General features: G+C 41.8%; 6 protein-coding genes and 1 long non-coding RNA gene across 12 annotated transcripts; 5 read left to right on the forward strand and 2 right to left on the reverse strand.

Annotated features, from left to right (window-relative positions):
• The first annotated feature begins 10,207 nt into the window (after window positions 1-10,207).
• LTV1 (LTV1 ribosome biogenesis factor) lies at window positions 10,208-27,212 on the forward strand. The gene is made up of 11 exons (XM_084623934.1): window positions 10,208-10,296; window positions 12,496-12,627; window positions 13,465-13,656; window positions 14,944-15,031; window positions 17,206-17,350; window positions 18,044-18,290; window positions 19,921-20,048; window positions 23,233-23,369; window positions 23,675-23,727; window positions 24,613-24,813; window positions 26,428-27,212. Exons 1-11 carry the CDS (start codon window positions 10,294-10,296, stop codon window positions 26,539-26,541), a joined length of 1,440 nt encoding a protein of 479 aa, XP_084480060.1. The 5' UTR covers window positions 10,208-10,293; the 3' UTR covers window positions 26,542-27,212.
• Window positions 27,213-37,117: 9,905 nt separating this feature from the next.
• On the forward strand, window positions 37,118-59,247 carry ZC2HC1B (zinc finger C2HC-type containing 1B; the record flags this gene model as incomplete). The annotated part of the gene is made up of 8 exons (XM_084624381.1): window positions 37,118-37,201; window positions 37,541-37,660; window positions 38,662-38,800; window positions 42,746-42,876; window positions 43,909-44,002; window positions 47,147-47,237; window positions 53,190-53,710; window positions 59,153-59,247. Coding segments are annotated over 7 exons (717 nt in total), but the record flags the coding sequence as incomplete, so codon positions are not given.
• A 1,232-nt stretch (window positions 59,248-60,479) lies between these two features.
• PLAGL1 (PLAG1 like zinc finger 1) lies at window positions 60,480-142,066 on the reverse strand (the record flags this gene model as incomplete). 2 transcript variants are annotated; one of them, XM_084624379.1, is made up of 9 exons in its annotated part: window positions 141,756-142,066; window positions 122,483-122,525; window positions 75,152-75,307; window positions 73,714-73,826; window positions 71,173-71,322; window positions 67,806-67,847; window positions 65,793-65,918; window positions 64,358-64,854; window positions 60,480-63,692 (listed from the first exon to the last, which is right to left on the reverse strand). In XM_084624379.1, exons 2-9 carry the CDS (start codon window positions 122,499-122,501, stop codon window positions 62,447-62,449), a joined length of 2,349 nt encoding a protein of 782 aa, XP_084480505.1. In that variant the 5' UTR covers window positions 122,502-122,525; window positions 141,756-142,066. The 2 variants fall into 2 exon arrangements, with proteins under 2 accessions (XP_084480505.1, XP_084480506.1); XM_084624380.1 differs by lacking the exon at window positions 67,806-67,847 and having other exon boundaries at window positions 62,447-63,692.
• Window positions 142,067-158,149: 16,083 nt separating this feature from the next.
• On the reverse strand, window positions 158,150-159,191 carry SF3B5 (splicing factor 3b subunit 5). The gene has a single exon (XM_084625142.1). It carries the CDS (start codon window positions 158,964-158,966, stop codon window positions 158,706-158,708), a length of 261 nt encoding a protein of 86 aa, XP_084481268.1. The 5' UTR covers window positions 158,967-159,191; the 3' UTR covers window positions 158,150-158,705.
• Window positions 159,192-208,428: 49,237 nt separating this feature from the next.
• STX11 (syntaxin 11) lies at window positions 208,429-236,035 on the forward strand (the record flags this gene model as incomplete). The annotated part of the gene is given in 3 exon segments (XM_084623935.1): window positions 208,429-208,914; window positions 208,918-208,948; window positions 232,715-236,035. Coding segments are annotated over 3 exon segments (1,389 nt in total). The 3' UTR covers window positions 233,587-236,035.
• Window positions 236,036-300,138: 64,103 nt separating this feature from the next.
• UTRN (utrophin) lies at window positions 300,139-883,865 on the forward strand. 4 transcript variants are annotated; one of them, XM_084623224.1, is made up of 77 exons: window positions 300,139-300,636; window positions 302,180-302,346; window positions 399,400-399,461; window positions 423,123-423,215; window positions 424,045-424,122; window positions 428,491-428,583; window positions 429,498-429,670; window positions 433,107-433,222; window positions 434,518-434,681; window positions 435,352-435,552; window positions 436,594-436,775; window positions 437,517-437,667; window positions 439,537-439,656; window positions 441,786-441,887; window positions 446,709-446,816; window positions 447,398-447,577; window positions 448,931-449,100; window positions 453,148-453,271; window positions 456,349-456,436; window positions 467,259-467,497; window positions 467,748-467,928; window positions 478,745-478,911; window positions 481,182-481,394; window positions 491,252-491,365; window positions 492,252-492,407; window positions 494,918-495,088; window positions 497,215-497,394; window positions 498,153-498,287; window positions 498,785-498,934; window positions 500,988-501,149; window positions 501,446-501,574; window positions 504,323-504,496; window positions 505,153-505,308; window positions 509,134-509,304; window positions 512,818-512,997; window positions 515,913-516,041; window positions 516,174-516,344; window positions 517,375-517,536; window positions 518,178-518,315; window positions 518,709-518,861; window positions 530,395-530,568; window positions 535,839-536,027; window positions 538,072-538,244; window positions 545,636-545,786; window positions 547,212-547,387; window positions 548,716-548,851; window positions 551,168-551,317; window positions 552,466-552,550; window positions 558,502-558,716; window positions 559,951-560,068; window positions 563,407-563,612; window positions 566,048-566,202; window positions 574,560-574,749; window positions 677,141-677,313; window positions 685,631-685,787; window positions 724,824-724,953; window positions 740,914-741,182; window positions 743,404-743,550; window positions 744,991-745,069; window positions 748,761-748,821; window positions 765,776-765,837; window positions 767,211-767,285; window positions 775,976-776,177; window positions 786,762-786,847; window positions 795,631-795,788; window positions 799,318-799,484; window positions 804,838-804,949; window positions 825,992-826,128; window positions 828,328-828,366; window positions 828,598-828,663; window positions 837,407-837,472; window positions 851,266-851,424; window positions 851,854-852,097; window positions 867,047-867,155; window positions 868,939-869,025; window positions 879,292-879,314; window positions 881,630-883,865. In XM_084623224.1, exons 2-77 carry the CDS (start codon window positions 302,268-302,270, stop codon window positions 881,636-881,638), a joined length of 10,650 nt encoding a protein of 3,549 aa, XP_084479350.1. In that variant the 5' UTR covers window positions 300,139-300,636; window positions 302,180-302,267; the 3' UTR covers window positions 881,639-883,865. The 4 variants fall into 4 exon arrangements, with proteins under 4 accessions (XP_084479350.1, XP_084479351.1, XP_084479352.1 ...); XM_084623225.1 differs by having other exon boundaries at window positions 478,766-478,911; XM_084623226.1 differs by lacking the exons at window positions 300,139-300,636; window positions 302,180-302,346; window positions 399,400-399,461; ... (48 more) ...; window positions 566,048-566,202; window positions 574,560-574,749 and adding an exon at window positions 584,255-584,552 and having other exon boundaries at window positions 881,630-883,861.
• Window positions 883,866-927,809: 43,944 nt separating this feature from the next.
• On the forward strand, window positions 927,810-930,491 carry LOC311518718. 2 transcript variants are annotated; one of them, XR_014711094.1, is made up of 3 exons: window positions 927,810-927,843; window positions 928,494-928,637; window positions 930,078-930,491. It is a non-coding gene; the product is annotated as an uncharacterized lncRNA (long non-coding RNA). The 2 variants fall into 2 exon arrangements; XR_014711095.1 differs by having other exon boundaries at window positions 928,494-928,632.
• The last annotated feature ends 183,643 nt before the right edge of the window (window positions 930,492-1,114,134 follow it).

Consider the following 1,114,134-nt stretch of genomic DNA (forward strand, 5'->3'; position numbering starts at 1 on the left):
AGGTTGTCATTATATGTATTGTATTATATATACAATCAAGGTTGTTATCTATATCAACAGGCACTAGGACAGTGCTGACACTTCACTTTATTATTATTATTATTAGTTGGATTAAAAACACAAACAAAACATGCTCAGTTGCGCTCAAAGTATCCTGCCTGAATTTCACCAAAGTTCAATACTTAAAACTCTAAAGAAAGAAGCAAGCAACATTCCAGGGTTGATTTTCCCCTTCCTTGCGAGTTGTGTAGTCATTGGTATCTATGCCAAGTAGGTGTAAAATGTCACCAGTTCAGAACTGTGGCATTTTACACTCATTTTGCACAGCTATAAGAGACCATACAAAGTGCAAAGCAATGGAGAATCAAACAATCAAGTCTTAAACTTATACAGAGTACTTTATATCATTGTGATTGTAAAGTAAAGACATGTATGCCTCCCTTTGTATCGTAACAGCTTTGGTTAGTGACTAACTATGGCAACTTTGATGAAAATCTCAGACCAAATGAATGACTTTATCATTTCCAGTGACTAATCCAATACTCCATATTACACAGGTGTATTGATATCTGCAAATGTAAATAACTGGAACTACACATTAATTAATAGCACAGTTTCTTCTTGGTTCTTGATCTGTTCTGCAGTATATATTTTCCACTACTGTCATCAGAAAAAAGTATGTATTACCTTTTTTTATACAGTACCCATCTTTCCTTTGTGTTTATGCTGTTATTTAACAGTGTTCTGCCTAGTTGTACAATATTGTAGGATACTTTGCTGTGCACAGTTTCAAGTGCCTTAGAAAACTGTTTAGCTCTTATATATATAAATATATATAAAATGAAAAAATTACCTCAATAAAACTGTTAGGAAACACAAACATTTTCTTCTTGAATTTGTAGTAACTACATATGCAAATGTAATGGATCTGGTTTCTGATAGGCCTTACTTTGTAGGAAGTTTACCTCTGATGGTTGTCTTAAAAGTGACTTTACTGCAGATGAGGGGGTTCATTTTCCCACACATACTAAGTGAAATTATCTTTCTGGTCTCCATTTTAATTTTTGGAAGCTCCTCACACATCTTTGATTTGACAGCTCTTCTGTAGATAGTTCTGCCCATTAAAAGCTGTGCTCAGTCACTCTGATGAGTTAATATTTAGATAGTATGATTATATTCAACTGAATTGAGGGGCAATAGTCTACTCTCAGTTTTACTAGTTTTATATCCGTTTGACTCCCTCTGCTGACTTTAGTCAAGTAACTCTTGATTTACATCAATGTCAGAGCAGAATTAAGCCCCAGGTATTTAACTTGGCAATGTTTATCTGAACTGCATAAGAGCTCATGGAAGACCACTGCATGCCTGCCACTCTTTTGACATTTCACAAGCAGCAGCATTCATTAGGTGACTGCAAGAGAAAGAACAACTCTATGCTTATGAGCATGGCATTAGTATTATTGCAAGAGTTAGCAAAACAATTACTTAGCAAAACAATTTCCTTAAATGGATTTGTCTCAGAACAGGCTGTTTCTTGATGATGTATATGAGAAATGTATACTTAGCAACCTTATTCTCATCTTTTTTGCACTGAAGTAAACTATAATAAAGTTAAGAGTTTCTCTAATTTAACTGAAATCAGAAAATGGGCCAGTATACTTGAGGTTTTATTATACTAATAGTACATATTTTTTTTACCCATAAGGAGTAATACATACAATGGAGGAAATGTCTACTTCCCCCTCCAATTAATTATGTATGTATTTGAAGTTTAGGTTTTTAAAGTAATCTATCTAGTTAAAAAATAGAAAATTATGCATATGAACTACCCCAAAATGTTATTTTACGAGCCACTGCTACAGTCAGGAAACCCTCCGGAGCTAGACTGCTTTTAATATTGAACCTTCTGCACTGTTAAGCAGAAGGGAACTTGCACCCACAAATGGTGTTTGGAAGAAGGCCAGGAAGAGCGTAATGCCATGCTCCTTCTTTCTTGAAACCTCTGTGCTGCATTCAGACTACAACTGGTGAAGGAAAAAGGATGGGGGGGACAGGGGGCACAGTGATCCTGGCAAGTCTAGATATTCATCAGTGAGGCCAAATGTAACAACTGTAGTAACTTGCAGTACACTGCTTCCTCTTCTACTTTGTGAAACACCCCTCCGCACACACACCCTAATGCCCATCATGAAGGGAGGCTCCAAAGAGAGCCAGCAGTAGCAATAGCACGCTGGTAGCATGCTCCAAAAGGAGTAGCACTTCTACGGTATGCAGAGAGAATACAGGCAGCAAGGCCATATTTGCTAACACTTGTAATATTTTCTTGGGACAATTCTGAAGAGCCCCAGCTCTAGGAGCAACAAAGGAAATGAAGGGGGTTGTGTGCAAATCCTGGGGAAACTTAAGGTGATTTGAATATAAGTATCAATGCTCAAGCTTCAAAAGGTTGTGGCTGGGTAGGGTTATTGTACATACAGTAGAAAGACACTATTCGGAGGGATGGTCCTGACTGGCTAGCTAGAGATTGAGTTGCAGGGCAGTTATGAATGGTAGGGTTTATTAAGGGAAGACAGTTAATCTGGGTGCAGAAGAAACACAGCGGGAAGACAGTGAATGTGGGGAGAGTTGATTTAATGGGGATGGGGAACACTCGGAGACAGTGGAATATGGGCAGGGATCACACAAAGGTGGCAGTGGGGTATCCTAAACCTCCCCAATTTGCAAGAGAGAAACAGAAGAGGCCCAGCTGCTACAGAGCATGCAGGATATGCTATCCGGCGACACCTTGTGAGAGATGGGCCTACTGTTCCACCCTGAAAATGTTGGGGCTAGGGAGAGGGCACATCACTAGCCACCCCTTCCCCCCTCTTCCTCCCCAAAAGACAACTACTGGTAAGGAGGAGAAGGAGCCTGTTAGGGAAGGACAAGGTCTCCATGAGTTCAGGCTGCTTTGCTGAAGCCCAACTCTTTGGGACATTGAGAATTGAAAGGTTCATATGGAAGTTGCAAAAAACTCCCCAGGTGTGAACAGCACACTCCATTCCAGCAACTCCAGCTCTAGGTTCCTTTCTGTTTGTTATACCAGGAAATTTGCTTTAGATGTTGGCACCTAAATCAGAGTTGCCAACTCTGACAACATTATTGGGAGTCTTGTGATTGAACAGACTTTGGCAGGGAGGAGGGGTTTGGGTTTTTTAAAGCCTTTTACCCTTTCAAAAACTGTGAGGCTTCTCTTGCAAGGTTTTACCCTTATTCACCATGGCCACCATGCTGAATAAGGCCAGCATGCCATCTGGGTCACAGATTGGACAGGGGCCTGAGGGGACAGGGGAATGTGTGATGTGGGAGAGTGACCGATGGGCAGGCTTGGGATGGAGAGGCAGAGATGTCGAATGTGAGCATTAGGAAACTGAAAAGAAGGGAAAGGAAAATATAAAGGGGTGGATATAGCGAGCAGATGAGGGAAGGGTGACTGCTGGGACTGGGAGAAGGGACTGGAGAAGAAAAGAATGATGCCTTCCTCATCCCAGGGATTAAGTGAGTGTAAGTAGAGCCCGTGGCCTAGCAGGCAGGAGGGTGGCCTGCATTTTTGTATGTGCATTTTGTGTACATGTAAAATTGAATTTTGAATCTCATATGACCACACACTGGTGGAGGCAGCTGAATTCCCCCTAAAGTTTAACAATTAAAAGGCAGTCCAAACACCAGTGTAATTTAAGTATTATTTCTATTTCATTATTTCAAAACAAATCTCCTAATTTATTATTTGGATTACAGTTTCACCCAGCGGCTCCATCCAAGATTTGGCTCCCATTGTGCTAGGCGCTACACAAACACATAGTAAGAGATAGTTCCTGCCCCAAAGATTTTACACTATAAGACCAAACAAAGCGTGGAAGAGGAAATGGAGGCAACACAGAGATATGAAGTGCCCAAGATGCAAATATGACTGAAAGTTACAAGCTAAACAGGGATTAGAACCCAGTTCTCCTAACTTCCAAGGCAAAACCCTACCCCCTAAACCGTGATTTTGGGGGTTAAATCATTATTTTGAACATTTAGGGTTGGCCATATTGCAGTAATAAGGCTGAGAAGCAGAAACAGTGAGGTGGGTTGTGCTTGCTCCTGTAGTGTGTGAGCCTGAAAATCCTTATTTTAGCAATAGTCATTATTCACACAAGTAGTCCTATTGAATTCTTGCCAAAGGACTTGCAAAATCAGGTCCCTAGTTTGTGAGCTCCTTCAGAGCAGGTCCTGTGGCTCCTCTGTGATCTGTATAGCATCAACTATAGTCACCTCCCAATAAATAACAGTAATACAGGAGCTATTTTAAAATCATTACCAGACAAAACACAGTATCAAATCAAATTAGTTAATCCATTTCCATAAAGCTGAATATCTCCCAGTGAAGAGAGCACATAGCATACTAAATCATGGTAATGCTTCCAGACTTCAGAAAGTATCAACAGAGTAAAAAGAGAGAATATGTGTAAGCTTATGAAGTTCTGGTGACACCTACTGAAAAATACTGAAATACACCCGAAAGATAATTCAACCGGTATTAATAATTCCCAGGTGCATATATAAAGTAGCAGATATATAAACATTTATTCAAAATTAAGAATGGTCATCTCTTTGTTTGCAACAACTAACATTCTTTTATTCTCTCTAGACACATGAAAGGTAAAAAATTCTTCCACTTTCCTTAGGGGCATGCTGTGTGTGCACACATATAAATCATATATAGAGACATTATTATCAGTAGGGCAGGAGATAACTCATTATCCAAAATGGGTCAGGAATACCAGTAATAAAGGTAACATAGTTAGGAGTTGGATTGAGCCTTTAAACTCAGTCCTGAACATGGGATGGTATGGTAACTATGCTGGGAAAGAACTGTGCTTAGGGTGATTGCAGCAAAGGGGGTGTGGGCCTCCCTCAGAGACTGACAGCAAGGGAGAGCCAGATGCTCCCTGATGGGCGGAACCCGGAAGGCCTAGGCTGCCACGCTAGAAGCAGAAGGGCAGGACTGGAACAGGAAGTATAAGAGGTGGGCCCAGCAGCTCAGTTGAGCAGGAGCTATTGAGGGAGGCAGATGCTTCCAGCTTGCTGCTGGAGCTGGAACCCATGGAAGACTTTGGCTGTCCTGAAGAGACCGCCAAGGTACCAGGACTGCCACTTGCAGTGTACCCAGGGGAGATGGAGGACAATCCTTGGGCACAGGTACACCTGAGGGGGAGAATAGGAAGCAGCCCAGGGGAACCAGACTACCGTCGGCTGGGGGAGGCAGTACTCCACTTTCTTAGGTCAGGAGGCCTGCGCTCCATGGGTGCTCAACCCTCTGCCAGCGCCCTAGACTATTTGCTGGGTGTTCAACCCCCTGCTGCAGCTGGAAGGACCACCTGAACCAGGTGGCAGCTATCCTGAGGCCCCCAAAGGGATCAGGTCTCACCGCAACCCCCAAGATGTGCTGGATCAAGTGGAAAGAGACAACCTACCTCGGTTGCACCTTGGGGGGAGGTATGTTATCCCCCCTACTTGGGAAGGTGCAGGCTCTCCAAGACCACCTAACCCCAACCACTAAAAACAGTTCCTGGTGTTGGTGGGATATTACTGGCGCTTTGTACCTGACTTTGCCACAATTGCTGCCCCCTTAAATAATCTGCTTGCCAAAGACCAACTGCAGCCATCCAGGTGGTCCTGACTGTGAGAAAGCATTCCGGGCATTGAAGGACCACCTGTGCCAAGAACCATGTTATATACCCAAACTTTAGATGCAGTTTCATTGTCCAAACCGATGCCTTGGCAGTAGGACTGGGAGCTATCCTCTCCCAGGACATAGTTGGGGAGGAACACTCAGCCCTCTTTATTAGCCGGAAGCTATACCCATGAGAACGAAACTATTCGGTGATCAAAAAGATGCCCTAGCGGTCAAATGGGCAGCAGGGGCCCTCTGATATTACCTCCTTGGGACCCCCTTTGTAGTGGTAACTGACCATGCCCTCCCCACTGTCCCGAGATGGCTCCAACAAATGAAGGACACCAATGCCCAATTACAGCGATGGTATCTGGCCTTGCAGCCATTCACCTTTACTGTATAACGTCGAGCCAGTAAGAAGCATGCCAACACTGATGCCTTGTTGCGGCTGGGGGAAGGGAACCTACCAGCCCTGGAGACGTGTTAAAGGTGTCAAAGGGGAGTGGTGTCCTTCAGAGACTGACTGCGAGGGAGAGCCAGATGCCCCCTGGTGGGCGGAACCAAGAAGGCCTAGGCCGCCACGCTGGAAGCACGGGACAGGAATGGGAAGTACAAGAGGCAGGCCCTGCAGCTCAGTTGAACAAAAGCCGCCGAGAGAGGCAGACGCTTCTAGCTGCTGCTGGAGCTGGAACCCACGGAAGACATCAGCTGTCCTGATGAGACCGCCCAGGACTACCTGACACTGAGGAGTTACTAGGACTGCTGCTCGCAGTGCACCCAGGAGACTTGGAGGACGACCCTTGGACACAGGTATACCTAAGGGGGAGTATAGGAAGCAGCCTAGGGGAACCACACTACCATCTGGCTGTGGTGCTGCCAGAGATTCCCCACTGACCCAGTGGCAGATCACTCTGCTGCTGTTTGGGCTCTGGGCCAGGACACAGTGGACTTGGGCAGGCCCATGTTCCCCCTGCCATCCCACCCCTGGGGTGGCAGTAGTCCCCGTCCTTAGGTCAGGAGGCCTGCGCTCCATGGGTGCTCAACCCCCTGCTAGCGCCCTAGACTGCTTGCTGGGGTCCCTGCCTTGGCTAAGGGCCTGGGCCCCCTGAACCACTCGCAGCTACCCGGCCTAAGGGTTAAAGCCTTTGACTGTGGGGTGCCCTACCCTGGCTGAGGTCCTTGGCCCCTGAACTATTTGCATGCCTACCCTATCAATGGGTTGGGGCCGGAGACTGCTAACTTCCCCATTTACTTAAGCTGTTTCAGGACCGTCTGTAGCAACCAGTGTAGCAATGGGGGTAGTGTGCAGGCAACCAGGGGGCAGGGCCAAGCGGGAGGGGATATCATAAGAACAGCCATAATGGGTCAGACCAAAGGTCCATCCAACCCAGTATCCTGTCTACCGACAGTGGCCAATGCCAGGTGCCCCAGAGGGAGTGAACCTAACAGGTCATGATCAAGTGATTTCTCTCCTGCCATCCATCTCCATCTTCTGACAAACAGAGGCTAGGGACACCATTCCTTACCCATCCTTGCTAATAGCCATTAATGGACTTAACCTTCATGAATTTATCCAGTTCTCTCTTAAACCCTGTTATAGTCCTAGCCTTCACAACCTTCTCAGGCAAGGAGTTCCACAGGTTGACTGTGAGCTGAGTAAAGAATTTCCTTTTATTTGTTTTAAACCTGCTGCCCATTAATTTCATCTGGTGGCCCATAGTTCTTATATCATGGGAACAAGTAAATAACATTTCCTTATTCACTTTCTCCACACCACTCATGATTTTATATACCTCTATCATATCCCCGCTTAGTCTCCTCTTTTCCAAGCTGAAAAGTTCTAGCCTCTTTAATCTCTCCTCATATGAGACCTGTTCCAAACCCCTAATCATTTTATTTGTCCTTTTCTGAATCTTTTCTAATGCCAATATATCCTTTTTGAGATGAGGGTGTACACAGTATTCAAGATGTGGGTGTATCATGGATTTATATAAGGGCAATGAGATATTCTCCGTCTTATTCTCTTTCCCTTTTTTAATGATTCTTAACATCCCGTTTGCTTTTTTTACTGCCGCTGCACACTGGATGTCTTCAGAGAACTATCCACAATGATTCCAAGATCTTTCTCCTGATTAGTTGTAGCTAAATTAACCCCCATCATATTGTATGTACAGTTGGGGTTATTTTTTCCAATGTGCGTTACTTTACATTTATCCCCATTAAATTTCATTTGCCATTTTGTTGCCCAATCACTTAGTTTTGTGAGATCTTTTTGAAGTTCTTCACAGTTTGTTTTGGTCTTAACTATCTTGAGCAGTTTAGTATCATCGGCAAACTTTGCCACCTCACTGTTTACCCCTTTCTCCAGATCATTTATGAATAAGTTGAATAGGATTGGTCCTAGGACTGACCCTTGGGGAACACCACTAGTTAGCCCTCTCCATTCTGAAAATTTACCATTTATTCCTATCCTTCGTTCCCTATCTTTGAACCAGTTCTCAATCCATGAAAGGATCTTCCCTCTTATCCCATGACAACTTAACTTACGTTAGAGCCTTTGGTGAGGGACCCTGTCAAAGGCTTTTTGGAAATCTAAGTACACTATGTCCACTGGATCCCCCTTGTCCACGTTTGTTGACCCCCTCAAAGAACTCTAATAGATTAATAAGACATGATCTCCCTTTACAGAAACCATGTTGACTTTTGCCCAATAATTTGTTCTTCCATGTGTCTGACAATTTTATTCTTTACTATTGTTTCAACTAATTTGCCCCTATTGATGATAGACTTACCGGTCTGTAATTGCCAGGATCACCTCTAGAGCCCACGTTAAATATTGGTGTTACATTAGCTATCTTCCAGTCATTGAGTACAATAGCTGATTTAAAGGACAGGTTACAAACCATAGTTAATAGTTCTGCAATTTCACATTTGAGTTCTTTCAGAACTCTTGGGTGAATGTCATCTTGTCCCGGTTACTTGTTACTGTTAAATTTTTCAATTAACTCCAAAAACCTCCTGGAGTGACACTTCAATCTGTAAAAAGAAAAGGAGTACTTGTGGCACCTTAGAGACTAACCAATTTATTTGAGCATGAGCTGTAGCTCACGAGGTGCCACAAGTACTCCTTTTCTTTTTGCGAATACAGACTAACACGGCTGTTACTCTGAAACTTCAATCTGTGACAATTCCTCAGATTTGTCACCTACAAACGATGGATCAAGTTTGGGAATCTCCCTAACATCCTCAGCCGTCAAGACTGAAGCAAAGAATTTATTTAGTTTCTCTGTGATGACTTTATCGTCTTTAAGTGCTCCTCTTGTACCTCGATCGTTCAGGCTAGCCCTGCAAAGGCAGAAAGCAGGTTGGGCTTGGGTCCGTCCCATGTCAAGGGGCTCGAGCTGGCCTGGGGGTATCCCATTTTCCCTTTGGGAAAACATGGTCACCCTACTGACTGTGCTTCAGAGGCACGACTTTTTTGGAGCTCCCGCTTAAGCTGGGGAGCAGCCTGCGTCAGCGCTACCCGAGCCTGCTCCCGCCTGCTGCTGGTGGCGGTGAGTATTGGCCCCACTCCCCCCACCCCGAGAGCCAAACTCTGGCCAGCTCCTATTCCCCCCCCCACGCCCTTTGCCCACGTCGTGGCTGGAGGCGCCCCACGAGCCAGCGAGTCAGGGCGGGGGCGGCCCCCTGCGAGGCACCGTCCCTGAGAGCGGGAGGAAAACAAGATCGGCACGTGAGGGGGCTGCCCGTGTTGTGTGGTGACGTAGTCGGCGGGGCGGGGTTACACACACTGATCCCCCCCTCCCCCCAGCGTGCGTTGCTGGGGGAGGTGAGAAAACGGGACGCGTCACGCCGACTCCCAACATCACAGCTTCAGCCCACCCCGGCCGGCGCTGCGCGCGGGGCCTGGCCCCGCCGGGTCGGGGCAGCCGGAGGGGGCGCGCTGGGCTGGCTGGTACGTCGCACCGCTGGGGCGCCCACTCTGCACATGCGCTGCAGGGGGGAAAGCCGCGCTCAGAACCGTTCCGCGGCGTCTGCATGGCTCTGAGAAACGCCGGCGGGTGGGGCGGGGGCAGGTGATCGCGCCTCCCTGAGGAATCTGCCCCGCCCCCCAGTCCCACGTACATCTCCCTCCCTCGGTACGCATGCCCGCTGTGGGCTCCTCCAATCCTTCCACCTCCAGTGGCGGCCGTGAATGGTTTTGCCCGCTACTGCGACAGCCCGGCGGGCAAAACCATTCATGCAACGTTGGTGGCTGTGTTAGCGCCTGCGGCTCTATAACCCTGCCTTCCGTCGCCCCTGAGAGTTTTTGACTCTGCGGCAGAAGGCTCATTTACTGCCACTACGTTGGTTTGGAGTCGTCTGTCCGCCTCCCCCACCCCATCCCATCCCTCGCCAATGGACAGTAACTGGTTTATCCCAAGATGGCGGCGGTTCCGGAGCTGCCGTAAAGCGCGGTTCCGGAGCTGCCGTAAAGCGCGGTTCCGGGCTAGGCCGGCCCACGTGGGAGTGAGCCGAACGCGGGGTCTCCTGTAGCGTGGCGCCCCAGCACTGTGCAGAGCAGGCGCGCGCGCCGCTGCACCCGCTTCCGAGCCATGGTGAGTAACGGCCGCGGAGGGGGGAGGGGAAAGAGTATGAAACCTGCCTCGCGGGGAAGGGGCGCGCGCTGTGTCACTCGCTCCCCTCCCCTGTCCGCACTTTGCCCCAGGGCGCTGTGAGGAAAAAACCTTCCCCAGGGAACTACGTGTCATGGGCGCCGAGTCCGCAGGGAGGGCGGAGCACCCTGCACCTGGTGTCAGCGGGCGTTAACTCTGGAGCCTAATGGTGGCTGTGGCCACTTAACGGCCTAATGCTGGGGTGGGGGTTGGTCTCTGCTGGGAATTAGAAGGAACTGCTGAGGAAGACCAGTGTCTTTGATTAGTTGTTGTTTGTCAGGTCATACCTAAGACCCATCACCACCGGGCCTGCATTGTGCTAGATGCTGTACAAACACAGAGTAGCAGCCACGCCTTGTCCCGAAGTGCTCACTGTCCAAGTAGCCAAGACAGACGCAAGGTGGAGGAAGGGGTATATGTACAATCAAGTATAGCTATCCCCAAGTATTCAAAAATCATCAAGCAGGCCTAAAAATCATCAGACTTATTTTTTTAAAAATCGTTTGGGAATCTTTTAATTACATTCTTGTTTCTGAGCACTTGGTTTATATTTTCTTCAGAAGTTCAGTTGTTTTTCTACATCCACGAGGACTAGACATTCAGAGGATTTTCTAATGACCGCTGAGATTCTCCGATAATCCTTTGGCTGCTGGAGAGTGCCTGTCTTTAAGAAAAACACCAATATCTCATGCTCAAATAAATTGGTTAGTCTCTAAGGTGCCACAAGTACTCCTTTACCAATATCTCAAGCCTTGTGCTAAAGTCAGGAGAGTTGGCAACAGTGATGAGTCACAGGGAGAAGGGAGGTGGAGAGACCCAAAGAAGAGGAAAGATTGGTAATGAAGAGAAACCAAGGGTAGAAGTAGTGGTAGCCCTAAAAGGAAGCATAACTTTCCAGTGTGATAAAATACTGAATAGATATTAACTAAAAGGTATGTTTATTACATACACACAATACTCTATCCTCTATCTCTGTGGAAACCTACCACTGACATTAGAAGAATGCATATAAGGATGACATATAGGTCTGAATCTATTTCCTGGTCCTATACAGACCATAATTATAAGTGGAATTCTGCCTTTTCCACAGAATGGGCTTTAGAGGCACACTTAATAGTTTAACTCACAATCTACTGGGCTGCAGAAATGGGGACCTGGATTTTAAACGTTGCATTTGTACCAGCATTCTCCTGGAAATTCACAATTAGCAGTAGTGACATATATGTCTGCATACTCAGTCTTGCATCTCATTTTCTGATCATTCCAGACCTAAGATGCCAAAATGCAAACAATATTAAAAGCATATCCTGGCAGCTGATACCTTCTTACACCAATGTATCCCAAATGCTGCATAACACGTTACATTATTTGATTTACATTTTAAAATTAAAAAGCAAGGAGGGGAAGGTTAAGCTTATACTGTAACTTACACAATGAAAATGTTCTTATTTTTTTTTAACATCTGAGCTCTCAATAGTAGAGTTGATTGGAAAATGTTATATATATATATTTTTTCACACAGTTGTATAGAGAGCTGTAGAATATATTTCCAACAAGATAGTGCTTCAGATTGCTGAGGAATTCAGGATGCTGAGAGGCTGGGATGGTTTATTGTATGTGGTAGTGATTCAGTTGACAATTTCATTATGAATAACTGGGCTAGAAATAAATATATATATATTTTTTTTAATGGACTGTTGTCTAACGATATATGGGAAGCTACATTTGCCTGTCCTGAGGAATTTCCAGCTGTCCATTTCCCTGTTTCCCAGCTTGAACTTTCTGTCAGGCATGCCTGGATGTTCAGAGTGCCGTTACTTAAGAACACCTATGAGAGCAAAGCTGAAAAGCATATGCTGTAATCAGTCTGTAATTCATGTTTAATGTATAATTCTACAGTACACAAATACCTATCTGCAGTTGACACGTAGAACCTGTGAAGTGTGCTTCTTTTTGATGATGCAGTGGCAAGAACACATTTAATTTTGGTTTGCTTTTTAAGCCCAGCTGTTCAAGAGTATGTAACATTTTCTGAAATTTTATAGCAAAGAATGTGTGTGTATGTTCTGGGGAGGAAAGGGGTTCCTTAGAAAAGTTTTTAATATATTTTTTTATAACCAGAACATAACTTTCATTTTGCAGCCTCACAGAAGGAAGAAACCCTTTATAGAGAAAAAGAAAGCTGTAACATTTCACCTGGTACACAGAAGTCAGAGGGACCCTTTAGCAGCTGATGATACTGCACCTCAGAGAGTTCTGTTGCCTTCGCAGAAGGTAAATGCTCACTTCTGTCACGGAAGCTTGGATTAGAAATTAATATTGCAGGAGAGTAAAATGATAAGAAGATTTTACTATTCAGAGTCATAACTTGAGAAAAAGGGGATATTTTGGAAATAGGTTTTAGTTAGAAGATTGGGCTGAAATTTACCACAATGTAAGAGGCTGGATGTTTGTGTTGTTGAGAACACACTCAAATCTTTATAATTTTTTACACTCCTATACAGGCAAGTCCTCAGCATTTTACTAAACACTTCCTAGTGAGAGAATTTTACCTAGCCAGAGGTAGTTATGGTGGACGCAAGGGAAGGGGGTGTGCAGAACCCACCAGGGAGGTCCAGGGACAATGTACCGTTGATAAATCCTGGAATTTAAATAAATAAATCCTCAAGGCTCCCAGCCTCAAAATTAATCCATGCTGCCTGTGTGTAGTGAACAGTCATAACAAATCTGTATGCACTGAATGTGTGTTTGTATAGCTTCTGTACACACAGAGATTTGCAAAAGTTTTGTAAGTAAATATTTTGCTTATGGGCACTCATGGGCTGAACACCTTGTTAAGTGTGTGTTGGATTGTTTTTAAAACAAAAGTTTAGTTATACTACAAAACTGATCTTCTCTTATGTGTTTTTATAAAAAGGTTTCCTCCTCAACTCTTTAGACTAAGGTTGTTTCATTTCTGTTTTTGATCTGTTTGGGTGGTTTTTTTTTCTGTAAGATATCCTTGTTTTTCAAGGTGAGGATTCCCAGGTTATGTATTTGAGATCCATATTATTGCTAATGAATTTGAATCTGACCTAATTTATTAATCCTAATCTTGTTTACAATCTCAAGGGAGATGAGGAACAGAAGAGAGAAGAGCAGAGGAAATATGGGGTGTTTTTTGATGATGACTATGACTACTTGCAGCATCTAAAAGAAGCCTCTGGTCCCTCAGAGCTAGTCCTGTCTGATGTGTCTGGTCAACAGAACAGGATTATAGTGAGAGGGGAAGGAGAGAGAGAGGAAGAAAATCAACAAATTCCAGTAAGTATGATATTTGGTGCACTGTTGACCATTCTTGTGTTGTATCTTGCTGAGTTTAACATCCTGTAAATCCAGCTACATGTTTAAATTTAATAACCTTGTTCCACAAGTGTTCATGTGGTTATAAGTTACTTATGAAGGATTCTGTTTTTCCCAGGCACTTTTGCCTATGATCAAATAGGAAATTTGGTATGCCAAAGTATTATAATTGCAATTAATGATCCATTCGTTATTTAGAAGCTGCAAAGCACTTATATGATTTTCATCATGACAGTGAGGGTTCTTGTGTGACCCAAAAGGGATGGGATCCCATAATAGTTGTATTGAAGAAGAAAAAAAAGTGTGAGTTGCTCACACTACTTTTGCATTTGTTTACAATTATTATAAAACACTCAGATGCTGTAGTAATGGATTGTGAAGAAATCTTAAATAAGTAGTAATAAACTAGAAACTATGTCAAATATTGGTAAAAAAGTAATGAAACAGAATCTGGGGAGAATACAGGTGAATACTTCCAATGTTGAGTACAGTGAAGTCTTGACATTCAGTAGTGTGCCAGAACACTGTATGTTACTGGTTTGGAAAGCTATTAGGTAACCGCTGACACATAGTGGAGTATGCAAGAACAGTGTACAAACTGAATCAACAATATCTTATTTTAAGGGCCTGGGGAAGTGTGGCTCTACAGAGTTTTTCAGTATTGATGAAAACTGGCATGTATGCCAGTTTTCAAAACTAAGTATATTTTGACCACATTATAAAAAGTTCCATAAAATGAATTACTTTGGAAGCACTGTTTTTAAGTTTAAAGTCTTCCAAATAGAAAGCGCTTTAGAAGAGAAATCTTAAAGATGGTCTTTAGTAATGCTCATGCTATTAAGGAAGTAGAAAGTTGCTTCTAGTTATTTCCTGCACAACCATTTCCTCAGTCACATCCTGAAAGCTTTCAAACAATCTTTGTACTCAGGGAATATACATACTAAGGGCAAAAATTCTTCGTTGGCTAACTTCCATTACTTAGTTCAGTAAAGAAATAAGGTGAATGAGGTAATATATTTTATAGGACCCACTTCTGTGGTGAAAAAGACAAGCTTTTGAGCTATACAGAGTTCTTCTCAAGTCCACTAAGAAACTTCAGACATAGTTAAAATCCTGTTTTCTCCAGGTAAGTAAGCAGTAATTTTCAAAGGTTTGTCTCTTTGTCAGAGTACTCAAAACATATGATCACTCTCTTGCATCTTTAAGACTATTTTAAATAACTCTTTTTTGTTTCCTTTTTGTTTAAAGGCTCCCGCTATTAAGTTGCCTTCCTCAGTGTTTGCTTCAGAGTTTGAAGAGGATGTGGGACTGTTAAATAAAGCTGCTCCTGTTTCAGGTACCATACAACTCTTTACCTGTTCTTCTTTTGTGAAGCTAATGGTCCTCTTGGCGAAATTATTTTTGTTAAACATTAAGGTTGTTCATCTGTTGATTAATATGAACCTTGCATATTTGATATTCTTGTTTTGCTTCAGGTACTGCTCAATAGCAGAGAGAAGAATGTCTCCAAATTGAGGAGAACTAAAAAGTGAATCGAGATTTATTTTCCTCAGTAATTGAGTTGGTGCCTTTCTTTGGCATTATATAATAACTGGTTCTAATCCTTGGCCTTGTTATACTGTGCAGGAAACCCTAGTTGGGAAAGGAAGAAGAGAGGGAAAATCCTTCTGAGGGTGCTGTTGCTTTTTTTTTAGGGATTTTCAGTTTTTTAATGCCCCATTCCTTTATTGGGATATGTGCAAGTATATCTTTGTGCACCTGTAGAGTCCCACTGATGCAGAAGTTCATCTACATGCATCCCAGTATAGAACTGTGGCTTCACTCTCCAAGTTAGTGATCAATGGCTCCATATCTAGTTGGCAGCCGGTATCAAGTGGAGTGCCCCAAGGGTCGATCCTGGGGCCGGTTTTGTTCAATATCTTCATAAATGATCTGGAGGATGGTGTGGATTGCACTCTCAGCAAATTTGCGGATGATACTAAACTGGGAGGAGTGGTAGATACGCTGGAGGGGAGGGATAGGATACAGAAGGACCTAGACAAATTGGAGGATTGGGCCAAAAGAAATCTGATGAGGTTCAATAAGGATAAGTGCAGGGTCCTGCACTTAGGACGGAAGAACCCAATGCACAGCTACAGACTAGGGACCGAATGGCTAGGCAGCAGTTCTGTGGAAAAGGACCTAGGGGTGACAGTGGACGAGAAGCTGGATATGAGTCAGCAGTGTGCCCTTGTTGCCAAGAAGGCCAATGGCATTTTGGGATGTATAAGTAGGGGCATAGCGAGCAGATCGAGGGACGTGATCGTTCCCCTCTATTCGACATTGGTGAGGCCTCATCTGGAGTACTGTGTCCAGTTTTGGGCCCCACACTTCAAGAAGGATGTGGATAAATTGGAGAGAGTCCAGCGAAGGGCAACAAAAATGATTAGGGGACTGGAACACATGAGTTATGAGGAGAGGCTGAGGGAGCTGGGATTGTTTAGCCTGCAGAAGAGAAGAATGAGGGGGGATTTGATAGCTGCTTTCAACTACCTGAAAGGGGGTTCCAAAGAGGATGGCTCTAGACTGTTCTCAATGGTAGCAGACGACAGAACGAGGAGTAATGGTCTCAAGTTGCAGTGGGGGAGGTTTAGATTGGATATTAGGAAAAACTTTTTCACTAAGAGGGTGGTGAAACACTGGAATGCGTTACCTAGGGAGGTGGTAGAATCTCCTTCCTTAGAGGTTTTTAAGGTCAGGCTTGACAAAGCCCTGGCTGGGATGATTTAACTGGGAATTGGTCCTGCTTCGAGCAGGGGGTTGGACTAGATGACCTTCTGGGGTCCCTTCCAACCCTGATATTCTATGATTCTAAGTTTGTCTTCCTTTAAAGGAAAGTAAATTCCATTCAGCATCCCAGTGTTTAAACTGTAGCATGATTTAAGTCTTCAGGGTTACAAAGATGCACAGTGTGCTTGTGCTTGCATAATATGCCTGTGTGTGCCATTCTGCTATAGCATCTATCACATGTTCTCTGCTTGGGGTTTAAGAATGGGAGTTTTAATGACAACTGTGCCACAAAGTGAAGTAGAGGATTAGTTTTGTGTCGTGTGTGTGTGTGTAATTTAGAAAGTTAGTTGTTTTTTTATATTGTCTGCAATGGAGGATGTATGTACTCCAAACATAAGAGAAGCAGTCATCCAAATTAGAATAAATCATGTATAATTGGTAAGAAAAGTCACATGTTATCATGTGTTCAGACTATTGGACCACACATTTGTCTGACTTCTAATGAGCAGAGTTGTTTTTAATTGAAACATTGTACGCCGTCAGATTCAACTCAGCAACTTTGCGCTGTGCTTCTAATGAATTCTTAAAAATTCTTCCCCTCCTCCCCAAAAAGGGATTATTATCTGAGCTCAGCAAATAGCTCCACTTAGTACAAATTAGCATTTATAGTTGGGAACCCTTGTTTCAGGGTAGTGGCTTGTGGATGTGATGCCTATTTTAAAGCATTCTTTTCCATTGTAGGACCCCGTTTGGATTTTGACCCTGATATTGTCGCAGCTCTTGATGACGACTTTGACTTCAATAATCCAGATAATCTTCTCGAAGATGACTTTGTCCTAAAGGCCAATGAGCCAGGGAAAGAGGACTGGAAAGGAGAGGATAGTCGGTATATGGAGCTTTGCAGAACTCTTTAATGTCATAACAAATAATGCAGTGTTGTCCCTAGTTTGTTTTTAGGTTTTTTTAATCTGTTTGAAACAACAGCACTAAACTTACTAAGTAAATTCCATATATTTGTGAACAGGATTATGAGATCTAAACTGTTTTCAAACCTAACGCAATCTCAAAACACTTCCAGTATTATAGGCAGTAATATTACAGGTGGTCATTGCAGTGTGTTTATAAGACCTTGGAAAACATCTTGCTACCCATGATGCTAGAAATAATATGAAGTGAGGTATTAGCTACTGGTACCACTTGTTTCATAAGGACATGCATAGTTTTACTTGTATTAATATTCCATATTCCAGTATTCCTTTGCTTTCTCTCTCTTTTCTGGTCCCGTTTCCTAATGTATAACTAACCAGAAATGCTGCATTTGGAACACCAAGGGAACGACCAAGTGTGAAAGCATTTTTTTCTGTCCACCCTAATCAAATATTTATTGGTACACAGATTTTAACTTCGGGAGCACTTTTACTACTAAACATTTAGAATTCTTGTATCTACATGAGAAGAATCTTTTTTTTTTTTTTTAACTTAATTGGCATAAGTTTATGAAGTGATAAAATAACACTGGGTAGACTGAGAGGCTATGCCCATTTCCTAAGTGGCTGATCTACATATATATTATACTCAGGGGCTCTGATACTGAGGATGAAGATGAGTGGGAGGATATGGATGATGATGGAAAGGACAACAATGGTAGTGATGAAGATTATGATTCAGAGGGTCCTTTGTCAGATGATGAGGGAATTAGTGGAGAGATGAAAGAGTTTCTTTTCATGCAAGAGGAGACCAAGAGCCGTTTCACAGAATACTCCATGACTTCATCCGTAATGAGAAGGAATGAGCAGTTGACCCTGCTAGATGAGAGATTTGAGAAGGTAAGGCAACTCACTGATAAAAATGCTAAGAAGCCCTAAACATGAGAGACAGGACATTTTTAAAGCTATTTCTATGTGCTTTTTGCCCCATCCTGCTCTCCCTCACCCCAAATCCTGTAAGCCAGTGGTTTTCAAACCTTTTAGGCTGCATATCCCTTTCTAAGTAAGGTAGTCTACTGTACATCCCCATCTGAGATAGAGGTGATGTTGGGGGGGTGGGGGGAGCCATGCAGGGTCACATGGACCCCCCCCCAAAATTCTGTCTGCCACTTTGAAAACCTCTAGAAGCTGTTGCTAACTATGGGGGACACGGAGGAATGTTCGGGGGGGGGGCGGCGGCGGCGGCAAGTGGCTACATCAGGTGTCTTGGTCCAGCCCTGCATGGCAGGGCTCCCAACCACCTCTGCTCCCTTACTCCCCTCAGTGGGACACCCAGCCTGTCGGTTACAACCAAAAATTGGAACTCAAGACAGGGGTTACAAAAAGTTTGAAAACAGCCCCCTAATCCAGCATTCCTCTGCCCCCACCATCACCCCCCGCCCCCTCCAGGGAACACCCACTACAGTTTGAAAATGTCTGATTCTCTGTCATGTATAGAAAGGACATGTACACCAATGCAGCTGCGGTTTTAATTTAAAGGAGATTAAACGCTGATTAGATGTGTTATCTGCCATTACAGGATTTTTCTCGCATACCCCAGTTTGAAAACCACTGCTAAGCTGATCATGTGCATAGACCATTATGCCTGTGCAACCTCTTGCTCCTTTAATTTCATAGTGGTGGCAGATGTCTGTTCTTCTCTGAAGATGTTTTGCATTACAAGAAATGAGTTTGAGTCTGAGTTTTAAATGGTTCTCATCCAATGCGTGGTTGTATTGTCTCATTCACATTAAAAGGCTGCAGGGATGTAATCCTAACTATGGATTTCCTCTTTTCCTGCCTCCAACAATTATAATTTCTGTTGCTATGGGGAGATGTGGAATCTCAAGCAGTAAAGGGTATATCATTTGTCAAATCACATACTTCCATCTGTGAAGTGGGGGTGGTATTTTAGTCCTATGAGATGGATTTGTAAGATATGTTTTTTAAAGTGCTTTGATCTAATTGTATGAAAGGTGTGGTGGATGCATGAATTCTAACTTTTTCTACTAGGCAGTGGCAGTCTATTAATTTACTTAATTATCCCAAACCATGTCCCAAAAGAGAGATGATGAATAATTTGACTATATAACATTACAAGATGATTAGTTTACTGTTGGTAGTCTCATGTCAATCGGAGGTAAAGGCGAAAATCTGCTGCAGGTCTACCCTTAGCTGCTGCTGCTACTACTACTACTGTATTTGTTTTGTAGACTTGTTTCAAAGAATTCTATGAGGGGAGAAGGAAATTACCATTATTGTTATCGTTATGCTGAGGAGACCTGTTCCTGGAGCAGGACCTCATTGTGCTAGGCACTGTAACAACACAGAACAGACAGTCTCTGCCCTGCAGAACTTTTTGTTACATATAGTGTGAAAATGAATTTTTAATGTCAAGAGAAGCTTTTGAACAACATTGCATTTGTCTCACAAATGCAATCTAGACACACACATTCATCGTTCGTTTAGCTTTGTGTTTTTTCCTTTTTAGTTCTTTGAACAGTTTGATGACGATGAGATCGGAGCATTGGATAATGTGGAATTAGAAGGCTTTATTCACACCGACAGCACTCGGCTGCAAGAAGTCCTGAATGACTACTACAAAGAGAAAGCTAAGGAGTGTGTAGGATCACTTTTAGAGCTACTTATGTGAATCAGAACTAACTATAATTACATGTTACTAACTCTAGTTACATGTTTCAGAGTAGCAGCCGTGTTAGTCTGTATTCGCAAAAAGAAAAGGAGGACTTGTGGCACCTTAGAGACTAACCAATTTATTTGAGCTTAAGCTTTCGTGAGCTACAGCTCACTTCATCGGATGCATTCAGTGGAAAATACAGTGAGGAGATTTATATACACACAGAACATGAAAAAATGGGTGTTATCATACACACTGTAAGGAGAGTGATCACTTAAGATGAGCTGTTACCAGCAGGAGAGCGGGGGGGAAGGGGAGGAAGAAGAAAACTTTTTGTAGTGATAATCAAGGTGGGCCATTTCCAGCAGTTAACAAGAAGGTCTGAGGAACAGTGGGTGGGGGGGGGAAATAAACATGGGGAAATAGCTTTACTTTGTGTAATGACTCATCCACTCCCAGTCTCTATTCAAGCCTGAGTTAATTGTATCCAGTTTGCAAATTAATTCCAATTCAGCAGTCTCTCGTTGGAGTCTGTTTTTGAAGTCTTTTTGTTGTAACATTACGACTTTTAGGTCAGAGATCGAGTGACCAGAGAGATTGAGATTGAATTGAATTGAATTGAGACCAGAGAGATTGAATTTTCCGACTGATTTATGAATGTTATAATTCTTGACATCTGATTTGTGTCCATTTATTCTTTTACGTAGAGACTATCCAGTTTGACCAATGTACATGGCAGAGGGGCATTGCTGGCACATGATGGCGTATATCACATTGGTAGATGAGCAGGTGAACAAGCCTCTGATAGTGTGGCTGATGTGATTAGGCCCTATGATGGTGTCCCCTGAATAGATATGTGGACACAGTTGGCAACGGGCTTTGTTGCAAGGATAGGTTCCTGGGTTAATGGTCCTGTGGTGTGGTGTGTGTGGTTGCTGGTGAGTATTTGCTTCAGGTTGGGGGGGCTGTCTGTAGGCAAGGACTGGCCTGTCTCCCAAGATTTGTGAGAGTGATGAGTCGTCCTTCAGGATACATTGTAGATCCTTGATGATGCGCTGGAGAGGTTTTAATTGGGGGCTGAAAGTGATGGCTAGTGGCATTCTGTTGTTTTCTTTGTTGGGCCTGTCCTGTAGTAGGTGACTTCTGGGTACTCTTCTGGCTCTGTCAATCTGTTTCTTCACTTCAGCAGGTGAGTATTGTAGTTGTAAGAATGTTTGATAGATATCTTGTAGGTGTTTGTCTCTGTCTGAGGGGTTGGAGCAAATGCAGTTGTATCGTAGAGCTTGGCTGTAGACAATGGATCGTGTGGTGTGGTCTAGGTGAAAGCTGGAGGCATGTAGGTAGGAATAGCGGTCAGTAGATTTCCGGTATAGGATGGTGTTTATGTGACCATCGCTTATTAGCACTGTAGTGTCCAGTAAGTGGATCTCTTGTGTGGACTGGTCCATGCTGAGGTTGATGGTGGGATGGAAATTGTTGAAATCATGGTGGAATTCCTCAAGGGCTTCTTTTCCATGGGTCCAGATGATGAAGATGTCATCAATGTAGCGCAAGTAGAGTAGGGGCATTAGGGGATGAGAGCTGAGGAAGCGTTGTTCTAAGTCAGCCATAAAAATGTTGGCATACTGTGGGGCCATGCCGGTATCCATAGCAGTGCCGCTGATTTGAAGGTATATATTGTCCCCAAATGTGAAATTGTGACTCTGTCCTCACCCACCTGGTGTTCAGCCACCAGGTTTGCCGTGACGTTATCGGGGATACTGTTCCTGACAGCTTGTAGTCCATCTTTGTGTGGAATGTTGGTGTAGAGGGCTTCTACATCCATAGTGGCCAGGATGGTGTTTTCAGGAAGATCACCGATGGATTGTAGTTTCCTTAGGAAGTCAGTGGTGTCTCGAAGATAGCTGGGAATGCTGGTAGTGTAGGGCCTGAGGAGGGAGTCAGACAATCCTGTTGTTAGGGTGCCAATGCCTGAGATGATGGGGAGTCCAGGATTTCCAAGTTTATGGATCTTGGGTAGCAGATAGAATACCCGTGGTCGGGGTTCCAGGGGTGTGTCTGTACAGATTTGTTCTTGTGCTTTTTTCAGGGAGTTTCTTGAGCAAATGCTGCAGTTTCTTTTGGTAACCCTCAGTGGGATCAGAGGATAATGGCTTGTAGAAAGTGGTGTTGGAGAGCTGCCGAGCAGCTTCTTGTTCATGATGACGACAGCACCTCCTTTATCAGCCTTTTTGATTATGAATGCATCTGATGAAGTGAGCTGTAGCTCACGAAAGCTTAAGCTCAGATAAATTGGTTAGTCCCTAAGGTGCCACAAGTAACATGTAATTGGAAAAGGAGTATCTCACTTATTAAGATAAAATCTATCTAAGTTTTAATTTACTTTGGAGACAATATTTTTGTTTGTAGAATGTAATTAGTTTAGTGTTTGTAAAGTATTCATATTTTTATTTAGCAGTGGATTTCAATTGAATTGCGTGGTGATGCGGAGTGGGTTTTTTGGTGCTTGAAGTCTTGTTGAAAAGGGGACATAATTGTATCCCACTTAACTACAGCTAGTGTTCAGAGGCCGCCTTAGCCCTTCTGATTTGCAAGGAAGTTACTGATTTGGACTGAGGTTTTCCCCTACCATGTGTCTTTCTGTTGTTGCTGTTGTAATTGACACTGCAGCAGAGTATCTTCATCTGATACAACAGCAGAACCTGTTAGGTACATAGTGGAATGATTTGTGTATCATACCTAGTTGAACACTTATGACCCAATCCTTTGCATTCAGATTTGGGGGGGATGACCGCCAGCCAGCCAGTTGGTTCACTGATGTTTCCTCTTCCTGCATTAAGGTGCGCCAAATATTCTTAGCAATCTACCTCTGACAGTGCATATATTTAAATAGTCTGGTTATTTTGGAGATTTGTGGGATAGGGGAAAGGAAAAGGAAATTCCCATGTCATATTACTGAGTGGTTTGTTTTTTTGTTTTGTTTAACACATGTAGGAATGTTTTTCCAGTCTTTTGGTTTTTTTTAATATAGTCACAGATGTAAATAAACGGGGTGGAGGGAAAGGGTCAGCCCTTCATTCTTTTTTTCAGTGTTAAGAAGTTATAGTGAAATTCTTATTTTTCTTTTCCCTGACTCCCACCCTCTCTTCTTACCTTCTTTAAAAGCTGTGTGAAACCCGATGCTCTTGAACCAAGAAAGGATTTAGATTCTCCCCTTAATGAGAAGGGTGAGGAAGAAGAAGAAATCATAACTTTAGTTATTGAGGAACCCAAAGAGAAGTGGGATTGTGAATCCATTTTGAGTAAGTATGTGAGGCTCTTACTATCCCTGGAAAAAGTAAAGCAGATGGTATATTGTCTTGTTACTTATAGCAAGGTTTCTAGTTAAATAGCTTCTGCATTTCTCTGTGCTTTTGAGAGTGCATAACAGCATACATTCTCATTAAAGAAATTTGGCCAAGGGTGTATTAAGTGCACTAAAAGATAACTACTTGCCACGAGTCTTTCAAATTTAATGTATAACTTTTTAAAAAATTGCTATGTAAAATGGAGGTGGTATTTTTCAGTGTACAACTCTCCCTTATCTTTGTTTTCTTTCTTGCCTTAGGTACATACTCAAACTTGTATAATCATCCAAAACTTATTGAGGAGCCAGCAAAGGTAAAATCATTAGGTTTATTTTCTATATTATATGAAGCTTACAGAAGTCTAAGCAGCAGCATGGCTTGTAGAGTCAAGACAAAGACAGTTAGTTTTCTGTTGGCTGTATTTGTCTTTGAGTTGACCTGCAAATGGGGTGTGGAGATAGGAATGTTGTGTTCCGTTTTGCTGCTTCATGATTTATAAAACATTTAGCAGGTGGCTTTTTTTTTTCTTTTAGATGGGGAAGGGGTAAGAGAGGAAGAATAATTTTTACATTGAAAATTCAAAATTTGCATAACCTGTTTTTCCTGGAGAATTAGTAAGATTATATCACAAATATCAAGAGTATGACCTGCGCACACTTGCAAGACATCAGTTCTTTTGGAGGTGGATCTCTACTGTCCCTTTGAGGACTGAGAACACCCATCACAGTTCTTTTGTCCTCCAAGGAGTTCCCCAGCAAAATTTAAAATACATCTTGATATTTCTAAAGATTTAAAAAAAAAAAAAAAAAGCAAACCTTGTTCTTTTTTGAGACCTCCTCATAAAGAAGCAAAGAGGATACAACCCTAATTTTTTCCTTACTCTAGTTACCTTTAAGTAAAACTTAAATAAAAGAAGGGATGGAAAGTAATGTTAAAAATAACTTTTTACCTTTAAGGCCAACTTCTGCCACAGATAGGTACTTGTAGTTCTTGCTGAGTTTGATGGGAAATCATGTACATCTGTCTGAGGGCAGAATTTGGCTTGTGTGTTCACTATTGGAAAATTTGCAGCATTATTGGTGGTTCTATGTTATTGCTGATAAGCAAGGGTGATCCATACACCTTATAAGAAAAGCAGAGGGAAGGTGGAGGGTTAAAGACAACTAATTCATTGGCACATTGTCTGTCTGTATTTTAGTCCAAACCAATCAAAATTTCTCAGAAGAGTGGAATCCCACTGGATATCTTGCCTCAGAGAGGTCTTACGGCTAAGCAGACTGAACGCATGCAAATGATTGATCAAAGTGATCTGCCAAGAGTATCCACACAACCACGTTCCAAAAATGAGAGCAGAGAGGATCGAAAAGCTAGAAAACAAGCTATAAAGGAAGAACGAAAGGTAAAATCTAGTCTTGAATATTTTAAGACAACCCCTCAGGAAAATGTGTTCTGTTCCTCATTACTCTGTTTTTTAAAAAACATTTTTTCTTAAACCAATTTATTTTGTTTCTGGGAATTACTGGGAAACATCCACTGGTCTTCAAGGGTTGATTTCTGTATCTTTCTGGAAAATACCATCCACTGGAAAGTTTGATTATTTTTTTTTCCCCCAAAAGTAGGAAAATGTTTTCTTGTCAATCATTCCGCAAAGATTCTCCATTTTTCAATATCCTTTTTTCTCTACTTAGTTTTCGCTCTTCTATCTGCTCTTAGTTTCTCCCTCTCTGTCTTTAGTCTATTTTTTTTTTTCTTTTTTCCCTCCCTCTCTTGGGGCTGTTACTACAGAAAGTAAATTCACTTCCCACTTTTAATCTTTTCTGGTACTGCCACTACCACCACCCCTGTTTCATTTATTCTGACCTTTTAAAAGTTGGATCATGCCAGCTACTGGCAAAGGAAAAACAGAAGAGAGATCTGAAACTGGACTCTTGTTATATAAAAGTCTAATTTGCTTCAACCTAGGAAAAGAGGATGTGAAGCAGCGTGTCTTCTAAAACTTAGATATTATTCCTGGGGGAATTCTGCGTCACTGCGCAATGCAGAATTTTGCAGAAATTAATGTGCGCACAGAATTTTTTTCCCCACAGAAATGGGCTGCAGTGCTGATAGCTGCCACCAGGGGCCACTGGACTCAGCAGAGCACAGCTCGCACACACAAGACACTGCTGGGGGGAGGGAGAGGGAGCTAAAGGGTTCCTGGCAGCTACAGTTCCCAGCATGCCCTGTGGGAAGGGGAGGGCAGCATGCAGGAAACTCTGCAAGCCTGGGACCAGGCTGTTTCTCCCTGTGGATCCCTGCAGGGTGGGAAAAGAGTGTCTGGAGAAGGGGGGGCCCCCGCAGCTGGGCTGTAGTGGGGAAGGGAGTGTGGGTATCTAGGCCAGGGACGGGGTGTGAGTGTCTGGGCTGGGGGGCCCTGCGACTGGACTCGGGAGGATGGGGCTTGGGTGAATGCAGGGGGGAGGGGGGCGGGCAGAGAAACAGGAACTGGGTTGTCATAGGGGTTTCTTTAACTCTACTCCTGGGGGAAATTTTGTGTGTCTGAATTGTTACAAACATACTTGCTGACAGATATTTTGAAATAAATTACCAAAATAATTGAAACCTGGCGTGATTATATAGTGTTCTTTTGACAAATAAAATTTGGAGAATTGTTAAGTTTTTGGTGCAGAGTGCCACCAGAAGTAAGATGTGTGTGGCACCCCACACTACAGGAGCTACAACAGTACTGTTGCAGCACTGCAACTATTCTGCTGTAGTGTAGACCCTTACTTCCCTCAACACAGTGGTGACTGCACTGGGGCGTAGGTTGTCTGAACTATTGATTTTTTTCATACCTGTGAGCGATGTTGCTAAGTTGACCTAAGTTTTGTGTGTAGAGCAGGCCTTATTTAGCATGTTTCTGTAAGTTATTCAGATCTCTCTTTTGGATTGTAAAGGTGTTGGGAGTGAATTATATACTTCTCTGCAAATCTCGAAAATAGGTTTTTAATGTGGAAGTCATTCATGTTTGCAGGAACGCAGAATGGAGAAGAAAGCCAACAACTTAGCCTTCAAGTTGGAAAAAACAAGGCAAGAAAAAGAACTGCTCAATCTGAGACAGAATGTTCAAGGGCTCAAGCTGTCATAGTGGAACTGATGACTTTCATATTGTGGAAAGTTCTTTGCGTTGTTCTTTGTGCTAGGATCTTGAGAAGATGCTGACTCTTTTAACCTTGTCCCGTCATGGATAGAAGTTCATAACATGGTATTTGAATTTTTCTATAACCAGATCAAGTAGTTTACCATCTCTTTTTAAATGTAAACAGCTGAAACAATTTTTGGTTACAAATTAAAATGTACAGTAGTATTACTGTATTTTTCTGTCATGGACATAACATGGCAGCTATTTATAAACAAGAGTTGCACTGGGAGTGTTTTATGGTACTTAAGTTACAGAAATACATATTTTCTATGCAGCCAGTTTTGTACATATTGAGAATTTTGCTCTTGTGATTCAAGAGATCTCGGTGCTGTTTCTGAATTAGATTTTCCTATCTGAATGTGCATAAAATAATTCTTTCCCTCCCTTTACTATGGTATTTACATGCAGGCTCGGTTGGAAACCACGCTTTGGCATTAGTACAGTTCTGTATATCAAGAATATGCAGTATTTTCTCCCAAGCCCTGTCTGAAGTATCTGTTGCTGTTTGAATACTATTGTGAAGCGTATTGGAAAATCGTATTTTAAGAGAGATGTTTAGAAAACAGTTGTGAATTTAGACAACGCTTAAATTTAAATAAATTTCCATTTCATTTGGCTGGTGAAATAATTAAGCTATTTAATGGAAGATTTAGGTTGTGCATTTAAAATCAAAGTTAGCAACATTAACATCATAATTTCCTCATGAAATTAACTTGGCTGTATTGAACAGTCTCGCATACAGTGTTTGAATATTTTATAGCAAACAGTAATAAGTCAAAACTATACACAACCAGAAAAAAAGGAGTAGAGTATGCTACATGTATGTGATGCAACAATAATTCTGTTGCATTTCCTGACTTTCTGGGACCTTAACTCTGAAGCCTTAGAAGTGCACTGTGAGGGAGCTAAACTACAAATACAACCTTTGGTGCTGTATGGGGTCTAAATCATCCATGTCCTAGGCAGGAACTTCTTGGAGATGGGCGGTGGCTCATCCTAATCAGACACCGTAAACACCTTTGTTCTGACTCTCTCTAGCATTGAATCTGCATTGGCTTTGATGTCTGTCATTCTGTTGATGGCAATGGACCTATACACCTCAGAAAGGTGAACAAGCGTTGCCCCTTTATGAGCAGAAAAGTACCTCATCTTTGTAGTTCCATAGGACCACAACATGAACATCCATTTATGCCGTCTTGCCATGGCAAGCTCAATGTAAAAGTCTGTGTATGCTGCTTATGGGTGGGAGATTCTGGTAGAATCATAACCTATTGCTAGGATTTCGGGTGCTATTTTTGGAAGAGTTCTGGACTGGTGCCCAGGATATAAGAGGAGAGAATTTAAATTACGGTTAATTTAATCTCATCCCAGTTAGCTGCTAAATCCTGAGCACTTTAGGACTGGTGCCTGTGAGGCTTAAAAAAAAAAAGTAAGGTTTTTTCCCATAGTTTTTAAGTTTTTGTCAGATTGTTTTATTGCTTTTGGAAGTTTCTTTAAGTTCTTCAACACAAGCTTTCTCTCCTTGATGGGTCTGATGCAATTGTTTTAATTTCTATCTATCCCTAGTATAAACTGACACAGCGGTACGTGTATTTCCCTTGTCCTTACAAACACTAAATGAGGGTGAGCAAATAGCAGAAAGCAGTGTGAATCCTCTGTGTATAGAAACTATTAGAAGTGCTTTGGTTATAACATCTGAAGTGCTTTTGAGATTGAACTATTGAAATTCAAACCTAAAACAGGTTTCCTTTTCTCTCAAATCTCTTCCCATGGTCTATATTAACCAAATCTGTAGAAATTAGCCCACCGAAGTATGGTATCTGGGGGAAAAAAATGTGTAGAAGTCCTGTATGACAAAAACACCTTTGTTCATGCTTTCATTTTACTTTTAGCTATACTAGTTTTCATGTATCTCATAGGATAGGGCAGGGATGTATGTGTCATAATTGTTAATTATTTGGTTGCTAATAACTGGCAACTTGGATTATTGCAAACACTTGAACTGCCTAAGTAAAAGTTGACCACCTAGCACCCATGTTTCCTGAAAGTGTTTAAAGAGGGAATTTGAGAAATTTGCATATAGAGATGAATCAGATGCATGGAACAGGTGAGTAACGTGCAAAGCTTAATATTTTGAGTTAAGTATAATTTTGTGAGTTAGTGAACATGAGTTTATTAGAAATATTTCCACATGTTTTAAAAGAGTACTAAGATCTGTCTGCTGTTGTGTACAGTTCTGAAGTAGACAAACCATAATCCTCTGCAGTTGGATATTCTGTTCAGTTGCTGAAGCAGAGATGGGAAGCAATGAAAAAGGGTATATGTGCTTGTAGCTAGGCTTTGCTGCCAAAACTCTGAACCAGATCAAGCAAGAAAATCTTAATTGATTTTGTCCTACATACCTAAAGAATAATCACAATTTCTTTGGCTATTCGATTTGCCACAGTCAGTGTCATGATATGCCTTGCATTATGCCATGAGAATGTTGGTAATACCCTATAAGCCAGTCTGGGAATTTTTCTATGCTCTAGTTGCCTACAGGAGGGTGAAACAGGCCTGTTCTTCCCATTGCTGCTTCATTACTGCATTATTTCCTTTCTCTCTTGATTTACCACCTCTATAGAGCAAAAATGAATGAAAGGTAAGGATAACAAGAGCAGGCCAGAGCAGGAACAAAGACACAATGGGGAAGTCAAGAGTGTTTCTAAAAGAGAGAGAACAGTGGGTAGAATAGAGGGTAAAAAGATGTTGGTTGGAAACAATGAAATTGAGGAGAGCTAATGGTATAGAGCAAAAGGTTATAGAATTACTTTGGTCCTCCATTGTTAACAATGTCCCTGCTAATTGTTGTAATCAAGTTACTATATATACCTTGGTATTCTTTTCCTAATGTCTGCTACAATAAAAAAAACTTGCCAAGAGTCTCATACTGCTGAGTGGCAAACCTTGCCTTCACTTCTGTGAGCTCACATGCAGTCCCTTAGACCTGCAAGTCTGTGTGTTTTGTTTTTCTCCCCCCATAAATAAGGGGGGAGGGGTTGGACCTCTTTACAGGTAAACTTCAGCAATCTACTTTTTTTGCCTAATCCTGTGTTCGGTGCAGAGAGATTGATATGAAATCAGAATTGTGTTGTGTTAAGACATGGTACTATTGTTGGTTTGAAAGAGAACTTTGAGAGAACCATTTTCCCCTTGAAAAATGCCATTCAGTCAAAACTGAGATGCTTAGCAAACTCATGTCAATTTCACTGAAATTTTACTTTGAAGGAAAACAGTGACATTCTGACAGTTTCAAAATGAAACCTTTTGATACTTCACTTTGATACTACAGTACTTTGTTTTGAAAATTGTGTTTTGTATGGTATATTATAAAATTGAAGTGTTTTGATTATCCAGGTTTTTTTCTCAATCTTCTGTAGAGAATTTTGAACTTGAAGGCTTTTCAAAATTACAATGAAAAACAAAATGGAATTTCCATCCTCTACAGCTCTACTTTCCACTGTCATATTTTAGTTTGAACATATCTTAACTAATTCCCAAGTTTAGATTCATTAGATTCTGACATTGTACATGAATAGTTTTTTGGGGGTTTTAGGCCATATTTTTCATCTTATAGAATCAAGTTTGCAATTTGCTCTAAGAACATGTTTAGGCTACCTAGGATTTTTTCAGGTATTCCCTGAAGTCATAGGAGAAATATTTCATGTCCGTCTCCCTACCACCCCACCCCCACCCCTTTGCTCTGTTGTTCTTTGGATCTCTGACTTTCCGGTATACAGCTTTAAGCTGGCACTGACCAGCTCTTCTAAGCACCTATTCAAGAGCACTTGAAAATGGTTTTGCTTCCCTCAGAAATTTGAGAAATTAGGGGTAAGTACTAATACACACTGCTCTCTTCTTTCCTTGTACCTCCAGATCTTCTTATGACACGAAAGATCATAAGGACACTATTAGGAATATGGCATGTGAGGTTTTATGTTTAGTTTATACTTGTATACATGGAACTGATCAAACATTTATGGCTTCCCAAAATGCCTGCAGTTATCTTCCATATTGGGTTTGGTACAGCATAACTTTAAAATAGAGGTGGCTTGTGTCTAAATATATGCAAACTTGTAACTTATTGGGGTTGTGATACAGGCTGTTAGCTGATATGCATTTTTATATATGCTTATTTATTAATGCACCTACTACTTGGCTTAGTCTGGATCACTCCCAGCTATTTGAACAAATACTAAACTTCTGCTAGCCCCTTAATACAGAATTAACTTGCAAATGAACATTACTTATCTGCTACAAAATATAATCTATCTTGAACATTATTTAATTCATCTGTTAAATATTGTCTGCTAAAGAAAAAAGGCTGTCACGTTTGTAATAACCACAAAATGTGTCTTCCTGCTTTCAAAAATACAGGCAATCATCTTCAAGTTGACTCAGTCAGTGCATCATTAAGGTTCCTAATTTTTTTTTTGTGGCTTATAAATTAAAAGGATTGGAACAAAGCAAAACCTCAGTGTGGGCATCCAGCTTCTCCTTTCTCTGTTGAGCTGTAATCTCTGTAGTGACATACTATCTGGAGATGTGATACAATACACTCTCCCATTATGATGTCATAGAATGACCTGGTCCTTTGCTATGCTGCAAGCAGCATGAGGAAGATCAGGTCGACTTTAATCTCGGTATATGGTTTTGCAGTACTCATTTCCTTTGTAGTCTGAATCAAAGGTACCCCTAAATTTGTTTCATGGTGTATATGGCAATTTCAGCTTTTGTTTGTAAAAGTTACTGTTCCAGTCTCATACACTACATTCCAGATATTAAAATACTACGGAAATCAAAAATTAACACCTTTACAAATGTAAGTTACACCACTCCTTGTTCCAGGTTTATCTAAAGCCTCAATAGCACTTGTTAAAGATGGTTCCTGGGTGACTAGATAATTGCCTAGAGAGCCTTTCAACTCTGTGTAGAAGACTTGATTCCTTCATGGTCACTGGAGGTGATTGTTTTTGAGTTAATCATTTGATTTTTGTTTTTTACACATTTGTTTTATGAGAACTCAAAATGGAATTTCTCAATGAAAAGTTTTTCTTAAAAAAATTTGTGTTTCAGAAAACAGTTTAGGTTTTACAGGGTTTTCCCCCTTTTTCTCTCACCGGTGAACTCATTTACCCACTAGAAAAGTCAGGGGGAGGGAAGTAAAACGGTACTTTCTCAATTTAAAAAAAAATGTCACTGCTTTCTGATGTGGGAAGGAAGTGAGTGGGAATTTTCTTGCTGTTTTGAAAAAGAAAGCTGGAAATGTTAAACTTCTTGAAATTTGTTTTGAAAACTAAGAGCATATTCCAATGCCCTTTTTCCCCTTAAAAATTTAATTTTCAATGGAAAATGCTCAGCAAAAATTTGTTGACCAGTTCTAATGGGTAATAATAACTAAAATGTGCTACTTACCTCATGGCTGTTCTGGCCTATGGAAAATAAACTGTTGTAGTCAGTTCTTGAGGGGAAACTATCTGTGTCACCACGAGCGAAATTGGCATGCTTGTGTGCAAAGTCAGTAGAGAGACTAAGGATGCAAATTGCCATGGAAGATTAACTGCCTCAAGGTGGCCACTCCACATCAAGGTACTTTGCTGTATTTGCCCCTACATTTCAGTCTCTAGGGTTGCCAATCAGCTACCTTTCACAATGGGTAATTTTTTTTTAAAGCTAAAGTTAAAATAATTATGTAAGACATAGGTTGAGAAAAGAGTGTACATCTGGGTACAGTGCTTAGATTATCCACAGATACAAAGTTTGTTTTTAAAAGTCACATGCTACATAGAGTACATAATCAGCAATAACCCAAATTTAGCTGGATAAATTTAAGAATACAGTTTAGATATTAGCATCCAAGTATCCAGGTACATAACTCATAAGAAGTTGTACAGAGATTTGGTAATAATGCACAAAGCAAACTATAGAGGAGGTGTATCCACATGTCTGCATTATGCTAGGAAAGCTGTCAGGGGAGTACAAAATAAAATTGACTGTCATCAACCACTCCCTTTGCTTCACAGCCCCATGCTGCATTTCTATAGCTGTGGTAGGGAAAGTCAAAGAAGAATGGCAAGATCCCCCCCCTCCCCTGTGACTGGTGTGGGGGGTGGCTGTATACCAAAGCCCACTGGCAAAATCTCAATTCGTGTGGATCTTAGACAACTTAATAAAAGCATGGGTAGAGAAAGACATGTGCTTCCTGCACTTAACCAAACACAAAAGTCTTAAAAGTTAGATGCTATCCCAACCTTGAGCAAATCCCCCTTGCTAAAGAATCTATATGTTAACTATTCTCATCACTCCCTTTAGAAAGTACTGTTTGAATCATTGTCCATTTGGCATATCTTCAGCACCAAAACATTTCCAAAAAAGACTGTCTCAGGTTGCATCAGGTTTGTCTGGTGTCCTTTGCGATGCAGATGATGTGTTGGTATATGGTAGAGATAAAAATGAACACTTTGAGTGACTACATGCAGTTTTGAGATGTTTTCAACAAGCTCACTCTGAATGAGAAATGTGAATTTGGAAAGAAGAAGATAAAATTTATAGGACTCATACTTAGCAAATGGAATTCAGCTAGATTCCAACAAACTAAAGGCATTACTCACCTTACCTGACCCCAAAGCTGTTTCTACTGTAAGAAGATTCCTGGTCACAACAGATCATTTTGGAAAATTCTTACCAATTTTAGCTCCTCTAACAAAATCCTTAAGAGATTTTCTTAATGATCAGAATATGTGATCTGGTGGACTGCACCACAGAATGCATTTAATTGTATAAAAGAACTACTGACATCTCTGCCTGTTCTGACACACTATTCAGTAAACTATCCATCAACAGTAGCAGCAGATGCCTCTTCATATGGGTTGGGGTAGTGCTCACAAAAAAGCAGGCAGGAGACCTGTTGCATTCATATCAAGAAGCTTTAGAGAAACTGATCAGTGGCATACTCAGGTGGAAAAGGAAGCTCTAGCAATCCCTTGGTCCTGCATATCTGGCTTGAATTTTAACTCAGAAACCAATCACAAGCCCTAAGAGGATTATTGGGTTCAAAACCAATGGATGACCTGTAAGTGAGGGAGCCCCTCAATGCCAAGTGGCAGAGGGCACACCAAACCATAATTCTCATCAGCCCTGATACACTCCATCCCCTAATTTGCCAGTGTCATAATCTGTATCTTTAAAGTGTCATATGCAAACTGGTAACCTGCTGGTCATTAATAGTATTGTGTGATGTAGGTGCAGTGTAAAAATATTTCTAGCACACAGCTATAATTCTGTTCTTAATGTGTTTGGCAAACAGTGCCTAAGTCCAGGCTTTGTCCTAGACAAAGGAATGTTGTTTTCTTGGCTTGAGTGAGTCTCCAATATAAACTAAGCAAGGTGAGACTGAAAATGACATTTACATGTAAGTCAAATAAACCCATCAGGCAGCAAGTAAGGAAAGCTGACCATTTAACAATTGCAAGGGGTGGATGGAGGCTGCACCCCAGGAAGCCTTCCTGCCTTTTGAAACAGGTTCAATGATATTTAGGAAGGTACAAGCAGAAGCAAAATATATATATTGGTTATCCATTGCTGTGGTGGATACAAGGGGCCAGAGCTCTTGTAATCTGAGAGAGCTGGATCTTTGAACCAAGGGGATTAATATCTCCAGGGTTTGAAACCTTGCTTAGACCAAGATTACAACTTGCTGAAGTTACAGTTTAGTTAGAAAGCATGTTTTTGTTTTGTTTTTTTTTACTTGCAACTATAACTGTTTCCTAGTCTTTCTTACTTATCACGTAAATATCTGTTCTTTGTTAATAAACATACTCTTGTTTTGTTACAAAAACATCTCAGTGCTGCGTATTAAACTGAAGAATAAAATCCTCAGCCAAAGGCTACAGGCTGGCGTTGCAGTGAACTTCTGTGAGGGTCCAGTGAAAAGATGACTCTGGGGAACTTGGCAATTAGGATTGACTGTGTGTTACTTGCAAGGAAAGGTTTGGGCTGGCAGAGTCCTGAGCAGTTTTCTGGCAAGGTGGCCAAGCTGGTGTATCAGTGGGCTGACTCGTAGTTTAGCTGCAGCAAGGCTCGCTGAGTCAGGGCGGTAACAGTTCTGGGTGACATGAGCAGGGTGTCATATCTTCCACCTACGATTCAGAGATTTTGACTGTGGGTGATGTAAATTTTTTTTTCCCCCCCAACATTGAACACATACCAGGGAAAACACCCAGAAACAAACACTCTGTCTGGAGCCCAAATTGAGCAGCCAGTACCAGAAGATGAAGGGGCTTTAGAGAAACATGTCAAAGGCTTTAATGACCTTGTTCTGGCAGCAATTCTAGCATCTGCCAGCTAACGTTAGAAAATTAGAGATGAACAATTAAAGGATGAGACTTGCCAGAAACTGACTCAACTCTGCCAAAGAAGGTGAGGTCAAAGGAGTCACCTTTCAGCAGACCCATATTGAGGGGACCAAAATAACCTTCACACAGTGGAAGGACAGTGCATTCTTATCCCTGTGGTACTTCAGAAAGAGATGCTCGCCAAAATTCATGAAGGACTTCAAAGTATAAACAAGCACAGAGCACAAGCACAACAATCCATATGGTGGCCTGGTCTGAGTAGGCCAATTCAGACTTTAGTAGAGGGCTGCAAGATATGTAAAAGGAAAAAAAATCACCAGAACCATTACTCTCTGCAGAGCTACCTGACAGACTTTGGCAGTGGTTAGCCACAGATTTGTTTTTTCTGGAAAGGGCACGCATATATGTATTGTAGTTGATTACTTTTCCAGATATATTGGCAGACTTCATCAGCACAGGTCATCCAGAAACCAAAGTTGAAAGATATGGAGCTCCAGAAGTCCTCATATCTCATAATGAGCCTTGGTTTACCTCTGAAACCTTCCTAGCATTTTCACAAAACCTTGATTTTGAAGATTGTACTCGTAGTCCACATTACTGCAGAGTAATGGGGAAGTGTAGAGAACAGTGTGGACTCCAAAAAAGACTTCTGCAAAAATCACTGGACCCATAAAAAGCATTCGTTGGCATATCAGTCAACACTGTTTGTGTCTGAACTATCTCCAGCAGAACTTCTGATGGGAAGATGATTCAGGATGCCTTTATCTGATTCAACTTAAACCTAAGTGCTGCAACCTGAAGGAATTTAAAAAACAGTATGCCAAAATAAAAATTCAGCAACAACAAAACTTGAATATTCAGCACAGAACAAAAGCACTACCTGAACTGAGACCAGGGAACAAAGTTTGGCTTAAAAGCTCTGAGATGTTTGGAATTTGGCAGAAATTCCCACATTCTTCCTAGTGAGAACTCTGCAAGTACTTCTCTGGAGGGATCAGGTACATCTGTAGTGTTTCCTGACAATACAGAGAGGATCTGGAACCTGCAAGTACTTTGTCGGGAGGTGATCCTCCTCCACAGGGAACTCCCTGCACAAACTCAATATGGAAATGAGAACATGGCCTGGAAGACTGATCCAGACTTCAAAGACTTGAACTTTAGAATACTGCTCAGGACTATTTAAATGCAATTGATAAAGGGTCATAGTCGTGCAAATAGTTTTAAGGAATTAGAAATTCATTTTGAATTGTGGGGGGTGTGTGTGTGTGTGTGTGTGTACATTCTTAGTCTTAATCTTTCTTTATAAAGAAAGGAAGATGTGGAGGGTTTATAGCATACCTGGTTCTCCAGAGAGCACCAGGATATGTTGCAGCTGGGAGTTTAATAGAGGTAGGAATTTTCTGGTTGAGGAGTTCTCCCGTTGGTGCTTAAACATGGCTCTTGTGATCGTCCTCACACTACACCATCTCCCAAGAATCACAACATGACCTGTCCATCACTCCTTTCTCAGGCAGGGAACAGTGGAGAGTTAAAACAGAGCTGACAAGTGGGCAGCGGAGAGAGGGGCTTATGAGATTCTCCTTCCATTGGGCAGTGGGGAAGGAGCAGGACTGGGAAGGAAGTCAACAGCTCGGAGGGTGAGATGTCAGACCTGCCAAAAATACTGGTCTTCAATAGCAGAGAGTAGGAAGTTAGAACAAGTATATAGTAGAAGATCAGTTGGCTTAAAGTTACAATTTTATCCATCTAGGCATTTATCATCCTAGGATCTAAATGTGCCACTTGGTAAGTCTTCAGTTGAATGGTAACCCCTAATATTTCTTATATTAAAGTTTCTGAAAGTAACTGTCATATGGAAATGAGGAGCCAGCTTCACCCAGTTAGTAAGACAAACAGAGGCAAGGGAGACCTGTGGGGTATGAAATTTACCCCACCACTGAGGTGAAGAGATCACAAAGGGGGAAGAAAAATAAAACCCATGGGTGACTGTATAAAGGGTGCTTTCTCACAACAAAACAATCAGTTCCAGAAATCATAGGGCCTGCTCTTACCATTGTTTTGTGTTGTTTTGTTTTTTGGGGGTGTGGGGGGGGGGACCTTTAAGAAATCCTGTGTAACTAATAGTTTGATACGTTGAATTTTATACAGCTGCTGGAAGTCAAGAATTGCTAGCTTGTGAAACCTGTGGAAGACATTTTGCACAAGATGTTCTGGTAAAACAAAGGCTTCCCCCCCACCACCACCCCCCGGGTGCATAAAACTGAAAGTAGAGGAATTGTGAGGGTTTGGGTGGGGGGAGAAGGGGCAGTAAATGCCAGTAGGGTTAAACACAGATGTTGAAAGAAACTTTCACTCTGTGAAAAAGGAGACAAACTGATCTGATCAGTGTTCAGAGTACTGACCTGTCCTGTGGTGTAAATAAGTTATTTGTGCGCTCTCATCTAGCAATATTCCAGAGTGTGGCAGAAATAATTATAATGCCTTAGACGGAAGCAGCATTAGCAGAACACAAGGGTTTTGCCGTAAGATTTTGTTTTTTCTTTGCATCCCAGTTAAGGCACCAGCCAATATGCAAGAAAGTCTTCACCAAAAAGCGGAAGCCTTTCAATTCTTTGAAACAGAGACTGCAGGGAACTGAAATTCCCTCAGTGAAGAAACAGCCACCACCAAAGGTATTGTTTAAATTGTAGCAGGCATGTTGACTTCATGCTAATATTGTTGGTCAACGAATGTTGTCATTCACTCCAGCGATGAGTGGGTGTCCTGAATGAGCCTACGGTTCTTCGCTGTGCGTGGCATTCTCTCTTGGGAAATGATGTCTCCTCAACTGTGGGTCTGGCTCTGTTCATGCCTTCCCTGTCCCCAGCCCTAGCCTTTGTGCTTTATCAAGTGCTGATAAGTGGCTTGTTGCCTCCAGTAACTTAAGGCGTCTTCTCAGTGCAAGAGCCATGCTGGTGCACAGTGAAACCGGTAGGAACACATGGAGGCCTCAGTTCTTATAGGAGTTTTCCTTAAAAATGAAACATGAATAACATACAAGCTTCTTACAGCTTCCTCTCTAGTTAGGTCAGTGAGAGGAAGTGATGGCAGGACACTGATCTGGTGCAGGAATGCTCAAGGTTCAGCTTGAGCCTTCTGTGGCCTGTAAAGTCCCAAGGACAAAGCTGCAGAGTTTCATTGCTATTAAATTCAAACAGTAAGCAATTTTTATTCCTTTATTCAAGGAAGACCATTATCTGTATTGCTGTGGTAGCTGTATTGTGTGTTGTTTGCTGCTGCTGATCTAGGAACAGCAGCAGGCTATGGAGAAATCAATTTCACACTTTGATTGGGGGAAAGAGGCAAAAAATATAAGAGGAGATCAAAAGGGGGGGGGGAGAGAAGGGATTGTCATGCTAACTTTCATATTTCATCCAGTATAAACTATAGTCGTCTGTGACCTAAATGTCTTGATATGAGAGGCTATTCTTTATTGGTCCCTTGGAGCACTGGTTAATTTGTGAGGGTTGGGTGGGGAAATAGTAAGACTCAGGAAAGTGGATTTGACCTAAGATTTGTTTTTAATATTTCTTTTTCCTTTTGAAATCTATTTAGAAAAGAACCCTCAGTCAAAGTCTTTATATAGCCTCATAGATGGGTATATAGAGTTTGTTGCCATACGTTTCCTTTACAGAAACAACCAGAAAAGAAATCTAACTGGAGACAGCTGCATGAGGACTTTATTAATGCTATTCAATCAGCCAAGCAAGTCACGAAAGCCATGAAAGAAGGCCGACCCCTTCCTCCTCCTCCACCTCCAAGCATCAATCCAGGTTTGTGATTTAGTTTCACTTACTGCTGCTCTTGTGTTTGCTTCTCCTTCATAAAACAATAAGTTCCTATTATTCACAGATGGGCTTCAGCTTTACTCCATTCTCTGCAATCCAAGGTGAACATTAACTCCCTCATTCCTGATTGTTTTTAAAATGTAGTGGTGGAGTAGAGCATGAATTAGGGGCAACCCTGGGAGCAGCTAAAGAGGGTTTCTGCATTCAGTGAGTAGTAGCATCAGGGAAAAGTGGAGCAACATAGATGAATTGCAGAGGAAGCAAAATAATTGGACCTTTCAACCTTAATGGTAGCAACTTATCAGTCTAGTATAGGGTGACCAGATGTCACAATTTTATAGGGACAATCCTGATTTTTGGGTCTTTTTCTTATATAGGCTCCTATTACCCCCCCCCCCACCCCATCCTGATTTTTCACATTTGCTGTCTGGTCACCCTAGTCTAGTAGCAGAGCTCTGGGGTGGGAGTTGGGATGCTTGGGTTCTAGTCCTGACTCTGCCATTGACTAATAAAGGGTGAATTTCAGCGCTTACTACTTGGAATAAACTGTAAGTCAGGCATAGGCCCCATGCTGGCCCTCTGCATTGGGATGAATTTCACCTTTTGGATTTTCAGAGGTCAGTGAGGGAGGTGTGGGTGCTCAGCACCTTTTGAAAATTGAGCCTCTTGCTTCTCATAGACTTTAAAGCCAGAAGGGACCATCATGATCATCTAGTTTGACCTCCTGCACATCACAGGCCACAGAATTTCACCCACTCCTGCAACAGTCCCATAACCCCTGGCTGAGTCATCGAAGTCCTCAAATCATTAAAGACTTCAAGTTACAGAGAATCTACCATTTACTCTAGTTCAAACCAGTAAGTGATCCGTGACACATGCTGCAGAGGAAGGCAAAAACCCACCATGGTCTTTTACAATCTGTCCTGGGGTGGGGGAGATTCCTTCCTGACCCCAAATGTGGTGATCAGTTAGACCCTGAGCATGTGGGTGAGACCCACCAGCCAGACCAGTAAAAGAATTATTTTAGTAGCTTTGAGACCTCCCCATCTATTGTCCTATATCTGGTTGTTGGAGATATCTGCTAATACCAGGTGCAGATGGGCCATATGTCATTTTAGGCAATCTCATCATGCCATCCCCTCCATAAACGTATCAGCTCAATCATGAAACAAGTTAGGTAATTTTCCCCTACTATTCCCCTTGGAAGGCTGTTCCAGAACTTCACTCCTCTGATTGTTAGAAACTTTCATCTAATTTAAAGCCTAAACTTGTTGATGGCCAGTTTATATCCATTTGTTCTTGTGCCAACATTGGGCCTTAACTTAAATAACTCCTCTCCCTCCCTGGTGTTTACCCCTCTGATGTACTTATAGAGAGCAATCATATCTCCCCTAAACCTTCATTTTGTTAGCTAAATAAGTCAACTCCTTTAGTCTCCTCTCGTAAAGTAGGTTCTCCTTTCCTCTGATCATCCTAATAGCCTTTCTCTACACCTGTTCCAGTTTGAATTCATCTTTTGTAAACATGAGAGACCAGAATTGCACACACTATTCCACATGAGGTCTTACCAGTGCCTTGTACAATAGTAACACTTCCCTGTCTCTACTGGAAATACCTCGCCTAATGCATCCTAGGATTGCATTAGTTTTTTTTCATGGCCACATGACATTGGCAGCTCTTAGTGATCTGTGATGGACCAAAACACTCAGGTCTTTCTCTTCCTATGTCACTTCCAACTGGTAAATCCCCAGCTTGTAGCAAAAACTCTTGTTGTTAGTCCCTAACTACATGACTTTACACTTTGCACTATTAAATTTCATCCCATTTTTATTACTCCAGCTTTCAAGATCATCCAGATCTTCTTGTGTGACATTCCAGTCCTCCTCTGTATTGGCAATATCTCCCAACGTGTGTCATCCATAAATTTAATTAGCACATTCCCACATTTTGTATCAAGGTCATTAATGGTCGAAAGACTGGTCCTTGAGGAACTCCATTAGTAACTTCCCTCCATCCTGATAGTTCACCTTTCAGTATGACTTACTGTCGTCTCCCCTTTAACCAGTTCCTTACCCACCTTTCTGTTCTTATGTTAATTCCCATCTTCTCCAACTGAATAATTTCCCATGTGGAACTATATAAAATGCTTTACTGAAATCCAGATAGATTAAATCTACTGCATTTCCTTTGTCTAGAAAATTGAAGATATTTTCAAAGAAAGAGATCTGGTTGGTCTACATTTTGTAAAGCCATGTCTTTTATTACACTGTCTTTCAAAATTTGTTCTAAGACCTGGCATACAACTGAGAACAAACTAATAGTCCTCTTAACTTCCCAAATCATTTTTTCCCATTTCTTAAATATAAGTTCTATATTTGCAGTTCTCCAGTCTTAGGTTATGACCCCTGAGTTTATGGATTCATTAAAAATCCTTTCTATTGGGCTTTCAATTTCATGTGCCTGTTCATTTAATGTTCTTGTATGGAGATTATCTGGGCCCCCAATTTGGTCTCATTAAGCTGTTTCAGTTTTGCTTTCACCTTGGATGTGATTTCTACTTCTGTATCCTTGTTCCCATTAGTCACCTCGTCATTGTCCCCAAGCTCCTCATTACTGTTGTTTAATACTGAGGTAAAGTATTTGTTTAGGTGTTGGGCCCTACCTAGAATTATCTTTAATCTCCACCCCATCCTCGGTGCTTAGCAGTCCGACTTCTTCTTTCCTTGTTTTCTTTAGCCATATAACTAAAAAGAAGCTTTTACTATTGGTTTTAATTTCCTTTGTAAGGTTTTTCATATTTCTCACTTTATCCTCACATTTTCTGACCTCCAAGAGAGAGCTTTCCTTGCTGTTTCCCTCCCTTTTTCCATTCCTTGTAGGCTTTCTGCTTTCTTTTAATAGCCAGTTTGAGATGCTTGTTGAGCCAGTTTGGTCTTGTAACCCTTCTGTATGAGATTTCCCCCTTGCCCTGCCCCCCCGCTTGGAATGCAGGCTTCAGATTATTTCTGCAACTTTGACTTAAAATGATTCCAAGGCTCGTCTACATTCAGATCCCAGAGTTCTTCAGTCCAGGCAACTTCCCTAACTAATTCCCTTCATTTTGTAAAGTTTTCCTTTTTGAAATCAGTGACCCTAGTTGCAGACCTACTTCTGTTTAGCCTTCCATTTAGTTTAAACTCATGTACCTCTGTACCAGATGACTGGAGGATAGCAAATGTAATGCTGATTTTTACAAAAGGCTCCAGAGGCAATCCTGGCACTTACAGGCTGGCAAACCTAACTTCAGTACCAAGCAAATTGGTTGAAACTATAGTGTATATAGTACAGTAATCCTTTTGGTTAATCACATTGCCATTTTTTTGTTAAATGTCTGTTTTTTCTAGAGTTTTATTCCATTTTATTTTTTTAAAAGCCAAGCATAATATAGTCCTCCACATTTATACGAAGTAATGCTACTCTCTGATCCTTGCTACATATCGTCAATGTGGCACTCTTGCCCACTCTGCATTCATTCCACATGTGGAACTCCAGTTGTGCTCAGTGAATGCAAAATAGAGATTTGTAGTGCAATATCAGAGGGGAGAGAAACTCCCATCAGTGGGCTTTGGACCAAGCCCTGTATGTCAACAACAAGAATCTCAACACTTTGCAATTGATCATGGCACCCAGCCTTCATCTCTACAACAAACAGATCAAATTAACATAGTTGCCACGGTGTGCGGAATTTTGCCAAGGGCAGTTCTTAGCATCGATGGGGAAATTGAGTTACAGTGAGGGGAAGTGACTTGACCAAGGTCACCCAACAGGACAGGCAAAGCTGGGAATTGAACCCAGGTCTCCCGAGTCCTAGTCTCCCAGAGAGGAGTCAATTCTCTCTCAATATCTTATGAGCTGTTGATTCAATCATACCCATTCCTTTGTTGTAATCAGACTATATTCAGTGTCCTTACTGCTTGAGAAGGTTTAACGAAGCCGCAGCAGAGCGGCACATCAGTTTTTGCAAAGAACAAGCTACACGACGCGTCTTTGCACCAGGCCAGAAAGCAGGCAAACAGGCCCCGGTAAGTAACACACTCGCCTTGTGTTTTCTTGCAGACAGGCTCACCAGATAGAATGGGTTGTGATGTAGGGAGGGAAGCTCCACATTCATATGTAGCTTTAAACCACAGAGAAGCTAATGATATTTTTGGTTTTTTAATTAAATGCAATGTGAGTTGCTTCAAAAAAGAGCTCCTTTCTCTGCAGGAAGTTATAGAAAAGTATGGTAGCAAACGCTGAGGAGAAAATAGCTTCTTCAGACTCTTTTCTAATCCGATTCCAGGAAAGCAACTGTAGAGTAATGAAAACGAATACAGCTTCCATGCTGGATACAGAGTACTACTGTACTATGCTAAGGGATATATCAAAGGCCGAATTCCTTTGGTAGCCTCCGAAGTGGGGTTAATCCTCTGTGTCTTGAGCTGTGCTGCTGTGTTTATTAAATGTTTATACAACTTCTACTGAAAGATTTTGTTAAAAGATTTTATTAAAACATAAATTGTTCATTAATTAAAAAAAGAGTAAATAAGTGACAGACGGAGTTAGTAACTAGTAATCAGCAAAGTAAAAATCTTGTTATGCCCACCAGTTCGTTTTCTTTTAAGTATTTCAATTTTGGAGGAGGGTCAGCTTTCTGATGGAAGGAAAGGTAAATCCTACAATGGAGGGGGAAAACTCAAGGATAAAATTCTTTATCTACCACCAAAAGGCTTAAAAAACTCCATAGTTAAGATGGTGGGTGTCTAATAAAGGGAGTTCCTGGAGAACCGGGTGTCTCAAAGGGATGGTGCTGTTGAGGGGGAGATGCCTATGTGTGTCACTGAAGGGCTGCTTCTCTGAGTGTCTTGGCTGTTTTAGACTAGATGGGAGAATAATGCTTTGGGGAAGGAGCAAGCTACTGGTGGCCTTTCACTCTGGTCTGGCCTGCTGCTGCTGTCACTGAGGGGATTAAGAAAATGGACTCCTCTCAATACCTCCATGAAATCTCTGCTTGAGTTGAGTCCTGGTCAGTTCTGTCATGAAACTATGCTGACTGCTTGTGTTATCCTCACCAGGGCAAGCAACAAATGACTCAAAGGAGAGAACCAACCTTAACAAGTGCTGTGGAATCACTGCTTCAGAACAGAGTCCAAGAAGCTGCCATTGCAGGTAAGGAGTTGCAGTCGGTTGGGCGAGTGAACATTCAGAAATACTTGCACAAGGTCATTACTACTCTGCAACTGGGCGCCAGTTACTGCTACCGCTCAAATGTGGCGGAGTAGCATCACCCTGTCCGCACTACCACTTTTAGCCAGTTTTGTACCCAGTTAGTGAGCTGGTTGGCTCTAACAGCGGTTTGTGTCGTCCAGCAACATGGGTAACATTATTTTAGTAACCCTGGCAGCTAACGGTGTTACCTCCTGCCAGCAGCATAGACTAGTTACAGTAGATGGCTGTCTTCCTATAACCAGTCATCACTCACTGTCTGTGCAGTCTGGGCCCAATCCTGCGAGGTGCTGAGCAGCTCATGGGGCGTCAAGCGCTTTCAGCTCTCATTGAATTCAATGGGCCTTGAGGGTGTTCAGCAACTTGTAGGATCAGACCCTCTCTATGAAAACACACGCCAGAACGCATTGGCCCCTGTGCTGTTTGGTGCCATTCTGTGTCGAAATCATTCAGGCCCTGTAACGCCTGCTGAGGCACTATGGAGTAGCTGCTGAGACTTTTCCTAGAATGCACTACAACAGCCAAATGTAGTTTTCGTGGCTGCTTTTTAAAGCAACACTTCTGCTGTGTGGACAGAATGTAACCATGTTTGTAATGGGATCACGTGAGTGTGTCACAGACTGGCAAAGAAAATATGGCTGTGTTTGTCGACTAGGATGGGGTGGTGTTATACGTGTAGAACTTGGTAAATGAACAATAAATTTAGATCTTAGCTTAATTCTGTCATGAGCGGGAGGAGCTATTTCCCTCCTCTTCTCCCCCACCCCCCCGCATTGAAAAGGACAAACACACAGAACTAATGATACTTAGCACTTCACATCTTCAGAGTGCTGCACAAAAACTAATGGAACCCTTACAATAATCCTGGGAGGCGCAGGGTGAGAAAACAGAGGCAGAGCAGTTAAGTGCCTTGATCCAAGGCCAGTGACTGAATCAGTGGCAGAAGCAGAATTAGAACTCAGGAGGTCCTGACTAGAGCTGATCACAAAAGGGGATTTCCATGCTGTTGGAAACTAGTCTTTCTACATTCATTTTCATCCCAAATCAGGACAAAGTTAAAATGTCAAAATATTTCACAGAATGAAAAACTTCAACTTGGAAATGTTCAAATGCTTTGTTTTGAGTTGTCATTAATCTCTGCATTTGGCTGAGCCACTGCAGTGTCTCATGGTGGTAGTTGTTCTGGGTCGCCTCTGCATCCTGGGCAGATTACATCTTCCTTGATGTATCACAGTGTTTCCTTATGGTTGAGATGCTGCAGTGCTTCATGGGACTTCTGTGGCTGAACCAGTGTGGTTCTTTATGGGACCCAGAAGTACAACTTTCATAAGGCACTGCAGTAGTTAAGGCAGATGCAGAGATTAATGTCAACCCAAAGTAAAAACATTTCATTTTTTTCAGTGGAAAATTCTGACAAAATCTTTTCCCAAAGAAAATCTTCAATTTTGACAAAACCCCATTTTCCAGTTGCAAAATTTCCATTGAAAATCTTCAACCAGCCCTAGTTCTCAACTCACTTCTCTAGAACACTTTTTAGAAAAGAAATGGGGGAAGGAGGGAGAGGTTTTAAAGCTTCCGTGTAGGAAGCATTGGGGCGTTTTTAAAAATTACTTGTCTGTATCCTTTTGTGCTTTAGGTTTTTTCTAAGTCTTTGGGTTTTCAAAAATTACTAGAAATGCATTAAAAGTTAGCTAGGCATATTTTAAATGTAAACATTCCCCTGCATGCCTTGAAACCCCAGTACTTGCAGCTTGATACAAATAAATGCATGACCACCAGAAAGTGAAACTGAGGAGAGTTTTTCAGTAGTAGTCCCTGAGGAAGAGAATTAGTTTTTAGCATTTGAACTCTACTATTGAGAAGTAAGGTTAATGGCAGTGAAGGATTTTGCTGAATGAAGAATTCAGTAATGCTGCAACATCTTCTTTATGCGCTCAAAGAACCAGGTTGTGACTAGAAGCAATAGAAGGAGAAGAGTAATGAGAAGGGTAATGCACCATTATTATTCCTCTGTATGCTATAATAGTTACTTTGTAGATGGCAGCAATTTGAAATCTGTTGGATCAAGCTTGATGTAGGTTTAATATTAATGTGAAATAAAAATACAGCTTAGTAAACTGAATCTTTCTATCCATTATAGTGGACCTTGTGGAAGGAATGGGGCAGAAATGAGATTAATTTCCCTTGCCACTTGGTGTCACTATAATTCCAATATATCTGCTGTCCTTATTTTCATTTCTTACATATATTGCGATTGCACAGTATTGGGCTGGAAACGCTGGAATCTTTTCCTTGTAATTCTGTCTGAGATCTTTATAATGAGTGTTTAAAGATGAGTATTTACTCAAATTATAAGAGGGGGGCCCATTATCCTTGTGCCTTTTGAGATCCTTGAATGAAAGGTGCTATGAATGCTACATATTATTGATATGACACTGCTGTCAGCTGGCATGTAATTTGTGTGACAAGGTTTCTTTTGACCCACAAGGGAAACCCCAATTTTTAGTCTTACTGCAGTCAGTAGACCTTATGACTTGTTCATTCTTCTCTTACTCTGATTTATTTTTATTTTATTTTTGACATCCCTTTATCTAAAGCATATAGGTGCATGAGACAACAAATTAGTAATGATAACATGGAGGCTATGGCAGTCTTCCCATGCAAAACAAGAAAACCCTTAAACACACCAAACATGCTGAATTTGGCATTCAGTATTTTTTGGAGCAGGGTGGGAAGTTAGAAACCAGGTGCTATTTGTTATCTATCCCATTGTTGGGCTTGGTAAGTTTCTTTCAGGGTTTCACCCACCCGCCCCCATCAGACTCTGTTAGCAACCTACACCACATTCCTAAAGCTGTTCATTCTCTTTAAATACCATTCCACTTAGCATGTCTGTCAACATCCATTGGGTAATCAGTTGCTCAGTTATCTGGAGTAATACTTGTTTTTAAAAAGTCCCTTTAAAAAAAAAAGTTACATTAATGATTATTGGAGGTATAACCCAGGCAGTTATATGTATGTGTGTATTTTGCAATAAGTAATTTAATGTAAAAAATTATTGAGATATATAGTACTGTGCTTTTAAAGGACCTGCTGTGCAGTCCTCTGCTGGAATGCCAGAGAGAACCAAAAAAACATCCAGTGTACCCTCTGGAAAAAATACTTCAGGAGATTCTCGGTAAGAAATACTTTATATTGAGGCTCGGAAGGATTAGATTTTTATGAGTAAATGTTGTTAAACGTCAGTTTCACTGTACACATGTACAAAGTGACATATGATCAAATTATAAAATTTACAGATAGACAAAAACAATGCTTGAGAAGTTATTAGAGTTTGCTTCAAGGATATTTACTTGGTATGTTTTGACATGTGATCTTGACAATTTGTTTTAACAGTTATAAAGATTTAACTTCTTAATCTTAACATCTATTGTCATTAAATAATTCTGAGCCTAGATTCTCACAATCGTGAAAATTTCAATTGATTAAAAATTGAAAAAAGTTGATATTATCCATAAAAATTATTTTTTAAAAACTCATTTTGCCAAGCCAATGTACATTTTACAGTAAGGTTAATCAAATTATCAGATTTGCTAGGCTTGTTAAATGTAAACAACATATACAGTATGTAGGAAATATGTCGCAACTAGTGCCACTGGAAGTTGATGTAGCAGAATTTCCACCCATTCTGTGAAGGGAGGGTCTCCTTGTGGGCTTTTCTGGTATTCTTTTCTACAGAACTTGAGTTTTCTCAAGTGTTAGGTGGAACTCTTGGCTGGTAAGGGAACAGTTTCAATGTAAACTGATAGTGCTTTCTGCCTGAGACTGCAGACACAGTGGGTATGTCTACATAGCACCTAGACATCGAGTCAGCTGGCATGGGCCAGCTGCGGGATTTGGACTTGGGCTGCATCGCTGTTTCATTGCTGTGTAGACTTTCAGGCACCAGCTGGAGCCTGGCCTCTAGGACTCTCCCACCTGGCAGAGTCCCAGAGCCCAGGCTCCAGCTTGTGCTTGGAAGTCTACACTGCAAAGAAGCCCGAGCCCCATGAGCCTAAGTTGGCTGGCACGGGCCAGCCATAGGTTTTTCTTTGCTGTGTAGACATACACCAAGAAACATTAGCTTTAAGAACTATGAACTTCCCTGTTGCTCTCAGTGGAATAATCACTCTGAAGTATACTAATAGAAACATCCAGCTACAATACTTATCTGTATGGAATGTACTTTCATATAGCCTTCCCAGACTTGCTAAGATTTCAAGTTTTATGTTTTACCAAATTTTACCAAAAATTGAATATTATGTCTATAACATAATTTTTGTCCTTAGCATGGGACCTGCGGGGTCGAGGGCAGGAAAATGTCTGATGGGAGAGTGGAAGGTCTCTAAGGCAGGGGAGGGTTCATGTGAAAATCTCAAGTAGGCACTGAAAGCTCTGAACTTGGGGGGCAAGAAATTTAAAACAAGACTGAGTGACCGTTTTACTTCAAATTATTCAATACAAACAAACATAATTTGGTATAAATTTTCTTTTAAAAATCTAGTGGATTTTTCCAAAAATATCTGCAAAATCCAGGGCAAAAATTCCAGTAAATAGGGAAAATTTGCTGCCAATTTCCACTGGCCCTAGGCTTGACAGGATTTAATACCAGGGAAAATACCACTCCGAGAAGTATTCCATAATCCATAAGCAACAACAGAATCAGTTAGAAAGTAGAAAAATTCTGAAAAATCAAATTTTTTCACAGAAATTTAAATTTTTGAAAAATTTTAACCACTTGATAAACTGGTAACAGAGCAAGCAGTTTCTGTGAGAACTTCCAAAAAATGTATGCAAAGAATTTGTCAAGTTTGAAAGCGTCCAGTCATCTCCAGCATAAGTAAAGGGTGGAGCAGTCTAATAAGAAGTGCCCGAGCTTTCACGCACCTGGCCACGGCCCATTCGGTTTATTCTTGTATTACATATAAAGGAATGGCAGGTTCACGGGCAGCATGTTTAATATTTTTTTAATTTAAAAGCAGAATAAGGTGTCTGATTATGGGTTAAGCACCTTTTATTGTTCCTTTTCTCTACTCCGCGTCAGCTCATGAATTTATAGAGCCTTTCATGAATGCCTAAATAGTTGTTGTTCCATGGTTGGCTGAATTCATCTAACTGGCTGTGATAATTTTGTTGTTTCTGTTGCTTTGGTTTAACCTTATTTTGTGAGGAAAAAATATAAGTAACACGGTATGAAGGGTTTGTCCCAGTACTAATAGTAAGTAAATGTCACTTCACTGATTTCAGACTCCCAGCACAAAGCGGAAGATAAGGTGGCAGATCACCCATGACTTGAAATGACTGCCTTTACTTGTACGGCATTGCTACTGAAGGTCCTAGGAAAACAGTTCCATAAAACCATCTGCATTCCAACTTGTCTCAGTTTTATATGGAAGACAACTGTGTGTTACTGATTACAATACAATGTGCAAGCAGAAGTTTACAAACGTTTACAAAAGTTTACTTAGTTTCTTTTGTGGGATACAAATTATTTTCTAGTGCCCTTTTTAAAGCATAATTGATTTTTTTAAAATTTTTTTTGTAAATTGTTTTTCCCCATTTATGACTGGTTATAAGAGGATACCATCAAGACATTTAAAATTATTTTTAAACGTCATGGTGAATGTAGTAGGGTGCCCGGAGGACCAGGTTGGCATGCCTGACTTCTGGCCCCTTGCTTCCCTGGCAGAGGTACCTCAGTCATTAAGAAGGTATGAGAGGGGGACTTGGGCCCTCCCTCTCCACCAGGTTCCAGCCCAGGGCCCTGTGTGAAGCAATGCTAGCAGGATCCTCCCATCAGAGAGTCCAAAATCTGTCCTACCCTAGAAAATTAGCTTAACTACGATGCTCAGTGGTGGAAAATCCACACCCTGGAGCAATGTCGTTAAGATGACCTAACCCCTGGTGTAGACAGCGCTAGATTGACAGAACAATTCCTCTGCCAGCCTAGTTACTGTTTCTCGGGGCAGTGGATTCCCTACACTAAAGGGAGAACCCCTCCCATCACCATAGGGAGTATCTACACTGACGTACAACAGTGGCTTAGCTGTGCCACTGTAGTATTTTAAGTGTAGATATACCCTAATTCCACTGCCCCGGGCTACTTCCTGTCTATGTCTCTTCAGTTTGGGGAATGGCCACTATAGTCTGTAGTGGTTCAACTCAAATAGCATCCCCTTGTGGACCTTTTGTAGCATCCTGCTACAGTCCCAGGTTCCTCTGAGCAGGGCGGATGTAAGATTGGAGGGGTCTAACCTGACAATGTCAATCACACAGCTCATTCACTGCTGAGAGCTCCTCGGTCTCTTCAGCAATCTCCCTCAGTCAGGGACACAATGTTTCTTCCCTTGAGGCTGTCCTAACTGTCAGGCTCCTAGTGATGCTCCCCTCATGTAAGGAGGCAGCTGGCTCCTGCCTCTTCACCAGTCAGCTCTGAACTGTGCCAGGTTCTCTCTCTCCTTTTCTTCTTCCTCCAGGCCTAGCATTGGCTGCAGGAATAGGGAGGGCCATAGGCTCTCTTTAACCCTTTTTGTACTGGTGTGAGGTTTCTCAGCTTCACCACAGTTAATAAGCCCAAGATGCAAATACCATCTTGCATGTCTTTATGTATACCATAAAAACATTTATGCCACTCCAATACACCTATTTGGAAATCTTGGGTGGGGTGAATTGTTCTCATCGGGTGATAACCAGAGCACCAATCATACTGCATTAAAATTTTGGCACCAAGAATTCTTGCCATGGGCCCTTCTTTCTGACCCCTCCAAAAATTCCCTAATATTTACTATACACATGCCTCTAGAGCACAGGGATGTCCTTGGAATATTACCGGAAATTACGAATCTCCAAAAAAGTAGAGTGTCCTGAAGTAATCATTATGTGCTTTACACTAAGCCCAGTGGCATGCTTAGGAGTGATCTACAAAGCTTAGTCTGGGCCAGGTGTGTAGCTATGCCATGAAAACATTAATAAGTCTTATAGTTATGTACCCTACTATGCAGACTCACCTGGGACATAAGAATGTGTTCCTGCTCCTTCTTCGTAGAAAGAGGTATACTGCAGGAGAAGAGGAACTCCTTGTGAGTCAAAAGGCAGATAAACTGAGAAAGTGGCAGAAAATGTTTGATAGGCTGAGAGCTATGTCTGCTGGCCCTGTTCACCTCCACTGCCATCAGGATTCCAAACTGCTGCTGTGGGAGTGTTTCAGAATTGTGTGTTCTAGGACACTCAACTTCCAGTAGTTATGGTGAACCTTTCTTGGCCATGCTGAAGTCCGCCAAAAATATAAGCAACTCAGCTCAGTCTGTTTAATTTTGGTACATCTAATGCTGATTTCAATTTTTTCCTGCCTAACTTAGCTTCCCTCATAGTTAAATCTTTTGTAGACGTTAGAGTACAAGATGAATTCTTTATTCAGCCTAGCCCTACTCTGCCACCTAAGTTCAGGCCTACTTCCTCAACCAGAGGGATAATGACCAGTCTTTGGAGAAAAGTGGAGAACTGTGGACAATCAAGATATAAATATTAGCTTAGAGCCTCTTTCTTCTCAACCACTGAAGTAGTAAAAAGAAAAGGAGTACTTGTGGCACCTTAGAGACTAACCAATTTATTTGAGCATAAGCTTTCGTGAGCTACAGCTCACTTCATTGGATGCATACTGTGGAAACTGCAGAAGACGTTATATACACAGAGACCATGAAACAATACCTCCTCCCACCCCACTCTCCTGCTGGTAACAGCTTATCTAAAGTGATCACTCTCCTTACAATGTGTATGATAATCAAATTGGGCCATTTACAGCACAAATCCAGGTTTTCTCACCCTCGCCCCCCCCCCCTACAAACTCACTCTCCTGCTGGTAATAGCCCATCCAAAGTGACCACTCTCTTTACAATGTGTATGATATTCAAGGTGGGTCATTTCCAGCACAAATCCAGGTTTTCTCACCCCCCCCCCTTTTTTAGCCTTTGGATGGGCTATTACCAGCAGGAGAGTGAGTTGGGGGCGGGAGGGTGAGAGAACCTGGATGTGTGCTGGAAATGGCCCAACTTGATTATCATACACATTGTAAGGAGAGTGATCACTTTAGATAAGCAGGAGAGTGGGGTGGGAGGAGGTATTGTTTCATGGTCTCTGTGTATATAATGGCTTCTGCAGTTTCCACAGTACGCATCCGATGAAGTGAGCTGTAGCTCACGAAAGCTTATGCTCAAATCAATTGGTTAGTCTCTAAGGTGCCACAAGCACTCCTTTTCTTTTTGCCAATACAGACTTACACGGCTGTTACTCTGAAAACTGAAGTAGTAGTAATAGTCTCTTCCAGTCGGGTAGTTGTGAGGGATATGGTATTCTGAGCAGGAAAAGTGCTGCAAGAAAGACCAGTTCCTGCTGATGAGTTCTGCTAGAAGAGTTGCTTACATGTCCGAATGTTACCAAAGAATATTATTAGAATTCAGTCTGCAATTTCTCGTAGAACTCTCCCTTTATTGAAGGAGAAAAGTCTGGGGAGGGATAGCTCAGTGATTTGAGCATTGGCCTGCTAAACCCAGGGTTGTGAGTTCAATCCTTGAGGGGGCCATTTAGAGATCTAGGGCCAAAATTAGGGATTGGCCCTGCTTTGAGCAGGGGGTTGGACTAGATGACCTCCTGAGGTCCCTTCCAACCCTGATATTCTATGATCAGTAAATTCCCTTATTGATAAAACACCTAGGGAATTCATACAAATTCTACCTTTTCTGCTCACTCAGTTAAGCTTTAAATTCCAAGTTGCTAAGGTAAAATTAAGGTCCTCAGTCCCTGAAGTAGACACTGCAGTGTCCTCTTCTTTAAGCAACCCTTCCTGTTGAAAGGAATGTCAGTCCCCAGGATCTACTTGAAATGCCCTCAGTGAAATAAAATGGTAGGAGGTTGCATTGGCTCGCTTAGACTTGCTGGGGCTCAGGGCCAAAGCCTGAGCCCCACCGCCTGAAGCTGAAGCCCGAGCGCTTTAGCCCTGGGTATCAGGGCTCAGGTTACAGAGCCACTGGGCTTTAACTTTGCCCCTTGTCCCCACTTCTGTAATCCAGTTTATCCATTGCTGGCATATTTTCAGGGGACACCATCCTGTGAACTTGTTGCCAGCTGATGTGAGAGCAATATGCAATCTCTAGTATCCCTCTGGGGAGAGGAGGAGACCAAGTCCATCTGAAATTGATCATATGTAACATCCTGGCATGTGACAAGGCAGCCAAGCATGGCCAGCATGGGCACCACTGAGACCGGCAAACAGGCCATGAGAAGATAAAGGATCCAGAAACACAAGACCCAGGATGACTCCAACTGCTTTTGCTCAGAGCAGAAAACTTGCCTGTTTTTTACAATGAGCTGGACTGAATCCTCAGAACGGAGACCAATCTGCTGGTAGATACTGCGCAGAAGCATCTTGAGGCTTAATTGTGAGGGACACAGAGGAGGAAAAATAGTTGTTCCATGGACCAGGAGATGCCTGATGCATTGCTGGGATCTCAGAATCAATTTAGTGGATCTGGGATCCCAACCCAGAAGCACAGATGAATGATACCTGAGCCAGCTTGGGAGGAGGAGGAATCTGGAACCGGGGGCCCGCTACTGCAGGTATGTTGCTTTTCTCTGTAAGTTGTATTTGTGAGAGCTGATTTTGCAGGGTCGATAGGAAGAGTTTTCCAAGTTCTTAAGAGTACTGCTTTTAGTATCTGCAAAGGTGCAGATAGAGCCTTATGTAGGTGCAAGTGTCCATTTGTCCCACTGCTCTGCCATACCCTGCTCTCCAATGCCTCCCCCTTTCCACATGCTTCTGTAGCAAGAGGGGCAGCTTTTAAGCCTGACTCCCAGATCTCTGTATATCTTCACCCATTCGGGATCCATGAGCCTGCTCCTGGTCAGGGCAAAAGTTGCAGTTTGGCAGATACAGCAGCTAGCTGAGCCATGCCATGTGGCTGGACTCAAGCAGGGGGAGAAATTTCAAAAGTAACACAGAAACCACAATGTAAAAGTCTAAAAATAGAATTTTACTGTGAGAATTACATATTAGGCATGATGGCCAAAGCATTTAGATTACATTATATTGGCCCATAGGCTGGACTACAGCATCTGAAAGTGCTGCTCTCAGCAATTTCAGGTGCATAATAATAGTTCAGTCCCTCCAAACTGTGGCCTTGATTCAAAAGCAGCGTTCAACCCACTAAAGACCATTCCCAAGAATGTACTTGGGCACACAGCCATTGCATCGTGAACTCCGTGTACTGCTGGTCTCCCTGTTTCTCTGAAGGTAGAGCTAGGACATACGTAGTCACTTCTTGACTGTTTTAAAAACTCCAGCAGAAACCTTTTTTAACTGAGCAAGAACTGAGGTTGAGAGCTGAATGTTCACCCTTCAAAATCTAGGAAATGGTGGTACCAGGACTTCTGGGATTTTCACTGGGGTATTATGGGAGTTTGCTATATTCTCAGAACCTTTCTGTAGTTTCCCAGGTCTTTGAAATCTCCCAAAATCCACTGTTTTAGGGAGCTGGGCCAGGAAATGACACTGCAACTGCACAGACATGGGACAAAAACTGAAACTGAAAAAACAGCCTGGCTGGTGTGAGCATACTGCCCTGTTGATAACTTACATCGGTGGTGTCCCACCAGTTCAGTTACTAGTGGTGTTATACCAATAAAATAAAAACCAGCAGGATCTTATTAAAGGGAAAAAGGCAAAATACCACATTTATTGTGAATACAGAAAGAATCATAGTAAGCAGTTAGTTATAGCTATAACATTCCATTCAATCTCATATTTATTCACACATTCATTCATACAAACACACACACACAGGTTCTGCAAGGTTATCATAGTTACCAGCCTTAGAGTTGCTCATGCCAAGCCACTGGCCAGGTGGCCTGGACATGAGGAGGGAGCAGGGCCTTGTCAGATGCTCATCTGATGCTCCTGGAAGTTGGTTTGCAGAATCAGACCCCCCAAAGTTGTCACTTTTTAGAGTCTATTTTTATAGGAATTTCTTCCTATGCCAGTCTATGGGAATTGCTTCATCATGCTGTTGCTGAATCAATCAGCAGATAGAACATTCCTGACGGCTCCGTGCTGCTAGATGTTATCTTGTTCTTTGGCTCTCCCATTCTTGAGGCTGTTGGGTGGATTCCAGTCTGCCCTCCGGGGGACCTCTGGTTATTTCCACTTGACGCCTTTTTCAGCCGATGGACACTGGATTCTTAGGCTGGCACCTCCCTGATCATTCAGTTATTATCCACACCAAGCATCCATCCACATACATCCTCTAGCTCTATTTTAATCACAATTGTTCATACAACAAAAGGGTGGGGAGTCTCTGGGTGCTGTTTCTGTTGTTACAGAGTATTGCTTTGAGTCTCTCTCTGTGTGAATTGTTTTGAGAACAGACTCTGTCTTAGAATGTACTAATGCAATTAGCAGCTTGCAAGTTTCACCCATAGAGGGAGAGAAACAGTACCAAAAACCAAGAGATCTCTTAATTAGTAATACCCTGGAATTTAAACTATGGGGAATCAAACTCATTTGTGATTTTAATACAGAACTTCTTTAATATGATCCAGCAGTGGTTCACTTTGTTTAGACAGGATAGGAGAGGTTCATTAGTTTAATGACTTGGGTATGAACTGTGAATCCAATTCATATTCTTAATAGTCTCATATCCTCCTTCCAATAAAAAGAGAGAGAGGTGTAAACTCAATCTTGTCTCTCAGCTTCAATGCTCTTCATGTTCCCTGATTAATTCTCAAGTTGATTTCTTTTTCTGGATACACAAACATAACTCCTTCATAAAAAAAAAAAAAAGAAAAAAAAAGTGTAATCATTATTACAAGTTGTTTGATAGGAAAAGGAGGGTACCTTCCATCATTCTGTTTGTAATACACTAATTTCAGCATAGTGATTCCCAATAGTTGTCCTTAATTTAAAAAAAAAAAAAAATCCTGAAGGTGCTGCTGCTTCCATATAAAATGCTTATACAGTAAATGAAAGACCAGAAATAATTCTCAAATAATGCATAGTAGGATACAACAATGATTATAGTCTGTATTACTCTTTACAGTTTAAGTAAACTAATCAGAGTTGTTTGCAGTTATGACAGGTTAAAATAAGAGACACATGGCCAAATTCAAACTAGCATAATTCCATTGACTTTCAGGGGTAAACAGCTAGGATAAATTTAGCTCAGTTACATTAGAAAACCTACATTTAAAATAAAATTCCATGTTAACAAAAAATGAATAAAGCAGTAACATGAAACTTGTCAAAATATTTCAGACTGACTTCAAAAAACTCTCTCGAAAATTAGCAGCAGTAAGTCGGTTAAGAAGAGAGAGAATCTAAACAAGAACAGTCCATGAAATGAAACCAGACAAAATGATAGAGAAACAAAACCCTTGGAGTGCTAAGGTTCTTCTGAATTTTAGCTTTCTATCTATGGGATGGATGGTGCATTCTAGTTACATGTTTAAATGTAGGTGTAACCTTTGCTTCCTATAGCAAATCTCTTGCTGTGAGTGATGTAATATGAGCCTCTTAGTGTTTTACTGGGGTTGCATGGTTTCCATCATACCTTTCCAAGAGTACACCTTTAATATATGGCAATTAATTCACCCATTTTTTTCTGTTATATTTTATAATCTCTGCCTGTTGATGGTCATTCTATTCATTAGCTGTTATATAGCAAGTTTTATCTGTATTGTGCATAGGAGGGAAGTATTGTCATTCCTGTATTCTAGATAGTGAAGTGCTGAAAGGTAAAATAACTCGTTCAAGATCACATAGTAGGTCAATGGCAGAGCTGAGCCTAGAACTCAAGTCCTTCTGTTGTCTAGGCCAAGGCACTATCAGTGGGCCACGCTGCCTCTGAAAATGTTCCCCCACTCAATGAGTGAATAGAATAGTGTTTTGCCAATTTAATATAAATATAAGATAACATACGGTATTTCATCCTGTCTGACTTGAGCACATTGATTTCAAATGCAAAACTCTCACTGACTTCCAGGGAGCAGGCTCCAAGAGACCCACTTTCCATGCCTGATAGCTATATTCCTGATTTGCACTCAAATCTTTGTTAGAGTCAAAGCCATCACGTCCTGTAAGATCTGAGGTTCTAACACTTGCCTGATCTCTCTCATGCTGTCACCACAGGCTTTCAGTTAGCATCCCCTGATTAACATAGTAAGCATTACACATTAAAATAATTCTACTCTACATAGCTTATTTTATTACAATATAAAAGTTGTTTATAAACTACATGTAAATGTTACACAGAAAATATTTTAGACTTTAGGTCTCAAATGGGATTGTGAGAATTGACAGATGTTATGAGGTATTTTGCCCTGTTGTACTGTATTGCTTCAAAGTGGCATGTAGGTTCGTATTAGAGATAGAAAAGAGTGATTAGATCATTGTCTACTCCGAGCACAAAAACTAGTCTTGCAGTAGAGGACATATTAGGTATTAAAGTGATATGATGGTGTAACCCACTGATCACTGTGTGGTGTCTCTCCCTCAATGCCCATTCCACAGAGGACAAGGGTTTGCTATAGAGTCTGCCTCTTTAACTCTAGTTGTAGGGATGAATGTAATCGGCACTTGAGATCACTAGTTCAGTCCCAAGTGTTAGCCATGGTAGAGGTTATCTACAGAAAACAAGAGGGAATCACCAAAACCAGCAAGAAAATGTCCAGGCTTAATTCAACCTGAGCATTGTGTAGCTCAAAAACTTGTCTCATTCACCACCAGAAGTTCGTCCAATGAAAGGTATTACCTCACCCACCTTGTTTCTCAGGCCTAATTAGGTAACTTATCCTGCCTGTTCCTGAAAAAAAGTGCAGGATATGTAAAAATCACATGAGGTGTGACTGCAGCTTGAGTAGACATATCTGAGCTAACTTTAATCTAGCTAGCTTGGGTCCACAAGCAGTGAAGCTGCAGCAGTGCGTGCCAGCTCCATGAGCAATTAGGGTTTTGGGCGAGCTCATACAGCCCACACTAAAGCACACCCTGCCACAGCTTCACTGCTCTGTTACCCAAACTAACTAGAGTTAAGATAGCTCAGGTGTGTCTATTTGAGCTGTAACCACACCCCATGATTGCAGTACTGATGTACCCTTTGTGGTTTTGGTTTACACGAAGGATAAACAGCAGCAGCGCTGCCATGTTGGGAAGCTGACAATACAAGAGTGATACACATAAATACTGCAAAAATAGAGCAGATACAAGAAAAATCAGCAGCTTCATTACTCAAGTTGGGGCAAAGAACAGTTACATGATGCTGAGCTCTGATTTTAAGATCATCCTTGTTCTAATGTGTGTCATCCCCATCTGTCCCCCTCTCTTTCCTTCCCACCCACCCCTGCCATTGGAAGCACGGTTTATGGCATGCTTACAGTGGCTATGTATTAACCAGAATAGTGACAATGTGTAACTCATGCTCAGTTATTGAACCAGAGGAGTTCTGTGAGATGCATTACTGTAGTGATAAGTGTAACTTCCCTTTTCTGTTCTAATTTTGTTTGAGACTTTATTACAGATTATGCTAGTAGGCTAGTGAGATGAGACTCCCCCACGATAAAGGATATAAGGAGTGGTGGTGTGAAGTGAAATGACAAAATTGTGTTGGGAAACTCTTGTAGAGGTAGCTTGATTTGTATGCTGAGGTAGCTTAATGTGATTAAGTCAAACCCCTTCGTTAGGAGGCTAACTTGGGAAGAGTAGCTTTTCAAAAGTGCATTGGTGATTTAGGAGCTCATGTTCTCTTGATTTTCTCATCAATCATTTAGGCACTTTTGAAAATTTTGCCCAGGATGCTATTAGAACTTGATTATCTTGTTGAGTTTACAAAGTGTCCCTGACTTGAAGTGAAATAGTATTAATACCCACAATAGGCCCCCAAATTTACAACTGTGCATAACCAAACCCATAAATGTATACATGACTTCTGCAACTTTGTGTTAGGGTAAGCAATTTTGCTGTGCTGATATTGGATAATCTAGACTAATCCATACTTTTTGTTTTGCATTCAGGCATAAATGAAACCCTCACAATGGAGTTGTCAGGTAATCTAGAAAAAGAATAATCCTGTTTACAGAAAAAATACATGGGTATGGGGCTATATACGGTACAGAATACTGCTTCACACTTATATAGTACTTTACATATTCAAAACTATGTAGAGATTAATGTTCACACAAACCTGTGAAGTAGGTAAGTATCACTATCCTCATTTTATGGATTGGGAAATGGAGCCAGACAGGTGAGGTGACGCAGCTGGGATGAGAATTTGGGAGTTCTTGGTTCCCAGACTGGTCTCCCAAGCTCAGACGTTCCAAACACCCTCCTCAACATAATGTCACTTTACATCTTTTAACGTTTTCCTTCCACTGACATGATGTCTCGATCCTAAAGCAGCTCAGTCGTTAAAGTCTTTGCATAAAGAGAGAGTCTGTTGAGGCAAATGGGCAGTGTGGGGGAAGCTATTGTGTGAGTTGTTCTTGTCCTACGGGTGAACACATGTCAATCTCCAAGGCTTTCAGTGGAGGCCTTCTTAAGAACACTAAATTTAAAGAAAAGAAAATCTCCCCCTGATCCTGCCCCAAACTCCTACTTTAGAATATGACACACCTCTTTAGTATTTGTAGTGTTCTGAGATTCTAAAGATAAAAATTCTTACTGGATACATGACCTGTGGTGCCCTTAAGTGATTCAATACAAAACAGGGCCTGTGTTTAGGCTACCCCTACATTTAAGCTTTCGGGAATGTTAGAAGCTATTTTGAATTGAATTAAAATAACTGATTACCTTTTTCATTAGAATGTTTTAATCACCATTACCTCCTGCTATCTAGGAGCTCTACTAACACAGGTGATTCATGTTACTTTTTATTTGAACTTGAAGCACTCTTCATTAACTACAGAAGACTAGCACCCCTCTAGAAGGCACAGTGCTGTATTTCAGAATAGCTTGTAAGCAGGTATGGGCACAGGTTCTCTTGATGGATCATAAATGTGGAATCCTGCTAAAGATGAACATTTCCATACAGAACATGGTCATGATTCTAGCTCAGTATCTGTGTTGCATTTCTTTTAACCGTGACCCTTAAGTGAAGGAAAATGATTTAAATATTTAGTTACAACTCTTTGCAGAAGTTCAAACCAAACTGATAAAATGCTCATTAATATTATATGTTTAGACAATGCCTATAAAAATCCATATTGTTAAAGATATACAATAGTGGATGAAGCAAAGTGAATACAATGTGCAATCAGAAAGGACAACACAGTAAATTAATTCATCTAAATCTACACCCACAAAACAAATTTTTAAAGCTTTTATCCATAAAGTCCTAGAATAATTTAAAAATGCACAACAGGCATACACTAGCATTCCTGAAGTTTTCGGAGAAGGGCTTTTTTAGTAGTTCATTAATACATCAGTCTATTTTTAAACAACTTAATGGGACTTGAGGGCAGAGAGCACCTTGCAGGATTTGGACTTTACATTTCTGTGTTTTCTTTTGATGCAGAAGAACCTAATCAGCAACAGCAGCAAACTAAAAACCACAGGATCTTTGTGAAGTGGTTTACGGGAGATGAATGAACCCTGAAGGTTTTCTTTTGAAAAAAATAGAGTTTGTAGTGTGTTATCTTTTCCAATTTGCATGAGTTCACCAGGTCTTGTCAGTTGATGGCACTTTGACACCTGAAGACTTTTAGAAAGGAACTATGTACAGACAATTTACAAAAACAAAACACAAACAAAAAAGAGCATATTTCTGTTTTGGTTTATACAAACAAATGTAACTTAATGGCTAGATATAACTTGTTAATTACTACTGTGCTGAAACCATGAATATAAAATTACTTAACATTTTCATACCTGCCATATATTTATCCAACTTTAGTGGGGGTTTGACACTATTTGTAGCTGTGGAAGAGTCACGGTGGGACCTTCTCTGATCTTGCATCCAGAAGGACTTTAGACCAGTCATTGACTGCAACAAGAGCTGCCATGCATATGTGGAGGACTGTAACATCAAGCTCATGTTGCTAGAGTAATTTAGCTGCCAAGGAACATTTATGCTACAGATTGTTACAATGAATAAGTATCAGAGGGGTAGCCGTATTAGTCTGTATGCTACCAGACTCCTCATTGTTTTCACGATGAATTACCACTTGTCTGGACTAAACAAAGGCCATCATTATCAACCAAAAGTGAACAGAGCTTGCTTGGATGAGGAACATAATCTTTCCTGAGGCTGTGTCTACACTACAGACTGTACAGCAGCGCAGCTGTAAGGTCTCCTGTGTAGTTGCTCTATGCCAGCAGGAGAGAGCTCTCCCGCCGGCATAATTAAAACACCTCCAATGAGCAATGGCAGATATGTCGGCGGGACATATCTCCTGCTGACATAGTGCTGTCTACACTGGTGCTTTTGGTGGTTGGGGTGTAGTTTTGCTGACAAAAAAGAGCTAGTGTAGACATAGCCTGAGAGTTACATTGTGCAAGGGGCTGAGTGCTGGCGTCAGTGGGACCACTCGTGCTTAAAGCTAAATTTAGGCTTAAGTGCTTTCTTGGATTAGGCCCAGAATGCCTAGCATCTTGCAGGATCAAGGTCTAAATGAAAATTAATGTGTTGTCTTAACCATATACTTCCTCTTCAGAAAAAGCCATTTATACAAGACATTTATTCTTAGGCTACAACAGTGGTAGTTATTTCCAACCCTGGAGAAAACACCATATCTCCACACACAGCGGAAGTGCACTTCAAAAAAAACAAATTTGAGTTTAACCTAATCACCAGAGCAAATATTTTGTTTTTAAAAAAGTGAGAGGAGATAAAATAATTGAAGGAAGTCACAACTTAAATTAAAAATTCTTAAAGCTCAGTGATTAAGTGCTTGCCATTAAAACCTACTGGACCCTCCTAGATTCTACATATGAACAATGTTCAAGTCATTTGTATAAACTAACTGCGAGTCATGGCTCATTTAAAAAGTTATGTTTCCCACCCTCACCCCCATAGCAGCCATCATGTTTTGTGCATGTTCTAGATACATTTGTATTTCCACTGAAGAACACTAGTTCAGCTATTTAGTTTGTGTGAAAACATGGAGGGTATTGAGCAGAAAAGATGGCATTGTTGCAAGTGTCATATGCTATGAAACTAGTAAGTATTAGATAAAATACATCTATTCACTCTGTTACTTCCTGGAACATTCTACAATGTTTATAATGTCCTTTTTAAAAGTTCTTAAATGGTTTGGGGCTTTTCTCCTTCAGAAATCTGGGTATAAAAGGAGCCCTAAAAAAGATGATAGTTATCTGAATGCATGGTGAAAATGAGGCAATGTTACAGAATTTGTACTGGATGAAAAAGAATGGGGATGAAGCTGGTTTAGGGCCACTCCACCCAGAGCTAGCTGTGCACCTTGCTGTTGGCTGAGGCAGCTCAGCCTGTGTGGTGCTTCCTCATGACCAAATGCCATTGTGATGTCCCCACTGTTGTTCTGGTTATCACTCTGAGGGAACTGCCAGAAACCCAGTATATGAGTAAGATCCATGGAGGGCATGTTAATAGATTCAACTGTTGTCACAGTCTCCTTGTGCAATATGTACTTGCCAGCATCGCCTGTACCCCCCGAAGAAGCTTCTTCCAGATTGACTTTGTGAGGTTCTGGTAAAGGCAGGTCCTCGAGCAAGTTCACATTATGAGCTTTAACATCCACTTCGATGGGTAGGTTTTTGAGGGATGCTGGTGCAAATGAGGTAGTACTCAGTTCATATTTGTTGTGCTGATGAAGATTCTGGTTGGTAGGAGATGGTTTAGAATGAGTGGCTGAGAGACTATCTACACAGCTCATCCTTAGCAAGTGAGGAGGTTCCAGAGGATGAGTAGACTGTAGGCTTTGTTGACAGTGAATATGTGGGCTGCTATACTCTTCTGCATCCAATGTGTTCAGAATCCCATGCTGCATAGAAGCCCTCTCAGGAAAAGAGGACAGGATACTGGCATCTTCCTTCAGTCTGAATGGAGAGAGAGGGTCAAAGAGACCCTGAAAGTCACCATTCTGCAACCTGCCCTTCAGCAGCTCTTGTGCATGTGTTTTCTTCATGTGACGAGTCAAGTGGTCCTTGCGCCCAAATCTCTGGGCACAAAACTGGCAGAAGAAGTCCTTGCAGCCTGTGTGAACCACCATGTGACGCCGCACATCTTTGCGGGTGTAGAAATAGCGTTCACAATGGTCACACTTATGTTTCTTTTCCTTGGTGCCACTGCCTGGCTTCCCTGCATGAGTTTTGAGGTGTTCTAACAACACTTCTGTGCCTCCGAACTCTTGGGAACACATCCTGCAGGTAAGGTCCCCACTGGTGGCTGCATGAAGAGCCAGGTGGCGTTTGTAACCCAGCTTGGTGTTGTACTTCTTCCCACAGTCTTCACACTTGAAGGCCATTTTGTTGGGATCGTGAGTCTGAAGGTGATTTTTCAGATGGTCCTTTCTGTGGAAGGTCTTTTCACAGTAACCACATTGGTGAGATTTCTGTGGAGAGTGGGTGGCCGAGTGCCTAAAACAGAAGAACAACAACATGTTTACGGAACTCATGCACACAAGTGGAATACAGCTTCAGAATGTGAAGGCACTTGCGCTCTCTAGGATAACAGTTTTGAAAAAGACAGACTCTATTAAATAGCAAACCAGTGGGTTTTTTATAGTCTGTAGAGTTAGATTAACATTACTGCAAAAAACACCTTTTTGAATAGCAATTATAAATTGTACTTGAGAGGCAGAGAATAGCTAGTGGCTACAACAAAGGACTGGGAGTTGGCATACCTATTGTCCTGCCACTGACTCGTTGGAATACAATGGGAAAACTCATTCATCCTCCCTGTGCCTGTTCTCTCATCTGTAAAAGGGGTATAACACTTACTCTCAAAAGTGAGGTGAGACGTAATCAATTTAATGTTTGTGAAGTGCTCAAGTTCCTTAAAAGAAAGGAGTCACATATAAGCCCACCTACTTGGGGCTCAGAATGGATAGTTGTAAGCAACACATGGCAGTGAATCTGTGTTTTTTCATGCACCTTGAACAGCATTTATTTAAATCTTAACATCCTGTATAGAAATGTGACCAATGGAGTTTGGCGAGTAGATGTCACTAGTGCCAAGAAAAGACCTCTTTTCCTCCCCACACTCCCACTGGGAAGGGCTGCTATCCCTTCAGGAGCTGTACCTTATCAGTTTATATTTGGAAATGAAAGCTTTCATGCATCCTGGCTGGGAACACCTGTAGGGACGCTCTCCTGTGTGAGCGTAAGTGTGGGCTGTGAGCTTTTCAACAGAAACAAATATCTTCCCGCAGAGTCGGCAGTGATAACTGTCTGGCTGCTTCACTTCTCTTTCCTTTGGTAGTGAAGACTGATCATTTCTCCATGTAGGCACAAACCTCACAATGGAATCGCAAACACTTCCTGAGCTGGCACAGGTAGACTTTGCACTAGGGGAACAGGAAATGGCCCCATAGCACTGGACAATGCTTGTGCCCAAGCCAGTTTCACTCAGTTTGCCTTTGGTTTTGCCCTTGGCTTTTAGAGGTTCTAATTTATTTGCTGCTCTGAAGCTGGTGAGAAGTGCTTTGTCTTTACTGGTGCATTGGTGAGATTCCAGCAGAGCTAAAGTCCCAAAAACGTTACTACAATTGGAGCATATCCAGGCGTCGGCACGCTCTCTCTGCAATGAGAACAGAAACAGTTCCCTCAGATTAACCATTACAAAGAGAGAGAGGTCACATTCTTCTCACCAGCCCTATGTCGTCTTTAGTCTTCCCAAGGCCTCTCGCTTCCCTTGGTGACAGGCACAGCTCGTAACTGTGCCACCCAAACTGGTGTTCAGTTGGAGACGTAGTAATCTTAGCTGTGTACAAGCATGAAAACAAATGATTGGGTAAATGATTATTTCCATGTTGTTGTCTGGTTTTTATTGCTATTCTAGTTCTCATTGAGCCTTGGGTGATTTTTTTTTCTCTGCGTAGTAAATTTCAGTGTCTCTTGCGCTTCCATAATAAGAACAAGCACAGTCACAGTTCCATAGTTAAGACTGAGTCAAGTTTTTCACTTAATTTTACACTGAGAGCATTCTGCAGTACTGCAGCTATACAGAAACCATGGGCCTGTGGGATTATTTTGCCAACAATGCAGAGTATGTATCTCTCTCTCTCTCTCTCTCCATAGAGACATGGAGAACAAAGAAAATAATGAGATGTAAAAGCTTTTGTGCTTTAACACTGGGTGGTGGGAGACAGGCTGTAACATGCAGCACATGTCTGACAAAGAGTTAGGACATAAGCTAGAGCAGTGAATGGGTGAGAGGACAACCTTAAGGATTGGTGTACTCAGTTTCCCAAGAATACGTGCCAGCATGTTAGCCTTTCCAAAGTTTACCTTTACATGCCAACACTGTATCGTGCTCTGTGTAGAGTACAAGTACCGTACAGAAAGTAATAGAGCTCCAGGTAATACTTTTTTCTTTTGCTATTTGATTGAAACTGTTAATTCAACGTTAGACTAGTTGACTATCATTTTCAGTCATGTGAACTGAGGCAAGGTGAGCAGGTAAGTTTTCTGAGATAAGGCCAGGTGTTGGCTTGGATGCAATCCTTGGACACTTACTGTTGTTAAAACTGGTGATAAAGCACAGCTATCAGACTCTTCTTTGATGACAACTGCAGAAGCTTCCATAAACTTGGCGTAATCTGCAGCATACCACACTTTTAATTCTGTGTGGGGTTCAATTGGCTGTGAATGGAAAAAAATCCCCAGTGTTTACTTGTATTGTCTGTTTCTATAGGAAACTTTTACATCTTATTTAAAACAGGTGATAGTCTAGTTGTTACCTTTACAGCAACTGTTTTCTTCATATCTGCTTAAACCATTGATAGCTTATGTGATGCTGTATGGAATATGGGTGACCATTTATAATATTATTGATACCAATATTATAAAATTGCAATGAATCTTACAAGATGCACCATGTAAGGTATCAGTGGAAAAGTTCTGATTTGCTAAGTATGATGACCTTGTTTTTTTAATTTGTAAGTTACAAATATGTATGATATATCTGCATCTCCAACCCGTGCTGTGTTTCTGGATGACATTGCTGAGGCTGATCTGTCTGGGACCATCTAACCTATTGGATGGCCAATCAAGGGCAATCAACTCTACAAAGAACCCATTTAGAGAAGCCAGGAGCTATGCCTATGAGTCAGCAAGACATGAGGGACATGTTGTGGACAGGGGATTACAAGAGCTCTTCCACGCCCATGAGCTTGGGTTTGGGACAGAAGATGTACAGGCCACATGGCAAAGGATATTGAAAGGCAGCTGCATCTTCTCCATTTTGTCTTCAATCCTGCTTCTCACCTCTGGAGTAATTTCTCTGCAAACTGAAGCTTTGAACAAAGGACTGATAGACCCATCCAAGCTTTGGATGTGTTCCAGAGGGACTCTACAAGCCGGCAAAGTCACCAGTTCTGCTAAGAACCTGATATATGATGTATGTATATAATTGCTTTCACCATTTAACGTGAAATCTCATCCTTTTCTAATAAACCTTTGGTTTTAGATACTAAAGGATTGGCTGGCAGTGTTGTATAAGTTCCAACCTAATATTATGTTATATTGGTGGCCCTTTGCGGGATCAGAAGAACATTTTGCTTAGTGACTAGAGTTTTAAATAACTTTTCACTTTACTGGACCTATTTGCTGTTTGGGAGCCAGAGACTAGAATTCAATAAAAGGAGCTGGGTGACGTTTTTTATTTTTTTTTTTAGCTTCTTGATAACCAGTGTGGGGGGCAGAAGCACAGTTTAGGGATAATCTGCTCTCCTTTTAGCAGCCTGCCCTGACCTTGGCATTTTCAAGGTGGGCTACCCTAAGCACCTTGGTTTACAGCCTAGTTTCAAAATTCAACTTTTTTTTTTTTAAACTACTATTCAGTGTGAGTTGAAAAATCAGTTATTTATTTGTACAATTCTTAAAGACCGGGAGGAGGAAATTTAACAAGTTATTGAGGTTAAGACCAAGGTAAATACTATGCATTATTATTGGCTAAAGATATGATAAATTACAGAAAAATACAGAGTGAGCAGCAGTAAATACATTAGCATTTCACTCTTTTATATAATTTCCATGCTCTGTGGAGGAAACAGCAAAGAAGATTGATGGCTGGGTCTTGTGCTACGTGTGACTTCTTTACATCAATATTTTTGTTCTTTCCTAGCATCAGTGTTAGACATGGGAATGATGTGGTAATACACACAAATTCTTAAGTGGTCAGATGGACTTTGATCATGGATGATGCTTATTTGCTTGTATGCTGTAGGATTTTTGTTTTAAAAATGTGTTGTAGCGATTTGTCATTCGTGGTGGTATTTCACCAAATTCTCTGTGTTCTCTAGTCACTCAATAGGCAAATGAGAGCTAAATAAGTCACTTAAACAAAAATTACATACATACATGTACATATACACATTTCGTAGCAGCAGATTTGTCTCATTGCAGTTTCCTTTCTTTGTTCCAAACTGAATCTTAAGGATCTTCATCTCTGTATTATAAAGGGGAGGGGAGGTGTCACCACTTTTTACCACTCTTAACAGACGTTATTTATGGTGTTCTTTCTCCTACCTGTAGGAAATAGCTTTCTCTGTGACCAACTCCATGGCTACTCTGTGAAGTAAACAGCAGGATGTGCTTTAGTGTAGCAAGTGGCCCTTTCTCTCCTCCAGGACAGTTCATCACACTCCCACAATACAGTGAGCAATGCTTTTCCTCAGAAGTGAGAGGAGCAAGGTCACTATTGAACCAGCCTCTCGTATGATGCAGAGTAGAGCTAGGCTGGTAAGACTCAATCCACCATACCACATTCTTCAAATTAGATGTGTGTGGCCAAATTTTCTGCTGGAGTAAATGAGTGCTGCTCCATTGAAGTCCATAGAGCAGCACTCGTTGACACCTGCAAAGAGTTTGGCCTGTAACATATAAATTATGCAAGAAAATATAGATAGGGTGACCAGATATCCCGATTTTATAGGGACAGTCCTGATTTTTGGGTCTTTTTCTTATATAGGCTCTCATCCCGATTTTTCACATTTGCTGTCTGGTCACCCTAAATATAGATTGACTAATTCATTATCACAGCCCTAATGCTTTTCCTTCAAGGTTGTCGATTAATCATAGTTAACTGATGCAATTAACTAAAAAAAAATCACGAAGAATTGCACTGTTAAATAATAGAATACCAGTTGAAATTTATTTAAGATTTTTGGGTGTTTTTCTACATTTTCAAATATATTGATTTCTATTACAACACAGAATACAAAGTGTACAGTGCTCACTTTATATTATTTTATTACAAATATTTGCACTGTAAAAATAAGATAGTATTTCTCATTCACCTCATAAAGTACTTCAGTGCAATCTCTTTATCATAGTGTGACTTACAAATGTAGATTTACTTTGTTATATAACTGCACTCCAAATCAATGTAAAACTTTAGAGCCCACAAGTCCACTCAGTCCTCCTCCTTGTTAAGACAAACAAGTTTGTTTACATTTACAGGAGATATTACTGACTGCTTCTTATTTACAATGTCACCTGAAAGTGAGACCAGGCATTCGCATGGCACTTTTGTAGCCAATGTTGCAAGGTATCTACGTGCCAGATGTGCTAAACATTCATATTCCCCTTCGTGCTTCAACCACCATTTTAGAGGACATGCTGATGATGCTTGTTAAAAAAATAATGCATCAATTAAATTTGTGACTGAACTCCTTGGGGGACAATTGTATGTCTCCTATTTTGTTTTACCTGCATTCTGCCATATATTTCATTTTATAGCAGCCTTGGATGATGACCCAACATGTTTGTTTTAAGAACACTTTCACTGCAGATTTGACAAAACGCAAAGAAGGTACCAATGTGAGATTTCTACGGCAAGATACAGCACTCGACGCAAGGTTTAAGAATCTGAAGTGCCTTCCAAAATCTGAGAGGGATGAGGTGTGGAGGATGTATTAAAAGAGCAACGCTCTGATGCGGAAACTACAGAATCCGAACCACCAAAAAAGAAAATCAACCTTCTGGTGGTGGCATCTGACTAAGATGATGAAAATGAACATGCAGCGGTCTGCTTTGCTTTGATGGTTATTGAGCAGAACCTGTCATCAGCATGAATGCATGTCTTCTGGTATGGAGGTTAAAGCATGAAGGGACATATGAATCTTTAGCGCATCTGGCACATAAATATATCTTGCTATGCCGGCTACAACAGTGTCACATGAATGCCTGTTCTCACTTTCAGGTGACGTTATAAACAAGACCTGGGCAGCATTATCTCCTGCAAATTGTAACCAAACTTCTTTGTCTGAGCGATTGGGTGAAGTAGGACTGAGTAGACTTGTAGGCTCTAAAGTTTTACATTTTATTTTTGAATTCAGATATTTTTTGTACATAATTCTACATTTGTAAGTTCAACTTGCATGATAAAGAGATTGCACTACAGTACTTGTATTAGGTGAATTGATATATACTATTCCTTTGGTTTTTTACAGTGCAAATATTTGTGATCAAATAAATATAAAGTGAGCACTGTATACTTTGTATTCTGTGTTGTAACTGAAATCAATATTTTTGAACATGTAGAAAACATCCAAAAATGTTTAAATAAGTGCTATTCTATTATTGTTTAACAGTGCGATTAATTTTTTTAATCGCTTGACAGCCCTAAAAAGCATTTGTTTGTGCTTTCCAAATCATGATAATACTCCTGGTTTTTACTTGTATGGCATAGATGTAATCTTATTTTGTATAAAATCACAAAAGTACTGTGGATTGCTCCAGAATTCTGAACACAGAACTATTATTCACCTCTACAAGACAATGTGACAATCTGTTACATGTTATCACCTGTCCCTTTTTACACTAACGTTCTTACGTAGCCAAATACCAGTAATACTTCCATAGCACTGTATATCTTGCAAGAATTAGTTAATGCTTGTAAAGTGCTTTTAACACTCTTGTGAAGTAGGTAAGTATTAATCCCATTTTACAGATAGAGAAACCGAGATAAATTAGTTAAATAACTTGCCTAAAGTCACACAGAAAATTCGGGGCAGAGTTGGTATTAGATATTGTGAGTTCCTGACTCTTAGGCCTCTAAAGTATGCCATCTTTAGACATGATATACAGTAGCTCAAGTAAAATATAGTTAATAAAAAATGTGAAACAAGAAAAATGTCACATTTACTCCATTACTAGAAAATCTTATTTGTGAGATGGCAAGAGAATAAAATTGCAGTCTTATAATAAACTAAGATGTACAGCTGCTGTAGTCTTAGGATCCATTTTATAGTGGTCAAAACAAGAAACAAAGCCAAGAAGCAAGGTGCTATATTTCATTTTCAGAGTTTCTCTCAGAAACTGGTCACCTTGCAACAGGATCACAGTGCTAGAAATTCTGAAAAGTAAGTCTCCAACTAAATCACTGTTCTTGAGTATAGTATTCAGTATTGTAGAGCTTTCAAAGTTTTCTGTTTAGTATCCAGTTTCTGAGCAACTGGTCTCCCACAAGTTGTTTCATTATATAACTAAGAAAAGAAAGGTAGTGTTTGTCCTTTCCCGAACAAAGCTGTGCTGGATGTAATACTGCTAGAGCAAGCTCATCACAAACCAATTCAGATTTGAAAAATATTTTTATAACATCCATGCTTAAACTACAATTATCAACCATGCTATTTGAGTTGTTTTTACCACCACTATCTATCATTTTCTTTCCTATCCTTTGCAGCAGATTCCATAACACATTAAGTCTAGTCAGAAAGCGGCCTGTTCGATTGTACATTAATGTTATGAAGAGGGGTGTGTAATGGAGAGGAGGTTACTTAAGTATAATCAGCCTCTCATCTATAATGAGGTGAGCTAGTCTCCTGAGTTTTTGGTTACAGTAAACTATCATTTGAATGGTAGTAATGTGAGGTGGTGCAGCCTTAACTACCTTAACAGTTGTGAAGTAGACTTCTCCAGCGTACTGATAGGCTACAAGGGTCTGTTCTTCCTGGTTCCGGGCGAGTCGGACAAACATCATCCAGTTACCAGTGTCTTCATTGGGAGCATCCAGAAAGTACTTTCCATCATCTTTCAATACCTGAAGAAAAAGGAGTGAGGGTATGGGAGAAGGCACGAGTTATAACAGAGCTGTGGAAAGGAACACACTAACCTGTTTTTTGTTGAATCTGAGTCAGGGACAATGCTTTTTATATATTTTTTTCATACAAAGATGTTTTTAAAAACAAAATAAGTGATTTTTAAATGAGCCAACTGGGGGGGGGGGGAAAAGGTTAAGACTGTACAATTTCTGAGGGGCCCAGGCATAGAAGTAACCAGGTATTTGTTTGAAATCTGTAATTACAGGTTCTATTACTTGACAAATAATTTTAGAAAGATAATATTTTAAGGTTTAAGCACAAGCAGACAGGGAGAAAGATAAGCTTTGAACTGTAATGCATTTCCAAAGTGCTTGATATCTCAATCTTAAATGCTGTACTGAAGTTTTGTTTTGCATGGAAAAATAATATAATTCACATAAGTCTAATGGGATAACATCCAGTATATTGCTATTTATTTCAACATTCATCCCTCTTGACTGACCACATGCTGTATTCCCATAACAATAAGGAAGTCATACTAATGAATGACAATGCCTGGAAAGTCTCTCATTCTCTCAGCTTCACTTTATTCCTTTTAGTTGGAAAAAGAAAGGAATGTGTTGGGCAAGAGGCTTCAGACCTGCTGCCAGGATGTCACCCTTCAGTGACATACACTGAAAGATGGATTGTCTTGCTGTAGTGGTATGTCCACAGCCAGTATGTTGATACTACATACACAAATATGCCATTTATCGGCTCCACTGGTCATTTGAAAGCTCTTGAGAGTTAAGAAGCAATTATGTGGAACACCCTGCCTTTCCATCGCCTTTGGGAGCTTTCCATCTAACACTGCGGTTGCTGATGAAAATACATTTCTGCTGCATAAATGCTGGTCTCAGTCACACTCAGGATTCTGGCAGACAGAAGACAAAACTCCTGCTGTTGTGCTAGAAGAAATTCAGGGTAAAGTCTTATGCTCTCTATCTCATGAGGTAACTCATCAGCCATTTAGAATATAAATCTTAAGATAATTAAGGGGATAGAGGGATTGACAGAGGAAGGGGCAGGGGGAATTGTGTAAAGCTTGGTTAAAAGACAGCTAAGAGGAGGAAACTAGCAAGTGTTTGATTCACTCATACTGGCATAGTTGTTATAAATTATACTCTCGGCCCCAGTACAGGTTGCTGTATCTGGAGCGGGGGCAGAGGTGGGCAGATGTTTGCACTGTCAACCTCCCAAAGGGATTCCATCGGAGGACAGCTTTAACTTGCTGGCAGAGGTCTATAGGCAGCCTTTGCTAGTGGGGTTCCTACCGGGTGCATTGTATCAGCTATTGTTGGTCACTTTCAGGGCTGCACTGGTTGTCTATGGGCCTGTGGGGGTAGCAAATGTCCTATGCCAATGCAACCCTTCCCTAGGCAGATGGCTAGGCTAGCAGGGGATAGTGTAATCCAGAAGGGAATCAAGGCGAATAACTGTAACAAGTATTGTTAAAATTTAAATAAAGGTGTGCGTAATTAGGATGGTACATGAGGTATACCTAGATACAACTTTAAGATGCATATTATTTATTTGCATTGTGGAAGTGCCCAAAAGCTCTCATCATTGTGCTGGGCACTCTACAAACTCATAGGAAGACATGGCTAAATAGCGTACAACCAAAATAGACAAGACAACAACAAATGATATAAGCAATGTGGCAAAGGTTGTGTGTCTTGTGGTTTACGTTCAAAAATATTTGCCCCCTTTTATCCTGTTTTCCTCACTGAACAGGTGCTTTAACCAGTTGCTGCCACTATTGCTGACTCACCCACAGAAAAAGATTAATCTTTGGTGAGAGTGGGTTGTTTTTTTTATATAAAGTCAAATGGTGCCTGGATTACCAGTTAGTGAAAATATAAAAGGAGAGATTTTGCCAAAGCTCTACCTGTTCTCTCCTACCTTCTGGAAAAATTTCCTAACAGCAATGACTGAGGAATAACACTCCCAAGGAACTAGTAGAAAACCCTGGCTATAGCCATTTTAAAAATAGATTGGACAAATTCTAGATGGGGCAAATACAAGCCAGCACCTCAGCATTACACTAGAGGATCAAATTGGTCTGCATCATATATTATGTTTGTATCAGATTATGCATCATTAGATCAGAATTGGAAAACCAGTTGTCCAATTAAAGTTACACTTACCTGAAAACCATGAAACTTTGGACATGACTGCATGTGCAGTATGAATACTCTTGCCTATGAAACTTGAATAGGAAAAAGAGAGATGCTTATGCCACTTAAAAAAGAAATAAATAAAAAATTGAAATATTACAAGCCCTCCTGCAATAGCTTGAAACCCAGCAAAGAAAATCCTCCAAAGCCCAGCTGAACCTCTGAGTTCATTACCTGTAGAACTAGCCTGTTGTCATCATAGTGGGTAAGTTTTGTAGATAGTTTCCCAACATAAGGACCAAACTGTGTTCTCTTCTGTATAACTTTCTTAGCAAATACTCCAAGGACTGTGAATAAAAATAAGACCAGTTTAAGAAGAATATGCACATCATGATCTAAATCCCAAATAGCTTCAACTGAGGGAAATGAACAAGTGTAAAATAGGATGCTCACATAGAATTCTTCTCCTAGACTCAGGCTGAGCAATAAATCAGGCAAGTACCTCTAATGCGGGGGTTCTCAAACGGGGGGTTGTGACCCCTCAGGGGATCACAAGGTTATTACAGGGGGGCCCTCGAGCTGTCAGCCTCCACCCCAAAACATCACTACCTCCAGCATTTTTAATATTTTTAATAAAGTTTTGAATTTATAAAGGGGGTCACACTCAGAGGCTTTCTGTGAGAAAGGGGTCAGCAATACAAAAGTTTGAGAACCACAGCTCTAATGGGTAAAATTTTCAAAGTCACTTTTTAAAATGGGACTTGGGTGGTTTTGGAAAGTTTACCCAATGAGTCTAATTCATGATAAATTGCCAATTTTCCATATTAAACCGTGGGGCTAGAAGTATGGAACAGTCAGAATGACGTGAGTGTCAGCAGGGCTATTGTAAGCTGCTAAATATTCCTTCCCCACGGTTCTGCACCTTGGCATGTTTGCTGGAGAGGACAGCTTTGTCAATCAGTGTGTATAGCTAAGGAAGTACAAAGTAAGCTATCTTACATGTTCCATTATTCCCGCATATTAAGATTGATAGTACTGCACAGAAGACCTTCATATTCTGCAGTACTAGCGAGGCAGAATTAGAGTTATATAACAATCATTGGGGAATAGCTGTAAATTAGCAAGGAATTTCTAATTCCCCCTCTCTCTCCAAACTCCAACAAACTACCTTGTTGCCTGAAAGAAACAATACAATCTTTCTACAATGCTGACTTCAGATTCTGAAAAGGTGAATTGTACTGAACCTTCATATGCCCTCTGAATTTTGTTTCTTTCATCTCTTTCCCCCTTTGCACGCCTATGTCACAATTAACTGAGGTACCTATAGAAAGGGCTACAATTTTGTCATGGAGGTCATAAATCATGAATTTGAATAAAATCCATGAAAACTTGGAAATGGTTGTAGAAATACATTTGATGAGGCCCCCAAACCAAGAGACATTCTCACCAGGTGCACAGGATCACAGCACTGCTCAGGTTTGGCCTGTCTGCCCCTCCGTCTCCATCAGTGGCAGGTTCTGGGACTTAATTTTCTGTTGAGCCCAGCTAAGATAGGCTGTTTAGAACTATTTGAACAAAATGCCACCTCTAAGTTACTTATGAAAACAAGCCGTGTTGGTACCTTTTCGTCGCTTCTTTCCCAAGCCATAGCTGAAAGAGCTCCGATACTTACTCTGTTGGTTCCCAGCTCGCAGCTCCAGCACTCGCAAAGTGAGGTAGTGAGGTAGGGTAAGGCGGGCTCGACTGGGAATAACCCTGTCTTTAACCCTGATGAGTGGTCCATGGAGTTTACATTCTCCTATAAGGCTTTTGCTGCAGTCCTCACACCCTATAAGCCAAGAAGAAAGTTCCCAATTACAAAAGTAATGTACTATCCCACTATTCCCAAGAAGTTGGGAATGAAAAGGAGACTGCAAAATAACACCTTATAGCACTGTTCATACTGGAGGATCCCAAAGCCCTTTGCAAACTTAAACTGATACACTAGCTAAATACAGGGCCCACTTCACCCTCAAATGCAATGCAGCCACCTCAGGAGAGACGTACCACAAAACAATTTCTACATTTCCATGGACATAGAATTTGCCCAACAATTTTCTGCTACCATGAAACTTGTCACATCTAACCCCTCCTTTAACTCTCAGCGTATGTCTACACTACAATAAAACACCCGTGGCTGGCCATGCCAGCTGACTCAGGTTCGGGCTTTGAGGTTATAAAATTGCAGTGTCAATGTTCAGGCTCAGGCTGGAGCCCAGGTTCTGGGACCACAAGCTGAAATCAGATGACAAGGTTGTTTTTTATTGCTGTGTAGACACACCTTCATATGCCAAAGCAGGGAAGGGAAAGCTTGCGAATCCGTGCAACACTTCCTCTACCTGATCTCATGCAAAAGGAGCACAGGCCAGCACTGCTCCTAACCCAGTGGTCCCCAAACTTTTGAGGTCCATGCCCCCCACCGCCCCTGAGCCTGGGCCAGGAGTGGGGCCATGGCTTTGGGGGCAGAATGCGGACAGGGTTAAGGGGGCCCTGGCTGGGGCTGCAGCTGGAGGTGGATCTGGGGCCAGAGCCGCAGCCAGGGTTGTGGCTGGAGCCACAACTGGGCTGTGGTGGGGGCCAGCAATCCGGCCCTGTGGCCAGGTGCGACTCCACTCCTGACCTTGCCCCCAGCCTCACCCCCGGGTTGGGAATGGAGCCGCGGCTGACGCTGGGGACGGGGAGAGGCGCACATGAGGCCAGGAGCCCGGGATGCGGCTGGGGGCTGGAACGGATCAGAGCAGGGGGCAGGGTGGGGCTGTGTGGAGCTCCTTCCCCAACCCCATGGGGGCTTGCCCGGGCCCTACGGTGCCTCCCTGATGGTCCTTCGTGCCACACTTTGGGGATCTCTGTCCCAAGCTCTAAAGACTAATGCTGCAGGGTCCTATCTCATCACAAATACATTTTCTCTGCATTAGCAGCTGCATCGAAAAACTGGGAAAGAATTTCATCCATCCACTTACGTGCCCAACCTATGTGTGCATGTAAGGATTCTTCACCCTGCTGGCTCTTTCGATCAAGACTAAGAAGAAAATGTGCTGCCTGCTGCATCACCAACAAATTGCCCTGAAGCACTTGGCTTCAGGACCCAGCCTGATCACTTGCTTGGCTTGATCGATCTTAGCACAAAATAGTTATACTGCATACTAACATAATACAGCTGCACGTGTCCCCCTGACCTCTCACAAAAAACATACATAAAATGAGAACTAATTAAATCAAACTACTTTGGAAAATGTTGTGCTATTTTTGGATTTTTTATGTCTGTACCTTTATGGATATGATTGTTTCCCCTGTTTAGGGTGGCTTACTGCATAGTGTTGCTAGAATATTTTGGCATGTAATTCAAGAAAACATCCTTTTTTTTGGACTATAAAATTACAGTTAGACTAAAGTGGTTTAGAAAAGATTCTGGGGGTACTTTGGAACATATGTCCCTCAAAAGATTGGGTATTTTGAGTACTGAACCGCATTAGAAACAGGCAACTGCCATCAAAAAATCAAAGCAGATTAATCAAGACATTTATTTAGATCAGTTTAGCACTTGTCTGCCTTTGTTTATGGTTTCAGAGTAACAGCCGTGTTAGTCTGTATTCGCAAAAAGAAAAGGAGGACTTGTGGCACCTTAGAGACTAACCAATTTATTTGAGCATGAGCTTTCGTGAGCTACAGCTCACTTCATCAGAGAGACATAATGAAAAAGATAAATCTGTTATTCTGGAACATAAATACAGTTTGATGTGAAAAACAATTAGTTTCTCCAAGTGCTGAGATTTGTAAGTGAGGTCCATGTTTAATATTTTATACTAATGAGTGTAAATCAAATTTTCAGTGCAGCGTGTAGCTGTTAAGCTCTAACTCATGTCAAGATCAGCAAGAAATGTGTGGCTGAAAGCCTGTGAACCACTTTAGAAATGGGCACTTAGTTAATACCATAGAAACAAGCTTACTGCCACGGTCTCTAGAATTCAGGTGAGAACTATTCTTACAATGAATAAAACTGTCCTTTTTTAAGGAGCTACAAGAGGCACACGGATGAATGATCAAATCTGTATAAGGCCTGTGTTCTTATGCACCACAAGAGACTATTTTCACTCTCTTTTTTTCCCAGACAGCATTATCTTTAAAACAAATCCTGCTACATGAACCTTTCATTTCAGTCCATTTTAAAAGACCGATCAACAGTATTTAGGCAGGTTTCAGAGTAACAGCCGTGTTAGTCTGTATTCGCAAAAAGAAAAGGAGTACTTGTGGCACCTTAGAGACTAACCAGTTTATTTGAGCATGAGCTCTCGTGAGCTACAGCTCACTTCAGGCAGTTATACTCAAACCTTAAACTTTTCAATTTTAAAATCACTTTGTTTACCAATATTTAATATAGTCCCTTTAAAGGGTATAGTTAACATTAAAGTGCTATAATATGTTGTTCAAGAAGATCAGGAAAACAAGCTATGACCTTTTGTTCAAATTTTCCAGATACTCACTTTCTATATGCATTACAAATCACCTATCAGTGTTATAAACAAACCAGTTCCAAGAGATTAGTTAAACTCTAAACAAGTTTTTCTGATTTGGTTAACTTCCAACTTAACTATGCTGGTGGACTATGCAGCTGTGCTCAGTAGAGAATTCTGCATACCAACGGTGAAAGTACATTCCGAGATGGTGGGAAGGAATCAGAATATTTTAAGATGCTGAATTGTACAATAAAAATGAGCACTTGCATAGTTAAAAATTCCAGTGCATCTTGGCTATGTGTCAAAAGAGATTTTTAGATCCTATGCAGGTTCTGCCCAAATCTGAACTTCATTAATATTTGAGATTTTAGCTTTTTAAATTACAGCCTATTTCATTTCTTTAACACTTAGAATACTAGCTTTATCAGACTTCTGAGGAGGATGTGTCTATAATACATGCAGTATTAAATAAAAACTCCAAAGTAATTACATAATTTTGAAATCAATCAAATTCTGCCCTCTGCTAATTCCTACATAGTTCCTTTTCAAATCAAATGGAACCACACATGCCTTCAAAAGCAGAATCAGGCCCAATAACTAACTAAAATGGAAAGCTTAGGCCAAAATTCATATTTAAGCACCTAAATAAAAATGTCCTGACTTCTTTGAGGTTCTAAGTCCCCAAAACTCCAATTTATTTCAGTGGCAATTGTGGGAGTTCAATATCTCTGAAATTTACAGTATTGCCAATCCCAAGCATTCAAAAACTCATAAACCATGACTGGCTAAAAAAAATCATTAGACTTTAATAAATAACAGATTAGGATCTTTTTTAATTTCCATCATGATGTTTAAACTTTCAAGGTTCATGTTTTCCAGTTAGTTTTGGCATTATTGAGGGCTAGAAACCTACTTTTGTTTTGTATTTTAAATGAAAGCTGAAATTCTCACATATTCAATTATTCCAAAAGCTGGAGCTACAGAAAAATTACCAAAAATCATGAGACTCATGATTAAAAATCACAAGTGTTATCAACAGTGAAATTAGGCCATTTTTATTCAGGTGCCCAAGTATGGACTTTGAGGCCTATCCTTGGACACTAGACTTGAAAATGATGGCCTAAAAAAAAAAAAAAAAAAGATTTAAGTGACCTAACAATGAATTAGGAAGCCACTATTTGGACAACCAAATAACTGTAGTTGGGAGGGGGTGGGGGTAAGAAGTGGTAACTCAGCATGAGACAGGTTAAAAACTTTGAATGGATATTAAAGCACTGGGAAGGGGGAAAAAAAACCATAAACAAAACCAGATAAATAACTTAGTTTTACAACATCACTGAAAGCCTCTTCTTGCCTCTCTCACTTTCCTATGACAGGTTTCAGAGTAGCAGCCGTGTTAGTCTGTATCTGCAAAAAGAAAAGGAATACTTGTGGCACCTTAGAGACTAACAAATTTATTTGAGCATAAGTGTTTGTGAGCTACAGCTCACTTCATCGGATGTATGCAGTGGAAAATACAGTGGGGAGATTTATATACACAGAGAACATGAAACAATGGATGTTACCATACACACTGGGCCATTTCCAGCAGCTGACAAGAACGTGTGAGGAACAGTAGTGGGGGGCGGGGGGGAAAATAAACATGGGGAAATAGTTTTACTTTGTGTAATGACACATCCACTCCCAGTCTTTATTCAAGCCTAAGTTAATTGTATCCAGTTTGCAAACTAATTCCAATTCAGCAGTCTCTCGTTGGAGTCTGTTTTTGAAATTTTTTTTTGTTGAAGATTTGCCACTTTTAGGTCTGTAATCGAGTGACCAAAGAGATTGAAGTGTTCTCCGACTGGTTTTTGAATGTTATAATTCTTGACGTCTGATTTGTGTCCATTTATTCTTTTACGTAGAGACTGTCTAGTTTGACCAATGTACATGGCAGAGGGGTATTGCTGGCACATGGTGGCAGATATCACATTGGTAGATGTGCAGGTGAACGAGCCTCTGATAGTGTGGCTGATGTGATTAGGCCCTACGATGGTGTCCCCTGAATAGATATGTGGACATAGTTGGCAACGGGCTTTGTTGCAAGGATAGGTTCCTGAGTTAGTGGTTTTGTTGTGTGGTGTGTGGTTGCTGGTGAGTATTTGCTTCAGGTTGGGGGGCTGTCTGTAAGCAAGGACTAGCCTGTCTCCCAAGATCTGTGAGAGTGATCTACAACCTATCGTCCTTCAGGATAGGTTGTAGATCCTTGATGGTGCGCTGGAGAGGTTTTAATTGGGGGCTGAAGGTGATGGCTAGTGGTGTTCTGTTATTTTCTTTGTTGAGCCTGTCCTGTAATAGGTAACTTCTGGGTACTCTTCTGGCTCTGTCAATCTGTTTCCGATGAAGTGAGCTCATGAAAGCTTATGCTCAAATAAATTTGTTAATCTCTAAGGTGCCACAAGTACTCCTGTTCTTTTCACTTTCCTATGCTGCCCTTCCTGCATCTAAGAATGAGTCATCAGAGCAGTATTAAATAAAAACCGTGGCAAGTGTCTGTAAGTCTGTTTAAAACTCATCTTATTTAATAATTTACCTATGATAAGTAGTCACTGCCATTTTCCATTAAAGGATCTGTCTCTTTACATAAGGTGTTGATAATATATTGTCTGTTTTAATCTGAAGATTAAGGCTCTGGAAACAGAACCACTGAATTTTGCACCCATGCTTGTGTGAATACAGCTAAATAGGCCCATATCCTCCAAAGATTTATATGTGTGCTTAATTGTAAGCACTCTGAGTAGTGCTGCTGGGAACTAAGATTAGTGCAAGATGAGGTTAAGTATATACTCTTGTGTACCATGTCCCAGATGTATACACAACTGCGCAGTGAGGTCCTGATCCTACAAGGAAACCTGTGCAGAGTTCCAGGGAGGGTAGTAAGGCTCTGTGTGGATTCAGAGATCTGCCCATGCAGTTCTCAATGCAGGATTGGAGGCTCACAGTTGTACTTCATATAAAAAAATAGTTGCAATGGGTTCTTCTAGTTCCAACCATCCAGACGATCATGTATGGCCAATGCAACTGACAATGTTTGACAATGTCAGAAGTACTCTACAGAGTATACTCAGAGCCTCCCTGCCATTATTCCATAGGAATGGCATCTGGAAGGCTATATAACTGACCCAGTCAGAGAGGGCATTGATGGGAAAACTAATGTCTGCAAATTCCAGCATTACTACACTTTTTAGAGCTATACTTTTTGATACGGTATCTCTCAGATTTCAGAGTAGCAGCTGTGTTAGTCTGTATCCGCAAAAAGAACAGGAGTACTTGTGGCACCTTAGAGACTAACAAATTTATTAGAGCATAAGCTTTCGTTGGCTACAGCCCACTTCACTGGGTGCATAGAATGGAACATATAGTAAGAAGATATATATACACATACCGAGAAGGTGGAAGTTGCCATACAAACTGTAAGAGGCTAATTAATTAAGATGAGCTATTATCAGCAGGAGAAAAAAGCTTTTGTAGTGAAAATCAAGATGGCCCATTTAGACAGTTGACAAGAAGGTGTGAGGATACTTAACATGGGGAAATAGATTCAGTACGTGTAATGCCCCAGCCACTCCCAGTCTCTATTCAAACCCAAGTTAATGGTATCTAGTTTGCATATTAATTCAATCTCAGCAGTTTCTCCTGGGAGTCTGTTTTTGAAGCTTTTCTGTTGCAGAATTGCCACTGTCAATGCAGTGGTGGCTCAGTGACAGGAGCTGCCTGGACTTAGAGAAGGGCCAGGGGAGTTGAGGTTGGGAGTGTGGAAAGAGTTCACAGCAGCTCTAACACACACTGGCTATCCATCTGGACAAAAAAATCACCACCACCATCCTTTCATAACCACCACCATCTGAACCAAAGGAAACACAGCTCTTCATGGCTGACTTCAAATGTGAAGATGATGTTGGTCATCCATGTTTTATTTCCATAAAGTTTATAGGAAAACCTTTCATCAAGTAAATTGCAGTAATCCAATGACAGAGTGAGCAGGAAAGATGGATGAGGAGAGAGGATGGGAAAGATGCCATATGAGGTCAAAAAGGCTGTGTGAGATTGGAGAGAAGGCTGGAAGGAAGGACCTCCAGTGGCTCTGTGGGTCACAACTGTCATGGGCCAACAGCTAAGCTCAGGTCAGGGAAAGCCTTGGGGTGCTGGAGAGACATTGAGGGCAACTGCAACAGAGAGCAAGTTTTCTGAGGAAAGGGACTGGTAGCATATATGCAGGTATTCACTGTTAGTTCCAACAACAGGTAGCCCCTCATTTGTCAAAGCACTTTACATACGTTTAAATGTTCTGCTGAATCTGGGTTCTATGTGCCTGATCCAAAACCCACTAACGTCCATAGGAAGATTCCTGTTGACTTCATTGGGCTCTGGATCAGACTAAATGAGGAAGTAGATTTATAGGCAGTTCAGCACATTGGCAACTGTATCTGGTAATTGAAAAGGGGGAGACATCAGCAAAAGGCTATCACCTAACAATATTCTTTAAAAGGTAACATTGCCCAGATTCATCAATCTTGATTGATAGATAAATGTAAAATATTTTTAGCAAAGTTAGGAAACCAGCTAGGGTTTGAAGCACTGCAGTGGTTCAGGGTCTACAACAAATTTGGGAACTATTTCCTTAGGGCAAAAAGTTACTTTTTTTTGTTATTAGCCCTTGGCTGTGCAGTCACACTGCCAATAGTTGAAACTGATTTTTTCTTTTTTGGTCGATTCTGATCGAGTACATTTCATTCCAAAGGCATACAAATTAACCTCACTTAAAAAGCCCACAAAATTTATCTGCAAAACAGATTTTTTTTTTCTTGCTATACATTGTTTTATGTATTTGAAATTTCTATATAGCTGGGCTTCAAGAAAGCATCCATCTATTTGTGATTTAACTTTAGAGCCATTAAAATAAATCACCAACAATCTGTATGTCTTCTGAGGCCAGGAAAAGTGTTTGGGGTCCTAGTTTGGCTTCCTGAGCTAAAGTGGAATAATGGTGGCTTTTGTTTCAGATTGTAAGGCCACTGCTAGAAAAAAGAAAAGGAGTACTTGAAAAGAGACTGTGGGCTTTGTTTTGTGCAAACCACTGAAAAACACTGCCAAAAGCAGAAAAGAGACAAAGAACTGCTGTTATACGGAGGATGTATCTAATCACAAAGTCAGTGACCTTATCAATCCATGCCATTCCTCTGTGATTCATCAAAACTGTGAACTCTTGAACAACCCTTTTAACAGTCCCCAGGTATTTGCCCTTTAAAGAGTTAGCTGCTATGTAAATGACCTTGCTGACTCCTCCCCTGGTAGGACTGTAGGTGTCAGGAAGATTCTGGAAGAATCACAGCAGACTGCAACTTTTAATAGTGTTAGGGGTACAGCACCCAGATCAGGAAGCTGACCCCTCTGACTAACTAGCAACATATTACATCATAATCTCCACTCAGGCACCCCCAGTGCCAATCAACTGCCTGACTTTATTTTAATCAACAAGTTAATGTAGCGTAACTAAAATGCTTGCAGCTTAAAATTTCCACACTTACACACACATACATATCATCAACAGTAACATTATAAAGGGCTTTCCTGAGCACTTCTTTCTCTCTTCTCCTGTTTGGTCACCCCACTAATATTAACCCAATGTGGTGATCATTACTCACGTTTCTATATAAATTAGATTGTACGATCCAAGGGGGGGTTGTTTGTCTGTCCTGCCATGGTATCTGAGCACGTTACTAAAATCTGTTGGCCTGAATTTCAAAATTGAGTTGCCAGAACTCTAGCTGAAGTCAGTAGGAGCTGCTGATACTCAGCACTTCTGAAAAATCAGCCCCTGTAAATTCGATAAGAAATCTAAACAAAGTTCTGTCTTTGGTTCTCTTTCCCAACCACCATTCCAACATAGGTAGAGGTTGATCAGTACGTGTGTGTTGCTGTTTATACTTCCATAAATATCTTTGACAGGATGCAAATAATACAAATAAAGCGCCTTCCCTCCAGGCAGACTCGAAGTGCCTACAAGTTTATATGGAAGTAGAAACTTCACTTCACAAGCAATTTATTTGTGTGTGTAATCGCAGTAAGCAAATTTTTATCACTTTTAACTTCACTATTTCTCAATAATTTAGTATCTTATTAAAGATTATGTTTCTCCTTGAAGACGTATGAACATGCCAAATTTGAACGTTTAAGACACCAAAAAAAAAACATCTTAGGCAAAAGATTCAAACTTGTAAAGCATTTTTCTTGCTCCTACATAGTATCCTAAAAAAATATTCACCTGGCTTCACACAAAATTCTCAACAACGATGACAAAAATCACCTTTAGGCTATCTGAAAACAACCATGAGTAATTTCAGACCAAACTTTGGAAAGTTAGAAGAACTTAAAATAGGGAAGAAAATTGCATCTCTTAGGCCTAGTCTACACTACAAAGTTAGGTTGACATAAGCTGCCTTGTGTCAACCTGTTTGTGCATGTCTACACGTCTAAATTTATCTCCCACCAATGTAAGCTCTCCATTATGCCAACATAGTGACATCATCTCCTTGATCAGTGTTGAGCCATGGTCGATGTACTGAGGTCAATGCAGTGTGAATGTAGACACTGTGTTACCTATATCAAGCCTAAAGCCATGTCTACGCTACACAGTTTTGTCGAGCAAACGCAGCTTACATTGACCTAACTGTGAAGGTGTACACACTGCAATGCTCCTCTCGCCACTTTAACTCACCTGCTATGCCAACATAAAACCACCTCGGTGAAAGGCGTAAAGCTTAGGGCAACAAGTTAGAGCAACCCAGTGTCAGTGTAAACACTGTATTGCTTACATCACCCTAAGTGGCCTCCAGGAGGTATCCTACAATGCCCACCGTGACTGCTTTGGTCATAGTTTTGAACTCCACTGCCCTGTAGCCAGATACACAGCTGAACGCCCCTCCCCTGTTAAAGCCCCAGGAAGTTTTGAACTTGCTCTTCCTGTTTGCTTGGTGCAGAGAGCTCACATAGCAACTGCCCCGCTGAGCAGGCCAGTTCCATGAAGCAAACGTGCTCCTGCCTGGAGTGCACCAGAGGTGATGGATCTCCTGGGTCTGCTGGGAAAGGAGGCTGTGCAGGCACAGCTCCAATTCAGGTGCAGGAACTTGCTCAGGGCATGGAGGGGAAGGGCTATGATAGACACACGCAGCGGTGCTGGGTAAAACGCAGAGTTGTGGCAGGCATAGCAGAAGGCAAGGGAGGCAAATACTCAGCTCTGGTGTGCAGCCACAGATATGCCACTTGTAACAAGGAGTGGTCTGGGGTCAGGGTGGGGGTGAATACACCCCCCTCATCTCCGCTCCCCATTGAGCTCCTCTTACAGCCTTGTTTTCATAACGCACAGCATGACACTGAACAGCAGTGCAGGACCTATGCTTTCTGACACAGATGGCTGGCTCGCTGGTTACCAGGGCAGTTGAAAACCTAGTAGGATGCCCACGGAACCTGCATCAAGTGACGCTGAACCTACCCCCATGAGGCATTGCAAACCCTTCCCAAAGCACTCTGCAGCCAGTTGCACAGTGGGATAGCTACCCACAGTGCACTGCTCTGTGTTGATGCAAGAGTTGCTAGTGTGGATGCACTCTGCTGACATAAGGAGCATAGCATGGACATGCAACAGCACTTTAATTACAGCGGTCGCTGTACGTCAATGTAACTTAAGTCACCTTAACTTTGTAGTGTAGACCTAGCATAACAGTGCTCCAGCCGCTGTCCCACAATGCCTGACACTGACTGCTCTAGTCACAATTGTGAACTCCACTGCCCAAGGGACACAAACACCTGACGCACCCCCTTTGAAGCCCTGCAAATTTTTGAAATGGCTTTTCCTGATTGCCCAGCTTGGCAAGCACACCTAGCAGCTTTCCATTGTTCTGTGCAACTGCCCAGCTGACCATGCTGGCTACATGCGCCAGATGCACTCCTGCCTGGCGTAGACAGGAGATTTTGGAGCTCCTGGGCCTGTGGGAAGAAGAGGCTGTGCAAGCACCACTACGAACCAGCCACAGAAACATGGACATCTATAAGCAGATTGCACAGGGGATGCAGGAGGTGGTATACGACAAGGATCAGCAGCACTGCCCCGTAAAAACAAAGAGACTACAGCAGGCATATTAGAAGGCCAGGGAGGCCAACAATTGATCCAGTGGTGAGCCTCAGACCTGCTGCTTTTACAAAGAGCTGCATGCCCTACTTGGCAGAGACCCCAGCACCACCCTGTGCACCACTGTGGATACTCTAAGGAGCCCAAGTCACAGGACCATGGTGTGTGAAACAGTGAGGAAGAGGAGGAGGATGGGGGACATGCGACTGAGGGGAAGTGTGTCCGGTTATGCTGCAGGACCTGTTTGAGACTCCACTGCAGTCCTGTCAGTCCTAACAGTTGACAACGTGAGCCTAATGCAGGGGAAGGAACCTCAGGTAAAGTGTGCACATTTATGTTCCATTACAGTGATGGTGCCTCCAACTTAGCAGGACACAACTATCAACTTTTTATTAATTTACTCCTACTGGAAAATGTAGCAGTACAACAAAGAGCGGTAGAGTTTACCTGCTTTTCATTCCTCGGTACAGTTAGACAGGGGATGAGGGGGAGGCAGGGAAAACAATTTGTTTGTGTACACAGGGATGTCCCTAGAATCTTCCTGAGAGACCTTGATGAAACTTTCATGGAGGTACTCTGCAATCCACTCCTGAATATTCGTAGGGATAGCAGCCTTATTTCTTCCTCCATGATTTGGTTACAGAATAAAATTCTATTATTCGGTACATAATTCACTAATATTAGTTCATAACATATGTTGCAAGTGCTCAGCAGTTCTGAAAGCAACTCATTACCTGCACAATGTTACACAACTAACAGGGTAATTCACAAACAAAATTAATTGGTGAATTGACAATGCTGTATTCCTACATGTACATCAATCACCACACGATTCCTACCAGGTCAAAAAGAGCAGGACCAGGTAGAGCACACCACCACCACATACGCACTACTCTGGTTCACTGTTTAAATTATCTTTCAAAGGCTCCCTGAGCTGTATAGTTCTGTGTTGAGCTCTTCTGACAGGCTTCGTATCTGGATACCCAAATTCAGCATACTACCTCCGCTCTCCACCCTAGTGGAAATTTTTGCATCACATATATTATGCAGGACACATCAGGCAGCTATAGCCATTGGGATATTTTTCTCACTAAAGGTCCAGTCTTGTGAGTAAACAGTACAAGCGACCCTTCAAACAACCAAAAGCACATTCAACTGGCATTCTGCATCTGCTGAGCTGGTAGTGCAGTCGTTCCTGGGTGCTCTTGAGGTGGCTTGTGTATGACTTAATAAGCCAGGGGAGCAATGGGTAGGCTGGGTCCTGCAGGATCACTATTGGCACTTCAACTTCTCAGTGGTAATCTGCCATTTGGAAATTAAAGTCCCTGCTTGTAGCTTTCTGAACAGTCCTGTGCTCTTAAAAATGTGAGCGTCATGTACCCTCCCTGACAAGTTCACACTGATGTCATTGAAGTATCCTAATGATCCACCAACGATTGCATAACCGTAGAAAAGTAGCCCTTTCTATTGATGTACTCTGTAGCAAGGTGGGCTGGTGCCAAAATAAGGATATGCATGCTGTCTGTTGCTCCTCCGCAGTTCAGAAACCCTGGTGTTGCAAATTCATCCACTATGTCCTGAACCCTGCCAACAGTCACAGTCGTAAGAGATGATTAATGGCCCTGCACATTTGCAACACGACAGTCTTTGCGGTGGATGTCCCAACTCCAAATTGATTTCTGACTGACGGGTAGCAAACTGGCTTGCAAGTTTCCACAGGGTGATTGCCACTCCCTTCTCTGCTGTCAGTGCAGCTCTCATTTTGGTGTCCCTGCACTGGAGGGCTTGGGTGAGCTCAGTGCAGAGATCCAGGAACATGGCCTTGTGTGTCCAAAAGTTCTGCAGCCACTGCTCGTCATCCCAATTCCACCAATCAGTGCTTGTTCCAGAAGCGGCACTCCACCATCTGCAGCTGCTCCGTGAATGCCACTAACAACCTAGAATTGGTTCTCACTATATCCCACAGCAATCTTTCCTCCAAGGAATCATCATGTTCCCCACTTATTCGGTTCTGGGGTTCTGCAAATACTCCACGATCATGTGCCCTGTGTTTGCAACACTCATGACGATAGGGCAGAGCTGGGCAGGCTCTGATTGTCTGTCAGAGATGGTGCACAGTGACAAGTCCTGCGTGGGTTTGTGGGATTTTGAAGAAAAAAAAAAAAAGGCAGAAAAATTATGGGATACATTTAACATTATGGGATGGAGACAGATACAAACTGGGAAGTTGACCCCATGCTCCCAGTCACCCCTGCACGACTCATTTCAGCCCCATCATGCATTGCCAAAATTTCCCAAAAGACTGTGCATTGGACAGTGGTAAGTTGTACAGTGGGATCCCTACCCACAGTGCACTGGACTCTGCATTAATACAAGCACTCCTGCCTACTACACACACTGCCGACACAGAGCCAAGTATGCATGCACACAAGCAATATACTAACTGTGGCGGCTGTATGTTGACTCAAGTTATGTCAGCATAAGTTTGTAGTCTAGACATGGCCGAAGAAGACTGGCCACAGAAAGAGGCCTAGATGAGACATGGCACTCTAGTTGTGGGGAAGACGTCTGAGCAAACTGCCAGCCATGGAAGGACTTGATACACTGGAAGATTGTTCATCATATTTAACTCATATTTTGATATTTTAAATGAAGATTAAATTAATACCTATGATTATCATAGTGCTAGCCCAGCCATGATTTTACTTACTTATTATTTATTGTGATTTTTTTCTCTTTTATTTTTAATCCTGTGCATAATACCGTGTTAGATATCTGGAATTCATGGCAGAGACTTTGGTTAGGGATAGGCACAGTACACATTCCCAAGGGAAGGAATCTGATCTCCAGGCTCTATGATGCCGAGTCAGGCATGCAATATGAGCCTAGGCCGGGGTAGGCAAACTATGGCCCGCGGGCTGCTTCCAGCACATCAGTCATTTTTATCTGGCCCTCGAGCTCCCACTGGGGGGCCGGGGTTGGGGGCTTGTCCCGCTCCACCCAGTGCTTCCCAACCCCCGATTCACAATTCTACCATCTTCCAACACACGCTGAGTCACACTGTGCAGGCATAACCGCACCGCACTATTTCCAGGATCGGAACCCTGCCCCTACTCGGCAGTGCGCCCAATCCCGTCCCAGTCTCCTACGGCCCCACCCTCGAGAGCCTCGAAACCAGCCAAGGGCCACACTTGTTCCAGCTAGGGTGCCTCCACCCATGGTGATGCCTAGTACGGCCACCTGGGAGCCCCTAGGAGTCCCCGGTACTGCCCCTGTGGAGCCCCCCCCGCCACACCCCATGAGTCCCCCACCTCGGTAACATCCCTTATAGAGCCCCCACATGCTACACCCCATAGAGTCCCCCTCTCCCACCAGGCATTCATGGCCTGCCATACAATTTCCATACTCAGATGTGGCCCTCAGGCCAAAAAGTTTGCCCACCCCTGGCCTAGGCAGTTGTTCAGAAGAGTAAGTGAACTCTAGAGGCACACTCACGAAAATCTAGGAGGACAATTGCAGTAGGTAACATTGGGCATTAGGTGAGCCATAAAGCTTAAGGAATGCTAGGGTTGGTTTCACGAAGTTAGCTAATGTTTATTTTCCCCAGTATTTTCTGCACTCTGTTATCTGGAATTAACGTGTGAGGGTGCCCTCCACCATTTCCTTCCAAAAATTCTGAAATATGTCAATCTTAAATTTATTCTCTGAAGAAAATTACATGAGAACTCATAACTTACTGCAAGTAGGTGTGCACTGAATTAAAAACATTGCCAGAAAAGAAACATGTAAGTTACACAGTCCCAGTATGGCACCAACTTCCTGGTGACAATTTACACCAGTTCTATAGATCCTTTTAACTGTGCTGTTCAAGTAAAAAAATGGATAATGAAGTTGTTTCTGCAATACAGAACATTTTGTTATAGAAAACAGACATGGACGTGCTATGTACTTTACAGAGTGTTAGTTGTTGGGAGTGAGAAGGAAATGTGTTTTGACAGAAAAAATATTCTGCCAAAAAATTATTTCCCAATTTTAATAGTAACTTTAACATATTGCTCCATGCTTCCTCCACACCATTATCCCCTTAAATCATTAAGTGTATCTAAACAAGATTAATGGATTCCATTTCAAGTTTACGGGACTATTTGACAATGTATAAGCATGTAAGAAAAAGCACAGAAACTGCAGAGACTTGCCATGTCACTTAGTATATCCCTGCACTGGTTAGTACAAGATTGTCCCACTGTATTTTTGTTAGTGCTTTGTCTACTCTATTTTTAAATGTCCCAGATGATGTGGCTTCGATGTGTTCCCTTAGAAGCTAATAAATAGTTCAACAGATCTTGCCCCGGAGAAGAATTTTCTGATATTTTGCTAAATTCAGCATTGGCCAGGAGGAGGGATATAAGTGAAGCCAAACATATCAGTTGATACTTTTGACATCCAAACAGAAAAACTGTTTCTGGCCATTGTTGTTATCTTTTGGCTAGCAAGAAAATGGGGTTTTTTCCTATCAAAGGACTTAGCCATGGTAGAACACTCTAGGCTGGACTCCTACAATCCACTACTTAGGGCTGACCACAAAAGCATGTACAACTTTTAGCTGATCCAAAATACAACAGCTAAGTTCCCAAATGGGACAGATCATTGAGAATACAGCTCACCTGTACTATTTTCACTACAGTGGCTCCCCCATCCAGTTCTGGATCTGGGTTAAGGTCCCAAAGCTCTCCTTTTGTAAACACTCAATGGACTTAAGCCGATTTCTCTCGTTAGACTGACCGCCCACTTGGTAAGGCAACTCCCATCCTTTCATGTGCTGTGTATTTATACCTGCTACCAGGGCCGTCCCTAGCCATTTGGGTGTCCTACGCAGCCCCCCTCAGGTGGGGCTGTGTGGGACCCCAGGCCTCCCCCCTCCAGGGTCTGGGAGGCAGGACCTGTGGGGGGCCACTTTTGGGGGCCCCGCAGGCCCAGAGCGGCCCAGGAGATTAGTGGGGGGCCAGGAGCAGCCTGCTCCACTTCCCTCATTCCAGCCCCAGCCGTGTCGCTTGGGGAAGGGATCCCTCCCCCGCACTCACCGACAGTGGTGGGAAGCGAAGCAGCCCGGCCCCGGCCCCAGCCCGCTCTACTCCATCAGCTCCCAGCTGCAGCGCTTGGCTTCCCGCCGCCAGTGAGAGCGGGGACGGTCCTTTTCCCAACCCGAGCGACATGGCTGGGGCCGGGGCAAGAGAAGCGGAGCGGGCTGGGGCTGTGTTGCTCCGGTTCCCGCCGCTGGTAGGTGACCTTTCCCCAACCTCCCCGTACTCACCGGCGGCGGGAAGCAGAGCATCACAGCTGGGAGCTGGTGGAGCAGAGAGGGCTGGGGCGAGGTTGCTCCGCTTCCCGCCGCTGCCAGTGAGCGCAGGGTTGCTGGGGGAAGAGGTGGAATGCGGGCAGGCTGGGGGCAGAGCACGGGGGAAGGGTAAGAGGCAGGGCGGAGGGAGTTGTCCGGGGCCCCACACCTCCCTAGGGATGGCCCTGCCTCTTGTAGTGGGCGCAGCCTGTCGAGGGGCCGGCCAAGGGATAGGGCTGGTTCTGCCACATATGCAGCACGCAGCTACCCCAAATTTCATGTTGCCCTATGCAGCTGCGTATGCCTAAGGACAGCCCTGCCTGCTACTGTATTTTCCAGTCCATGCATCTGATGAAGTGGGTTCTAGCCCACAAAAGCTTATGCCCAAATACATTTGTTAGTCTCTAAGGTGCCACAAGGACTCCTTGTTGTTTTTGCTGATACAGACTAACACGGGCACCACCCTGAAACCTCAAGGACTGTCTCTCTCCTTCTGCACTCCACTGTGAATACTATAATTACTTTCACTTTTTCAGCTGACTGAGTCCTGGGTAAAACTGTCAGGCATCAAATACCTAGCATTTTCAGCAACAGGCCTACAGCTGTAGAATTCCCTAACACAAGAGATCAGGATGAGTTTGTGACTTGTCTCTTTGCAAGCACAACACAATATACACCTATTTGTGGAGGCCTTCCCGCAATAAAAGAGTCTACAAATGGCCAGTGAATCTTTTCTTCCCTTTAGGGATCTTTGTCTTAGAATGACCCAAAGGTTTACCACCTAACAGGAATAGAAAAGAAGGTCCATAATTGGATACGGTTAGGAGAGAATGTGAACCATAGCCAAAAGCATAAAAACAAAAGCAATTAAGTATAGCAGAAGCAGAAAGCCTACATGAGAATCAATGAATTTACCCAATCACCAGGCAACCCAAGGCGCAATTGAGGAAGGGCAGAACATTGCAGAGAAGGTAAATCATTTCTCAGCATCACTCATAATCGGACACGATGTTAGGGAGGTCTGACTTAACCATGAGAGGCTGACCTATTCCAGTGCCTAATTTCCTGCTGAAAGGAGAGTCTGGAGCCCAGTTTAGTGAAATAGCAAAAATTCACCCCTTCTCACCAAATAAATGACTGGAGGGAGGTTGCATAGGCAGATGACTCCATGAGGTCCAATCAGGTTTCTTAGCTTTGTTCTCTGTCTTATCCATTTTGAGAACCTGGCTGTCTGCTTTTGTAGTACAGTATAAGCCAAACTAAATCCAAGTGTTGCCTAGAAATATCATACAATACAACTGACAGCAAAAATCCTTTGAACAAATTCATTTCAACTAGGGTGACCAGATGTCCCAATTTTATAGGGACAGTCCCAATTTGTGGGTCTTTTTCTTATATAGGCTCCTATTACCCTCTACCCCATCCTGATTTTTCACACTTGTTGTCTGGTCATCCTCATTTCAACTACCATAAGACAGGAAATTCTACAATAGCCATGTCTTTTTACATTTTCTGTGTCCTTCACCTTCAAGTGACCAGTGCAATTCTTTGAAAGGCCAACACCAATCGCTCACACAATTATTACAAAATAATTTATGAGCACATTGAATGTCGAGAAAAAGCACTCCTTTTACAATGTCTAACTGCAATAATCTAACCTCTAAATAGGTTTCTATGGCAAAATGTTGTCCAGATGAGGTGTATTTAAACTTTTACTTCGTTCTGCAGGTGAAAAGGCTAGAAGGAGATGTTAAATTTAACCAATGAACAAAGATCAAGATATACAGTACTACCAATCTTGGTCTAATTGCAATTGTAAGATTTGCATAACAAACATAAGTAATTTATCCCAGAGTAAACTGTTCTGTCCTATTATCATTTAGTTCTTATGTAGTGGAAGGCTTTTTGTTGGCTGAAGAAATAAACATCCTGGGAGAATGTATTTGTCTAACATACTACATAATTGCAGTACATATTACATCGGGGTAGGCAACCTATGGCGCGCATGCCAAAGGCGGCACACGAGCTGATTTTCAGTGGCACTCACACTGCCCGGGTCCTAGCCACCGGTCAGGGGGGCTCCGCATTTTAATTTAATTTTAAATGAAGCTTCTTAAACATTTTTAAAACCTTATTTACTTTTCATACAACAATAGTTTAGTTCTATATTATAGACTTATAGAAAGAGACCCTCTAAAAACATTAAAATGTATTACTGGCACGCGAAACCTTAAATTAGAGTGAATAAATGAAGACTCCGCACACCACTTCTGAAAGGTTGCCGACCTTTATATTACGTCATATTTGTTTTCTATTATACTGTGACACACAATATTTCATCTGATGGAACGTAATAGTATGAACAAATCCTATTCTAAAATTACCAGATACTTAAGAAGAATATAGCAGCAACACTAATGGATGCAAGTCTTGGCTCTCCTTACTTAAGAGTACACAAGGTTTTCTTGCTTTGTGTTTGTTCTGAAGAGTTCACTGTTGGAGAGCCTGAAAAGCTTGTTTCAGAATGTAATTTCCTTGGCAGAAATTCAAAGTACTCAATTAGTGAACAGTTAATCCCAAGTAGTTTTCCCTTTATCTTGGCCCACAGCCACACATTTCCACCACAGAAAATATGTTTGTGAAAGAAACATTCCATATTCTAAGCTTTGTGTGCACAGTGTATTTGTATGTAAAGTATCTGAAGCTCTGAACTGATTAATAACTAATTCAATTTATGCTGTGGTAGAATAGCACAACAACTACAATTATACAATTATGAGGTCAAGAATTTTATTTGAAGTCTTTTAATTAGTCTGTAATTTTTTAGTCTCACTAAAATTTCTTCTAATTATTGAATTTCAATGTTTAGCTATAGTAACTGATTCCTTGTCTAACAAGACTGCAGAATATTTTTTCAAATTCTCCATGACTTCATGCCTTATTTTAGTCTTATGTAGCCTTAATTTTTCTATGCCATACAAATAGTTTTATATTGAAAGAGCATTATGGCTGGACTAATGAAAATTGCTACATAAGAGCTAAGTACTGTTATTATTATTGTACAGTTAAGCACTTAAAGTCAGGAAATGACAAAATGAAGATTGTGAATGCATAACCTTAACTCTGCCCATTTGTGTGAATGCACTAAGCTACAATCTTCAATATACATCACACATTGTATTATTAGATGAATGGTATGGCACACTATTTTCCATAACTGTAGATCCAGAAAAACATATAGAAAGAAAGAGGTTTAGTCTTCAGCACTTTAAAACTCAGATGCCTTTCAATAAATTTCAAATAGTGAGTGCAAACTGCATAATTTGGAACTATTTAACTAGACATCTCACATCCATGTAGTCCTCACGTCTGCCACATCCTGCTGGGGAAAGCACAAAGACTTTCCTCCCCTGTTGTGAAACCCTTATGGCAGTGGTTCTCAACCAGAGGTATGCGAACCCCGGGAGGTATGCAGAGGTCTTCTGGGGGTACGTCACCTCATCTAGATATTTGCCTAGTTTTACAACAGGCTACATAAAAAGCACTAGCAAAATCCATACAAACTAAAATTGCATACAGACAGTGACATTTTATATTGCTCTCTCTCTATTGTATGGTAATGTAAAGTGCATATACGTGCAGTATTACGCATGTGTTTTATGTCATTTACTGATGCATGCAAGCACGTAAGTGATGGTGCAATTATCATGATGTGCATGCAGTTGCAACATAAAAATGGATAGATGTTTAAAACGAGGAAGTGGTAGTGGCAACAGTGAAAAATTTAAGAAATTGAAAATGACTGGAAAAAAACAAACCCAGTTCTGCAAGGAATATATTGCTTTTGGATTCACATCTACAATAGTGATCTACCTCAAGCTTTGTGTTTCTTTTGTGGAGAAACTAACAAATAATAGTATAAAGCCGGCGCATTTGCAACAAGATTTGAAGATAAAATACCCTGTGCATAAGGGTAAGCCAGTAGAATTTTTTCAAAGAAAGTTTTATGAGTTCCAGACTTCCCAGCTTAAAATGAAAAAAGCTTCAACTATTTCTATGAAACCACTTGAAGCTTCAGATAAAGATCATTTGGCCCATTTGACATCTGAGTTCAAGTCATGTTTCCCCAACATTCAACACTGCTCAGCTCAGCTCGACTGGGTAAGAAACCCATTCATTTTGTTAGATGTTAGCAGCATTCTGCCAATCAGCAAGAAAATCTTTTTAAGCTGTCCTCAGACCATAGTTTGCAAATGAAGTTTAATGACTCCACACTCACCCAATTCTGGTGTTCAGTACAAAAAGAGTACACTGACATTGGGAACCCTGTTTTGGATGTTACGTTACCTTTTGGGTCAACATATCTTTGTGAAGTCTCATTTTCTGCTATGACTGCCATCAAAAACAGAGTAGAAATATGACAGGTTTCAGAGTAACAGCCGTGTTAGTCTGTATTCGCAAAAAGAAAAGGAGTCCTTGTGGCACCTTAGAGACTAACCAATTTATTTGAGCATAAGCTTTCGTGAGCTACAGCTCACTTCATCGGATGCATCCACAGTATGCATCCACAGTATGCATCCAATGAAGTGAGCTGTAGCTCACGAAAGCTTATGCTCAAATAAATTGGTTAGTCTCAAAGGTGCCACAAGTACTCCTTTTCTTTTTGTGAATACAGACTAACATGGCTGCTACTCTGAAACCAATCTGTAGGAAGGAGCTCTACTCTAGCACATTGTAGGAGATTCACAGCTGAGGAAAAGCCATGAAACCTACCTTCAGTTTTGCAGCTCCTAAGGTGCACTGGAGTGCAGTTCACTTCTGCACATTTTAAGAGGTGTTCAGGATGGAACCACTCACTTATATACAACAGTTTAAATTCTGTTTCAAAATGTAATTGAATTTAGGTGGAGGGGAGGGTGTGTGTGTACATGTAATTGACCTGCACACACATCCCACCAGCCAATCTGCCACATCATTCCTAAAAAAGATAGATTGTGCTTGTATTTTACACTTAGGAGTTTGGCAGCTTGGAGGTCACCAAGACTTCAGCAGGATACGGACCCTGGACTTCAGGAAAGCAGACTTCGACTCCCTCAGGGAACGGATGGCCAGGATCCCCTGGGGGACTAACTTGAAGGGGAAAGGAGTCCAGGAGAGCTGGCTGTATTTCAAGGAATCCCTGTTGAGGTTACAGGGACAAACCATCCCGATGAGTCGAAAGAATAGTAAATATGGCAGGCGACCAGCTTGGCTTAATGGTGAAATCCTAGTGGATCTTAAACATAAAAAAGAAGCTTACAAGAAGTGGAAGGTTGGACTTATGACCAGGGAAGAGTATAAAAATATTGCTCGGGCATGTAGGAATGATATCAGGAGGGCCAAATCGCACCTGGAGCTGCAGCTAGCCAGAGATGTTAAGAGTAACAAGAAGGGTTTCTTCAGGTATGTTGGCAACAAGAAGAAAGCCAAGGAATGTGTGGGCCCCTTACTGAATGAGGGAGGCAACCTAGTGACAGAGGATGTGGAAAAAGCTAATGTACTCAATGCTTTTTTTGCCTCTGTTTTCACTAACAAGGTCAGCTCCCAGACTGCTGCGCTGGGCATCACAAAATGGGGAAGAGATGGCCAGCCCTCTGTGGAGATAGAGGTGGTTAGGGACTATTTAGAAAAGCTGGACGTGCACAAGTCCATGGGGCCGGACGAGTTGCATCCGAGAGTGCTGAAGGAATTGGCGGCTGTGATTGCAGAGCCATTGGCCATTATCTTTGAAAACTCGTGGCGAACCGGGGAAGTCCCGGATGACTGGAAAAAGGCTAATGTAGTGCCAATCTTTAAAAAAGGGAAGAAGGAGGATCCTGGGAACTACAGGCCAGTCAGCCTCACCTCAGTCCCTGGAAAAATCATGGACCAGGTCCTCAAAGAATCAATCCTGAAGCATTTGTATGAGAGGAAAGTGAACAGGAACAGCCAGCATGGATTCACCAAGGGAAGGTCATGCCTGACTAATCTAATCGCCTTTTATGATGAGATTACTGGTTCTGTGGATGAAGGGAAAGCAGTGGATGTATTGTTTCTTGACTTTAGCAAAGCTTTAGACACGGTCTCCCACAGTATTCTTGTCAGCAAGATAAGGAAGTATGGGCTGGATGAATGCACTATAAGGTGGGTAGAAAGCTGGCTAGATTGTCGGGCTCAATGGGTAGTGATCAATGGCTCCATGTCTAGTTGGCAGCCGGTATCAAGTGGAGTGCCCCAAGGGTCGGTCCTGGGGCCGGTTTTGTTCAATATCTTCATAAATGATCTGGAGGATGGTGTGGATTGCACTCTCAGCAAATTTGCGGATGATACTAAACTGGGAGGAGTGGTAGATACGCTGGAGGGGAGGGATAGGATACAGAAGGACCTAGACAAATTGGAGGATTGGGCCAAAAGAAATCTGATGAGGTTCAATAAGGATAAGTGCAGGGTCCTGCACTTAGGACGGAAGAACCCAATGCACAGCTACAGACTAGGGACCGAATGGCTAGGCAGCAGTTCTGCGAAAAAGGACCTAGGGATGACAGTGGACGAGAAGCTGGATATGAGTCAGCAGTGTGCCCTTGTTGCCAAGAAGGCCAATGGCATTTTGGGATGTATAAGTAGGGGCATAGCGAGCAGATTGAGGGACGTGATCGTTCCCCTCTATTCGACATTGGTGAGGCCTCATCTGGAGTACTGTGTCCAGTTTTGGGCCCCACACTTCAAGAAGGATGTGGATAAATTGGAGAGAGTCCAGCGAAGGGCAACAAAAATGATTAGGGGACTGGAACACATGAGTTATGAGGAGAGGCTGAGGGAGCTGGGATTGTTTAGCCTGCAGAAGAGAAGAATGAGGGGGGATTTGATAGCTGCTTTCAACTACCTGAAAGGGGGTTCCAAAGAGGATGGCTCTAGACTGTTCTCAATGGTAGCAGATGACAGAATGAGGAGTAATGGTCTCAAGTTGCAGTGGGGGAGGTTTAGATTGGATATTAGGAAAAACTTTTTCACTAAGAGGGTGGTGAAACACTGGAATGCGTTACCTAGGGAGGTGGTAGAATCTCCTTCCTTAGAGGTTTTTAAGGTCAGGCTTGACAAAGCCCTGGCTGGGATGATTTAACTGGGAATTGGTCCTGCTTCGAGCAGGGGGTTGGACTAGATGACCTTCTGGGGTCCCTTCCAACCCTGATATTCTATGATTCTATGATTTCCAGCCATGACACTTTCCCCCAGCTATGCCCTCTACATTGGGGGCTGGCATAGGAACTGCTATGGCAACCCTGCATTAACAGAGGATTTAGGGAGCTGGTTCTGTTGCCTTCCTAGCTGCTTTTCAGCAGCCAGAGTGAGGGCTGGGACCGGACCCAGTGTGAGTGTCTGATTTAGGAGAGCCATCAGAAATAACCTATGATTTTTAAGTTTTGTCTCTTTAATTGCATAAGTTAACATATTTATATTACTAATAATGCTTTACTTTATTAAAAGTCAGTGATCTTAAAATTCCAATTTGCTATTTATGCACTACATCTAAGCTCAGAAACACAAAAAGTAATCAATGGAAATAAATGAAATCACTTTCGTTGTTTTTAATGGACACTCATTTTCAGGTCATCCTTGCCTCTGTGTTTAGATTTCAAACACTGCAAGAGAATGTTTATCTTAAAACAACTGTTTTCATTTTTTTTAAATACAGTAATATTTCTATTAGTTTTTATTTTTTAATAAAATATTGATTTTTTTAATATTTAAATCTGGGGACAGCTTACCTTACAATTGTAATAAAAAACATGAAGCGTTCACTTTATGGAAAAAGTTATCAAATCGAACTCTATGAAGCTGTTCTTTCAGATTGCTTTGGATATCTATTAGACATAGGCTTGGCAGAATTTGGTTGCTTTTTTTTTAAATATAATTTCAACAAATAATATGGACATTAAAGTGTTTTTCATCTATTTAAATTTTCATTAGTGTGTAAAATTATGGGTTTTAAGCATATTTTTGATTTTATCTTTCAATTTTCACCATTATAATGGGGGAGGAGTCAGACAATTATTTAATGACAGTAGACAATGACATTCAAAAAGTTAATGCTTTTTAAAACAAATATTTCCTTTGATATATCTTGTAAGTACCTTTTTCAATTCAACAAGTATAATTCTGCGGTTTCTCTTTTCATATATATGCACACAATGTAGGAATAAAAACAAAAACGCATCAAAAATAATAATTAAAAAATTTAAATATTCCCTCTCTCCACTCATTCACCCACCCACCAACTTTACAATGGTGAAATCAACCTAGATAGTGAATTCAACAAATTTTCCATATTTATGAAAAATACAGAAATAGCATATTGTGGTGACATTTATAAAAAGAAAGGTGATTCCAAATACTGGAAGGCATATCAAGTTTAATTTCTCTCTGCTTTTTTCAAACCAAGTAGTTTATCCAAATTTTCAGCATTTTTCTCCTGTTGAAAATGAATTGAAATCTAACTTTCGGTTGTTGGAAGGGTAAGTCAAAAATTATCCTTTTTAAAATTATTCTTAAGGCTAAAATATGTGTCACGCTTATGATGGGTCACAATGTTTTTTGGTTACTATCAGAATTCATATGCATAATAAGTACAGTTCAAATGAACTCAATTCCTGTAGTTTACATGTAATAGTTTCTAATAAGCATGAACAAAGATACTTCCCTCATTGCTGAAAGTTGAACCCATTTCAAAAAAATCAAATTGAAAAATAGTTTGACTTGTTTTCAGCTTTTCTCCTTTCTTCCCACAATGGTTTGGCATGAAGTCACATAAAATTACTTCCAGAAATAGTGGTGGAAGTTAGCAGCAGAGTCAGAAAAATGATTGCCAATTTTGTTGAAAAACAGTTTATTGCCTTATTGCAAAAGTAATCTTCTGCTGGTCTCAGCCACTATGCAATTCCCTTTAGGGAGACTTTTTGCAGGTTGATTTTTCGTGCCAAATCTCCTAGTGAATGATACTTACATGAAACAACCCCTACAGAACACTGGCATTTTCCAGCTTTGACTCAGCCAAATGTGCACTTAGGAGGACACAGGCATATGTGCACAGCATCCAGAGTTTTAACAAAGCTGGCCATTTTACTTTTGGATGGTCCATGATTTTGGTGTCAACACTCTGAGTTCAAGCCTGCAGGCTGAAAAGTGAGGTGCAGAGACAAAAAACACCAGTGTTAGCCACCCAGGATTTGCTTAGCACCTAACTTTTTAGGGGGCTGGTGGAGGGTTGTTGAGGTATATGTTGTCTTCCCCTCCAAAAATATTCTGAACTGGAACCACTTGGTGGAGGGGGTCTGGGGCAAGGAGAGGTGGGGAGAAGGGAGTGCAGGGCGGGGGATCCTCTGGAGTAGGGGGAGACAGCAGGACTGGGGTGGGAAGGGCTGTTGAAGTGGGGGGGAAGGTCTGGAGCAGCAGCAGGACAGGGGGTGAGAGTGAGGACAACCCTGCCTAGTTTTGGGCAGAGAAGTGGGGGACTCAGAGAAGTGTTGCTTCTTGCAAAAGGCTAACCCAATCCCATATTGTTTTTTACAGTGTGATTTTATCACATATATGAATAATCTGTATAGGTTATTTAATATGTATATCTGTAACTCCTCTACCCTAAAAAGTAATACAAGTTCTATGTGTGGGTATGAATCGTACATTAATTAGGTCAGTGGTTCTCAAACTATTCACCAACACACCCCTCTTTTATGTAAGAAAATAAACCAGGAGGGGGTAGAGTCAAAGCAATAAAGGAAATGATGACAGTTTCCCTATCTTCAGGGTGAGATGAGGGTAAGCGGAGTCTCCATCTGAGCAGCCAGGGAGAAGCATGCATTTTTATGTAGATTAGAAGTTGATTTTTTAACCTGAAATTCTCTTGCGCACACACACTGGCAGAGATGAAGTGGGGAGTTTAAAAGTCAAGAAGAGACATACTAAAAAGCATTCAATGTTTTTTTAAAAACTCATGGTTTTGGGGGGTCTGACGCATGACTTTTGATTTCTTTAAGGTTGGCAAGACTGGAAATGGGGCCAGATCCTCTACTTCAGCGCTAAGATGCATGGGAGTCAGAGTCCAGGGGTAGCCAGAACTCTATGCTTCAGTGATCCTGAGATCATGGAATGGCCCTTCAGAATAGCTAGAATAGCCTGTTGTAACATATTGGGGCTGAATTAGCTCCTGGCCACCCCTGGGACTGGGGGAGTTTGATTAGGACTCTCCACCTCCCCTCAGATCCCACTGAGCAAGGACCTGGCCCAGGGTTCTTTTGGGGGTACAGCGATTCAAGTACACTCTTGAACGTGCTGAACGTACCTGTAATTGTTGTTTTCCATTTCTCTCTCAGCATAAGGCACAGATATACAGGTTTAAAAGTTTTGGCAAAGATTTGCAAAAATAACAAGTGCTTCAGTGAGTGCTTTAATTTTTGGGTGCTTAATTCCCTATGTCCAAACATTTCAAGTGGCTAAAGTGGGGCACAGCACCACTCAAATATGGACCAGCTACCCCCTCCTTCTACAGAGGGGCAGCCAGGCCAAACATGCGTGGCGCTGCGACCCCATGTGCCAGGTTGCAATACTACTGGGTTTGGGAGCCTTCTCAAATGAGGCCCCTGGAGCAAACCTGTCCCTCTTTCTCCCCCCTTTCCCCCCAGCCCTGAATGTGGGAAATGTTCTGCTTTAACTGGCACAGGGGAGTCAAAGTGGGCCATTTTCTGCAAATCCCAAGACTGCTGGGAGGTCTGCAATTTTATTAGGTCCTGTGGAAGTATAACATTGTATAAGTATAACGTTGTATAAGGGGACATGCTGGATACATTGTATATGAGAGGGCATGCCAAAACATGTTACAAAATATCTGAGGGAGCACACGTAGGGACAGTTAGCTTTTGAATGGAGAAGCAATTAAGATAGAGCCAGCACGTCTAAGAAGCAGGCATCAGAATGGAAGGTGTGAAGGGCAATTAGTTAAGTTAACTGGAAGCTGTTAAAGGCGATTGTTAAGGGTGGCAGGTAATTGAAGATACGTGACTGGTCTCAGGGATCTCGAAGGGTGGTGACCAAAATCTTTTTCTTCTTTTGTCTGTAACTTCTCTGTAACTTGTTCTCCAAAAAACTATATAAATTAAAAGACACAAGCCCCACTCGGGGGGGGGGGGGGGCTCACTTCTAAATGTATTAGCAGAGCAGCTTTGCTAATAAAACAGAGTGGTCTGATAAATTGTGAGTCTGAGTCAAACTTTGACAATTTGGAGGTTCTACCGAGATGGCAAGCGGCTTCACTGAGGCTGTGTGATCCCTGACTGCCTTGCAGGACAATCATGGCAGCCGGTGCCTGGACGCTTAGTCCAAGCGATCCTCCACAACACAGAAAGGTACACAGCAGCAGCGCAGTCTACGCCATTGAACTTGTTGGTTCCCACTCTGTTCCCACAAGAAGAAAGCCAAGGAAAGTGTGGGCCCCTTAATGAATGAGGGAGGCAACCTAGTGACGGAGGATGTGGAAAAAGCTAATGTACTCAATGCCTTTTTTGCCTCTGTCTTCACGAACAAGGTCAGCTCCCAGACTGCTGTGCTGGGCATCACAACACGGGGAATAGATGGCCAGCCCTCTGTGGAGAAAGAGGTGGTTAGGGACTATTTAGAAAAACTGGACGTGCACAAGTCCATGGGGCCGGACGAGTTGCATCCGAGAGTGCTAAAGGAACTGGCAGCTGTGATTGCAGAGCCATTGGCCATTATCTTCGAAAACTCGTGGCGAACAGGGGAAGTCCCGGATGACTGGAAAAAGGCTAATGTAGTGCCAATCTTTAAAAAAGGGAAGGAGGAGGATCCTGGGAACTACAGGCCAGTAAGCCTCACATCAGTCCCCGGAAAAATCATGGAGCAGGTCCTCAAAGAATCAATCCTGAAGCACTTACATGAGAGGAAAGTGATCAGGAACAGTCAGCATGGATTCATCAAGGGAAGGTCATGCCTGACTAATCTAATCGCCTTCTATGATGAGATTACTAGTTCTGTGGATGAAGGGAAAGCAGTGGATGTATTGTATCTTGACTTTAGCAAAGCTTTTGACACGGTCTCCCACAGTATTCTTGTCAGCAAGTTAAAGAAGTATGGGCTAGATGAATGCACTATAAGGTGGGTAGAAAGTTGGCTAGATTGTCGGGCTCAACGGGTAGTGATCAATGGCTCCATGTCTAGTTGGCAGCTGGTGTCAAGTGGAGTGCCCAGGGGTCGATCCTGGGGCCGGTTTTGTTCAATATCTTCATAAATGATCTGGAGGATGGTGTGGATTGCACTCTCAGCAAATTTGCGGATGATACTAAACTGGGAGGAGTGGTAGATACGCTGGAGGGCAGGGATAGGATACAGAGGGACCTAGACAAATTGGAGGATTGGGCCAAAAGAAATCTGATGAGGTTCAATAAGGATAAGTGCAGGGTCCTGCACTTAGGACGGAAGAACCCAATGCACAGCTACAGACTAGAGACCGAATGGCTAGGCAGCAGTTCTGCGGAAAAGGACCTAGGGGTGACAGTGGACGAGAAGCTGGATATGAGCCAGCAGTGTGCCCTTGTTGCCAAGAAGGCCAATGGCATTTTGGGATGTATAAGTAGGGGCATAGCGAGCAGATCGAGGGACGTGATCGTCCCCCTCTATTCGACATTGGTGAGGCCTCATCTGGAGTACTGTGTCCAGTTTTGGGCCCCACACTACAAGAAGGATGTGGATAAATTGGAGAGAGTCCAGCGAAGGGCAACAAAAATTATTAGGGGTCTGGAACACATGACTTATGAGGAGAGGCTGAGGGAACTGGGATTGTTTAGTCTGCAGAAGAGAAGAATGAGGGGGGATTTGATAGCTTCTTTCAACTACCTGAGAGGTAGTTCCAGAGAGGATGGTTCTAGACTATTCTCAGTGGTGGAAGAGGACAGGACAAGGAGTAATGGTCTCAAGTTGCAGTGGGGGAGGTTTAGGTTGGATATTAGGAAAAACTTTTTCACTAAGAGGGTGGTGAAACACTGGAATGCGTTGCCTAGGGAGGTGGTGGAATCTCCTTCCTTAGAAGTTTTTAAGGTCAGGCTTGACAAAGCCCTGGCTGGGATGATTTAATTGGGTATGGGTCCTGCTTTTGAGCAGGGGGTTGGACTAGATGACCTCCTGAGGTCCCTTCCAACCCTGATATTCTATGATTCTATGTTCGGGTAGGGGTCTTTGGATCCAGCTTCTGGAATCAGACATCTCAGGTAATTATTATTTTTGTGCTTTAACCGGTTTGAGGACTGTCTTGTCTTTGTGTCTATCCATCTTCCCCGTGGCGTGTGTGTGAATCTGGGAGCCATCTCTGTCCGGAGACTGGCTGACCAAGGGGTCCCCGTCCCCACAGTCTGAATAAGTGGAATCTGCACAGCTGCAGCCGCACCACATCTTGGGTATAACCCCTGGTGTGAAAGCAAGGGGCAGTTGAGGCAGTAGCCTGTGGGCTCCTTTCTGTGTGTTGCACCGGGTACCGCTCTGCTGAGCCTGAATTTCCTTCTTGTGTGAGTGCTGTGTGAAGTCCTCCTGGATGGGTAATCAGAAGTCTAAGGTAGAACAGTTCCCTAAGGGAACTCCAGCTTATTTTATGTATTTTAGGAGGGGTCCGGACTCTTGTAGGTTTCTTGAAAAATGGTCCAAATTAGCTCTAGAGAACCCCAAATTACAGTGGCCACTGTTAGGTTCTTGGGACAAGGATCGAGTGGACGCTTTAAAAAGCAAACTCGTCCTCTCAAAAACCAAATTGGAGAGAGGAGAAGTAGACTGCTTCATGCAGTGGTGGGAAGAGGCAAATCGTAGATGGACTGAGTCAAAACTCACCTCTCTTAAAAATTCTATCAAAAAACTAACAGTTCAATTGGATGCAGTCTCTCCCACCACTAGTCCGAGCGCTCCCCTTTGCCCAGTCCTGTGCAATGATCCGGATCAAACCCGACCCCCACCATACTCCTGCGCAAATAAGAAATCAGAAAAGGAAAAATCTTCAGTGACTACAGATAATGAAAGTGAAGAAGATACCCTCATTGGCCTCACAGCTCTGCAAAATATTATGAAGAAGAAATCCAAAGCAGACTGCAAAGATTCTCTTGACATCTCTTCTTGGAAAAGAGAACCTGATGGGAGGTTAATGAGAGACTCTGATCAAACTGTTGTGGCACCCTTACGAGTCCTTAAGATGGGAGAAAGCGAGTCCGTATGGGATTATAAACCCTGGACTCGTACGGAACTTTAATCTATAGTTAGAAGTTTTCCCAAACCACAGGAAAACTCTGTCAAATTTGCTGAGGAGTTTCTGTTAATCTGTGAAACCTATGAACCCTCTGAGACAGATCTCCTCCAACTGTGTAAATTGTTAGCTCCTGCCAGTTATTATGAAAAATGGTTGGCTGCCGCAGACTGGCCAGCTGAGGCACGCCACTCAACCATAAAAAGTACTGGCCCAGATTCGGCATACAGAGACCGGTGTATGGCTCTTTGGAAGCGCCTGCATCAAGCCATTCCCAAAGTGTGGTCTCCTGAAACAAACTGGACAGCAATACGTTGCTGTAAGCAAGGGCAAGGAGAAAGCCCAGGTGACTATAGGTCCCTGGCTAACTGATATTTTCCTACAACATTCAGGAATACAAGAGCCCGATGTAAATGGGTAGGGGGGGCCTTGGCACATGCATTTGTTGATGGTCTTCTCCCTGCCACAGGCAGCATGTTAAAACGAATAAGTGTGGGATGGGAGACTGAAACCACGGACAAATTGCTGGCAGTAGCAGAGCATTGCCACCGCACTTTAAAAGGAAAGGAGGAACAGTCCTCCCAAAAGTTAATGGCTCTGCAGATACAGCATTATTCAGGACTAAGCAGACCACACCGGGGACAGGGACGGGGTTGCGGAAGGGGGCGGGGGGCTGGATTAACTGGGGTTTGTAACTACTGTAAACAGCCTGGACGCTGGAAAAAAGAGTGTCCAAGACGACCTAATAATTGTATGGGAAATCAAGTGAACCCCCCGCTGGTTCCTCCAGCTGATCCCCAACCCTATTTTTCACCCCAACAATGACGGGATGCTGGGGAACCTCACAAAGTTTTAGCTCCCTTATTACCTCTGTCCCCTACTGGAGAATGTGTCCTGACTGTAAATGATCTCTCTCTCCCTTTCCTTGTTGATACTGGAGCTTCTCTTTCTACAATCCGCACCACTGACTTGCCTGAGGTACCCCGATCTGGAAAATCTGTGTCTGCTGTTGGCATTACAGGGATCCCTACCTCTTTTCCCCTCTCAGAACCTTTGTCTGTTCAGGTCGGTCCCCTCTCTGAGGAGCATGCATTCCTCCTCTCTGATTCCACTCCTGCAAACCTTCTGGGACGGGACTTGCTATGCAAACTTGGCTGTTCTATTTACTGCTCCCCAGATGGTGTCTATCTGCAAATCCCTCAGTCTTCCTTATGTGATTCTGTAGCCTCCCTGCTGTCTGAAACTTCCCTCTCCACTCCGGTCCCTTGCTGTCCCTTAACTCCATCCCTAGAGCACCTAATCTCTCAGGTTCCTTCCTCCCTATGGCCATCTCACCCATCTGAAGTGGGCCGATTAAATACTGACCCAGTTCAGATTACTGTAGACAATTCCAAACCTCTGCCTCGCCTGTCTCAGTATCCTTTGAATCCTGAGGCAGAGGCTGGGATTGTTCCAGTTATATCTGCATTAAAAGAACAAGGAATTATTGTCCCTTGTTCCAGCCCCTGTAACACCCCTATCCTCCCAGTTCAAAAGGCTGAGGGCAAATCGTGGCGATTTGTTCAAGACCTTCGAGCTATTAACCGTATTGTCATACCTTCTTTTCCAGTGGTTCCTAACCCTGCTACAATACTAGTGTCTATTCCTCCAAATGCAACCCACTTTACTGTTGTAGATTTGTGCTCCGCTTTCTTCTCTGTCCCAGTTCACTCTGAATCCCAGTATCTCTTTGCCTTCTCCTACAAGGGTCAGCAATATACATGGACTACCCTTCCCCAGGGGTATACAGAGAGTCCATCCTATTTTTCTCAAGCCCTAGCCAGGGATCTCGCTGATCTGGTTTTCCCATCAGGATCCACACTGATCCAATATGTGGACGACTCACTCCTGTGATCCCCCTCTCTGTCTGCCTCAGAAACTGATTCACTAACACTTCTCACAGCTTTAGCAAACAAGGGTCATAAGGCTTCTCGCACAAAATTGCAGCTCTGCCAAACCTCTGTCACATACCTAGGCTTCCTTCTCTCCCAGGGCTCCCGCACACTCTATCCAGCCCGGGTACAAGCCATCCTTAGCTTTCCCCAGCCTTGCTCTCCATGCCAGGTCAGAAAATTCTTAGGCATGACAGGGTTCTGTAGGCAATGGATTCCCCAATATGCTTCTCTGACTAAACCACTCCAAGAACTCACTCGATCCTCTGTACCTAACCCCATGCCATGGCCACTTGAAGCAAATGCTGCTTTCATCTCCCTTAAGCAGAATTTAGCCTCTGCCCCTGCCTTAGGGTTACCTAACTATGACAAGCCTTTTACCCTTTTCTGTCACGAACAATCTGCTTGTGCCCTCGGGGTTCTTACTCAGGAGCACGGTGACAGAAATCATGCGGTGACTTATTTTTCTGCAACCTTGGACCCTGTAGCCCAGGGTTTACCCCCTTGCCTACGCGCTGTAGCTGCTGCAGCGCGCCTGGTTGAGATGTCTGAGTCCCTTGTCCTCCGCTCTCCTCTCACTCTCATGGTTCCCCATTCTGTGGAAACTCTCCTTCTGCAACGCAACACTGCTCACTTCTCCTCTGCTCGCCTCACTAGGTATGAACTTTTGCCACTTTCAGCCTCACATATCACTATTAAGCGCTGCTCCCGGTTAAACCCTGCTACCCTCCTTCCTTTATCTAGTGATGGTGAACCCCATGACTGCCTTGCAACTATCTCCGCTATCACTGTCCCATGCCCCGACCTTTCAGATGTACCTCTCCCTAAATCTGACCTGGTATTATTCACTGATGGGTCCTGTTATAGAAATGACCAAGGCCACCTTCTTGCAGGGTACGCTGTGGTCTCTCTCTCTGAGACCATAGAAGCTGTGCCCTGACCCTCTGTGACCTCTGCCCAGGTGGCTGAACTGATTGCTCTAACCCGTGCCTGCTTTCTAGCCGAGGGGCTCTCTGCCACTATTTTTACTGATTCTCGGTATGCCTTTGGGGTTGTGCATGACTTTGGCACCCTACCCTCTGGCAGGCTCGAGGTTTTCTTACCTCTACTGGTACCCCTATCAAGAATGGCCCCTACTTTGCCGCCCTCCTGTATGCAGTTTTATTACCGTCTGCCTTGGCAATTGTTAAGTGTACTGGCCACTCAGCGGCAGACACCGAGGTGGCAAAAGGTAATGCACTTGCTGATGCTGCTGCAAAACATGCCGCCACTATAAAACCTTCACCAGAAGAGTTTCTTGGTCCCCTCTCTGTCTCTGTAACGCCACCATCCCTGTCTCATCTCGCTCAGCTCCAGGATTCTGCCCCAGAAACAGAGAAAGACTTCTGGAGTGCTTTGGGTTGCTCTTTGCATTCTGATTCCCTTTGGCGATCACCCACTGGTACCTTTATAGCCCCCCTCTCACTCTACCCGTCTCTAGCCGCCCTGCTACATGGTGTTTCGCATGTCGGCAAGGAGGGGATGGTCTCTGCTATGAGTAAGGCGGGGTGGTGGGCTCCCCATTTCAGCTCCTTTGCAACCCGCCACTGTGCCGCTTGTGTTACTTGTCAAAGCCACAATGTAGGCAAATCTGTAAAAGTAACACAAGGGTTCCGGGGTTTGCCTCAAGCACCTTTCCTACACTGGCAACTTGATTTTGTACAAATGCCAGAGTGTCAGAAATATGAATTCATTTTAGTTATGTCTGTTTTCGGGTTGGATTGAAGCCTTTCCCTGTCGCAAAGCTGATTCATTGTCTGTTGCAAAATGTCTGTTAAACCGCATTATCCCTACCAAGGGAATTCCTGCCACTTTGTCTAGTGACCGGGGAACACATTTTACTGGAAAAATTGTTCAACATCTAAACCAGGTATTACATGTCACCCACCTGTTGCACTGCCCTTACCATCCAAAGAGTGCAAGGGCAGTTGAAAGGCGAAATGGTGTGCTTAAAAATAAGCTGGCAAAAATCTGTAGTTCCACAGGGTTAAACTGGCCAGCTGCTTTACCACTGGCCGTTATGGAAATTCGGTCATCCCCATCCCAGAGACACAAATTGAGTCCATTTGAAATCATCATGGGACGCCCTATGCGAACAATGGCTGCTATTACCCCAGCCCCAGACTTAAACCTAACTCACAGCACGCTCCTCCAGTACTGCAAAGGGTTAATGCAAGCTGTGAGCTCCTTTCATTCACAGGTGTGAGCAGCTTGGCCAACGGAACCCACCTCTGCTGCCTGTCACACTCTTGAGCCTGGTGATTGGGCCTACCTGCGGCACCACCTTCGGAAGCACGCCTTGGAACCCCGGTGGAAGGGTCCATACCAGGTACTGCTCACCACCCAGACAGCAGTGAAATTATCCGGCATCGCTGCATGGATCCACGCCTCACAGTGTAAGCCAGCGCCACCTCAAGGGGACCAAGCACCTCTGCAAGACCACGCAGAACCAGCTTCAACCCCAGAAGACAAAGAGGAACAGCCTGCAATACCTTACAGTCTGCGCTCTCGTAAGGGTTGCCAGAAGCAGAAGGTAAGCAGACAGCAGGACCCAACAAACAAGAAGCAGTAGTGAGCCTAGCGCCTGCTGCCTGGTGGACGTAAACCCGTGACTGCGGTTCCCTCGAAAGGGGTTGTCGGAACCAGAAAGGGTCCTGCTTCCAACATGTGTCCTTTGAGAAGCTTAATCCTCAGCTACTGTGTCCTGAGGGTCTGGGGAATCCAGAGTGACAGTGACAATTCTTTCATCCAACAACAGGTGCAGATAGCCCAGATCCTGAATATTTCTAATTGCTGGGTCTGCAGCCACATCCCAGCTCACTCACAAGCTAGTATCCCCACCATGGCAATCCCTTTGAATTCCTCAGAGCTTGCTGGAGAACCCTATCCACTTAAAAGGACATGGAAGGAAAATGACACTTGGGGGCTGGGAAAAACATATGTTCCTAAACTTATAAGTGTGGTGAAAGGAAAGGGCCACTGGTGCTGGGTGTGTAATGGGACAGGGCTGAATCTAGGGAGGAGCAGCTGTCTCCAATACATCGTGTCCCATGGTGTATGGGACTATTCAAACAATGCTGGAGAATGGCGAACCGGGTATGGAAAGATAAACTTCCTCTCAACCTGGGATAAACCAAAGATTCAATCTCTTGCTCCCCTTACAGCCTTCCTGAGAAAAACAGCACCATCTACAAAGGTCATGTGAATGCTACCTCTTCTCCCAGTGAAAATCATCCTGTGCCCTTTGGAGGATACTATTCCTCCTTTGTAAATTCTTACATGTCAAAAGGTTGCAGTCAACCCTTCCCAGCTTTAATGGGACATCATTGGGTTTGTGGGGAAAATGCTTACACTGTGTTACCAGCAAATTGGTCAGGTATCTGTTATCCTGCTCAGCTTTTCCCACAATTCCGGGTGCTTCAATCCCTCCCACGAAATCGCCTCCGTAATTTCAGGCGAAAAAGGAGGGACTTGCCAGATGCTAAATGGTATGTGGATAACATAAGCCCCCTAACTTGGGAAGAAGCTGTTGGCATTTCTTTAGTCCCAGTAGGGGGGGTAATCCACCATGCAAAAAGGCTGTTAAGGTTACAAATGGTGGTTGAGATCATGGCCAATGAAACAGGAGAGAGCTTAAAAGCTCTAGCCAAAGAAGCAGGAGCGGTCCGACAAGTGGCCCTCCAAAACCATCGGGCATCAGATATAATACTGGCAGCCAAAGGAGGGACCTGTGTTCTAATTGGAACAGAATGCTGTGTATACATACCTGATAATACTAATGAGGTAATAAATCGTGCTAGCCATCTGGAGCAAATTGCATACCTTCCCCACGAAGAACCAAGTTCCTTGTGGAAATGGATAAGTAACTTATTCAATTTCTCTAGTCTGGGAAACTGGTTGTTTCAAGGAATCCTGACTATCCTATTTGGAATTCTAATAATCTTTGTGTGTTTTCAATTGATTTCTTGTTGTATCCAAAACTGCACAAGACACACCATCCATCAGGTTACTCCTAACCAGAGTGCTAATCTAATGTTGTTAAATGTCACCAGTGAAAGTAATGAAAAAGAACGATTGATGTATGGAATCCAGTAAGTCATTGGTCATGGGCGTAGCCTTGACCAAAAGGGGGGATTGTGGAAGTATAACATTGTATAAGTATAACGTTGTATAAGGGGACATGCTGGATACATTGTATATGAGAGGGCATGCCAAAACATGTTACAAAGTATCTGAGGGAGCACATGTAGGGACAGTTAGCTTTTGAATGGAGAAGCAATTAAGATAGAGCCAGCACGTCTAAGAAGCAGGCATCAGAATGGAAGGTGTGAAGGGCAATTAGTTAAGTTAACTGGAAGCTGTTAAAGGCGATTGTTAAGGGTGGCAGGTAATTGAAGATACGTGACTGGTCTCAGGGATCTCGAAGGGTGGTGACTAAAATCTTTTTCTTCTTTTGTCTGTAACTTCTCTGTACCTTGTTCTCCAAAAAACTGTATAAATTAAAAGACACAAGCCCCACTCGGGGGGGCTCACTTCTAAATGTATTAGCAGAGCAGCTTTGCTAATAAAACAGAGTGGTCTGATAAATTGTGAGTCTGAGTCAAACTTTGACAGTCCACTCTGTAAATGCTGGGCATATGCCTTCTTAAGATGCCTCAGAATTACACCAATAAATTTCCTAGACACAGAACAAATAAATATGAATATGAGCATTTAATGATGACACTGGGAAGAAGTTGGCACAATAACAGTGAGAAGCAGGGACTTAGGTATTCTACATCTCTAAAGTGTGCTATGGAATCCTCCCCTTGCCACAAAATTATGTTGTAGAATCAAAACTTCCATGATGACGTGAGGAGAAGACTGTATTTATTTTCTGATCAGAAAACTTCAGCCTTCAGAGTAAAAAGTCTGACACCTGTTACCAGCTCTAAATTCACTCAAAAGAAAAAAAAAAAAAAGATGTTTTAAATGAGCTAATGAGTTCCAAAGTGTATGTTTGGATAGGATACTCAAACATGGACTATCTTGATCAGACAGAGCATCTTTTCATGAAGTTCTTCTTATAAGTGAAGGTCATTACTTGGCCCAACGGTTTAGCTTTGGCCTTTATTACATCTTGAGTGATGTCAAAGAGGCCATAACTAATGGATAAAACAATAAACATTCCCTCCCAAAAGATATTTTCAGTTAGACTAAGAAATGTCTAATTTATATTTCAACAAGGAGGCTCTTTTTACTATGTGTTTTAGTTTTAACTCAGACTTGGCATCTGTCAGCTCTATCCTGGATAAGTCTCTGTTTATTCCTATTGCGTGCCCGGTTTCACGGATCAGCTCCCTAAGATACCAATCCTGCGAACATTAACATGTGTATTTAACTTTCTTCACATGAACTTTGAACATTTGCTGTACATCCAAACGGACGCAAAGGCAGAGTTTTTTATTTTAGCTTTGGAGTGGAGAGGTGGTGTTACACATTAAATAAAATTGAGAAATCCAGTTCATAAATAGATAAAACAGCCATCCTATCTTTCCAGCCAAAGTGCTGTGTTTCCATTTACTGGTCTTATTGTACTTCTAGACCAGTGGTTCTTAACCTTTACTGCAGCCTGCATCCCTTTGGTTCTCAAAATATGTTCTCACACCCCTTATCAAAAATCATTGAAGTAGGTCAGTTCTTTAAACCTAGATATATTTTTTGTTTGTATATTACAGTAATCGTTAAAAAATGTATAGTGTTAATAAATACATAGGTTTGATGAACCAAAGTAGTTGTACTTACGTGCCTGTGCTTAATTGGTGTTTTCGATTATTTACCTTCTAAAAAAATCTGGCGTGTCTCGGACCTCCAGAATGGGCATCTTGCACCCCCAGGGGATGCGTGCACGCCAAGTTAAGAACCACTGTTCTAGACAATCATCATTACAGGTCCAGAATAAACTTCTAAGGAATTACATTTCTGACAGCTTCCCAGATCTTAGCAGGTTCATAAGACAATACTCTAATCTAATGCCTTGCCAGCTAGGTTGCTAAAAAACTGGCAACCAGTTTTTCTAATAAATAGCATGATTGGTAGGGAGACCAAAACAAAATTAGCAGTGACTGAATTCCTCAGGGCTTGGATTTGGTCATCATGTGCGATGACTCCATATAAGAATTATCTTTTTTGGGTAGAAGGGGATTTTTGAGTAGATGTTTGTGAGTTTGAGAGTCACATACACATACACCTTTGGTTTTAACAAAGACTTTGTTTTCTCCTTCCCGTAGTTATACTGTAATCTGAGTTTAGAGTGCCATTTCACTATAAAGCCCTGTTAATTCTCTCTTTAGGAAACATCTGCAAATGAAATAAAACTAAAAGTGAAGAATACAGTATCTGGTTAGTGAAAAGATATAGCTTTCTAGTCACTTTGGCCCAGATCCTCAAAGGTGTTTGGGCACCTAAATTCCAGTGGGAAGTAGAGACTTAAATACCTTTGAGGATGTATGCCTTTGTTCCCAGGGTCCCATTCCTGCCTAACTGATTGCTATACTTGCTTCCACTGTCTGAGAAGTACAAATAGAGCTAGAGCAAGTGGTGATCTGGGTGCATTTTTTTTTAATAAATGTTGGGTCAACAAACATAGCAACCACTCTGCTTGAGGTGCAGATTTTTACTTCTCTGCCTAAATCATGTACAGAGTTTTTTGGTTTGTTTTTTGTGGTTTTTTTGTGGGTTTTTTTTTTGGGGGGGGGTGTCCTGAAAATGTTGCGGATATAAAAGCAAAACCTGCAAACTTACATACATATACTCTCCACTTAAATACCACCATTTCATTCACAAGATCTCAAAGCATTTTACAAGCATTAGTAAATTAAATCTCAACACCTCTGAGAGATAAGTAGGTAAGAGTTATCTGTTCTACAGAAGAAGATACTAAGGCAAAAAACAATAAAGTTACTTGCTCAAGGTCCTACAGCAAACCAGTGTCAGAGATGGGAATATAGGCCCAGATTGAACAAGTTCCTTAAGCATATGCATAAATTTAAATATGTGAGCAGTCTATAGACCATCGAAGTCTACAGGATTATTCATGTGCACTCAAGTTACACACCTATTTAAGTATAGTGCTGAATCAGGGCCATAATGCAAGAATTCTGACTTCCACTTCCTGCTGTAACTAGTAGGCATCATGACAACTATCATTTCATCTCAAGTTTGCACTTGGATTTAAGTTGGTATATAAGGAAACTAGGTTGCATAGCTTTTCGCCTTCAGTCAGTCTGTTTGCCATATCTGAAAGGTGTAGTTTCATGAGCCAAAGCCTTTTACTTTGGTCACCAATGAAACTAATACAAATACTGTCAGGTTTTGCTTTTTCTGTTTTTATTAGTAAATTTACATTTCAATTACTTGAGGGATTCCTTTCCTCTGACAACAACTCTGAACATGTAAACAGAAAAACATTGTTCCTTGGTTATCTTCTTCCCTATATTTTTACAGAAAACAACTGGTACCCTAAAATCATCAAAAATTATCAGTGATGGCAAACCCTCCTCCTGCCTTTGGTGTGTATAAATGGAAAAGCAAAGGTAGAGAGGTGTCTTTACAAACAATACTTGGGTTCTGAGGATTCTAGATTTCCTGCTAAATAGGCCTATTAATCAGCTGTCCTCTCTGTGAGTATTAAGATTGTGATATACACTGGTCACTGAAAGATCCTATGCAGTTCAATTAATTCTCATATATGTAAAGAGCTGCATATAAATACTACAGCCTACAGAAGTGAATGAAGGGTAGGGACTTAATTTAGAGAGAGCCTTAAATGTCAGTCAAAGGAAAATCTTTCATTCTACTTCTAGTTATTACCTTTTTTACTTTCATTAAAAGTCCTAATTAATTCTGGTTTTGTTTTTTTTTTAAAAAGCTAAGAAACAAGCTAGTGTCACGTATATGTTTCATGGGAAAGAATACAGTGAGATCCAACTTTTTGCATTTAAGAACACAGTATAAATACTTCACAAGCCTATTACGTGTAGTAAAACTGAAACAACTCTTACCAGACTGCAAATTCTATTTTGAGTCAGAATTAGTCTAGGGCAAGATAGCAGGAAACATCTCCTCCTCCTTCAGCACTGTTTTTCCAATACCCCCATGTTAAACTAAAGTCTAACTTTGCTCTGCTTTGTTTTCACAAGAGGACCCATTCAGTACCATGTGCCCTTTTCAGCGGTCAATAAAAAGAAGCAGTGAATTCCCCAGGGCTTCACGAAGCTAGTTAGGCATAGCCATTCAGTTTTTTACGAAAACAGGGCATTCATTTCAGAGAGTTCCCCAGGAGCAAATACAACAAAGAGATCAAAGACCCACCTCCTCTCCTTCATTGTTTTCACTAGGCCTGGCTGAGATGAACAGTGACAGGTTTCCTCAAGACAAGGAAAGGGCCCTGCAGACCACCTCAGGGTTCATTCAAATTCATCTGCTTCCTACATTCCAGTGACAGTGCAGAATGCTAATCGTGACAAACACACATTCAGACAGCATAATATACTGCCCACTAGTTAATCTAAGGTAAGAAAGAAAAACAAGCTCCAAGGGAAGTTACTTACTTCCCTGGTCAGTCAACCTTCAATAACTGTCTGACATTTCATAAATAAACTGTTTCAGAGTAACAGCCGTGTTAGTCTGTATTCGCAAAAAGAAAAGGAGTACTTGTGGCACCTTAGAGACTAACCAATTTATTTGAGCATGAGCTTTCGTGAGCTACAGCTCACTTCATCGGATGCATACCGTGGAAACTGCAGCAGACATTATATACACACAGAGATCATGAAACAATACCTCCTCCCACCCCACTGTCCTGCTGGTAATAGCTTATCTAAAGTGATCATCAAGTTGGGCCATTTCCAGCACAAATCCAGGTTTTCTCACCCTCCACCCCCCCACACACACAAACTCACTCTCCTGCTGGTAATAGCCCATCCAAAGTGACAACTCTCTTCACTTCATAAACCAGTCAGAGAACACTTCAATCTCTCTGGTCACGCAATCACAGACATGAAGGTCGCTATCTTAAAACAAAAAAACTTCAAATCCAGACTCCAGCGAGAAACTGCTGAATTGGAATTCATTTGCAAATTGGATACTATTAATTTAGGCTTAAATAGAGACTGGGAGTGGCTAAGTCATTATGCAAGGTAGCCTGTTTCCTCTTGTTTTTTCCTACCCCCCCCCCCCAGATGTTCTGGTTTAACTTGGATTTAAACTTGGAGAGTGGTCAGTTTGGATGAGCTATTACCAGCAGGAGAGTGAGTTTGTGTGTGTATGGGCGGGGGGGGGGGGATGTGAGAAAACCTGGATTTGTGCAGGAAATAGCCCAACTTGATTATCATGCACATTGTGTAAAGAGTTGTCACTTTGGATGGGCTATCACCAGCAGGAGAGTGAATTTGTGTGGGGGGGTGGAGGGTGAGAAAACCTGGATTTGTGCTGGAAATGGCCCACCTGATGATCACTTTAGATAAGCTATTACCAGCAGGACAGTGGGGTGGGAGGAGGTATTGTTTCATATTCTCTGTGTATATATAAAGTCTGCTGCAGTTTCCACGGTATGCATCCGATGAAGTGAGCTGTAGCTCACGAAAGCTCATGCTCAAATAAATTGGTTAGTCTCTAAGGTGCCACAAGTACTCCTTTTCTTTTTGCGAATACAGACTAACACGGCTGTTACTCTGAAACATCTCTTCACAATGTGCATGATAATCAAGGTGGGCCATTTCCTGCACAAATCCAGGTTCTTTCACCCCCTTACCCCCCTCCAAAAACCACACACACAAACTCACTATCCTGCTGGTAGGATAGTGAGTTTGTGTGTGTGGTTTTTGGAGGGAGGTAAGGGGGTGAGAGAACCTGGATTTGTGCAGGAAATGGCCCACCTTGATTATCATGCACACTGTGATGAGAGTGGTCACTTTGGATGGGATATTACCAGCAGGAGAGTGAGTTGGGGGGGGGCGTGGAGGGGATGTGAGAAAACCTGGATTTGTGCAGGAAATAGCCCAACTTGATTATCATGCACATTGTGTAAAGAGTTGTCACTTTGGATGGGCTATCACCAGCAAGAGAGTGAATTTGTGTGGGGGGGTGGAGGGTGAGAAAACCTGGATTTGTGCTGGAAATGGCCCACCTGATGATCACTTTAGATAAGCTATTACCAGCAGGACAGTGGGGTGGGAGGAGGTATTGTTTCATGATCTCTGTGTGTATATAATGTCTGCTGCAGTTTCCACGGTATGCATCCGATGAAGTGAGCTGTAGCTCATGAAAGCTCATGCTCAAATAAATTGGTTAGTCTCTAAGGTGCCACAAGTACTCCTTTTCTTTTTTCATAAATAAACTTTAACTCTTTTCTTAATTTTCCAGGTTAAGGCTACTAGTTAGAGTTGTTTGCGATCTCATTAATTTATCAAGTTAAAATTTCATTATGACCTTGGTTTTCAGTTTACTTCCCAAAGTTTGTTGACACTGCTACTGATGTTCCAGCTGTTGGCAAGTTCCCCTCTGTTATGTGTCTGTGAAATTTTCTGTAGAATCCATCCATTGCAGCAGAATTGTGTTCTAAGATTTCTAAGAACTTAAGCTTTCTTCTTTATTAGTATGTTTCTAGTCCTCATGTTTAGGAAGATAACCTTGAAAATGCGACTGGACTCTGCACACAACATGAAACAGCTCTGAGAGATGTGAATTGTGTCATTCATGCCAATGTGGTGTTAACTCTGGAACCTAAAGGAAACATCTTAATACGTCAACTCAACTATTTTTACTGCTAATCATTTTAGCAGAATCATCCAGCTAATTCACTTAACCCAAAATGCCTCCATTGAAGCCTCAAACCCCAAATTGTCCCCGACCAGCGGCCAAAACCTCCTGTCTTCCCAATGATAAGTACCAGTGCTGCCAATGTTAGGATGTCAATACAAACATCAGTATCGTATCTACATCTGAAAATGCAGAAAATGTAAAATACATATAATTTAATATCAAAATACATGAGGCTACTGCACTGTTTGTCTTATTCATTTTCATATTTAATATTTCAAGAAATCTCTGGTTTTTATTTAAGCTACTGCAGAACTTTCAGTTCACTGCACAAGAGTGTTGCAGAACTCGGGGGACAGTTCAGCAGAATTTGGATCCAACTTGATGCACCATATACACATTGGTGTAATGAATGAAGTTACCCATACCTATTAGCATCACCTTCTGTTTTGTATACCTTTTATTTAGAAAGATGATATCAATGCACTGTCACTGGGTCCTTCAACTACTCTCTTTCTTATAACATTCTCTATATGTGGCAAGACCTGGACTCATCCCGATCTTTGTTTGCTGCCAGAGAGCTGCAGAGACAAGCATCCTACCCTGAAAATGCAGCGTTCCCAGGGGAAATTGCCCTGGTTCTTGATAGTCTCCCTGCAGCCCCTAGGGTGTCAAATAACAGCAATGAAATTGACCCGTCTTGTTAATTTCATTGTGCTGCAGTATGTGAAAGACAGGAGCACAAGAAGAGCACTGTCAGTCTGCAGGCTTAGGAAGACAGCATTGCATTGTTTTATATTCAGTTCTCTCTAAGACAGTTATCTTCGCAACCATTTGAATTAAAACTTAGATTCTGTGAACGCTGATGGCTCTCACTCAGGGAAGCTTTCTACTCATCATAGGAGAGGGGATTTTTTCAAGTTCTGCATATATCTGTCTAGATTCTTATGCCATGCCCATCACTGTGTCATCTGAGTGTCTCACAAACTTATTAAAGTGAATACAAGAAGAATGTGTCTTTCTCTTTGCACCCCATTGTTTTAGGGGATGTGCGTATGTGCGCATGCACATGTATTTGTTGAGTTACATAAGAGAGGCTTGGTGTGAGGCTCATGGTCTCCCTGATCTCTTTTGGAGATAACTCCATAGAGGTGAACCAGCGCCAGAGAAAGCTGTCTCCTACACATGCAAGTTTCAGTGCTGAAGTTGACAGTTCCATTGCCCCAATGGACTGGAGCTCTATGATCATGTACAGTAGCCACACCCTCAGACAATTGGGGCCAGCCCTATAATGGACTTAGAAAAAGAGGAAAGGAAGCTTGTATTTGACCTGATGCTCACTAAGGGCTTGTCTACATTGGCACTTTACAGCGCTGCAACTTTCTCGCTCAGGGGTGTGAAAAAACACCCACCAACTCCCAGCGCTGGTGCCGGGACTACACAGCCACATTAAAGCACTGCCGACATGGCTCGTGAAGACGTGTCCTAAGAAGCTAGGCAAGGATGGCCTTGGGGGGTGGGGGCTAGAACACCAAAGACCCAGGGTCTAGTCCCTGCTCTGTCACAAAAGTCCTGTAGGATCTTGGGCAAGCCACTTAGTGTCTGTGTTCCTCAATTCCCCATCTACAAACTGGGGATAATAGTACTTCCCTACCTCACAGAGCTGTTGGGAGGACAACTACCTTAATGACAGAGAGGCGTTTAGATATTACAATGATGAGGGTCATTTCAATGCACAGAAAAGAGTAGAGAACTGAAGTCGTGCTGCTGAGAAAGAATCTGTTGTGTTCTGAACCAACTGAAACTTTCTAAGTTAGCAGTTTAAGTCCTAGGTACAGTATATTACAGGAATGAGGCCTGAAGATCATGAATGTATGGATCACCAGGGTCAACTCCAATCCAGGAGGTTTCTTGTATAAACCTTCCAATTTTATTCATTAGAAGACTAGGGTTCCTAGGTGCTATGGCGATACAAATAATAATAATGTAATAATAATACATATGATAAGGTTTAGCACAGTTGAATTGGGGGTAAACAGATTAGTCATGCTTTTATTACTCATTACACTTAGATGCGACTGGAAACTGTGTGTCAAGAATTGAGCAATACATGCTGGCAAGCTTCCTGCTACATGGCAGATCTGGTTTAGAACTAATTCTCCAAGCATGGACCACTATTTGTGCCAGTCTATCATGACACACAAAAAGTCTCTGCTTCCAGGAAAACAATCTCTGGAGCAGAAGCAAAAGCAGCAGCATTATGATGTCAATTACAAATCAGCAAAATAAGATGCTAGGAGTCCAAAACTGGGAGTTTTCCTTGTTACGTATGAGATCACCAAGTATATACATACATTATAAATCTTTATGTCTGAAGTTTTCCTATATATGCTAAAGAGCACTAAATTATCCACCAATGGCACCAATTAGTTGCTGCGTGCATAAAATGTACTTTCTCAAATAACTGTGTTAAAGCAGGTATATCACCTCCAAGATGAGCTGCTATCTGCCAACTGTTAGCCTATATAAGTTTATTATCTGGTTTCAATTATCAAGAAAAATCTAAATTTTCCTTTATTCTTTTTATGAAAAATCACTCACATCTGATACAATACATTTCTAATGTTTCCCTCCCCAGAAGTCACATTCCCTCTTTTCCACAGTTCACTTCTCTAGTGACCATGTTTCACCTAAATATGGAAAGGCAGATAACTAAGCACACATAGACAGACAGACAGACACACAGTATTTTATTGTTTGCGTGAGATTAATGGAGAGAATATAAAAAATAAGCAGAAATTAATTGGCAAGAGTTTATCATAGGCGTCACAGATGAAGTGGGTTTGCAGGAGAAGGTAAAGGAAAGAAGAGTGATTTTGCATACTACCTCAGAAAGGGCTTTGTGGAAGAAAAAGCAGCTGTTTACTGGAGATGTAGCCAGCCCACCACTGGAAGAGTGAGACAGCAGGGTGCAGTACAATAAAAGTAGCCTAATACTTGGACAAGTCAAAAAAGTCAGGCTGGAATGGAATTGTGTAGGGACTTGAAGGCGATGCCAAGAAGCTTGAACTTGATGCAGTGGATGGATTCAAAGAGAAGGTAGTTTTTAAGTGAGGGAAATCTTGGGGTACAAAAGACAAATCAACCTCCTGAAAGGGGTACAGTAGTCTGGAAAGATTGAGCGCTACTGCTGTATGTAGCACAAAATAGAACAGTTTTGCTTCAACCATGATAGCAGACAACTGTAATGTAATCACATTCTCCAACACAGCCCCACTCGTGCAGCTCAGTCCTCAGCAGACAATTTTGTGGTCTTCAGGAATAAGTAAGTATTAGCTTGTTTGCCACCAGGCAATATCCTTCCTTTGAATCAAGTAAAGGGACACCATCAACTTGAAATCTAGTCAGTCTAAAAAAATGTGCCTAAAAAAATAGTCTCAGCTGCCACATCTTCCTTGAGCCTCTCTGACAATTATTGTGGTTTTACGATTCTGTTTTTCTTCTGGGTCTCCCCTCTGCCACTGTGTGAAAGGCAGGTATGCAACAGCGGAAACTGACAATAGTGAAACAATTAATACAGAACATGCTGTCAAATGAAGAAAAGAAAGAAAGAAACTTATTGTCATCTTAGGTTCACTTGCAACCAAAGCAGGTAAAATACTTTTAGACAGAAGGGTGATTTTTAAGTTGATGGTGTCTCAACGAATTTGGGTCTGTTCTTCAACTGATTTTCACTACTTTAATCATGGTGAGTAGTACCTTATTCCAAGAGTAGTCTCACTCACTAACAATAGTGTTCTGCAGATGTCTGACAAAATACACCAACATAAAAATAGTTCTTCAATTTAAAATGAAACATCAGTCCTGAGCACACCTGACCATTCTAATAAAGCCATGTGGTACTAACATTTATTAGGAGGGAAGTTTACTTACATAGCAGATCAGTGGACATGTTTACAGATCAGGCAAAGGAAACCTAAATAAAGGAAATGGAAAAATTTAGTTTTCTATAGTGGAAGTGTTCATGTTTAACCCTGAAAAAGACAATCATATGTAGAGCTGACTATAGAATCATAATATTATAAGCTACAGACACACGGATACATCCTCATGTGTTAATTTTGTTGCAGTTGAAAGAGTCTGACAATGCAAGGATCAGCATGGGCAATTTGAAGTGACCCTTAAATAGTTGTTCAGTTCCTTTATAAGTCAGAGGGATCTTATCTGAAGAGGTTTAATAAGGAAAGAATATCATAGCTTGGAGAGCAAAAAAAAAAAAAAAAGAGTAAAAATCTTTATTCAGTAGAACTGATTCCCTCTTTAATTCACAAACACTCCCAAATGGTCAAAATGTTTATTTTTAATGAACCCAATGCTACTCAAAATAAGCCATCCTTTATTAATTTTTAGCATTAAAAGAGCACATCCTTATGCCTCAACTTTTATGTCCTTAACTGCCATTTTTGCCTCTGAATCTGTTATTTCTGGGCCTGATCTTGGAGTCCTTACACTGGCTAAGCCAAAAGGAGTTTTGACTGAGTCAAGGACAGCAGAATCAGATTCTGTGTTAGCAATTTTGTAAGTCTTCTGGGGACTTCTGTTTTTCTGCTAAACTCTTGTCATGTTATTTCATACTCCCACCCACCCTAATTATCTGATTCATCCACCTATCGTACCCTAACACCTAGATTGCAAGCACTCTGGGGCACGTTTCCTTTGTTACTTGTCTGTATAGTGCCTAGCACAATAGGTCCCTGATGCTTGGATGGGATGCCTAGAGCTATGTAATACAAATAATAATAAGACAACATTACACAGCAATGAAACAGCCCCACAGCCAGAGCCCCGCGAGCCCGAGTAGACTGGTATGGGCCAGCCACAGGTGTCTAGTTGCTGTGTAGACCTACCCTTAAAGGTTTCAGGCGGTGGATGAGGGTACAGAGACACAACTGTAAAAAAATCGAGGGTAAAATCCTGCCCCCACTGAAATCAGTAGGATTATGCCATTGAATTAAATTGATCCAGGATTTCATCCTCACTTTTAAAAATAAATGAGCTGTTAATAAGATGCTTCTAACTGAGACATTTTGAGGTTGGGCGTGGGGACTGATGACATTGGTTTGAGACAGAGGAAGTGACAGAGGAAGAAGATGTTTGGAAGGCTGGATGGAAAAAGAGCATGAGCAGGGGGGCAGGAAATAGGCCCAAGGGGAGAGAAAGAAGTTCAAGAGAATGCAGCTGCAAGGCATGGTGAGGCAGGAAAAACAGTATCATGTCAGTGGTATTAAAATTAGCACAGAAAGGTTGTAGTTGGCAGTCATTACGCTGTTGCTGGAAGCCAATGGCTCTGCCTCTTACTCCTGGCTTCCAGGGAACTGAGGGTGATGCCAGACAAGGCAGTGTCCTCCTGACATCTTGGGAAAGAGCATTTCTCCCAGGTTGGCTGACAACAGTAGAGATTTCTGGCTGAAGCAAGCATCCCCTGCTGACAGCCCTGAAATTTTGTGAGGACATGTCATTGTCTGGGTATAGAACCCCTCCACATGGCGATTGGAGGTGGTGAGTAAGAAAAGAGGAAATGTGTCTCCTTTCCCCCATACACACACATCTTCTCTGCCAAAAGGTAGCATTTAGTAATTCTACTCACCCTATCATTTCCCATGTAGGGCAACTACATGAGGGATAACTGCACACTTAGGGTAGGCAGCAAAGGAAGAGAAGAGGAACAGGATCCACTGGCGGGTGCTCAACTCGGCACAAGAACTTCATTTACAAGAGGTCTCCACCCCACCAAGCAAGACTGCATCCCCCACAGAATAGGTTACCTCTGCATCCCCTTCTGCCTACAAAACCTGCTGAACAGCCAGTGGGAGCTTACACACTTCTAACAGACTGTGTAAGCAGGCCCTAGACTAGTTTGTATTGCTTCATATAATGGTCAGAATAATCAAAAGTGTATACTAATACACATGCTGTGTAGGTAGACCCCCAACTCTCTCCTCAGCAACAAAACATATTTGGTTTTGTTCTCGTAAGGATTATGATGTCCCAACTTCCCTTATCTTCCTTCCGTATTGCAGGTATTTGTTGATTGTACTAAGCCATACGATTCTCCATGCTGTTTTTTTCCTATTTTAAAAATCACTGACACTTTTGTGTTTGCTTGTCTGAATTTCTTCTTATACAGTTCCTGCTCTCTTTAATTCATAAAAGGGGAGGAATATCATAGTAAAGTAGAAATGGTTTAAGTATTAACAGAGTTCTAATGGGAAGAGACTAATACAGAAGACCAAATTTTAACTTTGGAGACACATGCACAGCTCCACTGAAGTTAATGGAAGCTTCACATGTGTATCCAAGGTTAGGATTTGGCCCATGTTAAGAATAACACATCAGCATTTTCTATGAGTGAATCTTGCTGAATATTTATGTGTATTTGGGGTCTATCGTATATAGCATAGAACAGCAAACATTAAACATGGAATCTTAAGTTACTGGAAGAGTCAATTATATTTGCTACAGGATTTTTCTTCAGTATATGGGACTACAAAATATTTTAAAAAACAGATTGCAATTTCCTTTGGTTATGCAAATAACTTGATACTTAGCAGACAGAAAACCTTGTATTCCAATTTTAGAAGTTGGGCTTGTTGACATAGCCGAAGTTGCCTCATGTGGAAATCTTATTTATAAGCGACAAAGCTAAAAAATTTCAAATGTCATGGGAGGAATGTATCTCTTCCATACAGGATCACGCAGATATACAACAAAGGAAAACATGAAATCACTAGGTAGATGATGTGGGTGGAAAGTAGTGAAGCAGTTCAGGATTCAGCTTCTCTAATGTGTTGTGCATAGTTTTTTTATAGTTTTGTGGTATTGTTTTAAAACAAATAACATGGCTGTTGTGGAATACTTTTCTTTATAACTAGAAGTCAGGATATCTGGGTCCAATTCCCACTTTTGCCACAGACCTTCGGCAAGCGACTTAACCTCTCTGTGTCTCAGTTCCCCATTTGTAAACTGGTAATGACAACACTTCATTTCTCCCCCGCTTTGTCTGTCTTGTTTATTTAATCTGTAAATTCATTGGGGGCAGCGGCTGTGTCTATTTATGTATGTGTGTACAGCACCTGCCACAGTGGGGCCCTGATCTTGGATGAAGCCTCTAGCTGCTACTGTAATATGTAATAGTAATAATAATTTTTTAAAGCTGATAATATACTGGGTAACGAATAATAGGATTCAGCAGGAGGAGAGTCTCTGCAATAATCATAAGACCATTTTAAATTTTGTATTTGGAGAGTAAAAACATAACTTAATGAAATTGCTGTTAAGTATAGCATACAAAGGCACTTAGGGTGTGGTTATATGCAGCTGGGAGCATGCCTCCCAGGCCAGGTAGACAGACACATTACTCAGGCAAAACTGCAGGAACAGTCCCAGGGTTTGATCCTGCAAGGTACTGAGCCCTCTGATCCTGATCCAGCAAAGCATTTATGCACATTATTATTTTAACCAGTATCCTGTGACCATTTACTTCAGTGGGACTAGTTTGTGTTTAAAATTAAGCATGTGCTGGATCAGGGTCAGGATGCTCATCACCTTGCAGGATAAAGTTCCACAGAGGAGGTATTATATGCAGATAATTGTTATAGGAATCAATTAAACTAAAACTAAAAACAGTACCTAAAAGTGTGAGTTTTTAAATGACAAGTGACCTAGAACACCTGAAGAAGAGGTCTGTGTAGCTCAAAAGCTCGTCTCTCTCACCAACAGAAGTTGGTCCAATAAAAGACATCCCCTCTCCCCTTGTCTCTCTAAAAGACCCAGACACATTCCTAAAATAATATGTTCTAAAGCAGAGGGTAAGGAAATCTCCATTTCAGTATGCCTGCATAAATAATATTGGATCACCAGTTCAAATTCTGGATTTACCTAAAACAAAGCAAATGAGAAACCCATTCATATGAAATCATGTGAAAAAGGATTTTCTCAGGTTATGTCCTTCCTCAGCACATCAACTAAACTATTTTCAATGTTTTGAATTTGAAGCTGAATATGCACTTTAGGATAGCAGAAGGGACACTCATCACAACTTTACTCAACCTATTTGACAACATAGGGGAAAAGGGGGCTGGGGAGGAGAGTTTTTTTGTTTTGTCTCTCTGAAGCATTGTGCTCCCTTCCAACAAACCATCAGGAAAGGCCAATAAGCCTTCTGGAGCTAAACAGTGGTTTTACAAAAGACTTGGCTCTAACATCATCTTCTTTCATCTTCCTATACAGTTCACTATGAAGAAGTCAAACACTACAAGTTGCCAAGTTTCCAAACATGAGGATTCAAGCTATCATAAAGGAGAGAGAGATATGCCTGCATCCTACCAGAAAGGCCAATCATGCCTCGAACCTCCCACGGCTCCAAAAAAAAAAAAGGGGGGGGTGGGGTGGGGTGGGGATCTGGTCATATGTAACAACCATTTCTGTAGCAGAAATAAATCATAAAAATAGATTTGCCTTACGTAAACCAACATGTTAATTTAACATCTTGCTTACATTATTTTAGAATCCCTCAGTTTCATATACTCACTACTGATATTGCAAATACCTAGCAGAGTGAACATAAATGCATTTCCTGCCCTGTTTCATGTACGTGTTTTGTCATTAAGTATGAAAAAGAGGAGTCTAAACTTAGTGACCTATGACATAAGATTTTGTTAAAATTACAATAGTTTGTCATTTTTAAAACCTACACACATCTTTTTTTTTTTTTTTTTTACTGATTTAGCTTCCAGTTCTGAAAAGGGACTATTCACTTTCTATGGAAGTTTTGCCCAAGTAAGGACTTCAGGATCAGAGACTTGGTATCTTCGCAGGTTATCTGCATATATATTTTTAAGATGTGTCATACACTCTTAAAGGTGACCTGCAGGGGTTATATGGAGAAGGCTTTGTCTCTTTGGCCTGTTACATAAAAGAGAGATCTGTATATAGAAGGGGTGGGCAAACTTTTTGGCCCGAGGGCCACATCTGGGTATGGAAATTGTATGTTGGGCCATAAACACTCACAAAATTGGGGTTGGGGTGCGGGATGGGGTAAAGGCTCTGGCTGGGAGTGCAGGCTCTGGGGTGGGGCCAGAAAGGAGTTCAGGGTGTGGGAGGGGGCTCCAGGCTGGGGCAGGGGTGCCAGGGATGAGGGTTCCAGCTGGAGGTGCGGGCTCTGGAGTGGGGCTGGGGATGAGGGGTTTGGGGTGCAGGAGGGTGCTCCAGGCTAGGATCGAGGCGCTTGGGGAGGGGGAGGGGGGGTGGGTCCGGGAGGAGCTCAGGGGTGCAAGCTCAGGGTGGCGCTTACCTCAAGCAGCTCCCAGAAGCAGCGGCATGTCCCCCGTCTGACTGCTACGTGGAGGCGCGACCAGGCGGCCCTGCGCACTGCCCCGTCCACAGGCACCGCCCCTGCAGCTCCCATTGGTCGCAGTTCCTGGCCAATAGGAACTGCGGGGGTGGCACATGGGGTGGGGGCAGCGTGCAGACTTCTCTGGCTGATCCTATGCTTAGGAGCTGGAGGGTGGATATGCCGCTGCTTCCGGAAGCCTTGTGGAGCCGCAGCACACGCGCATGGAGCGGCCCCCGACCCCGCTCCCCAGCTAGAGCGCAGGAGCAGGGCAAGCCTCAGATCCCCCTCCACAGTGGTAGCTTGAGGGCCAGATTAAATCGGCTAGTGGGCCAGATGTGGCCTGCGGGCCATAGTTTGCCCACCCCTGGTATATAGGTATACAGTGATAGACAAAATGCCAGTAAATGGCGCTCAAGGATATGCAGCATTGTTTCCTAAATTTTGTAGGATCAATAAAACTTCTGGTTGTCTGCAGCAACTAACTTCCTTTTTGCAGCTCTTTACAGCAGCTTGTAGCAGGCCCCAGATGTAGACAAGCACCCAAGGGGCATGAAGGAAATGTTACACTCTGCCACAGGAAACATGTAGATAACACCACCTTCTGATGCTTCTTAATCATAGAATCATAGGACTGGAAGAGACCTCGAGAGGTTATCTAGTCCAGTCCCCGGCACTCATGTCAGGACTAAGTATTATCTAGACCATCCCTGACAGGTGTTTGTCTAACCTGCTCTTAAAAATCTCCAATGATGGGGATTCCAAAACCTTCCTAGGCAATTCATTCCAATTCTTAGCCACCCTGACCGTTAGGAAGTTCTTCCTACTGTCCAACCTAAACCTCCCTTGCTGCGATTTAAGCCCATTGCTTCTTGTCCTATCCTCAGAGGTTAAGAAAAACAATTTTTCTCCTTCCTCTTTGTAACAACCTTTTATGTACTTGAAAACTGTTATGTCCCCTCTCAATCTTCTCTTTCCCAGAGTAAAGAAACCCAATTTTTTCAATCTTCCCTCATAGTTCATGTTTTCTAGACCTTTAATCATTTTTGTTGCTCTTCTCTGGACTTTTTCCAATTTGTCCACATCTTTCCTGAAATGTGGTGCCCAGAACTGGGACTAATCCAGGACTATTGCTAAGCAAAGACTTCTAGATAGACATAAAGAATTTAACATCTAGAAATGAGGAGCAACAGGACTGTTGATTTATTATTAAATATTGGGATCCCTAACAGTGGATCCTAATTAGGATAACTGGTTTCCATTATGTCTCTCAGTGCTTTTCTGAGTCTTTCCATTTTCTCACAATTCCCAGAGGTATTAAGGCTTCTGCTTTCAATCATGCCTGTGCTGATACATTGACTATTGAAGAGGATAAGTTTCAGTACATAAATTCTTCAACACTGTGTAGGACTGGCTTTCAGGAGAGGCTTAGTTTCCCAGTTCTATTACTAATTAGGGTGTTATGTGATGGGGTGTGTATCCCACACAGGCTCTGAAAGCATTAGTTGGGCCTGAGAGGCCAATTAACATACTGAGCTGCACCCAGAGGGTAGATCAAGCTTCACTGAGGCAGCTGAGAGCAGAAGCGTGCTGCAGAGAGAGTGTGAAGAACTTTCCAGTCACTCTCTGGGATTAGATTTCAGAGTAACAGCCGTGTTAGTCTGTCTTCGCAAAAAGAAAAGGAGTACTTGTGGCACCTTAGAGACTAACCAATTTATTTGAGCATGAGCTTTCGTAACTAATTGGTTAGTCTCTAAGGTGCCACAAGTACTCCTTTTCTTCTCTGGGATTAGAGTGTGTAGTCACCAGGAGGGTTAAGGAGGAAGCCCCAAGAGCTGCAGGAACTGAAACTGCAGGAAGAGAGCCCTGGGAGGCATTCCATTAGGGAACAGAGCAAGAAAAAGTGGAGAGGGATGTAAGGTTGAGCCCAAGAAGGGATGAGAAGTGGGTTATGTTTATATTTTATGGTTTGGGAGTTTGTTGGGAGCATGAAAGCCCTGGCCCTGAATGAAAGTTTAGCCTAAGAAGGGGAGAGCCTGAAAAATGCTGGATGGGGAGCAGTCTAAAGATGCAACAACAAGGAGTTGTGCAGAGCAGTCCCTGGCTCTTGGTTATTGGGTCCGAGCTAGAACCTGGTGTAGTGGGAGGGCCTGGGTTCCCCTACCAGCTACCAGAGAAGGTGATCTGAAGACTCAGACACAGAGATAAGGATGACTGGGAGCTTTAAGAGAAGGGTGTTAGGACCATGCAGCCCAGAGGTAGGGCTGAAGACCTTTTTGTAGGAACACTGGGACTCTTGTTCTACTGGACTTTCTATTACCTTGAAAGCAGTGAACTTAAACCATGATCTGGTTGGAGAACTAGGTTATGGAAAGAGAGGCCACTGTCAGGTGGGAGAGACTGTCAGCAAGGGGTGTGAGAGAAGAGAAAGTGTGTTGCATCTAGCGACAAGGGGGTTTGTCAGTGATGAGACACTTTTTCACATACAGTACTATCATACACAAATGTTCAGATCCTTCATGTCCTTTCCTCTTAAAGACATTAAGGAATAAGTCAGCAATTTGGTCCCAGATGTTAAAAGACTAATTTAAGATCACAGTAAACACCCATGTGAATGTGCCATGGATCAGGTGTTAACATTTAACTCTCTCAAGCCTTATCTATGCTAGCATTTTTCAGGAAGTCTCCAATCACTGTATTAACACTAAAAAGAAAAGGAGGACTTGTGGCACCTTAGAGACTAACAAATTTATTTGAGCATAAGCTTTCGTGAGCTACAGCTCACTTCATAGCTCACGAAAGCTCATGCTCGAATAAATTGGTTAGTCTCTAAGGTGCCACAAGTCCTCCTTTTCTTTTTGTGGATACAGACTAACACGGCTGCTACTCTGAAACCTGCTGAACAGATAATTATACTGAATCTTCACCCAGTGGCAGTATCTGTTTCACAGATAGAGGAGAGAGAGTTCAAAATGGGAAGTTTGCAAACATCTAGAATTTGGGTTGATGTTCCACCTCCCTGACTTGAAGACTAGTAACAGAGACATAACCAGATCCTTTCTCATCTTGAGTGCTGGTTGGAATTGTTACTTAGAGACTGTTAGTAATGTCCACATTCTGCCTGGCTCTTGAACTGGTAATAAGAGGCTCCTTGCACCTTTGTTCAAACAGGCAGCCAAAATGTAGCACTAAGTCTACAATACTCATCATGCTAGTTTGGTTATATAAAATATTAGCCCTTGCTATTTCATCTTTCATAGTAATATAGCTCTTCTCTTGAATGATGCAAACAATCCTGAAGCTCGATTGGACAAAAGAAGGTTGGTTCTTTTCTGTGCAAGGTTCTCTTAAGTACTGGGGAATACGGAAGGAATGAAATCTGAGTCACCCTGTATTAGAATAACAAGGCCCATAGCTCAAGAGCTCTGTAGGGAGGCAGAAGGGGAAGGAGAGTTCAGCAAATACCTTCATAGAATAAAGGAACTCTGAGAAATAAGAGTACGAGCGCCAGACATTTTCCATGTCTCTTGTTGAGCTAGAATCTTGAAATTCGGTTCACTCATTCATTATTCAAATGTCAAGTACAGCAAAATCTCAACTATGACCATTCCTTCAGAGGTCACTGAAAGATCATAAGTCATTCTTATGGGATTCACCTATTTATATACCTCTTTTCAGGTATAATCTTGAACTTTATTTAATTCACATTCTACTTTTCCAGCATTGGAGAGGGAAAGAACCCAGGATTTATGTAATTCATAATAGAAAAGAGACTCCAGAAGAGGAAAAGCTTGCAAAAAGAATTTTTTTAAAAAATCCTAAATTTGAACTTTGACCTTTCAATAAGAGGTCACCAAAAGATCATCAGTCTTTCTTATTAGATTTCAACCAATCATGTGCCCTTTTTAGCTCCCAGCTTGACATCTGATGCATTCAGTATGGGCGACTGTGTCATGAAAGAAACTAGCATTTGACATTTCTATCCCTAGTCACCATAAGGTCACTCTAATTTACAACATTCCCTCTGTGAAGTGGTCATGTTTGGTTTGAGGTCTCCAATTTGGAGAAATTAAGGTCATTTAAGGGCAACAGCTGTAGAGCATTTCATAGAATCATAGACTATCAGGGTTGGAAGGGACCTCAGGAGGTCACCTAGTCCAACCCCCTGCTCAAAGCAGGACCAATACCCAATTTTTGCCCCAGAGCCCTAAATGGCCCCCTCAAGGATCGAACTCACAACCCAGGGTTTAGCAGGCCAATGCTCAAACAACTGAGCTATCCCGGCCCCATTTAAAAGACTTAAGCCAAGAAAATTGTCAGCAGTGAGCAAGTATGTGATGTTGACTATTAAATCCACTCAAAGGATGGACTTCTATCAACTAGTTAATAACACGCACAGGAAACTATCCATTGTGTAATGTTTTTATATTGGCTTTCTAAAATGTTATGTGGCTACCAAACCTTCAATCTGCTGCAGATGGTTGCTTTGGAAATATGTAACTACACTGTAGAACTTACCAAGAGGAAAGCTGAAGATTGCTCCCTAACCAATTGTTACAACTGGGGATGCTGGCATGCAGTAAGGTGTGGAACCAGCTTTGGATTTTTGGCACCTAGAAGGTAACTAAGGCTTTTAGAACTGAAGAGAGAATGTCATATCCTTCCCTCCCCTTCTTGGGCAAGGACAAAGATCATGTTAAATTTGAAGGTTTTGTGGAGAATTCCTTGTTCTTCACCCTAACAATCTTTGATAGTTACTGACTACTCTACTACACCCTCTGATGGGGTATGTACCTCATATAGTCTGAGGAAGTGTTAATATAGGCCTGAGATGCTAATTAGGGTACAAGGTTGCACCTGGAGAGTGGGACAGGCTTAATTAGAGATTAAGTCCAGCTGGGTTGTGACTATAAATGCAGGAAGTCTAGAACAGAAAGAACTATAGGGAGGAGAAGAAGAAATTCTGCATTCACTCTGTAGGATTAAAGCAGGCTTTATTCTCCTAGTCTCCCCAGGGGAAGAGCAAATGCTGAGATCCTCACCTGAGCAGAGAAGGCTGGTAGGAGGCCAGGAGCAAGACAGGGAGGCTACTAGGTGGCATAGGCTTTGATGGTGTATGCATGCTGAAAGAAGCAGAATTCCAGATGGTGAGCCCTAGGAGGCATTTGTATGGGGAATAAAGCAAGGGAAACAAGACAGGGACAAAGGGTCAAGCCCAAGCAGCATGGAAATGGGTTTAAGTTTATATTTGTTGGTTTGGGATTTTGTTGGGGATTCCAGGGGAGGGCCCTGGGTGTCCTGGCCTTGAAAGTAGAGTGAACCTAGAAAAGCTGTAGGAGAGAAGTCCTGAGGAAGGCTAGGGTAGGAAAGAGTCCAGGAAGGCAGCAGCAAGCAGTTGAATAGAGCAGACCTTGGCTGCTGGTCACAGATTCCCTGGACTAGAGCCCAGTGGAGTGAGAGGGTGTGGGTTCCCTTACCGGCATGAGGCTGAGGAAGGAGATAAGAATGGCTGAGAGGACTGGGTTGAGGACCTTTTGTAATGACATAATCTTTTCTTTTATTGAATTTTGTTCCCCAATAGAAGTGGGTCTAAATTGTGGACTGTCTGGAGGGCTGAGTTATGGGAAGAGAGAACGTCACAGGAAGCTTTGTCAGGGACACTAGAGAGGCGAGAGCCTGCTACACCACATTCAGCTATGAGGCGGCACTCTAGCCGTGAGTTCTCTCTCTCCACCCACTTTCATCTCCAGTATCTGCTACTATAATACAAAGGTTAGCTAGATGTTTCTATTAAAATAGTCAACAGTGAAATACTTAATCATATTTGATATTTATATTATTGCTGTTTCAGAATTCCTTTGAGAGAAACGGGAGACAGTTCAAGCTTAACTCAATGCTATTGTTTCAGGTTCTCTGCAAACTCCAGCACAGATTATTGAATGGGTTCATATTTTGAAGGTTATCTTTGCTAAAAATAAAGGGCTGAAGAATTATTATTTAATAAAAATCTGATTCTGGATCACAATTATGTCAGAGCTTTGTGAGGATCTGCTGGTCTGGAACCTGGAACTGCAAGTTCCTAGGCAGTTGCTGTGTCCACGCTGCCACCTCTGTTGAAATTGAAAACAGCAGCCTATAAGCCCTACAAGTTCAAACAACATGGGATGTCCTGCCCATGGAGGTTCTTACTGGTAAAGCCTACTGTGTTTCCTGATTTCCCGAGGTCTTAAATAGTGTGCCTGGGCCAAACACCTGCAACCTGTCTGTGCAATTATACAGGTACCTGGCTTACTGCTGAAAACAAACCTTGCTCTGCACTCCTGAGGCTTTGCCCTGCTCCTGGTATCTGGCCTACTCCTAGTCCTGGTTCCTGATCCCTGGCTGTGCTCCTGATGTCTTGCCTTCCCCCTCAGTTCCTGGTCCCCAGCTCCACTCCTGACTTCTTGCCGTGCCTCCATTCCTGCTTAAGCTGATTCACTTGACTCTGACCTGGTACAGCTCATCAACCTCGACTATGACTTGATCCTATGGCACAACACTGGGATGGACAGCTACTCTGGCCATCACCCTGTGGAGACTGAACTCAGACCACATTCTCATGTCTGCTCCAACCAGGCCCTGGCCTTGATCTGCTCTGCCTCCCTCCCCACAGTAGCTGCGGTCCTGACAGCTTCCAATTTTTTACTTTTAATCAATAAACATTTGATTAAATACCCCAATACAAAAAAAAAATGCTGTTTATCCAATAAACACCAGAAATGGTTACTTGTACCCAAAGTCTTGTCTACATGGAGCAGTAATGCAGACTATGTTTTTAAGCTAACAAATGTGTGTAAGAGCAGGACCAATTTAACTTAAATTTATTCTATAATGCTTTTTTGTACACACACACATTCAGAACCTGAAAACTACATTGATTTGGGAGTTGCTAGCAGTACCAAAATAGCTCCTAGGAACCAGCAGGGAGTTTTAGGCCAAGGTTTTCAAAACTGTCTAAGGGATTTTTAGAAGCTCAATTCCCATTAAAACAAGAGAGAGATAAGCATCAAACCCCCTATGCACCTTTTGAAAGTGCTGTGTTTAAGGCACAGTAGCTGGTGAAGCAGGACTCAAACTGAAGAACGTGGTGGTATGTTCAAGCTCTGCTCAAATGAGGTACCAGCACTATTGATGATGCAGATGTTCAAAATCTAATATGCAAGCTCGGCTGGTCCTTTCACAGTGGGAGGGAGCAAGCTCAGATATGACTTTGCGCTGTATTAGGATGGAGGCAGCTTAGCCCAGCTACCAGAATCATGTTATGGTGTCAGAATCTAAGCATTTATTAACAAAAAAGTATGCTTCTAGCCCTTGTGGCAGTAAACAAAAGTATGAAAACGTGAAGTAAGTATAACTAATGTCTGCCTGAGTCTGCAGCGTTCTACATGTAGACAAGCCCACAGAGTTTTCTCTCTCTCTCCACTTGAAATTCCTGGATACAACCTGGCAATAAAATAAAATTGAAAACAAAATATTTACCTGAATTTTTTTTTGTTATATATGTAGTTAAATTTAGTAGCTGAACTCCAGGGCTACCTGTACTGATTTCAAAGCAGACTAACCTTCCTCCTATCTTAACAAGCAGCAAGTAAGAAAAGTTATCAGAAAAATAGCAGCATCCCTGAGATAGCTTTCAAGAGGTGTTTCCTGGACTGCTTTTTTTTTTGGTACATTTATCTACCCCTGCGAAGTTGAAAAGCAGTTTGTTTGTTTTTTGCACTAGCAAAAAAGAACCAAAAGAGTCTTTTCTATTTTAGTGACTTGACTAAACTATATTTTGTACTACACTGCCATATGCTGGAGTATGAGTGTAAGACTGCTGTCCATTTACAACTCTTGTGAAAATTAGAGGTGAATGAAATGAGGCTATTCCAAATGAGAACATCTTAATGTAAATAAAACTGATGTGGGACCACTAGGGAACTACCTGATAATGTGTGCTTTAATAAATATGGGTCTGATCCCACAAACACTTCATACACAGGAGTAGCTCTAGTGAAGTCACAGATACTACTTATATCTGTAAAACTAAACATGGGGGACATGGATCAGCATTCACGTCACACTCCCCCTCAGTACCCAGCCCAAGCCGGGGAAGCTAATGATCCAACCAGCGGACCAAATTCGATAATGAATCCTGGTCACATGCCATCTGAGGCATGTTGTGCATACACTAAGAAGAAACCGCTAAGCATGTCCATAAGTGTTTGCAGGATTGGGGGCCGATATCTACCACTGCAAAGAATTTGAGAGTAATTGTCTTTTTTTTTTTTTTTAAATGGAGGGTTGGATGCTGACCCCTATTACTATCTATAACAACTTTGGTGGTGTAAAGATGTCACAAAAGGCTGGGGGTGAATTCTCACTTCCCCTCGAATAGCCCTGGGGTAGAGGGTGGGCTGGAATGCATGTGTTTGTGACACTCAGTGCTTGGAGAATTCAGGACGACAGAGAAAATTATTGAATTCAAAGAGAACTAAAGATTATCTTTAGTTAGGAAGGATGAATCTGTGCCCTATTGGTGGGTTACTGTGTATTTTTGAAAAATAAGGTGCATGTGAAACATCTCCCCAATAAAAATGTTAGTTTATAAATAGGTAATACAGAGAGGACATATTAACCTTCCATCACTGATTTTAAAATACTCAACCTCTGTATTATTTAAAAGTACACAGTTATTATGTGGGCTCTATGGACACTCTATCTGGTCAAACTCTGAAGTTGAATTAGATCGGGGTTCTAAATTATTTTTTGTTAAGGTCCAAATTTCTTGGCCAAGATATAGTCAAGATCCAGACTCCAGAGAAAATAATTTTAAAAAAACAATAATAAGTAAAAAGAAGATTTTGGGGTCCATTCAAGAGCATTTGCCAATCTGGATTAGCCCACAGTCCGCCTGTTGACTACCCCAGGATTAGATGACCTGCTGTACTTAAAAATCTATTTGGAATACCCTTCCCTTCTCATCTTTGCTGTCAGTTGTGGCCCTAAGTTTATTTTATATGTTTCTATATATTTATATATATAGTCTAGAAGAACTAGTTCTGGTTTAAAAGCTAGAGCGAGACCATTCAGAAACTGAAACTACTAATATGGCAACTGACTTATTAAGTGGAGGTTTCAGAGTAACAGCCGTGTTAGTCTGTATTCGCAAAAAGAAAAGGAGTACTTGTGGCACCTTAGAGACTAACCAATTTATTTGAGCACCTTAGAGACTAACCAATTTATTTGATGCATCCGATGAAGTGAGCTGTAGCTCACGAAAGCTCATGCTCAAATAAATTGGTTAGTCTCTAAGGTGCCACAAGTACTCCTTTTCTTTTTATTAAGTGGAGTTTCATGACAGAAGCGTTCTCTGGGATCTACAGTGGCTTCCAATAGGTTTTCAAGTGGAATTCTAGCAGCCTAAATCAAGATGCAAGACAAGTGACTGTAGCCATTTACAACAGTGCAAAGTAGGTGTCAAATGCTGTCATTCTGACTTGATAGCATTGCACACTCACTTTACAAATGGTGCAAGTGACTACACAAGCGCTGGAGTAACTGAAAATCAGGCGCAAAGTGTTATTAACTTTGCAACTAAATGAGTTGGGACTTGGAGTTTGTCTTCACATACGCTGGTGCAGCTTCGCCGCTGCACTTCTTTAGTGAAGACACAACTACGCCCATGGGAGAGCTTCTCCTGTCAGAACAGTTAATCTGCCTCTGCGAGAGGTGGTGGCTATGTCTACACCACAGACATAGCGCTGTCTACACCAGGGGCTAGCTCAGTATAATTATGTCAATCAAGGGTGCGGATTTTTCACACCCCAAGTGACATAGTTATACCGATATAAGTGTGTAGTGTAGATTTGGTTCTTGTGAGAATATCTCTCTCCATGAGCCAAAGTTCCACAGCAGAGACTCTTCAGCTGGGGCTCCCACACTACAAACGTAGAGCAGCTTTCTGAGTGGGTTCTTCAACTGTGGAACTTGCTCCTCCCTCATTTGGTCAGAGCCTGGATGTCAGCTTTTTGGTTATGCTGTGAAACACATTGTTTTCTCTCCGCCCCTCTCCCTCCCAGGTGTTTGACATGAGGTGGGCTGAATGGTTTTGGGTTTACTAATGTGGATGTGCATGTGTGTCAAGGTGAGATGCAGTCTTGTATATTGTGCTATGTATTTTTTAATTTAAGTAATGGGTACCCAAAGCATAGGATGGATATCTATAAAGTCTTTTATAAATCTAAATAAAATATTCATCCTGTGAAACAGCGGTTTATATTAACTCTCCCACACTAAAAATAGTAATAATTTATACTTATAGTGTCTTCCACCAAATGATTTCAAAGCACTCTACAAAAGTTATTTGCATTATTTGCCCCCTTTGCAAATGGAGAAATTGAGATACACAGGTTATATACCCAGGGCATGCAGAAAGGAGCAGTATTTGGACTAGTAATTAGGTCTCCTGACCGCACATTCCCAGAAAAGTTAACTTTTTGTTTACTGTCTTTATAACAGAGCTTAAATTCTAACTGAATAGTTTTTAAAAAACCCAGAATATCATGAGGCAAATTCTCCCCTAATATATGTGCACAGGGCTCCCTTAGAAGTCAATGAGAGCCAAAGACATTCAGGATCAAAACTGACTCCATTATCTGAAGTGAGATGTTTGTCCCAATACAGTATTTGTATAGAAGGATAATTCCACATTCCTTAAATTGTAGTATGGCTGCTTTAGTCAATGCAAATGTTTTGAGTGGTGGTTGCAATAGTTGGCCCCCAGAGGGGTTTTTTTAAGGAAAACATAAAGCTCCCATGTCGAAACATGAAATTTCACTCTGCATAGATGCTACAGAATGTGTCAAAACACAGTTAGCTACTTCACATCCACAGTTATAAGACTCTCTTACAACACATTTACCATGGCAAAATATAAACTGGCAAGAACTAGGTATAGCTGAACATCAAAAAAAATGCTGTAGCCTTTTTGTTCATAAAGTCAGTAGAAGTTGTGTTGGGCCCAAACATATCAGCCCATCCTCGGGCTTTTGTAAAAAGCAAAGAAGAAAGACAAGTGGAAAAACCTGGCTTGAGGCTGGATTTGCATTCCACTGAGGGCAGAGGTTGAGGCTTGTGGATAAAAACATTTGGAGAAGAAAAAAAATCTTTTGGAGGCAGATGCATGTGCAGTAAATTGCTTTCCTGTTACTCAATGCAGTTTTCCGTGCCTCAGAAGGCACTTGTGATTACACAGAAAGTGGTACTGCTTCCTGGAAAAGGAAGGAGGCTGGATATGTCCCTAGCTGCACAACACTTAATGGCGCTCCAGGACCCTGGTAAGGGTATATCACATATAACATGAAGATATCTCACTCTGTGTCCCCCATACCTCTTAACTGCTCCCAAGTTTTGAAGCACATCATTTGTTTTAGCCCTAATGTTACCCATGTTCTCCACCAGTGGTTCTCCACCAGGTACGCAGAGATCTTCCAGGGAGTACATCAACTCATCTAGATATTGCTTAGTTTTACAACAGGCTATACATAAAAAACACCAGCCAAGTCAGTACAAACTAAAATTTCATATGACTTGTTTATACTGCTCTATATACTACACTGAAATGTAAGTACAGTATTTATATTCCAATTGTTTTATTTTATAATTATATGGTAAAATTAGAAAGTAATCCATTTTTCAGTAATAATGTGCTATGACACTTGTAATTTTATGTCTGATTTTGTAAGCAAGTAGCTTTTTAAGTGAGGTGAAACTTGGGGGTACACAAGTCAAATCAGACTCCTGAAAGGGGTACAGTAGTCTGCAAAGATTGAGAACCACTGTTCTACACCAATGTATAGCGTCCCCTACTTTTTAATGTTGAAAAATATTTACATAAGAAATATGAAATCATTAACTGAAGTTACAGAAAGTTATTTACATGGAAGGAAGGAATCACCCAGTATTCTAAATTTCCTGCATGAATAATTCTTGTCTTTGTCATACACTGCATCCCCCATTTGGACCTTTGTAAGTTTCGAGGAATGTCACTTTGTCCAATCCTTTGTATTTCTTTATTCTGATAGTGGGCATATGTTGTTCTTCTCCTCTGCACCCCCTGCCCCTCACTCTGAAACTTGATCTGATTGTGCAGCTCTTTACTCATTTCAAGACTGACAAGAAGGAAATGCCTGTGCATGTAAAAATCAAAATCACCACCCCTTACACACACCTTGCAGTCCCTTCCCACTTCTCACTTCATTCAACAAGGGAGAATCTACTTTCCCAGAATACTTTGCAGAAGAAAAAACATTTTGTACATCATTGTTTTCAGTCCAGTTCAATACACAATACTTTACAAATGGCAGCAGCAGTTTCCTCTTTAGCCAAGAAGGTGGCAATAGAGAAGGGGGTGGAGCAAATAAAGTCTCAGGGAGAGCAATAACAAACAGAATTATCACATGTGTTTCCTTTAAACCGGGGAGGATAATAGGTTGCTGACACTAGAGCATCTTTTCCCTCCTGCACTCAGAGTAAGTTGCTAACTATGTAGCAATAAACATGCTGTCACTCATATGCATCTCACAAGGCCCCAAGGGTACGCCTACAGTGCAATAAAACACTTGCGGCTGGCTGTGTCGACTGATGGACTCAGGCTGCAGGACTATAAAATTGCAGTGTAGTTGCTCAAACTGGAACCCTGATGGGGTTGAGAGCCTGGGCTCCAGCTCAAGTCCAGATGTATACAGTGCAATTTTATAGCCCCGTAGCCCAAGACTCACGAGCCTGAGTCAATCGACAGGGCCATGCCCTGGGTGTTTTATTGCAGTGTAGACAAACCCTAAAGCCTATACGTCTACACTGGAATGTAAGCACCAGGTTTGAACTCAGGCTCAAGCGTAACCCCTCTTTCGTCCACACACAAATAATGCTGACCCAGAGTCTAGGGTTGCCAACCCTCCAGGATTGTCCCAGAGTCTCTAAGAATTAAAGGTAAAGTCATGCGATGAAACCTCCAGGAATTCATCCAACTGAAGTTGACAACCCTACCAGGATCCCAGGAGTTCATGGAGGAATGAGGGGAGGCAAGCCGGGACACTTCAAGCCTTATTACTTTGTACTGTAGATGCAGCCCTATTGGACTCACCAAAAGTATCCCATAGCTCATCATTCTTTGTCCTTGGGACAGTCAAGTGTTCCCACACCACCCCATGAACAAAGGACTAGAGCAGCCCCATTTTGGGAGAGCACTAGGAAGCCTGGGATAGGGATGGGTGAACTCAGGCCCCCATAATGCAGTGCAGATGTTGGCGCTGCGGGTTGGGACCAAGGATTCAACAAGTCCTAACCTGGGGTTACAAATGAGTGTAGACACTCAAGCCCCAGGCTAACAAACCCAGGGTCTGCGAAGTCCAGTTCTACTAACCCTGGCCTGGCACTACAGCTTAGACATAAGACTCCCAAATCCCTATGCGGCTCCCAGTCTTGCCGCCTGACCATTTAGCCTGTAAACTCCTTGGGAAAGGCAGGGAGAGTGTCCTGGATACCCGGTAACAACACATGGGGGAGCGGGGAGCAGGGGCGAGGAAATCTCTTTGCCCCCGCGTGCATGGGGAGCAGGGGCAAGGGCTCCCCAGCTCCAGCAAGGTGGGAGAGTCTCACACTCTGCCCCCAGCCCAGGCAGCCCCTCCAGGGGAGCGGGAGGGCAGCGCCCCCGCTCGGCTGACCTGGCGCTGGCCCGCGAACACCCACCTCACCCAGCCCCCAGGCTCCCCAGCAGCGGCCGCCACTCACCCGCAACTCTCGCTCATCTCCCGGCTCGGCTGGGGCCGCGCCGCCGCCGCCTCCCCTGCCCTGCCCTGCCCTGGGCTAGCGCGCGATGCAAATCCGGGGGAAGGCTGCGGCGGGGAGCTCAGCTGCGGGCGGGCGCCGAGACAGCAGCGGCGGCGGCGGCGGCGGGCGGGGGACTTGCCCAGGCACGGTGGGCGGGCGCCCCTGCGTTGTATGGCCGCTCGGCCGGCCGGCCCTGCCCCCGCCTCCCGCTGTCTGCCCGGGCGGAGCAGCCCGCGCTCTGCGCGCAGGACAAGCCGCGGGGCTGGTTTGGGGGCGAGGTGGGTGGCGAAGCAGCCGGGGGGTGACTCGGTTCTGCCTCCCCGCGGTGTAACTGCGGAGTCACTTCCTGGCGGAGCCGGAGTGAGTGAGTGCGGGCGGACGGACGGACGCTGGCCGGCCCCGGGAGAGGGACGCGCCTGGAGCACAGCGCTACAAAGCCCCATGGTGCTTCTCCAAACCGACACATGCTTAGCTTTGGGCCAGTGAGCAGCCCCGCTGAAGTCCTGGTGCACAGCTGGGTAGGTGTTGGCAGGATCGGGGCCTCAGACTATTGACACAACGGTGGTTACTGGTCTACAGCTCTAGCTGGCCCCAGCCCTAGTTCTTCAGTGCCTCTTGTTTGAACTCCAAAATTACCCATGTGGTTTCACCAACTTCAACATTATGAGATTGGCTTTGATTTTGAAAGAATCATTAGATTTAAGAAATAACTATAGGATTCTTTTCCATTTGACTTTTGATATTGGAGGTTTTTCCACCTTTTCTCTGCAGGCTAGAAACTGACTTTATTTGGAAAGGACATCTGAGAGACCTAGCTCCAGCAAGAACTTTAAGAAAACCTCCAAAATCACTAGACATGATAAAATTGCCGGAATTGGTGATGTAGCCTATATTCACCACAAACACTCTTATTGCAGAAAATGATTTAACAATTCAAAATCATGAAAATGGGATTATAGAAGGGGTTCTTTGCACTGAAGGAAGGAATCACACAACATTTTAAGTTTCCTTAATCATTTTTGTGTCCCTTATTTTGGGTCTTTGTCATACATTATGGCCCAGCTTTGGGCCTTGGCTGGTTAAGAGTTATTATTACAATATTAACCTTGATCTATATAAAATCTTCAAATTCTATATACATAAACGGGGCTTCAGGCAGTTATAGGTATTTTAAGCACTGTATTCATAAAAGAATCATAGAAGATTAGGGTTGGAAGAGACCTCAGGAGGTCATCTAGTCCAACCCCCTGCTCAAAGCAGGACCAACACCACCTAAGGTGTTGTCTACCCCTGCTTGAAACAGATCTACATTATACCATGATTAAAATGGTGGTACCTGGTCTACTAATGCTCCCACACATTTAAACAAGTTCTTTGTGGTTCTCTGTAACCTGTTGCGCTCTGTACCTTTCAAAACTACCATACTAAAATGAAATGTTTAAAATGCAAATAATTTTAATTCCCAATATGGGATCCAATAATGCTTCCCACTGAGCCACATTTTGCCATCAGTTGATTTTTAATGGTAAATTTTGTCTGAGTAGGGATTGCAGGATCAAATTAAGTCCCATTGCAGCAATTTCTTTACACTTCTCTCTCTCTCATACAATTTCAGCCCCATGCTTACATCTACATTTTCTGTCAGTGAGGGTGGGAGAAACCACCATGCCACAATATTGAAAAAACAAATATTTTAACCACTTAAACCTTGAGAGATTTTCATTTATGATTGCCAATTGCATATTATCCTATAGTAGGCAGCTGTAAAAAGCAACATGATTATTTTCAAACCATTTTCCTATCCAAAATATTCTGAATTATTTTCAGCTCAAATGATCAATTTAATCTTTGTCTCAGGAAGATCTTTAGTGGCACAATCCTGCAGTGTTTTGGGTAAGCAAAGCTCCCACTGAGATTTAAGTTATTTACTCTAGTTTCAAAACAAGACTACAAGAAACTCATTGTAGTATTTCTCAAATTCTTATTTCTAAAATCCATCTTTTCATGTGAGACTTAGCTATTTCTATTAATCTTATGCCAGTGTGTCTTTTTATGTGTTCAAGGTGATGGACTGTGAATCTAGGAAAAGTTTAAAACTACTTAAAACTCCATTTTTAATTTCTCATAGTTTGCCTTACCATTTATACAGCTTACCAAGATATTTATATTTTAATGTTTAGTTCCTCAACAGTTGTCACCTGCTGTAATTGAAACTTCTGATAAGAGCATACGAATGGCCATACTGGGTCAGACCAAAGTTCCATCCAGCCTAGTATCCTGTCTACCAATAGTGGTCAATGCCAGGTGCCCCAGAGATAATGATCTAGTGATCTCTCTCCTGCCATCCATCTCCACCCTCTGACAAACAGAGGCTAGGGACACCATTCCTTACCCATCCTTGCTAATAGCCATTAATGGACTTAACCTCCATGAATTTATCCAGTTCTCTCTTAAACCCTGTTATAGTCCTAGCCTTCACAATCACCTCAGGCAAAGATATCCACAGGTTGACTGCGCGCTGAGTGAAGGCTTTTATTTGTTTTATTCTATCTTTTATTTGTTTTAAACCTGCTACCCATTAATTTAATTTGGTGGCCCATAGTTCTTATATTATGGGAACAAGTAAATAACTTTTCCTTATTCACTTTCTCCACACCACTCATGATTTCATATACCTCTATCATATCCCCCCTTAGTCTCCTCTTTTCCAAGCTGAAAAGTCCTAGCCTCTTTAATCTCTCCTCATATGGGACCCATTCCAAACCCCCTAATCATTTTAGTTGCCCTTTTCTGAACCTTTTCTAAAGCCAGTATATCTTTTTTGAGATGAGGGGCCACATCTGTATGCAGTATTCAAGATGTGGGTGTACCATGGATTTATATAAGTGCAATGAGATATTCTCCGTCTTATTCTCTATCCCTTTTTAATGATTCCTAACATCCCGTTTGTTTTTTTGACTGCCACTGCACACTGCTTGGACGTCTTCAGAGAACTATCCACAATCACTCCAAGATCTTTCTCCTGATTAGTTGTAGCTAAATTAGCCCCCATCATATTGTATGTATAGTTGGGGTTATTTTTTCCAATGTGCATGACTTTACATTTATCCCCATTAAATTTCATTTGCCATTTTGTTGCCCAGTCACTTAGTTTTGTGAGATCTTTTTGAAGTTCTTCACAGTCTGCTTTGGTCTTAACTATCTTGAGCAGTTTAGTATCATCTGCAAACTTTGCCACCTCACTGTTTACCCCTTTCTCCAGATCATTTATGAATAAATTGAATAGGATTGGTCCTAGGACTGACCCTTGGGGAACACCACTAGGCACCCCTCTCCATTCTGAAAATTTACTATTTATTCCTACCCTTTGTTCCCTATCTTTTAACCAGTGCTCAATCCATAAAAGGCTCTTCCCTCTTATCCCATGACAACTTAATTTACATAAGAGCCTTTGGTGAGGGACCTTGTCAAAGGCTTTCTGTAAATCTAAGTACACTATGTCCACTGGATCCCCCTTGTCCACATGTTTGTTGACCCCCTCAAAGAACTCTAATAGATTAGTAAGACATGATCTCCCTTTACAGAAACCATGTTGACTTTTGCCCAACAATTTACATTCTTCTATGTGTCTGACAATTTTATTCTTTACTATTGTTTCAACTATTTTGCCCAGTACTGACGTTAGACTTACCGGTCTGTAATTGCCAGGATCACCTCTAGAGCCCTTCTTAAATATTGGCATTACATTAGCTATCTTCCAGTCATTGGATACAGTAGCTGATTTAAAGGACAGATTACAAATCACAGTTAATAGTTCCGCAATTTCACATTTGAGTTCTTTCAGAACTCTTGGGTGAATGTCATCTTGTCCCGGTGACTTGTTACTGTTAAGTTTCTCAATTATTCCAAAACCTCCTCAAGTGACACTTCAAATTGTGACAATTCCTCAGATCTTTCACCTACAAAAGACGGCTCAGGTTTGGGAATCTCCCTAACGTCCTCAGCCGTGAACACTGAAGCAAAGAATTCATTTAGTTTCTCTGCGATTACTTTATTGTCTTTAAGTGCTCCTTTTGTATCTCGATCGTCCAGGGGCCCCACTGGTTGTTTAGCAGGCTTTCTGCTTCTGATGTACTTAAAAAACATTTTATTATTATCTTTTGAATTTTTGGCTAACTGTTCTTCAAACTCCTTTTTGGCTTTTCTTATTACATTTTTACATTTAACTTGGCAGTGTTTATGCTCCTTTCTATTTACCTCACTAGAATTTGACTTCCACTTTTTAAAAGATGCCTTTTTATCTCTCACTGCTTCTTTTCCATGGTTGTTAAGCCACGGTGGCTCTTTTTTAGTTCTTTTACTGTGTTTTTTAATTTGGGGTATACATTTAAGTTGAGCCTCTATTATGGTTTCTTTGAAAAGTGTCCCTGCAGCTTGCAGGGATTTCACTCTAGTCACTGTACCTTTTAATTTCTGTTTAACTAACCTCCTCATTTTTGCATAGTTCCCCTGTCATAAATATAAAGGGAAGGGTAAACCCCTTTGAAATCCCTCCTGGCCAGGGGAAAGCTCCTCTCACCTGTAAAGGGTTAAGAAGCTAAAGGTAACCTCGCTGGCACCTGACCAAAATGACCAATGAGGAGACAAGATACTTTCAAAAGCTGGGAGGAGGGAGAGAAACAAAGGGTCTGTGTCTGTCTGTAGTCGTCTTGGCCAGGGACAGAACAGGAATGGAGTCTTAGAACTTTTAGTAAGTAATCTAGCTAGGTATGTGTTAGATTATGATTTCTTTAAATGGCTGAGAAAAGAATTGTGCTGAATAGAATAACTATTTCTGTCTGTGTATCTTTTTTGTAACTTAAGGTTTTGCCTAGAGGGGTTCTCTATGGTTTTGAATCTAATTACCCTGTAAGATATCTACCATCCTGATTTTACAGGGGGGAATTCTTTATTTCTATTTACTTCTATTTTTTTATTAAAAGTCTTCTTGTAAAACACTGAATGCTTTTTCATTGTTCTCAGATCCAAGGGTTTGGGTCTGTGGTCACCTATGCAAATTGGTGAGGCTTTTTATCCAACATTTCCCAGGAAAGGGGGGGTGCAAGTGTTGGGAGGATTGTTCATTGTTCTTGAGATCCAAGGGTCTGGGTCTGTAGTCACCTAGGCAAATTGGTGAGGCTTTTTACCAAACCTTGTCTAGGAAGTGGGGTGCAAGGTTTTGGGAAGTATTTTGGGGGGAAGGACGCGTCCAAACAGCTCTTCCCCAGTAACCAGTATTAGTTTGGTGGTGGTAGCGGCCAGTCCAAGGATAACGGGTGTAATATTTTGTACCTTGGGGAAGTTTTGACCTAAGCTGGTAAAGATAAGCTTAGGAGGTTTTTCATGCAGGTCCCCACATCTGTACCCTAGAGTTCAGAGTGGGGGAGGAACCGTGACATCCCCTTTCTGAAATTAAATGCCACAGTGTTGGGCTGTTGAGGTGTTCTTCCCACCACAGGAATGTTAAATGTTATTATATTATGGTCACTATTTCCAAGCGGTTCTGTTATAGTTACCTCTTGGACCAGATCCTGCGCTCCATGTGGGTTCCTGTACCAGCTGCTCCAAGAAGCAGTCATTTAAAGTATCAAGAAATTTTGTCTCTGCATTTCGTCCTGAGGTGACATGTACCCAGTCAATATGGGGATAATTGAAATCCCCCACTATTATTGAGTTTTTATTTTGATAGCCTCTCTAATCTCCCTTAGCATTTCATTATCACTATCACTGTCCTGGTCAGGTGGTCGACAATAGATCCCTACTGTTATATTCTTATTAGAGCACGGAATTACTATCCATAGAGATTCTATGGAACATGTGGATTCATTTAAGATTTTTATTTCATTTGATTCTATATTTTCTGTCACCCCCCCCCACACCGCATGACCTGTTCTGTCCTTCTGATATATTTTGTACCCCGGAATGATTGTGTCCCATTGATTGTCCTCACTCCACCAGTTTTCTGTGATGCCTATTATATCAATATCCTCCTTTAACACGAGGCACTCTAGTACACCCATCTTATTATTTAGACCTCTAGCATTTCTGTGCAAGCATTTTAAAAACTTGTCACTGCTTATTTTGTCTGCCCTTTTCTGACGTGTCAGATTCATTATGTGAATGTTTCTTATCTGATCTGGCCCATATTTTATCCTCTTCCATCCCCTCCTCCTGACTAAAATCTAGAGAATCTCTATCAATAGACTCTCCTCTAAGAGAAGTCTCTGTCCGATCCACGTGCGCTTCTGCAGCAATCGGCTTTCCCCCATCTCTTAGTTTAACAGCTGCTCTGCAACCTTTTTAATGTGAAGTGCCAGCAGTCTGGATCCACTTTGCGTTAGGTGGAGCCCATCCTTCCTGTATAGGTTCCCCCATCCGAAAAGTTTCCCCAGTTCCTAATAAATCAAAACCTCTCCTCTACACCATTGTCTCATCCACACATTGAGACTCTGAAGACTCTGCCTGCCTACCTGGCCCTGTGCATGGAACTGGAAGCAGAACATAGAGGTCCTGGATTTCAGTCTCTTTCCTAGCAGCCTAAATTTGGCCTCCAGGACGTCTCTCCTACCCTTCCCTACATGTACCACGACCACTGGCTCCTCCCCAGCACTATACTTAAGTTTATCTAGATGCCTTGAGAGATCCGCAACCTTCGCACCAGGCAGGCAAGTCACCATATGTTTCTAATGATCTAGTCTCCCATTACTAACACCTGCCTTTTCCTAATGACTGGAGTTCCCTCCTCCAGGGAGGTAACCTCGGTGCGAGACGATACCCCAACATCAGCTGGAAGGAGGGTCCCAACTATGGGAAGGTTTCCCTCTGTTCCCATTGACTGCTCTCCTTCTCTGGGCCTTTCATCCTCCTTAACAGCGCAGGGGCTGCCTGACCAGAGGTGGGACAAATCTACAGTGTCCCAGAAAGCCTCATCGACATACCTCTCTGCCTCCCTTAGCTCCTCCAGTTCTGCCACCCTGGCCTCCAAAGCCCGTACACAGTCTCTGAGGGCCAGGAGCTCCTTGCACCAAATGCACACATACGCCACCCACCCACAGGGCAGGTAATCATAGAGGCCACACTGAGTGCAATAAACAGGTTAGCCCCCACTCCGCTGCTGGGCTTCTGCCTGCATTTCTCCTACAACTACCTAGGTTAATGATAGGGTTTTTGTTTAAATCAAGAAGTTTTGATTATAGTTTAGTTTAAAGATTTTAGAGAATCGCAAGTGTACCTCGCCCCCTTTCCAAACTCCCTCTCAAAACTCCCTGTTAGTGGTCCCTGGTCGCTTGCTCACCGCTTTATAAAGCCCTGGCCTTCTTGATTGCCCCACCCCCTGACTAAGGCTCAGCCAATGAACAGAAGCTTCTAGAATTCAAACCTTGTTTAGAAGCTCACAGCTTCCAACTGCCGGCCACAGCACACGGTCCTTCAGACAAACAAACAAACAGACAGACAGACAAACACAAGCTCAGCACACAGCAAGTAACCCCCAAACACAAACACACACTACTTACCTCAAGTCACAATTGTGATGAATTTTCATATCACAGTAATTTTCCTAGCAACAGACTAATCTAAATTCAGGATTTAAGGATCAAACAGAGAAAGAGATGAAGAGAAGTTGGTTGTGAAAAGAAATAATAGCACTGTGAATATCTAAATTACTGTCAATTTCTTCTTGCTTTAAAATTCTTTCATCAAATATGCCATGGAATGAAAGTCTCTTTTTGAAACATTGCCAGGAAAAGTAATTAGTTCCTGTTACTGCTGGTCCATAGGTATTTTGCTGAACTCCTGCTGTGCAGGCTAATCCTAATTTTGCAGAGAAAATGGATTTTCCCCCTGATCTTTGAAAGTCATGCAACTCTGCTTTAACATTGTCCATTACCCAGTACCTAATTCCATTCACCATACAGTATTGCAATCAAGTGCTGGACCATGTGTCAAAGGGAATCCACTGAAAATGCTCACAGTGGCCCCAAACATTTAACTAAAGTGATGAGGTTAAAGTAAGGAGAATTTGGAGAATGTCAGAGGAGTGCAGCTTCCTGTGCTAAAATGAGAGGGGAGGTTCCCCTCCTCAGCCTGGTTTGGGTAAACAGGGCTCCTCCACAGCTCCCCCTCTTCCTTGGATGGGGCAGAAAGAGCTGCCCGTCATTGTTAAATCTACTTTAACAACTGTTAAGATGCATGTTCTTCCCTAACTTCATGGGAAGAGGGTAGTATTGATGAAGTATTGGCAAAATTCTGGCACAGAGAAAATTCTGTCCCTCGCTAATGAATGGCTGGAAGGTCAATCAACCAGGAAATAATTTTAAAGCCAAGGAACCATAATCCAAAATTGCAATGTGTGGTGGTGGCGTTTTGGGGGAATTGTTGGGGTTGGATTCCTTTTTTTCCCTGTGGGTAGGCAGTACCATCAATGAGAGCAATAGATGTAATCATTTGTATGTATATGTTCTATTAACCATTTATAACTCTCTTCTTTTATTAATACATTTTTAGGTAGGTTACTAAGGATTGGCTGACTGTGATATTTGGGTAAGATCTGAGATTCATATTGACCTGGGGGTGTGCGTCTGATCCTTTGGGATTAGAAAGAATCTCACATATGGTGACATAGGTTTTCAATAACCTCTCACTATACTAGATTGGGTTGTCTGGATGAGAGCCAAGGGCTGGAATACCTAAAGAGGACTGTGTTTGGCTTCCAGTTAACCAGTGTGGTGCTGCAGAAGCTCTTTTGTTACTGATTTGGTAAATCTAATTATAGAATAAACCACCAGTTTGGGGGGGATTGTCTGCCCTATTTCTTGCAGTCTGCTCTGAGTGTGGCATTCTCAGTGTTGCCCATCCCAGGCACCTGGTCACAATATTATCTCTGTATTTGGCACTGATGTGACATCTGCAGGAATATTGTATCCAGTTCTGGTGTCCACCATTCAATAAGGATGTTGATAAATTGGAGAGGGTGCTGAGAGGAGCCATGAGAATGATTAAAGGATTGTAAAACATGCCTTATAGTGATAGACTCAAGGAGCTCATTTTATTTATCAAAGAGAAGGTGAAGGGGTGACTTCATGACTACCAGTAAGTACGTACCTGGGGAACTGAAATTTTATAATGAAGGTCTTTTCATTCAAAAAGGCAAAGTCATTACAAGATCCAGTGTCAGGAAGAAGCAACATAGTTGTTACTGGGGTATTTAATGCACTGGATGAGGGACACCACGTGGATCTTAAAAGATGCGTTAGGGAGAGGGAGGTATTGATCACTGTAGTAGTCGATATATGTCTATAGGTTTTGTGTCTGTTGTTCTGGCAGGGTCTGGTGCTGCTCTGAGTTGGTGGGTTCTGATCTGTGAGGCGCTTGTGTCTGATGGTGTTGGGCATTGTTTGAAGGCCAGAAAAGGGGGCTGGGAAGGATTTATTTCAGGATACAGTCCCCATCAAATATGGGTTATAATTATTTATGGATTCTGTATGGATTCCTACTTGGAATGGTAGGTGACAGCTAGAGGTGTGCATTGGAGGATGTGGGGGGGGCTTTTGGTTCATTTGTTCTTTGTTTTGAAGAAGGTTCTCTTAGGGGTATTTAGGTGGCCTGTCCCATAATGCGATCTACTTCTCTGGTGGAGTGTCCTTATTTGGTGAAAGCGGTTTTACATTTGTTAAGGTGTGTATCCTGGACTTTCTTCTCTGAGCACATTCTGTGGTATCTGAGGGCCTGACTATAAATAAAAGATTTTTTTGGTGTGTGTGGGATGGTTACTCGTTCTGTGAGGGTAGGTGTTGTAATCTGTGGGTTTTTTGTATATAGTTGTCTGTAGGGTTCCATGGTTGAAACTGGAAGATTGTGGTGTCCAGGAAGCTGATGCTGGTGCGGGAGTATTCTAGAGAGCGTTTGATGGTTGGGTGGTAGTGGGTGAAGTTGTGGTGGAAATCTATGAGGGAGTTTAGGTCACCCATACAGAACATGAAAATATTGCTGTATCTTGGGCTTATCATTGGTTTTGTGGTGCATTTTTCCAGAAATTCTTCCTCGGGTGGCCCATGAAGAGATTGGCATAGTGGGGAGACATCGTAGTACCTATGGCTGTTCCCATGGTTTGGACAAAGTGCTTGTTATTGAATATAAAATGAAATTGTTATGGATGAGAATGAAATGAATGAGTTTAGCCATGTGTTTGGGGAGTGGGGGGGAATATCTGAGCACTGTCCAGGCTGAATAAAAATCAATGTTGTTGTTTTTTTAAAGAAAAAAAATCAGATTTTTTATTTAAATTGGAATTTTTTTATAAAATGATTTTGAGGAAAAACCCTATCTAAAGATAGTTTTAATTAAGATATCTCATCATGGAATAGGGATTATAAATTCTAATTTTATAGTATGAGACAATATATTCATGTAATGTTTAAGAAAAGTTTTGTAAATGAGTTCCAATAGTTCATGGATTAGGGACTCAATCTTATGAGGTTCCAGGGGCTTCTGTATAGATTCTTTAGGTTAATCTTTCTATCTACCCAGTGGGACTCAGTGCTCAGTCTAGAAGATACCATCAGAAATGCTTAGTTTTTGCAGTTCTCAAACTGTGAATTTGTATCTCCAGAGAGAACATGCTTGTTAACAGCAAAAATGTTCTAAAATAAAATAAAATAAATAAATATAGAGGTGGGAAATAATAGACCTCAACCCTATTGTCCCTCTGCAAATTTGTGTACACAGAGTCAATCCCTTACCTCTCTTTAAAAGTGCAAAGTTTCAAAAAGCTCAATGAATAGAAGATTGTTGGGGGCAAAATAGATAGACAAGGAGAAGAAGTCTGGAGATAAATGTGAGAAGGGAGGGACAGGCCATAGAAACAAAAGTGAAACTGTTTGAGCAGCATATTCTAGAAGTCTTTGAGGTCTTTCTGAGTGTAGCCTTCATTGATTTGAGATCTACCATACCATTCTCTCACTAGAAGGGAAAACCTGTAATGGCAGCAGGCCGTAAAAGAGACCCAGTTTGGGAATATTTTAATGAAGTTCCTCCACCTGTGGGTAAGACAGGCATGCGTTCAAAATGCAAACAGTGCAACAAAGAAATGCAAGACCTGGTTGCCCGACTGAAACATCTTCATGAGAAGTGTTCCTTCTCAGGAGGAAGCCGCATTGAAGATCATGAAAGGAACATATCTGAATAATGCAGAATCTTCAGGTTGGTACACTTTTATTTCATACTTCTTTCTTGAGGACTGCCTGTCTTCCTTCTGCTATTCTTGAATTCTCATGTTTGAGCAAAAAATATAGTTGTTAATCTGTGGTACTATCATTTTAGATGCAGTTGTGATAAATTTCAGAGTAACAGCCGTGTTAGTCTGTATTCGCAAAAAGAAAAGGAGTACTTGTGGCACCTTAGAGACTAACCAATTTATTTGAGCATAAGCTTTCATCAGCTACAGCTCACTTCATCGGATGCACACTGTGGAAAATACAGAAGATGTTTTTATACACAAAAACCATGAAAATATGGGTGTTTATCACTACAAAAGGTTTTCTCTCCCCCCACCCCACTCTCCTGCTGGTAATAGCTTATGTAAGTGATCACTCCCCTTAAAATGTGTATGATAATCAAGGTGAGAGAATTTTCTAGTTCTCCATGTTAATATAGTATCAGGTTCCGTCGTGGAGCAGCCAATTCAGCTTGTTGGGGTATTATTGATAAATTGTGGGGTGTTGTGCAGTGTCCATGTGGTGGGACCTGGTGGCATGGTTTAGCCTGGAGGTGAAGTTCCATGGGTTGTGGAGGAGTTGTAGTTGGTTCTACTTTTTGTATTTGATGGCTGTCATTACTGCAAACAACAACAACGTAATGCAATGTAAAATGGTTGGTTTTGGTTTCAACAGCAAAGTAATTAATATACGAAAGCAGGTATTTTACATTCAGCGTAAACACTACTGCAACCGGACATTATCATCACCAACAAGGACCAGACAATCATCATGGTGGATGTCTCAGTGCCCTTCGAGAACAGGACTCCTGGCCTTCCACGATGCCCGAGCTTGAAAGGTAGAGAAATATGCCCCTCTGAACGAAACCTTGAGAGCTAAGGGTTACCAGGTTCAGACACGCACTGATCATCGGAGCCTTGGGCGCACAGGACACTAGTAATGAGAGAAGGCGGAATTGGTCAACACTGTGCTCTGCTGACATGGCAACTCAGGGTGTTGGACACCATCAAGTGGTCGAGGGACATCTACATAGAACACATCATCGGATGTCGGCAATACCAGGAGGGATGAGCTGGAGTGCCGATGAGAAGCGCAGTCAGGCAAGTAACTGAAATACTTTCCTCGTGGATTGTATTTTCTAAATGGACAACCTACCTAATTCTCAATTATTGAGGGACAATCTCCACTCTGATATATTTTGCTTTCCACAACCAAATCTCTGTATAACTTTTCATGAGTGATGTACCCAAGTATTCGGATTCTAGTATCTAAACTGTATTGTGAAATCTATTCACCTAAATTTGGGTTATTGCTGATTATGTGCTCTATGTATCATATGACTTTAAAAACAAACTTTGTATTTGTGGGTAATCTAAGAACTATACCCAGATGTATGAACACTTTTCTCAACCTATTATATAATTTTTTTAACTTTAGCTTTAATAAAAATTTTAAAACCATCTCACAGAATTGGACCCATTATGGATCTGATTCTGCAAGCAAAATTCCCAGTGAAGTCAATAGGAGTTTTGTGTCCCTAAAGACTACAGAATTAAGTCAGATGTTAGTAAATGTCAATGGCTCCTATTAGGTTATATGTAGTGTACATAATTTATCACCCATTATAAAAGCTCCTTTATAATTTTTAAACATTACATATTTTGACATCAAATGTTTCACAAGTAGAGCAAAAATACCTAAGAAAAACCCTTTGCTTTTGTTTTTTGACATTTGCATCACTTATTCTTTGTTTTGTAATCCTTACCCACATGCGAAGTCCTAACTGTTTCAATGAGAATACTTGAGTAGGAATTCTCATGTGAATAAAGGTTTGTAGGATTGGGCCTTCAATTTATAACAAATTTGAGCTTGTGCAAAATGAGATGTTACTTCTGGAGTATTCATAGCCTTAGCACTCTGGCATAATTGCCTTACAAACCTTTAAACCTTAGCACTCATAATCGCCTTACAAACCTTTAAACAAAAGGGTGGCCTTTGGACAAGAGGCATTTTTACTTAGCCTCTGGCAAACTAGGTGTCATAGCATCACTGTTTGCTAGCTATTCAAACCTTCATATCAAAACATATCCCTTATAACGTGAGACCTGAATACTGAATGGTCAAATAAAAATGAGTTAGGATAACCTGAGCCCTAATTTCTCTGGTGCATATGTTTTATAATAGCTTAAATAGTTTTGAACCCTATGAAAGATTTGAGGGTTGTTTTTCAATTCAAACCTTCAAGTTGTCTAGAGTATATGCATTCAAATTATATTTTTGTCTTTTAAAACAAATCCTTGTAGCATTACACAATAGAATGTTGTATTAAATTTAGGGCTGTCGATTAATCGCAGTTAACTCATGATTAACGCAAAAAAACTAATTGCAGTTTTAATTGCACTGGTAAACAACAGAATACCAGTGACGAACCACAGCCACTGGGAGCTGGAGGGATCCATGCCTGTGGACAGTCAACATCAGCAAAATGTCTCACAGGCCTGGCCCGCAATCAGATTACCCTGATGGAGTGCATGCAGCCTGTAGGTTGCCCACCACTGAGGTAGACCCTGCTGATGCACATTAAGTTCCCTACTGCACTCCCCTAAATTGCATTTTTAATGTAATATGGACAAGAACACGCATTGTTACACTAGATAAGCCAATTGATAAAGCTTCCCCATAAAACATTTCATATGGTTTCTTCAGGAATGGATTTAATAGTGGGCAAGGTGAAGCCTTTGGATTCTTCTTTCACTTTTAAGAGATTCAACAACCTACCTGCCATTTTCAGCCCAAAGGATTGCAGGACTTTCCTGTCTACCCTTGCAGGGGCCTCCTCACCCTCACTCTACCCCATCTACTCCCCACTGAGTCTTGTCACTGAAGGTCCAAGTTACCAACAGTGCTTTTATCCTTCAAGCTGTGGACTTTACATGTTTGTGCATCATCTGGCACAAATAACCACTCTTTGAAGAACACCGTCAATTTAAAAAAAAATGAAACTAAACTTAGTCACTTGTTATACCTTGCACTTTGTCTTCAGACAGGAACTGCAAGCATTATTTGTGTAGAACTTTATCACCCTCAAGCACCATTTTTACCTCTATACATTCAATGTACTACAACAGTCAAATGCTAACAGAGCAAATATTGGCTAATCACTGGTACTTCTAGAACAGGGTCTCTATTTAAGGCCTTATCTACATGGGAAAGGTTCAGTATAACCTAAAGGTGTGAATTTAAAAGTGATGGCGTTCTACAAAAAACACCTCCCCGCTGTGGCCACTTATAGTACTAAAAGCTGAAGGGTGGGTTGTTTTGTTTAGCTTGTTACTGGAGAAAGGATTTATGCTAAACCAATGTCACTCATACGGTATCAACACAGGGGAGTTCAGAGTGATATAACTGGTAACTCATGAAAGCAAGGCCTTAATAAAAGAATAGACAGCACAGAAAGACAATCTGTCTACCCCAAACTTAAAACTGTTGGTTTAAAAAGATAAACTTTATATCCAGAACTGTAATGAAATGCATTTCTGTATCCACCCTGTGCTAGATAAAACAGATGTGCTGAAGCTTTATTTTAGCTTCTGCCTATGTCCAGCCTACATGTGATCATGGTGTATGCTCTACTAAATAGCTGAATTAACAGATTCCCCTTCATCTCATGTGAAAAGGGTTATCATTTTGGAAACACTTGTGCAGGAGAGAGGAGACAATGCAGCTCCTAGCTGCACACAGTACTATACCTCCCCTTCCTGCACTAGAAAGACAAACCAATACTTCAATTTGGAACTAAAAATAAAGGAGCGTGGCCATTACCATCCAGTTCCCAAAATAAGAGCTCCATAAATGTTATCGGGTTCTACCTCCCAAAACTCAAACTATTTGCTTTTTCTGTTGCAAGCAAACAGTATGATATTCTCAAGTTAGAAACAAACCAAGAGCAGCACAATCCACTCTGCCAGTCAAGTTAACAGTAGTTTTAAATTGTTGCCCTAGCATTTCATCACTCTGCCCAAGTCTTCTACACTAGGGTTTTACATACTTTACTCTTCCAGGATAGAAACATAAACATTATTAAAAGGAGATCTGGACAGAAAACAAAATACGTTTTTGCTTGTTGTGGAAATGGGTAAGTTTATGTAAACTACTAATAGGGGAGAAGCATTTCAGCAAAAAGTTATTTCATCTCTCCCAGACTCCCTGCAGTGTTGTATTCTGTTGCTGTATACATTCAAGCATTTAGGAGATGAAGTTTCACTTTGCTGTTAGTACAATGGTCAAAATAGAAGAGGCAACACAACTATATACCTGTAAGGGGGAGAAAAGAGTGAAAGCAACAAAAGGAGGGGAAACCAGAGGAAGAGAAGATATGCAGCACACAAGATGGGGTGAGGTTTAGAGAACCCAACAGTGCCCAGAGGAAACAGAGACAAGAGCAAACAAGCTACTAGAGAAAATAATAAGTGTATCCCACTTAGTAATTCAGGGCCAAGAAGCATCAAATTACTTACTGAAAAAGGTGGCTGTGTTGCACATTTTACTAGCACAATACATTCAAGACTCAAATTAATCCCTTGGAGCACCATCAAATCTACAGGTTTGAAATTTGGTAAGCAAATGCCTGGAACGCAGGATGGGGAAATAGCTGCAGTTATGGAAGCCACGATTCATGCTCTAGAAACAAATGCACCTAAAAACCCTGTGAACACACATTACTATAGTTGTATAGAAACAAGGAGTCCGGTGGCACCTTAAAGACTAACAGATTTATATGGGCATAAGCTTTTGTGGGTAAAAATCCCGCTTCTTCAGATGCATGGAGTGAAAATTACAGATGCAGGCATTATTATACTGATCTAGAATGCCTTCATCTGTAATTTTCACTTCATGCATCTGAAGAAGTGGGTTTCTTACCCACAAAAGCTTATGCCCAAATAAATCTGTTAGTCTTTAAGGTGCCACCAGACTCCTCACAGTTTTTGTGGATACGGACTAACACGGCTACCCCTCTGATACTTGACACCATGTATAGTTATATAGGTGACTAGTCCCTGGTTTGTCTACCGAGCCATTAGAGGCAGATCACCAGGAACAACATTTGAAATCACTCAAAGCATTTTTATTTCACATACAAATAAAAAATCCGTATAGCTAAACAAAGTGTGGCATGAGGTTGCAAACAGTGCTACCCCACAGGAAAGGGCTCGCGGCCGAGTCCCTCGAGTCCCCTCAGGAGCAGCGGGCCCCGCACTGGCTGGTCGCGAAGACATGTGCTTTCCTCGTAGTTAGGCCCCATCTCGGGAAGCGGCGGGTCCAGGTTCCCCCGCCCGGGGTCTGGCACAGTCCCGGCTCCCTTCCGGGCCACGGCCGCTGCTAGAGGCGGGGCGGCGAAGCAATACGTTTGCCTGGCTCACTCGCGGCCGAGAGCGGGAAGAAACAGCAGGGTCCAGCACGGCGAGCCCAGGCTCCCACCCCCGGCGGTGTCGAGACGGCAGCTTCTCGCTCCTCCCGAGAGCCGCCCCCGCCCCGAATCCATCCCGGCTTCGCTCCCCTGCGGGCGGGGCGAGTTCTCGGGAAACCGGGTCGGGTCCAAAAGTTTGGGGGGCGGGACGGAGAGGGGGGCTCCCCTGGAAGGGCAGAGGGAGGGGCGGCGCTAGGACTCCTCCGGCTTGTCGGCGGGCGGGCCGCAGGGCTGCAGCATCTTCTCCATGAGGTTGAAGCGCACGCGCGCCTTGCTCTCGTTCTCGGCGATGGCGAAGTAGTTGAGCAGGTCGAAGTGGCCCATGTAGGAGCAGTACGAGTCGCGGTGCTGGTTCACCAGCCACTCCCACTTGGTGGTGTCCGCGTGGCCCGTGCCGATGTACTTGGACTGCAGGTGCTCCAGCTGGCTGTGGATGGTGTAACGATCCGTCATGGCGGCGCTGGCAGCCGACCGGCCCAACACCACCGAGCCCCAGACGCTTCCAGACTTCACCCGGCTCAGGCACAAAATGGCGACCGGAAGTGACGTTTGGGAGGAAATGGGTAGTTGTACCCCCGCTCCCGACCCTTTCTTCCCTCAAGCGACACTACGTCGATGAGTCACAAAACCTCGCATTCTGAGGAGAAAAACGAAACTGTCGCCCAGGGGCATGATGGGATCGCGCCCGGCTGAGAAATGAGGTAAATTCACCCGTCTCTGGGGGGCGCATGCGCTGATTGCACTTGCACGGCCCCAATTGCATGCTGGGAGCTGTAGTCCCTGGGCTTGCGAAGAGCGCGGGTGGGGGGGTCGATTCTGTTGCCGGGCGGTAGCTGCGTCTTTCTTTTCACAAACAGCCCGCGCGCGCGAGCCGCGCTGACCCCCCGGCTGCGCGCTCTCGGGGAGCCTCGTGCAGCGCTCGCTGGCGCCGGGGTCTGAGCCCAGCTCGGGCACGTCGTGGCTGTTAAACGGGCACGGCGGGAGCGGGGCGCTGCCCGCCCGGGCCAGGACCGGCCACCCGGCCCCTCGCTTCGTTCCTGGGCAGCCCCGAGGCCGGGGCGTGTCTGTAACGGGGGTTTAACTGGGTTCGGCCCAGCCCCCGTTGGCCGGCCCAACGGGCTCCCCGCAGCCAGGTGCGCCCAGTGCTTCGGTGCAGCGGGGACTGGGGCAGGGCGCGCCGGCAGCCCCCGTGCGACATTCCCGCCCCGGCTCTGCTCAAAGCGCCTCCGTCCGGAGCCTGGGCGGCGTGCCTGAGCCCTGCCCCCTGGGCCCGCAGAGCTAAGCAGAGTCCCTGCAGCGGGAGTGCTGCTGCTCGCAGAGTGGCATAGCGGCCGAGGGGGACATGGGGAGTGCTTTCCCGGTTGCTTGTGGCGTGCATCGGTCTGCTGCTGTGCACGTGTCTGTCGCCTTACTCGCCTCTTGGGGTTACGAGCACAGAATGGCGTCGTGCCTCTGAACAGAGGAAATGGTTAGAAAACGGAACACTTTAGAAACGAGGTTTTACTTCCCTCTAGGTGCACCGCAGCCTGGCTATTTGCGGTACAGTTCTGTCTCTTCAATGTGAGGCTTCCTGGGGTGCTTATTTCTAAAGCAGGAATGAGATTCTGTTTATATAAAGGGTTCAGAGTAGCAGCCAGTGTTAGTCTGTATTCGCAAAAAGAAAAGGAGTACTTGTGGCACCTTAGAGACTAACCAGTTTATTTGAGCATAAGTCTCTAAGGTGCCACAAGTACTCCTTTTCTTTTTGTTTATATAAAGATAACCTCAGGAGCTGGAATAGGCTGTGGGAGAAAAACCACACCCATTACACAACTGTGTTTAAATAGTTTGCCTGAGAAAAGTAGACAGATGGGTTTTTTGTTTGAGGGGAGGGGATTTTTTTGGATTTTTTTTTTTTTTGAGGACCCATGATTGTGGAATTATATGCAATTCCCAGATACTCTCTAGCCTGGTTTTATAATATGGTGCTTATCTGGTTCCCAGACAGGTGAATTATGTAATAACTGCATTATCAAATCCACATCTCCACTTCAGAAAACTACTTGATGCTTGAGTTTACACCTATGAAGATCAAGGAGAGCTTTGTTATTGACTTGAAAGAGAATTGAGATGTGGTTTGGGTATATGAGATCCTGAATTACTGACATTAATCTTCATATATTTCACAATAATAATTTATTAAAGGTATTGGCCTATACTTGTAACTGTCAGTTGGCTCACTATTAGAATTTTCAATTAAAGTAATTAACGCTTCAGTAAATGATTTTTATACAAGAATGATTATGAATATTGAATAATTAAGGGCCTACAGTTTCTCCATACTTGGATTCTCTGAAGTAACTGGTGTTTTTATTTGCAAAAATACGTTGATGTAAACAATAAAAACACTTGGAAATAGTGTTTCTTATTTGCTGAAATTCGTAAAGAGTAAAAACTGTATCATTCCAAGTTGTTAGGAGATGCCCAGTAACCAGAAGAAATCTACACTTGCAGTGACTCTAACTGGCCACTGGGTGTCAGAGTTGTCCTGTACTTGAATACAATAATAATCAGTATGAGTGGTTGCTGCTGCAAAAGTCAGTGGGACTGTTCTCATGTGAGACAGCTAGTTCAATGGAGAAAGATAGACACTGTGATTTTCTACCTCGGGGTTTTACCTGATCTTTTAAGCCTCCCATTGGTCCTGCATGTAACAGGAGAGCCCACACATGCTATGTTAATACAATTCAATCATAGGGACAAATCAATCCAGAAAGAAGGGCATTGTTATATGAGCATTGTTATATTTGACATGCATCTGGAAACATTACAAAACGCACTTTGCTAATTTTCTGACACTTACTAGAAATCACGGCATCCCTCACTATTTTGGTTTGTTGTCCTGCTGCTACAGTATCACAGAGATCTCCCTGACAATAAATTGCTTGAGATTTTTCCAGGGACCAGCCTGAACAGAATGGAAATATGTGAGAATAATGTGGGGCTAAGGTAGGAAAGAATTCTCATTCCTGGATGGAAAATACATTGCATGGGAAGAGATTATGCATTTTTCTTATAAGCAGGCCTCTCTGGCTCCTAACAGGATTCTTTGACAATTACTTGCACAGATTCTATCGACTCTGTCATGCTAGGCTAATAAAACCTCTCTCTTGTTAATTCTGTGGGTTTTTTTCCACCAGATGTCCCATGGTGTCATATACATTGTACAAACCTTATTATATGCACATAATTGGACAAGTACTTTGATGACTTACAACTCATGTAACTGTAGAATGTGCATAAATTGGCCCAGTAAGTATCAGCTGGAAGATCTTTTCTTCTTTACTGAACAATCCTATGTAAAGCTTTTTCCACAAACTGGACCTCTCCTTCCCTCTCTCCCCATTTCTCATCCTTGCTATCCAAATTGTGATTCTTTTCCAATAAGTGAATTACTCATAATATATCTTAGCATAAAAACAAGGAAGCCATGGTAAAAAAATTTAAATAATTTCCTAGAAATTTTGCTTTATTTAATGTTTTGAATCTGATTTAATGGTGTAGGAAAAAAAAAACACTTTTCACAGAACAGGATTGTGCCACTGGATCCTAGCCAAAGCTGTACATAGTAAGAAAATGATAAAAACGAGATAAAAGCAACAAAATACCATATCCTACCACTTCAAGGCATATGCTTCAAGTATGTGTCTGGCTTTTTAAATCAACCTGCAACTAAAATGTTTTATCCTTTTTCTAAATCTAGCATCCATTCCCAAAATTACATTTGCCTGAGGCCCAGGGCAAGCACTATCCAGAACTGGGCCAGTGACATGTTTGATATTTAGCAATGCATCCCGACTAGCGACAGAAACTTTGTACAGAGGAATGGAGAGATTCCCAGTTTATAACCTTGGAAGGGCCTGAAATATTAGATTTAAAAATTATGAGCTTTTTAAAGGAAATTTGTAGAGAGGTTTAACACATTATTTCAATTTTTAATTCTCCTCTGCAACGTGTATTGCTAGATGTACACTTCTGCCATTATCAAAACTGAAGCATTTTTAAAGTAGTTTTTCTATAACATATGTGGCATGTATATGATGGCATAGTAGGGGATAAAGGACCTGAGCCTGCAGGCTGCCTTCCACGGGCCCCTACACCAATGCTGAGCCCCATTGACCTCACTATGGCTCTACATAGAAGGATCCGCTCAGATGGAGCAGTTTACAAGGCAGGCTAAAGGTTGTCTGCGATGATCTGGGTAATGAAGTCATAGTTTCACATTGTGACTAATATAGTTAGTAATACACTCTCATAGTGATGACACCTTTATTCCAGTTCCCAGCATTAGGTCATACATATGTAATGGATTATGTAATAATAATAAATACCCTAGATCAATATTTAACACTAGGTTAGTTTAGTTTAATTTAGAAAGTGATTGATAATTTATTCCATAGTATTCAGGAGCATTTAAAGGAAGTTTCACACTAGAGTTTCACTAGCACAGCATCTATGGACAAAAGCTTGAAATAGAGCAATTTAAGAAACATGGGACAAACAGAGAGAGCATCTGTTTAAAGAACACATCAAAAGTCTCAGAAAGAGATAACTATCACTTGATATTTGGAGAGGAGCTCTCTATTCCAAAGCCTTTATTTTGAAAATAAAAGCCTCTCTAATGTGCTGAGTTTCTGCTAAAGCTAAAAATAGAGCAGACAGTCTCAGGTGAATTTAAACTGTTTATAATTACTGCAGGATAATTTTTAAAAATTCACAAAGTTATGTTCTTTTTCATGCATTTTGGTAAATAAAATGGATCTTAAAATCAAGAATCAGTAATCAGCAGTTATGTAGGCAGCTGTGCTCTGATTTCTCCTTTCCCTCATCCTTCTCACCTTTCTTCCAGGACCTTTTTATGTCATTCATCCCAGGTAAAGTATCACAGCTAATACAGAGCTGAGGGAGACAACAGTCTGTCCTGAATAAGTGGGCTTGTATGGTAGCATAAACACATTTGAATCACCCTTAACAGAAAACCCCACTTTAACTTTTTATGGTCAGCCTAAGATAGAAGGAGCTGATCAGAACAATGACCAATATTCTGTATCCACTACAATTTTTCTGTGTAGTAGGGCAAGTTAGGACAGAGAAAAAGACAACTCTCATTCTCCCTTCTTTGTCTGACCCTTCAAAACTGCTTAATATAGCAGTCTTCATTTTCATGTTTTTAAATATGTATTTATGTTTTTAAAGAAACTATTTTAAAATTACTTTCCACAAAGAAGCCTATCTATTTAAAAAACGCTAATATTTATCATTTGAATTAGATACTAGAACAGTGGTGTCATAATCCTTATCTTAACAGAACTCTAACGTTTCTATTACGCACAAGTCTAAAACTCATCTGTAAACACACTGAGTCAATAGATAAATTTGAGAAAGTACAAAAAATACTTTCAGTAGAAGTGCGGAGATGTTGATATCTCTGAATCGCTAACATGACTGACCAAAATGGTTCATTTGATGCTGTCGTAAATGCAGTGTACTAATTTGTTTTATGGAGTTTTGATCTGAGGATTACTGACATGACAGACAATAATGGATACACAGAAATCATTGTGGTTGATCATGGCAATAGATATTTAGGAAAGTTTAAACTAAGGATAAGTTGAACAATACAATAGAGCTGGTTCATCTTTGTGTTACTGGGTTCTGGGGTATCGATAACAGAAGAGACTGTTAACCAGACCAGTGTTTCTCAACCTTCTCAGGTTGGCAATCTCTTATTCAAAAGCAAAAGTGTTCATTACCCCCTTACGTTTTTAGCTTACTTTTATAGTAAATGTATCAATGATAACAATAAGCCTGTATAAGTTAATACATACCTACACACACACACACTAACTACATTGAAAGAACATTTTTAAGGTTGAAACGTCAAGCACTCAAAAGTTAGGATATGCCAAAATTAAAGTTGTTTGTGGAACTTTAGTTTGGCCTCCCCTTTGCTTTATGTATCAGGCAGGTTCCTTGTCTATGCTACATGGGCCCCTCCAGGCAACATTTGAGAGCACAGGAGAGACAGTCTCCCTGCTGTCAGTTGAAGTGCCTGAACCCAGACCTGGCACGGCCAGTAGCGGACCAGAGCTGCAATTGCTGGGAAAATCCTGCTCGGTCCCAGGCTGGATTGAGCAAACAGCATCTTCAGAGATTTCAGTAGCTACAATCTCTGAAGTCTCTACTGAGCATATGTGATCTGCAATTTTTGCAAAGGCTCTTAAATTGGCCAAGTTTGAGTGAATTATTGTAGGGGACAGCACAAGTCACCTGGCTGCCAAATTTCACTCCCTTGCTCCAAAGCTGGGGGCTCTAGAGCTGTTCAAAGAAAAGGTCACCAGATTTTTTTTACCATTAGTAAAGCAAACGTATTTTTTTCCTAATCTCATTCTTGGAAATGGCTATTCTGTTTTGGCTGAAACTTTCCAAAAATTTCAGCCTGAGGAAGACACCCAGCATAGAAAATTTCATGGTTAAACTATGGCAGAGTTATAAGCAATTGAAAACAGGGTTTTATAATGTGAAGTGTCAGGCAACCTTAATAATAGGCAGTGCGAGCAGCCCTGCCTATAGTTTTTGTGTGCACTTTGAGAGCTTGTCAGAGAATACCTGACTTTAAAGGGTAAGGACGGGCAGGGAGTGGGGTAGTGAGGATTTCTATGCTTTAGATCAGCAGTTCTCAAACTGTGGGTTGGAACCACAAAGTGGATTGCGACTCTGTTTTAATGGGGTCACCAGGGCTGGAGTTAGACTTGCTGGGGTGTGGGGCTGAAGCCCGACCCCACCACCTGGGACCAAAGCCCAAGTCCAAAGGCTTCAGCCCTGGGTGGCAGGGCTCAGGTTACAGGCCCTCCTGTCTGGGACTGAAGGACTCCGGCTTTGCACTTCCCTCTCCCCCACCCCTCCCTGGGTGGCGGGACTGGGGCGGGCTCAGGCTTCGATCCCCCCTCCTGGGCTTCTGTAGTAATTTGAGAACCCCTGCTTTAGATTGTAATAATAATTTCAGTCCTGTTAGGGGTCATGACCCATCGGTTGAGAAACACTGCACTAGACTATATGGTACAGACTACTGTACAAAGTATTGCCAACCCCAAACATTCAAAATTCATCATTCAGACCCTAACAATCGTAAATTGGGTTAAAAATAATGAGATTTAAAACAATTGCGATTCTTTTTGTCTTCTGTATTTTAAGCCATTAGATTTCACTGAATCACATTTGTTTTTCTCCTCTACCATGAGGGCTAGAAACTTACATTTTAAAAAAATACATAAGCTGAGAGTCTCATTTATTCAGATGACTCCAAGAGCTCAAGCTTTAAGAAAAACACCAATTATTGTGAGTGTTGGCAACGCTGTCGTAAGACTTATGGGCAGACTGCCTTCTATAGTGCGCATACACTACCAGTAAGGCAGTCAAAAAATCCATGTGAAAAATAGTTTCCTTGCATATTCATGTACAGCAGCTGCTTCATCCACCTTGGTATTTAAGCCATTTTATGGCTTGGGAAAAGCCCCTACAGAACTGATTCATGGTGATTGTAAACTATCATTTTTCTTGTGTGTTCTTTCCCTTTTCCCCAACTTTGTCTGTCTTACTCATTTTGATTGCAATCTCTCAGGGACAAGGACTGGCTCTAATTCTGTTTTGTACAGAGCCTACCACAATGAGGCCCCAACTGCAATAAAAATAATAATGTGGATATTGGTAAAATTTACTTCTGTGCAGAGGGCCAGCACAGGCATCTGTCAACACTACCAAGATACTTTAAATTTTTTAATAGGGAGAAGGAAGTAATGGAAAATTATCACAAGCATCTTCCTAGGTTGTTCTCCAGTGTTCTACTCCAGATAGGGCCTAAACATGTGGTCACTATTCACTAGGGCAGGGATGGGCAAACTATGGCCCGCGGGCTGGATCTGGCCCATCAGAGCTTTGGATCCGGCCTGCAGGATTGCCAGTCCCGTGCCACTCCCGGAAGCGGCCGGCACCGTGGACCCTGGGAGTGGGGAGGGGCAGAGGGCTCCGCGCACTGTCCTCGCTTGCAGGCACTGCCCCCTGCAACTCCCATTGGCCGGGAACAGGGAACCGTGGCCAATGGGAGCTTTGGGGGAGGTACCCTCAGGCGAGGGCAGTGTGCGGAGCCCTCTGCCTGCACCCCAATCTCTTGCCCTGAGCCCCTTCCAGCACACCGCACCCCCTCCCACACTCCGCACTCCCTCCTGCACCCCAACCCCCGCCCCAGCCCTACATTCATGGCCCTGCATGCAATTTCCCCATCCAGATGTGGCCCTTGGCCAAAAAGTTTGCCCACCCCTGCACTAGGGGCTCAGTATCACAAGATGCTGAGCTCACTGGCCCCAATCGACTACACTCAGCACTTTGCAGGATCAGACTCTAATTGTAAAGAAGGTTGAAATGTTATTTCACGATATGCCGGAAGCAAAATCACTATTGCAAGAACAGAATGATTGCTATTCCAATTGACACTCACACATGATATAACATTGACATTTGAATCCATGTGGCACACTAAAAGGTGTGAAATTATTTCCTGCCTTTTGGGGAGAAAACACAAAGACAAAGAACTTACTTTCAGGCTGGTCTTTACAGACATATGCCACTCACTCTATATAACCAAGGGACAAGCGCACATCAGCAGCAGTAGGCAATGGCTGTATAAAAGTAAATTTAATCCATATATGACATACAGCACAAGCATTGATCAGTCCAATCAAATTCTGTTACAGTTCCTTTCTTTCCATACATAACCATTACAATTATTTTTTGGGCAGGGGGCAGGTGAGGAGGTTACCATTCTCTAAAAAAGTATTTGTCCTGTTCTATGCTAGTTAACTTCTCAGTTACATCAGCCACGGTTGTTTCCATACCTTGGCTCCCTTGTACATGCATCACTGTTAAAAGGTTCTCTCTGAATGACTCTTTACTGCAGAATTAATTTATATTGTAAATGGAGAATGGAATCTTGCACAGATTTCTGAGTCATAAACTTACTTACATAATTTAAAATAATAAAACAAGCTAGTCCAGTGACTCAGCTGAATATCACATTCTTTCACACATGCACACACACCTGTAACCTGGAGTGGAGATCAGATTTAATTACAACATGAACCATTGCAGTGACACGTCTACTTCAGATATGCTCTTCTGTCCAAATTTCTGCTAAACAAGGCATGATTTGTGGCTTTAGGTACACAGTATGATCATGCAGTGAGGAAAATAGGACTTGTTATACTGGATCAGACCTGTGGTCCTTCTTGTCTGGTTTCCAACAATGACCAGCACTAGATGTTTCAGAGGAAGGTGCAAGAAGCAACCCCATGTTCCCTGTGTCCCTGAACTTCCAACTGCTAGAAGTTGGGACTGGATGACAGGGAATAAATCACTTGAAATTGCCCTGTCCTGTTCATTCCCTCTGAAGCATCTGGCATTGGCCACTGTTGGAGACAGGATACAGGGCTAGATGGACCATTGGTCTGACCTAGTATGGCCATTCTAATGTTCTAAGCCTTGCAATAGGCAGATATGGGATAATCTGGCCCTCAAATTTATCAAATATAGATTGTGATTACTAAACTACCCTAAGCATTTGCTTTTTCAATAAGATTCTGTTACATATTAGCTGAGAAAAAAAAATGAGGAGTCCTTGTGGCACCTTAGAGACTAACACATTTATTTGGGCATAAGTTTTTGTGGGCTAGAACCCACTTCATCAGATGTAATGTTTCATGGTGACTCTTTGTAGAAAGAAAATGGTAATTGGAAAATGTCTTTAATAAACCCTACCCACCTGTCATTTGCATTTGTTTGCTGCATTTTTGGACTTTCTGAACAGGAGTAGGAATACTACACTTATATTCCATTAGAAAAGAGTAAATGTAAAAGGGCACAAACAGAATCATGATATGTTCACTCATAAGTAAGATCTAGAAAATGGGATGGAATCTCTGAATTGGCATAAAGTTTTTAAATGATAGGATGGAAACCGAGAGCCAAATTCTTCCCTAAGATACATGAGGTCAACTTCCATTGATTTTAGTAGGAGTTGGTATGAATAAATTCTGAAAGCAGAATTTAGCTTTTAATTCAGAAGATCTGGAGGGCAAAGGAAAATTAGGGAGAAACTTCTTTGCACTAAGCAAAATTAGTATGTGGAATGCTTCTCCAAACAAAGAAATAATAGCAACTAAAGTATGATTAAAGAGTCATGGAGCCTTACATCTAGCAAAATACTTATGAAGGGTAACCACCAGCCAGGCAATTACACATCACTTCCTTATAATGCAAATGAATAACTTTAATAGTACTTTTCATCCAATGATCTCAAAATGCTTTACAAACATTAGTTCATTAACACTCCCAACCCCTTTGTGAGGCAGGGAAGTATTATTAGTCCTGTTTTATGGAGTAGGAAACTGAGGTAGAGAGCATTTGAGGTAGAGAGCATGACTTGCCCAAAATGAGTTACTGGCAAGATCAGGCATAGAACCCAGATCGTCTGATTCCCATTCTCCTGCGCTAATCTGACGATCTTCCCCAGTCTAGCCCATCTATTTTCTTGTGAGTTACAAAAGCTAATTACCCAAGCACAGTACATAATGTCCAGATAAGCTTTGCTTATGACTACAAGCAAAAATATGACCACAAAATATAACTGCTTGCTGTTTGTAAATTAGCCCTATGGAAAATTTCATTATCAGTTAAGATTCTGTTTCCTCCTACATTCTCAAGTAGTCATGAAGCTGAACCCACACTGCCACTGATGCATTTCTTATACTTCACACTTTTAAGCATTACAGTGTCTTTGCAACCTAAGCTAGGTCTGCAAAGCCAGTCAAGTGTTTAACCCCAGTAAGTTCTAACACTTCTACAGCAAAATGAGAAACTGTCACTTCCTTGTCAGAACCTCAATTAGTCAGCATCAAGTCCATATGAATACACTTTTAAAGCAGTATCATCAATGTCCCTTGTACACACAACACATATATGTCTTAAAATACCGAAGAGCATGTGTACATTGGTGCTGATGAAGGCTGAAATGCTTTGAGTTGCTTGGGTGAAGATGCTCTTTAAGTGCAAAATATTATTATTATTTATTCTACTAGTACTGTATTTGTTTATCTGGTAGTGGTGGGAGTCACTAAGTTTGGCTCCAGATCTGAACTGAAATTTCTTCAAAAATTGGGTGCATCAGGGCTGGGATTTTGGTTTAACTGGTTATGAAATATGGGCGCTAACCACAAAGTTCAGGTATGGTTGTGAACTTCTAAAATGCTCCGTGGGTGGTTGGATCTAGGGTAAGGGAGGCTACTCAGCTACTTACTCCCTCCCCAGAGCAAGTGGGTGGGAGAGAGCAAAGAATGGGCACAGTCGTGGCTTCACCCCTGTTTCCTCTCCCCAATGTGCATACACACTCTCACTGGCTAGAGTAGCTGAGCCATTATGCACTAGGTGCTGGTATAGCCCAGCAGTAAATTACTTTTCATAAAAACATAAGAATAGCCATTTGGGTCAGATCAAAGGTCCATCCAGCCCAGTATCCTGTCTACCGACAGTGGCCAATGCCAGGTACCCCAGAGAGAGTGAACCTAACAGGTAATGATCAAGTGATTTCTCTCCTGCCATCCATCTCCACCATCTGACAAACAGAGGCTAGGGACACCATTCCTTACCCATCCTGGCTAATTAATGGACTTAACCTCCATGAATTTATCCAGTTCTCTTATTCACTTCTCTTTATAGGACCCTGTTATAGTCCTAGCCTTCACAACCTCCTCAGGCAAGGAGTTCCACAGGTTAACTATGAGCTGAGTGAAGAAGAACTTCCTTTTATTTGTTTTAAACCTGCTGCCCATTAATTTCATTTGGTGCCCCTAATTCTTTTATTATAGAAACAAGTAAATAACTTTTCCTTATTCACTTTCTCCACACCACTCATGATTTTATATACCTCTATCATATCCCCACTTAGTCTCCTCTTTTTCAAGCTGAAAAGTCCTAGCCTCTTTAATCTCTCCTCATATGAGACCCATTCCAACCCCCTAATCATTTTAGTTGCCCTTTTCTGAACCTTTTCTAATGCCAGTATATCTTTTTTGAGATGAGGGGACCACATCTGTACGCAGTATTAAAGATGTGGGTGTACCATGGATTTACATAAGGGCAATAAAATATTCTCCGTCTTATTCTCTATCCCTTTTTTAATGATTCCTAACATCTCGTTTGCTTTTTTAACTGCTGCTGCACACTGCGTGGATGTCTTCAGAGAACTATCCACGATGACTCCAAGATCTTTCTGCTGATTAGTTGTAGCTAAATTAGACCCCATCATATTGAATTAGCCCCCATCATATTGAATTTTCCTCAGGAATAAGGTTGAAGCAGTGGAGCAATTGTGACTCAGAGGTGAACCTACCCCACCATGAAAAATATTGCAAAGCTTGCCTCAAAACCTGGTGAATTCCCAGGAATCCTCTATCTGTCTAGAGCAGCGGTGTCCAATAGAAATTCGATGCTAGCCACACTTGTGGTTTTGAATTTTTCTTATTAGCCACATTAAAAAAAAGTGACATTAAGCCACATTATAAAAAAGCCACATGCATTAGCCACAATTCAATAGGCTATTAGCCAATTGTGGCTAGTGGAAAACATATTGGACACCTCTGGTCTAGAGGCTCCAGCCCCATGGAGGGGCTCTGGAGAAAAGACAATACAGCCTGAGGATAGGCTCCACAGAGCTAGAAGGGAGAAAGTGGGGATTTCCCTTGCGCTGTCCAGTCTCTGTGTCCAGTCTCTGTGTTCCTGATGTCCTCCACAGGGTCTGAATGAGGGGGAAGCCAGTGCTGTCAAGGCAGCTGAACCTCATTCTTTGGTAAAGAAGGAAGATCTGTGTATGAAGGGGTGATCTATGTGTCTGTTGGGTGTCCAAGTATTTTGATGCATTATTTTGAACAGGAGTAAGTATACACTTCGCATCTCTAGCTGAAGATTGAGCATTGTTTACTCATGAAAGTAACATTTAAAGCACTTTTCCATTTACATTTTAGATTAACGCCTGGTCTACACTAGAAAGTTAGGCTGGCATAACTACGTCACTCAGGGGTGTGAAAAATCCACACTCTGAGTGGTGTAGTTAAACTGACCTAAGTCCCCGTGTAGAGAGAACTAGGTCAATGGAAGAATCCTTATGTTGACCTAGCTACCGCCTCTTGGGGAGGTGGATTATCTACACTGACTGGAGAACACCTCCCATCAGTGTAGGTAGTGTCTACACTGAAACACTACAGCAACGCTGCTGCAGCAGTGATGCTGTAGTGTTTTTAAGTGTACACAAACCCTAAGAAATCATGTTTTGGGTTTCTACATCCATGAACTGCATTTATCTGCTCCTGAATGCTGTTATAAAAGTGTTTGGAGGCGGAGGTGATGTTTTATGGTGAAGGATTATACAACTGATGACGTGACAAATAATTAAAAATATATAGCACATCCACTCTGACTCTAGGAATGGTGTTCACATGCTAAATTTGAACATAGTATACTGTATTAAAATATTATTTACATAAACTCATACATCTTCTGGAGAGGAACCTATTTCCATAACTGCAAAGAAATAATTGTTAGTTGTTTGTCAGTCCTTACAAGCATTATTCTATAAGGAGGAAAGTTTATTTCGCAAACTTTGTATAGCTTTTTTCCTACCAATGTGTCACAAAACACTTTTATTGTATTCTCTATTTGTTTTGAATTACTCTCCATGACTCCATACAGTTAGTTTAGACTGGATTGCATTTTGTCTTGTGGTGGTTGTTTCCTGTGCATTATTTACAATATTGCAGTGCTCACAGGCCTCGACCAAGAAGGGAGGCTCAGTGTGCTAGCCACTGACAGTTCCTGCCCCCAAGAGCTTCCTTTGAGTAAAGGAAAAAAGTAAGAGTAAAAAGATTGTACAAAAATGCTCCCCAGAAACAAAAGTTAAGTCATTTGAATTTTCTGTTGTAGCTCTAATATGTAGCTTTATATTAATTATGTGAAATCCATTGTCTCTAAAAATAGCCTTTTTTCATCATACATATATATTAGACACGTTATCCCTTGCAGGTAAAAAAAAAAAAATCTGATCAACTCTGTGTGGGTACTCTTATTCTGGAATAAGTGAGTCCACACATAGAGATAATCAGGAATAACTCCATCTGTAGACAAGCCCATAGACCTTGGCTACACCATGATTTTTTTTTACCTGCAATTCCCAATGGATACAGATCTGTTGGTGGACGGTGTAGTGTAGCCAAGGCTTAGGTCGACTAAGGTATTTTTACCACCCTCCTGGCTAATCGTACTTTGAACCACCACCTGTGGGATTGCACTCACTAGAAATTACTGGTCCTTGTGTTGATACAGTCATACAGTTGTCCTCCCACTTGCCACCCCACTCATTTTCATTTTTAATGGTGAGCCAGTTCCCTAGCTGGTATAAATCACCATAACTCCACTGACTTCAGTGAAACTTTTAAAGGACATTTATAGCTATTCAGTGCCAGTAATTCTTCACTTTCTGTACTCTGAGTGCTTGACTGTGGCTGAAAAACTATTTGCAGTATCTTTTAAATAGCCACAACTGTCTACAGCTAGGTTTCAAAAAATAAAACACGAGCCCCTATTTTCCTCAGCTCAGGTTCATGACTTGTTTGACAAATATCCCTGCACCTCAATATGTACCATTGATTTTTATTTGTTTCCTTGCTAGAACACAACCCTATCAAATACAAACATAAATATAACATGGTTTCATTAAAAGTGATACATGGAAATCTGCCATGCCATTAATGTGCTATCTACAAATTACCTGTCTGGCTTTCTATTCAGTAACAATAATTAGTCATGGATGGTCTGTGAAATTTATTGTTCTCTGCCCATGTATTCCCAAATTAGTCACCAAGAAAGGCTTTTTTCAGCTTCAGACAGCCTTTTGGCTAACTATGCCTTTTCTTCTCAGATGCAGAATTTGCTACATTATTCTAAGTTAGACTACTGTGAAGTGATCTTCTTGGTGCTAACCAAGCCACTTGAAAGCTTCAGCTAGTGACCAATGCCTTCAGAATACAGTGGCTATATGATAAGAGAATATTCTGTGCAGTCTTTGCTGGCTGCCAAGCCCCTTCCGAATGAATTGCAAGGTGCCCTTTATGGAAAAGTCCTATAGAATTGAATAAGGATTATAAATAAATATGGTTCTATAGAAATTAAAAACCCATACAATGGGTTTCTGTCTTGGGGTTTGTGGGTTGTTTTTGTTTGTTTATCTATTCAGTAGAAAGGATGTCATTTTCTAGTTATTTATATAGGATGCTCCAAAAAACTACAGAAGGCTAACATTTTCTATTACATTTGTCAGATCATTTCCATAAGTGAATGATTACCATCTTCAAAGCCCTTAAAAGTCTAGGACCCAGCTATCCCATGGTACCTCTCCCTTGTGATCTGCCAGGCAATCTGCCCAATCACTTTCCTAAGGCTGACAACTGAGGGGGTTGGGGCAGGGCATTCTTGATAACAGGAACTTTCCTCTGGAATTCAGTACTGCCAGAATTACACCTAAACCTGAGCCAGGCTGCATTCAGAAACTTGTTTGAGCTGCACCTCTCTATTCAGGCTTTTTGCTATCTTCTAGCTCTGGTATTTCTAGTATTGAGACCACTGGCAAGGTTTTCCCATCTCTACTCTTTAAAGCTGTAGTGTCACAAAGGGTTGTGCTCCTTATGCTTTGAAAGTTTATTGCTTGTAATGTAAGCCGTATTATGTGCATGCAGATATACTGTGATGCTAGTTATGGTAACTTACTTGTATTGTACTATGGTGATAGGTGGTGGATAAATACCTTTGAATAAAAATAAAATTGTTCACTCAAACAAAAGCTTTTCTTTATCACACATATAAGGATTTTATTCTGCATCCAAAACTAATGGGAACAGTGCAAAAATCCAGTGGTTTATTATTGGCCCACTACGGGAAAATACTTTGAATTTCCATTTACTCAGCTATTAGGTTAGTCAAACATGCTGGCACATGCCATCTCTTCTGTGTCAACACAAGACACAAAATTAATCCAATCTGGCATTTGATACAATCTTAACTGACTCTGCAGCTATTAAGAACCCATGTATGTGCAATGAACCTAAAAAGCCATGCATGGGTGGCAAGTTGTGGTTCACAAGGAATTCAGAAGTTAGTTTCAAATGCTTTTCAGGCATAATTGAAAAAGAATGCTACATCCATTCCTAGATAAACAAGAGAAAAGTCTCTAACATTGGAGCATTATGTCTGTAGATCTTTTAACAGTCCATTCTTTTTCAACAGTTTCACTTAGTACAGTGGTCCTCAAACTTTTCAGGATTGTGCCCCCCACCTCGTTCCGCACCCCCCGTGCCCAGGAGCTGGGCCGCAGCTCCCAGGGGGTGAGGATGCAGCCAGGAGTAAGGGGGCTGCAGCTGGGGGTGGGTCTGGGGCCGGGAATGGAGCTGCGGCCAGAAGCAGAGCCATGGCTGGCAGCTGAGGCCAGGTGTGGAGCCACAGCCTGGCCATGGTTGGGGGCCAAGGTTGGGGGCTGGGCCAGTCACGGAGCTGGGGCTGTGCCTGGGGGAGGGGCTGGAGCAGAGCTGGGGGATGAGTGTGGCTGGGTGGCACTCCTTCTCCGCCCCCGATGGGGGCTGGCCCAGGCCCCACCGCACCTCCCCAACATTTCTCCGTGCCCCCCTGGGGAAGCGTGTCCCACAGTTTGGGGACCACTGGCTTAGTCCTTCCGAATGAAGGACTGCAAAGTACATAGAACACCATTCGCTTGGCCAAATACTGCTCTCATTTATTCCCTTGTAAATCCATGGGTTTCAATTGAATTAATCTGGATTTACACACGTTTAAAAAATTTGGCTCCTGAGTTCTTTTCAGGAGAATTTATTTCACACAGGAAGGTAAGATTTAAAAAACACAGCAGTTTGGTACATTTGGCAGTCTCTGTCAAAGGCAGAAGACTAGTGCTGAAATAGTGGGTGTTGTAGGTTCAGATACAGCTCCGTTGGCAGATCAGTGGGGTGAGGACGTTTCTATAGCATCTACTCCACATCATATTCCACCACTCAACTCAGCAGTTAGTTAATGTTTCAGTTCCATGAACACTTAAATTCACCCAGAAAGCTAAAAATAAAAATGTGGAAACTAATTAATCTAATAATATGTGTCCAGGGGCTTGGAGTGCTAATATCTGTGATTATTAATATTGGCTAGATTACATTGAGTCTGATCCTCACATACACTAAGGTGACTTTACGTTGCTCTGGCAGTATAAATGGGCTTACAAATAAGCATAAATGTAGTTTACACTCACTTTGCACTGCAGTGTACTCTCAGAGTGGTGTAAAGGAGTTTGACGTAACTAAGAATTGGGCCTATTATGTAGTAGTTGATTGCTAGCAACCTATTATGTTTAAAACTAAAATTTAGCTTGACCCAAAATAAACAAAAACAAACAAAAAAAAGTATAGCTCCACAACACAGTAATTCACTATTTGAAATAGTTACAGGTGCGAGGGATGGAGTTTGATTTAGCATCTGATGATCCCTGCAAGCTGATCCATGCAAATGGCTATTTATGCCTGGGCAGAATTCTAGTAAAGTAGGGCTCTACACAGGCATTGGGACCTGCCCACATAGATTAGCTTGCAGAATTGGAGCCAAGCACATAACTACAGATATGAGTTGGAGAAGATGTTCCTGCCTAGTATCTGTCTTGTCCAGTATCCTGTTTCTAACTGCTTCAAAGGTAGGTGCCAGAAAAACCACAATTGAATTATGGAATACTTGCTTGTGAGAGAAGTCTAGAGAAAGAGAAACCTTCATGCTTCTAGGCATAAAGCAACCACGAATATATAGGATTTTGGAAGAAACTTCCCTGTGCATAGGGTATTCTATATTGGGGTTTGTAAACCTTCTGTTGGCCACTGTCAGAAACAAAAAGAAAAGGAGTACTTGTGGCACCTTAGAGACTAACCAATTTATTTGAGCATAAGCTTTCGTGAGCCAGAGCTCACTTCATCGGATGCATACTGTGGAAAATACAGCAAACGTTTTTATACACACAGACCATGAAAAAAATGGGTGTTTATCACTACAAAAGGTTTTCTCTCCCCCCACCCCACTCTCCTGCTGGTAATAGCTTGTCTAAAGTGATCACTCTCCTTACCGATCTGATTTGGCATAGCAATTCTTATGTTCCATCCAGTGAAACATTTGAAGAGTACAGTCTATGTCAAGGAGCTGAGGGTGATATTTTTCAACAGACATGGAACAGCAGTGATTTGGGATGTAACTATGGATGTTTCCATTATCCATATAACAACACTTTATATGTTCAAAGCATTAGTAAAAGAACATTAACTCATTAATCCTAACAACCTCTGTCAGATCTTCAGGTGATCATTATTATTTCCATTTTACCAATGGAAAAACTGAAACAAAAGTATAAATTGCCCAAGGCTACACAGTGAGTCAAGTCGCAGAGCCAAGACTGGAATTAGGGATTTCCTCATTCTTTGAGACCACACTGCTCAACATGTGTAACTTTTTAAAAAAAAATCCTAGTATGATCTTGGTATAAGTGATACTCCTTGAAAATGAGTCACATCATTGAACTATTCATTGTGTAAAAATGTTATCTCAAAGGGGAGCCAAGATAACTCTGAATGTATAAATGGTGTAGGTATCAGAATAGGAACTAGCCCCTTTTTCCCAAAAGAGCAGATTCGCCCTCTGCCATCTCTGTCACCAGTGGATTGGTGCAGATTTCCTCCCCTCTTCCCTTGTGTGGTGTGCAATAAATAAAAGCTGACAAAGAAATAAGGGTTAAATAACAGGTAAGTGTATTAAGGGATAAATTACAGATAAGGGAAGGGATATATGTGAACGAGAAATAACTATATAAAGAACACAAAACCAGTGACACAGCAGCCCTTCCTATGAGCATAAAGCTCAGGCTGAAAATTGAAACCGAACCCACCCTGGCATTCAAGAAAATATAACCCCAATTAAGAAACCCTAATTTGTCTCACTGTATTCCCAGCACTTCAGTGGCGGTGGCGAAGTCCAGGACCTCTACTCCATGGATTAATTGGAACCTGTGGAGGAGGAGCGCTGGAGAGTCCCTCGATGACTGTTGGAACTGAAGAAGCGGACCGAGAACCCTCTGGATGTTGGCGTTCCCAGGAGCAGGACAGGTAAGGTGGAATGTGTCTTCTTCTTTCTTCTCACCCCAGGGACGAATGGTATCTTCGGTGGTGCACTGGTGCCAGGAAGACCTGAACCGCGCACACACAGTCGCTGTGATGGACTGCACCACCAGTCTGTGATTACAGTTCTTTTATAGAGTCTGTGGTGGGAAAACATGGTATGATCCTGGGAAAGGAGGGAAACAGTCTGAGGAGGTGTGGCCATGGGATCGCCCAGTGGCAGGAAAAAACAGTTCAATCCAGTTACATCCAGGCCAGGCTGACAGGGGGTCACAAGATGGAGTCACAAGATGACAGTTCAGACCCCATCTTGGATTGCTGCAATATCCTTAAAACTGATTATTGGGTCTGATACACACATGTAACTCAATAAACTATAACAGTTTATACCCAACATATCCCCTCCTTGGGGCCTTTTTACTTAACTAAGTACAAAGGTCCCAAACAACCTTGGTACAATGTAGAATTATAACAAAGGTAAGTATCAACATAACAATGCACATATAAAGATTCACAGATAATACAACAGGCAAGTATCTAACTAAATAACTATACCTAGGTATTAAGAATAGAGATGTCAAAGGGAACTTGCTTAGACCTTTTCTTAACCTTTCTGAGCTTGCACAGATAATCATTTATGTGGTCGTACTAAATGTTTAAAAGAAATTGTGGGATTAAGAGTACCATAATTGGATGGAGCATGATGATCCAAGCAGCATGAGCTTCACTCACATTGGTGGTAAAAATACCTTCCCACCAATGTAGTGGTGTGGTTTCATCCTTTACTTTCTTAAGGATTCATTTGATTTTATCCACCGAATGGTGGACCGTGAGAAGAGTCTTAAGACCTTCTGTTTTTAAGTTGTTGATATAATAGGTGAGCTGTTTATGGTGTAGTAATTTCTTGATAGCCTCTAAGTCAGCTCCAATATGTATAGGCTCTATGTAGTCGTATAGTCGATATTTAGACTGAATGACTTCTGACTCTAGGTCATGCAACGTCACATTTATATCACATCCCCTTAGACTAGATACTTGACACAAACAAATATGTGCAATAAAATTGTTGATTATATGGTAAAACCTATTTACAGTAAACATTGGACACAGACTTCTTACACAGACACAGTGTCTATCTACCTGCACTATGGCTGACTGGTTACCAAGGGAATGGTGGTGCAGCTCGTAATTACATGTTCCTGACAAAGAGTTTAGACACACATGGGGCTCCTCCCATATTCCTACAGTGCAAGTATATCCCAACCCTTTCTGCTCAGTACAGGCTTGTACATTAAATGGGTTTATACTCTTTCCCCTTAAGATGCACCCATTTATTTTCTTCCACAAAGGCACCATTAGGGATTGGTTGGCAAAAATTTCTAGTGGAACGAGAGGATATTTTCCTCAACAGCTGACCTTAAGGTGAGTACAAGGGCTATAGTAGTCTCATTATGGGAATAGTATGTAAAACTAATGAGTCTCCACCATTCATGATGCCTTTTCTCAAATTCATTGGAGTTATTTACAATTATTCTTTTTAACTCCAAAGGCATCCTTACAATTGATTTTGCCACACTTAATAATCATTGCTGAGCTTCCATACAGGTAAGTGCCTCAGATAAATTTGGTTGCAGGATGCCAAAAGCTCCCAATACCTGTAGGTGATCTTGTTCCTGAATATCCAACCAATAAGGGAGGATATTTACAATATTGAATTTGGTGGTTCCTAATCCCATCAACTCCAATGATAGTGGCTCCAATAATGTTGACACGTCATGACTCAGATCACCTATTCTTTTGGCAAGGAAGTTTTCATCGATGGTATTAGTTACCCCAAGTCCAGCTCCTACTCCTCTGAGCACCTTTGCTATCACATCCCTTTTCTTTCTTTGTTGTAAGGAGGATAGCAAGATTCCTTGTAGCCATGCTCTCCATCCCATTAATAAGGGCGTCAGAAAGGGTGCACGCGGAAGATGTAGTGGAATGATAGAGATCTGAATAGGTATTATGATCTTCTTTAGGCCGAACTGAGGTTCAATCATCATAATTCTTGATACATCCTTTTTGAAAACAAAAGGTCCCACTAATTGGTGGTGGTGGAGCAATGGTCAATTTGAACAAATGTTTTCAGTTAAAACGGGCAAAATACTAGTATTAACCATGAGAATTCCTGTGCAAATGAGGTTGTCGTTTTACTGAGTCATCCAATTTGCAAAACTTAGATGAAACATAATTAGTCAAAGAGAGAGAACACTGATTTCTGCATACTTGACAGGATAGATTCATGATTAAATGTTTGTTGGTATAAGGAGGATACGCATATAATTTAATTGAGGTGGATTGAAGATTATGGTGATGTAAACTAGAAGTAATATTTATAAAGCCTGGTGTTGTGATAGAAGGTGCGCTGATTTTAAAGTTGATACACTTGGATATGTCCCAGTGAACGTCCCTATATGTCCTGTGAACAACCTATGAAAGGGAAAGCGTCCAACATCCACGCACATCCATTAGATAACTTTTTAATATATTTTAGCTGTCCAGTTGGATTTAGCATTGGGTCGTGTGTTCGATTGTCGTGTAGGGTGAATGACACCAGTGAGTTGTTGCCTTTATTCTCCTTTATAACTAAATAACAATACCCTTCCATTATGTAGGAGTAAATGCTGGATAATCCAGTCATTACATCCTCAGGGATGACCCAATATGCAGGAGTGAGAGGGATTCGAGTTGCTGGCAGATCTCGTTTTCCCCGTTTAAATCCCAAAGTGCGTATTTTAAATAGTGCCTTAGGCGATGCTTCTGTCCTAATTTCCTCTGGAAAGGGTTTTGTTGGGGCTTTAGGTGGTGCCCTTGGCAACATTTGGATTCTAGCTCCTTTGTTTTCCTTCTCGTAATTTTCATCATACTCCTCATCATGTTCCTCGTTTTCAAAGTCCTCTTGTGTATATACCTCCTTTTCTGAATCCTCATCCTGGTCATACTCAGAAACAGGGATCTTCCACTTGTAGAGTAGACTCTCATTCACTTAACCAAACCAGTGCTTGTTTTCTTGAATTATTAGACCTTGACAAATCCTTAGGCATAACCATGCCATAACTATAGACATCAGATATTTTTCAGGAGCGTTCATGCTTTCTTCAGTACCCTATAAAAGAAAACATGAAAATATTAACAAAAAGAAAAGGAGTACTTGTGGCACCTTAGAGACTAACCAATTTATTTGAGCATGAGCTTTCGTGAGCTACGAGCTGTAGCTCACGAAAGCTCATGCTCAAATAAATTGGTTAATCGCTAAGGTGCCACAAGTACTCCTTTTCTTTTTGCGAATACAGACTAACATGGCTGTTACTCTGAAACATGAAACTATTAATTTTACCTAAGGTGGTTTATGATTACTTCTCCTCTCTTTCCTTTACAGTGTTGTCTAGGCAGATGTTTCCCTTCCACGCTTTGAGTTGTGTGCTGTGAAATCATTTGGTGACTCGTTTCTTCCCAGATTTTAATTCCAGCTAGTAAGTAGTAGGACTTGCTTTGTTTATAATGGTAACAGGACCAACCCATCTAGGACTGAGTGGATGTTTTTTTTTTCTGAATAGTACTTGAATAGAACTTGATTACCCACATTCCATTCAATGAACTTAAGGTTATTATTGAGCCTTTGGTCCATCTTCCTACAATTGGCTTTTAGGGTCACAGCTACTGCCCTTTGCACACCAGTGATGATCATTAGCATGGATTTTATATATTGGTCTGTTATTGCTCTTGGTCGATATTCATCGTGGGGTACCCCTTCTGGCACCCACCTTTGTTCTGGCCTTGCCATAGGTCGTCCGAATAACACCTCATGAGGAGTGAAACCGTGGGATCCAATGGTGGATCTCATTGCCATGAGAATTAATGGGAGGTATTGATCCCAGTTTTTGCCTGAGGAATCAGTGACTTTCCGGAGTGCAGTCTTCAGAGATCTATCTGATCTTTCTAGAAGGCCAGATGCTTGAGGGTGGCCTTCTACATGGTATCTTTCACGCACCCCCAGGGCTATACAGAGTTGTTTGGTTATTTCCCCAGTGAAATGAGGACCCTGATCGGAATCGATGACTCTTGGTAGACCAAACTGACTGAATGCATTTTCCAGCAATAACTTGACAGTAGTTTGAACTGTACAATTACATGCTGGATAAGCCTCGATCCACTTTGAGAAGAGGTCAATGCATACTAAACAATATTGGTTTCCCCTATTTGTTTGAGGTAGGAGTCCAATATAATCAATTTGTACCCTTACCCATGGACCATCCACTGGTTTATGGAGAAGAGGTGCTTTGATGATTTTGGTGTCTGGGTTATTCTGAGCACATCTCAGGCAGTTGTTGATATAATGCTCCGTATCTCTTGCAATCTCTGGCCACCAGGCCACAATAGCCAATTTACATAGCGTTTTCTGGACTCCAAAATAACCCTGTCTATGTGCCAGTTGTATCCATTCTTGTCGAAGCACAGTTGGGATTACAAGCAATGGAATACCATCCTCTGTAGATTCCTGGTCTCCACCCTTGTTTTTAGTTACCGTAATTAAACCAGATGAATGCTGTTTAATGGTATAGGATTTGCATTTGCCATCCTTTACTAGCTCCTAATTTCTGGGTCTTGTGATTGTAACCTTATGATGTCCTGGTGATCAGTGGGGGTCTGTTGATGTTAAGGCAGAGGTGGACAAACTACGGCCTGCGGTCCACGTCTGGCCTGCGGGACCGTCCTGTCCGGCCTCTGAGCTCCCGGAGGGGAGGCTAGCCCCTGGCCTCTCCCCTGCTGTTCTCCCTCCCCCACAGCCATGCCACCGTGAGGGCAGTGTTCTTGGCGGTGGGGCTGCACGCTCATGCAGGGCAGCGCGGCAGCGTGTCTGGCTCCAGCCAGGTGGCGCTGCTCCAGACATGCTGCTCTGAGCAGCATGGTAAGGGGGCCGGGGCTGGGGGGCAGGGGACAGGGAGTAGGGGGGCAGTCAGGGGACGGGGAACAGGGGGCGGTTGGATAGGGCAGAGGTTCGTGGGAGGGTGCAGAGGACGGAGAACGGGGGGCTTGGATAGGGGGTGGTGTCCCGGCAGGCGATTAGGGGCAGGGTCCCGAGAGGGGGCGGTCAGGGGACAAGGAGTGGGGGGGGTTGGATGGGAGGGGATTCTGAGGGGGGCAGTCAGGGGACGGGAAGTGGGAGGGGTCGGATAGGGGGCGGGGGCCAGGCTGTTTGGGGAGGCATAGCCTTCCCTACCCAGCCCTCCATATAGTTTTGCACCCGAATGTGGCCCTCAGGCCAAAAAGTTTGCCCACCCCTGTGTTAAGGCATCAATGGTTGCTTTTACCTTGTTCCATCTAAACTCTGGTCCCAAGCTTGCAGCTTGTTTTGCCAGTCGATCCACCTTGCTATTCAGGAGAGTGATTTCTGATTGATTCTTTCAGTGAGCCTTAACCTTAAACAAAAAAGTGTCACGCCTCCTGGACTCAGCTAACTGCCATGCATATTGCTGATATCCGGCATAAGCAACTGGCTGGTTGTCTGCTGTCCTCATTTCTTTGTTTTCCAAATAACCATCCAGTCCAGCAATGCCCTCATTGCCCAGTCAGAATCTGTGCAGATGGTAATATCTGTGGAAGATTCAGCATTTTCCAAGGCTACGATTGCCACTATTTCTGCAGCCTGGGCTGAGTTGTGTGCGATGGTTCCTTGGAATGCTTTGTCAGATGCAACATGTAAAACCGCAAACCCTGTGGCTGCCTTTCCATTGATGTACATGCTGCTTCCATCCACAACCCAGAGGTCTAGGTTACAAGTTTTAGCTTTTTCAAACACTGATTCTAACTTGAAAGGTGATATGATCTCAGGATTCATATTCTCAGGAAGAGGACACCAATGATTTATCAGGGGCTCTTTTGGTGCAGGAACTCAAAGTGCGAATGGTGCCAGGCTAAGATGTGCAAACTTTTCTACCTGTATTTCTTTGTTGATCAAAGCTAAGGTCCAGTTAGCTAGACAAGGGTGGCTTACTCTTCCAGTCAGCACATACTTCACAGGAGTCTGCGGGGACTTTAACACTGCAGGAGCCATGCCCACTATATATTCCCAATGAACCAGAACCCATACCTCTCACTCACATTCAGTGAATTGCTGTTCCACTCCTGATAACACTCTGGAACCATCTGCTATGGGCTTCAAGGAAGTTCCATGTTGTTGCAGTAGGATAGAGCTGATTGCTGTGTTAGTGGTTGCTAATTGGATGTGGAAGGGTTTGTTCATCTGAGGCAATGCCAGTGCAGGTGCCTCCATTAAGGCTTGCTTCAGCTGTTGTACAATTCCCTCACCCCACTTCCATAGTTGGCCTTTCTTAAGTAGCTGGTAAAGTGGCCTTGCCTTCTCACTATAACCTTCAATGAAGTCCCTGGAAAAACCAACAAGGCCTAGGAAGGACCTGAGTGTGCTAACTGATCTGTTGGAGCAGGCAGTTTAGATATTAGCTCTATTCAACTAGTATCAGGTTTCCTCCTGGCAGGTCCCAGTTGCATCCCTAAGTAGACTACCTGTTGAACTAGCTGAGCTTTGGTTGGGTTTACTAGGAACCCTGCTGTTTTCAGAATTCCTAGTACTTCATCTAGAGCTTTGATGTTGTCTTGCTTGGTTTTGGTAGCTATCAGTATATCGTCTACATAACTGACAATGTTGTCATAGTAAGAGGTGGTTTTTCATAATGCTGCTACGATACGATGACATAAACTCAGAGTATTGTGATACCCTTAAGGAACTCTAGTAAAGGTGACTTGCTGTTCTTCATAAGTGAAAACAAATTTATAGTAGCAGGAGGGATGGAGTGGTATGGAGAAGAAGGCGTTAGAGATGTCTAGGATGCTGTTCCAGCATGCACCTTCAGTGATTAAATTCATCACCTCTGGAAATTTAGCAGCAACGGGGGCCAACCTGGGTGTCACCTTGTTTAATCCCCTATAGTCCACGGTTAACCTCCAGGAGCGTCCATCGGCCTTTCTAACCAGCCAGATAGGAGAGTTGCAGACACTTTGACAAGGTATCAGCACTTCTTGATTCAATAATGCCTTTACTGTGGGTCGAATCCCCTCCTTCACCTCTGCAGAATACCGGTATTGATGTATAGGCTTTGCATCAGGACTTTCTAACTTTATTGAGGCTTGAACCTTTCCACAACTTAGTTTGTTAGGAGCAAACACCTCCTTGTATTTGTTGATAACTTGTTGGATTTCTTTCAGAGTAACAGCCGTGTTAGTCTGTGTTCGCAAAAAGAAAAGGAGTACTTGTGGCACCTTAGAGACTAACCAATTTATTTGAGCATAAGCTTTCGTGAGCTACAGCTCACTTCATCGGATGCATACTGTGGAAAGTGTAGAAGATCTTTTTATATACACACAAAGCATGAAAAAATACCTCCTCCCACCCCACTCTCCTGCTGCTAATAGCTTATCTAAAGTGACTACTCTCCTTATAATGTGTATGATAAGCAAGGTGGGCCATTTCCAGCACAAATCCAGGGTTTAACAAGAACGTCTGAGGAAGGGGGGTGGGGTAGGAAAAAACAAGGGGAAATAGGTTACCTTGCATAATGACTTAGCCACTCCCAGTCTCTATTCAAGCCTAAGTTAATTGTATCAAATTTGCAAATGAATTCCAATTCAACAGTTTCTCGCTGGAGTCTGGATTTGAAGTTTTTTTGTTGTAATATCACAACTTTCATGTCTGTAATCGCGTGACCAAAGAGATTGAAGTGTTCTCTGACTGGTTGATGAATGTTATAATTCTTGACATCTGATTTTGTGTGTGTGTGGGGGGGGGTGTGAGAAAACCTGGATTTGTGCTGGAAATGGCCCAACTTGATTATCATACACATTGTAAGGAGAGTGATCACTTTAGATAAGCTATTAGCAGCAGGAGAGTGGGGTGGGAGGAGGTATTTTTTCATGCTTTGTGTGTATATAAAAAGATCTTCTACACTTTCCACAGTATGCATCCGATGAAATGAGCTGTAGCTCACGAAAGCTTATGCTCAAATAAATTGGTTAGTCTCTAAGGTGCCACAAGTACTCCTTTTCTTGTTGGATTTCTGTCTCCCATACAGGAAACTGCAGTTCTTCTGGAGCCTTGGCAGCACAGATAGGGTGTGTTGCAGGGATTAGAATACCTGCTTCTCCGTGTTCGGCTTGAATCAACATCTTATTAGGTAATTCAATACTTATATCCAGTCGTTGCAACAGATTTATTCCTATTATGCCTGTACCATCCAATTTTTGCAGTCCAAATGAGGCCTGTGTAGATAGAGACCTGATATGGCATGTAACATCATAAGTAAAAGGAATGACATTTTCTTTACCATTATATGAGACCAAAGATTTCAGTTCTCTTACTGGCAAGTTCTTAGCTGTAGTATTTCCCTTGAGACATAACAAACTAGTGGAGGTCCCTGTATCCACCAGCATCGATTGTTCTATTTTTCCAAAGCTTCCCATGATTTTAATTTTTACTGTAGGCCTGCCCCACTCATCATTAACTACAGAGGCTACCATACCAGGGGCTTGGGAAGCTCGGCCTCCTCAGTAAGTACTGCTAGTTGAGACAGACTCTACAGGAGCATCGGAACTTGGCCCGCCAGCCTTTTGCCCAGATTCATATTTAGCCAATTTTAGAAACATGTCCTCTCCTGACAGTCTCTGCTTATTTAGTTTGTCCCATGGCTCGTACTGAGATAATCTTTTTAGCATACGCTTTTTAAAAATCCTTATCTCATCTCCAGTTCCTCTGAACATAAAGTTTCTGTTGTCCAGGGGTTTAGTAGTGGAGGAACTTTGTCCTGTGTTGCTGCTTTTACCATTCGTTGTCTCCTTACTGTTATAGCTACCTTCCTTTTTGCTGATGTTCCTTGATGGGCTAGTTTCTGGAGTTCAAAAATCTCCCAAGCTCTTGCTTCTAGTAAAGGCAGCTGAGTGTTACATATATCTACTGGACCCATAGCTAGTCATATGCTAGGAGCTAAACTCTGTACATAAAGTTCTCTTAACTCTGGTGTATCTTAAATGATTACCCCATTTCAGTTCACCCCTAGTCTAGCCAACCAGAATAACAATTTTCTCCTCAGAAAATATTTTTCTGGCCTTTCCTCTACACTCTGCTTTTCTGAATATGCCTTGCCCATTACATTATCATGTGGATAAAACAGTCAAAATACACATGAATAGATAGTAGATGGTTCATTATTTGCATCAATTAATACATTATAAGGAAGAGCTGCAAAATCATCATTAGACATACATTCCCTTAGTATACATATCACATCATCTTGAGTCAAACGTGGTGTAACAGATAATCTGGCTAACCCGTTAAGCACTGTATCTTGGTTAGAAGGGCGCATGTGCTTTCCCATGGCTCTAGCCTGCTCTGGTGTTTTACCAAGGGGGGTTGCCCAGTGTTTTCAAATTGTGTAACTGTGATCACCACAGGTTTCAGAGTAACAGCCGTGTTAGTCTGTATTCGCAAAAAGAAAAGGAGTACTTGTGGCACCTTAGAGACTAACCAATTTATTTGAGCATGAGCTTTCGTGAGCTACAGCTCACTTCATCGGATGCATGCCGTGGAAACTGCAGCAGACTTTATTTATGCACAGAGAATATGAAAAAATACCTCCTCCCACCCCACTGTCCTGCTGGTAATAGCTTATCTAAAGTGATCATCAGGTGGGCCATTTCCAGCACAAATCCAGGTTTTCTCACCCTCCACCCCCCCACACAAATTCACTCTCCTGCTGGTGATAGCCCATCCAAAGTGACAACTCTTTACACAATGTGCATGATAATAAAGTTGGGCCATTTCCTGCACAAATCCAGGTTCTCTCACCCCCTCACCCCCCTCCCAAAAACTACACACACAAACTCACTATCCTGCTGGTAATAGCTCATCCAAAGTGACCATTCTCCCTACAATGTGCATAATTAAGGTGGGCCATTTCCAGCACAAATCCAGGTTTTCTCACATCCCCCCCACCCCCATACACACACAGACTCACTCTCCTGCTGGTAATAGCTCATCCAAACTGACCACTCTCCAAGTTTAAATCCAAGTTAAACCAGAACATCTGGGGGGGGGGGGGGAACAAGAGGAAATAGGCTACCTTGCATAATGACTTAGCCACTCCCAGTCTCTATTTAAGCCTAAATTAATAGTATCCAATTTGCAAATGAATTCCAATTCAGCAGTTTCTCGCTGGAGTCTGGATTTGAAGTTTTTTTGTTTTAAGATAGCGACCTTCATGTCTGTGATTGCGTGACCAGAGAGATTGAAGTGTTCTCCGACTGGGCATCCTTTCTGTGCAGCTTCCACCTCCTCCCAGCTTTGAGGTGCAGAGGGTAGCTGCTCTTTCCCATACCAATTTTCTGGTGGATGTTCCTCACACCAATCCATAGTTAAGGCAGCCAAGGGGTTAGTGTCAACTGCCTTTATTAACGCCTATGTTAAGTACAGCTGGTCTTACAGTTGTTTGGATGTGGCATTGACACCCAGCATGGGAGACAGACCTTTGATTGTCAGCAGGCTCTTTAATTAACTAACTGCTGCCTGAGATTCCAGCAGTTCTTGTGTTTTAATGTCTGCTTTTCTTTCAGCCGCTGTAGTTTTAGCGCTAAGGTCTCTCAGGTGCTGTTCAATCTGAGCCACCTGTAATATTAGAGTGGATACAGTGGCCTTAGCTGCTTGCAGCTCAGCGGCTTGCTGTTCAGCCTGCTGGTTTGCTGCTTGCACTTCTCAAGTCCCTGGTCTGCATGCTCTTTCAGCAGCATCACTTGAGAATTGAGCTCCCGGCCGGCCATGGTCAGGCTGTAAATTAGAGCTCATTTTTGTTCCTTTTTACTGGGCTTAGGCTTGCTAGTGGTAGGGAGCCCACAAGATGGAAAATTTACCCATGGAATCCCTTCCTGATAGTGATTCCTGCTGCTAAGGATTTTCTCCCTTCCCGAAAGAATCGATAGCATGATCCAAAGAATTTTTATTAGACTGGGGAGTCCATCCTTGCAGACTGAAAATTCGGTCCATCGTGCTGTAGGGAGTTGCTTGCCCAACTACAGAATTTAAAGGGTAACTTAAGTGAAGATAGGAGGGCTCCGGTAAGAATCCGTGCCTTTATACGTGGCACCTCGGCTCGGGCTAGGCTAGTCTAATACACTGCCTTCTGCCAAAGAAAAGTGGCCACGCTTTTGGGGCCCAGACCACTCCGTACCTACCCTGCACAGAGAAAAGTACTAACTTCACTGGACAGGGCAACCAGTAACCGCTATCTGTTACCAAAGGGGCGGGGTGGGCGGGCGTCCCGCGACCCCTGATCCACAATAACAGGATTTCAATGGAGCTAGGATAAAATCCCACCCTTTGTCAAAAGAGGTGGGAAAGGAGCCAACTGGTTCACTTGCCCTTCGGCTAACACAATAATATCCCAGTAAGAACTCCCTCCCCGAGTCTCAAGGACCGAAACTGCTGCTGTTCACATAATAAAAATAAAATAGCCTAACAGGACCCTAAGGAGATAGCTAATCCAGTCCCCAGAGAGTCCTGCTGCGGTCACCAGAAATGTTATCTCAAAGGGGAGCCAAGATAACTCTGAATGTATAAATGGTGTAGGTATCAGAATAGGAACTAGCCCCTTTTTCCCAAAAGAGCAGATTCGCCCTCTGCCATCTCTGTCACCAGTGGATTGGTGCAGATTTCCTCCCCTCTTCCCTTGTGTGGTGTGCAATAAATAAAAGCTGACAAAGAAATAAGGGTTAAATAACAGGTAAGTGTATTAAGGAATAAATTAAAGATAAGGGAAGGGATATATGTGAATGAGCAATAACTATACAAAGAACACAAAACCAGTGACACAGCAGCCCTTCCTATGAGCATAAAGCTCAGGCTGAAAATTGAAACCGAACCCACCCTGGCATTCAAGAAAATATAACCCCAATTAAGAAACCCTAATTTGTCTCACTGTATTCCTAGCACTTCAGTGGCGGCGGCGAAGTCCAGGACCTCTACTCCATGGATTAATTGGAACCTGTGGAGGAGGAGCGCTGGAGAGTCCCTCGATGACTGTTGGAACTGAAGAAGCGGACCGAGAACCCGCTGGATGTTGGCGTTCCCAGGAGCAGGACAGGTAAGGTGGAATGCGTCTTCTTCTTTCTTCTCACTCCGGGGATGAATGGTATTCTTCGGTGGTGCACTGCTGCCAGGAAGACCTGAATCGCACACACAGTCACTGTGATGGACTGTGCCACCAGTCTGTGATTACAGTTCTTTTATAGAGTCTGTGGTGGGAAAACATGGTATGATCCTGGGAAAGGAGGGAAACAGTCTGAGGTGGTGTGGCCAGGGGATCGCCCAGTGGCAAGAAAAAACAGTTCAATCCAGTTTCATCTAGGCCAGGCTGACAGGGGGTCACAAGATGGAGTCACAAGATGACAGTTCAGACCCCATCTTGGATTGCTGCAATATCCTTAAAACTGATTATTGGGTCTGATACACATATGTAACTCAATAAACCATAACAGTTTATACCCAACAAAAAGAGTACACAATCAGGAAATAATCAGGATATTTTCTCTTGTTCTTGTATTATGAGAGAGGGTAAATAGGAGTACAAGATTTACTTTCTCTGTAGCATTCATTATATTGTGTACTTTTATCATGTCCCCCCTCTAAACTAAAAAGTTTCATACTTTTCAATCTCTTTTCATAAATAAATCATTCCATCACCCACCTCAGCTATATATAGAGATTCATAGATTCCAAGGCCAGAAGGGTCCATTGTGCTCATCTCGTCTGACCTCCCGTAAAACACAGGCCACAGAACATCCCCCAAATGATAATGTTACCAGAATTGAACAAAATAGTCCAGGCATGGGCATATCATTGATCTATAATGGCATAACAATACTTTCAGTATTATTTCTCCTATTTTTAAATTTATCCTTGCATCTTGATTGTTTTTTAGTGCTGCTGCACATTGAGCAGATATTTTCGCTGAGCTGTTCACAGTGATACCCTGGTCTTTTGCCTGAATGGCTATACCTAATATAGAGGAAGCAGTTCAGATTATTCTTATACAGTATATGGCCTTGCATTTGTCAGTGATGAAGTGTTTCTGCCATCAAGCTGACCATTCAGATTGATTGTTTAGTTCCCTCTGAAATTCCACACAGTCTCGTTTAGTCTTAACTAATTTAAATTATTTTATTTTCTGCAAATTATACCATCTCACTGTTCATTCCCTTTTCCATAACATTAATTAGTAACAGTAATACAGCATTGCAGCACATATATTGAGGAGATAATAAAAATTGCATAGATCATGAGAGAGGCAAGAGCCCAGGAGGAGCCTCAGTCCTGACCCATCTGATCTTCCATACCGTCTCTGTAAGGAGAAGGTCTTTGTCTGCAGCCATATTGTAAGGCCTAAAGCCTAAGGCCTTTGTCTGCAGCCAGATTAAAAGAGCAGCCAAGAAGCAGCCATTAGCTGAGAAGCAGGAAGTCACATCCTCACATTCCATCTAAATTACATTAAAACAATGAAAAAATCAGGCTGTTAAGAAGGAGACCCTGTCCTAATAGCACCCACTATCACCAGATAAAGAAACGGATCTTAAGATGGCTAAAGAAAACTTAGTTTGATAGCATTCTGTCTGGCAAGAAATCACTTATCAATAGTTGTGGTTGTGAAATCCTAATTTATTGTTTTATCATTATGGTCCCCACTCCCCTATTGTTTATCTGTATGGTCTCTGTCTGGTTCTTTAATTGTTTCTGTCTGTTACATAATTAATTTTGCTCGGTGTAAATTAATTAACGTGGTGGAGTAGAATTGGTTAGAGAATTTTGTTACACTATGTTAGGATTGGTTAGTAAAATTTTAGTATAATGATTGGTTAAGGTACAGCTAAACAGGACTCAAATTTCACTATATAAATTGAGGTCCAAAAGGAAGTTCTTTGGGAACCAACTCCAGGACACAGCCCCAAAGATCAGAGCTGCCAGACCTCAACATTCTGCCAATAACACTGTGCAGAAACTGGAGTCCCGCAGGTGGACCTGATCCTGACTGGCCATCAAAAAAAGTTCATCTGTCTTACTGGGAGTGGTGAGCACTGTATGTGTAGCGTGGGCAGTCTGGTTTTGGTGATTGTTAATAAATAGAGGTTATGTAGTATATTACTGTGTAAGATTCTTTCACTGGTAAAAGGTCCTGCAAACCTGCTGAAGTAGTATACACCCAGAGCCCTATGTATTGGAAAAGGGTGTGCGTACTTAAATTGACCAGGTTAGTTACACCCTGAGCCCTATGAATTGTTTACATATGGCCCTGAGCCCTATGGTTTGGGTAAGGATAAGTGGTTTTTGCCTGGAGCCCTACGGACTGGGAAAAGGTGGGGTGCCCTAATCTGTGCAGGTAACAGTCTCCACCAATGATGTTGCAGGCAGCAAATGTTTCTGGATAAGCATTTAATTCCTCTCTTGGTCAACTAGCCTGTCACACAGTGCATTCTTAACTGCAGTTTTTCTGGAACAGCCTACGGGTTTACTTAATTCTCAATCAATGTTTTATGTTATACCAGCCAGAATATATCCTTGATGACCCATGCAGTTATATTAACAAGCAATTTTATTTCTAGATGTTTGCTATAATGGTTTTTATTTTCTAAATTGTTTCATTTATTTTCTTCAGTCCAGTGTAAAGGAGAAAGCTGTGTCCCTGAAATCTTGTGATGTAGTCAGCCTTATGAAGGAACATTATGTTTGAAGAGGGAAAGCAAGAAAGTATCCAATCCTCTGATCCTGCAGATAGCTTTAAATGGATGCTGGGATCCAGGCCTAACTGATCAATACTACCAAGGAGATGGATCCAGATGGATGTGAAAAAGAGAGGGAAGAGGAGGAACAAATCTTGTACTCAGAAATGTAGGGTTTTCTTTTATGGCTGCTTATTATTATTATTATTTATAGAATGCTTTTAAAGTGTACACTTTGCTTTGTAATAGACCTATGGTCCTTCCCACTCTGATTCAGAAAAATATAATGGGTGAAATCCTGGCCTCTTTGAAGTCTTTGGAAGTTTTCTCATTGACCTCACTTAGCTCAGGATTTCACCCAATAAAAGGGATACTCTACCAGGGGTTCAATGCACTGTGATCCCTTCTGAAAACAAAAATTACCACAGGACCCCAGGAGCAGAGGCCAACCCTGAGCCCACCTAAGCTCTGCCACCCCAGGCAGGGGGACGGAACCCCTGGGGCTTCAGCCCTGGGCCCCAGCAAGTCTAATGCCAGCCCTGGCAACCTATTAAAACAGGGTTGCGACCCACTGTGGAGTTCCAACCCATAGCTGAGAACCGCCACAGAAATATTTCATGAATAGGGAGGGAGATTATACAAAAGCGGTAATTTTGGAGAGATTTAGAGGATAAGAGAAGAGGTCATGCAATGTATGAAATTACTTCTTTAATATAAACTTTTAAAGAAATTTTAGTTAAAATTATTTGTTTGAGAAATCAGAACAAAGCCCCAACTACATCACGTCAAATGGAAAGTAATTCTCTCCGAGAGAGAGAGAGAGAGAGTGTGTGTGTGTGTGTGAGAGAGAAGGAGAGCACTTTAAGTAGGCCTTTGAACATCTCTGGAAAAATCTTCCTCAATAAAACGCTGTTTGTTTCTTTCACAGCTTGATTCTGGCTTTGTCTTCAAGTTGTTCTTATTGCACTTCATTCTTTCATCAGTTCCTTATCTGAAAATGTCACATGGTGTAAAAAGGGTTTTGAGAACTAGATATTGAGTAAATGTACCAATTTAAATAGGCTCAGCATTGGAACATATTACACAAGATTACTGATGCAACATATACACATTGTGCTGTCAGTTATGTGACTAAGAGGGCCAAAGATCCAATTCTATAGCTTGTACTCATATTGAATGTGAGTAAAGGCTGCAGGATCTGGCCCCAAATCTTTAAGTCTTTATTCAGTCAAAACTCCTGTTAACAATTTTTGTGTCTGTGAACTGACTTGGCTTTCAGTTCTCTTGGTAGGCATGTGTGTCAAGGAATGAACAGCCAAGGGAAGGTATTTAAATATTCAAATTCAGTCATCGTTTATATCTTCAAATTCTATTACATACATCAAAAATGACCCCCTTATTTACTATAAAAGTAAACATGCAAATATCAATTATAAGCCTATATCAGTTATGGCTCACACAAAGCTACATTAAAAGAATATTAATGTTGCAAAGTGAAGCACTCAAAAGGTAGAAAATGTGAGAACTAAGGTTGCTTGTTCAATCTTAATTTGGCCCCCGGTGGATAGTATAACAATTGTCTTTAATTACATGATCATATACTATTTCCTAGGGTTTTTTAAAAAGCTAACTGAAAGACAGAAATTCCATCCTTTGGCATCATGTGGACACCCACCTATTGCATCTATGTGTCTGGAACCTTTAGATCCACTGCACATACCTCAGTCACGTGAGCTAAGGTAGTAACTGATAGCAGTAGTAAATTGTCATCATCCATGTGGACCAGCACTTAAGGGAGAGGAGACACACACTTTGGCAGTGGGTTTTCTGACAGCAGAGGAAAGGTGAGTCTTGGGTTCCATTCCAGGCTCTGCAAAGGAGTGTGCTGTAGTGGCCACAGGCTCTTCTACTTGTTTCCTCCAAAGCCTGACCCCATCTGCCCATCCCCTCCAATCTATTCCTCCCCCAGTCCAGTCTGTTCCCTATCCCAGCCCTTGTCGCAGAACCATTCTTATTGCCTACGATGATGGGGTGTGTCATAAATATAAAGGGAAGGGTAAACCCCTTTGAAATCCCTCCTGGCCTGGGGAAAGCTCCTCTCACCTGTAAAGGGTTAAGAAGCTAAAGGTAACCTCGCTGGCACCTGACCAAAATGACCAATGAGGAGACAAGATACTTTCAAAAGCTGGGAGGAGGGAGAGAAACAAAGGGTCTGTGTCTGTCTGTAGTCGTCTTGGCCAGGGACAGAACAGGAATGGAGTCTTAGAACTTTTAGTAAGTAATCTAGCTAGGTATGTGTTAGATTATGATTTCTTTAAATGGCTGAGAAAAGAATTGTGCTGAATAGAATAACTATTTCTGTCTGTGTATCTTTTTTGTAACTTAAGGTTTTGCCTAGAGGGGTTCTCTATGTTTTTGAATCTAATTACCCTGTAAGATATCTACCATCCTGATTTTACAGGGGGGATTTCTTTATTTCTATTTACTTCTATTTTTTATTAAAAGTCTTCTTGTAAAACACTGAATGCTTTTTCATTGTTCTCAGATCCAAGGGTTTGGGTCTGTGGTCACCTATGCAAATTGGTGAGGCTTTTTATCCAACATTTCCCAGGAAAGGGGGGGTGCAAGTGTTGGGAGGATTGTTCAGTGTTCTTAAGATCCAAGGGTCTGGGTCTGTAGTCACCTAGGCAAATTGGTGAGGCTTTTTACCAAACCTTGTCCAGGAAGTGGGGTGCAAGGTTTTGGGAAGTATTTTGGGGGGAAGGACGCGTCCAAACAGCTCTTCCCCAGTAACCAGTATTAGTTTGGTGGTGGTAGCGGCCAGTCCAAGGTGTAATATTTTGTACCTTGGGGAAGTTTTGACCTAAGCTGGTAAAGATAAGCTTAGGAGTTTTTTCATGCAGGTCCCCACATCTGTACCCTAGAGTTCAGAGTGGGGGAGGAACCGTGACATGGTGGCACAGTGGTGGGATTAACCTGAAATCATTTTGAGATCCAGTTGAGATTTTTTGAACTAGAAATACAGATTTTAAAAAAGAATTTTTTTTTCCTTTGGAAAGGAAGCAGTTGAAACTGAAGGCAGATTGTTTTTTCTCTGCTTTGTGGCCAAGCAGAGACAAAAGGGGATTATCTTGTGAATTGCAGGTTTTCTTTGCCTGGAGGCAGGGTACTTAACTCCTGCAGGGAAATTCACAGTCTTCCAACCCAGAGGTTTTTTTTTTTCTTTTCTTCCTAAAAGTAAATAGGGGGTGTGTGCTCTACCCATTTGCCTGGAGACAAAAGTGGCAGGGTTTTTTTTAGGATTTTGATTTTTTTTTGTTTTACAAGGAGCACAGGTTTGAAAAGAAATTTTTTTTTTCTTTGGGCTGGGTAAGCAGGTTTCCAAGTAGTTGGAGGTTTTTTACTTTAATTTGGGCCCAGAGCAGAGACAAGGGAATTGTCTTTTTCTGTAGGCTGACAATCACTATCAGAGAATAGGTATTCTATTCCAGCACAGCAAAATTTTACAGCCAAGTTTTGTTTGTTTATTTCTAAACCTCGGGTGTAAAGTTAGTTAAAAACAGAGAGGTTAGAATGGCCAAATCCTCGGCTCGACTACAGCTGGAATTAGCCAAATTTCAGGCTGAGGAAAAACAAAGGGAACATGAAAGACAGATAGAACTCATGCGGCTGGAGAAGGAGGTACAGGAGACTGCCCACAAGAGGGAAATGGAGGCAAGGAAGCATGTGGAGGAGATGGAGAGGATAAAGGCCCAGCAGAATATACCAACAAACCCTAGCAATCCTTCTCCAGGTACCACTTCCCATCCCAGAAAGTTCCCCACCTATAAGGCAGGTGATGATACTGAGGCCTTCTTAGAAAACTTCGAAAGGGCCTGCCTTGGGTACAACATCTCTACTGACCAATACATGGTAGAGCTGAGGCCGCAGCTCAGTGGACCCTTAGCTGAGGTGGCAGCTGAAATGCCTAAAGAACATATGAACAAGTATGAACTGTTTAAATCCAAGGCGAGAGTCAGAATGGGGATAACACCCGAGCAGTCTCGTCGGAGGTTCCGAGCCCTAAGGTGGAAACCAGACATGTCATTTACCCGACATGCCTACCACATTGTGAAACATTGGGATGCCTGGATATCAGGAGCAAGTGTTGAATCTCCAGTAAATTTGCCCTTCCTAATGCAAATGGAACAATTCTTAGAGGGTGTTCCTGAGGAAATAGAAAGATACATCCTAGATGGGAAACCCAAAACTGTAATCGAGGCAGGAGAGATTGGAGCCAGATGGGTGGAGGTGGCAGAGAAGAAGAAAACTGGTCGCAGTTGGAGCGGAGACCAGAAGGGACCACCCCAGACCACACCCTATTACCGGGGGCCGCCCAAAGCCCCACCTACCTCCCAAAGAACCCTCCAGACCCCTTATCATCCCACCACCCCGTTCTCCAGCAACCCACCTCACCCCGGTGACCCGTCAGCTGGACGATGTTTTAAATGTAACGAGCTGGGGCATGTAAAGGCCAACTGCCCCAAGAACCCCAACAGATTACAGTTCATTGCACCGGAATCACACCAGAGGTCCACAGGCCCAGATACCTCCCAGATACCCTTGGAGCGGAGGGAAACTGTGAGTGTGGGCGGGAAGAAGGTCACCGCGTGGAGGGACACCGGAGCACAAGTGTCAGCTATCCATGCTTCCTTAGTGGACCCCAATTTAATCAACCCAGAGATCCAAGTGACGATTCAACCCTTCAAGTCCAACTCTTTCAATTTGCCTACAGCCAAGTTGCCTGTCCAGTACAAGGGCTGGTCAGGAATGTGGACTTTTGCAGTCTATGATGATTATCCCATCTCTATGCTGTTGGGGGAAGACTTGGCCAATCACGTGAAGCAGGCCAAGAGGGTGGGAACGGTCACCCGCAGCCAGGCTAAACAAGCCGTGAGGCCTAGCTCTGTTCCGGAAACTTCTATCAGGGCCCGGTCAGAGGTGATGGACCCGGACCCCAGGCCAATGTCTGCAACAGCAGTAGTGGATCCAGTCCCAGAGACCCAGACGGAACCAGTCCCAGAACCGGAACCAGCCAAACAACCAACACCAGACCCCGTGCCAGCACTGAATCCAGTACTTGCAACCTCAACACCAGAGGGCCCCACCGAACCTGAACTGGCAGCAGCCGATAACCCTACACAAGAGGCTCAGCCGGAGCCTGAATCCCAACATAGTGCACCAGCGGAGAGCGGTTCACAGTCAACAGAAACAGCTCCATCCCCTATATCGCTTCCAGAGGGACCAAGCCTATGTCCCCAATCCAATGAGGAACTGATGTCTCCAGCATCAAGGGAACAGTTCCAGACCGAACAGGAAGCAGATGAAAGCCTCCAGAGAGCGTGGACGGCGGCACGGAGCAACCCACCGCCTCTCAGCTCTTCTAATCGATCCAGGTTTGTTGTAGAAAGAGGACTTTTATACAAGGAAACTCTTTCTGGGGGACACCAGGAAGACTGGCATCCTCAGAGACAGTTGGTAGTTCCAACTAAATACCGGGCCAAGCTCTTGAGCTTAGCCCATGATCACCCTAGTGGCCATGCTGGGGTGAACAGGACCAAAGACCGTTTGGGGGGGTCATTCCACTGGGAGGGAATGGGCAAGGATGTTTCTACCTATGTCCAGTCTTGTGAGGTGTGCCAAAGAGTGGGAAAACCCCAAGACCAGGTCAAAGCTCCTCTCCAGCCACTCCCCATCATTGAAGTTCCATTTCAGCGAGTAGCTGTGGATATTCTGGGTCCTTTTCCGAAAAAGACACCCAGAGGAAAGCAGTACATACTGACTTTCATGGATTTTGCCACCCGATGGCCGGAAGCAGTAGCTCTAAGCAACACCAGGGCTAAAAGTGTGTGCCAGGCACTAGCAGACATTTTTGCCAGGGTAGGTTGGCCCTCCGACATCCTCACAGATGCAGGGACTAATTTCCTGGCAGGAACTATGAAAAACCTTTGGGAAGCTCATGGGGTAAATCACTTGGTTGCCACTCCTTACCATCATCAAACAAATGGCATGGTGGAGAAGTTTAATGGAACTTTGGGGGCCATGATACGTAAATTCGTAAATGAGCACTCCAATGATTGGGACCTAGTATTGCAGCAGTTGCTCTTTGCCTACAGAGCTGTACCACATCCCAGTTTAGGGTTTTCCCCATTTGAACTTGTATATGGCCGTGAGGTTAAGGGGCCATTGCAGTTGGTGAAGCAGCAATGGGAGGGATTTACACCTTCTCCAGGAACTAACATTCTGGACTTTGTAACCAACCTACAAAACACCCTCCGAACCTCTTTAGCCCTTGCTAGAGAAAACTTACAGGATGCTCAAAAAGAGCAAAAAGCCTGGTATGATAAACATGCCAGAGAGCGTTCCTTCAAAGTAGGAGACCAGGTCATGGTCTTAAAGGCGCTCCAGGCCCATAAAATGGAAGCATCGTGGGAAGGGCCATTCGTGGTCCAGGAGCACCTGGGAGCTGTTAATTATCTCATAGCATTCCCCACCTCCAACCGAAAGCCTAAGGTGTATCATATTAATTCTCTAAAGCCCTTTTATTCCAGAGAATTAAAGGTTTGTCAGTTTACAGCCCAGGGAGGAGACGACCCTGAGTGGCCTGAAGGTGTCTATTACGAAGGGAAATGTGCTGGTGGTGTGGAAGAGGTGAACCTCTCCATGACCCTTGGGCGTATGCAGCGACAGCAGATCCAGGAGCTGTGCACTAGCTACGCGCCAACGTTCTCAGCCACCCCAGGACTGACTGAACGGGCATACCACTCCATTGACACAGGTAATGCTCACCCAATTAGGGTCCACCCTTACTGGGTGTCTCCTCAAGCTAAAACTGCTATAGAACGGGAGATCCAGGATATGTTACAGATGGGTGTAATCCGCCCCTCTGAAAGTGCATGGGCATCTCCAGTGGTTCTAGTTCCCAAACCAGATGGGGAAATACGTTTTTGCGTGGACTACCGTAAGCTAAATGCTGTAACTCGCCCAGACAACTATCCAATGCCACGCACTGATGAACTATTAGAGAAACTGGGACGGGCCCAGTTCATCTCTACCTTGGACTTAACCAAGGGGTACTGGCAGGTACCGCTAGATGAATCTGCCAAGGAAAGGTCAGCCTTCACCACACATCTCGGGCTGTATGAATTTAATGTACTCCCTTTCGGGCTGCGAAATGCACCCGCCACTTTCCAAAGACTTGTAGATGGTCTCCTAGCGGGATTAGGAGAATATGCAGTCGCCTACCTTGACGATGTGGCCATATTTTCGGATTCCTGGGCAGACCACCTGGAACATCTACAAAAAGTCCTTGAGCGCATAAGGGAGGCAGGACTAACTGTTAAGGCTAAGAAGTGTCAAATAGGCCTAAACAGAGTGACTTACCTTGGACACCAGGTGGGTCAAGGAACTATCAGCCCCCTACAGGCCAAAGTGGATGCTATCCAAAAGTGGCCTATCCCAAAGTCAAAGAAACAGGTTCAATCCTTCTTAGGCTTGGCCGGTTATTACAGACGATTTGTACCGCACTACAGCCAAATCGCTGCCCCACTGACAGACCTAACCAAAAAGAAACAGCCAAATGCTGTTCAGTGGACCGGAAAGTGTCAGAAGGCCTTTAACAAGCTTAAAGCGACACTCATGTCTGACCCTGTACTAAGGGCCCCAGACTTTGACAAACCGTTCCTAGTAACCACAGATGCATCCGAGCGTGGTGTGGGAGCAGTTTTAATGCAGAAAGGACCTGATCAAGAATTCCACCCTGTAGTGTTTCTCAGCAAAAAACTGTCTGAGAGGGAAAGCAACTGGTCAGTCACTGAAAAAGAATGTTATGCCATTGTCTACGCTCTGGAAAAGCTACGCCCATATGTTTGGAGACGGCGTTTCCACCTGCAAACCGACCATGCTGCACTAAAGTGGCTTCACACCGTCAAAGAAACTAACAAAAAACTTCTTCGGTGGAGTTTAGCTCTCCAAGATTTTGATTTCGACATCCAACACATCTCAGGAGCTTCTAACAAAGTGGCTGATGCACTCTCCCGTGAAAGTTTCCCAGAATCAACTGGTTAAAATCGTCCTTGAGATGTGGAAAATATTGTTAGTCTTTATGTACTTGGTAGTATATTTAGAGATGCATGTGTCTTATTAACTCTGTTTTCCTAGAGCTCCAGGAAGAAATCCCAGCCAGTGTTTCACCCTAGCTGAGATTTGGGGGGCGTGTCATAAATATAAAGGGAAGGGTAAACCCCTTTGAAATCCCTCCTGGCCAGGGGAAAGCTCCTCTCACCTGTAAAGGGTTAAGAAGCTAAAGGTAACCTCGCTGGCACCTGACCAAAATGACCAATGAGGAGACAAGATACTTTCAAAAGCTGGGAGGAGGGAGAGAAACAAAGGGTCTGTGTCTGTCTGTAGTCGTCTTGGCCAGGGACAGAACAGGAATGGAGTCTTAGAACTTTTAGTAAGTAATCTAGCTAGGTATGTGTTAGATTATGATTTCTTTAAATGGCTGAGAAAAGAATTGTGCTGAATAGAATAACTATTTCTGTCTGTGTATCTTTTTTGTAACTTAAGGTTTTGCCTAGAGGGGTTCTCTATGTTTTTGAATCTAATTACCCTGTAAGATATCTACCATCCTGATTTTACAGGGGGGATTTCTTTATTTCTATTTACTTCTATTTTTTATTAAAAGTCTTCTTGTAAAACACTGAATGCTTTTTCATTGTTCTCAGATCCAAGGGTTTGGGTCTGTGGTCACCTATGCAAATTGGTGAGGCTTTTTATCCAACATTTCCCAGGAAAGGGGGGGTGCAAGTGTTGGGAGGATTGTTCAGTGTTCTTAAGATCCAAGGGTCTGGGTCTGTAGTCACCTAGGCAAATTGGTGAGGCTTTTTACCAAACCTTGTCCAGGAAGTGGGGTGCAAGGTTTTGGGAAGTATTTTGCGGGAAGGACGCGTCCAAACAGCTCTTCCCCAGTAACCAGTATTAGTTTGGTGGTGGTAGCGGCCAGTCCAAGGTGTAATATTTTGTACCTTGGGGAAGTTTTGACCTAAGCTGGTAAAGATAAGCTTAGGAGGTTTTTCATGCAGGTCCCCACATCTGTACCCTAGAGTTCAGAGTGGGGGAGGAACCGTGACAGGGTGTCTACCCACGCAGGACTGGAAAGGATTCAGATGACCAGGCAGGCTAATTAACTCCACTGGCTGCACCTGGAGGAGGAGCTGCCAGAGAGCAGGGGGTTGATTGGGAGCAGGCTCAGCAGGGCAGGAAAAAGCAGGAGTTCCATAAAGCCAGGGAGCAGACAACAGAAGGGGGCTGCAGGAAAGCAGGCTGAAGTCACTCTAAGGGAGGTATGTTAAGACTATAGAGGGTGATCCACGGTTTCTCCCTGGGTGAAGGGAGTTGGGATGCTGGCAAGCCCAGAGAGTGGGGAGACAAGAAGGTAGGAGAAGGCTCAGGGAATAGCAGAAAAGAATAGCAGTGCAGGCCTTGGCTGCTAATTGGAGGGCCCCTGAGCTGGAACCCAGAGTAGAAGATGGGCCCAGGTTCTCCTACCAGTCACTGAAGATGTGGCAAATACCAAGCAAAGGACTGTGAACTGCCTGGGACAACTCAGTCTGGGAAAGACTTTGTTACTTACCAGAACCACATAGTGACGTGGCTGGAGGGCTGAGTCATGAAGAGGAGGCTGCAGTCCCTGGAATGAGAGGGGTCCGTAGGATGAGCGGAGGACAGGAGAGACCCCACCAGAGGAGGGTGCAATGCCTGGCCAGAACTAATCCCCAGGATGGCCAGCAGGAGGCACCACCAGCAGTGAGTGGACCCTGTGACACTATGCAGTCCTAGTCTCTACTCCTCAGTCTTCTCATTCCAGTCCCAGTTTTCTTGCCCAGTCAGTCCTAGTCTAACAGTCTGAGTCCCAAAACCCACCACTGTCACCCCTCCACGTACTCATTCCTAGTTTCCTCACCCAGCGAGGAGTCCTGTCCCAACTCTTTGTTCACGCTTTCTCCCTCCCTGTCTCTCCTCATCCAATTTGCCTCTTACCTCCCCGCCACTGGCTCCCAGTGCTAGTCTCCCTCCCCAGGCTCCACATCCAATCTCAGTCTCCCCCTTCCTGGCCTTTGTCATACTCTCTTGCCCAACTAGTCCTAGTTCTCCCCCTGTACCCCAGTTCCCTGTCAGATCTGTCTCCCCTCCCCCTCACTCCTATTTCCTCACACACACTCGTTCTTAGTCCCAGTCTTTCCCCCTACCTCCTTGCCAGATCTCTGTCCTCCCCTGCCAACTGTCTCCCAGGTCCCCACCCTAGCTCACAGTTCCAGGCTTCTCCCCAACTCCAGGCCCAGTTTCACCCATGGGCAGTGAATATCAAAGGTCAGGGGAGGCTAAGCCTCCCTTAACCCAGGCTGTGGCCCCACCCACGCTCCCCTGAAGCTGGCAGAGGCTCAACTCAGACTGGCAGCCAGGAGCTGAGGCGCCCATGCAGCTAGGGCACTCAGGGCTCTGGCTGCATGGGGGGGGGGGGCTCGGGCAGGGGGATAGGGCCGGGGGGCTGACCTCCCAGAAGTGTGGGTTCACCTGTCGCCCTTGGTCTCACTGGACTCCTTCTCTCAATCTACTCTTTTCCCTCTCCCCAGTCTAGCTTTTGTCCCTTCTGCATTCAAATCAGACGGGTCACAATGCCTGGGTGCAAGCAGGGGGGTTACTAAGCACACAGGAGAGACAGTGCCTGGACCCACCCCATCTGGAGCAATCATTAAAGGGAAAATCCAATTTTGCCCCTGAAGCCCTGGCCTGGAGCACACAATGTGGGGATGGCACATGTGCAGTCCAGTTCCATGTAGGAATTGTGAGGAGATGGCACATGTGCATTATGGTCTGCATTAGGAGCATTGAGAGGCTTGAGCAAGCTCAGTGACGATGGGCTCTTTAGAAATTTTAGCTGTTATGCTCAGTAGAGTCTTCTTAAGAGTTTGTGTGCACTGAAGAGTTGGGTCTTTTTTTTTTTTTTTTTTTTAAGGTTTATAACTTGGCTAAATTCAGGGGGATTTTTACAGGGCTGGCAAAAGGCACGTGGCCTGATACTAAGGCCAGTCCCCTCACAAATTGTAAGTCCCTCTTCCAAAACATGGAGATCTTCAATAGAAGTATTCAAAAAAAGTCAATGGATTTTTTTTTTTTTTTTTAAGCGTGGGCAAAACAATGCATTTCCCCCTAGCCTTATTTTTGGAAATGGCTGAAGAGTTTTGCCTAGAATTTTCCCAAAAAACTAAACCTGAGGCAAAAACCCAGCATGGAGAACTTCAGTCCAGGCAGATAAAATCCAGCAACATTATAAGCAACTGAAAACAGGATTTTATAATGGGAATTGTGTCAGGTAACATTAATAATAGACAGCTCTACCAGTCCCACCTATAAACCTAGGCCAAATGGGGTTTGCACAGCAATTCTGTGTGGGTGGATGGATGGGAGAGAATTCTTCCTTCTCCCCCACCATGTCCCTGGAAGTGAGTAGAGTTGCTCTGCTTCTAGCTGAAGTAGCAACCCTGGCACTTGCTTCTCCCTTCTGAGGGGTTTTAAGTTAATCATTAGGTTTATGTAGTTGTGGAACAATTGGCCATACCACCACTCCTCCTCCTTAAGCCTGCCTGCAAGCCTCTTTGCTTTTTGTTGGCCAGAGAGCTCTCCTCTGAAACATGCAGAGCCTCTGCAGGTTTCTCCCTTGCTGTGTTCTGCTGCCTTTAGGTGCCCTCTACGTCTGTGGAGAGCAGGATTCTGTCACCAATGGAAGATCTATGATCTAAATCAGGGGTGGTCAAACTTTTTGGCCTGAGGGCCACATCTGGGAATAGAAATTGTATGGAGTGCTCACAAGATTGGGGTTGGGGTGCAGGAAGGTAAGGGCTCTGGTAGGGGGTGCGGGCTTGGGGATGGGGCCAGAAATGAGGAGTTGAGGGGGCTCTGGGCTGGGGAGGGGGAGTGAGATGCGGGGCGGGGGGGAATGAGGGCTCCAGCTGGGGGTGCGGGCTCTGGGGTGGTGCTGGGGCTGAGGAATTTCGAGTGTAGGAGGGTGCTCTGGGCTGGGACTGGGGGTTCAGACAGCAGGAGGAGGATCAGGGCTGGGGCAATGGGTTGGGGTGTGGGAAGGGGTGCAGGCTCCGGCTGGGGGTATGGGCTCTGGGTAGGGCTCGGGATGAGGGGTTTGGGGTACAGGAGGGTGCTCTGGGCTGGGATCGAGGGGTTCAGAGGGAAGGAGGGGGATCAGGGCTGGGGCATGGAGAGAGACTCAGGTGTGCAGACTCCAGGTGGCGCTTACCTCAAATGGCTCCCAGAAGCAGCAGCATGTCCCTTCTCCTAGGTGGAGGCGCAACCAGGCAGCTCTGCATGCTACTCTGTCTGCAGGCACCGCCCCTGCAGCTCCCACTGGAACGCCAGAAGGGGCTATTGGAGCATGTAGGAGCCGGAGCAGGGCATGCTGCTGCTTCTGGGAGGCACATGAAGCGGCCCTTGACCCCGCTCTCCAGCTGGAGCGGGGCCATGTCGTAGCTTCCTGGAGCAGCCCCCAACTCTGCTCCCCGGCTTGAGTGCCGGAGTGGGGCCATGTGGCTGCTTCCAAGAGCCGTATGGCACAGCCCCAACCCTGCTCCCCAGCCGCAGCGCCGGAGCAGGCAAGCCCCAGAATCCGCTCCCCAGCAGGAGTTTGAGGGCCGGTTTAAAACTGTCTGCGGGCCGTAGTTTGCCCACCCCAATCTAAATTAATCTCCAGTTCTGGATTTATGTTTCACAAAACATAAGCACATGTATTACATACAAAAACTGAGTGAGTTCATTCACTGAAGGGAAATGGGTGTTTTTTTTTTTTTAATTGTGGCCTTTTGTTCCCTTAGGGGGTAAAAGATATAATGCTCAATATCTTTTTATCACCTTTTATCATCACTTGATGATTACCTGTTCTGTTCATTCCCTCTGAGGCACGTGGCATTGGCCACTGTCAAAAGACTGGACACTGGGCTCGATGGACTTTTAGTCTGACCCAGCATGGCCATTCTTATGTTCTTTAACTGACCACTAACTGTAAAACACTTAAATCCTCTCGTGCCGCTGAAGAGAGTGCTGTTTTTGTGACAGGAAAAGCAACAGCAAATAAGGAAAAAGCAAGTTTGCATCAAAGACTATCTAAGGGCAACAATCTCCAATGTGAATGAATTTTCACATAACATTCAAGAGTGTATTGCTGAAATAATACAGGTGGCTTAAAACTTTCCTATAATGCACAACAGCCATGAAGAAAGTACAGATGCTATTTCATTTACAGCGTGGGACCGACAAAGACTAAACCTAAGTTCTGTATTTTGAAACTTCCAGATTTAGATGATAAGATCCAAAAGTCAGATATAATGGCGTGAAAGATGCACATCAGTGAGTGTAGCTCAGCAAGTTTGAAGTAACTTAGATGCTTCATCTTCACTAGAGAAATGTTACAGTCCATCTAGTTTTAACAGTTTCTAGCTGAACGAGTTTTTAAAAGTGGTTAGAATTTGGAGGAAGTTTTCTTCAGTACAGACCCAATTTAAGGCAGAGTATGTTAGTACAACTCCTGGGTAAATTACACTAATAGACTCACAACTGAATTTGACATGGGCTTTGTACTTCACACAGAGCAGTGAAGAAGGACTCGTCAAACTGGTTATACAAATTTATTTAGGGTGTCTGGTCCACACCGCAAAAAAGCTGTACTTGTTACAGCATGATGCTTTGTCTACCCCTAGGCCTCTGTCACAGCAAAATACGGTTAATGCAACACAGTTACTATACTTACCACACTCACAAATAAAGTTTTAACCTCTTGTATTCAAACGCAAGCCATGTGTACAGCCAACCATGCCAGCAACTGATTACAACTTATAACATGAACAGGGCCCAAAAAACTGTAGTCTGACTTTCTGCCACTTTTGTTGCTACTGGCGATTGTTGACATTCACTGGGGCTGCGTCTGTTCCATCCACAATTCTCAGTCTATCACTTACCTCCCTTCTCCTGTATCATTCTGTGCAGTGCCTCCTACTCCCAATCAGGAGTATAGCCATGGGTGGGCGTCCATGGGCCGCAGCCCACCCACTTAGCATCCAGACCCAGCTCTGCTTCGGCTCCAGCTTGCTCCACTCTGCCCATCTGGCACTGCAGCCATGGAGCAGGGTTGGGGTGCGGGGGCTTGTTCCATTCCTTCCGCCCAGCGCTCCAGCCGGGGAGCGGGGTCAGGGACTTGCCCAGCTCCATCCACACAGTGCTCCAGCCAAAAAGAGGGCAGGGCGTGGAGCATTGCCCCCTTCTGTCCACCCAGCGCTCCTGCAGGCAGTGGGGGGCTTGCCCCGCTCTGCCCGCCCAGCACTCCAGCTGGGGAGTGCGCTCAGGGTTTGCCCCACTCTGCCTGCCTGGTGCTCCAGCCAGGGAGCGGGGTCGGGACGTGGGGGTTTGCTCTGCCTGCCCGGCACTCCAGCTAGGGAGCGTGGTCGGGGTGCGGGGGCTTGCCCTGCTCCACCCACTCAGTGCTCTAGCTGGAGAGCAGGCAGAGTGGGGCAAGCGCCCGCACCCTGACCATGCTCCCTGGCTGGAGGGCCGGGCAGGGAGGCAGAGCGGACAGGGTGCCCATTTTTCCAGGGGCCCACAATTGGCTGGAGGCCCTGGGCACACCACTTTGGCCCAGTGGCTAATGTGCCACTGGGAGGAGCAAGCTTCAGGCGACCCAGTGGCAGCAGAGCAATCCTCAAAAAAGGTAGGCCTGCCGCTTGGGGAGCCAGGCCCGGTGTGGGACTGGGAGGGGAGCCATTGCTGCTGGAGAGCAGCTTCTCCTCATGGAGCTGGGTCTGCTCCTGGTCCTGTCCATCACCCCCCATAAGGCTGGTTGGAGGGAGTAGGCAGGCCTGATCCCTCCTCCCCCCATCATTGCCCACCCACCCAAATGTCCTATCCTAGCTACGCAACTGCTCCCGATATCTCATGCTCTGATCCATTGCACCCCCTCCATCACACCCCCACCCCCTCACTCAGGTCCCCAGGAACTCCTATTCCTCTACCCTGCCCTTAACTTTACTCTTCACCCTGTCACTCCTACATCCCTCCCCCCACTCACCCTGCTGTTTCTCTGTTCTGATGCTCCATTCTCAATCATCTCCTCCCCTTTCATTCCCCTACTCTGCACTCTCTGCTCCACACCCCTTTATTTAGCTCCCCAACCTGCTCTAACTGCACTCACAATGAGGAGTCCTTGTGGCACCGTAGAGACTAACACATTTATTTGGGCATAAGCATTCGTGGGCTAAAACCCACTTCGTCAGATGTATGGAGTGGATAATACAGTAGGCAGGTATAAATACACAGCACATGAAAAGATGGGAGTTGCCTTACCAAGTGGGGGGGGGGGCTGTCAGTGCTAAGGAGCCAATTCAATTAAGGTGGAAGTGGCCTATTCTCAACAGCTGACAAGAAAGGGTGAATACTACCCGAAAATCACGTTTGCAGTGCTAATGGGGCCAATGCAATGAAGGTGGCCCATTTCGAACAGCTGACAAGAAGGTGAGAGTATCAGCAGCACAGAGCAGGGTTAAAAGAGCCACTTAAGCGAGGCTGTGCTGGTCCCCTGCACGTGTTCACCAGGCGCTCATCTGGGCACAGCTGGCAAAAGGCCCCTTCTAAACCAGAGCACCGGGAAGGGGGTAGCAAGGAGCATGGCGGACCCAGCTGCTGGCTACAACCAGAGCCACCCACGCTTCCTAGCAGCTGGGGAAACCCCTCAGCCAATTCTCGGAAGTGACCCACCGCCAGCCTCTCCCCTGAAGCAGGCCTGGTGGGGGAGTAGGAGGGGATTGTACCAGGCGCTCCCCAAATCCTCCACGGCTCCCGCAGCAGACCCTGGGGGAGCCCCGCGCACCCCCCATTTCCACCTCCGGACCCCGGGCTTCCCCCTCGCCCCATGCCGAGGCAGCCACTTGGAGCCCCCTTCCCCCGCTCGCTCCCAGGCTCTGGAAACCTCCTTCGCCGCCCGCTCCCCGGCTCTCCACGGCCTGGACCTGCGGCCAATGGGCCCGGGCGGGGGAGGAGCCTGGGCGGGGCCCGTGAGGGGCCGGGGAAACTCCCTGCGCCCAGCCCGGCTTGACAGGCTCCCTCGAGGAAGCGGCACGTTTCTGCGCGAGGACGCGGCTGGAGCAAGCAGCTAGGGCGCCGCCTCGCGCCCATCTTCCTGGAGCGGTGAGTTCCGCCGGGGGCCCTGTTGCCTTGCGGCTTGGGCAGAGCGAGCCGAGGGCTGCCGGGGCCCGCCTGGGGTTGGCGGCGAGCGCCCCTCTCTCGTTCGGCTGCTCGTGGGAGCCCCGAGTCCGCCTGACGCCTCTCCGCCGCCTGGGGAGGGGCGCGCCCCGCTCTCGGCTGGGTGGGGTGGGCGTGAGCTGAGCCGCTCGCTTCGGGGGACGTTGTAGCATCTGAACTTCGCCGAACAGGCCGATGCGGTACCCGCCGGAGACGGGCGGAGGGGTGGCCGTGGACTAAGGGAACAATCCGAGTTAGGACGGGAACTTGGGGCGCCGGTGTCCTAGTATTTCCCTTTCCTAACAAGGAACGGGTGGTTGCTTTAATTGGAAGACCATCAGCCAGTAAGAAACTAGCACAGTTCAGGTGCCCTTCCAATTGTGCCACATTTGGAAACCTCCAGGGGAACGTAGGAACTGACTACCTGGGGCTCAAGTACTTCTCCAGAGAGATGGAAAGGAAAGTATCACGGCCCTTTCAAACAGAAGCAAAAGAGAGAACAATATTATGGTGTCCGACCGAGCTAGTGTTCTGAACCTGGGTGTGCTTTGAAATAGTTTCTTTCTTATCTCAGGGAAAAGAGATGCAGTGTGTCTGTTTTTCAAGAAAGTAACAGGTTTAGAAGGTGAATTTATAATATCTGGCTGAAAACTATTTTAAATCCTTTTTTTTTAAATGTATTTAGCTGTAATTTCTTCTTCCTGTCACTAAGAAGAACAAAATCAGGATCTCCCTACTTCTCCAGTCTGTGTACCCTAACAAATGCTAACTTCATTAACAGTTCTGGTAGTGTATTACAGTCCAAACCCAGCTAATATGTGTATTTGCTTTTAGATCCAGAATATAAAAGTCATTTGCTCTTTCCTTAGCCACCCCAGAATGACCCATGATTAACTGACTGAACAAGTTAGTTTTCTCTGGCTCTTCCTACTAACTGATTGGAATTGACATTCCTGCTAAAATGAATGAGTACCTGCATATACCTGAGATGGCCTTTTGTAATACAAACTGTATGTTAGTGGGACAGGAAGTGACCAGAGGACTGGCATTGGCCTGAAAATGGTAATTTAAACATCCTGTTCCTACCCTTGAATTGTGAGGCTTTCTTTTTTTTAAGTGTTCAGACATCGAAGAAGGAAAATCAGTGGCTTTTATGCAAGGCCTCACAGTTTGAGGAAAACTTAAACCATGGCATGATTTTCTGATAATGCTGTTACTTAGCACTTCAAATTTTCAAAGGGCTGTGTAATTGTGATGCTCCTTTTTGATAGGTAAGACAGTATTCTTATTTTTCAGATTGAGAAGCTGAGGCTGAGCCTTTATTCTTTCTTATGGTGCCCTTCCCCCATGAATAATTTTTTTTTCTGCTTAAGGCTTTAGAGGACAGACAATATATTGAGTGACCAGTTAAATATGGCAGGTGAATTTATGAACTAAACAATGTATTTAGCCAGCTAGTCTCCATGTTTTGGTTTTTCCCTTTAGTGTAAAACGGTAAGATAACAGGTGTTGTTAGGGTTAGGTTTCTATTAAGAATAGAAGGGTGAGACACAACATCTTCTCGTGGATAATGTGCCTAATGTTTCAGATTATCATTTTCTGTGGTAATAGTAGCTTCTGATCACTGCAAATAAGTGCAACACAACAGCATACAAAATCACATGTCATGCCATACTGTCGTGAAGGTTAACCATGTGATTTGGTTGGGTTTACTGCTATAGTTTTAATGGTACTAATAAACTGTTAAGTTATTATTTTTATAGTGCTGGGAAGTCTAGATGTATACTTATGTGTCTGGGGGGCAGAATGTGAGAAGGAGAGGACCTCTATTTGACAGCAAGGTAACACTAATTTAACATTAAAGTCACAAATTGCTTTATTGTAGTAGTTTTCAGAGTAGCAGCCGTGTTAGTCTGTATCCGCAAAAAGAAAAGGAGGACTTGTGGCACCGTAGAGACTAACAAATTTATTTGAGCATAAGCTTTCGTGAGCTACATAAAGTGAGCTGTAGCTCACGAAAGCTTATGCTCAAATAAATTTGTTAATCTCTACGGTGCAATTTGCAATTTCTGATTTTAACTAATGTTAAATTAGTGTTACCTTGCTGTCAAATAGAGGTCCTCTCCTTCTCACATTCTGCCCCCCAGACAAAGTGAGCTGTAGCTCACGAAAGCTTATGCTCAAATAAATTTTAGTCTCTACGGTGCCAGAAGTACTCCTTTTCTTTTTATTGTAGTAGTTTCTTTGCATGCTTATGGAGCAAAAATAGTGTGTGAGGAGTGGTGGAGGGACAGTACTATAGTACATTACAACTATAGACGGGCACATGTGTTGTACCTGACTCAGAATGAAGGGGAGGCAGGGTGGAGAGAGCAAGAGGAATTTCCTGTGGGTTTGTGCTGTTGGAGTAGCACAAATAGGGTTCCACACTGCAGGCAGGATCTAGTAAGAGATTAAAGCCATGTTCTGTACCAGGGTATACAGTAATAGAGTGGCAGCCTGGTAACTTACATGCTCAAGTTCACTACTTCTTTCCATAAGAAACATTTTCAACTATTAAAAAAATGCAGTGTCTGCTTTCCTCAGTTTGTTTTTAAATTGAAAATGGTTGCCCAAAAAATGAAAATGTTTTCATTTGCAATTGCCAAACTTTTTCTTTTAAAATGAAAAGTCAAAATGTTTTCAGGATGATTCCAGCCATCTCTACCACTGAGTATTGGATTGTTTCACTGAATATATGTATTTGAGAGAAAAGTTTGCAAACTGAGACGACTACACAAATGGGGGGGAAAGTAGCCCTGGTCGCTGATATTTGATTGTCTGAAATCATCTGGAAATCTGACCAGCTCTTCAATTTGTGAACTTCTCGTAACAAACGACACGTGGCCTCCCTGAATGAAAGCAGACCTAATAGTTACTTCCCCCATCCACCATAAACGTCTCAGTTTTATTTGGCTCAAGTCTGAACCAGCTCACTGTTATCCATTCCTCAATTTCACCTGAACCACAAGAGACACTCAGCTACACTCTCCAGGCCGGAGATAAAGCTGATGAATGTAAAGCTGATGAATGTTGCCGTCATTCTGAAAACACTTCAGCCCATGCCTCCTTGCTAAATCTTTCATGCATCTAGAACAGGAAAGTACCCAAACTACCCTCAAGAATCTATTAGAAAGAAAAGAAAAAAAGAAACAAAAATTACCAAAGGCAGTCCCATATACTTCTACAGATCAGCACCTCATTATCCATAAAATAGATCTAGCACTGCAGAGCCTTTTATGATACTGACTTGTGTGGCTGCAGTTGTGTATTAGAAGTCAATTTGTAAACACAAACAAGAAAAACACCTTGTGAGGTTCTATATACTTGATCAGGAAAGGATACTCTAAGTGCCATATGCCATAATATTTCTAGGTATGCTTTTGCACCATTGTCAACATTGCTGGTGTCCCAGGAGTATAACAAAGAATACATTGCTCTCTCTGTTTAGGGAAATCTTTCTTGTGCAGGATGATCTCATTAATCAGTGCTGCTGATTTTAATCTTTGACTTGCCTTTACAGACACAACTCTGTATATGACAAGTGGCCAAGGCAGATTACAAGCTACTGCTTTAAATGTACAAGAAGATATAGAGGTTAACTTCCTCATGGCGGTGGCTTTCCGTTTTAACTTAAATTGCAAGCTGGGTGGGGGACGACTATGGGTCTTGCACATGGCTGGACTGAAATGAACTAGAGTGCAAGATCGACCCTCTGCTTCAAACTAGTTTCAGTTTACATCTCAAAAAATATCTACTCTAAAAGAATATATATGCATTGTAGACACAAATGAGATAGGGACAACATGATCCTGCCACAGAAAAAGAACAATTTAATATGGACCGACTCCTGGACTCTCAGGCATGATTCCCATTCACTTTCATCAGGGGCTTGCCTTGGGAAGAAGTGCTTTGTGCCACTGGGTCCAGTTCTGCAAGAGTGGTTACATTTTTTGTATTTGGAGTGGAATGCTTGTCAGTATTTTGCAGCTATAGACTAAAGGTCACGATCTGTGCTCTCTCTCCAAGTGTAATAGGGTGTGTGGAAAGGGATGGGGTGGGAAGGGAAGGCTAGCATTGCAAAAGTGGATTTTCACTTCCAGGGTTCTCTCGTTACATGTGCTGATCCAGTCCCTGACATGGATTGGTATGCACTACAGAATAATCAGTACAAAGCATTCCAACTATTGGCATGTCCCTGTGCTGAGTTTGCAGGATGTGGGTGTAACTGCCGGGGGTATTTCCTAGGGCCAGTTAAGCTGGCTTTTTGGACCCTTTATAGCTTTTGAGCTGCTGTAGTGGTTGCAGTAACCCTCAAAATTAGGGCCCTAACTGTATCAAGGCACTAATTTAGATTAATAATAATATTGAACAATAATCTGTTGCAACACAATGTTGGTTGGAGATAGTTTTTAAAAATGCTGTCTGATCAGCAGCATAACTATATGAGAATGCAAACCTCCCCATTTGCCCCCCCATGATATTTCAAGATATGTATTCTAAATTCTGAGTTGATTTTATTTGAAACTTAAAAATTTCCTCCACTCTTATCTTCATAAACTTACTCATTACACCAGGATGTATGGTCTATCACCTTGGACTGTTCAGAATTGTCTATCTTTAGAATTATCCGTATAAATTGATTTATCTGACTGATAACCACTGACAACCTGATGTTACTGCTCAGATGTATGTTTAATGTCCTCTTGCTTGCTTTTTATTTATAAATTCTATTTCATAATAGAAATAGTATTTCCATGATCATATTGTACTTCTGTGGTGTGACATTTGGGGGCATCACCCAGACCAATAAAGGGTTCTGTCACATCTGCCTTGTACGTTTGGGTATCTTAATACTGTGTTGCTATGGTTTGCTCTGACACAAGTAGCCAGCTTACAAGCATGAGGTCCCACTTTGGCTTCCACCAGCCTCGTTACTACTTGCATGGTGACCTCAACAATCACTTTTGGTCCAAGTTCTCCTCCCCCACCCCCCAATCCATCTCCCCAAGTTGTTGACCGTCAGCCACTTGGAATTTTCCCCTCTGGTTCATCACCTTCAAAGATGTGAAACCTGCCCCCAATTATTAGTTCACTTTGGCACACACGCTCCACACAGTTTGCACAATAAAGATCTGCTTGGGGTAAAAATAAACAAAGTTTATTTAATAGAAAAATCCATGGATTCAAAGATGAAATAGTAAGGGAAAGCAAATGCATCCGAGTTACACAGAAAATAAAGATGTAATCTCAGGCTTTACATTTTGGTAGTCCCTTTTCTAATACAAGTTACCTATTGCATCAGAACAGTTTCCCGGTATGCCCTTGGTCCTAGAGGGGATCCAGTGCTTCCCAGACAGGATCCCACTTTCTTGCTGGCCCTCAGTTTCTGGATAGTCTTCACTTCAGATCCCTTCCCTTTTAGCAGGGTTTGCAGTTCTTTATTTTTTTTCCCCCCTTCCCTTTTTCTCAGAGTGTGGTAATTCATGGTGACACAGAGCAGGGGGGTTTCCCAGACTGGGATTTTCTTTTCAGGTTTCAAATTTTGTTTTCCCATAACGTCTCTTACTGGCTGGACAATGTAGGTGCTTGAAGCTGGTTTTTTTATAAACACCTGGCCTGGGAGATTCCTCCCTGCTTGATTGCCTCACCACACTGCTGTGAGATGATGTTCTAGAGGTACTGTAGTTAAAATTACAATTTTCTACACATTTATAACAAAAACCTGTGTGTGTGTGTCCGTCCCCTAATGACCATTGAGTTCAGAACATTACAAGCTTTAATAAAAGATCTTACTTGACATTTTTTATACATAGTAACACTATATACGAACAGCTGGTTCAATTGCTTATTCTTTGGGGTTCAGACCCCCATTTTCTCCTTGGTGTATCAGGACCCTGATTGTTACATATGGGTACAGTCACTTGATCCTGTCTTCCATACAGGAATATCGTGGTGATTATATGTTCAAACATTACATTACGTGCATTACAGTATGAGTAAGTGCTTAGTATTATTAATACTGCCTACTGACTCATAATGATGCCCAAGAAGTATAGTAATTGCCCAGAAATGCATGGATGCTGTGTCTTACTGCTTGCATTAGTGATATGTATGTGTTACTGTATAACTTGCTTCAGAGTAACAGCGGTGTTAGTCTGTATTCGCAAAAAGAAAAGGAGTACTTGTGGCACCTTAGAGACTAACCAATTTATTTGAGCAAGAGCTTTCGTGTAGCTCACGAAAGCTCATGCTCAAATAAATTGGTTAGTCTCTAAGGTGCCACAAGTACTCCTTTTCTTTTTGTATAACTTGCATAACGTATGATTTCTGTGACTGTATTCAAGTCACTAACTCCTCTACCCTATTTTACCTAATTACCAAAATGTGTATATAAAGATATATTTGTTTTATCTTGTGTTTTTTGTTTTTAATGTGTAGGGTAAGAGCCCAGAACACTGGATGTGTAGCTATAGTTGTATTTTTTTAAAATTGAAGAAATAAATATTTTCTCAGGAGTCTTGTGATGAATAGATGTTGTTTATAAAGTGCCGTACAAATGCTAAAATTCACCAAAATGGGCCCACTAGCCCCAAGCCTTCAGTGTTTGATGATTGCCTCTTGCAAAACCATTTTAAAAAGTTGGTAGACATGCACAGTTTCCAGTACAATCCTGTAGAATTACTTTCCTGTACACTCAAGGACACCCAACTAATTTATCCTCTCCCCAACCCTCACCCAAATCCTTAGAATGCTTTTGGCATACATGTATGATCCTCAGTCAAAAGGAATCGGCAATATTGGGGGGAGGGACCAAAAATGCTAAGGTTAACTCTGTTTCATGGGCCTTACAGTGAGGGTGAATGAAACTTTTAATCTAGTCTTCACCGCCCTGGTATAAGACACTCAGAAACCAAACTTACTTAGCTGTAATCAATCAAATTCAAAGAGTGACTTCCAGCATTCTAGACTTCCACTATTCATAGCTTCTTTCCCATGAAGGGGAGAAAGGATAGCTCAGTGGTGGGGGGAGGGATAGCTCAGTGGTTTGAGCATTGGCCTGCTAAATCTAGGGTTGTGAGTTCAATCCTTTGAGGGGGCCATTTGGGGCAAAAATTGGGGATTGGTCCTGCTTCAAGCAGGGGGTTGGACTAGATGACCTCCTGAGGTCCCTTCTAATCCTGATATTCTATGATATACCAAGATGACCAAGGGACTCTGATTATGAATCCAGGTCAGAAGACTGTCTTAGGATGCTGGAAACTGGTCAGTAGTGATACACAAGCTGTACAGAATTTTCCCACAGAGAACTTTGAAAGCTAATTTATGGTCTCATTAACTCTTGAAGAGATTTGAATCCTAGCTGGGTACAATAAAACAGGCTTTCTACTCTGACTATCCGGGAACTATGTTTACTTACATGTTGTGGTGCTGCTAGAATGCAAACAATAAAAAAATAGTCTAAGTTAAAATTCTTGCCCACTGCTGGCGCATAAATACATCAAGGAAGGAAACAAAGCAATTACACATCTATCTCTATCCTCACCTGCTCCCAACCCTCATTTAGCCCAAGCCTTCTGGATAAAAGGTCCAATAAAACTTTTTCCTTGCAAAAGATGGCTGGTACCAGTAAGGGACTCATTAATATTAGCATCCAGATAACATGATAAATGGTATGTTGGAAATATCAAGGTAGACAGGGTCATGAAATAAGCCTGGGAAATATGAGATATAAATAGACGTGGGAAGTGTTACTCAGGAGATGCAATACAGTCTTGCTCTGTGAACACTATTACAGAAATGTGGATTAGTCAAACAGGACACTCAAAGGCAATTAACATTCAAGTGGTTAATGCCTCATTTCATAGTGCTAGAGGCACCAAGCATTTGAATGTTAATTGTTTTTGATTCCTAGTTCTTCTTAAAAAGAAAAGGAGTACTTGTGGCACCTTAGAGACTAACCAATTTATTAGAGCATAAGCTTTCGTGAGCTACAGCTCACTTCCTCAGATGCATATCGTGGAAACTGCAGCAGGCTTTATATATACACAGAGAATATGAAACAATACCTCCTCCCACCCCACTGTCCTGCTGGTAATAGCTTATCTAAAGTGATCATCAGGTGGGCCATTTCCAGCACAAATCCAGGTTTTGGAGGTATTGTTTCATATTCTCTGTGTATATATAAAGCCTGCTGCAGTTTCCACGATATGCATCTGAGGAAGTGAGCTGTAGCTCACGAAAGCTTATGCTCTAATAAATTGGTTAGTCTCTAAGGTGCCACAAGTACTCCTTTTCTTTTTGCGAATACAGACTAACACGGCTGTTACTCTGAAACTAGTTCTTCTTATCAGCTGGGGAAGATAATAGACATCCTGAAGATTGAGTCTACTGGATAAACAAAGCCATCAAAGGCTGGAAGCATCATTAAAAGCTAACATGTCCAGGGAATTAGATATGGCATTAGACATATGTAATTAACGTGTTCTGGGATGACATCGTGCTCTGAGATGGGACTTAGTATTCAAGAATTTTGCTATTTAGCTATTCAAATAAATGATGGGGTGGGGGATGCAAGCTTATCCTGAAAAGCTTAATTAAATCTTAATAAGAAAGGGAAAAGAGAAGTAGACCCTTGTGTGTGAGCAAGTCTTTAAAAGAGAACTGGCCTATGACCTTGGCAATTGGACACACTCCTACGTAGAGTACTTAAAACACAGGGGTGGATAAGCAGAGAGAGAGCTCGTCCTACCAGAGAGGAAAGGAAGCAGGTCTTAGCTGTAACCTGCAATGGGTAACCTGCAATATTCTGTTGGTGAAGTTTTGATAGTTTTATGAGATTTCTGTAGGTCTTTAAATGTTACAGTTGGTGTTAAAGGATGACTTTTCTCACCCCAGGGTACACTTACATCTCTAAACTTGGAGAGAATGAGATGATTGTATATATCACATTAGTAGATGTGCAGGTGAACAAGCCTCTGATAGTGTGGCTGATGTGATTAGGCCCTATGATGATGTCCCCGATTAGATATGTGGATGCAGTTGGCAACAGGCTTTGTTGCACGGATAGGTTCCTGGGTTAGTGGTTCTGTTGTGTGGTGTGTGTGGTTGCTGGTGAGTATTTGCTTCACAGAACGCCACTAGCTATCACCTTCAGCCCCCACCTAAAACCTCTCCAACGCATCATCAAGGATCTACAACCTATCTTGAAGGACGACTCATCACTCTCACAGATCTTGGGAGACAGGCCACTCCTTGCTTACAGACAGCCCCCGAACCTGAGCAAATACTCACCAGCAGCCACACACCACACAACAGAACCACTAACCCAGGAACTTATCCTTGCAACAAAGCCTGTTGCCAACTGTGTCCACATATCTATTCAGGGGACACCATCGTAGGGCCTAATCACATCAGCCACACTATCAGAGGCTTGTTCACCTACACATCTACTAATGTGATATATGCCACCATGTGCCAGCAATGCCCCTCTGCCATGTACATTGGTCAAACTGGACAGTCTCTACGTAAAAGAATAAATGGACACAAATCAGACGTCAAGAATTATAACATTCAAAAACCTGTTGGAGAACACTTCAATCTCTTTGGTCACTCGATTACAGACCTAAAAGTGGCAATTTTTCAACAAAAAAAACTTCAAAAACAGACTCCAACGAGGGACTGCTGAATTGGAATTAATTTGCAAACTGAATACAATTAATTTAGGCTTGAATAGAGACTGGGAGTGGATGGGTCATTACACAAAGTAAAACTATTTTCCCATGTTTATTCCCCCCCCACACACACACACTGTTCCTCAGACATTCTTGTCAGTTGCTGGAAGTGGCCCACCTTGATTATCACTACAAAAGGTTTTTTTTCCCCCTGCTCTCCTGCTGGTAATAGCTCACCTTACCTGATCACTCTGGTTACAGTGTGTATGGTAACACCCATTGTTTCATGTTCTCTGTGTATATAAATCTCCCCACTGTATTTTCTACTGAATGCATCCGATGAAGTGAGCTGTAGCTCACGAAAGCTTATGCTCAAATAAATTTGTTGGTCTCTAAGGTGCCACAAGTCCTCTTGTGTGTCTATACTGTATGTAGCCTTGTGCAGAGCTAGTTTGTGAGAGAGAGGAAAAACAGATACATGGCTTGAGGGATCGCAGTCTATAGTTCTACAAGCTGCTGGCTATAGTGGAGAGAATTGCTTCTCTAGACTGTCGGGGAGTGATGTTTTGGGAGCTGACAGGCTTGTGATAACTTCAGAAGTACAGGATGCTTTCCCAAAGCAGCCCTTTCTTCCCTGCTTACATCCCCTTCCTTTCCCTGTTCGTGTTAAGTTCTAAAAATGCTAAAGAAATAGTTCAGTAGCTACTGATCTTCTTGTATTTCTATAATTCAAAGGCCATAATTTCAAAAATCTTGATTTAGTGTGTACTGTGATCTCAAGAACTAACTTCAATATCAGCTATTACTTAATGTGCACAGTGACTTTTTAAAATACACAATACACACCCTACTCAAAATTGTGTTACCTTTGGAGAGATGACGGATCATCATTCTCCTATGAAAGCCATCTTGTTAACAAATCCATGTTGTAAAAGACATCTGTTCTCCAAGTTAATGTTGTATCACACAACTGCACTTTTGCACAACTGCATCCACCGGACAAAATTATTAAATCTACTGTACAATAAGTACTACTTTCATAACTGAAATAAGTCATTAGAAAACTGTCATGAGATCAATGTCAACCTCTTTTAAAATGAACATTTCAGCTGTACTTCAATGTTTCTTAAATAAAATCAGAATAATTTAAGGAAGAGCATGAGACTGTTGTCTTGTGACTGCATTCTAATCTACTGCAGACAAAGGAAAGTTTTCAGAGTAACAGCCGTGTTAGTCTGTATTCGCAAAAAGAAAAGGAGTACTTGTGGCACCTTAGAGACTAACCAATTTATTTGAGCATGAGCTTTCGTGAGCTACAGCTCACTTCATCGGATGCATGCCGTGGAAACTGCAGCAGACATTATATACACACAGAGATCATGAAACAATACCTCCTCCCACCCCACTGTCCTGCTGGTAATAGCTTATCTAAAGTGATCATCACGTGGGCCATTTCCAGCACAAATCCAGGTTTTCTCACCCTCCATCCCCCCACACAAATTCACTCTCCTGCTGGTGATAGCCCATCCAAAGTGACAACTCTTTACACAATGTGCATGATAATCAAGTTGGGCCATTTCCTGCACAAATCCAGGTTCTCTCACCCCCCTCCCAAAAACCACACACACAAACTCACTATCCTGCTGGTAATAGCTCATCCAAAGTGACCATTCTCCCTACAATGTGCATAATTAAGGTGGGCCATTTCCTGCACAAATCCAGGTTCTCTCACCCCCCCTCCCAAAAACCACACACACAAACTCACTATCCTGCTGGTAATAGCTCATCCAAAGTGACCATTCTCCCTACAATGTGCATAATTAAGGTGGGCCATTTCCTGCACAAATCCAGGTTCTCTCACCCCCCCTCCCAAAAACCACACACACAAACTCACTATCCTGCTGGTAATAGCTCATCCAAAGTGACCATTCTCCCTACAATGTGCATAATTAAGGTGGGCCATTTCCAGCACAAATCCAGGTTTTCTCACATCCCCCCCCCACCCCCATACACATACATACATACAAAGGAAAGTTTGTCTCTCTCATCAACAGAAGTTGGTCCATTCAAACATACTACTTCACCCACCTTGTCTCTGTAATATTCTGGGACCAACACAGCTGCAACATTGCATAAATACATAAAGGAATGCTTGGACAGTCAAATGATCTAATTGGGTGAAAGTCCATCAGCACTAAATTGTCCACAGTGTGGGAAAACTGCAGGAATGTACTGAGATGGGATTATAAAGAAACTTCTCCTATAGCCAGGTTATTTCATAATTGTCCACTGCAGGATTTCTTGTATCTTACTCTGACACATTGAGTACTGGTTATTGCCAAAGACAGGATCCTAGAGTAAACAGACCACTGGTCTGATCTAATATGGCAATTCTTATGTTTTTTATATTACAATATGTATTAGCTCTTAGCTTCTTGGAAGAAGTTGCAGATGAAAGAAGAATGTGTATTGTGGCTCAAAATGCATTTTAGAAATGTTTGTATTTTATCTTCTTAGGTGGCAACTGACCCTTTATTGTTTCCATATATCCTGTTGCTATATCCACATCCACATTAGTATTAAGATTTTCGCCAGTATTTGGGGAAGTAAATGCTATTAACCAATTCTCATTAACTGTTATTACTTAGTGGATTAATTTATTTATGCTACAAAAAAGAAACAAAAGCACACTGGATTTCCCCAGTTCTGTTTGTGATATACGGAGCATTGAAGCCTTTGGAAATTTCACTAGTTTTTCTTCTCAAAAGTCAAGGGCACTGGACATGTACATCCTAAAACTTAAACAAAGGTGTTTTTTTTTTTTTTTGTTATAAGTTCCGGTTATCAATTAACAGGTTTCAGAGTAACAGCCGTGTTAGTCTGTATTTGCAAAAAGAAAAGGAGTACTAGTGGCACTTTAGAGACTAACCAATTTATTTGAGCATAAGCTTTCGTGAGCTACAGCTCATTTAATCAATTAGCCTTCTGGTGCTATCTGCTATCAAAGATCTGGCCTGCTATGATACATATCAGGGTTTAGTTGACTGTCTGAATCAAGCAGTAACAGCTCTGCCTAAACTGAAACTAGTCCTTTGCAGTTAGAGACAATTGTTTGGTTTTTGCCTTTTTAAATTTGGAGAGTGAACGCTGCGTGGCAGTGGGATAATTAGTGAAGCAGCATGATGCATAACACTGGAGCAATAGTAGAAATGAACACTTGCAGCACTGTGAAATAATAGGTCACCTGTGCCACTGAATTCCGTTACTGCAAATATCTTGTTTTGACAGATATTTTAAATTGCATCAATTCAGAGCCCTCATTAGCTGACACAGCTTTTGCTTGTACTTAAAGTTTGCTCTGCCCAGGCCACTCAGTAACCAGGTATTTCAGAGAGCTAAACGTACAGTAGTTGCAATCTTATTGCAACACATACCACATCAAGAATTTGTAACTCTCCTATGCATCATGGGAAAACTGTTTGGGTTGTGACTAATAGACAGAAGTTTCATTTTGTCATGGGAAAATAACTATGGGACAGATACTTAGCTGGCTAAATTTAAAATTTACACCAGGAGAGGATCTAGCTTCAAGCACCTAACCCGACTGTTGCAGACATTAGGTAGTAGTCTACATTCCGTGTGTGTCTGAGAACAGTTGAATTGCAAAAGGAAAATACTCTTTAGAGGGACAGACTTGCTGAAAGTATACATTTCAAAATGAATATTAAAAATTACATATGAAAAAAATGAGGGCTAAACCAGGACATTTTCAGTCAGGTTTTTATAGAATCCTAGAACTGGAAGGGACCTTGAGAGGTCATCTAGTCCAGTCCCCTGCACTCATGGCAGGACTAAGTATTATCTAGACCATCCCTGACAGGTGTTTATCCAACCTGCTCTTAAAAATCTCCATTGATGGAGTTTCCACCACCTCTCTAGGCATTTTATTCCAGTACTTAACCACCATGACAGTTAGGAAGCTTTTCCTAATGTCCAACCTAAACCTCCTTTGCTACAATTTAAGCCCATTGCTGCTTGTCCTATCCTCAGAAGTTAAGAGAGAATTTTTCTTCCTCCTCCTTGTAACAATCTTTTACGTACTTGAAAACTGTTATCATGTCCCCTCTCAGTCTTCTCTGTTCCAGACAAAACAAACCCAATTTTTTCAATCTTCCTTCATAGGTCATGTTTTCTAGACCTTCAATCATTTTTGTCGCTCTTCTCTGGACTCTATTCAGTTTGTCCACATCCTTCCTGAAATGTGGTGCCCAGAACTAGACACAATACTCCAGTTGAGGCCTAAACAGCACGGAGTAGAGCTGAAGAATTACTTCTTGTGTCTTGCTTACAACACTCGTGTTAATACATCCAGGAAGATGTTTGCTTTTTTTGCAACAGCGTTACACTGTTGACTCATATTTAGCTTGTGGTCCACTATGACCCCCAGATCCCTTTCCACGGTACTCCTTCCTAGGCAGTCCTTTCCCATTTTGTATGTGTGCAACTGGTTGTTCCTTCCTAAATGGAGAACTTTGCATTTGCACCGAACCCAGAACTGATCCCTGCAGGACCCCACTTGTTATGCCCTTCCAGCATGACTGTGAACCACTGATCACTACTCTCTGGGAACATTTTCCAGCCAGTTTTGCACTGCCCTTATAGTAGCTCCATCTAGGTTGTATTTTCCTAGTTTGTTTATGAGAAGGTCATGCGAGACAGCATCAAAAGCTTGACTAAAGTCAAGATATACCACATCTTCTCCCCCCCCCCCACCCCGCCTCCCAATCTGCAAGGCTTGTTGCCTTGTCAAAGAAAGTTATTGGGTTGGTTTGACATGATTTGTTTTTGACAAATCCATGCTGACTGTTTCTTATCACCTTATTATCTTCTAGATGTTTGCAAATTGATTGCTTAATTATTTGCTCCATTATCTTTCCAGGTACAGAAGTTAACCTGACTGGTCTGTAATTTCCTGGGTTGTCCTATTTCCCTTTTTATAGATTGGCATTATATTTGCCCTTTTCCAGTCTTCTGGAATCTCTTCCCCTGTTGTGCTTGGTCCTCACAATATCACAGCATTGGACAATACTGCATATTCCTAAGTGAGTCTTTATGATAGCGTGCAAAATACTCTCACCTGTTCACGTAGAGCTTAATGAAATCAATGGGACTGTTACCACTAATTTCAAAGGGTGAATGTTTAGGCCTATACTTATGTATGTAGTGTGACTGTAGCTTTGTTGGTCCCAGGATACTAGAGAGACCAGTTGGATGAGGTAATATCTGGACCAACTTCGACTGCCTGTATTTGTCAAAGAATAATATTTTATACCCTAGTGCTATTTAATTATAATTACGCCACCCATAGTTAAGGTTGCCCGATACTGTCCATTTTAAGACCCTGCTTTCAGTTGCTTATAATTAGCTAAACAGCCATTCAGGCTGAAATTTCATGCCGAATGCCTGCCTCATGTTGAATTTTTTGAAATGTTTTCGCTAAAATGGTTTGGCTATGTCTGAGAGTGAAGTTAATGTGGAACACACAGTTAGTGGCTACACACGCAAAGTTTAGTTTAAGAGATTTGCCCAGCACCTCAGAGCAACTCTATGGCAGAGGCAGGATCAGAATCCAGGCAACGTCAATCCTAGCATTTCCTAACTTTTGAATGCTTGACTTTGCAACCGTAATGTTCTTTGAATATGTTTTTTTTTTTTTTTTTTTGCAATTTCGAGGATCAGCAGTAGATCCACAGAACAGACCTCTTCCACTTGAGTTAATGGGTCAACTGGTAGCATTAAGAGGCTGTTATGCTCTGTTTGGGCAAGCCACTAGAGGAGGAGTACACACTCTTTGCCACTTTACTGCTATTGATTGACAACAAAGAACTGTTGGGACTAGGAATTCTGGGTTCTATTCCAGATTCTGAAAGAGTATGTTCTATTGGTTGCAGACAGTTGCCCCATATCACCCAGTCTGATCCTGCCACTCCTTCCCCATGTGAGTCCTCCTGTCTACCTTCCTCTGCTCCCATCCTCCCAGAGCTTGCCCCTTTCTCCCTCTGTTCCCAGAACACATCCTCCATCCTGCCTGTCTGCCTCCCATACCTCACCCCCTATATGTTCAGGCAAGTCAGGGTGTTCCCCTTTCACCACACTACCTGGACACCTCACTGCTGCATCTGAAGTCAGTGGGAACTGTGCTTCAAATATGTGAAGTACTACAAAAGCAATTCTCCGAAAAATTAGGCCCTAGGCATCTCAAATTGGGCACCCAAAACTAGTGGACTAATGACAGTTTTGCCCTTAATCTCTCTGTGCCTTAAAGCCCCATCTATAAAAGGGCAATAACACCCTTCCCCACAGATGTAATTTATCCAAAGATAAATTATTAATGTTTTTGAACACTCAAATATTACAGTGAGTACCATGGCAAAGCCCATGCGGAAATTAATACTATACTCAGTGCATGGCTCGAATGGTTTGCAATAAATAAAACCTGAGGTCATACATTGAATATAAAATATTGAATAGCTGCTCATTTGGTGAGCACTGTCCATCCTGTTCAGTGAATGTGGCAGGGGCACGGGGTGTGTGGGGGCGGAGGAAATATGTGATCATATAATTTAAAGACTGAATCACACAAGAGAGGCGCAAACAAAGGTTGCACAGACAACCATCATCTTGGCATTTCCCAGTTTTTTTAATGCTTGGTTTTACAACTTTAACATACAAAAAAAAACTATATTCACAGAATGTTAACATGACAATGGCGCTTTAACCCGGATTCTACAGGCTTGCCAGGAAGGCGTTTTAGTACAATAGTTTCATGTTACATGTTGTCGCCACAGGTGTGAATTGACATCAACCACTTTGATGTGATATTCCAAGTCGTCTTCAGTCGATTGTGGCGTTACAATAAGTGTAGAATTATGAACTATATCTCTTGCCTGCTCAGCTGCTTTTCACACTTAACTTTTTGTAAAATATTTTTCTTAAATTGATAACACTAGTTACTGGGCTGTAACAGGAGGCTTTGACCACCACCGGGTAGGGTTTTGTTTTGTTGTTGGTGTTTTAATCAGCATGTGAACATCAGATTTAGGGAAGTTAGGTGCCTAGTGAGATTTTTCAGAAGTACCTATCTGCATCTTTAAAAAAGGAAAAGGAGGACTTGTGGCACCTTAGAGACTAACCAATTTATTTGAGCATAAGCTTTTGTGAGCTACAGCTCACTTCATCGGATGCATACTGTGGAAAATACAGAAGATGTTTTTATACGCACAGACCATGAAAAAATGGGTGTTTATCACTACAAAAGGTTTTCTCTCCCCTCCACCCCACTCTCCTGCTGGTGATAGCTTATCTAAAGTGATCACTCTCCTTACAATGTGTATGATAATCAAGGTGGGCCATTTCCAGCACAAATCCTAGTCTGTGTGGATAAAAACATCTTCTGTATTTTCCACAGTATGCATCCGATGAAGTGAGCTGTAGCTCACGAAAGCTTATGCTCAAATAAATTGGTTAGTCTCTAAGGTGCCACAAGTACTCCTTTTCTTTTTGCAAATACAGACTAACACGGCTGCTACTCTGAAACCTATCTGCATCTTTAGGCACCTAAATAAGCACTGAAAATCTTGCCCTAGACTAATTGTTGAGCTGTACAATTCTGATAATCAGCCTGTGCATATAGACACATATCCAGTTCTCTTCGCTTCTGTTGTGTCTAGAATTTGGGTTTGATTAGCTTTCCTCTTATTTACCTAATTTGGGGAGCACTCACTATATGGACCAGAACTGCAACCTTTATTAAACGCTCTCTGGGTGTGACAGAAAGAGAGAGACAGAAAAGAGTTGGCTAGTCACATAGTGCAGGCTTTTCTAACGTCCAACTGCTAAATCGTATGAAAAGACTACTAAAAATACACTCCTTGCTTGACTTCTTTTTTTAAATGTAAGTACAGTAACTTCTCTAGTTACTACAGGGATGTGTCATGATGACTGTGAATGGGAGGGAGGTGATCCACAAGGCAGGCTTTCTAAAATTGTGGTCCACGCTATAAACAAATGTGAGAATCTCAATGTAAATAAGTCTAGCTACATAATCCTCTTTGCTCTTGTTAAAGGAATTAATTCTTGGAGCATTTCTTGAAGGTACTCTGATAGCAATGCTGGAGCCATATTTGATGGTTGTGAAGTGAATAACTTTCAAAAACAGTGTTCTTGTAGAGAGAGTGCACGTATTAGCTTTCTGATATATAAAATGGTTATGACCCTTCCTTTGTCTCAAAAGGGCGTTGTGAAGCTAGTTCATTGAAGTTGGAGCAGTGCTCTGTGCTTGTGCTTCAAATTGCCTCTTATTTACTGCTAAGGGATTTTAAATGGGGAAATTTTTTCAACTGACACCGTTTTAGTACTTTTGCACCTCACCCAGAGAATTAGCTTACCATTAATAGTGCTTTGATTTTAGATCTAGTGAAAGCGAACTAGCATCACTATATATTTATGACATTTGAAACTGAGTATCGGCTAGATGACCTGCAGTAAAATGTTTTTTGCATCACTGGACTCCTCAGTATAAAACCATACTGGAAATGTTTCTGCTAAAATGACAGCATAGTTAATTAGGTTACAGTGACGACACTTGATTCAGATGAATGTGATTCATTTTCACCTCTTTCAGGCTGTCTGCACTCTCAGACAGCTTAGCTTTGGGTTTTGTCGGGTTATCTTTGCACCCCTAAGAAGTACCAACTAACTCTTTTTTTTTTTTTTTTTTTTTTTTAAATCCAGCGGAGCTGTCATTTTGACCGACTACAGCTCCCCTACAGTCTTCACCACTAGTTTCACACCTTAGGATGTAGAATGGACTTAAAGGAACATTGTCAATTTATAACCACACTTCTTTACCTATGTACTAATATTTAAAATCACTAGAAGTGTGTGTTTGTCACTTGTTGTTGGAGGGTTGTGTATGTATTTCTTGAAGTTCTCTCAGTTTCGACAATGAAAATCAATGAGATCAATTTAATGTTTGTTTCAACACTTTCATTTTTGGGTCCTCCATGCTGCAATAGATGCATTTTCAATATTGCTGGAGGATGCTTATTTTAATTTAATTGTAATTGGATTTGTTTGTTTTTTGAGGTGGAAATGCTTCCCTCGATCCTAGGTTTTATATAAGCTGTTCTTGCTAAATTTAAATCTTGAACCAAACTTAAGCAGGTTTCAGAGTCGTAGCCGTCTTAATCTGTATCCGCAAAAAGAAAAGGAGTACTTGTGGCACCTTAGAGACTAACAAATTTATTTGAGCATAGTCTCTAAGGTGCCACAAGTACTCCTTTTGTTTCTGCAAACTTAAGCAGTTTCTCTTTCATGGGCTGCCTATTGAAGAGGACGAGTTTAAACTTTAAAGAGAGACACATTGTTAAGGTTCCTCCCCCACTCTGAACTTTAGGGTACAGATGTGGGGACCTGCATGAAAACCTCCTAAGCTTACTTTTACCAGCTTAGGTTAAAACTTCCCCAAGGTACAGATTAATTTTATCCTTTGTCCTTGGAATATCCACTGCCACCACCAAACTCTAACTGGGTTTACTGGGAAACCTAGTTTGGACACGTCTTTCCCCCCAAAATGCTCCCAACCCTTGCACCCCACTTCCTGGGAAAGGTTTGGTAAAAATCCTCACCAAGTTGCATAGGTGACCACAGACCCAAACCCTTGGATCTGAGAACAATGAAAAAGCATTCAGTTTTCTTACAAGAAGACTTTAATAGAAATGGAAGTAAATAGAAGTAAAGGAATCACCCCTGTAAAATCAGGATGGTAGATACCTTACAGGGTAATTAGATTCAAACATAGAGAATCCCTCTAGGCAAAACCTTAAGTTACAAAAAAGACACACAGACAGAAATAGTCATTCTATTCAGCATAGTTCTTTTCTCAGCCATTTAAAGAAATCATAATCTAACACATACCTAGCTAGATTACTTACTAAGAGTTCTAAGACTCCATTCCTGATCTATCCCCGGCAAAAGCAGCATATAGACAGACACAGACCCTTTGTTTCTCTCCCTCCTCCCAGCTTTTGAAAGTGTCTTGTCTCCTTATTGGTCATTTTGGTCAGGTGCCAGCAAGGTTACCTTTAGCTTCTTAACCCTTTACAGGTGAGAGGATTTTTCCTCTGGCCAGGAGGGATTTTAAAGGAGTTTACCCTTCCCTTTATATTTATGACACACACATTTAGGGGTTAGCTCTCATGAAAGAGAGAAGTGGGTATAGCTATTTATATTTCTCTAACACAATTGTTTTTGTTTTACTTTTTATGTATTTATTTTTAACTTCAGTGGCTATCTGTAGGGTTTTTGTTGTTGTTTTTGAATAGTCTCCTGTGGTGGCTATCCCCAAACACTTTAGCATTGTACTAGAGCATGAGAATTGAAAAAGGAAACTAATTTATAAGCAAAACTATCTAAGCTATCCTGTTTGTTTGTGTGTTTCATCTAAACTGAATGAAATACAGAAAACAAAGAGTGCACATGGTGAAGCGTAATTTACATTCTCTAAAAGTATTCTTGCAATTTAAAAAATTTCAGATACTGTTAAGAGTAAGGAATTAATTTTCAATTATTTTTATCTTGGATTTAGACTACTGTAGTACTTCATGGGCAGTTTGATCCTTTTTAGAGTGGCTGAATCCATAGTCTGTCTCTCCAGTGCTTCACAACAGTGCCCAAATAATTTCATATTATTTCACATCTTCCATTTTATTGACGGTGGCATGTAAAACTTGGTTATAAAACCTACTATGAGAACAGGAAGACAAATATCTTCTTTGAAATTGTTAGGAGTAAATCATTCTGTTTCATGAGAAGGTGCTCAGGGCCTGCTTTTAGAGCAGAAAATGGCAAGAAATATTCCAGCACCAAAACCTCATGCTAGGTCCCCGTTCTTAATTTGTCACAAGCTTTTTGTGGAAGACTGAATTCTCTGTCTTAACAGGACCCAAACCATCTTTTTCTTTTCTCGGTGGTGGTGGTGGTGAGATGTCTCATGCAACACTGCATTTAAGTTAACAAATTTAAAAACCTTTTTGGCCTCAAAAAATGACAGAGATTTATGTGCCTTAGCTCATTTCTGCTACTGTAGTATGTATTTTTAAATCACCACAAACAGCTTGATGCTATTAGCTATCTGTAGTATAGAAAAGTCGCGCTGTTTGTCAGTTCTCCTGCTGACAAAAAACTTCCTCCGACAATGAGTGGCGTTTGCATTGTTGACAGGAGAGCGCTCCTGCCAACAACACGCTGTTCGCACTGGTGCTTGTCACGGCAAAGCTTTTGCTCTTTCTTTTGTGTTGTTTTTGGTTTTGGTGGGGGCGGGGGACTTTGAGGCTGGTTAAACACCTCCGAAAGACAAAAGTTTTGTCGTTCAATTGCCAGTGTAGACATAGCCTTATACTGGTGTAAAGAATGTGGTTTGGTTTGGTTTTTGTTTGGGTGGTTTTGTTTTGTTTTAGCTTTATTGCCTGGAAAGGAATAAAGCTAAACCAAAAAAGCCACTATTATGCCAAGGTAAGTGTGTCTACTCTGGGGCTATACTACTATAATTTTATTGGTACCACTGGTAAATTTTGCCTTGAGGACAAGCCCTAAGGCCTCAATCCTGCAAACACTTGCATGTGTCCAGTGTCTTTAAGTGGGATTATTCATGTTCATAAAAATAAGCGTATGCATGAGCATTTGCAGAATTGTGGCTTAAAAGCTCTTTAAAATCCCTAGCAAGATTCCTGCTAAGCCTGTTCTACAAAACTTTAAGGTATGTGCGTCAAAGAGGGTAGTTACTGTGTGAGGGGGCTGCAATTAGGATTTTGTTTTTGTTCTTTAACTTTTAAAAACTATGCAACAGATCATAAATCTGCATTTTTGACTGCCATTGTCTTCACTGGGTCCACACCTATACCCTTTGGCCATGTCTACACTAAGCTTTTTTTTTTTTTTTTACCCTTGAAATAATTTAGTGTCAATTAATTCATGGTAGTTAACATCTTTGTAAAGGCTAGCGTGGACATGCACTTGAAAAATGAAAACGTAAGGCAGAGTAAAATTCAGTTTAGTGTCAAAACATAGAACACTAGGGGCAGCATGCTTATTGCATTATTCATGTTCTTATTTAATTCAGTAATCACTCTCTCTAATTTAAATGGCCCTGTCATAGAATTCCAGGTTCTAAATTGCAGTGCCACAGAATCCTTGCTTTAGTAAATTTGATCTCTTATATTTGCTGTCGATAGTTTAGTTTTATGTCTCAAGTACCAAGATTTTGAAAATAAACATACAGTGCTCCAATAATGGAAGAGGCGTGCCACTAGGATAATCTGATGTTTAGTTTTAGTTTTTATTTAGCTCTATAAAGAGTTGGTTCTGCGTCTGCTCCTGTCATAAATATAAAGGGAAGGGTAACCACCTTTCTATATACTATATGCTATAGTGCTGTAAAATCCCTTCAGGCCAGAGGCAAAACCCTTTCATCTGAGGGTTTTTCTTAAAGGGTTAAGAAGCTAAGGTAACCTTGCTGGCATCTGACCAAAATGACTAATGAGGGGACAAGATACTTGCAAATCTGGAGGGGGCAGGAACAAATGGTTCTGTCTGTCTGGGTGATGCTTTTGCTGGGACAGATCAGAAATGCAAAGCTTCCAACTCCTGTTAAGTTAGTAAGTAATCTAACTAGAAACTACATTAGATTTTCTTTTGTTTAATGGCTGGTAAAATAAGCTGTGCTGGAGGGAATGTATATTCCTGTTTTTGTGTCCTTTTGTAACTTAAGGTTTTGCCTAGAGGAATTCTCTATGTTTTGAATCTGATTACCCTGTAAGGTATTTACCGATCCCGATTTTACAGAGGTGATTCTTTTACCTTTTCTTTAACTAAAATTCTTCTTTTAAGAACCTGATTGATTTTCATTGTTCTTAAGATCCAAGGGTTTGGGTCTGTGTTCACCTGTACCAATTGGTGAGGATTATTATCAAGCCTTCCCCAGGAAAGGGGGTGTAGGTCTTGGGGGGATATTTTGTAGGAAGACTTCTCGAAGTGGTCTCTTTCCCTGTTCTTTGTTTAAAACGCTTGGTGGTGGCAGCATACTGTTCAAGGACAAGGCAAAGTTTGTACCTTGGGGAAGTTTTTAACCTAAACTGGTAAGAATAAGCTTAGGGGGGTTTTCATAAAGGTCCCCACATCTGTACCCTAGAGTTCAGAGTGGGGAAGGAACCTTGACAGCTCCACATTTAGCGCTCACTGAACGACACCAAAATTGGGCTTTAACAGACATGGATCCCCTTAGGTGCCCCCCTCCTCTCCTAAAATCCCAGCCTGAACCTTTCCCTATCAATCCTTGTAACCAGTTCTTTCCCTGCTACATTTTTTGTGCATGTGTTTGTACTCTGCAAACATGTTGACAGGTTTCACTGAGGCAGGAACTGCAAAGGCAGAATTTCTGATCATTGGGGTCAGTGATTCAGTAAAGGGTTAGGGTCTAGAAGGCATCGAGGTGCAGAGGAATCTTGATTTTTTTTTTTCAATTAGATCTATGCTGTTCTACACACAGCAGTAATGACTGCAAGCTTCTTATTAAACCTTAATTATTTGTTTACAAGAATCATGGCAATGTTTTTTTTATTTTAACTATTGACAGGTTTTTGGATGCACAGCTTTCAATAATGCATGAGTAAAAAAGTGGGAGGGGCGGGGGGAATTTACTGAGCCCTGTTGCTACCACAAGGGGACTCAAGTGCCAGTGTCTTAGCACCTCTAATCCAATGACCTGTGTCAAGCGATGCAGGGAAGTTTAAGAGAAACTGGTATTCTGTGGTGTGTTTTATGCAAAGATACTTTAAATGTGAAACTTTAAAAAAAATTTTTTTTTTCATTTTAATACATTCTTTAATTTTTCTGTTTTGTTTTTGTTTTTTCCCTTCTCCCCAACTCTCTTTGCCTACAGGCAGGATGAAAGACCGGTTATATGAACTGTATGAGTTAGCTAGGCTTTATAACCAACAGTTTCCTAACAATGAGGATGATGAGATTTTACCTCATGAAATCCTCCTGTTCGAGACTGATGATGCCCTCGCAGCTCTTTACAAAGATGTCCAGAGTATCAGAACAGACAACCTCCACCTGAAAGAGGACGTCAGACGGCTAGGTAAACAAAATAACCGCTTTCTTACCTCCATGCGCCGTCTTAGTAGTATCAAACGAGATACTAACAGCATCGCCAAAGACATCAAGGCCCGTGGAGAAGGCATCCACAGGAAACTCCAGACAATGAGAGACTTCAGTGAAGATGCTGAAACAAAACATGGCACGATGTCTGTCATAACCCGTGTATCGAAGAATCACTATGTTGACCTCATGCATGCCTTTCAGGAAGCCATGTTTGAGTACAATGAGGCAGAGATGAACCAGCGGGAGAACTGCAAGATTCGGATCCAGAGACAGCTGGAGATCATGGGCAAGGATGTTTCCGGAAACCAGATTGAGGACATGATTGAGCAAGGCAAGTGGGACGTTTTCTCCGAGAATCTCCTGTCTGATGTCAGAGGGGCTCGTGCAGCATTGAATGAGATAGAGACGCGACACAAAGAGTTGATGAAGTTGGAGACTCGCATCAGGGAAGTTCATGAGCTCTTTCTGCAGGTGGCACTACTGGTGGAGCAACAGGCTGACACCTTCGACATCATTCAACTGAACGTGGAAAAAGTTGAGGACTATGTAGGAGAGGCTAAATGTCAGGTGAGGAAAGCTTTGGAATACAGGCGGAAACACCCTTGTCGAACACTCCTCTGCTGTTGCTTTTCGTGCTGCAAAAGCTGATTCTCCTACTCAAGCCTTACAGACCAACTTGAATGTGCCCTAAGAATGTACAATTGAAATAGTACTTTTAAAATGGGTTACTCTTTGGAACAGGATTGCTTTTGGTTTTGGGGGGGGGTGGTTACCCCTTGTCTTAGATTTTGTGCTAATAAAAGCCAAATGTTGCTGGCAAATTTTATTATCTTTAAAAAAAAATTTCAAACCTAACCTATTTGGTTGTAATCTAGGCTAGAGTGCTTAAGAGAGCCTCATAAAATGATACATGCTCCAACCTGACACCACCTAATTTAAAAGAATGAATGAAAGGCTAATCGGTTAATCGATGAAGGATGAGTGTTGGTGTACCACGAGATGGCTATTTTCTATCTTCCACAGTGAGACTGCATAGGGTACAGCTCTATTGCTGTAGTGATGTAATTCTGTGGTGCTTTGTAAGTTTGCCTGCCTTTAGGAAACTTGGAGCCCATGTGATGCAATCCTTAAGCAATTCATTGCCACATTCATTTGAAGAAACAGTAAGTCTGTTAAACTATTTACAGAAAATATAGAATTATTTTCTTAAACCTTTTTACACAAGGAGCCTGATTCTGATCTTACACTAGTTTTACACCAGTGGAACTCCATTGAAATGAACGAAGTGAATTTTGATCTATTCCAGTGTAGATAAGATCAAACTCGGTCCCAAGAAGTATTCATTCCTCTCCCCCCATCCCTTTCATCATTGTGAACACACCAGAATTTTGACCAGGTCACAGGAAACACTGAAAAATTAAGACCTCTCTTCAATTGACTCTTTACTTTAGTCATTTAAATACTCTGTTTTAATGTTGTTCTTTAAGGTTGTAATGTCATCTGCTGGAGGACTGAAAATGGTCATGGCAAACTTTTCAAAGATTTTTAGCCCTATAAATAAAATTAATGCAGCCATCTCTTCTCAAATGTGACTTAACACCCATAAATGGACATTTGTCTGGAAGGCAAATGCAACATTTTAGTGATTCACATACACACACAAATTTGAAGTTATAGTGACAGATTTACCTTGTAAATAGATGCTTATTTTTGTAAGACAATGTATTGATATATTGTGTTTTGTATTTAACATGAAGGTATTAATAACAATGTTTACTCTGGTTTGTATATGAAGACAGATAGGACTGTCTTCTGCCTCTGGAACAACTGCATATTGAAGAGAGAATAGATGCCTTTATTCAATACTCCTGTATGAGCCAACATTTTGGAGTCAAAATGACACTTCCTTTTATTGGGTTCGAAAAGTTTTCCCTCCTCCCTGTAAAACCGTTTCTGATTGACCATATTAGGTTTGGACAAAAAGGGAGGAAGAGAGAAATTTAAGGCCAAATTTTGCAGTCCTTAATTGATTACATTGGTTTCACTTGATTGAAAGCTGAAGAATTTGGCCCTTACTTTTGAAGTCCTTTGTGCTCCGTGTTAGTCCTAATGAGAACAGAGGGCAATGCCAAAAGTATGCACAATATTCCAACTACAGTATGTGTTTCTAAGCAGCTTTCTGCTACATTGTGATTTATTGGTACTTTGAACTCATACAAGACTTTTTATTTTTTTTCCCCTCCCCTTTCCAGAAGTTAGTGACTTCAGAGATCTTCTGTTTGGTTAACTTTTTCCCCTTTTTTATGTCCTTTTAATAATATTATATTTTAACATTTCACATTTGTATTTTGGTGATTTCCTGCCCAGATGCTCCCAGCTATCCTTCTGCACCCTTCACAATGAAAGGTTTCTCTTTCTGTCTTTTGCACACTAAATGTATATTGTAACAAATTATTTTAAATTACTTATAAAACAATAAGGCCTTGCAAAAACAAATTGATACACACTTCTAAGCTTTCTTTGCCTAGCAAGAAAATGTTGCTTGCTGGACAGGTTTGCCACATGGAGGATGAGGGAGTTAGATGAAGGACTGTGGACAAGAACTTTTTTTTTTCTCAAGCTGAAAGTCACTGCTTTGAACTAAATATTACATGAAGCACCTGTGCCTGTATTTGCATGTGTTCATTAGCTAGAATTTATGTAGGGGACAAATGAGCCTCAAACAAGAGAATGTTTGTGGTATACAGTGAAGTCTTGAAGCCATCAGTGTTACATTTGCTTGGGAAAATTCAAACAATTCAAATCTGAACTGTAAGGGGGAAGAGACTGGGGCGTCAAATGGACTGGCTGGCACCCATTACTAATATTTAAGAGCCGTTGTCATGTTGAGTAGCACCTTACTCCATAAGTAGTCCCAATCAAGTGAGTGAGACTGTTTCTGAAGAAAGGTACAAAGCGAGGATATCATAATCTGGATTTAAATCGGGCCCCAGAAAAACGTGAATCTGTTTGCTCTGTGTATTGTAGCTTTTTCCTCCCCCTTTATGATAAAGTTATGTAAATGTTCTAATTGTATTTCTTTTTTGTACGTGTATATATCTAGAAATGCAATAAAAGTGTTTCAGCATAATGGTAAAGATGCAGAGAGTCACACCTTGAATCGGCAGATCTAAATGGTTCCATGCACATTGATATTCTGTGGAACTTGGAAAAAGTCACATTACCAAACATTACCCTCTTTCATCAACTCACACGTGTGCCTGAAACATTAATGTGAAAAAATGTCCTGCTATTGTTCCCTGCCAATGTAACTCACACTTCAGGTTTTTTCAGAAAATCTTAAACATTCCTCCATTGTAAAAAGGGGTACACATTAAATCCAGCAGCTCGGAGAGATCCTTAAGATCATATTTAAAACATCACATTGCTAGTATCCATTCTAATGCTGCATCCTCACTGTCACACAGGAAAGGAACTGAGATAAGCAAGAAGAAGAAACCTATTTTGAAACAAGAAAAATACAGTTATGTTGTGAAAGTAGTTAAGGCTTGCATGCATCCAAACAGGTTGTGATTGGCAATCCCCAATTAATAGTTTAGTCCAAGATGGAAAAACTATATCTAGTATATAATATATCTTGTAAAATATATTCTTAAGAAATCTAAAGCTTGTGAAGTTAAATAGTGAACTACTTTCAAGAATTAAGAGTTCTGTTTCTTGTAAATGTGTATTGCTTAATGCTCTGCTTTTTGACTTTACCAGTCTGTGAACTTGCCTTGTCACCATTACATAGTGTTTTGGAAAGGATGGGTTTCACTGTAGTTACAAAGAATGAAACACAATGTCAGGTCCCCATAGGATGGCTGGGGGAAGAAGATAAAAGGGGCTTGATAGCGTGTCAGTGCATTTATAAAACAAGCTGGGGAATGGAAGGAATCATGGGGAAAATGAGCTGGAGTAAATCTAGAGCCATGCTTAGGGAGATGCAAACAGTTGGATTGCATGTACCCTCCTTTTGCCAATGACACGGCACTACCTTCCAAGCCACAGGATTTGAGCCAGGAGCAACGGCCTTAAAGAAAGAAGGTGTTTTGGTTTGTTTTGGCTTTGAGGAGTAGGGAGGAGGCAGTTAATGTGAAAGAGGAAGTGAGGGGAATGGCAGGAGCTTCATGAGGAAATTGGTGACAGTGGCAGGATCCTCCTGGTACTGGCAGAGGGGAACTGAAAACCAAGTGAGCCCTAACACAGTGCTGCACTTCCTCTAAAATTATGCGCTTAGCATTGAAGGAAAAATTGTATTACTCATACCATGCACTCACTAATGGATGAGGAATATTCAATGCTATATGTTAGTGGTTACTCTATTGCACCTTTGAGGGTTCAATGTTTCTGCTACACTTTATAAAATTTGCTTTGAGTTATTGGGGTAGAACGCTCTTAAATTGTAACTTCAATGTGAAGGGTTCAGGCCACCCCAAGAACTGCAGCAGTCTAGGGGGCATCTCTTTGGCACTTGTTTTGAGAGAATCATCTAGGAAAAAAGGTTGTACAGCGTCTAGTCTTCCCCCCCGTCTCCCTCCATCAAAGCAATAAAAATAGAGTAATTGGCCCAAACTTTTTTCCTCTTTTCTGTAAAGCGACTGAGGAGGGGTTGGGCTGAATGGAATATATCTATTGGCAGCCCTCTATTTACTTTGTGATATTTATGGGATTTTTGGCCAGCACACTAGACTGTTACATTAATTTTACATATAGTTACATTTTAGAAATTTGAATAAACTTTCCAGCCTTGTCAGAAAGCCAGGAACAACTGGAAGATAAAGGAGATGGGCACAGTTGCAAGACTTGATGCTTCAGAGCTCTCTAAAAATGAAAAGGATATGACTATGACAGGAAATGAAATATCATTTTATAGACCGTTTACATGACTGCCTCTACAGCAGATAAAACACAATGTGATTTTCATGTGAACCTAATACTTTTTTCTTCAGAAATGTAATAAACAACCAGCCACTGTGCCCTAGTCTCAATTACAACCCTGTTTTTGAAATGTGCTGACAAAATGCAGATGTTTAACTTTAGCGCTCTAGGTGCACACTGTGCACAAATAGGATGGTTTTGCAAACACCCTGGGAAATATACAATAATGAGAGAGTACGGAAGAGACAGTTTTACACATTCCATTTACCAGTTTCATTGTAGGGCCTATGTATATTGGACCTATGCTGTGGAAGAGCAGGGCTATTTCAGTGGTCGATGGAGCATTCAGTGCCACCTCTTTACAAAGTTGGGGGACCTCTGCAAAGACATTCAGATGGGTTCCCCAGTTATAAGCCCCAAATCTCACCATTGTGCTACTGTTTTACCACCAGCAGCAATGGAGACGTCTAGTAAAGATGCCAGAGAGTTGCAACAGTATCAAGAAAACTGAGCAACGCACATTTGGGTCAAGCAGAAAGCACAACATGAAGAACACTCGAACATTGTGTGTTTTAACTGTGGGAAACAGCCTCACCATGCAAATAATTATTGGTTCAAGGAGAGAACCTGCAAGAAATTGGAGCTCACACACAAAAGATGCAGGTCAACACAGAACACTCAATCTTAAAAGGGCCATGCCAGCAAATTTCAGATTCACTAGTTTGTAGGTGCCAACATGGAATCCCCAGAGAATACTGAAGCATCTCTACAATTCTGTAATTTAGAGGACAACAAATGTAGTAGTATTTGGGTTCATTTACAAATAGAAGGAACTTAAAATGGAGCTTGCTGTCTGCTGTTTCTGTAATTTCACAACAGGGTTAGCAGAGGCTACTTAAAAGTGTGAAGTTCCAGAAAACTTCAGTGCTTCTAAAATTATACATAGGCGAAATCCTCACTCCTCTGGATGTTACTGCAGAGAAGGTGATAGGTAATTGTAAACAGCTGTGAAGTGCAGTGCTTGTGTACACATCTGTAGGGAAGCTTTTCAGCATTCAGGTTCTTGTAGATGCTGCTGATCTGAAATGCTTAAAAGATTTTGTCAGGAAATTGCAGAAGAGTGAAAACGTTCTTAAAAATATTTATCTTGTAGCCTCTCAACTTTTATGATCATCAGTCCTTTTCTGTTAGCTAAAGAGGTTACTTTTAAGCATTGGCATTTATACAAACAATATGTGGTGGTGTGGCACAAACTGTAAAATATGCAGTTTCCCTTCAATAATAGACAATAGACAATTCCCTTCAATAATAAACATTCACTATAATTCAGTGCTTGAGAACAGAGAGGAAATTTTAGTCATAAAATAATTAAAATAGTAATTAAGGGGAGAGGTGGAAAATAATTAATTGGATATTTTAGACTAAGAATTACAATAATTTAAATACTATTGAATTGGGGTGGGCTAATGACTGAAATATGTATTTTTATCAATTAACAAATTAAAATATTAATACCCCATTGTTCAAATAGTGACTGAATGTTACTTAATGAGACGTTGCATTCAGTGCATACATATTGACATGTGCACACACCCAGCTGTTTCAATTCTAGTTTTGCATAGGCCTGTGATTTGTTCACCTAGGAGCCAAATGTCTCTGAAAGGTGTCAGCATTTCATTGTACTACAAGGAAGAACTGCTCCCTCTTAGGAAACTGTTGTATGTCACTTTTAACCTGGCCACATATCCATAATGCTAAGGAAATCTTAATTATATTACTTATCCAGCTCCTTCTCACTTCTCTCAGAACCATTATCTTAATGATTTTGCAATTTGTGAAAGAAAGACAATTATCAAGATTACTTTTGCCTAGCAACCAAGAACACTTATTTTTAACCAAAAAAGAAGATGGACAGTGATGATTGGATCTAGTCATATTAACACTTTTTTGTTGTAAAGTCCTATAAATTCCTATTGAAGTCAGGGACAGTTCCTGATATATTTATGGGGAAAGGCCCAAATTTGGGTGACAAACTAAGGCTATGGCTATACTACAAAGTTGTGCTGATGCAAGTTACAGCAGCATATAGCTACCACATTTAGCATATCACTTGTGCACTTGCATACTTGATTCCTTGCATCAGTGCTGCATGTACTTGTTAAGAGGGCTTGTGTTGTTGCACAGTGTGGTGCACCATAGGTAGGAATTTCAATTTGCAACCTGCCACCAATAAGGACGCTGACTTTTGGAAAGTTGTGGCAATGAGTGGTGAGGCAGAAACGAGACCCCCCGGAGGTAACTGGGAAAAAGGGGTCAACTTCCCATAATGCAATGCTCTTCATCTCATTATATCATCTCTACCCCATAATTTTTGTGCCTATTTTCAATTTCCCATGAGCCCACATGGGACCTGTAGCTGGCCACCATACAGTCTGCATGTCTCTGCGCTATTGTCATAAGCATTGCAAGCACAGGATGCATGATCCTCTGGTATCTGCACAGCCACAAGAAGAACTGTGGGGAACATGATGATTTCCTGGTGGTCAGTTTGCTGTGGGTCATTGCGAGAACCAATTCAAGGTTATTGGTGGCATTCATTGAGGAGCTGCTTCTGGGCTCAAGAAACGAGAATTGACTGGTGGGTCCGCAATGTAATGCAGGCTTGGGATGATGAGCAACAGCTTCAGAACTTTCGGACGCACAAGGGCGCATTCCTGGATCAGTGTGCCGAGCTTCCCCTAGCCTTCCAACACAGGGACACCAAACTGAGAGCTCCACTGACAGTGGAGAAGCAAGTGGCTCTCATGCTTTGGAAACTTACACACCATGTTGCTACCAGTTAGTGAGACATCATTTTGGAGTGGGAAGATCCACGGTGGAGGCCATTTTCATGCAAGTGCCTGGGCCCATTAACTATCTCCAACCACACAGGACTGCAGCTCTCGGCAACATGCAGGACACAGTGGATAGCTTTGCAGCTATGGGGTTCCCAAACTGTGGTGGAGCAATAGAGGCACGCATATCCCTATTTTGGCCCCAGAGTACATCAGCAGAATGGGCTACGTGGTCGTGCCCGCACTTCACCAACATCAGTGTGCACTGCTCATGGAAGGTATATGACATGTGCATCTTTAAGAACACAGGACTGTTCAGAAAGCTACAAGGAGGGACATTCTTCCCTGAGCAGTGGATTACCGTTGGCAATGCTGAAATGCCAATAGTGATCCTGGGGAACCCAGCCTACCCCTTAGTCCCTGTCTCATGAAGCCATATAGTGGCCACTTTGACAGCATGAATAAGAGATTCAACTACAGGCTCAGCAGGTGCAGAATGACAGTTGAATGTGCTTTTGGTAGATTGAAGGGACAGTGGTGGTGTTTCCTCACCAGACCGGATGTCAGTGCAAAAGAATATTGCAGTGGGTATAGCTTCCCATTGTGTCCTGTATAATATTTGTTAAGCAAGGGGAGAAAACTTGTTGCAGGGTTGGAGGGTGAGCGGTTGTCTGCTGAGTTTGAACAGCCAGACACAAGGGCTATCTGATTAACTCAGTGAGGAGCTATACAGCTCAGGGAGGCTTTGAAAGAGCACTTTATTGTGGCTCATTGTTAATGTGCTGTAGTGTACTAGACTCAACGTGGTACTGCAGTTTGTGGGCCTGTTAGGAATTGTGTGGTGCTTCCTGACAGTGCACTTATTAATGGTGGGGGCTTGCTATACATTTATGACTACACTGTTTGGCATTGATCCTATGGGTTGTGAGTATGCAAGACTATTACTTTTACTGCCAGCAGGCATTATACACCATGTGTTGTAAACTAATGAAGATGACTCACTTTCAAAACAAAAGAGTTTTATTCACTTATGAAAATAGCTCAAAAATTTCCTGAAGAACTTAAAAGTATATACATTTTAACTTAAAAATATTTAGGAACCTTAATAAATAAAGCAGACACTGATGTCCATTGTAGCTACACAAATATCAACCGTGGCTCTCACACGTCAGTGTAGATGAAGCTGGGGTTGTCCACGCTTTCTCCCAGCGTGAAGTGGAAGCAGATGTGAAGGCCCTGAGGCCATGTAGAATACTAGGTAGGGGCGGGGGAGTGCTTAGGGAACAGCTATGCTGCAGTTCTCCACAGACTGCAATGGGAGTCGAGCCTGGGATTGTTGAACCTGGAGCTCCATAGGAGTCTACACTGCAGCATCTGAGTTTGCTGATGGAGAAGACCCATTAGGTATGTCCTGGTGTATCCCTCTCTCCTTTTCCTGTGTCTTTCTCCTGTCTGCTCTTTCCATCTCCATACAGTCGGCAATATTCACCCTCCATGCCCTCTGTTCAAGGTCTGATGCTGCACTGACATCCAGAATCTCAGAGACCATGTCCTACCAGTTGTTCCACTAGTGTGGAAGGGGACCCTCTCAAGGCCACAGCTACAGATAAAACTCACAGAAGTACTATTCTTAAGAACATAAAAATATTAGAGGATAAGTACAGCCATCACTGGGTCAGACTAAAGACCCATCTAGTCCAGTATCCTGTCTTCCGACAGTGGCCAATGCTAGGTGCCCCAGTGTTAGTATAACATGGAAAGCAAAACTTAACATTCAGAACTCCCCCCTTCCCTTGCTCCCCTAAAGTGTGAAACACAACATGCTCATTGACACTTCTAGTTTTGAGTGTTTGTGTTGGTACCACTCTCAGCTCAAGCCGTGGTGAGTATGACCCACCAGGGATAAGGGAAATGAGGAGGCAATTGCTTAGTTCCATGAAACTATTAGCATAGGACACTGGTCATGAATACTGGCACCATTTTCCACAGGCAGTGGTTCTAGAAAATGTCTAACTCCTGAGGTTAACAATGGCAGAGAGAGCACAGCTGCTGCTGGCATCCTAAAATCAACGAGGCCCATATGCCGTTAGCTTGTTTACTGCGATGGTGCCTGCTGGAGTTATCACTGACTGGCATGGGAAAGTGTCCTACTGTGGAGGAAGAAATAAGGCTGCCATGCCCAGAAACCTTCAGGAGAGGATTACAGAGTGTACTTCCATGGAAATTTCATTGAGATCTCTCAGGAGGATTCAAGTGACATCCCTATTTACAGAAACAAACTGCTATGCATGCCCCTCCCACCTAACTCTGGAGGAGAACGAAAAGCAGATAATAACGAAGTTGCGGGGGAGGGGGACATCACCATAATGAGAAATGTATTTACACATTTACCCAAAGTTCCTTCCCCTCTATTAGGATCGTCCATACTCAGCTTCAGGGACTGGCTGAATCTGGTGCAGTCAAAAACAGGTCCTGGCTCACAGCTGGACTCTCTGGTCGCCTGGCCACTATACCACTCCTCCTCCTCATGGTTCATGGCAGGGGCCTGTGACTCAAGCTCCTTTGAGGTATTCACGGTGGCATGCAGGGTGGTGGAAGGGTCTTCTCCAAGTATGGCATACAGCTCTTTGTAAAAGTGGCAGGTCTGTGGCTTGGAACTGGATCAATAGTTAACCTCCTTGGCCTTCTACTGTGCCTGCTGCAGTTCCTAGGCTTTCATGTGACACTGCTGCTGGTCCCTGTCATACCCACCTGCTGCACTTCCCAAGCAATCTACTCATAGATGTCAAAATTTCTACAGCTGGCTTGGAACTGTGCTTGCACAGCATCTTCTCCCCACAGGCCCAGGAAATCTAAAATCTCCTGTCTACTCCATGTAGAGCATGTCTGGAGTGTGTAGCTCGTATGGTCAGCTGGGCATTTGCTCAGAACAACGGAGAGCAGATAGAGGTGTGCTCACCAGGCTCGACAACCAGAAAAAGACATTTCAAGCATTTGTGGGGGTTTTAAGGATTTAGGGGGAGGGGGTACTCCAAGTATGTGTGACACCTGGGCAGTGGAATTCACAATTGTGACCAGAGTGCTCAGTGCTGGGCATTGTGGAACAGCAACTGGAAGACTGTTAGGGTTGACGTCGGTAACATAGGGTCTACAGTCGTGTTGTGTCAGTCTCCGTATATTGACCATGGCTTAGTGCTGCTCAGGGAGCTGATGTTACTACGACAGCATAATGGGGCACATACACTGGTGGGAGAAAAATTTAAGTATAGACATATGCACAACTAAGTTAACGCAAGGTGTTACGTCAACCTAACTTCGTAGAGTAGACTAGACCTGAGTGAGTCTCTCTCTCTCTTATGTATAATATAAACAGTGGGTTTTGGGGTTTTTTTGTTTGTTTGTTTCTAATAACAAGAGTTGATCAACCTTTCCATTCAAAGGCATGTTTGGTTTGATCTGGGGTTCTGGCTACTAATATATTACATGACATTTAATGTCCTGTGTGTATATCATCATATGTGTGGTTGTATGTGTATTACATTGGTCATATGTTATAATAATATGGCTTAATAAATCATTAATGTCATGAGCATGTTATAGATACGTACAGGGTGTTTTGCTAAAAGATATGTTCTAATTCACACATGCATTAATGCAGGAAAATCCCATAACCTGTGTTTTACAGGTCAGTGTAGATGATTACAATGGTCTCTTCTGGCCTGCAGGGCCGGATTAATCTTTTGTGGGCCCAGAGCCAAACACATTTGTGGGCCGCAATGGAGCATGGCACGGGGAGGTCAGTCCCCAGAGTGTGGGGCCAGCCAAAGGCAATGGGGCATGGTATGGCAGGGGCGGCCCCACTCTGCCCAGCCCAGTGCGAGGACACTATTTACAAACCAGCAGTTGTCAGATGCACACTGGCCCGCCCGGCCTTGTGATGCCAGCATGCCCCTTGCCCTCAGGGGTGGGCCCATACCGATCCACATAGCCCTCCTCCCCCAACACCCCATAGGTGCCAACTCCATGGGTGCTTTGGGGCTGGAGCACCCACAGAAAAAAAATAGCGTGTGCTGAGCACCCACTGGCGGCCCCACTGATCAGCTCCTCCCCCTCCCCCCAGCACCTCCTGCCCGTTGCTGATCAGCTGTTCAGTGGCGGGCAGGAGGCGCCGGGGAGGAGGGAGAGGGAGAGGGGCAGGAAGAGATGAAGTGAGTGTGATGGGTTGGATTACAGAAACCCCCTTTGGGACTTCCACCTGGTGTGCTGATGGTGGTGTTCCACCCTGAGCCCGCTTTCCCTGCCAGCTGGGAAAGTTGCCAGTTGGTTTGAGCCAGGCACACTAGCCTGCTGCAAACACAGCCGCAGGTCTGAACCACATCCCCCAGCAACTGCAGGCTTGACTGAAAATAGCTTAAGAAGTGTTCCTGTCTCTAACACTTATATGCCTAGCTTCCAATGGATCCAAACCCCAAATAAATCCGTTTTACCTGGTATAAAGCTTATACAGGATAAACTCATAAATTGTTCTCCCTCTATAACACTGATAAAGAGATATGCACAGCTGTGTGCCCCCCTCCTCCCCAGTATTAATACATACTCTGGGTTAATTAATAAGTAAAAAGTGATTTTATTAAATACCAAAAAGTAGGATTTAAGTGGTTCCAAGTAATAACAGACAGAACAAAGTAAATTACCAAACCAAAAAAAAAAAAAAAAAAATCACGCATGTCTAAACCTAATGATTACAGATGAACTCTCACCCTCAGATGTTTCAATAAGCTTCTATCACAGACTGGATGCCTTCTTGGTCTGGGCACAATCCATTCCCCTGGTACAGCCCTTGTTCCAGCTCAAGGTGGTAGCTCGGAGATTTCTCATGATTGCTTCCCTTTGTTCTATTCCACCCACTTATATATCTTTTGCACAAGGCAGGAATCCTTTGTCTCTCTCTGGGTTTTCATCCCTCCTTCTAAATGGAAAAGCACCAGGTTTAAGATGGATTCCAGTACCAGGTGACATGATCATATGTCCTGTGAGACCCCCAAGCCTTCATTCCTCCCAGCCTGACTCACAGGAAGGCCTGCCTGCAAACAGAGCCATCCACAGTCAGTTGTCCTGGTTGATGGGAGACATCAAGGTTCCAAACCACCATTAATGGCCCACACTTTGCATAACTACAGTAGGCCCTCAGAGTTATATTTCATATTTCTAGTTTCAGATACAAGAGTGATACATTTATACAAATAGGATGACCACACTCAGTAGATTATAAACGTTGTAATGATACCTTACAAGAGACCTTTTGCATGAAGCATATTTCAGTTACATTATATTCACACTCATTAGCATATTTTCATAAAAATCATATAGAGTGCAATGTCACAGCGAGGATGGGGGGCACTCGGGGGAGGGTGCAGAATGGGGCAGGAAGAGGCGGGGCAGGGGTGGGGCCTTGGGGGAAATGGTAGAGTGGGGGCAGGGCCAGGGGGAGAGCGGGGGGGTCAAGCACCCCCAGGGAAATCAGAAAGTCGGCAGCTCTGCAACACCCTCCTGACTCCCTATGGCCAGAGTCCCCTGGAACCACTATGCCCAGCACCCACCCCCCCACACACAAATGCACAGCTCCCTGCACACCACCCCTGCCCAGGGGCCCACAGCCCCACCACAACTGCCCAGCACCCCACACAGAACCCCCACTCCCTAGTGCCCCAACACACAGAGATCTTCCCTCCCCCCTCACAGCCCAGAACACCTCCCCAGAGTCCAACCCCACTCTCTGCCTCCTGGCCACATTCACCAGCCCTGCTGGGAGGTGGCTGTCTGCTGGGCTGAGGAACCAGTGCAACCAGGGCTGGTCCCAGGGCGGTGAATCGCTCCGGCCCCTTGGGAGTGGCGCAATCAGCCAGGCCAGGGCCTGCCCCGGCTGGGCTCCCTCAGGGTCCACTTGCCTGGAGGGATCCAGCCAAGCCCCCCTCACTGTCTCCCGCCCCCCGCCCCAATTGGCCGAGACTGGCCAGGCTTCTGCACCAGTCCCAGGCAGCTCAGTTCCGGGGAGACAGGTGGGGCCCCATAGGTGGTGGGAAGCAGAGAGTTCCTGGAGCCAGAGGTGCACTGGGTCCACTGACCTATCTGGCAGGTGGGGCCAGAGGGTGGAGAGGAGCAAGTGGTGGGCGTGGGGCAGGGGAGCGGGCTGGAGGAGTCTCGGGGTGCAGTGCAAGCGGAGCAGGCCAGGGCCCCTTCTGAGCATGGGTCCGGCTCCATGGTGCCACTGGCGCCATTGTAAATCCAGCACTGCTAACCTTAGGACCCATTAATATAGATAGCATATGTTATAGAATTCCAAGAACATCAGCTAAAGGAGTTATAAATTATTAGAAGCAATGTAGTGACCTGTGCGACACTAGCAACTGATTTATGATTTGTTAAAGTGTTAATATATGCTATTTATAAATGGAACCTCAATATAAAATGATCTATATATTTATAGAAAAAGAAGAACTGAAAGACATGAAACATTTTTCATTGTCAAATCCTGCTTTTGCCTTTAGTTATTACATACAGAAAATATGTAACTATTTGCCTGATTTCATGTGTCATACATAGTGCTCAGATTTCTGTGGGACCGAACATGCCTTTGAAGGGAAAGGTGCGGCGACACCATACAATTCCAGGAGTAACATTTTCCCCCCTAAAGAAACCTGTTTAACTAGAGAAGCCTGTTTCTATCAGCCAGGGCACGTATGTTCCAGTATACAATTAAATGGGAATAAGTAAAATGTCAGTAAATAATAAAGTTAGTGTCTGTTTTCTTCTCTTTCTTTCCTTTTTGGTAGACTGATGGTCTCTTCATTATCACAATTGATTGGGACTTTTTCTGAACAGTTCTTCATTTCCTTAAGGAAACCACAGTTTTGCCAGGAAATACTTTGCACCATAGGGTTTCACTGCCTTAGAATGTGACTGTTTTGCCAACTTAATCTCATTTTCAGAGCATTAATTAAATGGCCAAAGAACAAACAAAATGTCATTTGTTCCATAAGTGTGAAATAGAGCAAGGAAGGATTTTTTTTCAGTTTCATGTAGGCCCAAGGGTGTGTACCACATGCAGGACTGAGGGGAAAGGGAAGACCTCTAAAGGGAAAGACTGAGGGGAAAGGGAAGACTGCTTTTATTACATAAATTAAACAGAAAGTGAGGGGCAGCATTTCAGCCATGATACCTGCTTCTTGCTGGCTTTGCGCAAAATGGAGCAAAGTCAGTAGGCTGTTATGGTTATTAAGAGTGGCACTTTCATGACACAGCACTACAAGAACATAAGAACGGCCCTACTGAGTCACACCAAAGGTCCATTTAGCCCAGTATCCTGTCTTCTGACAGTGGCCAGTGCCAGGTGCCCCAGAGGGAATGAACAGAACAGGTCATCATCAAGTGATCCATCCCCTCTCGCTCATTCCCAGCCTCTGGCAAACAGAGAATAGGGACACCATCCCTGCCCATCCTGGCTAATAGCCATTGATGGACCTATCCTCCATGAATTTATCTAGTTCTTTTTTGAACCCGGTTATGGCCTTGGCCTTCACAACATCCTGGCAAGGAGTTCCACAGGTTGACTGCGCGCTGTGTGAAGAAATACTTCCTTTTGTTTGTTTTAAACCTGCTGCCTATTAATTTCATTTGGTGACCCAACAAGGGCACTGGAACCCTGGGGGTGGAAGTACTTTTATTCTAAACTCCAGAAATTACAACTTTTCCGAAAAATTTACCCTTTTGTCAGGCAGAAGTTTCCATGCTCTCTGTCTGGCTGTTTGTGAGGGAGGGGAGTGTGTTAGTGATTTTTTTTTTAGGGGGGGATACAGTAGTGCAAGTGTCTGTGTATGGAGAATGTACTGGTGCGTATGGGGTGCAGGTGTATGGGCAGTGAAGGGTGTCGTGGGTGGGGGAGGGTGCACTGAGGCATGTGGGAGGTGATGTGGGGTGCAGTGGGGTGTGGCGTATAAGCAGGGCTGCATATAGGGGTGCAATGGGTGCGGGTTTATTTAGTGAAGGAGTGCAGGAAGTAGGTTGCCGTGTGGGGTGTGCAGCATGGCGGGAAGGAGTGTGGAGTGCGCAGCGGGGGTGCCACGTGGGGTGTCCAGGGGAGGGGTGAAACAGGGGGTAGAGTGTGGGGGGTGCAGCTGGAGGGTGCAGCGTGTGGGGGAAACAGTGTGGAGTGGGGCCACAGTGTGGGGTGCCATGTGGGGTGTGGATTGGGGATGCAGTCTGGGGGCACAGTGTGGGTGTGGATGGGGGACGCAGTGGGGGGGTGCAGTATGTGGGGGGAGTGGCATGTGGATTGGGGGGCTGCAGTGAGGGGTGTGGAGTAGGGGGGCGCTCCGGGGGCACCGTGCCTCGGCCTGGCTGCGGGGCGGCCGGTCCAGGCGCTCCCGTCGTGGGGCGGCGGGGGGGTGAGGTGAGGCCGTGCCCTGGCGCTGCCGGGCGGAGCGCGCGACTCCCGCCCTTCTCACACTAAATCCCCCGCCCGCTTCTCCCCGCGCGGGCGCGGCCCGCCTTTCTCCCGGCGCGTCCCGCTCGCTGCTTTGGGTTCTGCGCCCTCCCGCGCTGACGATGACAAGCTGCGGGGGGCCCCGCTGGGGGCTAATGGCCCCGTTCTCCTCCCGTAGATGGGGCAAGTCAGGCTTGGCGGCGGCAGCTATGTAGCAGTGTCCTCGTGCAAGTCTTGCACCTGCACCAGGATGGCCGAGTGGTTAAGGCGTTGGACTTAAGATCCAATGGACGCATGTCCGCGTGGGTTCGAACCCCACTCCTGGTAGCTGATGTTTTTTTCCCCTGGGCTCGTTAAATTCACAAGGAGGCAATGTAACCAATGCCGAAACCCCAGTCATGCCCCAGGGAGACTCCCAGCCTCTGCCTGCCACCCAACTTAACACCAGGAAGAGTGGCATGTAACCGAGCTGTGGCTGCTGCTTGCACATTGGGACAGGGGCTGTGCAGAACTGTGTAAAGAAACATCTTCCGGGATCACAGCACCCCTAGTGTAGGAAAATCCTCCCGCCACAGAGTAAACATGGCTTCCTTCAGGCATGGTCTCTGCACACAAACAGGGGCAAATATGCCAGATGCGGACATACAGGAACTGATACAGGGGGAGAGGTACAGAGACGCTGAGACTGAAACACGCACATACATGCAGAGACTGACAGAGATGCACACACAAAGACACATGCAAAGACTGACACACAGACACATGGACAGGCAGAGAGACGTGCAGAGGTCGACGCCCAGACTTCCAGAGACACAGGCATGCAGGGACAAGCATGCAAACACACAGGGAGAGATGCATGGAGATGCACAGACATGCAGAAACAGATACACATAGATACACTGGCATGCCACGACAGAAGTAAAGACCTGCAGACACACACAGGCAGCCACAAACACACAGCAAGAGAGCGAGAGACATACATACACAGTCTGAATGCAGGGAAACATACAGGGACAGATGCACAAGCAGGAAAAGTCAGACAAGCAGACACTGACACAGCTATACATTTGTTAGTCTCTAAGGTGCCACAAGTACTCCTTTTCTTTTTGCGAATACAGACTAACACGGCTGTTACTCTGAAACCTGTCAAGAAATATGTTCCCCCTTATACAAGTCAATGGGAGTTTTGCCATTGACTTCAACAGGAGCAGGAACTGACCTTTTATTTTCATTTTTCCTCCTATTTTCATTTTTCTGCTGCTGCACAAAGGGATGATGTCTTCAATAAGCTACCAATATTGATGCCTAATTCTTGCCCTTGCAGGATACCCATGCAGGAGCCACTGGTACTTGAGTTTAGACTATTTTTTGTCAGTGTATATAATCTTGCATTTATCCAAGTTCCAATTCAACATCTGTAGTGTTATTCAATCCCTCCAGTGTGTCTGATTCTATCTGGAGTTTCCCCAATCATCTATGAGATTTAATAGCTGCAACAATTGAGTGTTGTCAACCAGACTTCATTAATTCTTTGTCTATTTCCTTGTCCAAATCCATACATAATACTAGTTCTAAACAGACCTTTTAAGAATTTTACTTCTTAATCCCATTACTCTTCGGCATTACTCTTGAGAGGCAAAAAAGGATGTTTTTTTTTTTCAATCACATTGGGTCAATGTCTTTAGCTTAACAGGGTTGAAAAACTTCTGTAAGAAGCAGGCTAACAAATGTGAAAACATAGCGAGCTGTATTATTGCCTAGACTCCAACAGGATCAGACAACATGGCTTCAAACAGGTTAGCCTGCATCTTACAGGGCCTTTTCAGTTGTATTAAAGAAACCTGACTGAGCTAAAAGGATTGAAAAACACATGCTTTTTGCCTCTCAAGACAGGCTTTTGACTGGAGGCAGCAGACAAATGTAATATCTGCTGCAGTTTGTTTTCTTCAATATGAATTTGTTAATCTGTCTTCCTTTCTCTTAAATGGGGTGTAATTATCACAGCATTTTTAGGAGTAGAGTACATCCTACAGGATTCCTTTGTTTTCCTGGATTACTCCTTTGCCACCCTCAAGAATTCTGTGTTATGATGACCCTCTCTCTGGCTGTGGAGGACTATGTGCTATTCCCTTCAGAATTTATCAACCCCACGCCTAGGTGTTGGCCAAAGTGGATCACCAGATTATAGGCAAGAGGTTCTCCCTCATTCTAGGTACTGACTCAGCTGGTATCTCTGGACATTAGGCCACTTTTGGGTTTGATTTCTATTTAAACCTTATCCACCATCTTAGGCCTGGTCTACATACACTGTTTATATGGATATAACTGTGACTACGTGGGCTATATTTTTGTCAAAGTATGAACTCCGTGTTATACTCTGAGTGAAATCAACCAAAGACAACCTACTGTAGTGCATTCAGACAACTGCCCTGGCCAGTTAAGGTGTTTGACCCCTCACTGAAGGACTAGCATTGCAGAGCCATTATTATTATTATTGTTTATTAATTAATTATTCTACAGTGTCTAGAAGCCCTAGTCAAGGACGAGAGCCCCACTTGCCTCTCCAACTATTGTGCCATCTCCCTTTAATCTTCTAATCTCATTGTGTGCTGTTTACAATCACTCTCTGAAATTCCTCTCCTCAAATTCCATCCTAGACTCTCTCCAATCTAGCTTCTGACCCTTGCACTCAGTTGAAACTGCTCTCGCCAAAGTCTCTAGTGACCTCTTGTCATAAATATAAAGGGAAGGGTAAACACCTTTAAAATCCCTCCTGGCCAGAGGAAAGACCCTTTTACCTGTAAAGGGTTAAGAAGCTAGGATAACCTTGCTGGCACCTGACCAAAATGACCAATGAGGAGACAAGATACTTTCAAAAGCCGGAGGGAAGGAGAAATAAAGTCTCTCTCTGTCTGTGTGTGTGATGCATTTGCCAGGAACAGAAAGAAATGGAGTCTTAGAACTTAGTAAGTAATCTAGCTAGATATGCGTTAGATTCTGTTTTCTTTAAATGGCTCAGAAAATAAGCTGTGCTGAATGGAATGTAGATTCCTGTTTTTGTGTCTTTTTGAAACTTAAGGTTTTGCCTAGAGGGATTCTCTATGTTTTGAATCTAATTACCCTGTAAGGTATTTACCATCCTGATTTTACAGAGGTGATTCTTTTACTTTTTCTTCTATTAAAATTCTTCTTTTAAGAACCTGATTGATTTTTTTATTGTTCTTAAGATCCAAGAGTTTAGACTATGTCTGTGTTCACCTATGCAAATTGGTGAGGATTTTTATCAAGCCTTCCCCAGGAAAGGGGGTGTAGGGTTTGGGGAGGATTTTGGGGGGAAAGACATTTCCAAGTGGGCTCTTTCCTGGTTATCTATCTGTTAGACGCTTGGCGGTGGCACCAATAAAGTCCAAAGGTAAAAGGAAAATAGGTTGTACCTTGGGGAAGTTTTAACCTAAGCTGGTAAAAATAAGCTTAGGAGGTTTTCATACAGGTCCCCACATCTGTACCTAGAGTTCAGAGTGGGGGAGGAACCTTGACACCTCTTCTTTGGCAAATGTCAGAACAAGTACTCCATATTCATCCTCCTTATTCTGTCAGCCAGCTTTGACACAATTGACCATGCTCTTCTTCTTGAAGTCATGTCTTCACTTGATAACTGTTTCTGTATATCACTAAAAATGGAAGTGTCTCAAGTTACTGCTTTTGCTGTGTGTAATCCCTTTTCTGTATGTAGAGCACACATTTTAAAAAAGTTTCAGGGATTAAAACTTTTCGGCATTGAGGCAAATGTATTTAATTCTGCTCCGAAGAATATTTTATTTATTTCCCAGACAAATCTCATTTAAATATATTTGAAACAGTGATACCCCAGGGCTGGCTTTGGCAATAACTGTCAGAGCATTTTTAGAAATATTTCCTAACATGCTGCAGAGGTAACTAACAAAGCTATTTAAAAGGGAGTGTCTGAGCTTGTGTCTAATAGTAGCAGAAACCTGTAATCCTAAATTACTTGCATGAAATGGAGATTTAAGTGAGTTATTCACTACAGAGTCTATCAGGTATGCCATGATATTTTCCTGTTGCTTTTATTCCCAATAGTTTGTCCTGGGGAAGTATTTATTTTGTTGTTTGTGTTCCTATAGTGAACACAAAAGATCTTGGGTCAGCTTATGGCCCCTTCTCCAGGCCCTGTACACTGCTCTGCTCATAAAGAAGAGGCAATGGTCTGAGAATCGCATAGGGTTCATGTGAACAGCCTTATGCTGTACTCCTTTGCTGTCCCTGGTGTAGGGGCATGTATAGAGGGGCAAGGGAAGGAGTGGGAAAGGGTGAACCTGTAATACTTAATGCTATGGAAGTTCTGGATTGCAGAGCCACCTATAGGCAATAAGGCTGCTGCTCAAATTTATACTCATCTGGGTCATTTTGATTCCTGCAGCATCCCAGAATCCAGGCAATGCAGGATGGTGTAAAACCTGCAGGAAGTTGTAAAACCTGCTTTGCCTCTCATGCTTCTGGGCCTCACCTTCTGTATTGTGTCTCCCAGGAGATGCAGCACAGACTTTATCAACCTGATCCCTATCAAGGAAAGAAATAAACTGGAAAAAAACAGGTGGGCCATACTGTAGCAAGACAGCTGCATCCTACCCTGACAGCTGAAATCCAAAAATAGTGACTACTATTTAAAAGTTCTTCTTAAGAAACCTCCAGTCAAGAAAAGCACAGGAAGTGAGCCAGTAGGTGGTGCTCTTCCCTCTAAATTAACTCCAGAATCCATGCAGTTTGATGCATGTGTACAGAGACAAATATTAGTAATTAGAGGACTGACTAAAATCCGTAAGAACAAGTTCAGAGCATAACGTAAAATGAAGATGCACACAGTATGTAGCATTTTCATAGCGTCTAACATTTTGAAATAAATGCACTTCACCTTTGATCCCAGATTTCTGCTTTCAATCTGTCCAGTGATAGATCTATCCTTCCTGATATCCTGGGCTAAGACTAAAATTGATGCTCCCTAACCCCATTCACCTGATGAAAGGAACTAATCAACTTGCTACCAACTATTTTTCTTGCTTCTCAGATCTAGCCAACTCCTGTCCTTGGGACAACACCACAATGCACAAGGTCAGTCTGAGGATCCTGGCGTGGGCTAAGGGAGGTGATTGATTGTATGTTTGCTTGTTCTGCCCATCTGACATCACCAACTCCTCCTCCCCCAAATCTGAGTTATTTTATATAAAAAGGAAGCAGGTAATCTTCAGGTTATCACCAGCCCTCCAGCTGTATGAGAAGTGGAACCCAGCTGCTTGTGCCAGGGTCAATGCATAGTTCTCAACACCTAAACTGGAGATCTGGGAGCCTCTAGTAGATACAGGAGGGGTTATGTGTATTTGGTGAATTTTAGCAGTTACATAGTGCTTTACAACCATTAACTAATTCATTATCACAACACCCCACCAGGTAGAGCTGGTTGGGAATCTGACTGAATGGTTTTCTGTCAGCACATACTGATTTGTCTAACCAAACTTTTTTCAGGAAAGGGTTGTGTGGTTAGTGGACTGACATGGGAGACTTGGGTTCAAGTGAGTGCTCTGACTACAAGCCTGTTGTGTGCACGCGTGCATGTGATGCATGTGTATGTGAAAAAAATTAAAAGATCTGTTTTGTCCCATAGTGGAATGGGAAATGTTTTGAAATCTGAAAAATTTTCACAGAATGGGACAAATGTTTCCTGTCCACCTCTAATTCTTAAGGGAGTGCAGGATCAAGACTTTGATAATTATTTACTAGTTATTTTCTGAACACCCAAAATATGCTAGGCACCTCACATAAACAAACAAAAACAGCCCCTGGCCAGAAGTTTGTACAGTACTTGTCAAGAGACAAATTTGTCAAGAGACAACAAAATGAAGGTCATAAGCAGACAAAAAAGGGGGAAAGGACAGACAGGCCTCATGATATTAAGATCCCATGGTTACGTATCTCAGTAAGCTATGTACACATCTGGAGGGTTATGGTACCTCTTTTGGTTTTGATGCACATTTCCACCATCTCACTTCTTCTGGGTTAAATGGCAGAAGCAAGTTTTTAGGAGGATGTGAGTCTTCTTCTTAGCATATGTGCAACATGCCTCAGGTGGCACATGACTAGGATTCATCCGAATTTGGTCTCCTGGTTGGCTTATTAGCTTCCCCGGCTTGGGCCAAGTACTGACGGGGAGTGCGACGTGAATGCTGATCCATGTCCCCCAGGATATTAGTGAGAGCTTGGCCAGCAGGTGTGGGAAGAGCTTTCCAGTAGGGCTGTTGATTAATTGCAGTTATTCACACGATTAAGTAAAAAAATTAATCACAGTTTTAAAAAGTAATTGCGATTAGTCACTGTTTTAATCGCACTGTTAAACAATAGAATACCAAATTAAATTTATGAAATATTTTGGATGTTTTTCTACATTTTCATATATATTGTATTTTGTGTACAAATATTTGCACTGTAAAATGATAAAAGAAATAGTATTTTTCAATTAATCTCATACAAGTACTGTAGTGCAAGCTCTTTGTCATGAAACTGCAACTTACAAATGTAGATTTTTTTTGTTACATAACTGCACTCAAAAATAAAAGAATGTAAAAGTTCAGAGCCTACAAGTCCACTCAGTCCTACTTCTTATTCAGCCAATTGCTCAAACAAGTTTGTTTACATTTACAGGAGATAATGTTGCCCTCTTCTTATTTATAATGTCACCAGAAAGTGAGAACAGGCATTTGCATAGCACTTTTATAGCTGGCATTGCAAGGTATTTACATGCCAGATATGCTAAAGATTCATATGCCCTTTCATGCTTCAGCCGTCGTTCCAGAGGATATACTTCCATGCTGATGACGCTTGTTAAAGAAATAATGTGTTAATTAAATTTGTGACTGAACTCCTTGGGGGAGAATTGTATGTCTCCTGTTCTGTTTTACCTGCATTCTGCATATATTTCATGTTATAGCAGTCTCGGATGATGACCCAACACATGTTCTTCATTTTAAGAACACTTTCACTGCAGATTTGACAAAATGCAAAGAAGGTACCAATGTGAGATTTCTAAAGATAGCTGGTTTCAGAGTAACAGCCATGTTAGTCTGTATTCGCAAAAAGAAAAGGAGTACTTGTGGCACCTTAGAGACTAACCAATTTATTTGAGCATGAGCTTTCGTGAGCTACAGCTCACTTTATCGGGTGCATCGGATAAATTAGTTAGTCTCTAAGGTGCCACAAGTACTCCTTTTCTTTTTGCTAAAGATAGCTACAGCACTTAACCCAAAGTTTAAGAATCTGAAGTGCCTTCCAAAATCTGAGAGGGATGAGGTTTGTAGCATGCTTTCAGAAGTCTTAAAAGAGCAACACTCCGATGTGGAAACTACAGAACCTGAACCATCAAAAAAGAAAATCAACCTTCTGCTGGTGGCATCTGACTCAGATAATGAAAATGAACATGCATCAGCCTGCACTGCTTTGGATTGTTATTGAGCAGAACCCATCATCAGCATGGATGCATGTCCCCTGGAATGGTGGCTGAAGCATGAAGGGACATATGAATTTTTACTGCATCTGGTATGTAAATATCTTGTAACACCAGCTACCACAGTGCCATGTGAATGCCTGTTTCCACTTTCAGGTGACATTGTAAACAAGAAGTGGGCAGCATTATCTGCTGCAAATAAGCTTGTTTGTCTGAGCAACTGGCTGAACAAGACGTAGGACTGAGTGGACTTTCAGGCTCTAAAATTTTACATTGTTTTCTTTTTGAATGCAGGGTTGTTTTTTTTAACATAATGCTACATTTGTAAGTTCAACTTTCATGATAAAGAGATTGCACTACAATACTTGTATTAGGTGAATTGAAAAATTCTATTTCTTTTGGTTATTTTACAGTGCAAATACTTTTAATAAAAATAAATATAAAGTGAGCACTGTGCACTTTGCAGTCTGTTGTAATTGAAATCAATATATTTGAAAATGTAGAAAACATCAAAAATATTTAAATAAATGGTATTCTATTAACAGTGTGATTAATTGCACGATTAATCATGATTAATTTTTTTAATCATGCGATTTATTGTGATTCATTTTTTTTTAATCGCTTGACAGCCCTACTTTCCAGATAAGGCAGCATCATCAGAGCTGGGGTTAGAACACAGATGTTGTTGGATCATACTAAAGAAGTTCTGTATTAAAATCACAAATGAGTTTGATTCCCCATAGTTTAAATTCCAGGGTATTACTAATTAAGAGGTCTCTTGGTTTTTGGTACTGTTTCTCTCCCTCTATGTGTGAAACTTGCAAGCTGCTAATTGCATTAGTACATTCTAAGACAGAGTCTGTTCTCAAAGCAATTCACAGAGAGAGACTCAAAGCAATACTCTGTAACAACAGAAACAGCACCCAGAGACTCCCCACCCTTTTGTTGTATTCTCAATTGTGATTAAAATAGAGCTAGAGGATGTATGTGGATGGATGCTTGGTGTGGATAATAACTGAATGATCAGGGAGGTGCCAGCCTAAGAATCCAATGTCCATCTGCTGAAGAAGGCGTCAAGTGGAAATAACCAGAGGAGCCCCCTGGAGGGCAGACTGGAATCCACCCAACAGCCTCAAGAATGGGAGAACCAAAGAACAGGATAACATCTAGCAGCACGGAGCCGTCAGGAATGTGCTATCTGCTGATGAAGCAATTCCCATAGACTGGCATAGGAAGAAATTCCTATACAAATGGACTCTAGAAAGTGAGAACTTTGGGGTCTGATTCTGCAAACCAACTTCCAGGAGCATCAGATGAGCATCTGACAAGGCCCTGCTCCCTCCTCATGTCCAGGCCACCTGGCCAGTGGCTTGGCATGAGCAACTCTAAGGCTGGTAACTATGATGCCAACCTTGCAGAACCTGTGTGTGTGGTGTGTGTGTGTGTGTGGAATGAATGTGTGAATAAATATGAAATTGAATGGAATATTATAGCTATAACTGCTTACTGTGATTCTTCCTGTATTCACACAAAATGTGGTATTTTGCCTTTTTCCCTTTAATAAGATCCTGTTGGTTTTTATTTTATTGGTATAACAATGTCCCTTGCTACCAGTTCTACATATAGAGGCTGATCCTGCTCTTATTGAAGTAAAAAGCAGAGTCTCTTTGATTTCAGTGGTGCAGGATCAGGACTTTGTTTACTGGACCATGTTGCTTCTCGTGCTGTTGAGCTGCTCCTTCTTGTGGTCAGAAGCTACGCTGGCTAATCAGTAGAGGAGGCAGTTGACTGAGAGGGAGCTTGATTTGGTCCTTCTGCACACAGCCACAAAGTTAGTCTGAGATGCTCTCAAAAACTGAGGGAACTAAGAGCATGGTTTTCACAGAACCGTTCATGGCTGTAAGAGGGACTCCAAATAAGCACACATTAGGAGAAATCAATGACAGCCTTTCAGTCCTAGTGATCAATTTACATTTTCAAGACACTTCACAAGGAGAAGGGCTTGATTTTTTTTTTTAAATTGAGATTAGTCCTGACATTTCCCATTCCCCAAGATTAAGCGTAGGTAGGGGGTATGGGCATGCTTCACAGGCTCCAAAGGCTCTGCATTGGCTCTGTATTGAGATTACTGATGCTGCATTCAGTGAACATTCCAAGCTTCAGGCATGCATAAGAATGCATGAGACAGCATCCACAAGACCAGAGAGTTATCCCGTGGGCTGGAATGAACCATGAGACCCAATCCAAACAAAAATGGAAACATTTGTGGAAAATTTTCTGTTTTCATCTTTGATTAGTGGATGTTGTGTCTTGTTCACTGCAGCCTCAGGCCTCGCTCCATTGGACCACAATTCAACACTGCTCTCTCAGTCCCATTGTTTTCCCTCAGGGGATTCTCTGTATCTTTCTGGAGCTCTGCCCTCCTTCTCTCCCAACCCAGTATAGGGCTCTGTGCTGCTCTGGAAGTTGAGTCCACTCAGGAGCAAGCTGCAGGAGGGTAAACCACAGCTTAAAGAGCTGCCTGCTGTATCCCTTGCTTTCTGGTATGAGCAGGAAGTGGAAGCAGACCCAGGGCATGACAGCGCCATTGTTCTCACGTCCTTCAGTGCTCTCTGCCCCTTGTTTTTTGTTTCTTGGCTCCTGCCACTCTCCTGAGGCATCTGGTCAATCAGAGAAAGTGGGAGGATAGGGAACAGAGCTGCCCTTTCCTTTACATTCTGAAATTAATGGCACTGCAGGCCAGGTACTACCAGTGGCCAAAGAAGCCAGGGCTTGTTTATTTGTCTATTTATATTTTAGATTTATAAAATATGATCTCTTTTATCCCAGTGTGCAGCACCCATAGCAGTCTACCTAGAATGTGCATACCTAATGCACCCAGCATGTTAAAAACGGTTGCTGTATTGTATTTACTCATCAAACGATTTTTAGTACTGCACTCCCACTAAATTGTACCTTAAACAGCACCTTAAATATACATATATAACACTGTATTATTTCATAAAAATTACTGTTTAAGGGCAGATCATGTGAAAAACAAAAGGCTTTCTTGGAGTGCATATGCAAAAAGAGCCAAAGTTAAATTTGCTGTGGGAACCACCACCGAATATCCTGACTGCTGTGCAGTTAAAATCTCAAACCTAAACTTGTACTTGCCTAGCTTTTTGCATAGCTTGTAATATCTCAAGTGTTCTGTTGCTAGAGTCTTTTTACTGTTGCCTCTTGAGGTCAGAATAAGGTCAAAGGCCTGGTGTTTTAGGGTATTTGGCATTCTTAGATAAAGCCTTTTGTATTCCATTCATATGCACACACTACAGATGGGGATGGGGTATAGGGAAAGACCCTGCTGTCTGTGTTAAAGGGACAGACTTTCATTTGCATTTTAGCACATTGCATGGTTCTACTTTGCATTCTTCAACTTATTGCCTCCTCCCACTTTATAACACTTTTGTGCCTTTTTTTTGTACTTCTACCGTTGGCATTTGGTGCCTGTTGCTGTGAAGAATCTGTCAACAAAACATTAGCTTCTTGAGCCAAAATGCATTTCAGTTTTTCCAGCACATTCATATCAATATGATTACAGCTTTCAGGGTTTTAAAGTGAAGTTATTTTAACATATGGTAACAGTATTTACTGGTTTCCTTTGGGAATTCCACCCACTGTGTTAGTTGCACACAGCTATATTAAGAATACTGTTCTCATGGTTTAAACACTTGTAACACTGTTCCACCCAGTTCAACCTCAGTTTCAGAATGACTTCTAATATGTAAACTAAATGAGCTGTGGCACTATCAGCAACTCTGCCTTGGATTTTTGAATTATTTCCCCCACCCAAAATACTAACAATCTCTATTTTATTATGACAAAAACAAATGTAAGCAGTGTCAGGATGAGCTCCACCCTGACATCTGGTGGTGAGGTGTGGCAAGTTGTGGAAAAGAACTTCAGGGGCCGATCTCATTTGCATAGGCACACCCACCACGCCTAGAATGAGACCATAGCTGCCCAAATGGTCACTTTGGCTGCTGTGGGATCCCCAGTGTCTCTGTTATTGGGGCAGGAAGAATAAATTGTTATTACCCTGATTATGGGAACTGTGCTTGGAACTGTACGTGGCCTTTTGTTATGATGGAGGGATTCACCATCAACTAAGTAGCACTCGCTAGGCAAGGGTCATGGGTTCCAAAACTGTGTGAATGGAGAGAGGCTGGGGACAAGTAGTAGTACTTGGTGGCATGGGCCCCTTGGTGAGGGCCTTACATGCTGATTGCACTTCCTCCTCTCTCCACTGTGGAATATCAGAGCTAATTTTGATTTCATTAGAAGTCTAGTTATAGGCTGCTGAGCTCACTTTGGGCTGACAGTGCACCAGCACTGGGGCTCCCCTACTATAAGCTGAATTCACCTAAGAGCTGAAATCACTGAGTGTTGTGTTAAGTAGTGGGGGAGCCTGAAGATATATTGTGGAGCAGTTTGCGGGACGGCTGGTGAAGCAGTTCGACGCGGAGCAGTGTGTGGATGGCAGGAGCTGCTTGTGGGCCGTGGAGCTGAGTTCGTGGGGCAGCTGAGCGAAGGAGTTCGTGGGGCGGCTGGCGGAGCGGAGCGCAGCTGAGCGAAGGAGTTTGTGGGGCGGCTGGTGGAGCGGAGCGCAGCTGAGCGAAGGAGTTCGTGGGGCGGCTGGCGGAGCGGAGCGCAGCTGAGCGAAGGAGTTTGTGGGGCGGCTGGCGGAGCGCCGCTATGGAGCTATGGGGCGGTCAGCTTCAGATCACGTAAGGTGCCTCTTACCCCCGTCCCATTTCCACCCAGGTTGGGAGGTAAAGCTCCGCCGATAAACTTTTGAACTCTGGGGCTGCCCTGACCAGGGACAGAGACTTTTGGGGCATTGGACTTTTGGGACTTTGGGTGATTTGGGGTTGCTGGACTCAAGAACCAAAGGGAAAAGGGCATGCCCCAATTTGCCTGGGGTGGGGTTGTTTTTTGCTCATGGGTTGTGTTATGAATCCTGTTGGTGGTGTTTCCCCAACATAATGCCACATTGTTTCTCTCTGTTATTAAAAGACTTTTGCTACACTCAGACTATGTGCTTGCGAGAGGGGAAGTATTGCCTCTTGGAGGCGCCCAGCGGGGGTGGTATATATTTTCCCAGGTCACTGGGTGGGGGCTCGAGCCGGTTTGCATTGTGTTATTGGAATGGAACCCCTAGATATTGAACCCGGCCCTTGTTGCTGCCAACTCTGACGGGCAGAAGGGTTACATTTTTGGGGGCTCGTCCGGGATCGCCTGGGTCAGTACCCCTCGCAAGCACCTGTTGAGTGATCCACTACATTGGGAAACAATTTATATTTTTTTTTGTTTGTGCTTATATTTTGAGGAAATTACTGTTTGTATAATGGCTAATATGTCAGGTTTGTTGGGCCCTGGCTCAGCAGCTTCTAGCTCGGAGGCTGCAGCCTCGGCTGATGATTGGACAAAAGCTCTGGGGCAAATATTGGAAAAGGTTGTGCTGCCCCATGCTGAGTCAGACTCTTGTCGTAAGTTAAGATTATTTGCTGGGGAGGAGGAGTTTGAACCCTGGTTAGAGCATACCACTGAAATGCTGCAAGAGTGGGCCGTACCAGATGCAGAAAAGCGAAGATGCCTTATAGAGAGCCTTGGCGGCCCAGCATTAGATGTGATTCGCACCCTGAAGCTCATTGACCCTGGGGTCAGTGTGAAGGACTGCCTAGAGGCCCTTGAACACAACTTTGGGAGCGTAGAGGGCCCTGAAGACAGCTACTGTAAGTTCCTTAATTCCCGACAACAAAAGGGCGAGAAGGCTTCAGCCTACATACAGAGACTGGAGAGACTGCTTCAGAGAGCTGTCATGAGGGGAGCAGTGACTGCTGAGCAGATGGATCAGACCAGACTGGCTCAAATTGTAAGAGGAACTCAGTATCAGAACCCGATTCTACTTCATCTCCGGCTAAGAGAACGACGGGAACATCCCCCAAGTTACTCCCAGCTGATAAAAGAGGTCAGAGAGGAGGAAGAAAGGCAGGCTGCCAGTGAGTTTTGGGAAGCCCAAACATCGGAGCCAGCCAGCACAACACCACTGCAAATGGCCAGTGTACTGATGGTGAGCACCAGAGAGGAACTTGCCCAACAAATGCAGGTCCTGACGGAACGGATAGCTGAGCTGCAAAGTACCGTTGACCGAGTTAAGACTTCTAGGAATAAGAAGCCTCAAACTGTGGCGATTGAGAAGCCCGCACTTAGAGCCACCATCCCCCCCAGGCGAAGGGGGAAAGGTCAATTCTTCTGCTACCGATGTGGTCAGGATGGACACAGTGCTGCCAAGTGCCGTAATGAAGAAAACCCCTCCTTAGTGTATGGAAAGCTGAGGATCAGTTGGGAGAGATCTGGTAGCTGCCAGAGGGTCTGGGGACGGGGACCCCCCAGGTCTGCAGGATTTGAAGATTCCCCCAGAAAAGACTGTCCAGCTGGGATCCCTGCAGGACTGATAGGGCCTCGAGCAGAGGTCATGGTGAGGATCGAAGGGGTGGAGTGTAAAGCAGTGCTTGACACTGGATCTCAAGTGACTATTATATTTCAGTCATTCTACCAACAGATGCTTAGGCACCTGCCTATACAGCCACTGACTGGCCTTGGCCTATGTGGCCTCAGCATGGATGAATACCCCTATCAAGGGTATGTCATAGTGCACCTGGAATTCCCAGAGGAGGTTGCTGGGGTAAGAGAAGAGGTAGACACAGCTGCCTTAATATGCCCTGACCCTAAAGGGACTTCCGATGTGTCTGTGCTGATAGGGACCAACTCCAGTCTCTTCAAGGTACTCGCGGATTACTGCAGAAGGCGGGCTGGGGACCAGTACCTGAATACCCTGATGATCCATACGCTTTGTGCTGAAGCCTATAGGAAAATTGAGAGCGCTAAAAGGGACACATCTGAGCTACCGCTTGGGGCACTGAAGTACGCGGGCACAACCCCCTTAGTAGTGCCTGCAAGGACGGAGCAAGAAGTGCTTGTCATGAGTACCTGTCTGAAAGGCAGTAAAGGGACGTTAGCAATGATAGAGCAGCCGATGGGAGGAGAGCTCCCTGAAGGAGTGCTGGTCCCCAGTGGAGTCATAACCCTACCTGCTGAAGCCCAGGAAAGGGTGACTATACTGATTGCTAATGAAACGAGTCGTGATATTTTTGTGAAGCAAGGACAAAAGATAGCAGACCTCTTTGAGCCTGAGTCGATTGTAAAACCCCAGTATGAAACTCCAGTTTCGGCAATAGACCCAGCAAAGTTTGACTTTGGAGATTCACCAGTGTCCGAGGACTGGAAAGATCGCCTGAGGAAGAAACTTTGTGAAAGATCCAAGGTGTTCTCACTGCATGAGTGGGATGTGGGATGTGCAAAAGGAGTAGAGCACAATATCAGACTACATGACTCTCGACCTTTCAGGGAGAGATCTAGGAAGATTGCTCTCTCTGAGATGGAAGATGTGCGACATCATCTTCAGGAGCTGGCTGCGAATGGCATCATTACAGAGTCCCGCAGCCCATACGCCTCACCCATTGTGGTAGTCCGCAAAAAGAATGGGAAAATCCGGATGTGTATTGACTACCGCACCCTAAACAGCCGTACTGTGGTCGACCAGTACACTATGCCTCGAGTGCAAGACGCCTTAGACTGTTTGCTGGGAAGCCAGTGGTTCTCTGTGTTGGATCTTCGAAGTGGATACTACCAGATCCCTCTGGGAGAAGAAGATAAGGAGAAGACAGCCTTCATCTGCCCATTAGGGTTTTATCAGTTCGAACGCATGCCCCAAGGGATTTCTGGAGCACCTGCCACCTTTCAACGTCTCATGGAGAAAGTTGTGGGAGACATGAATTTACTGCAAGTGTTAGTTTATTTGGATGACCTGATTGTGTTTGGAAGAACCTTAGAGGAGCATGAAGAAAGACTTCTTAAAGTGCTTGATAGGTTGGAGGATTATGGTCTGAAGCTTTCAATTGACAAATGCCAGTTCTGCAGAACCTCAGTGAAGTATGTGGGTCACATTGTGTCCCAAGAAGGTGTGAGTACCGATCCTGATAAAATAGAAGCACTCACTACATGGCCACGTCCAAGTAACTACAGAGAACTCAAGACCTTCCTTGGATTTAGTGGCTACTACCGCAGATTTGTGAAAAACTATGCTACGATTGTAAAGCCTCTGAATGATCTTACCAGGGGACATCAGTCCAGCAAGAACAAATCTAAGTCCAAGAATAAGGGGAGGTCCCCAAAGCCTCCTGTGCAGAGACACAATGGCCCCTTTGCACCATTTGGGCCACGGTGGGATGAGAGATGTGAAAGGGCTTTTCGAGAAATCATTACTTGCCTAACTCATGCTCCAGTCCTAGTTTTTGCTGACCCAAGCAAACCATTTATCCTGCATACTGATGCCAGTTTGGAGGGTCTGGGAGCAGTCCTGTACCAGGAAGTGGAAGGCAAATGTAAACCGGTAGCCTTTGCCAGCCGAGGATTGTCTGATAGTGAAACTCGCTATCCCACCCACAAGCTGGAGTTTTTGGCCTTGAAATGGGCCATCACTGAGAAATTTCGAGACTACTTGTATGGTGCTCAGTTCCAGGTGTGGACAGACAACAATCCACTGACTTATGTGTTAACAAGTGCTAAGCTGGATGCTACAGGGCAGAGATGGGTGGCTGCCTTGGCTAGCTATGAGTTCAGCATTCAGTACCGATCAGGGAGAAGCAATGTAGATGCAGATGCATTGTCCAGGCGTCCGCAGGCTCCAGAAGTTGCTGTGATACCTACAGATGGAGTGAGAGCTATTTGCAGTGTGAGTCGCCGAGAGCCAGAGGCCCGTGAAGACTTTCAGGGATGTGTTGCAGAAGCTTTGGGCCTGCCCCCTGAATGCATGCCTTCTGCTTCGGTGAACTATATTGCATTAGACCAATCTCCTTTGCCCATGCTCAATGCGGCTGACTGGCAAGAAGCCCAGCGGCAAGATATTGACATTCGTGATACACTACTTGCCAAAAGGGAGGGGCGAAGCCCAGCTGCGGTTGTCCCACCTAACCCGGAGGGTAAACTACTATTGAGAGAATGGACCAAACTAAAACTGATTCAGGGAGTGCTACACCGAATGACCACTGACCCTTTACAAAAACAACGAGCACAACTAGTACTGCCAAAAAAGTACAGAGCCCTGGCCATGAGGGCCCTGCATGATGACTTTGGGCATTTAGGGATGGAGAGGACCCTGGAACTTATTCGTAGTAGGTTCTATTGGCCCCGAATGGCTGAAGATGTTCGCAGGAAATGTGAGACTTGCGCTCGATGTGTTCAAAGGAAAACTCTGCCCACGAGGGCTGCATATCTCAAGAACATCACCAGCAACAAACCTTTGGAGTTGGTATGCATTGATTTCTTGTCTGTGGAGGTAGACAAGAGGAATGTTGGAAACATTCTAGTAGTGACTGACCATTTTACACGGTATGCACAAGCATATCCCACACGTGATCAGAGGGCCACCACCGTTGCTCGAGTATTGTGGGACAAATATTTCTCAGTCTATGGATTCCCGGCTCGGATACACTCTGATCAGGGGCGGGATTTTGAGAGTCACCTTCTGAAGGAGGTGCTGAAGATAGCAGGAATTAAAAAGTCTAGGACAACGCCTTATCACCCCCAAGGTGATCCTCAGCCCGAGAGGTTCAATCGAACCCTATTAGATATGTTGGGAACTTTGCGACCAGAGCAGAAGGCAACCTGGAGCCAGCATGTCGCATTTCTGGTGCATGCCTACAATGCCACAAAGAACGATGCTACGGGAGTCACCCCATATCTCTTGATGTTTGGGCGAGAACCAAGATTACCCATAGACTTGTGCTTTGGTGTATCAGAGGATGGAGATAGCTATGAAACTCATCAGCAGTATGTATCCCGACTAAGAGAAAAGCTGCGGGATGCTTATCGCTTAGCTACCGCTGCGGCTCGGAAGAACGCAGACCGCAACAAACATCGATATGATGCTAGAGTGCGTTCGCAGGAGCTCCAGCCGGGGGACAGAGTCCTGCTGCGAAATTTGGGTATTGCTGGCAAACACAAGATAGCTGACAGATGGAAGGCAATACCTTACCTGGTGATGGAAAAGCTGGGAGATCTGCCAGTCTACAAGATCAAACCTGAAGACGGTCCAGGGCAAATAAAGACGGTGCATAGAAACCTTTTGCTCCCTGTGGGGGAATTGGTAAGCACCCCTTGTGAGATGGGCCACGGCAGGGCCGCCGGGCAGAACAGAGGTGCTAGACCAAAGCCGCCATCCAACACAGACAGTGGGCCCCCTGCAGCTAACTTACCCCTATTCTGCACATCTGAGAGTGAGTCTGAGGAGGAAGACACAACCCTGGTGTATCCTGGGATGGAGACAAGATTTCAGTCTCGATCAGCTGAACCAAACGAGAGTTTTCCCTCTTCCGCCCTAAACCCAATGGCGGAACTATTTAGGCCCATTTCTGATACCCCGGTGCTGCTGATGAGACCCCCCTGTGATGACACACACAGGTTATTGGACAATGGGGACAGACAGGTAGAGGATGTCCTGGGCACCTTGGACCCTCCAGCGTTAGAACTAGGAGTGCAGGGGCCTACGTCAGTAGCCGAGGGACCCTCCAGGGAAGCCTCTCCATCCGTCACTCAAGAGGATGTTCCCCTTACTTCGGCAACAGAGATTCTCAATAGACGAGACAGGGTGATAAGACCAGTGAAACGGTTAACTTATGATGCACCTGGGGTGACTAGTGAGGAGCCAATACATTTAGCACACAGGCTTGTGGAAGCTAAAGTGGGCTTCCTGAGGCCCTTTGGAGGAAACCAATGAGTTGGTATAAAGGGAGTGTGATTTGTCGGGACGACAAAGTCTCGGCTGGGGGGAGGATGTAAGCAGTGTCAGGATGAGCTCCACCCTGACATCTGGTGGTGAGGTGTGGCAAGTTGTGGAAAAGAACTTCAGGGGCCGATCTCATTTGCATAGGCACACCCACCACGCCTAGAATGAGACCATAGCTGCCCAAATGGTCACTTTGGCTGCTGTGGGATCCCCAGTGTCTCTGTTATTGGGGCAGGAAGAATAAATTGTTATTACCCTGATTATGGGAACTGTGCTTGGAACTGTACGTGGCCTTTTGTTATGATGGAGGGATTCACCATCAACTAAGTAGCACTCGCTAGGCAAGGGTCATGGGTTCCAAAACTGTGTGAATGGAGAGAGGCTGGGGACAAGTAGTAGTACTTGGTGGCATGGGCCCCTTGGTGAGGGCCTTACATGCTGATTGCACTTCCTCCTCTCTCCACTGTGGAATATCAGAGCTAATTTTGATTTCATTAGAAGTCTAGTTATAGGCTGCTGAGCTCACTTTGGGCTGACAGTGCACCAGCACTGGGGCTCCCCTACTATAAGCTGAATTCACCTAAGAGCTGAAATCACTGAGTGTTGTGTTAAGTAGTGGGGGAGCCTGAAGATATATTGTGGAGCAGTTTGCGGGACGGCTGGTGAAGCAGTTCGACGCGGAGCAGTGTGTGGATGGCAGGAGCTGCTTGTGGGCCGTGGAGCTGAGTTCGTGGGGCAGCTGAGCGAAGGAGTTCGTGGGGCGGCTGGCGGAGCGGAGCGCAGCTGAGCGAAGGAGTTTGTGGGGCGGCTGGTGGAGCGGAGCGCAGCTGAGCGAAGGAGTTCGTGGGGCGGCTGGCGGAGCGGAGCGCAGCTGAGCGAAGGAGTTTGTGGGGCGGCTGGCGGAGCGCCGCTATGGAGCTATGGGGCGGTCAGCTTCAGATCACGTAAGGTGCCTCTTACCCCCGTCCCATTTCCACCCAGGTTGGGAGGTAAAGCTCCGCCGATAAACTTTTGAACTCTGGGGCTGCCCTGACCAGGGACAGAGACTTTTGGGGCATTGGACTTTTGGGACTTTGGGTGATTTGGGGTTGCTGGACTCAAGAACCAAAGGGAAAAGGGCATGCCCCAATTTGCCTGGGGTGGGGTTGTTTTTGCTCATGGGTTGTGTTATGAATCCTGTTGGTGGTGTTTCCCCAACATAATGCCACATTGTTTCTCTCTGTTATTAAAAGACTTTTGCTACACTCAGACTATGTGCTTGCGAGAGGGGAAGTATTGCCTCTTGGAGGCGCCCAGCGGGGGTGGTATATATTTTCCCAGGTCACTGGGTGGGGGCTCGAGCCGGTTTGCATTGTGTTATTGGAATGGAACCCCTAGATATTGAACCCGGCCCTTGTTGCTGCCAACTCTGACGGGCAGAAGGGTTACACAAAGTTTGCGTAATTATAAGGAAAGCCAGGTGTTCAGCCCTTCATTAAGCATAGGAGATATGTTGTTATGATTTGCTGTGAAAATGTAATACATAATTCCGTCACTACAATAAAATCAAATCTAGCATATAAAGGTATACGTTATCTTAAGTAAAATAGAAATTTGACTTGCATTAGGCAAAATGGTTCCTTAATGACAATTTAAGTCAAATGAAGAATAAATTTCTTTAGTGCAATTTTTAATTTTTTTTATATGTAAATTTTAATTTAAGGCTTACAGCCACAACTACAAATAATCCTGGCATGAGAACAGGACTGCTTTAAAATAGTATCAATATGATAATAAATTTGACTGTATTATATTCCATAAAAGCACTGGACTATCCAATAAGGATAATGTGGGACATTTTTGTTTGATCATAATCTTCAGATAGCTTTTCTCACCCTAAAACTAATGGATGCTATTATTTTTTGCTTTAATGGGATCCTATTCTTTTGCCTCCCTAATGTGGTAGAATAATTGGGGTAGGTGACATGGAATCAGTGTTGTTCTATTAATCTGGTATCTTTATCTCCTGCAGAGTTTAGTTGTTTTGGTAATAATGTCTCAAAAATCAGTGTAAGTCGATAAAGTTGTATGATGGAGTGGATAGACCCAGTTCTGAGTCTAGTGGAGAGACCTGCTCAAGATCAAGGAAATGACCGGTATATGCCTTCTCTGCAGCAAATGGAGAGAACCCTTTCTGTGATGTGGAGCGACAAAACGAGGCTGGTCTTAGCTAATCAGCATTCTCCTCCATCAGGCAGGGGCAGGGGGAAACTGAATAGGAAGGGAAAGACTTGGCTTATGAGTTGAAGTGGAAAATGAGCAGAATGTATTTGAGACAATGGAGCCTGAGAGATTCTGGTGACAGAAGCTTTTCTTAACTTGGTAAGATTCTGTCTGCACAGAGCTTTATAACCTTTTGATTGCTCAGTGTGAATGCCAGTTGCGAGAAGCAGTTGATTTTGCGTTGGACTTGGACTACTGGAGGACTGAGATGGTTTTGTGGTAGCTGAGTCAGCCAAGTCCCATTGAGCAGCTGAACAGTAGGCTGGTTCTGCTATAACAGGAGCTAGAGTGATGGCGTAGACTAAACATATTGTATATGGTCACATGCACAAGCTTGTGGGCCAGAAAGGCCACATGATACAACCTTATGTTTAACCAACAGCTCTTTCGTGCCCTCTCTTTGTAAACATCTGCTTTAAAAAACAATGCAAGTTCAAACAAAATCCATGTTATGCATCTGCAGTAGGGGACTCTCAGTGTGACACAACAAACTAGTCAAAGACTTTTTTCCTTGACAGTCTTTTACTTTCTTTCCCCCTGAATCCACACGTCCATACTCATGACAATTGAGGTTCCTTGGTTATTGTTCCTTGACAAGTAAAGATTCCTTCCCCCACCCAGCATCAGCCATGCTGGCACTGAGTCTAGGATGATCAGGTAGTGTCAGAAAGTACCTTAATCCATCTCTTGCTTACTAGGAAGCTTTGCTTACTTTGGACCTTGTAATCCATATATAAGGATCCATGGGATTGGAAGCTGGATCTACAGAGCCTGGGCCAGCTGACATTCCCACATCTCAACTAGGAGCCCATGCAGACCTACATCCAAGGAGCACCATGGAGATTACATGCCACGGGAAGTATCACCCAAAGAGTCCAGCGCGATAGCACTCTGTGGCCCTCTGATTGGTCTGTGCTCACAATTTAACCCTGGAGGGTGGCCCAGGAAGTTGTCTGGGAAAGCACACAGACTCCTGGCCTGCTGTGAGTCCAGACCTCATATCATTTTCTGAAACTGCATGTGAAAACAATGCAAAGGCATGAGCAGAATGCAGCCTCCTCCATTGGGTTACCTGTTCTGAGCACATTACCCCTCTGCTCTGGACAGTCCTCTAGCTCCCACTCCACATCTAAATTGACCTTCAAAGCCATTAAGTAACAAGGTCCCAGCTACATTAGAGACTGAATCTTCATCTGTGAAATGCCCAAACAATTGTATCTTTCTTAGGCAATGCAGATCACAAAGCCCAGGTCAAAGCAAATAAGATAGGAGACAAAGCATTCTCAGTCAAGTGGATGCACTGCAGAATAAATTCCCAGAGGAGATTAGACTAATCAAAAAGTATACCACTTTTAGGCTGTGCTGCAAGACCTTCCTCTTTGATAGAAAAGTTTTATCATTATCCTCTCACCACTAGGAAACTCCCTAAACCAAACCAAAACCACATCTCAAACAGAGCTTCCAAATACCAAAAGGGAGAAGAGCTGAAGATCACATGAACCCTACAGAGGACTTCTCTGTGCCAATCCAAGTAACCCAGAGAGTGCTCAGATAGCAGAATTATCGGTGCTATTACAAATAAACCTCTCAGCTGGTTAGAAATAGTGTGTGTAGAAGCCTTTGCCACTTTCCTGTTAAGGGATTGCCTGCTTCACTGGTAATTCTGAGACCTCATCATACTCCAAAGCTTAGAGGTGTTGGGAAGTTTGCAAAGCTATATGGACAGCACTTTGAAAAATAATGTACTACATAAATGTTTGGGACTCCAATCTGCTCTACCACTTTGTGCCACTCAGGTGACACAAAGAGCATGGATTCCAGCTGGAAAAGGTTAGTGGAAAATTCTTCTTGCAGAGTGGAACTCCCTGCTGTCAAAAAGCCAGCAGAGCCTGTGGAGCAGGCCCTCACTCCACTTTGGTGGACAAGATGTTGGGTGAGAGAGCCTGATACAGGCATGGTGCGCTGGGGATGTGGCAGAATTGGGCTCCATTATGCCAATTCCTCACTACTGTGAGTTAAAGTAACCCCTCAGTTGCTCTAAGTAATGCCAGGGCCAGGCCAGAACTGAATCAGGGTTCTTAATTGGCTTCCCGATGGTCCCTTTCTCCTCTGTGCTAAGTGGAGCTCAGATACACAAGACTGAATCCTTGGTAATTCAGTGCTTCCGCTAGGGTTGCCAACCCTCCCTATTTGGCTGGAAGTTTCCCAGAATCAGGCTTGATCTCCTGGAGGCTACTGAAGTCAATCTGGGAGATTTTAGGCCGCTAAAAGTCTGGCAGTGCAGCAGGGCTAAGGCAGGCTCCCTACCTGCCCTGGCTCCACGCTGCTCCTGGAAGTGGCCGCCATGTCAGAGTCAGAGGGTCTTTGTGCGCTGCCCCTGCCCGAGTACTAACTCCACAGGTCCCATTGGCTGGGAACAGGAAATCTCGACCAATGGGAGCTGCGGGGGCAGTGACTGTGGGTGGGGGCAGCGTGCAGAGCTGTCTAGCTGCCCCTGAGCCTAGGAGCCGCTGCTGGACATGCCACCACTTCCGGGAGCTGCCTGAGGTAAGCACCTCCTGGTTGGAGCCTGCACCCCTAACACCTTCCACATCCCAACCCCCTGACCCAATCTCCTCCCGCACCCAAGCTCCCTCCTGGAGCCCGCACTCCAAACGCCCTCCTGCACCCCAACACCCTGCCGCAGTCTCTCCACATCCAAACTCCCTCCTGGAGCCCGAACCCCTCACCCCCTCCCATAGCCCAACCTCCTGCCCCAGCCCAGTGAAAGTGAGTGAGGGTGGGGGGGAGTGAACAACCGAGGGAGGGAGGGAGGCTGGAATGAGTGGGGGGTGGGGCCTGAGAGAAGGAGCAGGGCAGGGGCGTGGCCTTGGGGCAGGGGCAGGGCGGGCCAGAGGTATTTGGGTTTGTGCGATTAGACATTTGCCTACTTGCCATCTCATATGGTCTTGTCAGAGCTCATAACTGAAGCAGTTAATATTTGGATGGGAGGCTGCTTAAGGAAAACATAGGTGCAGAAAGGGGTTGGTGCTTCAGTAGGTGGCACTTTTTTCTCTTGGGTCATAGCCAGACTGCAATAACTGGGTGTGACTGCAGCTAGAGCCAATGAAAATACCAAAGCTAGCTTTAAAAGTCTAGATCCTGGACCAGGGAAGCTGTTGCAGCCATAGGCGCCAACTTCTTCTGGCGCCGGTGGGTGCTCGAGCCGCATCTGCCCCCAGCCCCGCCTCTCCTCCACCCCTTCCCTGCTCTCTCCCGCCCTCATTCCAACCCCTTCCCCAAAATCCCCACCCCAACTTCACCCCCATTCCAACCCCTTTCCCCAAATCCCTGCCCCGGCCCTGCCTCTTCCCCGCCTCCTCTCCTGAGCGTGCCACATTCCCGCTCCTTCCCACTCCCTCCCAGAGCTTGCTACAGCTGTTTGGTGGTGGCAAGCGCTGGGAGGTAGGCACAGGAGCGGGGACGCGGCGCGCTCAGGGGAGGAGGCAGAGGAGAAGGAGGAGATGAGGCGGAGCGGGGAGCTTGGCTGCCGGTGGGTGCAGAGTGCCCACTGATTTTTTCCCTGTGGGTGCGCCAACCTTGGAACACCCATGGAGTCGGCACTATGGTTGCAGCACAGGCTGTACAGACCTTCCAGGAACCGTGGGTAATTACGTGTGGGGCTAGCTCATGGTGCTGAAGCTTTACTGTTCTGCTACCCAAGCAAACTAGATTAAAGCTAGCATGGTGATGTTGGCTCAAGCGGCAGTCATATTCCATGAGTTCAGTCTACACATACCCTTAGTCATTACTTAGCCAATGGCCCTACAGTGGTATTAGAAAATTGCTTTGCTCTTAGAGGTCCCATTTTTTTGGCTGGGAATTAAAATGGAGGTGGCAGCATCCTACATCTCTTCTGAGAAGAGTACAGGTGTTAACCCTGATTTCCTGGCTAAATGCTCACAGGTGTAATTACATTTTATTTACCTATATTCTAGTTTATTTCAGTTTGACAGAGTAGCCTTTGCCTTCTGTGTTGAAATGTGTAGTTTTCTTGTGTAGTCTCAGGCCCTAGTCCTGCAAACACTTACACATGCAAGTAACTTTACCCTCATTAGTCACTGGCATGACTATTGCAGGCTCAGGGCCTCAAACAGTTGTTACTCATCAGAGAGGTAGCTGTGTTCCAGTGGTGGGTAAAATTATACTTACATATCATTATACTATCACACTATCTACAGTAGGTGCTGTGGCCTAGTGGCTAACATACTGGCCTAGCTCTGAGGTAACCTGGTTCTATTCCTGGCTCATCTACTAACCTGTTGAGTGATCTTGGGTAACTCTTTGTTTTCCCCATTGTAAAATGGGGATAATGATACTGACCTCCTTGGTAAAGCATTTTGACATCTACAGGTAAAAGGTGCTGTATAAAAGCTAGATATTATTAGAGTCTGTGTGTCAAATCAAAATGATTGATTGTATAGGATCATTTTGCCCACCAATGAAATGATGATTTAAATAAAGTGGAGGAATTTAATTATTAAATAAATGCAAAATCATTATTATTCTTATTTTAAATAGGTGAGGCTGCCAAAAAGCCATTATTACATTACAGAAATGTTCAGTCTGTGACAACTTTGGCTGGATTTGAATTTGTGTCTTGGAGGTGTAAGGCTTTGGATTAGCAAAATGCTTGAGCCAACTATAGGGATTTGTAGGCTTACTCAAAAGCACTGAAAGGATTTTTTTTTTAATTTTCATATTCTAACTTGTTAACATTTCTTTCCTGTTGCTGCTGTTACTCTGCTTCTGTCTATTTGTTGCTATCCTGCCAGAAAAATCCAGGTTTAAATAAACATTCATGGGAAGAGATATTCAGTGGGAAAAAGGAGAAAGTCCTTTGGAAGATTTGTAGCATTTGATAATGTAATGAATGGGACCAACAGCTATTTTTAAAATACTTATTCTGTGATTTATTTGTAATAGGAATGGAGGAAGCCAAAGTAAATCCTCTATATTATCTGTTCTGAAACTCAAAATATTCAGCCAGTTTTATTTATCCTTCTGCTGCATTCTGTATCTTCTGTATCTTTTGGTGGTGGTAGGGGGTTGCATGATCATTTGCACAATACATTATTTATTTCAGTCTACTGCTCTGAAAACTTTGAGTGGCTTTGGCACACTAGGAATGTAATAAATAAATAATTTCTTTTCCCAAATAAATAATCTATTATTTGAGTTGGGCAGAAAATTAAAAAAAAACCTAAACAGCCATTTAAAAAATGTTTTTGTATGTTTCTTTCATCAGCTATACCAACTAGATATGTCCAAGGAGGTATAAACAAGAAGCACAACTAACCAGTAATCTGAACTTCTATATTTGCTTCTTCTGACCATCCTACCTTATATTTTAGAAACCTGTTACTGTGTGCCCATAACACCTCTTCTGCAGATTATTGTACATTGTTTTACTAACAGATAATTAAGGCTTCAGTGATTATTTTTGCAAATCTATTTGGACCCTATTCTCCAAAAAGAAGCATATGAGCAGACTCAGGCATCCACTGAAGACATTACTGTGGTTCCCTGTAGGCAGAGGGAGATGTCTGCATGATTCTCTTGGCAGCATTGGGGCCTAGAGGAGGAGAGATGCTCATAACCCAACCATCTAAATCTTCCTCTCTGTTCAAAAGAAAAATCCCCTCTTTACTTTAGGTATGCTGCAAACAGAATGGGTAAATCACCCTTGACCTTGAATAGAAAGATTCCTGTTGTAAAATCATGTTCTAAATTAACCAATCGACAACGCCTGCAACAAAACGACCATCTAATTGCTAACCTACATTTCCCAAAAGGCCATGGTCCCAAGGTCTATGTTCACTGCATCCTCTCAGGCCTAAGAAGCTCTGTTTCTAGCCACATCTGCAATGTTTATTCTCTGAAATTATCTTCACTATCAGAAAGTTGAATTCCTCCAGTGAGGCCTCTTGGCACCAACAAAACTAAGAAGAAACAGCAGAGGGCAATTGGAGGGGGCACACATGAACGAGTGAAACTCTAATCCCCTGGTTGTGGTGGCATAGTTGGGAAACCCCATGAATGGTGCTGAATATTTTTTTCTGCCTGTAAAGACTTATGTCCTTCAAATACTAGGAATCGATTTTTTTTTTTAAATTCAGCGGCAAAACAATAAACACACTGGGCTTTATTCTCCACTCCCTCTGAGTGGAGCTTGGATGGAACAAAGAGGGTCTGCAAGGAGACATTTGCAGCACTCTGAGTCAGGGCTGCCTGCCCCGAGTGCAAGTTAGGGCTTCAGATGGGCAGCTCCAACTAAAGCCAGTGGAGGACTAGGTAGAGTAGAGCTGAGCTCTGCCCCGCTCCCTCCTATATTCTTCCTGCCCACTCTCTGACCCTGGCACAGTCCTTACATGCTCCCCCTGTCTCATTATACTGAAGTAAAGGTGGTGGCTGCTGAGGTATCAGGATGGTTGGCATAGGAAATGGTTGAGCCATCTCTGCCAGCTGAGCGTTCCCCTGTGGAGGAAGAGATTCTTCATGAGCCTGCTGTTGCTTGAAAGCTGTAAGTGGTGGTGCAAAGTAGCCTTACCTACCTGGAAAAACTCCAGCCCATTGCTGATCTCAAATATGGTTTTACATTAGCTTTTATTTATTTAACAGTAACGACAACAAATGGTAATAGAGCCTTGAAAAGAATAGTTCATGTTCTACTTTGTAGATATTTCATACAACGACACGCTTAAACAGCAAGGATCTATACCACCGAATGTTTGTGGCCTCATTATACAGCTTTATTCCAGGCATCCAAAAACTCCACAGGATTATTACTGAATCTGGTGCTGTCAGGTTAATCATGGATGACAGCATTCATGACCGTTCCCAGTCCATGGCCAGGCAATGTCCCCTGCTGACCCCAAGTCTGATCTTCAGGTCTAGACATGCAGGGACTTTATCTCTGAGGCAAGCTATGTAGCCAAAAAGTACCAGCCAGCGGTGACCAATGATTACTTTAATCCTATTGAGGCCAGTTTTCAATAATACATTCCTATTACGGATAAAATCAAACCATCTTTTGTTCAGTAGTTGTCTCTGGAAAGGCAACATACATGAAGCGCCTTCAGCCTCCTGCTCTCTTGTTTAAGCAACATCCATTCTGCAGGTCTGCATAAGAGGATCAGAAGTACACAGATTTGATAAATCCATACTTTTGTATATAATTTCATCTTTTTTTGGCTCTAGACTCTATACAGATCCTTCATGGCTGAGGCTACTAAACTGATACTTCTTAGGATGTCTTGCTGGCTGCTCCCATTTGATGACAATTTACTGCCAATTTATTTATTGTCTTAAACCACACGTAAAGTCCAGTTTTGGATAAAAGTGACAGAATAGCTATGAATGCAGGCCGTGATTTATTAGATCTGATTCCCTCTTCTGCCTCTTTTGCCAAGTTCCCAAAATAAGCTTCATCATCCACTTTTGCTCTTGCCCAAAAAATAGCTTGTAAATGTTTACATTCAGTGTCGTCATGGTGCTGTCTCACCTCAGATTTCTTTTGCAGAATTTGAAATGTCTCATCAGATAACCAAGGACGTCTCTTGTAGCATTTCAGTTTGGGAATGGCATCTGCATCTTAGATGACTGTGCTTGTGGCTGTCCAAAGTGATTCTACATCATCCGGGACAGTGCCATGTGTGTCACATTTGTTATGCGCTGTGACAGAGTACTTGTTAGCAAGTGCTGAATTTTCACAGATGCATTGTGCCTAATGTGTCATAACAGATGCACTTGTGCAGAAATTGGGGGTTAATTGCCATTTTAGCAACAAGGAGACAATGGTCAGTATTTTCCAGGGCTTCTGCACCTCTGTAGACCCAATATGACCTTGCTATACTATGATTCCAGTATATGAACCAGCTCTTTCCTCTAAGTGCCTGAACCAACTGCCAGTGATGATAATATTATTAGAACTGCAAAAGGAGAGAAATCTCACAGAGTTGTCATTTATGGTTCTAGAGTAGAAGGGCCCGAGAATAGTAGTCTCAAAGCCATTTCTGGGACAACTTGGTGCAGCATTCATATCTCCAAGTATAATAAGTTTGTCTTGCTGTGGAACAAAGTACGTCACTGCTGTAAGCTGCTGACAGAATTAATCTTTATTAGTGTCTGTAGCTTCCTTGGTGGGCACGTAGGCTATCATGATGGACAGCTGCCCATGGCGATGTATCAACCTGGCCTATAGCAGTCAATCAGAAATAGGGTGCCACATTGTAAGTGATTTAGTAAAGGGTGGACAGAAGACAAGTGCTACCCCATTTGTATGGCTGGTTCCTCCAGAGTACAGTACACTTGCATCCTCCACAGAATGTTAACCCCATTTTTCATGAGTCTCAACTTGGTTATCCCAGCGACTGCAACATTGTATCTTTTCAACACTTGGACTAACGAAACCTGGTTCCCAACCTTATTTAGGGTTTGTACATTCCAAGTGGCAAACCTGGTGTATTTTCTCAAATCAGTTAGGGACGCCATACACATTATGGAGTTCGGTCTAAAGTGTGGAGCATGTTTTATCAGATGCCTCTTGATTCACTCTATCTCCTGGGATAGGGGAGATATAGAGTGGTGATTTTGTTTGGGAACACCAGGAAGCAGATGGTTCTTAGGTCATAGCTCATCTGCCTTCCCCATCATTTGGGAAGTATTTTGCCTTCTCTGCTGGGTCTATCCTTGGCCTTTGCTCATAACCCTGAACAGGGGCCCTTATCAGATGCTACTGGCTGGAGCCTGCTGGAACTGAGGTTTGTGTTGGCAGGGGCAACCGCACTCTGAAGTAGCGCAGCAAATACTGCTGCCCTACCCTCTACCCAGTGGGTACTTCATAGGCATCTTATGAATATTTATTGGCTGTTGGGTGGGATTTGCTGCTGTTCTGCTGATGTTGTTGGGTTTTTTTTTTTGCTTTGCTTTGTTTGTTTCTTGTTAAGGATTGTGGTTTTAATTATTTGTCAAGGCACCTGGAGTCTGGAGAAGATGCTTTTTGTGTCTTAAGTGAATTAAATCAATACAATTAAGAAACAAGTATCATGGTGAAGATGAGGGTTTGATCCCACTTACTACTGAGCAATGTGCTTATTACCTTGAGTGGCCCCAGGGACTTCAGCGAAGCTGCTCCCACAAATCTCTACCTGCTTTGCTTATCAATGGAACACCCTCCCTGAGCCCTGTGATGCCACTACCTTTTCCTCATTCAAATCTCTCCTTCAAATCTCCTTTCTGCTGATACCGACAAAAAACTGTTGATTGCTCGATTGTGTAAGCATTGCTGATTTTATTTATTTTTTTAAAAAATTTCAAATGATTTAAAAACCTCAAACTCTACCCAAAGCTAAACTTTATAAGCCTGTGATTTATTATTGTTATCCTCTTCTTCTCGTTCTCCTTTTCAGCCAGGGCCGGCTCTAGGATTTTTGCCACCCCAAGCAAAAAATTTGTCGCCCCAAGTTCAGAGAGCGCAACTGCCCAAGCAAAAAAAAAAAGGGGGTGGCCGGAATGCCGCCCCTGGAATTGTGCCGCCCCAAGCACGTGCTTGCTTTGCTGGTGCCTAGAGCCGCTCCTGTTTACAGCTATTGTTTATTACACTTATTGCATCACGTTTCTGATTAGATTATAAACTCTTTGGGTTTGTCTTGACTAGGATTAAAAAGTGGTTTTTTTTAAAAACACGTTAGCTAAAATGTTTTAACTTGCCCTCGTTACACTTCAGTTTTAAAATAGAGCTTTTTTCCTAGGCTCAACAAGCTCTTTGGGGCAGGGACTGTCTTCCTACGTGTCTGTATATGGTCTAGCATGATGGCACGCACGTCTCAGTTGGAGCTTTCAGCACTACTGTACCGTAGTAAGCACTACTCTTGGTAGCTAATGTTCGCAGGATCGGTCCCTAAGATTGTACAGTGCTTGAATATTATATTACAAGTGAATAATGTGCTAGCATACTAGTTCCTTTGGAAAGAATCTGATCCCTGTACGCTCAGCAAAATCCTCTCTCTGTTCAATGGCAAACTTATTTTCTGAAATGAGGAATGTTGCTGTGACTTCTTTGCTAGCAAGAACTAATTATAACATTTCATTTTCACTTGCTCATCAGCATCCAACTCCAGTTTACAGACTTCACTGATTTTCTAAGTGTGTCTTTTCCATTTCCCCCTCCTCTTCTCAGTCTGTCCAATAATGCCTTCAAAAAAGGCTTAACTGTTTTTTCCCCCTGAACATCAAAATGGCTTCAATTATCTTTTCAGATGGTTCTGTGGTCTCTGTCTCTTTGCATTACAATGATAAAGTACTTGGCAGGGCTGGACTTATTTAAGTTCCTGTCTGGATTGGAAGATCATTTTTGGCTTTGGTTTAGAATGTCCCAAAGTAAATGATGTTCAAAAGTTCCCTCTCTGTCTGCTGTGATTTCAAGGCAGTTTGCCTGGCAGGGGTTCAGGTCTGCTTCATGGAAGAAAATGGAGTAGGAATGATTACATGCAGAAATTCTAGCACAGCAGTTAAATAACTGGCTTCAAAATAATATAAATAGCCAGCAAAAAATGTTTTATTGGAAACTGTCTAATTTCCTAAGGAATTGCATACATTGGGCAAAGTTCTTCTCTTACTTGCATGCATGCAATTCCCATTGGAGTCTGAATGCAGAATTTTTCCCATTATGCCAAGTATATAAAGACCAAAAATACAATGCATAAGCCTGATTTGCAGAGATACTAAACTCACACAGGTTCCACTGATTTTGTCTGGAATTGTGGGTGCTCATCACTACTGAAAATCCAGCCCTGCATGCACATTGAAAATAGTCCCAAGAATATAAATTAGACTTATACATTGTTCAAAACCGCAACATCTGTTGGGCTCAGTTCTTGCTCTTGGTTCCAGCAACACAAAAGCAGCTGGAAAGCTGCCTTAAAGGGGCAGCCAAGATTTTCCTCTGACACAGAGGAATCCTCAGAAGCCGCAAAACTGGCATGGCCAGATCTATACCACCCACCTCGGCATAGGGGGGAGGAAGGGAGAGCAAAGCATGTGGCATTCCACCAGATCTTGCTGTAGGCAAGGGCTAGCCTAAAGGCTGCTGAAAGGGAATGTCTGCACTGCAACTGGGAGGTGTGGCTGCAGCATGTGTAACAGTGGTGAGCAACCTGCAGCCTATCAGAATAATCTGCTGGTGGGCCGTGAGACAGTTTGTTTACATTGATCATCCACAGGCACAGCCACTCACAGCTCCCAGTCGCTGCGGTTCACCGTTCCTGGCCAATGGAAGCTGCGGGAAGCGGCATGGGCTGTATGGATGGTCAATGTAAACAAACTGTCTCACGGCCCACCAGCGGATTATCCTGACAAGCTGCGTGTGGCCCACAGACCGCAGGTCACCCACCACTGATGTGTAGGCATCTCTCAGCTAGCTTTGCTGGAGTTAGCGCTCAATAAAGATAGTAGTTTAGCTGTGGTGTCAGAGGCTAGCCACCAGAGTACATACCCATTGTCTCAGTCCCATGCTGCCATGACTACACTGCTATTTTTAGCAAGCTAGTTCAGTCAAAGCTAGCTCCGGTAGGTCTACACAAGCTCCAGTCACACCTTCCAGTTACAGTGTAGACGAGTTTAGGGATGGTGGAGTGATTTTAATCAAGGTAATTGAAATCACTGATTTAAATTAAGATTGAAATCACTTCATTTTTAAAAAAAGACAATTGATTTAAATCAGGTTGAGGCTTTGTAAAACTAATTTTAAAATTTGTCCTTTTGCAAATGGAGATAAAAATATATAGTGAACTAAATTTATAAATGCTCTTTTAAAAAAGCAACTACTTGTGGGATGGTTATCTTATTTCATTTTACAAAACTGCTGTCAGCAAAATAAATAAAATAAAGGCCCTTATCCTAACAAATATTTAAGCAGGTACATAACTTTATTCATGTGAATAGACCCATTGACTTCAAGGGACTACTCATGTGCTTAAAGTTGAGCATGTGCATAAGTGTTTGCAACATTAGGGACTAAAATTATATTTTTATGACAAGCTTTTCACTTAGAACATCAAATCTTTGTCACTTTAAAACACAATTGATTCAGTGTTGACAATGAAAAGTGATTTAGACTTTCAGTGTATTAATAATGTTATTGAATGTTTTAATACATACAGGCTAAATTCTTCAAAGCTCGGAGCCTAAAGTTAGGCACCTATGGATGGGGCTTCAAAAACATCTCAGAGTATGTCTGTCTTGCAATCAAAGGTGTGATCACAGAGAGCTAGTGTGGCGAAAAGGAGCAGCAAAGACATGGTGGCATGAGCTTCAGTGTGGCCTAGCAACACAAGTACAAACTCAGGGACCTGGGCAGCCTCATATGGCCACCGCTGAAGCCTGTGCTGCTGTGTCTTCATTGATATTTTTAGCTGCGCTAGCTAGATTAAAGCCAGCACAGGTACACAACATCCACTTGAGCCATTGAAGACTCTATAGTGGGAAGAAAATAAAGAACTAGCGAATTTACACAAAAATCTGATTTAAATTTTCCAACATTGATCTAAATTAAACAAATCACAGTTTAATTTAAATGGGTTTTGTTTGGTCATTTTTTAAAATCATGCTTATAATTCATCCTGTGCTGGGGGCCATTTCAGCGTTTGGTTGACTCGGGATCAGGGGAATAAAAAGGTGGGTTTGGGAACTAAGCCCACTAAGTGTTATACCCTCCCCCCAAAACAAAACAGACCCCCAAAAATCCACCCTATCTTTCAGATCCTCCAGATGATAAATATTTTCAGCAATGTGGGACCATTAATTTGTAAAATACATTTCTGTATCATCTTTCAGTCAGTGCGCTTTATTTTACAAACATGAGTTATTGAAGGGTCTGTGAAGGAATTCTTACCCCTGTTTTACAGATGAGTAAACTGAGCCACAGAGAGGTTAAGGGAATTGTTGAAATTTATATAATAAGCCAGTGGAAGAACCTAGTTCCCTGTTCTAACCACTAAATGACACTCCCTTTAAAAAGAAAGAAATTACAATTTGTCTACCCAACCATTGTGTGTTATATGTCTGGCCACCAATCAAGCCGAAACCAATTCTATAACTCAGACTGATAAAATCAGAACAACTTGGAAACAAATGGAATAAAAATAAATAAAATGGAAAACAATCTGTATCAAACATGACTTTGAGTAACAATTTACATCTGCCCATAATATGAACACACCTTTTTATTAACCTAAAGCTTCCTGACTTACAAAGATACCTTGTTGTTGCTGTTTTTAATTGTCTAGTTCAGTTAAGAAAATCATACCAGGAAGGTAAATTGATGGCTATAATTGTTCATTAATGTAGCATTTATGTAATGTTCTTAAGGTGGTTATCGTCTAAATGATGATAAATTATACACACAAATATATATATATATATATATATATATATATATATATATATATATATATATATATATATATATAAATTTTTATATAAATATATATAATAGAGATTTTATATATATATATTTGTGTGTTTGCGTCTGTTTTGGAACCTTGTGTGTGTGTGTGTATATATATATTCCATTGAATCTAATGAGATAAAAGTTTCTGAGTGGAGATAACCATGTTGACTGAGATCAAAGAAGCAACCAAATCTAATAAAGCCGTAATAGGTGGTGAGCATGTTGTTTTTGCTGCTCACTGTACTCAATATAATTGTTTCACCATTCACTTGTCCTCCCACTCCCTCCGTCTCTCTGTTTTTCTCCACCTGTTGACTCTTATCATATGTTTAGAGTGTAAACTCTGTGGGGGCAAGGACAGCCTTGTGTATTATGTTTTACAGTGCCTAGCCCAGTGTTTTTCACTTCTAGACCCGTGAGCCAGTGGTGGCTCCTATAGACCCTAAATGCGGCTCCCTGTCGATCGTGATCTCTGGTGATCTCTGGTGGCACAGCAGGGCTACCGCTAATGCAGGCTCCCTGCCTGCCCCGACCCCATGCTGCTCCCAGAAGTGGCCAGCACGCTCCCGTGGCCCCGCGGGGCGGGGAGCAGAGATCTCCGCATGCTGCCTGCAAGCACTACCCCTTCAGCTCCCATTGGCTGGAATCGGGGAACCATGGCCAATGGAAGTTGTGGGGACAGTGCCTGCAGAGAGGGCAGCGCACAGAGCCACCTGCCCCCCGAGGGGCCATAGGGGTGCGTTGGCCCCTTCCAGAAGCTGCCTGGGGCCGGGGCCGCCTGAAGTAAGTGCCGCCCCCTTCAATGGGCAGGTTCTGAATAGCTCTGCAGCATTAAGGCCAGGAGTAGCATGAGTACAGCAGTGCCAGCTATGCTGGACCAGCATGTCTCTTCCACCGCCCAACCTGCAGCCTCCTGGGGCCAGCCCCCCAGCCCCTCTTGCACCCCATGCCCCAGCCCTGAGCCCCCTCACAGAGTGAGCCAAAAAAAGAGAGAAAGGTACGTGCTTTGGAAGATGAAAACCAAAAGTTTCAAGAAAAGTGGACTGAGTTTTTCTTTGTGCTTTAATGAAAAATGTATGAAACCTATTTGTTTAATTTGTCAGCAGATGTGTTCTGGTTTTAAGTGCAGCAGTTTAGAATGCCATTACACAACAGTGCCCACCTGGAAGGAACCTAAGAAAAAGTAAAATTGAACAACTTGCTGCTTCACTAAAAGGCCAGCAAACAATAATACAGAGATCGAGGTCCATTGCAGAATGTTTGACAGAGGCATCTTTCAAAATCGCATGGATTTTAGCAAGACATAACAAGGCATTTACTGAGGCAGAGACTGCTAAAGAGTGTTTTTTGCCTCTGCGGAAATCCTGTATGCTGATTTCAATAACAAAAATGCAATCCTCAAGCAAATAAAAGGGCTGCAACTGTCTGACACAACCATAATGAGAAGGGTGGAGGAAATTGGAAAAGAAATCTGACAACAGTTAACTGCAGATATTTTAGTAGCACCGTGTTTTAGCATAGCGGTGGATGAAAGTACAGATATGTGTGATGTCTCACAATTGTGTGTCTGGGTTCGTTTCCCCAAAGAAGAATTATTCCGGGAAGAAGTGCTGTGTTTAATACCTTTGAAAGGTCAAACAAAAGGGGAAAATATTTTAACTGCCCTGCTTGATTTTTTTTGCTGAGAATAACTTGGACTGGACAAAGCTAACTTTCATGTGTACAGACGGTGCACCAAATATCTGAGGGAAGGAGAATGGATTGATTGGCCTGAGGAGGAAATGAAAAGAAATACCCAAATTTGACGTGTTTCATTGCATTATACACCAAGAAGCAATTGTGGGTAAACTAAAAATAGTGAAATGCAAAGTGTCATACAGTTGGTTGTAAAGGTGGTCAATTTTATTGTTTCAAGAGCGCTGAATCACCGACAGTTTTGAGCATTACTGGAAGAATATGAGACAGAGTATGATGACCTGAAAAGAAAAGGAGTACTTGTGGCACCTTAGAGACTAACCAATTTATTTGAGCATAAGCTTTTGTGAGCTTTTTGCAAATACAAACTAACACGGCTGCTACTCTGAAAGCTACGGTGACCTAGTGATGCACAATCAAGTGAGATGGTTCTCTCGTGGCAGAGTCCTTGAAAGATTTTTGGGTCTCCTTCCTCAGATTCATGATTTCCTTGAAAGCAAGGGAAGAAGGAGAAAGACTTAGAAAATCCAGAGTGGATAATTAAGCTGGCATTTTTGACTGACTTCACTTGCCATTTGAATGCACTAAATCTCCAGTTGCAAGGGAAACAGAAACTTCCTAGTAACATGTTGCATGTCATAACTGCTTTTCAAAACAAGATTATGACATTATTCATTCCCAACATGCAGTTTGTTCACCTTCCAAAACTCAGAGCAGTCACCTTAGAAAATCCTGAGCTTTTGAAACATTTTCAATTACAATTCATTTGTACAAGTATTGGGAGAATTAAGGGTGGAATTCGAGTCTCGATTCAAAGACATAATGGAGTACAAGGAGTTTTTAAATTTAATTGAGAACCCCTTCCACATACCAGTGACATCTCTGTCACCAATTATCACAGACATTTGTAATAACTGTGCTAAACTGGAGAGTGAAATTTTGTAACTTCAGACAAATGACAAGAAGTCTGAACTTTATACAGGTGTTTATCTTTTCTGGAACATGGTCCCTGATACACAATACCCATCTCTGAAACATTGTGTGCAAAAAATGCTGTCATTATTTTTCAGTACGTATACCTAGTATGCCAACATTTTTATGGCTGATTTAGAACAACGCTTCCTCAGCTCTCGTCCCCTAAAGCCCCTACTCTACTTGCGCTATATTGATGACATCTTCATCATCTGGACCCATGGAAAAGAAGCCCTTGAGGAATTCCACCATGATTTCAACAATTTCCATCCCACCACCAACCTCAGCCTGGTCCAGTCCACACAAGAGATCCACTTCCTGGACACTACAGTGCTAATAAACAATGGTCACATAAACACCACCCTATACCGGAAACCTACTGACCGCTATTCCTACCTGCATGCCTCCAGCTTTCACCCTGACCACACCACACGATCCATCGTCTACAGCCAAGCTCTGCGATACAACCGCATTTGCTCCAACCCCTCAGACAGAGACAAACACCTACAAGATCTCTGTCAAGCTTTCTTACAACTACAATACCCACCTGCAGAAGTAAAGAAACAGATAGATTGATAGAGCCAGAAGAGTTCCCAGAAGTTACCTACTACAGGACAGGCCTAACAAAGAAAATAACAGAACGCCACTAGCCGTCACCTTCAGCCCCCAACTAAAACCCCTCCAACGCATTATTAAGGATCTACAACCTATCCTAAAGGATGACCCAACACTCTCACAAATCTTGGGAGACAGGCCAGTCCTTGCCTACAGACAGCCCCGCAACCTGAAGCAAATACTCACCAACAACCACATACCACACAACAGAACCACTAACCCAGGAACTTATCCTTGCAACAAAGCCCGTTGCCAACTGTGCCCACATATCTATTCAGGGGACACCATCACAGGGCCTAATAACATCAGCCACACTATCAGAGGCTCGTTCACCTGCACATCCACCAATGTGATATATGCCATCATGTGCCAGCAATGCCCCTCTGCCATGTACATTGGTCAAACTGGACAGTCTCTACGTAAAAGAATAAATGGACACAAATCAGATGTCAAGAATTATAACATTCATAAACCAGTCGGAGAACACTTCAATCTCTCTGGTCACGCGATCACAGACATGAAGGTCGCTATCTTAAAACAAAAAAACTTCAAATCCAGACTCCAGCGAGAAACTGCTGAATTGGAATTCATTTGCAAATTGGATACTATTAATTTAGGCTTAAATAGAGACTTGGAGTGGCTAAGTCATTATGCAAGGTAGCCTGTTTCCTCTTGTTTTTTCCTACCCCCCCCCCCCAGATGTTCTGGTTTAACTTGGATTTTAACTTGAAGAGTGGTCAGTTTGGATGAGCTATTACCAGCAGGAGAGTGAGTTTGTGTGTGTATGGGGGTGGGGGGGATGTGAGAACCTGGATTTATGCAGGAAATAGCCCAGCTTGATTGTCATGCACATTGTGTAAAGAGTTGTCACTTTGGATGGGCTATCACCAGCAGGAGAGTGAATTTGTGTGGGGGGGTGGAGGGTGAGAAAACCTGGATTTGTGCTGGAAATCACTTTAGATAAGCTATTACCAGCAGGACAGTGGGGTGGGAATAGGTATTGTTTCATATTCTCTGTGTATATATAAAGCCTGCTGCAGTTTCCACGATATGCATCTGAGGAAGTGAGCTGTAGCTCACGAAAGCTTATGCTCTAATAAATTGGTTAGTCTCTAAGGTGCCACAAGTCCTCCTTTTCTATTTTCAACAATGAATATTGTGAAAAGAAAACAGAGGAACAAATAACATTTGGACTGCCTTACTAGTATTGGGATGACAGATTACAAATACTGCATGAACAAAGTCAAGGAGGAACAGGTACACTTTTGCTCATCCAGTTTTTAAAGTAAGTTTTCAATGATTCTGCTCTTAAAAAGTTTATTTGCATAGGTGCCTTTTTAATTCCATATATTTTCCTGGTTATTATTTTATAAAAGGAGTATCATTTTATTGTACAAATAGACTTTGTTCTAGTTACACGAGTGGCTCTGTAACATTACATCATTAAGGAGTAGTAATCAATGTTTTAATTTAGTAGTTGATGGGGCTCTCACATTGAAGGTTTTTTGCCAAAGTGGCCCCCACTTCAAAAATAGTGAAGACCACTGGCCTAGCCTACTGGGACCCTGATCCCTGATTGGGGCCTGTAGGCACTACAGCAATGCAGATAATAAATAATCATAATTAAATAATGTGTAACTTCAGCTACAGAGGTGGTCGGTCATACATTATGTTGGAACAAGATTCTTCTATACATACCTTTGTTGATCCATGGAAGAAGGCCAAGGTCATCTATGCAGAAGCCTTGAACCCTTGTAGCAGTTCTGGTCTCTGGTGCTTCTTCTACTTTCAGCTCTCCGGAACTTCCAGTGGAGACAGGCTACCAGGGACCCCCTCTTGCTGTACTGCCTCCAGGTTCCTTGGAGGAGGAGGGACCTGTGGAAAAATCAGAATCTGTATTAGTTTTTGGAGGCAACTTTTGTCAGACAAGAGAGGACAAAGTGCAACTCCCCAACCCTACCCTGACTCCACCCTATCTACAGGACCTGGGGATGGTGATAGATGGTACTGCAGACACACCTTGAATCTCTACTTCCATGCAAGAGGCAAGATCTGTGTGTGACAGTGGTAGGGTGACCAGATGTCCTGATTTTATAGGGACAGTCCTGATATTTGAAGCTTTTTCTTTTATAGGTGATATTTGAAGCTTTTTCTTTTATATCTATTACCCCCTACCCCCTGTCCCGATTTTTCACACTTTCTATCTGGTCACCCTAGAGAGTGGTTCTAAAGGTGGCCCGATCTTGGTCATTACAGTTTGTAAGTACATCAGAAGCAGAAAGCCTGTGAGAGAGTCTGCTGTGCTAATGACATGTGAAGGGAACAATGAAGGAGAATAAGGACATTGCAGAGAAGCTAGTTAATTTCTTTGCATCAGTCTCTACTGCAGAAGATGTTGCTGAGGTTCCTACCCCGGACCTCCTCTTTTCTGGTAATAAGAGTGAGGCACTGTCAGGAACTGAGGAAGAGGTGCTGGAACAAAATATAAATTAAATAGCAACAAGTCATCAGGATTGGATGATATACATGTCAGAGTTCTGAAGGAATTTAATCACAGAAATAGCTGAACTATTAACAAAACTATGCTGTCTCTCATTAAATTCAGCTACTCTACCGGTGGGCTGGAGGGTAGCAAATGTTTTACCTATTTTTAAAACTGGTGCTAGAGCTTCTCCGAGTTATTGCAAACCAGTGAGCTGTGTTTTGGTACCGAGTAACTGGTTGAAAAATAATTCAAGGGAAAAAAAGCTACAAAACACATAGATGAAATAATGTGAGAGGGTAAGTGCCTTTGCAAACTACTAGAATTCCTTCAGCATGTCCCAAAAGGAGAAAATAAAGATGAACTAGTAGATATCATTGTCCTGGACTTTTCAACAACCTTTGATCAAGTCCCTCACAAGAGGTTATTATGGAAAAGTTAGTTAGGTAAAGTTTTGTCATAGATCAGAAACTGGCTAAGAGAGACAAAAACAAACAGTAAAAATAAATGGTGAATTTTCAAAATGGCAAACAGTTAACAGGAGGTATCCCAATGCTCACACAAGAACCAGGATTATTTAATGTATTTCTGAAGTCATGAAAATGGATGGCCAATGAGGAGCAAAATGTACAGATAAACCAAAATAATCTGGCTAGTCAAGATTAGAAACAACTGTAAGTACCTTCTGAGGGACTTGACAAGAGTTTGTGAATGGACAGCATGATCGCACATGATATAGATACTCCTGTGTTCATATATATACAATGGAGTATATTTCTAAGTTTACAGATAATGTTTGTTGTTTATGTATTGTTTTGTCTTCTGAGAAAATGAAGTACCAAAATAGTAAGAGGCTTGTACTAACATATTTTTATAATATATCAACATGGAAGCACTGTATAACTGTTATCGGAGCTAAAGATACGAGTGCTGAAGAAAAAATTCCTGCCAAGTTACAATCTACCTGCTACATTAACTGAGAATGACAACATGATGTGATCTGCAGATAAGGACAACGAAGCTGTTCTACTTACACAGCAATCCATATGGTATCTTATGTCTTTCTTAATATAGAATGGTTTTCTGAAATCATGACAAAGCATTGATGAATGGGTACATGTATTATTATAGCAGTCTATCACCAGGTACTGACCTCGAAGTTCTTAGTTATATTGTAAACCTATCAATCATGAGTGCATCCTAAAAATAGCGGTAAGGAGAGCAAAGGAAACAAAAGTATTTACTGATGTGGGCCAAAATTGGAGGGATACATTTCATTTCAGCCAATTTCTTCATGCTTTCTGTTGCTATCCCCCTTGCTTTTCCTTCCTTTCCTTTCCCTGGAGGGTTTCTCAGCTCTTCATGTATTTTTCTTCATTTCTTTTACATTGTACATAAATTTAGACCATGTCACATGATTTAATCTTAAAGTCCCACAGCAATCAAGGGGTCTTGTTGAAGTATTTTAGACAAATGTTCTTGTGGAGCCCTTTTTATGCCTGAATGAATACACTGTTGTGCTATTCATTGCTTTCGCAGTTGTGCAGACCATTACAATCCAAAGCCCTAAAATATACATAGGTGTAGCATATACATTATTATAACTTTTATTTACATTACAGAAGTACCTAAAAACCACAATAAGATTGGCACCCCATTGTGCAAGGCACTGTATAAACGCATTACAAAAAGAATTTCTGTGCTTTTTGCCTTATTTACAATCTAAAGGACGAATGCACAGAGTTTGATCACTTGTCTGAATGGAGGCATGTTTCAAACCTTAGGGCAATATTCTCTTCCCACGTCCATATGGCAATACTTGTCTTAGATATTATACTCACCTTCCATTGGCACAGTGCAGTTCAGAGAAGAAAATGTTACTGTGTTTATTACAGTGCGGCACAAGGAGCAACCAAGAATCAGAGACCTCCTTGTGCTAGTCACTGTACAAACACAGAGTAGTAGACAGTTCTGACCCAGAATGATGCCCCTTCTGTGTAAAACATTAAAAATAACTATTAAAATGTAAAGAGGAAAAAGATCCCACCTGATTAAAACAAAATTAATGTATTTACAGGAAAGGTTTAATGCTTTAACCTCTTTTTAAGTAACTGTCAGAATCAGTTTATTAGAGAGAGAAGGTGGGTGAGGTAATATCTTTTATTGGACCAACTTCTATTGGTGAGAAAGAAAAGCTTTTGAGCTTACACAGGGCTCGTCTCTGGGTCTGGGAGATATACTTAGGCCGGGTCTACACTAGGAATTTACTTTGGTATAGCTACGTCTCTCAAGGGTGTGAAAAATCCACACCTCCTGAGAGACATAGTTATACCAACCTAACCCCTGGTGTAGATCAGAGCTAGGTCAATGGAAGAATTTTTTGCGTCTATTGTTCTGGCAGGATCTGGTGTCACTTTGAGTTGGTGTGTCCTGTCTGTGGGGAACTTGCGTCTGATGATTAGGTTGGCAAAGTTGGGGGTGTTGTTTGAAGGCCAGAAGGGGAGGTTCAGGACGGATATCTTTCAGAATGGGGTCCCCATCGAGTATGGGTTATAAGTGTTTAATGATACCAGTGTGGAATGACAACTAGGGGTGTGTGGTCAGAGGGGGTTTAAGTGTATACAAACCCTCTGAGTATCATAGCTAACTACAAGGTGGAACAGATGGTTTAGCATAAGGAGTTAACACATATTTCAAGGGATCATTCAAGGTGAAGTTGCCCATAAACACCCCTCAAGTCAAGGTGGCAGTGAGGGAGGGAAGGGTTAGAGATTGATGTAATAAGCTATAAATCCAGTGTCTCTGTTCAGTCCATGATTTTTAACGTCCAGTAAAGTTATGAATTTAAGCTCCAGGCTCATCTTTTGAGGGTGTTGTTCAGATTGCCTTTGAGGATGAGGACTGAGAGCTCAGATATAGAATGATCACTTTGGGAAATGTGTTCACCTATCGGTGATCGGGTGTTTTTGTCTTTTATAATTTTCCTGTTGAGTTCATTCAAAAGAGTAGTGATTGTCTGGTTTCATCCACATAGTTGTAATTGGGACATTTTGTGTACTGGATGAGATACATCACATGTTCTAATAATAAGCATATGTAGGACACATGGGTCTTGAAAGGTGTGTTGTGGGCAGATGTGGATTAAGGTTTCCTGGGATCCTGGCCAGACCAAGTAGGTGGCTCTTCTCTGAACCCTTCTGCCTTCAGCCCCAGCCACAGCCCCATCCCTTTCTGCCCCTTCCCTGGAGGCGGGACCTGTCCCTGTTCCACCCAGACCCCCCCATTCTGCCCCCTACTGCAGCCCTGCAAACCCTTTTGCTCCCTTCTGCCACCCCCCACTGTGGCCCCAAGGCTGGAGAAGCCCTGTCCTCATGCAACGGCCCCAGTGCACAGTGGGGAGTGACAGTTCCTCCAGTCCCAGGACTGCAACGGGGGTTTGGCTTCCCCCTGCACCTTCCGTGCTTCTGTGGTGGACCAAGGTTGGGGCACTGCAGATTCTCCCACCCCACCCACCCAGCACTTCTGTTAGAGAGTGGGGTTGGGCACCGGGGCTTCCCCTGCCATCCTGTGGGGGGCACTGGGGCTTCCCCTGTCTGGGGGGGTTCTGCTGCAGAAGGAGGCTGTTGGGGGGGGGGTTCCCAATCCCGTGGCTTTTGCGGGGGACAAGGGCTGCTGGTTGGGGGGGGACACACATGACTTCCCCCATCCCACTGCTGAGTGCTGCTGCTGGGGAGCCGGGTCAGGGCTCGGGGGTTCCCCCACCCCATCCACCTGGCAGACAGGGCTCCAGGCTTTTGCTGCGCAGCAGTGGATTTTTTCCGGGGGCCCTTCAGTTGGGCCCAGTCAGCCCAGTGGCTAATCGGCCACTCGTTGTGGGGGGTGTTGATCATTTTAGCAGTGGAGATATGTCTGCAGGTTTTGTATCTATTGTTCTGGCAGGCTCTGGTGCTGCTTTGAGTTTGTGTGTCCTGGTCTGTGGGGAGCTTGCTTCTGATGATGAGCTTGGAGAGGGTGGGTGGTTGGTTGAAGGCTAGAAGAGGATGTTCAGTAAATTTCTTTCAGGATGTGGCCCCCTTTGAGTATGGGTTGTAAGTATTTAATGATACCCTATATGGGTGTGCAGTTGGAGGGGAGTTTATTTCCACACTGAAGCAGATTCTCTTGGGATATTTGGTTGACCCATTCAGTGATGCAATCTACTTCTCTGGTGGAGTATTCTTGTTTGGTGATGGTGATTTTAAGTGTGTTAAAGTGTATATCCCAGACTTTCTACTTGGAGCATATTCTGTGGTATCTGAGTGCCTGGCTATAGATTTCTTGGTGTGTTTGTGGTGGTTACTGGATCTGTGAAGATAGGTGTGGTGATGTGTGGGTGTCAGTTTATGAAAGTCAGGATATTGTAACTGGATGCTGAGAGAATTTGTAATGGGATATAGAGCCTTTGAATCCAGCCCCAGAGTGTAAGGACTGAAAATATTACCATCCCATGGCTCTTTGGTAACCTCTCTGAAGCGACTTTGATCATGTCACTCCAGTTTCCAAAAGACAGACCTCTTTCTCCATCCTTTCAGTGAAGATTTCCCTACATACATTAGGGCAGACTCAAACGTTGCTAGACTCATTGCTAATCCTAGACCTCTAGGTAGCAACAGAAGTGAAAAATTACTTCTTTTTCTTCCCCAGCTTGCTAGGATACTCCTTGCTCTTGGATAAGTATCGAATCATAGAGATCTATGTGTTTGTCATCTTTAGCTATTATATTCATGGAAGCTGTGTTCTGGAATTTTACTGAACAGGCACTGAAGGATAGATATTCAGTATACACTGGGAATTACTGGGATAATAGTGGAATTACAATACAGTATGTATGCAAACATTTGTTCATTTAGTAAAGCAGAATGCAAGCAGCAAAATGTGTTTCTGTATACGTGCAAGTTATTTTTTATTACTGATCTATCGGGGTCACATATAATAGACAACAAACAAACAAAAAACTCTAACAAGTTATCAAACTATACATATAGAGGTGTATATGTATATATTATGTACTATATAACACACCTATAGAGGTGTGTTATATAGTACATAATTATATTTTAATATAAATAATACATTGCATTTCTATAATGTCTGTAATTTGAGATCTGAGGATATCCAAGTGCTTCAAAATATGAATAATCATAAAACTGTAGGGATGTAGTTTAGTATTATTATCTCTGTTTTAGCGGTAGGGATACTGGGGCACAGAGAGATTAAGTAACTTGCCCAAGGTCACATAAGAAATCTATGGCAGACTCAGGAATAAAAGTCAGTTCTTCTGTTATGATTGTTATTATTTATATTGCAGTCGTGTGTAGGGGCCCAATCATAGATCAGGGTGCTAGGCCTTACACCATTAACAAAACTCTGTACCATACAAACTCAGAACAAAAAGACTGACTCCCTGTTCTGAGAGATTATTTTTCCTAAATTACCTTCTGCCTCTGAGTCTTGTGCGTTAACTGTAAGACTAGTACAGTATTTCTTTGACATGCAAGTTCTGAGCCTTCACTGTCTGAGATTTTATTAACATCACTGATAAAGGTGATAAAATCAGTGCTCTCAATTTCTGCACTATTCCCTGCTGTGTCCAGTGATCTTCCAGTATTGTGGACAGACTGGTTTTAATAATTTAAGGGGTGTGTGTGTGTGTGTGTGTGTGTGTACGTGCATGCGTGTGTCTTGTTGTTTGATCTACCTAACAAATGTTTCACATGAAAGAAAACATTGTGTCTCACTTCATTGTCTAGGGATGGAGGTGTCTAAGAGACTTTGCTACATTGGGGCCAATAGACACATTCACTGTGGTGACAAAGTACCTAACTTGTCTTTCTGGCCTGAAATCTACCACTGTTATTCAGTGTTTTTGCTGTTGGCAATGAATACCAAGTCTCTACCAGGGTAAGTATGAATATATCCCGCTTCTCAGTGTCGACTGGCATTTATATCATAATAATTTTAAAATTATTTTTATTACATTAATATCTAAAGGCCCCAAATCAGGACTCCCTTGTACTAGATGCTCCACAAACATAGTAAGACACAGTCCTTGTCTTATACATTTTAAACAGGCAAGATAGTCAAGGGAGATGCTATATAAATACTTTGATTAATAATGTCACAACCGGTGTGCCTTCATGTTCTGTCAATACCCCATGAGTTGAGGTTCTCAATTTATGGTATAATGTCATTATATATGGAAGTAATGTTATAATGGTGTGAGACACAAAACAATCTGAGACTTTAACTGTTCTGCAAATATGTGAGACATGCCCAGGAGAATTAGCCCCCGTCTGGAAATTTTCAGGACAGCAAGCTCCTGCTCTTGATACACAAATCTGCATGAGTTTAATTGTTCTGTCATTTTTTAAAATCACTCAACATACAACTTTAAAATTAACTGTAAATGTGATTGTGCTCACAATAGCAAATCATATTAAAGTGAACTCAGGGCATTGTTTTTGTTGCAGTTGTTAACATCCCTTCACATTATTTACAAACTCATTCCACTTGAAGCTAGGACGCAGTAAATTATATATTTATAGCATCTCCCTTGCGTTTTATTTTGCCCCTCAGTAGTGTTATTCCACAGAACAAATGTCCAATGCAAACTCCTCCAGTCTCCTCTCCTGCTATTCCTCGCAGAGAGTTATTTGTTAAATTTCAAGAGAAAAGGAATCTACAGGAAGATCTTGAGGTGGAAGAATGAGGTAAATAGAGAATTGATAAATATTTAGAAAAGGATAATGAAAAGTGTCAGAAAATATATAGCGGAGGAGAAAACCCCTAGGCTGGAAAATTGTTGAACAGGTAGACTACAGATAGGGCCACCTTTTTAAAGCTAGACACATCTGGTGTGTCCACAAAGTCTAGCATTTCTACACTACCTGTCAGTTGCATGTACAAACTGGCAAAATTGTGTGCACCATTATCTCATTTGTGGCACCTTAGAGACTAACCAATTTATTTGAGCATAAGCTTTCGTGAGCTACAGCTCACTTCATCGGATGCATACTGTGGAAAGTGTAGAAGATCTTTTTATACACACAAAGCATGAAAAAATACCTCCCCCCACCCCACTCTCCTGCTGGTAATAGCTTATCTAAAGTGATCACTCTCCTTACAATGTGTATGATAATCAAGTTGGGCCATTTCCAGCACAAATCCAGGTATGTAGATTGTAATGGATATTTACCTTCAGTCCTTTTGGTACTTTGCTGCAAACTGAAGTTCTAAACAAAGGACTGAATGACCCATCCAAGCTGTGGATGTACTCCAGAGACTTGATTTGAACCTGCAGTTTATTCTATCGCTGCTACAAGCCTGAACCAAGAACTTTGTCATTACTACTAACATGGCTGTTACTCTGAAACCTGTCATTATGCAAGGCACTGCATTTAGCCGTATGGAGTGGGAATCTATCAACTGCATGAAAAAACTTGTACAGATACAGACAGACATCTTCTTCCTTTCCAAATGCAAACAGATGGACATGGTACCAAAAGGACTGAAAGTAAAAAATCCATTACCATCTACATACCACACAGACTATGCTGACAGCTTGTGCCACACGCTCTCAAAGAAACTGCGGAACCACCTGATCGACATCCTCTACAGCAAACAGGGAAAGATAAAGAATGAGCTCTCAAAAATGGATACTCTCATAAAAAACCAACCTTCCACACAAACTTCCTCATGGCTGGACTTTACTAAAACTAGACAAGCCATTTACAACACACACTCTGCTTCTCTACAAAAGAAAAAGGACACTAAACTTTCTAAACTACTACATGCCACAAGGGACCACAGCAATGGTTCCCTCAACCCACCCAGCAATATTGTTAACCTATCCAACTATACTCTCAGCCCAGCAGAAGCAGCTGTCCTATCTCGGGGCCTCTCCTTCTGCCCCTCCACCCCCACGAACATGATACAGTTCTGTGGTGACCTAGAGTCCTATTTTCGACATCTCCGACTTAAGGAATATTTCCAACATACCTTTGAACAACATACTAATCCACAGAGACCTCCCTACCAACACTACAAAAAGAAGGATTCTAGGTGGACTCCTCCTGAAGGTCGAGACAGCAGATTGGACTTCTACATAGAGTGCTTCCGCCGACGTGCACTGGCTGAAATTGTGGAAAAGCAGCATCACTTGCCCCATAATTTCAGCCATGCAGAACGCAATGCCATCCACAGCCTCAGAAACAATTCTGACATCATAATCAAAAAGGCTGACAAAGGAGGTGCTGTCGTCATCATGAATAGGTCGGAACATGAACAAGAGGCTGCTCAGCAGCTCTCCAACACCACTTTCTACAAGCCATTACCCTCTGATCCCACTGAGAGTTACCGAAAGAAACTACAGCATTTGCTCAAGAAACTCCCTGAAAAAGCACAAGATCAAATCCGCACAGACACACCCCTGGAACCCCGACCTGGGGTATTCTATCTACTACCCAAGATCCATAAACCTGGAAATCCTGGGTGCCCTATCATCTCAGGCATTGGCACCCTGACAGCAGGATTGTCTGGCTATGTAGACTCCCTCCTCAGGCCCTACGTTACCAGCACTCCCAGCTACCTTCGAGACACCACTGACTTCCTGAGGAAACTACAATCCATCAGTGATCTTCCTGATAACACCATCCTGGCCACTATGGATGCAGAAGCCCTGTACACCAACATTCCACACAAAGATGGACTACAAGCCGTCAAGAACACTATCCCTGATAATGTCACGGCTAACCTGGTGGCTGAACTTTGTGACTTTGTCCTTACCCATAACTATTTTACATTTGGGGACAATGTATACCTTCAAATCAGCAGCACTGCTATGGGTACCCGCATGGCCCCACAGTATGCCAACATTTTTATGGCTGGCTTAGAACAACACTTCCTCAGCTCTCGTCCCCTAACGCCCCTACTCTACTTGTGCTATATTGATGACATCGTCATCATCTGGACCCATGGAAAAGAAGCCCTTGAGGAATTCCACCATGATTTCAACAATTTCCATCCCATCATCAACCTCAGCCTGGTCCAGTCCACACAAGAGATCCACTTCCTGGACACTACAGTGCTAATAAACGATGGTCACATAAACACTACCCTATATCGGAAACCTACTGACCACTATTGCTACCTACATGCCTCCAGCTTTCACCCTGACCACACCACACGATCCATTGTCTACAGCCAAGCTCTGCGATACAACCGCATTTGCTCCAACCCCTCAGACAGAGACAAACACCTACAAGATCTCTATCAAGCATTCTTACAACTACAATACCCACCTGTGGAAGTGAAGAAACAGATTGATAGAGCCAGAAGAGTTCCCAGAAGTCACCTACTACAGGACAGGCCTAGCAAAGAAAATAACAGAACACCACTAGCTGTTACCTTCAGCCCCCAACTAAAACCCCTCCAACGCATTATTAAGGATCTATCCTAAGGACCTATCCTGAAGGATGACCTAACATTCTCACAAATCTTGGGAGACAGGCCAGTCCTTGCCTACAGACAGTCCCCCAACCTGAAGCAAATACTCACCTGCAACCACATACCACACAACAGAACCACTAACCCAGGGAACCTATCCTTGCAACAAAGCCAGTTGCAAACTGTGTCCACATATCTATTCAGGGGACACCATCACAGGGCCTAATAACATCAGCCACACTATCAGAGGCTCATTCACCTGCACATCCACCAATGTGATATATGCCATCACGTGCCAGCAATGCCCCTCTGCCATGTACATTGGTCAAACTGGACAGTCTCTACGTAAAAGAATAAATGGACACAAATCAGATGTCAAGAATTATAACATTCATAAACCAGTCGGAGAACACTTCAATCTCTCTGGTCACGCGATTACAGACATGAAAATTGCGATATTACAACAAAAAACTTCAAATCCAGACTCCAGCGACAGACTGCTGAATTGGAATTCATCTGCAAATTGGATACAATTAATTTAGGCTTGAATAGAGACTGGGAGTGGCTAAGTCATTATGCAAGGTAACCTATTTCCCCTTGTTTTTTCCTATCCTCCCCAGACGTTCTTGTTAAACCCTGGATTTATGCTAGAAATGGCCCACCTTGATTATCATACACATTGTAAGGAGAGGTTTCAGAGTAACAGCCGTGTTAGTCTGTATTCGCAAAAAGAAAAGGAGTACTTGTGGCACCTTAGAGACTAACCAATTTATTTGAGCATGAGCTTTCGTGAGCTACAGCTCACTTCCTGTAGCTCACGAAAGCTCATGCTCAAATAAATTGGTTAGTCTCTAAGGTGCCATAAGTACTCCTTTTCTTATTGTAAGGAGAGTGATCACTTTAGATAAGCTATTACCAGCAGGAGAGTGGGGTGAGGAGAGATTTTTTTCATGCTTTGTGTGTATAAAAAGATGTTCTACACTTTCCACAGTATGCATCCAATGAAGTGAGCTGTAGCTCAGGAAAGCTTATGCTCAAATAAATTGGTTAGTCTCTAAGGTGCCACAAGTACTCCTTTTCTTTTTGAGAATACAGACTAACACAGCTGTTACTCTGAAACCTGTCATTATCTCATTTGTACATGCAAATGTGTGGTTTGGATGGGCGTCTCTGAATATGCAGGTTTCAGAGTAACAGCCGTGTTAGTCTGTATCCGCAAAAAGAAAAGGAGTACTTGTGGCACCTTAGAGACTAACCAATTTATTTGAGCATAAGCTTTCGAGAGCTACAGCTCACTTCATTGGAGTCAGTTGCAAACACGGCCTCTAACCTTCACCCACTCCGCAGGGGGAGAGCGACCGCCCCAAAAAGGAGGGCAAGCAGAGGCTGGGCTGGGGAGCTGGGTCTGGCGCCCCGTGCCGAGGATCTCCGAGGGCTGATTGCCAGGGCAGGCGGTCACATGACGCTGCCACGCCACTTTCCCATCGCCAGCTTGCAGCAGCCGCCGCCGCCACTGCTCTAGCCGGAGGGCGGGGAGAGGGGAGCTGGGAACAAACAAAGTTCCAGGCGCAGCAGCAGCTGGGAGCACTCGCAGCCCGGGCGCTGCCTGTCCCGCCACCTCTTGCTCGCTTGCTCGGAGGGAAGCAGGCGCGCGCGGTGAGCGCCAGCCCTGCCCGGAGCCTCAGCGCCGTCGTGTCTCACCTACAAACAAAGGGGAAACCCCGGGGGCCACAGCAGCAGCTTGTACAAAAAGTTGCTGAGAGCCCGTCTGCAAAGGGGGCAGCTGGAGCCGCTTCCTACTGCCGAGGGACGCGGCGAGAGGGCGGAGGAGGCGGTTCGGGGGTGGGAAGGCGAAGCAGGAATTCTTCAGCTGGAACAGCTTTTTTTAAAAATTTTTTTGGTTGTTTTGTTTTGCACCCGCTGCCGCTTGTCCCGGCCCCGGCGGTGGGAAGCCCGGCCGGGCGAAGGGGAGAGGAGCTGCAGCCCGGGGTGCTTCACGCCGAGCCCGAGCTCCCTGGCCCCGGGCGTGGGGTGCAGCGGGGGCTGGGCGCGGCGTGCAGGAGGTGAGTGAGAGAGCGCTAGCCCGGGGGCGGGACGCCGGCGCCTCCGCGAGGAAGGGGATGGGGGTGTTGTGCCCAGCTCCGGAGGGGTCCTGGCCGAGCACTCCCCCTGCGGGACTTGATTCCTCTCTCCCGGCGTGGGGAGCCGACAGCCGCCCAGCCCCGGGTGCGCGGGTGGAGAGAGCCCCCGGCACGAATGGGGGGTGGGGGTGGGGTAACGACAGCCAGACCCTTGGAGGGGAGCCAGGGCTCACACCCTGCGTGTGGGGCCGCGGGCGGCTCGCTCGGAGCTGCAGGTGCCGTTCCCACCCCTCGCAGCGGGGCTGGGGCGCGCGTGGGAAGAGCAATGCCCATAGCATGGTGCCCGCTGCTGGTAACGGCCTGTGGGGTTGGCAGCAGGTCCCGAGGCAGGGCCAGGGCGACGCCTGGACCCAAGGGGGTTTGGCCCCTCGCGGCTCAGGGGCCCTGCGGGCTGTGGCCGCTCTAGCGCCGACCGTGGGGGAAGATACAGCTTGGGACCGTAGGTGTAAAGGTTGCTCCGGGTCACTCGGGGGCGGGGAGGGGGCAGGTGGTCGTGTGCCAGCCGAATCCCACTTGCAGCCCGCATTGTTGTTGCTCCAGTGATCTGATCTCTTGTTTGGTCACTTTCCTCTCCTCCCACCCAATGTGTTAAAATTGTTTCTCAGCACATAGCATCTTGAGGCTACTTCTTTCTCTCTTCTCCTCTCGCTCTCTGCAGGTGTCATTTAGATGAAAACACGTTTGTGTGTGTGTGTGTCGGGGGTGGGGAAAGAGATGTGATTTAAGAAGAAAAAATCACGTTCTTCTTTTATGTTATGTGTCTAAACTCCGTAGGAGACAAGTAACTGAACCCCCTATATAACTTGGTGAGGAATATTTATATAAAGTTTGGGAACCTATCCAGGCTCTGGGGTAGAGGGCAAACTGCTTCCTTTATAATTTGCACACCAGTAAGGGTTAATCCAGCTCGTCTGAGTTTTTCTGTTTTGTGGAGCGGGACTAGCAAGTGGTGAGGGTAATGTTCTTAATAGTGGTTTGATTAGTGTTGCATTGGAAGAAATGTGGAACTGATTTCCAAATACCTAAGATTTTAAAAGTTAGGTATACAATGTTGATAGTCCAATTATGACAAGCTTCATAATTCTTGATCTTTGCCCCAAAGTCTGTCTTTGATGTCCCAAGTAAATTTAAAGTGTAATGACTTCACTTTCATTTCACTTGTATGTTTTGCACTTCCCAGTAGACTAACATTAAGCAGTTTCCTTGGCTGTGTTTTTTCTTTCTGACTTGTACTCGGAGTAGAAAATAAATTTGAATCTTTGTTTGTTATGTTAAAATGTTCTTTAATTGGAAGAGGAACAGAACTTTTTAATGACCGTGATATTTATAACATTTGATATACACTGAAAACATGTATGAATGTCAAGCATATACCATTGTTCACCTGTATAGAGTTTAATAATAATTTCTGGTTTAATATATGGAATGATCAATTTTTAACTACTTTTTTCCTTCTATATTTTAGGTATTAATGGTAAACCAGTCCTGTACATAGGAACTGTTTTTGGAAGGGTTTAGAGTATACCAGCGAAGAACTTCAAGGCTGTACAAGAATGGCCACGGTTTCAGATCAAGAGGAAGGACCTGGTGGAGGACACAATGAATTCAGTGATATCATTAAGTCCAGATCTGGTAGGTTGCAGAAAAGCAAAATTGTATATCTCTTTCTTTATAGACCATTGATTATGAAAATGCATCACATAATGTGAGACAAACTGTTTAATTGACAAGTTCCTAGTCTCTGTTTGCCAGAAGCTGGGAACTGGCCACTGGGGATGGATCACTTGGTGATTACCTGTTCTGTTCATTCTCTGTGGGGCACCAGGCATTAGCCACTGTCGGAAGATAGAATACTGGGCTAGATGGAGCTTTGGTCTGACCCAGTAGGGCCTGTTCTTAAGTTCCTGCGACTTTTTTTGTCTTTCTGTATGTTTGTGTAGCGTCTAGCACACGGAGGCACTGATTCTAACTGGAGTTTATTGATACAACTGAAATGTGTGTGTGTGTGTATGTATAAAAATAATTGGATATCTCTACATTGGTAACCAAATCTTTTTATTTAAGCTCCACCTCCTGCATTATAATTACCTCTGCTTTTGTAAATAAGCATGTGTTTAAATAAGTGCGCTTATGCAACCAAGTTTTGGCGGCTGCTTCTGTGTTTATTTCAAGCTGGGGAGAATGGCTATTACAGGGTTGCAACACTGTAAGGTGCTTTACATGTTTAATAGTACTCTGTAAAAATTAATCTACTTTTTTTGATCTGCTGCTGTTGTCTCACTTTAGCACCACAGGTGTGTCTTGCACCAAAACCATTTGTGTCAAAGAAACCAGTTTCTGGCTAATGTTCTTTTCAGAACTATTTTTAAATGTTCTGCTTATGGGTCCTTTTGTAGTTCCTATCACTTTTGTATGTGAGTGCTTCACAGACATTAATGAAGTTATTCTTAAAATATGTTTATGAAGTAGGGAACTATTATTACCCTGTTCTACAGATTGGTGGCACAGAAAGGTGAAATGACTTGTTTAAGGGCACCCAGGAAATCTTTTTGCAGAACCAAAAACTGAATACGCTCCAATCCCTAATTCAGTGTTTTATCCTAAAGGCTATCTTTTTCTCTCCTAAAGGCAGACGATTTGATATCCACAATGTAACAAACTGGAACTTTTCCAATTATTTATGAATAGTAACAAAATGGCTTCGTAATTACAAAATATATTTGTGTCCTAGTGCAAATGCAGATAGATCAGACTCAAAATTATGTATATGCAATTAGTATAATCAGGTTATTTATCTCCATCTATCTATCAAATTAAGTAGGATATAAATTTGGGACCAGATCCAAAGGCCATTGAAATCAATGGCAATCTTTTAATTGATTTCAGATGTCTTTGCATCAGGCCTTTGGTGAAAACAGCTTAGTTTTAGGAATCTCCACTTTTTTTTTCTTCGTAGTGCACAAGTTCAGAGTGTAGAAAATTTTTCTTAACTTCTGGAAGTGCAGTTTGTGAAACAATATTTGTGGTTTCATTCAGATATTTTCCAAATTCTGGACTATATTTGACCTGGTTGGAAATGTCTACTATAAGCCAAGGAGTCTGGGTTGGTGAGCACCTGTTTTTTTGTGTGTGTTTTGTGTAGCTCACGAAAGCTTATGCTCAAATAAATTTTTTAGTCTCTACGGTGCCCCAAGTCCTCCTTTTCTTTTAACAAATACTGTAATTTTTGCAGGCATTTTGCGGAATCATTGCTGTATTTCATGAGTCCTCTGTATAAATAGAATGTGCTGTAATTTCCGTTCTGATATGGACCTACACCTATCTACAGTAGGCCTTTTTACTTCTCTCATCTCATAAATTAATTATATATTTAAGATCTGTTTATACTAAAATCAGAAGTGACTTAATTCAACTTTAGCCTAAATGAAAAATGGGATTTTTTTTTTTTAAATCCTGTTTTCAAAACCCCTAAGGACTAAATTTGGCTCTCAGATATGCAGCATGCATCGCTACACATTTTAAAGTTAATTATTACACTACATAGCTGAGATCTGAACCAGCCCCTCTAACTAAGCCTGTAGGAGTGATTTTTTTTTTTTTAATGAGAGGGACATAATCTATCCAAGTATAGACAGCAACAAAGTAAAGGCTAATTGCCAGGTTTAAAATATATATTTTGCATACTTTTCCCCTCCTCTTACCCACTGAAAAAAGAAAAATGCTAAGTTAAAGCGATATTCATGTTGGCACTTTAATGGGAAAGAACCCAGTGTTCCATTTATCATTTGTATTTTCAGTTTGGGTTGCTGTTCATGATAGAGATACAAATGGTCAAAGTTCAACAAAAATATTACTGTAAAATAATTCACTTCTCATAAAATGCTCCCTAATTATTTGTAACAGCTGACTTCACAAATATATTTTTGGGAGGATATGGGATGGGACAAGATAGAGATTAGAGATGTAAGTATGCATGCACAACTTTTCATTAATAGTGGAAGCAAGAAAACAGCTGCTTGTCAGAATTTTCTTTATAAGTCAATTTAAATTTTCAGAATATTTGTTTAAAATGTCTCATTACTGTAGTGCAGGTTTTTTTTTAATAGGCATTTTAAAAAAGCAGCTACTTTGAGTCCTCTGTGGGAGGGTAATATATAGTGCCACTTATAAGTAGGATTGGCAGAATTCAATCTTTCTATTTTTTATAATTTTGACAAATATCAGTGTGTACTTTAAAGCATTTTTATCAATTTACATTTTCACTGTTGTGGAAAAGCGTTGGGGGAATCACACAATGGGTAAGGGCCAGACAATAATAAATGACCATAGACCCTGAGGTTCAAAAAGTTAAACTTTTTTCCAACTTTTCTCCCATTCATTGTTTTTGTTCTTTTTCTAACTAAACAAAGCTGCCAGACAAGATGTTTAAGATGCCTGGATTATTTTAATAATTTAGGGAGCAAAATTTAGCCGTGAAATAGTAACTTGTGTTCAGTGGAATGTCCAGTATTTCAAAAAGGGGGCAGCAAGGAAAGAATGCAGACCAGCAAAAAGTTTTCGCTGCCTGTGAGTGGATAATATAATCCTCAGAAAACAATCAAACTGAGTACATGACCAATCTTTGTAAGATTTGCTGCTTTAATTAGCTGGCTTTGGAAAATTCCGAAGCAGATCGTATGAATGCATAGAAAATTATAGAAATAGCTATTTGAGCTAAAATGGTGTTTACTCATGATAATTTATTAAAATATGTCAGGCCTTACAGATCTGCTAGGATATGTCGCATGCGTAGCAGTGCATTTGTCTTCTGTTATTTCTCAATATTACGGAATTAAAAATGAACTAGAACTTACTTTAAATATACAATTTTAAAGAAAAACTTAGAAAAATAAGTGCACTATACAGTTGGAGGATGGGAAGAATGAATAATCTGTAGAAATACCATATGATATGTATTTGCCATAAAAGTACAAAAAACTAAGTACTAAAAAATAAGATGGAACAATTTAAAAACGTTGTTTACACAAAGAAAAAGAATCCTGGGTTACACAGTTTCATAACCAATTTGCAGGGGGATGGATCTTTTTATATGCCTACCTTTTAAAAATAAAACCTTAGTGTCTGCGAAACTGTATCATAAGAATATTTGGAAAAATATTAACGTTTATAGAAAAGTTTTAGTTCAAGATCTAGTTCTGTCATTCAAAGATTAAATTCACTGTGCATGGGAATTCTTGTACGTTCAGATTGTGAGGGTGGTACATCATATTTTTGGATTAGTAAGACCTACCCAGTACATAAATGGCTTTAAACACATTATTGAATGCATTACCAATACTGTCTTGTTCAGTAAGAAAGCATATTCTAAGACAGTGATACAAAGGCCACAGAAGTGCAAGTCATAAATGCTTGAGAATACCCTAGTTTGTTTGACTAATCATAAACACATTTGGTTTCATTCAGTAACCTTTCTTGTAAAGCATAATACTAAAGAGGAATCTTTTGAGGGTGTGAGGTGTTGTGGTTTTTTTTTTAAAGTATGTCTGATTAGGATTTATTAGTTATAATCAAATTTTGGGAGAGAGTCTACATAGACTAGACAAATATAGGCACATACTCTGATTAGATAGTGTATTAAAGCTGTTTTGCATAATGGATTTTATTTTTTTTAAATCTATTGTATGTTTAGAATAACATATGATTGTGACCAAAACTATATTGAGAAATAACTATTTTAACGCTGGCAACTACATGGAAGCCAACCCAAGGTTTGCAGAAGAACTGTATTTACTGTTAACCTCTCTTCTTAGGGTACATCTACAGTATGAAATTATTTTGAAATTATTCTATTGGAATTTTTGGAAGCAATTTTTATACATTTGGTCTTTGTGTCCCCACTAAGCGCATGAATTGGGCGGCGTGCATCCACAGTACTGAGGCTAGCATCGAATGTCAGAGCGGTGCACTATGGGTAGCTAATCTGCAGTCCCTGCCACCCATTGGAATTCTGGGATAAGCTCCCAGTGCATGATTGGGCAAAAACAGTCTCGTGGGTGTTTCTGGGTGTGTCTCAGTCGCTCCTCCCTCCGTGAAAGCTATGGCAGACCATCATTTCGTGCCTTTTTGGCGTGCAGATGCCATACTGCTTTCAGCAGACGGTGCAGTATGGTGCACCACTGCTCTCCTGCTACTATGAATCCACCTCACATTTCCTCTCGTCTTCCTATGTAATCTCTATAATATCTACTTTCTTTTCCTCGTCAACTGCTTCTGCTGCCAACTCTGCTCAGCCATCGTGAACCGAGCAGCACAGCTTCTGCTGCCAACTCTGCTCTCCCACTCTTGCTGCGCTACTGAGCCTCTCCATGTTGTCTGCCCTGGGCTCCTGCCTCCTTGAAAGCTACCGAAGACAACCATTTCCCACCTCTGTTTGACACTTGTGAACTTGAACAGCACCTCTTCCGCTGCCACTCTGCTCTCATACGTTTCACACCCTTTTTCTAAGATTACCCTGCAGGCACCATAGCGCGGCAAGCATGGAGCCCATTCAGGTCTCCACTGCAGTTTTCACCATTGTAAATACCTCGTGCATTAACCAGCAGTACGTGCAATACTTGCAAAACCAGGTGAGGAAGCGATGACCGTGCGATTACGATACTGATGAGGACAAGGACACAGATGTTCCTAGAAGCACGGCATGTGGTGATTGAGAGATCATGGTGGCGTTGAGCCAGGTTCATGCTGTGGAACGCTGATTCTGGGCCTGGGAAACCAGCACAGACTGGTGGGACCACATAGCGTTGCAGATATGGGATGATTCCCAGTGGCTGCGAAACTTTCATATGCGTAGGGCCACTTTCGTGGAACTTCATGACTTGCTGTCCCCTGCCCTGAAGCACAAAGACACCAAAATGAGAGCAGCCCTCACGGTTGAGAAGCGAGTGGCCATAGCCCTGTGGAAGTGTGCAATGCCCAACAGCTACCGGTCAGTCGCGAATCGGTTTGGAGTGGGCAAATCTACTGTGGGGGCTGCTGTGCTGCAAGTAGCCCATGCAATCATTGACCAGCTGCTATAAAGGTTAGTGACTATGGAAAATGTGCAGACCACTGTGGATGGCGCTAATGTACTGGGGTTCCCTAACTGTGGTGGGGCGATAGGGATATGTGTTCCGTCTATCTTGGCCCTGGCACACTGCTGCGGCCAGTACGTAAACTGCAAGGGGTACTCTTCCATGGTGCTGCAAGCACTGGTGGATCACAAGGGACCTTTCATCGACATCAACGTGGGATGGCTGGGAAAGGTGCATGACACTCGCATCTTCAGGAACTCTGGTCTGTTTGAACAGCTGCAGGAAGGGACTTATTTTCCAGACCATAAAATTACTGTTGGGGATGTTGAAATGCCTATAGTTATCCTCGGGGACCCAGCCTACCCCTTAATGCCATGGCTCATGAAGCTGTACACAGGCACCGTGGACAGTAGTAAGGAGGAACTACAGGTTGAGCAAGTGCAGAATGGTGGTAGAATGTGTGTTTAGATGTTTGAAAGCGCGCTGGCGCAGTTTACTGACTCGGTTAGATCTCAGCACAACCAATATTCCAATTGTAATTGCTGCTTGTTGTATGCTCCACAATATCTGTGAGAGTAAAGGGGAGACATTTATGGTGGGGTGAGAGGTTGAGGCAACTTGCCTGGCGGCCAGTTTTGCACAGCCAGACAACAGAGCCATTAGAAGAGCGTAGCAGGGTGCACTGTGCATCAGAGAAGCTTTGAAAGCCAGTTTCATGACTGGCAGGGTATGGTGTGACAGTTGTTTGTTTCTCTTGAAATTATCCGCTCCGTGTGTGGTTAAAAAAAAAAAAAAAAGTCACAATGGTTTAAAAACAGTTCTTTATTATTTCTTGCACAACACATTGAGAGAAATGAGAAATAGACCGGGGAAGCGGGGGGAGATTCGGTTAGGGGGGTTGAGGGGAAGGGAAGGACAAGTCCGGAAACCAAATCAAAATGTAGGATATGTCAGCCTTCTGGTGCTTGTGTAATCCTCTGGGATTGAGTGTGTGGGTCCCCATAGCCTTCTTTCCCACCCCTGTGTTCTTGAACGTCTGGGTGAGGACGCTGTGGAAGTTGGGGAGGAGGGAGGGCAGTTACACAGGGGTTGCAGTGGCAGTCCGTGGTCTTGCTGCCTTTCCTTCATTGGATCCACCATACAGCAGAGCATGTCAGTTTGCTCCCCCATGAGCTTGAGCATAGCATCTTGCCTGCTCTCATCGTGCGCGTCCCTCCTCTCTTTGCGTTCATTGAACGCTTTATGGGACTCCGCAGTTGTTTGCCTCCACACATTCAGCTGGACCCTATCATTGCTGGAGGACTGCATGAGCTCAGCAAACATGTCGTCCTCAGTTCGTTTTTTTCCGCCTTCTAATCTGGACCAGCCTCTGGGACGGAGTAGATAGGGGCGTTGAAACATTTGCACCTGTGGGAGGAGGAAAAGGGAGGGTAGTATTTTAAAAGATACATTTTAGAGAACGAAGAGGACACTTTCTCAGTGCAACAGGCAATTTATAGAATGTGTGCTGGGTACTTTCTGTACAAGGTCCCATTTTGCTTCATACTGAAGTGCCTGCCCCTTTGGTGTGAGTAAGCCATCACGGGCGGCAGGGCAACGGAATTCAGCTTGCAGGCAACCATGGTAAGCCCTAGGGGCATGCGGGGTTCTGCTGCTTCCGCATTCATTTCAATGCTTTCAAACTGCCGCGCCCCCTTTCCCACAGCAAGCAATGCCTGGTGGGCTTGCCATATAAAGAGGGCCTGCGGGCTCTCTGGGATGATTGCTTCACACAACCCCCGCACCCACCGTGTGGCTCTGAGGCTCTGAGCAGGGATGAGCCCTTTAAACTAAACGTGAACAGCCCAGCACAGCTGGGTTTCCCCACACTGCATGGCTCCTATCAGGCTCTCTCTCACCAGAAGTGCCTTCTCCAGGGTCATGGTCCGGGAGCCCGCCTTGTGAGTCGGGGGAGGCTATTGGCTCCAGCGTTAAGAATAGTTCCTGGTTGGGGGGGAAAACACATTCCCCACTTGCCACCTGTGCACTGTCGTCCTCTTCGTCCTCCAATAACTCATCCTCCTCGCTCCGTGCAACTCCCCCGTTGCAGGTGTCTGCAGACAGTGGTGGGGTAGTGGTGTCGTCACCCACTATTATTGCACGCAGCTCACGGTAGAAGCTGTATGTATGGGGCTGTGACCCAGAGCGCCCGTTCGCCTCCTTGGCTTTTTGGTACACTTGCCTGAGCTCCTTGACTTTTGTACGACACTGCTCTGTGCCCCTGGAGTAGCCTCTTTCCGTCATGGCCCTGGAGACTTTAGTGTACGTATTTGCGTGTGTGGGTGGTTTTTTGGAATGTAGTTCTGCTATAACCGATTCATCTCCCCAACATGCAATGACATCCAGTACCTCCTGTTTGGACCATGCTGGCGCTTGTCTGCGAATCCGGGACTGTGTGGTCTCTTGTGATGGTGGACTCTGCATGGTCGCCTGTGCTGATGAGCTCGCCACGGTGACCAAACAGGAAATTAAATTCAAAAGTTCCCGGGGCTTTTACTGCCTACCTGGCTAGTGCATTGGAGTTGACAGTGTTGTCCAGAGCAGTCACAAATGAGCATTCTGGGATAGCTCCCGGAGGCCAGTAACGTCAAATTGCATCCACAGTACCTGTAATCCGGAACTGCAATCTTGATTTTTACCGCTACTCCACTTGCTGAGGTGGAGTACAGAAACTGGATTAAAGAGCCCTGTAAATCGAAAAACTGTTTGGTCGTGTGGACGGAATCAGTTTTATTTTGAATTAACTTGGCTAATTCAAAGAAATAACCATGTACTGTAGAACAGTCCTTAGTGTGCAAATATTAGTTGTGTGGGGTGTGTGTGTTTGTTTTTTTTCTTGAAAAATGATAGCATATCTGTCAATTGAATGGTTATATTGTGTTTTTAAGTAAAATATTTACCATTTTATAAAGGGTATTCCAGGCATCTGGAGACATTAAATGGGCATAGCTCAAACTTTACATATGTCTGTATTATTCCTTAAAACAAAAATCATTTTAATGGATGTTTTCCATAACACAAACAATTTTTATATGTAATCTAGAATGTAGCTTTTTTTTTTTTTTTTAAAAAGAAGATCCTTTTGGAGAAATCTGTGCATTTGTGTTTGGTTTTCAAACAGAAGCTTTCAAGAAGGAAAGCAGGGGATGCTTGCTTTATTGTGTGTGGTGGGTCGGGAACAGTGCTGTAATCAGTGTGGTTTTTTTTTTTTTTTAAAGAACAGATTTTTTCTGTGATTAATTATGTAACACTGAGGAAAAACCCGCACTTGAAATCTGTCATGATAGTTTGAACAGTAATGTGTATATAATTAAACAGTAAGACAGACAGGCAAAACATTTCTGGAATATTACTGAGTGCCTCAGGTGCATTTTAAGGTACAAGAGTAGATTGGTAGGAGCTTAATTCTCCTGATCTAGCTTTCATTTTTAATTGTGGTTGACAGGGTCTTGGAAGAACTGATCTAAAAATTGTACTTTTATTTTGAGAGCTCTTTGGTGAGGATCACTTTTGGGAGTTGACGCTGTTGTTTGAAGAGAAGTATGACTGCTTCGTGAGGATATTTAGATGGTCAACGGCTGTTTTGCTAAGAGATCTCCCTGCCCTGGGACATGCTTTGAGAAGGAGACATGTTCATTCCATAGTTCTTGGATGTTGGCCCATAAAACAGTGACTGTTGAATATACTGTGTGCAACACATGTCCTAATTCTGTATCTAGATATCTATCTTTTTTTAAAGTGCAAAAATTGCCAGGTGAAGCAGCTATTGACTGACTGACTGATGTAGAGGAAACCAGCTGGTTATGGTATCACTTTGAGCATTTGCACATATGTACCACTGTAGCAATCAGAAACTTGTTAAACATTAATAAAAGAATTTGAACTAGAAGGGATTGGCCTGAATCCGAAGGTGACTGAAGTCAACAGACTCCCATTGATTTCAAATGGGCTTTGGATGAGGCCTTTTCTCACTGGGGCTTCTGATTGCTTAAATTTTTTTTGGTGGTTTAAATTCAAACTGTGGGTCTATAGCAAATTAATGGGGCCTTGTGAATTTGAAAATCACATCAGAAAATTTTACAGGCATTACTATTTCAGTAACCCCTGAGATTGCTAAAACTTAAGTTAGCAGATGCTTCTCTTTTTTTGTGTACGTATTCACTTTGTGTATAGTTATTTAGCTAGGGAGAAAATGGCTAACTGAAACAGACCTTATAAACATAAACAGGGGAGCAGCAATAGTTTTGTTATTTTAAAGGAATTTTCAAATAGTGCTTGATCAGAAACCTGGAACTTTTTAAAAATTGGTCCGTTAGAGTTGATCAATGTCCCTTAAATGCTGCTGCTACCTTATCTCTACCCCCAAGGACTCCACAAGGCTATTTCTCCCCTTTCAGTACAATATCCGATTGTTGCACAACAAAATTTTTACTGTCGTTCCTCATTTTTAAAAATAGACATTTGAGTCTTGTTATAGGATTGGGTTCTATCAGTGTGTTTTCGGCCAAAATCTCCTTACCCCTTGTCCTTATGCAGAATACTGGATGATTTCCACACTCTACTGTAGACAGGGTGTATTTCAGTTGTTTAGTATATGTATATGAATCTTTCAGGTTGAAAGATACTATATAAATGGTAAAATATTGCATTTAGCCTTTGTTGTATGGAACAACCTGTTTTGGTAGCTGTCATGACCTGTCACTAATATCTCATTATTTTGTTACTCCCCTGTATCAGTCTGTTGTGATTTGCCTTATATTTAGACTGTCCCTTCCCAAAGGAGCTTACAATCTTTTTGTTCTGTGTGTTGTACAGAAATCTGGTTTGATTTCACCTCTCTGAGCAGAATTTCCTACTTCCAAACCTGACTTGATTGCCTGGCTGAAATGAGTGGAAGGGTCGTGGGTACTGGATATCCTGGTCTATGACTGGCATTATGGTAATACAAATAAATAGCGGTCAGTGCATTAACAAATTGCACTCCCATGCAGGAGTGCTGTGATGGAGAGACAAAAACCAAACAAGCTTCACTGTATATTGCACTAGAATTGCAACCACTGAGAAGTTTGAGGTGGGGACAGGGAGGGTCCCTCTTCCTCAAATTCTTAACCTATTTTTGGTTCCCATCAATATAATTGCAGGTCTCATGTATTTTCACATCTCCTTCTGCTTTTAATGGCTACAGTGTCTTTACCACTGTTTTTGCGAGCCGTGAATCTTCATATCTAGCTTCTTTATTTCCTGGAATCGTATAAGTAATAGATTTTAAGCAAACATATTTCCCATATTTATGACAGACCGATTCAAAGGAAAGTGAAAACACAAGTATAGGTAACATGCCTGGACAGACCACTGACATTCTTTGTCAACCCTACCCCCCTAACTAACACACTCTCTTTTGGGGAAGATTTTAGCATTCACAAGTTTGAGAGCAGGGCGGGGATGAGTCTAATCAAATGTGGAAACATATTAATTCTCTCTATCCTACATATAATGTTCTTAAAGATTGTCGTACTGTACTAGTATATACTAAAGCCATTTAGCAAGGCTTAGCTATGTCACTACTGGCATCTTTCATAAAATTACTTACCTTTCCTCTCACTGAAAACTCCTCCTAGTAGAGTAAACACTCTTGATTATACCAGGCACAATGTGTCACACCTCTATGAAAAGGGAAGAGCAAGGCAATGTTTTAACTAACACTTTTGGTTTTGGAGGACTGGCAAAGAGCCTGGGAAAATTATAATTCAGTGTGTTTGGGGGGTGGGGAACAGAGGGAGAACAAATTGACTGTGACCATCTTTCTATCCTCCAGCTGATACAGATGCTCTGCTGTGAAATATTTGTAGATGTATATATTATGCATGTTCTGAATACGTTATTCTGCCTTCATTGTGATGGAGAGTAACCCTCCCTTGATGGAAATTCAAAAGTCCGAAGAGAGCAGCTGTTCCTCCTCCTGCGTACTGAAATGCTCCCAGCTTGGTGTAGGGGAGAGTTGCACTTACTGCAGCTGGCATAAAACAACAATCTAAACTATGACTAAGGTGTGTTGTGTGTAGTGGTTTTTTTTTTTTTTTTGGCAGCCAGGGGCTGTGGTTTCCTTTGGTGGACTTACGTTGATGAAAGGATAACTTCATGGTCAGCGCATATCAGGAGTCTGGTTTTCTCTATTAAATTTCTGGAATTAAGAATGGATACACAATGAACTAGCATTTCAGAAAGTGATTATTTTATTCCAAGTGAAGGGAGGGAATTTTAAAAGTAACTGCAAAAGTTACTGGGCAGATAGATAAATAAACCTCTGGGGACTAGAGAGAAAATTGTGTGGAATCATTTCCATTAGCCAAGACCATGGGATTAGTCAAGAAACTGCAGTTTTATAAATTCCAGCAGCTGCCAAATGCAGTGTAGTTGTAGCTGTGTTGGTCCCAGGATATTAAAGAGACGGGTGGGTGAGGTAATATCTTTTACTGGACTAACTTCTGTTGGGGATAGAGAGACGAGCTTTCAGACTTACGCAGAGCTCTTCTTCGGCCCGGGAAACGTACTGTCACAGCTCAATACAAGGCGGAACAGCTGTAGAGGCAGTGGAAACTCTGAATGGAGACAGAATAAAGGAACACTTAAAAAACACTTTGCATACTGTTTTTTAAGGGGAAGGTATAACATGATCTGATGGCTGAAAGTTGAACCTAGACACATTCAGACTCAAAATAAGAGGTCAATTTTTGACAGTGCGAATAATGAACCATTGGAACAATTTATGAAGGGTCAAGGCGGATTCTTCATTACTAACAATTTTTAAATAGAGATTGGCAGTTTTTTGAAAAGATCTGCTCTAGGAATTATTTTGGGGAAGACTAGATCATGATGGTCCCTTCTGGCCTTGGAATCTGTGAATGTGAAAACTGCGATTTGTTTAGGACATGTCTGAGTTATTTTTAAGGGACGGTCAAGAAATCTGATACAGTGATTGGATAAAGTAATGAGAAAATTGACCTGAGGAAGTCATGCATAACTGACTTGGACTTGAGGAAGGCTTATACAGAAGCGTAGCTAATGTTTGGGGGGTGGGGAAGGAAACAAACCAAGCCAAAATGAGGAAATGCCAAACAGATTACGCAAAGCAATAAAGTATGGGGCAGAGGAGAGGGTCAGTTACCTTGTGCATCTGCTGGGCTTGGCAAAATGAGGGGGCTCCTGGGGAGCTGATTACTGTCCCCAGGGGTGCCCCCTCCCCTCCCAGGTTAGAGAAGCTAAGGGGCTCCAGTTGAACTCTGGTCCCTCCTGCAGCACATCTCTCCCCACTCCTGAGATAGAGGCTGCAAAGTAGAAGGTGTCAGAGCCAGTTCTGTGCTTGTGGGGCCTCCCACACGCTGGAGAAGAAGTGTGGATATCCTCAGCTGGCTACGGGCAATTTCTGCTCCCTTTTCCTTGCCTGTGCAATACAGAGGGAACAGAGCAGGTTTGAGAATCTAACTCACTGTACCTAGAAAAGGATATTCCAAAACTGGAAATCATGACAGAAGACTATCTACAGAAAGTGTACTGTAGCTGCAGTTTCCTCTAGTGTCCAGAAATCCTATTAGTGTGAGGTTCAGAGTACTCCTGCACAATATACTCCTCCTTTCTGATTTGGCTGAACAATTTTGAATGTGGGCCTCAGTAGCATAAGAGGAGCTGTTAAGTGAAAGGGCATCGCATAGTCTAGAGTAGTGATGGCATTAAAAAGTATTCACTGTACAGTCTAGAAAAAGCTTTACACCTCTACCCCCTTATTATTTATTATTATTTATTTATTAGGATTTTAAAATATAAATCCTTCCTTAAAAATCCCTTTGTTATGCGTACAAAAAAACTTGATAACGTCAAGGCTGCTGATTTGCTGAGATCACTGTTTGTTATGCTGACCAGTATTGTCTCATTGTTTCCTTGTACTCCCCTATCTGTCTGTCCATCTCTTGTCTTATGCTCAGTCTCTGCTCCCAAAACCGTATAGTCTGTCTTTTTTGTTCTGTGTTGTACAGCGCTTGGTACAATGAGGTCCTGGTTCATAACTCTGCTCCAAACCACTACAGTAATATTCTTGCTGACTAACACCTTCATCCCATTTAGCACATTTGCCTGATTTCAGAGGTTCTGCCAACTCCTGTATCTATGACTTCATAGATTGGAGCAGGTGCCGAGCACCTCTGAAAATTAAGCAATATACCTATTGTGCTTTAGGTTTTCTTTCACGTTGGAGAGGGTTGAAATTTGTCTTGTTACCTGAGGAAGAGCTGTGGGAAAACTGCTGATTGGCATGCATATTGTGTTGATAGAATGTGGCATATTTATGCGGACAAAGTAGTGCCTTGTATATTTAAAATTTTTTGGGTACTTGTGAGGGAAAGAAATTGTGACTGAGTAACACATGTGGATTGGTATTTAGGATGTATATAGTTGAAGAAAATATTTTTTCCATGGGCTATTGAGAAGGAACATGTGACAATTTGGTCTAATCACTCAGAAGTTATGGCCTGTGTTGTGCAGGAAGTTAGACTAGGTAGTCTAAGTGGTTCCTTGTGGCCTTAAAAATTTGCTAGTGATACAAAACCTGGTGGAGGTGGAACAAAGTAATTCAGTTAAGAAGGATGTGGAATTGGACAGGCATACATACAGTTAAGGGCAGATGCTGGCTTATGCAGTTAGCTTGGGAGAAATGTGAGGTTTTGAGTCTTGGAACAAAATACTTTGAAAAATTTTCACAATCCATTTAACAAATAGTTTTTGTTAATTTCTCTGTACTGGCTTGTTTTGTTTTAAATCAAATGTATGTGTGGTTCCCTCCTCCTCCTCCACTCCATTTGAAGTGTCAAGGGAGGGAATTAGAAGGAATATGCCCCTCAAATATTATGTCACAAATTACTGAGAAGGAAAAAGTGTTGTCCTGGATAACATTCTAAATATTTTGGATGGTATTTAATAGGAAGAAAATGAAAAGCAAACAGTTTTGGATGCACAAAGGAAAGTACTGCTTAGATGAATTTATTTGAGCAGTTAGAGAAGTGCATATTGGGAGTAGCATGCGCATCTCTGGTCTCTAACAGCTTTTACATAGCTATGTTTTTGTTTAATGTAAAATGAGTCTGGGTGAAATGGTATTTAAATGCCACAACAGGTCCACCCTTTTTCTTAATTTCTTCTGAGACATCTATCTGATATAACCTGGCATTGAGCAACAACTAGGGTTAGCATAAATCACTCACAAAGGGAGCCCCAACTCTGTCTTGACTTTTCAGAAATATGTGCTGTTGCTCTTTTCCTCTCAGGACTCCATGGAAACAGATTTCAGTAGTGGGGGAAGGCCCTTTGCTGGGAAAAAGCTGTCCTGAAGAGATGGAACTTGCAGTTAACTCTGAAAACTGTCTGGGTTTGTCTGGTGGCTTCTGGGACGGCATTACATGTTCAGATTTCTCCTGCTTTGACTGTTGCACCTGTGCTCAGGAATTTTTATATGGGGCTTAGCTATAGTGTCCTTTTAGAGTGTCCCCAACTTGTTTGATTGGGGATTGATAAGTGGTCTCTTCAGGGTTGTATACGTGAACATTTAGGGTACGTCTACAATACATCTTATATTGGCATTATTTGTGTTGCTCAGGGGTGTGAATAAATCACCCCCTCCACCTCCCCTGGCATAAGTTATACTCACATAGCACTGTCCACACTGGCATTTATGCTGTTGGGGGAATAGTTAAATAAACACTCTAGTGTAGCCATGCCTTTAATCCATGGCAAACTGCGGTGTGTCTGCTGAGGACTGTCTGTGTGAACCCTGTGAATACAGTTTGTTAATGTGCTTTGCTCTAGTTTTTATTTCAAGGAGGACTAGATCAAAGCACATTAACAAACTGTTAATGCACGTTAGCAGGGTCAACTTGGACGGTCGGTCCCCGGCAAGCTAGTGTGGGGTAAATTTTCACCCCAACTTTCCAGGAACTAAATACTCATATAGCCTGGTTGTAGCCCATTCAAAGCATTGTAGATTAGTAGCAAAACTTTAAATTTAATCGGTGAATGAATCAGGAGTCACAGAGCACAGGAGTGATGGTATTCTCTCTGGCCTTTGATGCTCAATAAATCAGCTACTGAGTGATGTGAGAGTCTGTCTTCAGCCCTGGATAGAAGGAACTGCAGCTGTCTAGCCTGGTCAGTAATGAAGGCTAGACTATCACAGTGCCAAGGACCTGGTTGGAGAAGAAGGGATGTGCTCTCTGGGCTCATGAAGATAGTAGGAAAATGTTCCATTCTGCTACTGTTTTTGTGTCCAGGAGCAGTGAGGAATCCAGCAGGATGCCAAGACTGCTTAAGTTTCTTCCTCCTGATCAGTGGTTGGGTATCTCATTTGAGGTTAGTGTTCCAGTAAATGCTTCAAAGTTTTTTTTTTTTTTTTCTCCTTCCTTTTCTCAAGTTTGCATTATTTTATTAAGATCATTTTGGACGAAAGAATGGCCTGATGCAAGGTAATAAATTTCTTAGAGGCGCCATTTCTAATTCATTCTAACTCCTAAACTAACTAATGGATTCACTTATAAATTCTTAGAAAATTGATTCTGTCCTAAAAAAGAGAGTACTGTAATTTTGAGGAGGATGCACTGTAATCTTGAAAAATAACAGTGGTTGAATCCCTGTTTGAAATGCAAAAGTCAGCTCCACCTTAATTCTAGAATCACAACCAGGGTTTCCATAATTGAGCAGAGGGAAGGGGGAATAAGAGTGCATAATGGCAATTTTTATGATGAACTAGTGTGACAGCAGCTACTAGTGAATTTCTCCCCCCCCCCCACCTGCTCTTCTTTGAAGTCAGTGCATCTTATACAAGTTCAAATGCTTCATTAACTTTCAGCAAGAAAACAGTTGTTTCCTAATTAGCCAGGTACAAATGATTGGGCTATGGGAAAAGAAATTTAGTTTTAAAGAAAACTGTGACCAGCGGCTGCTGTAGATCATTGTGGGTGCCTCCAGCCCTTCTTTGCTACACTTGCATCTACCTTTTCAGAGTTTCTGACTTCCACTGTAGCTGCTAGGCTTGTCTTCTGCTGCTTGGGGTGCCTGGAGTAGGTTCCCTTTCCTCCCATGAAGATGAGCTGTGCTGGTAACAATTGTGAAAGCTGAACAGAATTGGGATCATGGAACATATAGTCTGTCTTGGTCTACGCTTAAAAGTTAGAGCAGTTTTTAAACTAAGGGCTGGGGGAAAGCTGACAGGTGCGGAGGAGCACATGGTTCAGACATCCCGTAGGGGAGGATCTATAAAAAGAGATTCCCTCTGTCCTAATGAGGAGGAGAGGATGAAAGATGATAAAATACAGGTAGGATCTGATGAGAAACAGTAATTGAATGGGGAATGTTTTTTTCATTTGAGATCATGTAATGGCAGGTAGCTAAAAAGTGGCAAGGTTCTCTTGCACACAATACACAGTCAACCTGTGGAACTCCTTGCCAAAGGATGTTGTGAAGGCTAGGACTATAACAGGGTTCAAAAAAGAACTAGATCCTAAATTCATGGAGGATAGGTCCATCAATAGCTATTAGCCAGGATGGGCAGGGATGGTGTCCCTAGCCTCTGTTTGCCATAAGCTGGGAATGGGTGACAGGGAATGGATCACTTGATGCTTACCTGTTCTGTTCATTCCCTCTCGGGCACCCGGCACTGGCCACTGTTGGAAGACTGGATACGGGACTAGATGGACCTTTGGTCTGACTTGGTCTGACCGTTCTTAAGTTAGATCAACATAATTACGGTGCTCAGTAGTGTAAAAATTTGACGCCCCTGAGAACCAAAGTTATGCAGACCTAACGCCTGGACCTACCAACTGCCATTTGGGATGGGGGATTAACTACAGCAATGAAAAATCCTCCTGTTGCCGTAGGAAACATCGATGTTACGGATGCGACAGCAGCACAGATGTGGTGTCGTAGCTGTGCTGCTGTAGTGCCCATAGTATAAACACAGCCTCTTTTAGTTCCCCGCCCGCCCCCGCTTCCCTCTCCAGCTGCTCAAGTGTCATAACTGCTGCTGAGATTTACTCTTGTTCACATAGAGTAAAGGTTGGAAAACTAGTTACATTTATAGTCTGTTTCTTATTACATGTGATTTTTCTTTTCTATCCTCCTTGCTCCTAATAAGAAGGTTGGGATCCCTCAAGATCCTATCCAGTATTCTTTTTATTCCCCTCTATCCTCTCCAAAGTCTCATACTCTGTGTGTGTGTGTTTATATATATAAAAAAAGAAGTGGTGGTTTTTCCTTGGAGCTGAGGTGGGCTAGACATGTCTCCCTTTGGAGACCAGTCATTAGTTAGCTAGAGGAGGCCACTTCATAGTTGAGTGAAATCTCTTTTATTCCCCTAGGTTCAATACAGTGCCTGCCATGTCTACTTTCTTATGACCTGAGGAGGAGAACTGAACTCTGATGTCCCTCCCAACTTCCGTTGCACATGGCAGTGCCTTCCCCTTCACAAGAATGCTGGACAGGCCTCTCACACATCTTTATACCGTCTTTTTTTCTTTTCTTTTCTTTTCTTTTTCTTTCAGAGGGAGGATGAGGGTGTGGACACAATTAAAGCTAAGAACAGCTAAGCTTCAGACTTTGTTTGCCTGGATCAACAGTTGAGAAATGTGCTTATTTAGTCATGAAATATTAAAGGAAATGGGTTTAGAAGTTTGGAAGCATAATGTTAATGAATTCCATGTGAACTGTAGGTTTCTTTTTTCTTTTTTTAAACTGCCCCATGACCTATCTTTCTAGATCTTTTGTGAGCAAAGATTTCTCAGTAGTTCTTTGACCTCTTTTCTCCCAATAATTTGAGAGAAAGGGTTTTATGTTAATATATTCTTATCACTGCTTTTATCAGTAGGCAGAGTTATATAGTTACCACTTTATATAGGGCAATAATACGAAACAAGGATACTAATGTGGATTTTCATCCCCATAAAGAAGACACAAGGATGAGATCTGTTCTTTGCTTTCTTTGACTTGAAAAATTTGCAGCTAATGAAATATCCCAAATGGCTTCCACTTCAACCATCCAGTCAAAACCAGTCAGTTCTTGAATAAATGTATGACACGGTTGTGCATGACTGGACCCTGTAGCAGCTCCATGCCAATGAGTTCCAGAATCGTAAAGAATGAATATGTTGATTAAAACAAATACTGGTGTTTTTATCAAAGGAGATAATGTAAAGAGTAGGGGAAGTGTCACTTGCTATGGGACTTGTTTGGATTATCCCCACCAATAGCTTCGCTGTAGCTACAAATCTGAATTAGCACTTTATTCCCTCTAAAACAAGTTATAGGGAGGAGCAACAAATTTAGTGCCAGAGGCAAACTGAGGGAAAATAAAGAGACTTAGGCTACATCTACACTTGCAGTTGAGTGACACAACTTTTTGTTGTTCAAAGGTGCTAACCCACCTGTCCCCTCCCCCCGAAAGTCAAAAGTTTTGCTGGGGCAAGTGTCAGTGTGAACAGTGCATTGTCTGCAGGAGCGCTCTCCTGTCAACAATGCGAATACCTCTTGTTGGGGGTGGAAGTATTTTGTCCGCAAAAGTGCCGACAAACAGTGGCTACATTGCCTGACTTCTAGCGACATAGCTGTGTGGCCGGGGGGGGGAGGGAGGAGGAGAAGGGGATGGGGTACTTATCTTACAGGGTGGGCTGAGACTGGCCCTGGCCCCCCCATTCCAGGGGCCAGAGCTTGGCCCCAGTGTACTGGTAAGTTACTTTCACCCCTGGACTCAGCCCATTTTCCAAGTCAAAGTTAGATGATCAAAATAGGCTTTTATAATGGAAGCTTGTGTTGTGTAAGAAGCTACTGTGTCTTGAGGTTAGGCCAGGAGATAATGATCGACTGAATGGATTGAAAACAACTTTATTTTACTTTTGTAACAAAACTTTTATCTTTTAACCTGAAGAATTCCAAAGTGGCTTATTGTATAGGTGCAGGAATCACTTAACCATTGAAGTGCAGGCACCTGTTGGGTAGATGGGACAGGCAAAGGTTGGAAGGAAAATTCTGCTCCTGCCTTTGTACGGTTGACAGGACCTTGTCATTAAGGTCTAGTCCGGAAAGGTTGTAGCAGTGAAGAGATTTTGCCAGCCCAGATTGATTATTATGGTCTCTTAATCAGGTCATCAGATAAGGTAAATTTTCCCCAAAGCTTCCCCCCCGTCCCCCACGCTTCTGGTAGAATTCCCTACATAGTGTCCATGAGAAGAGGCAGAAAGACTTTATTTGGCTATCACAGTAAATTCACTTAGACAGATGAGGGTAAAATGTCATCTTGAAGTACAGATTGCTTTAGCAGTCATAAAACACTTTAGACATCAGAGAAGAGGGGACTGTAATCCAGGCTCTGAATATAATGGGATTATGTGACTGTGTAGATGATTTACCTTTTTTTGTCAAGAAGCTGTATAAATTGGAGGGGGGGAAAAGCCGTTTTACAGCCAACTTCGGACTTCTGAGCTTGCCTGCCTGCCATTTTGAGTTCTTAAGGTGTATGCGCCTGTCTTGGTGCATGAAGTGAATGCAGTGTCATATTGGGCAGGAGGGGCTGAGTGGTCAAGCTGTGAGTCTTGGAGGGAAAATGACCAGGCTTGTTGGAGAAAACTGCTGTCATCTGGGGTGCCATAAGAGTGGAACTCCACTTCTGTGTAACTGCAGCTAGGGAAAGTGCTTTCCATGCTGTGCTTTATATGACTGGAGCTCTGCTCTGGTGGGGTTCTGGAGCCCTGAAAAACAGCTGCTTCCTCCTGCAACTACCCTGACATTCCCTCATGAGGTAGCTGTTCAGTGGTTCAGCTGACACTACCCAGTCCCTCCTCTTCTTTTCTCAAGAGCTGCACATGTTACTGAATTATTCAGTAATCAATGATCACGGTAGCAAAATTCCCAGTTTTGAGGCAGAATTCATTGCCTCTCGGCAATGTGAATCGTGAAAGAGAAGGTGAGGGGCTTGTTGTCTATGCATTGCATACTATGTGGGGTTCTTTAAGAGACTGAAGTTTTGTGAATTCTGTTGTGTGAGCCAACTCCAATTGATCTCCTTCATTCTGCAAATACTGTACGGGTGTAGTACTCTGTCACTGCTTGACTGGACTGCAGCAAAATACTTGGGCCTGAAGCTTTCAGTGCTTTGCAAACTCCCAAGTAGTACAGAGTGCTACAACATATTTCCTCAGCAATGCCGGCTACTACAAACACATTAGACCTGTCCTCTGCTTCCTACACAGGGCTCTCATATAATTTTGAGTCAGGTTCAAGATTTTGGTCCTTACTTTCTGGGTGCTCTGTGGCCTGGGCCCAAGGAATCTACAAGGTCTCCACCCCAGAGCTTTGGGTGATCATGGTAAACAACTCCACTCCTTAGGCACAGTGGAACTTTGTCATAAAGGTAAAGATCCTCTGTATCGGAAACAGCTTTCTTGGAGGCCAGTCCGGAGACTGTAGCATGAACTTGAACTAAGGACAATCACAAACCTCACCACTAGAGCTGGGCAGAGAAAGGTAATTCAATTTTGGGAGGGTTTTGATATTCAGAACTTGGTTTTGTTTCAGTTTGGAATGAAAATAAATATATATTTTTTGACATCCTCTGTGAAAGGGAATGGAGCTGTGGCTCTGGCGTGCCCTGGCGTGTTGACCCAGAGCCATGGACTATGGGAGTCGTGGGTCCCCTGTGCCAGGCCGTCTGCATGGTGGGCTGCCCCAGAGTTGTGGACTGCTCTAGGACATCCTGCCTGGCAAAGTCCTGAGGAGTTGGGTGGGTGACCATGTAGATGTAGAAATACTGCCTCTGAGTTCTGTTGAAACTTCATTGGAAGTGAACAGTCTCTGCAAAATGTTTTGATTTTGATGAATCTGTAAACTGTGACAAATATGCTTCCCTGGAATTTGTCCAGTTAACTCTATTCACCGCCTTATGCTGCAAGTGTGTGGTGAATATAGCTGAACTTGAATAATTTTTTTACTAAAACCTTGTGTAACTTTTTTTTTCTTGTGGAACACTTAGAAAAATATTCATTCTGTGTCATTTCTTTTATTTGTGAATGAAGAAATTGCATACATCAAACTGGGGTTGAGCCACCTGGGTGTCCAGTCAGCGTACTTCACTATAGAAGGACTCCAAGTCTTGTCAGACAATGAAACTACAATGTTAGGACAAGGATGTGGATGTAATAGACACAGAAATGTATGGGGATCTTAAGTTGTCTCTACAATGGCTTGAGTTTTCTTAAACACTATATTGTTGTGGGGCCCCTTATCTGTCAGAGGAATTATACAGAGTATTCAGATTTAAAAAAAAAATGCAATTGTTCGTATAAATTTCAAAAGGCTGCCAAATCAAAATAGTTTAACCAGAGAGAATTATGTACCTTTATTAAAAGGAACTGCCTCTAACTTACTATACAAATGCTGTATTTTCTAATAGTCTTTGATTCTTCTCTTTCCCCACCCCCTTTTTTTTTCCTTTCAGGTGTGGGTGTATTGAATCTCAAATTTTCCAAGTCTGTCTCCTCGTTTTACGAATAATTAGCTCTTGTTTGTCCAAATGTCAGTATTGCATTATCTTAACCTACTGCTCTACAATTGCAAAGCTTTTTGTATTACAATCTTATTACAAAATAATTATACTTCATAATGGAGAGTGTGGTGGAAAAAGATGAATGGGTTTTTCTTTTCTAATAGTTTAATGAGAACTGATCCTGTAATTACAATTTACCTTTTTCCATAATAACATATAACTAGTTTGACAAGTCTGCTCAGGGTTAACTAATTTCTAATTCCATTTCAGGGTTCCCCTTACGTGTGGTATAAATAACTAAGTGTAATTTGTATAACCATACATTTAATTTTGAAAAAGATCAGTACTTTCAATATGTCTTCAAATAAGAATACAGATGAAGCAGAGATTTTATTCAAGGTTTTAAAATGGCATTCTTGAAGGGAATAAATAAATTGAACGTAGAGCAAGATGAAATAATGGTGGAAAGAAATGGGACAGGCTAAGAACTTTGCCCCAGTTTCTCCATCTGTAAAATGGAAATAATACCAGCCTCTCAAGGGTGTTGAGAGGCATAACTAATCTTTGAAATCTTCGGATGAAAGATGCTGCTGACCACAAGAGAGTTCTTGTCTGATTGTTCCATTTTCCTGTGCCCTCCCCCAACCACAATGATTGTACAGAATGCCCCCTCCAAATGGAAATGCTCCTTAGTACCCAAACTTTTTAGCTTAATGCGGGGACATCTAGTATTTGCAATCTGGCCATCAGCAATGGAGCCTGGAGACGACTCTTTCAACCTCACGTAGCTTTCCTTGTTTAGCCGAGAGACTTGATGGACACCAGCTGTGTGGAGGTAATATTCTATGCTTTGTGGTCAATTTATTGGAAAAATCCAGTAAAGAGGGTTCTAGCCGCAATACAAAGTTTGTGTAACATCTAAAGCCTTCCAAAGAATAGTGCCAGGACTCCCATGTACTCCATCACAGTTATTTTTATAGACTCTAATTCTGTCTTGCGGTTCTTTTTAGGCTTGTTTTTAGCTAAAAAGCATGGCAGACTTGCCTGCCCCCTTGCTTATGCATCTCTGTTGTGTCTAGCCTGAGAATTTTGGGGGAATTCTCTGATCGTGCTAGTTACTTAGTTAACATTGGTAAAAATGCTATGGGCTGGCCTTCGGTAGTGTTCCTATTGCTGCTCATACTTACAGAGCTGCACCACTGGTGGGAGAATTTCCTAAAATTCTTAGGGCCTAGTCTCCTCAAGTGGATCAGTATGATTACATGTGTGTGAAGCCCCAGTGAAATCAATGGGATTTGATATGGCCCTGGGGTCTGCACTATGTTGATCCAATTGCAGAATCAGGGCCTGAGTCAAACCGGATACGTGTTATAAAAATGGCAGAAAATCTTTCAGGGTCTTTTAGGCTGCTCCAGGTGAAGTCAACAGTTTATTTGCAGAGAGCATTTTGTGTTTAAAAAAATCTTTTGAAAATAGATTATTAGTAAAGAAAAATTGGAATCAAATCTGCCAGTTTGCTACTCCAGAAAAAAAATACATTAACTTTCTGATGGATGGTAATTTTTGTTCGTTCAGATTTGTTTTTTTAAACTTTGAGTGTATGTGTGGGGGAAATGTCCTGTAGCCTCCCCCCCCCAACAGTTGTCCCAACTTAATTTCAGGTTTTAATGATATTTTGTTTGATTTTCTTTTTGAGTGAGTTTTAACTTTTAACAGAAAATGTCAAATTGGCCTGGGGATTGACTCATCTCCATTGTGCTTTATTCTGGGCTGTTGTACAGTTCATTCTTTGAATAGGGCGGAATTCTTTTTTCCAATAAAATGAGGAATTTTACTTTAGTGGAAAGATTTGAAGAATATTCACTTTCTTTCCTTTAATCTTTTCAAGCTGACTTTCTTTTCAGAATGGTCCTTGTTCTTCTGTGGCAGCCTGCCCAGACTGAAGGGAGCCAGTGTTAGGAATGAAAAATATATTCACTTTGAAGAAGAAAGTTTAACAAATCTGGAAGGATAGAGACCATACAAATCAGAAGAATAGAGCTGGTTGTTAAAATAGTTTGATTTCTGGTGACTGAAATAGTGGTAGACATGGTTCTTGAGTAGCTTAGGCCTGGTCTACACTAGCGGGGGGATCAATCTAAGTTACGCAACTTCAGCTACGTGAATAACGTAGCTGAAGTCGACATACTTAGACTTCTTCACTGTGGTGTCTTCACTACAATGAGTTGACTGCTGCTGCTCCCCCGTTGACTCTGCCTGCCCCTCTCGTGGTGCTGGAGTACAGAAGTCGACAGAGTGCTCTGGGGTTGATTTACCGCGTCTAAACTGGACGTGATAAATCGACCCCTGCTGGATTGATTGCTGCCCGCCAATCCGGCAGGTAGTATAGATATACCCTTAGTATCTACAAGACAATTCCCTCGTAACATGCACACTCAGTTACATTATGCCTGTGTCACACTTGACCCACCTGCTCTACTTAAACTGGATACAGGATGTGTGGCAGGTAAACAATGGGCAAAACAATAGACTGAATGAAATAGGAGTCCCTCTTAACCTGCTTTGTGTAGTGTGGAGAGAGATAAATTATGCAGCTTTGTACAGGTGGAAAGCTCAGTAAATTTTACTGTCTGTTATAGGTAATGAAAAGTCAAGATGTAAAGATCAGGACACTCTACCCTCTGTCAGTAGTTTCTTCATTAACCAGATCTAGCCAAAATTTAATGTGATCTGTTAAATTTTTACTTCAAGTAATGACTTGTTACAGACAAGCCTTTCACCACGTATCAGTCTGGGTCTATGAAAGTGGGAAGTACCTTAAAATACATTAGAAACCTTTTCCAGTTTAATATAGCGAAGGAGACTCAATATAGCTGAAAGAAAAGGAGTACTTGTGGCACTTTAGAGACTAACCAATTTATTTGAGCATAAGCTTTCGTGAGCTACAGCTCACTTCATCGGATGTATGGGGGGAGGTATTTTTTCATGCTTTGTGTGTATAAAAAGATCATCTCCACTTTCCACAGTATGCATCCGATGAAGTGAGCTGTAGCTCATGAAAGCTTATGCTCAAATAAATTGGTTAGTCTCTAAGGTGCCACAAGTACTCCTTTTCTTATTATAGCTCATATCCCTTTTGGAATTGCCTTTAAGACGTCTTGGAAGATATAAAGTGATAAATTAAGCATCAGAATATTTAAAAATATTCCCTTGTTGTAATTTGTGCCTTGGATTGTAATTATCCCGCCCCTTGGATTCTGATCTCTTTTTCTCCTATGTGTGGGTTTCTGTTTTTTGGCCACTCACCCTATCTTCTCTTTCGTCTCTCTTTTCAGACTTCTGTAGTTGTTTCTGCTGATAGTGGGATGATGCTTTTGTGGTTTTCCTGTAGCTGGAGATTTTTCCTGGCATATCAAAGGTTTTGTAATTCTTGTCACTTAATGTCTATTGATTGCTTGAAACTGGAATCTTTTTTTAAAGCAGTTCAGCAGTCCAAGAAATTTAGGTGTAATCTTTCGATAGGGCTGATTAACTGCAGTAGTTCACTCTCAAGCATGGGTATATGTTTTTTCAGTGGGAGACACCAATATGTTTACGGCTACTAAAAATTTACTTGACTCACTTATCTTTAACTTTGTTTGTTCTTCTTGCTGTCTGTTTCATTATGCAGTCTCTAAATGAGCTGTGAAGTGGGAGAGTGATTTTATTCTGGTGCATGAAGGGTATCATTTGTGGTATTAATCCCACTTAAATTTGAATCACCAAAGACCTGTTTCTGTTAAGACAGTATCTCTGGGACACACAATTATTCTTTACTAACAGTCATTGATTTATTTTTAAAGAATTGTTTTCAGGTTTCCTGTTCAATTGAGATTTTCTTTGTGTTTATATTGTAGAAAAGCTTTCTTCTCTTAATCGAGAGGTAAAACTGTGAAATGAGTTTCCTTCTCATACTTCATCTGCTTACAGATAATCACTGGCATTAGTATGACTAATGTGTAGTAGGCAGGCTCTCTAACTCAGGCTTTGTCTACACTAGCATTTTTGTCAGTTAAAACTTTTGCAAGCTGGTATTAGGCCGGCGTATTTTGGTGATGACAGCTCTACTATTGTGAATGGTAGCATTCACGTTTGGCACCATTTCTTGTCCACAACTGTGAATTGATTCAGAGATTTCTCCTTAGACTTTGTGGATCACTGTGACAAACTCCAAATCGCATCAACTAGTTTAAATTTTCAGTACCATCTCCACAATCGAAAACAAGTCTTTAATAGTCATTTTTTATGTCAATTAAATTTGAGTTAAAAGGGATTTCACAGCTGGGTGACAAAAAGGCAGATGAAATTCAGTGTTGACAAGTGCAAAGTAATGCACACCGAAAAACATAATCCCAACTATACATTCAAAATGATGGGGTCTAAATTAGCTGTTACCACTCAAGAAAGACCTTGGAGACATCATCGACCATTCTCTGAAAACATCTGCTCATTGTGCAGCAGCAGTCAAAAGAGCTAACAGAATATTAGGAACCATTAGGAAAGGGCTAGAAAATGAGACAGAAAATATCATAATACGGCTATATAAATCCATGGTATGCTCACATCTTGAATAATGTGTGCAGTTCTGGTGGTCTCATCTCAATGTAGATATTTAGAATTGGAAAAAGTACAGAAAAGGGCAAGAAAAATGATTGAGATATGGAACAGCTTCTTTATGAGGAGAGAGTAAAAAGACTGGGACTCTTCATTTTAGAAGAGAAACAATGGGAGGAGGGGGAATATGATAGTGGTCCATAAAATCATGAATGGTGTGGAGGGAGTGTTTACTCTTCCAGAAAGTACAAGAACCAGGGCTCACCCAATGAAATTAATAGGCAGCACGTTTAAAACAAACGTAAGGAAGTACTACTTCACACAATGCACAGTCAACCTGTGGAATTCATTGCCATGGGATATTGTGAACTTCAAAAATATAAGTGGGTTCAGAAAAGAACTAGATAAATTCATGGAGGACATGTCCATCAATGGCTATTAGCCAAGATGGTCAGGGATGCAATCCCATGCTCTGAGTATCCCTAACTCTCTAAATGCCAGCAGCTGGGACTGGAAGACAGCATGGATCACTCAATAATTGCCCTGTTCTTTTCATTGCCTCTGAAGCATCTGGCAGTGTTAACTGTTGGAAGACTGGATAGTGGGCTAGAAGGACAATTGGTCTGACCCAATAAGGCCATTCTTATATTCTTTAGTATTTAATATCTGAAAAGTCAGGGGACCTGTGATTTTTGCAGGACCTCTCCTTGCCCAAATAAATTGCATGGCTTACAATCTATGGCCTTGAATAGCAGCTGTCTTGATTGTAAACAGAATTCATTCTCAAGAATGAATGAAATACCAGGCAGGGAAAATGCATACACTTTTTTTTTGTCATTCAGTATTTGTTTAAAAAGTCAAAATATAGCTAGACTAAATCTATGTGCATTAGGTAAATGGGGACGAGAGAGAGAGAGTGCATCTTGGACAAATGACTTAGGGTCATCAGCCTACTGCCTCTTGCTCTCCTTTATGGTATGACACATTTAATACACACACCTCTTCTTGGGCTCTGGATCTGACTCTGAATTTGAAAATCCCTGCTTGGGATTGCTAGCTGTTCTTTCTATAGTCTCTGTACATTTCTCTTTCCTAACTCCTCCCTACCCTCTTCAAGGTTTGTTTTTAGATGGGGTGTGTGTGTGTGTGTGAAATTGAAAACTGTGGTTGAGCTGCTAAAATGAGCAAGCAGGGGGAGGTTTGCAATTTCATGAATATGCTGGAAAATCTTACAATTGTGCATCAACGTGAAAAGGTCCCCACCCAGTTGGGCAGCCACAAATAAGCACGCAGAGTTCTGTGGGGGTAGCAGCATTTGGCTAGCTTTCTTGAGCTTGACTTATTTAAAATGAAAATCTAATTTCACTTCCAAATGTACTGTATATGGCTTTCTTTTGGTTCTTTGACTTTATTTGCTGTCTGAACCTTATGTGCTCCTTCTCAGCCAAGGGAGGAATTACTTTGTGTTTTTATTTTAGGATGCTGTACACTGGGAACTCTACATTACTCATGTGGATTTTTCATCCCAAGTGATGTAGGGTGACCAGACATCCCATTTTTAAAGGGACAGTCCCATATTTAAGTTCTCCTGCAGGTGTTCCGACTTTTTCTTGAAAATGGGCAAATTGTCCAGTATTTTCTGTCTCTTCTCCCCCTGCCCATCAGTACTTGTGGGTCCTGCTACTGGCCGGATCCCTGCTCGCCAGCTGCCTTCCCACCATCAGTGAGTGGGGGGGTCAAGTGGCAAAGAATGGGGGGTGGGTGTGCAAGGTTGGTGGCGGGGTGAAGATGAAGCGCACGGAATGGCCGTTCTCTCCCCTGCTGGTCCATCGGTGAGCCCACACTGCCATGCTCTCAGCCAGAAGGTGTTCTCTCTCCTTCCTTCCTCCCTCCCCCCCCCCCCCCCCGCCCGGTCCCGTTTTCTGGTGGGCACTGGCTGCAAGCTGCGGTGATTGGTGGGTTGGTGAGTGCAGGCAGGCGCCACAGTTACGTGTGACCTCTGCTGCCCACCCATTGGTCCTTTACATGCTTCCCCTCTTGCTGTCCTGTCCCTGTTTTGCCCATTTGCTCCTCCACTCATGCCCCACTGCTCTCTATATTCCCCACTCTGCCCCAGCAGGGCACGTCCTGCTCCCAGTGCTGTGTGGAGAACCAGCCCTGGGTTGGAGCGCTCAGCTCATTAACAGCCTGGCCGGCAGGCTCCTTCATTCCTTCCTCCTGCTGCCTCTGGCTGGGCTGCCACCCTAGGAAAGCCCAAGACCCTCTGGCCCGGGCCTCTGGCCAGGAAGAGCCAAGCCCTGCACAGCGCTGGCTTGGGGAAGCCTCTCTTCCCCTCAGCTAAGCTCTGGAGGGAGGGGGGTGGTGGTGGTGGTAGGGAGTGATACCCAGCCTATTCATACCCCAAACCAGCAGGCACCACAGCAGCCCCCAGGGCAGGGGCTTAGCACCCTCTTTACCCTCCCTTCTCTGTCCTGGGTCCTGCCCCCAGGGAGCACGGGCTGCTCTGTCCCCTAGGCACCCTCCTCTGCTGAGCCACCTCTCTGGCCCAGTTTGCTGAAGTCCCTGCAGTCAGGTTCCCTGGGTCCAAGTGCACAATGCATCCTTAAGGCTTAACCCCTTCCTGCCCACGCTATAGCTGGGGGACAGGAGGCGGCTGGGTTATGTGAGTGGCCAGCAGTAGCCTGGAGGCGTTAGCTGCCTTTTGACACGGTGCGGGCAGGAAAGGACAAGCTGCTTCTAGCGACACAGGAGTGGTGGTGGGGGCCCCACTGCGTGCTCCCCCATGTTTTCCTCGAGAAGACATGGTACTAGGAGAGGTGGGTCTGTCCTGGGGGCGTGTGTGTGTGATCCCTCCCTGTGTGAACTCTAAAATCTTAAAGATAAGAAGGTAAATAAAAAAAGAATCCAACTACGTAGTATTTCTTTTTAACGGGCTCAGTCAACTTGATGTTAATTTGAATGTCAGCATGATTGATTGCTGTTAAACTTGCTTGAATGTGAGTCACTTTACCAAGTGTCCCGTATTCAGCATAGGGAAATATGGTCACCCTAGAGAGATGTAACTATTACGACTCTATCCCCAGTGTAGACCGTGCTAGGTGAATGGAAGAATTAGTCTTTCGACCTAGCTACTGCCTCTTGGGGAGGTGGATTATCTATGCTGATGGGAGAACCCCTCCAATCAGCATAGGTAGTGTCTACACTGAAGTGCTACGGCTTGCGTGTTCTGCATTTGTTGTTCATAAGACCTATTCAGGGGTTGGGGAATCACTTTTTAGTACAGTAACTCACTTAATGTTGCAGTTATGTTCCTGAAAAATGCGACTTTAAGTGAAAGGATGTTAATCAAATCCAATTTCCCCATAAGAATGAATGTAAATATGGGGGTTAGGTTCCAGGGAAATTTTTTTTGCTGTACAGTATTATAGTTGGGAGGTTCCCCCACCTTACCCCACACAGGCACAGCCCACTGGCACTGGAGACAATGAGGCAGGCAAGGAGGCTGAAGGTGCTGTAGGCTAGGAGAAGCACGCTGTGCAGCAGCAGCTTCTACTCTGCAAGCACCAGGGGCAGGGGGGCTCAACCCTCGGCCTGCCCACTCCACCCCTTCCCTCAAGTCCCCACCCTTAACTTGCCTCTTCTTTTCCCCCTTTACTCCTCATGCACGTTGTGTCCTCGCTCCTCCCCCCTCCCTCCTGAACGCTGCAAAACAGCTGATTGCCCTGGGCAGGAGGCGGGGGGGAGGAGCGGGAGGGTGCTGATCTGCCGGGTCTACTGGCAGGCAGGAGGCAGGGGTGGGGGGGACAGGACGTAGGGGAGCTGATAGAGGGGCTACAAGCTGTGGACAAAGCAGGCAGCCAAACGATGTTCTAGCAAAGCATTGCACAACTTTAAATGGAGCATGTTCTGTTATTGAGCAGGGACGTAAGATCAAAACAGTGTTAAGCAAGAGGACGTTAAGTGGGGAGTTACTGTATAGAAATTTCAGAGTAACAGCCGTGTTAGTCTGTATTCGCAAAAAGAAAAGGAGTACTTGTGGCACCTTAGAGACTAACCAATTTATTTGAGCATGAGCTTTCGTGAGCTACAGCTCACTTCATCGGCAGTGAGCTGTAGCTCACGAAAGCTTATGCTCAAATAAATTGGTTAGTCTCTAAGGTGCCACAAGTACTCCTTTTTCTTTTTGTATAGAAATTAGGTTTGTTCTAATTTACATATCTATCTAGCCTAGGAGGACCAGATATCCCAATAATAGGGGGCTTTGTCTTATATACGTAACTATATCCCCTCACCTCCTGAAAGTGTCCTGTTTTTTTCACACTTGCTATCAGGCTAGGTAAGGATGACCAGTCTCTCAATAAGTGCATGTATGTTTAGACACATGCATGTGTACACGGAGTGGTTTCTCCTCTTTTGTTGCATGTCCTGCTGCTTGTAGCAAGGAAGGGAGAACAGAAGACTTTATGAAGTCCACTAGGGTCCTTGCTTACTTGGGAAGTGTTTAGATACTACAGTGTTGTGCATTATAGATTTGCAAGTAAAGTAAGTTGGTGTGTGTGTGCACGCATGTTTTATGTATAATATATATACTAAAACTAAACTGGATACTCAGGCTGTTACAGAACCATTCTGGGGACTCTTTTAAACTGACAATGCTGCCAGACTTAGTATGGTTTAATTACATCTTATGTGGAATATTGTAACTAATTTGTTTATAAGAACAATATTTTGCACTCTAACATATTTTGTTTGATGGACAAGTTATAAACACTAAGGCTATGGCTACACTACGAGGCTTTTAGTGACACCGCTGTGCCGCTACAGCCGTGTTGCTAAAAGGCACGCAGCATAGCTGCTGTTTGTTGGCAGGACAGGTCTCTCCTGCCGACAAAAAAACTTCCACCTCCATGAGCGGCAGCGGCTTTGTTGGCAGGAGAGTGCTCCTGCCGCCAAAGTGCTGTTCACACCGGCACTTTTTGTCTGTAAAACTTCTGTCGTTTGGGGTGTGTGGTGTGTTTTTTTTTTCTTTAAATACCTTTGTTTAACAAAAGTTGTGTTTTTTTTTTTTTTTGCTGACGAAGTGCCAGTGTAGACAAAGTCTAATTCCGTCTAATGCTCCTTTGACGGAAATCCAGCCCCCTCTGGGGTGGATTGTCTTATCCATTTTTTCAGTGTAGGGCAGGAAACCAAGAATACATTGTCCAGCTAAAATTGCATGAGGCTTTTAAGTGGCAGAAAAAAAATAACCTGTTTACAGAATGCTGCCCGGACACCAGAGTGAGAATACTTTTCTTTTCTTACGGTGTTTCGACAGCTTGACAGGCTGAAGCAACAGAACTATGTAAGAGATGTGGGAACTTTCCTCACTCTTGTCATTGGTGTTTTAATTGTCCTTGGCTGTGACCCTCAGCACTTGGAGAAACATTAATGCAATTTTGGAATTTTAAATTCTTGCAGGATTCCTGTTTAATATCTGGAAGTGCAGATCAGAAGCTCTGACCTGCTACCTCACTCCTGAGATGGGAGACTGTATCTCATTTTGGAGTTAGTGCTTCTGTGGTTGTATTCTTGTAACCGTGAGCCATCCCTTTGCACGCCCTGCAGTCAAAGAACTGATCTGAGTCTGCCAATGTTCGCTGCTATTACCCTCCACAGATTCTTATTTTCTTTTGTGTTAGTCCCCAGTTCATTTATGGTGGTATACCTTGTCAGCTTTTTGCTACATACAGCCTGGCCTTTCTCTGCCCAGATTCTCTACATGTTACATGGAGTAGACATGATGGCAGATACCTGTGCAATCCTGGAATTTTAATCTGTAATTAAAGGAATTTGGCAACTTCATTTACTATACTAAATAACCTGTGTGAGTTGATTGGTGGGAGTCCTCTTTTAGCCATTCTGTTCAATCTGGTATTCCTCTTTTTAGGCCTCAACTATCTGATGGAGCAATTTTCGCACTCTGGGATGCGTTTGGAAAGTAGAACTTGGTACACTCAGGTTTTGGAGTATGTGCTTCAAAATTGAAAATTAGTCACTATTCTGCTTTGAAATATGTTGCTTTGTTGTTCAGACTCTTGACTGTTAATATGAAGCAGGAGCCAAAATTCAGAGTGGGTGAAAGTGTGTTTGAATATTTTCAGAGTAGTTACATGTTCTTTTAAGTGTCCATACTTGTATTTCCAAAGAAAAGCACACCAACGATCCTGGCATGACTTCTAACAATCTGTGCAATTGTAGTAGAGGTTTTAATTTGCTCAGTCTTTGTGGGACTAGCCTGTCATTGAAACTCTTGACCTGGAGCACTAGGACAAACGTCAAATATGTTATGCCATAAAGTTTCTCTTCTCTTGGTATTTTTGAGCAAAGATTATCTGGTGAGAGAGTGGGAGTTGGTCAAACAGTCATTACAGTAACTGGGCAGTATCAGTGCTGTTGATCTTTCTTGTGCCTGTAATTGTGGTAGTATCTAGAGGTAGCAAAATAGCCATATTAGGGGACTAGCTTTCCAGCTCAACTTCTGTCATCAGGAGAAGTTTGCAGAGTTTTAAAAAAAACAAAACAAAACCAGAATAGCTTTGTGTAGATTCATAAGTATGCTCAGGTAGTTCTGTTCCAGTCAGTTCTTGTTGAAATCAATGACAGTTGGATCATGCCCTGGGTGTTTTATCTAGGTCTGGCTGACCGGTGCTTGGGTCAGGGATTACTGGCGAAAGTGGCTCTCAGCCTGCTCCCTGGATCTTTGGCCCAACTGGCTGCCAAAATGGCTCCTGAAGGCTGCTTCAGAGTACTCTGATCATTGTCAGAATGGTAGACCTCCACTGTGCCTCCTGTTGACCCCTTACTAACCACTTCCATCAGGTGTGAAAATCCTGCTATTCTAGCTTCATGCCCTCCAAGGAGGCCACTATCCTCTCTTACGCTCTTAGGGTATCTCTATGCTCCCTTTACACAAAGGGACCAAAACCAAGGCGCACGGTCTGGTGCAATATTTATTTTGAATAGCCATGCAGATTTCAACCCCATTGAATTCATTGGGGCTGGGGCATGAGGTCCACCTGCCTTTATCACTGTAAGATGAGGGCTTTAGCATGGTATCTGTCATGCTGCCTGGAATGGGACACATCTAAAAGCGCCAGTCTCCTCAGGTCAGATTGTCAGAAAACAGGGCATGTTTTATTGTAAGATTTCACCAAGCCAGTAACAGATGTCTGTTTCCAAAATTCTATACTAGTTTATTATGAAGCCACAGACAGTCCCCTTCAGGCTCTCTAGCCCCTCATGCACCACCCAGACAAACGAGACTTCTGTGATAAATGATTATTAAAACCAGAAATCACATATATTAGGTTCTTCCAGTCCCAAAGAACCAGACACACCCCAGGTCAATATGTATGTCTGGATCTTACCCAAACACCACGCTGGTAGCCAGTCTTTAGTAAACTAACTTGTCCTTTTTTTTAAATAAATAAATAAATATTTAAGAAGAGAATTATTAAATCGTTAAAGTGAATCACATACTTTGCAGTTGATTTCAGATCCTATAGATCAGGATAATAGTAGTGCTGTTAAATCTGCTAGCTTGCAGCAAGTCTCTCTGGATCACCCAAAAGGTTGGGGGTCCTCAGTCCATTGTTCAAAGCTTCCCTGTTAGAAATCATAGTCCAGAGATGTGGAACAGGAAAGAGGCAAGAAGGCGATATTACAGTCTCCAGTTTATACCTCCCAGTCCATTTGCATGGAAAGTTACTGTCTCAAACATGGAGTCAGGGATCACATATTCTATGTGCCCTGCTGAGTCATTGGACCTCCATTGTCTATATGTGTCTGAGGCATCCGGAGGCGGGTCCCACTGGAAGCTGACTCTCTTTAATGGCCCATTGACCTTGGTTGGTCTTGACGTAAACCTGTCTTGTGGGTAGAACACAACATGTTTGGGATACAAACACATAGCAAAGATCCATAACTTCATATACAATGATAAAACACACATAAACAGGATATTGTTCAACAGATGACAACTTTTCCAATGATACCTTACAAAACATACTTTGTACAAGATTTATCACAGTTGTGCACCAGTGGTGCACAAAAGCATGGTCATCTTTTTTTCTACACAGTACTGACTATATATTTAAATTACAGAATGAAATAAGGGAGGCAAAGTTAATTACAGTGGCGTGACAGTGACTGATGAAGGGTTATGGGGTGAGATATTGGCTGGATTCCTTAACTGTTCACTTCCAGATCTTTTGGCATTTTAAAAAATGTAGAATTTATGTAAACAAAGAGCGATCATGTGTATGTATGTGGGGGGGATGGGGATAGACAGGAAGGAGCTGTTAGCTGAACTTCATTGAAACACCTTTTGAACCTGAATTCTTTTTTTGCATGGGAATCTCTTGTCATATTCCTTTTGTGCTCTTTTGGCTGTGTGCTCTAGAACTCTGCCGCCACTGCCTATGGTCTTGTCTACATAAAATTGTACCGTTTACCTCCAAGTGTGGTTTTTAAAAGAAAAGAAATACCCCCTCCCCCTCTAATTTTAACTAATATCCTATTTCAGTTTTAGATTAAGTCATTAGGAATCAGTTTATGCTAAACTGAAATATGCTACTTTTAAACTGAAATAAGAGTGTCAAAAAAGAGGTTTTCACTGGTTTAATTAAACTGCTTTAAAAATAACACCTTTTTAGTTAAGCTGGTGTAACTTTCTTTCTTAGGCAAGGCCTAAGCCTCACTCAGGCGATAAAAGTTTGCTCTGCAGCTTGAACCTGGGTTTCAGCTACCATCCCAGACTATAACCCACCATAAATTGGGCATTGGAGAGCCAGTGTTTCCAATGGACAATGAGCACTGGATTGCTCCCAGAGTTGCCACAGATTAGGTTTGTCCTTGAGAAAGTCATTTCACCTCTTCATGCCTCTATTTCCTCTTCCACCCCATGGTTGTCCTATCTGTTTAGACGAGCGGTTCTCAATCCACAGCTCAATCAACATACAGGTGCGGCCCATGTGACCTCCTCAGGGCCATACAGGTAGTGTGTATGTATATTGTGTGGATGCAGCCCACATAACACACACACAGAGCTGCATATGCAGCTCACAATGGTAAACAGGTTGAGAATCACTGGTTTAGACAGTAAGCTCTTTGTGGCAGGGACTCTAGAATCTCTCACTATGTTTTGTTCAGTGCTTAGCACAATGGGGCTTTGATCTTGGTTGGGGCCTTTAGGCATTCCTGTAATACAAATAATAGTTATTTTAAACAGTAACATCCCTTTAGTGGGATGTTAATGTGCTGAAAGGTCAAAAGCGCTGTGATGACAAAGAAACAAACAAATTTAAAAAACAACTTCAGAGTAATGCTGTGGTTATGCCAGAAGCTGAAAAAAGCAAAGCGGTACAGTGCAATACAATTTTGTAACTTATCATTCATACAACTCTTACAGTGTACTTCAGTTAGAATATATGGAACTGTATATGAATGAGATAAGTTATATGAAAAAGTCATGGTCCCACAGGATAATCCCTGGCCCTCCATTTTTCTCAAGAGGGAGCCCCATGACTCCCTTACTCCAAGGCTGGTCCCTGGCTTCAGCACCTCTGTTTCTCAGTGTGGCTCTTCAGCAGGTCCAAAGGAGCTTGGACCCCCATTGGACGCATTCTCCGCTTCATAAGCTAGGCAACCAGAAAATGTTGGCAGTGACAAAGGGACAGCCTTTTCAAAAGGGGGCACCGTTATGAGACAACAGGGATACCGTATAATGGGTTAAAAAGGTAAAGCAAAGCATAATACCATGGACTCTAGGCTTGCAGGAAACCTCCTTCTGACTTTGTCTCTTTGTCAGTCCCAGTCTTTCAGCTTTTGACTGACATCCGTTAGGCAGCTGCTCCCAAATTGGTCAACCCCCCATCCCCTTTTCTTTTCTGAGCCCGGGTCTATAATGATTTTGTTTGCTTTGTCCTCTATCTTCCTGTCATGGCTAGAAACCTTGCTATTGTGTTTGAATGTTTTGCAGGGATACTTCATATCTGGGCCGTTGTTTTGCCTTTTGTGATAAATGAGGTGTGTGTGTGTGTGTGTGTATAAACTCCCTTTTATGGACATCCAGTTATTTATAAAATCCCTGTTAGTGGCTGTTCTCTACTTGCTTTACCTGTAAAGGGTTAAAAAGTTCATAGGTCAAAGGAGGGGAGTGGGCACCTGACCAAAGAGCTAATGGAAGTCTAGAACTTTTTAAAATTGGGAAAAAACTTCCCCTTTGTTTGTCTGTTCTCCCAGAGAGAAGGGGCTGCAGCTATGCTGTAAGAGTTTGGGAGCTACTCATTTAAAACCCCAGATATGTAAGTAGATCAGGAAATGTCTAGGAAGATACTATTAGGTTTATCTTTTTTATTTCTTTATGGCTTGTGGACTCCTCTGTGCTAACCTGGGTGCTTTTGTTTTGCTTGTAACCTTTAAGCTGGACCTCAAGAAAGCTATCTTGATGCTTAATCCGTGTAATTTGTTTTTTTTTTAAAATCTAGCAAAAAGCCTACATTCCAGATTTATTTTCTATCTTTTTTTTGTTTTTAATAAAATTTCTCTCTTTTAAGAACAGGATTGGATTTTTGTGTCCCTAAGAGGTTTGTCCATGTTCTTTAATTAGCTGGTGGCAACAGCTGATTTACTTTTTCTTTCTCAGCTCTTCCCTGGAGGGGGCGTAAAAGGGCTTGAGGGTACCCCACAGGAAGGAAGGAATTCCCAAGAGTGCCTTCCTGGGTTCTCAAAGGGGTTTTTGCACTTTGGTGGCAGCATCTACCCATCCAAAGTTTAAAAAAAAAAAAAAGCTGTAACCTTGGAAGTTTAATACAAGCCTGGAGTTGCCAGTATTATTTTTTAGAATCCTTGTGGGCCCCCATCTTCTGCACTCAGTACCAGAGTGGGGGGTCAGCCTTGACACCTTTCTTGATTTGGTTTCTTTAACAATCCTCTTTGATCTAGCTCCCTAGCAAGTAACTCCCCATAAACACAGGCATGTACTATATTCATAAATAAGAATACACATTTCCCAGTTCGTTAGAGTGTAAAGGGGGCTAGGAACCACAGACGAAGAGATGAGTAGGGCATACGCAGTAATAGGCAGTGCTGGTGCGAGACGCTGGTTGACATTTTACTGAATTAAGTAGTATACAAAAAAATTCAGAGTTAGAGCTATGTCATTCATTTGCTCTATGTGCCTTGGTAATGAAGAACCTGGATATATTTGCATTTATATGCAAGGTGTTAAGGACCGCGAGAGATCCTTTGGCTCCAATTTTGCCCTCTGGTTTTGTAACAAAACAGCTAATCCTGAAAACTACACTAGAATTTTTTGCCAGTAGAGCAATGTTGATGATGTATTTTTTTTTAAACATTTCTATGCTTTTAATAGCCCTAGTGTATGTGCAGTTATATTGGCAAGAGTGTTTTTGCCATTATAACTTACTTTGTTGGAGAACCAGTATAAGCTATGCTGACAAGGCATACTCTTGTTGGTATCAGTGGCATCTACCCTAGGAGAATTTGCTGGGATAGTTGTACTGGAACCTTTTCTAGTATAGACAAGACTGTACACTCTTCTTTCTTTTCTGGTTTACTGGCCAAGTGAATTTGCCTGGTCTTGAACGCAAGGTAGCTTGTAGGCATTTGCAGTAATTGGAGGATTAAACATTATTCTGCATATATGCAATGCATATAATGTAAAGAATTATTGAAATGTTCCTTTTAAGTTTAGATATAACTTACTACTTAGCTGTCAGACACCTCTGTTTTCACTCATGTTGGAGTGTCTCAAAATGTGGCTGTGTTGCCACTTCCTTGAGTCAGTATAGGTTGAAAGAAACACATGACAGCATGAATAAGAATAGTGGCTCAGTAGATAACTCCAAGATATTAGCTGTATCTATCTATGTTATGTCAGCCAATATTGTGGAGACATTAGTAAAGCAGGTCTTTTGATTTGATTGTACTGTATTAATATGTATTTAGGTCCTGTTAATACTAGTATGGAAATGTGTATTTGAAAAATATTATGAATAAATTTACTGGGCATGGAAATAAGGAGTGTTAAATGTACTTTAGTATAGAAGGAATTTTGACAGAGTAGTTCTAAAGCACTAGGTTCTTAATGCAAATACTTAAGCAATTGCAGCCAAGCTATTGGATTCAACTACATACGGACACCTTCAATTTTATTTCAGATTTAGGTATTGTTTTGAGACCCCAAGACCTATACAACCTTACATCTAGAGGATGCTGTTTACAAGCAGACGTTGCTTTAATAGTTCGATTTTTTTCACAAAAATCCGTATCTTTTTGATGACCTATAATTCTACTAGATGAAGAAGGCTCATTTTTTTATGCATCAGTCAATTAAAGCACGTTACCATGCGTACTACAGAGATGATGTGCTGTTGAAAACCCATTAACCAAACTGAATGAGTCCTGAAATATCAGGTAGATATTTAGAATCTGAAATGAATTCATGTATGAGCGTGCACTCTTGCTCTCTCATATTTAAAATTAATATTTAAAAATACATTATGGACCGCATATTCCCGTCACATGGTGGATGGATGAACTATTTGGCTTCAGCACCTGCAGTTGGGTGGGAAGTGCTTCACCTCTTCTACAAAACTTGATTTCATATTTTCCTTAGCCTGTTTTAAGGATATTACACGCAGGCCTCATACTCGCTTCAGCGGGTGTCGGATTGGACCCATAGATATCTTAGTAAATACAGGCAGAGAGAATGTTTGTGTGGAGGAGAAAAGGGTGTTGCCTAGAATACTGTAATGAGAAACTATGGGGGGGGGGTGTGGTGGGTGGGCTGGTGCTTAGATACCTGGTAGCCTACTAACATCTCAGTGTGGAGTCTGATCCTCCAACAGGCCAATGGGTAGCGGTGCCAGAAGAGAATGTCTTTTAGTACCATTGGGATTAAAATAGCCTATATAAAATCTATAAATAACTGCTTAAGGATTTTATATTGCACTTATCACAGTGGTATCTAATCCATAAAACAGAAGATGTTTAGGGGTTCTATTCCTCCAGGGTGAAATAGCTAGACTATATATGTATGACTTTATAACAGCCCCTTGCAAAGATTTTAGAGCTCCGTATCCCTACTGTGATGAAACCACATCAGTGATAGCTACGTTAAAACACATTTGCTGTAAGCACAGCTGTAACGTGGTCTCTGACCTGTGTGGATAGCGATTTCTCCCTCCCTCATCCCTCGATAACAGTGTTAACTAGAAATAGGTTTGGCAGAGTTAGATTTTTATTCTTTTATAATTTTGACAGATAATATCAATGTTTAAGCATTTTTAGACTTTTATTGATTTTAAACTCTCACAATTGCATGAAACGTGGGGTCTTACGCATTTTTTTTTCAAATTTTATCCTTTTTAAAATTTCACAGTTGGGTGAAATTATGGGGAAGGAATGTCAGACTAATTATTTAATGATGAGATGTTGAGATTCAAAAGGTTAAAGCTTTTATAACCATTAAAATACAAATTGTGAGCATCATGTCAAAATATACACAGTAAATATTCTTAAATCAAACTCTAATATGTTCTCAAACTCTAATATGTTCTCAGGTTTCTTTTGTCTTTCTGTAAATTTTATCATTGGTGGTAGTATTTTTTGGTCACTTTGTCTGCATACAGTGAAGCGTATCTCAGTACCACATGTGGATCAGGGTTCTTGGGCTCAGTGAAGCAGTGACACATAGATATTTTGGAATGAAGGGCAAGGAGTATTCTTGTTTGTGTGCTTGGTCTTTTAAAAATAAATTTTAACACCTACATAAAGTACAATTAGAGAGGATACATAAAACTATTAATATAAAATTTAAGGTGCCTATGTATACAAATCCAGCAAAAACACATGTCTATGGCCATAACTTTAACTTTAGAAAGCTGTTTACTGGACTTTAGTTATATGGGAAGGAGTTAATTTCTATTATTTTTGGAGGTGGAGACTCAGACTCCTGTGTCACTTAAACATTTTTGAAAGTTTTACCCAATATGACTGACCTGTAGGAACTGTCTGTGATATAAGTGATACTTTCTGTCCTTAGATTTGTACATAGATTAGTGTATAGTCTCAGGTCTCTTTTTTTTTTTCTTTCTGAAACTGATTATCTTAGATTTTTATATATAATATGTCATGATGTACGTGTGTTTGGCTAGAGATTCAATTAGCTCATGCCTCTGGAGATTTAACAAATATAAGTTTGACAGAATAGCTCTGTGACCAAGTCCAAATCAGGTTTTGTCACATCACTCTTGCGCATCTGAGTCAGGCGAGTAGAAACACAAGGAATTTCATATTTTGTTTTCCTCAGGGTGGGTCTGCCTTGGCAGAGTGCTCTCATCACCAGAGATATGTATCTAGGTAGTAATGGAATGGTTTTCCTATTACTCATTTAATAGCTATATAACAGTGACCGTGTTACATGTTCCTTAATAGTGACACTGCTGCAAGTTTTAGCTAGCAGCCACTGTTGGGAAAACCCACCATTTCTGACACAGTTAGTCTTTCGACGGATCAGTCTCAGACTCTTGAATCTGTCCTCCATCATCAGCATGGTACACACTACTGAGACAGCTTAGATTTTTAAACTCATAAACAGCTCAGCAAGAGCAGCTGCTCTTCAGATCAGTTACAAACCCAACCCACTATCCCCCAAGGATATGGACTTGGAGAGGAAATAGGAAGTGTATAGTAGCTGCTCCTATCTTGTAGAACAGGTTTCAGAGTAACAGCCGTGTTAGTCTGTATTCACAAAAAGAAAAGGAGTACTTGTGGCACCTTAGAGACTAACCAATTTGAGCATAAGCTTTCGTGAGCTGTAGCTCACAAAAGCTTATGCTCAAATAAATTGGTTAGTCTCTAAGGTGCCACAAGTACTCCTTTTCTATCTTGTAGAAGTCACGTATACAGTACAGTGAGAAGCCAACAGCAGGTGCAGGGCTCCAGTGGAAATAAAACTGGAACAACATCATATCCCAGTTTCCTTTACCCTACATTTGTGTTTAGGCAATGTTGGCGCGGGGGGAGACACGTGGGGTCACCTCTCCCTGAGATTTCTGCCAGGGTTTGTTTATATTTGTGGGGAGTGGTTTCATAATATGTTCCCCCTCTACTAGCAACAGTTGCAAGTCGCCTGTGGGGTAAAGTAATGCAATGCCACTCTCCCGCCCCCCCCCCCCATCTATAGCAGCTTCATTAATATTTTATAGACTCACTCTAACCCATTTATGGGGTTGGGAATACCATTTTTTGATAACACACTTTATCTTTCTTGATTCAGGTAAAGAGTCTGTACCTATTCTGTATTGAAAAAAGTTTCTTCTTTGTTCAAGTTTATTTTTAAGCTTTGTCTTAGTGTGATTCTGTTCTGAGAAGGGACTTTGTGAAGATGGTATTGTTGTATTCCATGTTTATAGTGTCTCACCATTTACAAAATGGTTTTTCTCTCCCCATAAAATTGTATGTGTGTTCTCCCCTTGGTAAATATTTCCTTCTAAGCATCATCCAACTCCAGCCAGCTGCCCACCCACAATAACTGGCTACCTCCTGCACCACCTAAAAATCAGTCTCTATCCCTGCCAGAGCGCTTGTTGAAAAGAGTTGTCTCCAATCCTAGGTCCATGTTCCAGTTGGGAGACGGTGTTGAGGTGGCCTAAAGTATAATGGAATGGCAGATCTGGATAAGAATGTGTTTGAGAAAAATCTTCATAGAAAAGAAGACCTGGACAAACTTCTGCTGGTTGTGTGGTCTTCTTTCCATTTAAACTTAATTTAGCAGTTACTTCAACAATAAGCAAACATGCTTAAATCCTACACTTAAACCTGTAGTGATTTAAAAAATAATTGACATAAAACTTCCTTTATCAGTGTTATTGATAAACTCTTGTTCTAAATGAAAGCACTGACTCATAACCATAAGGATAAGTATTAGGTAAATGTGTCTGCTAGTGTCTGAACGAACCTGTGAGCATCCTTGTGTGGACTATAGCAGTGGTTCTCAAACTGGAGGTCGGGACCCTGTTTTAATGGGGTCACTGGGGCTGGCATTAGACTTGTTGGGCTTGAGGCCAAAGCCCGAGCCCCACCATCTGGTGCAGAAGCCAAAGGGCTTCACCCCTGGGAGGCAGGGCTCAGGCTTTGGTGTCAGCCCTAGGCAGCGGGCCTTAGGTTACAGGCCTCCCACCTGGGCCTGAAGTCCTTGGGCTTTGGCTTTAGCCCCCCTGCCTGTGGTGGCAGGGCACAGGCTTCAGTCCCCCTTCCTGGGGTCATGTAGTAACTTTTTTGGTCAGAAGGAGGTTGCAGTACAATGAACTTTGAAAACCCCTGAACTAGAGGCTTCCAGAAGCTCGAAGTCTCTGATAGAGCTGGCTGTTCATGCTGTTAATGTGGGTGTTGTGGATGCTCTCCTGATGAACTTGACTGAGGGCTTACTAAGATACTCCCAGGAAGCTATTGAGATGTCAGCTCCTGTCTCCAGTCTGCATATGATGCCAGTCTTCGTCACCCATTTGGTAAAATTTCAAACATGCTCTTTGTGCTTTCTCCCATGCTGCCACTCACACGTGAGGCTCCTCATAAACATCTGCAAAGCGAACTTATTGGCCTTCCTCAAATCCCTCTTAAAATTCTGTTCTGTCGTGATGCCTAGAAAAAACTTAACCGGGGTTGGGCAGTTGGTGTGCTGAAACAACTGTCATGGTAACTACGATTGTCGTCTTATCTTGTGTTCCTCCTATATGTTGTCCCTTGTCTTGTACTTAAGCAGTAACCTCTTAGGGATAGAGATTGTCCTTTTTGTACAGTGGGGACCTTGACCAATGACTGGGTCCTATAAATGCTACTACAATATAAATAATAACTTATTCCTAAATATTTATGGTTTTCCAGATGTTCTGTGATACTGTCTCTGAAATATCTTTCTCTGTGAAATTTGAAAAGGACCACAATATGGCTTCTCTTAATGTCACCAGTCAGGAACACTTTTCAGGAAAAAGTGAATGAAACTGTGGATTCTTGAAAGATTTAAGATTTTTGTAATCTATAATTACCTCTTTTGCAAAATGAGTCAGTTGATTAGCTATTATTGCACAGCCACATCGGTGCTGTTATTAATGAAACTGAATCAGTTGGCGGAAGAATACTTTTTTTTTTTTTTTTTTTTAAAAGAGCTCTATGGGTTCTAAAAATGATTGATACCATCTCCTCTTCTCTTTGCATAATAGAAGCTGTTTGTCCTTTTAGTGCCCATGTAGATGATACATTTCTTCCAGGTTGACTACCCAGTGACGCACCATACCTCAAAGTAGAGCCCTGTAACCCCCATATTCATCATTCATAAATGATTGTGGTATTTCATACAAAGCATTCCATGTAAGATATCATGTGAAAGGTCATAATCTGCTCAAATCTATTGTTCTAGGTTCTGTCAAAATACGTATATCATTAGTGTGTATGAATTTATGAGACTTTGTTGTATGGTGGTTGAAATATGGTGTGAGTTTGGGAGTTGTCCACTGCTAGTTCTCCAGTGACAACAAAGGTGATCCACAGCCAGGCGGGCGTTAAATGACCATTAATCAGTAGGAAAGTTTTATAAACAAGGGTTTTACAATTCTGTAAGAGTTGTGCAACCATCACGCAATGGGGATTGCTCAACTCCAGGACTCAGCAAAGCACACCAGGACATGTCTGGACTAGTGTTTTCCAGGCACATGGACTAAGGATACTAAATAGATAATAGTATGATGCCACTGTCCCCTTTCCCCTCCCCCAACTACGCTGGAGGCAACAAGAGCTCTGGGAAGACAAAGACTTGAACTGAGGAGACTGGTTCCAGGCTTAAAGGGGAAACCTGTATATTAAGGACTGTAACCTACCCACAACAACCAGTAGGGTGAGAAACTGCTTGATCCACATATTAGACTGTACAGTAAGGTTTAGGACTCAGACTGTGTGCTTACCTTTTATTTTCTTTGGTAACTGTATCTGACCTTTTGTGCCTACCTCTTGTAATAACTTATTAACTGCAGAAAGGTAGATTTTCTGTTCTATATTTTATTTAAAACCATGTGTATTGGTTGAAGTGCTTGGGAAATCTCTGCTTGGGTTACAAAGGCTAGTGTGTGTCCTCTCCACGTCGTGGGAGGGGTGGACTGGGTAATGAACTTACACACTAGTCAGGTTCCTGACCAGGGCAAGTTGGTACAGTTCTGGGATGCAAGGCTGGGGGCTTGAGGGGATTTGGCTGTAGCCTCTCAATTGCTGATTCATGAGTGTCTGGGAGAAGCATTCATGTCACTCAGTTGAGTGTGTCCCAGCCTGTGGATGGCTGTGTAAGTGAAGTACCTGCCAGAGGTTTGTAGCTTGCCAACAGCATCACAGCGTGAGAGGCAGCCCAGGTTGGTGGACAGAGGGCTCAGTGTTTCCACAGTCCAGGTTGCACCCTGGGAATCCCATCAAATACCCTCTCTGCAATGCTGTTCTGAGCAAAAAAATCAAAGTTGTTCCTTTTACCTGTGCACCTGAACATCGTACTGCCTAATTTAATTTTATTTTTGTGTTGAGCAGGGTATTTTAAATCGGCCCAAAATTCTGGTGTTTGAATAAAAGTTTCAAAAGAGATGAGAAATCCTCTTACTTTACTATGCAATGGAATTAACAGTTCTATAATTCAAAGGTGAGCTTGCTTCCCACTTTAAACCTTATAATCAATTCTCAACGTCCCCCAAAATGAAACCAGTTCCCCTGAAACATCATGTGTCGCATTTCAAACCAGGGTAGAATTTTTTTGTACGTTATTTTGTTTTTTGGGGGGTGGGCAGGAGACTTAGTTAAGGTGTTTAAAATAATACGTTTTTTCCTCTCCTTCCTTTTTCAGCATTTCCCCTAACTTTTTTTTTTCTGGCTCATCATCACTTCAAAATTGCGTAGCCTAGTTATTAAATGTCGTCTTTGATTGGCTTTGCTGACCAAGGGTGATCTTAGTATTGTGAATTAAAATGGTATAATAAAAAGAGCTTATGATGGGTGGCATGTTAATACCACACAGTAAAACAGGATAGGGAAGGAAGGGGTTAGCTAAGAGTTCATTAGAGCAGGGACATAAAGTGGAGGCAAAGGAAGGCTGGGACAGTAGCCCTGGGAACAAGTAAAATGCTTATATTACTCCTACCGGAGCAAGAAATTTCTAGCCCCACATCTCCAAAAAAAGGAAGAATTCGCTAACTAGCCATCTAGCTGTATTGCTTATAAGAAAGTCAAGTTGTCTCTCCCCCCTCCCCCCCCCCGATTAAAGCAAGCCATCCTTTGCTGACTTGCTTTTTGATGTGCAAGAGAAGGCAGTGTTAATGTGGGCAACTGCAATGATAAATGTAAAGTGCTTGTGATCAGGTGTACATACCCCACAATAAGATAGACAGGAAATGGTAGAAAAGGGCTAAAAAGAAGTGCCAGGAGAGAGAATAGAACTCCTTCCTCCTAGTCCAGGCAGCAGACAGACTCCGGAACCTCCCAGAGCCAGAAGGCCAGGAACTATAATATGGTCTTAAAGAAGATTGTGATGCTTTGAAGAGACTGTGTAAGTTAGGGACTCTGTTCCCTTGCACACCGATCCTCTTAGTCTATAGTTTTTCACTTTTAATTTTATTTTTGGACCAGGCAGAAGAAGCCCCTGTCCTGATTCAATAGATATTGGGGCCAGGATGGAGAGTGGTGATGGTGTTTCTGTGCCTTCGAACAGTGCTGCCCATCCTTATTACCCAGGAGGGCCACATTGGCCCACGCAAGGTTGTGCTTAGGTTTAACAGATTCTACATATTCCAATAAGATTTAAAGTCACCTGTATTGATTTATATTTGTTAGGTTAGAATCATAGAATATCAGGGTTGGAGGGGACCCCTGAAGGTCATCTAGTCCAACCCCCTGCTCGAAGCAGGACCAATTCCCAGTTAAATCATCCCAGCCAGGGCTTTGTCAAGCCTGACCTTAAAAACCTCCAAGGAAGGAGATTCTACCACCTCCCTAGGTAACACATTCCAGTGTTTCACCACCCTCTTAGTGAAAAAGTTTTTCCTAATATCCAATCTAAACCTCCCCCACTGCAACTTGAGACCATTACTCCTCGTTCTGTCGTCTGCTACCATTGAGAACAGTCTAGAGCCATCCTCTTTGGAACCCCCTTTCAGGTAGTTGAAAGCAGCTATCAACTCCCCCCCTCATTCTTCTCTTCTGCAGGCTAAACAATCCCAGCTCCCTCAGCCTCTCCTCATAACTCATGTGTTCCAGACCCCTAATCATTTTTGTTGCCCTTCGCTGGACTCTCTCCAATTTATCCACATCCTTCTTGTAGTGTGGGGCCCAAAACTGGACACAGTACTCCAGATGAGGCCTCACCAATGTCGAATAGAGGGGAACGATCACGTCCCTCGATCTGCTCGCTATGCCCCTACTTATACATCCCAAAATGCCATTGGCCTTCTTGGCAACAAGGGCACACTGCTGACTCATATCCAGCTTCTCGTCCACTGTCACCCCTAGGTCCTTTTCCGCAGAACTGCTGCCTAGCCATTCGGTCCCTAGTCTGTAGCGGTGCATTGGATTCTTCCATCCTAAGTGCAGGACCCTGCACTTATCCTTATTGAACCTCATCAGATTTCTTTTGGCCCAATCCTCCAATTTGTCTAGGTCCTTCTGTATCCTATCCCTCCCCTCCAGCGTATCTACCACTCCTCCCAGTTTAGTATCATCCGCAAATTTGCTGAGAGTGCAATCCACACCATCCTCCAGATCATTTATGAAGATATTGAACAAAACCAGCCCCAGGACCGACCCTTGGGGCACTCCACTCGATACCGGCTACCAACTAGACATGGAGCCATTGATCACTACCCGTTGAGCCCGACAATCTAGCCAGCTTTCTACCCACCTTATAGTGCATTCATCCAGCCCATACTTCCTTAACTTGCTGACAAGAATACTGTGGGAGACCGTGTCAAAAGCTTTGCTAAAGTCAAGAAACAATACATCCACTGCTTTCCCTTCATCCACAGAACCAGTAATCTCATCATAAAAGGCAATTAGATTAGTCAGGCATAACCTTCCCTTGGTGAATCCATGCTGGCTGTTCCTGATCACTTTCCTCTCATGCAAGTGCTTCAGGATTGATTCTTTGAGGACCTGCTCCATGATTTTTCCAGGGACTGAGGTGAGGCTGACTGGCCTGTAGTTCCCTGGATCCTCCTCCTTCCCTTTTTTAAAGATTGGCATTACATTAGCCTTTTTCCAGTCATCCGGGACTTCCCCCGTTCGCCACGAGTTTTCAAAGATGATGGCTAATGGCTCTGCAATGACAGCCGCCAATTCCTTCAGCACTCTTGGATGCAACTCGTCTGGCCCCATGGACTTGTGCACGTCCAGCTTTTCTAAATAGTCCCTAACCACCGCTATCTCCACAGGGGACTGGCCATCTCTTCCCCATTTTGTGATGCCCAGCGCAGCAGTCTGGGAGCTGACCTTGTTAGTGAAAACAGAGGCAAAAAAAGCATTGAGTACATTAGCTTTTTCCACATCCTCTGTCACTAGGTTGCCTCCCTCATTCAGTAAGGGGCCCACACTTTCCTTGGCTTTCTTCTTGTTGCCAACATACCTGAAGAAACCCTTCTTGTTACTCTTGACATCTCTTGCTAGCTGCAGCTCCAGGTGCGATTTGGCCCTCCTGATATCATTCCTACATGCCTGAGCAATATTTTTATACTCTTCCCTGGTCATATGTCCAACCTTCCACTTCTTGTAAGCTTCTTTTTTATGTTTAAGATCCGCTAGGATTTCACCATTAAGCCAAGGTTGTTTCTATATACAGCATTATCTAAGTACACATTTGTGTAAACTAAAATAATGTAAACATGACACAATGCTAATGAATCGGCTGTTAGCATACAGCGTTGAGGCAGGCTGCGGGCCTTATGAAATGCTCTGGCGGACCAAGTATGGACCGTGGGGCTGTAGTTTGGGCACCCCTGCCTTAGAATAACAGGATGCAGTATGTTTTCCCCCCCGCCCCCCGTCTTCTCCTTCTCCTTTTTTTTTTTTTTAAACAACCCTTTTTCCTTCTCCGCCCCCCCCCCCCGCCCTCTGTTTCCTGGGGGTGTGATCTGAGCTGGTGGATGTAGACTCCATTTTTTAAGTGTGGAGTTGAGGTTTCCTAAAGGAAAATGATCCCTATTCAAACGTGCCTCAAGACTATATTCCTGAAAAAACTATTTATTAAAGACTGTTTGCTTTGTGCTGGTGTCGATCTGTCCTTGTTTGAATATTCTTCTTACCTGGTAATAGGTAGCTATATGTCAAAGACTCTTAGTTTCTGCTTGTGGGAGAACCAAATGCCTTTGCTCCACTTCTTACACTCTCATTCCTCTGTAGTTTCAGCTGGTCTCTTTGGCCTTTTTTTTGTTTTTTTTTTTAAATCTTGTGGGATGATAAGAAAACTAGGCAACCAGCCAGTGACTGTTGGGCTATAATAGAGCCAGTGGTATGTACAAAATTTGATTACTGTTGTCAACACCCGAATGAATAAAAGAGACTGCATACCCTAGACAGATAGCTGTTAAATAAATGGTCTATTGAATTCTGTAGTAGTAGGAATGAGACCATCTTATTAGAATGAATGAAGTAGTTTGTAGCTAGAATGCATGTGTTGAACACTTAGGATTTTGTTTTTAAACAATCCCCTAGCTCTAGTATTAAGGCTACTTCCTAAAACTCAGCATGTTCCTGTCTTGGTTACCAGCTCTTGCAGTTGATATGTGTTTCGCATCCAGTGTGATGTTTTGGCAGAGGCCCTAGTTTCATTTTGACTTTAGATTATTTTAATGTCTTCTTGTTCCTGCAACCTGCTAATTCTATAAGTGACTCCTTTGCAAATCACATCTAACACAATTTAGTTTTACATCAGTGAGTGTTGTTACATAGATTCAAATTTAGGGCCTGACTTTGAAAACATTTAACTATGTCAATATCTTGATGAATGGGAGCTGATTGGGCCTACACCTGTGTGTAATCGTTAGCAGTAATGAACCTTGAATTTTAACCAGGGCTGTCAAGTGATTAAAAAAAATTAATTGTGATAAATCACACGATTAATCTTGCTGTTAAACAATAATAGAATACCATTTATTTAAATTTTCAAATATATTTAAATTGTAGCACAGAATACAAAGTGTACAGTGCTCACTTCATATTTATTTTTGATTACAAATATTTGCATTGTAAAAAAACAAGAGAAATAGTATTTTTCAGTTCACCTAATACAAGTACTGTAGTTTAATCTCTTTATCATGAAGTTAAACTTACAATTGTAGCATTATGTACAAAAAATAACTGCGTTGTTCTATTTTTGAATGTAAAACTTTAGCGCCTACCTGGCCATTCAGTCCTACTTCAGCCAATCACTCAAACCAGTTTGGTTACAATTTGCAGGAGACAATGCTGCCCGCTTCTTGTTTACAATGTCACCTGAAAGTGAGAAAAGATGTTTGCACAGCACTGTTGTGGCTGGCATCGCAAGATATTTACGGGCCAGATGCGCTAAAGATCCATATGTCCCTTCAGGCTTCAACCACCATTCCAGAGGACATGCAGCCATGCTGATGACAAGCAGAGTGGACCGTCAACACCTGTTCATTTTCATTATGAGTGAGATGCCACCAGCAGAAGGTTGATTTTTCTTTTTTGGTTGTTTGGGTTTTGTAATTTCTTCATTGGAGTGTTGCTCTTTTAAGATGTCTGAAAGCATGCTCCGCACCTCGTCCCCCTCGGATTTTGGACAACACTTCAGATTCTTAAACCTTGGGTCGAGTGCTGTAGCTATTCTTAAAAATCTCACATTGGTACCATCTTTGCATTTTGTCAAATCTGCAGTGAAAGTGTTCTTAAAATGAACATGTGCTGGGTCATCATCCGACACCGCTATAACATAAAATATATGGCAGAATGCGGGTAAAACAAAGCAGGAGACATACAATTCTACCCCAAGAAGTTCAGTCACAAATTTAATTAACGTGCTTTTTTTTTTTTTTTTTTTAAAACGAGCATCATCAGCATGGAAGCATGTACTCTGGAACGGTGGCTGAAGCATGAAGCTGCATATGAATGTTTAGCATATATGGCACGTGAATACCTTGTAACACCGGCTGTAAAAGTGCCATGCGAATGCCTGTTCTCACTTTCAAGTGATGTAAATAAGAATCAGGCAGCATTATCTCCCATAACTGTAAGCAAACTTGTTTGTCTTAGCAATTGGCTGAACAAGAAGTAGGACTGAGTGGACTTGTAGGCTCTAAGTTTCACATTGTTTTGTTTGAATGAAGGTATGTAACCAAAAAAACCCTACATTTTTAAGTTACACTTTCACAATAAAAAGATTGCACTACAGTACTTATATGAGGTGAACTGAAAAATATTATTTCTTTTATCATTTTTACAGTGCAAATATTTGTAATAAAATAGGGCGAACAGATCACAAGAGTGAAATATCAGGATACATTGGGTGAGCGGGGGGGAAGACAGCCACAGGTGCACAGCCCCGACTGGAGCCATGAGAGGGGGCGCACAACCCTAGGAATCTGCAAGAGGGGTGTATGGCCCCTGCTGCCACGGGGCAAGGACTCATCGTCCCAGCCCCCAGCAGAAACCACGGGGCTCCAGCTCCAGCCCCGGCTGAAGCCGCAGGACAGGGACGCTGGATCCTGGTTGCAAAGTCAGACCCAGTTGCAGGGCAGGGGAGCAAAGGGTCCCAGTTCTAGCCCTGGCTCCGGCAGCAGTCAGAGAGGAGGCCCACAGTCCTGCCTTCAGCCCCAGCTTCAGCCACTGACAGCTGAAGCAAATGAAGTCACAGAGGTCTGGAGTGTCATGGGCCCCCTGACTAAATTATAAACTTGGTTGTAATCCGTATTTAAACATACAGATGTAAAGGGCAGGGTTTTTTATTCAGTCAATAAATCAACTTCACAATCTGCATACCTCTCAGACATGCCAGAAGTCTAGTACTTCTTGGATGACTTTGCCATCGTCATGACTTGCTTCTGGGCAATTACAAAGCTGTAGAGGTCCTTGCAACTCATCTGGAAATTCATTTTGACAAGCGTTTCACTCCGTACCAAGTCTATGCTGCGTCGATTCCGGACATTAGTACGTGCATCTTTCATGATTGAAAATACACGCTCTGCGTATGCATTGCTTACTGGTATACTGAGCATGTATGACACCAGCTTTGTCAGGTTCAGGAATTCAGTGCTACCGTCCTTGTTTCTTAGCACTTGAGACCAGAATTCCCCAGCTGAGTATTTTCCAAGCTCCAACTTGGAGCTGATGTCTTTGATGATACAGTACTCCTCATAGATCTGCTCAAGATCCACTGTTTTCTGGAGATTTACAGCTGTCATGGTCGCAGACAGATCCTTGTATTCGAATGCCCTATTAACTTTGATGTTCAAGCACTGGGTATTGAACAAGTAGCCAGCTGTTGAAAAATCAAACCATTTCTCCAAATATAGGATTGACACATTGTAAAATTTCATGAAGTCTTTCTGGAGACATGCAGCAGTGACAGGCAGCATCTCAGTTAAAGCATTTTCAACTTTGAAGCCAAAGAATTTGTTGTTCTTCCGTTGCTGAAGTTTAATTCTTAGAGTATTCATTAGGGCATACACTTCGCATGCTGTCATACTCTCAAACAGAGCACGGTATCACTGAAGATTTATGGGACATTTTGGAGAAAAAACAGGTGAACCTCAAATTTGCTAGGCCCCTCCCCTGGTTCAGTTTTCCATGTCTGAGAACAGCATCCATCGAGATTATTGGGCACGTCTCACTGCCCATAAGGACTATTTTGTTTCTAACAACCTGCCTCGTATTTACAAGCCTGTTTACACCTGGGAAAAGACTCAACCAGAGTGTCGGAATGTGGCGTAGTAAAGTGGCATACTCCATATCCACAAAATGAAACATATCCTTCAATGCTGCTATTCTCTTAGCAGAACTGCTGAAATGATTGAATGTCTTAATCACCAGAGTCTCAATGTCAACTTGTAGGGTATTGCTAGCATGTTTCACGGCGTTGTGCATAACATGGGCAGGGCAGTTTGCAGGCAAGATATTTTAGTTTGTTTTTTTTAAATTCTGGTACACTGATTGTCGCTTTCCATAATTTATGTTTGCGTTATCAGCACAGTAGGAAGACACTTTGTTTAGGTCTAGTTTGTGTCGCAAGTTTTTCAAGTAATGTGTTGCTTATTGCCTTTGCAGTCTTTGCTTTGCTCATAGAAGTCTAACAGTTTATCTTGGACCCCATGTTCGGGTGTCCAGTATCTCCATGATAAGGGGAAAGTTTACACGTTGCCCTTGCTAGATGCATCTGTGGCAACTGAGAAATAGGGACCATTTGGCTTGCTGAGGTCTCTTAAAAATTCTGTCGAGAGCAGTGACAGCACATTTTTGATCAATGACTCTACTTTAGTCCGGCCACAGCTGACGTGCTTCACAATGGTTGAATCTGGAAACTGGGTAGGCGTCCGTTTAAGTTTACAGTCACTTGAGCGATAGGAGTACTGATGGACTACTGTGTGGTAAACTTGAGTTAGCTCAGCAGCGCTAACCTTGTTGAAGGATTCATTTGACCTGCTGAAAAAATGAGACCCCGAGGTATTGCTCTTGTGAGTCTTGGTGGTTTTGTTCATGATTTTTTGAATCAGCATGATGTTTAACATCAGACTCACTGCCATGGCAAATGCTAAATTTCCTTCCTGCATGCTTTACAAAAAGCTTTCGAATCACACTCGTAGGATTTCTGAATCCAGGAGTAAGTGGTTTCCCATTCTGTCCTGTATCTGCACTGTCTTTTTTTGTTTTTGTTTTGTTTTGTTTTTGGTAGTTGGCTCCTCCCTTGCCGTTGCCATTTCGGGTGGGGATTTTGGCTGAAGACCGTTAGCTAGATAGCTATCCGCTGAAAAAAACCGTGCAGTCTCTGTGCTGCTTACATGTTATTACGTGCCCACTGTAGTCTGTCCTAGGGTATGCACTGTGGTTCAGAACTGTAAACTACATATCCCTACTGTAAACTGCATTACACTTGAAAACCTGAAAAATCAAAATTGCCAGTAGAGAACAGATTACAGTCTGGTTTAATGGGACATTCTCAATAGAGTGATTTTCTATTTCACTAGCAAATGTTAAATTTTACCCGAATATCGGGACAGATGGCGTCCCAATTGTACATCAAGCAGATGTACGCTGCCAGGTGCAATCTCTGCTTGCCAATGTGGGTAAGTGAACTGGGCAGCAACTTAGCAGTGCTCAGCCCCGGCTTGCCTTGGGGGGAATCAGCACGTGCAGAGGCAGGTGCCTCCTTTCCTTGGCTCTGCCATGAGCTAGGTGGACTGGTCTGCACACCCTCTGCTGGGGGAAGGATGCAGCTATTACCTCTGTGGGGCACCTGACCCTACCCCCCATAGAAAAACAGGAGGTGAAAGAAAAGCTTGGAAATGGCAACTCTTAGATTCTAGTAGCCTCCCCCATCGAGCACAGAGCCGCATCTCATTTCAGAGCTGGCAGTTCTAGCCCCCCTGCTGCATCCACGGAGCCGGCTTCAGGGGACTCTCTGCCTGGCTCTGGAAGTCAGGGCTCCCTGCAAGCTGGCCTGCCCAGTCCTCCTTAAGGACACCCCGAGTGCAGAGTGGTTCTGCTCCAGGGCTGTCACTCAGCCCTGGGTGCTGAGAGCCATTGGAACACTTCAGTCCTGTGGGTGGGCCAGAGAGGAGGTCAGCAACCACCCAGGCTCAATTGGTTGGGGTGGGTTTTCCTCTGTTGTTGCAGAGTGAGTTACCCAGATGGCATACCTTTCTGGGGGAGCTGACCTCGCCCCTTAAAATAAATGGGCAACTTCAGTTCACTTTGGATCGGCTGGATCCCACAGCTCGTTCGTCAAGAGCAGGTTTGGATCTGGTGCAGTGCGAAGCCTGGTCATAAACAACTGAACTTAAGTGTGACTTTTTTGTTCCCAGCCTCAAGAAAAGGGCAGTCTTCTCAGTACCGGGTTTACAATGGTGATTCAGTGGCGCCAGGCCTCAGAAGGGGCCCTGGCATAACCCGCTCAGTTTGTGCTGCGCCCCCAGATCCCACCAAGCCCTCTGGCTCCTCTCCGCCCCCTGCTCTGGCTGGACCCCAGTGCAGCTCCAGTTCTGGACAGTCACTCGTGTCTGCCACCTCTTGGGCCCTGCCTGTCTCCGCAGAGCCGAGCCGCCTGGAACCGGTGCAGCAGAGGGGCCAGAGTCAGCCAGTGGGGGCGGGTGAGAGAGTGTGTGTGTGTGTGTGGCGGGGGGGGGGGGGGTTGGCTGGGCCCCTCCAGGCAAGTGGGTCCTGAAGAAACGTGGTGGGGCAGGCCCTGTCCTGGCTGATCACACTGCTCACAAGAGTGATTCCCTGCCCTGGGACTGGCCCGGGCCACACTGCTGGTTCAGCCCAGCTGATGCTTACCTCGGGGACCTGCCAGCCGCTTCCTGGGAGCCGCCCCAGATAAGTAATGCCGGGACCCACCCCATCACTCCCTACCCCACCTTCAGATGAGGAGGTGAGCAGCGGGGAAGGGGTGGGTTGGTCAGGGGCAATGGGGCATGCATGGCATGGCCAGAGGCACACTGGTCCACCTCGCCCTGTGCTACCAGCATGCCCCTTCCTGTTAGGGGTGGGCCCATGCTGCGCCACACAGCTCCCCTGCCCAGCGCCCCCCTGGATCCACTGTGCCCCGCACCCCTTGAATCTACTATGCCCAGAGCCCCTCCAAGCCCTTCCACCACAAATGCACATTGCTGTGCTCACTGCCACCCCTACCCAGCACCCCCGTGCCCACAGCCCCACCACAGCTGCACAGCATCCCACACAGAACCCCCCCACTTGCTAGTTTCCCAATAGACACAGATTTTCCCCTTCCTCTTTCCCTCCCAGTGCCCTTCCCCACAGCCCCACTACAACTGAACGATGCCCCACACAGACCCCTACTGCCCAGTGCCCTGACGCACACAGATTTCCCCCACTGCCCAGCACACCCCAACAGGCCCTCACTGCCTAGCAACACAGAAACCTCCCCCACTGCTCAGTGCCCTCCACACCCTCACAGCCCAGCACCCCCCACAGACCTCCCAGACACTCACTCCATGACACCCTACCCCCTTCCTTGGCCGCACTCACCTGCCCTGCTGGGAGGTCTCTGGCTCCTAGGGTCAGAGTGGCGAGGGGGGACTCCAGATTCTCCATGTGCTGCGCCCGCCACAAGTGCGAGCTCCGTGGCTCCCATTGGCCGGGAAAAGCACCAATAGGAGCTGCTGGAGCCGCAGAGCAGGGCTTTTAGGCAGGAGCAGCCTGCAGAGCCCCCGACCCTAAGAGCCAGAGGGACTTGCTGGGGGTGGGGGGTCCTGGCGGTGCCTACCTGGGATGGCTCCCGGGAAGCATCCGGCAGGTCCCTCTGGCTCCTAGGGTAGGGTCTGGTCAGGGCAGGGGGCTCTCTGCGTGCTGCTGGCGACTGCAAGCCCTGCCCCCGCAGCTTTGATTGGGCAGGACAGAACCAGTGCAGCGTGCAGAGACGGAGACCCTCTCGCTGTCTCTCTGCCTAGCTAAAGGCTGCACCGTGGGCACCTGCCGGTGGCCACTTCCCTGTTTGGAGGCGGGAGCTGCCCCACATAAGTGCCGCCAGCCCGGGACCCCAGGTATGTGTGGTCCCAAACTGCAAACCAAAATATCGGGACAGTCCTGATATTATCCGGTCATCCTAAATAAAAATAATATAAAGTGGTCACTGGTCACTTTGTATTCTGTGTTTGTAATAGAAATCAATATATTCAAAAATGTAGAAAAAATCCAAAGAAATTTATTAAATATTAATTGGTATTCTATGTTTAACGGTGTGATTAATTGCGATTAATTTTTTTGAGTTAATAGCGTGAGTTAACTGCGATTAATTGACAGCCCTAGTTTTAAGTAATTTTTCTTTTATTAAAAATTGACCTGGATGGGATATGTCTTGGTAAAATTTGTTTGGGAGAAGTTCATCAGTCTGATATATTAAAGAAATCCACTACATTGCTGTGTGGGCACTATTCTTAAAATATACTTTAATACAAAAGTACCTAGGGTAAGTTTCATGGCATCCTTTTTTGCACTATTTTATCTTTTCTGTACAGAGCTCTCCCTCTGTCTGTAATATATTCTTCATCATACATCACTTACCTGTTGTTACCTTCCCTGTGAATACATAAACACAGATTAAGATCCTAAAATATGTAGCCTTGAATTACAAATATATTTTATAATTAAACTGAAAGACATTTAACTAGCTAATTCCAGAGTTTAGAGCTCTCGTGCTTGTTGATTTCAGAACACCAAAGGGAGAACAGGGAGTTGTGTGTCCTGTGCTTCTTGAAGGGACACCCTGGGGTATTTGTGTATACAAATATGATTTTTAACTTCTTATTAACTGTGGTGCTAATATTACTTCATATTATTAAAACTGAACATTACTATTCTTGCCTCCGTCTTACTTGACATTTCTACACATTGAGGATTTCAACCTTTGTTTATGCCTACATTACAGAGCTTATTTTCAGATCAGTTCAGCTGTACGTCTTCTATTTATTTTAATGGAAGATTTATGCCTAAATCTCCTGCACTGCTTTGAAATACTTGATGAAAGTACTTTCTGGTAGTTGCCTTACAGGAGTGTTGCTATAATGAATTAAGAAGAAAAGTGCTATATCCGTGATAAATATTATTTTATTATCATTACAGCATTTTGTAAATTAAATGCTAAAAAGTATTTTCATAGCCTTTAAAGGATGTTCCATGTCATTTCAATAGTCTAGAACAGCCACAGATTCTTTTCTACTTTCGGTATGTAGAACTACTGCTTTGGAAGCAGAAAGACAAAGTTTATTTTTGTCAAGAACACAAACACTGTATTGGTAAATTGTTACGTGGGGGCACCTTTAATTAGTTCAAGTCTGTTATATGCATACATTCTTCAACTGTAAAAGGTTTACGTGTTTCCTGAGTCGGCTCACATTGTGGTTAAGTCCAGTTCTTTCATAGAAAAACCAATTCTCTCCTCTACTCCCCCTCCAAAAATCCCAGCATGCAGTTCTCATGCTGTTATTGGTGTGCACTTCCTCTGCATCTTCACTTTTCCTGTTTTTAAACATTAAGCTTGATCATGAGCATTCAGACAATCAAAAAAGTTCAGTGGAAAAAGTATATGTTTGCTTTTCTTGGGCATACAGCTATCCAGGCTTCTTCTCGTCCCCCAGGTAAGTGCATATTTAAGTCTCATATATATTTCCAAGAGTGGAGATACAGGGAAGTAAATTTTACCTTTTGCTAGCCATTTTTTTGTTAATACAGTTTGTTTGTTTAGTCTAATAGCGCTGTGACATTAAAGGCGTGGCAGGAAACAGTCCATGGGAAGGATAGTTTACAGTGTGCTGTTTGGGGCACAACTCTGCTGCAAGCACTATGTGAATTGTGGCTGGTTAGCATTTGCTGCTAGACAATTGTCACATAACACCTTTTGGAATTGATATATATTTTAAAATCTGAAGTGTTAACTTGGTGAAGTTAGTTATTAAAATTATGTCTACTCTGTCACTGACTGGCTTACTTGAGAATGCACTTTGGAGTATGAAAAGTGAGTATAGACAAGATCGGAAAGTCTTGCTGACATTTCCTGTTAGCTGAGAGAAACACTGGATCTTTTGGATTTAATTGTCCAATTAAGCATATATAATAAAGTTCTGCTTATTGTGATTTGAGTATATTGGATTGTACATACTTCCTTTTAACAACTTTATCTCCCTTCACATTTCAGCACAGTTGCTGAAATGATTTTTTTTTTAATCCAAGTTTGAAAAAAGGCATCTTTAATGTTTTTTGTGACAGATGAATGAGATTTGCTGCAACTGAAAATAACCCAGATGGGGTTTGTGGGGAGACAAACCTGGATGCATGTTCTTTTCCTGTTTGAAACTTCTTTAGGAATTGAAAATTGTAGTGCTCTGAAGTATGGAACCAGGACTAAAAAAAAACTAGACCAGGAGAGCAGGAACAGATTCAAGATTCCAATATCTCTGAATTCCATTTTTTTGGATGGTACTCTAGCTATGGCAAGGCGTCAGATCTGAGATAATAATTGCCTCATGCTGACTGCTGATGTAAATTGGCACAGGTCCATCAGCTGGTTTTGCTGGTTTAAAGTCAAACAGCAGAGAGTTTGACCCATTGCTTTTATTTAATTTCAGTTTTGACCCAATTTTTTGCTGCGGGACTGTGAACTGCTAAAGCAAGAAACCTATGCTGTTTTAGAAGAGGAATTCCCCATTTCCAGTAGAATAAAGTTGTGGGATCAGATTCTTGATTTTGCTTGCTTCTGCATAAATTTGGAGCAGTGGAGTTGGTCTGCATTTATACTAGTTAAATAAGGTCTGCACCTGGTCCTTAAGCTTTAAAGGCCCAATTCACTCCCATTTAAGTCAATAGAAATTTCTGGGCATACTCGTTGATTTCAGTAGGAGTTGGATCCAAGGGTTTGGCTAACAATGCTCCACAGACTTTGGAGAGCTGGGATGCTCTTGAATCCTACTAAAGCTGAAGTGAAATAAAAACAAAATGTTAATCAGAAGCAGGTCATTTCTAAGGTCAGATCTCTTGATCTGCCAGGGCTAGAAAAAAGTTGGGAGGCTTGTCTTGAGCCTGAACTGTTGATCAGAAGGAACATTTTGAGCTTCGCCTTTCTCCATCTTGAATGAAAAGCTGTTTTGGAGGACTCTTTTGTATCTTTTGTACCTGTTTTTCCTAGAGTACAGGCTTGGGGGAAGAAGACAGTATTGTAAGTAGTGTGTTTTGTTAACTGATGAACGCTGCTTTTGTGAAAGCTCTCAAGAGTTTAGTTCATCCACAGATTAGCTGTGAGTTGCATTCCTTTGGATCTTCTCCAGGGAAACACTGAAGATCGAGAAAAGAAGCTAAATTGAAAAAGGAAACATTTCTTTAAACAAAGAATGAGGGAGTTTTAGAGAAACAGTAAACGGAAACATTGAAAGGGTGAAAAAGAGAGAGAGAGGTTAGAGTGGAAAAGACCTTTCAGGATATAGATGGATAATCAAAGGACCATAAGTGAAACAGGAAAGTAGATGGTGAAAAACGAAGGAGAGAGCTTTTTAGCAGAAATTCATAGATTCCAAGGCCAGTAAGGACCATTGTGATCAACTAGTCTGACTTCCTGTATTACACAGGCCAAAGAACTCTCCCCGCCGCCCTCCCCCACATGCTAGACTATATCTTTTAGAAAAATATCCAATCTTCATTTTAATCATTCTTGTGGCTCTCCTCTGAGCCATTCCCAATTTCTCAACATCCTTGTTGAATTGTGGGCACCAGAGCTGGACACATTATTCCAGCAGCAGTGCCAAATACAGAGGTAAAATAACCTCTCTACCCCTGTTCATGATTCTTCTGTTTATACATTCAAGGATTGCATTAGTCCTTTTGGTCACAGTGTTGCATTGGAAGTTCATGTTCAGATTATCCACCACAACCCCCAAATCTTTTTCAGTCATGTATAAAAAGCTGCAGTTTGCAGTGCTTTGACTATGTGGTTTAATGGTGGTTTGACTGTTTGTAGCAAATGTACAGGTCTGTAAATTTTCCAGGCTTTGACCCCTTTTGGGTGCTATAGATCAGTGTCACTCAACCCCTCCCAACTACTACACTCATTTCAGGAGTCTGATTTGTCTTGCATACCCCAGATTACACCTCATTTAGGAACTACTTGTTTACAAAATCAGACATAAAAATACAAAAGTGTCACAGCACACTGTTACTAAAAAATTGCTACTTTCTCATTTTTACCATACAATTATAAAATCAATTTGAATATAAATATTGTACGTACATTTCAGTGTATAGAGTAAGGGTTCTGAAACTTCATTGCACCATGACCCACTTCTGACAACAAAAATTACTGCATGACCCCGGGAGGGGGACCTGAAGCCTGAGCTTCGGAGTCAGGATTTCCGTGATCCCCACTGCCCCGGTTGAGGGCCTGTAACCTGATCCCCAGTGCTGAATCCCTCAGGCTTTGGCCCCAGGCAGTGGGGCTTGGGCTTCAACCCTGAGCCCCAGCAAGTTTAAAATGGGGTCATGACCCACTTTGGGGTCCTGACTCAGTTTGAGAACCACTGCTATAGAGCAATATAAACAAGTCCATTGTCTGTATTAAATTTTAGTTTGTATTGCGTTTGCTAGTGCTTTTTATGTAGCCTGTTGTAAAAGTAGGCAAATATCTAGATGAGTTGATGTACACCCTGGAAGACCTTGATGTACCCCCCCCCCCAGGGGTATGTGTGCCCCTGATTGAGAACCACTGCTAGAAATCACCATAATTTTTTTCTGAAAAAATCTGATATTTGACCGTATGAGCTAGGGCTGGATTAAACTGTTTTAGGACAAAAAAAGAACTAGACTAAACCCTTTGCCAATTCCTTGTGTTAAACCCAAATATTAAAAAAAACCCAAACTATTAGGAAGACTCTTCTTTCTCTAAGGACATGTCTACAACTGCACCTGGGAGTGTGCTTCTCAGTGTGGCTACACAGACACGTGCTACTTGTGCTCAAGCTAGCATGCTAAAAATAGCAATGTGGTCACAGTGAAATGGGTGGCTGCTTGGGTTGGCCTGAAAGTGTATTTGTGCATTTGTTGCAAGGCCCAGCTGAATCTGATCTATGCCCTAGGGTGCTGATGTTGCATATTTTTGTGATCTGCTACATACAACAGTCTGTAAAAATTCAAACCAGACGCGTGGCTAGTCCAGTGCCCCATGTCTGACAAGAGCCAGTACTAGATGTTTCAAAAAAGCATAAGAAACCCTGTAGTGGGCAATTATGGACTAACTTCTCTATAGTGGATGTTTCTAATTAGAGGCTGTTTTACACCCTGAAACCTGGGGGGTTTATTACCATACTAATTTTTTTCTCTGATTGAATGGGATAGTCTCATTACATTTATGAAGATTGAATCTTCTTTTGAATTCTTCTAAGCTCTTGGATTCTGTGATACCTACTGGTATGGTGGTACACGGCTAAGTTGGGTTGTGTAAAATATTTCATTTTTATGTAGTTCCTTTTGCATTCTACTCATCCCAAACCTTTTTAGGAGTGATGAGTTATGTACTGGCTGTTCAGGCAAATGCACAAATTGTTCCTCTGCGTAAGGAGTTTTCAGTTGAGTGCATAAATAGAATCTATTGGGTATGAGATGATCTTGCATCAGGGAAGTCTGAAATAAACATTCTTCCCTGAGTGGGTTTAATCTTGCAGTGCCTTTCTCTTGTCTTTTTCTTAGTCTTGATGCTAAAGGGATCATGGAGTACAAGCTCGATATAGTTAGGAATAGGTTTGTTGCCTCATTCAAAGCTCTGGATGTGGTGCTCAATGATACAATCTGACGACCTTCAGTTCAGCTGGTTTGATTCCAGTGACTTGGTCCAGCTAGAGAGGCCTTGGATTTTCTAAGTTTGGACCTTAACTGGGAGAAAGAATGAGGGTCCTGCCTCCTTCAGCTGTTCAAACACAGTTTCCTGCTCTGTGCCATCCCATACGCTGGTAGCCTTTTGTAAGTGTGTGACGTTATTGTTTCAATCATTTTAATTTTTTGCGTTTTGCTTTTTAGAAACATTTAAAAATTGTATACATGCAGTTATTTCCTTTTGGCAACACTCTGCTGTTTAACTTTTTTATCTTGAAATATATTAAAGGGATACAGTCAACTTGATATCTAATCGATTTGTAAGGATAAGTTGTAAGTAGTTTCAGGTTGAATACCTCCCCTTGAGCCATTCTGTCAATTTTCATGGCTTTTCAAGGAATTTTTTCTAACCCTTTTCTCTCTACCATTGCTGTGTAAAGGGACCCACATGAGCAACATGGGAAACTGACTAATAATGATGGCAACTATTGATGCTGACTATCCCTTAAGTGTTATTAAACTCAGAGTAAACAACTGAAAAATAGAGAGATATTTTTCTCTATACTCAGAGTAATTTTTGTAACCATGAGAGGTAAAAAGATAAACAGTTTCCCTCTTTCTCTCCCCCCAAAACCCAACCCTCTGCAAAAAAAATAAAGAACAATCCTTGTGTACTTGCAGCATTGTGGGAAACAGGGATCCTCCCTAGACTGACCATGAATTTGATGTTGTCACTTTCATGAATTTCCACTGAAATGCTCTGACCCTTAATTGAACGGCACCATATGCTTCCTGTTCTAGTCAGCTATGAGTACAAGAATGGCTGAAATACAGTCTGTTATGTGACCTGGTTTGTGAATTTTATTTCTGGATGGAGTGTATTGTAAATCTTACTAAGCAAGTAATTCAAAAAATGAGTTGGTCTGACTCCTGGACTATCCTTTCATTGAATTAAATGTGTAATTGTTTTGGAGGGGAAGTAAGATGAGTCATGGTGAAATGGATTTCTGTAATAAATTTTTATATATTAATCTTAAAGGAGCGATGGAGAAAGTGATTGATTGAAGTTTCTGCTTAAAAAAGTAGGTTGTAACAGATGAGTTGGTTTGATGTCCAGATGGATTAGATTATGGAAACACCTCCACAAAATTAAATAGTGTATAACAAAATGTTAGGTATAAATCTCTGTATAGTTTTGGAAACTTTGAATTTTCTTGGAAGTTTATTCAAATGTTAGAATTTAAAAAATATTTTTGTCAAAGATGAGATTTAACTAAGTGTGGGGGGGAATACCTTTTTAGTAAAGTAACTTTCATATGATAACACATAAATGCAGTGAGGATGTGTACGTGTGTGTGTGTGTGTTTGAATGCTGAGAGGAAGGGAGATAGTTTCTCAAGCTGGTTCCTTTACAGAATGGATTCTGTGGGGTGGTGGTGGTGTTCAAGTAGACATCTATCCACTCTTCTGTCCTGTTTGCACTAGTAAAAGCTATGATGTAAGGCAAGACCAGTGATAACTTGGTAATGCTCGAGAGTTAAAACATTGTGTAGGATTGCCTGTGCAGATCGGACCAGATTATGTTTTAACCATCTTACTGAACCACACAAGTGTTGGAGTGCAAGGCTGTAGAATCCTTGAGTAAGATGCAGTTCAGTTACTCTAGACAAGTGAGAGTAAACTGCTTTTTAACCATTTTGAGCACTACCAGTTTGTAATCCGGTACTGGAACACGCTAGGTTTTAATAGTGTAGATAGAATGTTAGGCTGTGTTCTGTGTACAAAATGGCATAGGTTAGAGCAGACGTGCAAACTGAACATACTGCTAAAGACGGCTTCAAATAACTGCAATTTCTAGAGTAGATTTCAAGCATTTATACATGCCCTAGTAAACTCTGTGAAAGAGAGTTCATCAGTCCTCAACCATGACACTACTTCTTTGAGAAGAAATAGTTAATGTGACTTAACTGCATGCATCGTATATAATGGGATAGTTAACTAATATGGCTTCATCATCCTTGCTTGATTTGTAGATCAGTGCATTTCACACAAGAGAATCAGTCTGGATTTACGCTTGGGATTAAAAAATGAGTTATTAACCTCTCAGCCAGTGACTGGTGGCATGCACAACACTGCTGTGAGAGAGCTTGCAGCTGAGGGTAACTGTGGGAAGATACTGAAAACTAGCCAGTGTGTAAAGTTCATTTTCAGCATGTGTGGGGAGACCGATAGTAATCAGGTAAAACAAGCAAAAGTAAATTACATTTGCCCCCCAAAAAAGGGTAGATTTTCTTTTCTTCTCCAGGAAAAATGTCATATTATACCTTGTATTTCCTTATGTGATGTGATGCTTCTTAAAAATGTCACACAGAAATATTTGGATTCTGCAGAAAATGCATGTGCGTGAGAAAGAATGGTAGATTCCAAACAGAAAGTGGCTGGCAACCTGTCTCACAGACCAGACTTCAGAAATGCTCCTGAGGGTCTGTCCTACAGGAGTAACGGAAGATATCTAGAGATATCTAGAGAAAAGGATAGAGAACTGTAGCATCCTGATCTAATCCTGGAATGTGATTCCAATGCATCCGATGAAGTGAGCTGTAGCTCACGAAAGCTTATGCTCAAATAAATTGGTTAGTCTCTAAGGTGCCACTAGTACTCCTTTCCTTTTTGTGAATACAGACTAACACGGCTGCTACTCTGAATATTCTTACACCTAAGTGAATAAAAACAAAGGTCCTTTTCCTATTCTAGGTTTGTGCTTGAGCCTAAATTCTAAATAGAAATAAATCTGTGTTGCTGGTGTTGCAGACTTCTAGTGGTGTGATTGTTTTTTGTTTTACTTTTTGGTGACTTTTGATATGTAAAAGAAGCTAATCCTAAGTAGCAATGTGAGCTTCTAAGTGGGCTTTGCTAATTTGGTTTATTCTGCCACAGAAATAATTTGAGAGAAGAAGAATATGTGTTACAAGGTCTTCTTATAATCTGCTTTGGAATGTTTTAAATCAGCTGGAGGGAAAAGATTCTGATAATTTGAATTCTTCTTTAAAAAGATCCTTCTTATTATTTAGACATTTAAAAAGTGATTTTTAATTGTTATGGTAATTCCTTTAAGAAAATCAACAAAAAGGCTTTGGTTGATTCTTGAAGTTTTGCATTGTTGCCTTGTACATTTAGAAAAAGCACCAGCTAGCTAACAAACCTCAATCCCAGAAACTGCCAGATGCAATTATACTGATACATGGATCATTCCTTTACTGCGAACATAAACAATAGAGTCAAAAATAATGCAGATAAAATCCAGGGTTGCTAAATAATATAGGACAAAACTAGTAGGGAAAATGTTTTGTAGCTTCTCAGAGGATATAAGCAAAAAGTGTTTTAAAAAAAAAAAAAAAAAGTATACAAAAGTTGAATATATTTTGTTCTGGGACATAATTTTTAAATGCATGTAGTGGGTTTTTTAAAAATTAAAACAGCAGCTACTGATATAAAAATTTCCACATCTTTCTGTTTATTTTATCCACAAGAATGGAACCAAACGAGTTCTTTGAGAAGTCAATTAGATTATATATAATTTGCATCTTATGAGATATCACAAATGGAAGGGGGGAAAATTTAAATGCAGTTTGTAAAAGTAGGTTGTCATGAGACTGTTAATCATATGAGATAAGATTCTAGAATCCATGACTATACTAATTGGTGGACTGAGTCCTTAAAGGTATTCATGTGGGCGAATCCTAACACCCACATGCGGTTGCATAAAGTTGAACGGGGCTCTGTTGCAGGATTGGGGTGCAAAATACTAAAAGAAAATCATGGAATCCATAATGATAAAGGATCTTCTCTGCAATTCATAAGATGAGGATTTTCAGCCTAGTGCTGAGAAAAATCTTTAAAAAGTAAAATCCACCTTACAAAATCAATGTTCTGAAGGAATCCATAGAGTTGCTTATGTATTGAAGACTTGGGCCCTGACCTTGTAATCTGTTCAGTGTGGGGAGACTCTGCTCAGTGGAGCCTTGCTGAAATTGCCAAGAACACTCTACTCTGAGTAAAATTCAGCAAGTTTGACTTTGCAGAATTGGGGCCTATCCTACTAAATGACGGTGAAATTTCGGACAACTTTTTTCAGATCTTGACTTGCAAGGAAATCTGTACAAAACTTCTGTGCTCTAGCTAAGACAAGGAATGTCATTAAGAATTGCAGAGCTCTTCTACTATTGATATTACAGAAATGCTATTATGAATTATTAGTTCATTTCTGCTAGTGACCACAATGCACTAGGAACTGCACAAACACAAAAGAGGGCTATGTCCCAGCCCCTAAAGTGCTTACTGATAAGAGTGGTAAGCTTAATCTTAAAAACTGGTATTTGTGTTTGAACAATTATAAGAATGTTCTAAATTGAGCTGATTAAGTTTCATTCATTGAATTGTATGCTTACCTTAAGGAACTGTACTGCCATTCCCATCCCCCTGAATGAGGGTCTCCTATCCAGGTGAAGGTAGGGCCTTGAAAGGGAGGTTCTGTTCTTGACTCTGGGATTCAGGGGCTGGTTAGGTCTCTGGGAGTCCCCCGGGATGATTAGAAGATGTAATTCTTCATATAGATTCTGTGTCACGTTTGCTGGACATAAGTGGAGAGAGAGTGAGAAGAAAGGGTGAGGGAACAGCTGACTGAGACTGTGATGCAAGAGTTTTGAGGGGATCGACAAAATTACCTGAAATGAGGAGGAAAATGAGGGCCCTGGTTGAACTGTCTCATAGACTTTAAGAGCAAAAGGGACCTTCATGATCATCTAGTCTGACCTTCTGCACATTACAGTTCACAGAACCTCACCCACTCACTCCTGTAGTAGTCCCACGTTCTCTGGCTGAAGTCCTCAAATCTTGAGTTAAAGACTTAAAGTTACAGAGAATCCACCATTTACACTAGTTCAAACCTGATCAGTTCCCCACGCTGCAGAGGAAGATGACCCCTGCCCTCCCCAGGGTCTCTGTCAATCTGACCTGTGGGAAAATTCCTTCTCAGCCCCAAATATGGCGATCAGTTAGACCCTGAGCATGTGGGCATGACCCACCAGCCAGATACCTGAGAGAGAAGTCTCAGTTACTCAGAGCTCTCCCCATCTAGAGTCCAATCTCTGGCTGTTGGAGATATTTGCTAATAGCAGTTGCAGATGGGCCACATACTTTTGTAGGCAATATCATAGTATCCCTTTCCTAAACATATCAAGGTCATTCTTGAAACAAGTTACTTTTTTGCCCCCTCTACTCTCCGTGGAAGGTTGTTCCAGAACTTCACTCCTCTGATGGCTAGAAACCTTCATCTAATTTCAAACCTAAACTTATGGATGATGAGTTTATATCCATTTTTTTTCTTGTGCCCACATTGGCCCTTAACTTAAATAACTCGTCTCCTTGCCTAGCATTCATCCCTCTAGATTATTTAGAGCGACAATCAGCTCTCCCCTCCTCCTTTGTTTTGTTAGGCTAAACAAGCCAAACTCCTTAAATCTCCTCTCATAAGACAGATTCTTCTGATCATCCTAGTAGCCTTTCTCTACACCTGTCCCACTTTTTTTTTTTAAACATGGGAGATCAGCACTGCATGTATTATTCCAGATGAGGTCTTGCCAGTGCCTAATCCAATGGTAATCATGCTTGCCTATTGGCACTATCCCATTGCCATTGAGGACTGTGTGGAGTTGGGTGCCTATGGAGATGCTGAAGGAGCCGTAAGGGATAGTCCTGGACCAAGAAGGTTTAAAGCTGGTTGCTTCTAGGTGACCAGTCTAGTGCAGGATAATTGACTCCTTGCTAGCCCTATTGGTTCAGACAGTAGTCTAGGAGATAAAAAATATGGAATTTCCTGATTTTGCTGGGTAACATAACTAGGAATTTACATTACTATGCAAATTTAGGTGAGAGTTTATTAGGAATTAACTTAAGTCTCACATTTAAAATGGTAATATTTGGCTCTGAATCTTGAAGAACCACACTCATGAAAGCTCAGGATCTTTTTGAAGCAGTTTAGAACAGACTGCATTTTGAAGGTACCTAGTATCAGGGTTCCACTGAAGTCAATGAAGAATTAACCTTGTGGAGATGTATTAATATTCTAAAGCCATTAGCCCTGTGAATGCTGGGGAGCCCTTAAATTTTGTGAGCTTTAGCAAGGGTTGTGTTTACCAGCTTTTAAGGATATTTGAATCTGGATCTTAAATGGGAGTGTGTGAACAAGACTTCAGTGTATTTGCCTGCTTGCTACAGCCTTTTGATATTGGCCAGCAGGCAAATGCAGCCCTGTCTGACAGTTCGGTGTCTTATTATTTACTCTGTATAAGCCTGTAAGAGCATATCTTGTGCTGATCACTGGAGCGTTCTGCATGGTGCGCATGTGATGTAAGAATGCAAGTTAGCAACAAAAAACAAAACAACCTCCCCTTTCACTTATGCACAGATTAAGAATAGTAATAATCTGATATTGTAAAATATGTGCATACTTTAACCCATTGCTTTGATTTTGGCGTATGAAGGGTTATCCTCACGAAATGTCAGTGGAAATCCTGCTTTCAGGGCAGCCTACAAAAAGTGAGAAATGTAACAGTGAGCCTTTTAATTGTTTTGGAAGGAACAATTAAATACCTGAACTTAATAATGCGACTGGAAGTGGGAGTACTGGGGTATGGGGATAGTTGATTATCAAGTGCATTAGAAACAAAGGAAAAGTTTATCAGGTGTTGAAAACATTATCTTAGCATCTAATTCTTAGCCTTTGATTGATAATTGTTTCTATTCTGGACTTTAGTGAAAGTTGTGTGAGCTTCCTGGAACAAAGAGTAACTGTTGCCTCTTTGTGTATTTTAGGCTGTACAGAATGGCCAGGTCTCATGTAGCCTCATGTGACATTTTATGGCAAATATTTGCTAATATGCAACTTATTTGCAAATGACCACAAACCTCAGGTTAAGTTCTGTATGTCCTGCCTCAAGGAGTGGCAGGGGTAAGAAATGGAGCAGCACAAAACTTGGTAGCTGGGACAAGTTAGTGTGTGCTCAAGGGTGTTTTGGGAAGTCGGAGGCAGCTGTTGGGGGTGGGGAGAAGCAAGAACAGCTGTCTTTGTGGGGCTGTCTGAGTGAAAAGTGGGGGGTGAGGGAGCTGGAGGGAGTGGCTGAGGGAAGCTGGGTTTGGGATGTCCAGAAAGGAGGATGGTTGGGAGGAGATGTGGGGCTGGAGGATAGGTAGATTTGGGGGGAAGGGGTGTCCAGGAGGCATAGCTGAATAACCTGGAGAAGAAAAGTATAGCTGGGTTTGTGGGGGAATTTGTGGAAGCTGGGACCTGACTGGATGCTCTAACTGGTAGCTGAGGGGGAGATGGGATGATACTTGGCTCTCCTCACTTTCAGTCCCTGCTCTTGTGACTGCTGCCTGTTTGTTCCTCCTGGCAGGTCCTTTCCTGCAGGGATCTAGCAGTGGGGAGCAATGAGATAGAGGCCATATGGCTGCTTAGGAGGCACCACAGAGGCCTCTGGCTCTTTTTTTTTTCTTTTCTCCACAGCACTGCCCAATGTAGCTATACAGATAAAACATTTCAGTCCAGACCACGCCTGGGGCGTAGGTTTGTTTAAACCACTACTGCCTATGCCAATGGGAGGCATTCGGCTGTCGGTGTAGGTAATTCACCTCCCCGAGAGGTGATAGCTAGGTTGACAAAAGAAGTCCTCTGTCGATTTACTACAGTCTACACGGGGGGATGGAGAGGGGTGGATAGGTTGGGATAACTCTGGGCTTGGCTACACTTAAATTTTATAGCACTCTAACTTGCTGGCTCAGGGGTGTGAAAAATCACCCCCCTGAGCGCAGCAAGTCAGAGTGCTTTAAAGCATGAGTGTAAACAGGCTCCGAGCTCGAGCACTGAGAGCCGTGCTTCCAGCGCTGGGAGCTAATCCCCTTATGGAGGTGGATTACCAGGAGCGCTGGGACAGCTCTCTCCCAGTGCTCATGGGCGACCACACTCGCACTTCAAAGCACTGCCATGGGAGCACTCCAGCAACAGCGCTTTGAAGTTTCCAGTGTAGCGCTGCCCTCTCTCTCTCAGGGGCATGGATTTCTCACACCCTGAGACACGTAGCTATGCTGATGTAAGTTGCCAGTGTAGACCAGCCCCGGGCTTTGATTTGTGTTCAGTATTTGAATTTCCATTACTGAAGTTGGCAGAGTTTCTTAGATTGTCTGAAGGATCTTGAAAACGCCTACCACACAGCTGTTTTCTCTGCTAAATGTAGAGAGTATTCCAATGGCGGAGTCCTTCTGTTAAATTGGGAGGGGGGGAGTGTGTGTGTGTGTGTGTGTGTATTTTACTGGCTCACACCAAGGTAACATAGGAGAAATAACATTGATTTAACCATATGTTATAGTCACTTGGTATATGATTACTCAGAGAAAGGAGTCAGACATTTTCCAAGTGTTTTGTTGAAGTCTAATGACTTGGCTTCTCTTTCTCGTCTTACCTCTTCAGACCATCACATCACACACAAACCCACGTACACATGACCAACTGCATTCTAATATGATAGGAAGCAAGTCAAGGCAAGTTTACCAGAGCTGCTTGTTCCAAATGATAACACTGTCCTATTAAGTATCCTCAAGCATTTTACAGAGCAGAGGCATGCACCAGTAAATAATCAGCTACTACTTGAGGGTCTCCATCTGTGAAATAAGGAAACAGTGAGCTAGTGTGGTGATTGATTATTTAAGGAGCCATTTAAATTGTTTGTTTTTTATGAATAAAAACATTAGTGTTTAAAGGCTTTTGATTAATACTTCTGTTATTTCTGCTGATGTCTTCATCATTTGAGAAGTTCTGTTTACACAAAACCCCTTCAACCAATCACTGATCCTATATCAGATACTCCTACTGTAGCATTAAATTAGTAATTCTTGGCAGTATGTTATTTTCCATACTGAAATCCATTAGAGCGTGGCAGAGATAACACTGACAATAAACTGTCTGCAAGATTACCTGCAGCATTTGGGAAGCACTGGACTTCCAATAGAAACTATTTGACAGCCATGTGTTCCTCCTGAGCAATGGTTCCTAATCTTTCTTGTGAGGGAAGTGGGCAAGGGGGAACAGCTATATCACCAGGCTGACATCTGCTCTATTATTATTACTGGTGGTAATAACCATAATATGTACCATTGTGCTTTGCCTTCTGTTCATTTAAGTGTACTGGCAATAGACTTCGGGGTGCAGATAGTTACTTAGTCCGATTTCCTCTATTAAAATGAACAGTAGATAGTGCAGCACAGAAGTTCAGAATTTTATTAGAGACGGGTCTCCTGAATCTGAGGCCTTGTCTAAACTGCTACTTTACAGTGCTGAAACTTGCAGCGCTCGGGGTGTGTGAAAAAATACCCTCCTGAGTGTTGCAAGTTTCAGCACTGCAAAGTTTCAGCAATCCCAGCACTGGGAGCTACTCCCCTTGTGGAGGTGGTTTTCTTCGTGGTCTTTGTTTTTGTTTTTTATAGTGCTGGGAGAGCTCTCTCCCAGTGCTGGTGCCACGACTATGCCTTAACGTTACTAGTGAAGACATACCCTTAGTCATGCAAGGCCATTTTCTGTGTTTAGGAGGCATTATTTCAGATCTTTGTCATCTTTCTTTGTATTCTCATTTAAGACCTTATCCTGCAAATGGATCTCCAAGCATGGACTCTTACTTCTGTAAACAATCCCAATCCCAAACAGTACAGAAAAATTTGGGATGTAATGTTCTGAAATAGGTGAACGAAGTTCTTACCTGGTTTCAGTGACATTGAAAAACAAGAAGCGGCTAGGCTGAGTGTTTGTTTTATTATCTTCTTTCTCAAGTATCACTTTGTTTATCTTTAGGTTAGTAGAGACTACTCCCTGTGGTTAGCCTTTTCTTCTAATTACATGGAGCCACCCTTCCCAAGTCCTTTGATTTCTTATTTGAATTTCTGCTGTCCCCCTGTAGACTTTTAATACCCTTTTACAGGTAGTTTCTCAGGGCTGGCCTTAGGGTTGCCAACCCTCCAGGATTGTCCTGGAGTCTTCAGGCATTGGAGTGATCTTTATATAAAGATGTTCATATGATGAAATCTCCAGGAATATGTCCAACCAAAATTGGCAACCTTAGCTGGCCTATGGTGAAAAATTAGGGCTACTCAGTTACATTACTAGGGGGTGTGAAAAATCCACGCCACTGAGCAGTGTAGTTAAGCTGACATAATACGAGGGTGACCAGATGACAAGAACAAAATATCAGGAGACCTGGCAGGGCAGCCGCAGGCCAGGGCCAGGTCTAGGTTTTTTGCCGCCCCACGCAAAAAAAAAAAAAAAAAAAAAAAGCCAGAGTGCGGCCGAAGCAAAATATCGGGACAAATGGTGTCCCAACCATACATCAGTCGGGATGCGGGACAAACAACTAAATATCGGGACAGTCCTGATTTTATTGAGACATCTGGTCACCCTACCTAATACCCTGGTGTAAACAGCAATAGGTTGACAGAAGAAGTCTTCCCTCAACCTAACTATCACCTCTTGGGGAAGTGGCTTAACTATAGCAATGGGAGAACCCCTCCCAACTGTAGCTGTAGTGAATGTTTAAATTGAAGAGCTACAGTGAAAGTTGTGTGTTAAGTGTAGACATAGCTTTGGTTTGTGTGGGTTTTCTCCTTTTTGTCCCTAAATAGTCTTCCTCAAAACTTATATAACTTCCACAAACTTATAATGCAGGATTCTAAATTGATTTAACAAAACCTGACTACTTTTCCTTGCTACCAGGCTTATTCAATGGGCAAAACCCATTGAATTTAATTGAAAATGTATATCGCTCATTGACCTAAGTACTTTGTTGCTGTTTTCCTTAAGATTTTCCCCTTAAGATGTTTCTTTCCTTTTTGTGACTTGTTTGTTAACACAAGTGTGAAGCAAATCATTATAGGATGAGGGGGTGAATATGTATAGGAAGGTGTTTAAGGGCCCGGATAGACACTAATCCCAACAATTTTCATCTCTGATGAAATTTTTGTTTCAGTACTGTCAGACGTCTAAGTTCATATTAACTATAGAAGAGAATTTTTTAAAGGAAGTGTAGACCATGGGCCAGATCCCTAACCCCACTTCACTTTACAGTTAACTTGAGTTTGGGCACCTGGGTTAGCTTACTGGGTGTGAGCATTCCTCAGCAAAGCCCTGCCTGTTTTACTGTGTCCTCACTGTTTCTGCATTTACCCATGTGTGTCTAGGGGTGTATCCTATGGTTCTTTGTGCTGAGATGTTGTAGGTATCTTTTCCAGTCAGTTGTGTCAACCGTGAGAGAACTAGTCTGTCCTTTGGGGCAATTGTGGGAAGAGTATTTGAGAACTATCCGCTCTTGAGTGATTTATTTATTTTTTTTGCTTGTGTTCTCACTGCAAAGTGAGCAATTTCCAAACTGAGTTAAAGTAGATACTGGACTCTAACATGCCCTCCCAACTGTGTAACTAGCCCGGTTTTAACTCCTCTCCAAACACAGGACAGAGATGTTTTTGTGTGAGGAGTACCTGGTTAAGAGCCTAGGTTAACAGTGCAGTGAATACAGTACCCTAAGATCCCGTTGTGTTGTGTAGAGAAAGTAGTGCCTGAAATGGGGTGGCTGAGGATTCCTCTGACTGCCCAGATGACAGCTCCCTCATCTGGCAATTGCTTTTAGTCTGCTGGCTGAGTCTCCCTTTCTGCTGCACCCACTGCTAAGCCACAGTATCAGCCCTCCTCCCGAATAGCTAGCTACCTTTGCCTGTTTGACTGGCATGAGTGTAAAACAAGTTGAGTAACAGTTTCTTCGAAAGGTGAACTGTAAATTATTTAAAATCCACTTTCTTCAGGAGTAGCTCCTGTGTTGCCCCACTGTCCAGTCAATGAGCAACAGTCAATATATGAGCAACAGAATATTTTCTGGTTCTTTGAAGCAAGGAATTCCAAAAGCAGCGTTTGAACTGATTAATTTGCAAGTGGGGTGGGAGTGCATAAGTCCATGATCCAGGGATATCTTTTCCCAAAACACTATTTGCATGTTATTTCTTTCTTTCTTTTTTCTCTTTATTCTCCTGCACATTCAGGTGCATGAGGTGTCCAGCTGTTTCCACCACTTTTGTTCTTGTGTTGGTCTGTTCGGACTTCTGAGTGTCATGTTGAGGTATTTGGCTTTTTTCTATTGTTCAATGTAATGTTCTCAGGTGGTGTCCATATTATCACTTGAACTGGAAGTTGTGGTGGTGGCGGCATCCTTCTAGCATGTCCTAAATATATCCATCATCCTCTTCTCTCCATGTGTGATGCTTTAGGTTGGTTTGCTCTACTTAGACTTTCTAATGTTGCAAGCAAGTCTAATTAATTCTGAGGATCTTCTGCAGGCATTTACTTTGGAATAACCTAGCTATCAATTTGTCATAGATTTTCATGGCTCTTTTCCATAAATGATGACAGGCACGATGCTGGTGTCAAAAATGTGTATGTTTGTATCCATTCCAGTCATGCTATTTTCATAAACTTGAAAAGATTGGGAAAAGTTGTTTGCTGCTTTTGGTGTTCGTTGGTTGACATCTAACATGGTGTCGCCATCATTGCACATCTCACTCCGTAGTTAGGTAAAATAACTTGCTACTTCAAGTATTTCTATCTATTCTGATGGTTGCTTTGGGGACATTGATAGCCATATGTTTTGCCTTGTTGTTTCTTCCATTTGGAGCTATGCTGATCTAAGCAGAACAATGTCATCAGCAAAAATGAAGTCATTTGGTACAGTCAAAAAGTAAAATTTGCTCTTCAAGAGAACCTTTATGAGCCATGACTGCTTTAGCAGCATCTAGAGAAAGGGATAGATTGAGCTAGAGTCAGGGAATAGTCATTGCGCCAACTGTTTGAACGCTATCCAAAAGAATATAAAATTACCCCCCAAAAATAAAATGAGAAACATGCAGTATACAAAACTACTACCTCGTATCAGTTCTCCCCTGGTGCCTAAATGCTTCATGGTAGGTGCATAGAGCTTGTGAAATTGCAGAACGATGCTTTCTTGGGAGCCAGATGATGCAACTGAATATGTATTGGTAAAGTAAAGAAATACGATTTTAGGTCACCTGTATTATTCCAAACCCTTTGTTCTGAATGATAATGGCGCCTCAGTTTATTCCATGTCTACTCTTCAAGTATACACAGGTAAGAGGGTAGAACCGATAAAAACAGACTTCTGTTAGGCGGATGTCACGATCTAACTTGCTTTTTACATTGCACTTATTGCCATGAAATCTAGGTACTCCAGCTTGGCAGCTGGAACCTGTGTGTGTTATCTTTTAATGCTCACTTAATGAACCCAAATTAGTTTCTAGATTTTAAGGATAAAAAGCTTAGTAGTCATCCTTTGTTCTTTCTCTTCTTCCACAGCCACATAAAGGCTTGAGGAATAATAATGGACCAGAGTGACATGAATTGAAAGAGTAGAACAACTCTGATTATAGACACAACTGAGGCTTTGGAGTTCTTATTTATTTATTCCTTTGGCAAGTTACCTTTTTTTTTATTTTCATTGTGTTGCTCTCTGTGGGATTGAAAGCAAACCTCGTACATGGAAAAGGTTGTAATTAAATATAAAAAATTGCTAACCAATATAATCTGCTAGAGACAATGCTTGGGCATGCTAATACTTTCTTGAGCAAAAGGCTTTGTGAATGCATTCCTCTTCCTACAAACTGCCTTAGGATCTTCTCTTCAGGTATTTGCAGAGTTTTCTTCCCCATTTCTTTTTCTGACTTTGACAGCCATCTTAGGTATATTTACACTGCAATAAAAAAAAACCATGGGCACTAAGTCTCAGCACCCCGGTCAGCTGACTCAAGCTGGGATTGCTGGGCTGTGAAATTTCAGCTGGAGCCCGGGCTCTGAAACCCTGCCTGTGCCATGAGTCTTTTATTGCCGTCCTAAAGGCCCTGGTATGGCTTACTGGCAAGAGCCGGTGCACTGTACTGGGGCAGCCCGGCTACCCCAGGGGGCAATTTAAAGGGCCTGGGTCTCCCAGCAGTGGCTGGAGCCCCAGGCCCTTTAAATTGCCTCCAGAGCCCCACTACTGCAGCCCGGGGTAGCGGCTGCAGGGCTCCGGCAGCTATTTAAAGGGCCTGGGGCTCCCCTGCTTCTACCGCCCGGGCCCTTTAAATAGCCACTGGAGCCTTGCCACCGCTACTCCAGGGCTCCGGCGGCTATTTAAAGGACCGGGGCGGTAGAAGCAGGGGAGCCGTGGGCCCTTTAAATAGCCCCTGGAGCCCTGGGGTAGCGGAGGCTTCAGAGGTTATTTAAAGGGCCGGGGCTCCAGCTGCCTCTGCCACCCCAGTCCTTTAAATAGCCGCTGGAGCCCTGCTGCTTCCCCAGGGCTCCGGCGGCTATTTAAAGGGCCCGGGTGGTAGAAGAGGGGAGCTCCGGGCTGCTGCTGCTGCTACCCTGGTAGGGGGGCACTTACCTTACAGGGTGGGCTGGGGCTGGCCCCAAAGTACTGGTAAGTCACTTGACTTACTTTCACCCCTGTCTGTAGCCTTCCAAAGCCCCAGTGGCCTGGGTGATGAGATTCTGACAGGAAATTGAACCAGAGTTTTCCACATACAGTGCAGTAAATGAAGGATTACTTTGGTTACTTGCCACCGAGGGACTTTTCAAACAGGGTCCTCTCTTTGGGTATGTCTACACTTGGAGCTGGGGTTATGATTACTAGTTTAAGGACACATTGTGCTAGCTTAATCAGAGCTAGGGTGCTAAAAATGGTGCTTAGCCATGGCAGCGCAGGTGGTGGTGGGGGTTAGCCACCCTCACTGTGTGCCTGTCAGAAATGCCCATCCGACATGGGGCAGTAGCTCCTCCTTCTACTTGTGCTGCCATGGGTATGCTATCTTTAGCATGCTAGCTCAGTTGGAGGTGGTGCAGGTATTTTGTTCCTCAGCTGGGAATCACACCCCGAGCTCCAAGTGTAAAAATGCCCTTAGATTTCCAGAAGTACTGAACTGCGAATGACTGATATCAGAAGTATTTTCCTTCTTGAATATGAATTAAAAAAATAAAAAATAGCAGCCAAGTGATTGATTTTTAACGTCTTCTAGCCAGCTGTGCATGTGCATAAAGATTGAAAGTGCAGTCACAAGAATTCCTCCCCCAGTGACCATGAAGTGGTAAGTCCCATGGACATTACAGAATTTTGACACGTGTGTCAAGGTGTTTCACATATGTCAAGACTAGTGAGTGTTGCTGCTTGCATTCATGATGTTTTAAACAGGGTGCAAATGATTTACTATGCTCCTTCACACATCATGTATTTTTCCCCCCTTATAGCCGATTAAGTGTTTTCTGCTTTCTGTAATACATGTTATGCATAATGTACAATTTTAGAAGAACAGGCTTGGAAAGCAGTAATGCTATGGAAAGGTCTAAGGGGTGGTAGATAACAGCAAAGATAGCTTTCAGTTTGATATGGTGGTAAATGTTGTTCATGGCTGTGATTGGATCCCTTCTATAATTCTGTGATTTCTTTTGTGCTACTCAGTAGCAGAAAGAGGACTTAAAAACTGCAGCGAAATTGTAGAAGAATTATTAAAATTCTGCTACTCTGAAACCTAAAATTAGTAAGGGGCTTGAGTGCTTTAAAAAAGTGGGAAGATTTAAGAGCTACATATGGAAAATGGAGTTCGCTAAATTCTGGCTAAGGAGGATGTGATAAATCTCATAAGTATTTGGCAGACAGGAGGCAGTTGAGGATTTAGTTGCTTACACTTTTCAAACACCAAAACTTCTTCCCATGTTGTCGTGAGTAGCAGAAGCCACATCTGTTCCCTGCTCAGCTGCCAAACCTGGACAACTTCCACAATTCAGGTCTGTGTTGCAATGCAAAAATATGTAGTGTTCTGAAAACTCTGACAGAGTGAAATATGTTTAATTTAATGCCAAATGAAATATGACACATAGTATGCATTGTACTGCACTGGGGACTCAGAGAGAGGAGACGAATGATGGAAAAAAAGTAGTGTTGCAAGGGTCCCTGATGCACAGCTTGGTCCTAATGTATAACGCAGGACATTGGATGGTGTAACCATTATTACCACAGTACTATATAGAATATAAATAGTGCCACATTATTAAAACTGCCATATTTTTATAAAAGTATAGTGATTCAATAATTGTTGTGCGTAAACTGTGGTGACCAGCCAACAATTTCTTGAGCTACTACAAGAAGGAAAATGATTTTATTTTATATAGCCTGTTGGCAAAGTTTAACAGTTAAAATGTTCCTAATTTTGCCCTTGCATGATACAGAGATGATTGACTATAGGGCTGGATTCAGAGTAGCAGCCGTGTTAGTCTGGAGTTGCTTATAAATAGCTCTGGCTATGTAATGTTTTATTTTAAATTGTTTTGTCTTCCTAAATTATATCAGTGGAGCTGTGAAGACAAGTAAAAATACCATTTAAATCCTAGGTCAGATACACTATGCCTTTATTATAGCCAAATTGTTTCTTTTTAAGGTAGTGAACAAAACTAAGGGGTATTTCTAGCAAGGTCTGTACTGGCCAAATATTGTTTCACCAGATCATCCTGTGGCTGTTATGATACAGTCATGTTTCAGCATATTGCTAGCATTTTGAGACATTTCTCTAGAGATGTGCAGTGATATTCTCGTGCTTTAGAAATTATAATGTTCTTGCTTTATTAGTTTTATTCATTTGATGCTTCTATTTATGTACTTCAGCCAATGAGAAGTATGGTATGTATTTATTTATTTATTTTATTTAACCATTGAATTTCATAGTCTGCCCAGAGTGTGTACAAATCACTTTATATTTATTGCTCCCTGCTTCTGGAAATGTGTGTAAAATGAATTTAACTAATTTTTAGCAGGTTTCTCCATCTTGTTGGTTTATAGAGTCACTGTGAGAGAGAGAAAAGTAAATCTTCAGTGACCCCTGAGGCACTCCACTTAATAGTGTTTCCCATTTTTGAAGCACAGTTTTTCTCTCTGTATGTCTTATGATGTTTAAGCAAACACAATTTTCGTACCCATTGCTATATTTTAGTATAGGGCTTTTCTGCTTCACTGCAAAAGGAATTGTCAAAATGTAATAAACTTCAGCAGTATGAATGCTGAATGGCTCCAGTACCCAGATGAAAGGATCGTTAGGTAAATTACCTAAGTAGGAGGGAACACGTTTTAAAGTTCAACGGTGTTCAGGCACTACTCAGATCACTGTCAGCTTCTCCAGTGTGCTGCTCTGTATTGTGATGTCACATCAACCACTGGAGTATTCTGGAGCCTTGAGCCAGTGTATAGTGCTTTCCCTCACCATGAGGGTAGTTTTACTAGTGTTTTAATAAGCTAATCTTCGAAAGGGTTTAGAGTGTTTTATTTTAGTTAGCAAACTATGCACAATGCAGGGTTTTTTGTTTTTCTGTTTTGTTTTTTTTTGGTTTGTGTTTTAGGTTTTTTTTTTAAAGCTGCACTTCCCAGAATAAATGATTTTTACTTTAGTTCCTCATTTCTTTAGCCTTGTAGATTATCTGCTTCCCCAGAATTGAGACAGGGTAATGACCAGTGTTGTTGCAGACTCTTTTTGCCATGTGTAGAACTTGACATATTGATTCTGCAGTTCCTGACATACCTATTTCTCATAAAGACACAACCCTTAAAAATTAACTACTTTTTAAACCATATTTCCATCTTGTCAAAGAGGGAAGCCAGTAGTAGCAAGTTCAGTTCTAATTATGTTTCTTTAAGAGTCTTTGATCCTCATTGCTTACAACTAGATTTATTCTCTTCAAAGGGAAAGATGCAGATACCACATAACCTCCCCCAGCCCTGTCAAAGGAGCAGACTTGTGACCCACAATGATGGTATTGTCCAGTGATCCTTCAGTTTATTTGAATTCCATCACCATGTTAATTTAGTCCAGTACTGCACCTGATGGACGTCGATTGTTCATCAGCATTTCAGGGTGAACATCCTACATCCACAGCAAGGGCTGGGGAGGTGGGAAACTTTTAATGTGTTGTCTTACACTTCCATTCAGTTATCTCAGAACTCTAGGGAACAATCTTCACAGTGCTCCTGTGAGGCAATTAGTATTCATTTTTAAAAGCAGTGCATGCCAAAGTACATAGCGCTTGTCTCCCCTACTGGAGAAACATTATAACCAGTTTTAAAATGGTATTATCCAGTTTTATATCTAGTTAAAGTGAAAGTGTGGACCTAGTTTTAGGCCATTTAATGTGGTCTCTCTTTCTCTCTTTCTCTTTCTCTCTCTCTCTCTCTCTCTCTCTCTCTCTCCTGCGCTAATTTCAAGACAGCTTTTACTTTAGTCACCCAATGGCACACCTACACAGCCTGTGGAAGCCTGCAGCAGTGAGCCTCCTAACCTGGGTCAACAGACTCAGGCTCTTGCTATTGCACTAAAAATAGCTGCGTAGACAGAGCTTTGAAGTTGTGGCTTGAGCTCTAGAGCCTATCCCCCTCTCCAGGCTTCAGAACCAGCCCGAGCTTCTATGTCTACACAGCTGTTTTTAGCATGGTAGTGCGAAACCCTCAAGCCTGAGTCTGTCCACTCAGGGTGGAGACTTACTGTTGCAAGCTGTGTAGACATACCCTTAGTTTTCAGACTGGTTCACTAGAAGTCTTTCAGGCATCCTTAAAACACTATGGTTCTAACTGGTTTTAAAATTTCTAAAGACGTTTTAAAACTGCTCAGGAAATTTCTCTAATGTGCATTGTCTTTGTGGATCTAACTGACTTAGACACCATGTCACCAGAAGCTGTGGGAAAGTTGTCCGATTTCCAGTCTTCTACATTAATTAGATGACCCTTTTTTTCCTGTGTGTACAAAATGGGATGCTGATTTCCATGTTCCCAATGCTGCAGTTCCATCAGAAAAACCTTCAGTAACGGTGTTTGTTTGAAATCCAGATCATACTCACTTATCTTTACCACAGTCCCATTAAAAAAATAAGTAAAGCATGGGGCGTGGAATATGTGTACACAATTACTTACCTGAGCAACTGTCTGCGGAAATCCCTTGGCTTGGAGTTTTGGAAAGTCCTGATATGCTCTGACAGTCTAGGATTGGCTTCCCTTTCACTACAAATTCCATTTCTGTATTCTCTCATTTCTTTTGATACTCCATTCAAGGAGAGCGGGGGGGGGGGGGAGGGTGGACCTTTTGTAGTGATAATCAAGGTGGGCCATTTCCAGCAGTTAACAAGAATGTCTGAGGAACAGTGGGGGGAGGGGCGTAGGAGAGGATAAACGTGGGGAAATAGTTTTACTTTGTGTAATGACACATCCACTCCCAGTCTTTATTCAAGCCTAAATTAATTGTATCCAGTTTGCAAATTAATTCCAATTCAGCAGTCTCTTGTTGGAGTCTGTTTTTGAAGTTTTTTTGTTGAAGAATTGCCACTTTTAGGTCTGTAATCGAGTGACCAAAGAGATTGAAGTGTTCTCCGACTGGTTTTTGAATGTTATAATTCTTGACGTCTGATTTGTGTCCATTTATTCTTTTACGTAGAGACTGTCCAGTTTGACCAATGTACATGGCAGAGGGGCATTGCTGGCACATGATGGCATATATCACGTTGGTAGATGTGCAGGTGAACGAGCCTCTGATAGTGTGGCTGATATGATTAGGCCCTACGATGGTGTCCCCTGAATAGATATGTGGACACAGTTGGCAACGGGCTTTGTTGCAAGGATAGGTTCCTGGGTTAGTGTTTTTGTTGTGTGGTGTGTGGTTGCTGGTGAGTATTTGCCCCAGATTGGGGGTTGTCTTGCAAACAGGGTACAATTAACTTAGGCTTGAATAAAGACTGGGAGTGGATGGGTCATTTCACAAAGTAAAACTATTTCCCCATGTTTATTTCCACCCACCCCCCACTGTTCCTCAGATGTTCTTGTCAACTGCTGGAAATGGCCCACCTTTATTATCACTACAAAAGATTCTCCCCGCCCCGCCACACTGTCTTGCTGGTAATAGCTCACCTTAAGTGATCACTATCCTTAAAGTGTGTATGGTAACACCCATTGTTTCATGATCTCTATGTAGGTAAATCTCCTCACTGTATCTTCCACTGAATGCATTTGATGAAGTGAGCTATAGCTCACAAAAGCTTATGCTCAAATTTATTAGTCTCTAAGGTACCACAAGTACTCCTTTTCTTTTTGCGAATACAGACTAACACGGCTGCTACTCTGAAATCCGTTTAGGTATAGTTTATCCTGGGGAACATTTTATAGAATCATAGAATGTAGGGCTGGAAGAGACTTTGAGAGGTCATCTAGTCCAGCCTCCTGCACCGAGGGAGGATCAAGTGTACCCTAGACCGTTGCTGACAGGTTTGTCTAACCTGTTTTTAAAAACCTCCATTGATGATTCTATAGCCTCCCTATTCCAGTGCTTAACTACCCTGATAGCTAGAAAGTTTTTCCTAATATCTAACCTAAATATTCCTTGCTGCAGATTAAACCCATTACTGCTTGTCCTACTTTATGTGGCAATGATGAACAACTGATCATAGTCCTTAACATATCTGAAGACTGTTATCAGATGATCCCTCATTCTTCTTTTCTCAAGACTTGCCATGCCCAGTTATTTGACGTTTCCTCCTTAGGTCATGGTTTCTAAACCGTCTCTCATTTTTGTTGCTCTCCTCTGGATTCTCTCCAATTTGTCCATATCTTTCTGAAAGTGTGGTACCTGGAATTGGACACAGTACTCCAGCTGAGGCCTTACCAGTGCTGAGTAGAGTAGGACAGTTACCTCCTGTGTCTTGCCTATGACAATCTTGTTAATACCCTCCCCCCCTCCCCCCCCCAGAATGTTAGTAGGCTTTTTTGCAATGGCATCACATTGGTGGCTCATATTCAATATGTGATCCACTATAACCCCCAGGTCCTTTTCAGCAGTACTACTGCTGTTCTCTATTTTGTAGTTGTGCATTTGATTTTTTTTCCCTTTTTGATTGTAGTACTTGGCACTTGTCTTTATTTAATTGCATCTTGTTGATTTCAGACCAATTCTTCAATTTATTAAAATCATTTTGAATTTTAATCCTGTCCTCCAAAGTGCTTGCAACCCTGCTCACAGTGGTATCATCTACAAGTTTTACAAGCGTACTCTCCACTCCATTATCCAATTAATTAATAAAAAATATTGATTAGTACTGGACCCAGGACAGACTGCTGTGGGACTCTTCTACATACATCCTCCCAGTTTGACAGTGAACCATTGATAACTAGCAAGAAGTTATTGTGGTGAGCTACAATAAGCTCTACAAAGCATAGGGTTACCTGTATATAACATGGGTCATACCAATTTGATATTCAGTGGTAGTGTTAATTGTATAAAAACTTGTGTTTCAGTGCGCAGATAGTTACGCTTTCCTTTAGTAGGTAGGACTGAATTTATGAACTGTCAAGGCAGTTAATCAGGCAGGGTATTCAACTTCAGGGGGTAAATTGGCTTCCATGACAACTATTTTGTTGAAGGTAATGGGAGCTTAATTAGGACATAGGGCAGAAGTTTTCATACAGTGGGGCACACTCCCTCTAGAGGGGCATGGTGACACTAGGCGGCTTGGGCTTCAGTCCAGTGTAGCGGGGCTCGGGCTTCAGCACAGCGGGGCTTGGGGAGAGAGCCAAGACCCACTGTTGTTTGTCTGAGTTGGGGGGCAAAACCAAAAATTGTAACTCTAAAGGGGGCGGGGGGGGGAGAGGAGGCTCAGCTCAAAAAGTTTGAAAACCAGTTCTGTAGGGCCAGCCATGCGTAGGCCTGTTATCCTGTTCAAACTGCAAGAAACAAAAATTCTGTAACAGGTGCCAGGAGAAGGGACCTTCTATGAGAGATGGCGTTTTACTCCAATGCCCCATTTATACTCTCCTCATTCCTCCTCAAATGGCAGCAATCAAGAAATATATTAGATAAAAATCTGCTATATTTCTGTTCAGAAAGGTAGTTTTTGCATATGTTCAACCATTCAAGCTTTATGTAGTCCGACGTTATTGTGCAAAGGCCCGTTGCTCATGACTGCGCAGAACACCTTTCCCTGGCAGTGAGGCAAGTGAAAGAGCATTACTAAAGAGGGTAGTATGCCTTTTTGTCGAAGGAAGTGGATTCCTTTCCCCCACTTCAGAAGTTTCTTGGCTCAAACTATAGTGTGTCAAAGTTTGACTCAGACTCACAATTTATCAGACCACTCTGTTTTATTAGCAAAGTTGCTCTGCTAATACATTTAGAAGTGAGCCCCCTGAGTGGGGCTTGTGTCTCTTAATTTATACAGTTTTTTGGAGAACAAGTTACAGAGAAGTTACAGACAAAAGAAGAAAAAGATTTTAGTCACCACCCTTTGAGATCCCTGAGACCAGTCACGTATCTTCAATTACCTGCCACCCTTAACAATCTCCTTTAACAGCTTCCAGTTAACTTAACTAATTGCCCTTCACACCTTCCATTCTGATGCCTGCTTCTTAGACATGCTGGCTCTATCTTAATTGCTTCTCCATTCAAAAGCTAACTGTCCCTACGTGTGTTCCCTCAGATACTTTGTAACATGTTTTGGCATGCCCTCTCATATACAATGTATTCAGCATGTCCCCTTATACAATGTTATACTTATACAATGTTATACTTCCACAAGTGTGCAGGGATACTTTTGATAACTTCTTGTTTTTGTGGGGTTTTTTGTACTGGCTTTCCTAACACATTGCATGGATTGAAATGATTTTTGACCCAGTCTCTTTCAACTAATAATGGGATTTTAATTGCCTTGTGCCCCACTAATGCTAGCCTCTGTCACCTACTTGTCCCACAATCTTCATGCGTTTCTTTCTTAAAAGGGGTAAACAGAACAACTTGGGTAATTATAGGTGTGTCACCTTGATGCTGATCCCAGATAGAATAATGGAATGGCTGATTTGGGACTCAAAGGATTAAAGGAAGGTAATACTATTAATGGCAATCAACATGGATTATGGAAAAATACCTCTTGGCAAATGAACTGCATGTCTCTTTTTTTTTCCCCCCCACATGAGATCACAAGTTTGGTTGATACAGGTAATAGCGTTGAAGTAACAGACTTTGACTTCTGTAAGGTGTTTGACGGTATCACATGACATTTTGATTAAGATATAAAATAAACATTGCACACATTGAATGGATTTAAAACTGGTTGATGTATTTCAAAATGTGACTGTAAATGGGGAATCACTGAGTGGGAGTGTTTCCAGTCAAGTTCCTCAGGGTTCTGTTCTTGGCCATAGGCTCTTTTATCAATGGCCTAGAAGAAACCATAAAATCCTTACTGATAAAGTTTGCAGATGACCCAAACATTGTGGGAGGGGTAAATAATGAAGATGATCATAAACTCAGAGTGATCTGGGTCACTTGATAAGCTTGGCACAAGCAAATAATCTGCATTTCAATACAGGCAAAGGTACAGTAGAACCTCAGTTACGAACACCTCAGCCATGGAGGTTGTTCATAACTGAACTAAACATTATGGTGGTTCTTTTGAAAGTTTACAACTGAATATTGACTTAATACAGCTTTGAAACTTTAAGATGGAGAAGAAAAATGCTGCTTTTATCCATCTTAATTTAAATGAAACAAGCACAGAAACAGTTTTCTTACTTTGTTAAATCTTTTTTTAAACTTTCCCTTTATTTTTGTAGTAGTTTACGTTATAACACAGTAGTGTCCTATATATTCTTTTTTTGTCTCTGCTGCTGCCCAGTTGCGTTCTTGCAATTCTAAATGACGTGTGGTTGACCAATCAGTTTGTAACTCTGAGGTTCTACTAGTGCAAATATTTAATGGTGAGGATAATTAAGTATTGGAACAACTTAACAAGTGTTGTGGTGAATGCTCCATCACTGGCAATTTTTAAATCAAGATGGGATGATTTTCTAAAAGATATGGTCTAGTTCAGTCAGGAATTAACGGCCCTGTGGCCTGTGTATTATAGGATATCAGACTAGCCAATCACAGTGGTCCTGTTTGATCTTAAAATTTTGTGAACAATTACGTCTTGCAGGTTTAAGGAGGCTTTTAAGGCGCATAGTTTACACTGGTAAATTGTATGTTTACTTTTCTATCGTGTTGGATACTTTCTTGACGGTGTATTTGGAGGACAAAAGAAGAAAAAAATCAACTGTGAGGTGGCCATGTGAAAATCCATCCATTTGAATGTAAACCATTTTAAGTTAGAAGTTGGACTTCCTTCTATTGCTGGGTTTGGTGACAGGATCTGGATTACAGCATATTGAGCTAAAGGGTAGTCTGCATCGAAAGTTTGCTGGTTTGTTTCTTTTTCCAGTCTCACTGGTTCAGTGCATTGAGAGTCCTATCAGACTGGAGACGTGGTTCTCAAGATTGGTAAGGGTAATTGTATTGTTTTGTTATATTTTAGACTGCCTATAGCAGAGCTGATTAGTACTTAAACATCTTGCAGGTTATTTCTTAGTAATATATCCTGTCTGGTCGAGTGGAAGGGTCCATTATTTCACTCCTTTTGTGAGAGGAATCCCAGAGAACTGTCATTTGGTGAATAAGAACTGGTGTCAGCCACACATGACAATGGAATGAAAATCTGGGATCTCAATAAGTAACATTTGTAGCTTAATAAAAAGAAGGAAAGATGATTTGCCAGTGAATGAGAGTAGTTCCGATTTTGTTTTAGTGGATAGGGATGAGGCCGGGGGGAGGGAACGCATTGTTCTATCATGCTTCTCTGGCTCACTGGGTCTTTTTTATTTGTGATATGGTTGGTGTACAGGGTTCTCTGATCTTGTAAAGTGCTACAGGAGTTCCCAGGTAAATGGGAATCAAAGGGCTTTTGGGAACCCAACAGCACAATATGTATGTTTTCTAGAAAATATCCCTAAAAACCTAAGAGGACTGGCAGGCTGGACTCCCCAGGTTCTGTTCCTGTATCTCATACTGACTGGCTGTATGACCTTGGGCAAATCTCTTAACCCAGTGATTTATCAACTTGGCCAATGGGAAAGTGATCATAATACCAACTTCAGATGAGTAGTGATGCTTGCCTAAATGTTTATAGCATGCTTTGAGGTGTTCAGATGAAAGTTCTAAGGAAAACCAATCATTTATTATTGTTACTGTTGTGTTTGAGATTTATGAAGTTTATTATTTTGAAGTACAATCTTTAAATCCCATCTCTATCTTTATCTAGAGAAGTGTGACTCAAGTGGCAAAAAAAATAAAATTAATTTTGAGGCTTATCACAATTTTCTCTTAAAAAAAAAAAAAGAAAACTCTTTATGGTTTTCTTTTCTAAATCTGTGGGTTAATTACTACTTTATAAAAGAATTTGTTTTCCATTACCTTTTATGGAAATGACCCAATAAATATCCTGTTTGGCTTACATCTGTTCCTCTATTTTCAGAAATTTGAGGCAACCAAATATAGCAAAACTATACCTATACTTAACAAGTTTAACAGACTCACTAGAGTAGGTTGCAACTTACTTCATAAATCTTTCTTAACAGCCTAGTATAAATTCCATTTATTTTAAATAACCCTAGTTAATTTGTTGTCTGCTGAAATAAACTGGAATGGTGGCTACGGTGCCTGTGTTGTTTGGTATTTAGTTAACCCTCTTTGTAGGCATGTCTAAGCATCATTAATTTATTTAAATACAGTTAAATATTTTTATTTTACACTCCCCTCAATTTTTTCATCCATTGGAGTCTATTTTTGTTTGTGTATGAAAAGTTAGTGCCCTGACTTTAGCACAAATGTGATTATAAAGTTCACACGTGACTGGAGGGGGGGAGGGGAGATGTCGTTGGTGGCATAGGGTTATGATGATAGGGTCAAATCGTGTGAAGTACTCAGCACCTCTTGTGAGTTCCCTCAACACTCAATAAAGTCACCACTCAGGAGAGGCCAACCACTTTGCAGGATTAGGCTGTTACTAAAGAGTTCAGCAGAGGGATACAAATAGTTGCATGACTTTTAGTATTACACTAACATTTTACCTCTGTACCATTACGCTAAACGTTATCCATGCTAACCTATACTGGAGCAGGTTTAACCTGCATGACATCTTTTTTACTTCTGAATTATCTGTAGTGTACATAACAACTTCACCTTCTTTCCTTTTATCTTACTGAAATACCCCTGTCAACATGAATATCTTCACAGGTGAGAAGAATGTATTTTTTTTTGTTTGAAATGTTCCCTAATATTTGCTGCATGACGTTTTCTTGCAAAACCTTTTTTGTCTCTGAGGCACACAGAAAATAATTAAGTTCTAGACAGACTGTAGGTTGTTTTATCACTGGTATTCTGATCTGATTTGTAATGATTAAATGTCAGTTGTGTGATAGTGTTTCTCCTTGGATATTTAACACACATTACTATTCAGGAAAGTTTTCTCTAGTCTTTCATGCTAAATTAAAGTTCTTTACCATCAACAGTTCTCCCACATACATCAAGATTTGCAACAATAAATATAAATTATAAATTGACAATTGGGACACTTTTAAAAATAGCGAGCCCTGTTTGGACCCTTTCTAGTTTGAGTATAATCTCTTCAGAACTAAACTAGTGAGTTTTATGCCAAGAGTGATCGGTGTGGTCCAAGAATTTGAATCTCTCCTATCATTGCATTCCAACTGGGATAGTAGACTAATTTTCCTAATTAATTGCTTGCTTTTAATTCAGAACTCAAAGTTGGTCAGTTTTATCTTTAATCCCAGCATTGTGAACAAAATGTGTGGTGATTTGCTGCTTAAGACTCTCAATCCTAGTTGTAAAATCTTGAAATGAACCTATACATGTTGGCTTCTATGGTAAGCTAAATGGAAGAAGGATGTAGCTTCCTCTTCGCATACAGTAGTCTAGTACTGCTTGCCATGATCCTGAAACTTAGTTATTGCTTAAATGTGGTGTTCAAGTTGTTTGACTCCCATTGTTGTGCATTTAGCCTTGTGCCTTTCTCGGCCGTCCTCTCTCAAGCAGGAAATTTCACCTCTCCTATGGAATACCAAAATGTGTCCTTCACCTTGTATCAATTCTGTTTTACAAGTCAGCAGTTACAGCCTTTACAAAATGTACTTTTTAAAAAAAATACAAGATGTAGTAAAGATGGTAAGAGAATATTGCAGAATAATTGGAGATGGGTGGATTCCCATGTCCTTTTTCCCCCTTGAAATGTTGAACAGCCTCTTGAGTGCCTGGATCATTTGGTTGTTCATGATATTGTCCACTGGATTTGTAATCATTTTTGTTGCCATAACTGATCGTAAGATGTCCAGGTGAAAAACTGATAGTTGAGATACATCTGGACAGCTACAAATTATAGTCCTCATTTGCCTGCCTGGCCTTCCTCCACCCCTTAACAATATCTCTACTGCTATATTTTTCTCAGCTCTTAATCAACATCCATTGGATGTCTTCTCATTCTGGTACACAGATGGCCTTTATGTGGGAGTTACTTGGTGAAATTTTATGGCTTATGTTATGCGGGAGATTAGACTAGGTGATTATAATCATCACTTCTGATCTTAAAACTGGTGAGTCACCTCCATGAATGCAAGTGAGCCAAATAATTCCTAGGTTAGAGAGATTAAAAAGGGAAAATGGGAGCACATGAATATGTGGAAATCAATTATAATATTAATGTAACCTCCATCTGAAATGCAAATACCTACTGTCTGTTATGCAAATCTAGTTCATAGTTACCTTTTCCATATCTCTATAGCCAGTTAATTGGCCCAGTCTCACTTCAGCACTGAGAGGGTCAGGTGACTTGCTCAAGATCACACAGGAAATCTGTGATCAACAACTTTATCCCAGCTCTCCCAAATCTTAGTCTAGTGCCCTAACTGGACACTGGACCTTCCTTCTACTCTAACCTTCATCTGTGTCTCCTGTTTGCGCTCTCTGCTCCTCTTTGTACCCATTTAATGATCAGTAATCGTAATGCAGGATTTTAGCACCAGGCCCTATATGAGTCAACAGAACAACCCTGGATTCCTAACCATAACCTTTGAGACTGCCACCTACAGTAGGTACTTTGTAGGTGTTATGACTCTGTGCCTGGCATTTTTAGTTCTGCATTGTCATTATGTAAAAACAGTGCAGTAACTGACTGATATGTGTAGGTGTCTGAAAAGGGCCTATTGTCTGATGTCACAGTATCATTGATGTGTCTGTGAGCCTTGCACTCTCAAGTTTCTTTTTAAATTTCATTTTTATGTGTAGAGACTGGCAACATGGCATGTCAGAATATTTTAGCTGGGAGGTATGGAAACAGCTATTTTAGTATCTCTTTAGCAGCTGGGACACCAGTTTCCAGGTAAGCTTTGTATTTTGTCAAGCAAATACTGTTAGCTCAGAGACTTGCAGCATACTCTCATGAGAGTGTCAGGGTCCTCGATTCCTCCTCTTCGGTGTTTTGTTTCTGATGTAATCTATTCCAAGAAATAGTTAAGTGAGGTGTAATTTTTTTTTAAAGAGGCTGTATCTTGTATTCCTTTGTCTTGCCTACGCTGGGGTTTTACCACTATTACGGTCATTGATGTAGCTGTGTTGGTGCAAGCCCCAATGCAGACAGGCGCCATCGTTACTTGCGCTGGTGGAGTTATTACCCTATCTTTTTAGTTTTGCCTTACTTCAGTAGTAGGGTAGCAGCCGTGTTAGTCTGTATCCGCAAAAAGAAAAGGAGGACGTGTGGCACCTTGGAGACGAATAAATTTATTTGAGCATAAGCTTTTGTGAGCTACAGCTCACTTCATCGGATGCATGCCGTGGAAAATACAGTGTGGAGATTTTAGATACACAGAGAACATGAAACCATGGGTGTTACCATATACACTGTAACGAGAGTGATGGTAACACCCATGGTTTCATGTTCTCTGTGTATCTAAAATCTCCACACTGTATTTTCCACGGCATGCATCCGATGAAGTGAGCGTTAGCTCACGAAAGCTTATGCTCAAATAAATTTGTTAATCTCTAAGGTGCCACAAGTACTCCTTTTCTTTTTTCGGTAGTAGAGTGAACCAGTGCAAGTACATTAGTGGCTAGCCACTGATAACTGGATTTTGGGGCAAATTCCCAATATAGACAGGGCCTTATGGAGAGATAAGGGGCCAGGCACAGGTCCCATTGAAGTCAATAACCAAAGTTTGTCTTCATTGTGAGGTGGGATTTGGCCCATGATGATATTAAAGAACCATAGTTCTGGCTGACCTTTTAAAAATTTAAATGATTGTCAATCCACCATTACTTCCTCCTTTCCTATCAGCCTCCTTCCGTCATGCCCCAACCATTTTTCTGTACCCTAACCTGCACTGACCACCTCAAAGTGTTGGGGGTTAGTGTTCGTCCTCAACTGATTCTTGGCTTCTCTAATGATACTGCCAACAAGGATGCCAATTTTGGCATGTAGATACTTGTACATTAGGACCTGGGCTGAGACCCCCAGCTCTTTTCACATGGACAACCAAAGCGTCGGAAAGTGGTAAGACTTGTGGTCATTATTGACCTGGGCGAAATGCAGACTTGCAATATGGAGGTGAAAGGTTACTCCTCCCAGATTCCTGTTTAATGTCGGTCATATATGAGAAGGGAGGGGATCTGCTTAACAATCTTAAGTTTATCTTTTTAAACAGTGACAGTCATTAAGATAATTATTTAGTAATTATATTATGGTAATGGTAGAGGCCCTGATCGGCATCAGGGTTGCTTGTGCTAGCCACTGTATGAAATCCTACTGTACTGACAGCATTTTTATTTTGACTTTTTTGTATTACTCCATTAATTGGAAGTAAACACTTAAGTGGTTTCGGTTTTGTAAATAATACATACACAGATTTTATGATGACATATGTGAGTAAATCTCTATTTTTAAGTATACTTAATACATTACAAATGCTAACTGCTTTTCCCGCCCAGAAAAACTGAGCACTTTTCCCCTTTCTTCTGTAAACTCATACTGGTGTGATGTGAGGAGAGATTTATGATAAATACAGTGTACCTACCCCAAGGCTAGACAAATAGGCATTTCTAATTTTGTTACATTCCTAGTACCATAATTGAAAACCCAGAGGCTAATTCCTTATTTTATTTCTAAATTCCTTCTTTGTAGAAAATTAGAAGCTTAAACAAAGGGTGCAAGGCAAATTTAAGGATGACTTAGATGAACGTTGACCCTCGTTCACTCTTGCTGGACTGGTTGACACAAAAGGCAGTGGGACTGTTTGATCTGGCCCATAAAACCTCACCAGTGCCCTTTTCATGACAAAAATGTGCTCTTCCAACTATCCCTGAACAAATCTTTTGTCTTAAATAAATAAAAAATCCGGTATAGTTCAAGTGTAATGTAAATGGTAAAAGTAGGAGGCTGGCTTTAAAGGTGAATACTAGAAGCAGAGGTTAAGTGAAGGGCAAAGCACAACTCAGTGCGGTCCCCTCCTATATGTATATCAGTATGAATAGTGTTTTCAGGAACAAAAAGGAGGCATAAAGCTGAAAACTAGAACAGAACTGGAGTATGAAAAGGTCCTGATCAACTGAAAGGATAAAGGGCTGGGGTGGCTGCGGACCCTCAGTTGAGAGCTTCTGGGTGATGTCATCCCTTGGGAAGAGGGATCAGCAACTAACTGTTCAAAGGAAAGGTCATTAAATGACTGAGGGCAGGGCTAAAAAGTAAGAAACTAACCGAGGGAATGGTTTCTGTAATAATTGAGTGAGTTATGTACCAGATTCTGTACTGTCATTATGCAACCCCATTGACTTTGGGGTTGCGCATGTGTAACTGAGAACATAATTTTGGTTCATAATGTTTACTTATTTCTGTCTCTCTTTGAGAGAGAATTTTATTGGCATATGCCTGAAAAATCTAAAGTTAATGCCATGCACATGAAGGTGTGTGTATATTGTATCATATGCTTCACTGAATGGTAATATTTTATTTGGTCAAACATAGACAGTTTGTCAGGTTTCAGAGTAACAGCCGTGTTAGTCTGTATTCGCAAAAAGAAAAGGAGTACTTGTGGCACCTTAGAGACTAACCAATTTATTTGAGCATGAGCTTTCATGAGCTACAGCTCACTTCATCGGATGCATGCCGTGGAAACAGTTTGTCGTCTGTCATAATGTCAGTCTCTGGAAGTTACCTTTACAGACAGGTAGCACATAAAATTAATTGGGCATTGTGTGTGTTGCTCTAGTTAATAGTACATCAGCCTTTCAGATCTGAAATTCTCTTCCTGGGGATTTATAAATGAACAGTAGACATGACCTCTCATTAACTATAATCACTAATGACTAAAATGCTAATTTCAGAGCTTTATAAATCAAATATAAAAGTGTGGCCTGGAGGGGAAAGTAACATCCACAGGTTCTGAAAGTGAGCAGGATGCTTTGGAGAAACGTAAAGTAAATAGAAAAGGAGTACTTGTGGCACCTTAGAGAAGTACTCCTTTTCTTTTTGCGAATACAGACTAACACGGCTGTTACTCTGAAACCCGTAAAGTAAATGTGACTTTTTGTGTTGCAAGAATGCTTAGTTGTTAAATTGATGGGGTCACATAAATTCCTTGATGTAGGGTAGGTAGAAAATTCCTAAAACAGAGGATTGGAGTGAGTGTGTGTATTTTTGTCACTTTGTCAGAAGCTGAAAAAATAAGGGGTTCCCATTTAAAGTGAAATGAAATAGTCTGCTAGTCCAGTTGCTTGCATTGACAGATGCTTGTGTTGCCCACACAATCCTTGCCCCCAAATACCACTGTGATGAATGTGGTATAAATGCCTAGATAGTACTTCAGCCCTTGGGTCTGAAAACTGGGGGGAGAGGGGGAGGAAACCTATAGAGCAAAGCTTTTCTGGGGTAGCACTAACTGTAAACTCCTGGTGGGGTGTCGGAGTGTGTGCATGGGGTTGTGGTGGTGAAGGTCAGATGACAGTTTACTGCAAATGCTGTTTCATTTGTTTCTTAATCATTGTTGGTTTACATGATCATTGAGACTTTTATTTTTGCAAACATTAATAAACCTGCTTTATTATTTTTCAATGATAACCAAATTAAATTCACCTAAACCCTCAAATATTGGTTTAAATTACTGGTGTTGGTTCTCTCAAAGGCTTAGGAATGCAAAGAGACAAATCAAGCCCATGAAAAGATGTGTTCTACGTGCATATCGATGGGGTCTTGGTAGGGGATGGAGATTAGCGAATAATGCTCAGTATTTCAGTCTTCATCTCATCTATTATTTATCTATTTATTTTTGTGTTAAACACTGGGATGATAATCTGGGCACCCCTACAAGGCTTTCCATTCATATTAATCCCCAAAATTAATACGAAATGCTTAAACCCATACAGTCGCTATCAGTTCCGGCCCCCAAACTTAATTATGTCATGCTAATAAATACCCTCGTCCAACCCTTATTCTGTCCTCTTAGCAAATGTCTGAAAAAATAGATAAGCTTTGTCAGTATGTCTGAGCCCTCGAGGATCATAGGGGAAAGGTGTTCGAGTCAAGGGACCTGGTGAAGAATGCCAGGCTGGCAGCTCCCTCTTCTCTGTAATGTCCTGGGAGTGCCATTTCAAATGGCTGTATTAACCAGAACTGTTGCAGTGTGGCATGGGGAGGGGTTGGTGTTTTAAGTAATTGGGTCCCCAAACATTTAAGGCTTTAATGGATCAAAACCAACACCTTCAACTCCATTCAGATGCTGATAGTCAGCCAGTGCAGTTTTTGCATCATCAGGGTTCTGTGTCCAGTGTGAGACTGTTATATTTAAAAGGCTGCTATGCTTTGGATGAATTTAATCTTCTGAATAGGCTCAACGTGTAGCTCAAAGTAATGTGTTTAGTCTGAACTTGTGGTGACAAAGACATAGATAAGTGTAAAAAGTCTGAATCTGAAACACAAGGTGACTCTAACGACAAGGCAGATGGTAAAAAAGTACTCTGACATATCTTTAACATATCTTTAACCTGGTTTCAACCTAGTCATCCTGTGGTAGTTTTAAATCTCATAATATCCCTAAATTGCAAGCTTGTTTCATAACTAATGAAGGATGATGTAATTTTTACAAATTTTTCTGGTTTATTTTCTCCTACCCAACAACCTTATTTCTGTCTTGTCTGGATTAAGTTTTAGCTGCTAGTCCTCACCCACAACGAGGGCCCTGTGCAAATCACGTGGGGTTTTTTTTTTTAAGAAAAATCCACAACAGTAAAGGATTGAATTTCATGGAGTTTGCATGGAATGAATGTTACAAATACATTTAATCAATTTCAAGGAAGAAAATATGTACAAGATCGTGGTTTGGGGCACTTTCATGATTTCCATAGGTTCCTGTCCATGTCTTATCCAATAGATATTGGATCATTTGTTCCACTGCATTTGTTCCAGATGGTATCGTCTACTTATTGCAGGCAAAAAGAAAAGGAGTACTAGTGGCACCTTAAAGACTAACCAATTTATTTGAGCATAAGCTTTTGTGAGCTACAGCTCACTTCAACGGATGTTGCAGACAGTATACCACCAGCTTCATATGCATGTTGAACAGGAAGTGGACAGAGTAGAATCATGCTGTCCTCTATTCTGAGGGGTTCTTGGGCTGGGTGTACAATAGTTCATAATGACCACCTGGGTCCTTCCATATTAAAAGGAGTGAACCACTTCAGAGGTCCATCTGCTTTCGTTTAAGGCCTGAAACCTTGTCAATACAATAGCACCTCCATGATCGGCTATATTGAAAGCAACTGACAGAGTTAAAAATCAGTGTGGGTGAATTGCCTATTCGATTGCCAAGAGGGGATCATCCAATATCACCCACACAGGTTCTAATCCAGGCCTAGGGTTAAGGAAGTCTGAATACTGTGAATATTCCCATAGCCTTCTCTATTAGCATTTCCCCAAACTAGGAGATCAATGAGATTAGCAGCACCAAGAGTTTAATAATAGAGTAAGGGCCTCACCAATGCCTCCTTGGTAACACGCTATCAGGTATCAAGGTGCTGACAGGCTCTACCAGCAAAGAGCCCACTGTCTCACTTGGTGGTTAGCAGCCAGGAGGGATGTGAATCATAGAATATCAGGGTTGGAAGGGACCTCAGGAGGTCATCTAGTCCAACCCCCTGCTCAAAGCAGGACCGATCCTCAATTAAATCATCCCAGCCAGGGCTTTGTCAAGCCTGACCTTAAAAACTTCTAAGGAAGGAGATTCCACCACCTCCCTAGGTAACGCGTTCCAGCGTTTCACCACCCTCCTAGTGAAAAAGTTTTTCCTAATATCCAACCTAAATCTCCCCCACTGCAACTTGAGACCATTACTCCTTGTCCTGTCATCTGCTACCACTGAGAACAGTCTCGATCTATCCTCTTTGGAACCTCCTTTCAGGTAGTTGAATGTTAAATGCATATGTAGAGGCCCAGAGTGCCCCCACCACTTCCAGAAATAAACTGTCACTGGTTGTAACTTGAACACAATAGATTCCACAGTTGCTGTCTTGCAGTCATGACATTGCCCTCTACCCTGGATGCAGGAGGTTTGGTCTGAATCTGAGCAATTCTAGCTGCAAAGTAGCCAGCAAGTTCTTCACAGTGAGGCTGGAATTGTTTATTTTGAAATGCTATCTCTGACACCCCAAGATTGAGGTATTCTTATTTGAGGAATTTAAAGAATAAATGTTCACTCATTCTTTCCCCCTCCCCTCTTTTCTCTCTAGATGAACACAATGATGTACAGAAGAAGACCTTTACAAAATGGATAAATGCTCGCTTTTCCAAGGTAGAAATAATTTTCAAAAATTCCAATAGAAATCAAATAAATTTCAGTTCTAGATGCCATGTTTTGTTTCAGGGCTTTTAGCATTTACTAAATTTACTTGGCTCAAAATTTTGAAGAACTGTCTCTGAAAAACATAGTAAAATGTATAATGGCAGAATATATGTTTTAAGTAAAATATTGGTAATGTCTCCTTCTCTCTCCCCCCCTTCCCCCTCAACTAAACACACTGTATCCCCTCAAAAGTATTGCACCAATATACTCTTGTTAGTTTGTGAGAGACAATTATATACATACAGGTGTTAAGAACTACAGTTTTCTGCATGGCAGTGTCTGTTCGGTTCATAGCTTAACTCTGCATACAATATCCTGAGTGCATTAGTGTGGATTATAAAAACTAGTCTCCACTATATTGATGCTGAGTCATTTCTACTCATACAAAATAGTCAGTGAACTTCCACTCGTCCACAAGGTGCTTCCAGTTTGAGTCTTGGTTATGAATTGGTGGATAATTGTTCACTCATTTTTGCACACTCCTTTGCTTTCACACTCTAACTTTCCTGTGACTTAAAACCTATTGAGGACATTGCTTCTTATTTTGGGATGGGAAAGGAAGTTGTAACATCTCACAGGGAAGAAAAGTAGCTATTTTAAACCTTGCTTTATGCCACTCTGCTGATTATGGACAAGGTTCCATCTTCAGTAAACACAATGGCCATGGGATTATTGCCTAGTTAATAGCATGGAAAGAGGAATCCAGGTTGGCCTCAGGTAAAGAACATCTCTTTCTTGGCCAGAAAGGCTACTGAAAATAGGACAACTAGTGTGGAAAGGTACATGCATGTGAAGTCCAGTGTTTGAAGATGAGTACGAGGAGACAAATTTAAAAACCTTTGTGACAATGTTGTGGGAAATGATAATATCATAGACTTCTCAAAGCTGTAGCTTGGTCTGCAGAATGTAGAGGTTTGATTACCCTCCCCTCGACTCTCCAAATTACAGTATATCATTTAAATGCAAGGTTGGTATGATTTTATTCATTTTGGTCTGAAGGTTCATTTTGGCTGATAGCTGAGATTCTTAGCTTTTAGCCAAGATAATCTTGGCCAGTGTTTTAGTTTGGGGAGAAGAGTGTGTAAGTTGAACATGCCGGACACCACCTTCTCAATGCTGCTTAATGAACAAAGGGAAAAAGCAAAAACAAGATGAGAAAAATTTGAAGCATGGTGATATTTTTCTCCCTATTTTGGGCCCCAATCAGTATGTAAACAGAAAAATTGACAATGTTATTTCATTAGCATATCACAATTCAAGTGAAAGGACAAGTGTTTTCTATTTATTCAATCTCAAGGTATAATTTTTGATGTGACATGGGCAAATGTAACTTAAAATGTCAAGCAATGAAATTAAGGGCTGGTGTGTGTGTGTGTGTGTATGTATGTGTGTGTATGTGTGTGTGTGTATGTATATATATATATATATATAAATAAATAAAAAGAAATGGCACTTCACGTGACACACATTCTACCTGTGGGATTCTCTTTCACAGGAAGTAGTCTAATACTATGGCTGCATTTAGAAAAATCTGGGCAATTTCATGACCCATTAATAACACATGAAGTTATGCAAGCTCAGTTAATGGTTAGAAGATTTGTACTCTAGGGCATAAAGTGATCACCTGTATGATGCACTTCTAATTTTTTTTTCACGTTCAGCTCAAGCACTGGGTATGGCTATTTTGCACAGGCAGGGCACTAGCTTAGGAAGACTAATGCACTTGGATACTGTGGTGATGAACATGATAAAAGGTGTAGGTAGAAAGATAATATATTAGCCTAGCTTATATTTTTAAGAACCTAAGGAAATGAGACAGGAATACTTAGTAGTTGAAAGCAGTCTCATCAAAATATTGTATTTATGAAATCATTTTGGCTGCTTAAAATGTAATTTCTGTAAATCACAGTTGGATTAATTGGCACATCTCTCACGATAGAGAAATGTGAAGATGAGAGAAATTGGGTAGGTTTATGTAGTTTGTCACAGAAAATATAAATGGATATAAAACTGAGAAATTGCTTAAAGAATTTCTAACTTCAGGCTCTAGGAACTTGAACATTAATTTTACTGTAAGTACCCTTCATTTGAATGTATAAATGAGTGGAAAATAGTTTATGCTGTACTTGCTGTATAAAACAACTTAATGTACAGAGAAATAGAAAATATTGCCATTTCATAGCCACTTCAGTTTCATGCACTTTACAAATTGCTTGAACTTTAATTAAACCAATTGGAAGTAGTTTAAAAAACTTCTGTACAGTATAGAACAATGTTGTTCTTTTGTCTCGTCCATCACTCCAAGAATTACACTGGCAGTTTAATTACACCCCAATTGCACATCAATTTTTTTATAAAACAGAGTTCGTTTAAAATAGTTTAAGTGGTAAAGAAGGAAGTTAATTTACTCTGCTAAGCCTCAAACTACTGAAAGCTGTAGTATACCCAGCTTCATATGACTTCAGCAAGTCTATGAAGCTGGCACCATCAGAAGATGATCCAGCTAATTCTAAAAATCTATATACTTTAAAAATTGTACACTTTCAGGTATTGTAAGAAAAATGGGCAGAAAAATACCCCATCTTATTAATATGTACTCAACATAAAAGCTAAATATGGAAACAATTATAAATTGCAAAAATGCTGGAAAGCTACAAACCAACACAACTAAGCCAGGGGAATCTGTCCCTTAATATTCATTTTCTATTGTGTTGTCCAATTTACTGTTAAGAGACAGGTTATAGGACTTCTGCCAATTTCCAAAAAAGACTATTCCACAAAATAATGTAACCAATTGTCAGGAAGGTTTAGAGTGAATATCTGGAAAACGTTTTTTTTAATTGCATACTGCTACTCATAGTTATACTCGGGTGTAAATGTTTATCCTTCAAATGTGTGCTCTTCGAACAATTGTTACTTCCTATCCTGTCCTTACCCCTTCTCCCTCTGTCACCTCTAATTTAATCTATGCTTATAATTAACATGTGAAAAAACTACATTAAAAGAACATTATTAGGGTTGCAAAGTCAAGCACTCAAAAATTAGGAAATGCCAGAATTAAGGTTACCTGTGCCACATCTAATTCCCCCTCCCCTCTGTTATGTGGGGTTGGGCCAGATGGCTACAGGAGAGTGATAGAAGGCAGATATATTCGCCCTAGGTTAAGTAGATCCTTTTTCCCTGGGTAAGATAACAGGAATAGTTCCAGAACAATCAGGAACTTTCTGGAAACAATTAAGGCAGACAGGCTGATTAGAACACCCGCAGCCAATCAAGAAGCTGCTAGACTCAATTAAGGTAGGCTAATCAGGGCACCTGGGTTTAACAAGGAACTCACTTCAGTTTGTGGTGTTCAATTAATGAGCAGCTATTCAATATTTTGTTCAGTGTGTGGCCCCAGTTGTTGTTTACTGTACCCTATTGAAACCCTGCTCTGAAGACTAAATTATTAATAATCCTCATGGGTTTTTCTCCGGCATCCATTAGCATGTGAGTGCTTCACACATATTAAATTTATTTTCACTATGTCCCTGTGAGATGCGGGGTGTGTGTGAGATATTATCCCCATTTCATAGATGGGAAAACTCAGATATTAGGTCAAAAGTTTGGGGTTCCCAACTTGAGACCCGTAGTACCTGATTTTTCATAGTACTTATAGCACTTTATACATTCAAAGCCCAACTCCCATAAACTTCAGTTGCAGCTGTAAGTGCTCAACACTCATGGTTTGGAGCCCCCTATCTCACATGGTCTGTCTCCCCTGCAGCTTGCTGCTCCTGTTGTCGCATGTGGTTCCCCTCCTCTCTGCAGCTCCTCCCTCCCCATTTTATGTGGGGACTTGCTTGTTACCTGACCCCTATGCCCCTTTGCTGTTTGCTATATAATTCTCCTGCCCTGCCTGGTCTTTCCTGCTTTTTGCTGTTTGTTTGCCTACCTCCCCTGTTGTGCCAGTTTCCCTCTTTGCCTGGCCCTCCTGGGCCCACGTTGTTGTTTAACTGCCTTCCTTAGCCCACCCAAGCCACGCTTTTTGTTGTTTGTCCCCTACCCAGACCCCTTCTGCTTACTATTTTGTCTTCTGCCCTGCCTGGCCCTGTTTGCCCCATGCACTTGTGCACTTTCTGCTCTTGTGGTCCACCTCCTGTTTCATTTGATCCCCCATTCACTGGTGCCCCTCACCTGAAGGAGCTGGTGCTTCCCCACACACTGCCTATTATGCTCCAAGCCCTCCTTCCTTTATTTTGTTAACGTTTCCTGTTTTGTTTGTGCCCCCCCCCCCCCCGCATCCTATGTAAGCTAGTGGGGAGGAGCGGTCAGCCTCTATTTTCCCTACCCCCCACGCTTCCCTTGATCATTTCTTTCCATCCCCTGGTTGGCTGTTCCCATCATCTGACTTTGAAGGTGGACTCTGAGCAGGCTATATGCGAGTCCTTCTCTCTAGCAGCTTTGCCTTGTGTGGGGTGGGGGGCTGAGGGATGGGGACCCCTAACTATTGTTGTTGCCCCACCTAGGTTTTCTCCCCTAACTGCCCCTGTGGCAACCACCACTAGCGCCGCTGCTGATACCAGCAGGCAGAAGAAGGGACAGTACTGCCAAAACTACCGTTGCCATCAAGGGGGCCCCCATAGCTGTCGGAAAGGGCCATGGCAGGAAAAAGGGCAAGATCCCCGCCCAAAAAGCTCCTTCCGTGGCGGCAGCCACACCGTCGGTTGTGGCTCCCTGTCCCCCTGCCATCCATCCACCAGCTCTAGGGGCATTGGCTCCTCAGCACCCAGGGCCTACACACAGGTGGCTGTGGTTCCGTCTGCTGTCCCAGTGCCATCTGCTGTGGTCCCTGCACCCTCTACTGCTGCCACTGCCTCCTCTTCCCCACCCTGACCAGGAGGCATGGCTTCTTTTCTGCTGGCAAGTCCCCATTCAGTTGCTGGCGGCGGTGTGTGGGGAGTTTGGAACATCCTTCCTCGTTCCCAACTAGAATGCCCTGTTGGGCCCACTTCTCTTTAGGGAAAGGCTCAGTGTTCCCCCTGCTGGGCTTTGGGGAACGTCTCGAGGGATGCTGGCCTTGCCTCCACTGGTGATCCTACCTGCCAAGTTCCCCCTCCTCCACCAGCACCAGCTGACAGTCTCACTTGGATGCCAGGGATGGTCCCATCATTGAACCCAGCCGAGTGGACAGACCCTGCTGCTGATAAAAGCCATCGGGGGTGTCTATGCAAGAGGAGGTTCCTGCAATGTCTGGGGCCTATCTCTGGGGAAGAACACCCCTTTCTCCGTTGCCCATCTTCACACCCCCTCTCTCCCCAAGTCCTGATCCCATTGCCCTTACTCCCTGGACCCAACGCCACTGGCCAGCCCCCAACACCATGGAGGACTGCGTACTGGTTACCAGGGGGAAAGCCTCAGCAAGTTGTGGGCCCAGCATCTCCCCCTCCTCGAACTAGACCGCCTCTAAAAGGCATCTAGGGTGACTGCCAATAGGGTTGCTTCTGCACGCCCTGAGAAAGTGCAGTGCGTGGAGCTGGCTGAGCAAGCTCTGGCAACAGTGGGGGTTGGTGCTGTCCCCCTCACAGAGTCCATTATGAAGGAGGCCTGAGGGAGCCCCCCACGCCTTTCTGCCATCTGTCCCCTCCTCGGGTGCCAAGGTGGAATGCTGATGTGGAGGGAACTCCTTATGTCAGGTGCGGGCCTTTGAGCGATCTTGCAACAGATCAAGGCCCTGGGTCTGAACCCTGTAGGCAGGGAAGGGGGATGGATTTTCACATGTATAGCAAAAGACACATCCCGGATGCAAAGGTAGTCATCTTGGCAAATTTCAAGTTCCTGCTCCAAAGCATGGGGGTGTTAGAGCTTCTACAAGATAATGTTTCCAGAATTGTTTAACATGGATGATGCACATTTTCCCTAGTCTTGTTTTCAGAAATGGCAGAAATATTCAACCTGAGGCAGACACCTGTCATGGAAAAATTCAGCTCAAATGGTCAAAGTTTGGCTAAGTTATAAGTAACTGAAACCCCATATTCTTACAGTTGGAAGTAGTGGGCAGCTGCAATAGGTGGTGCTATCAGCTCTGCCTATAATAACGTTAATACAAATAAATAAAAATAGTAATCGTTGATAACACCCATATGCCCCAATCAGGTTCCTGGTCCAGTTGTCTTAAAGACTGAAAAAACATACACAAATATAGTCCCTTTCCTAAAGAGCTGTTTATATGCTAAAGTACTTTTCTGAATTGGAGTTATTAGAGAGGGACGGTTTAGATCCCTGTTTTGTAAGATTATTCCCTTGTGTATGCATCTTAAAATCACAGTAGCTTTTTAAATGTTTTCTGCCATACTTATGAGACATTAATTTTGTTTTGTGACTGAAAAGTCACGTGAAATCTTCTTTCTGCTGTTACTTTTAGGTCTCTTTCAGCATTACTGCTTTTTGGTTTTCTCTCTTCCAATCTAAGGTTTGTTTTAGCACACAACAAACGCTGGGCCCCTTACCTTTTTGACATTTTGCCAAATGCACTGCAGTGTCTTGGCAAGTCTGATAAATCTGTAATTATGTTGCCTGGGCCTGCTGTTGTCTACAATTTCACATGATTTGGGGATTCTTCAGGCCAGAGACATTGCAAAAAGGATTATGTGTGTCTGATTCAGGGAGATTATGGAATGTGCAGTGTATGGATCCTGCAAAAATAGAGGTCATAACGATCTGTTAAGTTGTCTTGTCTGTCCAAGGAAATACAATCCAAGATATCTGTAGTACTTTCTCCAGTTTAATTTTTGAGTGGCTCAAGAGAAGAAACGTCTTTCATTTCCTTGGTAGAGTATTCCTTAACCTAATTATTGTTACTTTTGCAGTAGGAGACATTTTTCAAAATTCATCTAGATTCTCCTTTGCTAAATTGCATTCCATTTACCCTGAAAGATGTAACCTGGCTCAGCAAGATAGCTAAAGCCTAGCAGATTGGTGGAATATCAGCATCAGTTTGGGGACAGAACATTTCTTGTATTGGCATAAACTGTATTTATCTGAACTGATCTAAACCTTTGAAAACATTCAGGTTCAGTGTTTGGGCCTGTTCTTATTTCTTCTACTTCTACCTACTTCTTACCAGAGCTCAGAATAGTGCTCTAATCTGTTTTGTTTTTTTTTTGGTAAAGTAATCTTGATATGCAAACATATCCTCATTTTTAATTTTAATATGTTGTGTGAGGATAAATGGCATTTGTCATAAAAGTAATATGAATCAATTAGTTTGCCTCTAAGTTAGGAGCTAGAAATGAAAGTAATAGTCTGCCCATTCAGTGTGATTTTATTATGTTTAATTTTGAACTGAAATATTCTTAACTAGTTAAGGGAAAAAAATCAAAAGAATAGACATTCAAAACTTACTCTTTAAAAATCCAGTTCAAGAGGATGAAGAAAGGAAGGATCTTTGTCTGTAGCATGCATGCATGAACCCAGGCGAGAAAAATGAGCAAGAATTAATAATATCTTTTATCATTTTCAGTGGGACCAGGCTCAGTATATTCGCAGGTGATCAGATAAATCATGGATTTTCTGTTGCAACATGTTTCTTACCTGCTTGTTAGATCTGAAGTTTGCTTCCATATTTTGTTTGCTTTTTTTTTCTTTTCAACATACTGTCAATAGTGTTTCTTATGTTCTGAGAGTACAGTGGCGGTATCTTTATCTTCTGTATTCCGCTCAGAATTATGCAGGTGCACCATGAGTCCAGAGATGGAGAATTTGAAAAGTGTCCGTTGGTCTGCGTGTGCGCCGTAGCTCACCTCATGTCTCTGTCCAAGGGGATGAAGGGCAGGGTGGACTGACTGCCTCTCCAGTTCCGTCTCACTGCTGCATAGTTTGGGTTGGAACCTTTAATGTCCACAGGTTCGGCTTTGCTCTACAAAATAAGAATAATCTAGTTTGTAAATAGTTTTAGCGGTTTTAATAGTTTAGTGTTCTTCTCAAAACCACATGATTCAGGAGAGACATGAAGACTCCATTCCCTCAATGTTCGGCAGGCCTTCTTGGCCTTTACCTGCAGAGAACAAAACCAATTAAAAAAATCCCTGAGAGTATTCATCACTGTAGTGGAAAGAGTGAGAGGGCACGGCATCTCTACCCAGAGAATCTCCAAATGGATCTCGGGTTTCATTCTACTCTATCAGCTATTGAACTTTCCCTCCCCTCTATCCCTCAATGGGGTAAGAGCTCATTCCACCAGAGTGCAAGCAACAACTATGGAATCTCTTCAGGAGGTCCCCCTCCTGGACATCTGTAAAGTAGCATGGCATGGACATGGCACTCCGTTCGTACGTTTTCAAGACACTATGCCCTGGGGCAGGACTCTTCTGCTGATGCCTCCTTTGGGGTGGTGATACTCCACTCAGCCCTAGCATCTATATTGGGGTGGCCAAACTTACTGATGCTCTAAGCCACATATGATAATCTTCAATAGTTCAAGAGCTGGGCGTGTCAGCCAGGGCTGGGGGCTTTAGCCCCACTCCTGCTGAAGCCCGCACCCCAGGAAATCTGCTTCCTCCAGGGTTGAAGCTCCAAGACCCTGTTCCCTGCAGGGCAGAAGCCCCTAGCCCGACTATCCTGCTTCAGGGCAGAAGCCCTGAGCTCCTGCCACCTCAGTCTGGTAGGTGAAGAATGGAGTGGTGGTGTAGGGGGCTCTGCAAACTGCATTTTGAGTGTAGAAGAGTTGCATGCGGCTTGCAAGCCTCGGTTTGGTCACCCCGATCTGTATCCTCGCACCCTCTTCCTACTTAGGTACTGCTTGTCAGTGGAATACAATAGGGAACATCACTCAAAGAGGAAGGGGAGGTAACTGGAGGTTTTCTGAAATGTGTGATCCTTACCTGTATTCCACTACCTGCCTTCTTTCCTCTCCACTTTGGATCTGACCTGAATCACGGTACAGAAGGAAATGTGGAGAGGTGGTTGGTCCTCCCCACCCTTTATTCCCTCGGACTGAGGCATGAGGTGAGCCAGTGTGCATACGTGGACCAACCGACGCTATTTTCAACTTCTCCAGCTCCGGATGCATGGTGCGCATGCGTAACAGTCTGTGAAATACAGATAGGGATCACACATCTTGTAGAACCTCCAGTTACAGTAAGTAACCTCCCTATTTCAGTTCTACAAATACTTTAACCTATATCTGTCATCTTTGTTTAATTAAACTTTGCACTATAGCTCAATGATGAATCTTCTTGCTCTTCACCTGTCTTCTGGAGACTTAATTGGTTATTTGATTGTTTTTATTTTTTAAAAAGCATCAGCATTAATGTTTAATTCTATTAGTTGCTTTTTGGTAAGAAGACCAGAAGACAGAAGACCACAAAGGGCTTAAGTATATTTAACAGGGGACTTAAGCATGGGCTTATGTCCTTTTAAAGAGAATAAGACTTAAGCATATGCTTAAATGAATCACATGCATACGTACTTTGCTAAATTGGGGCCTGAAAAATGTATTCTGTTTGTGTTCGTGTATGTTGGGCCCTGTTGTCCTCCTTTCTATTAGTCCTCCAGATATACGAAAGAAGTTTTTTCACATCTTTATTTACAGAAATATTTTCAAGTTGTGGTCTAAACTTAGAAATTGGGAAGCTACAACAGATTTTATTTGTTGACGCAATCGTGTACGTTGTATAATGACCTTTTCACTTTCTGAACTGTTTCCCACATCAAGTTCCCATGTACTGGACTCATGATTTGGCACTGGGCATGATCAAGTTATCTTTGCTTTTTATTTGGTGCCTATATTATTGAGGAGTGTAACTAAATTGCAAAGGTCATTAGCATAATCTCTTTGGGGAAAAAAATTAAAACATAATAAATAGTTTGTGTTCTAGTTACTTAATTTAACTACATTGATCTCTTCCCCTGATTTAACCTCCATGCCTGCAAGACTAGAGTTGACACATGGCCATAATTTTATATGGGAATGTCCCAATTTTGACTTAACTACTTAGCATCTTATAGGGTGCACAAACTGGACAATTTTGCAGGTTAAAAAATCCCCAACCGTTTCACAATATAATTTAGGCTATCTGGGAAAATATGGCTAAATGACTGGTTTTCAGGAGGCTGTGGATGACCTAATACTTTATTATAGTTCTTGCCAGCACTGCTTTAAACACTGGAACCTGTTGAGTCTCACCACACAGCTGGTGGAGAATTATACCTTCGCTTTTCCAGTACACGCCATTTCCCTGGTGCCCCCTAAGGTGCATCAGTATGAAGCTGACAGGGATCATGACTCTTTTATTTTGTTGCTGCTCTTCTTGCTAATGTTTCTGTAAGCAGAGGATTTTAACAGAGGCTGGATTTCTGCAGGCCGTTTTACCCCCCATGTTGACACATTGTTACTAAAATACTTTTATCACAAGCTATCCTCAATTCATTTAATGAGAAAGGAGAGCATGTTAAATTCTCTGCTACAAGAAATTCTGCTAAAAGTAACCAGGCACTACTTATTATAATGGCTTTTGTTTACAGATTTTATGATTGTGAGTTGATTTTGTTTATAAACTAAAATACATTACAAGTAAAACACAGAGTGCAAACAGTTGAGGTTGTAAAAACAAAATAAATTGCACAGTCCCTGTAACATAAAATAAACTAAGCAACAACCTAGAAAAAGGAAATTTCTTAATGAGAATTTGTGAACCCTCTTATTTCATCATAATTTAATTTGAAATATTTCTCTATTAGTAATAAATGGAAACTTAAGGATGTTTAATTGAAAAATACAGGAAGTCATTTGTTCTAATAAAACTGCACAGATTTGCAAGCTAGCAGCAGAAGCTTACGTATGTAAGTGGATTATCTGAGAGTTGTTAGTAGTATAAGACGACTTAACTTTCAGTAGGCCAGATCTTACTTTATATCATATAAATTTCAGGGAGGAGGAACACTTAGCATAGCTCCACACTGATCTAATGGTGCTACACCCTCCTTTACAAAATTCAACCCATTTGCACAACAGGTAATCCTAGATACACTGAAGGAAATTTGATTCTCTGTCTGTGACACTGACCCACATCCGCTCTGGTTGGTGAATGATGGCCAAGAGCATCTGGGCTTGCTGCTCACAGAGTGAGAGAGGGGGCTTCTTTCAAAGACTGCTGCCTACTTCCCTCCTCTAAACACGGAACAGTCTCACTGGTATGCATGAAACTGAAGCTTGAGGTAACTGACCTTGCAATTACTGACTTGTATCCAGTCAGTCAGTTCTAAGAAGGTAATTGAGAAACTAGTTGAAAGCTGTCTTAAGCTACATGTGTTCTCAGATAACCTGGTTACATGTCATATGGCTCAAAACAATATGAGTGGCACGTCTTCATATGATTAACTGGCAAACTTCCATCCTTGTTCTGCTCTGTTTCTCTGTAGCGCTTAATTCTGGCTACTGTGAGGTTCTGCTCAGAAATCTGGCAGGAGTAAACACAGCGTGTTGGTTCTGCTCCTAATTGATGAATAGTACCCAGGGTGTTTACGGTAGGCAGCAGCACCTTTGCTTATGGAGCTCTCTCATCTGGACAGTTCTTCAAAGCTTCGTTCTTTCCCTGTATTCTTCAACATCTATCTAAAAACCAGCAATGAGTGTTTTGAAATGCCGGAAAAAGATAGCTGGGTATCTGTTATTACTGTTGCAGCACCTGACTGAGATCAACTCCTGGATGAAAAATCGATGCCTAATCTCAGGCAAGATGGCAATGGTGCTTGTGCATAAAGGGAAACACTTTTTAAAAATCAGCCAATAAAACATCTCCTTCAAGAGAGCGTGTCTGAACCATCATTGTCCAAGTGGTTGTAGCCTAGAAAAAAATCCTCCTGAATTTTAGATACCCAGAGAGCAACAGCACTCAAAATGACCTCCAGCTTTCCAAGAGACTTTGGCCTATCTTGTCGGAGATAAAATGAGTCTCGGTAATCTATGCATTTATGACCTCCAGGCTTGACCAACATGCTGTATCTTAAAATGCAGCTAGTGACTGTAAAGTAAACGCCACCTGGTGAAGAGTTTAGCCAGCAACTTGTCTGCTGAACAGCACACTTCATTCAGAGCACATCCTTCAGCGCTTCCGTCACACTCACTGGCCCGTTGAGTATCCGATCAAGTTTAGAAGCCATGGGGTGAAATTCTGGGGAGAGCTACAAGGAGGCACAGCATCAAACTTGCAGCCTGAGGGAGTGGGAGTAAGGTGGCTTTGACATGAAATTATTATAGTACAGTTAAGATGAAAAAAAGTCCGTTCTTGTTCATTAAAGTAGGGATAAAAGAAATATCTAGGTTGGTTTTTTGGTCTCTGATCTAGAGCAGAGTAAATGTTTTAAGATGTTCCACTGCAGTAGTGATGAACCTGGTAGAGATATCTGATGGGATAGATGTAATCAATGGGGCTTCTCACTAGGTCATCTTCTAGATTGGTTTTGTATGTGTCTTATTTCAGTCAACAGAGAGAACCTGAATGGTTCAGAGATATAACATGAGAAGGGGAAATGTGTATCAGTTAAATGACAGGTTTCAGAGTAGCAGCCGTGTTAGTCTGTATTCGCAAAAAGGAAAGGAGTACTTGTGGCACCTTAAAGACTCAAATAAATTGGTGCCACAAGTACTCCTTTCCTTTTGTCAGTTAAATGTTTTCAGCACATGGCCTAAATTTTCAAATTTCATTAGTGTTTTTGATTGCCTCAATTTTCGGATGCTTAAACTGACTCCTTAAAGAAACCAGGTTTTCAGAATTGCTGAGTGCTTACCCTTTAAAAATCAGGCTCCTTTAGGTGTCTCAAGTTGGGCACCCAACATTGAAAATTGAGTCCAATATATAAATCCTTTTTTCTCCCTCTCATGCACCTGCACTGTTCCTTCAATAATTTTTGCTGTTTTAATAGTGTCTACCGTTTAAAAGGACATTATTGACTTAAAGTGATATGCATCTACTTGCTATTATTATATGTATTACATAATGAGAGATCAGAGGAAAAATCTTTATTTTTTCTGTATGTGACTTTGTGCCTCTAACAGCACTCCTGTGTACGGTCAATTTAATCTTTCCACTTGTACAGCCATTCTGTTAGTTTCCCGTGTGTGTGTGTCTTTCACTCAGTAATAAGAAGAGAGAACAATGAAAAAGAATAAAAATGTGTTTGTAAAGTCACAATTGTCAGGAGGATTTAGGGCCAATGTAATTTAGGGTGACCAGATGGCAACAGAAAAATATCGGGACACACTGGGACACCGTTGGCCCAGCTCCTGCTCTCCTGGGGCCCCCTGTCCCCACATCCCACCTCACCCCCCTGCCTGCTGCTGGCTTGCTGTGTCCCTCCCCACCCACCGTCCGCTCACCTCACTCCCCTGCCAGACCCTGCCTCTCGCAAGGAGACAATACAAGTAATTTGATGATAATCCCTTGAATGTGCTTTGGGTTGGCCTATAGAGAGTTCTGGCTTTTCCCTAATACACCCTCCCTTCCCCTGCCCTCCCGCTTAGCCATTTCCCCTCTCGGGTCTTTGAGCCCTGCATGGATTTGAGCAGGCTATATTGCTGGGGTGGCCAAACTTAGACAGGGCCAGCTTTAGGCCTGTGCCCCAGAATCAGGCCCCACGCTGGCACCTTTTTAAGTTTTACTCACGCGGTGGCGCTCTGGGTCTTCAGCGGCACTTTGGTGGTGGGTCCTTCACTTGCTCCGGGTCTTAGGCGGCACCTCGGCGACTGGTCCTTCAGTGCCGCCGAAGACCCGGAGCGAGTGAAGGACCGGCTGCCAAAGTGCCGCCGAAGACCTGGAGCACCACTGGGTGAGTACAAGCAGGTATTCCAGTCAGGCCCCGCACTCCCTACAGCCAGCCCTGCTTACTGACCTCTGAGCCGCATATGACAATCTTCAAAAATTTGAGCGATGGGGTGTGTCTCCTGGGGCTCGGGGCTTCAGCAGGTGCTCCCCATTGGGTAGAAGCCCCAAGATTCCTCTCCCTGATGGGCAGAAGCCCCTACTCCACCACCCTGCTGCAAGACTGAGGTCCTGAGCTCCACCCAGAGTCTGGTAGGTGGAGATGCGGGAGGGGAGCTGTTGGGGGCTCTGTGACCTACGCTTTAATGTTAAAAGAGCCGCATGTGGCTTGCGAGCCACAGTTTGGCCACCCCAGCTATACTGTGTCCAAATCACAGTATACTCTGGGAGCCTAATCATGGTAACAGGTTATTACCCCCAGGGAAGACTTTGTATCAGGATTTGGCCCTAAATATCTTGAGTCAGTTGCACAAGCAAAACCCACAGAGCACATCCCTACTGCCAACAGTCACACCCCAGCCTGTGCCCACAGGTCCAGGCAGTGTGTTAGAAATATTTACTTTCACTGGGGAGGACTTTCTAGGAGTCTGGAATGACCCCACCACTTGTAACTTCTGAGCTCATCTCTTCAGAGTGGTGGTGTCTTTCATCACAAGTCCCACGCTCCACCTAGGCTGGGGAATCAACAAGAGGCTGAGGCAGCATGCACCCCTGAAACTTCAGATTCTACCCTCATTTACACCAGTGCAAATCTGGAGTGACTCCACTGAGGCCAGCGTGGTAACTGAAGCACCCTTGGAGCCCTCCCTCTGGAATGGAGCATTCAGAAGGAGACAGCAGGAGTTTGCTTGTCAGTCGTGATTATGGAGTCTCCTGTTGCAGTAAAATAATTCTAGGGCGGGGGCTGATTTCTGAAAACTCTGGCTCCCTTTAGAGCAGCTGTTTGTGCCCAGAGAGGCAATGTCTGGATCCCCACTGGAGGAGTCAAGGCCATGCGATTTGTGCAACTTGGGAATAGCTGGGGTCGGGGTGTTGTGGCTAACAGCTAGGCTGCTGTGTGTGGGGCACTCACACTGTGCTGAGTCAGGTGCACGCTGCTCCCCCTCCCCCCGCTCACCAGTGTGACCTGGGTAGCAGCTTAGCAGTGCTCAGCCCCCACCTTCCTTGAGTGGAATCAGCACGTGCAGAGCTCCAGCAGCCCCGCCCCAGGTGTAGTTGGGCACCTCTTCTCCCTGGCTCTGCTGTGAGCTCGGTGGGCCGGTCTGCGCATGCCCTGCTGGTGATGATGCTGCTATTAGCTCTGTGGGGCACCTTCCTTCCCCCGCTCCCCCTGTGGAAAAACAGTGGGGAAAGAAAAGCTTGGAAACAGCTTCTGGACAGCTGCCAGCTTCTGGCAGCCCCCCCATTGAACATGGAGCCGTGTCTCATTTCAGAGCCGGCAGTTCTAGCCCTTCCACTGCATCCACAGATCCAGCCCCGGGGGACTCACTGCCTGGCTCTGGGTGCGAGCTGCCCTGCCCAGCCCTTCTTAGGGGCACCCTGAGCGCAGGAGGGGACCCCGCTCCAGGGCTGTCACTCAGCCCTGGGTGCCGAGAGCCATTGGAACACTTCAGCCTGGGGGCTGGGCCAGGGGTCAGCAGCCTTCCAGGCTCAATTGGCTGGGGTGAGTTTTCCTCTCTGTTGCCACAGAGTGAGTCTTCCTGATGGCAGAGCTTTCTGGGGGTGCTGCCCCCACCCCTTAAAATAAATGTGGGACTTCAGTTAATTTTGGATCGGATTCCAAAGCTTGTTCGCCAAGAGCAAGCACGTGCCTGGTGCTTGCCTCACTCCTTCGCTGGACCTCCCTCCCCCAACCTGCCGTGAGACCCCTGAACCCTGCCTGCCTCCTCACTCCCCTGCCCGCTGCTCACCTCCTCACCTGGATATCGGGACAAACAGCATCCTGATCGTACGTCAATTGGGACGCAGGACAAAGGGTTAAATATCAGGACAGTCCCGATTTTATTGGGATGTCTGGTCACCCTAAATGGAGTATCTGAATCTACTAATTTTGACAGGTTTCAGAGTAACAGCCGTGTTAGTCTGTATTCCCAAAAAGAAAAGGAGTACTTGTGGCACCTTAGAGACTAACCAATTTATCTGAGCATAAGCTTTCGTGAGCTACAGCTCACTTCATCGGATGCATCCGATGAAGTGAGCTGTAGCTCACGAAAGCTTATGCTCAGATAAATTGGTTAGTCTCTAAGGTGCCACAAGTACTCCTTTTCTTTCTACTAATTTTGGTCTGTTAAGTAGCTTTCAAATGATAGTGTCCCTTAAAACTTCTCATCTGATTCTGTTATTTGGTGAGTAACCAGTTTTCATTATATAACCTGTTAAATTTCATAGATTCATAGATATTTAGGTCAGAAGGGACCATTATGATCATCTAGTCTGACCTCCTGCACAATGCAGGCCACAGAATTTCACCCACCACTCCTAAAAAAGACCTTACACCTATATCTGTGCTATTGAAGTCCTCAAATTGTAGTTTGAAGACCTCAAGGAGCAGAGAATCCTCCAGCAAGTGACCCGTGCCCCATGCTACAGAGGAAGGCGAAAAACCTCCAGGGCCTTCCAATCTGCCCTGGAGGAAAATTCCTTCCCGACCCCAAATATGGCGATCAGCTAAACCCTGAGCATATGGGCAAGACTCATCAGCCAGATACTACAGAAAATTCTTTCCCGGGTAACTTGGATCTTACCCCATCTAAAAACCCATCACAGGCCATTGGGCCTATTTACCATGAATATTTAATTACCAAAACCATGTTATCCCATCATACCATCTCCTCCATAAACTTATCGAGTTTAATCTTAAAGCAAGATAGATCTTTTGCCCCCACTACTTCCCTCGGAAGGCTATTCCAAAACTTCACTCCTCTGATGGTTAGAAACCTTCGTCTAATTTCTAATCTAAATTTCCTAGTGGCCAGTTTATATCCATTTGTTCTTGTGTCCACATTGGTACTGAGTTTAAATAATTCCTCTCCCTCTCTGGTATTTATCCCTCTGATATATTTATAGAGAGCAATCATATCTCCCCTCAACCTTCTTTTAGTTAGGCTAAACAAGCCAAGCTCCCTGAGTCTCTTTTCATAAGACAAGTTTTCCATTCCTCGGATCATCCTAGTAGCCCTTCTCTGTACCTGTTCCAGTTTGAATTCATCCTTCTTAAACATGGGAGACCAGAACTGCACACAGTATTCCAGGTGAGGTCTCACCAGTGCCTTATATAACGGTACTAAAACCTCCTTATCCCTACTGGAAATACCTCTCCTGATGCATCCCAAGACGACATTAGCTTTTTTAACAGCCATATCACATTGGCAGCTCATAGTCATCCTATGATCAACCAATACTCCAAGGTCCTTTTCCTCCTCCGTTACTTCTAGTTGATGCGTCCCTAGCTTATAACTAAAATTCTTGTTATTAATCCCTAAATGCATGACCTTACACTTCTCACTATTAAATTTCATCCTATTCCTATTACTCCAGTTTACAAGGTCATCCAGATCCTCCTGTAGGGTATCCCTGTCCTTCTCTAAATTAGCAATACTTCCCAGCTTTGTATCATCTGCAAACTTTATTAGCACACTCCCACTTTTTGTGCCCAGGTCAGTAATAAAAAGATTAAATAAGATTGGTCCCAAAACTGATCCTTGAGGAACTCCACTGGTAACCTCCCTCCAACTTGACAGTTCACCTTTCAGTAGGACCCGTTGTAGTCTCCCCTTCAACCAATTCCCTATCCACCTTTCAATTTTCCTATTGATGCCCATCTTATCCAATTTAACTAATAATTCCCCATGTGGCACAGTATCAAACGCCTTACTAAAATCTAAGTAAATTAGATCCACTGCGTTTCCTTTATCTAAAAAATCTGTTACTCTCTCAAAGAAGGAGATCAGGTTGGTTTGGCACGATCTACCTTTTGTAAAACCATGTTGTATTTTGTCCCATTTACCATTGACTTCAATGTCCTTAACTACCTTCTCCTTCAAAATTTTTTCCAAGACCTTGCATACTACAGATGTCAAACTAACAGGCCTATAATTACTTGGATCACTTTTTTTCCCTTTCTTAAAAATAGGAACTATGTTAGCAATTCTCCAATCATACGGTACAACCCCTGAGTTTACAGATTCATTAAAAATTCTTGCTAATGGGCTTGCAATTTCTTGTGCCAATTCTTTTAATATTCTTGGATGAAGATTATCTGGGCCCCCCGATTTAGTCCCATTAAGCTGTTTGAGTTTTGCTTCTACCTCAGATATGGTGATGTCTACCTCCATATCCTCATTCCCATTTATCATGCTACCATTATCCCTAAGATCCTCTTTAGTCTTATTAAAGACTGAGGCAAAGTATTTGTTTAGATATTGGGCCATGCCTAGATTATCCTTGACCTCCACTCCATCCTCAGTTTTTAGCGGTCCCACTTCTTCTTTCTTTGTTTTCTTCCTATTTATATGACTATAGAACCTTTTACTATTGGTTTTAATTCCCTTTGCAAGGTCCAACTCTACTTGACTTTTAGCCTGTCTCACTTTATCCCTACATATTCTGACCTCAATAAGGTAGCTTTCCTTACTGATCCCTCCCTTCTTCCACTCCCTATATGCTTTCTGCTTTTTCTTAATTACCTCTCTAAGATGCTTGCTCATCCAGCTTGGTCTACAACTCCTGCCTATGAATTTTTTCCCCTTTCTTGGGATGCAGGCTTCCGATAGCTTCTGCAGCTTTAATTTAAAATAATCCCAGGCCTCCTCTACCTTTAAACCCATAAATTCTTCAGTCCAATCCACTTCCCTAACTAATTTCCTTAATTTTTGAAAGTCAGACCTTTTGAAATCAAAAACCCTAGTTGCAGATTTATTTTTGTTAATCCTTCCATTCAGTTTGAACTGAATTAGCTCATGATCACTTGAGCCAAGATTATCCCCTACAACCATTTCCTCTATGAGGTCCTCATTACTCACCAAGACCAAATCTAAAATGGCATCCCCTCTAGTCGGTTCAGCAACTACTTGCTGAAGGAATCCATCAGCTATCACATCTAGGAAAATCTGAGCCCTATTATTATTACTAGCACTCGTCCTCCAGTCTATATCTGGGAAGTTAAAGTCTCCCATGATCACACAGTTTCCATTAGTATTTACTTTATTAAAAACATTAAAAAGGGCTCTATCCATATCCAAATTAGATCCCGGCGGTCTATAGCACACCCCAAGCACTATCCCAGGGGAGGCTCTAATAGTTTTCTTCCCCAATTTAATTGTTGCCCAGACAGACTCAGTCATATCCATTTCATCGCTTCTTATTTCTTTACATTCTATCTCATCATTGATATACAGTGCTACTCCACCACCTTTACCTTTATTTCGGTCTTTCCTAAACAGCACATACCCTTCAATACCTGTAGCCCAGTCATGACTACTATTCCACCAGGTCTCTGTTATACCTATAATATCTGGTTTCACTTCCTGCACCAGTAACTCTAGTTCCTCCATTTTGTTACCTAGGCTCCTTGCATTGGTGTACAAACATCTTAATTTTTGCTGTTTGGCCTCACTCACATTCTGTACCCTATTAGGCACGGTTATTTTACTACCAGTATAACCTATTAGACTTGTATCTACACTGCCCTTCCTCCTACCTACAGCTGTATCCACTCTATGCTAAATTCTGGCGTGGTGATTACCTGGACATCTCCCAACCATCTCCCCCAAATTCCTAGTTTAAAGCTCCCTTAATCAGTTGTGCCAGCCTCCATCCTAGAAGTCTATTTCCTTCCCTACTCAGATGAAGTCCATCCCGAGAGAACTGTCCTCTATCCATGAATGCCTCCCAATGGCCATACATCCCAAAGCCCTCCTTATAGCACCACTGCCTAAGCCATCTATTGATAGTCATAATCTTGTCACACCTTTGTTGCCCTTCTCTAGGAACAGGCAGAATCCCACTAAAGATCACCTGAGCCTCAATTTCCTTAAGCGTCCTCCCCAGCCTAGCATAGTCTCCCTTAATACTTACCAGCGACAATCTAGCCGTATCATTTGTTCCCACATGAAGGATAATTAGGGTGTAATTAGGGTGAAAATTTGTTTCTTCTGGACTCCTCTTCCGCCTTTCATTTTCTCTTACTTCCTGGCTGATGGCGTGATGTGTTTGCACTTGCCACTGGCTTCAGGTCCTGGTCTAATTTGTCTGATTGTCACTTTAATAGTGTTTAGTACCTCCGTTTTGATCTCTTCAGTGATAAAATGGCTGTTTTATGGGATATCATTAGGCCTCCATTGCTTTGCCCTTGTGTAGTTACTTTCACCTGTGAAAAGTGAATATAAAATACACCAGTTCCGAATGGCAACATTTTATTCTCACTTTGCATCGGTGTAAATGGCAGTGGTGGAAAATTTTGCTAATTTTTTTTTTTAACAGTCCTGATCTGAAGTCCATTGAAGTAATTGGGAGACAGTTATTCTATTGATTTCCTGGGGCTTTGTATCTGGCCATTAACACATTGCTATAAAAATAACACTTATGTAGTTCCCTTCCTACAAGGGTCCAAAGTGCTTAGCAAAATTTACAAAATAGTGAATTATATCAGAAACTATGCTCTATGACTCTCTATTTTGGGGGGAAAAAAGGAAAAATAATTCCCAAGGCATATTGGATGGCAATCTAACAAAGTACTAAGATACCTTTATTATTTTATCATCTGACCCTAGTTCTCATCCCAGTACCGTGCATTGTTTTCTCTGGAAGCTTTCTACAAATCTACAAAACAGTTTTTTTAATATTGCTTTATCTATCTGTTTGTTTTGAGGATAATGAATGCTGTAGTAAAGCAGAAATGAGTAGTTTAAATTTCAGAAATAATCTAAAGCTCTTTTGATGGCTGTTTAAACTGGCAGAAGAAAGTGTTGCTCTGATGCCAGTGAAATAAAACCATTCTCTTGGAAAAGCGGATCGAAACTTTTTCAAGCAGTACAGTATGTGGAAAGTTACTTGTAGATGGAAAAATATCATGACCTGCACAACAAAATGTCTCAGAGCAGGAAATAATCAGGTTTTTCTTCGTATACTTAAAACATCCAAGTTGGGAAAAAAATCAGATGGTATATGTCCAGAACCTCCTAAATGTAATACAGCACAATGAAGATCTTTTTATCCTCTCCAACAAAACTGTTACAATCCCACAGCAGAGACAGAAAAGTTGCTTGTGGGCTATTTATCAAAATGCACGTCAGGATATTTGATATTGGTATTTTCAGGCTCTGCACATTTTCTAGATCTCTGTGAATCTTTGTGTGTGTGTTAGCCACTAATATGAAGAGGAATGCAATTCTGGGGTGATGCACACATAACTCGAGCCTATAACCGTGGACACACAATAGAATACTTGTTCTTCTTTCTGTAAGACAATTGGCAAGATTGTAGGAAACTTTTATCAGTGCATCAAACTAACGACAACAGATTCCTGAGGGAAAGAAATCCTTGGACTTCCGGAATATTAACTTCCCTACCCTCTTCCTTTCCCCATGGCCACAAATCTGGCACCTTTGGTTCTGCTATTTAGCAACTGGGCAGGGGTAGACTCTGTAGTAGCCCCCTAGCCCAACCATTTACATACACATTAGCAGGTACTTGCTTTTATAGGGGGGGGAAGGGGGGCCTTGGGGCTTCCTCCAATTAGTCAAGCTTCCATTGGCCCCTCATGGTCAGGTAGTTTGTAATCAACAGGAGCAGCGACTCGTGCACCTTAATTGCCATGACCCCATCACCTATCCGTTGATCCAATCCTAAATTAAGTTGGCTTGTATGCTGGTATTCGTGGTAAAAGTAATTTGTGATGGCCGAGCTGCTCCCATGGCACACCACATTGTGTGGGAGTATCCAAAAAATTCCACCTTCTCCTTTCTCCCATTCTGCCATCCCAGGCCAAGTTTAAAGGTTGAGATTGAACTGTACGACACATACATCACCTGAAAAGCATATGCGAATAGTGTGAATATGTGGTGGTCTTACCATGCTTGGAAGGGTATAGTTACACTTATTAAATACTGATATGTAATGTTCCTGCTCATAAACTCTAATTTGTGCACATTATCTCATCATTACTCTGTTTGGAATTATAGTATGTCCATTGCATTGCTCTCTCTATCCTAGACTTGTGTGTGTATATATACGCTCTGTACACACTTTTTATAAAATCGATTGTGACAGTAATTGACTGGTAACCCTTCTGCCAGAAAAGTTTATTGCATTAATTTAATGTCAGAAATCTTGGATGGTTGCTACTTTAAAAAATAAAAATAAAAAAAATAACGTTGAGCTGTGTCAGTTACATGAGCATCCTTACTATTTTTTTTCAGATGGTTTTAGTTAAAACTGGGGACTGCACTTTGATTGCAATTATGCTGATGTGAACGAGATCACAATGTGGTTCAGTGTCTGAAATAGCTTAACTTTGATTCTATAAATTCTTTTAATAGTATCAGACCTTTCTGGCAGCTGTTGCTCTAACTAAGGTTTTAAGTTTTGAAACCAAAAAGTAGCTTTGAAACAATAAACATTATTAAAAAAAAATTGGCTGCTTCGGGTCACATGTAAATAATCCCGTTTTGCAATTGTGTTGATGTTACAAAGCGTGAGTTCTGCTTTTTCTGCTTTAATGTATTAGTAGAACTCGGCAATTCTTGTCTCTTTTTATAAACCTGTCATTGGGGAAAGAGGAGCCAGGACAGTGAATGTGGTAATAGCACAACTACTTGACATAACTGTGTAAATTGACGGGTTTTGCTTTCTGAAAAAGAGTGGCATGTAGTTAAGGGGATGGTGTAGTGAAATTCTGAAATGTTATGGACATTAGACACCTTTTGGAATTATTTTGTTCTCCAATCTGGCACTCATCTGCATATCACACAGCCAGTAGATGAATGTAACACACTAATCTGGCTACCGGCTGCCTGTGTTTTTTCCAGTCCCATTTCCATAGAATCTGTGATTGGATCCATGGATAATGAGACTAAAGGGAAGTATAGGAAAGGATTGATATTACAATTTTGTTGCCTAACTTACACCAATTATGTACCCATTTCAGTAGAAATGGTTACTGGGATTCTGTTCCTGTACTTTTTTTCCATGAAAATGAATACATGGCTGGGGGAAAAAAGTGAACAGTTTCAAAATATTAATGGAAACCCCAATTTCTGCATCTTCTAGTCAACTGATCTGGACAGAAGTGGTGGTGTTCCTTCCTAAGGACTCAATTCAAAGCCCATTGAAGACAACAGAAAGATTCCCAGTGACTTCAATGAGCTTTGGATCAGCCCCACAATGAAAAGCAACACCACCAAGAGAATTTAGTCAAGAATCTTGCTGTTGAGAATCTGTCTTGGTTCTGCCTTAGGTGTAGCTAGAACAGAACATTTCTTCTCAAAGAAATCTCCAAAAGTATAGCACATGGGGTTTTTTCCCTGGGGTGTTGAAGCACCTACATTAAAGTTAGTACGAGCTGGGGGTGCTCAGAGAGTGTCGATATTAGGCTGTAGATGTACAGTGAAGGAGAAAGCAAAAAGGTAAGGAAAGAATTTTCATCTGTAGAGGATGGCCACAACTCACAGTTGTGGGACTCTTCTTTTTTCCTTTATTACAATAATCGTGAATTGAAAATATGATGAAAAATTAAAATTTCTCTAATTTTAAAGAGGCTTCTGTTGCTGAAATAAAACTCTCATTTTGTTCCCATATTATTTTTTTTCTGTAGAGTGGGAAGCCACCAATTAAGGATATGTTCACAGAGCTCAAGGATGGAAGGAAGCTTTTGGATCTTCTAGAAGGGCTCACAGGAAATCCACTGGTAAGAAAAGTATTAGTTAGTGATTGTGAAGGATGGTAACCACCTGACCTGTGCTTCCTAAATACAAACATCCCACTATGTAGTGCATGTAACTTTGGGCTTGATCTAAAGCCCATTGAAGTTGCAAGGCATCACAAGAGGGAGAGTCTTTCATGCTTTGATACCCGTTTGTGGCAGTCCAGGATAAGCTTTATGGCGCTGATCCTGCAATTAGATCCTCGCACCAGTAGGGCAATAGGGCTCCACGCAGGCCTGCTGCACGAATCAGATTGTGGTAGCACAGGGGAAATGTAGTGGCTGGTGTTGTCAAGTATTGCTTTGAATTTTAAATTCTCTTTGCCCCTACCCAAAGTAGGGCATGAAAAAAGAGGAAGTGCAGCCTCTCCCCAGTGCTCAAGGCCTCAGTTGTCTTATGGGTGTCAAAACAACAAATTGCTTCTTGTTCCTTTCCAGGAGCCAATAATCCCAGCTGCTCTGTCGAACTGCCAAAAACTTCACCTTCCCCCCCACTTGGGAACTTCCACAAGGCAGTTATGTTACCACTACAAAATTCCGCAGCACATTGAAAATTTAAAACTTACGAAGTTTTGTATAAATTTGAAACATTCTGAAACTGAGGTTTGTTTCAACATATAAGGAGTATTGTATTAAGTGTTACTCTTTTTTTCATAGTTCAGTAAACATTCTTTAATCTGCAGTTTTCCTTATTTTTCTGTTTTTCTTTATAAAAATAACAGGATAAAATGACAAATTTCCCGTTTTTCTGTTTGTTTTCAACTGTCAAGTGTTTTGACACGAACAAAATGTAACTTTGTATTTTTATTCTTAGCCCAAAGAACGTGGTTCCACAAGAGTACATGCCCTAAATAATGTCAACAGAGTACTGCAAGTTTTACATCAGAACAGTGTAAGTTTATACTGTAACTTAAAATATTTTTTGTGGTAATTTTGGTTTAATAAGTCTTCTCAGATAAGACTTGGAATTGCAGATCATAAACCAGTTGCACATAGCAAATAAAAATGCCACCAGACAATGAAAACTATTCACAATTCAGGTGGTCAGTATTTTCAACTGTCTAATATTTTTGTGAAATAATTAAATGCAAGCAAGATGTTACGAAAATGGCATAGTTTTGGATGAGATTTTGATGAAGAGGAACTGAATGGTTATAGGCATTTGTTCTCTGTGTGGGTTAAACTGTTTTACGTTTTCATCTCTCATTATTTGCCGCTTATAAGTCATTATCACTTCTAGTTGGTGTATGTTATTGAATCAATATTATTTAATCTGGTTTCTTAGATGCACTCATGATAGTAGTGTTTGAGCACTACTTCACCAAACCTTTGGTATGTAAACTATATATGGCACATATGGCTTCTTTAGAAATCTCTATGATTCAGCCGGTAGAAGTGTCCTGAAGAGTCGTTTGATCAATCCTCAATTGGTCTAATGGCAACAGGCCTTAGAAATAACACATGATAGATATTATTTAAAATTAAAAATACAATATATTGAATTTTAAGCACGTGCTTGAATGTTAGTGGGATTGGAGACTTTGATTGTTAATTCTCTGGAGCAGGGAGTATGTTTCTATAATTTGTGCCGTCCCTAGCACAGTACGGCTCTGCTCTTTCCATTGCTGTAATACATACAATAATTTTAGAGAACATTTGTTAAAATATTTGTTACTTCCCTCTTACCTAGGAGCTTAGGGGCTATAAAATATCAATAACTTTTGAAAGAATTAGTATTGAGCATTTAAAAAAAAAATTCTAAGGAACAGGTGAGTACTAGATGTCAAAATTTACAGTGATTGCTGTGACTTCAGTTCACTCATGTGAGCAGAATAGTTTAGAATATGATGATAGAAAAAGCTATTTGAAGATCAGAACATGCAATGGTTTTCATACTGTATAGTTACAGGGTTGGATGTAGGATTTAGTACAGATACAGAGAGGATATTGAAAGAGTTGTCTATAATCACACAGGTTCCAAAACCATAAGCATTTCTGTTACGTGTTCTCAGAACCTTTCCTTCTCCACTCAGATTAAATCACACCTTTTACAAAATAATTTTCAGCAGGCGGCACTTGGAGTCCTTCCATTATAATGTGTTCCCCTCTTTGCATCCTAGTTGTCTTTCCAGTGTTATGGTTAAATTATCTGCATTGGTGACTATTTTTTCTCTCTCTCCCTCCCTTCCCATCCCATTGCCTTCCTCACTGTCTCTCCAAAAACATAAGTTTCTGCTGCTTTAAAATGTGTGTCTTCCTGAAAAGTGACTCTGAGGTTCCATGTCTGTCCCAGTGATTCCATGTCAGTTTCATTCTCCTAACAAACAGAAAGATTGGTTGAAAAGGTGACACTCGGCACTAATTCAGTGGAGTTACATAGGCAGACTGAAGAATCTGTAGTATTGGTGATAATTCAGAGATTGCAAGGGCAGAAGGGACTATTCTGATAATTTTGTCTGACCTCCTGTGTAACACAGGCCGTAGAGCATCTCCAAAATAATTCACAGAACATATCTTTTAGGAAAACATCCATTCTTGATTTAAAAATTGCCAGAGATGGAGAATCTGTCATGGCCCTTAGTAAATTGTTCCAGTGATTAATTACCCCCACCTTTAAAAATGTACACCTTATTTCCATCCTGTCTAGCTTCAGCTTCCAGCCATTGGATTGGGTTATACCTTTCTCTGGTAGATTGAAGAGTCCATTATCAAATTTGTTTCCCAAATAGGTAGTTATACACTGTAATCAAATCACCCCTTTAACCTTCTCTTTATTAAGATAAATAGATTGAGCTTCTTGAGTCTGTCACTGTAAATCACGTTTTCTAATCCTTTAATCATTGGCATAAATTATATTACCCTCCAGCACATGTCACTTAACTTGAAGTCCTGTCCCACATGTTCACACAGCTTTTTCTTCCCTACACATTATAGATAGGAGCATAAGGAGCTCGTCGTCATGTTCCCTTGTGTGATTTATAGCAGACACCAACTAGTAATAGAAGATTAGGGTTGGAAGAGACCTTAGGAGGTCATCTAGAACAACCCCCTGCTCAAAGCAGGACCAACACCAACTAAATCATCTTACCCAGGGCTTTTTCAAGCTAGGCCTTAAAAACTTCTAAGGATGGAGATTCTACCACCTCTCTAGATAACCCATTCCAGTGCTTCACCACCCTTCTAGTGAAATAGTGTTTCCTAGTATCAACCTAGACCTCCCCCGCTGCAACTCGAGACCATTGCTCCTTGTTCTGTCATCTGCCACCACTGAGAACAGCTGAGCTCCATCCTTTTTGGAACCCCCCTTCAGGTAGTTGAAGGCTGCTAGCAAATCCGTCACCACTCTTCTCTTCTGCAGACTAAACAAGCTCAGTTTCCTCAGCCTCACCTCGTAAGTTATGTGCCCCAGCCCCCTGATCATTTTCGTTGCTCTCCGCTGGACTCTCTCCAATTTGTCTACATCCTTCTGTAGAGGGGTGGGGCCCAAAACTGGACACTGTACTCCGTGTGCGGCCTCACCAGTGCCGAATAGAGGGGAATAATCACTTCCCTTGATCTGCTGGCAGTGCTCCTACTAATACAGCCCAGTATGCCATTGGCCTTCTTGGCAATGAGGGCACACTGCTGACTCATATCCAGCTTCTTATCCACTGTAATCCCCAGGTCCTTTTCCGCAGAACTGCCACTTAACCAGTCGGTCCCCAGCCTGTAGCGTGCATGGGATTCTTCCATGCTAAGTGCAGGACTCTGCACTTGTCCTTGTTGAACCTCATCAGATTTCTTTTGGCCCAATCCTCCAATTTATCTAGGTCACTCTGGACCCTATCCCTACCCTCCAGCGTATCTCCCTCTTCTCTCCCCCCCTCCCCCAGCTTAGTGTCATCTGTGAACTTGCTGGAGGTGCAATGCATCCCATCATCCAGATCGTTAATAAAGATGTTGAACAAAACATGCTTTATCAGATGAGATAGCAGGAAAGAGATTCACTGTTGTATCAGAGTAACTGTGTAAGGCAGAGTGGAATTTGCTTTCCTTCTCTGTTCACATTCATTCTGTGAGCTTAATGACCCCCATTCTGCGTAGAGGAAGAAATTGCTGCTGCACCTGACACACGTATATGTGCTTTATGAAGTGCCTCAACCCAGGCGTAATCTAAGTTCTTCCACTGAGTGCTTGATACTGCAGTGGAGGTGGTGTTGCCTTTGGGAATAGCACCATGGTCACCTTAATTGCCTTTCTTCTATAGCCTCTAGATTTGCTGCTGTAAGGTATGCTATCCCATTGTCCATTTTGGATTTGGAGAGCTCATAACCCAAAAAGAGAATTTCCAGTCTCTAGTTCTGGCTTCCCTACATTAAATTTATCAGTTCAGATTTCTTCCCATTAAGACATCTTATGGACATTGTTTATGGACTGCTTAACTTTAAAAGATAACGCTACCTTGGCATTACACACAGCTTTCTAGACAGTTTGCTCTTTTCATTGGTCCGCCCCTTTTATTCAACTCTCTGAGGAAAAACTGTGGAATCTGACTCTCATTTGTACTCTCTTGTGAAAAAAGGAGTAAGAACTGAGTTTGTTTCAAAAACTTTACATTTCTCAGTGTAAAATAGAAATGAAGAAGAGTTCAAAAGCTTCCATAAGTGATGAGGTCAAGTTAAAACAAGAGGGGAAGTGTCAAGAAAAAAGCAGAGATCATTAGTGATTAAGGAAATTTAAAAAGGAAGATAAAACCAATGTCATCTTGCCCCTTGCAGCCCCTCCTGAAAAATTAAATATAATTTTTGTTGAAGTAAGCCCTAATTAAACTTCTTCAGTTAAAACGAATGCAAATTGATTCTCCCTTGGACACTGTGTTACCACATACAAAGCTTGTCATGTGTGGCTCTTGTGTCAATCTGAAAACTAAAGTTGTTTGTAATTATGACACTTCCATGGCTCTATAGTGCCCTATAGTATTAAGGATTACCTCTTACCTTGCAAAACAGACGAATTACTGCATTTTGCCTGTGTATTGGTTGATTTTGGTACCCCCCTATATTGCTGGTCGGGATTGAACCCTTACTCTGTTGCCTATGTATTTTGCTTCTGATTGCCTTCATGACAAATTCAGATAAGATTTCTGAAGAGAGCAGCTCTGCTTGGCAATTTCCACAAAATTAAATGTATCTGTTCATTTGCTAATGGCTGGTTGGTAGATAAGAAAATGGGAGGACACTCAAATCCTTGGTGAGAAATGTTAATTTAATGTCTCCTCCAGGTGGAATTGGTGAATATAGGAGGGACTGACATTGTTGATGGAAATCCCAAACTGACGCTGGGATTACTGTGGAGCATCATCTTGCACTGGCAGGTGAGGAAGCTTTGGGGAGGTGGGTCTCTTTCCAGGAATTTCCACGTTGATCTTTTTAAATTCTTACAAACCTTTCTTTGTCCTCTAGCGTGGAAAATATCACGTTTCTTTTGAGTTTGTAATTAGTGTAGATCAGAGTTTAGTTTCTGACCTCTTCTGTTGGCTGAATCCCACAACGCACTTTCTAATTGCGTGTCCAGTTGTACTCAGTCAATTGGTTCTGTTCTTAGTGTTGTTACCACACAGAAACATTTTAAATGGAGACAATAGCATTACATTTTTATTCAAGCTTTCTGTACAGAACTACTTGCAAGGTATTTTTAAAGTGTTGTAGCAGAATGGCCTCGGTACTGTAATTGTGGCCTGGTTTTAGTGTCTCACCAAAGTACCTCCCCGATTTTAATGCAGTTACTCATGATTTACACAAGCATGAGTGAGAGGAGAATTGGATGCTTTGGGAGGGACTTTGGTCTCTGCTTAGGCATCATATAAAAGCAGCAAATGGCATGTAAGAGGCTCAGGAGAATTCCCCATGTGGAATCGTCCCCCTACAAGGCCCAGTATAGGGGAACATGCTAGGGGTAGAACCAAGGACAGGAGGAGACAGAGCCATAGTGTATGCCGTGCAAGCCTGGGCAGCACTGGGGATGCTGTTGTAACGTAGAGCAGTCGTAGACTGTTACACTAGGGTCCCATTCTGCACACACAGCAGCCCTTGATCAGGAGGGTGCAAAGTGTCTTAAAGGCTCCCTTCCTCAGTTCACTGTCTGCAGCTAACTTATTGTGTTTAGTGAAAACAGTGTCTTGAACTCCGATACCAGTTGGTGCAACAACTCAGCTTAATTGCTGGTTTGGCAGATCAACAGTTAACTTGTGTAAAATTGTAGTTGTGACTGATTATTTGCTTTCTGCAGGTGAAAGATGTCATGAAGGACATCATGTCAAACTTGCAGCAGACAAACAGTGAGAAAATCCTGCTGAGCTGGGTTAGGCAATCCACAAGGCCTTACAGTCAGGTCAATGTTCTGAACTTTACCACAAGCTGGACTGATGGACTTGCCTTTAATGCTGTGATCCACAGGCACAAGTAAGTGACATATTAGATGATTAGACAGCTACATCAATAAGCAGCTTTTGCTTCTTCATCTTGGAGTGTTCAACAGCTTTTAACAACAAGGAATCCTGTGGCATCTTAAAGACTGAAGGTCTTTAGAGACTGTGCCGTTAGTCTTTAAGGCGCCACCAGACTCCTTGTTGTGTTTTGGGGATACAGACTAACACGGCTACCCCCTGATACTTGACAACAGCTTTTAGACTGTTTAAATGATTCACTGGTGATGGGTTTTTTAGTTTTGGGGATTTATTTTTTTTTTGGTGTGGTTATGTTAACAATGGAGGGAAATTGGCCAATCCAGCACTCACTTACTTGCAGAGGGCAAAGCCAGGGCTACACTGTAACTTCCGCTGTTCCTTTGCTCACTTTTCAATTACCAAAAAATAAAAGTACTTGAGTGTTTTAAATCGCAAATGACCTACATTAACTAGAAAGCAAGCTGAATACATCTTTACAGAGAGGATATCTTGGCTGTTGGACCATCTTACTCCTTTCCCCCAAACTGAAAACACTTGGAAAAAAGGCTCCAGTCCAGCTTGTTTTTTGTAGCATCTCTAGTGAGTAGATAAAGGAACACTTTGAAACAAATCAACAAGTAATACAGGCACCATGGCTCCCTCTTAGTTTTGAGTAAGTGTGATTTGAGAGACAAAGTAATTATTCTCACACAGTTGGCATACATTACTTAACAGAAGAATCAAAGGATAATACAATTCTTTGTTTCTATCCTGTGGTGTTTTATTCTCCCTTGGCCCTTCTTCTGAGAGGTATTGTTTAAGCTGCTCTGGGCAGAGATCATGTATTCTTTGTCTTGGGAGGTGTGTTAGGTAGTCTGTAGAAATAATCATTCCTAATTTTTTAAAAAAGTATGACTTTCATCAGATATTTCTGCTTTTGGTCAGTCCAGTGTAATTTTAAATTTCACAAATGTTTCAGGATCCATCATTTCCCAGAATGAGCTATTCCACAGTATAATTTTATAATTATTCATTTAAAATGTATAGTTATAGCCCCTAGGGGCCAACCAGATCACAGCTCCACTGTGCCAGGTACTGTACAGTCATTGTCTAAATGTCGGTCCCTGCCTCGGTGATCTTCTAATCCAAAACGCAAAGCATAACATTTGGATGGGATGTGATGTGATGAACAAACAGTTTGGGATGGGGTTCAGGGGAGACAGGGTAGCAAAAATATTAGGAGGTGTGAAATTATTATCAGCAAAAATTGCAACTTCCTAGCTGCCTAATGGATTTTTTTTTAATGTCACCTAAATATTCCTTCTCTTTACTTTATTCCTTTACACATAGGGGTATCATTTTGTAAATCCTTTTCTAACCCTCCTTCTAGTGTTTGTAGTCAATTATTAAAATCCTATTAGTTGCAATTTATCCTATTTATGTTAGATGTTAGAGCTTTTTAACCTTTTCCTACATGTCAGAACCTTTAACTCCCTATTCAGTCTTGTTCCCCAGCTAGTGGCGGATTTAGAGTTAGTGGGGCCCTGTGCTCAGCTTAATTTTTGGGGCCCTTCCTTGGGACCCAGCCAAGAAAAAGAACATTCTCTCATCTCCCCTTCCACCCCCCTTTTTCATTCTTTTTTTCTTCCTCCTCCTCCTCCTATGGGTAATAGGAAGTAAATGAAAATAAAGTGAGGTACCTTGATTGTTTTTGTAGTCTAACTTATTTTTCCACAGACCACTTAAAAATCTCTGAGTGTCTTGGTGGACCACTTAATTATCTTTCCAAATATTGTTTGTACTGTTAGCTAACTCTTGTAAAGCGATTTGGATAAGAGCGGTTTATTAAAAAAACTTAAAAAAATGTGTAAAAAAAAAAAAGTTGGGACGTGGGGTCTGGCTAGGACTTATGGTGCAGGAGGGGGCTCAGGGCTGGGGTGCAGGAGCAGGCTGGGGGTTGGGGTGTGGGAGGGGGCTCAGGGCTGGGACAGAGGGTTGGGGTGTGGTGTGCTTACCTGGGGCAGCTCTTGTTTGGTGCGAGGGGTGCAGGTGGGGATTTGGGGATGTGTGTGCAGGAGTCAGGGAGGGCAGGGGACTGGGTGTGTGCAGGAATCAGGGAGGGCAAGGGGATGGGATGGGGGGACAGGAGTCAAGGCTGGGTGTGTGTGAGGGGGTGCAGGAGTTGGGTGGACTGGGGGTGCAGAGTCTGGGAGGGAGTTAGGGTGCAGGAGCGGGCTGGGGGTTGGGGTGCAGGGTCTGTCCAGGAGTTAGGATACAGGATGGGGCTCGGGGTTGGTGCAGGAGGTTGGGGTGTGGAGCACTTACCTGGGGCAGCTCCCATTTGGTGCGAGGGGGGTGCAGGTAGGAATGTGGGGTATGCGTGCAGGAGCTCCCCTTTGGTGCTCAAGGTGTGGGGGAATAGGGGGTATAGGAGTCAGAGAGGGCAGGAGACTGGGGGTGCGTGAGGGGATGCAGGAGTCAAGGCAGGGGGCTGGGGGCATCCCCACAACTTGAGACCACAGACCCCGGCCCTGACTGGCTCATGGCAGGGGGGTGGAGGGTGTATGTGTAGGGGGAGTGCAGCGGCCCCGCCTTTGCTCCTCCCTGTCCCGATTCCACCTGCTTCCCCAAGGCCCTGCTTCTTCTCCACCTCCTCCCCCGAGAAGCTCTGGGAGGGACAGGAAGGGGCTGGAACGCGGCACGCTCAGGGGAGGAGACGGGGGAGGGGGGAGCTTGGCTGCTGGTCGGTTCAGAAGCCCCAGGAGCCGGCAGGACCAGGCTTCTGCCTCCGCAGCTGCCCGGCCCTGGGGCCCTGTCACTGGGGGGTGCCGTGCCAGGGCACCCTGTTTTTTACTGTAAATCTGCCTCTGTCCTCAGCTCTGTATTCATTTCAGTTGCATTTAAGCACCCACCCCATCCCTCCTCTACCAAGTTTTAGAAATCTTATGAAAAAATGGCAATTATTCACGATGTCTGTATTTTAAAAAAAATGGGAAATGATTATCCCTGTGATGTTTGCAGTTCAAACGCTGCAATGCCATGCTAATCATAGTAACTCGAAAGAAAAGGGAAACTGACTTTTTCTTCTACGTTGTCCAAACTGAGTGCAACAGAAAAAGTAAATACTCTGCAGTAATGCTGAAAAATAAATATTTTAATAATAGATTTGTACATTTTTAAAATTGACTCTATCTCTTCAAATGTTGTTACAAAAATAGCAGTTATAGAGTGTATTATGTGGCATGGGATGAGAATATAACTACAGTCATATAGATATAAAGTTAGTGATTCAAATATGTTCAGAATTTTGTTGCACATACTAGAGTTTTCTGCTTGGGGTCTCGGTTACTCTTTTTAAAATCTGTAATTGTATTGTAACACTATCTGATGTGTGTGAGGTGTTCCTCACCCCGCCTCTCCCCCGGTTGATTTTGTTTTCCTTATTCTTTCAGACCTGAGCTCTTCAGTTGGGATAAAGTTACTAAGTTGACCCCAACTGAGAGACTAGAACATGCTTTCACCATAGCCAAAAGCCACCTGGGAATAGAAAAATTGTTAGATCCTGAAGGTAAAATGTGTTTGCTTGCTCTTGATTAGAAAACCATTTTTGAGATAAGTGTTCAAAATTTACTTCCATTTACTTTTAATGTAAATACAGTGTCAAGTTGTTTTCCAGTTGTAACTTATTGTTGTCTTCAGCCATTGTCTTTGAAGAGAGATCCAGTTACTAAGGGGGGGGTGTGGATGAGTGTGTGTGTGTGTATGTGTAACAGTGACATCTGTCTTCACTGATTGTTTTTATTTAAAATTAAGTGATGCAACAAATGATGATCCTTGGTTAAGGAAGAGAAAGAAGCAAAAACTGGTTCGCAATCTGTTCTTTTTTTTTTTTTAAATGAAGTATGAGTTGATTATAATTGTACATGTCAAAACGTGTAGGAGTTAAAACTATAAATAACTAAGCATTTTTCAGGCTCATGTAAAACATTAAATACTATATACTGGGTAGCTCTTCTCATACACAAACCCACTTTGCTTTCTATGCCCACTGAACAGCAGTAGCCACTTATTAACTGCTTAAGTGCTTCACCTGTGGGAGCACTTGCTACCAAGCTTCTATGACTTCTGCTGAAGCCCCACCACTCTGAGTGGACTCTGGGCTTCCCAAAGATATATCCTGCATAATAGATTAGCAGATGGCCTCTACAGCATTAGGTGATCAGTCCTAGAGGTACAGGTATAGAGATAAGATTCAGTCTAGAGAGAGCTCTTTAAGCCCATCACCCAGTGTATCCCCCCAAGTGAGGATAATGGGGCCTGACTCTCCATTGGGATGGTATGGGGCTGTACTTATGGTTTTGTTGCAGCTCTGAGGAAACTGGTATGTTTATAGGATTTGGTAGCTTCTGCTGCACTGCCTATACTATGTAGGGACTGACAGAATGTGGACTTTCCGTTTTGTTCTCTGCTCAGCTTTTGTAAGCATTGAGTTTCCCAAGACTTTCCAAACTAAAATCCTTGATTTCAGGAGCCTCTTTGCTCTGAAGAGTTGGGGATCAGCTTTAAAACATGAAGTTAAAAGTTGGGGCAGAATCTCTCCAACCTCTTACCAAAAATATTCTAGCATTCCAAGAAGTAAATGGGGTTGTTCCACTATTTATTTATTTATTTACTTGCATTTTCCATTGCTGGTGCTGCTCTGATCTGTTAGCCATTCCAGATGCATTGGGGAAGGAAGGCCTGACCTTTTGGCATAAAACTTTTAGACCCTGACGCTTTCTGGTATACAGACCACACCATAGCTATCTAGGAGATTTTCTAGAAAAGCAGTCTCACTTCATTTTTTTAAAATTTCCTGTGTAGATGTTGCTGTACAGCTTCCTGACAAAAAATCTATCATCATGTATTTGACCTCTTTGTTTGAGGTCCTTCCTCAGCAAGTCACCATGGAAGACATCCGCGAGGTGGAGACTCTTCCAAGGAGATACAAAAAGGAATGTGAAGGAGGAGCATTTAATATACAGCAAGTATGTTTCTGTCCATCCAGGTCTGGAAGGTTCTTGGCTATAATTTTCACCTGTTCAGGTATACTGGTAGCTCTCGTGACCCCTGCAAAATTCATTGGAGGATACTAAAATTGCACCCTGACAATCCTCCTCCTGGTTTTCTCTCTCTCATCTTCACTCTAGCATTGCCTTTCCTTCTCCTCCCGCTCCCTTTTCCTACACCGACAATTGTCTACTTGTCCTGGAAAGTTTAACGCTTTAAGCTTCCTGCTTCTGCCCATCGCTCTCATTCATCTTGGTGTGCTGGACAGGGTGGCTCCTGATCCTGAATTGAATTTGCGTGGGGAGAGGTTTTTATTTTTCTTTGGTACTCCTCCGCTCTACTTCAGTGTCACCTGCTGACTTAATTTAATAAACACTAATGAGGGTGATTTTATTTGTTAGTGGTGACCTCTAGATTCTGTATTACCCTTGGAGAAAAAAAAGGAAAATAATCAGATCTGACAGTTGGCCCCTCTAGTCTACAAAGTAACCAACTATCCTATTTTAATATGTTAAGAGTTGGCATAACAGACACACTGTCACATCGCTCAAGTACTCAAAGGATCTTAAACAATCAGTGTTTTGTGCCAATTATGGAAACAACATTTCTGCGTTGCTAAGAAATGTTACTTTCCTCTTTGCTATGTAGAGTGCAACACCTGAAGAGGAACATGAAGGTTCTAGAGCAGAAACCCCTAGCACTGTGACTGAGGTGGATATGGACTTGGACAGCTACCAAGAAGCTCTGGAAGAGGTCCTCACATGGTTGCTTTCAGCTGAAGATACATATCAGCAAGATAACATATCTGGTGATGTTGAAGAAGTCAAGGAGCAGTTTGCTACCCATGAAGTAAGTTTGTGTTGGCAGGTCTTTTTCCAGCCCATTCTTAAAATTGTTAGTTCTTGATACTATAAAAACACCCTTCTGTTTCATTTGTGTTGCTTTTGCTAAATTTATACTGAACATTTGTAGGATATTTTAAGGCTTGTGTCATTTGCATCATGCTTTGTTTTGCGCATTAGATTTTGAGTTTTAACCTTTTGGGTTTTTTGTTTTGTTTTTTTTAAATAATAGAAATAATTGATTATTAGAATGTTACTTTTAGTGCACAATTTGTCCTCATTCCTCAACTTCTACATTATTTGAAGGGAATATTATAGACTTTGTCATGATTTATGGGCCAGATCCAATGGTGCTATGCTGATGTACACCAGTGGAGGAGCTGGTCCTGCTGTTTCCCGATTTATTAGTGTGAGGTTTCTGGTTGTAAGTATAATGTTGCTAAAAGCTGTAGGTGCTGGAGATGGAAAAATTCTGTTAGATACTTTAGTCTGTATTTCTGTCAATGTAAAATATATGATCACATGTCATCAGAAAATAGAGCTACCTTCACAATAGTTGCCTTCTCCATGTGTAGGAGCTGTATGACCATATATAGAGAAGAGAAGAGAAGACCCCCTCCCATGTGCACATTTTTTGGACTTTTTGTTAAATAAATAAATAAATAAAACTCTTATTTCCATAGTTGAAAACGTATCTGCTTTCTTTGCAGTTCGTTCTGTTTTTGGTTTTCAATGTTTCCAATTAATATGTTTGTTAGTGAACTTATTTTTAAAGGTTGTCTCCTAACCTGCAACTTCTTCTCTTGGGAAAGATCTATTTTTATTCCTTTGCCACCTCTTTTGCTTTACCGAAACACATCCTGGCAGTTCTTTTGAAATTTTCTGATGTAGAGACCAGTGGGTTAAGGTCTGCTGTGCTTGTGCTTTTGATGATGCCAGCTTATTCTGCAGCGTTGTGGTTTGAACATTATCAATTTACTAAGACTGTTATAAACTCCTGATGGCAGCTCACAAATTAAGATGATGTCATTTGTTGTACCTTTTCCAGGCTTTTATGATGGAGCTTACTGCACACCAGAGTAGTGTGGGTAGTGTACTGCAGGCTGGGAACCAATTGATAGCACAGGGCAATCTATCAGAAGAAGAGGAGAATGAGATCCAGGAACAAATGAAACTGCTAAACTCTCGATGGGAAGCTCTAAGAGTGGACAGCATGGACAGGCAAGCTCGGTGAGTTGTGCCCTAAAACTTCTTGTATAGCTGGCAAACTAGTTAATGGAAGTCCGTGTGTATTTAGCCTGATTTTTGAGGCCTAATATCAGATTTTTCAGAATGGACTTGTCATTTTGTAGCATTAAATCCATCCTGTTTGTGGCTCAGTAACCCATCTTCAGCAAAGCAAGAAGGAGAAAAAAAAACTGCATTCTTGGCTACTTTAATGCAAATATTTATATGTATATAATGTAGAAGGTGCCAGACTGAAAATGCAGTGTAGTGCTTCTACGTGTAGCAAATAGTCTTAAAATTGTTGTAATAATTTAAGTTCTCAAACAAATAAAAGCCTTCAGTCATTGTAAAGGGTGGTATTTATTTATTATATACTAAGGACTATCTGAAGGATTTTTTCCTGCTACGTTTTATTACAGTCATTAAGGGGGAAACTGCATTTCATTGCTGCTCTTGACATTGTCGTTAAGAGTGAACATCTGATGCAAGAAACAATTAAGCTGTTAGAAATTCTGAGCGTATTTCTATGTACCCTGGTGGCATATTTCACTAACTTTTGAGGAGTAAACAGAAGCTTAACTATGTTTTCTTGAGTTTAGAATTAAATGCCGAACAATTTTATTTAGACATAAATGACTTAGATATGGCTATGTGGCTTTCCTCTTATTTATACCTAGATCTTATGCTTTTTACTTGCAAAAGCCTTTCTGGAATTACTCTGCCTTTGTTTTCTCCCATGTGCAGCCTGCATGATGTGTTGATGGAACTGCAGAAGAAGCAATTGCAGCAGTTGTCTGACTGGCTGACAGTCACAGAAGAGCGCATTCAAAAGATGGAATCTCAGGCCTTTGCTGAAGATTTAGAGTCACTTCAAAAACAGATAGAAGTACATAAAGTAAATGGCTTTTGTCTGTTCTGTAATACACATGATATAGGAAAAAATACTCGGAAGCTCTAAACTTAGTGACGGCTACAATGGAGAAACACAATTGTGGCAGCCACTTCACGGTCCTCTTTTTTTTTTTTTTTTAAAGGAAAGATTCAGATCTGGTTGTACACTGAGGCCCATGCGTGATAGTTTTGATGTGGAAGGGGATGGTAATGGAAAGGAAGAGAACTGGACAGTTTTGAAAGCACTTTGATTACTAACTGAGTAAAGCACCTTTAGTGGAAGTTGCATATCTTGCCTTGTTTGCTGCATAAAAAAATTCTTCATTAAGTTACCTGTGTAGGAGAGGGGCTGAAAAATAACAAATAATTTATCCATAATGAAGAGCAGAGTGTGCTCAAGTACACTGTACCTCTTGCCACTTACAAAACAAACCACCCCACCCCTCACCCCCCAAAAAAAACACCACCATCCAACAAACCACTAAGCCAAGAAGAAATTGCTCTTTTATTTGCCCAGCACTCCACTAGTGGTATGGCTCTAAGCCAAGTTTCTAGAGCAGAGTCTTGCCTTCTGCCCCAGGTGCTTTTAGAGGGGAGAGGGCTTTTGAATGCTCATCACTCTTAAGGCATTCTATGGTAAGCATTAAAAAGAACATTCATTCTGAGGTGGACGTAGCTTATTGACCTTCTTCCCGGTTCCCAGTAAGGTATGTATCTTAAGGGAAAAGGGCATTAGAGAGGCTATAAAAACTGCCACAATAGTAGGCTTTGCCCTTGAAAGGCATTGGTAAAAATTTCCCCGCCGCTCACAGTTTTGTGAGTTGAGTGCAGTGTTTGTTTCCTTCCTCCATCTTGAGTAGTGGCTACATTTCAGTGTGGCTTGAAGTATATAGATTTTGAATAATAATGCATAGTTCTTATATAGTGTTTTTCATTAGTGGATCTCGGAGTGCTTTGCAGAAGTCAGTATCATCATCTGTCTGTGCCTCACTTACCCAATCTTCAAAATGAGGATAAAGTGACTAGCTCAAGGTCACCCAGCGGGCCACTGGCTGAGCTGGGAATAGAACCCAGATCTCCCAAATCCTACTCCGGTGTTGTATCTACTGGACCAAGGATCCTTTGGGATAAAAGATGCTATAGAAAATGTAAAACTGTATTTCTGGGGCAGAGGTACTCTGGTGATACATGTTGTTGTGTAATACCTAGATATTTACAATACCTACACTTCTATATTGCTAAATAACAGGAGTATCTCTCTTCTCCTACGTGTTCTTTGTAGTTGTTGTGTAGTCTTTTTTGTCAGTATTGTCTCTGAACATAGTGTCCAATATATATCATCAAAGCTGTACAGTTAGTTGTAATTATTGTTCCATCAAAACCTATTAAGACACGTGTGCATAGTAAGTAATTTAATCTGCTGTTATACTTGCAATCTGATACTTTATTATGTATAGGAACACATTTTATAGAAACCGTTAGCTTTTTTACATGCATCATTAGAGGTTCAGAATGTCATTAGCTGTTGAGAGCCAAACATTTGAATTTTCAGAGATCCCTTTTTATTTGTGAGAGCACAAAGAACATTTTTTTTGTAAAGGAAAACAGAAGGCTGGTAAAAACTAAATATATAATTTTTTGTTATTGCCTGGTATCTTCCATCGTCTGAAATAATGTATTTTAGCTTCATTACACTTTCTAGTTGCATTTTCTAGTACTTAGTTACATTATAGATATGGCTCTCCTTAATAAAACATTTGCTTAATTGTTGAGTCTTTAGCACTTTTCCACAGCAACAGTTTTAACGGCTATGGCCAAAAAGGTGTCTCTTTACCCCCATCTAGTTCCTGTAACCATTGATTTGTACTTCCAGGGGCTGCAGAATGATCTTGAGATAGAGCAGGTTAAGGTAAACTCATTGACCCACATGGTGGTGATTGTTGATGAAAACAGTGGTGAGAGTGCCACAGCTGTACTGGAAGAACAACTGCAGGTAAATGTTTTGTACTGTTTGTTGTACTACATTACATTACTTACAAACTATGTAGGATGGCTTGGTTTTTGTCCATTTGTTATCTGATAGTTAATTGTGAAGCTGCTGTAAATATAGTACCTCTTAATTGTAAACTAGCTTAATTCATAATTTTTCTCCAACTTCACTAGGTGTCACTAGTGTATTTTGACACCTATGATTTGTTAGCATATGCTTTATTCCTCTGAAATAAAATGTTAGAATTGAAGCATAGAAAGGTGTTTGCAGAATACCTGGCTTACAGGCCCCAAAATAAGAAGTTAATTTGTCATTGCCCGAATACAGATAATACCCCACACATCAGTTTTAATGGAATTTTAAAATTGGACACATTTTTGCGCTGTAAACAAATTATTAAATCATTGTTATCTCTGAGAGATTGCTCTTCGTTTCTTATAACATAAAGAATTAATAAAATTGCTCAGGGTAAAATTTTCAAAAGTCCAAAACCCATTTTTAAGAGTGCTTAAGTCACTTTGGAGGACAAATCCAGCTTACAGAAGATAATTGATAGTCTGGTAGATTTGTACTCTTAAGAGACTAGACACTTTTGAAAATTTTACCCTTAATGCAATTTCATTTGTGGAACTATGCGAAAGTAATGGGTGGATAGAAAGTTGGCCAGATTGTCGGGCTCAACGGGTAGTGATCAATGGCTCCATGTCTAGTTGGCAGCCGGTATCAAGTGGAGTGCCCCAAGGGTCGGTCCTCTGCCTGGTTTTGTTCAATATCTTCATAAATGATCTGGAGGATGGTGTGGATTGCACCCTCAGCAAGTTTGCAGATAACTCTAAACTGGGAGGAGAGGTAGATACTCTGGAGAGTAGGGATAGGATACAGAGGGCCCTAGACAAATTAGAGGATTGGGCCAAAAGAAATCTGATGAGGTTCAACAAGGACAAGTGCAGAGTCCTGCACTTAGGACAGAAGAATCCCATGCACCGCTACAGACTAGGGACCGAATGGCTCGGCAGCAGTTCTGGAGAAAAGGACCTAGGTGTTAGGGTGGACGAGAAGCTGGATATGAGTCAACAGTGTGCCCTTGTTGCCAAGAAGGCCAATGGCATTTTGGGATGTATAAGTAGGGGCATTGCCAGCAGATGGAGGGAAGTGATCGTTCCCCTCTATTCGACATTGATGAGGCCTCCTCTGGAGTACCATGTCCAGTTTTGGGCCCCACACTCCAAGAAGGATGTGGAAAAATTGGAAAGAGTCCAGCGGAGGGCAACAAAAATGATTAGGGGACTGGAACACATGACTTATGAGGAGAGGCTGAGGGAACTGGGATTGTTTAGTCTGCGGAAGAGGAGAATGAGGGGGGAGTTGATAGCAGCTTTCAACTACCTGAAAGGGGGTTCCAAAGAGGATGGCTCTAGACTGTTCTCAGTGGTAGCTGATGACAGAACAAGGAGTAATGGTCTCAAGTTGCAGTGGGGGATGTTTAGGTTGGATATTAAGAAAAACTTTTTCACTAGGAGGGTGGTGAAACACTGGAATGCGTTACCTGGGGAGGTGGTGGAATCTCCTTCCTTAGATACTTTTAAGGTCAGGCTTGACAAAGCCCTGGCTGGGATTATTTAATTGGGGATTGGTCCTGCTTTGAGCAGGTGGTTGGACTAGATGACCACCTGAGGTGCCTTCCAACCCTGATATTCTATGATTCACAGTAGTTTTTTTTTTTTTTTACCTTCTCTTTTGTATAAGTAATTTTGGTTGATATGTACATGTGAAATTTGGTTGTAAAGTATATTGCTGTTTGAAGAGTTGACCTTTTTATGTACTGCCTAAATAACTTCTTGTAGTTTTTAAAGTATTTTCCCCAAAATGTCCTACATTAAAAACACTACTACTTGGCTTAAAACAAGAGATGATAAAATGTGGGATTTTCAGAGTTAGGCCACCTGTTGAGGACTCTTAAAAGTTCCCTCCTTTGACTTTATGTACAACAATAATTGCAATTCTAGGCTTGGATAATTTTCATTTTAGAAAGAGGTTATAGAGATTTAGAGAAAATCATGTGTTTGAATATCTAGCTTTTTATGCATTTCAAAGTGTGACTGAATGTTCATTAACATTTCTTGCTGTTGTAGAGACTTGGCGAGCGTTGGACAGCAGTTTGTCATTGGACTGAGGAACGTTGGATGAAGCTGCAAGACATTCAGATTCTGTGGCAGGAGTTTGTGGAAGAGCAGGTAGGAAGTTGTGCAATTATCCCAAAATTCTGATTCTAACTCATTACAGTTGTAACTACCAAAAACATTTGTCAAACTGTAAAATTTTCATCTGTAAAATTATTTGCTACAAGATGCAAAATAATCTCTTCTCCTTGGGACCTGCCAACCTGTACATAAAAGTAATGTAGGAATAACTGTAGTGGCTCAGACCAGTCTCGTCCAGTACCTTGTCTCTACCATGCTCCTGAGGAAACTTTAAAACCCTGATAATGAACAATAATGTGATGTGGTAGGATACAATACCTACCTGTTAGTAGCTGAATCATGAAGTAATTAAATCCCTTTGCTCTGTTGAGATTAAAAATCCATGTAGTAGGAACTGCCTGAGGTTTCAGAACTAAATAAAGGAAACTGGGAACTAATACATTGAAGATTGGAGCGAAGAGCTGTGCCTTATGAAAGAGAAGCCATTAAGTATCTCAGGTTTTCAATGAATCAGGGTGGAGAGGGTTTGCCAGTGAGAGATGAGTGGAGCTTCATCTCCAATGGAAAGGATTGGACTGGGGCCTGGTGAAGGGGACCAGGTTGCTCTTCTTCCTCCACTTGATACAAAGGAGGATTTGGGATATGGGGCAACCTGGAAGGAGCTTGTTTTTTTTTTTTTTCTTTTCTTGTTTTGTTTTTCTGATGAAGGACTAACTCCTCTCAGGGAGAAAACAGCCCTGTGGAGTTGGATTTTGTTGTCATTCTGGTTTGGGTTCCTGAACACAGTGACCCTTTTATTCAAGCCCCCGAGGAAGAAGTTTCTTAAGTCTAGGCATGAGAGTTTGCACATTTTTATCCTGTCCAATGTAGTGGTATTCATAACTGTAAAAATATATAATCCTTTAAAAAATTAAAATGATTGTTTTGCCGTAATATATTGTGCCAGTGTGTTCCACAGGTGAAGTGTTGTAGAAAATAAAATTATCGGTTGCACATTTTTGCATTCCAGCTTCATTTTTCTTGCATTATTAAAATAAATAATCCTTACTCCTCGTTCATAATAATATCAGTGTGCATTTCCAGTGACTTTAATATAGAAGTCATTGCATCACAATGCAGTTCTGAGCATCTTATCTTGCAGGATCAATATTTGTGGAGTGTTGAGGATAATTTGTCAACTTAGGACCCCATGGACATAGGACTCTCCTGTCTTGTTAGCTAACCATGTATATATGGGCAGCACATGAAACCGCCTTCGGGGAGGCTAGCCCCACCCCTTCTGCCACTCTTCCCCATTGTGGCTGGAGGAGCCGAGCTGAGCCATGGCCCACCTGCCCCAGATGCCGGCCTGAGTACCAGTTTGCCCGAGCCTGCCGCTGGCCGGCCAAGCTCCAGGCCACTGGCCTGAGCTGAGCCCCCACCAGCTTTAGGGGAGTGAGGGAGCAGTCTCAGGGTATAGCCTCAGGGTGGAGCATGGGTGGGGCCATGGCCTGGGTTTGGGGTGGCTTACCCTCCCCTTGCCTATTATACCTGCCACCCATGAGTGCATGTTTGTCTGTGTAATGGTGAGATAGTTAAAGGATTTGTATCTGATTTATATTCAAACTGTAAAACAGTATTTAAATAACAGATTGTTTTATTTCGGTTAAGACCGGTCAAGAATGGAGTAAAATGGAAACTGTTGGTCATTGACCCTGAGAGCAAAGTAAGAGTGAATCACTAACTCACTGGCAGCCTGGTAATTCTAGAATCTTTCCCAAACGTGCTCTATGTGCTGCCAGCGTTCACACAAACACATTGTTTTGCAGCCAGCTAATCAATCCTGTGACTAATATTTTTATAGTTATGGATATAAAATAAAACAGGCACTTTAATAGAATGAGGTACGTGCCCTATCTCAATATTTGCTGATTTATTTACATAATTTTGAGATACAAAGAGATGGCAATATGAGTTTAAGCCTACTTGATGTGACACTACACTTAAGTTTATTTGCACAGCATGTTAAAAATAACAATTTAAGTCTTAGCGTAAACAGCCACACTGGGTGCTTTCTTCAGCTATGATAGTCAGAGCCCTTGTTTGAGAGCTAGTGCTTATTCTGTAGTCCTGTTTAATAGCAATAGTTGGGCAGTACTTTGGCAGCTTGGTATTCTTAAATAGAGGCATGAAATGCTATAAAGAATAAAGATATGCTTATTCACGTCTATGAAAAATAAAATCTGTTTGGGTCCTATGGCTGGTGGGTGTAGAACAAAGGTATCTATCCCGTTGTAGCTAGCAGGGTTCCAGCCTGGCTTCTGTGACTGAGAGCAGACCTATACAATGCCATTAAGTCAACCTAACTTAGGTTGATGTGCAGCTGCAGTGGTTTATGTCCGCACTACGCCCCCTCTGTCGGTGGTGCGTGTCCTCCCCAGGAGTGCTTCCACCGACTTAACTGTGTGGGGCATTGTGGGGCACTCACAGCTGGAGCCCTGCTGCTGAGCTGTCACCCTGGGATGGGGACGGCTCCAGCTGTGAGCCCTGCACAGGGCTGACAGCCAGCAGGTGATGTAAGTAACACAGTGCCTACTCAGACGCTGCATTTCTCTAACTACATCAACCATAACGCAATGCGTCTCATGGAGGTGAAGTTAAGCTAAGATAGGGGGCAATTTATGTCAGTGGGAACTACACTTTAGTGTAGATGCTTACAGACCTCGGTTGACATAAATTTTCTTATGTTGACCTAACCTCTGTAGTGTATACCAGGCCTGAGATTTTTTTCATCTGGGAACCATGTTACAGTAACGTTTTCTATAGACTACCGTTAATTCTGATTGTAGCTACCATGACTCTGCTGTTTTTAGAAACTGGTCTCTCAAATGTCATACATATATTCTTGTATAAGCAGAGAAATGTAGAGCAAAATTTTATGGCAGTTTTTGTGTGGGGTAGGCTTATATTTGAGTCAAGGAGATGAACAGAGGAGCCACTAATCCCACTCCAGGTCAGGGTACAGGCCCTCAACTACTCCCATGTCAAAGTAGCTTATGTGAATGTGCTTCTGGTCCTTGCAGAGCTGCAAGTGCAGTTCTTATCAGATGTGCATTCAGGAGGATTGCTTGCTAACCGGGAAATGGGAACAGCTTAATCAGTGGAAATGAGTGCAACTTACACATGAGTCTCCATGTGCAAGTATTTTACATAATGTACATGAACTGTGTGACTCTGAAAGTGAAAAATCCTTGAAGGTTTTTTACTGTATATTTAAAATATAGTGAGTGTGGTGATGTGGAAATGTCAGTGTTTTACCAAAATGTCCTTTCATCTGAAGAAATAATTAAGTGGTTTAAAGCAACAATTGTTTCAGTTTGAGGTACTGGCTTGGGATCAGTCCTCTGTAACTACCAAGCTTAATATGTTCCAGGAAAACTAAGTTAACTAGAAATACTGAAGTTAGAACTAATTTCAAGTTCCAGGAAAATATTTGTCATTGAGAAAAATATTTTAGATCAGTCAGCTGCTGTCGCTTCCACCATTGCACCAGGCAGCTGGATGAATGAGCAGAGATGCATCAGTCTTTTGGTGACTGTGTTTAAAGAATCTTTGGACACCTAACTGCCGAGGCAGCATAATTCTTACCACTCAGGAAACACATTAGTCAGTCATTGCCATTCCTTTCTTAGCACTGTAATGATTATATTGTTTGTTTCTGGAGGCGGGTTATCGTTGTCAGCTAAGTTAGCAGAGATTAATCATTCACGTTGAACAGCTTCTTAACTCAGTTACATAAAGTGTGTTGGCTGGAACATCAGCTTAATTTTTCCAGTGAATATGTGGTGGTGTGGCTTCGTACTTTCATACTTTATGGCATTTTCATCACCCGTATATTTTCCTGTCTATACATTTATGTACTCAGGTTATATGGGAAGGTAAAACTAAAGTAGTCTTAGGTCCAGGAGTTGCTAATCAGTCCTGGGCCAATGCCAAAACTGCACAGCTAGATGGAGGATCCTGGTGACCGTTTTATAGTCTAATGTCTAGTGAACTACTAGGGCTGCTTTAAAACAAACAAAAAAAAAACCCCTGTGTCCCTGTGGTTCTTAAACTGTGGTCCATGGAATGTTGGATGGGACATGGGCAGCTCCTTATTGCTTCCAGCTGTTAAATTATATTAAAAGAAGCTAATATAAATTCCTAACATTTTTTCACATAAGGCATTGTTGTTGTTACCACAACGATGGTATTTGACCACTGATGAGGAAGGACAGTGGTCTTCACAATTCCAGATGAGATGGGAGGAGGAGGAGCCATGAAACAGTTTCTCCTTAAAGATGTGCTCCATGCTATGAAAAAGTTAGAGCATCCCTCATCTGTGATATTCGACAGTAGTGTATCCTTAGTGTCAGTCTGTCTCTAGCAGTTTGTGAGGCATTGCCTGCTAAAACTGTGTTTCAGTTGAAGTTGAGAAAGATTCAAGGCTGGTAATTAGAATCATGTGATTTGAAAGTTGGTTGCGACAAGCTGCCAAGGCTAGAAGCACTGACAGGTCCTGAGAGCAAGATTTTTGGAGCACTGGGCCTGCTAGTGATGAGAAGGAAAATGGATTATTCTAAATATTTCACTGCATTTAACTCTGGTATAATAATTTGTAAATTCAGGCTGAATTTCTGGCAGATAGCTAATCTAGTATTTTTTTATACCTACATGTGTGCTACTCCTATTAATGCCAATAGAAATTTGTTGCGTGTAAGGATTGCAGAACAGTGGTGGTGTGATCTAACAAGAAGATCTGAAAGGAGGAGTTTGCCATGAGTTGTTTGACACTGTAGTATGTTTCAGAAGTGCTGTATTCTTTTTCCTCTTCAGTGCTTGTTGAAAGCTTGGTTAACTGAAAAAGAGGAGGCTTTAAATAAAGTCCAAACAAGGAACTTCAGAGGTCAAACAGAGCTGAGTGTGAATGTTCGAAAACTGGCTGTGAGTATTGGTATCCTGGTCTTCTTCCCTGTCAATTTAGAAAACATGAATAAGTAACATGTTTTTGGCTTGACTTTATTGGATGTCAGTAGGAGCTGTGAATATTCAGCACCTTTGAAAATCAGACCACACTTTCCCTCCTTATGTGTGTCAAAGTCCTTCATGGAGTTCTTTCTTTGTAAAATGACATCTGTTTTGAGTATTTAACTTATTGTGGCAAACTCTGGTTCTCTGTGCCGCATTATGACCAGTTGCCTCTGCGGTCAGCAGTTCCCATTGTTTCACTGAAGACTTCAATAAAAGACACTTTCCATAGTTCCTAGTGCTAGCTAAGACCTATACTAAATTTTGGAGTATGTGTACTCTTGAATACTCTGCAATATAATAGCTGATTCCGGGGCAGATTTTTTATGAAATTCTTTCTCTTGTTGCATGATAAAGAATTGTTTTTAAAACATAGTTCATGTAGATCATGGGATAAGTTTGTCTATGAAATTAAGAGAAAAATTGAGTAAAATCTGGGAAGGGGTGGGGAAATATTTGGGACCTTTAAGTGATATATATATATTTTTAAATGTCAGATTTTGAAGGAAGATATGGGAATGAAGCGTCACATGCTAGATCAGCTAAGTGAGGTTGGTCAGGATGTGGCACAGCTCCTTGGGAATAACAGGGCTTCAAAGAAAATTGACAGTGATTTGGAGGAACTAACTCAGAGGTGGGACAGCTTAGTTCAGAAGCTTGAGGACTTCTCTAATCAGGTAAGCAAACAATATTAAATTGTCTTTCAATCTTCGAGATGTGTCCATATACTCAAAAAAATAAAAATCTTTGTCACCATGGACAGAATTGCTCATCAAAGCCTTTGGCACCAGTTTTGGTAAAGGAAGGTTCATTCAGTTACTTATGTCTAAATTAATCCCTGATGTAATTCTGTGAACTTGCCTTGGTCTGTCACAGCCCAAATTTGTTAACCTTTTTGACACAGCTGTGTGGGGCTCAATTTCTTCCATTCAGGTTGGGGCTGAGGGAGGGCTTATTAATATGTTTATATTTTACTGGTGGGCAAAATAGTTTATTTTATATTGTTTGGAATTTTATTGATTATGTGAATTTTTGTTGTAAGGGTGCTGAGATTGGCTGAATTGGTGATACTTTAGAAGTCAGAATAAATAAGTACCTGGAGTTATACCAAGGTTGAATTTAGACCAGTGTGATTTTTTTCTTAACATTTTCTCAGATTTACCGTGATATATTGAAATTATAGAAGTAAACGTTTATTTTGGCATGCAAGAATAAGAGCAAAGCTTGCATGTTTACAACATATATCTTGCTATTTAGGGCTCCAGTTAGTATTTCTTAGTTGGACAAAACTCCCGTTGAGTAAGGAGTGATGAGTAAGGTAGGCCAGTGCGACTCTAAGTGGTGGTCAGTGGATTGGTGCCGGTCCACGAGCCATCGGCTGCCGGTCTGCGCGCACATTGGGGAAAAAAAAAATGCCAATTCCTTACATCAGATAGCTTGAGAAGTACTGAGCTAGGCCACATTTCTGAAAAAGACTTAATCACGTGCTTGACTTTAACTGTCTAGAGCACTCCCATGAGTCCAGTCCAAAGCCCTGTAAAGTCAATAGACTCCCAATGGGTCTATGGATTGTATGTCAATTTTTGCATAGTTGGAGTCTAGTTGTGATGAACTGGCAGCATAAACATTAAAGTTCTGTGTTATACTTAAAAACAATAACTCCTCTTCCTCCTTCCCCTCTCCTCCCCCGTGTGTTAGTTTTTACCAGTGAATGAAAATCTGTCATTTGCTTTGTTGATTATATTTACTCAATCTGCTACAAACTTTCAATCAATTTGAGCATTTTGATGCTTAGTTTCCGCATCTGGAAAAATTAGGATAATATTACTTAACTCTTTTGTTGAAGTGCTTTGAGATCTACAGATGAGAAGGTCTAAAAGAGATTGATTTTACTATTTAATTTAATTTAACTATTAAATGGGTTTGAATGACATGTAAATATAATTGAATTGGGGGGTGGGGGGAGGAAAACCACACAGAATTTGTCCCGTAAAATATAAACTCTATTTGCTAAATCGTTTTTTGTGTAGGTAACACAGGCTGTGGGAAATGTCGGAGTGTCCCACGTTTCACAGAAGACAGTTACTGAAATGATTTCTGTAAAGGAGCAGGTAATGATAAAAGAATCCAGACAGGAACTACCACCACCTCCACCACCGAAGAAAAGGCAGATACCCGTGGATATTGCAGCAAAAAAAAGGTAAGAATGCATTATTGGTATTTGTTACTCACTAGACAATATTTTAAACTTATTTTCCTTAGTCTTTATATATGAAATTGTCTTTATGCAAGTAAGAAATATCTATAACCTCTAGTGCTGGGTGAAATTTTTCAGCCAAAACTTTTTTAAACAAAAAATGCAAATTTGGGTTGACCAAAACGTTTTGCGAGCTTGTAGATTTGTTTGTCCGGGGGAAGAAAAACCTTAAAAGAAAAGCTAAAACAAAATGTGTTTTGAATTTTTGATTCAGAATGACTTCTTTAAAAAATTTCAAGTACATTTCAAAACTAAGTTTTAAAAAATGAGTTTTCAAACATCATCTGTGTTTTTTTTCCAACTTTTTGGTTTGCCAAACATTTTGTTTCAGGTTGACACAATTGTTTTTTTGATTCCGCTCCCCCCCCCCCCTCCAAACTGTGATTCAAAAGAAAAATCTGTTATTTTCACATAAGTGCGGGCCCCAATTATACTTGGTAGGTCCCCATCTCTGACAGTGACGTATGCTCTGCATTGCACCTCCACTTGTGCAAAGGTTTAAGGATGTTACACACAACCTTCTGGAAATTGGTGTGTAACGAATAATCATGAATTTTTCCACCACTCAAAAAGTGAATGTATCCCCATTTTGTTCGTTTATTTATTTAGAAGACATTTTCTCATAGACCTGAGTTCTGTTTGTAGCTCTGTCTCTGCTTCACTGTGTGTGTTTTGTGGAAGTCAATTCACCATCTGGTTTTCAGAGATACAGAATACCTGCAGATCCCATTAACTTCAAATGGAGTTATGGGTGCTCAAGACCACTGAAAAATGTGGTGTTCAGCCTCTCTGTGCCTCAGTTTCCCCATTGAAAAAGGGAGATAATTTCCCTTGTAAAGCACTTTTAGATCTTTAGATTAAAAGCACCATGCAAGTGCCAAGTAATATTTATTTTATTTAGGAATATATAATTCATTAATTTATTATTTACTTGTAATTGCATTAAAATACATTGTCGCAACTATCTGGACAGAAAAACTGGTGGTCTGCCCCCAGCCTTCTTATATATTTAATAGCAGAGACCAGAAGGTATTAAGGTCTCATTGCAAGGAACTCATTTGGGTGTGTGGTGTGTTTTAGCAAAATGTACTTTAGTGTCCTTTATGAAATATTGTAACGAAAACTAAATTACTATGGTCAAGATAAATGAACAGAGTAGATGTTGTGCATGCACTTGTCTTATCCATAGTCATTTTCCGTTTACTCTCTATTTTGAAAAATTCAATAGTTTATTTGACCAGTCAGCGGTTTGTCTTCTGTACTTTATTAATATTAGAGGCCTGAGCCAAGAGCAGGGCTTTACTGTGCTAGATGCTGTTCTTACACATGGTAAGAAATAGCTGTATCTTTTTATAGCTTAAAATATCCCCATTTTAAAGATGGAGAACTAAAGCACAGAGAGATAAAGGAACTTGTCTGAAGTCACCTGACAAGTCTGTAGCGCAGTGTCTGATTGAATCCAGAGCACCTTAGTCCCAGTCTGATGTCTTAACCATAAGATCATCCTTCTCTGTTTACAGTTCTTGAATTAGAGGTTCATAATGCTGTGTAAACTGTTTTTGCTTTTTAAGGCAGTGATTGATCCTGCCTCATTTTACCATCTCCCTTTACTAGTGTTAAAGCTGTATCAGAAAATGGAGTTGGAAAAAACAGGTTAAACTTTCAGTCGATGTTTTTGCTACTTCCCAGCAACACACATTTGAGCCAATAAATGAACAATGGCAGGAAACCTGCAAATTCTCCCATGAACAGTTTGACTGAATTAACAGTAACTTGCTGGAATTAGTTTCTCACTGGGTTAATTACAGGCTGTTGTTCTGCATGGGAAAGTAATACTGGTATAATCTAAAGTGTGACTTTAAACCAATATAGTTAAACTGGTATAGTCCCAAGTGTGTGTTTGTTTTTATTTTATTTTTTTCTTGTTTAATTTGTCACTTTTGGAAATGGTTTAAACTAAACCTAAAAAAGTCACTTTTATGGTGAGCTATTCTGGTGTAAATATGTTGGTTTAAATTCACACCTTAGCTGATAGTGGCTTAGCTTTCCTATGTAGACAAGCCCTTAGTGTAGCTGAAGAGCCAGATTATAAGATATTTCTCAATCAGCTGATCATTTATAATGCTTTTGCCAGCTGCTCTCTGAATTATTATGTAGTTCTTTAGCTGCTGGTTCTTCTTTTAAGCTAATATGTATTTTTTACATATATTTACAGTTTGGAAAAAAAAAGTCCTTAGTTGTCTCATTCATATTTTTAATTTTGTTTTGTTTTAGGGAAACCTATTCTTACGCTTATAGCATTGTAAGATGCATCCTATAGGACCTTATGTCATGTGTTGTAAGGTATCTGTAAAATGAGAAAACAAATGGTATCATTGCATCAAAGTTCCTGCAAGGGAAGTTGATGATGATATGGTTTTCACTATGGCAGTTTAATAAAGAGTCTGTAAGCAGTGAAAAGAAAAAGAGTACTTGTGGCACCTTAGAGACTAACCAATTTATTTGAGCATAAGATTTCGTGAACTACAGCTCACTTCATCGGATGCATTCAGTGGAAAATACAGTGGGGAGATTTATATACACACAACATGAAAAAATTGTCTACAGCCAGGTTGTATGATACAACCACATTTGCTCCAACCCCTCAGACAGAGACGAACGCCTACAAGATCTCTATCAAGCATTCTTACAACTACCATACCCACCTGCTGAAGTGAAGAAATAGATTGACAGAGCCAGAAGAGTACCCAGAAGTCACCTACTACAGGACAGGCCCAACAAAGAAAATAACAGAATGCCACTAGCCGTCACCTTCAGCCCCCAACTAAAACCTCTCCAACAAATCATCAAGGATCTACAACCGATCCTGAAGGACGACCTATCGCTCTCACAAATCTTGGGAGACAGGCTAGTCCTTGCCTACAGACAACCCCCCAACCTGAAGCAAATACTCACCGGCAACCACACACCACACAACAGAACCACTAACCCAGGAACCTATCCTTGCAACAAAGCCCGTTGCCAACTGTGTCCACATATCTATTCAGGGGACACCATCATAGGGCCTAATCATATCAGCCACGCTATCAGAGGCTCGTTCACCTGCACATCTACCAATGTGATATATGCCATCACGTGCCAGCAGTGCCCCTCTGCCATGTACATTGGTCAAACTGGACAGTCTCTACGTAAAAGAATAAATGGACACAAATCAGACTTCAAGAATTCTAAGATTCAAAAACCAGTCAGAGAACACTTCAATCTCTCTGGTCACTCGATTTCTGACCTAAAAGTGGCTATTCTTCAACAAAAAGACTTCAAAAACAGACTCCGAGAGACTGCTGAACTGGAATTAATTTGCTAATTGGGTACAATTAACTTAGGCTTGAATTAGAGACTGGGAGTGGTTGAGTCATTACACAAAGTAAAACGATTTCCCGTTGTTTATCTCCCCCCCCCACCTCCCATTGTTCCTCAGATGTTCTTTTTAACTGCTGGAAATGGCCCACCTTGATCATCACTACAAAAGGTTTTCTCTTCCCCCCCCCCCCCCCCACATTCTCCTGCTCATAATAGCTCATCTTAAGTGATCACTCTCCTTACAGTGTGCATGATAAACACCCATTTTTTTATGTTCTCTGTGTATACAAATCTCCCCACTGTATTTTCCACTGAATGCATCCGATGAAGTGAGCTGTAGCTCACGAAAGCTTATGCTCAAATAAATTGGTTAGTCTCTAAGGTGCCACAAGTACTCCTTTTCTTTTTGCAAATACAGACTAACACGACTGCTACTCTGAAACCTGTAAGCAGTGAGGTTTGTCGCTGCTTACTTGTGGTAGGACAGTAATGTGAAAATACATGAATGTATGTGTGCCACCTTGCTTTCTCAGTGTTGATGGAGGAACGTGGGGAACTAAATAAAAGACACAATGATTGAATGGGGAGAAAAAAAAATGATGAAAAATTTTGTCTGACCTTTTAAACCAGGTTTGATGCTGAAAATGCTGAGCTGTTGAACTGGATTTTGAAATCAAAAACTGCCATTCAGGCCATAGAGATCAAAGAATACAAGAAGATGAGAGAGACTGCAAACGTGAAAGAAAAGTTGAAGGTAAACTGAGAAGATGGAAGGATGTTCCAGTGAATAGTTTATTGTGTCAGTTTTTGCTTGCTATCAGTTGGTGGTACAGTCAGATCTGAGAGGTTTCTGTGGATTAAGTCCCATTGTTAAATGGCTCTAGAATGCTGGACAAATGTGGAACTCTCTGGCTATAAGCGATATTGTGGCTATAAGGTCATGCTTACTGATTTACTGGGAGTTGGGGTTTTTTTCTTGCTAATATCTATCTTCAGTGTAGTAATAAGTGCATTTCTTGAGGATTATTGTGTTTTCTATCTGGCTACTTATTTTGGCCTCATGGCTGACAACTGGAGATGGGGACTGATTGAAAACTCAAGAAACTTTGGGGAAGTATACAGCTGTGGGCAGTCTCTATACACAATCCCCTGGAGGCATACCCTCTGCCCACCCTATCCCTCAGAAGAGCCTGAAGTGTTTTATTGCTAAAGTAATTGGAATCTTACTACTTAGAATCTTAGCATAGGTCAGAGTCCCTGTAATTATATGCTTTATACAGTACTGTTGCTATAAAACTGTCACCAACCTGTGAGACAGTGTAGAATTTACAAGACCCTGTGGGAGCTATGCCTCCTCTGTCTTGGATTCATGCCATTGGAAGCCTGAATCCTTGTCACCATTTTTTTTTTTTTTTTTTTTGAAGCATTGTCTTTGCAAAAGCTTACTGGAATATTAGCAGTACTTGAATCTGCTTGTGGAATCTTAATGTGCATATGTAAGTCTCCAGAAGGAGGCTCACTTTTGAGTAGGCTCCAGTGCAAAAAGATGACATTGAGGCTATATGGAAGGATGTTATAGCTACTGCTGCTATTATTATTATTATTTTATTATTCATAAACCTCCATAAATGTGCATGGCTCTTCACAAAACAGTCCCTGCCCAGAAGAGTTTACAGTATGATCCCAATTCTGCAATTTACAGCACACAGACAGCATGCTCCCCTGTGGAGCCCCATTTAAGTAAGTAAGGGTTCCAGGGAAATGTAGCAGTTCCACCTGTCTGTTGTCAATTGCAGGCTTGGAGTCTGTGTTAAGACAGGAGTAGAAGAGGGTGACAAACATGAAGAGTTGATGGAGAAAAGGATGAGTGTGCAAACAATAAGTCTGTGAGGTCACTGGCATGCATCAGGAGGGCTTATAATTAAAAAGTTAATTGAATTTGAGACTGTGGCTTGTGCATCCCTTCAAGAAGATTTATTTTGAGGGGGAACTGGAAGGAGGGGTAGATGGATGGCGCAAGAGGGAGTAGCGAGGGGGTTCCTGGTGTGTGTGTGAGATTTTAAAAATAAAAAAAACCCAGTGAAATGTGGGTTAAGGATGTGAAGGATTATTTAGCTGAGCTGTTTGACCTGAGCACAATGGATATGTTGGGAAATGGAAAGGAGAGAAGAGCTAAGAAGGAAGATGGAGCCACTCCAGTTTCAAAACGTTGGCCCTATATTTACTAATAAGTTAAAGAAGCCAATCTGAACCAATAATTTAATTACTGCCCCCCGCCCCCAAAATAAAAAGGAAGGAAGAAGGGAAATGATTTTGACAGTTTCGATTTAAGAAATTTAAATTCAAGGTTGAGGTTTTGGTATTCAGCGCTCTCCACAGGGCTGGCACAGGTTATCTGAGGAACCATCTCCCTCTACACAATCACACTGGAGCAATACACCCATTACTACAGAGGGCAGGTTTCTAGGCCTCCAGCATCTATTGCAGACTTCACTCCCAGAATGTATCAAAATGACCATGAATCTCTCTGCCTTCACACCACATTTGAAAGCTCATCAATTCGACTCAGATTTCCCTCATTACTCAATTATTTTTAAAGAAGCTTTTTTGGGGGAAATGATAGGAGGGAAAAGAAACTTCAGTTATTTGAAAGAATTAACAGTTTCACTTCTAATGATGTGTGGTATGGAGAGAGAGGGAAAAATAAAAGCGCCTGGAGCCCTGATCTTGCAAGTGTCAGGGTATTCTCAAAAGAACAAATTAAAAATGTGTAGGCAGGACAACATGGAGAAGCTTGCATCTGCAATATCTACTTTCTAGGCAAATTGGAAGCTTCAGATTTCACAGGATTCGACGCATTCTTTAACAGAACTTAAAGAATTCTGCAGCTCACAGTGTAAATTACTGCAGTTAGCTCTACTCAGCGGATAACACTGTTCACTTATTGTTAAGTTGGGGCCAAATCCTACTCCTGTGAATTTATGAAAGTTTTCCAGAGACATTAGGAGACCAAAATGAGGCCCTTTAAGGCACACAAAATTAACTGGAAAAGAACATGGGAGTTAAGCATTCAAGAATAAAAGGCCAGGAAATTCTACCCATTGGCTGAATTTGACTTAGACTAAACTTAATAAACATGGATCAAACCAAAAAACCAAGAATGCTACAACAACACTAGGAATAAAATTGCAGTGTTTTATCAACTTCTTGCAACTGGCACTGGGAGAAAATGCTTGTTGGCTTTAAATGCAGGGAATAAAATATTCCCTGGGAGGCCAGTACAGAGAGTGTAGAGTGGTGTGCCCTTGCTGGCCCGTGTTGCTGAGTAAGTGGGCTGTTACCTTCACCCCACTGTTCTCTTCTGAGATTTCCAACTGTACTTTTTACTGTATTTTAATATGAATTTAACTGAAAAGTCACTTTCCCATGGGACACTGAATGGCTGCTAAATAGTTAGTCACATGCTGCATGTTTCAGGTTTGAATTGGAATTCATATATGAAAGGGTCCACATCTCACCATCACTGGCCCACTAGACTGTTTTGGTCACCTTTTATTTTTGGTATCCTGCTACTATGATTAATCTTTCGCTTTTTTTGTGACCAGTAAGTTTTACTATGTAATACAGTTTTGCACTAGTTTCTGAAGGAAACATGACTAGAAAACACTCAAAGATGTGTTGCTGTTTGCAACTGGAATCTCCTTAAAGAAATCCTGAGTTATCTGGGGAGTGGCAGGGAAGTACGTATTACGTGCTGTACTGAAAAAGTTTTTATGTCAATTGAAATGCCCATCTTTGAAACTACGTTCTTTGTTGGGATTTGATTCACAGGCCCTAGAAAAAGAAATGGCCGAGAAAAGCCAGAAGATAGATGATCTGAGCCAAAGCGGACAGAATCTGTTGGATCAAATGGGAAAGGGTAAGAGATCTTTAAAGTTCTTTCATTTTGTTTTGGTGGAGGCAAGTGATGTAAGCACTTGACTGAGTGGAAACAGAGGCATTTATTGAAGATACTTTTCCAGATTAAGCCTTTCTTCAACTCTTCTCTTCTAGAGAGCTGAATGGGTCTTAATTGTGTTGGTGAACACAATGCATGTGAATGTTAACAAAAATAACAAAAGGTCAGCTCTGAAAACATTTCTCTAAAGTAGTATGTGTCCATTCACTTCCTCCTAGGGTTTCTGTTTTATTTCCAATGATCTGAAGACTTTGGAAAAGGCAATGTTCAAATTATATATTGTTCTTTTGGAATCTTACACAAAGCATGTGTCTTAAAGACTTGCATACTGGCCTGCCGTTTTAGAGCAAAGTTTGAATTGGACAAATATCAGTGTATCTATCTCTGAATATTTGTCTACTTTATGCATGTTTGACTCTGTGTAAAAACTCTCGTCAGTGTTTTTGGAAATACAGTCACTACCCATGGCGCAAAGAAGACGATCACAGCTTGAGACCTAATCTAAGTGAATGTTTGTTAAAACCCGAACTTTTGAAAACTTATAATTAACATCAGTGAAAGCTGAATCTTTCAGCCATGCCAAAGGATTCCTAGATAATAATTCCAATAAATATAATGAAATGCTGTCAGTAAAGCATGTCTCATTGTTCTGTAAAGCAGCTCTTCACATACTCTGGAGACAGAATGGTTGTTGCTCTGAGGTCTAGTCCACAATTGCACCTTGGCACCATAGTTATGATTAGCAGAGCTCTCAGCTAGTAAAAGGGGTGATGCATACCACCATTAGCGTGTTGACAGTGATGTCTGTGTATGCAACACTTGCATTGCATGCCCCAGGACTGACTGTGCCCGTAGGATGATTCTGTCTGGCCCCTGAACACTTCATGGAGGACAGCATTTTGAAGAACCAGATTGCATCCTCCACACCGTGTGATCTCACACACATGAGAGATCATGCCACATGTTCTACAAAATGGGATCCTTCGCAATACGAGGTCATGACCTCGCATACACGTGTAAAGTTGCATGCCTTACTAAAAGTGTTGTGGTGCATGTTAGGGCGCTTATTCCTTCACCCACTTACTTCCCTGGCCTCTCGCTTGAACAGAGAGCAACAATACCCGAAGTCCAAAGGTGCAAACAATTCGATGTTTATTGGGGTGAACCTCCAGCAAGCATGATTCCAGTTTCCTTCCTTAGTGTCCCCCTTCCCAGCTCTGACACCACAGAGCCTTACCTGTGTCCCTGTTCCCATTCCTGCCCTTAGCCAAACATGATTCCAACTTCCTTACCCCCATTCCCTGTTCCCATTTCCCCCACCCACACACCCACCCACCCACTTCCTGATTGACTGCAGACTATATAGTAAAACTTGAGTTTTGCTTAGCTGTACCTTAACCAATGATTTTACTGAAATTTAACTAACCAATCCTAACACATTGTAACATGATTATGTAACCAATTATATCCCACCACCTTAATTAGTTTACACCCAGATTATACAGCAGACAGGAACAATCACAGAACCAGACAGAGATTATACAGACAAACAATAGCAAAGTGGGAACTATAATGACGCAACGATGCAGAAGTGAGGATTTCACATCCCAGCTATTGATAAGTGAGTTCTTGCCAGACAGCATCCTAAATTTCCTTTTACATTTTCTAGGCGCTTCCCTTTCTCTGGAGGTGATAGGCACTATCAGGACAGGATTGTATTCCTAACAGCCCAATAGCACCTTATTTCAATGTGACTAGTTTGGAATGTGAGGTTGTGACCGGTCGCTTCCCAGCTTATGGCTGCCTCTGCTGCTTAGCCAAAGGCCTTAGCCTAAGCACAGGGCCTCAGACTGTCTCAGTAAGAGAAGGCACTTACACTGGCAGACAGTGATTTTGATTCTTTCTTTTATACCTCTAGAACTAGCCAAGTGATAAGAATACACCTAAATTCTTAGAGTACAGGCCTTTACAGACAGGCCTGAATATCTATATCCTAATAGTGCACACCACTGGTGTTGACCATTTTTTCTGATAGACTTCATAAAACTTCTGCTAGGCTACCCAACAGTTGGCTTTTCCCACTCAGAAAGCCCTTATTGCTAGGAGTGTCTAGCCAGACTATTCTTTTCCTGCTAGTGCTCAAATCTCTAATTTTGTCAGTGACCTGGTGTCACTTTCTGGGGGTGCAGTCCAGACCAGTGTGGTGGCAGACAATGATAACCCCTTACCTTAGGTGTCTCTCAGTGCTTTGCTGTTGTAGCTCCCAACCTGGACCATTCACAGCCAGCCTGCCAGCATGCAGGTTGCATCCTGAATGTCTTTGTGCTAGACAGCTGTGGGTCAGGTGCTCTGACCCCAGCAGACTGTCCACATTCCTGCTCTAGCTTCCACTAGTCATGGTTGCTACTTGCAGGGTGACCCCCAACATACTCCTACTCCCAAATTTTACCAAAACCATGTGTTCTGCAATGTCTAACCTCTCCTGGGTAGTTCAGAGAAATAATATGGTTCATTTAGAGACACACACACATCACAAGCTTATTAACTGGGGTGAATACTCCTTTCTCTTTAAACACAGCATTGAGTTGAAAGAAGAAAAGGAGGACTTGTGGCACCTTAGAGACTAACCAATTTATTAGAGCATAAGCTTTCGTGAGCTACAGCTCACTTCCTCAGATGCATATCGTGGAAACTGCAGCAGGCTTTATATATACACAGAGAATATGAAACAATACCTCCTCCCACCCCACTGTCCTGCTGGTAATAGCTTATCTAAAGTGATTTCCAGCACAAATCCAGGTTTTCTCACCCTCCACCCCCCCACACAAATTCACTCTCCTGCTGGTGATAGCCCATCCAAAGTGACAACTCTTTACACAATGTGCATGACAATCAAGCTGGGCTATTTCCTGCATAAATCCAGGTTCTCACATCCCCCCACCCCCATACACACACAAACTCACTCTCCTGCTGGTAATAGCTCATCCAAACTGACCACTCTTCAAGTTAAAATCCAAGTTAAACCAGAACATCTGGGGGGGGGGCGGGGTAGGAAAAAACAAGAGGAAACAGGCTACCTTGCATAATGACTTAGCCACTCCAAGTCTCTATTTAAGCCTAAATTAATAGTATCCAATTTGCAAATGAATTCCAATTCAGCAGTTTCTCGCTGGAGTCTGGATTTGAAGTTTTTTTGTTTTAAGATAGCGACCTTCATGTCTGTGATCGCGTGACCAGAGAGATTGAAGTGTTCTCCGACTGGTTTATGAATGTTACAATTCTTGACATCTGATTTGTGTCCATTTATTCTTTTACGTAGAGACTGTCCAGTTTGACCAATGTACATGGCAGAGGGGCATTGCTGGCACATGATGGCATATATCACATTGGTGGATGTGCAGGTGAACGAGCCTCTGATAGTGTGGCTGATGTTATTAGGCCCTGTGATGGTGTCCCCTGAATAGATATGTGGGCACAGTTGGCAACGGGCTTTGTTGCAAGGATAAGTTCCTGGGTTAGTGGTTCTGTTGTGTGGTATGTGGTTGTTGGTGAGTATTTGCTTCAGGTTGCGGGGCTGTCTGTAGGCAAGGACTGGCCTGTCTCCCAAGATTTGTGAGAGTGTTGGGTCATCCTTTAGGATAGGTTGTAGATCCTTAATAATGCGTTGGAGGGGTTTTAGTTGGGGGCTGAAGGTGACGGCTAGTGGCGTTCTGTTATTTTCTTTGTTAGGCCTGTCCTGTAGTAGGTAACTTCTGGGAACTCTTCTGGCTCTATCAATCTGTTTCTTTACTTCTGCAGGTGGGTATTGTAGTTGTAAGAAAGCTTGACAGAGATCTTGTAGGTGTTTGTCTCTGTCTGAGGGGTTGGAGCAAATGCGGTTGTATCGCAGAGCTTGGCTGTAGACGATGGATCGTGTGGTGTGGTCAGGGTGAAAGCTGGAGGCATGCAGGTAGGAATAGCGGTCAGTAGGTTTCCGGTATAGGGTGGTGTTTATGTGACCATTGTTTATTAGCACTGTAGTGTCCAGGAAGTGGATCTCTTGTGTGGACTGGACCAGGCTGAGGTTGGTGGTGGGATGGAAATTGTTGAAATCATGGTGGAATTCCTCAAGGGCTTCTTTTCCATGGGTCCAGATGATGAAGATGTCATCAATATAGCGCAAGTAGAGTAGGGGCTTTAGGGGACGAGAGCTGAGGAAGCGTTGTTCTAAATCAGCCATAAAAATGTTGGCATACTGTGGGGCCATGCGGGTACCCATAGCAGTGCCGCTGATCTGAAGGTATACATTGTCCCAACACTCTCACAAATCTTGGGAGACAGGCCAGTCCTTGCCTACAGACAGCCCCGCAACCTGAAGCAAATACTCACCAACAACCACATACCACACAACAGAACCACTAACCCAGGAACTTATCCTTGCAACAAAGCCCGTTGCCAACTGTGCCCACATATCTATTCAGGGGACACCATCACAGGGCCTAATAACATCAGCCACACTATCAGAGGCTCGTTCACCTGCACATCCACCAATGTGATATATGCCATCATGTGCCAGCAATGCCCCTCTGCCATGTACATTGGTCAAACTGGACAGTCTCTACGTAAAAGAATAAATGGACACAAATCAGATGTCAAGAATTGTAACATTCATAAACCAGTCGGAGAACACTTCAATCTCTCTGGTCACGCGATCACAGACATGAAGGTCGCTATCTTAAAACAAAAAAACTTCAAATCCAGACTCCAGCGAGAAACTGCTGAATTGGAATTCATTTGCAAATTGGATACTATTAATTTAGGCTTAAATAGAGACTTGGAGTGGCTAAGTCATTATGCAAGGTAGCCTGTTTCCTCTTGTTTTTTCCTACCCCCCCCCCCCCCCCCCCCAGATGTTCTGGTTTAACTTGGATTTTAACTTGAAGAGTGGTCAGTTTGGATGAGCTATTACCAGCAGGAGAGTGAGTTTGTGTGTGTATGGGGGTGGGGGGATGTGAGAACCTGGATTTATGCAGGAAATAGCCCAGCTTGATTGTCATGCACATTGTGTAAAGAGTTGTCACTTTGGATGGGCTATCACCAGCAGGAGAGTGAATTTGTGTGGGGGGGTGGAGGGTGAGAAAACCTGGATTTGTGCTGGAAATCACTTTAGATAAGCTATTACCAGCAGGACAGTGGGGTGGGAATAGGTATTGTTTCATATTCTCTGTGTATATATAAAGCCTGCTGCAGTTTCCACGATATGCATCTGAGGAAGTGAGCTGTAGCTCACGAAAGCTTATGCTCTAATAAATTGGTTAGTCTCTAAGGTGCCACAAGTCCTCCTTTTCTTTTTGCGAATACAGACTAACACGGCTGCTACTCTGAAACCTAGCATTGAGTTGGTTTATGGTAAAGTGAAAGGTTTCAGAGTAACTGCCGTGTTAGTCTGTATTCCCAAAAAGAAAAAGAGTACTTGTGGCACCTCAGAGTCTAACCAATTTATTTGAGCATGAGCTTTCGTGAGCTACAGCTCACTTCATCGGATGCATACTGTGGGAAGCGTAGAAGATCTTTTTATACACAGAAAGCATGAAAAAAAAAACCTCCCCCCACTCCACTCTCCTGCTGGTATTTTTTTCATGCTTTGTGTGTATAAAAAGATCTTCTACGCTTTCCACAGTATGCATCTGATGAAGTGAGCTGTAGCTCACGAAAGCTTATGCTCAAATAAATTGGTTAGTCTCTAAGGTGCCACAAGTACTCCTTTTTCTTTTTGGTAAAGTGAAATAAATTTATTAACAAAATTAGGATTTACAGAGACAAGGTAGGTGGTGTAATATCTTTTATTGGATCAACTTCTGATGGTGAGAGAGACAAGCTTTTGAGCCACACACAACTCTTTTCCAGGTCTAGGAAAGGTACTCTGAGCATCATGGCTAAATGCAAGATGGAACAGATTGTTTAGCATAAGTAGTTAGCACACATTCTAAGGGACCATTCAAGGTTGAGTAGCTCATTAACATCTCTGCAGTGTTAAGACAAAAAGAGGGGTCCACGATTTTTAATATCTAGCAGAGCTATGAATTTAAGCTGCCAGGATCATCTTTTGAAAGTGTTGTGCAGGTTTCTTTGAGGGTGAGGATTGATAGGTCGGAAATAGATTGATCACTTTATGAAAAGTGTTCATTCACATGTGATTGGGTGTTCTGATCTTTTTATCATTTTCCTGAGTGAGTTCATTCAAGAGCATAGTGATTGTCTGGTCTCACCCACATAGTTGATGGGGCATTTAATGCACTGACGGAGGTGTACCACATCTTGTCTTAGGCATGTGTAGAATCTGTGGATCTTGAAAAGTGTGTTATGGGGAGTTTTGATCTTTGTGGCGGTGACGATAAGTCTGCAAATTTTGCATCTGTTGCCACTTTGAGTTGGTGTGTCCTGGTCTGTGGGTAGCTTGCTTCTGATGAGGAGCTTGGAGAGTCAGGGGGTGGTATTTGAAGGCCAGAAGTGTTTGAAGGCCAGGGTTCAGGAAAGCTTTTCTTTGGGATGAGGTCCCTATTGAGCATGGGTTGCAGTTGTTTGATACCCAATCTGGGTTCAAGTGTGGGAGGCAGGTGATAACTAGGGGTATGCAGTTGGATGGGCTTTTATTTCTGTATTGAAGCAGATTCGGGGTATTTGGGTGGCTTGTTCCATGATTTGATATACTACTCCGGTGGAGTGGCCTTGTTTGGAGAAGGCAGCTTTAAGTGGATTAAGGTGTATATCCCAGACTTGAAGTGAGTTTAAATATAAGGAATGAAGATAGAAAGAGTTACAAGTAAAATATGCTTCTAAAATAAATATGCTTCTAAAAGTCTAAATCTTGATCTAGAAAGATACAGGTTTTGTTCAAAATGGTTTCTCTTGCCCAAGGCTTTGGAGCTGTGCTCCGGCTCTGCTCCAGCTCCAGGCAAAAACCTGCAGCTCCACTGCTCTGGAGCTGCTCCGCGCTCCAACTCTGGGCTCCTCTCCAAAACCCTGCTCTCACCAGTCATTCTTCTTCCCAGCCATGGCTGACTTTCCCTCGGTAAGGACCTTCAACGAAAGTATAAGGTGCTAGCTTCCCCTGTTGTCTTAGGTGAAAGATCTTTGCCTAAGCAGGTTACTCACATACATTTGGTTCCAGATATTTCAACCTTTTGGTTGAAGGGCATCCTCTCAGCTTGCAAGAATTCTGGCCTCGTGTGTCTGTCGAGTGATGGATGACAAAGACCGCTTCTCTCCTTGCTTATATGTTCCAAAATTCAATGACTTTGGGCATTATTTTTATTATTTTGGACACTATTATTAAAATGTGCATTGGTGCAACTGCAGTGCTTAAGTGAAGATGCTTGTATGCTGTCAGGGTTTCCTCTCCACTCAACTCTGGGGTACAGATGTGGGGACCCTCATGAAAGAACCCCTAAGCTTATAAGTACCAGCTTAGGTTAAAAACTTCCCCAAGGCACAAATCCTTTCCTTGTCCTTGGACGTAACTGCTGCCACCACCAAGTGATTTAGAAAAAGATTCAGGAAAAAGACCACTTGGAGTCCCTATTTCTCCAAATATCCCCTCAAGCCGCTTCACCCCCTTTCCTGGGGTGGCTTGAGAATAATATACTAACCAATAGTTTAACAAAGTGAGCACAGACCAAACCCTTGGGCTTTTAGGACACTAAAAATCAATCAGGTTCTTAAAAGAAGAACTTTATTATAAAGAAAAAAGTAAAAGAATGACACCTGCAAAATCAGGATGGAAGGTAACTTTACAGGGTAATAAAAGATTTTAAACACAGAGGACTCCCCTCTGGACTCAACTTCACAGTTACAAAAAACAGGAATAAAACTACCTCTTAGCATAGGGAAAAATCACAAGCTAACACATTTGTTTGCCTTTACTTACAATTTCTGTAATTATAGATGTATAATTTCAGGTATCTTTTTAGGAGCTGGTTTACCTGCTTGGTCTCTCCCTCTGTCCTGAGGGGGAACAAACACCCCCCCCCCCCCGATTTGAAAGTATCTTCTTTCCCCATTGGTCAGGTGCCAATTAGGTTAGTTGAACTGATTAACCCCTTACAGGTAAGTGATTCTGTACCTCTGGCCAGGAGGGATTTGATGTTACTGCATACATAAAGGTGGTTACCCCTTCCTTTATATTTATGACATATGCTAATGGGAGAGCTTCTCCTGTCGGTGTAGTTACCCGCCTCTCAGGGAGGTGGATTAGCTATGTTGATGGGAAAAGCTCTCCTGTTGGTGTATGGGGTTAGCTCAGTATAACGATGTTGTGCAGGGGTGTGAAAAATCCATTCCGCTGAGCAATGTAATTATGCTGATATAGGTCTGTAGATTAGATGTGGTCTTTGTTTCAAGAGGCAGGATGACTTCATGCTTTTCTTCCCTTCCTGTGGGCTTCCTGTCCCCACGATAATTTCTAAGTAAATGGAGCTTCCGTTGTTTCTGATTCCACCATGCTTAATTTACATAGGAGACAGGTAGATAGCTGTGACATCCTCTCCTGTTTCCGCAGACAGTACAGCCTAATATCAATATGTAATTTCTTATATAGTGTTAATACATACATCTTACAATGATGTTAGTCACCAGTGTGTCATTAGCTTTCAGAGAAGACCTCACTTTATAAACTTTTATAATACAGTAATACTGTGTACAATCAGTTGATTCAGTTGAGTTATTAGTTTTCAAATGATACCTCACAAGACACATTTTGTACAAAGATTATTACAATAGTGTATAGGGTGAGAATATAGGAGTGCTTAACGTTGCACCTGAGTCTCTGTTACAATGGGTCAGAATCTCTCACAACCTCATGAGCTAGCTAATTCAGTGTAAAGCTAGACAGTAAAAACTTGTGCTGCTTTGTAATTGTTTCTAGGTTTCGAACCTTTTTCTGGGAGGAATCTATTCTTCTCTAAACTATGAAGGTCTTTGGCCTTAACAAGCACTACATACTGATTATAATGTAAAACACATGTTTCAAAATTTAGCTAGCGCCACTTAACAATACGATATTATAGAAGTATTGTTTAACTTTTCTGTTGAGGGGAAAAATATATAATGTCAAGCAAGAGAAAATATGTAGATTTCTCTTTTAAAATTTATGACTTCTTCACCTAGTGCATATACTTCATAAGGTCTCATCCAAATACACCTTGTATAAGGATTTGGCAAATTGAAACAGAAATAGCAACATAAACTTGCAACTGCAAGTTATAAAGTGTATTTTTAAGAATCTGAATTATTGATTATTTTAGGCTGTAATTCAGAGTGCCTCAATCATTATACTAGAGTATTAGATTTTATAGCCTTGCTAATTAAAGTTACAAATTCTTCATATACCTGAATATCCAGATACCTTATTAATAATAGATTTCAGAGTAGCAGCCGTGTAAGTCTGTATCCGCAAAAAGAAAAGGAGAACTTGTGGCATCTTAGAGACTAACAAATTTATTTGAGCATGAGCTTTTGTGAGCTACAGCTCACCTCATCGGATGTCTTATTAATAATGGTGCTGCAGGGATGAAGGTTATGAATCTGGAAAGTATCTGTAAGATCACTGTACATAAGCCACAGTTTCTACTACAAATCGTGGTGTTACCAGCACTGAAAGTGATTGCAAGTTTCAAGGCAGTGTGATGAAGACAAGCATATATATAACGTTTTAGCGTAGACAAAATCCCCAATTACTTACCAACCACAAGGGAAAAAAAATACAAACACAGCGAGAGAAGTGTGTGGGTGAAGTCTGTTCGTGTTACAATATTACATCTTCAAGGCATGTATTGTACTGGCTGTTCAAATTTATTCAGTCTTTTTTTAAAAAAAAGTGTGTGAGAGCTAGAGAAATGCTTCATTCAGTCTCTGTGGGCTGGCAATAGCCTTGTGTTTGTCAGCTTGTGTTTTGCAGTTATTATTCTTATTAACATCTAGTTCTTAATCACATCTGTCTGCAATGTAACATTGTTTGGTACTGTTCCTCCTCTTTCCCAGCCTGACAATGCAGCATTTCCATCCACCCTTTCAACAAATTTACTGACCCCAGTGTACAGTTAGGGACTGATGCTTTCTAGTTTGCTGCTTGCCTTTTTCAACAGTGACTCTAGAGAGCTGCAGGGAAAACTTCATTAAAAAGCCCATTGTTTAATGAAGTTAATTTTATTTAATGATTTAAGATGTTTAAATGTTAACTTGCAAACTACAATTCAATATTTAAAATAAAAAACGGGTGGCAGCTCATCACTGTAAACTGTGAATTTGTTTGTCAGAGGGAGTGAGTGGCACTCAGAGCTGTGGCTAGCCTGGGTCAACTGACTTGGGCTTGTGGGGCTCAGGTTGCAGGGCTAAAAATTACTGTGTAGACATTTGGGGGACCCTGTGAGTGCGGAGGATCCTGAAGCTTGGGCTGGAGCCCAAGCCCGAACATCTACACAGTGATTTTTGGACTCTGAGCCTGAATCAGCTGACTTACTCCAGTCACAGGGTTTTTTTATCCCTGTGTAGACATACCCTAAGTCTTGCTTATAAGCATGAAATTAAAAGCCAAAATGCTTGTTACCACTATTTGACATAGTTTCAAGGAAGGCTGACTTGGAAGTAAAAAAAAACAAAAACAAAAAAAACCACCACCTGTGTGATTATAGATGAAACATATATATTTGCATTAATATATCTGAAGAATGTAATGATTAGATACTTGTAAATCAAGATGTGTTGCAGTTTCTCTAACCACAATGGTTTATTTCCTTCATTGACTCAGAGGAACTTTTTACTGAGGATGTGAAAAGTGCCCTGGAACAGATATTGACAGAGTGGAAAGAGATGATCAGGCACCTGGAGGAACTGGCAAGAAAGATACAATACCAGGATGAAATAAACACATACTTTAGGGAAATGGGTGAACTTGAGAAGATTATAAATGAGAAGGAGGTGTGGCTAAAAAATGTCACTTCATCATTGCAACAACCATCTTTAACAGCCCTGAAAGAGTCATGTCAGGTAAGGTTGGCAACTTTGTTTACTTTGATATCAAACTTATAGAAGAACGGAATACCCCAGATCACCCTTACTCTGACACAGGCTAAACTAATCAGCTCAAAAGCACTCAAGTCTTACTTAAAATTAATGGGACTTAGATGCATTTGAAAAGGTTATCCTAAATCTGTTGAATAATCATAGCACAACTATTTATACAAATGGTTTAAATGTATGTCTTGTTTTGTTTTTGTGTTTTTTAATTTTTTCACAGCGGGAGCTCACTCATCTGTTAAGTCTGTGCCCTCAAATTGAACATCAGACTGCTACCTCTAAGGTGCTCACATCCCAACCTGCTGCTCCAAATTTCATCCAAGACAGCTTGAGCAGTTTTACTGATCGCTTCAGATCTGTCAGACAGAAATTGGAAGAATGGCATCAGCAGCTGAATAAAGGTAAATATTCCGTTTCTTCTATTTAAATCACATTGATGCCTCTTTTGATTCTGTCCCTCTTAAAAATCAGATTTTGATACATACTCTTTTGGTGCATAGTCTGATGTTCTCCGAGCCTGCAAAGAAGTGGTGCTGCACTGTATAATGTGTATGATTGTCTTAGGTCTTCATTGACATACTATATACATCATGTAGTCGCACTGCAAGTGCCATGTAGAATTTGTATCTGTGTAGAAATGTAGAAGTAGCTTTTCCATTTTCCTCTTTTATCCACAGATCATTAGTTCTTAGAGTAGGTTACATTATAAGTCCGTGATATCCAGAGAGAGTTTCAGAAAATGATAGAAAGTGCTGAAAGAATGATTAGAATTTCTGAAAGGTAATATAAGGACAGATTATTGCTCTTGAAACCTAATTATACCGTGCACTATTATAAATATAACAGTTAAAGAAACCGCTTGCAACTATTCTTGTCAAGGACAGTTCACCCCTTATGAAGATGTCTAGTACACTGTTGGAACTATGTATAATAAATTAAAAAAGTGATACATTTATCAGTCTGGTTCTATAATCCTTCACTCTGCCACTATTCCTGTTGACTACAGTGGGAATTTTTGACATACACATTGTAGGACCAGACCCAGCACCAGCCAATTATAGTCTAAGAAAGGAAACGTTTATGCTTTTATGAATTGTATATGCTGAAATTATGGGATAAATTGCTGTGCTGCTGAGAAACTTAGTTCTCTTCTGATTGTTGGCTGGTTGGTTAGGCCACAATCTACAAAATAGGAAAAAGTTTGAGAACTATGTCTAAAATACATTTCTCTTCTAAAAGTCTGTAAAGTGCCCCTGTAAAGTTATCTGTCTCCATATTGCCTTGTACTTCCGTAGTTTGTCGGTTTTTTGTATCTACCTGTTTTGTCTTGTCTTAGACTTAGATTGTCAACTCTCTGGGACAGGAACCATCTCACATGATTCTCGGGTGGCTATAATGGAGCCCGGATTGCTGCCCTTTGGCACTACAGCAATCAAAATAATTAATACATATAATAATAGTAAGGTTCCATGTTTGTGTCTCTGATTTCCTTATCAAATGTGTTCAATTTACAAGTTTAAAAAACATGTCCTATTGCTAGCTCTGCTAGCCTATGATCTATTATTAATCATGTTTATGAAGTTAGTTATGACTAAGACCCAACCTACTGTGGAAGCCCCATTGTGCTATGCACCAAACAAACACACGGTAGTAGTTGGACCCTGCTCTGAAGAGCTTATAAGTAAGGCTATGATTTGGTGGCTATGAATCAGTGACTTCCACAGACCTCTGCGACTTCACCCCGCAGCTGCTGGTGGCCAGGAGCTGCGGGGTATGCCTGCTGGCAGTGCTGTGTGGCGGGAGGGGAATCCATAGCAGGGCAGGGTGCTAGACTCTCTTCTCTCCCCATTTTGTCATGGATATTTTTAGTAAAAGTCAGGGACAGGTCACAGCTTCCATGAATTTTTGTTAATTGCCCATTACCTGTCCCTGACTTTTACTAAAAATGTCTGACAAAATTGTAGCCTTACTTATAAGCCAAATAGATGAGACAAACATAGGGTCGTAACAAACAAAGACAACCTTGTGATCACAGCAAACAACACATTAGTTCCACTTTTTTTTGTGGGTGGATTTTGTTCGGAAGAGGATAAATTAAATAGAAAGGGAAGGGGGTAAAGGGGGTAGGACAAGAGGGTAAGAGGAGCAGGTTTGGAGTGAAGCTGAAGGGGAAGAGGCTGTGAGGGAAGGGGGTGATTAGAGTGAACAGCCAATCAGCACAGGAAATAGAAAGTCCTGTTAAAACTGTAAAAAGTTCTGATTGTCCAGAGGTGGTCCCCGCTTTGGCTACTTCTGCCCCTTCCAGCTGCAGTCTCTGGCTGGCTCCTCTCTGTAGTTTTCCTCCAGTGCCCCATGAAAGTTAAGATAGCTGTTTACATATCTCTAGTAATTAGGCCTGCAGTGTTATCTGTGCTCACTGCCCTCCATGTGGGTGTAACTGATGGAAAATTAACAAGCATTTCTCTTGGTGCATAAGAAGCTGTGTTGGTTCTCTGGTGCCAATTGGAGTAAAAAGTAGTGAAAACTGATCTAGTTGCTGAGCTTATAGGCTTCTAAATAGACACAAATAACTGATCTGCTGTGTCCTATTTATAATATGGAGATATACCTATCTCATAGAACTGGAGGGGACCGGTTTCAGAATAGAATCACACTTGAAATAACTCTTGAGGAACCTCCCATTTTGAATTCCCAATCTGATCTCCCACATTTCCTGCAGCAACTATATGGCTTTATATGTTAAAAAATTAATATCAGGATTGTATTAAGGAGATACAGACAAGGTGAAAATAACATAGTGGTGCAACTGGTTAGGTACATCTTCTCATCTCGTGGCTGCTATTTATTTATTTCTTCCTGGGTGTACAGCTTTTTTTAACATCAAGTCTCCTCTTCTTGTTGCCTGCAGACTTGACTGCTCTCACCTTTTGCTGGTTACTTTGCAGTTCTATATGTTGTTTACCTCTGATTTTGGTGGTGTCTGCAAATTTGGTTGAAATTACACAGAAGAAACGTTAAGCAAAAGAAAGAGTTTCTCAGTTCCGGTATACCAGTGTTTCTCAGCGACTGGTCTGTGGACAGGTCTCCCTGACACAATTTAGGAAGGCAACAACCCTGTCCATGGTAACCAAAAGGTTGAGAAACACTGCTGTATAGCAGATATGAGGGAACTCTGGAGGAATGACTGGTAAGGGAACAAGATTAAAATTAATTTTGAGGAAAAGAATAATTATTTGACAAAAAAAGGAGATGGGGAAACTTGTAAAATAGGCAACAATGCAGGTTTCAGTCCTATCTGCTGCTGTGTTGTATATGATCCATGAGAGATGTGGTATTACAGAAAGTCTCATTAGTTGTGACTCTCTAGAGAGCTTCTAGAGCAGGGGTTCTCAAACTTCATTGCACTGCAACCCCCTTCTGACAACAAAAATTACTACATGACCCCAGAAGAGGGGACCGAAGCCTGAGCCTGGCCAAGCCCTGCTCTCCCTGGTGGGGGAAGGGTGGGAGGTGGACTAAACCAAAGCCTGAGCCCGGCTGTGGGTGGGGGCAAACCTGAAGTCCCATCAGCCAGGGCTGACAGCCTTGGGTTGAAGGCTTTAGCCCTGGGCGATGGGGCCCAGGCTTGGGCTTTGACCCTGGGCCTGAGCAAGTCTAACGCCATCCGGGTGACCCCAGTTTGAGAACCACTGTTCTAGAGGATTCATCTGACCAGCTAAATCTCACAAAATCCAAATATCTTTTTTACATTCTTCATGACTACTTAAATTGAGGTGTAGTGTGTAGCAAGATGATGTGAAATCACACACCCCCTTTTTTTTTTTGTGGGTGCATGGGTCAGTGCTTGAATATTGGCTTCTATGTAGGGCTGAACTGGCCTTTTAGTTCACCTGTTCAACCACTGTAATGGAAGTAGCTCTGGGTACCACAGGTAGCCTCTATGCTATTGAGTTCATCTTCTGAATCTCAGTAACTGGTTCTGTCAAGCAGAAAAAATAGGTGATAGTAACAGTTATTGTTTAGGTCACAGATGTAGGGGGGGATCTTATCTGGCTATGGGCTTTATCCTGCAAGGCTGTGAGTGCCCTCAGCTGCTACTGTGAAGTGAAGGGGATTTGAAGGTACTCCACATGTTGCAGTCAGACAGTAAACTATTGAATATATGCAAGGTTTCAGTGAAATATATTTCATAGAATCATAGACTTTAAGGTCAGAAGGGAGCATTATGATCGTCTAGTCTGACCTCCTGCACAATGCAGGCCACAGAATCTCACCCACCCACTCCTGTAACAAACGTCTAATCTATGTCTGAGCTATTGCAGTCCTCAAATCATGGTTTAAAGTCTTCAAGGTGCAGAGAATCCTCCAGCAAGTGACCCGTGCCCCACGCTGCAGAGGAAGGTGAAAAACCCCCAGGGCCTCTGCCAATCTGCTCTGGAGGAAAATTCCTTCCCGACCCCAAGTATGGCGATCAGCTAAACCCTGAGCATGTGGGCAAGACTCACCAGCCAGACACCCAGGAAAGAATTCTCTGTAGTAACTCAGATCCCACCCCATCTAACATCCCATCACAGGCCGTTGGGCATATCTACAGCTAGTAGTCAAAGATCAATTAATTGCCAGAATTAGGCTATCCCATCATATCATCCCTTCCATAAACTTATCAAGCTTAGTCTTGAAGCCAGATATGTCTTTTGCCCCCACTACTTCCCTTGGAAGGCTGTTGCAGAACTTCACTCCTCTGATGGTTAGAAACCTTCGTCTAATTTCAAGTCTAAACTTCCTGATGGCCAGTTTATATCTATTTGTTCTTGTGTTCACATTGGTACTGACCTTAAATAATTAGTCTCCCTCCATGGTATTTATCCCTCTGATATACTTAGAGAGAGCTATCATATCTCCCCTCAGGCTTCTTTAGGTTAGGCTAAACAAGACAAGCTCTTTGAGTCTCCTTTCATAAGACAGGTTTTCTATTCCTCAGATCATCCTAGTAGCCATTCTCTGTACCTGTTCCAGTTTGAATTAATCTTTCTTAAACATGGGAGACCAGAACTGCACACACTATTCCAGATGAGGTCTCACCAGTGCCTTGTATAATGGTACTAACACCTTCTTATCTCTACTGGAAATACCTCTCCTGATACATCCCAAGACTGCATTAGCTTTTTTCATGGCCATATCACGTTGGCGGCTCACATTGGCTGTGATCAACCAATACTCTGAGGTCCTTCTCCTCCTCTTACTTCCAAGTGATGTGTCCCCAGTTTATAACAAAAATTCTTGTTAATCCCTAAATGCATGACCTTGCACTTTTCACTATTAAATTTCATCCTATTACTCCAGTTTATAAGGTCATCCAGATCTTCCTGTAGGTCCTTCTCTGAATTGGCAATACCTCCCAGCTTTGTGTCATCCGTAAACTTTATTAGCACACTCTGGCTTTTTGTGCCAAGGTCAGTAATAAAAAGATTAAATAAGATTGGTCCCAAAACCGATCTCTGAGGAACTCCATTAGTAGCCTCCTTCCAGCCTGACAGTTCACCTTTCAGTGTGACCCGTTGTAGTCTTCCCTTTAACCAGTTCCTTATCCACCTTTCAATTTCATATTGATCCCCATCTTTTCCAGTTTAGCTAATAATTCTCCATGTGGAACTGTATCAAATGCCTCACTGAAATCGAGGTAAATTAGATCCGCTCAGTTTCCTTTGTCTAAAAAATCTGTTACTTTCTCAAAGAAGATCAGGTTGTATTGACATGATCTACCTTTTGTAAAACAGTGTTGCATTTTGTCCCAATTACCATTGACCTCAATGTCCTTAACTACTTTCTCCTTCAAAATTTTTTCCCAAGATCTTGCATACTACAGATGTCAAACTAAGAGGCCTGTAGTTACCCGGATCACTTTTTTTCCTTCCTTAAAAATAGGAACTATGTTAACAATTCTCTAGTCATACAGTACAACCCCTGAGTTCACAGATTCATTAAAAATTTTTGCTAATGGGCTTGCAATTTCATGTGCCAGTTCCTTTAATATTCTTGGATGAAGATTATCTGGGCCCCCTGTTTTAGTCCCATTAAGCTGTTCAAGTTTAGCTTCTACCTCGGATGTGGTAATATCTACCTCTTTCATGGAGTCAATTAGTAACTTCATGTACTACCATAACCTCTTGATGGAGCTATTTTTGTAATTAACTGCAGCCAAATATATAAATGGTAAACGCACAAACACATATATGGTAATGATCTGTTCGGGAATCTCATTTTAGGTCTTTTATTAAGATCTTTCATATACTTGTAGCATTTCCTCTGATGCAGAGCTTTTGGATGGGCTCCTGCCAGACTGACCTATATCTGTATTACCATATATGCTTGTAAACTAAAGATGTCCAACTACTTTTTCATTAAGCAAAACTATTAAAATTTCTAATATATTCTTAATTTTTAGCCAATTTTAAACTTAGTAAATGATAACATGGGCATATATGTACCTTTATTTACAAAAAAGTAGCATTCTTCTGCATGAAATAAATCCTAAGTTATGTGAACTTTGTTTCAGTATCTATGCCTGAACTATATTTAAATGTAGTGTGATTTATGTGCTGTTTGATATTTCATAGTCTGTTGGATCATAGACCTTCAGTGCTATCAGTTTTGGCTACATTGAAAAATACTGAACATTTACCTCATTCTCTGCGCACAGTCCATTTTGTGAGTTGAACAAGGCAGTGATCCTATGGAGAAAAACGGGATGTGACCATTTCATTCAAGACTATAACATAATACAGCAAAAGTGGTAGCAAAGAGTTAAGATTCCACAGACGTCCTTAACTTCAGAATTTTTTGACTGCTAAATGCTTTACTTTACAAAGTTATAAACCTCATGCAGTGCACATCATCCTCACTGAATGTAGTAAGGGGCCTCTAGTCTCATTCACCAATCACTCTGACATGAAATAAGGCAGGGGCTCTTCAAAATAAATAATATTACTCCGGGGGGGAGGGGGAGGAATTCTGTGCCACTGCACAATGCAGAATTTTGCAGAAATAAATGTTGTGTGTGCAGAATTTCCCCCTCCCCCCCACCTCAGAAATGGGCTGCAGAGATGTTGGCTGCCCCAAGGGGCTGCTGGACCCAGCAGAGCCTCGCTCACAAATAGACAAGACTCGGGGAAGTTCCCAGCATGCCCTGAGGGAAGAAGGAAGTGTGTAGGAAACTCTTTGCAAGCTTGGGACCCAGCGTCAGGATGTTTCTCCCTCTGGATCCCTGGGCTCTAGGAGAGTAAGGGGTGTGAGTATCTGAGCCAGGGGGGCTCTGCAAGTGGGCTGTGGGGGAGAGGAGGGTGTGAGTGTCTGGTCTGGATGGGCACCGCAGCTGGCCTCTGGGGCGGTAGGGGCTGTGAGTGTCTGGGCTAGGGGGGGCCATGGGTGGGGTGGGGACCACAGCTGGCCTCTGGGGGGGTGAGGGGTGTGAGTTTCTGGGCTGGTGGGGCCCCATAACTGGGCTCTGTGGGGAGGGGATGATATGTCTGGACCCCCAGCTGGGCTCTGTAGGGGAGGGGGCAAAGAAACAGGAACTGAGTTGTTCTAGAGGTTTCTTTAACTCTTGCCTCCTAAGGGATATTTTTTGTGTGTCAATATTGTTACATACTTGCTCACAGGTATTTTGAAATAAATTAGCAAAATATTTGAAACTGGTGTGATTATATAGTGTTGTTTTTGATAAATAAAATTTGCAGAATTTCTGGTGCAGAATTCCCCCAGGAGTATAATATGTAACTGCATAGACTAAAGTGTAAGGTGTACATGCAAAGCCTTAGCTTCGGCATTTCTGGGCAGGGGCCTGATTCAAAGTCCACTCATGTTAGTGGAAACGCTTGCGTTGCCTTCAGTGGGTTTTAGATGAGGCCCTCAAACATTAATTCAAAATGTTTTTCCTCAGTGTAGCTAACTAAAACTCATACATAAAAGAACAACTTTTAAAAATCCTGAAAGGTGTGTAATTACTTTAGCAAATTAAAATGGTGGGCTTCCACTATTATTACCATGTCTAAAATGGGAGCTCAGAACCCCATGAAACAGCTACTTACTGTCACTTGGTAGGAAGGCGCAAGCAGGACAGTTCATGATTAGATTAAAGAATTGCTTTCCTATGTACTGATGATTAAATTTAAATAGTTATTTGTATGGGGCCTGATTCAGAGCCTACTGAATTCCTCAGGAGTCTTTTCATTGACATCGGTGGGTTTTGGATGAGGCCCATAGAATGTAACAGAAAATTGGAGTGCCAGATTACCTCCTCCATGCACCTTGCTAAATATGTTCTTCCCTAATGGGAAAAGTGATTATGCAAGGATGCTGCATTCCTGAAATTAAATTTAATTAATTAGCAAAACATATTTGAAGTATATGATACAGGATAAAGAACTAGGTACGCCTGTGGCATTATAGAAATAAATAATACTTTAGTGCAGGGTAAATTAGCCAACCACATGCCACTGAAGAATGGAAGATAGAGAGCTCTATGAAATTGAAATGTGCATAAGAAATTTGTTTTCTCTTTCAGCTTTGTCGAGCATACATAATTCTTTTTGGAAATACTTGTCTGAAGATGAATTCCATCTTTGAAGCTTTTAGGAGTTTGACCTGCTTCTCAGGAACATTCTCCTTGCCTCTCTGTATCATTAAAGCTTCACTATTAACATTCAAGTCATGCATACTGGCTTCTGAGGGATTTTAAATGTAGTGCACAAATATGTGGCTTTTAATATTTTACAGCCCAATATCAAGTGCACTGATCTATAAGTAGATTCCTCACCCCATAGTCTTTTGTTTTATACTTCAAAGAGGTTGGATGAAGTGTTTTATGCTGGCTCCAGTTGGGGGAGGAGAAAAGCTGTCTTTCCAGTGCAATAAAAATAGATTAAAATGCTATGCTATTAGGGCAGCTATTTAATGCATCCCGTAAGGAACGAACTCTTTAACTCACATTGTCAGAAAAGTTTCCCACGTATTATGCTTAAATTATGGGGTTTTATCATGCTCATTGTGATGAATTATTTTGTAATTATTATCATTTAGTGCACGTGCATATAAACAGATATATTGGTAACATACATTGCAGTAGATCATTGCAAGATGTGACTGGAATATGCTTGAGATTTTTTAATATCTAGAAAATCATTTGAAGTAAGCTTGTTTGTTTATGAATGACCATATATTTTAACCATTTATTACCTAGGAAACACATCCTAATTAAAGGGGTCAGATAATATATTCAGTGTAGATTATAGTCTTTGAAAGTGTAGTTTGTCTGCAGATTGGGGCGCATGGTATTTGCCCCCAAGGTACTCTCCGAACTTTTATAAAAGAACCTATTGTTTGTTAAAAAAAACTTTCTTATGTAGTGGAAACTGCATATAGTGCAGTATACTGTGTTTTTTGTGGTTTAACATAATTTGAATTGCTTGCAAATAGAAGGAACCTTCAGCATTTATAAGTTCCTACAATGGTGAGAAGTACTGGTGCTTGGAATCTGCAGAGTTTATAAGCTTGTACAGCTCCATAGGAATGTTGTGTTGAGAATTGCAACTTGAATTTTATTTCAAATAGGGTTGCAATTTCACTGTCAGTTCCTTATCAGCAGGTTTCACTGATTAAACACTGTGCTCCTACTTGCTATATCATGAAAGCTTTCCTTTTAAAACTGATATGGCTTCCTTTGAGAAATGGTGCTGCTGGATAGGTCTAATTGTCTCCAGAAGTGTTCACTTATTATTCAATTAGAAATGGTATGAAGTAGCACTGATAGTTTTAACAACCCATTGTTGAAAGTGAGCCTTTTGATTAATTTTTGGTGGTGGCAGTGAAGAATGTTGCATATGTATCCGAGGCCAGAGAGTACACATACTGCGGTACTATTTTGATAGCCATAATCGTGTTCAGTGCTGATTTTAAATTAAATATTGTGTTGGTAGTTTCTGAAACACACAAACTAATATGCCAAATTTCGGAGTAGCAGCCGTGTTAGTCTGTATTCGCAAAAAGAAAAGGAATACTTGTGGCACCTTAGACTAACAAATCCTTTGAGATTCCAAAGAAGTCAGAAGCAGGAAACCTAATTAAAAATAAATAGGCTTGCAAGGATTAGATTTTTATTGATAAAGGTTAATAAACATTGATTTCACCTCACACACACAATCTGATGGAAAAAATATTTCCTTGATGACTGAAATTTCAAGATAGGCAAAGTAAGAAAAATGTTACTTTGGGAGCTTATCAGAGTTTGACTTAAGACTATACTTTGTTTGTTTTGATCATTATAAAACTTTAACTTTTTGAATCCCAACATCTACTGTACTTTAAATAATTGTCTGATGCCCCTATTCTCTGCTCCCTGATTTCCTACAAATGAAAATTCAAATAAATAAAAATTGAAAAAAATATTATCCATCAAAATTATATAAAAAAGAATTCTGCCAAGCCTAAAAATAAATAAAGATGTGCAAACAGTTCACAACACATACTAACTTGCTGATTCATAGGTCCCTAGTTTTAGGCTGCTCCTCAGTGTTTCCAAATATTATTTGATGTATTGCCAGAATGGATTCACTCCCTGTTATTACTTCAGGAATATTAGACGTAGGTTAAAATTTTCAGAGCTAAGTTCCATGTTCAAAAATGGTCTTAAGTGTCTAAGTCCTTTTGGCTTTCAATGAGACTCAGGCTCCTAAGTGCCTAAATCACTTTTAAAACTAGGATTAAAGACTCCCTAGAATTAAAAACCGCAACAAGAAAGAGTCCTCCTCCTCCTTACTGATACTTCATTTTGTAAATTCTTTTCATTATGTCTCCATGTATCTGAAGAAGTGGGGTTTTTTACCTACGAAAGCTTATGCCCAAATAAATCTGTTCGTCTTTAAGGTGCCACCAGACTCCTCGTTTTTGTGGATATAGGCTAACACGGCTACCCCTCTGATACTTCATTATGTAAAAACACCAACAACTACACCTACAGATAAACTACCACCACCCCCACCAAAAAATTTTCCATGAAGTCCTAGCACTTTGCATATTTTGGCCTGAATTGCTAGCATGATAATCAGTATTTTGACTGCAGGAGTTTGTGTTCTAGCATTCATTCAAATATATGAAATATAGCTTAATTCCTTTTAGAAATAAAAACATTCTGTGCCCATTTCCTCCCTCTTTTAAAAATAGCAACCTTTTTATCAAAAACAGAGCTGGAATGCCAGCCTAGCCAGGATTACTTGGACACTTTGGAGAGGCTGAAAGATATATTGAATGAATTGGAGAGTAAAGTACCGTCCATCATGAGTGCCGCGGGTGACCCAAGTAAGGCTGAGAGAGCTTTGCAGCAGACAAAGGTACGTTTATTTTCACTTTTGCATCTAGAAATTTGGTGGTCTTGATAATTTACTTACCCCAAAGAAGCATTAATGCAGCTGCTTTTTCCCATCCTACATCCCAGTGCTTTAGCCAGCTTAACTGTGACTAGAGGTGTTCTCTAGCCAAATGAATTGGGATAATTTAAACTTTTTCCCATCACCTTGGAATTTCAGTTGGGTAAGGAATCTATCTTTTTTTATCCTAAACTGTGAAGAAGTATAGCTGTGAGCTATTGAAAGACCTGCCTTTCAGAAGCAAAGAGTACTGGCCCTTTGGAACCGTGGAGACCATTGCTTTAAAACATCTGTAGCTCGAGAGAAGTGAGACTTCACTTACTATTATTGCATGTATATAAAGTAAGTAAAGGTTTCAGAGTAGCAACTGTGTTAGTCTTTATCCGCAAAAAGAACAGGAGGACTTGTGGCACCTTGGAGACTAACCAATTATTTTTTGTTATAAATTTGTTAGCCTCTAAGGTGCCACAAGTACTCCTGTTCTTTTTATAAAGTAAGTAGATATCTTTGTCAAAACCTGCTATATAAATATACGAACCTCCCACTTCGTGTCTGTGTGTGTGTCTCTCTCTCTCTCTCCAAATAGTTAAACTGTTTAAAAAAAATCCCCCTAAATTAACTGTTCTCCCCTCCTCACCCCTTTTTGTAACTACGCTGTGCATGGAGAAACTTTTTTCTATGCATTAGTGTAGGAGATGAAGCTGGAGGAACTCTGCTGAAGACTAATCACTGGTTAATTTTTTTCTTTTTTTGGGTTTTTTTTTGTGGGTGGGTATTTGGGGGTGTTAAAATCCCCAGTAAGTGAGGCTATCAGTGCTTTACTTTATAGACAGCTGATTACAATATGGCAGGAATTCTATAGCTTGCTCTTTTGATACTGCTGCTGTGTAATTTAAAGTTGGCAGAAGCCTTTAGTACATGAGCTGTTGGAAATCATGAACATGCCATTTTTTTAGTCTCTGGGGTCTGTCTGACTGGACTTCTGTTTAAGAATCCCACTCCACCTCTGTGACTAATGGACCTGAAGAGAGATACTGTGCAGATGTATGATAGTATAAGAAAGAGAGACATGAGAGTTATAGTGGAGGGCAGCAAAGATCTCAGATGATGTTGAGTAGGAGGAACCTGAGTCTGTCTGCTCTCTTCACTCACCACTAACAAAGAGCCATAAGTGCCTGTGGCATAGAGCTTACGTTGGGATTGCGTTAGTCATCATTATACCACTCAGGTATATCATTATACCCCTTTACAGAAAGTGCATCTTCTTTCCAGAAACTTTAGCCTGAAAACAGACTTATCAGATGGACACTTTGCAGTTTGTACAGACTGATAAGCAAGTGCCAGTCATAAGAGGAAGCACAAAATAAGTTTCCTGTGTGTCTTTTCTCACTAATTACATGGTGAATTTGAAAATGTTAAAATGTTCATAGAGGAGAAAACTTCTCCATTACAGTACGTGTAATTAGAGATCATCACAAGTCAGCAATGGGTGCAAATATTAGCATTTTTGTGGGATTCTTTTAAAAAACCAAACTTCAGAACACTAACAGAAATGCCTGATTTAAGTAAAACTGTGGTGATCTCGGTTCTTATTTTAAATTTGTCTCAAAGGATGTGAGGGTTTTCTTTGTAGTTAATATTTGAAAATTAGGTATTTGGCCTATCCTGTGGCTCTTTAGAACTTTAAAAATCATGACACCTATAGTTATTACTATAATCTTATATTATAACTGGTATAGCAGCACCAAAAGCCAAGGTAGCCATTGCTTCCATAGTGCTTCCTGTAACATATTTTGATTTATGTGATAACATGCAATATCAATGGGACACTGAGGCTGAAGGGAGTGTCTTAGCTCCATTTTCTGCCTCTTTTGACTCAAATTCCTTAATGTAGACTATTTGCATGTGTGCACATACTGGGTATATCACAGTATTTAGGGTTACCATATGTCTGGGTTTTCCTGGACAGGACATCTTTTTTGGTTTTCCAGTCTCGGTCTGGGCCGATTTTTGAAATATGAACAAATGTCGATGATTTGGTACTGCCATCGTTACTTCTGCTGCTGGCAATGGCGCTGCCTTCAGAGCTGGGTGGCCAGAGAGTGGCGGCTGCTGTATCCCTCTCCCACCACAACTCTCCCCTTCTGGCAGTGTCCTCTATTTGGGAACTTGAAATATGGTAACCCTAAAAGTACTACTCATATGTACATTCTTTTTCTGTTTTCTCCCTGCAGACTGTTTGTGAAACAATAGAAGGCCAGAAACCCACCGTAGATAAACTTGCTGCAGAAACAAAAGCTTTGGAAAAACATGCTTCCTCTGATATAGCAAAGATCTACAAGCAAGAGTTCAAGCATGTACAGGAGCAATGGGACAAGTTAAAGGTCAAGTTTTCTAATGATGTTCACCTACTAGAGGAAATTGTCTCTAAACTGAGAATATTTGAGGTAAAGTGAAAAATATTTGGGTTTATATCTGTTTACATACCCAGTAAAAGTCCTTTTCCTTCTCCCTATGCAAGTATGAATCCAGCTGATGTTTGACTTCAACATTAAATATGTATTGGCCACAGATTTAAGTACAATATAAAAATCTTATCACAGGGAATGCTGAAGTATTCATAGTGTAGTGTTGTCATGAGTCTCTCAATTTTAAAACCTCTGATTTACTTTTTGATCATCTGAGAATTTTTATTTAAAAAAAAATCCTCCTTTTTACTCTGTTTCTGGAATGGCAAGGGTCAAGTTTATCATTAAGAGTTTACTCCTGCTAGGTGCTGAGTGCCCTCGGCTCTCATTGATGTCAGTGGAAGCTGAGAGCATTCAGCGCCTCTCAGGGATGTTCAGCACCTTACAGAATACAGCTTTAAATGTTTTGCTTTTCTGTGTCTGAAAAGTAAGAGTCCCATTTCTGCTGCTGAATCTGAGTCCCTTGAAGTTGAGTTTGTATTAAGTGTAGTATTGGATTGGCACAGTGCCTTCAAAGAGTAAGGGGAAAAGGAGGGTGATATACAGGAACGGTTTTCCAGTTCTAAAAATTAGTCTTTGAAATCTCAGGAAGGTGGGTAATGGTTAGTAAGAATAATTAGCATTTACAGTGTATGGTACTTCATCATTTTTTAAAACGCTTTTCAAGCAGTCCTCGGCAACAGTTCTCTGAGGAAGGAAAAGAAATAGCCTCACTTTAGAATGGGAGGGATTACTTGCTCTGTGTCACAGATTCATTGTGTAAAATGGATTTAAATTAACTTCTGGGTCGCCTTCCCATTCTCAGTTTATTAATCTGTACTATCTCTATGGGGAAGCAAAAACATGAAAATTGAGTGCATCATAACTTGCTTTCAAAATGTAGCTCAAAAAATATAGTACTAACCATCATTTGTAATTATGAAGTGGAGAGTGTGTGCCAATCAGAGCAGATTAAAAACCAGCCTGTCCGTTAATAAGGAGTCATTGGTGTGTCTAATGTGATTAGTGTAGTGTGTAAGCAGACATTTTGAATACATTTCAGATCTGGGCTTCCTCTTCTTACTTTATTTCAAAATCTAGAAAGTAAAAAATGTGTGTCTGGGAGATCTACTCATCTATCCCTAATTAGTCCATTTATGGTAGTTCCAGATTCTGAATATAAAGTTTCCTTTACCACCGTTTTGCAGCTAGAAATTGCTGACAAAGGAGATGCTGAGCTCTCAAATTGAACTGCTGTCTGAATTTTATATTTCCACTTCAAGAATCTGCCTTATTTGGAGATGTTTTAATATGCATTAAACATCTTTGAATAATCTCTATATTCTCTTCCATTTGAAGAATATATGTTTTATAATATAGCATAAGATTCAGAGAAAGGAGAGAGTGCTTTTTTCCTCTTCTGATCCCACTACTTTTGGGGTGGGAGTGGGGGGTAGAATGTACACTTTACTTGGAGAAATTTTAATCCAGACAAGGATGTAACAGGGTGGTTTGCCCTATGGGCTGCTGAGCCTCAGGCTAAGTCAGCGCTGATTACAGGATGAGCTTCGCCTTAGCGGGATCAGGAAATTCCCTGTAAAAGGCAGCAGGTGGCTGTAGCTAGCTGGGGAATGCTCAGGAAATACAAGTCAGAGGAGTTAGCTTGCAGCAACGAGAAAGATTTGACTGTTGCAGAGACATTGAACTGTGCCCAGCTCTGGGAAAAAGGGGTTGTTAACCCTCTAATGAAGTGGGGAGAGATGCTGAATGGGGGTTGGGGCCTCGAGGGCCTGTGTATTTCTGAGGACTGAATAAAATGGACCCCAGGCTAGGAATGTTTTAATTTCTTTTGGACTGTCTTGATTTTGGGGACCCATGTGAAGAAGTCTACAGGAGCAGATTACTGCAGAGGCACCTCTGGGCACGAGGGGGTGCTTGGGTGGTGGCCAACCCTGATACTAAGAACTTGTCAGTGGAGACCTACATTTGCCTAAGTTGAGACTGTTAATGGTATGGCTAAGTAACATAGGCCTGGCTTGCAGAGTTTTAGTCAAAGCTGGATAAGCTGATTAAGGTTGATAAATGAAAAAATGGTTGGGATTTGCTACCATAAGCTTGGAAAAACATACTTGTGGTGCTAAATCCTAGCCTCACTCCTTCGTAGGGACAGAGTATACACTCACATGCTCATGTGAGTATTTTGCTAGGTTATTTACTAATTATTCATCCTAGATCTGGAGCTGGCTTCCAGTTTACCCCTGAGTAACTGGCTGGGCAAGCTCTCTGAGTATTGGTATAACAATCACTGAAATATGCCCCTATTTAATAAACTTGTAAATAGAATCCACAAAGCAGTCTGAAATTAGAGGGAGGTGAAGGGAGTTCTCAGAAGGAAGCTATCTGCTGCTTTCTGTTTATTACTGGGAAGTCCTGTTGCCTGTAATACTGAGAGGAGTACGAGCGGTCTGTCTACTTTATCAGAAATACCTGGTTTGTTTAAAAAATAGTTGCTGCTTAATTATTTATGCAGCCCAGGATCAGGTGGAGATCCATTTCTGCCAAGATATGCTCACTCTGTTTCATCAAAACTCTCACTTTTTTGCTACTTTCATGGCACCAATCTGAGGGATCTTAAAAAGTAGGGAAGGTCTGAGCTCAGGGGGCAGCCTGATTTTACTTCTGTTGAAGTCAATGGCAATCCTTTTCATTGATTTCAGTGAGTTGGAGAAGGCCTAAGGTGAGCATCTCTGTTTTATAGTCTAGAGCTGGAAATGACCATTTAAGTCATCTACTTATTCTCTCTGGCTGGCCAGGGTTATTCCCTGTTGTAAATTTACCAGGATTTTCCCCAGTCTAGTTTTAAACCTGCCAAGTGATGGAATTTCAGCCAAAACCTTTGGTGATTATTCTGCATGCATCTCACTTTTAAGAGGTTTATCTTGATGTTAAGCCTACAATTTCCCTTTCTTAATCTCACCCCATTCTTCCTAGTATTGCCCTTCATGCTAAATAACTCCTCTTCTTCCATATGTTCACATCGTTCAAATTACTAGTAGACTTACAATGGTTCCCTCTTAGTTCTCACTTAACTATAGATACTTAACTTTTTAAGTATTGCCTCAGCTCCTCATTCAGTTTTGCAGTTCTTTTCAGAACTCCCTCTAATTTCTTGTAATTGCAATATCTTTCTTGTAACTAGTTGCACATCAAATTCAACATTTACTGCAGTCATTTGAATAATCCCCATGTTCACCCACTTAAACATGCTTATCCTGTGCAGGATTGGGCCCTGAAAATGCTCCCTTTTGCATACACATGAGCATGAGAGAACAAGGTAGCGTACTCCGTTATTGTATCAGAATTATCTCCGTGATGTGATGCAGCTACAAGCTGAGGGAAAAACTCTCCTTTCTGATCTTCATAGTAGTACTCAATGTTAGTGTACTGCCCTCCCTGTGTGTTTGGGTCACCCACTGATGTCAAGGCTGCTGATGTTCTACTGATGTCAATAGGAGTTCTGGAGACATAGGGAGAACAGAATGCTGAAGTTGAGTTCTGCTGTGCAGATCTAAGAACAGAATTTTTTCCCCAGCGGGGAACTAGGTACCAGTACATAGTTTTAACAGAGGGGAAAAGCTTAAGAAAACTGCAGAAGGAGACCGTACTGGAGTATTCTGAAATGTGCAGTGGTGGTGCCTGAGGAGAGGTTCTTCAAATGGCTTAAATGTGGGTGTTTTTTAATACACTGAAACTTTTTTCTGATAGTTTTTGCCAGCATTTCCTGAATGTTTTGTAAAGCTATCAATAAACGAACAAACCTACATAAAGCTGCATATTTGTAGCTTCCGAGTTCCTTTGAAGAGCTTTGTTAGCGCATACATTGGCGGTGATATCCCGGGATGCTGTAGTTTAAAAACCATCATAGTTTAAACATGAAGATTGAAACAAAAACTTCATGGTTAGGACTGGGCAGATCAGAGTGAAGTTTGCAGTGCCAGGGGAGGGAGGATCTAATCTGTAAACTAGTTGTATTTGCATAGATATTCTATACCCAGACTTAGTAAAGCAGATAGATGAGTGGGTAGGCAAGAGACATGGGAGTGAGTTGAAGCAAGTGAGATCCTGATGAAGATAGTTTGCATTTATATGATTATTGTTTTGTTTTTAATCAATTTTCTCATGCTTTTAAATTTACATTTTGCAGCAATATGAACACTTAGTTCTGAGATCTACACCTGACAAATATCATTATCCCCATTTTACATATAGGCAACCCAGAGAGTGAAGTGACTTATCAAAGGTCGTACAGCAGGTCAGTGGCAGAGCCTGTCCTGTTCACTGGACTATGCTACAAGGGACCATGGAATTTCCCCTTAATTGTGGGAAGCGAATTCTGTGGGTCATCAGTGGCACATGGACTAAAATGTGTGTTTAGATTTCACTTTGGGAAATAAGAGAGGAAACAGTAATTTTATTCAGCTTTGTTAAATGGTGCGCAGCTTTACAAATTTCAGTGGAAAATATTGTAGAAAATACTATTTGGCAAATGATCCCACTCTAAAGAGACCATCACACTCGCACATCCGCTGGATTGATAGCTGTGGGAGGGACTGTTGTGTAGAAATATCCAGAAGGATTCCTCCTCAGCATCTTGTCCATGGATGGCAGGGTTTGCCTCCCTGTCATGAAGGCGACAAAGCCTGCCCCTAAAGCTGACACGTCTCTTCAGCCTCCTGCACTGGCTCTGGCCTCTTATCTCTCTCAGGTAGCACAGCTAGTAATGGAAGAGAATTGCAGGGATCTCTCCTGCTCTGTGGTTGCAGCTGTCCCTGGGTTCCTCCTTGCAGGGACTGACCTGGGAGAGAGAATACAGAGAAGTTTGTCCTATTTTTTAGGTAGAGTTCTGAAGGGGCTCCTAAGGGTCTTATGATATACGCCCCCCTGGCCATCACCGTCTCCCCTCCTTTTCTCCACATGGAAAGTGGACAGCTGAGAGGCCCTCGGCAGGGGTGGGGGCGGTGCCAAATAAGTGTGAGCGCTCCCATTTTGTGCAGAATGGTTCATATCTGTGCATTAAGAGGACCACCCCCACATGAGAACATAAGTGGTATGATCTGGCCCTGAGTTTTAATATACGTTGTATTATATGTCTTTGTCATAGAATCCTAGAAGATCAGGGTTGGAAGAGACCTCAGGAGGTCATCTAGTCCAATCCCCTCCTCAAAGCAGGACCAACCCCAACTAAATCATTCCAGTCAAGGCTTTCTCAAGCTGGGCCTTAAAAACCTCTAAGGATGGAGATACCACCACCTTCCTAGGTAACCCATTCCAGTGCTTCACCACCCTCCTAGTGAAATAGTGTTTCCTAATGTCCAGCCTAGATCTCCTGCACTGCAACTTGAGACCACTGCTGTTTGTTCTGTTGTCTGCCACCACTGAGAACAGCCTAGCCCCATCCTCTTTGGAACCTCCCTTCAGGTAGTTGAAGGCTGCTATCAAATCCCCCCTCACTCTTTTCTTTTGCAGACTAGATAACCCCAGTTCCCTCAGCCTCTCCCTGTAAGTCATATGCTCCAGCCCCCTAATCGTTTTAGTTGTTCTCCGCTGGACTCTCTCCAATTTGTCCACATCCCTTCTGTAGTTGGGGGACCAAAACTGGATGCAGTACTCCAGGTGTGGCCTCACCAGTGCTGAATAGAGGGAAATTATCAATTCCCTCAGTCTGCTGGCAATGCTCCTACTACTACAGCCCAATATGCTGTTGGCCTTGGCAACCAGGGCACGCTGCTGACTCATATTCAGTTTCTCGTCCACTGTAATCCCCAGGTCCTTTTCTACAGAACTGCTGCTTCGCCAGTTAGTTCCCAGCCTGTAACAGTGCATGGGAGTCTTCCATCCTAAGTGCAGGACTCTGCACGTGTCCTTGTTGAACCTCATCAGATTTCTTTTGGCCCAATCCTCCAATTTGTCTAGGTCACTCTGGACCCTATTCCTACCCTCCAGCATATCTACCTCTCCCCCCATTTTAGTGTAATCTGTGAACTTGCTGAGGGTGCAATCCATCCCATCATCCAGATCATTAATAAAGATGTTGAACAAAACTAGCCCCAGGACTGACCCCTGGGGCACTCCACTTGATACCAGCTGCCAACTAGACATCAAGCCGTTGATCACTACCAGTTGAGCCCAAGAGTCTAGCCAGTTTTCTATCCACTTTATCGTCCATTCATCCAATCCATACTACTTTAACTTGCTGGCAAGAATACTGTGGGAAACCGTATCAAAAGCTTTGCTAAAGTCAAGATATATCACATCTACTGCTTTCCCCATATCCAGAGAGACAGTTATCTGATCATAGAAGGCAATCAGGTTAGTCAGGCAGGACTTGCCCTTGGTGAATCCATGTTGACTGTTCCTGATCACCTTCTTCTCCTCAAAGTGCTTCAAAATGGATTCATTGAAGACCTGCTTCATGATTTTGCTGGGGACTGAAGTGAGCTGACTGGTCTGTAGTTCCCTGGGTTCTCTTTCTTCCCTTTTTAAAATATGGGCACTGTATTTGCCTTTTTCCAACTTCCGGGACCTCCCCCAATCGCCATGAATTTTCAAATATAATGGCCAATGGCTCTGCAACCATCTCAGCCAACTCCCTCAGCACCCTTGAATGCATTGGGTCCCCTCCCACTCTGGACCCATGGACTTGTGCATGTCCAGATTTCCTTAACCTGTTCTTTCACCTCTGAGGACTTCTCACTTCCTCCCCATACTGTGTTGCCCAGTGCAGCAGTCTGCAAGCTGACCTTGTCTGTTAAAACTGAGGGGGGGAGAAAAGCATTGAGTACTTCAGCTTTTTCCACATCATCTGTCACTATGTTGCCTTCCCCATTCAATCAGGGTCCCACAATTTCCCTGATCATCATCTTGTTGCTAACATACTTGTAGAAACCCTTCTTGTTACCCTTCACATCCCTTGCTAGCTGCAACTCCAGTTGTGTCTTGGTCTTCCTGATTACACCCCCTGCATGCTCTAGCAATATTTTTATACTCCTCCCTTGTCAGCTGTCCAAATTTCCACTTCTTGTAAGCTTCCTTTTTGAATTTAAGCTCACCAGAGATTTCACTGTTAAGACAAGCTGGGTCTCCTGCCCTATTTGCTATTCTTTCTGCACGTCAGGATGGTTTGTTCCTGCATCCTCAATAAGGCTTCTTTAAAATACAGCCAGCTCTCCTGGACTCCTTGTCCCCCCATATTAGCCTCCCAGGGGATCCTGCCCATCAGTTCCCTAAGGGAGTCAAAGTCTGCTTTTCTGAAGTCCAGGGTCCGTATTTTGCTACTCTCCTTTCTTCCTTTTGTCAGAATCCTGAACTCAACCATCTCATGGTCACTGCTGCCCAGGTTGCCACCCACTTTTACTTCCCCTACCAATTCTTCTGTGTTTGTAAGCAGCAGGTCAAGAGGAGAACGGCCCCTAGTTGATTCCTCCAGCATTTGTACCAGGAAGTTGTCCCCAACACACTCCAAAAACTTCCTGGATTGTCTGTGCATTGTAGTTGTTTTAAAAGGAATGCTAAGTATCTTTTTCGTCTCTCTTCCCTCCTCAAATTCTTTTCTAGATTATCATACTTCCACCATATTGTAATATTTGGTTCTCTTGTTTGCATACTTATACTCTTGCTTTCATTTTTCTTTAACCTACTGCAAAGAAATATTGCACATGCTTCTTATAGGGACTCATGTTGATATTCAGTACATGTAATCTTTGTTTCCAGTTGGTGATCTTTGTTTCCAGTTGGGATGAAATTGTCCTATTATTGACCTCATCCAAATTTAGGGTATAATTTAAAAAAAAAAAAACACCCCCTGCCTTATGCATTTGACTGACTCATTCTCTTTCTGCATGATGTGTAAGTATTTACTTCATTAAACCTAGAACATAAGACGCATACTGGGTCAGACCAATGGTCCATCTAGCCCAGTATCCTATCTTCCGACAGTGGCCAATGCCAGATGCTTCAGAGGGAGTGAACAGAACAGGGCAATTATCAAGTCATCCATCCCCGTCGTCCAGTCCCAGCATCTGGCAGTCAGAGATGTAGGGCATCCAGAGTATGAAATTTAATTAAGATGAAACCACATCTCAACTGTCTGAGACCCAAGGGTAGGTGAAGTAATAACTCCTATTGGACCAACTCCTGTTGGTGAAACACAAGCCTTTAAGCCCATGCAGAGCTCCCTGTCAGGTCTGAGAGAGGTACTCAGCATTACTGCTACATCTCCCAGACCTGAAGAAGAGTAAGTTCAAAAGACTGGTTTTCTCATTAACAGGAATCGGTCCAGTCAAAGACAGTACCTTACCCACTGTGTCTCTAATACTCCGGGACCAACATGGCTACAACAACACTGCAAACAATCTTAATGTTCTGGTTTTTCAAATAAGAACATTCAAAAGCAAGGTACTTAAGCACATACCTAACTCTAAAGCATGTGAATTATCCTATTGCATTTGGTTTGACTAGTTATGTGCTTAACGTTAAGCAGGTGCTTAAGTAAACTGTCAAATCTTAGTCTTAAGTAAATACATATTTCATATGGAACTGTTGTTTCACTGTTGGAGCTTCCTATGGTTTGTTTTGAAAACTGATTTCACAAACCAGTCTAATCAGCTGCAGAAAATTCCAAAAGCTGGAGGAGGAACAAAACAAGGTCAAGAATCTAACCATAAATCTTTCCAATAGTGGATTTGGGACAAAAATAAGTACTGCAGTGCTTTAATGGGCTTCCAATGCAGATATTTTTTTAGAAATTGGCAGTGTCATATTTGGATCCTGAAAGTATTATTGTTACAAGGTTCCAATGAAATAAGACATACCTTTCTTCAGCTTTGGAATGCAGTATGGAATATATACTTTATAAGACTCAATTGTAGCTTTTAAGGAACAGCTCTGTATTGGAATGGTTGTGTCAGCATAAAGTGAAACTGAGGTACAACAAATTGAAAAATGAGAAAATGAATACTTTTTTTCTGCAAAGTGTAGCTAACCCAAGGACCTCTTTATCCCAAATATAATTGAAGCAGCGAGTATATCAGGGGTTTTAAAACATTAGGCTTAAATAACAATATTACACATCCACAATTACATTAGACAGGATAAAACTTTTTTGTTAGAAGGGATACAAATCTTCATTCTTCAGGGCATAAGCTAACTGATAAGAGTTAAGACACTTCCCTGTATCTGGTAATGGCCACTCTGAGATAGGCGATTGGATTTAGTGTATCATTATTGTGATCAGGTGTGACATTTTCTACACATCTGCGTTCCTTAGAAAGGCAAAATGCCTCCCAGTGGTCCCCAGCAGGCACGGAGGAGGAGCATCCTTGGTACTGCACCTTTTAAAGAGATACAGTGTGCACCATTCCTACCTGTGTCAGTGCAGTGCAATGGGGAGGGAAAGGATTCATGGCCCCACCTCCTTGGGCACAGTGCATTTCTGGGGAATATGGCGGGGGCAGTCCCTGCACTCCTGTCTACAAAGTGGCCTATAGTTGTGCCTGGTCTTCACAGAGGCCTTACAGTAGGGTGTGGGCAGAAACTCCTTAACCCTGTACTCACCCCCCTCCTCTGTGCACCTGTTTAGTGGCCAAGATCAGTGCAGTCTGTATTTAGAAGTTTTGTTACTTGCATGTATTACTTTACAAACATTCATATAAGTCTGAGGGTGGGAAACAAATCTCTCAAACAGAACAGAAATTGAAGCTATGCTAGCAGCTTTTAAAATTGTCCTCCCTTGTTACTGATAGCTGTTGAAATGCTGTAGTTATAGGCTGTTCATCATGGAGTTACTGTGTTCAATTCAGGCTGATTCAAAAATCATTCAGAAGTGGATGGATGGTGTGAAGGACTTCTTAATGAAAGAACAGGCTATCCAAGGAGATTCTGAAGGGCTTCAAAGACAGCTTGACCAATGCACAGTGAGTTCTGCTTATCTAGGGAACCTTCTGCAATAGTGTTTTTCTCATCTTTATTATTTTGCTGCTGTTATTAAACAGAGTGTGTGACACGTTCAGTGAAGCATGGCAAAAATTCTTTCCCTTTGTTGTCATCTTTTTCTTGTCCAGGTTATATTTTTCAATTAGCCCTTCAATCCATTTGACCCTAATAATACATTGCACTTCAGAGAGCTTCTTCCAGGCCTCCTAGTATGCTTACAAATATCTAATATAATGTAGCTACACAACTCCCATGATAGATAGGTAAGTGTTTCCCACATTTTATGGATGAGGGACCTGGGACAGAGGAAAAAGTGACTTTCCTTGGTAATAAAAGAAGTCCTGCGCAGAGTCAAGAACCACATGCAAATCTCCCAACTCCCCAGTTCTGGGCCTCAACCTTTCTTCCCAACCAATGACTAGTAGTATTATCCCCCAATGCTTATGAATTTTCGCTGAGAGCATGTGAATAAACCCTGAAACGTAGTCAGTTTGTGTGGCTTTCCCTTGTTTCTGGAAATTTGGAAATGTCCAAAACACTTGTGCATCCTCTTCAAACCCGTGGCGTTCCAAGAGGATAATATAGGCATTTGGCATTTTTTGAATATTAATTTGAATGATGTAATGATTGAGTCAGGTGGGCTATAGTTATATTGTCTATTATGCCTATGGTACACACTCTGCTGACTGGTATATGAATAGGATTGATATTTATCTTGGTGTCTCATTGCCTTTAGTACAGATGTATTTGAGAAAATAAAAATGACAGGAATGCATATCGTACAGATGTCTTACAAAAATAAATGCATAATTCGTGTACTCCCATAATAGGGGTTGTTAACATGTTCTTTCTCTGATACATGTTTAGATGTTTGTTAATGAAATGGAAAAGACTGAGCTGACTTTGAAAGAGATGAAAGAAGTAGAGTCCACTTTAAGAAGCCAGCCTGTTGTAGGAGTTGATACCTGGATAAAGTCTAGGCTATTCGACTGCGAGGCAAAATGGGAGAAACTGAGCAAACAGGTCAGTAACTGATAGCATTACTACTTATTTGTTTTATCTGGTACTGTAACTGTTCATTGCTTTTTTACTTTGTGGGTGTTAATGGGCTAGATGGGTAATAATAGAATAGTCAAGCCTTTAGATGTAACATCCCATTTATAAAATCTGTTTAAAAAGGAAATTTGTAGTTTGATATTGTAGCCTGCTAGGAAAAAATGGTATGATGGGCTTGTTCAAGGAATCAATGCTTTACTTTGACACTGAACTTTTTGAGGTAAATGTCTGTTTCTAATTTTTAAATGTTTATAATTCAAAAAGTTGTTGATACAATGATAAATCAAAAGAAAAGATGACTGATCAAGAATAGTTTTTACCAGCGCATGTGTTTCATTTTATTAAGTATGTTTAAGTCACATTTTAACATCCTGTGATGTGCCCTTTTGGTTCTGTTGAACAGAACAGCCTGCAGCACGCATGCTCTATTGCCAGAGGTCTTAAAACACCGTCCCATTGACTTCATTTGGAGTTGCGTTTGTGGCTCTGGGAGATAGATGGCCCTTAGTTTAAGTTTTAAAAGTAATATATTGAAATCATTTTTAATGAGAATAGTGGAAGACTTTTAAAACAGGTATGTGACGGGGTCCCATTGCTCTTGTCCTCTTTTTGTTTTGCACAGAGACCTTCCCTTCTGTAGATACCACCATGCGGTTTATTTAGTGTGTCACTCCTCCAGCTTTTACTAGGGTGACAAGATGTCACGATTTTATAGGGACAGTCCCGATTTTTGGGTCTTTTTTCTTATATAAGCTCCTATTACTACCCATCCCTGTCCCGATTTTTCACATTTGCTGTCTGGTCACCCTAGCTTTTACATATTAGTACAGTCATAGTATTTACAATATTATGTATCTTTACTACTACTCCTTTTCCAAAGCATGTATGTGTGAGAAGTTTCTCTTCCCAGAGAACTGCCTTTTGTCAGGTCCTGCTAGTCTTGTCTGTCTGTCTCTTTCTGTCTCCTGCATTTTATTCCTGTGTTCTTTTATCCAGTCTCCTTGTTAATGGGCTCATTAGCTTCACAACCCCAATCTGAACTAATAATCAGAAACGCCTCTTCTTAATCAGGCGTGCCCAGGGCTTAACTGGCTAAACAGTGACCAGAGTGCTGGTTAAGTTGCTGATTCCCAGCACTCTGTCACAAGGGAATATAGTTTTAATATTGTACCTTGTCAAATCAGTATTTCATTTTACAATAAATGATCAAAAATCCAGTTAATTTACCTTTTGGTTAATTTTAGTTAATGCATTGTTCAAACTGGTCCATCGGTTTTCCACTCAATACAGTTGAGCTCCATATTAGGAAGCGTTCTCAGGCATGTCCGGAAAGTGGCTTACAAAAGGGAACAGGTTTGAGATTGACAGGCCCGAATTTAAAATTTTACCCTAAAAGGAAAATAGTAGCCATCTTCTGTATTATAATGTGCCCCGATGGAGTTTAAAAAAATGTGTTCTCTAGAGTGACTGGTAATTCCTCGCTGCTGGTAAAAAAATAAAGTTTTTGTTTCCTAAAACAAAACTTCTGTTTTCTAAATTACAGTACACCTTATATATTCAACTGTTAAAACGCTGAAAGCTCAACCCAGGCCCAGTAAATCCTCTGACAAATGCACTAAAAGTTGAAATGCATTATTCCCATATCTAATGGGTATCATTGCTTTAGATCTTTTTCCTGTTCAGTTTTTAGTTGTTTGTAGTTAAAGATTATCTGATTTACCAAGTCAACTTGCCTGTTGTTCATCTTATCTCTTTCCCTAACAGACAGTTGTAGGCCTTTTCTCAAGTTGCCTGGGAGGTCTGGAATATTATTCCTGACACTGTGTGCCACCCAATTTTTGACCCATCCTTCAAAACCCTTCTGAAAAATTTTTTTTTTACTGTTAGTTTTCCAGTGCTGATCCTCCCTCTCCAGTCTTTGGTCTCCACATTAATCAGAATGTGTTTGTACCTCTTCTGGATAGAAAAAGAATTACACATCCATGTGCCATAGGCCATATACTGCTTGTTGCTGTGACTTTTCTTTAGCTAAAGTGGCGGGGGCTGTACTTTTGGAGCAAGAGAATGTGTCTTGAGTGGCCATGGTGAGCAACATAGGGACACCTGTGAAGTTCCTAAGTGACTACTTATTTATTAATACTTATAAACTAAAAAGATAGGACACCGAAGGGCACTTGATACTCTCTAGTATCTCTGGGAGTGTCACCAGACTATACTCAGAGAGGAAAGACGTATCTTTTGTCCATGCCAGATCTTGGTCTTCCTCCATGGAAGCAGGTGGCTTGGTCTGCTTAAAATAGCTAAAATTATTAGTTTTGAATTTCTGAATCTTTTTATCTAAAAAGAGAACTGTAAAAAATGTTTGGGTTGAGGGTATTTAATTACTTGACTTTGAGTCTATGTTAAAATGCGTTTCAAATGATGTGAACAACTTCAAATAGTGAAACCACCTTAACTTTTCTTGTTGACATTTCTAGATTGTTAGTCAAAAAAATCGGTTGTCTGAAAGTCAGGAAAAAACTGTAAACTTGAAGAAGGATTTGGCAGAGATGCAAGAATGGATGACGCAGGCTGAAGAGGAGTACTTGGAGAGAGATTTTGAGTACAAATCTCCAGAAGAACTAGAGAATGCTGTAGAGGAAATGAAGGTCAGAAATACTAGATCATTACAAAGACCTGGTTACGCATAAACAAATAAAAAACAACACTTAACACTTTTTGTCTGGGCGCTTACCTTGAGTTTTATATGATGATTACTTACTTGGAAGGGTGTTCTGCTCATGATAAGATTAGTGCTATTCTTCAACTACACTTTATGGAATTTTAATTTTTAAAGCACAGGCTGAATAAGCAGATTTTCTCATTGGGCGAACAGCAGCAAGAGTTCCATAATAAAAGGCTACCCACCCGGACCGACAAGCAGGGTTGATGTCTGTAGGAAATTGGGTCGGGGTCGGCGTGGGGAGAAGGAAAGATGTGAAAAGTGAGAACAATAGAAATTTATTGCAGGAGCCAAAAATTGAGAAAACAAGAGAAAATGTGGTATTATACTTACGTAAATTAGCAATTCTATAAACTGATCCATCCATTTACAGCCATTGGGTCATATGTCCTTGAATAAATATGGTGTCTTGATGTGGGGAAAAAAATTAAAACAAATTTGCTTTGTATTTTGTAACCAAGACAAATTTGTGACTTTAATGTCAGAAAAGCAGCCCTGTCCCTGCTCCTCTCAACTTCCAGGCCAGCAGTCCCAAATTTAAAATATATATTCTTGTTGAATATAGATCATTGACCCAACAGATGGCTATATGATCTAATCTTTTTGGGTGGAGGTACAGAACTGACTAGCATTTTTGTCTGGGCATTAAAACAATTCTAGACCCAGGTTATCCAGTAGAATATTAAATATAGGGTCTATTTTTACTTTCTACTATCCTGACACATCTACATTCAAAGTTATAAATTGCTTTTCTCAAGGAGTCTTTGTGAAGCAGTTTTCAGCAAGGGTTTTTCATAGATGTCAAGGCCACAAGAGACTATTATGATCTTCTAATCTGACATCCTGAATAACACAGGCCAGAGAACCTCCTTGCATCTTTTCAGTAGAATAAATGTCTGAGAAATCTGAGTGCAGTCTGTGTCTGTTTAGTCCAGATTCATACCCTATACTACTTAATGTGATAGGGACATTGTAATAATCTAGATGGTTGACCATAGTTTTAGCATATACTTAATATCTAACCAAACTCTTCTGTTGTTGATAAAGGGTATTATTTTGGGATTGCATTTAATATTTGAAAGGAAAAGAGATTTTTCTCTTCAAGGATTTTCAGAAGCCTAATTTCATTGTCATTGAAATTGATAGTAAAACTCCCATTGCCTTCAGTGGGAGCAGAATTAAACCAACGATAAGCGCTTTTGAAAATCCCATCCTAAAAGAATACGTGAACAGAACCATGTGCATATGGTTCAAACTGTGGAGGCGAGGGCCTACAGAGAAAAATGAGAAAAGGACCCCCAGGGTAGCATTTTTTTTTTTTGTGGTGTCTGACCTACCTCTACCTTCTCTAACCTAGAGAGGATAATATCTTTTCTGGTAAGGAGGCTGTCATTTCATGTTGTCATTCTCTTTTGGGCCAAACTGCCTCAGTCCTTGGCTTGACATGTGTGCTACCCTCCTGCCATTTGCTGCCACTTAACATGTATTTAACATGCTACTCTGCTTGCGTTATGAGGTGTCTTCTGAGCCATAATATTGCAGTATGGTAAATTTCAGCACAAGAGACAATATAAGATAGCTTGGGCCAACAATCCCTTTCCCACCTGAATCTCTACTGACTTCACTTTGTGCTCTTCTCTCCTATCCCTTATTGTCCATTGGGGTCCAAGTTCTGTTGGAATTAAGTTCTGCCAGCCAAGATTCAGATCCACATATCAAAAGCATGTGTGCTTAATCTTCTGCTGCTCAGAAGTCTTGGGAAGCTCCCTATTCTCTCAATAGACCATTCTGTGTGTATTTGTTTACCATCCGTGTGTACATGTAAAATATGCACAAACACACGGGCTTCAGTCAAAATGTGTGCAAGTCAGCATTTGGTCAGGTCATACGTAACTACAGCAATATAAGGATGAACCTTTTAAGCCTATAATTAGAATAACATTTAATGGTTAGTTATCAGATTAGTAAATTGTTTTGGTTTGTTTTATGTTAACTACTGGGGGGGCACTGAATTAAGCAGAAGCTGATCAAATAATACATCTTTTTGACTAGAGAGCGAAAGAGGATGTTTTGCAGAAAGAAGTGCGGGTGAAGATTTTGAAAGACAATATCAAGGTGTTAGCTGCAAAAGTGCCATCTGGTGGTCAGCACTTGACATCGGAACTTAACATTGTGTTAGAGAACTACCAACTACTGTGTAATCGGATCCGGGGGAAATGCCACACTTTAGAGGTACGATTCATAGCTCTCAAATTAATAAAACTCAGGAAAGAGGCACAAGAAAAAGATGGCGATGGACACTTAAAATGTGAGGTTTCATCGTTAAATCCAATGTCTTTTGTGAACACAGAGTTTACTATCACTTTCTTTTTCTTCAGGGGTAGGTTACTGGAACCCACAAGGCACCATCTAATTTTGATTTGATTCTGTGTCCAATAACTAGGCCCACATATTGTACTGCAATAAACATTTCTCCAGCCAAGGAGTACTGTCACACAGCTCTGTTATGTGTTGCCACTGCTTCCAAAATGGCAAAAAGAATCTCCACAGAACAACATTATTATTTATCATTTTAAATGTTAACTCTAATAATAAAACTGAAATAAGTATAGGTTCGTGTGGGATCGGAGTAAATGTGGTCCTTTTTACGAAGGACAGATGAGTGGTATGGTATGATGATATGAGTGTACATATTAATTCTGCATGTAAATTTCCTATGCTGTATTATGTGATTTGCAGATATCTAGATTCTTTGCATTATGAAACACTGTTTTTCTTATTCTTGTGTCCAGGAGCCAACTTAAAAAAAAAAAAAGCATTTGCTATCCAACTCCAGAACCTACTGTAACGTGTGTTCGAATTTTGTTGCATTTATGAATAATAGTGCTCGTTCTTCTACTATCTTAGGCAAATCTGTTCATACTTGGAACGCTCAGAGGTATCTGAATAAATGCTCTTTAGGCTAATTTCAGTTTTTGTATTACCTTTAGGAGGTATGGTCCTGTTGGGTTGAGCTGCTTCAGTATCTGGACCTAGAAACTGCTTGGCTAAACTCTTTAGAGGAAAGGGTGCAAAGCACAGAAAATCTACCTGATAAATTGAATGCTGTCAATGAAGCTCTTGAGGTATTAGTCATCCCATTGGATTGGTGACTTTTCAGATAGCCCTGTTAAATGTGTATATATACATACAAAAATGTATGTTGAACTTTTCATTTCCTATGTCAAATGAATATATAATTTATTTAAATCTACAGAACTGATAATTGTAAAGATAACCAGTGAAGAGATACAGTTATGAGGGAGCCTAAAGATTATTGTACTTTGTATCATTTAGAGATACAGTTACATGTTGTTTTCTGCCCCATATAAATTGCTAAGTCGTCTCAGTAGCCTTCATTTTGGGGTAGTTGTGAATAGCAAATAAGTGCTGTGATTTACCTGTTGAAAACATAACGATTGTTGAACTTGCCCTCTACAGTCGCTGCACTAGCTGTACCTAACGCATTCTGTTAGAGAACATTTGGAGTATAAAAGGTGCTCTGCGTACAGCCAAAATTTGAATTCTAAAAACAAAGCAAAATTCAGCATCCTAACAGTTGTTGTCATTCTCCTTTGTTTAGTCCCTGGAATCTGTCCTGCGTCATCCAGCTGATAATCGAACCCAGATTCGGGAGCTTGGTCAGACGTTGATTGATGGAGGGATTCTTGATGACATCATCAGTGAAAAATTGGAGGCTTTCAATGCCCGCTATGAAGAATTAAGTCACTTGGTAAGAATTTGGGGGCGTGGTGGGAGGAAGCCTTTAAGTGTCACAGTCAGCTTCGTGCACTCAGATGGGTTTGAACAAAAGCTGAAATGGTTATGGTTAGGCCATTCAAATCATGGACACAAGACTGAAAGGCAGTAATACAGAAAAGTGTTCACAATGGTGTTAAGCATACTTGATGTAGAAAATCGCCATCAGACTCAGATCCACGATCGTTTATTTTTCTATTAATTCATTATTATTGGAAAAGCTACAGTATCTTTTTACCTCATTTTCCAAATAGTTGTGACAAAATGGAGGAGATTTCATTTTCAAAACTTAAAATGCGCTTTGAAATGGAGTTCATCCCAGTACTCCAGATTGAATTTCCTCTTCCATTATCCTATATTTTAGCAAAACTGTAGTGCCAGAAGCAGATCTCTGCACATTTTCCCTAACACTGAAAGAACATGTACGGTTGCCATTTTTATTCTTGAATATGATTAGAACAAAGTCAAACTGAAATAAAGTATGTGAGGAGGCCATTGCGTGAGATCAGACTAGGTGATCATCATGGTCCCTTCTGACATTAAAGTCTTGAGTGTTTATTTTTCTCCTCTTCATGTTTTGTGACATGTGGCCAAAAGGGCTAATGCAGTCTTTGGATGCATAAACAGGTGACTCTTGAGTAGGAGTAGAGAGGTTATTTTACCTCTGTATTTGGCACTAGTGTGACCACTGCTGGAATACTGTGTCCAGTTCTGGTGTCCACAGTTCAGAAAGGATGTTGATAAGTTGGAGAAGGTTTAGAGAAGAGCCATGAGGATAACTAAAGGGTTAGAAAACATGCCTCATAGTAGTAGACTTAAGGAGCTGAATCTGTTTATCAAAGAGAGGGTTAAGGGGTGACTTGGTTACCCTGAAGTTTCTACATGGGGAACAAATATTTGATGATTGGCTCTTCAGTCTTGCAGAGAAAGGTATAACACAATCCAATGGCTGAAAGTTAGACACATTCAGACTCTGGATAAGGTGGAAATTTTTAGCAATGAAAGTAATTAACTATTGGAACAATTTGCTGAGTGTTGTGGTAGATTCTCCTTCACAGGCAATTTTTAAATCAAGACTCTGGATGCTTTTCTAAAATATATGCTTGTAGGAATTATGTTGGTGAAGCTCTGTTATAAAAACCTGTGTTATAGAGGTAGTCAGACTAGATGATCACAATGGACCCTTCTAGTCTTGAAATATGTGATATAGATATAATGGGCAGTGAAATGGTAGCTGCATCTCAGGTTATTAAATTTACACATCATAATTGCGTAACCCAGTAACCCAGGCTCCTACCTGAAGGGTAAGGACAGAGAAGCATAGTCTGAGTCCAGTGTATTTGGATAATTGGTTGCCCTATCTTGGAAGGGTGTGTGGGGGTGTGCTTTTTAAAAATGTATATGTCAATATTATTCTTAGATTTTTTACACTTTGGTTATTCGTTTCCAAATAACCCTCTTTCCTGGTAGCTGCACTGATGATACTTTTTAGTGTGGTCATCTGGAAGTTAGGTAGGTGTTTTGTTTCTTGTGTGCATGTATGCTGGTGGTAGGGGAACTGGCATTCATTTGTGAGAAGTGATTCTACAGGTAACATTCCCTTTTTGCTTTTGAACAAATGGAAAAAGAATTGGGAAGAGAGTTTATTATTCATAAAGGAAATACTTGTTTGTATACTAGTCAAGAAGAAATGTTTTTTGATGCATGTTACAAATTCCCCAAATCCTGTATGATCCAATTTATGAAACATAGCTGTTTTAACAAACTACTTTGCCTCTGTTTACTGAGGTGATTAAAAAGAGACTTTCTCAATAACTCAGACATAGCATCAGAGTTTCCCTTCTGCGTTACTCTTTTTGTTTATTATCAATTACTGGTATAAATTGCACACCAGGTTTCAGACGGCAGTGCTGTGTGGAGTTCCTTTTAATGACTATTTTGTGTGTGAATTTATTTTTCATATTCTGAGACAAAGTTTAAAAATACTGGTGCTGAACAACTCCTCCTTATACTTCCCTCCCCTTCAGGCAGTGAGCAGGCAGATTGCTTTGGAACAGCAGCTTCACACCATGCGGGAAAATGATCACATGCTGCAGGTCTTGCAGGAAAATTTAACAGAGCTGGATAAACAGTTGGCTTCCTACTTGACTGATAGAATAGATGCCTTCCAGCTGCCACGGGAGGCCCAGGTATTCCAGCAGAGCTTTTTCACTGCGTAAGATTTTCTGTTGTATGAAGATGATTACCTCCTTGGAGTAGCATATTCTGTTTGTGTGGGGGAAGGATGCATTAAACTAGCTGCTGTAATGTACATAATGGCATTCGACCTAGCAAGCAGTCATCAAAGTCAGTATAGACTTCATAGTATTTATGGTACATTTCTTCAGAGTGGATTTACTGTTCGATATCTGACATACCCTAAGGGTTTTGTATCCTTTATCTCCCCTCCCGACCCCCCCCCCCTCTCATTTTTACATATTGGCAGAAAATTCAAGCAGAAATCACAGTTCATGAATCCACCTTGGAGGAGCTCAAGAAAAATGCACGGTCACTGCCCTCAGCTTCCACTGAATGCAGGTCCCCTCGTGGTGGAACTCAGCTGGATGTCCTGCAGGTAAAGAAATCCCAGCCATGAATTTAGACTCAGTCAGCTTCCAGTTGTAAACCGCTTTTGTCCATTTGCAAATCACTTTGTGCAGTCAACCAGGTTTTAAAAATAAATGGTGGATGCATTTACATGGTGTAAATCAAAAAAGAAAAGGAGGACTTGTGGCACCTTAGAGACTAACCAATTTATTTGAGCATAAGCTTTCGTGAGCTACAGCTCACTTCATCGGATGCATTCAGTGGAAAATACAGTGGGGAGATTTATATACACAGAGAACATGAAACCATGGGTGTTACCATACACACTGTAACTAGAGTGATCAGGGAAGGTGAGCTGATACCAGCAGGGGGTGGGGGGGGGCGGGGGCGGGACCTTTTGTAGTGATAATCAAAGTGGGCCGTTTCCAGCAGTTGACAAGAACGTCTGAGGAACAGTGTGTGTGTGTGTGTGTGTGTGGGGGGGGGGGGGGGGGGGGGATAAACATGGGGAAATAGTTTTACTTTGTGTAATGACACATCCACTCCCAGTCTTTATTCAAGCCTAAGTTAATTGTATCCAATTTGCAGATGAATTCCAATTCAGCAGTCTCTTGCTGGAGTTTGTTTTTGAAGTTTTTTTGTTGAGGAATTGCCACTTTTAGCTCTGTAATGGAGTGAACAGAGAGATTGAAGTGCTCTCCGACTGGTTTTTGAACGTTATAATTCTTGACATCTGATTTGTGTCCACTTAATCTTTTATGTAGAGACTGTCCAGTTTGGCCAAAGTACGTGGCAGAGGGGCATTGCTGGCACATGATGGCATATATCACATTGGTAGATGTGCAGGTTAACGAGCCTCTGATAGTGTGGCTGATGTGATTAGGCCCTATGATGGTGTCCCCTGAATAGATATGTGGACACAGTTGGCAACGGGCTTTGTTGCAAGGATAGATTCCTGGCTTAGTGGTTTTGTTGTGTGGTTGCTGGTGAGTATTTGCTTCAGGTTGGGGGGCTGTCTGTAGGCAAGGACTGACCTGTCTCCCAAGATCTGTGAGAGTGATGGGTCATCCTTCAGGATAGGTTGTAGATCCTTAATGATGCGCTGGAGAGGTTTTAGCTGGGGGCTGAAGGTGATGGCTAGTGGCGTTCTGTTATTTTCTTTGTTAGGCCTGTCCTGTAGTAGGTAACTTCTGGGTACTCTTCTGGCTCTGTCAATCTGTTTCTTCACTTCAGCAGGTGGGTATTGTAGTTGTAAGAATGCTTGACTGAGATCTTGCAGGTGTTTGCCTCTGTCTGAGGGGTTGGAGCAAATGCGGTTGTATCGTAGAGCTTGGCTGTAGACAATGGATTGTCAGGGTGCCAATGCCTGAGATGATGGGGCGTCCAGGATTTCCAGGTTTATGGATCTTGGGTAGCAGATAGTATACCCCTGGTTGGGGTTCCAGGGGTTTGTCTGTGTGGATTTGTTCTTGTGCTTTTTCGTCATCAAGGATCTACAATCAATCCTGAAGGACGACCCATCACTCTCACAGATCTTGGGAGACAGGCTAGTCCTTACTTATAGACAGCCCCCCAACCTGAAGCAAATACTCACCAGCAACCACACAACAAAACCACTAACCCAGGAACCTATCCTTGCAACAAAGCCCGTTGCCAACTGTGTCCACATATCTATTCAGGGGATACCGTCATAGGGCTGAATCACATCAGCCACACTATCAGAGGCTCGTTCACCTGCACATATACCAATGTGATATATGCCATCATGTGCCAGCAATGCCCCTCTGCCATGTACATTGGTCAAACTGGACAGTCTCTACATAAAAGAATAAATGGACACAAATCAGATGTCAAGAATTATAACATTCATAAACCAGTCGGAGAACACTTCAATCTCTCTGGTCCCTCGATTTCTGATCTCAAAGTGAGTATCCTTCAACAAAAAAACTTTAAAAACAAACTCTAGCGAGAGACTGCTGAATTGGAATTCATCTGCAAATTGGATACAATTAACTTAGGCTTGAATAAAGACTGGGAGTGGATGTGTCATTACGCAAAGTAAAACTATTTCCCCATGTTTATTCCCCCCAACCCTCCACTGTTCCTCAGACGTTCTTGTCAACTGCTGGAAACGGCCCACCTTGATTATCACTACAAAAGGTTTCTCCCCCCCACCCCCGCTGTCCTGCTGGTAATAGCTCACCTTACCTGATCACTCTCGTTACAGAGTGTATGGTAACACCCATTGTTTCATGTTCTCTGTGTATATAAATCTCCCCACTGTATTTTCCACTGAATGCATCCGATGAAGTGAGCTGTAGCTCACGAAAGCTTATGCTCAAATAAATTGGCCAGTCTCTAAGATGCCACAAGTCCTCCTTTTCTTTTTGGGGATACAGACTAACATGGCTGCTACTAAGAAAAATGGTCTAAATGGGAGCTGAAAGTACCAGGGGAAGGAGTTAGCAAATAACTTAATTCCTTAAGTGTCATAGACTGGAATGCAGAGAGCCAAAGGGATTTTTTTCTTTTAATGGAATGGTTACTTCGGAAGTATGTGTTGTAGAGTCTGAGGCCTGTTGTATTGCAGAAGAAAGATAATTAAGGATGGATAATGTCATGTTAAATTGTACTAAGAAATTGGCATACTCATGCATTGAATTGTTTAATTATGATAAAAGAAAAAAGAAATGGAATCTGAAGGAAGAAGTTATAAACATTGTTTCGAAGCTCAGATATTAATTTAAAATGATCCCTTTTGGTGTCTTATAAACAGAGGAAACTCCGAGAGGTATCCACAAAGTATCAACTTTTCCAGAAACCAGCCAATTTTGAGCAGCGCATGTTGGACTGTAAGCGGGTACTGGATAGTGTAAAGGCAGAACTCCATGTTTTGGATGTGAAGGATACTGATCCCGATGTAATCCAGTGTCACCTGGACAAGTGTATGGTAAAGTACTTTTATTGGTGGATTTTTTCCAAATCTTGTGTATTTAACCCATATATAACATTCTCTTTCTCTAAAATGATGTGCTTAGGATTTTTTGCTTAGTTCTGTATCTTGATTAAAGTAAATGCTTATATAATTTGCCACAGTATACAAACAGAACTGTTATTGGGTAAAGGCTTGGATAAAAGTTGTAATACTTCTGAGTGGAAAATACATAGTCATAAAGGTAATGCTTTGTTAATTACAGGATATAAGTAGTACAACACTTATCAAAATTCCCCACCCTGGCTATTGCTCATGTTCTGGAGGCAACATGCACTTTAGAGAGAAGTGTTTACTTGGCTTTTCATTTTAGCTTAATTCTAATACCTTTATGTAAAAAAAGAGAAGGGATCATGGGAAATCTCTGCCAGCTCCTTTGGTGGTGATGCACAGTAAATTTTATGAATATTCGGTTTAATAATAAAGTGGAAAATGGATCATCTGAAACTTGAGAATTGATCTGTGATGAAACATTTTGCTTCTTACTACTTGACCTGAAGAAGATGATACACAGCATTTATATGCATTGTGATGTCCAAGTTCTTAACAGTCCCAGGGAACGATTACCTACTAAATCTAAAATGTAGCTAAAATGTATTTTTCTCTGGTTTCAGAAACTGTATAAAACTCTAAGTGAAGTGAAGCTTGAGGTGGAGACTGTAATCAAGACAGGAAGGCAGATTGTACAGAAACAGCAAACAGACAATCCAAAAGGAATGGATGAACAACTCACAGCACTAAAATTTCTTTATAATGATCTGGGTGCACAGGTAAGAAGAGTGACAAATATATACCATATAATATAGAGCATTTATCTTTTTTCCTTTTCTTAAATACTCATGTATGAGCAGTGGTAGGTTTGATTTCAGAGTTTCAAATTAAGGTTGTGATCCTGCAACTGGCTAATGCAGTCCTAGGTTGCATCAGGCAAGTTATTTTCAGTAGACAGGGAAGTCTTAGTACCATTGTACAAGGCGCTGGTGAGATCTCATCTAGAATACTGTATCCAGTTCTGGTCTCCCATGTTTAAGAGAGATTAATTTAAACTGCACAAGTGCAGAAAAGGATGATCAGAGAAATGGAGACCTGCCTTCTCAGAGGAGATTCAAAGATCTTGGCCTGTTTAGCCTAACCAAAAGAAAGCTGAGGGGAGATATGACTGCTCTCTCTAAATATATCAGAGGGATAAATACCAGGGAGGGAGAGGAGTTATTGAAGTTGAGCATTATTGTGGACTCAAGAACAAACTGATGTAAACTGGACTTCAACAAGTGTAGGCTTGAAATTAGATGAAGGATTCTAACCATCAGAGGAGTGAACTTCTGGAACAGCCTTCTAATGGGAGCAGTGGGGGCAAAAAATTGAATTGGCTTGAAGACTGAGCTTCATAAGTTTATGAATGGGATGATGTGATAAAACCGCTAGTAGCAAATATCCCCAATGATCAGAGACTGGACACTAGATTCTCAGTTACAAGAGAGAATTCTTTCCCAGGTGGCTATTGGATCTTGTCAAAATGCTCAGGGTCCAACTGACCATCATATTTGGGGTTGGGAAGGAATTTTCCCCCAGGTCAGACTGGCAGAGACCCATTTATTTATTTATTTTTATTTTTTTGCCTTCCTCTGCAGCATGGGGCACAGGTCGCTTGCAGGTTGAAACTCGTCTAAATGGCGGATTCTATGTAACTTGAAGTGTTTAAAACATGATTTGAGGAATTTAGTAACTCGGCCAGATGTTATAGATCTGATAGGAGTGGGTGAGCAAGGTTTTGTGGCCTGCAAAGTGCTGGAGATCAGATTAGATGATCATGATGATCCCTTCTGGGTTTAAAGTTTATGAACTGACATTGTGCAGGCAAACTGCTGCATCCATTCATAATCAGTTGCACGATCAGAGCTTAAGTGTAACAGTTTGTATTCATAAAAAGAAAAGGAGGACTTGTGGCACCTTAGAGACTAACCAATTTATTAGAGCATAAGCTTTCGTGAGCTACAGCTCACTTCATCAGATGCAGCTGTAGCTCATGAAAGCTTATGCTCTAATAAATTGGTTAGTCTCTAAGGTGCCACAAGTCCTCCTTTTCTTTTTGCGAATACAGACTAACACGGCTGTTACTCTGAAACCTGTCAGTTTGTATTCATGTAATTGCAGCATGATCACAGATACAGTAGTTTTGGTTTTAGCTTGTTCTAGTCTTTTAAAAAAAAAATCACTTTTTGAACAGAATGGTGGAGCAGATCCTGCTCCTCCTTACTATCCCAATTTGATGGTAGGTGGTGGTTTTTGTTCCTCATGGAGGCAAGGTCGTTTCTATTCTTTGCTGTGCGTCTGGGTTGTCTTTGGGCAGGCTTATAGCATATCTCCTTTTAGCAACCTATAGTATGAAATCCTAAAACAAGGTGTGTTCATCAGCAATTTTTTGAACCCCGTTCAAGACACTTTTATGATTATTTGGTCTTCCGGGGGTGCTTAGGTCACTAGAAATGATTTGGTGGATAGCTAGATCCATTTGACAAGTTTTTCCTTCATGATGGGAGTGAAATGAAAATTTTAGGAAATACAAGTAACATTAGTGAAGAGACAAGGTGGATGAGGTAATATCTTTTACTGGACCAACTTTTGTTGGTGAGAGAGAGAAGCTTTTGAACTACATAGAACTCTTCTGCAACTCTGTCATTCGAAAGCTTGTCTGTGACCAACAGATGTTGGTCCAATAAAAGATATTACCCCACCCATCTTTTCTCTCTAATATCCTAGGACCAGCACTGCTACAACAACAGTGCAAACTAATAGTGTTATAGACATTAAGAACTCCATTAGATACTGATTCAGATTTTTGCTTCAGTCATGGAATGATGTACGTGCCCAGTCTAAAGAAAATATAATTCTTTGGACAAACATTTAATAAAGAAAAGAGTAGAAAACTTGTTTTCTTCTATTTTTAGCTAAGACATAAAATCTAAAAGGAAGCAGAATTTTCGCAATGTAGCATTCTTCAGCTAAAGTTATGGTATATGGCCAAATTACTTCACTCACACATGTTCAGAACAATAAAATATTCCAGGAAGCAATTTGAAGTGGAGGCTATTCAGACCAATAAAGATACCACTGAGACCTGTGCATTAACTGCTCGTTATGCACCTGGGTAGAAAAATCTGTGACAGCCTATTAGAAGAGCAGAGTTGCTTACAGCATTCCAAAGCCATTTAGGAAAAAGATTTAAAACTACAGCCAAGGTATTTTTGTTTTCAGAACTTTTGAGGATGTATTGTTCTGGTAACACAAAAGGAATACAAGTACAAATACTAAACTAAGATAAATTCTTATTGTTGAGATTTTGAATACATTTTTGGCAATATAATTTGCCTACTAATGTTACAGTCTCGACTTATCTGGACAAGTGAGGATGGTTCGTAATATCTCGGTCTTTTAACCTAAAGTAATTGTTTTTGTGCTAGTAATACCTTCATCTTCATCCACTTGGACCTAAATAACAAATATTTCTCCCCCCCCCCCTTCAACACGGGGGCGGGGGGAGGGAAAATCTCATCTATAAATAATTTGTCAACTATCTAATATATACCATGTCTTCTCTTATGGAGGGATATATGACAATTTTAACTGATTAATGTATTCTGGTGTAATCACTGGCTGGGCCTTAGAATTGTCTTAGGCTTGTTTAAAATAAATACATAAACAATTACTACTTGATTTTTGTTCAAAATCTTACTGGTTGGTAAATGCATAGTCTTTGGCTGATATTTCGAGAAGATTCATTCTGTCTCTCTCTCATACGTTAGTGTGGTTCTACTCTGGAAAGTAACTGAAAAATGGCACTACCTTACTCAACAAATCTGCTCCCTCAGTGTATTTGAAGGGACGTCTGCTAATTTAAATACCCAAAACTTTTGAATGCTTTTGTTAGACCTGTAGAACCGCTAACTCAAAGGGAGTTGCACTATATTTCTATATATTGACATGTGAAGTTACAAAGGTTTTCCTGCAGATCTTTATTACTGGTGATGAACAAGAATGAAATAATCCATTTTGATTCTGATACCCATAGTTGAGTTGGGGGAAAAAAACTACTAGTATGCTCAATACATTTGAAGTGGAAGCCATTGGGACACAATAGAAATGGAATCCCCCAATGCCACTTTTACAGAGTTCCTTTTCAGGGAGGATGGAACTAGACTGCAGTGAATATAAAACACTTTGAGGTAACATTTCGATTCAGGATTATAAACAAAACAGAATGTTCATTTTCATAATAACTGTTACATTTAAGTTCATTTAGCTTTAAGCTTCAGTCTGTTAGTGATCACCTAGTCAGTGGTTAAATTTGTCAGTTAGTAGCTGTAAAGAAGTGACATGCCCATTTGTTTCTTCTGTTCTTTGTGTAAGTGTATTATGTAGTTTCAACTGTTGATCAGTTAGCGGGAGGAAACTGGTGATTTTGTTCTTTATAGTAAGATGTAAAAATTGTAAAGAACTTAATATTCTTTTCAGGGCACTTTGCAATACAAGACAACTTTACAATGCCATTATTTTATGTGTTCAAGTGAGTTTTAATTGCTGGCTTCTTTCTGCAGGTTACTGAGGGGAAACAAGACCTGGAACGTGCATTGCAGCTGGCGTGCAAAATGAAGAAAGAAACTGCTTCTTTGTCAGAATGGCTAGCCCTTACAGAGACTGAATTAGTACAAAAGTCCACTTCAGAGAGTTCGCTTGCTGATCTGGATACAGAAATTGGCTGGGCTAAAGTAAGCAAGCTATTTTATTATAGGGCTGTGAAACGATTAAAAAAATTAATCACGATTAATTGGGAGATTAAAAAAAAATCAGTTGCAGTTTTAATTATTGCAGTTTAATCATTAAACATTTAATCAATGTTAATAGAATACCATTTATTTAAACATTTTTGGATGTTTTTCTACATTTTCAAATATTGATTCACTTGTATGAGCTGAATTGAAAAATGCTATTTCTTTTCTTTATCTTTCTTATAGCGCAAATATTTGTAATACAAATAATATAAGGTGATCACTGTACACTTTGTATTCTGTTATTGAAATCAGTATATTTGAAAATGTACAAAAACACCCAAAAGTGTTCATATTGTTTAACAGTGCAATTTAAACTCTGATTAATTGTGATTAATTTTTTAATCAAGTTAATTTGTTTAAGTGAATTGCTTGTGTTAACTGTGATTAATTGACCGCCATAATTATAATTCCTAGATCAATTACTATTTTTATTGCATTAACGCTGCAGTGACTCTGTCTGGAATTTGGGGTCTTCCCCATTTGTTCCCAAGCCTGTTAGATGCTTAGTTCTTACTGGAGTTGATCATTGCGGAATCAGATCTGTGATATCACAAATATCTTAAACTGTGAGCTTATTTATTCTGTATAAATGCCAGGACAATGTTAAAGATGTTAAGAATTAGCTGTTTAGCTATCTTATAATGTCTCCTACATAGTTCTTAATCCTTAATAAATATGGTGTTAATCAATGAACACATTAATATTACTATCATAGCAACAGGTCTGTTCAGAAAGTTTCCATCAAAACTGTTTTAGGTGGAAAATTGAGTTTTCAATGGAAAGGGTTTTTTTTTGTCTGCTTTCTGTGGAAAATTTTGACTTTTTGCTGGAAAAACTGAAGAATTCTAGAATTTTGTAGAAACCGTTTGGGTTTTTCAAGGTTAAATTGAAATTTTCCACAAAGGGGGGGGGGGGAATTCTGACAAGCTCAATGTATTCTATATTAAAGGATTTATACTATAGATCATACTGATACATGGAAATTTATTTAAGGTTCCCTGATTTGTTCACAACTGCAAAATTGCATTGGCAAGAATACAGTCATGTTATATCTGATGCGATAGTTACTCAGCAGTCATATTTTCCATTAACTCAACACATTTTTCTAACTTAATTGCTTATTTGTCTTTCATTATTTGTTGCTGTAGTTAGAGAACATTGAGGTTAATCAATAAATAATTATTCACCTAATGGACCGAAGGACGGATGAGTGGCTCAAAGTACTTCTCTCTCTCTCTCTCTGAGAGAAAGAGAAGTACAATAATATTTATATATTTTATATAAAGTTATAATATATATGGAAAGATACTGTTACACTCAATTTGTAAGCCCCTTGAGGATAATAGGGTTATAAGAAATAGTCAGCATGTATTTGTCAAGACAAATTATGCCAAACCAACCTAATTTCCTTCTTTGACAGGTTTATTGGTCTAGTGGATGTGGGGGAAGCAGTAGATGTGAGATATCCTGATGTTAGTAAGGCTTTTGACACTGTCCCACATGACATTCTCATAAACAGACTTGGGAAATATGTTCTAGATGAAATTACTGTAAGGTGGGTGCACAACTGGCTAAAAGACTATCGTCAAAGAGTAGTTGTCAATGGTTCACTGTCAAACTGGGAGAGTGTATTTAGTGGGATCGCACAACGTCAGACTGAGGTTCAGTACTGTAATATTTTCATTAGTGACTTGGTAATGGAATGGAGAGTATCTTATAAAATTTGCAGATGACACCAACTGGGATGGGTTTCAAGCACTTCGGAGGACAGGATTAGCGTTCAAAATGTCCTTGACAAATTGGAGAATTGGTCTGAATTATCAACAAGATTAAATTTCATAAGGATGAGTGCCAAGTACTTTGGAAGGAAAAATCAAATGCACAAATATAGTATGTGTAATAGCTTGCTAGGGGGTAGTACTGCTGAAAAGGATCTGTGTTATAGTGGATCACATATAGAATATGAGCCCAAAATGTGATGCATTTGCAAAAAAGGCTAATATCATTCTGGGGTGTATTAACAGGAGTGTTGTATGTAAGATGATGTATGTAATTCCCACTCTACTTGGCACTGGAGTACTGTGTCAAGTTCTGGGCCCCTCACTTTAGGAAAGATGTGGACAAGTTGAAGGGAATCCAGAGGAGAAGAATAAAAATGAGGGGGAAGGTTTAGAAAATCTGACCTATGAGGAAAGGTTGAAAAACTGGGCGTGTTTAGTCTTGAGAAAAGAAGACGGGGTGGGGGGGGGGGAGTGGAACCTGATAGCAGTTTCCAAATATAGTAAGGACTGTTACGAAGAGAACAGCGATCAGTTGTTGCTCATGTTTACGGAAGGCAGAACAAGAAGCAATGGGCTTAATCTGCAGCAAGGAAGATTTAGGTTCAATATTAGGGAAAACTTTCTAACTATAAGGGTAGTTGTTAAGTTCTGGGTTAGGCTTGCAAGGGAGGTTGTGGAATTCCCATCATTAGAGGTTCTTAAGAATAGGCTGAACAACACTTGTCAGGGATGGTCTAGGTTTAGTTGATCCTGCCTCAGTGCAGGGAGCTGGACTTGGTCACTTCTCAAGGTGCCCTACGTTTCTATTATTCCATAATTATATAAATCAGGGAGCTTTGTAAATAACCAGATTTGAGTACATTAGTGAACAGTGACCCTATATGATGAGAGTTTGAACTATATATTTGGTTTCCCTCACGGTATCAATTTATTTATTTTCAGGTAATAAACTGTATTATTGAAATCCTCCTTATAAGTATGAGAGAGCCCAAAGGTGATTGTATGGTAACTCCCTTTACCCCTGGCTAATAAAATTCTTGAGCACTCTATAATATATTTAAACACATGCCATGATGAAAAACAAGGTGACACACAGACTTTTAAATTTAAGGAAGACATAAACACTTAATTGAAATAGTTCTATCTGTTGTATATGTGCATATATGGCAATAGAAGCATTGTGGTAATATAACAAAATATGGAAAAATGATCATGGGATTTTGCAAAAGGAAGTTGAGATTTTTCAGAAGCATTTTGCATTGCTCTAACTTTTCTCCCACTAAAATCAATGGTAAAACATTTCAGTAGGAGCAGAGTTAGGCCAATACTGAGTGTGTTTGAAAATCTCACTCTTTATGATGCTTTATAGTGTGAAAAGGACTCTTCTTAAAATCACAGCTGTTTTTGTATTGTAGTGATTGGCAGTGTGTGCTGTAAATGAACTATCTGCTTAGGTAATACTTGCTTCAAAAATAGTTAAATAATATTCAAGATTTTTTTGACTGAATGAACGTAATTTTTTTCCACTACGTGATGTACAGACAGAATGCACACCCTTTCTTTGGTGAAAAGCAATAAACCATTAAAAAAACAAACATACTAACTGCCTTCTTGCTTTTGTGATCCACTGGATGTGGCGGTATCCTATTAAGTGTTTTTCTTGTTTCAGAATGTACTGAGAGAGCTGGAAAGAAGGAAAGCTGATCTGAACACCATCACAGAGAGCAGTGCAGCGCTCCAGGCCTTGGTGGAAGGCAGCGAGACTTCACTGGAGGAGAAACTCTGTGTTCTTAATGCTGGCTGGAGTCGAGTTCGGACCTGGACTGAAGACTGGTGCAACACCTTGTTGGTAAATTGTTTGTGAATAAAATATTTTGTGTGTGGTTCTTCTCTTGTCCCCCGCCCCCTCAACCAACCAACCACTAACAATTTAGAGTCCTCTTTCTACTTTGACAGTAAAGCTTCCACTGTGCCCATTGTCTTAAAGCAGTGGTTCCCAAACTTTTCGGCACCATGCCCCCTTTTTAATTTTCGAGAAACCCTCATGCTCCCCACCTCTCCTTTACCATCATCCAACCCCCCGCGCCCTCCATCTAACCCCCCCCCTGCTCCCTGTCTCCTGACTTCCCCCCCCACTGCAGTTTGGGAACCAATGTCTTAAAGGAAGCGGGGGATAGATTTTTTTGGCAGCCCACTTGCTGTGCAGCCAGGGCAAGTGAAGTGATGAAGACGTGAAATGAGGAAGCTGGGAAATTCTTTTGAGATAGTATGTGTTTCAGACTAGCTTACAGACGTTGGCCCCCACATGGTTTTTGGGAATGGAATGCACGTTGCTAGTGCCTACTTGCTACAGTGATGGAGCTACATAAATTCCTGAGGCAGACAGATAAGTTGTCATTTTTAACTGACTACATTGGAAGTGATGCTTAGTCATAGTGAATAAAAACAGTGATATATTTTTATTTCAACATTCAGGCTTTTCTTTCTGGCTGCACTGTTAAATTCTTATCCAGGTCCTCATCTTCTCCAGTCTGACTTACTGCAATTTCTTTCTTGCTGGTCACCGTATCACACATGCCATGCCATTCCACTCCAATCCATTCAAAATGCACCTTGCCAGCATCACCATGTTTACTTATTGCACAGATCTCATTACTTCCCTTTTAAAACCCTACACTGGCATCCTCTATTTCACCACTTAAGTTCTAGCTTCTTGTCTTTACTTTCGTGGTCTACTGTAGCTCTGCTCTGCCCTACTTGTCCTGTCGAGTCCTTTATTGTGACACCTTCTTGCCTCTTCTGGTCCACCAGTGATGCCAGTCTTGTCCACCCATTTGTCAGCTTATCCCATAATTGTCTCTCTACCGTCCTCCTTATACATGTAGTGCTCTCCCCTGAATTAATCTGGATGGAAGGTCACTATCCTCTTCTCATCAAAATGTCACCTCAAGACCCATCTCTATTGTGACACCTATAAGAAATAATGTATCCTGTAATGGTTTAGTCATTAGTTGGGGATAGCTGATTTTATGGAATAGAATAAAATAAACCAAAATAATAAAGCAACCCCCACCTCACCCCTCTCCTGAACACCCCCCCCCCAACTAGTTTTGGTACTTTTAAATATCTTCCCCCCCCTCCTTTTTTTGGTCCTCATTACAATCATACTCATCTGTGACCTTCTCAGATTAGTCTGCAAGCCTTTTGGGGCAGAGACTTTGTCTTATTATGCTTTTCTACAGCTCTTGGCACAATGTGTTCCCAATCCTGATTGGGACCCTCTCGGTGCTATCACAATACAAATAAATAGCAACATAGTTAATGAATCATTCATTTGATGACTTCCGGGGGTGGTATATAGTTCCATGTAACCTTTTCTAAGTAAGTTGCTGTATCGCTTGTGGTTAGCATCATTGCATTGTAAAGAAAAAAAACAAGCAAAGAGTGATGGATTGCTCGCCCTCTGGAGTCTGCCAGTGCTGCTGCTTCATCCGCTTGGAAGAATCCTTGTTGAGCAATACAAAATACTGCTTTCTCCCCCACTCTACTGGACGCTGAATGTTCTGTGGGTGGCTTCCCCAGCTCCTGGTGGCTCAGCTGGTGATTGTGTAATACACTTTGAGGGTGGTTTTTCCAGTTCAGGAAAGCATATAGGGACCTGCTTTGAGTCCATCTCTACTCAGGACAGTTCTTAAACACATGCTTAAATTTATGTGCTGTCCTGAATAGAGATGCTTTCCTGAATTGGGCCCTATATCTGTGTCTTAAATTAAAAAAGAAATCCCATTTGGCCCCCTGTTCTGCTTATCTGTCCCATTTCTCTCCTTTCCTCTCTCTTTCTCTCTTTCTTTCTCTCTCTCTCTTCCTAGCCTCTTCCGTGAAAATAACTATCGTGTTTCTCCCCAATGGGAACTTTGGAGCATCAGACAGAGGGAGTGCAGAGATGCATGTGTTTTCTGTTGCTAGCGCACAGCTTAAAAATTCTAAATATGTGAGCCAATCAGAGCAGAAGGATTAGTATATTCATCGCATGACTATTTATCTGTAAAGTGAGAAATGCATATCAGATGTGATGAATCAGAGGACAGGAATTGCATAAATGGCAACAAACATCAAAACCACACTGAAAGCTATACAAAAAGGTATTCAATTTAAAAACAAAATCACATTTTAGTCTGAATTGTTTTTACCTACTATTGTTATGAAACATCTAAGATTACTATAATTGATAGAGATTAGAGGAAATATTCTGTTTTTGTCCTGCATTTTCGTTGTGAATCTGACAGTCCATTTCAGTATTTCTCCTGTAGAGTCCGTCACTTTCCTTTTTCGTTTGTGTAGGTCTCTTACACAGCTACATGGGGAGAAAAATATCCTTTTAAAAAGGGAAAATGCATGACTTTCCAATAGTCACAGTGGACTAGTGATGAAATTATGATGTTGTAAAACGGGAATTCTTAAATTCTAATCCTGTTTCTGCTACAGAATTGTGTGGCCTTGTGCAAAACACCTTCTTTACCTTTGTCCATTTCCTTGTCTGTAAAACTGGGACACTAACTCTTACCTACATCATCAGAGTGTAGATTCATTGGTTAATGTTTATAAAGTTGATTGAAGGTGTGAAAAGTGCTATAAAATGTTCAGTATTTTTCTTCCTAAAGAATGGGTAGCATTTTTATATTTCATTTAGGATTTCCCTACCTGGGACATTTACAAATATTTTTGTTTTTATTACTTGGATATATTTTTTGCTTCCCTTTCCAGAATCATCAGAGTCAGCTGGAAATCTTTGATGAGAATGTTGCCCACATAAGTACTTGGCTCTATCAAGCTGAAGCTCTGCTGGATGAGACTGAGAAAAAGCCAGTGAGCAAAAAGGAAGAAACAGTGAAGGTTGCAAACTTAATCTTTTAAAGCAGGGACTTATAAAATAGTAGCACTTTTTGATTCCATGTGAGATTGAGCTAGCTTTTCTGTTGATTTTTCTGTGCACTGCAGTAACTTTCTGCTGCTTTTCCCTCTCAGCGTTTGATATCAGAATTGGATGATGTGAGTCTTCGAGTGGATAACGTGCGAGACCAAGCCGTTATCTTAATGAACAATCGTGGTGTGTCATGCCGTGAACTTGTAGAACCGAAGTTGTCTGAACTGAACCGGAACTTTGAGAAGGTGTCACAGCACATCAAAAGTGCTAAGGTGAGCAAGAAAGAGTCACAAAACCAGGAAGTTAATTTATATTTTAAAAACATTTGAATGTCTGCGTGGGTATACTACTACTAACAGCTTTGTAGGGATAACTTCATTTTAATATACAAAGATACTTTTTATCTATGTAAATCTCTATATGAGAAAATTAATAGATTTAGTAAGTAGCCAGTCACACCTAGCAATCAGCAGGTTTGAATCCTGAATTTGATCATACGTGAAAGGGTGTAGTGGCACTAGGGTGACTAGATGTCACAATTTTATAGGGACAGTCATGATATTTAGGGCTTTTTCTTATTTGGGCGCCTATTACCTCCTACCTCGGTCCTGATTTTTCACACTTTCTATCTGGTCACCCTAAGTGGCACTAACCTATTATCCAGTAGTCATTTATTTAGACGATAAAGTAAATCCATATCTTGGCATGATTGTCAGTCTCTGTTAGAGAAAGGCCACAGGACTAGGCTAGCCAGAGGCCTGCGGGCTGAAATTCATTGGCAGAAAGTCTCTGGCATGTACCAACATTCTACCTAGTTATCTCTAGTTGTTGTAATGAGGCAACTCCTGTGATTTCATTACAAGTCCCATGATATTTTGGTATTTTTCTGTCATGGTCATGTGTATGATGAGAGTCTCACTTTTCTTTTTAATGAAAGCTAAGCTTCTTGCCCTTTTGGTTGTGGAAAATAGCTTGAAATTATGAACCTTAAAGGCTCAAATACCAGAAACCAAATGAAAACAGTCCAAACGAATTAATTTTAAAATCTCCTGATTTTGGGGAAACCTCATTCAGGATTTTTGAATCCTGGGGTGAGTAATACTGTTTGTTTGGGCAGGGAGGAGGTTAGCTTTATATTCTGAAAATAAATAGTTCAGTATACAGTTTTATGGCCTGATCCTGCAGACAGGCATGCATATTGATAACTACTTACACAGAGAGTCACATTTACATGAGTTACTTCAGTATTTGCAGGATTGAGCCCTTAATTTGTGTGGTTTTTGTTTTGCTTTTGTGCTACAGATACTTGTTGGTCAGGAACCCTTGCCTTATAAATTTCCTGTCGAGCCAGAACCCCAGGAACCTGGAGTGGCTTCTGCAGACCTTGACAAATTTGAGAGTGATTTACAAAACATGTTAAAAGTTGTGGAAAAACACATGGAATCAAGTGATGAAGATGAAAAGGTTTGTGAGTAATGGATAAATTAAACAGCTTGATCACCTCTTCTTTGTTTCTTTAAAATACACTGCTGAATTAACTGATCTCTCTGAAAAGGAAATTTTGATATCTCAATGAATATGTAATACCACAATTGCATAAATACTAGGATTGGAAGAGACCTCAGGAGGTCATCTAGTCCAATCCCCTGCTCAAAACAGGACTAACACCAACTAAATCATCCCAGCCAGGGCTTTGTCAAGCCGGGCCTTAAAAACCTCTAAGGATATTTGACTGAAAACCACTTTAAATCAGCAGTAAAGTAGAGCGGCTGGGGCAGAATGAGGGGATGAGTAGAGTAGCTTCTCCTCCTCTCCCTAGCATGGATAAGCTGTACGGTCTGCCTTGTTCACCCCTGCTCTTTGGCTGGTGCAGTGAGAACTCCCCATCCTGTCTCAGTCTATTTTAATGATGGCTTTATATGTCCTTTAGTCTTTGATGCTTGTGGAGAACTGGAATTTCTCAGCTCCAATTTGTTTTGGGTGACAGTGGGATGCTTAACAGGTCTGAGTGTTAATTTTGTTAGCATTCAGGCAGTCAGCAAATCCATTTTGAATACTCTAACTTGGGCTTTCTGTAAATGACCATAGGCTTCTATAATTTTCAGATGGATGAAGAGAGAGCCCAGATTGAGGAGGTTTTACGGAGTGGGGAGCAAGTGTTACAGCGGCCCATGGAGGACAACAAGAGGGAGAAGATCCGCTTGCAGCTGTTGCTTCTGCAGACAAGGCACAACAATGTAAAGGTGTGACTTCAGAGTTTTAACATGACTGACTTCTGGTGCAGTCTACCTGGTGGACTTCTGGAAGCCGATTTGAAATCTGATTGTGACCACATAGTAGCATGGTTTGGGGATGAAAGCCTTCAGCATATTTATTGTACATACAGAAAAAATGACTGACTGAAACTCAGTGATCCCTAATTCCAAAATATTCTCCAAAGTTATAGTTTTGTGTTTCTGCAGTTGGATTTTCTAAATTTTTAAATCTGTCCCCCGAGCCAATCAGAACTTGTTGTAATTAATTAACCCCCATACTAAACAGAATCTGAGCTCGATTTAAAATAAATAAGTAAAACCCCGCTCCCCCCCATTAATTTTTCTCACACTGCGTATCCCCCCATGCCTATTTTGTTATAGGAACTGAAGTCTTTTCAAAGGAGGCAGATGGTGGAGCTCTCCCCTGCGTTTTCACAATATAAGAGAGAACAGGACAGTCTATTGAACTGGCTGAATGAGACAGAGCACCATCTGTCAGGACTGCACGGAGAGGAAGATGAACAAAAACTACAGGTAAATACAGATGTTTAAAAAATTAAGAGTGAAGGTAATAAATGACTTCATATTAGAGTTGTGTGCTGGTGCTCAGGGATATTCTTTTGATGCCATCATGGTAAGGAGTGTGTCCAGAAGGGTTGTATTAATTTTTCCATTGTGTCAGTCTGGGATTAGCCTGGAGCATTGTCTTATCATTACTGGGGGAGCAGTAGCAACCCCTGTCTAACTTTCTTTTAAATTGGTTATTCTTTGAGTGCTTGTTCACGTCCATTCCACATTAGGTGCGCGTGTGTCGCGTGCACGAGCATTGGAAACTTATCCACTTAGTGGCTCCCGTCTCACCGGCGGGGCCCCCTGAGTGGCACCACTGCGCTGTGCATATATACCCCCTCCCGGCCTGACCCCCTCCAGTTCCTTCTTCCCGTCTGTGACGGCGTTGGAACAACCTCTCTCTCTCTCGTATGAGAGCAGTCCCTTAGCCTTTCTCTTATATACAGCTGTTATCAGTTAGTTAGCTTACCTTTGTTGTGGACACTTAAGTGATTAGGTGCTTGGAGGCTTCCAGCACCCGCCCTGGGCCGCAGGGGTTGTGCCACGTGCCGCAAGCCTATGCCAGTTAGTGACCCCCACAGCTCGTGTCTACGTTGCCTGGGGGAAGAGCATCAAACTGAGCGGTGTAAGATTTGCAAGGCGTTCAAGCCAAGAACAAAGAAAGAAAGAGACTTTCGTTTGAAGCAGTTGTTGATGGAAGCCGCATTGCAGCCACCGGGCCCAGAGCACCTGACATCAGCTCCGGCTTCCTCGGTGTGTACTGCTTCAGAGCTGTTGGGAGACCTGGCACCGGCTAAACACCAAAAGCTGTTGGCTCCAGAGCACCAGACTAGGCCCCGGCACCGCTTGTCCTCCCCGGTGCGGCCCGTGGCGCGGCCAAAAGGAAGGCGCGGACGTTCCCGGCATAGGAGGCCGGCGCCTTCCAAGGCCCTGAGCACCAAGAAGAGCGGGAAGGCCGCTGTACTGGCGCGGCACCAGTGGCTTCGGCACCACGAGTCCCACCGAGCCCAGGCCTCAGTGAGCTCAGTGCGGACGATGGGCTCGAGGACTTAATGGGTCAGCCCTCCACGCCTGGAACCTTTGAGGCGGCAAAGGACCTCATTGAGCTGTCGGCGATGAGCCTCCTCCTATACAGGGAGAATCCGCCGGCACCCTTGCCACTGGTGCTGTTGAGGGGTAAGCTGGCAATGGTGCGCCGTTCAAGGACACCATCCCGGCATCGCTCCTGGAGTTGGTCTCGGTCGAGCTCCGCGTCTGTGGACGTGAGCTGGGGCTCCTGGTCAATGTCCTCAAGTCCACTCTCATGCCCACGCAGAGAGTGGAATTCATAGGGGCGGTTCTGGACGCGGTGCAGGCCAGGGCAAGCCTTCCAGTATCCCGATTCTGAGCTATCCAGCAAGCAGTGACCTCCCTGCACCAGTTTCCAATGACAACGGCCAGGTGCTGCCTGTGGCTGCTGGGCCACATGGCAGCATGCACACACATGGTCAAGCATGCCAGACTGACTCGGACACTGCAGGCGTGGCTCACTTGGGTGTACTGCCCGGGCAGGGACCCCCTGGACTTGTTAGTGACAACCCCAAGGGACGTGCTGGACTCCCTGCTGTGGTGGCAGTCCCAGCCTGTGGTTTGCAAAGGCATCCCCTTTGCCATCCCACAACCGGACCTGATGCTGGTGACCAACGCATCAGACCATGGATGGGGGGCTCACCTGGGGGACCTCAGAGCTTGTGGTCCAAAGCAGAGCGGTCACTCCATATCAATGTGAAGAAGCTCAGAGCGGTTCGTCTAGCCTGCCAGACCTTTCACGCCACTCTGAGTGGTCACAGCGTGACAGTTCTGACAGACAACACTACTGCCATGTTTTATATAAACAAGCAGGGCAGGGCCTGTTCCTCGCCGCTCTGTCGCGAGGCTCTCCTCCTCTGGGACTTTTGTATAGCCCACACCGTTTTCCTCGAGGCGTCCTATCTCCCGGGGGCGCAAAATGAGTAGGTGGACTACCTCAGCAGGTCATATCGCATGCACGAGTGGACGCTCAGAGTGGATGTCGTGCTTTTGCTCTTCCACAGGTGGGGGTTTCCATGGGTAGACCTGTTTGCCACCAGGGACAAGGCCCAGTGCCCGCTGTTCTGCTCATTCCAGGACCACAGCCTGGGTCAGTGGCAGACGTGTTTGTGATCCCATGGGGTGGGGGCTTGATGTATGCGATTCCCCTGCTCTCCTTGGTACACAAGGTCCTGCTCAAGGTACGCAGAGTCACAGTGGTGGTCCTCATCACCCCGGCGTAGCCCCACCAGCACTGGTACACAACGCTCCTAGAGCTGTTGGTGGAGGCCCCGGTAGTCCTGCCCCTACACGGGGACCTCATCACGCAGGACGGCGGGTGGCTTCTCCACCCCGACCTGCAGTTGCTACGCCTGATGGCATGGAAGCTTTGTGGCTAAATGCCTTGGAGAGCCAGTGCTCCCTTTCTGTGCAGCAGATTCTGCTTGGCAGTAGGAAACCCTCTACCAGGGCTACCTATATGGCCAAGTGGAAAAGGTTCTCTTGTTGGTGTGAGCCCTGACAGGTATAGCCGTGCCAGGCCCCGGTGCAAGCCATTCTCCTGCACCTCAAGCAGCAGGGGTTGGCCCCGTCCTCACTCAGAGTCCACCTGGTGGCCATCTCCGCCTTCCATCCAGGGTTTTTGGGGGGCTTGGTGTTTTCCAACCCAGTGGTTGGATGGTTCCTTAAAGGATTAGAGAGGATGTTTCTGTACTCACGCCCCCCAGGCCCTCTTGGAACCTTAACTTGGTCCTCTCTAAGCTCATGGGACCCCCGTTTGAGCTCCTCGCTACCTGCTCCCTCCTCCACCTTCCTGGAAGGTGGCATTTCTGGTGGCCATTACCTCGGCCAGAAGGGTGTCTGAACTGAGGGCTCTCACCTCTGAGCCACCGTATACAGTGTTTCACAAGGATAAGGTGCAGCTCCGACCGCACCTCAAGTTCCTCCCTAAGGTGGTCTCCCAATTTCATTTGGGCCAGGACATTTGTCTGCCAGTGTTTTTTCCAAAACCCTGTACGGACCCGAGTCACCACAGCCTACACACCCTGGATGTCCGTTGAGCCCTGGCGTTCTATTTGGAGTGCATCAAGCCCTTTCATAAATCTGTGCAGCTGTTCGTGGCCATAGAAGAGAGGATGAACGGCCTCCCTGAGTCGGCGCAGCGGATCTCGTCTTGGATTACAAGCTGCATCCAGGCGTGCTGTGAGCTCGCAGGTGTTCTGGTCCTGGCGGTCAGGGCCCACTTGACCAGGGCGCAAGCGACTTCCACGGCTTTCCTGGCACAGGTCCCAATCCAGTAGATCTGCAGAGAGCCACCTGGTCCTCGGAGCACACCTCCACCACCCACTACGCGGTCAACCATCAGGCCAGAGAGGACGCGGCAGTTGGCAGAGCAGTCCTCTGAGCAGTTGTTCTGTGACTCCTACCCTCCTCCAGAGGTAAGCTTGTGATTCACCTAATGTGGAATGGATGTGAACAAGCACTCGAAGAAGAAAAAAACAGTTACTTACCTTCTCGTAACTGTTCTTCAAGATGTGGTGGTCACATCCATTTCCCACCCTCCTACCCCTCTGTCGGAGTTGCTGGCAAGAAGGAACTCGGGGGGGTTAGGTTGGCAGCGGTATATATGCACGGCGCAGTGGTGCCACTCAGGGGGTCCCGACGGGAGCCGCTAAGGGAAAAAGTTTCCGATGCTTGTGCACGTGATGCGAGCACACCTAATGTGGAATGGACGTGAACAGCACCTCTCGAAGAACACCAGTTACGAGAAGGTAAGTAACCGGTTTTTTTTTTGTATATAAATACTTATTACAGGCAAGTGTTCAGTGCTGTCTCTAGTTAAGGTTCTCAGCTTCCTCTAATCTTGATGCCAAACTTTGCAAATTAGCTTGATGTGTACTAGTAATATTTTTGATCTGTTACGTCTTCAGATATTTTTCTCAAGATAGTTTGTTCACTTAAAATTTACTTTTAGCCAGTCCATAATTTCATCTAGTCTCAGAAGGGAAGCCTCTCCCTAGTTGGCCATCTTGGCTGCAAGAGAGCGATTTGACAGCTTGTACCTTTTAGGATTTCTTAGAATGTCTGGAGATGGTGCAGCATCCATAAATGTATTAAAAGAAAAGAGTTGTAGAATAATATCTGTCGAATGTTAAATGGGGGAGGGGGGGAAGCAATCCAGCTGCTGATGATTGTGGATTGTAGGAGGTGAGGAAGAGCGCTGTAAAGCTATGTACCCACCATCCTCCAGTGGCACCCATTCGTTCTAATTGCATTCAGTTTTAATATACATGTACATATGTATCTCTTAAAATTTGAAATATATGTATTTAAAGAGATTTTTGTATTACCTTATCTATTTTTTATTGTATTTTATTATGGTCCTCTTCATAAATTTGAATTTTACTCTGTAAAGAGCTACTGAATTGATTGGGTTTGGGTGGTCCTGTTTAAATCCATTACAATGTAATAGCTTTACTGTAAATAAAATGTAAATGTGGTCTCAGTTCTCCAGTGAGCTGCATATGAATAGCTCACCGAAGTTAATGGAGCTGGTGGCATGGGAAACACTGTGTCATAGAGAACTCTTTGCAGCATCAGGATTCTATGCAGCCATGTATAAATGGTGTTAAAAATGTGTGCATATAACATAAATAGAAGATGAAGGGTACATACACACCAAATACTGGAAGAAGGAAACAAACCATTTTCATACGGATAAAAGTACAGGGGAACATGATACCATCAATTTTGGGGACCCCTTCCTCACATTTATACGCAATTTAAGAATAAATTTGTCTAAAGAAGTAATTACATACTAAATCCCCATAAATTTATTTTCTGTTAATTTTAACTTGGAAATATGTATAATATTTTTCTTAGGTTTCTCCTCTTTTTTTTAAACAAATATTAATATGTCAGGCCCTGATCGTATAAAGACTTATATGTGTACTTAACTTTACACAATATAAAAAGTCTCATTGAAGTTTGTGGGGATACTCAGTGTGTGTAAAGTTAAGCACGTGCATAAATCTTTGCTGGATTGTGTGCTAATTTTCTAAAGAAAAATGATATATTCTGTAATTCAGTGGAATATAAAAATGAAACCTAGATATTAAACATATGAAATAATTTCTCTTAAACTTTGAGAATACTAATTTTTTTACATTATGCATAAAGTTCTGTACACTTACTCGAGGTAGTATAAAATAATATGATTCTGATGTCTTGCATTATTTGAGTACTAGTATGTGATCATGTAAAAAACATGGACTATCAAGGTACATGCAAAAGAGGGTGCAGTTTAGGTTGCATAAGCAACTTTCACTTTCATGTGCAAACTTCTGAGTACTTCACTTTGTAACCTCATAATTCTTTAAAGATAATTTTTGTCTGAGAATTAATATTTAACTACAAAGGGTGAAATATTACTTATGAGAATTCTATTGTGTGTAATAGTTAGATTCCCAAACAGCTAGAAGTTCCCAAATAATCTGAGAGGACTTTCCCCTAAGACACTATTTATTGATTTAGTTCCTGTCCAGAAATCTGTGTGTTTAGGTGCTGAGGTTACGAATTCTTTTTTCTATTTCTCCTTTTCATCCTACCAAGATAGTTTGGCTGATATGACAATTAGTTTAATATTTTATGCAGTAACAATGAAAAGCCCTGTGAAGGAGTAAGTACTTTCTTGGACAAGCTTGGGGGTTAGGCAATCTGTGAAGTCAGTTCTGAATTTCTGGTTATGAAGCTTCATAATTAAAACCAATCAATCTCTTTAATTGTTCAGTAACTTTTTAAACTCAGGACCAATTAAAGAGGGGGATGGGGAATGTTCATGCTCCGAATGAGACCTATACAGCATGAAATATTAATGTGATACATGTCATTCAGTGCCCCATTGCATCAGCTACCTATGACAGCCATAAGGTTATAAGAGCTGGTCTGCTGTCCTTAGCGACTTTGTATATCGTGATAGCTGCATTAAGGTTTCAGGTTCACATTAATGGTAATCCCCTTTAGATGGGCATTTTAACTCATTTAACCTTCTATTGTGTACCTGCAGGATCAGTGGGCTGTTAATGATGGACTCTAAGTCCCAACATCTGTTAGCTGAACCTGTATCTGGTTGCTCTATCAGGTACTTCATTAATCACTCCTGCCTATGTGCATGACCCGTCTGGGTTTACTGCTGCACCAGGGGGCAGGCACCCTGAGACAAGCCATATTAAAATGGGACTATATTTACTTCACAGGATGCTTAAGATCTCCCTGCATGTCAGACAGCAGCTTATTCCCAAGAGGATCAATCTCCTCCCCCCCATACTCTACAAAGAGCCTCTTAAGGCTTCCCATCAAACAAAGGACAAATCTCATAGCTAAAGAACTCCTGAGGTTGTCTAATCTTGAGGTGAGCCATTGTAATCTTTCACCTTGCCCATATCCCTTTCAGACACTGAGTCCAGATGGGTTTGGACAGGAAAGACAGTGGGGGCCTCTCAGCACAGATTTCAGATCTTCACCATTCACCCAAGGGTCCCTTCCAGTTCTCTGGATTTTTCTCTACTGTGCATTCCTGACACATAATCTCTGAGAGGAAGCAAGCCACAAACGAGTAAACCAATGGAGTCTTAGGTCTCCTTGTGGGATGAAGAACTGCTTCCACTCAGTGCCGGGAAATGTAATTTCCCACAAAATCTTAAGACCTTATACAGGCGAACAAGGCTGCATTTTAATGTACTTCAAAACAAATCCAGTCTGACTACCCTTCCAGAGATCATAGAAATATAGGGCTGGAAGGGACCTTGAGTCATCATCAAGTCCAGCACCAGTGCTATGGGGATCGCAAGGTTATTACATAGTGGGTCGCGAGCTGGCAGCCTCCACCCCAAACTCTGCTTTGCCTCCAGCATTTATAATGGTGGTAAATATTTTTGAAAGGGTTTTTAATTTATAAGGGGCGGTCACACTCAGAGGCTTCCTGTGTGAAAGGGATCACCAGTACAAAAGTTTGAGAAACACTGATCTAGACCATCCCTGACAGGTGTTTGTCCAACTTGTTTTTAAAAGCTTCCAATGATAGGGACTCTATGACCTCCCTTGGAGGCTGGTTCCAGACCTTAACTACTATCCTAGTTAGAAAGTTTTTCCTAATATCTAACCTAAATCTACTTTGCTGCAGATTAAGCCCATATACTTCTTGTCCTACTTTCAGTGGACATGGAAAACAACTGAACATCATCCTTTTGATAACACGTTGGAAGACTGGTGTCCAGTCCCCCCATGTCGTCTTTTCTCAAGACTAAACATGCCCAGCTTTTTTAACCTTTCCTCATAGGTCAGGTTTTCTAAATCTTCTTTTATCATTTTTTGTTAGTCTCCTCTACACTCTTTTAAATATGTCCACATCTTTTTCTAAAATGTGTTGCCCAGAATTGGACACTGAACTCCAGTTGGGACCTCACCGGTGCTGAGTGGGATAATTACTTCCTATATGTTATATGCAACAATCCTTTCAATATACCCCAGAATCATATAAGCCTTTTTTTGCAGCTGCATCATATTAATGGCTCACAGTCAGTTTGTGATCTGCTATAACTCCCAGATCCTTTTCACCAGTTCTTCCCCATTTTGTAGTTGTACATTTAATTTTTCCTTCCTAAGTGAAGTACTTCGCACTTGTCTTTATTGAATTTCATCTTGTTGAATTCAGACCAGTTCTCCACGTTGTCAAGGTAATTTTGAGTTTTAAACCTGTCCTCCAAAGTGCTTGCAATCCTTCCCAGCTTGGTGTCATCTGCAAAGTTTGTAAATGTACTCTCTATTCCATTATCCAAGTCATTAATGAAAATATTGACTAGAACCACACCCAGGACTGACCTCTGCACCCCACTAGGTACACCCTCCCGGTCTGACAGCAAACCGTTGATAACTACTGTTTGAGTGTAGTCTTTCAACCACCTTATAGTAATTTCATCTAGACCACCTTTCCCTCAGTTCCACATGACATTCTCATAAGCAAATATGTCCAACACAGTTCTAAAATCAAGGTATATCATGTGTTCTGCTTCCCCCTTACCACTCAGTCAGTAATCCTATCAAAGAAGGAAATTGTTTGTTTGGCATGATATGTTCTTGACAAATGCATGCTGACTATTCCTTATAAACTTATTGTCCTTGAGGTGCTTACAAATTGATTGTTAGATAATTTGTTCCAGTATCTTTCCAGATATTGAAGTTAGTCTGGCTGGTCTATTATTCCCCAGGTCCTCCTTGTTCCCCTTTTTAAAGATAGATACTATGTTTGCCCTTCTTGAGTCTTCTGGGACCTCTTCCATCCTCCAGAAGTTCTCAAAGATAATTGCTAATAGCTCCAAGCTTGCTTCAGCTAGTTCCTTAAGTACCCTAGGGTGAATTTCATTAGGCCCTGCTGATTTGAATACATCTGATTTACCTAAATGTTCTTTAATCTGTTCTTTCCCTATTTTGTCTTGCATTCCTTCCCCCTGTTAATATTAATTGGGTTGAGTATTGGGTCATCATTAACCTTTTTAGTGAAGACTGAAGCAAAACTGGCATCAAGCATCCCAGCTTTCTCTTCCCTAACAAAGATCCTTCAAAGAGTAATTTTTCTATGAAAGGACCTATTGATAGGAAGGTGGAATCTTCACTGAGAAGAAAGGAAAAAGGCACCTCTGCAGCCTTCAGAGCTTTTATAGCATTGACTTGCCTCATGCAGTGAGTTCTGGAGTAGACAGTGGGAGAGGAGGGAGATCCGTGCATCTATGAATGCTCAGTGGGAGGAGGGCAAATGCGGGTTCAATATGGGATAAGGATACATGTGGCTTTAGTACAGACAAAACAGCTACTCATAATTTGAGTACTCAGGTGACCCATGCTAAGGTGCTTTGCTGAACAGGATGCTTTCCTGAATCAAAGGCATTTAAATAATAAAGCAATTAGTAAATTTTTAAGGTGGCTCCTGTATGTAAAAAATCATGTAGGAATGTATGTACGTAGCACAGAATGTTGATAGACCAGAATTTTCATGTGGAGGTTGGTTGCTCACAATCAGTTACTTTATTTGAAAACATCATCTAGCTTCCAGACGTAACCAGTATTGTTAAATCAGTTGGATTTACAGAGAGGATGAGCTGTTCAAATGTAATGGTCTAAAACTCAGATAGTATAGTGCCGATATTGCTTCATACCCTTTTACCCCCAGACTTTTGATACTGAGGTGCGCTTTGAGTAGAGTGTGAAACTTCCACTTCCAGAGGTTTGTTTTTGTGGCTTGTGTATTATCTGTTTAGTTGAGTGATCTTGAACTCTTGCTAGCAAGTATGTCCCCGGAGGCTTTTTTTTTTAAATGTCAACATTTCTGAAGTGAGAAATTGTGCTCCCAAGAAAGATCAGTCGAGATGAACCCAGTTGCCATAGAGTTCCTGTGGAGCCAACGGACAGTCTGATCCTGAAACTAGAAAAATGCTGAATCACCCGATAAAGCATTTAATTTCTCCTCCCTCCCCCCAGCAAGGGCAAACATTTTGATTCTTTGTGTGCCTGTGATCTCAGTAAGGTTGCTTTATGTGGAAGAGGAAAAATCCCTGGAAGTATCCCAGTTTAGAAACCTGACACAACTCTCTGCTAAGCTGCCAGTGTTTGCCTGATGCATTTCCAACTTCTGGTTCGATCCTGATTGGAAAGTGTTCGGTGAGTTTTTTTAACTCACTGATGCAGCTAGCTCAATATGCAACCATGAGATAAGCGCTCAAGAAGATGGAGCTAGTATTTGGAATGGGCAAGTTTGAGGGAAACAACTCTTGGATTAGATAGGCCTGGGAAGAAAGCTTAGACTTGGGTTTCATATAGTATTACTTAAGAGTTACCTTTCTGTTACTAAACCAGGGCCAAGGAAGGGGAAGACTTTAACACTCAATAAATGTATACTTTTGTTAGGCGTGGGATGGACTCTACCCACTTAGGATTGTATACGCTTATTCTATACGCTTATTCTATAGAATGGCTGATAGTCTTTCCTGAAATATTGATGATATGCTATGTGTCCCTTGCCCACCCATACTGAAACAAAGTTTATTTGAAATATATATTGTCTGGAGAAGCATAAATCAGGAGTTTATAGCTTTTGTAAAACTTTCCCTGAGCGTTTTTCTAGCTGGATCTTCAGTGTGAAGGCATTTTTTTAAAATCGCTTTCAATTTCAAGAGGATGGTTCTCATTTAGATTTTCTTCCTACCTTGCTATACCCCATGATTTAGCTGAGATAAAGGCAAATGAATTCTTAAATTGCAGGAGGAAATTAGTGGACTAAAGTCCTTGAGATTACTCCCCTCCCTCACCCCCAAGATTTAGAAAATTATTTGACATGAACAAATGATCATTTTACAGATTGAAAGGGAATTTGCTGCTGGTATTCATGCTGTTCTCTTCCTGATACACTGGTGTTGACATTTAATTGGGTCAGAACACAGCCACCAGAGGCTCATAAGTAATATTCTCTCATAGTTAAGTAAAGCTCTCCATTTTTCCTCTTATTCTGTATTTGTTGTTCATCTTACTTAAAAAGACCTCAGGATTTCGTAAATGTGAGCAATTTCTTTTGCAGTAGTTAAGTAGAAAATTTGTGCACTCACTGATTGCATAGATTTAACTCGGATGAGCACGAAAAACTGACACAGCAATCTCAATACTCAAATGAAAAAGCCTGTTTCCAGAATTCAGTGTGTATGGCAAGAGTGGTTTGAAATGCTGGATTTCCCTGACCAACAGGATGTTTATTTGCAAAGATGGGAATACAGTGGAAGCTTGATTAACTGAGGTACCTTATTGTATAAAATGTATGCTCTGAGTGAGTATTCTCCATTCGTATTGAAGATGTGTATTTTGTAAGGAGAGATGCCCAGATCCTCAAAGGTATTTAGGTGCTTATCTCCCTTGACAGCAATAAGGGTTAGACTCCTTAGATATCTTTGAGGATATGGGTCAAAACGTTTAATAAACCTGTCCTTTCAGCAGTGAAATTAGAGATGGAAAAGACAATTAGGTCATCCAGTCACCTCTTCCAAGGCAATAGCTCAACCACTTGATCTTTGATTTGCTTTTTATCTGTTGGTGCTTAAGATAAAGTTGGGCACCAAATTTCCATGCTTACAATTTTTTAAAAAGAAAAACACCAGATTTACATGAGATTTAGTTGGAGTGAGCCAACTTGCAAGGGACATAATTACGTGAGGCAGAAATTACCGTTCCTCCCCAGGCCTTGTTGGGTCTGCATCTCCACATTTAAGGAGGAGAAAAGCTGAATATATAAAGCAGTAGTGTAGTAATATACATACACCACTCTGGTGTGTTTACCCATTGAATGATGCGTGAAAAGGGGGAAATAACTTTTCAGTGATTGCAGCCAGCTGTAATTAGGTGTACTCTGCAGGAACTGCTTCAGGAGCTTGAACAGCACCGCGAGGAATTCACTGCTTTGCAGAAGAAGAGCAGCAACCTGTCCCAATATGGCCCAGTTGGCGAAGCAGAGCACACTGTTTGTCAGCGCTGGCAACAAGTTGAAACCCAGTTTGCTGTATGTCAACAGATGCAGTTCAAATCCCAGGTAAGCTTTTTTTCTAATGGAAGGTAAACAATTGTATGTTATAATGCAGCAGGACAGAAAGATAAGTCAAAAGAACTATCCATTTGAATGAAATCCAGAGCCTTGCATTTGGCCAGTGCATACTGGCATGCGTGCTGCAATAATTTGTAGCATCCTTCATCCTCTGCCATGGAGGTAGCTGCAGAACCACAGCATGTGGGTTAGTGCACCTTAGTTGTCCTACATGACTTTTAGGCATTTGTCCATTCTCAGTCTTCTTTTACACCTTGTGCTCTGCTGAGGAAAGATTTTGAAGAGAGCAAGGATGATGATGCAGATGATGCAAAGAGACTGCCCTCTCCTTCTGCAGCAGAAGCACACTGGTTCCAAGGCCGGGGAGACCTGCATGGCTGCAGAAGAGAGAGCTGGATTTATGTCTTCAGAATTAAATCACTGAAGTTGGTGAAGTAATAAAGCATGTGAACAAAATGAACATATAGGGACACCCTGAAAATAGTAGCATGCACATGTACTGGTTTATAAATTTTCTAGATCTGTCTGTCACGACAGAATTGTGCAGTCAGCATATGCGTAATTGTTGCGAGTTTTTTCTAACAGTGCCTATCCACTATTGTGATACTGCATCAAAGGTCATTATTGATATCTGATAGAGGTCTATAAAATCATGACCAGTGTGGAGGGTGTAAAAAAGGAAGTGTTGTTTACTCCTTCTCAGCTCCCAGACTGCTGCGCTGGGCATCACAACATGGGAGTAGATGGCCAGCCCTCTGTGGAGAAAGAGGTGGTTAGGGACTATTTAGAAAAGCTGGACATGCACAAGTCCATGGGGCTGGATGCGCTGCATCCAAGAGTGCTAAAGGAATTTGCAGCTGTGATTGCAGAGCCATTGGCCATTATCTTTGAAAACTCGTGGCAAACGGGGGAAGTCCCAGATGACTGGAAAAAGGCTAATGTAGTGCCAATCTTTAAAAAAGGGAAGAAGGAGGATCTTGGGAACTACAGGCCAGTCAGCCTCACATCAGTCCCCGGAAAAATCATGGAGCAGGTCCTCAAGGAATCAATCCTGAAGCACTTACATGAGAGGAAAGTGATCAGGAACAGTCAGCATGGATTCACCAAGGGAAGCTCATGCCTGACTAATCTAATTGCCTTCTATGATGAGATTACTGGTTCTGTGGATGAAGGGACAGCAGTGGATGTATTGTTTCTTGACTTGAGCAAAGCTTTTGACACGGTCTCCCACAGTATTCTTGTCAGCAAGTTAAAGTATGGGCTGGATGAATGCATTATAAGGTGGGTAGAAAGTTGGCTAGATTGTCAGGCTCAACGGGTAGTGATCAATGGCTCCATGTCTAGTTGGCCGGTGTCAAGTGGAGTGCCCCAGGGGTCAGTCCTGGGGCCGGTTTTGTTCAATATCTTCATAAATGATCTGGAGGATGGTGTGGATTGCACTCGCAGCAAATTTGCGGATGACACTAAACTGGGAGGAGTGGTAGATACGCTGGAGGGCAGGGATAGGATACAGAGGGACCTAGGCAAATTGGAGGATTGGGCCAAAGGAAACCTGATGAGGTTCAATAAGGATAAGTGCAGGGTCCTGCACTTAGGACGGAAGAACCCAATGCACAGCTACAGACTAGGGACCGAATGGCTAGGCAACAGTTCTGCAGAAAAGGACCTGGGGTGACAGTGGATAAGAAGCTAGATATGAGTCAGCAGTGTGCCCTTGTTGCCAAGAAGGCCAATGGCATTTTGGGATGTATAAATAGGGGCATAGCAAGCAGATCGAGGGACGTGATCGTTCCCCTCTATTCGACATTGGTGAGGCCTCATCTGGAGTACTGTGTCCAGTTTTGGGCCCCACACTACAAGAAGGATGTGGATAAATTGGAGAGAGTCCAGTGAAGGGCAACAAAAATGATGAGGGGTCTGGAACACATGAGTTATGAGGAGAGGCTGAGGGAACTGGGATTGTTTAGTCTGCAGAAGAGAAGAATGAGGGGGGATTTGATAGCTGCTTTCAACTACCTGAGAGGTGGTTCCAGAGAGGATGGTTCTAGACTATTCCCAGTGGACAGGACAAGGAGTAATGGTCTCAAGTTGCAGTGGGGGAGGTTTAGGTTGGATATTAGGAAAAACTTTTTCACTAGGAGGGTGGTGAAACACTGGAATGCGTTACCTAGGGAGGTGGTAGAATCTCCTTCCTTAGAAGTTTTTAAGGTCAGGCTTGACAAAGCCCTGGCTGGGATGATTTAATTGGGGATTGGTCCTGCTTTGAGCAGGGGGTTGGACTAGATGACCTCCTGAGGTCCCTTCCAACCCTGATATTCTAGAACACAAGAACGAGGGGCCACCAAATGAAATTAATAGGCAGCAGGTTTAAAACAAACAAAAGGAAGAATTTCTTCATACAACTCACAGTCAACCTGTGAAACTCATTTCCAGAGGAAGTTATGAAGGCCAAGATTATAAAGAAGAACTAGATAAACTCCTGGAGGATAGGTCCATCAATGACTATTAGCTAGGATGGGCAGGGATGGTGTCCCTAGCCTCTGTTTGCCAGAAGCTGGGAATGGGCGATAGGGGATGGATCACTTGATGGTTACCTGTTTTGTTCATTCCCTCTGGGGCACCTGGCATTGGCAATTGGCATTGGAAGACAGGATACTGGGCTAAATGGACCTTTGGTCTGACCCAGTATGGCTGTTCTTATGATTATTTTAAGCCCCTATGTTTTAACTATGCTCTCAATTGCATTAGACCCAATTTTGTGCTTGTACATCATGATTTTTTTTTTGTGCATGATAAATGGCTGAGACATAACATGTTATGAATTAGTAGTCTTGTGGCAGTGCCCTGACGGTCCAGTTTCAGTCCAGTGCTAGCACTGCAGTTTGGCATCCTTCCTTAGAAGTGTTCAGTACCTGAGATAAATTTCATTCAACAGCTAGGTGCCCTTCTGTGGTTCTTTTACTCTTGACCACGCAGATTATGCCCACTGGGTTCTAGTAGATTTGAACAACGTGTTTAAGGTGCCCAGAAATATCCAGACATTGAATTCAACTTTAAGCTTGACAAGTTCATAGAGTGAAAGACCCAAGTGTGTTTTCTCAGCCACTGCTATTGATCAAACACAGAATTATTATATCAAGGGAGAAGGAGAGCTGTTTGTTTGTCTCACTGACCATTGAAGTACATTTGGGTAGTGGATGATGAGGAGGCCAGATGTCGTTTGAGTGATTTGAGCAACTGTAAGAGATTTAGCCGCACAATGGGAGGAAGAAAATGCAAAATATCACAGATGAACAGCAGCTATGCAGAAATCAATTGCAAAAGTTGCCAATTTTCCTTCAGTCTTCCTGAGATTGAATAACTGGTCTGTTCATTTGGAGTGGAGCACAAAAAGCTGATCTTCCTCAATACTGTTCTAAGGATTGCAGACCCAGCTGCGGAAGAGACCTTTTGTAAGTAGAGGTATTTTTTGAAGATCACTTTTAATAGCTTAAGGAAAGAAAAAATGCCACTTCATGCTGTTACTGGTGCAGTTAATTACCCTGCTTTGGTAGCTGAACACCTGAAGTGAGTTTACCAAAAACCCCAATCATGAATTTTAGAGTAACTTTGAATTTTTTTATGGTTTATATATAGAGTGGTAGACACAGGATGAAAATTTAGATGAATTCTTCTGATATGTGTTTCTACCATCATGCTAATTGGCAGCAAACCTTAATGTTGGTACTAAGAGTGATCTATTCAATATGTCTACACAATTCAGCGGAGGCAATATTAAAGGCATTGAAGTTACTAATGTTCTCGCTGCTGTCATTACAAAGAACACTTTTTAGAATATTACAGTCAGCATCACTTCACCTTCTCCCCTACTTCCCCCCAAAGTACCTTGTGGGACGGTTATATATTTTAAAAGGTACAAGTAGATTTGGCATTGGAGTTCAAATAGGACACTGGTTCTGTAGGCACTTCAATAAACTGGCACAACGTCTTACTTATAAGAGAGAACTCTTCCATTTCCTCTCCAATTTCCTTACTAAGCCATTTGATCAAAACACAAAGGAACTTGCAAATAATATAGAGCTCTGATACTCATTGCACCATCAGGCAGTTTTGTCAGCTCATTTGCTTCATGTAAGCATGATAGTGTGTTCTACATACAGCAGGTGAAGTAGAGAATGTTCATTGCAAGATTTTAATTTTTATGGTTTATGTTAAAGCTCTGGTGTTTTCAGTGTCCTCTGACAACACAGTGTCCTCTGTCCCTTAACAAGCTTTTGAAACAGGAAACCATTTCCAGGATGCTTCAGCCCATGGAAAATCTGCTTCATATACCTGTGACTACTGTCTTTTCCAGATATGGCAACGATGTAACCTAGGCCACCTGGAGCTAATTTCCAGGAACTCTCCAGTGCACTTATGTCATCTATATCACATGCCATAGAAGAAAGCTGCATTTTACCACCTCCAGTGCTTCCCTCTCTGCTAACTAGAAATTCACCCAAACAGATTCTGGTCTATAGGAGCCACATCAGATGATTCCAGAGGCCCCAGAAGTTGCTAATCTTTTGTGGCTGGAAAATGGATACAGTGGATGCTGTATACATACAAATATGGCACTCGGTTGCAGTATTTTGTCATTATGAGGGAAAGTGAGGCACTTTGATGCTGGAAACCATGTAAGCATCTTTCAGCAAGAATATTTAGTACTTGCTGGAAAAGTGCTCACATGCTTTTAAATCCTTTTAGGGCCTTAGTCATCCCATGCAAAGCTTAAAACTTACGAGAGGATATTTAAAAATTCTTTAGGGAGCAAAATGTGCTAAGAAGACGGGGAGGAAAAATGGTGGGATGTGCTGGAGTAAATTTACAACTGTGTTTTGTCTTCAGTAAAGCACTGACAACCAGGAAAGCAGAGACTATCTTTTCTTTCCATTTGTTTCCTGTAAACATGAGTCCAGGGAGAAAGTGTTATGGCATGAGGTACAAAAATGAAGGTGGGAGAACTAAAAAGATTTTTTTTTTAAAAGGATTTAAAAAATAAATAAATTAATTGCTGGTATAATCCTGATATTGGGTAATTTTGAGAATGATAGAAAGAACTCTTATGTCTTTTGTTTTTAATTTAGAAAATGCCTACTCTGAATATAGTAGAAATTTTTCATTTGTAACAGTAGCCTTTTTGTTTTGGATTTTTCTTTTTCCAAAATGCATTAAATTGAGAAGAATAAATAATTAAATGACCTTTTATGTTTCTTTAGGCGATCCCTGTCCTGAGGTTAAAAGGCAACTATCCATCAGGAATTATGGCTTCTCCTTTCCCTAATGAATACCTCGTTGAAATTAACAGAGTTTTGCTGGCTATGGCCGATGTTGAACTGTTGCTGAATGCACCAGAGCTAAACACTGGTGTCTATGAGGACTTCTCTACTCAGGAAGACTCATTGAAGGTATTGCAAATTTAAGTGTTGTATTGCAAAAAGAGCAACAAAAAAGGATGAAAACCAAGAAATGATTCAGTGGTTACATTTTCAACTTGTGTAGTGTACTGGTTCAATATATATCGTGAAGAAAATAATAAATAAATCCTACTTGTGTCCTTCCCACTGTAGCTGCTGTTCGTAACTGTCACGTGTCAGTGCATATTTTCTGTCTCTCTGTTTGGAACACTCAAGTTTGAAATGGCAAGTAGAGATGTGAGAAGTGGTTGTTTTCTTTCAGTGAAATTTTACAGTTGTCTGTTTAAAATGTTGACTGCTACAGGGATTCCAATTTTTTTCACAATGTGATCAACATCTTATTTCAAGAGAGAGAGCCTAATGGGTAAACTTCCCTTCCACTGTCTCAATCGTGATTTCATACACATATCCCTGTAGTAACCATAGCTGTTAGTTGGAAAAGTATTAGGAAAGTATTTGTTCATAGCTGAGTTTACTGCAAATAAGGTTTAACTTTAAGCATGAAAATACTTCTGTCCCAATTCAGTAAAGCACCTAAGCCCATAACTCATTCCAATTGAAGTCAATTGGACTACTTACATACTTCGTTAATTGTTGTTTTTGAAAAAGTAACTTGCTGGGTAAAATTTTCCAAAGCACCTGAGACCATTTTCAGAAGTGAATTAGATACTTAGGAGTCTTAAGTCCCGTTTACTTTATAAGTTTTTGAAACTTATAGCTGGTCTCCTTTTATTTTTCATTTCATTCCTCATCCCACATATATGTCTCTGTTCCATTCATGTTTTTTTGCCTTTTGATGTTTCCCATTCACTGCACAAGCTTCCCTTTGTAGCAATGTCCCCTAACAGAGGTAGCTAAGCTGACTGCTGCTTCTGCTTGTTGCCTGCTGCTTGTATACATGTCCTGGTGCGTCTTTGTAATTTCTTTACGAAGTTCTATAAAAGCAGCTGGAAACAAGGAGAAAGATATAGCAACATGTGACTCACCAGCTCTCTACAGACCTCAGTCTGAGGACTTCTGGACTAGTACCATTTATTAGTTTTTGGAGCAAGGGAGAATTAAAATTGCTGAACTGTTTCACTGAGAAAAGCAATTACTGGTACTCACCCAAAGGTTTTCAAAAGCATACATAACTATAACATCATGCCTTGTCAGGGTGGGGTGTTTTAATCCATTGTGATGATGATGCTGTTTTCAGTCCCTATTCCCTCCTTGCTGTATATGTGCACCCACCGAGGAGGAATTCCAGTGATGGTAGTAATACTGTATGGGTTTAAAAAGGCTCATCATAGTTTTAAGTAATAGTGTCCCATACATTTTTCTTTTTGACAATCTCACATTATTTAAAATACATTTGGGAAAAAAAAACAGCATGCAGACTTGTATGGGATTTGTGGAAATGATGAAACTACAATTGATAAATACAAGGCAATTCTGCTATTTCATCCATATGCCATTGTATCTAGATCATGAAGTCTCAAAATAGTGCCAGAACTGTGTAATGTTCTGTAACACCTAGACACAATACTGCAATATCTTTGGAATTGGCAGTATTAACTCTGAAATCTTTTTGTTCTTTAAAGTTAAAATGTTCACATTACTTTAATGCAGTTCGGGGTATGTCAGGTAAGGTGGGGAGTAATTTAAACTATCCCTTTTCTTATGAGACGAGGAAGAAAGAGATAAATTAACCTTCAGTGTATTGCAAGTGCAGTCTTTGCTCAAAAGAATAAGAGAAAAAGTGAGGTTCATTCTAATACTACTTGTTCCCTTAACTTAAAAAACGATTGGCTTTAAATATCTGTTGTCGTCTTATAAGCTTGTGGAAAGGATCGATTAAAAAGGTGCAACTGAAAACAGTTTTTCTCTGTTGATTTATCAACTGCTGGTGCTCTTCCCATGATAGCCAGTGTCTTCCATTTCTGGTTATTCAACTGGCAATATTCACAATGTTTTTTGAAGGGGCTATTGACTATTCTTGTTTCCTGCTGGTGTTGACTTTACTAACGGGTTGGTGCCATCACTGTGCTTGTAGAACATAAAAGACGTTTTGGATAAACTTGGGGACCAGATTGCAGTCATTCATGAGAAACAACCTGATGTTATACTGGAAGCATCTGGACCTGAAGCAATTCAAATAGGAGATGCACTAACACAGCTGAATGCAGAGTGGGACAGGATTAATAGGATGTACAATGATCAGAAGTGGTAAGTCTGTTTGATTTTATAGGAATATATTTTAATGTGAATAGTGGTAACTGTTTTATGTTTGTAGAATTTTAACTATTTACAAAACTTAATCAAAGAGTTTAATCAGCACGTTTCCTATTTCAATGCTGCAAAATAATTTTGAACATTATTTAACACTGGCTATCATACAAACTGTATTGCGGTTTTTATTAAAAAAAATCCGCCTTAGCTAGAATATCTTAAATGATTGGTTTACTTGATAGTGTAGAATATTCTTACATTATAGCAAAATGTTTGCAACTTTTATTTTGTAAGGATATTACAAAGCTCTGGTTTAATAGAGAATGTGTTGAATGGGATATGTTTTCAAAAAGTTTTTATGAGTTGTCTTTTATGTATATTAAATGTTTGGTAAAATGCTATACACCTGTGGCACTGTGTGCATGATAAACAGCAATAATCTGTGATGTAAATGTTTTTACATTGAAATGTGGCTGAATAAGAAGAAATTGCTTCCAGCTGAGTGATCCTGAAAGAACAATTAAGTAAATGTATAAGAAAACAGATGAGATCTCCTATGTTTAGTTTAACATGAACAATAATAAATTTTCAGATATTTTAAACTTTTCTGATTGGCTAAGCATGTTAGAACTACAGTTTTTGAGTACAAGTTAAATTTAATGTATTTTCACTGAGCAAATATGAATGTTTTCAATTCTTTAAAAAAAAATCTTAAACTGAAAGCTAACTGTTGGACACAATTGTAGGATGTTTTACACTTAAAAGATAATTTAATAGCTGGCTGTTACAGTTAATCACTTGTAAAACTGCTATATTGTTTGAAATGCACGGACCATTTTTATAAGAAGTTTCCATTGTGGTTGTAAAACGGTGAAAATGTTCTAATGGAATTCAGGAAGTTATCATTAATTAAACTGGAAGGGTCTGATCTTGCTAACATTTAATACTAAGGATTGCGATTTCTTTAATCAGTAGTTCCCAAGTTGAACTGGGCTGTACTAGTAAATTTAAAGTATTGAAAGAGCTCATTTGTAGTTGCAGCATTTAAAAGGGGAGAGAATGGAGGTAACAAGAATGGATAACTATGCAAATGAAGTCTTGAACACTTTTTTTAAACCCTCACCCTGTAAAACATGCACATCTTATAACACGTGAAGAAATTTAAAAATACTACTCCCCATCCTCCTCTGTCAATTTGTTACATAAAGGGATGTCTTTATGCATGCTGCTTCTTCTCTGTATGGTGTGTGTGTGTGTGTATATATATATAGGGTGCCAGTCATGGTAGTATTTTGACTGATATACTATACACATGACTGAAATATATATATATATAATTTTTATTTTCTTTCATCCTTGCTTTGTTGGCACATAATATATTTTTCTGGATTTTTTTTTTTTTGGTGACATAATTAAAAGCAAGTACCATTGTTGTCTCTTTTTAAAAAAAAAAAAGTCAGTAAAATCCTATTTAATTTCATAGAATATCAGTAAGGCTGCGAATCTGTCATGGAGGTCTCAAAGTCACAGATTCTGTGTCTTTCACGGACCTCTGTGACTTCTGCAGCACTTGCACCAGCTCCTTTGACATCATCTGAACTGACCACTTTATCAGCATTCCAACCACCTGAATCCTCATTTTTGTTGTATTCGTGGGTGTCTCCCAGTCCACGTTGAGCACCAATGGGACTGCTCTTCCCTATTCTGAAGAAATCTACATTTCTTCTCTGGTCTCTGAAAGGGAGGAAACTCTATTGCTTTAGAAGTCTTCAGTTTGCCCTATTAGACCTGTTATTGGAGAGACAGGATCTAAGAAACAGGGCTAGTTTTTTTTATGAAGAGGCACCAGCATGGTGTCTCCCACCATGGATGACTCAGGCAGTGCAGTGTCTTACTGGTCTTGGGGTGCGCTGAAGGATTCTAAATCTTACTCTAAAAGAGAGTCTACTCCTCCCCCAGTGCAGGAAACCTCTACCCATGATCCTGCTACCATCCCTTCACCCACTGTACTGGACCCTATGGAGGAAGGAGAAATGATGAAGGAACCTCTGGATGTTCCCTACCCATAGTTAATTATCTTCTGCAGATGAAGCCATCACTCCAAAGTGGACATCTCCTCTTTTCCCCTCCTCCCCCACCCCACACTGAAGGACCTTAGAGGTCTTCCAGAACCTCATGGCGAGGGTAGCCACTTCTTTAGGAATGTACATGGAAATTGTGCAAGAAAACCTGCACAGCATCCTTGATGTTTTACCAACTTCTGCCCACAGAAAGGGGTTCTCTTCCTATTAATAAAGCTTTTCTGGAGCTGGCAAAAACCCTCTGGCAGACTTCTCTATATCACCTAAGGTCAAGTGTGTGGACAGACAATATCAAATCGATCAAAAAGATTTTGATTTTTTTCCATCCAGTTTCTGATTCCTTGGTGGTCATGGTCATTAATGAATGATCCCATTAGTCCCATCCAAAAGACAAAGAATTCAAGAGGCTGGATTTATGTGACCAAAAAACTTACTCTACCGTTTCTCTTCAAAAGAGAGTGGCTAACTGTCAGGCTTTTTTGTTTAAATATATATTTATTAATTTCTCTACAATTTCAAAGTTTGTTGACAAGTTGCCAGAGGAATATAAAGAACAGTTTATGGCTCTAGTTTCAGAGGGGTATCTCATGGCCAGTATATCCCTTCAGGCAGCTACTGATATTGCTGATACAGCCTTGTGTTCAGTGACATTGTGATTTCCACAATGTACTCTTCCTGGCTGCAGGTTTCTGGCATTCTGAAAGAGCTGCAAAATATAGGTGAAGTTTTACCATTTGAAGGGTGTTGAAGAGTCTAAACTATTTTGCAATGACACAGACAGCCTCCCAACTTGAAGCAAATACTTATCAGCAACTACACACCACACAACAAAAACACTAACCCAGGAACCAAACACTGCAACAAACCCTAGTGCCAACTCTGTCCGCATATCTATTCAAGGGACGCCATCATAGGACCTAACCACATCAGCCAGCACATCTACCAATGTGATATATGCCATCATGTGCCAGCAATGCCCCTCTGCCATGTACATTGGACAAACCGGACAGTCTCTGTGCAAAACAATAAATGGACACACATCTGACATCAAAAATTATAACATTCAAAAACCCATAGGAGAACACTTCAGTCTCCCTGGATGCTCAGTAACAGACTTAAAAGTGAAAATTCTTCAAAACAAAAAAAACAAAAAAACTTCAGAAACAGACTCCAATGAGAAACTGCAGAACTGGAATTAATTTGCAAACTGGACACCATCAAATTAGGCCTGAATAAAGACTGGAATTGCATAGGTCACTGCAAAAACTAATTTTCCCCCCTGCTGATATTCATACCTTCTTGTCAACTGTTTGAAATGGGCCACCTTGATTACACTGAATTCATTAGCACTGTAAAAGTCATTTTTTCCTTCCTTCCTTATCAACTGTTGAGACTAGCCCACTTCTACCTTAATTGAATTGGCTCATTAGCACTGACCTCCTTCCCCCCCAACTTGGTAAGGCAACTCGCATCTTTTCAAATGCTGTGTATTTATGTATCTCTACTGTATTTTCCATTCCATGCATCAGATGAAATTGGTTTTAGCCCACGAAGCTTATGCGCAAATAAATGTGTTAGTCTTTAAGGTGCCATAAGGACTCCTTGTTGTTTTTGCTGATACAGACTAACATGGCTACCACCCTGAAACAGAAAATACTGGGTGCAAACTGAAAGACTCCTGTTCAATACTTTGTATATTAGTTTACACTCCAGTGACTAAGATAAACAGTTTAGGTCACACCCTTACTGTAGATCCTCTTTTTAGCAGAGGTCATATAGTTCCTCGAATGTCGAGACTTCCTTGAAGATATTAGTCATCTTCGTCTACAGCAGGCCCTTCTTACCAGACAACACAAACTTCATGCAGTCATTTTGACTGCTCCATTGAGGACTGCACACTAACTATATCAACTGCCTTTGGAACATGCCTGTCCCTTTTCCACTGAGTTTGAGAAAATGTCATGTGAGACAAGTGGGTGCTCAGCACAGTAAATGAGGGATACGTTATCCAATTCACCTCCTGCTCTTTTCAGGGACCCATCTCACAGTACTTCCCTACGAGCTGTCATCAGCTCCAAGGGTGTTCACCAAGTGCATTGAGACCTGCTTAGGTGTTCAAATGTTTCCATTGGCAATAAAAGAGAACTAGTTTTCCCATTTAGTTGTAGAAATAGTTTTACTGGGTTAATTTCTTAAAGTAAGGTGTGTTTGGGAAGGTTTCTTTTTTTCACTAATTCCCATTACCTGCTTTGACTTCCCCATGTGTTCGTGTGTTCTTTGATTTTTTTTTTTTTTGTGATGAAAAAATTAAATGTAAAAGTCACTGTATATGTTAATGTGAAGGAGCCATTTGGACTCTAACCAGGCCCACGGTTCTTAAAATGTTACTGTTGGGATATTATAACAGTTTATTTGAAGAAATCAGAAGGTGTTACGTTCTCATTCATTGGCTTTTAAAAGATGAACAATAAACAGTGATCTCTGAAGAAAGAACGCTTGTACCTAGTTCAATGGTTCATAAACCTGTGGGCTGCTTGTGGCCCAATTAACACACAGCTGCGGCTCATGTGACAGCCTCGGGGCCATACAGGTAGTATATATATTGTGTAGATGCTGCCCACATAACACCCAGAAAGCTATGTATGCATTCCACAAGGGTAAATAGGTTGAGAACCACTGATCTTGTCTAAAGTATACTCAGTTTGCAAAACTTTTTAGATTAAAGCTGTATGTAAACTAAATGTTGCTCATTTTCTAAATGGGTTGCATTACAATATACAGATTTCATTTTGGGGAAACATTCATGTTTACAAGTTGAAGCCCAGATAAGCCTATCCTTCAATCCTTGTAAGATGTAAGCTAACCCAATTTAACTGAACTTGGTAGTTAAAACTAAGCCATACAAACAAAGTAAAACAAACATTAAGAAAAAAAAAATCTAGGCCAGGAAATATGCATGCGTCTTGGCAAAGATTAGATCTAACTCAATCAGCAACCATCAAAATTGTAACTTTTTAAATCACAGCAAGTAAATAACTGAAAAGTTAGATTTGGTATTTCCTAATGGGATACAATTAAATCAACCTTATATCTGAACTTATACAGGTACTCCAAATTTGTCTACAAAGATGGCCAGTGTCAAGGTTCCTCCCCCACTCTGAACTCTAGGGTACAGATGTGGGGACCTGCATGAAAACCTCCTAAGCTTACTTTTACCAGCTTAGGTTAAAACTTCCCCAAGGTACAGATTAATTTTATCCTTTGTCCTTGGACTATCCACTGCCACCACCAAACTCTAACTAGGTTTACTGGGAAACGTAGTTTGGACACGTCTTACCCCGCCAAAATCCTCCCAACCCTTGCACCCCACTTCCTGGGAAAGGTTTGGTAAAAATCCTCACCAATTTGCATAGGTGACCACAGACCCAAACCCTTGGATCTGAGAACAATGAAAAAGCATTCAGTTTTCTTACAAGAAGACTTTTAATAGAAATAGAACTAGATAGAAGTAAAGGAATCACCCCTGTAAAATCAGGATGGTAGATACCTTACAGGGTAATTAGATTCAAAACATAGAGAATCCCTCTAGGCAAAACCTTAAGTTACAAAAATGACACACAGACAGAAATAGTCATTCTATTCAGCACAATTCTTTTCTCAGCCATTTAAAGAAATCATAATCTAACACATACCTAGCTAGAGTACTTACGAAAGTTCTAAGGCTCCATTCCTGGTCTATCCCTGGCAAAAGCAGCCTACGGACAGACACAGACCCTTTGTTTCTCTCCCTCCTCCCAGCTTTTGAAAGTATCTTGTCTCCTCATTGGTCATTTTGGTCAGGTGACAGCGAGGTTACCTTTAGCTTCTTAACCCTTTGCAGGTGAGAGGATTTTTCCTCTGGCCAGGAGGGATTTTAAAGGGGTTTACCCTTCCCTTTACATTTATGACAGCCAGTCAGAATGATGAATTCAAAAATATAAGGATGAATTAAACATATATTAGTGTTGTGTGAAACCAAAGAAAAATTTGAGATTGGCAAAAAGATGATGTGTTCACAGTTTAAAATTGGTTCACATCTGTAGGGTTTGGTATCTCATGATATAAAGACAAGTGAAACTTATTTCTTATTAAATATCATTGTATACATAAGCATTGAGGTTTTCCTCTCTAGTGGAACTCTAGATCCAACTCCTATTGAAGTTTATGGAAAAATGGTTCATACTCCTACTGTGCAAACTAGTACCATGTCTTAATTTCGGTCTTCAAAAATGAACTGCCTTCTTAAATTCATACCAGATCTCAACTCCAGATCCATTAATGGAGCTATGCAGATTTATGCCAGCTGAGGATATCTGCCCTCTGTTTTATATTTTGTAAAGGCAAACAAAATGCAGTATTTTGAAGTGAGACATGATCTTGTCCATCAGTGTGTTGTCTCTTCTGTATTCTTTGTCTTACGTGGACTGTAAATCCTTTGGGGACAGAGATCTTATCTACTACACAGTGCAGAGATACCGTCAGCACTCAACAAATTATAAAAGTCACGTGCCTGGCTAAGATGGTTTTCTGAAGAGTATATTCTTGGTTTATTTAAAAAAAAAAAATTCCTGTGTCCGCCTACTGTCGCTGTCCTTTTAGCTACTATGAAAACGTCATTTATACTACTATTCTACTTGTCCTTTTGCATGCCAGAGAAAATGTTTGCCTTTTAAGTTAAACTTAACATTAATGATGCTGCAAAAGTAAAATATATTGAAACTTACTGTGTACTAAAGTCTGTGGGAACTACTGTGTGCAGGTCTATTTCTGATCCAATGGAAGTGGAGTGGTAACACTCACAATCAGTGCAGTGTGATGAAGATCAGCTTCACTCTTTCAGGCTTCTGGCAGCAGGAAATCGTGGTTTTGTGAGCAAAAAACCCAAGCTGAGCAATTAATCATATTTAATTTTTCATGCCCTCTGATGTATGAACTATTTTAAAAAATTGTTCTGCAGACCAGTTTTGCTGCAGCTAATTAATCTTTATTTCCCCAGTCATGGAAACCAAATATTCCTCAGCCCTGCCCTCAGCTCCTTCAATTTAGAAGGCAGTGATGGTTTGCGTGGTTGGTTTTCGCAGTCAGTGCAATGACAGGAACTGTTCAGTGTACAAGACTTACTTAAATGTAATATATCAGGCCTTTTTATTTTGCAGGACAAGTTGTTATGAATTAACTACTCTTCATATTAAATATAAATAGGTCAGCCCATGTCTTTTCCCTGAAACAGTCTAGGTAATTTTGAAACCCTTTCTTGTTCCCCAACAGTTGTTTTGACAGAGCAATTGAAGACTGGAGGCAGTTCCATTGCGATCTCAATGACCTCACACAGTGGATAACAGAAGCTGAAGGGTTACTGGCTGATGCCCATGCTGCAGATGGTAGCCTGGATTTGGAGACAGCTGGGATGCATCAACAGGTACGTGGCGTTCAGTCAAAGGACAGGGAAGCTGACAAAAGTTGAGCATGGATTTGAGCCAAAAATTCAAATCTGCCCATGAATAAAAATATATATTGAAATTGTGGTGGTCCTCTAAAGTTTCGCAGGAAAATAGGTCTGTGTGTAACTTGAAATTGCTTTTCTGATTGTAATTTCAGTTAATTGTTTTTTAAAGTTTTTTAATCAGGGGTTAGAAAACAGGGCTTTTGTCCCTGTCTTCTATTGATTTTTTTTTTCCTATATGAAGGTTCAGTTGGGTACTTTTAAAAATATATTAGAATTAATGTGTACTGTAGTCCTTAATTGGGTATACTTTTAAAAATAATCAGTATATCTATAATTGGCTATTGCAGGGTTTAGTTTTCCATTCTGAGTAGAAAGCAAGCACAATTGTTTTGTTTTTATAAAACTGTCTTGTGTAAAGACTCCAGAAAACTGTAATTTTATTTGCTTTAGTTTTGCCTTTTCAGATTTTGTTTTCCTGGTTCTTCTCATGTATCACCAAGAAAGGGGAAGCAATTTTTCTGTTTACAAAATTAAATTAAGGTTTTAGCTAAAAGCAAGAGGCTAAAGCATAACTTTAAAATAAACCCCAAATAAAAAAATACCCTATATAAATACCAGGTATCTATATTTATATATATATCTATATTTATATCTATATTTTAGAAATCCAAATGTTAAATACCTGTGTTTTACAGGAGAAATTTATGATCCACTGAGAATTGCTTGAATTTTATTCTTGTTCTTAGTGCTCTTGGGCGTTTTCTTCTAGGGCATTTCCTTTCTCTTCCTGGAATCATAGTCAGTTCTGTTCTAGGCACAAAGAGATCCTGTACTAATAATGTAAAAAGCTTTTTCTAGCCCCGAGGGATAGGTTAAGGTTTGAACCTGACTTTATCTAACTTTCCTCAGTTGCCTGGATTTTTTGTGATCTCCGCAGCTTATGGCAGCATGGCCAAAATTATCCCAGTTACAGTGTTGTAAGGTTACAAGTACACGGTGCACACAAGTTCAGAGAATAACTGGTGAAAAATAATTTTAATCTGTGGGCAATTTTAAAAAAAGAAAAAAATGTAGCACTTAATAAAAACATCAGGGCATGAATGTAGATGCTAATACTAACCATGTAAAAGTCAGTTCCTTTATCCTGTATTCAGTTGTATTCAATAGCCGATTGTGCATCAGTCTTTTAAAAATATTTATTAAGTCTAAGCCAACTTACTAATAACGAGCATTTAATCTGTCGTTTAAAGCTGCATATTGTTGATGTAAAGTTTCTTTAAAATGCTCTTTTTGGTAAAATAATATGCAGCCAGGATGCATTCTCAATGTTATAAACCATAAATCAAAGTCAGGTTAGGTCAGTAATAAAATTCTGCGTGGTTTTCATACTTGTGACAGGAACTTGAAGAAGGAGTCAGCAGTCATCAGACCAGCTTTTCAGCACTGAACAGAACTGGGGAAGGAATCATACAGAAACTCTCCACTACAGATGGGAGCTTCCTGCAGGAAAAACTGGCGGGGTTAAATAAACGCTGGAAAGCGATTACTGCTGAGATCGTGGATAGACAACAGAGGTAATAAGTTAATCAGAAATTTGGGTGTCTGAGCAGATATGATGGGGAAAATCTCATTAGAAGAATCCAGAGGAGGTATAGGATTCTATTGCACACTATCATTAGTGTGAATTTTCCTGACATTTCGACTCCATTTTCAAACTGCCTCATAGAACCACTTTCTCATAAAAGCATCAGCAATTGACTACTCAGATTGCTGTTAACACGAACAAACACAAGCCCCCCCCCCCCCCCCCAGTTTTCTCCACTTAAAATGGCTTCACTGCAAAATCGGATTATTTGGAGGGACCACTGCTACGTTCAGTTCAACCTTACCCAGAGGAATTAGCTGTAAGTACATTTCTGCTGATCTTTAATTTTCAATAACCTGAACGTATTGTCTGAAATCCAAAAACAAAGTAATAGAGGACACAAAGAGAAAATACATTTTTTTTGTAGGAGTTGAAAGACTCATACACAATTGTTTGTTTTTCTGAATGGACAGTTTATAAATAAGATCAGAATCCATTTTGAAGTAGTACTGTAAATGTTGTGTAAAAGATCAAAGTTCAAGGGTAGTCTGAGCAAAAGTACACGTTTTCAGTATATCTATGTGGGATATGAAATGCCTGTGTGTCATTTAATTTTAATAGAAATTGTGACTCTAAATCCCCATAATTAATATTATTTTTGAGTTTTCTGAAACAAATCTAATTTTTAGTCTTCTCTGCTGAATATAGAAAATAAATAAAATCTTCTTGATTATTATATTAGGTGAAACCAAGTAAGTTTTCATGTACTACAAGAAAATGTCCTTTCCCAATGTTTGCATGTTTAGAGGCTCTCCTAAATATTTTCACAGACAATGGTCTTTTAGTGTCTTATAGAAATTAGGCCCTAGTAATTGTTGAAACTTGGCTTTGTGATGCCTTGGTTCATGTGCACTTTTTAATTTAATATTTTATTTGGAATAAACCTATTCGGAGATTTTTAAAGTAAAGTTTAAGCCATAGTTGTTGGAATGTGATTTGCTTATTTATGGTTGAGGAAAGAATCCGTTGATCAGCAAAACCAACTCTTTTGGTAACTCTCATTAGTGTAAAACAGAGAGCTGCATGTCACATTGGAGGTAGTGTGGGAATGTGTTTGCTGTTATAGCAGTATGTCTCACACCTCAACAGGCTTTAGTATTTGAATGTGACATTTTGCAAACGTTAGGTTTGCTGCAAGTGTCTTTCTCAGTAAACATGTATTTTCTTCCACTTTTAATCAAGTTGTCTCCATTTAATCATGTATGTTGATTTGCTTCATTTTAGTCTTTTATCCGCTGTGGGATTTGTGTTTTTTAGACTGAAAGGAGAGGATCAGCAGCTAATGGACTACAGGAAGAAGTTGGATGAGTTTAGTTGCTGGTTGGAAAATGTAGAAAATTCCCTGGAAATGAGACCTACATTCAACCCTGAAGAAAACCTGCGAGAATTAAAGGCAAGATGGATTAAAATGTGTATGAGTGCATGTGTGTCTTTCATTAATTCTGAATCTGCCATGGTCCTAATGTGGGACAAATATCCAAAATGAGGAGAGGCACAAGAAAAATAGTATGGCATAAAGTGACATGGGATTAATTACCAAAATAAGGGACAGCTTTTACTGAGGGCCAATTGAGAGTTGTGTATGAGATAGGAGAAGATGCCATTGGATGCAGTAAGTCAGTACATACTTATGCCGTGGAACCTTAGAGTGTTTTTGTTATATTCTCAGTTCAAAAACAACACCTGGCACTTCTGAAAAAGAATTTGTGGCATGTGAAATAGTAAGGGCAATTGCGAACATTATATATCTCCATGTGACTAAACAGACTGAATACCATCAAAAATTATAACAAGGGCACGTAATTATAATTTGTTTGAAGTGTGTTTTTACTTATCAGAGCGTATTAACATTTTTGAGGTTGAAGTGTTATAATTAATATCACAATGCATTTGATTACTATAAAGTTATCCAGTGTGTGTGTCAATGTTTTATTGTACTTTAAGGTAAATAAGCAAGTAAATAGCCAACTAAAATATATGTAAACAATGACACCTGTGTCCTGTTACTGGGAAGCTGAATATTTTTTTAATTGTCCTTTTAGTCAGCATGGAATACTTTTTTGTTTTTAAATTTTATCAGTGTTGAACATCGATAACATAATACTGTTGTATCTGTGAGCATGATAATGAGAGAATGCTGTCAGGACCTGAATAGACTGGAACAGATCAGTCTGTCTGGCAATGCTACTACTTTGAAATTTCAACTATTAGCCCCAAATAGAATACAAAAATCAAACTTTCTCCAAATCTGTTTAAATGAGGTAAATTGGTTACAATTACATCAATAGTTCATTCGAGTACAGTTTATTGTATAGTGCCCAACCAGTAGTTATCAAAGCTAATCTTATTTCCTGATCATTATATTCTCCCTGCCAGCTAATCTTATTTCCTGATCATTATATCCTCCCTGCCCACACTTTGGGGGGCGCGAACCCTGCTAGGAAAGTATTACTAATGATCATTATAGGCACTCAGATAGTCTGATGAGCGTCAATTATATAAAAATCTGGATGGATAAATGGTTGCCTACATGTTGTTGTTCTTGTTTTTAACAGTGTAATTATTTATTTAGTTGTGCTAGGTGCTTTACAGACAAACAGAAGACCTGTTGTGCAGTGCTTACAGTTTGAGGCCCTGAACCCAGACCGTTTTTCCCATGTATAATCCCACTGAAGTCAGTTGGGGACTACACACAGGGAAAAACTTTTTGCTGGATCTGCCCTGCAATGTAACATTAACACAGGCAACAGTAAATAAGGGGGGAAGATTCAGGAATCAAAATAAGATAATGAGGCTTTTTATTCAAAACCATTTACTTAAAATTTCCTCTTAACTTCTCCCCCCCCCCCCCCCAAAAAAAAAAACAAAAAACAGCGCAATCTTGGGTCTTGATTGTGTAACAAACTGCATGTGTGCTTTTCTAGACATTGACTTAGTCTGGGGCAAACTGGGGAGTAAATCTGCAGCTCACTAACTTGCTGCATGCTGAGTAGCTGAGTGGACCCTGCTATCGTGCACTAGGAAACTTTTCAGTTTAGCAGGCTCGTGCGCTGTAGATTTACATCCTCAGCTTGCTGTGCACAAACTCTTTACACAGGCCTCAAGAGTCTCCCTGTGTGGAGCTTGTTGCAGGATTGGGGCCTTAGTTTTTAAAGACTTGAAAACTGGTACAGACTGTAGTTTTAACTGAGGTGGAGACACAGGTAATCAGTGCTTTATAATTCTGAATATATTGGCTACACCAAAAGGTAACCAAACCCAAGTATGCATATAGCAGTTCAGTAGCTTTCATGAGTAATGTATAAAAGCAGATCCATTTGCTATTCTCTTTTAGTTTCAGTTCCTCAGATTTTTGTGTTTCATGTAGGAAGAAAATAAATTCTGATAATCAAGTAAAGTTTTTAAATAATCTGAATGTTTTCTGTTTGGGATGTTATTAGTAGAGCCCTGCAAATTTGCGGATATCTGCAGATGTTTGTGGATTGTAGATTGGATGCAGATACCAATTTTTGTATCCACGCAGGGCTTTAGTTATTAGATCTCTAGTTTATATGCTGTTTGATTTGGTTAATTTTTCCTAATGAACTCTCCAAATGTCAAATTCTTTAGTTAACTAAAACATTTATTAGAGTGAGTGTGTGTGAGTGTGTGTCTGCCCGCGCGCATGCACAGTCGTCTTCAGACTAAAGCTCTCTCTTGCCCCCTGTAGGACTTAACTGAGGAAATGGAAGTACAAGGAGAAAAACTGAAATGGTTGAACAGAACTGAACCTGAGATACTTTCAGATAAAAGCGTTGGTTTTCAGGAAAAAGAGAGAATTTCTGACACCTTAAGGACTATCAGCATGAAATGGAACAAGGTGTGTATTTTCTCCATATTGATTATGTGTAGTCAGCATGTCTAGTAGTTTATTAGACAGAGGTCTGTCGTCCTTTCCATACACGTGTGACTCCCACTAATGCTTTTGGAAGCTGTCCATGCATGTCGAGGGAAGGCTAGACTCCATAGTGTAGAGCATAAGTACTGTTCCATGTCTTAAGTGCTAAACTCATGTAAAAATTGTTCAATTCATATGAATTCTCCTTTGGTTTGGATCTTTCTGGTTGAACTGGTTTTCTTTCAAAGAGCTAGATTTAGACCGCGTTTTTTTTTAAACAAGCTGTAAAGTATCAATTAGAAATTGACCTTTCAAAATATCTTCTTAAGAAATCGAATGTTTGCAATTATCATAGCAAATATTGAATAAAACCAAACTCTTTCCTTTTAGATAGTAGGAATTAGCAATTCTAATGAAATGTGACCTCTTTGGCTTGATGACCAGATGAAGATAGGAGAATACCAGAGACTGGAGTAGTGTGATTGAGGTTGTGTGAGAAGATTGATAGGACAGTTTGGTTGTGGGTCAGGAATCTGAGCATTTACCAGGGGGAAGAGAGATTTGGTAGCTGTGGGGAGGAAAAAGATGCCTGTATCTCTCTTGCTGCCTCCTCAAGCCAAGTAACCCTCTTCCTTTTTCTTTTCCTTTCCTTTCCCCAAAATAATAGTGTAACTAAATTTGGTTGGCTCTAGTAGTGGGATAATTTTTTAAATTTTTAAAAAAACCTCACCTCATATTATGGTACATCTTGTGTGCCTCTGCTAATATCTCAACTAGCAGTGAATGGGTCACAGCTTGGGTACTTGGGCGGAAAAGAGGGTCTTTGACCTGTCTCTAAATTCTGTTCTGTTTGACTCTTAACTCAGACATACTCATATATAAAACACTACACTATAGATAGATATAAAAACGAAATTTGAGCACAGGGTGACATTGCTTGTGGTTATTAAATGATCGGTTTCTATGATGCTTTGTTTGCTGTCTAAAGAAATCTTCTTTGTAAACATAGCGTTAGTATTTTTGTGTATTTTGTGATCAGTAGTTTAGCTATGTTAATAAGTGTTTCTTTGTAGCTGTTAAAAAGCAAACATTCTTACGGGTATTTTTTTCACTTGCATTCTGTGCTATAGTTGTTCAAAGAGGTACCTGACAGAGTGAGAGAACTCGAGGCATATGTTCAGCAGCTCCATCTTGTGACACAGGCAAAGCCTTCTGGTGAGTGATGAGCAGAAAACATATTTTACGGTCATGTCTAATTTGGCTGAGTTTAATCCTGTTTGCAGTAAAAAAAATAATAATTGTACTAACTTGGGTGAAGTGGAGATTATAATATGAAGGTTTTGCATCCTTGTATTTAGGACTGCTTTTATATTATTGGCAACACTGGAGCACTTAATTGGGGAAAAGGACAGGTTACAGTTTTTTGTTGTTGCTTGAGAGTTGACTGTTGATTAATAAAACTGCTTGTTTGTTGTTTGTATTGCCATAGCGCCTAGGCACCCCAACCATGGACCAGAAACCCATTGTGCTAGGTGCTGTACAAACACACAACAAATGCAGTCCCTGCCTGAAAGAGATTACAATCTGAAATTAAGTAAATGGATTCATAATGTTTTTCAAAATTCCTTACCAAGGAAAACTTAAATGGAGCAAAACACTTTATTATAATCTCAACCTGTCAAGGGTCTGTATTGACTTGAGTTGAAATCAAGACTGTTAGGTGAACAATGGTTCATAATTTTTGTTACTGGAAGGCAAAATTCCATGGTTTGAACTTCTGCTTGATGAACTTGTTATCTGTTTTTGGAACTAAGTAAACCAAGAGCAGTTGTAATTTGTGGAGTTTTTGGAAGGTGATCTGGTGATGCGTTGAAGTGTTTGTTTTAAAATATGCACATCCCTAAGCCACCTGACTTGTAAGATTGGGAGCCCTCAATGTAACCAGGTTTGAGTGTTGAAAGAAGGGATGGGGACCAGACTAGAAGTGTTGTTGTTTCTGCTCCATCCAACCAGACATCAGGCCAAGCTGTAAATTGCTAAATCTGTGCAAGACCTTAAGCAGTAGCTAAGTTGTTTGTGTCTGAGGTGAGTTCTGTGTTGAGAATTTTAAAGATCTTGTGGTTTTCCACCAAAAGTACTAGTTTTGGACCTAGCCATAATGGAAGAAATACTTCAGTTCTTCTTTGAGTGCTGGTATGTATGTGTATTCCACTATGGGTACACATGGGCCTGGAACCAGAGAATTTTGAAAGCAGTGTCTCACCCGGCTCACCTGTTGCCTCTGTGTGAAGAGACAAAGCGCAGGGTAGACTGACTGCCTCTCCAGTTCCTTCTAACTGCTGCGTGGTCTGGGTTGGATACTAGGCTATGCCCAGGTTTCTGGGCTTCAAAACTTGTGATTCCTGCCCATGATCCTTCTCAGTCAGCGATGACCACTAATGCTCCTTGTACACCTTGGGGAAACCCACATTGCAGCAGGGTGCAGTATCTGCCATTTGTTCCCGGGAAGGGTGAGAACTTTGCCTCCTGATGCACCGTGTGGCCCAATATGATCACGGCTAGGGAACCCCTAACCACAGTCCCCTATGCATGAGCCAAGCTAAGCAAGGAGTTTGCCAAATCAGGAGTGAAGGAGTGTGCTCCAACAGAGCATTTGGTAGGGTCTTGTGGGAGAGCAGGAAGCATTCTCATAAACCAGAGGCTAAGTCTTCCTTCAAATCCACTTAGAAGAAGTCGGATCCAATCTTGCCTAAACTGAGTAATAGCTCAGCCCAGGAGAACTTGGAACGTACTAAGTCTCAGAGGCTTGATAAGAAAGCTCAGAAGTCTAGGGCTTCACTGGCAGCAGATCGTGGTCTGGTGGTACTGATGAAGATATATTGCTGAGAGCGTTGGCCACCCATGGTACCATCTGCAACAGTTGTGGCACAGACTGTCTTTATTGTGGCTCCAGTGGTTCAGACACACAAGAATCCTCTCACTTTGGGAAGAGCTGAGACCTACTCTCCTCCTGAGGACATCTTCGCGCTCTCAGATCCGGAGACTTCCACTTCTTTGGTTCCCTCCCTTTTGAGAGGGTTACAACTCCACCACAGAAGCTGGCCTTTGGAAGGAGTTTGTCTCCCATTCCATCTCTGGGCTATGATTTTCCTCCAGCAGCACCATGGGCACTACCTATGGAACTGGAATCAATTTTTTTTCTTCTTTGGGAAATTCTGAATTGCCCAATGAACCTTTATGCCCTGTTTCTCCAGGACAAACCTTCTCAGTCAGAAGATCCTGGGCCAACTTGTGACCAACCTTCACATTACCATGCACCTCATAACTGTTGACCACCATGACCCCCATTTGACCCATCCTTTTGGCCATACTGGCGCCCATCGGACCAGTGCCATCCTGTTGGTCTCGTCTGCTAGGGAGTCATCCCTCCCCTCCCTTTTGAGGGGACAACTGGTGCTGCCCCTGAACCCTACTGAGGAGGAGTATGCACCGGATCCAGTGTTTCCATCAGATCCGATGAGCTTGCCATCTTAAGTGCCAGACATGGTGGTAACTCTGTTTCCATCTCCCCATGATGACTATAATCAATTCCAGGAACTCCAAAGAATTGTAGGGGAGCTGCAGATTCCTCGAGAATGTTCAGGATCCTTAAACCAAGCCCTTGGACATGCTCCAGTACAATATCCCTTCCAGTTAATGAAGCCATCCTGGAACCAGCTAGAGTGCTCTGGAATATCCGAGCTACCTGCACCCCCATACCTAAAAGGGCACTATGGCCTTGTCAAAGAGGCAGAATTCCTGTTCTCTCACCATACTACTTGTTCTTTAGCCACTGCAGAGTGATCTAGGCAACAACCCTGATCTACCCCGACTGATAAGGAGGGCAAATGTCTCAACTTATTGGGAATGAAAGTCCTTTTCTTCTTCTAGCCTGTGGTTCAGGACAGCCAGTTACCAAGCACTACAGGGAAAGTATGACTTCCTGAATTGTTCGAAATTTGTGGATTTTATTGACGGAGCTTTTTCAAGCTATGAACTTTATCATAGACTAGATCATAACTAAGGCTACAATTTTGTCATGAGTATTTTTATTAAAAGTCACAGACAGGACACAGGCAATAAACAATAAATCACGGATTTGTTGAAGGCGGAGCCCAAGCCCTGCCACCCTGGATTGAATTATTGGAATTTTCAAGAAGTCACGGAGATCTCATAAAATCCCAGAATCTGTGACTTCCGTGACAGATTCATCGCCAGCCACAGAGTGCCTGTCAAGACCCCTCTCTCTCTCTCTCTCTCTCTCTCTCTCTCTCTCTCTCTCTCTCTCTCTCTCTCTCTCTCCCTTAAGACTTATGGTCTCATGCACGTATGTGACAGCTTTTGCTAGACTCCACCTTTGTTTTGCCTACAAGCGTGGCTTCAAACTATGTACTTGCCAAACCAACAGTCTGTGAGCACCATAGTGACTGTTCCCAGCAAAAGGATGTCATCCTTGTCATAGTGGAAGAATCCCCTCCAGCTGTGCATTTGCGTTCCCTTCCTTGCCTCCACATGGGACAGGACAATCATTACCAACACATCCCTGTTGGGAGCTCATGTGAACAACAGTGCAGTGCGAGGCCCCTGGATGTTTCGAGAGTCCATGAGCTACAAGCAGTTCAAAGGGCTTGCAAAAGCATTCCCCCATTTGTGCAGGGTCACCATCCCCATATAATGTCAGACAACATCACAACAGTCTTTTTACATCAACAAAAAGGTTGGAGCAAGATCCACCCCTCTGTGCACAGAAGCAGTTAGTCTGTGGAACTGGTGTATTGATAATCAGATTACCCTGTTGGCAGTCCTCCTCCGAGGAAACCAGAATGTGCTAACGGACTCTCAGCTGACACTTTGTGGTCGATCATGAATGGGTGCTTCACAACTCTGTGGTAAACAATATTTTTGCTCGGGGGAGGGGTCCCCCTCCAGGGACCTGTCTGCCTCCCAAATAAATAGAAAATGTAACATATGCCATTCTAGAGGAATCCTGGGTTGCTGCTCACAGGACAATGCTCTACATCTTCCATGGTCAGATCATATGAACTATGCCTTCCCTCCACTACGGCCTCAAGTTTTGCGCAAGATTCGGCAGGACAGGGCATGAGTTATTCTTAATGTCATCAACTGGCCAAGATAATTTTGGTTCCCAGACCACCTACACATGTCATCTGAGGCACTGACCATTATTCCTATGCTTCCCAATCTCCCTACTCAGTGGAATGGCAAGAGCAGGCAACCCGATCCTTGTCTGCTACATCTCAGAGCCTAAATGAGCATCGTCCTTAGAGTAATTGTGCATTGAAGCTGTACAGAGCATCCTTTCTAATAGTAGGAAGGATTCCACTAGGAATTGTTACCTAGCCAAGTGGAATCTCTTCTCTGTCTGAGTGCATCAGACCTATTTCTCCAGAAGCCACAGATATTTCTTTAATTCTGAACTATATTCTTTCCTTGAAGACAGCAGGTTTGTCCATCAGTTCCTTACGGGTGTGCTTGGCAGCAATCGGTGCATACCATCTGCCCTCACAGGGCTACTTGATCTTTGCATGCCCTCTGACTAGCAGATTCTGGAAAGACCAAATCAGAACCCCTACGCTTATTAAAAAAGTCTGTTCCTCAATGCAACTTGAACCTTGTTCTCTCAGTACTCACTAAGCCTCCTTTTGAACCATTAGCTTTCTTGCTCCATGTCTCTCCTGTCCATGAAGGTCTCATTACTGGTAGTAATCACTTCTGCCAGGAGGGTTAGTGATCAGGGGCCATTGATGGCCAATCCTGCCATAAGGATGAGGTTTCATTAAATTTGCGCCTTAAATTCAACCCCAGAGTAGTCTGAATTTCACTTGAACCAGTCTATTCACTTATATGTATTCTTCCCAAAACCTCATGCAACCTTAGAAGAAAGGAGGCTCCATTCCCTCAACGTTTGGCGAGCCTTAACCTTTTGTCTGCAGAGAATGAAAAGAATCAGGAAATCCCCTAAACTTTTTGTCACCATAATGGAAAGGGTCAGGCTGTATCCTCTCAAGCAATCTCAGAATGGATCTCTGGCCATATTTTGCTCTGCTATCAGTTGTCTAATCTTCCCCCTCCTCGTGGGATAAGAGTTCATTCCACAAGAACGTAAGCAACATTTATGGCATGGATTCAAGAAACGCCTCTACTTGATATTTGTAAGACGGCTTTGTGGAGCTCAGTCCATACTTCTGTTAGATGCTATGCCTTGGTACAAGGCTCCTCTGTAGATGCATCTTTTGGAACAGCAATCCTTCATTCGGCTCTGCCATCTGCAACCTCGTACCCTCCTTCTATACGAGTACTGCTTATCAGTCATCCACAGTGGAATACACACAGGGACCAGCACTCGAAGTAGAAGAGAAAGTTACTTTCCTTATAGTAACTGGAGGTTCTTCAAGATGTGTGGTCCATATATCTATTCCACTACCCACCCTCCTTCCCCTCTGCCGCAGATCATCTCTGATTCATGGTGGAGAAGGAACTTGAGGCGGTTGGTCTGCTTGAGTCAGGGTGTATGTGTGGACCAATGGCCACTGCTTTCAACGTTCTCAGCTCCAGGTACATGGAGTGCATGCCTACTTACAGTGAAATAGAGATAGGGCCTATACATCTTGAAGAACTGCCAGTTACTATAAGGTAAGTAACTTTTCTCTTTCAGAGAGTGGGTCAGTAGTTCCCTTTCCTACCCAACTGGAAACAAGATCTACATGTCCAGGGCATATGCATTCTTCTTTGGCCCTGATATTTTTAGTTCGGCAAGTTATTGTATCTCAAGTAATCGTGATTCAGGTTTGATTTTTGCAACATTTCCTTCTTTGGAAACCGTTGTTGTTTTCTAATTAATGTGAATCATTGGGTCACTCTTTATTGGCGTAAAATTAAGTGACGTATTTTGTGTTCTCTGAAGGATTTTTTTGTGTGTGCTGTTGTCAAGGTGCTTCAGATGTCATTGTTGCTATTCTTTCTCTGTACACATTGGCATGAATTTGTAGATCTTGCAGAAAATGCCATGGTTTTTGTAGTTCTTACCAGTGTCACTTTGGACTTGATTTTTTTAAATATTAAGGAAAGAATATTTTTTAAAATGCTGACTATATTTATTGTTTCAGCTTATCCTGCTGTCCAAAACGTGGTGCTACTATCCTCTCCCTTTGAAGCTCCTGTACAGACTCAGCAGGCTTTGGAACTTTCTGCACCTGCTGATCTGGATAAAACTACAACTGAACTGGCTGATTGGCTGGTGTTGATTGACCAGATGCTCAAGTCGAACATAGTCACTGTGGGAAATGCAGAAGAGATCAATCGTACAATTGCACGAATGAAAGTACGTGTCACTGGAGAAACTAGTAATCTTGATAATACACAACTTTAGTGGGTTTTTTTTTTTTTTAATTTCCATATATTCTGTGAGGGAAGAAACAAAGAGAAAATCATTGTACTTTACTGCAGCTAGTGAAAATTATTTGAAAATGACTGTTTGAGAAATAAAAATTTGTTATATATACTGTAGTTCTAAAATTGTTTTTCTTCTTTCCCCTGTTAAGCCCTTGATGTCCTACATCTCCAGGGCCATACTGTTTTTATGCCTAGACCTTCTGATTTTGTGAAAAAGTGCTGTATGTAGAGTGAATATATGTAGGGGCATTACCAAAATCTTTTGCTGGTATATGCCTTTTGTTGAAAGTACATCAGCTTTTGGTCAGTTTAAAAAGCTATGCTGTTATCTGTGCAATATAAGGGTATTTTAGATTGTATTATAATGCAAGTTAATTTATTTCCATTTAATTTTAAATTAGAAAAACGATTGTAAATGCTAATGTTAGACACTCACAAATGTTTGTTCCTGATGATAGTCCACCTGGGGCTGAGGCAGGACTGGGCATAGATATCTGTGAGTGTCTACATTAGCATTTGTGATCATTTTACTTATGTTAATTGTACATTAATCAATATGAGTTAAAACATGACCAAAAACTAGGCAAACCCTGAGCAACTCATTGTATTGTGACTTCTAATGTCAGAATTTTTCGAAGAAGAATTCAGTGTATAGTAGCTTTAGAGAAGTTAAGATTTTCTTTTAACTTCATAGCATTCATTACATCTTGGTATAGTAATTAGGCAGCACTTTGCAAAAATCATGTTATACTCTCATTTTTGGATACAAGACATTTTTGATTACCTCAAACAGGCTGATTTTCTTTTTCCCCTTTAATAATGATTACTCTTTAGTAATAGCTTTGTTAGGTTTTATAGTGAGAAACTAATTTACAAAAGAGAAAAAAGAGGTAGCCGAAAATATTATGTTTCACTTCCAATTAATGTGTAGCTCATATAGATTAATCTGCACTTCAGAATCTTCAATAATAGCCAATCAAAATAAAGTAGCTTTATGATACCGTGACACTGAAAGTAAGTTATACTTGTAAAATATAGATGGGAACAGCTGTCTAGAAGCACAATCTGTCTTAAGTTCATAACTGCATGTAGTCCAGAAAATGTTTTTATAATGTTAAAATTTGCATTTTGTAATTAAAAAAATCTAATATTGATTCTTACAGATAACAAAGGAGGATTTAGAACAGCGCCATCCTCAGTTGGATTCTGTTTTTACTTTGGCTCAAAATTTGAAAAATAAAACTTCCAGTTCAGATGTTAGGACAGTGATCACAGAAAAATGTAAGTTCTCTCTCATATATGTATATATATATATATTTTTTTGCAAGCATAATCAGTTTTTCATTGTACTAAAATAAACTTTTATTTTCTTTCTTAATAAAGTATGAACATTTTCCCTAATTATAGCAGACTAGCTTGTACGCATGTAGGACTTAGCAGTCAAAACAGTCAAGTGACTTTCAGTTTCCCAGTGTTATTTAAAAACACTTATCACTAATCACTAATTAAAATGTTCCTGCTTCTTTACTGTCCATTTCTTAAGTATGGGGGGAGGAGGGGAGATATCTTGGATAGCTCAGTACAGAGTAGCTCATGAAAGGCTTGAGAACGGCTTGCAAAATTCTTCCTGCTTATTCTCCATCATATTCAGTGGTATAAAGGAATTAATGTATTGTTTATTTCATTATGAACTGCTGTGTTCTCAACACTTTGTAACTGAGGGCAATAAAGACTCTGATAGTGTTTGTCCCTGTTTGTTGGGTTTGGGGAATCGGAGGAAAAAAAGAAAAAGCCAAGATAATTGAGTTGTGTGTTTGAAAGTGGAAAGAATCTTTAATAGAGATAAAGAGTGGAGGGTCAAATTGAGCATATAATGGGGGGAAATGTCTTGATCTGTAATATGGAAAGGATATTTCTTGTCTGTAATAATGTGCCATAAAAACTTCAGAGCCAGTGAGTTGGGCTTAGATTTTTAAAGCTACTTAGGCATTGCTGCACTCAATGTTTCAACGCTTAACTGACTTAAAAGACTAAATTTCATTTTCAAAAGGGAGTTAGATGCTTAGTAACCTAAATCCTATTGGCAGTCCTTTTTGAAAATGAGATTTAGTTGTCTAAGTAAGTTAAGCATTGCAACGATAAGCGCCACAATGCCCAAATATTTTTAAAAATCTGGGTCCTGGTTTAAATGGACAGCCAATGTTGATAGTTGTCTCAGGAGTTTTTTTTCAGCTAGGTTTGCAGAGGAGACCTGAATGCTCTGGAGATTCTCCTCTTCAGTACATTAGCCAGTGCAGAATATTACACCATATTCACTTCTGTTGTTTTTGCTTCTGCTGTTTTAATGAAATCACTGATTTTTTTTTATCAGCAACTGCTGTTTGCTTTTGAACCTAACATTTATCCAATATAGTAACATTTTTCTATTTTCTGTTAGGGGTGCTGGAGCTCTTTCTTCATAGCTCTAATTTAGCACTACTGAAATCATTCTGAAATCATCCTGAAGCTGCTCTCAGGTTGCAGTTGGTGACTCTAGTACATTTTATGTACCAATACAATAGCTTTTCTGGTACAAGTTATTGTCAACATTCTTCAGGGAGAGAGTTGTGAAGCTGAGTGTACCATTTCTTACTGGTGAAGGATGAGTAAAGAGGCCCTCATGCAGATAAGAGAACTCTGATGGTTTAGAATACTTTGAAATCGTTTATATGGGATTAGAATTCATGCAAGTGCCATTAAATTAAATATGGCCCTTTTCTTTGCCTTTGTTCAGATGTGGAAAATAAAATGACTTGAGTACCCAAGTGTATTTGATACCCACTTATATCTGTTTAACAGCAAAATAAATACCCCTGGAGCTGATAAACAAATATAAATTGGAATCAAGCATACTTAGTATTATTTATTATCTGTGTTGAACACAGGCCATTTGATTTTCCACAGATCAGAACAAAGGTGATCGAGGTATTATAAGTTAAATACAGTAAAGATTGTGAGTTGCTCAGATATTATGGTAGCTGGGGTCATGTAAGTACCTAAAATAGACAGCATTAGAAATAGAAAGGAAATAAGTACACAAGATTTTTCTTTAGAAAAAAAATCTGTCCTATGTACATGAGGCACTATTATTATAAGTGCGAATCTTTTCTATAAAAGCCGTGCTCAGGATGTGCTCAGAAGTGTGATATACAACAGAACAATGTAATCAATACTATCCATAGGTGATGGAAGTAGCAGTACTGAAGGAAAATGGCAAGGACTGTAATAGAATTACCATGTCATTTAGAATTGGTGCAGATACTGTCAAACTTTAAGTTATCTGTTCGGTTGGCTGTGACAGTGGTTTTCCTATCTATGCACAGAAAGTTTCTAAATCTGTCCATAGAAACCCTAATTGATTTGAAAGAATTTTTATTTTTAAAATAATAATAAATATGCCTCATGTAGATAAATAACAAAGACCCATATCTTACCATTAATATATAAGTAAAACTCTATATAGATTTCTTAAAAATCAGTGGAACAATATGCTCCCGACTATAGGCTTTATTTACATAACTCGTTGGTAATTATTACTTAAATTGATTTTAAGAGAGTTATTTGTGTGAGCAAGATGGGCAGGATTTAAATGTGTTCAGGAGAGATGAGTCTCCTCCTTGTTAAGGCTGAAACTGAGTTCTGTATGAACCTTATTATGAGCCACTCCTGTAACTTAGGCTGGTATAGTTAGTTAGTGCTGAACATTGCCTAGCTTTACTCTAAATGCAAAGGAAAATATTTCTTCAAAGTATGATGAAAACTGGTCAAAATTCTAGAGTAATAGGACATTTTATAATTTCACAGTTGAAAAATCTGACCTTTCTTTCTTTGTTTACCTCTAGTTCTAGTAACAGAATGGTTTGCTACTCCCCCTTTTAACTTTCAACATAGCTAAATCTCCTTGACAGCTCTTGGACTGGTAATATTTGAAGGAAATACATTGTAATGAATGATTATTGTATATTATTGTAAAAGCCACTTAGGCCAAGTCTACACTAGAAACTTTTTTTGGTATAGTAATGTAGATTAGGGATGTGATTATTTTTTCTTTTGGGTGATATTTCTATATTGGCAAAAACTCTAGTGTGGAGGCAGTTATACCAGCATAAAAACGTATTGACCGGTATAGCTTAGTGCAGTCAAGAGGCCAGTATAAGCTATATTGGCACAAGTGCTTTTTTGCAGTTGTAAGCTGTCTCTTTGCTCGGAAGGTTAGCCAGCTATCAATGGTTATCCTGACAAACCTTTTCTAGTGTAGATGTGGCCTTATACTCACACTTCATTATTTTGTGTATCACTGTACTGGACAGACTATATATGCATTAATAAAAACAGTCTTCCTAACCCTGTTCACTACTGTTTACCCATTGGCTAATCTATATAACCACTTGCCCTTTTCTCTTGCCTCTGCGAGTATGAATACTCCTGATGTGCGGCAGAAGTATTTTTATGGGTCTTGCAGCAGCTCTGTATACAGGTGGTTTGCTCCATTTCAGGTGGTCACAGGAAACAATAGATAAGGAAGTCCTGGCTAGTGGATGTGAACTTCAGGTTATAACTTTCTGCATTCTCCTCTGCAGTAGAGAAGGTCAAGAACCAGTGGGACAATACTCAGCATGGTGTGGAGGTACGGCAGCAGCAGCTAAAATACATGCTTTCTGACAGCATGCAGTGGGATGAGCAGAGGCAAGAAATGGAACAAATCGTAAGACAGTATGATATCCGTCTGCATGTGCTTCTGCAGGCTCCTAAAGAGACACTTATCAAACAGATTTCTGAAAACAAAGTAAGATTTGTTCATGCTTCCTAATTCCTTCCTCAGACTGTATGAAGTTATTGGGTCAGCCTAAGGTCTTCTCTGACTTAGAAGTATATGATTCAATATTGATAACATCCTTTGACAGGTTCTCTGTGCTTGTTTGAGTATATACCTCTGTTTGTATATAATTATATATTCTAAATAGCCACGTTTATTTTTGTTCAGAATTCCCGAGAGTCGTGTTTGGTGAAAAGTAGTGAGTTTATGGTGCGTGTGCGAGTGTGTCTGTATATGTTTATATAACCGATATATTTGTATCACATTCACTTAATATCTCCATCTAATAAATTCCCTTACTTAAGCACAGGATTAATGCAATGTGCTGACTCAAGCTTATCATACAATCACTGAACATAGTGCATGTTACTTCACAGCAACTTATTAGTCATACTGGAGACGGTGGAAGTAATTATTAGAGATGGGCCAACTGATTCCAAAATTGACCTGAATTGTCACCCCCAAATGCAGAGTGCAAGGTCCTTTAAGGACCTCTTATTATGAATCTCTTTGAATAAATGTGTTCTCTATCCCTCATCAGGTACCCTGTTTTTGATATTCCAGTAAATCCATTGTAGTACATTAGCAAATCCAACTGCCTCAGGGCTGGTTGCTACCTTCATAGGACATGAGAGTGTCTCAGAGATTGGCCATGCCTCTCTGATACAAGGAAGGATAGAGAGGGCTAGGGGAGGAGTAGGACAAGATGAACTAAAGGTTCACAATCAAAAGTGAGGAGGAAACTCAATCAAGTGGGTTGTTCTTGGGCTGGGTGGAGGAGTGAAGGGATAGAGACAGTATGTAATTTTAGAAAAAATAGTCTAAGGGGAGGAGATTAAGATAAAAGTTGGGTTGGAGGCGGGAGAAAATGTGGTGAGAATTCATCAAATGTTCCAAAAAGCATTCAAATATTCTTCCTTGAGTGCTGGTCCTCCTTGAGGGTATATTCCACATGTGGGTACTCATGCATGCCATGTGCTGGAGTCCAGAAATACTTCAGAGCAGTGTCAGTTGACCTACACATGTGCAATAGCTTCCCTTGCGCTCCTGGTCGAGGGCATAAAGGGTGGTGTGGGTTGACGCCTCTCCAGTTCCTTCTTACTGCTGCATGGCCTGAGTTGGGATCGTGTCCTCCTTCAGTGCATAATCTGTAAAGTAAACTCATAAATAGTTTGTATATATCTAGTTTTAATTAGAATAAGTCTATAGTTAGTAAGCTTATAATTGGGATAGGATAAGTTCACTCCCTTGCCCCTTTTGGGGACAATCCCGCAGTCCTGGGACTATGCCCAGAGTTCCAGGATTCAAGAACTGCATCTCCTGCCCTTGCTCCTTCTCTGTCAGTGAAAAGCATCAACAGTGCCTGTACTGTGTGAAGCACATATATTTCCAATCCTTTGCACCCAGAACTAGGGAGGCATGAGAGCCCCGTCAGTATTCCCCTTTCACTTTTGTACTGCCACCTAAACCCCCTTTCTGGATATTAGAGTTAGTGCCCACCAGATACGCTAGAGCAGTGGACTAGAGTTAAACCCATCTGCAGTGGGAGTAAAATGGTTCACTGTTTGTTAAAGAACATAATTTAAATGTTTGTTAATAAATATACCATGATGGATAATGTAGCATGAGTGAAGCATGCAAAATGAAGAGTTTAGACTAAATATGTTTAGATTATGGAAAAATATATTTAATGTATTCACACATTATGAATAACCATTCATAATGCACTTCTCTCATATACTCTGCAGTTTGAGCTTTGTCCTCTTAACGTTAAACCTTTTTTAAATTTAATTTTCCTCTTATGTTCTCTGTTGTTAATATGTAATGTACAGCAGCATATTATTGGTTTGTTTGTAAGCAGGCGTGCATTATGCTCTTCTGATCTTTGGTTACCAAGTATGGCATATCATTCCCTATAAAGAGAACAGGCCTACAGCTCCTGAAGAAAAATTCCAGCTCCTCCCATTTTTAATGGCAGGAGGTGCATGTCTCATAATATTTTAGAGGTTTTACGTGGAACACAGTGCGAGAAAAATTATACAAAACAGACTTTTTGAAAAATATTTTGATTTTGAAGTTCATCTTTATTTTTACTCTGTATTTGCTTAACAGCTGGCAAAGATGGGCAATGAAATGCAGAAAAGAATTTGTGTAGTCCCTTGTTCTCTTTGGCAAGTTTTTTCTCTCATATTTCTATTTGAATAGTTCATTAGCATCAACTGAAATTTGTAGTGCCTTAATATTAGGGGATTTACGTCAGACAAGAAAATATACACATAAACGTTTTATAGTCTATGTGTGCAATAATTTAACAAAATTCAAAATATAAGAAATCAGACTTTGATTTTAAGGTTGCTCTGATGCCTTGTTTATTTTTATTGACTTATTCTGAAATTTCTCCTTAGCTGCTAATACAAGAGCTGCGTAAAGGGGACATAACTGTGGCTGCATTCAATGACCTCTCTAATAAACTTCTTCTGGACTACAGTGATGATGACACAAGGAAGGTGAAAGAAATCACTGATCACTTAAACACATCTTGGATAAACCTGAATCAAAGGTAACTTTTTCAAGGCTCTGTTGAATGTAAATATTGTACATGGTAAATCTAGATCTTGCAGTTTTAAATAGTCAAAATATTGGACATAAACTCATGGATATGAGAGGCCCTCATAGGTCATGTAATCCCATTCATTTTCTGTAGCATGTAGGGTTATCCCTGTTCAACAGTCACATATATCAGAGGGAGTCTATTTTTGAGTATTTCTCATTATGGGAACTCCCATAACTGACCCTGGAAGACTTTTCCATACACGTATTGATCTTCTTGTTAAATAAATAAATAAATTCTGATGTAGAGTCACAATTTTTCCTTCGTTCAGTCTTATTTCTTTGCCCCTAGCCATTTGTGTCTGCAACATTTGGAACAATTCTTTCCCTTCTTTGAAATCAGCACCTTTGGATAGTTATAGATGGTTTCCGAGTTTCCTTTTTGTGAGTCTATATGTATTCAGTTCAGTCTTCTGACATACGTTAATTCCTATGAGCCTGTTCAGATCTTGGTGATCCTTTTCCTGAAGTGCCTCCAGTTTGTTATTTCTTGTGGGTCTCGTATGTGATACCTTTTATTTTTCAACCTGAGTATCTAACTTGAGGAGCTGTAAGAAGAGTAAATTATTCTCCGCTTGAAATTTACTTATTTACACTCACTGATAAAGATGTAGTTACTTGGGTGCTGAAAGTCTTCCTTTCAGTAAAAATATGGTCCCACTCGTGTATATGTGCATATATATGTGTGTATATTGGCTGAAAGGTAATCAAATCTCCATTCAACTCCTGTTTTATATTTTTTAGTAGCTGACAGACAAATGATACAAGAATAGTATATGACTGATATTTTTTGAATATCAAAAGCTTTAAAACACGATAGTTGTCTGGCCCAATCATTTAATGATGATTCAGTAGGGAGAATCATTATTATTAGGGGAAAAATTCAGTGTGTTTAAAAAGTCTTTTTAAATAACGACAACCAACGAAACTGCTTTTGTAGCTGAAAGTGAATGAGAAGAGAGAGATGGATAATGAAAGTTTTGTATAAGTGGCATTATGACCTAATGGGAGAGGAGGAGGTGACTGCAGTGGCATGCAGTAAGTATCAGAGGCAATGAAGGAAGCAGTGTATAGAATCTTGTTACTCTTCCTGGGAGGGAAAACTCTACCTTAGTAGTTTGCACTTTTGATGTGGCATGGAATATATACAAATGCTTTCCTGGTTATTTCCAGAGATGACAACTGAAATGGCATAAAACTTTGTAGCTCATCTTACATGATGATTTGAGAGAGAGAGAGAGAACAAAAATATATCCCTCTTTAGATGTGTCTGGAGAGAGATGCTGGAATTTTCAAAGGAGTTTGAAAACCCATTGAAGTTCACTGGGATTTGGGCACCTAACTTCCTATGGCTCCAGGCACACTGTGGGAAAAGGCATTGGTTTATGGCAGAGATGCCCAGTTTTTTTCCATAGTGTGGGCCACTTCATAGTGTTGAGGATCTCATGGATCAGGTCCTTTTTTGATCACCCATTCACATTCAGATTTGGGATTTTGGGTCATCCCTATGGCTGTTACTGTAATTGCCCAAATGAAAAAAGAATGGAAGTAAAAATCTCAGTTTGTATATGTGATTGGCAACCTAGGCCATATATACCATACAATCTGAGGCTTACTTCACATGGGGCATTGGTGGGGAAGAGATTGTTTTATGCACAAAGTTCAGTTCTATGGCTTATGCGTTAAATAAAGATTTATGCTTACAATATCATTTTAGAAGTGCTACATGGTCTGTTCTGGCAGTATTCATGCATGGAGAAACCAGGAAGACTCTCCTTAGTTACTTGAGCTGGAAGACTCACTGTTCTGCATAGCATTACAATACAGCTATAAAACATAATTCCAGCAGAACTTTAAATTTTCAACAGCTAATTTTAAAGCTATTGACATTAAAGAGATTGAGCCCTCCAGTTTGATGTGGTGTAAATTGGATATGCTGTACAGTGGCTAATAACATTTTTATACTCAAGGGCTAAAACTATGGTAATTCATCAGTATCTTCACAGCTTCAATAATGGATTACATTCCATGTCTTCAGCATCCCAGTTGTTTCTTCCTGACACATTCTCCCCCCCCTGCGCAGAGTATTGATTTTTAGCATGAATCTGAAAAACAAGTTGATGGAATTTAGTGTTCGGGCCGGGCTGGGAAGAGCCTAAAATTAAAAGGGGAATGATTTTCTTGTTCTTGATCATGGCTTTACTAACAGAATTCACATATTTTTTTCCCTATGGACTCCTTAGTCCAGTGTCACTTCTGCAGTTTTATGGAAGTCTGAATTTCATCCAGTATGGATTCCACAACCTTGGAAGACCCTTGTCAGAGACTCTGTCCTTTCATGACTGGATTTGGACTCCTCTTGGAGTCTGACTGCACTTGCTGTATTGTCATAAAAGGTGGTTACGGTGTAGGGTAGAGTTCTCTCTTTTCTTTTAGTTTTGGATTTGCAGTTTCTGAGAATGAAATGAAAAGTATCTAAGTCTTTTTTATAACAGTGTGGATCACCACTAGGCCATCACATAAGCCCTAGTTTTTCTTCTAACTGAAAAACGGAAAATTCCTAGGTTATCCACATCATCACTCTCAAACCATTTGATATATTAATCATGCTGCTGGAATATGAAGAGCATACTTAATAACATGTTTTCAGCTTTAGTTCAAATAGCATGAAAGTGATAGAATGTAAGCCTGTTATAGTCCTTTCTCTCAATTTCAATCAAGCAGAAAGTTTTGAGATATTAAAATTTAGTGCAGTGGCCATCATTCCTGAAGTGATGAAATTAGGTGTAAAGTTCAGCTCATCCTCCTGTCCAGTGCACCAGTTCTTAGGCTTACAAATCTGGGTCAATTGTCTTGATTCATAGAATCATAGAAGATTAGGGTTGAAAGAGACCTCAGAAGGTCATCTAGTCCAACCCCCTGCTCAAAGCAGGACCAACCCCAACTAAATCATTCCAGCCAGGGCTTTGTCAAGCCGGGCCTTAAGAACGTCAAAGAATGGAGATTCCACCACCTCCCTAGGTAACCCATTCCAGTACTTCATCACCCTCCTAGTGAAATGGTTTTTCCTACTATCCAACCTAGACCTCCCACACAGCAACTTGAGACCATTGCTCCTTACTCTGTCATCTGCCACCACTGAGAACAGCTGAGCTCCATCCTCTTTGGAACCCCTCTTCAGGTAGTTGAAGGCTGCTATCAAATCCCTGCTCACTCTTTCCTTTTCAGCAGACTAAATAAGCCCAGTTCCCTCAGCCTCTCCTCATAAGCCGTGCCCCAGCCCCCTAATCATTTTTGTTGCCCTCTGTTGGACTCTCTCCAATTTTTCCACCTCCTTTCTGTATTGGGGGGCCCAAAACTGGATGCAATACTCCAGGTGTGGCCTCACCAGTGCTGAATAAAGGGGAATAATCATTCCTTCGATCTGCTGGCAATGCTCCTACTAATGAAGCCCAATATGCCGTTTGCCTTCTTGGCAACAAGGGCACACTGTTGATTCATCTCCAGCTTCTCATCCACTGTAATCTCCAGGTCCTTTTCTGCAGAACTGCCACTTAGCCAGTCGGTCCCCAGCCTATAGCAGTGCATGGGATTCTTCCATCCTGAGTGCAGGACTCTGCATTTGTCCTTGTTGAACTTCATCAGATTTCTTTTGGCCCAATCCTCCAATTTGTATAGGTCATGCTGGAGGTGTAGGGATAGGGTCCAGAGTATCTGCCTCTTCCCCCAGCTTAGTGTCATCCGTGAACTTGCTGAGGGTGCAATCCATCTCATCATCCAGATCATTAATGAAGATGTTGAACAAAAGTGGCCCCAGGACCAACCCCTGGGGTACTCTGCTTGATACTGGCTACCAGCTAGATATTGAGCCATTGATCATTACCTGTTGAGCCTGACGATCTAGCCAGCTTTCTATCCACTTTATAATCCATTCATCCAATCCATACTACTTTAACTTGCTGGCAAGAATACTGTGGGAGACTATCAAAAGCTTTGCTAAAGTCAAGGTATACTTTGAAGCTTGTCTGTTTCTTTGAAAGCCACCTTTATTTCCAGACTGTTCTGTTTTCATCGCTATTTCACTTTCAAACTTACTCCCTTGCTTGTGAAGGAAATCCTTACAGAGGGAAATGATTTTGAAGTCAAGACTTCCTAGTTGCTTTGACGTCTTTATTTCTTACTCTCTTTGAGTTACATTGCTTTAATTTTAGAGGGTGTTGTGTTATTATTAGACAACATATTTATTAAGCACCCTATCCTTTGAATTAACATTCCATTATTATTTCCTCAATAAGAAGATAAATGTTCAGGCATATTCCCACCAGATCTAGAGCCAGAAGCATCAAGCCATGGAGGCAGGTCTAAATTAAAGGGTACTGCTCTGTCAATAGTTTATCTGGCAGTAGCCGGAATTTGGAGTGTGTAGGAACCACTTAGTTTCTAAAAGATGGGGATTATTCAAGTGATATTTCTTTGAACAGAATAGTTATAAAAATATAACATTAGACTTGTTGCGTTTAAATGACAGTTGTTTTGCATTTATGCAATGCTTTTCCAGAGTGCCAATAAACTAATGTACAAACCATGGGCTTGATCCTGAAGGGAACTGGTAACCTGAAACTTCTTTTGTTTCTAAAATCAGGTCTTGCATCTATGGATCATTTCAGCCACTATTGAAATTCAGCCACCTGTAGCTTCAAACACAGCAACTGCTTAATACTATTGAGCAAACACTGCACAGCACAGTACAGCAGGAAGGAGGGGAAGAAAATTCATTCCTTCATTTAAAATTTAAGGAGAATGTAAGGAGGTTGAATGTAAATGTACAAGGTTAGAATTTTGGCCAAAATAACAGGGAAACTCGTACACATACAAAAATGACAAGTGGTGAGGATTTTGCTTTTATGTCTCCTCTAAACAGCAGCCTCTTCATGAACACTTTGCCATTGACACCATATGAGAGTGTTAGTTTAGTTCTGATTTGGAGGGAAGAGACAGTTTACTGAATTAGTAGCAGCATTTCGGATAGCAGCTACTGGTAGACGTGCCTATACAATGAGAGTCCTACTGAAAGTACTCACTTTTATTTGGTCCATATTTTGAAAAAACATCATCAAATTCAGTTTCATACTGTGCTATGTATAACTGGTAATGGGTAAATGAGATTTTTTAAAAATGTTGAGTTTCAGAGTAGCAGCCGTTGTTAGTCTGTATTCGCAAAAAGAAAAGGAGGACTTGTGGCACCTTAGAGACTAACCAATTTATTTGAGCATAAGCTTTCGTGAGCTACAGCTCACTTCATCGGATGCATTCAGTGGAAAATACAGTGAGGAGATTTATATACACACAGAACATGGAAAAAATGGGTGTTTATCATGCACACTGTAAGGAGGCTGATCACTTAAGATGAGCTGTTACCAGCAGGAGAGTGCGGGGGAGGCCTTTTGTAGTGATAATCAAGGTGGGCCATTTCCAGCAGTTAACAAGAACATCTGAGGAACAGTTGGGGGTGGCGGGTGGGGGGGGGGGATAGTTTTACTTTGTGTAACGACTCAACCACTCCCAGTCTCTATTCAAGCCTAAGTTAATTGTATCCAATTTGCAAATTAATTCCAATTCAGCAGTCTCTCGTTGGAGTCTGTTTCTGAAGTCTTTTTGTTGAGGAACAGCCACTTTTAGGTCAGAAATCGAGTGACCAGAGAGATTGAAGTGTTCTCCGACTGGTTTATGAATGTTATAATTCTTGACATCTGATTTGTGTCCATTTATTCTTTTATGTGGAGACTGTCCAGTTTGACCAATGTACATGGCAGAGGGGCATTGCTGGCACGTGATGGCATATATCACATTGGTAGATGTGCAGGTGAACGAGCCTCTGATAGTGTGGCTGATGTGATTAGGCCCTATGATGGTGTCCCCTGAATAGATATGTGGACACAGTTGGCAACGGGCTTTGTTACAACGATAGGTTCCTGGGTTAGTGGTTCTGTTGTGTGATGTGTGGTTGCTGGTGAGTGTTTCTCCCCCTCCCTCCACCCCCTCTCCTGCTGGTAATAGCTCATCCTAAGTGATCACTCTCCTTACAGTGTGCATGATAAACACCCATTTTTTCATGTTCTGTGTATATATAAATCTCCTCACTGTATTTTCCACTGAATGCATCCGATGAAGTGAGCTGTAGCTCACGAAAGCTTATGCTCAAATAAATTGGTTAGTCTCTAAGGTGCCACAGGTACTCCTTTTCTTTTTTTAAAAAATGTTAACTAACAATTTTGAATTGTTACATTTCTGTAATAAAGTTGTTCTATCTCTCCCCTGCCACAGCAGCCCCGAAGTTGGTGCTGGGAAGGATGGGGATCTCTCCCTGTCTCCCCCACCATGGCAGCCACAGAGCTGAGGCTGGGAAGGAGGGCCGTCTCTCCTTGGTAGCCACAGCCCTGGAGCTGGGGAAAGTCTCTTCTTTCTCTGGCCTCCGCAGCCCTGCACATCCCAAATTTCCCCCACCCCCTCTTCTTACCGCACTGCCCCCTGCCACCTCCCACCTATCCCCCACAAGGCCACCACCTCACCTTACATGTGTGTCTGCTCCAGGGTCTAGGCACCTAATTACTGGAGCCATGCCTGCAAGTGGGTGGCCCTTTATTCACTCATGTCTGGCCATCCAGGTGCACACCTTAGAGGGAAGTATCTGCGGACCACCTGAATGGAGCTCAGTGTTCCGCAGACCACAGTTTGAGAGGCTTTGCTCTGCAGCCTTTTGACACTATCCCTTGTGATTTATTATGATGAAATCACTATAAGCTCACAAGTGTGTGTGGTTATACAATTGGAAACCACACACTGGAATTCTCCTTTCTGTATGTCTCTCTTGGACTAGATTCTGCCAGATATTCAGGTATCCTAGTAGTTGAGTTTACTCTTTGGTACAAAGCTTCTATTCAGCATGAGTGAGGCTGGCAAAATCTTGCTCTTTATTAGATATGGGCCTGAGCCGGTTCCCCCAAATTTGACTTTTTGATCTGTCCACTGAATGTTAGCAATACTTCAAGTCTGTTTAATGCAATTTCAGTCATTTAAGTGTCTTTTTGAATCATAATATTTAAATTTGGCTTATTACTTATGAGCTGCTATGTATGGAAAAATCTCAGATTTGACCATTGACCTTTCTGTCAAATATTACCAAAAGGTTATCAGTTGATTTACTGTTCACATGGCCTTTTGAGCTAGAACAGGGATTGGCAATCTTTGGCACGCGGCCCATCAGGGAAATCCGCTGATGGGCTGGGCTGGTTTGTTTACCTGCAGCATCCGCAGGTTCGGCCGACTGCAGCTCCCACTGGCCGCGGTTCATTGTTCCAGACCAATGAGGGAAGTGGTGTGGGCCGAGGGATGTTGTAACCAGTATCTTTTTGGGCTTATAGTTTTGAAATATGGCACATTCTTTAGGTATGTACTCCTGACCACAGGGAGAAAAGAAAACCCACAGATGTTAAATATGACACTTCTTTCCTAGGGTACCAAAAGGCTATCGGTATAGAGAATTGCAAACATGATTTTAGCTTCCAGTGTGAGGCGGTCATGCTGGGCATAAGGCCACCAATTTGGAGAAATTAAGGTCATTCGAGGTAACTGGTTTTGCAACATTTCAATGATTTTCACCAAGAAAATTATCAAAGGCAAGAGGTGTCAATACAGTTAGATGTTTCCACCCTAATGGGGGCTGTTGTCAGCTAGCGTTAAGTCCACACTGTCACATAAAGGCAAATACCATTTATGTTTGTGGAAGCCCTGTATTTTTAGGGTATGGAAGTCATTTGGCTCTCCTAAACAAATGCAAATGAAGTACACCTATTCAATATTCCACAATGCTGTAATGTGTAAAGTATATTCAATTTTAGGGAAATGGTTTCCATTCACAGCAACGGGCTACTGCTAACAGCAGTGAGAAAAACATTCAAAATGTGGCAATAACAGCTTCTCACACTTGCAGTGTCACACAGCCATTATGATAACACATAGATGGAAATGTTAGGTTTTATTGAATAATTTGTATCTTCCTCACACAAATCCAGGGGTTTGGGGTGTACTACATATATCCAGTACAGAATGATAGATACAGATGCAACATTCCAGGAACCAATGACCTAACATACAAGAAAACAAGTGGGAACAGTCTGCACAGTTTTCTTAGTGTTTTATCTTAATGAATCTTGAGATCATCTCATAGTATCTGCATTTATGATTCACATGATATGGTATGTCTTGATGGAAAAAAAATTGAGATGCCTGTCTTATTTGTGCTTTCAGAGCTGGTGATAGGCAGAATGCCTTGGAGGTTGAACTGAAGATAGTGCAAGCCTTAGTCAAGGATCTAGAGGGCTTTCTCAAGTGGATGCAAGAGGCAGAAACTACAGTTAATGTCCTTGCAGATGCATCCCAGCGGGAGACTGCTCTGGAGGACAGTGCCTGTATTGGGGAACTGAAAAAACAGATGCAGGTAAGAGCACGAGAGTGTGTTTGTGTGTGTGTTTTTACATTTACTATTTACACATTTATTATTGTGAATCTGACAGGGAAAAGGCACCTAATAAACTGGAAATCCTGCATCTTATTCATGAAAACAGTATTTCAAAATGGCAGTGGGTATGGAGGAAGTTATTGATTTAATGAAATATAAGAATCCTTACTAGGCATTAAAGCAAGGGTGTCCAGCCTTTGTCTTGGGCAGTCTGCATCCCTCAGGTTCTAAATTGTGACCCTGGTGGGTAGCTGTGTTAAGAAGAAAATGTATATTATGAATTGAAAATGTGCCCCCTTAGCTACACCCAATTGTTTAACTTAAGTGCTTGACTCTGCCCTGCCACTAGGCAGCACAGGTATGTCTTCTCAGATGCCTCCCTCACTCCCCCCTCCTCCTAGGCACTTTCCTTGCAGCCCCAGCAGCAGAGCTGTTGTTAGCCGGGAGTGCTTTGAGTTGTTGCTATCCCTTCACTGTTGCTCAGCAGTTCCCCTGCTGGTAACCAGCTGCATTACATGGGAGTGAGAAGAGAAAGTGGCTCTGCTTGATCCATTGCCTACTTCCTTGCCAGACTGGGAAAGCTAGGTATTCCTCCCTGGGCCTGGGGAATACCTAGCAAAGAATGGCTCCTCCTCCCTCACACAGCCATTCAGGAAAGGCCAAAAGGAGGATGGCGGGGGGAGGGGAAGACAGGAGACTCCCCCTAGGGTCAGCACACTCCAGCTACTTCCCTTCTCCATACCCAACATGCCTCTTTACTGGAATATGTGGGGAGGGCGACACAGGCTCTGCCTTAGGGGCACAACTGGAAGAGAGCAGGGCAGAGAATATGTACCAAAGGGTTGATTGGAGACACTTGACCTCTTTGTAATGCTATGTTTGGACCTCAGGCTGAAAAGGTTGGATTCTACTAGATTAAAATAATTTTCCATGTTTTGCATTTGTGCTAGGAGATAAATGGTTAAAATGATTTCTGAAATAATATGGATTCTTTGGTTGCCCTGTTGACATCCTGTGAATTTCCTTCACAGCTATCCCCCTTTCTTCCTAATTTTTTTAATATGTTGTTTCTCCTTCAGTTAGTTTACTTTATCATCTAATGTAATGTATTTTCTTTCTGTGGGGAAAGAAAGCACAATAGATAGGTCAGCCACACAGTCCAGCCCCAAGTTTGGAGTAATATCTTTTCATGGTCTAAATTGATGGTGCTCGAGTAGTTTTTAATGAGCAAGAGCTTGTTAGAATCCGTTGTGCAATTGATCTAAGCATATCTATATAATTTAAATGAAACTAACTAATCTAAAATCTGTGATAACAAAAGTTTAGGGAAAGAGTAGTTTATTGTATAGCAGACATAGTATGGCCAATGCTTTAATGTGGCCAATCAGAATATTTCTCTCTAGATATGTTCATGTAACTATTGTATCATGGTGGTATAGTAGTCTGTAATTATCTTCCATGAATTAGCATTTTCTCCTTTAAAAAGGAAAAAAAAGCCTTCCATGGTTAATAATCACAAAAGCAGGAGGTAAATCCACCACAGATGGGAAATACTGTAATAATACTTCGTATACAAAAAGAAAAGGAGGACTTGTGGCACCTTAGAGACTAACCAATTTATTAGAGCATAAGCTTTCGTGAGCTACAGCTCACTTCCTCAGATGCATATCGTGGAAACTGCAGCAGGCTTTATATATACACAGAGAATAGGAAACAATACCTATTCCCACCCCACTGTCCTGCTGGTAATAGCTTATCTAAAGTGATTTCCAGCACAAATCCAGGTTTTCTCACCCTCCACCCCCCCACACAAATTCACTCTCCTGCTGGTGATAGCCCATCCAAAGTGACAACTCTTTACACAATGTGCATGACAATCAAGCTGGGCTATTTCCTGCATAAATCCAGGTTCTCACATCCCCCCCACCCCCATACACACACAAACTCACTCTCCTGCTGGTAATAGCTCATCCAAACTGACCACTCTTCAAGTTAAAATCCAAGTTAAACCAGAACATCTGGGGGGGGGGGGGGGTAGGAAAAAACAAGAGGAAACAGGCTACCTTGCATAATGACTTAGCCACTCCAAGTCTCTATTTAAGCCTAAATTAATAGTATCCAATTTGCAAATGAATTCCAATTCAGCAGTTTCTCGCTGGAGTCTGGATTTGAAGTTTTTTTGTTTTAAGATAGCGACCTTCATGTCTGTGATCGCGTGACCAGAGAGATTGAAGTGTTCTCCGACTGGTTTATGAATGTTACAATTCTTGACATCTGATTTGTGTCCATTTATTCTTTTACGTAGAGACTGTCCAGTTTGACCAATGTACATGGCAGAGGGGCATTGCTGGCACATGATGGCATATATCACATTGGTGGATGTGCAGGTGAACGAGCCTCTGATAGTGTGGCTGATGTTATTAGGCCCTGTGATGGTGTCCCCTGAATAGATATGTGGGCACAGTTGGCAACGGGCTTTGTTGCAAGGATAAGTTCCTGGGTTAGTGGTTCTGTTGTGTGGTATGTGGTTGTTGGTGAGTATTTGCTTCAGGTTGCGGGGCTGTCTGTAGGCAAGGACTGGCCTGTCTCCCAAGATTTGTGAGAGTGTTGGGTCATCCTTTAGGATAGGTTGTAGATCCTTAATAATGCGTTGGAGGGGTTTTAGTTGGGGGCTGAAGGTGACGGCTAGTGGCGTTCTGTTATTTTCTTTGTTAGGCCTGTCCTGTAGTAGGTAACTTCTGGGAACTCTTCTGGCTCTATCAATCTGTTTCTTTACTTCTGCAGGTGGGTATTGTAGTTGTAAGAAAGCTTGACAGAGATCTTGTAGGTGTTTGTCTCTGTCTGAGGGGTTGGAGCAAATGCGGTTGTATCGCAGAGCTTGGCTGTAGACGATGGATCGTGTGGTGTGGTCAGGGTGAAAGCTGGAGGCATGCAGGTAGGAATAGCGGTCAGTAGGTTTCCGGTATAGGGTGGTGTTTATGTGACCATTGTTTATTAGCACTGTAGTGTCCAGGAAGTGGATCTCTTGTGTGGACTGGACCAGGCTGAGGTTGGTGGTGGGATGGAAATTGTTGAAATCATGGTGGAATTCCTCAAGGGCTTCTTTTCCATGGGTCCAGATGATGAAGATGTCATCAATATAGCGCAAGTAGAGTAGGGGCTTTAGGGGACGAGAGCTGAGGAAGCGTTGTTCTAAATCAGCCATAAAAATGTTGGCATACTGTGGGGCCATGCGGGTACCCATAGCAGTGCCGCTGATCTGAAGGTATACATTGTCCCCAAATGTGAAGTAGTTATGGGTAAGGACAAAGTCACAAAGTTCAGCCACCAGGTTAGCCGTGACATTATCGGGGATAGTGTTCTTGACGGCTTGTAGACTACAAGACCACAAGTGTATTCTTGTGTTTTCAGACATTTTGTTTTTTATCTTATGTTTCTTTCAGCACTGTACAGTTAGTCTTTCTTGTTATACCTACAGGAAAGAGAAATAAAATTACTCCAGACTCAGACCCACAATCTGTTCACATTCAAAATATTTTATTTTTAACCCTGGTGCTGTGGTATATACATTAACATGAAACTCTGTCTATCTCACAATTTCATGTGTTTAAATGTACAAGGCATTGTATTTCCTAAATCAAATTGGTTACAAAACATGTGCTGTGCTCATACTGTCCTTGCTTTAAGGGGAGATGCTTTAGGAGAACTATACACTGATTGAATAGCACTTTACAAGGGGTTCAGATTGTGACACATCTAATTTGAAACAAGACACAAGTGAGGTTTTAACAAATAACAGAAGAGAGGACTAGAGTAACATGACTAGATTCCGACAGGTTAGCTGTTGCATAATTTGATGGTTCCAAATCATTTGTAAGTTTTTTGTTTGTTTTTTAAAATAGATAAAATGAACTTAACTAGTCATCAACCTTGTTATTATTGGTGGTCTAATTCCTTGCGTGTGTTGGATGAAATGGGTGACAAAGAAAATGGTACAGTTGAAAGAGGAGAGGGCAGATTTGCAGTGGAAGAAATCTATTTTGCCATGGGAAGTCCAGAAGTGTTCAGTGGCATGGGAAGGGAAGTGGCAGCATCAGATATTGAGTGTAAGTCAGGGTAGGGGGTTGAAGGAACAGACTTTGTGGTGGATAAGAGGGGAAAAAGAGTCAAAATGGAGTGAGTAGAATGTGTTGCTATAATTCTGCTTTGGGGGAAGGACTGAATGGAGGCAGAGGAGCTGAGAGAAGAGAGAGAAGGGGATGGAGAATGGTGTGGAAATCAAGGGTACTGATGGCTGTGAGATTACAAAAAGACTGGATGGAATTGTAGGTGGGCTATGCCCTGGAAGTGAGGTGGTGATAGGTGAGAAGGGGAAATTGCTCTCATATGATATTTGCAATGTCAGTGTTTAGTGAAGATGAGTTTGAGGAGCGGCCATTTTGGTGAGTAGAATAGTTGATTCATTAGTGACGGTCAAATGAGGAGGTGAGAATGAGGTGGGAAACCAAAAGGCCAGCTGGGAAATCTATTTTAAAATTGTTCAAGGAGGAAGAACTTATGGTTGGGGGACCATCCAATCCAATGCATAGGCTGTGGTAGAGGAGGCTGGTGTAGGGCAGAAGAATCTGCTTAAATGAAGAAGGCTGGCTCTAGACAGACTCCATGCAGAAGGGATTATCCCATCACGAACACAGGGTGCAGCAGAACAAGCCAGCATTAGCACAGGTATAAGCAGGGGGATGTATGCATAGGAGACCTGGAAGAGGGGAAGTGAGCTAGGGATAGAGCCTGGTAATGGGAAAATGAAGAGCAAACAGGAAGAGGAAAGAAAATAATTACAAAGATAGAGAAATGTATAATATTTAATGTGGAGATAAAAGAATAAAATCGGGAGAGAGTGCGAGCAGAGAATAAAGAAATGGAAAAACACAAAAGCAAGTTAAGACAGGAAGTGTTTAATTTTCTCATATTCCTACATGCTGTCTATTTCTCAGAAAAGGGAGTATACAGAAGGGGGGAGAACCGATTGCTTCGCAGGGAACCAAGGCAAGGACGTAGAATCTTCTTCAAGCTTATCGCTCTGTCTGAAAGGGAGTACGCCAGCACTTGAAACATTTAAAACTGAGCAATGTATAACGTGGTCACTTCAAAGCTATGCAATACCTGAGGTTCTGTGAATTCATCAGAGCCTTAATATTAATTTTAATTGGTGCCTCCATACCATGCTGACTGATGCACTAGAAAGATATATGGAGACTTTCACATGGATAATATGCAGATTAATAATAGATACATAATTGTATTAATTTTTTCAGATTTTCAAACTAAACCTGAAATTAGACATTGGCTATCCAGTCAGGCTAGACATTGGAAAAAAAAGTGTGCATCTTCTAGGTGAACAGGTAAATTGTATTCTAGCTCTGTAGAATATATCTAATGCTGCAGTCTAAAAATGAGCATGTAGTACTGGTTGCAGTCTCCATTCTCATCTTCATTCTGTGCCAGATCTCATATCCTAATTCAGTGGCTCAAATCTCTTGTATGCTATCACCCCACGTTACAAAGAAAAGTTTTAATCCTTTAATTTGGGATATAAACGTATACCCCATATCAAAAAAGATGGTAAAAGGTCCAAAAGAATGCCACCATAGCTAAACAGCAGATTAATGGATGTCATTAGAGCCAAAAAGGCGCATATTAAAAATTTGAAAGACAAATCCTAATGCAGGAAATAGGAAGGAGCAGAAACTCTGGCAAGTAAAATATAAAAATATAATGAGGCAGGCCAAGAAGGAATTTGAGAAGCAACTTGCTAACGATGCAAAAACTAACAGTAAAAAATGATTTAAGTATATCAGAAGCACAAAACTTGCCCTACAGTGAGGCCAATAGATGACAAAGGAGTACTTGCAGGAATGCTAAATTAATACTTTGGTCTTCACTGCAGAGCAGATTCCTACATCAGAGAGATTATCTTTGGGCAACCAATCTGAAGTAGTGTCCCAAATTGATGTGTCAGTAGAAGAGGTTTTAGGACAAATTGACAAACTCAACACTAATAAGTCCCCATGAATGGATGGTATTCACCCCCAGAGTTCTGAAGGAACTCAGGTTACATACCATAGTTAGTAGTTCTGCAATTTAACAATGAAATCAGCCTCTGTACCAGATAACTGGAGGGTACATAACGTAATTCTGATTTTTATAAAGGGCCTCAGAGGAGATCCTGTAAATCACTGTCCAGTGAGCCTAACTTCAGCACTGGGTGACAAATTGGTAGAAACTGTAATCAAGAACAGAATTATCAGACACCTAGCAGATAAACATGATTGGTGGGGGGGAAGGTCAACACTGCTTTTATAAAGGGAAGTCATGCCTCACTAATCTATTAGAATTTTTTGAGGGAATCAGCAAGACTAAGGGTGATCCAGTCAATATAGTTGTACTTGGATTTTCAGAAAGCCTTTGACTTGCTCTCTCATCATCAAAGGCTATTAAGGAAACTAAGTGGCCATGGGATGAAGAGGGAGGGTCCTCCCATGGTTCAGTAACTGGTTGAAAGATGGGAAACAAAGGATTGGAACAAATGGTCATTTTCACAATGGAGAGAAGTGAACTGCGGGGTCCCCTATGGATCTGTACTGAGATCAGTGCTGTTCAACATATATTCATTTATAATCTGGAAAAATAGGTGAAAGCTGAAGTGGAGAAGTTTGCAGATGATATAAAATTGTTCAAGATAGTTAAGTCCAAAGCAGACTGTGAGGAGTTAGAGGGATCTCACAAAACTGGGTGACTGAGTAACAGAATGACATTAAAGATTTATTTATTTAATTTATTTATTTAATAAATTAACAGATTTATTTGGGCATAAGCTTTCATGGGTAAAAAAACACTTCTTCATGCATCTGAAGAAGAAGCTTTACTCATGAAAGCTAATGCCCAAATATATCTGTTAGTCTTTAACGTGCCACCGGACTCCTTGTTGTTTTTGTGGATACAGACTAACACGGCTATCCCTTGATACTTGACAGAATGGCATATGAAATTCAACATTAAGTGCAAAGTAATGCACATTGGAAAAAATAATCCCAATTATGATTATACAGTGATGGGTTCTAAATTATCTGTTACCATCCAAGAAAGAGATCTTGGAATCACCATGAATAGTTCTCTGAAAACATCCACTCAATGAACAGCAGCCGTCAAAAAGGCTAACTATGTTAGGAACTATTAGGAAAGGGATAGAAAATACCATAATGTCCCTATATCAGACTATAGAACACCCACACTTGAATGTTGTGTGCAGTTCTGATTGCCCCATCTCAAAAAAGTTATGGTGGAACTTGTAAAGATTCAGAGAAGGGCAACAAATATAATCGAGGTTATGGAACATCTTTCATACAAGGAGAGAGTAAAAAGATTAGGACTGTTCATCTTAGAAAAGAGTCAACTAATGAGGGATATGAAAGAGGTCTGTAAAATCATGAATGGTGTGAAAAAATGAATAGAGAAGTATTACCCTTTCACACAGTACAAGAACCAGGGGTCACCCTATGTTAAGTCAGCAAGTGGAGTACAAACAAGAGGAAGTACTTCCTCACGTAATGGAAAACTAACCCGTGGAACTCATTGCTAGGGGATGTTGAGATGGCGAAAAGCATAACTGGGTTAAAAAAAGAACTAGGTAGGTTCATAGAGAAATAGGTCCATCAATGGCTATTAGCCAGGCTCGGCAGGGATGCAACCCCCTGCTCAGATAAAACCTAAACTTCTGACTGCCATAAACTGGGAGTAAAAGACAGTGCTGGGTCACTCCATAGTTGTCCTGTTCTTTATACTCCCCTGAATCTCTGTCATGGGTCACTGCAGGAGTCAGGACAGTGGGCAAGGTGGACTGTAGTCTGATCCAGTATGGAAGCTCTTATGTTCTTAATTCCCATAGTTTCTGGACATTCCTCTGCTCTCCTATCTATTCATAAAGAAAGAAAAGGCAGTCGAGAGCCCCTGGACCTGTTGGTATCTCTCCTTGGGGGGTTGACACCCCAGGTTGAGACCCAACATTCTAATTAATATGTTAATTTAATATTTTTTTCTGTTCTGTTTTGGTATGTATTGTAGTTGTATAAGTGTAAGTGTATATGTATAAGTGCATTTTCCTGTTCTTTCAGCAATGTGGTTACCATCAGCAATGTGTTTTTTTCCCTCCCTTAATTTGGAGAATTTTTAGGATGCCATGATAGTGGAAGCCATGCACATGAATGTAAAAATAATTCAAAAAGGCTTTGCTCACTGGGTGTTCTTTCTTCACTGTGCACTGTTTTTTGATGGGTTTCTAGAACACTAATTTTTTTTTTACCAGTTTGCATTGACTGCCATACCTGCTATAATCAAAGTTGGATCTGTCTCTGTTTTGAGGCAGTGACGTTGTCCAGTGTATCTAAAACTCTGGCTGTTTTGCTTCCTGCTGTGTTGATGTTTTTGGATGTTTGTTCTGGCAGCACCTCTAATAGAAAAGAAAATGTCTTGGTTGACTCACCCCTCTAAGCAGTAAGACGCGGCTGGATGTGGTGGTGCTGTAATATGGCTACGTATGTTGGTTGGATTACACCTGGAGTATGTTATAGGTATAAAAAAAATTCCCACATTGTTGTGTCTTATTTCTGCTGTTAGATAGCTTGCTTAAATAATATTGCTTTACGGTGAATATACATCAAAGTGTTGCCTCTGAGGATTCAAGGCAGTGGAGACCCTGTCTAGGGATCGTGATCGTGACTTGAAATGTTCAGTTTGCCAAAATCATATTCTCACTCTTGTTCTTTCCGTTTCTTAATGAGTCATTCAGGAAAAGGTTCTAATTGGAAATGGCATCTTAAAAATATTCATGCTTACTGGCGTGGAAATTATTCGTTTGGGAGCCCTTTGGATGAATTAGCTTTAGGAGAGTTTTCACAGGAAAGAGATTTGTCCCCAGCAGTCTTTCCTTTTTTATTAATAATCTAGCTTTGAGATGTGCCTGTATATGATTTATTAACCCTTAACATATGGCTGATATAATTAGGGCAGGTGTCCCTCTGCTCTTCTCTCAAGATTGATAACATGGTCTGTTATTCACTCACTCCACAGCTCTGCCAGAGCTGCATTTAGTCTGAGAGCGAGAACACAGTTCTCCCGAGTGAGGGAGTGAATGCCATGTTCGTGTTCTCTCTTTTTCTCTCTCTTTCTCTCTCTCTCTCACTATAAAACAGCTGTAAGGGAAGAACTATTGGGATATGTTGGAGCTGTCTTCTTAAGGGAATTCTGTTTTGTTTCTGCAGCTTTAATGTTTCAGTTAACAATCTTCTCTGCTGTTTAGTGCATTCCAGTATGGTAGCAGACATTCGGCTGCTCAACAACTTCGTTCTTTCTCTGTGCATGCTGAGCTGAGCATATACTAGCTAGGAGGATCTGTAAAGGGTTTTATTTTCTTGGTTTTTGTTTTCAATTGAGAGAAACTTATGCTGTATGAACCTCCTTTGCCTTTGAGACATTTAAAGCTTTGTAGCTGTCAAAAGCAATCCTGGAAGCGAGCATGCTCAGAGAGCTGGCAAATCATTGTCCAGTGACCAGGAGGAAATCATAGTTGCTCTTCATTTATAATGCAAATTCTGAGGTGTCTTCAGAAGTGTGGCAAACTTAAAATGATGGCTGTGGTGAGAACATCTCTGCAGAAAGTTGTGGTCTTGTTGCATTGCTTGCAGAGGATGGCAGTTTCTTCTCCACGTTACCAAAAGCTTTGTAAGGTGAGTAAAAAATGGGAAAAAACAGACCTTTGAGAGTCTGTAGACCTTACTTTTATCTCAAAAAGCCAACAAATAAGATGGGCATCCTATAGAAGGCATCCTACCCTAGAAAGTAAATTTTGAAAGCCTGTTATATTCTGTTGTACATACATATATGTGAGTTATTCAAGAATGTGAAATATGTTTTAAATGCATTTGCTGAAGTGGTTTTTTTTTTTTTGATAAAATGTTTTTGGATAACATTTAAGGATTTCTGTGAAGGAACTCTTAATATTCAATTACCTTCCCTAAAAGTCTATTTATTTATTTAGGGATGATGGTTATGTTCTGGCAAATGTTATAGTTCTTCAACTCCTATTTAGTCATTATCCAGGATACTTCAGCTTTCTTAAATTCCTATTTTTTGTTTGGTTTTGAGTTGAAACAAACTTTAAACAAGCATATGATTTCAGCAGGTTAGTAAACAGTGTTAGCACTTCTATTTTCTGATTCTAATTTTTTTAGTGTTCTACAAAATTAAAAAAAAAAGTTAGATGAAAATCATGTTGACAGATTTGACAACTTTTTGTTTGAATAGAACTATTATCTCATTCCTTGAGACTGAAGGTTCAGATTCCAGCAGGACTGTAGTATTGTTCCATAACTTGCACAGGTACAGCTGGACAACTTTGTTGCTGTGGAAATATCCTAAGCAGCCCACTTGAAGTCAGCTTTTTTTAAAAAGGATTGTCACTTCATGGATGTGAGACTTTTGAATGCAAGTTTGTGCTGTATATTGGAAGCCATTTCTTAGGCAGTTAACATAGCCTGATGCTATCATGGGTTATTGGAGCCTAACAGGTGAATTCTCTCTTTCATGAGTTTTGACAGTACAGATATTGGGAGAGGTGCATGCCCATGAGAAAAACAGGGTATTTTGATATTACCATGAAATCCATTTGTTGGTTAATTGGTGCTTATGATGTTTTTAAACCTTTTTGTTTCATATTGAAAATGCACACAAATTACATACGAGGTGTGTAAACCAATGTATGTCTGAAGGTAAACTGAAAAGTTCTCAGTGTTCATTTTTTGTTGGATTGGAAAATGGCATGCTGCTAGCTAATCATGAAGTTTTGCATCAATGTGAGAGAGTTTCTGTTGAGGGAAATTTGGAGGTGAAATAAGCTACAAAGGCATTGCCCAAATGCTTTATATTCTTTCATTACTTCCAAACTTGACCAGTTGAATAGAATGTAAGTTTGCATGGATAGAGTTTTGACTTTTTGGGATGATCGTACTCCCTTTGTATATACATTTGAAATTGTCCCCTATTTACATAATGTAGCTAAGTGGTGTTTCAGTTCACAGAAATGAACAATTGAGAATAGCTAGTTTGTTGTGTAAATACAAGTTATTTAAGCATATCTGCTTCAGTACTTTTTGTTTGTCATTTTAACAATGAATACTTTGCTTTGGTAAAGAACATTTGTAATGCAAATAAAGCAATTTTTTATGAATGGAGAAGAAAACATTCATTCTCTCTTTTGAAAAATTACTAGTAAATATGAATACATAAAAGCATCTTTTTAGTCATTTTTATGTTTGTAGATAAACTACCTTGTAACAGAATGTTTGTCAACTTGCTAGTAATCAATGAATACTATAGATGGGAGGTAATAGCAGCAGTAATTGTCTACTAAGTAAAAAGAAAAGGAGTACTTGTGGCACCTTAGAGACTAACCAATTTATTTGAGCATGAGCTTTCGTGAGCTACAGCTCACTTCATCGGATGCATACCGTGGAAACTGCAGCAGACTTTATATATACACAGAGAATATGAAACAATACCTCCTAAGTGGAAGTCTAGAAACTAACCATGTATATAGTTTTCTGAGTTTAAATCTACCTAAGGGATTCTAAAAATCTTAAAGAAGCTGTTACTTAAAACATTTTCTGACTGAATGGTAGGCTCTGGGAAATTTGTGATTATATATTGTATGTTTTTCTTAAGGATAGCCTGGTGATTTAAACTGGAGTTTGAATTGTCCTGCCCTGCTAAATCAGCTACTGATAGAAAAGGAAATATTTACAAACCCAGCCACTTCCAGCAGGTGTCAGTGTAAGGCAGTGATATCTGAGACTGATGATGGAACCATTTTTGCTTCTGAGAATTAAATTACAAATTGAAAACAGCTTTTAAGGAAATCATTATTTACACTCAAGTGGTCATCTCCACCTCCTCAAACCTTTGGAAAAAATGCAGTATATACGTCTCTTGTATATTTGTGGAAATATAGAGTTAACAGTTAAATTCTGCAGGAGAAGTTACATAATCATTATTAGGGTTCTGAATGCTTTATTGAATGAACAGATTGGTGCCTCACTGGTTTTTTTTTCTTATTGCATAACCTAGCAAATACTAATTACTTTCCATGTAAAAGAAGCCCCTTCTGAAGTTAGTGAGAAAGTCAGCCATGGCAAAGAAATTAGCATCAGCAATATGAATGCTCAGACAAACAGGGTGCTTATTTAATTAGAGCATCATAAACAAAAACAGGCATTATCCTCAAATTGTAATCAGAATGGCTTTTCTTCTAATTTAGCAGCATGGTAAAGTAATAACTTAAAACTCAGAGTCTTCAGGCTGTAAATTTGTTAAAAGCAGAAACAAAACTCAGCCCTTCCTTGAACTACATTTAGAATGTTGGAAGATGATCGGAAGACACGAAGACAATGAAGAATGCTTAACTCTTTTTCTGATGATCATCCTCCACTGAACTTGCTACATAACTATTTTTGTACATTGAAATCACTTGAGGACATAACTAGTATGTGTAGCAGGACAACAGTTACGTTGTACCAGAGCATACTAGAATGTCATCATTCAATGGTTAACTTTGCCTTATTTGTCAGAAATCTTTTTTTTAAATAGTTTATTGCGTCATAGAATTCAGAAGTAAGAGATGGAATAACCTAAAAGACCAATTATCCAATGCAAGATTATTCAAATAGCACATTTTCTACTGTTACGTCCAAACTGGTTTCAGATATTTTGGGAGTGGATGAGGTTATCACTGAAGACTAGAAAAATTGCTTCATGAGAAGGTATAAAACGTGATCTTTCCCCTAAAGCTAAAACTGCAACATTACTTATGAAAACACTATATGAAATTAAAAAGCTTTTATGAATGCTTGTAACAAAAATGATAAAATGTTTTATAGCTCAGTCAGGTAAATGTAGCGAACATTTTGAAATATGTATTATGTTGTTGGAGAATTACTACACACTATTAGCATGTATGCAGACCATTTGAAAGAGAATTGGAAAGAGCTGGTATATGAGAGAATATTCTTCTGAAAAAATGTGCTCATCAAAAAAATTAAAACATAAAATATGTATAAATTCATATTTTAAAAATGTTGTTCCTCCTTTTCTGCTATTTATTTTCACTACTGTTAGTGAATATACTAAGACATAGTGATGTTAAAAGTTTTGAATCATGGAAATGTAGGACTGAAAGTACCTTGATAGTTCATCTAGTCCAGTCCCCTGCACTGAGGCAGGACTAAGTCCCTGACAGGTGTTTCTCTAACCTGTTCTTGAAAACTTCCAACAATGGCGATTCCACAAACTCCCTTGCTTAACTACCCTAATAGTTAGGAAGTTTTTCCCTAATGTCTAACCTAAACCTCCCTTACTGCAATATAAGCCCATTATTACTTGTCCTATCCTCAGTGGTTAAAGAGGACGCTTTGTCACCCTTCTCTTTATAATAGCCTTTTACATACTTGAAGAGTGTTATCATGTCACCCCTCAGTTTTCTTCTCCAGACTAAACAAACCGACTTATTTCAATCTTTCCTCCTTTGGTCATATATTCTAGACCTCTAATCAGTGTTGTTTCTCTCCTCTAGACTTTCTCCAATTTGTCCACATCTTTTCTGAAGTGTGGTCCCCAAAACTAGATACAGTACTCCAGTTGAAACCTTATCAGTGTTGAGTAGAGTGGAAGAATTACTACTTGTGTTTTGCTTACAATATTCCTGCTAATACATCCTAGAATGATGATCACTTTTTTTGTGACAGTGTTACATTTAATTTGTGATCTACTGTAAACCCCAGATCTTTTTTCTGCAGTACTCCTTCCCGGGCAATAATTTCCCATTTTGTATTTGTGTAGCTGATTGATCCTTCCTAATTGTAGTAGTTCGCATTTGTCCTTATTGAATTTCATCTTATTTAATTCAGACCATTTCTCCAGTTTGTCAAGATCATTTTGAATTTGCAACCCTCCCAGTTTGGTATCATCTGCAGACTTTCAATGCCATTATCTAAAACGTGTATGAAGATATTGAATATAATGAACACTAAGGTAGCTCAGAGTCACCTTTCACTGTGACATTGGTGATGTCCTCAAATATTGAAAGTAGCAACAACTTTGTGATGGGATCTCGGGGTAAAACCTGGAACTGGGGTACCACTGTTCCCCCTTAACTCTCCAGCCTGAGCTGTCTCTCACAATGCTTTGCTACTGACAAGCACCAAACCCCTCCAGTCCCTTTTATCACCGAGTACAACAGCATGTGAGGTCCCACGCCCAGCTAGATTGCATGAATGCTCCCTGAACCAGTCACAAATCACACTGAAAAAGGTACCAGCCAAATGCTCCCAGCCTTATACCCCAGAACTGTGCGGTCTTGCCCTGATCAGAAGGCTGACCAGTGTAAGTTTATTACCCAGTCCACCTCTCCCTTGATTGGAGAGGACACACACTAACCTTTATAAACTGAGCTGAGATTTCCCATGGGTTTTAGCTAAAATATAAAACAGATTTATTAACCACAGAATGCTAGATTTTAAGTGATTATAAGTGGTTGGCACAAAAGGTCAGAGATAGTTACCAAAGAAAATAAAAGGTAAGCACACAATCTAAATCTTAAACCTTATTAGACTAGGCAGTATTTGGATCAAGCAGTTGTTATTACCTCAATGGATGTTGCAGCTAGGTTACAGTTTTAATACACAGTCTGTTTCCTCAGTTCATCTTTGTCTTCCCAGTGTTCCTGTTGCTTCCATCGTTGGTGGAGAAGGAAAAAGGTAAAGGTATGATGCCACACCCCATTGTATATCCTCAGTCCATGTGCCTGGAAAACACTAGTCCAGACGTGTCCCGGTGGGCTTTGAGCAATCCCCCATTGTATGGTGCTGGTGCAGTCCTCTTACAGCATTGTAAATCCCTTGTTAATAACTCCCCTGCTGATTGATGGTCGCTTAACACTCTCCTAGGAGTGGATCATCTCCTTTGTTGTCACTGGGGAACTAGCAGTAGAGACTCTTTAAATGTACAACATATTTCAGTAACAACCACACAGCAAAATCTCATAACTACATACACACTAATGCAATACATGTTTTGACAGAACAATCTGTTTAATCAGATTATGACCTTTCATATGATATCTTACATGGCATGCTTTGTATGAAATATATCATAATTATATGACGGGTGAATATGGGTGTTGCTTTGAGGTATAGAGTGCTACAGTCTTATGGAAGTTGGGAAAACATGACTGGGAATAAGGCCAAAAAAAAAAATATAGGGATTGTTGTGGCAAAAGGCTAGAGTAAAATTGTGGCCCACTGAAGTCAATACAGGTTTTTCCATTGACTTCAGTGGAACCAGGATTTCACCTTTAATAGTTAAATGGTCTGAACTTGGTAAAGTATTGACATCTTTTCAAGCTGATGAAGTAGTGGCAATCAATTGGGGGCAAAAAGGAGAAACAATAGCAGAATTAAAGGGCACAAGGAGAGAGAGAACCAGAATTTCCTGAAGCAACTCTTGGGGTGGTCAAAACTGTACTTGTGGCATTGTTTAGCTGCTTAATATTTGATGAGTGACAAGTACAGCCATATGCACATCATCAAAGGCATTCCTGAACTATGTATAAGGCAAATTTATTATCTCAATAGTAGAAACTCTGGAGCTAATTCTCATTTATACTACTGATATACTGCTTTATATCACTCTGTTGGTGTGAAGAGCCCTTAAAGGGAGAGTAAATGTAATCACAATCCCAGAGCTGGCTGGTTGCATTAACAGCACAGTGAAAGTCCCAGAGTGTGGCTGCTGCATTTGGAAATTTTATTGTGCTGTAGCAGCGTTCACATGGGACAAACAGCAAGCTGGTGTGCTGTAGATTCACACCCTGGCTTGCTGCTCAGCAACTTGCCCTGCAAACAAGCCATGGAACTCAGATTTTCCATCTACGAAGATCTGCCACCAAAGAAATGTACATTGACAAATATAAGAACAAAAGCAAACCTTGGAAACATGAGCTATTTGAATAAGGAATGAATTTAAAGAAAGTTCTAGTGTAAGGATATTAGATTTCATGAGAGTGAATTTTGAGGAATTGAGAAATCAAGTGAGTAATATCTGATGAGAGGCAGTATTAAGATCCGCCCTTCTGGAAGAAGCCTGACGGAAGTATGATGATTGAAAAGCAACACACTATTAATATCTTTAAAAAGAAATGAAGGCAAAGAACAATTAATGGCCAATATGCTTTTTATAAAGTACCACTCAAAGATCTGAAGGTTGTTTTAAAAAAAAATCTTCACTGTAAATTGAAGGCAACCCGAAGAGGAATGATTTACATGGGACAATTAAGAGCCATAAAAGTAGGTTGGTGGAGTGCTAGTGAGACTAAAGGATTTATAAGAATTGAGAGGAAAGGATTGCTAGAGAGAAATTAACTAATAGATTGAGTGGGATTAAATGAATGATTATTGAAAAATGAACACTGAAGTCCTATCTGGAATCTGTCTCCAACAAGCAAAATAAAGAAATGTAAAAAACTATGAAGTCTGAAAGATCCTATTAAAAAACAGGCAATGTAATACTTGGAAATATGAACATCTGCAGCTCAACTGGCTCAGTTTATATGCAATATAGGAACTGATAATTTATGTTTAAAAAGTCATGGAAAACTTAATGAGGTATTGGGAAAGACTTGGAAAAAAGCGTATTAGTACTGATCTTCAAAGAAAGTAAGTCATCTTGGAGACTGTCCTTGATGTGTCTCTCCTCTCCCTAGTAAAATAATGGAAGGATTACTGAGAGAGAAAATAATTAAAAATCTATAGAAAAACAGATGAAAAATATGAGAAGAGTTTATAAATAGATACTGCCAAAGAGTAATTGATTGCTTTTTGTTGGAATTTGTTAGAATTACTAAATTTGTGGATGAAGGGAAAACAAGGGAATCAATCCATTTGGATTTCAGCAAAACATTTGATATTGTATATCTCAGTCTGATTCTGAAAAAATAATTGATATTGCTTTGGAATGAGCCCTGTCTTGCATGGATTGAAAACTGGTTAAAGTGTATTACACACAGGCTTATGATGAATTGCAGTGTATTTAGTTAGGACATTGTGGTTACTGTGGTTCCATCAGTGTCTGCTTTAGGTCTGGTTGGTGTTAATGTTACTTTAAGTTGATGATCTAGAGGTGAGGTAAACAGCACATTAATTCTAAATTAGAAGGAGTTTTGAACATAATTGAGAACAGGGAAATAACTCAAGTAAAGATTAAAAATGTAGGCAAAAATATAAATGAATCATAGGACTGGAAGGGACCTTGAGAGGTCCTCTAATTCAGTCCCCTGCACTCATGGCAGGACTCTGTCTAGACCAGTGGTTCTCAAGCTTGTTCAGGGAAAGCCCCTGGCGGGCTGGACTGCTTTGTTTACCTGCTGCGTCTGCAGGTTCGGCCGATCGCGGCTCCCACTGGCTGCGGTTCGCCGCTCCAGGCCAATGGGGACTGTGGGAAGTGGCGCGGGCCAGGGACGTGCTGGCCACCCTTCCCGCAGCCCCTGTTGGCCTGAAGTGGCGAACTGCGGTCAGTGGGAGCCACGATCGGCCGAACCCGCGGACGCGGCAGGTAGGTAAACTGGTCTGGCCCGCCAGGAGCTTTCCCTAAACAAGCGGTGGACCGGCTTTGAGAATTACTGCTCTAGACCATTCCTGACAGGTGTTTGTCTAACTTGCTCTTAATCTCCAATGATGGAGATTCCACACCCCTCCCTCGGTAATTTATTCCAGTGCATAACCACCCTGATACTTAGGAAGCTTTTTCTACTGTCCAACCTAACCCTCCCTTGCTGCAATTTAAGCCCATTGCTTCTTGTCCTATCTTCAGAGGTTAAGAAGAACAATTTTTCTCCCTCCTCCTTGTAACGGCCTTTCATGTACTTGAAAACTGTTATCACGTCCCTTCTCAGCCTTCTCTTTTCCAGACCAAAGAAACCCAATTTTTTTCAACCTTCTCTCATAGGTCATGTTTTCTAGACCTTTAATAATTTTTGTTGCTCTTCTCTGGACTTTCTCCAATTTGTCCACATTTTTCCTGAAATGAAATTGAAGTTTGAAAAATGAAGGTAGGGGAAAAATAACTCGAAACATAAATACTCAATGGGAGGGAGAAATTTAGAAAACAGTAATATCTGCTGTCACACTTCAAATATTTATTAACATCAAATTAGACTTGATTTGGGGTGTATGTGTGGCAGTGGAGGGGTGGTAAATAAAAGTCCAGGGCAACTAGGGCTACATTTACACAGGCATTATGTCATGGGACAGGGAGATAACCATCCACATGTCAAATGTTATGTTGGGGTTTGAGCGTCTGTAGCAAAAGAGAGAGTGATAAATTGGAGGAAGATCAGAGAAGAGTGTAAAATGATCAGGGACTAGAGGAATTTTTTTATAAAGACAGATGAAAAGTCTTAAAGATGTAGAGTTCTGCCAGTATTTGAGTGTTGGGATGTTACGTAGCCATTTCCAAATATTTGAAGAGTGTAACCGCTAACCAAAGATATAAATTATTTAGTACAATAAGGGGGTAATAATTCAGAGTACTAGAATGAACTAAAATAAGTTATGTAGACTAAATAGCTAGAAAAGTTTTTGACAGCAAGATCTAGTACCCTGTGACTTCCCAAGGGGAGTAGTTCGTTAGAGCCCTCAACATCTGACCCATTTTGAGACTAAACTGGACAAAATCATAGTGGATCTATAATAGGGAACAAGTTTCACACAATTGGTATTAAGACAGGATGACCTGAGACATTTTGTTCTTTTACACTTGTCATAAATATAAAGGGAAGAGGTAACAACCTTCCTGTATACAGTACTGTAAAATCCCTCCTGCCCAGAGGCACAAAATCCTTTTACCTGTAAAAGGTTAAGAAACTCAGGTAACCTGGCTGGCAACTGACCAAAAGGACCAATAAGGGGACAAGATATTTTCAAATCTGGGGGAGGAGGGAACCCTTGGAACACTATTGTGCTACATCGGTGCCACTGCACTGACACAACTGTGCTTCTGTAGCACGTCTGGTGAAGACCAGCTATGCCAACAAAGTCCAGAATGTTAGTTCCTGGAGAAGGCATAAACCCCTCCCATTACTCCTTCAACTGTAATGGCCCCTTCACCATTTGAACTTGTGTATGGCTGCGAGGTTAAAACCCTAAACTGGGCAGTGGTACAGCTCTGTAGGCAAAGAGCAACCGCTGCAACATTAGGTCCCAATCATTGGAGTGCTCATTTACGAATTTATGTATCATGGCCCCCAAAGTTCCAATAAACTTCTCCACCAGGCCATTTGTTTGATGGTGGTAAGGGGTTGCAACCAAGTGATTCACCCCATGAGCTTCCCAAAGGCTTTCCATGGTTCCTGCCATGAAATTAGTTCCCAAATCTGTCAGGGTAATCAGATTCAAAAACAGAGTATTTCCCCCTGGGCCAAACTTTAAAGTTGCAAAAAGAACACCAGGAATACACCTTCCTCTCAGCACAGAGAAAAACACAAGCGAAAACAAAAATAAGCTAACGCATTCCCTTGCTAGTACTTACTAATTCTAATGGAGTTGGATTGCTTGATTCCTTGATCTGTGTCCGGCAAGCACGCAGGACAGACAGACCAAAACCTCCCCCCCCCACATTTGAAAGTATCTTGTCCCCTTATTGGTCCTTTTGGTCAGGTGCCAGCCAGGTTACCCGAGCTTCTTAGCCCTTTACAGGTAAAAGGATTTTGTGCCTCTGGCCAGGAGGGATTTTATAGTACTGTATACTATACAGTTGTTACCCTTCCCTTTATATTTGACATGCCTCCCCAAATCACCGATCGTGTTGGACAGCCAGTTCCACACTGGCTGTGACTTCTTCCTGGAGCTCTAGGAGAAAACAGAGTTAATAAGACACATGTACCTTTAGATACACTACTGACTATATAGAAACTAACAATATTTTCCACATTTCAAGGACAATTTTAACCAGTTGATTCTGGGAAACTTTCACAGGAGAGTGCGTCATCACCTTGTTAGACGCTCCTGAAATGTGTTGTATTTCAAAATCTTGGAGAGCTAAACTCCACCGAAGAATTTTTTTGTTATTGTCCTTGATGGTGTGAAGCCACTTCAGCGCAGCATGGTCACTTTATAGATGGAAACGCTGTCCCCAAACATATGGGCGTAGCTTTTCCAGTGTGTACACAGTGGCGTAGCATTCCTTTTTGCTGATTGACCAGTGGCTTTCTCTCTCAGACAGTTTCTTGCTGAGAAACACGACAGGATGGAATTCTTGATCCGGTCCTCCTTGCATTAAAACTGCTCCCACACCACGCTCGGACGCATCTGTGGTTACTAGGAACGGTTTGTCAAAGTCTGGGGCCCTTAGCACAAGGTCAGACACGAGTGTCGCTTTAAGCTGGTTAAAGGTCTTCTGACACTCTTCAGTCCACTGAACTGTATTTGGCTGTTTCTTTTTGGTTAGGTCTGTCAGTGGGGTGGTGATTTGGCTGTAGTGTGGTACAAATCGCCTGTAATATCCAGCCAACGCTAAGAAGGATTGGACCTGTTTTTTGACTTTGGGACAGGTCACTTTTGGATAGCATCCACTTTGGCCTGTAGGGGGTTGATAGTTTCTTGACCCACCTGGTGTCCAAGGTAAGTCACTCTGTTTAGGCCTATTTGGCACTTTTTAGCCTTAACAGTTAGTCCTGCCTCCCTTATGCGCTCGAAAGACTTTTTGTAGGTGCTCCAGGTGTTCTGCCCATGAATCAGAAAAGATGGCCACGTCGTCAAGGTAGGTGACTGCAGATTCTCCCAATCCCACTAGGAGACAATCTACAAGTTTTTAGGAAGGTGGCAGGTGCATTTCGCAGCCCGAAAGGGAGCACATTAAATTCATACAGCCCTACATGGGTGATGAAGGCTGACCTTTCCTTGGCGGATTCATCCAGTGGTACTTGCCAGTACCCCTTGGTTAAGTCTAAGGTAGAGATCAACTGGGCACGTCCCAGTTTCTCCAATAGCTCATCTGTGCGTGGCAGTGGATAGTTGTCTGGGCGAGTCACAGCATTTAGCTTACGGTAGTCCACGCAAAAGCGTATTTCCCCATCTGGTTTGGGAACCAGAACCACTGGAGATGCCCATGCACTGCCAGAGGGGCCGATTATACCCATCTGTAGTATGTCCTAGATCTCCCGTTCTATAGCAGTTTTGGTTTGAGGAGACACCGGTAAGGTTGGGCTCTAAATGGGTGAGCATTACCTGTGTCAATGGAGTGGTACACCTGTTCGGTCCGACCTGGGGCGGCTGAGAACATCGGCACGAAGCTGGCACACAGCTCCTTGATCTGCTGTCACTGCATGTGTCCAAGGATCATAGAGAGGTTCACCTCTTCCATGCCACTTCACTTTTTCCTTTGTGCTAGACGTCTTCAGGCCACTCAGCGTTATCTCCTCCCTGGGCTGTAAACTGACAAAACTTTAATATTCTGGAATAAAAGGGTTTTAGAAAATTAACATGGTACACTTTAGGTTTGAGGTGGGGTTTGAGATAGTTAACAGCTCCCAGGTGCTCTTGGACCATGAATAGCCCTTCCCATGACGCTTCCATCTTATGGATCTGGAGCGCCTTCAAGACCATGACCTGGTCCCCTACTTTGAAGGAACGCTCTCTGGCATGTTTATCATACCAGGCTTTTTGCTCTTCCTGAGCATCTTTTAGGTTTTCTCTAGCAAGGGCTAAAGCCCGATACTCTGTATTTAAAATAATAATAATAATAATTTTTTTAAAATCACTATTTTAAAAAAAAGTATTTTATGACATTCTTTAGAAATCACATCAGGTTTAGTTGTGTGTCTGGCTTGTTGAGCTGACAGACAGCTCAACGTTGCCAATGCAGAAAGAACAAAAAAGAAGAGACAATATAGGGTAGATTTATTAAGGACTGAGCGTAGGATTAATGGGAAAATTGACTTCCTTGAACTTCATGTGTTCACAGGAACTGGATCAATATTTGATATATGATATCCTCTATAATATTTTACACAGCACTTTTTGATTGCTACTCTTTTTGCAGTGCAAGAACTATTTTTCTGTCCCACTAGCATCCAACTGTGACCTTGCCTCAGCCCAAATCCCATATTCCTGCATAAAAGTCATACGTGATGTACTGTTTCATATTGTCTCCCTCAAGCTGTACTTAGCATTTCTGAATGGCTCCAAGGAAGGATTATAATGATTCACCAACTCTTTCCTCCAAAACTGCCTGTCTTCTCCAAATATAACCTAATTCTGTTTCACACAGATCACCAAAACTAATAGCATGGATACTGCACTCGCTGAACAACTAGAAAAATAAGCAACCTCTTTTGAAGTTGAAGTGCCACCCCAGGCATTAGGAACTCTGACAGAATGATGCAACTTAAACTCCTATCACCTCTTACTCTCCCATTCTTAACTGGTGCAGAGAGTGAGGAGACCAAATGTTCCCAGGTCACACGTGAAACTGAATATCTTACATTAAAATTTGCTGAGCTAATAACTGCAGACTTGCTTCGGCTTTACGTTGCACTGTCCCATATTCGCTTAATGTACAGCTCATGTCATAGTTTGCTACAAAGCATTTCACTGGAAAACAAATAATTTTTGCTACATGGTGTGTGAGTGTAAAGTTACTGTTGGTGAAAGGTGAGGGTGACTGTCCTGTAGACTGAAGTAGTATGTTCATTTTGGTTGTCACTAAAGAAAATAATAATTTGTGGTGCCATTGATACCTTATGGTGGTATTTTCTATTCTACAATAAGTATAGGTATATACAATAAGCAAATACAGTGACAAATACAAATACTAGGATGCTGTAAATGTTAATTGTGCAGTGGTGACCACTGAATCTGTGGACTGGCAGGGGAATGCAAGCTTTTCCACATTGTCCCAGCAGTATGCGAAATCCCTGACCCGGAAGGACCATGCTCTAATGGAGGGATGGGTACTTCAGTCTCAGTGTTGGTTCAGTTCTTGCCTCTTCTGCTGAGGCTGACCACTAATGTGCCAATTAGTGCTAATTGTGGTGGCCTTTGTGGTTTGGTTCCGGAACAGTCACCTGAGGTCACTGCTTTCTCTCACTGCCATCTTGGTCTCAGTTTGAACTAACATGTTTGAGAGGAAGGACACAATATTAGCCCACTGAGCCAACCAGTTATCTTTCATGTTCCGTTTCAAATGTTCCAGTTCAACCACTGTCACTCTGGTTCACTCTGTGATGCAAAAGAATTACTCAATGGCTACAGAATACAAACATTACATTACAGAATAGAGAGAATCCCTCACTCCTTCCCCTGCCCAAACAGCAGTCAAAATAGGATCACTTAATCTTTCACAGCACAATGGAAATTACTTGTTTTTCATGATTGTTCTCTTCCCTTCAAGTTCTTTGAGAACAAACACACAATGAAACTGACATACCTTCCAAAATACTCCCCATGTCCCACGCTTACCCTTTCCTATTTCTCTGTTAGGAGACAACACTTTTTTCCCCCTTGTCCATAAAAAGATCTTTACGGTTCCTAATGGTATTTGCTGGGCCACTATGTATTTGCCAGCCACTGGCAGCTGAACAGCAGAAACATGCAGACTCCCTCCGGTATTTTCACTAAAAAGAAAATCTGCTTTGTCTGATCTTTCACTGTATATAGCCTAATAGCGTCACAAAACAATCAGCTCTGAATTGCTTCCTTTTCTTTCTGTAAAAAATTAACAGTCTGAGAGAAGTGTGGTGATTTTGTCTTGAGGCAAATAACATGGATTGTGTCAGAATTGTGATTCTTTAAAATAATGTGATAAAATCTCTCCTTGTGCAGGAGCATGCGTAAAAGGAAATAGAAACATAGTAGAAGAGAGATTTGATTAGTAATGGGCCTGTGCTGTAAAATTTGGAACTGAAGCTCTGTGAAAATCAAGGTTTTTAGAGTCCTTAAATTAACTTGATTCCTGGTATCTGATTATTTTCATGAACTTTTTGTCCCTACATATAATTCTAATTTTGTCAACTTTTTTTTTTAAATGCATGCCTACACAGTAGGATAATTTCCCCCTTATCCTCCCTGGTACCCAAACTGTAGTTCTATGCTATAGGGCAAAACTCTTTGGTAGTGACAGAAATGATGAGCCGCAAGATTCCACAGCACTCAATGCAGCATGGAATGTTCAGAGAATGACATTGATGTATTTTTTGCAATGCAGACTTATTTTTCTTCTTTCCTTCTCAGGAGCAGGAAACCAACCTCCCTAATAGAACAGAGACTTGCACCCAACCAGCAAAATCAAGATCTGCTGATATTGTTTGAAATGCTTAGAAAAAATGTGGCTGTATGACTTAAATTGAGGTTTGCAGCAGAGAATGAGCTTTGAAAGTGTGGGCATTAGTCCTTTGAATAACAGTGCCAGCAATTGTAGCTCACCTGATCAATTGAAAAATGAGGCAGTGTTTTTCTAGTGGCTAGAACAAATGTCCTGGGTTCTGTTCCCAACTACTCTACTGCACTCTTGAGCAAATCACTTAACGTCTTTCTCTTCAAAATTGTGGAAAATCACAAGGATAAAAAGAGAGCCCTTAAGCTTTTGAGATGAAAGGTGCAATCTAAGAGCCAACTATTATATATTCCAATAAGCTATTTTTATGCCACTCAGCTGATTTTTAGAGGATCTGTTATTATTTGTCTCAGCTGTTTGGTTAGATTTGGAAAATTAAAAAATATCAGAGGAAACCAAATTGTCAGACTGCTAGTCTACCCATAAAAGAACTACTGGATTCCCTACTGATCTAAAAATAAACAATATACAAGCTTCTCCTGTGGGAAAGGTAGATTACAAAGAGTGGGGACTAGACAAAGAGTAAAAACAGATGGCTGTTATGGAATTTTTGGTTTGCAAAAGAAGGGGAAATGGATCACACCCTTCCCCCCCCCAATTTTGCCAGAATAATATGCAGTTATTGAAATGAGGCCATAACTTGTGAAATTAGCCATGCTGCTGAAACAGGAAAACTTCCTGTCAGGAAGGATAATGGTAACATGAAATGTATAGATGGCATTATGCTAAAAAAATTTGGAATTTGCCAAAAAGGAAGACTGCATAGATATCAAATGTTTGTATCGCCTCCACATGAGGACTGAAAAGAGAAAATAAATCTGCTCGTTAACTTCTGTTGTGAAACTGTCTGAAACACAACTCTGGGACAGAATACAACAGGCAGCTAAATAGAAAACTGGTATAGGAAGGCTTTAAACTTTATTCTTTCCAGACCTAAGTCCAATTACCCACAGAGTGTGGAAGATGACTGTGATTTAGAGTCCTTTAAAAAGCCTACGGCATAAAGCTATATATGATGATTTGTCTTGTTTAGCACTGTTTAACCTGATTTTAATATGTTTAGACGTCCATTTCTGTTTGATACTGTCCCAGCATCGGTGCAGAAGTTGATTCTTTGTCAGTTTTGTTTATATTTACACCCACACCCCATTTTTTGATTTTTCCATAACCTCTCTTCCACCTCCTGGTTTGGTATTTAATTTCTTGACACTTACATTTATTATTTTTACACACTTAATTCTGGGGTGGGGTGAGTTAGGGAAGTGAAAAGCAACTCTGTAATCTGTATGTCTACTCAGCTGGGTGGAGCAATTGAGTATTACCACACCAAGTCGAGGAAATACCCAGTTTTGGAGGCACCATTGTTACTTGTCACAGGATAGGAATTTTGCCATGCCTGCTGGCATCATTCAACCATCATTCAAACACGATGCTCTGAGTCTTAGGAGGATGAAGATGAAGTAGAGACTCCTTAGGAAAGCACAAGAACTCCTAACAACAGACCCTATCCAGCAGAGGCCCAGACTGTAATATGATCTCCTAGTATCTCCCCACCTGAAGACTCTGCCATTGTAAGTCAGGAGTTAGCTCTCAAATTAAATATTCAGCCAACTCCTGAAAATCCCACAAGTATGATTTGAAACCTGCATTCAAGGCAAGCAATCCCCAATCTAGCAGAGAGACTGCCACAGATATCTCTAATTCAGGAATCGCTCCTCACATAGCAGACAAAGACTGAGTCATTGTTCTCCATCAGGTTATCCAGTCATGCAGATAGTGGAAAAACAGGAGTTTTGTGATGGAATGAACTTTGCTGCAAATTCTGGATTTACAAGCTCTTTACAATGGATAACAGCCCACTGAGCTGGGAAACGTATGTGGACCAGCAAATTGCTCTTACGGGACTAAAGTCCATGTATCCACAGCATATCAGAATGAGTCTCCTAATTAGTCTACTTTATTTGGGAGGTTTTTATTTCTTGGTGTATATGGCTATGTGAGAAAAGTTCTCTCTGTTCAAGAGGAAGTTTAGGTAAGCACAATCTATAATGCCAATCATTCATGGTCCTACTCCTTTCTTTTTGAGCCCCCCAAAGGCACCATACTTCTGAGATCATCATGGTTAGCCCTGCCAGCAGTCTGTCAAATTTTCTTTTATGTGAGAGTTCAACTGTCTGTATGTTTACTTCTATTCAAGCCTGCTTTCTATATCTGTATACTTCTATTGAATGAGATCTGCTTTCTAACGCAGTCCCTTGCCAAGGTTATGGGTTAGTGGAAAATGCTGCTTCTGTATTCAAAAACCATATTGTGTCTTCTAAAATGACAAAATTGCTTTATGTACCTTAGAGCAGAGGATCCCAAATCTGTACTTGTGTTTGATGTCCCATCGATTTACTTCATAGCAATTTTTCAGCAGGTAGTGCATAAACTTATAAAGTTTGGGAACTGCTGCTGGAATAAAACCACCTTGAGCACTTCTCTGAACAGACTTTCTATCGTTCAGTCCCAGCCAGAACCACCATGAGGAAATGTGGATGTCAGCAGAGTGGTGGAAATATATCTGAAATTTAATGAATCATTTAGAAGATCATCCATGCGCGCGCGCTCTCTCTCTCTCGGAACCAAATCCTTCAAATTTTCCATAGCCAGCTTGATAAAATGCTGTTTTAGAAAAGATTGCTGTACATAATATCCAAACAGCTACTATTATTAAAGCTTCTTCTACTCACTCCATTGGGCCAAAATGGCCTCTGCAACAGAGATCTATATAGTAGCTGCCTCACGATCAATTACATTTGTTTAAGTACTGTGTACTGCATCTCTTGGCCTCTGTGCATGGCTCCTCTGTCATTCTCTATGTAGTGATTCCAAGATAGTCCAATATGAACTATGCATTTTACAGTCCTCTATTCAGTCTTACCTCCCTTTTTCGCACTACCTGCTATTTCATGAAGATGGGTGGTTGTTGCTTAGAATAGAAGATTTGTTTTTGCCAGATCGTTTCCCTCTCTGGAAGAAAAATCTTCAGCAACTCAACTGGATATTCTAATTGAGAGGATGCTTGGTCTGGGAGGAGGTGATACCAAGTCTACTATGTGCTATTGCTAAAGTTAACAAATGTTGTCTGGTCTTACTAGTAGTGTTTTTGAGTTTCTGCTAAGCTGGTTGAATACTACAAAATGTTTTCCTCCAGTCTCCCTGATCATTTTCTTGTTCTTCTAAAAACTCAATTTGTCAATACTTTTCATGTCAAATTGGGCACACAGAGAACTGAACTGCAGTATTTCCAATGTGATCACAATGGAGCTGTTCATCGGCTGTTACTTACCTGTGCTATGTATCTTATAATGCCCACTTTTGTGTGCATATGGAAAAGGTCAGCTACATATTTCAGCTTGTGTGATGGAAATAGACTTAGTTTAAAATAAGAGAGAGACACTTTAGTTCTCTTGAGATAAATCATTTGTCCTGCAGATGCAGAAGCAATTTCAAAGTTGTAAACAGAACTCAATGATGAGTTTGCTAAGAAGGCAGATGTTACTGAAGAAAGGAAAATGTGTTCTAAGATTTGCCATCTGGGTTTGGAAGAGGATAAAAAGATGGCTTGATGAGATTTCTACTGTATTTCTTTCATTATAATTTAAGTACGTTAAGTATAATCCTAATGAGTAATGTTGGTTCTCATTTTTAACTAGTATGTGGAGAGCTGAACCAGCTGGGCAAGCATAGAATAGGCATTCATAGACATGCGCCATGATACTTTTTATGTGCTTCTCATCAAGTACCTTTTAGTAGAACTTGCATGCAACTCTTCTTGTGACTTAGTCTATAGCATGTGGATTTTATATTGTTCTACACTCAGATGTTCCTTCCCCCTTTCACTGAAATTTTGGAGAATTTTGTTCACCCTAAAAATATAGCGTGTGTGGTCCTGCATTAAAAAGTTCTCGTATGGTTCACAACCACAAGATTCATATGTAGGACTCAATCCGACAATTAGCTGTGTATGGGTAATCCTCCAGCCAGTAGAGCTCTGCATAGTTGTAGTGGTCCACCCAGGGGATCCAAGTGCATGATCGGGTTGCAATAAGTTTCTTCTTGATCACAGTATTTAATAATGAATTGTGCAATATTTGTTATAGGCATTATTATTAACCAGAGCATGAGAAGTGAATAGTCTTATTTTTTAAGGTTAGAAGATTTCTTCTTGCAGTGATTTTTATATGCAGGAATGAACTCTATGTATGAGGGGTGGCCAAACTTACTGGCCCTGTGAACTGCATAGGACAAATCTTCAGAAGTTCAAGAGCTGGGGAACACCTGCTGGGGGGCCAGGGCTTAGGGCTTCAGCGCTGTGAGAGGAGCCTGATGGGGCTCAGGGCTTCAGGCTTCAGCCTGAGGGCCTCTCCCCCTGACTCCTCGGGGCAGAAACCCTGAGACTCCTGCCCCGCTCGACAGAAGCCCCTACCCTACCACCCCACTGCAAGGCAGAGGTCCTGATCTCTACTGCCCCGCCCCCATTATAGTAGGCGGAGAATGGGGCTAAGTTCCCTCTAAGCTGCGTGGCCATGCAGCAGCCTATTAAGCACTGTGCAGGCGCTCAGGGCTGCAGTGGGGAGAGAGTCCTCTCCCGCAGCCCCAGCCCCGACCCAGCCTGGCCCAGACCTGCCACAGCCATGGGAGAGGTGCCTATCCCACGGCCCCAGGCATGGAGCTGCCGTGGTGGGGAGAGGTGCTCCTCTCTCTCCCCGCTATAGCCCTGAGCCCTCTCCTGCACCCCAAACCCCTCATCTCCTGCCCCACCCTAAAGCCCTCCCAACCTTAACCCTCTGCCCCAGTCCTGAACCCTTCATCCCCAGCCAGAGCCCTCACCCCGTTCCCCACACCCCAACCGTCTGCCCCAGTCCTGAGCACCCTCCCATGCTCTGAACTCCTCGGCCCAACCCCCGCCACATAAATTTTGTTATGTGCATTGTGTCCTACATCACCTCCATATTGATGCACATAACAAAATTCATTCCCCACATGCGGGGGAAAAATGAGAGGGAACACTGGTGTGGGGGCTCCGCAAGCAGCACTTGGTAAAAGAGCCGCAGCTGGCTCGTGAGCCACAGTTGGGCCACCTCTTGGGGTGTGCGTGCGTGCATGCATGTGGAGAAATAAATATTTATTTTGGAATATGCTTGGAAAAATCCTCTATATACCTTTGCATTCCTCTAAGCAAGGTACAGGGGCAGAAAGTGGGTAGGAAGAGGAGATAAGACATGGGAGCAGAATATCTTGGTTTACTATTTCCGTGGTGTGACTTAGTCTAACATTCTAATGATCAAGAATGTTCTTGGTTTTTTTATTTAAATTCCTTCTTGCCATATAAGACACCACAAGAAATAAAAATTATTTTATTAAACTGTGGTTTTATGCAATTTAACTTGATTTAGTTGCTAAGCAGCGCACATGTCCTGCTGTCATACTGTAGCATATAAAAAGTTTCACTGATGGTAGGACTGGAGAATATGTGAAGCACTTCTTTGAAATGTATCACTCTTTGAAGTTTCTGCTTTAAAAATAATTACTTGGTAGGAGTCAGAAAGCAGAAACCTACTGAAACAAAAAACACCTGTTTTATGCCCAAATGCCTTCATTAAAACATTGGCAGTGTCATTTTACTTCTAAATAAACTAGAGATTAAGTATCATTAATGGGAACGAGGCTTTATCTGTTGCCCTTTGAAGAAAGGTTGAAGGGTACTAGGACTGTTCCATAGACCTCATTACACAGAAATTATTATGCAATTTCCCATAGGCACTGGAAAGTAAAAGACGTTATATGTATTTATTTAATCAACAAAGGGACTACAAATTCAGAAGGATGATTTTAGAACCTTATAGGAGCTCATTGTTTTCTTCTGGCTTATCAGAAATGGAGCAAACTACAGAGAGTACATTGAAGCCAGTGGCTCTCAATCAGAGGTATGTGTACCCCTGGGGGTACATCAACTCATCTAGATAGTGCCTAGTTTTACAATAGGCTACATAAAAAGCACTAGCAAAGCCAGTGCAAACTAAAATTTCATACAGACAGTGATTTGTTTATATTGCTCTGTGTACTATACACTGAAATGTAAGTACAATATTGATATTCCAGTTGATATATTTTATATGGTAAAAAATGAGAAAGTAAGCATTTTTTCAGTAATAGTGTACTATGACACTTTTGTATTTTTATGTCTGATTTTGTAAGCAGGTAGTTTTTAAGTGAGGTGAAACTTAGGGTATGCAACAAATCAGACTCCTGAAACGGGTACAGAAGTCTGAAAGCTTTGAGCCACAGGTCAAAGCAGTGAACACTTTATGGAAAATAAAGTAGAAGGCAAAATAATAACTCGAGGCTGATCACTGAAAGCACAGCAAATTAAACTGGTGGGAATTACAAAGGGTTAGTAAACGGTTAGTGAACCATATGTGCTTATAGCTTACTTGCATTTGCTACAAAAGACTGCTGTGCCACTTTTTAATTTTTCTATTGTGTTTCTTTTCTTTATGCCAGGCAATAAGTTGCAAATTCTTCTTGACAAAATGGTAGACTGGTACTTTCTTGTCTTTGTCTTCAATACACATACAAATCTTTTGTTTATAGAGCAATCTAACATTTGAAGGAAGTTTGTTAGGTTTATTGACACGTTTGTTTAATGAAGCTGCTGGCTCAGAAAGCATACTGTGGTAAAAGTCTTTGGATTCCAAGAAATGAGTGGTACCAGACAAATCTATAAATGTCCCCTCTCCTTGAGTCCTCAGAAAGTTGCCTCTCTTGTCAGTGTCCCATCCTGGTCTTCATGGGATTACCCTCCTCTTAAAGCTATGTGTGCACATGTATGTGTGCATATACTCGCACACTCTTCTGGATGGTTGAAAAGGGTTGTGGGTTTCTGTAAACCTACACTGGGACCAGTACTGTTTTTTCCCAACTCCTGCTGAAAATCAGCTGTCCCCTCCACCAAATTTTCTATGGTGGTTTTGGCACTTCCAGTTGACTTGAAATTCAGCACTCTTAACTCTTCTGATTAACTTAAATAAACCAACATACAATAATAATGACCCCAGTATGGAAAGTTACAGAGATGATCAGCTCTTATTTTCCCAACAGAAGTCATTCCCAGAACACACACACAAATTAAAATGGTTAAGAGATAAATTACAATCGCTTCTCTTTTATTGTTTAAGTAACATTCTTTGTGTGTAGTAACACAGCTTGTCAAAAGCAGAGTATCCTTTGGTATGCCATATACCTTGAAAATCTGTGATATGGTAAATATTTGGAGAGAGAACTTCCCAAGCAAGTGCTTGGTTTGTTTCTATTTGAGATGTTCCTGAATTACAACGGAAGTCAACGGTTTAGTTTCTGAACAATTTTATACAAGGTAAATTTGACTAATCGATCTTCCATAAGGTAGGGATCTATATTCTTTTGTTTAATAACTAATAAAAATATAGCCTAAACCTTTCAGAAGTTAGGGTTCAGTTGTTCCATAAATGAAAAAGGTAGTCCATAGTAAGTAAACAGTTCAGTTTAAAAATATTAGTTGGAATTATTTTTTCCCCCTATTGGCTCCAGCCATAATACATCAGGCCTTTTGGCTCCGAGGAAGTGTTTTAATATTTGGTATATTTTCTCAGTAGAGTATATCCTGTTCAGAAGGGGACACCATCATTTTAATAGTTCTTTAAAGTCAATAGGATTCCTATGAAACTATAATAATTCTAAAATTATCAGTCAAGAAAAATAAACAAAGATAGATGACCAGATTAAAAAACAATAGCTGACACATCAGCCTGAAAATTAGTATGGTTTAGCCATTTTCTTTTGCAGGTTTTAGAATCATAGATGGAGTTAAAGACTGAGATTCGGCAAAACCTATCCGCACATGCCTCACCCACATACACAAATCAACTATCATAAAAAGTATTGTAATTAAAACTGGCAGGATAAAATTCTTATGTATCTCCTACCTTTTCCCACTTTTAGCTATTTTGTTATAGGCAACCTTTTCTGTGTTACTGAATACATTTATATAGCCACTTTACACTTTAAAGACTGTTCAACTCTTGTTCTTACTACTTAAGTCTCGCTAATTAGGATAGTTTTCAAAGATTGAAGAGTAGGTTATACATTATCGTCTTGGCCATTCATGGAATCTGCATAAAGGGAATTCCCTCCAAAAGTTGTAGTGCCAACAGTGGTAATCATATTGGATCAAAGTCGACAGTGAATTGAAAGTGTTCAGTTAGAAGTACTGATCCCCTGGAGAGCTGTAGGACTAGTGCCCGGCACATCTTCAAAATAAAAGGGATTGCGTGATTTCTGTAGGGTTAACATATATATTGAATGTTTACGCTCCCGTTTCTGATGTTTAGTTTGTGATATTTGGACATTGGTGGTGATGGTGGGGAATCCTATGAACTTTGAATAGAAAGCAGAACAGCTGTTTTGTGGATTTTTTCATTTTGTTTGCAGAGCATGTGTGTACGTAATAGGTTTGTTTGTTTAAAATCTGTTATAGTGTTATTGGGACTTGGAATTTTTAATGCAGTGTGAATCATTTAATTTCTCTTTTGACCTGTAATGTTCTCAGTTTCAACTACTGAAATAGTTCCGTCGTTAAAAGAAATATATTTCAATCAACATAAAAATAATGTCCTTTCCAGAGTGAAAGGAATAATATGTTTTGGAAAGATAAATATGTAGGCACACAGTAATTTTGTTGGTACACTAGGCTGAGTTAAAAATACGATACGAGACTAAGTATCAAAAGCAAGGCAATTCAGCGTCTATTTGAACCCATTAGGCCTATGCGGTGCAGATCATTTAAGGCATAACTTCAGACAGTGATAAAACAGATTCTGTAAGCTTTACAACCTCAATTTTCTTAAACAGTTTTGTTTGTTTTCTTTCCTTAAAGTGTTCTTCCTCCCCAAATACTAAAAATAAAATAAAATGAGGAACTCTACTCACCATCAACTTCTCACAATTATTAAATGCCACCCCTCTTAAATATATAATCCCACCCAGTTCGTGAGAGCCTTGGAAAAGAGAGAGGCTGTTAGGAGGGAGTTGAATGAGGAACTTAAAATGGCTAGGCATGCTGAATCAGAGAGACTGGTGCATAGTGGGCAGCATGAAAAATTGCCCAGAGAAACAAATTAGAAAAATTAAGGCTGCCCTTTAAATGATGTCTGTTTCTTCATGGTCCTGTCGGATATATTGTTACAGGGGCTGAATTCTTTATTTGTGATGCTAAATTTTAAAGAGGGGTGGGATGGGAGGAAAATGTTAGTGTGATGTAATGAGCAAACTTAAATAAAATACAGTGTTGTTGCTTGTCACCAGAGTGGTTCAGGTTTTGGTTTAATCAAATGTGGTTGATGCTGAGTGTTCTTTGTTTCCCTCTGAACCCTGTATCCTTTTTTGTTATTTAGTTGTAGATGCGTAATATAAAAATTTGCTGTTAGCACCAGATCTGGCTACATTGTAAACCATTTTATTCCCATCCAGCATTTAGTTAATACTGTTGGTTTCCAAACAGATGACCAAAGTAGTATTTCTTATGCCTTAATTAATATTGCTTATTTATATGGCATCATTTGCTAGCCTTTCCAGAATTGCAGACCATACATTCCAAATGGGAGGAAAGGTGGAATGTGGCAGCTGCTCTGTCTCAGCAACATAGCAAAGCTGTTTAGGGAGAAGTAGTGTTGGTCACCTTGACCCATTAAAGTGATAGGTGAAATTGGGTAAGTGAAATGCACTAGCTCAGGTTAGAATTAGATCAAAGCACTGAGGTAGTTCCTATTATTGAGAAAATGACATGGAATCTTTGACTGCTTGCATTAGGGTGTTGTTTTTTACCTGTCATCTGAAAGTTGGGTCTTTTGATAGCACAGTATCTTTTAATACCATGCTGATGCTTCAGTTCTGATTCAGGGAATCACCTATTGAATCACAGACTCTCTAGAGGAAAAAGAAGTTTATAATGAAGATGCTGATACAATCTTAGTCAACCTCTTTGGAATTTGAAGTACTTGCATTGCACCAAAAGTGTACTAGTTCTTTGAGGCAAGTAAGAAGAGAATGTCCCTGCTTAGGGGACTTTACAAGTAAAATAATCCCATAATTTCATCAGTAACTCAGCAGTTGTCTTTATTTCCCATATAGACTTTACCCCTTTTTTTAAATCAAAATGGTAAGAGTGAGCCTCTCAATTATTTGGCTCACAGGAGTTCCTTGGAAACTAATTGTTGGAGTCAGGTCATTGTATCAGTGCTCGTTTGAAAGGTTGCAATCTTATGATTTCTACAGTATTGATGCAGGAATCCTCCAGCTTCAGATTGCAGTTTCCTTGTCCCTCTGTTTTTATCATTGTTTTAAATCAATGTGACTTTATATTAAGAAACATGTTTGGTCTCCCACCAGCATGCCCTTGTTTGGTTGAGCAGTATGCAACCAGTTTTAAATGTGTTAATTAAAAGTTTTTAAAAAAATCACTGAAACTACATTTAAAAAAAACCCAACATTATTCGTGTTAATAATAGTGTTGGTATTCGGGCAGCCCTTTTGTTGCAGAGGAAAGTAGTTTATCTGATTTGTTTTTTCTCCTCCCACATTTCTGAGGAAAAGAGGATGCCTGGTGCTTTTTAAAGTTCCTTGTTCATGACTGTTGGCTTTTAAATTGTTTAAAAATAATTTATTCTTCATGCATAGGGACTGTTTTCACAATGATGGGTCAGCTCTGACGGTGCTGCTATGATGATGTGCAGTGCTTTCCACTGATGTGTTTGATTTCAAACTGTGCTGTGTGGATGCAGTGGGGCGGCACTTAGGCTTAGCACACATTGACGTCTTCCTGGGGTGGAATGGAAGAATGACACCCTTGGGTGTGTGTTTGCCTTCTTAAAAAAAATATTGCCACAGAATAAGTTGAAATATTACATTTCTAACATAAAAAACCTCAAGGAAATAAATTCCAAGCCTAAATTTACTGTCTCCCTAGTTTTTCAGAGTGGATAGGACTTTTGAACTATGTCATTCTTCTTATACCACATCAAAGGCTCAGCATTTCTTCTTCTGATGAACTCTAATTTCCATCTTTGTCACTCATTCCTTCCCCCCTTTACTTTACTTTAAAAACCATCTGAAAAAAAAAAAGTGCAGTGCTTAAATACCTGTAGAATTACCAGTAAAAATGGTGTTCTGTGGGATGACTGCCATATGGATTGGGGCCCTGCCAAAAATCTTTCTGTTGGAAGGGGCTAAGCTTAACTAGCAATTTTTTTGCCCAACTCAGTCATGCTGCCAGCATGATCCTTGACTCTTTTGCCAGGTTGGCTTGAAACATGGAACAATGTTTAACAACATATTATGTGTGCCTTACCAATAAGTACAGGGATGATGAATAAAGGTTTGGGTAAGAGTTATTATTGAATAATTGTTTTTCTATATTGTCAGAACCTATGGCATAGATTGATATTAGTGTAGGTGTTGTCATTATTCGAATTATTATTTTTTATTATGGAAGTGCCAAAAATGTGGTAGAGAGAAGGTGGGTAAGGTAATATCTCTTATTGGACCAACTTCTGCTGGTGAGAGAAACAGACTGTCAAGGTACACACAGCTCTTCCTCAGGTCTGGGAAAGGTATTCAGACTGTCATAGCCAAATACAAGGTCAAACAGATTGTTTAAAAGCATAAATAGTTAACACATTCTAAGGCACCATTCAAGGTGAAGTGGCCTGTTAACACCCCGTCATAGGACAAAAATGGAGGTTAATGGGTTATAGATTGTTGTAATAAGTTATAAATCCAGTGTCTTTATTAGGACCAGGATTTTTTAGTGTCTAGCAATATTATGAATTTAACCGATCAGGCTTAACTTCTGTAAGTGCTGTGCCAGGTTTCCTTTGAGGATGAGGGCTGAGAGGTCAGATATAAAGTGATCACCTGTGAAAACTGTTCAACATGCAATATAGTATTTTTGTCTTTTATCATTTTCCTGTTTGAGTTCATTTGAGAGCATAGGGATTGTCTGGTGTCCCTGAGATAGTTGGTATTGAGGTATTTAGTGCATTGGAGGTGAGATACACCACATGTTATGCTAGGCATGTGTAGGACCCATGGATCTTGAAAGGTGGGTTGTGGGGGGCGTCAATCATTGTAGCAGTGGAAATACATCTGCAGGTTTTGCATTTGTTTCTGTGGCAGAGTCCGGTGCTGCTTTGAGTTGGTTTGTCCTGATCTGTGGGTAGCTTGCTTCTGATGATGAGGTTGGAGAGGCTGGGGTGGTGTTTGAGGCCAGAAGAGGGGGTTCAAGAAAGATTTCTGTCAGGATGTGGTCCCTATGGGGTATGGGTTGTAGTTGTTCGATGATACCCCGTATGGATTCCAATGTGGGGTGGTAGGTGACAACTCAGGATGTGTGGTGGAAGGTATTGAAGCAGGTTCTCTTGGTGTATTTGGGTGGCCCATTCCATGGTGCAGTCGTCTTCTCTGGTGGAGTGTTTGGTGAAGGCAGGTTTGAGTGTGTTGAGGCATATATCCCAGACTTTCTCCTTGGAGCATATTCTGTGGTATCTGAGTGTCTGGCTTCAGACAACTGATTTCTTGGTGTGTTTGGGGTGGTTGCTGGATCTACAAAGATAGGTGTGGTGATCTTTGGGTTTCTTGTAGATAGTTGTCTGTCTGGTTCTATTGTTGAAGCTGATATTGATGTTCATGTTAGAGTGGGAATGTTACACAGAGAGTTTAATAGATTGGTTGAAGTTGTGATGGAAATATATGAGGGAGTTTAAGTTCTCTGTCCAGAAGACTCTGTTAACAGGCCACTTCACCTTGAATGATCCCCTAAAATGTGTGCTAACTGCTTATGCTAATTTATCTGTTTGACTTTGTATTTGGGTGAGACACTCTGAGGGCTCATCTTCACTATGGGGGTAAGTCGACCTAAGTTACGCTACTCCAGCTATGTGAATAACGTAGCTGGAGTTGATGTAGCTTACGTTGACTTACCCCGGTGTCTTCATGGTGCTGAGTCAACAGAAGACGCTCTCCAGTCGACTTCCTTCACTGTTTTCTGAGAGCTGGAGTACCTGGGTTGACCAGAGCGCGCGCTCCCATCGATTTAGTGGGTCTTCACTAGACCCGCTAAATCAATCCCTGCTACATCAATTGCAGCAGCGTTGATCTCCTCATAGTGGAGACCAGCCCTGAATACCTTTCCCAAACCTGAAGAAGAGCTCCCTATGGCTCAATACTTTTCTCTCATCAACAGAAGTTGGTCCAATAAAAGATATTACCTCACTCACCTTGTCTTTCTAGTATCCTGGGACCGACTCAGCTATAACCACTTTGCATACAAAATGTGCTTAAGCATTTTCCAAATACAGGACACACAGCAATTAATGTACTTTTTATATTTCCATATCTGATCCTGCAAATAGTAGACTAACCTGGTATCTCTTATGCTAACTCCCTCCGTCTATTACACTTCCTGTAGCTCACAGTAAATGATCCAGTTGTACAGCTCAGTGAGCTGGATCCAGTTGGAGACGCATAATGAGTTATTCATTTACCATCACATTTTTGAAAGGCTTGCAGTAGCACCAGTGAGTCTTCAAACAAAAGCTTGTTTGCTCTCAGTTCAGTAAAGTTACATTTTTAAATGAAAAATGCTGATGGTAAATCTTATTTTCTCCTATTTTGTTTTGGTCAGTTGAACATTGCGTTTATTAATTTTGCTCCTGGGCTTGACCGTGGGCTTAACTGTGCCAAGCTGTTGTTTCTTCTAAGTAATGTGGGTGCCAATGCAGGTGGATTTTCTGCATCTCCTATAAATGTTCTGGGAAAAACATTAATTAGTTCCTGAGTAATATGTGTCTTAGATCAAGGATTCTCAATCGGTTTCCTTTTTATTTAAAATAAATGTTTCTAACCCTAATGGTTGTAGGCAGTGGTGTTGGAACAACTTTTACAGTGTGGGTGCTAAAAGCCTTTGAACAAAACTGTAAACCCTGTATATGATGGAAACCACTTCAAGCCAGGGGGTGTTGCTCCACCCCAGGACCCCTAGTTTCAGTACCTCTGGCTGTAAGGAGAACCTTGGATAATTCAGCAGCATTTTTTACCATGGAATCCACCATTTTGCTGCAGCCAGGCACTCCACATTTTGTCTTGTCTCCCTGCCGTGCTGGGACTAGCCTACAGCTGCCTCTTGCTCTCTAGCTTTCTTCTGAATTGGAGTACAATGCATCTCCCTGCACTGTCCCATGGAGCCAAGCAGCAAAGTGGCTGCAACCTCCCTTCAAAGGAGTTGTCACTGGTAGCTGGCAAAGGATATTAGGGCATGCATATGGCCTTTTAAAGGAGGGAGCGCTGAGCTATTTGGAGACCCAACATCCACCTTGAAGAAACTGATGGAATTTCTCAAGCATATGCCTATGGGTTTTCAAAATCAGAAGGCTGTTTCATTGAATGGCAATGCTGTAAACATGAAATCGTACTTGGTTTCACTGTTTACTGAAAAGCATCTCATTACTAGGGAAACATTGACTGCATGTGTGCACCCCTCCACCCATATGCTGTGGATGTTGTTAAAGTTAAGGTGTGATCTGCTGCTGTCAATGGCTCAGCAATTCCTGCAGTCAGCTAACAAGTTCACAACATGGCTGCAGGTGTTTGGGATTAGCCATTCAGAAAAGGTAAAGGGAGGTAGTACTTCTCAACAGAACTGAGTGAAACTAAAGTTGTATATTCTTCTGTCAAACTTTTATTATTGGATCAATATGAAGGGGAGGGAACCATGTTTTGTTCTCCACTGACAGGATGTGCAATGGGGGGGTGGGGCTAGGGGGCCGGAATCTTCGAAGCTTCCTAACAATAAGCTTGCAGCTGGGTTGGATTGACATTGCTGTATTGATATTTGGACTGATAATGCCTGAGCCATGACCAAAAAACACAGCAGCCTTCTGCCTAGAATTCAGTGTGTTGTACAAGCTATTATGACACATGGTTTAATTCACCGGGAGGCTGTGGCAGAAAAGAGGATGTTCATGAACAAATGTTAGGAAGTCATGACCATCTTGCCTTTCCACATTGCCAAATGGGAAAGGGGTCCCAACCAAGCGGGGGGAGTGGTCATGAATGGAAAGGGGGCTTGTGATATGGGAAATGCTTGAGGACCCTTGGCTTAGATAATGTTTTGGTTTGCATGACTTTAATGTACTGTACTGCCCCAGCAAAACAATATACTTTTCAAGCCAATTTCTCTTCCTGGGTGCATTCTGATAACTCCCATTGATTTCAGTGGCATTTGTTTGTGAGAATTGAAGCAGAAATTAGCCCACTGACCCAGAGAAAACTTGTTTTAGTACAGAAATAAACCCCACTTTGACTGTCCACCCCGAATTGTCACCTACCACACTGGAACCCATAAGGGGTGTCAAACAAGTACAACCCATAGTCAGTGGGGACCCCATGTTAAAGTAATCTTTCCTAAACCTACTGTTCTTGCCTTCAAACAATGCCGCAACCTCTCCAAGCTCATCATCAGAAGGAAGCTGCCCACACACCAACAAGTGGCACCAGACCCTGCCAGAACAACAGATACAAAATCTGCAGACATATCTTCACTGTTGCAATGATCAACGCCCCCTACAAGACACCTTTCAAGATCCATGGTGTGATGGGGTCCCCGGGGCGCAACCTGGACTGTGGGACCGCTGAGACCTTCAAACCCACCAACCTGGGCAGCCTCTCACACTGTGATGCTGATGTCAAGCTACAAACCTCTGATAGTCACTGCACTTAAACAGAAATCCATGGGCAGGGACATGAATGATCTCTCAGCCAATTGAGAGGCTCCAGCCAATTCTTCCCCAGCTTCCCAGTCTTGCACCCCAGAACTGTACCATCTTGCACTGGTCAGAAGCCTGACTAATGTAAGTCCATTACTTAGATCATCACTTTTTCATAGGAAAGGGGACACACACCAATCTTTGTAACCTGAGCAGATTTCCCAAGTATTTTAGGCCTGGTCTACACTCGGGAGGGATCGATCTAAATTACGCAACTTCAGCTAAATGATTAACGTAGACTAGACGCAATAAATCAACCCCCGGTGGATCGATTGCTGCCCACTTATCCGGCGGGTAGTATAGACATACCCTTAGACAAACTCGGTAGGGATAAAACATTGCAGTAAGTTTATAAACTACAGAAAGATAGATTTTAAGTGATTATAAGTGGTATTCATAAAGGTCATAGATAGTTACCTTAAGAAATAAAAATAGAAACACGCATTCTAAATCCTAAACTTTTAGTCTAAGCAGATGTTGAATCAAACAGCTTTTCTCACTCTGACAGATGGTACAAGCAGGTTACAGTTCCTCAGTACACTGGGACTAACTTTCAGCCTGGGACCAAAGTTCCCTAGTTCAAAATCTTTGTCCCCCAGATGTTCTTCTAGATGGGGGCAGAGAGAGGCTAAGCGATGATGTCACTATCTCTCTTTTTATACCTTCTTCCATCTGCTAGAAAGATCTTTGCTGTGACTTAGGGGTCAGACAGTCCCCGTTGGTCAAGCAGTTTCCTTTGTGTATGTGCCTTCTCTTAAGATGAATAGTGGATTGTGTGTTAATGAGCCATTAATGACTATCTGGCTATCAATGGTTACTCCTTTGTTGTAACTGAAAGGCTGGTTGTGGGTGTTCCCAATCTCACAGCATATTTCAGTAATCCACACAGCAATACTTCATAACTCCAAGATAGCACATACAATCCAACAGGATATTAAAGTGATACCTCACGAGGCATACTTTGTACAACACATCATAATTTATGACAGTGGTGAATATGGAGGTTCCAGGGTGCTACTTCGAAGGACAGTGTGTCACGCATGGGTCCTACACATGCCTATCACAATGTGTGGTGTATTTCAACCAGTACGCTAAATCCCCCAGTAGCAACTATGTCAGTGAAATCAAACAGTCACTACACTCTTGAATGAACTTGCATAGGGAAATAAAAGACACAATCACCACATCACCTTTTCACAAAGCGATCACTCTTGATCTGACCTCTGTCCTCATTCTCAAAGGAAACCTGCAGGGCACTCTCAAAAAACGAGCCTGGGAGCTTAAATTCATAATTTTGCTAGACACTAAAAATTATACACTGAATAGAGATACTGGATTTATAGCTTATTACAATGATTTGTAACCCACTAACAACCTCATCTTATCTTCCATTCTGCTGGCTGGAGGGGTGTCAATGGGCTACCTCACCTTGAATTGTCCCTTGAAATGTGTGGTGAATACTTAAACTAAGCAATCTGTTTGACCTTGTATTTAGCTGTAACACTGTGATTGTTTCCAGACCCGAGGAAGAGCTCTGTGTGAGCTCGAAAGCATGTTTCTCTCCCTGTCAAAAGTTGGTCCCATAAAAGATATTACCTCATCCATCTTTTCTCTCATTGAATTGTTGGCTGTTATTGTATACCCACCTGAGATTAAACATGGGATTTATCATGGAGTTAAAACAAAGACAAATTCTGTTTAATGTATGAAATATTTAATGTTACTTCCTCATTCTAGACCTCTCTCCCTTATCTCCCAGGAACCTAACAATATATTTTTAGGATTTTATGCCACTAGGTAAATCTGCTTGTCCATGGCAAGTATTTTTTTTTTTTAATGATCAAGTAAAATTGATTTGCTCTTCATTATTGTTTAGTTTTTGTGACTGGGTTGTTAAGTTTTCATGCCAGGGTGAGTTAAATGTACAATTACAGTAAAATTCTGTCTTTCCAGTTAGAGGTAAATAAAGATAGTGAAGTTTGTACATATGTGGGGTGAAGATAAATGCCCAAATGTAAGCAAGAGCACCTGGGAACTGGTGAGTTCAACAGTCAAAAGTTGTAATTGGTCTCTCTGTCTTCTTCCTTCTGGCTCTTTGGTAGCTTGTCACTAAAGGGATTAAAAGTTTTCTGTACAGAATTTGACAGGTTTGAATGAAAAATGACTTGATAAGAGTCTGCCATGTTTGCTATAACAGGTTTAATGACTGGCAGCAGCAACAAAATATTGTCATCCTCAGGGCTTGTTGGCTTTTTGTTTGTGGTTGTGACTTTTGCTGCTGATTGTCCAGGCAGTGAGTGCAATCAAAGCAATGAGTGCAGTCCCTTGGGCTGCACCTGTGCTTGGGTAGCCAACATGGTGTGCTGCTATTGAGCCTCGGGGTCTGGCGGGCACTCACTTTTGAAGCTGAATAGAGACTGTTAAAATCAGACTTTTTTGTTAAAATCAGACTCAAAGATATTTCCGTTTGATCATGATGAGGAACAAAGCGCCGCGAACTTTCAATCTGTGGGGATAAGCAAACCAAATCCATGAATGCCTCAGGCATCTTAAATATTACCATCTTCCAGCAAAATCAACAGATGAGGATATTTAGAAAACATTGTTTAATTTAATCCAGCTGCAATTTTCTGTTGGCAGCAGATTATTTTAATTATTATTGCATAGAATTTATACAGTACTATAAGTAAGCATGGCATATTTTACACAAATAAAAATAAAAACCCAGTGGAACTCACAACCTAAATTATAAAAATAGAGAAAAGACAGAAGGGATGAGTGTTAGAGAGTGTAATTCTTTTTTGCTAAATGCAGCTTGTTAGCTGAATTTTTCCAGTGTGAACAAGAGGACAGAAGTAGATGGCATTAATAGAAAAGTATCAAGTTTTGAGGAGAAATTATAGAAAAAGAACAAGAAAGCTTAATGCACTGGAAGACTAAGCTTCTTCCAAATAAATGGGGCATCAAGAAGAATGAACAGGATATAATACTTTAGATGGGAGATTGAACAGAAATCTGAGACGTTGGTGGGAAAAAAAGTTGTGAAGTGCCTTGAATGTGAGATTGAGGAGTTGGGATATGATGATTGAAACAATTGGAGAAGAATGCTATTTTAGCTATCGTCTGTTGAATAGATTGAAAAGGTCTGAGTCAGGAAGGCCAGAGATGAGGAGTTAAGATGAGAAAGATGCATGGTGTGAGCCAGGGTTTCAGCAGTGGGGATGGAGAGAAACGCATAGAATTTAGAAATGTCCTAGAGAGAATTGACAAAATTTGGAGAGAGCCTGGGTGGGGGAAAGAAAGAAAAGAAGTTGAAGTTGTCCCCAAAGGTACAGCCATGAGTGACTGTGAGGATAATGGTTTGGTCAGTGGTGCTAGAGAAAGTGAGGATGGAGGCCAGTGTAGTTTGGTCCCCAGGGATGAGTGTTACAAATTATTACAATATGGACTACATAATCTGAGATCTTACAGCTTCAGGTGTTCCTGTGATAGACCTTGACAGTGCTTACCTCCCTATTTTAAATATGCCACTGTAACAGGGCCTCCTTGGTCCTGCTTCTGTCTCTATCGACAGACTACACAGGGATCCTTGTGCAGCTTATTTATAAAGGAGTCCCACCACCTTCACAGCATACATCATGCCTTTAACAAGCAGGGGAGAGCAAAAACAAAAAGGCTTAAGCTTAAACATAAGGCTTGAGCTTAAACACAAAAAGAAAGCTTACAAGAAGTGGAAACTTGGACAGATGACTAGGGAGGAGTATAAAAATACTGCTTGAGCATGCAGGGGTGTAATCAGGAAGGCCGAAATACATTTGGAGGGATTTGAAGAGTAGCAAGAAGGGTTTCTACAGATAACAAGAAGGTCAGTAACAAGAAGGTGGTCAGGGAAAGTGTGGGAATGTGAGAATTGCATTGGCAGAATGACATACATTGTAATATCAAGAGAGAAGCCCATGCCAAGGTGAGGGCGAAAGTCCAACGTAAAACCAGAGAACTCAAGAACAAATGGTGGACTGAGAAAGCACAAGAACTCCAACATCTCGCGGACATCCACAATACATGCAGTTTCCTTAGTGCCCCAAGGCTGTTTATGGGCCAGTTTGCCATTGTATGAATCCTCTCTGCTCTAAGGAAGGAACCACACTTCTGAAGGACAACAAAGCCATCAATTCTCGCTGAAAAGAATATTGAAGATCTCCTTAACCGTAATTCTGTGGTTGCAGATGAAGTCCTTGAGCAAATCCCTCATCAACCATTTAGGGATGAGCTCGGAGACCCTCCTAATTTGTATGAGGTACACAATGCTACCAAGCAGATGAACAACAAGGCAGCAGGTCTAGATGGGATCCCTACTGAAATCTTTAAAGACAGTGGACCAGAGCTAATTCGGCAGCTTTACCTGCTTATCCTTAAAATCTGGATAAAGGAGGAGATACCTAGTGAAATGAGGGATGCCCTGATTGTCACCCCTCTTCAAGAAAGGGGATAAAGCGGATTGTGGAAATTATTGTGGTATCTTCCTCCTAGCCATTGCAGGCAAAGTTCTGGCATGGATCCTTGCAACTCGCCTTCTGCCCCTATCAGAAGAAATTTTACTGGAGTCAGAGTGGTTTCCGACCATGTCATGGAACTGTGGATATGATCTTCACAGCACGGCAGCTGCAAGAAAAGTGTTGGGAGCAAAACCAACCACTATACATGGCTTTTATTGATTTAACTAAGGCCTTTGATTCAGTGAATCGCCATGCCCTCTGGACTATACTCTCTAAGATTGGATGTCCTGATAAATACATCAGTGTCCTAAAATTGCTTCATGATAACATGAAAGCAACTGTTCTGAACAGCACTGTCTCCCAGAGTGAACCTTTCAAAGTACAAACAGGAGTAAAACAGGGCTGTATCATCGCTCCAACCATGCTTGCGGTTTTTATCGCCTTCTTTTTTTACCTAGTTGCTGGGAAGTTTACAGCTGGCATTGAAATCATTTACAGAATGGACAGAAAGCTGTTGAGGCTTAGCAGGCTGAAAGCCAAGAGTAAAATCTCAACAACATCTATTGTCGAACTTCAGTATGCTGATGACAATGCAATCTTTGCCCACTCTGAGAAAGATCTTCAAACTATCTTGAATATGTTTGCCGATGCTTACATATTTCTTGGTCTCCCTCTTAATATCAAGAAGACTAAAGTGCTCTATCAGCCCTCTCCAAATGAGGTATTAATTGCCCCATCTATCAAAATCAATGGAGTGGCACTGGAGAATGTCGATCATTTCCTCTACCTTGGAAGTCATCTTTCATCCAAGGCAGATATTGATGCAGAAATTCAACATCGCTTAAGCTGTGCCAGCGTAGCTTTTTCTTGTTTACGGCACAGGGTTTTTGAAGATCGATATTTGAACAGACACCGAGCTTCTTGTTTATCAAGCCATTATTCTCCCAACACTGTTGTATGGGACCGAAACTTGGACAACCTATAAACACCACTTGAAAGTCTTTGAGAGGCACCATCAACACTGCCTTCATAAGATTCTGAAGATCAAATGGGAAGACAGGTGCACCAATATTAGTGTTCTGGAAGAGGCAAAGACCACCAGTATTGAGACAATGATCATCTGTCAGCAATTCCACTGGACTGATGACGTTGCCCTGATGCCAGACCATCGCCTCCCAAAACATGTTCTGTTCTCTCAGCTGAAAGAAGGGTACTGTAACTTGGGTAGACCATGGAACAGTTATAAGGACTTACACTTTTTTAGGCTGTCCTTCAGTAATGTTGACATTGACACTTGGGAGGCACTTGCCCAGGATCGCTTAAAATGGAGTAAAGTCCTCCCACATGATGGTCCCCTGCATTTTGAACTTGCTCGCTGACAAGCTGAAGAGGACAAGAGGTGCAGAAGGAAGGAGAGACTGGCTTCCAGTCATGGTCAACAGCCTACTGCTGAGTCTGAAAACATCTGCCCTCATTGCAATAGAACTTGTGGTTCAAGGATTGGCCTTATTAGCCACCTGAGGATGCATAACTCCTATGGAAGATGATCATACTTGGCAATGAGTGATCGCCCATCAATCAATCATTAGCTGGAGGTTGTGAGCCATTGTCCTGCTGTTTATCTTGCTAAGCCTCATACTGAATATTTACCTTACTATGCAGAGAATTTTCTTGCATGGTATATCAGAATAATTGAATACCAAGAAGCCTTTGTGGTAAGATCTAAGAAATTATTAGTCGCTTATTGCTGTCACTTAAAACCAACCAGTGAAGAAAAGTTATTGGCTAGTATGCACACTAATGGCTTAAAGGAAGTTGTATGATCAATAACAATTACCATATTAATAGGAAGAAAATCTATAGCAGTCAGTGTATACATGACCTGGAACATTCTCTGGATGCAGAGAATAGACTGGAAACGTTAGAATTTTAAATAATAGGAAACACCTATAATTATAGCAAACATAGGTAACTGTAACAAATAGTGTGATATTAGTAAATATTCACTCAAGCATTCTTAACTCATTTTTTGTGTGCATTTTGCGGAAGTTTCTAAAATTGTACAAAAGGAATTCGAATAATCATGCAGAGTTTTAACTTAATATTATTCAGGACTGGAGTTTCACTTAAGCTTAGAGGTGTTTCAGTGCTGCACCTCATCAGCCAAATAATTACTTTTGTATTAATTAGCAACTAAGAGACACAAACTTGATTTTTTTGAATGTGTATGTACATATTACCATATAAAAAGCTGGAGCACTGAAGAAAGTTCAGGGAGGGGTGTGTTGGGCCATTAAAAATGTGGGTCATGGAAGCTATTTGTAACTCATGCAGTTTCTGAAAGATGATACTTTGGAATGCTTATTACAGTGGAATTTTTTGTTTTGGTTGGGAAGAGTCAGGTGCTTCCAGGAATCATTTGAGCTGGACATGTACTGAATTTTTAAAATAAGTAAAACATGTTTGGAAGCAGTTCAGCAATCTGGAGCAGGGACTGCTTGGTAGCGTAACAATGTTAGCAGCATTCAAAGGCTCCATGCAACTAACCAAGTAAAGTCCCTTTTGGAAAAATGGCTCTTTTATCTTTATCATCGGGAGACGCAGAAGACATTTACTGCATGTCAAGTTATCACCAATATGAACTGTTTTTAGAGCTGTAGCACTCTAGGTATTTGTCATTTTAAAAAAGCTTTTTCTTTGCACTCTGGAGTCCAAGAGCAGTGACCAGTTATTTTATAGTAATAAAATTTCTCTATTCAACATTTTACAGATTTCATATTGTCTGTTAACAAAACAACTTTTTCTTTTCTGAGAGATGAAAATTTTTATCTCGGAACAGGGGGAAATCTCACAAGCTCACAGCTTTAATTAAACCTGTCTGTCACTTCAAATAAAGCTGTTTGGTTTTGTCGACATTTAGAAAATAGCCCATTATATCAGTGACCACAGTGCTTTGTGACTGTAATTGCTGGGTCTACATATGTAAAAGGTACTCTACAAGGTCGTAGTACTGCAGCTTGATTAAAAGTTTCTTATTTGTGCTGTAACAGGAAAATTACACTATTTTTTTTGTGGGGGAAATTTTGTATTTTAATATAGTCACAGGCTACAGCATGGTGTCTTTTAGCAGGTTACTGATATATACATATATTGCATTGTGAACATAAGGCTGAAAAACAACCGAAGATTTTCGAAAGTGACATTTTGCGTCTCAAATTTTGGATGTCCAACTTGAGACATCTTAAAAGGGCCTGGTTTTCAGAGTGTAGGTGCCCCAGTACTTTTTGAAAATTAGGCGTTTTTTTAAGAGTCTGAAGTTGGGCACCCACAAATTGAATCATGCAAAATTATTAGTCACTTTTTAAAAACTTAGACCAAGTGTTGTCAGCCACCTGAGAAGCACAATAAATTACCCAGTGTAATGGTACAGCTTATTGACTTTAGAATCTGGCTCAACATTTTAAATTATCTTTTTAATAAATCAATTAGAAGAACAATTAAGTGGTTCATACAACATATCTTTATGCTACGCTCTTAACTAAACTTTAACTTTGGAACCAGAAGTTACACTATTTAGCTTTTAAATGAATGGCAAGTTTCAAATTGTCCCTGCACCTGGGGGGGTGGTCGTAAGAAGACGCAGCAGAGGGACTGGGCCTAGAGGAGGAGATGGGTAGAATCATTCAGTGTTGGTCGTCTTGTACAGCTAAAGCTTGTAATCCTTAAATGACAAATACAGAGAAACTTTGGCTACTACTTTTTAATTCTATTTTTCCTCCACCTTATCTCCATTATGGTTGTAGGAATTTTCATACTCTTTTTTTGCTTCTTTTTTGCAATTGGAGTGAAAGTTTAGGGGTGTCCTATTCAGGAAAGAGCTCCTTATGATTCGTGGTTTATCTGTTAGATGAAATAGTGTAAAATTGTATTTCATTAACATAGCTTAGATAACTGGTTGTCCAATCAATTGTATGTGCTCTTTCAGGAACTAGTTCATGGAGGATAGGTCCATCAATGGCTATTAGCCCAGATGGTCAAGGATGGTGTCCCTAGCTGTGCTTGCCAGATTCTGGGAACAGGCGACGGGATGCATCACTTGATGATTACCTGTTTTGTTCATTCCCTGTGGGGCACCTGGCATTGGCCACAGTCGGAAGACAGGATCCCGGGCTAGATGGACTTTTGGCCTGACCAGATATGGCCATTCTTATGTTCTAAGATGTTGGAGAGCCTAAGCTTCATTATGGGTTGGAAGAATCATAAATGAATGAGAAATACAGAGTAGCATACTGGCAGAAAGATGAGCTGTTAGTCAAGGGTTTATTGCCAAATCCTGCTTATCTTATTCACACAAGCAGTCCCACTGAATGTCACAATATATTGCTAACCAGAGTAGGATGAGCAGGATTTGGCCCTTAGTGTATGAAACTGGTGCAGTTGCTCAAAAGGTTTGGGCACTGGTGACCTAAGCAAATAAGACAAAACTTCCATTGCCTTCATTCAGTGCAGGGTCTTGCGTTGGCTTTTATGGGAGCAGACTCAATCTCTATTAGCTCCTTTAAAATGATGAATGATGAATTAGCTCCTTTAAAATCAAATACTGTGCTTCATTTATTTTACCCCCCTCAGAACTAATGGTAGATCAAATATAATAAAAAGGGATAATGAGTATGTCAACCTATTAACCTGTAAATGGACTAGAGATTGCTTATAAATATATTTCGTGTTACATTTGACAGTAGCCTGAGATTAATTTTTATAAATGATTCTAAAGAAGCTGTTCCTAAAGGGTAAAAACCGTTTGTGTCATTTTGCAGACATGTTCTCTTGCAAGAAAGCAGTTCATTATTTGTTGAATTTTTAAAAAAATAGATGGCGTGACCTTGTAAATCCGGTTGAGAAAACACACATTCTGCTGATATATTTTATGCAATAGTAGGAAATGATGTACACATCATATTTTGCCGGTTACAAAATGACTGGGAACGATATTAAGTGCTATGTGGAAAATATGAAGTATGCTAATTTAAGAGGATAGTAATTATAATACTTTATATATAGAAAATACATACTTGTGTAAGTGTGTATGTATATATACAGTTTTAAAAAAAAGTGGGAATTCAATTAAAAAATATAGGACTAGATGATGTTAGCTTGCCTTACAAATGCTATGGAATGTAAATCTGCTTATATATGCAGCCCGTGATTTGAGATACTAATGTAGTAGTTCTAAATTTTTTTAATGTGAAACTGATTATTATGACAGAAGGATATTTACAGGCTAATGAGTATGAGTACATCGAGTCAGTATCTTACGTCTGAAATACTCATATGAATACCTATAGCTAAAATTCAGAATCAAGGGTGAGCTCTACAGAAACTCCTGTGACACAATAGATTTTTGCTACAGCAAGTAGAAGAGCACAATCCCTCTTGAATTTCTGGTGTCCTCATATAGTACAGGCTAGGAAAGATGTCAGTGGAGTCATTAAAAACCTAGAACTGCCAAACAGTTATTTTGTAGTGTAGCAGCTAGAATATTAGAGTTGTACAGTAGGTATGGTAGTCTTGGTTGACAGTGCAATTGTGTTTTGTCCTTCGAGCTGTTCAGGGGTCAACAGAAAAAAAGGAGTTGAGTGTTTAATTACTGCAGTAAGAAATTGCATGTCCCGCACTGTAGACTCCCAAATTATTAAATGACTTCAGCTGACATTAATCATCCCTACTAGACTGTGACAATGATTATAAATAGAGAGACATCCCCTCCAGGGGCTTTCTCCATCTAATTTCATTACTGACTATACAGGGACCAGTGTGGGAAAGGCTTCAAGGAATACGATTAAACCTTGAATATTTGGAATCTTGTAGTATACATCTGGGTGAAACACAAAGCTTTAAAAAAATACCTAGTAGTTAAGAACTAATTGTTATCTTATTTGGCTATTGTTATTTGAGCCTCTTAAAATGCTGTGATTTTCATATCCTGTTCCTGACTCTGTTGGCTTTCTTGTTTGCCATTGCCAGTACTGGAAAATTGAGCTTTCAACGTAAACTGAATCACAAGAACATTTATCTTTAGACTGATAACACTTTTGCAAGACTCCAGTGAGGTGATACTTCTGTTGGCAATAACTCAGGAATTGTCTGACAAGTGCTTCATATATATAACTTGCCCTAATATGATTCTTTCAATAAGAAGTGGCAAAACTATGATACTATAGAATGTATTGTGTTCTAAAAAGCTTCTCCCATCTTTTGATTATTAGTCTTTGTTAGCATGTTTCCTCTATTCTGTCTTTTCCTCAATGGAAACAGCAGACCATCAGCAGCAATACCGTTGCCATGAAGTTAGTATTTTGTAAATGCTGTACTATTGGCCTCTTGTTGTTGTTGTTTTCTAGAATCAATGGATTCCATTTCTCCTTTACACTAAGATGTTTCTGAAGTATCTGAAAAACAATTAATAGTGAGAGAATATTCAATTATTGCTAATGATTTTGAAAATCCTGACATGCATAATTGATACTCTTTCAAACTTAGGTCTGAGACTGTATGCTTTAGAAAATCAGTTATTGACTAAAGGGGAGGAAAGAGATGGATGCCTCTGTGAAAAGAGTCACTGAAGCAGCAGTCTTAACAGACAGCAATAAATATGCAATTATCCTTCAAACAGACATATGTTTTTCCCATCTTTAAAAGTTTCCTGAGACACATAAGCCACTTACAAAGATTGTTGTTACTCTACGGGGTAATGATTAAACTTCCAGGTCCTGAATAAAGGGACCTTGATGGCTCAAAAGCTTATCTATAGTGTCTGCATTAATACAAATATGGAAGTCTGAAAGCTACTATCTAAAGCACACTTCAAGTGATGGTTGCCTACTCAGAGCGCTTTCCAAAATAAACTAGCTTCAGTATCTGTTTAAGCCATGACAGTTCCTTGGCTATGTTACCATGGAGGCTGATCCTATTTTATTCTTAAGAGTGGCCATATAATGCCTAAAGACTAGACTGTGCATATGCAATATTAGTCTATGTAAAGGACAGCCTGCAGCTGAGATTCCTTCTCTAATTTCCCCATGGTACAAAAGAAAAACAATCTGCTTCTGGCCCTGGCCAGTTGTGATTATTATCCCTTCCATCATCTGCACTGACTCAGTTGCTCTGGCTAGAATGCTGGGAAAGCAGGTCCCACCCACATTCTGCCCCTCTTGCATGGTGCCCATTGGAGTGAGGCAAAAAGTAGCAGAGACACTGAGTCTGTTTACTTCTGTGCACTAACATTCAAAGTCTAGGGAAGTTTTGTTCTAGTCTGTTCTATATAGGTTCTTACTTATAAACTTGGTTCAATAGTCTATGGGAAGCCAGTATAGCGAGCAGAAGACAGGTTTGATGTATTTGTGGTAACCTATGTTGCCGAGAAAATGCTGGGGAGACATGGTGCAGGATTCTGTACCAGTTGAAGTTACCTAAGCGGTGAAAGCTTCATGCCTAGATATATTGCATTGCTGCATTCTGACTGAGCCGTGATGATGATGTGGCAGGGGTTTGTGCTATAGGTTTTAATCTCACTTATGTCCTGCATGGTCACATGATCATACTCGGGGAGGGTGGAAGGGGTGGAGTCTAGGAGTAATACTGGGAGACTTGTTGGGGGATGCAGTGAGTATACCCAAAATCCTAATGGAGAGAGGTTTGATGAGTCAGACAGGAAAGTATTCTGAAACTTTGCCTCCCTGGATGACTGCTCCAAAAACTCTAGGGGAACAGCGGAATGAAGAGATGAACAGGCACAGAATGGGAAATTGTGGTACATGGCAGTTGGGAATTGTGCTTTCTCTCTTTGGTCTTGTGAAGCAACTTCCTCCTTGGATTTGCTAGACAAGCACAATCTCGACAGAGAGGTCTCTGTTCCCCATTGGTTTTGGATTTGCCCAAATGGTGGGTGAACTCTTCCAAGGTCTGTACAGGAGTTCTTTTTTTTTTTTTTTCAGGCTCCTCTGGCTCTTGTAACAATATCAGACCCATCCCTCTGGGATGGGAAGCTCATCTCGGATCCCTCACCATCCAAGGCAAATGGTGTCCCCAAGAGAACCTTCTGCATACTGACATTCTGGAGCTCAGAGCTGTCCTCAGGCTTGCTTCCACTTCCTTCTGCTGATCAAAGCCACATCCATCAAGATCACAATAGACATCCTGCCCTGCATGGTCTACATCAATCTTCAGGGTGGGGCGTACTCTCCCTCACTCTGTGCCAAAGCGATAAAGCTCTGTAATTGGTGCAATAGCCAACCAGGTAGTTCTCTCAGCTTCTTACCATCAGCCAAGAACTTCAGAGACCCTTCTTTCAGAGTTACGAGTGGGAGTTAGATTCAGAAATCCTCAACAGCATATTTCTAACCTGGAGATTTCCAGAAGTGGGCTTTTCTGCCACCATAGCCAGTGCAAAATGCAAGAAGTGGTGTTCAAGAGGAGGACTTGATTCTCAGTCACTGAAAGATGCCTTTCTTATCTCCATGGATGAAGGGCCTCTTTTATGTGTCCACCAATGCTGTTGCTCTTGAACGTTCTCAACAAGATCAAGCAAGGCAAGGCCTAAGTCATTTTGATTGCACTAACTTGGCCAAGAAAATGTTGGTACCTTTATCTCATTGGGCTTACTTCTTGTCCACCACTACACTTCCTATCAGTTCCCATCTTTGTTTCAGGATGCTAGTTGGGCACTTCACCCCAGTCTAGAAGTTCTGCAACTCCAGGCATGGCTCCTTGATAGTTGTCTGGGTTAGATACTTCCTGTTCAACAGACGTGCAACAGGTCGTATTAAATAGTACAAAGGAGTCAACAGGATGCATTTTTCTTTCAGAAATGGAAGAGTTACCATCTCTGCTGTACCCGTTGTCAGATTTTTCTTGCCCTCTATTGTTCTAGACTACCTGTTGAAAAAAAATTTTAGGTCTTGCTATGAGTTCTGCCAAGGTTTGCTGGGTGGCTATTAACAGCCTTTCATTCACCAGTAGAAGGCTTTTTTGTTGTTGCTCATCAATGTACAGTAACTCCTCACTTAAAGTCGTCCCGGTTAACGTTGTTTCATTGTTACGTTGCTGATCAATTTGGGAACGTGCTCGTTTAAAGTTACGAAATGCTCCCTTATATCGTTGTTTGTCAGCTGCCTGCTTTGTCCACTGCTTTGTCCACTCCAGCCCATACTACTTTAACTTGCTAGCAAGAATACTGTGGGAGACCATATCAAATGCTGTGCTAAAGTCAAGGAATAACATGTCCACTGCTTTCCCCTTATCCACAGAGCCAGAAGGAGGATGTGGAACTAAGGAGATGTGCCATGCTTCTTTCTATTGATGTCTTCTTTCACTCTTTTGGACACACAATAGCAGATTTAAAGATAGCCATCCTGCAGCCATTCAGGACAAGACTTCAAAGAGAAACTGCTGAGCTTCAGTTCATTTGCAAATTTGACACTATCAACTCAGGATTAAACAAAGGGGGGAGGGATAGCTCAGTGGTTTGAGGATTGGCCTGCTAAACCCAGGGTTGTGAGTTCAATCCTTGAGGGGGCCATTTGGGATCTGGGACAAAAATTGGGGATTGGTCCTGCTTTGAGCAGGGGGTTGGACTAGATGACCTCCTGAGGTCCCTTCCAACCCTGATATTCTATGAAAGACTGTGACTGACTAGCCAACTACAAAAGCAGTTTCTCCTCTCTTGGTGTTCACACCTCAACTGCTAGAAGAGGGCCTCATCCTCCCTGATTGAACTAACCTCATTATCCCTATACTGATTCTTGCTTGCTTGCCTCTGGAAATTTCCACGACATGCATCCGATGAAGTGGGTATTCACCCACGAAAGCTCATGCTCCAATATGTCTATTGGTCTATAAGGTGCCACAGGACTCTTTGCCGCTTTTACAGATCTAGACTAACACGGCTACCCCTCTGAAGCTTGACTCTTTTGTTGGTATGTTGCTTAATTAGATAAGCTCTGCAGCACATAAAAAGAAGCATGAATGCATATGGACCATTTATTGTCCGGTGAGGAGAAAAGGATACTTTATGAAGAAGAAATTTGAAAATTAAAATAGCTCTCCGGTCTCTGTTCTCTTGCATGTGCTTGTTTCTTGCCCTGAAAATAATTTTAGTTTAGCTGTAAGAGTAATATAACCCAGTCACATCCAGTGAGTAGGCATCCAGTAGCTTTTGATACCAAAAACTATTGATATCTTGGAGAATGTGTGTGTAGGTTTTTCCTCAGAGGTATAAGGGAAATAAGTGGCCCAAGTTTTCTTTTTATATACTATATATAATGCTCTGCTTTGTTGAGCCAACACTAAGTGCTTTCAAAAATCCCGCCCTTAATGTTTCATTAAGTTAATGATGAATGGGTCCAGGCAATTTATAGTACATGGACAACCTGTGACACATGAGACTCGAGGTGATTCATGATGCATTCAAAATGTGGGTTGATGCACTACAGAAATTTTTATATTCCAGCTCTGCAACTGTGTTCCTGCACCTTCGTTTTGGTGAAGCTTTAACCAGTAGTTCAAAGTGGTGGTTGGTCTAGTGCACTCAGACTTCTTGCACTTAGGAGCTACAAGTTTTCTTTGCTGTGGAGTTTTCCCTCCCTGCCATTGCCATCGCTTTCTCCTCCTTCAAATTTCTCCTTTAAACAAACTTCTTTTGCCAAATTTTTAAATAGTAATCTTCTCCTCTGGGCCGTGTTCACAATCCTTGCATTAAAAAAAGACGTGGAACTAACGAGATGTGCCATGTTCCTTTTTATTGATTTCTTCTTTCACTCTTTTGTTTATATGTTGCTTAATTAGATAAGCTCTGCACCACATAAAAATAAGAAGAATGAATGCCTGTGGACCATTTATTGTACTTACACCCAAAAAGACTTTGTAAGAAGCTGAAAGATCTTGGGTTTCTAATTTCTAATGTAATATAGAACAGGATCATGATTCCACTCTGCTTTATAATTCCACAGGAGAGAGGTTGAGAGGAAGAGGTAATTTCTTCAGAGTTATTTACTCATAATTTAAAAGTCTGAATTTCTTTTCAAACTAACTGTTTAAAAATATATAATGACCTTTGTACAACTGAGAATTGATTGGTTTCCATTTGATTTTATTGTTGCCTAGAGAACTGACCAAGACTTGCTTATATAGTGCTTTTCATATAATGTAGACTTCTGTCTGTCTTAGTTGATGCTTGATCTGATTCATGTCCACTGGTGGCTTTTGCCAGCTAATTATAAGAGGAAAAAGTCATGTAGTGAGTATTGCAGATACAATTAAGGTTCACTTGGGAATATCTTTTTAATTGCAAAAACCTGTATATAAATATTTTATTCTGTAGAAAAACAAATTCCATTTAATTAAGAGTTAATGAAAATTATTTTCTCAGATACTAAACCAAAATTATTCTTAAATGTAATTAACTGGTTTTTAATTCGTTGCAAATACCAGATTATTATACATTTATATTGTTTGCAATCCCTCTCCCAAGATGTAGAGGTAAAGCCACCTAATTTGCAGTTTAATAAATTGTTACTATGCACTTGCAAAGATATGGTTTGTACAGCTCTGAAATTTCAAGAAGAAAAGTCAAGACATGCTGGATTCGCAAAGTGAGCAATTTCCCCCTACATCAGCAATTACAAAGAGTGAGGGTACTGTATTAGTGCAGAGTTGCAAGCTACAGTTAATTTTCTTTTTAGCTGACTTGCACAGGGCATTTTTTTTTTGTAGAAGATAGCATATCTTTTAAATGGTATGTTCCATAGTTTTCCCTTGTTGACACTTGTTAATGGTACAGTACTTGCTGTAATAAACACTGCTACAGTAGCTTGATAGAAATATTTGCAGGAGGAGGAGACGGGGTACTGTTTTCAGAGACATTTTCTGTTTAATTTTTGATTGAATTATTTTGAGTTTGTGTTTGAGTTTCTATGCATACTGAAACTACTGGGATGAGACCACCCAACACAGCAACTTAAAATGTGATATTAAATTAATGTATTTGAGGGGCATGTTGCTAGAAATCTACAGCACTGGTTAGCTGCATTCTTCCAAAGAGACTGTGCCAAAGGCACCACTTTTAGTTGGTTCTGTCCTTAAAAAGAAATGAAGGATTGTAACTGCTCATGCGTTCGGATAGGAAGACATTTTTTGCAATGCTTGTCTGTTTTTAAGTGATATACTAACTACTAGACAAAGTAGAGTTGTCAGAGTATTCCTCTTGATGATTAGCATCAGTGTCACTTCTTCTCTCCATTACACATCCTGGTTGACTGTCACTGAGAGAACCTGGATAGGAATGCCTATAGGCTGGAGGACTGAGAGAACAGAAGAAAATAGAACACACAGAATCCTAAAAAGCAGCAGGTTCTCTGCAGGCTTGTAGAAGTTTCACCAGAAGTTTTCTCACATTATATGGGTTCTAATATGTGTGGGCTGTGTGCAGTGTTCCCTCTAATTTTTTACGTCCATGTGCGGAATTAATTTTATGTGCACCAATATGGTGCACATAACAAAAATTCATGTGGTAGGGGTGGGGCCGAGGGGTTCGGAGTATGGGAGGGGGCTCGAGGCTGTAGCAGAGGGTTGGGGTGCGGCCAGGGATGAGGGGTTTGGGGTACAGGCTGTCCCGGGGCTGCAGTGTGGAGAGATGACTCCCCCTGGCCCTTTCTCGCCGCAGCAACTCGGGGCTGTGGGAGAGGTGCCTCTCCTCGGCCGCAGCAGCTCCAGTGGGGCTGGGCTGAGCTGGGGGAGGAGCTCCTCCCCTGGCTGCGGCAGGTTCGCGCTGGGGCTGGGCTGAGGGAGGGGTGCCACTCCCCCAGCCTGAGCCCCTGCGCGGGGCTTAATAGGCAGCTGTGCAGCTGCACAGCTTAGAGGGAAGTTAGGCTGTGTGTGATTTTCAGCGTTAGTATATTCCTGAGTAGTAGGTGAGAATTGCTTTTGAATATTTATTTGGGATCCTCAGAGGACAGCCTTAAATACATGTCTTAAAATTGAGAGATGGCAAAGTGGTGTGGGGTGCCATGCAGATTCCTTGCACTTTATTGGTGTGAAGAATGTTTCTGTAGAAGTGTTTACAACATACATTACCATAGGGATAAATCCCAACTGGGAGGATTTTGTGAACTCCGAAATGCAGAGAATTTTGGGTGCTGGAATTATTTTAAAATGACTTACTGACTGACTTTTTAATCCATGAACAAGGTAGCTTTTACTTCTAGTAGAAAAAGTCATTGAATTGTTCTGTGAATAATTGTTTCTCTCCCCTCCTGTTAACAGTACAGTTCACACCATTAAGCTTTTGTGCAGCATTCCGCCTGCTACAGTGATGGAAAATGTGTCCATTGGTCATGGGCAAATTAATTCTCCCCTCACTTATGCATCTATGGCCACCATAGTGGTATCTGGACTCTAATTCCATGTATTGTTTTGTAGCCATAAGTAAAATAAAAGCAGCCTTGTTTGGATTTCTATGGTGTGCTCATCATTCTTGTGATTCCTTATGGTTTTGGGACCGATAACGTTTAATTGATGATAAGCCACAAAGTAAAAGGTTTCAGAGTAACAGCCGTGTTAGTCTGTATTCGCAAAAAGAAAAGGAGTACTTGTGGCACCTTAGAGACTAACCAATTTATTTGAGCATGAGCTTTCGTGAGCTCAAATAAATTGGTTAGTCTCTAAGGTGCCCCAAGTACTCCTTTTCTTTTAAAGTAAAAGGTGAAATTGTGGAGTAGTTAATTGACTTTGGGACGCTACCCCCGAAGTCTGAGAATTAGATCTCATAGTCAGCAGCCCAATGAGACTTATTTTGTATCGTTATCGTAGTGCTATGGCAACATAGGGCACAGTAAATACAAAAACATTTCATGAGCATCTGGATAAAGCCTTTTAAAATTGATTGTTATCCTGAATATTGCCTATGTGTTGTAAGATCAAATGTCAATCCAAAGTCACTCAAAGTAATTAATAATCAAAACAAATAAAAACTACTATGCAAATGGATCTTACATGTAAATGGACCTTACACTCTGTGACCTGAAGCTTGTCAAACCTGGGCTCTTGAGGACTCCTAAGGGAAATGCATTTCAAGGGCAGAGGTCCATGACTGAGAGGGCCCTGCCTTGGATTTTAAAAAAATCTTACTCTAGGAACCAACTAAAAGCACCTCACTGCCCCAGTGGTGTATAAGACTAGTAGTAGTCACTCCTGGAACCATATACCACACTCTGCAGGGCTTTAAAGAAGATAATTGATGACAACTTAAATTGTATTCATCGGTAAATAGGAAGCTAGATTAGAGATTTCAACACTTGCTTGCTCTAAAATCAGCAGCAGCAGCAACAGCAACAAGAGAGGTGGAGTGTTCTTATAATAGACTGTTCCACTCAGGAAATGGGAAGGCGTATACTGCACCAGGTGATGCTCCGGTTATAGCTCCAAATAAAGTCTGTTAAATTAGCATAGTGCGAAATGAGCGAACCAGGGGGCATGGTCACCTGGTCCAAATGAGAGAAGAGGAGAACTAGCAGTCTCCTGACCAGCTACAAGGACACAAAATCCAGTACAAGTCACTGCTGCTGCCACCACCTGGGTATCGAAGAGCCGCAGTGAGTCTAGGAGGGCTCTGAGGCTGTGAACCATTTTGCAAACATTTGTCCACAGCCCATGCTTTTAGGTACTTCCTTCTGCTCACAAGCAGCAGTTCACTTTGTGTGGATAAAGTTGTAACTGGGCTCTCCTCATCTAGATCTCTAATGTAGACAAACCTACAGAATCTGGGTTTGATGAAAAAGAGATGGAGATGAATGTCACCTGCACAGTGATTGCTAGACATGTTGGCCTGCTGGCCAACACACTGGACAGGAGGGGTAATAAAAAGGATACACCCTGTTGCACCACGCGTAACCTCTAGCTTCTGTGATCTCTGAATGGAAGGAATGAACCAATGGATGGCCAATCGACCACTCCTGTAAGTAAGCTATGACCTCCAGATCTACGGTATCAGATTAAAGAGAGGATGTTTTTTTAAAAAAAAAATCCATAGTATAGATGTCTCTACCACTGCGCAGAAGAGCTCATCCACCATTGATATTAATACAGTCTTAGTTCCTTACTGTGCTTTGAAACTAGAATCTAAACTTAAGATATTTGGTGAAATACTTGTGGTTTTATTATGTCACATTTATACTGTGCGATGTGGGGGGCGGAGGAAAGGAGGAGTGGAAGTATAGATGGCTGAGGGAATAACAAATAACCTACTCTATACAGCCCAAAGGCACTGATTAACAATGGTGTTTTGCAAGTAGGCTTACACAGGAGCTGTATACAGCTCTGCCTTCTCACTAATGCCTGACTGGACAGGAAGCAGGAGTTACATCATATTCTTGACTCTGCCCGTTTGACTTAATTGTAAGATACCGTAACCTCATCTATACAGTATAATTTTGATTTTTTTTAAAATTGAAATCAGTAAGACAGCCTTTTAGGTCCATACATATACAGAATAAAAGAAGAAAGCTGGGAGGTATATCCGTAGCTGGTGTAAATTGCCATTGTCCTTTCTGAGTGTAGGGCTGACTTTCATTATTGATATTTTGGATCATTTACAATAAGGTATTACAATTATATTTTCTGGATACACATAGGATACATACCATGTTCAAGGCATGTACTACTGAACGACCAATACAGTCTTTCAAGCTACTGTCAGTGACTAAGATTGAGGCTCAGCAGTTATATGAAAGAACAATGCAAATCATCAAGATTTCTTATCGAGTTTACTTCTGATCATCATTTCTTTAATATGTAACACATTTATCTCCCTTCCAACATTTCTCCAAGGCGGGGGGATGTACTTGTCTTTAAGGCACCTCTGAGTGTTTGGTCCCTGCTATTTGAATGGATGGGTTCAAAAGGGACAAGTCTAGAATATCAAAAGCAATTGCTTGAAGTTATGGTTCAAATTTCTTTTAGGCCAATTTGCTTGGAATGATAAAGGATTTAAAATCCATAATATGGTTTCTTGGGTTACTCACTAGAGAGTTGTAGACTTAACAAGATACCCAGCATTAAAATTAGTAAACTAATGCTTCCTAGACTCAGTAAAAAGGGGTTATTCTATTTGATTCCAATCTCTAATGATTATAACATCTATCCAATTGACAAACCTAGCTTGTTAGATTTCAGCTTTAAAATCTAATTGGCAAATTCATAAAATTTGAAATTCTTTCATGCCTATGCAGCCTGGTGGGGCTTTCTAAATTACGATGGGAGCCATAGACTTTAGAGCAGTGATACTGAGACCTCATATGTCTGGAGCCAAATTAGCAATCACACAGTGTTTTAATATTGTGCTGCCAAGAGTCACAGGAGACACATTAAAGAGCCACTTGCAGCTCGCGAGCTTCAGTCTGAGTATCACTGCCTTAGAACATCTCAGGACTGGGAGGGCACAACTGCCCCCCAGGCTATGAGTTCTGTGTTGCAGTACAGAATCTCAACTCTGGCCTTCTGGATATATCTGTCTGCCTTGATGTTTTTAGAGGGAGGGCCTACCTATCAGATTATGCAGAATATAAGTCTTTGTTCATTTCAAAAATTTTAATTTCTAGCCCTCACGGTTCTGAAGAAAAAATACTTCCAAATATTAACGTAGTGTAACCTATGCAGTGTATACTATCTGAGCCTGCAAACAGCATGAAGCAGTCACCCTGAGAGACGTGAATGCTTCCTTTCCCAGTAATTTGTAGTGGGTGTTAACTCTCAAATCTAATGATGACACTTTAAATGTCAGTATTCACTATTAGTTGCTGATCAGTTTAGCCTATGAGATGGAATAAGAGATGGGAGTAAAAAGTACAGTGGAAGTTACTGAAGGGAAGGAAATACAGTGGAATGAACATGCAGATGAGAGAGACGAAGACAAGGAAGAGTGAAAGAAACATAGAAAGCAGGATTAGGATAGAAGAGAAACAAAGGGGTGAAATAGCAATACTCTTAAAGGGGACCACATTTTCCCATTGAATGATGCTGAATATGAGAAATTACTGAATAAATAATAAGCAGACAACAATGATTAAATAATAATTGTAATTACTACTTACAGGCAATATTCTTTCCCTGGAAACCGCTTGTTGATATGATTTGAAGTTCTACTCTGGATTAAGGGTATTACATATTCCAAAATATTTGTCTGAGACGACTGATCATAAATAAATATTGACTTCCCTGTCCATAGAATGGGTTCGATACTCCTGAACAAATAGGACAAACAGCATATGAACAGTAGTGGAGAAAGAGACTATCAAAATAGTCATAATCTTTATAGTTTCCCAATTTGTAAATTGTGGGTAATGATACAGCTTTCCTTTGTAAAGCATTCTACAAAGATGAAAAATGCTATATAAAAGCTAGATATTAGTATTCCATTCATAAGTAATACTTTGATTTCTTTTCACATTAAAACAATACATACATATCTGCTATATCAATTTATCAAATTAGCCAATTTCTAAAGAGATTGTAGGGTTGTGTGTCAAATAATAACTTACAAACTTCAGAAGGGACCCTATCTCAAAAGAAATAATGTTTCAGGTACTGTCTGAGGTAATATTCTGCAGCAGAGAATGTGTCTTTGTATTATTCAGTGGTATGTATTTTACATACTCAAGGAATTCTCTTTTCAATATTTATAGGTTTGTGAATGAATCGGCTTCATTCAGTTTTTACTGAGTAGATGCATTAGAAACTTTCAAAATGTTTTTTTTACTTCTCTGTACTGCTGTCTCTCTGGAAAAGTAATATGTTTCCCCCTTATTAGTTTAGACTATTTCGGGTTGGCAAAAATTGCATTCCTGCCCTGCTCCTCCACTTGTTGCTTTTTAGGGAAGAGCCAGTACAATCTTTATTGGTTACATTCTTATTGGTTCCCTTGATATTATCAGCAACGTCAGTACAACTTCAGAAGCACGTGTCAAAAATGAGCTGGTACTCCTTTGGGCTGGATGGCTGCTTCTGCAGCAGCAGGGCGTTCTCCTTTGTAGGTTTACTTAAGCAGTAACATTTGTTTCCATTTTCATAATATTGCAGTGACAGAGTGGTTAATTTTCAAATTTGAAAGGCCTTTTTCACTGCCCATCAAGGCTGGCTCATGGGCAGCCATACCTAATGGTCAGAGCTGGAATCCACAGTCAGGAGTCGAGAGTCAACTGGGAGATGAGAAGGAATAGACAAACATGGGATTGGAACCATGAGTGGGTAATCAGAGTCAGGCCGGATCAGGATGTGAGGGGGTCGGAGGCAGGAGACAAACCAGAGATTAGAACTGAACGTCAGAGATCAGGTGCCAAGTCAGGTCAGGATGCCAGGAAGTCAAGCTGGAAGAGCAAGAGGCACAAAGTACGCAGTCTAGAGCGGTTGGATCCCAGTTGTTCAGACAGCTTGCTGTTCTAGGCTTAAGTAGAGCCAGCGGGCCAATCAGCTGCTCTGGGACTTGCTGCTGAGATACCGGGGTGGAGCCTTAAACTGGGGCAGGGCTTCATGAGTCATGGAGAGGGCCATCCTTAGGGAAAATGGCACCCTGGGCAAACCTGTCTTTTGGCACTCCTGTGGGCTCCCCACCCCCCCATTGCCCCTAACCCCTGGACCGTGCCCACTTCTCGCCTAATCCCTGCACCCCCTTCCTGTGCCCATATGGGAAAACTGACCTGGATGCACGGAGCAGCTGGCATTGCTTCTCATTTCCCTCTTCTCCCCCCCCCAACCCCCCCAACCTCTGGAACGCTGCCCCTCTGTCACCCCTAGGGAGCTGCGGTGGGGGAACAAGGAGCAGTATCAGGGCTCCCTGGATCGAGGTCATTTTCCCCACCTGGGTTGCATAATGGGAGGGCAGGAGAGTAGCAGCTCTGATACTCCCCTCACAGCACAGCCCAGGTGGGGAAAGTGACCTGGACGCATGGAGTGCTTGGTGTTGCTCCTCACAGTCCCCCTAAGTGGGCGCAGAGGAACGTTGAGGGGGGAGCAGTATTTATGCGTCACCACTTGCCTCCCCCATGTTCCTCTGCCGGGAGGGAGCGGGGAGAAATCTGGATGCCCCCTCACGCAGCACTCCCCTGCCAGCCGGGAGCAGTTGCTGACTCTACCCATGCAGAGCATACCTCCGCACTGCTGCACGGCACCCCCTTGACGATAGTGTCCCTGGGCTGTGACCCGGATGGCCTACTCCTAAGGCTGGCCCTGGACCTGGTCAGCACTGAATAATACAAAGACACAGCAGACTACCAAGTGGAGAGTTGAAGCGTGGCTACTCCTGTGAACCCAGGTTCGAGGTTTGTGGGTCATGACACTGCCTTTATGTAACCGGAAAGGGAGTACTTGTGGCACCTTAGAGACTATCAAATTTATTAGAGCATAAGCTTTCGAGAGCTACAGCTCACTTCATCGGATGCAGTGAGCTGTAGCTCACAAAAGCTTATGCTCTAATTAATTTGTTAGTCTTTAAGGTGCCACAAGTACTCCTTTTCTTTTTATGGATACAGACTAACACGGCCTGTTACTCTGAAACCTTTATGTAACAGTTTGAAGAAATGTCAAATATTCAGTCTAAATTAGTTTGTAACAACTGATTTTCTTTGGTACTTGCTCTTTAAATCTAGTCAGTTTGTGTGTGTGTGTGTGTGTGTGTGTGTTGGGGAGTTAAATACTTTCAGGTGCCACACCTGCCTCTTGGTCCCCCAGCCACTCTTTGGAATTTTACAGCCAGTTTCTCCTATATTTACATTTTTCTCTCTCCCCTTTTGCTGTGTGAAAGGCCCACACATACAGTTAGATTAAGTGAGGGCTGGACAAGACTAACAGTGAAATTGACTACACAACAAGGTTGCCAAATGCACAAAGTAAACTGGGAATAGATTTCTCTCCTCTTTTTAGTTAGTGTTTGTATGTACTGTAACAATAACAGTTTAAAAAAGTTAGATGTGTTTAAGTTGATTGTATTCCATTCAACCTATTGTATGTGGATGATTCTTTAAATTTCCATAAGAAATGGACATGGGCAGACTTGCCTGTTAAGATAGCCAGCCCCCTTTGGGGCTACAGGAATTATTTGATCTGATTTTGTCTTACCTTGGTGATTATCTTGCACTTTTGTATTTTTGCTTTTAATTTTTATAGTTGTATAATTTCAAATGCTGATGTGTGCTACAGAGTTGCTCTTGCTTTGGCTATTGGAAATTGACAAGATTCACTGCCTCTAACCAGGCTCTATAACAAAATCTTCCAGTAATGAGGAGGGAAATAAAAGAAAAAAACCATGCTACAGTGGGAATGTATTTTTTCTTCATATTTCTAGCCATTTTGATGATACATTTTTATAGCCTCCCCAACACCATAACTTGGGCTCATAGTCATTTGTAGTATAACATTTTATGATAGCATGTGTATTTTTTCTTATCTAAAAAATAAACAGAATTCTCTCACTTTTTTACCTCTCCTATATTTTTTGGATTCTCTCCTTCCTCTGTCATTGGCCCTTTATCCAGTTCTGTGAGAGAAGATGCTGTAGTTCTTTGTCCACTTGCCGCAGAGTGAAGGAGCATAAGTCATCAGTAGCCCTTGTGAGGTCTCAGTATCTCATGCCTTATGGCTTTGACTAGAAAACATAACCGGATTAAATATGAAGTTCATTAAAAAAGGGGGAGATTTTAATAGATGATTTCTATTTCATACGACCCTAATGTTAACAACAACAACAAAAAAGTCTGACTAGATAGTAACTAGATGTGTAATACTGAAGAATCTGTTGCTAAAATGGAGTTGCCTCCACATAAATCTTAAATGTATTTATTCTAAAATTGCAGATAAGGTTTACATAACTTGTTTTAAAATTTTTCTTTAACAAGCATCACAGCTTTTCAACTGCCTTGTTATTTACTTCTGCCATCATTGTGCACATCAGTTAGGCTAAGAGGCTTATCTGCAAAAGCAAACAATATAGGCTTCCTGTAGCCCCTCATTTGTCATAGCAAAATTTAAAAGTTGCTCCTGCTTCTATTGTTTACCAGGGAATTTCATGGGGAAGTTGCTCGTGCAGTAAAATTTTCATCACAATGCCTTGTAGATACTGCAGCAATAATAGCAAAAATCCCAGTGGTGTTCACTGTACTATCCATATTTGAGTAAGTAATGTTAATAATTTATATAGTTGAGACGTAGACTGCAGTCTTGTTCTTTGTGGGTGAAAATATAGATCTGGAGTTTATATTAAACAATCAGTTCTTTAGTAAGTCAGTGTTTATATTTGTCATACTGAGACTGTTGTGTGGCTGGGAGCTGTCAGATGGAAGTGTTTTTCTCTTTCTGCGAATTAGCATGAATTGCTGCTTCTCCTCCTCCCCCAAACCTACTTCACATGCCCCCAAAGGGTGGTATTGATTCCAGAGAGTAATATTTATTGTGTGGGGCTTTCTTGTTTTATAACATTACGGACTTAAATCCTATTGAAATGTAATGGGAGTTGGGTGCCGCACTGTTTGTAGCCTCCTTTGAAAAAGTTTTAGTTGCTTCAATACATGAATGATTCTTTCTCCCAATTTCACTGTTGTATATACCCTTCCTTAATTTTGTTTTTTTTCCACCATAGTCACTGCAGCGCTGGCAAAGCGATCTCTTCAGTTTGGAATCTGATTTTTTTTTCCTATCATAACCCTTCTCCAAACAATTGCAGACGACCCTTCCCTCTAGTTGGAAGAGTGGAACATTATTCTTCAGAAAATTGTATTGCTGTTAATGACACTAGGCCCTTTGCTTAGATTAGGCTGTTGCTTCCTCATGTGTAATACTGATTTCATGCCATCTTTATTGCTCTTTGTCTTCATCAGCCCCAAACTGTGGGAGTTTAGGTCACTTTTTGAATCCATGCTGCAAGATGGCACTGCAATGAACTACTGTAGATCCGCTCAATTGTCATTCTGACTCAGTTTAAATATGACTCATGTTGTTACTGCTAAAGAGAGATTTGTGGTCCAGCATGAGACCAATGATAACATTCCAGTATTGCCAGCCCTAAATGTTCAAAAATCATGAGTTCACCAAAAATAATAAGATTGGCTTTAAAATCATGAGATTATGTAAAAATAATGTTTGCCTTCTGCTTTTTGAGCCTTTACCGTGCACTGGGGTCACATTTTGAAGCTTTGAAGCTTTCTCCATAGCCGCAAAGGCTAGAAACTTGCTTTTTCTTTAAGAATGAAGGCTGAAATAATCACATATCCACTTGACTCCAGGAGCTGGGGCTTTAAAGTAAACAATAATTATCCTGAGACTTATGACAAATCATGAGAGTTGGCCACACTGTTGTTCCTCAAATTCTGCTTGCACTCTGTTCCCCAGCTCACCAATTACTGAATGACAAAACAGTGAAAAAGTCAAGTGTACCTGGGTGATTAAGACTTGGAGCCTGAAAAACAAGCCTTTAATTAGAAGCTGGTGAGAGAGGCAAGTGTTTCTCATTTCATTAATAGTTCTGAGCTTAAGTGAACTGATTCGTAGGTACCATTTAATCAGCTCTATATCCTTCAGTCATTACAAGAAATCATTCCCCATTGCATTGTGTGGCATCCAGGAGGGGTTTAAACTAATAGCAGGAGAGGAGTAAAAAAAGGGAAAGATAAGAGCGCTCAGCACAAGATTGAGATGTTGAGAACAAAATTAATCAAGAAGCCGAAGGAAGAGGAAAAATTCTTAATTTCCTATAACACCAATGCTAGGCACCTGGGTAACGAATAAGAGGAATTGGAATTGCTTATTTGTGCGTATAAACTCAACTTAGTTGATATTACTGAAATCTGGTGAGACGATTCTCACAATTGGAGTGTTAAAGTCAATGGTTATAACCTATTTAGAAAGGATTGAATGGGCAAAAATGAGTAAGTTGAGTGGGACTCTGTCAAAAATGGCATTACCTGTTTCTGAGTCAGTGATAACTCAGAAGAAAATGATCTTGAATGCTTATAGATCAGTATCCCAACAGATAAAGCACAATATGAGTACTAGTTGGTGTCTGCTATAGCCCTCTGTAGAATCTCAAGTAGGAACAAAGAGGTTATTTTACCTCTGTATTTCTGACTGCTGCTGGAATACTAAGTCCAGTTCTGCTGCCCACAATTCAAGAAGGATGTTAATAAATTGAAGAGAGCTCAGAGAAGATCACTGAGAATGATTAAAGGATTAAAAAATATGCCTTATAGTACTAGACTGAAAGAGCTCAATCTATTTAGCTTAACAAAAAGGTTAAGTGGTGATTTGTTTACAGTGTATAAGTACCTACATGGAGAACAGATATTTAGTAATAGGTCTTCAGTCTGTCAGGGAAAGGTATAACACAAGCCAATGGCTGAAAGTTAAGGATAGGCAAATTCAGAAATAATGGTCAGAGTAATTAATCCATCACTGACTATTTTAAAGTCAAGATTGGATGTTTTTCTAAAAGATACCCGGCAGGAAATTATTTTGGGAAAGTTCTATGGCCTGTGCTATACAGAAAGTCAGACTAGATGATTGCTTCTGGCCTTAAAATCTCTGAATCTGTATCTCCTCAACCTTTGCTCAGTTGTTTTAGTCTCAAATTTATTCCAGTTCTGACCTGTTGCTATTCCACACAGATACCCTAAAAATACTGTGAATTTGACCATTAGTTGGAATATGAATGTGGAAACAACATAAATTTCATCCAGGTTAAAAACATTTTTTTCTCCTTTGCTTCAAACAACTTTTTCAGTTATAACAATACATTTTAAAGGACCAGTGTCTCACATTTGTTTGTTACCAGGCTAAGAGTAACCTAGACAAGAATAGCAGCAAACGTTTGTGCATTTTTAAGCTCTTTAAAGTGCCTTTGTAAGACTGATATGGCTTTTATGGACTAAAGTATGGAGATGTCAATTGTGGCTGCATAGTTAAGGTTGGCTTTGGTTTTGTACTTGAGCTGAGGTTTAGTCTCACTCTGAGTATGAATGAGTTTAAGTATTTACAAGTAAATATATTGTGTAGCTTAGGAGTTAAAATTAGTTTAAAAAGTAAGTATTTAGGAAATTTAGAACCCGGTTTCACACTTTAATTTTGTTCTGAATGATTTTAATAGCAGAATAATGCAGCAGCTTCAAACGCATTTAAACTTTCTACATAGATTATGTTTGACGGTTTTTTTTTTAAAGATCAATGGGTTTTTTCAGTTATTCACATCTGAAAGTTTCTTGTTTAGTAGAAGCTGAAGAGTAATGTTCTTCAACAGAGATTTCTTTCAAAATGGCAGGCATCTCCAATCCTCCTTAATGGAACTGAAGCCACGGGTGCCCACTTTGAGAAACACATGTATCTCTCATTGCTTTCAGTCGGACTGTATGTTCATCTCTTCTTTCTGACAGCCCATGCCCCACCACATTCTTTGGTTTCACTCTCTTTGGGAACAATGGGAGGTGGTGGCCATTTACACAGAGAACTGTTCTTCAAGAGTTTTTCTGAAAGAGAAGGTTTTAGGCACCAGCCTCTGCTGACGAGACAGATTTTTCAGATATTCAAACCTGTATTTAGTATATATTCTCTGGCATGCTACATTAAAATAGAGTTAAAACTGAACAGCACATATCAGTAATTTAGGGTTGTGACCTGGGGTGCCTGTGGTAGCCCTCATTGAAAATGCCAAGGTCAGGGCAGGCTGCAAAAGGGAGAGCAGATACTCCCAAAAGTGGTGGTTAACTCTGAAGTTAAACTCACCAACCAGTCACAAACTGTACTTCTGATCTCTCACACTGGTTATCAAGAAGTTTAAAAAAAAAAACCACACAGACCCCTTATTGTATGTCAATTCTCTGGCTCCCAATCAGCACCTAAGTACAGTACAGTGAGAAGTTATTTAAAAAAACTCTGATCCCTATGCAAAGGGCCAGCCACATTGCCCGGTCAATATTAGGTTGGATCTTACCCAAAATACCACGCTGCCAGCCAATCCTTTAGTGCCTATAAAGAAAAAAAAACGAGAGTTGTTAAATGGTAAAGCAGTCAGATGCATACAGAGACTTCCAAGTCCATATATCAGGTTCTTAGCAGCATTGGTGAGTTTGCTGGCTTGTAAAGTCCCTCTGGAACACATCCACAGCTTGGATGAGTCATTCAGAGCTTTGTTTGTAGAAAAGTTACTCCAGAGGTAAGAAGCAGGATTGAAGACAAAATGGAGAAGATGCAGCTGCCCTTTATATTCCTTTTGCCACATAGCTTGTACTTCCTGTGTCCCAAACACAAGCTTCACATCACATGGACATGGAAAAGTCTTAGAGTTTTGTCCATAGGCATGTCTCTATATGCTTTGCTAAGTCATATCCCTTGGCTCCTTTCAATGGATTCTTTGTATAGCTGATGACCCTTGATGGGCCATCGAACAGACTAGGCAATGCTGATGCCAATCTGTCTGGTGGTGTCACCTAGAAACACAACACAAGTTCTAAAATACAGATATACCATACATATCTATAACTTATAATACAAAGATGATACAAACATATTAAAAAGATGATCATACTTGGAAATTTATAACATTTTCACAGATACCTCACACAGCATATCTGGTCAGATTCCTTGCAGTTTTATAATATTGGTATCAACCATATCATAAGGTGTTCCACATATTCCATACAGCATCATCAGGGTAAAGTAAATTACAAGGATATAATAATTATCCCAAAACAGAGTTATAAACTCAGGAATTTCAGAGTTAAGGTTAAAAACTTAAAAGAAATCAAAATGTGTTAAGGAATGAAAATGCACGCATAAAGGATCCAAACAGTACTATGGTAAAAACTCCCTAGGATTCTTTAAGGTGCACCAGAAGGGCCTTCGTGGGACAATTAACGTTCAGCATGTTAACGGCCATTAGAAATGACACCCCTGTAGTGTGCATTACCCCACCAGGTAGACAAGCCCTAAGTTTAACCTTAACTTGGAATTTTTTGATTTAAATAACATTTGGTTTGGAATGTTTACAACACCCCAATCTTAACTCCATTTTAACAAAGATTTTGCCTGGGTGTATATAGACAAAATACAGGCAAGGTCCAAAAGAGGTAGCTCCTCTCAATGATGGATGTTAAGTCCAGAGAGTAAATGAATGCAGGAATGAGGGTGGGGTCAGCCAGGTAATAATAATTATTCAATATTTGCAACTTTCTATTAAACCAGGTCTTAACTTGTATTGTTTTGTTGACAGTATGTTGGCAGGTCTGTGTATATGTGGTTAACTGTTACCAGGGAGTCTTGTTGGTTGCTGAGTATAAAGAAGATTTTTCATTCACTCGTTTTTATAAGGATTTGGAAAGGATATGTGGTGGTCTGTGATGGGGTGCACTTACCTCTTGCAAGTGCCCCCTTGGCCGAGTACGTATGCCTGCACTTTCTCTCTGCTTTGTGATGAGTCTTCAGTGACCAATGGCTGAGTCGCACACAGTCTGTATGTGAGATAAATCAAATCCCTTCCAGGATATAAATCCAATGGGGGCCTATCCAATGGGGGCCTATCAGAGTGCCCTCTGTAAGGTTCATTTATCTGCAGCCCTATCCCTGTGCTTGCTCCTTGATCAGTCTGGCAGGGCCTATCACAGTACCCTGGTCTGAACTCTCTCTGTCCCTTCTGGGCTCCCTTGAATTGCCCCTGCTCTTCAAGCGGTCCTGGACCTGGTGAGAGGCCATGTCCCCCAGGATTCCCTCCCTGGAGACTCTTTGCATCTCTGGGGTTTTCTGGCCCCAAGTCTTCAGCGGGGCCACTAAAAGAGTTCAGTTCCCCTTCTAGGGTATATCAAAGTCCAGGCCACTTTCCCGGGCGGGGGAAGCGCACTAAGGTTGCCAATCCTCCAGGATTGGCCTGGAGTCTCCCAGAATTGGCGTTGATCTCCCGGTGCCTATTGAAAGCCATCCGGAAGATTTTAATAGGATATTTTAAGAAAATGACATTGTCACGTTGGGGAAAAAAAATCTCCCGGAATAGCGTCAGTCAAGAGTTGGCAACCCTAGGGCGACCCAGGCCTGCCCTCTACTCTGAGTCCCAGTCCAGGGACCTTGCAGATAGCAGCAGTCTGCCCTGTCCCCAAAGCTGCGTTTCTGCTTTGATTCCTTGGGCCGCTTCCCTGCTGCCCCAGCTCATTCTTCACCCTTACCTCAGGGTTCTGTCTTGGTTGAGTTCCAGCAGCCAGCCCAGAGCTTCTTTGCATTCCCCCGGTCTCTGGTGTGGCGGGACTAGTCCACCCCATCACATAGTTGCTGAAGAGAGAAAGGTTTGTTAGCATAAACATGGAAATAAGCGATTTGCTCAACAAGAGAGAGAATAGGTTTCAGAGTAACAGCCGTGTTAGTCTGTCTTCGCAAAAAGAAAAGGAGGACTTGTGGCACCTTAGAGACTAACCAATTTATTTGAGCATGAGCTTTCATACAGCTCGCTCACGAAAGCTCATGCTCAAATAAATTGGTTAGTCTCTAAGGTGCCACAAGTACTCCTTTTCTTTTTGTGAAGAGAGAGAATAGTCACTTAATAAGGGTTGGCCTTAATTTTCTTTGAGTCTAACTTGTTTTTCTCTCTTCTTCTTGTCCTTACTTTTGCTTTAGATTGAGATGTGATTTAAGGAGCTGTTCTTCACTCATTCTATGTTTGTGACTCAGAAAAGACCCTCAGTGAAGTCAGTAAGAGTTTTGAATGAGTAAGGAGTGCTGAAGAAGGCCTGAATTTAGCATGAGAAATCAAAATGGAAGGATGTACTAAGTAATAGTTAAAATATGTGTTTTTCTTGACATGCTGACACGAAATGCAACTCTTGAAAATGAACAGCTAAAATCTGTCAAAAATCTGGAATTTTATTATACATTTTACAGCATAAAAGTACTAAGTAAAGTTACCTATTTAAACAGAAAGACAGATATTGGAAATACATATGTATAACAAGACCTAATTAATACCGATGGCAGAACCTATACTAAAGATTGTGGTATGGCATCCTTTTGCTGTTACTGTTTTTGGAACTTAGAAATAATAGGGAAAAAAAACTGCAGGTGCACAGAAGCACAGCATATAAGTGATATATGTGAGGACACTTTCTGCTGCAAATGCTCGGTTCTCAAATTTCAAATATGTATGTCAAGTAAAGGAAAATGTATATAATTTTCAAAATAAGCAAAACCATTAGTCCTCAGTATAGAGACAAAATACTATCATGTTTGAAAGTTAACTGTTTTAGCTGCAGCACTGTCAAAAATATTGAGCTTAGAACTGTTTTACAAGAGAAAGCAGATTGTTTTTCACTCTCTCATAACTCAGGTCTTCTCTGGGTACAGAATTGCATTCATATAACTTGCAATTTTAAACTGATTTAATCAAACCAGTGCAAAAGAGCTATGTTGCCACACTTATTTTGGTTTAAACTAGGCTTATCTGGTTTAGCCTAAATTGATTAGGAACAGGTTTAAGTTAAGCCAAAATAAGCCACAGTATGCAGCGGTAGGAGAGTCTGCATAAGAATTTGTACTGGTTTAATTAAACCAGTGCACATTTGTGTATACACCAGGCCTCAGAAATGGTTGAATGGATTTTGCACAAACTAAAAAACAAAACAAAACTAAAAACCATCAACAAGGTCTCATTTGGGTAGGGATCAAACATAAATTTTTTTAGCTCTAATTAGGTTGGTTTGGAAATTTACGAGCAAGTGAAAACACTGGATGCTTTCTTCTGCAACTTTAACTGTAGAGGCCCTTTCCTGTGACCTGTAGAATACAGACTTGAACAGCCATATAATTTCTTATTAAATAATAATGATGATAAACATTTACATGGTTTTGTATGTTCAAAGCACTACATAAAAATTAATATATTTTCACAACATCCTTTAAAATGATGTGCCAGTAATATTGTGTCTGGTTTCTGGAATCTTTTTGCAGAGCTTTGAGAGGCTATTAAGAGTAGTAAAAACAAGAGTAGTTTTTCAGTCTGAAATACTCAAAACCAAGCCAATCAAGTTGGACTGCAAACGATGCCCATCAGAGGTTGTTCAGTCTAGTTTGTTATGAAGAATTTTGTGGATGCCATCAGTGCAATAATTGAGCTCCTTAGAGGTGCAAGGTCTTATAGCTAATTTATTATCAAAATATCAAACTTGTGTTGGCTGAATACTTTTCTTATTTTAGTATTCAATTACCCAATCTGGTGTTGAAAAAAAACTGGAAGATGCATTTTCCTGAGGATTTGAGATACTTGCAATTTTGGCCTCATACCCATATCATTCCAGTTGCTGAAACTGCAAGATGGATGAGTTTCTTACAGGTTTTCCACACAACAGGTTCACCTTTCATCAAGGTATCATCATACCATTCATGCTCTTTTCCTTCAGATGAATCCAGTGAAAATTAGGTCTGGATAATTTTGAACTGGGTCAGTCTAACATTGGTAACATTGTGAACATATCCACGACAGGCTATGCTTGGTACTGTTTCCATTTTCATATTTTTGTGTGTATATGTATTGATTGCAGACTTTCTTTGTTGCTGTTGTTCCCAAAGACCTTTTTCTAGTTGATAATTTTTTTAAAAATATTGTTTTTGAAAATGCCAAATGCTTATCTACAGCCACTGGATGCTTTCCTCCATCCATTAGTTCAACCGGTGGTGACATATGGAATATGATGTTTACTGAATGAAGTTTATGCAGCGTGGGTGTGGTGTTTGTTTGGTGTTTTTCACCATTTTCTCACTGGCATGACAGCTGCGTATCGTGTAAACCTGCCTTTCCATCCTGAAAAATAAACTGTTCAATAATAATCCACAGAAACCTGATCAGTGACGGCTAATAGCCTATCTGTGCTTAATCACAACTATTGCCATCTAACAGGCAATAGTCAATAACTATTTTTATGATGCTTGGGTTAGCTAAAGCATTTCTTGTTAATACACCCCCAGCAGATTCTGGGTAGCAGTGCTACCACATAGCCCGTTATTCCCCATTTTCTACTTGTGCATTTGATTTTTTCTTCCTAAGTACTAGTCTTTATTGACTATCATCTTGTTGATTTCAGACCAATTCTCCATTTGTCAAGGTTACTCTGATTCTAATCCAGTCTTACAAAGAGCTTGCAACCCTGTAAATTTTGTAAGCATACTCTCTACTTCATTATTCAAGCCATGAATGAAAACATTGGCTAGTACCAGACCCAGGTCAGACCTCTGTAGCACCTACTCGATACATCCTCCTAACTACCCTGTGTATGGTCTTGCAACCAGCTGCGCACCTTATTTGGACCACATTTCCCTAGTTTGCTTATAAGAATGTCTTGTGGGTCTGTGTCAAAAGCCTGTTGTGGCAACTGGACATTCAAATTTACCCTAATTGTAAGCTAAACTATAAAAAGTATGTGAAAGTTCATGAAACGTCACAATAACCTATAACAACAAATGTTGACGGGAAAAGATAGGATAGGAAGATAGTCTGAATCAGTCCAAACAAAAAGGCCTACTGATATAACTCAAAACCTGTATTAAGATCGTGCTTGGTAAACAAGACGCGTGGAACCAAAAATCAGTGACCCCAAATTGGTATGTCAAAAACTAGGCCAAAATAATGAGGGAATGGTAGGTGGAATATGGCTGCCATTCCCACTGACTCTGGGAACCACAACCCTTTGTCATCCTGATCCTGCGAAATGTCCTGACAGGAGAGACAAATCCAGCTATCACCACCTCTACCGGCTCCAGCTGAAGCCCAACCATCACATAAAGTCTGATCCCATTTCATCCTAACAGCAACAGCAGATTCAGTCCATTTTAACTAACATCTTTTTCCCAAAAAGACAGTTATTACCATCTTTCATATTATGAAAGAGAGACTCTCAAATAAAGGGGGTTTTCCTTCTAAAAACTCTATCCAAAGGGGAAAGGAACAGTCTTTTTTAATACTGTACATTTCAAAAGGTTTAACTGTTTTTCCTTCTTTTTCTTTATTTTTAATAAAAGGTTAAAAGGATTTGTAATGTCGTCTTTGCCATGGTACTAAGCAGGTTGAGGTCCCTGTATAGTAAACCCTGAACCTTGTTTAAGACTGTATGATGTTGGATGTTGACTAACTTATGTTAACATCTTTTGCTCATATATCCCATCTAAATTAATACTAAAATCAAGACACTGTCTAGAGCTTCCCCCTGTCCACTAGGCTAGTAACTCTGTCACAAAGGATGAAATTCGTTGTACATAAGATGTGGGAGGTAAATGTCCCACACTGCTTGGCACGGGAGAGGCCCCACCTGGAATACTGTGTCCAATTCTGAGCTTTAGGAAACGTGGACAAATTGGAGAGAATCCAAAGCAACAAAAATGATAAGATTTAGAAAACCTGACCTAAGAGGAAAGGTTAAACTGGGCCTGTTTAGTCTTTAGAAAAGACGATGGGGCGGGGGGGTAAGGGTAAGTGATAATGGCCTTTAAATAACTTAAGAACTGTTATGAAGAGGACTGTGATCACTTATTCTTCATGTCCACTGGAAGTAGGTCAAGAAGTAACTGGGTTAATCTGCAGCAAGGGAGATTTAGGTTAGATATTAGAAAAAGCTTTCTAACTATAAATTAAGTTCTGGCTTAGGCTTCCAAGGGACATTGTGGAATTCCCCTCACTGAAGGTTTTTAAGAACAGGTTGGACAAACGCCTGTCAGGGATGGTTTAGGTTTAAATGACCCTGCCTCAGCCCAAGAGGCTGGACTTGAGGACCTCTTAAGGTCCCTTCCATCCCTATATGTCTATGATTTATACTCCAAAAAGCAAGAAAATAGAATTAAGCCTTCAACTCCTTTCTTAAGTCACTCATGGCTCTCTCATTATTTACAGATACTCCAGTATCAGTGTGTGTGAGAGGGAGGCACATAGTAGAATTCTAATAGTTCTCTTCTATGCTATAATTTATACAGTGATCAGCATTAGCATTTTCAGGGATTTGTCCACTGCTGTGTTATGTCAATATATAGCCTCCTTTTTCTTTTTTATTTTTTTTTTAATCCTTTTGCCTCAGATTTCTCTGAGCCCCATACTGCTGCCTTTGGCACTACTTCCCAAATTATAGACCCCCAGAATATAGGGGAACCTTTTCAGATACAAGGAGGATCCAGTTTGGTGAAACTCCTGAGCATGGCACCAGATTGAGCTTCAGCCTTCGTGAACATCTTGCTCTTCCCCTTTTTTTCCTCTCTCTGATGTAACAGTAGCAATATCTTATTTGCTAACACCTTCCCTCCCTGGATCTCAAAGTGTTTTGTAAACATTAATTAATTAAATTCTTACAGCCAAGTGTTCTTATTTGTCATTTGGACTAGAGGGTGCCTGAGGTGACACAGTAATACATTGGCAGAATTGGAAACTGAATGGAGCTCTACGTCTATTCAAGCTTGCAACATCTTTTTTCTTGTATACAAGCCTCAGTTTCCCCTCTACTACTCTTCAGCTAGGGGCTAGTTAGAAGTTTGTGTGTAACTTACTTGATTAGCCACATTGTTCTGGGGTGGGGGTGATATTAATTGCCATCTGATGTGCAAAGCCTCTATGATCTCTTTTACTTGCAAACCCTCTGAGCCTAATGCTTTTATTAAAATTATTTGTGATTATAAATCAAAAAGTTATGGACATCATTGCTTTTAAACCAGAGCCATGGTAAAGACTAATTTGTATTTCTTACTATTGTGATTATTTTATTTCTTGAACTGGGAAGTCTGAAATCAGTACAGTCATGCCCCCTTTTCTTTATTGATCTTTTGTAAAATATTAAGGAAAGAGAGAAATTAAAATCTGAATATGACTGGTGCCATTTGACACCAACCAAGCTCTAACTATGTGAAAAAAGTTGATGTCGTACGGAAAGCTTAACTGATCTCTAACTGCACTACAATAAAAACTCTGAAAGCTTTTCTTAAAATGGTGCTGGTTGTCATGACACTTACTTTATCTCTGACAGGAATCAGAGCTGCTACATTAAGTAAAACAATTCAAAACTAACTTTTAGGTGTATTAATGCCAAAGCTACCATTTTCCTCACAGGTAATGATATATTTAATCAGTTGGAAGCAATTTTGTGGACTTCCATTGAGCTCAGCTAAGCGGAACCCAACTACTTTTAAAAAAAATGTATTTTTTATGATTATGGTCCTTCGTGAGTAGTGGCTGACATGATGTAGGTTCATTGAGAATCTGATTGCTCAGGGACTGTGATAGTAGAAATTCAGGTGTTACCCTGCAGAGAGAGAAAATTAGCAACAGTTTTTGTCTGTTTAGAAAAAACTAGTTTGTCACTGAGTGAGAGTTAAGCCAAGTTAAGATGTCAGATCTGGCTGTGGGGAAAATGACTTGCAAGCTGTAAGAGGGCTAAGATAAGAAATAATGCTTATGATGTGTTTCTATAGCGGGCTATTTTTTCCTTGCATAGTGCTGTCAGTGTGCATTGGGAACCATGGCATTCTCATTTTGTCAAACTAAAGACCACATTAAGAACTTTCCAGAAGTCTGAGGGAGGAACTTAATTTGGATAAAACACAATACATCCTTTCCACCCTCCTTTTAATATAGTGTCCAAGCATGCAGAAACAACAGGTCCTCGTGTAACTCATGGGTGAGTAGGTTTTATAGGTCCCCCTCTCTGCCCAGCTCCAAGGATAGGAGTTGTTTTAGCTCCCAGTTACAGAGGTTTGACCTTTTAGCTTGAGCTATAGCAGCTCATGCTCTTAGCTGTGGAAGTTCCCAGTTCAATCCCCAGCCTGTCAGCTGAGAGGGCAGCCATCACAATAGCATGGAAATGTGGCAGATCAAAGGGATAGAAGATTAAAGAAAATTTTGGTCAAGGTTACTGTGGCAAACCGCTGTTTTCATGACAAATGCCATTGGAATATTAATATCCATGCAGCACAGATTAGTTCTGTGGTTGGTATTTTAAAAATGGTCATATCTATAAATTGCATGGAACTTGTTTGGAAGGATGAAGGGCTTAGTCACCCTAGTAGTAATTCAGAATTACTGTGAGGAATTTTAAACTGATGCTTAGACCACTAAGCCATCATTTTTTCATTGGTAGATGATTGTGGCTACAGGTTGCATTGTAGCACAGAGTGAATTGCTATTTGTATAATAGCTCAAAAGAACTGACATTGGTCCATTTTCCATCTACTCATGGTGATTTTAAATGCCTTTCAGGATGCACATATAAGGGACAGTGCAGCAATTGTTCCTTGTCAAATTTATGGTTACTTAATTATTTACGTCAGCTGAAAGAGGAAAAAAAATCAATGGGAGTTCTTTTGCTCTAAGAGTGGAACTTCATTTCATTCCTGTCAGAGACCTCATTTGCCTCAGTGGCTGCTATTGTCAAAGTAGGGCACAGGCACGTCCCACAAAGACCTGAGTCTAGAATTGCTAATGCTGCTCTCCTCTGTAACCAGACACATAGTTTCAAAAAGGAAATGAACTTAAAAATATACTAGCCATGAGTGATGCCTCTTATTCTGCCCTCCAGTTCTGTGTGTGGGATTACTTAAAACTCATACCCTTTCTAGAAAACATTTTAGATTAGTGGCTTCCATTCCTCAGTATGAAAAAATGTTTGGTTTTTTTGGTTTGAACATCACTCAGCTTCTTTCTGCCTGCCACAGTCTAGAACTCTGCTGAACAGTCAAAAAGATCCATCTTGAGACTATCTTGCAAAATGTACTGATGAAGTTATTTTATACTTTGTGTATTCAGTGAATGCCATGTGAAGATATGTAGTATGCCAATTTTGACAGCATTTTAATGCAGATCTCAGAGGCTGAGGACTGAATGAAGAAGTGTTAATGAGAATGTCTAGCCATATGGTCTACCTTTTATTTAACAGCATAATATTTAAAAAAATAGCAGTCAAACTATTGTGCTGGTTCATTTTCCTGTGAAGCTAAGTGTGAGTCATACCATATTGCTGTCGTCATTTTCGAAGGATAGTAATGGTAACCTTGATTTTTTTAAATAAATATATGGTATTTGCATATGTTCCTTAAAATATAACATAAATCAAACACTACTTCTTCACTGAGGGAAGTGAAGATACAACATGATTTTGCCAGTTGCTACAGAAACTTGTTAAATGTACAACCTAGTACCATTATGGGAAATACGTTCTTTAAACAGGTGCTTTGTTACAAAAATAATAATAAGGACTCTCTTGTCCTCCAAAGTACATTTGACACAGTGAAAAGAGTCATTTCATCTATTTGCAATGCCTTTTGGTGCCCTGCCATATTTTGATTGGCTTTATTTCCTCACAAGCTGGCTTTTACTGTATTCCAGTTGCTTTTCGGGGGAGGGGGATAGCTCAGTGGTTTGAGCATTGGCCTGCTAAGCCCAGGGTTGTGAATTCAATCCGTGAGGGGCCATTTCAGGATTTGGGGAAAAATTGGGGATTGGCCCTGTTTTGAGCAGGGGGTTGGACTAAATGACCTCCTGAGGTCCCTTCCAACACTGAGATTCTATGATTCTAATGATTAAAATATATAAAACATGATTTTTTCAGAGGTTCTGAGTATCTGCAGCTTCCACTGTCCTCAGCGGGAGCATCAACTACTCAGCAGCTCTGAAAATAGCTCCAATGTTATTTTAACGTTCCTTTTACTTTGTCTTCTATATAATCTTCTTTATATTGAGAGGAAAGGTTGTGGGAAAGAAAAAACAAATGAAAATGTGGCCATCTTTCACTGCTCAGTGTAGTGGAGGTGTTAGAGAGAAGTGCTGGAATAGGTCAGTGCTAACAATAAATTTGCTGGCCAAACCAATGATCATAAGAGCATGTTCAAAACCGCTGTACATAAAATCTATTCATCATTTCATTATTTCTCTATGTAAGTAAAGATTGGTTAGGTGCAGGCAAACTAAATTTTTGAATTTGGAACCAAAAGTGATATTTGCATTAGTGACGAATAAAATACAGCCTCTGATTAACCAACGATCAGCCTTATCACCTCAGATCAAAGAGCACCAGGCATTGTGCACGCATTAAATGTGTATGTGGGGGGGTCATCCCTTGTATAAGAAGGATTTATGTAAAAGCACCCAGATATGCTGATGAGTGCTTTAGGCATGTGTATAACAATTATTTCAGGTTTATCCCAAATCCCATTTTTTCCCAATAGCTTTTCAGTTCCTTTTTTGCACAGGAACTGAAAAGAGCACTTTACTTTTGTTTGGCTGAATGCGCATTTAATTTGCGCTGTCTCCTCCCTTTGCCATTTCTTTCTTTGCAAATGTTACAGTGAAAGTTATATTTTGTCATGTTTATCTTAATTAGGGATCTCACTGAGGCACAGACCAGAAACAAAATCCTTAAATAGAACACACAGCCCAAGAAAACAAACTGGCTGCCGTGTCAGGGAAATGTATCTGGGGATAAAAAATTAAATTCTGAGTCTGCATCTGTTATAGCCCATGTGGAGCAACTCCATGACTCCTACTGCAGACTGTACGTAGGAGAAAGCTGAAACTCTCTTCCCTAGTTGCTTTTTTGGGTCAGGGGATCCGTATTATACATGATCTCATTAGCCACACCTTCGTGGCTCGCTCACCTCTGGCCACCTTCAGTGTTCTTGCTTAGATCAGCCATCATAGTGCTAATTCCTTTTTGTACACAGAAGGTGAAAAGTCATTCTGCTTCCTGCTCAGTGGAACACTGAATTTTTTCTGCTTTTGGTTTTGCACATGTGTGAAGGGGTCCACAGAATTTGACCCAAAATGCTTGAAGCATATATAATGCAGCAGAAGCACTTTCACTATCATAAATACATTTACACATTGGAAATCTCAGATTGTTGTCATTTGTAAGAAATAGTCACCTATTTTAACCTAACTTTTCCAGTGTTTATAAGGGAGGCTATGAGTAATCTTTTCTGTCACTTTCTCTCATTCATTATTTGTTCAGAATACATCACTCAACTCCCTTGTGCTCCTCCCCACCCCAAAACAGAAACTAAAACCATCCTCTGAATTTTAAGGTTAGTTGATTAAATCCAATAAGATTAAAACATTATTTAATTTAAAATGTTTTAAATCAGGGCACATGTTACTTACTTTTCCTTAACATTTAATTGTAGGTTTTTTTCACTGATTGAACTGCAAAATACCTAGATATATTTGAGGCTATGCTGGTGGTTGAACTGAAAAGGAGATGTCAGAATATTATAACATAAAGTTCATTATGTTACCTGACTAATGCATGGAAACCTGCCAATTTCAATATAGAGAAATACAAGAGATTAAGAATAAAGAGATGTGCTAGGAACATTGTTACATTTAGAAGATGCAAGGGCTTCAATTCAACTGACTTCAACTGAGGTTCTGAAAAGATGTTACAGTGGGAATGTATCTCTTACCCTAATGTTAGAAAAAGTTTTTTATGTTAATCTATTTGTTCCCAGAAAGATAAGTACCATTGGGGGAGGAGGGAGCCCTAGGCTCCCTCTCTTTAAATAAGCTCCTTGTTCTGGTCAGTGCTAAATTCACAGTTATAGATATTGCAGTTTAGATTTTATTCCAAGAGTAAAGATGATGTATTCATAATTTCAAATGTAGATGTTCTCTTTTCGACAGACCAATGCTAAAATCTGCATGTGAACCATTTAGCTGACACAATAGCTCCACATACTGAAAGCTAATAAGAAACATCCTTCTGTGATGATCTTTAGCTCAGCGTGTAATAACTTCACTCGGGTTGGAAATTTCAGCAAAAGAAGAGTGTGGTTGCTGTCTAGGTATTTACAAATCATCTGACAAGTGCTGCTTTAAAAAAAATATATACACACACACAAAAAAAATAACTAAAGTCCTATCATAGTAACTTCAGTTTCGGGTCACTAGGAAAAGGAAAGGTTGATGCTCTAGTTCAGGGGTGGCCAAACTGTGGCTCCGGAGCCACATGTGGCTCTTCAGAAATTAATATGCGGCTCCTTGTCTAGGCACCGACTCTGGGGCTGGAGCTACAGGCGCCAACTTTCAAATATGCTGGAGGGTGCTCACTGCTCAACCCCTGGCTCTGCCCCCACTCCACCCCTTTCCGCCCCCTCTCTTGAGCCTGCTGTGCCCTCGCTCCCTCTCCGAGCCTCCTACACGCCATGAAACAGCTGATTGGGAAGTGTGGCGAGGGGGCACTGATCGTCGGGGCTGCCGGTGAGTGGGAGGCGCTGGAAGCAGGGGGGACGGGGGCGCTGATGGGGGGCTGCTTATTACTGTGGCTCTTTGGCAATGTACATTGGTAAATTCTGGCTCCTTCTCAGGCTCAGGTTGGCCACCCCTACTCTAGTTACTAGATGGCAACTTCATTAATGAAGGCCAAATATTAACTTAACTCTTTGTCCTTGTCATGGAGATTATTATTGCTCTCAGTGGGTGGTGACCATGTCTGTGATCTTCTGCATTGGATGTGTGATATGAAAGTGAGAGGTTTTCTTTTTTTGAGATAAGCATGACCTGTGGATCCAGGGACAGAATAAGCCCACTGCTCCTCCTGCATGTTGTAAGAGGCAACTAAAAGGGGGCTGCCTGGAGAGGGATGGGCTCTGCCAGGTTAGAAATTTGCCCAGGACACGCCATATGATGAGCAAGTCAATGATGTCCATATCGGAGCCCGGGTTAATAATGACCACACCATCCGTCTCCCACCAGGGCAGATGCTGCAAGTATAATACTGGTGTAACCCCAACCAAGAGGATCTGTGGAAGACATAACATCACCATAGCCATGTGGAATGTAAGGACATTGGGACAAATAGGGAGGTTGAAAGAACTCGCGTACGAAATGGAACAATACACCTGGCACCTCCTAGGAATCTGAGGTCAGATGGAAGAACTTTGGAGAGGTACTAACAGAAGAAGGCCATATACTCTATTATAATGGAGAGGACAAACATGTCAAAGGCATAGGATTTCTTGTGCTGGCTGCTTCTGAGAGCCACTCGGGGCCTGCGGCACTACAGGGAGCAATCCTGTGGGCCAGATTCGGCCCACAGGCTGTAGTTTGCCCACCCCTGCCCTAGAAGATCACATATGCACTGCAGGGGGGGGCGGGGGGGGTAAACAATCTCAAATCTTTGGTTTGCTGATGACATTGATGGCCAGAAGGCAGTGAAGATGAACTTGCCAACCTTGTGAAACGATTGGATGAAACCTCCATAAAATATGGAAATCAGTGCAGAGAAAACCAAGCTGACAACAAACAAATGTGATGGGATCAGCTCAGATATCACTCAGTAGACAAGAGCTGGAGACAGTGGAACACTTCAAGTATTTGGGGGCAATCATCACTGATGAAGAATCTAGGGAAGAAATTCGGGCAAGAACTGTGCAAACAGCAGCAGTGACAAAGCTAAAGCCAATTTGGACAAATCAGAACATCTCCCTGCAATCCAGACTGGAACTGTTGCACGTATTGGTCATCTCCATTTTTCTGTATGCATGTGAGACATGGACCCTTACAGCAGAACTTGAACAGAAAATACAGGTGGTAGAGATGAGATGCTTCCGTAAAATCCTGGGCATCTCTTACTTCGACCACATAACTAATGAAGAGGTCTGCAACATCATCACCCAATGCTCTGGGTCATGAAGACCTCCTGATGACCGTGAAGAAGTGCAAGCTGAAGTGTTATGACCATGTAACAAGATCATCTGTCCTATACAAGATCATCCTCCAAGGGACAGTACAGGGGAAGAGAACAGGTAGACAGAAGAAGAAATGGATTGACAACATAAAAGAGTGGACAGGAATGGACTTTGCCGAGACTCAAGCACTGACGCACAATTGTCAGGGGTGGAGACAATTGGTTGATTGCTTATCCATAATGGTGCCCCAATGTGGTTATGGGAGTTATGATGATTAAGAGTATTCATCTAACTCGCACACATGTTTAATAGATAGAGCATATGATAAACTGAGACAGATATCTACAGGTAGGAAAGAGTGTGGAATAAGTTCGTTAGCTGGTGGTAAAGGTTTGAGTAATTTATCTTTTCCAGTTTTGTAATTGTATTTCTCTATAATCCTTGAAAGCTATGCAGATTAGAAAGTTCACAGTTTATTCATTGATTAATGCATCCAAATTCTTTTGAGGACAACATAGAGATAATGAGTGTCAATTGCCTGATCAGTAGCTGGAAGCTTACTCTGATGAAAAGATGTATGAAAAATATAACGGGTATAAACATGCTGGGCTCAGTTATGCCTCTCCTGAGGTGAACTCTGATATCTCTCAGCTGATGAAGTGGATGGCCTTTTTTGTCTTCATAGAACTGTTCAGTAGATATCCAGAGATTATATAAAAGAGATTAATTATGCTCTTGGTGGAGTATTTCTCTGACTATTCTAGTAGGGGTATGTTCTGCATTAAGGTTTTTAAAAATACCCCAAAATTTAAGACTAACTTCAAAAGAAAAAAACACAGTTTATAATAAATCAATACATATTGAGTCCCTTTTTAAATAGGAAAGATCATTTTATGAATGGTTATGGGTGCTAGGATCGCTGATCTGAAACTACAATCTTTTGACATTAAAAGATTAGCCAGACTTTCAGTTCTGAGCAGAATCAACTGTTTTGCTTCCTCTGTGATTTTGAGTTCACTGTAAATTGAGAGAATAATCCAGGTTTGGAAAGTGACTAGAGCCAATGCGATCTTCATTGAAAACTGTTATTTCTGAGATGATATGGCCATTTAATTGATTGAAAATATAAGCCAAAATATAGCAAGTTCTGTCTTCTCTCTCTCGCACGAGTGCCCAGCTTTCCTGCCCCGGTGGTTTAAATCGCTACTGGCTGCTCCGGGCACCCAAACCAACATGCCTTTGCTGCCGGGGAGGGGCGTGTAACTGCTCTTGCAGCTTCCCTTTCAGAAGTAATTTTTCTACAAGGAACCAAAGAAATCTAAGGGGGACATGAATTCTGTGCATGTGCAGTGATGCAGAATTCCCCCAGGAGTAAGTTACTGTACTGTTAGTGGAAAGCTTGTTTCATTCCTAGAAGATTAGCTCAGAGGTATTTGTATGAAGGTTTAAACTGGCAGAATGTCAGCTTCTTAGAACTCTGGTATTGAATTAAGACTTTTCTGTGAGCTGTACCTTTCATTATTATATTCCATTTTTGTTATCAACAACAGATGCATTGTTTCTTTTATACAAAATTATGATGCTGATCATGAAAATTTAAACAGTAATATGTAATAAATAGTGTAACTTTTTATGGTATATGTAGCATCCATGGTTGGCACCTCTTATACCCAACACCACCATTCAATGTCTACAGAATTATTTTCCCACAAAGACTATAGTAAGTATTTGGCAAAATAGAATCTAGCTAAATGAGTGAGGATTTTTTTCTTTTACCAGTGGAGACTTTTGTGAATATTAGTCTATTTTCATTTCACGTGAAGGAGCATCAAGAACTTTTATTGCTACTTTTACAGTTCAGATTGAGGAGCCAATTTACAGAAAACGTTAGGTTAATAGTAAATTGTGTATTGGAACATTTTTCACAGAATTCTACAGGACAATTCAATACATTTCCACCTCACTCTACTTACCTTTCTACATCTCGTGTAAGATATAAAATAGATCTTGTTTTGGAATGTATGATTTTTTGAATGATAGGATAGGTAACTGGGAGCTGCCCATTACTGTCTCCAACTACGCAACATAAGAGTATTCCTGTCAAACAGAAATTGACGTATGCACTTTGTGTACAGGCCTGGGGTCATGGGCTTAGTGTAAAGACACCTCTAATGTGGGTGTAAATGTAATTTATGCCAACTTTAAAGCCAACCCCTTTACGCTGCCAGTGCAATGGAAAGGGACCTTAGTGTCAAAAAGAATCAGACCTAAAATTTCTGTATCCTGCAGAAAAGAAGTGGGGTTTTGTATAAACAGGAATTCAATGGAATCCCCCTGCAGGGCAGGTACAGTCTTAAGGCTCTGACACACTATATTTATTTTCAGATTTTTCAGTAAATGGTTAATTTAGAGAAGAAGAAAATTGAGCACAGTTAATACGTCTAAAACCAATCAGACTAGTCTATATTTTAGATCTTAATAGGATCCATTATGGAAGATTAGGGAGTTTAAAATGAGCCTTTATATAAAAAGAGGAAAACTCTTAGTATAATAAAATGACTTGGTAGTTTAACATTTTAACGCATGCTTTCTTCACTGACTTCGATGGGGTACCATCAAAACTAATGGGCCTTTAACAATACTTTATATGTTGAGTTGGTTGGGTGCGGGGAGTGCGCAACCCCCCTTTACTTTACCTATCTTTTCTGGTCTTGTGAGTAAGTAAAGAATCCTACTCTCTGAACTGCTCATGTGGGAGGGGGGGCGGTCTTCAGCTGTGGTAAATGTTATGTCTCCCTTGACTTCAATGGAGCTATGACAATTTCACCAACTGAGGATTTTCCCAAAGATCCTTGTATGTTTAAATACAGTGCCTGATGTCACCCTTGAATAAACTCATTTTGTTTAAAAATATATTTTCTCAAAGTGCATTTTCAGTGCTGGTGAAAGGTGACAGGCAGCTTTGGTGATTACATTCCTCTGTCACTAGAGCACAACACTGCAGCAGCCTTGCATATAACCCCAAAATGTTGTGCCCGTGTGAGTGAACCTTGAGCAAGTAGTTCAGTCTCCATGTCCATTTGTTCCTTAAGGTATCTGCTTATATGTCAATTGGGCCAATAAGTACCAATGTGTTTGTCTTGTGGTGTGGATACCTGCTCATTAGAACTGCACAGAGACCACCAGCAAGTCTGTTGGAGAATAACAATTATTTAGTAACTCTCCTTATGCAAATTTGAAACCAGCCACCTCAGGTGAAAGCTCTATGTGAACTACCAATCCCACAAGCCATCTGGCAGCCTTTGTTATGGAGGTAAAATGCAGAAGGTTTTCAGGGATCAGGATTCAGTTTTATAGAGTTTATGAAAAGAAATTTAATTTAAGGGAAATACAGACTATAAAAGGGGAGAAGAGTCCTTGCAAAATACAGATATAGTCGGATGTAGCTGAACTCACTTTTCACTAGTAATATATTGACAGCTATTGCTTTCCATTAAAAAAAAAATTGAATGAATATAAACAATTCCTGATTCACTGTCTATGAATTTGGTTAGCTAAATAGGGTTGCCAGGTGTCTGGTTTTTGACCACAACACTCAGTTGAAAAGGGACCCTGATGGTGCCAGTCAGCGCTGCTGACCGAGCTATTAAAAGTCTGGTTGGCGGCTCAGCGGGGCAGGCAGGCTCCCTGCCCAGTTTCCTGCCTGGCTCCACATGGATCCTGGGAAGTGGAACATGTCCCTCTGGCTCCTAGGGAATAATTCACTGCGCATACACAGTCCCCTGGCTGCCCTTCCGCCTAGAACCTGGAAAGACGTGTTGCGGCTTCCCAGGAGCCGCCTGTAGTCGGCACCTCCTGGAGCTCACACCCACCTCCTTCCCGGATCCCGCACCCACTCCCGCACCTCAACCATTTGCCCCAGCCCGGAGACCACTTCCGCACTCCGAACGCCAGAACCTATACCCCCTCCCACACACCTGCCTCAGCTTGGAGCCCTCTCCCACACTGCAACCCCATTTCCCAGCCCGGAGCCCCCTCCCATACTCTAAACCTCCCAGCCCACAGCCCCCTGCTGCATGGCAAACCCCTCATCCCCAGCCCCACCCTAGAGCCCATACCCCCAGCCAGAGCCTTTGCCCTCTCCCGCACCCCAACCGCATTCCCCAGCCCAATGAAAATGAGTGAGGGTGGGGAAGAGCAAGTGATGGAGGGAGGGGGGATGGAGGAAGTGGGCAGTGGGGCAGGGCAAGGGTGTTTGGTTTTCTGCAATTAGGAAGTTGGCAACCCATAGCTAAATTATTCTAATTTTATCACATAATATTATGAATATAATTTTATTTCTGTAGAACATTTGTCTAGTTTGTTTGGGTGTGTTCATGTGTGTAACATACTTATACATACACATGTAAACAAAGTAAAGACCAATTATTGCAGTAAAATCCTGCTCATGTTAATGTATTTTACAAAACATGTTCATCTTAAAAACATCCCCCTGTCTCTAGAGAACATACCGCAGACAGTGAACAATCTGTCACTTGAACAGTTTTGTCATATAATAATTTTATTGGCACTCTAAATAGTGACATAATGAAGAAGAAAAAAGTGAAACCATCGCATGGCTCACAGAAGGGTGACATGAGTGATAGCCATAACAGAGATACTTTGTGAGTGTTAGGTTTGTTTTTTAAACTATTACTGTATTTTTCACTTGCTGGAAAGCATATTGAAGCACTTGCCAATTGAATAATAAGCGATGTACAGAAAATATTGATAGCTACAACAGGCCGCCACACACATGTTTACTGTTTCAAGTGGAAATTATTTTAAATTGAGATTCCCTAGTATGCAAACTTCAGGTGTCAGGTTTCTTGCTGAAATGAGAGCAAAGGCCTCAAATGAAAACAATCTGCATATGAAGTAATAAGACGTTCGTGTGTGTGTGTGTGTGTGTGTGTAGGCTTTTGTTGCAATATTACAGTTCATTTAACAGTTTTTAAAAAAAACCTATTTAACGATTAAATATCCCGGTTTCCTCTTGAGGAGAGGGAAGTGTGATGAGTAAGTGCAGAAGTGGGGGGCTAGTGGTCCAGGAGTTTTGCACTTCTTAGCGTTATTAATGTTTTGCAGCAAGGGAGGCCTCCAGGAAGTGGGAGTGAGCTTAGCTGCTGAGCAGCATGTGGGGTGGTGGAAGGGAGGATGCTGAGTAAAACAACAAACAAATGCTGGGGAATAGATTAGCACACTGCTGGCAGAGCAGCGAAGGACTCTATGGATGAGATCCCCAGCGAAGGTTTCAGAGGTGACAACGTGATCCTTTGTTGGAGGTTTCGCTTAAATAGGGGAAGCAACTTTTTTCTTTTAAACTGGGCCTTAATTCTGTTTCACGACAGCATCCCCTACGCTAGGCCGACAGAAGGAAATGGGCTGAAACTAGCTTGGTCGTTACCATAGCAACACATCTGCTGGTGGCTGAAAGAGAGTGAGTGAGAGAAGGGGTGGCCTCCTGTCCAGCGTTTTGGTGATATCTCTTCTTTTTCTTCAGACCGAAGTTTACTTCGCCCTATTTTAATCCCTCTAAAGAAGATGGCGTTTGGTTTCTGTACCCAAAAATGTCTTTTGGGGAAAAATCTCCTGAGTGGAACAAGATTGGAGTAGTGTGCTTTTTTCTTTCTGCACGCCACGAGGATATAGCTTCTTATGCTGTGTGTAATTGAGACCAAACGTTGAGCTCGGGGCCCAGCCGAAAACTGTTGGGACCTGCAGGTCATTAGAGGGGGTGAACAAAAGGGAATCCTGGGTCGTCTAGAGAGACAAGGAGAACATGCCAGCATCATGGAACCTGGTTAACAGAAAAAATAGCATCGAGTCCATTCACTTTGAACTGCCCAGCCCATAAGAACAAGTGGGTGCAGTGGGAACACTAAAATGTTGATACAATGTAAGCTTCCACCAAAGGAGTACAGTGCAAGGGAGGTACGTGCTCAGGATTTTCCTCAGGGTTTAAAGGAGGCATAGTTGGGAAAAAAACAAAACACAAAACTTTTTGGCGGCTATAGACTTGACTGGAGGATCTTTATCAGAAAGATGTAGGCTCGAAGGGACACCTAACCATGATTGGCCTGACCTTCAGCTTACAGGAGTTGCTGACAAAATTTGAAAAGGTACGAGGAGACAAGTTTCAAGGTATTATTTTTTTCAAACAAATAAAGAAACAAAAGGGCAGGTCATTCTAATTTTACCAACTTCATTTTCTGTTTGTCTAGGTCCTTAGATGTCAACTCCCAAATATTTAAAAGTAATATTTTTCTCTCTCTTTCTTTCTTCACAGTCTGTAGAGGTATTGTTGTAGCATTTACTCTGCCAATCACCTTCTTTCTCTTTTTTAAAATAAGTCACAGAAGTATTCAGCGTTGCTCAGCCTTGAGTACAAGGGTGCTTTTCATGATTTCATGTAATTTGACATCAGGAGAGAATGCTCCATAACCTGCTGTTAATTTAACTGAAAATTGTTTTTGTGAAACTAAAAGATCTGAGTGAATTTAACAGTATAATGACTTTATCAAATAAGAATAGTACTCTCCCCACACCTTCATCACTTCTTCCTCATCCCAATCTAGTTTTAGTCTTTTCCCTTATCTAAACCCTTGATAACTGTAATGCTGTGAGGCAGGATGCTTGGTTGTGTAGCAATTACACTGATCAGAGTGTATGGTACTTGGACTCATCTAAAACGTACCACTTTCACCTAAGTGTCAGCATTTCTGAGACCAGTAGTATGTGTTCATGTAACAGAATCTTTAGCTTGGCTCCACTTACTGTGTTTTCATGCAGTCTTTTTTTCCATGGAAAATACACAGTAAATCTGCTGGTGTTATACAGAGCCACAGTTGGGAGGGCAAATAAATGTTGTTTTTCCTAAGCGTTCAGCTTTAAAAATAATTGTAGGTTATTGATAGGAAAGGGAGAAAGCCACACACCCATGCCCTAAAATCCTAAAAACTGTTCACACTCTGTATGCAATTTTTGTTAGAAATAAATACTTGTCACCTAAACAACTCTAAAAGAGACATTACCAATGTAGTCCCTGATGGAAACTGAAACTAAAGTTATTTGTTGAATACAGTGAAGGTTTTTTATTCTTCTTACGGGAGGGATGGTTTGTTTCAATGATTTCATTTCATTTCAAAATCAGTAGTACCACTGTTCTGAAAAGATTGATAGCTGTGAGCTTTCTGTAGTATCTTCAACTGCAGTTTCATCTGCGACTTCTCAGCTAGTTTGCAGAGACAGTGAGATGGGTACTGTACTGCAGGTCCACCATTATGAATGAAAAAGTGTCTTCTAGTGACAGCTGGTAACAGCAGGTGACAGTTTGACAACAAAAGGCTGTTTGTGTGTACATGTGCTTTTTCTTAATAAGTATATAGTACGTGTAACACAAATCTTGTGCTACACTTAACCTCTCTGAGAGTCAGTAATTGTAGGCAATATCTGGACATTAGTGCTGTAATTGCTGCTGTTTGTCTTAAAAGCTTAGGTCAGACACCAGATGTTAGTAAGCTTCATTCTTCTAGATGCCTTTGGGCCCTTTAATGACAGTTTAGAAAGTAGCTGTGGTAGTAGCTAGCACTAGTGTATTTCTTTTGTACCATATAGAGCCCTCGTGTCTGCACATTTCACATCCTCCCTTGTGTTTTTGAATGTGCCAATGAAAGACATCCAGTATCTTATTCCTGTTAAAAGAATTGATTGTAGCAGTTTTAGACAAAAGGCAGAATTTACAAATCTCCGCTTTTCTCTGCTTTTTTTTGTCTAAAGCTTGCTGTATCCTTTTATCTTTTGTGTTGGGTTTCCTAATATGGTATAGGAGAATAACTAAGTACTGTAGAAGAATGTTAATAATATTCATGTAACATTCACTATTTGAACTGTGATCAGAAATTTGAATATGTATTTTTCAGAACAACTCTTCCTCATGTGCCTTTTCCCCCATGACACCAATAAACACATGCACACATCATGTTCATCCTTTGGCAGAATGGTTTGCTGCCAGGAATACTAGCATCATGAGAGATTGTGCTTTGTAGCTACTCCTAACTTTCTGGAAGCATGAATACATGTTGTGAGGAGAGAATTACTGTGGTGGTAATGCAGAAGCCAGATGGAATTCCCAAAGCTTGAGCAACCCATATGCAAAAGCAGAGTCACATTACACTGAAGAGGTTTGTGCTGCTTTGGCTTTATTCAGTCCCAAAGATCTAACTGCTGGAATTAGTAGAACTAGATTTATGCTGCCCTTCAGACATTCAGTCATTGCCACATGACTGGGCTGCAGAATTTGTACAGTATCAAGAAAATTAAAACATGTCAACACACTTTGAAATCTCAAGCTTTGAAAACAAATAGTTCATGTTATTAAAAGAATCCTTAACCATTTTGCATGTCCCCTGTTAAGCTTTTCTACAGGTTTGATTGAGAATTGAGTCAGCTTCTTGCAAACCCTTGCTACAGTGCAAGACTTTTGATAATATGAGCATGGAAAATAAGGAGATGAAAAATACTATCTAGAGGGTTTTTTCCTTTGAAACTCTTTTTTTAGAAAGTATCTGAGAGCTTAAACACTAAGTTACTGTCCTACTCGAGCCGATTGCTTTTGTATACTGCTTTGACCTACTTACACAGTAATCACAATAGATATGATAGGCAGTGCTGTCTGTGTGACATTTTAGAAGGTTTAATGTCTTTCTTTATACATAGTTCTGCCAGTACTGGATTTATGATCGTGGCAGTTCTGCCCAAGGGTTTGCATGTACATGTGTGCTGCTCTTCTGTGTGTGAATTCCTTCTGAATTGATTGCCTAAAAGCAGACAACTTCAGGCTTCTGTGGCATAGGAGATGGGAGGAATCCTTCAAAAGTCAGAATTCTCTTCTGGGGCTAGAAGAAAGTGCCCCTTCAGGAAATCTGTCCCTTGTTTCTCTTGACGCTATCCTCCTCCTATTTCTTAATGGTCTCTTTTTGGCTGCAGCTTTTTTTTTTTCTTTGGGGGAGAAAAGCACATAATTAATGTGTATTCTTCCCCATAAGAAATGCAAAGCCCTTCCTGCAATGGAGGCTAGTGAGCATTGAATCTGACCTACAAATGCACTCACAGACAATTTACAGCAGTAGTAGGTAAATATAATAATGTATCTGATTCAAAACAGAGCAAGTAGTCTGCCCTAAGGTGGCTCCACTGCTTTGCTAACCACTGTGGGCCCTCAATTGGTAGTGATCAAATAGAGATGTCCTGGCTGATGTCTGTCTGGCATGTTGCTGTTCCATTCGGTTGCAATTGACACTCATGGGTTATTCCAATTGAAAGAGCTTTCCATGGCATTTGAGTTCCCTTGTGGAGCACTCATAAACCTCAGAGGTCAGGAGTTAGAAGGTGGCAGATGGAGAGAGTGACAAAATAAAGCCACAATGGTGAAATAGCCTGGGATATTGTCCTCTGGGGATTATCACTCTTAAAACCTTATTATAGTCTCTGCTTTATGGGAAATTCATATTGAGTTTGCTGGGAATGAAACCAGTAGCTTTTTATAGAAATTTAATGGAGTTCTATAGAAATTCTCTAAAACGCTATAGATTTTTTACAGGAGAAGAAAAATATTTATTAAATTCTAAGCAGTTGTCACAAAGAAACCTATAGAAATATTATAATTTTGTATTAAATAGTATAGGACTTTTCCAAAATGAATTTTAACTATTAAACTATATTATTATTTAATATGATTTTGTGTATCGTTAACACGCTATTTAGCGAAGCCTGACATACATCTTTTTATCCACAGTGGCTAATAACATAACTTCTGTGCGTTAGTACTCATAACCAAATAACTGCAGTATTCTGGGGTTCGAGTTTCTTAAGAACAGAAAAGAGTGAGATTTTACCTTTTACTTAAAAGTTCATTCTGTTTGTTTTTGCTTAAACCCCAGATTGGGAATAAGGAGTTTTCTCCAACCCATTATATTTTGACCGTTAGTGGAGGGCAGGCTCTGAAGACCTTTTTCAGAAGAAAATATTATGGCTCTGCATGTAACATCATGGAAACACATATATGAATAAACAAGCAAAATCTAAACAAAAACATGAGTGGCAGTAATTATAGTGGCACAGTTTGTGCTACTGCAGTCTGAATTGAGGGTCCTATGGTGTTTCCATTCTGAAAAAGCCATTTCAAACATGGCTGCTACAGAATACTGTTGTGTAGTTTAGGACCAGAATTTCACTCTGTAATAGGGTTGCCAGGTATCTGGTTTTTGACCAGAACATCTGGTCAAAAAGGGACCCTGGCAGCTCTGGTTAGCAGGACCGGGTTGTTAAAAGTCCTGTGGCACAGGGCTGGCAGGCTCCCTACCTGGCTCCGGGGAGCTCCCAGCATGTCCCTCTGGCTCCTAGGCACAGGGCAGCCAGGAGGACTCCATGCACTGTCTCCGCCCCAAGTGCCAGCTCTGCAGCTCTCAGTGGCCAGGAACCGAGGCTTAATGGGAGCTGCAGGGGCGGTGCCTGCAGGCACAGGCAGCAGATAGAGTCCCCTGGTCCCTCTGCTTAGGAGCCGGACATGCCGTCTGCTTCTGGAGCCACCTGAGATAAGTGCTGCCCAGAGCCTGCACCCTGAACCCCCTCCCACACCCCAACCCCCTGCCTCAGCCCCCTCCCACACCCAAACTCCCTCCCAGAGCCCACAACCCTAATCCCAACCGTCTCCCATGCCCCAACCCCCTGCCCTAGCTCACTACCTCCTTTCTCCATCCCAAATCCCCCATCCCCAGAGCTCACACCCCAGCTGTATCCCTCACCCTCCCTGCCTTCCAACCCCCTATCCCAGCCTGAAGCCCCCTCACACACCCAGAACTCATTATTTCTAGCCCCACCCCAAGCCCAGAGCCCCCTCCTGCACCCCAAACCCTTCATCTCCGTCCGCAGCCAGAGTCCTCACCCTCTCCCACACCCCAGTCCTCTGCCCCAGCCCGGTGAAAATGAGTGAGTGAGGGTGGGATAGAGTGAGTGACAGAGGGAGAGGGGATGGAGAGAGCAGGAGGTTTGGAGAAGGGGCCTTGGAGAAGGGTAGGGCAGGGGGTGAGGCTTCGGAAAAGGGGCAGGATGGGGCGGGGCAAGGATGTTTGGTTTTGTACAATTAGAAAGTTGGCAACCCTACTCTGTAATAAATTGCTATAATCTGGTGGGTAATGTCTCTGCTATCGAAATAACTGTTTAAAATATCCACTGTGCTGTCACTAACAAATCAAACAATTCCTAACCACCTGTTTGGTCTTGTAGCTTGAAGTTCAGGAATGGGAGAACTCATGAGATTTAGGTTTTGTTCCCAGCTCTGCCACAGATTTTGTGTGACCTTGGACAAGTCAGTTGAGGGCCAAACTTTTCAAAGTGGTCATTAATTTTAGGAAGCCTCATTTTTGGGGCTATTTCAATAGCAACTCCCACTGATGTCAGTTGGGCCTTGGGGCTTTTTTCAATATTCGTCAGACAAGGTGGATGAGGTAGTCTGTTTTACTGGACCAGGTTCTGCTGGTCAAAGAGACCAACTTTTTTTTCTTTCCTGCATGGAACACTATAACTTCAGACCACTGGGTCTTCAATACTGTGGTGGAGGGTTATACCCTACAGTTTATTTCTACCCCACCCCATCCCTGTCCCTCTTCAGGGACCCTTCTCACGAGAGTCTCCTCGCACAGAAGGTAAAGGGGTTGCTGCAACTGGGTTCAGTGGAAGAAGTTCCTCTCAAGTACAGGAACAAGGGGTTCTATTCCTGGTACTACTTAATCCCAAAGGCCAAGGGCGGTTTGCAGCCCATCCTGGACCTGAGGGACATCAACAAGTATCTAAAGAAGCTAAAGTTATGCGTTCTCTCCTTGGCGTCTGTCATCCCCTCCCTGGATCCGGGAGACTGGTATGCCGCTCTTGAAGAACGCATACTTCCACATAGTGATTTTTCAAGGTCACAGGAGCTTCCTCCAGTTTATGGTGGGCCCCTGCCACTGCCAGTTGGCGGTCCTCCCATTCGGCCTGGCGACAGCACCCAGAATATTTACCAAGTGCATGTCGGTGGTGGGTGCTTACCTCAGGAATCAGGGTATCCAGATCTACCCGTACCTCGATGACTGGCTTGTCAAGGGAAGCTCTAGTTCTCGGGTCCAAGAGGATGCTGTGGTGCTGAAAGCCACATGCCGCTCCCTGGGCCTTCTGGTGAACGATGAAAAGTCTGCGTTAGTTCCGGTGCAAAGGATCGAATTCATTGGAGTGGTGCTCGACTTGACCTGCACCAGAGCATTCCTGCCTCTAGTAAGGTTCCATACATTGATGAACCTCATCGCGGAAGTCTCTGTCTTCCCCCTGACTATGGCCATGGTTTGCCTGCACCTGCTGGGTCGCATGGCAGCATGCACATATGTCCACCATGCCAGACTCTGGATGAGGTCCCTGCAGCAATGGCTGGTGACTGTCTATTCCCAGTCCAGAGATCACCTGGACAAGGTCATTACCATTCCCCTGACGGTACTCACCTCACCGCGATGGTGGACTAATTGCACGACCGTCCTAGGGTGGGTTCCATTCGACATCCCCCATCACTCCATCAAGTCGGTATTGGATGCCTCGGATTTTGACTGGGGCATGCACCTCGGCAACCTCCAGACCCAGGGTCCCTGGAGGAGATGATGTTACACATAAATGTCAAAAAATTCAGAGCGGTCCGCTTGGCATAGAGTCTTCCTACCTCACCTGTCAGGCAAGGTGATGAGAGTCCTGACTGACAGCACGGCCTCGATGTTCTACATCAACAGCAAGGGGGAGCATGTTCGTTGACTCTCTGTCAAGCAGCACTTGTTTCTGGGACTTCTGCACCAACCACAAAATCCATCTGGAAGCTTGTCACCTCCCTCGCATCAAGAACAGGCTAGTGGATCACCTCAGCAGGGACTTCTCCTCTCACCACAAGTGGTTGTTACACCCAGAGGTAGCCTGCATGATCTTCCAGAGGTGCAGAACTCCTCTTGTAGACCTGTTTACCACCAGGCTAAATAGGAAATACCACCGGTTTTGTTCATTGCCAGGCCTGGGCAAGGACTCCCTCTCTGATGCCTTCCTCCAGTCACGGTCAGGGAACCTGATGTACGTGTTCCCTCCGATTCCTCTCAACAGCAGGGTCCTAGCAAAGATCAAGAGAGACAAGGCACAGGTTATCACGATCGCCCCGGCATGGCCATGCCAGCACTAGTTCGGCATGCTCGTGAACTGATCACAGCCCCTCCCTAACCCCTGCCCAACCAACTGAACCTGCTGTCACAGGACCATGGTCAGCTCCTGCACCCCAACCTCATGTCCCTCCACCTCTCGGCATGGATGCTGTGTGGCTGAACCTAGAGGAGCAGACCTGCTCAGATGAGGTCCAACAGATCCTTCTGAGAAGCAGGAAGCCCTCAACCAGACTGACTTACCTGGCCAAGTGGATAAGGTTTTCCCAGGGGGCATCCGAGCATAGCATCTGTCCCTTGCGCTCTTCCGTACAGTGTATCTGGCACACTCTTCCATTAGAGTGCATCTAGCAGCCACCTCCACTTTTCACCCACCTATCCAGGGCCAGATGGTGTTTTCTCATGACCTGACAGTCACATTGTTGAGAGGCCTCAAGAGACTCTTCCTGCAGGTATGGACTCTGGTCCCACAGTGGGATCTTAACTTGGTCCTCTCCAGGCTCCTGGGCCTGCCCTTTGAGCCGCTGGACTCCTGCTCCCTTTCCCACCTTTCATGGAAGGTCTCTGTCTTGGTGGCGGTGACATTGGCGAGGTGAGTCTCTGAGATTAAATCCCTGACCTCAGAACTGCTGTACAAGGTATTCTACAAAGACAAGATCCAGCTGAGGCCTCACCCGGCCTTCCTGCCGAAGGTGGTGTCTACCTTCCGTATGAACCAGGACATCTTCCTCCCGGTGTTCTGTCCTAAGCTGCACAAGACCAGTGAGGTGAGGCAGCAGCATGCCTTGGACATCTGAATGGCCATGGCTTTTTACCTAGAGCATACCTAGAGTTTTTCACCTAGAGCCTTTCTGTAAGTTGACTCACCTCTTCATCGCTACAGCAGACAGGACGAAGGGCCTTCTGGTGTCCTCACAGAGGATTTCCATACAGACCTGTTACAACCTGGCGGCAATCCTGCCGCCAGTTGTCAAAGCCCATTCGACTAGAGCTCAGGCATCCTCTTCGGCCTTTCTGGCACACATCCTTATTGAGGACATCTGTAGAGTGGCAACATGGTCCTCTGTCTACACGTTCACGGCACGTTATGCCATCATTCAGCAGGCCAGAGACGATGCTGGGTTCAGCAGAGCTGTGTTGCAATCTACATGTCCCTGAACTCCTCCCCGCCTCCAGGGGTACTACTTTGGAGTCACCTAATATGGAATGGACATGAGCAAGCACTCGACAAAGAAAAGACAGTTACCTTTCCTGTAACTGGTGTTCTTTGAGATGTGTTGCTCATGTCTATTCCATGACCTGCTCTCCTTCCCCACTGTCAGAACTTCTGGCAAGAAGGAACTGAGGCTGGGGAGAGCTGGCGGCGGTGCCCCTTGTACCATGCCATGCGGGTGCCACTCCAGAGTGTGCCAGAGCTGGTCTCCTATGGATATTGCTACGGGAAAAACTTGCGGCGCTGGTGCATGTGGCGAGCACACACACCTAATACGGAATGGACATGAGCAACATGTCTCAAAGAACACCAGTTACAGAAAAGCTAACTGTCTTTTCTTTTAAAAATAAAAACAAGGAGTCCTTGTGGCACCTTAGAGACTAACAAATTTATTTTCTTTTATATTTCCAGTGCAGATAAATGGCTCTTATGTCCATCCGTTACCTTCCACCATCCACCCTGCCCACACCCACCATCTGTGCCAGGGGCTTGCTGATGTGTGTAGTAGGGGAGCCCCTGTTCTGATTGTCTTCATAAGCTCTGTTGAGGCAGGTCTCTGCTCTTGTAGAAACTGATCCACCACTTTGTGTTTGTTTATGTAGCAACTGGTAGTATGTGTTTCTGTCTAACCAGAGGTGGTCAACAATAGGAAGACAAGTTAATTACTAAAGCTTATTCACTGAACTGTACTGTACTCCTCAAAGGAGCATAGAAACAGTAGCATGGGCATCATAGATGAATCATGTGAACAGGAATGCAAAGACAATAAATTCATAGTGGCTTGTTCAACATAACATAGCATTTTTCAAATACAAGAATCACAACCATTTTGAAAGAAACATTATTTTTGACCTTCTAAGTGAACATACTAACCAGTGTCCCTTTTTAAATGAAATCAGGGCTGAAATTTTGATTGGAGGTTCTGAATAGCCCAAAATATTTTTGTTGTAAAATTAGAAATCAGTTTGGATTTGCTACTTAAGTGTCGGAGAGGTAAGATTGGAGATGGAGATTTGGCTAGGTCTGTGAAATACATAGTTCAAATGTCAACCCAATCTATTATCTATGAACATCTTACCCAATCTCCCATTCTTACAAGATCAGCCCTTTGCAACTGTGCAGAGTCTAGTTGATTTTAAGGTGTCTACACATTTGCAGGGATCTGCCTGCATGTATGAACATGAAGGATCAGAACCACAGATACTCTCATGAATATATGAAGGTTGTTGGAGTTTGATGGCGCTGCTGCATAATTCAGGTTCCAGTACTGCAGTGCAAATTCATTCCCGTAATACCCCTTTCATAAGGTCTGTTCTCAGCATGATGAGAAATTTAATATCATCTAGCTCTTCAAAGCAGAACAAGTATCATTGTCCCTCTTTTACATGGGTGAAACTGAGGCACAGAATAGCAAAGTGAGTTGCCCAAAGCCACACGGCAGTTCAGTGGCAGTGCCAGGCAGAGTTACTGTGCCATGTTCACTGGCACAGGGAGTAATTTACTTGCCCTCTGAAGGAACAGAGATATACATGTTTTTGCAGTCCATGATTTCTGTCAAGTATAGACTCTCCCCCAAAGATTTCATTTTTTCAGCTGTTCATCTGATTTTTTGAAGGCGTATAATTATAAGTTTCACAGCATCCCAAGTGAACATCAACACTCAGTGCATTCCCAATGTCTGTCGTATGTGTAGCAGCCATTTTTAGATGCAGCACCACCCACTTGGGGGTGTGTTTAAAAGCCCACTGGGAAGGGATGGCCTATGTTGAAGAGAGTTTGGAAGAATTAAACCTTTAAGGGATTTCATACTTGTTTCCCCTGAAAAAGGAAGTTTTTGTTTGTATCTGTAACAGGTTTCTGTAATAATCTTTGTTGTTTGATCTCACTGAGATTTCCAGGGCTCTTTCATTCATTTACATTTGTCTATTTTTACATTCATACACAGATGTTAGAAAACAGTGGCTGATCATACTGGAGCTTCTTTCAATGTCAGTCAGTGCTGTTGCATTTTATTTTAATGAAGGCTGTGGCGTGCTTGGTTTGATGGACTACAGTAATGTCTTTTGGGGAAGATGTGAGATCAGTGAATATACTCCATTTCATCTGGAGGGTTGGGAAATGAGGAACTTGCCATCTACTTTTACTTTAATTTTTTTTCTCCCCAGTGGTAGTATCTACTGCAGAGTATAACATGTATCCTGCCCTCTCATGTATACTGTACCATATATCGCAAAAGCTAGTGTACAGTAGTTGAACTGGAAAAAGATTTTAGTGATTGCTGTAGTAGTCAGTAAAATTAGGTCTAACTTGCAGAAATACACTGTGAATGTTTCTAACTAGAATATAGCCTAAAGCACTGCAGGGTGAGTGGATCTCATTGGATATGTACATGAAATTCCCGCTGTATTTTATTTTAAAGAGCTAAGGGGCAAGTGAGTGTGATGAAGCTTGAGATCACATACTTTTTGCCTGTTAAGATTTGGGAGTGCATTTGTAAATGTTGTATAGTGGAGGAAGAAGAGAGTAGCGGTAGTCACCTTAAATGACATCTGAAAATGTAGGGGACTTCATTTCTGGAGCCACATATAGACAGGTGTCAGGTGGGGAAGATTTTCAAAGGCATAAAGGACAGTGAGGAACCTAACTGCTATTTGTATTATTTATTAATATTTATAATAGCAATGTCAATGAGATTTGAGTTCTTTGCTCCTTCGGCTCTTTTGAAAGTGCCAGCCAGAAAGGTCAAGTCACCTGCTTTGGGGGTTGCTGGTCTGAAGGCTTTAGGCATAGGATTAGGATTCAGAAGATTTAGTTCCCACATTGGCTTGCTATGTGGTCTTGAACAACCCACTTAATATCTATAACTCACATTTCCCCAGTTATAAAATAGGGATAATGATAGTTATTTACCTATATGTTTTGAGGATTAATGGTGGTAAAGTGCTATCCAATTGCAAAGTACTATTAAGGCTAGTTGGGGGTGGAAATAAAGCTCCGTGTCTCTTGGCTCCTAGCAGTGTGCTCAGTCCTCTAGACAGCCTGGGCTTGAGTTACTTCCTCCTTTGGCAACTCCTTGAAATTTCACAACTACAAATTTTCATGGAAATGTGGCTCTTTTTTCTGCAAACATCCAGATAGTGGGAAATTTTCTATTTAGAAGAAAATGTTGCAAAATAGTTCCAATGTTGCCATCTTGATAACTGGCAAATTTCATCAGAGGTGTGGTGGGAGGGAAGCTCATAACAAATATATCCCTTCTGCTCTGGTTACAGAACTAACATACCTGAGTTTTTCTCTTTGTTTTTCCAGGACATCCAGGCTGAGATTGATGCCCACAATGACATCTTCAAGAGCATTGATGGAAACAGACAGAAAATGGTAAAAGCCTTGGGAAACTCGGAGGAAGCGGCACTGCTCCAGCACCGTCTTGATGACATGAACCAGCGCTGGAATGACCTGAAAGCAAAGTCAGCTGGCATCAGGTTAGTAACAGAAGCATCAAAATAAGAATGGGACAATGTCTGGCTTTCATTGTTGTTCTAAAATATTGCTGTATTCTCTTGTTTAAAAGACTTTTGGGCTCAGATATAAGAACTCTGGGCACTTGCTAACCATGGAGGTTTAACTACTTAAGTAATTCTCTTCAGTGGTGTACAAACTGGCAGGTTACAGCTGCACATGCTATTAAGGTCTTCTGAAAGTGGGCCTGATTCTCCTATCTCAGTGTTGCAAATCAGAAGGTCTCTGTAGAGTTACATCTGGTGTGAAGAGAATCTATATTTTTAACTGAAGTTAGTACTTTTATACGGTTCATATCCTGGGTATGTGGATTTGTATTTTTGTGTGTGTGTTGTGGAAGATCTTTGCAGATGATGATTTATGAAAAATTGTTTAAAAGTGAGTAGATAGGCAAAAGGAGTGTTCATTTATTTTATTTTGAACCTAATAGTGGAAAAAAAACCCCTGCCTTTTTAAATGTTCACAGATTCATAGATTCCAAGGCCAGAAGGGACCATTTTGATCATCTAGTCTGACTTCCTATATAATATAGGCCATAGAACTTCCCCCAAATAATTCCCAAAGTATATCTTTTAGAACATCCAATCCAATGTTGTACAAGAGTCTCCATTAAAATCTTTAAAATATCGTTTTGTAAGAAGACAATATTATCTTATAGTTGTTGTAGGGAGTAAACTGAATCCTATATTAAAGTTAATTATTTGTAAATGCCTTTACAGAGGTTTTAATAGCTATTACTTTGCTATTGATTAAAGCAAACTATACTGTGTTCTATTCCAGTAATCTTAAGTATCCGTATTAATTCTCCAAAGGCCAGAAAATTCAATCGAATTGAATTTTGGCAGAACAGTTTAAATTATAAACTAAGGGTACAAATGACTGCATCATTTAATTTTAGACTCCTCTTAGCCGTATTGCTGAACTGTCACACAGACAAGCCCAAGGGGCAGCCTCTGCTCAGCCCACAGCCAGAATAGCATATTTTGGAATTTAAGGGCTCCAACAGAGTTTGGAAGGGAGCTTGCAGAGACTGACCTGCTTTGTGATTAGTTGAAGCAAGTTTCTTTAAACTTGGACTTCCATGAGCTTCACTCACCGAATAAATCACCAAAAGAGGGAGATTAAAAGCCGTTCGTATGTTACAGTTTAATCAACAGCTGAAGAGTTCCAGCAATTACAGCTGAGTTACTTGACCTTTCCTGGGGATTAATGATCATTTGAGAGAAATTAATGGTCCAAATTGCCCTCGAGCCATTTACCCCAGTCAGTCATTAATTCCGAGGCAAGAGGCTGTGCACAAAACTGTGATTGCTATTTTAAAAGGAAGGTTTGTGGAAATACTTTCTTTTTTGATATAAAGCTATTTTAAATTTCTGTGTATACATGGAACACGCTGTCCACAGGACATCATTAATGTTAGCAGTGTGGATGTGATTACTGTTGACATCCACTATGCTGCTGAACAGCATGTCACTCTGAATATGAACTACAACTAAAAACAGTCTGGAAAGAGTTTGTCGACAAACTGGAGTAACATATTCAGAACAGATTAATCTTTTCTAATATCCATTGAAACTGAAATGTTTGTGATTCTGCCTATTCAGCCCCATGCTTCACTTATAGTTCTATTGTCTAAATCGAAGAATAAAATAATAATGAAAAAATCTGAGAGGGACAGAAATGATAAATATTGTTTGTGTGAAGACTGTTTCTCTCTAATTGTTTGCATTTTATGCTTCTGTTTCCTTGCTGTGCCTGGATTGAGAGGTGAACTATAAGTGAAATGTAGAATAGGTCTGGGAAGAACCACAAATCGAATTTATAGGCTAATATTGATGTTTGAAAAGTCTGATTTTGCTGTGATTTTGTGTTCTGTTTTTGTACTGTGCCCAGATTAGGATTATTCCATTTCTTTTACAGAATAAAATTTCCAATCATGCGCACTTTCATATCTGGGCTTTAGTCCTTATTGAAATAGGCACTCTTGAGTATAATTCACCCTGCAAATGGCTAGCACAAGTCCCATGCACCACTTAAATCCAGTTTAAACCCTTAATATCAAACTGAAGTGAGACTCCAATGGAACATCGAGCCTAGTGCTAGCCCTGTTTACAGGAGTGGATTTTATCCAGAATGATTACTTTCCGCGCTTGTTGCCATGTGCAAAGAGTGCTATAGTTTGGAAAGGCTGCCAGCATTTAGAGGTGTACTTTCAGATACAATCCAGAAGCTACTGCAAAATTTACATTTCTGGCAATTGTGGCCTTGCCCACAATCTCAGATACCTGGATTGCATCTCTCTTCTTGCTAATACCAGAGGAATTTTAAGAGTTGACCACACTTATTCCACTTTCACTCCTGATTCTCTGCTGTCTACAACATGAACAGAGCAGCAGCTCAGCATTTTCCTGTCTTCTACATTAGAGGCCTGTCTTTTAAAGCAGAATTTTGGGGCATCAGTGATTGGTGTTTTTTCCTCTTCTGCCCTTTTTGTATAGGGGACAAAAGGTTTTTTGTGGGGTGAGAGGAGGAAGTGTGGGAGAGGAAGAGTGATTCCCTGAATGAGACCACCCACTGAACTTCTTTCCTCCATTTGTTCCATTGTCCCCCAGTGTGATGGAGTTATCCAAACAGAGCAAGCCAAAAGGCCAAGAGGTGCTCCAGCTGTGAGAAGAATCTCTCAGGGTCCGTAGAAAGGGAGTTCTTTCACAGTTGCTCTCAGCCTGCAGAGTCTCACTCTAGTCTGGCTTGCTTTTTGTGGCCTCTGCCTTCCTCCCTTCCAGCCAAGAATCTGATAGGGACATCTCCAGAAGGAATATCAGCCTAGTTCAATGCTTGGGATCCAGCAGGCACATCCTTCCTCACCAACCTGCGATGCTTTTGGAATAAATCCCCCACTGACTGCTCCCCCACCTCCAAATCCCTTGACCCAGTCCACTTCAAATGGCCTTCTCAGGGAAGTTCTCTTGTATGAATCCAGTGACCGGGGCACAGAAAGTCAAAGCTTTCCTTGCAGAGAAAAGCACTATCTAGAGTGGGAAGCACTATCTAGAGTGGGACCAGTCTCCAAACAGGGACAAAAATCTTTTCTCCATGAGGTACAAAAGAAAAGCAAAAAGTCTCCAAAACTCAAGATGCCTTCCAGACCCACATAGTTTCCCCCTAGTTCTAGCTCTTCCCCTACTGATGCCTGTGTCACAAATACAATGAGATTACAAAATGGATTCACTGAACCTTGTGGCTGAAACCCAAACCTGACGATGTTTTTTCCATTGCTGCTTAGCACATACCCTGAGCAGAATTCCATCAAAAACCTAATTCTTCCTTTGTAGATTTGAGCATGTGTCCACTCATCTACGGCAGCTATATATCACACTTCTATAAGGAATAATATTGAAAATAAAAGCAGGAATGTTGGGTTAAAATAAACCATGATACTCACATTAAGTGTGCATTTCTTTTATACCTCTTTACAATGTTTCTGGTGAGATACTTACTCATTTTCATTCCTAAGCAGTACTTTTATACTACTTTAATGGCTTTTTCTGAACATCTGGGTTCCACCAGACTTTGAAACCATATGCTGGTAATATTCTAACACTGTCATTAATCTGGCACACAAATGGACACTCATTAATGATAAATAATAGTGAATTTAATCTCGTATTGTATACCACAAAATTCACATTAATGCCAAATGAGTTCATTTATGATTAATGTTATTGCAGGGAATGTTAAATTAACAGTGAAACACTGTTAAAGTGTCCTTTAAATATCTGACTAGTGACATATTTTTTCCTTCCAAAGTTTCAATTCATTTTGCATATGGGAAGTCTGCTAAATAACTGGAACAGAATTGTAAAACCTCAGGCAATACCAGCTTTTAGAGGTGAGAGCAACTTAGATGGATAGGTTGGTTCTTTTTAAATCTAATTGTTATTTGACCTAAAAATCTCCACAAATGTCTCATTTCAGTACAAGTAAATCAACTGCGGTTAGAGAGATTTCTTTTATTTAATAAAAGGCCAGTCTGTTGGTTCAACAGCAAAGCAGTGAACTCAACATGTGGTCCTCTTTCCTAAAAGGTGCAAAAGAGAACAATAACATATGCGGTAGAAAGCATAATACCATTTCCATCTACTGTAAGGAGGGCTGGTGCAATGCACTGATTAAGGGGAAGGCGGAGTGTTGAGAATCCTAGGAGTTCCCTGAGTTTATTATTTTTAAGAGGGGCTTATGGTCAAAAAGTTTAAATTAAAATATGTAAATACAAACTGTGCACATGAATCTCTTCATATTGCTTTGAAACACAGCCACCTTTGGGGTGAAATATTTTGAATAGATACTGTTGAAGTTTGTAGGCACAGTGCAGTATCTTGATATAAGGGGACATAATCTTTATTAGATTTAAAAGAGCGGACTCTGAAAATGTATTGTTTGGCAGTGATTTTGCATGTGGTTTATTGGATGGCAGTGGATACTTATTTACGAGATTCTCTTGAGTTAGCAGTCCTGGGGTTTCAGACCTTTCTGCTGAAACTAGGGTTTTGCCATTCAACAGAATTTGCTGGAGGCACTCTGTCTCTGCCCTCTGTGTGACTCCTCCCACTGAAGTCCCTTGGTTCCCTCTCTACCTTAAAGCTGGGTTCAGGCCTTAATAGGTTCAAGTGTGCCACTTACTTTTCTGTTGGCTTTCTCCCTTTTGAATTAGAAGATTCTGTGGAGCAAGGCAGTGTGTGGATTCCAACATCATGCTCTGTACTCCGTTGCAGTACCTCATTTCACAAGTCCGTGTGGGGCAGCAAGCTGGCTGTATGTTCAATCTCAGCATATAGACAGCTGGCTTGAATTCAGCATTAAGAGAGACGAATGGTGGGGAGGCTGGAAGCTTAGGAGCACCAATTTAGGAAATCACCTGCTTAAGTGCATGTCTGTTAGGAAAACATTTAAGTACTTGCTAAAAACAAAATAGGTGCTTAAGTGCTTTCATGGATTAGGGTGAAGAGAGAACAGATTCCTCTCCCTATATCCTCCTAGCTCAACCTTCCTGGAGACACCTTGCCTCTACAAATTAATCTTGCTTCCATCTAATCCCAATGACAAGTGCTTCCCAATTCATCCACCTCGTATCCCTCCCTCACTTCAGAACCACACACCCCTCCTAAGTATCACAACCCCACCAAAATGATCCTCTTGAAGTAGACCTTCCAGCATATTTCATATGCACCTCCAAGTAGTGCCAGATTAATAACGGTCAGTATTGGGCATTCATTGGAACTGCTATTTAAGATGACAGCACAGAAGAAGGCAGGTGAAGTAGTGTTGCATTGAAAGAGTTAAGGTCTGAGTAACAGCTAAAATGGATTAAAAAAATTGAAATAGCAGGTATTTAAAAAAAAAAGACAGAAACCAAATATATATAATACTGCTTGTTGATAACAAAAAAGCAGAGACCATGGAGCTAGCAGCAAGTTACATTGAAAAGGATTTAATTCTGCTCTGTAACCTGGCTGACATGTGGCAAGTGAAATTATTGTTAACAAGTATAAGTAATTTATATGTTGGGTTCAAAATTAATTGACAAAAGCACAGAATGACCGGAATTAAAGTAGAACAGAGGGACATTACTACAATTGTCTAGACGTTGTAGGGAGGGCAGCTAGAGAACAGAAAATACTAGGTATATTGATGGTACAGTAGAAAGGCAGTGGCATGAGATTACACAACTGCCTGTTAAGTATTTAATCTTGGTTGAAGGTCCCATGTCAGGATAGCTTGGAATGGAGCAGAGGGAGAAATAAAGGAAACAGGAATGTCTACCATTATCAAGAGAGGTTTCAGAGTATGCATCCGATGAAGTGAGCTGTAGCTCACGAAAGCTTATGCTCAAAAAAATTGGTTAGTCTCTAAGGTGCCACAAGTACTCCTTTTCTTATTATCAAGAGAAATTACAGTGAGGGCATGCTTTTTAATTGCATTACTGCACAATACTGCAGAAACGAATCACTGACTCAGGCTTAATGTAGTAAATAGCCTGTGCCACCACTGTGTTTTCAGTAGGGCTGTTGATTAATTGTAATTAACTCGCGCGATTTAACTCAAAAAATTAATCGTGATAAATTGCGGTTTTAATTGCACTGTTAAACAATAGAATACCAATTTATATTTATTAAATATTTTGGATGTTTTTCTACATTTTTAAATATAAATTTTTCAATTACAACAGAGAATACAAAGTGTTCAGTGCTCACTTCATATTATTTTTATTACAGATATTTGCACGGTAAAAATAATAAACAAAAGAAATAGTATTTTTCAATTCGCCTCATACAAGTACCATAGTGCAATCTCTTTATGAATGAAACTGCAGCTTACAAATGTAGCTTTTTTTGGGTACCTAACTGCACTCAAAAAGAAAAAACAATGTAAAACTTTAGAACCTACATGTCCACTCAGTCCTACTTCTTGTTCAGCCAATCGCTAAGAGAAATACGTTTGTTTATATTTATGGGAGATAATGCTGCCCACGTCTTATTTACAATGTCACCTGAAAGTAAGAACAGACATTCACATGGCACTTTTGTAGCCAGCATCGCAAGGTATTTACATGCCAGATATGCTAAACATTCGTATGCTCCTTCATGCTTTGGCCACCATTCCAGAGGACATGCTTCCATGCTGATGACTCTCGTTAAAAAAAGTGTTAATTAAACTTGTGACTGAACTCCCTGGGGGAGTGTTTTACCCGCATTCTGCCATATATTTCATATTATAGCAGTCTCAGATGATGACCCAGCATGATGTTCGTTTTAAGAACACTTTCACTGCAGATTTGAAGGTACCAATGTGAGATTTCTAAAAATAGCTACAGCACTCACCCCAAGGTTTAAGAATCTGAAGTGCCTTCCAAAATCTGAGTGGGACGGGGTGTGGAGCATGCTTTCAGAAATTTTAAAAGAGCAACGCTATGATGCAGAAACTACAGAACCCAAACCACCAAAAAAGAAAATCAGCCTTCTGCTGGTGGCATCTAACTCAGATGATGAAAGTGAACATGCGTCGGTCTGCACTGATTTGGATCGTTATTGAGCAGAACCCATCATCATAGAATCATAGAATATCAGGGTTGGAAGGGACCCCAGAAGGTCATCTAGTCCAACCCCCTGCTCAAAGCAGGACCAATTCCCAGTTAAATCATCCCAGCCAGGGCTTTGTCAAGCCTGACCTTAAAAGAGAGAACAGATCAGCATGGACGCATGTCCTCACAAATGATGATTAAAGCATGAAGGGACATATGAATCTTTAGTGCATCTGGCATGTAAATGTCTTGCAACGCTGGCTACAACGGTGCCATGTGAATGCCTGTTCTCAATTTCAGGTGACATTGTAAACAAGAAGCAGGCAGCATTATCTCCTGCAAATGTAAACAGACTTGTTTGTGTGAGTAACTGGCTCAAGAATCAAGAAGTAAGTGCATGTGGACTTGTAGGCTCTAAAGTTGTACATTGTTTTATTTTTGAATGGAGTAATTTTTTGTACATAATTCTACATTTGTAAGTTCAACTTTCATTATAAAGAGATTGCACTACAGTACTTAAGTGAATTGAAAAATACTATTTTTTATTTTTACAGTGTAAATATTGATATTAAAAATATAAAGTGTGTAATTCTGTAATTGAAATCAATATATTTGAAAATGTGGAAAACATCCAAAATATTTATATAAATGGTATTCTATTATTGTTTAACAGCACGATTAATCATGGTTAATTTTTTTAATTGCTTAACAGCCCTACTTTTCAGCCATTCATAATTACTTAGTTCTGATGATTGCTGATTGCTGGTGTACATCATTTCTTTCAGCCTTGGAGATTTGGGCTCTTGGCATCAAAGATTTAAGTTTGCCTCAAAAGTTCAGAAATAGTGTATTTTGGTGCAAAGATTAGATGTATGTAATTTGTACACTACAAGTTCAGATTCATAACAGAGAGTGGGGATTTTCTTTCATCCCTCTCAGATATGCACTCTGCATTGTTTGAGGCAGATTCACACATCAGACAGACATTCGTCCACATTCTGTTCTCTCTCAGACTAATTTGCTTTTGCAGTGCAAAATGATTTAAAGTGGTGACTTTTAATGCACATTCAAGCAGTTATTTTGCATGTAGGTGTTAGGGACGTGTTCCTGTTCTAACAGGGACAAGTTTCTTCAAATAAAATGTAGTAGATTTTGGATATAGGGCAAGCCTCTGAGTAGGACACTGTTTTATCTTTTTGCAGGGCCCACTTGGAGGCAAGTGCAGAAAAATGGAACAGGCTGCTGACATCACTGGAAGAGCTAATCAAATGGCTGAATGTGAAAGATGAAGAGCTGAAAAAGCAGATGCCCATTGGAGGGGATGTTTCAACTTTACAGCAACAGTATGACCACTGTAAAGTGAGTTGGCTGCATTTAGAAAATAAATATATTAAAATAAAGGAATAAGCAGAAATAGATTTGAATTTCCCCTAATGATAAATCTTGAGAAGTGTACCTTTTTAAACCATGGCCACATTTTCTTACCAGATCAGAGTAATTTAGAAACTCTATTTAAAATTACATCAGAATGGTTTCTGATTTATATATTTTTACTGAAGAAAAACTTGATCCATTTCCTGGTGTTCTTCATCTTCTAACAGGTAAGTCTATCATTCTGTGAGCAGAACTGATCAAGACCCTATAAAAATAAGAACTAAGCAAGAACTGTAAAACAATGTTGACTCTAAATTTAGTAGAATTATCTTAAAGGTTCTCCACATACTGTTAAATGGCCAGTATTGTTTTTTTCTGTTTAGTGGATAGTTTTGTTTTCAAAGACTCAGAACTGCTTACAAGCACAAAAAGAAAACTAGTTAGGCCTCACATTTTGTCATCTAGCTTTTCTGTGTTGTTTAGTGAATCCTAAAATATCTTGGTGTACATTAAAATATACACATACAAAAGCCTCAAAGTACAGTAAATATACTTATTAAACCAAATGTATCCTGGTAGTGAGCATTATAACTTTAATCATAATGTATATAACTTGTCAAATTGAGTAGTTCTGCACAATAACACACTGGTTTCTTTTCTATGACTGTTTAGTGGGGATGTAAATATTTTTCACATTCAATTTTTTGACCAATAGAAAGATGCTCTGCCTTAGTAAGGTTTTTTGAGGGGCTTAGAGCTGCTAACTCCTAATAGGAAAATTAAAAAAAAATCTTTTTTGGTACCCTATGTATCTCTTCATGCATTCATTTTTAATAAAGGTATTTCCTTAAATACAGGATCTTTGTTTCATAACAGTTCATCTTCTCTGCCCGCACCACCTGGCCAAAAAAAGAAATAGAAATAAAATAATCATGCTGTTGCAGGAGCAACTTATGTGAATACTTTATGGTGATCAAACAGAGGGTTTTTTAAGATCAGATAGACAATAAAAGACTGGAGCAGATAAATATATATTTTAAAGTCTGTCAAACAGGTGTTAACTGTCTTCAAATGAACTTTAGCACATACTGTATGCTAGTACTACATGGAAAGCAAACCTTTAATATAACATTTAAAGATCTTAAATGCTTCACAAAAATGGGTGTTCTACCCAAAGATAGGAAAACTGAGGAACAAAGAAGTTAAGTGACTCATCCTAGGTACTAGTGAGATAGTGGCAACATGAAGGAGAAAACATCAAGACTCCATATTCCCTATCCTCTGCTTAAGGAGTAACTCTTTCACATTATGGGAGAGGGTGAAGCTAGGTATAGATTATGGAACACACCAAGTATATCTTTATAGAGATGCGGTTTTGGAGCATCCTTACCAATTGTTACACAATTGTTCATTTTCCAGAATTTAAATAATCTATTTAAAATGACAACAAAACCCCATTGTGGGCCAAATACTGTTTTTAAATGCAGATGTGCAGCTTCTGAGGGTATGTTTAGATGAACAGTTAGTATGAGGCAAGGTTCGGTGTAAACCTGCAGCACTCCAGCAAGCCGTGCACTAACTGTCCGTGTGGACCCTGTTGCCATGCACTGTGTGGGTGGACACAGCTGCTGTGCAGTAAAAGTTCCCTAGTATACTGCTGTTTGGGTTAAATAGGAGTCCCAGGCACAGCAGAATTTGACGCTGTCAGCTGAAATACGATGTCCAAGAACAATGTCTGGTTTTAGATTTGATTCTGAGCATTTTCTCACACCACCCAACAAAATGAAATGAACAGATTTCTTGTGTGTATGTATGATGTGTATATGTATGTATAAATAATTTTGAGTTGTAGGTTGAACCACTATTTTCTAACGTTTATCTTTGCTGGGAGGAAGAGATCCTTTAGTTAACATCCTGTCTTCTCATCCCACATGTATGTCATTGCACCTACCCAAGTGTGAACTATTTGGATGTGGTGTTTCACCTTCCTCTGTAGCATTGTCCATTGGTTACTGCCAGAGGGAGAAACCTAGATGAGATGCACCCAGTGATTTGATCCTCTATGGCAACACTTATGTTCCTATATTTAATAGGTACTGTATATTACTTCAGTATTACATCAAACAGAGCAATTGCTGTCTCTTCTATGAAAATCGAAAAAGATCTTTTTGCTGATTCTCTTCCTCCAACATATTTGACTTGTCCCTACTTAGGACGTGGAATGAAGAGGATCTCTTTTGATCAACTCTAAAAGGCTTATGCATGTGGTATTTCTCTTTTCTTCCTCAAGTAGTGTCCCTATGGATGCTCCACTTTAGGTGCACTTTAATCCTACACACCAGGGATGCAACATGGGCTGCACATGCGAGTGGCAACTGTATAACGCTGTGCAGTCCAACTGCCCTCAGTTCCTTCTCAATTGCCCTTGATGTGGGATGGAATCTCTAGCAGAGACCTTGATGAGAGAATCTTTACTGCCTTTAGCAATGTAACAGTTTCTGTTAAAGGTTTATAGTTGATAGTTATTTCCATTTCTTACATTTTCCTGCCCTGCCTTTTTAAAAAAACTTCCTCTCTGTTACTCCTTAGGCTAGGATAGTATTTTTTTTCTATTTTCTTCCTTACACGGGGTTAGGACTGGATCCCCCAGGTTTAAGAGGTGCTAATCTTACCATGAGGCCATCCCCATAAGCAGCAGGCACTCACGGTGCATTCGTTGCTTGGGAGAGGGGCATATACCACAGATGTGCACTGACTACCTCAACTTCAAGACTTGGACCTGAAAAAAACAGGAGCTGTAATTAAAAATGTTAATGATGGCGTGTGCACTGCGGTCAGACTCAGACTGTGGCCCCAATATCTCTCCTTCACAGCGGTCACTGCCGGCACTGTCATCTGCCGCCCCGCGCTCGATGTGCACAGTAAAAAGAAAAGACTCTCACAAAGATGGCAAGAAATGGACCTTGAGCTCGCCTCTCAAGGAGCCATCCCAGGAAAAAGGGTCCCACCACAAGGTCAGTAGCCTCAACATCTTCCACAGTCAGACTCTGCTCTAGTGACTACCTGGGGACTTCCGGTACAGTCACTACTGATAAGTCCAAGAACCCTAAGAGGGCAGGACCACGGAAGATAGTACTAGCAAAGACAGGCCCAAAGCTGCACAGTTGGCACTGGCTGCTCCGACTAAACATGTGGGACCAAGTGCTTTGGCACCACCTTTTGGTGCCACCTACTGGTGAATTGGGAGAATGTAGACTAAGTTTGGCACCATCAGCATTGTCCTCACCAGTGCCTAGATCGGGGCGGCCAAACTTACTGACCCTCCGAGCCACATACAACAGTCTTCAGAAGTTCGAGAGCTGGGTACGCCTGCCGGGGCTCGGGGCTTCAGCACTGCAAGGTGCGTCTGCTGGGACCCTTAGCCCTGATGCTGCTGTTGTTGGTACAACAAGAATTCCATTCCTGAGAGACCTGATTGTCTCTGACACCCCAGAATTGCCACTCCTCCATACTGCACCAATCTCCTTCACCATGTAGGCCCTCCTCCCCCTTCTCCAGTGAGGAGGAGGAAGAAGATGAAGAGGTTTACACCATGCATTCCCCCCATGTGCCAGGGGACTGCACAATGCGAACCTTATACGCGCCCTCGGTATCAGGAGTCCAGAACCAACCCAGGATCTTGGTACACGCACTCCGTGGATGCCACCCTACATGCCTATCTCTCCACACTAGCCCTATTGGGACACTTGTGCTATGTAGAGGCAACACTTTCACAAACCGCCCATTAATCAGAAGGATCGACACCGGCACTCTCCATATTCATCTGTATGCAGGCCTCCCAAACCTGAGGTAGAACCAACATCTCCTTGTCCTCGCCAGATAAGGCAATTATACCACCACCTCCAACATCTGGTAATGATTTTAAACTATTTCAAGAACTGGTTTGTAGAATAGCAGACTCTCGCCAAATCCCCTTGGAGGAAGTGCAAGAATTACAGCACAAGCTGCTGGATATATTGCAGACTTCCACATAGACTAAAATCGCACTCCCGGTCAATGAGGCCTTATTGGACTCAGCCAAGGTGATCTGGCATACCCCAGCATTGATACCTCCTATGTGTAAGCAAGCGGACAAGAAGTACTATGTCCCCGCAAAGAAGTACTATGTCCCAAGAGTAGACAGACCTCAACATAGTCATCCACACCTCACCCATCCACCTCAAATCAACAGTTTTGAAAATTTGGTTGAGGCCCTGAGATGCTTCCCCCTGGATCACATGCTGCAACCACTGAAGATACTCCATTAATTTGGTAACCATATGACCCACTTCTACCCAATGTGGCAGAAGATCACCTCTGACAAGTGGGTGTTGGAAATCATCAGCAATGGGTACTCGATTCTGTTCCTCTCCCTTCTGCCTACCCAGCTCCCTACCTGCTCCCTCTTCAGGAACTCTTCCCATAAGCACCATCTGCGAAACTAAATAAATCACCTGCTATGGTTGGGTGCCATAGAAGCAGTCCCATTTTGACACAGAGGGAAAGGATTTTATTCCAAACACATCATAACGCAAAAGAAAAATGGCAGGTGGAGATTGATCCTAGATTTGAGAAACCTCAAGTTCGTGAAACAACCACTGTTCAGGATGGTCATGTTATCAACAATAATCCCAGCAGTGGAACAGGGGGACTGGTTCTCAGCCCTCGACCTCCAAGGCACATATTTCCATATCACCATACAGCCTTCTCATAGGAAATTCCTAAGATTTGCCCTGGGGTCGGAACATTATCAGTACAAAGTGCCCTTTGGCCTTTCCACAGCACCCAGAGTGTTCTCCAAGGTTTTAACAGTGGTAGCAGCACACCTCTTTAAACAAGGAATTATAAAATCCCCATACCTAGACAATTGTCTAATCAAAGCTCCCTCTCGAGCTGACACGCTTGAAGACATTTGAAGAAGAATGGACCTTTTCTCAAGACTAGGCCTTGAAATAAACACATTAAAATCAACATTGACACCAGTACAACTACTGATATTTATTGGGCCCCACTTGCACTGGTAGTGGTGATCAAAGCCGCCTTACCAACCCACAGATTTGCCATGATAGTCTAATTACAACCGTACGAACCAGTCCGCAGCTGTCAGCCAGAACTTGTTTAAGATTGCTCAGTCGTATGTCAGCAACCACATTTGTGGTAAAACATGTCAAGTTACAGATGTGCTGCCTCCAGGTCTGGCTCCATACAGTTTACTTATCACTCAGACACAGTCTGAATAAATCTTTCTCGATACCACTCAAAGTCAAGGACTTATTAGACTAGTGGATGAAACCCCGCAATGTCTACACAGGAGTCCCCTTCCTCCAGCCATCACCTTCCCTGATACTGACAACCAACATCTCCCTATTCATCTGAGGGGCATACCTACAGAACCATACAGCACAGGGCAAGTGGCCCCCCCATTAGAGTCAATGTTGCACATCAATCTCTAAGAGTTACTATTCAAAGTGCTACACAAGATGAAAGTGGAATGGGCCAGAGCCACCTTAATAGCCCCAACATGGCCCCGAAAAATATCGTTTCCTTACCTCTTGCACATTTGTCCACTGATAACCCTTCCACCAGCTCCATACCTCCTCTCCTCAGGACACAGGCCAAATTCACCATCTGAAACTGGAACTTCTGCATCTGAAGACATGGCTCCTCCATGGTTCCAAGCCCCTGAGATGACCTGTTCTGAAGGGCTAAAGGAGATCCTTTTAAATAGCAGACACTTAACTACACGCTATATGTACCTTCACAAAGAGAAAAGGTTCCAGACTTGGTGCGACAACATACATGTCTCAGCGCTGACTGCTCCTTTACCATTCATATTGGATTACATCCTAGAGCTCAAAAGGTCACAAGCTCCATTAAAGTACATCTTGCCACCATTACAACATTCCATTGTGAGTCATTTGGTATTTACTCACCCAATAACCTAACAATTCCTCAGGGACTTTCAAAACTTTTACCCAGAAGTCCGAGATTTCACCATATCTTGGGATCTCAGCCTATTCTTATGCTACCTCACCAGCTCCCTGTTTGAACCCACGGCAACTTGTTGCTATATACACCTATCCATGAAGACAGCCCTTCTCGTAGCCATCACATCTGCTCAATGGGTAGGGGAAATAGGGGCCATCATGATGTACCCTCGTACACACTTTTCTTCCAAGGTAACGTCACTTAAAGACCATGTCCAAAGTTCCTACCCAAAGTTCCAACCTATTCACCTTCCGTCCTTCTTCCCCATGCCGCATGAAAATAAGCAAGAAGCCACATTGCACACCTTGGAAGGCCAGCGCTCTTCTAACATCTATCTCGAAAGAACTAAATCATTTAGAAAGGCATCATGACTATTTCTGTGTGTTGCAGAAAGATCAAGAGATCTGCCATATCCAAGCTGTCAAGGTACCTCCCCCATTCTGAACTCTAGGGTACATATGTGGGGACCTGCATGAAAACCGCCTAAGCTTACTTTTACCAGCTTAGGTTAAAACTTCCCCAAGGTACAAATTAATTTTATCCTTTGTCCTTGGAATATCCACTGCCAGCACCAAACTCTAACTGGGTTTACTGGGAAACGTAGTTTGGACACGTCTTTCCCCCCAAAATCCTCCCAACCCTTGCACCCCACTTCCTGGGAAAGGTTTGGTAAAAATCCTCACCAATTTGCATAGGTGACCACAGACCCAAATCCTTGGATCTGAGAACAATGAAAAAGCATTCAGTTTTCTTACAGGAAGACTTTTAATAGAAATAGAAGTAAATAGGAGTAAAGAAATCACCTCTGTAAAATCAGGATGGTAGATACCTTACAGGATAATTAGATTCAAAACATAGAGAATCCCTCTAGGCAAAACCTTAAGTTATAAAAAAGACACACAGACAGAAATAGTCATTCTATTCAGCACAATTCTTTTCTCAGCCATTTAAAGAAATCATAATCTAACACATACCTAGCTAGATTACTTACTAACGTTCTAAGACTCCATTCCTGTTCTATCCCCAGCAAAAACAGCATACCAACAGACACAGACCCTTTGCTTCTCTCCCTCCTCCCAGCTTTTGAAAGTATCTTGTCTCCTCATTGGTCATTTTGGTCAGGTGCCAGCGAGGTTACCTTTAGCTTCTTAATCCTTTGCAGGTGAGAGGATTTTTCCTCTGGCCAGGAGGGATTTTAAAGGGGTTTACCCTTCCCTTTATATTTGACACAAGCACACTCTCAAAATGGATTTCTGAGTGCATTCATCTCTGCTAATGGCAACATAATCTACAACTTCCACCAGGAACTCAAACACATTCTACCCAGTCGCTTTCCACTTCAGTAGCCTTCCTGAACAACGTGCCAATTAGGGATATTTATAGAGCCGTCACCTGGATGTCAGTGGACACGTTCGTACAACATTATGCAATCTCCCAGAACTCGGCGTTGGATACCCTGTGCTCTTTAACAAACCAACTCTGAAGCCCCAGCCTATCAACTTGGGGGTTTGCTCTACAATCACCCGTGCAGTAACTGATGTTTCCACCTCTTACACCAAATGTCTGCCTTTGTAAATGAACACCAAGGGATTCCATTTTATCACTCATCCTCAAGTCCTAATGTTGGGATCACTTGCCTTCCAGTTAAGGATGACATGATGGGTCTCCTTTTCGATTCCATCAGTGCCAATCCTTAATTGGCTAGAGGGTTTTCAGTGCAGAGGTGTGTGGCATGCTTTCCCCTTTCTCTGGGGCGAAGTATCTTTCCACAGTACTACTTGCAGCCCTCTTCTGATTTACAGAGCAAAACACTCAGGATTTGAACCTTGTTCTTCCAAATGCCAAATATTTAATATTTCTATTTTCTGACATATGCTCAGTGATTGGTTCTGTTTGTTGTGATTATAGTGAGGTTCGTGGGCATTTAGTTTAGAATTATGCTTTCATTGTCGCCATAAATATTGTAAACGTACAAATTAGAGTAAATCTTTGTTTATTAGCAATCTTTAAATTAAACCATTCAACTACATTCCCCATATTTATTGGTGGGTGTGCGTGCATGCTACAGAACAATTGATTTCCTTCAGCTTCTCTTTTGATTTTCTTTTCTCTTTGGTAAAACAAGCCAATTAAATTTCGCTAAATCTGACCAAGAGAAAATTACTTTTCAATGATATTCCTTCCACTTGTCAGCACTGGGAACCCTCACGTTATTTTCGACCAGGAAATTTCTTTGCTTACCCTACCTCTTAGATTGTTAAATCTTCTAAACATTTCACATATCTGCAAGATTTACTTTTAATGCTACTAAACTCCTCAACCTCCTGTTTGTTGTTCCAGGCCCTGCTATTGTGCTCTCCTTGCTGGTCTTCCAAAAGTCTCTCTTCAGCAACTGCAGATCAGCCCAAAATCATACAGCATTTGCTTTGCCTTACTCTCACGTGCTGCCTCTTTTCCCTTCACTAGCTTCTTCTGTTGAGGTTGTTGATTTGAAATCGTCATTTAATGCCATCGACCAAACTGGTCAGTATTTCCTCCCTTTTTTTATTCCCACTTCTCCATGCCTTCCTTTTTGCTTCTTTCACTCATATTCACCCAGCCAGTTTACAAATCATTTTGCCACTGCCATTTAAAAATAGCAGTAAATCAGAGGGAGCTTTGCTAATGAATTTATTGGGGACAGGATTTCACCCCAGACTTTATCCACATTTAGCTCTTTGTAAACATCATCTTCTCTCAGTTCATTTTAATAAGTCCTGAATCTTTTCCTCATTGTAGTGTTGCTAATTCTAATGATTTGATACCCCTCTTCCTCCTTGTAAACCTAATATTTTGTTCTCACTCCAAAATGCCCGTTGTTGATTTATTTGTTCCTGTTTAATGCAATTTGCTTTATTGCTCTCTCCTTCTGTTAGCATTCCCCAGTGCTCAGCTTCAAAGGCACTATATATAAGTACAATATAATGTAATTTTAAATGTATGTTTGCTTGATTTATTTGTGTGCTACTGAGAAGTCTTAGGGTGGGAGGAAAGAAATGGATTGCAAATTAATTATAAATTTGGCTTTTGATTTTGATAACCGTGATCATGTCAATTTTTCTGAAGAAGATTTACATTCAAAGAGAATACATACTTGTATTACTCCCAGGAGTAAGGGCTGCAAAATCAAGACCACATTACTCAAATGAACAGGAGCCTTTTACAAGTGGAGTAATGTGTTGCACCAGGGTCCAGAAGTTCATTTTGCTTCTTTCAAAACAGCCCAAGGTGAATATTCCCAAAAATACTTTAAGTAAAGAAAAGTATATTAGTAATTTGAGAGGAATTAAAAGTAAATAAAAATGAGCAGTATAAAATATACCTAAGGCAAAGATTACATTCTGCCTCACATACTACTGAAAACTCAGATGTAATTTAACTCTTCTCTTAGGGGGTTATTTGCTGTGCCAGAAAGAAGTGTCAGAATGAAGGCAACTCACTTTTTAATTCCTATTTTACTACTCCATATTTCTCATTAATGCCAGTCTGTTTCAAGTCTGATTTCTCTTTCACTCTCTTGGCTCTTTCCCAGTCTTCCTTGTAACAGTTCATTTTAGGTTTTCAAAGAGTTATATGGTAATAGCACTTTTGTATAAAAATTCTGATAAATTACAGTGATCACATCAGAAGATGCTCCTAGTTCCTGATGTAGGCTCCATCTATGGCCTGGGACAAATCAGTCGACTTTTCTGCATCAGTTTCCCAATCTATAAAAGGAGGTTAATACTTACCAGTCTCATAAGGCTGTCTTGTGGAATAGCTACTTAATTTGTGCAAAGAGCTTTGAAGATGAAGAGTACAGTAACTCCTCACTTAATGTTGTAGTTATGTTCCTGAAAAATGCAACTTTAAGCAAAATGATGTTAAGCGAATCCGATTTCCCCTAAAGGATTAATGTAAATAGGGGGGTTAGGTCCCAGGGAAATTTTTTTCACCACACACACACACACACACACGCAGTATAAGTTTTAAACAAACTGTTTAATACTGGTACACAGTGATGATTGTGAAGCTTGGTTGAGGTGGTGAAGTCAGAGGGTGGGGTATTTCCTAGGGAATGCCTTACTGCAAAATGATGAACTAGCAATCAGCTGATTAACCCATTGTTGTTAATGTGGCCTCACACTCTACAAAGCAGCACGAATGGAGGGAGGGGAGACAGCATAGCAGACAGACACACACTTTGTGTGTGTGTGTGTGTGAGAGAGAGAGAGATGCACAAGGCCCCCTTAAGTATGCTGACCCCACTCTAAGTGCACTGCCTTTTTAAGTAGATCAGCAAGTTGAGACAGAAGTTGCTGCCAGGAAGCTCACTCCATCCTGAGCCCTGTCATGTCCCCCCTCCCCTATGGAAATGGGGTAAGCGGGGGGGAGTGGGACACCCTGACATGAACCCCCCCTTTTCCACTCCCCCGCCGCTCCCTAAGCAGGAGGCTCCGGGGAGCAGCTCCAAGGCAGAGGGCTGGAGCAGCACATGGCAGTGGGGGATGCCGGCAATTGACAGCCTGCTGGGTGACTGCGGCACAGGGAGCTGATGGGCGGCTGCCGGTCCACCCTGGTTCCAAGCCCCCACCAGCAACAGGCTGTTCTTCCTGCAAGCAGTGGACACAGCAGGGGGCTGCCAAACAACGTTATGAGGGAGCATTGCACAACTTCAGGCAAGCATGTTCCCTAATTGATCAGCAACAAAACAACGTTAACCGGGACAACTTTAAGTGAGTTACTGTACTTTATACATTTTTGATGACACCTATCTGTGTAGGTGAACAAAGGTCTTGCAGATGACATTACCCAGAGAAAAGGTATCAAGAGAGAAGAGAAGGGGAGCAAGGACAGAGCTCTGAGGAATTTGGAGAAAACTGGAGGTGGGATGAGGCAGACTCTCCAAAGGATTAGATATTAGAGGGGTAGAAGGAGACCCAGAAGAAAACAGAATCATGGAAGCCAAAGGAGGACAACATTTCAAGGAAAGCGAAGGTTTGAATGCATCGAAGACGGCTGACAGGTCAAGGGGGATGAGGATGGAATAGTGGTTCTGAACTTTTGGCTAGGGAGAGGCAGTAGAGACTTTGGCAAGAGCAGTTTCAATGGATGTAAGGTATGGAAACCATACATTATTATCTGAATACCTGAGTTTAATTCTTTAGATATTTTTGGTGGAATTTATATGGAAGTAAGGAAAGAATTATTTAGTCTAAACTTATGCAATGTAAGATTGTATCAACATATTGATTCCATAAGATTCATAGCATTGTGGTTACCAAGTTTACTTTTCTAAATAAACATATATGATTTAAAAAGGAAAGCAAACGATTCAGTAGGGATTCAAATAACAAGATTGTTTTATAAAATTTATTCTGACCTCAAATAGGATTATATATTGCTGAAATTATGATCTCTTAGAAACCTATAGATACTAATATGGACAAGAAGTTCTCATATATTCTTAAAAAATACAGGAAAATAGAGCTGACTCATCATTTTACATGGTTGAAGTAAGTTTCCAAAAGAACAAAGTTGCAGACATTTTGATTTATGAAAGCGTTATGTTACTACTTCACAAATACTAGTAGTACATATCCGGCCCATAGGATAGTAGTGGATTTTTCACACCCCTGAGCGACATAGCTATACTGAGGTAAATTTGTAGTGTAGACCTGTCCTGAGTGTTTTAGCCCAAGTGGGTGTTAAAACCCCGCCTTACAGGGCCCTAGAGCCCAGGCTTCAGCCTGAGTCCGAATGTCTACACAGCAGTTAAGCAGCCCCTTACCCTAAGTCCCACAGGCCCAGTCAGCTGGCATTGGCCAGCTGCAGGATTTTAATTGCAGTGTAGCCATTCCCACTCAGGCTCTGAAACCTGGAGAGGACAGTGGGCAGCAGGAATGTCCACATGGCTATTTTTAGTGCTGTAGCATGACCCCAGCAAGTCCAAGTCTGTAGAGTCAGACTCGCTGCTGTTTTTATTTATTTATTTATTTGCAATGTGGACACACCCTACAAAACTAAGTCAACCTAAGTTATGTTGACGTACAGCCATTGCGGTAATTAAATCACTTTTGCATGTCCACACTTCACTCCTTGTCTCAGTGGTGCATGTCCTCACCAGGAGAGCTTGCACTGGTTTAACAGCCACTGTGGGGCTTTGCAGGACGGCTTCTGAAAGTCAGCAACAGTCAGTGTAAGCAACGCAGTGTTCAACTGACACTGTCATCCTAACTACATCAACATTGATTCTGTGCCTCTCATGGTGGTGGAGTTAAGTCGGTGTAGTGGGCAAATTACTTTAGTGGGAGGTACATTCTAATATGGATGTTTACAGAGTTAGGTCTATGTAAACTGCCTTACGTCAACCTAACTCTGTAGTGTAGACCAGAGCTCAGAGGGTGCAGGTTGAAGTTTGAGTGCTGTTGAAGCTCAATCTAGTACTGCAGGGAGGATGCAATAGTTTGAGTTACAACATCTCATCATCAGATAATCTAATCACTCTCCTAATCCAATAACTGCTGCTGCTAATCAAACCATTCTGTGTAACTGGAGTGTTGTTTTGGAATGTAGTTACTCTTACTCCAGCTAGGCTAGCTCCAGCACTGTAACTCAAGTTTATTTAGCTCCCATCTTATTGTGTCAGTGAAGACCAGCCCTTAATAGAAAGGCGCGCACAAAGGAGAAAACTGAGTAGACCCTAGGGTTTGTCTTCACATACAGCACTACAGCTGCACTGGTGTAGCGCTTTAAGGAAGGCGTTCCTATGCCGATGGGAGAGCTTCTCTCGTCGGCATACTTAATCCACCTCTCCGAGAGGCAGTAGCTTTGTCAGCAGGAGAAGCTCTCATGCCGATGTAGCACTCCTACACCAGGGTCTAGGTTGGTATAATTATGTCATTCAGGAGTGTGGTATGTCTTGTCGAACTGGCATTAGAGTCCTGTTAGGATTTTTAGCCGTGATCTAGTAGTAGCAGCGGCATCTACAGGGTCTCAGTCTCCTTTGCGGCTTGGAAACTTTCAGAGCCAGGCAGATACCCATGCTGCTATGCTTTTACACACACAGCAGACTCTCAGTGTGTTCCTCCCCTGAGAGGGGAGCAGGACTAACAGGTAAAAAACACAAAGGCTGAGAATCAATTCAGTTGCAAGGTCAGTAGATTCTGCTAATTTTGTCAGCTGCTTCTGCCTTCCTTCCACACATACACAAGGTCATGCTATTTTTTCTGACCTATGCAGTTTGCGCACTGGGCAGAGAAAAAAGCTAGGCTGTGTGCTGAGTTGGTCTGAGATTTAGAGCAGCCATATCTCTTTGACCACTGAATTGTATGGTGTGTTGTGAATATGGCAAGAGTCTACTTAAAGAAGAATGCTCTGTGGTTAAGGCTCTAGGCCAGTGGTCTCCAAACTTTTTATGCCCAAAATCACTTTTTGAATTTAAGGGCAACCCAGGATCTGCCCTGCCCCTTCCCCAAAGTCCAGCCCTGCTCACTCCATCCCGGCCCCACTTCATTGCTCGCTCTCCCCTACCCTCACACTCACTTTCACTGGGCTGAGGTAGGGGTTTGGGAGGGGGTGTGGGCTCTGGGCTGGGGCCTAGGGGTTCGCAGTGTGGGAGGGGGCTTTGGGATGAGCCGGGACAGGCAATTGGGGTGCAGGAGGGGGTGAAGGGTGCAAGCTCTGAGAAGGAGTTTTGGTGCAGGAGGGGGCTCTGGGCTGGGGCAGAGTGTTGGGGTGCAGGAGGGGCTATGGGGTGCTGGCTCTGAGAGGGGGTTGGGGTGGGGTCTCCTGCCAGGCAGCACTTACCTGGGGCGGCTCCCAGTTGGCAGAGCAACAAGGCTAAGGCAGGCTCCCTGCCTGCCCGCCCCAGCCCCTCGCCACGTCCCTACAGCCCCTGGGGGTGGGTGGGGCATGTTGCTCTGCATGCTGCCTCTCTCTATAAGCACCGCCTCTGAAGCTCCCATTGGCCACAGCTCCCTGTTCCCGGCCAATGGGAGCTGCAGGGGGCAGTGCTTGCAGGCAGGAACAGCATGCGGAGGGAGGCTCCCCGCCCCCAGGTCCGGGGGCCGCACTGGCCGCTTCCGGGAGTGGCTTGGGGCTGGGGCAGGCACCTGCCTTAGCAGCAGCCACGCTGCAGCACTGGAGATTGCAATAGACTGGGAGATCCTCTAAGACTGACAAGTCGGTGACCACTGGTCTAGGCTCTGTCACAGACTGTCACCTTGGGGAAAAATATCACCTAATCACTCAGTTTCCCATTTGTAACGTATGGAATAGCGTTATTTCTCAACTTCACAGGTGTGTGTTGAGGGTAAATTCATTAATGTGTTTGAGGCACTCAGATACTAAATTGATAAGCCTTGTGGACAAGTCTATAGGGAAGAAAAAAACTTCCTTATTTCGGGCAAAACTTAAATGGCACTCAGTGTTTGTTCAGAGTGTGGGTCCATGGCTCAATGAGGCTCGGAAGAAATACTGAACAGTGGCCTTGTTCATTGACCAGTTTTGGTGAGGGGCCCTGTGGAAAAAGTAAAATACGACCATGTAATGCAAGGCAGTATTGTGAAACAGGCAGAGCTAAGATATATGTATGCTTGCTACAGCTCCAAATTCTTTTTAATATTGCCTTAAAAAGAGCAGCTTCATTTAAATTACATTATAGTGCACTGTGGAAAAGACGCTGGTTTGCTGCCTGAGTAATAATAAAAATAAATAAATAACTTTTGTACACTTTACAAACAAAGCAGGGAAAGGAAATGAAGTATGTAAACTTGCATAATAAATGCATTGCAAAGCTGTCTGATGGAGCGACCTTTTGTGCAAATATACCTGTACAGTCAAGCCCACTTAGTATCCGCTTACTTAATGGAAATGTGTTTTCAAGCACCAACCCATTTCACACTATTTCAGTACATCTGAACCATTTAATATCAGTTCATGTTCAATGATTTCCTGTTATACATCAATAGACAATCATCGTGTTGTACTCCAAACAGCAGTTAATGCTAATTATTGCAGGATGGTACAAGTGGGTTTTTTCCTTCAAGTTTACAGTGAACTACATTATATGATTGCATGTTTTTGATCTAGGTGCATGGTTTGTGTGAACAGTTGTTATGGGAAACAATGGCATGGGGCAAAATGGGAAGATGATTTCACTTAGCATTAAAATGTTTTTTAAATGCCTCTCCTGGGGATAATTCATTTTGATTTTTTTCCTTAGAAAATCCCAGGTAAAGTAAAATAATCAAGTGACAAACTTACTTGGATAGAAGGAGTGCGTGTGTATGAAATCTGAAGGTTTACCACAGGCAATTTACAACTTAATTTAGTGCCTTCAGCCTGGTTTAACCAATATTTATAAAATAAATATGTTTTGTGGTCATTAGTGTTTTATTCCTGTTGCTAGGGCTGAGTGAAACTGGCAGTAAATTACAGGTGTAATTTCACACCTTTTGTTTTTGCTTATCCATTTTGTGTTTTCAAACCTTTCCCATTTTGTTTTTTGTGAAATGTAATTTTTTCAGACATTGACAATTTTATGTACATGGTACCAAGGCAAATGTCTTTGCCAAGCTTGGTTTCTGGAGAGATCTGGAAGTAATTAAGCAAGGCAGAGGATTTCACACAGGCAGTTGTTCTATATTATACACACAAACATATGCCAGAAAGGGACAGAAAAATGCAGGGATGCGTGAACTCTGGTTCTACCATTAGAATCATAGGTGCAAAAAGAAAAGGAGTACTTGTGGCACCTTAGAGACTAACCAATTTGTTTGAGCATAAGCTTTCGTGAGCTACAGCTCACTTCATCGGATGCTGTAGCTCACGAAAGCTTATGCTCAAATAAATTGGTTAGTCTCTAAGGTGCCACAAGTACTCCTTTTCTTTTTGCGAATACAAACTAACACAGCTGTTACTCTGAAACCTATCATAGGTGCAGTTACTGATAAGAAAAGAGGGGGACAAGACCCACTTGTTTACTCCCCAGATGTGTTTTAACTATCCCATTGATGTCTCCTGCAGCACTGATGTAGAATGTGTGAGTTTGCACTCAGTTTTTCCCAACTTATTTTTTTATGTGATTGGTCCCTCTGTTTTAAAACAGATCAGATGTTTGAAATATTAGCAGTAGTTCTGGCAGAGAGAGATTAATAGGTGAGGCAGTCAGAGGTGTAAAACAAATATAATTAATCACATTGACGTCACCCCTACATGTGGTCTAAGTGTATTTATTAGACTCCTTAGATTTTGTCAGCTATAAGAATGTTTGAAAAACTTTGCTAGACACTAAAAATCAGACTGAATAGAGACATCAGATTTATGGTTTACCACAATAATCTATAACCCAATAATAACTCCCTCCCTCGAATGCCTCCCCCCCTCCTGACTTCCTGTCCCCTCTATAGACTGGAGGGGTGTTAATTTGTCACTTCACACTGAATGGTCCCTTGGAATATGTATTATCTACTTATGCTAAACAATCTGTTCCACCTTGTAGTTAGCTGTGACACTCTGTTTCCTAGACCTGAAGAAGAGCTCTGTATAAGTTGGAAAGCTTGTCCCTCTCACCAACAGAAGTTGGTCCCATAAAAGAGATTATCTCACCCACCGTGTCTCTGAAAAAACAAGAGGCTGCTGAGAGATTGGGGTAAAGAAGGGGCAGAAAGAGAGAGAGACTGATCTTGGGGAGCTAGGAATGATGGGAGAGATGATTGTAGTAGTGGTCAGAGGGCATGTCTACACTTACCTCTGGAGTGATCAATCCAACGGGGGTCGATTTATCATGTCTAGTGAAGACGCGATAAATCGACCACTGAGCACTCTCCAGTCGACTCTGGTACTCCACTGGAGCGAGAAGTGTAGGCGGAGTCTATGGGGGAGCATCAGCAGTCGACCTACTGCAGTGATGACACCACGGTAAGTAGCTCTAAGTACGTCGACTTCAGCTACGCTGTTTTTGTAGCTGAAGTTGCGTAACTTAGACCGACTTAGCTCATGCCCCCCGCCCCCTCCCCAGTTTAGACCAGGCCAAAGAGATAAAAATCAGGTGTGTAGAAAAACAAACATTGAATGGCTGCTGTGGTAAATGCAATTGAATTACACCTTCACAGGTAAAAATAGTTCCCTGGATTGTGTATGTTGTATCAAAGGCTTTGGATGAAATGCTACAATCTTGGGGTTTTCTCTTAGAGTAGTATTTTACTACTGTTGCCTCTGCAGTCAATTGTTGTTCGTATTGTCCTGGTTGTCACTGCAAAGAAAAAGAAGATTTAGCTACTTGGGAGCTAGGACTGCGTGTGCAATTTTTAGTGACTTCATTTAAGCTGCCTAAGACATTAGAGATAATCACTTCAGTTTCCCTTTAAAATCTCAAAGGGAGGATTAATTGGGTTTGATAAGGCCTCTACTTACGCAGAAGTTTTCAGTAGCAGTTACTCAGTCTGAAATATACTGAAGCCAGACAGAGATTGTGTCAAAGTATGTTCTACTTGCAATTGGTTCATAGCACTTGTCTGATGCTACCTCAATTTGGGATGAACCATGGTGCAAATCAATATATTATATGTGCTTTCTCCAGTGATATGAAATCTTAACTACTTGAAATGAATGTGTGTGTAAATGTAACCCCTATTATGTAACAAATGTAATGGCCTGATTCTCACCCCCTTGGCTCCACTGGTGCATGCACAAAATTGCACAGGGATTTACACAAGCCAACATTTTTCTGGTGTAAATACCCTGCATGCAAATTTTTTTAGGCTGTGTTGGCCAGACCCATGTATTGTAGTGGATTTTTATGGGTGCAAATTCTAACATTTGGACAAGTAAAGGAGCCACTTTATTATTGATATGGACAGGTATTTGCAACTTCAAAGTGTGATCAATTGTATGTGTGCTTGCATTTTATACACACATACAAGTGAAGTCAGGTAAACTCCGGGTGAAAATACATGATGATGTGAGGCGTATGAAGGTATTATCAGCATGAGTATGGGATGGGTGCATTATGAAGGTGATCCAAGGGAGTGCTAATAAAACCTTTGTTAGGTCACACATCATAGATTTGGTCTGTCATGTTACAGAGAAACTATTTTAGAAATGTTTGTGTTTTTATAGTTATCATGAGCCTAACTACAGAGCTCAGAAGGAGCTATAAAAAATTCTACAATTATCTGAAACAGCTTTTTATAACAAAAAATAGAACTATTTTGAAGTATATTACCTTATGCCCTTTCAGGGCTAGAAACAAGTGCTGGGGAAGCAGGGGATCTCCTTTAGCAGTAGTACAAAGTTCCTGTTTTTTGCCTCATGGAGCTGTAGGATACTCAATCTTAAACTGTGATTACATTTTTATGTATTGTGAGTTTCATTATTTCAGTGCTGAATCTTGTCTATCCTCAGTCTAAGGCTGGTGTAATTTTAGAAGGGAAATTCCACTTTTGAGAGGAGGAAAATGAAACATTTGTATGGCAAGTTGATATTTTCAAAATGGCAATTGTTTGAAGCATCTCAGGAGTTTGAGATGTTAGAGTAAGTCCTGGTGAAGAGGTGATGTGTGAGGCCTTGAGGGTGAATAATATTTTTTTTCCCGTGTGGATATCTCCTATACATGGATATCATCCATAGCTCTTTCCATCTTAAAACCAAAGTATACATAATAATCTTATATATCTTTCAAATACTCTTAAATATTTCCAATATGCATCATGCTCTCTAAAGAATATTCCAAATTTTACAGTAGTTTTATATATATATCACACAGGTAATGCAGTGACTGTGCAGGCAAATTTGTGCCCTCAACTGGTACTCACACATTTATTTAAAACCTGTTTTAGGACCTCATTTAATGACTTTGTCATTTGAGTGTGGTGGGGTTTTTTTGTTTGTTTTTAATGCAATGGTACTTTTAACTTCCTCCATCAATACAACCTCAAAGAAAGAGTAGAAAGAAGCAGGAGTTTAATATATCATCAGAATGACAATGCAACATCCTTGCATTACTGCACTGCGTTGTCAGCACTAGATATGAGGCTAAATTTTGGGTTTTGAAACCACATCCTTCTAGCCCACTACTTTCACTCATACCAACACTCCCACTTTTTTATACTCCATAATCATTAAAAAGAACAAAACAACAAAAAACTAAGCTGGCAAACAAGGAAGAGAAAGACACAATTGTTTGTGTTATGCTGGAAAGGCACTCAGATGCTACTGTGTGGTGATGGGTGTCAATAAATCTAGGTAGATATAGTGGTGTTGGCTCTGACAGAGAATGTTTGAGTGATATTGATAATTAAGTGGCACACTCCAAATGGTATCCGGTGTCGTCTTGAACATGAATATAAATATATCAAACTGAAGAAATCAAATGTTTGTTTACAATATATAAAATTTACTAATTTATAAAATAGAATAATGAAAGCCAAAACTTGTAGCAATCACTGCCTGCAAACCATGGTTGCTGCGTTTGAGATTGTCTCAACATTTCCATTATAAAACCTGTTTAAGGGTTTATATAGCTCAGACAAAATTTGTACCAAACTGTGTTAATATATGTTGTATATTGTGCAGTTTTACAGTCGGAAGCTAATCAGGGTCAGTGTGGAGCACGTACATTTTCTTCCTTTTCCTGCTGCAAAGAAGGTAGCCTCATAAATCCAGGGACTCTTCCTTATAATGAGGAAGTTGCATTATCTACTCGGATGATCTTGCATATACGTCAGCTGCGGCAATTCATCTCAAGAGGAAGGGTCCCTATTTTAATGGGTCACTTCCTCGTTTTGAAGGTTGATCCTTGAAGATGTCGTCTCTTGAAATACTTTTGAGAGAGCATTTTGATGTTTCAGTGCTATTCATCATAATGTGTTGCCTTTTCCCCAGAGGACAGAATTTTAAGTCCTATATTGCTGTTTTCTTCATCATTTGAATTTAAGCTGGAACAGGTACAAAGAACTACTAGGATGATTAGGAATATGGAAGGCCTACTTTATGGAAGGAGACTGCAAGAGGTTGGCTTGTTTAGTCTAGCAGAGAGAAAGCTGAGGAGGGACATGATTGCTCTCTATAAATACATCAGGGGAGTAAATACCAGAGAGGGTGAAGAACTCTTTAAGCTAAAGGACAGTGTTGATCTAAGAATGGATGGTATAAATGGGACATGAACAAATTTAGGTTGTAATTTAGAAGCAAGTTCCTAACCATCAGAGGACTGAGGTTCTGGAACAGCCTTCCGATAGAAGTTGTGGGGTCAAACAACTTAAGGAATTATAAGAGAGAGCTGGGCAAATTTGAGTGCATGTGTATGATGGGGTTGCTTGTGATGGTAAGAGGAGGAGGTCAGCAGTCTGGGGGCTCACTTCTGGTTTAAGTCTTATGTTCCTAAAAACTCATGCTTCATGGTTGCAGCTGGTCACCAGCAGGGGGCAGGAAGGGAGCCCCCCAGTATATTCTGCGAGTGTGTTTTGTTTTTAATCCCCTGTCTCTGAAGCATCAGGGATGGCCATGGCTGGAGATGGGATACTGGGTGGGGTAGGCCAGGCCTCTGAAGTGGCATTCTCTCTCACTCGCATGCTTAGGATCTAACTGATCACCTATGTAAAGTCAGGAACAAATTTCCCAGGTCAGACTGGCAGTGACCTAAAGGGTTTTTCACCTTCCTCTGAAGTGTGTGGGTGTGGATCATATGGATATATCTTGCTAGGATTATATGAATACATCTCACAATCATTTCCCTGACATTGTGGGGGCGTCGGGCATTGGTACTCCTTTGTCCCTCCTCTGCCTGTGACACACAATAGTCTAGTCTTCTGTGGGCTGTAAAACTTTGGTCTAATTTCAGTTGTTGGATTTAACATGTGGGTGCTGAAGTGGTATTGGCCTCTGCTATACAGGAGGTCAGACTAAATGGTTTTGTGTTCTGTTCTGGCCTTAAACTCTCTGACTTCATTATATCGGGACTTGTCTACACTCGGAACAGTACAGCTGCAGCACTGCAGGTACATCACTGTAGCGCTTCAGCATAGACACTACCTATGCTGACGGGAGGAGTTCTCCATCCATCTCCATAGGTAATCCATCTCCCTTTCCTTTGCAGAGAGTGAATCATCCAGGGCTAGTTTGAAGAAGGATACTTAATTAAAATAATGATCTGTTTGATCTGCAGTGCCATACTTAGTGGAGTTATTCAAATACCACATATTTAGAGATTGTGAAATAATTGGCAGTATAATTAATTTTTATGGCAATTACACAGGTATTATCAAATCACCTTTGCTTTCTGCTACCTGGAAGATGTCTTTCGTTTATATAGTCTGGCAGTGCTCAACACAAACAAGATATTTTACAATATCAGAAATATAGAAGTTTTTCATTCTTCTGAGGAAATCTATAGGAACCATGAATTGTCCTTCATTATTTCTTTTTGGCATATATATCATATGTGCTCCATTTGGCTGTGATGTGCTCTCTTATGCTTCTAGGACATAAACTTTTAAAAAAATAAATGAAAAGGGCAAGCTGTGGAATACTTAGCCTTTTTTAGACAAACTGTTGTTTTTAGGGTCCGTTATAATTTCCTGTTGGAGCCCTTTGGGGAACATAGGAAAGGAGCAACCTTTTCTAGAGACAGACACTCCTGTTTGAAATATGGAGGAATATGGTGCTAGCTGGGATTTGTAGGACATGCCATTACTCAATGGGTAACATTTTCCAAAGTGCTTTCAATGGGGCTTAGGCTCCTAAGTCATGTAGGCACTTCTAAGGATTTTTCCCAAAAGGATTCTATTGTCTGAACCTTGAGTCAGATTATTAGGTGATCTCTGAGTTTTCATTTTAGATCTCTTTATACTAAATCCCCTTCTCCCTCTACTACTAGTAGAAGGACTGTATGCCCACACCTTGAACACTGCATGCAGTTCTGGTCACTTCATCTCAAAAAAGATCTATTAGAATTGGAAAAGGTACAGAGAAAGGCAACAAAATAATTAAGGATATGGAACAGCTTTTGTATGAGGAGAGAGTAAAAAGACTGGGACCTTTCAGCTTGGAAAAGAGACGACTAAAAGGGAATATGATTGAGGTCTATAGAATTGTGAATGGTGTGCAGAAAGTGAATAAGTGTTATTTACTCCTTCACATAACACAAGAACCTGGGGTCACCCAATGAAATCAAACAAAAAGGAAGTATTTCTTCACACAACGCACAATCAACCTGTGGAACTTGTTCCCAGGGGATGTTGTGAAGACTAAAACTATAATGGGGTTCAAAAAATAATTAGATAAGTTCTTGGAGGATAGGTCCATGAATAGCTATTAGCCAAGATGTACAGGGATGGAACCCCATGCTCTGGGTGTGCCTAGCCTCTGATTGCCAGAAGCTGGGACTGCACAACAAGGGATGGATCGCTCAATGACTGCCCGTTCTGTTCATTCCCTCTGAAGTACCTGTCATTGGCCACTGTTGGAAGATAGGATATTGGACTAGATAGACTATTGATGTGACCCAGTATGGCCGTTCTTATGTTATTTTCTAAGACCACATCTACACTACCTGCCGGATTGGCGGGTAGTGATCAATCTATCGGGGATCGATTTATCGCGTCTAGTGTAGACACGATAAATCGATCGCTGATTGCTCTGCCATCGACTCCAGAACTCCACCAAGACGAGAGGCGGAAGTGGAGTCGACAGGGGAGTGGCGGCCGTTGATCCCGCGCTGCGAGGATGCAAAGTAAGTGATTCTAAGTCGATCTAAGATACGTCGACTTCAGCTACGCTATTCTTGTAGCTGAAGTTGCATATCTTAGATCGATCCCCCCTCAGTGTAGACCAGGCCTAAGTGCATTTGACAGTCGAGTTCCTTGGCTGTCCGCAGTCCTGTCCTAGGATAGAGACACTGGTATCCATTCTTTTTGAAACTTTTTTAAAGTGGTCCCTGCATCATCCAGTGCCTTGTCAATGAGAAAGAAACCCCTTTGCAAGTGCTCACAGATCCTGCTAAAGCTACTGAGTTGGGCTTAGTTAATGATCTGGTCCAATCAATTAATCTAGCAGTGAAAGTATGTAAATTACTAAAATATCTTTAAAATATAATGAAAATGACTAAAGAATTTGCCTTCTTCCCAGTCTCCTGATATATAGGGTATGTCTTCACTTTGAGCTGCAGGTGAAATTTCCCGCTCAAGGAAACATATATGCGCTAGTTCTGATTGAGATAGCAAGCTAAAAATAAGAGTACAGCCACAGCAGAGTGAGCAGCAGGAGGGGCTAACCGCCCCAAGAACATACGTAGCACTTTGGATCGGTACGTGTGTGTGGGGCTGCGCTGCTGTGGTTACACTCTGTTTCTAGTGGACTAGAACTAGTGCAGGTATGTCTATTCAAGCTGGAAATTATAACCCTTGCTCAAAGTATAGTCATAACCTTAGTTTATGACAAAAGCATGAACTATGTAAGAATAAATGCATGTAAGAAGTTGGAAACTTAATTATTATGGGTTTGTTTTGTTACCTTTTATTAGTTTTTTTGTTAAATTAACATTAATTTACTGTGAATAATGCATTGTGTTCATATGGGAATGTTTCTAGTAAGCAGCTTCTCAAAACCAATATTGAAACTTCCAATCTTATTCAGAGTTTCAGCAGCTGACCAGCTCTTCTTTTGTATGTGCCTTACCTACAGGTTGGTCAATAGCACTTACTTGCTGCTACCTGAATCTTGGATGAACCATAGAGTACATCAATACATTAAACATGTTCCTACCTGAATCTTGGATGAACCATAGAGTACATCAATACATTAAACATGTTCTTTCACCACTGATGCGGACTATTAACTTCCTGAAATGCACAAGTGTGCTTAAAACTTATCACCAGTGTATTAGAGAGAAAAGGAGGGTGAGGTATTATCTTTTATTGGACCAACTTCTGTTGGTGAAACAGAAGCTGTTGGACCAACAAAAGTTGGTCTAATAAAAAATATTACCTCACCCACCTTGTATCTGTGTGATGAGTTTGGAAAGGGGGAATCATAAGGAATATATAGTGTTCTTTCTTTATCAGTTGTATTATAACATATAACTCATGGTGATTGAGAGACAGCCCAGCTCTGTTTTACATAACTGTGTACTTACTTATTGGAAAGCCCAGGGAAAACCTAGTTTCTACAGGCCATAGTGGTGATGGCTCAGTAGATGGCACTCTTCTCTTCAGACTGTGTTTAATCAATCTTTTTGCATGGCGTTAGCAGGCGTTATGCTTTGGAAGTGCTCTCCTTTTAGTGTGATGTAAAACAGCGGGTGTGATCACCTCTGGTTATTGAAGTTTTCTTCTGCAAGAATCCTTGGTTAGCTCCCAAGTACTGGTTGTACTTTCAAGTGTAAACGACTTAATCTTGCGTTCCAAATTTTCCATGGGGAAGTTGCTCTGTGTCCTCACCCCTATCAGATCCTTCCACAAAAAATAAAACAAAACGTCTAGCCTTTGTAGTATTGCTAGTAGAGGATGGTTGCTGTGTTTCTACTCCAGAGGGTGGCTGCATTCCAGGATGATAGGGTTAATTCTCCTTCCGATAAAACACGTAATCCTTTGGCATAAAAGCATCTGTATAATTGGAAGGAGTTTATATAGCTATTTTAAAGTAAGTACTAAAGCTAGCACCACTGTAAAGTGCCACCTTGAAAGTTGAGAAAAATACCGGGTCTCTTTCCTCCATCAAAGAGAAAAGCATCAGACACGGGCCTTTTTACAGTCTAATGAAGATAGAACAGTACTTAGAGATGGAAGAAGCAGAAGTCATCATGGTTCTTCCTCCCTACCTCTGTGTGTGTTTTTGAAAATTCCACTGGGGGCATGATTTACTATATGCTGAGAGACCGTAGAGGACTCTTTCCCGGTCGTTAGCATGCACACGCCACACTCTGACTCAGACATCATTTTTGCTGTTACTGGGGTGGAACCAATATGAATTTTCATATTAAATGTTCATTTATGGAACTTAATCAGATTTTTTTAAAGCACTGTAAGAATTTTGTTATAGCATACGCATACCAATCCTAACGTAAGTCTGTGTTCATCCACTTCTTGTGTAGTTTTATTAGTGCTATCAAATGTAATGATTCTTCTGCCCTTTTTTAGCTGTCATATTGTAACAGCCTTAAACTAGTATTAGCTGATTTAGCTTTGAAACCATGGGATGAGCAAAAAAGAATTGTATTCTAGCAGATCTTTTTAACATTATCTTTTTTTAATTTCTTTCTGCTTGCTCTCTCCATTAAAGAATAGGCACACATTTCATTGAAGGAAAACAAGCTTGCTGCCCCATTTACTGTTCTATTCCAAAATTGTCATTGATAAGAGAGCGAGGCTTAAGTAAGGGAGAGTCAGGAAGGAGGAGCCCTGGCTTGACACAAACATGCTGCCAAATATAAAGCGGATATTGAATATTAGATGATTTTCTTGAAGACAAAAATACAAACTCCCCAAATGCAGTGAATACACAAGATGCACAGTGGACCTCCCAAAACTGGGGCCCTGAATACATGCTATCTGAGAAATTCAGAGTGGATGGATCGCTGAGGGCTGGAGACAGAGCTGCAGCTGGGAATTTGCCCTGCTGCAGTGCAGTCTTAATCTTTCAGGTTTCAGAATAACAGCCGTGTTAGTCTGTATTCGCAAAAAGAAAAGGAGTACTTGTGGCACCTTAGAGACTAATCAATTTATTTGAACATAAGCTTTCATGAGCTACAGCTCACTTCATCGGATGCATACTGTGGAAAGTATAGAACATCTTTTTATACACACAAAGCATGAAAAAATGGGTGTTTACCACTACAAAAGGTTTTCTCTCTCCCCACCCCACTCTCCTGCTGGTAATAGCCTATCTAAAGTGATAACTCTCCTTACAGTGTGTATGATAATCAAGTTGGGCCATTTCCAGCACAAATCCAGGTTTTCTCCCCTCCCCCCCCTCCACACACACACACACACACACACAAACAAACCCACACTCCTGTTGATCACTCTCCTTACAATGTGTATGATAATCAAGGTGGGCCATTTCCAGCACAAATCCAGGGTTTAACCTATCCTTGCAACAAAGCCCGTTGCGAACTGTGCCCACATATCTATTCAGGGGACACCATCACAGGGCCTAATAACATCAGCCACACTATCAGAGGCTCGTTCACCTGCACATCCACCAATGTGATATATGCCATCATGTGCCAGCAATGCCCCTCTGCCATGTACATTGGTCAAACTGGACAGTCTCTACGTAAAAGAATAAATGGACACAAATCAGATGTCAAGAATTATAACATTCATAAACCAGTCGGAGAACACTTCAATCTCTCTGGTCACGCGATTACAGACATGAAAGTTGCTATATTACAACAAAAAATCTTCAAAACCAGACTCCAGCGAGAGACTGTTGAATTGGAATTCATTTGCAAATTGGATACAATTAACTTAGGCTTGAATAGAGACTGGGAGTGGCTAAGTCATTATGCAAGCTAACCTATTTCCCCTTTTTTTTCCTCCCCCACCCCCCATCCTCCGATGTTCTTGTTAAACCCTGGATTTGTGCTGGAAATGGCCCACCTTGATTATCATACACATTGTAAGGAGAGCAATCAACAGGAGCGTGGGTTTGTGTGTGTGTGTGTGTGTGTGGGGAGGGGGCGGGAGGGGAGAAAACCTGGATTTGTGCTGGAAATGGCCCAACTTGATTATCATACACATTGTAAGGAGAGTGATCACTTTAGATAAGCTATTACCAGCAGGAGAGTGGGGTGGGGAGAGAGAGAACCTTTTGTAGTGGTAACCACCCATTTTTTCATGCTTTGTGTGTATAAAAAGATCTTCTGTACTTTCCACAGTATGTATCCGATGAAGTGAGCTGTAGCTCACGAAAGCTTATGCTCAAATAAATTGGTTAGTCTCTAAGGTGCCACAAGTACTCCTTTTCTTTAATCTTTCAGGTTACTTTTATATGACAACAAAGATCTCAAAGTTGTAACAAAACTCATCCCAAGACAGTGGGCACTCTGGCACCAGCTAGCCTTTTAGGGGTATGCTGTGTAACATTTTAGCAGGGTTTTTTCTCTCAAAACCGAATTTCATAATCATTCAAACTTTCCAGTGGCTGAGGAGAAGACCGTCTGTTCTGCAGGGCCCTTCAAACTTTGTTAGCAACATAACCCAGGCCCTTTCCTCAGCTGAAACAATCATTGACCTAGAAGTGCAAACAATAAAAGTCTCATTTCAGAGGACTCTGAATTATGAGGTCCAATTATGTAAAATTACTGTCAGTGGAAGACTTATTAATGAACATCATTATGCCTCCTACTTAGTAACCTTTACTCAATTAAGCAGTGCCTTGTCTCATTCCTAGACATACTCAGACTCTGTCATGTTCATGGGGGTGGAAATGCTTACTGCAGCTCTTCAGTAAGGGACAGACTGTTCCCTTTTGCTGAGTGGTTAACTACAGGTTTACATCTTTCTCTCAAAAATATTAACCCTATATTAATTTTTCCAGTATAGATGTGGGAATGCAATACAGTTGTGTCAATGGCATCATATTAAAATTGTGCCTTTATCTATAACTTACGATGTAATAAATATTAGGTGTCTTTTAGTCCCTGAAAGAAATAATACATATTTGCCGGAGTCTTTCAAGATCTCTGTAGGTGAACATTGTTAATTGCAGCTCCAAAATTCTTATGTTAAAAAGAGGAAGAAGAAGATAACTGTCCACCTTTGAAACTATCCCATACAAGTGAAGAAGGAAGGGGTGAGGAATGAGAGCCTCTTTACTTTTTAAATTATTTGTGAGGCACTACAAAAGTACCCCAATAGGTACAGGTGGAGAATTTCAATTTACTGTATTTATAGAAATACTAATATATATTCTACTGTATAGTTCTTTATAATTTCATAGCTCTTTACAAACTTGACTGTTCTATAGATGTTAAGGAGTAATTATAAGCACCAGCCATGTGTGATTCTAAACTACAAGACTGCAAAGACTATTAAAAGCCTCAGATGGGTTGTATACACAGCATGCAAAAAGTATAAATACTGAGGTGAAAGCCCATACTTATGTGTGGGGTGTAACCATAGATATTCCAATGACAAAAAATGTCATTAAGGGTCTGATTGTTTTCCAGGAAGAATACCCCTAGTTTCAGATTTCATATACTAAATCTCACGTGTGTATCAGAGAAAGTAATGGTACTTACAGGAAACAAATTCACAGAGTCAAAAATAGAATATTATTGCCTTTTCTTTATGTCTGTAGTGTCGTCACTTTTCTAGGTGCTTCAAAAACAAATCTGAAGACAATGCCTCTGCTTCAACGAGCTTATGTTCTAATGGCCTTCTTCTATACACACTTACTTTCATATATTGTGCTTAATATTATTAGTAGTCACGTTAAACTGAATAGGATTTGTCATGTTGAGAAGTACCATACTTGGTAGTATTTTCAGGATGGATGGGGAACAAGAAAGGCATGCAAAGTAATCGAACAGAATGATGACATTTAGCATGCTTTTTGTTAATTCCATACCTTTTGTACTTTGTGTGAATATCATTTTCAATAAATTAAGGGAAAAGGCCTAGTTAAGCTAACATTTATGGCCTTCTAGTAAGAGATCATCAGCATACATAGTCTAATTCTCTCCCTTACTCAGAATTATGATCTTAAATTCTGACTGACCTTCCCTATAAGTCACAGAAAGTTCTGCAGGGCTGTTGTACTGCATAGCACTTATTGTGGTTCAGGAGCAACTCCATTCCCCCCTCTCATGTTATGTGAGCTAAGGGTTATCACTCTAATTTTGTATATAGCAATAGTTTTCCCAGGCAGCATTTGGTAAACTAAAAGAGAATAGATTGCAGTTTTTCTGAATCTTACCTTTTGCTCACGAAAGCTCATGCTCAAATAAATTGGTTAGTCTCTAAGGTGCCACAAGTACTCCTTTTCTTTTTGGATAAGTGTGTTACTTTTGCCCCCCTTTACTACATTCCCCACTCCAGTGGTTTATCACCATCTCTTATGTCTTATCTGAGGCCATGTGTACACTAGTGGTAGACTGCCACTGCTGCGGTCGATGCAGCAGGTGTTGATTTAACAGGTCTAGCGAAGACCCGCTAAATCGATGGCAGAGTGCTCTCCAGTCAACTCCAGTAGTCCACCAGAATGAGAAGAGTAAGGTAAGTTGATGGAAAAGAATCTCCCGTCAACGCAACACAGTGTAGACACTTTTCAGAGTAACAGCTGAGTTAGTCTGTATTCGCAAAAAGAAAAGGAGGACTTGTGGCACCTTAGAGACTAACCAATTTATTTGAGCATAAGCTTTCGTGAGCTACAGCTCACTTCATCGGAGACACTGCAGTAAGTTGACCTAAGCTACATCAGTCGACTCCAGTTACATTATTTACATAGCATAACTTAGGTTGACTTGCCACAGTAGTGTAGACAAGGCTTTAGTTTAGGTTGTTAGTAGGGATTCTGTCTTACATATTTTTGTGAAGCACCATGCATGCTTTCAGGGGTGTATAAATGAGAATAAATATCAGTGGTCCTGTATAGATGAAGTCTGAAGTAACAACTGAATGCAGTAGTCAAACACAGAATAAAATGCATCATTTAGAATATGTCACAGTTGTTTATTGTTTTGTTTGAGTGCTGAAGTTTGAGAGAGAATGTAATATAAAACCTGCCTCTTATGACAAAAATACTATTTTTGGCTTGCGAGCATAGTTTTATCGCCTGGGGGTAATTATATCTGGTTTTTCACACACACAGACTAGAATGTTTCTTCTATGGACTTCATATGAAACAGCAAGAAGATGCATTGACTGACATGGAGGAACAGTCACTACACATTATTACATTTACCTTTTCTATTCTTTTTATTTGATCAAGTTCATGCTTTCATGATGCAGACATATTTAATGTTCTGCAACAGCTGCCAGTGACAAACTTGATTTCTCTGTGATCTATAGAAACAGCTTATCTCCAACACTTCTCGGTGCTCAGTTATTTTTTATTTCCATTCAAAACATAAAAGAAAGTGTAGTTTCTCCAACACCTGGTGAAGAATGACTAGGTAATTAAACACAAGCAGAGCTGATTGTTACATAAAGCTACAATGAGGAAACAGATTTGAGTTCCAGTAATGTGTGCCTTTATTTCACTGAAAGGGGTGCATAATGAAACCTGATTTAAATGTGTTCTGTTTTCAAGAAATTATTTCATGTGTTGTCATTGAAATTAGCTTTGTCTTTGAGCCTCTAAGTAGACTTGCTCTTTGAGATATTCTATGTAAGCCTGTGCAACAAAAAAAGAATGAAGGACTATAAATCAGTAGCATCTAATTTTGGAAGCCCACTCATTATGCTAGAAATTTTAAGTTAACTCTGAAAGAAGTTTGTGCTATGTGGTATACCATATAACATAAAAATCATGAATAGTGAAAGTTTTCACAGCAATGTAATTCCTCGAGAGAGGAAACACTTCTGGTATAAAGCATTCCCATCAGAAATCTTGGAAGTCCTCAGTTCAATACATTCCGTTGGTTGAAGAAGGATTTAGAAAATGTTAGCTTTCAAATAGCATTATTTAATATGAGAAGTCACATATACTCATAAATAGCTCTGTGACTGGGTGTGACTCACCACTGTGGTGCCCCCTGCTGGATGTCTCGGGGATAAGCTCTGCTAGCCAGTGAACCCTCTTCTGATCCAGGGACCCACCTCACTCCCAGGACCCTGGCATCCTCTTCATGACAGAGCCCTCTGGCTGTGCTGCATTTTGTGCTCCCCCCTTCCAGGGGAATGTCGCAGTCCCTTAGTCCAGCCACTTCCTCAGTGGAGGACCTGGCCCCGCCCACCCAGCCCCGTCCTGGCCCACGGACCCTGTAGATGGCAGCCATGTGCTGCGTCCCCTCCAATCCCTCAGTCTACTTCCCTGGGCCACTTCCCCACAGCCCTAGCACCTTCTCCACCCTTGTCTCAGGGCCTCAGCATGCCATCTGCTTTGCAGCCCTTCTTATATGGGCCCCCCTGGCCTTGACTGGCTACTCCTTGCAGCCCCTCTCCAATTGGCTGCCTCCTGCGCAGCCTCCCTGGGGCTCTATTAACCGCTTATGGGGCTGTGTGGAGCAGAAGCCCCATCACAATCTCCCTTGAAGAGATGGCACATATAGTCTTAGATTGCCTTGGTGTAATGGAATAGACATGAAATCCCAAATTAGAATTGGTCAACCATACCCTTCAGAGTTATTGAAGGAAGAAGGAATCAAAATAGACAGCATATCATAGGATAATGATTTTATTAATTTTACTAGTTTTGGTTTATTCCATGACCTCAGAGAACCAACATTAGATGACAGAAGACTTGTGTATAGGAGGTTAGGGATTACCATGTCATTTTCAAGCCGTCAGAAGGATGTTCCTCATCCTTGTGAAATGAATGCTGCCATTGCTCTATTGTTGCTTTCTGAGAGTTTGCATAAAATGTAACAGTAGACGGCAATGTTGCTTTGTGGTAGGTCTTTAAAGACTAAGTGGAGGACGGTTGTGTTATTGATCAACGCTGTTTAAACTCAGGATTAAAGAGCAGGGTTTTTTTTACTAGACTGACAGTCAGATTTTGTGCTCTTGTTTCCCCTTTCCCTTGTAAGTTTCAGTGGAATCTTTAACCTGATGACTTTTACTACAAGAGCCTTTAAAATATGAAACTTGGTTTATCATACCCCATAGACTTAAGTATTTTGTGGACCATCCATGACAGGTGTTTATCTAACCTGCTCTTAAAAATCTCCAATGATGGAGATTCCGCAACCTTCCTAGGCAATTTATGCCAGTGCTTAACCACTCTGACAGTTAGGAAATTTTTTCTAATGTTCAACTTAAACCACCCTTGCTGCAATTTAAGCCCATTGCTTCCTGTCATATCTTCAGAGGTAAAGGAGTACAATTTTTCTCCTTCCTCCTTGTAACAACCTTTTACATACTTGAAAAATGTTATCATGTCCCCTCTCTGTCTTCTCTTCTCCAGACTAAACAAACCCATTTTTTTCAGTCTTCCCTCATAGGTCATGTTTTCTAGACCATTAATCATTTTTGTTGTTGTTCTTTGGACTTTCTCCAGTTTGTCCACATCTTTCCTAAAATGTGGTGCCCAGAACTGGACACAATACTCCAGTTGAGGCCTGATCAGCACGGAGTATTGCTTACTGCTAATACATCCCAGAATGATGTTTGCTTTTTTTTGCAACAGTGTTACACTATTGACTCATATTTAGCTTGTGATCCATTGTGACCCCCAGATCCCTTTCTGCGGTACTCCTTTCTTGGTAGTCATTTCCCATTTTGTATATGCGTATCTGATTGTTCCTTCCTAAGTGGAGTGCTTTGCATTTGTCCTTATTGAATTTCATCCTATTTACTTCAGCCCATTTCTCCAGTTTGTCCAGCTCATTTTGAATTTTAATCCTATCCTTCAAAGCACTTGCAACCCCTCCCAGCTTGGTATCATCTGCAAACTTTATAAGTGTACTCTCTGTGCCATTATGTAAATCACTGATGAAGATAATGAACAGAACCAGACCAAGAACTGATCCCTGCAGGATCCCACTCAATATCCCCTTCCAGCTTGACTGTGAATCACTGATATGACTCTCTGAGAATCAGAGTAGTAGCCGTGTTAGTCTGTATCCGCAAAAAGAAAAGGAGTACTTGTGGCACCTTGGAGACTAACATTTATTTTTTTCTCCACTGAATGCATCTGATGAAGTGAGCTGAGCTCACGAAAGCTTACGCTCAAATAAATTTATTAGTCTCTAAGGTGCCACAAGTACTCCTTTTCTCTCTGGGTATGGTTTTCCAACCAGTTATGCACTCACCTTATAGTAGGTCCATCTAGGTTGCATTTCCCTAGTTTGTTTATGAGAAGGTCATGTGAGACAGTATCAAAAGCCTTACTAAAGTCAAGATATACCACATCTACCATTTCCTCCTCCCCCACCCCCCCATCCACAAGGCTTGTTACCCTGTCAAGCAAAAGCTATCAGGTTGGTTTAACACCATTTGTTCTTGACAAATCCATGCTGACTGTTACTTATTACCTTATTATCTTGGTGTTTGCATATTGATTGCTTAATTATTTGCTCCATTATCTTTCCAAATACTGAAGTTAAGTTGACTGGTTTGTAATTCCCCAGATTGTTCTTATTTCCCTTTTTATAGATAGTCCTGTCGTTTGAGTTCTTTCCCGTCTTCCATGACTTTTCAAAGATAATCGCCAATGGCTCAGATATCTTCTCAGTCAGTTCCTTGAGTATTCTAGGAGGTATTTCATCAGGCCCTGGTGACTTGAAGACATCTAACTTGTCTAAGTAATTTTTAACTTGTTCTTTCCCTATTATAGCCTCTGATCCTACCTCATTATCACTGGTATTCACTATGTTGGATGTCTAACATAGTGAATGCCAGAGAAAATGAGGTAGGATCAGACATTTAGTCTAATGTCCTGCATGTTGCAGGTCATTAAATTCCACCCAAATTCCCTGTGTCGAGCCCAACCAGTTAAACCAAAGTGTTTCAGTCCTCAGGACAATAAATTGTGGTGTGCCACAGGCAGAGGAGAGGAGAGACTGAGGTACCGCCAATGCTCAAGGCCCCTGCAATGGCAGGCAGTAATTTAGGTGAGATGTGCCCAGATGATCCTAGCAGGGAATCTTCACTCCATGCTGCAGAGGAGGTGTGCGGGGGGGGGGGGGGGAGTACCCAAGCTCCCATACTGAGATTCATTCGGCGAATGGTCCCACATTTTCTTTGCTGGTCTTGTACTGCTGGGGACAGTTCCGTGCTGAAAGTCCTCCCATCCAATGAAGTTAGCAGCTTGTCTCAGTTATACCAGTCTGATCCCAGAACAGGGCAAAGACAACTGCCATAAAGTTGCAACAATATAAATAAATGTGACCACTGCTTAAGGAATGTAACTTTAGCCTAACAATGTAATTGCTGTATAGTGACCATAGATGTGCACAGGGTGAGCCAAAATTTCCCAATATCTCTGCAGCATCACCTAGTCAGCTACAGTAAACCGCAACCCAGACTGCATTCAAAGCTGCCAGTTATGGGCCAACACTGTGCATGCCTTAACTAATTTAGTCCATGAAGCTATTGCAAAACTAACTAAAACTTAAAAATGTGTTCATACATTTCACAGGTATTATACCAAAATCTTTAATATAGTAGTAAAATTTACTATTACAGCCTTCTTTATGATTCTGAATAGGTTTTTTTATGTCTTATTTTTATTCTCCATAGTGTTCTTATAGATCTGAATTTCCAATCAAATCCTGTCCTCAGTCCACTTCAGATTAATGAAATTTGAGCAAAGGAGTAGACTTACAAGTGGATTTTTGTTTTTCATTATCTGTACACTGCAGAAAAGTTTGTCTGGAAGGAAATGTAGGATATTGCTGATAGATTCGGTTATTATTGCATCACATATTCTCTTTGCTATTCCTTTTTACTGGCACAAAAACAGACTAGGAAATTAAGTACTGCTAAAGAAATAAGGAATAAGAAGACTGGGTTGGAGCATATTTTTGAAGTAGCTTTAGATATATGTAAACTACAGGGCATGTTGCACAAATAAGACACTAATTTTTACTCTCAAATCATTGCTATTTGAATATTAATTTTTCATCTGTAAAATCCCTTTCATGCTGAAGGATCTCACAGTAGGGAGGAATTAATGATGAGGAATTCCACTGATGATGTGGAAGTAATCAAGTATACATGCCCCTATGCATACTTAATGCCCATATGTTCCTCATCCTCTAGATAAAGTTCTCAATTAAATGGAGTCTCAAGTCAGACAACTATAATGGAGGGCATGGTAGACAGAGAACCAAAGAAGGAGTCATGGAGAGAATTTAAATGAGAGATGAGGGAAGAGTCTCGTTAGTGTTTGAGATTGTAAACTAGAGGCAATCTAGGAAGATGGGGAGATCCGTCCTTATAGAGTTTCAAAGCTTAGCTTGAATTTCTGCACAGATTCCACATGGACTCCTTTCTCTGAACACTTTTGAAAAATTCAGGGGTTGAAAAATCCTATGGAAACCCTTACATGAAAATCTTCATTAATTTGGAGTTAACATTGAAGGAATCTCTCACTTCAGAGGGTAAAAAACCAAACCAACCCACAAACATTTTAAAATAAATGTATTTTTTGCACAAAAAATATTATCCTAGAAATTTTAAAGCTAAAGTTCTATTTTAATGATACACAAACAACAAACTTTCAGAAGTAGAGACTTGCATCCAAGGCTCACCCAAGGAAACTTATGCATATGCCAGTGATACTGACCTCCTGCCTTACTTCCTTATCTAGAATCAGTTCCTGCATACAGAGTGCTTTCAGGACTGGTCTCTTACTTGGTAATGTGTAGATGATTCCTAAGAGGTTTATTGTAATCTGTTCTGTGTTTAATTTAAATATTGAAGTGGACTGACTTGATATGTAGGGCTTAAATAGTTGCAGTTCATCACTTGCCTAAGTCAGGAGGCTGGGTTTTGCATGCATTATAATGAGACTAAAGGATGCATCTGAAGAAGGATAAGGAGAGTCGGTATGGAATTTTATGGAGAGTATTTTTGATGCATAAGGGTTGGTGTGAGAGTGCACCAGAGGTGTTTGAGGCAGAAGCAGCATGGTGGGGAGTGAAGTCTGGGAAAGCTAATGGAACATTGTCAGTGGTAAACAAGAGGTTAAGTTACACAATCAGTTAACTGGAGCTGGGCAAAGCTGTGAATGTCCATAAGGGTAAATATACAAAGCTTTGATGCAGAGCTGGGGGGGTGGTGGGGGGTGAGCAGAGAGATTCAAAGAGCAGGTTGACATGGTCCGAGCAACAAGCCAAGAAGATGATTATAGCAGCAGAATTTTGAATGGACTTGGGAAGAGTAAGTTTTTAGGCATCAATACATGAGAGTTTTGATGGAATGGCCAGAAGGAGGACTGAATCCTAGACAGGTCATGTAAGAAGCAGCTATGAGATTTCTGTCTGGATGTATGTCTCTAGAGCTAGGGCTGACTCAATGTTGGGATCCAGATTATAACCCTGAGTGACTGAGAAGAAGATATTATTATCTATGGTGATGAAGCAAGGGGAAGAGGAGCGACCAAGAGGTCATGTTTGGCCATGTTGAGTTTAAGTTGATGGCTGGACATCAATCCACAAAGAGATTTCAGAAAGATGGGTAGAGATGTGGGTTTGCATGGAGGAAAGCAGGTCTGGAATGGAGAGAGAGATTTGAGAGTCATCAGCAAAATGATGACTGGTAAAGTTGTGCAAGTAAATAAGATTGTCTAGTGATGTGTGATATATAGGAGAAAAGAAAGGACAGAGCCCTGTGTGACCCACACCAAAAGTTGGAAAGAAGAAAAGGATGACCACTAACTGTATTGCTGAAGATACAATTAGGGAGGAGGAAGAGGAGAAACCGGAAAGGCTGATTAACAAAGGCTACGGGAGGACAGAAGAAGAGCATGGTTGACAGTGTCGAGGAAGATGGATTACAGGCTCTGTAAGTTGACCGTGAAGAGGTCATTAGTGACTGACAAGAACAATTTCAGTGGAGTGTGGAAGACAGAATCCAGGGCAGGGGGTGGGAATGGGATAGAACTGGAGGAAAGGAATTCCAGACAGCAGCTGGTGACATACAAGTTTTATATTTTAGCTTTGTGCTCTATATTGAAATGTTATGGGCCGGTTAGTTTAAAAACTATTGAGAAATTATCTGACTTTGTACTAGTTGTCATGTGATCTTATTTACCCACATTGATTTTTTTATTCTAGTTATGTAGAGTCTAATTGACTAGGTGGTGATAAAAGAAATACTGTATTTATAAAAGGTTTCAGAGTAGCAGCCGTGTTAGTCTGTATCCGCAAAAAGCAAAGGAGTACTTGTGGCACCTTAAGGTGCCACAAGTACTCCTTTTCTTTTTGTACTATAAAAGACTCTTTTAATTTAGTGTGTGTGTGTGTGTGTGTGTTTCTGTTTCATGTTTCATGAAGTTAAGTGCTTAGTGGAACTGTTTTGATGTACTACGAATATCTAATAACAATGGAAGGGCTGTGAAATGAGTACAGTACCATTCCCCTCTGCCTCACGACTGCTAAAATGTGCATGTAGTCTTTGTGTGCAAGTAAGGAATTAGAAAGTAAGGTGAGCAGAAAATCAGTGAAAGATTATCTGGCTTGAATTGTCTTTCAGACTTTTAAAATAACGTATTCAGCATACTGTACTATCTCTAATGAAAATGCCCTCTAAACGGAGGGGTAGAGTTTTAAATCAGGAAAAGCTGGTCAGTAAGGCTTATTTAAAATTAGGGATCTGATGCACAAATATATGCATTCTTGTCTTCACTCATATGAATAGACCTGTTGGGGTCAAGCCCTTGGTGTTGAGAATGCTGTGCTTTCGACACCTCCTAATGTCAAATGTGCAGGAGAATTTCAGTATGATGTGCTATACCCTGTGTTGGTTCTGAGGAATGGCCATGTGTGTTCTCAAAGGAAAAACTGTTATTTTCACGTGTTCATTGCTGTGAAGAAAATTTGGGGAGAGAATAGGGAGGAGGATTAAGATTAGAATTTAGTTGCAAAACAGAATGGAGGTTAAAATCGAGCTTTTTAAGCCCTGATTCTACAATCAGATCCATGCAGCAGACCGTTGTGTCCATATAGAGTCCCATTGGGTCTTCCCATATGTAGATCCAGTTGCATAATTGAGGCCTTAGTGTGTGTCACCCCATATGTAAATATCTGGAAAAAAGATAGTAAGACATTTTCCTGCTTTCTGCTCTTATCCTTCCACTCGGAACTCGTTTTTATAGGGGAAAAAGATGTGTGTTCTGTTGTACAGTCCCTGGAGTACTATGCTGTTTCTTGTGGGGAGTGACTGGCCTTTTTCAGTGAAAGTAACATTTATTTTTAATTAGAGATGTAAAAAATTATATTTAAAAGCAGAAAACCATAATACATAGCATTAAAGGTATGCTATTGTGTATTTACAGTAGTAGTAACATGCAAATGTTTCATGAAAAATTATTTATATCTGAGAAGGATCATTTTAAAAGTTTGTATGGAGCTAAATGTTTTTCAGAAGAGAATATTGGAACGCACTGCTCATAAACACAAGACTTCAAAGGAGGAAGGTTAAATTCACACACACAGCCCTTTACAAATGAAAGAACAAAAGCACTATAGAATAAAGTTTGTTGAGATTCATTTACATTTGCATGAAAAACCTCTCAAAGAAAAATTGCAATTGCCTTGGCGTAACAGGCTGAAAATATTTTACGCTAATTGGAGACTGTCTTTTCATAATATGTTCTCTTTGGTTGAGTTTTGATTCTGTGTAGTTTAATTTGTTCCTGCCTCTTAATTTTCATATTTTTTAACTTAACATATTGTGAAGTATTTAAAATACTTCTGCAGTTCTCATTACCAGTTGTGAAATTATCTGCTTGTGTTCCATTGAATGTATTTTTTTTTTCACTCTGGCTAACAACAACAAAAAGTCAGAGCAGTCTATTATATCCTATGAATCCTTCAGATAGTAATGAAGGCTTCGAAGTGTGTTTTTGTGTAAGTTCAAGTATAATAATTTCCTTTTGGTGAATATTTTAAACTCATCATCATCATCATTTTTCTTGTATTCACATATTTAACTTAGTTCTGCAAAAACCTCTGCAGTCTAAATTCATTTTCTTCCCATCTCTCTTTTGCAAAATTAAATTTTTGTCTTGCAACATGAATTAAATGTTGACTATTAGTCACTCACTACACAGGTCAGAGGGATGAAAATGGAGCAGTTGCTACATTGCCTGTTGTACAAAACATTAAGTTACAAATGCAACTCTCATTTTCCCTTCCATAAGGCACTGAGGCGTGAACTGAAGGATAAAGAGCAAACCATTCTGAATGCCATAGACCAGGCACGAGTTTTCCTTGCCGACCAACCAATCGAGGGCCCTGAAGAACCAAGGAAAAACCTGCACTCAAAAACGGGTCAGTTACTGTTTTCTTCATATTTGGAACATGTAAAATGAATGTTGCAACATCAAACCACTTTTTAGGTCCCCAGTATACATTTTATAGCTCATTATTTATGTAGCCTTCTAGAATTTCTAAAGCAATTGGGCATTTCACATCCTACAAATTGATCAAGTATAACCCTCATTGCTTTGTAAATATCCAGTGTTCAATGATGGAAGGAGGAAATGTACAAATAAATCACAGAAGGCTATATTTTATATCAAAAACATTTTGAGGAGGCACATCTGGAATTTTTTGCCTTTCATTATAAACTCAAAATATGGATAACATCAGTGCAATTTTGTATATTCTTGCTTCAATATCAAAGCTATGCACCTGAAATATGATTGTGAAGAATATTGGAACATAAGCCATTAAAATCTGCATATATTACTCTTTGTAAAATATTAACCAAAATAGATTCTGGAATTGCCTGATGAAAAATGAAACACATCTGTTCTAGATCAGTTGTCTTTCATCTCTAGGTGGTAATTAAGCTATTTGAATGTTTAACTCTTTAATGACTGCAAGAGTTGACTCATATTTAGCTATTTTCAGGAACCAGAGAAAAAGTAGTAAGTCTATTCATAACTGTTCAAAAGAAAAAAAAATGTAATAATTGTATAAGTACATAGTACATACAGTAAGTACACCTCTACCCTGATATAACGCGGGTTCTCATACAACGCAATAAAGCTCCAACATGCTGTTCTGAACAGCATGTTAAGGGTGTCAGGCCGGGGCCGAGGGGTTGGATAAGGGGCAGAGGGTCTCGGAGGCGGTCAGGGGCTCTTCTCCCCCCACCCCCCACCAGGGTCTGGGAGGCAGGAGCTGTGAGGGGCACTTTTGGGGGACCCGCAGTCCCAGAGTGGCCTGGGAGATTAGCGGGGCGCCAGGAGCAGCCCACTTAGCTTCCCTCGCCCCAGCCCCAGCCGTGTCACTCGGGGAGGGGGGCTTGGAGGAAGGGATCCCCCCTGCACTCACCGGCAGTGGCGGAAGTGGAGCAGCTCGGTTCCAGACCGCTCCACTCCACCTGGTCCTAGCCACGGTGCTCCGTTTCCCGCCGCAGGTGAGTGCGGGACCTTTCCCCAACCCCCCAGTGACACGGCTGGGGTCAGGACAAGGAAAGCAAAGCGGGCTGGGGCTGCGTCACTCCACTTCCTGTCACCAGTGACTGCAGAGGACGTCCTTTCCCCAACCTCCCCGCACTCACCGGTGGCGGGAAGCGGAGTGCCATGGCTGGGAGCTGGCGGAGTGGAGCAGGCTGGGGCCACGTTGCTCCGCTTCCTGCAGCTGCCGGTGAGTGCCTGTCAGGGGGCGATATAATGCGGTCTCACCTATAATGCGGTGAGATTTTTTGTCTCCTGAGGACTGCGTTATATTGGTGTAGAAGTGTATCATATATCTGTGGAGTGAATTCATAATTGTATCTCTTCTGTTATCATGAAATCTTACTGCTGAAAATTGCATTGTAATTGTACTAGAAAAAAACTAGTAATCTGCAGAAATCTGAATTACCATGCAAATGCATATCATTCAGTACTCTATATAATTTGCAAAGTCATTATATGATTATTTCTGGCCTGTGTTAATATTCATTCTCCTGATTTCATACATCCTGTAGAGCCTTCCTAGACGACTTTTCAACTTAATGTTAATTAAAAATAACTAATGTTATAGCAATCTGACTTTACTTTTGTGTAATTTTCTACCACAAAGAGTTTTTTCTTTTCCTCATTTCTGATTCCCTTCTTTGGCTTTGCGTTGCATAGTTTGAATACCTCCTGGTTAAAACAAATGAACCTTTTTTTCGTTGACTAATACTTACTTCTTGGTTGTTATATTAGATCTTATCTCCTGCTATTTTGAAAAATCAGGAGTATGTTATGCAAAATTTGGTAGTTTTGCATCTTATTTGATATGTTGCATATATAATAAATGTGCTGTTTGGCCAACATTGCGTGAAGTGTCATGAAGATGAAAATAATATATTCCGATTTTAGCTTTGCTCATTCAGCCAGTCATGAGCTCAACAAATTTTATAACTTACATCTCAAAATGTGTAAAAGTACCCAAATCAATCTGTGCCAAATCATAACACACCACTAGTGCCAGGTGTTTTTTATTCAGCAGTATTTGTCAGGACTTGATTTTTGTAAGCTGGTCAGTGTTGAATGAAAACACGAGAGTGATCTTTAGATGATGATACACATGTTAAATTCTCACAGTACAATATTATGAAAACATAGTATCTTGTAATATTCAAAAGGTAGTGGGGACAGACTAGGAGGTTGGCTGACCATAGTAAACTGCCAAATGATAATTGGCAGGCTGGTGGTCTGAGAGTGTTTTATGAATATCTCCTGTCCACATATCATATTGCAAAAACAGTACCTTGCTGTACGTAGATTCATAGAGTTTGAGCCCAGAAAGAGACCATTGCATCGTCTAGTTTGACCTCCTGTATGTCGTAGACAATTCAGTTCTCCCAGGTACCCCTGTATGGAGACCAATAACTTGTGTTTGGCTGCAGTGTATCTTCCAGAAAGGCACCCAGTCTTGATATGAAGACATCAAGAGATGGAGAATCTACCATTTCCCTTGGGAGTTTGTTCCCGTGGTTAATCAGCCTCACTTAAATTTCTGCCCTATTTCTAATTTGAATTTGTCTGGCTTCAGTTTCCAGACACAGGTTTTTGTTATGCCTTTTTCCACTTTATTAAAGACGCAAATAATCCCATTGATTAAAGTACTATTCTACAGGAGTAGGTGTGGCAGAATCTTGCCTTTAGATCATAGTTTTCAGTGTGCAGTGACTTTCTTTCAGTCTATCAAGCACAATGATATCCAGAAGTAGATTAAAGCCTCTAGGCACTACTCTTATACAGATAATAACAAAATAAGAGTTAGGGTTTTCATCTTTCTTAATGAGAACATGTCTGGTAACCCGCTTCTTGCACTGGGGGCAACACCAGGTGTTTCAGAGTAAGGAGAAAAAAAATCCTCTTCCCCAAAACACACAATTCTAATGCATCATAGCCAATTGTGCAAGGATATACCTGGGATAAATACCCTTATGGTCTGGGCAATATGTGCATGTAGTGAAATGAGAGTTCCAGAATAATGCAAAATGATGACCAACTAATTCCAATATGAGACCAATTCAGTGTCTTCAGTAAACAGTAAAGTACTTGGTAATCTCACTGATCTCTCTCTACATCTGAAAATACACAATAACTACTCAATTAACAAAATTACTATATTTCAAGAATGTGTCATAGATGTTGATGGTATTTTTAAATAGATCCTGTCAGATTTTTTTCCTTTCAGACATTGTCTTTGAAGCGTTCTCTGTTACTCTTTTATGAAAGGCACTTTACAAAGATACATTGAATTATACTATAATTTAGTTTTTGTATTAGATTATTTAGCCTGATATTAGCTAATTTATGCTCAGACTTATGTAAAATGTAATTTCTGTGTAGGCAGGTATAAAGTATTCAACAGTATCTTAGGGCTTGTCTGCAATGGAACATTCAGGCCAGTTAATCTGAATCAACTAAAGGTGAGAATTTAAAGCATGTTAGTTAAACCACATTAATCCCATGTGGACACTTTTGAAGTAAATTAAGATAATCTGAATTAAGGGCAATTTCATTCTGTATGAATATCTCCACAAAAGGATTTAATGAGGTTTAACTAATGCAATATAAATTCATACCCTTATAGATCCAAATTGACTTTCCTCTGTTCCTGTGTAGATAGGACCTCAGATTGCAATATAATAAGGGTGTATGGAACATATGGAAAGGTGATGAGGAAATGCATGTGGAATAATAAGATGAGTAACTTGTGAGGCTTGCGGCTTAGATGAGGACTGAACCTGCACAAGACTGAGGTTATGCTAGTGGACTGGAGAAATTGGTGGAGAAGATCCCTGCTCCCTAGTTGGAAAAGTTTCCTTTTCATTATTACTCAGATGCACAGCCTGTTGGTTCCAGAACTAGTTCTGAGCATTCGGTATAGTGTGAGTGGTCAATACTGTTTCTTATTTCTGACACTCAACAAAAGGTTTGTGTCCACTCATTTACATGTGGATCTCGCCACAGGATCCACACCTTTTTCAGCACAAGATTTGATTACGACAGGGCACTTTATTTGGGACTGTACTTTAAAACCACTCTGAAACTTGCTGCCTGATAGTATGCAGGGTGCCTGTTTTAGAAATATCCTTTATAGAAACCACCTCAACACCAGTGCTCCAACTTCTTTCCTGTTTCCTATTTATTTCCAGATCCAATTTAAGGTTTTTCATATACAACCTTCAGCGGATTGGGTTCTAGTTACTTCAGTGACTGCCTCTACTCTTTTGTGATACTACGATAGTTGAAATTGTCCAAGGTTCGTGGTCTAATACCCTGGGGGTTAAGTGCAAGGAGAACGGAAATGGTGCATTCTCTGCGCTGGGTCCTCAATTGAAAAATTCACTTCCCTTTTCAGTTCACGAGAGCCTGATTCTGTTAACCTTACAGCCACTTAGCAAGGCCTGTTTGCTCCTCTACACTTTTTGTGGAAGGGACGGAATACATTGTTTGAAGGTGTTGGACAAAATTTGGAGGTGAGCCCACACAAATCAGTGTGGGGTTTGCTCAAAGAAAAGATACTTTAAAAAGTCCCTAAACAATTACATAAATTCTTTGTTGTCAGGTGATACATTGTAAGAACAGTACAATACCTGCTCATGCATTACAAGATACCTTATATTAACTCCATTGCTGTATTACATGTAATAAGATCTTGTTATATGTCCTACGATAACAAGTACATTCACTTAGGTTATGATATTAGCTCTGATGCTGTTCCCTTTTAGCGTGTTGGCCTTATGTTGCAACCGTGCAGTAGCTGGCCCTTCTGAACACTGAACCTCCATAATCCAGGAAGTTTTAATTTTTTGAGTTCTTTCTTATCCCATCTGTTTTTTCTTCTGATTTCATCTTCATCTCCCCAGGGATCACATCATCACAAAAGAACAAGCCTGTTTCTTGCTTTTGAACTTCTAGTTTCTAAATACAGTAGACTGATAAACCAGCTGCTAGATTTTATAAATCAACAAGATAAGGGCACTGTGAAAATGTTTATATTTTTAGCTTTGTTGTCACTTGTCCATGATATATAGTAAGAAAATTTAGAGGAGTATAATTAACTGCTTGCAGACATTTAGATCAAGAACATAACTCCAATTAGTTTCTCAGATCCAAGAATTATTAGTGAAGTTACAGCCCATGAAAAACACAGAAAAACAGAATGTTATTTTCTTTCCTTGGGCTTCTTAACCACAGATCAACCATATGATCTTCTTGATATGGTAAGCATTCCTGTCCTTAAAATTCAGTTTATGAAGTGTACTATAAAATAAAGTGCTGACAGATCAGGATGATACAGTGAAATTGCGAACATTTCCAGAAGTCTTCAGTCATATCAATGTGCATTGCTAGTGTAGAAAGCTGGTGAAAATGATCAAATCCCCACTTAGTGAGCAATTATTTGGTAGCAAAGGTTATTTTGATGGACACATCACTTTAAATTAATTTAATGTTCACCATCTGTTCTACCTTTAAATTAGAAATGCAAAAATATACCACAGTTGCATCAGAACAATATCATATATCAGTAAATTACATGCATATACTTTAGTTATTCTAGCAGGCATCTGGCATGTGTTCATGTTTCATATATAAATGAAGGGGAACTGCTTTTTTTCTTTTCCTGCTGCCCAATGCAGTGAGATAAATTCCCTGATATAATATTTTTATCCATAGCAAGGAAAAATACAATAAAGGACTTAAGCAAAGTTTTAAAACTTATCATTTTGTCTGATGGGTGGGAATTGAACTGCTGCCTGAAACACCGATTTCTGCCAAAGTACCAGTGCAGCTAGTAACCATACACCTACCAAGATACTGAACCAGCTGGTTGTTAGAAGGCCTGAAAAGCCACTCCCTTCAACCCCAGGTGGTTTACTGTATAAGGGCGTGAGGATGTGCTGAAGAGCTTAAGAATAAGGCACGCGCATGCCATTGAAAGTCAATGGAGCATATGCTTTTAAGTCCCTTAGGCTCTTTTGAAAATCTCTCCCTATATTACAATTTCTGGTCTCACCCATCTTTGTCTTTTCTGAAAGCTTCTGTGGAAGAGTGGAGACGTACTAAGGTTACAACTTTATAACTACCAAAGATGTAATGCCTGACTGACTGAGCGGAGGAGGGATATTTAGCCAGGCGTATAGGTCACCAGTTTAAGTTCAGTCTATAGTGGTAAAGTCCAAATTTTTTTACTATATGTTGGCTCTTTGGTGTTCTAGGTGAAGTCATCTCAAACTCACTAGTGGACAGGTGTGTGACAGATAAACAAGCACAAGAAGTGGCCAGGGATGTAAACACCCTCTTTCCCTATCCAGAGGTGGCATTGGAATCCTGCACATGGCCAAAGAGGAGATTTTTAAAACCGAATTTTGGGCAGCTGGAGTAGGGGAAGTGAGATTTGAACCTGAGGATATAATGGTTATTTTTAGTGTTGTAATATGACAGCAAATAGACCAATTTGTTTACCAGGTGGACCCCAGAATGTTTCCAGAGCAGTATTGATTCCTATAATGTGTACACTGTGCCATGGATACACTAGGAGATTGTAGGGGCAAGGTTGCGAAAATTGGCGAGGAGCTAAGTGGTGGACTGAGTACGTGACTGGACATAAGTGGAGGATGCAGGCAGTTTCGATGAACTTTGTCCGACAGACCCTGCCAAAAGATATTGTAGCATAGCTCAGCATATTTTTGCCTGTAAACAAGTTAGTTTATGTAATAAGCATAAATCATACATATAGAATGTAACCAGCTGTTGACCCCATGTGACTCCAAGATAAGCACGGAGAATATAGCGCTGCAGAGGGCTCCACCCCGGCGGAGTCCTCCCTGGTCAGCTGTCCCGAATGGCCAAAGTCCCCTGCAGCCCCTCCACGTGTCCTAGGGGCTCCCCGTGCAGATTGGAGCGTAAGTTCTTCCTTCCTTCCTTCAATAAAGCGTAGTTTACTATTCTTAGTCCTGAGTGTCCTCCTTTTGCTGGTATCTCCCCCCCCAGCCCTCTCAGGCACAGATATGTTACCCAAAAATCCTACCAATGCCATCAACAGCACCAACGGGAATTTTAAGATATGTTTGTACTGCAGTTAGAAACCCACGGCTCACCTGTGCCAGCTGACTTGGCCTCATGAGCCTCGGGCTAAGTGGCTCTTTAATCGCGGCGTAGACACTTGGGCTAAGGGGCTGTTTAATTGTGGTGTAGATATTCAGACTCGGGCTGGAGCCTGGGTTTTAGGGCCCTGTGAGATGGGAGAGTCTCAGAGCTTGGTCTGCAGCCTGAGCCCAAGTCCACCTGGCCCAGGCCAGTTGCAGGCATTTAACTGCAGTGTAGATATACTTTTAGTGATCAGGGTTAATTGACACATGCTTGTAAAGACTCCAGAAGTCACCAGAGCTGTGTCAGTACTAGGTCTCCCACCGGTGCTGCTAATAGTGCAGCCGATTAACAGGCTGATTGATGAGAAGGCTTGTGATCATATGTTTTTTATTTTAGTCACCTTTTAACATACCAGTGAGGTGTCTTTAGGGGATGGACAGCTGTCTCTTCCATCATCCTCCGGGAACTGCCAGGCCTGGCCTCTGTGCCACTAAAATTATAGACGGCCTTTGGTGGAGGAACATTAGGCCCTCACACCATTCAACCCCAGTGCATCAGGAAGCAGAACCACATCCTGGGCTGCCTAGAATCACCACCACAGCAGAGGGGTGCCTCTGTCTTGCCTCTTTTCTCCAGATGAATGTCTTGTTCACCGGGGACTGCAGAAAGCAAGGGGTGGCTTAGAGATGCTACCCCAGTTCTGTGCCATCCAAGCTTTCCTCTTACACAGTGGGGAGTCATCGGGATGGGGGAGCAGTTAAAACTGGCTTTTCAGCTACTCTGCACTGATGAGAGAGTTGGGCCTTACACTTCCATGAAGCTGCTTCCATTTTGCAAAAATATTGTGGCCTGATTTGAAGTCACAACGCTTTTGCAAAATTGAAGCAATTTTTGGTTAAGAAAAAAAAAAAAAGTTGAGTACCTTGTACTGGTCACTTGTGTACGTGCTCTCACATGCTCTCTCCTCTGTATCACAGGACCCCTCTTGGCCTACTGGGGAGAGGTGGAACACCTGTCAAAGTCTGTGACCAAAGGAATGCTGCAGAGCACCTGAAGTGCTGTTTCTCTGTAGGGGCGAAGCACTCTGCCTTTCCGGTACTTCCACTGTGCTTGGGAGCCAAGAGACTGGCCCATGAAATTAATCACTTACTAGGTTGGCCCATATGTTTTTAAATTTAAATAATTTTACAGTGCAAAGAATAAAAAGGATAAATAGCTATATTTTTTCTGACTTTCCCTTTTAAAAATAGAAAAGGTTAGGAATAAGCGTTAATATACTTTTCTGACAAGCTCAAAAAATAGTTCTGCTGTGTGAGTTTTCAGCTTAATCTGTAGTAGAGAAGTCTGCTTTTTCCTGTCATAGTAGTTCTCTTTCAGATTTACCTGTTGGTATGTTAATGCAATGGCTGCTGAAGAAGGAAAGCTCTGTGTGGCTTGAAAGCTTGTCTCCTGCACCAACAGAATTTGGTCCAATAAAAGATATCACCTCACCCACTTTCTCTTTCACAGGCCCTGCGACCGACATGGCTTCAACTACACTGCATTTAATATTCAGGGGACGCATGTAGTACTAGCATCCCTCTTCTTTCCCTTTATTGATGACTTTATACTGTTCTTCCCAGAAATACCCACAATATACGAATTCACTCTTCAGATATTCAGTGTTCTTTGCTCCTAGTAATTCATTCATCTCCAGGTTGAAAAAAATTTGTCTTTTATCCTGCAGCCATTTTCCTCATTCTTTATCATTTTTTAATTTTCTTTGATTTCAAGAACTTTCAGTGCTAATCAGAGAAAAACCAAAGGGTTAAGATGAAAATGATCAACTATCTTCACCCCCCCCAACTATATGCACAGTAGATATATGAATTATGAGAAACTAGTGGCATGCCATGTTATCCCTGCGTGGATGGCTGCTTTGAATTTGCCTAATTGCTACATTTTGTAGTACCCAGTTGCTTCTTATTATCTAAACTTCTTGTTCCTGTAGTACTTTTTGTTATAAGCAAGTTTTCTGCCAGGGTTATTAGAAGCTTGAAGAATATTTTTCATTGGAGTGATGCTAGACATAATTATGTGATGACAATACTGTTGGATTCTTCCGATTATGAACTTGACAGTATCCCATTATGCCTGTTCAAATGCTCTGAAAGTGCTATAATGATGACAGTGTCATTTGCACCCATCACTTTCTGCTGCAAAGACCCACTGAACCATGGAAGAGAGAACATGTTCTGTATAATTGGGGGAATGGACATTAAATCGGCTCCAGTTCTTCTATGCTGTTTAAAGAGCATAGTAAAGGTAAGGGAAAATAAATTTAATGATTGCTAAGCAGAGAGAGAGAAACCACTAGCTCCTGTCAGGCCCTAAAATGATCACTTTTTCTATTGATTGAGAAATGAAGAAGAATAAGTGCTCAAAAAACCAAGAACTGGTAGAACTAGGAGCAGCTTAACTTCTCTAAAATAAATTTGTAAACAAGCAACATACTGTTCATACATAATATTTTCCTTTTTACATATTGTCCACTCCTTGAAACCTGTTTGCTTGCCTTAATTCTCAAAATAAGTGTTCTAAGGCTCAGTTTCAGAAGTTCACATCCCATTGCAGTTTACCTCCGCTAGACATTTAGAAAAACGTTTGCTATTTTCATCACTTTGTGACAAAAGACGCTTATTGAAATGAAGCAGTTGCAACCAGAGCAGTGGATTTCTTTTTTCTCTTCCCTGATTCCAAGGTCCGTTAATATTTTTCCTCTCTGGTAACCAGATGGTCTGATGATTATAGAGCTTTTTTTACTTTCTGAGCAGCTGCTGAAGTGGAGATAATGTAATAAGAACCATCAAAAAGAGACTGATCAATCAAAAGACAAAAAAAGTAATAAAGAGTGTATGGTGTTTTTGTCACAACATAAAGGAGTTTTGTATCCCTGTGCCAACTTGTTTAATGATGGACTGATGAAAAGATTTCCTAACCCCAGGAAAATTGTCACTGTTAAATCATCTTTTATGAAATCAGGTCTACAGTTCTAGACTATGGAACCAAAGTCACTGCAAATGTATTCTCTGCTTTAAAAAATAAGAGGTTTCTTGTTAACACTTTGGGCTATGACAATGGCAAATATAGTTATGCAAGATGAATTCGTCTCTTAAGTGAATAGAAGTTAAATGATTTTATACCTCATAAAACTAATTATCTGGCTTTATTTCCATAGTAAATGTCTTTGTAAAGCAAGTTGATAAGCACCCCCAAGGGTTTTCTAAAGTTAAATAAAACAGTCTCAACACATTAATACAACAGGTATTTTTTCAAATAAAATGCAATAGTCATGTTTGCACAGTGACAGTGAATTAACAAATAACTTTCACATGCCTTTCAACAGCATCAGGATAATGTTTCTATTTTTATTTCTGTTCAGTTCTGATTCTTACACCTGTCACCGTGGTTTCTAGGTGCCTTCCACACAGTAAGGGATGTGACTAACATCTGTCACGTGTGCTTCTGTTTGGTTTTAGCTAGCAGGACAAACCAAGTAAAAGAATCTTCCTTCTTCTCTTCCCCAACATTTGCCATCACCACCATCTTCTCAGGGTCACCTTATTAGTGTTTTTCCCCCCTTCAGTGTAGAATACTTTTCTGATTTCTGTACCCAATACTGTCATCAAGTGCTGTCATACTTGCTTTCGAATCAGGTTGGAGAATGAGGCCTTTCTTGAGCCTACTGTCAATACCGATCAGCCAACAGCTCTCAGAGAGATTTCCCATTCTTCCAGAGTTGAGGCCAGTTAGCTGGTGGCTTGAGTAGTTCAAATTGTCACTAGCCACCTGACCAAGATAATTAAGTCCCTATATCTCATCACCATTTTATGCAGAGATGTCAGATTATCTCTTATTTAGTTGTTAAATCCTCCAAAGAGGATCATTATCTTTTATCATAAACAATTCTTAGTTTTTAACAGTGTTCAATTTTCTAAATAAAACCTGCAAGTTGTTATACTGTACAGAAAAGTAACTAATTGCAAGTGCATTATTCCAAAAAACCAAATGGAAAGTATTTATTACATTTTGTTTTTTTATCACAGCATCAGTATATTTGGTACACAAGAAATTATTTTTAAATCGTCCCGGGACTTTACGATCAGTAAATTGACTTGTTGTCACTGGATTTTAGTCAATTCAGATTATTTTAGAAAAGCTCATGGCAGTTGTAAACTCTTAACATGAATAATTCCCAAATGAATTAAAATGAAAACTCCCTTGCTATCTATCCCCAAGTATTCAAACCCTCTGTTATTGCCCTGTCTATATAATTTATTACTTTAATAGTTGATTCTGTCTAAAAGCTTTTAGATGACCGTTCTCTCCCCTTTGCAGAAATCTGTTGCAAAGGCTTGGGTAAAAAGTTCATCTGAAAACTGAGTTTAATGTATAAGGTAAACTGTGTTGCAAAACCCTGTGGTGGAGTTGTTCAGGTGGCAGGGTAGAGTCTGAGATTTGCACGTTAACTATAGGAAATAAAATTGTAACAAACAAACAAATCTAGAACAACATTGAATCTCTGCCTCTCATATGTTCCCCAGTGGTTCTTAACATCCCTAGTCAGAATTCTTCTCAAAGCATCTCTTGGATGATTTCCTCCATTCTTCTCCTCTCAGTGTCACAAATAGTGGGTCTTCGTCATGCCTAGGTTACCAGTTCCCGGTGCCCGGGACTCTACATAGCCTGTTGACTAATCACATCTACCTGTGCAGCCCCAGCTTTCTGTCACAAGTGTCCCTGGAAGTCTGCTCCATAAAATCCTTGATATCTCCAAGCATGGTCAGCATCTGGCTCAGTTATTGCTCTGCAGGCTAAAATGTACACAGATGGAAGTTTTCCTTAATAGTTCGTGGCAGTCTGGGAATTGCTTGGAATATTTCCCTGAAACATCTAGTAAGATTGGGTGTACAAAACTTCTTTCTGCCTTTTCTCAGACTTTCTTCAAAATAGTTTTACATTTTTAAGAGCTTTTTTCCCCAGTTCTAGAACTCAAATAATGCTCTGAAACTGACAATCATAGAAACCAAGGCCAGAAAGGACTACTGTGATCATCTAGTTTGACCTCCTGTATAGTACACTCCATAGAATTTACCCCAAATTCCTAGGATATATCTAATCTTGTTTTAAAAATGGTCAGTGATGGAGAATCCACCACCACCCTTGGTAAATTGATCTAATGGTTAATTAGCCTCTGTGACATACCCAGGGTACAATCTAGGCTAGTGAGTAGCTGTCTCATCCCTTCCCTTCAGCCTGCAGTGCTTTGCTGCTGTTGTCTCCACTCCTGGACTGCTCGCAAACAGCCTCCAGCATATAAGTCACTCCCAGTTATGTCTCTGTGCATTTGCAACCTGCCAATCACACTCAAACTTTTACCAACCTGAATTATACTGCAGGGTGACTCCAGCACACTCCCAGTCCCAGATTTCCCCCCAGAAATGTATGTCTTGTACTTCCCAGCTCATATAAAGTCCATCATTTTATTAATTGAAATGATGCGCACAAATCCTGTTATCCTAAATCGAGTTTGTCAAACACACTGGTTTAGATAAAAACAATAAAACAAATTTATTAACTACAAAGTAATAGATTTTAAGCAAATACAGTAATGAGGCATAAAAGTCAGAAATAGTTACAAGAAAAATAAATTTAAAACACAACTAGTGTCTAACTTTGCACTAAATTTAATGTAGTTTAAGTTTTTCTCACCACAAGTTCTCAACATTATTACTAGCCAAACTTCTTAGGCCAGGACCCATAGGATTGGCCATACTGGGTCAGACCAATGGTCTATTTAGCCCAGTATCCTGTTTGCCGACAGTGGCCAGTGCCAGGTGCTTCAGAGGGAATGAACAAAATGGGCAATCATCAAGTGATCCATCCAGTACCTGAGTAAAGGCAGCACCCTCGCTCTGCTGCAGTGAATAGAGAGAACAGAGGAGGAGGAGGAGGGGCTCTTGTGGTGTCTCCTTTTTTATAGTCCTCTCTCTCCTTTGAGAGTTATTTCCAGATGAGATTCAGGAGACAAAAAGTCTGCTTGGACAGGAACCCAATGCTGTTTCTCTGCTAAAATGCAAAATGCAAATTCTCACCCATGCCCCCTTTCCTGCCAAAGAATGACCATTTAGCAGGTAATGGCCCATTGACCTTGTTTAGACTTGGCTGAGGCATCAGTTTGCCCTTTGTCTCAGAGGAACTGGTTTGGCCATTCCCCAGACTTGGAAAATGTTTAAGTAACACTGCACAGTGAAATCTTATAACTTTACATCTAACGTTATCACACATAATTTACCAAGATAATAATGGTCAGCAAATTATAGTTTTCAAATGATACCCCACAAGGCATACTTTGTACAAAAATTATCACAGTAGTGTTCAAGGGATGAATACAGGGGTATAGTCTATAACACTCTTACTGTTAAGAATTTACGTCTTATTTCCAGTCTACCTATTAGCCTCTGGTTCCACTGTTGTGCATGTTCTGTTGAATTTTTTTTTAGTTCCCTTTCTTTGTTTACATAGTCAGCAATAAAATTTCTTGCAAGCTGTTTTGCAGTTTCCAACAAGGCTTTGTCATGGCATTTTGTTCAAAAAAATCATAGGAAAACAGGGGTTTTCAGAAAACTTCAAGTACTTCTGCCTTCAGCTGTTGTCAAATAGATGCTGATGGTATTTCCATTCTTGTGTGTACCAAAAGAAAGAAAGGCAGGGGCTCACAATAAATAAACACGTTTTTCAAACTTCACACAATGGGCTAATAGCAATTCTGTTTTAAATCTAAACCAGGTCCTTCCATCCACTCTTACCCCTAGTTAAGGATGTCTGCTTTTCTTAGCTAAAATATGAGTAGTACGGACTTGAATATTTTTACAAGTTTCTTTTGTGTTAATTATCCCCAGCAAGGTTGCAAGTGTTAGAGACCAGGGGGTAACAAACTGATTAGTATTCACCTTCATTAGAGGCATATTAATAGCATATATTTTTGCCATCACAATAATATACTTTTGACTATAACATTTGGTCCTCCAAAGAAGGAAAAACCTGTTCCCTTTGTTTCTTTTTTACAGCTGCCTGACTGATAAGCCAAGTCAGTTATAAAGATATTTTTAATGGCTACCCACCACTAGATGGAAGGTTATTTGACTCATTTGATCTCTTTCAATAAAAATGCTGCTTTCATTTTTTTCATTAATGTCCTTCTTATATTTCTAGACAACATTCACCTTTAATGGTTAAAACTGCATAAATGAAATGTTCCTAAAATGCTGCTGCTTTTCTGTACAAAGGCATGAGTGTAATAACATTTAGCTTATTTTTAGGTGCATGTAACATTGTGTGTGTGTGTTTTGGTTTATGCACCATAATTTTCTTCTGCTGTTCCAAGTATTTATGTGCCTGCAGAAATTGTGTGTGTGTGGAGGAGGGTCCACACACACACAGGAAAGAGGAGTCCTCTGGGAGTTACTTTTTGTTTCAGTCACTGTGACAGCAGCATTCCCTCAGATGAAAGAGGCTGGATGAAGCTGTTACCAGAGCTCATTGAGGCCACTCTGAGTGCCAGCCAAAAGGTCTTGCTTGAGTGTGAAATGGAGATTTGCCTTCTCTTTACAAGCTGAGTGCATTCTCGGTCCCTGTTCTAGAAAATGAGAGCCATTGCTCAGTCCCAAGTTTGGAACTCCTGTATGTCCACACATCATGCTGCTAGTAGACCACTTATCAGGCTCCCACCAATTGTTTATAAGAAGGAAGAGATCCGGCATATGCATACTTAACACATACTGTCAGAGTGTGAAACTTTAGACAGTGTGTTTGTAAGTTACAGTAATGTCAAATAATACTATGCATGCTCAGGTCTTGACTCTGAGTGGGATTTAAACAAAAACTTCCAGACATAATCAGTGTCATCATCCATTTTATCTTCTTAAGACTAAGGCACCCATCCTTGCCATATTTATCCTACCTTCAGCTTTGTTTGCTGAGTTATAACAGGTCTCCATTGACATAAATGGGATTTTTCTGGGGATCCTGGGTGCAGTTTTCAAAGCTGCTTAGAGGATTTAGACATAAAGCATTGAAATCTCAACTCTGTCATTTTGGTTAGGAATCCTGGTTTTGGTTTTGGTTTTGTTGTGCAGCTCTAGCTTTGCAGTACTCCATTTATATGACTGTTTAAGTGGGGCATTAACATTAAAATCACGGTTGCAGAGCTGCGGAAGTATTTAAGGTGTGAAACTGAGAAAACGTGATTCACTTTAACAGAGAGTTAAGAGAGAAAAAAGATTTGGGTTGGGGCAGAGGTTCATGAACTGGGAAAGTGAGGTGGCACACCTTGCAGATTCCAGAGGTACCACAAACACCAATAGCCAGTCCTAGGCTCTTGCTTTTTGTAATGCATGGAAATGAGGATGGATTTCTTCGCAATTACCCTAGCCATGTTGTTCTTTAAGAATAAAGTTTGTTTTTCATTTTATTTTATTGGACTTTACTTGTTGAGTTATTTAAAGAAAAATCTGCTGGATTATGATGAGGTCTGAATTGGCTGGACATCTTATTGAATGTGCTCCTTGTACAGAATTAAATCTGTTCAACCAAAAATGAACAGCAGCTTTAAAAAAAAAAAAAAATCCTAAACCCTGAAACTACCTTTTCACTGCAGAGTTGACTCCTGAGGAGAAAGCACAGAGAATTGCCAAAGCTGTGCGCAAGCAGTCTTCAGAGGTGAAAGAGAAATGGGAGAGCCTGAATGCCAGTGCCAACAATTGGCAGAAGCTAGTGGACAAAGCATCAGAGAAACTAAAAGACTTGCAGTGTGCCATGGACGACCTGGATGCTGACTTGAAAGAGGCTGAGAATGTGCGAAATGGCTGGAAACCAGTAGGAGATTTACTGATTGACTCATTGCAGGAACACATTGAGAAAACTACAGTAAGCATGAAATTCTATGTGAATATAACAACTGTTTTTAGCAGGGTAGAGAGCCCCAGAGCCAGAACCTTTCCCTACTGTAGGGAAAGGCTCCAGCAGTAAGGAAAGGCTCTGGCAGTGGGTCGGCAGCAGGGAAACACTCTAACAGTTCCTCACAGCTAAAGCCCTTCCTTGCTGCCTCCCCTCTGCCACAGCCTTTCCTCACCGCAGTGAAAGGCTCTAGTATCAGGGAGCTGCCTCCCCCACCAGAGCCTTTCACTGCCGCATGTGGCTACGTGCTGCCGTGTGAACATAGGCTGCTTTTCACTAGGTAAGCGTACCCGGCATGCCGCCTACAGTATGGACAAGGCCTTATAATTAAGTTTGCTCGAGGGCATTTCCTATAACACAATTATTAAACTTCAAGGAAATTGCGAATTAAGGCAACAGCTATAATTGTCACTAACTTCATTTCATATTCCTTAGTACCGAAATTATGTCATACCTAGAAACACTCAGACTCCTTAGCTTCACAACAAAATCTTTCAGTTCCAACATATAGCACGCACAATACACAGTGATCAAAGCCATGCTCAAATGCACAGGTTTACTTCTGACCTTAGCATGTAAAGTTACTCATGAAAGGATCAACCATCTTAGCATGTAAACATTTGCAAAAAGATTCCATCTTTATATATATTGCAAATAATTATGTGCATGTATGGTACTATGTAAGTAGTATATCTGACTGCTTCACTTTACTGGTGTTCATACATACATGACTAGGGCTTTACATCTCCGTCCTCTGAAGTTTTGCTCAGACTTTCAGGTTCAATGGAACCTAGAAACTTTGAGTCAAACACAGTCAAAGCTGATTTATATCCAGACTGCAGTTGATTTAAGAAGAGTAATGCATACATTCCTCCCCCTTTTCCATTTTCATATAGATAGTAAACCAAGCTCTCGCATGCTGCAGGGAATAGCTCTTTGTTCTTGTGTTAAGAAACAGTGTGTCATATCTTGATGTCATTCCTGCAAAGGAGGGTAAAGCAAAGTCTATTAAATTTTCATTGTTATGGAAATCAGAAAGATCTGCTAGAGTTGTGGAGGACTGTAGGCAGCCCACAAACCAAAATTTCCCCTCTTGCTGTGAATGGGACTGATTAGGCATAGTTTCAGGGAAGGTAGGGAATAACTGGATTGTCCAAAAAACCTTTCTCTTTTTCTAGTTGTTATTGGCTTGTTCAGTGACATTTAGTCAAGCTCTTCACAGCATCAAACAATTACTTTTACCTGCTCACAGCAAGAAAGACATTTAGTGCATATTTTCAACCATAACTAAAACTTTTTACTTTTTAATGTTATATTTAGTTTAGTTTGATTCAGAAAACCTTTCTTCTTCTTTTTAATCATAATTGTTTTAACTGTACAGTCAGAATCCCATAAAGTATTCTATTCTTTTTCCTTGGAAGATGCACTGCCTCTTGTTTGCTAATTCAGTAATGAGGTATTTGAATAAAGATTTTGCCAGCAGCTTTTGATCAGGGAACAATAGTCAGGCTTATTCAATAGATTTGGTTTAAGAATCTTTTATGTGAACGAGTATTACTAAGGTTTCAGAGTAGCAGCTGTGTTAGTCTGTATTCACAAAAAGAAAAGGAGTACTTGTGGCACCTTAGAGATTAACAAATTTATTAGAGCATAAGCTTTCGTGAGCTACAGCTCACTTCATGAATGTGAAGTGAAGCCGAAGAAGTGAACTGTAGCTCACGAAAGCTTATGCTCTAATAAATTTATTAGTCTCTAAGGTGCCACAAGTACTCCTTTTCTTTTTAGTATTACTAAAACTCACTGAAGAATATTGCAGTATTGAATGAAATCTACTCTTGTTCAGAATGACCGCACAAGCCCTATGCACTCCCAAAAACTTATTTAAGGCCTATTTTGATGGCTTAAGTGGGATGTAAGTAGGCTTTATATGGGCCCTGTGTACAGGAGTGGATTTAAAGTGAAATAATACAACTGGGAAGAATCCTTTACAGTCAGACTATTTAAGTAAATAGACTTTCCTCCAGAGAGAGTGCTGATTATCTCCTCTGCATGCTCTTGTTGAGCATAGCCACCTTATACTGCCGTGTCAGTGTCAACCAAATGTAACTTGTTTTTTCTTTGGCATGCAAGCTTTTATTCTGTTCTGTAAGATGGTGGTCAAGCCAAGTGTGTTTTTTTTTTTTCCTATCAGGCTTTCAGAGAAGAGATTGCACCAATCAACTTGAAAGTTAAAACAGTGAATGATTTATCTAGTCAGCTGTCTCCACTTGACCTTCATCCATCTTTAAAGATGTCTCGCCAGCTGGATGACCTGAATATGCGCTGGAAACTTTTGCAGGTATGCCCTCCTCCTTTCCCTGAAGGGGGAAGTGCTTCAGCAGTACTCTTCTTTTTCTCTTACAAAACAAATTATTACTATTTTTCCCTTATTGCTCTCTTGACTCTGTTTCCATAGTGGCAAATAGCAATGAAAGGAGCTGTCTTTCCTTCACTGTCTTGACTGATAGCCTCCCTTTTCTGCTCTCTCAGCAGTTCACTCACTGAAGGGACTGCATTATTCTTCAGAGACTACATCTTATTTTTGTTTCATCTGTGTGTTAGCAATATTTGTACCAATTTGTAAGCACTGAAATAACTCCATAAATCATAGTTATTGAAACTTTTGAAAGTTGGCACATATATTTCTGCTGTGTTGCCATCTGTGTAAAAGTTTTTTGTTTTTTTTTTAAATGTCCAGTTTCCATAGGGAATTTTTCATGAATAATGTGAACACTGATAGGTCTGGGACCATGGGGTGGGGGAAAGGAAGTGAAGGTTTAGGATAACAAAACATGCTTGGGGGGTCTGGAGTGAATTCATATGGCTTATATTTCACTGGTGCTTCAGTGGTCTAGGACTGGTAAGGCAGAACCTGTGTATCTATTCAGTTCATTTACAGTTTTATGCTGAATGAAATAATGAGGATTCTTTATTTATCAGTTTACCAATCTTTTAACCCACTCCCTTTGAACCACTATCTTTTATGGTATTTTTATTGTCAATCCACTTCTGTTAATTTTGATTTCCCCAAATCTCAGACTGTCTCCTGCCACACAAAGAAGGAATTGGGGAAATCAAAATGTTTTGAAAGAGGGAAAAAATATGTCTCCTTTATCTTTATCTTTGTTGCTGGGAACCTGCAGAGTTTGGATGTAAGCTCCTGGGCTAGTAGGCTCAAAACAAGCTGTCCTGGGAGGCAAAGTTATTAACATTTCTGAAGCATCCCTCTTTGTCTCTTAAAATGTAATTTGGTGTTGGAATGATTTTCTGCCTTAAAGAGAATTAGCTAAACAGCCAAGCCCCTGCTGCATATGCTTAGTGAAGTTTAATTAGTAAACCAGAAGGAAGTCTGGCCATCCTGTCAGCCAGTGAAGAAGCATGCTCCAGAATGGTCCCATCTTGTAAAGGCAGCTGTAAGACTGATACGATCAAAGTGAGGCCTGCTGACTACAGATAGTTGGACAAGAGAAATGGGGAGAAATAAAACAGAAATTTTAATGGACAACTTTAGTCACCATGAAACTTCTGTTGTTCGTTATTGATCTGCATTGCTTACACAAGTGCAACGTTACCTTGCTTTTAAAAAGAAAAACAGTGGATGTAAATGAACTGAGAATAAATAAATCTGGAAGACACATGAAATTTATTTGGAATTGAATGCAAACCAATGTTTTTATTGTGACTCCTCCTTTATGAAATAAATAAGAAACCTTGTTATTTTTTGTTTGTTTGTGTATAGGTATCTGTAGAGGATCGCCTTAAACTGCTACAGGAAGCACACCAAGATTTTGGCCCTACATCTCAACATTTTCTCTCCAGTAGGTGCTAATAATTAATTGATAAATTTGAGACAGTAGTTTTCACTCCAGTCACCCCTCTCACAATGATACCCTTAACTGACCCGTAACATCGGGAAGTTTATCTTCCTTGTAGTTAACTACTCCGTTCTTTCAGATGGGTCGATTCCCTCTTCCTCCTCATTCTTCAGCTTTCTATACTGTTCCATCCTCATGGATCACCTAGGTGTCTCCATGCACAATGGTTCTACTCCTACCTATCTAACCACTCATTCTTTGTTTGCAGGTTTTGCTGCTTTTCTCCACCAAGCATCTATTTTTTATATAGAGAGAGTGTGATATATGTCAGTTCTTGTCCTTTTGCCCTCTGATATCCATATTCTTTTCATTCAAATTATCTTTACCTCTAACCTTAGCTACCAAACTGATACAAGACACGAGCTGGTCAAACTTCTTCAAAAAACAAAACAAAACAAAAAACCCATACTAATCAAAAGTTTCATTGTATGACATGCTCTGTCTTTTCAGAATTTCAAATGAGGCGAAAAGTCTAACAATTTCCTTCTTCTTTGGAGAGACAATTTTATTTATTTATTCCCATGTACTGAGTTATTAGAAATATAGATCTGGAACCCCCAAGTATTTATGGGATTTTCAGATTCATGGCCAACATTTGCTCCATTATGGAAACATAATGGAACTGTGGAATAAAGATCCATGTTCGGTTTCTGAATCTTTCTCTCACCCACCAGCACCCCCGAAGTTCAAGTATGTTTAGATATAAGGTGTTAATTCAGGCCTGTCTCTAGTTTTTAGATGAACACTGCCATAATAATCATAGCTCTTTGTCATGTATTCTGTTCAGGTGCTTTGAGATGGGCAGATAGTGTCATATAAATGACTTAATTCTTATATTCCACTTTTGATTCCATAGATCTCAATGTATTGTATGCTGATACGTGACATAATGCTAGGAGCATCTTGTCAGCTGACAAGCCAAATACCCTAAAATAATTTCAAAAGCCCTAGATACCTATTGTCCCCTTTTCAGGAAATGTAACAGCCATATTCTCATTTCAAACCCACAAGTGCATTTGAAATAAAGAGCCTGGTGAAAGAGGTGCAGTGTCATACATTTAATTCAAAAATACAGGTCACACATAGGACAAAGATTTTTAGAGCAATTCCTCCAAAATGGGACCTATTTGCAGACCAGCTGGTACCTCTAAGTCCTGCCAGTTACTTCAACAGTGACCCTGAGAACAGAGCCACTTAACACCTTTTTTGCACAAATTAGTAAATAAAATACCTCAATAGTACCAGGGAATGCCTGGGAAACTGGAAGACTCTGTTTAGTCTTAGAATTAGTACAGCTAAAGAAGCATCCTCAAGCTGCCTTACCAGCATGCCTCAGCTTTGTTCTTGAGGAATGTCCCTTTTGGGGATTGGCAGTCAATCCTGAAACACTAGTCACTCCTGTTCTACAAAGGACAACCTGACACAGAGGAGAGCTTGAAGCAATCTCAGTAGGTTGCCCCAACCCATGCTCCAGCTCTTTCCTGATCTATTTCTGTCATCCCACCAACATTTTATGAGAGGGAAGACATCTGCAATCTAATTGCATCCTTTCTCAACTTGGAATCCTTGGGCTCCTTACAGCTTACCCTCATGTTGGCCAAGTTTAGCCATCCCTAATGTAGATGAGTATAAAATAATCCATAATTCCCTAAAAGAAACCCATGGTACTATCTCAAAGCTTTCAGAAATACTAGCTTGATTTTTTGCTCATTTTAATTTATTTTACAGGTCCACAGTTCCAGAACTCTATAGTTCATCTTTTGTATTCTTAGAAGAATAGATTAATGTCAATCAGTTGTTATCTGCATATGCTCTGTAACTCAGCCTGCTGTACTTTTCAACCAAAGCCTTCAGCCACCCTCTTCAATGCCTCCCTCAACTGCATCCAACCTTTTACTAATATCTGCAATATTCATACTGGGGCCCAGAATCAATAATTACTCTGTTCATCTTCCACCCATAAATAATGATTTAAAAAAAATTCATCTTTGCACAGGTTCATGCAGCACAGAAAATGGACAATGTTTCTATTGAGTATGGTTCTAAATAAGAATGGTATCACTTGATCCACAGGAATTAGAGATAAATCTATTATTATATTATCAAGACTCTCTGCCTGCCAGTGCAGAATATCTGCAGTCACTCATAACTAATAAGTCAAATCTGAGCAAAACTCAGAGAGGGCTAATCTTCTCAGTTAGCTAACATCATTCAAATAATAGTACCGCAGAAATCAATGGCAATCACTAACAATATTAGGAAATGAAGGTCTGAAAGCAACATATTTCTAAAGTTGTCTGCTATCTTGGCCTATCCGTGTGATTTCACTCTTTCTTTCTCTCCTCCACACTACAAATCCTTAAAATACAAGCCCTACTATTCTCTTTGTTTCAAATTATGAGAAAATAAAATGACTGCTTGGTCATGGAACTTTTTTTCTTACAAATTAGCAACACTTATTAAAATATGGATACATTTTTTCCCCTTTATGGGTGGCACAGAATTTTTGCTTAATTCTTTCAATACCATATAAAATGTAGACTTTTTTCATAAATTCATATTTTTGCCCCAATTAATCTGTTGTTTAGTAAATTAATTTATTAACTCTGAACAATGTGGACAGGATTTTCATCCCACTTGCCTAGATGTTTAAATATGGGGTTTGATGCCTAACGTTCGGGGTCTAACTTTGGCTTGTGTGTTGAATATAAATTCGTCTCATTATGCTGGTTAATTATTCCTTCTTATTCTTTCAAGAACAAATATCATTTGCTTCCACAGTGAATATGATGAAGTGAATTTCCCATATAGTAGAAACTGTTTAACCAAACACCAGTTTGGTTATGTCCTCTGGGGAGATATAAAGTATGTGGAGGTATGGAATATGTATACGGGGATGCCCAGCATGTGGCCACTTTGAAGATAATCTGCCACCTATCCTCACTCTTCATCTAAAGATTTCTGGTGTCTCCTGAGACTTTTAGATAAACAGAATTGTACTGTATTTTACGTTTTGTATGTCTTATCTGTGGGTGTGTTATAGGGCAACCTGACTTTACAGATTACCTTTTTTGCTGTCAGATTTACATAAATTTTGCACAGATTACTGTCTCCAGGAGCATGGGAATCGGTCTAATGTTTTCTGTATTTCACAGAACATTAATATATGTTAATTTGGATTGCAAACAGGAGCTGAGGAAAATAACTAATAGCGTAGTTATTATTTTTCTTTTTCATTATATTGTAGTATATTAATTATGGTAGTGGAGGCCCATATTTCCAAAGCTTAAATTGCTTGTAATTTCTGAAACCCATTGCTGCAAATAGGAAAAAGTTTTAAAATACCTTCTTAGCCTGCTTCTGAGTGGATGGCTTACTAAGCTACAATTTATTATCCTTCTTTGAAATGGAATCACCATATTTGTTTATTTTATTTCTTGCTTGGCATCAAATGGATGGATAACACCACCCTGATATATTACCATGGTTTTCTCCAGCCGAATTACTGAAAGCCTGACTGGAAAATTAGAGCCTTTTCCACTTAATTTATTATAAGAGGGTTTAAATGTAAAAAGAAATCATGTTTTTAAGACAGGTGTTGTTTAATCACCACCTCCTATGTTTTTCCCCCCAGCTTCAGTTCAGCTTCCATGGCAGAGATCTGTTTCACATAACAAAGTGCCCTATTACATCAAGTAAGTTGGCCTTGATTCTCATTTAGCTGCACTAAAGAAAGCAAAGAGTTTTGTGAGCTAAGCCTGTTACGAACCTAATGTTACAATATTAGAAGAAATGTTACCAGCATACTCACAGCTTAATGTATCATGCTGTATGTGTTATATATTTTTTCTACAATATGAGCACTGGTTTACAAATGTATACAAATCATCCAGCATAGAAGCTCTGATTCAGCAAGTTTATTTAATCACATTCTTGTCTTTAAGCACATGAGTAGTGCCATTGAAGCCAATAGGGCTACTCGTGTCCTTAAAGTTTGGCACATGTTTAAGAACCTTGTTCATTCAAAGCCTAACCCGTAGAGAAAAAAAAAAAGGAGGGGGGGAATGTTTTTCTGTAAAAGTCTGAATACATGGTATATCTACTCTCAATCATTTAATGACAAAGTCCATAGTTGAGAAGCATTTTTGTAGTGACTAATTTTTACAAAGAAAAAGTAAATGATTTACAGTTGAAAATTTGTTGTTTTTCTTTTTGTTCAGAGCTCCTATATGCATAGCCATCTGGCTGATCCTTCTGCTTTTCCTGTTCTCCTAGTTTTTTTCTTTGCTTTTGAAATACCGACTTGGCATAAAATTAACCTATTTGCTGAATAAATTGTAAATAATGGAAATAGGTCTTCGTGGAGACATTCAGTGTGTTCTAATGGAAAAAATCATTTGCAATCAGTTTTCTTATATAATGATGTTTATATACCTGTACTTTCTCCTGTATGCTAGAAGGACAAAGATCATGGCTCTATCAGGAAACCAGCAGCTGTTTGCAAAAGGGATAAATGCTGTTTTGGAATATCCAATGCACAGCCATTTTAAACCAAACCAGGAGTAGTTTGTTTTAGTTCTGAGTGGGGGAAAGTCCATGCAAAATGTTGTCAGTGTCTGTTTGGAAGGGCCATATTACTCCTCATTGTAGCATATCTATGAGTGAGCATCGTAGGTCATCCCAAACCAGTGCCATCAAAACCTTTATGCTGCAGTACATGACATTGTCGTTTATCTGTAGATCTCGCATTCAGAGTCTCACTAAAAACTATTTTAGAAATATTTGGGTGTTCTAAATATGAAGTTAATTGTACTATTTCTTTGTCTCTCTGCCTGTGTTTGCCCAGCCTTTCCTACTCTTCCTCAGAGTAGGAGATTCCTTCCTTCATGCCCAGGATGGGGGAGAGGAGCTGAGGTGAGAAGGAGGAGACTGAAAAAGCATAGTCTATAGTGCCTCTCCCTTTCTGCAGTGCTTCAAAAGGCCACCCTGCTTCAGGCAGCTGCAAAACTGGTGCAACCATGTCTGCAGTGCTAGGTGTGCAGGGAAGTTAAATGCTTGAAGAAGTGAGTTTGGCTGCTATGTCCTTGATCACACTGACTCATCCTTGCTCACACTGACTCATCCTCCAATGGCTGGAGCATTTGGGGATAAAGAGGTGTTAGTACTGATAGAGGTTCTGCCAAGCTACGCATAGTTTGGGGGAGAGGGAAGGGATCCCTTCCTCCCCCCGCATCTCCCAAATTGCCTCTCTCATTCTGGATACGCTTGTCCCTTCTTCACGGCTTTGTATCTCTGGGTAGGAGGGGGAGAAGTCACTGGTGCATCTTCTTCCAACCTACAATTAATGCTGGATTTTGTGGTGCTTGATCCTCTCTGACACCAGCAGCTATGAGAGCCCTGTAGAGGCTCCTCGTACCTCACAGCTACATCATCTGGGCTGCTTTGTGAACCTCATCACCTTCTCTTGACAGGAAGGAGCACTGTGGGGCTCACTCTCAGTCATTATAGTAGCATCATGGGTCTCCCCCTCACCACAGTTAACATTTGGGGTTCTTCTTTGAGTAATGTCCCTATGATTGCTCCACACCAAGATATCTGCGAACCCATGCACCCTTAATTGCAGATTTTCATCACCAGTTCTGCAGGTCCATGCCTGCACCCTCCTCCCCATTGTGCTCTGGGGCAAAGTATACCCGCTGCCTCTCCAGTTCCTTCTCAACCTGTCTGCAGCTTATGACAGAGCATAGTGGTGTCTGTTAGCTAACTGCACAGCTTGCTGCCTCTCTCCCTTAATCTTTTCTTTTCTTTTTTGTTATTTAGCGCACTCTGTGCATTTGGGGGCTTCCCCAGCCTGCTTGCTGAATGAGGCAGGCATCTCATGTGAAAGCTTATATTATAGTTAATGTATAATAACGCATGCATATCGGGGGGTTGAGAGCAGCGAGATACAGTTGCATTTGCAACATGATCTTTGCATTTCCTGCCTTTTTTGAGTGCATCACTTTGCAATTTTAATGCACTTTTTTGATTAGCAAAGAGAAACAATTTAAACATACATAGCATATATATTTCGAAAGCAGGCTACATGTTATTTGAGTCTGGACCAACTATGTAGATCCTTGCTTAAGAAATTCAGAGTATTGAGTCTTTCCAGTCATATCTTGTTAATTACCTTGGTGGAAAACAACATAAAAAGAGAATAAAATTATCAGAGCTGGCCAAAGAGAAGAGTTTGCTAACAAGAGATTTAGCTGAAATAAATAAAATCATGTTTTATGTAATAAAGCGGAGGATTTTTTTAAAAAGATTCAACAAGGATGATCGCAAAGCAGGCAAAACAGTTACTTTAATCTGGCAGCCCCACAGATGCTGTACCCAAGGCAGGCCCTTTCGAAGTTTTCTAAGAAGGCCTCAGTATCATCACCTGCCTTGTAGGTGGGGAACTTTCTGGGATGGGAAGTGGTACCTGGAGAAGGATTGCTAGGGTTTGTTGGTATATTCTGCTGAGCCTTTATCTCCACCTCCTCCACATGCTTCCTCTCTTTTTCCTTCTCCTCCTCCACATGCTTCCTTGCCTCCATTTCCCTCTTGTGGGCAGCCTCCTGTACTTCCTTCTCCAGCCGCATGAGTTCTATCTGTCTTTCATGTTCCCTTTGTTTTTCCTCAGCCTGAAATTTGGCTAATTCCAGCTGTAGTCGAGCCGCGGATTTTGTCATTCTAACCTCTCTGTTTTTAACTAACTTTACACCTGAGGTTTAGAAATAAACAAACAAAACTTGGCTGTAAAATTTTGCTGTGGCCAGTCAGGATTTTTAGACAAAGCACTATCATCATTCAATAATCATTAAGACAGCATTATAAAAGGGGAATGGTCAAGTGTAGGCAGCGAGTGGAAGAGTCTTTTAATGTCCCCACTAGATTTTTTTCATCATTTGTCTATTTTTATAAAGGTTGGTTTTAATAAGCAAGGCCAAAGCAATTGAAGTAGAAAATTCACCCACTGTCCCCACAAGAAGGCTTTTGCAGAGCATTTTCTTTACTATAAGCTTGATGTAGACTGCCTTGATATTTATGCCTTGAAAAAAAATAGAACAATCTGATATTTAATAGGCAGATTTTATTTGTTTTTTAAAAGCACGCTGAAGAATGCTAAATATTTATAGCTTCACAATCTGCTAGGCCATCTTTCCTTGGCAGTTGCCTTATTTTCTCATTGCATACTGTCTCCAAACTTCACACTTGCCAGCAGCAGGTAAGGAAAGTACTGAATTATGGAAAACAGAACAAAAAAAGTATCAGAAAAAAGCTGATTCTTAATTTTGTCTTTTGGGGAATTATCAGGCTGAGGCATTTTATCCAGATTTAAATTTATATATTTTTGGTATAACCCTAACCCTAAACTATGTCCATTCCCTACTTTCAGACCTAGTTAAGAGAAGAGAGGGAAAACAATGCCATAATTAAAAACATATTTAATTGAACAATTCGTGTGCTTTGACAGTACAATTCAAGAGAGAAATCTCACATCTGCAATAATTACCATTTATACAAGGAACGAGTTCTTGGACAAATGTACAGATTAGCTTGTCACTTAATTTTCCTAATGATATTTCTGGATTCAACATAAGAATGGCCATACTGGGTCCATCTATCCCAGTATCCTGTCTTCCAGTGCCAGGTGCCCCAGAGGGAATGAACAGAACAGGTAATCATCAAGAGATCCATCCCCTGTTGCCCTTTCCCAGCTTCTGGCAAACAGAGGCTAGGGACATCATTCCTGCCCATCCTGGCTAATAGCCATTGATGGACCTATCCTCCATGAATTTATCTAGTTCTTTTTTGAATCCTGTTATGGTCTTGACCTTCACAACATCATCTGGCAAAGAGTTCCACAGATTGACTGTGCATTGTACGAAGAAATACTTCCTTTTGTTTGTTTTAAACCTGCTACCTATTAATTTCATTTGGTGTCCCCTAGTTCTAGTGTTATGAGAAGGAGTAAATAACACTTCCTTCTTTACTTTCTCCACACCAATCATGATTTTATAGACCTCTATCATATTCCTCATTTAATACGAGGCACTCTAGTTCACCCATCTTATAATTTATAGTAACTGGAGTTCCCTGCCCTGGAGAGAGATCCTCAGTGTGAGAGGATACCATGACATCTTCTGGAAGGAGGGTCTCATCTATGGGATTGTTTTCTTCTGCTCCAGTTGGATGCTCTCCTTCTCTGAGACTTTCATCCTCCTCAACAGCACAGAGGCTGTCAGACCAGGGGTTGGGACTGTTTTGCTGTGTCCTGGAAAGTCTCATCTGTATACCTCTGTGTCCCTTAGCTCCTCCAGGTCAGCCACTCTGGTATCCAAAGCCCATACACGGTCTCTGAGAGTCAGGAGCTCCTTGCACCAAACGCAAACATACACCACCTGCCCATAGGGCAGGTAATCAATCATACATGCCACATTGAGTACATTAAACTGGAAAGCCCCCAATCTGTTGCTGGACTACTGCCTGCATTCTCTTTATTTTTAATCCTGCAGCTCATTCTTTTGTTGATGTTTTCTTTTTATCAGGGGGTGGTTTTGGCATGAAGTTTAAGGAAGTTTAAAAAATGTTAAATGAATCTAGCCCCCCTTCACACTCTCCCTCCAAACTCCCTCTCAAAACTCCCCTGTTAGCTGCTTCTGTTCGCTGGCTTCTCTGGTTGCTTAGGCCAAGGTCTGGTCTTTAAATGAAGTGTAAACCTTGAGCTGATATAACGCATAACTTAAGCTGAAAGAGAAGCAGGGCTGCCCTGGAGTCTAGGCAGTGATGTCTTTCAGCATCCCATTTCTTTCAAGAATAGTTATATTTAAGATTAATGGTCTCAAGGAGATATCCTAAGGCATGCTGCTTGTGCCATTTTTACTGTCGGGGTTGTATGTAGAGAGATGGGGCTTAATAAACTGGATATCCTTTCGTCTGAGTTGAGGAATAAAAATGAACTGAAAAAGGGGGAGAATAAGAGCATCAATGAATTGCCACCTGCTGATGCCCCCTGGTAGCCTTAGGACAGTGTCTCCTTGCCTCAGTTTCCCCCTCAAAGGGCTTCTTAAATATACACTACACACCCTTTTGGGGGGCCATTCACAACACCCCTTGTTGGGGTCTGGGTTTATTCATAGAAAATAAAATTCAGCATCCCAAAACAGAGTCCATCTCTCTACCCTCTCATTGGGTCACTCCCAGGCCTTTCCTGCCTGTAGTCTCATTTTCCATTCCCAAGGTCTTCTGCTGGAGCCTCTTCACTACCAGCAGTTTGTGTCCAGCTTTTCCTGCTCTGGTCTCCCTAAACAGACCCCCTTCACTGCAGCTACCTACTGCTCCTTTATAGAGGAATCACCTGATCTCTTCCAGGTGTGCCTTTTCAGTAATCAGGGTTGTCTGGCCCCAGGCATTCAGCCCTTAAGAGCAAGCCACCCTCTTACAAAGAGTACGATACAATGTTTGACATCTGTCAGAGATATTCAGAGAGTGAGAATGTGATAGATGAGTTGCAGATAATCTTACCTTTGAATTGGGATTCTGCAGAAGTACACCTGTTAGGATGATGATTTTTTTTGAAAATATACTACATCCTCACAAGTTTTATGACACAAATAAGGGAAGTGTTTTTCACAAATTAGGAAACTCTCTCTGAGAAGGTGGAGGGTGTGTTTTAGCCTGCAATGGATCTGTAAGTAAGGAGAGTGTCAAAACGATTTAAAACGTCTGTATTTTGAGATAAGTAGCATTTGTTCTGTCTCTTGCCTGATGCCCATGGTAACAGGCTATTATGTGCCCAGACAGGGATGTCTCAAAGAAAAAGAGGGTTTTATTGCTGGCTTTTTTCCCTCCCACCTGTTCACTAATTTTGATGTGCATACTGGTTCTGGTGTTGTATAGTTATTCAATTACATGTAATGTGCCTAAGAGAGGTTTGCACAAAACCCTTTTGGCCCCCTATTACTTGAGCAAGAGGAAAACCAGTGGAGTACTTTGAAGAGGAGAGAGAGTTTGGTTTCCATGGACGTGAGATTCGTTCTCTAGAGCCCAGATTTATGAAGCTGTTTATGCTTCTATGCTCTGCACAGTGAAAATATTTGATTGAATTGAACATGCATGTTTGTAAATATATACAATTTACTCTGTTATTTTGTTTCCTCCTGTTCAAATCTTTTATTACATAAAACAAGTTGCCAAGTGGCTTTTGAGATTTTTCTTGGTCCTATTTAACTTCTATTCTATCTCTTCTTAATGCAAAATATTACCAAATTGTTCCATAGTTCTGTCATTTTGGGTTAATTATTGTAGTAGAATTCAGTGGACGGTGTTTGAAACTGAGGATGTGACTGAGGTCTACATCTGTAGAATCTAAATGCTCTTGAGGAAAGTTGATTTTTTTGAACTTTTTGACAAGAACGTGTCCAAAAGACTGGGACTAATGAGCCGTATGGAGAAGGATAGAATATAAGTCTCACAGTATTTATAATCCACTATTGTTTGGAGAAATGGTTACAAGAGGCAAAAATTGATTTCTTTGAGCAAGCAGTAAATTGAATGCATTTTTCATTGGCTGTGCTGCAAAGATATGTGGGCTTTAATGGACATTCTCTGCAACTTTTTATTTATAACCATTTGAAGCACACAAGGCATGTTTGGCCTCCATATAGATGATGCAAAAATAAAACTTAAGGAAATATATATTCATACAAAATTTTTTAAAAAAAACCATGAAAATTTACATCCACTCATTTTTTAAAAAACGACATTGAAATATACATCCATTAAAATTCACAGTCTGTAAATAAATTTGAGGAATATGTCATCAGTGAAAGGATTGGAGGAAAGAAATAATTACCCTGGCATTTCTCAGTGGTGTTCAGTTAAACACAACTAATCCTATTACAGTTATGAGTCTTTCCATATTTATAATGTATTAGGTATTGTACTGTCCAGAAGAACTCAAAAGGAAATGAGAGGGATCAAAGCAAATTTAATATTGTAGAAGGCATTTTACTTAAGGGCAGTGATGTCCCAGCAATCATCATCATCAAGCCACTAAATTCAAAATCCGTAATCACATACTTCTAAATGATCTTGAAAAGGACCTAGCATCATCAAAAACATTTTAAAAGCTACTTTATCCCCTTCTATATCACATTTAACTCTCCAGGGTGAGGAATGATGCTGTACTTTTCAAGTCTTCCTTCAGAACAATTCTTTCTCTTCTGATCTCAGTTGTACCATTAGTTTAGGGGAGAGAAAAAAAGCCACTGACTCTGGAAGTAAATCTTTTTCTTCCTCCTGGCCCCATTCATAATACCATCTTCTGTGTGAACTTAAGGGAAAAATAATAATTAAATTGCCTCCAAATGTGATATAGTTTTAATTTTGAGATTATTTCGTTAGTTACCACTAGCCTTCATTTTCTAATTAAGAATTACAGGTAGTGCTTTTTGTCCTAAGGGAGTTCACAGTATACATACAGAAATTACTCCACCCACTACTGAAATGCAGCTGCCCTTACAACAGCATGCTGGCTGTTTTACAGCACACTTTTGCAGTAGTTTAAGAAAGGAAGTTAAATATGCTGTATCCAGATGAAACTGTATGAGGAGCTTAGACAGGCAGGAAGTAATTCCTCCAATTGGAATTTAGCCAGGACAACAGTGCCAGCTTGTAAAGTGCCATGGAATTGTTAATGACTATTAGAGACTATTAATGACTACTGGAGACTATTAGAGATCACAACTTCAGTTTTACATCCCATCCAAAAAACTTCATCTTCAGAAATACACCATGCCAGGGTATATTTTCTGTGAGCCAAATCAGTATTAGAACTAGCTCTAGCCTTGTCTACGCTTTGGAATTTTACAAAAATAATTCCCACCTCTAACCTACATTGTTATGGAGAAAACCTGATTACGTGACTAGAGTATTCCTGAGTCTGCAGGCAGCCTAAAACAATACCTCTGAGATGTGCGAACTGTCCCATTCAACTCAATTGAGTGGCTAACGCTTATACCTACCAATAACAATTTAAATGGCAACACTGTTAACTATTTCATTACTTACCATTTTAACAGACATGTCCAGCAAATGTTAAAAATGTATTATTTGGCAAAGGGAATTATTAGAAAGTTTATCATCAAATGGAGTTGATAACACATGGGTTGTATGATAAATTTGGTATCTGAAATTTTCGTGTCTGAGAGTTGAGGACAAAAACTTTGATGTTGCCCCCAGTTTCTTCTAAAATTGAAGGCCTGGGCTATTTTTTCAGTTTATTAATTTTCAGATTTTTAAGTTATAACACTATTAGTTGTAACCAGTTGTATTTATTTTTATTAATACATAAATCTGTTCATGCTGTGATGTTGGTCTTATTTTGGGGGAGGCTTCAAATTTCTCATGAAATGTATCTTACTGGGAATATTGTAGAATATGGTTTTATATTGTCAATAATTTTTGTTAGAGAATGAGATGTGCAACATACTTTTGCCGAATGAGTCGCATATGTGAAACCAACAGAAAAAGAATTCAGTATCAAAAATACTGCCTTGTGGCGTAGTCAGTGAAACAGTTCTGTTTTTCTGTCTAAGCTATAAGAAAAGACCCACTCCCACACAGATTATCTCTGGGACCTCCTGGAGCTTGGCATGTCTGTAGCAGAAGAATTGCTCTCCTGCAGACTTCTTAAGTTCCACAAGAGAAGAACTCCACTCCTTTTTGCCTCTTATGGTCCGCAGGTTGGGAACTTCTCTCTGGACCCTCCTGTAGACCTTGTAAGGCCTACTTGCCCACTGCCCATCAAACAGACCTGTTTCAGAGGTATATTCATAATAGGCTTGATTCGCCTCTCTCAGTCAAATTGAGTAATGTCTTATTCCACAAGTAGTCTCAATGAAATCACTCATCTGCTTGTGGAATAAGGTGCTATTCAACACAGGTGAGGCAATAGAATTGGGTCCAGTTGTTTGCATAATAAATAAAACAGATTATGTTAGGATTGTATGAAAAATGCAATCATTTTTCAGTTCTTTGGTGTGTGTTGAGATTGATAGCACTGTTGAACTGACTGTGTGTGTGAAGGAAGGAAAATACTTGCTGGTGGAATCTTTGAGTTTTCTGAAGTAGGAGAGTTCAGAGTCAAATGTCTAGATCCAAATCTACTACTTTGGCTTCAGTGCTGGATCAGATCCTATTTTCTGGTTCTGACTGGGAAGCTTCTTAAAATCTCCTGGAAGATTGTTGTGAGGTTTCAGTCTAAATTGGTAGACCAGCTGCTCTTGTGAAACTCCTCCGTACCACAGTCTTATCATATTTATGCTATTTTGGTACAATGCATCCATTATAGAACAGTTGTCTTTCATCTCCAGGTGGTAATTGAGATATTGTACTCTTGAGTCTTTATTGACTGCCTAACAAGATCTGACTCATAAATGTATTTAGCTATTTCTGTGAACCAATGAAAAGATAAGATAACTGAGGTAATTTTTGAAGTTGGTCTAATAAAAGATATTACCTCACCCACCTTGTGTCTTTAATACCCTGGGATCAACACAGCCCTAACTGCAAGTGAAAAGATGGTTAGTCTTTTTTATAATTGCACAAAAGAAAAACAATCCACATATAACAAAATTATAATTACATAATAAATATCATATCCTACTATAAGTACCATGTTGACATTTTAGGCTGAGATTTCAGCAGTTGAATCTGAACCCAAACTGCAGACTAAACATAAATCTGATTCTCATACCCTCTTCTTAACTCATTTAGATTGTATACTAGGTTGCTTTATGTTGTGTTGGTTTTTTTACAATAATCTAATTGCAGCAAGTAGGATTCATTACATTATATATACTACAGTCGCTTCCACTATATTTTGAAAATAGACATTTTTTTTTCTCCCCACAGTTCCCACTAACACTGGTATCTCTGTCTAATGAGTCAGCTAGTGGTAACTTTAGAAAGAAAACAGTGGGGAAAAATAGTTTTCCTCCTTCTATCCAGTTGCCAAATGTGAGTAGGTTATCCTTACATATACTGCCATCTTAGGTCACTTTGGCATCGTAACAGTGTTGTTGGATCCAGTATGTCAAACCCCCAACTACTCATTTTTGGTTTTTCACCGAAGGATTTGTGTGTAATGGAATATTTTAATTAATACAGTACAAGGTGGTGTGATGTACAGACTTTGGGATGATTGAGCTATTCATGAGTGCCAAAGCGTCAAGTTAAGTTATTGAAAGAGGTGGCAGTAAATAAATATTTGTTATGCTAGCACTCAGAAGGCCCCGGTTGGGATTGGGTCTCCATTGTGTTAGGTGTTATACAAAATAGAGAAAACAGACAAACCTGTTCCAGATTGTTTACAGTTTAAAGTGAACAATTATCCCAAACAATATCAATTAAACCTTATCTCCATCATGTCTCCATCAGGAGACAGTTAAGAAGAACAGTTTTTCTCCCTCCTCCTTGTAACAATCTTTATGTACTTGAAAGCTGTTATGTCCCCCCTCAGTCTTCTCTTCTCCAGACTAAACAAACCCAAGTTTTTCAATCTTCCCTCATAGGTCATGTTTTCTAGACCTTTAATCATTTTTGTTGCTCTTCTTTGGACTTTCTCCAATTTGTCCACACCTTTTTGAAGTGTGGTGCCCAGAAGTGGACCCAATGTTCCAGCTGGGACCTAATCGGCACGGAGTTGAGCAGAAGAATTATTTCTCGTGTCTTGATTACGACACTCCTGCTAATACATGTATTCAGTATATGCTGTTTATACAAAAGACACACACTTTTAGAAATGTGTCAGAGTTTTAAAAACTTGTATCGAGACAGTTCTACAAATCCAGGCACTGTAATTGTCACAAGTCCAATTGTACAGGGCTCAAAAAGGGACCAAATTTAAAATGAATAAATCTAAAACACCTCTAAAAATACCTAAAATAGCTTTTCTATGCCTGAAAATGTCACAGATTTAAAGTGAGATTTCTTGGGATTTCTAGAGCTAAGATAAAGTGCTGTGCCTCCTAATGTGGAAAACTAGAAATCTCCCCTTTCCTATAATATAAATGTCCTGTTTCTAGCTTTGCAGTTTGAGAGAGAGAGTTGAAATCATTGAGATAGAACTAAATATTGCCCAGTTTGAATTGCTTGAAGACCATAATTTAGCTTCCCCGTGTTTATATCTCACATCTTGCTAGTAACTGAATTTTGTAAGGATTGACTATGGTAGCTGTGTGGTGAAAACCATCATGACACTTTGCACTAAATGTTACCCTTGCATGGTCTCAGTGGGGGTTCAGACCTAAATGGGAATTGAGACTGAAATCTCTTCCCCCTAATTGTCACTACCTCTCTGACCAGGGAGAACTTTCAGAAAAAGATTGAAGCCCATTGGTAGGATAGTGAGAAGGTTGCACTGTCATTACCCTGCTGTAGCTATTTTTGGTCTCTGAGGCTGTTAGTACAACACCTTTTACAAGTTTTTTTTGGTTGGTTGGTTTTCTTTTTAAGGTTTAAGGGAAAATTTAGTCTTAATTTTACTAGTTTTTCTTGGTTTTCTTTGTTGTCAAAAGAGTTTCTTTTCTGCGTGTTTACTCTCCTATTAGCCAGGATATCAGAAAAGCAAAGAAGCATCCAATGGCTCCTTACTGTGCCTGGAAGATATCCCTGCTGAGCAATCATAACCAATATTGGTCACTATGGCTTGAGTATGCATAAAAGAGGCATCAGGACACAGCAAGAGAGTTCTACCCCCAGTCTCTGCAAGTCCATGTCATCTTTGCAGGAGTCTATCCAGCATTATGAGCCTCTTTACTTTCTAAGCACAGTTTTTATAGGTTGGTCTATTTGTATTAGTCATGCATCAGTAGCACAAAAGCTAATGTGTCTACAGCACAGAAAGATGAGTCTCGTTTCAGAGGGCTGCTTTTTAAACCAAATCCACACAAATTGGTGTATCTTGCTTGCCTCCTATTTTGAAACTCTTAAAATGACTCTTTAACTGACATTCTTATTTGTTGCATGTTAAGGTTACCTGCACATGCATTCATTCTTCCTGTGAAATTCGATTTGTGTGCACATAAAAAGTCCCGGTGTGTTATGAAATTGTCATCAAACACAATTTTGTTGTGAGAAATAGCATCATTGAGATTGGTTCCTTTTTAACTCCTTATTAATATGAAGCTATCGTAGCATTTTTACAGCCCTATCCAATGTGCCCTCATTTGCAGTTTTCATATAGCTTTTTTGTGCTTGTGTGTTTGAACACAGTGTGTATGAAAGGTGCCAGCTTTTCTGCCCTGGAAACTGTAGTCTGTAATCCACAGAAGAGATATAACATGAACAGTGACACCACCAGCAGCAGCAGTGACAATGCACTGCTGCTTTCACCTGAATGGGTCACCTCCAACACGTGGGTCATTCAGGGAATGTCTGCACTGTGGCTGGGAGCAAGCCTCTCTGCTAAACCTGCCAACAAGATTGGAAACTATGAGTGGTGGTTTTATGATGTAAAGCTTTGTCCTCTGGGAATAAGACTTAGACAACCAAATTCATTTCATGTAAACACCTAGCAGCTATCCAATAGTAATAACTTTTTGGTCACTAGAAAACAGGGCTATATTGAATCAGTAACCTAGAGGAAAAAAGTTCTATATCCCATTTTCAGTTCTATGGGTCATAGGGTTGCCTTTCTCATACAGTTTACTAACAGATGGAATTGCATTTGACCAAAAGCATACCGGTATAAAAGGAGTGAGAGAGGTCTTTAAAAATCCATTAGTCCATGAACAGACATGTTCAGAATGCGCTACTCCAACTGGTGAAACATAGTGGATCTTAGTAGAGTTATAGGGGTAATTGTTGAAAATGGCTGCGTTCTGGGAAGATTTTTGTATAAATAGCACAGATCTCATGTTGACATTCTTTGTCTTTTCATGTCAAAGGGAAAATTCAGTTGTCCAGGTGGTTATTCCATGACAGGGAGGCAGCGAGGCATAGTGTAAAGTGCAGAGCATTGGGAGAGAGGGTTCCTAGAGTATAATCTTTACTTTACCTTTGGGTTGTGTAACATGGGCAGATTCACTTAACTTCTCTCTACCTCATTTTTTAACCATATGTGAAATAGGAAAATAACACTTCATGTGGGATATGGTTAGGCTAAAATAACACTTGTGAAGCCCTTTGAGATTTTCAATTAAAGAGTGCCACAGAAATGTATATATGTAATTTTAATAATAATGATATAATTAAAAGAAAAATTATCCAGGGATCCCAGACTGTTTTTAACACTTAGTTATCCAATTTTGGGGATGTTAATCCTACAGGATCAGGAGTCCAGATTGCCCGCGATTATGCCAGTGAAGATGTCACAAGTCCTGGCATTCTACAGTAGACGTTAAAAAGATGTTCTGAAGTGATTACGTTTTCTATGTAAAAGTTGTTTTAGGTTCCTCCCCCTTTGTCATAAATATACTGAATTGTCTATACAGTAGTTCTTAAGGAGAAAAATGCCACTTCTTTGGGCCTAATAGAATATAATAATTCTGTGTTGGGGAGGAGAAATTTTGAGCCATCACTGGTAATATAATTTCATCATTATTTTTGATAGGTAATAGGAGCTAATACTAAAATTTTGTACATTTACAGCACCTTCCAGCTGATGGTAGTAAAGTTTCATAATACCTGTTTTACAGATGAGTGTACTGAGGTACAGAGGCCCTGATTCAGCAAAGTACTAAGTGTGTGAAGACACTGAAGGCACAGTCAGATAAACAGGGTTTGGGGTGAACCAGAGCGTGATCTATTATATGCACTTCCATCTGGGGATTGGACTATAACAAATATTTTAGCTTTTAAATCCTTTGAAATGTTAACTTTTAAAAATCGGATATAAACAGTGTTTAAAAGTGTTTCTCAAACTACCACGTTCCACTTACCAGTCGCTTTTTTTTTTTTTTGCGAGACTCATTACTGCTTCAAATGAGTGTTCCTAAATGAGCTTTACTAATGGCCCATATTTTAGCTGTGACCATACAGTTTGATGGATACAGCTGATGCTAGTAATGTAGGCCAGTGAGAAACAGCTGAGGTGATAATGACAGCATTTCACTTAACAGTGTATTGGAGACACTTGGCAATATCAGCCTCCTGCCTCTTCAGCTGAGGCACTAGTTCTCAGATTACTTAATGGGCTGATCAATGCAGACCATTATATTACATTTGCCATTCCCATTTACTGAAGCTATACAGGCCCCTTACCCTGGTTTAGGAATCTTAATTTATTGCTACACTAGAATCATTCAGAATGCAGCACAGTAAATTGCCATAGCCCTGTGCCAACAGTGGACCAAGAAACACGGGTTTTCTTTCTTTCGGAGTTGGTTTCACTGCTGATTTATTAGTTTGTCTGACAGGGAATAACTGTCAAATCTAGCAATGTTACTGTTTTCTTTCAGGTGACTTTGTTGCAGACAAGGGCATACATTAGTGGCATTTTTAAGGCTTCCTTTTAGAAGTTGTAAAACTGCGATGATTGGATGTGTTTCTTTTGACATTGGCACTATTTTCTAGTCCAGGATATCAAGGCTTTGACTTTTTTGTGTTCAGTTCACACAATTTTATTATGAAACTGAAACCTGTCTAAGGTTGCAGTTTAGGAAGTTGTCCCTGTTCAGGAAAGCATTTTAGCATATCTGTAACTTTAAGCATGTGTGTAATGTTAATTAACATGTTTAATTGCTTTCCTGAATAGAGATGGATAGGATTTAAGCAGATGCTTAATTCTTTCCTGAATTCAGGTCTAACAGACGAATCTGTAAGTTGGGTAGAGTCCTGTCACTTGGGTATGCTGCTATTTTTTGCCTTCAAATGACTGTCAAGAAATATTTAGTAAAAAAGAACAAACGCTTCCTCTCTCTACAGCAGTGGTTGAAGGTATGACTGGGCCAGATCCTCCATTTACACCTGCTGAAGATATGGCCCACTGAGTTCAATGGCAAAATACCATCTTGTAATTCAGTTATGAACGAAACGTCTGTATATGGGAAAACTAAGTGCCTCCCTCTGCTCAGGAAGCTTTGACAGCCAGATTTGAAACAAACTTTCTCTGCTTTAAGGTTCTGAAATATTTGGATACTCTTTTATAAGAAACCCAGTTCTTCTGAATGTCAGAAATGTCCCAAGAAAGTTTATTTTCATGAGACTTTCAGTCCAGACTTTTTTTTAAAGAGTGTTTGAACCCCTGGATGCTTATCAAACCTTGACATCGTTCTTGTTCCCCCCTCACTTCTTTGGTAAATCCTGGTCACAGTACCATGCCACCTTGTTTTGTTATAATATGCTAAATAACTTCTATCAAAAAAAGTACAACAAGCAGAGAACCTTTAAAAAATCAAAACTATCAAGAGTTAAAATGTAGCCAGTTCTTAATATTTATTTTGTACCGTACATTTGCTTATGCTTATCTGTGTGTCTGCTTACTGACAAGTTCAAATAAATACCCCTTCTTTTTTTAAGAGTATGACAAATCTATAGAGTCCTCAAATTACTGTCCTCTCTTAAAAAAGCTACAATTAGCACATTTTCTCACGCCTGGTAACATTTCTATTCATTCAGAAATTAAGTAATTTTATGAAAACATTTGTTTATGCTTATCTCTGTCTGTTTGCTGACAAATTCAAATGAAAACAAAGATTAAAGACAGTAGGTTTTTCCGCTTCATTAAATATTGCTTAATTCTCTAACCTGGGATCATTTCATTTACAGTACTAACTAGTTAATTCTTAGCAGGAATGTTGTGGTTTTTTAAGTATAACATCCAGTATATTAATTGTCTAATTAATTAGATTTAAATGTAAACACCTGTGTGTGGTATGAATGTGTCATCTTTCCAGCAATTAATATACAGAAATAGAACCAAAACATCACTGATGAAAAAACTGAGATTTCATTGGGCATGAGATAAGCTGCATTTTATCCACATGGCTGGATATATGATACTTTGATAGATTAACCCATGCTGTTAAAAGGTGGTGTTCATTGTATCTTCATGTTCTGAGAGCATAAATGCAGAAAGTCATCTTGTGACATTAGGTAGCTACAGATATACATGTGAGAAAGTTTATTATGCGCTTCATTAAAAGCGTTATGGATAAGTCATAAGATCACTGTTTGTATTCTGATATTGACTAATTGCAAATGCATAATGAAGACTTTGGAATAAAAGCCTCCCTTTTGTAAAAACACTTAATTTAAAAGTGAGTTTGGTACGCTGAGATAGCCGGGAATTTGCATCTTTACCTTATTAGTTGTCATCTTGGTTTCAGACGCAGAGTCCAACTGATACAGTGAGAGAGAACAGACAAAAGTAGGACTGAAAAAGGATCAGAAATAAATCATTCTATTGGATGCTAAATATGGGATGATTATTTTACAAGTTATTATTGGATCAAATGCTTCGAGCAATTGGATGATACAAATCTTGTAATTTGATATAAGAGCTGAGGAATTTTTCTGTTTTGCTTATAACCAAAGAGTTTAATCTGTATGTGCCGCAAAATGTGTTTTCTTTTCGGGGGTTTTTCCTCAAACTTTGCTTCTCTCATTCTCTTATAGTCACCAGACACAAACAACCTGTTGGGATCATCCTAAAATGTCTGAACTCTTCCAGTCCCTAGGTGAGTACACTTCTTTTACATAAACAATTTTATGGAGTTCATCTAACACAGAGGTCCCCAAATTGTGGGGGGTGCCCCCCATGGGGGCACAGAGGACTGTTCAGGAGGGTGCAGCTGGGGCCCGAGCTAGCCCCCCCGGGGGGCGGGGAGCAAGCACCACCTGGCTCTGCTCCTGGCTGCTGGCCCCAGCTGCTGGCCCCAGGCTCTGGCTCCGCTCCTGGCCCCAGCCTTGGCCCCCTTACCCCTGTCCACATCTCCTCTCTTCCCTTTGAGGCACAGCCCTGCTCCCAGCCCTGGTTGGTGGGCAGTGTGCAGACAGGGGTCGGGGGGGCATGAGCCAGAAAAATGTGGGGACCACTTCTAACGGGTTGACTGAAAATCTCATTGTCTGCTGACCATGACTGAGCTGTCACGAATTTAACTAAGCATACCTGGCTACGTGACTGAAGACTTAGAGCTAGGAAACTTTGTATTTTAATCACACAATCTGTATTGTTATTCAGTAAACAACTTTAACTCAATAGAATGTTTTCCGTGATGTTACCTTGTAATGTAGTGTTTGTTTTATTTATTTAATTTCAAATAGCAATTATATCTCTATCCTCGGGTGATCATAGGACTCAGGCTCCCTGTGCATTTAAGCAAGGATGCATAGCCTGTAGAATGCTAAGGTTTGCAATGACTCAGAGCAATAAAGCCTAGTTTATGATGGTAGGGTAGGGCTGGTTCAGCAGCATACCTATGTAAACATCTGCATTTACTCTGAAATGCCCTCTGTCTGAGGAATGCAAGGATAAAACGTTATTAAATTGGAAAAGATATGACTGTATTTAACAGTTTGTAAAATTAGTAGTATATATCTTTCTGACTGCTCATCTATCTATCCATCCATCCATGTTCCCATCTCAGAGTTGTTAACAAAATCATTACATTATGGAAATCATAGCTAGGAAGACTCTTGCTAAACTTCACCACTCAATCACTTTGACATTTGTTGTATCATATCCCCTATCCTTCATTTGTACATTGTCTGTTTTTAGATTGTGAGTTCTTTGGGAGATGGACTTTTTCCTCATCTTGTCTGGAAAATACTGAGCACACCATTGAAAATGTAATAATATCTAAGGTCCTGACCCACTGAAGTCCAGGGGAAGTCTTTCTGTTGACTTTAAGGTCCTAATTCCATGGCTGTCTTTGTATTTTGATTTGAAATATAGTATTCCTTCCTCCTGTCCAGCTTTGTAAAATGAAATTAACCTCAAACTTTATTGATATATGATGATTTAGGAAATTGTATCAAGGAAGACTTGTGGATTTCTTGGTATTGGTGCTTATTTAGAAACCACTAATATTTCTGCTCTGTAATATTTCAGCTGACTTGAACAACGTACGTTTCTCTGCATACCGTACAGCCATCAAAATCCGAAGATTGCAAAAAGCATTATGCTGTAAGTTTATCCTTCAAAATGAATTAATCACTCTGTGCAGTACTTGGGGGAAGGAGGGTGGGCCTGATCCTAAAGACACTAACATCAATAAAAAGAAAGAGAGAAAAAGGTGGGGGGGGCAGATGTCTCCTTGATAGTTCATCATTCACACCAAAAAATGACATTAATTGCCCGTGGCCCTTGTCACTGTTACGAATTAACAAAGTTAATGAATACAAAGGAGGGCAGATCAGCGGAATGAGCTAAATTAACTTGCTTTCTCCCCTGGTTATTTTTTGAAAAGCAAATGGGGAAAAAAATTGAAAATGTGCATCATATATATACAATCCATAGTGTGAAGTGATACTATGCAATAGGAAATTACTCTTATTAAGAAGCTGATCTCTGATCATCAAGTCCAATACTGGGCTATTTCATCATCTTTTATAACTGTTATACTTAATACAAAAATATTTGCCCTGACAGAAAATGACTCTTATTGTGTGAACTTCAAATTGTGTAAACTGCTCAGAGTTGGGGTGCAGGTAAAGGATCTTAATGTCTGTAAATTTACTTTAGTCCATTTTCTAACTTTATTAGATGGGTTTGCTGTAAACGTTCCTTACAAATAGAGGAAAGTTGTGGAAAACAAATACACTACTAATAGCAATAGTTTTCACTTTATATAGTGTTTTTTCTCTGAGGTATCCAGAAAGCAGGAGTGCATTGCACATGCTCCGTATTGTACACTCTTTTGAGAAGTCCTTTTGTGTTGTTTCATTATTAAAGTGTGGTTTAAAGGCTTGTTTTTAAGGTTGACATGTACAGTTTTGGAAGTCTTAGAAGTAGCATATCTGGGGATTTTGTTTGGTTGATTTTAGAACTGTCCTTCTGATTCAAAACTGTCAATTGCTTCCTCATCCTCAAAACAAGATATCCCAAATTCTCATCTGAGTGGCCTGCTCAGGGCCTTAACTTCCTTTGAGATTTATCCTTTCACTCAGCATTTCCCCTGAATTCTTATGAATAGTCAGGGTAAGGAAAAACAGAAATATACTGTTTTGGCAGAGTTAACTTGGCCTTGGACTGCTGTCTATTGCTCTTAAGGAGGTCGGTTTCAGTGGAAAATGAGGAGTAGTGCTTTGATGGTTTGTTCTTGTTTTTTTGAATTTGTGAGGGAGAAGGCGGGAGGGGAGGGGAGATGCAGATGGGGAAGAAACTGGGAGGGAAGTGGACGACGGAAGGAATAGGAAACTGGAGGAAAAAGATTGATGAGGAAACGAGGAGGGGACTGGGGGAGACACAGCTAAAGGTAAAATAAAGAATAAAAATGGAAAGGAAAAAGCCACTAAATACATAGAAAAGGAAGAAAGACAGGAATTAAAAGAGAGAACAGCAGTAAGGGGGAGAGACTGGGTAAAAACAGGTATGATATGGGAACCTTGCCAGTGTGAGGTATTGAGGGGGTTATAGTAGTGCATGAGGGGGCCAAGACTTGGATTTGTTATAAATTTGGCAACAACTGGCTTAAAATATTGTATGGCTTTTGTAGCTCCTCTGATTTGAACTCAGGAATCAGACTCTTGTATTATAAATGGAATAATCAACTGTCAAGTGTCTACAGTACAGTAGTCTGTAGAGTATGTGGGAAGAAGTGAGAGGAAAGGATAGCCAGTCTGAAGTACCAGTGGAGCAAGCGATTGGCTAGGACTCCTGCTTGCAGATTCACCGCTTGGGGACTGTACTGGTTTCCCACCTCTGACAACAGGACTGCAAGGTTTGGGGGGTGGCTCATACTACAAAGCCTTCGTTTCTGGAGCTTTTGGAAAGAGGGGTCACAGCAGCCATTTGAAAGGCAGTTGCCGGAAGGAAGGAGAAATCAAAATATGACAGGTGCAAAAGGAATATTCAGACTCTGCTCAGTGGGTTAGTGGTAGCACTTTTATTTTTGTTCTAGGTCTCTAACCTTAGTTGCATGTCCAGGATCCAGCTGACTGGTTAGTACAAGTCTCCACAGAACTAATGAAGTGCAAAATGACTACAAATGACTCAGCTGAAAAATGTCACTTTACAAGGTTTCTCTCTCAAAATCCAAACACAGTGCTGACTTTCAGCCTGACCCCTGCAAAATTGAAGTGGAGATACTAACCATCCATCTTAATTCATGGTGCTTTTAACAAGTTTTGGGGAAGAACCGCCTTCTCTTTCCCTCCTCCCACATTGCAAAGTGGGAAGATGCAGGAATAACAGCACTTAGCTCTTATATAGTTCTTTTCATCCATAGACCTCAAAGTGCTTTCCGAAGGAGGTGTAAGTATTATTACCATTTTACAGATGGGGAAACTGAGGCAATGAGAGAAGAAGTTATTTTCCCAATGTCACCCAGCTGACCAGCAACAGAACCATGAACAGAACTTGGAACAAATTGATAAACTAAACAGTATTAAGTCTCCAAGACTTGATGGTATTCACCCAATAGTTCTGAAGGAACTCAAATGTGAAATTGCAGGACTACTAACTGTCATCTATAACCTAACATTTAAACAAGCTTCTGTACCAAATGACTGGACGATAGCTATAATGTGATGCCAATTTTTAAAAAGGGCTCCAGAGGTGACCCTGGCAACTACAGGCCAGTAAGCCTCACTTCAGTACCATGCAATTTGGTTGAAACTATCGTAAAGGACAAAATTGTCACACATAGATGAACATAATTTGTTGGGAAATAGTCAACATGGTTCTTGTAAAGGGAAATCATGCCTCACCATCTACTAGAATTCTTTGAGGGGGTCAACAAGCATGCGGACAAAAGAGATCCAGTGGATATAGTGTATTTAGATTTTCAAAAAGCCTTTGACAAGGTCCCTCACCAAAAGCTCTTAAGCAAAATAAGCAGTCATGGGATAAAAGGGAAGGTTCTCTCATGGATTGGTAACTGGTTAAAAGATAGGAAACAAAGGATAGGAATAAATGGTCAGTTTTCAGAATGGAGAGAGGTAAATAGTGGTGTCCCTCAGGGATCTGTACTGGGCCCAGTCCTATTTAACATATTCATAAATGATCTGGAAAAAGGGGTAAACAGTGAGGTGGCAAAATTTGCAGATGTACAAAACTACTCAAGATAGTTAAGTTCCAGGCAGACTGCGAAGAACTACAAAAGGATCTCTCAAAACTGGGGGACTGGGCTACAAAATGGCAGATGAAATTTCATGTTGATAAATGCAAAGTAATGCACATTGGAAAACATAATTCTAACTATACATATACAATGATGGGGTCTAAATTAGCTGTTACTACTCAAGAGAGAGATCTTGGCATCATTGTGGATAGTTCTCTGAAATCATCCACTCAATGGGCAGTACCTGTCAAAAAAGCGAACAGAATGTTGGGAATCATCAAGAAAGGGATAGATAATAAGACAGAAAATATCATATTGCTGCTATATAAATCCATGGTACGCCCACACCTTGAATACTGCCTGCAGATTTGGTCACCCCATCTCAAAAAAGATATATTGGAATTGGAAGAGGTTCAGAAAAGGGCAACAAAAATGATTGGGGTATAGAATGGCTTCCGTATGAGGAGAGATTAATAAGATTGGGACTTTTCAGCTTGGAAAAGAGGCGACTAAGGGAGGTTATGATAGAGGTCTATAAAATCATGAGTGGTATAGAGAAAGTAAATAAGGAAGTATTGTTTACCCCTTCTCATAATACAAGAACAAGGGGCCCCCAAATGAAATTAATAGGCAGCAGGTTTAAAACAAACACAAGAAAGTGTTTTTTTCACGCAATGCACTGTCAACCTGTGCAACTCCTTGCCAGAGGATGTTGTGAAGGTCAATACTATAAATACTATAGGGGTTCCAATACCCCTACTTATAAATACCCAATACTATAGGGGTTCAAAAGGGAGCTAGATAGATTCATGGAAAATAGGTCCATCAATGGTTATTAGCCAGGATGGGCAGGAATGGTGTCCCTAGCCTCTGTTTGCCAGAAGCTGGGATTGGGTGATAGGACACGGATCACTTGATAACCTGTCTGTTCATTCCCTTTGGCGCACCTGCCATTGGCCACCGTCAGAGGACAGGACAGTGGGCTTGATGGACCTTTGCTCTGACCCAGTATAGCTGTTCTTAACTCTTATGTCCTGAATCTCATTGTCTCTTGTGTGAGAATGTAGCTGTCAAGTTGAAGAAAGGAGAGACAGCCAAAGAAATCTGCGAACTTAATTGAACATGTGTTTTGGAAAATGGATTTATTTAATACAGAAGGAGGACTCAGGAGGCATACGGATCGCTGAGAAACGCATTGCTGTTTGCACCTCAAAGCAAACTAATCTGAGGAATTTTCAGCTTCCAAACACACTTTCTTGCCTCCTTTACCCAAACTCTATATTTGCTAGCCTGAATTTATAGACACTTTCAAAAATCTATGTTGTTCTTTCTGTCACTGTTTGCTTACAAATGAATACCTGACATCCAGCCAAAGGTACAGTTTGATTCCTTGTGACCATAGTAATTAGAACATTTCTGTTCTTAGGATTACTACTGAGATATTTAGAGCGCACCATCAGCAGATACTTCAGGGTAGCCTATATATAAAGAGAGTCAAAATGATAAATCTATAATTCTGCTTTTGATTTTGGGGTTTTTTTAGGAAGGGTGCGGACATGTCTGCTGTGTCTCTCTCATTCACCCCTTGGACCAAGTTGTCATTTGCCTTCCATTGAAAAAAGAAAATCATTTCTCATAATTTAAATGTGGAATGTCTCTAAAGGTATCTGAATGTACAACACTTCAGAAAGGCTTATGTCTGGCTTATGCACTAAGGCAAAGAAAGTGTCAAATTGAATCACTACAAATAGGGTCACTGTAGATTGTAAAATGTGCCAATTTGCTGTCACAGCTGCAGAGTGCATAACTGTGAAAAGGCCTTTTTGAGAAGAATGCAAGGACAAAACTGAAGGAGTGTTAAGCCTACTGACACTTAATGAACTTTGACTTTGAAGTGTAAATTGGTAACGCAGTAGTAGAGCTGCATAACCCAATTAAGTAATACATAATTTAAGGACCCTGCTGGAATCCAGGTTTTGGGCTGTCGTTTACAGTCTGTGTCCATTCAACAGAAAGATAGAATTTTAATGGTAAGAGCAAGTTAGTGGAGATAGGGCTTCCTGGGTTCTATTCTCCCATTCTGCCACTGGCTCACTGTGCAACTTTGAACAAGAAACTTAACTTCTCTGTGATATTCATCCATCTCTGAAACTAGTATAATATACTAGTAAAGTGCTTTCAGATTTTTTTCATGTAAGGTGCTATTTCAGTGCAAAATATAATTATCAGTAGCCATGTACAGCAGCCAGAGACTGACCTAGTTCATTTGCATGGATATGATGGAGTACACAAAATTGTCCCTCTAACTTATTTGCTGCTGTATTAAAAAAGTTGACCTTTTGAGAAGAGAGATTTTTTTTTCTGTCCACTCATCCACTGGTATAGATTTGCACATGAACTGAAAGAACTTCACTTAAGTGAGTGCGTGGTATTGCGACCTGGTCCACAGGTCTGTAGAATTCAGTATACTGTCTCTGACTGAGGGCAGTACCTAATGGCTTTGTATGATTACCTCCTATGTCCAGATTAAACCAGCCAGATGAGCAGTGCTATACATTGGGATAGGGTAAATTCCTTCTTGCCATACTCCACAAGCAATTAGTCTTATCCAAGACATGATTACACTTGCATTGATTTATTAGCTTAATTTACATAACTATGAAATATTTCCTTTAAGTGCTCTAACTATACTGCCCTTAAAGTGTGTTCAGTTCCTTCATGTATTGTGAGGTATAAAGCTTAAAAGCTGAATTCCTCCAGCATCTTAAGCGCTGCTGTTAGTAGAAGATCTTCATAAGCATAACATGTCAAGTCCTAGAGTCAACAGAGTAGCTCTATTATCTGCTTGCACAGAGGTATTCATTGCAAAGGCCACTGTGTTAGGAACATCCAGTTCCAGACATTATTACTTCCTTTTTAGCATTCAAAAGGGGTGGGAAGTTCCCGTTGCCCTAATGAAATAAACTAACAAGGATGAAGATGTTCTGTTTTAATACTGGGGAAGTTGCAGTTACCAACACAGAAAGAATAATAATACAATTTATAAGGACACCAGTTATGACAACCTTACAATTCTGAGTTCTTTCCTGTATTTCACGCACAGGGGGTGTGAAAAAAATGACATACTCTTCAACCCTCTTGGACTGGATATGTTTGAAGATTGATAGTACTTTATAGTCTTGCTTCTGACTCCCCAGAATATGAAATAAAAGATTATTGTACTGTGTATGTTTCAATCTTTGAATTCTAATTTTCTTGTGTGCCATTTTGGGTATATTTCACTCATTTCAACTACTGTATAATGTTACCCTGATACTGCAAGGCATAGTAGCTACCATTCCAACAAATGGTTTGCTATAGTTAGTCCTCCCCTATCCAGCCTGTGCATGTGTAGTGTTTTTTCCCAAGCCTGAGATATCTGACAATAACTTCTCCTTCAAAAACAACCTACAAGAATCTAATATCTTGTATGGATGAGTGCTGTAAAGTCAGAGTACAATATGCATGTGTCAGGAAAGGGAAAAGCAAGGAATATACAGGAAATCTTTTATTGCCTTAGTCTCATTTTTACAAAGGTGTGTAGGAAAATGGATTGGACAAAACAGGGATAGGGAACATAGGCTTCTTTAAATCATGTATCTCCTTCTATGTAGTAGAAGAAAACATTGAGGTTCAACTGAATTGCTCATAGGCAGAAGAAAGATAGCTAGACATCCAGTAACATTCTAGTTTTTGCCGTTATGGTGTCTGTTTTCTGCGTATTTCATTTTTCAGGCAATGCTGAACCAATCTGACGCTGCACAAAGACTGATGCCCTTCTGGGGTAGGGTGACCAGACAGCAAATGTGAAAAATCGGGACAGGGGTGGAAGGTAATAGGAGCCTATATAAGAAAAAGACCCCAAAATTGGGACTGTCCCTATAAAATCGGGACATCTGGTCACCCTATTCTTGGGTCCTTATTTTATCCTGGTATACAGCAATTTATAATTCATCCTAGAACTGTCAAGACTTATTTCCATTGAGAAGTGACATTTATACTGTTAATACACTAATAACTCTGCCCACAAAGAAACAGTTTTGAATGATGGAGTTTCAAATTCATGCTATAGATACTGTAGTTATATGAGAAAAGATGCCAGGAAACTGCCACTACTTCTTGCTAAAATTCCAACTTGTGTAGTTAAAGATGTCACTGAGAATTATGCCACCATTTGGCTTTTACTGTCCTTCCTTCTTTTAGACAAAGATATGCCTCTTTTCATTACATAAAGTGACTTGAAAGAATTCAATAAAAGCCGCCTTTTCTTTCTCATCATCCAGCTGATGATTAGATTTTCATGATCACTATTACATTTGAGTGTGCTTTTTAGTATCACCACTCCTTGTTATCCATCAGAAATTCATAGCAGAAGTGTGTTCTTTTATGGAGGGAGCCTGAAGATTTTGCATGACTATGCACTTTATCACCTTGACTAACAGGATAAAAATATAAGATGAAAATTACATCAAGCTGCTTCTCCTTAGGGTATGTCTACACTATGAAAAGGTCGAATTTATAGAAGTTGGTTTTTTAGAAATCTGTTTTATTCGAGTGTGTGTCTCCCCACAGAAAATGCTCTAAGTGCATTAACTCGGCGGAGTGCTTCCACAGTACCGAGGCAAGCGTCGACTTCCGGAGTGTTGCACTGTGGGTAGCTATCCCACAGTTCCCGCAGTCTCCGGAAATGAGATTTGTGGTTCTTTTCCTGTCTACCTGGCCAGTGCATCTGAGTTGAGAGCGCTGTCCAGAGCGGTCACAATAGAGCTCTCTGGGATAGCTCCCGGAGGCCAATACCGTCGAATTGTGTCCACAGTACCCCAAATTCGACCCGGCAAGGCCGATTTAAGCACTAATCCACTTGTCAGGGGTGGAGTAAGGAAATCAATTTTAAGAGCCCTTTAAGTCGAAGAAAAGGGCTTCATCGTGTGGACGGGTGCAGGTTTACATCGATTTAATGCTGCTTTCTTCAACCTAAAGTCCTAGTGTAGACCAGGGCTTAGTTTCTTTTAAATCTTCATAATTCTGCATCTACTATTCAGTTAATCAGTCCTCATTGCATCCATAATGCACATTACTATCAAATATTATGATCAAAGAATTTTCACAGCTTTACACTATTAGAGCCCTTCAATGCTAGTTTGACACCTTAGCAGTCAAGGCCAGATTCTGCTTTCTGAGCGCTGCAGAAGACTCTGTCAAGTGAGTGGAATCCCATCTGAATTCTGCAGCTGAGGGCAGAATTTTCTGATCATACAGTTCTCATCAGCTGTTTTTAAACATTATGCTGAGTAGCAGAGTGTTTTTGTTGTTTGCTTGTAAGATTAAAAAACCCAAACTAACCCAGAAAACAAACAAACAAGAAACAAAAACAGCCAAAGCTGTAGCTCCCTGCTTAACAGGAGTGTTTCACCAGTGTTAGTACAGCTAAGCCGCTGCTTCAGCTAACCTGCCTGTAATTAATACTATAATGACATGAGGATTCAGGAGGCAAACAGTGAATCCAGTGATGAGGCATCATTGTTATTTGTTTTGTTTTTTATTATGTTATTAGTGGACCTGTTGGATTTGAACAGAACAAATGAAGTTTTCAAAGAGCACAAGCTGAGCCAAAACGACCAGCTCCTTGGTGTCCAGGATGTGATCAGTTGTCTCACTACTACTTACACTGGACTTGAAGAGAAGTACAAGGACCTGGTGAATGTTCCTCTCTGTGTAGATATGTGTCTCAACTGGCTGCTCAACGTGTATGATACGTAAGTAACATGTTCTTATTTACAGCGTGTAGCTCATTGTTTCAGTGTAGTATACACAAAATGTATACCATGTGTACAGTGAGTTCAGTGGGGTTGTACTTGGCATGATATGTAGAGAAGAGAAGATTCTAGAGCCTAGCACTCTAGATTTGTCTACCTATTTTTTGAGATGTTCTTTTTGGGTGGTGAGAGAAAAGCTGTGATAGCAAAACTTCAATTAATACTTCAGTGAAAAACATGCATTTGTTCCTATTGATAAAGTTTCTGTCTGATTCACTGGTGACACTGAGTTTGATTCGATTCACTGGTGATACTATGGGTATTTAAAATCACCTGTTTCTTATCCCACCTACTCAAAAGCCCTGGAATACAAGCGTATGTATGTATGTGTGGAAAATGCTACCCTAGAAGCATAAAAAATGTAAAGGAGGTGTGTCCTTCATTTGGCAATTAGTGTTACTGTGCTGGGTGCCGAACCAGAGAAGCACTGAAAACATTGCAACCTGCATAGCATCCATTCCAAATTTAAAGGTAACAAATGGCCAGAATTACAAAATAACTCTTAAAAAAAAAAAAAAAAAAAACCTTGATAACAGCCATTCAACACAAACACAAAAAGTGAAACTAACTACAACTCCACAACCAACTAACAACCGGCTCCCGCAGAAACCAAGATATTGAACACTGGGCAACATGGACACTGAAGAACACCCTAACAACATCCGCCTAGCAAGACTACCCCAACCACAGGGGTGGGGAAACTACGGCCTGTAGGCGACTTCCGGCCCGTCAGACGTTTTTATCCGGCCCTCAAGCTCCCACTGGGGAGCAGGGTCAGGGATTTGCCCCGCTCTGACTGCCCAGTGCTCCCGCCAGAGAGTGGGGTCAGGAGCTTGCCCCGCTCCACCTGCCTGGCGATCCCTAGCCCTAACTCATAATTCCCTTGATGAGCACCATCTTCCAGCATACAGAGTCACGCTGCGTAGGCGTGACCTCACCACAGTGTTTCCAGGATCAGAACCCTGCTCCTATGTGGCAGCCCCTCCCCCCTCTCCCCCCCACGCAGCAGCATGCCCAATCCTCTCATGGTCTCCTACGGCCCCGACCTCGAGAGCCTCAAAACCACCCAGGGGCCGCACCTGGTACGGCTGCCTTGGTGTCACTGCCAGTAGGAGTCCCCAATACTGCCGCTGTGGAGCCGCCACACCCCATGAGTCTTCCCTTCCCACCCCCTCGGTAACATCCCTTATAGAGCCCTCCCATGCTACACTCCATAGAGTACTCCTCCCTCACCAGGCGTTCATGGCCCGCCATAAAAATTCCATACCAGATGCAGCCCTCAGGCTAAAAAGTTTGCCCACCCCAGCCTAACCAGAACTGAAGTATCTGAACTCTCCAGTGGACTGATTCTGCCCAACCACAGAACCTGATAATATACTAATGAAGAGAACAAAAAGAATTCTTCTACCGTTTCCTCCTTAAGGAATTATTTCACAACAAAGATGACACTATCTACAACTACCACAATCCCCACTGACAGAAATAAGAATCATCTGATTCCCAGAGAACAAAACCACACACTGGATCATAACATCGAATGCCTCAGGAAAAGAAATTGACACTGAAATCTCAAGACACTACATCCATCACGGTTTCTCTACCACTGAGGGGATAACTACACAGTCCCTGAAATCCAACCACCAGATTGTGTTCAAACCTGAAGACAAAGGGGACACTAGTGTAGTCCTTAATTGCGATGACTATGTCAATGAGGCCAAAGACAACTCTCACACCTCCTACTATGAAGAACTCAAAGGAATTTAAAGATACCATCAAATCCTTCCCCAGACAACTCTAAGAAAAACTCTGCAACCACATCCCCCCACAACCTACCCCAGGTTTCTTCTACATGCTTCCCAGAACACACAAACCGGGGAACCCAGGCAGACCCATCATATCTGGCCATGACACTCTTACCAAAGAAGTATCAAGACTCATAGAAACCACCCTTAAACTACTTTCTGGACAAAGGAGCAGCTATCAATTTACTCCAGAAACTCCATGATATTAACAACCTCCCTCAGAACACCATCCTGGCCATGACTATCTCTTCCCTATACACCAATATCCCTCACCATGACTGCATCACTGCCTGCCTCAGACACACACAAGATAATACACAATGCTCAGAAATCCACCCAAAACACATCACCGAACTCATCCATTTCATCCTTATCCGCAACCACTTCACATTTAACGACAAACACTTTGCAGCCATGTGTACTAGGATGGCTCCCCAATTTCAACCTCATCATGGGCCACCTTGAGGAAGAATCTCTAGAAAAATGCACCACGAAACCAGTGATACATAGATGATATTTTCATTCTCTGGACGGATGGACTTGCACCACAACTTAAACAACCACTACCCAACCACTACCACTACCCACTACAACATTTCTCTAGACCACTCCCATACCAGCATCAATTGGACACCATGATCAACTTAAAAAATGCTGCAAACAATAATATACAAGGAACCCACCTATCATCACATTTACCTCCTCAGATCCAGCAACCATCCCAGACACACCAAGAAATTTGTTACCTGCAGTCAGGCACTCAGATGCCACAGAATTTGCTCCAAGGAGAAAGTCCAAGATACACACCTAACACACTTAAAACCTCATTCACCAAACAAGGATGCTGCACCAGAAGAGTAGATTGCATCATGGAAAGGGCCACCCAAATACCCCAGGCGAACCTGCTTCACTGCAGGAAAAAGAAACTCACTGACTGCACTCCCTATAATTGTCGCCTCCCACTCCACACTGGAACCCTTACAGGTATCATCAATCAATTACAACACATATTTCATGGGGACAATATCCTGAAAGAAATCTTTCAGGAAGCCCCTCTGCTGGTCTTTAGACTACCAAATTTCCCTGCCCCCCCACCACATACCTCTCCAAGCTCATTATCAGAAGCAAACTCCCCATAAACCAGGACACCAACTCAGAGTGGCACCAGATCCTGCCAGAACAACAGATGAAAAACTAGTAAGTATCTCTCCACTGCTACAATGATCGTACATTCCACAACACACCTTTCAAGATTAATGGGTCTTATACATGCTTATCCAACACATGGTGTACCCCATTCAGTACATCAAATGCCCCAGTAACAACTATGTGGGTGAAACAAGACAATCACTACGTTTTTGAATGAACTCTCACAGGAAAATAATAAAAGACAAAAACACCGTATCATCCATAGGTGAACACTTTTCACAAAGTGATCACTCTGTTTCTGACCTTTCAATACTTGTCCTCAAGGGAAACTTGCAAAACACCTTCAAAAGGCAAGCCTGGGCACTTAAATTCATAACTCTATAACTAATTCATAAATTTCATGACATCAAAAGGTGTGGCCTTCACTGGGGTTTTATGGCTCATTACAGCAATTTGTAACATGCCACACTGCCTTCTACCCTTAGTTGCCCACTTCAAACCCTTTATGGGTAACAGTCTAACCCACTATTGCCCACTTCATTTCAAGTGACTGCCTACCACAGGTTACCTCTTCTCCTTAACAATCTTGTCTCAACTTGTATTTAGCTCAGACACTCTCTGCTTCCTTCCCCAACCTGAAGAATTCTGTGTAGCTCAAAAGCTTGTACCTTCTACCAACAGAAGTTGCTCTGATAAAAGATATTATCTCACTCACCTTGTGTCTCAGAATTATTTTAATCAGTTACTCTACCTAAATAACTCCACAATTCTAGGGCTACAACAGGGAACATCTCAGTCATTTATTGTATAGTTATGTATCTGTAAGCTTGTCAGAATTTGATTCTCTTTTTTTTATAATTTTGACAGATAATTTTGATTATTTTTAACCACTTTTTCAGTTTTTGTCATTTTAAATGTTCACAGTTACAGAAAATTCAGTGGCGAGGGGTCAGACCATAATTTTTAATAGAGTTGTAAATACGTGCTTTATGCAGCCTTCATTACAACACGTTTTATACACATTAAGGTGGGGCTCTAAGTTCTTAAACGGAAGTTTCTCACTTTGTTTATCTGTAAATTTTGCTTCTCATCAATGGAAATATTTTTCTATGGTTTGTGTATATACAGTGGAATGTTTACTCCCCCTTAAATCAAATTCTTCCAAGCTTATATTTCTCTCACAGCCTTGGTTGAGCCCCCCTACTGGACAAAATCTGCCCACAAAATCCCTCCTTCCAGTGTCCCCACTACACTGAGTGCTCACTGGGTGTTAGTTCAGTTGTTTCAGGGTCCCCAGACCCTCCTCTGCTCCTGATCAGCTTTCAGGTTCATTCTCTTGGCCCATGTAACGCGCTCCCTCCAGCTTGTTCAGATCTGATGATCAAAAGGTTCCTTCTAGCTTGGAAAGTACGTCTCTGTGTTTCCTGGACCTCATAGAGTTTGAATTTTTCAAAGTCAGTTCCAACACCTTATTTCTTGTTGCTTTTTTGCTGCTGCAGCATTTCCACTTCTCCAACCCTCCTCCCTGCAGATGAACGGGACAGAAAACCAGTGTCCTGCAGCTTGGCCAAATTTCACTGTATTGCCAGGCAGAGTCATTCCATGTAAATGACTGCTTTGATTGTCCTGTAGCTGTTTCCAGATAGGGTATGTGATCTCTGATATGCGTATGGCTGATTTTAATACACACTATAGGTTACTTATTTGTAGATTTCATAAAATCAGTCAGAATTCATATGTTGTACATAGATTCCCCAAGTTGTCACATATCTCTTCCCACTTCAAAACGAACAGAGCAGAGGCATCTCCCAAGTACTCCAGGGCGGTTCTTGTCTCCCTCCCCCTCAACCCTCTGCTGTTGCACCTTATTGATTTAAACTTCATACAGTAAAACAGTCCCAAAATCACACCAATATACAGTTTTCATTAAAACATCACTAATCAGTTTCTATGTACGTCATTACAGATCTCCTCCCTCATGATCCCCCACGAAGGAGGTACATATGTGGGGCACATGAACTCTCTCCATATGCTCTTGTCACCCAAATACTTATGATTAGTTGGGGTGGGCCCAGAAGGATCCCCAGCAGAGTGGGCCTCTGATAGATGAGGGATTCCCATCTTCCCCAGTGCCAAGTTCCCTTTTTCCAACCTACTGAGGAGAATTTCCTCCCTCACCCCTGTTAGGTTCATTTACATTTTGACTGACCAACCAGCAGTTATAAACTAGCGAGGCGCTTTACCTACCATGTATTTATCCTGTGAAGTTCTTAGGGGACGGGGAGCCACAGAAGGGTCTGAAAGCTGTGCCCTTAGATAACTAATGTGACTGTTACCAGCCTAGGTTCACTAAGGGTCTTTCTGAGTGCACCTCCTCAAACTTCAGGCCTCAGGCCTTTTTCTCTCCTGGGGTGGCGTCCACAGTTTGCCCAGCCTCAGATCAGGGCTTCGTTTGCAGTCCGATGGGTGCCACAGACCAAGATTATGCTGACAATGTTGCCTTGCTTGTGGAGAAATAAGAGAATTTCAGTCCTGCCTTCCAAGGTCTCTAAGACACCACCCACACCATGGGGTTTCTCTTTGGGAGTCTGTGACAGTATACGTTTGCAGTAAGAGACAGCTTCTTCAAAACAAAGCATGATTTATTTTGCCCAAAAGATACACAGTGCTTAGAAAAGTGGATTTAAAATAAGAGACCTATGTGCATGTTCTCTTACCTAAGTTTAACCTTTCTATTCATCACTGGTGCAGATCTGGCTTAGTTTCCATCTCTGAGCTGGGAGAAAAAGCCCAGGTTCTTTGCAGTCTTCTCTTGTCTCTGAGTGTATGTCTGCACTGCAATTAGACATTTGTGGCTGGCCTGTGACAGCTGGCTGGGCCTCACAAGGCTTAGGCTAAGGGGGCTGTTTAATTGCAGTACAGACATTTGGGCTGAGGCTTGAGCCTAGGCTCTAGGACTCTGCAAAGTGGGATAGTCTCACAGCTCCAGAGCCATCCATAGGATATCCTAGCCTGGATACAACCAGCTAGGTGAGTTCTCCCCTCAACTGATGGCCCAGCCATTGTTGTTTTAACTCCCTTAAAGCTGGGTACCTGGCTGTCTTATCATGTCACTATTTTAACTTTCTTTCTGGGCCCCTCATCAGCGCCTTAACAGCTTCCTTCGATTTAACTCTATGCATTCAGGCAGGTAGCAATACACAGCTGAACAGGTTTCAGAGTAGCAGCCGTGTTAGTCTGTTGAACAGGGAAACTGAGACACACACAATATTCATAAGAAATAGAGCTGATATTTTTTCCAGGTTTCAGAGTAACAGCCGTGTTAGTCTCTATTCGCAAAAAGAAAAGGAGTACTTGTGGCACCTTAGAGACTAACCAATTTATTTGAACATAAGCTTTCGTGAGCTACAGCTCACTTCATCGGATGCATACTGTAGAAAGTGTTTCCATAGTATGCATCCGATGAAGTGAGCTGTAGCTCACGAAAGCTCATGCTCAAATAAATTGGTTAGTCTCTAAGGTGCCACAAATACTCCTTTTCTTTTTACATTTTTTCCAGTTCATCACAAATGTATCAGTGGAAAACAGAGAGAGGGGCAGGTTCAGATACATTCCTTGCCTTGGAAGCTGTTGCATGCTTAGTATCAGAAAATGGATAGTGTCAAAGGAGAATATTAACTTCTGATTCCTCTGTATTTATCATTGGAACATTATTTGGTTATTGTGTTGAAAGTGTTGATATGATATCTGAAACGAAACTCTTTAGACTGATTACAGAAGTCTTAGGGTACAAAATATGAAAAATATTAGTCACTCAAAATTAGAGAGTAAATATTCTCTTTCTCTTTCCATCTTCACCCCCTCGCTCTCCATCCCCAAAAATATTAAAGATTGGGAAATCATTTTAAATTGCCATTTTTGAAATGTCCTTTAGAAAGGAAATAATTTGTCTCCTGACATTTCCTTTGTTTATTGCATCATGTTATACATATACAGTGTTTCAAATCATTAAACTTCCTACAAAAGCATCTGTTTGTCAACCTGAGATTTAATTAGTGGTTTGCAGATGGAACTTTTCCCAGTTTGTGGTAAAACTCACTTACTGATGTATATGTCCATTAAAAAGAAGCAATTTTTTTTTAGAGACAGTTGGCAACAATGAAGTCTGTTGTGTTTGCTATTTTCTGACATATGGAGAATTATTAATTCTTCAAGCTCGATAGAAAAAAGGAGCAGACTCCCTGCAGCCTTTATATTCTCAGGGACCCAAAAGGTTATTTTGTTGATTAGCATCTGCCTGTAAATATGTTTCAGCCTTAAACTCGATTCCTTGAGAGAATTTTGGCTTGTCTAGAACACCTTTAAAAATACAGTATTGAAAATATAACTTATAGGTACAATGTGAAATAGTTTTAAATGTCTTATAGAGGGAAGAGAAGTGTTTGTGTGAGGAGTCAAGTACTTCGTATGGGTTTTTAAATAAATCTCACAGGTAGGTTATTGCACTAGGACACTTACATAAATTTTATTAATCTGAAAGCACATATAAATAAATAAGTACATTATTATCTCTTATGGATATCATACATTGTCCAGTCTTAGGAAATATATGTGTCACTTACATGGAAATGGGCTAACAAGCTTATAGATTACAGTAAAATATAGTACCCCCCCGAAGCAGTTGCTTCACCTGTGTTAAGGTGAACACAATATGTGGTGTATAGTGTGTTTCCCTATGGTGGTCAATGACCCATTCTTTTTATCTGAAAGTAATTCAAAGAACCCTAAATGAACCACATAGTGTCCATAGGGAAACTTGTATGGGTTTTCCGCTGGTTTTGTAACTACTTTATCAGGTTGTTGTATTTTGGAGGGAAATTTAATCTTTTCAAATGTCAAGGTCTCCTGAAGTGAGGGGTCTTTTCTGTATAAATGCCTGTTTGAAAGGCTGGGTGTGCTTTTTGTCTTGCGTTCTGTGTGTCCAATTGTCTGTGATGCGTATGCTAGGCAATGTTATAGACCCAAGCTTTTCTGTAAGACTCAAAGCTGTTCTCCTAGAGCCACCTCATTATCTTTCATTTGTGGTTTGCTCCTCCTACAAAGAATCATGGCTTTGTTGTTGTAAAATTGCCAGTGATCCATTCATAGATGTTGTATTTACTATAATTTTTTATCTTGTCCCATTTTTTTACTTGAAATTAGGTCAAATGGCAGCAAATTCCAGTCTTCCTGCTGGCTCACATATTGTGCTCTTTTAATCAAGAACTGGCAACTTTGCTCCAACATATCTTATAATGGTTTTATGGACTCTTCTCAATTTGGATCCCACAGTGAAGTAACAAACAAATCATGACTTTGAGTTGCTGCAGTGATAGGTGCACAGTAAATTACATTGTCTTGTCCATGTAATCTTTATGATGATGCATCTGAGTTGTGTCATACCAAATGTCATTAGATCAGTATAGTGACGTTAGACTTTGGAGTGTTGCGTTCAAATGATAGGTCAGGCTGGTAGCACTGCGCCCTATTAAGATTATCCGCTTCTCATTATAGGAACCTGTTTTCAGCTGTTTATAACTTTGGCAAAACTTCAACTGTTCGGGCTAAAATTTTCCATGCTAAGTGTGAATTTTTTTTGAAAATAACAGTGAAAATGGTTCAGCTGTTTCTGAGAAAATGAGGCCAGGAAAAATACCTTGTTTTGCCCAGCCTAAAAAATTCTGGTGACCTTTTCTTTGGAAAGCTCTAGCATCTCCATGCTTTGAAGTAGGGACTTGAAGGTGACGAGAGGTGTGGCTTTGGTGTTAGGGATGTTTGGTTTCCTATCCCTGTAAAAATGCACCCAAATATGGCCAATTTATAGGCCTGTGCAAAATTGCATTTTGCACATGCTCAGTGCAAACTTTTTATATTTTAACAGCTAAATTCCCCAAAGATGCTCTGTGTACTGGGCATTCTTCATCCTAGGCTGAGCGGGACTTAACCTGTAGTTGCAGCTCTGGGCTAATATGTGCTGTGTCAGGTCCAGGTCCTGGTAGCATAGAGGAGGAAGCTTCCTGATTCAAATGCAGAGGCGGAAGAGAGGTTCTTTATCCCTCTGCATTCAAATCAGGCAGCTTCCTCTTCCACCCTGTGTTTGAGGGGCTGTGTGAGTAGATTAAGGCAATGAGCACGTTTGGGGTTTGGGAGGAGTAGATTGAGACAAAGAGCCCAGATAGGGGGACTAGGATTGGAGGCTGGCAAGAAAAAGGGGGAGAGAAATTGTCTTGGGGATTTGGATGGGTAGAGATTAAGGCTAAGAGCAAGAAGGAAGATTAGGACTGGTTGGTCAGGGGGACTGGGAGCTGGGGAGGAAAATGCGCTGTATGGGAATGTGAGCCAGTAGATGGCGAGGAGACTGAGACTGGATGAGGAGCCAAGAGAAACACTTGGTCTGGCTGGGCAAAGAGGCTGGGACAGAGAACCAGTAGGGAAGGTATTGATGGGGAAGGGAAGGTAGATCTGACAAGGAGCTGGTATATCGGGGGAAGAACTGGCATCGGTTAATAACAGGGATGAGGACAAAGAATCAGGTGAATGGGGGATTCTGAAATTGGACTAGGAGCCTGGGAGCGGAGATTGAGACTGGAATTGGTCCAGAATTTTTTGACAACATTTTTTGAAGTAGAAAGTAACAATTTATCAAAATCGATCCTTTCCTGTGAACAGTTCTGGTTTTGACAAATTTCCCATTTGTTTCACTTTTTGGTTCAAAACATTTTTTGTTTGTTTATTTGAAAACAAAAACGTGTGTGTTGCTTTAACAACTCCTCTCATGCACACCATGTCAGAAATGAAGCATGTGCATATTTTTCAGCGTTGGAAGGGTCATTAGTAAAGGCAAAAATCAGCAAGTCCTTAATTAGTGCAGTTTTTGAATTTTCTTAAATGATGGTCCTTTCTCTCCATTTCCTAACTTTATCACATTAGTACCAATTATGAACTGCACTTTGCTTATGGGTTTAAAATTGTATCGTTTGGAGCCCAGTGTGTATCCTGATATTTTTTAAAATGTCAGACAGCATGAGTCTGAAGTCATATTGCGAACAGCTCCACATTCTCTAATTAGCATTTACATTCAGCTGTTTATGTACTGGTGCATCGATACACCAAAATGTTTTAAAAAGAAAGATGAAGCACAGTGGGTAAAAAACATTAATGAATCTGTACAGTACAAGAGCTCAGCTTCATTTTACAGTCCCCATCTCTCACTGTGCAGTGTGCTTCCCAGCTGTCTGCTGGTGTGTACTTTTTGTTGTGTAGATCACATTTATCAAATAAGGCTATGATTTTTATAGTGCTAAATTTCATCATTTTGGGGGTAATGTGAAATGTTAAGATGACGTGTACCCAAGTTTAGTTTTTGTGAAGGAGAATTCCCTTAATGTGATTATCTGTTCTAAAGACCTGAAGTATCTTGTTTAAAGAATTTAGATATAGTTTGTATAACTTGCCAGGTGTTTTGAATTTGAAATGAACCTATACTATAATATTAACTGTATTTAAGCTCTCTAATAGTTTTGTGCAATTTCAGGGGTCGGACAGGAAAAATCAGAGTCCAGTCCCTGAAGATTGGGTTGATGTCTCTTTCCAAGGGTCTTCTAGAAGAAAAGTACAGATGTAAGTAAGAACTTCTTTCATAAAATGTGTGAATCTGTACTTTTTATATTAAAAGACACTGAGTCATGATTTAAACAAAAGCAAAATCATCCTCTTGCCCAGGATAAGAAATATTTTTGGATGAGATAGTAGAATAACATGAGCTTTTTCACTGTCATTGGTCACTGGGGTAAAGTGTGGGCAAGTAGATTTTATGCCGTGACTTGTAAATTATGCAGTTACATCATATGGTAAAGTGGGATTAAGTAATTGTACAGGGTTTCTATAGAGAAGCCAGAAAAAGTCTTGTTTTACGTATATTTGGAATGATCCTTTACCCGTTTAACAAAATGGTGCAACATTCATCTGTTCAGTTTACGGAAAAATCAAACAAGTCAGAGTTGATAGGAACAAGTGCATAGGTTCGATAAACTGCTGCGAGGAAATATACCAACATACAGCAGCAGCATTAAATGGGTCTGTTTGAGGAAGGATGACTGCCACTTTGCAGATACTGCTCCATCATCTGAACTTCCTGCTAAAACCTTGCCCAATGTAATAGAACAAAGGCATGAAGTTGTATTGATTTAGATATTTTGAAAATATTGAGGATGTTGGACATTTTGGAAACCTTTAGTAAAATAGCAACATTTAGCAAAAATATTTGCAGAAACATAGAGTGACATTCTACTGTACAGTACCTTATGAGTAATTCAGAACAAAGGACTAGTGCAGTCCTAGGGGAGGGCTGCTAATACAGTATGGACTTATGGAACTTAAAGTTCGTTTTTATGGGAGTAGCAGTCTGACAGATTTTGCAGAAACAGAAGTAAGTAATAGTATATAGAGAGAATATTTGTTATACCTTTCAAAGAAAACTGTGGAGCTCTTTGGGAATATATTCCTGGCTTTTAAAAAGAGCACTTTTATGTAAACTGTTGATTACCATGGCTAAATTAGCAAAAATCTTGTGACTTGGGGCCAATTTCAACATCTGTGGTTTTGTACAGTCATAGTCTCTCCGCAGCATGTTGTGCATTTTTTTATTCCCTAGCATGATTTAGTTCATATGAATTGGTCTTTGTTTTCATGAACAAGGGGGAGGGCTGAGTCTCTATACGACTAATCAAAATTCATAATAAGGTGGCAGAATGGGATTTGTGAAAAATGAAAAGCTGATTGTAGGATCTAAAGGTTAGGTTCCCTTGATAAAATGGTAAGAACCAACCAAAATATTAGGAAAACTTCACAGAGGTTGATTTTTTTTTTTCCAAACTCAAAATTGCCCTCAACAATGTAAAATAGACCTTGTTGATCAAATATTCCTGTAGAGACTAAATACAAACTTTTAAGTTGAATAGTAAATTGGCTAGGTGAAGGTAAACTTCAGCAATTATTTCTAATATAAAACAAAAGTGGCAATTGACCGCCAGTACAAATTTGCATAATTGACTTACAAGTTTACAGCACTCTTCAGAAACAAATTAAAGTGAAGAGTTCTGGTTTTTGGGGGCACAAAAGGTTAACTTACTTGTCTCAGAAGATTTGTGTACTAAGACAATCACAAGTTCAATTCTAAAACTCATTGTATCAAAGAGACTTTAAATATCTAAATAGCTTCCTGATCTGTTTCTTTAGGACTTCAACAGTTACTCTGTCACTTAACATAAAATATCTTTTTATATTTTAATTTCTATATTCAGTTCTTTTTCAGTATGTCAGGTTTTGACATTCATAATTGTCAGCTTTAGTGTCCACCTCCTGATGAACCTCCAGAGCTTGTGACAATACAAGACTTTTCTTTAGAGGGGTGGAAGTGTTATCTGATGTGGTCAGATTGTCTCAAAGCAGCACAGATTGTTGGTAGCATCTTCCTCTGTTGCTCTGCTTTTGGCAAGTTGGTTTTATGGGAAATGAAGAACAATTTCCCCCTGGGCTATTCTTCCATTTACCTTATTAGTTTGTCTGTTTATCTACCACACAAAGCCAAGTTCATGTCCCATACAAGTTAGGAATACTTTGACTCAGATGCATTCTGAAAACATGTTTTGGTGAAGCAATTCCTGATATAATTAAACTGCTTCCCAGTCATCTTTGTAAGACTGCAGATTTGTGTAGGTGATATAAGGAAGAAGCTAGATCAAATAAAATTCCTAGTTGTATTAAGAAAAGAGTACACACTTAAAGCCCCAGTTCAAGAAAGCATCCCCATTCAGGAAAATCCTTATGCTTAACTTTAAGCACTTGCCTGTGTGGTTTCTTGAATAGAGGTAGAGTTAAGAACATGCTTAAGTGCTTTCCTGAGCTGTAGACCAGAGGTATACAGCAAACAAAGAGTTAATGAATGTGTTAAAATGTTTATTAGTTGCTTTAATAACTATATAACCTAGTCTAATTCTGAAATATTAGGAACAGAATAAACAAAATGCCTGTTGTTCATTACTATTAAAATCAGAGAATCCTAGACTATCACGGTTGGGAGGGACCTCAGGAGGTCATCTAGTCCAACCCCCTGCTCAAAGCTGGACCAATCCCCAGCTAAATCATCCCAGCCAGGGCTTTGTCAAGCCTGACCTTAAAAACCTCAAAGGAAGGAGATTCCACCACCTCCCTAGGTAACGCATTCCAGTGCTTCATCACCCTCCTAGTGAAAAAGTTTTTCCTAATATCCAACCTAAACCTCCCCCACTGCAACTTGAGACCATTACTCCTTGTTCTGTCATCTGCTACCACTGAGAACAGTCTAGAGCCATCCTCTTTGGAACCCCCTTTCAGGTAGTTGAAAGCAGCTATCAAATCCCCCCTCATTCTTCTCTTCTGCAGACTAAACAATCCCAGTTCCCTCAGCCTCTCCTCATAAGTCATGTGTTCCAGTCTCCTAATCATTTTTGTTGCCCTCCACTGGACACTTTCCAATTTTTCCACGTCCTCCTTGTAGTGTGGGGCCCAAAACTGGACACAATACTCCAGATGAGGCCTCACCAATGTTGAATGGGGGGAACGATCACGTCCCTCGATCTGCTGGCAATGCCCCTACTTATACATCCCAAAATGCTATTGGCCTTCTTGCCAACAAGGGCACACTGTTGACTCATATCCAGCTTCTCATCCACTGTAACACCTAGGAATGTTTCTGGAGAACTGCTGCCGAGGCATTCGGTCCCTAGTCTGTAGCAGTGCATGGGATTCTTCCGTCCTAAGTGCAGGACTCTGCACTTGTCTTTGTTGAACCTCATCAGATTTCTTTTGGCCCAATCCTCTAATTTGTCTAGGTCCCTCTGTATCCTATCCCTACCCTCCAGGGTATCTACCTCTCCTCCCACTTTAGTGTCATCTGCAAACTTGCTGGGGGTACAGTCCACGCCATCCTCCAGATCATTAATGAAGATATTGGAAAAAAAAAAAACGGCCCCCGGACTGACCCGTGGGGCACTCTGCTTGATACCAACTAGACATGGAGCCATTGATCACTATCCATTGAGCCCGACAATTTCTAGCCAGCTTTCTGTCCACCTTATAGTCCATTCATCCAGCTCATACTTCTTTAACTTGCTGGCAAGAATACTGTGGGAGACCGTATCAAAAGCTTTGCTAAAGTCAAGGAATAACATGTCCACTGCTTTCCCCCTCATTCACAGAGCCAGTTTTCTCATCATAGAAGGCAATTAGATTAGTCAGGCATGACTTGTCCTTGGTGAATCCATGCTGACTGTTCCTGATCACTTTCCTCTCCTCTAAGTGCTTCAGAATTGATTCCTTGAGGACCTGCTCCATGATTTTTCCAGGGACTGAGGTGAGGCTGACTGGCCTGTAGTTCCCCGGATCCTCCTCCTTCCCTTTTTTAAGGATGGGCATTACATTAGCCTTTTTCCAGTCATCCAGGACCTCCCCCGATCGCCATGAGTTTTCAAAGATAATGGCCAATAGCTCTGCAATCACATCCACCAACTCCTTTAGCACCCTCAGGTGCAGCGCATCCGGCCCCATGGACTTGTGCTCGTCCAGCTTTTTTAAATAGTCCCGAACCACTTCTTTCTCCACAGAGGGCTGGTCACCTCCTCCCCATGCTGTGCAGCCCATACTTGTTTGTGAAGACGGAGGCAAAAAAAGGATTGAGCACATTAGCTTTTTCCACATCCTCTGTCACTAGGTTGCCTCCCTCATTCAGTAAGCGGCCCACACTTTCCTTGACTTTCTTCTTGTTGCTAACATACCTGAAGAAACCCTTCTTGTTGCTCTTAACATCTCTTGCTAGCTGCAACTCCAAGTATGATTTGGCCTTCCTGATTTCACTCCTGCATGCCTGAGCAATAAATTTATACTCCTCCCTGGTCATCTGGCCAATCTTCCATTTCTTGTAAACTTCTTTTCTGTGTTGAAGATCAGCAAGGATTTCACTGTTAAGCCAAGCTGGTCGCCTGCCATATTTACTATTCTTTCTACAATTCTTTCTATTATTGTCAGTTATTTTATACAGTGTCATTACTATCAATTAGTTACATAACATCATTTATACTGCAGAAAAAATAGGCCATTTGTGAGTTATTTAGTTCTACTGGCACAAATACTCTTGGAAAGCAAACTTCAAAGTCATATGTAAGTATTCACAGAAACTAAAGTTTAAATTCACACGTGATTATTCATGACTGAGTTCTTTCACAGTCATCCAGACAGGAAACAGATGCACCACTACGTGACTTATCTGACCTGTCACAACTAAGAAACATAACTTGAAGAATGATGATCAGGTAGTCACAGAAAATTGTTTGCAATCAATCCACAATTGAAAACAATTGGCAAAATTCAAATAACAAATACATTCAAGAAAAGCCCATTCTGCTTGCTTATAATTCATAAGCAGAAAACAGAGGTAAATTTACTTGAATAAATGATATGTTTTAAATTATTTATTGAACTCTGGCACTGAATCTGGAACTCATCCCCAGGATATGAGTGTGAATGGCAATTAAAACAAGCTTTGAGACTGACAGAAAACATCTCAAATTTACTGTTTCCTTGGCTTTTGGGACGATGCCATCCAGGACTCAGGACCTGAAGGATTTGGGGTGCCACGAGGAAAACTGTTCATTGAAAGATCTCTACTTTTGGTTGAGTAACTCAGTTTTCAAGAAATGTACAAGACCCTGGAAAATTGACTTTCCAGTTCAACTGTGGGAGAATCAACCCCATGGCCTCTCATCCTTTGTAAGGATTGGAACTGCTAGTACTGCATTTTATTTTTAGGTGGGGAAAATAGACCCCATTTCTGAGACAATCAGCATGAACAAATGAAATTAGTCTTAAATACATTTTTTCTCCGTTTATGCTTCTAATTAAGGTCATATTTCATTGTAATTATGGAGTCTCTGTCACTGGGCTCTTTGTAGCTGCTTGAATGGCTCTGGTTTAACAGCGCTAAAATGTAATTTGGTGGCTCAGCAGTCTTTGCCAGCAAAAGACACAGACAACACACTTGTAGTGGAATTTTTACTGGGAACAAACAGTGCAGGAAAGTGTTGAACAAACTTTCCTGCACTGCCTAGTGTGCATTGTAGTTACCAACCTGTGGTCATATTTCTTCAAAGACTCTTCTTCCAATAAGCAAGATCCAAGGGAAGCAGTGGGGGCAAAAGATCTTTCTTGCTTTAAGATTAAACTCGATAAGATTATGGAGGAGATGGTATGATGGGATAACATGGTTTTGGTAATTAAATATTCATGGTAAATAGGCCTAATGGCCTGTGATAGGATGGGATCTGAGCCACCCAGGAAAGAATTTTCTGTAGTATCTGGCTGGTGAATCTTGCCCATATGCTAGGGTTCAGCTGATCGCCATATCTGGGGTTGGGAAGGAATTTTCCTCCAGGGCAGATTGGAAGAGGCCCTGGAGGTTTTTCACCTTCCTCTGTAGCATGGGGCCCGGGTCACTCGCTGGAGGATTCTCTGCTCCTTGAAATCTTTAAACCAGGATTTGAGGACTTCAATAGCTCAGACATAGGTGAGAGGTTTTTCGCAGGAGTGGGTGGGTGAAATTCTGTGGCCTGCATTGTGCAGGAGGTCAGACTAGATGATTATAATGGTCCCTTCTGACCTAAATATCTATGAATCTGAATGACACAGAATTGTATTTATCAGAATGTGTGTGCATTCTCAGGAATTTGGGAGTATTAGATTAGGGTCCCCCATACCTCTAATATGTCTAAGCTCGCAGCTCCCCCATCGCACCTGTCCTGTCCATCTTGATGAAGGGGAACCTTTTTTTTTTCTTTCTTTTTTTTCCCCCTGAATTTAAACTACTTACTGGTTTCAACTTGTAGACGATTTCTTGGAGTCTATGGGTTGTGGAATCCTCAGTGAGTGATTGATGGGTTCCGCTACTAAAGTAACAGACACCGCGTGTTCCCCATCAGAGCTGCTATCAACATGTTGTCCCCTGCCGCTCCCCCTCAGTATCAGAGCCACCGCCAGCCTCTTCACCTGCCAGAGTTCCTGTTTCTAGACTAGTTGAAGTCAGTTGGTCAGAAAGTGCTGGAGCTATGGCTTATTGTATTCTTGATTCAGGAGGTTCCTTTCCCCTGCAGAACACAGTCAAGCTGCTGGTGCTGGGTGCCCCCGACTTCTCTCTGCACTTGGCCCCAGCACAGTTAGTCTCTCTGGGTTAGTAATTCACAGGGAGGGATTGTGAATGATTTAAACAAATCCCTTTTGCAAAAAAAAAAAAAAAAAACCACCTCCTACCTAGATCACCATCAACTGATCACCTTTCTCTCTCCCTACCCCCTCTTAACTCATCTTTTTACCCCCATCATCAATGGAAGGGTTAGGACTTGAGAAGATGTGCTATTCCACCTTTCTCCCAGTCACAGTGACTGCCGAGCCCTTGTGCCTGCGTTTGCATCAACTTTTAGTATGCACAGAGACCAGCAGAAACACTTCAGAGGGGTAGCTCTGTCCTCCCATCAGCTCTGCAAAGGTGACCCGTAGTTGCTACAAAAATGACTCCAACTGCTGTTCCCTAGAAAACTGGCCAGGACTCTGAAAGCCTATGACGAGGGTGCCAAAACCAGCAAGAAATACGTCAAAATTGCCAAAATGCAGTTGATAACCCAGATGTCCCTTTTGTGAAATTCCTCTTATGACCCCCAACCACCATACCAAAAAACATCTGTGCCCAATTTTTATGCAAAGTGCTTACACTTACAGATTCTGCCGGCTTCTCCCTCAGAAATGTAGTCAGATGGGTTTTTTTAACTATACTCATTCTTAAACAACACGTGTGTTATGATAAGAGGTGCAATATATGGAAAACTGTACAAATAGATTCTTTAATTAAAAAGTATGAAAGACCTCATTTTGCAACAGAGGAGGCAAAATCTCCATTGACTTCACGAGGTCCAGGATTTAACCCTTTGACTTCTTAACTGTCAAAAAAAACCTTTCGCGTGAATATAAATTGCTGCACTACTGTCTTCCTGAGACTCCAGTCACCACCCTGGAAAAACAGCTCTTAGATTTTTTTCACTGCTCCATTAATCTCAACAGCTAAAGTTTTTAATAACAGTTTAAATGGCCACCCTTTTATCTATTTAGTTGCTGATCATTTAGGCAGAAACCTCCAACTAATGCAATTGTCTCCTGAGTGGTTGGACTTTATAGAAGTGAAAAACGGAAGATTCATAGAATATCAGGGTTGGAAGGGACCTCAGGAGGTCATCTAGTCCAACCCCCTGCTCAAAGCCGGACCAATCCCCAATGTTTTTGCCCCAGATCCCTAAATGGCCCCCTCAAGGACTGCACTCACAACCCTGAGTTTAGCAGGCCAAAGCTCAAACCACTGAGTTATCCCTTCCCCCCCAAAGAGACCTGTTTGATTTGCATCTAATCCATATTCAGTAGTCAGTGCAAAATTGTTGCCTACAAACTATTCTACAAAGCTTGTCTTGCCTGATATTAAATGATTCAAGTGGCTTCCAACATTTCCCTTGAAAAACTATTCCAATGTCCAATAGGTCTCATTATCAGGAACTGTATTCCTGATCTTTTTCAGCCTCAATTTTTCTTTTCTTAATATCATCCCAATACTTCTAGTTATGCCCCAGGGGTTGACATGTGCTGCAGGAAAGGAGGGACCAGCGAAGGGAAAGTGCGTGGAAGGATGTGATTATCCAGGGATGTAGCATAAGTAGCTGTAGATAGATCAGTGACCGGTTGGCTGATTCTCAAATCTTTCAACTTTTGTATGTAACATGTCTGATATCTCTCAGTTCAGATGCAAATTTTCTTCTATCCCATTCCTATCTACTGATAGCTCAAGTTTTAGCATAAAATGTTGTCAGTTATCATACTTGTGTTAACACAGAAAACTTTATAAGTTGCAAAAATAAATATAATATAATGTCTTATTTTAATCCTATATTATTTTGTTTTGTGGTATTTCCCACATTTTTATCAGATAGTTAATTGATTGTAAATCGGGAGCTATGATACGATAGTGCTTATTCCACTTCTTGTTGTAAAGAATATTAAAATAAGCAGCATAAACTACATTTACTGGGTCTGATTCTATCCTCATTTACATCAGTGTAAATCAGGAAAAACACTATTGAAGTTAATTGATTTACACTAAGATAAGACGGTTGTAAGCCATGGGAGAATCAAACCCATCGTAGTTACATTTGGAATAGGAAATATTATAAAACCCATAGAGCTGAAGTGCTGACAAATAAATTAGAAAAAGAAAAAAGACCGGACTGAGACTAAAATGACTTTCCCATATGAGCCATCGACTCTTGTCTGTATTGCAGATCTCTTTAAGGAAGTGGCAGGGCCTACAGAAATGTGTGACCAGAGGCAGCTTGGCCTTCTGCTTCATGATGCCATCCAGATCCCCCGGCAGCTTGGAGAAGTAGCAGCTTTTGGTGGCAGTAATATTGAACCCAGTGTTCGTAGCTGCTTCCAGCAGGTAAGCTCAACACCCTTTCTTTATGTATGAAATGCGTGAGCTGTATTTTTTTGTTTTGTACCTCCTTATAAATTCAGAAACTTTATTTAGGTCAAAATCAACTGTGGCATTAGCAGACAGTCTCTTCATAGTAAAGTGTAAAAATAATAAAAGGCACACTGTATATCCAAATATGTAATTAGAATGAGTATTAAATGCAGCTCTTTCATGGAAGACCAACAGAAGGCAGATCAAGAGTTAAAATATGTAAATGGTTTCAAGAAATAGACTGGATCACCCTAAAAAACAATTATGCATTAGAGCTATATTAAGAAATACATATTACAGATGTGAAAAAATAATTTTACACATTTTTATTCACTCTAAAGTAATTCAGCTATAGGTCAAAATTTTTAAACTTGGATTCATAAAGGCAGAAAGCTGAATCCACATTTACATACTTCAATAACTGGTGTGATTTTCAGTGACACCTATAGCTCCCATTAATGGCAAAACTATAATGTAAGGATTGTTTTTATTATTCTTATAGTAAAGAAAAAAGACAGAGTATGCCCAGTCCATAGTGATAAAACGTTTAAAACCTGTTTTAAGGTGGTAACCATGACTCTTCTCTGTCTGTCTTTCACACAAATCATAGAACAGAGTTAGAAGAGATCGCAAGGGTCTAACCCCCTGTCAAGATGCAGGATTTGTTGTGTCAAAACCATCCAAGACATCTGAAATTTCTTTAAAAGGTTTTTGTTTTCTCTTTGTGGGTTGTATGTAAAATGAGTCAAATTATTGACTAGTGTTGTATTTGGATAATGGCCATACTGAAAATAATAATACATCTTATATAGCAATTTTCATCAGTAGATCTCAAAGCACTTCAGTCTTTCATGTATTTATCCTCACACCACCCTGAAGAGGTAGGGAAGTACTATTATCCCAGTTTTACAGATGGGGAATTGAGGCATAGAGAAGCTTAGTCACTCACCCAGAATCACACAGTCTGTGGCAGAGAAGGGAATTGAACTCTGTTTCCCAAGTCCTAAGTTAGTGCCCTGACCAATGGACAATCCTTCCTCTCACAAGTACAGTATGCTCCTGATCTCCACTTTTAAAAGGCATATACAAAATAAACAGGTGGGTGTTTAAAAACATAATTCATCAGTTAAGTTTTATTCAGAGACCTGCATGCTCTGGAAAACAAGAAGCTGAGGATTTTGGTAAAAGGTAATTCCAGTGAATGACATATCCGTGCAGGAAAATAAATTATTCTGAGTGCATCTGAAAGTATCTTAAAACCCTTAAGCTTATGGCAGTCTTGGCAGCTTTCAGCCCTGTTAAAACTGATAGTAGCAATTATTTACCCTGCGTTACATTTTCTGGGCAGCCTTATATTGTGGGAACAACACACTTTCTTCTGTTGGAACAAGGCTTCATCTCAGCCGTTCAGGGGAGTGTTGTTAGTAATTTTGATCCTACACATCAGGAGATGACTTAGTGTTAGTTTTTTTACAAGGGAGCTGGCAATTTCACAATGTTTGCAACATAGTCATTTATATGTCTGGAGTCTTTATGCAACAGACAGATCATAGTACAGGACTGCAGTTCAGCTGTATGCAGGCTGTTGATTAGACTGCAGGGGATGTCTGTCTTTTTAGGGAAGATAGGAGGAAAGAGAAGACGTTCTAATGGAACACAACCAAATTTTGAATTTGTAAAGGATGCCCAAGGCTCTAGCTGTTTTGTAGTGATAATTACGTTGGTTGCATTTATTATTTTTGTGAATGTGGCTGTCTTTGAGCAATGCTAAGAATCAGATAGGGAATAAAAAGTCACTATGCTGTATATAAATTAATCTCTATAAGTGAAATGTCAGACATTTAATAGTATTGTGACTTTGTTAAATCCTACAAAAGAGAATGTTAGAAGACTTCCGTGGAAGAGGGGCAACATCTCTTCTTTTACCTTTCCTTATTGCGGCATCTGGGATTTTTTTCAGTGATCTTTGTGCTTTATTCCCTTGTTAGTTCGGCGCTCAGAAAGATTGAGTGGTATAAACTGTTTTTATAAGAGATAAGTGGTAGTTTCCAATCTGGGTTCTGGTCTTCCTTTGGAATTAAGACCATGTTTGTTAGGAATTATTTTGGGGAGGTTCTATCACCTGTGTTATACAGGTCAGACTAGACGATAGCAATGATCCCTTCTGGCTTTGGAATCTATGAATTAGGTTCATGAGTAATTTGCCAGATTAAGATCAAGGTCAGTTTGCAGGTTGGCCCTTCTGGACCTCTCCTAAGCTTTCGTACTACTGCTTCAGTAAATATGAGATATTGCTCGTGTTTCTGGTCCTGGCCTGAAGTGGTTCAAGTCCTATCTAGAAGAGAGGATTCAATTGTTGGTGACAGACTTTTTGTGTGTCACCAATAAGGTATTTGATGTGCTGTCCCTCAAGGATCAATCTCATATCCCGTGATATTCAGTGTATGCATAATGCCTCCTGGCAAGATAATCTTTAAACACACTCTAGGGTATCATTATGTTGTTGACGATAGAGTTACATCTCTCTTGTCAGGTGGACCCTGCCAGTTAAGCCTCTGCTCTAGAGGAGTGCTTGGATGATATTTTCAGCTGGATGTGTCAGAGCTATGGTGTCCTTAGTTCTGTGAAAACAAATGTCTTGCTGATGGGTAGAGCTAATTATTACTGTCTTCCTTGGTGTTACCACTTACTGGGAGGGATTCATTTGTGCAATGAGTAGGTTAAGAATCTTGGAGTCACTTTTGGTCATGCATTACTGCTTACCATTGATGTTTTTTAGGCTGTGTCTTATTTCTCTTGCCAGGAACTCAGAACAATAGCACATGTCCTTATGATCATCAAATATGATTAATATATTTCCATTTTATCAAGGTTTCTCCACTGGTTTCAGCATATTCAAACTGCACAAACATGTTTGCTTGCCATGGAACAAGTGTGATGATAATGTGGTTGCCTAAAGATTTACTTTAAATTATTATTTATGTTAGATTTGTGTACATGTTAATTTAAATTCTGCGATGTTTAGGACTTTTTAAAAAAAATAGCCAACATTGTTATCACTTCCTTTAGCCTCACCTCAATGAGTAATTACACTCAAATACTTTATGCTTTTTAGGTGGCCTGTTGCCGCATCTTACGTCAGCAGGCAAGGGTGCCTTTTCTAAAAGTAGCCTGTCAGTGCAGATCTTTCTTTCCCTTGACTTTCCAATTCCTTCTAACAGCTTCTATTTCAAAGATAATTTTTAGTATGGGTCACTGGTAGCCCCATATTTATTACCCTTTTTGGCTTTTTTCCTCCTTTTTTACAGGCTCACCTTATTTGTTTCTTTGCTTGAAATTTAATGAAATTAAATTTATTTCTCATATTTATAATTATATTGTTGGGTTTTTTGTGCAGTGCCTACAGCTGGGTTGATTTTTGGTTTTAAAATAGAGTAATGAAAAAAAAAAATCTTGTGTTTTACGCTTTTATTGTTGTTGTGTTTTGGTTTTCCTTCACCAGAATCACAATAAGCCGGAAATTAGCGTAAAGCAGTTTATAGACTGGATGCGTTTGGAGCCACAGTCTATGGTATGGCTACCAGTTCTACACCGAGTGGCAGCTGCAGAAACAGCAAAACACCAGGCCAAGTGCAACATCTGCAAGGAATGTCCAATTGTTGGCTTTAGGTAAGAAGAGTGGAATTGGTACAGAGTTTTATGGGTAGAGCCCTACCAATTTCAGGGCCGTGAAATAAGCTTTTCCCCATGAAATCTGATGTCCCCTTGTTCCTAGGAGCACCCCAGCAAAGGGGCCTCCTAGCTCTGGCTGGGCTGGGGAGGGACAGGAGTCAACAGGACTTGTCCATACCCCTGCACAGCTGCTCGGGGGGGGGGGGGGAGACTAGACTCACCTCCAGGTGCCTCCACCTGCTGCAGGATGCTCTGGGACTGGGCAGGAGCCCCAGAGTTTCCTGCAGCTGGAGGACGCTTGTAGAGTTGATTGTATCTTCCCTGTGCTGCTGGGAGCGCCCCAGCAAAGGGCTGGGGCAGGACAGGACTTGCTCTTTCCCCGCAGGGCTGCTCTTGGGTATCTCTCCTGGCTGCTGATAGTTCTGCACCCCCTCATTCCCACTCTGTCCAGCTCTGAAGACAGCACAGAAGTGAGGGTGGCAATCCCATGACCCCCCTACAACAGGTTTGTGACACACACACCCATCTCCTTTTGGGTTGGGGACCCCCCACGGTTACAACACCCTGAAATTTCAGATTTAAACATCTGAAAATGTGAAATTTACCAATTTTCAAATCCTATGGCCATTAAATTGACCATAATGGACCATGAATTTGGTAGGGCCCTAGTTAATGGGTTTTTCTTAATATAATAGATCATATCTTCCTGCTAAATTACTTGCCCTTCTTTGTTTTGCCACTGCCCTCCCATCTGACTGATGAGTTCATCTTGCTCTCCTCAGGCTGCTCAATATCTGGATTTCATTGCTGTGTCCCCAGAGCTAGTTTATTTTTCTACCTCCTGCAGATGGTGCTGATAGACTCTAAAGGGCTCTGTGATTGACCCGTATAACAGAAATGCTGTCACAGAGGTGTCTTTGCATCAGTGGGGGCAAATAGGCAGTGAATGAAGTATAAATAAGCTTATGTACTCTGTAGACATCAGAAATAGAACTGAGCAGCTGGAAAGTTTTATATATATTTGTTCATGTTTATACTTTACACTGAGTCTGGCATTATGCTCTCCAGCAAATCATGCCAACGTAATGGACACTAGCCAATATTAAAATACCCTAAAGCTGCAATCTCTCTTCATTTTGGCTCGAGCATTAATACATTGCTATGATAAGTCTTCTGTACAATCTCTCTCCAAAAGCACTAAACAATCTAACTTAGGTCTCTCTTCCCATGTCTGTCCAAAAGAAGCCTGGGAAATTTTTAAAGAAAAAGACAGTGAAAATTCTCCAACTTAGTCCCAAAAATGTTATGATTTGGATTGGCTGGTGACCACACTTTAAATCTGTTACAACTAATTATGGAATATAAAAGCGTGCATATAAAAGCATACAAGAGCAGAGCAAGGTTTAGGAGGTTCATATCACTTCCCCTTCACCTTGTTGTGTGCATGAAAGTAACCTGTGACATTTAAGAGCTACAGAAGGCAGCTTCTGCCTCTTACAACTCTCCTTCATGTCCCCTTCAAGACAATTCAGCCCATTCTGAGAGTAGGTCTGGTGGGACAGGTGACTCTTGTGCTCGTTTGAACTATAAAAAATCTCCTCTTTTTGCCTCTCCCTCTATCCTTTTAAGAGCAACAATAAAGGGCCCAAACGCAGGAATCTTACTCAACTCCCTCTATGGGAAAAACACAGACAAAAAAAACAGAGATGGAAAAGAAAGTCAAAAGGACAGACAGACAGAAGCTGAGAGCAGGAAGATGGCAGGGAAATAGCTTTTTTTTGCAGTTTATACAACACAGCCAGAGGTTTATATAACATCATGGCAAAGAGTGATTTAACTGGCCATATTTTATGTGGGGCCCTGCATAAATCATATAAACAGCTGCATCAGTGTACCTTAAAAGTAAATCTATAAATTATACACAAACACATTCTTATGCATCACAAAACAAAAAACGCTTAGGTTTTCTCTCCATTAAATATTGCCCAAACGAGTAGGATTAAAATCTCTGTAAGGTGACTAAAGCAATTACTCGATTGCAAATTCAAATCTATCTGACATGTTTTAGAACTGTCCAGCTTTAGGAAAGGTTATACTATGACTATACTATACTATAGATATATACTATCCTATACTACTCTATGAGATCAAAATGTTTGAAATGAGGTAGTGGCTCAACAGTTGAAGTTTGAAATTCCCTTTATGAGCTCAGTTTTCAGCACCACCCCCAGAACTTTCCCAAAATAGAAACCAATTCCTCATAAATTTCACATCACATCTCATCCCAGTATACCTTTATTTTTTCACTTGGGAACTTTGGAAAAAATCAGAGTAGAGGCTTTTAAATTTTGTGGCCAGGATGCATAAGGCGGTGTTCTTTTAAAATTCCCTGTTGTTGACCTTCTGAAAAAATCCCTAATTTTTTTTGGACATCATGTCTCCAAAATGGCTTGGCCTATTAACCCAAAATTTGTTGGGCTTCATTGGTTTTCCTGGGAGCAAATGCCTTTTAGTCTTTCTGAGCTGTTAGTTTTAAGAAAGGTATATACTGTTCAAAGACAAAAAACTACATTAATGCAGCATTAAGGTCACTTGGTGAACGTTGCGTTGAGCAAAATTCAAATGCCTGAAAGCCAGGAAATGCCACTCCGTCTTTCAGCAGTGCCCCAGTATGCCCCATTACCACACATACCTTTATTCTGCTAACCTGACAGTTGCTGAAATGTACGAGCCATTCATCTTCTTTTACAACCCCTTCACACTCCCCATAGGAGTCCATTCTAACGCTAATAATAAAAAAACAAAGGTTGTCTACCCTACCTTCCCTCTGTTCATCTGAATCTGGTGGTAGCCAGTGGGAATTATTTGCATACATACCAGGCGCAGTACCAGATACCCCCAGTGGGGTAAGGCAAGGCCCCATATCACACCTCATATGAGGGAGGTAGCTCAGACTCCTCTAGAGGGGCAAGAGCCCCTCCCTCCCAAAGACCTGGACACCCACATGGGAGTGGAGTCAGAGTCATAGAGTTTAAGGCCAGAAGGAACCACCAGATCACCTAGTCTGACTTCTGTATATCACAGGCCACCAACACCACCTGAGCACTAAACCCAGCAACTGAAATTAGACGCAAGTATTATAGGCCAAAGGAGACTAGGCTGTTATGTGCCACAGGGAGAGAATAGGAGGGACTGAGGCACACCAATTCCTGAGCCCCTTGCAATGGCAGGGGAATGATTAAGTGCAATGTACACAGATAATCTTGACAAGCGACCTGCACTCTCACATTGTAGAGGAAGACAAAAAAATCCACAAGGTCCCTGCCAATCTGACCTGGGGGAAGATTCCTTCCCAACCCCACATATGGCAATCAGAGAGACCTTGAGCATGTGAGCAAGAAACAGCCAGTCAAGCATGTGAAAGAGGGGATGCTCAGTGACGCCTCAGAGCCCTGGCCACCCCCATCCCATGTCCCATCTCCAGCCATGCTTCAGAGGAAGGAGAGCAAACCCTTTCCCCACCAGAATACAAGGAATGTAAGGGGAGAATCCCTTCCCGACCCATGTAGGTGTTTGGCTAAAGCCCTGAAGCATGACCTTTCAGGAACATAAGACGTAAACTAGAAGGTGAGCCCTTGTGCTCACACGGTCAGCCATTCTAGTTTCTACTGCATAAAGTTACTTGGAGGATAATTCTGTTTTTCTCTCACATGTTGGTACACAGTAACTCAGCATTTTTAGTTAAATCTGCTTTAGCTACTGGAAGTCACTACCCTAAAATCATAACAGCACAGATTCCAGCTCCACTACTCCCTTTAATTTCTTGGGACTTGGGCCAAAAGATAAGGCAACCTTTCCTGCTACAGCCTTGACTTCTGGCAAATTGTGGGGCTGGAAGTCTTCCGAGAATTGAGATAGAAGTAAAAAAGAAAAGAATGTTAAATCCCTCCAACAAAACATCATGGCTTCTATAGACCAAAGCCACACAAAGCAAGCCTGAATTGGCTCACTCATAAGCAGCCCCTGCTCGGTTCTGATAGCTGAAATCAAGACATACCAGAGCATATGTGCAAGTGCAGTTTAAATACATGCAACATATTTTGGAGGGGTTGTTTTTATTTGCTCTCTCTAACTGGGGCTAGATCTGAGCCAGGCTGCACACCTGCCCAGAGGTGTAAGGGTAAGAACCCCCTTACACTTCTATATGGGCTACCTGGATCTTAGGTCTAGGCATACAGGAGTGAGTGCGTGCTGTGCACCCTTAGCTTCACCACCACATTTGCTGGGCAGTGCAGCTGAGTTGGTATTGGGTAGAGGGGGGCACTGAAATTTGCTGCCTGTATAGGTCAATAGCAAATATGATCCCCTTAAGCAAGGAGACTGGGTGGGGGGGAGAAATTATGGGTCAGAGGAGTCTTCCTGTATTCTAGAATGGTGCAGTTTATGCATAAGCTCTTGCATGGGGCTCTACACAGATCCTAAATCCAACCCTGCGATACTGCTGTGTTTTTCTGTCTCTACTAACTGTTGTTTCTGTGCTGTGCTGCTACACAGGGAAAGATTTCTACCATGCACAGGAAGGTGGTAAATTGAGGATGTTCACAGAAGGATTGCTGAGGCACATTTTTGTAAAAATGTGTTCAAGCAACCACGAGTTTTAAAAGTGGATTTAAATTGTAGAATTATAAACTCTGTTTTTTCACATTATACCTCCCAGAGCCAACCTCTACTCCCCGCATATGAATTCATGTTCTGCAAGGTTTTCTATTCTGAGGTGTCATGTCATGGATACACAGACAATGGGCTACATCCTGAAGCAGTATGCTGAAACATGTGTCTTATATCAGGCAGTATTATAGAGATGCAGTGGCTCAGTGGTAGATCGTGGATTCAAACCTTGCTTGATCTCACATGGAAAGGCCACCTCCAGTTCCTCCAGCTGCAAAATTGGTACCTGATCTATCGGGTTAGGACAATCAAAGGCAGTTGGACGTGATGCTGGCAGCATCACTCTCTGGTCTGCTGCTCGCTATGAAACTGATGTGACTTAACCACATCAGGCAGATGAGCCATGCTCCCACAATTTAATCTATGAAGACAAACATGGTGGTTTCTAAGCTTAGCTTCACAAACTCAGTGTCCCCCTTGCACTGCTGTTGTTACAGAGCATCCAAGTCAAATGAGCTGTCACCATTTCAAAGAGCAACTTCCTCTCCACTTTTTTAAGAACACAAAAGAGAGAGAAAGTAAGCTAATTTACCTTATGAGATTTAATAGCAAGCAAATAATAGAACTTAAATTTAGGAAGCTCCGGTAAATGACTTAATAACTCTGCTTAATATCTCCACAGGTACCGGAGCCTGAAACATTTCAACTATGATGTCTGCCAGAGCTGTTTCTTTTCTGGCCGTACAGCTAAGGGCCATAAATTAAATTACCCAATGGTGGAGTACTGTATACCTGTGAGTGCTGATTTACTAACTGTTTCCAGTAGATTATTTTTGCATTAGTCTAGTTTTTCTTGCACCGTCTTTGACAGCTAAATAGGCTGCCTACTTTTGGTATAGACTCTACCATGGCTTGTGTTGCTGCATTTCCACATGAAATCCACTAGGGACTTTGCTCTTGTTGTTGATTTTACAGGGAAGGCTCTCAGATAAGGGGTGGCAATCTATAGTCCTAATATAGATAGATTTCTCTTTTGTAAAACAAATGTACAGTATTGAAGAAACCTACAATATACATAAGCATTTGTATGGAAGAGGCGTTGTTAGATTAGATGGATACACTTTGCTACTACTGCATTATAAACATTTGTGTACTCATAATAAACTTCAGTATTTTTCAAAGTACATGATAAATTTGTCCAGGCCCAGTAGTTGGCCTACTTTATCAAAATCTGGTTTGGAAATATGCCAGCCTTTCCTCTGAATTCATAATATTTATTTGGATTTTTTAATTAGATCATTGCTGAGAAATGAAAAAAATTAGCTTATTTTTTATAAGGACACCCCAAAAAGCAATGTGAAAAGTCCCCTTGCAGTAACTAACCATCATTAATTTCCACAACTGTGCATCTTCTTGCTGATGTAAGTAGTCATGGGATTCTCAATTAAGGCTGTTTCTACGAGGTGTTTTCTGTGAAATTTAACTAAAATAATTGGTAATTCTTCGCATAGTGTCCTTATAAGTGCTCCACTTCAGTGTGCATGCGCCTCTTGAACCCTTGATCAGAGATTTTGTTAGCAGTGTCTGTTCAGCCCATGCATGTGCTCTGTGTCTTTGTGCTGAATGCCAAGGCTATATAGGGATGCACAGATGAACTGCCCTTCTCAACCATCTTAGCCTGAGATAGAGCCTTAACATGTTCACCTTGAGCATGCCTTAGCTATCTTGTTTACAGTTTCTAAAATAGTTTGTTTAGGGTTATCCAGTCCATCATTTCAGGGGATCAGTTATTGGCCAGAGCCACTCTTCAAGCATCCTTGGATGCTGCTGCTGCTGCTGCAAGGTCCATCTCCACCGCTGTAGTTACATGCAGGGTGTCATGACTCCAACTCTCAAGGTTTCTGAAAGAAGACTAGAACACTGTTCCCCTTCAGTGGTCATAAGCTTTTCTTGGAGACCAGGGATGAGTCCTTGTACACACTAAAGAACTCTAAGGCTACTTTACTGGTGGGGGAAAGATATATACACCTTCAACTGCTGTTTCTTGGGTTGGCTCAGAACAACCTATTCTACAGACAGAAGCTCCATGGACAGGCCTATGACAGATACTCTCCGAATGAGTGGTGGAAAGATCAACTCAGTGTCTGTGAAGGCATTTATTTCTGTCGCTCCGCTCCATGAGTAACTATGACAAGACACACATCACTGTTGGGATGGGGAGCTCATGTCAATGACCTCATGACTCAGGACAAATGGATACCTCAGGAAACCAATTTCCACAAGTCAGGGACGCCTGCTTTCATTTCCTACCTTTCATCGGTGGATATCAGTCTGGGTCATGAAAGACAATATGTCCTGCATGTTCTGTATCAACAAGCCATGAACCTATGGAGCTGGTGCATTAGCTCATTAGATCCAAATTTCAGGAAATCATAGAATCATAGAATATCAGGGTTGGAAGGGACCTCAGAAGGTCATCTAGTCCAACCCCCTGCTCAAAGCAGGGCCAATCCCCAATTTTTGCCCAAGATTCCTAAATGGCCCCCTCAAGGATTGAACTCACAACCCTGGGTTTAGCAGGCCAATGCTCAAACCACTGAGTTATCCTTCCCCCCTAGTTTTGTTTTATTTTGCTTCGTAACTTACTTTGTCTGTTATTACTTGAAACCACTTAAATCCTACTTGTTATACTTAGTGCAATCACTTTTGTTTATTAATAAACCCAGAGTAAGTGATTAATACCTGGGGGAGCAAACAGCTGGGCATTACACTCTATCAGTGTTATAGAGGGCGGACAATTTATGAATTTACCCATAAGCTTTATACAGAGTAAAAGGGATTTATTTGGGGTTTGGATCCCATTGGGAACTGGATGTCTGGGTGCTAGAGACAGGAGTACATGCTGAGCTGTTTTCAGTTTAGTCTTCATCTTTGGGGGCATGGTTCAGACCCTGGGTCTGCGTTGCAGCAGGCTAGTGTGTCTATCCCAACAAGAAAGGTTCTAAAGTCCCAAGCTGGCAAAAAAAACTGGCTCAGAGGTAGTTTCAGCACATCAGGTGACAGTCCCAAGGGGGTCTCTGTGACCGAACCCATCACAGCCTCCTCCACTCCTTCTCCTGGTTGGGTGGTCAATGGTAGATGCCTACCATGACATCAACCCTGTCATGAAAATCGGAACACCACAGCCGATATTCTCAGCAGTGACTTCTTGCAGGACTATGAATGGAAGCTAGACTCTCAAATTCTCCACAATATATTTCAGAGAGGGATACTTCCAGAAGTGGATCTCTTCGCCACCTCCAGGAACAAGAAGTGCCCTCTATTCTTCTCAAGAGGGATCTGGGGCACCATTCTTTGGGAGATACCTGTCTTCTGTCTTGGAAGAAGGATCTGTTTTATACATTTCCTCCAATACCGCTAATACTGAGGGTGATAAATTCAGGCAGGACAAGGCCAAGTTACCCTTATAGTACCAACCTGGCTGGTGTCCTTGGTACATGCTTGGTACCCTTACCTGTTTCATCTATGTATTGAATGGCTGTTCAAGCTTCTGACCAGTCCTTATCTCCTCTCCTAGGATGCGGGACATGTGCTTCACCCCCACTTACAGGTTCTCCACTTCAGGTTGTGGTTCCTCCATGGTTCACAGGATTAGGATCCTACTGCTCTAAACAGTGGAAAGGAGTCAACCTGTATTACTTACCTGAAGAAATGAAAAGATTTTTCCATTGGTGGTGTCTGCCTGAAGCTGTGCCATTCTCAATCATCCTGGATTACCTGTTGGATCTAAGGTTGTCAGTTCAATTAAGAAATAAGGTTGTCAGTTCAATTAAGGTCCATTTGGCCACAATATCAGCCTTTCATTCCCTAGTAAAGGGTTCTCCATATTTGCTCACCCTATGTCATCTTGGTTTATTAAATGTTTGGGGACTCTCTGTCCCCAGATTAGAGACCACAGCCTAGTACTAGAATACCTTATGAGATCTCCATTCGAACCTATGGCAATCTGCTCTCTCTCCATTTGTCTATTAAGATGGCTTTTTTTAGTAGCCATCACATTGGCCTGTAGGGTTGGGGAGTTTGGAGCCTTGATGGCAGATCCCATCCGCCGCCTCCTTTACACTGTTCTTCAATGACAAGCTCTTTACGCCTGCATCCTAAATTCTTACCTAAGAGACTGTCAGAATTTCCTCTTAACCAATCTATTAATCTACCAGTGTTTTTTCCAAAACCACATAACTGTCTGCAAGAGAACTGTTTTCATATCTTTGTACTTAGGTAGTATGAAACAATTTTGAAAGTTCACCTAAACTTTTCATCTCCTTCGCAGATAGATTCAAAGGGGCCACAATCTCTGTTCAGAGACTGTTGAGATGGATATCTGGGTGTATTACCACTTGTTATGATGCAGCCACCGAAGGGCAATAGCACATTGTACTTGTTCACAAGCAACATTTGCAGCATTATTCAAGAACATGGCAGTGTCTGAGTTATGTAGGGCTGCTATATGGACATCAATACATGCATTTTCTAAACATTGTGCATTGATCCATGCTGCCAGATCTGATAGTACTGCAGTACCAAGCACTTAACGTCAGTTCTAGACTCAATTATGAAGCTCCCTCCTCCCTCGAATAGTGCTCGGAAGCCACCTGAAGTGGAGCACCCATAGGGACAGTACTCGAAGAAGAGATTACTCATCTCATGCAGTAACTGCAGTTTTTTGAGATGTGTGCCTGGATGGGTATTCAATTACCCACCCTTCTTCCCCTGTGCTTTGGACAGTTCTTTATGGGATGTTCGGGTGGAGAAGGAACTGAGAGCAGTTCGCCTGTGCATCCCTATGTAATTTCGGTGTCCAGCATGAGGAGTTATAAGGTGCATATGTGGGCCAATGGAAAGTATCCAATCAAGTGCTCAGGAGGCATACGTGCACCTGAAGGGGAATACCCATAGAGGGGGAAACATCTGAAAGAATCACAGTTTTTGCACAAGGTGAGTAACCTCTTATTTTCCTGGTACGAGGATGGTAGTATAATTTTTGGTGTTTTTGTTTTCTAAAGTTTGCTTTTTTATTTGATATGTGACCTGTGTGAACTCTCAAATCACCAAAAATAAAGGATATAGTGTTTGGATTTGCATCTTAAGTACAACTGTTCAAACATCTATACCTTGAATATACAACCCAAAGAACAAAATTCAGGTTTGAATCTGACCTTCTTTCATTCATTTCTTATATTGATGCATGAACCCTATGGGGATCCTCAGAGTGAGAAAGCATTAGATAAATTTTGGTTGTTTTCCATTACTGCAGTAGGTGGGCTTATTAGTATAACATCCCTTTGCATGTTGTACATCTCTATTAGCAGAATTCAAATGATATTGAGTAGCACTAGTGGTTCATTATCATGTGGTATAGCCATGAGTTACATTACATTTCAGTTCATTAATTTTGTAAACTTTAATGGTAGGATTGGGCTGGTAAATTAGCATGCCAGATACTGTAGCTATATAAATGAAACTACTCTGAGGAAAGCTGATATTCATGTTATATCACAGTTTTGTTAAGTCAGTTCTGTTTTTTTCCATATTCTGTAATTAGTTTTCTCTTTACATCCCCATTTTTCCTGTCTCATCTTCCCTAGCAGTTAATTGGCTGACTGCGACCTATATTTTGAAAATTATATCTGTGATTCAGAAAAAACATGTTGCACATACAAAATAAGTAACTGTGCACAGAACTGCAAAGTAAACCAGCAGAAATTGCATGTGCAATTATGCATTTTGTGTTCACAGCTGCATGTTTTACGCACAAAACCTGAAAATATTTTAAAAGAAAATCAACCTTTAAACTCAAAAAACTGAAGGCAGCACTGCAGTAATGACTTTCAAATGGCTTAATTCTCTGCATTTTAACAACTTTTATTAAATATTAAAATGTAAATATTTCAAAATGTTTCAACTGCTTAATCTTTATTCTACCTCCTGTTTTTTTCCTTTCTGCTGATGAATGCGTGTATCTGTTAATTCTGTGACTGTTGCCATTAATATTCTCTGGGGTATTCCATATGGAGGTGGGTTTCCTTTCCAATACTCAACAAATGAGGTCTGTTTACCAACCTTTAAACAAGTTATAATAATAACTTGTCCTTCTGCTAGTATTTTATATCCCAAATATGAAACAAGGTTTACTTTATATTTCAGTACCCTTTCCTTAACTATCATTTTTATGTTTTCCTTGGGATAACATTGAATTATACTTCACTATCCAATTTACAGTCCAGAACTCTGACGCTAACGAATAGCTATATTTGCCAAAGTAAAGCAGTTTGTGCTGCAGACACTGAACCTACAGAGAGAGATGTGATATTTCTGTACAGTTCTCCAGTCATGAAGATGCTTTTGGCTTTTGCTGTATGACATAGTTTGGTGGGGGCGGGGGTTGCATTTTGGCATATTCAGCCAACTCTTGGATAACTTCTTGGCTTATGTGACCTCATCTAATCAATAACATCTTTTAACCTTTTTCTTGTAATTGCTCATTGTTTTCTTTTACATTTAGTTTCAATCTTTTTGAAATGATGCCATATAGACTAGCTTTTCTTTCTTTGTCAAGTCACTTGAAATCGGAGTCTACATTTCAGTTCTTTGATTGGCTCTTCATATATCGCTGTGGCTTGGGTCAATGCTAAATCAACTTTTTGCAACAGTGTGTGCCTCTATGGCCATTTTATGTTTCACACAGAAGTCATTAAGGAATTGTATACTCCCCAAATTCGTGTCTGAGCTTTGTCAGTTTCATAAGAGTAAAATATCCCAGCTCATAATTAATATCCTTACATTAGCGTATCTTTCACATTTATCTATAATCTGTGCCAAAACCTTTTTTCTCCTTCCTCCTCCCATATAAAAGCAATTTGCAGTGCTGCTGGGCCCATCATGTGGAGAATCACCATCACCTGATTTAAGTGCTTCCTCTGCAGCCCCCATGGCAATTAGAAAAAATTCAACTTTTGCTTAAATTGGCAGAATTTTCCTATAAGATTCATTTGCAAATTGAGAGGAACTGAAGGAAGTAATTGTTCCTCCTTTGGTGTGATATAACTTTTAACACAATAAAACATTTCATGAAACCGCAAGAGTCACATTTACCAAGATCTGGCCTGATACTTTTATTAAGTGCTGCTGTGTGTGCTACAGGTCCCCCCTCTGTGCCCAGTTCTCGGAGGGCTTGAGTCTGTTACAACCCCTGCTAGAATATGTTGGCTTATTATCTCAAGCTGTAGCATGCTTTTAGCTCTGGAACTCGGAAGTCTCCTGTTGTGTGCTCAGTATGTCAGCGAAGGTAACAGCCGTCACACCAGTTCTTAGATCAGTTGACATCAGCTCTACTTCTTGCTGGGCATACTCAGATGCTTAATCATAAGTCTTGGCATAGTCAAGCTCATCCTAACATTGCATTGTTTTATTTGCAGTCACCCCATACTAGTAACAGGAGTCCAGATCTTCAAAGGTATTTTAGGCGCCTAACTTTCATTGAAGTCAATGGTACTTAGCATGTTCGTGCCCTGGAGGATCTGGTTTAAGATGCCTTCTTTTAGCCATCCATAATGTTAAGTCTTAGCAGTTGCAGGATTAATTTGCAAATACATAATGTAAGAAAAGTTCCTTCCTCTTCAACAGGGATCGCTAAAATTGGAACATTTTGGATATGCAATTTCTTCTCCTGAATTTCTAATTTTTGCTCTAAAAAACAATCTTGTTTTAAAGTCAGTGTTTGGTTACAGTCTCATTTTCTTGTATCGTATTTTCACATACCTCAGTTCTTGGTTTTCTCTGTACTGTGTTCCAGGTCTGACATAAGCCAACTTATGTCAAGTTTCCCTAGTTTGAAGGAAAGATTTTTTACCTTACACTGTAATGAGGACAAGAAGCTCTGCATTGCCTTCTCTTTTTCATCAAATGATAAGTATCTGTGTGGAAGGGAGTAGTTAACATTGTACACTGTGACAGGGTCAGGCCAGATAGCTAAAGGAGAGTGATAGAAGGCAGATATATTAGCCCCAGGTTAAGTAGGTCCCTTTCCCTTGGGTAAGGTAACAGGGAAGGTTCCAGAACAATCAGGAACTTTCTGGAAACAATTAAGGCAGACAGGCTGATTAGAACACAAGCAGCCAATCAAGAAGCTGCTAGAATCAATTAAGACAAGCAAGCTAATCAGGGCACCTGGGTTTAAAAAGGAGCTCACTTCAGTTTGTGGTGGGCATGTGAGGAGCTGGGAGCAAGAGGCGCAAGAAGCTGAGAGTGGGAAGGCGTACTACTGGAAGACTGAGAAGTACAAGCATTATCAGACATGAGGAGGAAGGTTCTGTGGTGAGAATAAAGAAGGTGTTAGGAGGAGGCCATGGGGAAGTAGCCCAGGGAGTTGTAGATGTCACACAGCTGTTACAGGAGCCACTGTAGACAGCTGCAATCCAAAGGGCCCTGGGCTGAAACCCAGACTAGAGGGCAGGCCCAGGTTCCCTCCATCCCCCCAACTCCCTACTTGATACTGGAGGAGTTGACCTGGACTGTGGGTTCCACCAGAGGGGAAGGTCTCTGGCCTGTTCCCCGATCCACTAAGTGGTGAAACACTGGAATGCGTTACCTAGGGAGGTGGTAGAATCTCCTTCCTTAGAAGTTTTTAAGGTCAGGCTTGACAAAGCCCTGGCTGGGATGATTTAATTGGGGATTGGTCCTGCTTTGAGCAGGGGGTTGGACTAGATGACCTCCTGAGGTTCCTTCCAACCCTGATATTCTATGATTCTATGATCAGCAGAGACTGCGGGGATTGTTCTTTTTCCTTTTCCCCATGCTGGCCAGTGATGAGGCTAACTGAGTAAACGGCAGATTTGAGCCACGAAAGTGGCCAAACTGAGGGCTGCCGTGAACCTCTGAGGTAAGCAAGTCCGCCAATAAGCACAGGACTCACCAAGGCAGGGGAGGAACTTTGTCACAACACGTTTATTGATATTGATTGTGTGGATGAAACAAGTCATCTTTTTCCATTTGATTTTTACTTTTGTACATTTTTCTTTTCTTTTCAAAAGCCATAGCCACTGTCGGATTATTTTCCTCCTGAGAAGACTTAACCAGAAAGTCCTAACAACGTTAGAATATATTTGCCACACATGCATACAATTGTAGCTGTTTTCCAGGTCAGGTTCTCCAATTCACCTTCTTCAGCTTATATCCATGGTAACCTTTGTATATGTTAATATTTGGAATATGTGGAAAATTGTAAGAACAAAACACATTGTTTGCCATACCAGCTGAGACCACTGATCCATGTAATAAGATATCCTTTCCTGCTGTGCTAGTCAAAGATATGTTGGGGAGGCAAGACAGAAAACACAGTGCACTTAGCTAGATATATGCAATACTCTAAATGTGGGCTGTGAAAAATTCCTTCCTGACTTCTTCAAGTTTTAGCCTGAAGCAAGGAATTTGATATGTGACAGACACAAATATTTGTGGTATTCACATGAGCAGTAATAGTCACCCTGTTTACACTGATGCCCCATGGTCCCAGTTGGGATCAAGATCTTGTTGTGCTATGTGCTATGCAAACATGTAGAAAGACAGTTTCCACTCCCATCCCAAAGAGCTTTCCGCCTAAAAAGCCCAAACATTAAAAATATATTAGGGAAAAGAGGTACAGCATATAAACAAGAGGTCAGGGCGCAAGTTGGCATGCAAATTCATCTGGTGTAATTTTGGTGGGGATGATAGGGTGAAAAGAGAGAATGAGGAAAAAGGAGGCGATGAGGTTGCTGGAGTAGGGAAGGTGAAGTGAGGAAAGAGAGATGGGAGAACGGAGAGGAAGAGGAAGTTGGACAGGCCCAGGAGGTGGGATGGACATGCAATTGTCATAGTCTCAAACTGTCCAAGCAGAGATACTACTCGGGTATTGTTGAGGCTAGATCTGGGGGGCTGGGGCCTTTCATAGGCCATGCTGAAAGCTCCCCTCTAGTTCTAGCCATGTAGAAAGCTGGAGGCTCTGGTGTACTGAAACCCGTCTGTTGGACCAGTTATTTCTAGGTAGCTCAGAAATAATTGATTTAAAAACAAAGTCAATGTTATTTTAAATGGTTAGTTAACAACATTATTTCTGTTGATGCATTGCCTTGCAGCCCCCTCTGTATCTTGAACTCACTTAAATCAAGGTAATGTCAAAAAACTTTGAAAGAGAGAATAGATTTTTTTTTAAATCCTTTAAATGGAAATCTCTCAAAAAGCAATAGTTTGTAACATGGTTTGTGTTTGCCGTGGTATAACCCAATTTCTTCGGCATTGTAGACAATGACTTGTGTCTCACAATCCATGTAGGCTGCATTGTTATTTCAATATACATTTCTAGCACAGAAAACGTGTACATTTTACGTACAATAATGATAGTTGGCACTTTTAGAGAGCTTTATAGACCTGATCCAAAGTGACCACAGAAGCCAATGTAAGTCTTTCTTGGCCCCATATTGGCAAAGCACTATGTAAACATAGATGAATCAAATTTGAACTAGTCACAAATGTCTCTTAATGTCTCAAAGTTGTTAATGTATTAATTTCAACATTACAATAAATATTTTAGAAAAATATAAATGCCTCATAGTTGATAAGTAAAACTGAAATCTGCAACTTGGGCTAAATATAGGAGGGGAAAACCTTTGAGTCGTGGTTGGATAAGCAACTCAGTGTGTGGGATTTGTTTCAGAAGCTGGTTTGGCCATAAATTTAAATAATCAGGATAATTTGGAAAGCAGCTTCAAGATTTTGTTTTTAAGTTGGCAGTGAAACCAGAGGGCAAGATTCTCAGTTGGTATAAATCAGCGTGGCTCCATTGAGTGTTAATTTGCATCAGCTAAGAATTTGGCCTGAAATCCAAAACAGTAATAATGCCTAGATTTACACTAGGCCTTTTCTATGTAAACATCCAGCACAAATGCTTGATCCCAATAACTATGTTCAACCTGTCCAGCCATTAAATTCCCTTATCTGGCAAAAATGTTTTTAACAAAGAGGGGCAGGGGAGGGAATCATAATTTTAATATAATAATTCATACATAGATAATTTTGCAGAGACAGGTAACCGTTTTCAAAGCCATTCCCACAGTTCAGAACATAAACCCAATTCAGGAAAGCACTTAAATACATGCCTAAGGGTTTGTGGAGTTAGGGCCATTGACCCTTCTCAACAGTCATATGTGTTTTTACAGCTCTACAGAGGTTGCTTTTGCTTGTGTGTGTCTTTGTGTACCTTGACTGTAAGAGGTAGGATATACTGTATTAAGTGTTAAGTATCCAAAAATAAATCTGTAAAGCTGTTGCTGCTTTAGAGTGAGCAACCATCATATCCATCTAGAATGCTCTCAAGCAGCTTTATCCGCTGTGCAGTATGATAAAGGTGCTACATAGTCTGTATATGAAACTGAACCACAGCAATGTTTGAAAAGTACTCCCCTTAGCAAGACAAAAAGGCTGAGGTAATATCTTTTATTGGACCAACTTTTGGTGGTGAGACAGAAAAGATTTTGAGCTTATACAGAGCTCTTCTTCGGGTTTGGGAAATGTACTCAGTATCACAGCTAAATACAAGGTAGAACAGATTGTTTAGCATAAGTAGTTAACATAGATTTCAAGGGACCATTCAAGATGAAGTGATGCATTACACCTCTCTAGTCATAAGGGAAAAGGCTGAGGGGAGGGGAGGGGAGTTAAGTGGGTTCTAGATTGTTGTAATAAGCCATAAATCCAGTATGTCTATTCACTCCATGATTTTTAGTGTCTAGTAAAGTTATAATTTTAAGCTTCCAGGCTTGTCTTTTGAAGGTGTTATGCAGGTTTCCTTTGAGGATGAGAATTGAAAGATCAGAAATGGAGTGATCACTTTGTGAAAAGTGTTCACCCACCCATGGTGTGGTGTTTTTGTCTTCTATCGTTTTTCTGTGTGAGTTCATTTGAGAGCATAATGATTGTCTTGTATTGTTGTTGTTGGGGGCATTTAGTGCATTGGATGATGTACACCACAAGTTGGGATAGGCATGTATAGGACCTATGAACCTTGAAAGGTGTGTTGAACATTGTAGCTGTGAAGATATGTCTACAGGCTTTGCATCTGTTGTTCTGGCAGGCTCTGGTGCCACTTTGAATTGGTGGGTTCTGGTCTGAAGGGAGCTTCCTTCTGTATAGGTTCCAGTGTGGGGTGGTAAGTGACAACTAGGGATGTGTGGTCGGAGTGGTTTTTATTTCTGTATTGAAACGAGTTTTCTTGGGATACTTGGGTGGCCTGTTCCATGAGGCGATCTTCTACTTCGATGGCGCGTCCTTGTTTGATGAAGGCAGTTTTAAGTGTGTTATGGTGCATATCCCGGAATTTCTCCATGGAGTATATTTTGTGGTACTCGAGTGACTGGCTGTAGATAACAGATTTCTTGGTGTGTTTCAAAAGATGAGCCTGGGAGCTTAAATTCATAACTTTGTTAGATATTAAAAATCACGGACTGAACAGAGACTGGATTTATAGCTTATTACGACCATCTGTAACCCACTTAACCCCCCCTCCCCTGCTTTCTTTTCTTTTTTATCTTTTTCCTCCCTCACCCTATGACTGGAGAGGTATTAATGGGCCTCTTCACCTTCCTTAGATATTTTTAAGGTCAGGCTTGACAAAGCCCTGGCTGGGATGATTTAGTTGGGGATTGGTCCTGCTTTGAGCAGGGGGTTGGACTAGATGACCTCCTGAGGTCCCTTCCAACCCTGATATTCTATGATTGAATGGTCCCTTGAAATATGTGTTAACTCCTTATTCTATACAATCTGTTCCACCTTGTATTTAGCTGTGACACCCTGAGTACATTTCCCAGAACTAAAGAAGAACTCTGTGTAAGCTTGAAAGCTTGTCTCTCTCAGCAGCAAAAGCTGATGCAATAAAATATATTATCTCACTCACTGTGTCTCTCTAAAGCAAGATGGACATTACTGTTGAGGCAGATTAATGGGTAATGCTTGGGGTTACTATTATTGAGATCCTTTTGTCCTTTTCTTCAGCTCATGGTACCTCCTGCCGTCCTGCTCCTGTTAGAGCACTACTAATTTCTTTACTCTTTCATTACTCTGCCTACAGTATATGATTTGCAACTTCTGTCATTGGTTTGCTTCTTCGTGGTAAACTGAGCTGTCAAAAGTGATGTAAGAAATAGGTAGGGTTGTCTCCTTTCTAGAGTTTCTTCTGGTAATGTTTCAAATCTGAAATGCAAATTTCTCTGAGGATTGCTCCTTTGTTGTTATAATTATTCTTGACATCTTACCTTGGAAGGAATCTGACCAATATTGTATTTCTCTGAAGAATTTCATAACACGATAGGCAAGATGTCAAAAATTATTAGTCCAACCAATGGTTTGACCTCAGGGGAAAAATATGTTTCAGACACAATAAAGCTTCCTTTCAACTATTCCTCTTAAGAACCTTCCTCTAGGACAACACCCCAAAAATGTAATGGTTGCTGACATTTTGAGAAGGCGGTTACTTTCCTGAGCATTTAAACAGCATGTCTGAGTATTTTGTAAGCAACAAATTGGCACAGGGAAGCGCCACTTTACGATGCTTTCACTCCTTCAAGCTTATCACTTTGTTTTTATCAGAATTACTTTGTTCTGTGAAGAAGGAGGAAAATAACAAGTGTGCTGAAAGAAGATGAATCTGGCTATTTCAAATGCAGAACATTATTTTCAGCTGTAGAGTTCAGAGATTAATCCATGCCCTTAGAAGATTGAACAGCTGATCAGAATAGTCTGAATCCAAACAGTTGTGTCAAAGTGAATATTGCTTCCTGTCTCTAGCACTGCTTGTATAATAGTTGTTCTGACATTTGGCAGCCTAGTTCCCATTTTCCTTCCAGTTTGCTAAATTCTAAAATCAGATGGTTACTCTTGAAATTGCAGAAAGATCAATTTCTGTGTGATATATTTTTTAAAAAATATTATTTTTCCCAAGGTACAAGATGTAATGACATCTTGGGTTTGTACTCTCACTGTTAGACAGGCGAAGAATTCCTGTAGCTAAGAATTCCAAAATCATCACCTCCAGGAGAGGAATCTTCACAGTGCTTCTGTAGTGGCATGCAAACTCCACTTACTTGTTAGTTTCAGAATAGCAGCTGTGTTAGTCTGTATTCGCAAAAAGAAAAGGAGTACTAGTGAGCATCCGATGAAGTGAGCTGTAGCTCACGAAAGCTTATGCTCAAATAAATTGATTAGTCTCTAAGGTGCCACTAGTACTCCTTTTCTTTTTACTTGTTAGTGATAGCCATACAATAAGGTCATTTGTGATGCACCTTTGAAACTGTCATTTATACTCTGCCTACTAACCCATCTTACAGCTCACAAACAAAAAAAAAATCACTTAATGTAAACATGTGCCTATGTGTTTTGCTGGATAGGGATGGATTTAAACAGATTCTTAAAGTTAAGCACATAAGTGCTTTTCAAAATCAGGGTCTTAATCTCCAACGTATTATGAATTTTCAGGGCAAGGAACTGATACATTTTGTACCATTTGGTTGGAGAGTTTCCCAGCTTTCCAAAAGGTAGCTTATAGCCCTTTAAGATCCAGAGTTGTCTCACCTTAAAACTACAACACCCATGTATATGTAAAATCTATTTTATATGTCTTCTAGTATTTATGAATTTTCTTCATACAGTATAGTTGGATTCATGATACAGAGTCATCCTGACTTTATAGGCAGAGGGATACAAAACTCACTAAACATTTAAAACTCACTAAAACATGTCTAAAACATTTTTTGTAGAATGTATGGATTGTTGGAGAATAATTGATGGTGTGCTGGGTTGCAAAGGCTTTCCTGGCACTTCTTTAGGGTTGCCTGCATAATTCAATAATAGCTTCATCATTTGTGAGTAATAATAAGGCCATCCTCACAAATATAAAACTTTGTTTCATGTGCACGTGCATTACAATACAATCTCCGATTACAATCTTTTACTCTGTACGATGCTTAGCACAGTCAGGTGTTTGGAGTACTACTTTAATGTAAATAACTTGTAGCTGAAAGCCTTTTGCTGTCACATGGGTATAATTCATAAAGTTGTGCCTTTAAAAAAAAAAAAAAGAGAGGGGGGTGAAAATGGCTTCAGAATTGGATGGTAACAGACCACAAATGCCAGTGATGATTGAACTTGGTGATGGTCTAAACAAAAAGAGCTTTCAACCATACTTGTAGCTGTTTTCATCGCATCAACATTATAATCTTCAGAGTGATGTTTGGGATTATTTTGTGTGTGCTGGTTGTGTTGTTGTGTGGGTAGTTGTATTGATTTGAGTGTGTTAGTGTGTGCTACCAGGAGGAGCTGTGTATGTTTAGGGTTGTTGTGTGTGCTTGTTGTATTGTTGTGCTGGGAGAATTCGTGCAGGCGGTGAATGAGGTATGTACTATGGTGAGGGGCTATTTGTTTTGGGGATTATTTTTATATTCCAAGGCCAGAAGGGACTGTTCTGATCGTCTAGTCTGATCTCCTGTATAGCACAGGCCCTAGAACTTCCCCAGAATAATTCCTAGATCAGATCTTTTAGAAGAACATTCAGTCTTGATTTTAAAATTGCCTGTAATGGAGAATCCACCATGACCCTTGGTAAATTCCTCCAATGGTTAATCACTCTCACCATTAAAAAACGTACACCTTATTTCCAATCTGAACTTGTATAGCTTCATATTCCATATATTAGATCGTGTTATACCTTTCTCTGCTAGCCTGAAGAGCTCACTATCAAATATTTGTTCCCCATGTTGTTGTCGTCATCCTTCGTAATCAAAGATGGCACACTGATAATGGTTTTACATTTTGTGAGTACAGTTGTGACTAAAAAGACCAATGCATGCGTGGCAGTCTTTTCCGCATGAAGTTCATAGATAGTTGGATGTCAAGGAAGGAATTATAAACTGTGACTGCTGAAGCCAGGTCAATACTTATCAGGGATCGATGCTACTGCAATTGATGCAGCGGGGATCAATGTAGTGGTCTAGTGAAGACCTGCTAAATCGACCGCAAGTACTCTCCGGTCCACTCTGGTACTCCACTGGAATGAGAAAAGTAAGGTAAGTCGATGGGAGAGCGTCTCTCATCGACACAGCATGGTATAGACACTGTGGTAAGTCGACCTACACTATGTCGACTCCAGCTATGTTATTCACATAGCTGGAGTAGTGTAATTTAGTTCGACTTTCCCTGGTACTGTAGACAAGGCCTCAGTCTGCTGCTGTTTACGATTCAGCGTCTGTCACGAGATCCATACAGTGGTTAATCTCAAACTGGGTAACCCTATCGTTGACTACTGCTCATCAACATGATCCATCTGTCGCTGATGACTCACAGTTGTCAGTGTCAATGTTGCAGTGTTTCAAGTTATGCTTCAGTGTGTCCTTGAAGCATTTCTTCTGGCTGCCTTGTTTGTGGTTGCCCACTTTCAGTTCACCATACAGCAACTGCTTTGGCATTCTGATGTTGTCCATCCTCAACACACGACCAGCCCAGCATAACTGATGCAATAAGCGTGGCTTCAGTTCCTGTGAAGTGACTGTGTTCCAGAATCTTATTGGTAACTTTATCCTTCCATTTGATGCAAAGTATGGCACACACACCTCATATATGGAACTTATCTAGAAGCCTAATGTGATGCCTGAAATAGGGCTAGGTCTCACACGCATACAACAAGCATGACTACTTTATTAGTAGCTTGGTTTGAAGCTTACTACCATGTTGCTTCCAGACTCTGCCTAACAGTCTGCCAAATGATGAACTGACTTTGTTGGTATGACTTCTCAGCTCGTTGTGTAGAGTAACATCATTCAGCAATACACTATAAAAATTGTAACAGCATTCAGTTGTGTTGCTTATGGTGACTTTTGGTTCTTCTTCTAATGCTGGTCCCTAGATGTATTCCACACGTGAGTATGCATGCATGCATGCCATGCGCCCAAGTACAGAAATTCTTCAAAGCAGTGTTCGTTAACCCGCACATGTGCAGTAGCTTCCCTCAGGCTCCCAACTGAGGGCATAAGAGGCAGTCCGGGTCAACACCTCTCCAGTTTCTTCTAGCTCCCACGTGGCCTAAATCATAACTTGTAAAATAAAATAGTTGTAAATAGTTTTAAATCTTAGCTTAATAGTTATCGTTAGTATAGTATGTAGTAGGGCTGTCAAACAATAAAAAAATGATTAATCACAATTTTAATCGCACTGTTCAAGAATAATAGAATTTATTGTTCTATTCTACATTTTCAAATATATTGCTTTCAGTGACAACACAATACAAAGTGTACAGTGCTCACTTTATATTATTATTTTTGATTACAAATATTTGCATTGTAAAACAGATGAGAGTATTTTTCATTTCACGTCTTACAAATACCATAGTGCAATCTCTTAATTGTGAAAGTGCAATTTACAAATGTAGAATTATTTATTTATTTTTACATAACTGCACTCAAAAACAAAACAGTGTAAAACTTCAGAGCCTACAAGTCCACACAGTCCTCCTTAGCTCATCGGTAAGACAAACAAGTTTTTCACATTTACAGGAGATAATGCTGCCTGCTTCTGATTTACGACGTCACCTGAAAGTGTTCGCATGGCACTGTTGTATCTGGTGTTGCAAGGCATTTATGTGCCAGATATGTTAAACATTCATATGACCCTTAATGCTTTGACCACCATTCCAGAGGACATGCTTCCATGTTGATGATGGTTTCTGCTTGATAACGATCCAAAGCAGTGCAGACTGACGATGTTCATTTTCATCATCTGAGTCAGATGCTATCAGCAGAAGTTGATTTTCTTTTTGGTGGTTCAGGTGCTGTAGTTTCTACATTGGAGTGTTGCTCAGTAAGACTCCTGACAACATTCCACACCTCGTCCCCCATAGATTTTGAAAGGCACTTCAGATTCTTAAACCTTGGGTTGAGTGCTATGGCTATCTTTAGAAATCTCACACTGGTACCATCTTTGCATTTTGTCAGATCTGCAATGAAAGTGTTCTTAAAGCAAACATGTGCTGGATTGTTATCTGAGACTGCCACAACATGAAATGTGTGGCAGAATGCCGGTAAACCACTGAGCAGGAGACATACAATTGTCCCCCAAGGAGTTCAGTCACAAATTTAATTAATGCATTATTTTTTTAACGAGCTTCATCAGCATGGAAGCATGTCCTCTGTAATGGTGGCCGAAGCATGAAGAGGCATATGAATGTTTAGCATATCTAGTACATATGCTAAAGGGCTGTCAGGCGTCAAATCAGAATGCCCGGTCAAAAAGGGACTTGGGCAGCTCCAGTCATCACCACTGACCAGGCTGTTAAAAGTCTGATTGGCCGCCTGCAGCATGGTTCCTGGGAAGCGGCCAGCATTTCCCTCTGGCTCCTAGGTATAGGGGTGGCCAGGGGGGCTCTGCGCACTGCCCCTGCCTGGACCGCCGGCTCCGTAGTTCCAGAGGGAAATGTTGCCGCTTCTGGGAGCCACGTGGAGCCCGCACACCTCACCCCCTCCTATGCCCCAACCCTGAGCCCCATCCCACACTCAAACTCCCTCCCAGAGCCCCCCCTCTTCCCCTAGCCCAGAGCCCCCTCCCACACCCTGAACTCTTCATCTCCAGCCCCATCCAAGAACCCGCATCCCCAGTCAGAGCCCTCACTCCCTCTCACACCCCAACCCCCTGCCCAGTGAAAATAAGCGAGTGAGCGAGGGTGGAGGAGAGGGAGGGAGTAGGAAGGGGCCAGGGATTCAGAAAAAGGGTGGGGCAGGGGCGTGGCCTCAGGGAAGGCACAAGGCAAGGGTGTTCAGTATTCTGCAGATAGAAAGTTGGCAACCCTAGAATACCGTGCAACACCAGCTACATGCACACCCATGACTAACACTTGACTTGTAATTACATGATGGTTTGTTTGTATGATTCTTCCAAGCTCTGACTTATACACATTTAACATAGATAAAACATTCCCCCATTATTAATATATCAGTGCTTAGTGTGTTCTATTTCTCGTTTCTTAACCAAATCGGTCCTTTTAAGCAGTTAGGTCAGGTTGTCATACCACATAAACTGTACCCCAGAGAAACATTTTGGCAGATAAAAAGGCATTTGTTTTTATAGTTCACAAGAATTAGAAGTTTAGTTTATTGGCCTTGTGGCAGAGTTCCATCTGTTCAGGTTATTTTGCAGGAAAGTAGGTGACCCCATTGGGCTTCATGTTCATTTTTTGGATAATCTGAGAGTCTAATAGATGTTTTCTGGGACTGATCTTGTGAGGCTGTTCCCTGGGAGCCCACCGGGTTATATCTTCTGGAGCTTAAAGGACCCGTGAATTCCATTCTAGCTTTTCTACCTTATTGCTCATTGTATTCTATGCTGCTCTTCAAACGCTTCTCAACCAGATTTAAGAAACTGTTTCGAACAGATAGTGGTCACATAAATTTAATCAATTTATTTGAGCATAAGCTTTCGTGAGTTACAGCTCATTTCATCAGACGATGCATCCGATGAAGTGAGCTGTAGCTCACGAAAGCTTATGCTCAAATAAATGTGTTGGTCTCTAGGGTGCCACAGGTACTCCTTTTCTTTTTGCAAATACAGACTAACACGGCTGCTACTCTGAAACCTGTCATAAATTTAATCATATACTGTTACTGGGGGGAGTTCAGTTTGCATAAAAATATATAATGAAATACTCGGGTGTATCTACATTAGATACTTAAACATGTGGGATGAGAGCTACCTCTTTTCACAGTAAGAAATAAAAGGCAGGAAAGGCTTGACTTATTCAATCTGAGGTTGTTACAGTAGTTAATGGGGAAAAAATTTACAACTCTGAAAAATGTTAATAGCTCTGCTTTCACTGTGGATTTCCACCTAGCTTTAGCAGCACTTTATGTTGATGAGCTGCTTCCAACATAGAATTTTCTGTCGTTCAGTGACACCATATCATATGCTGTTTCATGTAATTTTATAATTTGTAGTGAGGAGAAAACACCTAGAACCATTTGGAAAGAGTCCTTTTGTATGTAAAGCAATGGATTCCATTGTGATCTTCAACGAATAGCTGCTTTTGGAAGGAAATAGTCTTTTTTTTGTTTGGTTTTGGTTTTTGGTACTGCAATTAGAAGCATGCTGAAGATGGTATAGCTAGAACAGATGGGAACAGTTCTATGCATTTTAAGTATAAGTTTAAAAAAAATTACAACTCCCTTCCTGAGGTTTTTTAGGTCACTTTCATGTAAGACCCATCGACAAATTTTATACTCTTTCTGATGTTTCTTTAGCAGAAGTTACTGAACTCTAAGATGAAAGAGATGTTGCCATCACCATTCAAATTAAAATCGATATAGATAATGTTAAAAGCAGTCATTCCAAACAGATGAAAAATGAATGTGTGCCAGTTTGAAAAGGACTTCTGAGAGTATTGATGGCCATAACTTGTATGTTTAGGCTCTTGGGGTCTGGTGAATAGGATACTAGACTGGAAGTAATGAGACACCAGAGTTATATTCCAAGTTCAGACCTATTGTGTGACCTTGGGCAAATCACTTCACCGTTCTGTCTTTTTCCTCTCCATCCTTCCTTTGCCTGTCTTTCTATTTTGGTTATGTCTACACTGCAATAACACAGCTGTGGCTGTCCCGTGTCCACTGACTTGGGCTTGTGGAGCTTCTGTAGATTGCATAAAGTTGCAGTGTAGATTTCTGGGCTCGGGCTGGGCCCTGGGACCCTCCCACCTCATGAGGTCTCAGAGTTTGGGCTCCATCCAGCCTGAGCTTCAGCATCTACACTGCAGTTTTTTAGCCCCTCAGCCCAAGCTCTGTTAGCCTGAGTCAGCTGATGTCAGCCAGCTGCAGCTGTTATACTGCAGTATGGACATACACTTAGAATGTAAGCTCTTCAGGTCAGGGACTGCCTCTTACTAGGTCTTTATACAGCCTTGTACAATGGAGCCTTAGTTTTAGTTTGGGCCTCTAGGAGCTACTGTTATACAAATAAGGAGAAGTAGGATTAGTTCTGGTAACTTGACCAGGAAGCATCCAAGGAAAACTCAGGTGTTGCAGGCAGGGGAGTTCTTATGATTGAGCAGATAATACCTATTTTTTTAAAGGCAATATTAAATCAGTGACCCAGCATGGAGTCTGAGTGGGCAATCTACTACTTGTGATACTCTCTTCAGTTCAATCAGACAATGGAGAGGTCATTCAATACTCTGTGGCACTTTTGGAAAAGTAGAATGCATTAGTCTCTTACGTGACCCTGTTGATAAAGTATATGCTTTCTTGCCCTACCAGTACTCAGACATGTAAATGGAGAGAGGGGTTAGAGAAGCAAGTGCTATAGAATACATCATCATAACTGCTTTATATAGTTAAAAGAACACAATACTTTTTTGTGAGTAGAATTGACTGTAATTGTTTCTAAACAAAATAGCTTGTTACTTTTTATCATTTTGATTATAATTTGATGCCTTTTTAGGCTTGTAACTTCTAGTTTTTATTAGCCATCATTTCATAAAATATAAAGAAACCTTGTGTATTCATTGTTAACAGGTTTAAGCGCTGTGGGTTTTCAAGCCAGCATAACAAATCCTGGCGATGCATTTTTCCACTATTGCTAATGTAAATTTCAGGCTATTCATAGAGTATAAAATCACCAGCTTTTAGAAGTTCCCCTATATGTACTCTTCCAGCGTTATTTAAGATATAACCCAGTGCCAATTAGAAATGTTTAATTTTATTTCTCTACTGTTCTAGACAACATCCGGAGAAGATGTACGCGACTTCACTAAGGTGCTGAAGAACAAGTTCCGGTCAAAGAAGTATTTTGCTAAGCACCCACGACTTGGCTACCTTCCTGTGCAAACAGTTCTTGAAGGCGATAACTTGGAGGCGTAAGTTTGAATGAAGCATGATCTCTGCCATGTGGTTCAGAAGCCTCTTCCCCCCTTAAAAAAACCATCAAAAACAAAATTAATGTGAAGCAATCGTACCAGAACCTTAGTGAGGGAATATTTTTTGTGAACCCTTTTTTGTTTTATTTTACTTTCTTTGCTTATTTTCTAAAAATAATTTTATACTTTGGTTGTATAAATATGTTGCCATAAAGTCATGGAATTCAGAAAAAAGTGAAGTTGGAATTCTTTTTTTTTTTTTTTGGTAAACTTTTCTCATGGAGAACAGTTTATTTTTATTTAGTTAGTTATTTATTACTACTTGTCAGGAGAGGCCACTTTTAGTAGAACAAAAATTAAGATGCATTGAAGAGACAATGAGAGTAATTCCATTAATTGACTTTCCTTTATTTCCTGGAATTTCAAGTGCTATAAACACAATACTTGTCTTAAAGTGAATGAAACCATTCTAAAACATATATGCATGGTTTCAGAGTAACAGCCGTGTTAGTCTGTATCAACACAAAAAAAAAATGAGGAGTACTTGTGGCACCTTAGAGACTAACAAATTTATTTGGTCAAAGCATTCGTGGGCTAAAACCCACTTCATCGGATGCATGCAGTGGAAAATACAGTAGGAAGATATATATACACGGAGAACATGAAAAAATGGGTGTTGCCATACCAACTGTAACAAGACTAATCAATTAAGGTGGGCTATTATCAGCAGGAGGGGAAAAAAAAACTTTTGTAGTGATAATCAGGATGGCCCATTTCAAACAGTTGAAAAGAAGGTGTGAGTAACAGTAGGGGAAAAATTAGCATGGGGAAATAGTTTTTACATTGTGTAATGATCCATCCGCTCCCAGTCTTTATTTAATAATGTCCAGTTTGCAAATTAATTCCAATTCTGCAGTTTCTCGTTGGAGTCTGGTTTTGAAATTTTTTTGTTGGAGAATTGCAACTTTTAGTCTGAAATTGAGTGACCAGGGAGGTTGAAGTGTTCTCCTACTGTTTTTTGAATGTCATAATTCTTGATGTCTGATTTGTGTCCATTTATTCTTTTGCATAGAGATTGTCCGGTTTGGCCAATGTACATTGTACATTCAAAAACCAGTCGGAGAACACTTCAACCTCCCTGGCAAATTGGTAGTCCAGCTTAGGAGTGGCTAAGGATTAGAATAGTAGGGATATTTCAACAGGTCGGGATAAAGGTGTATTGTCAAGCTATGAGGTAAGCATACATATAGTCTCTCTGCAAAGGGTGGCTGTAGCCTGTGTTATCAGTAAAAGTGGCAGAGAGTCCTGTGGCACCTTATAGACTAACAGACGTATTGGAGCATAAGCTTTTGAGGGCGAATACCCACTTCGACGGATGTTATCAGGGCTTCCATAAGCAATAAAACTTAGACTAGACTGTTCTCAGTGATAGCTGATGACAGAACAAGGAGTAATGGTCTCAAGTTGCAGTGGGGGAGGTTTAGGTTGGATATTAGGAAAAACTTTTTCACTGGAGGGTGGTAAAGCACTGGAATGCGTTACCTAGGGAGATGGTGGAATCTCCTTCCTTAGATATTTTTCAGGTCAGGCTTGACAAAGCCCTGGCAGGGATGATTTAGTTGGGGATTGGTCCTGCTTTAAGCAGGGGGTTGGACTAGATGACCTCCTGAGGTCCCTTCCAACCCTGATATTCTATGATTCTATGAAAACAGCCATAACTATTTTGTCTTTAAGAAAAACCTCTCCCTTATAGGATATTTGTTTGTTATTTGCTATGTAATAGAAAAATATTGTAGTAATAACCTTGATTTTAGCCTTTTAATTTTTCTACAAATAAGTTGTTATAAGTTCAGTTTCACAAGTAACTTTAAAGAAAAGTCCCAGCAATTAAATATAAGAAATTCCAAATTTAAACAAGTTAGGCATAGTTTTAGATGATTAATTCAATGTGTGGTGGTGATGGTGTATTTTTTAAAACTCCCTTTTTTTAAAAAATGCTTCAGTTACTGTCCTATCCTCCACATGGCACACGGCAGTCTCTGTTGCTACTGCTTTCCTGTGTCATAGATGTTGCTAATGTAAATCATCTGGGCGGGCTGATTGGTAGATAGTTTGTGCTTTTACACCTTATTCTTGCTTAATTGCAGTAAAGATTTTGTTCTGTCGTTTCCTTCTCTTTTTTTTCTTTCTTCTTTGCAGTCCTATCACACTCATCAGTATGTGGCCAGAGCAATATGAGTGAGTATGCACAACTCTTGTATCTAGAAAGCTGAATATGCTGATTGTTTTCTTAATGTTGACTAATTGCTTACCTATTTGTATGACCTGTTATACACACCTGGCCAAAAGCCCACATAACAGCCTATTTTTTGACAACTTCATCAGTCTTAAATTTTTTTAAACCCTTGTCTCTGTAATTAGATTACATTAGATACTATTAACATTTTTGTGCTTATTTTCTTTTAATAGTCCCTCCCAGTCTCCACAGCTATTTCATGATGACACACACTCCAGGATAGAGCAGTATGCCACCAGGTAAGAAACATACAGACTTCTTATTTTAATTGCACCTCTGCATTTTGGGATTGATTCCTGCAGGGTGAAATGTATGTTATGTTGAATGGACAGTATTTATTAAAAAGGCATGACTAAGTCTCATGACTTTTTAATACCCAGAGGAAAGTTAAATCTTTCCACCCCAAGATTTGGGGAGTTATCCTAACTAAAATGTAATGATATTGAATGAAATACATACATCAAAATTGTTGTTGATCAGTATAGAATGGATAGTGTTGCAGCATTACTGTGGGATTTCTGCAAATGTTAGTTTCTGCAAATGTTAGTTTCTTTCTATTCTGACCTTCTAATATGTCTAGTCTTCATAAATAAAGACCCAGCATGGAAAGGTACATAATTGAAAATATCAATTTAACCACTGAACTTCAGCGGAGGGTAAAATAAGTAAGGAATAAACTGCCATTTAATTTGATTCTGAAACAAACTGAGGAAGTATTGCATTTACTTGCATCCATTTTTAGAGGGCGGTAGAATAGTATATTTGATTGTAGATTAGTCTCCCAAGCAACATGGTGGAAGCTCTGTGATTTGAGTCATAACAGTAAAAAAGTAGATGGGACAAAACTCTTGACAATTCCTTAGGAAACAATCTTGTATCATGTGGGAAGAAGGACTAGGGACTGGATAGGTCTTTTTCATCTCTGGGGTCCTGAGATTCTAAGAGATTTCTGCATTGTGCATACTAACTGTTTTGGGAAAGAGTTGCTGACCTAATATAAAATTTTCTTATTTAGCGACTATAGAATATATTATTTTCTGAAAGAAAGTTTTCATTGAATAAGTCCTAATTCTTGGAGCATAAATGATTTTCTGCAAAGTAACCTCAGAGCCATTTTGTAAACCTCCCTTCCTTTCACTTGAGGCTACAGCTGTATTTGTAAATGTGTATTTGCAGCTCCAGTTGTAAATAGTGAATTTCTGTTCTATATCAGAAGAACAAATTGTTACAAATAGACTGTCAGAGGATCTCAACCTTTTTCTTTCAGAGGTCCCCCCCCCCCATGCTATTAAAAACTACGCGTCCCTCCTGTGCCACAATAACTGGTTTTCTGCATATAAAAGCCAGGACTGGCATTAGGGTAGCAAGCAGCACAGTTGCCTGGGGCCCTATGGCACAGGGGCTCCCACAAAGCTACATTGCTCAGGGTTCGGCTTCAGCCCTGGGTGGTGGGGGTCCGGGCTTCCGATTCATGTAGTGGGGCTTCAGCTTTCTGCCTGGGGCCCCAGCGAGTCTAACACTGGCCCTACTTGGTGGACACCCTGAAACCTGCTTGTGGCCCCTAGCGGGCCCTGGACCCCTAGTTAAGAACCTCTGGACTATGTGACAGATTCTCTAGGGCCATACTTGGAGCCAGTACCCCAGTGTGTTTTACTAGGGCAGAGTTGCTATGCTGCCAGGATCTGCTGAGTGCTGCAGTGACTGTATGGGCATTTCACCTCTTTGCGCCCAGGAGAATGGGACGTTCAGCACTGTTCAACCCTAGAGGTATGTGCTTACAATTCACCTTCAGACAACAAAGAAGCTGATTTGTATCTAGAACAGGAGCTTACCAGTTTTGCTTTATGCACTGCAACAGAAATATCTAGTCTCCTCACATTTCATTTCTTCTGTTTTTAAAAGCAATGCAGAGCTTATATCTGCTAGTCAAAATCAAATAATTTGGTATAACTTGCCATTGAATTTATCTAAACGCACCACAAAGAAACAGCTTCAAAACCATCTTAAAAAACATTGTAGCTGTAAAGGAAAATGCAATCAGAAAAGGACCAATTATACATACAAGGGGGAAAAGTAACACTTAAGTGCTACCTATTACCAGCCACAACTTCCTCATTTTGATTTGACAATTAATGTTTTTGTCCTTCTCGTCTTGCCATTAATAAATATAAGTGGATACATAACTGGTTGAAAGCCTATACTCAAAAGTAGTTGTCAATGGGCCACTTTCAAAATGGGATGACTTATTTGGTGGGGTGTCATAGGGGTCTGTCCTGGCTCCAGTACTTTTCAACATTTTCATTATTGACTTGCATAATGGAGTGAAGAGCAGCTTATACAAGTTATGGGTGACACCAAGCTGGGAGGGGTTGTGAACACTTTCAAGGAATGGATTAGAATTCAAAATGACCTTAATAAGTTGATCTGAAATGAACAATAAAGATATGTGCCACATGTTACACTTAGGAAAGAAAAATCAAATGCACAAATACTAAATGGGGAATAACTGACTAGAAAATAAGTACTGTCGACAAGGATTTGGCAGTCACAGTGGATCACAAATTACATATGAGCCAACAGTGTGATGCAGTTACAAAAAAGGCTAATATCATTTTGGCGTGTATTTCCAGGAGACATGGGGGGTAATTGTCTTGCTATGCTCAGCACTGGGGAGACATCAGCTGGAATACTATATATAGTTTTGGAGAGAGTGTAGAGGAGAGCTACAAAAATGATAAAAAGTTGAGAAGACCTGACCTAGGAGGAAAGGTTTAAAAAAAAACTGGGCATGGTTAGTGTTGAAAAAAGAAGACTGAGTGAGAACCTGATAACAGTCTTCAAATATATTAAGGGCAGTTACAAACAAGACTCTGATCAATTGTTCTCCATGTCCATTGAAGGTAGGACAAGAAGTAATGGGCTTAAGGATAGATATTAGGAAAAGCTTTCTAACTCTAAGTATAGAGTTAAGTTCTGGAATAGGATTGCAAGGGAGATTGTGGAATCCTCATCACTTGAGGTTTAAAAAAACAGGTCAGACAAACATGCAACAGGGTTGATCTTGATATGCTTAGTCCTGCCTCAGCACAGGGAGCTGGACTAGATGACCACTTGAGATCCCTTCCAGCCTTACATTTCTATGATTATTAAAGGCTAAAATCATAAGCACTTTAGTTGCTCAGATATGTGCCATTCATGTGGGAAAATGTAGCACCAATATCCATGTGACAATAAAAAATAGGTCAGTGATATAATTACACACAAAAACATGCACAACTCCATTGAGCCCAGCTTGAAACCAGACAAAAGCAAGGAACCTTGGATTTAAGAAATAAGTTGGCCTCCATCGGAGTGATGTCAGTATTTTTAGTCTGTCTATCCTTTATTCATCCTGTTGCACTTAGATTTTATGATTCATAGAGCCCAGGTGAAAACCACACTTCAAGATTACTGTAGAGCAGTAAGTGGTACCATAATAGATAATTCCATTAGTCCCATTTGTGATGACTCCATGCTGGCCTGACCAATCCTGATTATGGTCATACTGCTATAGAAAGGGGAGTTGGAAGTGTTCTGAACCACATGTTACTGATGGATGGGTCCTTGAGGATTACAGAACTATAACTGTACCTACCATGTTCAGAAGCTAAAAGAAAATGCTAATTACTTGTATAACTTGACCTTCTTAAATTAATGGAACTGTTTTTCTTCTATTAATATATGCTTAAGAGAAGTGAAATTATTTTAGTGACACCTTATCTTCTGCATGCCAGTTTTATATGCCTGCATATTAAAACTGGGTTGTTTTTTGTTATTGGTCCAACTGGTATTTCTCTTTCAAAATGCAGAACATTTATGATTGACCTGAGCTCTTGTGCTGAATTCCCCCTTTCAGTTACTTAGGGAAGGAGTCAAGTGTTTTAAAATATTCAACAAATATTGTTCATACTATAAATAGTAACATAATTTGTTTGAGTAGCTGGCAGTGACTATTCTGTGTAGGTTGTCTAATCTTCCATTCTAGGAGATTGCCAGAAAGATACCTCACAAGAAAAGGCACAATGACTATAGCTTTATTAAATCAATAAAAATGTAAACAAATGAAGGTGGTCTTTGCAGCAAAGCTGCAAAAGCAAAATTGATTGAAGCTGTCAATCTCAAGCCTTTTATTCTGATTGGCAGGTCCCAAAATCAAAATGGCTACTTAGATATATTGTCTGGCCCAGCCAGGCCTGGACCACAAGCCATGCTCCATTCCTGTAGCCCAACGGTTAGAGCTGTCTCTGAGGCAGACTTCGGGTGACCTCTGCTGGTTGGTCTCTCTGTCACAGCTACATATTGAGTCTCTCAGTTCTGGGGGATATACATCCCTCCTTGCCTACTGTCCCAGCCCAAGCAGCTGAATCAATTTAACCCCTAAGAAAGACTACCCCCACCTCAAAGATACAATATAAATGAGAAATGGGGCAACCTGAGCATGATTCTGGTTTCAGAACAGAAAAGAGTTAATAAACATACATTCAGCAATTAAGGACCAACACAATATCCCAAGGATAAGGACTCAGAATTTCTGGAGCAGAGAAGCATACAAATAATAAATAGCAACCAGGAGAGCATAATTCTAGACTCACTTCTTCTGCTGACTGGCATCAATAATTCTGTACATGTCACAACCCTAAAAATATTGGCGCCAAGATGTTATAAAAGGAGATATTTGTCTTCTTTATATCTTCTAGTGTCTCCTGCATTACACCAAATTAATTGTTAGAACTTTAATGATCTTAAACAAAAGTCTGGGTATTATCTTGCCCTTTAATACTCGACATGTATCAATGGTGGCTGTGTATCAGAACTGGGGTATAATCTAAAGCAGTAAAAGGTCTGTTCCAAAGCCCATTGACATCAATTAATTTCAACGGTCTTTCGATCAGAGCTCACATTTTCAGAGCTGCTCAAGTTTTAGTCATTTGTTGACCATTGACCTTTACATAAAAGCCAGATTTGTAAAATTTTTGGTGGGGATCAAGGGGTGAATCTTCCAGCAGTGATGTAGGGGATGGAGCACCCTATACTTGAGTGTCTGGGGGGTGGTGATCCCCCAGGTAAGAGAAAAAAATTAAAATAATCTCTGGACCTAACTCCCACTCCAGATGGAAAGATGGCAGCTCAATAAATGGGGCAAGCCCAGGAGGGCCCCCATTCCAGAAGAAGAAATGGTGGTTCAGTAACTTGGGCAGCCTGGTTACCAGGCCATCATCACTCATTCTGGAGCAGGCCCAGAAGCAGAAGATTTAGAGGAGGCAGCATGAGGAGGTGGCATCCTTGCTGCCTCCACCTATTCTTCTTCTAGGCCTGCACCAGGAGGAGAGGGGTACCCTGGGTTCCCTGTGGGTCTTCCCAGGTTACCAAGCCATCATCACTCATTCTGGAAGGGGGAGCTGGATCAGAAGTTCTGGAATGCTTTTCTGGCTCCAAAAGGAAGTTCCAGAACTCCGTTCTGGCACAGCTTGAATGCTGGTATGGGGGCTTTCTCCTCTGCGGGGGTGCCAGCTCCAAAGCAGCCCCAGAATATGGGTGGGGCATGGGACCCATGGGCCCATATAACCAGACAGTATAGATATTTATGGGAGTTGCATTGAACTAAAATGCCCATCCCTACATTTTGAAAACTTAGGGATACTTTCTTAAAATCATGTAGACATTTGTTTTACCAAGGATGTTTTAGTAAGTACCAATGTCCACCCTGTCTCTCCAGTCCAGAACCTGGGAGACTCTTCAGCTGTTCCCTGTCCCTTCTGCCAAACATGGAGGCCATATGTGAACCTCTATAAGAATAATTTCTTACGGTCTACAAAGCTAAAACTCTTGTCCCCATCATTTCCCAATATCCTCCTTCAACACACAGCCACAAATATAATCTCCCCTGCCTATCACTCTGTCCCCTCCCTCTTGCTTTTGAATCCATCCTCCGACTCCCCCATTTTTCCATCACATCATGTTCAAATGTCTTGTCCTCACTTTCAAGGCTCTTTGCAACGCTGCCCTTATTTATCTAGCTGCTTTTCTCTCACATTATATCACCCCCTCTGCCATGTCACCAGTGCTTACCTCATTAGTCCACTTTTTCCACAGCCATCCTCATTTTCCACCATTATGTCTATTTGAGGAGTTTTGTAAACTGTAATGATAGGCTCTGTGTGCTGTTGAGAACTGTTCCAAACATGTCTTCACAGGACTAAAATAACAGGGGAGGAAGTATGATGTAGTGGCTAGAGCAGGGGTGGGCAAACTACAGCCCGCAGGCCGAATCTGGCCCGCGAGCCGTTTTAAACTGGCCCACGAACTCCAGCCAGGGCACCGGGTCAGGGGCCACACCACATGGCTCAGCCATGCTCCAGCTGGGACACTGGGTTGGGGGCTGCACCACGTACCTCCTGGAAGCAGCCGCACGGCCACTCTCTGTGGGTCAGGGGCTGCTTCACACATAGGAGCTATAGGGATGTGCTGCTGCTTCCAGGAGCTGCTTGAGGTAAGTGCCGCTCAGAGCCTTCTCCCCACGCCCTAACCCTCTGCCCCACCCCTAGTCGCCCTCCTGCTCTCCAAACCCCTCGATCCCAGCATGGAGCACCCTCTTGCAACCCCAAACCTCTCATCCCCAGCTCCACCCCAGCCCTGATCTCCCTCCTGCCCTCCAGACCTCTCGGTCCCAGCTCAGAGCACCATCCTACACCCCAAACTCCTCATTCCCAGCCCTACTCCAGAGTCCACAGCCCCAACCAGAGCCCTCACCCCTCCCGCACCTCAACTTTGTGAGAATTCATGGCCTACCATACAATTTCTATTCCCCGATGTAGCCCTCAGGCCAAAAGTTTGCCCACCCCTGGGCTAGAACGCAGGCCTGGGAGTCAGAGGATCTGGGTCTATTCCTAGTTTTGCTACTGAGTTGCTGAGACACCTTGGGCAAGTCACTAAAGCACTCTGTGCCTCAGCTTGCCCTTCTGTGAAATAGTGATAGTTATGCCACTTTTCTATTTTACAGGGGTGCCTTGAAGTTAAATTTAGAATTTTTTTTCAAGGCCACATAGATGCTTACGTGGGCAACATTACAGATGGAGACTAGGATTGTTATTACTGCAGGCTTATTCAGTGTGAGCTAATGCTGAAGATCTACAGGAGATCAAGGTCTAGAAATAGAGGATTATCTGAATGCCATCTTATGAGTTAAAAACGTGACTTCCAAATACACAATCCAGTCTAGATAGTGCTATTCCATCACATGCTATACCATGCCTCCACTTCAGTGGAATAAGGTGACCAAGAATATCAAGAGTCCTTTATCTTATAATAGGTTTTCCTTCATTGCCTCTAATTTTTTCAAAGAAGGCTAATTCATTTACAGATTAAATAACTTGCTCTTAGACAAAAAAGAAAACTAACAAAAATGAGCCATGGGGTGGTGCACACTATATTTTTCTTCAGTTCAAATATGTCTATATAATGTAAGTGGTAATTTTTCTTTATAGTGAATGCCATAGTAGCTTCCCTAGGATCCTAGAAATTAGAACAGGAAAAGAAAGACCTATTAGGTTATTTGGTCCAACTCCCAGAGGACAGAGGTAGTGCAGGTTTCAGGTCTCTGAACGGGAAGTACTCCTGGCGTGAGGAGGGAATTTCACTTTCCTGAGGTCAGTATAAGTTTGATGAAAGATATTTGATTGTTTCTGTTGTTCTTTATTTTATTTATTGCACATTAGAGTCATCATTATTTCCAACGTTAACTCAGTAAATCTCTTGTAACCAGGTTGAACTCCTTCAACTTCAGGCGTTTATCAACAAGATAAATCCAGCGCTGGAAATTCTTCTTGTCTTCTATTTTAATCTTCAGTGATTTCTTTAATTATTTTTAGTCAGTTATTGGATTTGAAAATGTTAAGAGACATCCTTACGGTTTTGTAGACTCCAAGAGGGTGGTTCCATAGAAATATTCAGTAGAGTAATAAGGGGAGTTGTCTGTGCCACCCATGGATCTACACACACCATTAAATGTTTCTAGAATGGCTTGTATTCCTTTTATGCAGTGAAAACTACTGAATAGACCTGAAACAATTTCTAGCACATCTTTAAAGAAACAAATTACCAAGATGATGTTTGCTCCATGAGCGTTCAATTTAAATGATTGTCATTCTGTGTTCCTTATCTTATTCTTTCCATAATGCTGCGCAAACTATACAATAACAAGATAATATGTCTGCAAGATAGCATGACAAAAACAGTTTATATTTTTAATTTATAAAAATGTAATACCCAAACCTTTAAATTAATTCTATTAAAATGGGAAATACAGGCAATAGCTCCCCACGGTTATTCTATATTAATTTATGATTTTTCCAGGAATATGTCTGTTAATACTTTATAGGTCAATTTGTCCATTGTGCAATAGTATTTATTTGAGCATAGCTTCAAAGGTTCCATGATGATTGTGATAATGCTAATGAAAATCTAATGGTCTTCTATTGGATTGCCAAATAATGTACTTGCTGCAGATGAGTGGGCAGGCAGACTTTGTTAACTCACTTAGTTTTCTCATAAAAGTCCATCCATATCAGTGGTTCATACCACTGCGCTCTATTTTCTGGTTTCAGAGTAACAGGTGTGTTAGTCTGTATTCGCAAAAAGAAAAGGCGTACTTGTGGCACCTTAGAGACTAACCAATTCTGTTTTCTGTGGATAAACCTATAATGTCACCATATTTTCTAGTTTTGTTAAAATACTTGGAACACCTTAGTTATTAGTGTGTTTTTGTTATCCATCCATCCATCCATCCATCCATCCACATTGCCTTTTCTGTGAACTACCAGCAGTTTAGGGGTTCAACCCTCATCAACTTCAAGAATTGGCATATCTGAAACACTCCCAAATAGAATGATCCCAGTCTGTTTTCTATGCATGGTCTCCCAAAGTCACATTTCTCTTTTCTTTCAGGCTGGCACAAATGGAAAGGACCAATGGTTCCTTGTTGACAGACAGCAGCTCCACCACAGGAAGTGTGTAAGTAAATCAAGCAATTAGAGCTACTGGGAAAGGCCAACTCATTTGATTATAAATGTCTAATTAATATAATCTTCATTGGTTGCAGTGCTGAATTTTAGTCCCAATCAAAGTAGATAATAAATGGGGCGCAAAAAAGCCTGCATAAATTTTATGCTTCCAAGCAGTAATGGTATAAATTGGCAGGGTTTGTTCAGCTTGATGTGTCATTTAGTGAAGTGGTTCTGCCTCAAGAAATTGGATCATTTCAGCTGAAAGGCACATATAAATTCATTCTAGTTTAGCCCATTAATTTAAAGGAGAAAAAAGTTATTCAGTAGAGGAATATACAGTGCTAGAACTGTGTTGTTACTTATGCAGAACAATTATATTGATTTTGCCAGCTATTGGCTCATCTACACGGAGACACATTGTTATTAGCGTTATGGGATATTTTGCTTATAAAAAGCTTTAATTGAGATGAACTGATGTGCTGAATAAAAAAGATACCAAATTCCTGATAGATTAAATATGAATAATTTTTCATTGTCAAGCAAAAATATTTGAAAAACTTCTTATGTCTGTGCCAAGACCGAAATTGGGAGCTTTGTGAACGTCCAAGCATAGGAAGATAAATCCTGCCTCTTTTTAGCTATTTGTGATATTATCAGCTCTTGCAGGGGAAACACAGATCTTTGTTGTTCAATTTTCATTAGGTAGAAAGCCCTTTCATTTTTAAAATTAATGTATTTATTATTTTAAAACCTAATCATGTATTACGTTTAAGTATGACTTTCATTAGTGATTTGAAATTTCAAAAAGTTTGTTTCAAAGAAACATTTAAGTTTACCTTGAAGTCTTCTCCATACTCCTGCACACTTGGTGCATTCTCGCTCTCACAATTTTTAAGCTACTAAATCTGTTTTCACATATTTCCTTACTAGTGAGTTCATCAGTGACTGGAATGCAGAGCTATCCTTTCTTGGTTCACTTGAAAAACTTGCAAACTCACTGCCTTTTGGCTTGTATTCATAAAAGGAAAAATTGAAAGCTGCTAAATGCCTACACATTTGGTTGAGTAGTTTATTTCCCAGTTAATGAATCTAATAAGATGGCGAGACAGATACACCATGTATTCTAACATTTAAAACATAATTTGCACATGTAATATTTTATTAGTAATTCATCCCCTCTTTTGTCCTAAGATTTTGAATGTTTAAAACTCCTGGGTCTGAAATTGGTCTCAAGCCTCATAACAAAGGTTAATTCAGTAAATTCTGTCTATTATGATGCTGGGATGACTTCCAAGTTTAGGTCCTGATTCTGTAGAGAAAAGTTACACATGTGCTTAAGTATTTGTAAGAGCAGAGCCATAGGTGTCAAGGAGGGCAGCAACACTAACTCTTTCTTTCCAGTTGCGCCCTGGTTCTGATTACAGGTATTTTTCAGGCTTTACTTGAGATGTGCTTGAACTGGAATAATTGGATCCAATAACTAAATAAATAACCCCCACAAAATTGAAAAGTGTTTTGATTTAAAATTTTGATTTGGCCCTGTGACAGTCTGCTGGGGCTCCCAGAATTGTGAGTTACTGCTACTCCTCTGAGCCTCAGCAAGTGAAAGTTTTGCTACTGCTAAGTTGTATGACATACTAGCTTGTCTGCTCTGCCAGCAAACTCTTCAGGATTCTGCCAGTCCAGACCTTGCCTTGTAGGTAACAAACAGTGAAGCCCCAACTCCTGAGTTCCCTAGAGATGTCTCCCTGCCGTGTCTAGCCCCCTTACAGAATGCTCACAGAAGTTAAGTTTACTGCTCTTTAAAGAGTCAGTAAGCAACAGCTCATTAATTTAGCTGGAATTTGACAAATTCTCTTATTTCAATCACAGCACTGTGTTGGTTTATATTATTAGTAAAACAAGTTTATCTAATAAAAGGACATAGGATTAAGTGATACCAAGTAGAAGGAATAAAGATAGAATGGGGCACGAGCAAACAAAAGTAAAAATATACTTCTAAGACCAAAATCTGATTTAATAAAGTAGCGTCTCTTGTTCAAAGAAGTGTTTCTCACCAAGTCTCTTTTCCAACATAGCTGACTGGACTCTCTAGCCAGGATCTTGCTCAGTTCCTTTACCTCTTCAGGTGAAGAATACCAAAATGACTTTGTTTCCGCTTATATCTCCTAAAGTTTATTGACCCTGTTACAAGAAGCAGGACGTTTTCCTGCTGTTCTTCTCTTCCTGTTGATTTTCCATTCTCCCCCACTGATTCATATGTAAACAGGGCTTCCATTGTTTTGATTCCATAATGCTTAATTTTACATTGGAGACAGCTGCCCTCCCTTCTGTTTGAGAGAAAACCTGTTTCTCCATGTGTTTGGTCCCACTTTAAAGCATAATATCAGTGAGTATCCATAATTCCTTATATAGTGTTAATGCATACATTTCACAATGGTTTTAATCAACAGTGTGTCCCAGGTTTACTGAATACACTTTTATAATACAGGAATATCGTATACAATTAGTTGATTCAATTGCTTATCATTTGAAGTTCAGACCCCCTTTGGATAGCCCTGTAAACCTTTGAAATGTATTCTTCTGTAGCATTTCCCCAGATAAAGTTTCTCTCTTCTGCTGGGGCATGGGCAGCATGCTGTCTTCTCCCCTGCTTACTAGCTTTATTTAGCTTCTATGTAAATGTACCTTCATTGTCTCCGCCTGACAAGCAAATGCACATTCTTTGTCTAAGGCAGACTGGGCTTGTGCATTGCTTTCCAAACACATTTTAAGAACATAATTCTAGTACGTATTTATTATTCTAGTACATACCCCATACATACACCACTCAATGATTATCAGTATCAGTATCTTACCACTTTGTATATGATACTTTACATGAAATCTTTTAGATTCAGATTATGACAACAGTGTGTTTGCTATAATAAGTATGTAATGCTTGACAAGACTTGATGACACAGAGTGGTGAACCATCAATGGGCCCCTGTCACAGGCCCACTGTAGATATAGAAGACATCTATGAAATTCAGATCCAGATCCCAGTTCAGGTCCTGAACTTCTGTAATACCTGGGATTTTGGTTCAGGCCCATCTGAAGGTTTTTTAGATACAACATACCACAGAAATGAAATCTCTGGATGTGAATAACCTGAACTTTATGGGGTGGCTGAAATTTAGGTCAAAATTTTTAATCTCAGGCTCATCTAATATAAACCTATCTGGGCAAAATCCCTATATCTTAGTGCATTCTGCTGGGCCTCAGGAGAGAATTACTGATTTGTAAATCAAATTCTGTACTGCTCATAATCAGAGCTCTGTTATTTGGTATTATTTTATTGATCCCTGAGAGTCCTTCAGTGTATTGCAAACTTGTAATAGGGGCAAAGTCACTTTTAACATTGGAAAGTTGCTACTTCTGTCTTGTCAGCTGAACCCTGTTAATGAGCTTGTTAACACACTTTCATGCTCTAAAGCAGTGGTTCTCAAAGCCGGTCTGCCGCTTGTTCAGGGAAAGCCCCTGGCAAGCTGGACCGGTTTGTTTACCTGCCGCGTCTGCAGGTTCAGCTGATCACGGCTACCACTGGCCGTGGTTCACCACTCCAGGCCAATGGGGGCTGCGGGAAGGGCGGCCAGCACATAAGCATGGAAAGTGTCCAATGCAGAGTGTCCAAAATGTGTCTAAATCAAGCAAAATATTAGGACCTTCCTGATGTAAATCTGTTAAAGAAAAGGAGAATTTTTTTTCCTTCATAGCCTTTGCTACATTAATTCTGGAAGAATGTTCTAAACATTTGAACAAGGGGGTCCTGTTAATTTTTCTTGTAGGTTAATTTAGTTTTAGCTGGGGCTATCAATTAATCGCAGTTAACTCAGGCGAATAACTAAAAAAAATTAATCTCTGTGAAAAAAATTAATCGTGATTAATCACACTGTTAAACAATAGAATAGGAATTGAAAGTTATTAAATATTTTTGGATGTTTTTCTACATTTTCAAATATATCGATTTCAATTACAACACAGAATACAAAGTACTCACTCAATATAATTTTTAATTAAAAATGTTTGCACTGTAAAAATGCTAAAAGAAATAGCATTTTTCAATTCACCTCCTATGAGTACTGTAGTGCAATCTCTTTATCATGAAAGTGCAACTTACAAATGTAGGGGTTTTTTTTTTACATAACTACGCTCAAAAACAAAACAACATAAAACTTTACCGCCTACAAGTCCACCTAGGGTATGTCTACACTACCCGCTGGATTGGTGGGAAGCAATCGATCCAGCGGGGATTGATTTATCACATCTACTCTAGACTTGATAAATCAACCCCGAGTACTCTCCCGTCGACTCCTGTACTCCAGCTCCACGAGAGGCGCAGGCGGAGTCAATGGGGAAGCGGCAGCAGTCAACTCACCGCGGAGAAGACACCACTGTAAGTCGATCTAAGTACGTCGACTTCAGCTATGTTGTTCACGTAGCTGAAGTTGCGTAACTTAGATCGATTCCTCCGCCCCACCCCCCAGTGTAGACCAGGCCTCAGTCCTACTTCTTGTTCAGCCCATAGCTAAGCAAAACAAGTTTGTTTACATTTACGGGAGATAATGCTGCCCACTTCTTAATTACAATGTCACCTGAAAGTGAGAATAGGCGTTCACTTGGCACTGTTGTAGCTGCCATTGCAAGATATTTACATGACCGATGTGCTAAAGATTCATATGTCTCTTCATGCTTCAGTCATCGTTCCAGAGGACATGCTTCCATGTTGATGAAGCTCATTTAAAAAAAAAAAAAAGCGTTCATTAAATTTATGACTGAACTCCTCAGGGGAGAATTGTACGTCTCCTGCTCTGTTTTACCTGCATTCTGCCATATATTTCATGTTATAGCAGTCTCGGATGATGACCCAGTACATGTTGTTCGTTTTAAGAACACTTTCACTAAAAATTTGACAAAATGCGACGAAGATACCAATGTGAAATTTCTGCAGATAGCTACAGCACTTGACGCAAGATTTAAGAATCTGAAGTGCCTTCCAAAATCTGAGAGGGACGAGGTGTGGAGCATGCTTTCAGAAGTCTTAAAAGAGCAACACTCTGATGCAGAAACTACAGAACCCAAACTGCCAAAAAAAGAACATCAACCTTCTGCTGGTGGCATCTGACTCAGATAATGAAAACGAACGTGTGTCAGTCCACACTTCTTTGGATTGTTAGCTCGCAGAACTCGTCATCAGCATGGACCTATGTCCTCTGGAATGGTGGTTGAAGCATCAAGGGACATATGAATCATTAGCACATCTAGCATGTAAATATCATGAGACGCCAGCTACAACAATGCCATACAAACACCTGTTCTCGCTTTCAGGTGCCATTGTAAACAAGAAGCAGGCAGCATTATCTTCTGGTAATGTAAACCAATTTGTTTGTTTGAGCGATTGGCTGAACAAGATGTAGGACTAATTGGACTTGTAGGCTCTAAAGTTTTACATTGTTTTATTTTTGAATGCAGGTTTTTTTGGTACATAATTCTACATTTGTAAGTTCAACTTTCATGATAAAGCAATTGCACTACGTTATTTCTATTAGGTGAATTGAAAAATACTATTTCTTTTGTTTTTTACAGTGCAAATATTTGTAATAAAAATAAATACAAAATGAGTGCTGTACACTTTGTATTCTGTGTTGTAATTGAAATCAATATATTTGAAAATGTAGAAAACATCCAAAATATTTAAGTAAATGATGTTCTATTGTTTAACAGCACAATTAATCGTGATTAATTTTTTTAATCATTAATTTTTTTAATCGTTTGACATCCCTAGTTTTAGCAAATACAGCTAAATCTAATGGCTATTCATTTATAAAATAGATTATTCCCCTTTGTTGAATCTAAACTCAGAATGATCATGAGGAAAAAGATTAAGATATTCCTCATACTCTTTCCCCAAATGTTCTGGTGTCTCACAGAGATCCTGGTCATGTCGTTTGAGAAACACTGGTTTAGTGTAGTAAATGGAAAATGAACATTATTGAGAAAATAATTATTTTGAATTTATACTCATTTTAATCTATAGCATTAATGAAATAAGTTGTAATGATCTGCATAAAGCAATAGGCCAAAACTCAGTACTGTATCAGTAAATACTGATAATTTTTGTTAACATAACTAACTTTTTCTTCTCTTCTACTTTTTAAATGTTTGTGAAATGCCACAATGTATAATTAGAAGTAACTTTTTATATTATCCTATATAACTATTCTATCAAATCTGTACATGTACCATACCTAAAAGGTTGAGATCTATTTAGAATATGCACATATGTCTGCTACGACAGACAATACATTTCTCATTAATCCCTTTGCTGTTAGTCTCACTCCACACCTTCTATGCTGCCAATGCTGGTGAACATGCCACCAAAAACTGTGCCGTGTTAGAACTTACCTTGAACATTCAGCAGCACAGCAGCTGTGTTCTCCCTCAAAGTGCCTAAATCAGCTAGTGACAAGAAATTAAAGACCATCCAGTCAGAGAGAGAAATTAATTTCAGTTGGCAATAAATTGGGAAAAGAACAGATAAGCAAAAGTGAAAGCGGGAGAGAGAAATTTTGACAACGATGTTGAACCTTCAGGATTTTGCTATTTTTCACAACAATGCTAGGTCAAAGGGGGAAATACAATTATCACCAGCACGTTCAGGTTAGTGCATAAGATTTAATTTACTATCTGGTTTTCTCAATCAAATAGAATCAAGAATCCACCAGAGCTCAGAATGATTCTGTCAGAAAGACTTGATCTTTTTTTAGAGCTCAGACTGAATGCTCTGAAAGACGTGGGAAACTACACCCATTTGCCCCTTATTCTCCATATACTTATGCATACAATCTATACACACCTATTTAAAGATATCCACACACACACACACACAGAATAGCGTGTTTCAAGTGCAGGTTTCCATGGCTTGTTACGTGAGATGCACCTCTCTTAAATTTGACCTTCCTGCAGCCCATTTTTACACCTTAGTGCTGTCATTCTGCTAAATGGCACAGGCACTAAACACTACAGTGCAGTCTTATAACTTCTCCATCTTCATGATCCTGATTTTGAATCAAAGTAAGCTGAAAATCTACAGTGGAATAACTACTGAAAAAGGCTGAGGAGTTGATTTTGATTCTCTGCTTTTAGAGGTTGTTGCCTACCGTCCCCTATCAGTTCTGGAAAAGAAAGTGTAATGGATTCGCAATATCAAAATGTTTGTTTGCCAGAGTGCATTTGCTGCTTCCTTGTCTTGTAGGCCATTCTGTCATCATGAAACCCTGAATTAAAACTCCGGTGCCACTAATAGATCTATCTTAATTACTGTCATGAGATTTGTTAGTGCAGACACAAGGTCCTGCCTTTCAGACCAATAATTTAGTGAGGCAGACAGAAGGTTGAGGGAGAGATACATAGCAAAGATTCATCTTTTCCTTAAGTAGATTTCTTCCTTTATCTGGTGTTCATTGAACAGGAATGTTATCTGTAAGAATGTGCCGCTTATAATGGACAAATCAATACTTCCAATCTTTGTCCTCTGTATTCCATGTGAGGTAGCCACAGTGAGAGAGAAGGGGAGAAAATCTCTTGTCCTGAATGAATATGATTGTAGAGTTCGAAATAAAAAAAAAATTAGTAGTTTTTTTTATCAGTTTGTATTTATCTGTTGCAGTCACAGCAGCTAGTAGCAGTACCATGAGGGTTCTGTCAGACATTATCATTTGTAAATTTCATTTTTCAGTGTCTTATAAATGTTATGCAAAAATTCACAGATTATCACGTCATGCCAGAAATGACAGAACAGGACTTTAACATATAAGAATTCAGCTTTGGGAGCACTTTTTAAAAAAGTTCTATTTTAGACGTCAGTGCTTAATGAATAAATTTGTAATTTAGACAGTGCTTTTTTGGTATCTATTTAAAAACTAATTCAAGTAGCCAAAATAGAAATATTTTACTTCGTGTATCACCTGAACTTTTCACAAAAACGTCTCTCTCTCACCATAAGGATGTCTCTGCACTTCGAAATGATGCCATTCGTTCACAACAGCCCTGAAGAAATAGTTGCACTCATCAGTTAAATGAATGTTTTAGACCATCTTTTTTAAAAACAAAAAACAAAAAACTTGATTTCACAATGTTCTGTCTCTTCGGTCTGGTTCAGTGCTGTGTTGTGGCACTCGCTTCTCACCTGAAGAGTGAGGCTAGAATTGCCAGCATTTCTCAGTATGTCCAAGAACATGCCGCTTTGAGTGGGGTGATTCTGTATGGCTTCCAGGATTTTAAGAAGCACAAGTTCATGGGTCCAGATCTAATGCATCCAAGGATGCTGAGGGAGTTAGCTAGTATGATTGCAGAGCCATTGGCCATTATCTTTGAAAAGTCGTGGTGATTGGGGGAGGTCCCAGAGGATTGGAAAAAGGCAAATATAGTGCCCATATTTTAAAAAGGGGGAAAAAGAACCTGGGGAACTACAGACCAGTCAGCCTCACTTCAGTCCCTGGCAAAATCATGGAGCAGGTCCTCAAGGACTCCATTTTGAAGCACTTGGAGAAGAGGAAGGTGATCAGGAACAGTCAACATAGATTCACCAAGGGCAAGTCATGCCTGACCAACCTGGTTGCCTTCTATGATCAGATAACTGGCTCTCTGGATATGGGGAAAGTGGTGGATGTGATATATCTTGACTTTAGCAAAGCTTTTGATACGGTCTCCCACAGTATTCTTGCCAGCAAGTTAAAAAAGTATGGATTGGATGAATGGACTATAAGGTGGATAGAAAGCTGGCTAGATTGTCAGGCTCAATGGGTAGTGATCAACAGCTTGATGTGTAGTTGGCAGCTGGTATCAAGCGGAGTGTCCCAGGGGTCAGTCCTGGGGCCGGTTTTGTTCAACATCTTTATTAATTGCACTCTCAGCAAGTTCACAGATGACATTAAAATGAGGGGAGTGGTAGATATGCTGGAGTATAGGGATAGGGTCCGGAGTGACCTAGACACATTGGAGGGTTGGGCCAAGAGAAATCTGATAAAGTTCAACAGAGACAAGTGCAGAGCCCTGCACTTAGGAAGGAAGAATCCCATGCACCGCTACAGGCTGGGGACCAACTGGCTAAGCGGCAGTTCTGGAGTAAAGGACTTGGGGATTACAGTGAACAAGAAGCTGGATATGAGTCAGCAGTGTGCCCTTGTTGCCAAGAAGGCCAATGGCATATTGGGCTGCATTAGTAGGAGCATTGCCAGCAGATTAAGGGAAGTGATTATTCCCCGCTGTTCGGCACTGGTGAGGCTACACGTGGAGTACAGTTTTGGTCCCCCAACTACAGAAGGGATGTGGACAAATTGGAGAGAGTCCAGCGGAGGGCAATGAAAATGATTAGGGGGCTGGGGCACATGACTTACGAGGAGAGGCTGAGGAAACCAGGGTTATTTAGTCTGCAGAAGAGAAGAGTGAAGGGGGGTTCCAAAGAGGATGGAGCTAGGCTGTTCTCAGTGGTCGCAGATGACAGAACAAGAAGCAATGGTCTCAAGTTGCAGTGCAGGAAGTCCAGGTTGGATATTAGGAAACACTATTTCACTAGGAGGGTGGTGAAGCACTGGACTGGGTTACCTAGGAAGGTGGTGGAACCTCCATCCATAGAGGTTTTTAAGGCCCGGCTTGACAAAACCTTGGCTGGGATGATTTAGTTGGTGTTGGTCCTGCTTTGAGCAGGGAATTGGACTAGATGACCTCCTGAGGTCTCTTCCAACCCTAATATTCTATGATTCTATTCTATGAAGCCCTACAAATATTCTAGGGCTTTATGCAACATCATAATTTCCCTTGAAATACACTTAAGCAATAATCTTAGTTATAACTGGAGAATATTTTTAAGGTGGATAAAGGAAGAACATGGGCAAGCTACTGCAGTTTTTCACTAATGTTTTAGGATCTGCTCTAAAGTCCATTGAGGTCAATAAAAAGATTCCCACTGGTCTTTGAATCAGGCCTTTAGTTTGTAACTAGGTTATTGGAAAAGAAGCAATTATGAGTTTCACTGAGTTATGAAAGTAGCTGGGAGAAGAAAGGACAAAGGGGCTTGTTTTTGTAGGTATAAGAAAAATGAAAAAACAACCTGCACATTGATCTCTTTCTACCCCTGCCAACAGTGTTAATCAATAAGGCTAAGATTTTGTCATGCATATTTTTAGTAAAAGTCAGACAGGTCACAGGCAATAAAGAAAAATTCACTGGACCCCGTGACCTATTCGTGACTTTTACTAAAAATATGCATGACAAAATGGAGAACTATGGGGTCCTCACACCAACCCGAAGGGCCCGGCTCTGAGCTTGCGGCTTCCCCCCACTGCCCATGGGTCCAAGCTCAGGGCACCGCCACCGCCCATGGCTGCTCCAAATTCCGGGACATCCCTGCTGCCCTGCCGCCCACAACAGCTGGGAGCTGTGGGGTCCATCCGCGATGGCAAGGAGCTCCTGGGGGCCCCACTGCCCAGTGTCCAGGAGCTCTGAGGCATCCCTGCACCAGTTGAGAGATTATTACACAAAACAGGAGCATAGAGGAAGGAGCTTCTCATCTCTATTCTGTTTTTAATTCTTGTAACATAAATGAATGCACGTGGACTGAAACAGCATGAATTGAAACAATTGACAGGACTGTCACATGATATAGGTGGAATTGGTGGTTTTTCACTTTGGGTTACTTAACATATAAGTATTTGATAAAACCCCCAAACTTTCATACCTAAATGACAAGAAGTAAATCCAGCTAGAGTCAAGAAGCAGAAGCCCACGTAACAGCTTATAGTGAGTAGTTTACTTATACTCAAGCAGAGAAATATTGGAGATATTTCCATTTTACTCTAACATAGGAACTAGTGTACAGGAAGACGTACCGGAAGCAAATACTCAATGAGCTTACACCAGTCACTTAGTAGAAGTGATCCTCTAATAAAGAGCAGAAAACTACTGCATACATTTGTGGATATTTTGGCACTGTCTCTAGGAGGTTACCTAATAGCAGTGGTCTTTTGCACAGATTTTGCTGTGTATGCAGTGAGCTATCAGGAAAGTCCTTGCCTCAGCAGTGTACCCAGTTAAAGAAGGTTTAACATACATACACACTCAGTTTATGTTCATAATTCTCATTAGGGCTTATATACATTACCTAAATGCATTTGTGAGAATAGAGAATGCCCTTCATGATGATGACTTGATGTATCTTTGAGAAGTCATTGCCATCCATAAAGATGGCTTGTAATTCACATATATGAGTGTTTAATTCCTCTTGGTTACCAACCACCACAACTGTGGTTTGTCTCTCATCAAAGGAGTCTGCTTCTAAGCAGCTATTTTTTCAAATAATTAAAATGTGACTGTACATTTGAATGTTTTGGGATGAATGGTATTACATAAGTGTGTGTTGCTTATTGGCCCTATTCTATTAAAAAAAGGTCTCTTTAAATGTTCCATTACATTTGATATCAAAAATAAATATTTTCCACATAACCAGTTGTCATTTTAAGTATGTCCAGTATAGGGCATTGGCTCAGGTTACTTTTGGTTATGTCCATTGCACCATTAGTTGGATCAAGGAGTTATGGGTTAGTTCGTTGACGAAAAACTCATAACAAGAGATAAACGTTGTTGATGAGAAATAGTTTGTGTAGCAGGATGCTACTGTTTGTCTAAATTAGACCCAACAACGTTGTATGTTCATTTTTAAGAAAATAAATCACTTCCAAGTTCCTCAGAACAGCAAATATCTGTTTTAACTCCAATTAGTATTTTTATTATTTCATGAAAAGACTTCCAGTAAGTTTATTCCAAAATAGGTGTCTGAGTGGGACAAGGACTTCCCTCTTTGGGAAGACAGAGGTCAATACTAGGAGCATTTTGCAGAGGTTTTTTTGTAATAGCCTAAGACAGATGTTAGCATTAGAGTTCTCTCAGCCGTAGTTATGCTGGGTGAATTGTAATTGTTTCAATCAAAAATGGCAAAGAATTTATTATTCCTAATAAATGTCTAAAATGTAACCTTTAAATGAAAGAGTGTTGAAGACATGAATTAAGGAAAGAGATGGCTATACATTCAATAATAAATAGTTTATGGTTTAGTCTTTTTATCTTTCTGAATTATGGATTATTTTTAGAGGAATTGGTTTTTATTTTCACACACAGAACTTTCATCATATCTTTTTGCTGTTAACCATTTTCTCCCATGTAAAATAGCTGTACCACTCCCATCCTTATGGAAAAACACCAAAACAAAGAAAGAAAGAACACCCTCTACTGATTCCAAACTGTCCTCCTCGTGTGAAATCCTAGGCCCCACTGTAGTGGCAAAATACTCATTGACTTCAATGGACTAGGCTTTCACCTGTAGTGTCAAAACAGCCCTCTTTGCATCCACTGTCAGATTAGATTCAGCCTACCTCACAAGTCTTGTCCTCTCTTGTTCCCTGTCCCTTCCCTTTCTTCTCCCTATTCAGCACCTAGCGCTGTACCCTCCCACATTCTCAGGACATCTGGTGTAGGGAGTCTCTCCTCTGTGATTAGTTCCCATCTAGAATTTTCTTTCCATCTCTCTGTCTTTCACTCACTCTTTCACTTTCCCAGATGTTATCTCAAAACATATCTGTAGCTGTTAATGTGTTTCTCCCTGTGTGATTATTCATTCTTTAATTCTAGAGCATTTTGGGGTACAGTTGGTCTGATAGATGCTGTACAGAAGGAAGTATTACAGCTTTTGTTTGTAAGCCGATGTGTAAAGATTGGAATTTATCGAGAAAGTTCTCTAGCATTCAAGTTTTTTGTAGTTCAGCAGTTTCTCTTTAAAGAAGAGAATGAATTTAGAGTCTATCTTCTACCTCCTATCCATCTGAAGATTATTAGGGAGAAAAAGCAGGATTATTTAATAGACTTAGAAGTGGGGGGAAGGATGATGCATCTAGAAAAGCAGGTTCAGCCAAATAGTAATAGCCATTACTGGATCCCTCAGGTCCTCCATACCGCCTACCACAAGATAATTTCTGCTCTAGCCAGAAGGATCTAGCTACCTCCCTCAAAGAACCTGAGTATGTTGCCTATGTGAGAACCACAATCTTAAGAAATGGGGGAAAAGACCAATTTGTAACTTGTGTTTGTTATGCTTATAAAAACTTCACAGAATATTTTATAAGCATGTTTCCTCTTTAATGCCACAACCATTCCACTTTGCTAAGCACACAGTTCTTTCTGTATCTCTGATCTGTGACCATGCTAAGATATCTGTGAATATTCCCATCTATAATTTTTACTAGGATGTGAAACATATGTCTAGCATTTTCTCTCCCATCTCTCAAAGTACACTAGATGTCAGGTGTGTGTTGTTAAAATACACAACTGCTGCAAAAGACATCAAGGAGTAGTTGATTCTTTTTTTCTTTGTTTCTTTTAGAAGTATCACCAGCCATTGTGCTGTGTATGTGCATTTAAATTAAACTGGCTTTACACTAATACAGAACATCTGTCTTTTTCATGTGGATTTTTTAATCCTGCAGGATATTTATGCCGGGAGCAAGTCAGAAAAAATATGGATATGTATAGTTCACCCACACATAACTGACAGCTGTGTCCCAAACTCTTGGAGACCAACTTACCTCCGTGCCAGCCTTTTTTAAAAAGACAAACTTAGCAAAGCTGTTAGATCATTGGCTAATTTATACTTCCGGGGTATCAAGTACATTTACATGAGCTGTTTCCATCTGTGTTGCTTTGTTATTCTAGAGAGGATGAACATGCCCTCATCCAGCAGTACTGTCAAACTCTGGGAGGAGAGTCGCCTGTGAGTCAACCGCAGAGTCCTGCCCAAATCCTGAAGTCAGTGGAAAAGGAAGAACGGGGAGAGTTGGAGCGCATCATTGCCAACCTCGAGGAAGAGCAAAGGTTTTGTAATCTTCCGGTGCAGCGTCTGAACTGGCATTTCATTAACTCTGTTTTAATCGTGCACACACACTGCATAATCGTTGTTTGGACAAAATGAGAAAAGGAACTGAAATGGGCACTGAAGTCTCAGTTTCTGCTGAAAACCTGATCAGAGTTTTAGCTCTTCACAATGGCCCTTTGTAAGTTAAGTTGCTGGGCCTGTGATCAGACAGTCTAACAAAGTAGCAATTTCACTCCTCCTAGTTTGTGCTGCAGCTGTCTAATTTATCATACACTGGAAGCCTAGACTTTATCTTGGTATAAGGTACTTAGGCTCCAAAGATATAGATAATGAAAAGATGCACTGAATTAGGGGAAATATATTAAATTATGTTGTCATGTATGCTGCTATGAAATGTAATCTCCTTTTTCTCTTTATAATTGTATTAGGAGTCTCCAGGTGGAATATGAGCAGCTAAAGGAACAACATCTTCGGAGAGGAATAAACCCTCTTGCCTCCCCCCCAGACTCCATTGTATCGCCCCAGCACACTTCTGAAGATGCTGAGCTCATTGCTGAGGCCAAACTCCTAAGGCAGCACAAAGGTCGTTTGGAGGCCAGAATGCAAATATTGGAAGATCACAATAAACAGCTAGAATCTCAGCTTCACCGGCTACGGCAGCTGCTTGAGCAGGTACAATAAGTAGTGGCGCCCTCCGTCAACTTTCATGCTTGTGAGACGGCATTCATGTCGGCGTTGAATTTTTTTGCATTCAATGCAAATGCATTAAATGTTTTGTGGACATTTCTCCCTTTATTAGCTTACTCTGTTGCCTTCAGTTTTATTGATGGTCTGGAAAAGGGTGTGTATTTTTCTACCTTCAGTTATAAATATATTTGCGATAGCAAAAAACAAAATTTGAAGCAAAATGATACTTCAAAAATCCCCCATTGATAAAACCTGTCACATGGGGCAATTAAAACATTTTCTATCCCTAAAACTGCCAGTTTTGGCACCCTCCTGCCAATAACCAAATAATCATCCGGCATGTTCAGCATGCTAATAATATGGCTGGCGTTCTTCCTTCCTTCCTTCCTTCCAAGAGCTCAAGGCACTTTTGACATCTATGAAAATTTCAGAACTACTTAAATAACAAAAATAAGTGCAGCAATTTTCTCAAAACAAATAAAAAAGTGAGGAAAAAAATCCATCTCCCTCTTCAGCCAGTGGGCCCAGCCACACAATATACCTGCCTCGCCCATATCTCTCTGCTCCTTATCACTCCTTCCCCAAAAGCTTGGTCTGGCTTTTAAAGTTGGGCACTGCACCATTGCTCAGAATTATGATGATAGAGAGGACGAAGAGGTTTGTCTCGCAGGCAGTGAAGAAATTAATTCCTAAGGAAAGTGGGGAAAACTAGACAATTCCTTTACCAAGTCTTTTGAGTAACACATATATACATCTGGTATGTGCAGTAAAATGATGGTGTAGCTACAACTGAAAGTTGCAGTAGAGAAACCTACCTCTTTCTTGAAAATGCCAATAACTATGGGGTGGGTTTTTTGACAGTCTTGTTTAGGTACAGAAAAAGCTGGCTTTTAAGCATTGTTTTGATTGCACTGTTTTGGATCTGGGAACTTGAGAAATTTGCAGAGATGGTACATCACTTTTGCCTTCTAGATCACCAGTTCTGATCAATCCTAGTTCAATGTGACAAATATTCCCTGACACAGGTGGGCCAAGTGTGTGGTCTTAGTCCAGTTCTGAATGAACCTGTTGGCCATATCAGATCAAACGGACATCACACTTGGCATTCTATTCTATTCTATTTTATTCTATTCTATTATTAACACCTAAGAACTAATTCATACCCTTGTTGACAGTCCTGGAAGAAAGGTCAAGAAATAAACAGTTCCAAAGACTGAGCTACTCTCTCATCTCTGCAGGTAGTCTCCCCTTGCGGACTCGGGGCAGGCCTTGGTCCCAAGGGTTCAAACCCTGCAAGTCCTGCAATAAGCCCATGCCAATGGGTGACCTCCACAACGCTTGTCTAAAGTGTCTGGGGGAGGTGCACCAAGCCAATAGATGCAGGATTTGAAAAGGGTTTCGCCTTAGAACAAAAAAGGAGCCGGACTTCCATTTAAAGCAGCTCCTTCTGGAGGTGGCACTGAGACCGCAATCCGCCTCGGCACAGCAAGACCCGGCCCAGAGTTCATCCGTGCAGAGCGCTCCAGCATCCGTGGCAGAAGCAGCACTGCGGAAAGATGCTGAGCTCAGAAACCCGCGGCACCGCCACTCCCCAGCACCGAAGTCGGTGGGAACTGTCCCATACCCTAGCGACATGGAAGCAGGTTAGGAGCTGATCTCCACCTTCAAGACCCACTCCTTCAGAGCTGGCCAATGGAGCACGTCCCAGGGAGGAGGTCCCAGCGCCGAGGGCTTTGATGCCAGCACTGTCGACTTCAGCCCCACAAAGGGGACCGTTGAATCCGGTGCCATTGGACTCCCCAAGCCATGTGGTGGAAGAGATGGGGCTACCATCCACCCCAGGCACCTTTGAAGCCTTGAGGGATCTCACTGCCATGATGGCACTGCAGTACCCGGCTCTCCGCGACAAGCCTCCAGCGCCACCAAAGGCAGCACCATCCCAAGGCAAGCCAGCGATGTTGCATCCGCCTGCATTTCCAAGGCACCGCTCTCCGGTATCGACAAGAAGGCACCACTCTGAGTCGCGGCACTGATCCATCTCACCACGCCGCTCGGACTCGCAGCACCGGTCGGACTAGCGGCACTGCTCACCATCCTGGCACAGATCCCTGTCTTGGGAGAAGTACCATTCTTGGCACCGGTCAAGGTCTCAACCTTTGCAGCAGGAAGGTCTATTCTACCAGAGGCTTACAGCTCCAGGATTGCTAATCAGCAGGCATCCTGAGCAGATACAGCTTCAACTTCTGGAACTCCATGCAAAAATATAGGGAACTGTTACCCTCAGAATCCCGGAAGGAGTTTGGGACTATTGTTGAGGAGGGCAAGGCAGTAGCATGGACCTCTTTACAGTCCTCACTGGATGCTGCAGACTCAGTGGTGTGCACCTTGTCCTCCAGTATAGCCATGAGGAGACGCTCATGACTGCAGGCCGCAGATCTGCCACCTGAGGTTCAGCAGACCCTCCAGGACCTGCCCTTTGATGGGGCGGGATTATTTGCAGCCCAAACTGACTCCAGGCTGCATAGCCTAAAAGACTCAAGGGGTACAAGACATGTTAAGCAAGAGATGTTAAGGGTAACAAGAAGGGTTTCTTCAGGTATGTTAGCAACAAGAAGAAAGTCAAGGAAAGTGTGGGCCCCTTACTGAATGAGGGAGACAACCTAGTGACAGGATGTGGAATAAGCTAATATACTCAATGCTTTTTTTGCCTTTGTCTTCACGAACAAGGTCAGCTCCCAGACTACTGCACTGGGCAGCACAGCATGGGGAGGAGGTGACCAGCCCTCTGTGGAGAAACAAGTGGTTCGGGACTATTTAGAAAAGCTGGACGAGCACAAGTCCATGGGGCCGGATGCGCTGCATCCAAGAGTGCTAAAGCAGTTGGCGGATGTGATTGCAGAGCCATTGGCCATTATCTTTGAAAACTCATGGCAATCAGGGGAAGTCCCTGACGACTGGAAAAAGGCTAATGTAGTGCCCATCTTTAAAAAAGGGAAGAAGGAGGATCCTGGGAACTACAGGCCAGTCAGCCTCACCTCAGTCCCTGGAAAAATCATGGTCCTCAAGGAATCAATTCTGAAGCGCTTAGAGGAGAGGAAAGTGATCAGGAACAGTCAGCATGGATTCACCAAGGGCAAGTCATGCCTGACTAATCTAATTGCCTTCTATGATGAGATAACTGGCTCAGTGGATGAGGGGAAAGTGGTGGACGTGTTGTTCCTTGACTTTAGCAAAACTTTTGACACGGTCTCCCACAGTATTCTTGCCAGCAAATTAAAAAAGTATGGATTGAATGAATGGACTAGAAGGTGGATAGAAAGTTGGCTAGATCGTTGGGCTCAATTGGTAGTGATCAGTGGTTCCATGTCTAGTTCGCAGCCAGTATCAAGTGGAGTGCCCCAAGGGTCGGTCCTGGGGCCGGTTTTGTTCAATATTTTCATAAATGATCTGGAGGATGGTGTGGATTGCACCCTCAGCAAGTTTGCAGATGACAATAAACTGGGAGGAGAGGTAGATACTCTGGAGGGTAGGGATAGGATACAGGGGGCCCTAGAGAAATTAGAGGATTGGGCCAAAAGAAATCTGATGGGGTTCAACAAGGACAAGTGCAGAGTCCTGCACTAAGGACGGAAGAATCCCATGCACCACTACAGACTTGGGACCGAATGGCTTGGCAGCAGTTCTGCAGAAAAGGACCTAGGGGTTACAGTGGACCAGAAGCTGGATATGAGTCAACAGTGTGCCCTTGTTGCCAAGAAGGCCAATGGCATTTTGGGATGTATATGTAGGGGCATTGTCAGCAGATCGAGGGACGTGATCATTCCCCTCTATTCGACATTGGTGAGGCCTCATCTGGAGTACTGTGTCCAGTTTTGGGCCCCACACTACAAGAAGGATGTGGAAAAATTGGAAAGAGTCCAGCGGAGGGCAACAAAAATTATTAGGGGACTGGAACACATGACTTATGAGGAGAGGCTGAGGGAACTGGGATTGTTTAGTCTGCGGAAGGGAAGAATGAGGGGGGATTTGATAGCTGCTTTCAACTACCTGAAAGGGGGTTCCAAAGAGAATGGCTCTAGACTGTTCTCAGTGGTAGCTGATGACAGAACAAGGAGTAATGGTCTCAAGTTGCAGTGGGGGAGGTTTAGGTTGGATATTAGGAAAAACTTTTTCACTAGGAGGGTGGTGAAACACTGGAATGCATTACCTAGAGAGGTGGTGGAATCTCCTTCCTTAGATATTTTTAAGGTCAGGCTTGACAAAGCCCTGGCTGGGATGATTTAGTTGGGGATTGGTCCTGCTTTGAGCAGGGGGTTGGACTAGATGACCTCCTGAGGTCCCTTCCAACCCTGATATTCTATGATTCTATGGTACGCTCAAGTCGCTAGGAGTGTACACCCCGGCTACTCAGCAGAAACATTTTAAACCACAGCCTCCTCAATGTCCCTACCAACCTCGTCCTAGGCAGGATTTTTCTAGGAAGTGCTGTAGAAATGGCAGACGGAAGCTGTCCCAGCCCTCATCCACTCAGGGCTAGGCGTGCACCTCTTTGGGTTCTAAGCAGGCCTTTTGAAGGTGTAACTGGGGACGGTGTGTCAGACTATGGACCGGGTCCTCAACCCTGTTTTCTGAACCGTCTATCTCACTTCTACTGTGCTTGGTCCCAAATAACATCAGATTGCTGGGGTTTCGCTTGGTAAAAGTGGACTATTCTCTCCAATTTTGCTTCTCCCCTCCCTCCCACTCCTCCTTCCCCATCCATTTTTAGGGACTCTTCTCACAAGCAACTCCTTATCCAGGAGGCGCAGGTGCTTCTCGCTGCAGGGGCAATGGAGGAGGTTCCTCAGGAGCTAAAGGGAAAGGTTGTTATTTCCTAATCCCCAAAGCCAAAGGGAGTCTCAGACCCATTCTAGATGTGTGGGGTCTCAACAGATTCATGGTGAAGCTGAAGATCCGCATGGTCTCCCTGAACTCGATCATCCCCTCTCTGGATCTGGGAGACAGTTTTGCCGCCTTCAGTCTCCAGGACACACACTTTCATATATCCATTCATCCTGTTCTCAGACGATACCTCAGTTTTGTGGTCAATAACAACCACTTCCAGTTTACAGTTTTCCTCTTTGGCCTGTCCACAGCTCCTCGGGTAGTGACCAAGTGCATATCAGTCATTGCCGACTTCCTTCGCTGGAGGCAGGTAACTCAACAACTGGCTGCTCCGGGGGTACTGCAGGGACCAGGTAGAAGTACAGATATGTATCCACGCTCATCAGGTAGAGCCTTCTTCTTAACAAGAGCAAGTCGACCCTGATACCAACTCAAAGGGTAGAGTTTATCAGGGCAGTGCGGGACTCAGGTTGTGCCAGAGCATTCCTGCTGAAGACCCATTTTCTAACTATCTCAGACTCCATTTAAGGTCTCCGATGGTACCCTACCACCACACCAAGGGCCTGCCTAAGACTACTCGATCACATGGCATCTTGTACATATGTGGTACAGCATGCCAGGATGCATCTCAGACCTCTCCAAATTTGGCTTGCGTCACCGTACTGCCCGGGATGCAACAGTCTGGACTCTGTGGTCACTCTTCCAGGTCATGTCCTCCAGCCCATGGGCTGGTAGTTCAACCAACAAGACACGTCCCTGGTAACAGACATGTTGGCGTGGGAGTGGGGCGTACACCTGGGGGACCTTCAGATGCTGGGCCTCTGGTCTCAAGATGAGCTCTCGCTCCACATCAACTTCAAGGAGCTGAGAGTGGTTCAATTAGCGTGCCAGACCTTCCAGGTCCACTTGAGTGGTCAATGTGTGGGAGTCAGGATGGACACCACAACTGCAATGTTTTGCATAAACAAGCAGGGTGGCGCCCATTCCTCTCCCCTCTCTTGGGAAGCCCTCCAGCTGTGGGAGTTCTGCATAGCCCCCACTATTCATTTGGAGGAGACGTATTTCCCAGGATCACAGAACGAGTTATCGTACTACCTCAGCTGATCTTTCCACAACCACGAGTGGTCCATCTGGCCAGGTGTCATCTTCACCATCTTCCAGAGGTGGGAAACACCCCATATCGATCTCTTCACCACTCAGAGCAACAGGAAGTGCCCGAGGCTCTGCTCCTTCCAGAGCCAGGGCTCCCTTGCAGACGCCTTCCTCCTCCTTCCTTCGGCAAGGAGGGTCTCGGAGCTCAGGGCCCTCACCTCTGACCTTCCATACACAGTCTTCTTCAAGGACAAGGTGCAGCTCAGGCCTCACCCGCCTTTCCTTCCAAATGTTGTGTCCCAATTTCACTCCAACCAGGGCATTTTTCTGCTGGTGTTTTACCCTAAACCTCATGTGACCAGCCAAGAGCAATGGCTCCACTCTCAGAATGTTCGATGAATGCTTGCTTTTTACATCTAACGCACAAAGCTGTTCCAAAAGTCGAACTAGCTATTCGTGGTGGTAGCAGACGTATGAAAGGTCTCCCGATCTTGTCCTAGAGGATCTCATTGTGGATTACCTCCTGCATCCGCACCTGCTATGAATTAACCAACGTTCCAGCCCCGGCTTTCCATGGCCCATTACACGAGGGCGCAGGCCTCATTGACAATGTTCCTGGCCCACGTGCCAATTCAGGAAATCTGCAGGGCGGAAGCTTGGTCCTCTGTGCACACATTTGCCGCTCTCTATGCCGTAACCCAGCATGCTAGAGATGATGCAGCCTTCAGCAGAGCAGTGCTCCAATCTGTTGTTCCATAATTATGACCCCACCTCCGAGGTAGGGCTTGGGAGTCACCTTACTGGAATTGGTATGAGCAAGCACTCGAAGAAGAAAAAACAGTTACTCACCTTCTCACTGTCTGTCATTCTTCGAGATGTGTTGCTCATATTCATTCCAGACCCATGCACCTTTCCCTCTGTCGGAGTAGCTGGCAAGAAAGAACTGAGGAAGCACCAGGTCGGCAGGGTCATTTATTGAGTGCCATAGAGGCGCCACTCCAGGGGGTTCCACAACTGACCCGGTGGGTGCTGCTAGGGGAAAAACTTTCCGACGACTGTGCACGTGGCACGCACACACCTATTTGGAATGGATACGAGCAACACATCTCGAAGAAAACAGTTACAAGGAGGTGAGTAACTGTTTCTTCCTCTCTGTGGTCCATCTAGTCCAGTATCTTGAGATGACAGTAGCCATTACCTGGTGCTTCAGGGGAAGGTTTTTAAAACCTCCTTGAAAGGTGGTTGTGCAGTAACATGCTCATCAGGGAAGTTTCTGTTGAACTGCAGATAGTTAATAATTAGCTTGCATCCTAAAGTATGAGGGTTTACATTCCTTAAAACTCTTTATTCCGTCCAATATAACTGTGGATATTCTTATTGTGTGTATATATAATTGTGTAATCCTTTTGGAATCCTCATAAGCTCTTTTTCTCAATAATATCATTTGGCAGTTAAGGTGAATTCTGTGTTGTGCAAAAAAAAAAAAATTGTAGCAGCTTTGGCTTTTAATTTTATTGAGTGTCCCCTGGTTCTTTCTAACTGGGTAAATGGAAGAGCACAATTCACCTTCACTCTACATTTCATTATTTTAAACTCATCTATCATGTCGCCTCTTCTCTGACATAAATAGCTCTAATTTTCCTTTGTCTTCATATGGGAGCTATTTGATGCTTCTAATCATTGTGGCTGCCCTTTTCCAGGCCATTTCTCTTTCTGCTCTACCCTTCTTGAGGTGGGGTGGTCAGAAACTGAGTGCCATATTCAAGGAGCGGGTGTACCGCTGGTTTACATAACATTCTCCATAGTTTTTGGTATGCCTTTCTAAGTACACGCCTAATATCTAGTTTGCTTTTTTACCCACTACTACACACTAAACAGATGTTTTTAGTGAGTTGTCTACAATTACACCTTGGTCTTTTTCCTCAGATTCACTTAGAGCACATCAGTGTTTATGAATAATTCCAGTTGTACTTTCAAGGGTGCATTTCTTTGCTTTATTTTATATGAAAGATCATTAATGCATTTATCATCACCACTGGTCCTAGTGTGGATCCTTGGGACACCTCACTATTAACCTTCTTCCATACTGACCATTTATTCCTACTTTGTTTTCTGTCTCTTAGCCAATTTCTAATCCATGACAAACCTTTGCCTTCAACGCTGTCCCTTCTTTCTTTTCTTGTGAGGGATTTTATCAAAGCTTTTTGAAAGTCCAAATAAATTTTATTTATTGCTTTTTCTTTAATTTTATTGACTTCCTTAAAGAAATCTGTTTAAAGATATGTGATTTAAGAGATCATTTTTCATCACTGATGAGATGGATGGTTAGCTGATTGTCACAATGTTTCTTTATAATAATCACTAGTATTAGTCTGAAAATACTGTCCTATTTACAGTAATTTTTTTGCCATCACTGGCATTTCTCATCATCTGTTTGTTCCTGTCTTCTGTCAGCTGCAAGACCGTCTTTTCTCACTCAGCTGCCTAGTTACAGTGGGTAACCTCATGATCGTTGTTTGGGATAATAACCTGTCAATGAATCTAAAAGCACTGGTACGTCTTTCTCCAGTAGATGCAGAGTGGGTGGCTCTACGTACAGATGTGTGGGGAGCAAACTCGTAAAACTTAAAAACTGTCCTGCCATAACAGTCTGATCTGTATTTGAGAGCGTTGAAGGAAATTCTTTAGGGAACAAACGTAGCAGACATATGCATGCACTCTCTCATATACACACACGCTGTCATGTTTGTCTGTCTGTTTGATTATAGTGCCAAACATGGAGATGAAACAGAACTGGCATGTGACAGTTTTGACACCGACATGTTAATTGTAAAGAGGAGACATAAAAAAGTTATTTTCTTTTCCGTCTTCATCTCCTTTAGAAACTACAGGTTCCATGCCACACAAACAGGCTCTAGGTTTTTTGCCGCCCCAAGCTCAGGTGGGGCTGGGGCTCACAGGCGGCGCTGGAAGCGGAGGGAGTGACGTCACCTTTTCCCAGCGCCTGCAGGGGCTTTGCCCCCTCCCCCGCCTGGCCGCGCCGACAAGCCCCGATATAAGGGGTGGCACAAGGCAGCGCAGCAGCCAGTGCACAGATGCGGTGGCGCGGCCCCGGCAGGACTCGTCCTCTCCTCCCCAGGTAGCGGCTGGACCCTCGCAGCTCAGCATCCCGGGGCTGGGGCTTCCCCTTCCCACTGAGGCCAGGGGTGCGGCGCCTTCGCCCCGTCTAAGTGGTGCAGCTCCAAGAGCGCAACTGCCCCCCGCAAAAAAGGGTGGCCGGATGCCGCCCCTGGAAATGTGCCACCCCAAGCACCTGCTTGCTTTGCTGGTGCCTCAAGCCAGTCCTGCACTCAAAAACAAGACCCTGTTACTAGGGACGTTACAAATCTGTACTTTACAGATCTGTGGTGATTCTTTCCTACTTGACTAATCTACTGAACAGAGGTTTCATATGGGACCTGATTCTGCACTATTGAAGTCAATGGGAGCTTGCCAGTTACTTCAGTAGGCACAGGATTAGACCATAAGGAGGAGCAGGGGTAGAGTACAGCTCCCCCTCTTTTTGCCAAAAAGCAGAGAGCTAACTTCCCTCATTCTCCGACTAGTGGAGTAAGGATGTACCTAGCAAAGAAATCTGAGGTGGGTGCAGGACAAGGAAGCTGATGCCTGGCTGACTTTTCCTGTGGCTCCTTTTCTTTCCCACCAGTGGATGGAAAAGCAACAGCAGCTGACAAGGGAAGAAGAGAGAGTTTCTTATACACTTCCTAGCCTCTAAACACTGCCAGCTTCCTCTTGAGGGAAGACAGTTGCATGGGACATAGAGAGGTTGTTCAAAATCTATTTTGAAGTGTCTACTAAAATGTAGAAAATTGCTTCAGAATTTCAGAGTTCTCTGGAGAAGAGCCTGCCTGCACCTCCTCTCTTTATTTGTTTGTAGATTAAAATGATTTTGGATTGGGGAGCAAAATGCGCACATGCTCATACTACTTTTGTTTTTTCTGGATTTTATTTGTCCAGCAACATGGCACAAAGCAGCCCCAGTGCAGGGGAAAGTCTCGGCCTATTTTCTTATCTCATTTGGTATAATGTTGCTGCCTGCCTCGTTTTGAATGTGTGCCTGAACTTTTCTGTGATACGTGTGTGTGTGGTTGACATGGGAGAAAGTAGACTGCTTAGTGTTATGCTAGTGAGCTCTAGTAGGTAGAGCATTTACTGGGAGTCAGGACTCCTGGGTTCTCAGCTCTGACACTGACCCATTGTGTAGTCTTGGGCAAGACACTTTCAGTTTCGGTATCAGCAAAATGGGGATATGATATTTTAAAAAAAAAACTGAGATCCTCAGGTTGAAGGAGCTATATGGATGGATTGATTTATTTACATATATACTGGATCAAGGCTGGTATGCTGTTTCTAGTATCTGATTCTTCAGAGAAGGCAAAATAATTTATCTGGCCAGTTGTGTAGTCCTAGATTCTTTCTTGCCCTCTGCAACAATCATTTGAAGTGTGAGATTTGATGATCCTTTTTGGCATAGCCACCCTTATTAAAGTGTGCATGCATGAAATGTTACTGGTTATAAAATTATACAGGCTTGTTTTAAAATCCAGCTGCAATATTTGATTCTCACCTCCTGTGGCAATGAATTCTGTAGGCTGACTACAGACTATGTGGAGTACAGTAGCATCTCCTTTTATTTGTTTTAAATTTAACTGCCGTTGAATTCACCAAGCAAGCTCCTTGTTCTCATGCTGTGAAATGGCATAATTAAGAGGAAATAATCTGTTTTCACCACTACCTCTAAATCCCTCAAGATCTCCTTTCTATCCTAATTAATCTTGGTTTTGTAATCTCTCACCAGGCTTAATTCAGTTTATCTGTATGTGAAATTTGAAAGTGTTGATTGCTATAGTATTGCTTTGTATGAAGTCCAGACATAACTCTGATCCTCTTCCTTACCCTTCTCTGCACCTTTTTGTTCACAGTTACAGCTGTAAGGTGAGGTGACCAAAACTAGCCAGGGTTCTAGCAACTTTGAGAATTCAAATGTTCTCTCTCTTACTAATCTCAGTCCACCTGTTAGATAGGTAGGCAGCTGCCATGCCACTGACCTCAGATTTGTTCTAGAAGAAGCAGTCTGTCTTGACCTTTAATCTCTGTGCCACAGCAGTTCTAGGCTTTTCCCAAGTTGAGACTAGCAGCTGTACGAAATTGTCTGTGACAGCTTTCTCACTACCTTGGTCTTCACTATTTTAAGAACAACAAAAACTCATTTTATCTGGATTCTCTAGTTAGATTTGAGCTTGAAGTTGAATGGCAAGTGACTTAACTACACAACAGTCAGCCACCATGCCTGTGAACTTCTTGATAATAAAACACCTGGAGATCCTGAAAGCATTTCTATGTCTCCGCTGAATATAGACTTGTGCTCCTTGATTTATGCTGTGTACTCATAATGTCATAATGAAAGAAAAGTGACGTTTGGAGAAGGGAAAAACAGCTTTGTTAAAGTGCTCAATGGAATATTTCTTTCTATTGTATATGGAGGGGAAGGCAAACTCACATCGTCAAACAATTTCTAGGTATCTTTTAGCTAGAAATTGTCTGAGGAAATTAAATGTTTCACTTAAGGCTGTTTGAGCTGGAAAGGAGAGCAGGGTTTTTCAGTGAAGGAGTTATGTTTTTCCATCTTTTTCCTACTCCCTGCATTGATTTAACATCATTCTTAGTCATTCTAAATACTTTTTCAGTCTTAAGTTTTAAAAGTCAGAATGTTAAACAGTAATTGTTTCCACTTTAGTCCTAAAATAATATTCTTTAAAATAATTTCTGTGGCTGCTTTTTCCAGGTTTAATTAAATAACATGGAAGATGAGTAATTTGCATTCAGCAGCATACATGATAACAGTGGTTAAGGTTGCAAACCTACGCAAACACCTGTTGTCACATACTCATAGCTTCCCAAAATATTTAACTCTGGAGCTGGAATTTTCCATGACTAGTCTCTTCCTCAAAATGAATTTTTTTAGGAATGTTTGAACAAACTCAAAAATATCAGAAGGGATTTATGTTACATTGAACCAACAGTTTGATCTTTTTACATTTTATGTGTATTTGTGTGTGTATGCACAAGAATTGTGCATATATCTAGATATAGATATATAGATATAGTGTGTGTGTATGTACACATATACATATACTCAAACTAAATACAACCAACATTTTAGAAATAACTTCTGACTAGGTGCCTCAATCTTTAGGTCACCAACATGAGTCACCTAGGACTTGATTTTCATCACTGCTGAGCCCCCATTGATTTTAAGTAGTTTTGGGTGCTTAGGAACCCTGAAAATTTCTCCACACCATTCACAGTTTTATAGACCTCTATCATATCCCCCCCCCCCTTAGTCATCTCCTTTCTAAGATGAACAGTCCTAATCTTTTAAATCTGTCTTCATATGGAAGCTGTTCCATACCCCTAATCATTTTTGTTGCCATTCTCTACAGTACTTCCAATTCTAATATATCTTTTTTTGAGATGGGGTGATCAGAACTGCATTCTGTATTCAATGTGTGGGCATAGCATGTATTTATTTAGTGGCATTATGACATTTTCTGTTTTATTATCTATCCCTTTCCTAATGGTTCCTAATGTTCTATTAGCTTTTTTGACTGCCACTGCACACTGAGCAGATGTTTTCAGAGAACTATCCACAATGATGCCAAGTTTTCTTTCTTGAGTGGTAACGGCTAATTTAGACTCCATCATTTCGTATGTATAGTTGGGATTATGTTTTCCAATGAGCATTACTTTGCATTTGTCAACATTGAATTTCACCTGCCATTTTGTTGCCCAGTCACCCAGTTTTGTGAGATCCCTTTGTAACTCTTCACAGTGAGCTTTGGACTTAACTATCTTGAGTGACTTTATAGTGTCTGCAAAGTTTGCCTCCGCACTGTTTACCCCTTTTCTCATAACATTTTTTAATATGTTGAACAGCATTTGTCCCAGTACAGATCTTTGGTGAACTCTATTTACCACTCTCCACTGTGAAAACTTACCTTTTATTCCTACCCTTTGTTTCCTATCTTTTAACTAGTTACTGATCCAAGAGAGGACCTTCCTTCTTATCCCGTGACTGCTTACTTTGCTTAAGAGCCTTTGGTGATGGAGCTTGTCAAAGGCTTTTTGAAAGTTCAAGTACACTATATCAATTGGATCACCCTTGTCCACATACTTTTTAACTCCCTCAAAGAATTCTAATAGATTGGTGAGGCATGATTTCCTTTACAAAAGCCGTGTTGACTCTTCCCCAACATATTGTGTTTGTCTATGTGTCTGATAACTCTGTTCTTTACTATAGTTTCAGCCAATCTCCCTGGTACCGAAGTTAGGATTTCTGGCCTGTAATTAGCAGAATTGCCTCTGGAACCTTTTTTTAAAAATTGGTGTTATGTTAGCTATTCTCCAGTCACCTGGTACAGAGGCCTATTTTAAGCGATAAGTTACATACCTCCGTTAGTAGTTATGCAAGTTCATATTTGAATTCCTTCAGAATTCTTGGGTGAATACCATCTGGTGCTGGTGATTTATTACTGTTTAATGTATCAGTTTGTTCCAAGACCACCTATATTGACACCTCAGTCAGGGACAGTTCTTCAGATTTGTCCCCTAAAAAGAATGGCTCAGGTATGGGAAGTCTCCCCCACTGCCTCTGCAGTGAAGACCGATGCAAAGAATTCATTTAGTTTCTCCAAATGGCCTTGTCTTCCTTTAGTGCTCTTTAGCACCTCGGTTGTTCAGTGCTCCCATCGATTGCTTGGCAGGCTCCCTGCTTCTGAAGTACTTCAAAACAATTTTGCTGTTAGTTTTTGTCTCTTTTGCTAGGTTCTCTTCAAATTCATTTTTGGCCTGTCTAATTATACTTTTACACTTGCCAGAGATTTATGTTTCTTTCTATTTTCCTCACTAGGATATGACTTCCAGTTTTAAAGGATGTCTTCTTTGTCTCTAACTGCTTCTTTTACTCTTCTGTTTAGCCATGGTGGCATTTTTTTGTCCTCCTAATGTTGTATTTTTAATTTGGAGTATACCTTTAGTTTGACCTTTAGTATGATGATGATTTAAAATTTTTTCCATGCAACTTTCAAGCGTTTCACTCTTGTGACTGTTCCTTTTAATTTCCATTTAGCTTGCTTCTCATTTTTCATGTTAAATGCTACTGTTTTGAGTTTCTTTGGTATTTCTCCCCCTACAGGTTACGTTTAACTACATTATGGTCACTATTACAAAGCAGTTCAGCTATATTCATGTCTACACACACACACACATTTTTTTTGTAAATGCACACTCCATGCATTTTAGAACAGGCTATAACAAAAGCAGCTGAAGTTTTAAACTTCATTTGGACATAATTCTTATTGAAAACTAGTGTTTGCTTGACTTGGTGTGTGGGGAGAATTTTATAAAGTTATACAAGACTGAAGAGTTTGGAGTTAACCTCTCCTAAGGATTCCAAGATAGTCTAATGGAAGACCCAAGCCCCTTTGTAAGATTCTTTCATATTATCCCTTCCTGGCCTGACCAAGGGATTTGGGCAAGAAGAGTGGACTGTTTTGTGTAATGGAGATTGTTACTCTGTGGAACACATGCACAGCCAAACACTGCCTTAACATGATGGAGCTAATTGGAGGCTGACTATGACAACATCGAAAGGTCAAATCTTCTTTATAGGTTACTTTCCTAGAAAGTATATCTTCCTAAGATCAACCCACGTTGGAACAGAGATGAGTGGGGAAGAATTAAAAGGATACAAGAAATAACATGAGAAGAGAAAAGGAAGAAAAATGGATGACAGTGATTAAAAAGGGAACAACACACACACACGCGCGCGCAACTTGGTACATGTAAACTTCTGCGTTACTGTAATGATGGAATTTTTGTTTCTTAAACCTCTTTCAGCCTGAATCTGATTCCAGAGTTAATGGAGTCTCTTCCTGTGCTTCACCCCAGTATTCTGCTCACAGCTACTCATTTGATCAGGACACCAGCTCACAGTTTCATCAGACAGGTTAGTACTTTGGTCAAATATTGTGCCGTGTTTGTCTACAAGTGGTTGCAACCAGGTTTACTAATGTGTGCCTGAAGTAGCAATATTAGTCCCATTATAATTTGTAGCTAACACTGCTGGGTGCAAAGCTCACTGCAATTGGTAGTAGGAGTTTTCAGAACTGGGCATCATGAGAAGAATAATATAGTGTTGTGATTTGGGGAAAGAAGACTTGTTTTTTTATGAGTAATGGATGTCAGTGTATACTACTTGGTCTCCTGTCCCTTCTGAGAAGGGGAATTACTGACACAGTCCCTTAATGCACTGAGGGAAGAATTAAATCCCATCGGACTGAAGGAACCTACAGCCATGGTATGCATCTCACATCATAAGGATAGGCTGCAAAGCACTCTTTCTTTAAAGACAGCAAATAGTATAATTTCCTAGTCCTAAATGCAATTCTGGATATAATGAACCTCTTCATCTTATAGTGACATTCTGATGAAAAAACTTTTACTTGTTAGGATTTCAGTGGGATTTAAGTTGTGCAGACCCTCTGCACATGGGTGAATCTTACCTAAATGGGCATTTTAAACCTTACTCTATTGGAACCTCAATAATTTTCACTAATGGCTGGGAAAACCTTTGCAGATAAACACTAAAAAACAAGACTAATGCATCATACTTTGTTCAATTAACATACTTTATTCATTTATTTTAACAGTTGATGTACATTTTAATTCCAATAATATCGTATGGATGTAGTACTACGTAGTGTTTTGTAAAAGTAATGGAGCTATATTACTACAGGACTCTGGGTCCAATTCAGGACAGCACTGAAGCACATACTTAAATCCGTCCCTACCAGGACATCACTTAATTCAAATTCTCATTGACTTCAGTTGAACTTAAGCACGTGCTTAAAGTCCTTAATAGGGTTAAACTCCTGACTCAAGGCCTCAGAGATTAAATCTTTGCTAAGAGGGGAGAAACCACCACTCCTTATATGCAAATCATTGAACTATTGATAATCTGATTCCAATGCAGTGGAAACAATTTTTAAAAAAATATTGATTTTTGTTTTTCATACTAAAGCATTTTCTTTCAGTATTGGCATAAAAAATGTAAATGTGACATGAAACTTTTGTCATGCTGTTTTCATGAACTGATAGATTTATATATGATGCTTTGTAATAACACTGCCAAAAGTGAAGCAAATGGATTTTCCTAATCATTTCATTGGCTAAATTTAACAAGCCCTTTAAGAAACAAACAAACAAGGAAATGGCCTGGAAAACATTTGCACTGATGGGATTGCTGATGCATATTGAACAAAGACTATCTGGAAGATAAATGTTTTTTTGAAAAATCTCAGATTTGTTTGCTTTGGAAATTGTGCAGCAAATTGTTTTAAAATAAAGCAGAATATCAAATGTGCAGCTGCCAAAAATGCTTAACAAGATGAGAGAATAATTTATTTATTTTAACAGTAAGTTCTTACACTCTGCTTCATGTGGGCAATTTCCTTTGGTTAAATCTCAGGCACAGTGGTTAAGCCTCAAAAGTAGAAAAACGAGATCAGTTGTAAATTGATAATTGAGCTTCCACCTCCCCTCCCAAGATTGTCAATTATCAATGAGCAATTCCTGCACATTACATTACAAATGCTTCAAGTAGGGGGTTTCAGTTTAAATATAAAAGAGCATTTAGCCGGTAGGTTAGATGGGAATGACTTTCAGAATCTGTCTTTTTTTTTTTTTTTTCCTTATTAAATTTATTGCTTATCTTGTTGTCATATCTGCAGATGACTTGTTAGGCCCACCTCATGATACCAGCACAGATCTAACAGATGTCATGGAACAAATCAACAGCACATTTCCTACTTGCTGCTGTAAGTGTTAAGTATAGTGAAATCTGTCTCCCTCCCTTCCCCCTCCCCAACCCCCCCCCGCCATTGCTTCTTTCCCCTTGTCATTCTCTGGAAAGTTAACACGGAGCAGTATAGATATGAGACTGAACCGTATTTGCAAATAGGTCATATGCAGAGTATTGACCAAGAAAAATGAAGCTTAAGTCTGATAAGAACATTTGGCAAGATGTGATGGCTGCGTAATCCTGTTCTTTGAAACTGTTTAACGTACATAGCGAGTGATAAAATGAAGCCAAATTAAATCATAGTCATCCTGTGTTCAAAAAAGAAAAAATATTCACTCTAACGTGGCCTACTTTAAGAAAAGCAGTTTGCTTCAAACAGGATCTTCAATTGTGTCTAGAAGAAGAAATGAAGATGCAGAGCCAGATTCTCTGCTGATGTAAAATAGAGTTATGCTCACGTATACCAGTAGTAAATGTAGCCCCTGGAATTCTGGGTGCCAGTGATCTCTCTTGAATTTAGGGGGCAAAATAGGAGCTGCAGGATTGGGTCCTTCACCACACCACTGACCTCCCAGATCAGGAATCTGTGCAATTTTCTAGGCAGCATCAATTAAAATATCTTCAAATAGTTTGAATATAACCATATAAAATATTAGGAGAGAGAGACACCAGGCATAGCCTTCTCCCCTAAGGGCTAAGCACACACTGCCTCCTGAGCCTGAGCAGATTGACCCACTTAAATTCACCCAGTGAGAACACCCTCTGTGCATGGCTTTCCAGCATCCAGGGGTGAGACTGCGTTGCCTTCCTTGGAATGCCTTCCTCCATGCCCCATGGAAGGGACGCTCTGTTGACCTGCAAGAAAGGCATGGAGACTGGGCCAGCCATGGGGAGAAGTAGGAAGGCTGGCGGTGGAGGAGGAGAGAGAATCATGGTCTTTTTTCCAGTGCTGTGAAGGCTCCCTGGAAAAGATTATACAGCTGGAGGCACCTCACACACCTGTGAGCGCTTTACAGCAGTTAATTCATGTATCTGCTGACCTCTCTTCCTACTGTCAATGCATTCTCTGGTCACACAAGATAGAATCCCTTTAGTTCTGCCAGCGTTGTGTATATGCTATTGTTCCTAGCTGTGGGATGTTGCAGGGAGCTTGTGTTTATAATATGTAACAAATTTGTTTTCAGTATTAGCTAAGCAAGAGCAAAAACATCCATAAAAGCTCTGGTGTTCAATAGCATCTTTGTAAAGCTTTGTTTTAAATGTCCACAAAGTAATGAAGATGGCCACTAGGGGAAAAAAAATGTTGAGGGTTTCTATCTCTTATCCCTGCCAAAGAAGTCAGCTATTCGCTCAATGTTGTATTCCGTTTCTCAAACTCTGCTGAACCCTATTAAAACACGCCCTTTATCTCTCCGACACACTTTGCGTGTCTTTGAAGAATTGCATCAGAGAAAATGCATTTTACACATTTTGAGAAAGCAAATTAGTATCTTGCAAAACATGGCTTGTTTCAACAGTCCCCTGAGGTCCTGAGTTAGTGCTAGATTACTGGCCACTATAGTGCATGTTAAGGGCCTAATTCTGAGAGGTGCTATGCTGCAGGAACTCTCACTGATGTCAGTCAGTAGTGCAGGTGCTCAGCGCCGCTCACATTTGGCCATAAGACTGTTTCTTTGTCACTGTAGTGAATGGAAAATGCAAAGGAAAAGTATCCCCTCCTCCCATGTTTTTTATTTTGCTTTTGTGAAGGCCTGTAATGCAATGGTGAAAGCAGTATGGGGTTAGATCATGGTTGGACATGCTCAGGCCCACAGGGAATGGAGGGTTCTTTAGCTCCCTTGCATTCCTGTTCAAGAGACAGCCATAATCCCAGTCTGTGCTTTCCCTGAACAGGAGTGGAAGAATCTACTCCCCATAGCAACTCTAAACTCCATGCCCTTTCTACACTGGGGAGTGGAGCTGAGCTTGTAATAGTGGTTCTGCATCCCTCTCTGATATGAGTTTCCCTAGCACCACCAGAGCATTCCTCACAGAGTTAGCCGCAATCCTTCCAGCTGATGTGATCCCTTCCTGTTGGTGTCGTCCCCCCCTTCCCCATCTCCCTCTCCAATGCAGGATGCCGTTAGCCGCAATATAACTTCTGGGGTTTACTAGTAGTAATGTCAGCCACTTTTGCCAAAGTATCACCAGTAACCATCGCAAAGATCTTACTAGCTAATTAGTGCTATTTGCTCAAAATAGAATTTCCTTTCAGAAATTCACTTTGAGAAATTCCTTCACTGCAGCCCAATCAGCTGTGCTTTTTTATGTTTCTTTTTCATGAAGCTGGAGTAGCCCCACTTAGATTAAAATTTATACCTGCTGTTTTATTTATAAACCTTATTTTAGGTCTCTTTCTCACTCATTTAAAATTACATCTGGCTAAGATTTGGTTTTTGAGAGGTAGGTCCAAAGGCTAATTCGTTTGCTCAGCAGTGGTGCAAAATGGATATGTTGTGGTTCTTACATACTGAGTAATCGAAACATTTGGAGCAGATTCAAATAAGTAGTGGGAGAGGGAGGTTTAAGACCATTCTAACTGTAAAGTAGTGTTCAGTTTTAAAAATTGAAGCATAGTACAATATTCGTCTTCATTAAGGAGTTTGGTTTCTTTTGTTAGTTTGCAGGGGAAGGGGTCAGATCAAGAGGGCAGGTAATTTAATGTTGAAACACATCTAATGTGTATTATTCAGTGCATTTTCCAGAGTAACTTCTGCTATAAATGTTGGATGATGAGTTCTACTTATGATAAAAGTGTATGGATGCTGTGTGCACATTTGATGAGTTGCGTTGTCTCTTACAGCCACTAATGACAGCAATGGGTGAAGTGTAATGACTTATTTGCTGTTCTGTTGAGAAACTGTCTATTAATCATAACCTGTTCAATTGATTTATTGATTGATTCATACCATTTATTTCAAGGTTTTTCAATGTTTCCTACATATTCAAATATATTTATTTCAGTTACAACACAGAATACAAAGTGTACAGCACTCGCTTTATATTTGTTTTTATTACAAATATTTGCACTGTAAAAACCAAAAGAAGGTATTTTTCAATTCAGCTAATACAAGTACTGTAGTGAAATCTCGTTATCATGAGCATTGAAATTACAAATGTAGAATTATGTACAGAAAAAACTGTATTCAAAAATAAAACTGTGTAAAAATTTAGAGCCTGTAAGTCCACTCAGTCCTACTTCTTGTACAGCCAATCGCTCAGACAAACAAGTTTGTTTACATTTGCAGGAGATAATGTTGCCCACTTCTTGTTTACAATGTCACCTGAAAGTGAAAACAGGCATTCCCATTGCACTGTATTAGCTAGTGTTACAAGATATTTACATACCAGATGCAGTAAAGATTCATATGTCCCTACATGCTTCGACCACCATTCCAGAGGACATGCGTCCATGCTAATGATGAGATCTGCTTGATAATGATCCAAAGCAGTGCAGACTGACACATGTTCATTTTTATCATCTGAGTCAGATGCCACCAACAGAAGGTTGATTTTCTCTTTTGGTGTTTGAGGTTCTGTAGTTTCTGCATCGGTGTGTTTCTCTTTTAGGACTTCTGAAAGCATGCTCCACAGCTCATCCCTCTCAGATTTTGGAAGGCACTTCAGATTTTTAAATCTTGGGTTGAGTGCTGTAGCTATCTTTAGAAATCTCACATTGGTACCTTCTTTGCTTTTTGTCAAATCTGCAGTGAAAGTGGTCTTAAAATGACCAACATGCACTGGGTCATCATCTGCAACTGCTATAACATGAAATATATGGCAGAATGCGGGAACATACAGTTCTCCTCCCCAAAGGAGTTCAGTCACAAATTTAACTGATGCATTATTTTTTTTTAACGAGCATCATCACCATAGAAGCATGTCCTCTAGAATGGTGGCTGAAGCATGAAAGGCATATGAATGTTTAGCATATCTAGCACGTAAATACCTTGCAATGCCAGCTACAAAAGTGCCATGCGAAAGCCTGTTCTCACTTTCAGGTGACATAAATAAGAAGCGGGCAACATTATCTCTTGTAAATGTAAACAAACTTGTTTGTCTTAGCGATTTGGCTGAACAAGAAGTAGGACTGAGTGGGCTTGTAGGCTCTAAAGTTTTACACTGTTTTGTTTACAAAGTTATGTAACCAAAAAAAAAAAAATCTACATTTGTAAGTTGCACTTTCATGATAGAGATTGCACTACAGTACTTGATGAGCTGAATTGAAAAATACTATTTCTTTTATCATTTTTACAGTGCAAATATTTGTAATAAAAATAATATAAGGTGATCACTGTACACTTTGTATTCTGTATTGTAATTGAAATCAATATATTTGAAAATGTAGAAAATCACAAATATTTAATAAATTTCAGTTGGTATTCTGTTTAACAGTGCGATTAAAACTGTGATTAATTGCGATTAATTTTTTTAATCACAATTTTTTTAGTTAATCGTGTGAGTTAACTATGATTAATCGACAGCCCTAAATAATATATTTAGTAGCAGTACATGTATTGTTATTATTCCTTAACTCAACTTGTTGTCGCTGAGTATTTCAGCATGTGTGACGTGAGATGAGGCACTATTGTAGAGTGAGTTAATAACAGATAGAGTCTGTCATTTTGTAAGAGTGTAATGTTCGAGTACAGCCAGTTTTTAATATGTAATTTCCCTGAGTTAGAATCAGTAAGGAGCCTGGGAGCAAACTCATGATAGCTGCAATTTCAAAAAAATAAAATCTAATGGAAATACAGTCCCTCAGTGAAGTCCTTCTCTAGTGAAATCTTACAATCCAAAATAGAATGTGTTGGGAAAGCTTTGTATTTTGCAATGACATTAACTGGTCCATGGGACAATGATAAGAGTCAGTTATCCTCAACAGATAAGATGCTTTTGACCTTTTTCTGTAGTCAGGAAAACATTGTTTTGTTTTTTTTCCCCAGGGAAAAAAAGGGGGAAAATTAACTATGAAAAATAAGAATTCCTCTTCAAGTGTTTGCTCATGTCGATTCCATTCTAGGTGTGTGCGTGCCCCCATGCACATTTGTCAGAGATTTTTGCCTTAGTGGTATCTGCAAGGGTCAGCTATGGCGCCCTCTGGAGTGCCGCACTCATGCTTCAGTATATCAGGCACCACCGGCCCTATGCCCTTTCAGTTCTTTCTTACCACCCAGGGTGGTTGGTCAGAGCACCTCTCTCCCTTGCCTTGCCAAGTGGTCAGCAGTTTCTTTTTCACTCTGTGTATTAGAGTTGTAAATAGTTTTGTTTACTGTAGTTAGTTAGTGACTTACCAGTTAAGCACTGTAATTAGTAAGTTAGGGTCCCGGCAGGGACTTTGCCCCAGGCAGGGAATGCCCTGGTCTCCGGGTTTTAAGCCCTGCACTGACTGTAACAGGTCTGTGCCTGTTATGACCCCCAAGGCAGCTCTTTGAAGTGCTTGGGAGAATCGCATGTAAAAGAAAAGTGTCATATCTGTACGAACTTTTGTCCCAAGACACACAAAGAGCGCAACATCCGTTTGAGAGCTCTCCTCATAGAGGCTGCTCTCCACCTGGCCTCACTCCCAGTACATCTGCCTCGGTTCATAGTGCACCTTCAGCACCGGGCTGTACCTGGCACTGTTCCCCTTAGCCAGTGCCCAAAAAGAAGTCAAAAAAGCATGACCAGGCACCAAGCAAGAAGGACCAAGGGTAAAGGACCTTGTTCGGGCGGTCACCTCAGCGGTGGTCATGAGGCACAGTTCCAGTCTCCTCAATCCAGGATCTCCTGTTTGATGGGATTGGACTCTTTGCAGAGCAGACAGATGCAAGGCTGAACGGACTAAAGGACACTCGGGCCACCCTCAACTCGCTGGATCTGCATACACCTCAGCTGGCAAGGAAGTAGTTCCGGCCGCCGCCATGGCCTTGGGACACAAGTTTTAGTCGTCGCTGCCCTTCCTCCTCCCGTTCACCTGCGCAACCCGGCCTGGCGAAACATCACAGGGGCAAGAAGTGTTCATTTTGAGGGTGCGCTCGAGAGTCAACTCCCCAGATCCACCTCATCCTTTCCTCAACCGTCTTCGTTCCTACTGTTTGGCCTGGTTGTGGGTCACCTTGGACCATTGGGTGCTAGAAATTGTATGTCTAGGATACACCCTGCAATTCTGGGCCGCCAACCCCCCCCCCCGCCCTCCTTCCCCATCCCTCTTCAGGGACCCTTCTCACAAGCAACTCCTTGTTCAGGAGGTTAACAACCTTCTCCAGCTGGGGGCAATGGAGGAGGTCCCTTGGGAAATGAGGATGAAAGGATTCTACTTCCACTATTTCCTAAGATCCATTCTGGTCCTGTGGAGACTCAACAAACATCTCAAGAAGTTGAAGTTCCGCATGGTTTCCCTGGCCTCCATCATCTCCTCCCTGGATCCGGGAGACTGGTATGCCATTACTGACCCTGCGGCCCCTCTGTCAGAGTTGCTGGCAAGAAGGAACTGAGAGGGCAAAGGGCCAGCAGCACCTGATATACTGACACATGAGTGTGGCACTCCAGAGGGCACTCCGGCCAACCCTATGGATACCGCTAAGGCAGAAAATTCTGATGACTGTGCACATGGGCATGCACGCACCTAGAATGGAATCAACATGAGCAACTCATCTCGAAGAACAACAGTTACGAGAGATAGGTAACTGTTTTTCCCTCTGGGAAAGAGAGGCTCTCTGCTGCTGAAAGCGGATAAAAATATCCAGGTTTTTCGTTTTTTAGAGGGTGGGAAGAGGTTCTGTTGTGTATTCTACTACCATTTTTTTTCTTTTGTCTCCTGGATCAGGTTTCATATAATTATAATTCATATAATCAAGTTAAAGGACTTTTTATGACAAATAGAATGTCAGGTAACATACTTCTTTAATAACCATTTCATAAAGGTATATAGACCGTGTCCACTACTGTTTATTGCAGCAAACAAGAATTGAGTTCCTCCAGATGCCCCAAGCTGCTGTAATTAATGGGAGCCGTGTAATAGTCTGTCACTAGCCCAGCTGGAAGTCCTTTGTGCTTTACAAAGTTGAATCTACATTGCTTATGTAGACTGAATGTACACGATGCTTCAGCAATCCCATCTTTTCAGTAATGTGGGGTATTAAATATCTTCTACACTAACTGCCAGCACGTCTGCTTCTATGAGGTACTGAGCATCTCCTAGAAGTTGCTCAGTGCCACCACTTTCCTGAGAACTGGGAGCACTTAGGCCCAGAACCACAGGATTTGGGGCCTAACTCTCACTTTAGGTGCCTAGATGCAAAGTCTAGACACTTTGACATGCTCAAAACCCCTGCTAAGCTACTGCCTAAACCTAGATGTTCCTAAAATCCCATGGTGCCTAAATTTACACTGTTAAAGTCCCCTAGGTGCCTACATTTCCACTGCTGCCTCACCCGTTGGCACAGGTACAGTTGTGCTGCTGCAAGCTCTCTAGTATAGATATAGCATTTATTTTCACAAAACCTCTGTGAGATAGGAAAGTGCTATTATCCCAATTTTACAAATATGGAGCTGAGGCACAGAGAGCCTAAGTGACTAGCACAAGATCACCAGGAAGTCTGTGGCAGATCAGGGAATTGAACTGAGGTCTCCCAAGTCCGAGGCTAGGGCCATAAGCACTGGACTATCCTCACTCTTGGCAAAGCATTCTGTTTTTATTGGCTGTCTAGTTTTGTGAAATGCCCACTTTGGTATGAAATGTGCTCTGTACTAGTACACTGATGTCTTACACAGGAGCACAGGCCTGTACATACATCCGTGATAGACGGGTATCTTTAAAATAGATAAATACATAGAGACCGAAAAGGGTGTAGTTTAGTCACAACCTCTGTCTTGTGTTTACTAACATGTACCAAAGAGGGGAAGTTGGTGAACACAATCTGTTCCAATTTGTTACAGACAAAGGGGTAGCTAGAGGTTTTAATGACACTGACTTATTAATCTCTGACCTGTAACCTTCATAACGTAAAAAGAAAAGGAGGACTTGTGGTACCTTAGAGACTAACCAATTTATTTGAGCATGAGCTTTCGTGAGCTACAGCTCACTTCGTCGGATGCATACTGTGAAAACTGCAGAATACATTATATACACAGAGACCATGAAACAATACCTCCTCCCACCCCACTCTCCTGCTGGTAATAGCTTATCTAAAGTGATCATCAAGTTGGGCCATTTCCAGCACAAATCCAGGTTTTCTCACCCTCTGCCTCCCCCCCCCCCCACACACAAACTCACTCTCCTGCTGGTAATAGCCCATCCAAAGTGACCACTCTCTTTAAAATGTGTATGATAATCAAAGTGGGCCATTTCCAGCACAAATCCAGGTTTTCTCACCCTCTCTCCTCCCTCCAAAAACCACACACACAAACTCACTCTCCTGCTGGTAATAGCTTATCCAAAGTGACCACTCTCTCTCCTCACAATGTGTATGAAAATCAAGGTGGGCCATTTCCAGCACAAATACAGGTTTTCTCAACCCCCCCTCCTTTTTTTTTTTTTTTCAAAAAAACACACACACAAAAACTCACTCTCCTGCTGGTAACAGCTCATCCAAACTGACCACTCTCCTTACAATGTGCATGATAATCAAGGTGGGCCATTTCCAGCATAAATCCAAGGCTTGTAGTCCATCTTTGTGTGGAATGTTGGTGTAGAGGGCTTCTGTATCCATTGTGGCCAAGATGGTGTTATCAGGAAGATCCACCGATGGATTGTAGTTTCCTCAGGAAGTCTGTGGTGTCTCGAAGGTAGCTGGGAGTGCTGGTAGCGTAGGGCCTGAGGAGGGAGTCTACATAGCCAGACAATCCTGCTGTCAGGGTGCCAATGCCTGAGATGATGGGGCGCCCAGGATTTCCATGTTTATGGATCTTGGGTAGTAGACAGAATATCCCAGGTCGGGGTTCCAGGGGTGTGTCTGTGCAGATTTGATCTTGTGCTTTTTCAGGAAGTTTCTTGAGCAAATGCTGTAGTTGCTTTTGGTAACTCTCAGTGGGATCATAGGGTAATGGCTTGTAGAAAGTGGTGTTGGAGAGCTGCTGAGCAGACCTGGATTTGTGCTGGAAATGGCCCAACTTGATGATCACTTTAGATAAGCTATTACCAGCAGGAGAGTGGGGTGGGAGGAGGTATTGTTTCATGGTCTCTGTGTATATGATGTCTTCTGCAGTTTCCACAGTATGCATCCGATGAAGTGAGCTGTAGCTCACGAAAGCTCATGCTCAAATAAATTGGTTAGTCTCTAAGGTGCCACAAGTATTCCTTTTCTTTTTGCGAATACAGACTAACACGGCTGTTACTCTGAAACCTTCATAACGTGATGCTAAACAGTTCTTTTGTGAAAACATCACTGCCTGAGATTTTTGCCCCACCCCCTCCTTTCTCATTTTGGCTGTTTGTTCTCTAGCAATTTCTAAAAGACTTCCTGAAACGCATTCATTTTAATGAAGTAAATACCTGGAGTTAGCTGTGGAATATAGCTCACTATATATTTGCCAAGGATATTTCACAGATTCCTGTGTGTTTGTGTGCTTCTTTCCTCCCACATCCTGACCTTTACTCTTGCTCCTAAGTTGTTGGGTCTCCCACTCACCTTTGTTAATATGCTTTGTAAATTTTGCTAAATACAGCACTGACCTCTTCTGTTAAAATGTATCCAAAGAAAATCAATTGGAAAAAATTATAGTGGAACTTAACAGGGAGAGCATTACTGGGGCCTGGTCCTTTAGTGTAACCCTAAGGAAGTTAGTGTACAAGTCCATATAGTCTTTGATTCCTAAGGGATGATCATCAGTTGTTGTTGTTATGGTTGCACTTATAATGAGCTATCTACATAGTTAACACAATATTTATAATATTTATATTATTACTCTTAACTGAATCCAGATTTCTCGAGAATGACCCACATTTATCATTCACAGTACTGAAATGCAGCAATCTTAAATATTGTATAGATATATAAGACACAAAGTGTTAACTGTCAGCAAATCACATGCTCAGTGTTTACAATGATGTGATAAATTAGAGTAATTATGATGCTAAGAAAATTATGCCTTGGCCCTCAAAGCACCATTCAGCTTTTACATTTTATGAAGTTCACATATGAAATTTTCCTCTCCTTGTGTTGCAAATATTCTCTGAATACAATAATATTTAACTCTCGTACTATTCTGTACGTTTGCATTTTAACTTTTTTTTTTTTTTTTTTTTTTGGTGTATTTACAGCAAGTCTCGCTGGCAGACCACAGGTATGGTACATGTTGCATGGTGCACTTTTTCCGTAGTGTTAATATAATACAGGCAGAAGAGCTCCTTTGGTTTTATAACAAATTATTGGCTTTCAGGTATACGCATTCAGCTGACAAAAACAAAGCAAACTAGTTTGATTTAAATGCTACTGATTTTTTGTATCAGTAAGTCAAAAAAGGTCATTCAAAAACAGATGGCACTTTTTTTCTTGGATGGAATGTCTGCTAATAAAACTTCAGTAACTTCTGTTATAAATTGCAGAAACATAAATAACAAAAATAGCTGTAAATATATACACTAATTATATGAGAAAGTAATGCCATATGTCTATAAATAACAGAAATAGTCTAATTTTCATGGCTTCTCCCAAATTATGATAATTTCTGAAGGGGATAAATTAAATTGTGACTTACAGTCAATGACTAAATAACTTGGGGCTGCAGTCCCTTTAATTTATCCCTCCCACCCCCAACCCTTAGTTTAACTTGCATTGTTTTCCAGAGAAGAACCTTACTTTTTAACAGGCTCTCAGAGGACTTCAGACATGCCCCATGAGTTCTCTGATGAAAGTTCCACACCCCCAGTTTTTGTAGAGATACAGTGTGGTAAGAAGATGGCCAGACTGCCAATCTGTCACTCCGCAATTTCCACACCCATTGGAGAAGGGGTGCTATTCCCTGAGTACAGGAAGCAGCCTGGCTCCAGAGCTTGGAAGCAAGTATCCCGGCCTAGTGGATTGAGCATGAAGCTAGAAGCTGTGTATTAATTCCAGCTCTGCCACTGACTCACTCTGAGGCTTGGGCAAGGCACTTCCCTGTATAAATGCTAAGCATTATCATCTATGGTTGTAATACAAGTTTTCTGTGGCCCTTTTAAAATTGTTAAAGCGTTTAGCACAAAGCACTTTAAAAGGCTTATTTTTAGCATGTGCTTATAGTTAAGCAAGGACTAAAGTGTTTTGCTGAATCCAGCGCCTATAAGTCTAATACTTGGTGTGACGGGTTGGATCACAGAAACCCCCTTGGGGCTGCCAACTGATGTGCCAAGACTACTTCTGCCCCTGCTTTCCTGCCCTGCCAGCTTGGGACTTCAGTGCCCTGCCTGGTTTGAGCCAGACCCGCTAGCCTGCTGCAAACCCAGACCCAGGTCTGAACCACATCCCCTAACAACTGTAGGCTTAAACTGAAAGTGTTCCTGTCTTTAACACTCAGATGCCCAACTCCCAATGAGGTCCAAACCCCAAATAAATCCGTTTGACCCTGTATAAAGTTTATACAGGGTAAACTCATAAATTGTTCGCCCTCTATAACACTGATAGAGAGATATGCACAGCTGTTTGCACCCCCTCCCAGATATTAATACATATTCTGAGTTAATTAATAAGTGATTTTATTAAATACAGAAAGTAGGATGTAAGTGGTTCCAAGTAGTAACAGACAGAACAAAGTGAATTACCAAGCAAAATAAAATAGAACACGCAAGTCTATATCTAAGAAAACTGAACGCAGATAAAACCCCACCCTCAGAGGAATTCCAGTAAGCTTCCTTTTACAGACTAGTCTCCTTCTAGTCTGGGTCCAGCACACCCCCTGTAGTTACTGTCCTTTGTTCCAGTTTCTTTCAGGTATCCTTGGGGGTGGAGAGGCTATCTCTTTAGCCAGCTGAAGACAAAATGGAGGGGTCTCCCATGGGCTTAAATAGACTTTCTCTTGTGGGAGAAGACACCCTCCTCTCTACTATTCAAAGTCCAGCTCCAAGATGGAGTTTTGGAGTCACCTGGGCAAGTCACATGTCCATGCATGACTCCGTTTTTACAGGCAGCAGCCATTGCCCACATGGTATCTTGAATGTCTCCAGAAAGACTTCTTATGTGGATTGGGGCCTTCCAACATCCGTTGTTCATTAAATGCTTCTTGATTGGGCACTTAACTTGCCAATTCCTTTCTAAAGAAGCTGACCAAATGCCTTACTAAGGTTATTTAAAATCAAACAAGTATACAGCCAATATTCATAACTTCAAATGCAACAATGGCACATGCATACAAATAGGATGAATATATTCAGTAGATCATAATCTTTACATAGATATGTTACATGGCATATGTAGCATAACACATATTCCAGTTATGTCATATATACATTCATAAGCATATTTCCAAAAAGCCTTATGGGGGGCACTGTCACACTTGGAATACCCCATTTATTTTAAATTGCCTCAAAATTTCGTATTTGCATTCTGTCATGGGTGTTCAGGACACTGCATAGAGGACTATGTATGTAAATATTGTTGTGACATTATTTCTCATCACTATAGGCAATGTGAAGTATTCATTTCGAAGGCAACCAACACTTCCTGACCTGCAGTATGGCCCTTTCCTACAAATGCCAATCACAAGTTCTGCTTAGTCAGAAGACTGCATGGGACCTTGGAACATGCTGTTCAGCTTGATTGTGTGTTCTACTTGAAATAGTAAAACACTGAATACCCAAAGATGAGGAAGTTGTGTTTTTATAATATGTTCTTTTTTTCCTCCTTCTTCCCTTTCTATGCAACTGTAAATTAATGAATAGCAGAGTATTTGGAAATGATTATACATTTGTCATTGATTTGTATAAATATATAGCATTGGGAAAGGGGGCGGGGGCTTTATATACATTCTTTTTAATAACAGTAAAGAGAACTGCATAGAGTTCGGAGCAAAATGTTACATTTATACATTCCTTTCAGTTCTTTGCATTTCCATTGCAAAAACATTTATTTTCTGACACCCTCACTGTTCTGTACAGGTTATTTATACTTGTGTCAGCCATCTAACCAGATAGATTTCTGAAGACCCTTCCGTTGTCTCCAAGATTGGCAAAATAACAAGTTCACATAACTTGCACAATTATTATTTAACAAAAAAATCATAGTGGCAATGTGTGAAGGCTAAGCTCCATTTAACAATTGTAGACCCTCTTTTAAAACTACAGTAATAAATGCTATGCACCAAAAGGGCATTTCAAGATTTTATGTTTGATAAGTTTTGTTTTTTTGTTTTTAAGATTTATTTCAACTCAAAAATCAGGAGATAGCTACATAAAGACTTAACAATATTTTAAGTTGTTTTAATAGGATCTCTCTAACTAAATGCAATTTTATTTTCCCCACAGAGACAGAGCTTTGTTGTTCCAAGTTGTGCCAAACATTTTTTTAAAGCCTTGATTCTCCAATTTGCAAAGTAAAGACCAGTTACCAGGGATCTTATACATAAGGTCTGAATGTACACACATGTTTTGTATTCCTTTTGGAAATGTCTAATCAATTAAGAAGCCCTCTCCAATAATATCAGGGCTGGAACATTTTCTTTAAACCAGTTCAGGGCCCCTGGACGTTTTCATTCAGTCTTGCTCTTTATTGTTGAAAGGCTCATTTGTTGTTCATTTATTTATGTGCTTAAGGTAGGGATAATTTTGGGAAGATTGTGTCACTGATTTACAATACAAATATTCAAATTAGCAATCAGGTGATGGGTTCTTCTGCCTTCACTGTTGAGTTTACAGTGTTGCATGGACACTTGTTTTAATTTCAGAACACATATTTGATTGGTAAATGGCATGCAATAATCAATTTTCAGATACAATGAGAGGAAACAAAATCATATCCTAAAATAATGTTGTTGAAGGAAAATCTCGGAATGGTCTTGAAAAGCTACAAATTGGATAGTTCTATTGGTATTCATTCTAGAAGTTACGCAGTTAAAACATCAGGATTTGTTAATACCTAATTATCTTCACTGAGGTGGTGCCTACCAGAATGTCCTACATTCATAATTTTCACTCACCAGTATATGCTTAAGGCATGGTCTGAGCACAGGTTCTACACCAGACTCTGGTGCGGATTCCATATGAAGCTGTGGGCAAGGAATTTAACCATTCTGCCTCAGTTGTCCCCATCTGTAAAATGGGATGATAATACTTACCTACCTCTCAGAGGTGTTGAGGCTTAATTAGCTAGTGTCTGTAAAGTGCTTTGAAGATTAAAAGTGCTGTATAAATTATAAGTATTATTCTTTTTGGATGGGGGAAATGGAGGAATTGTCAAGGTGGGATGGGGAGAGACTGGCTATTATAGGATTCCTTCATCTATGAAAAAATATATTTGTAGTAGAGTTATTTTGAGAAGGAAAATAGTTTTACAGAAGAGGAAAAGCCATGACCGCCTTTCTACCTCAGACCCAATCTTCATGAGTAGTATTGAAAATAGCTTTATGCTCTGTTCTCTGCAAGGTATTTTGTTTTTACCAGGCCACATCATATCAATGTAAGAAATCCTTTTAAAAAATTCCCTGAATTCAAAAGGTCTCAGTAGTCAATTTGGTGGCTTTTTTGTTCTGTCTGTGAAAGGTTATGTATAAAATTGTTTTTCCGCCTGTGTTTGTATGCAAGCTATGTCCTCTACTCTTCTGCCAAGTAAAAGCTACTTAAAACACTACATTGTAACATTCTTCCTCTGAGACAATAATAAATAAAAGGAGTATATTGCAGTAACATTGAGAAAAGGTATGTCATTCTTTTGAGTTTTGTGGTAGAGAATGATCACTCTTCTCCCTTCTAATCTGGATACATATTATACATTTCATTTGAAATAAAATTAATTTTTAACACAAGATTGCTTTAATATTCCTCAGCTCGGAAATGAACCACATTTTAAAAACTATTCCCGTGGGATAGTATTTCAGGCTTCAAGGTACATTTATGAAAACAACATATGGGGGAAATTAAAAAATAAATCTCTGCATATTCTTCTGCAATTTTCCTTCTTTGGTGACACAGACACTCTGCAATCCTTCTCTGCTGTGTGACAGATTTAAATTTAAACAACCAAGCAATTGACTGCTTGCTTTAAAAAAAATATACTGTATGTATTACAAATAATATGTGAATACATATTTTAAACAATTTGCTGTAGTTTCCAAACAAGGTTGGTTGATGCTACTTATATACATTTTGTATTTAAAAAAAAAAAAAACAAGCTATGGGGAAAAGCAACTTATTTGCAAATGATCCAATAGTCAATTTAAAAAAAATGATTTGAAATAGGAATTGATCTTCTTTAAAATTGCTACATTTACTAGAAAATTTTAAAGGAAGGAACACAATCGGGCATAGCCTTTTAAATGTATGCTTGTGTGTTTGTAGAGTGGAAGGGAGATCACTTGTTCATTACCTGTTAGGTTCACTCCATCTGGGGCACCTGGCATTGGCCACCTGGCATTGCCCACAGGATACTGGGCTGGATGGACCTTTGCTCTGACCCAGTATGGCCATTCCGATGTTCTTAAGGGGAATAGGCGAGATGTGGAACAGTGGTCTAGGACATGATTTACAGATGCACTTGGCACCTCTGAAAATTAGACCCTTAGTGTACTCACATCCACACTTTGGAGATCACACTTAACCCTTAAATCATTAAAGACAAATAAATTCATTTTTATGCATCTCCTGTCTATCCTGTTAGTGCCTCTCTCTCCATAGCCCTTTCAGCAAGAGCTCTGCCTGGGAAGCCAATGGTAAATGCAGCTCGGGAGAGGGCTGTGGCTGGAAATAAGGGGAGTGAAGCTGGGGGAAGCTGACTATGTACAGGACTGGCTCTAGGTACAAGCAAAACAATCATGTGCTTGAGACCGCACCTTTCCAGGGGTGGCATTCCGGCCATCCTTTTTTCTTTTTTTTTTCTGGAAAAATCCACCACGTGGGTCGCTCTGTCGAGATCAGGAGAGCGATTTTGGCCGGCTGAGACTGGCTTGGGTCCAGATTCGCTGTCAAGCGGCAAAGGCACGGTAGAGGAGACGGTGCTTAGCTGGTCGTGAGCCCAGCCACAGGGCGCCCCTCTTTGCAGGAGAGAGTGAGCACTCAAGGCTCAGTGCGGAGGGGGTTGCGTGGGGGGGATGCCCGTGTGCGGGGGTGACTGAGCAAGGCAGGGGGACACACTGCAGCTGGGAGGAGAGGAGACCGGCTGTCCAGGGAGTGAAGCATCAGGGCGGAGGAAAGCTATGAAGGCACGCAGCGCTAGCAGGGGAGGGGGACAGCTCTCGGCAGGGCGCCTGCGAGGGGCAGGGATTGCTTTCCAAACCCAGCCACTGCAGCCGCCCCCGCCACCTCCCTGTGCAATGGCAGAGCTTCCCTGCGGTCTCTCTCTGCAGGGGGAGCGCGCGTGAGCAGGGAGCCGACGGCCAAGTTACTCCTGGAATCGTTGCCGCGGCTGGGGTGTCACCCATGGCTGGCGGGGGGAGCCCTGCACACAGGTGCCCCTGCAGGATCAGGGTGGGGTGGGACTGTAAGGAAAAAAAAGGCGGTGCAAATCTATCATGCTGGGCAGTCCCAGCAGTGCCGCTAGTTAACGCAGTGGAGTGGGGGAGCTCGGGGCGAGCTGGCTGTTTGGTGCCCTCAGGCATGCAGGCGGCGAGAGGGACCTGCTGGCTAACGCCGCGGCTCAGGGGGACGTGAAGAGGATGTGGCTGCTGCTGAAAGCCGGGGTGAACCCCAATACTGTTAATTCATTTGGCAGGACCCCAATTCAGGTACAGGCAGATACATGTGTAAAAGCCTCACATGAAAAAGGAGGGGGCGGCCAAAATTTTTTTTGCTTGGGGTGGCAAAAAACCTAGAGCTGGCCCTGACTATGTAGCTGACCACAGATGTGGCTGGCTTAATCAGGGCCCAGCTGGCCCTTATAAGAGGGCTGTGGGCCAGAAGCTGAGTGGGAAGGGCTAGCTGCCTGAGAGCGAGGTACCTTAGGCGGAGCAGTGCTGGGGAAGGGCAAAGGAAGCTGGGGAGCTCCAGCCTGGTAAACCCCCAGACTGAAGGCCTTGGTAAGGCCCCAGAAAGGTACGGGGTCTGCAGAGGGGCAGCCTGGGAATAGGCAGAGGCACCTGGTCCTAACCCCTTGCCAATGATGAGTGGCCATTACACTGCAGTCTGCCCCAATGAGCAGGGGATTAGATGATGACTGGCAGTAGCCACTGAAGCAAGATGGATTTAGAGGGTTGGGGGTTCCCCAGGGAGGGAGACCCAGAATGTGGGGATATTTCTGGGGCAGAACCCCAAGCTAAAGGGGCACCGGGGCCCGGGAGGGACACGGGGTCAGCGGCAGGTGAGACACCAGCCTGCAGAGGGCGCTCCGTAAGCTGGAAAAGAGCTAATTCCCAGATGACCAGCAGGAGGCTCCACACCGGTGAGTCATCGCATCGCTACAGGGCCATTTTGGCTTTCACCATGAAATCCCCTTTCCACAGTCAAGCAAGGCAGTGGCTGAAGCAGTTCTTGAGCTGTGATGGACAAAACCAGTCCATGCAGTTTCCCTAAAGGGGGAAAGAAGATTGTGGAGGCAAAGGTCTCCATGAAGCAGCCCGAGAATCTAGGTGTCATGACTTCTGTAGATAAGGGGTGTCAGTGGTCAAACCCACAATTCTCCAGAGATGCTAGAGTGGATTAATGAGCCTTTCCTGGTGGCTGAATCTGACTTTACCTCTCCTTCCAGAAAATTCTCCCCTCTTCACACACACAAAGCTGATGTGTTCCCAGCATCCTCACCTACTTCCTCCATTGTTTCCAGGGGTATGTTTGCTACAAACGCAGTCTTTTTCTAGAAACAAAATCTGTAAGATGGGCACTGGCCCTCACCCTTCCCATACTTTGATATGGTAGCCATCGTTATGGGCTCTGGCTCCAAACCAGGAAAAGGAGAGGTATTCTTTCTCTTAAAGAGGCAGGCCCTGCCCCCATTACTTTGGGTTGCGTATGAGGACTACAAGTATTTGCTGAAGCACATTTTCATAGTCATGAAATTAAAAGCCTCCCAAAAGAAACCGCTAAACTTCTGTTGAAGAGTAAGACTCTTTCTATCAACTAAAAAAAAATCTTGAGTTGTATTCAAAGCAGAAAGAGATCCCTATAGAATCCAACACTACCAAAGGACCCTGGATAGGGAAGTGGAGCAGTGAGAAAGAGAAAATGTGCGTGTGTGTACCTTGAACTGTGTGCCTGTTTCTTCAGCTTTCGATCCCTTCTCCATTTGTGTATTTTTAAAAGTCTCTCGGTGATACTGAGAGTACTGGATGAGCTCTCTCTTATAATTTTGTAAACATTCCATGACTAAATTAAAAGTCTAATTAGCCATTTGCTAACTATTGGAATTACAGCAGGATGAGGTATTTTTGGTTTTCCCTAAAAGGCCAGGAAAACCTATCTGAAGTCTTGCTGGCTGTCGTCAGCCTTAAAAACATTGCCCAAGACTCTCCCAGGTTAATTACCAATATACTCTGTTCTTGGTGGTGCACAGAGTATTATGGGTTAAAACATGGTGAAGGTGGTGGGATTTCTTCTCTCAGTTTAGAATGAAGGCTAGGGTTGAATGAAAGGGATAGGATTACAGGGCAATCTGAAATTCCTCCTTATCTGATTTACCAGGTAAGAAAACCATATGCTAGGCCAGCCTCCCAGAAAGGCAGCCTAATCTCTCTTCTTTAATGAAAACTCACTCCCTTTCAGTAGGAAAACACACACCAGAACACCCCACCCACCCTTTCTCAGACATCTAACATTAAACCCAAACTTTCTTTGGGGGGTTTCTCAGGAGGCAGATGGGATCAGCTTTTTGTATTTTTTTTCATCCCCATGGGCAAAATGCTGGCAAACAGAAGACCAGCCCTACTGGGTGAGACCAGTGGTCCATCTAGCCCAGTATCCTGTCTTCTGACAGTGGTCAGTGACAGATGAACTGAACAGAGCAATTTTAAGTGACCCAGTTTCTCATAGTTAGAGGTTTAGGGACAACCAGAGCATGGAGTTGCATCCCTGACCATTATAGTTAATAGCCATTGATAGGTCTATCTTCCATGAACTTATCTAATTCCTTTTTTAAACCTGGCTATACTTTTGGCCTTTACAACATCCCAGTTCCACAGGTTGAGTGTGAGTTGTGTGAAGAAGTCCTTACATTTGTTTTAAATCTGCTTTTTTGTTTTAATGTCATTGGGTGATCCCCTAGGTCATGTGTTACGTGGAAGGGTAAATAACAATTACTTTCTTCACACCATTCATCATTTTATAGACCTATATCACATTCCCCCTTTTCTAAGCAGAACAGTCCCCGGCTTTTTAATTGCTCCACGTATGGAAGCTGTTCCATACCCCCAATAATTTCTGTTGCCCTTCTCTGCATCTTTTCCAATTCTAATATTTTTTTACATGGGGAGACCCGAACTGAACACACATTATTCAAGGTATGGGCATAGCATCGATTTATAGAGTGGCATTATTATTATCTATCCCTTTCTTAATGGTTCCTAATTGCACATTGAGCGGATGTTTTCAAGACTTATCCATGACGGCTCTGAGATAATTTCCTTGAGGGGTAACAGCTAATTTAGACTCCCATCATTTTGTGTATATAGTTGGAATTATGTTTCCCAATGTGCATTACTTTGCACTTGGCAGATGAAATTCATTGTTGATATTTTATTGCCCTGTTTTGTGAAATCCCTTTGTAACTCTTGCAGTCAGCTTTGAACTTTACCATCTTGATTAATTTTGTATCGTCTGCAAACTTTGCCACCTAACTGTTTGTTCATTTTTCCAGATCATTTATCAATTTGTTGAGCAGCACAAGTCCCCATACAGAACTCTGGGGAACCCCAGCTATTTTCCCCCTTTCTAATGTGAAAACTGACCCTTTGTTCTGATCCTTTTTCCTATCTTTTAACCAGTTACTGACTATGAGAGGGCCTTCTCTCTTATCCCATGACTGCTTACTTTACTTAAGAGCCTTTGAGGGTACCTTGTTAAAGGCTTCCTGAAAGTCCAAGTACACTATATCTACTGGATCACCCTTGTCCAGATGCTTGATGACCCCCTTCAAAGAATTGTACTTGGTGAGATATGATTCCCCTTTATAAAAGCTCGGTGGATTCTTCCCCAAAATATTGTTTTTATCTGTGTGTCCGATCATTCTATTCTTTACTGTGGTTTCACCTCATTTGCCTGGTCTGAAGTTAGGCTTCCTGGCTTGTAATTGCCAGGATAGTCTCTGGAGCCTTTTTTTAAAAATTGGCGTTACTTTAGTTACCCTCTAGTCATCTTGTACAGAGACTTAATTAAGCAATAGATTACATAACAAGTTAATAGTTTTGCAATTTCATATCTGAGTTCCTTCAGAACTCTTGGGTGAATACTGTCTGGTCCTGGTGATACTACCTAGGGAGGTGGTAGAATCTCCTTCCTTAGAGGTTTTTAAGGTCAGGCTTGACAAAGCCCTGGCTGGGATGATTTAACTGGGAATTGGTCCTGCTTCGAGCAGGGGGTTGGACTAGATGACCTTCTGGGGTTCCTTCCAACCCTGATATTCTATGATTCTATGATTTATTGTTTAATTTGTTCGAAAACCTCTACTGACACCTCAATCTGGGACAGTTTCTCAGATAGTCACCTAAAAAGAATGGCTCGGGTGTATGGCTCTCCCTCATATCCTCTGCAGTAAAGACCGGTGCTAAGTATTCATTTAGCTTCTTCATAATGGCCTTTATCATCTCTGAGTGCTCCTTTAGCATGGTACAGGGCCCCCACTGACTGGTTGTCAGCCTTCCTTCTTCAGATTACATAAACATTTTTTTTTTGCTATTAGTTCTTGTGTCTTTTGCTAGTTGCTCTTCAAATTCTTTCTTGATCTGTCTAATTATACTTTTACACTTGACTTGACAGAATTTATTCTCCTTGTTGTTTTCCTCAGGAGTATTTGACTTCCAATTTTTAAAGGGTGTCTTTTTGTCTCTAACTACCTCTTTTAATCTGATGGCTAGCCCTAGTGGCTTTTTTTTTGTCGTCTTACTACTTTTTATTTTTCATGTGGGTATACATATAGTTTGAGCCTCTATTATGGTGTTTTTGCATGGTCTCCATGCAGTTTGCAGGCATTTCACCCTTGTGACTTCTTTTTAATTTCCATTTAACTGGCTTCCTCATTTTTATGTAGTTCCCATTTTTAAAGTTAAATGCTACAATGGTGGATTTCTTTGGCATTTCCATCCCCTGAAGAGATGATACATTGAATTACATTATGGTTTCTACCACCAAGTGGTTCAGCTATATTCACCTCTTGGACAAGATCCCATCTCCGCTTATGAATAAATGAAGGATTGCCTCTCCCCTTGTGGGTTCCAGGACAACCTGCTCCAAGAAGCAGTCAGTGTCTAAGGATTTTCTCTCTGAATCCCTTCCTGAGGTGATATATACCCAGTCAATATGAGGATAGTTGAAATCTCCCATTATTATAGTGTTTTCTGCCTTTGTACCCTCTCTAATCTTCCTGAGCATTTCACAATCACCATCATCATCCAAGTCAGGTGGTTGGTAGTATATTCCTACTGTTATACTCCTTGTTCAAGCAGAGAATTTCTATCTATAGAGATTCCATGTTACAGTTTGGTTCATTGCGATTTTTACTGTATTTGCCACTATGCATTCTTTCACATATAATGCCACTCCCACACCAGCACAATCTACCCTGTTGTTTCTATATATTTGTACTCTGGTATTACCATGTCCCATTGATTATCTGCATTCCAACAAGTTTCTGTAATGCACATTATATCAATTTTCTCCTTTTATGCCAGGCATTCTAGTTCACCCATGTTAGTATTAAGATTTCAAACACTTGTATTTTTTATAATTGAATCTCCCACCACTATTACCTTGCTCGTTCTAGTAACTGGTGTTCCCTCTTCAAGATGGGTATCCTCAGTGTGAGAGGATACCATGATATCATCTGGAAGGAGGGTCTCAACTATGGGACTGTGTCACTACAGTCTAGCTTGATGATCTCCTTCTTTGAGATTTTCATCCTTCTTAACAGCACACAGGCTGTCAGACGGGGGGGTGGGACTGCTCTATTGTGCCCCTATGTACCTTTCTGTCTCCATTAACTCCTCCAGTTCAGCCACTCTGTCCTCAGGAACCCATACCCTGTCTCTGAGGGCTATAAGCTACCAGCACTGAATGCATGCATACATCATAATCATATCTGCTGCATTCAGTGCAATAAACTGGATTGCCCCTACTCGGCTGCTGTACTTCTGCCTGCATTATTTTTACTCTTGCTGGGTCTTGTTTGTTTGAGGGGGTGAAGGATGTTTATTGGCCTAAATTTAGAGAATGTTTGTTGGATGTAGCTGCTTCTCATGCTCCCTCTCTAAACTCCATTGCAAAAGTCTCTGTTGATCCACTGGTTGTTTAGGAGCTGACTTTTTAACCCCCCTCTTCTCCCTGAGTTAGCCCTGCCCTCTTGTCAGAAGATCCTAAAGGGATTAGGGATCAAGGAATAGCAGGCAAGAGCCTTGATAGCAAGCTCTCAGCGTAGCCTGCTAGGCCACTTGGCTCAGCACATAGCCCCCAAAACAGACCACACTGTAATCTTCAAGCAAGCACACAATGGACAAACTCACTCTAACTCTCTCCTACACACACACACACACACACACGCAATTTATGAACCTTTAAACCTGTTGCGGCCTCCAGCTAGGGGACACAGTGCTTTAGTTCAACTGGTGGTTTACAAACAAGAAGCAGTTTTGGATTTATGAGTCCTTTCTTATCTCCTGGGCGTACCTGCTTGAAATTGTCCAACCCCTTCCCAGGATAGTTGTCTCCCCTTTTCTCGGGCTAGAACACACCATTTTCTGCAAACACGGTGACTTGCATTTGAGACCTCCATATTGGCTTACTGGAATGCGTTCTGTATAGGGCCTCCCTGGAGCCTCTGGTGGTACTGGCTGCCAGCAGTATGTTACAGCAGAAAAACTCTGGATTACTATTCAGTTACATGATCAGTTCAAGATTTTGATTTTAATGGGTCTTGGCTATTTAAGAGACCACACCTTTCCTCATGTACTGCCCAGACATTTGAGTTCAGATGGCTAGAGTCTTGTGTGGATACAAATTCATAGCTGTGGCTATAAATGGGTATCCGCAGAACCTCAGGGCTTTCACGAGAACCGCAGCGGCAAAAGGAGCAGAACGTGGGGCTTCCGCTCCCAGGAGCCAGTGCCCCACGCCGGCAGCTCCTCTGGCGCAGCTGTACTGCCTGCAGCCCCACCTCCAGTGCCAGGTTTACAATGGGGTCAGTGATGCCATGGAGCCAGGCCCATGCTCAGAAGGCGCACTACCCTGCTCTGCTTGCACTGTGCCTGAGACCCCAGCAGCCCGCTGGCTCTCCCCATCCTGCCCAGCACTTGCTCCTCTTGGCCGGCCTACCCACCGAGGGCTCCTCTTCACCGCCTGGCCCCACCTGCTGGCTTCTCTCTGCCCCCTGGACGGACCCCAGTGCACCTCCAGCTAGTCTCTGCTTCCCACCACCTGTGGGGCCTCACCTGCCTCCCCAGAGCTGAGCTGTCTGGGACTGGTGCAGAAGCCTGGCCAGTCTCAGCCAGTTGGGTGGGACAGTATGCGGGTTTGGCTGGGCCCCTCCAGGCAAGTGGGTCCTAAGGGAGGCTGGCTGGGGCAGGCCCTGGCTGATTGTACCGCTCCCGAGGGGCTGGAGTTATTCCCCACCATGGGACCTGCACTGGCAGACAGTCGCCTCTCAGCAGGGCTGGTGCATGCAGCCGGGAGGCAGGTCGTCTGGAGGGGCGGGGTGCTGGGCTGTGAGGGGGTGGGGAAGATCTGTGTGTGTTGGGCACTAGGGAGTGGGGGTTCTGTGCGAGGTGCTGGGCAGTTGTGGTGGGGCTTGTTAGGGGACTTATTCCTTCACCCTCTCACTTCCCTGGTCCTTCTCGCATAAACAGAGAGCAACAATACCCGAGGTCCAAAGGTGCAAACAATTTGATGTTTATTGGGGTGACCTTCCAGCAAGCTTAAATCCAAGTTCCTTTTTTCTTATTTTGAATCCCAACTTACTTCCTGTTTGCCCCTAATTTATATAGTAATATTCTTAGCTGTACCTTAACCAATCATTCTACTGAAATTTACCTAACCAATTCTAGCATACTGTAACATGATTAGCTAACCAATTATATCCCCCCTATCTTAATTAGTTTACATCCAGCAAAATTAATTACACAGCAGACAGAAACAATCACAGAACCAAACAGAGACCATGCAAATAAACAATAGTAAAGGGAGAACTATAATGACAAAACAATACAGAAGTGAGGTTTTCACAACTACATCTATAAAGACATAAGGGTTTCCCAGCTGTGTCTATTGATAAGTTGAGTTCTTAACAGACAGAAAACTATCAAACTAAATTTCCTTTTACATCTTCTAGGCTCTTCCCTTTCTCTGGAGGTGATAGATTGGTTCACCTTTCCAACAGCCCCAGATTGACTGTCATGGTGAGAGAAGGCCCTTACACAGATTCTTTCTTTTATGCCTCTATAACTAGCTAAATGATAAACATATACCTAAATTCTTAAAGTATAGGTCTTTACAGACAGGCTTGAATATCTATATCCTGGCAGGGGTGGTGCTGTGCCATAGGGAATTTGAGGGCTGTTCCAGTGTTGGGTGGGGGGGCTCTGTGGCATGGCATGCCCCCCCTGGAGGGGAAGGGGCATGCTGGCAGCATAGGGCTGGGTGGGCCACTGTGCGCCTGGCAACTGCCAGTTTGTAAATAATGCCCTCACCCTGGGCTGGGCGGAGCAGGGTTGCCCCGCCATGCCATGCCCCTGGCCAGCCACTCACTCCAGGGCCCAACCCCCCTGCACCATGCTCTACTGCCCCCATGGGGCACACAGATATGTTGGGCGCCGGGCCCACAAAAGGTTAATCCGGCTCTGCCCACCCCCGGTCCTCCTACCCCCCCCCCCCCGTCCCTTCCACGCAGCTGTCTGCATCTCCTGTCCGGGGGCGTGTGTGCCACTTGAACATGAGCGTGCCACCAGGGACAGCTGCCAATGGGGTGGGGCTGGGGCGGAACAGCTGTGCCAGAGGAGCTGCTGACATGGCGCTCTGGCCCCATGCTCTGCTCCTTTCACTGCTGCGGTTCCTGGGACAGCCCTGCTGTTCTGCGGATACCGATTTATATCCGTGGGTGTCTGCATCTGCGGATATAAATTTTTATCGGTGCAGGACTCTAGCAATGATGCCCTCAAGCAATTCCGTTCCCAGAGCTAAGTATAAGGAGGCAGGTGATTGGATGCTATTAGTGGAGGCTGCTCAACTCTGGAATTTAGTTTCCTGACCTTGTAGGCATGGTGGATCCTCTTCTTGCCCCCAGGTTGTGCTTGAGGAAGGGTGCAGGCAGGTTTAGTAGGATGTACGACTGTGTTTGTAAATTGAGAGAGCTGGAATCTTGTGATTTTAAACCGTAATTGTTGTTTTCAATTGTGTATGTTTACACTAAGGCTTCTTGTAATAGGACACATTTAATAAATTAAGATATAAAATAAATGTTTTGTTCTCTTACCTACTTGGTATACCCATTGCAGCGAGAGAGAGAGAGAGAGCTAGGATATGGGCTGTTGAAAGACTGTGACGTTTTTCAACTGAGCAATTCAATTTTTCCAGCAGCAAGATCCTTGATCCTATACATGTGCATTTAGGACAACCTAAGCATGAAAACCCGATTATGGATTGGGCGGCAGATGACTTGTCTGCTTAAATCATTTTGACAAAAGCTCTGTGAGCTGAAACATTACCAGCAAATCAGTGTGTGTATTAAACAGGGTATAATATTGATTTGTATGACTGGTGCTGGAGCACAGAAGTGTTTCTGCTTCAGGTTAAAAAGGAGAAGTCTAGCTGAAGTTTGGCTTTCCTAAAGCTACAGGTGATGAAGTTGGTGGTGGTGTGTTGGGGCCTTTCTTTGGACAAAGTTTTTTCTGATTCCTAACTTTCAACTTACTGGGATTTTAGCCCTACAGGTATTAATATGAGGTCATTGGAGACATGGCAACTATGGATGAATACTGTATACGCACACCTGAGAAATCCCCATCCTCTATGACCTGATGGACACTACATTCTTCTTGAATCAGTAATTGGAACCCTCTCTACTGTTTTGTTTGTGTCAGTAAGAGAAATAGTTATATTTGTAACCCCCTTGTAGTTTATAGAGTACAGCATGGCCCCTTTAAAAGCTTGTCCTAAGGGGAAGGAAGAGCTATTTGCTCCGGGAAGAGGAAATGTTGGTTGTTCCAGGGATGTGGAGAGAAGGAGTGTGACGGGGTGTGTGTCTGAGCTCTGGACAAGAGGGCTACAGGGAGCAGATCATCACATAGTGAAGCAGCTGAGAACCTGCCCCAAGCCTGGGAGGGACAGAGTGGCTGACTGGGGCTGCACCAGGACAGGAGCCAGGAGGAGCTATAGTTACATATCCTTGATGTGTTGTGATTAATGACAGTTCAGAGCTGGAGGTATATGATACCTGAAGATATTCTCTGCACAAGCGCCCAGTTGGCAGCAGGTGAGGTTTTGCAGGTGATATTTGTTTTATACCTTAACACTGAGCTGCCCTAGAACAGAGAGGACTACTACATAGGAGAGATGTAGCTAAAGCCAATGAATATATCCTGACTCTATCACCATCAAGAGATGAAAGGGTGAAATCACAAAGCTGGGAATTTGCATATGATCATTCCTACAAGCTTGGCTGGATTTGTAACCTTGGTTTACGTGGTGATGTTTCAATGAATGGTTTTAGTTATTGTAAAGCACCCTGGAGTAAAGAGCTTGAAAAGGTCAGGTCTGTTTCACAGGCAAAGAGCTCCCGGGAATCATCAGCTATATGAAATGTTCCTCGGCAGAGAAAATCACGCACACGAAGCACAGTGGCAGAGTCTACCAGAGCTTAAAACTGTCTTGGCTTCTGCATTCTGGATGGCAAGGATGAGCTTGTCTCTCATATTTGGTGCTACTTGCAATTCCATGGTGTTGGGGCAGAGCTTAGAGACTTGGCTAGCTTCCAGTTACAACCCATGCACCAGGAGGGGCAGATTCACAAAGGAGATTCAGTCTTGGGTTATGGCTATGCTACAGAGCTTACAGTGGCACAGCTGCATCGATACATCCACAGTTTGAAGGGAGACTCCCATTCTCCCTTCAGTTCTTTGCATTTGACAGTACCTACCATACAGGAATGAGTCTTGACCAGCTTTCAGAGCACTGAGACATGATTAGTTATTCTACTGAATGCTGGGAATGAAACAAGATAGAAGTTGCCATCTCTTGGTTGTTTTCACTGGGGAGCACTCTGTGGTGTGTTGAACACCGTTCTAGGGAATAGACTCTAATCTTTTATCAAACAGCTAAAACAAACAACAGAAAACTACAACACTTTGATATTTCATTTTAAGAACCATACTAGCTTAGGGCAATTTTTTTTTAAAATGATGAACAAGGCCTTGCGAGGAGAAGTGGCATGGGATTCTTAGATGCTAACTCCTGCAATCTGATTTGAAAACACATTGCCTAATGTCTAAAGCAATGTAAGATGGCAAAAAATGGAGGGAGGTTTTCAGAGTTCAGAGTCAGCCAGAATCATTACATTATGGCTATAGAAAGAATAAGTCATGATGAAATATAAAGGTTTTATCAGCCTTAGTTTAGGATTTTATTCTGTTCACCTACTTATACTACACCCATCCGTGTAACATCTGAGCATCTTCCAACACTGAATGAAACAAAGTGGCCAGCACCTCTCACCTATGACTCTCTTTCCATACTTTTACCAACATTTATTTTGAGATACTCTGATATCCTGCAAGCTAGGCTTGCTGGACTTGAAAGAGGCCACAATAAAATTAGGATGACCCTTTAAAAATGCAACCAATGGGCATCTTAAAATGCTCTTGATGAGGTAATGTTCCCCAGTTATCCCTATATGAAGAGGAAGGAAGCATGGCCCAGTGGATAGCTTATGGGTCTATGCGTCAGGAGATTTGGGTTGAAGTCAATGGCAAAACTCCCCCTGACTTCAGTGGATCCAGGATTTCATCCATGGTTTCTAATCCTAGTCTGAAAGTGACTCCCTTTGTAACCTTGAGCGATTTATGTCATTTCTCTTGCTTCACTTTACATATCTGCAAAATTACAATAATGCCTGCTTCACCAGAGTGTTGTGAGGCTCCATCAATTGTTTAAGAAATTTGAGATTCTTAGATAAAAGACTCTGTAGAAGTGCCATGTATTATCAATATCTCCACCTTCTCCTCCTGTTGTTTACCTTTACAAAAGTCATCAGGTTTGAAGTTACTAATAGAGAATCAGTCTGTCAAAGATAGATGGATCACATCAAGCCATCACGCTTCCAGATGCTGAATGCCAAGGTACTTCAGTGAAAAGTAAATTAGCACTTCATTGTGCTTTGGAATATGGCAAATCAGACAGGTGCAGTCTGAGATGAAACTTGAAAGCTGAAACAGAGATAGTGTCAGGAGGAGAAAGACCGGGCAATTCCCAATTTGAAGGACCTGGCTACACATAAATCTCTGAGCCTGGTGGTTTTACACCTGTAGGTGTGAATCATTGGGCAGCTTCTTGGCTGGACCTCAATGCTTCACTCAATGAATAAATCACAAGGAAGTTGCTAAAATAAGCCACACCAGATATTTTCTGTAAAACAGAATATCTATCCTATCTGTATGAGACCTGAGTAGTCAGTTCAAAGACTGACAGGTGGACATGTTGAAAATGCTTCGGGTGGGCAAGATTTCTGCTGTAACAATCTGCAGTTTTTAATCTGGACAGAATTCTGTCTGGGAGTGTGTGAAACCATCCACTAGGGCAATTAAATGTCACAGTAAGTAATAAAAGCATGAATCGTCACTTAAGTTTTATGCCAGATTCTGGCCCTTCTACATCTTCCAAAGCCATGAGGTTTAGAAATTCCTTTGGACTTTAACTGGCATGTTTTCTAACCCTTGGCACTTTAAAGATCCATTTTAACTTTGTCTTGAATCCACTGACCCTTGATAAATGGAAAGCCAAGAATTCATCATGCCACATTCACACAGGAATGAATGCCAAGTGCTTGTGACAATGTCAGTTCCATTGAGGACTATAAACGATGCGTGCACTAGGGCAGGCAGCTTTTCTATCCTCCTTTTCTTCCCCTCAGTCGCCCTTGTTATACCTATACAAACTAGCACAACATACTTGTTTAAAAATATTTGAACAGCTGATGGACATGCAAACAATTCTTCGAGTGATTGCACATGTCCATGCCATTCCGTTGTGTGTGCACTCAGTGCACAGTTGGTGGAGATTTTTTCCTTCAGCGGTACCAGCTGGGGTGGTGCATGTGCCCACTTCGTGCCACTGCACAATGATATAAATGGCAGAGCATCCCCACTCAGTTCCTTCTTAGCGCCCGTGACATTTGTTGTAGCATCTTGTCCTACCTTTGCAAGTTTTCCCAGTTTGCCTATTCTGTACATAGTTGGTACTGCTTTAGCCATAGTTTTAGCGTCGGGTGGTTTTTAGTATTGTCTCTTTTTCAGTGTTGTTATGCACTTTGGTTCCCTTTGTTGGGTTTCGGTACCAGGGCTGAAGCATGCCCATGTCACCAGGTTTCAAACTTGGTCATTCCTGCAGAAAGCCAGTGTCAGTAAGTGACCCTCAGTGCAGTTGCCTAAAGTGTTTCTGAGAGTCTCTGATCAGGGATTGGTCTCCATTTGTAGGGACTTTACACCAAGGATCAAGAGAGACATGGCAGCCAGACTTTCAATTTCTACAGATGGAGGCAGCTCTGTGCCCACCTGCAGAGTCTTCCCGCTCAGAATGGCTGCCGAGCACTCCTGCTTCCATCAGGAGCAGCCCTCCTGTGTTGGCTGGATCCTCGCACCTGTCTCCTTCCCCAGTGCTGAGGAAGAAGTACTGCAAGTTGTCCCGGAAGGACTCGGCTTCTGGGAGAGGGAGATCCCTGTCACCAAAGTCCAGCAAGCATGTGGGCAAAGGAAGTAGAGTGCACTCAAAGTTGAGGCACTTCCTGTAGCAGTCGTCTGCTCATGTGAGACTGTTGATGCCAGTGCCAGCACAGGCCACATAGCGACAGGCCCCTGAAGTGGTACCACTGAGTTTAGTGGTGCCATCTAGGTTGTCACACCAGCAAGCGGCTATCAACTCATCACTACCACCCAACGTTTGGTACTGTGGTCACTCTAGATCTTTAATTGCTTCATTGTTTGTGCCATCCAGAGGGAAACCAGCAGCAATCTCTCCCATGCCATCTTTTCTGGGCTCTCAGCCCTGTTCACTGGCACTGATAGGAACAGCCCCTCCATTGGTCAGAGGAAGCTGATTCATCTTTGGACTCAGAGGTTGGGTCATACGTATTGTAGTCATGTCTTGTACCTCACCATTACCCTCCAAGGGCTTACCCCAATGGAACCTACTGATGGGCCCATCTTGGCGTGCCATTATGTATCTATGGTCTCGAAGGAATTGGGCTCTGGGTCCTTACCAATGCCTATTTTGGAACCTTTTGGGGGTTTCTGCCTTCCAACAGGTCATCTTCTGCATGTAGTCCTACCAGCTCTGCTTCCTCAAGTAGGTGTCAAGACCCATCCTGCCAAGTACAGTGGGAAGCCCTTGCACAGTACTGCACTTAATACTGAAAAGGAGGATGGTGCTCTCGTAAATCCCCACCTTGGTTGTACCAGAGGAGGCTCCACCATCCCCAATCCTCCTCTTCACCTGACAAGGCAGTGGTGTCAGAAGGTTATTCCCCCCATCAATGAGGGTGACTTCTACCTTGGATATCCAGGTGGAAGAGATTTTGCTAGTCTGATTGACGTGTTGACTGCTGTTGGACCACCTTGGATGGCACTTCCAATTAATGAAGCTATTCTGGAGCCCACCATAGTACTATAGCAGACTCTGGCTTCCCTTCCACCCACATTAAAGTGGGCTGAATGCGAGTATTTTGTACCCTCTGGGGTGGTACAAGCATTTTTACACCCCTCCTACTGGGGTGGTTGTTGGTCTCAGCTGCTAAGCAGTGAGATCATGGGGGCGGGGCAGCAGGCATCTGCCCAAAATCAAAGGATACTAAAATACTCAGTCTGGTAGAAAGCTTTATTCAATGGCTGGCCTGCAGCTCAGGATTGCTAACCAGTAGGCAATGCTGGGACACTACGACTTTAACCTCTAGTACAGTGTATTAAAATTTCAGGACCGACTTCCAGAAGGCATGAGGCAAAAATTTCTTACAGTGGTGGATGAGGGTAAATTAATGGCTAGAACCTCACTTCAGACAGGTCTGGATGCTGCTGACTCTGCAGGATGGCATCGACCATTACAATACATAGATGTTCATGGCTCCAGTCATCAGGTCTCCCTCAAGAGGTCCAACAGATCATATAGGATCTGCCCATTGAGGAGCCTGCTCTGACAAACTGCATAGGTTGAAGGGGTTCTGGGTAATGCTAAAAATACTGGGCATTTATACACCTGCCACAAAGAAAAGGAAGTTCTCTCCTCAGCAGCCACACCACTTTCCTACTTTCATGCCTTGCTACCAGGAGCTAGCAAGAAAAAGAGCAGAGGTTATAGAAGACGACCACCCCTCCTTCATTTGCAACTCCTCATTCATGTAGCCAATCTGGGAGCAAAGCAAATATTCTGATGTGTTTATCAAGGACAGCATATCAGCTTCCATGGTGCCAGCTTCTCCTACTCCTCTGCCTAAATGCTTGGTCCTGCTTCACTTCAGACCAGCTGGTCCTAAAGCACAGTGGAATTGGGATACACCCTTCAATTTATTTTTATCCCTCCTTCACATCCCTCCTTCTTCATCCCTTTCAGGGACCATTCTTATAGTGAAGCTCTTCTTTGGGAGGTGCAATCTCTCCTCCGGCAGGGAGCCGTGGAGAAAGTTCCTCAGTTATTCAGGGGGAAGGAGTTTTACTCCCGCTAATTCCTAATCCTGAAAGCAAAAGAAGCTCTCAGTCCTTATACTAGACCTGTGGCAACTCAACAAACATCTGAAGAAAATAAAATTTCTCATGGTCATGTTAGCTTCCATTATTCCCTTTCTGGATCCTGGACATTGGTATGCTGCTCTTGACTTGAAAGAGACATGTTTCCATGTGGCAATTCATCAAAGCCATAGGGAATTCCTCATATTAATGGTCCATCAATTCCATTACCAGTTTATAATGTTACCATTCAGCCTGTCCATAGCTTCCTGAGTTTTCACAATGTAGATGGTAGTGATGTTGTTGAGGAGGTCAGGAATACACGTGTTTATGTACTTTGATGACTGGCTGATGAAAAGCCAATCCAAGCTCAAGTGCTGTCCCGCCGGTCTCTCCTCCAATCCATCTTCAATACACTAGAACTTATCAACACAGAGAAGTCTCTTCTGTACAAAACACAGAGTTTATAGGAGTGGTCCTAGACTCTACAGAACCCAAGGCTTTTATTCCTCTGTCAGGATTTCAGATGAAACTGGCCATTGCTGAAGGCTTATCCTACCGTGATAGTACAACATTGACTCAGGCTTCTGGAGCATGTGGCTTCATGTACTTACGTTGTCTGATATGCCAGGCACCATCTCGGGAAACTGTAAAAGTTGCTAGCTTTGGTGTACTCTCCAGTTCATTACCCTCTAGACATGGTGGTGCTAGTGCCCACTCAGATCTTGTCCTCTCTAAACGGGTGGACAAATCCTTCGTGCGTGCTTCTGTTTGCCCCTCCTCAGCCAGCTTTAACTCTGCATACAGACACTTGTGCCCTAGGTTGGGGAGCTCACCTGGGTTCCCTACAGACACAAGGTTTATGGTCTACACCAGGGGTCGGCAACCTATGGCACACGTGCCGATTTTTAATGGCATGCTGCTGCCTGCCGGGTCCCAGCCGCTGGCCCCACTCAGCCTGCTGCCGAACCCAGGCCGGCAGCGGGCTGAGCGGGGCCGGGACCCCAGCAGGCAGCAACGTGCCATTAAAAATTGTGCCCGCCCCGACCCACTCTTCTCCGCCTCCCCGCACCCTGCGGGGGCAAAGTGAAGAAGCTTGGTCCTGCCGGCTACTGCTGCAGGGCAGGCAAGCTCCCCCCTCCCCCGCCATGCTGGGTTCCTGCCCCTACTCCTCTCCCTCCCTGCTGCCGATCAGGCCCTTGCGAGGGAGAGGGAGCAGCGGAGCCGCAGCGCACTCACTGCTCCAGGAAGGAGGCGGAGACGGGGCCTTGGGGAAGGGGGTGGAATCGGCATTTCCCCTCCAGCCCCCTGCCATGAGCTGCTCTGGGCAGGGGGCTGGGAGCACCCCTACGAGCCTAGCCCACACCCCCAGCCCTCTGCCCTGCACCCCCCCACATACACTCCCAGCCCTCTGCCTGGACCCCTGCACCTCCACACACCCCAGCCTCCTGCACTGATCCCTGCACCTCCCCATGACCCCAGTCCTGACTTCAGCACCCCCCGCATATACTCAGCCCCTCCACACCCCATGCCCTGACTTCTGCACCTCCTCACACACACCCAGCCCTCTGCCCTGACGCATGCACCCCCCCACACCGCAGCCTCCTGCCCTGACCCCTGAACCCTCCCCACACATACCCAGCCCTGACTCCTGCACCCCCCACACATAGCCAGCCCCCCTACACCTCATGTCCTGACTCTTGCACCCCCCACATTCCCACCCCGAGCACCAAACAGGAGCTCCTGCACCCTCCCACATTCCCACCTGCACTCCTTGCACCAAATGGGAGCTGTCCAGGTAAGCACTCCACACCCAAACCTCTTGTGCCAACCCTGACCCCCCTCCCTCATTCTAGTGACTGGCCAGACCCTGCACCCCAGCCCCCAGCCTGCTTCTTCACCCCCAGCCCTGTGTTCAGTGCACTCCCACCCTTAGCTCAGTGCAGAGAGAGAGGAAGAGAATGGGCTAGAACCAGGGAGAAGGTAGGTACCCACTCTATGTGCGCCGGGCCGGGATCCCAGACTGGCAGCGGGCTCAGCGGGGCTGGCAGCCGGGACCCTGGCTGGAAGGAGACGGCGGACAGAATCCCAGACCAGTAGTGGGCTGAATGGCAGCGAGCTGAGCCACTCAGCCCACTGCTGGTCTGGGGTCCCAGATGCTGGCCCCGCTCAGCCTGCTGCCAGCCTAGGTGAACGGAACCCCAGGCTGACAGCGGGCTGAGCAGGCCAGTGGCATAAGATCAGCATTTTAATTTAATTTTCAATTAAGCTCCTTAAACATTTTGGAAACCTTGTTTACTTTACATACGACAATAGTTTAATTATATAATATATAGACTTATAGAGAGAGACCTTCTAAAAACGTTAAAATGTATTACTGGCACGTGAAACCTTAAATTAAAGTGAATAAATGAAGACTCAGCACACCACTTCTGAAAGGTTGCCGACCCCTGACCTACACAGTATTTAAATATATATAAATGTAAGGGAGTTGAGGGCTAGTCAACTGGCTTGTCAAGAGAAGAAATATGCTTGTATTTACAGAGAATACAGCAGCCATGTTCTATGTGAACAGGCAAGGAGGAAGCCAGTTGACTCTGCTATGCAGAGAGGCTTTTGGGCTATGGGACTTTTGCATCACCAGTTCAATTAACCTCAAAACCTCTCACTTTATGGGTGTACAGAACAATTTATCAGATCTTTCACCAGTCATCATGAGTGGTTTCTCCTTCCAGACATGGCCTGATGCATTTTCCAGTTCTGAGGGCCTCCCCCTATAGACCTCTTTGCAATGAAAGTCAACAGAAAGTGTCATCAGTTTTGTTCTTGATTAGGTCACAGCCAGATGCTTTCCTTTTGCCCTACAGAGACAAGTTCCTATATAGATTTCCTTCAGTTCCACTCCTTCCCAGATTGTTGGTGAAAATCAGGCACTGACTCTACCATCAGACTGAGCCCCAGTCTCTCAGGATCACGATCACTTCCTCCATCCCAACCTGCAGGGCCTCCACCTGACAGCTGGATGCGCCGTGGCTAACCTCCCAGGAAGTGGTTTGTTCAAAGAGAGTTCATGATCTACTTTTAAGTAGTAGAAAGACATCTACTAGGTATACTGACCTGGCAAAGTAGAAGGAGGGTTTCCATCTGGGCCAAGGGTTTCTCTGGACCCGGCTCTAATGCGCTGTATTCTGGACTATCTCTTATTCCTAAAACAATGTCTAGCCATTAGTTCCATCAAGGTCCATCTGACAGCTATCTTGGCTTCCTCCCCCCGCTCATCCTCCGATTTATAATTGTTCTATTTATCTACCTGTTCCTTGCTAAATCTTTCTTTGAAGGTAGACTTTACTGTTGGAATCACCTCAGCCAGGAAAGCAGGTGAACTACGTGCTCAATTGTATGGACTTCTATATACAGCCTTCTTCAATGACAAAATTCACTTGTCCCTCTGACATGTCTCACAAAAGTGGTCTCACTTCTACGTCAAGCAGGCAGCATATCTACCTTCTTTCTACCAAAGTCTCATGCTCATAAGGATTAAAAGAGACTCCACACTTTGGAAGTCAGGAAAGCATTAGCATTCTGCTTGTTCAGGTAGACTCTGATCCCACCTCGAGACCAAACTGCTCCCGAGTTACCTAAAGTGGAATGGACATGTGCTGTACTCGAAGAAGAAGGAATGGTTACTGACCTATTTGAGATGTGTTGCACGTGTCCATTCCACAACCCACCCTCCTTCTCCTGGGTGTAGAAGTCTGTTTGGTAAGAAGGCACTGGGGGGTGGGCCAGGGTTGGCTTTGTCCTTCAGCCCATAGTGCAGCAGTGTGAGGTAGCAGAGGGCACGTACGCCACCTTGATGGATACCAGTGAGGGAAAAATCTCCAGTTGGGCACATGCACACTTGAAGTGGAATGGACATGGGCAACACCTCGAAGAACAACAGTTAGGGAACAGGTTAGTCATTGTTTCTTGTCACTGGGGGAAAACGAACACTTTACAGCCATCATAATATTTCCTATGGCAAACTTGTGGCAAGAATTAAATTAGTATGAATGAAGCTTTGAAAAACAACTAGCTACTACAGAAAGGTCAGGTTATTTCTATCAGACAAATGATTCCTTGTTGCACTGCTAATAGAGCTCTCTCATTTATAAGGTGCTCATCCCTGTGGTATCTTGTTTCAGTAAGTAGTTTAAGCTGTAGAAAAGGAAGTGATGGTGGCAGGAAAGCCTGTGCAATCATCTGTCTCTGAACCCAAAGACCTCGCAGCCTGAAGAGAGCATCCACTTTAAGTCAGTAGTGAATCCTGCTGTGGTCCCCACTGGAACAACTCCCAACTAGAGCACTAACCATGATGACATCACAGCCCAAAATACAAGAAGCAAAGCCCAGCCTTTCGCAGTAACCTGTCTGCATGCTGGAGTGCAGTGTGCACAGCTGGCATGTTATGTTATGTTACAACCAAGTCAAACAACTTCCCCTCCCCCACCCCCCTCACTTTCCTAGAACCTCAAGAGACTCAATTGCTTCTCTGTAGCCACTGGGGAAACTTTCCTTCCCAGTACGGCCCAGTTAAAATATTAGTGTAACACTCAGTCAAGGCAGCTCTTTGAAAGAGAAGATAGCCCTCTCCTACTCATCTGTTGACCTTCTCTTGACAGAAGCCTTGAGGCACATGAGAGGCTTCAGCTGATTTTGCTAGATGCCTTTTAGTGTGTATTGGTGGGTGATGGTGATGAGGTTTTAATAGATGGCAGAGAGAGAGAGGCAAAAAGAATCTCTGCCCAGATGTAAATCCCTCTCTCTAATCCCAGTGGCCCCTCAGTAACGGAAAGTATGGTTCTTACCTACTTACTTCCAACAGGCTGTAATTACAGTCCCTTTCAATTTTCCATAAAGACAGATGTGAACAAATTAAAACTTGACTGGATAAAACATGGACTTGAATAAGAATGTCACTTCCTCCCCCAAATCCTAGGCCCTGTTCCTGTAATGAATTTACTCAGTCAGAGGTTGAACACTAAGACTTGTTGAAATGAAACATCAACCTGTGTTTCATTTTGTTATGAAAAATTAAGAATCAAGCTTTGTAGACAAACAAGAGGTATCCTGGGATACATCTGTTTGACAGTCTCTCTCTCCACAGATCAGTAAGCTTGCTTGATTAAGAACTGAAATTAACATGAGCCTTACTGGAATGAAGGATGCTTTTGATTTTGTATGTACATTTTGTTTCCTGAATTGCAATCACAAGACTGCAGGCTGTCCTGGCTTGGGGCTGTGCTCCGTGAGTTGAGGACTTGTGGCAGGGCCCTGAAACAAAGCTGGTCAGAAACAGCATTTAAAATCAAAGAGAGAACAGTTTTATTCCATCTTGCACAGGGACAGCTCTAGTACTGAGCTCCAAGAGGCCAAAGTGGGGAATTTATAAGAGCAGATTCGCTTTTGCTTATGCTAGAGTAAATCAGGATTAACTTCATTGAAGGCAATGGAGTCACACCAGAGGAGAATCCGTTCCATATCCTCAGAAGGCTCCCCACCCACATTGCCATTTCTTAATCAAACAGGAACCCCTGACCATAGCCAGCCTGTCAATAATGACTAGATAATGACATCCACCCAAACTTGTGCTTATGTTTTGTCTTAACCATAGAGGTGTGTGATGTTTCAATCAGAAAGGATGACATCTAGAGCCATTCAAACTACGTACTATCTTTATGACCATGTCGAACTGGTGAGTCTGGGACTAAACATCTCACTTATCAGCCAACTGATGGAGCACCCAGACTTCACCAGGCATGTCAATGAGGTCATAGAACCATGTAATCAGCTATGCTTATCGTTCACCACTCATCAGAACAAATAGAAGTGGTTCTTCTCAAAAGAGTGAAGAGGACAGCGGCTATAAGTAATTGGTGGAAATCTCTGTTCACTGACCCCCACCAAGGTTGCTGAATCCTGGCACATATTGGTGCATCTTTTAGGATCTTGTTTTCTTTGCAATTTTTTATGTTTATATTGCATTTGTCACAATACAGGTGGGCTCACAACAATTTCAGAAAGGTAGACAAGAAATCCAGGTGTGCCGGCATCAGATCCCGATGTTTGAAGGGAATGGTTGCTGACAAGGAGGGGACAGAAGGGGCGAAATTTCTGTTTTGGCATTAATAACCACACGCCATCTTGAATTTCTGGCAACAACAACTAGGAATCCATCTTGGATGCCCTTCTTCCCGCTTTGCTTCAGGTATAGTTTTCCGCCCTTCCCACCGAAAAGGTGGGAAACCAAATAACCATGTGACATGCAATCTGACCAGGAACAGTAGGGCATATAAGGGCTAGCATGCCAGAAGGACGGGGCTGCCCATCTGAGTGGCAGAGTGCTGGACCACAGCAGTGTGTTCTACTCAGGTGCATAAGCCAGAACATCGCACTTTAGGGTTGCGGGAGGGTTTAACACACTTGCACGCAAGGGTGAGCTGCTAGCTGCCACCCTCTCACCTGGATCTTACTTGCAGCCACGCCGATGCAGGATAAAGAAGAATCACCAGCATCAAGCAGAGTTACCACCTACCTGTTGCCTGAGGTCCACTCCTCACCCCACTGAGTCACCTGGTCGGTTCCGGACCCAATCTGCGTCATGAGGTCGTGAAGCTCCAGACATAAGCTACAAGAAATGGTAGAGACCTTTCAAGTTCCCCATACCCCTTACCTGGGACCCATCTTGGAGAGGGAGGAAACCCTTTTTGGTCACAGTCAGTATAGTTATAGTGTCACCTTTACCTATTTACCTTACTTAACTGTGTTGGCAGTCCTTTAGAGCATATCCCGTTTACTTACCTTGTTTGACTGTTGTTGGTCTAATAAACATACCTGCATTTTACTCCTACACTCCCTTATTGGTTTTTATTTTGGGCGATCTTAAACCCTGATGATAGATGCGGGTAGGGAGACAAATATCTTGACTGTTCTCTGACCTTCCTAAAATCTGTCAACACTGGCTGGGATGATTTAGTTGGGGGTTGGTCCTGCTTTGAGCAGGGGGTTGGACTAGATGACCTCCAGAGGTCTCTTCCAACCCTTATTTTCTATGATTCTATGAAAAAGCTACCCTCTGAGGACCCAGCCCTGCAACCCCTTAGAGGTGAACAGTCTCTACTCATGGTTGAACAACTCCCCCAGTTGAATTCAGTGTTATGTTGCAATGTAACTAGAATACAAACCTGTCACATTCATATGAAGCACTTTCTAACAATTGTGCTAAATTACCCTCTGCCCTGTGGCCACTTGCAATGTGTTTGCATTCAATGTGTGGTATCGTGATGCTTGTGAGCATCAAGAGGGTAGATGAAGGGGGCATCTCTTCAAAGTCCTGGAGGAATCAAGGGATCATCCCTCCCCAAATACATCAAAAAAGCCTTAATGAATCAAGTAAATTTGGTAAAAATGTTAAACTACTGATCACGTTACAATGCCTTATTAGATATTTCTGTAGAGATTCAGCATCTCTTCCCCATCTTTTCACAGCGGTAACATAAAAGACAATAGATGATTGAGGCTTGTAAGACTCAGCACTCCCCCCCCCCCCCTCCAAGGTTCAGTACTCTCAAGCTACTGGAATAATCAGGGCAGATATCGATTTGAAAATAAATCACCTATTTTCAGTAGTTATTTCACCAAGTTTTATATTTACATGGCTGCACTTCTAAAAAGTGTACAATGAAATACAGCAGATGCATTCCTCAGAGGGGTAAACATCACATGTGTGAATTGCTTTTTAGAGTGGAAAAAATACCAGAAGAAAGTAATGAGGCTCACATAGATCTCCCCACTGCACACAGGCTGCAGCTAGTGACTGAGAAGACTGGGAGATGTTTGCAGCTGTGTGTGAGTCTTGTTCAAAGATTACTCCTCAGCGTAGACTCAGACATATCAGAGCTGCAACTAATGAAAACAATCTGAAATGTAAACTGTTCTAGGCACACTGCTGTGACCTAGATGTTCACCTCCCAGTGGTGGCTTTTTAAAGTTTATAAGGGAAGAGACTCGACACGGTGCAGTATTTGAAATGCCTTAAAGAAGTGTTGAGAGCCACAATGGCTTTACTGTTTTGTCTGCTAGCTGGTAGCCAGACAGCCACCAAAGTTGATTTGCCCAGTTAGTGAATCTTCGTTGCAGGACGTGGGGTATAATCAACCTGTGCATTGTCACAGCAAAAACATGAACCAACACCCTCACAGTCAGCAGGCAACAGCGTTCTCTTGCTTCATGCTTAACACTTATCCAAGATATTTCTCTCTTCTTTACTGGGTAACATTAGAGCTTCATGATTATTGAATTCTCTGATGAAGCTCAGTATTGGTTATAAATTCATTAATACCTCGTACTTTCCTAAGGGATTTGCTTTTGAAGGCATTGAAATGCCTGTATAAACACTTGGTGGATTTCCAGCTTTTCCATCCATATGTTAAAATGGAAATAACAGTTAAACTGAAGTTTCATAATTTGGTCTTTAAGCTGTAGATTTTCAAAGACTAAATCTTGTTTAAGATGGTCAGTGCAGTTGCCCCCTTGCCAATTAGTGACATTGTTTCCTTCTGGACATTCCCATTGGCTTGCATATGACTACCACGGTATGAAAATTGACTCACTTCTACTATTCCTTTGCCTTATAAAGTAATGTTTGAGTGTGAAGTTGCTGGGAAAACAGTGTTTTAAAGAATAACTTTGCCAGATGATGAAATATCAACTTTTTTGCCGTGATTAAAAAATGTTCCCTTGAATGTTGCCTCTTGATGACACTGATGATAATAGCTTTATATTTGGTTCAAAGTAAACCAAACCTAAAAAGCAGGATTAGCTGTCTGGGAATCTAACTTTTGCTTGTCAGTTTGCCATTGTTGCATTTCTTTTCATGACAATTACTAAAGCAGTTGTAAAGTGAATATGAACAGCAAGTTAGGTTGCTTCAGGTCATATTGCATATGGATTTATGCTAATAATGTAATATTATAGGTAACACAATAGACTACATAAAAAGAAGTATAGTCTGATTCTTTTAATTCACTTTTCAAGAGCAGTTAATATACAGGGACACTCATGAATACACTGCTTCTTGTAATTTTTCCCATTACCTTTTCTCCAATTGGAGGAGATTATATCCATCTCTATGAAAGCATGGAAATATGGATTTACAAAGAAAATAGATATTTTCCCCTATCCCACTGTAGAATTAAGTGAGAGGGATTTGTCTTTGTCAATTAGAAGCATACCTCCATAAATTATTACACCACCAATGACACAGTTGCCAGTAAATTTTCTGATCAAAGTTAAATCTCTGAACACTCAAAGTGATGACATTTTTCTTCCCAAATATATTTTAGACATTTAAGTATTGTGGAGTACTGGATAGAAGAAAGCGTTGAGCAAAGGTGGGCTTTAGGAATAGCCACTTCTTTTGCCTTTTGAAATTAGTAATTAAACATTTTAAAGCTAAGTCACCTAGACAAAGGCTACAAAAGCTGTTTTTAAAAATCAAACTTATTTTTTTACTATGAGTCAAGCTTTGAACTTTTTAAAGAAAATTTAAGAAATTTTTTAAAATCTGTGATAAACCCAAGTGAGATTTTTCCCTAGGCTTGCACGAAGGGGGAGTATTAATAATACCTCATGCTTACAAAATGGCTTCACTCAGTCCCACAGGTTAAACAACCAGTAAAAGATGTTTCATCCAGAAAGATTGTGAAGTGCTATATGGATCATATACAGACACTGCTTCACCCATCATTGAAAGGCAGTCGCCTCTCAGACAGAATGCATCGGCCAGTTAACAGCCCCAGCAACACTTTTCCAAGAATAATTGCCTTAGTTGGAAATGGACCAGGAAACTGCAGCTCACAACCCTACCCTGCACTAGGAGAGAAACCCTAGGAAAAAATTGAGGTAGTTGTCTTCTGATATAACTCCATGGATTTCACTGCAGGATAGCCCCGTGTGTGTGTGTTTGTGTGAGAGAGATTTAAATCAGAGTTTAAGCCCTCTGAGGATTTGGTCAGTTATATTTTGTTGCATCCTTATTGAAATTTCAGGAGGTTGGAGGTAATGAAGATTTATTACTGTCCTTCAGGTTAATTTCAAGAGTGCCTCTGTGTTCATTTATGGATCACTTTTTAGCCCAGCATAGCAAACTATTTCTTAATATTGATACTGTCCTTTTGAATTCATGCCTTCATGCACATAACCTAAAAAAGTTTTTGTATATATGGAATTTGTTGTTAATGTATTGCATGTTAAGCTCGTAGATGACAAATTATTCATTTAGTTGCTGTCTAAGGCTCTGATCCTGAAATTGACCCCATGAACACTGAGCCTGTGTGGAGATCCATTGGGGCAGCTCTTCAATGGAGCTACGACAGTTTTTACCACCTGAGAATCTGCCCCACTGATCAGGTTTCATGTAGGTAGGGGGGTCTGCACATGAGGAGCCAACTGCAGGATCAGGGCCTATATGTTCAGACAGGTTATCATAGTTAGAGAATGGAAAAAAATAACCATTTTTTCTAAGGCTGCAGTTCTGTTGATGGCCACTAAGTGGTAATCACGCTGTCTATGTGCATTGCACTGTGAACACTACCCAGTAGAGCAGGTAGGATACTGAAAGAAATAATTTCTGAATACATTATTTGCTAATAAGCCAGAGAAGAGAATAGTTGTATTTGCTGATGTATTTATCTAGCGAGCTGGTTGACTAGTGGGAAAATAATACCTTACTGAATGACCTATTTGGCAACTGATGGGAAAACATTTTTAAATATGCTGTGAGCATTCTTCTACCAGCTCTGCTAGGTCCCAGCCCTGCAATCAGGTCTGCATTGGCAGACCTTTCAATGGTGTTTTGCCTGGGCATAACATGGACCTAATTGGAAAACTGGGATTTTGGTAAGCCAGATGCCTGGTCGCATGAATGGTCGTTCAGCGTAGGTTCAGACAGGCCTGCTCAGATTATATCCTTGTGACAGGCGTCGGTCGGTCCTCCGAGCCCCTAGGGGCAATGGAGAGCAATGGTCTCCGTGGCAGGCCTTGGCCCCACCTCCCAGGCATTGGGGAATTAGCGGGAAGGTGCGCCGGCAAGAGTCCGTAGCGCGCCCCTCCGGCAGGGGGAGCGCCGGGGTAGGGGAACACAGGCCCACCCAACTCCACTGCGTTCCAGCCCAGGGCCCTGACAGTGGTGGGAGGCGAAGGTCCCGCTGCTGGGTCAGCGGGGCAATCCGCACCCGCTGACCAAACACACCCACCCCACGGTGTAGTTGGGCCCCTGGGCTACTTCCTACCCGGTCTCTCTCAGGCGGGTCGCTCCGGTCCCTCCATCTCCTCCAGGTATTCCGCTGCGGGCCACCCCCGCTCCCCCTCGGTATCAGACTCACGCTGGCCTGGGCTGCCGTCAGGCCCCTCCAGGTCCTCTGGGTATTCAGCGGCCGGCAGCCCAGGTTGCCACAGGCCTTCCCCCCCGGTCAGGCTCCTCCTTGCCCAGGGCTTCGCCTGGGTCAGCAGCAGGATTGCGAGGGAGCAGCCTGTGTCTGTCTGCCTCCCTGGTGCTTTCCTCACTGGGCAGAGGGCCCCGCCCTTTGTACTTCCTGTCCCACCTATCTCCTTCCGGGGATTGGTGGAAGCTTGGCCTGGCCCCGCCCACTCAGGCTCAGAGGGTGGCTCTTTACCCTCTGGTTCGGAGGGGAGCCACCCTGGCTCCCTACAATCCTTTAATCGCTGCATGGTAATGTCAGGAGTCAGCTTCCATGTTTTTCCTATGTGCAATACTCCTTCATCACTTTTTTTCATACTTCCTTGAAAAATCTATTCTGTCTGCAATTTACCTTACAAAGAGCCTGTAAGAATGTTATAGGCATCTTTGGGTGTATAATTTTTTTTTCTGAGCATGAGAGGCAGCGTGGCAGATGATCCAGCAAATCAGTGAATGTTCCCACTAGGAAATCTCACAATAGATAAATTGCATATTTTAGCAGTTACCCTTTTTTTTTTTTTTTTGTATTTTGAATCAAGCCATAGATTCTGAAACCTCTGCTCGACTCCTGTGTGCTTTACAGCTGGGTAAGCCTAATGACACTAATGGAGTTTCACAGTGAAGGCAGAATTTGAAGAAATGCAGTGAAGGATATACATCGGGCATTTATCTGGCCTTTGTTGTTGTTGGCAATATACAAGAAGGAAAGAACTCAGGTTGATTTTAAAGCCAATAAGAAGTTTCTTGTCATTGTAAAGTAAACACGTTTGATTAGGCATCATTGAGACACAACAAAGGTAAATCTTCATAATCTACACTTAGTCTCTTTAAAGAGTAGAACCACAGTTTATTTGTATTTTAATCCTGCTAGTCCATCTATAGGTTTTAAGAACCTGCAATCTGTGGCTGCAAATGTCCTATAGTTAAGGATACGTTTTAGTCACGGGTATTTTTAGTAAAAGTCATGGACAGGTTATGGGCAGTAAACAAAAATTCACTGTATACCCCTGACTAAAACTTGTGGGAGGACTCGGGATGGCCATGGGGGGAGGGAGGGATGCAGCCTTGGGGAGGCCCTGCGGGTGCTGGGGTGGGAGGGTTGGTGGGGCTGGGGCGGGATCCCTACCTGGCTCCTGAGCTCCAAATGCTGCCTCTGCTCCTCCCCAAGCCCCGGTTTTGCAGCTCCCATTGGCTGGGAGCCATGGCCAATGGGAGCTGCGGGGGCGGTGTCTGCTGGCAAAGGCAGCATGTGGAGCTAGGATCTGAGGGAGGGGAGCTCCCCGCTTCAGGTAAGCACTGCCCCAATCCCCAGCCCTGAGCACCCCCCCACACACCCAAACTCCTGCTGCTGGGGGGCGGGGGGGGGAGCAGAGATTGCACCCGCAGCAGCTGGTGTGCCTGGCCTGGGGGCTGCCCGAACTGCTCAGGCAGCCCCCAGGCCAGACACACCAGCTGCTGCAGAAATCCAAGAAAATCACGGAATCCATGACCTCCATGACAAACACAGAGCCTTACCTATAGTATATCAACCTGAGAGCAGTGAAATTCATAATGCAGAATTAGAGAGAAGTATTTGGGAAATTAACCCCAACCCTTCCCTAAAAATCTCAAAGGCACTTTCTTTATTGCAGACAGAGGAATAAAACAAATCTGGAGTTTCTACACCAATCTATTTTTAAATATATATATGAAAGATGTGAAACTGAAAAGACAAATCTAAGTAAAATTCTCCCATCTCTGCTACGCCTTCCTTGTTCAATTAATCTCAGTTTTTTTACATGCATGATATCTGGCAGGAGACCACACATGATAAAAATAAAGTGGAACAGGATTTCTTAAAGGAAGTTGGTATATGCATAAATATTGTACTTATAATGGAAAGCTAGTAGCAGCCTTAAGCATTGGTCCTGCAAACAGTTGCATGTGTGGCTAGTTCCATTGAGTTCAATGGGACTATTCACCTTGGCAGTGTTGCCAGCTTCTGTGATATTGGGTGGTGGTCTTAAAGCTCCAGCACCTGGAGTCACGAGAATCAATCTCAGCTTTCATTTAAAAAAATTAATTTCTAGGTTTCATGGTTGCAGAGAAAAAGCTGGAAAATGTAAACTCTAAAGGCTGAAAAAACAAAAGGCAAGTAACCTCCCCACAACTTATTATTTTAAAATATCTTATTTTTGAGCCACTCTCATTATATTTTGAGATCCGACTCATGATTTTTGAACATTTGGGGTAGGCAACACAACGTGCCTAAGTGTTTTCAGGATGAAAGCATTTGTATGGAGTGAGTCACTATTATGGCTCTATAGCAGGGGTGGGCAAACTACGGCCCAGGGGCTGTATCCGGCCCTCCAAAAGTTTTAATCCGGCCCTCGAGTTCCCGCCAGGGAGTGGGGTCCGGAGCTTGTCGTGCTCTGGCGCTCCAGCTGGGGAGTGGGGTCAGGAGCTTGCCCTGCCCCGCTCTGCACAGCTCCTGGAAGCAGCAGCATGTCCCCCTTTCTGGATCCTACGTGTAGGGGCAGCCAGGGGGCTCCACATGCTGCTGCCCCCGCAGCTCCCATTGGACAGGAACCATGGCCAATGGGAGCTGCATGGGTGGAGCCTGAGGACGGGGGCAGCGCCTCTGTGTAGGAGCTGGAGGGGGGATGTGCCTCTGGGACCTGCTTGAAGCAAGCGCCACCTGGAGCCTGCACCCCTGACCCCCTCCTGTGCCCCAACCTCCTGCCCTATTCCTGATCCTCCTCCCACCCTCTGAACCCCTCAGTCCAAGCCCAGAGTACCCTCTTGCACCCCAACCCCTCATCCCCAGCCCCACCCCAGAACCCGCACCCCAGCCAGAGCCCTCACCACTTCCTGCACCCCAACCTCCAATTTTGTGATCATTTATGGCCCGCCAAACAATTTCCATGCCCAGATGTGGCCCTCGGGCTAAAAAGTTTGCCCACCCCTGCTCTATAGTGACTTAAACAACTTTGTTGAGGTTTAACTCAAACTCAAAGGTTCAGCTTTAATTTCTTTGAGTCAGACTTTGTAAGATAATTTAAATGTAATTTCCACTGGTTTAATATTGTAATGGAGGTTAAATTGATTTCCTGTCATGTAACTAGCAGATAGTAATCACCAATCTGCATTGTGTGTGTACGTGTCGGCAGCTATCGGGGATCTGCTTCAGCAGAAATATTTGCCTATGAAGGGAATAGAGCAGCACCAGTTCATAAGAACACTTCACTAAAGAACCAAGGCAAAGGAATATTCATAGAATCAGAGAGTCAAAAAGGGGACATGGCTAGGAGTTTTTGATAATGTCTGTGTGGGATTGTTGGAGTAATAGATGCCATTTCAACTAGGAGACTTTGTAGTGTTCACAGTATAATTACTTGTTTTTTGGTAAGGTAAATTATATAGCACTTGTCCTCAGTAGAATTTTTTGCCTTGCGTTAATTGCTTATCAATTTTGTGTTTTACATCCATAGCCTGTATCAAACATGTTGGAACACACTAGCTTTTTACAAGTGTGGAAAATACAATGAGTGAATTGACAGATCAGTTAACCTGAGGTAAAAATGTCTTGTTCAGATAATGAAGGTCTTGTCCCACAAATGTCCTCCATTATCGGAAACCAGAACAAGCTTACCTCTCATGTTCTGAGTCATGGTACCAGTTGTGTTGAAAAGCCTGCTCATCAGATTTTTACACAACAGGATTAATTGTCCTCTCCCAGTCTGATTCATCAAGCACAGCACAGCAACATACACAAACAGAACAAATTCCTAGTTCTCAGTCTCCTGGCTGTCTCCTCTCAGCAGGACCTCACCTTCCTGTTTCTTTCTTCCCATTTAGGTCTTCTCCTCTTGTACCTGTTATACAAATCCCAAACATCAGTACAGACAGGATGAACATAACCCATGGGTTCACAAATACTATGCTGAATTGTAATAATATTGCAAGCATTCTATATAACCATTAAGCCATATGAAGAATACACACAGGCAAGCAAAGACTTCTGGGTCACTTGATTCTACTCCCTTTTTGAAGACTGCCTAGATAAATGGCTGTGTATCATGATCAGTCCTTCACTCTTTGTCCAGTAGTAGTGCTGGGGAGGCAGCATGTTCTGTCCCTGAAGTGCAGAAGGTACCTTGGGTCTCTCCATAGTTTCTCATCTAGCTATTTTTGATTCAGCAGTTACACTGAAGTGACTGCACCTAGCTCTCCTCCTCTACAGAGATAGTTACTGTGATGTAGGGAGACTGAAGATAAGTAGGAGTAAAAACTAGGGCTGTCAAGCAATTTAAAAAAATTAATAGTGATTAATCACACTGTTAAACAATAATAGAATAGCATTTAAATTTATTTAAATATTTTTGGGTGTTTTCTACATTTTCAAATAAATTAATTTCAGTTACAACACAGAATACAAAGTGTACAGTGCTCACTTTATATTTATTTTTGATTCCAAATATTTGCACTGTAAAAAACAAAAGTAGTAGTATTTTTCAATTCACCGAATATAAGTACGGTAGTGCAGTCTCTTTATCATGAAAGCTGAACCATACAAATGCAGAATTATGTACCAAAAAAACCTGCCTTCAAAAATAAAACAATGTAAAACTTTAGAGCCTACAAGTCCAATCGTTCCTACTTCTTATTCAGCCAATCATTCAGACAAACAGATTTGTTTACTTTTGCAGAAGATAATGCTGCCTATTTCTTGTTTACAAGGTCACCTGAAAGTGAGAACAGGCATTTTTATGGCACCTGTTGTAGCCAGCATTGCAAGATATTTAAATGCCAAATGCACTAAAGATTCATATGTCCCTTGATGCTTCAACCACCATTCCAGAGGACATGCATTCATGCTGATGACTGATTCTGCTCAATAACCATCCAAAGCAGTGTGGACCAACGCATGTTCATTTTCAACATCTGAGTTAGATGCCACCAGCGAAGGTGGATTTTTTTTTTGGTGATTTGAGTTCTGTAGTTTCTGCATTGGAGCATTGCTCTTTTAAGACATCTGAAAGCATGCTCCACGCCTCGTCCCCTTCAGATTTTGGAAGGCACTTCAGATTCTTAAGTCTTGGGTCAAATGCTGTAGCTATCTTTAGAAATTTCACATTGGTATCTTCTTTGCATTTTGTCAAATTTGCAGTGAAAGCGTTCTTAAAACGAACGACATATGCTGGGTCATTGTCTGAGATTGCTATAACATGAAATATATGGCAGAATGCAGGTAAAACATAGCAGGAGACATACAATTCTCCCTCAAGGAGTTCAGTCACAAATTTAATTAACGCATTATTTTTTTAACGAGCGCCATCAGCACGGAAGCATGTCCTCTGGAACAAAGGCTGAAGCATGAAGAGGCATATGAATCTTTAGTGCATCTGGCATGTAAATATCTTGGGACATCAGCCAACAATGCCATGTGAATGCCTGTTCTCACTTTCTTTGCTGAAGTTGGCAGCATTATCTCCCGTAGCTGAAAACAAACTTGTTTCTCTTAGCGATTGGCGAAACAAGAAGTAGGACTGCGTGGACTTGTAGGTTCTAAAGTTTTACATTGTTTTGTTTTTGAGTGCAGTTGTGTAACAAGAAAAACTACATTTGTAAGTTACACTTTCATCATAAAGGGATTGCACTACAGTACTTGTATGAGGTGAATTGAAAAATACTATTTCTTTTGTTTATCATTTTTACAGTGTAAATATTTGTAATAAAAATCATATAAAGTGAGCACTGTACACTTTGTATTCTCTGTTGTAATTGAAATTGATATATTTGAAAATGTAGAAAAACACCAAAAATATTTAATACATTTCTATTGGTATTCTATTGTATAACAGTGCGATTAATCACGATTAATTTTTTTTAGTTAATCGTGTGAATTAACTGCGATTAATCAACAGCCCTAGTAAAAACAAAATGGAAGGATCGTTATGCTTTCAGAGACTCTTCAAAACAACCCTGATAATAAAATGGAAATATTACCTATAAATTATTATCAAAAAAGAAGGGTCAGATATAAGCATGTAGATTATTAGGTGCTGTATAAATAATGAGTGTCAGGCTTCAGGAAATTCATTTGATTGTCATTTTGTGTTTCACTTGCTAGGTGGAGCCAAGGAAAGTTTTATTTTGCAGTCGAGTATCTGCCCTAGGCTTTTAGACTTCAAAAGAAGCAGGGATTAAAGTGGTCACAATATTCTTTAGTTTATGGAGGGAGAAATGGCTCATCTTTTGATGTTTGCAGGGAGTTCTTTGTGATCTCAGAATAGCTCTGAAAGAGTCTCAGAAGCACAGGAGACCTCACAAGTGGTATAGCATGGGCAACGAGGGACAAGTTAAGGAGAGATTTTCTTGTCTTTATTTGGTTTAAGTAATGCCCTTAACATAGTATTTGGTATTTGGGGATTGTCTTATTTTTAATTATAGTGTAAAAAACAAAGGGGAGGAAAATCACTCCATGGCTTCATAATGAGACGTACACAGATAGTGCAAAGTAACCACTTCCCACAGTCAATATTACTGCTTTGGACAGCTGCACTGAGAAAAACAATTGACACTGTCCTCTGTGCTGCTCCTCCAGATCCACTGTTATATTCGTGGAACTCTTTTTTCATGCAAACACCCAGTGAAATAAATTGTGGTTTGCATAATACCGAGCTGCCTAGAACAGTACATCGGCTTGACGCTCCCCTTCCCTCCATCCTGGCTTCATGCAGTCAGTGGGACAGTTATGAAGTAAACCTTCCTGTGAAAACTTGTTCTGGCTCTGCTGGAATTTAATGTCCTATCAATAATCTGTGACTAATGTGCAGTTTGGAACATAACTCCCATTAAAACAGCATGGGAAGTACTGTGCATGTCGAGTTGTTATTTTTCAGAAGGATTATAACAACAGGCCCTTATCACAGGATGGTACAGGTGAACAGCTGGGATGCAATTAATCTATTATAAGGACTGACCATCTTCACACCTCCCCTCACCCGCCTCCCCAGTTGTCCCTGGGCCAGGTCCTTTCAGCTGCATCATTTCATTTTCCAGCCACAAAGGATTGTTAACATTTGGTTCATAAGATTGTATCTATGTATTGCTCTTGGGGAAACTGGAATGTTAACGTACCCTTACAGCATGCCAATTTCTTAAATATAAACTGCAATGTTCACTTAATAGGTAAAGATCCCAAATAAGTAAAAGGATATGTGAAAAAATGCAGCTCCCATTGACTTTAATGGGAGCTGTGGGCATGCGTCTGATAGCATATACAGCATATGTAAACTTAAAAACTGAAAATAGAGATGGGCCAAAATCGCAGCCCCTAATCCACCCCCCTTCCTATTTCAGGGAAGACCTAGGTTCAAGTCCTTGGATCTGAATTTGCTGCTTCAGTGTTGTAGGTTAGTTTCAGAACCGGAAGGAACGTGTTGTATGGTTCTGGTTTGTATGCAGCCAAAAATTTGCAGGAACAGCTATTCTCACTAGTCTTCAGCCCAAGAACATGGGACTCTTGTGAGAATAGCTGATCTCAGGAGGAGATTGTCTTTTTGAACCAAAATTTGCCAAAAACAAATTTCCGTGTCCTCACCCCCTGCTTTGTCATCACACCTAAATCTAATATCCTTTTAATCAAATGACTGCCTCTTCAGTCTGGTTCTATGATCTGCCTAGACCTGAGTTCAGGAACTGGTGTTTGTACTGCAACAGCAGCCAATCTCTTCAAGGCATAACATTGCAACCTTCTTGCATTTGTATGGACTTATCCTGCAAAATGCTGTGTGACTGCTAAAAGGTGCTGAGCACCTGCAGCAGCCATCAACATTAATGCACCTCACAGGCTGGTTTCTGAAACCAGGGCATGAACTAAAAGGTGCTACGACAAATAGTGGTTTAATTTGTGTTTCTCTGAATGTATAGGAGCTCGGCCTGACAGAATGACTTACTGTTGGCTTTGATGCCCTTCCTTTCAGAGACTGAGCATGAGTAACGTCTGTCTTCCCCTGAATCTTTTTATCTCTCCCTCTGACTAAAAATCATTAGGTGCAGCTGCTGCTGCCTACAGATTAGTTTATAACCCACCCAAGCAAACCAAACATTACAAAGCCTTGCAATTGTGATATCATCCGCTGTTGGAGGACAAACACAGCACTCAGGCCTTGGCAAGTAAAGTGAAGCAACAACAGATTTTCAACAGTTTCACATATTTGAAATCCATGGATGTACAGATTTATCAGGTCTCTGATTTAGCACACAGTTCTGAAAAATATTTGCAGTAGAAAATCTTTGCAATTAACTAATAATTTTACTTGCAATCACAGATCTCTCTCTTTCTCTCTCTCCAGCATTTCTATTCTATATAGGTTCTTACACCGCCCTCATCATTGTAGTATCTGAGCACCTTCCAGTAGCACATTAAGTGATGTGACTGTCATTATTCATCTGTGCTTCATTCTCTCTCTTTGCTTCTCCCCCGAGGGAGAACTGTGTGTGCAACTGAGTGTTTTGTTCTTGTAGGCTTTTTGATTATTTTTTGTGAAATACATGCTGCTATATGTTTATTGTAGAGAAGGCAAGGTTAAAAAAAAAGTCCATCTTGTACTTGGAATGGAAGGTGGTGAAGATTGTGATGGTTCATAGCTCCTGGGCATTCATTCTACATTCCTGGACCAGCCCCCAAGAAAGCTCTATCTCCTGCACAGATGAGTTTTGCCCTCAATGTAGAGAATTCCATTGTGCCAGAGGAGAGGAGTTATCAACCGTGGTCTTCATCCTGAGCTCAAGATGATCTTTTAGGTATTCTGGTCCCAGGCTATTGAACTCTGTGAAGATAAATAGAGCCATGCAAACCCGTGGATAACTGCTTTATATCCGCAGATATCTTCATCCATGGATGCCGTTGTATGGTTTACCATCTTTGCGGCTTGCGGATTAGATGCAGATCCAAATTTTTGTATCTGCGCAGGGCTCTTACAGTGCTGGTGCAGATGTGGATACATATAAAAGGTGGAGTACGGCTCATGGGTCGGATACAAGTTAATTATCGCGGATGTGGATCAGATGCGGATCCAATTTTTTTGTATCTGCAGAGGGCTCTAAAGATAATGACCAAGATTTTGAGTTGATTCAGTATTATATGCAGTATTGATTCAGTATAGAGATCAGAGGACAGGTTATTTTGGCCTTGTGGTAGCCTGTGCTGCTGAGGAGGTGCAGTGCAGCAGTGGTTCTCAACCTTTCCAGACCACTATGCCCCTTTCAGGAGTCTGATTTGTCTGGCGTGCCCCAAGTTTCACCTCACTTAAAAACTCAGGCTTTGGGTTCAGTACCGTACAGCTTGCTGCCCTGGGCCCTAGCGAATCTAATGCTGGCTCTGGTGACTGCATTAAAACAAACTCTCCCACAGTTTGAGAACCACTGGTATAGTATATAAAGCAGTATAAATAACTCATTGTCTGTACGGAATTTTAGTTTGTACTGACTTTGCTAGTGTTTTTTATGTACCTGTTGTAAAACTAGGCAAATATCTAGATGAGTTGATGTACCCCCTGGAAGACCTCTGCGTACCCCCAGGGGTACACATAGCCTGGTTGAGAACCACTGCACCGCAGCATTCTATACTAGTTGGAGTTTCTTAAGGGATGGTATCTTCATGCCCAGGTATATCACATTGCCATAAACCAGATGAGAAATGAAGAAAGCTGGTAGAGCTGAGGCTGGGTCATTGTCTACTGGGATGGGACAAAAAGAAAAGGAGGACTTGTGGCACCTTAGAGACTAACCAATTTATTTGAGCATAAGCTTTCATGAACTACAGCTCACTAGTGTCTCCTTTTACTACTTGCAGTTGCTGCTATGTGAGAGCTTAGCGTTCAGGAGGTATCTAGGAGCACTTGTACCACAGACCAAACTGACCAATTGTGAGTGTGTGTTTTCAACCCCATGAGACTGCCCTGTGGCTGCAAACTCTTCAGATTGCTTTCCTCTGACCACTAGCATCACCTCTGTCCATAGGAGGATGGTGAAAATATTCTTGGGAGGGGCTGAGTAAAACCATCAGGCCCTGTGGTCAGGCATATGTGTGAGGATTTCTGTTTCTATCTCAGCCTGTTGTAGAGGGAAGGACTGGGGGAATTGGAAAATGAGCCCATCCTGCACTCACTCCACAGTGGCTGCATAACTCTCCAAAGTGAAGAGGGGATAGCGAGGGGTCCTGGGGGAGGATGCTCCAGGGTTAGCCATAGGAGCTTGAAGCAACTGAAGAAGAGTGAGGGGGGTTGGTGCAAGTTTGGCCAGATGCTTTTTTTTTAACACTAAATGATCGTCCTTTATTCCAGTATTAAATAACAGAGCTCACTTTAGCTATTTAAGTTTTAGTTCAATGACCTTAGAGACCAGTGTCACTACCACTTATTCTTATACTATCAGCTGTCCTGATTTGTGATCAGATAGGGTACTAGTTCTGTGTGAGTGATGTTAGAAGAAGGTGATGGTGGAGTTGAATTTCAATCAAAGGTTGAATTCTCTCCTTACACTCAGCTGCCCGTGACCTGCCTTATTCCCCTGGCCCCCAAGCCCCCAGCGCAGGAGGTATAAGAGCGTAGTAGTGATAGTTTAATCATGTAGGAGGTAGTGTAACCCACACACCTTCTGGGTGGGTGTTTTGTCCCATCTGGTAGCACTAAGACCACTTAGAGAGAGAAAATGAGTCTGCTCTACAGCCTGAGCTAACAGCCTGCTGGCTTTTAGCTCATGAGGTAGAGGCTCATGCACTAAGGTCCCAGGTTCGATCCCTCCCACCAACCAGGGTCTGTCAGTGTTACAAGTGGGGGCTCGTCCAGGATTTCAACTGGAAAGTCTCAAGTTCAGGACACGCTTCCTCACCTAGGGGAAGTAGGTAACCCACACACCTTCTGGGTGTGGTGTTCTGTCCCATTTAGTGGCACCGAGACCCCTTAGAGAGAGAGAGAGAGAAAGAGAGAAAATGAGTCTGCTCTACAGCCTTAGCTAACAGCCAGATGGCTTTCAGTTCATGCGGTAGAGGCTCATGCACTAAGCTCCAGAGGCCCCAGGTTTGATCCTGCCTGCTGATGACTGGGGTCTGTCAGCATTACAGTAGCATGGCATCAGGCTTGATTACCTAAAGCACTGCAAGGGTGTGTGTGTGTTTTTAAGGATAATGGATTTGGGCAAAAATCTCATAACTATTCATAGAGTGGCTTAAATGGTTCCAAATCTTGCACACCAGCTCCAACGTGATGGTTGTCTGCTGTTCACTGTCAAGAAAATCCTGCATGATAAAATGAAATTAACAGGTGAAGCAGCAGATGTGTGAACCAGAATCCCCAAGTATTTTTTACATTGGCTAACATTGCCTCCAGTGAAGAAGACAGGTGTGATACTTTGTGACTGGACAATCCAGCTGTTTTTGTATGGTCTGTGCATGTGTGAAGGAAATGAGCAATTTGGAGCACAGCTGTTTTCTTGTGTGTTTGCTTGCTGCTGCCTCTATGTATTGGTAACAGCAGAAGTGCAATGCCCTGTGGCAATGCAGGAAATAGGAATCCTACCTGCTCTCTGAGCCTCAAAGCTATCCCAATATCCTGTTAGAAAAAGAATGTCTTCTTTGGCTGTTGTTCACATACCACTGGTAAGGTGTAAGAGACACAGTGTACTCATCTAAGAGCCTGTCTTGCTTTGATCAGTAAGCTGTCATAAATAAACACAGACTGCTCTTTCTTCATCAGAGAGAATATCTTGGTGCATTATGCTGCAGTAGCATTTGAGGCCAATATTTTTTTTCTGGAATGCAGTGTAGCTGTAGATCAAAGTCTGTTTTCTGGGCTGTGAATAGTATGGGTGGGTAATTTTGGGAATGCCTAGCTTTCTTCTGGGAAAACCTAATGGAAATAAGTTCTCCCTTTTTGCCACCCCCAGGTAGCAGACATAACGGCTAAATGACCAGCAGGTCCATTCTTGAGGCCAGCCAAAGTGAGCTACTGTGGATGCCAACCACTTGTCACCCTCTATGTTCCCTAGTACTGGTGAGTAGGTAGAAAGTAATACATGGCATAAACAGCATTTCTCTCTGGCTGGCCTAGGGAGTCAACCTGCCAGCCAATGGAAAGCCATAAAGGAATTACGCATTATTATTACTATTATTATGTCCTTCTCAAGCCAACTGTGGTGCACAGGTGGAAACGAGTCTCTTCCATCCCTCTCTGTCATTTACTGCTGATTCCATTACTCTACACTGTGGAGATTGACTGTTCTGCCGTCTCTGCTATGGGTTCATCTTAAGGTTTCTCTTAGACACCCACATTTCCTCACACCAGCTGATTTCCATGTAACGGCTTCATGTGGGAGTCAGTGTTGGCATCTGGAGTAAATATTCCAGATATGTCCAACACTTCCTTTTAATCTGAGTGGAGATGAGCTGCTGGTTGGTGATTTATCAAGGATAATATGAGTATTAAAGTCAGAGATAGTTGGAGGTTGTACTTAAAGTTGGTGACGTCATTTTCTGTTTCACACAAGTAACTCATAGGTATAGTGTAGCAGCCATTGGTGGATAGGTTAAATGTACAGTGAGTGGGTCATTGTGGGCCGGAAGGTTGAGGTGGGATGGGGTGAAGGGAGAGAAGAACTGTGTAGTTCTTGGGTTTTGTCGTTAGTTTCTTTCAATTTTTAAATCTACTATTGTTCCCATGGCAGGTCAACAGTACTAGTGAGTAGTATTGAATGATCACGTGGCATACACATTTTTGTTTAGCTTTTCTTCAGTAGAGCTTTAAAATGGATTTGCTGCTTTAGATAGTGCTATCATATGGATATATTGGATTGAGTGGGATAGATGGAGGACTATTAACGGATGAGTAATTACTGTGCATACAAAATAATGTGGTTGTCCTTAGGTCAGAGTCTAACTGGTGAACAAAATTCTTATAATATTAATGTGAAATGCTCTGGGTCTAAGTACTGGTATGCGTTTACCAGAGACAGCAGAACAGCTCCCATCACTACAGCTGCTTTAGTCTTTTGGGTCAACTCTCAGGCACTTTCCCTGACAGATTATTTTAACATGTTTTATTGTTAAAATGAACAAATCCAAGCTACAAATGAGATTTTGACACATAGTGAGGGAAGTAGGAGAATTCAGAGTTTAGAGCTTATGTTGGAGGTTTGCTGCATCCTGAACTTGTGCCTATATAGTTGCAGTGTTCATGGTATGTAACCTCATCCTTTGATCTCCTATTCATGCTCTGCCCAGGGCCAATTTTAGGGACAGATGACATAGGCAGTTGCCTAAGGTGCCGTGGAATTATAATGCCACAATATGGGACATACTAAATCACAAGATTAGTGACAATGAGGGATGCTGATCCTGAAATGAAGGGCATCATTAGGGACATCACACAGTGGCCTGAACTCTGAAGTCAGAGGTGTGACCGGTTTGGTCACAGAGGTGCCCTTGGGATTGTCACCTGATGTGCTGAGATTACCTCTGAGCCCATTTTCCCTGCCAGCCTGGGACTCCAGAACCCTGCCTTGTTGAGCCAGACACCACTAGCCTCCTGCAACACAGACCCAGGTCTGGTCCACACCCCCAAAGCTGCAGGCTTAAACCAAAAACTGCTCAGCAGGTCTCCTATCTCCAGCACCCAGACACCCATCTCCTAATGGGATCCAAACTCCAAATAAATCTGTTTTACTCTGTATAAAGCTTATACAGGGTAAACTCATAAAATTTTCACCCTCTATATCACTGATAGAGAGGTATGCACAACTTTTTGCTCCCCCCAGGTATTAATCACTTACGCTGGGTTCAATAATAAACAAAAGTGATTTTATTAAGAATAAAAAGTAGGATTTAAGTGGTTTCAAGTAGTAACAGACAGAACAAAGTAAATCACCAAGCAAAATAAAGCAAAAACACGTAAGTCTAAGACTAATACATTAAGAAACTGTTTACAGGTAAAATCTCACCCTCAGAGATGTTCCAATAAGCTTCTTTCACAGACTAGACTCCTTCCTAGTCTGGGCCCAATCCTTTCCCCTGGTACAGTCCTTGTTTGTTCTAGCAGACTTCTTAGGTAGAAAACAGGGGTGTTCTCATGACTGGCAGCCACCTTTGTTCTGTTCCACCCCCTTTTATAGCTTTGGCACAAGGCAAGAATCTTTTGTTTCTCTGGGTCCCCAACCCTCCTCCTAAATGGAAAAGCACCAGGTTTAAGATGGATTCCAGTATGAGGTGACATGCTCACATGTCCTGTGAGACCCTAACCTCCATTCTTCCTGGGCTGGCTCACACAGGAAGGCTTGCAGGTAAATAAACCATTTACAACCAATTGTTCTAGTCAATGGGAGCCATCAAGATTCTAAACCATCATTAAAGGCACATACTTTGCATAATTACCATAGGGCCTCAGAGTTATACTTCATATTTCTAGCTTCAGATACAAGAATGATACATGCATACAAATAAGATTAACACACTCAGTCGATTATCAGCTTTGTAATGATACCTTACAAGAGACCTCTTGCATAAAGCATATTCCAGTTACATCATATTCACACTCATAAGCATATTTCCATAAAACATATGGAGTGCAATCTCACAATAGGGAGAGAGGCAAATGTGGGAGACATTGGGAGGTATGGTAGTATCATAGTAATACGCAATGTACTGTGTAATGCAGGACACGAGGTATGGCCCGCAGGCTCTTCAAAGATAGTTCCTCCTCCATTGTAGTAAGGTGTCCAGCTCTCTTCTTCTGCATGCTGTTTTTTTTTAGCTGGCCACATGGGCCAGCACTCTCTATTTCACCAGATTTAATAGCATAGACATTTTAAGCTGCGGGGTATGTGGTCATTTTTTCTTTTATCCCAAGAAGAGTGTCAGGATCTCTCAAACTAATAAGGCATGGGCTCAGTGGAGTGTGAGTAACTTAACTTCCAGACACAGAGTTCAGTCTGATCACCGAATATCCTTTTTGTCTTTTTCTGATCATAGAATGACATTTGGGGAGGAATTTTTTTGTCTGTGTTGCAAAAGAAGACACAGTGTGAAAGTTTTTATGTGCCTGCGAATGTTCCTCTGATCTTGGAGAGAAGAGTCTCCCTTGGGTAAGAAGGAAGTTTTTATGATAGGCCGTTATCTTCTCTTGAAATGTACAGTGTGTGGCTGCAGCACTACACTTGCACATGGTCATTAAAGGCAGACAACCTCTGGAACATGTAGTGTGCTGGTTGGCACACCTGTGTAAGTCAAAGGATGGGGAGATTAGCTTATTCCTGATGGTGGGGGGGGGGAGGTGACGTAAGAATGAGCAAAACTAAATTAATCACAGAACTGGTTAAACTGACATTAATTCCTTCTGCATTACATGGGAGTATTTATTTGTTAGAAGAAGTACGGACAACAGAAGAAATATGTGGCTAGGTTCTAGCCATAAAGTTCAACCAACTCAATCCCAATTTCATACTCCCCTCCCATCACTCTGTTACCTTTGTAAATGAGATGCAACTGGCAATGAAATTTAAATAGCGTTGCATCTGAAACATCAGTGAAACGGAGGAAGTTGTTGTGAGGGAGGGAGGTTCTTTCCTATAAAAGCAATCAAGCATTAACTTATGTTTGGATGCCTGAAACTTTTGCAGCTGCACTGAACAGCTGATAATAATGATTAAACACATAAAAATTAATGTAGCAGGTTATGTACTTTAGAATCTATCTACAGCTACGCATCAAAGTTGTGTGTCATTTTTAAACTCAGGCTGCACCTACATGGCTGTGCAAAGAGCTGGAGGAAAATGCATAAGGTGTCTCAGCACGTTCCCAGAGCCTGCAGTCTTGCCCTGCAAATGCTTGCCTGACATGAACAAGCACAATCAGAGTTCAGCGGGGAGAGACAGGTGAGGTAAGATTTCTGTCTGTGGGAGGAATATTCATCACCACGAGCTGGTTAGTCATCTTGTTCTGTTGGATGCCAGTTTTCCGTAAAAGAAAAAAGTACAGGTGTTGGGGTTTATTTTTAGCTTTAACATTCTCTCCCTTGTATCTAGGAAGAAAATAATGAACAAACTGGTATATTTGCCATTGCTATGTGCTTTAGGTTGGAAATGGCTCTGACTGACCCAGTCCCAGTCTGCTATATGCTAGTATCTGTACTTCGGTGTATATATCAATACCCTGTTTCAGAAGGCCAGTTTTGGATTAGGGTAAAGAACAAATGACTTAGTGTGCATTTATAGTTTTTACTTCATGCAATGGAATAAGTACAGCCTCAAGATACTACGCAGCAGATTTGTTGCCTAAGGGAAGGAGATGAGGGAAAACATTTAAGGGCAAATTCTGGCATTGTGAAAATTGGTTGCCATTCTTCAGAGTTTCCCTTGGCCTTCTAACACTGAAGCCATGCAGGAATATATTGGGGCAATATTACTGGGGAATGAGGGTCTATTATCAGGGAATAAGATCTGCATGTTTACACATGTATGCCTTCTGACCTAACCATGTAGAGTTCAACTATACAAACACACACTGCTCTGGAGTATATTGTATGTAGTGGGTGGCGGGAAGGCTCAGGAGAAGGGAATTACTATCACTCAGAATACAGGTGTGTTCTTCATTTGCAGCATATATGTGCATGTGTTCCTGGACCATTTAGAATTTGGCCTTTTAAATGTTAAATATAATTTAATTTAAAAGTAAAAACCACTTAATTTTTTGTAGACATTTCTAAGGCGCCGTTTGTATTAGAGAGTATACTCTGGATGTTAAAATAGCCAGACATCTGGACAGCTGACAAGAAATCTTCTAGTGCAAACAGAGAACCTGCAAGCCCCCAATAATGAATCTACATTCTCTATGGATTCCCATATTTCACTCCTAATTCCAAAGCAGCCTGGTTGTTTCCTGCAGTACAGTCTCAATGCATATTCAGTGGCACATTTGAAACATCACATTAAATGATGCTATCAAGTCTCATATGTCAACATATATCACTACTAACATAGAATCCTCTCTGAACAGAATTAACCCACTGTGATGGTGGGAAGGAATAAACCGTTTTCTCAAAGCAGAGAACACTTTGAAATGGGGGGGCGGGGGGAAACCTGCTGCTGGATCTGAAGAAAGATGGGAGAAAAGCTTAAGCGTGCCTGAAGGGAATATTTGGTATGTCTGAAGATGAGCTACCTACTAACCATGCATGCTGTGTTGTGGATCTAGCCTATCTATTTGCATACTCCCACAAACCTAGCATGGCAGTGACCCGGGTTATAGAGAGCTCTCCTTATACTTGACACAGTGGGGGAGTTATTACTGTTGAAAAAAGCTTCTTTCTCTGTTTTCCCAGGCACAGAGTAACACGCCTGCATAGCCAACATGGACACTGCCAGCCTGTGGATGAAAAGACCAGGACCAAGGAAAACCCAGAATGTGATGTGTTACACATCTTGCGTCTACTCTTAAAATATATCCATAAATAGTTAAATTCTGTCCCCCAATGTGTGTAGAGTTCGGGGAAGTGACTGGGTCAATGCTGTTTCTCTGTATACCCACTTGTTACAACGAAGAGGAAACTGAAGGTGCTGGTTCTCCTGGCTCCCCATCACTTCTATTAAGAGGATTAACCAGACAGCAAAGCATGACTTGTTTGCTGTGAAACCTGTTCAGGAAAACATGTGCAGAGCATGAACGCTGTGAAAGCTTCATAATATCGTACTGCATATTATATTTCTAGCAATGCTTGGAGAACACAAGATTAATTGAAGCTAGGAGAGGAAGTGGTGAAAGTTCAGGTGAGTTAAAGAAATCAAACAAACTCAAGGTGTAAGCAACCAATTTAAATTACCTCAAATGATTTGCTGTTAATCTAGTTTGGCCAAAATCACTTTCTTTAAATGTGCTTTGGAGTTAACAGACTCTTTTCTTTTGCTTTGTTCACTGCAAGAACAGCACATCCTGGATAGATGACTATCAATGTCATTGATTCTAGGCCCTTTCCCCCCCAGATTTCTTTAATCCTCTCCCTATACTATTTCAGGATCCTGGTGTCAAAACACTCTCCCTTTAGCTGGGTCCTCTTAAAGGCTGATGTTGTTGTGCAATATGCAGGAGCTCTGCTGCGGGCTCATGAAGAAATATTAAGGTTACGAATCACAAGATCTGGACTCTGATCCTGCTTTTTTTATGTACTTCCTGCCTGACCATTAGCAAATCACAGCCTCACTTTCCCTAACTTCAGAATGGAGCAGAAATTCCCAAGATGAGATTTGACTCCGCTCTCATCCTGTGTTGGTAGCCTGTGCTGTTGATATTCAGTAGCAGCTATGCCGATGAGGAAGCAATGAAACAGATGTCAGAAAAGTTTACAGCTGCTTAAAACAAATCCCAGTGGCATATCCTAGTTTAGCAAAGAGGCCTGGCATGTTGAATGTTTGTCTTTTCACGTGAATGTTTTCTCTCTTGCGTTATTAGTATTAATAAATCTTTATATAACATGATCACTCCATAACATCATTTCATTCCTCTCCTTTACAGAGTATTTTCTTACTCACATGAAGTAGTACCTAACTGCACTGAATTCAGTGGAACTGTTTGTGGTGTAAGGTACTATTCAGTGTGAATAAGGGATCATAATCTGGCCCTAAACCAGCTACAATTGATTTTACAGCTAGACAAAAGAAGATGCTAAAAGAGGACATCATTAAAGAGAACACAAAAGAAATGTCGCAGTGTCACCAGGTCTTGGAATTTTTTTCATAAATCTTGGGATATTTGGTGTATGTCATAAAGCCCCAGCTCCTGAATCCTCTGCTTATGTGGCAATCTCAGCTTTCTTTTTTTTTTTTTTTAAGTAAGTTTCTAGGCCTAAGTGTTGAAGAGAGAGGCCTGAAAAGTGACCTGTGTGTACCCTAACTACTAACCTCACCAAAAGCAAATAAAAACCTAGAATGTATCCTTTGAAAAAACTTTGATTCTTTAAGCCAATTTTATGATTTGTTGGGACCTGAGTCATGATTTTTGACCATTTGAGGCTGGAAACACTTTCAATTATACTGAACCATACAGCAAGCAAATCACTTGTCCTGATATTTAAGTAGAGACTGAGTAGGGCAAGAGAGAAAATTGACAGCAGAGGAATGGAAGTCAAACAAGTGGAAAACAAGACAAACTAAGTGAGGAAGTGTACAGTATATGGACTGAATCTCTGGTCTTCTTTAGGAGGCTCAGCATGTGAGCCAAGGTCGCAAATAGCTCGGTAGGATTTGGTTTTACTGTCAACCCAGTTTGGGCTTTATAAATTGAATTTAAAACAGGCTTTTGAAAAAACTGGATATTTCTGTCCTAGTGAGCTCTGTTTGCAATAGCTCCCATCATCCCTGAATGCACAATATACCATTAATGACACACATTTCTTTTTCAATAGCTAATTTCCTCATCTCAGTCACAGGTGTTGTTAAGAAAATCTTCATTTAAACAGCATCCATGGTGATGGTTCAGTAAGCAATGTTATAGCTACCGCGAGCTCTGGCATTTTATTAGGGATGAATCAGTTTTTGGAGGAAAAAATTCCTGAACCTTATCCCTCATCAAATGTGCATCATAGACACAAAGTGTATAGGTTCATAGTATGACATTATCGTTATGACTATTAGTTTATTAATTCATATTTACTTCTACTGCAGCCCTCCAGGCTGACTCTGGTAAGTATTGTACACACACATAACGTTAATAAAAAAGACATTCCCTAGCTTAAAACCTAATAGTTTTGAATCCTCAAGATATACAGAATTTATTTTTTGTATTAGAGCTAGTAGATATTTTTAATACTATTATAGCTGGAACTGGAACTGCTGGCTGTAGTTAAGGTTGAGAGTCTGTCTTGTGCTGAAGGTTTTTTTGGAAAGATTCAGCAAAAATTGTTCAGCCATTTCTGGTAACGAGATTAGGGAAAATAGGTTGTTTCTCCCATATTAAATTCTTACAACCACTTTGAGAAGCTCTTGCTCCTTCATACTTTGGAGCAGAGACTTGAAATGTCTGGAATGGGGGGAGGAATGAGAGGAAGGTGTTGCCCTGGTGTCAGGGATGTGCTTTTTGCTGTCCTCATGAAAATATACCTAAATTTGACCAAGTTCTAAGTCACTGAATTTTCAGTTTGCACATGCTCAGTAGAGACTTGTTAGAGTTTGGCAGTTTAATTCTCCAAAGATTCCATTTGCACTGAAAATGCTCCATTCCCTCACTGCTCCTATGTGCAACTAGAGTGCACACACACTGTGTACACAGAGTTTCGGAGCACACTTCAGACAAGGGCTACAAGTGCTGAGCATGATGTTTCCTACAATTGCTCCTCTTGTTGCCAGGGGCCACAATGGCTCCAGGCAGGGAAATGTCTCTCCTTTTCTCTCAGTGACCTCAGTGCTGATACCCAGGTAGCAAGGACTCAAGGAGGAAGATGCAGCAGCCTGATTGGAATGCAAAGTGGTGAGAAATAGAAGGGGAGGGGAGAGGGGTTCCAGGAGCCAGAGGATGGGGAAGAGTAGAGGTGGAGGGTGACAGGAACTGGAGGAGGGAGAAGAGGGACAGTAGTGTGCCACCTGTCCAGGTTTTCTTGTGATCATCCTTTTTTTGCAGTAGCTGTCACAGGAAATCTGTACGAGTGCTCAGAATACACTACCAGCTGTCCAGGTATATGGGTTAAGGCTCATCGTGCCCCGGGCGCCCTAACTCCTGAGGTGTCCACACTGGCAAGGCACTTAGAGCGCCTGGACTCTGCAACTGGAGCGCTCCTGGTAATCCACCTTCACGAGAAGCATTTAGCTTGCTGCACCCCGGCTGAAACGCCCGGGTGTCAGTGTGGACGACGTGTTACATTACCTTGAGTGGGCAGAAGCACATTGTTCGTTTTTAATCATGGTTGCTTCTTCAGGTTGGAATGTCTGGGGATTTTTCTGTGGGCACCATGTGGGTGAGGATGGATTTCAGTTTCCAGCCCAAACGTAGCAAAGCTCCAACTCTGCCAGTGTTCCATGTGTTTGCCTTTGGTTCAATGGTCCTTCCAGATAAATGGAAATAAAAATAAAGACTTGATTCCCAAACTAATGTTTACGATTTGAAGCAATTTGTGTAATGGGCTTAATAATCAAAACATGCCCCCTTCATTTGTGTGAATTCCCTTTTTTTTTCATTAAGTCTTCTGCTATTGTGAGTGGAAAGGTCATAACCAACTGTGATCTCAGGGAAAGTGAGCCAAAGCAGAGCTATTGGGGTTCTGCCTATAGGCAAATGGCTGAACCAATACCCCCCAACCATAGGAAATAGCCTGAACTGTGCATATATACTTCTTTTTATTTTCTTCTATAAATAATCCTGGTCCCACAGAAGTCAATGACAAAATTCCCATTGACTTATTTAGGGCCAAAATTTCACCCCATATCTTTGCAACAAAACTAATATTCATCTGAACGTATTTATTATTTTAACCAGTAGAAGGTGCCCATATTTTTCCACTAATGCAGTAGAAATGTGGTTCTACAATGAAATGTGACTCTGTAACAATGACCTTGTGATGCTCTGTGTTTTTCTCTGAGTCTCCATATAAAATTTGCTCAATTTACCAGTCAAAAGATGCTGCTGTTTTTCTAATTGCTGGTCTGGTAAACTGTACCCAGAAACTGTAAGTCAGTCTGTGTTCTTTCTATTTCACACTTCATCACCAGTGGGAAATCATAGAATATCAAGGTTGGAAGGGACCTCAGGAGGTCATCTAGTCCAACCCCCTGCTCAAAGCAGGGCCAATCCCCATTTTTTCCCCCAGATCCCTAAATGGCCCCCTCAAGGATTGAACTCACAACCCTGGCTTTAGCAGGCCAATGCTCAAACCGCTGAGCTATCCTTCCCCCTGCAGTTGGAAGTTACGTAACAATTCTGCTGATGATGCATAAGCCAAAAGAGAATTTAGCTTATTCTCCCGGAGTTAAATTAGCTCTGCAGTGCTAACATAAATGAAAAGCAGTACACTTTATTTATTTTTTGTATAGTAATAAGATATATCTTTGGAGCCAATCTGCTGAGTAAGAAGATGCCATTTTTACATTTGATCTTTCTGACCATATCAATATTTTAATGATACAGTTTTAAAAAAACCTCTGAAAGAGTCCTAAAAGCACGTTTCTTAGTTAATTCTAAAAGCTAATAACAATAAACCAAATTTAGGTGACAAATATTACTTGAAAGATAAAACTCATTAATGGTATAATTTTTCATAATTTAATTCTGAGAGAAAATGTCTGATTAATATTTCATAAAAATTACAACCCTTATAGGATTTGAACTCAATGGCTTTGAAATATCAGGCACTTTATTCAATAAATGAAATAGTCTCTGGTAAGAAGCCATGCAAACATACTGGTGTTAAATTACCCACTGGAGGGTTCCCATATTGTTTTCTGAATGCATTAGTAAGATATTGAAAATTACAAGACACTTACAAATACAAGGGATTTAGAGGAGGTTTTTGTTTTTATTTTATTTTTTTTAAACCTGTACTTAGTTCATGGGAAATTTATCTGGAAGATTATATGCAAATAATTTATTCTGTGTATTTTTTTTTAAAGAAAACACACACATAACCATTGTTGTTAGACAGATAATTATTTTTAATTCAAGGGAATAGCTGGTTATATGACAGTGATAGAGAATCACAAATAGTTTTTCTTTTTAAAAAAAACAACCAGGAGTCCTTGTGGCACCTTAGAGACTAACAAATTTGTTTGGGCATATGCTTTCGCGGGAACCCACTTCATCAGATGCATGGAGTGAAAAATACAGTAGGCAGGTATATAAACACACAGCACATGAAAAGATGGGAGTTGCCTTACTGAGTGGCGGGTCAGTCTAACGAGGCCAATTCAATTAACGGTAGGATACTACGGGAGGAAAAATCACTTTTGTAGTGGTAATGATAGTGGCCTATTTCAAACAGTTGACAAGAAGGTGTGAATAACAGTAGGGGGAAATTAGTATGGGGGAAACTAGGTTCTATAATGACCCAACCACTCCCAGTCTTTATTCAGGCCTAATTTGATGGTGTCCAGTTTGCAAATTAATTCCAGTTATGCAGTTTCATGTTGGAGTCTGTTTCTGAAGTTTTTTTGTTCAAGAATTGCCACTTTTAGGTCTGTTAGAGGCAACTCCCATCTTTTCATGTGCTGTGTATTTATACCTGCTACTGTATTTTCGACTGAATGCTTCTGATGAAGTGGGTTCTAGCCCACAAAAGCTTATGCCCAAAGGAATTTGTTAGTCGCTAAGATGCCACAAGGATGCCTCGTTGTTTTTGCTGATACAGACTAACACGGCTACCACTCTGAAACCAGTTTTTCTTTTAACACTGAAAAAGGAACTTTATTAGAATAAGGAGAACAGTAGAGCTGGCTGAAATCTTTCATTCAGTTTATTATTTATAAAGGAAAATTACCTTTTTCAAAACCAAAATCTTTTGCAAAAAGCTTTGTTTTATTTTCCAGAAGTTTTCTGGATTTTCTTTGGTTGAAATAGAAAATTTCAAAATTTGTGTCTTGTTTTAGGATTCCCAACCCACAAATGTAGCAAAATGGATGATCCCCAGGTCATTTCTCATTTCCCAATTTTAATTTTTCCTTTTGCCACTCTAACTTTCCAAAATTTCTTTAACATTTGAAAAGTTAGAGTAGGGGGGAAAAAAGTGAAGAACAAACCTCTGGACATCATTCTTTCTATTGAATTCAGTGGGAAAAAGAAGAAAAAAGAAAAACAATGACATTTGAAAAATTTTAAAATTCAAAATTGTGAAATATCAAAAAATGTTTTTTGCATAAAACTGAAAATCATTCTGTTTTGAACCCTGCAAAATTGAAACAACTTCAGAAATTTAAATTATTTTTGCAACATTCCTTTCCCATTTTTGACCAGCTCTAGAAAACATTATTATTTGTGAAGCTATACTGCCTCTTTTTGCCTCTCTCTCTGATTGTTTAGATCTTCTGCATAGAACTGTCCCCGGCACCCTTCTATCTGGCTTCGTGCTCTATAGAGTTAAACTCACTCAATCCCTTCTCCAGCCCTGCCACTCCACTCCTTTTTCTGTATATTCTTTAATAAGAATTAATAGAACTAGATGAGTCATCAGCTTAACCCTCATCCAGAGCTAGTCATCTTCTGGCATTTGAGCATGGTTTTGCCAAGTTGATTAGCAAAATCCCAAAAGTATATAAACTCAGTAAATAGGACTCTTTTCAAAGATCTATTTTCATTAAGGGCTTGGCTACACTTGCAAGTTAGAATGCATTAAATCAGCCCCGGGCGCCCTAATTCCTGAGGTGTCCACACTGGCAAGGCACTTAGAGCGCCTGGACTCTGCAGCTGGAGCGCTCCTGGTAATCCACCTTCACGAGAAGCATACAGCTTGCTGCACCCCGGCTGAAATGCCTTGGTGTCAGCGTGGACGATGTGTTACATTATTGCACTGTGATTGGCCTCCGGAAATGTCCCATAATCCCCTGAAGTCAAGTGGCGCCTCTGGTCATTGTTTTGAATTCGGCTGCAGGCATGCGGATATCCCCTTTCAAAGCTCCGTTTCTGACAGCCGGCTGCTTATCTGCTCCAGGACAAAGCAACCATTATGGTGGAATGCTGTGAGTGTGTGTGTGTGAGAGAGAGAGAGAGAGACCGGAGGCGGGGGGTCTGCTGCTGTCTGAATTTAGAAGACGGCATGCTGACACGCTCTCTGCCCCCCAAAACACACTGTCTTTCCCCCCACATAAACACAACACACTCCCTGTAACACTCCACACACACCCCATTTGAAAAGCATGCTGCAGCCACTTGTACGCTGGGATAACTACCACAATGTACTGCTCTTTGTGGCATTGCAAGAGCTGCTAATGTGGCCATGCCAGTGGGCTTGCAGCAGATAGTGTAAGCACACGGCAGTGTTTTCCCTGCTGCGGTCTCTGAAGGCTGATTTAACTCCCAGCGCTCTACGTCTGCAAGTGTAGCCAAGCCCTAAGAGTTACCTCTCTTTATTAAGGCTAAAAGAAAAGGAGTTCTTGTGGCACTTTAGAGACTAACCAATTTATTTGAGCATAAGCTTTCATGTGCTACAGCTCACTTCATCGGATGCATTCAATGGAGTCTTAGAATTTAGTAAGTAATCTAGCTAGATATGCGTTAGATTATGATTTCTTTAAATGGCTGAGAAATTAAGCTGTGCTGAATAGAATGGATATTCCTGTCTGTGTGTTTTTTTGTAACTTAAGGTTTTGCCTAGAGGGATTCTCTATGTTTTGAATCTAATTTCCCTGTAAGGTATTTACCATCCTGATTTTACAGAGGTGATTCTTTTTTACTTTTTATTTCTATTAAAATCCTTCTTTTCAGAACCTGAATGCTTTTTCATTGTTCTTAAGATCCAAGGGTTTGGGTCTGTGGTCACCTATGCAAATTGGTGAGGATTTTTACCAAACCTTCCCCAGGAAGTGGGGTGCAAGGATTGAGAGGATTTTGGGGGGAAAGACATTTCCAAACGACGCTTTCCTAATAAATAAACCCAGATAAACGTTTGGTGGTGGCAGCGAAAGTCCAAGGGCAAAGGGTAAAATAGTTTGTACCTTGGGGAAGTTTTAACCTAAGCTGGTAAAAGTAAGCTTAGGAGGTTTTCATGGTATAAAACTATTGCCACTAGGGTCACACAGCAATTAATCTGGGTTTGAAGCCAGATGAAGATGTTGACTGTTTCCTTTGTACTGAATGCCTTGGTCACACACAACCATGTAGGATGGATCTCTGAGTGTAACTACAGCTAATGCCAGCAGCTTGTGTTCAATACTTCTGGTCAGTCAACTCCTAAGCAGCTGAACTGGGTTTGCTCTGATGACTGATATGGAGGTTGTTCTATACACCAGCAGAACTAATGCAGGATCTCTTTGTTGCAAAGTTTGCCACCAGTCCGTTCCTCTTTATAGAGTGAAGGATGGAAATAATGTCCCCCATATTGTATCCCAAAATTGTGGAACATAGAGGGGTGAAAATGTGACCTTCTTCCACAATGTTGCGTAAGAAAAAATGTCTTTCAGTTGTCCTATGTCCATTGTACTGTGGCGGCTACAGAGTAGCGGAATTTCTAAAAGTCTATAAAAATGATTATTGGTTATCAGACGGGAACATCTGTCTTTCTCTCACCAGCCTATGGGTATTCTTTGTCATTGTCTAATGCTATTGGCAGTGGTGCTGGAACAATCTGTATATTGGGGGTGCTGAGAGCCATTGAACCAAACTAAACCCTGTATATGATGGAAACCACTTCAAGTCAGGGGGTGCGGCAGCCCCCTAGTTCAAGCACCTATGGCTATAGGTATCAAAGTTCTCTGAGTTGGGTCTTTCTGCTTATTCTGAAAGCCTAGTAAGATTTCACATTTTGGTTTAGGTTCTGACCTAATTTGGGCCACCAAACTAACTTTTGGCCTCAATCTTGGTATTCTGTGAGGCCCTTGTGTCTTTCCTGCATGATATGAGTATATCATCCTACAAGAATTGCTAGGCTACAATATGACTGCTAAAGGTTATCGGACCTTCAGTGTGGGTGAATTGCCTTTCATTGCAGTAGAAGGCAGGGGAGCTGGAACAATCTGTATAGTGGGGATGCTGAGAGGCATTGAACTGAACTGTAAACTCTGTATATAATGGAAACCACTTCAAAACTGGGGGTGTAGCAGCACCCCCAACACCCCTAATTCCCACAGCTATGAAGGCACATGCAGTGTGTTGGGACCCTGATAAGTAAATGGGCCCAACCATGCTTTATTAACTTAGTACAGTTTGCAGTTTTGAATCTGCACTAGATGCTGTTTTTCATGCTGCCTTCTCTGCCTGCAACATCCTCCCTGGTCTTGTATGTCATGCAATTTCTCCTACCTCCTTCACAACCTTTTGCAAGTGTGATGCATGGCCAGAAAGGGTTATACATTCTGCAAAATAAATAACGCTCAAAAGACACATGGGGAGATAATGTTTGTGTTTTTGTGTATTTACATATGTATGAATAGGGTCGACAATGTAATCAATGGTCCCTGTCTATGCTGTATTCTAATAATTCAGAGGTCAAAAGAACATCCGATCATTAAAATGAATTGTAAACACAGGATATCTCTGTATTCATCTCTTTGAAATGTATAGCAAACAATGTGTGAATGGTGGAGGAACAAGCAAATTGGTACTTAGCTATAGATTTAACATAAGGCAGTGATGGACTTCCTTCAAAGTCATGCTAATTGCCTTTTGAACTCCAACTTGTCAAAAGACATGAAATTGTATAAAAGATCCTTGGGTCCTGATTCCGTCATCTCAGATCTGCTTAGGCTTCATCAGGGGAAGTTTGAGTCGTAAGACTGAGGTTCCCGTTATGCTGCTACACGGGGAATATGATATTTGGATATTGGACTATAACCTATTAACTGAATTCTAAAGGAACTCTTTGCAACTACAGAGCTCACCATCTCTGCTATGAATCTGAACCTCAATGGATTGAACTCATGTCTGTATGTATATTGATCTTTTAACCATACTCTCTTGTTTTGTAATAAATTTTAGTTTAATTAATAAGAACCGGCTGTAGCGTGTATTTGGGTAAGATCTGAAACATTCATTAACCTGGGAGGTAATGTGTCCGATCCTTTGGGATTGGTAGAACCTTTTCTTTTATATGATGAAATAAGATTTACAGAAATTTTCATCATATTTGACGTGGGTACCTGGATGGAGGCCTAAGGCTGGATCACTTTTAGGGAAGTGTGTTGTTTGGACTTCTGAGTAACCAGTAAGGTAATAAAGAAGCTGTTTTATGCTGGGTTGGTGAATCTAAGTAGTGGAATATCCACCAGCTGTATGGGGATTGTCTGCCCCATTCTTTGCAGTTCACCCTAATTGAGTGATCATAGCTGGCTCCCCACTAGGACCCCAGTAACAGCAAGACTTTTGACAAGCCTTCCATTGCTGCTGAATCAAGCAGTTTAAGAGATGAAGTGTACGCAACAGAAACATATCTCATGATCACTCTGTATAATATCCCTTGTCCTCCTGATTCTTTCCCCACCCACATACTTGTTCATCATTATTTATTGCTCTCTTTAGTCTAAATTACAGATCTGGTCCTTTTATTTGTCTATAAAGCCTCTAGTACACATATGGTATTGTTTAAATAATACAGTTATACATATAATAATAGGAGCATTTTTCATTTGTTTGGGATAATTGGGTTCACACTTCAGTCTATTGAAATTACTGTCATGTTGTCACATATCTTCATGTTATGTGACTCTCTATTTAATTTCTAAAAAGACTAACAATCTTCTTCTCCATCTTTTCGTAAAACTGACATCTTCAGCCTTACTTAGGTAATCTGAAATGCCTTCTCACACTAAGAGAATATCTTTTAAAATTAGTCCAATTTCCTTTATTATCATATTTTCAAGAACTGTAGGTTAATACGTTGTACATCTCAATTGAAGGGTTTGAGTTCATTGCAGGGGAAACTTTACTTTGCAGACTATAATCTTTTACTCTATCTGAGGGAGCTATCAACTTCTTTGTCCTGACTACATGGTTTAATAGTGCAAAAAACTCTTTAGTCTTATTTTCTTAAATACATTGAAAAAGTTCAATTTCAGTTTTAAATTAATTAAATGGAATTGCTGATACAAAAGGATTCACCATTTTTGGAATAATCCCTGTCTTTTGTTTCTCAAAATCCAGTTAGACCAATTAGGGTATGCCTACACTGCAATTAAACACCTGCAGATGGCCTGTGGCAGGAGCCTCCCAATGGTGATTAATCATGAAGGGTGTGTCTATACTGCTATTAAATTCTCTTTTGTTGATTGTCTCATGGAGTCTTTCTCCTCCATCTACCTCATCTTTAGGTCTTTTGAAATTTTTGCTCTTCTTTGTTCAGAGGTGGAGGGGTGAATGGGCCGGGGGAGGGGAAGCAGGGGAAGTTAGACTGAATTGAATTAATTGTAGAGTATAACCATTTTTTGTATGTTTAGTTTGTTGGTGTATAATCTATGCATCTATACAGACCTTCCTAACACTCTTAACGATCCAGCTGAATTTACTTTTCTCTTTGTCATCCTTAGGATTAGTTTTACATTTACTAAGCTTTATCTTTCTACAGACTAACTGGAAATGAGAATCCCACAATTCATGAAGACTCTTTCCTCTTCTCATCTGTTTTCTCTCTTAATTCATTGTTACATGTGTTTGTTGCGTCGTGTATTTACAATTTAATAAAAAGCCCCTCTTCCATCAGAAGGTAATTTTACCTCAGTACTATCATAAAAGCAGCTAGAAGAGTGGATTGTTGTACCTCATTTCTTTAGTAAAGACCTTCAGACTGTAATGTAATGATTTCTGAAACTTTTAAATTTTTTCTTTAATGTTTATGGTGTAAATTCAGTACCTGGTGAAAATGTGAGATTGACAATTCTGGAGACAGAAATTCCCTGTTTATCAACAAAATAGGTAAATTTAGAGGACTGGCAGAGCAAGCTCTTCCAACTGCACTAGCTTTCTGCCTCCAGTCTGGCCTTCAAGATGTGATAGTTCAATCTTCATGCCAGTCCAGTCCTTGGCCTTTCTCCTGAGACTGGCTATAAGGGCACTATTTAGGTTGTGGAGTTTTTTTTATGCTGTGGGCACCTATCTACTGTGAAAAGGTTTGTGACAAATAGTTCATTTCTCAGAGGCCACCAAACATCTTATGGGTCAACATGCAATCCCTTTTAATGTGTATTTATCTGATCCATAACCCCTGGATGGTGACCATATCAGTCTACTAATGCTTGATTTATCTTTACAACTTAAGCAGAATTATTATGGGGGCATGGCTCATGGTAAATTGTCTTGTTATATGATGATATGCAAGAAACAATCTCTTTTGATGACTAAACCAGGCCATCACTGCAAACATGTCCTGATTAACTTCTGCATAGATATGGAAACTAGTCTAAGTAAAGGCACTCTTTCTGATTACCACTTAGTTACGCACAAACACCAACCATCTGGCTGCCACTGATGACTCCCTATGGTATAATAGTTCAGGTTTCTTATCTCTGTTGCACTAGTATTAATCAGGAGTAACTGTTATAGTCAATAGAGTTACACTGATATAAAACTCTTGTAAGTGTTACCACAGACTCTTGGTGAGGTATCCTGACTTGTCATCTGGGGTCTTCAGTCTCCATTCTCAAGCACACAAGATGAGAAGCTTCGCGATTCTGGTTTTATTAACTTGAAATAAACATGTTTTATTGTTCTCTGTATTCCACAGGGGAAACAATAGATTTTCTTTAGCTCCCACAAATGGTGTTTTAAAAACACTTAGGGGAATGGATGCAACTTTTAGTAAATCAGTATTGGTTTTGTTGTTGTAATGATATTTATTATTATTTTCCATTAGTATTACATCATGGGGATTTTTAAAAACAAATAGCCTTCACAGTACAAGATCTTTCAGCATAAAAGGGGAAAAGCTACTCTCTAAAATTTATACCCATGATGATGATTAATGTATATTGTGGTAGTACCCAAAACATGCTAGGTGTTTTTCAAACACAGAAGATGAAGTAATCCCTGCTCCAAACAGCCAACAATCTACAAATAAAGGGTCATATTTTCAGTTGGTATGAATTGGCATAACTCCATTGGCTGTCATGAAGCTAGATTGATTGACATCAGCTGAGAATGTGATGCAAAATATCCATGTTTAAAAATAAAGTGATGGGGAAATTTTGGGTATGAAATAATTAGTGACACTGTCTTTTGTGAAGAATTTGAAATTGGCTTCTTAGTTCATTACAAGGAAATCAAGGGCTTGGGTTATCACAGAAACTAAGTTTTCACCGAGACAGGAGGTTCCTGTTGAAGGCATCTTTACTTAAAGCTATTTATCAAAAGTGACATCTGAGATGGGACCATTCTCCTTGGCAACTTTTGGTTCCTCATTAGTAATCTGTGATATGCTGCCAAATCTTCTGGGAAGTTTTTTTCTTTTTCTAACTGATGTTCACTTTTAGGAGATGTAAGTCATTATTTGAAGTAATCATGTAAAAATAGTTTAAAAAAACACAGTGGCCAGATGGCTGCGTACACCTCCATTGAGCACTGAGTGACTAGCTTTGCCAGCACAGGTTGCATGTGATGCCATTAGGGAGAAAGGAAATTTTTAGCAATTTCCTTTGTATGTCATTTATATTTCCTCACAAAACTTGACATTTTAACTTGAGGGATGGGAGAATTAATTGGTCAAACTACAACCATTATGGAAAAGTCCTCTAGAATATAATACAAAATAACTATTTTATAGACTTTTTGAGCCAGCCTATTGACTTTAATAAAGAATTATATCCACACTATGAAATTCTATAGCATGGTTAAAAACAGCTAGAGAAAGGTAAGGATCCAAACTTTTGGGGGCTTATCAGAACAGAACTCAACTTTTTGAGGCTTGCCTTTTGCTAGCTGACATACAGTGTTGGAAAAGTTTACCTTCTAATTGGAAAACTATACCCATTTTATAAAATACTAATTTTCATAGGTTCATAGAGTCCTAGGCCAGAAGGTACCATTCTGATCACCTAGTCTGACCTCTTGTATAACACATAGAACTTCCCCACAATAATCCCTAGTGCATATCTTTTAGAAAAGTATCCAATTGTGTTTTAAAAAGTGTCAGTGGAGAATCCACCATGACTCTTGGTAAATTGTTCTAATGGTTAATTATTCTGACCTTAAAAAATGTGAGTGAGTGCGAGAGCATTAAAAAATGTACACCTTATTGCCAGTAAGAATTTGTGCAGCTTCAATTTCCAGACATTGTCATGTAATAACTTTCTCTGCTAGACTGAAGAGCCCATTATTAAATATTTGTTCCCCACATAGATAGTTATAGGCTGTAATCAAGTTATCATCTTTTAATTCTTTATTAATTGAGTTCCATATCAGCTACTCCATTTATCTTGCTGAGATCAATGTCAAGTTTACTGGCCTATAATTACCTAGGTAATCCCATTTACTTTTTTAAAAATTAGCACATTAGTTTTCTTCCAGTCTTCTGGACTTTTCACAGTGCTCCAAGGCTTATTGAAAACCAGCAATAACGGTCCAGCAAGCTCCTCAGCCAGCTCTTTTAAAGTTCTTGGATGCAAGTTAACTGGACCTCCTGATTTAAAAATTTGTAACTCTAGTAGCTTCTGTTTAACATCCCCCAGAGATACAAGCAGAATGGAAAGAGTGTTGTAATCACCATATGATAAGACTCTCTCATGTTTTTCCCTAAATACAGAACAGAAATATTTATTGAATACTTCTGTATTATTCTTGATAATTCTACCATTTCCATCTAACACTGGACCAATACCATTGTCAAGATTCTTTTTGTTCCTAATATATTTTTTAAAACTCCTTATTGTCCTTAACTCCACTGGCTATAGAGTTCTCTTTGTGTCCCCTTGCAAATTTCTACAATTCCTGTCTTCTGATTTATATTCATTACTATCAACTTCCACTTTCTTCCATTTGTTATTTATTATTTTTTTAATAGTTGTCTTCACTTCCCCTCTAAACCAGGTTGGTTTCTCAACTGTGGCTTTTTGGGCATCTGGTAAAGTGTTCTTAAATGATTCCTCTATTAGGGAAACTAACTGATGTAAAATGTTTCCAATCAATACATTTATTTAATGTTTGTTTGCTGTGGTATCACTTGTGAATGAAGATGAGCTTTGGTTTTGAAACATAAGTTACTATGGTGAAGTGGGAACATGCTAATGGCCATGAATCTTTTTGTGTACTTTCTTGCTGATGCATAGAAATATCAACATGCTGTCATTAAGATTAAAAAGGGACGATCTTTTAAGTCATGTTGGGTCCATAGACTGACTGCTGCTGCTGCTTTTTTTCTTCTCTTCAAGTGAGACATTTAAACTGCAGCTGGGGAGCTGAACCTGTTTTTTTCTTTATGAAAATGTGTCCGTGAATTTCTTGCTCAGAAAAGAGAGTGAGTGTGAGAGCACTATTTGGAACCATGCATAATGTTTGAGCAAGTACTTCACCAAGTTTTGCCCCATACAACTCTCACTCTCCATTACTACAGTCCTTTGCCCCTCTGGAGCAGAGTGTATTGTGATCGTGTGTGTGTCTGTGTTTATTATATATTTAAATTAGGGTGGGTGTGACATTCTGTACTGAACACCCAGCACCCCCATGTTCATCCTTATAATATGATTGTATGGTATCTAATGCAAAGTTTGTCATGTTGGGTGTCTTCAGAAGGCTCATGATACACTCAGCATTGTTGTTGTAGTAATATTGTAGGTTGTAATTTCATGTATATAGTTATGAGGCTGTAAATGTGTCCTCATGGCTTAAAGCAAGCCCAGGCAAAACTCTCCAGAAGCAGAGGGACAGTTCACACTTCATCAGGGCATGTATGGGACAAAACCAGCCCAGCCTCACAGGAACAAAGGACACTGGCCTAGGCAACAACAAAGGATCTGTTGGACTCTTGAGGGAGTCACCCCCCTTCCTTTGGTCAGTTTGGGACTGCGATGAGGTAATGCTCACCTGACTCTGAAGATGGGGGTAAAGCCAAGACGGAAGAAAGGACATGATAAAAGGGAGAGACGTTTGCCATGCTCTCTCTTTCTCTTCCACCTTCATCTACAGACATCACCACCAAGCAACTGAAGTGCTGATCAAAGGGGAGAGCCTGGCTGAAGAGCAACCAGCCAGCCTGTAGTGAGAAGCATCTAAGATTGTAAGGGCACTGAAAGTGTTAAGATCAGCTTAGAATGCATTTTGCTTTTATTTCATTTGACCAAATACGACTTCTTATGCTTAGACTTATTATCACTTAAAATCTATCTCTGTAGTTAATAAATCTGTTTGTTTGTTCTACCTGAAGTAGTGCATTTGGTTTAAAGCATGTCAGAGACTCCCCTTGGGATAACAAGCCTGGTGCATATCAATTTCTCTGTTAAATTGACAAACTCAGATAAGCTTGCAGCGTCCAGCAAGCATAACTGGACACTGTAAGACAGAGGTTCCGAGGGTTGTGTTTGGGACCGGAGATATTAGCTGGTGTCATTCAGTTGCAAATAGTTGGGAGCAGCTTACATGCCAGAGGCTGTGCGTGAACAGCCCAGGAATGGGGGTTCTCACAGCAGAGCAGGGTAATGATGGCTCCCAGAGTCAAGGATTGGAGTGACGTAGCAGATCACCGGTCCAGATAACACCAATCAAACACATTTTCACTTATGACTTTAAAGAGTTGCTGTATCCTAAGCCCTCATGGCTACAGCAAGGAGGAAGGCTGGAGAATGTAGCATGGCTGATGAAGAGTGACATTCTTCAGCAACTATCAGGCAGAGGAATAGCACCAGGAATTCCTACAGGCAGCTGGAGATCAGGAACAGGATCCAAGCTATGCTTCATTCCAAGTCACATTAGTAACTGGGGGACAGGACAGGCTCACTATAGAGATCGGCAGGTAGGAAAGCAGATAATGGCTCTTCCCCAGAGACATCTTTCTGGCTGGGGCAGAGAGAGCTGCGGGGGAGTAGCACCATCCCAAAATTCCACAGATGCCAGGGAGTTGAGGCAGGGGAGCAGGAAAAGCTGTGGCCAATGTCACTGGCTGCGAAAACAAGAACCTTGTGTTCTGATCTGCTCTACAAACCCTATTTTGTAATAGAGCGACTGCCAGGCTACTTGCTCCCTAACACGACAACCTTTTACATAATTTCCTGGAGGGTAGCAGAAATGAAGCTATGTCTGGCTAGACCCTCACTCCTTGGCCCATCCCAGATTGAAGGATTAAGCTCCAGTGTTGCTAATTCTGATGTGTTTATTTTGACTCTCATGATATTTGATGTATTTCTTTAATCCTCAGCTCTTGCGTACCTGTGATTAGCTGAGAAGCTCAGCTTTCTATATAAATGTAAGTTTCTAGCATCACTGTTGTAAGGAAAAACTTGCATATGTGAACTTCAAATGCTCCAGTGCTAAAAGGTAAAGACAAAGGGTCCCAATTCTATTTATTTATTTAAAATCCCAGCCAGCTATTAATTTTTTCGAATTCTTCAGGGACGGCAATACTGCAGCTCACCCAGATCCAGAAGGGGTAGAGAAGGATTGGCCTGAAACAGCTCCAGTTTCCTCTCCTGCTCTTTGTAGTTCAAAAGTCTTCCTGAGCATTGAGAGGAGTAATGGTGGCAGTCCTGCTTATAATGAAGAAGGGTGTGGAGGAGATCAGACCCAAATTGTAATTTTGCAGAGGCAATGAAACCAACTTTGCCTCTCCCTGTTCCTTCTCCGCAACTCTGGCATTTGGGAGGGTGACTGTCCCGATTGCATCCACCTTGAGATGCAAATCCCTAATTGCTGGTCCCTGGCCCTCCTGCCTGCCTGTCTTTCTTCAAGGGAGGGCCAATTTTTAAACAAATGAGGATCAAGGAACTGACAGGGCAACCACCCTTTTAAATTGGATTTGAACACTGGACTCAAAATATTAACTCAATCCTTAGTTATGATAAAAGGGGGAGGGAACAGTCTTTTAAGAAAAACTTGTGTTGATGGCCTATTTAAAATACATCCGCAGAGACAGGGTGAGTGCAACTTGAAATGTCCTTCATAGTTAGAGCTGGAATTCTGATTTGTATTTCTGCACTTTCTTCTCCTCAGTGTGTTTCATAACTTATTCATCGATTCGCAGTTCTCTAACATTTCAGCCTTTGAATCCATGTGATTTAAAAAAGAAAAGAAAAACAAGTGAGAGTCTTTAAAGCCCTTCGTAATAAAACATTTATGCCTAATTTAAGACTCTAAGTGAGATAATTTAATTGGAGCCTATTGGATCCAAGTAGAAAGTGGCACTTTCTGCAAAGTTCAGAACTGGATCTAGATTCCAACTTTCCCAAAGTTTCAGGTGTTCTGATATGGGCTTCTGATTTCACCTATTGTTCAGAGAAGCTAGATGCAAAATTTGGATCCTCTTCCAATGAGAATTTCCCAGCCTTTTGGAATGTTCAGGTCGGGGCTCAGGCGTAGAATCATCCCTACTTATAATTTATCCATAGAACAAAGCACTCATTGGTAAGTCCTCCCTGATGTATTATGCATTCCGTAGGTAGGTAGGTAGGTACAAGAAATTCAGGATCTCCATAAACTCACTCCACAATAACTTCTTGGCAAATCTTATGTGTATATATATATGAGTGTATTTGTTTGGGATTAAATGGGTAATGTGGTATGCATAATGAAAGAGAAAATTGAATACAATGACTGTTTAATGCTGATAAAAATATCTTGAATATTTGCTGATCTCTTCATTTTTTATAAGAGGATGAGCTTGAGATCAACATAAAAATGAGGCAAATGAACACTGTAGGTATTACAGTGCCAGGAATTCAATGTGATGTTCATAGCTAGGTAAGATTAGATTGCAGGTTTCCACTGGGTAGCATATTTAATGTATGCCACTTCTATTATTTTCTGTGCTGCAGTACAGTGTTCTATTAGACACTATTTTTTGCACAGATTTTAATGCTTGCGAAAATGCCAGCATCCACGGAACCAGTACAGTTTGGCAGCAGGAATGCAACCTTCTTTCATCTACCCACCAGTATGCCTTAAACCTTACATGAAGGCAACACTTCTAGGTAGTGACAGAGTAGTTTAATTTCCATACTGAATCAAAATCTGAGAAATACCTTTTTAACATGTTAGGGTATTTTGATGCAGCCATACAGCAGGTGGGGTCTCCAGGATGCAGCCAGTTCCTTGGACAGAATCCTAGCTAAAATAATGTCATGGATTTGGAGTTTTCCAAAAGGAGGAAACAGAAGCCATCGGGATTTCAAAATAGCAACCCAAGAAAAGGTGCAAGAACTTCCCTATGGAGAAGATTATGATGGATTATGTTTTCTTGAAGCTATTACCTTTTGGCAGTTATATCATGATTAAGGCTAAGATTTTGTCATGGTTATTTTTAGTAAAAGTCATGGACAGGTCACAGGCAATAAACAAGAATTCATGGATGCTGTGACCTGTCTGTGACTTTTGCTGCTGCAGCTCCATGGTTTCCCCTGCCACCATGGTGGCTGGGAGCTGTGGGGTTCCCCCTCCACCCGCAGGCAGCTGGAATCTGAATGGGGGGTCCCCTCCACGCAGAGCAGCTGGGAGCTGCAGGGTGACCATATTTCCCAAAATGAAAATGGGACATCCCAGCTGCTTGCCCCCTACCTATTCCCCCACGCGAGGCTGTCTCCTGTCACTGGAACCCTGAAGAGGGCCCCTTCAGGAGTCTGTCACCTCTTGCTGCAACTTTGGAGGGGGCCCCCTGTCACTGCTGTCAGCTGTCGCTAGAACCCTGCCAGGGCTCCTCTGGCTGCCAGTTCCAGAGTCCCACAGACCCTAGGGCTGAAGCAGAGAATGTGATGGAGGTCTCTGGAAGTCACAGATTCTGTCACTTTCATGACCTCCATGACATAAATGTAGCCTTAATCACGATCAATGGAACTGGAGTCAGAGAGCCCATGATCCTGGAAGGACTGTTGTGGAAGGAGAACTAGGGAATGGATGGAATTAGGCTAGAAGCAATGCAGCCCCATGGACAGGGCAGTACACAGGATTTAATAAAGTTCTACATTTAGTTCTGCATTCAGCTTCACTTCACTTTCATTTCATTTGCTAATGAAACAGTGGCTATTGTTAGTCAGTTGGACTTAAGGATATGCTTAAACTTAGGAATGTCTTGAACTGCTTTGCTGAAGCAGGATCCTAAAGCACTCATTCTGAATAGTGGTCAAAAATTTGGAGACACACAGATCTTCCTGGTCGAAAAGACACAGAATAGACGTGTGTTCCTTTTTGTGTGAATGAGTGAGGGTGTGAGATCAATCTATTTCCTACAGACCTTTCATTGACTTTTCTCTTTGAGCATGCTGTGTCCATCAATAGTATAAGCTTCCATGGAGTGAAGAGATGTATCACTTTGTGCTTTCTGTTAGTCTTGGCAGTGAATGGAAATATACCTGGAGTGAAGAAACTTTAGGTTCTTCAGTTATTGTACCCCGGCCAAGGCTGTTGAATAGAACCTGATTGCTCATGGAGACTAATTTGTTCAGTCCTAATAAAGCTTTTGAGCTTTAGAATCTCCTGTGCCTAGTGGCAATGAGACAACCCATTTTTCCCATTGCTGCCTGTCCAGAGCAAGATGTTGGACTTCATCATAAGTTATCTTAATCAAAAAGGATGTTTCCATTATGGTCTTGCAATAGGTCGTTCTTTGTCCTCCATGCCTTCTGTTCCCTCCAGGTGGGATCCAGTCTCAGACCTACCTTGGGCTGCTTCTGTGTGGTAGCCTGAGACATGGCCAAAGCATAGTAGCTGTCTCTGTCTGATTATTGAGTCTGCTGACCTTTGCAGCCAACACTTTCACACTGCTTACACGATCTCCAACGAATTCCCACGGTTATTCTTAAACAATGCTGTTGGAGTGCACTCAGCTTTCTGTTGTGTGCTTCCCCCATCTGCCATATTTCTGAGCTGTCAAATAGTGCTGGGAGGACAATAGGGTTGGGCAATCCCATTTGAGTGTGTAGATGCATTTTTTTACTCTTCCAAATGTTTGACGAATGGGAAAATGATCCACTTACTCTGCTGATGCTTGCCTTCACTTTTTTTTTTAGTGTGCCGGCCGTTAGCATTTATTGTACTTCCAAGATAGATGAAGTCCTCAGCTCTTTCATACTCTTCTCCATCAATCAAGATATCCACCAGTATTGACAGAATTCTCTCCTGTCTCCGTGATCTTAGTCTTCTGTGTACTGATATGAAGTTCCACTTTGGCCACGTCTGCTTTTTTGCTCAGTATGACTATATCATCTGCAAAATCTAAATCTCAGAGCTTAGCTCTTGCCCAAATAATACCAGTGTCCTCTGCAGCAGCTGTCACTCTTCTCATCACACTGTCTATAGCAATGCAGAAGAGATGGGGCCGGGGGGAAATAATACTCAACCTTGCCGTACACCAATAACCATCTTTAACTCCTTCGTGTCTCCACTTGCTATCCTAATGCAGCACACAGACTTGTGGTATAAAGCTTTTATCAAATTGACAGTCTTTGCTGGAATTATATAGTGCTTCAAATTGTCCAAAGGGCTTCTCTGTGGACACTAGCAAATGCTTTTGTAAAATCAAGGAAGTTAAAAACCATCTTCTGCTGGTATTTTAAGCCTTTCTCAAAAAGTCTTCTCAAGGTGAAAATCTGGTCAGAATATGACCTACCAGATTGAAATCCAGCCTGTCCTTCCCTGAGTACTTTATGAATACCAGTTTTCATCCTATTCAAAATGAGAATGCAAAGCACTTTTCCAGGTAGAGGTAGTGATACAAAAGAACTCCAAAGCGAAGACCGCATAGTTCAACAAAATGTTCTCCATTGTCACTCTGTCCTGGGATGCCATGTCTGTTGGTAATGAGTTCTTTCCACTATGATCATCATCAACCTGTGCATTTAGATTTCTCTTACAGATAACAACATCATGGTGCAAGGATGTTCTGCAATCTTTCACAGAAACAGTCTGACCTGCTCATCCCTATCATCTGATGGTGCATAACACTGAATAACTGTGACTTTTGCATGGTTTGTCACAAAGCATGCAGTCAATATTCTTGAAGTTACAGGTTCCCATTCTTTCAGTCCTTTAGTAGCTTCTTTGCTCAATAACAAGCCTACCCCTTACCAGTGTTGTCATCCTCTCAATCAGAATATAAAATAATCATGCCCTGCAATGATAATTTGCCTCATCCAATCCATCTTATCCCCCTCAGTCTAAGTATACTTAGGCCAAAGATTTTTATTTCTCTGAAAACTTGTATCAGCCTACCTGTGCTCCAAAGTAATCTAACATTCCAACACCCAATGCTTGTCTTAAACTTAGCTGCGAAGATTCCCTGTTTCAAATGAAGAACTTTCTTGTGGCTCTGCTTCTCCATCATCATAGCATCAGTTGGATTTTCTAGTTGACTTACTGATTTGTCCAGTTTGGGCCCACTTCTAATATGAAATGAATGGGCTATCACTAGCATGTAGTCAGGAATCCTCTCCCTTTTAGGCAGACCCTGTGTGGTGATGCTTGGCAACACAGGTTCTTGTTAATTAGTCTGGGAACTAGAAAAAACAAATCTACAAAGCCCTGTTTATATCCAGGTTCCTTATTAAACAATGACCTTTATACTGAATACAGTCTAATGTTGCCCCTTCTTTACTATACTCTAGTCCCACTAGATATTCACATTCTCTCTGAGTGTGAAAACAATGGCAAAGAAACTAGAGTAATTTATGAAGAGCTAAACAAAGACTTGGACTCTATTTATTTATTTTTTTAATTGAAAGGCTGTGTTCATTAATGTGGGCTCTCATTGTTCACTAAGCTTTCAGGCACAAATTGGGAAATGGTATTAAAAGTGTCCATATCTTGGAGATGTTAATACCAGTGATCCTTTTCAGGCACTTCAAAGGCAACACAATTTGTTTCTCTTGATTGTTAACAGCTTTAAGGGAAACCGAGCTGCTTATTAAAAAAATAAAGGTAGCCAGGCAATAGATACAGGAGCTTTGAAAATTTTCATGCTTTATATTGATCCTATTGTCAAAAGCTATAAGTCTGAACTTCAACTAATGGATATGTCAGACAAAAAAAATTACACTGCAATCTCAGTAGCTCAACATCTCAGTGTGCCCCAATGGGGTATCTAATTCCTGTTATATTAAAGCTGTCAGTACATCTCTTTGGCTTATGATTAGATTTGGCCCGGGCTCGGAATACTTACACTGATAGCCAAGGTACCAGTATATCTGGGTAACCCAACCCTCCTTCTACTCTGCCCAAAAAATTGTTTCTCCAAAAACCGACAAACAAAACCAACAACCAAATTTAGTGGACCCAATTTTTCCACTGCCGTGCCTTTTGTGCAGTCATGTATTTACAACTGCGCAAAGTGGGTGTAAAATACTACCAAATCAGAATTCTTCACTTGCTCATGATGGTGGTAGCATTTTATACTCACTCTGCACATAAGTAAATGGCTACACAATATGCAGGGCAATGGAGAATCAGACCTTAGTTATTCAGTAGCTGGAGAAATCATCCAGAAGCATCTGTCGAGGAATACATCTGGTGGTGCTATTAGCACACAACATCATTGCCATAGCATGAAGGATAAACATGGAAAGAAAGCAATGAAAAGAGAGCAGAAGGGTACGTATTTCTTAGCTGAGCTGTGGACTTTTTGTTTTCTTCCATCCTTTCCTGGACATCCCTCTGTGTGCAGCTTAATTCAGGAAACCGGTATCTGACCCTCGCTGCAGCTGGAAAGTTTCAGCTTTAGTAGCAGATGCAGCATTTTTATACAAGAGGCTACAACTGGCTCGAGCAGTTGTTCCTTTTATGGTTCTGCTTTCTTTCACTCTATTTGAGATCTAAAGAGACCTTGATGCCATTTTCTGGCATCCTCCAGTATTGCTTTAGATCAGTGCAGTAAAAACCATTCACTCACTTAACAACGAGGATCAAGTCTTCAAGGAGAGATCAGTATGTCCCCTACCTTTGATCCCTAATTTTGTGTGTGCGGTCATCTGCATGTTTAGATAAACTGGAAGACGTGCATGCAAACAACATTTTCTTATGCAAATCAGGTAGACCTCTTATCACTCGATTTTATGGGTGGAGCTGGGTCCACTTACTTCACCATCCAAGGTGGGCATGGCAAAGATTGCTTTAAGCCATCCTTGCAGCCCTGGATTCTTGCTTCAGCCACTGCTGAACTGCCATTAAGGAGTCATCTGGCAGCTGAGAATAGTTGTTACACAGCCACATTCCACTCCTTCCAGCCACGCTGTTGTCACACACACCCTGTACTGGAGTCTATGAGAGGGAGGGTACGGGGTTATTCCTGACGCTCTACACCAAGTGGAGAACTTATGTTCCTGGGGGACCAGATCCAGCCAGTTACAGCTCTTTTATGCCACCAGACCAGGGTCTTGAATCCATTTCCATTCCTTGGTTGTACATGGGGTTTTGTGGTTATGCCACTTCACATGCAAATTGAGATGCTCCTTTGAAAGAAGATATCTATTATTTGGCTATGTATAATTAAAAGAATTAGCATTATCCCTAAGTCTACACAGTCCCTAAGATGTACACAGTCTTTGGTCTTTACATTTTAAGCCAAAAGCAGAAAGAAAAAGATTTTTCATAAAAGCAAAGTAAATAACCATATACCCTACCCCCTTCATTTAGGCCAAAGCTTGAGAGAAAGGCCTTGTACCAAGCTAAAAGTGAGCCATTTGGAGCTGTCATACCAGTCAGGAAAGTAAACTCCAGAGTTGTGGGCACTCCATTTGGCTCAAGCACCTCGTGAGCAACTTTTAGCTCATGCAGCTCTGATGGACTACCAAAGTGATGCATGAAAGTAGGTGAAGATATTCTTAATGGGGGAACAGATATCCAGCACCCAAACAATATGGTGGTTATAGATCTAAATCAGATATCCAATACCAAGAAAATATAGTGTTTTGTAGATCTAAATGAATCTGGGGCTTTTAGAAGTTTGTGAGGCAAAACACATTCTATGCTATTACTGTTAATTACTCCAAGAGATTTCCATCAGTGACTGACACACTAAAGGTCATTGACAACTGGTCCACAGAGCTTTTGATACCAGCTTGCTTTTGATTTTACATTCTTTTGTGCCAAACTTCATTTTCTTTTCTGAACATAAGCAGGAACCTGATAATGGAAATTAGCCGCAGATGTGACGTTTTATGAACCATTTTATGAACTGAATGTTAGTGTAGTGCGGCAGAGTGGCCTCCCTCTAAGCCTGACGGGGAGGAGCCACCTCAGACCCCCTAGTGGGCGGAGCCAAGCCAGCCCCGCCCTTTGTGCCAGAATCAGGGGAGACCAGAGCACTCTGTCTAAGCTCCTTACGGGTTCTTCTTTGCTCTGGGTTTCCTTCCCATAGATTCTGAACCCTATGTACAGCTTACTTTGTGGATTGGACCAGTGGTGGAGGAGTTGAGTTCCTCATCTGGAGTAGGCAGCAGCTGAGCTGGTGGAGCTAGACCAAGTTGATGCATGTTGGAACAAAAGTATAGTGTGGGCTTTGCTGCTGGACTGGTGCAGAGAAGCCACCCTTGACACACACTTGACTACCACTTAGTCTATTTGGCTTTGTGAATGAGTCTGTAAGTGGGTGGGAACTGTCTTGTGCATAAGAGTTCTGGGCCTCAGTAAACAGGACAACTGTTAACTGGGACTTTGGTGTCAGCCATTCTTGTGATATATTGGGATTTACTTAGTTTTATTTTTATGTAAGTATATGGTTATTTTATGTTTCCCAGATAAAAGGTGTTTGTGGTTTCATATTCCCAAGGACTCCTGTGTGCTTGTGAATGGCGAAGAGACACCTGGAAAGGATGCCAGATTTTTAAATTCCTAAATGTTGGGAGTGGATAACATTTTAGGTGGGTACTTGAGCCGTACATTATATTTATTTGAAGAGAGGTCCCTGAGACCTGTTGCTGAACTGGGCAGTGACTGACACCAGGCAGAAGAGTTACACTTCGGTGTTTGGAGGTATCCAGACTTCTCTGAAACAGTTCTGCCCACTTCTCATTTTGAAAAGCAGATCACCTCATCATACATACATCATGGGGATGCAGTGTGTTGATACAAGCCAGGAGCCATCCAACCCGACTGTTGGGATGCATTTGTATTAATGGTTGATTTTCACTAAACCTTTGTGGGCTGCAAAATATGCAGTTCGGAGGATGCCATTCAGAGAATGATGGTGTCCATTGGAGCATTCAACTGAATTTCCATTTATCATTCCAGGACCTGCAAAGTACAACATAGGCTTATGGGGTGAATACGAGGGGAATTTAAACAGCATAATTGATTGTTACCAGCTTTTAATGCTATTTGCATTTAATCTTGGCTAGTCTCAGAGCTGAGAAAATCTTTTGATTATTCATTATTTATTTTGACTCATTAGTTCTTTAGCTGTCTACCCATTCCCGCTCTCTCCCTATGGTCTGCATATACTGTCCATTAACTGTAATGGAGCATTTCCCCCCACTGCTTATCTTTACAACACTCATCCGTCAAAGAATAGTAAGTTAAAAGAAAAATGTAGCTTCGGTTTATGCCAGATTAATGATGCACCATCTTTATTTTTAGTGCTATTAATGCCCAAATCTTTGCATTTTAAACTCCAATTTTTAAAATGATTTGACCAACTATGTGTTAAACAGTTGTGGAACTGGAATGATATCTCAGACACTGAACTGACTATGAGGAGGTTTAAAAATAAAACTTTAAAGGCACTTTAGAGTCCTTTCTTTTAGAGCAGAAGGTGCCCGGGCTGCCAGCCCCTCGCAGCACGGCTCCGCGGACAGTGCCCCAGAATGCTCCATGCTTACAGTTAAATCAGTGGAAGAATTCCTGGTGAGGAGGACGCGCTCTGCCAACAGAAGGAGCGTAGTGTGGACATGAAAAATTGATTTAATAACTGCAGTGGCTGTTTGTCAAAGTAACTTAAGTAGACTTAATTTTGTAGCGTAGACTTGCCTGACATGTACAGGATCTGATTCTTCACTTCCTTGCAATTTTGTGATCATCTACACCTGTGAAAAAGAGGTGTAAAAATGCTACCAAATCTGAAGAGTAATGTTTTACTGCCATTTTGCAGAGGCGCAAGTGACTTCCTAAAGTGCAAGGCAGTGAAGATTCAGGCCCTCTTAAAGGAAGTGCAGAGAGCTCCCTTTTGAAGAATTCTTCAGGTGGTGTTACGCCGGAAAAAGGTGTCATCGCTATCATCCAGGGTTTATCGTTTAAAGTTCAAACGTAAGTCGTGCCCCAGGCAAAGGTCAGTAGTACTGAAGTTGATTTTAGCTGGGGGTAATGACATATAATCTTAAATTGTACTAACAGTTTCTCATGCTAATTCTTGAACATTATTAGCACATCATGTTCCTGGCGAGCAAACAAGGAGATCAGTTAGGTCAGGGTGATTCTCAACTTTTTCCATAATGAGACTCCCTTTTCCATACCCAAATCCTGGTGTGACTCTCCTTTCATTTTGGAATATGAGAAGGGATGGTTGGAAATGACCCCTTAACAACTGCTTGTATCCTTCTAGGTGTCAATATGCCTAACTTGGAACCTCTAGTTTAGCTAAAACAGATTTTGTGGGATTTAACTTGAATTTGACTCCTGATTTCTGTTTACCAGCCGTTTGAAAAACCAGTCTTTAAGCAACTCTATGGGTTAAAAAATACATGCTTAGATCTTAAGTGAATACTCTTTAAACATTTTCTTCAAGAAATAGAATTAAAGTAGTCTTCCCACTTGTAAAATTCTTGATAATAGCATGGATAGCGTGATAGTTAGTAATCATATGGGCATGGGACTTAAGTTAAGATCTGACTTTGGGGAACACAACATCCTGGGCCTATTAGTAAATTGCCTAAATAGTTTGTCATAAACAGATGGGATCAACTTGTTGATTCTGGATAATCAGCGTCTATTTCAGCTTCTCTTCTAGTGAACGTGTCCCAACAGGAAGAGGATCTCTCTCTGCTAGAAAGTGCAACTTCAGATGGAAGTTCTCAAAGAGAGAGACAGAGTGATTGTAATTGGGCTGAATTACTAAACTGTTTGTCATTGCTTGTTCTTATTTATTATTCTCTTTGTAGCCCATTGGCTTCTATGTGGCTACTTGTGGTGTAAAGTTACTTCCCAACATGAGTAAGAGTATCTGAATCCTACACCTAAATTACTGGCTGGAGGTTTTTTGGTTTTCTGAACCATAGACTCCCTTGAGGTGAGAAGCACCCTTTGGTGACCATTTGGATCACAGGAAAGAATTATTATTAATTTGGCCAGCGAAGGCATTTGTTTCTCCAGTCATGATGTTTAATCGCTTAGAGATAACATTACTTGGCATTCAGTACCTTCATTCATTTATAGAAACACCCTTGTTCATACCCATTTGCATTAGCTCACCTTCATCAAAGCTGATTTTTCTTTCTTCCCGGCTATGCTAGTAAGCATCTATATGCAAGACCTTTGTTTCAACCTGTATTCAATATAATACCAGAAACTGAAAAACATCCTTCACATCTAACAATTTTTCATTTTTAAATAACCATTTAAAGTTGAGTTTCTCACAGGGTGTGGAGAGAGGAATTTCAGGAAAATTCCAGGAACATTCAAAGGAGGAAGGAATTTGGTAGGAGGAAGAATTTGTAACATTAGCTAAAATATGGGTGCAGATTCACCAGTGAGATGCTAGAATGGAAAACAATAAGATTTTGCAACAGTGTTGAGGTTTTCTGTAAACGTTCCAGAGTGGGACCCTAACAGTTTAAGCTATTTTTGTGTGGGACAAAAAGCACAGTTTTTAAAAGAAATTCCTTGTATAGCCTTATTTAATGAGCAGGATACACCATACAAGAGAGTGGGCATTTGGGAATTTAATACAGACTTTTTTTTTTTGGTAAATGTCTTGCTGTTGAGAGAGCGCATACATTTGTTGGAAAAGAGACACTCTCCGACTAACTACCTAAACATAATAAACAAAAGCCTTTCTTAAATCCTTTAGTTAGTCCAGTAGCCCAGGCGAGGTAATTGTGGACAGATTTTGTAAACTAGAAATAAATATCTATTGAAAAAGTACCCATACCTACAGGACTTTCTGTAGAAACCTGTGGGGGTGGAGGGAATCTTCAGGAAGCTTGCAAGACTAGCCATAAAAGCTTTGGCTAAAATTACAACTTTCTGTACTAAAATAATTCAAAATGAGAGAGGCAGGAATTTTCACAAGAAATTCTAGAAACCTGACACATCATTTTGGGCTTCTATCAATAGAGAAATCTTAAATGTTATATGCCATGTCACTGTCAAATGCCTGCTTACAATTTGAGCTGGCTGAATTCCTTTGTTTTTATTTACCAACGTTTCATGACGCAATCCTGATTTCTGCAAATGCTTTTGTTCATTTTAAGTATGCACAATGACTGACTAGCCTGGATGAGTTGTTCATGGATTGGTCATTTTAACTATTTATTAGCCATTAAATGTGGTTCATGGTTGGTCCTCTATGTCGTATGGTCATTTTTCTAGTTCCATCATTTTCTGGATGATACCTTATAAATTGGAAAATAAGTCAAGATGGAAGAAGAAGAAGAAGAATATGAAATAACACACTTCAAGCATGAATTTGCCACTGACCATTTGTTCCTGCCAAAATCTGGGAGACTTCTAGGACTGACAATTTTATTTCCACTAAAGTACTATGCTTACTTTGTTCAGACTGACTTGCTTATTATGTTAAATGCTTGTGTGCATTTGGATGAAATTCAATTTAAGAAAAAAAGTGCATTAGTAAGAGATTGATTGACCTTCAACACACAGTGAGAAGAAAAGAGGAGAACCGTGGGAAGAATAGATTAATTTTTATTTTAAAATTTGTATTACACCAAAGGGGTCTGTTAGGATAAGGGCTCCATTGTGGTAAGTTTTACAGACATGGAGAAAGAGATGGTACCTGCCCCCAAAAGCTTACAGTCTAATACCTCGATCCTTCAGTGACTTCAGTGGGCGTCTGCCAGTACAGAGCTCATTGCAGGATCAGGGCCTAAACAGGCAAGGCAGACAAGCACTAAGACAAAAAACAACCAAAGAAAAATGTCATGTTGGACAAAAAGAAGTGTTTTGAACCAGAGCATCACTAAAATCCAGAAACAAACAGAAGCCCAGTCTAATTTCTTCAGAGGATTTTTCATGACTCACTTGGCTGTGCGTGAGTTTCTTGAGTTGTTTTGCTGAATGTGACCGAACCTATGTAATGAACAGAAGTTACCTTGAAACAGGGTCACTATTTTGCTGATTTACTCCTCCACTGGGCTCCTCTCTGTGATACTAGGTGGTCTTTTTTTGTTCTGTTGAGTTAGTCCATAAATCAAAAGGGAGCCACAAAGAGCGAGCAGGTATGTATAAAAGGACTTGACTTAAGTATTTAATTTATTAATACATAATAAGATACTTATACAAATATGTAGACTCTGAATTAAAACAAGGCTATCTCATTAGTACGTTCCCCAATGTTACTAAAATATAAATGGGAGTATTTTTGATGCATCAAGAGTCTCAAGGACATTAAATGCAATGCAGTTTGTTACTAAGTGATTGTGACCAGGCATCCCTATATTCACATCCTATTCACTACCACAATAATATTTGTACAAAATATGCCTTGTGAGGTGTCACACAAAAGCTAATAACATGCTGGTTACTAATATAATTGTAAAATGCACTTTAACGTTATGTGTGAAGTTGTTAGTTATGTATGATGTTACTAGAATATGTTTGAGACCAGACAGTCTAGCCTAGGTGAAAGAGAGAAACTGTTCTGTCCTAGACAAAGGAATCTGGGTTTACCCTAATTTATTTATTATCAGTAAACAAAACCATTGAGCTAAACGGGTGGGGTGGGGCGCAGGGGGAAGAGGTGGTTATCCTGAACTAGGAGACAGGGAATTAACATGGCTCCTGCATCTCAGAGACAGAGAGAGAGAGACAGGAGACAGAGTCCTCGGGGGCCTTCCTGACAAAGACATCCCTTTGGGGATATAAGGAACAGAGAGGAGACTTCATCTTTATCCTTCACCTTGGGAGACAAAGAAATCAAGTGATTTGATCCCTGTGATGGGTCCTGGCCAAGCCTGCCAGTAAAAAGCTGGAAAGGAGACTGAGAGTGAGAGAAACCATCTTGAACAAAGACTGTAACTTGCTAGATTCAATTTTAGACTTTCAGATGCATATTTTCACTTGTATTTGCTTATAACCATTTCTACCTTTATCTTTTTTTCTTGGTATCACTTAATCCATGTTCTTGTGTTAATAAACTTCTTTTGCTTTCATTATCGATCATCAGTGCTAGGTAAATTCAGTAAAGTGTCTGATTCTAGAAGGCTTAGAGTATTTTTCTGTCTCTGTAAAGGCAGCCAACCTAACTCTTTCTCTATGAAGGTCCAGGGAGAGGGACTGCTCACTGCAGTACGATGATTTGGGGATGAATTCAGGGCTGGAAGGGCACTAATGTCAGCCTGCAAGCAATACCCAAGTTGGCAAAGCCAGGGTAAGGCACGTGGGCTGCTGGAAGGCTGTTGGGTCAGAGCTTTGGACCAAAGCTTCACAGCCACAAGAATCCCAGGGGTATAGGTCAGACAGTGACTGAAGCCATTACTAACCTGGGTGAACCCCAGTATGTCACAGTAACCTGTATCCCTTTCCTTCCACAAGTTAGGCAAGTTTATGGAGAAACAGTGGCTGCAAGCAGGAATTTCAGCAGACAAGGTTCAGAACCTGGAGGCCTGCCAGCTGTTTCCTCCCTTTTCTCCTTTATACTTTAATGAGTATTTTCTTTTCCAAAAGGCCTTCCCCCAGAGACCCTTTTCTAATCATTCCTTATTTAGTAGGTGATTTTTTGCCACATTGATGTGATGTGAGAAATATTAATATTAAAGTGCTAACATCTATTATCATAAAAGTAATGGTAGAAGCCATTATGTCTTCAGCTTGTCACAAACTGCCAGTCCATTAATACTAAGATAACATATTCATTAATCACAGCCCTTAATTGAAATGTAAAAACCTTTGTCACTGTAATCTTTTATTACTAAGGCCACTTAGCATCACCTGAAGGAAAAAAGACTAATGGAACACAATTACAGTACACACCATTGAGTTCCTTGGGACTTTCCACTCTTCTTTGTCTGTGTGTGTGTGTGTGTGTGCGTGTGTAGAATAACTTAGCTTTATTAGGCAAAATTACATGCCTGCCAAGAATATGTCCAAGTAAATAATATTAATTTGAATTATATTGCTTAGTTTCCAAAGGTCTTGTGAGTGATTTTCTTTTCCACTGTTTTGGCTTGGTTTTAGACAGACTGAAAAAGGCCCATTCGGTGAGGATTATAAGGGGTTTTCCCTATCTGAATTGCCTGACAAGGGGAAGAAGAAAAGATCCTTGGAATGAAGCTGACATAAAAGTAATTTCCGCCAGAGGGAAGTAAATAAATTAATAATATAGGCCCTGCCCAGGAAGCACTTGAAACCAAGCTAGGGATAACTGTTTCAGCTGTGGTTGAAGAGAGACTAGGTATGCAGCTGATTTAGAAAGTTGGTGTGCTGTGACAGCTACTTGTATTAGACATGATTGTTTCATGGTTGTTCATGACTTTAAGGGCTGAGCTTTGCAGACAGTGAAGCTCTTGTTCTAATAAAGCCAGTTGGAATCAGACACAGAATAAACACCTTAAGCAATGAGTCATCACTGAACACAATAACAGTTACCTTATCCTCCCTCCCTCCCTCATTTGTTTATCTACTTGTTGTCTCTCATCATGCACTTGGATTATAAACTCTTTGAGTTTTTTATTACATGTGCATACAGTGCCTTGCACAATGTGGCCCTGATTCTTATTGAATAATCAATCAATCAATAAATACTGTTGCTAGCCCAGTTTCCACCTACACTTCATGAAGAAGAGCATTTCCTCTGAGCTGTGCAGAATGTGTGTCAAAGCCCATTAAAACTGGAACGGTGTCAAACAGAACTCACTTAACAATTCAAAACCATCTTAAGGTAGAAATTAAACTGGATTGCCTAGAATATCATTTGTGCTTGTAAAAACTGCAGGGGCAAAACCATTCTTCAACAAAGGGCAGGGCAACAATCATGTAAGAAGGAAGGCATAAACTCCAGGTAGAAAAGTCAAAAGCATGTGGTTGCTCTCCAATCAGTTTGCTAAGTCAGTCCCCATTGGAAAAAGACTCAGGTAGGGATAACACTTTTATTGAAAACTTTGTGTGCTTTAAAGAAAAAATTCAGTCCTTAAAGACCTTTTAAATTTATTGGCCTATGAATCCTGATTTTTTCATGTGATTTTACTGTCTTTTCATGAAGTAGTTACATTCGTTCTTTAAATTCCCCCCCCCCCAGCATTTCTTCCTAATTTGAAAAACAAATTGATTTCTTTGCTCCCTATCTGGGGCTTCTCTTTCTCACCTTATTTATTATTTGCCCACTGTGGCAGCCCTGGCTGGGTCACTGGGGTTCAGATGACTTAGTTCGAACAGTGATGTAGACCACCATTGTAGGTCTTTAATAGAGGGTTTTATTTCAGTTCCACTGGCAAGGTTGACTCACAGTCAAATGTGTCTGGCTCTCCAGGGAACATTACAACAACAATCCTGTGTGTCTCAAGACAGCCTAAGCTCCACTCAGTGCTGCATGGCACTAAGCCCTTCAGGAATGAGTTCTCGAAGCCTGAAGCCCAGTGTGTTATTTCCTGAAAGCGCACAGGTGTTTCTCATGCTCCAAAACCTTCCTTTTTAAAATCTTACATCCTAATGAAGCCCAGCAATCAGCCCCTTCCTCCAGAACTGATGGCATGTACAGGCAACGTATGTCCACCTCCAAGTCTTCCTAGACATGCTCCAAGGAGACTCCTATAAGTCCGACATTAGGATGGACCAGTAAACCATGAAAGATAGAACCTGAGACTCTGATCACTGGGACTCAGTAGCAGCATCATTCATGTCAATAAAGACCTGGCCCCACACTCAATCCCAGCAGCATGATTAGTTAAATAGGGGGTGCTACCAAGCAAAGGCTCCTTGATGCACTGGGAGCTTTGGTACTTGAAAGTCAATGGTATTGAACTCTGAGTCACCAGATGATGCAGAGCCGCCACACAAGAGGCTGAGGCAGTAGGTGCTGAGAGACAGAGTTAAGCAGCTTCCCAACACACCTCTGTTGAAGCCCCTGCCTCCTAGCAGCTTAGAAATGAGGCCAGTAGATTTCCTCATCCCTGTATCTGTGTGCTTGAAGAGGACAGGGAGATGGTGATTCTGAGTGTCAGTAGGTGCTCATCAGTCTGATCCTTGCTAAGTTACCATTGAAGCTTTGGGGCACATGGTTCAGACCCTGGGTCTGTGTTGGAGCAGACTGCTGTGTCTGGCTCAACAAGACAGGGTGCTGGAGTCCCAAGCCGGCAGGGAAAACAGGGGCAGAAGTAGTCTTGGCGCATCAGTTGTGATCCAACCCATCACAGTATGTTTCACTTTTTTTTCAGGAAGCCAAGAGCAGATTTTCCTTTGTAAAAAACAAAACAAAACAAAAAACCTGCCCGCCTCTCTGAGTGAACTGTACAAAACTGCTTATGCCAGAAACTAATATTTCCCTCCCCCCTTGAACTTAAAATAGCAAAGAGTTACAGTCAGCCCTTTTGTACACAACTGTGTAATCTTTAAACACTTATAATTTCATCAATGAAAAAGTCAGGTGTTTTTGACACTGGTACAGTTCTATGTCCTCAGAGTATGATCTCCTACTTCTTTCTGTCGCTCCTGGAAGCATTAGATCCTAGTGAAGGTTCTCCCAGTAATAACATACTTGTAGGTCAGCAGTTTCCCATGTGGAAGTTTTTTGGGGCAGTTCACCAGGCTATCAGATACTGACACAACTGCATTTCAAACTGTGAGTCAGAAAGAGTGACAGCAAGTCTCAGAAACTATAGATCATTTTTAATCTTTAGTGCATTATCTGCCCGATTATCTCTGAAAGTTTTAGCAGCTTTGTGACCTTCAATGATTTTAATCTCCAAGAATCAGCCCTACATTCATGGCAGCTCACACACTTAGCAGCTCATCATCAGCTTTACTGTCCTCAAAGGTTAAAGAGTCAAACAAAAAGGTGCCTTTCTTTTTTGACAGCAGCGTGGTCCAGACTCTGTTGTCTTGGTGTAACTCTGGAATAGTTCTGCTGAAGTCATAAGGCTAGCGTCACAGCATTCTAGGCCAAGAGGAACACAGGACATTGCTATTTGCAGCACTCTCACTGCAGTAAGTGAATCATTACTCAGGTAATTATTCTGTAGTTTAAAGGGCACAACCTTCATGCAGTAGCACATCAAGGCCTCAGGAAAATTACTGTGCATTTAACTGTTCCAGGTGCTAGCTAGGAAAAAACAATGAATGGATTGAATGTCTTCCTCCCCATCTCACCTCTTCTACAAGACTAAATACACAGGGACAAATTCTGCTATGTTACCCTGGCACAAATCTGGAGTTAAGTCCAATAAGGCAATACCAAGTGAAGAGACTGCTGTTTGGGTGGGACTAGCACAATAATTACCTGATAAATCACTGGCTTACCTTGACTGTACCTACAGCATTGGTGTAACGTAGTGTATAAATTGTTCTAGATTCTTGTCAGGCTAGGGAACTATACGTTATGGCTGAGTGGTCTTATGATGCTATTTGGGATGCAGGGTGGAATAAGAAATGCTAATTAAATAACCTGAAGCTTCAAATAAACTTGTAATAATCCCCAAATAACCCCTAGACACTCAGTATTGCATTAATTACATTATATAAATAACTAGATATTACTTTGGTTGCTTCCAAAGCCTAGTCAGCATTAGTAACAGGAACTCTGTATGAATTAATTTCTGCTTTTTGATGATTTTTAAAATATCTTTATGAAGAGAAATTGTGTAATTTCTTATTCTTTCCAGTTTTCTTCTATCTTTTATGCATACTGAAAGTGCAGTCCAGTAAGCGAATAATTGTGTTAACCAGAAGTCTTCCTTCAATTTAATATTTCATTTCCTTATCCACAGAAGCCACAGGCAAGGCAGCAGCCACGCACACTTGCAATGATATTGTATAGCATGATGAAGTGCAGCATTCATGTTACACAATATAGTAATCAGAGGAAATTACACTATACAAAAATACCATGCCCAGTCACAATACCTGCAACTACGAGATAATTGCTGTCATAGGAATACAGCGAAAAAATGGCAAACCAGTCATTAAAAAAATACTTCTTATTGATAGCCACAGTATCATATAAAAGAGAATTTTCTACTAAACATTATACTGTTGTTGCAGTGCAGACTGGAGGTTCCTTTTCATAGGATAGGCTGTGTGTATACAGCTAAAAACAGCACACACATACAAAAATGTTTCTTCTGTTGCAGTATTCAGATATGAGATAAACAATTTGTGTGGTGTTTTATACATTGTATATGAATGAGTATGTTTCTATATACATCATATATATATATAGAGAGAGAAAGAGAGATCATAGAATCATAGAATATCAGGGTTGGAAGGGACCCCAGAAGGTCATCTAGTCCAACCCCCTGCTCGAAGCAGGACCAATTCCCAGTTAAATCATCCCAGCCAGGGCTTTGTCAAGCCTGACCTTAAAAACCTCTAAGGAAGGAGATTCTACCACCTCCCTAGGCAACGCATTCCAGTGTTTCACCACCCTCTTAGTGAAAAAGTTTTTCCTAATATCCAACCTAAACCTCCCCCACTGCAACTTGAGACCATTACTCCTCGTTCTGTCATCTGCTACCATTGAGAACAGTCTAGAGCCATCCTCTTTGGAACCCCCTTTCAGGTAGTTGAAAGCAGCTATCAAATCCCCCCTCATTCTTCTCTTCTGCAGGCTAAACAATCCCAGCTCCCTCAGCCTCTCCTCATAACTCATGTGTTCCAGACCCCTAATCATTTTTGTTGCCCTTCGCTGGACTCTCTCCAATTTATCCACATCCTTCTTGTAGTGTGGGGCCCAAAACTGGACACAGTACTCCAGATGAGGCCTCACCAATGTCGATAAAATTAACCCACTTCGAATACCTCCATTAACTTCCTGTCCCTAACAAAATTTCAAACTCAAGCTCCTTGTTTTGTAATTATGTCCCTCCTACCGCTCTGTTCTAATTTCCCAGTACGCCCTCTCCCACCTCAGATGCCGTTCTCAATCAGCTTGCCTTACTCCTTACTTCACTTCTCCCCCATTCCAGATTTGTGCTGTCTAAAACACTGCATCTTCTTCCTGGAATTATCATCCTATCCTCATCAACCAAGCACTCATGCTCTTTTTCAAACCCAAGCAATCCTTCCACACTTCTCCTCATCAATACTCTCCACATCCTCCCTCTACTGAAATGTTACCCTGTGTGTTGTGTTTCTTTACAAAAGCTGCTTGGAACAAGGGCTATAGCTCATCACTATGGGCTATATTGTCTCATAGTTGCTTTTGTGTGGCTATATGAGGGAAAGCACAAGGAGTACTGTTCTGCTGCCCCTTTTTGACCCAAGTGGCTAGTCAAAGTTTGGGGCCCTGAGGATGTTCCAGTTGGAAGTAGAAATTGATGGAGTCTGTGTTTTTCTTTGATGCAGTCTTGTTTATTTACAAGGAAGGTACAAAATCCTGCTTCGCCAAATTCAGGAGGAACCAAGAACAAAAGGAGCACTTCTTAGTTTACTGCCCAAACCCTCTTTATGCAACACTAGACCCAAGAGCACTCTCTCTAGCTTTTTCCAGGGTCATGCTGTGCTCAGAGGCTATTTCTTGGCTTTCTTGTTTTTTTGCCTCTGCCTCTCTCTCCCTGTTCTCAGCTTCTGTGTGTTCTGCCTTCCCCTTTCCAAAACACTAACAATATTCCGCAAAAGCCCTCTGCCACTCCGTCCAAACTCCTGGGCAGATAGACAGCTCCCTTTTGTCTTAAGTGAGCGGGTTTCTGATTCCCTCATCCTAACAGTAATGTTAATTGAGTGTGAACATAACCTGCCATCTCAAAGAAGTTTGTGATCTAAAAGAAACCGTAAAATGACTCGTGTGTGCATGTGTCTGCATGAAAATTTGTCTCTGACAGACATAAACGCCTGTAATGAGATGTGCCCCCCAATTCAGAGAGTGACGAGGAGGGACCACAACACACCCCCTGGTGGGTGGAACCAGGAGAGCCACGCCCGCCCTGCCAGAAGCGGAAGGACGAGACAGGAAGCGGAAGTACAAAAGGCAGGCCCTGCAGCTCACTTGGTATGGAGCTGCCACAGGAGACAGATGCATTCCGTCTGCTGTTGGAGCCTGCAGAGGAGCTGCCGGGGCTGCCTCCTTGAGGACTGGCCAGAGATCCCCGAGATAACGGACGACCCTCATGGTATAGAGGTACCAAACCCCGGGGAGGTAGGAAGTAGCTCAGGGGAACTAGATGACTGTCTGGTTGAATGTTGGCCTGATAAAGGGTCAGCGTGTTGCGGGTGGATCCCTGCTGACCCAGTTGCAGATCCCCACTGAGCCAGTGGTGGACCACTCCTCCTTTGTTAGGGCCCTGAGCCGGGATGCGGTGGAGTTGGATGGGTCCGTGTTCCCCTACCTCCTGCCACCCCAACCTAGGCCAGGAGGTCTGTGGTACCCTACTGCTTGCTCACCCTTACCTGAGCCCCTAGACTCTGTAGGTGCTCACCCTTACCTGGGGCTCTTAGACTGCTTAACCGCTCTGCCCTGATTGCAGGCCAGAGCCTACTCACTGTTTGCTGCCTCGGGGCTCGTAGACTGTTTTATTGTTCTGCCTGGCTGTAGGGCCGGAGCACTAGGTGCAGCTAATTCCCCCCTTTGAGCTCACCTGTACAGTACATGGCAGTGAGGAGGCATGGCCCCCCTCAGAGAGTGACTGGGAGGGACGGCCACACAGCCTACACTGCCCCATTACAATGACACAGTAAAACCATCTCCCTGAATGGCATAGAACCTAACTTTCCTACAGCAGCTGTCCCATAATGCCCTGTTTGCTGTGACAAAGCGCTGGCCATCATTTTAAACTCCACTGCCCAGGGATCACAGAGACCGGAAGCCACCTGCTCCTTTAAATCCCTTGCATGTTTTTGAAATGGCTTTTTCTGATTTCCCACCTTGGTGAGCCCACTTAGCAGCTCACCCTCATTGTGTGCAACTGCCTAGTTGACCATGTTGGCTCCACACCCTAGATTTGCTCCTGCCTGGAGTAGACAGGAATTATTGGTTGTCCTGGACTGTGGGGAGAAGAGGCTGAGCAATCGCAGCTACAGACCAGCTATACTAACATGGATATCCTTGAGCAGATTGCATGGGAGACGCAGGCCACAGGGTGCGACAGGGATCAGAAGCTGTGCCATGTGAAGGGATTTTTCTAGGAATACTACAAGGCCAGGGAGTGCAATAATAGATCCAGTGCTTTGCCATAAACCTGCCGCTTCTATGAGGAGCTCTGTGTCCTACTTGGTGAAGACCCACCAGCACCCTTTAGGTCACTTAGGATACCTCAGAGGAGTGTAAGACAGACTTCCCCCTCCCCCACCCCACCCCACCCCACCCCACCCCAAGAACAGAAGGAGAAGAAAGACATGGCAAGGGACTGCAGCCATGCAGAGAGTCAGGGCCTGTGTGAGAGAGGCACAGTCCAGCCAATCCCAGATGAGCCTGATGAAGGGGAAGGAAACTTGGATACGTGTGTGCATGCATTTTTCCTTACAGTGTTTAAGTTTAAAGATGGTGCCTGGACCATCCCTAAGTTAACAAGAAAAAGGTTTCCACTGTTCACTGTTTTACTCGTATGAGCGGAAGTAGAGATACAACAAACAGAGGTGGAGCTCGCACCTGCTTTTCATTCTGTTGGGTTAGGATAGGGGACGGGCAGTATGCAGAGCAATTTGGTTATGTGTGTAGGGATGTCCCTTTTATCCTACTGAGAGATGAAACTTTCGTGGAGGTACTCCGCAATCCTCTCCTGAATGTTTCTAGGGATGGCTGCCTTGTTTCTTCCTCCTTGTTTCCCATGCCACTCTGCAAGGAGTTCAACTGGCACTATTGCAGTAAATAGGCTGGCAATGTAGAAAAGTAACCATAGAAAAGTAGCCCTTTCTGTTGATGTTATCTGGGGCAAGGTGATCTGGTGCCAAAATAGGGACATGCATACTGTCTCTCTCCCCGTGCCCCAGTTTGGGAAACCCATTGCTCCAAATGCATCCACTGCACATTGCTGAGACTCTCAGTCCCGCCTAGCAAAAGATGATTAATGGCCCTATGCACTTAAAGACAACAACTCCAACAGTGGATTTTCCAACTCCAAAATGATTTCCCACTCACCAGTAGCCAGCCAGCACTGCAAGTTTCCACAGTGCGATTGCCATTTATTTCTTCACTGTCAAAGCAGTTCTCATTGTGGTTCCCTTGCTCGAGGGCTGGTGTGAGCTCGGCCCACAGATTCAGCAGCGTGGCCTTTTGCGTGTGAAAGTTCCGCAGCTGGTGCTCGTTGTCCCAGACCTGTGTTATGCTATGATCCCACCAGTCAGTGCTTCTGACTTCGGCCCAGAAGTGGTGCTTCACCGTTTGCAGCTGCTCTGTGAATGCCACCAGCAACCTTGAATTTTTTTCCTTTGTCCCACAGCAAACTTTCCTTTAAGAAACTGTCATGTCCCCTGTTGTTGCACTACTTCCTGGGGGTTTGCAAGTACAGGAGAATCGTGTGTCCTGTATTTTCAATGTTCTGGAGACTAGTGCATAGCTCTGCGGGCTCCATGCTTCTCTCAGAGATGGCAGATGTGAAAAGCACCACACAGGTTTATAGGATTTTTTAAAAAGGCATGAAAATTATAGGATATGAATGGCATTATGGGATGGAGAAAGTTGACCTCTAGCTTCCAGTCATTTTGATTCTACAGCACGTTGCAAAAATTTCCCAAAAGACACTGTGCTAGACAACGGCACATGGCACATTGGGATCTTTACTCGTGGTGCACCTCACTTCACATTGACACAAGCACTCCTGGTGAGTACACACAGTGCTGACGCAATCAGAGAAGTCTGCGCCTGCCCGAGCGACATAACTGCGGCAGCGGTATCCTGATGGAACTTGCGCCAACCACAGTCTGTGGCCTAAGCAGTCACCAGAACCGCTCAGAATAACAGTATAAGTAGGAACTATGAATCCTAGGTGACATTACTTAATTTCTGTCTTTTGGCTGAAATCCTGCCCTCCCCTCCCCCGCAGCTAATTCACTTAGATCCTCTCATAAATTGGGTCTCTTTTTAGGATAAGAAGGATTTCCAATTTTGTGATATCAATTGCTTAGTTACTAAAACAGATCTCAATTTAAATTATTCTTTTAACTTGGGTTCTTTTGTCAGAGTTAAATATCTTTGATAGGATGTCACTTTTTTTTGTTCATTGTAGAAAGCTGGAAGAACTAAGAGGAAATAATTAATTCATCCATATCATACTGAACCCCCTCTCAAACTATTAATCACAATCTGAATGAAAACACACAGATTTTGAAAACATATCTGTCACTTACATTGTTGCAACATCATTGATTTTGAAAAAGGAGTCCCATGCAGTGAAATAAAGTCAAATTGACAACGACAAAGAAAATGTAATTGATTTTTTCGTACTGGCATCACAGGGTTCAAACAAAGTAAACACCAGATTCTCTGCTTTTTTTTTGGATGTAGCAGGGCCTAGCCTGACAGCTAAGGCCAGAATGCTCTGAGAGCTGGGTGCTCTGAGGCATGCTACCTTAAATCCTGCTGCCAGTTTCTGGTGGGAGAGGGAAAGGCGCAATGGGGGAAGGGCTGTGTGGATGTCCTGGGTCTCACTAGATGTCCCAAATCTTCAGTTTAGGGGCTTGAAACCCCTTTCCTGTGGGGAAAACTGTATCTTGATGTGATGGTGGTGAGGAAATTAATGATCCTTCCTGCCTCCTACATGCATTTTTCCCAAAATAGGAAGCCTATGGCTCCTAGTTCACATCTAGTTACATAGACACAGATCTCTCTAAATCACAATTCTCCCATACTTTACACCAATGGTAGCATTTCACACTCACTTTCTGCAGCTGTAAATAACTACACAAAGTGCACAACAGTAGAGAACTAGACCCATTATAACACAAGGTTAATTTTAATATACAGTACAGTCTCAGTCATTTGCACATCATTTTTTGCTGATTGTGGTTTGGTTGGTGGTTAATAATTTGGGTTTTGTCATTTCTGTAGATTCATAGATTCTAAGCGAGGCTGTCATGGTGGCCAGATGGTGATCTGAAAAAGGGGCTGGTCGGATGCTGGAGCAGTGGGCCTGTGAAAGGTGGAAGCGTGACAAATAGATGCAGTCCAACTGGGAGTGGCACGACCGATGGGCCTCCACCCGGACATAGTTAAACTTCGAGACATCGTCCGGGTGGTGGTCGCGCCAGACATCCACCAGGGAGTGATGTTCGACAATCTCCTGGAGGATGTCTGTGGCGGCCAGGCTCTGCTTGGTCCCCGAGCGGTCCCGTTCCTCGAGGGTGGCGTTAAAGTCCCTGCCCAGGACCAGGCACTTATGGGGATCCAAGGAGCTGAGGAAGGCGGATGCCTGCTGATAAAAATGCAGCCACTCTGGGCCTGATGTAGGGGCATAGACGTTAATGAGGTTGACCACGAGCCCCTCCATGCGGACCCGGAGGTGCAGCAGGTGGCCCGGCACAGCCTCAGCGACCTCCAGCACCTCGGGCCGTAGGTCAAGGGAGGACAGGGTCGCCACTCCAGCCATACGAACTGTGAGATGGCTAAAGTAGACCCTGTCCCCCCACTCCAGCCGCCAGCTGTCTTCGACGGCCAGATCCGTATGGGTCTCCTGCAGAAAAACCCCCTCCCAAAGGAAGGTGAGCACCTGGCACCTGCGGAGACCCATCCTACAGTCCCGGGTATTCAGTGTTGCAAAGGTGATAGGTGCCATGAGGAGGGCTGGGGGGATCCTCACCGGCAGGGACGCTCACTGCCCCCAGTGGGCCGTGCAGCAAACCGTGACCTATCCCAAAGCTGAGCAGGGAGTCACGGAAGCTGGGGGCCCGGTGATAAGCCATGGCGCCCTGCTTCCTGGTCCTTTTACTGTCCCCCATAAGGGCCCTTACTGCCTGGAGGATTTGATGAAAATCTCCTCATCGCTGGAGAGTGAGCTGCACCTTATTACGGGAGCCACAGACGTTTTCTAGAAACTCCCACAGCTCTTCTCACAGCCGATGGGGGGTGGGGTCACTAGTCCCCGGTGGGGCCTCTGGCACAGCCCTGTGGCCCACCGAGACGGGCAGGCAAGGTGCGGACCCTCGATGTGGCGCCCGATGGGCCGGCGCCACGTGGCCTGCCTCAGACCCCTGCTCAATAGGGGCGGCGGAGGGAAGATAGCAACCCCTAGTGGGTCGGGACAGGGAAACACAAAGGCCGCTCTCTGGGGGTCACCCTCCAGGAGAGGGAAGGAGACACCCCCAGGGGCAGCAATGGCATCGCAGGAGGTGGAGCGGATAGGGACGGGGTCAGGAGTAGGGTTGGGGAGAGGGACAGAGGCGGGATCCTGGGTCCCAATAACTAGGCCGCTGGGAGGTGTCTCCCCTCAGTCTGGCTCAGGGGTCTGAGGGATGGGGAGCGGGTCCCCAGTGATGCTGGGCTCAGGCTCAACAGCAGGTGTGACAGCCATGGCATCAGAAGGTGGGCAATTTTCAGTGGGGCCCCCGCCCAGGAAGGAAGTCGGTTGCCCCACGTCAACAGGGGATACCCCGGTAACTCGGGTCCCAGCCACAAGGCACTGGCCATTGCCTTAGCAGCCTCGGTGGCCATCAGTGGAGTGCCACCTGCGACCGGGCAGGTCGAAGACTCCAGGGGACCCTCCGAGACAGGAGCAGAAGCAGTGGTCAGGGGGAGGAGGCATGGGGAAGGGGGGGCCAGGTTGAGGTTGCTCAGGTTGAGGCCCACTGGCAGAGGGTTGTCTTCCTGCTGGGTGACCGGGATCAGACCCAGGGCCTCAATCTCCTCATAGATGGAGGAGAGATCACCTCCCACCACCCCGGGGCCCTCCCCGCCAGCATCCGGGGCGACGCTCGCTTTGGGACTCGCAGGGGCTTCAGCTGTTAAGTGGGCAGGAGGGGCTCCATCAGAGGCCTCCATGGGGAGGGACCCCGACAGAGGGGTGGTGCTCATCTCAGGTGCTGCCGTGTCTTCCCCAGCTGGCACCGGTGGATGGAATGTGGCTGTGGGCAGGGTGGAAGACTTAGCAGCGGTGTCCCCCTTCCTAGTTTTCCGGCGGGCCTCCACATCGGATGGCAGGAGCAGAGCGCGAGCCTTCTACTTGCCCCGCTTTCCCTGTACTAGGGTCCAGCCATCCATGGCATTGTCTGCAGGCTGAGTAACAGGGATTGGGTCTGGGGGCAGGGAAGATGACTTGGGGACTTAGGAAGGCAATGGTGGGGCAGCACGAGGGAGAGCAGATTCCCCCTGGGGGGGCCCTCTCCCACTCCTGGCAATACCCCCACCACCCTCCTCTACGGGCCCCGTCAGAGTGCATGCAGCAGAGGCAGGGCTCTCCCACTCATCTGGGCACACTGGGGGGGATTACCCCTTGGGCCCGAGCGGGAGCAGTGGTGGACTGAGAAGGAGGAGGGGTGGCTCCAGGTGCCAGGCAGCCAGGTGCACCGGCAATGACAGGGCTGGCGCCCTGCCGGGGCTCGGGCATCCCGGGTGCTCCTCCATGCGGGCCAAGGGGCAGTCCCTCCAGACATACCCCATCGCCTGGCAGAGGTAGCGAGGGACCTCCCCCGTGGAATAATGCACCCGCTAATGGGCCCCCTGGTAGGGGACCAGGAAAGACCCCTCAAGTGCCTCTCCATCATGCACCGGCAGCGGCACTTGTATCTGGCCCTGCCGGCGGAATGAGAGAACGTGACGGAGGGCGGGGTCTTTGCAGCCCAGCAGGAGAGGGCTGATGACAGAGACCGGTTTCCCCAGGGTAGAGAGGGAGGGCAGCACTGGGGGAGGAATGGAGGTCAGGACTACACGGGCACCCAGATCCCCCAGCGGCTCCAGGGGGATGAACACGCACACCCCACCCCCGGCCCTTCTCCACTGTCTCCTGGGTGGCAGCCTCTGAGGCAAGGAAGAAGACGACCTTGCCATACATTCTGGAGGCCGCCACAATGGCTGTGGGCCCTACCACCCATGTGGGGCGAGGCGGGCACCAGGAGGTAACGGACGCCGTGCTTCCTGGTCAAGGTAGGGAAGGAGCCCCGGCCGCTAGAGATGGTAACAGCGGCGGTGGATGGGAGAGATGACGTAGTAGTTGGCAGCGGGGGGAGGGCTGCTGCCACCTGGGCATACGCTCCAGGAGCCAGGGGGGGGCGCCCCCGGTGCTGGTGGAGGGAGCAGCGGGGAGGGATGCCACGGCCAAAGGCAGGGCCGCAGCAGTGGGTCAGCCCCTGCCATGGAGGGCCTAGTCTTTTTAGCGGGGCTCTCTCCCTTCTTTTTTCCCCAGCCCTTCCCGCCGTCTGGGGGAGCTCTCCCAGAATTGGAGGGGGCGAGGGACGTGGTAGCAGTGGAGGTCACCCCATTGCCTGCCCCTGCCAGTGCCCCAGTGGGGGCGATAGCAGGTGGTTCGGCAGCAGCGGTTGAAGTAGAGGCTAGGGGAGGTGTCAGGGGGGCGGGGTCTGTCCCAGGGATCCCACCCCGTCGATCTCCCGCCACAATGAGCTATGAGCAGGGGAAAAACACTGGAGAAAAGGGGGGGAGGGGAGGGAGGTCAACCACTCCTCCCCCTAGGCTGCAGGCAGGGGAGGAGGGCACCGAAATGGGGGGGGGCAGATATGGGGGCTATCAAGGACTGGGGGGAGGGGGGTCAGTTACCAACCTAGGATGGAAGTCTGGCTCCTCTAGGTGCACTAGGGGAGGGAAGGTTGCAATAACATCAGGGGGGTGCAGTGATCAACCAAAACAGGGGGATGGGGGCACAAAGGGAGGGGCCAATCAGGGCAATGGGGTTACCATAAAGGAAGGGGAGCAACCAGGCTGGGGGTGGGGCAAGGGAACCAAGGGGCTAGCTGTAGGGCTCGGGTGGGACAACCAAACCAAACCGCAGAGGGAAAAGGGAGGGCAGGAAAACAAACTGGGCTTGCAAAGGGCTTAAGCAAAGAATCGGGGGGGGACAAAGGGCTGTAATCAGAGGGGAGGGGGCAGTCCAAGAAAAAGCGGGGGGGAGTAAGTGCACCCACATGTGCTTGTGAAAAGTCAATGATTAGCTGGCTTCTGCTGCAGGCCCAAATGGTGGAAATGGGCACGGCAGGCCAGGCAAGCAGCGGAGTCCTAGAGGCAGGAGCTTGAGGCAGATAGTAAGTGGCTGGTGGTGGTGGTGGTAGAGGGAGCAATGCTGGTGGTGGGAGTTGGGGGGGGACACAGATGGACCAGGGGGCAGGCTCCACACCACACCCCCTACGTCCCCACAGACAGTCAGGACCCCCACCACAAAAGCGCAGTTCGATAGTCACTCAGTCCTTAATGGTCCCCTCCACAGTGGTCTCCAGAGTGTCTGTGCGCTCCCCCAGCAGCCGATGATCCTCTCAGTTGTCTTCCTGCTCCAGGCTCCAGCAGCTCCCCAGGACAAATGGAGCAGCAGCAGCAGCCGCAGCCCTAGTGGCCAGGCAGGAAGGACCCCTCACGGGTGGCAGTAGTGGGGTCCTGGCTTCTCCCTTGAGAGGTGGAGGAGGGGGCAGGTGGGCAAGGCCCCCCCCGAACAGCAGTGTCAGCAGCAATCCAGGGAAGGAGCACTCTAACCAGCAACAGCTCAAGGGAGGGAGAAGGAGCTCCAGCCAGAGAAGAGGGAGGGCTCCAGCCAGCAGGGCAGCCAGAGAAGAGGGAGGCCTCCCTCTGGTAGTCGGGTGGCCACCTGCTTCTGAAGGGCTTGAAATCAGTCCTGGGAGAGGGCTGTAGCTGGGAGCAAGCAGTTCCCAGGCTGATTGGGGGAAGCTGGCTCAGCTGTGGCCATGCCCCAATCAGGCCTCAGCTGGCCCTTATAAGAGGGCAGTGGGCTAGGAGTAGCCAGAGTCTTCTCTAGCTGTAGAGGGAGAAGGGCCTGGCTTCTGTGGAGTGTCCTAGAGTTCCTGAGCTGGAGCAGTGCTGGGGGAAGGCCAAGGGAGCTCCAGCTTGGAAACTCCTCAGGCTGCAGGCCTAGTGTAAGGCTGGATAGGTACTGGGGTTGTAGGGGGCAGCCCAAAGGTAGGAAGAGGCAGTAGGTCCAAACCCCACCTTGCCTGTGATGATTGGCTTATACGCTGCAGTCTATCCCAGTGTGCGGGGGCTCAGGGGTGACTGGCAGTAGCCAAAGACTGAGGTGAGGTGGGGATAGTAAGTGGGGGTTCCCTGGGGAAGGGGGACCCTGAGACTGTGGGGATACTGCCAGGGGGCAGCACCCCAGGATGAAGGGGCACCAGGGTCTGGGAGGGACACGGGGACCAGCAGCAAGTGGGACACTGGCCTGCAGAGGGCGCTCCAGAGGCAGAAGAGCTAATTCTCTGAGAGACCGGCAGGAGGTGCTGCAAGGGCGAGTCCTGTCTTGCTACAATAACGTATAGAGTTACCTAGAGCACTGCAGAATTCATCTCCTGTACATATACTATATGTAGGACTATCTGATAAGATCCTGCAAACCATGGCAGCAGCAAGACCAGTATTTCAGTTTAGTTCTATTCTGTGTAGGTTCTTACTCTGGTGATGAGGATAGTGTATCTATAGTAGTGTAGTGACCATTTGTATAAGAGCCACATCTAGGTTTTATAGATAAGGCATAAATATTGTTGTAATGCAAGACCTTCAGGCCTATCTGACAATTAGCTTAAAATAACCAAGGCCTACCTCCACATGAGTAGCTTGCAATAAGGAACTAACTGACTCGTGACCTTAAGTCTCAAGGTAAGTATAACCGTAAACAAAATTGTTATGTGCTGGGAAAAGGGGAAGTACAAAACTACAAGAATAGACTGTTGGAATTTTAGGAAAAATGTAATGGATGTTGAGATTAACTGAAACTTTCATGTACTAACTACAGGTATACCATGGCAACTAATTGACATAAATGTTAATGAATATAACATACATGGCTAATTGACCTTTCTAATTTTGGGATCCCAATATTATTGAGGTGTTGAAGTACGTATTAGGAAAAGAGGCTGAAACCATTATTGAATACATATGAGGTATGTTGGCAATAGTGTAACCCCCTTTTAAAAGCCTGTGTACTCTGGCATACAATGGAACATGCTGACCTGATGACCATGCCTGGAGCACCTACTTTGGGGGCCCCCACAAAGGACGATGTGAGTAATGGCTCTATCTACTTTGCCACATTAGTGTTTGGAATTGTTTGAAAGGCACATGAGACAATTCACTACCTATTATCTGAGTAGTAACGTTATACATTATATTAGCTAAACAAAGTCTGCAGTCTAATGACAGTTTCACTACTGTAGCTGATCTAGACACTGAATCCTCTCAAACCACTGTAAGATTAGCCTTCAGTAACTGTTACATATTTGCTATATGTTGTGAACAGAACTGCTGTGTTGTGAGGTTATATTTCTTTTAAGTCCTTAGAGATGCACAAGTGAACTATGCCAAGTTTTTGATGTGAAAAATAAATTAGGGCTTGGGGTATTGAGATATATCCAGATGGAACTAAACTAGATACTGTATTTCACCACCTCTTCTGCTTGTACAAAATCGTCTAATTTAAGTCAGCACCGCAATGTGAGTAGAAAACTTCCACCCACTAAGGAAAAAACTAAGTAGTAGCAACTTGAAAAATATTTGCATAAGTATTATCAGAAAATATGCTGATGGATTTAATATACTGAGATTCCAAATAATTCTACAACCCAAGCGGGAGGTGACTCAGACAGTTGGCATGTAGTTTGTTTTATATAAAGGATGATGTTATTCATTTAACTAAATGATTTGAAAAATGTATAGCCAATATCTTAAAATTTCCACAAAGAGGTCCTTAATTTCCCACAAATAAATTCACCAATATTGTAAATAAAGTTGGTCAAAATTTTTCAAACTAAGCATTTTTAGTTGAAAAATGGCCTTTTTAAAAATATTGAAATTTTTGTTTTTCACAAAAATTTGTGCCTTTAAAAATATTTTATTTCAAATATTATTGAAAATGTTATCAGAATGGCTATTGAAATTTTTCAGTAAAAGTTTAGATAAAAAAGATCATGACAAGTTATAGAAAAATAACCCTTCTGAAATTTCACTTTTGTGAATAATCTTTTCAACAATTCATTGTTTTATTAGAATATATTTTTGATTGAATTAACAATAGAATACATAATTTCCCTCCCTCGTTTATTTCTTGTCTTCCTGAATGAAAATAGAAGACTGAACTTCAAATCACTGGTCGTATAACTTTTGAGGGTCACCAGTGACCATGACATGAGTCTGAGACTGAGTTTCTGATCTTTAGATGAGATTTGTGAGGAACAACTCATCTGCTACTCTCTGAGAACACCTGGCAAAAGCCATGCAATCATTAGTGTTAAATGAACTAATTACAGCAGAATTTAGCTGGGCCACCTGGAGGAAAAAATAAGTATAGAGATTAAATATATAATAATATTGAAAAGTTTGTTTATATGTCTGGGCCCTGAGGCCAAAAATGACTCTGAGGAGTACCAAGGGATCTCACAGAACTGGGTGACTGGGCAATAAAATGACAGATGAAATTCAGTGATGATAAATGGAAAGTAATGCACATTGGAAAACATAATCCCAGCTATACAAACAAAATGATGGGCTCTAAATTGGCGGCTACCACTCAAGAAGGAGATTTTGAGGTCATCGTGGATAGTTCTCTGAAAACATCTGCTCAATGTACAGTGGCAGTCAAAAAAGCTAACAGAACATTAGGAACTCTTAGGAAAGAATAGATAATAATAGAAAATATCATAATGCCACTATATAAATGTATGGTACACCCACACCCTGCATGCAGTTATAGTTGCCCTATGTCAAGAAAGAATTAAGAAAAATACAGAGAAGGGCTACAAAAATGATTAGGGATATGGAACAGCTTACATGTGAGGAGAGATTAAAAAGCCTTGGACTGTTCAGCTTTGAACAAAGATGACTAAGGGGCAATATGAGAGAGGTCTATAAAATCATGAATGATGTAGAAAAAGTGAATAAGGAAGTGTTATTTACCCCTTCACAAAGCACAAGAATCAGGGGTTACACAATGAAATTAAGAGGCAGCAGGTTTAAAGCAAACATAAGGAAGTACTTCTTTACACAATGCACAGTTAACCTGTGGAACGTGTTGCCAGGGGATGTTGTGAAGGCCAAAAGTATAACTGGGCTAAAAAATGAATTGGATAAGTTCATGGAGGATCGGTCCATCAATGGCTATTAGCCAAGCTGGTCAGAGACACAACCCCATGCTCTGAGTATCCCTATACCTCTGATTGCTAGAAACTGGGACTGGATGACAGGGGATGGATCACTTGATAATTGCCCTGTCCTGTTCATGCCTTCTGTTGCATCGTGTGCTAGCCATTGTTGGAAGACATGATACTGGGCTAGATGGACCAATGATCTGACCCAGTATGGCCATTCTTATGGCATATACAATTATGCTTTACCATAGATACTATGTTAGTTATAGTGCAGTAATAGTGTAAATAAAGACAATCCCAAATATCTTCCCTACTTCCACAGACTATAACATTTTGCTTTGCAGAGCTTAGAAATACAGTAAAAATAAGCTTTACTTACATAGTCTTATCATAGAATTACATGAGGCAAAATCTTTCTGTCCTAACACAGACGTTGACTTATATGGAATAGGTGTCTGTGTGAAGTTTGCCCATGATAATTGCATAGGTATACAATACACAGTGATTTAACACCTGTCATAAGAGTTATCCTGAGATGTTGCAGTATCGCTGCCTTTATGCTCAACAGGACAAAATTAGGTCCGCATGAGACTAGAAATGATTGCTGTGGACATTGAAAACTGTCAGCTCATCATCTGGCAAGGATCAGCAAAGTAAACAAATCTCAGGTATACATCAAGAGAGTTTCTTCCTCTAATCTTTAAAAGCAGATATTAAATAGAAAAGCAACATAATGAAATCCAGCTTGCTGTGGAGAGTTCAGTTTCAGGGGCTTCTATCCCTACTAGCAAGTGACTCTGATTATTAGTACTTGCAATTTGAGTACTATTAGTATTAGTACTTGCAATTAGTACTCAGTTTGCATCTGAGTGATGCCTGGCAGGAACTGGAGCTGATCTTGTTCAATTAAAAAGAAAAGTATAAATGTTTTTTATATTTTTAATGGAAGAGTGCTGTAGGAGGAAGTAGGCAGAGAGGAGGGCGAAAGATTTCTTAAAGGTCATGAGGCTCTTTCATCTTTCAATCACAATTAAAAAAAAGTCTTAATGGAGACAAGGTTTTTTTTTTTTGGTTTTTTTTTTTAAAGAAAAGCAGCAGAACCTGAACGTTCATCAGGCTGATCACTTTAATATAATCTGCTAGGACCTGCCAGACTCTGGATTTGCCTTTCAACACTACATTAATGCTTCTCTTTCAAGGCCTTTATGCAGTAAGAGTATAAACCATATGGATGTATTACCTATGTATTACCAGATGACTATAGAAAAGTAGTGGGAGATAGATATTAGCTCCAGGTTAAACAAATCCCTGGTACGAGGATAAGTGGAATGGCAGCTGCTCCAGGTCAATTAAGACACCTGGGGCCAATTAAGAACTTTCCAGAATGCAGGGAGAAGACTAGGTTGATTGGGACACCTGAAGCCAATCAGGGGCTGGCTGAAACTAGTTAAAAGCCTCCCAGTTAGTCAGGTGGGTGTGCATGTCAGGAGCTGTGGGAGGAAGTTGCGCTGTTGAAGAGGCTGAGTAGTACATACCATATCAGGCACAAGGAAGGAGGCCCTGAGGTAAGGGTGAAGTGGAGCTTGAAGTGAGGGCTGCTGTGGGGGAAGTAGCACAGGGAATTGTACATGTTTCTAAAAGGTCAGCTACTATAACTGATACTACTAGGGTCCCTGGGCTGGAGCCTGGAGTAGAGGGTGGGCCCAGGCTCCCCTGCCCCACCTTTGCCCCCCTGATTAATCACTGAGACTGGGAGACAACAGAGACTATGCAAGGAAGGATAACTTCTCCTCACCTCCCTTGCTGGCTTAGGATGAAAGTGGCTCAGTAGACTGACCCTTCTCTCTAGAGAGAGAAGGGTTATGTGCAGGGTCACAGTGAGCCTCTGAGCCTAGTGAGATCTGCCAGGGAATACGGGACCAGCGGAGGCAAGGACAGAGCTTTGTCACACCTAATATGACGGAATAGGGGGATGGCGAAGGCTGTATGGCATGGGGGATTAGTAAGGGAAAATAAAGTTCTAGTTGACCTTTGTTTGAACCAAGCTCAGGATGGTAGTGACCAAAAGCTAGCCACTACCATCTGAATTTTATATTCTTCTTGGAAAAGAGCCAGAGGTCTTGATCCAGTATTAAGGCATCCACATGACAAAAATGAGACCTACTTAGCACCACTGTCGGTAGAGATGCCAAGGACCAAATGAGTGTAGAGACTGATCAAAAGTCTTACCTCTGACTCTTTCACCACGATGTATGTCCAAGTCCGTCATGCACTTTGGCAGGATTGTATGGGGCATCTCTGTCTACAGTATACCCTTTCTGTGAATAAACATGGGACTTCTGTCTGTCAGGGCTGACTGAGAGAAGATACCAGTCCTGTGAGCAAAGGATGCCCAACCAAATGGGTATGAGATGAAAGTCCTGGCATGGGCCAGTCAGGGTACACTAACAGAAAACCCTGCTAAGGCTGGTCTAAATATGGCGGCTGACCTTTGTATAGAATTAAATGTATTTAAAGATAAAAATACATCTGAAATTCTAAGAAATATATTGCAACAATAACATCCACTATCCCAATCCTGCAAACTGCTCCACACAGGCAATCCCTTCCTCTCATTTGAATCAGTTAGGCGGATAAGGGCCTAAATGTACATGAAGATCAATATTTTTAAAAATGGGTGAGGCTCATATGTTGTTTTTAGGTGCCAAATAAATGTCCTCCTCTTCAGAAGTGCTGAGTCAATGGGAGCTGCTGCATGTTCAACAATCTGAAAATCAGGCAATGAAGAGAAGCAGAGTGACAGTCCAGAGGTTAGGAAGCTAGCTCAAGTAGTTTGATCCCATGCTTTGCTAACATCTTCTGTGATCTTGGTCAAGCCACTTAGTGTTTTTAGTTCTCCATTTTTAAAATTGGGATAATAGCACTTCCCTATCTATGGGTTTTTTTGTGACGATAAACACATTAGATTTTGAGGGCTTGGATACTATGGTGTGTGTGGGATGATGGGTAGGGGGAAGAGAGGCATATAAGTACCTAAAATACTACCTCACTTATCTTATCTCTCAGATTAATGATATTTGTTGTCTCCAGTTGCATTTTAATGTATTTAATATGTTTATTACCATAGTGCCTAGAAGCCCCCACTCATGGACCAGGACCCCATTGTGCTAGGTGCTGTACAATCGCAGAACAAGACTCTGCCCCAAGGAACTTGCAGTCTAAGCTGTTGATTTAAAAAATACTTTATTCCAGAATCACTTTTATATTTACATAGAATTTATTTTAAAAGAATGAAAATATAAAAATTAAATGTGACAAAAATCAGACTTTTTAAATTTGTTTGCATTCCACAATCTATTGGTAATTTTTTGTCAGAGATAGGACTTCAGTTATTCTAATAGCTTATAAACTGGGAAGATGCACCCACATAACCACTGTATTAAAACAAAGTCAATGCAACAACCTGTGCTATGCTATAAGTACGATAACATACTATTGTTAATGGTGCAGATGTGACTGGTTGCAGAAATCATTACTGAGCCCTGTGGGAGAGGTGAGGGAGCCAATGTGTGCTTAACAAACAGTGATAATTTCTAGGTTTGGCCAAAAAGCTCTATGACAGACTGACCAGCTGAGGATTCTGCACTGTAGGGTTATTTGAAGCCCATTAATACTATAAAGTATTGCCTTTTAGAGACCCTCCATTGTAAATGGCTCTATTTTGGAGAAAAGGGGGCCTGGGCTTGCTCTCAGTATTAGTGATGTACAAGTCCGAAGTCAGTGAGTGATGTCAGACACATACGAACTCCTGAGAAACAATAACCATTGAAATGAGTGCATATGGGAGTGGGATATAAAATTTGCTAATGACGATTCATGTCATTGAGGCCAGGAACTAAAGGCAGCCTCTTAACTGGAATCCTGTGCCACATTTTTATTACATCCTTGTGATAGAATATAGCCCTGTATTCACAGCCTACACATAACTGTAATAATATTGTAAGGTATCATTTGAAAACTCATAATTAAGGATATGATTTGGTCATGGATTCTGTCACTTTACCAGACCTCTGTGACTTCCACATCAGCTGTCAGTAATGGGGGCAGAGCTGGGCTCTGTGCCCTGGACCTGCAGCTTCAGCTGGAGCCGGGGCTGTGCTCCCCCATCACAGCTGCAGCAGGAGTCTGGCTGTGCACCTCCCACCCCAGGGCTTCAGCCGGGGCTGGAGCTGGGGCTGTGCATCCCTGCCCTGCAGATTCAGCCAGGGCTATGTGCCTCTCTCCCTGCACAGCTTCAGCTAGAGCCAGGGCTGTGCCTCCCCTTCCTCCCCCATGGCTGCAGACAGGATGGTGCACCCTCCCCGTCCCCCATGGCTGGAGCCAAGATTGTTCATTCCTCGTGGCTGCAGCAGGGTCTGGAGCTGGGACTGTGCCCTCCCCATGGCCCTGGGGCTATCAGTCCCCCTACCCCCTGTGTTGGGGCTTGGGCTCTCAATCCCCCCCACCACTGGGGCTCCAGCTATCATTCCTTCCCTCCCCTGCACTGTATCCCCCCATTATTTTTAGTAAAAGTCATGGGCTGGTCACAGCTCCCATGAGTTTTTGTTTTTTGCCTGTAATCTGTCCATGACTTTTACTAAAAATAACCCTGAAAAAATTGTAACCTTACTCATAATTTGCTGGTGAGTATTGTCCTGATAAAATGGTGGTGGTGGGGCGGCTGCCCCACACAGGCAGAAGAAGGGTTAAAGTAGCCTTGGGGAGGTTGTGCAGAACCCAGCCAACTAGAAGATGACTTACTGAGCCAGCCAATAGAGAGAAGGCTTGGTGGAGCAGCCAATCAGCACCAGGCTGGCCCACATAAGAAGGGCTGCTGAGCAGAACAGAGGCAGTCTTTCCCAGGAGGCCAAGGGAGGAGGACTGTCCTATAGTAGGGTAGAGAGAGACAGCACAATGGACAGAGCAGTGCCTGGCAGGGTCAGGGGAGCAAGAGGGAGCTCCACCTGATGTCTGCCAGACTGAAAAGAGCTTGTCTACACTACCTGCTGGATTGGCATGCAGCGATCGATCCAGTGGGGTTGGGTAGGGGGTCACTTTATCGCATCTAGTATAAATGCAATAAATTGACCACTGAGCGCTTTCCCATTGACTCTGGTACTCCAACAGAACAAGGAGCACAAGCGAAGTTGACCAGAGTTTCAGCTGTTGACTTACCGGAGTGAAGACACTGCGGTAAGTAGATCTAAGTACGTCAACTTCAGCTAAGCTATTCATGTAGCTGAAGTTGTGTATCTTAGATTGACCCCGGGCGGTAGTGTAGACAAGCCCTGAGGCCCTGATACAAGGGTGGAGAAGGTGCTAGGGCTGTGGGGAAATGGCCCAGGGAAACAGACAGCAGAGTAGGAGGAGGAGCAGTACATGGCTGTTGGCTACAGGGTCCCTGGGCCTGGACCTGGGTGGTGGGTGGCCCTGGGTCCCCTCTCCACCCCTCGTGCCTCCCCACTTGCCACTGAGGGGAGTGGCCAGAGCATGGACTGCAGTTTGCCACTGAGGTGAGTGGCTAGACCAGAGACTGCAGTTTGCCACCAAGGCAAGTAGCTGGACTGAGGACTTTCAGGACAGAACTGAGTGGGGCACAGCCAGAGGGCTGTGTCCAGAAGAGGACGCCATGGTCCAGGGAGCAACGTGGGTCTTGGAGGCGAGAGTGAGGATGGGCGAGACACCACTAGATGAGGGCGCTCTGGTGAAAGGAGAGAGAATTCCCAGGATGGCCAGCAGGAGGCACCACAGTGGTGAGTTGAGCCCCATTACATATGGCATGTGAAGTTAAGATTCCCAGTATGATATTATTAACAGATGTTCCAAACCCCACAACCCTTTAGCTTTTGCTAGATTCCTTCTCTGTATTTGACAGCAGAGGGCAATGATATGAAAAAAAGAATGTCAGTATTGCTGGCCACTTCATTCTTCCCTGAAAAATAGACCTCTGATACATCATTGGAGACTCTAGCAAAGTATTTGCAAAAATGAGGTCTCTGCTGCCACTGTTGTGCTCTGTAGTTTGAACACAAGAGAAGGCAGAACCTCATTGCCCGTGACAAGTGATCACATCGACAATTGTGTAATGCTGCCAGGTGACCTTTTCTAATTCCACTCTTTGCCTTATAGTATAAATTTAGCTGTTGAACTAGATACTGCACCTGTTCTGCAAACATCTTCAATTGCTCCCTTTGAAACCATGCAATTATATGTAAGGTTGGTTGCACTCCTGGGTGGATGATGGGACTCATTTATTGGGTAAATAATATCTAAATCTATCTAGACTTAATTGTTCACACCTGCCAAGAGTGGTAACACATTTAAATATAACTGAGGAGGAGTTTAAAATGCTAGGATGAGGCTACTTAATATCAAAAAGATAATGAAAAGACTGAAAATACATAAGGGGAATGGTACACAGTTAAATGGTGCTCTTGCTTTAAATATTTTGCTATGAGGCTGCCAAATGCTATTGAAACAGTTATTCCTATTACCTTGTTTTGACCATCCCTGTTCATTTCACTGTGTCCATACTCAGTTAAATGATGCAACCAGTAAAACCACAGAGGTCTTCCTGAGTCCCTTCCAACTCTGATATTCTATGAACTGCATGACATGAATCTTACAAACACAGTTGTGCAAAGAATTGTGCTCACGAAGAAGAAAGTGCCTAAATTTGCTTTTCTTTTTTTCAGTAAAGCACCCAAAGTGGAAAAGAGTAATTGATTCTTCAAGTACTAGTCCCCATGTGTATTCTACACATGGGTACACATGCACACCACGTGCCTGAGATCAGAGATTTCTAGAAAGTAGGTGTTTGGTCTTTACCTGCATGGTTGCTCTCCTTGTCCTTTGAACCAAGGGTGTAAGGCTCGGTGTGGACTGACATGTCTCTAGTTCCTTCTTACTGGCCTGAGTCAGAATCCTCTGTGTCCACAGATTTGTCTGTGCTTCTTTCTTCTTAGTGAAGCTATGAATATATTGTAAATAGTTTTTGTATTGTAGTCTAGTTAGAACTTTTAGTCTTAGCAGAGTTAGTATAGTTTAGTTTTTTCTCCCTGCCCTGGAGAGTTTCTTCCCATGGGCAAAGACTGTGCCCAGAGTTTGAGGGTTTAACAATTGTCTCCTACCCCCACTCCTTTTCTGTGAGCCACAAGCATCAACACTGCCTCTATTGTCTGTGAGAGGTGCATATCTCAGTGAAGAGCAGCATTTGTCACTTGTCTCCCCTTCAAACCTCAAGAGTTCTAGCTGAGAAAACATTTTATGGAAAAGACCTCTCTCAGATCTTGGCTCAAGTTTCCGGTAGGACAAGAATACTGCTAGTTCAGAGTACTTCCATTCAGGCTACAACAGCACCCAGGGTCTTCACTAAGGTCTTCATAGTAGCAGTGGCCCAAATGAGACATCACAGCTACATAATTCTGTATCTGGACAACTCGCTCCTAATGGGTCGCTCCAGTCAGGAGGTCTCATCAGTGACTTGGTTCTTGCTCCATCTTCTAGCAGCTTTGGGAATCTGTCTCAACAAAGAAAAGCCCATGTTAACTCTCTCAAGGATTATAGACTTTGAGAGCAACCCTACATTTGATCTCATCAAGGGCCTAAATCCCTTTGGAAAGATTCCAATATACAAACAATTTGATAAGACAAGTCACTTTCAGACCATGAGCCACTGTCAAGGTCTGCTTTTCCCTTCTAGACCATATGGCATTATATATTTACGTAACACCATTCATCACTTCACCTACTTGCCTACAGCCCTGGCTCTAGTCTGGTGTTCATGTGCTCTCTGTCAGTGAGGCAATAGAGTAACAATTCCTGCCAAGGTCACAGATTCCGTTGGCTTATGGATGAACCCAGAACAAGTGTATGGGTGTGATGAAAGGAACTCCCACAATGTGACTATTGTCACAGATGTATCCTTCATTGGATGGGGAGTCCAGCTGGAAAATCTTCGTCTTCCCAGGAAGCCATGATGCATAGCAGCTTTCTAGTCATCTAGCCAGCAATGCATTCCTCTCACTTATTTAATCTTGCCATGTCCAAATAATGTCAGACAATATGATGACTGTCTTTTACATAAACAAGGTGGAGCAAAATCCAGTCCTCTCAGCTTAGAAGCAATTTAAGAAAGTGGTGCATCAGAAACCACAATTCTCTCTGCTACATGCCCACCAGATGTACAGAATTATCTAGTGGACAATCTCAGCAACCACTTCTCCACGGACCATGAGTGGAGAATACACAATTCCATTTTGAAAAAGATCTTCACACTACGGGTATCATCATCCTGGGATCTGTTTGCATCCTAAACAAACAAGTTCACCCTCTACTGCTGCAGAGAAACTCTGGGTCTCAGCTCCTGGGCTGATAGTCTGTCCATAATAGAAGAGCATCTTAAGTATGCCTTTTCTTCCATCCCTCTGTTATCAAAGTTCTGCAGGAGATTTGAAATGATAAAGCTCAAGTTATTTTTATAGCACCCAACTGGCTCAGACAATTCTGGTTTCTGGACCTTCTGCTAACGCATCTGCCCATCAGCACCCAACACTTCCTGGGTCCATCATCTGTGGAAAATGGCAAGACCAGACATCCCAGCACAGGCCCCCTTCACTTCATGGCCTGCTATTTGGACAGGCACCATACCTAGAATGCTAATGCTGGGAGGCAGTTCAATCTATTCACCATCTAAGACTTCACCAGAAAAATGTTATCTGGCTAAATGGAGTAGTTCTTCCTTGGTGCAAAGTAACCAGTCATCTCCAGAATCTGTAGACATCCTTGATATTTTAGACTTACACCCTTGGTTCAGAGCATAAGGAAAGCAACATGCAGGTGCAGATCAGTGAACACTAAACAACCAATGTCAGGTGTATGATGTGCTTGTGTATCCACATGTTGAATATACACAGGAACCACACATCTTAAAGAACTTCCAGCTTACAGGTATGTAACCTACATTTTCTTCTCCTCACCCTGCAATGTAGTTCCAACTACTTTTTGCAATAGTAAAGAAAGTTGCTTGCTAAAACCAAAGAACAAAGTGTTGCCAATTACACTTCATAATACAGTGACTGTAAGGACACTAGTACAGGAGCTGTGGTGGATGGATCGGAATGGGGAGGAGGGGATAGGGGCAGAGTGGGATGGGGGCAGGAACGGAGGGGCTGGATAGGAACAAAGGGGAGGCAGGAGCTGAGGGAGAGATAGTAAGGGCCCAGAGACCAGGTATGGGCACAGGGAAGATAGCAGCAAAAAGGGACCGAGACAGACTAGGGACATGAGGCAGAGAGTCTAACTACTAGTGCACATTCCCCTACAGAACCTGGAATTGAACCCAGGAGTCGTTAGTCTGTACAGTCCTCTGTCCACTGGCAAAGTGTGTCTGTCCTTCCCATCTAGTGACTATTTTATACAGAAGATAACTGCCTACTACTGCTACCAGTTACTAGCTCAAGTGATAGAGCTCTGGACTGTTGCTCTAATGGGCCAGACCTTGCTGATGACCCCTGTTGTGGGTCAACATGGTTCCTGTCTTTCAGTCTGTATTTTTAAAAAATTAGGAAATTACATCCATCTGTTTTTTTTTAAAAAAGTTAAAGTTGCAAAGTCAAGCACTGAAAACTGAGAAAGTCAGAATTAAGGTTGCCTGTGCAGTCTTAATTAAGCCCTGTGACCGGGTGCTGAGTGAGAAGCACTTAATCACCCCCTGCCAATGGATTGGGGCTGGTTGAGTAGCCCTGTGTCTGCCTGGTAATGGGCAGCACCTGCCAGCCTCATTAGCCTGGGCTATAAAGGCTGGGAGGAAGCCACAGGAAGGTGGGGAGAGAAAGGACAGGCACAGAGGGAGGTGGGAGCCTTCTGATCTGTTGCTAGCCAGGCCTGCACTTGGCAAAGTTGGCTGTGAAACTTGTACATAGGTGGAAAGTGGTGGCAGGAAAAGAACTGTAAATAAAGAACCTTGGTGTTGCGTCAAGCTGAGGTGTTCCTCCGAAACCAGAGGGGTCCAGCGTGCGCCTCGCTACAACCCCCCTTTGAGTATGCATTATGATACAATCTACAATTAATTACATGATCACATTCGTTCCCTGTGTGGGGGGAAAAATAGGTTTGTGTGATGAAGACTTGTCTGTACTCAGCATGCCTCATTTGTTTCAGAAGTTGGAAGGTGTGCAGTGAATGAGGCAGGGCCCTGTAGGAAAAGAAAGGATCTCATGGTTAAGGAAAATGAGTGCTGCCCTGGAGAACTGGATTCTATCCCTGCCTCTGCCACAGAATTCCTGTGTGATGTCAGTCAAGATTCACTTAAACCAGACTTTTCAAAGATGTTCACTGATTGTGTGTTCCTCATTTTCTGGATGCCCAACCTGAGACACATGGAGCCAGATTTGCAGAAGGGCTCAGCCCTTGTAACCATAACTGAATTCAAAAAGCTTTTTGCACAAACTGACCAAAGCTTAGGACTCACTTAATATTAAGACTAAAGTGCTCTCAGCCTGCCTCAGGCCTTGCACATGACCCACCACAAATTGCCATCAGGGGACAGACTTTGGAGACTGTTAAGCACTTCTGCTACCTTGGCAGCCAAATCTCTCAAAATACAAAAATAGACAGTGAGATCCAGCACAGAATCCAGTGCGCAAGTGCTTCCTTTAGGAAACTGCTCCAACACGTTTTCATGGATCATGACCTAGAGAAGGACATCAAGATTCAGGTCTATAAGTCAGTTGTCATCCCTACACTCCTCTATGGATGCGAAACCTGGATGACCTATGTCGAGTCTGGAGAGGTACCACCACCAATACCTCCAGAAGATGCTTCTCATCAAATGGGAAGATCGCTGCATTAATGCCAGTATCCTCACTGAAGCCAATGTCCCCAACATTGAAGCAATGATCCTTATGCACCAACTCCACTGGGTTGGACATTGTGTGCAGATGCCAGATTCTCACCTCCCAAAACAAGCCCTCTACTCTCAGCTCACCCATGGTCAGAGATCCTGTATTGATCAGAAGAAACACTACACAGACCCACTGAAAGCATATCTAAAGAAAACTGATGTGGACATCACAAGCTGGGAGGAGCAAGCCACCAACTGACCTCAATGGCACCACATCCTCCATCTGGCAATGGCCCACTCTGAGGACAAGCACCTTGGCAGTTAGAGGACAAGATGCTTAGGGTTGGCTAAGCTGAAAAAGAGGGAACTTTCTCCCAGCAGGCAGCTGCCCTGCCAGGAAATATCTGTAACTGCGGGTGGATCTGTGGTTCCAGAATTAGACTCCCGAGTCATCTTGGGACGAATATGTAAATCCGTGGTAAAGATCATCTGCGAATCGATGGATTTCCGCTACTGACACTGAAATCAATAGGAGTTGTGCTTTGAACATTTAAAGCGCTATAAAATGCTGCTAAGTACTCTGAAAAAACCAAGCCCTGTGTGTTTCAATTTGGGCACAGAAAACTAGAGGATTTTTCCCCCAATTTAGATGTTGTTAAAAATAATAATCTCTGTGCCTCGATTTCCCTGGTTGTAAAATGAGAATATCACCACCTATTTTTCACAGGGGAAGTTGTGAAGATAAATTCATTGCTGTTTGTGAAGTACTCCGCTATTATGGGTGAGAGCACAAAAGAGATGCCCATGAGGAAATTTAGTAATTCTGTAATCCAGTGCATGGTTTGGTTGGTGTGTGGTAAATAAGGCATGGGGCCACACATTGAATGATGAAGATAAAGTGATATTAAATTCACTTAAGGCTGGATCCTGTGGGGAAAAATCATGAGATCATGTAATTAAAGACTGTAGCAAAATGCTCAAGAGGAGGTGGGAGAAGCAAATTAAGGTTGCACAGGCAACCTAAATTCTGGCATTTCCTAACTTTTAAGTGCTGGACTTTGCAACCATAATGTTCTTTTAACATAGTTTGGACGGAAGGGGTTGGATGTAATCTCTTATAGCATAAATACTATTCTAAAAGTACTTATAAGAGCTCTGAAACCAAAGGTGCACTGAGTAATTAACCTTCTGATTACATTAATTACTGGAAAATTTTCATCAAAAAGCATAATCACCAAAATTGCAATACTTTTATTATAAAGTGTGACCATGGCTTTCTGCATCTTGGGGGTCTTGACCTGAACTATATCCTCAGGAGCAAGAGTACTCGCTATGATGGGAAGAAAAAAAAACACAGTATGAGAGGTAGGAGGTTGTGGGGAAATAAAAGTCCAGAAACATCAGTCCAAAATGACTTGTCTCTTCTCTAGTTCTTAGTGATGATGGGTAGAATGTCAAAAGGTTAGATTCAAAATGTATTTAGTTCAGGGTGGAAATCTCACAACACCATGTGATATTTTAATTCCTTTTTAGTTTCACACAGATTGTGACAGGGTTCAAGACTCACCACTGCTGGCACCTCCCACTGGTTGTTCTGGGAATTAGCTTTGTCTGCTGCTGAGCGTCCTCAGCGCATGGTGTCTTGCCCATTGTCTGGTCTGCTGCCCTGGGACCTGCGTTGCTCCCCGCTTGGTGGCGTCCGCTTCAGGACACTGCCCTCCAGCAGTGCCCTCTACTCCAGACTCACCCCCTTCGGGGGTGGGGAGGCATTAACAGCAGTTTTTGGGACTCTCGCCTGCCTCAGTGACCAACCACAACCCAAAGTCTGGCCCCTTAGCTCAGGGCCAAGATGCAGTCTATACTGGCCACCATCTTCCGTGGCCAGGTACAGTGTAAGGGGGGGAAGAGGGAGTACCGACCCAGGGACCCTCTAGCAGCAGCCTCTTTCTGCCATCCTTCATTCCCCTCTTGTCCGCCTATTCTTCCCTGGGCCAGTTCCCCTTTGGCCCTGTGCACCTTCTCAGCCCTCTGTAGCAGGGTCTGCAGCCTGGCAGGTAAGGGGGCTGGAGCGCTCTCCTGCACCTGGAGCCAGCACCTTGGACAGAGCAGTGCTGGGCAGGCTCCCTTACTTCAGGAGCCTGTCCTTCTCCCTCACTAGTCACAGAGAGACTGCCTTCTTCTCTGCTAGGCAGCCTGTAGATTGGCTGCCTCTTCCTTCCCCTGATTAGCCCTCCACAGGCCTTTATTGATTGGCTGCTGGTCTGCACAGACTCAAAAGGCGTGTTCCAGCCCTTTTCTCAGTGGATGGGGCAACCGCCCCACCACAAAGATGGAAAAACAGCTCTTCCAGGATAATTTGATGATGCTTGTGGTCCAGGTCAAATCAAGGAGGAGAAGGACAATTTGCTAATTACTAAGTATCATTGAGTTTTCAGGGGGAAAAAAATCTATTCTCTCACTGAGAGAAAAATAAGTCAGAAATAAGGCAATGAGCTAAAAGGGACTACACAGAGAGGGAAAAGAAGACCAATAATGTTCTCCTTGTTGCTTCAGTAAAAGGAAAAGAGCAAGGCAGGGGGTGAAGCAACCTCCTTTCCATTTTGTATCTGAACCTTGCATCCTACTCCAAGTCATTGGCTTCATGATGAGAAGATATGGGGAGGGGTAATGAAGAACTCCGCTTTCTCTCTTCTTCACGAATAAGCAACTGAGAAGATTCTGATATGGCTTCCTGACTCTCACAGTAGTCTTCTACATGGTTAAATAAATAGGCCAGATTCTGCCCTCAGTTTACCCACAAGACCATATTGACTACAATTAGCTAAAATTTGGTTGCTCAAGTACAAGTGAGGGCAGACTGTATCCAGTTTATTCGTCTTGTATGTATTTATTTGTATTGTGGTAGTGCCCAAGAGCCCTAATCGTGGACCAGGCCTCATTGTGCGAGGGGCTATACAAACACAACAAAAAAAAACAGTCGCTGCCTCAAAGAACTTACAATGCAAGTCAAACAGTTAGTCACTGCCTGAGTGACTTTTCCTTATACCCTACTCAAGTCTTAAGGATCATCAATAAGCAGTTGCTACTGGAACAGCTGCATTCAGTGAGAATTTGCAGGCAGTCATAGCATGGTATTTTGGAGCAAGGATCTTGAACTAAAAGGTGCTTAATGAGAACATTTTACTATGAATGGTAGGTTAGTGTTCAGTTGTATTCAGCCACTGTGTGGTATATTTATCTGTAGCAGGATACCATTTATAAGAGAGACACCATGCATTGTAATGGGGGGAAAAAACGGATTTCCTGAAGGATTCTCTAGACTTTGTAAGACTCTTGCCTGCTCTACAGGGGAAAAGAATTTGCTTTAAAATTTAAGAACAGGTAGTTCTGGTTACTTCAGGAGAATACTTACACATTATTTTCATCATTTGGTAATTAACGGTGACTTTAAATTCTAGTGTCAGTTGAGTGTTCTAAATCCCTCATGTGAGACATTCTTCTGCTTCCCTGATCCTATTTAAGCAGGATTTACCTCCTGTAATTATTTGGAACCAGATCTTAAACTATAAAGATTAAGGCACATGTGGAAAATAAACTGAAACTTTAATAGCATAAATGTTGTACAGAAACATAGCACAAGTTTTAACTTGGCTTAACATCTTTAATATTGAAGGAAGCTACTTCTTTCCCATAACTTAGTGAGGTATAAATAGATGAAAATATACAGAATGTAATCAAATATGTACATTACACAGATATTTGGGAATTCCAGGAACAAATGCAATTGGGTGCTGAAATAGATAGGGCAGCAATAACTATACACTTCCACTTTCCAAGCACTCTAGAAGAAGCTCCATGTGAAGGGGTGTACCTACCTTGCACCAGCCCTGAAAGGGTTAACTGTGCTCTGCAGGCTGAGGAAGCCCTGCCCATCTGACTCTGCTGGGCATGCTCAGCCTGGACACAGAGTATAAAAGGAAGCAGCCCAACTCCATCAGGACAAGCTGCTGAAGGGGGGGGGGGGGCATATGACTGCAGGCTCTCTCCAGGGAGCTGCTACAGGCTCTGACTACAGAGCCACAGCACGTAGAGCTTCAGATGGACTCCACGCAGTCTGCCGAGCCCAGAGAAGAGGCCATGCTGGCAGGGACTAAATCACTTGAGGACCCCAGAGACCCAGGGGGACCGTGGAGTATCGCTGAGGGAGAAAGGGTAAGAAGCAGCCCAGGAAACTTTGATTTTTCTCTGAGTGAACCAGGAAATTGGTTGGTGTGTTTTGGAAGGATCCCTGTTGTCTCAGTGGTGAGCACCCTCACCATTGCAAGGGCCCTGGGCTGGGACTTGGAGGAATAGGGAGGGCCCAAGTCCCCCTACCCTGGGCTCCACACTGGTGGTGGTGTCCCACTTCCCCAATGAGCCAATAGACCACACGATACCCCAGAAGTGGGCAACTTTATTGACTCTGGCCACTAGGAGACACTGCTCTGCCTGTAAAGGGCTGCTTTATTGACTCCAGCCATTAGGCCACACCGTCCTGAGTGGAAGGGCCGCATTATTGACTAAGTCTCTTAGGTTCTGCTTCTCTGAATGAAAGGGCCACTCTACTGACTTTGGCCATTAGGCCATGCTGCCCTGACTGGGAGGGTTGCTTTATTGACTTTAGCCATTGGGCCACACAGCCCTGTGTGGAAGGGCATCTTGATTGACCCCAGTCACTAGGCAATACTACCAGATTTTATAATAAGGGTTGTCAGCACAGAACCTAACTGGCTGCAGTACCGCCTCTGCCTTTTCTTCTGGCCACATGTGACCTGACACCCGGGACAGGGTTTACCTACCCCATGATACTCCAACTGATAGAAAACATTGCCTGCCTGCCTGCCTGCTCAGCAACACCGGACCCTGAGAACCCCCAGCCTGGTGCTCCACTCCCCATTGAACATAGAATCCAATTTAAAGTCCCGATACTCAAAATCTTCTAGGGGATTGGGCCTAGCTGTCTAATGCTATGTCTACGCTATGAGCTGGGATGTGATCCCCTGCTTGTATATGCATACTTGCACTAGCTGTCATCAAGCTAGCATGAGTATAAACAACAGTATAGCCATCGTAACATGGGTAGCAGTGGAGGCATGACTGAGTCATGCTGAGTTTAGGAGCAGGGGAATCCCATCCCTAGTTTATAGTGTAGATGTAGCCTTGGAGTTCTCCCTCCATCATGGGAAAAGAAATGTACCTTTAAGTCACTTTCACATTCCCTTGCCTTCCCTCCACTCCATGTTACCTCAATCATTACTCAGCCGCAGCTCAGTGGCTGGGTCTTTGTTTGGAACCTTGAGAACAATCCCACAAAGGTACTTAGGCACTTACCTAGCTCTCACTGAAATCAAAGGGAGTTATCTAAATACCTTTTGAGGATCTGGGTCTTGCTAACTGCAATGGTTTCAAATCACAGCAGATTGAGAGAGGCATTGCTCTAAGTGGGTAAATACATTTTCCATCTCTCCTTTTCTGCATAGAGAATCCTGAAATGTAGTCTGTTAACATAATGCAGTAAAATCTCATTGTGTTGACAAGTTAGTGCTAGAAAGTCTCTAGGGACGATTGAGCAGATTCAAAACTACACCCCCCCCACCCACCAGCTCAGTCAGGCCTGGATGGGTCTTGAGGATGGACTGATCATATGAGTTGTGTGAAATACTATGCAATCCTGAATCAACCCTCCAGCTAAACAAATGCTCATGTGCAAAGACTAGATGCTTACCACCCTACAAATGTTAGGCTAGCAGCCTGCCTCATACAGAGATGTGTGAATGCAGCACAGATGAGGATCAGTGTCTAGCAATCGTGTCCTAGATGGAGATAACACTGAGGATGACTTTGATAAACGTTTTTAGTCCTACGTGTCAAGGCTAACTTCCCTACAAATACCAAAGATCAATGTCTTTTTTTTTTGTGTGTAAGCAATGCATCCCTGTGTTATAGTATAATTAATAGGGCTGTCAATTAATCACAGTTAACTCACATGATTAACTAAAAAAAATGAATCATGATTAATTGTGGTTTTAATTGCACTGTTAAGCAATAGAATACCAACTTAAATTTATTAAATATTTTTGGATATTTTTCCACATTTTCAAATACATTGATTTCAATTACAACACAGAATATAATGTGTACAGTGCTCACTTTATATTTATTACAAATATTTGCACTGTAAAATGATCAACAAAAACATAGTATTTTTCAATTCACCTCATACAAGTACTGTAGTGCAATCTTTTTTGTGAAAGTGCAATTTACAAATGTAGAATTTTTGTTACATAACTGCACTCAAACAAAACAATGCAAAACTTTAGAGCCTACAAGTCCACTCAGTCCTACTTCTTCTTCAGCCAATCGCTAAGAAAACAAGCTTGTTTACATTTACAGGAGGTAATGCTGCCTTCTTATTTACAATGTCACCTGAAAGTGAGAATAGGCATATGTGTGGCAATTTTGTAGCTGACATTGCAAGGTATTTACGTGCTAAACATTCGTATGCGCCTTCATGCTTTGGCCACCATTCCACAGGACGTGCTTCCATGCTGATGACACGCTTTGAAAAAAAAAAGTGTTAATTAAATTTGTGACTGAACTCCTTGGGGGAGAATTGTATGTCTCCTGCTCCAATTTAACTGCATTCTGCCATATTTTTCATGTTCTAGCAGTCTTGGATGATGACCTAGCACATGTTCTTCATTTTACGAACACCTTCACCAGGGCTGGCCCACAACATTTTGGCAACTGAGGCAGGGAGCTCAAATGACACCCCCATACCCGCTCGCTTGGGCCAGAACTTTGAAACTCTGGGTCTTCGTGGAGCGCCCCACCCTCCCGCCTACAGTCTGGCACCTGAGGTGGCTGCCTCAGTTCTCCTCATGGTAAGGCCAGCCTGATTTGGCAAAATGCAAAGAAGCTACCAATGTGAGATTTCTAAAGATAGCTACAGCAATCGACCCAAGGTTTAAGAATCTGAAGTGCCTTCCAAAGTCTGAAAGGGACAAGGCGTGGAGCATGCTTTCAGAAGTCTTAAAAGAGCAACACTTTGATGTGGAAACTACAGAACCCGAACCACCAAAAAAGAAAATCAACCTTCTGCTGGTGGCATCTGACTCAGATTATGAAAATGAACGTGCATTGGTCTGCACTGCTTTGGATTGTTATCAAGCAAAACCCGTCATCAGCATGGATGCATGTCCTCTAGAATGGTTGGAAGGGACCTCAGGAGGTCATCTAGTCCAACCCCCTGCTCAAAGGGACATATGAATCTTTAGCACATTTGACACATAAATAAACAGTGCCATGCGAATGCCTGTTCTCACTTTCAGGTGACACTGTAAACATGAAGCAGGCAGCATTATCTCCTGTAAATGTAAACAAATTTGTTTGTCTTAGTAATTGGCTGAACAAGAAGTAGGACTGAGTAGACTCGTAGTCTCCAAAGATGTCCATTGTTTTATTTCTGAATACAGTTTTTTGTACATAATTCTACACTTATAAATTCAACTTTCATGATAGAGATTGCACTACAGTACTTGTATTAGATGAATTGAAAAATACTATTTTTTGTTTTTCACAGTGCAAATATTTGTTATAAATATAAAATGAGTACTGTACCTTTGTGTTGTGTTGTAACTGAAATAATTATATTTGAAAATGTAGAAAACATCCAAAAATATTTAAATAAATGGTATTCTATTGTTTAACAGCACAGTTAATTGTGTGATTAATAGCGATTGGTTTTTTTAATCGCTTGACAGCCCTAATAATTAACCAAAAATTGATTTGTAACCTATATACTCCTGGAGGAATTATGTACCACTGCACATGTGCATAATTAATGTGCCATGCATATTTTTAATTTTTTGTTCAGTAAACTGCTTCAGCTGGAAAGTTTGGTGCAGTTCCACCTTTTGTCCACTGCAGGGTGCTGTGGCAATAGAACAGAGCAGCAGCTCCCAGCCAGCTAAGGAAGAGGAAGAACCTGCAGTGCCCTCTTCACAACGGCTGTTGGGCCGGGTCAGGAGATGGGATAGGGGGAGACAGACAGTGTAGGGCTGCTTGGTGGGGGGGGCGCAGACGGGCTCATAAGGGCTAGTGGGAAAGGACAGACGGGGGCAGGGGCTGAATGGGAGTGGAGGCACAGGGCCAAAAGGGGGAGGGAAAGACAGTTCTGTATTGTAGTTTAAATGAATTATTACTCAGTTCTCTATTAATATGCCAGTAAGGAATCTATTTGTCAAAAAACATTTCCCGAATCTTTTGTTGCCTGTTATTACAACATACTTACTGACAGGTATTTTGCAATAAATTACCAAAAATAATTGAAACTGGTGTGATTATATCATGTTGTATTGACAAATAAAATATTGAGAATTTTAAAATATTGTGCGCAGAATTTTAATTTTTTGTTGGCATAGAATTCCCCATATCTATCTCTAATCTACTAGGTTTGTCATGTTTGGTACCATTGTGTTCATGGAAGAAAGGGCTTTCAAATGATACCCAACTTAACTAATTTATGATATTGTATTATGAAAATTTCCAGCAACCAGAGGACCTAGAGCTGAGAGTAAATCCCCCTGCTCCACCTCAGAGGGTGACATAATTGAAATTATGATTCTGTCAATTTTTATGAATCAAATGCCAGCTTTCTTACCTTTCTATCACTAATATGCCCAAGGAATTACACATGCTTCCAGACTGTCTTTTTAATGAAAGCTGTTTGTGTGAAGCTAGCTGCTGCAGTGGTAGAGTCTGGCTCATTTGGAAAGTTTTTGGTGGGCAACATCTATTTGTTTTCAATCTCTTTTATTTGAAATTTAATCCTTGTTCATATCCTGACAGTGGTTGGTCACATCTTAAAGGAAGTCTTACAAAAAACAATCTCCATTATTTTTGTGCAGCAATCACTCCTACGCATAAAGATGCCATTAACGGACAAGAGTACTATCCGACCAATGCCTGTGTACCAGGATGCAACTGATTATGTTAATTTAACTTTTCTCTTACACCATCACACTACTAGCAGCCCTCGTGTCCCCTCTGGGGGGAATCATTTCTGTCTTGAACTGAACTCCCACTTCATCATGCAGTTTATCACTGTCAACATCGTGCAAAATTGAATAGAGCGGAGAAGTTATTTCAATATTTAATCTTTAGATATGGGACATCGTTAGCTCATTTTTATCTGAAATAAATTCTCCTGGCTATTTAAATGTTCCAATATGCTTTTTGATCTATATGGAGTGGGGAAAAAAATCTGGCTGTGAAGAGTATTGGTATGTTTTGACTTCTTAAAGGAAAAGTCCTCCTAACTGTGTTCCAGTGCATTCTTCAGACAGATCCAGACTTTCTCTGGTGTTGGCAAAGATTCTCTACATCTGGATTCCCTTATAATGAAACAGATATATACATTCTTTTGGAAGTGTAAGCATCCTCCAGACCTGCTTGATTTCATATTTAGTGAAGAAAAATAACGAATGCAGGGGAATTTTCCTTTAGTTCTTACAGACACCGTGGTGTTTTTTATGTTATACTGCCTATTTTGGGAAAACCAAATCACTTTTTTCATTTCATGCTAGATTTTCATCTTTTTTACCTTTCATCCATCACCACCGCTTGAATATCTCCAGTGTCTATTGATGGATATTCTAGAATTCAGAATGTTTGGCCAGCCATACCTTGTCATCCCTAAAGAATGCACTATATTCCACAAGCTAGTAGTTTTTGTTTTTGTTTTTTTTGCTGTAAGAAGAAAGCATCCCTTTCTATGAAACTCTTTAATTGTTTCATGATCCAACACCAGTACCTTGTACCCAGCCACCATGCACACGTGTTCAGAGGCCAATCACAATCTGGCACCAAATTGTTAAAATACATACCATAGAGAGGCAAGAATTTACCATCTCAAAAGTATCTATCTAAACAATGAAATTAGTACAAGCATACAAGAATGAAAAAAGTATTGTTATACATGTATCTAAGCTTGCAGGAAAACATATTGTTGAATTAGTTGAGAAATAGTGTGCAATCATGCATTTAATTAAAAACTGTTGTAATGCATGGACACAAGGGGATTGAGAGAGTTAACACTGAATGCTGCATGTAGAACCTTACCATTTTCTGGCTCTGAGTGCTTAACCATGTTGCAAACATTCATAATCTGACTCATCCCCAGCAAAGGCGTTGTGTGCAATGATAGAAACCACAATTGCAAGGACCTGAGACGCATATTACAGAGATGAGGTAGGTGAGAGAATATATTTTTATTGGACTAACTTCCATTGGTGAGAGAGACAAGCTTTCCTGGAACCTACATGGCTACAACACTGCATCAACAATGTGCAATTCATATGTCACTTGAATTATATTCTTTGTGGGGTGTGTTTTTTGTTTTGTTTTTACACTGTCAGCAGTTAATCTCCCTATTACAAAACCCTACTTACTTCCCCACTTCTCAGGGTCTAAGTGCATTTTATGCAGGGTTTGTTCCAGTCTGGCTGATTTTTCTTTTTAAAGGATTTTTTTCGAATCCATCTCTATCAGTGACATTAGGCAGTTCTGTGCATGATGAAGGCCATTTCCTGACCTTGTTTGGGCACACAAGTTATTAGATCATTCCTTATCATAAAAAACAGGTACCTGAAAAGAGACACTCCTCTTACAATTGCTGTTGAAACAGTCCAATGTCTTCCTGGATTATAGTGTAAAGTTCAATAACAAGCCACTCTCCCCTGGAGGTTTCCCTTCACTGGGTTTTAAATAGCAATTTCCATTTCCTTTCCCATTATGGCAGCATTTAGCATATTGTTTTATCTAATGTGAGTTGTACTAATGGGACACTGTCCATGTATTCTCTCCTGCCTACTGCATCTGAGGCAGAAATGGCTGACAGAAATTGTAAGAATCCTATTTTTATTTGGTTTGATGAGGTAGTTATAACTCCTGCAGGAGGAATAATCTTTGAGGAACAATAATTACTTCCTTTAGCTGTGGCTTTGGTATTTTGCAGTTAATATCCTTCCAGCCAAATTCCCTATTTTGTAAAACGCAAAGTTTCCTTTATTGTGATATATTTTGCAATTACAGGATAGTTGGTAAATTTTGGAATATAATGTAGGTGACTACATTAATGACTACATGACTAATTAATGACTATTAGTGACTACATATAATGTAGGGTCTCTTGTGTTTTGTTTTCAGGGCTTTTTAGTTGGCAGACAAGTTTTCATTTCCCTCCTGTGTAACCATAACTTAGTTTTTTGCGATACATAGTTTATTACCCAGCCTCTCACTGTGGCTTTGAAGAATGCCCATCAATTTTTATGTTGACGTGACTGGAATTAGTGTTGTGTCAAAAGAAAATAAAAATCCTAAATCTGCATATGTTTAAAATGAGAACTCTTTTAATCAGGAGGGGTTAAACTGCCATATAATATTTCACCCCAACTGCTCTCCTACCATTTATTCCATAGCATGGGGTGCGTGGTATTGTGAAAAGGAGGGAGACTATGTACAGTGTATGTGCACAAGTGCTGGCAGGACTGGGGTGGTAGAGGAAACATTATAACTAGAGGTGGATGAACACACACACATTACTGTTGAGGTTCTAGACACTAAGGTCCTGATGTTCAGAGGTGCTCAGCACCCATAGCTCCCATTGGACTTCTGGGTTTTCAGGACCTCTCAAAATCAGGCCCTCATGGTCTCATCCTGTTGCCACTGAAAGCGAGGGCAAGGCTTCCAAAACCTTCCTCTTTAAAAAGCCTATCCACCACAAGAATGACAGTCACAATGCTGACATGCCCTCTACTCCAAAACCCTAACCAACCCAAAATCCCAAGCAGAGTTTTGACCCTGAAAAGGGAGACATGCTAGAGACTCCATGAAGGCCATTAGGCACTTCATTATTGCTATTGATTTTATGCTGAAGATGATCAGATACTGTGGTGACGGGTAGAAGTATAAAAGCCAGAGATACATAGGTAGAACAACTCCTCTCATCTTTTTCGGTAGGAAATATTTGGGGCTGCCATTCCAACATGTTCATCAGCCCTAGAGTGAAGTCTTCTCATCCTGAGGCAGTAGCAGTGCAAGCTTTACCACATACCTCCCTGCTAATGTTCCCCAATACTGGACTGAGGGGATTGTTTCACAGTTCAGCCCCTCTGCCCACTCAATAGCATACCACTGAGAGTCCTAAGAAAGATGCCAAGCTAATCCCACAGATTTTTTTTTTTTGGTTTGTGATGTGGACACCTGCACATTAGGAACTGGACTAACACAATAATTCATTTCATACTAAATCAGATTGTCAACATTTTAGAATGAATATTTGATTGATAGTGACTGGATATTGTTACTATCTCATTTCCAGCTCCCTGGACTATGCAGTTCCTTTGATGTATACTTTCTTGCACAAATTCAGTACATAGCTTTTGTTACTATTTAGCTTCAGCAAGGACCAAGAGCCATCAACTTTCCACTCAAATTATATGCAACATCTGCTTTCCTCCCTGGGCTTCATTTTATGACTAAAGAAATCAGTGATAACTCCCTTGCAAAAGTTAGTTTTTACAATTTAAGGTAGAGTCTTTAATACAACCTTTAGATATATCTTTGTTTTAAAAAGTGGCTTTGTAAAATAAATTATACCCAGAGAGCTGTCAGTCAGAGCATGTCTAGTTCAAATGAATGATGTAGGTCTGACTCTAACAATTAGTCAGCCAGCTAATTAAGGGATTATGCAGTTGCATTGGAGAAGGGTAAAAAATCCCAAAACTCCAGGGGAACATAATCCTTTTTGATTTAAAGGGGTTCTAACATTAATCACAAAGGGCACATCTGTCATAAGTTGTGCCGTATAAAACTGCTCTTATTGTTTCCTTTCACTCACTGTGGAAGTCCTTGGTTTCTTCATCAACATTTTGAGATGACTGTTTAAACTGAAGAGATACTAGACACTGTCTTTTATCTATGTTCTGATGCTCCTGGCTGTGCTGTTCCCTCAGCTTTCTTAGCACTGTGTTTCCAGGTCTCCTTTCAAATATTGTTCTGCATTTCAAGAAATAAAGGAGATAGAATTTCAAGTACAGGATGATTATTTACTGTCATTATATTGTTTGAAATCTGCAGACGTTAAAGAAATGCTAGGAGACTGTACCAAGTACCAAGAAAGCTATTTCCAAACAATCAAGGGAAGGAAAAAAAATATAAGCGAGCAAGAGTATTTTTCATGATATGGCGAGTTCTCCACAAAAGAAATACAGCCTTGTTTGACACCTAATTTCCCATTCAGCCTTCATTATAGCATGAGTGATTAACAGTGCAAAGACATATTTCCAATAATATATCTGCACAGTAAATGGCCATGCCACACTTTGAACTCTACCTACTTAATTTGCTGCCTCAAATGCAGTAAACAACATGAGAGAGTGGTGCTAAATTTTAATAAGTTTGTGTCTGCAAGACTGTGGTATGAGAAGTATAGTCCTACGTCACACTTTTCTGTGCATGAAGACAATTGGCTTTGCTCTCTGACTGCAACAGGTTGTGCAGTGGTTTCCAAAATCAGATTGCAGAGCTGTAATTTTTGTGGTAAAAATCCCTTCATGATTTTTTTGAAAGGCTGAGCATGGGTAAAAAAATTTGACTCTTACAATAATCTGGCTAAAAAAAAGGTGAGAAAAAGAGGAAGAAAAAAATCCCGCTTGGAGCTAACCTACAGAGATTGAACAAGTGTGTGTGTGTGTGTGTGTGTGTGTGGGCGGGGGGGGGAGGGAGAACGCGCAGGGGAACATGGGGGCACTTTCTGTAGAGGCTGTTGTAGCTCTGGATGCCATACCTCAGATCCTACCTTATGAAGCTGAAGTTCCTATAGTAGTCCTTTCTCAGCACCTTGGATAGCTGCTAGCTGTCCTGCCTTGAATTTACTCATATTTTTAATTTAAGATGGAAGGGTAGCGTAGGAAACCCCTCCCATTTCACCCTGAACTGGAAGGATCCACTCTCTGGACATGAAAATAGTTGAATTTCCATGCCCATTGAATCTAATCTGTGACAATTGCTGCCAGTTGTGTTGGTGATTTTGTGATGCTATTGGGAACATGACTTGGCCGCTATCATTTTACATAGACCAACCAAAGAGCTGACAGATATGAATTTTGCTCACTGCTCCAAACCTTGATCACATCAGAACTAGTGACCTGGAGAAAAGCACTTGGCATCCTATTATTGATTCTTTGAGGCTTTAAGCCATCCTGTTTGTAATACAGTCTAGTGGTTACAGCAGCTGATTACAAATCAGTAGGGCTAGGATACAGAGGGACCTAGACAAATTAGAGGATTGGGCCAAAAGAAATCTGATGAGGTTCAACAAGGCCAAGTGCAGAGTCCTACACTTAGGACAGAAGAATCCCATGCACTGCTGCAGACTAGGGACTGAGCAGCTAAGCAGCAGTTCTGCAGAAAAAGATCTAGGGGTTACCGTGGGCGAGAAGCGGGATATGAGTCAAGTGTGACTTTGTTGCCAAGAAGGCCAATGGCATTTTGGGCTGTATAAGTAGGAGCATTGCCAGCAGATCGAGGGACGTGATCATTCCCCTCTCTTTGGCACGGGTGAGGCCTCATCTGGAGTACTGTGTCCAGTTTTGGGCCCCACACTGCAAGAAGGATGTGGAAAAATTGGAAAGAATCCAGCAGAGGGCAACAAAAATTATTAGGGGGCTGGAGCACGTGATTTATGAAGAGAGGCTGAGGGAACAGGGATTATTTAGTCTGCAGAAGAGAAGAATGAGGGGGGATTTGATAGCTGCTTTCAACTACCTGAAAGAGGGTTCCAAAGAGGATAGATCTAGACTGTTCTCAGTGGTACCAGATGACAGAACAAGGAGTAATGGTCTCAAGTTGCAGTGGGGGAGATTTAGGGTGGATATTAGGAAAAACGTTTTCACTAGGAGGGTGGTGAAGCACTGGAATGGGTTACCTAGGGAGGTGGTGAAATCTCCTTCCTCAGAGGTTTTTAAAAGTCAGGCTTGACAAAGCCCTGGCTGGGATGATTTAGTTGGAGATTGGTCCTGCTTTGAGCAGGGGGTTGGACTAGATGACCTCCTGAAGTTCTTTCCACCCTGATATTCTATGATTCTACATAATAACCACTGGGATATTTTTCTCCCTTAGATCCACTCCAGTGAGTAAACACTGCCAGCATCCCTTCAATCTTCCAAAAGCAGATTCAACAGTCATTTTGCACCTATTGAGCTGGTAGAATTGTTCCTTGGTGCTATCGTGGTGGCTAGTGTATGTCTTCATGAGCCAGAGGATTAAGGGGTAGGCTGGGTCTCCCAGAATCACTACTGGCATCTCAATATTCTGAATATTATTCCACCAGTCAGGAAAGGCTGTCTGTACTCATGGGCAGTGGGTGGAGCCCCACTTCGGGGATGCTAGTCCCTGGCTCTGCCCCTTCCACTGCCCCCCCCCACATGACCAGAGTCCCAAGACCTCTTGTCCCCCCTTTCTGAATAGTCCTGTGTTCCTAAAGATGTGAGCATCATGCACCTTCCCTGACCAGCCCACACTGACATTAGTGTAGCATCCCCTGTGATCCATAACCATAGAAAAGTAGTCCTTTCTGTTGATGTACTCTGTGGCAAAATAGAGATATGCGTACTGTCTATTGCCCCATTGCAGTTCGGGAACCCCATTGCTCCAGATCTATTTCCTGCACATTGCTGAGCATCATGGTCCTGCATAGCAGGAGACAATTAATGGCTCTACACATGTGCATGACTTTTCCAACTCTGAACTGATTTCCCACCGACCAGTAGAAAATCAGCATTACAAGCTTCCAGAGCGTGATCACCACTTGCTTCTCCACTGTCAATGTTGCATGCATTCCGGTGTCTATGTGCAAAGGCCCCGGGCACAAAGAACATTTGGCCCACCCACACCCTGAGCCATGGGGCCCCACCCCCTGCTCCTCTCCTTCCCCCAAGGGCCCTGCCCCCTGGCCTGAACAGAAGCTGGTAAGAAGCCATGGTAAGAGCTGCCCAGGGAGCCTGAGCCGCTGTGGGGAGCCCAGTCCCTCAGGGCCAGGATGGGTTCATAAAGTATAGGGAGTTCACTGATTAGTTATGGAATGTGCTCCCAAAAGACTGGCATCACAGAAAGGAGGGGATAGCGGTCAGCTCTGTTACCAGTTGCCGTTAGCCGCAAGAAGTACCTATGGTTTAACAGTTCCTTTGTGATGTGCAGAATGCCTCTTGGAGGTAACGGTCAGAGTTGTCAGCTCACAGGGAAACAAAACCTCCTGTTAGCCCCACAGATTCAGCCCAGTGATAGGAGAGGGACCCAGAGGCTAGTCTGGCTCACAGAAAAACCAGTAGGATAGTTAACTGGGCCAAGTGCTCTTGGTTACATGTGGCCAGTCTAATGAAGGCAATGGGGCTAGGGCTGTGTGGGGCTGACCTGGGGGTAGGACCCAAAAGTGATGATGGGGAGGGGGATGTGGCCACACACAGGTCACCTGAGGGTGTGCCTGAAGGTGACAGGACCGTTGGGGTGGGGACTGCACTAGGGGATGGAGAAAGTTGCATGCTGGGTACTTAACCCTTGATCCTAAAGATTCCTGGGCAAGTCATTGCTATCCCACAACACATTGCAAAAATTTCCCACAAGACATTGTGTTGGATGATGACGTGTAGCACACTGGGATAGTTGCTAGTGGTGCACTGCACATTACATTCATGCAAGCACTCCTGGTAATGATGCACTTACACAAGCAATATACAAACTTCAAAAGCTGTGTGCTGACATACCTTGCATCAACCACTGTTTGTAGTGGAGACATGGCCTTAGTGAAAAACTGGAAGGAGGGTGAGATACTTTTGCACCTCTTGAATCCCACGTGCTCTGTCTCGATGCAGTCTGAAGGCAGCACTAACATACAGCAGCTGCTCATGGCCTGTTCAAACAGCCAGAAATTCCTGGAGCATAAGCACACCCCAGACACACTCCTTACACCAGGAGTGGGAAGTGGTGGCCTAGGAACTGCTTCACTGGCTTTGTGCCACTTAAGGGGAGGACTCCAGTGTAGGAAGTATCCTCAGGAGGCCCTGATTAAGCTGACTTTAAGTTGCCACACCTGAGGCCTGGTCTACACTAGGGGGGGCGAGCTATATCAGTCTAAGTTAAACAACTTCAGCTACGAAAATAGCGTAGCTGAAGTCAACGTACTTAGAGCTACTTACTGTGGTGTCATCACTGTGGTAGGTTGACGGCTGCCGCTCCCCCGTTGACTCCGCATATGCTTCTTGCTCCAGTGGAGTACTGGAGTCGATGGGAGAGTGCTCAGCAGTCAATTTATCGCGTTTTCACTAGGTGTGATAAATAGACCCCTGCTGGATCGATCGCTCCAGAGGTAAGTGTAGACATGTGTGGCACAAAGCAGTCATAGTAGGGTTTGGCCCTATCGGTACAATAATCTGTACCTGGTCTATGTAGGATCAAGTCTCTAGGGCACTCATTGCTATGGCATCTGGATACATTAGAGATAAAAGAAAACAATTCTGAATTTTCAACTCAAAGTCGGCACAGAGAGAAAAGTTCACCCCTTGTGTCTCCTTTCAGAGGGCTAGTTGAGATGTGGCATGAAAAATTTTAGCCCACAGTGTTAATGAGCTGGAAGGAATGCAGCCAAGAGGATAGGAAGACACTCACTGGTCTCTCTTCATTTTAATCACCTCATCACATTTTTGAAGAAGAAGTCAAAGTGACTGTTTTGTGCTCTACAGTGGCTGAAGGGAACTAAAAAAGAGCCATTTTAGATTATACAGCTAATGACAGATGTGCCTTTCATGATTAAAGTTAAAACCACTTTAAATCAAAATGATTGTGCTCCCCCTTCATTGCTTTTGTAATCTCCCTATGAAATTGCTGCTTCCCCTAATTGGCTGATGACATGATTAGTCGACTCTGACATTCAGTTGGTCTCCTTTTAATTAGGTGCTCACCTTCTTTAGCAATGATATTATGTTGAAACAGCTTTCTCTAAGTGTTTTCAGGAGTAGTTTGTTTAATGCGTGGATGTTTTCATATTGTCTATTGTCATTCTCAATAAAAGAATCTTTAAGCTTTTTATTCTTGCATGCACTAAGAGCCAATTAGCTGGTACAGGTTTGGGTCTCTAATTATGTTATTATTGTAACTTATGCAATTCCGTATTTTTTTTTATCTCAAAGTCAGTCAATAACTTCCATTTTTAAATCCATGCTCAACTAACAGATAGACACGGTGTAATATATGATAGCATTTAAAGGAAAATGCAGACTTGATCTGCTGTGAAGACAATAATTTACTTCCCAAATCAAGACATTCTTTCTAGCTAAGCGCCTTAAAGAGTAGTTAAAAAATGACCACAACAAGACCAACATCAAATAATTAATAAAATGATATAAAAATATTTAGTTTACGTTTGGGGGCAGAATTGTCAACATATGGCCTCAATTGGTGCATTTGTTGCTTTGCCTCACTTGCTCAATATCATTTTGCACATGAATGGTAGAGTTCACTACATGCACAAAACCCTATTCACCCATGTAAATGGGCTACACTCATATAAATCTGTCATTGGTGTGTAAAGAGATACATATACCTTTGGTGTACTACGTCAGGGACAGTTGGGGGAACGGATGTGGCAGGGCCAGAAGACAAGGATTAACAGGTAAAGGCCAAAGGTCAATTAAGGGTAGCAGAGGAGGCAAGGCAGAAGGTAGGAGGTAAAGGTAGAGGGCAGAAGACACTCTTGCCACAGCGGGGTTCGGCTCAATTCAGCAACATGGAGGCTGCCAGTACAGAAGCTGGCCAAGAGATACTGTGGCACCTAGCTCTGTGCTGCTTCCCGGACATCTGCATTCATTCAGGGCCCTCTAATTTTGCCCCCATAATTCAAGCACTGGGTGTACAACACAAATTTTCAGAAAGGGGCTGAAAATTGAGCCTACCCTGCACTCACCCAGCAGCAGTAATTTGTTTCCCATGGAGCTGGCCCTGGCTTCCCACTATGGGCTTTGTGACATAGCGCATGGGATTGTGTGGTGCTGAGTCCTCATGCACCGTGTTGCAACGGGACTCACTGAAATTTGGCCTGTCTGACCCTCCATTGGCTGGGGCGAACCTGAAAGGAGTTGCAGCGAAATGAGACAGGAGCTGCTGCTGCCAAGTGTGTGCTGGGAGGACTCACTTTCCAACCCCTCCTCCCCCAGGACTGCCCCTTGATACCAGGCTGAGATTGGTGTTGCAGTGCCAGGTATGATAGAGTGTAAAATACGCAGGCATGATAATGGGTGAAATTAGCAAGCCAATAGCTATAACAATATGTGCTTTAATATAGATAAATGTAAATGTATACATTTAGGAACAAAGAATATAGGGCCATATTTACAGGATGGAGGACTCTCTCCTGGAAAGCAGTGACTCTGAAAAAGATTTGAGGGTTGTGGTGGATAATCACCTGAACATGAGCTCTCAGTGTGACGCTTGTGGCCAAAAGAGCTAATGCGATCCTGGATGTATAAACGGGAATATCAAGTAGGAGCAGAGAGGTAATTTTACCTCTGTATTTGGTAGTGGTGCGACCACTGCTGCTGGAATACTGCATCCATTTCTGGTGCTCAAAATTCAAGCGGGATGTTGATAAATGGGAGAGCATTCAGAGAAGAGCCATGAGAATGTTTAAAGCATTAGACAACATGCTTCATAGTGATAGACTCAAGGAGCTCAATCTATTTAGCTTAACAAAATAAAGGTTAAGGAGTGATTGATCACAGACTATCAGTACCTACATGGGGAACAAATATTTAATAATGGGCTCTTCACTGTGGCAAAGAAATGTGTAACCTGATTCAATGGCTAGAAGTTAAAGGTAGACAAATTAGACTGAAATAGGGCATACTTTTTTAATAGTGAGGGTAATTAGAACAATGCACCAAGGGTCGTGGTGGATTCTCCATCACCAACCATTTTAAAATCAAGATTGGCTGTTTTTCTAAAAGATCTGCTCTAGGAATTATTTTGGGGAAATTCTATGGCTTGTGATATGCAGAAGGTTAGACTAGATGATCATAATGGTCCCTTCCGGCCTTAGACTCTATGAATAATTGAAAGTGGCACCACCAATGACTCACACCCTCCCTGGTTGCAAAACCTGGCTCTACCACTGTGTACAATGATTTGTGTGAACTAAGCTGCATGCATACAAATGGATGGTGAATTGACACCTTGCTGAAATAATTCTCCATAATTTGGAGTTCCACTCTATAGTCAGAATCTCAAGGAAGCTATATGTTTTACCGTTTCAGAGATAACAGAGACATGCCTCAAAATATTTCTCAAGGCAATGCTGATTGTTCATAAACGTAAGGGGGACATGTTAAATTAATTGCCTTACGGAATACAAACAAGCCTGGAGATATTTCTGTTCTGTAAAGTTATAGTCAGGGTAAACTACAATAGTCGACCAATTCTAACAGGCAGTGAAATGTCTGGTATCATATAAAGAAGAAAGAAAATAATTGTAGTACCGTTATATAACTGTGAAAATACTTATGTTCATAAGGTCATAGGAGTAATGGGGGAAAACTGTTGAGCTTCTCCTCAATATCGTAGGTGTTGAAACAAAAATACAAGTATGGGGTATAAACAGGAAGAACTGGAGGTCTTAGTACACAAGAAAAATTCCGACAGAATTGGCATCTTTGAGACTTGGTGGGATAAATGTTGACAGGAATATTCGTAAAGAAAGGCATAGCTGGTTCAGGAAGAACAGGCAGGGGAAAAAGGAGGAGGTGTTGCATTGTACATCAAGAAGGTACACACTTGCTCTGAAGTACAGAAGGAAGTGAGAGGCAGAGCAGTTGAAAGTCTCTGGGTTAAGATAAAAAGTGAAAAAAACCCAGGGGGGATGTCATGTTAGAGTCTACTATAGACCCTCAAATCAGGAAGAAGACGTGGATGAGGCATTTCTAGAACAAATTACAGAAATATCCAAAGCACAAGAGCTGGGGGATGTGGATTCATCTAGCCAGATATTGGTTGGAAAAGTAATACAGCAAAACACAAAATTTCCAGTAAGTTATTGGACTGTGTTGCAGACAATTTCTTGTTTTTTTAAAAAAATATAGAGGAAGGAGTCATGGGACTGCCATTTTAGATTTGACTCTGACTTGCAGGAGTAATTGGTTGTGAATCTGAAAGTGGAAGGAAACTTGGGTGAAAGTGAACATGAAACGATAGGCTGCATGATTTTAAGGTGTCAGTGACTGAGTTGTGGGCAGTCTGGCTTAGTGGTTGAAGCAAGAGTCTAGTTAGACCTGCATCCACATGGGACAGGTCTAGGAGCAAAGCCCAGGGTCATAGGTGGAGTTAGAGACCAAAGCCTAAGCTGAAGAGTTATCCGCAGCTGCAGTCAGAAGGTGGAGCCGAGGATCTGAGCCGGGAGCCAGAGGTCAAAACCTAAACCAAAGGGTTAACCTGAATGGCAGTCAGAGGATGGAGTCGAGGGTTCTGAATCAGAGTCAGGAAGGAGGTAGGGACGGGAGCAGTTACAGGCTGGGGCTGGGGTAGAGCAAGGCTAGAGACAGTGGAGGCAGGGACAGGACCAAGTGCAGCTGCAAGCTAGGAATACATTGAGCAGCCATTGGACTGCTGCTGCTCCTGAGCTTAAGTATTTATCTGCAGACTCCTGCAGCCAGTCAGGTGGTGCAATCGATCAGACAGCTTCTATGCACTCATTGGGTTGCCAGGGGACTGGCACTGCTGAGGGTTGGCTCCGACATACAGAAAGCAAGGAGTAAGAGCACCAGAATAAAGACAATGGACTTAAAAAAGCATACTTTAACAAACTCAGAGCACTAGTAGGTAAAGTCCCACAGGAAGAAAATCTAAGGGAAAAAAGAGTTCAGGAGAGTTAGCAGTTTCTGAGAGACACTATTATAGGCACAACAGCAAATTATCCCAATGTGAAGAAAAGATAAGTAAAATAGTAGAAGGCCAATATGACTGCATCAGGAGCTCTTCAGTGATCTGAAAAACAAAAGGAACCATACAAAAAGTGGACAAGTTGCTAAGGAGGAGTAAAAAAAAAATAGCAAGCAGGTAGAGACAACTTCAGAAACGGTAAGGCCTAAAATGACCTACACTTAGCAAGGGCTATAAAGACAATAAGGACAGGTTCTATAAGCACAGTAGGAGCAAAAGAAAGAGGGAAAATGTGGGTCCACTACTTAGTGGGGAAGGAGAGCTAATATTTAATGCCTATTTTGCTTCAGTAGCCAGATGGTTAATACAAATAATCTTAACAACAAGAGGGAAGAAGCACAAACCAGAATAGGGAAAGAACAGGTTAAAGAATATTTAGATAAGTTAGATGTATTCAAATCAGAAGGGCCTGATAAAATTCACTGTAGGATACTTAAGGAACTAGCTGAAGCAATCTTGGAACTATTAGTGATTTGAGAACTCATGGAGGTTGGGTGAGATCCCAAAAGACCAGAGAAGGGCAGACATAGTACCTATCTTTAAAAAGGGGAAGAAAAGGCGACTCAGGGAATTATGGACCAGTCAGCCTAACTTAGATAGCTGGAAAAACATATTAAACAATCAATTTGTAAGCACCCAGAGGATAATCAGATGATAAGTAATAGCCAACATGGATTTGTCAAGAACAAATCATGCCACATCAAACTAATTTACTTCTTTGACAGGTTACTGGTTTAGTGGATGGAGCGGGGGAGTGATTTACCTTGATTTTAATAAACATGCTGACACAATCCCACGTTCTTGTAAGCAAACTAGGGAAATGTGGTCAAGATGAAATTACTTTAATGTGGGTGCACTATAAAGTGATTGAAAACCTGTGCTCAAAAAATAGTTATCAGGGGGTTGCTTTTGTTAAGGAAAAGTTAGCACATGTGACTCCATTTTGGTTTGGGGCCCACCATTGTCTAAAAGCAAGCACATCATACACCAGGAGGAGTGATCCTTAGATACTGAATCCCTGTGAAAATCCTCCTCCTTGTCTCCAGCCTGCCTTGACTCCCAGTATCTGTTTTTTGTCAGTCTCTAACTCCCTATCTCTTGGCCTTTGATGTGAGGCCTCCCATCCTGATAATAAAAGTTACTGATGCATGGCTTTAGGACCATGCTGTGTAATTAACATACTGGTTTAGCACGAGGAATGCACCAAGCAGGGATAAGTGGGAGATAAGAAAAGGGTTTGTTTATTGGCTAAGGTTTCCAATGCACGAGGGCAACATGCTTTGCTAAAAAGTATATAACCTTTGTATAATCTGTATTCAGGGTCCCCTCCTGGCTAACAGGGGGGCACCACGCTCGAGTGTAATAAACTTAGTGTCTTTTAGGAACTCTGCAGTTGTGGACTTTGTTTATGTGCCTCAGCCTAGATTCTAACTGTGCGTGACCTATCAGGTATACTTCGCAGCATTGGTGTGCGTGTCCTACCAGGTGTAATTCGTAGCATTTGTATGCGTGCCTATCAGGTATAATTTGCAGCATTTGTGTGCGTGTCCTACTAGGTGTAATTCGCAGCAGTTGTGTGCGTGTCCTACCAGGTGTAATTCGCAGCAGTTGTGTGCGTGTCCTCTCAGGTGTAGTTTGTAACACTTTCATACTGTGTCTAGTGGGGTGCCACAAGGGGTCTGTCTGACATCCACTAATATTCAATACTTTAATGATTTACATAATGGAGTAGAAAGTAAGCTTATAACATTTGTATACGACAACACACTGGGAGCACTTTGGAGGACAGGATTAGAATTCAAAATGATCTTTACAAATTAGAGAATTGGTCTGAAATCAGCAAGATGAAGTTCAATAAAGACAAGTGCAAAGTACTACATTTAGGAAGAAAAAATCAAATTAACACCTACAAAATGGGGAATAACTGGGTAAGCTATAGTACAGCAGAAAAGAATCCGGGCTATAGTGGATCAAAAATGGAATATGAGCCAACAAAGTGACAAGGGCTAAAAGGGCTAATATTCTGGGGTGTATTAATAGGAGTGTCATATATAAGACACGGGAAGTAACTGTTCAGCTTTGCTTGGTGCCTCAGCTGGAGTATTGTGTCTAGTTTTGGGCAGTGCACTTTAGGAAAGATGTGGACAATGCAGAAAATGAAAGGAGAGCAACAAAAATGATAAACAGCTTAGAAAACCTGATCTACAAGGAAAGGTTAAATATACTGGGCATGTTTGGTTTTGAGAAAAGAAAACAGAAGGAGGACCTGATAATGGTCTTGAAATATGGTATTGGCTGTTATAAAGAGGATGATGATCAATTGTTCTCCAATCCACCAAAGATAGGGCAAAAAGTAATGGGCTTAATCTGCAGCAAGGGGGATTTAGGTTAGATAGTAGGGAAAAAAATCTAACTATAAGAATAGTTAAGCTCTGGAATAGGGAGGTTGTGGAATCCCTATCATTAGAGGCTTTTAAGACAAACCTCTGTCAGGGGTGGTCTAGGTTTACTTGGACCTGCCTCAGCACAGGGGGCTGGACTAGATGACCTCTTATGTCCTTTCTAGTCTTACATTTCTGAGAGTCCCATGGTGCTAGAACACTTCTTATAGTGGGGGTGCTGAAAGTCAGCAAAACTATCCCCAAACTTTTTACCTTGCCCTCCCACCCCCTGAGGTGACTCTGGGAGCAGGGTCATGTCTCCAGGAGGGTTGGGGGGGGACTTGGAGAGGGGTAAGAGGACTAAGGCCGGGGCCATGGCTGGGGGCAGGTATGGAGCCCCGCGTGCAGGACTGGCAGCTAGGACTCTCAGGTGCGGGGCCAGAAGCTAGGACCCTGTGTGTAGGGCTGGGCGTGGGACTGGCCAGGACCCCATGTGCAGGGCCGGGAGCTGAGACCCTGCATGCGCAACCAGCAGCCGGGACCCCACATAAAACATTGGGGGTGGGGGCTGCAGCACCCCCCACACCTCTACTTCCCACACCTATGTGTGAGTCTATGCAGTGATGAGGTGCCAAAATCTTAACAACCGGTTCCCTCCTCACCCCACGAGGAGGTTGTGGCCTGCCCCTGTCCCCCAGAACTCCTGCCCCATCCAACCCCCCACGTTCCTTGATGCTCACCCGGGACCCCTGCCCCATCCACCCCCCTCCCCTGTCCCCTGACTGCCCCCAGAACCGGGCAGGAGGGTCTTGTGGGCCACCGTAGTGGGTGCCCACCCTGCCCGAACCCTAAGAGCCAGAGGGACCGACCTGCCGGGGGTGAGGTGAGGAGTCCCGGTGGTGCTTACCTGGGGCAGCTCCCGGGAAGCATCCGGCAGGTCCCTCTGGCTCCTAGGGGCGGGGTAGTGTAGCTGGGGGGGAGCAGCGGCCGCTCCCCCCACTGATCACATCAAAAGTGGCACCTTAGGTGCCGACTCCATGGGTGCTCCGGGGCTGGAGCCCCCAAGGGGAGAATTTGGTGGGTGCAGAGCACCCACCGGCAGCTCCCCGCCGCACGCCCGGCCCCAGCTCACTTCACCTCCGCTCCGCCTCCTCCCCTGAACGCACTGCCCCGCTCTGCTTCTCTGCCCCCTCCCCTGGCTTCCTGTGACACAAATGTTCACGCGGGAAGCCGGGGTTGGGGGGGCCTGAGAAGCAAGTGGTGGCTTCATGCTCAGGCCCAGGGAGGCGGAGTGGAGGGGAGCTGGGGCGGGTCGAGGGGGGCAACCTGCACCGCAGCAGGTAACCCGGGGGGTTGGGGGGGCCTACTTACTATATCCTAATTCTGATTCCTATTTCTGATATATCTTCCAGAATGGTAACTGGAAAGTCCATTAGCATGTCTAACGTAATTAGAAAACATGGTTATTGGAAGTCATTAGTGATTTTTTTGCTTAGTTTTACTTCCACTCTTTTAATGGCTTGTTATAGATGTTCTAAATTACTGAAGAAATTCCATTCCAGACAGAGAGCCTCTGAGTAACTGAGTTGTTCAACATTCCCTTGAATCTTAAAAACAAATGATTCCTGTTAGAGAGGGATTTGTAGTTCAAAAAGGTCAACTACTTCCAAACAATGAGATATCCATGTACCTACTTGTAGGTGGTTGGGCAGTGAAATACCAAACCAATTCTTCCAAATCTCAACAGTTTGGAGATCAATCTTTCTTCATTAGCACCACCAATTATTAACCCCGAGAGTGGTACCGCTGATCAACAGAGTACACCATAAACTACACAACAGTTTAAAAGAGGAGGTAAAATACTTTGTTTAATTTCCAGGGGAATTTAGATTAGCAAATTACCCATGGAGAAATATAGCCAGGACATATGGCCAGGACAATGGAGTTTACACTCTACTCATTATGAATCTTTCTACTTTTTGAGGAGTATTTCATGCACAGAAGTTTCCAAGACCATTCTATTTGAAATGCACCTTTTCTAGCAGCATATCGTATCCTATCACTATGCTAGGGGATTGTTTCTAAACAGATTTGGAAGGAAGAGTGCCATCCACTGCAATTACCAACCCCATTCCTTATAATAATTAGGTATTCCTAACAGGACTTTCATCCAAGTACTGACCCATCTCAAAATTGCCTAGCGTATGAGATCTGATGGGAACACAGCACACAATGGTATGGCTCCAGAGATCAGTAGATGAAGACAGGGCAACTCAATGTGTCAAATGTAAAATTAGAAATTTTACTTTAAAAATGACTTGAACTCCTGTTCTCATTTTCAAAGCAGAATGAATTGATGGTAATAATTTCTGTAATGTTATCAAGAATGCACCAAATTATTTACTTTCAAATTTTTTGTTTTGTCAAGGGGCAGGTGATTTATATTGCTATATTAAGATTTCCACTCCTGATCTGAAGATAGTCTAGTTCAGTAGTGACTAGAAATGAGCAGATTCTAAAACACTTAAAAATGAACTAAAACTTTGTACAAACTTAAACTAACCCTGAAATGCCCATGAATTGAAAAAGAGGATCTTCTAATCTTGATAGTGACTGAACTGGGTCAGGTGTTCCAGATCCAATCTTCTGGCTTGTTGAACTGTATTCAAAACTCACCAAAGGAATTTTCTGCTTCTGGGGTTTGGAAAAAAAGGACGCAACTTTGGTCCAAATTTTCAGAATGCTTAAAGATTATGGATTAACACACTTCCCCTGCACCAGCAAAAACTTGCATTTGCATGCACAAAGTGGTATTTGTGTTCATAATTTGGGTAATTGGCACATGTAAATAATTAAGTTACCCAATATTTGTGCAAAAATATTGGTTTGTGCGTGCAAGAACAGAGTTTTCAGGGTGCAACAAGAACACAGTGTGTCTTCTTTTAAAAATCTGATTTTTTTAGAACGTTTTTCTTTTTTTTCTTTTGAATCACAGCTATATTATGGTTACTCTGTTTGTGAATGTATTCCAGAGAAACTATTTTTAAATGGGAAAATACAGCAGAGAACAAAGGATAAAAGCAGAAGAGGGAATAAAAGAAGCCTGTTGACAAATAAGGTAGAAATTCCAAAATAATTGCCATTGTCCCTCAGTTTGTGCTCAGGAAATTAGTCTTAATTATGTTGCTTCATCCCAGAATGGATGTCTCAAATATTTGTAGCCCCTAGCACAACTTAATGGAAAATCATGGGGACTTTAACCTCAACCTCACCAGAGAAGACTCAGCAGTAGCCTTTTGCAGCTGCCATTGAAACTGGGTAAAGACATCAACTAAGCAAAGCAGGCCAGCCACGTTTTCCAAATTCCACTTGCACCTGGTGCAGAGGGAATCAAAATGAAGACTGGGATTCAATGGGAATTGTGTGTCCAAGGCAGCTTTGAAAATCTCACCAAAGACTTCAGGTAAATCCTCTATCTTCTTCTCAGAACGTTTGTATAGGAAGGCAAGCACATGCTGTCAGTAGGTGCTCTGCCCACAAGACAGATATAAAACTGACCAGGAAGATTTGTAAAACCTGTTGTCCTGTGTGGGGATTGAGGGAATGGATTTCAAACCCCCAGAGAAATGGGTCGAGGCTTTTGATTTCAAGGTATATCTTGAGCTCAGGGATGGAGGGAAAAAGAAGCATCTTTCGATTGCTGAATCAGGATGTGCTCAGGCAAGCAAGACCTCTAGGGTTCTGCAGTGATTTCTACAGTAACAGAACATTTTGGTAGGTACAGGCCTAGTAACATCAATAAAACCTCATATCCCAGGGTCAAAAATCGGATCTCTGTTAATGGTAACAAACATTTAGAAGTTTTCAGTCTTCTAAAAGAGACTGGTGTGCCCACATGTCATTTTAAGCACAAGCTGCAGTCAATTACCTCTTCAGTCAATTATGGAGATTCAGAAAAATGATGCAAATGAGCAGTATTTGAATTCTTTCCCAGCAGCCTTTATATTCAAAAATACAGTAGTTCCCACTCAAGTGAGACTATCTGATAACAACAAAGAAGTTAAAATCTACAGGAATAGGATTTTGTGATACATGACTGACTTCAAGCTGAGAAAATTCATGTCTGCTCTGACTGACCTGGCCATTGGGAAGTTTCTCTTTAGCTGTTTTCTCTGTTAGAAAAGTTATTCTAATTCAGCAAAAGTGGTGAGAGGGTAACACTCACAGCAATTTCATACTGGAGATGTAGGACTCTTCTAATGGCTAAGTTTGGTTTAACTGCCAGTTGGTATCATGACAGAGTATAGTACCGCTTATTTTAGACAAACGTTTGTTTGCCACACAGAAACTGCAGGGATGCTTCCTTGTTATTGAACACATATATAATATTATAATCATTATATAATTCAGTGGAAAAAAATCTGTCAGCCAGACCATGTGATATGTCTCAGACTATTCTTGGGTGTTGAACCATATACCTGTTTGGCTGAGAAAAGACATTGGTGGTGCTTCTGCTGCTATCTTGTCACTGTAGATGGGGGAACCTCAAAAGTTTCAGTGTTTTAAATAAGCATCCAGAATTTTGGATGACTATCCAAACATTTTTGGTTTGCAATTTGAACTAGTAACCTCACTAAGTCATGAAATTAAGTGACATCCCATAACAAAAATGGGATTAGAAGTGGCAAAACAATAAATTTAACTCTCTGAATAAGATTAACATACTCATGGTTTTGAATTCAAAACACACTTCAGAAAATATTCTGAATATTCTTAAATTTTGCTATGTCATCAGGTATTCCTTCCAGTAAACTCAGCTGAAGCAAATTCATGAACAAATTTTATAGGGTTATTAATGGAAAACTTTTTGCAGTATTAGCCAACCACTGATTATAAACACATGAAAATACCAGAGTCCTGTAGCAATGTGTGCGACAGCAGCATTTTTGTGCCTAATGGTCCTTTTTGTATTAGAAAAAGCTGTTACTACTTTACTATTATTTTCATTAGTCATTGTCACTCAGATAATATGCTCTGGTTTTCTTCCACATCCTTTTGGGCACAAGACAGACTAATTATAGTGTAAAAACTATGGAGAAGAATTTTCATTCTTATTTTATTTTCTCTCTTGAAATTGAATTTTCTTTTATTCTCTTTAAAATAGCTAATACAAATGCAGCTGATATCTGACTGAACCCAAGTGCTATTTTCTGTCTTTAATCATAATTTACCACCTAGTCTCACAGTTAAATATGGGATTATGCAGTCTTTTATTCAACTAAATCAGGACCCAAATTATGCAATATTACAAAACAAACAACATAATATAAGTGGATTAATTTCACTTCATTGTTATGAAATTGACTGATTGTCTTGTTTTTTGTGTGCATGTGTAAAAATGGATAATATGTAGATAGAAATGATATAACAGATAGATAATCAGATTATGATTATGTCATCATAACTGGGCCTACAAATTTCCCCTAATTGTGAGGTCAGGTAAAATGTATTTGAAAATTCATAATACGATACAATAACTTAATATAACAAATGTTGATGGGGAAAGGTACAAAAGGGAGACAGACTGAGTTACAACAAACAAGAAGGCCTCCTGATATAACTCAAGGACTGTATGAAGATCATGCTAATAACAAGAAAAGTTTGGAACCAGAAATAAAGTGAACCAAAATCGGTGTGTTGAAAACTAGGTCTAATTTGTGGACAAAATGCTATTCTGTCTACCCTCCATGGGTACTTAAGGAAAGAGACTTTATGGAAAAAAATGATCTAGTTTCACCATTATGGCTGTCCCCTCCTGGGATCCTGGGCCTTCATCATCTTGATCCTGAGAGATGTCCTGACCAGACTTGGGCAAAAAGGGAGCCAGATGACATTGGTACCTACCTGGGCTTCAGCTGAATCCCAAACTTCACCTGGATAAAATGGGATTGAACTTTAATAAGAGCAGCAACAACTGCCCCAGGCCATCTCAGCTGACTTCTTCTCTTCTCCCCCAAAGGACAATTATTACTATCTTTGATTACCATCTAAGATAGTGGTTCTCAAACTTCTTTTTTCGTGGACCACTTGAAAATTGCTGAGGGTCTCAGCGGGTCACTTAATGATCTTTCCAAATGTTGTTTGTACCATTAGCTAACTATTGTAAAGTGCTTTGGATAAAAGCACTATATAAAAAAACCCCTTAATAATAATTATCTTTTTTTGTTCTACAAATAAAAGCACACAACTCATATTTTAATATCAGTAGTCTTACCTTTCTAATGCAATGGATGCGCCCTCTCTCCACCGCCATGGCAGCCCCCGAGCTGTGGCTGGGAAGGAGGGGGTCTCTCCCCCACCACACAGCTGAGGCTGGGAAGGAGGGCTGTCTCTCCCCTGCGGCGGCAGCCCTGGAGCTGGGGAAAGTTACCTCTTTCTCTGGCTGCCGCAGCCCTATACATTCCAAATTCCCCCCACCCCCTCTTCTCACTGCACAGCCCCCTCCCACCTACTCCCTATTCCCCCCAAGGCCACCACCTCACCTTACAAGTGCATCTTCTCCAGAGTCCAGGCACTTAATTAGTGGACCCACGCCTGTGCAGCTCCACTAATGAGGTGGGTGGCCCTTCATTCTCTCGTGTGTGACCACCCAAGCACGAACCTTAGAGGGAACTATCCACGGACCACCTGAATGGAGCTCATGGAGCTCATGGACCACTGGTGGTCCATGGACCACAGTTTGGGAAACTCTGCTCTAAGAGATTGTCAAACAAGGGGGGGTTCCTTCTAAAACCTGTTTCCAACTAAAGGAAAAGGGAATAAGGGATGTTCTTAAAATGAAAGTGTGACATTGAGCCAGAAAGGTTTAGGCGACTAGCAGGCTAAATGACCCAAATTCAACCTTTGAAGGCATATTAGAAAAATATATACATGGAAATTAGGGCCATTCCTTATAAATAGCTAACAAAGCCACGTTAGATAGACTAGCGCTTTGAAATGTAAACCTATATGGTTAGAGAAGTAGAGGTAAATATTAATGGTATCTGTTTACTTATATCTTGTTAGATGTTAACCATGTAACCAGAGGGTTCCTGTCTGTTACTATAGTCCATTGATTCAGAGATCAGAAGGGAATATTAACATTGAGATGAAACTTGGGTGCAATATTCTAATATTTATTAGAATAACCACCAGTTTGGAGGATCGTTTGCCCCATTCTTTTGCAGTTTGCCCTGACTGAACAAGCTCAGTGTGGCCCCTCCATGCAACAATGGTCACAGAAAACCTTGTTTAATACCTTATATTTCAAATGCGTCAATTGTTTCCCCTTCTTTTTTTGTATTTTAATAAAAGGATTTTTAATGGTGTGTTTGCCATGGTACGAAGCAAACTGAGGTCTCTGCATACCAAACACCTAATCTTGTTTAACAATGTTTAAAGTTGGACAGAGACTGGGTTGTGTTAAAATCTTTGGCCCATATACTACATTTAAATTAATACAGCAGTGATTGCCAGAAAAGTAATGGTTTTTAAAATGCTGGGCTTGTGGGTAAAGCTATGAAATTTGCTATCAGCACTGCTTGATTTGAGCAGTTTTTATAGACACATATTGAGTTTTCTTAGGGAAATTCCATTGAGGCTGGATAAAAATGCTTATTTTTAATATTGTTTGTAATTTTTGGTTGGAATTTTTTCTGTGACTTGTTGAAGAATCATTAAAACCGACAAAAAACTGATGCCTAAAACCCAGAGAACCTAAAATTTTGTAACAGAAAAAATACAGACGGGATTTAGTTATAAAAAAGCACCAAGTATTTTTGACTTTGAGTAAAAATCCCCTGACAAATTTGTGTTTGTAGAACATAAGAAATGTTGACATTAAAGAATCTATCAGAGTGTGCTCTCCATAACCCCCTTCTAATTTTGAGGTGGATTGAGAGGAGCGGACGATAATATACTTATAAAAACATGTGCAGATCTATAACATTAAAATGGAGGATTGCTAATGCTAAGATTACAAGCATTGTTAACTATATTTTTAATAAATTGTAATGATGGATATTGAGTAAGTATACCGAAGATAACATGCCGGGCAAGATTTGCTTGGCATAAGTGTATTTTCATTAATTTCTCTATGATAAAATTTGCTGATTTGTTTACAATGATATTGTTGGCAAGATAAATAATGTGAAGTGTTGGAAGATGTAAGTAAGAGATACAGACATGTAATGCTTAAAAAATCCCCTCCCCTGTTTCTGGGAAACTTAGACAGAGGGTGACCCAGGGCAACACAACCCAGAAACTGTAAATTTGGCAGGAAAATTGTAGACATTAGGTGATTAACACTTGTACATGAGTCATGTAAAAATCAATGGGTGATAATGTGTTGAATGGTGATTGGAGGAAAATTAGGTAATGGAGAATTACGGCTCTTGATTAATCGCAGTTAACTCACACGATTAACTCAAAAAATTTATCACAATTAAAAAAAATTAATCGTGATTAATCGCAGTTTTAATCTCACTGTTAAACAATAGAATACCAATTGAAATTTATTAAATATTTTTGATCTTCTACCTTTTCAAATATATTGACTTCAATTACAACACAGAATACAAAGTGTAAAGTGCTCACTTTATAGTATTATTTTTGATTACAAATGAAATAGTATTTTTCAGTTCACTTCATACAAACACTATAATGCAATCTCGTTATTGTGAAAGTGCAATTTACAAATGTAGATTTTTTTGTTACATAACTGCACTCAAAAACAAAACAGTGTCGAACTTTAGAGCCTACTAGTCTACACAGTCAGTCAGCCAACTTCTAAGACAAACAAGTTTATTTACATTTACCATGTCACCTGAAAGTGAGAACAGACATTCGCATAGCACTTTTGTAGCCAGCATTGCAAGGTATTTACATGCTATATATGCTAAACATTCGTATGCGCCTTCATGCTTCGGCCACCATTCCAGAGAATATGTTGATGCTGCTTGTTAAAAAAAAAATGTGTTAATTAAATTTGTGACTGAACTCCTTGGGGGAGAATTGTATGCCTCCTCTCTGTTTTACCTACATTCTGCCATATATTTCATGTTATAGCAGTCTTGGATGATGACCCAGCACATGTTGTTCATTTTAAGAACACTTTCACTGCAGATATGACAAAATGCAAAGAAGGTACCAATGTGAGATTTCTAAGGATAGATACATGACGCGACCCAATGTTTAAGAATCTGAAGTGCCTTCCAAAATCTGAGAGAGACGATGTGTGGAGAATGCTTACAGAATTCTTAAAAGAGCAACACTCCAAGGTGGAAATTACAGAACCCGAACCACCAAAAAAGAAAATCAATCTTCTGTTGGTGGCATCTGACTCAGTTGATGAAAATGAACATGCATTGGTCCACACTGTTTTGAATCGTTATTGAGAAGAACCCATCATCAGCATGGATGCATGTCCTCAGAAATGGTGGTTGAAGCATGAAGGGACATATGAATCTTTAACACATCTGGCACGTAAATATTTTGTGATGTCGGCTACAACAGTGCCATGTGAATGCCTGTTCTCGCTTTAAAGTGACATTGTAAACAAGAAGCGGGCAGCATTATCTCCTGCAAATGTAAACGAACTTGTTTGTCTTAGCGACTGGCTGAATAAGAAGTAGGACTGAGTGGATTTGTAGGCTCTAAAGTTTTACATGTTTTTTTCTTTTTAACATTTCTACTTTTGTAAATTCAACTTTCATGGAAAAGAGATTGCACCACAGTACGTGTAATGGGCGAATTTAAATATACAATTTTTTTTGTTTTTTTTACAGTGCAAATATTTGTAATAAAAATAAATATAAAGTGAATACTGTACATTTTGTATTCTGTGTTGTAATTGAAATCAATATATTTGAAAATGTAGAAAACATCCAAAATATTTAAATAAATGGTATTCTATTGTTTAATAGCATGATTAATTATGATTAATTTTTTAAATCAGTTGACAGCCCTATGGAGAATGTGAAAATGTATTAGAATACATGTGAAAATGGGCCCTAAACTGGAGAAATGCCAGATCAGAAACTGAAGAACGAGACTGAAGACCAGACCAGGAGCTCAGGGGAGGTGATGACCATCGTGGAGGAAAAAAGGAATTCTTGGCGCCCCAGAATGCAGTAGTTTGGGCCCATTTACCTAATCCGTCTTGTGTGTTACTACTCATCTGTCAGAAATATGTGTCCAGACACTATAAATGACAATAATTCTGTCTGAAAAGTATTAAACAAAGGCAAAAACTGATTAACCCTAAATTGGATGGAAATATGGCTCAGTTTCCCACTCTACACTCCCAACAGATTCTTTTTTATCTTTTGTTTTTATTGGAAACACCTCTGTTTAAATGCTCCTTCACTTCATGCCTTTCTTAACTGTGGGTAACAGAGTTCTCTTTTTATTGTTATCTTTATTATAGAGTTCTTAATTGGTATTCATATTTTTGTAGGTGTGGGTTGACTGATACGAAAAAATAATGTGTGACCGGCAGAGATGGCAGTCATTTGAGGTGTAAGGTTTTTGATTCGTGGTATTCACATGTATATTCCTCAGTCTGATTATTGTAGACTTTCCTCACTAATCTGTGCTTTGATTTGGTTTCCCTTAAGCATATGATTTTTCAATTCCAGGTCTGTGTGTGTGCATGTTTTGATTCTAGGCAGTTTAGCTTTATCATGCTGATTTATTTCAAATGTACTTTTTTCTTGAATTTTACTTTCATCTCATGCTTACAGGGTTGATTGTTTTGTTTTCTGATTGTAATAGTGTGCAGAATGAAAATGTCCAAGGAGATTTTTTTTACTGTGGTGGAAAGCTTGTCTAATGGTGATAGGCAATGTGTTTATTTTCACAGGATGTTTCTCTGTAGATGTACAGTTCCTTTCTCCTGCCTACTGGAAAGATTCCTAGAGCTACTGAGAAAAGTTTTGCACTGCTCCTTCTGGTTGGTCAGAGTTGATGATTTCTTTTGGTTCTTCTAAAAAAGCTGATTCTTGGTTGGATGTCCATACCGTAAGCATAGCCAACTGGTGGTCCACTTTAGAATTTTGGTTGCTAGTGGCACAGAAATTGGCGAACATATTTTAGATAGTCAGGTAGCCGATTGAATCTTTTGCAGTGACAGTCAGGACCATTACCATTCCCCAAAGAAAACAGGATTTAGTAGACTACTGCTCGGACAATCCTCCAAAACTCCTCCACTATTACTTGTTCAAGTTTTCATATACATTTGCTTCAGCCATGTCCGTGTCCTGTTTGTGTTTTGCTTTCCATCAATATTTGAGCAAATTAGTTTATCATTCACCAAAACCGTGAATTTTAGAAGAACATTGTAGACTAGTTAACAAAGAGCAAATTTCAAAGTCACATTCATAAGGATTAATATTCAGAAACAGATTTTAACATTTATTCTCATCCAATTAGAGAACAGTAACATACTGTATGATTTTGTGTCCAATCTAAACAGCTCAAATTTCAAACATTAAAGTATTGCTAACCTCAGATGTTCAAAACTCAGGAGTCAGTCCCTCCTCCCAATCACGATATTTAAAAACAACAGCAAATGTGGGGTTCTTTTTATTTGCCTTCTGGTTTCTGAGCTTTTTGCGTGCACCCAGTCACATTTTCAAGCTTTCCACTGCAATAATGAAGACTAGAAATATACATTTTTCAGAAAATAAACGTTGAGAATTCTACTTGTTTCCAGGAACTGGGGCTTTAAGTAAAACATGACATGTTGCCAGACTCTCAATAAAATAGCATGAATTGGCTGTACTGTATGAAGTGCACATAAACAATGTGTCATTCTGTAGTGCAGGGAATGTAGAGAGGCATATACACTTACAGCAGAGCTTATTTTTCTCTGCTCTGGTTGCTTTTCTCTTTGTCTTCTCATCTGGGTGTTGCTTCTGCTGCCCTCCACAGTTTTAATTGCTTTCTCTCCACTGTCTATCTTTCAATGTAGCCTAGCAGCACACCCTCTTCTTCCAGCTGCTCTGGTATTTTAGAGTGATGGAAACAAAGCCTCTTCTTACTTGCCCTTTCTGCCTTTATTCCTGTCCCTTTGTTTTCTCTCTGGGATCCAGCCAGTCCTGACACAATGTCAGGGTTGCGGGGCAGGCAGGATCAAAAAGCACAAGAACTGCTGCAAAACAGGTAATTGCTTTATCACCAAAAGCTGGACTTGACGGAGGCAATCAATACTACTTCTGGCTTTGTATTAACTCTTCAAGTGTCTTCCAGAACACAATTTACAGTCCAAGAATTACCCATTAATTATGAGCATCACTATTAGCATCAACAGTGAGGCCAAGAATTGAATGGGCTTGGATGTTGCAGTGCCCTCAAACCTTTGTAAGTTAGAACCCCAGGCAAAAGGTTGAAGCAGTTTTTCAGGGTGCTGTTTTGTACTCCTGCTCCCCATGCTGTAACTCCATGGATAGAATTAGAGGATTTAGTTTCTAGGGCTGTCAATCTGGCACTTTTCACCCACACTGACTTCACTTAAAATTTTAATAAAACAGTAGATGATTCTTTGACAGTGACAGTGAAATGGGACATTAAAAACACTAGATATATACAAGAAACTAAATGAAGGAAGAACAAAATAATGGTAGGGCTAGATTTTCAACTTTTGTAAATCACTGTAGGTCTGTTGAAGTCAGTGAAGCAATGCTATTTTACACCAGTTGAAAATCTGGCCAATAAGGAAAAAAGGATACCCCACCTACCTGTCAAGGTGAATTGAGGAGACACATTTATCTTATGGTGAGCTGCCATACTAGATATTAGAGCAAGACCTACAGTAAATTATATTGACATAACACTTCAGACAGACTTTCTTGTCTTTTGTTCCTGTGCATTCCATAGCCTCCCAGGAATGCCAATGTGAAAGTTCGTCTTGAAGACTAATGCACTGACTCGATTAGAGTGATAACTAATGGACCTTTGCTAGGGCAGAGAAAGTACTTAGCACCATTTCATATAAAGTGCCCTTGAAGTCTTTCATTACTCATAAACTCATGACATACTGTTCCCAATGCCCTGTAAAAGTAGCTGCCTCTCTCTCTCTCTGTGTGTGTGTGTGTGTGTGTGCCATTATTAAGGATCGAAGGTCAGACTGCTGCTGGTATGCTAGCCATTGCTCTCTGAGCCCTGGTCTACACTAGGACTTTAGGTCGAATTTAGCAGCATTAAATCGATGTAAACCTGCACCCGTCCACACGATGAAGCCCTTTTTTTGACTTAAAGGGCTCTTAAAATCGATTTCTTTACTCCACCCCTGACAAGTGGATTAGTGCTTAAATCGGCCTTGCCAGGTCGAATCTGGGGTACTGTGGACACAATTCGACAGTATTGGCCTCCGGAAGCTATCCCAGAGTGCTCCATTGTGACCGCTCTGGACAGCGCTCTCAACTCAGATGCACATGCCAGGTAGACAGGAAAAGAACCATGAACTTTTGAATCTCATTTCCGGAGACTGCGGGAACTGTGGGATAGCTATCCACAGTGCAACACTCCGGAAGTCGACGCTTGCCTTGGTACTGTGGAAGCACTCTGCCGAGTTAATGTACTTAATGCACTTAGAGCATTTTCTGTGGACACACACACACTCAAATATATAAAAACGATTTCTAAAAAACCGACTTCTATAAATTCGACCTAATTTCGTAGTGTAGACGTACCCTGAGAGCAGTAAACCATTTCAGTAATAAGAGTTGTTTCCTTCTAGCTATAGTCGCCACTAAACCTGATCAGCTCTGACTATTACTGGGTTGGTGGAATGGTAGAGAGATTAGCCAAAGTTGCTGGCAGTAAAGCCTAAAGACCTAAAGATGTGCTTGACATCTGGAACAGTGCTAAAGAACACACACTCTGTATTATGACCACCCAGGTATTGGAAGACCAAAGTAGCAGGTCAAACCCTGTCCTCAGATATACCATTGCATTTGGCTTGACTGAATTTGCCTCAGTTCTGTGAGAAGTTCAGTGTTCTTCGAAAGAAGGCAGGATAAGAGGTGAGCCCAAGACTCAATGTGGATGTAGACTGAAATTTCCCCAATCTTCAAAGGGGAAAGGGGAGGAATGTTTCTGAGGAATATCCTTAGCTTTAAATATTTGCTGCTCTTGCCACTACCAATCTAATATCTTAGTCTATTTCAGTCCTCTGCCACTGCCAGCAGGATGCATGCACTGATTATTCTAAAGCCTTGGTAGACTAAGAGAAGACATATTTTGACAACTTGTGTTGTCTAGTGTTGACATTTATGCATTTTTTAAAAATGCCTCCTATTTTGTGCAGTGCCCACAGTGCAGTGATGTCTGGGAAACTCAGAAGCAGATTAAAATGACAAACGAGGTTATGAACCTGTTTAAATGAAAAACTTGTAGAGTCTGGCATAATAGTTAGATAAAGGTCTTCATTGTGCCCTGAAACTCTAAACCCCATTCTCTTATGGATTTTATGACAAGGTAAGTTTCAGACATGAGGAGCTCTCACCTGAAAATTCTCTTGCTCTGAGCCTTGGTCAGTCAAACAACAGGAACTTACAGAGGCAACAAGTCCCAGTGCAGAGGCAACAAGTCAGGATAGCAAACAACAGGAGGTAAGGCAGAGGGGAGAACAGCAGTAGCAATAATAAGATCAAATCGTTCAAATCTGTGGATATTTTTAATTATCATAATAAAGTTCTCTATGAAACTAAAACTCCTGCACTCTGCTGAAATTTGCTCCTCCTACCTCACTCTGTTTTCCACCCCAAGAAAGTGAACCTGGACTTACTGTCGCTTGTTGTTTATATCTGTATTTGTGTGATAAAGTAAGACTCAGAGGGATACCTGGGTGTAAATTCTGCTTTCCTCAAGTGACCTCTGCAGTGATAGTTCAGCAAAGGCCCTCTTAAAGCTCTATTTAACGCCCTCTTTCTCTTAGGTGAGCAGCATCACAAGTCTTCTCCAAAACTTGGCATCCTATCTCTCTGGTATAGCATTTAGCTCAGTATGGGGAAAAATCACTTTCTGCCTTTCCTAAAGGCAGACCTAATTATCTTTATATCTTCATTGAGTCAACAGACTCATGCAGTGAAGTGAAGCAATTTGGGAGCAATGGAGAACCATTTAAGGTATAACATGGTATCTTCTGTTAGTTGAGAATTTAACTTAATAGGGAAGAATGGCCATTGATTGGGACACTAATTCTTATGAAGTGGATTCCAAAATATTTTCCTCTGAAAAGGAGAGCTTATAATGGATATTCTGGTAGACAGCTGACAACATCCTAAATACAATGCTAAAAAGCAAGAATTCCTCACAAGAAATTTGTAGTGTGGACCACAAGGTAATAGATTTGTATTGTTGATTCACGCCCCCTTTCATTTTCAATCACATGGGCTACCTCCTAGCCCATTCACAACTGTGAGGAGCACTTCCTCTCTCCTTTGTTACATCCCTATGGAACGACAGCAATTGCTGATGTAGACAGGTAATATTAGGAAAAGTAATTCATACGTATTCTAGCTGTCTTTTTATTCAATTTAGCAGCTAGAAAAAAGGAAAAGCTAGTGCCAGCCAGCTGCGACCAGCCAGCTTTTTGCTGTCCACTAGTAGCCCATGGACCAGTTTAGCAACCACTGCTGGAAAGACACTACTGCAGGAATGTTGTTCTGTTTCGAGGCTTCTTTGGCTAATCGTGTCAAATTGTCTAACAGTTCTGTCCTGTGTGCACAAACACCACAGGCTAGGAGGAAACCACCTCACTCATTTCCACTATAACCTTAATTGGATTTGATCCTATGGTGATGCTGACGCTGTAGTTCTCTGCGCTACCTATCTCTCCTCCCTTTGATGTCTGCTTTTGATTGCTCTTTCACTCTTTAAACCTTCTGTGAAAACTATGGCCTGTTTTCCTTACTTTACGTGTCTTCCTCTATCTCCTCTAGTATTGTTTATTATGTTGTTTTTCTGTTTTTATAGGCCTTTATAGAGAGGTGTTTTTAACTGCATGATACAATTAGTTTCTCTGTATTATGTTTAATTTTACCCTGAATAGAGTTATTTTTAGCCTGCCTCATTCTGCCAAGTTCTTTTAATCTTACTTTTGTTTTAACATTTGCTTGGTTAGTGTAAAATTTGCTGATCCCATGTAAGCCTTTTACATTTCCTAAAATATCCTTGGTGTTTAGCATGTATTTTATTCTGCCGTTTAGTGGTCTGTCAGAACGAGACGTACTGCTATTCTTTTTCTGAGAGGCATCCTTAAAGAGGGTCCCCTGCTTTAACTCACAACTAAAACTGGTCAAACCAATCTTTGTATAAAATATTAATGGCAAATTTTGGATTTTGGAATAATTATTCACAAATGTATTTCCCCCCATCATTTGATTAGCTCTACCCATAGGGGAAAAAAGGCCTTTGTTTCTGGTAGTTCATCCAGGGGTGTTGTGTGGACTACTTACTCAATAGCTTTACATACTTTTATAGACTTGTAGCAACATAGCCTGCAAATAAACAGCTCAGTTTATGTTGATTGTACCAGCGTGTGTCAACTGACTCAGTCAGTAGATTGAATGTGCTGCAATTTTGTAGCAGAATATTTATGAGAAAGGTTAGAGTGCGTAAGAAAGTCTTCTTTGAAAAGAGAAAAATAACAGATTGTACATTTTTGATAGCAACTTCTGGGGTAGGTTTAGGTGAACTTAGTGCTGTGCATTAGAAGTTTTAAGATCAAATAAAGAATAGTTTACACAAATATATGCATTTGTTTTAACCATGTGCAATACTCCACAAATTTGAATGAGGATGTGATGTGGTGTATAGACCCCATACTGGAGAGGAGGGTCCCAGAGAGATGCTGGGGACAAGGCTAGCCCTATGCCTCCAGATATGTTAGGCATGCATGGCAAGGAGGCCTTTAAAAGGGAGGAAACTGCAGTCAGCAGTGGGGATGGAGCGGGAGGATGAGGATCGTTCTAAGCAGTGAGTAGACTGAAGGAGTGACTCCTGAAGCCATGGAGGGAACTCCCAGCCAGGAGCTCTTTACTCTGACTTTATGGAGAGTGCAGCAAACTCCCAGGGCAAGCCAGCTAGATTTAAGAAGGCCTGCAAAGAGCAAGGGCCCCTTGGAACATGTAAAGAGCAGGTTGAAGACACCTGGGGTAAATAACTGGGTGTTTCAGGTTCTCCCACCATCTGGGCAAAAAGCCTCGGGGGATTTGTTCAGTGAGGTATGAGTGTAACTCAATTAATGTAAGGTCAGAGGTGAAACTAAGTTAGAGGACTTACCGGTACGCCAGAGTCCTGAGCAGGGGGCATGGCCTCAATCAGAAGAGGCATGGCCTCAACCGGAAGAGGCAGGGCCTTAAATCCCCGGCGCCCTTTAAATCTTATTTAAAGGGCCAGGGCTCCAGCTGCCGTAGTGGCGGCTGGGAGCCCAGGGCCCTTTAAATCACCCCCGAGCTACCAGCTGCAGAGGCGGCTGGGAGCCCTGAGGCTCGGGGGTGATTTAAAGGGCCCAGGGCTCCAGCTGCCACTACCGCAGCAGAGCCCCGGGCCTTTTAAATCACTGAGGAGCCCTGGGGGCTCCCGGCTGCCACCGCTACCCCGGGGCTCTGAGCTTTGGCAGAGCTTTAAAGGGCCTGGGGCGCTGCTGTGGTAGCAGCTGCCGGAGCCCTGAGCCCTTTAAATCTCCGCCTGAGCTCTGCTGCCCGAGCCCTGGGGTAGCAGTGGCCGAGCTCCGTTGGGGATTTAAAGGGCCCCAGGGCTCCAGCCGCTGCTACTGCCCCGGCCCTTTAAATGCCCACTGGAGCCCCACCGCCACCACCCCAGGGCTTTGGCAGCAGGGCTCTGGTGGTGATTTAAAGGGCCGGGGCAGTAGCGGTGGCCTGAGCTCCGGGGCTCTTTAAATCCCCACCAGAGCCCTGCCGCCCCTACCCTAGGACTCGGGCAACAGGGCTCAGGCAGGGATTTAAAGGGCTCGGGGCTCCAGCCGCCGCTACCACCCTGGTCCTTTCAATCCCTTCCGGAGCCCCGCTGCCGCTACCCCAGGGCTTTGGCAGCAGGGCTCAGGCAGGGATTTAAAGGGCCCCGGGAGGGTGGCGGGTGCTGGAGCTCCGGCGCCCTTTAAATCCCTGCTGCAGCCCCGCCGCCGCTACCCCAGGGCTTTAAATTGCCCTCTCGGAAAGCCGGTCCTGGTATGGCGCACCGGCGTACCGGCTTACTTTCACCTCTGTGTAAGGTCCAGTCCGGCAAATGCAGATGCATGTGAGTAACTTTACTAATGTGGGTAGTTCTAGTTGCATAAATCTTTATAGGGCAGGCTTTAAAGATATTTAGGTGCTTAAAGATGCTGATAGGCACCTACGGGCATTTTCAAAAGTGCCTGGGCACCTATCTCCCATACTGTCATCTTCTCTTTTAACTTGCTTGAGAACTTTGCCCTGTTCTCTGGAATAAGCAGCACTGGGATTAAGCTCTTCCTCTGTTTTACCGAAAATCTTATGTCCAATGGTCTTTATTTGGGAGACCTGGCCATGGGTGAGGACCACCAGACTGTTCCAACAGAAGAAGGTGTGATTTTGTTTCCTCCCCTTTCCAGGTTGTTTGAGCAGCCATATTTATGTTCCAGTAGTTAATTTGCAAGTTATATTCCTTTTTCTTAAATTCCTGTCCAACAATAACATATTGTGCTCATATATATATAAATATATATATATATATATATATATATAGTCCCCCAGTCCTGGAGTGCTGGGCAGGTAACCCCAGCATCGGGTGGCCTGAACACTGGCCCTAGGTGCCCTATGTCACCACAGGCTGGCTGCCCAAGTCCAACCCCCACTCTGGGCCAAGGAGGAAGAGCAGGAAGCAGGAGGGCGGCCTTGGGGTGGAGTGTGGGTGGGGTCACACCTGGCTGTTTGGGTAGGCTCAGTCTCCCCTGGCCTGCAATGCCTGTTGCCCATGAGATTGGAACTGTGTAAACATTTACCCAATGTGCCATGCAGTGGAGGATCAAGCCTTGCGTTTTAGCCTGATATTTAGAAATCTCTCTTGATACTAATCAGCTAGATAAAGGGAAAGCTTCATAAAGCTAGAACAGATATGAATTCCACACTCACATCATCGTTTATTACCTCTGGGCAAGGCTGGGTCTTTTAGGCACAGTACCGTTTTGGGGGCAGTTCAGAGCCATGCTGCCTCAGGCTAAGCATTCTGCCTCCTTTAGGCAAAAGATGTCTCCTGGAGATCCTCAGAGCATGGAGGAGCAAGCAAATTGTTACATCCTATTAAAGCGTGCACCATATTCCTTCCTCCCACCACACACACTCTACTGCATGTGTGGAGCCAGGGCTCTGCCTGGTCCTCACTCCTCTTATGCTCCTCAGAGAATAATTAGGGAGCAGCTCCTGTTTAAGCAGGTCACACAAGATGGGAGGAGGCTCTTTACTCCCTTCCTGCAACTGCTCACACAGGTAAGGGCTAGGTAAAATCTAGACCTATATATCATCCTATAGATTCACTTAGCTAGCAGTATGAAAAATGCCAGCATTCTGGGTGTTAAAGCACTTCTTCCTTCAGTCAGGAGATGCAAACAGCTACTGTTGCTTCTTCTTCGTCTTCTTATTTTTCCTTTTCATGTAATCACCCCTGCAGCCTGTAAAGAACAACTTTAATTTTCTTGGGCTTCTTCCTCACCCACACCCTTTCTGCTTCGCTCATACTTTTTTTTGGATTATCTATCTTGGTTATGGAGGTCTGGCTCTGCTTCACCAAGCATCCTATTTCCTTTCTTCATCTATTGACAGTAGCCAGTACAATTTAGGATTCATCCTCTTGCTGTTTTCAACAACATTCTTTACTAGTGAGCATTTCTTGGCACTGATGGTGGGTTGTTGTTTATTCATGCCTGGAGCTTTTCTCCTACTGTACTTTGCACAGCTCCTCTGGTTGTGCAAAACTTCTTAAAATGTAGCTGAACTCAGGAGTATTCCCTAGAGAACAGGTGATGTAGTGGTTGCAAGAAAGACGAAGTAATCTTATGAGAGTTAGGGAGATGAATCCAGGCTACTTCTTGTCAGGAGCCCACACACCAGCAGCCCACCTGAGTGGTTAGAACTGGACTGAGGGGGCCAGGAGCCAGAGGCAGAAACTAGGGACCAGAGCCAAAGGTCTGAACCAGAATCAGAAACCAGGAAGGAAACACAGAACTGGAGCAAGACAGGAACAGGGCAGAAACAATCAGCAACATTGCTGCTGCTGCTGATCTGCAGGCTTCCTTCAGCCAATCAGCCAGGCTGTCCAATTAGGCCATCCTAATGCAACCTAGCCGAGTTCATTAACTAGCCTGGAGGATAGCCTGGCTAGTCATCAGGCTCAGCTGAAAGAACCAGTTGTGACACTCTGTAGGTACAAGGCCTGAGAGTAGAATTCCAAGGTGACCTGATGGGCTAGAACTATTGAGGAAGACAACTCCATGACATGTGCACTTAAGATGTGCAATGCTGGCCACTAACCTGCAAAACTGCAATTTGTTGCAGGAGTGTCTACAAGCCCCACTTAGCACTGGGGCCCCCTTTGCTATGTGCTGTACCAATACAGAGGAAGACATAATTCCTGTCCTGGAGAGCTGCCAATCTAATTTAAGACAAGAGAGAACAAGTGAGCATAACACATGATAGATGGGAAGAGGGAGAAAAGAGGACAAGAGTAACAGTATTAAGTTCATACAGATACACGGGTTAGCCATGTACACAATAAATGGCTCCAAGTCATAAATGTTGACTACCCTGAACATACCTATGGTTAGTTGGCTGACTTCTGAGCTCACTAGAGAAGCCAAAGACTGAAGGGGGCATGGAAATTGAACTACTGTTCTAGAGGGTTCCTCCAAATCAGGCTCTGGTCCACTGGGCTGGGATGTGTAGGAAAGCTTTCACTGCCTCTGTTTGTTTTGTGAATAAGCAGAGGGCTTCAGTCTCCGGGGCTGTCAATCAGACACTTCTGACCAGGACTAAACTGATATAATTTAAAAAAGAAATGTAGTAAACTTGTATTTGAGTACTCAGTCAAATTCTCATCTCTCACGGAAAACCAGGGTTCCTGGGATTCATGCAAGGACCTACTCAATTGCAACTAAATCTTCCTCTCCCAGCAAGCACATGCAGCCACTGCTGAAGCCTCTGGTCTGTACTGTAGTCTTAGCAATGGCCTGGTACAGACCCTGTGTGTAGAGTTACCAGCCATGCCACTGACTCTGCCTTCACACCCTTCATGCTGCCAGAGACAGCTGAGCAGGTTGTGCAAAGTCCACTGTGGACAGAAGTTCAGCCACCCTTCCACATGCTCACGCACAGCAGAACAGAAGGGGCTCCACTGTTTTTCAGGCCCTTTGAGCCTGGGAAGGTTAGGAGTTGCTGAAAAGAGGTTGGGTATTATTGCAAATGTTTGGCCCTCTCTGCCTTTCCGAATGCAGTGACTTCCACTTCCTCATCTATTCTTCAGAAGATTCAAACAGGAGTGGTGCAGGTGGGAGGAGGGAAGAGGGATTGTGGGAGCGATAGCCACTCCAAAATTTGCCTTATCCCTCCTGTAGCCACCCCTCCCAGTGCAAAGGTCAAACATTACACAGAAGTAAGGATGACATGGTGTGGTATAGCCATCCTTACTTCTGCGCTGCCTTCAGCGCTGGGCAGCTCCGTTCCCCACACCCGAATACATTTTACACTCCCGGGGAGAAGGGGGGTGCATCCCCCAGTTTGAGATGTATAGCACAGCCCCCCCAATTTTCTGTCTAGCCCACCTCCCCTGGCCCCACTGGGAAGAGGCTGACGTTGCCCCTGGATTCAAATATCAATACCTCAACTTAATTCTCTTGTGAGAATTAAAGAAAAAATTGTTAAAAAGGAGCTTTTTCTGGTGATCCAGTTTTCTCATGCTTTCGATTCACCCCCATTATTTATCAAAGCATATTTCTGGGGACACTGGAGGAAGCTGCATTAGATATTTGCACTTAAATATGCCATTCCCATTAAGAAGAGTGTGGCTAAAGTTTTGATACTTTTGTTTCTCTATAGTAAGTAGTAACCTGGGAGAACTTTTTGTGAAAATCAAATGAAGTTCAAATGAAAGTTACGGCAGGCCTGGTGTACTGGTTAATGTATGGAAATGGGAGTGAGAACATTTGGGACTGTGCCCCGGACTCACTGGGTATCCTAAAGAAGGCCAATTAAATCTCTCTGGGCTTTGGTGTCCCCATCTGTAAAATGGAGAAAATAATGTCTCACTGGGGTTTTAAGAGGCTTCATTCATTGTTTGTAAACTGCTTGGAGATTATTGCTGGGCTTCTAGCAATAGTCATTTATTTTCATAGAAGTCATTTAAATAGCTACCAGTTTACCACAATTTAATCCTGGACATCCATCAGCGACTTAAACTATTCAGATTTAGGTGCTGGAAAATGGTGTATCGCACACAGTGAAAAATATAACAATGGATTTGCTGTAGCAACACAGTAGAAGTGTTAAGGTAAGGCTTGAACAATAAGGTTGTCTTATGTAAAGTCCTAAACTGATCCATGTTTCTCACATCCTGTAGGGACTGGCCTGACTTCCAATGGAAATGCATATACAAAATGCATATTTAGGCCCTGATCCTACAAACTCATGTGTCAGTTGTCCCATTAAATTTAATTGGATTGGGGCCTGAATTTGCACCCTTTGACTTCCTAGCCATGCTCCTCCCTGAACATAGTCTGTCTGGGGATTCAGCGGTCTTTGAGACTCAGGAGTGAAAAATCCATTGCCCCATTTCTCTATTACAATCACAGATTATTGATTCCACAGGCACACTCAATGTATTTCTCAGAGGAAAGGAGCGTAACTATTTTGGTTCCCCCCCCTCCCGTCTCTGCTGATAAGGTTTCCAGTTTCCTGCTGAGGTGTCAGAAAGAGAGAAAATAATTGGAACTGAAGATTTAAAATTCTACCCCATACTGAGATTTGTAAGGACCTTGTTTACAGGGAGTAAAAATAGAGGGCAACAGCAGGGAGAGGGCACCACAGATGAGCATTTATTATTAGAATTTCTAATGATATGTAATTAGACAAATACAGAAATTCTTCCCCCGCTGCAAAGCTAGACCCTTTCCTTATCACACAGCAGAAGGATACTCATCAATATGGCTCTTGATGTTAACGTCTCCCTGATCAAAATGACATGTGTAGTCTTTCTGCTTGTGACACTCGTTCCAATCTATGAACGTATGCATGTCAAAAGGGTGCACGTGTGCCGTTGCTGCACACTGATGGGTAAGTCGTATCCTCCTAGGCTTTCTTCGTGGAAATGGCCGTGTGCAAAGAATTGAAAAATTAATCTCACAGCTGCCAGTAGCAACTAGGCTATGGATAGCCTCTGACTGTAAAAAGAAAAATGGCCCCAAATGAGAGGAATGGCCCAAAAATATGGGAGGGGGTGGTAATGGAAAAATTAAAGCACCAATTACCTCCCCAGCAAAATAGGCAGAAGACAAATAGATACTTAGATATTTGGTTATTATTTATTCAATATTCAAAGCACCTTCACTTGCAAAACAGAATCGAGCTCACCTGCCCAATGTTGTTGAATATGAACGGTTCAATTAACATACCTTTTTCAATAAATATGTACAGAGTCAGGAGTTCCATTCAATTTAATAAAATCAGCTGAAATGACACATCCTGAGTAGTGTAAAAAGGCTCACTCTGTAATATGGTAACACCCTGCTAGGCACAGAAATTTGATGTTTACTGCATAATGTTTCTCTAAACAAAAAAATAAGCTCAGTGTTGTAATGTCTGATGTTTTATTTCTCATGTTTACCTATTAATGATTTGTAAGCCTGTTAAAGCTTCCTGAATAGATCATTATTAAGAACAGAAATGCAAGAATTGCCCCAATAGGACAGTCTGTGAAGAATTCTTAATATTGTATTGCAATCATCACAAATCACTATCAATCATGTATATACTGATTTGGTTTTTCTAGTTCTATATTGTAAATTTTGGCTTTTCTTCGATGCACCTGAGACATGGGAAACACCAGAGATTTTTCTGGTGATTTTCTGATGAAAAGTGATTTTTCTCTTTCTTAGAGCTATGGACAGATGGCCACCACATGTCACTATCACTCTTTTTAATGGGGAGACCAAATCACCATGTCATTTTATTTAAAGAAATTCATTTATATGAGCAATAGTTCAAAACATCTGACAGAGTAATGAATAATGTAGGTTTCCTATCAGTGCCTGCCTTTTTTCTCTGGTGTTTGTTATGGGCTTTAGCTGCATTGTTAGGATCTGAACTTTCCCAAAGTTTGGGAATGTTTGGATTTGAGGTTTTGGCTTTGACCTTTATAAAGGGGCCAGATGCAAAATTCATATATTGACCCAGAGCTGAAAAAGGGGTGTCTAGATCCAGTGATTAGGGGGTTAGTACAAATTACTTGCTGCATAACTGTCTCAAACACTTCAGTTTGTTAGGCCTCTTCAATGTTCTGTCACTCAAGGCTGGATTGGATTGGCCATAATTAGTTGTATGTTTCTTGTATTATTGAAAGCATTAGTAAAATATTCATTTAAAATACATTAAAAAATCTTAATTTGTTTCCATTTTAGGATTCATTCATCTGGCTTCCTCTCTCAAACAAAACCAAAAATACTCTGAATATATTGAGCATGCTAATAGTTGCTAACAGCAGGGGTTTCATGATAGGATATTAATATACATTACTAAATATTGTGGCAAATCAATATTCTGTTACAGTAAAATACTTTATTTTTACAACACTGTAGTTTGTTGCCCACTGATTCCAGCATGGCTTTTTCATCTTCGATAAATGCTACAGGTAACCAATATCATTTGCTGCTCTTACTTTTTTTTATGAACCCAATTGAATCCCAATTGATGTCAGAGCTTTCTTAGTAGAAGTCTAAATACCACAGAACTTACAGTCTGAGGTGTGTAAGGACTAGAATGGCTCTGCTAATCAATATACCAAAAGAAACAAAGAAGGGAAATTGAACATCTAGTACCATCTCAAGCAAAACATTAGAAGACCCAAACTAGAAATTATATTAGATTAAAAGAACGTCAAAAGTCTCACTCCCAGTTCTTTGGTAAAAATAGCACCATCCAATATTCAAGCTGGAAGATGCAATTATGTTTTATAATGGGTAATGCCCAATGGGTTAAACCACACTCTTAAAGAAAGAAATTAGTATGCATCATGCTGGAACAGACATGAGCACAAAACATGGACCAAGCCAAGAAAAGTCCTGTAGGAGGTTTGTAGTGGGAGGCTGGCTCTGAATTGCAAAGACTTATTGGGAAGGCCATAAAGGCAGTTGCAAACAAGAAGTCTAGATGTTTGTGTTAGGGGCCTTTGCTACAAAGGAGAGGGAGAAGAAATAGGAACAACCTGTGGGTTGCCAGCCATCTGTTAAAAAGGAATGTCCAGGTAAGCAGGGGAAAGGGACAGGGGAAAGGGAATAAAGCCTGCTAGGCAGTATGGCACAGCAGGAAAACAGGAGCAACTGGGAAGCACATGCAGGGGGAGAGGAGGAAAAGGGCAGGAGTTAGCAGAGGAGGTACAGGGGATTGACAGGTACAGAACAGATAGAAGGGGAAACTAATTAATTTTTTTCACAAGAATAAGTCACATTAAAGACAGGTGCAAACGAATAAATCCTTTCCCGGTATTGCTTTTTCATGTAAACAATCACTGTAGTTTCCCCAGGATGTTAGGCATTTCTGAATTGGAGGATTGAAGGCAAATGCCACATGACAATCCTATATTAAAATGTGAACTACACTATGAAAGTGCTTTGGAACCCCTGGCATTGAACCTGAATGTTGTCTGAATGGTAGGAAGAGGGAAGCATTTAGTGGCTTTTATATACTAGTGAATAGGATGTTTGCATTGGTGTGGTTCCATTTCTGCATCACAGAACAGCCAGTATTAAAGGCTTGGCTTGGCTTGAATTGCAACATCTGCACTGGCTCTGAATAGGACTGCGCTTGGCACTCTTCCCTTAATACTCCTATTAAACACACCACTTCATCGGAATCTCACGTAACTCACTAGTGGCATCGTTATTTTGGAAATAAAAATAAACCTGTCATTTTAAAGCCTTTTAATTCCCACATGAATATAGACTATGTGTAGGGGCAAGGTTGCGGAAGATTGGCGAGGAGCTAAGTGGTGGACTGAGTACGTGACTGGATGTAAGTGGAGGATGCAGGCAGTTTCAATGAACTTTGTCTGACAGACCCTTCCAAAAGATATTGTAGCATAGCTCAGCATATTTTTGCCTGTAAACAAGTTAGTTTCTGTAATAAGCATAAATCATACATATAAGAATGTAACCAGTTGTTGACCCCATGTAACCCTGAGATAAGCGCGGAGAATATAGCACCGCAGAGGACTCCCCCCCGGCGGAGTCCTGCCTGGTCAGCTGTCCCGAACGGCCAGAGTCCCCTGCAGCCCCTCCACTTGTCCTAGGGGCTCCCCATGCAGATTGGAGCATAAGTTCTTCCTTCCTTCAGTAAAGCATAGTTTACTATTCTTAGGTCTGAGTGTCCTCCTTTCACTAGTATCTCCCCCACCCGGCCCTTGCAGGCACAATTGGCGTCACGAACAGGACACCAGTGGAGGGATGCCTCTTTGAGGAAGGAAGGATAAGGGGGAGGGAGAGAGCCGCATCCCCGGGTGGCCCTCGACGGGACGGTGGGCACCAGTGGCTTGCAAGCTGGTAGGGTTGGTTGCTCCCGCTGCATGGCCGGAACTAGAGCAGGGTCCGGGGGTTACCCCAGTTAGGCTGGAGGAACTGATATTCAAGCTCTGGCTGGACAAAGTAGGACCCGCAGAGCGAAAAGCAGTGGGGGACCTGGGATGGGTCTTCCTGACCACGCTTCATGCGGTGGATGAGGCGCTGCTGGTTCAGCGCCAGAGGATAGGAAGATTAGAGGCTGATTTGCAGCAAGCAAATGAGGCCCATTCACTAACCTAAGAAGTCATCACTAGTACGGCCAAATGGGCCGAGCGGTTAGAGCACCGATGCATGGTTATGGCGGCTCACATTGTGAACTGCTGGTTGCGAAAGGGAGGACAGCAAGACGTGCATCCCCTTGCCGTATGCGCACTGGTGCGCCAAAGCGACTGGAATCTAGAGACCTGGGATGGGGACATTTGGGAGACAAGTGGGGACGAGTCTCCCGGGGAGGGGGAAGGCGGGACTGTACCCACAACTGCAGCCTATTGTCGAGACACAATACGAGGGACCGCATGGGAGAACGATCAAATGGTAGGAAGGGATTTTATCTGGGAATATAAATCCCCCGAGATACAGGATTTTGTGCAGCGTTTCAAGCAGCTTCCCAAGGAATCACTGCTGGCCTGGCTGCTATGGTTGTGAGACGATGGAGCAGATGCGATTACCCTTTCCCCCGCTGAGCTAGGCAGGATGGGCTCCCTCACCAGAGACCCCCTCCTTCGTAGGAGTCTCAAGATAGGGGCCAACTTGGAGGCGAGTTATCCGTATCCCTCCCTCATGGCATGGTTGACCATGGCTGTCAAAATCATCTGGAGGTTGCCTGCAGACATGGATGATGGGTTGGAAAGTGGGCCTCCTTCCCAGAGGGGGTTAGCGAGCTCCGGCCACTGGGGATGCTCACCGGCATCTTTGCTGAGCATTTTGAAGGGCCTGACGTCGTAGAGCTGACCCATACCAGGCTTCTGTGGAATGCCCCCCCCCCCTCCACACACCTCAAGGCGATGATCTTGCCGATGGTTGGGGGAGCCGTAGGGTTGGTGGAGGCACAGCTCATGATCCAATTAACGGAAATTGACAGTATGATGAAAACCACAAAGCCGCGGCAGGTGAATGTGAAGTAAAAGGAGAGGGTTAGCCACAATACTATGTTTAAAGATTCCCCTGAGGGAAGTGGATGGGAAAACCAATGCTGAACTGTTAAAACGCTGGTTACAGCTTAAGCCAGAACAGCGTACCAAGGAAAGGATGGGGGCCCGGATGAAAAGGGGGACCCCAAAACAAGGTAGATGGCATCCCCCAGCGGCCCCAACAGTCTGCCCCACAGGCAGACTATATTGAATGGAAACTGCCCGCCCAGTATTGACGGGGTGGTGGGTCCCCCTCGTCCCCCCTGTCCTGGAGGTAAGGCGCTATGTAGTGGGGGACTACTGCCCTTATGTCCCAGTAGAGATCTATTGGCCTAGCAGGGCGCGACAACGAGTAATGGCCCTTGTGGACACAGGAGTGGAGGTGACTATCTTGCATGGCACCCCGCCCTGTTGGGGCTGGTTGGTAACAATGAGCGGCCTTGGAGGGGCAGACATTTGGTCTGCACCGATGCAGTTACGGCTGGCCATCAGGAAGCCCCCCCCCCACCTACGAGTCACCGTTTTAATCACCTGAATGTGATTCATGTATACATATTGGGTATAGACCTCATAGAATCATAGAATATCAGGGTTGGAAGGGACCTCAGGAGGTCATCTAGTCCAACCCCCTGCTCAAAAGCAGGACCCATCCCCAATTAAATCATCCCAGTCAGGGCTTTGTCAAGCCTGACCTTAAAAACTTCTAAGGAAGGAGATTCCACCACCTCCCTAGGCAACGCATTCCGGTGTTTCACCACCCTCCTAGTGAAAAAGTTTTTCCTAATATCCAACCTAAACCTCCCCCACTGCAACTTGAGACCATTACTCCTTGTCCTGTCCTCTTCCACCACTGAGAATAGTCTAGAATCATCCTCTCTGGAACCACCTCTCAGGTAGTTGAAAGCAGCTATCAAATCCCCCCTCATTCTTCTCTTCCGCAGACTAAATAATCCCAGTTCCCTCAGCCTCTCCCCATAAGTCATGTGTTCCAGACCCCTAATCATTTTTGTTGCCCTTCGCTGGACTCTTTCCAATTTATCCACATCCTTCTTGTAGTGTGGGGCCCAAAACTGGACACAGTACTCCAGATGAGGCCTCACCAATGTTGAATAGAGGGGGACGATCACGTCCCTCGATCTGCTCGCTATGCCCCTACTTATACATCCCAAAATGCCATTGGCCTTCTTGGCAACAAGGGCACACTGCTGACTCATATCCAGCTTCTCGTCCACTGTCACCCCAGGTCCTTTTCCGCAGAACTGCTGCCTAGCCATTCGGTCCCTAGTCTGTAGCTGTGCATTGGGTTCTTTAGTCCTAAGTGCAGGACCCTGCACTTATCCTTATTGAACCTCATCAGATTTCTTTTGGCTCAATCCTCCAATTTGTCTAGGTCCCTCTGTATCCTATCCCTGCCCTCCAGCGTGTCTACCACTCCTCCCAGTTTAGTATCATCTGCAAATTTGCTGAGAGTGCAATCCACACCATCCTCCAGATCATTTATGAAGATATTGAACAAAACCGGCCCCAGGACCGACCCCTGGGGCACTCCACTTGACACCGGCTGCCAACTAGACATGGAGCCATTGATCACTACCCGTTGAGCCCGACAATCTAGCCAACTTTCTACTCACCTTATAGTGCATTCATTCAGCCCATACTTCTTTAACTTGCTGGCAAGAATACTGTGGGAGACCGTGTCAAAAGCTTTGCTAAAGTCAAGATACAATACATCCACTGCTTACATCCACAGAACCAGTAATCTCATCATAGAAGGCGATTAGATTCATCAGGCATGACCTTCCCTTGGTGAATCCATGCTGACTGTTCCTGATCACTTTCCTCTCATGTAAGTGCTTCAGGATTGATTCCTTGAGGACCTGCTCCATGATTTTTCCGGGGACTGAAGTGAGGCTGACTGGCCTGTAGTTCCCAGGATCCTCCTTCTTCCCTTTTTTAAAGATTGGCACTACATTAGCCTTTTTCCAGTCATCCAGGACTTCCCCCGTTCGCCACGAGTTTTCAAAGATAAAGGCCAATGGCTCTGCAATCACAGCTGCCAGTTCCTTTAGCACTCTCGGATGCAACTCGTCCGGCCCCATGGACTTGTGCACGTCCAGCTTTTCTAAATAGTCCCTAACCACCTCTTTCTCCACAGAGGGCTGGCTCTCTACTCCCCATGTTGTGATGCCCAGTGCAGCAGTCTGGGAGCTGACCTTGTTCATGAAGACAGAGGCAAAAAAAGCATTGAGTACATTAGCTTTTTCCACATCCTCTGTCACTAGGTTGCCTCCCTCATTCATTAAGGGGCCCACACTTTCCTTGGCTTTCTTCTTGTTTCCAGCATACCTGAAGAAACCCTTCTTGTTACTCTTAACATCTCTCGCTAGCTGCAGCTCCAGGTGCAATTTGGCCCTCCTAATTTCATTCCTACATGCCCGAGCAATATTTTTATACTCTTCCCTGGTCATATGTCCAACCTTCCACTTCTTGTAAGCTTCTTTTTTATGCTTAAGATCTGCTAGGATATTACCGTTAAGCCAAGCTGGTCGCCTGCCATATTTACTATTCTTTCGACACATCGGGATGGTTTGTCCCTGTAACCTCAACAGGGATTCCTTGAAATACAGCCACCTCTCCTGGACTCCTTTCCCCTTCATGTTAGTCCCCCAGGGGATCCTACCCATCCATTACCTGAGGGAGTCGAAGTCTGCTTTCCTGAAGTCCAGGGTCCATATCCTGCTGCTTACCTTTCTTCCCTGTGTCAGGATCCTGAACTCAACCAACTCATGGTCACTGCCTCCCAGATTCCCATCCACTTTTGCTTCCCCTACTAATTCTTCCCGGTTTGTGAGCAGCAGGTCAAGAAAAGCTCCCCCCTCCCCGTTGGCTCCTCTAGCACTTGCACCAGGAAATTGTCCCCTACGCTTTCCAAAAACTTCCTGGATTGTCTATGCACCGCTGTATTGCTCTCCCAGCAGATATCAGGAAAATTAAAGTCACCCATGAGAACCAGGGCGTGCTATCTAGTAGCTTCTGCGAGCTGCCGGAAGAAAGCCTCATCCACCTCATCCCCCTGGTCCGGTGGTCTATAGCAGACTCCCACCACTACATCACTCCTGCTGCTCACACTTCTAAACTTAATCCAGAGACACTCAGGTTTTTCTGCAGTTTCGTACCGGAGTTCCTAGCAGTCATACTGCTCCCTTACATACAGTGCTACTCCCCCACCTTTTCTGCCCTGCCTGTCCTTCCTGAACAGTTTATAACCATCCATGACAGTACTCCAGTCATGTGAGTTATCCCACCAAGTCTTTGTTATTCCAATCACGTCATAATTCCTTGACATCACCAGGGCCTCCAGTTCTCCCTGCTTGTTTCCAAGGCTTTGTGCATTCGTATATAAGCACTTGAGATAACCTGCTGATCGCCCCTCATTCTCAGTATGAGGCAGGAGCCCTCCCCTCACAGACATTCCTGCCTGTGCTTCCTCCCGGTATCCCGCTTTCCCACTTACCTCAGGGCTTTGGTCTCCTTCCCCCGGTGAACCTAGTTTAAAGCCCTCCTCACTAGGTTAGCCAGCCTGCTCGCAAAGATGCTCTTCCCTCTCTTCGTAAGGTGGAGCCCATCTCTGCCCAGCACTCCTCCTTCATGGAACACCATCCCATGGTCAAAGAATCCAAAGCCTTCTCTCCGACACCACCTGCGTAGCCATTCGTTGACTTCCACCTCCTCCAAGGGCAGACCATAGATACCCAATGGGGACCCTTTTCCTTTGGGCGCCCGCTGTATGTCCGAGCGGTTGTAACCATAAGTGGGGGCATCCGCAGTGGGACCCCATGGTGCGTCCGACCCCCACCACTGTGGTCAACACCAAACAGTATTGGATACCTGGTGGGCATGATGAAATAACCGCTACCGTTACAGGTCTGCTCTAGGCGGACATCATTCGCCCATCATGAGTGCATTTAACAGCCCAATTTGGCCAGTCCATGAAAAGGCCGGAACCTGGTGCACGACAGTAGACTACCGCAACCTGAATAGGGTCACCCCAATCCTGACAGCAGCAGTTCCCAACATGGTCTCCATCATGGAGCGCCTCGCGACGCAAGTAGGGCAGTGGCATGTCGTGGTGGACTTGGCAAATACCTTCTTTTTCATTGCCCCACAGAGCCAGGATCAATTTGCCTTTACATGGGAGGATCGGCAGTACACTTTGACTGTGCTGCTTCAGGGCTACAAGCATAGCCCAACCATCTGCCACCAGTTGGTTAGTCAAGACCTAGTCCTTCCAGAGGGAGTGGTACTAGAGCACTATATTGATGATGTCCTGCTGAGCGGGCCCCATGAGGTGGCACTCTCCGAGGCCAAGAACAATGTGTTGCAGGCTCTGGCAGCCAGGGGATGGGCTGTCAACCCTAGTAAAATCCAGGGGCCCAGCCAGGAGGTGATCCTCTTGGGAATACTTTGGTCGGGGTCTCAAAGTAAGATCCCACAAAAATTACCCACTTCCCAGAACCCACTAGAGTAAGCCAAGCCCAAACTTTCCTGGGCCTCCTTGGGTATTGGCGCACATTTATTCCCCATCTAGGGTACATCTTGCAGCCCATACAAGCAGTAATCTGGAAGAAAGTCACGTTTAGGTGGGGGGGCCAAGCAGCATGTCGCATTCCAGCAGGCTAAAGAGGCACTCAGCCAACACGCAGTGCTGAGCCCAGGCAGATGAGGCATCCCCTTTAAACTTGAGGTAACGGTGGTTGACCATGTGGCCTCATGGGGGCTATGGCAGCAAGCGTCATCGGGAAAGGACCCCTTTGGGTATTGGTCGCGATCCCTACGAGGCTCGTCTGAGCGTTATACACCCCGTGAGCAGCAGCTGCTTGCAGTAGTATGGGCCCTTCAGCAAACTGAGCCCATAATGGGTGCAAAGCCTGTAAAGGTGCGTACCCTGCTTCCGATTACGCTTTGGGTCTGGGACAAAAGCCCACTCACACGGACTGGGGTAGCCAGACTCAGACCTTATGGAAGTGGAAACACTACCTGCAGCTGCGTATGCAAATGACCCAGGCAAGCATTACCGATGCGCATGCGTGGTTTCTGGGTGCTGTCACCTTCGAGGAACTGCCCTCTGGAGGCCAGCACACATATGCCCCCCGGTTGAAGTGCCTCAACCCCCCTGTATGGAGGCCCCTCTCTATGCCTCCTTAACCGAACAACAACGAGAGGTCGTGTGGGTCACTGATGGATCGGCCTCGTACAGGGGGGCAGAACAATGGTGGCAAGTGGCTGCATATAATCCCTGCCTTAAGGAAATACTGTTCGAAACTGGACCTGGCCTGTCTAGTCAGTGGGCTGAACTACGGGCGGCATGCATTACAGAGAACCAAGGGCCCCTTTATATGTATACGGTTAGCTGGGCAGTCTATAAAGGCATGACACAATGGATGGCTGTCTGGCATGCGACTGGCTGGAAGGTGCATGACAAATCCCTTTGGGGTTACAACATGTAGCCTGCCATTTGGGATGCCTGTAGCTAAAGGCCCGTTGCTGTCTGTCAAGTAGATGCCCACCTGACGGGTGAATCAGAGGAGGCCCAATTCAACAGAGAGGTAGATGACATAGTCACAGTATATGTAGTAGCCGCCCCCGGTCTGGCCGAGTGGATACATCAAAGAGTGGTCATCTGGGAGGGGAAAAAGCAATGCAATGGGCCACCGATCGTAGCTTGCAGACGACGATTAGTGCGCAGCAGGATGCCTGCCAGCACTGCACACAGTGTACCAGGCTCTCCCCCCAGCGCTTAAAAGCAGAGAAGGGGTACCTGAAGTGAGGTCAGAAACCTGGGGAAGTATGGCAGGTGGACTACATCAGCCCGCCGCCTGAAAGTCAGTGACATAAATACATGCTAACTGCAGTAGACACATATTCAGGTCTGCTCTTTGTATACCCATGCACGAGTGCCACACAGGAGCAGACTATAAGGGGACGGAAGAACTCATCCGCGACTACGGATCCCCCCCTTGAGGAGCAAAGTGACCAGGGAACCCATTTTATGGGACTGGAAGTAAGAGAATGGGCTAGGAGATGGGGGATTGCGTGGGTGTTCCACATCGCATACCACCTGCAGGGCACCAGGCTCACTGAACGCATGAATGGCTTGCTTAAAGAACAGTTACACAAACTATCTCCCACTGAGTCCCTGGCCAGTTGGAGCTGTAATCTTCGCCAGCCCATGGCTGTGCTCAATTTCCGCCCTCTGTACGGCTCCACCCTGTACGCTAGATTCAAGGGGGAGGTCATCGAGCACATGTGTTGTGAGTGCGCGCCTGCACCCGCAAGCCCACCTCCCCATTCGGGCCAACCCGGGAAGTGCTGGTCTTGATCTGCGGGTCCCTCACTCCACAGCCCAATAGCCGGAACCTTGTAAGTACTGGCTTAGCCATAGGACTACCACAAGGCTATTATGGGCGCATTGCCCCATGCAGCAGTCCGGCCCTTAAGGGCATAAATGTTGCAATGGGAGTAATCGACACTGACTATACCAGGGAGGTTAAGGTGCTTTTGGTTCACAATAGCCCACAGGCAGTAACCCTTCCCCAAGGCGAATGTATTGGGCAGTTGATTTGCGAGCGCAAATGTTCAGGAAGGGGATGCGCTTGCACCCACCACTTGGATGGGGGGGTTCGGCTCGACTGGACATGCAGTTTGGGTCCACGACCCCACCAAACATAACCCACTTGAAGGGGAAATCCTAGCTGATGGTCCCGGAGACACTCACCTCGTACTGCTAAAAGGGGAAGATACCCCAATTTATGTGCCCTCTAAGTGTCTTTCTTCCAGGCAACCATAACCGCCGCACTGCAGTTTGGGTGGGTCCATGGAGTGTCCTGGTCACGCCACCTGAAGGCCGACACCTGTGATGGCCCTATGGCATGTTCTCTATGGCATAATCTTTGAACTAATTTTAGGTGCAATAGGTGCCCAAGCCACTTGGCACCACAACTCGGCCGTCCAGTGGATGCAATCGGTGGCACTAGCAGGTAACAAGTCGGACTGTTGGTACTGCTCACATGCCCCCCAGTTGGCAAGTGCTGGCATTCCATGGGCCGCAGTGCACACTCATGCAGTGCATAATTACATATTGGTGGCATGACCACGACGGAGCCCAAACCCCATTGTGCAGAGACCCACGGGCTTCCATCAGTTTGTCCACGCTTTCCTCCCCTGGCTAGGGGTGGCCAAACCTGAGCGGGCTATTGTAAATATTTCACCCACATTAGAGGTTATAGAGAATAATACCATAGATGCAATCCAAGCCCTGCAATTAGAAGTAGCTTCTTTGTTGCAAGTTGTCTTACAAAATCATATGGCATTGGACTATTTATTAGCCGCTCAAGGCGGCATGTGTGCCTTGATTAATGAAAGTTGTTTTTACTCAAATCAGGATAAGTGCATCGAGACTGATGTTCATAATGTGATGGACGGACCACTTGAAGGTGTTACATGACGTGGGCTCTGAGGCTTCTGTATGGATGACCCTTGGCGGTGGCTTACCTCCTGGCTTCCAGATCTCGGCACCTGGGGGAGACGCATTGGGCTCCTGCTATTGATTGGATGACTGGGCTTTGTATGTATGTTTGTCATTCTTCAATGCTGCGTGAATTGCTCCTCCACCCTCCTGGCCCGACTAACAACCCCCAAACCAGTGCACACACTTGCCGTGCACTGGTGGCAGTAACTAATACACCTCAGTCAGCCAAGGGGTAGAGTGTAGGGGCAAGGTTGTGGAAGATTGGCGAGGAGCTAAGTGCTGGACTGAGTACGTGACTGGATGTAAGCGAAGGATACAGGCAGTTTCAATGAACTTTGTCCGACAAACCCTGCCAAAAGATATTGTAGCATAGCTCAGCATATTTTTGCCTGTAAACAAGTTAGTTTCTGTAATAAGCATAAATCATACATATAAGAATGTAACCAGCTGTTGACCCCATGTAACCCCGAGATAAGCGCGGAAAATATAGCTCCGCAGAGGACTCCCCCCACAGGGGAGTCCTGCCTGGTCAGCTGTCCCGAACGGCCAGAGTCCCCTGCAGCCCCTCCACGTGTCCTAGGGGCTCCCTGCGCAGATTGGAGTGTAAGTCCTTCCTTCCTTCCTTCCTTCCTTCCTTCAATAAAGCCTAGTTTACTATTCTTAGGCCTGAGTGTCCTCCTTTCACTGGTATCTCCCCCCCAACCCTTGCAGGCACATGATGTAAGGAGCTAACTACCTGAAAAATGTATAGTGAAAGATCCTTGGTGTGGGGTGTTAGTCAAAATAATCCTAAGATAAGAGACTTGACCATTAAGCAAAACCTAGGAAAGGCAGCTTTTAACTAAAGAAATGTCCAGTTAGTTCAGTCATTTAGGTTCCAACTTTCTAGACTGCCCAGTTCCACAACTGACAAGGACAGATCTATGCAGGGGACACGAGGACTGGATTCTTCTCATACACCCACGTAAACTGTGACTAGCTGCATTGAAGTCAGCAGGGTTACAATGATGTAACCCAGTGTAAGTGAGTGGAGAAACAGGCCTTTGATCCATAACAAATAAATACAAATATTTCCAGTCCCTACTAGTGTGATCATTCATTATCAAGTCTGACACAAGCTGACAATTTTCTATGTTGAACTCAGAGTTTACAGATTCTGGTTAAAATGGTACCAGAACTTTTAAGCATAATGATACAAACCAGGATGCCATAATCATTATTTAAATGTTCAGATCATGATAAGAATTTGAATCATACGCACAAAAGTAAGGACATTTAGAGTTAAGGCAGACATTTCCCTGTTTCTCCTGCCAGATTATGCAGAAGTAGTATTGTTAGATACTTAAAATCTCTTACCTTTAAGACTTCACATTACTTACAGACAACGGGCTAAGTTAAGGATGGAGTTTGGGGGTTTGCTTGGAAATTGAGGGCTTTTGTGGTGTTAGCTGAGTCCTAACATTATTTAAATTTCATCTTTTGTGTAAGATGACAGCAGACAATTGAACAATGGAGAAGGATAGGGCCTGAATTCCAATTTCAGATCTATTACTGACTCACACTGTGACCTTGGGCAATTCGCTTGGCTTTCTCCTGTCTCAATTCCCATGTAAGGAGGCAGATGCAGGAGTAAGATGTTGCATCTCAAATTATAAAGACTTTTCATACTTACAAGAAAGGTATGTGTGCCAGGGGGCCAACTGTTCAATACAAAACTATGATCATTAAGCTCTGTGCACACTATTCTGCATGATGCTTGGAAGGTGTCCTAAAATAAAGCATTAGGCATGCAGCTAATGTCATGGTCATTCAGGATTTTCAGTACATTCATTAAAAAGAAGCCAAATAATTACCTTACATTCTGCAAATTAGCTATGGCTCTTTGTTTTATGGAAAATTTTGCTAGTTTTTTAATGTTCTAACAGATGTCTTTGTATGATTAAATGACAATAAATATAACATTCACATCTGTGCATAATTTAAGACTAATATTCAATGACCATGCTATAATTAATTCATGAACTCTTTTAAGTTGCTACAAGATCAGTATTTATATTTAATTCATATGAACTTTTCTTGCGGAGGCCATCTCTTATAGTATAGAAAGACAAGCCATGAAGCTGGTCGTGTTTGCCAAGGGGAGTCAAAGCGGTACCTGCCACTGTTTAAAAACACAATATATGAATAAATACATTGTACAACACTTCTCTTACAATTAGCGTCATTGCCAATTGACTGACAACAAAACATAAGAGAGTGGTTCTCTATAATCCAAAGTAAAACTTTGATGGTGCTCTAACACCTGCAGAGATGTCATCAGTGTTATACTGTCCCTCTAGTGGGCTTGGAAACTGGTCATACGCCTTCAGGGTTCTAGTTCAAATGGTATCTGTAGAAATGTGATGGACACACACTGCAATGGGTCCTACTGAAAGGTGAACTGTCAGGCTGGAGGGAGGTTACAAGTGGAGTTCCTCAAGGATCAGTTTTGGGACCAATCTTATTTAATCTTTTTATTACTGACCTCGGCACAAAAAGTGGGAGTGTGCTAATAAAGTTTGCAGATGATACAAAGCTGGGAGGTATTGCCAATTTAGAGAAGGACCGGGATATCATACAGGAGGATCTGGAGGACCTTGTAAACTGGAGTAATAGTAATAGGTTGAAATTTAATAGTGAGAAGTGTAAGGTTATGCATTTAGGGATTAATAACAAGAATTTTAGTTATAAGCTGGGGACGCATCAATTAGAAGTAACGGAGGAGGAGAAGGACCTGGGAGTATTGGTTGATCATAGGATAACTATGAGCTGCCAATGTGATATGGCTGTGAAAAAAGCTAATGCGGTCTTGGGATGCATCAGGAGAGGTATTTCCAGTAGAGATAAGGAGGTTTTTATATCGTTATACAAGGCACTGGTGAGACCTCACCTGGAATACTGTGTGCAATTCTGGTCTCCCATGTTTAAGAAGGATGAATTCAAACTGGAACAGGTACAGAGAAGGGCTACTAGGATGATCCGAGGAATGGAAACTTGTCTTATGAAAGGAGACTCAAGGAGCTTGGCTTGTTTAGCTTAACTAAAAGAAGGTTGAGGGGAGATATGATTGCTCTCTATAAATATATCAGAGGGATAAATACCGGAGAGGGAGAGGAATTATTTAAGCTCAGTACCAATGTGGACACAAGAACAAATGGATATAAACTGGTCATTGGGAAGTTTAGACTTGAAATTAGACAAAGGTTTCTAACCATCAGAGGAGTGAAGTTTTGGAATAGCCTTCCAAGGGAACCAGCGGGGGCAAAAGATCTATCTGGCTTGAAGATTAAACTCAATAAATTTATGGAGGAGATGGTATGATGGGATAACATGATTTTGGTAATTAATTGACCTTTAAATATTCATGGTAAATAGGCCTAATGGCCTGTGATGGGATGTTAGATGGGGTGGGATCTGAGCTACCCAGGAGCTTTCTGTAGTATCCTGCTGGTGAATCTTGCCCATATGCTCAGGGTTTAGCTGATTGCCATATTTGGATTCAGGAAGGAATTTTCCTCCAGGGCAGATTGGAAGAGGACCTGGAGGTTTTTCGCCTTCCTCTGTAACATGGGGCCCGGGTCACTTGCTGGAGGATTCTCTGCTCCTTGAAGTCTTTAAACCACGATTTGAGGACTTCAATAGCTCAGACATAGGTGAGAGGTTTTTTGCAGGAGTGGGTGGGTGAGATTCTGTGGCCTGCGTTGTGCAGGAGGTCGGACTAGATGATCATAATGGTCCCTTCTGACCTTAGTATCTATGAATCTATGCAAGTCCAGATGCCAACTGGTGGAGGGGTTCTGCTGACTGGTTAAATCTATTCTTGCATGGGGTCACCAGTTATCAAACACAAGCCAGATGCATCTCTTCAGACTGTCCCACTCTCCAAATGGTCAAGAAGAGTTTGGGCTCCAAAGTGGGTTAGTCCTTGTGGAGAGAGAAAATAGTTGAAAAAGGCAAAAGATATTGAACTCCTAGTCCATTTTAATGACAAGTTACTGAAGTGGGATATCAATCGTAAATGCAAATGACAGTTTTACCAACAGAGGTAGCAACCCTTTCAGAGCTTAGCAAAACAACTTTGGCTTCAAGAGTAAAAAGCCCTTTAAGATGGCTCAGTTGAATAACCTCAGTTGCCAAAACAAGACCAATCTTTCAGAGGTTCCTTTTTTGACAAAAAGGGAGTCATTTTGCCCTATGACACTTGAAAGGAACTCCTGTCTTTAAGATAATAGTGGTAATGAGTATCTTGAGGACAGAAGTCATTAAGCCTGAGCCATGAAAGGGATGGACCATCTCAAATATGACATATTTCAATTAATGTATTTTCACATCTTTATCACTTTTCTTATGCAACATACTCTGCTTTATTGCAACTAGAGATGGACCCAAGTGCCAGCATTGGATATAGGTTTTTAACTCTGCAAAGTACTGGGGTGTTTCTAATCCCAGGTTTTCATGCAACCCATTGGAAAGAGAGAGGCTAACTGAAGTTCTGATCTGGGTTCAGATTCCACATTCCCATCCAATGTTTCAGGGTATTCAAGCTGCATATAATGCAGTATGCTCACCTCATAAGGATGATACAAGCATTTACTCACTTCTTCGGGGTTTTTCCCCTTCAGACTCAATAGCCCAGGGGTCAGTTTGGTAACAAACTCATAATCAACTCATCCTAGTCTGAATTTTTGTGTTTTGAATGAAACCCCCTGCTATTTTTTTTTTTGGTGGTGCTTTTATGTACTGGCAGGAACATTTTGCACAGCTCTAATTACAACATATTTTTCTCAGATGGAAGTCCGGCTACCCTCTGAGGGGAATCCCAGGAAGATATTTTTATACAGATCACCATAATCTCTTCCTTACTTTCCTCATCTCAAAGCAATCTAGGAACAGAGAGATTGTTTCTGAGAAGAACCAAAACTAGCAGCAGCTTGTAAAACGCAGTTTGTATAGTAGATTGTCTGACGGTGAATTGCTAGACCGTGGAGTAGTCTCCCAAGGGAAGTGACGGAGTATTAATCTGCCAGGGACAAATAAAACTAAACTGGATAAAGTCTTGGAGAAAGAATACGCTGAAGGAAACCTGCGGGTGGATAAACTAGAGCAATAAGTCTCAAACTGCATGGTATGACCCACAAGCAGGTAGTGAGCAAATGTCTGTTAGGTTACATTCCACAAGTTTGGGTCAGGGAGGGGTGGTGGGGAAGAGACAGAATAATCCTACTCTAGAACCTAGAGGGATTGGGCAAGAGCAGGTTAAGAGTAAACTGCCTCTTGAACCAGTGTTACCTGCAGCAGTGAGAGCTGTGAAGGCAGGGAGGAGAAGGAAGAAGACTCCGAACCATTATCCCACGAAACATCAGTCTCCCGCAACCAAACCCAGACATGGGTTCTTGCTATATGACCCCAGCTGAATAATCCTTGTTGCCACAAAGGATTGTGGGCCTTTGATGGTCATGGTGAAGCCAGGGGTGCATTTTGTGTTCTGTGAAAAATGAGTGAGAACTAGATGAATAAACGGGTCTTTTCAATCTTTAATTTATATGATTTTTAAAAGTTAAACTGAAAGATGTCTGAGTTTATAAACCAGAATAGAAGCTGCAGAGGGACTTCACTCAGGTGCATCTTTCTGAAACTATATCTCATAAACCTCTTGTCTCTTGCTCAGTCTTGTGCACTGATGCACTGGCTTAAGGTCTCATATAGAGAGAATGGATGCAGTGCTTGACTCCATTTACTTTTATTTTTAATCACTCAAGCCTTCCTAGTGTTCACCATAATTGAAATGTCAAGTGCTTATGAATATTGTTCCTCAGACTGTCATGATATAAGATCATGACTTTGAGTTCCTTCTGCAGACTTTTGCAAGGTGACCCTGTCTCATGTCACTTTTCTTTGCGAGGCCTTTGTACTCTTGCCTGTCCTATTTATGGAAGTTGTGCATAGTTCTCTGAGGCAAGGAGTGAAAGGAAAGCTTTACTTCCCTAGGATGTTGGCACCATACCCTGGTATATTGTACCATGTCCTGACATTGCCAACCGTCTGCAATAATCATTGCTTGGTGTTTAACCACTGCTTTTCATGTTTAGCAACAGCTTTTCAAATGGCCTTTGTTTTGTGTGTGCAACATATGCACACCCAGATCCCACATTTGTGTTTGCAACAAAAAAATTGTGTTTGAGCAAGCAACAGGTTGAGTGTAATAATTGTATGTATGCACGAAATAAAGTTTTTGAAAAATTGGCCGTAATTCATTAGGTCCTTGTGTGGTAATGGGATGGGCAAAGCTGGTTCAGATAAAATATGAACTAGCTCAGACCAAACCTAGACCTCAGTCTGACGCCTGAAATTGTTTACCTGTTTCGATTTTCCATCTACATATCCTGGAATCACACAGGACAGAAAACAGAAAGGTCAATACACTGCATATCTAATCTGCATGGCACAACATAATACCAGAAATCTAAAAACAGAGCATGCTTTAGTGAGATTTCCAGGCCTAATGTGACAGACAAAGAAGTGTGGGCCAGTTTCAAATAAGCGTTTGCAGTTTTCAATGGTATTTGAGCCACTAAACTGTATCAAGTTCACCCAATGGCTATAAACAATTGTTATATTGTTGTTTTGGCTCTAGATATTTTTTTGTTTGTGCCAGCCAATTATGTTTCTATCTATTGTAGAAAAGCTGTTGCAAGCCAAGTCTCCAAGCTAAGAATCACATTATTGTACTTCATACACACTATGGGCCTTAATTTGCTTTCTCTCTTTTTTTGCCTACAAATAATTGTGGACAAAATAGGAAGCAGGCAGACATCTAACTCCATAATCCACAGGTAAAAGTGGGGTGGCTGATTTTAAGAATCAGGCCTCCCAGCATGTGTTTTTAAGGGTCCTTGTGGTTGGATGGCTGCCCCACACAGAGAGAAGAAGGGGTTAAAAGCAGCACCAGGGAGGCTGCACAGAACCCACGAATCAGGAAAGGGTTTATTGAGCCCACCAATAGGGGGAAGGCTTGCTGGAGCAGCCAATCAGGGCTGGTGAGGGCCGTATATAAAGGGCTGCTCAGCAGCGCAAACAGAATCTCTCCCTGGAAGGCAAGAGAGGAGGACTGGTTGCCTGAAGAAGTACCATAGATAGAGTAGTAGGCAGGGGCAGCAGAGTGCAAGGGTGAGCTGCTGGCTGAACATTGCCAGGCTGGGGCCTTGCTACAAGGGCTGAGAGGGTGCTAGGGCTATGGGGGAAGTGGCCAAGGGAAAATAGGCAGCAGGTTGGAAGAGGGTAGTAGGTGGCTGCCGGCTATAGGGTCCCTGGGTTGGGACCCAGAGTAGTGGGCAGGCCTGGGTCGTTCCCCGCCCTTGCACCCCACTTGCCAATGAGGAGAGTGGCTGGTATCCAGACTGAGGCGAGGGGCTGGACCTTGGACTGCAGTTGGCTGCTGAGGTAAGTGGAGGGACTAAGGGCTGCTGGTCCCCCAGAAGTGGGGAGATACCGGAATGGGGGCACAGCCAGAGGACTGTGCCCAGAAGAGGATGCCGTGGTCTGGGGAGTGATGCAGGTCCAAAGAGAGAAGATGGCAGGTGTGACACTACTAGTCGAAGGCAGACTGGAAGGGCTGAGAGCTAATCCCCAAGACGGTCAGCAGGTGGCGCTGAGGTGGTGAGTCACGTGCCCTGCTTTGTCATAGTCTTATATATTTCATTTTACAGTAGAGACTGTTTACTCTTATGGCAAATACACATTAGTTTTCAGAGTTGCGTGCAGACCTTTGATCGGTAATGCATCTCACATCCTATTAATCTCCTTCTAATGGTCTGAACACAGCCATCAAGACCTGACTCCAAAGCTCTTTATTTCTCATGGTTTACATGTTTCTATTAATACCTAACGTTCATGCTGCACCACAGCTGTGATTAATGCTGCCATCTTTGTTTCATTTGAGCTACAGATCTCTCCTCCTCCTCTGTCCCATAAAATTAGATAGCGCAACAGCTTCTTAATGTAGAGAGTCTCTCTGAGCACACAAGTCCAGTTGGAGATTGGCTTTTCGTCTGGCAGCAAAAGTGCTCGGTACTGAGACTCAGGTATGTAACATTGCACTCATCGGTATAGAATTGATATAGTTTGCCACTGAACATGTTCCTTGTCAGCATGCAGAGGATTGTACAAGCAGTCTGTAGGGGGGATGAGTAGGATATATAGCTCTCCATTGTATTTTGGACAGACATGGCAGTTTTCTGCAGCATCCTTAAATGAGTCTGAACTCATTAAAATACAAGTACACATTCACAATAAAACAAGGTTCACAATATCGCCTCTGGGCTTTCACTTCACTTAAATTCATTCTTGTATCTCACTGACTGACTGGCGATGCCCTGCCCCTTATATAGCCACAAGGGCACGGCTGACAACATTCTAGGACGTTTGAGGAAAATGTAGTTCTCACAAAGTCTGGAGATTCTACAAAAGTCCAGAACATTCTAGGCGGTTAGTGAAAAACGAATCCACATACGGAATACCTGAAACGTGTTACTTCAAACATTCTATTTTTCCTTTTGTCACTCATAACAAAAAACAGCCCCCTGAGCCTGGCACACCCCGAGCCCTGCACCCCAGGCAGCTGCCTGGGTTGCCTGCCCCTTAATACAGCCCTATGCAGCTGTTCATATCCTTCAGAGAGAAAGCAAAGTTCAGACAGTGGCCTGTTTAGGCAGCCTGGCTTGCTGGGGGTATCACAGTGTAGTCAGGGCACTGTGCAGCCTGGAAAAACCCTGTTCAGGAGGGAGAGAGACATGTGTATCTACCCAAGAGAGGTGATGGCTATGGAGCCAGGAGCCTAGAGCGTGTGCCCTTAAGGGATCACGGAGGGGGGGAAACAGGTGTAGTCGTCATTCCACTTTGTATGAAATACTTCATTCACTGGCCCAGTGATGATTTACTATAGCCTCTGGGTAGAAAACCCCTACTCCAATGACTACTTAATTATTTATACAATGTGGAACAGCTTCAACTGGAGAGATTGAAGGAGACCCACACCAGAATAGCCCCTGGGTTAGAGCACTCTGCTAGGAGACCTGGGTCCACGTCCCTGCTCCACATCAGGCAGAGTGGGGATTTGAATTTGGGTTTCCCACATCCTGGGTGAGTACTTTCATCACTGGCTATTGTACATAGGGGAAAGGAAAGTGGGGTACTATTGTTGTTATCTTTCACATGGAGTTAAGCATTTTCAGAGCTCACCTACTAGATTGGGTCCTGCAGGCATGATAGGCAAGGGAATGTCTAGTCTGTGAATCCAGCTGCAACTGAGGCATGAGCTAGGCACTGAGCAGCCCTGCAGCATCAGGATTAGGGAGCTTTGCACATGTGCAAAAGTTTAGTCAGGTGGTAGAAATTTAGTCGCTATAGGATATTTGCCAGTAGAAATTTAGTTGCCAAGGGAATTTAGGCATCTATGGAGTTGATGAACAAGAGGTTTTGAGGATTAAAATTTTGGACTTATGTGCCTGAAATGGCAGTAGGTGCCTAAATCCCTTTGTAGATCTAGTGCTAAGTGACTTGCCCAAGGTCACATAGGAAATCCATGCCAGAGCATGGAATTAAGCCCATGTATTATCATAGAATCATAGGACTGGAAGGGACCTCAAGATGTAATCTAGTTCAGTCCCCTGCACTCATGGCAGGACTAAGTATTATTTAGACTAGTGGTGGGCAGCCTGCGAGCTGCCCGCGGCCCGTCGGGGTAATCCGCTGGTGGGCTGCGAGACAGTGTTTACATTGACCATCCACAGGCACGGCCACCTGCAGCTCCCAGTAGCAGCGGTTCGCCATTCCCACGGGCTGCAGGTTGCCCACCACTAATCTAGACCACTCCTGACAGTGTTTGTCTAACCTGCTCTTAAAAATCTCCAATGATGGAGACTCCACAAACTCCCTAGGCAATTTATTCCAGTGCTTAACCACCCTGACAAGAAGCTTTTCCCAATGTCCAACCTAAACCTCCCTTGCTGCAAATTTAAGCCCATTGCTTCTTGTCCTATCCTCAGAGGTTAAGAACAATTTTTCTCCCTCCTCCTCGTAACAAACTTTTATGTACTTGAAAATGGTTATATCGTCAGTCTTCTCTTTTCCAGACTAAACAAACCCAATTTTTTCAATCTTCCCTCATAGGTCAAGTTTTCTTGACCTTGAATAATTTTGTCGCCCTTCTCTGGACTCTCTCTAATTTGTCCACATCTTTCCTGGAATGTGAAACCCAGAACTGGACACAATACTCCAGCTGAGGCCTAATCAGCGCAGAGTAGAGCAGAAGAATTACTTCTCATATCTTGCTTACAAAACTCCTGCTAATACGTTCAGAATGATGTTTGCTTTTTTTTTGCAACAGCGTTACACTGTTGACTCATATTTAGCTTGTGGTCCACTATGACCTCCAGATCCCTTTCCGCAGGACTCCTTCCGAGGCAATCATTTCCCATTTTGTATGTGTGCAACTGATTGTTCCTTCCTAAATTTGTCCTTATTGAATTTCATCCTATTTACTGCAGACCATTTCTCCAGTTTGTCCAGATCATTTTGAATTTTAATCCTATCCTCCAAAGCACTTGCAACCCCTTCCATCTTGGTATCGTCTGCAAACTTTATAAGCGTGCTCTCTATGGCATTATCTAAATAACTGATGAAGACATTGAACAGGACCGGACCCAGAACTCATCCCTGTGGGACCACCCTTCTTATGTCCTTCCAGCATGACTGTGAACCACTGATAACTACTCGCTGGGAACGGTTTTCCAACCAGTTTTGCACCCACCTTATAGTAGCTCCATCCAGGTTGTATTTCCCTAGTTTGTTTATGAGAAGGTCATGCGAGACCGTATCAAAAACTTTACCACTTCCCCCCATCCACAAGGCTTATTCTGAGTCCTGACCTAGAATGTTAATTTTCTAGCAGCTCTAGTTAGGTTTGGAACCAATTGAAAGATCTAATATTTATATACTTAGCATGGATTTATAAGAACCTCAAATTTATTTTAAAAACGACCAATATACACTGAATAGAACCAGCTTCCACGCCACAAAATATAACTAATTCAATAGATGCAGATAAAGAAATTCTCCCCCTCTCCTCTAAAACATAATCTCTCTCTCTCTCTCCTCTTAACAGCTTCTGTGGAAAAACAAACACAGATGGAGATACAAGCGACTAATATTGAATTCCTAAGCAAATAAGATGAAACAACTACAGACACCAGTTTCATAGCCTTGACTTGGTCTCTGGTATCTAGTGATATTATTTTCTAAGATGCTCAGTTGCTTGATTCTCAGTTGCCCTGTGCCTTGTACAGTCATTTATACCAGTGCCAAGGGGATGTCAAATGCTATCAGACCAGAATGGTACTATTTTACATCTACCTCACACTCATCGAAATGACTACACAAGATTCAAGGCAGTGATGAACTGGAATGTAATATTCAAGATGACTAGACCAAAATATCTGCATCTCTGGATGAAGCACAATCCAGATTATTCCACCAAACTGTCAGGAATAGTTACACATAATCAACTACAGTAGATACAAATTTGATGTCATTTTGAAAGGGACTTTTAATTTTTTTTATTATCCCCTGAATGAATAGATATGGATCACATTTCAGACAGGTCCATCATGATTACAGATAAAAGGAGATGTGAAGGGATGCTTCCAGTTTGGATCATGGCTTCTTCCTCTGAGCTCATGTGACACTGGCTGTAACTCTTGTGCCAAAGACAGATTCTGTCTGAGTATCTCCCTGCAGACTTCACTTCCAGTGGTACTAGCAGGGGCTTTTGTTTTTGTTTGTTTCCCAGTTGACAAAGAGGTGTGGGGCAAGGTGCTCCTCCCTTTTTTCTCTCAGATAGCAAAATAATTTTATTATTTAGTTTCAGAGGTGATGTTTTTCAGTATGAATGACTTTGATTGGGCTTAAAGTTTCACTTGGGGTAAAATTTACTTCTGTGGGGAGGGCCAACATGAAGCCATTTAAGCTTATTTTGAGATTTGCATTGGCCTTGTGCTGGCTCTTGGCACAGGGGAGAATTTCACCCTTCTGTTTGTATTTTGAATTGGATTTGTAAGTTGTTTTCTTCAGTTATTGTACAGCACCTAGAGCTATGGACAGGGGTCTTGTAATTTATTTAAAAATTATTAGTAGGATAAGCTACTAAACAAATCTGAGCTAAATTTTCTTTCCAAAGTGATGAAAAAGTTACATTTCAATAATTGAATGTTTTACTTTTGGTTGTGGCAACACCTATGCAAACCCATCATCAAAGACATGTATCTTAAGATAGAATTTTGTAGAAAGGTGTGTTGGCACCTATTTATCTCCCTTAACAGAACTCAAATCAGATGGCAGGAAGAATTTGTTTTATCTCATTAGGATGAAGCAAAACATGATTAGACACAGAGTTGGATTCTCTTAACACACTGGTTTTACACCATGATAGCATCATTGACTTCAGTGGGGTTACTCCTGATTTACACCAATTTACATTAGAGGATAATAAGCCCCCAGTCTTCAGGGAATGTAAGAAATGCCTGTTTCCTTGCTCATAATTACCCTGCACATTTAAGTATGCTAGAAAAGATTTTTTTTTTAATTGCTAGTGAAAAGTCAGGACTCTTCGAACGCTGCCACTCACAGTAGCTTCTCAGGCCTTACTTCTTTTTTTTTCTTAGTTGTACCAGTGTAAATCCAGAGTGACTCTGGAATTCAGAGTTACTCCTGTGTGCAGTGCAACTGAGAGCAGAATTTGGCTCTCAGGGGATGAAATTACACAGTTTAATTCCCATACCAATGCAGCCGACAAGTGCTGCACCTCCGGCAAACGTTCCCTCTTGCTGGGAATATGATGACACCTTGAGTAGTAAGGAAAAATAAAGGAATAAAAATGAGCAGATTAAATAAAGCAACACTGGATATATTCTGATCTTTTCAGGACATAGTCTGTAACATTGCAAATGGGGAATTCTGCTCCTAAATCGTGTTAGCAAACAACAGGATTTGTGTTTATAGCTCCCAAGGCACCACTTTCCAAATGGCTCTTTCTTTATGATTTTGCTCCTGCTATCAGTTCACAGTTTATAAAATCACCCATAGAAACAAATCCCTTGGGCATACCTGTATTATTCCACCCCCAGTGCTTTGCAGCCTTTTTTCAGACAATACCTAAAAACAAAATACTCTGCCTGAATTACCCCTTCCTTTCCCAACAGTTCATAGACATTCTTGTGCCTGTTCCTTACTACCTTTTCCTGGGTAAGCACCTTTTTTCTTATTTCTCTAGATGTACATCTTTTTTTCTCAAATTGGTTCATCCCCCTCCAGTCCTCTTTTCTGCAAATAAATCTGTTTTTATTTATTTATTTTTACTTAAAACACAAGTCATTGGGGGCTGAGGGGGTTGAAATCTGAAAACAAAATCAGCTTTACAATTTTCATTGTCAAAAACTCTGGTTTGGAGGGGTGTTAACCCAAAAAATTCTTAAAATTTCAATTAAAATGAACAATTTATGTTCTTTGAAATTTGTCATGGAAAATAGAATCACTTTTTTGACCAGCTCTACTAATTTACAACCTTATTTATTAGTTTCCCACAAACATCAATGCAAGTGACATATCTTTACATTTGCAAGAATGTCCCATGAGAAAATCCCTCGAATATTCATACAAATTTATATCTGTGCAAATATTCACAACAGAAGCACTCACAAGGCCATCTTGAAAAAGCTGTCAGGGAACAGACACAATGCCATGTGACTTAGATGACCAATTAGACGCTTCACTATTGATACTTGTGGCAAACAAGCAAACTTGTAGCAAATCCAAAGGATGGAATTTGTTCATGCACAACTTTCGTCAAACATTTCAAGTGGTGAACAAATTAGTAAAAATCACAATCTAGGGAATGCAGGAAAATGCTAATTTAGACAAATTTCTTGCTGAGAACGGTTGGCCCTTCAGTATCTTTCATCACGAACCAGTGGCCTGACAGTAACACTGCTGTGCATTGGCTGTTTGAATATAGAGTGATGATCAATGTGGGCTACGGAGTGGTGATTCATTAATCATGATGAGGGAAATGATATATGTTAGGCATTGCCAACAGATGGCACTGCTCCTGCTCAATTTTCCAGGTTCCTGTTAACTACCTCAATAAAGTAATTTTGTGGTGTGGCGGCATTTTTCAAGACCAGCCCTGCCTGTGTTCTAGGACCCTTGCTTTACGAAGACAGCGCCTCCTTGTTCTCCATGCTTCATCTATATCTTTGTGCTTATAATGTATGTCAGGGCCCAAATTTCCATGCTTTAAATCCTCAGGAAAGAGTAAGACCCTGAAAATGATTTCTGTAAAATGGCAGTTTTCTGTAATTGAGCCCTGGTGGTTTGTAAACAAAATAGTGCTTGGCAAACTGTTTGGGAGTAAATCAGAACATAATGTAACCTTCTGCAGCAAACCTGAATGTGGGGAGCTAATTTTGCCAGACACTACTTAGACATTTCTGCAACATCCTGTCATGAAAACAATTCTATACACCCCAGACCCACAGAACAAGGAAGAGTTCATCTCTAGGAAAAACTGGTCAGTTGGTTCTGAACCTCTCTGAACCCAGCCCTAAAAGCAAACCAGATAGTGGAATGGTACTCTAAGATAGCTTGTCCTTTGTTCATTATTATAATGGCTACCACTTCGTTCTGTATTACAGGCAATCCGAAAGGCATCACTAGCGGCCTGTGAAAGCCAAGGTTGCAGTGATTCTCTGAATCAATGGGCCTCCACCTCAAAAGATAAGAGAACTTTTGTTTTTCTGAAACAGGAAACGCAAACTTCTCTCTCTTTCACTCTTCTGCTCACCTCAATTTAATCCAGTCTGTGAAGGGGTAGGAGACTCCTCAGCACAGGGTTCCATGGAAGAATGCTTCCTCTTAATCCATTCCTTGTGAGCTTCCACTGAACCAAGATAGCCGCATCTCTGCAGTTCTGATTTAAATAGTGCAATAACCATGGAGCTGGATCTCAGCAATTACCACAGTAATTGGGTACATTAGAAATTGGTAGAGGGAGTGCTCACCATCAAAGTCAGCACTTGCAAACAGTCACTATAGAAGAGTAGCTTTGGTAAATAGGAATACGCAAAGGTTAGACAGTCAAGAACTCTTGAGTTCTAAGCACAGTGTTACCTCTAGGTAAGTCATTTTTACCTATGCTATGTCTATTTTATAAATGGGCCAACTGAGGCAGTTATTTCCTTTATAAGAGGTGTTATACGGCTTAATTAGTTAATGTTAGTATAGAACTTTCTTCATGTAAAATACTGTAGAAGAGTTAAGTATGAACATCATGAAAACATCTAGCGACTGTTGAAATCTTCTACAGAGAGACATTTCCCTCTTACAAAGGAATCCCTATAATACTTCAGGCAACACTTCCAGGCAGTGAGTAGGAAAACTTAGTAACTTTGGTCAAATAAAAGGCTTAATGTGGCTCCTACTAAATCGGGGTGTGTGGAATTGAACACAGAAGGTTTTTACAACAGTGTTGAGATAGCTCTGAGCCATTACCATGGGTCCGGGTTTGCCATGAAGGACATGTTTGTAAATGTTGGCATCATTGTTAGTACTTTACTAATCACAGAGTGAAGTTCACTTTAAACAAATGAATGTTAGAGGTACTATTTTGTATTTTAGTTGAAAATAAACCCATGGCAACTTTAGGAAAATAAGCTGGAGAAGTGAATTGTAGAGGATCTCATAAATGTATATGCAATGCCTGAAGGCTTAGCAGTTACTTGTTCTCTCTGCTTTTTTATTTTGCTGCTCCATGCAACACTTCATGTGACACTTCACAGCACATCATAAATTTTATACCAACTAACAATTAACTTACCTCTGGGTAATATATCTTGCAGAATGACAGCATGGAACTGCTAATAATACCTTAGGAGGACGCATTAATGGCATACCACAAGTCCTGAGGGGGCCAGGAGAGAGTGAGTTTGAGTACCCTCCAAAATTAAATACGTTAAAAGCTTGCTTATAAGCAAACAAGTGTGAATATTTAAACAAACACATTGCTGAATATATTGAGAGACCCATTGTGAAAATCAGGACACCCATCAGATGTTCCACCGTTGAGCAAATTCTTTGAGCTTGCAGCTACTGTAGTTTGATCATGAGCCCTTTAAATAAGCATTTTAAGACAGATGCAGACTTTTTTTATTACAGAAAAGGCATAAAATATTTAATGTTTTGCTGGCTGGATTCACAAAGGCTTTCACAGTAAAAGGAAAAGGCTCTGATAAAGAGAGGCAGCAGCACTAAAGGTGGGCAATACTTGACGATCAGACAGACTACTTGATTCACATCAGAGATAATTGTCTTGAGTGATAAAAGGTGTTCTTTTAAGGTGTAAAATGCTTCCTCTGCTTGTGGCTTCTACAGCGCAGGCAAAGCCCACTTCTTCACTAGAATTTTTTCACAGGGCTTGGAAACCAGGAACTTCTGGGTCTCCTACTCCATCCTCCCTGCACTAGAGAAGCAGTATCCTCCCCTTATCTCTGCCCTCATGGCTTTCATGCAAAGCCAGTGATTTCCTCCTCTGGTCCCCTACAAGATCCCTTTCCAGTATAGGATCTGGGGAGCTGCCTATACCCTACAACAGGCTCTTAGGAATCTCCTCCCCACACTGAAATCACCTCTGTTCATCTTCCATTTTCCATGCAAACCCTTCCCCACAGCAGACTTTGACCTCCCTTGCAGTTACCGTTAGGCATCTCCTCTAAAAAACTTCAGTTTCTTTTACCTCACCTGCTCCACTGACTTCTCAGATGTAAAGACTGGCCTGTTCTCCCATTCCAGGACATTCCAGATTGGCTGATGGCTCTTTGGCAGAGTTGGCAAGGAAGGCCCCTGCCCTTTTGTATCCATAGGTCTTGTGGAAGGTTGGCAACCTGTCCATCCTTTAACACTAGAGCAGGAAATGAAATGCTGCTGGGTGCTCTGAGTCTGGAAACAAAGCCTCTGACAGGCTTCTTTTTGACAGCAACAAGATTGGAAACAGAGCCCAGGTCTGCTCACGCTTGACATCGTGCCTCCCCATCAGCCTATGAAATATTATGTCTGATAGCCTTTGTTTGGGAAAATAAAAGACGGGGTAAAAAGTGTCAAAAGCACCTAAAAAAGTCCTGTTTTTAAAAGCACCTAAATCAATGACTTGCAATGGGACTTGGGCTCCTAAGTGACTTTGGCATTTTTGAAAGTTTTACACATGGACTTCATTTTTCCAAAGTGATTCGTCATTTGTGGTGCCTCTGTTTTTGGATGCCCAATTTGAGATACTGTAAGGAGGACTGGTTTTTAGAAAGTTCTGAGCATCCTGCCCTCAGAAAATCAGACCCCTTGAAGATGGCTTAATTTTGGTACCTAAAACAGCTAGACATTTCTGAAAATGTAGTCCATGAAGTCTCATTGAAAAAATTAATGATAAAGAACTAGACTTGTTTTGTTAAAATATGTTACAAATGTCCCCTTCTGCCACTTTATTAGTGGTAGGCTTTATTATACAGTGGTTTTTTTGTTATAGAATTTGTAACTAACAACCACCCAACCTCTAGATTTGCATCAACTTGGTGTAAGTGGAGATGGAATTAATTTAGTTCTGCCCTGACTCCAATGGAATTTTAAGGGGGTATGTTAGGGAAGAATTTGGCCCACTACATTATTTGTTGTCTCGGCCTTTTGAAGGAGGCTTAAATCCCATGTATTTAGAGACACCTCTTTTTGCCAAGTACTTTCTGAGTGAAAGGGGCATTTGAAGTGTTAATGATAAAAGTGACACCTAAAGTGGTAAGTTAGGGCTTGTCAACACTACCGCATGGGGTTGATCTAAGATACGCAACTTCAGCTACGTGAATAGCGTAGCTGAAGTCGATGTACTTAGATCTACTTACCGCGGTGTCGTCACTGTGGTAAGTCAACAGCTGATGCTCTCCCATCGACTCCACTTGTGCTCCTCATTCTGGTGGAGTACTGGAATCAACAGGAGAGTGCTCATCATTTGATTTATTGCATCTATATTAGACACGGGTAGTATAGACAAGCCCTTAGAGGTGGAAGGGGCATTGGAAGTGATAAAACACTCAACCAGTTGTTTCTGACTTGAGAGTCATACATCTGTAGTCTCAGAAAACAATTTGGAGATCTTTCACAAACTCTAAAAGAAAACATTTGTATATGGCTAGTCAGTTTGCAGCATTACTGGCAACAGAATAGATATAAAACAAAGGACAAGGAATCTTTATTTTATTCTGGAGCCATGCTCCAAAGCCCTACAGTGTGCAATAGATGCATGACAACAGTTTGAGTTATTCCTGCAGAATACTGTGGTATTTTATTTGGACTCACAGTGCTTTCTACCTTTGATCTCTCTTGCTTTGTAATGATAACATGACAAATGCTGGCAGTCGGGATGCATTTTTAAAACATTTTGAAAGTTTCCATCTATATAAATGCTAGGACATCATCCTTTGCCATTAACAATATATCATCAAACCTTAGGGTTAAAATGGACCAAGGGTCATCTAGTCTAACCCCCTGCCAAGATGCAGGATTTGTTGTGGCCAAACTATCAAAGACAGATGGCTCTCCAGCCTCCTTTTGAAAACCTCCAGCAAAGGAGCTTCCACAACTTCACTAGGCAGTCTGTTCCATTGTCCTACTGTTCTTACAGTTTGGAAGTTTATCCTGAGATTTAATTTAAATCTGCTATGCTGTAATTTGAATCCATTGCCTCTTGTCCTGCCCTCTGTGGCAAGAGAGAACAACTTTTCTCCATCTTTTTATGGCAGCCTTTAAAGACCACCATCATGTCCCCCTTCAATTGCCTTTTTTCCAAACTAAACATACCCCCTTCCTTCAGCCTTTGCTCAGATGGCTTGCATTCCATCCCTTTGAGCATCTTTGTCACTCACCTCCGGATCCTTTCCAGTTTCTCCACATCCTTGCTATACATCGGTGACCAAAATTGGACACAGTACTCCAGCTCAGGCCTAACCAACACTGAGGAGAGTGGCACTATCACCTCCCGTGACTTTCATGCTGTGCCTCTGTTAATGCAACTCAAAATTGCACTGGCTTTTTCTGCAACAGCATCACATTGACTCATGTTGCGGTTGTGATCCACCACAGCTCCCAGACCTGTCTCAGCAGTGCTGCTGCCAAGCCAGTTATCCCCCATTCTGTATTGGTGCATTTGGTTTTTCTTCCCTAAGTGTGGCAGCTTACATTTGTCTTTGTTGAATTTCATTTTGTTGTCTATAGTCCAGTTCTCCAATTTATCAAGATCTCTTTGAATTTTAGTTCTATCCTCCCAAGTGTTTGCAACTCCCCCTTGCTATGTGTCATCTGAAAATTTGATCAGTATGCTCTCTATTCCTACAGCCAGGTCATAAATAAAGATGTTAAACACTGAACCCAGAACAGATCCCTGTGGAACTCCACTTCAGACCTCCCTCCAATCAGACATCATTCCATTAATAGTTACTGTTTGTGGTGGTTTAACCAATTATGTATCCACTTAATGGTAGTTCCACTGAGCCCGCATTTCTCCAGCTTACTTATGAGAATGTCATGTGAAACTATGTGTCAAAAGCCTTGCTGAAGTCCAGGTATATTATGTCCACTGCATTCCCCCTATCCACCAAACCAGTTACCCTGTTGAAGGAAATAAGCTGGTTTGGCATGATTTGTTCTTGGCAAATCCATGCTTGGTGCAACCCCTTCTTCCTCCAGGTATTTGCAAATTGAATGTTTTATACATTGCTCTAGTAGTTTCTCAGTACTGAGGTCCGGCTGACTGAACTGGTTCCCCAGCTTCTCTTTCTTCCCCTTTTAAAAGAGGTTAACAAAGTGCCCTTTTCTCCAGTCTTCTGGGACCTCTCCTGTCATCCATGAGTTTGCAAATATTATTGCCCCTGGCTCTGAGATTTCTTCAGCTAATTCCTTCAGCATCCTGAGGTGAATAGCATCAAGCCCCACTGACTTGAATTTATTCAAATTGGTCAGAAGATCTGACATGTTCTTTACTTATCCTGATCTGCATCCCTTCCCCTTTGTCTATGGTAACTTCACTAGTTGTCTAGTCATGATGTTTTTTCTGAGAGGAGTGAGGCAAAGTAGGCATTGAGCAGCTCTGCCTTTCTATCATCTTCTGTTACCAGCTCACCTTCTCCTAGGGTGACTGGATGTCCTGATTTCATAGGGACAGTCCCAATTTTTGGCTCTTATTACACCCCCGCACCCACCCCCTGTCCCAATTTTTCACATTTCCTGTCTGGTTACCCTACCTTCTCCATTGAGCACGGACACACACCATCTCTGATCTTTCTTTTTTTTGTCAGACATTTGTAGAACCCCTTCTTGTTGTCTAACATTTCTTGCAAGCTGTAATTCATTCCTTGCCTTGGCTTTCCTGATTTTTGTCCCTACACATTCAAATTATTCTCATGTATACTTCCTTAGTGACATGTCCCTCCTTCCATTTCCTGTATATATCCATTTTGATTTTTAGGCAGCTTTATCGAAGAAGCTAAAGTTTCCATTAACCCATTGCTGACCTTAAAAAAACTCAGCTAAGGGTGGATACTGGTTTTTATAGGTAATGGCCTACTTAATTTGCAAAATTGTGGATCACACAATATTAGGCTTTCACTGCAATTTTGATTTTAATTAGCTTACTTTGCACAGTCCACAATTTTGCGTACATTTTGAAGTTTGCAGCACACACGTTACCCTATTAGTACAGTAGAAACCCATTTACCCAGGCAGATAGCAGCTATGGCTGTGGCTGTCAGCCCCACGCATTAAGGACTGTAATATAGTTGCAGCAAAATATCTGGTTATCAAAAAAAATTAGCAGGTATAACATAATACTTGAGTATTTATATTATTCCAGCAAATTTTTCTTAAACAAATAGTTCTTCTCTGGCTTTTCTAAATTACCACAATTACCTAAGGTCTATTATTACTTTTCTACAATTTTCTATGTCTTGTCTGTAACTCAGCCTCAATTATTTGACAATCATCCCACAATTCAAGTAGGGCCTTACTTATAGGTCTTTAAAGACTGTACAAGTTTTTGTCTGAAGTCCTGCAATTTAGATTTCTTTAATTATTCATTCGTAGTAGTACCACAGTACGATCCCTTCTGACCCAAGTGTTTTCAATTACTTTGTATGTTGGCTGGCGTTGGATAACCCACACTGTGATCACAGAGGTAAATCAGATGTTTGGGGTTTCTAAAATCATTCCATGTGCATCGTTTTTACACAGAGGGTTAGATTGTTTTAAAGCCACAGCCAGGCCACACTGCACTTGGAGCCTCTGGAGGGGTGGAGTTCAGTCAGGATTTCTTCTCGGGGGCACACATTATAGCACTTCTGCCACTCTGAGACAGAGTGTAGCATGCACTCCCCTCTACTAGCTGGTGTGCAGAGAGGTGGGGCCACGGCCTTGACTCACTTCATTGCTTTTGTGGAAGTTTGCCGTACTGACAGCACTAGATGTGTACAGTGCTTGTGCTCCCAAGCTACACAAGCACTAGCCCAGCTCAGGGGCAGGCAGCAGGGAAGGCACCTCATTCCCCCCCCTCCCCCCCTGCAAACTTGCTAAGGGCCAGTCACAGTCTGGCCTTAAAATTCAGAGTGAACAGAGCTAACTGAAGAGAGGGGTCATTATGGCTTTAGACTGTCTTCTATTAGCAGACCTCACTTTTCCTCTCAAGACAGGCTTGGGAAGTGTATGATACACAAAGCAGAAATAGCCCTGCCCTTATTATCCATCGACTCTACACCCAAGCTGACAATTGTCTCCTCTGTTAAATGCTGCTCATTGCTTTGGGAATCTGACAGACTCAGAAGATTCTGACAAAGTGAGAAAGTCACTGTAGGGTTTGATCCTGTCAGAGTTAGCTTTTGTGGGCCATGTAGCCCAGGGTTGTACTCTGCCCGCCCCGCCATTTTTGGAAGTCTAGCTAGGTCAAGGCTAATATGAGCTCTCATTTCATTTTTCATTCTAAACCTTTTCATTGTGAAAGTAGCATGGCTGTTGTGTCAGTGATTTTTTTTAACCAAAAAACATGGATTGCATATATTCCTCCCCACAGCTGTCCAGAGGTGGCCCTTGGGATCTGTGAAATCAACAGCCAATCTTTGTTGATTTTGGAGGGAACCCAGACCAAGTCATTGTTGGGGGGGGGAATGCTAGAAACTGGTCTGGGTTCCCCTCAGTATCAGTGGACATAGTTCGCCATCACAGGGGATAGGGGTAGGAATGTTTGAAAAATTGTTGTGGCAGTGACCTGTAATATAGTCATTTAACAGTGAGAGAGTTGCTAAAGGGGTTATCTTTAGGTGGTGACTCTCTCAGCTCTTGTTGATCCAATCTAAGGCCTTCATCCTACAACTGCATCCCAGTGGCTTGAATGAGGCTCAGTGTGGGGGCAAGGGTCCTCCTGCTTATTGCAGGATGAGAGCCTAAGAGTCCTGGGTTAACTCGAAGCCAGGTATCACTCCCAGGTGATGGCCAGAAGCACTGTTAATAAACAAGATTTTTATAACTTTAGGAACTTTTCACATTGCCTTATTTCAGCATGTAACATGACCAATATTATACTGCTTTACATGGAACATCCCAGTCCCTAGTTTTGCCAGTGCACCATGCATCCAAGGTAACAGTAAGATTGATTTTTCAGTTCAAACACTCACTAATGTTTCCAGTAGAGCAGCATTATCCTTGTAAGATTAGTCTTTCTCTGCTGTTTGCTGGTTGAATTTTAATCCAAATAAAAGTTTAATTTTCACTCCTAATTACTGTCTTGCAAAACCCATAGAAATGATAAATTTCTGGAATCAAAGAAACTCCACAGAGTATATGTGTGTGGCTTAAGTGATATAACATCAACATAAGAAATGAAAACTCACAAACTAACCAGGGGAGGGGGTTATATGAAGGCAGCCACAGGAAATTGTCCTGAAAGTGTGTGTGAGGGGCGGGGGGGGGGGGGAAGACAACCAACCAAAACAAAATGAAACAAAAAAACACTGAATAGTCCAACTAAACCTCCTGATGACAAAGTATGCCTGACTCTCAGAGTGTTTATCAGGGATGAATAGTAAACAGCCAGCCAGATCTTCAGCTGCTGTAAACAAGGAATTTACAAAACGTTGTGAATGTCAAGACTATAACAGGATTCAAAAAAGAACTTGATAAATTCATGGAGGATAGGTCCATGAATGGCTATTAGCCAGGGTGGACAGGGATGCAAAACCATGCTCTGAAATGTCCCTAGCCTCTGTTTGCCAGAAGCTGAGAATGGGTGACGGGGGATGTACCATTTGATGATTATCTGTTCTGTTCATTCCCTCTGAAGTATCTGGCATGGCATTGGCCACTGTCAGACAGAATACTGGGCTAGATGGACCATTGGTCTGACCCAGTATGACCGTTCTTATGTTACATCAATTTATACTGGTTGAGGATTTAGCCCATATATTAACATTGACTTTCAAAACATCAGATTAATTATACAAAAGACTGAGCAAAACAAAACCGGGTACCTATGTTGTGGAAAAGTACACAAAACCACCATTTCATATGTAAGGTGTTATTCATAAGGGGTTGTGTATGTTTGTGATATATTAATATTAATTAGCCTTCATCTGGTATAAAATGCAGCAATACTAAGATTGTAAATTTCAGACATTGAAAGCTTCTGGGCACTTTCAGACAGGTCTCATTTTTAAATATAAAAACAATCTTCCCAGAGCCTTCTTTCCTTCAAAATTGTGGAATTCTTCCCCTAAAGTTACCCTGTCCCAGGCACAGGACAGTAATCACTAGTAGACCAAGGAGAGATTTAAATTAGGGCTGTCAAGCCATTAAAATAATTAATCATGATTAATCGCACTGTTAAACAATAATAGAATACCATTTATTTAAATATTTTTGGGTGTGTTCTACATTTTCAAATATATTGATTTCAATTACCACACAGAATACAAAGTATACAGTGCTCATTTTATATTTAGTTTTGATTACAAGTATTTGCACTGTAAAAAAAACAAAAGAAATCGTATTTTTCAATTCACCTCATACAAGTACTGTAGTGCAATCTCTTTATCATGAAAGTTGAACTTATAAATGTAGGATTATGTACAAAAAACTGCATTCAAAAATAAAACAATGTAAAGCTTTAGAGCCTACAAGTCCATTCAGTCTTACTTCAGCCAATTGCTCAGACAAACAAGTTTGGTTAAAATTTGCAGGAGATAATGCTGCCAAATTCTTGTTTACAATGTCACCTGAAAGTGAGAACAGGCATTCACATGGCACTGTTGTAGCCAGCACCACAAGATATTTATGTGCCAAATGCGCTAGATTCATATGTTCCTTCATGCTTCAACCACCATTCGAGTGGACATGCGGCCATGCTGATGACAGGTTCTGCTCGTTAACAATCCAAAGCAGAGCAGACAAATGCACGTTCATTTTCATCATCTGAGTCAGATGCCACCAGCAGAAGGTTGATTTTCTTTTTTTGGTGGTTCGGGTTCTGTAGTTTCTGCATCAGAGTGTTGCTCTTAAGTCTTCTGAAAGCATGCTCCACACCTCGTCCCGCTCAGATTTTGGAAGGCACTTCAGATTCTTAAACCTTGGGTTAAGTACTGTAGCTATTTTTAGAAATCTCACATTGGTACTGTCAAGGTTCCTCCCCCACTCTGAACTCTAGGGTACAGATGTGGGGACCTGCATGAAAAACCTCCTAAGCTTATCTTTACCAGCTTAAGTCAAAACTTCCCCAAGGTAAAAAATATTCCACCCTTTGTCCTTGGATTGGCCACTACCACCACCAAACTAATACTGTTTACTGGGGAAGAGCTGTTTGGACACGTCTTTCCCCCCAAAATACTTCCCAAAACCTTGCACCCCACTTCCTGGACAAGGTTTGGTAAAAAGCCTCACCAATTTGCCTAGGTGACTACAGACCCAGACCCTTGGATCTTAAGAACAATGAACAATCCTCCCAACACTTGCAGGTACCTTCTTTGCATTTTGTCAAATCTGCTGTGAAAGTATTCTTAAAATGAACACTTCCTGGCTCATCATCCAAGACTGCTATGGCATGAAATATATGGCAGAATGCAGGTAAAACAGAACAGGAGATATGCAATTCTCCTCCAAGGAGTTCAGTCACAAATGTAATTAACGCTTTTTTTTAACAAGCAGCATCTGCATGGAAGCATGTCCTCTGGAATGGTGGCTGAAGAATGAAGGGGCATACAAATGTTTAGTGCATCTGACACATAAATACCTTGCAACGCCGGTTATGAAAGTGCCATGCGAACGCCTGTTCTCACTTTCAGGTGACATTGTAAACAAGAATTTGGCAGCATTATCTCCTGCAAATTTTAACCAAACTTGTTTGTCTGAGCAATTGGCTGAAGTAAGACTGATTGAACTTGTAGGGTCTAAAACTTTACAAGGTTTTATTTTTGAATGCAGTTTTTTGTACAAAATTCTACATTTGTAAGTTCAACTTTCATGATAAAGAGATTGCACTACAGTACTTGTATGAGGTGAATTGAAAAATATGATTTCTTTTTTACAGTGCATATATTTGTAATCAAAAATAAATATAAAGTGAGCACTGTACACTTTGTATTCTGTGTTGTAACTGAAATCAATATATTTGAAAATGTAGAAAACATCCAAAAATATTTATTAAATTTCAATTGGTATTCTATTGTTTGACAGTGTGATTAATCATGATTAATTTTTTTTAGTTAATTGTGTAAGTTAACTGAGATTAATTGACAGTCCTAATTTAAATCCTAGGTGGTTTTTTTTTTAAGGCCAACTCAGCGTTAGAAATGGAAGCTTAATACTTGAAGATAGCCAGAATTCCTCCTCTATAATAGCATTAGGCATATGATTCTAATCTAGGTACACAATGATATATTGGATTTTAAATGTAGAACATTATTTTATAAAGAAAAGCAATTTTAGGGATTTTTAGAGATTTCTAAATATTAGTTATCATTTTTCACTCCTTCCAAGGCCAGTTCTATTGCCATGTGAAAGTGTTTGGTTTTTTCCTCTCCTGTCAGTGTCCTCTATCCTTAATTCTAGGAAATTAAATATCTTCCATCCTTTCCAAGGATACAAGCAGGATCCTGTGCGGATAGAAACTTGACGGCAATCAGAATGATATATGGAAATATAGAATGTGAGAAATGGACAGAATGATGGCAAAATGGCTTATAAATCTGTGCAGGGTATCTGCACAAGCTGCGAGACCTATATCTTCACTTGTAACTTGGTTAAAACACTAAAGGCAAATTTCTTTTCTCAGATCAACACAGCATACTGCTCTGCTTTGGTATTATACTTTCACTCCATGTACAGCTCTCCCATTGACATCAAGGAGAGAGCCACAGATCTAGGGAGAGTGGGAGATCAAAGTTGAATACTGCCATAGAGATCTGAGAGCAACAAATTTGCTCTACGAATGAATGTGAAAGTGTGTAGTAAAATGAAGATATTAAAGAGCACCCTGAAGTCGGTGTGTGTTTGTGCATGTGCATAACTGCCCACTACTGAAATAAATATATATGGAACTTTGTCAGAGCTATTTATATGATAGTTCTCTAGTACTGGATTTTCTACTTTAGCTCATAAGGGAAAACTGGTGGTTTTAGTAGCAAAAGATGGTGCATTTGATTCTTGATGGTCTTTGGGAAGTTGAAAGAGCAGAGGAGGTGCTCTGGCATCCATGGTATTTGCATATATATTATATCAGAGAGGCTCTACTATAGTCCAGGTTGAAAATCACTTACTGTTTAAGGACAACTATTCTAAGCACTCTAAAATCCATATGCTGATTCAGATAGTCTTGCAATTTGCTGTACCTCTTGGGGGTGAAGGGTACAGTAGGTTGGCTCAATGTGGGGTCACTTGTGCAAGAAGTTCCTGAGAAAAACCCCCTCATAAAAATCATATATTTACAAAATCACTTGGTTCTTATATTTTTTTGTGCACATACTGTCACTGTAAGCTACCCACTTGGGATTGATCTCAGCTAATGCACAGCTCCATTGCTCCTTTGAGGAAGTAATATACAAAAAGATATTGGAGTGAAGTTTGGAACTCCAGGTAAGAACAAGTTAAACTGATGCAGCTAAGAGAATTAATTGTATACCTGCAGCAAAGATTAGGGTTCTGATGAAGCCAAAAAGTTTGCAGACAGTCTGTCGTAACTGTGACTGGGGTGGCTCAAGCAGACATGCTGTGGTCATTGAACCTGAGCTACATTCATGTGCCTTACCCTTGGCAGCTTTCAGAGAACATGTGTTCTGCATGGTCCTTACTTTCTACAGAGGCTGCTTTTGGAAATTGTTTCCTACGACCAAAAGTATTGTCATGGAAATCCGCATTAATGAAATAAAGGGAAGATGACTGACTCTAGTAAGTAGTTAGGGTATAAGAAGAGCATGAATCATAATTATTATAGGTTTCAGAGTAGCAGCCGTGTTAGTCTGTATCCGCAAAAAGAAAAGGAGGACTTGTGGCATCTTAGAGACTAACAAATGTATTTGAGCGTAAGCTTTCGTGAGCTACATTTTCCTGAACAATGGAACTGAGTGTGATCAGATGAAAGCAAATGGCTGGATCATTTGGTCAAGGGGCTCCTGATATAACTTTTCTGGAGCAGAGCTAGGGAATATGGGGAGCGTATTACAGCAGTGAGGGTGAAATGGGGTGGAGAAGACATGTTAGAGCAATTCAGAGTGTGGGGGCTGCAAGGGTGCAGAGTGGGACCTCTGCCTTCTTGCCAACCTTCATCCCTTAAGACTGTGCTCTGACACAGCTACTAAGGTGTCAGCACACCCCTAGAAGACAGAACATCCCAATGCTGTTTTTAAAGCCCAGTTTGACTAGAGTTCGATGAAGAATTGGGTTTCCAAAAAAAGTAGTTTTCTGTGATCCCTCTCCAAATATGGGTCATTCCCAAAGGGACCTTTGCTGGCTGGGAGCTCAAAAGTGCTGACAGAGCAGAGCCATAAAGGGGAAAGTTGGGCATCTTCCCCTCCAGTAACATTGGTTGGTGCTACTTCTCAGATAAGAGGGGAGGCCAGAGCAGTGCAGGGGAGTGTGGAAAGGAAGGGGTCAGAACTGTGCAGTGGGGGAACATAGGGAGCATCTTCTCTGCCCCGCAAACCACTTCCATACCCCCCATTTCTGTCTCCATGTCAAAGCATGTTTCCAGAATGCCAAGACTGGGATGGGGATGAACAGGTCTAGTGGATGTCACAGGCACCAGTGCTGAAATGGGTGGGGAGCTGAAAGCAAGGGTGCTCAGTACATGGCACTGGCATACAAGCAAAGACTGGAGTGAGGAGATGGGAATGGGTATAACAGGAAAAGATGGGGTCCACCTGACCAGGAAGGAGAACAGCATCTTCAGAGACTGACTCTTCAACCTACTGAGAAGAGCTTTAAACTAGGTTCAAAGAGGCTGACAAAAGCCCACAGGTGGGTACAAGAAAGGGTGACCTTAACAGAGGGCTACAAGTTAGGAGAGCAATTATAATAAGGTTGTGAGGCTTGCAGGTTGCCCGCTCAGACCAAGGCAGCACACTAACTCATTCGCATGCTAATAGAAATCAAAAAGGCATTGTAAAGTGATCAGGCCACTTCACTTGTGTGTTGGCATAGTTCAAAGGCAATGTGATAGTATTGTCTTCATTTATCTGTAACCAGTTGAATGCTATTGCATTACAATTTGTTATATATGTAGACCCTGTAATTAGATAACCCCAGATCAAAAGTGTGTGATCGTTTTGGGATGAGAATTTACTTAATGCATAAAACTGCATGAAAACTAATGAAGGATTGTTTCTGGCTATCACATTATTCATGAAAACTAATGAATGATTATTTGAATTACTGTAACTAAACGCATTATGCATATATCTGAAATCTAATTGCCCATGAAATGGGATTGAAGCCTTAGAACTGTAAATGGAGAAGCATGCAAACTGCAAAGCACAGGTCATTGTATTCAGCAATGGGGAATCTATAGACTCATGCTGTAAGGGACCTTTGCCAGACTGCTTTCTGGGGAAAACAGCTATAAGCGATTCTGTATCTCTGGACTGATGGATTCTGACACGGTGAAACACTGAGCGATTGGACAGAGAACTCCAAAATTATGTTGGGTAACCCTGAGAGACTTATGGAAAGCTAGCAGGTCATTACATCTCTGCTAGCACTTTGGACCTACAAACTTGGAATCACCAGTTAATGTATTTTACCTGGTTTAATGTCTCAATAACTCTCATTTCTTTTTCTTAGCATTGTCTTTGGGGTGAGATCCAGAGTATCCACTGACCTGGGGTAAGTGACCGACCCCTTGGTTGGGAGTAACCTATGGTGAGATGATTTTTGGTTTTAATAACTTTTCATCACAAAGTTGAGTTTGTCTGGGCTGTAAAGAGGGGCTGGAGAGCCTAAGGGGACTGTTTGTGACTCCCTGGTAAGACTAATGTAGTGATCCAGGAGTACACATTTGTTACTGGATTGGTGAAATCTAATTATGGAAATACCACCAATTTAGGGTGTCTGCCTTGTTTTCTGACAGTCTGCCCTGATTTTGGCACACTCAGTTGTAAGCCATGCCAGACAGCATGACAAAGAGGAATCATAGATGTCCATACACAAATACCAGGATCATGGGGAATAAATAGGAAGAACTGGAAGTGTCAGTATACAAGCTAAATTGTGACTTAATTCTCATCACTGAGTCTTGATGAGATAAATCTCATGGGTGGAATATTGGTATAAAGGGGTATAGCTTATTCAGGAAGGACAATCAGGGTCCTGGGACAGGTGTCAGGGCATGAGCTGCTCAAGGTCAGATTTCTGGGCTGAGGTCATTACCAGTGGTTAGAACTTGTGTCAAGATTTCAGGTCCAGAGAGAGAGTCCGAGTCCAAGTCAAAGCCGATGCCAGAGGTTTGGGAGCAGAATTGGTTGTGACAGTTCAGCATGGATCCACATTGTTACCTAGACATTTCCTGGTATGCTCCATGATCTTATATGAGGTCAAGGGGCCAATCAGGAGCCTCCAAGGCAGCTGCTAATCAGATCTCATGGGAGGGACTTCCTGTAGTGTACATCTGCAGTGGTTTGTGCATTGTTGTTGTCAAGTAGTGGTGTGGAGGTGCCTGTTGCTTGGTGGCTCTGCTGACCTGGGTTTGAGTCCTGCCATTCCTTATGTGACTTCTTTCTCTAGGGGCACCCCACATACATACCAGGCCAGATTTAACTGGGTGGAATGCATGGAAGGCTGTTACAAAGTCAGGCGCATGGACCTGGATGACCATCATCAGGAGCACTCCTTGGGGCTGTAACCTTACCAATCAATGAGGTAGCAGAGGGAAGTGTTTGATTTTTAGAATCCAAAAATCTCACGGACCTCATATTCATCATAACCTTGGGCCTGTACTGGAGGAAGTGGCAGTTGTTGTCAGTGAGCAAAGGAGTTATTGACATGCGGTTTCAGCAGCAATACATGGAACATTTAGTGAACCCTGCTGGATCTGGACAGTCGGAGCCTGACAGTTACTAGGTTGATCACCTGGCTAGTTTGCAACAAAACCAGTCCATGTGTTGTGCTGAGAGCCAGACCTTCTGTCCAACTGCAAACATTGGGCCTTTCTGGTCAGTGTATCACTAGTACTCCCTTTTTGCATTTTCAAGTTGCATCTTAAGCTCTTCCTGGACTTTGTGGATGTGCCAGACCCAGCTCGTGGCTGCAGGGTTTGTGGAGATGGCAGGTATAGCCAGATGGAGACAGGGATGGAACCCAAAGTTCAAATAGAATGGACTCTGCCTGCTGGAGACATGATCAGCATTATTGTAGCAAATTCTGCCTGGAGCAGGAAAGCTAACCAGTCATTCTGATGACAATTTTAAAGTGCCATAGACACTGTTCTAAAACCTGATTCACTGTCTTGGACTGGCCAATGATCTGGGGTAATAGGCGGAGCATGTGTAGGCACAGACCCCAAGCAGCCACAGGGTATTGCACTAGAATTGCAAAACAAATTGCAGACCTCAGTCAGATGTGATCAGTTTAGGGAGTCCATGGAGACAGACAATCTGCACCACCAGGAGCTGAGCCATCTCTTCTCTGGTGGGAAGGTATGCAATGGGGGAAAAGTGGGCCATGTTGGTTAACTGTTTGACCATGGTGAAGACGATGGAATAACTGTCAGATACAGGGAGCTCCACTATAAAATTGAAGGTGATGGCCTCCCAAGGTCTATCAGGTGGCTTGCAGAGTGCCGAGCGATCTTGTGTGCAGCCTCTTGGTATGAGTGCATACCTTGAAAGAATCTACCTAGGAATGCACAATTGCACACATCCAGGGACACCAGAAGGAGCAGGCAATCCAGAGAAGGGTCTTGAGGTGGCTGAAGCCTGCTATCAGGAGTTGTGGCTGAGTCTCAGTACCTCCAGTTGTGGGCATCCTAGCAGAACATATAGGTGACCGTACGCTGAGAGTAAGCCATCCCATATCTGATGTTACCTCTTGCTTCCAATCTTGAATTCCTGGGAGGATGCTCCTCCCCCTTCACTGACCAGATTAAAGATATGAGGGCTTGGGAAATGGTGGTGTCCAGAAAATTGCAGGGCGTAAGGATGCATGGTGGTTCTGTACAAGTCACCCTGAGTGACCCTTGGTGGCCTTGTTCTGGGGTGGTAAGTTAAAACATGTGCAGGACAGGACCCAGAGTTGTTTGTGGTTTAGTATGTTAGCCTTGAGAAGATATAAATTTTTATGATCCATGTACACTTTATTTGGTGCTGGGGCCCTTCTAGGTAGTGGCATCACTTCAAAGGCAGGCATGTGAGACCAAGTGGTATTACCAAGTATTTATAATGGCCATGCCTGGTTTGAAAAGCCATCTTCCATTCCTGCTCCTATCCTGACCAGTTATAGGCTCCTTGCAGGTCAAGCTTAGTGAATAACTGGGATGTTTGCACATGGTCAGACAACTCCAGGTTGAGCAAGAGGGGTACAGGTTTCTGAAAGTTACTTGTCCGAGGGTCCCGTAATCCAAGCGTAGGTGCAGGATCCCCCTTTTTTGACAAAAAGAACTGGGGCTAAACCCATTGCCCAGATTCTCCTGAAGACAGGAATGTAGAGCAGCTAGTTCCGGTTCCAGGATTGCGTAGATGCAGCCAAAGAGTATCTTGTCTTCAGGTTGTAGCTCAGTCAGATAGTCATCGTTCCAACGCCATAGTAGGACACTGTCATAAATATAAAGGGAAGGGTAAACACCTTTAAATCCTTCCTGGCCAGAGGAAAAACCCTTTCACCTGTAAAGGGTTAAGCTAGGATAACCTCGCTGACACCTGACCAAAATGACCAATGAGGAGACAAGATACTTTCAAAGCTGGAAGGGGGGAGAAACAAAGCCTGTCTCGTCCGTGTGCTGCTTTTGCCGGGACCAGAGCAGGAATGCAGGTCAGAACTCCTGTAAAGGGCTAATAAGCAATCTAGTTAGATATGCGTTAGATTCTGTTTTGTTTAAATGGCTGATAAAATAAGTTGTGCTGAATGGAATGTATAGTCCTGTTTTTGTGTCTTTGTAACTTAAGGTTTTGCCTAGAGGAATTCTCTATGTTTTAAATCTGATTACCCTGTTAGGTATTTACCATCCTGATTTTACAGAGGTGATTCTTTTACTTTAATTAAAATTCTTCTTCTTTTAAGAACCTGATTGCTTTTTCATTGTTCTTAAGATCCAAGGGTTTGGATCTGGGTTCACCTATGCAAATTGGTGAGGATTTTTATCAATCCTTCCCCAGGAAAGGGGGTATAGGGTTTGGGAGGATTTTGTGGGGAAAGACGTTTCCAAGTGGGCTCTTTCCTGGTTATATATCTGTTAGACGCTTGATGGTAGCAGCAATAGAGTCCAGGGGCAAAAGGTAAAATAGTTTGTACCTTGGGGAAGTTTTAACCTAAGCTGGTAAAAATAAGCTTAGGGGGGTTTTCGTGCAGGTCCCCACATCTGTACCCTAGAGTTCAGAGTGGGGAAGGAACCTTGACAGATACCCATGTTTTTCCAATGGACATCTGTGTATTCGCAGTACTTAGTGGGAAAAGCAGGGGTTGATCTGGGTGCAAATCACTCTGAAAAGTAGCTGCGAAAATAGCCTTTTTGGATTCCATGTTTAGTGGCTTTGAGGCCCAGGTCCACAAAAGGACTTAGGGATTGCAGTGCTCAGCATTGTGGTGCTTAACTTCTAGGCACCTAGAAATCACTGGAACAACAGTGTGATCCACAAAGCCTGAGTTAGGCACATAGGCACTGTCAGTGAGATCTCAATATTGATGCAAAATTGTATTAAAATTATTATAATTTTAATATCAGCTCATTAAACATGACTGTGCCTTTACTGAAGCTCACAATATATTTATCATTACTTTCATATATATGTGCTTGGAGGAAAGCACCTCATATGCATATCTATTTGCTTAATTATAGGAAATATTCAAGCTGACCAAAGGAGTCTCAGGAGGTTTCTACCTTATCTTCAAAGGACAAGCAAATGTCAAAGTTAAACATGGCTTTATGGCCTTTATTACCTTCAAGTGTGTTTACGCATATTTTGGAATCCAACATTATAACTCCTGTTTTGCTTTAATATTCTATACTACTTTCTTTTATACTGTGTTTTTAAAGATGTACATAAGTGTTAGTTATTGTGATCTGTCCTTTGTATAGAATACTCTATATGAGTTTGTAATTACTGGGGCAGATATGGCAATTTTCCTGAAATATTTTTAGGAGATCTTACTATATTGAGTTAATGTATCATTGTGGGACAGGGATTGCATGTAATTCTAAGGTGGAGGTGACCACGGATTTTCCAAGAACTAAGAACAGTGTGGGTGATTAGGCACATTCACTCATGTTGTAACACCTCCAGAATCATCACCTGGAGAGGCTTGTATATACTAATTTAGTCTGAATTCTCCAGACACCAACAGACAAGGAAAGGACTTTTGGATAAGTAGCCTGATTTTTAAACTGAGTTCAGGAAGCAGGAAACAGAACAGGAAGGTAACACACAACACCACTCATCACAGCTTGGAAGGACTTTGGCCTACTGAGGCACCATAAGATTGATGAGTGATCTCTGATAAGCTGTTAGCAAGCACATAGGAAATGTTGTTGTTTTTATGTTTCCTCGTAATTCTTTCACCTGAAACGTGCTTTCTGTGTGGTATCTGGCAAAAGCTGTTCGTACCGTTTGTAGAGAAAGCAAAGTGCAGACACTGGCCTGTTTAGGCAGCCTGGCTTCCTGAGGATATCACAGTGTCGGCAGGGAACTGTACAGCCTGAAACAAACCCAGTCAGGAGGGAGAGAGATACAGGTCTCCACTCAAGAGAGGTGACAGCTGAGGGGCTGGGAGCCCAGAGACTACAGAGAGGAAATATAGGTGCAGTTACACTGATCTGTGACAACTACAAATTGCAATATAGTTATAAATGGTAGGTAGTAAATCGGGAAACCATTTGGACAAAAGGCAACCAAACCTATCACAGTCTTATCAAAGGATAGGGTCATCCCTCTTGTAAAAGATCATATCTATACCAATTGGGATATCTTAGTCTAACAGATTTTGTAAATTATTTGTGATTGAGAAAGAGTTCTGGTTGTGTCAAAATGTGAGGATGTTTTTATTTTTATTTAGAAAACTCCAAGAAGAGGCAGGCCTAGGGTGTGTTATCAAACCTATAAACCACGTCAAAGTGGTTTTAGCCCTCATCTTTGCAAAGAGAAACCTTAGTTTAAACTCACCAAAGGATTCTAGAAATATTATTGAAATTGATTTCTTTTGTAAACACACTAACGTCTTCCTTATTCAAACTTGGAGAATATTTATGGTGGGAAATCTTTTATAGAAGATATTGGTTACTTCCAACTCATGTGTCCACTGAAATTTGAAAACTTTGTTTTTTTTTCAAATGCTGAAGATAGCATAAATGTCTTTTAAAATTTATATTTTTATCTAAATGCAAGTCTTCATATAGTAACTGTCTGATAACATTGTTATGTGAATAGTAAGATGTTTTATGTACAAATATCACAAGGTCATTTGATGCTAAACTAATTACTAGTGTAAGAAGCCATTTAATTATAGAATATGTATATTAATAGGAAATTGATTAATTACTGGCAGTGCTCAGGCTACCCTAAACCAACTCTGAAAGACAAGATTCATCTCTCCAAAAATTATTATAAGATTTTTAATTATTTAAGCTAAAGGCTTTGTAAGACTTACTTAGTTTTAAAAGACTGTTCTGAGAACTAAGGACTTTTCTATAAAGAACAGGACTGTTTGGACTCTTTGAAAACAGAATTTCATTTCCTGTCAAACTCTAATCAATTGAAAGAATATCTCAGAGAATGGATGAACAAAAGAACTTTCAAAGTTATATTTAGCTCTTGCTTTCTTGGCAACTGAGCCAACCCTGAAGGCATAAAGCCAATGAAAGGGTGACAGCAACAAATTCTGAATCTAAACATGCTGGAAGGAGGTGTGTTTTTTCTTTCCTTTCATGACACTAGGAAGGAGAAGGGCCTAAAGACTCTGAAGTAAGCATCACTTCCCTCCCACCCTCTGCTACCTTGCTTAAACACAGCACTCTAGAAGCAAGCTGCCTCAAACAGCTAAGAAAACAGAAGTCTCCAGAAGAAACCAGCTCAAGTAAAACCTCCCGTAAACTTCAAAATGGATTGGTGAGAGAAAGTTAACTAACACTGCCAGGGAATTAGGTTTAAAACTCCTGTAATGATTTTATTGGAATATCGAAAGGCTGTTGTAACGTAATTTACTGAATGTTTCTGCTGTGAATCACCAAGTGGTCAGACCATGTATTCCTGGAGAAGAGACAGGGCTAAACTCTGGGGGAAAAGAAAGATAGTGGGATTTTATTTGGATTTAGGATTATTAATATTCATAATTAGCCTGTTTTTAAAACCGTTCTGTAAATGGCTTTTTCTAAGTAACTGGTTTAAATATTTTCTTTGATTCCATTGGATTTAATTAAGATTGCCTACTTTGCCTGGCTATCAACTGTTGAGATTATTAATAATAAACAGACTTGACTTGCCCTTAAATAAATTGTTTTGCCCATACTTAAAGGAGTTTCAATTGTCTGATAAGATTCTAAAACTTACTTCACAATAATTTGAGAAACAATATACTTTAGTCTTGATTTACCAAGAGAAAAGTGCCCTGCCTCTCTCAGAGTTGGGCACCTAAATCTAGGCTGAGGGGAGGAGCCTAGCCCTGCTTAATGATCCACCTCTGGGAATCTGCCATCTGCAGATAAGAAAGCTTAGGCACCTAAGTTGTTTCTTGTGAGTGAGTTAGGCACCTGCCCCATTCCTTGCAAAGTGGCCAGTGGTGATGCTCTCCTTAATTTTTAGCCAGTGGTTAAACCACTCACCTGGGATGTAGGAGAGCCAGGTTCAATTCCCCCTGCTTGATGTGGAGAGAGGATTTGAACAGGGATCTCCCACCTCTACAGGGGAGTGCTCTAACTATTGAGCTATGGGATAGTCTGATGTGGGTTCAGTCAGTTTCTCCCGTTGAAGCTGTTCCACTTTGTATAACTAATTAGAGAGCCATTGAAGCACAGGGACTGCACCCTGGATCTTCCCTGTCCTAGGTGGGAGCCTTAACTATCAGACCATAGAGTGATTCTGATTCTTTCTCTGGCTATTAAAATGTTCATCCAAAGTGGAACAACTCCAACAGGAGTGACAGGGAACCCCACATGAGAATATCACATATTCCAAAGGTTATGGCTTTCTCCTGAGAGGTGGCAAGACTCCCGTTCAAATCCTTCTCCCCATCAGACAGAGGGGAGAATTAAACCTGGCTTTCCCATATGCCAGGTGCGTGCTTTAACCACAGGGCTAAACGTTATAAGGTGGGCACCGTCACCACCATCTCTTCCATGGGCAGATTTTGAATGGAGTCTGAAGCAGTAGGCAGCCTCTGAGCATTCCTACCAGATCAGGCCCGACAGGTGAGAGAGGTGCTCCTCTGCCTAGCTTTCCTCAGTTTGTGGATTGTGCTGGGGCTAAGGCAGAAGATGGGCATCTGGGTGCCTAGAGAGAGGCAGCAGTATGCATGGCCAGAGTCAGACATAGGCACCTAGGAAACTTTTACCCTGACAGTTTAGCTGCTGAGTGAGTTTAGGTGCTTACAAGATGAGAAAGCAGCTGAACAGAAGTTCTGCAGACCACAGTGAAGCCTAAAACTGGGATTTAGGGGCCTAAGTACCTTTGTGGATCTGGGCCTGAATTCTTTCTGTATCAAATGTGCTCAGCTTACAGGGACACAAAAAACTAGCTAGCCCTGCAAACACAAGCAATGGAAAACTTTTCAGAAGTGCCTACATGTCTCTTAAGCACTTTTGAAAATGTTGCTGCTGTTTGAGTTTGCAGGGTGAAGCCAGTCTTGTTCTTGCAAGTTTCTCTACCCACCCTGGCAGTGTGACTGAATCCTGAACTGGAGAGAGAGAGAGGGCTCACATCTAAGAATGAAATGGTAGTTTGGTCTCCTTAGATATGTAGCCTTCAGTCTCTCCACTGAAACTGCTATGAAGAATGATCATTAGTGTTGATTCTGACGATCATTCATGCATGCAGATTGCTGTCTCTTGATATTTGGACCAAGACCATCCATTTGTCATACCTAGACAACCAATGACAGATGTGGCTTTTTATTACTATCATAGAAAAGGAAAATAGTTGGTGACATAGATCAAAATTAGTCTCTTTTAGGACCCAATCCTCAACCTTTAGCCATGGAATCAGTTCTCACTTATATTAATCCTTGATTTCAATGGACCTATTCAGGTGATTAAAGACTATGCATGTGAGTGAGGGCTGAAGGATACTGTCTTAAGCCCTTCGCTCATTAAGTGATCAGTTTGACTTGACACTCATCTTGTATATCACTGTGTCATGACCACTGGGTCCGTAATCACTGGCAAAGCCTATTTAGGAGGGTTTGTCTTCCCTGAGCAAGGAAAATAGCCAAACACGTCCTTTTAAAAAACAAAGTGTCATACTTTAGAGATTACCACCCAATCTCATTGCTCAGACTTTTAACTCTTATTTTCATGGAGAGAAAAAATCCAAAAAGCAAGAATGGATTTTTAATATGGGATTGCAAAGCAGCTTTTATTTCTCACAGGCTCTTGTTTCTGCATAATAATCTCCACGACAAACTCTGCCTTATGCTGCTCCTGTTGATGTACGTGGAAGAACTGCTATTAATTTCAATGGGAGCAGCAGATACTCTATATTTGCTGCTGGGGGAGGGACGGGGGACATTTTCTCATAAGTTTTAAATCAAATTTCTATGCCCCCCATCTCCTGCAGCCTCTGTCTGGAGGCACAGAGACCTTGCAGTAGCTTAATTTATTATATCACTATCATTGTCATGGCAACAAATTACAATGTCAGAGTCCCAAGGACTGTATTGTTACAGCTCACCAGCAGAGGAAAAACGTTACTAAAATTTCACTGAAGGCATATGACAGAATATGAGGAATGGTAGAAAGAAAAACACATGAAAGTCTGTCTCTGTGCATGAGGTGTCTCTCCCTCCCTCATCTGTTCAAGTAACCTTTGGCTTTTGGGAAGCATTGCTAAAAGTAATTGTAATATATCTAAGACTTTCTTTTTGGGAAATATCCCAGTGTGCTGCCCCTAAGGAGCTGATTCTGGCAAAGGCCAGAAAATGTTTTTTACATGGGTGTCAGCTTGTAGCTAGTGTTTTCACATCCTTGTTTTTCAAATCCATCATGGATCCTGGAGGGAATCTAGCTTCAGCCTTAAGGACTATATGAAACAGCTCCATCATAGAGAAGGACACTAAATTAATATTTCTTATGACCGCAGTATTCCAACATCCACTGCTGTGTGGATTGCTTTTAGGAGACATCTTAAGAAATTGAAGAAAATTCCTATCATCACATGTATATAAACTCTGTGTATATGTGTCTGTACAATTATGTATATCTTTTGGTGAAATAGTCCCATGTTTTAACACTGCAACAACACCTTTAATCTCTGAAGCAGCCTCCAAAGAACTGCCTGCATCATACTGAGTGCAGGAATTGGTATGTAAATTACAAGGTAAGGATTGTCTGCATGGAGAGTTATTCCAGAATAGCTGTTCCTAATTAACTATTCCTGATTAGCTCCATGTGTGGACATTCTTATTCTGGGATAAAAGTGACTTATTCTGAATGAGTTTAATCTATTTTGGAAGTAGATTAAGCTAATTCAGGATAATGTACTCTTATTTTGGAATAAGAACATGTACACAGGGAGCTAATCAAGGTTGGCTATTCTGCTTAAACGTCACACCCTACTTAATTCTAGATTAATTCCCCCATGTAGACAAATCCTTAGTTTTTGAAGGAGTGTTGTATTTTGATAACAGCTTTTCTTTTCTTTCTGTACTGAGTAGACTGGCAGGTGAAATTATGAAGGGTCACTGGCCCAGAAGAGGATCTGTGAAATGAGGTAATTAGAATTTAAGTGTGGTTTCTGAGGTTTTCCTGTGGAGAGGACTTTCTCTGAGATTTTTGTAAGTCTCCCTTTCTCCTGAATAAGTCAACATTTGCATAGCTGGTTCTGGGAATGAAGTTGTTAAAGTAAACATTCTCCAGCTGTGAGGATAGATATTCTGCAATCATTTCAATTGACAACTGTAGACTTCAGTTAATAAATTTAACAGATGCTTCCTCCACACTGCACAAAAAAATCCTTCTTTAGTTCAAGATTAACTTCCCACCCCCGTCATATCTAAAGAAAATTCTGAGCTTTATAGTCAGAGCCATGACAGGTTAGCTGAAGGTCCTTGCAAAACCACAGCTCACTTTAATTTAGCTAGAGATTGTAAATAATGGGAGTGATTCCCAGTGCACTTTGCTTTGTACATGGCACAAAATTAACACTGTCCCTGACCTGGAGTCCGTACCCTTATGGCTAATGGAAATAGAGAAGGCAGTGTATATTTTTAGAAGTGCTAAAAGTGTGAAGGAAATTAGTTTGAAAACATAAGAAAAACTCCAAGCTAATTGGATTGTCCAGAAATATGCATTTTAATTAAAAGTAAATTGTTATGGGAAAAAAAATCTTCCTATATCTACCACCCAGAGAGAAAAGAATTACACTCTACATTGGATGGAGCTGAAGAGCTGACAAAACGCCACTCTTTCATCTTAAGAGATGGGTCACGAAGGACAGCTTGACTCGATAGAGAAAGAACAATGCTTTTAAGATTTTTCCTAGAAGTCTAATTCAGTGCTCACAATATGTGCACTACCAGATTTCAGCAAGCAAGGAGCATTCTATCCAGTTATAATTTAGTACTGTGATTACCAGTTTCTTTTCTTTTAGTGTTTTTCCCCTTGTAAGGAGATGTGTTCTAGAGGCTATTAAATGGTTATCTGGTTACTTTTGAGAAGGATTTTGTGTTCTGGTTGTTTGTGAGGAAGATGACATGATGTGTCTAATAGGACACCCTTCTCACTGGTCTTGGATCTACTTCCACAAACAGGATGGAGTTCAGTGGCTTTATACATCTGTAAAATGAGTGTGAGAGAAGAGTTGGGCTGAGGGCCTAGGCAAATATTTGCTGAAGCAGGCTGGTCACTGGCAACATGAGTATAGAAAAAGGTGGCCGTACAGCTGGTGATCCCAATCAGGAAATAATTATATTCTATATCTAAATTTCCATAGCAGTTTCAATGGCATGTGATATTTTTCTTAATATCCTGCTCGAAACTATTGTGTAACTTTACCATGAGCTGTGAAACAACTGCCAGATCCTGCCCCAGAGGTGATTGTGTTTTAGTGGTGGAAGAGTGATTCCTGCCCATCTAAAGCATCCACAGTGCTATGTAAGGTCCAAGGGCCAGGTCCTCAGCTTGTGTAAATCAGCATACTTCCATTAAAAATCTATGGAACTGTGCCAGAATACATCATCTGAGGATCTGACTTTTATTATTACTAATGGTTATCAGGAAATGGTTAGTGTCTCTCTCACACACTGTTGTTCCCAGAAGTGAGATTATAATAGCCATGAGTCTTTCAGCCTTTCCCCCTTCTTCTACAAAGCCCAAATATATATGTGACAGTCTATACTATTATGGTCACCCCTTTTGCAAGACTGATACATATTTTGTACAAAATATCATTTGAAAAATCAAAATTTGCTGAATACCATTAACTTGTTAAGATGTGTAGCAACATTGTATGCCAAGTTATAAGATTCTACTGTATTATTACTGAAATATGCGTAATTCTGGATAATACCTTTTTCAGAGACAAAGACATACTAGCATCCCAGACAGGTGTTCACAGGCCATTACCCATTTAAGTGGCCATCCTCCAGCGGAGGAAGGTGCAAACAAGAAATTTACATTTCCTCACAGGGACAATTCAAACCTCACATCCACAATGGATTGTGTGTCACCATGACTCAGCAAGGATGTTTCTAATACAAAGAACTGAATTATAAAGCAGGAGGAACATCAAGGACTCTGAAAGAACTTGAACTAGGGGGAGTGGTCCCAGGCTGAAAGGAGAGCCAGCCTATGAAATTTACAGCAGCATATGGTGAGACAAAACCTTTGCTTTTAGGTGCACTTAGCTTGTTAAATTAGGTATTAGCATGTGTATTACTCTTTTTTATTTTTTTGTACCCAAATCCTGACTTTCATGCAGCATCACTTGTAATCACTTAAAATCTATCTTTCTGTAGTTAATAAACTTATTTTATCTTATCTTAACCAGTGTATTTGGATTAAAGTGTGTGGGGAAACTCCATTTGGGATAATAAAACTAGTGCATTATCTTTTTCATCGGAAATGATGGACTTTCTCTGAACTTGCATTGTACTGTCCAGCACACTACTGAACAAGACACACATTTCTGGGGGAACAAGGCTGGGACTACAAACTTCCAGGTGTCATCCTGTATGTAATTCATGAGTGACTGGTCAGAGTGCTCATGGTTTTAGCTGGGAGTGAATTTGCATGCTGAAAGCTGAGCAAGCTGGGAATGGATATTCTGACAGCATAGCAGTGTAAAAGGCACCCCAGGCTAAAGAATTAAGGGGATATAGCTGTTCAACAGTCCAGATTGTACCCTGAGTAATGTCACAATACACTGTATTCCTAATGCACAGTGAGCACTGCTCACTTCCAAAATTGGCACTGAGGACCTGATAGGATCACCTTCAGGCTGCTGCAATTGATTCATTTGATTTACTTGTCTACCTTTTCAATTACGTTTTGTTTCAGTGGCATATTTCACAGTGAAGCATTGTGGTGTGTCTTTACAACCTCTTGTCCCTTTCTGAGTTGGGCAAACTTATGGGGGAAAATAGTGACTTGTACAGTATGTAGGGAGAAAGGGGGGGTTCTGAATAATTGAAGTGCAGCATCTTCTTGGCTACTGTACATGTAACGCTAACCAGACATTAAAGGAGCATACATATTTTATGGAATGGGTTTTTATGTGGACAGACTGATTCAGAATATTAACAAAAGCTGAACACCTGTACTGGGTAAAGTTGCTGTGGCATAAAATTGAGTAGAACTTCTGTGCCTGAACACTGTAAATAGAATCCTTGTGAAATGGCCCTACACATGTGATGCTAAAAGCTGGGCTCCCAGTTTTCAACTCTTATTATTTGATATGAATTTTTCAGAAAACGTTATAGTATATTCACGTATTTATTCCCAAGGAAGAAGCCTTGTTTTTCCTCAGGTATCCTGCTGGATTCTGTAAGTGCTCGGGCCACAGTTTCCATCAGAATGTACCAGAATCATCCCTATGGATAAGCACATTTCCTGGATGTACTGGGACTGCATGGAAAATATTAAGCCCCCTAGGAAGGGAGAAAAATAGAACTCCCTCCAACCCAATGTAAAAGAGAGAATTGGTAGGTCCAGAAGGAACCATTGTGGTCATCTAGTCTGACCTCCTATAAACACAGGCCATAGAACCCCCCCAAAATAATTCCTAGAGCAGATCTGTTAAAGAAACATCCAAGAGCACAATGGGCTCTGTATTAGGGTGCACTTCACCATTTTGTAAAAGATCCTGGATAAAATCGGACTCCCTCTTTCAATAAGGGTCAGAACCCATCCCTAGCTTTGAATGCCACTGAGATACAGGAACACTTCTAGTTATTCCATACAACTTGTTAATGTGGAATTAAAGGTAGCTGGAAAAGGCCATTATATTTCCAGATGACCGACAGATTATCTGGCTAAAATAACTACCCTATCGAGGAAAATAAAATAACTACCCTATCGTGTGTGTGTGTGTGTGTGTATATAAAATAAGTGGGCCCCATTACTCTGTGGGAGGTCGTCCATGGTTCTTTCAATGGTGCTCAGTAGTGAAGAAATATTTCTGAAAACAGGAGAGGAGGAGTGAGCTGAAGGAAGATTATAGACAGCACCAGATTTTATAATACATATAGTAAACCCTAAAAAAAGAGCCCCCAACTCCAGGACCCTATCCTTTGATTCCTTAATAACTAATTGTTAAATAAGTACCGAATGCATTTTGACACATTAAATTGTATGTATTCTTTCATCCTATCTGCTATATGTAGACATGCTGAGGAGGAGTTCTACACAATATTGGTCCTCTTTACATAGTATAGATCTGAGCACTGGAGGGATCTTGTAAATACACTTAATGTAGGGATGTAGTACAATGGCATGGGTATGGGGTAAAACAGCAAAGTCAAGGATACAGAGATAACACCATGCACATGCATAGTGCTAAATATGTAATAAGTAAGAGGAAATATACAAAAGTCTGATAAGGTCACCAAAAGTCCATTATGCTTGTACTCAGGTACAGGTAATCTGGGTGTACTAAATACACAGTAAATTTTCTAAAAAGAAAAGGAGGACTTGTGGCACCTTAGAGACTAACCAATTTATTTGAGCATGAGCTTTCGTGCGCTACAGCTCACTTCATCGGATGCTCACGAAAGCTTATGCTCAAATAAATTTGTTGGTCTATATTCTCAAAAAGAAAAGGAGTACTTGTGGCACCTTAGAGACTAACACAGCTGCTACTCTGAAACCAGTAAATTTTCTGTTAAACTCTGATAAAAGGCCTGGTAACGTGCGGTGGTGAGTGCCTCCTTCAAGTTTCTAAGTGCCCTCACCTCCTATTCACTTTTTTAAAACTCTCCATGCAGCTGTATTTTTTCCTTAATCTAATCTTCCACTGCTATTTCTAAAGTGCGTATTGCTCTGGTGTTTAAGTGCCAAATGCACTGTCCTGAGCTCTCAGGATTTTTGACTCCGTCCCAGCTGGTGAAAGGGGTATCACTTCAAAAAAGGAATTATACGACTGTGGCACTAGGAAATGAATCCTGTTGATGTTCAGAGTCAGCTTTTCAAAATGTGGCCTCTCTTGCTGTATCCATGTCTATCTGTTGCACACAAACATTTCTGTAGGCAAGGCACCCGTGCTTTTTGTAATAATGTTTAGCTTTTCTCATCAGTAGATCTCAAAGCACATTACACCACAGGCCTAGCTGGGAGTAGGAATTCATACATTGTTATTTGTGTGCAAGGGATAGCATGCAAAGCAGTTGCTTGGGCATAATGACGGCCCCTTGGAAAATGACAGGTTTCAGAGTAGCAGCCGTGTTAGTCTGTATCCGCAAAAAGAAAAGGAGGACTTGTAACCCTAAAACTTGGGAGCTCAGCTGGAAGTGGTAGGAGGGTCGCGGTCTCTTCTTCTCTTGCCCTGAGATTGGCAGGGAGCTGGGAATATCAAAGGAAAACTAAAATTTCAGTTTGCTGGAATAGTGTCTGGGAGCCAACAAACTAACCGTAGGAAAATAATCTCCTGCATTCCCTGCATGTAGAACACAGCTGCAGGAGTGGAGCACCTCCAGAAGTTATTGGCACAGTTTCTTTTGCTAACTGGAAAGGCAGATGAGGAAGAAGCCACAGACATCTGGGCTCTCCACATTGCAAAAGGTTAAAACACATGTACAAAGTACTTATTGCAAGTGCCGTTTACAGGGAAAACAGTAATCAAACATAGGACCTTGAAGTTGGACTTCTAAATAAGGGGTCTGGTTTTCCAACACCTATTGAGTTCAATGGGAGCTCTAGGATACTCAACACTTTCAAAAATCTGGTCACTTAGGAGCCTAATGTGGGATTTTCAGAAGTGCCTAAAGGAGGTAGGCACCCAATTTCCATTGAAAGCTAATGTGAGCGAGGTGCCTTTGTGTGTGTGTGTGTGTGTACATGTGTTAAGATCCCACCCCTAAATATGGATGTTGAGTTGATTTTTAGATGTGTAATGGACTGAGGGTGCAAGTTCCATTGACTTGCAGTGGGTCTTGGGTTCCTAACACAGATGCCAACTTTGTGGGTGCTCCAAGCCTGCTCCACGGAAAAAAATTAGTGGGTGCTTAGCACCCACAGGCAGCCAGCTCCTTCCCTACCCCTCCAGCAGCCTTGCCAAGTAACTGCTCCCCCTCCGTTCCAGTGTGTCCTGCCTGCCACAATCATCTGTTTCGCGGCGTGCAGGAGGTGCTGGGCAGGAGGGGAGGAGCAGGGATGGGGCATGCTTGGGGGAGAGGGCAGAACTGGGGGGGGAAGAAGTGGGGGTTGGGGGAAGGTGTGGAGTGGGGGCATGGCCTGGGTGTTGCTGAGCACCCTCAGGGCAAGGAGGAAGCTGGCACCTGTGGTTCCTAAATCCCTTAGGTGTTTTGAAGATTTCCCTCTTTGGAGCCCAGCTTTAAGCTTCTAGTTTTAAAAAGCAAAACTTGGCTAATGGAGATTTTTGAATAGCAATTTTTTTTTGCAAGGCAGAGTGTGGGCCCAATTTAAAGATTACTAAAATATATGTTTTGTTTTTTAAAGAGATGCTTTAGCTCAACCAGAAGTTATGCTCTCCAGGCAAGAATTATTGGCTGAAAGGCTATCGACTGGGTTATGCAAGAAGTCAGGGTAGATAGTTGTAATGGCCTCTTTTGACCTTAATATCTTTGACTCAATGAAAATTCACTGACTCAGAATCCTGCAATAATTCTGTGATCTCTTCCTATAACTAGAGCAGGAGACACCGGTAGTACTATGGCCACAGGGCAGTGGCATGTGTTTCTACTCTTTCCGCTTTTTTTTTCTTTTGGTCCTGTACAAAACAAAGAAGTCACACTATCATGGCAGTACAATAAAAAAAACTTATACAAAGAAACATCTCAGTATTAATTTTGACAGGGATGATCTAGATAGACTCAATCTTGCCTCAGCATGGCGGGGGAAGGACTAGAGGTCCCTTCCAGCCTTACATTCCTATGGTTCTGCTGTGGTGTGATTTTGATTTGAAGCTTCTCTTCATTCTCTTCTTCCATCTGAGAGTACTGACATCGCACGCCATAAATCAGTCTTATAGGCTCATGAATTAGCAGGCCTCCAAACATATACTGACAGGCTAATTAAATGGTCCAGAGAAAACTGCTTTCAATCCCACACCAGAAGAAAAGAAAAGGGAGACAAAGAATTTATGAATGCTTTGAGTCAACTGGATGTTCTTCATAGCACTTTCTGTCAGTGTCTAATAATTCTGCACCCAGTGATGGGGGCCATCACTTCTAATGACGTGAGTTTCATCTAACATGCCCTGGTTATATCACCTCAGCTCAGTCAGAGAGATGCATAGAACCAGACCTCAGAAACTCCAGTGTCTGAGTGAGCTATTGCTTGCTCCAGATTTCAGTTTAAGTGGTTGGGTCTGATAGTCCTGCCAGAATTATCAAAATTAGGCATTTCACCCTCATAGGAAGTATCCTCTGAAGACAAAAAAAGTTTCTCTTTCTAGAATTTTATTGCTGCCCTTTTCCTCTCAATATTCCTTTTGGACATAAGAATTGCCATACTGAGTTAGACCAATGGTCTATTTAGCCTATTATCTTGTCTCTGACAGTGGCCAGTGCCGGATGCTTCAGAGCGAGTGTACAGAACAGGGCAATTTCGAATGATCCATCCCGTCTCAGCTTCTGGCAGGTGGACGTTTAGGGATATCTGGAGCATGTTGTGTCCCTGACCAAATAGCTATTGATGGACCTATCCTCCAGATTTCTTTTTGAACCTAGTTATACCTCTTAGTGCATGCTGTAAGTACTGACTAAATCAATCTAAACTAAGGAGACTGCTGTGGAAGTGACTTACACTTTTGTTCTATTGTGTCATACTGACATTATTGCTTGGAAACTAGAGGCACACTTGCTTAGACTGGAATTAGGTTGTACTTAACTACAGTGCTAGTAAATGTTGAAGGGTTTAAATAAGATTCTATTAATTTTTTGGACAACAAACAGGTTATACGAGTAAGAACTAGCTATATATGAACATTTTCCTCCAGCTCACGTTTGCTGTCTGATTGTCAATAGAATCCCTATGCAGACACATCCTTCCCCCATAAAAAGAACCTCATACCACAAAGCCAGAAACAAAAAACCCTGACTTGATCAAAGAGTGGATATTAAAAGCTGGAACCATCACCATGGGCTACCTTTTCAAAGTGTTTGGAGCACTACGTCCGGCCTTAGCATATGCAGCAACAGGCATCAGTGGTGCATGTGCCAACTGAAAATTTTCAAAGGAAGGTCACAAGTGGCATATATATACAAAACGTTACTCCTGACAAGAGGGGTATGATGGGGTATTGCTGATAATGCACACACCTGAGTGCAATCGTCATTCTTCTGCAAATCTATTGCCCAAACATTTGTGACAGCTTGAGCCAGCACAGTGTGAGCTACACTATGTCTGCATTCCATTGCCTCAGTCATACCACCATTTAAAAATCCAGTTGAAAACTAATACACTCAATTGCAATTTATTGAATGATGTGGCTTGCTCGTTCACATACAACACAATGCGTGCACATATATCTCAGGTAAAAAGTGATTGATTGGGGAATCCCTTGATTTGAAGATGATCTCTACCCTGGATTTACATATGGGTCCTGAGATGACTCAGGAGTCCGATCCTGGTACTGGAAGTCCACCCACAGTAGATACAGACATTTTGTGGCAGGCCAGCAGCCTGCTGGGAGAAAGTTCTTTCTTTTTCCTTCATCTCTCTCTTTTCAGCTTCGAGGGTAAGGCACTTCTCCTCGAAGCAGGCTACTGCCTGATGGAGGATGTGGTGCCATTGAGGATGGTTGGTGGCTTGATCTTCCCAGCTTGTGATGTCCACTTCAGTTTTCTTAAGATATGCTTTCAGTGTGTCTTTGTAGTGTTTCCTCTGATCACCACAGGATCTCTGACCATGGGTGAGCTGAGAGTAGAGGACTTGTTTTGGGAGGCAAGACTCTGGCATCCGCACATAATGTCCAGCCCAGCAAAGTTGGTGCATGAGGATCATTGCTTCAATGCTGGTGACATTGGCTTCAGCAAGGATGCTGGTGTTAGTGCGGCGATCTTGCCACTTGACGCGAAGGGTCTTCCGGATGCATCATTGGTGGTACCTCTCCAAACTCTTGAGGTGCTGTCGATAGGTCACCCAGGTTTCACATCCATAGAGGCGTGTAGGAACAATTGTCTTATAGCCCTTGTCAAGGTTCCTCCCCCACTCTGAACTCTAGGGTAGAGATGTGGGGACCTGCATGAAAAACCTCCTAAGCTTATCTTTACCAGCTTAGGTCAAAACTTCCCCAAGGTACAAAATATTCCACCCGTTGTCCTTGGACTGGCCGCTACCACCACCAAACTAATACTGGTTACTGGGGAAGAGCTGTTTGGACGCGTCCTTCCCCCCAAAATACTTCCCAAAACCTTGCACCCCACTTCCTGGACAAGGTTTGGTAAAAAGCCTCACCAATTTGCCTAGGTGACTACAGACCCAATTGGATCTTAAGAACAATGAACAATCCTCCCAACACTTGCACCCCCCCTTTCCTGGGAAATGTTGGATAAAAAGCCTCACCAATTTGCATAGGTGACCACAGACCCAAACCCTTGGATCTGAGAACAATAAACAAGCATTCAGTTTCTTACAAGAAGACTTTTAATAAAAATAGAAGTAAATAGAAATAAAGAAATCCCCCCTGTAAAATCAGGATGGTAGATATCTTACAGGGTAGTTAGATTCAAAAACATAGAGAACCCCTCTAGGCAAAACCTTAAGTTACAAAAAAGATACACAGACAGAAAGAGTTATTCTATTCAGCACAATTCTTTTCTCAGCCATTTAAAGAAATCATAATCTAACACATACCTAGCTAGATTACTTACTAAAAGTTCTAAGACTCCATTCCTGGTCTATCCCCGACAAAGAAGACTACAGACAGACACACAGACCCTTTGTTTCTCTCCCTCCTCCCAGCTTTTGAAAGTATCTTGTCTCCTCATTGGTCATTTTGGTCAGGTGCCAGCGAGGTTACCTTTAGCTTCTTAACCCTTTACAGGTGAGAGGAGCTTTCCCCTGGCCAGGAGGGATTTCAAAGGGGTTTACCCTTCCCTTTATATTTATGACAGACCTGGATCTTGGTGTCCTGCTGTAGGTCACAGCCCATGAAAATGCATTGGAGGAATTTCCCAAAGAAAACACTTGCACACTGGATCCTGTGCTGGATCTCACTGTCAATTTTTGTATTTTGAGAAAGTTGGCACAGAAGTAGCAAAAGTGCTTCACAGTCTCCAAAGTCTGTCCCTCGATGGTGATTTGTGGTGGGTCATGTGCAAGGCCTGAAGCAGGTGGATTGAGCACTTTAGTCTTCTCAATATTGAGTGAGAGTCCTAGGCTTTGGTAAGCTTGTGCAAAAAAATCCAGCATGGACTGAATATCATTCTCAGTGTGCGTGAGGATGACACAATCATCAGCATACTGAAGCTCAGTAATGGATGCCTTGAGGACTTTAGACTTTGAGCGGAGACGTTGAAGATTAAAGAGCTGCCCATCCGTTCTGTATTGAATGTCAACTGCATTGGGGAGGTGGTCTTTAACGAGTACCATAATGACTGCTAAATAGATGGAGAACAGGGTTGGGACAATAAGGTATCCTTGCTTAACCCCAGTTTTGATGATGAAAGGTTCTGTCTCCAGGCCATTATAGAGAACCGTGGCCGTCATCTGATTATGGAGAAGCCTTAGGACCTTACTAAATTTTGGAGGGAAGCCAAATCTGGCCAGCACTTTCCACAGGGCTTTGCGATTGACAGAATCAAAGGCCTTTGTCAAATCGATGGAAGCCATGTACAGGTCCTGATTTTGCTCCTTAGACTTTTCCTAGATTTGGCGGGCAACAAAGATCATGTCAGTTGTCCCATGGGATGGTCTAAAACCTCACTGAGGTTCCAGCAATATTTCCTCAACAAGGGAAAGTAATCGGTTTAAGGGGATACAGGCAAGAATTTTCCCTGCTGTAGATCGCAAGGCACTGCCTCGATAGTTTCCACACTCTGGGTTATCTCCTTCCTTAAAGATTGTAACAATGTTAGTGTTTCTCAAGTCTTCTGGAATCTTGTCATTATACCAGAAATGAAGAAAAAGTTTGTGGAGCTTTCCTACCAGTTCTTCACCTCCAACTTCTCCTCCTTTTTGGAGGTAAAAAGTAATGGACAGGAGGTGTGCTAGGATCTGTCCTTCCTTCCCTTAGAACAGAATCGATCAATGAATTAATTCTGGCCAAGAAAGAAACCTTCAAAATATATTCAGTCACATACAGACAAAATGAATGTAGTGGAATACATGTTTGCACCCATACATTTCCAACCCTTTTGCCTCACTGCCAGTATTACAGTTGCAGGAAGATGAGAAACTAGGCATCAGGCAGGGAAAAATATGACCACATGCTTACTCTGGCTATGCACGATATATGACAGGCTCACACAGTTGCCAGCACACAGTTTAGCATGCTGTTGTGGGATGAACAAGAACTGATGTGCCATATAACTTTTGGATGGCAAGGATCAAGAGCCGCATAAAGTTTCTCCTTCCACTTTTGACCCTTGGCAAACAATAGTTATTTGAAATTCAGCAGAATAGAAAAATCCATATGTTAAAAACTCCTCTAAGCCCCATAACTGCAGCACGAATGACAAAATTGTATTAAATATATAGAAAAGCTGCACTAGTGAAACCCTGATTTGTTACCAGAGACAATTTGATTCTGCTTTCCAATGTCATTCGGGTCTTGTGTACAACGTAAGTTGTATCTTTTTAACTGTACCAGTAGAGTACACTACAATCTCCCTGGTTACACTGTTATACTGGTACAACGGTACTTAGCCTATTATAACTTCTTCCTGTATGGGAAGAGGGATAAAGCTGAATGGATATAAGGCAACTTTGTACTTATATAACTCTACTGACAACTTTAGGAGTTGTCCTGGTATAACTATTTTGGTGAAAAATCATACCCCTTGCAGACATAGCTATATTAGTACAAAATGTGTGGGTAGACCAGACCTAATGTTATCTTTTTCAGGTATGAAGTGATACACTTGTTTGGTTTGTAATTAAATTTCTGTTTGAAGTCCCACAGGTAATATTTTCTATTCTCATTGTATAGAAGTAATTGTTACTCTCTATGCTATGAAATAGTCACAACTATTAAAGTGTTAAAAAGAAGCTCTTTAGGAACTAAAGATATACTAATTATCCATGGATAATGGTATATACTGTACAACGTATCAAAGGAGATTATGCCATAGCTGTAGTGCTGACTCTGGTGTTAAGCAGTTGCATAAGCGCTGACTCATATCTGTACATATTTTCAATTAATCTCTTTCTCTCTCTCTTTTCAATTTAAATGATTCCTCCCAAAAGCTTAGAAACTTCACATTGAGTCTCTTCAGATGCTCAATGGTGGGGAGCACCCTTTACCCCTCTGTTCGTGGACACACTGACAGGTAAATACAGTGGTCAGCTAGGTAACATTTTCTAAAGTGCCTAAGGGCCAGATTTTGAAAAGGTTTCAGAAATATACCTTGTAGTTAAAATGGAGAATAATGCTAGAACTGATAATTTCTCTAGCACCTAAGTAAATATTTTGAGTGTGCCCACTATTTGCTGTTCCTAGGGGTTCCAGCAGCTGACCCTAGAGGGTATAGCTACATGGCAAAAACAAACAAACAGACAAACACAGCAATGAGTCCCAGAGCCTGGATCTACAGACCCAGGCTTCAGGGTTTGTGCTATGGCAGTAAAAGCAGCTGAGTAGACATTTGTGATTAGACTGGAGCTTGGGATCTGAAACCTCCCCCCTTTCTCAGGCTTCAGAGCCTGAGCCTGGGAGTCTATGGATATGTCTACATGGGGATAAAAAACGCCATGGCTGGCCTGGGTCAGCTGACTTGGGCTTGCAGTGCTTGGGCTGCGGGGCTGAAGAACTGCTGTGTAGACATTTAGGCTCAGGCTGGAGCCCAAGCTCTGGGACCCTACAACGATGGAAGGTCTCAGAGCCCAAACTCCATCCCAAGCCTAAACATCTACACAGCAATTTTTAGCCCTGTGAGCCTGAGTCAGCTGACCAAGGCCAGCTGCAGCCATGCCACTGGGCTTTTATCCCTGAGTAGACATACCCTCCATGGCTATTTTTAGCACTGTAGTGTGAGCCCAAGTCTGTAGACGCAGGCTACAGACTCGCTGCCACAGGGTGGGGGTTTTTTTATTCTTTTTTTTGCCATGTAGACATACACAGATGATCCCTTGCCTTGCCTCACTTGTGATTTACATTTGGGGTAAATATTTAAAAAGCACCGAAGTGACTTAAGTTGCCCAGTCCTAATTGCCTAACTCACTTTTGGGAACGGGACTTAGGCTGCTAGGTCACATAGGTGCTTTAGAAAATATCACCCTTCCCTTTGGGCTCTATAGGTCAAAACCAACAGCTTGAGTTCCAGATGAAGCTGACTAATGTGCCCTGCTATGCTCACCGCTCGCTTCCTCACTCTGATGAGGAAGTTGCCATGTGCTCCCTGAAAAGATATGTCCAACTTAACAGCTCAAGAATAATTTCCAATGGCCCACATTTGTGTGCTTTCTCTCAGCCTAGGGACATTGTAGTCTGTTACTAAAACAATACTGTACCCTAGAAAGCTCTAATCAATCTTCATCCTTTAAGCTAAACTCAGTTTGCATCTTTTCTTTGGTTCTGTTCTGTGCTTTCTTTCAACAGGAGTTTTGCTTTATGGTTTTGTTGGTTAAAATGACTTCCTGGCACCTTTCAGCTCCTTGAGACTTCACCCCAGGATAGGGTTCTGTACAATAAATGCCCCTCTCCATGGTGTATGCACTCATGTCACTCTCCCATCTCACCCATGCTGCTGTTCCTGTTGCCATCAGCACCTGTTCTGGCTTGTAGCCTGTTGTCTCTCTCGCTCCAGGTGTGCACTCCCATTTTCCACGCTGCTGATTACCAGCTTGTGGGTCATACTGATAACTGACAGTGGAGATGTGGGCATATGTGGTGTGCTGTGCAACATGGGGGTCAAGGAGAGGTGCTGGCAGCCAGGAGCTGAGAAGCAGTTTGGGACTGCAAGAGGTCCAGTGTGTCTAATATCACTGCTACAGGAAACTCTCCTCAACTGCTCATCAAGTGACCCCAGCCAGGCTCCTGAAAACCCAGATAGATATTTGCCAACTGTCAGCTCTCTGAGGGTTAATGGAAATGAGGCGCTCCTGCACAAAAATCATAGTCAGCCACTACCTCAACAATGGATGTTTGAATTGATGTTTGTTCTTGTGTTGAGGGAAGAGATGTGTCCTTAGAACCACTAGAGCTGTGCCTGGATGAGACATATTGCAAAAAATTATAGATCCATGGACTCAATTCATAAGTCAGACAATGTAACAAATACTTGTGCTCTTCTCTTTTGACTCAAGTTATCTTTCTTTTTGATTAGTGGTTTTAAATACTTACTTTCCTATTTTACCTTTATCCATTAGAGACGCTTTGTAATCACATTCAGATGGAGATCACAATATATTTACCTAAAGCCATAACTTTTTTCCTTTCAGAATGAAATAATACTGCTGAGATAAACAGCTGAAAATATTTTACTGAAGTATTAACAGCCTCCAGATCTGTAGTTAATGAAGGGTTTGTTAGAGTGTGAAATGCCTCCCAGCTTCTCCTCAGGATGCATAAACTAATACATTCCTGTGACCAACTGACGTAATTCTCCTTTCACTTTCACCAGTATCACTTCATTGTCTTCAGTGAAGTCAGTCCTGATTTACACTAATGCAAGCGAGAGAAGAATCAGCCCCAAATTGTTTAAATATCACCTGTTTTAAAGGGTAAGTTGGCAGCAATGTCATTTACCAAAACAATTTTATAAAGTATGTATAAACCATGCTATATCACACTTCCATTAATGCATCCATGTGCCACCCACTGCTAGGGTAGTTTCCCCCATTTTGGCACTGAAGTAAAGATATTTTTTCCAGATGTCTACTTGACTTATTCTTTCAGCCATCCTTGGCATTTCAGACTGTTCTTTGAAAAAGAAAAAGGAAACGCGGGGAGCTAAAAATTTCAAGTGACAAGACTTGTATTTTTGCTTTGTTTTGTTCTGAACTTGGCAATAATGAAAATCCCCAGTGTTTTTTCCCCTAAAAAAAGGAAATTGTTTGAAAACGGATTCTGTTTAAACATTTTTCTGAACTTTAGAGATATGTGTTGTTTGAGAGGTATGTGTGGATTTTGAGAGAGAAAGTGATGACTAAAGCTTAGAACAAGGGATGGGGAGACAGGACTTCTGAGGCAAGAATTTTTTTAAAATAGGGTTGGGATTTTCAAAGGAGCCAAGGGGAGTGAGGCACACAAATCCCCAAAACCCAGCCCAGGAGGCTAAAGTTGCTGTCTTATTTAGGCACCTGCCTGAGTTTTCAAAAGTGCTGAGTGCCCAACAGCTCCCATTTAAATCAATGGGAGCAGTTGGACCTCAGCAGCGCCTCTGAAAATCAGGTCATTTATTTAGGTGCCAAAATACAGAATTAAACCCTTAATTTTAGTCTCCTGTTTTTTAAACTCTAGTTGCTGTGTTGTATGATTAGTTCTGCTGCTGATTTGCTGTTTAAATGACCTTCATCAAGTCTCTGAACCTCGTCATTTGTCAGTTTTCACAGTTGTAGAATGGGTTTAACAATATTTACCTACCAGTCAGGAGTGTTGTGAAGCTTCATTAATTACTGTAAAGCAGTTTGCAACAACAACTGAAAGCAGCTCTATAAATGGAACTTTTCACATACCTGCCCACTCCTGGTGACAAGAGGGAGGCTAATGGTGGATCCTGGGAGCGAGAGACTGTAAAATGTGGATTCTGTACCCTGCCAGCCTGCAAGAATACCTAAATGGGGAACAAACAGCACGTGATCCAACAAAGGTATTAATATGGAGCTTAGCAGAGGTTGAGAAGTAAATTTTCATTTTCTTGGGTAGAGCATGGTTTTCTGGAGCACACAATGGTCCACTTTCTGCTACCCATGGGAACTTCTGTAAAGTGTGTTGTGTAAGACTGGTGTTCATTTAGCAGTAGCCTGGACAGCAAGTGAATACGATCGAAACTATATTGTCATACAGTGAGTAGATTTACAAAGGCAGTGGAGCACTAAAAAGTTTATGTCAGCTATGTACCAGGCTTTACTTCAGGCAGCCAACTTCCCATTCTCCAGGCATTTTCAAATGACAGTCCCCTAACTAGAGGATGAAACTTACTGTAAATTAGGGTGACCAGAAGTCCCGATTTTATAGGGACAGTCCCGATTTTTGGGTCTTTTTTCTTCTATAGGTTCCTATTACCTCCGCATCCCTTGTCCCGATTTTTCATACTTGCTGTTTGGTCACCCTATTGTAGATGCTTGTGGATTCATAGGTCATGCGTGTAAACCTGATCTGGGCATTACTCAGCTCTGATTAGTTTCAGAAGTATATTTGGAATGAACTCATTTAAAACTGACTAAATGAAGCGTAATTTTGATATTTATATGTTCTCCCTAGTCATGCTTGAATTTATCTTCCCAATTATTTTTATCAATAAACATTTCCAGATTGCTTTTGACTTGGCTATTAAAATATTCTTGGTGCTAATCAAGTCTGTGCATAATCTACTTGATTATGGTGCATAACCATATCACTCTATCAGCTGGCATTAGATCTGTAGAGGTGGCATATGTCAGGGGGAAAATAAAGATTCACTCATTTGCTTATCTATCCAGCTATTGACTTTGGAGAAGATTATGTATTTTCTGGGGGAACTAAAGGTGGTGGTGGGGAAATCAGGAAAGTTGGATGGAGTTTGCCATATAGTACTTGACAACAATCAGATTACTAAATACTTGCACACAGGAAAGGACCAGCAAAGACACCCAATGAAACATGCTCTAGTGCGATTTTCTAAATAGTGTTGAACAAATTAGCTTCAGTTCAATCTAATGGAACCAACTCATGAAAATCAAAATGAATCAAACCCAGAATAATTTAAAAAAAGTTTAATACATTTCTGGATTCTCTATTTTAGCTTATTATTTTATTAGTTCATTATTATTTGTACTATGGGTGACCATATGAGCCAAACATTTTCAGAATCACTGTTCTCTCTTTTTGAAGACAGCTGCACAGAGAGAGATTCAAGACAATATTTCAGGTCCTGATGTAGCAATTTAAGAAGAAGAACTGCATGTTTCTACTATTTGCTAATTATAGCAAAGGGTACTCCATATCTGGGTATAGATTCTGATCTTGCTTTACTCTGTTTTGTATCAGAGTTACCGGTGCTGTGTGTATTTACATAGGTTTCTCTTATTCTTCAAGTTAGACAGTCATACAATGGACCCGGTTCTGCTCTGGGGAACAATCAGTAGGAGTTTTGCCATGAAATTCAGTGGGAACAGGACTGAGCCCAACATTAAATACTCCTCAAAATCTGCTAACTAAAAAGTGGTGGCATAAAAACTGAGCATTGCAATGGATGGCGACACACTTCACTATTTCTCAGGTCACAAATTAAGCTTTTTCAACAAAAAATTAATAATAGAAACTACCACTGCAGTCTTCATTTACCCATATCTTAAAGGCATAATATCCTACAACTATTTTCTATTGTGAATAAGCCCTACTACCATGAGAAGTCTGCTCCCAGTAGTAACTGTTTGCAACACTAGACCCTAAGTTTGTATCTCTCCTGTTCCTAAAAAGCAGAATATACATGTATGAACTATTACATCAGCTTTATTCATTGCTATGAAAGGTACCATTCTGATTCCAAAGTCTGACAGACATGACCTCAAGTATTCATAATAATTCTTGGCACTTGTGATCTTTAGAAGCAATAGGCCATACTGATATAGTAAGTGAATGGGCTTTCCCTAGTTATAATGAAACACTTTAATTTTGCTTCATTTTAGGCTCAGTGTCTCACAGCACAGATTAGAAGAGGACAGCAAAAGACAGACCACGGCAGACACAAGAAACATGATCATCTTTAACCCTGTTTGTTCTCTGTTCCATCATCCCCAAGCCCACAGTAGAGTTTTGCCTGTGCAAAGATAAGCAATGGGCTACTAAATTCACCCCTATGTAATACCATCAATTTCAGCAGAAGTACATAAAAGATTTATTTTCCCTTTCCTGACATTCATGTTCTTTTTGTGGTTCCTAAGGCAGTTGATAAGAAACTATTCACCACTAAAAGAACAGGAGTACTTGTGGCACCTTAGAGACTAACCAATTTATTTGAGCATAAGCTTGTAGACCACGAAAGCTTATGCTCAAATAAATTGGTTAGTCTCTAAGGTGCCACAAGTATTCCTGTTCTTTTTGCGGATACAGACTAACACGGCTGCTACTCTGAAATCTATTCACCGCTAGTATATTCAGATTCTGGTTTTCTGCTTTGCAAGGAAACTATGAAAAATAAGAGTGTGCCATCTATAGATATAAACCTACTCCTTCAAACAAATTTGTTTAATCACTCTTTTTGTTAATTAATGAGAACATAGGATTTCAGATTTATTAAAGAATCATAGTCGCTACGAAAAGTATCTCGGGAAACATTTAAATTCATACCTGAATGTCACTCTTTTATGACATTAAAAAGAAAAAACTATGAAGATTATATGGAAGTGAGGCTGAACAATTCACTTATATATGACAAAGCATATGTAGTTGCCCCTATGAAACAGATCCCTTATAACTTTTCAAACATAGAAAAACCTGAAAAAGAGAATCAGTCTCATGAACAGTAATTTAAGGAACACACTAAAAATCCAAAGAGGGATACAACATCCATATGGATGGTAACAGCTTAGGAGGAATATAGCTAAAGATTGTCCTCATGTAATTTATGATCACTTTTACCCTTATAAAGGGTTCCAGTGCCTTACTTCCAGGGTGGTTATGATTAGACAGTTACCTAAAACTGACATGTGTGAGCCAGGGTGTGAATGAGCTCTCCCCTGCCAGCTATGGATGAACTGGGGCAGAGGAAGACCTCAGGAGGTGACTGTAGTTGCATAGACACACATACTTTTCCTAGGTGATCAGGGATAGAGCTGCTTTGAGAAAGTGATCGATCTTGGCTGTTTGGGGTTAAAATTCACTTTAGTATTGGCTGCAGGGGCAATGAAATGTTGTTATCCTTATCGTCTGACTAAAGGGCTGAACTATACGTAATATACCCTGATTTAGCAGGGTAACCCTAAATTCAGCCTCACTCGCTAAGCAGGGTGTAGTAATGCCATGTCCAAGTGGAAGTCAGAGGGAGTGGGGACATGTACACTTATGTGGGGGTGTGGCTGCTATTTAAAGAGTCCGCCATACTGCATGACCTGTCTCTTCAGTGTTTAAAGACAGAACGGATCAGACTCAATTAAGAACCCAATTTGGCCCAACATCTAAACAAATATTTTGCCTCCGTCTTTAATAAGACTAAAGAGGATCTTAGGGATAATGGTAGCATGACAAATGGGAATGAGGATATGGAGGTAGATATTACCATATCTGAGGTAAAAGCGAAACTCAAACAGCTTAATGGGACTAAATCAGGGGGCCCAGATAATCTTCATCCAAGAATATTAAAGGAATTGGCACATGAAATTGCAAGCCCATTAGCAAGAATTTTTAATGAATCTGTAAACTCAGGGGTTGTACCGTATGATTGGAGAATTGCTAACATAGTTCCTATTTTTAAGAAAGGGAAAAAATGTGATCCGGGTAACTATAGGCCTGTTAGTATGCAAGGTCTTGGAAAAAATTTTGAAGGAGAAGGTAGTTAAGGACATTGAAGTCAATGGTAAATGGGACAAAATACAACATGGTTTTACAAAAGGTAGATCGTGCCAAACCAACCTGATCTCCTTCTTTGAGAAAGTAACAGATTTTTTAGACAAAGGAAACGCAGTGGATCTAATTTACCTAGATTTCAGTAAGGTGTTTGATACTGTGCCACATGGGGAATCATTAGTTAAATTGGATAAGATGGGGATCAATAGGAAAATTGAAAGGTGGATAAGCAATTGGTTAAAGGGGAGACTACAACGGGTCCTACTGAAAGGTGAACTGTCAGGCTGGAGGGAGGTTACAAGTGGAGTTGCTCAAGGATCAGTTTTGGGACCAATCTTATTTAATCTTTTTATTACTGACCTCGGCACAAAAAGTGGGAGTGTGCTAATAAAGTTTGCGGATGATACAAAGCTGGGAGGTATTGCCAATTTAGAGAGGGACAGGGATATCCTACAGGAGGATCTGGATGACCTTGTAAACTGGAGTAATAGTAATAGGATGAAATTTAATAGTGAGACGTGTAAGGTCATGCATTTAGGGATTAATAACAAGAATTTTAGTTATAAGCTGGGGACGCATCAATTAGAAGTAACGGAGGAGGAGAAGGACCTTGGAGTATTGATTGATCATAGGATGACTATGAGCTGCCAATGTGATATGGCCATGAAAAAAGCTAATGCAGTCTTGGGATGCATCAGGAGAGGTATTTCCAGTAGGGATAAGGAGGTTTTAGTACCGTTATACAAGGCACTGGTGAGACCTCACCTGGAATACTGTGTGCAGTTCTGGTCTCCCACGTTTAAGAAGGATGAATTCAAACTGGAACAGGTACAGAGAAGGGCTACTAGGATGATCCAAGGAATGGAGAACTTGTCTTATGAAAGGAGACTCAAGGAGCTTGGCTTGTTTAGTCTAACTAAAAGAAGGTTGAGGAGAGATATGATCGCTCTCTATAAATATATCAGAGGGATAAATACTGGAGAGGGAGAGGAATTATTTAAGCTCAGTACCAATGTGGACACAAGAACAAATGGATATAAACTGGTCATTGGGAAGTTTAGACTTGAAATTAGACAAAGGTTTCTAACCATCAGAGGAGTGAAGTTTTGGAATAGCCTTCCAAGGGAAGCAGTGGGGGCAAAAGATCTATCTGGCTTTAAGATTAAACTCGATAAGTTTATGGAGGAGATGATATGATGGGATAACATGGTTTTGGTAATTAAATATTCATGGTAAATAGGCCCAATGGCCTGTGATGTGATATTAGATGGGGTGGGATCTGAGTTACCTAGGAAAGAATTTTCTGTAGTATCTATATCTAGCTGGTGAATCTTGCTCATATGCTCAGGGTTTAGCTGATCACCATATTTGGGGTTGGGAAGGAATTTTCCTCCAGGGCAGATTGGAAGAGGCCCTGGAGGTTTTTTGCCTTCCTCTGTAGCCTGGGGCACGGGTCACTTGCAGGAGGATTCTCTGCTCCTTGAAGTCTCTAAACCACGATTTGAGGACTTCAATAGCTCAGACATAGGTGAGGTTTTTCGCAGGAGTGGGTGGGTGAAATTCTGTGGCCTGCGTTGTGCAGGAGGTCAGACTAGATGATCATAATGGTTCCTTCTGACCTAAATATCTATGGGAAAAAAAAAAAACGTCCTTTCATCTCAGTGATTACTGGAGCTGAAATCCCTAGTCCAGGGGCTGAAGTTTAGACCTGGTGGAGGGACAGTGTTGCCTGAGTCCAAATGTCTACACAGCAATTTTTCAGCCCTGGTGCCTAATCCCTGTGAGCTCGAGTCAGCTGACCCGGGGCAGCTGTGGGTTTTTATCCCCATGTAGATGTACCCTTAAGGGTACCCAGAGGTGATGGCTAGTTTTCCCTGATCTCTGGGTGGGGGCAGGAGTTGGTTCTGTTAAGAGCAGGGCCAGCCTTAGGGGAAAGAGCAGGGCCTGCTCTTAGGGGAAATGAGGCCACTCAGCAGACAGAACAGCAGCAAGTGGAGCCAGGATGGTGCTGCAGGTGTCATGCTGCCAGGAGGGTGGAGTGGGAACGTGTGTGAGTGTGTGGCTCCCACATTGCGGCCCTGTTTATCCCCTCCCCCTGCCTTCCGGGTGGGCACAGCCCTCCTGCAGCCTCTTGACCACAGCGCTCAGGGCGGTCGCCCACCTGTAAGGCCGGCCCTGGTTAAAAGGAACCCCTGCATATTAAACCCCTTGTTGCTGCCAATACCATCTGGCAGAAGGCTTACACACATCGGAGTTGCATATTCAATGTACACTAATAATGTTCATAACTCATCCGCTGCGTTTATTTTATTATTATTTCTGTGGCCCGATAAATTACGCATTACAGATAAATAAAAGATGTCCCACAGCAGCTTCATATTTACTGCACTTCAGTAATTACCATAACACATTTGCCAAGCCTACAGAGTCAAGATGCATGAAAGGTGTGAACAAACATATGGGGGAGATTAGGGGAGAGAAGGAGAAAAGCAGCAGTGATAAGGTAATGTGGGGTGCCGAAGATGTCGGTGCACACATCTTGAGGATTAAGGTTTTTTCTTTGCTATGGTATCTATACCATCCCCCATACACTGGAGTGTACGAGAGCAGAGAGGTGAGAGGAAGCTATAGTGTGTAGCTGGCAAATTCGTTAGTTGCACGACCTTGAGTAAGTCACTCCAGTTCTTTGTGCCTCAATTTCCCATCTGTAAAATGGGGCTAACACTATTAACCACAGCATCCCTGTGAGGATACCGGCATAGATG

Source organism: Lepidochelys olivacea, assembly GCF_965140295.1.
Source record: "Lepidochelys olivacea isolate rLepOli2 genome assembly, chromosome: 3".
NCBI lineage: Eukaryota > Metazoa > Chordata > Testudines > Cheloniidae > Lepidochelys > Lepidochelys olivacea.

What these genes read in the sequence shown, in the direction of transcription:
- LTV1 (XM_084623934.1), top strand. An exon ending in TGGAAAGGAGAGGATAGTCG is followed by an intron (nt 17,351 to 18,043) that starts GTATATGGAGCT and finishes TATTATACTCAG; the next exon opens with GGGCTCTGATACTGAGGATG. An exon ending in TTATTGAGGAGCCAGCAAAG is followed by an intron (nt 23,728 to 24,612) that starts GTAAAATCATTA and finishes TCTGTATTTTAG; the next exon opens with TCCAAACCAATCAAAATTTC.
- UTRN (XM_084623224.1), top strand. Translation starts at nt 302,268, where the DNA reads ATGGCCACGGTTTCAGATCAAGAGGAAGGACCTGGTGGAGGACACAAT. An exon ending in AGCATGGACAGGCAAGCTCG is followed by an intron (nt 436,776 to 437,516) that starts GTGAGTTGTGCC and finishes TCCCATGTGCAG; the next exon opens with CCTGCATGATGTGTTGATGG. An exon ending in GCAAAGTCAGCTGGCATCAG is followed by an intron (nt 677,314 to 685,630) that starts GTTAGTAACAGA and finishes ATCTTTTTGCAG; the next exon opens with GGCCCACTTGGAGGCAAGTG.
- SF3B5 (XM_084625142.1), bottom strand. Translation starts at nt 158,966, where the DNA reads ATGACGGATCGTTACACCATCCACAGCCAGCTGGAGCACCTGCAGTCC.